Below are 995,505 nucleotides of genomic sequence, written 5' to 3' on the forward strand. Positions count from 1 at the left end.
ACTGTTAGGTGCACTAATCTCATAGCAGTTAAAGCGCCAGAAGTCTGTTTCGTTATCGACTTGTGAGTCTGAATACGTCGCGGCATATAAGGCCGTATAGGAACTTGTCTAGACAGAAAATTTGCTCGACGAACTTAGTGTTATAGACATTCCTATAAGAGGTGTTATGCTACACATTAACAACGAAGCTGCATTAAAGCTTACTCGCAACCCCGAGTTCTATGATCGTTTAAAACATATCGACATTAAATACCACTACCTACGCGAACTCAATCTGGATGGACGTATTAAGACACAGTACGTTAACACGAAGGATAATCTCGCAGATGTGTTCACTAAGCCCCTTCCTCGTGAGACCTTCGAGAATCTTGTTACGAGACTCGGTCTCACCACAGCTACTTGCTCTAGATAAGCAGGGGGAGGATGGCTTACCTCGGCTTACCATTTGCTCATCACAGCAATAGCTATAGTCTCCACATTCAGGGGGAGACTTGAATATGCCTGCCTAGACATGTGGCTATAGCTTTGACTCTCTGTTTGTCAGTAGCTGTAGCAGTCCTTTGTTTGTAGGTAGATTATATAGAGTAGATAGCTCCCATAGCTCAGAGAATCAAGCACTCTGTTCCTCCTTATTAGTTGCAACTATGTGAAACCATATACTATGTTATAGAGCATTACAAAGGCGTATTGACCATTGGCGCGAGTCTGGACTGCAAGATCTGCTTCGGTGAAGGCACAGACGATGCCAAGAAGTACAGCCATCAAGACACCTCCAAGAATGAGAAGAGGACGTCTTCCCCAGTGATCGGCCAACCACCAGGTGGCAATGGTGGCAGCTGTGTATGGAAGAGCATTGGCAGCGGTGTATAAGAGGGACTTGCGCTCGCCGAAGCCTGCGTCGGAGAGCGTGGAAGGGAGGTAGAACGAGATTATGTTGATACCGTTCAGCTGAGCAAACATTTGCACAGTGATACCAACGATGGTTCGCTTTCTGTAGGTCGTGAGCATCTCCTATGTTTTCGGTCAGAAAGGTTCTTTAGAGCATAGTTAGAAAAACTTACACCCCAGCCTGCTTGTCCGAGGCTGGCCTCGTAGCGCACAGCTTCCTGGATCTCGAGGAAGACATGCTGAACATGTTCAGCCTCGATATCACCGTTACTGTGAAGATCCGCAACAGTCTGCAGACTCTCTTTCATGAAACCATTCTTGGCGAGCCATCTCGGGGTCTCGGGCAAGAAGAACGACATGACGAATAGGATGAACGACAAGATGATCTGGATGATGAAAGGACCCTGCCAACTCATGTCGCTTGGAAGTAGGAAGTTGAAGCCATAGTCGACCCAGCAGGAAAGCATGTAGCCAGCAATGAGGAAGGTATACTCGATACCGACCATCAAGCCACGAGCATGGGGAGCAGCAATTTCTGTCTGGATGATAGGAACAGTCATGGAGAGGAAGCCAACTCCCAGTCCTTGAATGGACCTGCCAGCGACGAAAGTTGAGAAGCCTCCAGCGAACATCTGTATAAAGGCTGAGAAGAAGTAGATGAAGGCTCCGATGCGGACACACTTTTTACGGCCGATCACATCTCCAAGCCACCCAGCAAGCAGCGCGCCCAGTGCAGCAGTGAGTTGTAGACAAGAGACAGATATGCCGGTGATGGAAGGATTGACACCGCTGGTTGTGCCGTCAGCTCCACCGTAGTTCTTGTAGAAGCGAGCGACGAAGACGGGATTGACGAGTAGACCAGACATGATACCTGTTGTTGTCAGTATCGCTGTAGATGCGGGAGAAGCATTGGTGCTAACCAGAATTGTATCCAAAGAGTGCATCTCCAAGACTACCAAACCCGCAGGTCGCGTACAAGAGGGCGGCCCCCTTGACGGGGTATCTCGCATTGACCGTCTTAGGCTTCAGCTTCTGCTCGAGCCAGCCCATGGGCTGCTCAGCAGCAACGCCTTCTTGCAGGACGATTGCATTGTGATCGGTTGACGGCTTGTTGGCCATTGTAGGTAGAGGTCAGAGGATGGTCTGGTAAGATGAGGACTGGGGTCTCCGTCTGGGGAATGATGGAGAAGTTGGGGATGGTACGGATGGAGGAGATGTTGCTCCTTTTGAAGGGTTGTGGCCATCGTCAATGTCCCCGGTGGTATAACAGTAGTTGACATATAGGGCTCCCCAATTCTCCACGTATCCCCGCTTTTCCTGTGATCGCCACGCCATGGTGACTGCTATAGAGACCATGCGTCCGGTAGTATGTGCCGACGGACATGCAAGATGGTCAGGGCGGCTTCCGACGGCTTCACCATCGGTTCCGGCGGAATTCAGGGCAGCAAACCAAAGATGATCAAACACGTAGGAAAATCCGAGACAGGAGATGTACAATCCAAAAACCTCTATCCTTCCACTCGCTCGGCGTCAGATGTACTGTACTGGCCTCTCGATGAGATGCAGCATGATCAGGCATGGCACGCCATATTATCTGGGCAGTTGACTGCTAAGCTAGGGATTAGTACCATCACCTGTGCACAGGTCCTCAACACAACAACGAGATCTCTCTACAACAGGGGAACTGCTGGTATCGTCTTTATGGTTTCCCAAGGTCATGCCGGTTGTCTATCGGCAACGAGACATCCAGCAGTCAGTGCTGATTACGGAGAGACCAGACGCTCGGTGTCAGACAGGACATTGCGAAGAGCTCCGTGTAGCGCTTCCACGAGCATTTGAACTCTAGCGACAGACGCTGCAAAGACGGAGGCGACATGAGACCATCAAAACGCGTCCTGATTCGAGAGAACCAAGTGAGACGTCACAATTGAAGCCTTCACGTCTGCCAAGCAATTCAAACTTTACGATATGAACTTCACAGATTGGCATTCACGATACGTGCGTGTATGCGGCATCCTGACCATGTACATGATCGAGCCTGATCACGAGTGTCGTCTAGAGGCTCAACTCAAAACCTATGTTCCACGCACGCTAGTCGCGAAGTCACATAATGTTCGTATCTCTTTTGGAGATGGCACTTCCGGCGGATGCGGTCCAAGCGTCTCAATCACGAGCCCGACGGATCGATAGGCATAACACGGCAATTGGATATGGGATGGGAAGTTGAATCTCGCGACTACGTACCGTAATTGCTCTTCTGGATGCCAGTTTCCTCGGATCTGTACTCGACACAGGTCTTCACAGAACGGCCATGCAGGGTTGTTTTGCTCAGCATCAGCGTTACTACATCGAATTCTAATCCTCTCAAATATGGTGCTGAAGAATGAGCATCATATAACACAACTCCCCTTTCGCCTTTAGTGAAGAGTACCATGCAAATATCTAGCTTTGTAGCATCCCTTATAGCCACGAGAGTAGATGAAGTAAAACGGGGGCTTACGCAAAGAAAAGATCGCGTTGTCTGGATGCTATGGGGACCACCCTGACCCCTGTGTCTAGGTGACGGCAACCATCACCACGTTGCGTGAATTCCTCGGCTCTCATGATTTGAGTCTCACAAGAGGCAGGAGAGAACCTGGCATAGTCTTGTGCGCAACTCGTAGCCATATTCGGTATTAGTCAAGAAATTCAGTCTCTGAACTGAGCTGACACGCACCGATTAATTGATTTGCCCTGCCCAGCAGACATTCCCCCTGCTTTCGAATGAAACTCCAGATGGACCAGGCATAATGCTACATATAAAGCCAAGAACGATTTGGTGTCACATGGGATGTGGGAGACGAAGATAAGAGACGCAGTGGTTTGACTCAGAGCATTCTGCAGATCATGGATTAGGCGTAGAGAGAAATATAAATCAGCGGTAGAACAAAAGCACTGGAGCGGGCCCGGTAGCAAACATGACTGTCAAGACCGAGCTTTCACATACTCTGCCTGTTGAGCATCCTGATGGGCAATAATGCGGTGGTGACGACACAGCCTAAAGTAATGCCACCGGCAAGATACAGAACTTTGGCATAGTCGTCCGCAGTCGGCTCCGTGGTCGATGGCAAGAGATTCTGAGCAATCTGAGGAGCAACAATACCGAAGAGGCGACCCCAGAATGCCGCGATACCGCACGCAGTGCCTCTGATAGGCGCCGGGAATTGCTCGGGGGTCCAGCCATAGAGTACGGCGTTGAACATGCTCTGGAAGAAGTATTCCATGACTGCGTGTGAGTTAGCATTGACACGCGCTGCGAATCGTAACGATGTAAATACCATTGAGTCCTATGTTTGAAGCTTCGCTGTTGGCCGCGCTGAAGAGGAAGATACTGACACCCATGAGTGCAGACGATATCACCATTGTCCATTTGCGTCCGAAAGCCGGAAATTTGTACATCGCGCCACCTAAAAGAACACCAACAATACCAGGTAGATAGATGTAGACGTAAGAGCGGTACGTGTACTTCAGGCCACGGCTGATCTCGACATTCTTTGCGGCGATGATTCTAGGAAGGTATCCTCCTGCTAGAGTGAAGCCCCAGAAGTCCATGATATCTGGTGTAAATCGTATCAGCAAAGGTCAATGATGTCTCTCGTCTGCGAAACAATGTTACCCCGTGGCAATCTCAAGGCAAGGTAAAACCTGACGTGATATCAACAAGACACATCTTTCCATCGACGTCCTGTACCAGACTTGCCGATATGAGATATAGTTGTGCCTTGCTACAGGATTGGAATGACGGATCTTAGCACACAGGGAGATGAAGGAGGCGACTTACAAGTAAGCCAAACGAGAATAGTCAGATAGGACATCCATCTCGTGGCGAAGAGCATACGATAACGTTTGAATTCAAGCTTGACCTTGCCGAGAATCGACAGATGTTTCTGCTGATCACCAGAGCCGAGCATACCAGCGGTACTGTGGACGCCAGGCTCAACGCGAAGCGTAAAAAAGTCATCCAAGGTAAGTGCAGACTCGCGCTTGTTGTATTTTGCAATGTGTTGCAGCACTTGAACAGCCTTCTCATCCTGGCCTCTGTAAACCAAGAACTTGGGCGATTCCTGGAATCTGAAGACGACGAAGCGTAGGAAGAATATGAAGAGTGTGATGGCACCCAGGGTGAACATGAGGTATCGCCAACCCATATTGCTTTCTCTTGTACAACAAGGTGTCCCGGCCGGTACGTTCTTGCATGAAGGCGCAGGATTAGGCTCAACGAAGTTCGGCGAACAGCTGTACGAAGGAATAAAGCCATATGCAATCACGCTGCAGATGACGACACCAATGGGTTGGAATAGTGAGAGCAGGACGAGTAGGAAGCGGCGATTCTGAGGGAGAAACTCCAGGCAGATAGTCGTATCGATAGGAATGTTGCCTCCAATTCCGAAACCACAAAAGGCTGTGACGACGAGGAACGATGTGTAGCTATCACAGCCACCCAAGCCGAGACCGAAGGAAGCAGATATTAGACAGGTCAAGTTGAATGCCCACTGACGGCCTGTATAAGAATCAGAATGCATGTTCACATAGCAGAGTGCTAGGCTTGTCTCAATGGCCAGAGTACCAACCAATGATGTCGACTAGAACGCCCCAGGTGAAGGCTCCAGCGGTCAATCCTGCAGAGAAGGCAGTAGAGATATTTCCAGATTGGCTGGCTAGGATAAAACTGTCAGTTCCAATATTCCTCGTCACCCTTGAGGAAGCGTACCAGGGAAACCCAACTCTTGCTCCAGTGGACCCAACACAAGACCGAATGCTTGCGCCCAGAGCAAATCGATAAAGTAGCCGAATCCGCAAAGAAGCCAGATGCTCCATTGGTAGCGACCCATGCCATTCGAGTCCATCTCTCGGTTGATTAATATGCATTTTTGTTCGTATAGCGAAAGTCCTTTGAGCTCGTCGTCCATGAGCGAAGGTGACGGCGATGGTGCCAGGTCGTGGTCATTGTTATCGCTCTTTAGGGACGCCATCGTGTCCCAGGTGGCAGGATTATGAGATTGGGTCGCAGGTCAAGTCAAGTCGCAAGTCAAGTGGGTTGAATGATCAGAAGTGAAACTCGAGTGAAGGAAGGAGCGACCGCAATTCCTTTTGTCTTACCGTCAACGGAAGATTTTGGTGCGCTGGTCCAAGGAATCTTGTTGTGTGCAAACGATGTCATTCGCTTCCACACATTACACTGCCGGTTGCTTCAGTATCGCTACGTCGATGGGATTGTTAGATCTGCGCGATAATATCGCACTACACGTCTTGATGTACAGTGAATGTTGGACAATGTGTTATCGCTGTCGCGGGTGTCAGGAGCAAAAGGTGGCAGATACCTAAGCATTCGTGACGTCGACATTGTTGATCGGATCGTCGCTCGGACGACTTGACCAGTCCTCCCCACAATCGACCTCAGCTGTGATTGGCGTCATGGACCTAACTTTATCCATCATGTAGATCTTTCAATCCACTTCCCTGCTTGACGCAACGCTTGTTGACCTCGTACACGGCATACTCGATCTAGCAGAGAATCACATGTGAGCGTTAGTTGGGGAGCAAAGGTATAGATACATAAACCCTCTACACGGTTGGTGTGGACATAGATGGACATTCCTATCATCAGGCTCGATCCGTCAATATGTCTAGGCATGCTGCATGATTCATTCGCTTCTATCGCCGAAACCCGCGTCTGCCATTGCACAATCGTTATGACCTGAGAAACGACTGGCGCCAAAGTGAGTAGATACAAGACGTCTTCTGCTCATATCTCCATAGCATCACTGGCGCCATCCAGGACACCTAGGAGACGCGCGTATGGTACAGTGATACGCTGGAGGTCGCGATGCTTGCCTACGTTATATCAGTAAACGTGAACTCTCAGCGCACACAAAGATGAACTTACCAAGGATGAGAACTACCTCCTTGAGCAACTCTTGCCGAGGCCAGCCAACGAGATCGCCTTCTTCGGCCATCCAGCCTTGTCCCTTCTCCTCGTCTGGCTTTTCCTTTTCCTCTTCATCTTCGAAAACGCTGCCCATAAGTGATCGTAGCAATTCCTCGACCTTAGCCTTAGAACCTTCTGCGCCAATGCGCTTAGCGTACATGAGGAGATACAGATGGAACTCTTCACGTGCACCCAACGTCATGGCGGCTGCGACACGATTCTCGAGATGCGCGACGCTTACGGCGCTCTCAAATCCTTCGTATCCTTCAGCCACAAGGAGTGTCTTGACTAGTCGTTGCAAGAAGTATGCTCGGCCACGCATTAATGACTGGGTTGTGGTGTTGCGTTCGAGTAAAGGGACGATGCCCGCCGAGAGATTCTCCGGCTTGAGGTCTTCGTCAACAGTGGAGCTGCCATTTGTGCCCTTGGAAGTGGGTTGCACAGTAGAGATGGATGTATCTGCCGTGTTCCAGTACTGACTACCCACTGCCCACCAAGGCTCCGACAGACGTTGCCAGATATACATAGCCTGCGAGTAGGTATAGCCATCTCCGTTGGACAAACCTACGATGATGCGGCCCTGTGAGTTAAGGCGAGCAAACATGACAGCGGGTCCATTGGTAGTGTGGCCTTGCTGGACTGTAGCAGCAATGTCAAGTACAGGTGCGAGAGATACTGGTGGATGTGGCGATGACATGGACTTGATGTTCCAGACATAACACATTCCTACCGCATTCACGCACAGAAGCCACCATCCCCGACAATCCATGATAACAGGCTGTGCATCAAGGATGAGAGCATTGATCAATCTGCGACCCGCTGGAGTCCAGATGTGGACCGACCCGTCTTCACAAGCCGCAGCCCAGAAGTTGTGGTTTCCGGTCACTAGCAATACTGCTCGTGGTAGATAATCTTGCCAAATGGATTGCCCTCTTCGAGAGACTGTGAGGCGCGTCGGATCGCGATCTTGGACTCTACCCGTACGTGCGGGACCCGAAGCATTCCGTGCTTCGAACACAATTGACGATTCGTCACCAGTGTCCGTCTGCTGTCCTTCTGTTTCCTGATTGCCGTTCGCATCGAGAGGGCGGACTATGGTCGTTCGGACTAGAGGCACTGCTAATCTCACCTGACTTGTGGTCAAACTGGGATTCACAATCGCGGGTCTAAGAGGTTCAGCAGTTTCAGTGATACTTTTCCCTGCGGCGCTCGGGGGCACGAGACCGACGGCTGTGTTAATGACCACAGGTGAGGCTCCAGACTGTTGGATAGATGCAATGCGCTTCTCGGCACGATGATCATCATCCCCTTCGATCTCGGCGAATTTACGTTTATTGCCAAGCAGAAGCGAAGCAAGTCCTCCCCTTGGTAGACCATCGAATGGCTTTGATAGATCCAATGTGGTCTGGGGCGCATCGTTGCGGCTAGCTTGCGAGACGCTAGACATGAGTTGTGGCTTTGGCAGCGAAGATTCCCCGACGCCAGAAGAAGAAGAAACGAGCAAGGGCGCAATGCGCTTCTTTCCGTCTTTCGTGATAGTCACGCGCTGCTTGAGTTTGTCGATCTTAGCGACCTGCGGATCCGGTGGAGGCATTGGCTCCTTGGGTTCAGCAGTCTCTGTGCTGCCGTTTGTTGTGCTCTCCTTGGATGTGCCGTTGGTAGAGGCCGGGGCAGATTTGTCCGAGGAGCCGTTAAGGGAGGGAACAGCAACAGTGCCATCACCCATCAATTCACCCATACGTCCCTGAACGCCCTTGAGCTCTCCTGCTTTACTGTTTTCTTCCAGCCTCAGCGCATCCGGACCTTCGACAACACCGACTCTTCTACCAGCGCCAAAACGTGCCAAAGCCTTGTCGTTGTTCACCACCGGAGCCGGGTATCCCAGTTCTCCAGGGGAAAAGACGCAGCAGGCAATGGTTCCGTCCAAACTAGTGAAGTAGACAGTCTCTCCATCGGGCGACCAGGCAAGATCCGAGATGGGTTTGGCAGCCAGCTCCTGGGTGACGACAAAAGGACGAGGCGAATTTGTGTTCCACACGCTAAGAGTTTTGTCCTGACCAGCACAGGCAACGACCGTCACAGCACCAGCAGCAAAGTTTTCCTGAGCGGTGATGTCGCTGGCTGGTGGAGGTGGCTCAGGACAGAAGAGGCGAGGAGAGAAAGCACACACTTCGACGGGACCCTCATGGCCGATCAAGTTGACCTCGCTTTCCCAGCTACCACGAGTCACGATGGCAACAGAGCTGACAGGACCGTTGACGGCGTTGGCGGCGGCGATGTGAGCGCCGTCAGGAGACCAGGAACATCTACGGAAGTATGTCGTGAGGGGGGAGGTGGTGAAGGGGACTGAGACGGTGGCTTCGAGAACGAAGTTGTTGACCTGATCGTAGGTCGTGGCGTTCGGAGGAGGGGAGCTGAAGCGGAAGATGCGTATTGTGCGGTCGTCGCTAGCGGTAGCGAAGTATTTGTTTGCGGGATCGAAGGTGATGCCCTTGACGTGACTCTGGTGTTGTGACAAGGTCTTGAGCTTCTCGAACGTGTGGCCGGACCAGACGACGACTTTTGAATCAAGACCGACCGAGACGAGGATGGAGGAATCGGCCGACCAGCCCAGGTCCTGGACATCGTTGTCGTGACCGATCAGACGGCGGAAGATGCGCCAGTTCTCGACGGGGGGAGTCTCGTTTGAGCCGAAAGTTGTGTGAGTCGGAGGGTTGGGATCGAGGTTGTAGATGCACACAATCTTGTCGTCGGCGCCCGAGGCCAGGTATTTGCCGTTTCCAGAGAAGCGCACAGAGTGTATCGTGCCCGAGTGGTAGCTCATAGCCGCCAGCTGTTTGGGCTTGTCGTAGTCTGCTTTTGCGCCATTGCGGATCGCATCAGTCGACCAGATGCGCACATGTCCGTCTGCAGGGTGTCGAGTCTTAGCATCACCGCTCTCCTTTCAATCTCGTCGTGTCCAAACGCACCTCCTCCTGCCGTTACCAGGCGACTTCCGTCTGGCGAGACGTGGCAGCTGTAAACTTCATAGTCTTTCTTGTCACCTAAACATCATCTCATCAGCTATGGCCCTGGGATCCCGTCTGACAGCAACTGCGACTGACCTCCATGCGTCAACCAGAGCGGTTTTGTAAAGCGCATTGCGACTGTTTACCGAAGGTGCATGCTCCTCTTTGCGAGCGCTGCGATGAAGGTTCCTAGACAGTCGTGTACATGCAATACGAGACTATGCAATAGAACGCAACACGATACGATGCGTCTGGTCAAGTAGCGCAGAATGAGATAGAAGGGTGTTGCATGCGTGTGTTGTGGAAAGACAACATTGGATTATTCACATGCTCCATCAACCTCCATTCATAGTAAGCTTGGCACAACTGCCAGTAGCGACCCTGTCCTTTCCAGAGCTCCATGCCGTTCCACCATCATGATGCCATCGGTTCACCTTTTTCGAGCATTGCTTTTGTCCTCCAGCTTGATTTAGAGTTACACCTCCAAGATCACCACCGTCTGTAGATGCGAAAGTTCAGTTCAATCCCTCACACAATGTCTCAACGGGTAAGTAGAATCCCCGTGCCGTCGTACACAGAACAAGGCTGACCGAATATACGTCACAGATCAGCTTCAAGGTCGAGGGTGAAGGTATCTACAATTAACCACACTTGACATCCACAATACTGATCTTATTCTAGTTCAGGGTGTCAACTTCAGGAGCTTTACTGTGAAGCAGGCCAAGTCTCTGGGAATTAGTGGCCATGTCAAAAATGTTTCTGACGGCAGCGTATGTTACGAGTGACATGTACCTAAGCACGTCAGCAATGCTGATGTCTATATTCAGGTCACTGGTGAGGCTCAGGGCGACAGCAGTGCCTTGAACAAGTTCCAGCAGCACTTGAACAGAGGTCCTCCTGCCGCTAGTGTCACGAAGCTCGACGTCAATGACATCAAAACTAAGGAAGGCGAGAGCGATTTCACCCAATGATTGCTTGATATACATTTCACACGACACGACTATAACGAAGCGGTTGAAGCGCGACCCGGCAAACAAACAGAGGTTGACAGATATGAACCAAAATAGATAGCTGAGAGGCATGTCCCGGTTTCCACCGTCCATCATTATCATCGTGACATTTGTAGCATTGCACGACCGTAATCGCAGACGCGTTGATTAGACTTGTGATTACCGTACGCTTTTCAGGATGCTCGGATTGGACGCTGTACTCTCGTTGAGATCACTGTGTCAGACGATTTCCTCGGATTTCGTGTAGCCAGTGAGCATGTTTCGTCTCGCCGCCTCACAATCGCCGAATCATCTCCATTGTCTACAACTTGGACAATGTCGCCGTCATTGTGAAAAACTCATCCTTTGATTCGACCGAGTGGAAGCCGTGGTCTATGACTGTTGTTTCTTTGCCGCTGTTTGAGGAGTGGTCATCTGCCTTTCAGAAATGCTCAACTTTCCGGTTGCTTCTCGTGCCTCCAAATCCCGGACCGGCGTCCAACGAGGCTGGAACCTTTGTCGCATCACAGACACCGACTTGTTGTCGTTGACCATGCTCGACGTGGTAACGTCCGGACGTCTTTTGACTTGGCCTCGCCGGTCAGAGTCGGAGTGTCCAACGTTGGCTCGGAAGGATTATTGGGAGCTGAGCGAATGTTCCGCCGACGGCGATTCACATCCCCGCATGCGGACAGTGCTTACCACCTGCTCGCGATGTATATAAGTGAAAACATAACTTGCCACTGTAGGACGTCCAAATCACACACGGATCATTGAATCATTACACAAATTCCTGCATCTCACCCGGAACATTACAACATCACCTCACTGTACTCAAATCACTACACGACTATCTTCATTCTTTCAAACCCCCATCCACATCAACAATGTATCGAACAAGAACTTTGACAACACCAAGAGGTGTATGTATCTGCGCCAGAGCAGTCGCCAACGCAGGAGAAACTAGGGCTACAGTACTCGTCATGGGCTACGTACAACCAAGAAAGTTCAGCACAACACCATCTCGAGCACTGAAGCAATTCTTCCCGGCGCCAGATGCTCCCAGCATTCGAACTACCGAAGCAGCATGGCCACATCCAATGTGAGCATACGCAGTCCCGATCCACTCGAAGATCAAGCACTAATGTTATACCTTTAGCTATACGAAAGAGCAAATGGACTCAGTTGTAATCGCACACAGAGAAGCCAAAACATGGTCGGACTGGACAGCCCTCGCCGCAATCCGCACAATGCGCTGGGGACTGGATCTTGCTACTGGTTATAAGCACGACAAAGCAGTTGCCAGCGGTCAGAAAAGCTCCAAGAACGCCAACCAAAAGCATGTCATGACGGCAAGAAAATACATGATACGAAATGTGTTCCTAGAGTCGGTGGCGGGTGTTCCTGGAATGGTTGCTGGTATGCTACGACACCTGCATTCGATGCGCCGTATGAAGAGAGATAACGGCTGGATCGAGACTCTACTCGAAGAGTCATACAATGAGCGTATGCACCTGCTCACCTTCCTCAAGATGGCAGAACCAGGACCGTTCATGAAGTTCATGGTGCTTGCAGCTCAAGGAGTCTTCTTCAATGCCATGTTTGTGGCCTATCTGGTTTCTCCTCGCACAGCGCATCGATTCGTCGGATATCTTGAAGAGGAGGCTGTGATAACGTACACGCGCGAAATTGCAGACCTGGACGCTGGAAGACTTCCAGAGTGGGAGAACCTGGCAGCACCAGATATTGCCATCAAGTACTGGCATATGCCCGAGGGCCACCGTACCATGCGGGACTTGTTACTGTACATGTAAGTTTGACCAATTTCAAGCAAGCGACCTACTGAGACTAACAACAACACCGCAGTCGCGCTGATGAGTCGAAGCACCGTGAGGTGAATCACACATTAGGCAATCTACATCAAAAGGATGATCCCAATCCATTCGTGTCCGAGTACAAGGACAAGTCTATTCCTCACCCAGGAAAGGGGCTGCATCACCCAAAGCCGACGGGATGGGAGAGGAGCGAAGTCATCTAGAGCGGACGCACGAAGAAAGTAGACAGGTGGGAGAAGAGTTGGAGGAAGAAGAAGAAGGCGAGCGACAAGACATCTCTACTCTGGACGATAGAAGTAAAATACAGGGAGTGGTTGGTTCATGACAGGCGTTCGGGGCTTGAGACAGGTGGGGCGTTTGAGCGACCGGGACGGACCATTTTTAGAGCGATTGGCGGCGCTGAGCGCTCCACAGATTGGCATGGGTCAGACAGCCTAAGTTAGCACTTTGTTCTTGTCAACAACATGACGCAGATTTGAGATGGTCATTGGCATAGCATTGGACTCTAGAAAGACGAGACACGCGCATCAGTGATCAATCAGCAACCACAAGGCATCTCCTGGAGTGTGCTGGCTGGCGGCAGGTGAACAATGAGGCAGCAGCTGTAGCGAAAGGAGTACCCCCGTCGACACGCGTATAGCTAGCTACCTGGGAGTCAGTCAGGATGAGTGAATACTCGTCCGTCTTCAGCGTCAACGACAGGCTGGCCCTGCTCGACACCGACACCGACGGCGAGAGTTTCGTGAGCGATCACCACTTTGACACGCACAAATACACGATGGCCGAACAATACTCGTACAGCCCGAATCGCAGTTCCCAGTCGACCCTCACGCCGCCCGACTCGTCTGACCGAAAGCAAGACTACGGCGCTCTGGCCGGCGCAACCGATTCAGAAGCCGACAACAGCGACAATGATGACACCTCCCAGCTCTCACGCTCCGCCTCCATGTCGAGCAGGTACTCGATCTACTCCCTGTCGCGCGTTAGCTTCGCCAGTCAGCTCGCCCAGCTCGGCGCCATCCAATTGCCCGATGCCACCTCCCTGTCCGCACGCATATCATGCATGCCCACCTCGGCCAGCGCTGCAAATGCCCTGAAAGACTCCTCGGAGCAGATAAGAAGATGGATCCGGAATGCCCACACAGTGCTGGAAGGCTTGGAAGCCGAAGACGATGTTGAATGGGCTGCTGCCGGTGGACGAGAAGGTCTGGACCACGTCGACCGCGCCATTGGCCGCTTCGACAAGGTTGTCAAGCTCTACATTCTCTCCGTCGAAGAACTGCATTTGCGACACGACATTGCTACCTTAGCACGGGAACAAATACAGGCCAACTCGGACGACATGGATGCCGTCATTAGGGAATGGCAAAAGATCAAAGATTCCTTGGCTGGTGTCAAAGAGCAGGTCGAGATTGCCATGGAGTGGGAACAACTCTCAACCTCTATCGGGACCGGTATCGCTCACGAGCTCGATGACCTAGCCGGCCTGGTATTCGAGATGGAGGAACAGCGACATCAATCCGTCACCTGCAACCTGGCCGATTCCGACCACAACCTTGACATTGACGAGCTGAAACACATCGTCGACGAAAAGGCCAGTACTTCCAAGGCCGCGTCCAACCCTCGCCATAGTCTCCCTCCTCCCTTCTCATCCACGTCCGCTCTACAGGCTCCTCCTACCATTGGCAACATGGAAGACAACTTGCTGGCTCTGTTCGCTCGCATGCAACCCCTGAGGGCGTCCTTGGACTTTCTGCCGATGCGTTTATCCGTCTTCCATTACAAAGGTAATCCCGTCTTTCCAACTGCCTGTCTCAACTTGGAGGGCAGACGTGACGCTCTAGAGGCCCAATGGAAGAAGCTTGAGGCTGATGCTGAAGCTTTGCGACGTGAACTGGGCGAGGATCGATGGCTACTGGTTTTCCGCAACGCCGGGAGACAGGCTCTGAAAATGTGCCAGTCTGTTTCAAGAAGCATACAAAAACTTGCAACGGCCCTCGACCATGACGAACAGCATACAGACAATGCCTCGCTGGCAAAGAAAGTTGAGAGCTACGAGGCAAAGAAAAATCACTATGGCACCGCAATCGAAAGAGTACTTGCCATTATCGATCGTGGTGTACTTGATCGACTCACTGTCAACGGCGAGATTTTAGGACTGCAGTCCGATATGAAGAGAAAATGGGCAGGCATTCAAGCAGAGATGCGGGAGCTGGACTCGCGCTTGCGAGGAGTGAATCTTGACATGCGAAACCAGCAGTTGCGCGACTCCGTCAGCACTATTGTCTCGTCCGAACACTCCATGACTAGTAGTAGTATGGACACACCTAGAAGTTCGTCAGCCTCGTCTGTCAGTCGACCCGATTTGACCCCCAGACGATCGTCTCGTTTTACCCGCTTCGTCAGTGCCTTGCCACGCAGGACTCCTCAGTCCAAGCCCAAAGATTCGAAGCCGTCTCTGAACCACAAGCCCTCGCGCGGTAATTTGGCATCGGGCGGAGCTACATATACCCCTTATACTCCTCCACCTGCAACAGATCCGCTCGTTCGCCAATTCAAGGCCCCAGAAAACAAACCACGATGGAATCTCGCAACAAACACCAGAAGCACTTCTCTCAACTCACTTCATCCACCATCTTCAGAACCAGCGACGAATCGTAGAGTCACCCTACCCCATCGACCAAGCACTCCGAGTTCCACAGGATCCAAAATACCCACACCAAATACATTCACCCGCAGCACCAATTCTCCAGGTCCCGCTTACTCTCCAGCTACACCTTCAAGAAGAAACGTCTCAACGCCTACGAGCTCGCCGTTGACGCCACGAGCACAGAGCTCTTTGGCCTATCGATCTGTCTCTACCAACAATGCAAAACCTCGTTCCACCTCGTCGTCACTTCTACCAGGACTACGACTGCCACGAGCACCTTCATCGCTTCGCAAGACCAGCTATCTGTCACCTACACTTGATGACCACGACGAGAATGAGCATGCAGATGCCGGAGGGCTGGCTCCTACGCCACAGAGAAGAGCCGCGAGCTCACTAAACACCAGGAAGACTAATGCGAATCTGTTCGGATTCTCAAGAAATCAATGAAGGACGTAGCTCTAGCAGACTTGACACTGCCGTCTCAGAAGGTGCGACGCAAGGCAGGGGTTGGAAAGGCTGAGTCGAGTATTAATTTGGCAATGATATTATGACAAGATCGGAGCGTATTGGTCTCTACACATGGGCAGGCAGGAGTATCAGGGTGACTAGCAAAAGACTTGCAGGGGGTTCGACGGTATTGGCTTTTGGTTTTTTCCATTCTTGAGCGCTCTGGTATTTCCACATAGCAGTATTATCTAGCGAAGCATGAGAAATCATTCATCAGAACCACGACAGAGATTTGTAGGGCTGCGGCAAGTTTGCATGACGAAACCACAAGCGAATTGTCATGAGAGTCAAGATAATATCCAAACTCTTCTCAGCGGCCATTGAGTGGTTCTACACATCTCGTGCTCCGAGAAGCAAATGCTAGCTCGAAGAAGTAAGTGCCGCTTTCTGCGTCATGTGATTCATGAAGGTTCGGATGGGAGTTTCCCTCGAATAATTCTTCTCGGATGCTAGAGAGAATATTGGACCGTCTGACTCTCCTCCAGGTTTATAATCACTTGCTAGGATGTCTTCCTACGAATTCAGTGCCCGTCAAGCATCGCAGATCTGCGCTGTGGTTTGATGAAGAAGCTGTCGAGATGCGTGCATAAATCTCTGTGAGGGCCTATCTGGTGGATAAATTTGGATGGGGGAGCAGGCTCTTAGTGTAGACGACGCGAGACACAGTATACGGCCTTGTTCAGAATAGAAGCACAATGCTGGACAACGATATATTGGTGCTCGACTTCGTGATAGAGTCGCTGTCTCCGATAGAGCAAGTAATTCAGGGTCCAAAGATTTCCTCACTTTAATTCTCTACCAAGATTATTAAGAGTCCACATATATCGCGATCCCCGTGACACAATTATTCCTGCGAGCGACACAAAGCGGATGCATTCTGAAAGTCCGTTCAAACAAACATCAAACTCACTCTGCGCAGGGATTTTCGTTTGCTCATTCCACTTTCACAAGCTAGCGTTGCCCCCCGGAGAGCTTGCGGTGTTCAGCCGCCATCCGCGTTTTTGAGCCCGCCGTCAACAACATCTTTCTGACGAGAAAACTCTGATAACAATTCAACTCAACCAGAAATTTTTGTTAACAGAATAATCGTCCGTCAACACAGTCATGGATGCCTCAGCACTACAGAACTCGCGCCGCCGTGCCAATCCTTCAAAAAAGCCTAGAGGAAACCCTAACAAGCGTCCTAAGACCAACGAGCCCAAGGATCCTAGAGAGCCTAGAGAGCAGACTCAGAACGGAGCACAGAACGGAGCACAGAACGGAGCACAGAACGGCGCACAGAATGGGGCCCGTAATGGAGCAAAGACCGCTGTTCCTCTTGCGCCTGTGGCACCGCTATCCATCCCGGTCCCCACTGATTCCATGAAGTTCACAGATCTCAAGAATCTGCTTGACCCTCTCCTTCTCAGAACTATAGCAGAAGATATGGGCTTCCTCAACATGATGCCTGTCCAGGAGGCCACTCTTCATGAGCTGCTGGAGAAGCGTATTGATTGTCTGGCTCAAGCCAAGACCGGAACTGGAAAGACTGTCGCCTTTCTCCTTCCCGCTATCCAGACCTTGATCAACAAGAAAAGGTCTCGCGGATCTGGAATCTCTCTTTTGGTTATCTCTCCCACCCGCGAATTGGCCATGCAGATTGCACAGGAAGCGTCAAACTTGCTCCAGCGTCTTCCCCAGTTCAAGGTTTGCGTTGCCATCGGTGGCACCAACAAGGACAAGGAGGAGCGCGACATTCTTAGAGGAGATGGCTGCGACATTCTCATTGCCACGCCTGGTCGTCTTTATGATCATCTCGGAAACCAGCAAATCATCCAGTCCTTCCGCGAGCTTGACACATTGGTTCTGGACGAGGCTGACAGATTGTTGGATATGGGTTTCATGGAGGACCTTAAGAAAATCATCAGATGTCTTCCTGACAAGGAGCAGTCGAGGCGCCAGGGAATGCTCTTCTCGGCCACTATCGCACCTCACGTCCAGCAGTTCGCTCATCTTGTTCTTGCATCTGGTTACAAGTTCATCTCCACCATTCCCGTCGGCGAAGCTCAAACTCACGAGCGCGTACCACAACTTCTTGTGACTGTCGAGTCTTGGGGCCAGGTTGTCCCCGCCATGGTGGCATCTATCCAGTCAGAGTGCAAGCTCATCGGTATTGCCGAGTTCAAGGCCATCGTTTTCGCGCCCACCGCAGCCCTCGCCGACTTTTACAACGACGTCCTCTCAAACATTTCCGGTCTACCCCGCTCAAATGTTCTCCACGCCAGAGTCAGCCAGTCGCGCCGTACAAAGGTGACCAACGACTTCCGAGAGGCCAGCAGCGCTATTCTGGTCGCTACTGACGTCGTCGCTCGTGGTCTCGACTTCCCTGGTGTCTCGAACGTCTTCCAAATCGGTCTCCCTGCAGACAAGGAGTCCTACATCCATCGTCTGGGTCGTACAGCACGTGCAGGCAAGGAAGGCAGATCCATCTTTATTGTCACTGTGCCCGAGGCTTTCTTCCCCCGCTACACCCTCAAAGCCATCACATTCGAGGTTTCAACCCCTAACTTTGCACCTGTCACACCTCAGGTCGAAGCCATCGTCAACAAGTACGAGGCCAAGGGCAAGACCTACCAAGCATGGTTAGGCTTCTACAAGGCTCACGCTAGAGCCATGAAGTGGAACGACGACCAGCTGGTCGCCGAGGCCAACAAGTTCGCCATCGAGGCTCTGGGCTGTGATGAGATTCCTGGTCTGGAGAGAAAGACGGTTGGAAAGATGGGCTTGAAGGGCGCAAGAGGTCTGAACATTGTGGCCAACTTGCCACAAAAGTCGAGCGGAGGTCGCGGCGGCGGTCGTGGCGGTCGTGGTGGCAGAGCTCCCGGTGGCAGGTAAAGCGGGATGGCTTCGGTTACAGGAACGCGTCACTAGTCATTTGAGTCGAATAGGACGGGATGGCACATGAGACGCGGGCACACAATGGTTTCCTTCGGCGAACACAGAGCTGTTTTCAATTAGATGATACCCCAAAAGCATTAGAAGGAGGTCTAGACGAAGCGCAAATAGACGGTATTGCATTGTTTCTCATGCACATGAATGAATCATGCTCAGTGTTGATGACAGTGAGTTGAATAACTGCATACAGCACAGCGTCTCATAGTCGTGGCTTGCTACGTCCGTAAGATGGTGGGCGGCACATATAGCAAGAGTCTTGAGCATCAAATTTGGCAAGTCTAAGCTCAGCAAGTTTAATGTGTAAATGCCGAGCGCATGCCCCCCATATCCCGAGGCGAGCAACGGCACGTAAGACCCGGGGATCAGAAATAGTTGAAGTATTGAGTTGATAAAGAGTAGTCCGGCCTCTAAGCATAATCTACGAGTGTGGAGCCTTGATTAAACGAAACAAGCAGGTACAGGCTAAGCCCGAAGATATCAAGATCGACTGGACGTGGGACCAAGCTGCGCGTTAACGAGAATCAATAGAATGTAGTGAGTGAGCCAAATGGTTGTTGAAAGCCACATGCGTTTTCAAGGATTCTGTTCCGGAGGATCCATGCAGAAGGAGATCGACAAAGGGGGTCGCTGATAACGTCCTTCTTGAGCTAGACTGTCCAGAGCAAGAGCAGACTGTCGACGAACTTGACCGATCCTGGATTCGGTAGCCACTCGTCTTCAACTGACGAGGAATCTCAGCGAGCATCGCTGAATTACTAGTCGGTGTTGTGCCTTGAGACATTTACGCGCGTGACAGGATTTAGAACTGCCAATTTGAAACGTAAGGCACCAGTCTATCGGGTCACGGCCGTAGAGCGAGGATCGACAGAGATGGGGCTCATGAAGTCTTCCGACAAGATGATACTAGAAAGAATATGCTCGATGGAAGCGATTGTGCCTGCTCCCAGAAATGCCCGTGGTACCAACAACCCAAGCCAACGGCCAAGACTCCGACGACAAAAAGGTTCCAATATAGGAAGAGTTCAAGGGACTATGTGAAGATCATGCGCCAGCATCAATAAGTTGTTGGACAACGCCGCATCCCTCGCAATTGACAAGTCGTCGTAACGCTTCGACTGTCATGCGCAATTCTGCATTACGCTTCTCCACTTCGTCATTCTGAGCGGAGAGTTGACGCATATACTCGGCCGCATGGGCGATCACACCTGCCTTGCTCAGGGGTCGAATGCCATTGTTGTTCGCAGCACTCTGTGACGCGCCAGTCGATGCATATGTCGGGCCGATGTCTTCCATGTCAAGAGTCAGACATGGTGAGGTGGTCGATGGCACCGCTGCACGTAGTTGCTCAATTTGGGTATTCAGATTCTCGCGGTAACGTCGCTCGATTACATGATGCGGCAGTCTCTTTTCCTTTTGCGCAGGCTTGACTGCTGAAGCGTCGTCGAGCGTGTCGTGAGTGGTGTCGGTTCGGGCACGCTTCAGGCTTGGACGTGCGTCGAAGGGTGGCGAGTCGGCAGAGATGCTGATCTCGGTAGCGGGGGTGTCGTTGTGTGAAGGAGTTGTTACGTTGGTCGTGGTGTGGTCGGCTGCGGCGCTGTTGCTTAGGGTTGTGCCGGGGTTGCAGACAGTTTGACCGGCGGACCGCGCCGAACCGTTCTGCGGCAGGTTGCGAGGGCACAGTGGTGAGTTCCAGCAGTCGAAAGGCAGGCCTGCAGGACGCTGCGATGCTCGCTGCCTTCCCGTCTCACAGATGCTGAGGCCGGCCTCGCTTGCTTGTTGCTGCCATGGCGGCTTGGATGTTGTTGTGAAGTCCGATTCGTCGTGCTGGTGCTCGGCCCGTGATGCCATAGCGACGCTGTCGAATCGCTTGCGGTCCAGAGCCTGGACGTCTTGTTGCTCTAGATACTGTTGTGCACACATGTCTCGTCGCTAAGGAGGGACGAGAAAGAGGAAAGGATTGATTCGAATCCGTGCACCGGCTGTCTGGGACTGGAGGGACCACGAACACGACAGCTGGGAATGGCAGAGTAACGATCGAATCTCCACAGGATTGACAGTGCTTGCGTGCGAAAGAAGAGACCCGATACGATTGATGCGACGAAGACGAAATCCACCTACCTTGGCCAGCGGGCTACCCGGGCGGTATATACGTGTGCTCGAAGCATTGCTGCTGTCAGGACTTCCGGAATGAATTCTGGGCAGACCCAGGGCGATGGAAGGCTACGACATCTTGTTGTAGGAACGGGCAGCGTGCAAGGTCCAATATCAGGTGATGGCCTGGACCAAGCAGTCAAACATCACGCCACTGCTCCCACCTTTGTACCCATGTACTCGCGCTAAGGCGTTCACTTGCTGTTCGGCAGCGATCGACTCCGAATACTCCCTCCTCGGCCAATCACGGAGTACTATCGCGCTGCCTCGATAGGCGACGACAGGCAAAATTGCGACAGAAAAAACAACTCACTAGGGCTCGGGCTAAACAGCCTCCCAGCCTTACGAGAAAGGACCGACGGGCTCGCAGTCATCCTCTTCACTCGAGTCGTGACACGGTGCATCGGATTGCGCAAATCCTGCCCTGTTGCGGCTTCGACTGCCGTTGCTCGATGCTCTCAAAACTCGCTCCCCCACCCGCCTTCACCTAGATAATTATATACAACTACTCTGTGCTGCTGCAGACCCCCGCTTGGTTATCTGTATCCAATTTTCTCCCGTGCTGCAACTAGGTTCGTACGTCGGTGTGACCTGCGTCAGAACGTGCCTGGACCTCTTTGTTTCGTCCACCCCTCTGTCACCTGTCCTGCCCCTTTCGAACTATCACCAGATCAATCACCAGACCTCGAGACCATTATGCCCTGGCGAAACCCGGACGCTTACGGCTCGCAACAATACGCCGCCTTCGCTGACCCGAACGGCTTCAATTTTACATACGATGTCGGCTCAGACAGTTTCATGAGCCCGTATGCGTTTCCTCATATGTCGCCCGAATCCGCATGTCAGTATACACCCCTCGCAGTGCTATCTCTTGAATTCTACATCCGTCTATCATGGACCTCTTGTTATCGTCTCCGAGTACATCGCAATACTCATACAGCCTCCCAGGGACGCCAGCCTCGCAGCAGTTTGCTACGTCGAATCAATCAGATTCGTTGTCTCCACTCGAGATTAACAACTTCACATCTCCCATTCAAGACCAAGACCTACAATATGCGCCATCCGCGAATGCCTCTTTGCAATCTGATGAGAATCCTCACGCTGCTTTCACTTCTATCCGCCACCCTTACTCAAATCAACAGAAGCCATCGGCACAAATGGCCAATTACAACAACCCGTCTCTCGGTCATAAGCGCGACGCTTCGTTCCTGGAACCTGAATCACCTCAAAACTTGAACGAGAAGACCAGTGATTCACAGAAGCGCTTGTCTGTCTCCTCAACGTCTCCTCCAGCCGGACCCGTAAAATCACGGCGAAGCTCAAGTGACGAAGACAATACTCAGATATCTGACACCGCTGCCTCTCGTGTCCGTACAACAGACTCTGCCAAGGTCCGGCACAATATTGTGGAACGACGATACCGCGAGAATATCAACGCACAGGTTGACGTGCTACGTGACAGCATCGTTGCGACTGTCCACTCGAAAGAAGAGCAGCAAGGTGGCTCGGCGTCTCGTCTAGGAGCCGACGAGCTCAAACGACTCACCAAAGCTGCTGTCATCGCAGCGGCCACTAAGCAAATCAGGCGCGCAAGGACTGAGAACGAGCGTCTTTTGGACGAGCATCGATCCTTGCAGGCCCAGATCCGAGAGCTCGAGGGTTTGGTGAAGTGTGGAGACTGTCCGCTTATGAAGCTGACAGTCGATCTGAGTTTGGATAGTCCTTCCCAGCCCCCTTGAGCTACGTGCACGATGTCTTCATCGTGATTTGGTCTTTTACCGACCGGTACCCCCATCTACACCGGTAAGGCTGTCGCCTTCTACGAGCACCTCGAGCTTGTACGTCTCAAACTGGATGTCACTGGCGAAGAATGGCCAGACAGCTTTGTTGACAGCCTCTGAGTCTTGGACTCTGCGGAGTCGCTGGATCGATGTCGAGTTTGTTCGTGATCAGCGTCGGTTGGCCATCTTGTCAATCATGGTTGGCAAGGTCCCCTCGGGTTCTCGAATGGAATGGAACATAACGTGTAATGAGGAAGTCCAAGTGAACAGTACCGAGGTCTGGTCCTGTATGTAAAGAATGGTGGAAACGACCAAGCAAGGACAGCGAGATCAGTCTGCTGAGCGTGATCAAAGAGAGAAGACTGCCTCGAATAGGTGCAGGCACTCTTATATATGTCACGATGGAGCAGAAACCATCGAATCAAACCCGGTCCTCTGCACTGTTCCTTCCACTTGACTATCAGTTGCATGCTACTACACGTGTCCCAGCGCCCACCCCAGATGACGTCTCGCATCACCTGTCATCACCCCACGATGCGCGGTAGGAGCCCGTTGCGGTGAGATCTATCGCGAGATCTAGCCAACCACATTACAAGAACAGATTCCGCTCGCTCTTGATCTCGCCCTTCCCCAGCCTATTCCGTAACATGATGTGGTACACGCGTGGTCTTGTCCCATTAGCAGCTCGCCGATGTCGGACGACTGATAGGCAGGCAGCGGGTGATGACCAGACCCTATCATTTCTCACTAACGACGGATGTGCCTTGAGTGCGAGACTGGAGAATTAGTTCTGCCAACACAGAAAGATGAAATTCGTGGTTTGATATCATCAGATTCGATCGAGATAGATCTCGACGATAGTTACAAACATCTCCGTTCATAGGATTTGAAAATTACCGCTTCATTCGGTAGCGTTAATGAAATCATCTGCGTGGAATATAGTAGTAAGGATATGCGAGACCCTGGGAACGAGAAGCAGTCTTTGACATGTATATACGTACCCGTTGACCGGTTCCAGCCGAACTGACAGAGTGTTTATGGGTGTTTTCGTAACAGCTAAGGTCATACGATCCACTCCATTTTGGAGAACACCCACTCGAACATCATTGTACGTTAGGCTAGCGTTCTTGAGGTGTTGACGAAGCATCGTGGCTCATGCATCTTCACTTTGATAGTGAGTTATTGTTGTCAACGTTGTGTTGATTTAGCCAAACCATTTCGAGGAATCTCGCACATGCGGCTTCCTATTCATCACTCTCGCAACGCTCACCGGTTTTGTGCTTGGTGAACTGGTCATGCGAGAATGGTCTCTTCTGGAATGGAAGCACAGTGCTGTTGTGCTTGTCAGAAGTCCGTCTGATAGGTCTTACGCATATGTCTTGTATACATGTCGGCAACTCTCATCCGCGGGCTTCGAAGCTAGTAGACGAAAGTGTCAGTCCCAACGATCAGATCATAAGAACGTTTCGTGTATCCTGTCTCGTGGCAGCATTCCGAGAAGTACACTGTAAATAGAGTGTGTTCTTCGGTGCTATGCAATGATGACAGGGCCATACACGGTCATAGAGTCCGACCAGAAAGGATAATTCTGCTTCGCATGTACTTGGGCGGTGTCAAACATGGTGCATCTCTAACATGAGATGCAGTCCGCCTGCAGCTCCCTCAATGTGCGAACGTGAGAGACATGATACACCTAAAGTTGGTAGCCAAGTTGTTGCCAGGGAATGATCGGCTGATATTGGGACCGAGTAGCGCAATCTTCGGATGATACTCCGAAGTCATTATCGACTGCACGTATGATCTCGCTTGTGAACTCGTGGTGTCGTTGTGTGTTTGAAACCTGGCCGTTGACCGCGAATTGACATAGCATTCTTTGTCTCGCTAAATTTGGCTGCACCGTTTGCTCGAGTAAAAAAATGCGCCCTTGCTTGATCTATATCGGAAGACACCGTTCTATTTCATATGGCTCAGTGTGCGGTACCTCTGGAAAGTCATGAACCTGGTATCAGGCGTCAGCCAACAGTTCAGCCCACCAGTCGCGAGTCGCGTCGCAGCATCCTCCAGATACGCAATTTGAACGTGCTCGGCGACGAAGCTGTGTCGTGTTGTGATGTGTAGACCATAGCATGCGATACTGCATGGGTCTACTTCCATCAGCCCTATCACTGTGTGTCCCTTGTACATGCTCTGACATGCAGGTCAAGAGCACATCTTTGGCCAAAATCGTCATTTGGTCCAAACGAAAGGAAGCAGCGTCAGCCCTACGAACAGGGGGGAATGTTGGTATGGATAGAACGCGTGAGTCTACACACTAGTACTCGAGAGCAGCCATTGGTCTGCTCGTTCCTGCCAGAGGCAGAGACATTTCTTCGTACCAGTGGTTCCGGTGTGCAGCGCCGCGGTCAAGAGCGGCAGATGTGCTTGAACGGTGACTGCGAAAGGCGAAGGACAAGGATGGGTTCGTGAACGATCTACGCCAAATCAGGTAATTGGTCGATGGTGGTCGTGAGAGACGCATCACTTGGTCTCACAGAGAACAAGCTGCGAGCGAGCGACCATGCCCCGCGCGAGCCAGCCAGCCTCCTTCCTTGCTCCCAATCCTTTCCCCTCCTTCTGCCACTTTATTTCTAATCCGGCCCCCAGTCTGCCAGCGGTGAACTCCAGAGCCAATCCCTGCATCAGCATCGCCCGAAGGCACGAGCAGCGCAGGGGAGCTCGCATCGCCTCGATTCTGAACTCCTTCGTGGAGCAGCGTAGGTAGGCACTGCCCAAGACGGCCATAATGGCCTTTGAGCTCTTACATCCAGAATTTGGATTTGCTGCATGACCCTACGTGGCACGCTTCGTACACTGTCCGCTGTTGACGCACGCTTTTGGTTACAGGGCCCTTCGATGGCATCCTGACATGCCGGCCTTTCCTGGTAACCACACCGCACTCCCACCATTCAGCCCTACAGCTTTGTGTGGGAGAAGCCGCAGGTTGCTGCTAATAATGGGCGGAGTTGGCGACTTGGTTCGGTGTCACTGTCGACCCACCTGCATGGCTCCTGGTGTGCCATTTGCGGAACGCCTTGGAATGCCGCTGCAGCTTTCACATGGCACTTGCGCTAGGCTGGCCAGGGTGCGCATCCTCTTGAGCTTGTCTGTATCCAGGCAGAGAGCTGTAACCACAACAGGCCTACTATATCAGAGCCACATCCCTCAAGGCTGGAGTATGCAGATCCTCAAACCCAACTCGATTGTACAAAGTCCGTCTCCCGGACTCCCATCTTTCCATCTTCTCTCTCCATCATACCAACGCTGCATCCCGCTCAAGACACAAACATCATGAACAGACGCTCAGACTATTCATGCTCATGTTCCCCACCTTCCTCGCACAAGCACCATGCCTCATCACATCCGACGAGCAGCGCATTCAGCGCCAGCGCAAATCCAGACGAGGATTGGACCAAGATCACAGATCTTGCTGAACGTCGGCGAATCCAGAACCGGATTGCCCAAAGAAACTACAGTATGCATGGTACTTACCTGTGCAGAGAATGTCACTGACAAAGTCTCAAGGGAAGAAGCTGAAGAAGCGTCTTGAAGATCTGGAGCGCCGGGCTGCCTCGAGCTCGGCTTCCCCATCGCCCGAAGTCAAATACGTGGACCTCGATCTCACCAACATGTCTGGCTTCAAGGGATCTCCACACATCTCTCATATCCAAGAAAGTAATAACGTCGATGGCCGTGGTTATACCTCAAACGGCTACGACTATCCTTACTCGCAAGCGCCGGATGACAAGAGGATGTTCTCGTACCAACACACCCGCCAGCTCTCCACATCTCCTCCGCCGTTGTTCAGCTATCAAGCCTACCCGTCTATCGAGCAGGGTCAATTCGCCGCATCTATGTCCAATTACATGTCTTACCCTCTCGCCGCCACATCATCATGCATGGTACCCTCCTCAACGATGGCTTACCAAACAAGTATGCCGGTCACTATCAAGCCAGAGGTGTACGAAGAAGACGACATGAACCCGTTCAGCTTGAGCTATGCTTCGATGGCTGGTGTAGACGTGAGTAGCCAATTCAGCTATCAGACTCCCGCCATCCACGTAAGTTAACACATTCCCATCATGGCAAGCATTGGACTGACACCTTCAGCCAGACCCCGGCACTGTCAGATAGCTTCGAGCATTCGAAAACCAGCTCACCAGCTTATGATTACATCACTTTCCCACGCACGCCCCTCTCACTGCCCATGACACCGTCTCTGCGGGTTCGAGAGGGTACCAGATGAAGGCATGATTTGCCATTTATGAAATTACGATCAAAGAATCTTTTAGTGCGACGCGATGCTTAGGAGTTCAAGGAAACATTACGACGGCGCAGAATAACTGAACTTACAAGGGTATACCACACTGTCGCTTGCTAGGGCCGATGCTCTGAGGTGTTGGGACAGACGGATCACGGCGCATTCAATCGGAACAAACTCACCTTTGTTTTCATCGGACATCTTTGAAAGAGTCCAATTTGTTATCTATCTCCATAAATGTACAATCCTTTTCTGTCTACCATGGTGATACCACTTTGATATTCGAGCGGCATGCTGGCGAGGCCGCAGCTTCCCCCACCTCAAATCCGTGCTTAACCTTCACCCGATTGTCGGGAGGATGCGTAGGATGCGTGACCGGTTCGGTGTGACCGGAGGAGACACCGAGGGCTCGATGGCGAGTACTTATAGGTACGTACAGAGCTACAACAGCCTGAGTAGGCAATAGGACAAAGACAAAGTGGGGTGTGCGCAAGCCACGAGGGGGGTCTTGATCGCCAAGCAAGGCTCGAAGTAACCAACTACAGCTCGCGCAACCAACGCCAGGACATGTCTACTTTCTACCTACCAGATATCCAGCCCTCAGCTATAAATACCGTAATGGACAAAGAAAAGGACCAGACTTTGTTCGGAGGCAGTCGGTTGGTAATGATGCATACTTTTGAGTCTGCGGGAAGCTGAGAAGTCTACGCCCTACAGCTCATGGAGAGCCGAAGACTGGACGGCAAGCGACGATCGCGTGCGTGGTGGGCAATCACAAGTATGATGACTAGCCGCATATGCGCTTTCGAGCTTCCAGGCATGCTAAAACCGTGTCGCGCAGTCTTTCCTCGAATGTCACAGCAGCACAGGGCGATTTCACGGCAACCTCGACATCAAAACCCTAGGTGGCGCTGGATTTGCAAGCCAACGAACCACGGGCGAGGATGGATGCTGGGACTTGTCTGGATATGCAGGAATCGTGCTCGACATTGCAGAAGCGGACGGTAAGTCTCCTATCTCCCCAACTCATGCCACTGAAAACGCCGGTACAGGAGTCCTTGCTCAAACCTGATAACTTGCAGATAAACGATACACGTTCATCCTCAAGGACGAACTGCTTCCCCGCAATCCAGACAATGGACGTGAACAAGCCACTATTTCCTGGGAGTACGACTTCAAGCCTTGTTTCGGGGAGAGCGGTCTTGAGAAAGGCGGCCTTGTATTCATTCCATGGTCTGGCCTGAAGCCAACCTATCGCGGCAAAGAAAAGGAGCATATGGATCCCATCAATCTAAGGACCATCAAGAGGATTAGCGTTATGATGAGAAGGTAAGTCGAATCCTATGCGATCTCTGTGATTCCCGTATGTTTATATTAGGCTGCAGCTTCTTTGGCGAGCAAGAGGGACCATTTTCTCTGACCTTGCGTTCCATATCTGCTACTGCAACCTCACCGGTCGAGCCCAGCAGAACCGAACAAGGTTACGCGACCTCCGCAGCAAGCAGCACTAGTCGATGGACACGCTATACCCAATCACTCAAGGTGAGTCCATGCAAACGAGACGTGTCTGTCGAGTGGTGGTTAACTCCCGCAGCTTGCATTATCGCCGTGGCGCATCTGCGGACTCGCTTTGCTCGCGAGCGCACTTTACTACCTACAAGGGAGCATTTCGCGAGCAGCCTGATTGTGAATCCGAGAGTCTCGGAGACGAAGCAACAAAGGGTCGCACTGAGCGGTGAATGGTCCTAATGTCTAATCACAGTTGCACAAATAGGTGCGCGTGGCCTGCTCGTACAGAGTCACCTTGATTCTGTGAAAAAGTATGGAGTGTAGTGCAAGATATAGGCCTGTATGCATTCTACCAACTCCGTGGATCGAACACGAGTGAAGACGCCACGTGGTTTGTATAACGACCTCTCGAAATGCTGCATTCTCGGATCATACACACTGATCTAATTAAATCCACTGCTTGAGAAATTTAGATATACGCGGCAGTTGTGTTGCTCCACATAAGCAACCTGTGCTTCGTGATTCGGCGACGCCGAGAGAGAAAAAGATATGAGGCACCCCGGTTGCTCGCGAGTTTCTGTCGAAATAGTTGCAGCTGCGATTTTCAAAGGCACGACTGGGCCGATGACTGTGGCGAGATGAAACCGACCAAGAGTTGCACAACTTCTTTGACATGATCACGGCGACCCATAGTCCCGGTCCCAAGGACAATCGGCGGTCGGCGGTCGGCACCCGTTCAGGGCCGTCTCGCATCGACCGGTGGTCAAAGGGCCGATGAGTTGGAGGTTCGTTAAGCGAAAATCGCGAGTCAATTGAGAAACAAGATCCATCGACAGAGCAAAGTTTCAAGAGTCGATGGTCGATACGAGATTCCTCTTTCATTTAAGATTAGGGGACGTAGACCTTTTCGGCCTTGCTAGAAGCCTCATGGAACAACTGATCACTGACTGTGTGCTGGCTGTCGAGCGTAGAGAATATGTCAAGATGCAGAGATGATCACGAGAGCTAGATTTTCTCGATTTATAATCCGGATACGAAGATGTCGCGCAAGGTATCTGACGGCCTGACCCCTCAGCGAATATCTAAAGGCAAATTGTATGCTCGTTCCGTCCACGACGTTTGAGAAATGCTTGTTGAAGGAGCATGGCGCTCGGGTGCCTCGGCAGCCTTTATCGGACGAGGCGTTCTGGGTACCGCGCTCCCGGAATTTAAAAGAAGCGAGAGCATTTACATAAGCAAGCGCAATGCTGCATAATCATATCATACTGGCTAATCCTTGCTCTTTTCAGACGTATGCGCTTTCATAAAGATTCTGTGCATCGTAAACATCCAATCGGATTGCTTGTTGATCGCTGAAGTGCTGCACAAGCCAAGTCGGGAATCTCGGTATCCGTTTGACGCCTCGCATGGAATAATGAAGTCTATGACCAGACAGCGTTTGCCATGTTGTCATCGCAACACCTTTGGTCCTTCTCTTCATATTAAAGACACTCCCCTCTGTGTTACCGCTGCCAACGCTAGAATTTTTCGACGTTTTTCACGACTCGTATACTGGCATCTGGACTCTAGCTCTGGCTACCCGAATATCTGGCCTATCTCGGATAAACAATCTGTACCTCAGACTCTGTACACAACACGCCGCCTGGTATGGAGAAGTCTAAGGATGTAGAGGCTGGCAAGGGACCCAAGTCTATTCCCCATTGGCGCTTGGTATGGGACCAAGGACTTGTTACCGACGAGGTTATGAACTGGAAATATGAAGGATCCGGGACTGATGAAGACCCGTATGTGGTCAACTGGATTACGAACGATCCTCGCAATCCGATGCTATTCTCGAAGTTCAAGAAGTGGGGACTCACAATGCTTGTCGCCATCGCAACCCTGGCGGTTGCTTTCGTATCTTCTGCCTACTCTGGTGGTCTCAGACAAATCTTGGTAGAATTCGGTTCTTCGCAGGAAGTCGGCATCCTGGGTGTTTCTCTCTTCGTCCTGGGTTTCGCTATTGGCCCGTAAGTTGAGACTCTGGCCCAAAGAAAATAGTTCTGACATCTAACATCTAATAGTCTCCTTTGGGCTCCGCTTTCTGAATTGGTAAGTTAGATCGGTTCACAGCATGTGTTGGTGATCTTGTAACAGCTGGAATGCTGTAATGGAAGTCTAGCCATGCTAACCTGCGATCCATGTAGTTTGGTCGTCAAGTCCTTTTTGTTACCACTTATGGAGGTCTTACTGCTTTCAACGCTGGAGCCGCCGGAGCCAATTCCATGGGAACTCTCATTGTTCTTCGATTCTTTGCTGGTGCCATTGGCTCGTCTCCCCTCACCAACGCCGGTGGCGTCATTGCCGACATGTTTTCAGCTCAAGAGAGAGGTCTGGCTATGACTCTTTTCGCAGCCGCCCCTTTCATGGTAAGTCTTACTCTAATAATCGACAAAATCAGAGTAGTGCTAACCTCCTACAAGGGACCCGTTCTCGGGCCAATCGTTGGTGGCTTTGTTGGTGAGACTGTCGGCTGGAGATGGGTTGAAGGTGTCATGGCAATCTTGTAAGTGTTGAGATCGAAAGGAAGCAACTTCAACGTCTTTTACTGACTCTGGCCTGATAGCACTGGTGTGCTCTGGATCGTTGGCTCGCTTCTCATCCCTGAGACCTACCCTCCTGTTCTCCTCCGCAAGCGTGCTGCAAAGATGTCAAAGATGACAGGCAAGGTCTACCGCAGCAAGGGTGATGTTGATCAAGGTCCTACAACCTTCGGCAAGGTCTTCTCCACTTCTCTCCTACGTCCCTGGGTCCTGCTCTTCCGCGAACCTATCGTGTTCCTCCTCTCGATCTACATGGCCATTATCTACGGAACTCTCTACATGCTGTTTGCTGCTTTCCCCATTGTTTATCAACAGGGACGCGGTTGGAGTCAAGGTATCGGTGGTCTGGCTTTCCTCGGTGTCGCTGTTGGTATGCTCATGGCTGTGACTTACTCCATTTGGGACAACAAACGCTATGTCAAGATCTCCAACGAGCACAAGGGATTCGCACCTCCTGAGGCTCGTCTCCCCCCCTGCATCATCGGAGGTATCTGCTTGCCCATCGGACTCTTCTGGTTTGCCTGGACAAACTCGCCATCCATTCACTTCATGGCATCAATCGCTGCTGGTGTACCTTTCGGCTTTGGAATGGTCCTGGTCTTCCTGTAAGTCTACCATACCATCTACGTCGTTAAAGCAATGCTAACTATAGTAAAAGCGGGATCATGAATTATCTCATTGACTCTTATACTATCTTTGCTGCATCAGTACTCGCGGCCAACTCGGTCCTACGTTCGCTTTTTGGTGCCGCCTTCCCTCTCTTTACCGGATACATGTACAACAACCTTGGCATTCACTGGGCATCGACCATTCCAGCCTTCCTCGCTCTCCTGTGTGTGCCAATGCCATTCCTGTTTTACAAATTCGGACCCAGGATTCGCGAGAAGTGCAAGTTCGCCAAGCAGTCCATGGAGTTCATGCAGAACATGCAAAAGCAGATGGCAGGAGGCGAGAGCAAAGAGGACGAGGAGAAGGAAGAGCAAGAAGCGTTCGACTACTCATACGAAGAGGAATCGCATGGCGATCCCGAGACTCCCAAATTTGAGGAGATCAAGACTGGAAATGACACCCAAGGCATGGGTGGCGCCAGGCTGTCTCGTACTTCTACTTACGAGCACTCGCCCTACGACATTGACCGTGTGAACACACGCGAGTCGTTCACAGCGAGCAGATCTCGAGCATCAAGCATCCGTCGCGGTGCTTGATCAATGTCGACCGCTTGAGAGTATTCCTCTTGTCTGGACTGGAAGTACCTGCATAGATTTCATTCCTTGTTAGCGAGGCGTACTGGGATATCAAAAAAGTTGGGTGTCTATTCAAAAGCATCACATTGTTCAGGAAGAGGACTCGCGACGATACCACATTTAGAATTTTAACTACCTTAATTCCTTACTTTCTACTTATTACCCGGTTACAATATTTGCATTGAGGAAGCCTTTCCGCATATCTCTCACATCCTTGCCTTGTCTCAAATTCGTGGTCCCCTGAACACCTTTCGATAATTTGAACAGAGCAACTGCGAGCTGTGGCAAGGCGGAGGATCACTTTGTATCAACAAGACTGACCGAGCAGGCGATGGAAAGTCATGTTTGCAAGCTCAGAAAGTATCATGCCTTGTGGCGATCATCACACGACGGAGGATAGCATAGCATGAAGATGATCAATTGGCTAAGCTATTCATGCCAGAGCCTGGATTAGAAAGTTGATGAGATTTTGGGGCTTTTATGCAAAATGAATAGATAAAATAAAAGGGTCCCACAAGGCGACACAGCGAGATTGCTCCTGACAGACATCACATCACGAACGCGTAAAATGACAAGCTATCTCGCGCCGATAATGGCAGGCGAACCCCAGCGGTCGATTGAGATGATTCAACAAGAAAAAAAATCGGTGTTACGTCCGCTACTCGAGTACAAGAATAGGGCATGACTCGTCAGTATGAGCGGCTGTTATCGGCAGCAGATTTTCTGATAGCGTTTCGGGATTAAGCTCTTGGTGATCGGATAGATGCCACGCTAACAGGCCCGGTGTCACAGAGTCATCTCAACAGATTTGGAGCAGAAGTTGATAGACGTGTTTGCGGAGGTGGGGAGAGATCTGTCGGAGAGACAGCAGATGATCGGAGAGTGGTCAATCCAGAGTGGGTGAGAAGCTGGAGAAACAGCATGGCAGCCATCAATGTTTCTTTTTGGAGGCCTTCTCAAAAGAAGGAGCATGAAGCCGAAACGATCTTGAGCCAAGGGCCAAGGCGCGGAACGGACCCTGAATGACGCAGAGGCGGCCGGCAAGGGATGGGAATTTGCATGACGACAAGTCAACAAAAAATTGTTCCCCAAGGAGAAGAATCGGATGTAGGATGAGGTAGGTGATTGGTAGATTGGCGTCAGGGTTTCGTGGCAGGTTTCATATGAATAAGAGCGCCAGTCTCTTCCCCATTGTATTCCTCCAGCTAGAGTAAAGACATATCGAAAGAGAAGAAACACAAACATGGCCTTGACACTCCCGTTGGAACTGCAACAGCAGATATTCTCGTACCTGGATCCGTGGTCTTTCTACGCGTCGCGCAACGTGTGCCGATACTGGAAGTATGCGTCCAGAGACGCCGTCACACTCGCCAAGCAGCTGGGACAATTGCCCATCGAGCCAACGACATGGGCCAAGAAGGCGGATTCCAAGCGAAGAGAATCGGTGTACGACGAGGCGGCGAGAGCGTTGATGCTAGGCATGCGCGTCAAGGCTTCCAGCTCATCAGACAGCAGCCTTTCCAGCAGGCTGGACAAGAGCAAGCTCGCGCGGTCAAAGGACGGCAAGCGCGCAGTCTCCCTACACGATCGCACCATTACACACTACGACATGAGTAGCTCGGAGCCCTCGATCATCTCTACTCGCCCCATCAACGATCTGCGCACCGCTATTGGAGGAGGCCCATGGTTCAAGTGCTCACCGACGTCCATGTACGAGCTGGCTCTCTCTTCCGACGGGCGCATGCTGGCCATCGCCCTCGAACGCACCATCCAGATCTACGACCTCTCCACAGCCGCCGATTCTTGGCCTGTAGCCTCATACATCACGTCAGCCACCGGGCACTACATTGCGGCTCTCGACTTCGAACACAACGACAGCTTGCTACGCGTGCAGCTGAGCAACAAGGGCGTTGTTGTCTACCTTGGCTCGCCTCAGGAGGGCAAGCCGGGCTTGGAACACTGGCAAGACAAGGGTGGCCTGAAGCACGCCTTCCTCGACGCCAGCAAGCTCGCCCTGCCGCAATCAGAAGCCACCGACAGCGCTCCTGCTGTATCACAACGTCTGGCCGGCGTCCAGCTCTTGCGTCCCTTTGCGCATGGCTGGCTTGTCGCTGCCCAGAAGCATGCGACAAACGTCCAGTCTGGCTCATACTGCTTGGCCCATGTTCCCTTCGCTCACATCCACGGACACGTCCTGACCGCTGAGCGCGCTGTCACCATTCTTGAGCATCTCCCTGTTCATCTCTCCGACCACATTCAGCACCTCTGGCACGACCTGCCTGCCGCCCACGTTAACCATCCTCGTTTCGCCCTCTCGCCCAACAACTCTCTGCTCGCCATGTCAGAAAACGACTCCTCAAACACCGCATCCCCCCACTCGAACCGCGTCTTCCTCTACCGACTGCCATCCGCCGAGAAGATGATGCACTCTCTCAAGCCACAACACCCCCTGCTCAAGAGCTTCGAGTCGGAACAAGACTTCAAATACCAAATCAAGCGCCTCCCCGCTAGCCTCGGCTCCATTTCTGGCAAACTCCTCGACTTTACCTTGGAGTCCGTCCATGACGGCGCTGCCTCACCCCTTGCAGTCACTGCAGTCACCGATACTGCCGCCATGAGCTGGACCTTGCTGGACAACTAAACTTTTCATGGACGCTCTCTACATTCTTCGACTTGCAGCCTCATTTTACACACTCGACTCTTTCACGACACATTACACTTTATATCATAGCATTAGACGCATTATAGACGGATCCGATAGACGGCATAGATGGAGTTATAGATACCCAATACACTGTATACATACATACATTATCACTCAAAGACTTTCGACATGCTCATCTCACGTACTGGACCAGAAAGGTAACTTACACAGACTGAAGGTGGCATTAGAGATAGACTCTCGCGCATATATATATATATATATATATCATAGCATGTACTTAGGAAATGGTCGTGATAATACCGCAGCACAGCTAGTGCATAAACTTCTTCTTCCATCCGCTCAGCTTTCCACGGAACCCACTACTCTTCCGCTGCTGGACTGAAGGACGACTCTCCTGCATAGGCTGCTGTCCATTCTCCTGAGCGGCAGGAGCAGCCTCGGATGCTTGGGCTGGTTCGTCTTGTTCCTCCACTTCCTTATTAGTGGTAGCAGCAGCTGTGGCGGAAGCATGCTCGCCTCCCACAGAAATTGTGAAGAGAGTAGGTGCGCCGTCGTTGACTTTGCCAGACTGATCTGCTCCTCCTTCTGGCTGTACGTCGTCGTACGCAAAGCCATAGCCTTTGCCGTCGAGATTGTGCTTGTGGACAATGCGACAGTAGTGGTTGGTTGGGTTGGTCTTGTAGTATGTGCTTGGGTCCGAGGGCTGCTGGGTTTGAGAAATCAAAGTCGTACGGTTGAACCCAGCGGCTAGGCGAGGAATGATGGCATTGCGAGTACCATTGGGTCCAGTCGTGAATGGGCCGCTGTTGGAGCCGAAGATATCTGCAGTGTTTGGTTGTTGGAAGCTCTCTTCGCCAATTTTCAGTTGTCCGTTTGTGACTTTGCCTTCCAGCACACCGGGACCGGCTTGTGTGTCAAGGTCGAAGGTCCTGGAATCTGTACTGTAGTGTTGCCAGACTTCTTCTACGTAGGGCTCGTAGTAACCTGCAAAGTTTGCTCCAACAGCATCTCCATGAGACGGGTTGAGTACGCGGAAGTTCTTGCTGTCCTTCTCGACTATCAGTTTATCCCATGGCTTGCCATCCTCCTTTGCCTGGGCCTGCAGATCGGCGCACACCTTGTCTAGACCATCCGCTGCCATGCCAGAGACATTCTGCGTCGCACCAGCTGAATTTTCCAGAGTTATTGCGATGGGGACATTGGAAACAAAATCGACATAACTGATGTTTGCATACAGCTGAGCATCGTTTAGCGTGAATTCGCAGAAACCAAAGTTGACATTCGCGCTCGGATCGCTGGGATTGAGCACGGAGGGCTCTACCAGAGCTGGTCCTGGATTCAACAGGAAGTTGAGTTTGTCGTCAATCGAAAACCACACACGACCACCGGCAATTTGAGGCACAGTAGCCGTGACAGTGTTCCCGGGCTTGCCGAGTGGAATAGCACAGTCTTTTGCCAACGGCGATCCAATGGCTGGGGGATTTTCCGGGAAATAAAGAGTTTTGCCGTCAGCTTCTAGTAGAACCCGTCTCCCATCAGCGATATTGATGCCTGTGATGTAGGCCCAGACGTTGCTTGAGTTGCTGTCGTTGACTAGCTTGAATGGTAAAGAAGCAACCATGATGAACTGATGCAGAAATTCAATCAATGAGACTAGCTTTGAGAGAAAGCAAATCGAATGAGCAGCAACATAGAAGATACCAGACTTTCTTATATCCACTTAGTTTGTCCGATGTGTTGGCTTGAGATAATGGGCTTAGACCTCACCCAAAAGCCCCCAGAAGAAACATCACAAAGTGCTTGGGAGTGACGTCTTCATGCCAACTTTTTGCAGCCAATCTTGGCCGAGGAAGGGAAGTTTTAATCTAACCTCTCGTCCATCACTGTTCGCCATGTCTCTAGCGTATAACGCGTCTGCATGTATCAGCAGTGTTAGGACCAAGGTACATGGTCGTTGGAAGAAGGAGAGTCGCTGTGTCGCAGGCTGAGGCGCAAAGCCCGGCATTGATGTACACAGGGCTGCAGGTCATGTGGCTGCGTCAGACTACACATGTTCGTTGAGTTTTTCATTTGTATACATTTGTCACCTTGTCTTGTTTTAGGATGTCTTTGGACTATGGCATTGCTCAATCGTATGCAACATGGAGTCGCGATTGGTGAGAGCACTTCACGCGTCTGATCTGGGGGGTGTCCTTTGAATAAAAAGTACTTTGCAAGCACGTCTGCAACCCAGAACAACCGGCAGTCTCGAATGTCATTAACCTCTGCTTCCTATAACATGACGTCTTGCCTTGAAGTAGACGAATACGCCCGTCTAAACGATCGCATGTGCCACAAGCCTCATGACTTGTGTTTGAGTATCACAAGGCCTCACATATACCTGAAGCAGAATCTTGTGACTTTGAATTAAAGGGCCTGACTTGCGAACCCTAAAGTTACTGCGTCAATGATCAACTGGAATAAAGGCCTGAATGGATATGCGGTGGTGAAGATGTTCGTGGTCATGATTGATGCCTCGATAAGGCCAGGGTCGGGCAGACAGCAATGCTCAGATCTTATGTATGCTTTGAGATTTCGCTTCGTAGGTTCTATTTCAATGCTAATATGGATGGCAGATTATCGTTGACCGTACATTTGCATACTACAAGCAGCCCTGTGTACGTGGGCGTCGTTGGTGACCTTCGTTCGTGCTGTGAGAATATTTCTTGAAATCGACCAGACCCTGAAGACGCTTCGTGTTTTCCCCAAAAGTACACCACCACCAAAAACTTCCAACCATGAGCAAAACAACTGCACTCTACCTTGCGATTACGGACATTCGAAGAGCAAAAGGTGAGCTCTCCATCAGGGAATCGAACCCTGGTCTCCCGCGCTCGACGAAATTTCTCTTGACAAGCGGAAATCATGACCACTAGACCAATGAAGATGAGCCATTTGTGCTGGTATTGATATCACGTGATGAGCTGCTAAGGCATCCGGTCTGCTAGATCCACTGTCACACTGCTTGACAAGTATCTCGTTGCATCCCCATCAGACTTGATAGCTCTCGAAAGACAAGGTGCTTCTGAAGTTGCAGTACTACCCGTAATAGCAGCCGTCTCGTCAGGCATCACTCTGATGTGGAAAAGTACAGTGCATGGCGACAGAGGTAGCGGAAGTGTAGCTTGTCAAGATTCAGCCTCTTCGGGAGCCGCATGGTCCCTTGCAGCTTTGACTTGTTCATATCGAAGCCAAAACTCCTTCTTGACACTCGTCATGGCGGAAAACATACAAACGGCATCATCGCGTGGCTGGGAAACCACGACGTTGACACGGTCGCGAGATCGGATCTCGCCAAGTCTCAAACCTTATCTGCCATTTGCGATACCCGATCGGGAAAATATATTGACATCTGCTGTCGATCCAGGAACCATGACGCCCTTGATATGTTTCTTTTGAGAAATGATTTCAATGACGAGTCGCGAGATGTTCACGTTAGGCGAGCGCGTAAAGTGGTTTCTTAAGAAGAGCCGCACCCTCTTGAGCATCTGTGAGCACTCTCTATTTGTTCACCGTCCATTGATTGATTTGCTTGAATCTGAATACCCTCCCTCTACTCAACCAGACTGCACTTACAACATATCCACTTTCTACGCTTTTGTACCACCTACACATCATGTCAGCTTCTGCGGGACATAGGATGAAGAAGACCCATGTTCTTGACTTCTTTCGTGACAAGAATGATGACTCTGCATTGACTGTCTTGGCCAATGGAGTTCGTTTTCATGCCTTTGTGAACTACAAGAAGCTCAAGGCTTCTCCAGACGGAGATAACAAGGCCACAGAAGAATACACCGATCTGATACTAGCTGCGAAGGATCGCAAGCAACCGAAGGAATCTCACTCTACCTTGGACAAATCTGGTACAGACAAAGACGCTGACACAGTTTACTGTATATGTCGAGGACCGGACAGAGGCTTTATGATCGGGTGCGATAGTTGCGACGAATGGTTCCATGGCGATTGCGTTGGCGTATCGAAAGAGGAGGGAGCATCAATGGACGAATACACATGCCCCGAGTGCCGCAAGGTTACCAGGAGTCCCACTGTGGCGTCACGGGACAGTGGAGTCGTCCTAGAGGACAACGACAAGGCAGAGAGTGAGCCTGAGGAGGCACTTCAGGCTTGGATGGTCTCGCATCTGGAAGCCGAGATCGACAAACACGCACCTTCGCGGAACGAGATGCAAACCACGAACGTGTACGATTGGTATCACCCATCGACACACTTCTACTCCCTGCAGTACGACAATGGCAAATTTGCGCCAGTCGAAGTGGAGTCATCGCCCGCTCTTCGATTCAAGATGGACAATCTCCTTCCCAACGTCAATCTCCCGAAGTACGTTCTGAAGCTCGATATCCCTTGGTTACAGGCTTCGGACTTGGAAGTTGTCGAAGACTTTGGTCCTCTGCCCACACTGGTCCGTCACAACGACAATCTCTACTTCCTCAAAGTCGTCGACCCTTCTCAACCCGCGCCAACGAAACGCGAGCTAAAGATCATGAAAGATATCGAGAGGCTGGGTCTCCCCAAGGAGATTCGGGTGCCCCAAGTGCATGGGCTAGTGTCGTTTACAAACTCCAAGACTGATATGATGGGATTCTTGCAGACACACATCGAAGGCGCTGAACCGCTCACTCATCTCCTCGACTCTGACGTCCCGCAGTCCAAGCGCGATCGTTGGGCGTCCGAGTCTGAGAAGATGATCGCACTCCTACATGAGAACGACATCATCTGGGGTGATGCCAAAGCTGACAACTTCATGGTGGACAAGGACGACAAGCTTTGGATCATCGATTTTGGTGGCAGTTACACAGAGGGCTGGGTAGATGCAGAGCTGAACGAGACGGTGGAGGGAGATGACATGGGAACGAGGAAGATTGTCAATGCATTGCATGACCCAGATGCGAACACATTTGATCTTGACGATAGCACGGAGGCAGAGGACAAAGATGTCAAGCGTAAACGCTCACGAACGGTCGACGACGAGAGAGACTTCGCCGACAAGAGAACGAGAGTCGAGTGAAGGCGAGTCTAGCTTGACTGTCAGAAGTGCTTAATTCATTAATCCTGTAAAGTCCACATAGCTCCAATGAGATGTCTAGAGACGGTGGTCTGTGTTATGATGCTCGAAAGTGAGGTTGTTGGTGGAGTTGTACATGTGTCTTGGCGGCATGACGAGATGGAAAGACGAAGCGAATGTTTGGAAGGGCCAATTACTTCGACTTGCATGCTTTCATCAATCAACGCGCTGCGCCAACAACCTCACACGTCAATCGGCAGAAGATTCGACATTGACAAGATTGGCACTCCACGCGACTACAATGGCGCCCGTGACTAGAAAGTCCAGCAGCTTGGCCAGCTCTGACGCTTTCAAGCCCATACATCGCAAGGTACAAGCCAAGCCTCCCTACTTCATTCCCAGTGCGCCATCTTTGACTGACACGTCTCTCACACAGGCCTCCCAGACCAACACGAACGCCTTCGCCGATGTTGCTCGTACGAACGGCTACTCCGACTCCCAGGTGCCCGCCCTACCCTGATCGCGAGCCTCTCTCTAGTCCGAGTACTAACCCGGTCCATTCAGAACGGTGATAGCAACGCAAGCGCTCTCGTACCCACCAGCCAACTCATTGATCAGATCAACCCCTTGCGCGACATGGCAGACCGCGTTGGTCGCGAGGTAGACCATTTCGCAGAGACTCTCGACCGTTTCAACTCGAGCCTACATGGCGAGAACGCATACCAAACCGCTCACGACCTGACCCTGGAGTACAAGGATTTTGCAAGCAGCATGGTCAAGAAGCTCAAGAAACGCCACGATGCTCAGCGCGTCAACGAAATGAAGAATGAATTCGGCAAGAGAATTACTCAGTCTCCCATAAGAAGCTCCAGCCTGTCTGGTGGCCCAGTCGGTCCTGTCACCCACAACGACGGCGACGACGATATCCCTGCCCAGACTTCGCTCGATACATTAAGACGATGGCAGGTCGAACTCGATACCTGGGAACTATTCCGCATCATGCTCGAACTGCGATATTCGCCAGAGAAACACGCTCGTCAAGAAGAGAAGGATGCAAGGTTAGCAGAGCTCGGCACGTCAAACACATACACGTCCGACGCCGACATCTGGGAACGCTTTACCCTGGACAATGATTCTGCAAAGGAGCGACATTTGGTTCTCAAGTGGCTGCAGGGAGCCGCCAACCACGGCGAGAGTGACATTGAAGCCATTGCCGACGAGCTGGAAAAGAAGTCAGGCCGGGGAACGGGCATTTGGTTCAACGGTTGGATGGAAACTCGTGAGAGAATCAAGGGAACAAAGAGAATGCGTGTCTATTCGACTGCTTCTTCTGACATGCTCGATGTGAAGCGCACCCACAGCAACGAACCCCTGGTATCATCCCTCGATCCGGATGCACCCACCCGTCAAACTCGTGTTCTGGAAAAGGCAGACGAGTACTCAGAAAGAGCACTATGGATGACTTGCTGGGAGATGCTAAGGCGTGGCCATTCATGGTACGACATCTGTCAGTGGTGCTCTGAGCGCAATCAAAGCTGGCGCGCTGTCAGCATGGCCGTCTCTACCGATTCGCACCCGAGTGTCGCTCTTCCCGGTCTCTCGGCTGGTTCTCTTTGGCGTCGTATGTGCTATGCTTTGACACAACAAGGAGCTTCGGATGAGTATGAAGCCGCCGTGTATGGACTACTCAGTGGAGATCTGGACTCGGTTAAGCACGTGTGTCAGAGCTGGGATGACCACATCTTCGCCCATTACAATTCGCTCTTGATTGGACAGTTGGAAGAATATCTACAAAAGAGCTTCCCGGAAAAGTTTGCATCTGGTACAGTCACTAAATTTCCTCTTTTCGACTCTCTAAGGCATCATGGGGACCAGAAGGATGTTGCTCGCAATCTAATCAGACGCCTCAATGAGCAGTCTTCGACATCACAAGAGGCTCAGAGACCCCTGAAACTATTGCAAGGCGCTCTCATCGCAGACAACTTCCCCGATCTCTGCAAGAATTTGGCAACGGCCATCTCCGATGCTGCATGGTACAAGACGACTTCGACCACAATTGTTGCTCTACGTACAGCTGTCGCCCCAGACTCCCAAAAGGAGAGCGTCATCTTCAACGACTTTGATGCCCTACGTATCGTCACACACATGGTTCTGATGCTGCGTGAATTTCACGAGCCTCTCTCCAACTCAAAGTCTGATCCCGAGGCTCTGGACAACATCATTGCTGCCTACATCCAGCTCCTCCGCGCTGCAGGTAGGTGGGAGCTCACGTCAGTGTACGCATCCAGGATGTCCACCATCCGCGGTACCAAGTCTCTTGCGCAGACCATGACGGACGTACAAGATCTTCAGGACAAGGTGCACTTTACCAAGCTCATGGCCACGTACGGCATGGATCCAATTGCCGTTCTGATCGAACAAGCCAAGTATCTCATGGAAGAAGTGCTACCTAAAAAGTCAGCTGAACAGAGCAACTTGAAGATTATTGAGAACGCTCCCAACGAGGATCTCTATCCTGGCCAGAGGATCAAGGAAAACTTCATTAAGGATGGCAGAGGTGGCGAAGGAATCGCCGACCACCTTGCTGTCTTCCTCCTCATGGACGCTCAATGGGATGTTTCTTTCCAGACTCTCGCGTATGCTTGCAGGAAACTATTGCGTAAGTCTCAGATGTTCTGTGCTCAATTGTCATGTCGCTGACACCCTCCGCAGTCAACGGGTGCTTCCAAGAAGCTTCCCGTCTTGTCCACCAACTGTCTTTCGAAAAGTTGAGTAATGCTAAAACTAGATCGATCCTTGGTGTATCTGTGAATGTCATGGACAATGATGAGATTGCGGAACCCTCTCGAGAACATGGTGCAAAGCTGCGTGTTCTTCAAAAACAATGCAGAGGATACTATGAGCTCAACATGCTGGTGAGGGCCATCGATGCTCTGAATACTTGGAGGACAGTGGAGCATGACTATGCCACGTAAGTGATAACGGTCGGTCATCAATTTCCATGCTAATTCCTGTCACAGTAAGGAACCGCGGCCTAGCTCATTGCCGGCGTCGGTGAAGTCAACGTTTGAGAAAACCCGCGCGGCTATCGAGCCTGTGTTGAGCGGGATCCTCTTGCACGCCAAAGATGGTAAGTTTACAGCCATGACATACTTCTGAAAGGAGGACAGCACTAACATCATGATAGATGGCGAGGCCGCCGACCTGGCAAAAATTCGCAACTGGTATCTCCCTGAGATCGTACTTGCCTACAATGCAGTCTTATGCGCTGGCGCACACATGATCAGCCGTGATCACTTGTTGCGAAGCATGGAGCTGGCGAATGATGTCGCCAACGACAAAACTGGTCTTGCAGAGTGCTTCATGGAGTCAAATCGTATGCGTGAACTGGTGGTCGCATTCGCGCAGTCCAGCGAAACCATGCTGAAGCTGAATGAAATCAACCAAGGCAAGCGCGAGAGGAAGAACAAGGCGGGCAAGAACCTTACTATTTGGGATCTTACGGCTTGAAGCAACCGTCCATGGAGCAGAAGATATGTATCGTACCGAGCACAAAGTCCATGATAGTCAATGACCCATTACTCTTGCAATCTTGAAGGTGCGTTTGAGACGTGACATTAGAAACTATGACGGAAGGTGGGGTGAGCTGACAGTGGTGGTGGGGTATTTTAACTCTCAGAATGATGGCATAATACGATGCTCACGCCCTTGAGAAGTCCACAACAGCAGAACACAGATTACGCATTCTCTGCGCATCAATCGTCGTTTTTACATCAGCTTCGAGCTATACAAGAGGGCCAGTGCCATTGACCACAGCTGCACTGGACATCAATTCCAGCCCCCACCAACAATTTTTCCGTCTGAAACACCAAAATCACAGTCCCATTCTGATCATGTCAGACGAAACCAAGGACAATGGCTGGACAGCAGTATCAAGAAGTCTCGAAAAGCTCCTCGCCAACCGCAAAGATACAAACTCCAAGGCATCCCCCCTTCGAGTCGAGGACATGCCACTACCCGACAGCCCTCTCGCAAAGTCCATCATGAAACACGCACAAGAACACTTGCCCAAACAAACCTTCAGCCACAGCATGCGCGTCTACTATTTCGGTGCGTTTTACGTCACTAAGCAGCCCTTTGACATCCAACAGATCCATGGCGCTCTTCGTTACACAGGTGCCAGCCACTGACACATGACATGAACAGGCCAAGCAATCACCATGCAACACTTTCCCGAATGGCACTACAGTCCAGAAACATACCTCCTAGCCAGCCTGCTCCACGACATTGGCACCACAGACACCAACATGGCCGCCACAAACCTGAGCTTTGAATTCCAGGGTGGCATGCAAGCATTGCAACTCGTCCTCAAGAACGGAGCTTCCAAATCTGCTGCTGAGAGTGTATGTGAGACTATCATCAGACATCAAGATGTTGGTGAGAGCGGGAATATCACTACTTTGACTGCTGTGATTCATTTTGCGACACTGCTCGACAATGCGGGTAAGAATCCTGAGTTGGTGCATCAGGATACCATCGAGAATGTGGTCAAAGCATGGCCTAGAGAGGGATGGACTGGTTGTTTTGCTGGCACTGTCAGAAAGGAAACGAAACTTAAGCCATGGTCACACACGACAAAGATCGAAGGGTTTGCTGAGATGGTGGAGGCGAACGAGACGATGCGTCCTTATGATTAACAGATGAGATTACTTGGCCGTTATCTGATGATTTTGCTTTGATGGAAGAAGAAGCGAAGGGGATGGAAGTTTATATACATTAACTTGAGAGAGAGCTTTGGCGAGTCTTTCAAGTGTTCGGTAAAGGAGGAGAAAAGTTGTACTTGGTAAAAAAAAAAGGGTGGGGGGGATCCAACAAAGAACAGAGATGCGCCGATCATTATATGCAAGTGGTATGTTCGATAAAGTGACAAAGGAAAGAAAATGAAGAAGAAGGGAAGAATAATCATGATCTCGGAACGGCCTTCTTGACACTCAACTCGACTTTGCTGTAATAAGCAGCGCCGAGAAGAGTGACCAACATACCGGCACCATTCTCAGGTCCAACCTTGACGTTGAAAAGAACGATACCAAGCAGAATGGTAAGGCATTGCTTGAGGTTACCACAGACACTCAATGTCAAGGCGCCAGCAAGCTTGTTTGTTTGGAAAGATGTTACGTTGAGCATGAAGGCGAGGACGCCATTTCCGAGAAGGGCGAGGACAACACCCGAGGTGAGGTGACCTGCGGCGGTGAAATCGGCGAAGCGGGTGACTTCTCCGGTGCAGTATGCGTAGACGAGCGATTGTGCGGCGGCGAGAGGAGACATGCGAAGGAGGAGTTCGAGGGCGGGGAGCTTCAAGCTGCCGGTAAGAAGGCGGTTGGTTGCGACAGTCTGTGATGATGGTCAGCAATAGAACAAACAGTAGCAAGGGTATGTGCAGATGTGCTTACCTTGACGGCTGCGAGGCCGACACCGAGGAAGGTGAGGGACGCTCCGACAAGAGAAAAGTAGTAGTCGCCGTATGTGCTGAGACCAACGCCCATGACGATAGGGATCAGAGCCATGTATGTGGCCTTTGCGTATGAGCGGCCGTAGAACCAGCGGTAGATGAGAATAGTTGCTACCGGGCAGGTCGAACGGGCGATTTGATGGAAGGGAACCGAGACCATCTCCAGAGAGACGTTTGAGATGGCAATGTTGATGGTGAAGAGGACAGAAAATGCCACCAGGACATAGTTGTCTTGTCTTGTGAGATACGAAAGCTTGATTTGACCGGCGAGTAGAAGAGAGTAGCATCCGATCGCTGCACACGTAGCGTGCAGTGTAGTCATGAGCCAGGGGAAAGCAAACTGTTGCAGAACGGCCTTGTTGTATAGCGTAAGACCCAGGTTCATGGCGAAGTACAATCCCAGACAAATCATCTTGACCCGAGTCGACACGAGGTATTCTGCGCCATCCTGTGCGCTTTTTGCTTGTGCTTGTTCCTCGATTATGCACTGCTTCTCGACATCGTCGTCACCCAACAGCTTTTGACGCTGCTCTTCATGGTAGTCGCTGAACTCCGACTCGTCCATGGATAGTTGTGGTTGCTTCTCTGATATTGAAGCCATGACTGTAGTTGGTAAGGAGGGACCGGCCACGAGGATTAGAGGACAGCAAGGTGAGGTATGTAGCAAAGCCAAAAGGAATGAGCGAATGTATTTGAGACAGCGAGTCGGGATACGAGACCGTTCGGCAAAGCGATGTAATGCGAAAGTATCTCGCAAGCCGCAAAAGCCTACCCTAGCTAATATATCAACTGATAAGATGCCTGACCCCCGGGGGCCGCACGCAGCCGCCCCTCTCTGAATACGTGCAGTGCCAAGTATACGCTTAGTGTGTAATGCCAACGATGTCTCCGTAGCAAGGCCTCTCACCAAGCCAAAAGGCGACGGTTGACAAGGGGGTAATTGAGATTCATTTCTCGCGTGTGCTCAAACTCGAAAACAAGAACATCTAGTGCAACGTCCTGCCTCCTCCAGGTCAACGCCGTTGCTACATGTCCTGGCCGTTTCGTCCCATATCAGATTGCATGTTATTGTCCGTTTGTCAGGAGTTGAATCACGACATCTGATCTCTGACACCTCGATGGCCGATAACTGAAGGATCTGCGCACGGGAAATCTCTTGACACTTCGCCCTATTATGGTGGGGTCTGTGGAGATTGTAAGGGTTTCTGTTTGAGCGGCTGATTTTTCGGGTAGCGGAGAATACACAAGCTCAAGTTCGGCACCCTTCACGTGTCCCCGAATTCTTTCAATATATCAAAACGTGAATATCGAGTATCCTCCAACAGCCCAACCACCCGGAGCTGAAGCACACTGGTGTGGGATACAAGTTGAAACAAAGGATTGATATGCAAGTCCACGTACGCACCCGATCATCCAATCCTTGTCATGCCGGGAATGGACAATGGGCTGTTGTATTCACTTGTACGCTGCATGCGCCAATGGCTTGTCAGCGTTTATGGCTGGCATCCACCCCGAGAGCCACCTAATTATTCGGTAGCCACCGGACATGGGCATGACTCTTCGACTGCCTCCAATGCGCACCCGCGCGTTCTCGGTAGACGGCATATACATGGATCTTAAGTTCCTGGGCGAAATCGCCGTATCGTGTATGATGTACTACACGGGACAAGGATGGTGGCAAGTGTATATTTTGATGATTTCGGGCGCGTGGCGCCGATTGATTCGTTCGAATGATTACAAGAATAGTGTATGTGTGTAGACATGAAACCCACCCAACCGGAACTCCCAAATGCTTTCTCTAGTTTTGAATCATGCCATGATCATGCCTCGATGAGGGAAAAAAACAACAAAAAGAACTACCAGAATCCTTTTGGGGGTTTAGAAGGGGTTGCCTCTGCCGATGCTCTCGACGTGGAAGCCCAGCCGTTGCAACTTGCCAGCGTCAATCACTCTACGGCCGTCAAAAACGAATGCTGGACGTTCCATGATGTCGAAGATCTGTTCCCAGTCGACCTTGGCGTTTTGTGCCTCGGCGTGCTTGACAGCAGTCTTGGGGTTGTAGCGTTCACGTGCGGACTTGTCGGCAGCTGTCATCTCCATCTCATCATCAGAGTTGTGCTCAGATGCGACAGGGCTGGGGAGCAATTGCTGAGCGGGCTTCTTAGCAGGGGCCGCATCCTTATTAGAGAACTCATCCCACTCGGTGAGAACAACGACGGCGTGAGAGTCGGAAGCACAGTCGTAGGGGTTCTTGGCGATAGTGACAAACTTCTCGACGTCGTCAATGTGGCATCCGCTGATGTCGAGCTCCTCCCAGATCTGTGCCTTGGTGACCTGAGGGTCGTAGATGCACACTTTGGCTTGCTCGGCGATAAGGTCTTTGACAACGGAGATGGCGGCACTCTCACGAGTATCGGCGGTGTTCTTCTTGTAGGAGAAACCGTAGACAGCGATTTTCTTGCCGGTCAAAGTTCCGTAGAGTGCCGAAATGATGCGCTTGGTGAAGCGAGACTTCTGCCACTCGTTGATAGCGACAACGGATTGCCAGTACGCAGCAACCTCAGGAAGATGTAGAGTTTCGGCCATGTAAGAAAGGTTGAGCACGTCCTTGCGGAAGCAGGAACCACCGAAACCTACCGAAGCCTGGAGCATGCGCGAGCCAATTCTGCTGTCAAGACCGGCGGCGTATGCAATCTCGCCAACATCGGCACCAGTAGCCTCGCAAATTGCACTCAGGGCATTGATACTGCTAATACGCTGAGCCAGCAGCGCGTTGGCAGCGAGCTTGGCAAGCTCGGATGACCAGATGTTTGTCTTCAAGATGTTCTCCTTGGGTACCCAGCTACCGTACAGGTTGGCGAGGACCTCTGCAGCTTCGAGACCGCTAGGTGTCTGCATGGAACCGATCAAGATACGGTCAGGTCTCATAAGATCGGCTACAGCGGTACCCTCAGCCAAAAACTCGGGGTTGGACAGAATCTCAAAGTTGACACCAGGCTTGCCAATGGCCTTCAAGATTTCTCTCATGTTGGCAGCGGTTCTGCAGGGAACGGTGCTCTTCTCGACAATGATGGTATCCTTCTCTGCCTCGGCGGCAATCATACGGGTGGCAGACTCGAAGTAGGCCATGTTGGGAGCCTTTCCGGCACCGATACCGGCAGTCTTTGTGGGAGTGTTGACACAGATGAAGACAATGTCGGCACGCTTGATGGTACCACGAACGTCGGTTGTGAAGAAGAGGTTCTGAGGGCGAGTCTCTGCATCACGCGCCTCCTTGACGACAGGGAGCAGACCAGGCTCGTAGATAGGGAGAGCATCGGAGTTCCATGCTGCAATACGGTTCTCGCTCAAGTCGACAACGCTGACCTCGACGTCGGGGTTCTTGAGTGCAAGTACAGCGCCACTGGGACCGCCCTGTTATAAAGGAAGGACTGTCAGCCATGCTCGGTAGATCGCCTCGTGGCAGCTCGTATTCAAGCAAGATTAACTCACGACAAAGCCGGCGCCAATAAAGCAAACGCTCTTCACGGGACTCATCATGTATTGTGCGTAAACGTGGGGCTGAAAGAATGTATGCAGACGAGAGAGTGAGAGTGATGAAGGAGAGAATGTTTGAGCAAGACAAAAAGACTTTAGTATCTTTGGCAATATGAATGGTTAGCACTAACAGGCAACCGATAGGGAGATGCCTCCTCGCTTCAATCGGACGCGCCGCCTTGGCCTATGGCTGAGCCGATGATTGCTTGCATACGGAGAAACTTGGAACCAGGGGGGAACCGTTTGTGATCAGCCTGCTCGCCCTGTACAATGGAGCCTCTACTAGACCGACACGGCTTGTGTTGCCCCCCGCGGCAGATCAAGATGCCTGGTGCAAGAAGCCCTCGGTCCTTGACCAATCTTTGATGTTGGGAAAGGGGACTCTGGGCTTTCCCTCCGACGCAAGAACTTCAGCTGGCTGACAGGACACCGACACCAACACCAACGGTCTAGGGATGAAGGCATTCCTGCAGACCACGCGACTACTCTTCCGACCAACGCCTGATTCTACGGCACGCGAGTCCCGAGTGCCATACCTTGTCAGACGAGTTTCATGTGCAACGACGCGATTTCCTGATATCTCGTATTTGCAACACTTGGCTGGCAGGAGCAGATTCTGGAAGGATCCGCAGGTCAAGAGTCAAGAGCCAAGCTCGTCATGGAGCTTTGGCCATAGAAGGGCATGTACAACAATCTAAGCAGGAGTACATGAGTGGACATGATGAGCCAACCCTTGACAAACCCTTGTCGACAAGCTCTTGGCAACAGCCACCGGCGGTGTTTGGCTCCTTTATTTGCAGTAAAGCATGCAGATGAATCGCAATCGCAATAGGCCGTCAGCTGTGCGGCGCTTCGCGCTCCCTACTAGCAAATAAGTCCAGTGCAATAGTGTAGCCGCGCGATAAGGGAAGCCCCTGCAAGCTATGCCTCCTCGATCATCTTGACCTAAGAATTCGGTAACGTGCTTCCGCCCAGGGGCTTGTCGTTTATCCACAATCCGTCTTGGAGACTCGAAACTTGGATCCCTTGCGTTCTTCGCATATTGTGAAGGCGCGCGTCTTTTGTGTTTTCTTCGTCCTGTTGTCACCATGTCCTTCCCGTCGCTGTCGAGGTCCGACATGTCAGCCAGCGAGCTTGGTCGCTCTATCCTGAAGCCGAGGTGGATTTTTGGTTTTGCTATTGTGCTCGTAACTTTAATCACTCTGTTTACACACACGGCGTCACATTCTGTCGGCGGCCTGGTCAAGTCCATCGGCACCACAGTAAGTCACAAAAGACCTTCCACTACGACACGTAGTCCTGACCGCGCAACAGAAACCCTCCGCCTCCACATCGTCCACAACGTCCAGCGATGGCAAGGCTGGCCTCCACTACCTGATCCCAGCGACAAGTAGCAATCGCGACTTCTGCAAGCTGCTCCTCTCCTCTACCATCCTCGACTATCCCACCCCCGTCCTGATCAACTGGGGCGCTCACGAAGAAGCCAATCCCTACAAACAACACCTCGCCAAAGTCGAGACCCTGCTCGCCTACCTCAAGAGGCTGAAGCCCATCAGCAAGGAGGATGATCTGGTGCTCATCCTAGACGGCTACGATGTCTGGTTCCAATTGCGCCCCGATGTCCTGCTCAAGAGATACTTTGAGATGAATGCCAATCTCGACCAGAGAACCATCCAAGCCTTTGGTCAAGACGCTTTCGACAAGGGCGATCATCGCACCACTGTCATTTTCGGCCCCGACAAGATTTGTTGGCCCGTTGATTTCAGCCGACCAGCATGCTGGGCTGTTCCTCACACCGGTCTCTCCCCAACCGCCTTTGGCCCTGAGATCAACGACTTCCGCGAGACCCACAACGAACCCAGATGGCTGAACTCGGGAACAATCATGGGTCCCATCCAAGATATGATTGATGTTTTCCAAGCTACTCTCGACCTTATCCACTACAACCACACTACAGACTCGGATCAATTCTACTTTGCCAACGTCTTTGGTGATCAAGAGTTTGCTCGGCTGTCTCTTGACCAGGATCTGCTCGAGAACCAAGCCAAGGAGAAATATAGAGAGGAGTTCAACAACGAAGAGGATCCGCCTCGCCAAATTCCCGAGTTTGATGTTGGACAGAGAACCGAGTATCACATTGGTATCGATTACTTCTCAGCCATGTTCCAAACTCTGGCCTTTTACAAACAATTCCTTGCCTGGATTCGTCCCAGCGACTCCTGGGCTACCAAGACCGCCGATAATGGCGATGTTTCGCAAGAGCAATACAACTTTGAGGTAGCGAAAGACATATCCTCGTCGCTTTCACCTTATGCCGCATTCGAGGCTTCGCCGCCCAAAACCAACAACTCGGTGGAGTACCCCAAGTCGTGGTCGAACGTCAGTCTCTGTGTCAACACCGTCACTGACTTGGCACCCGTGACATTGCACTTCACTGGAGAAAAGGCTCTGCGTGAGCTGTGGTGGGACAAGCTGTGGTTCTACCAGGATGGTGAGGAGCTTCGAAAAGCTAGCTTGAGAATGCCCGATCGCCCCATCAGTCAAGAGCCAATTGCTGGCAAGACATGGTACAAGATTGAATCACCTGATCCAGAAGCAGGAAAGGGAGGAGCATGGGCTGACAATGGCGGCTGGCATTCGTGGACGAGTCTGTGCAAGACATATGAGGATGAGATCTTCCCTCGCAAAACGCTCAAGAAAAAGGGTCCTCATCACCACTCATAGAGACGTTTTACTTATTGGCGTGATCTTCATGAAAAATAATACATCTTTTACATTCAATATTCCGGTGTTCAATGTGTATGTGCTCTACGTGAGAAAGGAGGAGTTGTCTCTGATGAACATATCCCCTCTTCCGATATCTGAACCCCGCCACTATCAAAGGCTGCGGGATGGCGTTCCTATCGAAAAGCGTGGCTTTGCCCAGCTTCAGGGCAGGCGTGGGCTGCAATCATGCATAATCGCAAGAAACGGGGTCTCGCAATTTTAGTGATCATGGCGAGAACCTTTTTAAGGGGCTCCCGACCAGTAGGCGTATGGATAGGTATCCTGGATATTTCGTTTTTTGCACAGACGCAGCGGCTCATACTTTGCAGGAGCGTGGGCTGCGTGGCTCGGTCGCGACCGTTGCTAGCACTCTACTTGATCTACTTAGGGAGTCAGCCTCCCACAGCGCGCTTTGCTCCAAAACGTGAGTGCGCTTGTCTTTCTGTTCAATAAGACCGGCCTCCAGGGGTATTGCGGTTTCTCCGTCTCTCACTTGGGATATCCATTCTTTTGCTTCATCTCGATTGGTTTTTTCTTGTTTTTTCTCTTTTTCGACTTCCAGACGCCTTTGCGACTATTTGGATCATAATGTCGGTCCAGGGTGTCGTGAGTAAGCTCAAGCAAAGCCTGTGGCAAGGCAGTGGGCCAACCTATGAACGTGTTGACCACCTTGAGGATGGATTCGAGAAGGAACACATTGGCAGCAAGCGACCTTGGCGACTTGCCAGACCAGTGATTGTGACTCTGGGATTCCTTTTGGCGATCTTTCTGTTTCTGAGCTCGGTATGCAATCTCACATCCTTCTCGCTCTCCCTTTTACCGGCTCAATCTAACAGCACAGCGCGGCCATGACTCTCCTAAACCTGCAGCTTCCTTAAAGGAGACATTGCCACCAGCTTATCTCCGAATGGTATATCCCGCCAAACAAGCTGATGCCAACTTCTGCAAATCTATTCTTAGCAGCGCAATCCTGCATTATCCAGAGCCAATGTTGATCGGATTCGACGGCAAGAAACAACAGGACGAGAATACCGACTCCACTTTAGACTTGGCCCAACGCATTTCGCGCAAGACGAGTATCCTTGGTATTGACAAGCATCTAAGGAATATCTCAGCAACGCGTGACGAGGACCTTGTTGTTATCGCCGATGGACTAAACACGTGGTTCCAATTGCGCCCTCAAACACTTCTTGACCGGTACTTTGAGTCGAACAGGAATGCGGATGGCCGTATCAGAAGGGAACTCGGACTGAACGCCGATGTTCTAAACATTCGCCAAACCATCATCTTCGGTGCTCAGAGGGACTGCTCGCCCTGGAATTCGGAGGATCCTGCATGCTCTGCAGTCCCCGAATCGACACTTCCTACGGATATCTATGGACCCCTGACCGATGCTGCAGCTGAGGAGAATCAAGACCCCTTTACGAAGCACCGCCCGCGATACATTCAAACTGGATTTGCCATGGGCCCCGTGAAGGAGATGCGCAAGCTTTATGCCGAGGCCGCAAGACGCATCATGGGAGATTCACATCTCCAGAGCGAGGGCAAGGTTCTTGGTCAAATCTTCGCCGAGCAGGAAATAGCTCGCGAAGCGCACAAGATGCCCTCTCTCTCGCTCTTCGGACGCTTCTCCTCGTGGCTCGCCAGCTTTGGGGAGAGCACACAAGCTGTTGCAGACAGACAGGCACAGCAACTGAGGGAGGCCGATCTCTCACGAGAGTTTGGTATCGGTCTTGACTACGCCAGTGGTCTTGCCTTCGCGGTCGCACATGCGGATGGTGATATGGAGTTTGTCAAGTTTGGCGATGAGGCATCTGTGCACTCAGCCAACGCTAAGCATGGCATCAGCGATAGTCGACTCGGCCAAATTGGCCCTGATGTTGGCGCAGCGTTACCTCCATTCTGGACTTACAGCCACGAGACCCTCCCTTCTCGCCATACTCAATGGACCAACGTCTCCCTCCTCACAAACGCCTACACTGGCGTTACCCCGGCCCTCATCCAGCACGACATGGGCAACTACCGCACTGAATCGCTGCGCGAAAGCTGGTGGTCCAGTGTCTGGTACCAAAAGTACGCCCGCAAGATGTTTGACGTGCATGTCCAATCTCCCATCGGCGCGGTCGCCGTGTCTGGATACGATGCTGCCTCGCGCCGACAATGGTGGGGCATGGAAGACTGGAAGGGCGGTGCCAGAAATGAGACTAAGTTCTGGTGGAGATACGAGGATGTCTGTGGAGGAACCGAGACGGAAGTCTTCAGAGACAGCAAGGGTCCGTGGTACCTACCATCTAACCACTAGATTCATATGTAACCATCTATTTGCTTTTGTGATATACCATTTATTGCCAAAATTTCCTTCCCAACTCACTTTTGCGACTGTTTGAACTTCGCAAGCCAAATGTCCCTCTCTTATGTCGCATGTTCAAGTGACAAACAAACAATATGAGACGTATCTGATCTCTTCATTATTGTAATATAGGTTCGAGCCAATACTAAAATATGGCTCTTCTTCGTCTCTCGGAACTCCGTTTGGCATGCTATCAGCGAGCAGTAATGCACAAGGAAGGCGATAGCGCATGTAGCAACATAACTCCTGCTGGCCAACCCATGCTAAGATTTTTTCCCTTCGACCCATTGTCGATTGTAACGCCTGTCGCAAGAAGAACAGCTTCAATAATCCAATGCTTCACGCGCATACTCATAGTATCGCTTCGTGTACATGTGTCGTGGTTTTGAAAATCATCCGTTTTAACACTTCCTCATTCACAGAATTCGTCTCATCCCTCTTATCTTCATAGTCGCATGCGTCGGGCGGAAGCAGCTCAAACAGATCACCAGTGATTCTAGGTTGCCTTATTGGCGGCTGCGATCTTCTCGTACAGCGTTCGGAGCTTCTGACCTGACGTACGTTTGTCGACGTTCTTGGCCTGCGGCCACCACGTCTCGGCAAGGTAATCCCTATTGATGGTTAGCACGAGTTGTTCGAATAGATGAGCTCAGGACTTACCAAAGTTTATCCTCGACCGTCTTTCCCTTCTCAGTCGCTTTTTGTTTGAAGAATTTGCCAGCCGTCTGTAGCGACTCCTTCAGACTGTTTGCACGCTCCTTGTCGTCTGGGATGTGACTTTTGGTGGCCTTTCTGATGCGGCCTAAGCAATCACGAATGGGCTCGACTATCCGCCTCATATGGTCTTCAGATGCTGGGCGATCGCCATTGGAAGCAGCAAGAGGAGATCCAGCGTGGCGCGGCAGCTTTCTAGGCTCAGAGTCACGGTGGTGTCTGTTTCTATCAACACGCTCAGCTCCACTTGGCGACGCTCGGTGGCCAACGTTGTTAGATGATTGGCGACGATCAGATGAGCCTCGATGGTCGTTGTGAAGGCGTGAACGGTAGGATTCCTCGCGGTTCATCTTACGAGCCGCACCAGGAGCTGGGGATGCCGATACGCTTGTGGGGCGACGATCACTAGAGCCGAGAGACTTTTTGTTGTTGCGATGGTGATTCTCGAGCGCCCTCTTTGCTGCGATGTTCGTACCATTGCTGGTCTTGTCTTTCAGAACACTGAGCAAGTAATTTGCGCGTCTCACAAGATGCACGGCTCCTGGCGACTTGGCGTTCTTCTCATCAGCCTTGGTCCGCTCTTCTTTGATGCCAACACGATGTTCTTCAAGGTAAAACTTGTCGCCCATACCGAGATCAGGATCGTCGCGTATAGCTACCCAGGCACCGTAGCCATGTTTCGCGATACCAATGCACAGCATGCCATCCTCTCGAGCACCCCAAGGACACGAGTAGTGAGCGGGCTTGGATGCCTCCGGAATGCGGAAAGTGCGCCAGTTTTCACCAAGGTTCTTTTCGACGTCGCGGAGCATACGCATCTCCAAAGGACGTTCGGTCAATGTCTCAGCATTCAGTCGCTTGACACCCTTGAAATCGAAGAGAACAGCCTTCTTGTCTTTCTTCGTAATGGGCTTGTTAGTCTCACGCTCAAGAGCTAAGACGCGTTCATGCTCATCCTGCAGAAGCCTCTTGCTTTCGGTAACAACTTCGTCGAGAGTAGCCTTGAGAAGATCGATGTTACGACCAACGAGTCTAGCTTCCTTGATGATTTCGGTCTGACGTTCATCAATTGAGCCATATTTCTCGTAAGCGCGGATCAGGTTTCGGATGTCCTTCTCGCTCAAGGGCCGCTGAGGATCAGCACCAACGTTGGAGTCGTTGTCAGAGTCTTCAGCAGCAGCAGCTTGGGCGGCGAGATCTCGAGCTCTCTTCTTGGCGGCACGCTGTTCGCGGGCATCGTCTTCTCTGGACTTACGCTTTGCGTTCCTTGGTTGATTCTCTTCGATGACAGACTCCAGATATTGCGCTTCGTCCTTTGCTTTCTCTTCGGCCTTGATAGCCTCGAGATGCTCTTTGGGAATAATCTCATCCCATTCAAGATCAAGCTTGACATCCGTGTACTCGAAACTCTTCAAGAAGTCTGCACCTCCACTTGCAGTAATACCACCACCTGACTGTTCAGTTTGGTGAATCTCGGCGTTCTCCAGAACGGCATCGATATCAAGCTCTTCTAGCTTCTTCTGGTTGCCAGATTGCTCGAACATCTTTTGTCCACGGCGCTTGAGAATGCGAGAGAGATCGTCGTGTGCTACAGGCTCGGCGGTAGAGACTCCGGCAGAATCAAGTTTAGTTCTGAGCGCTTTAGCCTCCTTCTCCGTCATGGCCTGATGGATGGTGATGTGCTCTAGGATAAGCTTGTTGCGAGCGCGCTCAAGAACCTCTTCCTCGACAGTGTCTTTTGACACAAAGCGATAGATGGTGACGGGGTTCTTTTGCCCAATGCGATGGGCACGAGCCATGGCTTGGAGATCTGCCTGAGGATTCCAATCGGAATCAAAAAGAATTACCGTGTCAGCAGTCATCAAGTTGATGCCGAGACCACCAGCACGGGTAGAGAGAATGAAACAAAAGTCCTTGCTGTCAGGAGCGTTGAAGTGATCGATGGCTTGACGCCTTGGACCAGCTGCGATTGTGCCATCAAGACGCTGGTATTGATGTCCACGGAGGTGTAGATAGTCGCCAACAATGTCAAGCATCTTGACCATCTGACTGAAGATGAGAACACGGTGACCATCCGCCTTGAGTCTCGTCAAAAGTCGGTCGAGAAGCATCATCTTTCCACTGCTCGTCACAAGAGCTTTGAGTTGATCTTCTCTGCCTGTTTTGCCCTCGAGAATGCGGTCTTCGGCGTTGGGGAACATGAAGGGATGGTTACTGGCTTTCTTCAGCTCCATCATGATGTTGAGCAACGACTGTTTTTGTCCTTTTGTGCCAGAGTTAAGAGCGGCGTAGTTGCGGGTAAGAATGTTCTTGTAGTACTCCAACTGAACATCTGAAAGCTCCACTCTGATGATTTTCTCGGTTTTGCCTGGGAGATCGCTAGTAACATTCTCCTTGACACGACGAATCATGTATGGCGAGATTGCTTTCATCAATTCGTCAAGAGCTTGTCTAGTCGCTTCGGAATCGTCGATTGGGATATCGTCATTGATGTTGATCAGGCCTGGCATGAGGAAATCCATAAGGGCAGACAGCTCTTTGAGCTCATTCTGCAGAGGGGTACCCGTGATGAGCAGACGACTCGGAGCGCCAAAGTCCATGAGCTTAGCATAGAGTTGGGAATCCCGATTCTTTAGTCTATGTGCCTCATCAACAGCCATGAACTGCCACTTCATCTGCGATAGGAAAGCGGAGTCGAGCAGGATGTATTCGTAGGTCGTAAGCATGACATTGAACTTAGTCCTTTTGGGGTTGCCGTCTACGAGAAGCTCGTGTTCACGAAGAATCTTGCGAGAGGCTTCATTACCGTTGTAGACAATGTAATTGATGTCCGGCGTCCAGTTGTTAAATGTGTCAGCCCAAGCAGGCATGGTTGATAGCGGAACCACTACCAAGAAAGGACCTTCTTGGCGGCGGTCATGAATCAGCCAACTCATGAACGCTACTGACTGAACGGTCTTTCCAAGGCCCATCTCGTCTGCAAGGATGACATTGTTGCCCTTGCACCAGTTGTGTGCGAGGAAGTTGATACCTGCAATCTGGAAGTCTCTGAGCTGACCATACTTAATATAATCGGGCTGGGTGCGGAACGGCTTGTATGGTGATCGAGTAGCCAAGTTGGATTCGCGCTTGTCAGAGGTAGGCAGTCGAGACGCACGATCAAGGTAGCGATCGATCTCATTCTGCGCCAGCTCGCTAACAAGAGACTCGGGTTCCCACGTGCAATAGTCATAAGCAAGAGACTTCCACTTGACGTAGTACTCTCTGCCATCGTTGCCGACTTGTTCTCCGATAACTCTTTCGACCTTCATGTAGTCGTCCAAAGCATCGAGATACGTCTCGCGGTCAAGCGTGTATTTTTCGCGCTCCTCAGGGGCAACATCGGGGTCCTGAGCCAGGAAGTGTTCGGCCTCGACGGTTTTGCGGTAGTAATTCTCCAAACGACGGAATCCGCGGACTGAAGCAAGCTCGGTCCAAGGCTCCCATGTAGAATGGTAATGTGCTTTGCCTTGCCATTTGATCTAAACCATTGTCAGTAAAAGTAAGACATGATTAAATCAAAGTACTGACGAAGAATTCATAGTCGTTCTTCTCAGGATACTCGGTGTCTGCAGGCCAAGATTGTCAGCACGTGATTGAGAAGGTCGAGTTGTTGAGAGAGCAACCTTTACCATCGCCGACCCTGTGATTGAGAACGACGTCTATGCCCGGGGAGTCATCTTCAGCAGCGGCCCAGTAATTCGGGGTCAGGTTCTCGGTGTCTTCTTCGCTGAAATCATCGCCATCTTCCTCGTTGTATGTTGTGACTTTGCCAGCTTGTCTTGTAGAAAAGCGAAGGTCGCCTGCGAGTCCCGACGCAGAGCGGGATGAGGCTCCTTGCAGCCTGCGGCGGTGCTTCTTTGCGAACTCGCGACCACGAGCGCCGCCGTAGGTATCGCTGTCTGAGCCAGATCCTGAATTAGAACGACGGACTGAGACTGGGAGAAGGTCATGTCAGTACCATGCTGCGATAGAGGGATGAGGTTTGAGATACCATTGCGAGGGGCAGCCGAGCGAAAGCGTTTACGAGCTCGGCCGGCATTGACATCTGAGCCAGAGTCGTTGTCGTCTTGCTCTTCGTCACTGCTTTCTATCTACATGGGAAGTTAGTATTACAGGTGCTTGCAGGAGGCATGGTGAGACACACAATTCGACGAGCTGGACGGGCACGACCCTGGAATTTGTCAGTGGGAGCAAGACGAGCAGGAGGGAGAGTGACTCACGCTTCGACGAAGACCGTATAATTCTGGATTTTCTTGCATGTATTGTTCATCGTGCTGATCGGGCTCGGCCTTGCGCTTGCGAGGCAGCGACGAGCCTTCGGACGAGACGCTGCTATGGCGGGAGTCGACGCTGGCTCTTGAGGGAGGGGATGGGACATCGTAATCGGCATCATCAGAACCATCGGCGTCTTCATCTTCATCTGAGCGAGGACTTGCGACATCGTGCATGACATGGTCGGCGGACTCGGTAACAGCTTGGTCGGGAGTATCATTGACATCGGAAAGTTCGCTCTCGCTGCGGGAGGGTTTGGTGTCCAGAGTCGCGTAAGCTGGCTCATCATTGGACGACATATGGCCGTTCTCAAAGGACATGGTGGAGAGGGGTGGGCGGGTAGGTAGCAGATGTGTCTGGCCGGCTGGACAAGGTGAGCAGTTAGTAAGATTGCTCAAGATAGCGCAGTCGGACGGAGTTGTGGGTTTGGCCGGGCGAGCGCCTTGGTTAGGCGACCGGAATCCCCTCAGAGACAGTGCGGTAGGTGTTGCAGAAGGTGTAGAAAGTGGATCGAGATGATGTATTGATGGAATAGATCGAGGGTGGACGCGAGTCTCGAACAGTAGGATGACGCGATGTGGACCAGAAGACGGACGATATAGAGGCTCGAGACGTGGAAAGAGGGCGACGGAAGACGGATAAGGTGATCCGAAGACGATTCGAGCGATACAGGCGACGATAGAGTCGCGATATGGTGTGGTATAGGCGATGCACTACCGAGATGAAGGAAATGCCAAGACCAGGCCCGGTCGGACAGAGAGCAGGAAAAGCAGGAGAAAAGAGAGAATCAGCTTACCGGCCATGTGAGACCATGTCCAGAGCAGTAGTATGGGTTCCCGGGAGCGTGGGTGGTTGTGTGCAGATGATGGACCAGCGACTTCTTGGTGGAGTTGACGGACGCTCTGGACGGATGTGAGAGAGAGAGCCGCTCGACTGGCAGCACCGCAGACACGACGCCAAGAACCAATCAGAGCAAATGGTCATCCGTCATCCGTCATCCGCCATCCGCCATCCGCAGACTTCTGCCCAATCCACGCCGTCTTTGTCCTCACTGCACACTAGACTCGCTCCAGTCTGGCAATCCTGTCTCTCGCAATCTGCTGTCTGCTCTTGCGATACTGAACGTTTGCCCATCATGTCAGACAGATTGACTCGGTACGTCTGAATCCTCGCTTCCATGGCAGCGAGAAAAATCTACCAAAACTGCTCTCTGACCCGCCGTCTGCAGTATTGCTATTGTCAACAGCGACAAGGTGAGTTTGCCGTCTATATTTTGCGCCCATTTCTGTTTACTGAAAAGCCTTCCAGTGCAAGCCAAAGGTATCCTCAAACCTCTTACACAACAATGCGCGAAAATCACATCTAACCCTCTCTGAAGAAATGTCGTCAAGAGTGCAAGAAGTCTTGCCCCGTCGTTCGTACCGGAAAGCTCTGTATTGAGGTCACCAACGAGTCCAAGATCGCCTTCATCTCGGAGCGTCTCTGTATCGGATGCGGTATCTGCCCCAAGAAATGTCCCTTCGACGCCATCAACATTATCAACTTGCCCACCAACCTCGAGTCGCAAGTCACCCACCGTTACTCGGCCAACAGTTTCAAGCTCCACAGACTGCCCATGCCCAGACCCGGTCAAGTCCTGGGTCTTGTTGGTGGTAACGGTACCGGAAAGAGTACTGCTTTGAAGATTCTGAGCGGCAAGCTGAAGCCTAACCTCGGCCGCTACGACAACCCCCCTGACTGGGAGGAGATTCTCAAGTACTTCCGTGGTTCCGAGCTGCAAAACTACTTCACAAAGGTACTGGAAGACAACCTCAAGGCTGTTGTTAAGCCTCAGTACGTCGACCAGATCCCTAGAGCCGTCAAGGGCGAGGACAGAACTGTTGGCTTCCTGGTCAAGCAGCGCGCCGAGGTCGACGAGGCTAGAGTCGAGGAGATCATCAAGACACTTGGTATGTCGACAACAGGACACTGCTGTAATTTCGAGTCTGACTAACGCAATCAACAGAACTCGATGCCATTCTTGACCGCGATATCGACCTCCTCTCCGGTGGTGAGTTGCAACGTTTCGCCATTGCCATTGTCTGTGTGCAGAAAGCCGACGTCTACATGTTCGACGAGCCTTCATCCTTCTTGGATGTCAAGCAGCGTCTGGCCGCCGGTCGTCTGATCCGCAGTCTGCTCGGCCCTACCTCATACGTCATTGTTGTCGAGCACGATTTGTCCATTCTCGACTACCTGTCCGACTTCATCTGCTTGCTTTACGGTAAGCCTGCCGTCTACGGTGTTGTTACCCTTCCCTCCTCGGTCCGTGAAGGTATCAACATCTTCCTCGACGGTCACATTCCCAGTGAGAACTTGCGTTTCAGAGACGAATCTCTGCAGTTCCGTATCGGTGAAGCTGGAGAAGAGTTCATCGTTGATCAGTCCCGCCAGTATGGCTATCCTGCCATGCAAAAGACACAACCCGCATCTGGTTTCAAGCTGAAGATCGAGCCCGGTGAGTTCACCGACTCGGAGATTCTCGTCATGATGGGGGAGAACGGTACCGGAAAGACCACCTTCTGTAGGATGCTCGCTGGTGCCGAGAAGCCCGATGGCACTAAGAGTGTCCCCGCTATGAACATCTCCATGAAGCCTCAGAAGATCACCCCCAAGTTCAAGGGTACCGTTCGTCAACTCTTCTTCAAGAAGATCAAGGCCGCCTTCCTCAACCCTCAGTTCCAGACCGATGTCTACAAGCCTCTGAGAATGGACGACTTCATCGACCAGGAAGTTCAAAACTTGTCCGGTGGTGAATTGCAGCGTGTCGCCATCGTCTTGGCCCTTGGTATCCCCGCCGACATCTATCTCATCGATGAACCTAGTGCCTACCTTGATTCCGAGCAGCGTGTCATCGCTGCCCGTGTTATCAAGCGTTTCATCATGCACTCCAAGAAGACCGCCTTCATCGTCGAGCACGATTTTATCATGGCCACTTACCTTGCTGATCGTGTCATTGTCTTCGACGGTATTCCGTCCGTCGACGCACGCGCCAACAAGCCCGAGTCTCTCCTCACTGGTTGTAACAAGTTCTTGAAGAACTTGGACGTCACCTTCAGACGTGATCCCAACTCATACCGTCCTCGTATCAACAAGCTGGACTCTCAGCTCGACCAGGAACAGAAGAGTGGTGGAAACTACGTATGTCTACCCTACCCCTGCAGTAACACATTGCGCATGCTAACCAAGAAACTAGTTCTTCATGGAAGAAGAGTCTTGAAAGGAGTTTTCCTAAACTCACAACACTGGCCCCCTTGGCGCCCGGCGAAAGGTGCCTCACGCGCCGCTCTGCTCCGACGCAACCGCTCCTATCGCCGCCGCAAGCGATGCTCGCGGTCCGGTGCGGATGAAGAGATAAGAGACGCGGCAGTGGGCGATCAGGATGAGGACGAAGGCCCTCACAGGCAGAGTAAGGCAATCTGGTTGATCGCTCACGTCTAGTCGGAGCTCCACAACATCTTGGGCAGACCTTCTTCAAACCACGTTAATGTGGCTTGAGCACAACATGGTGTAGGCACAAGGGAACCATGGAGCGCCATTGCAAAATACATGAACATTTTGATGAACCAAAGTTGCGGACACGAGAGAGCAAAAGTAGAAACAAGTAATGCCAAAAAGTCTTTATATCTTTTCACTTTGATTTCATTTCTTCAATACATGAGACTATTTGTTAGGGTGGAAGTAAAGCAGTGTTGCACGAAACGCACCTGTGGTGGGAGGAATAAAGGTAATAGATGGTGGGTTTTGACAGGAATCTGCCTCGATAACTAGTGTCATCCTTTGAGAAAGAAGAACGTACCGCTTGAGTTGCCTGTTTCCAATGCCGAGTAATGTTTCACACGTCTGTCTAGACCTCTTCAATCTCGCCCTCTTCACTGCCAGATTGCAGTGCGGGCTCGTCGTTTTCTGCGGCCGAGGGAGCGGGAGTAACAGAACCACCGTTGCGGGATGAATGCTCACCGACACGAGGGCGTTTCGCTTGTCTCTTCGCATCGCCATCTCCATTATGGCTAGCTGCTGATCTCTTGTTGCTGCCATTGCCACCCGAAGTGCTCTCGGGCTTTGGGCTGTCACCACCATCGCCATAGTCGAGTTCGCTGGCTTTGGTGCGCGGGTCGGCACGACTAATGTACGACCTCTCACGTTCGGCCTCGCGTTCTCTTCTCTCGCGATCGTAGATGGACAGACTGACTTGTCTTTCTCTTCTCGGATCACCGACATCCCTCTCATAGCGGTCGTCACGGGCTCTTGGACGTTCGCGAGGTGGTGGAGAAAGCCCGCTGATGCTCGAGTGGCGGTACTGACGCTCACGTTCGGAGGCAGCGCGGCGGCGGTCGGCCTCGTAGGCATCGACCTCGCGGGAAGGAGGGGAGCGACTACGACGGCGGTCGCGGTCTCGGCGTCTGTCACGGTCTCTTTCACGTTCTCTATCGTGGCGGCGCAAGCGCTCTCGCTCGGCGGCGTCTTCCTTGAGTCTGTTCATGAATTTGTCATAGGCGAGTTGGCGGTCCTCGTCGCTCGTCACAGCCTTGTATTCTTCGCTACGTTCGACACGCGGACGCACCTGCTCCCATGTGTCGCCAATCAGCACCGGAGGTTCCAGATGCTTGATGCGAGAACGCAGTGCATCAACGGCTTTGCGCTGTTGTCGTTTGGCGTCTCGCTCGATGTCCTCCTCTCTGTCGAGAGCGTTTCTGTGCAGTCTCTTGTATACCTCCTCAAGCAGGTGAGGGTTCATGGATGAGATACGACGGTCGTGTCTGATGGCGTGTTGGAAGTCTTCGAGAGTAGTTGAGGGTACGAAACGGAAGTGCTCCTCTTTCAAGGTAGCTTCGACGGCAGGGCGGATGTCGTGTACTTCTTTGTCAAAGTCGTCCAGGAAGTCGAAGAAAATGTCCTGGGGGCTGGAGCCGTCAGTGATGCGGTCCTTGTGGCCTAGATTGTCCATCAACTTGATGTAGCGAGGCTCGTTCTCAATCAAGGGGTGGACCTCTTTCCACATAGTGCCAGGCTTAATCGTCTCTGCTTCTCGGAGTTCGGCCAACAGTGCGGCGAAGCCCTCTCTAGCCTTTCGCTGTTCACGAGCCCTCAGCTGGGCGGCACGCTGCTTCTCATTGTGAGCATCGTTCCACAGTCTACGCATGTAACGATCGAAAATCTGGAGGGGCTCGGAAGGCGACAGAATCTTATACTTGGGGTCTTCCTGGAAGTTTGGGTGTGAGTGCAGACGCTCACGTGTTTCCATCCATTGTGATTTGGCATTGAGGTCGAGATTCTGCAGGATGTCGGCGACGCCTGTCATGGCGGCATCGTAGTCGCGCTGACGCTTGTCTTCGGCGGCCTTTCTCAGATGCACGAGATATTCGTCGAACATGCGGCGCTTCTCGTCCTCGTTGTCGGTAGCGCGGAAGATGGCTTCGTTCTCGAGCATGGGACGAGCAGTCTTCCAGCGCGTGTAGTGCATAATCTCGGGGTGTGTTTGCAGCATGGAGCGGAAGTCTGAGCGCAGCTTCTTGATGCGCTCCTTTTCGCGCTCTTGGTCTTCGCGCACGACGTCATGCAGGTATTTCTCAAATGCTGCCTTTCTCTCGCTGGGCTCCTTGATTGCGCGGTACTGAGGGTCCTGGATGGTAGCGCGCATTGCGCGTTCCCAAGACCAGCCAGGCTGGACGCCCGACTTCCTCAGCAGCTTGGTAAAGGCTGCCTCGGCTTCTTCACGGGAGGCATATTCGGGGCCGGTGGCAGCGACAGCGATGGGACCTCGGTAGTTGGCCTCTTCGCGGCGGTCGTGGAAGGGTCGGCTCTCTCTGGGGCCTCTTTGTTCGCGGGCAGGAGGGTGGGCCTGGAAGCTGGATGACACAAATTGCGGAGCTTCTGGTGCTGGCGCGGCGGGAGTGTCCCAGCCTGGCGGAGGAGTCCATGATGTCTTTGTCTTGTCGTCCTTGCGGAAGAAGTAAAGCCTGCCTCCGTCGGCCGTCGTCTGCGCCCAACCAGTAGCTTTCTGTTCACACTTTCGTCAGTTCGATGCGCGCTGCACAAGACCAGAGTCTCTCACCTGCGCCGGAGTCAAGAGATCATCGGGCACCGTGTATGTGTTGATATTGGCGGAACGATTGAAGTAGTAGGGCTTATTCGTCTTCTTGTCGAGCAAGATCTGCCATGCCGGATGAGTCTGAAGAGCGCTCATTGTGCTCGCTGATAAGTGCATGGAGCGAGCGACTTGTCTTTGTTCACACTTTCCCAAAGCGCGACTGCCAACTGGAAATGTCAAAGTTCGGCGTTTCCCGCTTGCAGCCACTCCGACTTGGATCCGCGTGCATGTGATGGTCGACATCATCCTAATAGTTGGACTTGTTTGGACTTTCACTTTGCAAGTCACTGGGGTGTCAGACGACTTGTATGGCTACACAGGAACAGGGCTCAATGACAACATCCACTGCCGCTGTATCACAGCCAGTGCTGTCCTTTCCCGATGCTTGCGCTCTTGATCTCCTAATTCCACACTCGTCCGACTTTGACATTGAGAATCACCTAAAGACTAATTCACAACTTGTATCTAGAGATGCCTTGCTTTTTGGTATGCAATTGCTTCTCTAATTCAACCTTTGTTGGTTTGTTAATGTCCAACAGAGGAGTTGCTGCCTGTATATCTTGTCCTCCGCAGTTCATTGGCCTCGTTTCAGCACACACTCGATCATCTTGAAGTTTACATAACCGCATATGCCACTCAACCCTCGCCTCCTCCGCGGCAACAGCCTGGTGCTGCTCCCACTCCTCAACAGCCACCTTTAAAACTTCCTCTGGACTCAATCACTATAAACCCCGATAACAAGCCGACTATTATCCATCTTCCCGACAGTGAGCCCGGAACATGTGCAGTCTGGAAATCCACGCTGTATCTCCGATTTCCACCTCAGAAACTTCATCGTCCATCTTTACATCTCACAGCGTCGGCCATCTTGAAGCCTGTCGAGCCACCAGCGCTTTCGACCGACTCGACTCAGGATGAATATATGACCAGTACATTACCGACTTCCGAGAACCTGCTCCAGTCTTTGCAGCACACCTCTCAATCAACTTCAAAACAGCCATATCTTCCATCATCTCGTATTCACAAAGTGGCACCTCGACCATCCTCAACAATTCAAGATACTCGCCCTTTGAGAACATCATCGAAACTTTTCCCCATCTCTCCGGCATTGGCCATCAAGGTTCATCTCACTCCCGAGCACTTCTCGGATATGCTTCTATGTTTAGATGTGGAGTCTGCCCGCCACGCTGGATATGGCGGTGTGCATGTGGACGAGATCAAGGCCGAAGGGACCAATCTGACCGTGGAATCGTTTTCGGCTGGAACTGGCGTACTCAATTTACCAGTAATGCTACAGACAGGAGACAGGAGCACTTTCCTGTACAAACTTGCGCGGACCAAAGACGATACTGGAGCTCTATCATATAACAACAAACCAAGCAGTGTCACGTTCTCAATCCGTGCTGTTGCTCGCATCAGCGACACATGCAGCGCAGTGATACATGCTCGCTGGTATGGAAATGTGAACTTTCCTCCATCACAGCCAAGCAAGCGGATGTCGGTGCGACCTCAAAGTGTGGCCTCCAATCTAGCTTTACAAGACATCAACTCCCGACCCCTGAGCAAACGAATGAGCTCCATCACGGCTCGACCACTGAGCAGCACAACTCAAGCTGACTCTGCAGGTGTAACCTTTGCATTCACCGCGCCCGAAAGAGTGGAGGAAGGCGAGACTTTTCATCTTGATGTATTCGTTGTGAATCGCAGTGCCAGGAGAAAGAGACTTGCCATCGTGGCCATCCCCAAGACTGCCAAATCCGCCCAATCGCATCACGACCTACGTTTTCCAAATGTTACACGACAAGACAGCCATCACACTGCGGAGGCAGTATCGGATGATCGCACGATATATCATATGCAACACCAGCGCGAGGCCCAGGTGGCAGAAGTCGTATGTCTAAATGCAGATGTGCGAGTTGGGTACGTAGCCTTCTTTTCATGCATCGCGACGTCTGGCTAATTGATTTTCAGTCCCTTACCACCAGGAGCTTGTCATAATGTACAGCTGGAGTTCCTGACACTGTCGACTGGATTGGTGGGTCTGGCTGCAGTGCATATGGTCGATCTGGACACACGGGAGACCACCCAGATTACCGAACTGCCTGACATCAGAGTTCTTAAATAGACATCTGTACAGCTTTGGATAATCTGGACACGTCAATCACGTGATGATTACTGTGTGCGCTTTCTTGATGTGCCAGTGCTGTGGTACAAGTACAATTTGGAAAGGCGTCTCGGTTGCTCGAGCTCTAAGATGTTCGAAGCAACAAAACTTCACACCAACACACCCGCCATCCCTTAAGAATATCATGTCTGATCAAGTAACTCTCAAGGATGCACCATCAATGCTAATCTGCCCATACTGATCGAAATGATGGAATGAGAACGAGATGGAGCTTCAAAAAGCTTGCTGAGGGTATGACCCGGACCGTGATCATTATTTCTCGATACTCGATATTCAACAGTAATGACTCTATGCACAACCATCGTCTGCTATGCCACAGTACTCTCACATCGATACGATAGTGTATTTGTGTCTCCCTCTAGTCGACATGAATCGAGAACTACTCTTCTCTCCATCTAATGGACCAGTCTCCCTTAGCATATGATGGTTCGACAACAGCACTATGCATCACAGCCTCACACATCCTTCTTCCTTCCTGCTTGGGCTCTCCCTCTTCATCGTCCTTTCCCTTCTTTCCCTTCTTGCCCTCTCCAGCAAGCACTCTGCTGCTCTCCAGACCGAACACCACAGCTCTCCTAGCAGCACACTTGACCATTTCCTTTTCCTCTGCTCTTCTCTGCCCCTCCCTACGTTTCTGCAGCATCTCGGGTGTCTCGTGGATTTTTTCTGCCCAGCCTTTTTCTCCTCCTACAGAGCCATTGACGTCAGATTCGGACTGGGGAGGTCGGACGCGTCCCTTCATCTTTACAACGTCGGCGTCTGCATCTGCGTTGTCCTCGAGAGCACTGGCAAGCGGCACGCCTCTGTTATCAAGAACTTTCGTGCTGTGGCTTTCGAAGCCATCTTCGTCTGCAGAAGCCGTTTCTGCTGTTCCGGTGTCGGTGTCTGAGTCCACCATGTCGATGCTTTTCCACACATCGTCATCAGCGACACCTCGTCTAGCCCTGTTCTTCTTGCGACCAAAAGTCTTTTCCGGATCTTCGCGAGAGCCATAAATCAGAGTCTCTACCTCGCTGCAAGTGACCAGAATCCGAGGATCACCCTTGACCTTTTGCTGCTTCTTTTTGCTGTTGCTCTTGCTGTAATCGTATTTATCATGAGGTTTCTCGCCAAAAGGATCTTGATTAGAGGTCGTCTTGGTGACTTCGTCTCCAGGTGCTGAATCTCCTTGTACAGCGGCATATTTGGAAGCATCTTGGCCGTCGAGGAGGGCTGCAAAGGCGGCTTCGATGCGTTTGTCTGCTGGTCGGAGTTTATGTCTCTTGCATCTTTCCGAGCAGAACTTTACTTCTGTAGCTGCTGTCTTTGCAGAGTTCGATTTTCTGGAACCTTTAAGTGGGAATTAGTATAGATACCAAAGCGACACGGTACGTCTGATGAGTTCAATTTGGCTGGCAATTAGCCAGTCTCCTTTCTTTTCTAGGCTACTTGTGTGGCGAGATGTGAGTTTTGGCTTACCAATAACTCTGCCACATGTGTGACAGTAGCGCACTTGGTCCGATGTCAGGTATAGCGGAGGAGGAGTAGCGGCATTCTTCTTTGGCCGCGACCCTGGATGCCAACTGTCAGTACCTGTATATCGTCGTAGCATAGATCACAAGAAACGAACATGAGTCCATCCAAGACATGATGAATCAAGCTGATATGATTTCTGCACGTTTAGGAGACAGTTCTCGCGCGATGCGAATCTGTGTGATGTATTGTTGTGTGGTAGGTGGTCGTGGTTGTGAGACGATGTCCAATTTACCGTCTACGTCACCGCTCGTCTCGCTCGCTCTCGAAATAAGCAATGCGAGCCGATCAATTCACGCATAATCCGTCCAGATCGCTATAGCTTGTCAAAGTGGGTATCATTATTTATGTCTACAATGCAGTCGTATCTAAGACGTGTCCAAACAAATGCTAGTATCATGGCCCAAATTCTTCCTCGATATCGTCCGGATCAACAGTGTTCACGAAAGCTCGCATGACAAACGTGTACCATGCTTTGTTGTCTCTGCGTGACTTCTTCTTTTTGTCGCCCTTCTTCTTGCCCTTTTTCTTGTGCTTCTTCTTGTTCATGTCCAGATCACTTTCATCGGTGTCGAAGGCTTCGTCATCGTCAACCTCATTGGGATCAGCTTCTGATATTTCCGACCCGTACTTTCGGGGCTTAACTCCAGCTATGCGTTGTGCTAGACGAAGATAACTTCTCGTTGTGAGATCTTTCAACTTGTAAATCTTGTCCTTGCGGGTGTCGTATAATACTTCGTAGGTGAAGTTGGTTGGATGTGGCGTGCGGTCGTCGTCGAAGGGCGCTTTGCCATGGTGCTTGCCATCCTTCCATCTTTGTTGCTCTACATCGTCTGCAAAGAAATCGTTGTTGATACGAGTCAGGTTGGCGTAGTACTGAACGAAGCCCAACAGAGTTAGTGATTGCGGAGAATATGCCGGTCCGGGAGGTGCAGATTTTGAGGGTGGCTTGGGCACTGTGAACCTGTGCTTCTTCGGCTTCTTTTTCTTCTTTTTGCGTTCAGCTTCTAGTTCATCATCCTCAACCATCGCTTTCTCGTCCAAGTCGTGCTCGTCGATATCATCTAGACGCTCTGCTGTGTCCATGGGATATTGTTCGAAGGTATCCAGGTAACCGCGAGGCGACTTTCTCTCAAGCCCGGTGATATTGTACTCGTAGACACGGATGGTAGGGAAGTAGTTTGGAACGACGCTTGGCGAGACATGTGAGACACTGAACCTCTCAGCGTATTGGCCTCCAATCTCAGAATCATAGTCGTCTGGACCGTGGGGCTTCTTTCCCTTGTGTTTCTTGCCCTTCTTGTTTGTTTCCACGTCTTGCTCTAGGTGCCCTCTCTCCAGTCCACCCTCGAACATGTCAGAAGCCTTGTGAGCTCTGTTCACTTCAGGTCTTGGTAGCTTGGACCAGCTGTCTCTTAGATCCTTGAGGTAGCTAGTGGCGGATTGAATACCAAACTTAGGTTCCTCAACAGAGAGCAAGCCCCTGTTGTTTGAACCTTGAATGATCTCGTAACCATCGACAACATTGTCATCAACATCATGAAAATCCTGCACGATGAAGTGATCGGTGTTCATGTGGCCGTAGAGAGTACCGGCTATGACATCTCTGTATTGATGCATCCAAAGGGTGTATTTCTGCCAGCAAGTCTCGTCCCAGTTGCTCTTGTTGGAGGTGCGAGCAGGAGGCACGTGGCCAGTGATGATGGCCTTCATGTTACGGTCGCGCAGGTATTGCAGCTGAATACGCAGCCAATCGAGTTGGCGGTACCCGGGCTCTGATTTGGCGGCACATCCATCGACGGCTGAGTTTGAGTTAAAAAAATAGCTACGGTCATGATTAGCATAGGCACCGGAAGCGGCAGTCAGATAGCAAAGAGAACTTACAGCGAGTTGAGCGAGACAACAGCAAGGTGATTAGGAATGACATCAACGTAGAACCAGCCGCCCTGATCGAAGGAGTGCTTCTGCACTTCTGGAATGAAAGTTCGCCAAATGTCCAGATAGCGCCGAGTCCAGGTGTTGGGTCCTCTCTCGAAGATGTTGTGCGGTAGGATGTCGTTGTTACCAAATGTAGGCACGACAGGCACGACGAGGTCGTTTGTAGGGTCGTCGTCAGGCTCGTCTTGGTTCTTGCCAAAGACTTCATAAAACTTGTCGACAAGTAGTTGATTCAGCTGGACGACTTGCTGCACATTTCGGGGTATCTTCTCATCGTTGTCGTGGCGAGCCGAGTCGCCAGTCCAGATGACGAAGTCAATCGAGTCTTTGAGCTCATCGCGGATCCAGTCAAAAGTGGCATTGATGAGTGACACAGGCGAGTCGCAGTCGGATGTTTCGGCGCCATAGTAGCCCGAGGGTCCAGAGCCTCTGTGACATGCGCCATCTTCGGATATCGACGAGTAGACCTTGTAAAAGGGATCCGGATGGAAGTCTGCATCGAGATAGAATGTCAGTCGGTGACATGTCGATTGGAGCTGCATGCATATTAACACTCACCCGTCACCTGCAGAAACCGGCCGTGCAATTGCCGTCTTCTGATCGTGGCAGACGCGCCATTGTCTAGGAAAGGCTCCTGTGATGCTCGCACAGGCTCGAGAGCTGACAGAGCCAAAGCTGACAAGACTGATGCACGCCAGTAGAACATGGTGGATGCCACTTGTCGCACACGTCGACCATGCACGAAATCAATTGTCCACCTCGTCGACCTTCAAGGTTGACGAAATTGCTGCTGCAACGGCTGCCGATCTTTGTCGCGTGCTACGTCACCGCAAAAGTCTGGGGTACGCTCTGGACAGGCTCGCGGAAACCAGAAGTCCTCGTGCTCGACTGCCTTTCTGCTTGCAAGTCAAAGACCAGTTTGTGCTGTTTTTCGAGGCTGGGGAGACCAGAGCTTGTATGATGGAACTAAAACAAGCATTTTTGGTGGTACATGATCTATCTTTTCGCGCCATCAAGGTAACGGCGTGCTTCTGCACCAATCACAGCATGAAGCCTGCCCACGAGCCTCCACATCATCTGCATGTCAGTCACCTGTCGACCCATCCGTCCTCATGACACGTCAAAGTCGCGCTTCTCAAAGGTCTGCTGTTCTGTCCTCGCTCTCTTTGATCCATCTGTCCAGCTGCCGCCTGTCGCGGACCCGAAGGCCGACCTTGAAGGGCTTTGGCTCCATCTGCAGACTCGTTAGTGATCGGATTTTAGGTGCAGCAAAGACGTAACTTACAGTGAGACTAGTAGGAAGAGCGTTTGCATTCAGCGCATCCAGGATAGGCGTATCCCTAGAGTCCTTTGGTGCGACGAACTGGAATGCCGTGATAAGCCTCAAGAACGCTGTGTACAGCTCGCGATTGCCCAGGTGGCTGCCAGCACACATTCTGCTGCCCGCTCCGTAACCGAAATGCTCGATTCCTGACATCTCCTTGTCCAGGTATCGTTCAGGTTCAAACTTGAAGGGATTGGTGAAGTGCGACTCGTCGTAGTTGGCTGCGTAAGCATTCATGTAGAAGGTAGTGCCCGAAGGAATCACGGCACCTTGCCATTCGATATCCTTGATGCTGACTCGCGGCAAGCAAATCGGAATGACTGACCAAAACCGGAGGGTCTCTTTAACAAGAGCCGTAATGTATGGAACCTTCTCTTCGACCAGGCACTTCTCCCATGCTTCACCGTTCGGATAGACCTTGTTGATCTCGTCGAGAGCTCGTTTCTGGATCTCTTGACCGTGCTTGGACGAGAGGTATGCTAAGCACATGACCAAGTTACCCGGAACGGTATCCAAGCCTGCGCTTACCATTGTCAGGCAAATGGACATGATTTCAGCATCGTTGAGCTTCGCTTCGGGATCTTTGAGGATGTTTCCAGTGATGCACGGTCTGTCAGTACCTGAATTAATCTTCTCCTTGAGCATATTCAACAGCTTGGTCATGTATGCTGTTCTGCGCTTTTTATATTCAAGCGGCTTCTTGTTGTTCGATGGCCACAGTCGCATGAGTGGGATATAATCCTGCCAGTTGTTCGATGTGGATCTGAAATTACTGATCTCGCGCTCAACATGAGTGATTTCTTTTAGCATTTCGTTGTCGATGCTGCCTTCGATCTTAATGCCATAGTTGAGGGTGAGACTCGTACTCAACGCATATCGCTGGAAATAAGGGTTCGGGTCAATGTCGATTGTGCCGTCTTTCGAGTCGGCAAGCATCTCCTTGATCGATCTTGTGGCTTCAAAGTCGATGAAGGGCATGTAGCTCTGCACTGCTGGACGGTTGAGAGCTGTTGCTGCTGCCTTTCTTCGCTCTTTGCAGCTAGGGTCCCATGGAGAGGTGCCGATGGTGAAACCACTCGAGGATGAGACCACAGTATGGAAAGTGTGTAAGGTTGGTCGGGAAATCAGTGCCGATTGATTTGTGACCCACAAGTGCTTGACCGAGTCAAACGTGTTGGCGAATACGATACGCTGTCAAGAATTCCCTTAGAACGATTTCGGTTCATCGCTTTGGCACAGGCATGCTTACCTTATTTCCCAGACGAGTTTGGAACACTGGTCCATACTGTTTCGCCCACTTCCGAGCAACGAGAGCATGATCGGTGCCCAATTGGAGCAAGTTGCCAAAAAGAGGAACGCCAGGGATCTCAGGAAGGTTCTTGATCTTTGGGATATCAGATGAGTTGAGGTATCGGACAATGAAGAAAACAACAAGAGCAGCTACACCAAGTACAATCGGCGAGGTCATATTGAAGGATGGAAAGATGTCAGTGGAGGAAACTGCTCAGGGTAGAATGTCCAACTTCTGCTACCTCTTACCAAGTCTTATACTCTTACTGGTTAAGCAGAGACCAAGCTCCTTACGCCCCGCTCCTTCGTGTGGAACTTCAAAAGCCAGTTGTCTTGCGATCACTAGCTTCTCTACACACCAGACTCATCCGCGGTGGGTTCCCCGCCTTTGTCTTGGTATGGAAATGGTGCTCCTGATGTCGAGCCGTGCGGAATGGGCCCGCACCATCGCGGAACACGGTGACGGAGTTTATGTTATGCAATTGGCTTGCAGGTCCATCGACCTGAAAACACTATCGATCGTAATTAAAGATCAGAGAAAGGTCAGGGAACCGTGTTGTCGAGAGGTGTATTGTGCTTCTAGGAAAGCTTTATAATTGAAGGCACAGAATCCTTCTCGTTTACTTCTTGAGATCATACTATGCATCAAGCTCATCGAGGGTTCAAGAGTAAAGTAGGTCTTGCTGAGCTCTTGTGTTGGCTAGGTCTTAAGTCGAGCACAGCGATATGAAGTCTGCGTTACAGCATCGTCTTCCATTTTCAGTTGTGGAAGAACAAACGCAACTACATCTGCACGGCAGGGATAATCTTGCCCTTGCATTCTCCAAAGCCGACCATTGAACCGTCTTCTCCTATGCACACTCCGCGTATGGTGACCTCGTCACCATCCTCGAGGAACACACGTTGCTCACCCCCCTGAAGTTTGATCACTGTCTTACTATTGTGATTTTGCTCTAGAAGGCTGCCGCGCTCGGATGTTTCTACTCCCGATATGGTGCCAGACCCTAGCAGGTCGCCTACTCGCATAGGACAACCAGTGATAGAGTGGTGAGTCAGCATTTGATTGAATGAGAACAGAAGATTCTTTCCAGATGTGCGAGAAATCGTGGTGCTAGAACCCGAGGAAGCTGTGAGACAAGTACACATATTAGCATACAGCTTGGCTACGAATCTGATTTCACTTACTTTTCAGCTCGATTTCCAGCTTGATGTCGTAAACTGTCTTCTCGTTCTTCTCTCTAAGGTAATCCAGGACTTCCACGTCGCTCTCTAGACCAGAAGTGCGATATGGCTCGAGTGCATCACTCAGAACAACCCAAGGGCTGATGGAGGAAGCAAAGTTTTTGGCGGTGAAGGGTCCCAGTGGTACGTACTCCCAAGCCTGAACGTCACGAGCGGACCAGTCATTGAGTAGGACGACACCAAAGATGTAATCTTCAGCCTCATCTATGGGTATTGGCTCGCCCATGTTGTTGTTCTTGCAGATGAACGCTCCAAGCTCAAGCTCGATATCAAGTTTCCTGCAGGCGGTAAGGATAGGCTTCTTGACTTCGGCCGAAGGGTCTTCCAGAATCTGGCCAAGAGGTCGACGGACTGGTGTTCCGGACACCACGATACTCGAGGCTCGTCCATGGTATCCCACGGGCAGGTGTTTGTAGTTGGGCTGCAGAGCATTTGCCGCTCCGCGAAAGAGCTCACCTACAGTGAAGGCATGATTCAAGCCAGCGTAGAAGTCTGTATAGTCTCCTATTTGCATAGGCACATGATTCGTCACGTCGTTTAGGGGGACAAGACAAGCTTCCTGGACAGATTTGTTGTTCTTCAAGACATCAGGGAAAGGTGTTGCCTCCAAGAAGATCGACTGTAGGTATTTCCTGACCGCTGCGTGCATCGGTCTTCCGAGTCCCGCAAACGCATTGAGCGTCGTGTCTGAAAAGACATGTTGATGTGGCTGGACCAGAGACAGAGCCGAGAATCCATTATGTGCTGTGAAGAGGTCCAAGTCAAGCGCATAATCTCCGATGGCAATTGCAGGTCGCGGTGTAGGTCTTGTTTGGGTGCTGATGATCCCGAATGGTATGTTTGCCAATGAGAAATGGCAGTCAGCGGCGATGGAGAGCCAACTTTTGAGCGACATGGCGAAGAGTCGGAGATGTTGATGTGAACAATCGAGATTGACTGAGACAGTTCGACTTCAAGGGCTGCAATTTGTCAAGTCAACCGCCAACGTTTACTTGACTGCTTTGGTAGAACACGCTGATGGTGATGGTAGAGAACGATGACGGACAGCGCGGGCACATTCCGCAGTCGTCCAACCCTCCAACCCCTCATACAGCTACCCCTCACAGCTGCGCGCCGATTCCGTGAACAGCTAGACGGGCGTGCCATAGCTCTCGGCCGGGCGCAGATTTAACTTACATACAGTAGGTCATCACTGAGCCATGCTGGATAATATTTAACTCAACTTCCTGACGCAAAACCTAAGCTTATCACAGCACACCAGTGTACCATCATGCCGACCACGCAATTCAGCGTCCAAGAAAAGTATCGATACCAAAATGGTTTCGCCAGCTATCATGAGTGAGAAATGCACCTTGCCGTATGTTAGTTACGAGACTGACAATATATCAGATCAGAAGCAGTGGAGGGTGCACTGCCCATAGGCACGAATTCGCCCCAGAAACCACCGTACGGACTCTACGCAGAGAAGCTGTCAGGCACAGCTTTTACCGCACCGAGGCACGAGAATCAGCAAACTTGGTTATACAGGATACTGCCAGCATCAGCACACTCGAACTTCGAACCACGAGAGCACGCGACATTCAACACAAACCCGGAGACCCAGCCTGGCCAGAAGATTCATCAGATCCCGAACCAACTCAGATGGGATCCCTTCGACCTCGATGAGACGGTCGACTGGATTCACGGTCTTCATCTAGTCGCCGGTGCAGGTGACCCAAGCATGAAAACTGGCGTCGGGATCTACATCTTCGCTGCTGGAAAAGACATGGATGCTCACGAAGCCTTCTACAGTGCGGATGGTGACTTCTTGATCGTCCCTCAGCATGGAGTACTGGATATCAGAACCGAGCTTGGGAGGCTCCTTGTGCGGCCAAACGAGATTTGTGTCATCCCACGAGGAATCAGATACCGTGTGGAGCTTCCCGAAGGACCGGTCCGAGGTTATATCCTTGAACTGTACCAAGGACATTTCACACTTCCAGAGCTTGGACCGATCGGATCGAACTGTCTGGCCAACGCGCGAGACTTTCAAGCACCCGTAGCCGATTTCGACGAGGATACCGATTCGCAGTGGACGCTGACGACCAAGTTTGCGGGCCACCTGTTCGCGGCTAAGCAGACGCATACGCCATTCGATGTTGTAGCCTGGCATGGGCTATATTACCCATACAAATACGACCTGGGACGATTCTCTACCATTGGTTCCATTAGCTTCGATCATCCCGATCCGTCAATATTCACAGTCCTCACAGCGCAAAGCGATCATCCTGGAACAGCAGTAGCTGATTTTGTCATATTCCCACCTCGGTGGTTGGTGCAAGAAGTGAGTCGTAGCTGATGGCCCCTTCAGCGTCATATGGACTAACCCATGTAGGATACCTTCAGACCACCTTGGTACCACCGCAACACGATGAGTGAGTTCATGGGATTGATTCACGGACAGTACGACGCAAAGACGGGAGGCGGGTTCCAACCAGCCGGAGCATCACTCCATAACGTCATGTCAGCTCATGGACCAGATGCCAGTACTCACGAGAAGGCATCCAACGCCGATTTGAAGCCAATAAAGGTAGGAGAAGGGTCGATGGCATTCATGTTTGAGAGCTGTTACATGGTGGGAGTGACTGAATGGGGACTGAGGAAGTGTGCCAAAGTGCAGGAAGACTACAACGAGGAAAGCTGGACACCTCTCAAAGCACACTTCAAGCGGCCGCAGAAGGAGGTCGGACAGATTGAGAATGGGGGTGAAAGTAGCGAGGGGGCGATTGGAGACACAAAACAGGTGCCGCATTGGACTTAGTAGAAGTACAGGCAACGCACGAGTCCAGAGAGCAGTGTCATGAAATGTTGTCGGGAATTGACGAGGAATGCTTGGTGGCAGGCACGCGAGGGAAGAGAAGCGAAAGCGGCTTTGTAGGCAGTGACGGCGCCAAGCATTGGTCCAAGCTCCAGGCTCAAGGACGGATGTGGAGGTGGTTATGGTCTCGTCCAGCAGTTAAAGATAAAAGAAAGCATTCTGCCCACGCGCAAGCCGTCGTCTCCAGCTTCCATCACTCGCATCGCCTCTCGGACCTTGACACGCCAACCGCAATACCGCCGCGAACAGCATTCGTCACCGATCTCTCCCTGTCACTGCTTCGGACCAGGACAGAACGGCAGTCGGCCCTAGCACAAGACAATCGAAACAACCAAGACGACGCGCCATGCCCTTGGGCTAAACCGCACCTTCACCAATGCGCATCGTCACCCCCAAGAACCTGCACTATCCCATCACCGTCACGAGACTCCTTCGCCAGCCGCAAGAACAGATCGACTACAATGCGCCCCTGTTCACCTACCAGTACAAGACAAAGGTGCTCGAGGGCGATGAGGAAACGCGCGAGGCCAAGCTGGTCGAGCGGCTGTGGCCCTCGACCTTTGAGAGCACTGCTGAAGGCACCCTGACCGAATGGCACCTTTCCGTAGGACGCGTGATAACCGGGCCTGGGTGAGCTCTGCGTCATATGCTCTCAGCCATCGCAAACTGACCCAACCTACAGTATTCCCATTGTCGACGTCGAGGAAGCATGCAAACACGAGGTGCAGTTCGGGAACCTTTGCGCCGACTGCGGCAAGGACATGACGACCGTCAGCTACAACACTGTTACACGCGACACGGCGAGAGCGACCGTCAATGCTGTCCACGGCCACACGTCACTCCTCGTCTCGACCGCCGAGGCCTCCAAGTCGGACGAAGAAGCAAAGCGCCGTCTCCTGTCGTCTCGCAAACTCTCGCTGGTCGTCGATCTCGATCAGACCATCATCCAGGCTACCGTCGACCCTACCGTGGCCGAATGGCAGAAGGATCCGCAGAACCCAAATTATCCCGCTGTCAAAGACGTCCGCGCATTCCAGCTCATAGACGATGGTCCGGGTGCAAGAGGCTGTTGGTATTACATCAAGTTGCGTCCTGGTCTTGAGCACTTCCTCTCCACCATCTCAAAGTACTTTGAGCTCCACATTTACACAATGGGCACCCGTACGTATGCTCAGAGTATCGCCAAAATCGTAGACCCTGATCGCAAAATCTTCGCCGACCGCATTCTCAGCAGAGACGAAAGTGGCAGCCTGACTGTCAAGAACCTCAAGCGTCTATTCCCTGTCGACACCAAAATGGTCGTTATTATCGACGATAGAGGCGACGTCTGGCACTGGTGTCACAACCTTGTAAAGGTCACCCCGTACGATTTCTTTGTTGGCATCGGCGACATCAACTCCAGCTTCCTCCCCAAACGCCCCGGATTAGAGCCAAGTCCTTCTACATCTGCCAACTCGGATGCATCAACAGCTGCCACTGTTGCTCAGCCGGCTACCAGCCCGTCGAGTGATCCAACAGGAAACAAGGTCTCAGCAATCGATCAATTGGTCTCCATGGGTGGTGGCAACGACCCTACAAAGCTCAAGGAGCAAACGTCAGAGCAAGGAGAAGCCATCAGCGCTCAGCTCACAGATCGTCCCCTTCTGCAAAAACAGAAAGTTCTTGATGCTGCAGAAGAAGACAGTAATGGTCTGGCTGAAGCCTCTTCTGACAATGACGCAACTTCCGCGCCGGAGCCATTAGCCGACGTGCATAATAAGTATCGTCACAATTTGCTGCAAGACAACGACGACGAGCTGCACTATCTCCAGCGAAGTCTCCAAAATGTCCACTCAGCCTTCTTCCAAGAATACGATCGAAAGGCTTCGGGGCCTGCAGATGGCCGTGTCGCTGAACTGCGTACCGGTCCCGACAACAGTCGAATTACGGAAAATCTTGGCAGCATTCCGGATGTGACCAGCATAATGGCAGCGATGAAGCTTAAGGTACTCCGCGGAGTTCATCTGGTTTTCTCTGGTGTGATGCCATTGGGTGTTCAAGTCCAAAAGTGAGTATGACGCAACATCTTAAAGCAAGCCATAACTAACAGTCATTGCAGTCATGATTTCGCGATCTGGGCTAAGAGTTTCGGCGCTACCGTATCAGAGAACATCACCAAGCGTACCTCCCATGTGGTATCTTCGCCGTTGCGAAAGACAGCCAAAGTCAGGCAAGCCGCCAAGAAACCTGACAAGATCAAAATTGTATCCCAGGATTGGTTATTCGCATGTTTAGTACAGTGGCAGAAGATTGATGAGGCTCCGTTCCGACTGCACGCTGACTTAGAGAACGAGCCAAACGACCAAGCTACCAATGGCCAAGGCTCACCTTTTGATGGACCTGACCAAAACGCTCAATTGTCGTCATCAGACGAGGAAGCCGCTGTCACAGAGGACGAGGATTCTGCCGAAACGTCCGGCACAGAGAACGATACCGATGCACAAGAGCAAGCGGAACTCGAGCGTTACATGCCTACCTTGCCTCGCGAGCAAAGCACGACAGATTATGACGATAGTCTTGCAGCAATGCATGCTGAACTCTATGCGGAGGGCATTTTCGACGGGGACAGCGATACAGAAGGCTCTGTTCGCTCAGAGGCAGGAGATGTGGATTCGCTTCCTCCCAGTGCCAATAAGAGGAAGAGAAGCGACGATGACCAGTCCGAGGATAATGACGATGAGAGTGATTCAAGCTTGGGCTCTAGCAGACTCGAACGGCGGAAGAAGAAGGCACTAGCTAGGACGACAAGCCTTGTCAGCGTTTCTGCGGTCGACGACGCACAGAGGGTCAAGGCTGAAGCTCAGGCTGTTACCCAACAGGACACACCTGCGGATACCAAAAACGACATCGTCGAAGATGAAGACGAAGACGACCTGGATCTTGAGGCACAGATGGAGGCGGAGATGCTGAGACAAGCCGAAGAGGAGGGATACCCATGATTGGGATCGTTTTGACGGGCATTGCTCACACATTATAGGCGGGCATAGCAAGGCGTTTTGGCGAACATCCTGGAGATGCATAAACAAGGATAGGATATGGCGCATATAAGACCTCTTATCAGCGGAATAACAATTCGTACGAGCCAGTGTGCCTGAGTCAGCTTCCTGTTATCAGATGAATAAACTGACAAGAACGAGTCACAGCCTTTCGATACTGTCGAGTTGATGATGGGCTTCTGGCGCAGTCGATGGAGGACTCCAATGGGCCATTATCAATGACCATGATAATTGAACGATACGAGTTGGCATATCGGCGCTATTGGTTGCACGGAATATAGTTTGTCATGTTTTAATTAATTATTTTTGACTGATTGACCGCTATCAGCATGCTTCTTATGCTCGTGAAATATATTCTGAGCTACGTCCGGCTTGTTTCTAGAAGCCATCATGGGTCGTAGATGCAAATTGTAAGTCGATCAATGCGGCGAGATCGTCTCCAGCAATCTCGTCAGTAATGACATGATCGTCTTCATCACGTTGATCATACCATATCGTCGTCCTCTTCTTCATCTATGTAGTTTTGGTAGTCCCTGATGGGCATCTTTGTGCGTCTGCTGAGCTCATAGTCGAGGACGTCGCTCCTGGACTCAATGTACTGTCTCGGTGCCCAACTGACTGGCACTGCTGTTGATTCATTTCTACCGTCCGCATTGATCAGAGTTGAGCGGAGGAATATGAGCTGGTTGTTGCTGTCCTGACGGGTGGGAATCTTGTCAGATACTCCAAAGGCGATGAGCGTAAGGTGGGAAGCTGTAGGGGGTGTGTAGAAGAACAGCTGAGTCGACTGCCAGCGTAGAAGCTCAGTATACATGGACTTTTCGAGGTTGGCCTTCAGAGGCGAGCAACTGGGAAATGTACTGATGTGCAAAGTCAAAAGACGAGACAACGAACGGATGCCGAGCTTGAACACATCCCAGGAAGGACTGTTAGTCCTGAGGATGCTTGATGCAGGCCAGGCACAACTGAGTTGACGCAATCTCGTCACGCTTGAACAGAGGCGTTGAAAGTCGTCGCTAGCCCAGACAAGTTCCTCGTTCGAACTCTCAGAGGCGTGTACCAAGAGTACCTCAAGAGTCTTGTTATGTTTGATGATACCATCAACATTTGGCATGGACTTGACATTATTCAAATCAAGGTAAAGGTCCTCAATGCCCTCGACGAGACACAAGAAATCATCCACGGCTGTGAGGGCATCATTATCCTGATTGTCACTGTGCTGAACTTCCAGGCAGCGCAACTTGCGAGGCAGGTACGCGCTCTTACAGAGCAGCGAAAGTAGCGCATCTGCTCCTGAACATTTGACGATCCGCAAGGTCACGATTTGCGTGAAGTCAATAAGGCGGCCGTATGTGTCTGCACAATATCGGAGACCCACGTCCACCAAACGCAGGGAATTGAGATGGGCAAACGGAGGGCTAGTGATCTTGTCAAATGGAAGTAGATGGCGGAACAGAGCCTTGTTCAACAGTCCTGGGCCTGTAGGGCTGTCGTTAAGTTCTCTTGTCGTATAATGTACCGGCCCGTGAGCGAAGTTGGTATGGATGATTAGTTCAGTCAGAGTTGATATTTTCGACAGAAAGAACTGACCAAGCTCCAGAGTGGGCAAAGAGTCCGGGTAAATTGCGAGCTTTTCGCAATCCTTGTAGAGGCTCGCATGTTCATCTGACTTGGACTCAAGCTTCTCCACAGCGTTTGTTCCTTCGAGTCTGAAGGCGGTCAGCCAGTGTAGTCGCTTCTGGCGGTCGAGCAAGATAAGGAACGTTTCTTGGTCAAAGGCGAGCCAAGGAGACCACTCAAAGTCTTCGAGAATGTTCTCGGGCAGAGAGTCGATCAGCATTCGGACGACCATTTCAACGCGTAACTTATCAATCTCGGAGAGGTCGATGTGCTGAGGATTGAATTGAACCCGCAAGATCCTGATCTGCTTCAGTCCTGCATTGCCGGGATGAAGCATGGCACCTAGTCTCAGATCTGTCCTTCGACCGATCTCGAGGTTGACAGATTGATACAGCTGCTTGGTCGCGGCATCGTAAAGTCGCCTCGAAGTGAGGCAGAGACTTTTGAGGTCCGATGGTCGATGAATCTGACGTTGGTCAGCAAATTATGACGAGATTCTTGGAGCGTATACGTCGAATAACTCACGTGCTTCACTATATTGGTTTGCAGTTCTGGGGCAAGCTCGTTGAGATTTAACATCTTCTGGTTGTGAGCTTGTTCGCCTTTTTCGTGCTCGGAGTGGTAGCCATTCTTGGTCGGTCCGGTGGCTTGGGTTTCCGGTGTTGGCAGTGCCGTATCTTGACTAGCCATGTTGCTTGCAAAATTGATGAAGGTGTCTGTCATAGATCGTGAAGCGAACAAGTTCAATAGATGATTGCGACGAGTTTGGAGACTGAGAAGATCGTGTTTCTCGAGAACTGAAGCGCGCGCTTTGATCGGGTTGGTGATTGCGACCTGGTGTATGCACGAGGCGCGGCTGCATTAGGTCAACCACAGTCAGCAGTGCTTCACATCCGGGACCGAACGACGAACGACGCTCGAGAAAGAGATGGGTAGCAAACAGCGAATTGCTCCCTGAGGTTACCTTTTGAAGTGAATCAAAGCCTATTCTTGAACCAGGTTTGTGTTCACTTGTGTATCTCTCCAGGCCCTGCGATTCACTCTGGGTTAATTGGTTGAAGTCTGAGGCAGGTGCAGCCACGAGCCAGTATGGGGTCTGCATCACATCGAACCTCGTATATTTTGTAGGGCACTCAATCTCTTCTTCCACATATACCTACTTGTATGCTTGAGGTTCGATACCATGTCTTTGCATACCCGACTCTGCTCCGCATTAGACGTACAGTAATGACTAGCTTTGGAAAGAACACATTCATTTGCGTTCCGAGGGAGCCTCCTCGGGGAATCGATGAGACGCCTACTCTCGGTGATCTTACATGCATACATCAGACCTATTTCGATCCCGGTGCTCTACCTCTTGTCTTGAAGCTAACTATGGAGACATAGCGGCGTGGTCCAATGACTGGTTCAAGGCAAGAGACAGCTCGAGCTCGATCAGGATCATGATTCGCTGTACAGCTCGGGTAACCTCTGGAAGACGATTGCTTGGACACGCCATTCGATATGAGAGAGAGCAAACCGGTTCTCCCCTCTGATAAACCAGTCTATCGATTTAAGATCATTGTGTTTCAATGTTGATTGTCCCCACGGGGACTCTTCTGAAAGTGCCATCAAAATTCGTGATTCAGTAAATACGATGGTCGTATTCCGATTGGCTGGTCTTCCGATGGCACCGAGAAGTTGGCCAGGAGTACGAGTAGCGCAGGCCCTTGATTGTTTTTCCGTGTTGTTTCTGGTTGTCTCTATTTTCCTTTCCCATGACAGGCCTGCAGTTTGTCGAGAAGTCTGTTTGGTATGTCATGGTGTCTTCGACTTTCGAAAAGCCAGGCCTCAAATGGATGTGAGTCAAGTCTCATGGGTTGCCGCCATCTCGAATGTTTCATCGTAAGGTCATGCAGCGCCCCTGTGACAGGCAGGACGGTACTGCGGTCATCGTGGGACTGACCTATGAGGATAGATATTTGGCGCTGTGGTTTCAGCCGCACAGCTCTGAGGGGGGAAATTAGATGTAGGTGCAATCTAACAAACCTCACCTACTGGTCGTGTTCAACGGCACCAAGAACGGCCAACGACATGTCGCCAACTCATGGCCGTCCTCATAGTGGCCAAGTCACACTGCGTCGTTCGATTCAAACAAGCACAGGTCTATTTTCATCCATTGGGTCGTTTCATTCAATTTCTCTCGTTCAAATACCCCGGACTGCTGCGTTTGCGATCCTCCGGTAGCTTCTTTACGGTCACTATCCCTTGCATCCACGGTTTCTTAACTCTCTCAAATCCTCGCAAACTCCCTCGCACGCACCCAATACCACACTCTCTTCGTTCAATTCTCCCCCCACCAATTTCACCATGCCTTCGTTCATCAAGACTGTTGCAGCCATCGCTGTGCTGGCCACTGCTGTCGTTGCCCAGTCTGACACTACACCTGTCACCGGCAAGCTAGGTGACGCTCCTCTTCAGAGCAGCAACCCCGCCGGTGTCGCTTACATTGCCACCTTTACCTCCAACAGCAAGAGCAACATCTCGGGCAATGTTCTCGCTTTGACCAGCTCCGACGACGTCGGTGTCAACTTCCAGATCGCCCTGACCGGTCTTCCCGCTGAGGGTGGACCCTTCCGTACGTTTTGCGCATATACCCGGGCTACATCTGCGCAACTGTTGACTTAGAGATCAGTCTACCACATCCACGACTACCCCGTCCCTGCCGACGGTAACTGCACTGCTACTGGTGCTCACGTCGACCCCTACGTCCGCGGCGAGACCCCCGTCTGCGACGCTTCCTCGCCTGCTACCTGCCAGGTCGGTGATCTCTCGGGCAAGCACGGAAAGCCTACCAACGAGACCTTCTCGGCCACGTGAGTCACTCTCTCCAAGCAGTAACTAGTTACAGTGTTGCTAATACGACAAACAGCTACGTTGACAAGTACGTTTCTACCGTCCCTGGCCAGGGTGCCTTCATGGGCAACCGCTCGATCGTTGTCCACTACGCCAATAAGACCCGCATTGCTTGCGCCAACTTTGTCGACTACACCAATGGTACTGCCGGCACAAACACTACCACTTCCACCAACGGCACTATCGTCTCGGGCTCTTCCACCCGCACTGCTTCTTCTCAGACCGGTCCTGCCACCTCTGGCAGCGCCTCCAAGACCAGCGGCGCCGCCAGCTCATCTTCCAGCGCTGCCGCTAGCACCGGCGCCGCCTCTCAGCTGTCCGTCAACGGTGCCTTGGTCGCTGCTGTCGGTGGTCTTGCTCTATTCGTTATCTAAGTTCGACGCTTTGTCCTACGAGAAGGACTCTGATGCCCGTGTTTCTGCTGTACTTCTAATACCCGAGTCACATGGCTCCTATTACCATAACTTTCGCTTTGATCAAGAAATGAAATGTTTTCGCTTTGCTAAATTCGCTACATCTGTGCCTCTTGTTTCTCTTCTTACAACTGTATGCACTCCCGAGAGCTCCAGCGGTTGATTAACCTGGGTAAACAACTTATTTTTGGAATGATCGCTGGTTAGGTGCGCGAGGCACCTCTCGCTGCCTGTTGATACTGCTCTCGACCTCTCGCTCTGTGGCCTCAGCCTAGCTCAAAGTGACTAGCGTGCACATGCTGCACGTGTTGCACGTGGTTCGTGTTATATAAGACTATAGCACGTGACTCTTGTATGCAAGTTTTATTTATGATATACGGACATCAAATTGCACTAGCAGTAATCTACTGCACATTCTCTACCTTCCAGACCTTGACAGCAGCATCGGCTCCAGAGCTGATGACCTTCGAGTCTTCCGTCCAGGCGATACCGCCAACGCCGTCCTTGTGAGCGTTCATAGCTTTGACACGCTTGCCCGGGTCGGCAAGACTCCAGACGAAGACGTTTGTGTCAAGACCGCCACTGGCAGCCTTTTCACCATCGGGAGACCATGTAATGCAGGTAACACGGGCGGTGTGGGCTGACCAGCGGTTGGTTGTCAGCGTCCATTCTGACGGTGACGACGAGGTGTAGACGTAGATCTTGCCATTGCTGAGACCGACAGCGAGGCGAGTTGTCGAAGCGGAGGAGAAGGCGAGGGTCGAGACGGCAGCTGTGGCATCGCGAATCTCGGCAACAGACGACAGCGAATTGCCGGAGAGTGTGTATATGCGGACAACCTTGTCTTCTGCACCGACTGCGACGATGTCACCCTTGGCAGCAATGCTGGTAGGTGTGAAAGAGACGGCCAAAGATCCGACCTGCTCGCCATCGTTGTAAAGGGTGATGGCAGAATTGGTGGCCACCAAAGTCACGAGCTTCGAGTCTGATTCTGCGACTGCGACGCTCTTGGGCTGGCCATCGGTCTTGCTCGAGGTGCCGGTGAAAGAGTGAGTGGAAGCGTCAATTGTCCTCAGAGTATCGTCCCAGGACACGGAGTAGATACGGCCATCGGTTTGCGATGATGCAAAGGCACTGACATAGTTTTTGGGGGATTCGCCATCAACGTTCTTGGCCACAGCGGTGGAAAGGTCCCAGGCACGAACACGGCCATCGTAGCTTCCGGTCCACAAAGTCTTGTCTTTGGGTGTATATCCGGCAGCAGTAATCGCTTTTTGATGACCGTGAACGACTCGAACGGGCTTGTCGTTGCCTTCTTGGAGGTAGTTGAGGTTGCCATCCAGATCAACACTGATAACGAGGCCGTCACTACGACCGGTGGGCCACGTAACACCAACTTGTTGGTTGGCGATGCTCACAGATCCTTCCTCGCCCATACGCCATGTCTGGACACACTTGGCAGCCTCGACATCCCAGATCTTGACAGTCTGGTCAGCACTGGCGGTCACGAGCTTCTTCGAGTCCTTGGCCCATGAAACACCAAAGATGCTTCCCTTGTGTTCGCCTTCACCAATCTGGTTCTTAGCCTCGCCAGTCTTGCCATCATACAACCAGATACGCCTATCACTGCCGACACTGACAAGGGAAGCACCGTCCGGACTGAAAGCAGTGCCGTATATGAACTTGTCATGCTTTCCACGTAGACTGGTGTTGAATTTGAAAGGAGCGCCGTGGTAGAAGACCAGGCTGGTGTCGTCTGAACCAGTAGCGGCGCGGAGAGGACGCTGCTGGCGGATGGAAACTGAATTGATCTGAGAGCTGTGGCCAGAGATCTCACCAACGCTGTTTCCGCTGTCGGCGGTAATGCAATGGCCGAAGCGCTCTTTACCATCACCCACAGCGATGATGCGCTGCGAGTCACCATCCCAAGCAATGTCGTTGATGCGGCCAGCAATGATGTGGTATTCTCCCTTTGTGGCGCCTTCGCCTTTGCAGTCCCAGACGCGCACAGTACCGGAAACGTCACCACTGGCTACGTAGAAGCCACTGGGCGAGAAGCGAGCGACGGTGGTCTGAGTGACATGGTCGGTGTACTGTCTTGCAATGCTCGGATTATCGATGTTGCGGACGAAGATGGACTTGTTGGCGGCGTAGGCTATCGACTGGCCATCGGAGCTCGAGCTAAGAGGAGTTGATTGACCTCGAGTTGTCGACGGTGAGGCCGCCCAGATGCCGTCTGCCAGCTTCTTTGTTAGTCGTATGACTTCTGCCGACAGTCTACAGCACGAAACTCACCAGCTTTGATCGACATGCCGTCAGTATCTTTGTTATTGTTACTTGCTAAGTTCTGTTTACGCCAGACTTACTGTTGCTATCTTCGGGCATAGCCCCTCCGAAACACACCGTCATCGCTTGGCGTGTATTCGTGGGGTAGTTCATGCTCCGACGTGACTCGCGCTTTTTGCATCGTGCTGGACCTTTATTGCCATGGTGGATCATAGAGTCGAAAAACTGATCGTGAGATCTTCCATAATGGCGAGCCCGTCGTTCTCGCGATTTTGACAAGCCAAACTAAACTCTGCCTCATGGCCACGTCGACTTATTTCTCTAGGCAAGAAAAATCGCATGGAAAGATGCATAACACGTTCTGGATTAATACATGCTGTTTGTAATATAGACACTTATTCCCACCTGGTCTTTGTGCCATTTCAAAGAGCCCAAATATACCGCGGTAGCATTCTGTTTCACTTGAGCATGTTATAGAGCTTGCTAGATGTGTCGTGGTCTTTTATCATGGTTATCTGACCAGGGGCAGGGTCGTACTGGTGACAAGAAATCTTGGTGTGGCACGTGAAGAGCTCGGAGCAGATTGCCGAACACGAACGATTTCAACAAATCCAGCATGATGATTTTGCCGAGTTTCATGCTGTGCACACTACTGCACGCTGCGCACGGCAGTAGATTCGCAAAGTTGTACTCGAGCATTTCCAAACAAAAGTCATGAGACTTGACAGATCGGGAATCTGGTGATGTGCGGAGTCCTCCCCAGATTGAGATCCGACTCTCGAGTCTCGAGTCTCAACACTCCCAGCGCGAGAGGCCAAGGCGCATAGAGTGGCGAAAGCAGGTACAGTACTCTGCACGTCGTCAACCAGGCACCCGAGCCTCGCGAGCTCAACCACCGCCGCCGCCGCCATCGACGTCAAACTCTAAAAATTCCGCACGCCCAACGCGCGTCCCCCTTGCCCAGACCAGCGGTCTCACTCAGCAACTGTCCTTGCTCCCACCAGTGCCACGCTGTCGTTAGCGTATCCCTCTTGCATGGGTGAAGAAGGTGATGTCTATGCACTGCCAGAATCGGCACGGCTATGCTGATCTAAACACGAACGGCGGGATCTTTTTTTCGTTGTGTGGAGGGAATAGATCGGTGGGAAAGTACGAGTACCTATTTGAAGGATCGCTCTTTACTCGTCCTGCAACATATAATCAAAGCCTTCTTCTCTTCTCGTGCTACTTGCTTCATCTAAATACTCGTGCACCTCTTTACAAAGAACAACCTTCCGTCAACCCAAAGCCACAATCGATATGCAATTCAAATCCCTCGCCGTGTTCGCCCTCTCTGCTGGAGCCCTTGCTGCTCCCGAGAAGAGACAGGCCACTGATGTCAACCTGTAAGCGTGCAAGGTCCCCGTACAACGATGTTCGACGTACTGACATTAGCAGTGCATCCGTCATCCAAGTCCTCCAGACTGCTGTCCCTACCTCGGTTGCTCTTGAGTTCCTGACCAACTCTGCTGGTGTCTACTCATCCGTCGCATCTGAATTGGCCGCTGGCTCGACTCCTTCCTGGATCGCCGGTCTTCCTAGCGACGTTCAGTCATACCTCGTCGGTGTTGCCGAGACTCCTTCGGTCGCCAGCTCTGCTGTCGCAAGCGCCACTTCTGCCCTGGCCAACAGCACCATCACAACTGCCCCTGTTGTCATTGCAAGCAACGGTACCTCTCTCAGCAATGGCACTGCTCCTGTCATCGTAGCCAACGGCACCGCTCTCGTCAACGGCACTGTTCCCGCACACATTGCTGCCAACGGAACCGCCATTGTCAATGGTACAACCTATGCCAACGGCACTACCACCTACGCCAACGGTACAACTCTTGCCAACGGCACTGCCATCACAACTGGCTCCTTGACCGGCTCCATGACCCGCTCCGGCTCTGCTGGCTCGTCTTCTGCCACTGGTGCCCGTAGCTCTGGCTCTTCTGGCTCTTCTGGCTCGGCCGCTGGTGCCTCTGGCGCTTCATCTACCTCCACTGGTGGTGCTTCTCTTCCTACCGCCTTCGGTGTGGGTCTTGCTGGTGCCGTCGGTCTTGTCGGTGTCTTCGTTCTCTAGAGAAACCAGCCTTACAATGATATGAGGACATGACTCAAATCGTCCCCGTTAATGGCGCAAGGTGCAGATGAGGTCTTTCGCACGGGTGATCGTATCAAAAAGCTTAGACTACCCCTTCTGTAATGTTCATATTATACGCTATCATACCTACCTATTCGTCTTGCAACATCAGCCTTACTCACATGCCATAATCTGTTCCACATAGCTATCTCAAGACACGTTGTTCCTCAGAACATGGTGATGTCCATCGGAAAGGCGTCGGTGCACCGGCTCTTAATGGAAGCTTCTCTGGCTGACGAGATCCACTGCATCGTACTACAGCTCGTTGATTCGCTATGTGCAACATAGCTGAGAGAGCGATCGTCAAAGTTTCGGGACTCCAGAAGGGTGTTCTCGATAGCCTATAGTGGTACGCATCCATTATCGTCATGTATTTGTGGGTGAAAGGGAAACGCTTGACAAGGATGCTGGAGAGGTGTATGGTGGTGGACCACCCTCATGGGGTTGATAGCCGAGGTCAAGATGACATCACCAACTTTGTTCTTATGATAGCAATGCAATTCACGACCTTGATGAATGCTACCCCCTCCCCCAAGTCAATTCAAAATCTCGTCTTCCAAAATCATACCTGAGCATGATGTCGAAATTACCAAAGAGCGTCTCTACTGCCACGTCGCGCCTGGCGCAAGTGTCGCAGCAGTTCTCGTCCCAAGCACCACTCAGACAGCAGCAAGCAAGAATGCTCCACCGAGGTACCATGCACAAATTGAACACTGGGTCAGTACTCTCAAAGTCGTGATCCTGCCCGTGTCGTAAAAAAAGCTCGAAATAGAGGGTGCAGAGTTTGTCGTCCAGAGTCAAACTCTACACCAATTCGGTCTATACATGATGCCAGAGTGTCAACTTGGTGCTGACACAGATCGCAGAGCAAGCATACCAGCACTCGGCTTTGGTACCTGGCAAGACAAAGACGCCCAAGAGCCAGCAGTCATCGCTGCCCTACAGGCTGGTGTGAGACACATCGACACAGCAGCTGTATACGGCACTGAGCCCGCTGTCGGTTCAGCTATCAAGAAGTCTGGCGTTCCTCGCTCGGAGCTCTTCCTTGTCACCAAGATCTGGAACAACTCACATGCTCCTGAAGACGTTGAGGCTGCTCTCGATGCTTCTCTCAAGAACCTCGGCACTGATTATGTTGACCTGTGGTTGATGCATTGGCCGTCTTCCTTTGCCAGTGGCTCTTCTCTTTTCCCCAAAGACTCGAATGGAAAGGTAAAGGCAGGAACCTCAGACTATGTTGAGACTTACAAAGCTATGGAGAAGCTCTACAAGTCTGGCAAAGCCAGGGCTATTGGAGTTTCAAATTTCAGCAAGGCAGAGATGGAAAGACTTATCAAGGAGACCAGTGTGGTCCCAGCAGCTCACCAACTAGAGCTTCACCCGTACCTGCAACAACACGAGTTTGCTGAGTGGCATAAATCTCAGGGCATTCATGTCACACAATACTCGCCTTTCGGAAACAGCAACGAAGTGGTAAGTACTCGGAGGTTGAAGTACGACATCGAGAGCTTGCAGCAGTGTCCCGAGCTCCGATGTGGTAGCTCGCGAAGCAGAACACAATTTGGCTAATAATCAAATCCTGGTGTTAGTACTCCAAGGGTCAAAACTTGAGTAAGCTGATCGAAGACCCGACCTTGGTAGAAGTGGGAAAGAAGTACGGAAAGTCTGGGGCGCAAGTCGCGCTTGCTTGGGGTATTGCCCATGGTCGCAGTGTCATCCCCAAGAGCAAGACCCCTGACAGAATCAAGCAAAACGTCGAGGGCGACTTCGAACTGTCTGCTGAAGACATCAAGAAGGTGGATGCCATCGACAGAAAACTGCGTTTCAATGACCCAAGTGCGAACTTTGGTTGGAACTTCTATCAAGACCTCGAGGGAAAGGAGGCATAGGTAACTTGTTGATGCGGAGATAGCATGCTAGAAGATGCTCTTTGTGGACGGACCGGGCGGTGTATTGCGATTCGCGGACCCTTATTCGTGTTGGTGACTCGACCCTGAAAGAGTGGTTGGCAATTGATGTGTTACATAGAGCATGGAATGACCCTCATATAAACTGTCTAGTGTGGCTGCTGCGAACCGCTTGTGCCGAGTAATGGAGCTGTTTATCGAAATTTGTTCCAAGAATGCATTGCTGTGCCGCAATAGGCCTTCGAGCCTAGCAAGGAAGTTCCTCTGCATAGCCAGCTGCAAGGGCAGATGTGCATGGTGTTGGCTGGCCGCCAACGTCGCGCGAAACAGCCAGGAAGCCCATTGTTCACAGTCCTCATCGGGAGAGCAGCTCTACACGTTCGGACGCGTTGTCCTGAGGTTCCGGTTGGGGAAATCGGTTTCGAGAAGTGGCTAGTCAGGGGTAAAAACAGTATCCGACCAATGACGAGTGGCGTCCCTGGCGGCCCGGAAATTCAGAGCGGCTCCATCGTGGATCATGGGTGGTCGCGCTCGTGGAGATCACTGCAGCTATTGATGTCGGATCGCTTGTGCCATTTGGCGCCGAAGAGCTTGATGTAGACAAGGGAAAAGCTCGTCCAAATGTTGACTTCCATAAACAAACAACAGGCAGTTGGTTGTACAATAGTGGGTCATCCTTCTCGGCCACCTTTTCAGCCTCCCCACGTCCTTACCGAAAGCTAATCAGGCTTTACCCCTTGAACCGTTGGCGACACGTCCGCCGACCAAAGTCTCGTATTTTCTCATCAGACAATTCACAAGCCACTGGCTTCCTTGCAATGCGGATTGGAGAGGGTTAGCTGAGCGCACAATGGAAGAAGTCGGTTGGCATTCCCCGGAGGACGCAAATGAGACACAGCAATCTCACGGTCGGTCAAAGCTGCGGGAGTCGTCTTTGATTGAGCCTGTCAGCGCGGTGCCCTCCTTTTCATCTTTCAAGAAGCGAACCTCGCAGATCCCTATTGCGATAGCCTCATCACCTGGAGGGAAGACGCCCGTGCCAGATAAACCTTCACCTAGGGCCGGTTACTTCTCCTACATACCCTCCCCGTCCCAGCCCCATGATGCAGCTCTGCGAACGAGAGCATCCTCTATAAACCAGTCGTTGCTGCTGCAGGAAACGGCTTTAACGGACGTTAACGCAACCCCTCGCGCGTCAGAACAACAGAGGCAGCTTCCGCAAGCTCCAGTCTTGCCAAAGTATGTTACGCACCGTTGGATAGGGGATAGCATCCGTCTTCACGTCGCGTGCATGGCTGACTTTGTTAAAGGGATACCAGCAGTCCTGAACATCTGCCCCCCGTTTCGTCTCTCGCCCTCTCTCCCTCCGGTGCACAACGTCGCAGCATAATCGACAGTCGTTTGCCGGTACCGTTAAGATATGATAAGACAACCGCTCCCGGCCACCACACAAATCCCAGCTTGTCGAGTCAGACGTCAGTCCCAGCCTCACCTCGAAGAGGTCGCTCATCTACCATGAGTGCCCAAATGCACGCCCCTGCCATGACCGTCCAGCTTGACGGCATTCCCAGATCATTCACAGACGAGTCCAACGACTCCTTCCCCTCGTCGTCGTCTCCAAGGAGATCGAAGTCCCCTGGCCGCAAACTCGGTTCCTTCTTCGGCTGGAAGTCGTCATCTCCCAATCTCGAAGCACAATCACCAGCAACCTCCTTCTCCGACGTCTCAGCCTCCCCAGCCCATTCTCGCAACACTAGTCACATCGATGCCACGCCTACAAACATGGGCCTCTCACCACCTGCACTCGACTTCCACCATCACCATGCAGGCTCTCAATCTCAGTACTTTGAACTGTCCAACACCCATCCTCTTTCGACGTCGTCGGCCCTGAACGCTCATGTAGAGGAGCTGGAGCGCGAACTCCAGCAGGTGAGTTCTGAACTCGCTGGTTCCATCCGTCGGGAAATGGACCTCGAGGATGAGATCGACCGCTTCCGCAGCGAGATGCCCGCCGGCTCAAGTGAGCTTGGTCGAAGAACAAGCGATTACTTCTCGGATTCTGGCACCAGCTCCCTGCGCTATCCTCTTGGCGACAGCGAAGCCAAAATTGACGAACTGGAACGTCTCAAAAGAAAGGCAGAACAAGAAAAGGCCCAGATGCAAGTCGACTATGCCCAGAAGCTTGCTGATGAGCTGAAGCTGAGGAAGAATCTGGAGGCACAAGTCCAACAGCTTGAAGAACAACTACACCACAGCAGAGATGGTACCCCAATCGAAGAGGGCCCCAAAGACGAACGGGTTCGTGAACTCGAAGTCTTCCTTGACGAAACCCGTCGCCGTCTAAGCCAAGAGCGTCAGTCGAAAGATAACTTCGAAGACCTCTTTGCCGCACTGAAGGACGAGAGCGAGAAGCACCGCAACGAACGCGACAATCTTCGTGACGAAGTGGTCCCGGAGCTCAAGGCTAGAGTTGAGGGACTTGAAGCCGAAGCCGCCGAGATTCAATCACTTCGTTACGAGAACACAGGCATGCAGCAGCAGCTGCAAGCCCTTCGCGCCGAAGTTCAAATGCTCCAAGAGGCACAGGACAGCACCAATCCTGACTTCAACGAGGATGTCTTCGCGCCACCGCGATGGCCCAAAGCAGGGTTGTCCCGATCGAACTCTTTGGCTAGACCCTCTTCGAACGGCAATCTTCGCCGGAGCAACTCATTGGCGAGGTCTGGCTCAGTCAGAGAGCGCAGCGAGACTCGTCAACGTTCTGATTCCTCCTCTGGTGACCGCCATAAGGACATCGAAGACCAACGTGATGCGCTGCACCAAGCTCTCAAGAATCTCTTGCGCAGATACGAAGGAGAGAGACGCGAACATGCAAAGACCATGCGTAAGCTGGCAACGGATCGCGACCGTGCCAGAAAGGAAACCACTGGCAGAACTCCCTTCACACGCGAAGTCAATCTCGTTCGTTATGAGATCGGCGAGCTTAGAAAGCGCGCCGATGATGCACTCGAACAGAAATGGCAATGCGAGAGTAATATTGGCGGCGTGAAGATGGCCCTTGACAGAGCGCAACAAGAGACACAGTCTATGCGTGAATATCTGAATGGTCGAACCATAAGTGGTTCTTCTCGCAAGTCAACTTTCGAAGGACTTGGCATTGAGATGACCGATGATAACGTTGAACTTGGAGAAGAGGACCGTAAGACTATGATCAAGGTTCTCAGACAGAGCATTGCCCTCGCCGAGACAGAACGCGATGCCGCCCTTCGCGAGGCAGAAGAATACCGCCAAAAGGCATACATGCTCCAGCAGTCCGATGACGCGCACATGGATACACAAGACGGCCTTGCACATCAGTTACTAGAAGCAGCCACACGCATGGAGCAATTGGCATCGCAGGTTCAGGAGCATCTGCAAGCCAACCTGCAACTGCGTGAACGTCTTGGTCAGGCAGTTGGCAAGGGCGAACAGTCACAAAGCGAATCCACCGCTCTGATCGTGGGTATGCAATCTCGTCTGAAATTGATGGAAGACAATGTGGTTGCGGCTCAACAACTGTCGGAGCTTGCCCTTGTCAATCACGAAGAAGAAGCAAAACAGATAGATGATGCCAACAGCCCCAAGCTGCAACGCCTCAACGTGAATGGAAAGACGGCAGCGTCTTCGGTACAGGCATCGCCTCTTTTCGGAGTCAAGAGCCCCAAGATTGGCACGAGCAGCGGTGGAATGGCTGAGAATCTCTTCGAAGCCAGCAAAACAGCGACGCTTGAACGCAGAGTCAAGGAGCTCGAAGCGGCTCTGGTCGAGGCAGACTCGGAGATGCAGTCGGTGGTGCAGAGAATCAACAGTTCCCAGTACGAGATCGCCGAACTTCAAGGCGAAAGGTATGTACCATCTGTGTGACAGACACATAGCACGAACTAACAGATGCACAGGGATGAAGCACAACGACAGATGCGCCGTCTACAGGTCTCGATCTCAGCCGAGAAGCAGAAGGCACAGGCGCTATTGATGGCGTAGAAAGCCTCTGGTATGGTGGTTCGCTTGGGCAGACGCGTCGACATGGAAGTTTCTTGTTCAAATTCTTTGTACACGGTCAGGTTTTTGGCATAGTTTTCGGTTGGATTATTTTTTGGACATTATACCCTTTTGGTGGAGAGCAGTGTTTTGGGTTCTGTAGGAATGTGGCTGTGGTTCGATTGGATCATAGTATGCATAGCATTGGGGTTAGACAGCGAAGGTAGAAGCAATTGCATAGTCGTACAAGCATGTGGAATGCGGTAGCATGTATCGTGGGTGGCTTGTGGTGATATCGCACATGCATGTAACAGGATTGGGCTCGGGAAAGAGTAGGCTGATGGTGTTGTTTCATCCCCAGACTTAGCGCGTCTGTAAGGGGGCGGTCGCTTCAAGCTGCTTGCGCAGTGCAGTGCGAATGTCGTGTAACCAAGCAGCTTTCTAGAGTCGACTGTCCACGTTGATTGTCCAGTGCTTGTACTCTGTCTTGTGATCGATTGGCCGCTCTCGGCACTTTTGGTGCGTGCTTTCGTCTACATAGCACACCGACTCGCACTTTCTCCTGCAGCTCACCCTCCACCCTCTACCGTCCCTCGTCCGACCCTATCCTATCCACGCCTTCTTCACACCTTCAGCCCCACGCCGGCCACGCCTCGTACCGCTCGCTACGCTTCTTCAGACATCTCCTGCCGCTGAGCAGTCAACAGTGCGTTCGCGTCTTGCTCTGCTCAATTGCTGAGCTGCACCCCTTGTCCCACCAAATCAACGCTGACCCTTCTGTGTCTACAGCAGCAAGCATGAACCCCAACAATCAGCAGCAGTCCAATCGACTGCAACTGAACTTTGGATTCCAAGGAGCCCAGAACTTCGGCGGCGCTGAGCAAGGCCGCGCCTATCCCACCACCCCCTCGACCTTCCCACAGCCATTCCCCAACACACAGGGACAACAAGAAGTTTGGGGCACAACACAGCCCGGTTTGAATCCCGGCTTCACAAACCAAGGCTACTTTGCAAACAATCCCTACACCTCTGCTACCCAGCAACAACAAGCCAATCTGCACGCCCAGCAAGCCTATCGACCTCAGCCCCAGCAAGCTCCGCAGCAGCAACAACACCAAGCACAGCAACAACAACAGCAGCAGCAGCAGCAGCAGCAGCAGCAGCAACAACAACAACAACAAAATCAACAACAGCAATACCACGATGCCGCTACAAACGGTCTGGTTCACCAATTCTCCAACCAGAACCTAGGCGGCACACCTCGAGCACAGAGTCCCTACGGACGTCAAGTCTCACCAAATCCTAACCGCCCGCGCACAGCCAACTCAACCCATCAACAACAACAGCAGCAGCAGCACTATTCTGGCCCATCTCTATACGACGATGAACCGCCAGCAAAGAACCCCGAGCGCTTCTCCACCAGCATTGGCAACCGAGCGAAGCTGCAGACCGAATTGGTCAGCACCTTCTTCCGTGACAGTGTAGAGCGAGCCCGCGACCGCAATTCCCGGTAAGCCATCCGTTTCCCTCCAGCCAGTGTCCACAGCTAACATGTTATGCAGTGCTCAGGATCTCGAGATTATCATGAAAGACATGTCGGTGTCAGATTCCCGCAAACAGCAAAAGACTACTAGCATGCGTCGCTCTGAAGCAAACTTCCTTCGCTTCCTCCGTACCAGCGAACGTCCCCAGAACTACTCCACACTCAAGATCATCGGCAAGGGAGCCTTTGGTGAGGTCAAGCTGGTACAGCGCAAGCATGACGGCAAGATTTATGCCCTCAAGTCACTTGTCAAGGCCGAAATGGTATGTCCTGTCCTGCATCGACCTCTGCCGTGTCTCAGTACTGACGCTGCCCATCACAGTTCAAGAAGGATCAGCTCGCCCACGTCCGTGCCGAGCGTGACATCCTCGCCAATGCCGACAGTCCATGGCTCGTCAAGTTGCACACGTCGTTCCAAGACTCGACTTTCCTCTACATGCTCATGGAGTTCTTGCCAGGTGGTGATCTCATGACCATGCTGATCAAGTACGAGATCTTTTCCGAAGACATAACACGTTTCTACATGGCCGAAATTACTCTGGCTCTGGAAGCTGTGCACAAGCTTGGGTTTATTCATCGGTATCTTCTTCCCCAAATTCGAACTACCCCTTGTATACCCGGCTGACAAGATGGCAGTGATATCAAACCCGACAACATCCTGCTCGACCGAGGCGGCCACATCAAGCTTACTGATTTCGGTCTCTCGACCGGCTTCCACAAGGAACATAACGCTTCGTATTACCAGCAACTCATGTCGAACGCCCGTTCGCGCGCAACTGCCGCGAACCGACAGTCGGTCTCTCTCGACCAGATTCAGTTGACTGTCAGCAATCGTCATCAAGTCAACACCTGGCGCAAGTCTCGTCGCCAACTCGCCTACTCGACTGTTGGAACACCTGATTACATCGCTCCAGAGATCTTCAGCGGTAAAGGCTACGACTACCGCTGCGATTGGTGGAGTGTTGGTACCATCATGTTCGAGTGCTTGATCGGCTGGCCTCCATTCTGTGCAGAGGAGCCTCACGACACATACCGTAAGATTGTCGATTGGCCCAGAAACTTGCATTTCCCTCCTGATCAACAGATCGGCCCTGAGGCAGAACACTTCATCCGCAGGTAAGCTTGACTCGTGTTGCACTTCTTGAAAGCTTGGACTAATTTTGGACAGCTTGATCTGTGATGCCGACAACCGTCTTGGTCGCCTGGGAGGTGGCACTGAAATCAAGCAGCATCCATTCTTCCGTGGCGTTGTGTGGGACCAGCTTCGTCGTATCCGTGCTCCCTTCGAGCCCAAGCTCTTATCCGCAGTCGACACACAGAACTTCCCCATCGACGAGATTCCACAAACGGACAACAGTGCTGCCCTACGCGCTCAGAACGAGGCCATGGGAGGTGAAGAAGCCAGCATGAGCTTGCCATTCATTGGCTACACTTACAAGCGTTTCGATGCCTTCCGTGGAAGCTGAGCAATTTCAGCCAAGGCCGAGAGGGAACTCTTCGTTGGTCGGATTATGGCACATGGCATATTCATCGACAGTTTGGGATTGTGTGGAACGCAATGGTTCGAAGAGCAATACAGTACAGCGCATCAAAATCCGTATCTAGCCAAGTACGCAGGTCGGAACACCTGTTCTGTGTCTCTCGTTCACGGTAGCTATTGGCCATGACAAACATTTGCATGCGGGCAGACGGAATGGATTAGGCGTTCTCTTTAGCTTTGCAGCAAGAACGAAGGACGTTTGGTGCTAGTAGCACAAGACGATGTATTCTTAAAACTTTGTTCTCATACGATGCAGGAAACATGTCGTTCTATAGCATCCTCGTGAGCCAGTGTAATTTTTCGAGTGGCTAGAGTAATTGTGATGCATGATGACTGAAACGAGGGATGACTTCATGCGGAAGTGTAGAATGGAAGTCTGGTGTGATTGGATGGCGCGTCACGCTTCTCCGCTCGGAACAGGGCAGGGCAGCCGGCAAGGGTTCCATGTGCTTTGGTCGCATCAATATCCAGGCTATACAAAGACATGCAGCGATTGTGTGCCTGAAAAGTAGGTTCCTTGTAGGATCAAGCGTTATAATAGACAGCTATGTTATATTACATTTCTGTCCAAGGACGTTATATATACTGGATTCTGCAGGCAATTTCTGTGAGCCATACAGTTTGTCTGACTGGACATTGATCTTTTGACCAAAATTGAGCGCTTACGCAGCTCCACCACCCATGATATTCTTGCCTTTGATGCTTTTCCACTCGATAAACAGACTGACGATGAAAGCAAGGCCGCTGGTCGCAATAGGTACAATGAACGCTGATGTTACGGCATTACTGTATGCCATCAACACACCAGCTAATTGATCTGCCGAAACCACTTCTCGAACGTGTGTGGCACCTGCCGAGATCACGGCTGCTGGATTGACGCCAGGTGCGTTCTTGATAATGTCCTTGACCAGCGTGTTGGCGAAAATGTTCTGAGCAATTGAGATCGAGATAGCACCTCCCAAACTGTTGAAGAAGATGGCTATCGCATTACCAGAAGGCATGTCTTTTTCTTCCAGAACGACTTGTACAGCGATGAATGGGATCTGAATTGCGGAGCCGGAACCGATACCAGCGAGCAATTGATAGCCAATCCATCTGGCAGCGGGAGAGCCAACTTCGAGAGTATAGAGCATGCCAGCACCGACGGTGAACACGGCAGCTCCGAACCACATGAAAGGGGCGTAGACACCGATGACAGTGATGGTTCCACCAACGATAACTGAAGCAATCGTGTTCGAGACAAGATAGGCGATACACCTGATACCGGAGCCTTCTGCCGAAGTGTTCTTGACTGCCTGGAAGTAAAATGGTAAGTAGAAGATGTGGCTACAGCAATGTTAGAATATGGTATCTAGTCAATGCTCGCTGATCAGCTTACGTGTACATGCCCATGGCGAAAAAGGCCGAGTACGCTGCGGAGACCAGTACGGTGCGCTGCTTGACCAGGATGCGAGGTGGCAGGGTGGCTCGGTCTCCTAGCTTGATCTGTAAAGCGATGAAGACCGAGATCAACAAGCCAAAGCCTAGGAGACATCCCCAAACTTTGGAGTTGCTCCAAGGGTACGTGGTACCTCCCCATTGCAGGGCAAGAAGGAGACAAATAATGGCGCAGATGAGGAGGAAGGCGCCTAGAATGTCAATCTGCTTAACCTTCTCTCTGAAGGTCATGTTTGTGTGCTTTCTCTCAGGATTGCTGAAGAAAAAGAACACTGCAACCAGTCCAATGGCGCCAAAGGGCAAGTTGATCCAAAAACACTGCCGGCGTGTTAGTATGTACATTGGCTGAAGCTGTTCGCAATTTCCGTACCCATCTCCAAGTTGCTATGAAACATTAGCGAGGTGCTTGACGAGGATGAGAACGAAAGACACATACCGCGATCTGTAAAAACCCCACCTAAGAGCGGTCCAACAATGCTGGCAATTCCAAACATGCTGGATAGCGACGCAATGTAGATTGCACGCTTCCTCAGCGGAGCGATGAAACCGATGATAGTCATGCCTCCAGAAAAGAGAGCAGCAGCCCCAACACCAGCGACAGCTCTTCCAACGATAAGCATAGTCGAGCTCGTGGCTGCAGCGCAGATGACTGAGCCGATTTCGAAGATGATCAGGGCTGACAGATATGTCCATTTCACGTCAAAATATGTGTAGACTTTGCCGAAGGAAGGCTGCAAAGATGTGGTCGTAAGAAGGTATGAAGATCCAATCCAGCCGACATCGTTTAATGCATCGGGCCATTCAGTCGTGATCTTCGGGACTGCTCAAGTAAGTTTACGAAGCTTCTGAAGATGCTGGATGACTTACTCGCAGTTGCGATGACTGGAAGAATGATAGTTAGCACAACTCAACTGATGGTATTCGGGTATGGCTAGGCGATTGTCGCAACTGCCGCTAGTAGTTGATTGCAGCATTGCGAAAGAGAAGATGCAAACGTACTTGAATTGTCCAGAGCAACTACCCAGATAGTAAGGCAGAGTCCCATTACAAGCAGCCAGAGCTTGGGTCCATGAGGATATTTGGACTCATCCTCGGCTGCTCGAGCAGGTGCATCTGTCTCGCCTTCTCCACTGGAAGTCGCGTCTTTGTCGACAGAGTCTTCCCTAATTGCAGTCACTGCCTCTGATTTGCCCACGGGACCATCTCCGCCTTCATGTGACTCAAGTTCAATCACATTCGACTCGGCCGTCGCGCCTCTACTAGAGCGAAAGAGCCCCATTGTCAAGATTCGCGACTTGTCGCTATGAGGCGTGCGTGAGACGATGGATGGTGAACGGCAGTGACCTACCTTCCGTTATGTATGTTCCCGGCTCCTCATTTCGTTTTTCGCAGGAGCCGATCAACGCCTGCTGGTGAACGAATCTCGACCTCCAGCCAATCGATATACGCAACGGGATTGTACGACATACGAAAAGTATATTTTGCTGTAACCGAGGCGATCTCGTCTAGAATGCTTGCGCCCGCAAGATCATCTGATAGATAATTCGACACCATATAAGTATCGTATTGTTACCTGGGAAATGGTCAGATGGGATGCAGACCTTCCTGCGCCAAGCCATGCATGCATATGCACATCCTACAACTGGTTACAGAAGTACTTCGGCATGGTTTCCACAGTCGGCATCGTCAACTCCAAAACGACGGGTCGCGTGGTGGGGTATAGGGTGTCGATACCAATTGTGATTAAAAGTCAATAGAATAGTGTATCATAGGTGAAATCCGGTACATGTGAACTCCGGTATATGAACCTTTCGCTCCTGCCGCTATGCATTGGAATCTATTTGTGAGAAAAAGAAATAATGAAGAATAAAACCTAACAAGACAGGCGTTTAGGCCTGTTTCTCAAGGTCGACTGCAGCAACAGAGCCGTTCTCAGGCGATGTAGGCTCGTGGTCCGGGTTGGCGGATGCCTTGTTGGCAATAGGGAATGTAGGAGCAAACGAACTCTTGCTTCTGATCTGAGCTCCCCTCAGGTAGAACCAGACGGGCAGGGGAACCAGACAGAATGCAAAGCAGCCAAGCAAAGTACCAGCCCATTGGATGCCCATACCGTTGATCATGTACGTGGCAAAAAGTGGGAATCCAGCACCGCACAGGGAACGGAGGAAGGTATTGGCAGCGATGGCAGAAGCGGCGAACATGAGGTAGCTGTCGATGAGATAATTGAGGCATTGAAGGAAGATGGACATGATGCCTATGTCATGTCAGTGAGTCGTTGGTGATGGGCCATAATCTGAACTTACCGAAGCCTGTAAAGAATCCACTCAAAGTTGGAGCAATCCAGTGAATGTCTGCGCGGTAGCCAGTCCAGCCGAACCTGTCGCGCGATTAGCCCAGATACATTAAGAGGTGGATGAGTTTGGCTTACCAAAGTAGACCAACGCCGAACAGTACACCGCCAATGATGACTGGGGGAAGACGCCATTCCGGAATGGGGATGTTGTTGTTCGCCTTCAGCTTGCGATTGTACGACGGTACATCGATGACGATGTAGACACCAGCAAAGATCTCACCCATGATCATACCGAAGTATGGCAAACCACCAACACCAGGAGACATTCCGTGTACACGCTGGAACACGATCGGGTAGAAGGTCAGGAATAAGTAGAGAAGACCGTAAACGAATGCCTGCATCAAGACCATTAGTTCTTAGCACAAAAAATTGAAGCGGAAAATTCAAATTACCATATAGATCGACAAGAGCAAGACGATGGGCTCTGTGAAAAGCATGCGCATGGGTCGACCCAAGTTCTTCTCAACCAATTCACGCAGGTTGATCTCGATTTCTTCCTGCTTTGCGTGAATGCCCCAGTTCTTGGTTCTACGTCTGAGCTCGGCGGCCTTGTTGACAAGGATAACGGGTGGGTAAGTCTCTTCTAGAAGGAATATCAAGAGGGCCAGACCAGTAAATCCCATGATAGCTGTGATGTATTCGGTCCATCGCCATCCGAGATACGAGGTCGTGATGAAACCTCCGATGAAAGGCGCGAGCAGAGGTCCCGAGAAGACTGCGATGGAAAATACTGTGACGGCGACACCTATATGAATGTGAGTCAGTGGTTCAAAGCAATTGATCAGGACTTTCACGGACCTCGCTGAGCGTTGTTGAACATGTCGGCGAACACGGCTCCGACGACGGTGAGAGGACAAGCGCCCATAAAACCACCGAAGAATCTGCAAATGAGAATAGTTTGGAGATCTTTACCAACGGCCACGGCGATACAGAAGATAGAGAAGCCGAAGGAGGAGATGAGAAGGGGGAGACGACGTCCGTAGAGTTCTGACATCGGCGCCCATAGACTGTGCCAGGGGTCAGCGATATGTGAGTAGTCTTTCGAGCAAGAGGAACTCACATGGGACCAGTAGCGAAACCGAGTACATAGAGTGAGATACCAAGAATGCCGACTTCGGTCGAGACGTTGTATTCGCGGGCGACAGTGCTAGTGGCAGAGGAAAAGATGGAGGAACCGAAAGCAGCAGTCAATGTAACGAAGCCTAGAGAAGCAGCAACGGGGAGCCTAGAAGACAGATCAACATACTGGTATAGTAGTCACTTCATATGGTACTCACTTCTTCTTGAATGGCCAATTCTGGGCATGCATTGGATCATTGGGACCATCGAATTCGACTACATATTCCTCTCTTTCCGGTAATGGTGGAGGATAAGGTTTACCACCACCAAAGGCAGGCAAAGGCTTGCTAGCCTTAGAGGACCTTGTTCGGAAGACTCCAAAACTTGTACTATCTGCACCATTTGCTCCGACTGTAGCACTGTGTTGACTCCTGCCAGTCTGGATTCTGCTCAATGCAGTAGGATGTCTTTCCAGATCTGCCTCGTTTTCATATTGTGTTTCGACTCTTGAAATGTTTCTGCCCATTTCCTGTAACCTGACCGAGCTTCCAGAATGAGACGATGCATGGGAATGTCTTGTGGCTATAGGCGGTTCGTGTGATTCATGGCGTTCGATAGGACCAAATCTCTCGGGCGAAGCATCACGCTCATTATCGGCCATCGCCCTGTCTTGAGCATTCATGATGGCGGAAAACCAGTCCTGTAATCCGGCAAAGGTGACTGAGGTGTATGCAGAAGAATAGGGAGGGGGACCGGAAGCAACAACAGGCAGCGGTGACCAGATCAATAAATGAGATGAAATGCTCGAGCACGGGGCAGACGAGCTGCAAGAGTGGATCCCAAAAACGGTTCGAAGGAGCGGCTGTCACGGCAATCCTCGACTGCCTGGCCTCCTAGAATTCGTGATTGCAATGAGCTCGCTAAAATTTGCTGTTTTTTTTTATCAGTGGAACTAGATGGAATGCTCTACGAATCCGCGAGGCATTACTTCCTTGTCCAGGAGAACTCGTACGAGCAGAGCTCGTTCCTGCGGGGCAGACGAGTGACGGCAGTAGCCCATCATTGTATCGGTACAGATAAGCAACCACCTACGTCAAAGTTTGTCTGGCATCAGCTCTCTATTTTTGCTGAACCCTTGACGCCCTAGCGTGCCAGGGTAAGCTGATTTAATCGTATCGTGGCGCTGTCCGAACGGCCTCTCTTCGTCTCCTGTTCGGCAGTTGTTCAGAGTCGGAACGGGCCCGATAACCAAGGCTATCAATTTCTTTACCAAGGCATTCACGATCGATGACAAGCTGCTCTCCTGCTGAAACGCGCCATCTATTGCAGAAGGAAGCTTTGCGGAAAGAATGCGCCTTCCGATCAACAAGCAATCTGGGGTAAAATTTCCGAGTCAGTTTTCAGCCTTACTGAGAGTCGACTTCTGGATGATTCTCAATAGGATTGCAATCAGGAAATCACATTAGGATATTAGTTGACCTCGTACTCGATAGCTTGTACAGCCTCTAGTGGTGGATAGAGAGATTTCACGACTGATCGCATGGCAGCTAGACGATTGTCCCAATACTTGACAGCTTCAAGAAGTAAGCAACCGCCGCAAGCCGTTCTGCATCGCCTTGATGACACTGTTACCAATGGCGTGATACACCGAGATGAATACTCGCTGTGTCGCAAATCTTTGTAGGAGGCATCGACGTCGTAGAATACAAAAAGAATACCGTAGAAGAAGCCTTCGTGCCACATGACAGCAAAATTTGCACCGCCACAGATCTGCGTCATGCAAGTGGCGTTAACACCTCTCCAATTCACACGATAAAACCAACGCAGCAAGTCTTCCACAATCACCATCACCTCAACTCAAACCACCCTTTCCAAACATTCTCAAATCAGAACACAAACACATACGCAACAATGGGTCTCCCTCAACAAACAAACACCCCTGTCGAAAAGCCCTCGACCTCGGAGACGGCCGAGAACAACCCCACCTCCACCCCTGCCGCCGAGGTCAGCACACAAAACAGCTCCATCGGCGCCACGGATCCTTCTGAACTGGCTGGAGGTGCCATTGGCGGTACGCACGGAAGTGCAGAGGAGGCTGCTGATAAGCTTTACGAGGAGAGAATGGAGGTAAGGCATTCCTTGTGTCTGGAGAATGAAAAGAGCTAACATGGTTACAGGAGGAATACGCCAAGCGCGAGGGAGGTGCTTAAATGGAATCATGTCGATAATGAAGTGACGAAAAAAGTTCAATGGTCAGGGGACTGAAGGTAAGTTACAACACTTTTGGGGCTCTGCATATAATTATATCTAATGTATCACCAACTTCCTGACCATTTTGTTATTATTCTGTGTGTGAGATCTTGCCTGATGCTGGGATTACTCTCCTCGAGTTATTCGAATTCGAGCCTCACCTGCTAGCTACCAATACTCGCTCAAGCATAGCAAGGATCTTCTTGTTGCCATAGCGCTTATCTCCAGCAACACCCACCGCCTTGACCACCAACGGATACAGCAGCTGCAGATGTGCCTTTGGACCTTGGCTGCCGATACCAAACATCCTATCCATAGCATCTGGAGCACAACGTAGCTTTTCAACTTCAGTCAAGCAGAAGAGCAGCTCTTCGACCTGTGACAGCGGCTGTGGCATTGAACCACGAAGTGGCTGATCGACGATATACGCCTTGAGAGGAAGCGCGAATCTCAATACTAGATGCATGGCCGCAGTCTGTGAAGGCTTCACTTGACTCTCGCTAGATTCGGCAACCAGAGAGACAAGCTCAGCGAAGCACAAGTATGCCATGTCTTCTCTTGGACTCGGCTCGGGATCTCGAACTCGACCAATACGCAAGTCATACAAATTGGCGAGTTTATCGTCACGCTGAGATATATCGCCGCGCTCGACAGCGTGGATGAGCGATGCGTTGAATAGAGAAGTGGAGTATGTTTGACGTATCTCGTCAGGGATACTCGGTGAGCCTAGGGCCGATGTCATCATGGATTTGAGCCGCTTCATGCTTTCACAGTCGAAAAACTCATCTGTTTCGACAGCTTCGAGAGTGGGTTGAGGCGAAGCTTCATCAATATCCGCATGCATGCTAGCATGGGCTATGTTGACGATTGCTGTCCAGATGCGTGTCTTCAATTCGCTCGGGACATCAAGCTCTTCCATCTGTTTTAGTGTCTTCTCGATGATAGTCAACGACGCAGAAGTGGCTTTCTGCCACAGCGCCGGCGCTCTACCAGATTGAGTCCATCGGTACTTCAGACGCATAGGTATCACTATGTCTTCCAAAGACTTGGCCACAGCGCCTGAATAGAACATCTCGGGCTTGGACAAAGGTGAGGTAATCAATTCGACTATCCAGTCCATACTTGATTTCGACAAGGCAACGAAAGTCAGATTCCTCCTGGGCCTTTGTTCCGAACTTTCGAATGGCAATGACATGAGCTGCGAGGCGGCGAAAACTAGCGTTGATGAGACTAGATCGATGTTGCCATGGAGCGCTCGCAGGTGCTCAAGAACCTTTTGCTGGAGCGCAGTGGGCGTTTGGACATCAGAGCTGTAGGCTCCACCCGTGGATGACTTGACACAGGCAATCATGTTTTGAACCATGATGTTGAGCCTCTCAGTGGTGGTAGATCTCTCAACCAGGTTGTAAATGGTTCTTCCACAGTTGATATACGCGATGTACTGATCCTGTCCAGCGGCCTGTCCTTTGACGTCCGCAGAATTATCAGGAATACTAGACGACCACAAGAGCTCTGTGCGAGATATCGCCGGCCCTAGTTTCTTATTGTCTGCTCCAAAGGCACCTAGGAGCGTCCCCAGAGCATTGTATACAGCTGCATTGATGGCAGAGGAGCGAAACGTCAGAAGAGTTTCGAAAATCTCCATCAAATCTGACCACAGTCGGTCGAACGACGAGAATGAAGCCATCTGGTCGAATTGTCCAGCGAGGAGAGCGGCAATGTCGCCAATGATCTCACTAGAGGTCGCGTCAAGACCGATGATAACGTCGGATGAAGTTTTGCCTGAGCGAAGAGCTCTCTGCTTCTCCGCGTGCTCCCTGAGAAGTTTGAACAAGAGCGTCTCAATTGTTAGTTGCCAGGCTAGATCAGAGAAATCGCCACTGTGGTTCTTGAAGATTCTCAACAGTGTTTGAAAGGCACTGTTCCTGACTTCGGAGCGGTCATCGGCGATAACGTCCGTGAGTCTGTACATCAGTAACACCCACTGAGCAGGTCGTGATTCTTTGCTTCTTGTGACAATGCGTTCGTGTCCTAGGACTAGTCGCTCTTCAGTAATACCACTGATAAGTTCATTGAGGCCAGAGACCACTTCTTGCTTGACGAGGAAGTCTGACACGTCCCAGAAGAGTGTAATAGCCTAATTAAAGTTAGCGTTGGGCTGCAGCGACACAAGGTGAAGAGCTTACGGTAAGCGAGATATTCAGGTCAGAACTCTGGGAAGCAAATCGGAAGAGGATCTCTACCAGGGGACTGAGGCAGGTCTGCGGCAGTGGTGCGAGGAAGTCCGAGCATACTAATTGCATCACGCTGAATGCCGATCTCCCCAAATATGGAGCGACAAAGTGGCTTGACAACTTCAGCCAACCCTCCTTGGTATTGTGCTCACCTCTCTCTTCCTCCTCAACATCATCCATGTCAAAGACACTACCTATTATGGCGAGGATAATGTCCCAACCAGCGGTAAGCGCTTCTCCGGACTTCTCCAAGATAGCTTTAACAGAGTCAAGAATTCTGTTGTGATTTTCGATATCGATATTTGTGAGGTCACCGCTTTGCTCGTAGATACGGCGAACAAGAAGATGCAAAGATGACAATACCATCTGTTGTGCTACTCCCGCATCGTCTGGTTCTTCGGATGTGCTTGCTTCTGCAACTGCCATGGAACAACGAGCCAAAATGTCAGCAGAAAGGCGGCGAGCATCATCCGGTGTACTCGTGGCAATGCTCAGGTCCACAAGGCTATCGACGAGAAGAACCCATCCGCTCTCGGAGGACGTGTAGCTCGCAAATCGTGCAACATTATGTTCCGCAAGGTCCCTCAACCGTGTCAAGACGAACACATAGTCCTGAGTAGATAGAGCAATGTCTGTCGTAATACCAGACAGGCCAGAGAGTTTTCGTGCAACGCCAGAAGGTTTCGTTTGTATAGGAGATGAAAGTACGCCTTCACTTCTTCCATTGAGCAGTCTACAGAGTGTAGTGAGCACGTGAAGGAAGGCATCGTTCGGATAATCCGCCGTGCTTTCCAAAAGTCTCAAGACTGCACCTTCAACAGCTGCGATCTCCGGGCCAATTCCTGTGGACTTCGCCCCAGAAGCGTTGAGGACCACACCAGCTTGAAGCAGCGTTTCGAAAACAATGTTAAATGACGAGTCTAGCGTCGGACCGATTGCGATGGCGACATTAAGAAGCGCTCTTAAGCAAAGAAGATTGCGTGTCGACAGTGTGGGCTTCGATGATGGGTCATATGATGGTCTTCTCGACTTCTCACTGCCTGAAATTTGCGTGGTAAAGCTCTCCACACTCAGCAAGCCTTTTCCATTAGAGTAAATACCAGGAGTCTCGGCCGTTGGGGATGACAGTGTTGAAATGCTTGAAGTCACGATGCTTGGAGGAACTGCAGCTTTACCAAGTGTGGTCAAGAACGCGTCTCGCGCTGTGGACAATCTCAAGAGACCAGAGACCTGCAAGAATCTTTGGTAAGATCTTATCAGTGCTCGATAATAATTGTTGTCGAGAGATGCGTTGAGGAAGGTAGAATATGTTGCCAGCAACGCAGGCCAACATTCTTCCACGAGATTTGCGATAGCTCTAATACGGGCGGCCTCGCTACCTTCATCCGCAGAAAGTGGGTTGAGGGGGACGGTTCGTGATCGGTATGATTGCGACCTCTTTTTCCTGTTACGCGTTTTCTTTGGACTTGTGGCATGCTCCTCGTCACTCTCGACTTCATCGTCTGATTCCGGTTCTTGATCTCTCCTAAGTCTGGACGCATCATGTTGAACGGTCAAGGGGAGTACGACCTTGGCCAGATTCTCAGATAGACCGTTGAGACACTCGAGCACCAGACTGTAGACATAAGTCTCTGGCAAAATTGGAGGATCTGTCTTGTCGAGTTGATCCATACATTGGGTCTTGGGTGCACTCCATCGCGTACTGATCCCTGGCACATTTGCATCTCCCACAGCTGGACTTGGAGCAATGACTCCAGCGACACCGCCGGCAGCTTCCATGGCGACCTGCTCAGCGATAGTATCTCGCGTTTGTTCTGTAGGAATACTCGAATGCTGTCCCAGACCGATCACTGATGGCTTCTCTGTTGATATTTTGACAAAGCAAGCAATGTTATCTCGGATGATGGCACGTTTCCCCTCCTTGGCGTCGTACTGTAGGTAGATTTGGACAGCCAAACCAGACTCTGTGTAGACGAGTCGGAAAACTTCCATGCACATTGCACGTTTCCAAGTCGTTGCTTCTGAATCTATCATGTGCGTCAACAAGCCTAGGACAACCTCACATTCATCAGGCATGGCTTGAAGGTGATGACGTATGACGAAAGATGCAACGCGAAGAGCACGCAATGTGACACCGAAGGCCTGGCGCTCTGAGATGACTCGAATTAGATGTGGCATGACCACTGTTCGGAGGATGTTCGTCTGTTCGGGATGTGATGCAAATATCTTGGTATGGCTTCCAAGGCATGCGCCCATGAGCTCAAGACCCGACGTCGCTGAGAGTGCAGAGAATCGCACGAATCTTGTGTTTTGTCCTTCTGTGGCGAAGCAGATGTCGAGGAATACTCGGTATGCATCGTAGGCAGCTTCTCTCAGTGCGATCGGACCATCTCCGCCAGAGATTCTGGTGACGATTGGAAATTTGTCTCCGCCCTCATCCTCTGCAGCGACTCTGTCAAAGACTGATACGACAAGTTGCTGGAGGGTGGCAGCGGCTACACCGCTGACTGTGACCGCTTTGACATTTTGCAAGGCTGCACAGACCTGCAAGGCAGCCGCAAGATGGTCTCCTTTGAGGTCATCCGCATAGTTTTGCGCGAGAGCAGGAAGAGCCTGGAGAACCTTGAGCTGGATGTCAAGGCCAAGTGAGGTGCAAGCATTAAAAGCATCCAGAACATCTTTCAGCCTCGATTTCGGAAGACCGCGTATGATGACAAGTCGCTGAAGGCATACAGTTGCACTGCCAGCATATTTCGCATTTCGAGTATTGCACGCGAGCAGTAAAGGATCAATGAAAGATGGTCGTCGACTTAGATCTCTTCTTTGTTAGCGACCCTGACGATTAATAAGGCAGGTGCATCTCACCAGCGGCCAATTGCTGTTCTGAAGTAGACGGAAGAGATTTGAGATCCTGTAATGATTTTTCTGCAGCCCATGGGATTATCAGAATTGATAACCAGGTTTCACGACAGGAAGAAAGCATACAGTGCGGATCTCTGGATTCTTTCTTTTGGCCTCTTGAGCGAGGCTCGTAAGTTCTGCTTGGAGAGCTTGTCCGCTCATGGCTTTCTAGATGGTGCAGGGGAATGAAAGCATAGTAGAAGTAATTGATCGGTCGGAATACTCGTAGAACAAGGCACTAGATGGATTGAGCAAGTTCTTCGATTGCAACTATACTCGTATATGTCGACTATTCCAAGGGATGCCTCGGCGGATGACACGGGTGGACTCCGAGTTTGCCAAGATGACAAACATGCGGGCATGCGACGTTGGTCGAGCTGCGTGTGACGCTGATGATTGCCATGTTTATGTGCATGTTGTAAATATAACTGAATCTTTCTACTTTCTCACCTCACTCCTCATTCGTGTCAACTTGTCACCTTTGTACAATCCATTCGCCTACTCGACACGCCTCGACTCACTAGACGATGGCCAAAGTTCCCCGTAACTTCCGCTTGTTGGAGGAGCTCGAGAAGGGCGAGAAGGGTCTCGGTGCTGGTACGAGCAAGGCCGCTGATCAGTCCAGGGGAACGATAACTGATGATAGCTGCAGAGGCATGCTCGTATGGTCTCGACGAGGGCGATGATTTGCTCATGACCAACTGGAACGGCACCATCCTCGGTCCTCCCCATGTACTTTGTCCCTATCCTCGGACCCTCGAGCAGGACAAGCGCTGACTGAGTATTCGACAGAGCGTGCACGAGAACCGCATCTACAGTCTGAAGATTCGCTGCGGCGAGAACTACCCCGACGTCCCTCCTGAGGTCACCTTCATCTCAAAGGTCAACCTGCCCTGCGTAGACCAAAGGAATGGCAAGGTACGTCTTGCCAGAAAACACACAAGAAGAAAGAGTTGCTGAAGCAGAACAAAAACAGGTCGATCTGTCCAAGATCCCCAGCCTTAGCCAGTGGAAGCGTGACTTCACCATGGAGACCATCTTGATCGAGATCAGAAGGCAAGCCATTCCATACAGCTGTTGTCGCTTCAACCGTCTAACATTGCTGCAGGTTCATGGCTGCGCCCGCACACAAGAAGCTGCCCCAGCCCGCAGAGGGCACAAACTTCTAGATGGCCATGCATGATGAAATGAAACCATCTTAATCAACGACATGACGCTCAACACGATGCATCCTTCTGTCTCATGTTTACCGGCATAGCATTGGCGCCTGGCGCATCAACAGAATGAGAATGAGAATGAGAAAGAGAAAGAGAAAGAGAAAGATGCTCAATATACACATTCGATTCAGCTTCCATATCTTCCTGTAATCGCAAAAGACTCAACGCGATATATGTCTAGAATGACGCTTCGTTATGAATAAAAAAGCCTCTTAATGCCCCGTGATGTATCCCAGAACTCCAAGCCCCATATCTTGTATTATACATTCGTACATGGCATAGATCACTCGTCGCTCGAGTAGAGCCTGGCCATGTTCTTTGCGCCTCTGGGCTCGACGAAGAGGGCTTCGGCCTCGACCAGGTGCTCGCCCTCTTCAACACCGTCTCCCAGGATCTCGATCCAGCCCTTGACCCAAGCCTTTCTGCCGTCAACCTTTGTCGTCTCTGCTCTGAGCACTATAAAGCTGTTTGCCGGGCATGGCTTCTTGTATGTAATGTTCAAACTCGCCGTAACGCCAACCTTGTTGGGCAGAGCAGGGAAACAGGCGCGAGCCAGACCTTCATCCAGAAGAGTTGCGAGAAGTCCTCCGTGGATAATGGTAGGGTGACCGCAGAGCTTCTCGCCCAGATGGGCAATCTGCACAATCGACGGCAGCTCAGCCTTTGTGTTTGCGAAGGTGAGCGGCGGGGAAGCAATCTTGTCGTCTCCTTGCAATGTGCCAGCAGTCAGGTTATGCGATCGCATGTTCTCGGGGATCTTCATGTGCGGCCTGGACTCGATCCATTGGGGGTTTGCGCGCAGACATTCGGCGAGAGGGTTGGACACGATGCGCTTGTTGATTTCTTCGGCCTCTGAATTGGCCGGTACGAAGAGGGAGAGTGTCTCGGCGTTGGTGGGAGGTGAGATGAAGCCATTGGCCGTCTCGATGGCGGGAGCGACAGACATTGCAAGACCGGCGGCGGTTGCGACTATGAAAAGAGCGGATGCACCGAGGACACGGGAGGTACGGGAGCGAGGTGGGGGGAGAGTCAGACTCGGAGAGGCTTCGAGAGGAGATGTGGTAGAATATGCTACGGTAACAAGGTAAGCAAGATGGTCAAGAAGAAAGCAAGACGAGGAGAGCAACTCACCAGATTGAGTGGTCTGGAAACGCTTCTGTAGCGCGGGCCGGCGGGCTTTATATACACAACGACTGCCGGCACCAAACACACTCTTCCGAACTAGCGCCGCTCCTGAAGCCGTGGCCATTGATATTGTGATCGGAATGACGAATGCCAAAGCTACTCCTCGAACAACAAGACCAGCGCCGAGTCGAATGTTACTCGAGAAATCGCCTATTGCTTTGAAATTATTAGAGGCCAAGCCCAGTCGTCCGAGGTCCAACGACATCCCGCTGTCGCAACAACATCTCGCCGATGTCCCGACCCTGCCTAATCCGGTAATCTTTGCGAGTGCGAAGCGAACGAGGAAACTATCTTATTCACTCCATCTGTCTCACCATCGCTGTCGTCGAGCCCGTATCTTTCATTCATCCTCTGTTCAGTCAGCTCCTCTGTCAAGTCCATCACACGAACAAATTCCCCATCAAGCTTCAGTCTCAACAAGGTCTCGTACAGCATCATATCTGCTCCCTTGAGAGCACGAGGCATATTACAATACAGAAGACCATGGGTGTATGGATACGCGTGAGCCAGACCAATCGCCACTCGGCCACCTGTAGTCATGAAAGTACGACATTGGAGTAGGTCGATCAGCGGTTGATACAATGGAAGACGCGTGGCGTCCATGCTGTGTTGTCCGCCTGCGAGTAGACCACTGCCACGCGAAGCATACAGGTTGTACGTCAAAGTAACACGATGACCAGCGGTGACCTCCTGTACCTCATGAGAGCAATCGGAATAAAACGCAGCCCAGTGAATAGAGGGTGTCTGGTTTGCAGAAGAAGACCTTGACCAGTCGAACTCGACAGTGTTTTCCTGGTGCGTCGCGGACAATTTGCCGCCCTCAGACTCAGAGGGCAGGCAAATAACAAGGCTGCCGATCTGCGTCTCACTTCTGGGAGTATCTACGTGAGCCTTGAACCGGCCAGAAGGTCCACTGTAAATGTTGAGCTTGCAGAGTTCTGCTCTGATGCCGAGTGTTGTTGATTCGATCTCAACATCGGTATTATCGGAAACGTTCTCAGCACGAGCATGCGCTGACGCTTCTGCTCTGATGTCCAGGAGAACTAGATCGGGATCGCTAAGTCTATGCTCCAACACCTTCTCCAGATTGCGCCCAAACATCTGCTCGTACAGCTGCAGGATACTAGCGAGATCGTTACGCGTCGACGAAGTGATGATTTCAGTGAGGGTCATCGAGTCAACGTACGTGTATCCAGCGAGTGCAACATGCAAGGCTCTCGTGTTAGGCTCGATATGTCCTGGTAGAGTGGCTGGCTGCGTCACTGGAACAGGTACGACCGATTTTTGCTTGACAGGAGGCATGAGAAGTTGTGAAACAATATCGATGATCCCCGTCTGGTAAGGGCAGAAATCTGTGCAGCGGTCCGAAACATCCAGCTTTGTTGCTTTGCGGTACTGCTCATCGTACACATTTTCGCCCCCTCGACCGAACGCAGCAGGCTCACATGAGCTGATCAGACTGGTGAAAGCTGTATCGGTGCTTGTGTCAGTCGGAAGCATCAACACCTGGCCTTGCCCTGGTGGTCCATAGCGAATCGTGACTGGCTTCGTCGCGATGATTTGGTCATGATCAGACACTTGAGTCCCCACTTCTGGGTCATGCCCTGAAGCATCCTTTGTATCAAGAAGAATTGGTATGCGTCCACCACAGGCGGAGGTGCCCTTGTTATACGCGTCTTCCAGAGCCGCCGGGAAGGTGTCAAGCGATTGCTGTCCAGACATCGTGAGTGTTCAGACCTGTTTGTCAGATGTTGTTCGGAGTTCAGCAGTCTACATTTATATTGCCCGCCGGGTTCTGCTGAGACTCAAGCACGGGAGCCATTGCTGCCTCGAAAGCATCCCTTGCGCTTCGCTCCAGGCAACACGTCGCACCAACGCGCTCAATTAGGCATCACTCGCTGTGAATCAGCAAAACCTGTAGACAATGCGCGATGAATGAGCTTCCAGCCCGGAAGTCATTGAGACTATACATGACGGTGATCGAGAAGGTCGGAAGCGAGCCGCTCGAGGAGAGTATCTTGAAGCCCTCTCAAACACTGATTCAAGGCGGAGAAAGCTCCATGGCTTCGAATGGTCAGCAAGTCCGGGAGAAGTTGTGCGACCGAAAAATTGGTACATGTGTCGAAGGACAATGAGAGGATGCTCGTCGATGGAGGAGTGAAGCGAGAAGTAAATGTGCTTTCTCCCCGCACAGTGCTCCACATCAACACCACGTCAAGCAGCTGTCACAGCAAAAGCCTGAGTTCCACGGTATCACAATGTATTTCCCCTCTCGATCGTCTCTATTGGGAAAACAAATAGGCTTGTCTAATCTGAATTTGCTTTTAACACCATCACCTAGGTGCGCTGCTCATTTTGCCTATCAATTCCTCCACAAGTGCAAGTCAGCCGCGCAGAATGTGAGATCATACCTACGTATCACCAGCACGTGTCTCTGTCAACATCGCAAATTCTGGTTGTAAAAACATGCGCCAAGGGGAACGATGCGGTGAATCTGACGAAGGAACTCCACATGTTTGTGCACTACGCGAACTGTTCTGAGGGGGTGCGAAAGTGAAATCCCATATATGGTCGGTCCCCAGAGCCTCATCACTTGAGACTCACCACCAAACGTCCCTACTGTATGTCTTAAGAGATTACCACAATCGCTCAAACGACTCCATATTCGACTCCTTTCATTTACTCTGGGTACTGGTCTGCACAATATGGACGCGCTCAAGGACCACAGCGTTAAGACGACGACGGGTAACTTGACCTTTTCGTACACTCACCTTGCAGCCATCACCATCCTCATCCCGGCATTACGGCACCTCTATGTTGACTACCAGAGCTTCTTGGCGTTAGGTCCAGGAGGTACGCCAAAGACGATCACAGGCTACTGCAAAGTCAAGGCATTGGGGATGTTTGCTCTCCGAGATCCATATGCACCACCAAAAATTCCATGGTCCATGACAAGCAAAGCAGGATGTATATCAGGCCTGTCACAACGGAGAGGTGTTCGCCCCTCAACGCTTGGAATTGCACCGCATCGTCAAATCAACCAGAGACCATCGCGGGAGATGCATGAGAAGCTAGTCGATGCCTTGCACGACATTGCCGACGCAAACGTACATCTTCTGGAGGGAACATCGTGCTTCGAAAAACACGGCACCGGTCTGTTCAGCGAGAACCCACAACGAAGAACTTGTGGAGGCGAAATCTGTCACACGCATCTTTCCGATGGATCGATGCATTTGACACTTCATCCTGCCGACGCAAAAGTCATGCTCGAAGCAGGCTGGGGTGAGAGACATCCATTAGCAAGAGGTGGGTGGCTGGAGAGGTTCGTTCCAGGTGGCTTCGTCATGATCTATGCGCCTCGAGACGATGATGAGCTCGACGTGGTCCTAGAAATCGTGCGGGTAGCAGCATGGTATGTTGGAGGTGAAGAAATCAAGGACGGACGCGACAAGCGCAGAGACAGTGGCCAGGATGAGCAAGTGGTCGCATGTTGAGACTCTGACAATTCAACAAGAAAGGAAATACTCCTTGGCTTCGTGAACAGGTTTGGTTGCCGGAGGACACCGGAGTGCCAATCACGTTTACGCGAGTGGGGATGTGGGCAACGACATTGACAAGGGCACTGACGTGGTCACGGACTCGCCTGACTAGAAGTGATGGGGTTGGACTGAACTTGGTAGCGAGACGGATGGAGCTTTACAAGTCTTTCGCGATGTCTTCGTACTTTGTGACCTTGGAAAAGACGTAGCAAATGCACGATTCTTGCATGGCTCGGGTTCCGGATGAATGACATCAGACTGTGTCTGCGACAAAGTACTACGTACTCGAGTAGCATTTCATGAACCAATAATCCTGCACAACATTCAGACAAACGGTCCAGGCGTCTGTCTTCACGGCGTCCAGACAATCTGGGATTACGTGCTTATTGGATCCACTCTTTGTTTTTGAGGCCGCGCAAGGATTCGATGATTCGACAAAGATACAGGTGAAGACTCGCAAACTTTCACCGTGCTTTGGTAGTAGAAAGTTGAATCTGCGTGAATAAAGCTTACCCAAGGCGGATCATGGATTGCCTAATAATAATCCCGTTCTTGCGATAAACGAACTCATTCCCGGTGCATGGAGATGAAAGTTGGGACGTTGAAGATGGCATTTCGTGGCGCGTGGAGGAGAGAGCTCGGCCTACGCCATGGCGGGAGGCTTCAACTTTTCCTGACCAGTGACCACATCCTTCGCCTTAGCCGCATCCGCCACGATTGCTTGTGCCGTCTTGAAAGCACGATTAAGCTCAGATCCTCTTGGTCCAAGTCTCGTCATTTATAAACCGCCTGCGTGCCGCAACGCGCATCTTCCTTTCTACTCGGTCTCAGTACATCCTATCGACTCGACTGTCCATCAAGTCTCGATCCTGGTGGTTAATGCTGCCTGAATTCAACCGACGCGACCTTTTCACCTATTTCACGCTCGTCCGGAGCATTCGCTCGATAAAATGGCGCTAGGCAATTTGTTCAAACAGAAACCTACCATCGTCGCCGACGCACCTCCTCTTCCAAATGCGCCTGAACTCGAAAAGCCCATGAACGGCAATGAGGGATACGGCGGCCAGCCCGCCGATTATGATCCCGAAAAGACTGGTCCCAAGGGCATGAGCATGAAGAGAATCGACGGCTCTATGCATAAATCCGAAGGCCAAGGCGACATCAGCGATGACAGCTCTGGTATGTCGGTTGGCAAGCAGATGGAGCTGGAAGCCGGAAATGCCATCAAGTACAGAACTTGCAGTTGGCCAAAGGTGTGACTCTATCGCGTGTATTTTGCTTTCCTTGCACATCACCCTCGACATGGAATGAGCCGACTCTCTGCCCAATGCGACAAGCCTTTGTCCCTGTCCATTCTCAGATGCAACACAACTCCTTGTACCCACCCCATATCTTGCCCTATGCGTCAAGCAATCAGCTCTTGTGTTGAGCTTAACAAGAGCCGACCTAATCGATCTTCTAGACTGCAGCACTGTTGTTCTCTGAATACATCTGCTTGGCTATCATGTCATTCCCATACTCTTACGCAACTCTTGGTCTGGTTCCTGGCCTGATCTTGACCGTTGTCGTTGCTGGGTTGGTCTTGTACACCTCGCTTGTTCTCTGGTACGTGTCTCACCTCTCGCGCAACATCCCGTCTCTGACGATAATATAGGGAATTCTGCCTGCGCCATCCTGAAGTCAAGGATGTCTGTGACATTGGTCAAATGCTTTTCTGGGGCCAGAGGTGGGCATGGTGGGCCACAGCCTTCATGTTCATCCTGAACAACACTTTCATCCAAGGTCTGCACTGCTTGACAGGAGCCAAGTACCTCAACACCATGACAGGTCATGGACTCTGCACCATAGGCTTCAGCGCCATCGTCGCCGCGGTCTCCTTCTTTGCATCGCTTCCCCGTACTTTCAACACTCTTGCCGTGTTGGGTACAGCCTCTGCATTCTTCACTTTCATCTCTGTCATACTGGCCGCGATCTTCTCTGGTATCGAGGATCATCCCGCTGGATATCCCAAGTTTGGAGAGCCCCGCGTGCTTGCAATCCCCGAGAAAGGCACCACCTTTGTCGCTGGAATGTCTGCCTTCATGAACATCAGTTACACTTTCATCGGCCAGATCACTCTGCCTTCTTTCATCGCCGAGATGAAGAACCCTCGCGACTTCCCCAAGGCTCTGTGGGCTGTCACCATCGCTGAGGTCATCCTCTTCTCACTTGTTGGTGCCGTCATCTACGCCTACACTGGAAACCAGTACTACACTGCACCTGCTTTCGGCTCTTTGAGTGACGAGGTGTACAAGAAGGTCAGCTTCTCGTTCATGATTCCTACAATCATCTTCTTGGGAGTACTCTATGCCTCGGTATCTGCTCGCTTTGTGTTCTTCAGAATCTTCGCTGGAACCAGACACTTGGGCAACCACACCGTGGTCGGATGGGCGAGTTGGGCTGCCATCTTGGCATGCACCTGGGTTTTGGCTTTCATCATCGCTGAAGTCATTCCTTTCTTCAGTGACTTACTGTCGCTCATGAGTTCGCTCTTCGACAGCTTTTTCGGCTTCATCTTCTGGGGTATGGCATATCTTCGTATGCGTGAAGCAACTTACGGGCCAAACTACTGGAAGGTCAGAGGCATGAGAGGATACCTTGGCTTTGTCTTCAACTTGGTCCTCATCGCAATCGGACTGTTGTTCCTGAGTGGAGGCACTTACGCCTCTGTCCAGAGTATCGTGGATGGATACAACTCCTCGACTTACGGTACAGCATTCTCTTGCGCCGACAACGGTGTTTAAGCAGACTTGAACACACTGGTCGTCTGAGCGCAGGACTATACTTCAAAACGTCGATGATCATGATTGCCTCATCGTAGCAACCGATTCATGTTTAATTTTTCTTTACTAAATTGGATAACTACTTTTAATTGATTTAATACAACCACGTTCAAACTCAGCTTGTATAACGATTGCTTGTCGCCTGCTTCGTATGACTCATAAGTTAATGCTCAAATGCGTGCATATACAGAAAGCAATGTAATCGAGTAGGTCTGTTGAATGGGAGTGACTCGTCATGTGAAAATGCCAAGAGTCATGACGCAGAAGTGTCGTTCTGTTTGTTGAGCCGCGAGAGCTTCTGCCATGTGTTCTTCCGGCTGTCCAACTCTCCCATCTCCAGTTTGTGTTTGTGTCACGGTAGACCTCGACTTCGCACTCGTACCTTTCTTTCCTGCGCATAGCTCAAACTCACCTGTACTCGTCGCGGAAATGTCTTTTATTTCGGATTATGTCGATATTGGACAACCTGTCTTTTGGTGTAAGTTATGAAAGCAACGATGACCCCGCAAAGGCTGTGTTCTATGAGGAGACAGCTGATTCTTGTTACGATGCAGTGTCTGCGGCTAGCATCGCATTCAACCCTTTGTTCTGGAAGTAAGCAAGACTCTCAGCTCGGATAAAACCAGGTGGTCGATCTATACTGACAAGCTCCCAGCACGGCCGCTAGATCAGGTAAGGCGCACACATCAGAAGCTCTTGAGTACAAAGAAAAAGAGTGCAGAACAATATTCTACACCAAGCAAAGGAAAGAAAAGCAATTGACACATTTCCGCAATGCATTCAGAGTACCACAACAAATCCATCACCAAGCTGTTTGGCGGCAAGTCGCTTTACGGCTGCTATGCCCTCGCCGTGACAATCTTCTCCCTTGGAATCGTTCGAGACAGCATGTACGCATCTCTTTTCTATGATGTTGAGCTAGAAGCAACCACCCAGAACGCGCCAAAAACCGTCGATACCAGCCCACCAAGCACCAGACACCCCAAAGCGACATAGAATACCGAGACAATACAAAGCTATGACACTCTGCTAACAAGGCAAAAGCTACGAACGCGCCCTTCGCTCCCAACCCACTCACCCCCTGATGCAAGGTCCTGTCGCCGAAGCACTAGCCGTTGCTCTGTTCGCCAGTGGTAACGTCCTCGTCCTCACATCAATGTACGCACTCGGCGTCACCGGCACTTACCTCGGCGACTACTTCGGCATGCTCATGGACGACATGGTGACGGGATTCCCGTTCAATGTCTGCTCTGCACCCATGTACTATGGATCTACTCTCAGCTTCCTCGGCTCGGCATTGTGGTTTGGCAAGCCTGCTGGCCTTGTGTTGACTGGACTGGTATTCGTGGTTTACAAGATTGCTCTGACATACGAGGACCCCTTCACTGCAGGCATCTATGCCGAGAGGGAGAGAAAGCAAAAGGCCGAGGGCAAGAAGGCTCGTTGATGGCTATAAGGTCACCGTGAGGAGTATGGAAGGCGAGAGACGCTTCTGTGCGAGAAGAGAAGGGGCAGACGGTTCAGGGGGAGAACAGGGAAAAGGAGATGGAGGAGTTTCAACATAGTTTTGCCCAATGAACGGGACAGATATGCGGACGACGAAGTAGGTCGGCGAGGGGACACGATTTCAACAAAGTTGCGTGTATGTACAGAGTATTAAGAAAAGTTGTGGTCATGAGATATTCTTCTCGTCAAGGCACAGTCCTGGACCGTGTTGATGAGATCGGGGCAGAGAGTAGATGAGACGAGACGATTCCAGGGACATCATGGCAAGCCTAGACAGTACTCTGCCGTGAGACAGCTTCAAGTGAAAAGAGATCAGCATCAGGTCTCGGCTTCTCTTCGTCACCCTAGTCGTATACCCAGAGAGCATTCCAGCATCCTGACATCGTCATCAACCTTCTCATAGGCAGCGTCTCTAAAACCCATATCCTTTCTGGCACGTTTTCTATACTCTCCCATCAACCGCCATCTTCACCTCTTACCTTTTTTCGCCGTGGTTTCACTTACAATGTAGCCGGGATATCTCTATCTTTACAACCCCAGACATGTATAAGATTCCGCACCACTTTTTCCTCTACACCCTTGTATTTTGCAGCGTTGGAGAGAAACTCTAGCGTTTGGGTGATTTCCTGGTCGTTGAAGGCAGCTTTGGGATTGCGGAATGAGTCGCGCAGGTGAGATTGGAGAGTGAAGCGGGCGGGTTTCGCGTAGCGGATTGCCTGGAGAGAGGTTCGGAGGAGACGGCGATATGCGTGGATAATTTGTTGCGACATTTTATGTTGGCGCCCTGTCCCCTGTCCCCTGTCCGTGTGTAGATGACGGGAGAGAGAAATGGTGGAGGGTGGAGAAGAACCTTGGTGGAAAGATGCGAGCTGTGTTTGTTTTGTTTGTTCAGCGCCGTGTCCAGTGAGTGGCATAGACAGTCTTCTACCTTTGCAGTCGCATAGATCATGACTGCGATAGAGCTGTTGACTCATCCTATCGCTCTCGGTGTAGTCGCCATTCTGGTTGCTAGCGCTGCAATGGGCTTATTTTCGTCCAACAAGCATTTCCCCGTCGAGGGTCGAGTAAGATTGTCGCAAGAAGACTGTAGAATGCACAGATACTAATGACTGCAGACGGTCTTGATTACGGGTGGCTCAAGTGGTATGGGAAGAGCACTGGCAAAGAAATTGGCTCAGCGGGGTGCGAATGTCTGCATCGTCGCAAGAAATCAGTCAAAGCTAGACGAAACCATCGAGTACATCAAGGTACTGACTCCTCATGCTTCGCCGCACTGCTGTGCATTGTACGCCGACAATTGATCTCCTACAGACACACGCCAGAAGTCCCGACCAACGCTTCCTAGCCATCAGCGCCGATTGCACCTCTGCCACCGAAAACTCCCGCCTCCTCGACGAGGTCACATCGTGGAACAACGACGAGTCTCCTGACATCGTCTGGGCCAATGCGGGATCCTCAAGTCCCGGCCTCTTTCTCGACACTCCCTTGGAAACACATCGCGCCCAGATGGACATGAACTACTGGGCCTCCTTCTACCTCGCTCACGCAACTCTCAAACGCTGGCTCGCTCCTACCACCGAAAAGAAGCTCCAACAAAGACCCAGACACTTCGTCATGACAGCTAGTACTCTTGCTTTCGTAGGCGTGGCAGGATATACTCCCTACGCTCCTGCAAAAGCTGCCCTAAAGTCCCTGGCCGACTCTCTGCGCATGGAGCTGAACATGTACAATGCCACCATCGACTCCCCCCATCCTTCTCCCGCCGCAGCCACAAACATCCATTTGGTCTGCCCGGGCACAATTTTGTCTCCTGGCTACGAGAACGAAAACAAGTCAAAACACGCCATCACAAAGGGCCTCGAGTCTGGCGACCCTAAACAGTCGGAAGACAGCGTTGCAGATGCCGCACTGAAGGGCTTGCAAAGAGGTGACTACATCATCACCACACAATGGCTGGGTCATGCTATGAGGGTGTCTGCTCTCGGCGGTTCACCCAGAAACGGATGGGGTGTTGTGGATGTTTTGTTTTCCTGGCTGACTTCGCTTGCTTGGTTGTTCATCGCTCCTGATATGGAGACTCAGGTGTGGAAATATGGCAAGGAGCATGGATCTGCGTGATTCTTGGTTTGGTCAAAAGTCTGCTTGATTTCTTTGTTGTATGATACCCTTCGTGCTTGAACATATCCTGACACCTGCTTCCAACATGATACTATTTGCTTAACACTCTTGGAATCTCTCGATCGTATCTCTCATCACTTGCTCGATAGTCTTGATACTGTCAACATCCACCCACTCGTCCTTACCATGTAGCCCCTCGCCCACAGGCCCAAAGATTAGGGAAGGAATACCCGCTTCACTCAACAAAGCAGCATCAGTCCAGAACTTTGCCGCCGTAGACTTGACGTCCCCCCTTCCTCCGACGCTAGCAATCGCTGCCTCTGTCGCAGCAAGCAGAGGATGAGACTCCTCCATTGGCAACAACGGTGCACGTTCAAACAACAATCTCGGCTCTTTGAACCTAAACTTCTTATCCCCAGCTCCAAGGTTCGCGAGCAGATTCGCGATGTCCTGGACAATAGAAGCCGAAGACTGAGAAGTACTGTTGACAGTACGGAACTCGAGGGTCAGCGTGCAAGAGGCTGCATAACTGCTATTTTCCTCTCCACCTCTGATGGTGCCGCAGTGCATTGTGCCTTGTCCCAGAACGTCGTCTTTTGGCAATGACTCTGCATGTCCTTCCAATGCTTTGAGAAAGGTGGCAGAAGACGCAATGGCATCGACACCGGTCTGAGCATCTGAGCCGTGGGCAGCGACTCCTAGGATTGTGACTTCGACCCACACGAATCCTTTGTGTCCGTGATGAAGTTTTAGGGATGTAGGTTCAGGAATCAGAGCGGCGTCTGCTGTCCATCCTGCTGCGAGAACTGCAGTGGTTCCGAGGCTTTGATCCTCTTCATCTGCTACGGCGGCGAGGATGACATCGCCCTTGCTGCCATGTTGGGAGAAATGGAGTAGAGTTGTCATGGCTGCTGCGACTCCGGCTTTCATGTCTAGAACACCTCTGCCGTAGATTTTGCCATCGATCAGATCGCCGCTGAGAGGAAAAGGACCGTAGGTGGACAAAGCTACTGTATCGACATGGCCATTCAACATGACACTTTTAGCCTTCGGGTCGCTGCCACGGACTACACCGACGACAGAAGGACGACCAGGTACCGATTCAACGATATGAGTCTCAATGCCGCGATACTGTAACCATTGCGCAATAAAGTTCGCAATCCTTGCTTCTCCAGGAGCAGTTCCGGTAGTATCCAGCGAAGGACTCGAACTATCGATTCGAACGAGTTGTTGTGTCAAAGCCACAACATCATCGTTACTCACATCCAAAGGTACATCATAAGGTCTCTTGGCTTCGGTATTGATCAAGATGACCGAAGAGCCTTTTGCGACATGTCCCTCTGCCACGAGTCTTTTCAGCGCTGCTAGACTTGCAGCGCCACATGGGCCAGCATTGACATTATGACGGTGCATGTCTTGGACCGTAACATGAGTCTCAAAGTCGGAGACTGTAGTGCTCAAATCGACGTAATCACGTAAGTATGGCCAGGAGATGGAACTCAAGGTCCCGCAATTGCAGCCAGCGTTGATCGTGTTGGATGTGATGATTGACGTCGCTTTTCCAGCCACTAAGGAGGCATGTAGACATGCCGCTGTATCTGGCTCCACAGCGATGGTCTGAAAGTCTCGTCGTCCTTTGGCATATGTGATTACTGCTTGAGCCAAAGAGCCCACGCCTACAGGTGTGAAGATAGTAGTGGGGTTGACATTGAGTTCTTGCAACTGCTCTTCTAGTTCAGCAAAGATAGTCGCATAGCCATCGATGATCCAGGTCGGAATGTCTTCGTAACCCTCAAACGCAGTATCTTGCACAAGTATATTGTGCTTCAAAGCAGCCGCGGCGGAAGCAGCAGTAGAGACAGCAAAGTCGTAGTCCCCCTGTACGACAATAACTTCTGCTCCCTCTGCAGCTATCAGACGTAGAAAGTTTGGGTGCAGATCATGCGGTACATAGATGGACGACTCTATGCCCAACGAGCGAGCCATCCAAGCAACTGCTCTGCCATGATTGCCGTCTGTAGCGGCCAGTAATCTGCACCTACTCTGTACAGCAGCCGAACCCACTGACTTCAAAGTGGCAGTATCCAGATCTAAGGATAGATGTGCAATCAGAGCGCGGAAGCAGCCCCATGACGCTCCCGAGGCTTTGAAAGAGGGCAGTCCGAAGCGTGATGATTCGTCTTTGACAAATATGCCGCCTAGACCGAGCTCAGTAGCAAGCGTATCCAGAGATAGAAGAGGCGTCGGTTCGTATCCGAGAAGTGCTCTGTGGAAGGTGTATTGGAGGACCGGATCAACTGTTGCGACAGAAGGGCCTGGTGCTGTTGAGCGAGTCCAAGTAGGTCTTCTAGATGACGATCTTTCGGGCGAAGAATATCGGAGAGGCATTTTGAAGAGGGCCGTGTATGTGCGTAGAGAATATCTATTGACCTGGGAATAATCGTGTTGATACAAAGATGGGTGGATCAATCTCTAGATGCCTATTTTATATCTATCCGGCCCGTCGGAGACCGTCGGATTTAGATATGCGTTGTCAACACCCTTGGCTTTTCGCCCGGCGGAACTCCGACGGCTTTGTTGATGCGTCCGCTGGGACTCCTTGATAATCACTTCATGTGCGCGCATTAGAGATTATTTGTCAACGCGTTCTAGTCAGCGATTCTTCAGCTCCGTATTCGACTGTACAGTCTTGTCGCATCTTGTCAGAACAGTAGTAGATCCTATCAAAATACGCGTCAGCATAGATCCTGTAAGAAAGTGCTTGTTGAATGATGTGTGCTGATATGTGGCTCCGATTTGCCTTTTGTTGCAATCATGTCCCTCTGACTGCCTCTCCCATAAACTCTAGAAGAGTGAAGGGTAAGGACAGGAAGATTTTGATGAGAATCATAAGTATCTGTTTTTGTCTTTTGTGTCTTCATAGCCGGTTTTTATATAGAGAGTTATCTGGGAAGTGGTCGACTTACAGATTGGCGATGAAGTAGGTGCCTGGTGCTTGAGATCGCCATATGATTCAAACTTTACACGCGACAGCAACGTGAGAGAAGCATCAAGATTCTTCGGTTCATATTCTTGCAGAATGTCAAGTCTTTATTCACATCTTGTGGTGAGGTAAGAGTGGAAGGAAGCACCGAGTCTGCATGACTTTTTTTCTCTTTGAAAGCCAGTCGATGGTAATCATAGCAGACTGCCAACAGTGAAGTACTCGCCGAAGATGTCGAAGCCGGCCAGAGCGTCAAAGTCATTGAGTCCCATAGCTTGAGAGGGTAGGGGCGTTCCGGCGGCGTGAGGTGCCGCCTCAGCACCACCGTTGGTAGCTTCGTCTCCATTTGAGTCTGCGTGTCTCGATCTTTCTAGCGCGCGTTGTATGATGCACCCATGCTTGAATGCGATGTGTGATTCTCCACACGCAACTTTGAAGAGATATGCTCGTAGATTTTCGACCAGATGATGGTCAACCGCACTCTCGCAGAGTACTAGCGCAGCATACGATGCAATGAAGAAAGCAAAGTCTGGTAGGTCAGGGGCCTGGTCTGAGGAGTGACGTACAAATTGTGAGACAATGTTAGCACTTTCGCGCATCGATGGTACGCTCTTTTCGTGCATAGCTTGCGGAGACAATCCTTGCACAGAAGAAGCGTTCCGACGATGCAGAAGCAGATGACCAAACCAATGAGACAACTCGAGAGTGCGTGGCGGGCCAGAATTGGTGAGGAAGCGGCTCCATGCAAAATCCCAAGGTGTGAAGGCAGACTCCGCAGTCGCGGCAGGGTTCGAGAGAGCTGTGTGTAGGCACACGTAGAACTGAAGCTCAGCTATCAAAGGCGTGTCAAAAGGCATTATTGTGGGCTGTTCCAGCAGACGACGACATCCATCCATAAGCCGTATCGAGATACTAAGGGGACGACCACTGCCAATGGAGTATCTGTCCGGTCAGTAAAGGCTTATAATATACTCATGGTGATTGACTCACTGTAGATGGGTTAGGCAGAGTCCACTCCAGACACGCAACTGCTCAACAGTACGTTCTTCTGCTGCGCCGGGCTGCTTGACATTACTCGGTCCAAATGCAACCACCGCATGATTCGCAGTACTAGCACTAAGATGCCAACTGTCGAGTGGTTTGTCTGTCTGAACAGCAGGACCGAAGAGGCAGAGCAACGTAAGTGCTTGGACAACGCTGCTTGCTACAGGAGGTGTTTCTATGACCGCATCGGCGACGAGACGCTTGACATGCTTGTACATGTCTTGTACTGTCTGCGACGGAATCTCAGCATGAAACCGAGTCGCTAACAAGCAGAGTACATTCATCAACAAAGGCGACCTCTGAGAGAAGTCTTGAGAAACATTGCTAACGAATCTGACAACATCGGCTAGAGGTATCCATTTGCTATACCTGTCGATAGACCTGATGCGAACGTTAAATTGATACGGAACGATTTGGACTGAGTAGCTGCGAAAGACTCACGTCCTGAGAAGCTGGACTGCAGTCTCACGGGGCAATAGCCCAACAGACACTACATCCAGGTGATTTGTCTGTTCGGAAGAAGATACGGTAGCTTGACCATACAATTCGGATTGCAAGTCTTGCAGTATCTCGACAGGTTTCGGGTAGCTGTGTACAATGATGGTGTCCGTATCATTCCCTTCTGGTAGGGCGTCAGGACTGTCCGCAGCATCAACGATGCCGTTCAAGGCATCGGAAGACTGGGGGAAAACTGCTTTAGACAGTCGAGCAATCATCAGCTCGACGCGTTTCAGACGATCCTCAACATTTCTTCCATTGCTGATGGCTGGATTAGAGAAGATGGGTGCTACCGCGCGAGTTGAGTTGCGCTTCGGCAATTCGCACTCAAGGCTTGAATTGATGTCAGAATGAAGGTCAAGAGAGTACAGCAAGAACGAACTCAAGTACTTCGCAGCGGTGACACGCGTCAGCTTCCTGCTGGATCTCGCAGCGGGCTTTGGATGTACGGCATGATTTGCATGCTTTTCCTGTACGCTGACGCTTCGCCGGACGATTCTGCTCGGCGTCCATGTCGGCGCAACACCTTTGATGCAGGTGACCCACAGGCTCGCAGAGAACGTTAAGATATGGAGAAAAAAGGTTGCTCGTAAATCCGACGGCGTTACTCGACACAACAGGCTTGGCATCAGAAAGGCACGGATGCTTGCGGCTCGAGGAGGACCAACCATCATGTCTTGTCCATCTCAATGTTTGATGTATCCATTTCGCGTGATCTTTCAATATCCTCTTGCCTCGCACTTGTAGCTGGCCCAGAACGCTGGATCAATAGACCAAGCATCGACACACTATCTGCTTGGTACAACACATGTTCGCCATGGACAACCACACGGAGACTGTGCAGCACATATCTGCTCGCCTGAAAGACCTTTACTCACGTAAAGAACAATACAGGATATTTCATGGCTCGACCAATTCGACAAGAAGCTATTCGATCGATCGCAATAGAATGATCGACACCAGTTCTTTGAACCGCGTTCTCAGTGTGGATAAGGCAACGAAGACAGCATCGGTAGAGCCAAACGTTCCGATGGACCAGCTCGTTGAAGCAACTCTACCGTTCGGCTTAGTACCTCCCGTGGTCATGGAGTTTAAGGGCATCACTGCTGGAGGAGGCTTCAGTGGTACTGGTGGTGAGAGTTCGAGTTTCAAGCACGGCTCTTTCGATTGCACAGTCAATTGGATTGAGATCGTGCTAGCCGATGGAGAGGTCGTAAAGGCTTCTCCGGAGAAGAGATCAGACCTATTCTATGGAGCTACCAGCTCATTGGGTACATTGGGAGTCACCACTTTGATGGAGATTCAGCTTGTCGATGCTGCGAGATACGTCGAGACCACATACACTCCTTGCCACTCGTTGGATGAAACATTGGAAAAGGTGAAGTCCGCCAGTAAGGATACCGAGAACGACTACGTGGACGGATTTCTCGTATCTCTGCGTAGGGGTATCGTCGTGACCGGCCGCTTGACTTCTTCTATATCTCGAGAAACACGCATCCAGAGATTCCAAGGTGCTCGCGATCCTTGGTTCTACATACATGCAGACCGAACGACACAAAGAGCCCAAGGATCAGTCACGGAAGCTGTGCCTCTTGCCGACTATCTGTTCCGCTACGATCGAGGCGCATTTTGGATGGGAAAGTACGCCTTCAACTACTTTATGGTACCATTCAACCGTGTGACTCGCTGGGCATTGGATGACTTTATGCAAACAAGCACGATGTACCATGCCTTACATGCGAGTGGGCATATGCAGCAATATATCATCCAGGATTTGGGCATACCTGCTGCCAATGTGAAGGACTTTATCGTTGAAGTCGATAGAGCGTTCGGCTTCTACCCTTTGTGGCTATGTCCCATGAAGCCATGGACACAACAGTCTTCTTTTCACCCACACGGTATTCACACCGATCTTGTCATTAATGTTGGTGTCTGGGGACCAAACGGAGCCAGCACACCAAAGGAAGTCGTACAGCGGAATCGCACACTCGAGAAACTTGTGCGACAGAGTGGAGGTAGGAAATGGCTGTATGCACAGGCATTCTACACGGAGTCGGAGTTCTCGGACATCTACGACGAGAAGTCTTATCAGGAGCTGAGAAGCAAGTACAAAGCCGAGCATCTGCCCAGTGCTTTTGACAAGGCTTGCGTGATTGGTAAGAGCAAAGGCCAGGGAGTGTCGCAAGGATGGGGTGACTGGACAGCTCAGAAAGCGTGGAGCGTTTGGCCGATATCTGGCGTGTATGGTGTATTGCAGACACTGGTCAGCAAAGAATATTTGCTTAAAAAGTGATAGCAATACACTCTACCCAGTGGTTCGGGTATCAGGAATGATTGCGCTACCCTGCCTTCGCGACAATTAGACCATGCCATGAAGGACAGTACCAAGCTCACTCAAACGACAGACGAGAGCCTCGGGACAACAAAGCTGTGTGCAGGGAGGTCATTTGATCAACGAATGTTCGGCCTATCTTGAATCAATGTGTGTTGTCAAGAGCACCTACGTCATAATTCGAACGGTTTTGGTGGCAGGGAATCCAAGGCAACCACCTTTGTGGCTTTCAAGATTCGCCCTGCCCCTCACCTACCACTTCATAAAGCTTTTGTAACTTCTTTGTCTCAGACTACAACACAAATTACACCTGAACGCAATCTCGACACCAAATCTCAACATGCCTCTCGTAATTCCCGGAATGCAGTCCAACGGCGGCGACGACAAGACCTCCAAGTGGATGGATCAGCTCATGGGCAAGAAGCTCGGTGAGAGCAACGACAATGTGGTATGTCTTGACTTCCGGCCGTCACTTAATTTGAGCAATCTTTCTGACGTCTGGCGTACCATACAGACCTTTGCAAAGAAGGACCTTCCCCAGCAGCACCGTGTTGTCAAGGGCGACTCGATGATGACCATGGACCACAACCCCGACCGGTACGAGCAGCATGAACACATTCGGACCCATGACAGGAGGGACTAACACATTATTCTTAGCCTCAACATCCACGTTGGTGACGATGGTACCGTGCACAAAGTCACCCACGGCTAAGCTATTCTGAAGCTTGCTGGACGACCAAGAAGTGAATCATGAAGACTACGAAAGCAACAACAACAATGCACGAGACAAATGGGTATGGGAGGTACATAAACCAGGAAACAGACAACAATGACAATGAATGAAACACGTCACATAATCTCAACCACGGCTTCGGGCCTGCAATATTGACATATCTCTAGCATTAGTGTCGCTGTGGACAGCCGAGCATAGGAACAGGATGTGTTCTTGTACTGCGAGTATGCGTGACTGGTAATGCACATGCTGCTCTGTTTGCATGTCTGCACACCGCCATGTGTAACCGTCCAGGCTTGAAGAGATGCCGGTATACAAATTGCATGCAGGGTCTTGCTCGTGCGCGTGTCGCTGCCGATGGCCCTGCAGTGATCCATCGAGCCTTTTGCTGTTTGGCTTTTGAGGCTCATTTGATTGTGTACCGCAAAGCATGATAACTACATGAGATATCTGAGCAGGAGTGAGTTGTATCGTGACGGGTGTGTAACAAGCCGCGACAAGAAACACCTTTCGGGAGGTGTTTCCTGCGAGGACGGAGGTGCCCCACACCACACCCTCGCTGACGGCCGAAGTTGCGGTCAAGGTCGGCTCTTTGACTCACAAAGCAGTTGATTGCAGCTCGCCCCTCTTCATGCAGCGGGGCGAGCGGCGGAATAGCGCATTAAACATACGAGCAATTGTCGCCGACTAGGAGCGACTGATCGTAGTAAGTACCAATCAACCTTGGGAAAAGTCTGGTGAGTCCCCTATTTTTCTGCTCTCTTAAGCGATTGCACATCGACGGCAAGGGGATCACGAACAGAGTCCTTGCTGCCTTTTTACCTTGGTATTCTGCGTACAAGAAAGGGATACATAGGCTCCAGAAAGTCGTGCATCGTCTTTCCTTTAGTCTTGTGATCTCCTTTCGCTCGGCAGCGAATCATCAGCTTCCCTGCTGGGTTTGGTGTCTTTTGATTGCACCCTCCCAGCCGCCGCAATTATTTCCCTGATCGAAGGCGGTAGGAGACAATCAACGACACTGTTTTACACCTCAAGCAGAAATTCGAGGCCTACATGCTAGATACGGCGATCACTTCCGCCATATCTTGAGTTCTTGCATGCAAGAGAAGGATTTGATGCTTAAAACAGACAAATGACGATTCCTGTCGCGAGCGCGTTGTCGGCGCGTCTTCCGCAGGTCCTGGACCTGAAGCTTCCACCAACCAGCGACTTGGTCCAACAGCCGCTGCAGAAATGCGTTGGCCATGCATATAACGGCCATCACGATGGAGCATACACGAAATCGTTCAAGTCCCCGAGTCTGCCCTCTCTGGACGTTGAAGAGGCACCGCCGAGCTACAACGACTGCGTGAACGATTGCCCACCTGATTATACCGATAGCGGCACACTCGCGACATCAGTTTATCACCCACCGCCTTATGCATCATTATCACCCTCCTCGGTCTCAGAGAAACGTTCTGAGGATCCACTTGGACTACACGCGCCGAGACTCGACTTTGGAAATCGTGACAACTTGCGCGAACACAAGAAGAAGAAAAAGGGCGCTGCTGCAGCAAAGAACAAATGGGACAGCGATAACGAAGAGGAGAAGAAGCCTGAAGGTGACAACACCGGCGATCAACCAGGCGATAACGGCGGCAGTGGAGGGGCTGATGGCGTAGGAGGAGATGGTGGCGAAGGAGGAGGCAATGACGATGACGATTGGGATGACGGCAAGAAGAAGGGCAAGAAAGACAAGAAGAAGAGTGCCTTCAGCTGGGATGCCCTAGAAGATGAGGAAATCAAGGACGAGGAAGAGAAGAAAGATGATCCAGCTCCGACCGAAGAAGCTCCCCAGGAAGAGGACGAGTGGGCAACATTTACAACCGCAGCCAGCAAGAAGAAGAAAAAGAAGGGCAAAAACGCCGAAGTCGATCCTCCAGCCGACGATCCCAAAACCGAAGACGATCCTCCAAAGGTCGAACTGAACTTCGGCAACAGCAATAGCTTTAGCTTCGGAAGCGACGGAGCTTGGGGCTCTAAGCCAGCAGAAGACGACGGATGGGCTACCTTTGGTGCCAGTAAGAAAGAGAAGAAGAAGAAGAACACCAGTGCGTTTGATTTTGGATTCGGCGATGCTGAAGGGGGAGAAATGCCGGGAGAGTCTGCACCACCGCCAGCAGAGGAAGAATCGAAAACGGACGACAATCCGTGGGCTGCATTCAGTACTGGCAAAAAGAAAACGAAGAAGGGAGGCGCTGTCGAAGAGCCGCCCCCTGAACCTGAACCTGAACCCGAGCCCGAGCCCGAGCCCGAGGTTGTTGTCGACTTTCAGAGCCCAGAGGAACCCGTTGACGACTTCAGCTGGGGTATGAGCGCAAAAGACAAGAAAAAAGCAAAGAAAGCCGCGAAGGCTGCTGTCCTCGCTGAGCCAGAGCCTGAGCCTGTAGCCGTCGTCGAAGAATCACCACCTGAGCCAGAGCCCGAAGTTCCCCCTGCTGATCCTGAACCAGCTCCAGTCGAGGATTTCAGCTGGGGTATGAGCGCGAAAGACAAGAAGAAGGCGAAGAAGGCCGCCGCGAAGAAAGGAGGAAACGCTTTCGAGTTCATAGCGGAGCCCGAGCCCGAACCTGTTCCAGCTGTGGAGCCCGAGCCCGAGCATCCAGTCACCGCGGCCATTGAGGAGCCCGTTGGAGCGGCTCCTGAACCAGAACCTGTAGACGATTTCTCTTGGGGAATGAGCGCAAAAGATAAGAAAAAGGCGAAGAAAGCAAAAAAGAATGCTTTTGACTGGTCGGAACCTGATCCTCCTGCTGCGCCAGAACCAATTCCCGTCGATCCATCCCCTGCAGCTGCGCCTGAGGAATCTTCTGCGCTTGCCATACCAGAGCCTCCTCAAGATGATTGGTTTGGATGGGGCACTGCTGGTAAGAAGAAGGGTAAGAAGGAAGACGTTCCACCAGAAGTGTCTCCGCCTCCGCCTGCCGCTCCAGAACCAGCTGTTGTAGAAAGCGGCAGTTCATGGTCTTTCGGCTGGGGCTCTACTTCGAAAAAGGACAAGAAGAAGAAGAGCAAGTCTCCAGAGCCCGAACCTATCCCAGAGCCTCAAGCTGAGCCTACTCCTGAAGAAAACCCAGTCGTGATGGTTCCAGAGTCTGTTGACGAACCTAAAGCAGAAGGAGATGACTGGTCTGGATGGGCCACAGGCAAGAAGGCAAAAAAGAAGGGGAGCAAGAATACGCCTGTTGAGATTGTAGAGCCTATATATGACGTTCCCGTCCAGCAACCTGATCCTGTGCATGCTGAGGAAGATTCTTGGGGAGGGTGGAGTGTAGGTAAGAAGGAGAAGAAGAAGGTCAAGAAGGTTGAGGCTACAAACCCCCCTTCATTACCAGCTATTGAGCCACCACCCGCAGAAACCGTCGAGCCTAGTATCAATATTCCTCCGGCTGTACCACCCGAGCCTGCTCTTGAAGAACAGGCGCCAGCTGATGATCCCTGGGCGTCTTTCTCAACCAAGAAGAGCAAGAAGGACAAGAAGAAAAAGGGCACGGGTATCGAGGAGCCGAAAGCAGTGATTGAAGAGCCGCTTCCGCCCCAAGAACCGATCCAACTCGATGAATTACAAGACACGATCGTTGAGCCCGAGTCTATTGTGGTCGTTGACACTTCACCTGTCGACGAGCCTGTTAAAGAGTCCAAAAAGAAAGAAGTCAAAGCTTCATCTGGCTGGGGTAGCAGTCTATGGGGTAGTTCGAGCAAGACCAAGACTTCGTCCAAGGACAAGGAGAAGGAGAGGGAGGACAAAGGACGTCAAAATCGAGAAGCCGAGGAGCAACGCAAAGCAGATGAAGAAGCCGCATTTGCAGCAGCTCTCGCTGATGAACCTGTCGACTTGCTTGCCGACTCAGGACCTGCACCTGAAGCGTCAGCAAGTACAGGCTATTGGGGCACTTTCCTAAAGCCAACTACAGTCAAGCATGTTGATGAGCAACCTGTTGTTCCCAAAGGTAAGCTTGATACTGGTGCTAAGGAATCTGTCAAAGATAGGATTAAACGGTTGCAAGGCGAGGCTACCAAAGATCAAGCGGTTGTTGTACCGCCAACCATTCGCGCACTCGAGCCACTACCGGAGCCCGAAGTTGTAGTTGTGCCCGAGCCCGAAGTCATCATCGTGCCCGAGCCACCAGTGATTGAAGACGTCTCGGTAAAGAAATCCTCGAAGGACAAGAAGAAGAAGAAAGCCAAAGAAAGAGAATCACCGCCTCCGCCTCCACCAGCTACCATCGAAGTACCCGCTCAAGCTATCGATGTACCCCCATCCCTGAGCCCTATTCCGGGTGGCTTCCCTGAGGATGACGTCGAAGTTGATGTGTTGGCCAATTCACCTGTTGTACCACCAGCTACTATCGCCAATGCCTCGGCTGGCGTATCCGTCCAGTCACCTCCAAAAGAGACAGTCATGCCATCCTTGGGGACGGTGCCCAAGTCTTCCGAAAAAAGGCCTGTCAAGGACAAAAAGTCGTCAGTCAAAAAGGAAATAAAGAAGCCGACAAAGTCTTCGCGTCCAACAGTAGTAGATCTTTCTATGCCAAGCACACCGGCTGCCGAGTCCAAATCAGTCAAGAAGGAGCGACCGAAAGTCGTTCGCGACCCAGCTGGATCTTCGCACTGGGGCTTATGGGGAACCACGCCCAAACCAGAAGCGAAGAGGGAACGCCGACACAGCAAAGACGTGACGACTCCAACCTTGAAGAGGACTGCCGCACCTGGACTCACCCGTTCGAAGTCAGCGCGTAAGGCAACAGAGCAAGACTTCATGGAGAAACTCAACAAAACCTCTGGTGACGACAAAACGTCGAGGCGAGAAAGCAGGGATCAGTCTACTCCGTCGAGAGGCATGGGTTTCGGTCTCTTTGGTCCTACACCAACAAGGTCGAAGTCAATGCGACAGTCAAATTCCGCACAGCGAACAACTCAGGTCAGGGAGCCACGTCACTCTTTCGACGTGTCCCCCCCTCCTGGCGATATTGCAAGTAAGGCGGCCAAGCTGATGGGTCTTGGTCCGCGGCCTTCGCTTAGCCGCAGTCAATCTACACGTGAGAAGCGCGTGTCGCGTACTATCCCGGATCCGTATGCCATTGACCCTGACAACACGCCGGACGATGCTACACACTCTGCATCAGTCGACAGATCCAGCAGTCATCGTACGAAGAGGTCTAGTCGTGGCGACCACAGGCACAGTAAACGCGATTCGGCGATGATGTCCGGTGGTCTGGGACCTGCCGACGTTGATGGGGCAGACCCAATGACTGTACCAGAAGAGACGCCCTTCGTGACACCTTCCCGACCAGCACTCAAGCGTTCAGCAACCACCAGCGCCCGAAGACCTGCTGGGGGCCTCTTCAGCAACATCATTGAATCGCTGAAACCAAAGCCGGTAGAAGAGCTTTCCCGTCGGCAACGTAGCAGTCGTGCTTACGATAGTGAGGATGGGTCCGGACGCCAACATAGACATCGTAAACCGCAATCATCCCATCGTGAAGATGATGAAGACTCGCAGCGCCATCTGCGTCGCGAAAGCAGGCGTGTCCATCGACCAGAGGACTCGAATCCCTTGGACGACTCGCCGTCCACACCGGTAGCAAACAATCTTGAGTCCGAAGACCGTGAACGTAGGCGTGCGGAGCGCAGAGCCAAACGTGCAGCACTAGAGGCAGCAGAAGAGGAACTTCGCCTCAAAGAGAAAGCCACTAGACGTAAGGAGCGTGAAGACGCCGAGCGCGCTAGACAGGATGAAGAAGAACAAGACCGACGTCAACGACGAGCGGAACGACATGCCTCCCGTCGCTCTAGCGCCATAGATCCGGACAGGAAACCGCGCCTTCATCGCTCTTCAACTGCGCCTGTCCAATCGTACTTCGATGCTCGTGCGATCAATCGTGATGCCAATGGCCGTGATCTTCGTAGTCCTCCAAAGGACAAGACATCCTCTTGGGTACATAGTGTGACGTCTACACCTCCCTCACCACCACCTCTGCAACCTACAATCCTGGATCTGCCACCTAATGATCAAGTTATCGACAACGATGAAGTACGCGATGATGAAAGCACAGCTCGGGAACTTCGGCGCCGCCATCGCCGTGAGCGCGAGTCTCGTGGCGTAGAGACAGATGAAGATCGCAAGAGACGCAAACGTAAGGAGCTACGACGCCGAGAAGAAGAAATTGCAAATCGCAACCGTGAAGGCACAGGTAAAAGAGATGGCGGAGGTAATAAGGCCTACAACAGTCTTGGCTACGAGAATTTTGACACACAGAGAACATGGGACGGAAGGGTCGTTGGTGGTGAGCCGCGTGGAGGTGGTGTCAAGGAAGAGATTACTCGACGTACACAGGGATGGTTCAAGAAGGTTGCTGGCCTTTGAGTACGAGATGTGTTGAGACGAGCTCGGCGGGATACAAAGGCCGTCTCTGGTTCCATGAGTGAGTGGCTGACGACTGTTACGATGTCAATGAGGTAGTGATAGGATACGAAGGAAATGAACTAGCATAGAGACAAGAGTTCTGAGAGATGATGAAATGGCGTTTGCATAATGTTGTGATCAGTGCACAATTTTGTGCAGCGAGGCAGCAAACTCCACTCCTCCCCGATCAGGCAGGTTGAAGAGATACCTAAAAAGGCAAGTCCAACCTGCATCCACGAAGATATCGAGTACAAGTATCTCCGACGACCTCTGTTGTCTGCTCTGCCTCTTCTCTGCTATCTCCAATTCACATTTACCACACCATGCGTACTGCAGCTGCGGCCTCGCTGCTCCTCGCAGCAACAACCCCACTGATCTCAGCTCACGGCGATCATCACCATCACGGCCAGCGAGACTTTACACCTGCCGAACTCAAGGAGCTCCAAGACAAATGGGGAACTGACTTTGGCTTCGGTGGCATCAGCACATTTGCGCATCTGCCGCATCACAAATGCTTGACGAACCCGCAGACTCCGTTTGACATTGGCATCATCGGAGCTCCCTTTGATACCGCCGTCTCTTACCGCCCAGGCGCTCGCTTTGGGCCCCGCGCTATCCGTGCTGCATCGGCTAGACAGACTGCTCTGCGTGGATACAATCCGCGGGCAAGTCTCAATCCATACACCTCTTGGGCTAACGTGGTGGATTGTGGTGATATTCCTATTACGCCATTTGATAATGGACTTGCTCTGCGTCAAATGAGCGAAGGTTACAATGAACTTGCGACTAGAGTGGCCATTCCTGAGAACGTGGACTCGGCAGCGACGTATCTCCAGACTGCCAAGATTGTCACGTTGGGTGGTGATCACAGTATCGCTCTTCCCGCATTGAGAGCGCTGAACAAGAAGTACGGGAAACCGGTTGCGGTTGTCCATTTTGATGCTCATCTGGACACTTGGCATCCATCTAAATATCCTTCTTACTGGTTGGATCTGGATGACCCATCTACACAGTCTTTCTTCACCCATGGAAACATGTTCTGGATGGCTGCAACTGAGGGATTGATTGCTAACGGCTCTTCGATCCATGCTGGTCTTCGCACTAGACTGTCAGATGAGGATGATTACACAAACGACTCGGAGCAAGGTTTCGTCCGCATCTCCGCCGATGATATTGACGACATCGGCACAAAAGGTGTCATCTCCAAGATCTTGTCTACGGTTCCTGCAGACTACCCTGTCTACCTCTCAATCGACATCGATGTCATTGACCCCGGTCTTGCTCCTGGTACTGGTACCCCTGAGCCTGGCGGTTGGACTACTAGAGAGTTGATCCGTATCTTGCGTGGTATTGAAGGTCTCAACGTTGTGGGTGCCGATGTTGTTGAGGTATCGCCAGCCTATGATTCCCAGGCTGAGACAACGGCACTTGCGGCTGCACAGGTTGTCTATGAGATTGTTACCTCGATGGTTAGAAGAGGGTTGATGGAATTGGCGAGGACAAAGCAGGAAGTTGTCAAAGATGAGCTATGATTTCAACGGCTGTATATGAGTGCGCTGCAGCGATGGCTGTTCGATGTTGCTCGGTAAAACGGTGGATCTTTTGGAACACGTGGAAATACCCATGCTTTGGAGACCCCGGAGATGAAGCACAGTGGAAAGCGATGAGCAATCTGTACAAGCGATCCACCAATACATATTTTGATATTATTGTTTACATTCTAAGGAATCTTCACACGATCTGCCATTGCTCTATTAAGCTTTTGTTGCCTTCCTTGAAAGATCGATTCTTGTAGGTATTGTGCTAAGAGCAGGGTGGCTCTCTTTACCATAATTTTTGAACATAGCCGACGTCATCATCCAACACGCGCATCACCACCTCAAACACTTTGTCAGCCCTCCATTGTCGACCACTTCATTCGAATCTTTCCTACTCTCTCTTGACTACTTTGTCCAACTCGCCCAACATGCCAGAGGTAAGTGGCCCTTTTCTTCGTATACCACACCCGACTGACGCGTCCCAAATAGATCGGAGAGGTAGCGCGTATAGTACACTTCCTGCGCAAACACTGCGCCAACAAGAAAATTTCCAACATCCTCATCCAAGAAGACAACATAGTCTACGGTAAAGTCGGTACCTCAGCATCAGCCTTCCAAAAAGCCTTTACGGGAAAGAAAATCCTCGATGCGAAGCAGCAGGGCAAGTACTTCTGGCTTGAAATGGAAGGGAAGCAACATCCTGTTATGCATTTGGGCATGACGGGGTGGATAAAATTCAAAAATGATGATACAAGTCATTATTACAGAAAACCAGAGGATGAGAATAAACCCCAGGAGTGGCCGCCGAGGTTCTGGAAGTTCATTTTGCAGTTGGAGGATGATGGAAATGAGATTGCCTTTGTAGATCCGAGGAGATTGGCACGTATCAGGGTTGTTGAGGCAGAGGCTGAAGAGTTGCGGAACACTACGCCGCTCAGGGAAAATGGACCGGACCCGGTGATTGACAAGGACATTTTGACAGAAGCTTGGCTGGAAGAGAAGTTGAAGAGCAAGAAAGTGCCTGTCAAGGCTTTGATGCTTGATCAAGCCAACATCTCGGGAATTGGCAACTGGGTGGCTGATGAGATCTTGTACCAAGCAAGGATCCATCCCGAACAGTACAGCTACACTTTCTCTTCTGCACAGATCTCCGCGCTCCACAAAGCCATGATGGATGTCTGCGGAACTGCAGTCGCTGTTTTGTCGGATAGTAGCAAGTTTCCGGAGACCTGGTTGATGAGATATCGCTGGGACAAGGGCAAGAAGGACAAGAACATCCTACCTAATGGCGATAAGATCGTCCATCTCAAGGTCGGAGGCAGGACTTCAGCGATTGTACCTCGAGTCCAGAAGAAGACCGGAAAAGTGGCTGGGGACGTTGAATCTGCGGATGAAGTGTCTGAGGATGCTGCAGAGTCACCTGAAGAAGAAGCCACACCGAAAAAGGCAAAAGCGACAAAGGCCAAGTCAAAGAAAGCTGCCGCAACTGCCAAAGATGAGGATATGGAGGTCGTCAAGCCCAAGCGTAGCAGAACTACAAAACGCAAGGCAGGGACCAACGAAGAAGACGCAGGTGCGGCTGTAAAGTCAGAGGAGGAAGAAGCCAAACCCGTCAAGAAGAGGCAGACCAAGGCGACAAAGGCGGAAGAAACAAACACTACTAAGACCAAGACTGAACAGAACGATATCAAGACCGAGGATACGGAGGGAAGCACAAGAAGAAGATCAGGTCGACTGTCTGGAAAGGGCGTCTAGAACCATACGTAAGGTCTCCATCCTCCACATGGTCAACAAGCATACCAAAGGTTTTCTGTTTGTGAAATATTCAAGATAGCAGAAAGTACCATGCATACTCATCTGCTCATTCGAGAATGCTCGATGATGAAACGATCACTATGCTATGAGATAATCTGGCATGCCATAACATTGTCAAACAATTGTGTTGTCTAAAATTCGGTATCACACAACTGCCACGCCCATCCTCCCATGCTACTCCAACACCTTTTTTTCAACCACGTTATTCTTCCATAACACCCACGATCCAATCCAATCCTTCCTTACCCTCTTTAATCCCATAACAAAACGCCAACACAAAACAATGCATCAAGCCCTCCCAATGCAACCATCTACCACCAACCCCCTGCTCCCTACAAACTTCTGCAAAATGTCTCGCCGGCGGCGCCAAAACATCTGCACCAGCCGTAATACCATAGACCTTCACACCCCTCTCCCTAAATACACCCACATCCGCTAAAACTGGAGAAATCCAAGGCGTCTCAGCATCAGTCCCACGACTCCAATTCTCAGCCGTGCCATTCGTAAACGGGATCCCCAACAGAGGATCCTTTTTATCCGCCGCCACCAGATCTGCAGAAAATGATGATGAAGCAACGGGTTGCTTTCGGAGGTCCAGTGCTGGAGATATCAAGACTATTTTGTTTGGCACGGGTGCTGAGGGTGTGGAAGCTAGGACTTTGACGACGAGACCTAGGGCTACATTGCCGCCCGCAGAGTCACCGGCGAAAATGACTTCTGTAGTTGATTTTTCCGTTTCTGTGGTTGGAAATAGGTAGGGGTATAGTCTTTCCAGCAAGGGTAAAGAGTCCTTGGCCGGAGAGTTTGGAGCCAGTGGATAAGATACCATCGTCACCGTTGTATCCTTCGATCGATGACACAACTCGGCGCAGAGTTTCCAATGTTCAGGACTCGGAGGCATTTGCCAACCTCCTCCCGCAAAGTAAAAGACGTGTCTCGTTCTCGTTGCGATTTCATCCTTTTTGGGAGAAGAGGTGTATTTGGGCTTCATATCGTAGAGCCAGATCCCTTCTACTTGTCGTTCTGTGACATTGCAGCGCTTGTTTGCTGCCTTGTGAACATCAAGGTAGGGCGAGCCTGCTGGAAATTCCTTTTTGGGTTTTATAAGACGAGGTCGAAATGGTTTAATGATTGTTTGGAGGAGTGATATCGGCGTTGATTTATCGCATCTTGTTGTGATTTCCATAATGCCGAGGCGCCTATGGTATTTCTGCCACTCGAATTGGTGATATAAATTACTGCGAATTGAAAGGACGCATGAAATAGGATAGCAGTAGAAGAATACAAGTGAGCAGGTGTGTTTATGCTATCCGCCATCCGCTGATGACGTATCGATTTCTTTCTTCCGCGGTTTCGCTTCGACAACTGCTGAAGTCTTATGAATTTGCTGATGTGCCTGAGCAATGAGACTAGAGCCTCTCACCATGCCGTCCAATTACATACACTGTACCGCGCGTTCTGTAGTGTTCTGTAGTGTGGGAAGTATAATATGAGGAGGCACTGGAATGGTCACGAATGACGTCAACTTTGGTCTACTTGCTCGGCGACCCTGCCGTTCGCTCTTTTGATGACAACGTCTTTGCTTTGCACTTTCAAGGACGGTGTGTACAGTTTATGCGAGGAGAAGTGTAAGCGTTTGCATTTCTTCAAGTTCAAGCCGCTCAAAAGGCTCCTAGTTGTTCAAAGCAAGACATGCATCCACAGCAGATCCAACACGCCCTTCTTTCATTCTAACGACATCGCTGATGACCTCACGATCCAAGTCCGGGAACATGCCTTGTAATGTCCTGTGTATGTGATCAGTGGATTGATTCCTGGTGCAGCAACGGCTGAACTTACTCGACCACTACTTGATGCTCCTGGGCTTGTATCCTCTGAGCCTCGGCCACATCGTTACTTGCTTGCCTTGCTGCTGACTCTTGAGAGCTACGACCACGACTAGATTCGAAACTCCTTGATCGGTCAACTTCTCGACGCTCCGGACTACGTAGTCTTCGGGTATCTTCCGCGCTCTTCCGTTGCTGGGGAAGTGCTGGTAAGCCAGGTGACAATCTAGTTGTGGAGATAGGCTGAGGAGTGGCGAGCTGTCTGGGAGTCGAGGATGAGGGCTGGCTTTCGTCGCTGAACATGCGGCCGATGGTTGACAAAGGTTTTTGGATGGTGCGGAGAAGACCTGTCACAGCTGCATTCTCGTCCTCTGCTTCACCTGCAGAGTTCTTCGAGCGTATACTGCCTCCTCTGGTCAGGGGTGTTCGCTCGCCTTCGGTGCTGTTTCTAGTGTTGACCTCCGGCCTACTCAGACTACTCTTCTCGTTGAATTGTGGATGTGTGGACTGAGACGAGCTCGCAGCAGCTTTATCGTGTGTTGAACTCTCGTACTCGTCTGCTTTATGCCCCTCAGCAATCTGGCTCACAGCAGCCTCGACGTTCTTCTCGAACTCCTCATCGGTGATGGTCAAATTGGTCCGATCGAGATTCTCGATGAAAGTGACGACGCCCATCAAGGATGAAATGTAGTATCCAGCCTCGCCTCCCAACTTATCCTGATTCCGGAATCGGAGAATGTATTGCACGTTACTGACAAGATGCTCTGGGTTCGCACGAAGAACAGTGTAGATCAAAAGAGGCACGAATGCATCGGCAGACTGATCGCTCTTGTTGTTCTTGAGATAGCCGAAGATGACTTTGCAAGTGTTGAGAATACAAATGACCTTGTCACGAGGAGCACGGTATGAGCCAATCTTGAGCAGTTCTTGCTGTGCAAGCACCAGGAAGCGGCGGCCTTTGTCGTTGATGGTCGCAATGTCCAGATGTTCCTCTCGGATCCAGCCGTAGATTCTGATCTTTTGCGCAATCACGTCGTCTCTTTCGACATCTTCCTGATGCTGGCCTCTTCTACCAGGACCATGTGGAGAATGTGTCTGATGGCGGAAGCGTTTCTTTGTGGGAGAGCTGGCCTCCTGTGCAGGGATGGCGGGAGAGAAGGTCTGTGAATAGAGTCTGTTCATGACGAGCTTCTCCATGCCCTCTCTGGCGTTGTCGAACTCTGCATCGCTGACCGTCCTCCAGACTTCACATTGAGCCATCTTTTTCGAAATGAACTCGAGGAAGTCGGAGATGATCTTGACCTGCTCGTGAACAGCCCATTGCTTCTTGCCAAACTCATTAAGAAAGGATCTCAGGAAGCGGGCGACAGGATCGGCAGTCCGATGACGGAGTTGTTCGAGAAAGCGGTGGAAGTCGAAGGGGAGAGCGGGTTCTGAGTCGGGAGACGGCGGCGGCGGCTGGAAGATGGACGAGGCTGGGCGAGGAGAATCAGTTCGCTCCGGCTGTTGAATGCTGACACCAGAGATGGAGCCAGGTCGTGCAGCGGCGGGGCTGAAGATGTAGCTGTCGCGCGAGAGTTGACGCTGCAGCTTCGGCGACGTCATTGTGCTGGGAGAGGGAGATGGATCCAGACTCGAGGTGCGCATGGGTAGCGAGGATATATCGATGCGCGGAGACATGATCTTCTGCAAGGCGGGGTCGGCCAGGTCGTCGTCCATCTCGTCCATGATGTTTGCGAGGTCGTCGTCTTGAGCATACTGTCGTTGCAGGAACTTGTCGTCCTTCGGGGGCGGCGGCGGTGGTGTCGGCGAGCGCACTCGTTCCTTCTCTTTCTCCTTCTCCTTATCCCTGCCGCTCTCTGGCTGTGCATGCTGCTCTGCTTGCTTCTCATTCACTTCCAGCTCTTGCGTTCTCTCGGCCAGGTCCTGGCTTGCTGTCGTTTGTGTAGTGGGATGCGCATTTTCTGAAGGGATTCCCAGATCTATCAAGACATTCTGCTCTTTCTCGGCGTCCATGTTGTCGTCGTCTTTAAATGTCGCCCTGTTGCATTCCAGTGCTGACTGCGGCCAACTTCGATGTCCTCCGAAGCTTACTCGCACGACAATCGCCTAGATTTATGCAGATCTTGTCACGCTCGGATTATGCGATACGAGTTGGGCGAATGCGAATGCGAGGGAATGTGGGAAACAAGTATTAAATATTAGGTATGTTCCTTGCAGATTACAAGGCCGAGTCCTAGAAGATGAATGGCCGAGGCGCTTGCTTGCACCAGCCACATGAACACATGAACCTCACGCGCTGCTCTCTTCCCGCAATGACGCTCGCCTTGGCACCGTCTTCCTCCTCTTGAACTTCCACCACACCTTGTATTGTTTTTTCTGTCTTATGTCAAACAAGTCATGTGCGGCATCTTTTGTTCTGTCAGCGCTATAGAGCACGTAGTACCCTCGGAAAGGCACCGCGAGCTTCTGAAGAGACGAGGCCCTGACTCTTCCAAGGAGCTGAAACAACGATCTGAAAATCTTTACCTATCCTGTTTCAGTACAGTCCTCGCTCTTAGAGGGGATCACACTGTCATCCAGCCTGTAGAGCATACAGATCACCCAAATGCCTTCCTCTGTTGGAACGGTGAAGCTTGGAGACATGGTGCCTCTGCTATTGCGGGCAATGATTCTGAGGTCGTCTTTACTTCCATCTCGAGCATGCTGAGACAGGCTGAGCTCGATACATCCCCAGGTAGAGTCATGCAAAATGCACTGAACCTCATTACCGGTCCTTATGCCTTTGCCTATTTCCATCCTGAATCATATACCCTATTCTTTGGTAGGGATCCTCTTGGACGCCGTTCCTTGATGCACCGCGCTGATGAACATGGTAACTTCATTCTGTCCACCATCTCCGACTCCACCGAATCAGGGTGGCAGGAAGTGGAAGCTGATGGCGTCTACTCACTTAACCTCAAGTCTTTCCATGAGTCGATTCAGAGAAAGGAACCTTGCATACCAACATGCCTGCCTTACCTCAGTTCACCCAACTCTGTCATTTCGACGTCGACAGCTCCTGAGTCGTCTGTTCCTCGGCTCACTACCTCTTCTCCTGCTGTTTCGAGGATCGAAAGCTTACTCCGTGACTCGCTGAAGCTACGCATCTCAAACATTCCAGGCCATCCTCATAGCAAGTCACCGCGCCTGCCAGCAAGCCTCGCCGTTCTCTTCTCCGGCGGACTGGACTGCACCCTCCTGGCCCGACTATCAAATGATATCCTTGAGCCTACACAACCCATCGATCTCCTCAACGTCGCTTTTGAGAACCCTCGAGTACATCGTCGACCTGCCGACGCGGATCTTAACGAAACGTGGTCACCATACGAGCTTTGTCCAGACCGCGTAACGGGACGCGCCTCATTTGCTGAACTTCAACTTGCCTGTCCTGGTCGGCTCTGGAGGTTCATCGCCATCAATGTTCCGTATCATGAGTTTTCTGCTCATCGATCGGAAGTCATCAGCTTGATCCATCCTCACAACACCGAGATGGATCTAAGCATTGCCTCTGCTCTCTATTTTGCCTCTAGAGGGCAAGGAATGATATCATCAAACGAGGGAGAATCATGTTTGTTCACTTCAGAAGCACGTGTGCTGCTCTCTGGCCTAGGCGCTGACGAGTTGTTCGGTGGCTACACTCGACACGACACTGCGTTTCGTCGACAAGGATTCTCCGGTCTCTTAGATGAGCTAAACCTTGATGTTGACAGGCTAGGCAAACGTAATCTCGGTCGTGATGATCGTGTGCTGTCCAACTGGGCAAGAGAGACTAGGTTCCCCTTCCTTGATGAGGATCTTGTGCAGTGGGCCGTCAATGCGCCTGTTTGGGATAGATGTGGATTTGGCGAGAGTAAGGAAGGCGAAGAACGTGAGACTTCCTCTCTGGAGCCCGCGAAGAAGATACTACGTTGCCTTGCTTGGAAACTTGGGATGAAAAATGTCGCTGCAGAGAAGAAGCGAGCAGTGAGTTGAACCGTCACAGATGTCTGATTATGCTGACATCAACCATAGATCCAATTCGGCGCTCGTACAGCCAAGATGGAAGTTGGTCGGTCGAAAGGCACCCACGCCATCAGTTGAAAGTTGTCTGTGAGGACCTCCTACAGAAGCACGCATCTATACATCATTTATCCTTTCTGGTCTCATTGAGATCTGGATTATAGTACTCGGGGTATGATCCCTTGTATCCTAACAAGCCTCCACCAATCCATCGACCAACTACGACTCCCAAACCATACGTCATATACTGCATCAACCATGTCGGACCAATGTCCCAAGCCAAGCTCACTTCGGCCGAGTCCAGGAACAACAAAAGCTGAGGCAAGCTTGGAGTAGTCTTTTGGTGAGTGCAGTCATCGAGATAAGAGTACAAATTACGGAAGAAGCGTTCGCTGACGCCCAAGTCGGTGGCAGTGGTTTCTGATGATAGAGGAGAAGTCTCGGCTGAGATCTCAATGACACAAGGGCCCTTGTGTGACGGATCCGGAGCGAAGGTGTGAGGAGCACCAGGAGTGATATTCATGCGCGGGTTCGGGTCCGTCGCAGAAATCTTGGTGTCTTTGCCGTTGAGGGTGAAGATGAAAGTGCTGCCGTCAATCAGTGATTGCAGGTTCAAAAGCAAGATGGCGTACTGCATACCCTTGAGTCACGGTAAAATGTTCTTCCTGGTACCAGTGCCAATGATAAGGAGGAACCAGCTGCTCGCGTTGAGACTTTGTGATGGAAGAAGAATCAGGATATGTTTGAATTTCTAAGACGCTGTTGCCGGAACGAGGAGTATGCCATTTTGTAGTCCTTGCGCCATTGCAGCTGACTACCGAGTCCGACTCGGCTGTTCTGGTGCGGGCGAAAGACATGAGTTACACAGAAGCAGGATGGTCAGAGCGGCTTCTTTGTGTGACCAAATTACTATATACAAGTGACAAGGTTGAAAACAGATGTGGTCATCATTGTAGACGGACACAGAAGCTATGACCAGCTGGAGGGGAGCCGTTTGAGCAGGCAGCATGACGTGGGCGTAGGCGCGTTTGTCCTTTGTTTGTAGACGGCCGCTTTCGCCGCATCCTTCTGGTGATAGAACAGTGAAAACAACAGGACACATTCCATTCTTCAGTACCATCCCATCCAGACTCATCATGGATTCAAGCAACGAGGATCTGATCGCTCAGTTCAGCGGTATCACCGGAGCATCGCCTGCAACTGTAAGTCTGGAACAAACAAGAAGACTACCCCACATCCGTCACCAGTCTTCCATCAACCTTCGATACCTTTCTGTCTTGCTATCCGACCATCACCATCTAACTTGACATCCACCCAGGCACAAACCGCTCTCGTTTCATCCGACTGGAACCTCGAACAAGCCGTCACTCTCTACTTTGCATCTCAGGACGCCCCCGCCGACGACAGCGACCAAGATCTTGAAGAGCAGCCTGCGCCCTCCCTGCCTGCAGCCCCTGCCGCAACCACTTCCTCATCATCCGCCAATCCTGCCCCTGCCACCAACCAGCCTAGAATGCGTACCTTCCGCGATCTCCAGAACGACGATGGCGACGATGACCACAGCGATCACGACCCCCAGCAGGACTTTTTTGCTGGAGGCGAGAAGTCCGGTCTAGCTGTCCAGGACCCCAACAGACGTCCTCAGGACCACTTCCGCAACATCATGCAGCAGGCCAGAGAGTGTGTTGTACTTTGTCTCAGCCATCTTCAACTGCTAACACATTAGCAGGAACCGCGCACGTCCCGATGACGATGACGAAGACGAGGCACCCGCCCAATCCAGCGCCTTCTCAGGTCGCGCTCAAACCCTCGGCGGCGATGACGCCCCTTCGCGCGTTATCGAAGACCCCAATGCCCGTCCCGCATCCACAAACACTACATCAGCGCCGCCTCGCGTGAGCCGTACGCTTCATCTCTGGCAAGACGGCTTCAGCATCGACGATGGTGAACTGCACCGCTTCGATGATCCCCAAAACGCCAACGTCCTCGCTCTCATCAACCAGGGTCGTGCTCCGCTTGCCCTCCTTGGCGTCCAGCCGGGCCAGGAAGTCGATCTTCAGCTCGACCCTCACAAGGACGAGAAGTATGTGAAGCCCAAGGCACAATACAAGCCTTTCGGTGGCTCTGGCCAGCGTCTTGGCTCACCTACCCCTGCCCTGTCCGGCTCCACACCCGCACCTGCCGCTGCAGCCGCATCATCGTCCACGTCTTCAGCAGCGACCTCGTCGACACCCAAGGTCGACGTTGACGAGTCACAGCCCACTATCCAACTCCAGATCCGTCTGGGTGACGGCACCCGTCTGGTCTCACGTTTTAACACCACACACACTGTTGGCGAGGTTTATGAATTTATCATGGCCAGCAGCACCGCCAGCCAGAGCAGACCCTTTACCCTCATGACCACATTCCCTAGCAAGCCTCTAGACAACAAGACTGCCAAGCTCGAGGATGTGCCTGAACTCAAGCGCGGCGGTAGCGTTGTGCAAAAATGGGATTAGACGTTTCCTTTCGAATGGAATCATGTGGAAGGTCGCAGGCTGGGAAGCTACAATGAACCTGTTGTTCTTGGAAGTGATGCTGAGCAATTAGCTGAGGATGTTGCAGCAGTGAGAGGGTATTACGAGAAGATCCTTGTCATTGGCTGGGAGTACACTATATGCCCGGATGCCGAAACTTGATCAGACTCGTCGTAGAGAGGAGGGGACACATGAAGCTCAACTCGAGTTAGGCCAGATGACAAAATGACAATCATTTTAATATTTGAAGTTGGTGTTCCTTAGTTTATAGTATATCCTCCGTCAGCCACTAGAGCAGCGCCCTGAACAAAGGAAGCTTTAGGTGAGCAGAGGAAGAGGATACAGTCGGCTATCTCTTGCGGTGTGCCAGCTCTGTTCATGGGAGCGATAGAGATTGCTTTCCTGACCTCGTCGTTGATGAGAGGAGTTTCAATAACACCAGGACAAATGCAATTGACCCTGATGTTATGAGCAGAATAGTCCAAAGCATCTGATTTTGTCAAGCCAATGATTGCCGCTTTGGCTGAACAGTATGCAGCTACGATCTCATCAGTATCTTGATTTCTCTCGGAAGGAAGAGGGAAAAGGGCAGAAGAAGGAGGGAAGCAAACTCACGAGCCTGAGGTCTAGCCACAATACCCAACTGACTAGCCACATTAACAATAACACCTCTATTCCCTTGTCTCCCGTCATGAGTCTCGAGTGGTTCCTGTCCCACCATACACTTCAACTCCTCCCTCGAACACAACCAAGAACCTCTATAATCTACATTGACCACGTGATCGAATTCCTCCAGTGTCATTTCATGGCTTTTCTTCGCCGTGCCCAGCACACCTGCACAGTTCACCGCGTAATCGACACGGTGGAACTGTTGGAGGGTTTTGCGAAAGAGGTCGCGGACAGAGGAGGGAGAGGAGATGTCGGTTTGAATGGCGAGAAAGGTTGTGGTGGGGTAGAGTGCTGAGAGGGAGGAGTGGGTTTCTTGCAAGGAGGTGGTGGAGATGTCGGCGAGGACTATTTGGGGGCAACCTTCTTGGGCAAAAGAAGTTGCTGTGGCTTTTCCTATACCTGTGTTGCGTAGAGTGTGAGATTGGTGATCTTTTTGGAGTTGGGGTCATGGGTGTTGGAGTTGTGGTATATGGGGTCGAGAAAGTTGGGGTCGTGAGGAAAGAGGAGGTGTGTATGTATGGGATGCTTACCAGAAGAGGCACCAGTGATTAGAGCAACGCCAGGGAAGAGTGTGGGAGCCATTACATCAAAGTGATCGAGGAGTTGAAAGAAGAAGAGTAGGTGTACAGACTTGAGATCAAGGTGGAAATGTTGGTCAACTTATCATTATCATGTGCTTATCGATAGGTGCATCATCCCGGCGTCGGCCAAAGTCAAATCAAGTCAGATTCAGCCGCAGGAGTGGGGGAAAAGTGTCATGAAACCTCCAAGTCATGGAGGCATCGATGGACTGCTAGAGGAGTTTCCCTGTGGTTCTGTACCTAAATCCTCCAATAGATAGAGAATGTGATACGTGGGTGACTTGAGATGAGGCATTGAGATTGGGTAACATGAATGCACAGCCTATGGGCAGGAAGCAATGATAGACCTACGGAGAGAAATCCCTGGAACTGCAGCGGCGAACAAACTGGTTGACCATTACACATTAGAGTCAATGGGAGAACAGGACTGCACACCAGAAGGCCATATATTGTCGAATATTAGACAGCTCTTCAGACAGGTGTTAGGTAGAAAGAGAGGATCGAGGCTTGTGTATAAGCTACAAATCAAGGGATAACTCGAGACTTGGCGGACGATGGGGAACGTTGAAAGATGCAGACGCAGTAGAAAGGAGTACAACCGATGGAGTTGAACAACGGCAGGTGGTGATAAGGAGGCGGCGACTTGTCCATCTTTCTCTTCTTTGCCAGTCCTACAGATTCTTGTTACTTCTCGATGATTTCATGAAACGCGACTCATAACCTACTACCTTAATAATCGACAACAGCTCGTCAGCGACTGAGCGTTTCACCACTACAAAGCAGGCAGAGCAGCCCCCTCTGCTCAAACTAAACAGCAAAAGATGCTGTTATCTGCTTTTGGGTCGCCGCGGCGGCTAATCATCTTGACAATCCTCGTCTTCCTGGCCATCGTCGTACTCGTGCGCAATTCGACATACTCCGAATACCTACCCCAGGTCGATCTACCCTCATTCAGCAACGGCAAGGTCCCAGGAGACACAACGACAGGCAGTAGCAGTTTTGCGGAAGATTCGCAGGGCGAGTTATGGCAGGAATACAAGCCTGAGCAGGACAAGGTTCAGCCAGCGCCGCCTCCGCCGCCAAAGGAGCAAGAATACGAGGAGAAGCCTGTCCACACCAGCATCCTCACCTCCGTCTCGCATTCGTCCAGCGCATCGTCTTCCTCGTCTTCCAATTCAGCAAGCACGTCTGCCACGAAATCCAGTTCCATTGCCAAAACCACACCTTTGGTACATGCTTCGTACAAGGAGCTACAGGCAAAGATCAAGGACTTTATCAAATGGGATCGTCCCACAAAGGGTGCCCATTGGCCTGGCTATGATGATTATGTCGACAAGGATTACGATCCGAACCGCTGGGAGGGCCTCCCCATGTACGTTGTATCCTTGTGCTCATGGGGAATGCCCCCCACTGACCTAATGCAGGAACGTCGACTTCTACGCATCCAATGGCATCAAGCAGCTCGAGAAGATGGGCTTGAACGCCTCCGTATATTCCCCTTACCCCGATTACCACTCGTCCGGCTACAAGAAGCAATGGGCAGGCGAATACGCTTCCTGCAAGGGCCCTCGCGGTCAGACATTGGACAAGAGCCCGGAAGACTTGGTCAAGGCATGGCCACAACTCCCACACAACTTTCCCAACGTTAGTGTTGGCACAGATCTGGGTCTCGACCTCCACTCTTGCTTCGATCGCGAGTTGCGCTACGCTCCCTACGACAGCTCCTCCAGGGACGCTCCTGAGTGGCAGAATGTCAATTGGGGTAAGCTACAAGACGAGTGTTTGAGCACGAACAAGGGACGCTACGGTGAACACCAGCGCAAGTCTATGCAGCTTAGACCCAGCAGGACCATGCCCAAGGAAGACGAATCAGACAAGAAGGCAGAGTCCACATCCGGCGCTAAGCCTCACCACCGTACTGCCATTTTGATCCGTACTTGGGAGGGCTACAAGTACACAGAGAACGACTTGCAAGCCATTCGCTCTCTAGTCACAGAGACTTCGCTTCTCAGTGGCGGAGAGTACCAGGTCTACTTGTTTGTAAACGTCAAGCAGCGCGACGCCGACATTTACGACAATGAAGAAACCTACAAGAGCGTACTACACCAGGTTGTTCCCGAAGAACTCCGTGACATTTCCGTCCTATGGACCGAGAAGGTATGCGAGGAATGGTACCCTAGAGTCGGCGACTGGCAAGTCTATTGGATGCAATTTATGCCTCTGCAGTGGTTCTCAAAGACACATCCCGAGTTCGACTATGTCTGGAACTGGGAGACCGATGCCAGATACACCGGAAACCCCTACCATTTCCTCGAGCAGGTTTCTTACTTTGCTCAGAAGATGCCGAGAAAGCACTTGTGGGAGAGAAACTCTCGTTTCTACATTCCCGAGGCACATGGTGACTACAAGTCATATCTTGCAGATACCGACGGAGCCATTGCTAATGCTACAAAAGAAGGTAGCATGACTCCTGTATGGGGCGCTCTTCCTTACTCTGCTTCTCAGGTCACCATTGGCCCAAAGCCACCTCGTAAGCAGGAAGAAGACGACTTTTCCTGGGGTGTAGACGAACAAGCCGATCTCATTACTCTCCAACCGATCTGGGACCCCAATGACACCCAATGGTCCTTCCGCCACAAGATCTGGAACTTCATTCCCGGCGTACGACCAATCTTCACAGCCGACAACGGCATTGCCGAGGGTTTCTACCACGAAGGCTTCGAGACCATCCCCCGCCGTACTTTCATCAACACACTCGCCCGCTTCTCCAAACGGATGCTCCACGCCATGCACACAGAAAACCTCGAAGGCCGCGCCATGCAAGCGGAAATGTGGCCCGCGACCGTCGCTCTCCAACACGGTCTCAAAGCCGTCTATGCACCCCACCCAATCTGGTCATCCCACCACTGGCCAGCCTGGTACGCCGACGCAATCTTCAACGCCGATGCCGGAAAGCCCGCCCGCTGGAGTCAAGAATTCGACTCTGCGTATGCACATGACCGTGAAGTCAATTTCAAGACATGGTCGTGGTATTACGCCACCGATTTCCCAAAGACGCTGTTTTGGCGATGGTTGGGCTGGGAAGCTGAGGATAAGGGGTTGGGCAGTTGGGGTGGTAAACAGGATGAAGAGGAGGGTAAAGATATTAGAGGGATCGGTATGGTGGGGGGAGAGGGTAAGATGTGTTTGCCTGGTATGCTGCTGCATCCTGTGAAAAAGGTTTCGAAACCTCAGGGACAGAATTAGGGAGAAAAGCATTTAGATCCTGTGTATATTCGAAATTTTCTCATCCTTCCAGTTCCCAATATACAAATGTGTGTTACCATCGCGACTGCAACTCCCATCGTAACTTACTCAGTTCTTGTTATTGACCTCCTACGTCTTTTGCAATACAGCATAAGCGCTTTCCATCGCATTGCTCTCTTCCAATCTCGAACTCGCCATGGCCCTCCTTCTATACTGCTGCCACATCCACCATAAAGCAAACAGTCCCAAAGTCAAGACCACAGAGATGACAAAGTAGATCCACAAATCGTGAGAGTAGGTCATATGACCACCATGGGCATCCGGGTCGTAGGCGAAGAAGTTCATACCCAGTAGTGCCTGTTCCCTGCATGTCAGATAACGTAATCTAAAGAGGGAGAGGAGAGTGACGAACAGAGACAAATGTAGCGGGCAGAAAAGTCATCGTCACTATTGCGATTGTCTTCATTGCCGCACCGTCATCTTTTGTCGCCATTGCGATGTCGACGTTTGTTTTTGCGTCGAGTTGAGACATGAGATTTGATGTCTGTTGAGAAATTTGAAGTCAGTTGTGGAACGCCCTTGACGTGGGTGAGAGGGTAGTGGTACCAAGTTTTGCTCATTGCCCATACGTCTGTCGTTGGATACCGCTCGTGCTAAGAAGCCTTGCATCATCGTATGCTGGAACTTGAACGTATCCAGCCGGGAAGAGAGAAGGTCTTGATGGATTGTTGCTCGGGAGGCCAATATATGACATTGTTGAGCGATACACTCTACGACCTTTGCCGCTTCCTGCGTTGACTCGACAGAGTGTACAGTATGTCTGGAATCTTCGTAGAGCTTGATGAAGTAATGCAAGTCTGTGTTGCCCATTGGCTGTGCGCGACAGCTTAGTTAGCCGATCCATTTAGGCTGATAGAAATTCTTGAGGTAGACATACCCCTTTATTTTTCTCATTGTTCCTCATGATCCTCGCGATATCCCATACGCCTTCGTCATACATCACCATGAGCTGTTCAAGCAGTACTTGGTGCAAGCCATATGGTCCAGTAATTGCATCCTTGTTTTCTTCTTCCAGAAGCATCTCGAACATGTTCCAAGCTAAGTGTCTGGGTGTATCAAGACACAACAGCATATTGCGTTTCTCGCTGAGAGTAGAGAGAAAGGACATCTCATACCATTGATATTGCGTAAACTCGACGTTCTTTGGTGGTGGCTTTATCGATTTGACAATCATACGAAACCATGTTTCCACCCTCGGTGAGGTTGAAGTTCCGGTAGAGCTCGAGTCTACTGCAGTCTTTGCTCCAAAGAACCCATTGTGTTGAACGCACGTTTTTGACCAAAACATCTGTGGGATGTTGGGAAAGTGCTTGCACAGCTCTTTTCTCAGTGGAATGTCGTCAAGGAAGTGCTGTATCCCAGTAAATCTTGTTTGATCAGTATATCAGTTTTGTTGATGGCAAACTCAATATTCTCACATGAAGCAGGTCAAGATGCTACTGTCCTGTATGCGGTCAGATTGACAATCACAGGCCTTGTGTCGAGATTACCTCTAGGAGATCAAGTATGGGCTTTCCAATTATCTGCCAAGTGCCATCGGACGAGTCTACAAAGCGATGACAAGTCAGTATATTGGGAGAGCTCGACGTATCCCCCAAATGTCCCATACCGTATATTAGAGCTTCGACATTTGGATTCGACAATTTCTTCTCCGCCGGAATAATTCTAGTCGTACTGGACATCTTGATGTCGTGTACAAAGTCTGATCTGTAAGAAGAGCTCACCAGGTTTCTACTGAGGTATGTCCGACTTTTAATATATGCAGGTCAGCCATGTGGCTGGGGACCGACAAGGCGCTTCATAGCCTGCTTTCCTGCATGAAGCTGTAGACTAGTGGGGCGCAATGATTCTGTCAAAAGCAATGCCTCACAATTTATCCAGATTCTTGTACCATATCCTCAGAACAGATGATGTGCGTCAATAGTGACACGAATAGGCAACCAAGTCGAAGTTATGGTGAGATGTTCCCAACGCTACCGAGAGAGCAAGATGTATCTTCGAATTAGAGCAGGACGCTGTAACTGGGTGTATCTTAAATCGAGGCCGCTTCATCGAAGATATTATGGCTTCTTGCCTCGAACCAGATCAAGGAAGGTACTAAAGCGCATAAAGTAGGTAAGGTCGAAGAGGATAATTGAAGTGGTCCTGGGTGAACGGCGGGTCTGTGCGCATCTGGCAAAATGTGCCTTCTTCGTCAATCAGCCTCAAGCGCATGCTAAACACCCAACTCTCCTTACTATGGGTTCACTCGTCCAGCTGCACCTTCGGATTGATCTCGATATCAAGGTATTGGCTCAGTGACCGGAGAACTGCATGCTGGCCGAGATCAAGTTGTCTACTTAAGATGCAGCTGTATGTCCAGTTATCTGGACGCTATCTACCAGTATTCGTCCACGATAATACCTTATCGTACTCGGAGTAGTCACACTACCGGTCGAGTAGGTGGAGATAAGGAGTGGTGGAGAGCTTAGCTCTATACAAGCTCCACCAGATTCTTATCTATGGTTCCGTCAAGCATTCGGCACTTGCTTGGCCTTGATTGCCATGTATACCAATCACATGCACGTACAGAGTACTGAGATGATGCTGAAGTAACTGCAGGCATAACGTATGATAGGTGCCACTGCCCGTAGTTCAGCCTATCTCAACAGGCGTGGCAAGATAGGCCAATCCACTAGGTTACGGGGCTAAGCTCACATCGAACTTGAGGACTAACAAGATAACTTGTATGGCGGCCGAGGTGATATAAGTTGTGCGTCTTCTCGCTCAACTCTGGGTAGTCATACCGCAAGCTTCTTTGATCTCGTCTTGATCCTCCCACTCGTCAACTCGCACGACTGAGATCGCCTTTACTATGAGCGACGAAAAGCATGTCTATGATCCGGAAGTAGTACGAGAACTTCCGGGCTCAGGCAAGAATGGAGTTTCGGAAAAGATTCTCCAGCATGCCAACGATGCTGACGATGCCATGAAAGCCTTTACGTCCGCTGGTGAAGTGATCACCCTCGACGAAGAAACTAATAAGAGACTTCTCCGAAAAATTGATCTAAACATCATGCCGGTAGTTCCTGACTTCTTCTTATCACAACTAGTTCACAGCTAACGTTGTCAGCTGCTTTGTGTGGTTTACATGTTGAATTTTCTGGACAAGACTTGCATCTCCTACGCCTCAGTCATGGGCATGAAGAAAGATCTCGGCCTCCATGGACAACAATACTCATGGTTGGGCAGCATGTTCTACTTCGGCTATCTGATTTGGGAGTACCCAACAAATCGCCTCCTTCAGCGCTTGCCTCTGGGCAAATACTCCTCCTTCAATGTCATCGCCTGGGGTGTGACGTTGACTTGTTTTTCCACGGTGGCAAACTTCCAGGGCGCCCTAGCCGTCAGATTCTTCTTGGGCCTCTTCGAGGCTGCAGTCACTCCTGGCTTCGCTCTATTCACGTCGCAGTGGTACACCAAGGAGGAGCAAGGTCTACGCACTGGCATCTGGTTCAGTTTTAATGGTTGGGCACAGATCCTTGGTGGTCTAGTCGCCTATGGTATCGCCCGTGGTACTGACGCCCATGAAGCCTCTATCGAACCATGGAAGATCGTGTTCTTAGTCACCGGCCTCTTGACTGTCGTCGTCGGTGTTCTGTTCTGGTTCTTCATGCCGGATAACCAACTCAATGCTCGATTTTTGACACCTGACGAGAGACTGCTCGCTGTCGAACGAGTGCGCATCAACCAACAAGGTATCGGCAACAAGCACTTCAAATGGTACCAGGTAAAAGAAGCCTTGACAGATCCTTTGGCGTGGGCATTTCTTTCATATGCACTCATCGCCGATCTCCCGAACGGCGGTCTCACTAACTTCTTCTCCTTACTCATTGAGTCATTTGGATATACCTCTGAGCAGTCGCTGTTGTACGGTACGCCGGCCGGGGCGGTAGAAGTGGTCTCGTTGATCGCTTGTGGCTGGCTGGGCGACCGGGTGGGATCCCGGCTTCTGGTCTCGACTTCTTGTCTTTGGCTCAGTATCCTTGGCGTACTGCTCATTGTCTGCTTGCCAGATACTATGAACGTGGGCAAGCTGATCGGGTATTATCTGACTGGTAGTGCAGCGACTTGTTTCGTTGCTTTGCTGTCACTGATCTCCTCCAATGTGGCTGGCTACACGAAAAAGACGACCGTTGCGGCCATGTATCTAATTGGCTACTGTGTTAGTCTTGCAACTATATTTGGGAGCTTCAGACAACTAACAATTCGTGTAGGTTGGTAACATCATTGGTCCTCAGACTTTCCAAGCAAAAGATGCACCAAAATATGTGCCCGCTGAAGTTACCATCATCGTTTGCTGGGGAATTTCGGCGTTCATCGTTTACGGCATCTACTTCTACTGCAAGTACCAGAACAAGTTGAAGGAGAAGATAAGAAGTCAGCCCGGGGTGAGTGATTATCATTCTCCGACATTACGTCTGCTAACAGTGCGTTTGCAGTATGTCAAGCTGGAAAACCAGGAGTTTTTAGACTTGACGGACAGAGAAAATCCCGAATTTATTTATACTCTGTAAATCGTTTTCCCAGGGGGTGGCTTCAGGACGCTCTTTCGGCTCCTGTCGACAGCCTAGAAAGCACAGGCGCAACGAAAAAGGACTGTCACAATTTTGACTGGGAAGCAACGATATGATGACTCCTTCTCCTACTCCAGACTGGAAACCTGGCTGTCTCACGCAGATATGATATCCTTGGGGTCCATCGAGGCGTAGTCAACATATGCAAGACAGCCCTGAGCGCAGGTGGCTGAGTCTCTGAATGTGTGTGTTGCCGCCGTATCTCCCGCCACTCGGACAGTATGATAGCAGTCAATTCTGCAAGTTAAGCTGCTCTCTTCGCTGTGTGCTTCTGATAGCAGACTTGATTAGCTTGGTGCACTGTCTTTCTGCCCTGGATACATCTAGACGAGTTGAGTGACCCGAATCCTTTCGAACGAGCTCGACTCGATGTTCAAAGCTGTTCTAAGCCGAATCTGCGTTAGCAACGACCAATTTTTGTAAAGCTTCGCTGTTATGTAGCGATATCATGTTAGATAGCTAGAACCAGTTCAATCAGCCTCAAGATCTCAAACGAAACCACAAAAGCTTTGGTCATCAGACCGGTTGCTCATCACGACCTCAACGTACCATATTCTGCTCGTTGGCTAACCTCTTCTCGTTGGTCGCAGCACGTGCAGACAAACCTCGAATCATGCTATGTACGAATGCCAGTCTGCGAGCTCGCGAAGACAGCGTTGCGCCTTTCTGTGTTGCAGCAAAGGCCTCGCACTCAACTTTCATGCGCTCGACGGTGTCTGCGGCAATTTGTGTGGTTTCCACCAGTTGAGTTGCGTGGCGAGAAATTTCAAATATGGCCGCTAGTTGACTTTTCCGTTGTTGCACAAACGATGCTCCTGTGCTGTTGCTCTCGCTACTTATGCTTGCTGAATCCGTGAGATCCTAAATGAGAGAACTGGATATCAGTACTTTGCTGTCGAAGATCGGATGTCCGAGCGTGTTGATGGCCCACCTTTTCTATGCTCGCGACCGTACCCTGGATGTACTCAATACTTGTATCGAATGACACAGCGAGCTGCTCCAGCAGTGGTACATGCAGAGCGTACCGCCCTTGTGAGTCTTGTAACATCGTCGGCAGATTGGTCTGCAACCGAGAAATGAAGCTCTTGGGTACGTTGAAGCAGAGCATAATGTTCCAGCCTGGGGTCGAAATAGACAAGAATCCCATTTCTGACCATTCGTAGGATAACCCACCATATGGAGAATCATAGTCTGGTAAGCCTTCATTCTTCGGAGTTTTGACAGCCAAGCGGAAATGGGTCGAGTATGGAATTGTGGCTGGGGGTAGGGAGTAGTCACAACCAAAGAAACCATTGTGAAGCGAACACGTTCTCGACCAGAACAGTCGTGGTGTGCAAGGGAATCGCATCATTATCGTATCCCGCAATTTATTGCGTTGATGACTTTGGATATACTCGATATCCGTGAATATCATACAAGCTTTCCGTGAAGTAGATTGCTGCTGAGGGTCAGTCCAAGTTTATGGTCCATTGGAAAGCGCATGCATGCCTCCAATAAAGTCCTTATGGGTCGTTCGAGCAAATTCCAACGACGGCTCTGTTCGTCTTCACACTGAATCAGCGTCGAGCGATATAGTTGAATGTCCGACCTTACCCCATACGAGCGTAGTCGCGTCAGGATTCGGGTCCGCGACTTGTATATCCGACATGGCTTAGTCCTATCTTGGTGATGATGTTTTAGGTCACCGTCTGTGGAAGATAGCAAGATTCCGTGAGAAACTCGAAAGGGAGATGTGTTGTTCACGCAATGATTACCAGCGCCAAGCCGGATGCCGGGCAAGTCATGTAATCTCGCTGGAGGATTCGTGTGGCTTGTCCTCAAAACTCGATATTTACAGATTTCGATACTTATGCTGCCTTCCTTATGTCATGGATCTTCGTCAACCTTCGTAACTATGCCTATACCATTGCTTAGGTACCGGTCTGGATCAAATATCCACCATCTGGTGCGATCACCTGACCTTGGAGGTACTGGTTGGCAACGCAGAACAACACCGTACTCGCCATGTCTGAGTCCTTGCCGGGTCTCTGCGCGGGCAAGTCGCCCTTGTGCTCCTTAGGCAGCTCACTTTTCTGGTCATCCTTGCTCTCTCCGGTAGTCATCTCTGAGGGGAACACGCCAGGAGCAATGGAGTTGACGCGAATCTTGAGACCGCTGCTCTGAATCTCGGCAGAGAGCATCTTGTTGAGGTGTACGGTAGCTCCCTTCGAGGCGTTGTAATTGAAATGGCCTTGTGAGATGCGGACAAGGCCGGAAATAGATGAGATGTTGATGATCGTTCCAGACCAGCCGTGCGTACGCTCAGTGGCCTTTTGGATCAAAGGCAAGAAGGCAATGCTGAGGAAGAAAGGTGCAATGACGTTGGTTGTGTAGAGGTCACTCCAGTCCTCGAAGCTTGGAAGGTCAGTATTGATTGCATGCAAGAACTAGGATGGGACCTACCTGTCGTTGTCAAAGAGGTTCGTTTTCATCTCCTCGGCGCTCTTGCCATCAGGGGTCAGCTTGCCAGCATCGATACCAGCGTCTGATAGGTGGTCAGTCGTGTTACATGGAGCCAGCAACAGATTAACATACTGTTGATGAGAATGTCGAGATAGCCCTCCTTGGACTCGATCTCTTTGACGAGCTTCTCAATCTCGCTTTTCTTTGTGACATCGCCAACGATGGGAATGATCTCGCCAGAAATGTTCTTGCCGTAAGTCTGCTGGACAGTCTTGAGCTTCTCCTCTGTACGGCCAACAATATAGACCTTGCATCCGTTGACAGCTAGGGCTTGAGTTGCCTGTGGCGGTCAGTACTTTGTGTCTCAAACTTGTCATCGATGTTTGTTACCATCAAGCCGATGCCTGAGCCACCACCTGTGACCAAAGCGATCTTGCCCTTGACATTGAAGACGTTGCTAAGTTGGAAGTTTTCATTAGACATGTTGGATTTTGGATGCTGTTTGGTAAGGAGAGGTGGAAGAACTCCACGTCGAAATATGATGATGATCTGTTTATGGAGCTTGCGAGTGACGTTTTGATGACGAGCGTTCTGTCGACTGGTGGGTCATCTTGATGATCAGGGTTCAGCCCACCATTTATTAAACCGTCCTCAAATAATGTTCCTGGGTTCTATATTGTGATTATGAACCTGATCTTCTTCTAGAACAATTCGGATTTATCAAGAAGGATCTTGGAATGGATTGCCAAACTTGGCATTTTGATATGGTTTTGCTAAGCTCGAGTCTCCTGCACTTCGACGGCACTAATTCTTTGACCCGTCTCTCTGTTGTTTACGAATTACAGTCCGCTCTGGTCGACGACACGATTCTCATGTGTACTTCTAGTCGATTCCCTCGTGGTCTCGTCTTCGGCGTGCGCACACGTCGTCAAGCCCAATGCATCTCAATAACGTCGTCGTTGTTAAAGCTCGTCTCCTGCGCGATCAGTGGCTATTGCAGACAAACGTACTGTGTATCAAAGAGAGGCTATCCGTCCCAGCCAGCTTTGAGGAAGGGATTCCGCGTCTGTTTGTTGTCGCTCCCTGGGTTTGTGAGGTCGGCTGTTTTGTCCAATTCTTTCTTCACCATTCTCAGTCAGTACCGCTGGGTACACTAGAGCTCTCCCATGGCCATACACCATCCACTCCTCCCACTAGCTGCATCTGATTCCTTGATGCCATCGTCTAGGACAGCCAATGCAGGACTGTGTTCCATCTCTTGAGTGTCTTTTCTACTGTCGATGTCTTGTATATCCTTCATCTGAGTGTCTTCGACCCCATTGGCTTCGAGCGTATCGTCGTTCGTCTTGACTTTCTTTGGCGTGGGTGCGACATCTGCGACGGGTTCAATCTGGTCGTGTGACCGCTTGGCTGCGAGTGTCGGTGAATGTGGCATGGCGTTCTCGATGGCAGGCTCGGAGATCGATATTTGTGTGGATTGAGCCATTGGATGCTGCGTCGCTTCAATCGAAGGAGACTGGTCAAAGATGTAAATGCGAGACAGACGCGAACGGCCATTTCGCGTCTCGGAGTCCACTCCATGACGACATTATTTGCTCAAAGGGCAAACGAGGGTGGGAGCAGCTGAGGGGATAACCCTGGCCACCAATAGTGAACGTGAATGACAACCTCAAACACTGTCAAATTGAACCCTCACATGCTATCTGGTGGCATGGTGTATTCCAGTCGATATTCAATTGCTTGTGTACGTGATTCTGAACATTGGGCGGTGCTAATTGGTCACGACTTCTGTCTGGATTTATGTCAAAATCATCGGCGTCGGACCAAGGGGATTGCGGAAAACAGGGCACTCTCTTTGACAGAATTGAGTCATTATGCAATTATATACATCTGTATTGGCTTTTAATTATGAGAACGCCGAGAAACCGAATCGTGTATATCCAAGAATTGAAGAGGCCGAGACCAAATAGACAAAAGAAATGCATAAACAAGATTTGAGATGTACCAATCAGAAAGATACCTCGACAATTAGATCCACAAAAGTAAGAGTGGTGTCAGGAAAGACCACATAGCAGACTCAGCAGTCTTGCCTGACGCAGCGACACCGCTTGAGGTTGCTGCTGCCGAGTCGTCGCTCGTAGCACTACCAGTGGTTGTCGAGCTAGAAGATGAACCACTAGTTTTGCTACTCACACTCGAATCCTTCTTCCCGCTCGAGCTGCTGCTAGACGATGAAACCACAGGAGAGGCATTGACAGCAGATGCAGCAATGCCCTGCGCAGGGTCCCACTTGGAAGCGCTGTCACCAGCATCCGATTCAGAGCCAGTGCCTCCAAGGCCGCTTAGGATTGCACCAGCCACACCAGTGAGCGAGTCTGGGCCGACGTGTTGACCAGATATCACAATGGCTGTCGTTACCGCATCCGCAGCAGTCACTGTGACTGTTGATGCAGCCTCTTCCGAGGGAGATGACTTGGCTGATTCGTAAACAGCCGTCACGCCCGTCGACACTGGCCTCGTGGTACTAGACGCTCCAGCTTCTGCACTAGATGCCGGACTGGCACCTCCATCTCCATTGACACGGCCACCCCATTTTGGAGTAGGGTTGGCATCTCCAGTCGTGGTGGCGGTTGCCAACGGCGTAAGGACTCTCGGCGGATCGTAGGCTCCGCTCATTCCTGGCGCTGGTCCACAGCCTGCGTTGATCCAAGGCTGTTGCATACTGATCAATCTTGGTGGCAACAATATGACGGGATGACAAGGGTCGGGATGATACAACGCGTTCGCAGCGTTGATAGGGTTGGCCGGCCAGTAAACATATCCAGATATCGTTGAGCAGTTTTGGCCTACTTCATCATAGTTTACCGACCTTGGTAGTGGTTGTGTCGTTACTGCAGAGCCCATCATCCTGTATGTTTTGCCGTCGTCTGATACGTAGTCGGACTCATATTGTGTCAATGTAGTGATGGGTTGTGCAGTAGTAATCTCGGATGCATCAAAAGCTATAGTCGTGCTGGTCCAGGCATCTCCTACTTGCCCGCATGCATCACTTGCGACTAATGAGCTGAAAGCCATATAGACGCTCGGTGAGGTGAAGGTGAACCCTTCCGCGTCGACACTCGTACTGGGTTGACCCGGAGCCGGAGTTGTCGGCGTTGCTTGATCCGGCCAAAAATAAAAGTCTATCGTGCCTCCTGTTATGTAACATGAGGCACAGCAAGGCGGCTTGGGCGTATATGCACGGACGGCATACTGTGTATCTGGTGGAAGTTAGTATCGATATGAAGGATAACCCAGGACAACACCTGCTCAAAAATGAAGATGCTAACAGGGACGAGGAAAACCTGGAAAAAAACATACGCTATCGTGCAAGAAATACCACGACCAAGGGGACATAGGAAGTGCTGGGCCATATCTTGAACACGCAGAAAGTGATGAAAGTCATAAGCAAGCGCGACAGTAGTCCGACATAAGAAATAACAACAAAAACGCATTCTAGCATTCACGCCACTTACACAAGAATGTACTCGTCCAATAGGTCTGCGAGGTCACAGATCCGGTCAAGTCCCCGGCTGAATCCGTCGGTCCAAACCCTTCATACCATGTCCACCTGCTGGTAGCAATCTCTGTACTCTGGTAGGTCGCTGTGAAACTACTGAGCTGCGCCGCGCAGTAACTTTCCAGCGACATTGATTTGCTGTCTGCCGCGCTCGCGTCTACATCAGTGCCATGACCATTGTCGTCCCTCTCCGTCGAGTTGGGAAATGTAGGACTGGTAGCGACAGTGGAGCATAGTAGACCCAGCAGCACAAGCAATGGTGCGAGGGAAGGGCGCATTAGTGGCTAACAGCAGAGCGGTCGCAGCGCTCGCGCGCGTTGAGAGAGGTGAGGTGGTTTCCCCGCAGCCTGGTCTATCTTTGGTCGATGATCCCGGTCGACGGTGGCTGGTAATTACGGAAAATCTTCGTTTTGTGGGCGGGTGATGGCGTCAAATGTGTTAAGTGTTGTAAGGCAGATTGTTATGACAAAAAAAGGTCGAAGTCCGGTGAGCGCGCATCGTTAAGCGTGGCGGTCTCGAGGAGAAAACGTGATTAGGGCCGAGACTGTTTCAAGTCAAGGGAGCAGGAACGCCGTCCACATAAAGTCCCCTTTCACCGTTGCACCCAGCCGTCTTCTTCGAAGTTTAACCAAGCGTCATCAGGACAAGCGCTAGAAATGATGACGAGTCTCTCATTCTCGGATCGTGCTCTTATGCTTGAGTAACCAAACTCACACTGCTATCGATACTGGCAGTATCCTGTAGCCTCATTGTCGAATCCTCCAGATGCTAGGGCTCGAGGTTCTCGCATTGAAGTGTGGCCACCATCCGTTGAATCGATGGAATTCGTCCACATTGTAATATAGAAAGAACTGGCTGAAGTTATCGTCATCAACCAATGTCAGCTCAGCTGGCTCATCTTCATTGGTCTAGTGGTCATGATTTCCGCTTGTCAAGAGTAACACCTCGTCAAGCGCGGGAGACCAGGGTTCGATTCCCTGATGGAGAGCATTTTCTTTTGCGGAATCGATAAGATCGTATATCCTCCGACACAACCGAGGCTGCCAACAGGTCGCAGGCCTCCTGAACATTTTGTTCGAGGCCGAGGAATCGACTTGGTCGGTCATGTTCCTGGACAACATCTAACCGGCAACTGCCTTGACTGAGCTGATGGTCTGGAAACAGTATGGCAGCCAAGGTAGTCTGCCCGACTTCCGAGAAGGATTGAGGACGACAGAATTATTTCCGGGATGGTAGGTTGTAGATCGCTGTGCATCCTTCGATCCAGTGAGGATATGGCACATGAGTGGATTCTTCTCTAAAGCCTCCTTCTCACATCAGTAGCAGCCTCTCGGTGTCCCACGGCCTCAGGATGCTCTTCATACCGGATTTCTGGCTGCGTTCAAACATACGAATACCCAGAGACTGGGATATGCGAACACAGATTAGCTTACGCATGTTCTCAGCACGCGGTCCAGCTAGAGCACGGCAGCACTGCATTACAGTTCTTACGTGCCTGCTACGATGACTATGGTACATCCAGCTCAAAGTCGCAATACCATGAGCACAAGTGTCATCCTCAAAGCGATACACACTGCGAATTAGGCGTAATGGCATGCATGAAGGCCAAGCAGCAAATTGAAAGAGATATGCAAGTCTGCTTCTACATGCCGCCGCTTATCGATTGTGCAATACAGCTCGCGAAATGGGAGCTCTTGACTCCATTGCTTACAAATTCAACCAAGGACTTTGGTGAATATCTTTCGCAGAAGGGCATTTGTGAAAATACAGCGACTGGCAAAAGCATCTTGTACAGCGGGCGGCAGTTCAATAAGTTGGGTCTCAAGTTAGATATACGTTGATAGGGAAGTGTGATGGATGCACTACTCTTTCTTAACCATCTACTCAACTTGGGCCATAACTAGCCGCCGAAACCCTTTCAGAAGCCTTGTGATGTGGAAAAGCGTCATCGTTTTGCGCATCTCTTCTCTCAGCATGCCAGTACAACAATCACCGCTCTGGAATCATAAGCCATCATACGTCTCTCCATCCACCTCCTGACATACTAAAATCAGCCCGAGGCCTTCATCCGCCAAATCATTATACTCTCAACGCTCTCCTCACCCTCTTGTACTCGGCACCCTCTCTCTGTCTCGCAGTCTTCCAGACCGTAACCCCTCCGCCCAAAGCCAGCAACGCAAACTCCCACCCTGAGCCTCTCCAAAACAGAACCCCAGCACTCAGGGCTACAATGGCGAACCAGAGCCGAATGTCGGTTGTATACGATGTTGACGATGTCTTTGTTACGTAGCTAAACAGAGGGATCCGGTATGGTTCATTGACAGAGGGTGGTGGAGGCGAGGATGAGCGTGCGTCTTCCATGATGTGTAGAGCTATCGAGATAGTGAAGAGGATATAATGTCGTGATTGTTTCTCATCTGCAGGTCGCTTAGGGAACTCAAGATGATGAAGGAGTGTGGGTTCGTTATAGAGGGGCTCTTATAGGGTCATGTCCCGAAAAAGCAAAGAGCCGCTCAGCCCCGCTTCAATCCCCGGAGCACCCCTCCATCCGATCATTGAATATGGAAGAATCCTAGAATAACAATTCTCCGAAGGAGTTGTATGGGGTCGCCAAATGCTTTCAACTTTCTACATATGTATCACCATCCCTCTCAATGAGACCACGAAACAACATCAGTCGTCATGGTCCTAGAAGCCGGATATCCAAACACCACGGGCTTCCGCAAAGTCGTCAAAGCCACAATCTTAGTCAAGAAGAAGCCAGGCCTCAGTGATGCAGATTTCATCTCACACTACAACACCAAACACGCAGAGATGGCAAAGGGAGTTTTGATGAAGCATGGGTGTATCACATATAGTCTTGTGCGTTCCTCTGCCAAGTCCATCATATCAATCACTGATGCAGATCTCACAATAGACATATCACCTCCAACGAGACAGAAACATGATGCAAGATATGTTGAAAGGGAAGGCAAATCTCCTACCTTATGATGCGATTTGCACTTTTGTGTTTGCTGATTACATGGCTTTTGCACGGTTCATGTATGATCCTGCGAGCAAGGCGTTGACGGGCGACCATGATAACTTCATGGTCGAGGAGGAAATGAAGATGATGGTTGGAGACGAGTTTATGGTGATTGAAGATGGGAAGATGGTGTCATGAGGATGATTCAGGTCCGTGGGGTCAGGCAACTCCGACAGAGCGGCGTAGTGAGCTACAAGATGAATGGTTCATCGGTGTTGTGTCTGGATTCGATCGGATGGAAAATGGGATACAGCATGGATGGCATGACGAGCATATAAAGCGTTTCTTCTTTTGTGTATTTGTGTTCGCAAAGTCGAGCTCCTGTAGTTCTCTAGAGGTAGCCTGTGATGTCAAAGTCAGCATGTTGCCGTAAGTAGAGTATCCCGACAGCAACTCACCCTTGCGTCCAGTCTGGAAGAACATTCTGACGATAAAGACCTGAAGACCAGCCATACCGACCATCATCAGACTCTCGATGATGGAGAAGTTGAAGATTCTCTGCTCAGTGCTCCTGACGGTGGAGAAGTTTCTGTTCTCGCGAGTTCTGAAGTACTTCTGCTGGCGGGTGATTGTGCTAAGCTGGCCGCTGAGCTTGAGGACCGAGTTCTCGAGGGCCGAAGTCTGTTCAACATTGGCACCCTGCTTGGATGGGATGCTGGCAGCGCGGGGCTCGTTCTCGATGGAGATTTCGAAGTCGATCATCTTGTCGGCAAAGGTGCTGATGCTGTTGTCGAAGCAGAAACGGTATTCGCCCGCCTCGTTGGCTGTGAAGACAAAGTCGCCCTGGCGTTCCTTAGTGCCGTCGAGGATGGTCTTTTCTCTGCCGGGCTCTGAGCTGGGTCCGTGGACTGCGTAGTCGACTGCGATGCATGTTAGGTGAGAGGAGCATGGGAGGATTGGGTGATTGATGTACCATCGAAGGAGCCGCCTGATTGAACCTGTATGTCGCATTAGCATCTGAAATTTCCATCATGACAAGAGACACGTACAGCAAAGTAAAAGGCAACCTTCGCGCCCTTCTGTTCAATGTGCGAGTAGAAGCACTCCTTTCCGTTAGGAGGGAGCTTGTATGTCAGAGCCGTCGCTGAGACAAAAGAGGTCAGGAAGCCCAGGAGACCGAGCAATGCGAACAAAGGAGCCATCTCGAACAACACTGCGACGAGTCCTTGGGATTTGCGGCAGGAGATATCTTGTTGTTCGAGTATTGCTACTCTATTCGTAAGGACAGCTTCAGGGATTGAGCACAGGCCCCCCCTATTCGAACGTTTGGGGTATATTTTAAATCGCGACAAGAAAAAACAATCCCGCCTTCTGCGACACTTCTTCATCATGCTTCATACTGCAGCTTGGCCCTCATCTGAAGATACTCGCCTGCCTTGACCGGCTCGTACTTGGGAGCTCCCGTCAATCTCTTGCACGCCTCCATACATTGTACCACGGTATTCATGTCTGGTGTCAAGAAGTATGGGATGGAGTATCTCTCGCGCGTCAACCTGTCTTTCCCTTCGAATCTGTCAGACAGAGGCGGCAAGGTCACGCGATGCAATGTCGACTTGAGGTAGTCTACCGCTGACTTCAGTCCGAGTTTCATTAAAGTCAACGGGTCAATTCTTACCATTGCTCCACCTCATCAACATATCGCCGACGTTCATGATGAGCCCATTCTTGATTGGGGTAGCATCTATGAACCGACCTTTCTCGCGAGGGTCTTCTACCTGAAGACCACCACAGTCATCCTGAAAGAGCAGTGTGATCGAGCCCCAATCCGAGTGTGCTGGCATTCTTGCCGATGTCTGCTTCTCTAGCTCCTCTGCTTTGATCGGCGGATAATGGAGCAGACGTAATTGATTGTAGTCGCCAGAGTGCACTTGTGTCAGCGTGTCAGCACTGTCCAGTTGAAGACCAGTGGCAAGAGCCGTGAGGATCTTCTGAGCTACTGTGTTACACTTCCAGTAGAATGAGAGGCCGAAATCACGAAAGCCAGGCAAGACATCTTCTGGTAGCCACACGTTTGGCATGAAGGAGTTGTCTTCACTGCCAATCTCGTAGCTTTCCTGCTCAATACTGAGTATGTGGCGATGATTGTCATGTATCAATACTGACCTTGCAATCTTTCACTTCCCTCAGCGCTTTTCCGACGTGTTCCCTATCAGCATCTACACCGTACACCTGCGAGACTTTCTCGAGTCCTGGATATGAGTATCCACGATGTACGTCTGGACCCGGTGGATGAGGCGCACGCATCTTCTCTTCGTGCGTCAGGTCAAAGAGTCTCTTGGTCCAGTCGAAGGCTTCTTGTATTTCTGCTTCTGATATACCGTGGTTGATGATGTTTACGAAGCCGACATCACGACACCCGTCGACAAGACTTTGAGCTATCTGCTGACGCCCATGTCTCTCGTCCCAGTGCTTGAAATCCACGATGGGAATGTTAGGCTCGGTTTGGTTTGACAAGGGCATTCTGAATCAGACAAGTGGTAGGTTGGTAAGGAATGACCGAGATTCAAAATCTCTATGGACTATCTGCTTCCTAGCATGGAAGGTGCGACGGATGCCTGATGCGGGGTTGGTGACCACACATCATTCCAGCTTATCTTGTCCTTCAAGCAGGAATATCATCTCCAACCTCGCTCACTTGCTCTCCAGGACCTCTGCCACCGACGTCCTTTACATTTCCCAGTCCGATCATGTATTCGTACCACTTCTATCTCAAAGTCATAGCTTTTTTCATCCAACCCCAAGCCGATTTACACAACATCACTTCTTCCATTCCTGGCTGTACGATTGCATGCACCAATTGATTGTTTGCACCTAATTGTATCAGTACACCTATCCAGTCGTCTTCGATCTCAATTGCATCTGTTGTTTGGGCCAGTGGTGCGATGTAGTTGATTGCGTAGGTCTTGAGGCAGAGGCAGGGATGAGGTATCGTATTGTAGACTTCATGGATGGTAGTTGCGGAGTCGATGGCAAGTCCGGCTCGAGTAAGTGCAAAGACCGAGTTATGAGAGGTAGGAAGAGGTTTACGGGGAGCTTCTTTCTTGATTGGTAGAGTCGGTGCATTCTTGATGTTGGCACTCGCGGATCCGAGAATGATGTCTGGAACCGGTGGAGGTGGCTTTCTGTATCTTCATGCTGTCGGTTGATGACCAGGTAGTCGAAGGTGCGACGAGAAACAGCTGAGATGATCTGTAGGCCAGGGAAGGTGCGAGGCGGTGACTAATTTTGCCACGTAGTATAGGCCGGTGACTAGATTCAAGCTTCGCGATGAAGTAACCTCGCTCTGCTACCAACTCTGAACTTGTCACTATCGTCCACTTCTCGGATATCGCACTGAAACAGAGACTCAGCCCGTGAGTCTGGATTAAGCATCACTCAAAATCTTACCTGTCCATCAAATTATACCATCATGGCCAAGAAGGGCAAGACAACCGGAAAGACAACCCTGAGAAATTAAGCGTCAGGTACAGAGGATATGCAAAGGCAAAGGAATCAACCTGTGCCAATGGCTTCGACATCAAGTAAACCATCAGAGAAACCGCCAAATGTGCCATATCAACCAGCTCCTACACCACGAGAGAAACACAACGAGAAGAGCATACGCCCACCAGTACTCTTCCATCGCGAGGCCAGTGTCTGATGAGAACTCGAGAGAGAATTAGAGATGAGGAGAAGCAAAAACCTCGATGATAGAAAGAGGTCTCGAAATAGGTTTACTCTAGTCACCGCTCTCATGACATACCTGATCCCACTACTTGGCATCCACGGTGGCCATTTTCTGATCTCATCCGTGACATTAAACACTACGATTGTAAACCCCAGTGTGAAATATCAATTATCTGGCCTTACGTAGCAGTGTGCGACCAACAGACCAGGATTTCGTTTCCAACCATTTAGGTCAAGATTATCTATCAACGCTTTCAACTAGTGAGTACGCCATGATGGTGATGAGAAACAAAGTAGAAGCAGATGCAGCAAAAGATAATACAAAACATACAGCAGCAGGGATTCCCACGTGGTCACCCACCGTAGTACTAATCTGCCGTTCAACTGCTTATGTATGGCAGAGCGGACGGGATGCCCAGTTTTCAGCTGACTGTGGCCGTATGTGCTTGATTTGCTTGCTTATCACAAAATGTAGCTGTGAACAAGCATCAGAAATGTGCTTTTCCAAGTGAGAGCAGCAATGACAAAATTCTCATCGATCTTTTGGCGGATTGCGGTTCTAGGATGCAGTCGGGAGGGGTGTGCTAGAGATCCCCGGCCAGTCTGTTTAGGGTCAGTATTGCCGGCCAACTTGGATGTCAAGTGCTACACTTACCAAACGTCGTCCTCTCAGCATTGCGCTTAGTGATCGTGACCTCGTCCCCAACAGCCAAAGACTTGCCTTCGTCACCTTTACCCAAGAACGCATATCTGCCAAAGACAGGCGAATACTTGGATCCCTTGTCCACTCTCCGATCACTCTGCAGCTTTTTGAGCACCTTTCCAGATTCACCTTCGCCGGGCTTGCCAGTCGCATAATCGATATTCAAGCTTACGCATCTAACACAATTCTGCACCAGATGTAATTTCACACCGCTAGAGGTCTGTAGTTCTGACCAATAGTCCTCTTCCCAGCATGACTCGGCTCCACTGACGATGATGTTGGGTCTAAACTTTGAAATGTCCATTTCCTCGCTCTCTGGAAGACGGCGACTGACGTCGTGGAGAGAGGCTTCATTGACAACGAGGAAGGGTGCGCAATCGGCAAAGGTGATTTTGTCGTCGGGCTCAGTATCGCCTGAGATGATCGTGCCGAGCGAGGTGGGTAGTTTGCTGGTGATGGAGGACAGCCAGCCTCCTCCTTGTTGGATTTGAGGCTGGTTGCTCTTTTGATGTGTGCTCATCAGGACCGGACGCTCGTTCTCACCAAGATATGCTAGCACGGTGTCGTAGCCCAGACATGTGGATAGCCATTTGTTGTGTGTTTCCCCCATCTTGTATGCACTTGTCGGGCTGGAATGCATGGTCACTTCGATCCTCTCCAGAGAGGTGGTGTCCGGAAGGAGAGGCACATCCAACTCCTTCGCTTCTCCATGTGGTGGTCGCCACGTCAGGTGGATAGACGCATTATTTGGGCTTTGGTCTTGGGGAAATCTGATATCCGCAAACAAGAGAGCCAACTCTGGGAAGTAGGCGATATGCATGTTCTTGAGCGAGCCGTCTGGCTGCACTTGGAGGATCATAAAGCAGCGATCGTAGGTGAAGCCATGTCTGGTGACTTCTGCCGAGGAAGGTTCATACGGACGAACACTCTTGACAGGATAAACAAGTATCTGGTTGTGTGAGAGATGATCCGGCCGAGCTGCGAATGGGAATACTGACTCTGCTAATGTGCATGGCGAAGTTTGACGGGAGATGGTGAGACGATGATGAAATCTACCGAAGTTATTTCCTAGAAGGTAGAGAAGGAAGAATGTCAAGTATGAGGCGCAAGATTGATCGGGTCTTCTGATTATCAGTTGATTCCCCGCAGATTGTACGATAGAGGGGTAGAAAGCTTGGAATCCTTTGCCATATTTAGTATACAGATAGCCCATGTCAAGCCTTGAGTGCTTAGGACTTGCTAGAGCATATATTCCAGTCACCATATATTCAAGGCAGCATGACGAACGCCATGATGAATGTTCGAGGGAGCAGTGCACTTCATGGTGGAGAGTGGAAAACCTTGGTAGTTGTTGATCGATATCGAGCACGCGCAGAACTCGGCAAGGTCAATCTATGACCAATGCTGTTATCGGACGGAACATGATCACCGTCTCAAGCGATTGCACCGAGCAGGAAAACAGATTGGTTATGATGGAGAAACGGGTGAGCAAGGACAAGAAGAAGCATGAATTGAAGCTTGACACCAAATTAGGAGCGACAGGGCACACAGCCACCACGCGAGAAGGCAAGGCACAACGTCACCGGCCCCGCCATGCGCCAATGAAATGGTCACTGGCCATGGCAGTTGTTTCGCATAGGACGACTTGCGCCTGGTGATGATAATTCAACCTTTCTTTGCAAGAGTCTTGCTGCTTTCTACCCTTTACAGAAACAAGTGAATGTTGAGAGTCGGTCAACACGAGCAATGACGCAGTGATCAAGCTCACGAGAGAGAGATCATTAAACTCGCTCAAGGCGTTCAAGCCCAGGCCAAGCGCAACCATCCGTCCTACACGAGCACGCCAAGCGCAACCCTACGACTCCTACGCCTTGAACAAGACATACTAGTCTGCCTTGAGAGCCTTTCCGAAACGCGCTGGTGAGCGCTCCGACTACGAAACCATGGACCAAATCAATGGAGTGCGGAGAAAAGACACGACCAAAGGCCCGCCGTTGCGCATCCTGAGTCTGGACGGCGGAGGTGTGCGCGGCTACAGCATGTTGATTATCCTACAAGAGTTGATGCACAGAACATTCGTCGAGATTGAAGGCCGCGCTCCGAAGCGACATGAAATCCCGAAACCATGCGACCACTTCGATCTCATCGCCGGCACGGGCACTGGAGGCTTGATTGCAATCATGCTGGGACGCTTGCGACTGGACATTGAGACGTGCAAGGATGTCTATGTGCGCATGACACGAAAGGTCTTTGAGACAGACAAGACGATCGCCGGCATTCCATACCGCTCCACCTTGTTCAAAGCCAGCAAACTCGAAGAGGCCATTCGAGAATGCGTAAGAGAACACACAATATACAACGACGAAGGCAACGACTCCAAGGATGCCGATTCCTCGACTTCGCGCCAAAGTCTCCAAGTCGCTCGTCCAAATCGCTCCGTCAGCGTCGCCAGCAGACACAGCACCATCGGCATGATCCCAGTAGATCCGAGATCGTCCGTTGGCGTCTCGCGATGGGGTAACCCAAATGCCTTGCTCTACGATAGTCGCGAGACAAGGACAAAGACTGCCGTGACCGCCGTGTATCGCGGCACTCCCAAGGGTGGGAAGCCCGCACTGCTGCGCTCATACGACTCGCGTAAGGAGCCGTCGCCTGAGTACAACTGCTATATCTGGCAGGCTGGACGTGCTACCTCGGCCACTGCTCTTGCATTCAAGCCCATTCAGGTCGGTCAGAGTACATTTCTCGATGAAGGCGCCGGAAAATACAATCCAAGTCCACAGATTCTCGACGAAGCTGTCTGCAATGAATGGCCTGGAAGAGAGGTTGGAGTTTTCCTCAGCGTCGGTACTGGCAAGCGTCCTCCGGGCACAAATAACCGTCAGCACGAGTGGTGGGAAGACTTTGTCGGAGGTGGCATGGGTGACTTTGCTGAAGCTCGTCGTAGACTGATTGCCAAGATTGAAGCCTGTGAAGAGACGCATCAGTACATGATTGAAGAATACCTTTCGAAACGACAAGTCAACCGCCAGAACTACTACCGTTTGAACGTCGAGGTCGGCGTTGGCGAGTACGGCATGAACGAGTGGAACCGACTCGGCGATATCAGCACCAACACGCGCATGTACCTTGCTCGTCCTGATGTGCAACAACAGAACTTTGACGCTGCAGCAAAACTTGCCAAAGTCTACTTCAGCAAGATTCGTCATGACCGAACTCCATCTTGGGATGGCCAAGAAGTCATCAACACCACATTTTCCCGACAAAACTCACCACTACCCCCCATTCCTCCGCCCAGCAATCCTCTTGCTGTCGAACTTCCAGCTGATGATGTCTTTCCACCACAATCGTATCAGCAACGGCCTCCGATATCACAGCCGCCCATGCGGCAGTCATCGATAACCGACATGAAGTATACGGTTGTCTCCGACGATCAATGGCCACAGTCAGAACCCGTCAGAACACCAACCAGCGCTACACGACCATCGCCTCCCCCAGGCGCTTACAGACCATCGATGGAATCTATGCACCGCTCTAGTGGATCATTAAGTCAACAACGTCCAGAATCTCAGGATAGCGGCACCGTCGGATATGCGCCTCCTCTACCTCCAAAGACACCTCTACCATACCCGGACGCATCGGCGCCATTAAGTCCCACCGTCGGAAGTCCCATGAGACACTCGTCGTATGGTGGAGGCTCGTTCAACATTGCACCATTACGACAAGCTCTGCCACCATATCCGGATACCGACGGACCTCCGCCTATTGTCAACCTTGCGCGCAAGCCTGAATATACTGGTCCTCGCTGAGCGTGTAGGTTTATATGATCTTCTGCGACGACTGCGACTTTGAACTTTTTGGCAATAATCATGGACCGTAACGATTGTGATATCCCATGAATTTTTGCGTTTTCTCTTGGAGAATATAGGCCTTACAGGCAAAAGGGCAATGGTCTCGGTGGTTCACAGAGCACATTTGCCCTGCTCAAGGGGGTCTTTGATTTCTTCTCCTCTTCATGACCTGTTCTCATTCTCATAATCCGTCCTTTCTCTTTTAATGATACCACTCTGTTAATTCACTTACTTCATAATCTCATGATCGTTTTCAACCACGCAAAGGTCGAACGATGACCACAAAACGCCGTATTTTGAGCTCTTGCCCGTAGGGGCTGCTCATGCAATAACCTAGCATTCATCTTCATTACCACGATCATGCCAATTTCATCGATTCCTCTGCTCCATCAGTTGAGGCAAGACAACAGTCATCACCCCAACCATTGCCAATTCCACAGCCAACAACTGCTCTTGCTGCGTAAGATAGGAGCCCTCGGAGAATAAGTCATCATCCTCATCGTCCTCGTCATCCATTTCCTCATCTGCATCTTCTTGACCGTCATCTTCGTCGAGCTTTTCTTTCAGCCGTATCTCTTGATCTGGATGTGCGTGATCGTGGTCTTCGAAGATGTCTTCGTTGTCCATTGATGCGCGTGTGCTGAGCCAGGGTACTGATCGTTTGCTGCTTGTGGGTGGTGCTGCTATTGCTGAGGATGAGGAAGGGTCTTGTGCTGTTGTCGTCTTAATCCGCTTGTTAACTGGTGTTTTCAGCGAGCTATTGTCGAAAGGTGACGAGGAAGTAAAGTCCAAGGTTCGTTTGACTGGGCGGATCTGTGGTACGAATTCCAGGGGGTAGGTGTCCACAATGCTTTGGTTTTTGGCTTCATCTCTCCATTCTTCTATTCTCGTTCTGTGGGCTTTTTGACCTTGCTTTGTGCTCTTTTCTACCTCTTTTACTGCATTTCTTTCTGCCAATGCTGATGCAAAAGATGCAATCTTTTCTTCTTCGGCCAAAGCTCTTTCCTCTCGTCGTTTTGTTATGTAAGCAAGTCTTTCCTTTACGTCTTGCACGCATTCTAGAGCCATCTTTTGAAGTCGTGATGCTGGATCATTTGTATCGTCGACAAGGTTGTTCTGAAGTATCTTTGCTTTTATGCGGTCGAATTCTGCTTTTGACATGATGCCTGCCTTTTTCGCCAACACGTTTGTTGTTTGCTGTGTTGTAGTCGCCATGATTGAGTAAGATGGCTCTGGAAACTACAAGATCGAGGGCAAAAGATGAGGGAAGTGACCGGATCACAGTGGAATGGCTTGGATAGGTAAGCAAATGCAAAGCGGGACAATTGCTTCCCCAGGTTCCCTTGACAAGTACTTTCTACAACGGACGTGAGACAGTGACTCGGAAGTTGTGTTTGGCCGAAACAATTGAATTGAGAACAAAAGTGCAGAGGCAGGAATTGAGATGTTATCTATGTTGCAGAAAAGCTTATAGCCGCGGTTTATGCTTTCGAAGGATTAGCGGAGGTGTGATGTGGTTTCTACGTTATCGCAGAGGGAAAAGGCTGGAGCCGTCGGATAGCGGATGTTCGCAGGCCGAGGCACGGACCAGCGTAAGAATCTTAGACTCTATATGCGATACCACCGACGACTCACACCGAAGGACCCATGGCGCAGCGGTAGCGCGTGAGATTCCAGTGTATCAACAGTGTCATGCCATTGATATGGAACTACCTCAAGGTCATCCGTTCAAATCGGGTTGGGTTCAACAGACAACAAGAACTGCGCACATTACTTTTGCCAGCGCAGTTCTTCTTTTGCAGCACGTTGTTGCGGCCCGCACAGCACATGCCTTGGCGGGGCGATGGCGTGTGTTCGAACTTCGCACAGCCCAGCAGCACTCTTGTCTTCTAAGCGACACTATTTTTGCATGTGCACAATACTGTCACACCCTCTCTCCACAATGATCAAGCCAGGGCAATCACTTCCTATAAAAAGGCACAGTCATATCTCGTATGGACATCCCTAACGCAGGGAGCCGATGAAGAGATGGTTCTCGGTACCATCACTCCAGATTTAAACAAGTTTCTGCCTTAGGACAGCAAGCTACAAGTGTGACAGTCTTTCGCACACAGGGAGGTAGCAGCATTGATATTGGAGCGCGATCCCTTATCCCTCGCGGCACCGAATAGACATATGCAATCAATGGTTGTGCTTTGTGTCAAAGACTAGATCACATCGCCGAGCTTCCTCTTGTTGGATACTTTTTAGGTCACTCGCTTCAATCTCATAGTGGTAGTCTTCCATGACGAACTGCACTCAACATTGCAGCAGGTACGCAGTCACATCGTCACTTCCACATGATCATTGCTTCTTCCCGACGCATCAATGTCTGTCAATCTCAATGTAAGCTGCAAAACTAACCAAACCATCAACCACTTTACCAATTCATCATTATGGCTCCACCTCGCGACTCGAAGAAATATGCAAGGGTTTCATTCCCAACGTACGTTGTACAGGTATCCCGTCACCCCGACGAACAAGTCGCTTTCCAGAGTCTCGTCGATCGCATGTTCAAAGCTGAAGGTCAAAGGCTCGAGACCTCCATGCAAGCTGATATGCAATACCGTCTTCGTCTCGAATGGCGTATCCCCATCATCCTATTCGGACTGTCACCCCTCATGCCTACGCTGTTCCGAGTAATCCCCATCGACGACACTGTCCCCATCATCAAGAACAACTCGCCAGCTTTCCTCGCCATTTACAAGCTCTTGATCAAAAACTCATCAGGCTTAAGCGACGTCATTCGGGAGAAGGAAGCCAATAATGGTGCTGGAGAAGGAACAGAACCATTCGATCTCGCTGATGAGGGAAGCACGATCTTCTACAAGTGTCCTTCTTGCGGTCATGGGTGAGTGAAAGAGGATGACTCGACTGCAGTGCGATACTGACAAGTGCATAGATTCAAGGAAGACAATTGAGTGGTTCTTTGTCACTAGTGCTGACAAAGGGTTCTTTGGTGGTAACTTGATTGTACTTCATAGCAGCCTATTTTCACCTCTCTTCTTTGTTCTCTATATTCGAATAATACCACAAGAGGCGTTGTTGCTTCTTGAAAGAGCTTGTCCTTTGTTCATACCCGTCTCACGATCCATCATAAGAACCGACACAAGGACCAATGCTATTTTGATCCATCGTCGACACCAACACTTGACAGTAATACTTTCTAACCCAGCAAAAGAATACCCACCACCATATCCGGTGACTTCTGCGCAAATTGCGAGGAATGGTCGGATGATTCCCTGACAACACTTCCATGTCCGTGTGCTTGGTGCACGACCTGCATCATCACCGCCTCCACCCTCGCTCGCAGCGAAGAACACTATCCACCAAGATGCTGTTCCAAGCTCAAGTTTGACACCCTAAAGACTCATCCCCCTACTGACTTAGCCTCCGACATCGAGAAGAAAATCTCAATCTTCGAGACTCCAGGTAATCTGCGTGTGTTCTGCGCTCACAAGACATGTTTCCAATTTATCCCAGCGATCAAAATCGAAAACGACATCGCTACGTGTCCAAGCTGTAGTGGTAAGACACGCAAGAATTGCAAAGAAACATCACACGAAGGGAAATGCGGTATTGATCAAGACTTGCAAAAGACACTTCAACTTTGCGACGAGGCCAACTACAAAAGATGTAAGAGCTGTGGTGAGATGGTTGAGAGAAATTGGCGATGTTGGGGAAGAGTGAGGTATGCCCGCATATGCAAATGTCCATGTGGGTTCAAGTTCCGCGCTCATTGTGGTGAAGAATGAGTGGCATTGGAACCGTTGCCTGGAAAAGAAGTAAATGAGAAACCAGTTCGATGTCAGAAGATGAAACAAAACCGACCAAATAACCTCTCAGCTCTAGATTCTGTCCAAAAAGTGATATTGACGTGAATTACGATGTTGCATTCTGTTATGAGATTGTCAAACTTAGAGTAAAATAAAATCATCATTCTCCTGTTAGACGAACGTGTTGCCTGGGTGTGTGTTGTATATATGATTAAGAAAGAAATATTGCTCAGATTGGTGACAAGTGTAGAATACACTCGTTGTCTTGTGCAAGTGTTGTGGTGTTGGTCAGAGAGAGAAGCTGTTTTATTTTAAGATTCTTGTCGGTTCAGTATTCGCAAGGCAAATGTGGTTGCAAATACCTTGGAATAAGTCCTGAAGTCGCCCGCTCTATGACTTGAGCGATGATGCTCGCCAAACACTACATCATCTTTCCGGCACTCACTGCCTGGATCAAAGCTCAAGAAGAGAACCAGGCACCAATATGGACAATCTGCCGAACGAGGTTGTCGTATGAAGGTTCGACTGTTTTGCCAGCACGTGTGAGGAGGATATACGCAAGATCCAGGTCAGTGACTGAGTTGCGAGCTGTTGCTATCTCCTCAAATGACGCTGATTTCAGGAAAATCGATGCTGCATTGTGACAAGGAACAGCTCATAGTTGTGAACGCACAAGGAGAGTGTTTCATAGACCCTGAGTCTCAAATCAGTAAAGGCCATCTCAGCAGTGCCTCCCCCTGAGCAACGTGATCTATCTGAGAAGGATGCTGCATTGCGACAAGGAATGAATGGTGGTTATTGAGATCAAGGAGATGATGACAAGAGCCATCCAAGTCTTGACAGTGCCTGTGAGGACGACTTGCGTCAATACCAGGTCAGTGAATCGTGTTCAGAAGTAGTGCCTCTCCCTAGACAAGAATAGTGGCCTTGAAAACATGCTGCACGTCGTCAAGGTGACGAATGATGAAAGTGGACGCGTGGCAAGAAGCTGGTCGATGAATACCTGCTTAGGTACCTTGGCAACACACACAGTGCGGTTGCACTCCCAGGCAAGCATGCCTGGTTCTTGAAGTCACCATGCCATTAGACAGTGTCAATCAATTCGCTCACTGTAAGAAAAGCCAGAGGTTCGCAACACTGTAGCCGACTAAAAATTTGTTTGCAGTAAATGTACAATTAGCTATCAACTTTTATCGACATGAATTCGACTTCCTCGCAGGCTCAGCAGGACCTCTAGACACCTGACCTTGCTCGTCAGCTCTTTCTTCCTCTCCAGGTAGCAGAATCTCATGACCATTGCCATTCTTGACTTTGAAGGCTGCTGCTGTACCCAGAGCGGAGATGGCAGCAACATACCACCAAGCCATACCCACCACTCCTCTCTCCAACCAAGTACCATACCAAGAAGCTGAGAGGATAGGTCCAATGGTTCTGAACAAGGCACTATCCGCTTGACCCAGACCATGGATAGTGGCAAGGACAGAAGGATGGGGAGAGCTATTGTTGAGAAGAAGGATAGAAGCTGGAAGAGCAAAAGTGCGAGCAGCGACCTGTAGAAACACCACACCGCCGATACCAAGCCAGACCCAGACTCCTGATGCTGGGGCCGGTGAGGCGGAGTCGGAAGGCATGAGCGCAATGTATGGTGCGAGGAAGTAGGCCAAAGGGAAGAGGAACAGAGAAGAGCGGAAACAGCGCATGAGGCCAAAGCGAGCGTTGGCACGGGGATATAGGACGAATTGTAGGATGATACCAACGAAGCCGATGATGGCCATGGCGTAGCCAATTGTCGGGGGTGGGAAAGCAAGACCACCTCCAAACTTGAATGCGCCCCGTTCTTTATTCTGGGGCTTGCCGTCTGTGGTGCTTCCAGGTACGAACTCGCGAGATGTAGAGAGAAACAAGATCCAGAGGGTCGAAAAGGCACCCATGTGGAAGTCGAAGATGGCGATCGAAAGCAATGTCCAGCAAACATTCGGGGTCCACACGCGACGGAACGGAAGACGTTGCATGGGACGTATAGCATGCGAGTCCTGTCTCTCACGAGTCTCGTTGGCAACCGCAATGCGATCAAGCTCGATGCTTCCTTCCTCACGGCCGGACAAAAGACCTCTTCGTGACATGGCAGTCTCGCCGACCAATTTGTAGCCTTTGTTCTTGACCTCGTGAACACGGTTCCAAACACCTCTGGCAATTGTTACTGGGTTGAAGGCATCAACGTCCACCTCGGTGAAGCCCTTGAGCGTCTCGTTCAGAAAGAAGGTGCAAAGCAGGGCTTCGATCACAAGCAGCAAACTGCAGAGGAGATTGGGAGCGGCGTAAGGGTGATTCTTCATCCAAGCAATACCTTCTGCGCCGCCAAACGTCGAGTTAGGGCCAAAGAGGCGAGGATATGCTGTTACCGGATCGGCGAGAAGACCGCTAAGGACTGTCACATAAATGTCAGATGATTGAGATGATGTTCGAACTTCGAAGCCAACTTACTTGGACCCAGCACATTGGCAACATTGAAAGCAGCGGGAAGTAGCAAAAAGGCACGCGGGTGCCATCGCTTGTCTGTACACTCGGCGACCATTGTTCTAGCGGCTCCCACAGTACCATTTATGGCTCCACTCAAGACTCTCCACATGACAGCCTGGTGGAAGCTGGTACTGAAGCCTACACCAATGCACCCGATGGCGGTGCCGATCATACCAATGTTGAGCACCAGTTTCCTGCCTACGCCTGGCTGATCCGCAGCGCGACCCCAGAGGATGCTTGTGATGATCTGAGCGGCGGTGAAACTGCCCTGAAGCATACCAGCCTGATGCGATATCACAGAGTCTGGCTGGCTACGATCGAAGCTCTTGAGCTGATGTACCATGTACGTCTGTAGCGCTGCCATCTGAAAGAAATCGACGAAGCGACTCGCGGCCAGCAGGGCGAGCTGACCCTTGTTGGGCATATTCCTCCATGTCGCAGGTTCCGGTGGATATGTGACCAGTCCTGGTGTCGGAAGGTTGTCTAGTGGTGTAGTTGCCCCTGCTGGCATGTGCGCCGCACGCGAGACATCGGTCTTCAGTTGAAAGGGCTTCAACGACGAAGATCGCGGCGGCATGGCTGGCTTGGAGGGAGTTCCGGGGCCTGGAGAGACATCTGGACCAGGAGTGGTACCACTGCCGGCCTCGAGAGTGCGTGGCGTCGTGGGTCCGCTATTGGATCCTTCATGCTGTGCGGGTAGCTGGCGCTCAAAGTAGCTTTCCTCCTCTTCTCTTATGTACGGTGATGCATATGGCGAGCCAGTGCCTTCACGCTCTGGCCGTGTGATGTCGACATTTTGGTGGTTTGATCGTTGGCGAAGATGGCCAGATTTATACTGTTGCCGGTGCATGGCAGGAGTACGCAATGCTTCCTCCTCTATCCCAGCACTTCGTGTAGCGTCGCCGATGACGTGCTGCGAACACGACCTTCAATGCTTTTCGTCTTTCGTCTACTCAACCCGCTCGAGGATATCGACTAAAGTATAGGGAGAGACAGATTTAAAGATACAGGAATACAAGAGACAGAATCCAACCCTACGACGGCCAAGATCGACCTGATCGCGTTTTGATCCGTAACCTGTTCATCTTCTTCCCACCTTGCCAAGCCCTTTTCCGGCCGCGCATCTGCAGACGACTGTTGTCGCCATGTCAAGCTCGTGGATATCACAAAGTGGGGCCGCTGAACTCCGCCCCGTCTCCGTTTGCCCTGCCCTTTTGCTTAACCTCCTCGAAACACCCTTTGGCATTGACATTCATCGGGTCTCCTGAGGGCAGGAACAATCTGAAGCCCTCGCTAGAAGGAACCTGCTCTTCGAAACTACCATGCGCCTCGTCTGACTCACTACGTATACATGCCCGTATAATCGATTCACTGTGGAGGCACGTCGTACTGTACCACTGATTCTCTGTTTCGATGCACTTTCGCCGGACGACGTTTGCTCACGCGCAAACATGATGAAGCAGCCACCATCACCGGTCATCACCGCTCAAGCCATGTTGCCCCTCCGTGACCGAAAAACCGTGTACCGACAGCGGGTCATTGACGTTAGGTGTACACCGTCGCGTGTGTGACGGAAGCTCAGCCACTATGTAGCACCTTCCACCGTCAACGGTGCAAACAGCCTCCCTATCTGATATCTACTGGCCCGGCCTGCCGCCGCACCGGCCGTCGGCATATTTGCTAGCCATTACCCTCGACCAAGGAATATGCAAGTCTCATCAAACGTGGTCGACATGACTTTCAGGGACTTCTTTGTGATATGCGCTTTGGAGCACCGAAAATGGTTATCATGGTTTCAGAGTACAGTGCTCAAAGCTTCATATTGTGTGACAAGCAGACAGGGTTGTATGTAGATCGTTGTCATTTTGATATTGTGACTGACTAGATGCAGGGATGACTTCTTTCGAAGAAGGCACTGGGTATATGCAATTTTCGGAGCTTGCCGAAGCACTACCAAACAACTCACATGGCTCGATAGATCGTAATCTCGGCCATGTGCAAAACTCCTCCCAATGCTCGCTTTGGTTATAAGACGGAATATGAAAATGAAAATGAAAATGACAAAACAAAGAAAAAGGAAGCAAAGTTGTTCATGATCGATCGGAGTACTTTTCTTCCTCGTCGACTCGAACGTACTTCTTGCCTAGCAGTCTGACGCTGATAGCGTCTCTGACATCGGACACCCTTCTCGCGAAGGAGATTGGCATTGCGCCTGAGATTTGCTTGCGGATTAGGATGAGGACAAATATGACGAATCCAATTCCAGCAGTCACACCGAGCACACCGACCAGCAGTCTCGCCTTTATAGCTCGCTGGTGTTGGAGTTTCTCCTCGGCAGCGTATTGCTCAGCTGTCTTCTCTGGCAGCTCGGCATAGTACGCGCTTGTATCGAATCCCCGATTGTTGCTGAGGTACTCGGACCTGACTTGACTGTACGGATCGTAATTGGCGTCTTCATCGCGGACGGCCTCTGCCTTTCCACAAGCCCATTCATTGCAGTGGTCACGAAGTGTGACGCTGGGGACAAAGGTCTTCTGAATCACACTGCGCTCGAGAGCGTTTCCGTCCTTGTCCAGTGCTTCGGCGAAGCCCCATGTTGTTACATTGTTATAGCGCATCACAGTCTCAAACCCAGTCGTCTTGGTGTTTCCAACCAAGTTGAAGGGCCCGCTTCTGTTTGCGCTAGCATAGAAGTTCCAGGACGAGACCTCGGTCGCGCCATTCCAGGACACGTAGAAGACCATGCCAGATTTTTCGTCATTCGTTTTCGAGTACGTCCATAGAGCTGGCTTGGTCAATGGCTGCCCAACCCAGGGAAATTTATGTGACCGGTAGATCATGACGTTACTGGCGCGATATGCGACCTTTGCGTACATGACTGCTGAACCATCGGCTGTGTGCTCGCTGAAGTATGGATGTTCGCCCCAGCCAAGATGAATGTTGCCATTAGGGAGAATTTGCATATTGCCTTGGGATCCTGAGAGCACGCCTCCCGCAGACTCAGGTGCGCCGTATTCCTTGACCATGGTCGCGGTGTTTGCGATGTGGTCGATGGAGACGACATAACCATGAGAAAACTTGTCAGTCCTGTTGAAACCGTTGCTGGCATTATCGTAGAACGATAAGATCGTATGTGTTTCGTTCTCACTGACCCAACGGGCGTGATGCTGGGAAGAGAAGTTGAAATTGGTTTGATGGAAAGTCGGGTTCGCACCGCCCATCTCCCACAGGATCGATCCGTCCACGCCAGAAAGCTTGTAGATTGCAGCCATGTGTCTGGCAGAGATCAGATAGTCGCCATCCTGGTTCTTGTCGATAGAGTTGATGTGGAAGTAGTCCCAGGGTGTGTTCTCAGTCAGACCATTTCCTGATGTATCTGTGCGTGCAGGGAATGTGTAAGACAAGCTAGGATCGAGATGATCGGTACTCCTCCACTCGAACACTACCCTTCCAGTATCGATCTCGATCTCCTGGAAGACGCCCTCGACAATCCAGCCCATGCCGTTCTTGATTTGAAACTTTGGGTTTGTCGTCAAGTCGTACATGCGCGGCTGATAGACCGTCATGAGCGCAGTCGTACCATTCGAGTGCGGTGTCAATCTGAACTCGTGCATGTCACTCGAAGCACCTGCTCCAGAGCTTTCCACTGTCTTGACAATGCGGTAGTGTTTGTCCATAATTACTCCATGTCCTCGTGCGAAGCCTTGATGTTGTTCTCCCTGAAAATAGCAAAGATGCTCTTCTCCTTTGTAATCGCATGTATGCGGTGAATGAGCAGTCTTAGGTCCGCTCGAGCCAGCGCCGGACCATACTAGTTGTCCCCAATTGTCGTAGATGTACGGTCCTGGGTCTAGATTTCGGTACGGTGCGAGCATAATATATCCAGGTGCCACTAGTTCCGGTCTGAGGATCACCGTGTCTAGCATAGGTGCATGCAAATCTGGTCTCTGTTTACACATTTGGGTTAGCATTCAACTCGCGACAGTCTTCATTTGGAAGCACGCGATGGAATCGCGTGCTTCCATGTACAACTGCTTACCGAACGAAAGACATGTGTAGGACTCGTTTCATTATTGGGACCTGCTAAAGCTGATCCTGCCAGCAGCAGCGCCGATGAAATAAATCGCAAAGAAAGCATATTGTGAGAATGAATGTGAAGGTGATCTTGCGAACGGCCACTGGCCGTTTGGTAATGAGGTCAAAGAGAGAAAAGCAGTTGGAATGATGAAATGCTGCAAAACAGAGGGGTGCTCTGACAATTATTGTAATCGAAAGTAAGCGCGGAAAGCCGTTAAGCAAAAGGGATAGGGAGACACGACGTTCAGCAACGGCGTTCCGGTCTGGGGCAGTCATGGTCTATCTACACGGGCGAGCAGAAGAAGAGGCAATTGCCAAGAGACCCGCAAGGAAAAGATATGTACAACACACGGCCCAAGCTAGGGGCAGAGCATGGATGCATGATAGAAGGAGTGTCGTGGGTCCCAGCATGCAGTGGTGCGGCAGCAAGGATTGGGCGTGGAGAATGTTTGAACCCTTCGAAAAGTCCTCTCAAGCGCCCGCTGGCAGCGCAGACGAGACGCCACTTCTATGTCCACCTCGATCGGTGGCTTCTTTGGTCGCCGCCTGCATTGTACGATTTCGAATAGAGAAGCAAATGTGAGTCGGATGATGAGAGTGGTTGCTGTTCCAGGGCTCCACAATGCAGCTCTCCTACCCTCCACGCGGCAGCACTCAAACAGCCTTGGCAAACTTTTCCCAGGGCTTACAAGATCGATTTCCTAGACCACAACACAGAGTTTCAGCATTTCTCGTTGATGCGCGTCGATAATCGATACTCGATGCAACGTCACACGGGAGGAGATAATGAGACTCGTGGACTCGTTGGAGAAGGAAATAACAACTGCCTCTGACCGTTGTGCAGCATTGTGCAAACTATCGAAAAGAGCATCAAACTGCAAAGTATGATCAGCAAACTTGAATCATGAAGCCTCCTGTCAAGCAGTCTTCTCCGGCTTCGGCAAACATGTTTCTACCCGAGTGGAACAAATCATCCCTTCCCTCGGGACTTACACCTTGCCCCGAGCGCCATCTTCATCTAATCCATACTTTTCGCTAAACCTTGCCGCAGTTTCCTCTTAGGGACAGAAAGCCATCCGCTGTGTCAAGCCAACTCTGCGAACCAGACAAGAACTAAAATGTTGCATGGGATTACGCCGCTGATGACAGGGAATGAGAGTTGGACTTCAAAACGCTCGTGCTCTCAACCAAAACGACATGCGTCGATCGACGTAGATTATGAATTTCATTGCTTACTTCATACGGCTGGCAGTCTGTCACCGGAGTTGTGCTTCTTTGGGGACGTATACACAGCACCTGTTGACCCTCTCGCGTGTTATGATGATGCGTACAGTCAATTAGCCGCATGCCTTTCCCGCGCGTATGAGCGAAAGATGGCTAGAATCAAGGATATTCGCTCAGAAGTCCGATGCGAAGGGGTTGGTAGAAAGATGTATGACGGAGGCGGCTGGGAAGATTGCGTATCTCGGAGAATTGTTTCATGAGCATGAACGCTGGTTGGGCGCACTGAATCGCAGTGAGACAAGCCACTGCGGGATGTTACAGAACTTGACATTATGGCGGTGTCGTGAAGTGGCCTTGATTAATGAGAGATGAAGTTGCATGAATAATTTGTGATTCGAATAGAACAAAAAGTGTACACCCAATACCTGCAATGACCGATGAAGCCAAAGCGAACCAGAAACAATACAATGCTTCTATAGTAATTCCGTATGCCCAGCCACACTTTCCAAAAAGTGCCATCAACCGACCCTCACTCCAAGAGAAAACAGCCATATCCTTAGGCCATGCCAACCGTAAACGCCTTCTTTTGGTGATGCTCTCAGAACGCTAACCTTGATATCGAACGCCAAAAACAGATGAAAACAAAGGAGGGGTGCTTAGGCCAGGAGGGAGCCTCTTGAGCCAACGAAACGACGAATGGTCATGGCAGCGCTGAAAGCTGTGGCAGCAACACTGCCGCCAACGACCAGAGCGCGGAAAGCAACGTTCATCATCTGAGCGCGGTTGCGAGCACGGCAGCGATCGACAAAGCCATCGGTATCGTTGGTGTGGGGGAACTTCTTGCCCTCGGGTACAGGTACCTCAAGGAAGTCGCAAAGAGGTTCCCAGCCCTCACCCATTCTGTACTCGAGGAGGTTCTCCTTGGGAACCAGAGATCGGATCTCCTCGTAGTAGTCGATGTATCTCTGCTTTCCGTTCTTTTCAAAGTCGCCGCCAAAGAAGACGTCCCAGAACTTGCGCAACATGGGCTGGTAGAGGCCAGAGCCCCAATCGAATCTCGAGACCATCTTGAGCTCCGGATCGTTTGCGCGCCAGTCAACGGTCTTCATGGTGGAAGCGTGCCATGTGTCGACATTGCGAGTGGTGACGAGAACCTTGGCCTCGGGGTAGGCCTCGATAAGTTCCTTGGCGAAAGCAACGGCAGGCCAATCGCAGACAGCTTGGCAATGTCCCAGAAGTTTGTCCCACTCCTCACGACCAAATTTGCCAACGCCGTCGTATTTGGCGGCAAAGGCGTCCTGCCACATGAGGCAATCAGGGGGGTTCTCGACAGAAGCGGACATCATGTGGTAGCAGTCGTCGAAGCCAAGCTCCTTGAGGGCAGTGCGAAGAGCTGAATCGAATGTAAGGAACTGGCTAGTCGCAAGCGAGAGTGAGTTTACTTACAGGCAGTTCCGGTGCGTCCAAGACCAAGGGCAAGAACGCGCATGGGGACAACACGCTGGCACTTTCTGCGGTCGATATCCGTGTCGGCTGTGAAGATGTCCGTAATGGGCTTGGGTGTGTAGGGCAAGTTTGCGTAAGCCATTGTGACGGTTGTGTGAGTATTATGTTATGATTGATCGAAGGGAGATGACTGGTAGACAGGCACAGTATGTCGCTATGTGGTGGTCGGTGAAAGAATAGAAAAGAGGTTGAGCAGGGCAAGCTCTATGTTTTGAGTGAACGACTGGTCGGCGAAGCGTCGTAAGTGATCGAGGGCGGGGAGAGACAAGAAAGATTGGCAGGCAAGAAATGGCTTGTGGAAACGGAGGTGCAATGGCGTAGATGTTCTACTTAGCCGCCTTGGTTGCGTGGGCAGTGCAATCTTTATCAAGGGTTGCACTCAGTTGATCGATCTTCCCGAGCGCCCCCTATGCCGGCCAGGTGGTCAGGAGAAGCCCACATCCCCACTTCTAGTGCCCTCTTTCGACGTTGAACGCCATGTCGTTGTTCGAACTTCCGTGGGCCGTGAACGTGCCAGCTAATCACTGCGAAACCGTTTCACATTTGTGACGCGGAGCTGTTGCGCGGCCGGCTCAGAGATATAGCTGCTTGGCGAGCGAGGTGAGGTGCACATCCTAACAAATCTTCGCATTCAACACTTTTGAGAAGAGTATTCATGTCAATCGGTACCTAAGCGACATTGTTTGCTAAAGTCCGTAGACCCCAAAAGAGATGCCTTGATTTGCCTGGAACTCGGCAGGGGTTTGTCCAAGTTTGCTCCTTCCTTGCTGCTTCAACTTCCTTGATGGACAGAGGTTGGTCGTCTCGGTCCCGATTGTCAGCGAGATAAACTCCAAGCCCGACGCACCGTGCAACAGCGCCACGATCCCCACAAGAAGTTTTTATGCAGCAGAAACATCACCGTCCGCAGCAAGAAGCCATCAAAGCATGCGTTGTGCCTCTTTCGTAACCCGTTGACTATGCAATCTCGCGACAACCACCGTCTTCACCGTTCCGACTCTCGATCTTTGACTCGCGAACCCTCCTGACCATTCGGACTTCGACTCACTCTATTCCCCTGAAACGGCATGCCAATAACGATCAGCGCATGTCACCTTTCAGGCTCAACACCCGTCATACCGCACTGTATCGATTTGAGCCTTGTGGTAAGGGTCTCTAGGCATTCCGAAACCTTTCTGCACGAACGCGACGACAAGGAGCAATCACCGCTGATCAGAATCGATTCTAATGATCATCTGCCATGTACGCGACTGCATCGCTCATACTCCAGTACTCGAGTACTCCCACTTGCATCTACGTGTCAATTGCGATTCTTTTCTCTTGTCGTTGGCGAAAGAACAATTCAACCTTTCAATTCAATAATATGCACCCGAGATAGTATAAGCTTAATGTTTGGACCACACGGCAACACCTCGTATTCCCACGTGTTGGGGCTTGAAGCCTCTTCGGTTGTTGTGATACGGCAGATACGGAGGGGCTGATACGAACGGCTGTCGTCCGAATGGTGTGCTTTTGGCTTCACGTACATGAAATCCTCCCGGTCCTGCAGTCATCCGCTGTATAACTGAAGCAAACATTACAAGCTTTCGTGAGATCTGATCAAACATCATGCAGGTACGAATGGCGTACATGCCCAGGATTGCGAGACACTTTCTGCCGTGAAGCGTTACAGCAGTTGTAACAGCTTTTGCTCAGATTCCCGAATTGGAGATCTACGGACTTGATCATCACCAGCTTGTGTCGATTCAATACTCACCTTTCCACGCCTCCCCGTGTGCCAAAGTCAATCACGAGTGTGGTCGTCTGGAGGGCACAAAACTTTCAAGTGATGGTGTCTGCTGAGCGTCGTCGCGTTATCGACTTTCGCGCTGGTCGAGCTTCTGGCACGCAAACACCTTCTACCTTCACAGCCGCATTCGCATCTAGCGAGAGACTAGGAGCGATATAGCTTGGCACACAGAGACGTCGGTACGCTACTTTGAACATAAGGTGCATGGATTCGTTACTCAACCTACAACTGCCACCACGTATGATCGACGACCTCTCTCCTACTCTATGCGAGAACACCCATAGGATCCCACAGGTTCAATACCTTCGGCTCCTGCTTGAGTATATCTCTAACGTCTTGACTGACACAGCTAGGGTCAACGACAACCTGGTAACAGAACTACAAGGTGAAAAGTTTGATCAGCACAAGGAATTCGGTCAAACGATAGGAGCAAACTTACCTCGTCCATCCACTTGTCAGACATGACGAAGTATCCCTTGGTTCCAGCAGTCTCACTCCAGGAGTTCTCGACGCGCCAGCGGATTGGCTCGCCGGAGGGTGAAAGATGCACCGCAGTCAACACCATTGCGTGTGTCATGGCGCTTTCGCCAGTCATCAGTCTCTCGGCCTTGGACATGCCCAACTTGACATTGAAGCCGAGCTCATAGTCGACAAGATCCGGGTCCATGATGCCCAACTTGGAGTCGCTGAACTTGCCAACGTCGCTTCCGAAAAAGACAGGGAAGCCCTTCTCGAGCATCTCAATGGCGGCCTTCTTCCAGACAGGCTTGTCGACATTTACATACTCGACATACTTTCCACCCGACATATTGGAGAGGAAGTCCACACTTAGGAGCCTGTTGTACTCGTTGCGAGGATCGTTGACCAAACTGAACAAGCTGTGGACATCTGTGCCACCAAGCGCACGTCGTGCATGGCTGTCATTCAGACTACCAGCAAACTCCTTGGGCGACATCTTAACAGTCTGCAACTTCTTGGCCTTGTCGTAGAACTCCCAGGTAAACTTTGTGTACGACGATGGAGGTTGTCCTAGTGTCAATGTCAGGATCCTGATGATGTCTTGCATCATTTGCTCCTTGGCTGCCGCGACCGAAGTGGCTGCAGTGCTGGATCCAGAGTTTCTGAGCGCCCTGAGGCGTAGAGCGTCTTCTCTCAGCTTAGTCGTCAAAAGATGATCCATGGTAGCCGAGTTCTGAGCATTGAACGAGTCAGGGTAAAGTGTTTGCGGCACTAACCCATACTTCTCGACCAAGTTCTGTATCATCGACCATTGCCCACCATCACTGACAGGTTGACTCATCAAAGTCGCAACAAGACGATCATCAACAGGTAAATCTGCAGTCTCCAAGATACTCTCGAGGAAGAAATTGCTCTTCTCCACTTTATCCCAGAAGAAGAGATATGCTTGACTAAGCTCAAACTTCTCGATGTTGTATTTCTTCATAATGGCAACACGCAACACATTTGTGGCTGCGAAGATCCAACATCTTCCCGAGCTGCGTTGGTTTGTGACGGGAGAGCCTTCCAAGGGGATGGCGACATTGAAGGTCTGTGTATCTCTGAGGATGGCAGAAGGTCTTTCGAGAACGGTTGCTGGGTTTGCAGCTGAAAGTGCCGAGAGAGCGAGACGATTCTTTGGATCTTGGAGGATTGTGTGGATCAAAGCTTCGGTTTTGGCGCCCGAGACGTGAGTTTGACGGGATCTGACGGGGTCTAGTGTTGGTGTCAGAATTCTGTCTCGATGTGTTTATGCTGTCGACGACATATTTCTTACCATCACCGGTGTATTGCATGTTACGGTCGACAATCATGCTATCGGTCTCGCGATCCTCAGTAATGCGGAAACTGTCATACTTCTCCTGCAACGCCAAAAGGTCCGCTCTCGACGACCTTTGCTGTTGCCTGTCTCTAGGCACCGATTCTGCGCCACCCATTTTATGTGTGTCTATTTCCTCGTTGATTGTTTCTATAGCAAGAGTGTTTGCAAAACCAGGTGAAGAAAACAGAAACAAAAGCAAAAGGCTTCACGACAAGGGCAACATAGCTAAGCTCCTCATGTATAAGTACCTGTACCGTGTGACCTCTCAATAAAACGGTAGCCTTGTGGAAGAAGCGGCAAGGTAGATAAGCTGCATACACACCTGCAGGGGAAAGAAAAGGGAAAAGCGAAATGTTTCGGAGCTGCCTATCTCGGCATGTTGTGCCCATCACGGTGCTTATGGGAAGAGGCTTATCTACCCCACCTTTCTCGACTGTCTGTGGAGGCTATGAACCTTGATGGTTTTTTCTGCCTCATGTTGAATTGTGTCGAGGGGGTTCTCGTTGGTTGGATTATTAGGTGATCTGTTGCTGGCAGAGCACGGACAGGAAAGTATGCTGTGGGTTGGTTGAGAAAGGTTGATGGCACCGTATGTGTCCATCAATGTCGATGGCTGTGGAGTTCATAGAGAAGGATGAACCCTGAAGTTGTGGAGGGCAAGACAGGCAACCATCATGTACAGCCATACAGATCGTAGAGATCGTAGGACTACCATGATGGTCACCACTGACCTCGACGGCCAAATTAAAGACAAGAACGGTGTGACTGGCGATGATTTCGGCAACGTGATTGTCACGGCAGGGTGAGTACCCCAGCAAGCTGACGGTGACCCTGCCCCAAATCTCGATTTCCAGATCAATGACAATGCTACTGCTCGACATCATCAACAAGATGATGTATGATGCGTCCTTCCATAGAAGCACGGCTGCATCAGATGGAAAAAGAAGAAGTGTCGAAAGAGGTTGAAATGATGGTTTCCGGAGCTATCTACAGAATGCATGGCTGATCCACCAAAAGACACGGCATAATAAGAGTGAGAGCGAGACAAAGATAAAAACGAAGCGAAAGACCCACGCCAATGCATCAAAGAACAAGGCAAGAAAAGAGCAAGAGAAATGTCCCATTAGAGCACCAGGCTCACACGATACGCCTAAGCATGATAGCAGAGCATGCAACTCTAGTCCCAAGCACTCTCCTGGGAGTCCCTGACGCATCTTCTGACCTTTTTCTTGAAGGCAGCTGGGTCCTCTCGCCATTGCTTTCCGGCTTCAATGTTTGCAGGTGACTCGTCGTTTGGCGATGAAAGCATGCTGATGACGGAGAGCAGGATGGTCTCTGGGGTTTGGACGGGAGACCAGCGTTCGGCGGCGGATTCGTAGCCGTACTTGTCTTCTTCAGGGGGATGCAGGATGGAGATACAGACCTCGCCGCTTTCATAGACTACGAGGAAATGGTTAGAAGAAGGTAAAGCAAAGTCAGACAGAGTAGTGCACTCACTATTCGGATGCCAGATGGGCGTCACAAACTTCATCTTCGGCGGCATGTGTGGGTACTCTGAAGGAAAATGCAGAAGAGATCTGAAGCAGCCACCGCCGTACAGACCGCCGCTTTCGTCTGGCAGCATGAGCATGACCTCCCACTCGAAGACGCTGTTGTTGACCAAGCCGCAGCTGATGCCGGGAATGTCCTTGTCGCTTTGCATCTGCTTGAACTGCCGACCGAGGAGTAGCGCTGAAGACGACGTTCCGCCTGGCGAACCGAAACGCGGCACTGGTGATGAAGTCGACATGATGTGTGCTGATCGATGGAGGGGTACTTTCGAGAGTGAGACTGTGACGTTGCTCAGGCCTTTCTCGACGAGCCAAGATGTGGAGAACGTGTGTGAGAAATAGACAAGTTGGAAGAGTCGACGAGTGTTGGTCGTAGGTTGGTGGAATTGCGGTTGTAGATTGGATGCTGCTCTTCTCGTCGTGCAAGAAGCAAGAGAAGCCTCAAACTCTCGAGGCCGTCCTCCGTCTTCGCAAAAGCCCATGACGTGCCGGCTGCCCAGGGTCCGGCCCGCTCAGCCGACTACCGCCTCAGCCCTGTGGGAGATAAGGCAGAGCCTCAGCATCACTTCTTCTTCACGTGAATAATAATCGACCCAGCATGACTCCACAGATGACTCCATACGTCAAGTTAATCATTCCGAGATATGGGGGTGCTTATATACAGCTCGTCGTTGCTCTGCTCCGGGCGTGAGCCATGTACGTAATTATCTGCTTTGCCGCCTACCCTCTCCACTACTGCTTTCCACGATACGCTTCCACCTCAATCTCCACCGTCATACCAGGAAGGGCGAGCTTAGGCACGCTCAAAGCAGTCCAAACGGGACGATGCTCAGGCAGTCGCTCCTTCAGTTTCTCAACAAGATAGTCAATGTGATTGGCGATATCAAGCTGATAGCTGCGAACCAAGTAAACGTCTTGCCATCCACCAAGACCGGCAGCCTGAAGAACACGATCGACATTGTCAAACGCATTGTCGATTTGACCTTTCCAGTCTTCGCTGTCGAGGTTACCGTCATTGTCCCAGCCGCCCTGTCCGGCACACTTTACCGTGTCGCCGATGATGACGCATTGGGAGTAGTGGTAGTGGTCGCTGTGATTCTGACCGGCTCCTTTCTCGTTGAAGTATTGGAGAGAGGACATTGCTATAGCTCCGTTAGTCGGGCGCTGTTCTGTTATACAGAGATCATATCTCAAGCTTAACATACTTATAGAAGTGTTGGACTCTAGGGGATCTTGAGGCTCGCTGGGTGGAGATCAGCAACGAAAAGAGAAGAAAGAACAAGACTGAGGATTATGTACACATCCTTGAAGGCAGGTACCTCCAACATTGCAGGGGTCAAGCAGGTTATCACCTTCGTCAAAAGTCTGTTGTTGACCATAACCCCGCATCTCACCTCGTCTCACAATTCGACCACTCTACTGTCTGTACCAATACCTGATCATTCCACTCGACCGAGACTTGTTCTAGAAGCTATGGAAGATACCCTTGAGTGTCCATCATACGAGCGATATCAGCATGTCCATGGACAGAGCTGTAGTTGGCCTGGCAAAATGTGTGGTATTGGACAAATTTTTGTTATTCAAATAGCTACTACTCAGAAACCTGGACAAGGCTATAGACTCCATTTCATCATAAACATACTGCGTACTCGTTACGATTTCGTGCAAGACACTTTTTAGGCGAAAACATCCAGAACACCTCTTAAGCAAAGCTGGCACCCACCACAAAGCTGACATCGTTGTTGTAGCTAGTGGCAGAGTCGAAATCGTGAACTCCACCTTGAGATGCAATGTAAGCAACGTTGTTATAGTGACGAATGCTCTTGGCTGGGTATGACCAAGATCTGATGGTGTTGCCAGAGCTCAAGCCAGTGTTGGAGCAGAAAGTGGCATCCTCCTTGAAAGCCTTGGTGTTGTCGTTGGAGTTGAGCTGGAGCTGGAAGTTGTAGTGGCGGATGAAAGATCCAGGGGTGTCGACGGACTCGAAGGAGTAGCAGTCGCTGTTACCGAGGCCGGTGCGGACGGTCCAGCTGGCTTGCTGCTTGAGGCTGGTGGCGCTGGATGAGGAGACGACCTGGGTGTTGACAGTGGCACCAGAGTGAGCAATGTAGCGGGTGTCATAGCCAGGAGTGGTGGCTCTGAGCGAGATCTTGTTGCCAACAGTGAGAGGTGCGGTGTTCAAAGATGTTGTTGCGTACTTGGCAGCAACGATGTTGGCCTGTACGGAAGCCTCGACCGAGTCAGATGGGTAGCCAGAGGTCATGACTCCCTCGTAGAAAGTACCCTGAGCACCGTTGCTGTTATCACCACCGATACCAAGAATAATAGCGCCCTCGAGGCTCATAGGGTTGTAGCCACCGACCGTGGGACGAGCTCCGCTGAAGTAGGTTGACAGGGAACCAGATGCAGCATTGCCACCGCGAAGCGCCCACTGGTTGGGCTTACCCTTGACCATTCCGGTGAAGAATCTGTTGTAAATGGAAGGGTCGGCAGTGTTCTGAGCCGGGCTCTGACCTGAGAACAGACCGTTCTCAAGATCGGCCATGAGCCAAGGACCACTGCCAGAGCCAGTACCCCAGACTGTATTGTTGCCGTAGTAGATAGCCTCCATGTGGCCGTTGCCAGTGTCTGTGTTGCTGGTCTCGGCGTTTCCATAATCGAAGCAGCAAGCGTCGTTGTAGTGAGTTCCGTCAAGGACAGCGTACATGCCCTCAGGTTGGTCGCCAGTTGCTGTGCCACTGACTTCGTCGTTTCTGTAACCTGTACCGGGCGAAACAAACACACCATATGCCTTTTTGCCATTCAGAGTTACTGGTGCGCCGATGGCGCTTGCCAGGTTGTCGTTTCCGTTGACGTCGGGTCCACTGAAAGCACCCTTGGGAGCCTGGTACAAGTGGTTTGCACGGCCAGATTGGTCGTAGATGATGGTTATGAGACAGGTAGTGCTTTTGCAGAACGAGTCTTGAGCATCGGCGTTTGCAACGCCACCAGCTGATAAGGGGGAGATGTCAGTGGTCGAACCGTCGGATCCTCTCTTGATCTGGTAGAGAGGTCCAGTGTAGGCATCGTATAGAGCACGAGTTGTGCCATGAGCAGCTACGCAGGGAGTGCCACCGTTCTTGTAGAGATCGCAGGGTGCAGCGGCGACTAATGATCCAGTGGCAGCAAGGCCGAGAGCGATGTTTGACTTTGAACGCATGTCTGAGATAGTCGACAGAGTTGTGTGAGAGAGTAGGCTGAGAATGTGAGTTGGAGTTGCTGGTTGACAGAGAGACGTCTTTGCCCTTTGTATTTATATCTCGAAGGTCTAGACGAGCTACTCCCAAAGCTGTGGTAACAGAAGCATTCCAAGTCAAGCCATACGGGCTCATCCTGATATCTACCGTAATCCGGCGGGACTTAAAGGATGATTGTACTTACCGTTACTCACATCGAGGGAGGGTTCGTCTAGTCTCATGATCAAGTCAAGCTTGGACTCATAGTATCGCTAAGCATTCCGCCGACAGTCGCCTTGATATTGGTCCTGATCACCTACAAGAATATGGACAGTTGCAGGCGCCCCGCAGTTCCCCATCAATTCTTCCGGTGGGGGTTCGGGGTAGTCTGCAGCAGTCGAGACTAAGTTGTTGGCCGGCATCATCGGCATGGTGGCAACAACGACCACACGGATGATTGTTGAAGCGTGTTCAGTAACAGAAAATCCGTTTCCCCACATGACCACACGTTTCTCCACGTCCCTCGGCCCGCAGTCAAGCCTTGAAATCCTTTTGGGGTCGCCTTGATCATCCTGCCGAGCATCCTTCTGTTGATCAAGAAGATCTGAGCAGCCAGATCCGACGTGATCGTAGTCAGTTTCTTCACAGCAGAGATAATGTCATCCAAACGAATGTTGGTGACTCCATACGTCTTGCGTCCGTAACAACAGCGCTCTCGGAACGCCTCTCAAACTTCCATCGTTGCCTGTCACGAGGAACGAATTACGAGAGCCTCGCTAGGAAAGAGTCCCCGCTCTCTGACCATAAACGTATATTAGAATGCGTATCACTACAATGTGACATTCGTTTAGCTCAGCTTAATTATCCGATGCCCTGAAGTATGCCTCCGTGCTCGGAGCATTCTTACGGTTGAATGGACTGGATTTGCTTGCTGATCATTGCACATATAGAAAGCTGACAATTCAGCCCGCGAAGGTTTTGGAGTGAGAGACCGAGCTTCTCATGAAGACATTGGTTGGTGTTGATGATCTTAAGGCGCGCCCGTTCGCTTTATAGACTGAGTAGCATTTGATAGCGAAGAATCTAACAACGATGAGTGTCATCATCTGGGAAAGCTGTGGCTCAAACATCGGGCTTGAGCGAGGCTTGCTGGGCTTGGAACAGGCGTGAGGGAGCCAAGGTTCGGCATCAGTCTGACTTGCCGGTGGATGCGGGGGCATAAAAGAAGATTAGGGAAAATCGAGGGGTAGCTTTTGAAGAAGCTTTTCGAGAAGCCTCATTGTACCAAGAATGGGCAATACTATGCTTCGGTCTGGCTGCTATTCATCCGACAAAGGCAGGTTCATGCCGGTGGTATCGGCGACAAATCTCAGCTGCGACTACTCTATCGTACCAGAAGGGTGTCGTCCCAGGAAGGCATGAGAAAGATTCGGTCCACTACCGAGGACAATCGAGGGGTGGCATGGTAAGAAATGCTGTTACTCGGGATGCTCTCTTGTCATACACGTTGGTAACCTTTCCTCCAGCACGTACGGCCATAGTCAGCTGAAAACTGGGCATCCCGTCCGCTCTGCCATACATAAGCAGTTGAACGGCAGATTAGTACTACGGTGGGTGACCACGTGGGAATCCCTGCTGCTGTACGTTTTGCGTCTCTTTTGGTCTAGTGATAAGCCAGTACCCGATGGCATGATGCCAAGCAAGCAGAGGCGAGTACACCAGACGGTCGTGCGAGAAATGTCTGGACCAAAACCTTGGACAATCTGTACGTTGGTTCAGAAATCATGACTCCATTCTATGCACCTGTTTTACCCTGTCTATAATGTGTGCTCCATCTTTTTCTTTCCTGTCATAATCGTCGTCCATTCTGTAGATGTGTCACCGTGTCAAATAGCACATGATGCCCCAGAGACAGCGGAATGCCTCTATCCTGTCGTTGACATTGAACAGGTCGAACCACTTAGACCGTTGCAAGACAGGATGACACCAATCCTTGTCCTCGGGCAGAGTCTCTGGGAACTTGCCGGTAGCCACGAAATCGAGGTAGGCTCCATGGACTCGAAGCTTGAGGATTGAGACGTGATAGTACATGCTGGAAAGCACATATACCTACAATGCTTTGTTAGCATGACTGACAAGTCTCATACACAAGCCTTGCTTACCGTATCCCAATCGCTGTCGTGGTCCTTGCCGATGGCTTGGTACTCGCTATGAGGATCCCAGAAGCTTCGCATCGGCTCCATGGCCTTCCAAGTTTCGTATTGCGTTCTCTTCTTCTTCTTTCCGTTCGCGAAGTGAGCAGCAGCTTCCTTGCCCAAAGCTGCCGCGATAAGATCATTGGCATCGTCCATATCCGGTGTCTCCGGTTCTGCTGCATCCGATGCCATTTCGCTAAACCAGTATTTCCCACTTTTGGGAGCAGGCTTTGACCAGATCTTCTCTTTACGTCCTTCTCGACGCCTCTCTTGCGCGAGGTGTAATAGACTGCCAATTTCTTTCAACTGGTCCAATCGCAACTTGTCCCGTTTTTCGTCGTCTGATCCAGCATCAAAATCTTCATGCTCTTTGCGCACGTATGCTGCCATGAGCGGTCCTTGTAACATGTGTCTCTTTTCCTTCTCTTTCGGTACGCGATGCACCAAGAATGACTGGTAGTTGACAGGCAGACGTACACCACTCAACAGTAAAGTCGGATGTACGCGCGGCGAGCCGATCTTGCAGCGAAAAGGGAATGCGGCAGCTTCCATGAAACCTTTGATGACATCCATGCGGTATACCCAGGGCATCTTACTTCCGGTCGAGGTGCGTCTGCCACGATACAGCTCCCGGAGGAAGTCGTCGGAAGAGGCGTCGGAGCCATGAGAGATCATCTTCGAGAGGGGGGGAGATTCCTGGTCTCGTGCGACGAGTTCGCTATATGTTAGGGGAGCAGAGGGAGGAAGCTCGACGGGTTCCTCCAAGTTTCGCACATCAATCATCATATCCGGATCGGCAAACTCTGGGTGGTCTTCTTCGCGAACGCTCTTGCCATCGTCATCCAAGACAAAGTAGTCGTCCAGATCAGTCTCCCAATGCTCGCTCATGCTTTGCAGTGCGGTGAAAAAGGTACGGAAGTCACCTAAGCGGATCTTGTTCAGGCCTTGGGGTAGATTCGTGCGCGTTACGGTACGGTATGCGATGTCGTTATTTGTCTTCAGCTCGACTAGTCGGGTGACGAAGTTGCCCTGATTATAATTGGTGTTGTCGGCCATAGTGGGGTTCAGGTCTTCATCGTCGGAAGGCATGTATGGGCGACCTTCGCTGTCTGTCGGAACCAGATTGTCGACGGGACAAGGTACCGCAAAGCGGACATTCAAGTCGGTATAGAACTTCGCAGTGATGTCCGACACCCTTCGCGACTGGACGAAGTCGCGACGCAGGTCAGGGCGGTCGGACTCATCATGCCAGTCTCTGATCCTTAACGGCTCTTGTCTGGCATAATTGGGCAGGCCGACGTGTGTCGGAGGATCGGGTTGCGGTCGTTCTTTGAAGGGATCGATGTAGCTGGCGTAATTACTCGCTGTGTCGCATACAGTCAGACGGTGGAGGTATGGCACGTGTGAAAGAGAAGAATGGTCTAGGAGGTATAACAAGGCAATTGGCATTCATAGCGCTAAGCTGACGATTGCAAAAGTTGACGAGAACTGCTGCCATGCCTGATACCATGGCGGAGGACGTCTTGGTCGGCCTGACTATGCGAACAGCAAGATAGCGCCTGTTCACCTTGATACCTCGAGAGAAGTGATGACTTGCGAGACGACAAACATACCAGCACCGAAACCACCGAACATGATGGGTGATTAGTTTAGTCTTGTTGGATGATTACTTGGTGGGCAAGTGAAAAGCGAGTGTGGTGGTGGTTGAACGAGAGGCGAAACACGACATGCGAAAGAAAAGCGCACGCAGATCAAGCACTAATGGGCGGCAACATGGTGATGTGTCGAGTCATTCGTAAGATGTTTGCAAAAAGGAAGTCCAAGGAATTGTCAAGATTTGCGAGTCCAGTCCTTCGGGCGTCTAAATTCCTTCGCTGCTTGTCACGCTCCTGCCATCGGACCCCTCCTTGGTGGTCCCTGCCTTCTTGCCATATGACGGTGCGGCTTTCGGGACAGGACAATTCGCTGCCGTTTGTCACACGGCCCGAATGCGCAACCTTGTTTTCTATCAGTGGCGGCGGGTAACAGTACCCTCTTGGAGCTGCGGCCTCCAGGCAGAGTAAAGTGAGGAGGCGGTGGGTGCTGTTACCGACACCGGCTTAGAGAGAGCAACAACCCCACCATGTTCGTTGGAGCTCCCGCTGGAGGAAGGTACAGCCACGCGGGTCAACAACGATTGTGAGGGGCAGCCACTTTTTCAATCTCCATACTCAATCTGTAGTCTTTGGTATCATCTCGAAAGGATTCTTCCTCTTCTTCCAAGCTTACACATTACCACATAACCACCAAAAATGGTTCTCAACTTCGGCATCATCGGCACCAACTGGATCACAGAATCCTTCATCCAGTGTGCTCAAGCATCTCAACAATGGAAGCTGGCAGCCGTCTACTCTCGCAGTGAGGAAAGTGCTCGTACTTTTGCCGACAAGTTCTCCGTCAAGACCATCTACACGTCGATCGACTCGCTCGTACAAGACTCGGACCTCGATGCCGTCTACGTCGCCTCGCCCAACTCGCTCCACTACTCGCAAGCAAGAACCATCCTTCAAGCAAAGAAGCATGTCATCCTCGAGAAGCCTGCCACATCTACCCTCGCCGAACTCGAGGACCTCTTCAAGATCGCAAAAGAGAACAATGTCTTCTTGATCGAAGCCTTCCGCCATATTCAAGAAGTCAACTTCAAGCTCCTCCGTCGTGTCTTGTTCGACGAGAAGAAGTTGGGTCCCATTTTTGGCGCCAGTCTCAACTTCTCCATGTACAGCTCGCGTTACAACAATGTTCTCGCTGGCGAGACCCCTAACATCTTCAACCTTGACATGTCAGGTGGTTCTCTTGTCGACATGGGTGTCTACCCTGTCACCTTCGCGCTCGCTCTCTTCGGCAAGCCCAAGTCGCAGACATATGCTCCCGTTCTCTGCCATACCGGAGCCGATGCTGGTGGCTTCATCGTCCTTCAATATGAAAAGTTCGGTGTCCAGATCCAACAGAGCAAGTGCTTCACCTCATTCGCACCTACCGAGATCTACGGCGAGAACGGTACCATCAGCCTGAATTCCGTCACTGATATTGCCAGCGTCAAGCTCTGGGATCGCAAGACCAAGCAGACTGAGGAGCTGGCTGAGAAGAAGAGGGATCTGAACTTGCAAGAAGAGGCCGAGGAGTTTGCTCGTATCATCAATAACAAGGACACCGATGCTGCTGCCAAGCTTGAGCAACTGAGCTACGATATCGTCTCTGTCACCTCTGACCTGAGAAGACAAAACGGCATCCTCTATCCTGCCGATAAGGCATAGATGTTCTCCCTCTGAGATATATGTATACAATGTAGATGAACCAAAAGAATATTGCAATTTTGAACCAGAATAATAAACGTCCCATTTGTATCTTCTATCTGCACCGCTATGCAAACACATTTTCGACAGAAGCTCTTTCTAGGAATATGCACAGGTCACAACTCTTTCTCTGTCCCCTCCTACACACTACCACTATAACGACCAGGCAAATCCCTCTTCGCCTGCCTCCTCTCAATCCACTTCCTCCCCTCATCAACCCAGAAAACACTACTAGCCAAGACAACCAACCTGACCAAATCTCCCACGCCCAAAGCTTCCGTCTGGAAAACTCCCTGCAGCGGCGGGAAATAGATGACCAACGCCTGCCCTAACAAACTACCCGCCACGGCGTAATTAAACATCTTATTCGCTTTGTGGCCTGTGAATTTGATTTCCCCAAGCAAGAGAGATTTCGTGGCAGAGCGGCAGGTGAGGGCGTTGAACATGTCGAAGAGGACAAAGGCGGTAAAGGTGAGTGTTGTGTCGCGGGGTGAGACTTCGTGGCTTGCGAGGTCGGAGGTGCTGAGGTTGGAGATGTAGGTATAGAGTGTGCCTGCCATGATGACGAGGGAAGACTGCAAGACACGGCGGATCAAACGTGGCGTCAACACACGAGCATGACGAGGTCGAGGAGGCAGTGTAAGCATGCTTTTATCCACTGGTTCCACACCTAGCGATTGAGCAGGCGGGCCATCCATAAGGATATTGATCCAAAGAATCTGCATGGCGTTCAAAGGATTCTTGTAGCCGAACGCACTACTCAACATTACCAGACCCAGAGCAGCAGCAGAAGTACTGAGTTGGAAAGTCAAGAAGTTTTGAATATTGTGGAAGATACCCTTGCCTTCTTCGATGGCGGCAAGGATTGTGCTGAAGTCGTCGTTTGTGAGAATCATATCGGCAGCTTCTTTGGCGACGTCTGTTCCGAGTTTGCCCATTGCGATACCGATGTCTGCTTTCTTGAGTGCCGGAGCATCGTTGACACCATCGCCCGTCATGGCTACGACGTCACCTCTCGATTGTAATGCGCGGATGATCTTCATCTTGTGATCGGGACTCGTTCTTGCGAAGACCGATGTCGTCGAGATTGCTTGGGCGAGATCTTCATCGCTCATCTGATCCAACTGATCACCACGCAGGACTGGCGAACCAAGCGTAGACGACATGTTGATAGGCATGCCCAACTTCTTCGCAATGGCAACAGCAGTAGTCTCGGCATCACCAGTGATCATGATGACCTTGACACCACCAGCCATCAGACGACGAATAGAGCGATCCACACCTTTGCGAGGGGGGTCATTCATGCCGACAAGTCCAGCAAAGCAGAGTCCTGTGTAAAGATGGTCCTCTTCAGCCAATGAAGAGCCATCGGGTTTTGGAGAGGTGCCGCGAGACACGCGACGATCTTTAGATTCGCGAACCGGACCACTTGCCAGACCGAGAACGCGAAGGCCGTCTTGAGCCATGTTCTCAGCTGCCTTTAGGACTTCCTGCCGTCTCTGCTCATCTAGCACAACTTCACGTCCTTGCGAAGTCATGTATGTATCGCAGCGACCAAGAACACGTTCTAGAGCACCCTTGATGTAAGCAGTCGCGGGCCCGTTTGGCTCCTGAGGATTATGGATGACCACACCCATCCATTTACGTTCCGAGCTGAATGGTGTTTCGTTGCGTCTACTACCAATGTTGACTCTGATATCATCCTCACCAAAAGCATCCAGGAGATCCAGAAGTGCAACATCCGTCGGCTGACCAGTCCAACGGCTCTTCGCATTGGCCAAATCACCTCCCATGGTAGAGGAAAGAATGGCTGCTGATGCCGCTGTGGCGTGAGAAGAAGACTCGGAGCCCAGTCTTCCATTGTTGACAATGTTTCCGATACGAAGAATGGTGCGTGTAGCCGAGTCCGAAGGAGCAGTTGCGTGTACCTTGACTACATCTACAGGTGCCTCGTCATCAAAGTGCCACATCTTGGTAACAGTCATATGGTTCATGGTCAGAGTTCCAGTCTTGTCACTGCAAATGACATTGACAGAGCCGAGCGTCTCAACACTCGGGAGTCTACGCACAATTGCGTGCCGTTTTGACATCCGTAGCACACCAAGAGCCAGTGTGACTGTGACAATGATAGGTAGACCTTCGGGGATAGCGGCGACGGCGAGAGAGACACCAATTTGGAACAGTTCCAGGAATGGTCTACCGCGGATGAAACCAATGAGCATGATGAAGGCGATGATTCCGAACGACATGTAACTAAGTTCTTTGCCGAGATTGTCCATAGAAAGTTGCAAGGGTGTACGAGGGCTCTCAATCTCTTGCAATGAAGCAGAGATAGCACCAAACTCGGTGCCGCCTCCAGTACCGATCACAATACCTTGTCCGTAGCCTGAGCGAACCAGAGTTCCCATGAATGCGATGTTCTTCTGCTCATTGAGTCGGAGATCAACGCCAACTGTTCCTGAAGCCTCGGATGCATATACAGGCGAGCTGGGATAACCTTCTCTCTTTGCTGTTGTGATGCTTGCGGCGAATTTATGGACTGGCTCGTTCTCGCCAGTCAAGTTGGACTCGTCGATGGAAAGGTCAGCAGCACGAGTGATACGAATGTCGGCAGGGATGCGATCGCCAGTATGGAACAGGACAAGATCTCCTACAACCAATTGGCCAGCGGGTATCGTGGTAGACGCCTTTTCGGCATTGGCCAAAGGCACCTTTTCAGCTTCCTCGAGAGTATCGGTGTCAGGCCTGCGCTCCGCACTACGGATGACATGAGCCGAATGGGGCACGAGCGAGTTCAAGGCCTCCATAGACTTCTCAGACCGGTATTCCTGTACGAATGCGACCGTAACAACGATCAAGACTGCAATGGCGATACTGATAGCGTCCTCCAGGTTGCCCATGACAGCCGATACGGCAGCAGACGCCAGGAGCAACAGAATCAACGTCTCTTGAAACTGCTTGACAAAGCGCAACCATAGCGGCTCGGGCTCCTCGTGAGGAAGTTCGTTTGGACCATCGCTGTGGAGACGTGTGGCAGCTTCGTTCGGTTGTAGACCGTGGGTCAGCGATGTGGATAGGCGCGTAGCGGTTTCCTGTGGCGTAAGGACTGCATGGTTGGCTGTGACGGTTTGCTGGGAGAGGATGTGTTAGAAGCAAGCAATTAGGCGTCTTTCTCGAGGCGCAATCGCGCAGGACGGTGGGGAGGAATTGACGGGGCATGACAGCGAAGAGAGAGGTGAAGTAGATACCGGAGTCCGTTGTCTGTTCAAGGGTGGACGGGCTTGCTCAGGGGGTGCTAGATCTTGTCTAGAGACATTGTACATGGGCAAAGCCGGGGTGGACGAACGGGACATGTCAATGGATGGCCGTCAACATGGAGCCGTGATGCGCTGGAATCCACGGCAGAGACTGGGCCGGACACGAGAATGGCACAACAACTGGGCGTCGAATGTGGGAGTGTAAAGGGTAAGAGCAAAAGGATCAAATAACCCAACGCTCGAGTAGTGCCTAGGGTACGTGGCCTAGCCAGACATGCAATGTGGAGAAAGCTGCGGCTCTCCTATTGTTAGATCACCCAAGTGAGGGTGAGGGAATCGTGCCTGATATGATTCTGATCTGCTAGCACTGCTGGACTCTGGTGGAGCATGATATTTTCCCGCATGCAACCGTGCCATCTCATGGGCCACGTCGGCCACGCGGAGAGAGATGCTCTTGCTGCATTCGTATGCATGCGGAGCCTGATTTCCGCTTTGGCTTGGCGACCTCTCTGGGTAGTACCTACAGAGCATTCCATCATTTCATGAATTGCCAACATGGTTGATGATTTACACAAGCGACAATGCCAATGAGAGTACCCAATCGAGACACGTCTGGAATATTCCCTATTGACGCAAAGACGTTGTCCAACACATGATGGATGGCTTGAATCTCATTGTGGACGAGGATCGATTGAAGCTTCAATGGTATTGATGACCCGGGGCACGTGATGGGCGTTGCTCGACCGACCGAAGCGCGATCGCTCTCGCTCTCTGCCTGCTTTCCCATACCATCATCCATTTGTCTATACGCGCAAACTGCCGAAACTCTTCCACAATTCGTCTACGGCTTAATCGACCTACGCGGTAATCGAAACTCCATACGAAAGTCTTGCGCCGCGTGTGCAGTGGCCTTGCGACAGGCGCAAAGAGCAAAAGTCAAAAGCGAGACGCGTCGCGCGTCCCTCTGTCGTCAGTCAACACCGACGCTCAATCCTCTTTGCATACTCCACAACACCACACACCATGTTCTATTCAGAAACGCTTCTGTCAAAGACGGGCCCGCTCGCCCGTGTCTGGCTGGCTGCCAACATCGAGCGTAAATTGACCAAGAACAACATCCTGCAATCAGACATCGGCAGCAGTGTCCATACCATCATCAAGAATGACCAAGCCCCTATCGCTTTGCGCTTGAGCGGTCAGCTCTTGCTAGGTGTCGTTCGTATCTACAGTAGAAAGGCTCGCTATCTGTTGGATGACTGCAATGAAGCTCTCATGAAGATCAAACTCGCCTTCCGACCCGGAAATGTCGACCTTCCTTCTAACCAATCCCATACCGCAAACCCTGCCGCCTTGGTGCTTCCCGACACCATCACAGAACTCGACCTTTTTGCACCGATGCCTGATCTTGATGAGCTCCTACTCGACAGCACTCCTGGACCCGGCCAAGATCCCACCCTACTGGACTGGGGAACCAGCCAACTTCTTCCCGAGAGCATGAACACTCACAGAGACAACAGTCAAACGCTTCAGCTGGAGGATGATGATTTGGGTCTTGACATTGGCGATATTACTGAGGGCGCCGGAGGCTTGGATACCAGCATCGAAATTGGTAGACGTGAACAGACGGCGCTCCCCGAGATGAACGATCAGAGCATGCTCTTTAATGACGACCTGGATCTGGATATCGGGGTTCCCGAGCCTACTGTTGAGAAGGACATTTCGATGGCTCCCTTGGATATGGATGACGACATTGAGATGGGTGGTCTGGATCTTCAGATTGAAGAAAGCAACCTCGAGGCACTGGGCCGTGCAGATGTTCGCCGTGAGCGTGATAGTGTCTCGCCACTCTCATCTGTTCGTTCAAGCGTCGAGCGTGATCTCGAGCAAACATTCCAGCTCGAGCAACAACCTACCGAGATCGAACAGGACGAGACCATGATTCAAGCCCAACAGCGCGCCAAGCGTCGCAAGGTCCTGCCTGCTGATCTCAACACTGAATTGCACAACTCTCAGATTCGTGCTCAGCAAGAGGACCGCAGCAAAATCCTCAAGGCACCCGTATTCCTCCCTAGAGACCCCGTTCTCCTCGCACTCATGGAGATGCAAAAGAACGGTGGCTTCGTCTCCAACATCCTTGGTGACGGTCGTAGCATGGGCTGGGCACCCGAGCTCAGAGGTGTCTTGTCTCTCGAGGTCGTGCGCACAGCTGGTGAGCTGAAGCGTAAGAGAGACAGCGGTCTTCCCCAAATCGAGATTCCTGAGGAAGAGGAGGAGCCTCTCGCTCTCGATACTGCCGCTTCACCTGCACCTGCAGATCCTCAAGACCCCACACTTGGTGCTGATGACATCGCTCCCGCGTTTGGCGGTGATGATATTCCTTCCATCATCGAGCCCGCACAGGAAGACGAGATGGAGGCTTACTCTCCCGCCCCCGCTTTCGACGAGACCACCATGCCCCTTCTTCACCCTGCCGACTCTGGTCCTGTCTCGCTTGGCACCAAGCACGCCGTTCACCTCTTGCGCGAACACTTCTCTGACGAAACTGGTGAACCACCATCACCCAACACCCGCGCTCAACGTAGCGTTCTTTTCACCGACTTCTGCCCCGAGGCACGCACTAGCAAGCAAGACGCAACCAAGATGTTCTTCGAGGTGCTCGTTCTCGGTACAAAGGATGCCGTCAAGGTGGAGCAAGGCTCGGACGAGTTGGGTGCACCCCTTCGTATCCGGGGTAAGAGAGGCCTCTGGGGCGATTGGGCCGAGATGGGAGCTGGCGGCGAGATCGCAAGCCAGCGTCCCGAGGTCGCCGTCACTATCTAATGACCTACGCTTTCTTACGTTGTGACGTCCTGAAGTGATTCCCAAGCGTTCGAGGGCTGGTGTTGACGGCGTTCCACGGGGTGTGATTGATATTGATGGCTTCATTTGCGAAAAGACACTGGGATCTTATCAGGCTTGTTGAGCGAGCAACGATACGCGTTTGCATGCGCAGCAGTTATTAGGGCAAGGCGATGCAACTCCGAGCTGAACTTCTTGAACTTTCTTGTCGGGCATTTTGCAGCCCTTAGCCCTTGCCTACTCGTTACATGCGGCAGAGTTATAGGGCATTCTCTTTCATTAGTTTAGCTGTCAGGTTAGAGTAGAAAGTCTAACCAAGAACAGTTTGGCTTCAAACTGACTTTGCGGCTTCCCTACGGAACAAAAGCCACCCGCTTCCGGGGCCTTGCATGTGACATTTGACCATGAGCACTGAGTACTCCGCCTCGACGACCTCACTACACTGTCAATTAGAAGTCCAGCGAACCACATTCACAGCAGGAGATTGTAATTGGACAGCGGCCGTACGGAAGACCGGTCCGCAATCCTAGGTGCATTTCACGACGCTCTCCCATTCCTCGCCAAGTTTGTCTCATGAAAGAGACTTCGTCACCCAAATCTTTCTACAATACGCACGAAACGTCAAACCTCTCGTAACCTTAATAGAGCATGTCCGATATCAAGCCCTAGGTCACAGAACCGATTCAACCGAAGCCCTCGAATGGGTTGACTCGCTCTGCTTCAGAGTTGACGCCAGACAGGCTCATGAACGCTGCACGGAGCATCACTTTAATCAACTCGGTCCTCTTGCTGCACCGCGCCTGGCCTAAAACGGAGCGCATGTCAGGTCTGTGTTGTTTGCCCTGTGTGATCATCATGGAAGATTCCCCTCGTATGCTGCGTGGGTCTGCCTCGTCGATCTCAACATCACGGTAGTTGCTTGGTTGCGAGATTTGTTGACGGATGGGTGCGGAGGAGTTCGGTGACTGTCAGTGTATTACAGCTCTTCGTGGCCGACAAAGTAGGGCTCAAAGATCTACAGGTAGGTCCTTGGATGCCGTGAATTGGTATAAGTATTGTAGTAGCCCTCGGTGTGGTCTCCTGGATCACCAGATATCACCTTTCTTCTCTTCCCAGGCCCTATCTCTACTCTCATTCGGAAGATGCATATCTCTTCATTGATTTCTGGCTCTGTCGCCCTCTCTGTTGGCGCTGCAGCTCGTAGCTCCCTCTATGTCGAGAACGCCCCTGATCATGTCCGCCCTTATGTCATTGAGAGATATGCCAATGCTCAGGCCGTCGCTGTCGGACAGCAAATCTACAGATTTCCCGTCACTGGTGCATCATCTGGTGGTGCGTTTTCCATCCTGATGACCAGCTCTCCCGCATCAGACGCTCTTGGTGTCCTCCCTCATATCCATCAAGAACACTACGAAAACTTCTTCTGCAGCAAAGGACGATTCCAGCTCTGGACCAACAAGTATGGCGATGAAGAGGCTCGCGTCATGCTTCCGGGCGATTATGGAGCTGTTCCCCGTAACACGACCCATACCTTTCAAGTCCTAGACCCGGATACCGAAATGCTGGGTGTAATCCAACCGGGAGGCTTCGAGGCCCTCTTCTTCGCCATCGCAGATTCCAACTACAGCTCCGCAACATCCTCTCCTTACGTCCCCAGCTCAAGCTCGGGAGCCGCAGATGCAGGAGCCGGCTCATCATCCTCTATGATCTCCGCCCTCGAATCCTTTGACGTCTACGCTCAACTCGACTACTCACCTCGCCGTGACCTTGTCAATGGCTCAGCACCCTCAAACGCAACATGGCACACTGGCAAAAATACCGTTCCAAGCAACTCAAACACGCCCTTCTACGTGGCCAAGAACCAAGGCCCCATGTGGCTGAACAGCGAACAAGAATACCAGATCATCGCACCTTTCATTACACCCACCCAAGGCGCTCAGAAGTTCTCAGAGGGCACCATAACAACCTCTCGTCGTCTCTCAAACACTACGATCCCGTCTCGTCGCTTTACTGACCATTTGGCGTTTGAGGTTCTGGAGGGAGCTCTGCAGGTCAAGCTTGCTAATGAGACTGTTCAGTTGCTGCAAGGAGATGTTGTGTTTGTACCTGGAAACACTACTTTTAGTTATTGGTCCGAGGTGGCGTTTACAAAGTTCTTGTATGTTTGTGCTGGAGACAAGGGGTTGGATGTTGAGTTGATGGACAAGGCTGTGGCTTGGGAGTATCCTACTTGGCCTACGTATGCTGTTTGAGATGCGCGGTTCACTGTTTATATTCAATACCATGATGGACCGATAGCTAGACTGATAGAATTTGGACATAGACTTACAAAGAGAGGCACCTTTGATGATTAAATAACGTTTCCTCTTCGTTAATGTATGTAGTTCTTCTTGGCCCTCTCCTCGTCCTCTTCTTTGACCTTGTCCTCAGGATTTCCCTCAGGAGCGCACTAAAGCTCATCGGGGTCAAAGACGTCTTCCGTTATAGCGGCTCTACCACCACCCCTAGCAGCCCATTCTTCCCTACGTTTGCGTTCTCTTTCTTGTTGCTCTGCTTCAAGTCTTGCCTCGTCTTCTGCTCGCTTTTTGTCTGCCGCTTCTTGTTCTTCGGCACTCAGCACAGTAGTCGGATCAATGCCGTCTTCAATCATGCCTTGAACGGTGGCCAGAGCGCCCATTAGAATGACTTGTTGGGATGGCCAGGGAACCCAGTCTAGCTGAGACAAGGGCTCTAGCATAGCTTTTGCTTCAGCTACAGCTCTGTTCCCATTCTGCTCTGCTTGCTCGCTTGTACTCGTGTTGTCGCCGTTTTGTGCAGGAGTGGCCATGCCGTTCGTGATTTGAGTCATTGGTGCATCGACTGCAGCGGATTGTGGTTGTGAGGGTAGTTCTGTCGAGATGTGGCCGCGGAAGGTGGGTGGTACTGTGGTCTTTGAGATGAACTTTGCGTACGACAGCAGCTCCTCTACGCCGACTTGACGTGTGTTGGCAGTAGATTGCGCAGCGGGTATATCGAGTAGTTCCTTGCGTGTGTCGGCCAGCGTCCGTAGGGTGGACTTGATCTTTTCGTCCAGGGCATCGGCCGTGGCTCGTAGCTCGAGAATACGTGAGTAATTTGCATGGTGTACGGCGACTGTTCACGTTCAGTGAGCCATTGTCAGCTAGTAAGGTTCAGAGCAGGCGTACGCTGTTCCAAGCTCTTGTCCAGGTCCTCGTCAGCTGCGACTAGTGCATCTGCTGCTGAGACGGAGGGATTGTATGCTGCGACTGATTCGACCAGCGTGTTCAGCGCCGTCTCGAGACGCTGAAAGCGCGTCTGGAATAGACTAAGCATGTCTGTATCTGTCTTGTAGATGCTAAGAAGGAAGTTGACCAATCATGAGGCTGTCGCATTCTCGACCATCAACAGACTGCCAAGCACGCGTCATTGCTCCCACGCGACAGCGGACAGCGACATGTCTTCCTCGCTTTCCTTCCATCAGGCGCGATGCTTATCAAATATGCATCTGAGCCTCGATCATTCACAAGACCCGCTTACGTTGGGCTCGGTCACGTCTACATGTTGCCGGCTGCTCGTGTGATACGTGGCAGCTGTCCACTAACCATGCAGTGCCAGCCTTGTCGAGCTTCCATCAACCTGCATTTCTGATGAATCCACTGACAGCTGACCGCTCCGACCGCCTGCCTCGCCATGTACCTTGTATGTTTGCTCGAATAAGACTCTCGACACGCCGACTCGACTGCTTCCTGCTGCTCTCCATCTTGTTATACGCCATCTCTTCGTAGCCACTTATAGTAGTGATACTTGTTTACTCACGATTTGCAAGTGCTTCGCTCCTGCCATTGAAGTCCTGATGCCCTCTTGTGCTTGAACACGCTAAGGCTTTATCGCTCTCAAAGAACCATGGACCCTCTCCTTCTGGCGCGAGCCTTTGCCGAAAAGCACTCTCGTCGCCCATCATCCAGTGGCACAACCACCCCTGACCAAGTCACTCCTATTGCCATCCGTCTCATTCACGAAAATGCTCCCCGTCGAGTCCGCTCCATCGCATCAATAAACAACAAGCCGCAAAATGACGACTTCTATAGATACTGGGATCGTTTCCTCGCAACGTCTCCGAACCGCTCTCTCAACACATCTGCTCTGGGTCGTCGTCTCGAGCAGACACTCAGAGACGCTAGTGGCGAGGAGAATGGTCTTCATACCCAAGAGAGTCCTGCTGCGTCTTATGAGCAGGCCAAGGAAGAGTGCCAGACCAAGGTTCAAGCCATTGTGGCAGAGTGCAGTCGACTGAATCAGAAATATCGAGACAGGCAGTTCGAGCTTGACCTTGCCCAGCACGACTGCATTGTTCCGTTGGTAGATGAAGACAATACCACCGGCACGATACGACCATCAGGTGTCAAGAGAGTCCAGGTACGTATACTGTATCGGACGAACTGCATGTTGTACGCTTGACTCATCGTCTGGCAGGACATTTTTGACAAGCCGACCTTCAATGCAGAGGGGGCCTGCGGCGACGATGTGATGCAAGGTTCGTTGGGCAACTGCTGGTTTATCGCCGCCCTCGTCTCTGTAGCTGCAAAACCAGGCCTCGTGCAACGCCTCTGCGTGGCACGCGATGAAGCTGTAGGCGTATACGGATTTGTCTTTTTCCGGGACGGAACCTGGATACCAGAAATCGTGGACGATCGCCTTTTCATACATGTCTCTGACGGTGACGATTTGTTCGTTGGTAAATATGTAGACGAGAGGCAGACCCGAAGCACCTTCAACAACAGTAACGACATCGGCAAGCTTAGGGAGAGTTTACAAAAGGGCGGTGAGGCCTTGTACTTTGCCCGTTGTCGAGACAGTCAAGATACATGGCTACCACTGATTGAGAAGGCATACGCAAAAGCTCATGGCGACTACGGCTCTCTGCATGGAGGGTGGGTAGGCGAGGGCACCGAAGATCTTACTGGCGGTGTATCGATCAACCTTGCACCGAGTGACATCATGGACAAGTCACGACTATGGGAGCAGTTAATGAGAGTCAACGAGACCTACCTCTTCGCTGGCGGAGCGTTCCACTACAAGGAAGCTGGCAGCTTTGGTAAACATGCCTATGCCGTGCTACAAGCTGTTGAGCATAAAGAGCTTCGGCTACTTAAGATTAGGTATGCGCTTCCGAAGAGGACACAATAGCGAAACTGTTGCTGACTTACGGCTCAGAAATCCTTGGGGTAACAATAAAAACACAGACAACTTCGATGGTCCCTTCAATCACAAATTCGAAGAATGGAATGCTGAGCTTGTAGAACAGCTGAAGTTCGACTTCAAAGATCCTGGTGTATGATTTGGATCTCACGACTCTGATCGATTGATGCATTAGCTGACTCTACTTTCAGGTCTTCTGGGTGACTCTCGACAACTTCTTAAAACACTTCGATTCCATTCAGCGTACTCGGCTCTTCGACGAGTCATGGACCTTGACCCAGCAGTGGACCTCAGTCAGCGTACCTGCAGGTGCAGTCACTTTCCTCGACACCAGCTTCCACATCAGCTTGTCCCGTGCAGGTCCCGTCGTCTTTGTACTCGCCCAATTAGATTCAAGCTACTTTCAAGGTCTCCAAGGGCGATACACATATTGCCTCCACTTCCGCGTCTACGACTGCAAAGATGGCACAAAATGGCTAGCTCGCAGCATGCACGTTTCTAGTGGAAACTACATCAACACCCGCTCAGTCAGTGTAGACCTCGACCTCGAAGCCGGCAACTACAACGTCATGGTCAAGGTCGAACCCACACGAGTTCTCTCACAAACCGCAGAATCAGTCATCGAAGCAGAAGCACCTTACCGAAAGCAAAAGCTTCTACAAGTAGGTAGAAACTTTGAGCTTGCGACTGCAAAAGGTAAGCTGAGAGAAAAGGAACAAGACACTAGGAAGCAGAAAAAGCGAGAGGCTAGAAAAGAGTCTCGTGATCGTCAGTCGAAAATGAGGAGATTGAGACAACAGGCTAAACTTAGGGAAAGGAGGCGTAAAGATCGTATTGCGAGGGAGAAGAAGGATAGGGAGATGAATGATTTGCTGAGACGAGCAGGTCTTGTCTTTGTTTCTCCACCGCCTATGCCAGTTGATCCGCCGATGGTTCAAAACATGAGGCCTGCTGGGCCTTCGACGCCTCCACCACCGCCACCGCCAGTATCTCTGGGCCCGAGGACCACTCCTTATGCTGCAGCCGACTCAGATCCCAACGCCGAGCTTGATGACGATGACTTCGAGTGGGACAGCGAAATGGACGGAGATATCTACCCATCATCAAGTGAGGACGAGAATGATTGGTACGCCGATGATCCATGGAACGCTCTGCTTGTGCTCGGTCTGAGAGTTTACTCTCAAGCGAGCGGTGTCACTATCAAAGTTCGCGAGGGCAATGAGAAGGACGACACCTTCAACGAAGATGCGCCGACCATCGTCATCCCAAACATCATTCCTGTCGTAGCTCCAGAAACGGAAACAAGTAAGGAAAATGGCAAAGCAGAGAAGCCTCAGGATGTTGGCGATGGTGCGAAATCGAGCTCTCCTTCGAGCGAGGCGACAGTCGTAGGATCTTCCTCGAGCACAGACGACAAGAGTCTGAGCACCATCGCATATGACAAGGCAGACCAAGATGACACCAGCTTAAGTGCGGCAATCATACCGGTGCTAGGCACCAACGATCTTGTCATTGCATCAGAAGTGACGAAGGATGTTCAACAAGAAGCAGGAGCCACAAAAACAGAATCCGACAATGACGCCAATCCATCCTAGTGGTCAAGTGTGAGTAGGAATAGAGGGGGATGAGAATGTATAGAATGCTTACAGGCTCTCTACTCTGATACATAATTAGCATTCACAATCTCCAAGTCACCCATGGGTTTCACGTCACAATTTCCAAGCACAAGGATGGACGTGCAAGAAGCTGTCCAGCCTCAAAGATCGTTTTAGATTGACTCTTCAGATCTGTCGTTCTGTGAATGATCGCCAGTGCTGTGGATGTCGAGTCGGCGAGCAGGGCCGACGCTTGGGATTCGAGGTACGTTCTCACAAGTCTTGTTAAAGCTGGTCCTAGATGGATTGCAGAGGTGCAGTACATGACTGCATGAGCTAAATTGTTATTAAATCGTCCTCGAATAGATATCCCTTGCCTTTCCACCTGCATGATCTCACAGAGGCTCATATGGCGTATAACATCTCGATTCTCTTTGGCAAATTCTTACTTTGCAGCAGCCTTGATCTTCTTGAAATTGTCCACCCATTCCTGAGCTCTGGAGCTTGGCACGACGTTGATTCTGAGCAAAGAGTCTACGATTTCGACCTTGCCAGTATTCAAAATTCTCAGCAGAGCCATCTTCTTGCCTGCCTTGACTAGACCGCCGGTTTTTGTCTCGATGTAGCATTCGACCTTCTCGGGCATGTATTGGTGGTCCTCGTCCCAAGGCAGAGGGAAAATGTACTCGAGATGTTGGCCTACTGACTCATCTTCCGCAAAGGATTTGATAAAGTCGGTCTGGTTATCAAGGGGATAGAGGAGTAGACAGGGGAAAGTCAGAGTCGAGGCTGCATCCATAGGGTTCTCGAGTTGGATAGCGGCATCCTCGAGTTGAGGTGGTGCTGTTGTCGTTGACCGAGTAGAGATGTTGCGGCCTTTTAATGCCAATGCCAATGTTTGCTTTTCTCTGCGAGCTTTCTCTTCTCTTTCCCGTTGTTCGCGTTCTGCTTTTTCGATTTGCGCTTCACGTTTGGCGATCTTGTCTTGGAGGATGAGGAGAGATTTGTTGGTAGGATCAATCTTGAGGCCTAGATTGCAACACCAGTTTGCTGCGGGTAGTTTGTCGAGGTGGAAGTTGGCCATGCCGCTGCGGTAGTATGCTTTGACGTTCAGAGGATTGATCTTCAAGGCAGCAGCGCAATCGCGGTTGCAAGAGCCGTAGTTCTTCATCTCGAGATTGCAGAGTGCGCGGTTGACCAGAGATGCCTCCTCATGTTCCTTCTCTTTACGAGCCTCTTCCTCCTCGTCGAGTTCGACCATGTCCTCTTCGTGTAGGTTGTGCTCGGCGGCTTCATCACCCTCCTTTGCAATGCCAGTCTTTTGAGGCAACTTCAAGGCTCCCAGAGCGCGGTCGTAGAACTCGCGGGCGTCCTTCCAGCGCTTCAGACGAGCGTTGTCGTTTCCTTGTTCGCGGAATGAGGCAGCGTTTTCGGCGCGGGTTCCTTCATACGCGAGTGCCTTGAGAGCTTCCAGAGCCACGTTCTCTCCACCATCTTCACCCGTCTCGTCGAGTTCGGTCATGAAAAGTGGAGACTTGTTGAGCATCTGCCACATTTCGTCTGCTGTGTACTGTCTTGCCGTCTCCATGGCAGGAGGCATCGCTGCGCCGGGCTGAGACGGGTCGCCTTGTGTGGGTGCATCCTTCTTGGGCGGCAAGTGTTTGGCAGCGGCTTGCATCATCATGTCGAATGAAAGGCCGCCGTCAGCAGTCGGTGCTGGTGCAGGTCCATGCGTCTCGACCGGTGCCTTGTTCAGGTCGATCTTGTCATCGAAGTCGTCGGGCAACTCTTGTACGCGGGACGCCATTCTGGATGTATTCTGGCTTGTGGTACGCTTTCCTTCTCTTTCTCGTCCGTGGGAATAAGGTTCAAGGTGCTCGATTTCTGTTGATATTGCGCGTCGCTGGAGATCGTGTTTGTCGGCGGATGGTCACTGTACACGAAGTCTGAGTGAGACGTTCCGATCGAAGGCAGGGTTGGAAAATTGAAAGGTCGAGGTGGTGTCAGAAAGTTGGCCGTGTGACGATTGACGATTTCAAAAATTTGGGCGTTTCGACGCGGGGTTCGGTGCACCTCTACCCGAGTCAGGGTCGTCCTCTCGACCACTTAGCCATGATCATGTATCTCAACTTACTACCTCACACCGTCCGATACCTTGGATTATGCTGAGATATCAATGTCTCGATCGATCGTTACTTCCAGTCCACTCATGACGGAAAATTGGCGACGGTTCAAAGCCTCCAGGCTGTATTTTGCGTGCTTTGCTGATTTTCCAACCAAGCCGCTTCCCGTGCAGAACGCATCATACCACAGTTTTGCCCCCGACTAGCTTCAATTCGAGCCTATGGAAACCCCTGATCAGAAGCTCTGAAGATTGCAAGGCCAATGGGTAGCAACATGGACAGAGGCACAGAAGTGTCAACAGAGCCGTGTAGGACGGTATCTATTGGTTAATCACTTTCAAAGTGATCAGCAGAAGCACAAGCCTGTTTATCCTGGTCACACCCTGTCACCAGCGCTCGAGCGCTTCGCCAAGCGCAAGCTTGTGTTGGTGTCAATATGTTTTGGTTTCGCTGCTCATTTCGATTCTCTGCTTGGCAGTGTCGTGTCAAGCAGCGAGGCTTGATCCAGAAGCAGACGTTGGAGATTCTGGCATGGTGAAACAGAAGCTCGTTCGAGGGAAGTAAAACGGTGCAGCTACAGAGTCGATCTTGTCAGTCCCTTGCATGGAGAAGCGGGCGCTTGCTGCTGAAGACGATCCGTGCAGCCACTCGGCACTTTGCTCAGTCACGCTTCCCACAACTCTGGATCCGCTCTTGCAACGCCCTCTATCACTCTCTTGCTTCTTCAGCTCGACCAATCCGCTGCGCAGACACAATGATGTGCTGTCAGGTCATTGGTATCAGAGCGGGGAAGCAGCGACCTCGATGCTCCGCTATAGATTAAGTGCAATAACACATGTCGACCTGTTCTTTCCTTCTTGGGATCATTCTCAGCCTTCTCTTCCTCCTGATCGGCGCACCCGGCCAATCTCTATTCATGTCCAATTCTCTTTAGATTGACACATCCACTGCTCAATTCACAGCGTCATTGCTCTCTTTCTCCTCCGTCCTCGCCTTTTCCCTCTTGATAGCCAAACATTCGAGGTCTCCCTCTCCGCCTCTCGCCGAAGCATCAAACAGTGCAGTCCTCCGACCTCAAGGCATGGCTTGCTAGGGGTCACGTCAGGTAGAGGAAGTGTAGATTCTGCTGACTGTCGACACTTCTTGTCGCGTCGGCAACATGTCTACCGACTACTTTCAATATGGAGCCCTCGCGTCACCCGAACGAACGCCCGAACACACGCCGCCCGAACTCCCGACATCGAAGCCTCCTCCATCACGAGGCCGCAAGGACCGTGACTTCTCTACCAAATCTGCTCCGCTGCCCTCGTTCGACGCACTCGAGAGTCGAGATAGCAATGCACATGCGTTCGACGCAAACCGTTTCACCCCCACGCTGCACGCCTCGTTAGTCTCCGAAATCCTCACGCTACGACGAGAACTAGATTCGAAACACCTTTTCATCGATAACCTCGAGGAGAGCCTCAAGACTGCCAACGTTGAGAATGAGAATCTATCGGGCCAAGTTCGCGAAGGGAACAAGAATACCAGACTCTTGGAACAAAAGTTCAAGTTGCTTGAAAATGGGACATTCGACGCCGTAGAGGGTCTTCTCGGCGAACGGGACAATGTCAAGGTTGCGAATCAAGAGTTACGGAACAAGTTGGACGCGGCGAACAAGAAGGTAAAGACTCTAGAAGAAGATAAAATCCAGTCTCGTGAGTCGTTCGACAAGGAGAAACGTTCGTGGCAGTCTGAGAAACGCCGACTAGAGCAGAAGGTTCATGTTTCCGAGACGCGGTTGCGGGCAGTGGTTGAGGAAGTCCGGGCTCAGCATCTCGCTTCTCTAGCGCAGCACAAGTCCGAAGATACATCAGGCGACAGTGATGTCGCTAGCATCCGCTCGTATCGGCGCTCGAAGCACGCCAGAAACCAGAGTAGCATGAGCACCAAGAGCCTTGCACCTTCGATTGGAAGCACTCGCAAGCCAGGCATGACTTCTTTGGCACACGAGCTTAACTCGGACGAGGACTATGATACTGAGGATCTCGAAGGAGATGATGAAGACCTTCCTCTGTTTGCCGAGAATCGCTCGAGTATCAACTCCAGGGCCTCGGCCATCTCAGATCGCAAGGCAAAGAAAGTTCTCGGCTTGACTATGAACAAGACTTCCGATGCATCCACCGAAGGAGAAGGCGTACGAGGCCCATCAATGGAATCTCTGAGGACACCTTCCTTCGCGGAGCGCTTCGGTCTGCAGATGGCAAAGATGAACTTCAGATCGTCAGACGGTAGTCGGGCATCTTCACGCTCTGCAAGTCCAGCAAGGCAGAAAGACGAATCCGTCCGCGAATTGTCAAATGGCATGACAGTCGATTCAGTCACAGACGCCAAATCTGTCATGGTATCCACCCAATTGAAACCGGCAGAACGAGGCGTCCAGTCGAAATTACCGAATTTGTTGACATCAGATCGCATGGTCGAAATTCCCATGAGTCCTCCAGATACACCTCACTATGTTGTCCACGAAGGTCTCCCCAAGGAGGTCACCTCGAAACCAATTTATCAATCGAGTTCGACACAGACAGACCTTGTTGTTGCGGGCGACTTGGCACTCAGAAGGAAAGCTACTATGCCTCCTGTAGAGGTCCTCCGCATTCCAGCGATCACTATTCAACCTCCAATGTCACCTAGGGTTGGCCAGAGCGTCCTTCCTCCTGGTATGCGTAGTAGTTCTGTCCAAACCGAATACGTTACAACCACGCCGATGCTGGACGTCGGAGTGCAAACAGAAGAGATCAGGATCGATCGTAGACCGGTCAAATCACCACCCCATCTACTACCAAGCGCTCTGGAGCCTGCCATTAACAAGGAGAACGAGACAATTGCGGACAAAGAAGGTCAAACGATCAAGAAGCACCGCGGTATCATGCACCGTAGCACCTTTAGCAAAGATGGTAATCGACTACCTCTTAAGCCCCTCGACCTCCCACCACCTAGACTCCGCTCGTTACCAGGCGAGAACTACCAGCAGTCACAAGCGAGTTCGTTACAAGACACTCCGCCACAATGGTATGCAAGCAGGGACGTCAACGATCGCTTAGCCGAGTCCAGTGATGACATGAAGGCCATTTTCGGGAATATGCCGGGTATTGCCCGACCAAGTGTACGCTCGCTATTCAACGGGCCTCCCAAGACAGTGCCGGAGAATAGAGCGGCCTCACCTGCCAACTTTGTCATGAGCTCCGAAAGGCAGGCTGCTTTTGCACATGGCAAGAGAATGGGTTCTGACGGGAGTTCGACTCAGAGCCGTCCATCTAGCTCGAGAGGGACAGCTCAATCTGGAAGGGCAGGTCCCTTCTTCAACTCTTACGAACGGAATGCAAGCAGACCCAGCTCTGCAAACAGTCGTGGTGTCCAAGCGCAGCCACCTCCATTCCCGATACCTGGTCGTATGAGTTCGAGATTGCCTAGTCATGACGGTCCCCAGAGTCCCATTTGGCGTGATGTAAACTCTGTGCGGTCGCGACGCTCAAGCAAAGACTCTCGTGTTGGTCCAGATGGCGGACTTAGAAAGGTGCAATCTTCCGGAACCATGAGAAATCATGCGCGCACGTCCCCTCGAAGAAGGAGGAGAGCACCAAATCTCGAACCGATTCAGTCGATGGCGTTTGACGCGCCATCGAAGGACAATCTACTTCTCCCTGGAATAGTGACTCCGACTCATGAGAACTTTGGCCTGCCAAACGAAACTTCACAGTACATCCTGGACTCTCCTGACTTCGACCAAGATAGCGCAGTGGAAGAAGATGAGGAGAAGAGTCAAGATAACATCATTGTCGACGCAATAGCAGCCACTATGGTAGGCGAGTGGATGTGGAAGTACGTTCGCAGACGCAGATCTTTTGGTCTCGGTGAGTCTCGCGCCGATCAGGCACATGAAGGAGCTGGCAGCGGCGTGAGGCACAAACGGTGGGTATGGCTTTCGCCGTATGAGCGCACCGTCATGTGGAGCTCTAAACAACCAAACTCAGGTCCTGCCTTACTTGGAAAAGCTGGACGTAAATGTGAGTAGTTCGTCGTGTCGGTCATGTCGATTGTTTTGCTAACCCCAATCAGTGGTAATCAAGTCGGTGCTTGATGTCAAAGATACAACACCACTTCACAAGAGCGCCTCGCACGAGCCCATATTCGATAGATCCATTCTCATTTTGACACCAGAGCGAGCTCTGAAGCTTACTGCACCGAATAGAGAGAGACACTACCTGTGGCTAAGAGCGCTCTCGTACCTCGCACAGAGTAACGGAGCTCCGCAAGTGCCACATGTGTCACCAGCGCATGAGCCTACGCTTGGGTACGATCAAAGACGACGGTCCTCATTAATGCCAGGACCAGTTCTACCAGCAAGGACGACCATTGGTTCAGTAGCAGCTCCAGGTCGCGTCGAAGGACACCAGCGTTTGGGCACTGCCGATTCTACCGCTCCACCCAATATCACTAGGTTCGGCGCTGGTCGCCATCAACGCAAGCGAAGCCGTACGAACCCCCAACACTCTGCAGCGACATCGCCGCACGAGGGCTCCATGCCAGTCTCGACCGTCTTTGCACGTAGAGCGTCCAACACTGCAGTCTATCAGCCTTCAGCAAACAGCTCAGCACGCCCAAGTCTCAAATCAGGCGATCGCAAAAGTTCAGTCGGAACCGTACGTATGGATGCCTTTATCGGACAGAATCGCGTCGAAGATCATACGTCTCAAGGCAGACGCAGGGGCGAAAGCACCACCCAGGACATGATGGCAGGCAAAGGGTACATGTTCGGCGAAAGCTTGGAAGTCGACCCCTTTGAGGAGTTCTAGAAGAGTTCCAACAATCCGCAATGGTCGTGGTGTTGAAGAACTAACAAAAACCGATAATGTATATTAGTATTCTTGGAGCGAAAGGGTGGGATGGCGAAAATCGATAGTCACGGTACATGGACTGCCCTTTTTCTGAAGAAAGGAAAGGTCCCTTCCGAACTAATGCAGAAGAGGAATAGAGAAAATGTGCTTGTAGGGCAGTATTTATCGGAAACGCGTGCATGATGTATAGTGCTGTACTCTTTTCTCTTCTCTCGCCAACGCAGTACTCCTTTTCTCGCACACATGTCACGAAAATTGTGAGACCTGCGTTTGACCAGTACATCACTGACGAAGAACCCGTGTATTGGAAACGTCGGATAGATAGGGAATGTTCACGGAAGTGACTACAGGTGAGATTTTCGATAAATGCATGCAGTCAGCCAAAACTTGGCGGTGTCAGCATCTTATCATTTGCAACCATGACACAGCGTAAGATGGATATTCTCCTTATCTGTCCCGCCAATATTCTGCACAGAGAATCAGAAGGTCTACATCAAGAACGGCAGAGCGGGCCATAGAGGAATATACATCTGTGAACCCTCCGCGCATTATTGCGACACGCAAGTCTAACACGATGACACGAGTCGGATATGGTCAATACGGTCACAACCAGTTCTCGTCCCTCGTAATGACAGCGATGATGCAAAGAAAGCATGGCAAGGGTGAATGGAAATTCGAGGTTAGTCTATCGCACGTAATTCAGCGATCATGGAGACCCGAAGGCCAAGCCTCCGAAGATGTTCTGGTTTCCTCAATGATATCGCATAGTTCTGATAGCGATGATGCGGTCCGCCACTTGTTGGCTATGGTAGCCATGGGCCGCGGTGAGACGAGGGTCTTCAGTGATGCGGTGGGACATGCATAGATAAATGCATTAATGCAGGCACGTTTTGAAGGCATAGGCAGCCAGCCATCACCGGTACCACCGACCTGTCAATTCTGTACAAGAGATTCGTTTAACGATATTGAGTCCAGGCGCTGTTGGTGAAGTGGATCTTGTTCGTCTTGACGACTGATAGTCTCATTTTGCGGCATGATTTTGTGGTCGGACGAGAAAGGACGGGAAAGAAGTATATGCACGTTGGGAAGAAAGAAGACGTGAGAGAAGTAGAGACCTGTGTCGCTTACCATTGCAAGCCATATCTATCTTGCGCCTGTTTCCAATGCCGACGTTGTGATGTGAGTATGCGCAGAAGCGAACATCATGTACGATGGTCTGAAAGCAGCAACAGGTAGCGAAAGATCGAAACGCTGTTTTCCGTGAACAGCGATGTCAAATAACAAGGTTCAAGTCGCTACATCGCAAGCTGAAAAGTAGTCGACAAGGATAGGCAACTTTCTGACTCTCGTGTCTGACAAGATGGTTTAGATCTTTAGGGTTGAGCTCGGCAAGGATGGTTAGGTTTGGGTGACTTTTTGTGACAAACGTTCACCTTGCATGTTTGATCAGCCATCCCGTTTCTCCCGCCGTCCACACGGCTGTTTGGTCGACACTGGTGGCTTGCGCATGGGTTCGCGTTGAGAGGTTGTTTTGAAACCGAAGAGCCGCACGTTAGGGACTGATGAGTAAAAGCCCTTTCTCTCACAGTCCAGTCGTCGTGCAGGCAGTCGAGACTCTAGGGTGGCTGTGGAAGGACAAACACTACCATCAGACATATGCAATCGGAGGTCATGTTGTAGTGATATGTGAGCGTGACAATGTGATGAGAAACATGATGAGCAGAAGAGCAAACAAGGTTGCGAAAGAGTGGCTGGATTAGAGACTCCACCCTGACGATCCCCACAACCTCGTCCCCGGGCACAAGTCTCAACGCAAACATAGAACGACAGGCCATCTTTTCATCACGGACAGCACAGAGACCGTAGCGACGGTGTCAAACAGACAGACAAGCTAATTCACCTGCACTCGTTTGTCTGTCACCACTTGACGGGACCAGCAATTAATCGCTGGCTGGTGAACACGTAACACAACTCGGAGCATGGGGCCGCGGTCAACCCCCTGCGTATCTTGCCTCTTTTGCTGAGCAGAGTCTGTCATAGACGGCTATCGATGGTGACACGCATGACGGCGGACCTTCGGACATTCAGTGGCATGGTAAGTCGACCGGGCAGGTGCATGGTTGAGTGGCCAGCGGGACCTGACCTGACCTCTGCTTTTTGGTACTCTATCTGCGCCGACTCGTGTATCTTCTCTCACACACCCCTGGTTCGGAAAGAGGCTGGATAAGTTCTCTTGATCAAGATGTAAGCAGGCGACTCACGGACATCGTGGAGACAGGGCATGTGAAGTCGTTGGCTGCGTTTCGGGACTCACATGTGGCTTGCTGGCCAGTGATCCCTGTACTTGCTGTGAGAGTTTGAAAGTCTCTTTTTCTCTCTACTTTGTGAAATGTGATGTGATAAAGGTACATAAAGAGGTAGCATGCTGTGTTCTTGTAGGTCTTCCTTTCTTGCATCTATCAACTCTTCTGTCACTCTCTACATCTCCTTCAGTTGCACAAACAACATTCGCTGAACAGTTTCTCCTATTTGCCAATCAACCTTCACACGAGACAAGATACATTCACAACACAAAAATGTTCGCAAGACTATCACTCATCGTCTCGGCTCTTGCCCTTTACATGAACCTCGCTGCCGCTCTTCCTCACTTTGGCTGGCACCCTCAACCTACCGGAGGCTTCCCCCACCCTACTGGAGGCTTCCCTGCTCCAACAGGCGAATTCCCTCATCCTACCGGCAGCTTTCCCTTCCCTACAGGCTTCCCAACCGGCTTCCCCACAGGCTGGGTTCCTGGCGAGGGTCCCTCCCCCACTGGCCTCGCTGCTAAGCCCATGGAGAAGAGATTCGAAGGTCCTCGTCAAGGTGCCGAACAAGGTCACACTGGCTTCTGGTGGGGAAACTGGGGTGGTAACTGGGGTCCTCGTCCTACTGCTTCTGCCTCTGCTCCTATCGTGCCTACCGGTAACGCCGCTTTCCCTACTGGTGGCTTCCCTCATCCCACTGGCACCGGTGCTTGGGGTTACCCCACTGCCCCCGTCCCTGTGCCTACTGGTTATTAAGGCCCTCTGGGAACAATCACGATGAATGATACGGGGTAGGAAGGTGGTGCCGGACATTCACTTCTTGTACTCCTTTTCCTTGTTCCATTTTCTTTCTTTAACTGTTCTTGGGTGGATGATTGGAGTTCTTCAGAGGATATATAAATGATCAGGTTGCGACAAGGCAAAACGAAGTGCTTACTTCAAGATAGACGGCTTTCGGATCAGACCAAAAAGAAATCTGAAAAGAATCATTGCAACCATTCAGCAGTCTTCATTAAAGCTTTCTGTGCGTTCTTGTCCTTGCCTTTCGTGTTCGGAATCCGGGTCGGTGGTTGCTATCGATCGATGCTTGCCAGGTTTGACTTTGGTCGATTGATGTATCAGAGATGGAGATCAGCCCTCGAATCATGTGACGCCGCGTACGCTCTTTGCAGAATGTCTACCTGATGAACATGCCTGTGAGCGGTATGTCTCCGCGCTACTTCTGACGGAGATCAAAGTGGAAGCGATTAAGAAGACACATGGAATTGGTAAGAAAAGTGGAGACCCGGCAATTGTTGTTTTCTCGATTGAACGGATGTTTGATATGACCGAGATGGGTATGCTCAGGTCTTGGTTGTAAAGTAGAGAGTAGCAGAAGCAAAAGGAAAAGAAAGCCGCCAGGTCACAATCAAGTGCACTCTGAGCAGCAAAACAGAAAACTCCCGATCCCCAGTAATAGTAGTCGCCTTTGGTCAAAAGCTAGCCGCGTATACGCCAATTTCCCTTGATTCTCCCTAAAAAGCTCATGTTGATTCGTGGCGAAGAGAAGGTGTGGTTGCCTAAATTATGGCAAGCTGAGCGCACGCCGCGCTTGGGAGCCACAACCGACGACTCAGTGGGACCCTGAGGCCGTTTGGACGAGACAAGAGTGGTCGTGGTCGAAAGGGCTGGGTAAGAGGTGTCGTGTTTGTGGATGGCTGAGACTCCCGCGCGGCGCTAATCGATACCATGCTGGCGTTTGAGCTTTTCTAAGTCGTCCTGACGCTGCTGGAGATCTTGTGCTTGGCGAGCCATCTTTTCAGGCTGGTGGTAGAGAACGACGAGGTAGCGGTTCTGGAAATTGAAGCCGTTGAGCTTGTCGCAGGCTTGTTTGGCGTCTACGACATCCTCATAGACGACGAATGCGGTGCCCTTTGTGTTGTTGGCGATACCTTGACGGATTTGACTGATAGCTCGTTAGTCCAATGTCGCGGGAAGCTCAGCGGAACAGAACAATGCTCACCGGACGGGGCCGAATTTGCCAAAGAGCTCGAAGAGGTCGTCAGGGCTGACGTTGTAGTTGAGGTTCTTGACGAAAAGCGCGCTATGGCATTGTCAGCTCGTGAGACCTTCATGGGCGGTGACGAGAAGTTGACGACTTACCGGTTCACTTCGGGAGCAAGTTTACCGCCGCGACTCATAGCTTGGATACAGGGTAGATGGTGTCGTGACGAAGGCTAGATGAGGCCGGTAGAGGAGATGGCACAGGCACAGGCACAGGCAATCAAGCACTTGGACGGATCGGATGTCGGCCTTGCCAGTCCTTGGCACCCGAGGAGGTGGTTCGATCACGTGATGAACGGTCTGCGGACAAGGACAAGGGAATGGAGGAATGGAAGGAACTCGGAAGATTGGACATGCGCTGCCTTTGTGTTTTTGAGGTCAACAGTTCTCGAGTTGAATCAAGTTAAGCGATCAGAATAAAGTAAGCAGAGGAGAGAAAGGTGCAAGGCGTGGAGCGCATTCACGATCAAAGGCAACTGAATTGGGAAGTTGCGACCAAGGACGGACCTCGCAGCCTCGAGAACCCCCGCCAATTGCTGTCACCGTAACCACCGACCAGGCCGCGAGCGCGACCATCACTCACTTACCCCTCCACCCACATACCTACCCACGCCTGGACTGCTTGGAGTCCGATCGATTGCGCGCTTTCCAAATGAACACCGCTACGATCAACCTTTAGTCTCTACCCGTGTTGCGCGCGTCGCGTCAAGCCCCAAGTCCCGGAGCGACACCTCCGAGTCGACCTACTACGTCTGCCGCCCAACACGCCATGGCATCAGCTACTCCTGTGGCGCATCCATCGCGCTTCACTTTCAAGCGTCCTTCGCCATCCATCAATCCTCACGCGCGTTCCTCCTCTCCCTCCTCTCCAGAATGGGAGCCTCTATCTCCTCCGGGCACCATTGAGCCCACCTTCAACTATCCACCCTTGGCTCAGTCTACCTCTTGGCCTCAGAACATCCCCTCGACCGCACTTTATCAACAGTCGGAACATTCTGGTGCTCATCAGCGCTCGCCTTCGACCATCCAAGCTCTAGCCGATATTGCTCTCTCGACGAGTCCGCAGCTTCCGCGGGCAGCTCCACCCGTGCAGCCCTCTGCTGACAACTTTGTTACTCCTGGACCCATTCGTGGCACCAAACGCGCTCGCTCTGATGCTGGTCCTGGTCCGCAAGCTCATCCTCTCTCAACACGACCTTCGTCCAGTCATCATCTTTCTCACCCAGGTGTCCACCCTTTGGCTTACAATACCGACCGCCAACGCCGCCAGTCTACCAATACCACCATTGTCACTTCGCTGGAGGATGCCGAGCTGTTACTGAATTTCGCAGGTCGCGTAGCTTCTCAACCTTCACCAGCAGAACCACCTGTGCGACACCTTGCTCTTGCGCCTCCACCAAACACCTCCAATTTCTACACCGCACCGCAGGCGCCTCCACCTCATGCGTATCCTTACCCTCCAGGGCCGCCATATGCTGCCCGGGCTTTTGCGCCGGCGCCTATTGCCCCAGTCCTTGCCTCGTCTACGACTTCGGACAACGCGTCAGCCTCCCTACCATCTCCACAAGGCACGAATGAAGATGAAAAGAGCACGGACACAGACAAGGAAGTCAGCCAGAGCACCGAAAGCTTACCGCTCTCTAGAGTGGTAGCTCCAGATCCTCCAAGGTCGAGGGCGCCACAACAGACACATACACCACCAGAGGAGGAGCACAGGATGTCTCAGCAACCTGTAGCACAACCTGTTCCGCCGGCCCAGGAGACGATTGAGCTGCCTGCCACTTCAGTGGAGCTGCAACAGTCCGCAGATGCGCCTACGGCGAGACCCCGACGTGGATGGCCCAAAGGCAAGCCTCGCGGCCCGAGGGCCAAGAATTCGACCAACTCGAAACCTCGCTCGGCAGCTCGCCGATCGCGTGCGTCTACTGCGAAATCTGTCGCCGACAGCGGCGACTCTAGTACCGAAGAGAAGAGACGCAGACGCAAGTCAGACTCGGATCTGTCGCTGCCATGCGCGGAGCAACTGCAATCACACACAGCGGAGTCGCGAGGCGCAACGGTGCCTCCTAGCCTCCGTTATGAGATTTTGCAATCCTCTACCAAACCTGCGCCAGCAATCCGCAAGCCTTCTAAGGAGACTCAAGAGACAGTATGCGCTAGCTGCGCTTTGACTCGAGAGTCCACACATGGCGAGCTGGACCAGTGGATCAGCTGTAACGGTTGCCAGTTGTGGTTCCACTTTGATTGTGCTGGCTTCAAGAATGAACGCGATGTCAGGGATGTCAGCAAGTTCTTCTGCAAAGCCTGTGAGCCAAAACATGGTGCTACAACATTCGTACGTAAGTCTAGCCGTGCTCATGCAGCAGTTGACTACGCCGGATTGAACCAAGGCATTCTCAAGACCTCCGACGACAATCCTGAGCATCATTACATTCAACCAATCAAAGACGGCTCCTTTACCTTCGATCAGGAGATGTTTCCTCGTATGCGTCCCGAGCTGGTCACCCGCGAGTTCTTCGAAACATGCTCCTCCTTCTCCGAGCCTGTCGTTATACCTGCTGAGTACAACCCTAAACTTTCTCGCCGAAATCCTGTTACAACTCAAGATGCCGAGGAAGGTACAAGCGCATGCGCATTCACTGGTACAGACGAAGAGGAAGCCTTGCTGAAGGACTTTGAATATGAGACTGTACCTGATGATGGGCAAGACCGCCTTGACATGGTTGTACCCCGCGATTTGACAGTTAGACATGTCGCTGAGCTCGTCGGCCCTCACGAGCCTCTCGAGGTCATTGATGTGAAGACTCAAGGTACCGAGGGCAAATGGAACCTCTCAAAGTGGGCCGATTACTACGAGGCGGATGGTGAAAAGGCTGTTCGCAATGTCATCAGTCTGGAAGTCTCTTCTACCAAACTTGGTAGACTGCTGAGAAGACCCAAAGTGGTGAGAGACATCGATCTGCAAGACTCGGTATGGCCCGATGAGGAGACATTCAAAGGCAACTATCCCAAGGTACAATTCTACTGCCTGATGTCAGTCGCCGACAGCTTCACCGATTTCCACATCGATTTTGGAGGTTCATCTGTCTACTATCACATCTTGCGTGGCAAGAAGACGTTCTTCTTCATCCCCCCAAAGCCTGGCCATCTCAAAAAGTACGAGGACTGGAATAACTCGCATGAGCAGAACTTCACGTGGCTACCGGATGCAACCAAAGAGTGTTACAGGGTTGACCTTTCCGCTGGAGACACCATGCTCATTCCTTCCGGTTGGATCCACGCTGTATGGACTCCAGAGAACAGTTTGGTTATCGGAGGCAACTTCTTGACTCGCATGCACTACTCAACCCAGTTCCGCATTGTCGACATTGAGAAGGCGATCAAGACTCCGCAGAAATTCAGATATCCACATTTCCAGAAGGTCATGTGGTATACCGTCATCAAGTATCTTGAGACGGACCCTATACCCGCCGAGGTCGCCCAGGTCTTCTATAAGGGCGCAAGATTTGTTCGTGAGCGACCTTTGTGGGAAGAGTTCGATCAGCATGGAAAGCTGTCGAGCTGTGCTCCTGGTAGCGCGTACTATAATTGTCGCTACTACTCACAGGCGGAGCTCGACGGACTGCCTGACTTGATCAATTTCATCTTCCGGACTGTCATGATCGCACTCGGTCGCATAGAAGGCGTTACCGAGGATACGCGCAAGAAGGTGACAAGGTCTATACCAAAGTCGCGTGGCGAGCCCCTTGAGCTTGCCAGGACATTCGCACTCTGGGTCGCATGGAAGCGTGGTAATGAGGATCCACCAGCCTGGGCACATCCAGAGGCTGATCTCCCTGACAAAGAGAGTGCTGCTCCAAAGAAGCTCAGTGCGCGAGCGCTGAAAGCAATGCAGAGACAAGAAGCATTCGAGGCCTACAGATCCGCTCCCGAGAGACAATCTGCTCGTCAGCATGTGTCTAGGGAGCCTGAATCCATCGCTGCTACATCACCTGGACCTCCTATGCCTCCTATGCCAGCCTCTCAAACGCAAACTACACCTGGCCCTAACGGTCAGCATACAAGCACCCCTAAGACATCAGTGCTTGGCCCTAAGAGGGTCGCATGTGATGCGTGTAGGAAGCGGCGGATAAAGTGCAAACACAAGGACGTTGTTACAACGAGCACACCGTTTGGTCAGCCAGCTGTGTTGTTCCAATCCACCCCCTCTCTTGATGGTACTGGTGACGCCACCCCCTTCGATCTCCAGAGGAGAGATTCCCGTGACTTCTTTGCCGCGAACACCGTGAGTCCCATCAAGATGCCTGAGCAAACATTGCCAACCACCGCGTTTGCACAGTCTCTACCAACCACCGAGCAGAGCATGCCAATCATGAACGCCCATAGCTTGCAGAACGGACAGGCTAGCCACATGGCTGGTGTAGCCCCTATGGCGCACATGACTTTGACAGATGCTAATGGTCCTGCTTTGATACCTGGAAATGCACTATTGGCCGACCCGAACAGCAAGCGTGGAAGAAGCAAGGCGTGTCTCGACTGCCGAAAGAGCAAGGTTTGTATCCCGGCCCCCTCAATAGTCAATTCCGTTGCTAATGTATATACAGCGTCGATGCATTCATGACGAGAACGGCAAGATCGATCCTGTGAAGGCCGAACAGACTCCTGTGCCCCGTGGCTCGGTGGTTTCCAAGAAGAGAAGGAACAGTGGAGACTTGGAAAGTCCCATCAAGAAGTCAAAGCAAGCCAGACCTTCGCAGACCGCTCCCATGATGCCATTCTCAATGGAGACAGCCTATCAACCCAATATGGTGTCGCCGCAACAGTACAAGCAGTATCCGTACGCTGCTGAGGCCAACATCCCACACTGGCAGCACGCCTCGTACATGTATCCAGATCCTGCCTCGACAGGCGGCAACGTCGTACTCCACGGCGGACCATACCATCAGCAAACTGATCTGAACGGAGCTTATAACGCGCAGTCATTAGAACAGTTGGCGAACGAAGTCCTTGACTCTAGATACGTCAACGATGGAGATTATACCGTACCGCAGCCCAATGGCGACAGTGTGCTTCACCCTGCGCTACAGCAACAAGCCTCTGTCTCAAGCCAGAACTCAGCATACCGACAAGAGACTTCTCCATTACTAGCGAAGGCACAACCTCACAACTACTTGGCCAACGGCATTGATCATGCCAACAATATCGCTGACGCTAGCAACCCCGAACATCGACCAAGCTCATCAGGCGGGCCGGTACAGCCCCATACGACTGACCCATTAGCACCAAGTTCGTACAACGAGACTGTAGCCATGCAAGAGGTTCGAGGATCGGAGCAAACTCCTTCTTCGAATGGCGACGTAGCTCATCTTCAGCCTGTTCAATCAGTGTCAGGGAACATGGATCCAATCACGGAAGCTTCTTCGATCCCTGCCAAAGGGTCAATGTCGTCACCCGAAAAGACTGCGGCTTCACTAGCTGTAGCACCCATGACAGGTCTGGCTAGCATACCACTCTACCAACCACCGGCACCACCATTGACGAAATCCCAGACTCCACGAATTCAGCGTCACTCGTTTAGTGTCAGCACAGAACAACCCATTTATCGTATGCAGAGGTCCGTTAGCAAGACACCTGTGCCAACACAAGTGATGGAGACGACAGAGCTCAAGACACCCGGAAGCCAGAAGCGTAAGCGAGACAGCCTGTCAGCGACACCGGGCACGGCAAGATCGAAGAAAATCGAACGCATCATCAGAGAGAAGAGCACGATCGAAGAAGAGGAAGAAGAACAGAGCGTTCGGCTTGCACGAGAACTACAAGATCAGGATTGGGGATTGCGCCGGCGGAGTAGGTGCTGAATAGAGCTGGAAGCTCGTGCCACTCATTTCACTCTTTCTTTTGAGTAAGTTCCACATCTATATCTAGGGGTTGGGAGATGGAGACTGGCGTTAGGCATGCATGGAGGGAAGCGATTGGGATAAGCACGAAGGGACGATTAAGGGGGTGGTATAATGATATTTTCAAGCACAATGGGAGAGGCCCTGGGGCGTTTACCACGAGGTTAGCCGGCTTAAATTCTGCTGAGCAATTCACTTTTACTTTGTATCTGGTGTGATGTGAACAAATTGCACCAAAGTGCTAGACCCATTGCTTGGACAAATACAGGACTTCATAACATCACTGTGCTTTGGAGCCTTGTCGAACAAACATCAAGGTGTTGAGGTAGAGCGAGGCCCATCAATCACAGTCGGGTGCCGCCTCTGACTCTGGATTCGACGTCACACTTTCCTCCACTTTCTTGCTCCGACGTGACAACTTTCCCTCATTCACCACACAACCACATATCACTCGCGCCTCTATACATCACAACCCTCACATCATCGCCACAATGTCAGAAAACATACCCGAATCCATCCCCACACACCGCGACCCCCGCAGCGGCCAGGCAACAAAAAAACGCGCCCTCTCACCACGAAGCAAGCAATCCGCCCATCTAGAAGCCCTCTTCGCAAACCCAGACAAACCCATAAACCTACCCAACACCTCCACCACAAAATCCTCAACGCTACCACCAGAAATTGTGGCAAATGTGCAAGGTTCATCAGCCGGTGCGGGCTCTGGAGAATTCCACGTGTACAAAGCCAGTAGACGACGAGAGTACGAGCGTTTGAGAGCCATGGATGAGGAAAAGGAGACGGAGGAGAAGGATGCGGAGTTTGTGGCCAAGAAGACTGAGCAAGAGAGGAGGGATGCGGAGAAGACGGAGAAGAATAGGTTGAAGAGGGAAAAAGCTAGGCAGAGGAAGGAGAAGGGGAAGCTTGGGGTTGCAGGGAAAGAGGGACATGTGGATGGCAAGACTGATGTGCAGAAGAAGGAGAAATTCAAGGCCAATGTGGCGGTTAAGAGGGATGGGGGCAAGGACGCTGAAGCTGGTCCTGCGGTCGAGGAACAAGGCATCGTGTTTTTGGATGAAGATTGAGGGAGCAGTCTGGGCCGGAAAGGCGTGTATCATCATCGCTGGATAAGATTTTCACAGTGGAGTACAGAAGGCTTCGAAACAGATTGGAATGGAAGCTACGACCCTTGGATCTCGACCCTTTTTCGGAGCCGAACATCACAAGCTGGCTACCTTACGGATTCCACGGTCCATTCTTTGCACACAACGAACCGTGTCAAGATCGGGATGAGACGGAACGATCAAACTCGGCTATGAGCATCCGAAGGAAGGAGCACTCGACAGATACACAGACCAAGCTTATTATTCAAGACAGTGCTACCAGACCCATATTGACTGGAACTGCTTGTTTGTGACACAGGTATATACTCGCAATAGTGAAAAACACAAGCACGTACGGCCACAGTCAGCTGAAAACTGGGCATCCCGTCCGCTCTGCCATACATAAGCAGTTGAACGGCAGATTAGTACTACGGTGGGTGACCACGTGGGAATCCCTGCTGCTGTACGTTTTGCTCAAACACATGCCTCTGTCCCTCCTGACTCTCGGTTTGCTAGCATTTCTGATCATCTGTTTTCTCTTTTGTTCTTATCGAGACCAAATCGCGGTGACATACTTCTGGAACAAGATCAGATTATATTCCAAAACATGACCGAACCAGCCGGTATAATTGACATAGATACAAACAGCTCACAGAGCTTATGATACAATACCAAAGCGATCACCAAATCATGTCCCAGACAACACATGAACCTCCCAATTAGGCGTCTGCTCTCTCTGCCCTCTACTGGGAGTAGGAGCCTGCCGTCCACTCTCCCCATCAACAACACTAGCAGTCGCAAGATCGAACGGCCCACTACGTACACTTACACTAGATACCTCGCTTCTTGTGGGAGACCAACTCTCAAATCTAGTGCTGCAATCGCTGTTGCTTCTGCTTATCGGGCTTACCGCGCCATGACGGGGTGTAGGGGATGCCTGTATAGGTATCCGGGTACGCAGTGGTGGAGGAGCGAGAAAGTCGCGGCGAGCGATTCCATGTCCTGGTTGCAAGCAATTTGGTAGAGGCGAATTTGGCGTAGCGGGAGCAGAAGTGACGAATGGATCATCTGGAGCTTTATGGCGGATGATAGTGTTGTTCGACATGGCTGACTGGGAAGACATCGGTCGAGAGTCGGATATGCCAGCAAGGATGGCTTCGGAAGGCATTGTGAGTTTATTCGTGTTTTTGTTTTGGATGTGGAGAGGTGAGGGGTGCGCCGATGAATGGGCCGAAGGCTGTAGATAAGACTCGTCGCTTGCGTGTCGAGTTGCCACATCCTGACTTGAAAAGGAGCGCTTGATGGATAATATGGCTGCAGTCAATGCAGACCGTTGTTTATGGAGGAAGCCGTGGGACTTGTTCGGCGCCGTGTCGGGCGACGGAGAATATGAAGGGGATCGAAAGACGACGGGAGGTGTCGGCGTTGGATCTGGATTCATGAGGCGTAATGGAGAGTTGTTGTCGCGGAGGTGGTGGTCTTCATGGACATAAGGTCGATCCCAATGGCCAACATCCATATGGATGAGATTGTGGTCGATCACGGGCAACCTATCAGCTGCAGTGTCTTGTTTGTCTCTGTTCCTATTTCTGTTCGAATGCGCTGCGAGAAAAATCGGTAACGCTTGGGAAGACGAAGACATTCGCGGCTGTCCAGAAACTGTGTCTTTCTCCTGGTATGGGATTTGTCGTTTTCGTCTACGAAAGAAAACCAGGAAAAGCAGCCCTATCAATGCAATGCCTGCTAGGCTTCCAGTCATGCCTCCAGCTATAGCAGCCGAGTGGTTCGAACTTCCGTCCGGGCTCACTAACGACGAACCATGTGAACCTCCGTTGCCATCACTACTTCTACCCCCACCGGCAGCTCCGCCAGTTGAGCTTGAAGCAGTCGCAAGAGTTGTCGCTGTTGTGTCTTGCGCAGCAGTAGTAGCACCTGTTGTTGCTGCACTCGATTCTACCTGAACGGTCCGTGTACTTGTGATATAAATGATAGTTCTCACCGTCGTTGTTGAATGTGTTGTCACTGTCGCTGTGGTAGTGGTGGAGAAAGTGGTTGGTTGGTACGTGAACAAAGCCGACCACGAAGATGCCAAAGTAAGACGAGAAGAGCCTCTGCTCATTGAATGGCTGGAAGAAGGGGATCGCGATGTGGCTGTTCCTGAAGATCGAGTAGAAGGCGAATTTGAGTATATGTAGGTCGTGTATTGTGTCCGCGTGAGAAAGATAGTCGTATATCGTTGACTAGTGCCGCTGTTGGGAGCACCGCCGAGGCTCTATCGACCAAATCAGTCTCATTACAACTCCCAGTAATCGCAGAACATACCGCTGTCAATGCTGAGCCTGCTGCTCTTTGCGAATCGGATGAGTTCTGCCACCAAGGTTGATCCGACGAGGACGAAATCGAAGCACGACTTCTTCTCATAGCTAGCAATCAATATCACTGTCAAATCGACAAAATCATGTTCACCTGGGCAACGAGAAAGGATCTTGCAAAATAGAAGCGGCCGGCGCAGGGTGGGTGTTGAAGCATTTTTGTTACACGCGCCCTGCCGGCGGCTACTACATCCATGTTGAGCACAAGACTATTGAATCCTGAAACAGGAATGCGGCTCAAGAAAACCATGCGACAATAGTGTATACTCAGATTCAGAGGGCGTACTCTGAGATACCAACCTTATTGTCATGGTCGGAGATGCAGAAGGCAACGTGAAGCGCTGAGCTCCCAGCATGGTTGGCGCCGAGGTGGCTGTGACGACAATGCTGCACCTAAAGGCATGAATAATCGTCTGAGTCTAGGATTTGATCCGGATAGTCCTACAAGTGGCGACAATTTACTGACGGAAGTACGAATCGTGAAAGGATCAGATCAGACAAGACGCGCTTGCCTCGCGTCGTCTGTGATCTGTATCTAGCCTACGTCATACCAATACTGTTCACCTCGATCACGAGATTACTACCTATGACTGAGGAAGACATGACTAAAGTAGTTCGAGCAGGCATATACAACCGTGTCTTGTTTGTAGCTAATCAAGGAGGGCAGAGAAGAGAAGTTTCATCATCGTTGGGCCCAAAGCCATTCATGTCCATCCGAAGCCGAAACCCAAGTACGCCTAAAAAATTGAAAGAGAAATACGAAAAAGTGTGGTCGAATGCACGGCAATCAACGACGACCATAGACAGGATCCTCATTCCTGATTCTTCGAGCATCCTTCTCATAACCCCCACGGCGGTCTGTACGTGCTGGAGCTGGGGGAGATTCCCTTGGTGAAGATCGTAAAGCGCCAGAGCCTGAACGTCTGGCAGCGGAGGAAGAAGCACCAGATCTTGTGGGCTCGGGGGCCAGCACCTTGGTGTTTCTGTTCCAGGGCTTATTGTCATCGGTGCTCCCGATGCTCTCGCGGCCGCCGAGTGCACCTGGGTTGTGACCAAACAGACTCATGATGTCCTTCATGGTAAGCTTGGCCACAGCCTTGCCGCCTTCGATAGCTGCCTTGGCCAGCTCGCGCTTCTTCTCTTGAAGCTCTATGATACGTTCTTCGACTGTGTTGCCAACTGTAAGCTTGAACACACGCACGTCGACGGTTTGGTTCAGACGATGGACACGATCGATGGCTTGCTCCTCAACGAATGGATTCCAGAAAGGTTCGATCAAGACTACGCGCGAGGCGGCTGTCAAGTTGAGACCCAGAGAACCACATTTGAGAGAGCAAAGCAGTACGCGAGTCTTGGTGTCATCGCGAAGAGACTTGAGAGATGCCTCGCGAGCGTCATTACGCATACCACCATCATAGCGAACATAGCGGATTGCGGACTTCTGCAAATGTGGTTCGATCAGATCGAGCATGCTGGTGAACTGCGAAAAGACGATGGTTTTGTGTTCGGGAGTTTCGGCATGCAAGATTCGTAGCAAGCGGCGGATCTTGGTCGAGGCAGCTTCTACGCCGGTGGGCCCGGAATAGGAGATATCACCTTCACCCTCCTCAGATTCAGCATCGGACTCGGATTGAGAGCTGCCATCATCGGAACCAGAGTCGATTGAGCCCAAAGTCTCACCACCTCCTTCTGCGTCCTCATCATCAGTGCCACCAGCTCTTCCAAGAGGCGTGTGTTGTTGAGACGCGTCAACGAGCCACTCACCCTCTCCCTCGTCGTCCTCGTCATCACTGTCGACAATGATCTTGCGGTTTCTTCTGGGAGCAGCAACAGGTGCGGTCTTACGCTCAGCCTTGAGTTTATGCTTTTTCTCCTTCTTCAACTTCTTGCCGAGTTTCTTCGGTGTGGCCTTGGCGATGTCCTCACATTCATTGCAACGAACAGCGCCTGCTTTGACTTCTGCTGGAAGAAGTCTGACACTGCAGATATCGCAATCCTTAGTCTGGACACTTATGCCACCAAACATGTCGGCAAGGGCATCGATGTCATTGTCTTGACTGCCGGCAGCTGAGATCTTTCGCGGCGTCTGGCTAGGGGCGGGTTGTCCTGTAGATAGAGCGTCCTTGTCTTTGCCCATAGATCCAGAGACAAGCTTCGGATGATTACAGGCTTGACGCAGTCGTAAGAGCAAGACGAGAGCTCCAATGTAATCGGTCTTCTCACCTCCCATCATGTCATCCAGACGCTTCTGTGCTCTCTCCTGCAGCTGGTCATAGAAGTCACGTTCTTTCGGATCAAGCTCGCAGATGATAGTCTCGACCTTGCGCTCAACGATTTTCATGCCAGCGCTCTTCTTCTCCCCATCCTTCGACTTGCCACCGAAGCTGAGAGCGCCGTCCTCTTTCAAGATATCCTTGGTTCGGCGTTTCATGAAGCCCTTGAGGAAGTACTGAATGCGTTTGATGGCATAATTGCCCTTTCCGTTCTTCATCGGGATTGTGATTTGCTCCTTCCAAGTAGCAAGATTGTTGTATGGCTTGATCTGCAAGAAACAGATCAAACTCTGCAACTCGTCGAGGTTGTTTTGCATAGGTGTGCCGGTCAAACACCATCTGTACCAACTCCTTAAACCGTAAGTGGCTTGTGTTGACTTTGCGTTACGATTCTTGATTGAGTGTGCCTCATCGAGGATGACACGGTACCAGTGAATGCCGTAGCAGCCGACCTTTGCACCATCGGGGTGATCGGAGGTCCCGGCGAATTCTGAAGCGAGAATCTGATAGGTTGTGATGACCACATCGTACTTCTTCAGCTCTGTAGCGAACTTGGTTCTAGATGGGCCGTGGTGAACCAGTACACGTAGTGCGTGTGCCTTGTCGACCTTGGTCTTGATCTCGCTTTCCCATTGGCGAATGAGAGCAAGAGGAGCTACAACGAGCGTGCCTTTACCAACCTCCTTACCAGGCATCTTGCGTTTGGGGTTCTCCGGCGGTGGCTTTGCATCGAGCTCTGGACGAGGATTCAGGAGAATCAAGCTGACAGATTGCACAGTCTTTCCGAGACCCATGTCATCAGCTAGGATACCGCCTTTGGGTAGGACGCCGTTCTTCTTGCGCTCTCCGATCTCCTTGTCGATCATCCACGAGACACCTTCAACCTGGTGAGGGAGAAGCTTGATGGACAGACCTTCGACAGTGCCGTCCTCTTCATCCTCCTCATCGTCCTCCTTGTTATCGTTGTCCTCCTCTTTGGGCTCATCCTTGACAGCGTCCATGTCGAGCTTTCTAAGCTTCTCCTCGAGCGAAGAGATTTTCTTCTCCTCCTTCATCTTTTGCTGTGGCTTCTTGGCGACTCTCTTGCGCAGGCGCATCTTAGGCTTTTCGCCATCATCGTCAAAAGCACCTTCAAGAAGGGCTTTGATGTTGTGGCTTGTCTGGCTTGGGTCGACGTAGGCATGGGGATCAGCAGCGCCAAACCCATCTTCTCTTAGGGCGGCATCAGGATCGAAGGCGTCGTCATCGTCGTTGGTCAAGTCGATCGGTCTCGGCCTAGGAGCAGGTGCAGATACAGGGTTGTAGGGTCTGTATGCATTGCTAGGACCGACTGAAGCAGAGAAGACAGGCCTAGGTGCTGGAGGAATGTCTCTCGGCTTGGGGTTGGAGGGGACACGAATGGCGGTCGAGTTTGCGGCATTACCGTAAAGAGGATTGCCAAGTTGTGCAGGACGAGACTGGGGTGGTGGCTGAGGTCGCTGACCAGGGAGATAGAAGTTTCTAGCTTGAGCTCCGTCGACAGGGCCTGAGGGTTGGCGGAAGGCTGGCTGAGGAATGGAGCGGTGGTGCTCTGGGCGGCGTTGGTTGGAATTGAAGACGTTTGCGTACGGATCTCTCAGCGGGTTACGCAGAGGACTGGCCTTGCCGAACTCTGGCTGCGTCGAGAGTTTGGAGGCGGCTGTGTTGGGAGGTGGGGCTGCTGCTTGGGAGGGCAGTGTCTGCTGTGTTGTGCCGGTCTGAATAGGACGAGTCTGAGGAGGTAGAGCAGACTGAGCAGGACGCTCTGCCGATGGACGGCGTTCGCGCGCCATTGTGTTGTTTGTTGTTGTTGATGAAACGTAGTTGATGTCGAATTCTAAGCTGCCATCGGTGCTGTCGAAAAGAGAGCTTGTGTCGCCGATGATGCTATGACTGTCGAAATCTGGGCGCAGTGTATACTTGGAGGACAAATTGTTGACTGGTCGGAATGGAGTGCGTTTCTTGACTTGACTCTGACTTGTCGAGTCCATGTATGGCTTCAGACACAAGCTGGCCTAAAAAGCAAACACAGTAAACAAAGCCCGGCGATGACATGCGGGTCAGGGTCTTGAGAAAACGTCCATGCACCTGGCGCGATTAGAGCGCGACTCATCGCCTCGAGCGCGTAAATGACCTTCGCCATCAGACCATCCGACTGCTACCTGGCGGACACCACCTACTCGAGATCGGAAGCCAAAGTGCAACACCATCTGGCACCACTCATGATTGGCATATCGTCAATGTCTTCAGCCTCGAGCAATCGATCAAAGACACTCGATCAACCAGTCAACTCATCTATCTATCGTCAAAACTCCATCAGAAGGATCATATCCATCCACATGTGACGTGACAACCACAGTAGTCACTAGGCTTAGCAATTCACAGCAGTTGGTTTGAGAAGAGGAAATCAACGTATATTGACCCGACAGAATTCCTTAATCCAAGTATCATTCGTTTTTGACGACTTGCAGTATATACAGCTCTTCTGCTCACTTAGTAGTTGTGACCCTCGATGTACTAAAGCCTAAGCATGCCAGCATCATCATTCGTCCTTGAGAGAATCGCTACTTCCGGAGTATCCTATGAGAGTGGTGAGATCGGTCTCCGCGAGTCGCTCATCGGACTCAGCAGGGATCTCATTACCAGGCTAGAGATACCTAGTATGTTCTTGCAACCTCTTGGAAAAGCACCTACATCTATGTCGGAGCAGTCGCTAGGAGAGTACGTCGAAGAAGGTACGATCGGGCTCTGTCTCACAGCCTCAGGCATAAAGCGCTCCATGAGAACTCGCTCTTTCCACCTCGACGCCAAATGTCTTCTTCTTTGTTTAGAGACTCCCTGCCGACAACGTCTGCAAAATTTTGACTCGAACACGTGGTACGTATGAGTCGAGTGTGATCCCAGCCTACCGCAAATATTCGACTCATCAGAAGTCCAGTCACAGACCAGTACCGACCAGACAGTCGTGAGTAAGAATCAATAATTTCGAACATCCATATATTTGCTTCTCTGTTCATCGAAATTGCGTCTTCTAAGAACTACTCAAGTTTCAACACTTCGCCAAAAACATTCCACACTCATAGCCTTTCCCGGCCGCCACCATGGTGACCTACAACATGAGCACTGCGCCCGAAGCCAGCAGACGCGTCTGGAGCAGGCCCTCCGACTGCAGCACCGACTTGACAAACCAGTTCAAGCTGAACGAGCAGCTGCCCCCGCCAAATTACTATGCAGCCCCAAACCACTTCTCGACCCCCAACTACAACGCTGAAGCCAGCCCTGTCGCCGCAGCCGCTGAAGAAAGAAGATCCGGAACGTCAAGATATTCGCTACCCTCTTCTCTTCCCTCGAGCTTCGAGATGCAAGACCTTAGCGGCCCTTCCAACACTCAGCCAACTAATGAGCTACCTCCACCAGCCACACAAACAACCGAGCAAACCTCGCTACCTCAAAGGACCCAAAAGCTCATGAAAAGTGCTCCAATGTTCCCCATGCTCCTTGCCCTCGTCCCATGTTCACGAAAAACACATGGAACCACGCCATGTGGTCAAGATGGGGTTTTGATGAGGCCTTGACCACCAAGCAAGTCATCTTCACCACTATTCCGTCCAAGGTTATCTGGTCAAAAATGCTCGGAGGTCTCATATCGAATGTGTGGCTCTTGCAGGCGGTTTACTGGTATGCTACCAAAGCTGCTTCTGTGGAAAATGCCAGACATGAGCAGTTCAGGAAGTTGAAGCCTCTCTTCTTTGCAGTTGTTGTGTTTCTACAGGCGTGCTTGCTGTGGGGTTGGTTGTTGTGGTGTATTTGAGGGTATTTGAGGTTTGTCGTGAAGGTCGAGATCGGACCCAGTCTTTTTAGAGTCGAGTGAAGTGGGCTTGAGAATGTGACGATCTTGAGAGATCAAGTATCAGGGAGTGTTACTTCTGAGGTGAATCCAGAGATATGTCTCCAGATATGAAATGCAGAACGAAGTGTTGTTAATGAACACTCGATGTTGTCGATCTCGATTACTTTCCGATCACATTCGCTAGACACCCATAGTTAAACAGGATATTCACTTCTCTGTATAGGAAGCTCAAGCGACTGGGAGTGTCGTTGACGTTAGAACTTCTTCCATTCGCTTGTCGCTTTTCTCATCTCACGTTTATATCAGCGGCCGCACTCACATCGTACTTGCCTGCGGACAAGAGAACTATCTCTGGCATGCGCGCAAGGCTGTCGAGACGGTGGAGAAGGGTCGCGAATGGTTCGGTCTCGTTGACACGCCTGAACAGCGCACTGCATATGACACTCTGGTCAGAGAGGCTCATCACATTGCTCGTGTCGCCGAGGCTGATGAGGAGAAAATGGCTGAATTGGAAAAGGAGGGATATATGGCCTGGAATCCTTCCATGGGAGGCAACGCCGATGAGGTCGACTCATATTCTGGCAACAGACCTACTTTCGAAGGTAAGCACATACCAAACCGTCTTGATGCACAAGCTGACAGCTGTTGAGTAGAATCTGCTGAGGCCAGACTTGATACTGTCGACCACGGCAAGACCACTACTAATGAGGAGAAGGAAAGTGATAGTTCCTGCGAGTGAGCAGTCTGGGAATCGAGAGGAAGAAATGGATGGGCGCAGACTAGCAAAGTTGGGTGTCTACAGTTATCCAAACACAGATCAGGGTTTGAAAAAAAGGGAACAACGATCCATAGTGAAGAAATGCTGCAACGTTCTTCCATGCCATGTCCAAGAGAAACGTCGCCATAAGCAATCGAAATAAGGATGGAAATCATCCTTCTAGAGCCCACTAGGTCTCTTGGGCTTCAGGTAACCCAAATCGTCATCATCATAACGTTCGTAGTTGCTCTCGTCACTGCGACTGCGGCTTCTGTCCATACGCACTCGACCGAGATCGCCCATGACATCCTCAGGACTCTCGCTTCTACCGCCAGTGACGAGCCAGTCGTCATCTTCAGCTTCGTAGATGGGGAGACCTTCGTATTTCGGTTGCTTGCTCTTGCTGGCAGAGGGTGATGCTGCGTCGCCGGCAACCAGACCTAGTCTTTCTTCCTCGCTGGCATTGTTACGGCTAGCGGGACGGTGGTGAGAAGTGCTGCTCTTACGACTTGCGAAACTCAGGGCGCCACGGGAGAGAGGTCGGATGCTTCCGTCATCAGCATCTTCGTCGCCGTGTTTGTTGCGGTGAAAGACGTTTTGGAAACTGAAGGTGCGTTTTCCGCTCGAGTCTGGTCGTGCGTGTGGTGGTGGTTTCGGTGGCATGAGAGAGCTTCCTTGGCTCATGGCGCGTTCTCGTTCTCGCTCGTCGATACTAGTCGTCCAGTGGATTGCGCCGCCGCCTTTGTAGGAAGTGTCGGTGTCGAGATTGGGTGATCTGAGACCTGCTGGTAGCCCATAGACATGCTCACGTTCAGGTTCATCATCAGGCATTGTCGAGAAGGTCGATTGTGATTTGAGGGTGAGTGGCGGTTTCATGTCCATTAGAGAGTGTTCTCCAGACGGGTGGCGCGTCTTCTTCTTGCTTCGGCGGAAGCGTGGCAGGAATCCAGGATGCACATCATCGTCACTGTCGCTATCAGTGTGATGGTCACCTGGGAAGTGTGTTAATCCGAGAGGCGGATGTGATGTCTTGGTTTGCTGGATGGGTCGACCCTCGCCAGGTGCAGATACAGTCTTGCGGCGACGCAAGCCATCGAAGTATACTGTGTCGTCCTCTCCGATTGGATCCATATGTTCGCTAGCAATATTGCGAGCTTCATTGAGCTGCTTCATGGTACGCTTCCTGCTGAGCGCACGAACGATGGCGGCACCGCCACGAATAGTGTCGGCGCGTGGCTCGCTCTCTGGCTCCTCTTGTTCGGCGATGGTACGGACTTGGTCGAGATCGCCCTTGAACAAGGCTGTGTCAGGTACATCCTTTGAAGACTTGGCGAGCTGAAGTAATACAACACCAGAGCAGATTACAAGAAAGCCCATAATCACACTCACAATACCAACTGTGCTACCACCAAAGCCCCTAAACAAGATTGCAGATGTGACGATGGTTGCGGATGTAAAGTAAACGTAGTATGTTGGTGTGACGAGAGCTGCGTTGTAAATGTTGAGTGCTTTCTGAAGAGAATTAGCTTTGAAGATTACCAAATTTCGATGCCTCGCTTACGTTCAGATATATGATCTCGGTCAACAACGTACAAACGACAAAGACGAGTAGAACCCAAAGAAACCATTGCTTGAACTGATTAACGGGGGTAGTCTTGCCAATAGCGGCAACAATTGCAGCACCAAGACCTTGAGTCGCAACAACACTCAACCCACCTGTGAGACTGCAAATGGTGAGATAGACGAACATACTCTTGTTACCATACCGGGGTCCGGCCCATAAGGCAGTGAAGACGCAGCCAAGGATGATAACTCCGGCATATGTTAAGAAGCCAGGAGCGATGACGAAATGTTGCATTTGTTGAATGTTGGCAGCAGAAGATTGTTCGGGAGCATTTAAGGCGATTATGACAGCACCTATTACACACTGAAAGCAACCCACTTTCCCAACAAAGCTGAGGCGCTCTTTGAGGAAGATTGCGGATAGTATTGTGGTGATCACGACGCTGAGAGCTCCAAAAGGAGTGACCAGGATAGCATCAACCTATGGAGAAGTTAATTTAGCAGTTCTCATTGATTTATACCAAGAAGAGGAGTGATCTTACAAACGCATAGGCGCAGAAATTGCATAGTTCCCTGTCCTGATGTTAGTTCCTGGGGTCTCAGGATTGTATGGGACAAGTTGGGTAGACAATATCTCACCCAAGAATCATCAAGATCATTCCGGTCCACCACCATCCATTTTTCAAGTACCCATAGCCTTCACCAGCCGCCTCATTATACTTCTCGTTCGCTTTGAGCAGTCCATGCTTTTTTAAAACGAATGAAATTCCAATGAAGACCCCTGAGCACACGGCCAGGATAATACCGATTGCCTTGTACACCGGAGGTCTAGAGGCGTGGTTTTGATTGCTCTCGGTGCTTGTTCCATTGGTGGTGTTAGCACGAGCATACAAGTTGTTGGCCGTGAAGATAATATGGCCAGCTGAGTCCATCGTGGGTAGGAGCCCGATGGGCCACAAGTTGGATATGGCGATGCTAGAACGACTTATCTCTATCGCTGCTCACGAAGCATTAAGCGCTTAATGATTTGTAGGTAATGTCTGCCTTGTAGCGTCGATTTGTGGCTTCCTTTTAGATCCTTCTTTTTCTATGTGTATCCACCAGGGAGACACTCGCAGGTCGTGATCTGTACAGCGTTTTTGCTCGTTTGCGGTTGGTCTTCAACTCTTTTGTTGATAGTGTGCTGACAATGTGGGGATATTCGTTGCGGGCGGGAGTGTCTGGTCGTACGCGATTTAGGGGAATCTGTCGCGGATGTTGTTTACGAGAATGCGTCTCGGATAGGGCAAGTCGAATAAGATATGCCAGATGCGAATGATCGGTGGCACCTTGCGCGTAAGAGCGAAGAAGCTCGCGTGTACAATCAAATTGTTGATCTCCTTGTGTACTGCGCCACGGACGGCAGAACTCGAGAAGCGAGGCTGACAGAAGGTTTGGGATACGCGCGGTGCAGATATACAACATGTCAATATTGACCAAGATCGAAACTTCCCACAAGCAATATCTCACCTTCTGGATATCTACCCAATAATCTCAGCAAGCAGATATCCGGTTCTCATCTGTTCCTGATCATGGTTGAATCTGCTTCACACTGAGGTCTGCCCGGCCAACTGAGATGACTTCATCAGCCACAAAACACGTCAATAATCCACCTGCACAGGTGACCTTGCGACTTGTGAAATGATATACTTCAACATCTAACCAGTTGAACAAACTCGGACGTGATCTTAAGAAGACAGCATAGGAGACATAAGAGTACATCAAGGTCAAGAGCATCATTCAACCTTCATGAGTTGGTTGGCTTCAGGACGGTGCCTTGGACTAGGACAATAATTCACCTCTCAGTGCTTGCTTCTGCCTCTCAGATATCTTGCGATAATATGGCAAACGGAAGTTAGATCATCAGCCCGAAGCCTAAGAGATTTGACACGGAGAGTAGATGTTAGGACGACTCTTTGTAGCCGTTGCTCTGTCTGTGGGGAGTACGATGGCACGACCTTAGCACATATAAAGAAAAGACGAGCCGAGAAGCAGTCAGCATCGCTTGACACATTTATACAGATCTGGCGAACCATGCACTATGAGAAGATCAGTTTGGGAATCAATATTTCCTTGCATACTGCTTGATCTACCGTGCTCGGATCGTACACCCTCCATGTTCCTTGTACCTGATGATCGAAACTTCACATGTTCGGAGTTGCCGTGAGTTACTTACACTCACCACAGGTCCCTTAGAGCGGTCTGTCCACTTTCATAGATATCAGATTCCCACATGTTAGAACACAACAACGATGTTCAGCCGTATATCTAAGCTGAACCGCTGGAGGACGTTAAGGAGTCTGTCAGTCAGCTCGTGTTGCCGACAAAAATGCTGACGGGTTGACAACCCCTTGTCGTGTGCGCTAAGGTTCGGGAGCTGAGAACAAGTTCCCACCTAAGGCTGACGTCTGTCCAATGAAAAGCCTGGAATTCTGAAACATGCGGATGCGTCAATTGTCGAAGCACCCAAAATTGGGATTAGCCTTCTCGTAACCCGAAAGAAGTCAACGGGAAGACGCTGACATGGCGTATGTTGAGGGTGGGATGCACGATCAACGACGAACACGATGCGTGGGAAGAGGGTCGTAGCTGCTGTCTGTCAGAAGAGATTCGTCAGCTCCATAAACACTCTCCTGTTTCTCTTTTCCCACAGCTCGATTACTTGCTTTCTCATGTTGATTGCTCGTTCTCGATCATTTCTCTAGTGGTTTGAGAGATTGTGACAGAGCTCTGTTGCAAGCCAAGATATACCAAGCCTGTCAGCGATTCAGTACCCGACGGTATGGCTTCATCATCCGCGGGAGTCTTCAATGCTTCCAAACTGGCCATCATCTTTGCTCTGCTGTGTTCGCTTTATCTATTCCGCGACATCTGGCTTCCATCCACACCTACCACGTTGGTTCAAGGCACACCCACAACTACGACTGTCGCTGCATCGTCTCCAACAGCTGAGATTGAATTGATCTCCAACCACACCGTGGTGGTACCACAGGATGTCAACTGCCTCAATGCTCCGGGCTCTGACCGTGTCATGATTGTGCTCAAGACTGGTGCATCAGAAATCTACGAGAAACTGCCAACCCACCTTATCACTCTTTTCAGATGCACTCAGCACTATCTCATCTTTTCGGACCTACCTCAGACATACTCCGACTATCAGATCCATGATGCTTTGGAGACTGTCAGTGACAAGTACAAGAACGATCACGAAGACTTCGAACAGTACCGGAAACTGCAAAAGTATCATCGCGAGGGTCAGAATGTCGCAAAGCTGAAGGGTAGCAAGGGTTGGAGTCTCGACAAGTGGAAGTTCCTGCCCATGATCCATGAATCATATCGCTTGGCCTCCCCGGATGTCGACTGGTTCGTGTACATCGAAGCTGACACTAGTATGAGCTGGGTCAATCTTCTGCAGTTTCTTGGACGATTGGATTCAAAGAAGCCTCTGTACCTCGGTGCGCAGAATGTCGTGGGTGGTACTACTTTCGCACATGGTGGTTCAGGCTTCATCATATCGCGCGGTGCGGCAAAGAAGATTGAGGCTCGCAGGAAAAAGATGGGTGTCAAGGCATACGACGACCGATGGGAGCTATCGACAAGCTTGTCTTGCTGTGGAGACGAAGTTGTCGCTCGTGCACTGGCCGAAGTTGACGTTGATCTGACACCTTCCTGGCCTCGTCTTCAGGGAGAGACGGTTGATACACTGGACTGGACAGAAAGACACTGGTGTACTCCTGCAATTACCTGGCACCACGTCACCCCTTCGCAGGTGGACGGTATGTGGCGTTTCCAGAACAAGTGGGTGAAGGAGAACGTGAGTCTATCCAAAATCGCGGTGAGCTGAACCTTTGTACTAATATAAAGACAGGGATGGTCGAAGCCTTATCTTTACCGCGATGTCTATGATGGCTTTGTTGCTCGCCACGTCTCTGTAAACCGTACCAGCTGGAACAACATCTCCAAGGACAGAGAATTCAAGTTGCCTGACAAGGGCTCCAGCGACAAATCTAAGGAAGCTTGGGAAAGGCTCTCCGAAGTCGAGAAGAATTCAGTACAGAGTTTCGATGGGTGCGCTGAAGCTTGTCGCGCATGGAATGATTGCCTGCAATGGATGCACGAAGACGGTGTCTGCAAATTGGGCAAAGACGTCAGGCTAGGAGAGACTGACGAGAGGTACGACAAGACATGGTCAAGCGGATGGCTACAAGACCGCATCCAAGGAATGCGGGACGACCTAGCCGACTGCAAAATCAACTGGGACAACTAAGCATACCTGTGCTTGGTCGCTTTTCTTCTCTCCTCTTGTTATCTTACACAACATCTTCAACACCAGGTCAAGGACCATGTACCAAGTGCTGGGAAAATGGCTTCTTCTAGGATTTTTGAGGGTCGGACTCTCCTTACTGGGTGGCAGTTTGGGCGCAAGGGGCTTCGACTGCGTTGGCGCACACTCATTCTGTCTATATCTTCATTGGAGGAAGAGTAACGAGGATTGACGAAGTACATGACCATATTGTTCATCATACAAAAAGCAGAAACTACATAGACACGACATTTTTTCATACAGCATCTTGCAAATACATAACTTCTTCACTACGCAGAGGAAATAGTGACATGAAATGGCTTGTCCGCCAACAATTTGAAGGGGGTATATGAGACAGGGGGAAATGATCCAAAGGGAGCGGGCAAAAAAGGCGAAACCACCCTCCCAACCTACACCAAAAACAACCATCATCCAGGGGTCGTACGTCAAACAATTCAACAACCAAAAGCAGGACGCCTCATGTGTGAAACCCAAAGCATCAGACATCGTACTCGTATCATTCCTTAGGAACAGCTTCACTGCTCACACTGCGGTTATTGGCGCCAAACCAACCCATCCAGCTCGATCTCTTTGCTTTCCTAGCTGCATCTTCCTCCTCTTTGGCTTCTTGAACGAGACGCAGGGGTCGCATGCCAGCTCCACGCATGATTGCACCTGTAGGCTTTTCGGAGCTTGAGGCTGTGCTGCGGGGTGGACTGACTGTGCTCATGTTGTCAGGGAGGCCTGATTCACTGTATACACTGTTGCGAGCCGAGTCTCGGGGTGCGTTGCCGGGAAGGGCTGGTGGAGGCATGCTTTGTCGTCTATCTTCTGGTGGGGGCATTGAGCCGCTGGAGGGAACACGGGCTGCTGCTGCGGGAGCGACGGGCAGCACGGGGCTAAAGAGAGAAGAGCCACGAGGAGGAACAAGACTGGGGCTTGTAGGGCCGGAGCCGGGGGATGGGCCGCGGTACATGTTATTGACTAGTGTTGCTGGGTTTCCAAATTCTGAGCCTGAGCGGCGGTGGGAGGCTGGGGCGCCGCCGAGAGACATGCGGTTGGATTGGGTACGGGTGAGGGGTATGCGAGGAGCGGTGTTCGGGTCTTCGTTCAGTGTGGGCTGAGGCTCTGAGTGAGTTTCAATGGGCTTTGGACGGCCGCCGCGGACGACTGATGTGGCACGCTTGAGTAGCGAGGGCTGTTCGTCCTTCTCTGGTGGTGGAGGCTTGGGCAGGGCTTTTGAGTCGTCCGCTCCAGACATGAGGTTGGGTGTCTTGTCGAGGATGTTCTCAAACTCCTTGTGCTGCAGTAAGCGAGAAATGATGTTGTTGATGTACAGAGTCAAGGCCTTGTTCTGGTCTCTCATAGAGTTCAGATCGGCTTGCAGACGTCTGTTGTCGGCTGTACCGTCGTCGCTTGCGTTCTCCAACTCGTCTGCGAGAGTCGCGGCTCCAGCCATTGCCGAGGGTGAAGAAGGACGAGAGCTAGTACTCCTGATTGAAGGAGGACGCAACAAGCCACTGTGAGAAAAGTCTCCATTCAGCGTTTTTTCGCTCAGGAGAAGCTGGAAACTCTCGTTGTCCTCCATCAACCTGGCATTGGCCACTCTCGTCTCCATGAGAGTCTTTTCCAACTCTTGCATGCGACCACCTCCCATGTTTTCCATCTCGACTAGTTTAATTTGTGACTCGGCCAATTCCAGACGTAGTGATTCGATAATCTTATCTTTCTGTAGCACCAGACGGGAGGAACTGCGAGAGGAGTCGCTGCGCTGGAGAGAGGACGGAGGCGCGAATTGGCCGCCTTCTTGGTTCGGCGAGGCATTGGTCCGATAGCTCGCTGTGAGGTGAGTTGGTACAGTGGCATCGAGGGGTCAGGGGGATGTGACAACATACAAGCTCTGGAAATACTTTGCCGCCTCTCGTCTTCACCGCGCATCTCTTTCTGAGCCATCGTCTCCTTCAGTCTCTGGATCGTGTCACGAAGTTCCTCTTCGCGAACTTGCAACTCTTCCTTTTCCTTCATGGATTGCGCGCGCTCGGCTTCGTAGATGGCCTCGAACTCCCTGCGCTGACGAATGCTCTCCTTCTTCTCATTCTCCAGCTCTTCCAGTCGTTCTGTTTGCTCGTGCATCGAGTCTTCTGTACTGCTGTGCTCCTTGTTTGCATCGTCAAGACGAGCTTGCATGACAGCATTTTGTCTTTGTGCCTCCTCTGCAGCCAATTCAGCCTTTTGCAGGCGTTCGCGGAGATCGTCAATAGCGGCCGCAGCCTCTGCCTTTGCGTCGGCCATGGCAGATTTGGTAGTCTGCGAGGTCGATGTGGAAGTTGCAGGCTTCTTGACAGCAGCGCGGGCGGATGGCGGGGCTCCACCGACTGGCGTACGGACGGACTTAGCGCGAGAAGGGGTTGCACTAGAACTAGGGGTCGTTGTCACTGTCGAACGAGAAGGGCTGCGTGAAGGTGTAGTCTTGGGGGGATTCATCGAAGGACGACGAGGAGGAGCCCCAGGCTGGGTAGAAGTAGCAGCAGCAGCAGCAGAAGGGGGCTGCTTGGAGGGCGTCGACATGGTGAGGACTAAGTAAGCTGAGCGCCGAGCTTACTTGAGCCTAGATTCCAGAGTATCACAGGTACAGGTACAGACTTGTTTGGTGGGGCGCTGGGTGGGATGGATGATGTGTGAGAGGTCAAAGGACGTTTGAACAACAGAACAGGCAAGACACAACAAAAAGGCCAACAGCTGTCAAAGCGACAGAGCGTAATGAGATTAAACAGGGTCGTGGTGGAGTTTCCGCTACCATGTTTATTTGATGAGCGACCGACACCGCCTTGCCTCGTCCACCGCTTCCTGCGACATGGTGCAACATCGAGAGCCACTCTATCACTGATACGAGTATTTCCAATGAGATGCTTGACTGTTCCGTATAGCAACAAGAAACCAACAATTGCCATGTGTTGGCGGATCATGCGTGCCATCGCATTCCAACAACAATCCAAACGTTCGAGGGGGCTAGGGTCCTGATCGGCGAACCTGCACCCGAACGCGCTCTAGTGTCTCGAAGCGACGCACGGCTATCTTGGCACTCACGAAAATTCGCACGACAGTCCATCCTGCGCTTTTCTCTCCCCACCCAGCGATCTATACAACAAGGACCGGAGCGCCGTATTTTCCAACCACACGACAATCATCAAAAACCGACGCAGCGATGGCCCCTAACAAGAAGACCAAGACCTCTGACTCCATCAACTCGCGCCTTGCGCTTGTTATGAAGTCGGGTAAGGTTACCCTCGGCGTAAGTCCCCTTCGACGAGACTTGTTATACCAATTCTCGCAATCTCCTCCGAAGAGCTCTACTGACCTCCTTTGAAGTACAAGTCGACCCTCAAGGTCATCCGCTCCGGCAAGGCCAAGCTTATCGTATGTCAACTCGTCCCTCGACCGAGCGCTCAGCACCGAGAATCTATTCGTCGCTCGTCCAAGTTCTTCTACACGCATAGTCCGACAAGACGACGAAGCAAACTTGACGACTTGGACAAGTGACGGAATAGAAGAGGCCATGATCCGAGTATAATGTCCTTTCGTCGCACTACAGAAAATCTCGGAGTCGATCAGGAGGCCTTCCGCAATCATCTCTGTATGGAGGACGTTCTTCCGATTGCACGATTTACTAAGTCCGCGACGAAATGTCTTTTCCTTCCTTGGAGACGGCATAAAGACATTGTACTTGGATCAGACTCTTTTTCAAAGACTTGCGACTCGGCACAGATCCAATTCAGAGCTAGACTAATTGCTTCTGCGCAGATCATCGCTGGTAACACTCCTCCTCTCCGCAAGAGTGAGCTCGAGTACTACGCCATGCTCGGCAAGACCGCTGTCCACCACTTCAACGGCAACAAGTAAGTCAAAAACATTCGCTCTGAGAAAAAGCCTGGGGGTGTGTCTGGTCGTTCTGCTAGTCGATTCAACATCAAGCTGGCTCGCCAACTGTTGAACCAATCTCGTCTTCAGTTGAAGATGCGAGGCAGAACAATCAGACATACCTTCCAATCAGGGCTTTGGAGAGCAGAACACTGGCTAACAGCTTTTTCCTCACAGCATTGAGCTCGGTACCGCCGCCGGTAAGCTCTTCCGTTGCTCCACCATGGCCATCATCGATGCCGGTGACTCCGACATCCTTACTGCCTCCGTCGCATAAGCGTAGAGAGCATGTCTCGATGGAAAAGTGATAGAGGAATGTCAATTTGATACCCAACAAAAGTTTCTCTTCATACACCCCGTTTCTCATTCGTGCTTTCTTTGTGATTCATGCTTTCTGCGGTTTTTGTGTCGATATGTACTCGACTCTCGTGTTGCATATATGGGTAAAGGGGAGAATATATGCTTACATGGTAAGTGAACGTTTGCATCTTGGTTCTTTGTCGTGTCTGCTTACGACATGTTTGCACAGTCAACCAGGCTCATACCATATTCAATGCTCAACCATAACTTGGAAAATGATTGGGCAGGCTTACATGCCCACACCTGATTGCTGGATTTCAAAGATTGCTGATACTGGAAACGCTTGAACAGCCTCTGGACGCCGTTTGTTACATGTCCCCTCATCAGACACGATGACGACGACTTATAGCATCAAAGACACAAGTGGACAGTCATAACTCCTCTAGAAATTGCACACAACGAACGTGGCTCTAGTAAAGCGTATATACCGAGAGCGTTGCCATGTTGATGCAATCACTCGGCATGCGACGATTTGAGCAGAAGTCGAAGATTCAGGAGCACGGTCAGGAAGGTACGACCTAGTGTTTGTTGATGATCTGTGTTTCCAAAGGTGTTCTCCATGACAGGTCTGCTCTGGCGTCTCGTCACTTTGCAGTGATTCAGGGAAACTAAGTGGCACTCAATATCATAAGGGTTGCCAGGCCCACCTGATGCAGGAGAGTTCGCACCTGTCCGTCGTCACTTTTGGGGCTTGCCGACTTTCACCGCGAGCCTGATCTCGACGACCTTCTGTGAAAACCGGCCACTTCGTCGACGCACAGCGCGGCGCAATTTCTCAATCCTAAAAATCACGACTCAACATGAATCACTCAAGCTCCAAGCGGGTACGCTTCGTCACAGACGACGACCCCGCCGCCAATCGCGCTCCCCCTCGTCGTATAATTCGTGGTTACAGAGACGATGACTTCGACCGTTACAGACGCGAACCTCTTGACTATGATGAGTTTGAGTTCAGATCGCCACATATCGACCGCCGCCAGAGATACGACTCCGAAGACGGCTATAACCTCATCGTCCATGGTTCAGACCCCAACGGAAGAAGCAAGAGGAAGATTGACGCACCTTATACGCGGGAGGAGCTCCTTGAAGGTCTTGAGGCTCTTGATCGAGCCCACAGAGACAAGGAACTAGAGATTCAGAGACTTACACAGAACAGAAAGCGAGCCGCCGACACACATGGAAGCCGCCAACCTTCGGCCAAGAAGCCACGCATTTCCAAGGGCAGTCGTAGTGACAGACTCTGTCTGGATTGTGGTAATTACCACAGTACTCCCTGCTTCATCCCCCGTTGCAGTCGTTGCGACACAAACCACCATCGCAACGTGCCATGTCTTGAAGCTATGGAGCGATTGAGAGATCGTATCATGCGGTATGCACCGCCAGAGTATTCGCACTCCTCTGAACCGAAGTTCTGTAAGACGATTTCACCATCACCAGTCTTGCACGCCCACAAAAAGGTGCACATGCCACCATCTTCGCTGGACATAGACAACCAGAAGGCGGATCACTTGCAGAAGTCTTTCTCGACCTTGCGCACGCCTACAACATTGCTCATATGTACTCCCCAGTCTCCACAGAAGAGGAAAAGCAGCCCCGCCAACAGGACCTGTCCTCTTTGTCGTGAATGCGGCAGCTTTCACAGATCGCCTTGCAAGTGGCTGGCTTGCGAAAAATGTTCTTTCAAGCATCACCCCGAAGTTTCTTGTGCAATGGCTGAAGCTCGACTGGAGAGACGTCTGGAAGAAGAAGACGCAAAGCAATCTCAGACAACCGTGGACGAAGAGATCAAACAGCGTGAGCAACGCATGATTGACATCAACAACCAAATGGCCTCTTCGACTCTTCCTCTCAGACGCTCCTCCGCTCCCAGCCCTGGCCACGAGTCCGGTCCTGACACCGAGTCAAAGGCTATCAGACTCAAGAAGAACACAAGATTCTGTAGAGATTGTGGTCGCTATCTGAACAAGCCATGCACTTGGCCTACCTGCAGAAGATGCAAGCGAAAGCATTTCAACCACATCTCTTGCTCACAAGCACGCCGCGAACTGCAGAGTCGTCTTGCTACGTTTGATCGTGGCTACGGTGTCTCCCTACAGAAAAGAGCCGTGTCTCCTCAGCAGGCGGAGCACGTCATCGACAACAACCGAGTTCATCCGTTTGCGCATGTGAACACCAAGGCCACGCCCAATTTCAACTTTGAACGGAACGGAACGCTTTCGTGGCCTCTCGAGTCAAGCAATATCTCCTATTACGGGCCTCCTCCTCCAGATGCCAGTGCCTACCCGGTTACGCCATCGGCTCAAGAACAGCAGGATTGCCAGCAGTACAACATCCCGGCCCGCAACTCTCATCACGCTCTTTCAACCTACACAATCAATACGGCAGAGTCTGGTCTACAACCTTCGACAAAGGACGCTCTGGAAAGAGGTTTGCCTCTTCCACCCGGTGTACATGTTGCTTCGCCCAGCGTAGCTATCCCAAGCTTATCCATCGCGCAAAGCGTCGAGGCTTTGATCGCCGAGTCTGCTCAGGCTATACATGGCGGTAATGCCAACGCCTCTGAACCTGACCGCGACACCCTTACACCTGTCGATGGCGCCCAGAGTCCACCTTCGTACTTGGAGTACCTTCGTCGCAACGGCGCAGAGTAGAGCCTGTGTCTTAAGCGTTTCTTTCGAAGAGCATGAGGTGGGACTTGGACAGTCGAGAGTCTTTCTTGAACTACGTTTTGCGTCGGCGAGGAGCTTACAGTCTTATGGTCAGTATAGCATTGAGGATGAAGTGGAAAATGAAGGATCATGCACAATTCAAGGAGAGTAGTATCCGGTTTGACATGGACATTCATCTTTTGGTTCGTCCCATCAAGCCTAAACGACAAGAGCTACGACATATGGAATCGGTTCGCTCTACGAACAGAATCGGGTACATAGAGTTAGCTTAGCATGACAATCATACACCTCTTGCTCTTAACATGATATTTCAAACAAGGAAAAAAATGTTGATCGAGAATGCTGGTTCCCTTCGAGTATTTGCTAAGGAGCAAATCTCGCGCTGGAGAAACCACCTCCCCTTGTTCCGCTCTTACGAACAAGAATCATCGGTGATTTCTCAAGGACGATGAGGGACCATCGGAAAGTCCCCATCGACCTTAGGATGTGTTTTGGTCTCGAAACGACTTCTGTCGCTCGAGAAAAAGGGGGTCGACTGCTTGAGCAGGGTCACCCTGTCAAAAACTCATCTTTCGAATGTCATTTCTAACGTATATCAACTGCACAGTAGACGAATTGCGCAACAATTCGTTACCAGACTTTTGGTCTACCTTTGCGGCTTGGTGCAGTTAGCGCAATAACATGAATCAAGACCCGATCACTTCGCCTGGTTTTGCGGCGAAGTGGTCGGGTCTTTGGCACCAGATGAACTGGTGCCCAATTGGAAGAACAGCATCTACTGTGAGCAGCTAACGATCTGTCTTCCATATCCTCGCATTCTGGAAGTTCAAATCTTTGGCTTCTGCCGGGGAGAGGTTCTCAGATGGTGTTGGATCTCTGCTCCTCCAGCTTGTGAAAGCTGGATGGCAGATAAGAGACATGTCACTTCTTCTGAAGGTTCATGATCTCGATAAACTGGTCCTTACGAGGAAGTCGTAGGTGTTGCCACTTTCACGACTGACTTCGAGACGAGCCGGCTTTGGGATTAGGGCAGCATCTACAAGACCGAAATCTTGGACGACAGACCCCTGTGCTGCATCGACAAAGCTTGCGCTTCGAACGACAGTACCTTTCAGCGCAGACTTAGTCTTGCACCGAACTCTGTAGCGCGCACTCAGGTTGCCCTTTGTGTGCGCGCACAGTTCATCAACAAAGCGCAGGTCTTCTGACTTTTGCTCCATTGCACGCGCAGGCATGAACTTTGTGTCCGGCGCCTGGCGAGAATGTATGGTGCGCGAAGGTTCTGTCGAACCTCGTTAAGCACCCTCCTTCTCCTCCAAGCCTTCGGTAGCGGAGGGGAGAGAGAAGAGGTCGAGATGAGTGCGCTCATCCCGTTCTTACATGATGCAAACAAGGCGCGTGTGTTTGTGCCATGTTTGGATGAGATGAGGAAAGGACAGCTTGGAGGTGCAGGTGGGATATTCATACCTCAGATAGTGACTGCACACCGATAAGTAGTAAGAGGACACAGGCCATGTTATCACATCCAGTTCGAGGCAGCTTCACTGCCTTCACTTGCTTCAGAATAATGGACTATGCTGGAAGCACTCGCTGTGTACAAGATGTCTGCTAGAACGCATTTACTGGCCTGAAGACCGAATACAACAGTTTAGAGGACAGCAAATTTCATAACACTATACCTACAATACTATATTTCCCAGAGAAAACAAATACCACTATGGCCACTCTAGGTGGCAATCAGACCGAGAGTGTTGTTGCCTTGAGAATGCTGTGACTGGTTGCAGAGTGATTACGGAAGCAGTGAAGACACCAGTGAGAGCGGTGTCCCATTTGAGGCGACATCGAGAGGCAAGTTGATTTCAAAGCAGCATCACGAGGTCGTCGAAGGAACAAAGAGCGTTGCAGTCATCACTGGATTGCTGATAAAGCGCGTCATTGGTCAGATTTGGGGATGGCGTCGTCGGATTGATAATCGACGCTTGGACCCTTTTTTGCCGAGCCCCGACACTCCCACAGAGGTGAGAATTCAAGGAAGTCGCGCCGTTCTCCTTCCTCTCCGTACACCCAGCGACACCACAAATACCGCAAAAATGGCTCGCCGTCCCGCTCGTTGGTGAGTACAGAACTGCTCAGACTGTCGGATCGACTCTCCTGGCCTCGAAATGCGCGTTTTGAAGATTTGGACAATATCGCGAATTTCGACGGTCGAGGGAGCCCATACCAGGTCGATACTCCATCACGACGACTCTTTGCTAACAGCATCATAGCTACCGCTACTGCAAGTAAGAATACCCCGTTCATTCGATTCGTTTTACGCTTTGGAACCTCTACCGAAAACACATCTCGAAATATTGCACACGCATACCTTGAAATACATCAGATTCGCACAACTTCGCCACCACAATCACCACCTACATCGCGCGACTCTTGCTGGTCACTACCAACAAACGGACATGCACTAATTACTTCTCGCCATCAGGAACAAGCCCTACCCTAAGTCGCGCTTCAACCGCGGTGTCCCCGACGTATGTTTCACTCTATCATCATAACTTGTATACCATGTACTGACGAATTTCAAAGCCTAAGATCAGTGCGTCCTGCTCTGTCTGCCCGAACCGTGGATGTCAATACTGACCTTAAAAAGGAATCTTCGATCTTGGCCGCAAGCGCGCTGGTGTCGATGAGTTCCCTCTCTGTGTCCACCTCGTTTCCAACGAGTACGAGCAGTTGAGTTCCGAGGCTCTTGAGGCTGCCCGTATTTGCGCCAACAAGTACATGGTCAAGTCTGGTGGTGGCAAGGACTCCTTCCATCTCCGTGTCCGTGCCCACCCTTACCACGTCGTCCGTATCAACAAGATGTTGTCTTGTGCCGGTGCCGATAGACTGCAAACTGGTATGCGTGGTGCTTGGGGTAAGCCCAACGGTACCGTCGCCCGTGTCAACATTGGCCAGATTCTTCTGTCCCTCCGTTGCAAGGACTCTTGTAAGTCGATCTGCAGAATTATTCCTCATAGACAGTCGCTAACAACAATCTTCAGCGCGTGCCCACGCCATTGAGGCCCTCCGCCGCTCTCAGTACAAGTTCCCCGGTCGCCAGAAGATCGTCATCTCCAAGAACTGGGGCTTCACTCCCCTCCGCCGTGAGGAGTACGTCGCCAAGCGCCAGGCTGGTGCCGTCCGTGTCGATGGTGCCTACGTCCAGTTCCTCCGTAACAAGGGTCCCCTCGAGTACAACATGCGCCGTTTCCCCGACGCTTTCTCCGCTTAAGCGAAGTTACCGATACCCTGTTCGACTTGAACGCGAAGGACTGATGGGCTTTGGTGCATTCCGGCGTGTCGAGGCTTTCTAAAATTACCATACCATTCGTCAATGAGACATGCTGAAAGACCACTTTATCTCCACTCGTGATGTTCTTCCCTATTCTGTAAACTCTTGAAACATGTAATCGAAAACGTCCAGACCGCTGATTGTGCGAGATGCTCAGACTGCCCAAGTAATGAATTTGTTGCCTTCGGTGATGTGCTATAATGCAAAGCTGCCCGCATTTCTTACCTCCTGATTGTCCCACCATGACTTGATGCTGCTACAACCTCGCCCCGTCGCCCTGTCGCTCAGACAGGCCTGTTTATACAATGCTTGCCGACCACGGCTGAGCCGATTTGTAGGAGCGCAGCCCCGCTATCAATGTTTCTCGAAGTCCGCATATCGCCTTGACGTCGCAAAGGCCGCCGACGCTGCTGTACCACTACGAAAGCAGTTGAAAGAGGAGGCAAAGCAACGCAAAAAGTCTGCCAAAGCAGCTGCAAACTCGGCGCATGGGAACAAACGACTCAATCCACTACTGGAGAAGTGGGAGTTGACAGTCGGTATCGAGGTGCATGCCGAATTGAATACCGCCCACAAGCTCTTCTCGACTGCTCGCACCTCTGTCAATGCAGAGCCAAATGAACATGTTGCTCGTTTCGATGCTGCTCTACCGGGAGCTCAGCCAGCGTTCCAGAAGGCTACGCTCATTCCAGCTTTGCGTGCTGCTCTGGCCATGAATTGCGACATACAACCTCGTAGTAGCTTCGATCGCAAGCACTACTTCTACCAGGATCAGCCCAATGGTTATCAAATCACCCAATACTATGGTGTGTTGCGCTGACCTTAAGCTATGCGACGTTCCACTGACTTGAGCAGAACCATTCGCTCGAAACGGATCCCTGATTTTGACCCTGGAGGATGGTATCGACCCAAATGACATCGCCGAGCCCAAAGGAAGTGCACAAAACACAAGTCTTACAATCGGTATCAAGCAAATACAGATGGAACAAGATACAGCCAAGACAGCTCTACAACCTCCCTCGACCTACCTTCTGGACTTCAATCGTGTCTCGCATCCTCTGATCGAAATCATCACCCTACCACAGATCCATTCACCAGCCACCGCTGCTGCCACTGTTCGCAAAATCCAATCGCTGCTCAAATCAGTCGACTCATGTGTTGCTGGTATGGAGATGGGTGGTCTAAGAGCCGATGTCAATGTCAGTGTCAGACAACGAGGATCTACTGGCGACAATGAGTACTCTGGTGTCACTGGCCTGGGCACAAGAACTGAGATCAAGAATTTGAGTTCCTTCAAGGCTGTCGAAGATGCTGTCACCGCTGAGCGAGATCGTCAAATAAAGGTTCTCGAGGCTGGCGGCGTGATCGAGGGTGAGACCAGGGGTTGGACGATCGGAAGCACAGAGACGACTCGTCTCAGAAGCAAAGAAGGAGAAGTCGACTACCGATATATGCCGGATCCTGACCTACCTCCGGTTTTGATCTCAATTGATCTCATCAATCACCTTCGGGAGACTCTGCCAGAATTGCCAGAGTCGACAATATCAAGGACACTTGACGATTTCGGCCTCTCGACGAAGGACGCGAAGACTCTGTTTTCCTTGGACGATGGCGAGAGACTGGAGTACTGTGCCGAGACGATAGACTTGGTCCAGCAGCAGCTTCCAGCCCAGGACGCCAAGATCGGCAAACTAGTTGCCAACTGGGTGTTGCATGAGATCGGTGGTCTACTCGCTTCAGATGGGCGTGAGTGGCCGGACCTTACTATCACCACGGAGGAGCTTGCATCTCTCCTGGCAAACCTTCTGTCGAAACAAATCACTGCTCGTGTTGGCAAGCAGATCCTGCAGCAGCTCTACGAAGAGGACGCCGGAGACAGGATGTCTGTTGATGCTCGGATTGACGAAGGAAACCTTCGTCTCCGTCCAATTAGCAGAGATGAATACGTCGAGCTTGCCCAATCTATCATGGACGAGAATCCTGAGATGGTCAGCGCCGTTCGAGACAAGGGACAAAAGGGCAAGACTATGTGGTTCGTCGGTCAGATGGTCAGAAGAGCAGAAGAGGGTACAGTGGAAGCAGAAAAAGCAAAGGAGATTATCGAGGAGCTTCTGTTTCCATGAGGTAGACACTATGTAATGTAAGCCCTGTATCTTCCCACACGCTGCAAGGGTATCTTTATGCAAATCAAATCCAACGCCAACGTCTATAGTGTGTTCAATACAAGGGGTCGTAAGGCATCTGTGATTGCTTCGAGGCAACCCCGTCCTTCAGGTACAGTATCATTCGATATGCACTATTGCCGTTCAGATAGTAGCGATGCAGACGCTTAGTCCTCAGGAAGCCGAGTCGTTCGTAGAGTTTGAGAGATGGGATGTTATCGATCTCAGTCTCCAGTGCGATCTGTTACAGTCAGTGCTTGAGATCGTAAATGGAAAATGGGTGACGCCAACCTCGTCCGCGTCTTTGGCTATCATTCCATCCATGGCCATTCGGACCAATTTTGAGGCAATACCTCTGCCTCTATGTTCCTTCTTGACTGCTAGCATAGCAATGTATCCACGCATTGGGCCATCTCTGTGAGGTTCCAATTTGCAAACGACAACGCCTATGAGTTCCCCAGACGAATCGACCGTCTAGTCACATATCAGCATTTTGTCCCGAGCTTCAAGTAGTACAAGAGACTTTTTACTAACCATATAACAGAGATCTGCCCATTGATAGAGAAAGTATCGGTAGACATAAATACTGTAGGGTTCTGAAAGATCCTTTGAGATCAACTCGCGGATCGCTGTAAGATATTGTGCTTCCTTGTCTGGATCATATTGGATGTAGTGCAGATCTGGGAGTGGTGACTTCCCAGTCCCATCTACTGAAGTTGTCATTTCTGATACCAGAATGTCGAGGGGAATGGTCGCCAGATGTTGTCCAGATTCAATCTATTGACTGAGGCTCTTTAGGTCAGGGAAAGTGCAGCGCCAGGCACATGAAAGACGCTCGGACCAATGACGAATGTGGCAGTTGGATTCACAAGAAAGCACGAGGGAAACAGCAAGAGCATCGTGTGTTTCTTGCTGATCCCTGCAGCCCTTCAAGTCCAAGGCCGACTTTTGATTACGAACAGTGCCTTGACTCCGCTATGTCAGGCCTACGGAGACGCATCTTCGGCACGTCGTCTGCAGAAACTCCTTCCCTAACACCTGAGAACTCGAGAGAAGGCACCCCGACATCCGAAGAAGTCCGCGTCGTATCGGCGAAGAAACTACAGGCCCTCACAGATTCGCACAAGAAGAAGGGCGCAAAGAGACGGAATGCTTGGGTCTTTGGATTAGGAGGTCTGTTTGGCATTATTGTCGCTGGCTTCTTTGCTTCTAGCAATGATGTCTTTGACATGCAGGCTTTGAAGGACATGAACCTCGACTCAATCATAGACGTACTACCCAGTGCATTTATCAAGGATGCTCACGACCTTCAGGTGGGTTTCTTCAGCGAGCGTGTAATCCCATACACCTTCCTTCTTGTTTCTCCGCTTGCTGCGATTCGTCATTCAATCGAGATCATGTAGCTTACATCTTGCGCCTGTGTAGAGAAAAGAACGAGACGCCATTGCATATGATTCCTTCTCCGTTGGCCTGCATGCGCAATCGCAAGGTATCACAGCAAAACACCCCGTCATCATGATACCCGGCGTAATTTCCACAGGACTCGAGAGTTGGGGCACCGAGGAAGCATCGCGACAGTATTTCAGAAAGAGGTTATGGGGCAGTTGGAGCATGATGCGCGCACTCGTGCTGGACAAGGCTAGTTGGAAGAGACATATCATGTTGGACAAGGACACCGGCCTGGACCCTCCTGGTATCAAGCTCAGAGCTGCTCAAGGCTTCGACGCGACCGACTTCTTCATCACCGGATACTGGATTTGGAACAAGATTTTGGAGAACCTTGCGACAATCGGCTATGACCCTACCAACGCTTTTACCGCTGCATACGATTGGAGAATGAGCTACATGAATTATGAAGTCCGCGATCAATACTTTACCCGTTTGAAGCATCATATTGAGACGGCGGTCAAGATATCTGACAAGAAGGTCGTCCTGCTCAGTCACAGTATGGGCTCCCAGGTCCTGTACTACTTCTTCCACTGGGTCGAAACCCAAGGCTACGGCAATGGCGGCGAGACCTGGGTAGATGATCACGTTGACTCATGGATCAACATTTCCGGATGCATGCTCGGTACACCAAAGGGCTTGCCTGCAGTGCTGTCTGGTGAGATGAAGGATACGGCACAACTCAACGCGTTTGCTGTCTACGGTCTCGACAAGTTCTTGAGCCGTACTGAGAGAGCCGAGATGTTCCGCGCCATGCCTGGTATCTCCAGTATGCTTCCCATCGGAGGTGACGCCATCTGGGGCGATGAGTTCAGTGCTCCTGACGACCGTCCGGATCAGAACGTTACCTACGGCAAATTCTTGAGCTTCCGCCATCTGAACTCGACCCAGCTACCCAAGAAGAACTTGACCGTCGAGGAGTCTCGCGCTTATCTATTCAACAACACCGAGGACTGGTACTCAGATGCTGTACTAAGCTCATACTCCTTTGGTATCGCGCACACTCGCAAAGAGGTCGAGGCCAATCAGAAGATCCCCCGTAAATGGTCCAACCCATTGGAAACGCGTCTTCCCAAAGCACCGAACATGAAGATCTACTGTTTCTACGGCATTGGCAAGGAAACCGAGCGCGCATACTACTACCGTGAGGATAACGAAGCTGGAAGCAAGAACGATGTCATGATCGATACGGCAGCCTCATTCTTAAACCCTGACGTGGATCACGTTGCTGACCGTGGTGTGGTCATGGGCGAAGGTGATGGTACTGTAAACCTGCTCAGTACAGGATATATGTGCAACAAGGGCTGGAGAATGAGGAGGTACAATCCTTCCGGCATCAAAATCACAACCTACGAGATGCCTCACGAGCCTGACCGCTTCTCACCTCGCGGTGGTCCCAACACTGGTAAGTCCTCAGTAACCATTGCTCCAAAGACAAGACACTAACACAACAAAACAGGTGACCACGTAGACATCCTCGGCCGCGCCTCCCTCAACGACCTAATCCTCAGAATCGCCGGCGGCAAAGGCGACGAGATTGAAGAAACCATCCACAGTAACATTACTCAATATGCCGAAAAAGTCAAAATCTATGATGACTAAAGCATGAATCATTTTCTCGGGAAGTTGGCAATGGGACTATTAATGTATAGATTTCTTTTTCAATTGGATAGATAGGGATGGTGGGCGAGCGATGGATTAATGAACTACTTCATTCCTAGGCAAAATGCACTTTGCACATCCTATACCGTACTGGAGAGGCGGCACATTAGGGTACGGCTCGGTCTATGAACACTCTAGTAAATGCACCCTGTTACGATTCAAAGCCAATCAAACTCCAGTACGACCTCGCACAATGCGCGCTCGCTTGCCTGCACAGCTCGATTCCGAGAATGTCCTGTGAGTGGGGACAGCCAAAGAAGATTACAGCGTCCATGACCGGTCATGCTAATGTTTGGATCTTCCTTACGAGCATTGGGTAGTTGTAGATCATGCGGCCTTGACGCAGGCTACTCATCTGTGTTGTGGGGTGCATGGAGAAACCGGCGAATCTAGAGTATTGTAGTCGCTAGTGTCGAGAGCTCTGAATGAACAGTATTGACGGTCTGGAAGTATTGTGCCTCCCTGCAGCTTAGGTTCAGGGGTGTGGAGATATTGAGAGAGATGGGGGAAGGGAGCTCTTGCAAGCTAGACTTTGCTGTTGTGAAAAGTGTCGTGTCTCTTTACAATCTGTATTCGTGATGGATGTTGGTCCTGAGACGCAATACATGGATGTTTGTAGTTGTGCAGTGACCTGTGATACCCGTCGCCATGCACTGCTGCTCGTTAGGGATAATTCTTCGACGAGATGTCCCGGCATATCACGAAGGATATCGGTGTCAAACCCGCAATCGGCAACCCGAGTTTCCTGCTTCCATACTTGCTGGTTATCAACTCCAGGTACGTTGAGAGTGCGCGACGAGGTACGGCAGAAATCAAGGACTTACAGCAAACAGGATAGACGAAGCAGTTCACGATGAACAACAGGGTCCCTCACCACACCATCGAGCAGCATGCTCCTCAGGAGCACAACGCAGTAGCTGGCGCTCAGCAGATCAACCATCGCCACGGCACCCCTGGCCACTACAACCACCAGGTCAAGGACGCACCAAACCGTCGTCATCTCCCTCCCGCCCCGTGTGTTTGCTTATCTGATCCTGTATCAACGCACAAGGCTAACCTTGGATACTAGGTTCTCCCTCGAAAAGCAGGTCATCGTCATCTGCAAGAACCCCAACGGCCAGGTCAATCGCGAACGGCGCTTTGAGCGTCAGGACATCACCAGCAGCTCCGGCCGCATCGACCACCTCTGTCGCCGTCGTTCAGGATCCGCTACCGACATCATCTACGTGTATGTGGAGCGCCTACACAACTTCTTCGCCCACTACGAGCGCTGGGTCCGCGACTCCAAGCTCCCAGACCTCCAGGTCACGCTTGCCGACCAGCGCGACGTGATGGTGCTTTGGATCAGCATGTACGAGCTCGCTCGCGAGATGGACGACTGGCGCTTGGTTGCCGCGATCAATGTCAAGATTCTCGCTATCGCCAAGATGGGTACGTGGAGCTTCTACAAGCGCAGTGTCAATGACTACTTGAAGAGAGCTCCTCATAACGACGAGCTTCGTTGCCTGCTTCTTGACTTGCATGTCGCTCGCTTCCAGATTCATCTGTTCAAGCGTTACTTCTGGATGCTGAGTCCTCGTTTGAGCTTTGCTATCATTCGTCGCAAGATGTTGCCTCATCCTCCCACCATGGGCGAGATAGGCGTGAGTTGTGCTTACCATCAGCACGATCATCTGTACCCTCTGACAGAGTGCAACGCTCGTATTCGCTGAGCGCGTCCGTCTGGGAGGTAAAGCTAGCATGAGTATGCACAGAAAGCTGCCTCGGGCTAGGTGCAAGGAGCATGCTCGAGCCTGGCAGGACGGTCTCATCGACAGGGAAAACAGTCGTTACATACCTAGATTGCTGCAAAACAATAACACAATCGCTTTTTTCCCTTTCTGAATACCCACTAGATTATGGTGACTTGAAATTCAAAAGCGACATGGCTGTGATGCTCAGTGTATTGATTTGGGTCTTCCCAGCACCGGGCAGCGGGCTCCAGTCCTGACAAGCTTGTTTGGAGTTGTAGTATGCAGGTTGAACGCACTGCGTCAAAGCAGAAGTTGCCGATGTTCTGTTCACTAGTCGCGAGCAATGCCGTCTCCGATGCTCGGTGAGCAGCCAAATGTGGCTCGTGAGGTGTATGGAACAAATTCGAGATCAGATCTCATTCACCGATAGCGTGCTTTTCATGAGCTTCCGACGACGGAAACAAGAGGTTTGGAAGGTCAAGCATTTCATGGAAGTGATCGGCGATACTTAGTCTCAAACACTTGGTTTGCAAGTCCAAGTACGGAAACTCCAGGACTGAGCTCTACGGTTCTGGAAATATGGTCGGCGATAGGAATTCTGTTTTCATATGACAGCTCGTGTGTTAGACGTGTTCTTGCATTGTGCCAGCGCAAGCTTCAAATGGCTGGAAACAGCGGGTGACGTTCGGGGGTCTGGAGCAAAGACGGCTGATAACGATAAGTCAGCATGAGCGTGATTGGCTATAGATGCGCGGCATCTGCCGTTTCAGTGATGAAAGTCTCGGGTCCGAGATCGCCGGTCACCGAGGATCAGATTAGCGTCATAAAGTGGTCGCCTCTCTTTCAGCTTTGTTCGAATCATCGCTTCCCCTCCAAGAAACGTCAACGACCCTACGACACCTGCCAACCACCATACCAAATATCCAAACAATCAAATCAATCACGATGTTCAGAAGAGTCGCCTCCAATGTTCCCGCCCAGGCCAGCAGAGCCATGGCTGCCGCTGTCAGACCTTCGATCGCTCCCTCATTCCGCGCCGCTGCTCCCGCCATCTCTGCCGTTCAGGGAAGAAGAAACTACCACGAGAAAGATATGTCTACCCATCATCCATGGCGTGCTCTGCGTCTTTGACAAATGAATGGCCATCGACGCATTGGCTGTCATGGATGTGCTCGTCTTCGAACGCTCCGCTAACATGCGCAGCACTGCTCGACCACTACAGCAAGCCTAGAAACGTCGGTAGCATGCAGAAGGGCGACACCGATGTCGGTACCGGTCTTGTCGGCGCCCCCGCTTGTGGCGATGTTATGAAGCTTCAGATCCGTGTCGACCCCAACGACAACACCATCAGCGAGGTCAAGTTCAAGACCTTCGGTTGTGGTTCCGCCATCGCCAGCAGCAGTTATTTGACCGAGCTCGTCAAGGGCATGACTCTTGAGCAGGCTGGTCGCATTAAGAATACCGAGATTGCAAAGGAGCTCTGCCTGCCCCCTGTCAAGCGTCAGTTGGCCCGCCCATCCGCGGAGATTCCGAGTCGGACAAAACGCGTACTGACTACATTATAACAGTCCACTGCTCCATGCTTGCTGAGGATGCTATCAAGTCCGCCATCTCAAACTACTACACCAAGAACCCCAACGCAAGAAAGACCGACCTCGGCGGTACCTCAGCACCTCTTCCCAAGGTCGAGGTTGAGACCGTCTCCGCCACCGCTTAAACGCCTCGTCTTTCTGCATTCTTGATGTTTCCCTCATGTCATTAGCGAGTTTATTCACAACTTCATTTCCTTTCTCTTTCACAATCTTTGGAGTGGCCAGGAACGGCCTTTAGGGTTTTAACGGACTGGCTTTTTCTTACCCCACGCTCACACTGCTATCTTCAATGAAAAATCAGGAGCAAGGTCGGTATGCTCCACAGCTCCTATCACGAACGCAACAATCCCCATGTATTTTATCTTCGCAAAAGAAGAGCCAAATTGGAACAACTTTACAAAGCTACACCTGAACGATGACTTGTTAAGTGACATAGATGTTGATTGGTAGATGCTTCCCAGATCAAGTTGCAGATGTCGAAAAACATCTTGCATCCTGACAGCGCCTTCTTTCTGCTACAATCAATTTCTAGAGTGACCACAGCACAAAGACTCGCAATCACATGTGACTAGCCCAACCACTCAAACTCCCACTCCAGCACCACCATTCTATCTTCTCATCAATCATCACCGTCCCCTGCCCTGGGACAAGAGTGGTCCCAATGCGCAATTCATTTGATGTGTGCAGCTGGTCGAACATGTTGATGCCGTGTCTACCGCGCGGTACAGGCACCCGACGACGCACCACCGGTACCGAACGTGCGAGGCAGATGGGTGCTTTCCCGAGATACGTGGTCCAGTCGTTTTAAGTCCCCTGCATCGAGGCACCATGGTGGGTGCGGGGTGTGGGCGGGAACAAGAGGAAGGGCTGGAACAAGATGAGGTCAAATTGTTCGAGTTTGTTACTGACTCGATTGTCGTCTTTGGTTGTGAACAGATGAGCAAAGATAACCATACCCACTACTACATGATCACGTTCTTTGAGCGTCCCTCCCACGGCTGCTCTCCCATGACTTGTGGGTGCCCTCTTGTGTCTCACAAGCCCTTTGAGATCATCGTACAGGGCGGCAACGGTGGTTATTACCGTGTTCTCAGAAATCTGAATCTCTTATGTGGTTGGCCAAGAAAGGTGGATACTGAGCAGTATCAGAGCAGTCTGTCAGGAGCTGACGATGTGATGGGAGCTCGTTGGTTCTGGTTCATCCGCACTTGATTACTTGAATAGCGTATCCGGGAGAACAGTTTCTTACTCACATCATGATGAGGTACAGCTACAATGGTTGTCAAAATGCAAAGCATATTGTATGTCTGGGATTATGCCATCCGAGGATGTGGAGCGGATTCAAAAGGAAGATAGAAAAGGGATGTGGCATGACGTGAACTCATCTCAGTGTATATGGGTATCTATGTGATCTATGTAAATGCTTATACTTCGGCGTAGACATCAGTTCTTCTGTGAAGAGGTACACCCTCCCTGATGGTCTTCAACTGATCGTGGTCAATCTCTGCAGTGGCGAGTTCAGGCTCCCATGAGTCGCCCTTCTTGTTGAAGTCTTCCTCGCTACCCAACTCTGCAAGAATTCTGCCCCAAGGATCGACGATGAGGGAGTGTCCATAACTTGATCTCTTTTCGTTGTGAGGGCCGACTTGAGCAGGTGCCACGACGAATGACTGTGACTCGATGGCACGAGCCTGGAGCAGTGCGTGCCAGTGGAACTTTCCAGTGTCGGGGGCGAAAGCTGAGGGGTAGCAGAGGACGTCGCATCCTTGACGCTTCAATGAGAGAGCAAGCTCAGGGAAACGCAGGTCGAAACAGATGGCCGAGCCGATCTTGCCGACAGGCGAGTCGAAAGGCTTCAAGACAGCGTTTCCGGGCTCGACAGTATCGCTCTCCTTCATCTGAGGACCGTCCTCCAACTCCATGTCAAACATGTGTAGTTTCTGGTAGCGTTGTGTGATCTCGCCCTTCTCGTCAATCCAGATCAGGGTGTTCTTGATCTTCTTGGGTGCCTCTGAAGGCTCGTGAATGCCAACATTGATGCACAGGCTGTTCTTCTTTGCCTCCTCTTGCAGACCCAGGACGAAAGGTGAGTCCTTGACGGACTTGCAAAGGTTGTAGGACTCATCAGGCGAAGAACCAAGGTAGTCGGCGGCCTCGGGGAGGAAGAGGACCTTTGCGTTCTCGGCGACGGCCTTCTTTACAAGCTTCTTGCACTGCTCAAGATTGTGCGTCAAGTCGTTTGTCGAGCATATCTGTCCAATTGCCTATGACATAATCAGCACTCTGGCCAGAGGACGTGGTGAGGAAAGTAACCTACTGCCTTGACCATGTTTGCGGTAATGTTTACTGTTTGGGAAAGGTTATCTTGATTAAACACTTTGGAGAAGGATGCGGAGAGTAGAAAATGAGGCTCAAAATGGGAGAAGGGAGAATGTATTTGTAGTCAAAGATATGCAGGGCTTGCAAAGATCAGATCGATCGGCATCAGGAACGCATTTACTCGAAGCTATAGGGATGCAATGGTCATCGGTTACCCTTTGGGGAAAGCGCAATCGAGAAAGTAATAATTGGAGATGGAAAGAACCCCGTTCCTGCTACGTCACCAATTGCCAAGGCTCACCCCCGAGCCCGCGCCGCGTGTACCGTGTACCGTGTACCGCGATGGTTATACTCGGTGTTTCGAAACATCAATGTTTCCGTGACAGGTGCACAGCAATAGTGCGCCGACATGGCATCGCAGCCACCGAACAAAGCAAAGGGTTCACGATGGGGCTCACTACTCTCGGGAGCCGTAGCTGGACTGGAGTCGCGACTGGACACAATCCTAGCTGAGGACAACGAAGCGTCTGCCCGCAGCAGAGCTCAGGACAAAGCAATTTCTCAAGAGAAGCCGTCGGCCGAAAAGCCTGCTGCTCTTGCCGTTCCCAGAACCTCCTCGGACGCTTCTCGTAGCCCGTCACGCTCTCGTTTGAACGATCGACTGCAAGAAAGACTCGCCAAGGCAGTCGCTAACCAGAATGCCTCTCGCTCTCCGACTCCCTTGAATCAACCTTCTAGTCCGAGATCAAGCCTTGGCTCGAGGCAGTCGACAGATGTACCACGAGCTCTTTCGGAAACGAAACATGACCCTGCGTCAACCCCAAGTGCTGATGTTCCTGTCCTTGACGTTCCCACCCCAGTTGAGGACAGCTCCATTGAGGCTGTCGCTGAGCCACCAGTCCTTGATACTCCACCTCATGTCATAGTCACCGAGGCCTCCTCGACCCTCCTGACCTCTGGGCTCCCGATCAATCCTGCTCGCATCTCCAATGACAGCCAGACCAGGCCTTCGGTTGACCTCGATCGCGAGTCTATTGCCGAGGAGACTGTATCCGAACCTACAGAATCTACACAAGAACGAGAATCAGAACCAGAACCAGAACCAGAACTAGAACCAGAACCCGAAGAGATAGTCTCCAAGGGCACTTCTGAGCTGCAAGCTGAGCTTGCCCGGTTGCGCCATGAAAATGCCGAGGCTGAAAAACAACGGCATGAAGAAATGCTGGCCAACCTCGAACGCATCGATGCACTTCAAGCCAAACTCCAATACCTCGCAAAAGAAACGGTTGCTGCTGCGAAAGAGGCCAACTCGACTTCTCAGGCAACCCCTCACGAACGCAAACTTGCAGAAAAGGATGAGCGTATCGCTCTTCTGATGCAAGAAGGTGAGAAACTGAGCAAGGTAGAGATGCGCCAAGGTGCTGCCATCAAGAAGATGCGCGCAAAGGCTCAACACGACGAAAAGGCTATGGCTGAGCTTCGAAATCGTGTGACCAAACTCGAGGAGTCCGAGACAGAGCTCAGGCAAAGACTCAAACGAGCAGAACTGGCTGAAAGGCAGAGCGTCGAACGTCTGAAACGATTCTCTGGTCTTGAGAAAGACCTTGAAAAACGCAAATCGGAACTCGCTAGTAGTACTGCCACGATTACCAGTCTGCGAAATCAGCTGGTCGAAGCTGAGAAGAGAGCTGAAGAGGCCGAATCTAAAGCGAAAGAGGTTGTCGTTCAAGCAGACTCAAATAAGCTGTCCGCTCTCCAGGAAGAGCTCGAAGATGCAAAGCTGGAAAGGAAGCTAGCGGACGACAAGTGGAGCGCAGAGGTCAAGCGAGTGACCGAAGAAGCTCGTCAGCAGAGACAACAGGCAAGCTTCCGCGAATCAGAACTCACAAGTGAAATTTCAGTAAGTCCATGTGTTGACAAAACTCGGTGTGTATATGGTGCTCATGTACAATATAGAACTTTGAAAGCCGTCTGGAAGCACTTCGCGTTCGTGCCGAAGAGGCATCTTCAGATGTAGGAGGTGACTCGCAAGCCAAGCTGCTCCGTCAGATCGAGACATTGCAGACTCAATACTCCCTGGCAGCTGAGAACTGGCGCACGATTGAGACCTCGTTGAACGGGCGCATCGCAGCAATCGAGAAAGAACGAGATGAAGCTACAAAGCGTGAAGCCGATGTACGCAAGAAAGCTCGGGACATCAGCAATAAAGCGAAACGTGCGGAAGACCAGATTGAGGAATTGACAGAAGAGTCACAACTCGCGACTTCTCAACTCCAGGCCAGCAAAGCAGAGATGAAAAAGCTGCAAGCACGGTTGGAAACCGCAGAAGCATCACTTAACGAAGCAAAGGCAGACTTCGATCGTCAGAAACAATCCTTTGAGAACGAATTGACCCAGAAGCTGGAAGAGGAAAGAACGAGGCAGCTATCTCAGGGCTTAGGGATTGCCAGTCCCAGCAACGGAACTATGGCTTCACGAACACAATCTCCAACCAGCTATTTCAGGAAACAACCCTCACAAGACCCTTACGGCTCTGTCCAGTCACGACGAGGGTTACAAAGAATACCATCACAAGAGCAAACGACGACGTTATCGATAGATCGATCCGTATCACGACGACCTTCAGCCCTGACACCAGGACTGAACACCTCACGCATACCAATGACGCCAGATTACCCCTCACCAAGTGTCAGCAGACAAGGGTCCATGTTCTCCCTCGCTCAACTCATCAACAGCGGAAATGGAGGTCCTCAAACCCCGTCCATCCACACAAACGATGTAGACGCCGACGATGGTTATGAGGATCGCTCAAGCCCTCAACGCACAATCAACGATGTCATCAGTGCATCTACCGTCCACACAGGACCCAGTGTCCAACTAGTCCAACACATGTCCTCCAAGATCCAACGCCTCGAAGCCGAAAAATCCGCTCACAAAGACGAACTCTCGCGCTTGATAACACAACGCGATGAGGCAAGAGATGAAATCGTGAGCATGATGCGCGAAGTCGAGAATAAACGCAGTACAGACGGCAAGACTGATCAACTTGAGAGTGAGCTTGGACAAGTCAAGCAGAGGTATGAAGCTTGTCTTGAGATGCTGGGGGAAAAGGAAGAGGAAGTGGAGGAGTTGAAGAGTGACCTTGTGGAGGTCAAGAAGATGTATCGGGAGCTTGTCGATAGAAACATGAAGTGAGAGTGTGAGAAAGTAGAGGATGGATAATGTAACCATTAGATGCATCAGTGTCATTTGCATGTCAAGAGTCTGCTGAGCCTGCCTTTTTGCTCCCTCCTGCCATCCCGTCAAAACACCCGCTTCGATGCTACTGTCTCGTCCAGGAAGTGCTCTGTCTAGAGAGTAATCCCTTCCTCCTCAGCAGCCCTGGTGATATAACTCCTCACTTTAGCATCAGGCGCGAGTTCCAAAGCCAACTTGCCAGTATTATCTCTCTTATCCATTTCCGCCCCAGCCTTCAACAGCACAATAGCAGTATCCCCATGTCCCTCCGCGATAGCATGATGCAACGCCGTACATCCATCCACATCACTCCCGTTGACCGGACTCCTTGCCCCCAACAACAACTTCACCATCGGCACGTTACCCACCGCAGCAGCTCTGTGGAGAGGGAGTTGTCCTCTTTTGTCTTTTACGCGCGCAGAGGCTTTGTGGGCGAGAAGTGTCTTTGCAATGTCGAGGTTTTGTTTACTAGCTGCAAAGTGGAGGGCTGTGGCGCCTGTTGTTGTGGTGAGGGAGGGGTCGGCGGATTTTGAGAGGAGGAGGGTTGTGAGTTGGTCGCCGCCTTCTTTTAGAGAGGAGGCTATCATGAGGGGTGTCCAGCCTGCTCCATCCTATTTTGCTCATGTGTCAGAATACTGAGGGTCTGAGTGGGAGTTGGTGGGGAGGAGTGACGGACCTGGACATCGGGGTCAAAGTCTTTGCGCTCTGAGAGGAGTTCGACGATGGGGAGGCGGTTGTAGGATGTTGCCCAGTGGATGGGAAGTCTTTCATCTTCATCGCGAAGGTTTGCGAGCTTTGGATTTGCCTATGTGCGGACAAGGTGTCAGGATCATGTTTGACTGGTAATGGCAGTGTTTGATGGAGCAATAGATACATTTAGTAGTGATTCGGCGAGGTTGACTGTTGTGTATGCGTTAGTGGGGTACTCTTGCTGTGATGCGACAATAGGAATGAGGACTCACTTTGACCGTCGCGACAGGCGGCGTGAATCGCAAACTTATTCGTCTGTCCTGCATCGCTTGCCATTTTCGTGTTTGATAGATAGAAAGTTGAAACTTGGTGACGCTTTCTGAACAACCCTCGTGTCAAAGTGCGGGGTGTCAATGTGGGGAAGTTGTGAAGCTTGTGAAAGTGGGCACAAAGTCACGCGAGAGATGCTTTGAAGTAAGGCACCCAAGAGACGATCACTTCACCCGAGGAGTATCTACCTGGTCTCTATCAAGGTCCTTCTTGGACACAGAGGTTAGAGCTGAAAACACATAACCACGATCGTCTGCAACCGACCTACACCCGATCCCTGTTTGCCTGCATCAACCTGGAAACCCATTTTGCACATATCGGCTCCAGATGTTCAAGGACCTCGCAGACCCCTTTGAGACTGTAAAATGGAGATTGGCACAGGACGTCAACAGTGCCATCCAAACAAGACATGTCCGACAACTTGACACTCTGGTGGAGTTCTGCGAGTCTCTTGACGGTTCTCTTGAAACGTCCTTCGCTGTCTTTGTCCCATTCGCCTTCCATGGGGCACATGTTTGCTTCGAGAAAGTCGAGGATGACCTCATTTATGGCGTCGGTGAGCGATAGCACCTGATACTCGTTGGCAATGAGTAGAGTATCGACCCAGAATTCGAGCTGCTGGTCTTCCGTACGGTGGAGGTCACATGCGTTCTCGTCATACTCCAGGCCATAAATATGCTTGATAATGTCGCGGACAACATCATTTCAATAGCCTGTGATTTTGTACTCGGCTTGGGTGGCGACCTGCATAACCTCGACCATCAGCACATCTCTCATACAGGTGGTTTCAAGATCCTGGGCATACCGCAAAATTGCTCTTGAAGGCTGTGTGAAACACTTCGGAGGCACCGGCGAGGACAAGCTTGTGAGCGCAGAGCTTTTCATCGCCAAAGCAGAGGGTCACATCGGATCTACTTTTACTGGCGTAAAAGTCCTTGAAGTGGGGATATGGATGAGGTGCAGACATCTTGTGAGGTTGGAGCTGAGATTTTGGAGAAGTTGAGACCAAGCTGCACATATAGGGAGAACGCAGACCATGCTGCCCTTCACCCGCTCGGTCGATCAGAGAGGTTGTAAGTACTTCGCAGTTTTGGTTAAGCCTGTGTTTGTCCCTGGGTATCTGTTCATGACTTCGTAATCTTGCGGGGGCCTGGTAATTAGGTTTATGCCTTGTCCCATGTCTCTTTGCCTGCACGCCATTTTTGGTGTTTGACGTTTAGGTGTTTGCTTGAGTCTTCATCCTTTCTTCGCCGCCTTTGCAAACATCTCTCCAACTCTACCAGTGCCTTTAAAGGCCAATCTGACCGCTTCAAACCTTTGTTCAGGCGCTCTCTTCCCGTTTCCCACACTTTCCATGACCCATTCAGCTGTGACAAACTTTACATTCTTTCCACCGATCTTGGCTATCTCTTTCTGCATCTTCGAGGCCGAGAGACCGCCACCAGCACCTGGGATGGTAGAAGCGTTTGGTCGACCCAGGATGACGTGGGTGACTGAGCGTCGGCCGAGATGGATGCTAAGACGTGCGCCGTGGCTGACGAGGAGATGCTTTAACTTGTGGTCGGAGATGGTCGGGAAAGTGCTGCCATTGATGTAGATGCAGGTGCCCACGAAGATCTGGGGGGCTTTCGGTATGGGTAGTGTTTCCGTATCCTGGTCTTGTTTCGTCTCTTCTGCGTGCTCAAGCGAACTCGATTGCTCTTGCAAAAGCTTGGTCTCGTAGCTCGATGATTGCTCCTGAGATGAGTCTTTCCGCACAGGCTGAGCACTCGGTATGTCCAGAAGATCCAGCACTTGCTCCTCCACCTCTCTGGGTGCCAGCTTTGCCTTCTTCTTCTCGATCGGGGCGTCTTTGACTCCAACCTTTTTGACCCGAAAGGCTTCTACCACACTGATCTGACCTCTATTTCTCAAACCAGATGCGCCTTTAGCCCAGTCTCCATTCTCTAGCCTGCCATCTTTTCCAAAGTCTTCACTGCCTGCGCCAACAGTATCTGCGACTCGAGCACCGCCAGAAGCCCCACCTCCAAACTGGTTGCTGAGTTTCAGGCTGCGCGACTCGCGCCAGCTTATACTTCCGGCAAGGCTGTTGTCCGCTCTTCGGTGACCCGTCGAAGATGAGTTCCAGGGATCGAAGAAGCGTCGTTTCGGCTTTGCGCTGGTTGGAGGCGGAAGTTGGTGTGGATTTGACATGATTGCAGTGCTCTGCCGTGCGATTCTTGTCGCCTAGATCGGCAGTGGATACAAGTTATGATAGCATCTGCTGACTCTTGTTGATGCGACAATCGAACTCCTCATGGTACAAATAATTGACTTGTTTTGGTCAAAGTCATTGTTCTTTCCTTTGGATGACGCGACGAAGGACCGCCAAGTCACGTTTCTCATTTCGCTTGCACCTGCCGTGCTTGCCTTACTTGCGCACTTCCGATAAGATCGTAAACACGAAATGCAACTGACTATTCGTTCGCTGCACCGAGTGTGAGCCGACTATGCTATTTATAGATCGCGGCTCCTACTCCTTGCTTTGCGATGCCTCCTGATCCAACTGCTCCAAGCGTGCTACAACCCTCTTCAAGGGAAGAGCTGCTCCTCTGCTGACCACACTTAGTCCATCGCGAGTCTCCACTTTCGTACCATCTTCGCTGTTCTTGAGTATCGTGTGTGCTGCACTGATTGCTTTGGGTAGTAGCTTCGCACCATCGACATCAGTATACAGCCAGCGTAGCACGTTTTCAAATCCTTCCAGACCTGCCGTTTCTCCTCGTCCCAAGCGACTGACTGGTGAGATCAAAAAGGCTCTCGCGCGGAGATACGTACGTTCTGTGTAAGCCACACTGTTTTGGTTGATAGCTGAGAGTCCTTGGAGCGGTTCAAATCCTGCTTCGTTATAGTATGGCTCTCTAACCAATACGAGGCCTAATATGCTGACCAGGACCTGTAGAACAGTGCTTTGGTGAGGCGTCCAGGACTCATTTCGCGCTTCATCGCCTTGCCATGTGCCAAGTAGACTGAGGCAAATCTTTCCTTCCTCGTATAGGTTTGGATTTACTCGGCCTGACATACCTGCTCCTTCGGCCGTCCAGCTGTGGAAAAAGGCCTTCGGGGGCTCGTATGGGTACTGTGATGGTAGATGTAGGTCAATCATGAAGGGAGCGTACTCGTATGGCGTTCCGAGTGGTCCAACAAACAGGACTCTGATCAGATCCATTCTGGACTCCCATGTTCGGACAAAGACGCCTTCCGGGAGGGCACCGGGCGCACTCAAGATCTTGTGCTCCTTTGACACACCCTTCATGTGGTTCGCAGACGTAGGACCAGTTTGGAGCAGGTAGTGATGGCCCGAAGGAACCTCGGTCTCGAGGATCTCATAAGCTACCGGCGCATTTGGTAGCGATGACAAACGGATCTCTTCAACAGGCGCATTAGCCATAGCCTGATCTCTGACACCATGACTGGCATTCTGTGCTGTGTGGGATAATTGAGCAGCGGGTGCTGCAGGCGGCACGGGCTCCGTAGCGGTCGTGTCGTCTTGCGTGGACATTGCATCTGAAAAGTCGTCGCCCTCGTCCTCTGTGCTCCACGAACCGTCCTCCTCATCGATTGGGATATCTTGCCCTTCTTCAAACCAGACATCCTCGTCTAGCTCTGATAAGTCATCCATATCGTAGTCCATGTCCTCACTTCCTTCGCTTAGGAACTCCCCGGTCCCATTGGCGTCTTCGGTAAATGGATTCTCGTCCGTATCCAGATTCATGGCAGGTACTGTGTCTGTGATATCACACTCGACTTCTTGTACTGGCTCGGCCGCTCCTAATCTGATCGTACATTTGCCATTCTTCCCTAAATCGACGATTTCGCCAAACCAGTTGACGCCATGAGGTGCAGTTTGTGCAAGATGTGGTATCCTGAGCAGCAACACATAATCTCCTCTATTACGATTGATACTCTTTGGTGCTCGGATGTCGTAGAAGCTGACTTCTTCTGGTTGCTCGTCCCCTACGCTGCCGACTTTGGTGCCTGGGACTAACAGAGTCAAACTTTTGTCGCAAAAGGAGAGGGTGGGTTCTTTGAACCACGTAACATGAGCGATCCTGTCTTTGACATTCACAGACTCGGCAATACCAACTCGTGTTGGAGTGATTGCCCACGAGGTCATTGCTTCGGGTGGAGGGTCTCGCGTCTCGTTGGTGCAGACGACCTCGCCAGCAAATACCGCGTCTTCGTCGTCGATTGAAGGATCTGGGATGATCGAAGTCGTTCGTACAGTTTCGATGGTATTGTCGCTCCAGAGTACGTCAGCTTCTGTAGTGGTGCTGGTGATGGTGAAGACATTCAGATCGTAGCCCAGACTCTGTGTGCGATCGAGCTTTTCCAGCTTGCCATGTGTAGTAGACCCATCATACTTGACACACGCTGCAGGTAGATTTTTGAATCTCACACGTATTCCGCCCTGGAACTCGGGATCAGAACGTGACTTGGTAGTCTGCTGCTCCTCTCGAGATGATTCGGGCACTCGTGAGACGTCGTAAAGACGGACTTGATCGCTTTCCAGTTCATCAGTCCCGAGGAAGCCCTCAGGTGCATTGCTCCAGAGTGGTAGTTCGCTGGCTCGCTCCATTCGATGATGTAGCCAGTCTACTTGACACTCTCTCGTACGCACATCAACAACGACACCGATGGGTGGTGTATTGGGCGAGTAGGTACCAAACACCCATCTGCCAGTTCTAAGCACACCTTTCTTTGTTCTGACCAATGATCCGATGGCAAATCTCTCCTCGGGATCGCCACTCATCGGTTCAAGTTTGCTCTCATCGGCAATGCTCACAACACCGTTGTCGGTCAACCGAACGGTGATCTCGTCGAAGCAGTCCTTGATACGGCCAACCCAGTTCTTGTATACAATAATGTCCCCTTCGTTGAATGTCTGTACAAGCTTCAATTCAGAAGCAGGGATGTCGTAGAGGAGTCCACCGTCAGTCATCAACTCGAGGGAGGGTTCTTCTTCCATTGGCAATGGTAACCAAGCGCATTTCATTGCCTTGCCGCTCTTGGTTTCTCTGACGTCGCACATGGAAAGAAGTGTGCATCTAGTCCTGGTACTGACAACGGTTCCAGATCGCGCTCCTTTGCGCACAAGGTCTCCAGACATGAAAGAGCGATCTAATAAGACGAGATCGCTGCATGGTACTAATTCAGCCTTGCTTTCAGTTTGCCATTGCATCAGCACAAAGCCCTGTGGCGGCACGCCATCTCGCAGAAACTCCTTGTAAAGTTGGCGTGGGACGGCCTTGTGGCGATGAATCTTGCCATAAGTATTAGTTGGGTATGGCGTATGACTTTCGATTTCGGCGTGTGTCCTATCAACATAGCCAACAGCTAAGAGATTGCTGCTGCTTGACGTGCATACATCGTCAACGTGGAGTTGGGGAACTGAATCTGTGGATGCCATCCCGCAACCGACACAATACCAATTAGCCCCGGAATGTTGGTATCGACAGAATGCCGCAAAGGTATGATAATTCTGTTGTTGGAACTTCGATCGCCGCTTTGTTAAAGAGAAGGAAGAGTGTGTGACAATTGGCGCTTTGACCATGTTTTGCAGCAAGAACGACCCTGTCTCGTATTCGGAGCTTCCAAGATATACAAGTTACAACACTTTCAAGTGAGGAGAAACCATCAGACGCATACTTGAAATCAGCCTTGGAAGCGCTGCTCCATGTTCTACAAAGCTCACAGGGGCTGTAAGAATATGGGCTGTGGATGCACAATTATTGAAACATTTAGCGATCACACCTGGTCGCCCTTGGCTTTAATCACAACCAGACATGAAGGCACGTTGATGAAAGTGCAAAGATCAAGTCTCGTTCATTACAATTTCATGCAAGTCAAGAGTTCGTGTCAGCATTTATTAAAGCTTTTGTATAGAAAGCAATTCAATGTCGCTTACGTCATCTTAGATGCGAGCAGAGGATCATGATGTGAATGCGTATCAGGAATATTATGAGCTGACAATGTGGTGGCTAAAGGCCTGCTCGCTCAATCTCGTCACATCTTCGTCATGCTTTCACGCATAACCTCCCACGCATCCTCCCATGCTCTATTTCTTGAGACAGACGTAGATGTGTTATACCTAGCTTGGTCCAGCTCTGCGGCCGCGTTTCGAAACATCAACTCACGTTCGTGTCTCATCTTCTCGAGATTGGCTTGGTTGTCAGGAAGATTGTGCGTGGTCGGCTCTGATTTAGGAATTGGCTTTGGCGAAATTGGTAGCGTAGCAGAGCTCGCACTTGAGACAGGCTCAAACGCCGACAACCCCGCTAAGGGATGGTTGTTCAACCTGTCGTGATGAGGGTGTTGCATATAGCCATAATCAACATACCGGATGTGAGGGTTATGTGCAGGCGATGCAGTAGAAGTGAATGCTGGGGCCAGCGGAGCAGTCATACCGTTGGAACCTAGGTCGTATTGTGTCCAATAATTCCTGCGAATTGGAGTCGAGATTGCACCGCCCGAGCCATGAGGAACAGGGTGGCTGTATGAACTAGCACTGTGGTGTGTTTGAGGATAACGTGGTTGCTCTCTTGCATTTAGATGCATTGAACTTTGGTCAGAATTTTCTTCTGGTGGTGGCCATGGATGCGACTGAAGGGTTTGGTCATGCATTTCTGGTTGCATGTTAGTGCCGGAAACGACCCTACTTAAATACCTTTCGAACAAGTGCGAGTGTGTGTGAATGCTCCTGAGACTCATTCTCAAGCAGGATATTCTTCTTCAAAGGAGAGAATGTCTCAAATGTTTGGGACGCTTCTAGGATCTAAGAGTGAGGATCGTCCTCGAGTAGAACGTTCCATGCAGGCACTAGAAACGATCTATGATGTAGTTTGAGTCGTGGGGAGGGCTTGATAAATCCATTATCCAAGACCAGCAAATTCATTGTCGATCAGCTGGACGCTGTTCAAGAAGATGCCGCTTGATACCCATTGGCTCTCCAGAGTTCGATTTCCGTGCTGAAAGTGGAGTATCGCACTGTTTTCGAGATCGCGAGTCGCAAGAATGAAAATTGAGCTCCTGAGAGAGATACGGATGGGTTCTTTCACTGTGAACACCTTTTGCAATGGTGCAACCTTTGTTTCAAGTATGAAAAACTGTGGCAGCATGTCAAATTTCGACGGTAAATCTCTGGCTGTGAAATGAGAGCTTAGGACGACTGAGCGCCGCGGCTGCCGACGATGTTGCAGAAGCGACCGGAAAGACAGGCTGGAAGGATAGCAAAAACAGATTGCGCCCTGTGACACCAGTACGATACCGCTACTGGATTCATAGGAAGCCAAATCTGAAGAAGCAAGGCCCCGAAATTCCCGCGCCCAGCCTTCAGCAATCGACCGATGGCACGTAACACGATACCGGCCGGCGTGATGGGTCCTTTGAGGAGCAGTACGGCCGGACAGCTTGCGGGAACCCACGGAGCCTACGAGCACAATTGTGCCACCGACGACAGAATACCCAGAGGACCATCGGCCTGAATTGAACATGGATCAAGCAGTACTTCCACTCAGGCAGGAGGCTCTTCGAAATCGAGCCTGTCCAAAGCGACAGAAACCATCGCGATTCGTGGACAGCCTTGCCGAAGGTAACAACCTGGAGAACTCGCGCTTCGATACAGTTACCCCAGAGAAGTGTCACACAGACGGACACCACTCTGAGAGCAAGAAAGTATCCGAGCCTCAAAGGTTTGAGCCCCAAAGACACGATTGCTGCAAAATGCCCTAGTCCTGCAGCTTGAGAGGAGCGAGCGGCGTGTTTCAACATCTCCGGTCTTATCCTCCAGTCAGCTGCCACGACACGTGCAAAGCTCTGCCGCCGCATGCTTGCAAACAATGGTCAAAACACCTTAACACAAAACGGTTGTCCCGGACGCCACTCCGACTAGAAATTTACTGGGTGGTATTGAGACAGTATGGGACGCCTCAAGAACGCCACAAAAGTGGTTGACAGAAGCCTGCCAACAGTCGAGGTTTTGGGCGAAGGAAAACAGTCGCTCAAGCAAGCCGTCTCACCGACCGGATCGAATTTTTCTTTCGCCGAGCGCCAGCATCCCCTTGTTGTTAAATAAACACGGGGCGGATTTCCTACCGTGTGGTCCCAACGAAGACCAAACTACCAGAGTCTAGAACGGCGCATGCTCCTCGGTGCACGCTAGGCGGCAGACTATTCTTACCTTGCAAAGCAAACTCCTGTTCTTTCTCACATGCTCATCTTCGTCGACGGTCGTTACACTTGACATTTACCGCTTCCACTAACTGTTTCTTGCTCGATCGCAGCAGCCACAAGTCGCGTCCAGCTACGCCGTGGGTGCTCGCCTTTCCAGTCACAATCTCTTGCGACGTTCCTTGGTGATCGATCAAGGTGTCAGAGCTCGGGTTTCAATTTCATGGACACCGCAGCGCGAAATTTGCGCGGCTTCGTTGAGGATGTCCAGTCACCAAGTGCCGACTTGTTGGATTTCCCCTCACCAGCAAGCGACCTTGAAATCTTCACGCCAGGTGTTGGCTCATTGTCTTCGACGGCAAACGTGACTCCTAACTCATGGCCAGATGCTGATGCGTGCCTGCCTTCTGCAACATCCGCAATTCCCGACCCTGTAGAGCTTCAGACTTCACTCTCACCAACTCACGAATTCGAACAGCCAGGTCTCGGCTTCGATACTTTCGTAGGCACTCGAGTGGCACCAGCCCCTACCAGCCCACAGCCATTGCTTCCATCGAAGGTCGGAGAGGACCTTCGCCTACCATCCTTTGCACAACTGGGAATAGCTGCCCCGCACTCTGAGTCAATCCGTCCATTACTTGTGCGCAACCCTCATTGTTGCCTTGGCGTCGACAACTCAGCAGCGTCTTCCATCGACATTGGTGACAAGAAAGGACTGACTGCAGGTGCTCGCGTTGGCGATGCCATGCCTGAACACGTAGACGCGATTCAACCCGTGTCTTCACCCTCAGTGCAACCAAGATCACCTCTACACAGCCCGGTGCATCACTATGTGGTGACAACTCTCACCCCTCCCGACGACACTGGCAGAATAACGTGGGGACCAGTTACTCAGTTCGCGGCAGGGGCAATGTCATCTCCTGCGGCTATCGGCGAAGGTCCAGCCCCTGGCATCGAGGCTCCAATCGCATCGGTCGCGAGTGAATCAACAATTCCGGCTATCAATGTACGAGGTTCAAGCCCCTTAGAAGAGCCACCGCGACCGTGGCTAAAGAATGCTATATCAATCATCCGTAAGTGCTTCCAGCTCGCGTGACTGTAGACGTGCTAATCTCGTATGTGCAGTCAAGAACATTCGCTCTGCATCCAGCGCCTATGAAGATCCTATCAAGGTTCTTTCGCACGCATTACCATGTCCATCGACAGAAGGCCACGCATTTCCCACCATCATCAGCTCTTTACATGACGAGACTCCTCAGTCACCTACGTGTTGGATCAACGTATTCCATGCACTTCCAGTGAGTATCTTGGCTATGACCCCGGTCCACATCTTTCTCTTCGCATACAGCGATTCGGCTCGCAGATCGTCGACTGGTTGCTCACATGCATCTTCGCGGCTTGTCCGAACTCATATGTAGTAGATCGCGTGCTAACGGATAGTAAAGGGCAGATTCAACCTAGCAGATCTTCCCACATCACCGCCTAGTACTCCCGGACCTCCGATCGGCGGCGACGACTACTTCACAAGCAAAGTGTTCGACTCAGCTGTACATATACTCGACTACGCCGACAACCTGAAATCCCTTCCGCAATCTCCTCGGCCTGTAGTGCCACCGTCTTCGGTCGACGTCTCCATTGTTGAGCGCTACATCCCTCCTACTAACAAAAACGAGTTTGCAGACATGTTTACTACGCGAGGTCCCTCCTTGCTTGTAGACAGACTGGTCGAACTCTCACCCGACAATGGCACACTCATCTTCATCTATCCTACAAAACGAGGAGCGCAGACATTCGTAAATCACTATCTCGGGCCCGTTCTCGACCCGATCCTTAGATCTATGGTCGTCGTCAATGGAATCTCGTCCGATATGGGCCAGCAATTAGGCAAGATGACAGCTGTCGATGAGTTGCCCGACCATGAGACCATGAAGAGGAAGATAGTTCAACTCTGCTCCTCATTGAGCCAGTCAAGTCCAGGCATGGAGCGCTTCCACAGGGTACCCACCAACTTCGAGCTGTTGCTTTCCTCCACCGAGGAGGTGAAGCTGGATCGCAAGATTTGGTCTCAGGACTGGTGGGCCAAACAGGAAAAGCCACGTATCAGGGATATTATCTCGCGCTTCTTCCGCAAGGTCAATCGAGCACAAGAAGACCAGACACCCGTCGCGCTGGTACATGAGGTTCTGGATGGCGTTGCACAAAAGGCATACCCAGAGGGGCATGACGAACAATCCGGAATCGAGGTCAACGTGTTTGTCATTTCGAGATCGAGATGCGCAAAGTGACTGACCGAAATAGCTAGTGAAGGACAGAGGCTCACGTTTCTGATTTTGCGCGCGATGATATCCTGGAGCATTGCTGGCGAAGGAGCAAAAGGTGGATGGTACTGTTGCATTTATCCGGTGTATGGAGCGATTTGATATAATGAGTGAGCCTGGAAACAAAGAATCGAGTTGATTAAACGAGGGCATCTCCAATTGACTTTCCATAGCAATCTGACGGCTGCAAAGAGACGTCGTAGAGTTGACTGACAAGACGACGATGGCGCGCGGTGTTGCCTGAGGTTGCCTGAGGTTGCATGAGGCTCTTTCGGAGTGCCGATCACCAAAATCCCGACCAAGCACGCAATTGACCATGTTTAGCTAAGCATTCTCGGACCAACCTTCCGATTGGATGTTCCATGCCTTTTTCGCCATTTCCCATCTCCCCGCATGGGTGATGACAACAACCGAGGAATACAAAGACATTTCAAAGCAAGCTCACGGATGACGTGATGACATGGGAATCACAAATGGTTGGAAATCAAAAAGATCAAAGTCTTTGCCGCTTGAGCCATGCTGAGTATATATAAGACTGGGTAGAAGGGCAAGTTTGTTCTTACTTCAAATCAATACACGTACACATACGCCGTATACGTACACATCATATCTCTTTCCTTTTACCAACCAAATCACAATGTCGACAACCACCACTACAACGACTACATCCTCCAATCCCACCATCAGAGCACAAGAGATAGAAATACCTCGAGGACCAGTGACCTCAACTCTAATCTTCTACGCTCCTCCTGCCGACAACTCCGCCCCTTGGAATTACGTAGAGCAACCACCACCCGGCCTCCCACAAAGAAACTACACCGAACACCCCTCTACCGTCCACATAAACGACATCCGCGGCCAAGAAACCTCCTTTCAACTAAATACCCACGGCTTCACCACCGCCTCCAACATCCCTTCCTCTTGCGACGACTTCACCTCCGACGATCAAATCAAAAGCATCTACTATCCAGAAGTGGAATCACTGATCTTGGATAAAGTGCCTGGAGCTAAGAGGGTGTTTCTCTTCGATCACACGGTGCGCAGAGCAGATGTAAATGCAAAACGACAACCAGTACACAGAGCTCACGTGGATCAAACCGAAAAAGCAGCTCTCCAACGTGTGCGCCACCACCTTCCCTCTGAAGCTACCACCCTACTGCAATCACGCATTCGCATCATCAACATCTGGCGCCCCTTGAACGGTCCCGTTGTTTCTTTACCGCTAGCCGTTGCTGACAGCAGAAGTGTAAAGGATGAGGATATCGTGGGTGTAGAACACAGGTATCCTGATAGAACTGGAGAGACTGCGGGGATCAAAAGTGCAGAGCATCAGGAATGGTGGTATTGGAGTGGGATGGGGAATGAGGAGAGATTGTTCTTGCAGTGTTATGATAGTCATGGCAATAAGGCTAGGACACCTCATACGGCGTTCACGGATCCGAGGACTCGAAAGGATTGGCCTGGACGCGAGAGTATTGAGGTTAGAGCGTTGGTGTTTGGGTAGTGGAGAAGTGTGAGATGACTTTATGAAGTATGAGACTAGTCGGAGTTTGGGATGTGACGGTGCAAGGGGTTGAATTTAAAAATACAATATAAATATTTCTATCTACACCATCTATCTTTCACCATTCTACTATGTTCAAAACATCTACCACTATGCCTCCACGCTGTTCCTCTACTCATCATCACTACTAGGCTGAGTGTTCTCCAAAATGCCAGCCTGACCAAGATACACAGTACCATCATAATCAAACCCGTTAGTAGTGTTCGCAATAGTCCAGTTGCCGAAACAAGCATAGTCATAATTGCTCAACGCATACGACTCATTCTGACTAGCCACAAATTTGTCAAGCGCACACATGCCATCAGTACGTCCCTCACAAGCGCCTCCCCTGAGAGTATCCAGAGGCAAGATGCCGTTGTTAAGGCGCATACGGATGAATTTGTGGGTCGCGTTGGAGGCACTGTAGCCATATTGCTCCGGGTAGTACTGGACGCGCTCTTTGGAAACAGCGGTAGGGTTGGGGGAGGAACAGCCAATGACTTCTGTAACGAGATGGCCGCCGAAGGGAGTCATTTTGGAGAGGACGAAGTGACGGTCAGGGTTGGGTGGGAATTGGGTCAAGCTGGGAGGGTCGCGGAAGTAGTCCAATGACATGGCTGTGAGGACACTGATGATGATGTCGTCGTGACTGAAGTCGGCATAGAAGGGGCGGTCGAGGGGAAAGTCGCGAGAGTTGTTGGTGATGCTGCTGTTTACTGAACTGTTGGAGACGGTGATATATTGGTGTGTCAGACGTGCGAGAAGCTCTTGAAGGTAGCCAATGCCCTGGGCTCTGCCGGTAGGATTGCCGAAGCCATAATCGTAGTAGTAAGCCATGTCAAGGGTGTTCTCAAAGCCGTTCCACTCATCTGCGGTGAAGAAGTCACAGAAGTCAGACATTCCAATGAAGCCATGCTCTGATATCAAGGTTAGTACGCATTCGTAGTGGGAGAAGGGGCTGGCGTACCATAGGCGCAGATCAGCTGCATGGCATAAGTGTCGTTGTTTGACAGCTTGAAATCAGTAGGAACATGTTGCTGGAGACGAGCAGTCGCATTTTGGAGATATCTCGGGATGTAGACAAAGACATCCTGATCACCAAGGTCACCAATTCCAGTAATGAAGTCATTGAAACACGAGTCGTAAGATGCAAGGGTGTTGTTCTCAGTGCCGCCTTCGGGAATAATGACAAGGTCAAACAGATCACCAGAGGTATAGTCGGTCAATTGAGGGTCGGGGACCTTTTCGTAAGTAGGACCAAAGAAGCCGAGGGCCCAATTGATCTGACTTTCGCGAATACGAGATTGGGACGTCGTACGCAGAACGGACTTGGGTCTGGCGGTGCCATTGGTGTAATCAGTCTCGTATCCAACCTGACCAGCAGAAGCATTGTAAATAATGCGTCCATATCTGTTCCAGAAGTCGACGCCCAAATTGAACTCAGTGCGAGCTCCGATACCGGTAAGGTAGCTTTCATTCATCTGATACACATAAGAGTTTAGGAAAGATAAGGGACCGGAGAAAGTAGCCGACGAGTTGGCAGCAGCCTTGAACTCGGCAAGCTTTTCAGCAAAAGCTTCCGCCAAAGCTCCATCGTCGACATAGTCGGTAGGAAAGCGCTGTGCGTGGCGTTGGAGAGTGTGAGCTTGCTCGACCTGGCAGCCAGCAGGAAGACCGACATCCTTGACACCAAAAGCATTGGCAGGGTTGTCGTAGTAAGTGCTAATCTGACCCCAGCGCTTTGATATAAAATCAATGTCAGAAACGAGAGATTGGTTGGTATGATGGTAAGTACTGGCTGCAGCTGGAGCGATTGCAGCTGCCAGCACGGCATAGGAATGATAGGAAGTCAAATGCATGATGGGCAAAAGGAAAGGAAGACAGCCTGAGAAAAGGTTTGCAGGGAGCAGCAACGCTTATTATACAGAACAGGCCAGAAACAGATCTTGCAAGTATTACGCGGCGCTCCGAATCGGAGCCTTTGGTTGAGAGACTTCATCATAGTGCTCATTTTGTGGAAGTGCGGATCGTCGCTCGGGCTTAACTGTGTAGAAGCGCTATACAAACAACCTTATAGTCCGATGCTCGTACATAGTCCTGGCCACGTGAGAAGGCTTGTCTCGAATGCAGTCACACTAAGCAGCATGGCAGAAAGTGGAATGGCTTCCAGCTTCGGGGAGTCATGGTCATGGTGCTTGGAAAGAGTCACGATCGATGACGTGGTTGGAAAGCATAAAGCAATTGTTCGCGCGCATCATCACCTTTCTACGCGAAAAGACTAGCTTTCTTGCTTCAGCTCTTTCGAATGACAATTCTGCCGACGCGAACACGAAATACCGACTGTCGCATCTCTTGATTCCCCATTGTACTCCCAGTTGCGTATACCAATAACCCCACCGACCCCGCGACACGACGACAGCCAATCAACGCCATCGCGTTATCCTCATCCGAGACTTTGCTACGTGCATACACAAGCCAACATGGCTCACCGCAGAGTAAAAGAGATCGACTACGACGACGATGAGTACGAATATTACTCGGGCGAAGAGGAATACGGCTACGAAGGCGAAGAGAACGTGGCGCCAGAAGCAGCAGAGGATGAGCTAAGCGCAGAGGACAAAGAGCAATTGCGTATAGGCACAGAGAGTGTGAGAGAGGCTCTGGGCGACGACTTTGCCTCGGTGACAGATGCTGCTATACAAGAAGCTCTGTGGCATTACTACTACGACGTCGCAAAGTCTGTCACCTATCTCAAGAGTTTGTTGAAGCCAGTCCACTTCACCAACTCAAGCTAATCATCTATAGACCAAAGTGCTCCCCAGCAAGCGCAGCAAGCGCAGCCAAAGAAGCAGAAGCAGGTGTCCAAGTTCGACCAAGCTGCCACGTCGGCTGCTCAAAAACCAGTCGAGATCAAGGGTAAGTCCATACATTTCCTTCCTTCCCTCCTTCCCCTCCGCCCCTTTTTTCCTCTGCAGAGCGCCACCACACACTGCACTATCCTCGGAGTTGGACTACTTTGCCAGAGATGAGCCTCGGACTGCCAACTTCTCCCCCCGGTACACAAGCGAGCACGCTCTGACTGGGCTTGGAACAGTGCCGACCAGCCCACTGCCCACATCGCATACGAATCCTGCCAACTTCTTCAAAGGCATTCCTTGGTTCAACGTGCCGGAAGAAAGAGTTGGATGTATTGTGGCTGAGCAGTTCCGACCACCTTTGCGCATGCTGGGAGGCACCGGCAAGCCGTCCAAGCTAGCCGCGCTTGCTGCTGCTAGAAAGAAGAAGGAGGCCGATCAAAAAGCTGCTGCAGAGGCCGGTCAGACCGAGAAGCCTGCTGGCGTTGCTTCGCTCATGGACCGTCTTGGTACAAGGTCGACTCAATCTGCAAGTCAAGAGAACACAAAGCCTGGAGACGCTCCGAAGCAGCAAGAGACTCGCTCCTTTCCCATCCGCAAACGCAAAAGTCCTTCGCCTCCTCCACCTATAGAGGATCGCAGACCTGCTGCTCCGGAGCCTACCACTCCTCAGACACCCGAGCCAGCCACAAACCCAATCGAACATGTCCGCGCCGGTCCATCTGTTTTCGCAAGCACAATGTGTGGTGGCAGCTCAAGAAGGCGTCCCTCACACCAAGACGCCATCGTCCTTACACAGAACATCCTACCAGCCATTTACGGCCAAGACGCGAACCTTGCTAATCCCAATGCCTTCTCAGGTCCGAGCCCAGATGACATTGTCATGCAAGCCCAGGCAAAAGGTTCGGCAAGGTCGTGAAAAGGTAGCTGATGGAAACTCGTACTAACTTAATGCTTCAGCCTCGGGCGCAAAGAAACAGGCAAACCAACAGAAAGACTCCAAGTCGGTCACCAACGGGGTTTCATCTCTAAGTCTGGAGGAACCGCAACAGACAAGTCTCAAGTATGCTCAACGTGTGTCACCATCTCAAGATAAATGCTTACAAGATTCTAGGGTGAAGAGCAAGAACCTGGATGTCATCGCAGAGTACGAAAAGGCTGGACGCAAAAACGCCGCCAGCTTTGTTGTCATCGGACATGTCGATCACGGAAAAAGCACTCTCATGGGTCGCTTGCTATACGATCTGAAAGTCGTCGATCAACGCTCAATCGACAAGTTCCGTAGAGATGCCACGAGTATCGGCAAAGCATCCTTCGCTCTGGCCTGGGTCATGGACTCGACTTCTGAAGAGCGAGAGCGAGGTGTAACCGTCGACATTGCCACAAACAACTTCGAGACGGAAAAGACAAAGTTCACAATCCTGGATGCTCCCGGACACAAGGACTTCATCCCCAACATGATTGCTGGGGCCAGTCAAGCAGACTTTGCCGTCTTGGTCATCGACGCCGGAACCAACAGCTTCGAGGCCGGTCTCAAGGGTCAAACCAGAGAGCACGCTCAACTCGTCCGCAGCATGGGTGTGCAACGCATCATCGTAGCCATCAACAAAATGGATAGCATGAACTGGGCTCAAGAGCGCTTCGAAGAGATCCAACAACAGATCTCCGCCTTCCTCACCACCACCGGCTTCCAACAAAAGAACATTGCCTTTATCCCCGTCTCCGGCCTCACCGGCGAAAACGTCGTCAACTCAGCCCCAGAAGCAGCATCCTGGTACACGAAATCCCCCTCACATCAAACCCTCGTGCAAGCCCTCGAAGCCCACGAACCCACAAAAGCCGCCCTCACGTCGCCCCTCCGCCTTCCCATTTCAGACATCTTCCGCGGTGGAGTCCAGAACCCACTCTCAATCTCTGGACGCATCGAAGCTGGAAGCTTACAAGTAGGCGACTCCCTCATGGCCATGCCCGCCGGCGAAAAGGCATCAATCAAAGGCATAGAAGTCGACGCAGAAGCCGCAGACTGGGCAGTAGCGGGTCAAATCGTAACCCTGCATCTCACAGAAATCGACCCCGTACACCTACGCATCGCAGACTTGCTTTGCGATGCCAGAAAACCCGTGCCTAATATCAAGAGCTTCACAACAAAGATCTTGGCATTTGAGCATGTGTTGCCCATGACTGTTGATGTGCATAGGGGACGCATGCATGTCCCCGGCCGTATTTCAGAGATGATTTGTGTGCTTGACAAGAGCAGTGGTGCTGTTACGAAGAAAAAACCTAGAGTTGTGCAGCCGGGCAGTGTTGCGAGGGTCAGAGTTGACCTGGACACTGCTGTGCCGCTTGAGGTGCCTGGCAGAATTGTGCTGCGCTCGGGAGGCAATACTGTTGCGGCTGGCTTGCTGGAGGAAGTACATGCGTAGATTTAGATCTGCCTCTCTCTCAGGGAGAAAATGGCAACGAAGCTATCTTGAATTATTTCACATTTTGCCCATTTGTGTATTCGGACTTTCGGAGTTTACCAAGTGCATCATGGGTCTTGATCTGTATTTGAGGTTTCCTGCGTCGATGTCCTTGTTGCTGTCCTGAGCTGCTGCTCTTGACTAAAGTTGTAGGTCTGCCATGAACAATTGGAATGTGTGAACTACCAATGACATGTACGTCACCACCATGATCAACCAAGTCAGGAAACTATCCAAGCATAGCAGACACGAGCTTTAGTGAGCCCCGTAGGATACTTGGAAAATTGCTGCATGCACAAATTGTCGCGTAAGATGAGATGCTAAAGAATGACAGGGTGATACCACTTACAGCAAAGTCTTGGCGTGTACACAAAGTGCACCAAGAAGTATAAAGAGATAACTTCTGCACGACACTTGTGACTTGAAGAGTACAACAGCATCGAGAAAGTCCATGACCGTGATCGTAACGAGTCGGGTATCATTGTATCATCGAAGAGGTCAATCTATGGTATAAGCTAAAAGCCCTAACGAGGGCTGTTTTCATGCTGCCTTCCTTTTATGACGCCTATCCGATGCTTTTCCCATAATGACTCCGTTGGAATATCAAAAACGCCGGTTGTCCATGTTTCAAAACCCATGAACCTTCCCAGCTTGGTCTTGTTCTCGTGATATTGTTTCATTCTGTTCGTAATTGTGTAAGTGTGGAGCCTTCTACTGCTTCGATGCAGACTCCTCAGTAACAGTCTGTGCAAAATCGGAGGGAATTGTCCAGCCATGCATATTGGCAGCGCGCTTGTAAGCCTCGACGGCTTCTCCAGAAGCGTAGGAATTGCGATCGCCATCAGTGTAAGTGCCGCTGACCTGTAGGCGAGCAGGCTTAACCGTGGGATCGGTAGGATCGAACTGCGCTATCGCTGAACGAATCTGCACAAGGATACTCTCGATAGAGTAGGCGGGTGTCCAGCCATCTGAAACCAGAATCTGGTGACAGATTGCACCTCCAGCAGTAATGTTACCGCCACCGCCATTCTGAAACGGAAGGAAGCGTGGACGGATGACCCTGACGAATGGGGGGTTGTTGGGGTAGGAGCCAGGGAAGCGAAGCTCAAGAACAATGCTCTTGACGTTGTGCTTCTTCATGTCTGTGACCAAAGGCAGCATGCGTCGTCCCTCATTGAACATAGTGAAGCTGTGGAGCTCAATAATCCACTGGTACATGTTGTCAACCTTGCTGGAGTCAAGGTACCAGCCAAGCTCATGAAGAGGTTTGGTCTTTTGAACACGGAGGAGGGCTTGAAGGTCTTGTGACAGCATCTTGGTCGCCTTGGAGTTGGCATACGAGGGCATTGGGAGCTTTGGCAGCTGATCATGGTTCAGCGAACCAGGAACAAAGTCAGTTTCACCTGGGATATAGTCGAGTTGCGGCGGGCCTGTTCTAAGAGCCAGCTGCTGATGTTGAGGCTGATCGAAAAAACCATGGTCTTCATCATCTGTGGCCACACTCAAATTGTCGCTCAGGTTGCCATCGTTGTAGTGCGACTCGATTGCACCGTCCTCGTCATCGTCGCAAGTCAGATTAATGGCACCGTCTACCGATCGTCCAGTGGTGATTCTAACAAACAAGCCTTTCGCCTTCTTGGTCTTCTTCGGACCGGGTGAGACGACGTTGGCCAGCTTGCGCTTATTAGAATTCGAGCTCGGTGCTGGAATGACAATTGCCCCATTAGAGGTACCAGTCGGTATACGTTGAGGGTCTTGCTGGAGTTTGTTGACTGGTTGCTTATCAGATGCGGGCGATGTGGCCACGTTGGAGTCGGTATTGGCCCGTTTCACGAACAAGTAGCGAGTCTGAATCCAATCGAGTTGGCTGACGACATAATGGGGCGTAGAAGAGACGAATTCAGCAGGCGCATTCACGATCTCGTTGAGCGCTACGGCAGAGGTGATCTTGAGGTCGGATCTCGGCCATGAGTTAGACGCGGAAGAGGCACCTGTTTGATGCATACCATAACCAGAGTAGCCCAGCGAAGTATTGACATTCGGAGCGTGGTAGACGCCATTGCCAAATGCTCGACCGTTGATAACGTCGGTAAAATGGAGGCCTTCGCGGATGATGCTGTGCCAGTTCTGTAACGAACTGCCGTGCCAAGCGTACAGAGTTGGATATTTGGACTTGAGTCGGATCTTGGTCTCCTCGACAGCTTTCTTGAAGCGGTGTTCCTTGTCAGGTGCACCCATAGCGAAGCGAAATTGCATGAAGTCTGGCATGCCATGGACACCCTTCTCAGGCTCGTCGACTGCCATGATGCAGGATCTGTTAGAGGCGAGAGTCCAACGTAGGAGAGAGAACGCGGCCGGCGAAATCCTGTCAACCCATCGAGACAAGTCTGGAGTGTTCTGAGACGAAAGGTACTCACCCATTTCCTTGACGGAAGGCAGTAACGCAAGAAGACGAGGTACGACGCCTCGCTTGTCGGCCTCTGGCAAGTCATCAAAATTGACACAATACTTGTCGACGTAAGCTGTACTCCACTTTGCAGTACTGGACTCCCTCTCGAGAACGTCTCCGATTATGGGACCGATCTCAATAGAGGGATATAGCGATGCGTCATTGACTCTGCAATGAAACATTGGTGTTCCTGTCTCATTCGGTAGCTCGAGCGAGATCCAATCGCCCTTCTTGAGAGGACAGGGTGCACCAGGCGTGACTTTATCAAAGAGAAGCTCTGACTTGGTGAAATCGAAACGAGCCTCGAGACGGCCGTCGCTACTGCTACGAGGAGTTGCTGTAGTTTCTGGAACTTGGGCTTGATAGCTCCGGCCCATATGTCCTTGAATTGGTGAGACAATGGATTGTGGAACATTGAGGCCAAGACCAGTAGGAAAGTCTTTCAGTCTTCCCAAGAAAGCACTGCTATAGCAGAAGCTGATAAGTAGATCAACGACCTTGTCTTGATGCATGATTTCATGCTCAATCGAAGGACCAAAGCCGAGAGTCATGTACTGGTAAAGGCAGAGGGGCGAATCGCAGACATATGGCTTGAGTGCTTCGACCAAAGTATTGAGCTTCTTGTGGCAGACAAGACAGAACTCGGTGCAACGGACGAAGTGCCGCAGCGTGAATTGCATGGCGACGAGAGGAAAAGAGTGTGTCTTGGCCGATGCATCTGCTAGATGGTCTGCATCAACAATAGCTTGGTAACCTGAGGCATTTTCTTTTTCAAAATGTGTACCAGGAGCATATGTGCTGGTGATGCGTCCACCTTGCCTGTCTCTGTAGAAGTCCTCGACACCTTGCCATGTCATGTTGGTATCTCTCAATCGCACAAGATGAACAAGACGCTCGTTCAAAAGGTCGTTCAGCGGCTTGGAGATGAAAGTATCGTGGAAGCTTGTCGCAGCAGAGTCTGGGTAAGTTGATGTGCTGGTGGCGCCAAAAGCTTTCGTGACTTGGTCTTGTGTCGGCTTGTAGTTCTTGGAGACGCCAGTACGCATGTCAAGATAGACGGGCACAGCGGCGTTACTTAGTGCACAGAGCTCTTCCTTGGTCTTGTAACCTTCCTTGTACTGAATAAGAAGAATGATGTAGTCGGAAGGTCCGATGCGCCAGGCCTGCATGGCCTCGTCTGAGATACCAAGCTTGCGAGCAGAAATAGAAATGGAAACGACACACTTGTAGTTGTCGAGAAGGCCACCAAAGTGCGAGATCTTGAAGCCAGCATCCTTGGCACACTTGAGGTCGCTACGGATGCGAGACTGGAAGAGGCTTGAAGGACCGACGCGGGCTGAGGCTGTAGGCAGGACGAAAGCATTGACATCGGAAGTGACAGAGTCATCGAAGGCGGCGCCATAGATGTGTTCGTCGTCATCGTCATCATCGCCGTCCGACTCGCCGTTTTCGAGTGGCTCATCATCCGGATCGTGGTCCTCTGGGATATCGTCGTCCAATCTAGAGTCGGTAGTGCGGCACAGAGCATCGCGGATGGTAGAGAGGAATTGCTTGATTGACATGCCTTTGAGCGTTCCGAGGCTCGCTACGATATCTGCGGTTTCCTGAGAAGTGTCATCGTCACAAAAGTATTGGTAGTCGTGTGTGTCCGGATATTTGGATGGCGCGGTGGTGACACTGATGGTGACTGGCGAAGCGAGTGCTTGATGGGCGACGGTGAATGTAAAGCCTTCATCACCGCGACGACAATTGGAGACGTCGTTGATACCATGCTTACCCTGGATAGCATCGTCCAGATCGGCCTTGAATTGCTTACGATCCATGGTTAGTAGGAGTAGTGGTCGACGGCAGCATGCACTGTTGTGTGCGCGCGCCTTGAGTGCAATTGGGAGGGGAGCAAGAAGGTTGACGTCTTGGAGAAGGAGATGGGAGAGGATGAAGTTGTCTTGATGGTTTTGACAAGGCAAGATGCAGACTTAGGACTTTGGATCACTGTGCAGCAACACGATGCGAATTGGCGACGAGTGAAAGCCACGAGATTGGCGAGACAATGGAAGGCCAGAGTCAGATGGAGTTGGTTTCGAGACGCGCGTGAGCAGCTTCTCGAACAATCACAAGTGAAGAAGAAGAGGAAATATCTTGGCTACATGTCATGTTCGATGGATGCCTTCTGTCAGGCAGCGTTTGTTGCATGGCTGCCTGTAGAGAGGCACAGACATGAGGAAGATCGCAGGCAGGCAGGCGCGCGCTTGAAGTGAGGGTCTTTTTACCTTGCTTTTTGTCCTGCCTGGTCAATTGAAGCGCCGTCTGCCATGCATATCTGACTGGTACTGTTCTTACGAGTACAGCTAATTATCTACATTCATGAAGCAAGTCTTGATGGGGACCACCGCTGAACCATACTGCTTTACAGAGGTCTCCGATGAGAAAGCTCTTGTCGTCATCCATCCTAAACGTAGTAAGTGCCATCACTGCGTTCTTAATGGCAGCAGGTAAAGGTGCTTGGCGCGCGGCATGTCAGATAAGAAAGTGGCTGCGTCGGATAACAAGTCCATGCTTCACATGAATGGCAGATGGGCATACCAGTGCTATCCTCACTAGAATTCGACCTCGGAAGTGGGAGGCACACAATGGCAGTCCACTCGGAGTTTGTTGTAAGAGGCGATCCCAAGTCAACACACGTGCAGGATGAAGCTCTCCAACCATTTCTGCAGCCTCGATTCGACCCGGCCGACTACCTGAATGCCACCTTACCTGCCTTGACTTTCGCCAACTTCACCAAAGACCGCGTTTCGCTCGCCGAACTATCCACACAAACTCAGACGCTCATCTCGCAACTCAACGTGCAGACGTCACGCCTCACAAACACGCTCAACCAGCTCACCGATGACATACTGAGGAGTGGCAGCAGGCTTGCCTACCAAGTCGAGATGCTTCGGGGAGAGACTGCTGGCCTGACCGATGCTCTAAACACTTCGCTCCGACCCGACATGGCTCTGTTCGCTCCTCAGCTTCTACACCAATCTACACAATCCGACAGCGACCAAACTTCTCCTGACCAGCCTGCCGTATCGACTTCGACGCAACCTACCGAACCAGACTACATCTCCAAGCTTCGCACACTCGTCATGGTTCGCCAACGTCTTGACTCCGTCATCAAAGTCTTCGGCGAGGCCATGGCATGGCCTATTGCTCCCTCTGATCTGGTTTCATCCTCGTTCATTTCGGTATCTGCACCTGCTGCCGGAGGCCCAGAAGAGACGCGCAATCGTGAAGAGAAGGCCAAGGAACATGCACAAAAGCTACGCGACGAGGTTGTACAGCTGCTACAGACTGCCGTATCAGCAGACGAAGGTATCGCCGCTGCAATAACGAGGATTGACGAGTTGAGGGACCTCTCTATCATCTGGAAGGGCACTGCTGAAGAGAAGGCCAGAGCTCGTCAGATAGATGCCCTCGAGAAGATCGTTGAAGATGAGCAAAAGGCTCTCGCTCGTAAGGCAGACGCAAAGAAGCGTACAGCCTCTCCCGCGACAATTGACTACAGAAACAATAATGCCCCTGAGTCTACGCGGACAACCAACCAGGGCAGCGGCTACGGATTCATGAGCAACCTGCGCCGAATCAAAGACGACATTTATCTTGATTGAGAGCCTGTGTTCGAGGTACGATGAACAACGCCTGCCTACCGGATACCCAACACGCCATCTTCCATCTGGAAACAAGAATCGGGATCCGAAGAAGTGGTGTGATAATCGGGTAATGATACGACTTGGGCTGTAAGGAGGAGACCAGTGGAGCTCGTAATGAGCCTTCTTTATATCATTTAGCACTGGTCAACACGGGACGAGCCCTGCTACTCGAGTATCCCCTTAGATATGAGCACTCAGGGGTCTGTGATCGGCAAACGACTTGCACGACGATAGACCGCCAGCTGCCGGGGAAGTCAGGAACAGCGCATCCTTTTGGTTTAGGGCAGCATCTAGGCCACGACACTCGGCTTTCACTGCCTCTTAGAAGCACTGCATGACTGCAGCAAGACTCTGCAGAGAACAGGCAGTATTGAAAGGCGACGGTTGAATGCCACGTCTCACTACTTCAAGGGATGCTCGCCTATCGTGTTCCCTGTTTCTTGAATGTTTGAGCGGGTACAGATCATGCCACCTGGAGACGGACAAATCCTCCGAAGCACGTCCATATGTGGAACGTTGTCAAAATCTCTCAAGCAATAGATGTCACAATTGAATTGATAGATAGCATAGAACATACCAATGTGAAAGTACACGGAAGTCTGATTCATGACCTAATGCTTGTGTGAAGAGAGTTCATTCATAACCCGGAGCGCTCGGCACGGAAAGCATTGACAAGGTTCCCGGACAGCGATCAAGCGCGGCGATCCCGAGCTTGGCGTGGGGTGACGACAGTGACGTACCTGCAGTTACAAATGTTTCGATCACTCGTTACGGCAGCAGGCGGAAGCTGGAGCTGGCTTGTTGGGAAGCTTCAAAACACAAGAAGCTGCTTGTCAGACAGCTAGCCTGTACCTTTCCTCCTCATCACTTCTCCCCCAATTGCTCCTCCCTTCTTTCTCACACACACCATTTCACAATGGCCGAGACTGAGAGCCTCTCGCCCTTTGGCACTGCCAGAGCTACCGTGACCGAACAGCCTCTTAGCAAGGACGAGGTCGACAAAATCAACCGCTACTTCCATGCCAGCATGTACCTGTGCTTGGGTATGCTCTACCTTCGCGAGAACCCGCTGCTCGAGGAACCTCTCAAGAAGGAGCACATCAAGCCTCGTCTCCTCGGACATTGGGGCTCGGACGCCGGCCAGTCCTTCACCTGGATCCACATGAACCGCTTGATCAAGAAGTACGACCTCGACTGCTTCTTCGTCTCGGGCCCTGGTCACGGTGCTCCCGCCGTCCTCTCGAACTCGTACCTTGAGGGGGTTTACTCCGAGGTCTACCCCGACAAGTCTCAGGATGCCCAGGGTATGCAGCGCTTCTTCAAGCAGTTCTCCTTCCCTGGTGGCATTGGCAGTCATTCGACTCCCGAGACGCCTGGAAGTATCCACGAAGGTGGTGAGCTTGGTTACTCCATCTCTCACGCTTTCGGTGCAGTGTAAGTTCAACAACAAACCTACACGAGACACCTCCACCATGCTTACCGTCATTTACAGATTCGACAACCCCGATTTGATCGCCTTGACCATGGTCGGCGATGGCGAGGCCGAGACTGGCCCATTGGCCACCAGCTGGCACAGCACCAAGTTCCTCAACCCCATCTGCGACGGTGCAGTTCTTCCAGTCCTCCACCTGAACGGCTACAAGATCAACAACCCCACTATCCTCTCCAGAATCAGCCACGAAGAACTCAAGGCCCTCTTTGTCGGTTATGGTTGGGAACCTTACTTTGTCGAGGGCTCAGACCTCGACTCAATGAACCAAGCCATGGCCGCTACACTCGAAAGAGCGGTCCGAGAGATCAAGGCCATCCAAAAGAAGGCCAGAGACTCTGGCAAGGCCGAACGCCCGAGATGGCCCATGATCGTCCTCAGGACACCAAAGGGTTGGACCGGTCCTCGCAAGGTTGACGGCCACTTCCTCGAGGGCTTCTGGAGAGCTCATCAGATTCCTCTTACAAACGTGCTCAAGGACCCCGACCAGCTCTCTCTGCTCGAGAAGTGGATGCGTAGCTATGAGCCGGAGAAGCATTTCAAGGACGGCAAGTTGATCGAGGAGCTGCGTGAGCTCGCCCCTAGTGGCAATCGTCGTATGAGTGCCAACCCCGTGACCAACGGTGGTCTATTACGTGCCAACCTCAGGATTCCGGACTTCAAGGACTTTGCTCAGGTCGTGAAGAAGCCCGCTGGCGAGCAAGCTCCCAGCATGAACCTCTTTGCCGATTTCTTGACCCAAATCATGAAGCACAACCCTAACAACTTCCGTCTTTTCGGCCCTGATGAAACCCAGTCCAACAAGCTCGGCGCTGTCTACGACGTCACCCAGAAGGTCTGGATGGCCGAGTACTTCGAGGAAGATAAGGACGGCGGTAACCTTGCGACGGCAGGCAGAGTCATGGAAATTCTCAGTGAACACACTGTCGAAGGATGGCTCGAAGGCTACTTGTTGACTGGACGCCACGGCTTGCTCAACAGCTATGAGCCTTTCATCCACATCATCGACTCAATGGTCAATCAACACGCCAAGTGGCTTGAGAAGTGCGCCGAGGTCACCTGGAGACAGGAAGTCGCTTCGCTGAACATCCTGCTGACCTCGACTGTTTGGCGTCAGGATCACAACGGCTTCACCCACCAGGACCCTGGCTTCCTTGATGTCGTCGCCAACAAGTCACCGGAGGTCGTCCGCATCTACCTTCCGCCAGATGCCAATTGCTTGCTCAGCACTATGGACCACTGCTTCAAGTCTTCCAACTACGTCAACGTCATCGTCGCTGACAAGCAAAACCACCTACAGTACCTCAACATGGAAGACGCCGTCAACCATTGCTCTAAGGGTCTAGGCATCTGGGACTGGGCTTCCAACAGTGCTGGCGAAGAGCCTGATATTGTTATGGCCAGTTGCGGTGATGTCAGCACACAGGAGGCTCTCGCAGCCACTGCTCTGCTTCGCGAGCATCTTCCTGAGATCAAGGTTCGCTTTGTCAACGTCGTCGACCTGTTCAAGCTTCAGCCCAACGGCTACCACCCCCACGGCCTCAAGGACGACGAATACGCAGCTATCTTCACTGATGACAAGCCGATTGTTTTCAACTTCCACTCGTACCCATGGATGGTCCACAGGCTCACATACAAAAGAAAGGGCCAGCAGCTCATGAGGGTCAGAGGATACAAGGAGAAGGGTAACATCGACACTCCTCTCGAGCTGGCCATCCGCAACGAGACCGATCGTTACAGTTTAGCTATGCTTGCCATCGACAGCCTGAAGTCTGTCTTGGGCAACAAGGGCTCGTCTACTCGTGAGCATCTGCTCAACAGACGTACCCACGCTATGAACTACGCATACGAGACTGGTCAGGATCCTGATGACTTCGTCAACTGGACTTGGAACTACTAGGATTCTGTCGTTGATTGGCGGGACCTGATCGACATGGCGTTTAACAACACAATTACGAGGCGTTTTTTAAGATAGCTAGTTAGCTGGGTCAATATGATATCTGATACTTTTCACACCCGATAATACAGTTGCTTTGCTTCCTTGACAACTTCTGTGTGCCGGTTTGGCCTTCGTGGTGATTCATTCGACGGTACATGATCCCGTCCCACTGCACTGCCATGAGACCTCCTCGAAGTGCAGTTGCATAACATTATGAGTTAGGGTGAGATGTCTGAAACATTTAACATTGATGAAGAACTCCATATTCTACCCTTCAGCTTTTATGACCACAAGGAAATAATCCATAAACTCCTAAACAGTATGCACAACAATTGCAATGAAACAAGGTAAACAATGTAAACAATCGAGCAGCAGAGAGTGAGAAAAAAAAACATCTACCATCCTCTTCTCTTACCTCTTTCCTCGGCACTCTTCTCCTTTCTCCTTGCCTTTGTAACATCATGCTTCCTCCTCTTGTCAGCCGCATATTTGACAGGCTGACTGACAGCTTCAATTCTCCTCTTTCTTCTTCTTTCTTCTCTCTTGCCGCGAACTCTTTCTTGTACTCCTCTCATCGCAACCACGTATTCTGTGCTTCCTAGCTTCTTTTGTAGCAGGGAAGATACTTCAGTGGCCAAGGCTTTTAGGTCTTGGTATGCCTTTTGAAGTGGTTCGGTTGCGAGGCGGGGAGCGGCTATTGTGGGGTCGGTGAGGAGGTAGAGAGGTGTGAGGATGGAAGAGAGGGAGGGTGTTATGGCGGTGGAGGGAAGGATATTGCAGAGGGAGGCTAGGGCTTGGAGGGCGCCGGTTTTTGCGCTGAGGACGGAGGCGGTGGGGGCGCCGTCGTCGCGGCGGATGAGCGCGGCGAGGCGAGACAGGAGATGGTGGAGGGCGGATGTTGGGGTGGCTTTATCGGTGTCTTCTTCTTCGTCTTCAGCGCCGGCGGCCTCGTCTTCTTCTTCCTCTTCATCATTTTCTTCTTCAGTGTTATTGCGGGCGGTGACGCCGTTTCTGGTGAAGGGAGTTGGGTGTACCCAGTCTACGTCGTTGGCGCTGTAGCAGCGACCAAGGAAGATCAGGTTGCGTACGGTTTGACCAACCAGCTGTTCGCTAACATTGCTGAAACGAAGGGTTCTCAGACCAGCAGCGCACAACTCGTGCAACTCCTTAGCCGTGATATCCATCTTACTGTTTGTATAAAGAGGCAAAGCAGCAAGGCCTTCGTCAGTCTTGGAAGCACTGTTACCCATATCTGCAAACAGCAAACCAAGGAGGCGAGCAGCAGAAAGCTTGACCCAGGCGTGCGGGAAAACAAGACACTTGAAGATATTCGTCCATGAAGCCTTGGCGGCAGGTGCGAGTGAAGTGGAAGGAGCCATCTCTGCCATCTTTGCAAAAGCCTGAAGAGCATAGTAGAGCAACTCCCAATCCTCAGTCTCCACAACGTCGGGGTTGAGAAGCTTGGACACTTGCTTGAAGAGGAAGGAAGTTTCCTTAGCACTTGCCTTGCCGTGACCAATGTAGATGGTCCAGCACTGCAGAGCAATACGACGAAGTAAAACCTGCTCGTCTTGTTCCAACCATGTACGCAACATTGCGACGAAATTGTTGGTGCGCTCTTCATCTGCACGCTGAAGGATCTTGCTGATCAATGCTCCAGCCATCTCACGACATTCGGGAGAGTCGTCGTTGACCATCATCATAACCAACGGCACGAACAACATGCTCGAGAGTTCTTGAACAAGATCACCCTGGGTCTTGGCCAACAACAGATGCAACAGCTCAAGCACAGACTGTCTTCCCTCGACATACTTGTACTCGAGGTTCCGGACCAAAAAGGCAATCTGCTTGTTCAAGCGACTGCCAGCTTGAGGATACTCCATCATGAATGCAAAGTACACACCGCGAGAAAGGTCTCTGGCACTGCGAGTCTGGTTGGTGACCATGATTGCAGCAACAGAATCCATGACCTCGTAGACTTCTGTGATGATGATCTTGCGTGCCACAACAGCCTTGAGGAAGTTGAAGATGACACCTTGACGATCGGGCTCTTCGAGATCAGGCTTGATTCTCTTGAGCACAAAGGCCATGTCGTTCTCCTTGATCTTGATGTCAGGTCTGTCGCGGAGGATGGCGGAAATTAGCTTCAACGAAGACTGAGCCAACTCGGTGATCATGGAAGGAGCACCTCTGAGAATCTTTACGGCCTCTGCCGCATAGACTGGTCCGTTTGACACAATTTGTGACGAAGGTACTCTGATGATAGATGTAAGCAGACGAACAGATGCCATCTGGACTTCTTCTTGACCGCCAATCAAAGCGTCACCAAGAATAGGCAAGAAGCCTGCAAGGTTGGCTGGGGTCTTCATCTCATCATGCTTCGCCAAGACAGCGCGAACAAGATCCAAAGCGAATCTGGTGAGCTTGAAGATGTACGAGCTAGTCGCTCCCTTCTTGCCAGACTTGTTTGCGCTTTGCATCTGAATGAGATACTTTCTGATCTTGTAGTCCTCCATGACGGGACGAACCTTGGCTTCGGCAGTAGCGACGTATACCTTTTGGATGATCTCGTAACCGAAGATGAGAATGTCTCTATCCTTGACGGACATGTTTTGACTGGTACCGAGGCCAATGCGACGAAGAAGTTCATCAATCTTCTTGACAGTCTTGAGATCAAGTTTCTCTAGCAGCAAGGATTGGATAGGTCTGATCAGGTCACCAAGGTGGGAAGTGGTTGTGATCTTGGCGATCAACTCAGCAGAATCGTAACTCTTGCTGCTCTTGACTTCTTTCATCTTACTGATGTACTCCTCGGCATCCTTCTCTTGACCTGCGACACCAAAGATATCGTCCATGACAACAGCGATGATGTCATTAATACAGTGGTCGAGATCGCCAGCTTCTAGAGATGCAATGTTATCAACCAAGATAGAATGCATGGTGAAGGACATGACGTGAAGCTGGTAACCACGTTGCAAAGCGCTACGAAGTTCCTTGATGACGAATTGGAAGTACGATGGGCCAAGAATACCAGTAATCTCAGACAAAGTCTTTCTTGTCATGTCTCTGGCCTCAGCTGCCTTACTACGAAGGACATGGCAAAGGTCCATGAGTACCGTTGGAAGTCTCAGGGCATGCTCGGCAACAGGAAGAACGCGAATAAGCTTGACCACAGCGACACCGACAGGTACACGCAGACTGACAGTCGATTCATCCTTGAGATGCAAGAATGATGTCAATGGTGGCAGGAGCTGTTTGTTGATCTCGTTAGATAGCTTCTCCTCTGTGGGCAGGGTTGCAGCAAGAGGGCTCAGTGCAGGAGCACCATCAGTGACCGACTCGGCCTCGCCATCGACTTCCATAACAGTGTCCTTCTTACGGATGGACTCGGAAGCTCTATCCAGAGCATCAATAACGCGACTGACAATTCTGAGCACGATTTTCTGGAGATCCTGCTTGCTCTGGATATAGCTGACAAATCTCCTCAAGGTCGATCTGTATAGATTCCAGTCCAGACATCCAGAAAGAGCTCCAACAGTGTTGATGGTTTCGGCGGACAAGTTATGAGCACCGTCATCGGTAGCAGGATCGAAGATGAAGTGCTCCAAGAGAGGAATGAAGAACAGACTGACGTTGTTGCTTGAGATGGCACCAGCATGGGCCTCCTCAGAAAGACGTCTCAAAGCACGAAGTCTGCGATGTTGCTGGATGTGCAAGATATTGTTGAAGAATGAGGCTTCCTCGTCACCTTCGACAAGCAGACACGCCATATCGTTAACAGCATCCCAGGCCGAGAAGTTTTTGATCATGTGGGCCAGGACTTGAAGATATTCAGACCTGACCAACTCAGAAGGATCGCGCATACCGCCCTGAAGACCACCATGGAGTCCAGAGACCGTTAAGGTCTTGAACTCTTCGTCTCTGAAATCACCATCCACACTCGCGACCTCGATGAATCTTCTCAGAGTAGTGGAGGCATTAGTTCTGATGGCAAGTTCATCATTATCTCTAATGAAGTACATCATGCTGTAGATAAGTGGCTGCCATTGCATAGCAGTGAAGGTAGAATACTTCTCTTCATTGATAGTGCTGAAAGCAATGGCACGGCGCTCGAAGTCGGGCTCATCAAGTCTCGAGGTCGAAAATGAGTTGAGATCCTCACACAAGGAAGCGACGTAGGAAAGCTCCTTCCTCTCGTCAGCTAACTGCTTGACGACAGCAGCAAGAAGTTCTCTGCTTTCGCGATCTTTGAAGTAACCGAACAATGGACAAAGTGTTGAGTAAACCTTGCTGAAGCGCTCTTCGTCTTTGTTAAGCTCGGCTCCAGGAATGAGATGGAACAATGTCTGCAGCAGATCACGCTTGGTGGTGAAGTGGACAGTTTTCGAGGGTTGACTGAGCAAGAAGATAGAGACGTCAACAACATCACGAATGTTCTCAACGCCAGTGACCAATGGTGCAAGTCGCGAGACACACAAAACACTCGAGTCGAGAATATCCTTAGGGGGAGCCTGTCTTAAGACCGTACCAAGTCTCACAACGAACAGACTTGCTCTAGGTCCTAAAATGGATGCACGTGCTTTGTCCTGCTCCTCAGAGGCATCGATGCTCATCTCGGCATCCTTGAACCGGCGAGGCTGGATGGTATCCAACAATCGTCCAATGATGTGCTCGATGATGAATGCTTTGACTTCGTTCTTCGCGCTAGGAACCACAAGGCAGTCTGCGACAGCGTTGAGTGTCTCCGGGTAGAAGTCTGTCAAGAAGTTGCAGGTGGACAAGGAACTAGCCCAGGTAGAGAACAGACGCAGGAAAGCAGAGACGGATTGTGCGGTCTCGATGGGCAGCTTCTCCAAACGAGGACCAACCAACTCGCTCATAACGATCTTGGCGTAACTATACCAAGAAACTTCGGTACAAGTTGAGAAGACTTGGATCAAACAGTGGAAGCCGGCTTGACGAATAGCACGGTCGAGGGAAGTCAGGGACTCATCCTCCGCAGTGATCTCCTCCTCTACATCAGCCAACGCAGTGTGCGATTTAGTCGCCTTGAGGAGACAAAGCAGGACGGCATCAGCAATCTTTGTTGCGTAGCGATCCAGTCGATTACCAAGGGTGTGCACCATATCATCCAGCATGTTCAACAAACCGACTTGCTTTCTAGGAGCAACCGAGAATCTATCCACGGCTGACTGATCCAGCGCGCCGTCTTTGATAGGCTCCACGTTGGCCAGCGAGCCGAGCGCGATGCTCAGAAACTGCCCAACAATCTCCGCAGGGAAACGGGCAAGGGCAACGAAGACGGCCTTACGACGAGTCTGCTGTCCACGCTTGCCACTTGCCGAGCCAGCTCTTGTTACCGCTTTACCGTATAGGATGCGCAAGAGGACTGGCATTAGCTCGGGACAATCAGCGCTTCGAATAGCGTCGCCTTCCTCCTCAAGACGAAGGAACACAGACACTTCTTCTCTGAACCTCGCATCGTCGAGGAAATTCAGCAAATGCTCTTGGTACTTGATGATGCTGGGTGTTTTCCAGGCAAGAATCGCCTTAAGGGTAGACTTCTGGATCTCGTTGTCACCGTTGGTGAGGAGATTTAGTAAAGCCTGGTAAACTTCAGTTGCCTTGAACAATACTCTGGGGTTCTGGAATTGGGCGAAGACGCCGAGCATGGCCTTCTGGTCTTTGCGACCCCAATGGCGAGTGTTCCCAGTCTCCTCTTCTTCCTGCGCTTCACTCTCGTCACCTGCCCATTCTAGCAATACGGGAACCAAAAGGCGTGAGCGTTTCTCTGCCAACTGTGGCATAGAGTTCAAGGCGCGGAGTGCTTGTGATCGCTCGGAGAGAGAAGCCACTGCTGTTTGAATATGGTCTCTCTTGAACTGGTTTTCAATTCCTTGGTGAAGATCTGCGAAAAGAGCCTCGGAAATCTCGATATCTTTTTCAATCTGGTTCATGTTTGAACACTCGAAGTCGGAGCTGACATGCTCGATGCTTCGGTCTGGCGCTGCTTCTGCTTGTACTGCACCACCTTCTGCGTCCGCATGACCCTGGAGCCACTGCGTAATCGTGCCGGTGATGAGCTCTTCCGCCTCGCCATGCGCAGTCATTTCCTTCAGCGCTGCGATGGAGTCTTCCCAGGCTTGCGCAAGATGAATGTGCAGGAGACCAAAACAGTAGGTGGGAATAGCCTTAGACAGTACTGGGTCGGAAAGAACATCGGGATATCCGAGAGCTAGCCTTCGGATCTGTGACGAGATGAAGCGGGCGGTCTGCACACTTGGTGGAGTATCTTCGATTGAGAGAGCATGCGTCAGCAACTCAGGAACATCTTGCTGTCTCTTTTCATAAATCGTGTGTAATATCCGTAACCCGGAGAGTCTGAGGTCGTGACTTGGTGTCTTCAAACACTCGATTAGATTGACAACAAGAGAGTCCATTTGTTCTCCGGTAAATGCGATGTCGGCCTTCTGCAAGACCGAGTTCAACGCAGTCCAGTAAGGCACAAGCTTTTTGCACCGCGTGGAGGCAGAGCACAAAGCTTCTGCAAGTCGCTTGTCCTGAAGTATCTCACTAAACTCGTCCGAAATGTACTGGAAACCTTGGCCTAGAGCGAAAAGATCCCAGCCTCCAATCTCGGAAGATGATGACTTTGCTGCAGACTTAAGCAGGCTGAGAATACTGGCAGCGATTGATTTGCGAGTTTCTTGATCACCCTGAGAAATTCGTAGCACTGCCAGATGACCGTTACTCATGTGCAGAGTTTCCTTGTCATCTGGTATCGTTTTCCCTTGAGCCTTCTTTAGTCGTTGCAGCATGACCTTTTGCCACTCCAGAGGACATTGCAAAGGTGTTTTAGCAAATGTGTTCTTGCGAGACATAGAGGGAAGCATTGCGCAAAGGGCCGTCTCATTCTCCTTCCAGTGATTGACGATGAATTTCTGGAAGATTGGCAACACGAAGCTTTGGAAGCGTTCCTGGTTAAGTTCTGCGAAGATGTTGCAGAAAGGAAGGAAATGGCCGATCCACTTGCCACGGCTAATGGTGTCGAGGATAGCAAGCTCCTGGAGGACTGCATCGAAGGGTCCATAATTAAGTACCACGGCCAGCGTGTTTAAGAGTGCAGTCAATGTGTCAGAGTCAACTTGCTTCGAGGCTTTGTCGGCATTCTTGATCATGCTTGTGACGCGCTTGACGTATGTCGGCCAGTCCGATATTCTGCTGCCCTTACGAACGGATGCCGCGGTGAAGAGGAGGGTGTTCGCTGCGTCCAGATTTTCTACTGCGTCCTCATACTTGGGATCTGTGAATTCGAAGATAGCCTCCTGGACCGACTCGAAAGTTTCGGGAGTAGTGTGATGAATGACACTGATCAGGGAGCCTCTGAGAATCTGCAATGACCTGCTTTTGAGGAACTCTGAGTGGTTAGCGTTGAAGCAGAATCTGGTCAAACATTGCAGAACAGTGTTTCCTCCTGAATGGAGCGTGCCTTGTACTCCCTTGATAGATTCCGTGAACAAGGCCATCAAACCCTGAGAATACAAGTCGTCTGAGGCCGTCTCGTTTGAGGCAAAGTCGTTGAGCATGTGGTCGACAATAGTATCCAACGGTTCCTTGCTCTTGTGGTATGTGGTTCCAGCCTTTCTCACTAGGAAACTCATTGCTTCCGAAGCAAATCGGACGACGTAGGGCTTCTGCTTTTGCTTTCCTAGATATGGCGACATGAGGTCGTACAGAGGTCTGAGATCGGGGACTAATAGGCGCGAAAGGTACTTGAAGAGGAAGGCGAGGCAGGTAAAGGACCACTCGACGACCTCGGGCTCGGCGTTGCTGGCTGCGACATGTGCGACGGTTGCGACAGCTCTTTGGAAGTGCTTCTCGAAGCGGACATCGAGGTCGTGTGCGAAGTGTGATAGGAGGGCGAGCAGGGGTTCGAGAGACATGACATCTCCCTTTGTGATGTATGTGATCAAGTTGTCCATGATGGCCTCCTCGTGGAAGATGACCATGGCCAGAGTGTCAGAGATGTTGTAGATCTGTTTGGCGAAGGCCGAAAAGTTCTCGGACAAGTTGAGGTCCTTCCATTCATCCAGCGCGGTACGGAAGTATGATGACTCTCCCTCCAGCTCGTGGCTTCCCTCTGCACCCACTCCTCGCCGAGTGCGACGAAGCGGGTCAATCTTCATCTTTGAGATCCTCTGGGCGAATCTTTCGAAATGGTGTCGTCGACTCGACGGTGTCGACTTCTTCTTTCTTTGTGTTTTGACGACCTTTGTGGCCGTCTTGGCCGACTTGGGCCCATTTGAAGCGCTTCCCCTCGACATACCCGCCATGTCGTACTTTTGAAATGCTATGGCAAAAAAGTTGCTTGAACTTTTGAACTTTCTTCAACAGCGCGACCAACTCGCGCCAAGACTCTGGGGAAGTGGCTTGACCCTGACGCTGACGCTGCACCAGCCACACCGAGGCTTCGACTCCATCAAATCGCGTCGAGGCACTTTTGATTTCTTGATCAACTTTCTCTAACGGCATATTTTCCCAACGACCAGCCTCAAGATGGTCTCGAAGATGTACGTGAAGTTATGTCTAGATACTACGGACTCCGACTAATCCACCATTAGTGCAGTTGTGGGCTCAGTGAACGGCCAAGTTTCTACAGTCTTTGAGAAACTATCAGCATTGCACGCTAAAAATGCCTTTGCCTTTGCCATAATCAGCGGCGACTTATTCGCGGACCCGATCAATGCCAGTCCTGAGGAGGAAAGCCAGTTGAAAGATCTGCTCGATGGGAAAATCCAAATAGCCTTGCCGGTCTATTTTGCTCTTGGCAAACGCGAACTACCCATCGAAGTACAGGAGAAACTGAGCGCCAACGCAGGCGAGCTATGTTCGAATCTCTACTTCCTCGGCAGGCGGACTACCGTCAAGACATCTGAAGGCGTCAAGATTGTCGCCCTTGGTGGGGCCCATATGGATGCTGTTTCAGACAAAGCCTTGATCACTGAATACAGTCCAAGTCACACACCAGAAGACGTCAAGGTTCTGAGAGGTGCTAACACTGCCGATATCCTGGTGACCAGCGAGTGGCCTGCTGAGATCCGCACTGGTTCAAATGCAACTTATACTGGAGACGAGCCCATTTCGCAGCAAGGCGTTGCAGACCTTTGTACTGTTCTAAAACCCCGTTACCACTTCTCCTACTCAGATGGTTTCCTGGAACGCGAACCTTTCTTCCATGCTCAGGGTGAAGATGACAGCGGTTATCAAGTGACTCGTTTTATCAGTTTGGCGCCGTTCGGAAACGCTGCTAAGCAGAAGTGGATATATGCCTTCACGCTGGACACCTCGGTAGCGCCTACTGCAACTGTACCATCGGGAGTTACAGCATCCCCATTGCAGTTCGCTGCAAAAAAGCGCAAAGCTGTTGAGTCCCAAGCTCAGTCATTCTCCCGCTTCTCTGGCAGTGGTGATGGTGGTGGTAGGCAAAGAGGTCGCAACAAGCGCCCTCGACCGAACCCAAACCCATCAGAATGCTTCTTCTGCTTGTCTAACCCCAACATTGCATCACATCTTATCTCTTCAATTGGAGACAGCGCCTACCTGACGACAGCAAAGGGACCGCTCCCAACTCCCAAGACTTTCCCATCCCTAGGATTCCCGGGACATATGCTGATCATTCCTCTTGAGCACTCACCTACGCTTGCCTCAATACAGAATCAGGAATCCAGGAAGACCACTATCGCAGAGATGCATCGCTATCGACTTGCATTGCAGAGCATGCTGACCAAAAGATCAGAGGATGCTGCTGAAGCACACAAGCTTGGTGCGGTCACTTGGGAGATCAGCCGTATAGGTGGTATACACATCCATTGGCAATTTATGCCGGTGCCTCGGGACCTCATCCGCAAAGGATTGGTGGAAGCAGGTTTCAAAGTCGAAGCCGAAAATCAAAGCTACCCAGCATTCGAGTCATCGAGTGTTTCGACTGACGTAGCATCAGAGGGTGACTGTTTCAAGGCTACCATCTGGGATGGAGCAGAAGAGAAGACCATGGTCCTTCCGCTAGACTCATCATTCAGATTCGACCTACAGTTCGGACGAAGAGTCCTGGCTAAATTGCTAGGTCTTGAGGGTCGATCGCACTGGCAGGACTGCGACCAGAGCGAAGCAGAGGAAATGACAGACGTCGAGAGTTTCAAGGCGGCATTCGCTCCATTTGACTTCTCGCTCGAATAAATAGCAGTCAATATAGTCAGCATGCAACCATCTCGGTGCAGTCGCAACGGTTCTACTTTGGGAACTTGCAAATAAAAAGTGACCCAGACAGAATACGACCATGCCCACAGGTTCTGGTTTTGTGCATTAGTACATACTTCCAAGTAGAGGTGCCATTCATGTTGCGGGTCTGGTTGATAGGCGCATGGCCATGACGGCTTCCCGAGTTGAGCCGCCAATGCAGTGATGTGCTCAACAAGCGCGAGCAATTAATCAAGGAAGAACGCCGTTGCATTGTCTGTGTATGCAGGGCCAATCAATAAAGACAATCGTGCACACAAACGTTGGAAGAGAAGTTGAAAAGTCACCGTCAAACAAGGCACATGTTCGATACGAGATAAACAGATAGACGTTTGCGGCCTTGTAGCAAGGTTCCGATGACAGGTTCAGCGCGCGCACCGATGCTCGCGTGTACATAGTCTCTCAAAGAGTGCTATATGCAGCCCTCACGCACTCATATATGTTGCCTGCAAAATCAGCCATTCCGCATCCCTGCGACTGAACTTACAAACGAGCCAAGTCCAAGTCAGTGCTATGTTTGCAGATTGACAACATAAATAAATGGATGCATTTTCTTAGGTTCAGATGGCTATAACAATGGTTGGGGGGAACATGCGATGCGGCGGTGCTCGAAATGCAGAGCGGAACAAAAATCACCACCCAACGCTACGGTCTGGGTTTCTCGGCGTTGCCAGCGGAACGATCGCCAGAATGCGAACAAGATGCACAGCACGTGTGGAGCTGGGGCAGCGACAAGTAGCATGCGGCGGCATTTGACGCAAGGTCGGTGTGATAGTGGCCTGTTGAGGTTGGCCGCCGCATGATCCAGCGCGTATAGCTTAGGCGACGTTCGCATGTCACACCGCATAGACCGCGGCTGCTGTAATTATGGTGGCCATTTTGGGGGGCTTGTCCTTGTTGACTACCATGAATGACGAGTGTTGTGGGAGGAGAGCCGGCACAAATAGTCAAAACAGCCTCCAGAAAGTGCGATGATCGAATGTTTCGGGAGACGAGACCGAGTCAAGATGTTGTGGAGTGGTAAAAAGCAAAAAAAAGCAAATCGCCTACATAAAATAGAGGGCGAGCACGGGGCTTTTACGAATCAAGGTCGATGCACGGGCCGCAGAAGCCAGAAGCCAGAAGCCAGCCAGGGTCGGTATCGTTCGCGCCTTCCGCTCCCTCGCTCACGTCTGTTTCGCTCCTTCCTTCCCTCAGCACCCGTTCTCAAAGCGCAACTGTCGATCAATTCACCCTCCGCCCTCCGCCCTCCGCTGTCACTTCTCGTCGTGTTTGCGCATTGTTGTCCTTGGTGCATTCCGACACACTAGATGGCCGATTAAATCGACGACACCGCATCGCGTCCACTCCCGCTTTGTTGTGATCCGCACGCGCATCCGGCCCACCAGCGCGACCGCTGCCGCAACTATCCTGCATCTCGAACGTTAGCAGCCTTAGACATCAAACAACCACAACCCTAGCTGCCCCTGACACTCGCTCTCGACCCCTCATTGCTATCGCGCATCACTCCCGACAACTTTCTCGTTTGTTGTTTAGCTGCGCGCATCCAGACGCCATGGCTTCGCACAGGCCCAGCGCGTCCGTCACGCTGCCACGCGACTTCAAGTTCGGCCACGAAGACGGAGAAACACCACAGACACCTGCTAGACCTTCGACCGCTGTCGACTCATTTGATCTTGAAGCCCCTGTGCTTCCTAGACAGACATTCAAGTTGCGCCGTCGCCCACGCGACCAGCAAACTGGCGCAATGGACGAGGCTCCCATTCTTCCCAGCATCGAGATGACAGAAGCAGATGAGCCGGCTCACTTCGCTTCTGCTCTCCACATGTCTTCTCCAGGATACCTCGCTCCGCGCCCTGGTTTCTTCCGTCTGTCGTCACCGCCCAAGACACCTGCATCTCAGGTGACATCCTATACCATCGAAACAACGGATGCTACAGAATGGTCGATGTTCCACCCCATTCACCTCCACGACATCATCCAGCGACCATCATCTGCTGGATCGACCTTCTCTGATTCTTCCGCAACCTCGCAAGGTAGCAGCTTCGACTCAAAGTCCTCCTTCGATGCCGGCAGCTGCACCAGTCCTGAAAGCGACGTTGGCGATCCTTTCGCCTACTTTGATCGCAAGTTCGGAATGCCGGGCTCGACCACTCCATCCAGCCGTTTCCCGAATGCAAAGCGTGTCAAGACGATGCGCCATCCTCACTTCACTCCAGAGATGGATAACCATCTCTGGTTCACCTACATGACCTACGTCCAGGATCCGAGAGTCACTCCGTTTAAGATGCTACCTGGCACCTCCCCACCTTTGGGCGTCTGTCATCGTGTCGCGCGTGAGGCAAAGGCATCGTGGCGCGGAAACCGCTTGTCGCAAGCGCCCTACGGCATTCCTCGCATCTCGATCCAGAGCGCTGATTCCCCTGATCCTATCTCTCCGTCCGACCTTATGGACCAATCTACCCCTACTGCTGCCTACTCACATCCTATCGCGCTTAAGTGGCCGCGCTCCGAGGGTGCTACGCGCCGCCGTCTGCGCGAGTTGTGTAAGCGCAAGCCTTCTCTTTCTGCACACTACATGAGGCTGCTGCGAACCCGTAGTCCTTCTCCCTTCGAGTCTTCAAGCAGCGTTAGTGCTAGTAGCAGCCCAAACCAGCCCTCTGCCCCTGTCGCTCAGCCACCTACCCCTCAGCCTTCATCGTTTTCGAGCCGCAGTCTGAACGTCTCGCTTGCCGAGGCGACTGCTCCTTCGATGCAACTAGACGGGCCGCTGGCTCAACTTCACAACCGTACACCTCAGCCTTCCATGGCTCCCATGGCACCTCAGCAGCGTCGTGGCTCTGACTGGTACGCTCGTATTGGCCGTTCCGGAGCACGGGCTGCTCATCAGAAGAGTCAGTCCCTGCAACTTGGGTTAGGCTTGGGTTCTTCTTCTGGCATGCAGTCAAATCCCTTCGAGCGTGGCAGTATCCTTGCCTCGCCTTTCGATGACAGCGAACCATCACGTCAAAACTTCCTGGACAACATGAGCAAGACACAGTCACTTGGACGTGCCTTCTTGAATGACAACAACAACCGTCTTACAGACGCCGGCCCTTCGTTGCGCTCCCCCTTCCCACTTGATGGTCCCATGCCAAGTGTCAAGTCTCTGAAACGCAGATTTGGTGTTGACGACCAGTCAGCCCCCCAGCAGCCATCGCTGGAGGATGTCTTTACCGCACCCCCAGCAGTCACTCCTCATCCTATGCGTAATCGCGGCTTCAGCTTGGGTGCTGTGAACGGTATGGCGCAGAATGCGAACACCAGCTTTCCGCAGCTGTTCACGCCCGCGTCATCGACCGCTGATCGCAACATGGGCGAAACCTCGGCCAGACTCAACCTACCAAAAGTTGCACAGCCACCCAGGCTCGGTTCTCCCTTCGGTGGTGTTTCGAATAACCGTTTCAATACCTTCCCTCGCCGCTTCACACCTCGTGAAGCTGAATTGACGGAACAGCCATTCGAGGATCCCACTCGTCATATGCCCGCCGGATCTCAGCCTGACTCATGACTCGATTGAGCCATTGCATGCAGCTGTCTCCATGTTCCATGGGGACACGATGCACGAGTCTCTCATTCCTCCAGACCAACAACGATCAATCACGACTATTATGAACAAATCTGACGAAGAAGATCATTGAACTTTCACTTTCAACTTTATATGACTTCTTCTAATCTGTCTTTTCTTCACTTCGGCGGGCCACTGTACAGTGCGCTCAACTCTCTGGCGCTGGCCTTCTTTTCTTACTCTCATTCTCGCACACTACTTTTACTGCATCTTTTCGTGTTCCTTCTTCTTCAGTACTGTTGTTCTTTCTTTTCCTTCGTCTCTTTGACGTATCAACGAGACCAGCGATTCCGAGCCACGCAGACATTATACAATGCATAACAAGATGGTGCACACAACGGGGTCAGGCAGGCGCAAAAGGCTGCTTTCTATGGGGTTTCTTTCTTTTTCTCTTTTTACTTTGAAACATGTTGGTAGAAAAGCCTTTGATGATGTTTACATTGGAGGGTTCTCTGTCAATAACAATACCAAAAAAAAAGAGGAGGCGCAAATCGTGGGTATGATTTTCTGGAAGTGCATTGGCCGGAGACGCATAGGACGGTTTGGGACGGTGTTCTTCTCCCTAGCATGACGGTCTCTTTTTCTTTCTGGGGTTTCTGGGTCTTTTCACGTTTTATACAGGTCAGGAGTTCCATTTGATCTCTTGATGAATTACACCTTTTTCACTTTGACATTTTGCTCATGTCCTTGGCTTGGTCTTTGCATTTTTCTCATGCGTTACGAGGTTGCTTCCCATGTGCTAAATGTTCTCACTTCCCTGTCAAGTCAGAGGGCAAAGATAGGCTGCAGCAAAGCACAATACTTTTTCATCATTTTGGACATGCCAAGAGAGAGGTATCGTTTCATCGACTCTCCACTGAGAGCGCTGGGACCACGATTATGCCTTCCCACAGCGACCTAGGTGCTCTGCATCTATCGTGGAGAAAACTGTGCATGACACGATCTACAAATAAAGCTATCTGTTTGTCTCCTGGCTAGGCCAACCACTCCATACATCATCACTAGAACGCTTACGCGTCGTCAAAGCGATGAGCTGCAGGACCCAAATTTGCCCACGTCTTTGGCTCTACCAGCTTTTCCTCTGGTAGCTCGGCTTTTGGTAGCTCTTCCTCTGGCAGTTCGACCTCTGATTGCTCGGCTTTCGGCGACTCTTCCTCGACCAGGTCTTCTTCCTTTGCCATCTCTGCCTTTCTCATGTCTTCCCTCCACTCCTTGTAACCGCCTACTTCCTCAGAAACTACGTCAAACTGACCACAGCTCTTTAGTCTCTCTGCCATCCGATCAACCTGATCTTCCTGACCTCTCATATCATTTCCCAGATGCTTCAATTCTTGATCCTCCTTCCCAAAAAGATCTTCAGCGTCTTCTTTCTGCTTCTCAATGACCTTTGCACAAGAGTCTCTTTCCTGCATCATTTTTGGAAGTCTATCCTCTGCTTTGATGTGTCCATCTGGAAGGAGAGGCGTGGATGAGGTTGCAAGTGAGGTAGTTGAGGGTGCTGCGCGTGATGCAGAGTCTGATGCTGCTGATAGAGAGTCTATCGCTGCTAACAGAGAGACTGGAGTGCTCGAATGTTGACGGTCGCACCAGACCATGATGGTGGGACGTTGTCGACGTTCGTCGAGGCGTTTCATTATTTTCGACTTCACACTGATAGCAGTGGACTTTTGGTTTGGAGAGTAGCAGTCAGAGTGTGAGAGATTTGGAGACGCAACCTTTTATACTGGTGCTAGTCTCTAGCCCATCCATTCACTGGTTCCGATATAGAATATCTAGATATTTGCGGTACTTTGAGCGATTTTGTACGTGCTGAATGGAAGCCATCGAGCATCTTTTCCCAGTGCGTCTCTCAGTACTTTGACTGAACGATTGATGATTAGGACGACGACGTCTTGCTCTCCGACTCATCTGGAACTGGGCTATTTTCCAGGATATCCTCATTTTTCGCGATCTTCGACTTTAGCCATGTGACAGGGTTGAAGCCTTTTGCAGGGGCCGTCAAATCAACGAGGTGTGGGGATGTACCATTAGTGAAGACATGGATCTGGTCAAAGTTTTGCAAGTGTAGCTGCTGTGGTCAGTACTTACAATCTTGAATCTCAGAAAAGGTGTCGACACACTGAGTTGGCGGTGTCAGTCTCAAAGATGTCGACATAGCCTTTTGCCTCGTGTGATTCGCAAGTCTTGAAGGATACCTTTGGGTGTCTTTATCGATCATGTGCGAGAGCCTCGTTCATTGGTGCATTGCGGTGCATCTTCATGAGAGTCCTTCCTTGCTGAGCTGTATGGTCATCCTTGTAAATGAAGGAGAGGACTACGACAGCTCTTCCGGCATGATTCTCATCTCTCACAGTCTCTGTATCGCTGAGGTCAAACGAGATGATCTGGTGGAACTCCAGTCAGCAGATCACACAGACAAAATGGCTTGTTGCTTACTGTTGATGGTGTCATCATGCCTTTAGTGGAAGCAACATCGACCCTCGCAGTCGACTTCTGAAGCTCTTCGAACCTTCCGAGGAGGTTGACATAGTCCATCTACAGCTGTCGAGATTTGACACGCTATTCTCTAAGCTCCTCGGGAAGCTCTTGATTCTTTCCGGACCATTGTGACCGGCTATCGCGATCCTCTTTTGCCGCGTTATAGGCTGGTTCATTGCATTCGTGATCAGCCCAAGTTATGGCATTATGTCTGCGAGGCATGGTTATTGGAGATGATGTGTTCAAAGTCGTGGCTTGATTCTGTGTGATAAACCAGGAAGTTACGAATCACACCATGCTAACGAGCAAGTTTTTTGCCATGTGATGCGATAAAATCTTAACTAAGGAAAGAGCGTTAGTTTAGCATGTGCAACTTCGATAGAGCGACTTTATGACGACAGAATCAGTCAGGAAGTATCGAAGAACTGTCGCTAAGCCTGAAAGCCAGCATGTGGACGCTCATCTGAGTCACAACAAAGCAGCTTGTACTCCACTGGACAAAGGTGTAGAGAAGACTGATCTTTCCCAAGCAGCTCTAGAAAATCACACCGCTTCAAATCCGCCGAAATGCTCACCTTATTCTCACTACCGCACGAGCTGATAATCCGAATTTTCGAGGAATGCCCAAGTGTCCGCGCAGCGGTGAATCTCTCAAATGTCAGCAAGCTCTTCCGTGTCATCTGGCTCGGTCATGAACGGATCGCCGAGGGTCTCATCCGGACAACAATACCGTCAGCGGCAGAGACCGTGGATCTGGCCATGACAGAAACGTTGATGATGAGAGGGGCTTGTGAATCCCCACTATCGCAACTCTGGATACCTAGGCTAGTATACATCGCACACCTCGCCGAGATTGCGACCAGCCTTTGCAGCGAGAATAATCGATGCACGTTTGTCGTTTTACCTGACACTTCTTCTTACTACAATATTCGCAGGTGTATGCTTGCCTTCATCTTTCCACTATTGAGAAAAGATTTGCAGACACCTCTCATGAGGGTGCCTCTTGACAAGTTACGCAAAGCGTTGTCCTTCAATATTGCGCTAGGCTATGATGACGGCTGGAGGTCAGATGACCGACTCGCGGTGCTCTCTATGTTGACGAGGTCTCCCTCATACATGAGATATGGACGGGAGATGTGGGCTTGGACAGATTTGGTTCTGGGAGCGACTGTTACTAGCAAGAGGCTTAGTCATGACTGCCTGACTGCAGCGATCAAAGCCTCCTGATCATGAACTTTAGTCCGCTCTGATCTCTTGTACTAGAGTCACATCAGCATAAGGAACTGCGAAAGAGAGCCTGTAACTAGCATCTCCTCCACAGACATCACCGCTTTTAGAGGCTGTCGAAATGCAGAATGCATTATCGATATACCAGCGCGTCTGCTGGGAGTCAACAAACATCCAGAATTGCCGCAGGCCTAACAGTGTTTCGTGCTCATATACACATTGTACAGTTATACTCTGCCTTTTTACAGTGTATCTAGCACGGCGGCTCTTCGTTGAGGTAGATCAGTACCCAGAAATCCAGCAGCCCTGGATGGACTCTCCGTACCTGACGTTGCGTGAAAACACAGCTGTGGAAAGGCACAATCAATTTGAGATTTAAGCTCCATCTGTGGGGAGACGTGTGAAGTGACCGCTCTCTGGGGACAATTGCACTAATCTCAAATGTACCGTGCCTTTCGGCAGCCGTATGAGATCAGTGTCGTGCCTGTTGGAGGAGTTACACCCGGCCAGTCAACAACAGGCCACTAGAAGGATGATGTGCAGGTTGCTGTTAGCTACTGTCTTTTTTGGTCCGCAGAGCAACTTGTGCTTGAATGGAGGCAGGATGCGTCCAACTCCTGATGCTACACTAGCCTGTGTGCGAGATAAGAGTCCCTGCATCAAACTGATGTAGAGCATTGGATCAGGTGCACGATACCGAGACACCTTGGCTCCTCCGGCCAGGAGTTACAGGCCTGGTACAGTAAAGCACAACACCTCCCGGTGGGTTGTGCCAGGTCAATGTCGAGTGATAGCTCGGGTGTGGACACTACAGCACTCTCCCCAACACCCATGTTGGGGAGAAGTACCTCTCCTAGACAACAGCAATGTACTCATACCTGTACGAAAGACCTGTACAAGAGCAGTCGAAGTCTCAAGACTAAGTTACAGTATGAGATACCTGCAGGCTTCTCTTGACTACGTCGTCTCAGCGTTGAGTTCCAGAGATCACGACGGGAAGAGAGACAGCAGGAATAGGTTGCACTCGACCACTGCAACGGAAACACACCCCGTGTTTCCCGCCCCGTGTTCATCACGACACAATTGACGGATGCAGACATCGACCCCGGACGAGACTTGTTGGGCCTCGACGATATCGAGAATAGACCGGACCTGTGTCTCGGCACTATCATCACTTGCGCGGAGCGACGACAGCCAGGTCTCGACACCATCAACCACGCGCATCGACACTCGGGTCCCATCATCAACACCACCCCCAAAGCACGACGACCATCGGGTCACAAAACCATTGATCATGTCATTCCGTGTGCTCCCAAACGATAACGTAGCCAACGACCCCCATGTCGCCGATCACTGGAGCGCGACGGATGCTGGCCTGAACCGGGAGTACACCCTCGTCGACAGTGACCTGACGTGCGAGCCCGAGTACGATGTTATCCCCGACCCAAAGACTACGCTTGTCGAGAAGAACCCGAAACAGCCTCCCCACCCTCTCAACTATTACGCAGCCGACAGAAGCTATACCAGAGAGCTTGCTGAGCGCATGGGCTTCTGGGTGTCGGACCCGGCTGCTCGCTTGGACGGCGGCAAGCAAAGAAGACCCGACAGACGCAGCGACACAGACCGGGCTTCTCAGAAGGAGACCGAGGCGGAGGCTTGGATCGATAACATCAAGAACGACATCCAGTGCCTCTGGAACAACATGGGCGTCGGTCAGGACCTCCTCTTCGACGAGTTACAGACCTTCAGAGAGTCGTTCTTCTTCGTGTGCAGAAAGAAGCTCGAGGAGATCGAGAAGGTGTTCAAGGAAATCAGCTTGGCCCAGTTTCAGATGGAAGTACGCACCCTGCTCGTCTCACTCGATCTAAAGCTTTCCGAAGATGGTCTCAAGATCATGAAGTACATGGCCACCGACAAGCAAGTACTTCACAACCAGCACACCTTCACCTTCGAAGAACACAGAGATCTCAAGTTACGCGCCAGCAGAATGATCGCTCAGTTGTCCGGCAAGGAGCGCGGCATGCTCCACGGGCACCTTCTCTGCGAGATGGCCCCTGTACAGAGAGAGATGTTCCTGCGCCAGAAGCTGGACCCCGTTCGTCGTCACTTCAGTAACCGCGCCATCAACGAGTATGTCGACGAGAAGAAGAAGAAGTTGGACGAAGCCTTGGACGCAAGAAGTAGGATGTGAGAAGTTTGGCGAAGGATGGACTGCAGTATGAGCTGCTAGATCCTGCTTTGTCGACTGTCGTTATTTGCAGACTGCGTAGGAAGCCGGGAGCGGCAGTGATCAGGAAGAATTCGCTTACCAACAATGAAGATGCGCATTGTGGCTTTCCATAGCTGTTTAGATCGGATGGTTGCTGTTCATCACTTTCTCAGAGCTGGTCAAGGAGTTTCTAATAAAGGGCAATCAGAGGAGCATAGCATCAAGCTCTTTTACACAACACAATACAATAACACCGCTGCTCTAATTCTCCCACATCTTGTATGCTGGCGTGATTCTCATGCATGTTGACACTCATCGCAGTTGCTGGATTATGTTTAGGAAAGAGCTGTCAGAGCACGCGACGTTCTGCCAGCCCTCGGAAGCCGACTTCCGAAGACCGCGTGTAGTTCTCGCGTCAAGAGCCTCGTCACGAGGCACACGGATTTCTTACCGCGACAAGATGCCGTCCAAAAATGCACCTGGTTTTGACTTTCACGACTCCGCTCTTTGCAAGATTTGGTTGGGCGAGAACTGCCATTCGAAATGCCATTCAAGACGGAGTGTCTCGCAGCAATGTTTTGGAGACACTCAAGAGTCACGCGACAAGAAATCGTGTTTGGTACTCGTAGGACTGCTATGGACCACATTGACCAAATGGTTTGGAGTGACTTTTGCAATGAGCAATCCATCCCAAGAGTGTAAGTAGTATACAGCGACCATGACAGATGCAGAAGCAGGAGTAGGCATGAGATACAAGGTGATGGTTCGACTGATTGTTTGACACCATTATAGTTGTTGCCAAGGGGGATTCCCGGCAATGATTACGGCGGATGCTGCTCTTTCGGGTGGGAAAGCATTTGCCCGAACGGCGATCTCGCGGTTCCTCTTTATCTTGAGTCCTGCACTTTCCTTGCAGTGACTTATTTCTCATGGACTTGCTATCATCTGTACACAATTAGACCTTACTAATGCGTCTCCAAAGGCAATTGGTTTACTTTCATCCACCCTTCTTTGAACACTAAAGCCCGTCATGAACACGGATCTGGAGAAGCACAGGCAAACAGAGGAAGCCGAATCACCCCACTTTGGCAAAGAGTCCTTTGAACAAGACATTGAATCTTCTGGCTCAGACGACAATGGAATCACCCTCAAACGAACTGTATCGCGAAAAGCACCACATCCTGAGTGTCCTCGCTGCAAGCAAGGTCTTACAGATGAAGAAGGAGAACCTTGCCACGAGCATGATGGCTTCGAAACAGATCCGAATCTCGTTCTCTGGGATGGAGATGACGATCCAGCGAAACCCATGAACTGGCCCATGTGGCGTAAAATGTGCTTCTCGGTCGTCGCTAGCTGCTTCGTCATTGCAGTGTCAATTTCCTCCAGCATCTTTGGCCCAGCTACTCGAGTCACTGCTCAGATCTATGGTGTCTCTCACGAAGTTATGAATCTGGGTATCACGCTACACATTCTTGGATTTGCTTGTGGACCTCTCATCTTTGGACCTTTGAGTGAAGTGCTCGGACGTACTATACCCCTCTGGATCGGTCTTTTCTTCATGGGTCTCTTCCAGATTCCAGAAGCTGTTGCCACAAATGTCGCAACTATCCTTGTATGTCGCTTCCTCCAAGGCTTGTTTGGTAGTGCCATCTTTGCTGTTGTCAGTGGCATGTTCGTCGATATCTGGTCACCGATTCATAGAGGTGTCGGACTGGGTCTATCAGCCACATGTATCAATCTTGGCTCGACATTTGCTCCCATCATCGGCGCCTATGCAACAAACCATCTAGAGTGGAGATGGACGGCCTGGCTCACACTTATTTACTGCGGCTTGATTGGCTTCTTTGGCCTGCTCATCATACGTGAGAGCTTCGAGCCGGTCCTCCTTGCTCGCAAAGCCAAACGTCTGCGCGCGAAGACGGGCAATGAGCACTTCTATGCCAAATTCGAAGAAAATCCCATTGACTTCAAGATCCTGATCCACAAGTATGCCACAAAACCAATAAGGATGTTTGTTCAGGAACCCATTCTCATCTTCTGCACAATTTACCTTACGATCGTTTACGGCACACTCTTCCTATCATACCAGGCCATCCCATTCTCATTCCGCAAACGTGGCTGGAGCCCTTCAGTCTCATACCTCCCCTTCATCGCCGTAACCCTCGGTATCATCAGTGCCTGGATCCTCTTCTCAATCTTCACCTTAACATGGTACAAGCGTCGCTGGCTAGTAAACAAAAGCGCACCACCAGAAGACCGTCTCCCACCCATGATTCTTGGCGCCTGCATCCTCCCACCCGCTCTCTTCTGGTTAGGCTGGTCTCAAGAAACCCACTGGGCTTCTCAAGTCATAGCCGCCTATTTTGTTGGCCTTGGTCTGCTTCTCATCTTCATCTCTGGTATCGTGTACATTGTCGATACCTATCTTGTAAACTCCAACTCTGCAATGTCCATCCACATTGTTGTAAGGAGTATTGTATCTTCTTCTTTCCCTCTGTTTGCGGGACCTATGTTTGAGGGCTTAGGAACAGGGTGGGCTTGCTCAGTATTAGGATTCGTGTGTTTGATCATGGTCCCAGTGCCGATTGTGTTTTACTACAAGGGCAAGACTATTAGAAGTTGGAGTCGTTTCGCGCCGGATTAGAGTTTATTCCCATTCTTCTATAGATGATAGCAATACATGCAGATAGCTATCTTCACCGACGGCAAGTCGATTGTTTTCAAAACTTCCGATCTTACCCATAGATGGTCCACAGCTGTACATACGAGCGCAAGAACCAAGCAGTCACGGGAGTAAGGGGAAGGGCAACATCGACACTCCTCTCGAGCCATCACGGCCCTTGAAGGCCGCCAGTCTGTCTTGACTATCCGCCTTGTGGATACTTGCACACAACGACCAAGGAGTCTACCTGCGAGACTGTTTGGCCAAAGCCGACTGACCTGGCTTGGGCAGACACTAGATGGCATTGACGCGCAACAAGAGCAGATACACTAATGGACGTCAAAAAATTCGTAGCGCGCAATGAAATGGTCAGGTGAAGAAGATAGTCGTTCATTGAGAGTGTTTTGCACGTTGGTTTCCATTTTGCAGACTTAGGTCTAGAACGTTGTCTTCAGTCTCGATGAGGCGCACGTGGTTACAGAACCTCCCGTCGCATTCACCAAGCTATGTCCGACGGACTTACATTCGTAGCTGAGAGGATGCACGTGGATCACACATACTCTCTCAATACAGCACAAGTCTACCATGATACCAAGTACCTTTGGAGAAGGCTTGTCGTGCAAAGTGTCGAAACATCGGACAAGGTGTGAGTCGTTTGCGAGGGGTTTCGAGGACGGTAAGGGTGAGATGACGAAGGACGAAAGACGGAAAACGACGGCGGGGATAGGAAGCATGTTGTGGATCGTGGAGGAATCGGAAGGAAGGAACTATCGATCGCATTTGCGGTGATCTTGATCTCGTGGATCAATCGCGTCGAAGGGGGGAGGAGGTCGGATGGTTGATAATTGATTGGTTACGGTATCGATTTGATCGGGTCGCTCGTGTATTCGCTCGCCTCGTACGAACTGGTCGAACTGCGCTGCTGCTAATTTTTGATCAATCTCGAGTAAAAACGCCCGCCTTGAAAGCAACCCAACAGCAAGAAAACAAAAAAACGTATAAGGGGGGCGTCAGACAGCATGAACCTCGCGCATTTTACCCATAATATGGAACGCTGTAGTGGCGGCGAGGTTGCTGCATGGTGTGGAAGGGGGAAGAGTGAATCATGCTGGCCAGGCGGCATGACGGACCGCGACATCAAATCTGTCACTATTCCAATGGGAATAGTGCACACTAGCAGTGATGGGGTTAGTGGGGTAAGAATGGGCTGAACGCAGGATTACTACTCTGCGGTGTCAAGATCGTCGTGGGCTACAGCAGCAGCAGGAGGAGGAGACTCGACGGCAGGTTCTGCACAACGTTAGTGTCTACCTTGCGCGTTTCCGTTGAGTCGATCGTCACTTACCCTTTGGCTCTTCACCGTTGGGCTCGCGTTCTTCACGCTCTTCACGCTCTTGAACCTCGCGTTCCTCAGGTTCCTCGCGGGGGCGTTCCTCACGCTCGCGGTCATCGTCGCCGCCGCGCTTGGTGTCACGCTCACGGTCGTCGTCGCGGTCTCTGACATCACGGTCTCTCTCGCGCTCGCGATCCTCGGGGCTACGGGTACGGTCGCGGCGATCGTAGTCACGCTCACGGCGATCTTCCTTGCGAGGGGAGTTGTCGCCACGGCGGGAACGAGGCGCAGGGCTGATGGAGCGACGACGGGGAGAACGGTCACGGCGGTCACCACGATCGCCACGGTCGCCGCGGTCGCCACGCTCACCACGACCACCATCGCGAGGAGGACGGCCAGCGTCGAAGCGCCAGGAGGCAGAGGGAGGGGTTCTGGCCCACTGTCGAAAGCGTTAGTCTTGCATGCTCGTTTGAAAGAGTGCCGATTGGGAGCGCACCTCGATTTTCAGTTCCTCGTTGCGGCTGATGCGGCGGTTGTGCATCTCGTGGTAAGCATCGTCGGCATCACGGCGGCTCTCATACTCGACAAAGGCGAAACTGTGTAGGTGTTAGTGTCATGTAGAAGGGACCAAGTAGGTATGTCAAGACTTACAGTCTGCTGGAAGAGGTACGGGGTGCGGGAATGTCACAACGGACAAGACGGCCATAGCTGTTGTAGTCAGCATTGAAACAAGTTAAAAAGGATTGCGCGGCACGAGCGCAATGCCAACATGTCGAGATGCGATGGGATGCATACCGTTCAAACTCATAGGCGAGATCGCGGGCGCGAGTTGCGGGACCAAAGCCAGAAACGTAGAGAGTGGTTGCGGAGCGCGACATGATGGGTCCCGGTTGGTATGTGAGCTTCGGTGTGTACTAAGTAATGGGACCTGTCAATATCGAACAGATGCGACGTGATGGAAAGGCAAGTCGATAAACTTGTGTCAAATGACGCTGCAGAAGATGTGGCTGGGCCGCTCTTGCTTCCTGCGAGAGCTTGCCATCTTTTGTTCCTTGGCACGGGACTTGCCGCTGGGGGACTCCCTCACCTTGCCGTGCTTGCCAAAGGCCTTCAGATCCTCCTGCTCCTTCATTTCTCTCCATTTGTACAGGCGTGTAGAGTGGTCGTCTGAAGAAGACATGATGAGTAACCTCGAGCTTGATTGAGATGCAGAGGTGACGCGGTCGAGCAGAAGAGCGAATTGCATCGACATAAAACACATCCGTTTGTGGTCAGGTCAACACGCCCGATCACTTGTCACTCACTTTTTGTTTGCGTCTTCTCAAACTGCACGACTGGAAATGTGATTGTGCAAATTACTTGACTCCGAACTTCTTGGAACACACTTCCACGCCACTCCTGGACATACATCTTCCCTGCTTTGAAACGTTCGACACTGCTAAGAATAGCCCAAATTCAGTAGTCTTCGAGAGGAGGGAAGCGTGAGTTCGCTGTCGTGTATTGAGCCGGCCATCTTTGAGCTACTCTTTGGTTCAATGCTCTGATTCTGTGTCAGTCCTTCTCATTGTTGAGAGCAAACACGTGGGCAACCTACCCGACTCTTCCCTGGGTCCATTCTAGATCTCTCTGGACATCCCTAGCAGCTTGGATGCCATCTGCAAAATTTCTTTTGGCAGACTTGAGTCGAGACTGTGCCAATGCTTGTAGAGCCTGTAGCTCCCTAGTTTTGGCATTGAGCTCGCCAGATCTAGCCGTAGCATCAGTAAGCTATACCTCAATCATGTCTCCAGGGAAGGTTTACCTCTGAGCTTGCACTGCGAGGCTACGATCCAGGGGTGCAGGATCCACTGCCCTGTTGAGGCGTCCGCCCATGTAGCTAAGCGCATCTACGGGACTGTTGCTCTCACTACCCGAGTATGAGCTTATAGACTGGGCTCTACTCGGGATCGAGTATGAGCCTCCGCCTGAGCTGGTACTTTCGGACCTTGAAGGCGGAGGTTGATATAGCTGGCCGTAAACAGGAGATGGTTGGTAAGGCTGAGATGCAGCAGTATACGCAGACGTCTTTGTTGAGACAGCCCATGGTGCACTGGGCTGAGCAGCGTAAGAGTATGTTGCAGAAGGCATTCTTTCTTGTCTGGGTGTTTCTGCAGACGGAGGACGATGTGGAAGGAAACGAAGAGAACGATATGATGAGACTGACATGACATTGCACTTACTTATTCAATCCTCATAACCATCCAACCTCTTCCCCTCATCAAACATTACAAAATCCATTCGCTACACTTGTCTTCCCACCTCACCACCTCGATACCTCGAATCATCCTTCCCGCGTCACTCAACAGTCAGCTGAGTGCCAATGGATGCGGGATAGGCGAGGATACCGTCTCTTCTTTATTATCCCTTGCCTTTGTACTCACTTCGGCTAAGCCAGATTGTATCCTCCTCCAATAAGTCAAGGCCTACGGGCAGGCGCATGGATGGATCCTTGAAAGTCGTGGTTGCCATGCAGTACCTCGTGGAGCCTGTAGTCTCGAGACCCGACACTGCCGCAGCCAGAAGAATTAATTCTCTTTGGGCAGCCGTGTCATCAGGTAACGAGAGTGCTTGTCCAGTAGATTTTGATACGTTCTCTGCATGTCGTGCGAAGCTAACAGTACACCCTTGACAGCTGTCATGGCATGGTGTTTGACTCGCCCGGACGTGTCGTACCCAACTATCTCGAGGAACGCAGCCCGTCCGACGTCCGAGACGACCATGCTGATTCGTCAATGCCAGCGTCGGGCAGCCAAGGTGGGGTCCAGTACCATGGCTCGATGTTTGGCGTGCATGCATGCTTCCTACCGCCTTGATGCCTAAGTGTATATCTTCTTCTTTATTTGACTTTGGACTAAAGTCCGAGTTCAAGGTCGCTGGGTAGACCGCTCTTTGATGTTGGGCACCACCTCGTTGGCCGCAATTCAGGCAGCATGCTATCAACGAGTACATCGGGTGCGAAGCGAATGCATTCATGTCTTTGTATGTATCTACCTCTAGAAACTGTTGCGCTAGCAAAGATACCGGAAAACATCAGTACGTGGAGGGCATCATCGACAATCGACCACCATCAATGACTTGGACATTGCCATTATGGTAGGCTCCAGACTTGCCAACAAGGAACAGTATCATACTGGCCATGTCTTCATACGAGCCGGATCTGCTTGCGGGGATCTGGTTGACTGGGAATGAACCAGAGTCTCCAGCGGTCATGTCAGATGGGAATCCTATATCCAATTAGTCTGACAAATCACACATCGGATTGACAAAAAACTCACTTCCTGGTGCGATGACATTGCTCCTGATACCGAAAGGGGCGAGCAGGGTAGCCAAAGCCTTGCCCAGCATAGCAGCACCTGCTTTGGTTGCCGAGTATGCCAGGCCAGCAGTCACGAAGCGGTTGAAGGAAGCGATACTGGCAACAGTGATGATCTGACTCGTTCTCGGGTCATTGACATCGTACTGTGCACCCTCAACCCTCTCCATGACCTCTTTTCTGCCAGTAGCCCAGCCTCTCTTCTTGTTGGCCTCGTCAAGCAGATGCAAGAAAGCAGCACTGACATTGACGATGGCAGATGTGTTTGTTTGGAATGAAGTGTCCCAGCTTGACCAATCTCTTTTCATAATCTCTTGCAACTCCTGGATGCTTTGGGCCTTGTCGATGCCCTTGTGATCTGGACCAAGCACGCCAGCGTTGTTGATCAGGACGTCGACATGCGAGGACTGTTTCTCAATTTGCTTGACTGCAGCGTCGACGGAGGATGGGTCGGTAACGTCGCATTGGATAGGTACGACGATGTCAGGGTTTATTGACTTTGCAGCATCTTCGAGGTTCTTTACTCTGCGTCCTAGGAGGTACACCTTCTCGGCTCCGGAACCTGCGAGACTCGTGGCGAAGGCGAGACCAATTCCTGTAGAGGACGGAATCAGTATATGATCAAAGAGATATCCGCTTGGACACTTACCACTTCCACCTCCTGTTATGACAACAGTGAGGCCTTTGGCCGAAAAGAGATCAGAGGGATTGATGGGCTTGGAGGTATCCATGTTTGCTGTCACAGTAGGGCTATGATGTGATACGACTGGATGCGGAATAGATTGAAGGTTGATGTATTTGATAAAGTAAAGAAGACTACAGATCTATAAGTTGCTTGTTGAATGCTTGACTGAGTAGAGGGTGGGAGCGGCATGAAAGAGGAAGCTCGTAAGCCCCATATCAATACCGGACGTCATACTGTGCAACCAGAACCACAACCCCGATCAGTATGCATTTGTGAGCACATCCTACGATGCGCTAGTACCACGTTAACAACATGTTGGAATGGAGCATGGAAGTATGTAGACTAGAAGGGCGTCCAAAAGAATCGTGTTGGCCGAGCTTCACTTCCACTCGCTCACTCGAACAGGATCCAGAAGCTCGCCACGGGCTGACGGCACCCTGTCCCTCATCTGAGTCATGCTCGTGGCAAGTTCCACGGCATCACTTAGTAATCCGCTTATGTCAGCAACGAGGTCCGCCTGCTGGTATATAAGCTTGAACTTGCTCACACTCGATATCTTTGAATCATACTTACCTTTTCGGGTGCCCAGCGATCATGCAGGCTGGCGCACTAAGGAGACTCCATGCATTGCACAGCGCGTAGGAGACTCTTTATGGATGTCCTTCGGGGCCTCCACTGGAGCAATTTTTGTTCTCACACTTTTTATGTGTCTACTTTTCATTGATTGACTAGCTACATGCTGGTGATTGAAGAAGAGATTGTCTTGCTGTGATTGGTACTCACTGTCTACTATGTAGTGTTGCTGTTTTGGGTGTTGTTGATTGAACGCGTATCGACGCGGCCTTGGACCCCATGTTCCGTGATTATTATTATATACACAATGCATCATTCGTTCGCCGGGCTCACTGGGGTCGTACCTCACTTGCTTTTCGTCAGCTCTATGTGCCCCTCATTCTCCTCAACAATGCAGCAGCATGTGTCCCAAGTGCTATAATGTACCGAGTCTACAGTTGTAAAGTTGTGTGAACGTTTCCTAAGCGGCATTCAACCCTCTGAAAGTGCAGTCTCTCACTGTCGGTTCTAGCCTCTTCAGACATGTTTGAGCATCAAATCGTGAACACCTCCAGACTTTACTCTCAAGAACTATGCACTTGAAACGAATGATTTACAAAATGGAGAGAGGTCTTGGTCTCACCAGATTCGCGAGAGTCTGAAGCAAAAGCCGATGATGAACACGTCAACGAATGTCAACTGCCATGCAATGACTTTAGATGATCGAGAGACCACATGCTGGTGTCACTGAGTTGACCATGAACAGATGTCGAGTATTGTTAGCTCCCAATCGTGGACGAAGTGTTGTTGTTGTGCTCAAGTAAATCGTGACAGGGTGGTCCTCTCGGCTTGGGAAACGCCGGCGAGTCGGCAGGCGGGCGTCCGTGACGTGGATGAGCTCTCTCAGACAGCTGCATGCACTCGGTCAATCCTCACAATCACCAAGCATCTTGTAAAACCATCATCTGCATCGCACGCTCTTTCACTAAATCCGCCGCCCAAAATCTCTCATTTCAACAAAGCCGACACACATAACCACACGACAAGATGGACAGCTTGGTGGCGCAGTACAGCAGACCGGCGTTCAAGGATGAGGGCTATCAAGAGCAGGAGCAGCTGGAGCTAGTCGATGCCATGCCTACCGCCATCGATCTCAAGTTCGCACTTCCTCCTGTCGCACAAGTGAGTTCAGATCACAGTCTGGGAGAAAGCCACAACTGACCATCTCGTAGGCGCAATCATGGCTCCGCGCAATGACCGACGACCACTCCAACCCCAGCTGTCCCATCAAGCTCGCTCACGGAACAACTACTCTCGCGTTCAGATTCAAGGGCGGCATCATTGTGGCCACAGATTCAAGAGCGACTGCAGGAAACTGGATCGCCAGTCAAACGGTCAAGAAGGTCATCGAGATCAACCCCCAGCTGTTGGGTACCATGGCCGGTGGTGCCGCCGACTGTCAATACTGGCTTGCCTACCTCGGTATGCAGTGCCGTCTTCACGAGCTCCGTCACAAGCGCCGTATCTCGGTCGCCGCCGCCTCCAAGATCCTGGCCAACCTGGTCTACCAGTACAAGGGCATGGGCTTGAGCATGGTATGTTGCCACTGCAGCTGATGCGCTGATCAAGATTGCTGACTTTGCACAACAGGGTACCATGTGCGCTGGTGTCACACCTCAAGAAGGTCCCGCTCTCTACTACATCGACAGTGATGGCACTCGCCTTGCCGGTAACCTCTTCTGTGTCGGTTCCGGTCAGACGTTCGCCTACGGTGTGCTTGACGCCGAGTACAGCTACGACTTGTCAGACGAGGATGCTTTGGAACTCGGCCGTCGCAGTATTCTGGCCGCCACACACAGAGATGCATACTCTGGTGGTTACATCAACCTGTACCACGTCAAGGAGGAGGGCTGGGTCAAGCACGGCTTCAACGACACCAACCCCATCTTCTGGAAGACCAAGCTCGAGAAGGGCGAGTTCTCCAACGTCACAGCCGACCTGAACTAGACACAGGCATGCTTGACAGCGCATGCATAGCGGGATCGGCGTTTTTATGGCGGCTGGTGCTTGATGACCCCTCAAACTTGTAATCATACAGACAACTCTGATGGTAGACGAAACAACTTCTCACTTTATCGAACTTTATTATCATGAGATGTGTATAATGTGAAATGGTAATTCTAATCTTGTCCAAGTGACTGAAGATGCTGCGAGCACTGTCGCTGTTCTTCGAAGCTTCCTTTCCATGTGCCCGATCTTGTCAGTCCCACTCTCATGATGGACGTAGAGAGAACAACGAGCCGAGTCAGGGCATGAGTGTGTCTTAGATCTATAGATCTTGCGCAAGACGACACATCTGGGTCACACTCGCTACTGTTCTGGATATAACAGTGCCTCAAGACAATTACGCGGGACAGAGTTTAGCAGACGGGGAAGCAACGTCACCGCCGAAGTGGATGAAACTTGAAAGCTGCTCTTGCCCGTCGGACTTAACAAGAACAGCCATCTAGGCAACTCGCGTGATTCAATCCTCTACAGAGCGCCCTTTCCCTAGGAACCTCAATCTGCACCCTACACGAGCAGTAATTACCGCGACCCGACCGACACCAGTACAACGCATCATCATACCCACCCCACGCACCGCCGCGGCATGTTCTTTCTAGGCGCATAAATTACCACCCTGGTGCAACACAACAAGATGATTTCAGATCAGGAAAAGAGCTTGGGAGTCTTTCTAAGGGATCTGCCTCGCGAGTTCAACAACCGCTACACAGAAGAAGCAGACTCGGTCCTTCGCTCTCGCCTCTTCCGCTCCCTCGTCGGCGATGATGAAACAAAGTTGAACCTTTTGTTCCCCGACGGTGTCCCGGATGGAGAACAATGGGTGCTCCGCGATGCACAGGGCGCCGTTGATGGCGCCGAATACACCGCCGCAGCAAAAGGCCACCCTTGCGGCCACATCTTCAAAGCCGGCGAGTCCACATACCACTGCAAGACTTGCGCTGCCGACGACACTTGCGTCCTTTGTGCAAAGTGCTTCGCCGAGTCAGATCATGAGGGTCACATGGTATACATTAGTGTCTCTCCGGGCAACAGTGGCTGTTGCGACTGTGCAGATGACGAAGCCTGGGTCCGTCCTGTTCACTGCACAATCCACAGCACCGACGACACACCAGGACTCAAGGCTGCTGGAAAGTCAAGCCAGACACCGACATTACCAGACGAGCTCCTCGAGGTTGTGCGCATGACAATAGCAAAAGCTTTTGACTATATGTGTGATGTTTTCTCATGTTCACCCGAGCAACTGCGCCTGCCGAAGACTGAGGACACCGTAAGAAGAGATGAGCTTCTGTCACGTCTGACTTCACATCTTTACGGTGGCGCCGAGGTTGATGAGTCAGACGAGGAGTACGCGCTGGTCTTGTGGAACGACGAGAAGCACACCGTCACCGACGTCCAGAACCAAGTAGCCAAGGCTTGCAAAAAGCCGAAGAGTTTCGGCCTACTAAAAGCCATGGAGGTCAACGATATTGGTCGAAGTATCATCCACTACTCCCGCGACCTTCCCGAACTCCTGCGTATGGCCGCAGTCATAGAGCAGCTCAAGGTCACCGTGACAGTTCGCTCAGCCAGAGACACTTTCCGCGAGCAAATGTGTAGCTCTGTTGTTGACTGGATCTCTGACATATCAGGTTGCTCGATTGCTTCCGACCCCCATGTCCTCCGCAACACAATCTGCGAAGAGCTGCTGCGACCGTGGCGTATGGGAAGCGAAGCTATCAATGCTGCCATAGGAGAAGGTGGTATCGATGATCACGAGCACGAGGAAAATGTCAGAAACCGGAGGGAGGAAGCTAGATGGTTCCGTCCCTTGGCCGGCATTAATGTCGTTCGCATAAACGTAGAGAATGATGACGGCGACGAGCAAGGAGTCGACGAGGACGAGGACGAAGACGACGAGAACGACATGACTATAGAAGAGTTTCTCAATGCGGGACCTGACGATGAATTTGGCGCTGAAGCTATGGACTTGGACCCCGATAACGCCAACCTCCTCGCCATGGCTGTCGCAGATACCGACATGGATCTTGACCTTGTTGACGTCGACACCGAAGGTCCTGCCGAGAATCTTGAGGCGACTTTTGCGGGATATCCTGCTCCCCCACCACCACCTACACGCCGTCGCACTAGATCCGTGACAGTGAACGAATCTGACGATGGAGAACAACACCCTTCGTCAAGACCAGACCCACCATCTCAGCCTTCAGCACCCTTCTCTAATCTCCCAAAGACTCCAAAGGTCAGAGTCAGATCGAATCGACCCACTCGTCCTGCTCGTTATTGGCTCGAAACCCCAGAGGAGTACAGATCACAGTCAGCCTCTACACCGGCGGAGGACCTTTGGCAAAGAGTGCGCCTCGATTATCTCATACTGTACGATCTGAGGATGTGGAAGACGCTACGCGTTGATCTGCGTCATTTGTACATCAGCACAGTTGTGACCGTTCCTCAATTCAAGCGCATACTGGGACTCAGGTTCGCTGGTCTATACACAATGCTGGCTCAGCTCTATCTCATCGCGGACCGTGAACCTGATCACTCTATCATCAATCTGTCTGTCCAGATGCTCACGACTCCATCTATCACCGCAGAAGTCGTAGAGAGAGGCAACTTCCTTACAAACCTGCTTGCTATCCTTTATACGTTCCTCACCACTCGCCAAGTCGGATTCCCCAAGGATGTTAACCCGAGTGCGACACTAGCATTCGATGCAGGGGCTGTTACCAACAGAAGGATGTTCCACTTCTTCCTCGATACGCGCTATATGTTCCAGTCCGCTTTTGTGCAGGAAAAGGTTCGAAACGAACCTCGCTATTTGATGCAGTTCTTGGATCTAGTCAAGCTACACCAGGGTATCTGTCCCAATGTGCGAGCTGTTGGAGAGCATGTCGAATACGAAGCGGACGCATGGATCAGTGCTACCTTGATTATCAAAGAGATCAACAGACTGTGTCGTCAAGTTGCAGAAGCTTTCAGATGGTCTGATGATGGAGACACGACCCCTGTACAGAATGCCATCAGACATACCGCGCAAGCCACCTTCATCAACGCCTTTGGCCTTGAGCGCAACAGGTTCCCGAGCGCAGAAACCAAAGAGGCCCAGATCTTCCTGCGTTTACTCAACAAGAAGAGACCCAAGTACATTGAGGCGATCAGTCGTGAGGCAGCGTGCCGTCAGGGAAGCTACAGCCTGCCTCAGTTTGACGTGACTAACGGTTCGATGAGCTTCCACCATCCTCTTCATTATCTGTTGTCATGGTTGCTTGAGGCAGGCGTAGACATCACACGCGAGGAAATGCTCAGAGTGTTGCACTTCACCCCTGCAGACTTCAAAGACCCCTGGCAGACGAGTTGGAAGACTCCGCCGCAAGTCACGGCCTACGACTCTGCTGAAATTGTGACAATGCTCTTTGAGCATCCTCTCCGTGTTTGCGCCTGGCTTGCTCAGATGCGTGCCGGCATGTGGGTCCGTAATGGCGTAACTCTCCGTCATCAGATGCACCAGTACCGCGGTACCACTCAGCGAGACGTCTCTTATCAGCGTGATGTTTTTATGCTGCAAGCAGGTCTTGTGCTCTCTGGCAGCCCGGACGAATCTCTAGGCGAAAGATTCTTGGCCCAAATCGTTGACAGGTTCGATCTTTCTGGCTTTGCAAATGGCGTCTTTGATATTTACCCTGGTTACGACGAACAACAGCGACTTGATGTCACTGAGGAGTTCTTCCATTTACTCATTATTCTACTCAGCGAAAGGCAGAATCTTTTGCCTGGCCAGGATAAGCCGAGTCAGCATGTCAAGATCTTGCAGCGCGACATCGCACACGTTCTTTGCTTTAAGCCGTTATCGTTCTCTGATATCTCTAGCCGTTTGACCGACAGAGTTGCGGACTCTGAAGAGTTTGACACTATCCTTGAGAGCATGACAAACTTCCGAGCGCCTGAAGGCCTGAATGATTCTGGCACATTCGAGCTACACCCTCGCTATATTGAGATGATTGACCCGTATTATGCCTACTATAATCGCAACCAGCGCGAGGAGGCCGAGACCGTTTACAGAGAATACATGGCCAAGAAGACCAACAAGCCGGCTGCAGAAATCGTCTTCGAACCTCAACTCCAGCCCATAAATTCCGGACTCTTCAAGCACTTGGGTGCATTCACTCAGACTACTTTCTTCAGTAGTATCATCTACTGGGGCATTGAGTTTTGTCTGCGTCACGATCAGGCCATCGAAAATGCTCAGATAACGAGAATCGAAACCATGCTTCATGTGGTCCTGCACCTCACTCTTCTGGCCGTGATGGAAGATGCTACTCCGAAGGGACCGAAGCCAATGGTTGCAGAAGACAGCTTTGTCAGGCTAGCCATCTCAGTGTCACACAGCGAAGAGAGCTCAGACAAGACCATTGTAGAGTCACTTTTCCGCTTGTCGAGAATCAAGGCATTCGCCTCCTGCGCGCCTAAGGCTCTGCATACCCTGGATCTGATGTCCGGGAAGTGGCCAGAAGAATTTGCCAATGCCAAATCAAGATTATTGCCAGATGATAAAGAAGATGTCTCTGAGAGTGCAGCCAAACCCGCCGAGGATAAGGAAGCTAAGAAGAAAGCTGCGCTCGAGCGACAGGCGCGAGTCATGGCACAGTTCAAGGCGCAACAAACATCTTTCATGGAAAACCAAGGCTTGGATTGGGAAGCTGACGACTACAGCGATATGGAACAAGACAACGACTTGAAAGAGAACACTGTTGAGACCAAGGTTCGTCCCTTCCCTCAAGAACCCTGTATTCTGTGTCAAGAGGACACCGATGATAGCAGAGTTTATGGAACCTTTGCCTTTATTGCACCGAGCAGGATTCTCAGACAAACTCCGATCGACGACAAAGATTTTGTGACGGAAGTCTTGGATACCCCAGAGAATCTCGACCATTCTGCGGATGCTATCAGACCATTCGGCGTTGCCAAATTCGCGACAGAAGGCGAGAAATTGAACGCAGATGGCTCAAAGGGCACACAAGAAAGACGAGGCCTCGGAAAAGGGTTCCCGCACAACAAAGCATTCCATGGGCCGGTGCTGAACAGTTGCGGACACATCATGCATTTCAGCTGTTTTGAAGCTTATCTGACAGCAACCAAGAGAAGACATACACAACACATCTCACGCAACCACCCTGAGAGGCCTGACACAGTGGAGTTTATCTGCCCCCTCTGCAAGGCCCTAGGCAACACATTCTTACCGATCATCTGGAAGGAAAAGCATTATCGTCCGTCGCATATACTCGATCAACAGTGCGCTGGCTTCGAGCAATGGATCCACGACCACGACGAGCTTAGGAGTGCGGACGAATTGGGCCGACTGCCGTCGAGCGAATCTATGCGTGAGTCGCATATGGACTTCATGCAGAAGGCATTGGTCCCCACCCTAGCATCTTCTTACCCGCAAGGAGTTTCGTCCACATATGCCTTGGAGGCCCGTTCACAAGAATCAGAGTCGGATACACAAAGCTCCGAAGAAGAGTCAAGGTCGATAATCCCGGAGGTTGTTCGAAGAGCGGCAGCCAACTTCAACGGAATAGAAACCCTGGTGAACTTGACACCAAGATTGGAAAGTCTAACCAACCTTGCGAGCAGGTTCGATGGCCGATCTCGACCCGCTACGCCGTCTGCTGAGCTTAAGAGAGCATACAACCGCATCGAGGAGAGCTTGAGTCCGATCGGCGCCTTGAAGCCAAACACTATCGGACTCGAACCCGGCACTCAATCTTCGACGATACGCCTTGCCGAGACACTGTGCAACACCTTGGCTTTTACTGTCTCGAGCATGGAGATCTCATACCGAGGGGTTCCGAATTCCCCAGAAGGCGAGACTGGAACATTCCTTGACTCAATCTCTGAGCAGAGCATGAAGACTCTTCGCATTCTTTCGGAGACCGTTCGCACTGCGACTGCAGCCGCTGCCGTTAAAAGCGGTGTTCCCGAATATCTCAGAGAGTCCAGAGTACATGGTTCATGGGCACATCAGCTAAAGAAAGTTTTCGGAGACGACTCTGGCGAGAACCCAGCACTTTCTAACGCTTCCTTGTTCGGGCACGACATTTTCAGCTTCTTTGCGAATTGTGCGGTCAATGAAGTGCCGATGGGTCAAAGTATGCACCACGTTCTTAGACTGTGCTATTCAGCTGAGCTAGTCAAAGTCATTGTTACGTTCTTGTGCCGCGATTCTCTCCGAGAGGCCTCGCAGACCAGTCAGACAGGTACCTGGGACGTTTCGGATATCAAGCTGTTCCAGAAGTGGTGCAAGGACCAGGATGATGTACAATTCAGCCCACACATCTCTTCCTCACGCCTCGCCGAGCAAAGCTTCTGGGAGTTGGAGTGGGAAGCACCAGCCCTCAGCAAGGTGATCGACGCTTACGCTCTTACATTCTTGAGAAAGGCTCTGCTGTTGACTCACATACATTTCGGTATGGATTTTGCGGACTTTAACGCAAATGCAGAGCTGCCGGAGTTGCAACGTCTAGCTAAGGTCCTCCGTCTACCTAGACCTCAAGAAGTAGTGGCCCAACTTGGCCATGATGAGCAGATTCAGGCGCTCGCAGCGCGTTGGGTAGATAGCGTTCTTGTCAGTACTGCCACGAAGGAGAGGATGCGTGCGGATGCGCAGTATCTCGGCCACCCTGCCATCTTCGAGCTCGTTGGCCTGCCTAAGCACTATGATACTTTGACCGAGGAAGCTATCAAGCGCCGCTGTCCTACGACAGGCAAGGAAGTATCGGATCCCGCCATCTGCCTGTTCTGTGGTGAGATCTTCTGCAGCCAAGCCAGTTGCTGCATGACGGATCGGAACAAGGGCGGTTGCTTCCAGCATCGCGAGAAGTAAGTCATACCCATTGTGTTCACAAGAGTACTGCTAACAGTCACGTAGATGCAGCGGTAACATCGGCATTTTCATCAACATCCGCAAGTGTATGGTACTGTTCCTACATCACAACCACGGTAGCTGGTACCATGCGCCTTACCTTGACCGTCACGGCGAAGTCGACCCTACACTTCGTCGTCACCACCAGCTCTTCCTAAATCAGAAGAGATACGACAAGCTGCTCAGGGAGGCATGGCTTAATCACGGTGTGCCTAGTGTTATCTCCAGAAGACTTGAGGGTGATATGAACACTGGAGGATGGGAGACGCTATAGAATTATCACATCAGTAGTGGGTAGTATTATGCATCGGTTTGGCGTTATTGAGTGCTCGCATACATAGATTATAGCACTGTCAATCTTAACTCGTTGATTGGGATTTGGTTTATTCCTCTCTCTACACTGTGGTGGGCGTTGTTGGCAGCCGTGGAAAGGCAGAGTCTCACCTGACTCGAAGTCGTCTTCAGCGAAAGCGTACTCGTGAGCCGAGCTCTCTACACAGCACTGTAGATCTTAAACCTGCTGTGCATTTTGACAGCGCATATTTTGTGAGCAATTTTGGCGAGGTCTAGATCAGCCGTGGAAGTCCTTGATCGCCCGTTTAGCCAGGTGTCAAAGCTGTGTCAGATGCTTGTCACGATGACGGTTTCGCGCTTGTGTCTCAGCCCTAAATTCTTTGCCCTATCTTTTGACAAAATATACCTTCGGGGCTCACCGGTACTTGATCCCTCGTTGATCCTGCCGACATGCACGAGCCTGTTTGGATGGAGGCCGCTCGAGGTTCCTAGCTTCTACGAGAGCAGACTAAACTGTTCAAGGCGAAGCGACTAGTCGTGCACTTTGAAGGATCGCGAAGAGGGACGAGAAAGAAATGTTGAGCTAGAGCGGATACCGAGAGGCATGCAGCTAGCGCTGTACTTAAACGTTTCCTCCAGACCCTGACCGTTGCACACGATCGACGATCAAACCCAAGCCCCGTCGGGACTTGTGGTCGAGTTCAAAATCAGCGAACCATCTTTTCTCCGGAGTGTCCCTCCAGGCTTGCCCAGGAAGCCGCGACTCACACAATCGTAACAATCGAGGAGCGATCATCAGCACAGCAAGAATCCACAGCAGATGATGCGACAGGCAGATTACTCTGCAGGAGGCAGTGGGAGTAGCGCTTCTGCTGGCGGCCACGCATCGCAGAACATCCAGGCTTCAAATCGGCCGGTCGTGCCCATCGTATCGCAACCTCTAAGCAGACCCATCGAGTTACCACCACAATATCGTCCACGCAAGCCACGAAAACAGGTCAACGTTGCTTGTCAGCCTTGTCGAAAACGTAGATCAAAGGTAAATAGCCTTCTTTTCCTTAGCACGCTTCAGCTATATGTCGCGTGCGGCAGGTAGCCATGAGTACCTTGCGGAATGTCGGCATCATGTTCAGCACCACTGACTTGCTCTAAAATCACAGTGCACGGGCACGGCGCCATGCTCTCGATGCGTGGCAGAAGGCAACGAATGCGTCTTTGATGGACGAAAAGATGCACAAGAACGTAACCGCGAACTTCGAAATAGCGAAAAGGCCTTGTCAAAGATATTCCGCGTGCTGAAGAAACTCGAATCCGGAGACTCGTCATCGGCAGCCGCATTTGCTCAAATCCGCAAGTTGGCACACGACAGTGCCGATTTCTCAATATTTTCTCGTGAACTCTTCAATTTGGATGAGAAGACGAGTGTGTTCGACTTTGCCGATTATGATGGTGGAAGTGGGTCTGACGCTGTTGTACCGAAACGTGAACACGACTCTCAAGAAGCGGAATGGACGAACATATCGCCAGCGCAGACTGTGGGTCATGACTCTGCTGTATGCAACTACATCCCTGATCGCATGGAGCGAAATACTTTGACTGACTTGTTGATAGCCATTGTCGTCAAACGGAAGCAGACCAAGTCCGACAGATACCCGTATGATCGGAAACACAATGACGAATTCAACACATAGCTCCGCCAGTACAGCTCCTCAAGTTGGTCGACCTAACGTAGGCCTGACATCTCTCTTTGGAAATTTGCCATTTTCTAGTGCAATCAAAGCGAATGGCTATCCTGCCAACATTCAGCTACAGCAACTGCAAAATCTCGACAGCACTACTGAATACAGCATGCTTCCTCTCCACACATTCGAGTCGGAAGCACTTGGCAGAGCATACCTGAGCTTCAGGGATGCAACACTGCAAATGATAGCCGACGGAATGTCCGCTCGTGAGGTGTTGGGACCACGAGATCACATTAACCTCGACCTGTTCTTCCGTGATCGTCGACCTGAAGACGGGCATTCAGTCAACACCTTTGTTTGCGAAATTATGAAACCTCTTGCAAATCCGGATATCATTGCCAAGCTCGCGAGTATCGTACTACTAGCGCCGATGATGAGAGTATGTTCTTGGTCTTCCGAGTCTGTCATCATCATATGCTAACATGACCCAGTGGATCTTATTTCCTACATCGGAACACTACCGCAAGATACCAGCACTCATGCGACCCCTACCCAGTCAGCGATTCGTCCCCCACAGCCCTGCCTTTGATCTAGCACCACAGTACGTCGCCTACATACTTTCCCCCTCATCCATTGACATTCACTAACCAGCACAACAACAGCCCAGCAACAAGAGGCGCCCTAATGAACACCTTCAGCGAAGACTGGCTAACACCAGAAAACCAAATCATCGCCGCCCCAGTCGTGAACTGGCCCCACGAACTGAATAAAGCAGTCTGCCACGACCCTGTTGCAGGATGTTTACGCTTTACGAAAGAGTTTGAAGATCATGTTGTTAATGCTAATAATTGGACGTTTTCGAAGAGGGTATTGGAGGTGTTTCCGGATATACAAGAGCATGGTGCTGTCATTGCTCCGAGGGTCGGTGAGGACTGTTAAGAGACTGAGGGGTGAGAGGAGGGAGAGAGATGATGATGAAAAGTAACGGACGGAAGGATGACATGAACTTGATTATGTGGGAGGAAATGTATCACAGCGAAGTCAGCGAATTGGTGCGGGACCAGAGAAGTGGGAAAGTAGGAAATAAGCAGAAAACTTATATCCTGTCTACTTCGCTCAAAGAGAAGGAAGCGATGCCGAAGTTGTTGGTAGCAAGTTTGAATGTATGAATGCCATATTCTCACATCCACATTTCGGCACTGTGGATGTATAATCACTTTTTAACCTTGTTTGTTCTTCTACATTGGTTTACATCTACTACGGCATCATCTACGGCACCGGACATGTTGTCTTCTGACGCCCCGGTAAGTGCCTTCTGAGCCATGTCAGGCACATACTTCCTGGCAAACGAGGTCACTGACGTGTGTATTTAAGTCCTAGCTTTTGATTGCTGAGCTTAGATATCAGAGACCGTGTCCGTTCAACAACTCGCCGTGGATGAATGCTTATTCATCCCTCAACTTCCATATTGTATGTGTACCTGTATGTACATGCAATGAGAGGTGCTCTGACTTGCCGCGAAAGGAGGTAGGTCCGCTGCCAAGAGGAGCGTCAAGAGTTGTTCCTGCTGAGGTTTCTGCAGGGCGTCGTACTGTGAGATAAAGGGGTATGACACAATTGACCTCCTGCAGAATCGCTGGATCTCGCGATCAGAGAGGTCTTTCGTATGCTGTGTAACGATCAGAAGTGGAGTTGTGTGAGCCTTGCCCTAAGGCGTGTGGCATACACGATGCCACACGCCGGCCGATCTCGCTACGGTGACTAGACTGTGATGGACAATACTCGAAGATGAAGTTGACAAGCTGCTCAGGATCTAGCATGAAGCTCGCTCAGTGATGGAGATCGAGATGTGCTTCTTCATCAGCGTGGTCGTGTGAGAGAGAATGGGAGATTGCTTGGTGGAAGATCCGAAGCCAGCTAATGGCTACAATTGAGGCTCTGCAGGCTTGCTTGGTAACTTTCGTCGTCAAGGCGTCTAATCCGGTGTATTCTTCGAAGGTGCTTGCCCTACAAACCACTTCTCGTCCTATCCTAGAGTCAGGCTGTTATTTGAAGATATGTCAGTCAACTGGCACAGCTCTTCATGGATCGAACTCATCTTTCAAAGATAGTACAATCGCCGCGGTTCACTTTTCGCATTCAGAAGCGTCTCTCGAGTCTTACTCTGCCAGCGCTTGAGGCTATTTGCCGCGGGGAGGATGGACGCGCCGACAACGGCAGCAAGAAATACTGTCTCAAGAGATTGGAAGACGCTCTGAAGTAGACTCCGAAGGGTCCGCTTGCTTATTATCGAAGATTGCAGCTCGCCTGCAAATTGTACGTGTGCAGATTGATAAAGCGAATTCGTGATAGTGTTTGCGAGGGACGTAAATAAGAGGCAGGAGCTGTATATGGCCTCGATGGAGTGAACTCCGGCCAAAGGAATTCACCTCGTCATTTCTTTCCAACGCTGCCAAGCTTGTAGACCTCACGCGTCAAGAAGACGACATAATATCTTCGCATTTGTGTCCATGTTGGATTGACTTGTTGTACGTGAGATGCGCCATATCACAGAAGATTATAGCCGTTAATAAAAGATACCTCCCGGGGACATACCCCAGCGATGACGACGGGCAACAGACCATCCCAGCCTTGTATAGGTATGTTACACGGGAACAGAAAACTTGTATTGTAATCGCCGGTATATGACTGATAGGAGAAATGTCGTTCTCCGACGTCGGACGACCTGTTGGTATATGGTTATCTAGGAGGACGCTGACATACGTTCGTTACACATGCTCTATTCTTGTTCGCACTGCCGACGTCTGCAGTACGAAAAGTGACCGCCGAACCGTACCAGAGAAACGACAAATTGACGCGAGCCGCAGAGCGAACCGCAGAGCGAACCGCGAGGAAGCATGATACAGCGGACCACTTTCCCAGTCGGATGCAGAGCGCTCCACCCACGGTCCAGATTCTTGACACCACGTCCACACCATTGTAGGTGTTCCCTAGTCGACCAGGTCCGACTCTTTGAACGCTCAAGGCCAACCTCGAACACTGAAGCGGATAGCGGAAGCACGTATCTTGCAATCCGGAAGGATGTTGAAGTACAGCCTGCGCTCTGCCATGGTCGGCTCTTGATACTCAGATACAGCAGCGTGAACGCATTGTCGACACCTCTGATGCGAATGTCGTGTACCGACGACTTGGCTTGGCGACATTGCTTAACGACTGTCGATAGATGTTGTGCCTCGATGGCATCTTGGCGACGATAGACTCGCCCTTTTACGACAGACTAGAATTTTCGTCAAGTTTCGTGCTCGTATGCGATGCGACAACGCGATGTGGTGATGGACTCAAAGCCACATTGAGGTAGGTCAAGTGTCGTTGACAAGGTCCGAGATAGCCAGACGCCTTTTTGGTGAACTGGCTGGCTCGGTGATGCTTTCATTGCTTTCCAGATGGCCATCCCTCGGGCCGTCTTTGCCACCCATAGTGTTGACACCTTGGGTGATGTCGCGCATATGATCGTGATCGGACGGAAAGGATTGGGAAGGATGGGGTTCACGAGTGTTCAATCCCCAGGTAAGCAGGTCACCGTCTTTGATGAAGGCAAGAGTCGACACCGCATCTCGGGTTCTACGCATATGGTCGAGGATGAATATTGCCTCTTTGCGAGGCCGATCCATCAGCATTTGAACCAGATCTTGGAGATCGCGAGCTTCGGTTTCGAGATTTTGGTACTTTCGCTTGATTGCAATCATGGGTGTAGCATCTGGATCTGCTGACCAGGTACATTCGGAGTTCTTGGTAACGCAGACGGAACAGACCGGTCGATGGCCATCGCACTACATATAACAGGGTCAGTGAATCGATCCTGAAGAAACAGGCTGGAGCCCTCATGTCGCCTATGCTACGGCAACCTCAACCTCCAATCGTACCTTGGTTTTTCTTCGGCGACAAGCATTGCAAGCAACAGCTATCTGCTGCCGCTTGACTTTACCCCTGATCGGCGACTCTTCCTTGGCCGAACCCGAACTCCTTCTCGAGCTCGAGTGTATACTGTGAGAGCGATCCATCCTTGCTCCCAAACATGCACAGCAAAGCCAGCAACAACCTTGGGGGCTAAAACCCCTCCAGCGAGCAAAGTCGAGTATCGACCTGGGGGAACGAGGCTTTTTAAAGAACTGTCAAGCTAAAAGAAGGGGCTTTGAGATCATCAACAGACGTGTTCTGAATCCGCGAGATATCGGAGCTGCGAGCCGTCGCCGAGAATGGGATTTCCTCACTCGGCACCTGCGATGAGCTGCGACTGACACAGGGAAGGAGCAGTATGAGGCGGCTACCACCTGATGGATTGTCTGAATGTGACAGGCAGGAAATTGTAACAAGGAGACGAGTTTCGCGCCATCATGGCATTCTAAGTCGAATGAGAAGAATTTGCATGCCAGGATAGTACGACATGTGCTATTATTTACTGTCGACAGGGAGGCTGCTCCGTTAAACCAATGCGCGCCACTGTATATAAAGCGTTGAGCCGCTTTGGCGCTACAAATCTGGTCACGCAGCCGCATCTGGGCCCACAACATCTACCACAGCCGCGGGACTGTCCAGTTAGTGGTGGCACCCCCGGTCTGGTACAGGCCTACAACGATAGCACAGATCAGTTGTTGACTGCTTTCGTTGTTGACACGAAATTAGCCGACCTTGAGTCCGGCAGTCTCAGCCTCATATCACTCTACAGAGGAGGGAGGCGTTTCAATGAGGCGTGCTACGTGAACGCTCACCAAGTTAACAATATCGTAGCATGGCTTTGAGCCAATGACGTCTATTACACGTTCACCATCGAGATCTGTCGAATATTTGTTTTGTCCAGCCGCAAGCTTTATCTACGATGGACGATCTCACTAGAACTCTACGCCTTCCCCACTTTCCTCGCGCCCTCGCTTCTCAGCAACTCGCTCTTCCTTCATTATTGCATTGACGTGGTCTCTGAACAACTCGATGTAAGGTTTCAAGCTCGTTTTTTGCCAATCTTGAGTTTTGTCATCAGTGCCTGGCCACGAGTCGATTTCCGAGAGTAGTTGTTGCACGGTCGGAACCTTTTCCGGTTCAAACACCTCAAAACGGCGTACGTCGATTGGAACACAAACTCTGCCGGTACCCGGATGTATAACAAATGGACTCTTGAGCAAATGATTGAGCTTCTTCGAGACCTCAGCATCGAGACGTGGGTACGTGTACTCCAGACGGATGTCCTGCTTGGCCTGCACAAGTGTTTCCGGAGTGAGGTTCGAAAGAGATCCAGAGACGGAAGCGACAGCATCGATGTCGGCCCATTTCTGCGTGCTGCTACGATTAGGCGTGCTGTCCCACTTCCTCTGCAACGCCGCTGTCAAACTCTTGTCGGGTAGAAGTTGTAGCAAATGTGCTGCTCTCTCTGGTGATGCCCATGGGTCTTGCTCTAGGAGCACATCTGTCTGGAAGTGGCCATTCAAGATTTTGAGGCTGCGACTAAAGATCGTGTCAGTAGATGCTGTATGCTAGTCGCTTAGATCGGACTCACTCTATGTGTGGGTGCAGGGGTCGCTTCAGATTGACCTTTTTGCCGGTCTTGTCACCACCCTTCAAGAGCTCTAGATATCCAGCGATCGATCTGCGTTTGTTGTCGTCCATTTCTCTTGCTCGCTTGTCGCTGATCCAGGCGTGAGCACCACGTCTACCAGAATAGACCCACAGAATGTGCTTGAATCCAAAGTCGTCTCTCAGGGCCTTGTCAATGACCTTGATGGCCATGGTTATGAATTGCCAACACTTTTGGCAGATGCTTGCTCCGGAACAACATGTTCTGATCTCGTCGTAGTCTGTCATGTCGATATCGAAAACTAGCTCTTTAGCCAAAGGCCGGAAGGCACTTGCATTGCGTAGTGTCTTCCTGTCGCGAGGATTTGCAGAGTATACAGGGCCAATTTCGAAGCGAGTGGGAGTGAGTTGGATACACTGCTTGCGTAGCTCTTCAGCAGAATTGAATGATTGATAACGGATGTAGGCGTCGTTAGGCAAGACGAAGGCCAATTCACGGTTGCTGAAGTCGGTTGTTGTGGTCGGAGAATGGTTTAGCCATTGGAACAGGTACTTGAAGGGGAAGAGTCTCTGGTAGAAAGCGCGTAGGACCTCTGCATCTTTGCCGACGTTGGAATTACCAGGCTTTCTGTAAATCGTCAATCCATGTTCTGCTCTATCGAACAAGTTTGACGTACGGCTCAGGTTGCGAAGACGCTTGAGTCTTTGTTTGAGCACTCGAAGCAAATTCGTCATCGTCATCCATGTCATCGTCGTCGAACATGTCTTCCAGAGAAGCCTTCTCTATCTCGCTCACAGCAGGCGCTGGTGATGATTGTGTCGTCTCGTTTTGCGATTCTGCTTGTTCGTCGAGGGCACCAGACACAGCCTCAGCCATGACTATGTCATTTACCGGCGGCGATGATGGCGGGTTTGGCGATTCAGCGTGAGGCATCTTGTTGGCTGGTATAATTTGGGTGTTCTTGAGGGAAATGGTGTTGATTCAATGGTACCTTGATTGTTGACGACGCGCTTGGTGAGCGTTTCTGGACGATCGACGCGACGTGACATGTGCGCGTTTGATTGATTTACACAAATTTATACATCCAGCGCGCACAAGAATGTCCAATATGCAACAACTACCAGGGAATTTTCCTGCTTGTCGCAACAGTGTCCTCGCTGACATCTTGAACAAAGTAACAGCAGTCGCTTTCGATCGATGGGTTCTGTGAAATGGACTCGCGAAGCAGTGCGTTTGATCGCGATACCTTCCCAAGAATTAGAATATTCATCTGATAGATTGTTGTCTGACTATAGCTGCTTCCTCATTGACCTGAGGACAGCTTCTACTTCTGCCAACCGGACCTTCCTCTTTCGTGCGGATCTGTACGGCTTGGATCATCTCAACGTGCTGTCCATATCTCAACTACTTCTGTCTTGTATTTGGTCTGCTCTCAAAAGTATACCACCTTATGCCTCCTCGTCATGACAGACCCTGAGTTTGTACCTTTCGCAGGCTACATCAGTGATGACTCGGATTTTCATGGCACCTCGAAAATGCGCAACATGCTTGAAGTATGCAGCAAGAGTGTCAGCACGGAACAACTTGTCACGCAGTGGAACGAAACCAAGGCAGCCTACCCCGTTGCGACATCGACCTTGATGAATGCTGTGCCTGAGATCCTCTACAACAGACTGGAGGGCATGTTGACCGCTCGACAGCTCACGGAAACAGTCGACGAGTTCTTGAAGCGCCTACCCCCTAGTACTACTGTCACAGAAAACTGGATCTGGATCGCATGTCCTATCATCAAGGGCAAAGGCAAGGTGATAGAATCTCGCCATGCTCCAGAATCCGAAGAGTCTCCACAACAAATGGCGGAGCGTGCGACTGCTTTGTTGAGCCAATTCGCTGCCGAGAAGGAAAGAGTCTCAGATGCCAATCTAGGCTTTGATCAGTCGACCATTACCAGGAAGCTAGGGCCTTTGCGCGACCAGCTCAAGGAGGAAATATTGGATCTCGCGGTCGCAAGCGGAGTGATCAATGGCAAGGTGAGCAATATCCCGGCGTCACATAGCACTACTTTAGTAGCTGTCGGAAGGCACGATGCTTTCAACGCCTGATCAGCCATTCTTGGAGAGTAGCGTTATTGTAGATTTCTGATGACGGCCCCTGGAAGCATCATGCTTTTCCATAACCTTGAATGGAGTATCTCACGAGGCAGGAAAACCCATGGGTTGTGCTCATGGCTAGTGCTCATGGCTAACCAATACTATAGTGGATGCTATTCCCCAGCCCGGAAGATGTCAATAGGATGTGGAAGCTTGTCGCAGAAGCAGTTGTTGATGGTAGATTGGGGGACACTGCCAAAGTTGCACCAGCGGGCCCGCCTAACCCATTCGCTGGCGGTTCTCAGAAGAAGCAATCGAGCCACTTGATCTGCGTATACACCAAAGACTTTTCCGATCTCGACGACGTTCTTAGGGCCCTGGAAGAGCTGGTCGAGCTGGGTCTCGCTCCGCGTAATGCTTCTGATGGCGCCATCTACTACAAAGCCGATGTGTACACATATCTCAACATAGATTCTTCGAACCCCTACGGTCTCAGGGCCAGCTTGTATTCCAGCAAGGAAATTGTGGGTCTGTCCAAGCAGACGAAAGGCAAAGATCAGCCGTCCGCTGCAAGATCCACCAAGAGAAAGCAACAGACTTTGTCTTTCGGAGATGTGAAGAAGAGGAAGTCCTAGTCCTCGGAGAGGAAGTAGCGAAAGAAGTCAATACTGGGAGCGGAACGTCGTTATTGCTTTCTGATGGACGAAAACTCCTACATGCTTAAGTTGCTTTCATCCTGCTTTGGAGCTACATCATAGGAATCTAGCACAGTACATATCATCTTGAGGCAGAGTATTACTCGTGAGCTGTTCTACTCCAATTTACCCGAGACCTGGCGAATATCATAACAGTCGCGCCGTCACCAAGAAATTGCTACTGCGCCAGGTGTTATATGTTGCGCAAAAGAGATGCATCTCATTCACGAAGAATCACTTCGTGCACGTGCACGCTCTACTGGTCTACACACAGCAATTGCGTCGACGCACCGCTTCTTCTATCGAGTAAAGCAATCGAATAAATATCGAGTAACACTCTCTCGAGTCTAGGCGATTTCGGGATCAGCGAACAAAGCTAAACAGTCGTTTTGTCAAACTTTTCCCGGCCACCTCCGCTCCTCGAGTCTCACCATGTTTGACAACCTCCACGTTGCTCAACTTGAGAGCTCGTGGCAGAAATTACTAGACACGACTTTCATGGTCAGCTGTGCGATGCGATCACGCCTCTATATATATGCTATCTACCCTCTTATCGGGTTCCTATCACTCTCCCCTCTCTTATCTTCGGTCGGAATGCTGAACTCAAATCATCATTGCGGTCGGCTCCGGCATTAACCCGAGCCTCGACTTCCCTTATCAGCGCGGCCAGCAGCAACGCCCGCCCAACGCTGCAAGCGCGCCTTCACCGCAACCTTGGCCTGGAGTTTTCATCGAGTAATTCTCCCGGTTCAAAACATGAGCTGGGCTACGAAAGGCAAGTCAATTGGCCGTTCTCGCTGGGGTAGGCTTCTCCTGGCCTTCCCGAAGCCCCCCTTTTGCTTGTTGGCTCTCGCAAAGTCTCTGCGCATGCCGTTGAGTAAAGGTATGTCATGCCTAAGTCGGGCGGGCAGACGGCCGTCCTTGAAACACCTTTATGTACCCCATACAATAAGAGGCGCCCTACCCCGGATGTGCCTTGCACTCTGACATCTTTCTCCCTGCTCTCCCCTCCTGTCCCTCGCTAGAACACATATTACTATCCCTTATCCTCCATTTCAACACTCTGCCATATCCCGCATCTCACCCCGTGGAGAGACTAGCACATACACGCTCCTAGAGTGATTAGCCTGGCCAGTTTTCAGATACAGGAAAATACTGTTTGAAGATCAACCAACATGGCACCTCACGCCCTTTCCCCTGCTGTTCGATCCGAGACTGGCTCGCCGGCACACACCTCCGCACAATCCGACATCACGGTCCTCGCATCCTCTCGGGCAGTGGTGAAAGGCCGCCTGACTGCAGCAACAATAGTCATTTCTACCGTGACCGGCAAGATTCAGTCAATCTGGGAATCAGTCCTGCCTGCCTCGGAGTTCCCTGCTGGCACCCCTTATGCCGACCACTCACCGCACATCTTGATGCCCGGATTGGTAGATGCACACGTGCATTTGAATGAGCCGGGAAGAACAGAATGGGAGGGTTTCTGGACGGGTACAAGAGCTGCTGCATTCGGTGGCGTGACAACAGTGGTCGACATGCCCCTCAACGCCATTCCACCCACAACAACAGTTGCAGGATTCAAGGAGAAGATTGCGGCTGCACAAGGGAAGTGTTGGGTCGATGTTGGTTTCTACGGCGGCATCGTACCTGGCAATGTCGAGGAACTGAAGCCGCTGGTGAACATGGGTGTCAGAGGCTTCAAGGGATTCCTCATCGACAGTGGTGTATGTACAGAAGCAGCACGGAAACCAGCACGCACAAGCTAACAATTCCCAGGTCGATGAATTCCCGGCTGTGTCTTCTGAAGATATCTCAAAGGTCTTTCGCGAACTTGCTGACGAGCCCACGACTGTCATGTTCCATGCGGAGATGATCCCTCCTGTTACACAGTCTGTCGGCGACGATGTACAGATCTCAGAACCTCCGATAGTTCCCAGCGGCCCTTTGGACGTCTATCAGACTTTCCTCGACTCGCGTCCATCAACGTTCGAGACATACGCCATCTTGGAGATTTTGAGCCTGGCACATCTCGCACCGCAACTTCCGTTGCACGTTGTCCATCTCTCAGCCATTGAAGCCATCCCAATGCTACGCGAAGCACGCGCAAAGGGCGTCAAAATCACCGCGGAAACATGTTTCCACTACCTCTCGCTAGCCGCAGAGGCTATCAAGAACGGAGACACAAGACACAAGTGCTGCCCACCAATCCGCAGCCAAAGCAACCAGGACGGACTGTGGGACGAGATGTGCAGACCCGACGACAGTGTCATCAAGACCGTCGTCTCTGATCACTCACCCTGCACACCCAACCTCAAGCTGCTACCCGCAAACGTACCTGGCGCAATCGAGACAACCAGCAAAGAAGGCGAAGGCGATTTCTTCTCCGCCTGGGGTGGCATCAGCAGCGTCGGTCTTGGAATCAGCGTCCTCTGGACTGAAGCCGCAGCTCGCAACATCACCATTGAAGACGTGGTACGCTGGTGCTGTCTCAACACCGCCAAGCAAGTCGGTCTCGAACATCAGAAAGGAGATATCGCCGTCGGTCTGGATGGTGATATTGCAGTCTTTGATGACGAGGCTGAGTTCATCGTTCAGCCTAACACCATGCTGTTCCGTAACAAGTGCAGTCCCTACCAGGACAAAACGCTAAAAGGTGTCGTCAAGGAGACTTGGCTACGTGGTCGTAGAATCCATACCCGCGGGCAAGGATTTGTAGAGAAAACCGGTCCCGCTGGTCAACTCTTGCTTGAACCTAGAACCAAGGCATAGATGTAAAAGCATATTGATCTATTCGTTTTTTTTTTCGGATGGCATAGCATGTAAGGAACACTTTTTATTCGCAGAATATCCACTATATAAAACTCGTCCTCCTTACTCTTCATTGTGTCAAACAACTCTTGGACATCCTCTTACTGGATGCTCTTGCCAGCTTTGGAACATTGTGTCTGCGCTTGCTGTGCTGCTGCTGGTGTGTCTGATCGCCCGCCTCGCTAACCGGGTAACGACATCTAGAGCAAGACACGACAACAGTGACGGTTCATATCAATTGGTCCTTTTCACAAGTACGAAGAGAGTATAAACGATTCATTGCGTAAAGGCATAGTTAAGTGATCAGGGATTTCGAGTGCTAGAGGAGATCCTTGTTCCACAATATTATCATGTGTATTTTTACTCATGTCAGAAGAAGATAGACCATGCTTGCATCTCATGGGTCCTTTCTCCCTTGCCCTTTCTGATCCGTTTCCACTCATAATCATATCTTCAAGTGGCATCGACGGCCTGAGATGGCTACTAAAAACAGAAAGATTCGTGGACGTCGTGTCTCTCTCGGGGCTCCACGGGAGGTAGCAGGAAATCAGAGTGGCATAGCCGATGAGTTGTCAGATTGAAAAAGTCTCACACAATAGCATGTTCAAGAGTAGGGTCAAGTTGTCAAGATAGAAGAGTGCAGAACTTCGCTTTTATAGTCACGACGAGGACAGGGAGTGTTGGGTCCGCATGCAAGGGATCGAGTCACGCCGCGATGTAAGCAAGGGAAGACAACATTTTCGATCACCAAAGGTTAGACCAGAGAAGACGGTCAGAGATCTAACAGCTGTGTTCCTGGGTTTTGCTATAGCAAGAGATATGATGGTAAAGCGGTTTGTATGGTGCATGCACTACGCTAATTTAGAGATCAACCTACAGGTTGAGTTCTTGGCCGCAGCTTCGTTGATATGACACAGTAATCCCTTGATGATCGACTATACAGACTTGCACGGAGTGTAGATGGAGTGAGTAGCGAAGTCATCAATTATTTGCTTCATACAACAATATGTAAGGGAGTGTCCCTTTGCGCACTCGGAATGACAGACAGCAAAAACTCCTCATGCAACCGTCGCTGTGTGCGAAGTCCCTTTTGTGACCCAAAACGCCAATCCCAGCGGAGTCTGCTCTCACGCTTATCGCTTATCGCCTGTCAGAGAAAGACACCATTAAACCCCACGCTCAACTACAACCAATTTACACGTCGTGTAGGACACAAGCCATTTCCAATTATCACCGAGTCTGCGGCGGCACTTCAGAATCTCAGAGTTGCCTTGTCGAGATGTCTGAGCGCCTGGACGTCACGTGCAGCGTCGTAACCCATCTTGTGCATAGGAATGTCCTGAGGGCGTCCACCAATTGGACTGCGGCTCGAGGGACGACCAGCATTGTGCGTTTGTGGGTTACTGGTCTCATGGATGAGAGAGCTGATACTAGGGATAGTAGTACCACCGCTGACAGGAGGCAGAGTTGCGGAAGGTAGCTTGACGCTCTCTGTGGGAGCGCCAGGAGCAGTGTCGCCCATGGATCTGGGGCTTGGTAGAGGCGGAGGGCCAGTCTTTCTGGCGTCATTGGCGAGGGCAGGGTCAATGGACGGGTGAGTGTGGCTCGGAGGACGAGACGAGTGATCCTGCAGAGATGGGCGATGGCTGTGATTGATCTGAGGCAGCGATGGTGGAGGTGGGTGGTTGTGGATTGGGGTAAGTTGCGGGTGCTGGTGGTGGTACTGAGAGGGCGGTGCCGGCAGAGAGTTGTTGGATAAGGGTGCAGGGACGCGGTCGAAGGCGGTAGGAGGAGGAGGATAGTGCTGGGCGTGATGCGGGGGGTATTGAGAGGGGTGGAGGTGCTGCATGGGCGAGTGGTGGTAGGCGTAGGGAGAAAAGTGTGGCGGAGGGGTGTGCATAGGGCTAGGAGGAGCCCAGCCGGGAGGGCCATAGGACATGGGGCCGTGGGTGTATTGCGGTCTTTGGGGGTACTGAGCGCCGATGTTTGCAGATTGGTGAGGAGAGTTGGCAAAAGCAGGGCTAGTCATGGGACCGCGCGTGACGGCGGGGATAGCGTTCTGCTCGTGCACAGTCGACTCGGGGTACATGCCCTTCTCGGGTCTAATGTGCCGCAGCTGAGGATCGCTGGAAGGTTGCTGCAAGTTCTGCGACACGGCCGTCGAGCGTGCGAAGTAGCTGATGAGATGCAGGTGCTGGCCGTTGGAGGTTGTGATGCTGAACGACTGCTTGATCAGGCCGTCGGGCTTGTAGCGGTATCCGTCAGGGCCATCATCCGAAGCGTCGTGCTCTTTTGCGACGGGCGCCTTGGGAGCGGCGTTGAAGGTGCTGCCTCCGCGCTTGCCCTCCATCTCGCGATAAGTCAGGAAGCTGCCTGATACGCGACTTGCGCTCCACGACTTTCCGTCAGTCCATCGTCTCATACCAGCTTCGCGCTCATCCCAGACGAAGACCGAACCGGACTTGATGGAAAGTCTTTCCTTTTCCGACAGGCGACGCTGTACTCTGGGGAGCAGGCCGATTCTGCATGCCTCGAACAGAAGAATGGCATCGCCAGGTGTTCGCACGTGGCCGTAGTAGGTTTCCATGGCTAGGTTGTGTGTGGGTGGGTCTTTGTGTGGTCTTTGAGGAGTCTTGCCTTTCGAGGCGAAGACAATGTATCACTTGGTTCGATCTTTTGGCGAAGAAAGGTTAATGGCGATATTCGAAGAGTGTGGGACAGTCTCCAATCAGGCAAGCAGAAGTCGCGAGTAGACACGTGTGATTTGCGAATCTCAATGAAGTGGAGGAAGGAGCTTGCAAAAGAACAGCAGGAAGAGTGAGAGCAAGAGCAGGAACAAAACGAGTTGGCGAGCACCTGGAGGAATGTCACAGCCGCCAGCGGATGCCCCGATAGACTAGCTCCGATTAGATGAACCACCAAGACACCAAGATTTGCTAAGGCCAAACACTACCTTAACCTTCTATTCCCCAGCTTTTTAGCCTCTCGTTAGAGCGATGACTGTCCCCTTACACTCTCGCCAACCCACCCTCTCTTGCCCTTGACCTGCCTAACTCGTTGATTGTCGGAGAATCATCCAGACATTCTAGTACTTGTCCGGCCCATGACTCTTCATCGCAGCGAAAGAGAGAGATCTTCTCGTCCTCCCTGATCGGCATACTCGGCATCACCGGCTGCCTTTCTTAGAGTGTGGAACTAATAATTAACGTTAAAATAAAGACTCGTGTCGACATGTTTAGGCGAGGGGCGCATCGATTCGTTTCCAGACCAAAGATCCCCCAATCGCTCGCCCTCTTCTTCCTGTTGTACGAAGAGCAGATACACCGCATTTCTCTGCAAGCCCTAACATGGTTCGCCAACTACAGTACCACTCGTATGCTGCGAGTGGCCACCAAACGCACTCACTGCAGCAGCCCACCTCCATCCAACCCAACTAGGTAGGCCAAGCATTCTTGACCTCGCGCTTGGCGCCCTGTCTCAATCATAGCGTGCCCTGGGCGCCGATCCGAAAATGACAGCTAAGGAAGGAGCCAAGGATGGCTGTGCAAAGAGACAAGAAAGGCGCAAAGACTGGCCAAGCGCTTGTCCAGCTGTGTCTTGACCGTCCCCACCCAACGACGAAACCACCATCTCAATTTCGGCCAGGAATCCCCCAAGGATCTAACGTCGCCATGAGTACCCGTCATGATACGCCCAGAACAAGCATGAGGAATTGAGCTCGATTTAAGAGTTTCGGGGGCGTATTTGTGGCACCGCACTAGGGATTCGCCTTTACCTGCATGGGATCACCATCAAATCAAAACACGTGCCCTTCCGGAGGCAGCAAGTAGACAAGACACCTTTCCTTCGCACGCCATGTTCTGTGAGGTGAGGACGTGGTCTTGGCCGCGTAAGCACCTGAATCCTTCAAGCCACGCTACTAGAGAAATCGATCCCGCCTACCTCGTACTCGACCCTACGTAGCAAAGCTCAATGAGGTTTGTACATCTGACCCAACAGACTTCCCGCCCCCAAGCCCAGACAAGATCCAATAAATCTCGGCATCCTTATCAGCTCGGCTTGTACAAACACATTCGAATAGGTGTGGTTCCCCTGCTCCTTCCAATATCCACTCTGTCGCTCAAGCGTGCAAAGCGGACACTACCAGCATACGAGCGACTCGCGCAAGTGATCACTTTTGTACGGCTGGCCCAGAAGCTAGGAAAACGGATTCCCGTTACTGCAGTTGCGTCCCAGACAAGGCTGCGCAAGGGAGGTTCGGTTTGGGTTTGAATAAGCATAATTTAATCATTAAGGACAGAGTCCAGTCGGCCACCGTGCCACGAGGAAGAAGCGAGCGGGAAAAGCTTGGCTTCGTGACGGGCTAGTGTCAACCCTAAGCGCCACCGAACGCATTCCAGCCAGCAGAGCGACTGGGAAACGGGCAAGTCTTACCACACTCACCCCTGTTTTACCAAAGCCAATACTGAGATCTGGGCATATTTCCGTTTCCGTGTCCTCGCTACGAAGGCTGTGGTAGAGGGCTGACTGACGTACTACTAGTCGCCCGTTTTTCGCTGCTGTCGTATGACATGAAGTAGAATGCCGTATCGGAGGACATACTGCAGGGCAAGCAGCCTGACTTCACGTACTGAAGTGTGCCTTCTCGCCGGTACCGCATGCCTTTCCACCAACGCCAGGACGCTCCCTCGAGCCAGACCATAATCAAGTGAACTCTCTTGACGCCAGGATTCGAGGTCATGTTGCTTAGGTTCGCTGAATGCCCTCGGCTGTCATACTTCTGCCCTCTCCGCAAACTCATGCGCAGCCTTGAACTTCCCCAGTTGTACTCTGGGTGTGGAGAGACCTCGCCGGGTACGATGCCCGCATGTACAGTACATGTCACTGGGGAGCAGGCAAACGTTCTTTCAAGCATAAACCTAGAAGGTGCAAGTGGCAGTTCCGACGCTTGCATCTCACGTCCTGTTCTCGCCAAAAGTATCTTTCGAGCGTTCAAGACCTCGCGGTACACTTCTAGAAGTAGGTAGAGAGGGTGCAAACTTCTAGCTGAGCTTCATGTTGTACGCAGGACAGATGCCTGGTGGTTAGCAGAACGTTACGCCGCATTCCTGCGCGGTATTCCGGAAGGGAAGATTGCTTTCTCGTGTTTGCCTTTATCGTGGTGACGCTGCAGACACGAGGTCTTCTACCCGTGTTTGCCGGACGGTATACTAACTTACAGCTGTCCGGGTATTTTGTCTTCCGGAGGATACAGTCAGAACATCATCTCAACATCCACTTCTCCATCTTGTACACAGGCGATCGCAGATAAGGCTACACCTATCCATGTCTATGTGGAGAGAGCATCATAACAGCATAGCCGGGGATATAGAAGATCGGATATAGGTCGTCATGGCAGAAGGAAACCTAGAGGCCGCGTAATGGGCTCTCACACGTAGCTCTACCTCAAGCTCTTCCCGAAGTGGCAGCCTTGTTCTTCGCCTGCTCTTCCTTGTTCCAAAGTCGGCTCTTGTACGCAGGGAAGGAACTCTGGTTCCATGTGTTGACGAGTACGCTGTGCGTTTCAAGTCAGCAAAGACATTCTGACAGGGCGAAACGATTGTCCTGGATGAGACGAAAGAGAGTCGTGATAGGGTATTAACACACCTCTGTGTCCTGTCTGCATATTCCTCCTCGCTAATCTCCTTGACTCCAACCTTCATGCCGTCTTTTGAAAATGTCATATTCTTCTTCTCCATAGTCTTCTTTCCTTGGTCGGCGAGGTCGTTGGTCCAGATGTACATCTGTGTCGAGATTGTCAGTGTTCATGCGCCAGAAGGTGTGAGAAGATGAGCAGGTGTAAACTAACCTGGTATGCAACAAATGCAAACGCGCCCACGACGACAAATAGGATGATGAGTGGGATGAGATTCGAAATGGCGCCCATGATTGCGGTCGCGTGTCGCGCGGTTACGTTGAGGTGACTGACAGGGCCAGCGAAGGCGATGAGTAGGTGGTTACAGTCACGGCCACAGTCGCTCGGCGGAGAGAGGAAGATGTGAAGGTCAAAGTCCTGCGTCCCGACAAGTTTGCTGCCCTGCTTGTCGTATCCCCGGCGCGTATTCTGAGATTGGGAACCCACTAGGGTTGGAGAGCCGCGATTCAGGTGAGAGCGCAAGGGGTCCGTGCAGCAGATCATGGGATATGCATAAATATACAGTCTATCCTATTCTTTGTTCCGACCATAATTCTCTCTATATGATGGGCTTCTAGAAGAACCAACATGTTCGGTGATATCTATGTTTCCAGTTCTATATTCATCCACCACGGACGTTGAGTCAACACGAGCTGTACGATCAACGATTATCTAACAGTCTCGCTCAAGTCCGGACGGTTACAGGTTGGCGTCCTGAACTTGAGCTGAGATACATCAACTCCAGTGGCTCAGCTCTTCTCGGTCTCTGATACCCCTTTTGACATGGCAATGTCTTCCTGGTTTAGCATCGCTGACTACTAAAGCCACCAGCCTCCCTATTGACAAGTCGTTACAATAGTTCTCAGGTCCAGCTCACATGAATTCCGTATTCGACAACGATTTCGTTCCTCGTGTGCCACTGAAGACGTTGGCACGAGACTCGGCTGCATGCTCCTGTACTGGCGATCTTTCGACGCAAACATTCGACGGCTGCTTGCTCTCCTGGTACTGATTCTTGTGTGTTTTGATAGAGCAAGCAAATGCGGCATGGCATCAGGGCAAGCATTGTACGACCTTGAGCATCCTATATCTCCGAAGAGGTGAGTGCGCAGCCTGATGAAGCTGATTATACCCAATCAGGGTTGTATAGACGGACAGGGGCAGTTGAAACGACTGCTCCAAATAGTGCAAGTGTACAGCATCTTCCAGCTTCCTCTTGAAACGGGGTCGGACGAGGTTGTAAGACACAACAAAGTGCTGCCATAGACCTGTGTTCAGACGGGAGACACAAATTGGTCTTTGCGATCTGTCGATATAAGAAGCGCTTGTTGTAATCCACACTCCTTCGCAATCTTGGCTAGACGCCCATATATGTAAAGCCATTGGTCTTTTGAGATACGCGGACAGCTTGCGGCTGCATGGAGAGGCCAGATAAGTGAATAGCCACCAATCAGATCGGCTATCGTTTCCATCTGGTCTGGTGTTCTGGCTCGTTGTTGACCCATGCCCAGGTAGAATGGGACACTCGAGCAAATGTCGTCGACAGTTCGTTGTTCGATCCATCGAGTGTGGATGTAGCGATCGTCCATTGGGTAGTCGTATGGCCTGAGCCACTCTAGTCCATTTAAGATGACAGCCGCTGAAAGCATATGGCACGAGTGCAGTTTGTTTAAAACACACCCTTTGTGTACATCGCTGAATGCATGCACAGGGCCAACCCATGCATCCGCAGTGAGTGGGTTTACTGGTTTCTCCGGTATGTAAGCGATTGTATGTGGCAGCCAATCATCTGATAATGATGCAACCCAGTTCTGCATGGTGGCTTCCAAATGACATGCTCTTTCGAGAATATCCTCCATATCTGCCATGCTGTTGGGGTCGCGCTCTCGCTCGCAAAGTCGTCGAGTCTTTTCCATGAGCGCAGGTAGCTCAATGGTGCAATGAGTCAGGTATGCTAGTGGGTCGTCTTCGGTATTATCGCAGAGCCAGATCATCCCTGACTCGAGTTGTTTGGTAGGCTTTCCTTGTCGTATACAATTGATTAACATATGTGTTCGTGCTGCTCGGAAGAGCGCTAGACTTTGCTGAGTTTCGATTTGTTTTGTTCCCCTGCTTTGGACAATTGCACTTGCACCTTCCACATGGTTCGACCATGCATTAATGGAGTTATCAGTAGCTTTGATGGACTGTTGAGTCAGTCAGCTAGTGGCCCGCTTAAGGGTCGGTAATGGTTTAGACTTACCTCGTAGAGACACATCAGCAACGTCGCCTGAAGGGTTTCGTCCGATGTAGCTTGTGCTGGGTCCTGAAGAGCACTTGCAGCAATGCGCATCGCCTTGCCGTATGTGTCTGCTGCACGGTACTGGAGATGTCTCTGTTCAGGTAGCTGTGATATGGCGCATAACGCAGCTGCATGGGTAGCTGTCCGGAGTAACGAGTCTTTCGAGGAGGCACCGTACATGGGAGCCAAGAATGGAAGAAACTCTCGAACGGTATCCTGAGTTCTGTACAAGCGAACGAAATTCCTGAAGTAGACATTGACGACTTCCTCCTCGACTGACACGGTTGGCTGCTGGCATAGCGTTGTTAGAGCTTCAAGGTTGGTCTGGAGCGATCCTCGCGTGCGTATCAGTTGATTGTGAAGGCTAGAAATCGGAAGAATTGTTAAGTCGGCTGGTAACTCAGACGCAGCGCTCTTCGGAAGTGCTACTACACTATCCTTACTACTTTTGATGCTATCAGTCCTAACTCGTCTAGGCTTGCGAATAAGACTCACTACGTCGAATCAGGAGATCCGGACTTTCGAGGCTTTCTTGTCTTCGCGACTTTACTCGTCACCTTGTCGGTTTGATTTCGGAAGATGTAGTCTGCTTCATCTTTGTAACCCAGACATATCCGTGAGCTCTTTTCACATTGTGTGCATGTCGGTCGACCTTCGTCGCACTGGGTGCCGTGTCTGGTGAGTAGCTTGACACAGGCAAAATGGATTGCTCGACTTACCTTGATCTTTCGCTTTTTACACGTTCCACAACCTCGACTTGGCTTGCTGTATTTGATTAGCCGACACGTCTTTTTGTTAGATGGTTTCTGCCATTCTGCCTTACCCCCCGTACACCATGCTTGCTGGTTCGAAGCGGGTGATGGCGATACACAAAGCGACGAGAAACGCGTAGGAAAGTCACACCTGGAGTCTCTGGCAATACTGGATATATCTACACGATTGTTGCCTGGATGAACGAGAAATGCAATCTTCTGGAATTTTTGACGAATGTTGCATCGACCTCACCCTTGGAAACTCTGCTGCTCTACTGAAGTCATTCTCGCAAGCATTTCCCATTTAGGCCAGCACTATCGCTCGGCAAGGGTCGGGTGTCGGACGTCGGTAGCCGCTTGCCGCCGACCGGTTCTCTCCGTGCATCCGCTCTGTTCTCGAAACGTGTGCGAGAGATCTCGACCACGTTCTTGCACTGTATTTGTATATTCGAGCACCTCCGCTGGTTGATAAAGGTGAGGGATGTCCATCCGCCAGAACGCACACGGGTAAGGCGGAACCACAATATAAACAGTACGCTCGGACGACGCGTACGCACTTCGCCGATCGTAGGAAACCTTCTTCGAGTAACTACTCGACTGATGGAATTATTTCATTGTTCTGGATGCGTTCTATACCAGAACTGTCTTTTCATATCAATGAAACGAATACGCGCTTGATAGCATATTGTGCTGCAGGTAAATATGCATTCGCGGCTTGTTCCCGGCTCACGTCCGTGCAATTGGTGAGCCTGAATGCAAGGAGTGGAACAATCGACACATCAAGTCCTTCGCCGCGCTTAGCACCGGAAAATCTGGCAGAGTCAGGTAGGGCTCCGTGGAATAGGCAGCAGACATGTAGGCTGTCAGGATTAATGATCTATTTCTTTCTTGGGAGGCGTTCAACTTCAGCTCAAGCCCGAGCTCCGCAAGCTTGTACAAGAGCGTGGCAGAATACACCACGAGAGACATAGGAATCGTCATGGCAAAGACACGACACGAGAATGTCAACTGGCTGTTGGATCTCCATCACGATATTCCTATTCGACCTTTTATCTATTCTGTCGAGTCTTCTATCGAGCCTGGTTGTTTGGCTCCACAATCAAGGAGAGGCAGAGAAGTTGCTCCATACTTGTCATATATTATCGACAACTACGATTCTCTGCCGGAATTCTCTATCTTCATCCACCTCTAAAGACGAACAGTGGCACAATGACGTTCTTGGGCAAAAGGCAGCAGATACGCTCAAGGCTCTTCGATTCGACCATATCAACGCTGTCGGCTTTGTCAATCTACGCTGTACTCTATTTCCTGGATGTCCGGTGGGTATAAACCCTCTGGACCCTACCGAGGCCGATATTCGGAACAAAGATGCTAGGGCTTTCTTTGCAGGGATATACATGGAGCTGCTCAATATATCCCGCGAGCAGGTCCCACGTCACATCGGCAATGTCTGCTGCGCGCAATTCGCTGTCACGAGAGCGCGAATCCAGACACGGCCAAAGTCTGACTATGAGAGGATGCTCAAATGGGCCGATCAGAGTCAGGAGGTCGACTTCGGGGTGGGCTGGGTGTTTGAGAAGTTATGGGACATCATATTCGGCATGGATGCGATCAAGTGAGTGCTCAACGCGAGACTCACTACTCCGATTACTGACCTATATCATGTAGTTGTCCTAACTACGAGCAGTGTCGCTGCGATTTGTATGGCTGGTGCGGACCTTTGGCATCTGGCGAAGTCTTGATACCTAAATATACTTAAGGATAGAAAGTTCTCGCTGCTCTTTCAGCAAGACATTCATCCCATGCGCTGCTCGAAGGTGAAGGCTTCGTGCCGAACACGTTGCTGCATGAGATGACATATCTATGTGAAGAAAGTCACTCCCACCAACGTGCAGTCTCATGGAGTGGTTCGGATTGAATATGTTTGCTCGCTGTGATAGCCTTTCACTGATACTTTGAGGAGGGGCGATGGAATCTTGGGGTGGCAAGTATGTACAGTAGTCAGCATCGAATCTGCTACATTAGATTGCATCAGACCTTATTTCCATTTCACGATACAGTATAGTAGCAAAACTGGAAGGTGCATCCGAGACATTCGTGGGGTTCGGAAAGTGCTCCCGAGCCGCTTCCATTTGAGCAATCATGATCTTATCATCCGACAAGCTCCACGACATTAACACCTCAGCCTCAGGTGGCTTCAATAACTTTACTTTCTCTCTCGAAAGCGCGATCTCTCTTTACCTTAGAGAATATGGCCTTGACGGAAGGATGGAAAGACAAGCTGGCTTGGCCGCGGCTAATCGTCTTCATGGTCGTCCTCTTTCTTCTCATGACGACCGTGAGATCAGTGCTGAGCAAGAAAGAAGCTTTCAACCTTCCAGCAAATGGTCACCCTGGAAGCGAGAAACCACAAGAAGATGTTGTGGTGAACACATGGTGTCCAGTACCCGAGCTCCCTTCCACCCCTCAGGACGGCTTGATCGGCTCGCCAGAACTAGAAAGCAATAAAGACTTGTTGAGACTGCAGGTTGAACGTCTCAGCGCAGTTGTTGATATTCCGACAGTCTCGTATGATGATAACTATGATGTCGACAAGGATCCCAGATGGCATGCTTTTGTTACCCTGCACGAGACTCTGAAAACTCATTTTCCACGAGTGTAAGTGGATACCATTGAAAGAAGTGAAACTACTCTGACAATTCGAACAGGCATGAGAAGATGGACCTTGAAAAGGTGAATAGTTATGGCCTGCTATATACGCTACCTGGAAGCTCTCAGGATCTTAAGCCGCTTCTCATCATGGCTCATCAAGACGTTGTACCAGTACCAGATCCAACAAAGTGGAATCATCCTCCGTACGAATCATACTTTGACGGACAGTGGCTTTGGGGGAGAGGCTCTGTCGACTGCAAGAATACTCTCGTTGGCATCTACAGTGCCATGGAACGACTTCTTGAGCAAGACTTCAACAACACTCGTACCATCATACTATCATTTGGCTTCGATGAAGAAACTGGTGGCTTCAGGGGAGCTAAACATCTGGCTGGTCACTTGAAGGAGAAGTACGGCGAGAACAGTATGGAGATGGTAGTCGATGAAGGTGGCGGCATACGTACTGTCGATGGCGTGCTATACGCAGTACCAGCAATTGCAGAGAAGGGCTTCCTCGACATTGTTCTTACCTTGAACACACCAGGAGGTCACAGCTCTGGTCCACCGAAGCATACAAATATCGGTATCATGTCACGCCTTGTCGCAACAGTGGAAGACCATCCTTTCTCACCACATGTTGACGAACACAATCCATTCTGGGGCTATCTGAAATGTGAAGTAGAGAACTCGCCCAAGAAAGCAGAGCCATGGCTACGAGAGGCCTTGGAAAAGAAAGAAGATTTTGCAGACAGACTCATCGAGTCAAGAGGAGACGTTGTCCGCTGGTCTATGCAAACCTCACAGTCTGTCGATATCATCAACGGCGGCATCAAAGACAATCAACTCCCAGAAACCACCGAAGTAATCATAAACTATCGCGTCCTTCCAACCGACAAGATAACCGACGTTCTCAAGGCCGTCGCCAATGTCCTCGCTCCACTCGCAAACAACTACAGCATAGCAGTCCAAGGGTCTGGCTACTCACAAATCGACCGTGGCTACGGTGTCTTAAACATCTCCTCTCTCAACATCCTCGAGCCTTCTCCGCTGTCGCCAACAAGTCCCGACAACGGCATCTGGAATATCTTCGCAGGTTCGATCCGTCAAGTGTTTGAGACGTCCGCCGGAAAGGTCGTTCCTGTAGGCTCGTTAGCGACGGGAAACACAGATACAGCGCATTATTGGGCGTTGACGAAGAACATCTATCGATTTTCGCCGGTATTGGAGGGGCAGGCTAAGGGTGTGCATACTGTGGATGAGAAGATTGACATGCAGGCGCATTTGGATGGAGTAAGATTTTACTACGAATTGATTCGGAATGTGGATGGTTATCGAGGAAGTTAGCTTTACAGGAAATAGACATCTGATCATGTAGCTTGTCAATATGATGATTTGTTTTTCTTCGATGCATAGTAGAGGAAGGAGCGCTGTCTTGTTGCTGCCTGCCTCTTGCTTGATCGCAGTTTCTTCTTGGTTCGTTAGCTTACACTGCGTCATGTCAACAAGGACGGTGTATCAGAGAGGATGTCCGACTATCAGAGCATTCGTCAGAGAGCTACTCCCAGGTTGGACACTATACGTTACAGCAGCGGATCACAACAGAACGCCAATCTCGAAATCGAGGCGGCGGTACGAGACGGCGTTCTTGGTCTTCTTCTTAAAGAACTTACGAGGAATCTTGCGGAAGTTGGCGTCGATCTGGCAAAGCTTGTGAGTGCCGGTCGCTATGCTGTATCCCTGAGTTGCAATCTCGCGGTCATTGAACATGATTTCGACCGCATGATTGTTTGGGATGTCGTCTCCAACTGCAAATGTGCGGCAGAAGGGGAGAGTGATAGGTGTCTTGGTTGGCATGTCTTGGCCCTTCTTTACATGCCACGACATCTGATTTCTGGCTATAGTCTCCTTCGTGACATTATCGATGTATCTGTCCCTCCTGGAGTGTTTAGCGGCATCAAATGCTTCACTGCATACGATACCGTAATGGCGTCTTGCCTTTCTGCTTAGCACGAGTTGTCCTCGAGATTAGACAGAACGGCGCCTCTCACGACTGCTGGCCAAGAATTCTCGGGCTGCATGATGACGAATCTTGGGCCTTTAGACTCGCTCTCTAGTTCAGGATGTCATCCAGCTGAGTATATTCCGGAGGAGGGTCTTCATCCGCAAAACGCTTTTTGAGACTTCGGTACAAGAATTCAGACTGGCCGAACCCTCCAACCAGGATCACACCCTTCGCAACTTTTCCGTCTGCCGTAAGGCTCATAAGCTGTCTTTCGATGAGATCAATGATAGAGTCCACCAAGGGGCGAAAGATCATTCCAACTTCTGCAGAAGATAGAGCAAAGAAGCCTAAATCGATGCCCGTTTTAGCGTCGTCTCCACCATAAAGCGCACCAGTTCCGGGAGCTGACTCCTAAAGTCTTAAGGGTGACATCGAGGCGACGGCAGAAGGTCGGCAGTGCCTCCACCACAGTCACAGACGATGAAGTTGTCGCCGACACTCAGCAACTTCTGCTTCTATCCCATTGACTTTAAAGCGTAAATTGCAGTAGCCTCGGGTTCGCCGATCATGTGATATTCAGGTCCTATTCCAGCCTTTTGGGCTGCTCTCAACGTGGCATCTTTGGCAGCATCAGTCCAGACGGCCGGCGCGGTCAGAACAACTTCGATAGTCGTGGAGGAAACCGTTTGCTGAGTAAAGCGTTTGACTAATGCTTCTATAGCGCGACTATGAATTTGGGCGAGATAGTCGGAAATGGCTTCTTCGGCGGTCTTGCCGCATTTTCTAAGCTCTTCGTTTAGCTCATCTCTAGAGACATAGTCTGGGAGTTTCTGTCGGGGATCTAGACGCAGTTTGAGGCAACGCAAGCGAGTCTCCTCGGGCTTGATCTCAAGTCCCCAGCGAAGCCTGGTAGTGGTGACGACTTCACCTTTCCAGTCACGCTTGATACCTGAGTTTGGTGGGTTGGTCTCGTAAAGGATCTCTGAGGGCACTTTGTTAGATGTCACCCCGTTGGATCCAGGCCAGCTGTTGTATATCAGTGAATGGATCATGAAGCTTTCCTCGTAGTACAACTTACCTTTTGACGACTTGTATCTCATCTGCGGATTCGGGATCACCACTGTACGCCAGAGCGCATCCCAAGAAATTTGTGCCGAAGTCCACTCCGATAATCAGGCGATCGCGTCCTTCTCGAGGCGGTACATTGATACGCATATAGTGTGGCGGGATGCCGGCGTAGCAAAGGTGATTGAGTGACAGTTTGAGGGGGCAAGCAGATGGGAAGGGAGGAAGAGAGTTATGGAGAGAGTAGGAAAAGAGTTGTGAAGTGAGTAGGAAGAGTATGAGCCAAGATGCAAAGCGTAGTTGACAGCTGAGGTTTGTGAAGTGAGGTGTAGCTCAAACGTGAACTTGGAACTTGCGAAAGCTGCCTAGCAAGGTTTTCTTGTCGTTAAGTGGTCTCAGTCCCCTCTACAGTCACTGTCGGTAGTGAGTCGCGATTCAGCTGTAAGTCTGTCGGAAAACGTCAGTAGAGCAAAAGCTTCGGTCTGATCCAATCTCAACTCGTGTTTCTTCAAAGTTCGCTGGTTCGGTGAATCAAGCCATCCAACACGCTCACACTTCCTCCGATCGCACTACTACTCTTGGTGTTTCAATCCGTCACGCCCGCAGTCTCTTCTCTTACAACAACCTCGGGTCTTCTAAAACTAGCACCATGCCTCCTCAATTGTCACATTACGACTCGCGACGACTGAGGTACGTTTTCCACCACCTACTCCTGTTCATGAACTGATCTCCTTGCAGAACTCCGACTTTTGCCGATGTGTCAAGACAATTAGCACATCTCAAGAGACAACACAGCATACTTGAAGACGACCACGAGCAGACTAAGACTCACTGCGACCAGCAGCATCTGAGAGTCGCCAACTTTGGGGAATGCTAAAGGCATACAAGAAAGAATGCCAGAGATTCCAGTCGAATGAGGATCATTACCAGAGAAAGATCTATGATCTGGAAGCGCAAACTGCATGGAGGAGATCAACTCAGAAGATGCGGATCAGATACAGGCTTGCGTCTGGCCCATACTGATCAAGAAGACCTTCGAGAGCAATGACACAGAGGTAAGTCGATCGAATTTCATATCCTCATGTCATGATACTGATTGATCAAAGGCCGAGATAGTGGTTGTCTGCAAAGCCAAGGTCTCGGCACTCTGCTGAGCGATGCTCTAACCTCTCTCCAAGTGGTTGGAATCGGGGGACACGCTGAAGACCAGGGCTGTACAACATTCATTAAGGAAGGGAAAGGCTTCCTATCGGAGGTTGAAGCATTGAGGCTTGGCAAAAATTTCCTCCTCCATCTCTCAGATGCCCAAAGAGGCAATTAGCTTAGCGATCCCAAGCTCAACATGAGCATAATGAAAACTACTCTGCTTTGAATCAACCCGCTTCTTGATGGGAATGCCTCTTGAGATACAATATCTAAGCTTGCTTATTTCAGAAGAAAAAACCGAAGACTCCCGCTCATTGCTACATGTGTGTACAAACAAACCAGAAACTATGCAAAAACTCCTAGATACTCCTTCCTCATGGCTCGTAAAGACTGTCGCCGTCGTCGTCTACATCCTCCCGTTCATCATCATCGGCCAGCCACTCGCTGGCAGAGAAGCTGGACTGCGAGTTTGGTTGCGACATCTGGCTGTCATCGCCATCTTCATCAAGACCAGCCCATTCATGCTCGCTCTCTGCCGCGCCAGAGCGTACAGATTCTACCTCAGTGTCTCCTCCATCTGCCATTGCGAGATCGAGGACGTTGATGACATTGTGACTGTGTGGTGTTGCGTAGGCGGTGGGTGTGCTGAGTCTCTTTCTACTTGATCCTGCTCTGCATTGACTGCGTGTTTCCCACACATTCTCCATCATGGGTGTTGGCGGCTCGTGTGACCATCGTGGTGTCAATTCTTCTAGTCCGCCTCGGTATCTGCTCGGTGAGCCGGATGTGCGACGTCGTTTCTGGTAGGCGACAGGTGTGCATGATGGACTTGTACGGCGTCTTGGTTCAGAGACTCGTTTCGTAATGATCGGGAAGGACTCTGAATATCGAGCCGTGATCGTGTCGCCAGATGAGCTCGAGGTATACGATCTTACTGACGGGCTTGCTGGCTCTTGATCTTCGAATGTGATGCCAGAGCTTCGACGTTTGCCAAGAGAAGTGTTGCTGACTTGCGATATGAAGGACGAGAAACTAGGGGCGTCATCGAGAGCAGGCATGTGGCCCCAGAAAGGCTCTGACGGCGCTTCTCGGTTGAACAATGAGCCAGATCTTGCAATGGCGTTTTCGTAGCGAGGCAGCTCACGAATCTGAGGCCATGTCCAACCAGTCTTTCCTGGTTGGATGTAGCCATCGGCGGTGGTCATGTAAAGTCGTTTGCGACCACCTTTGCCATTCATAAAGACACCCGTGTCCAAGAATGATATATCCCATGTAGCCGGTGTGATCAGCTCGTGTGGTTCCAGATATCGGAGCCACGAGGATTTCTTAATCTTTCGCAAAGGCACAAATGCCTCTCTCAATGCTTCGTATGGTTGATGTTGGTTATTTGTACGATGATATGGCTGTGTTTCGACAAAGTCTGCAAAGGCATCCTTTACAGACTCCCAGATTCCATGTGCGCCGGTATCTACGATACTGACTTTGCGGACAAATCCTCGACTTTGTAGGCGCCTAAATAAGTTGCTATTGGGTCCGGGTGCTTTCGGCCAAAGCCATGGGTTGATCGTGCTCGCCCAGGCCTCGATAGTGTCGAAAGTCCAGGCAGGTCCCTTGTTCCCAGTCAGCGCAAGCAGTCCACCGGATGATCTCCTTTCATCACACTGGGCGCCAGGCGTGCTAGGGAGTGGATTTGGGTCAGAGTTTGTCGAATCATGCCACACCCCCTTCAGAGTACGTCCAAAAGGAAGAAGGACAACTTCGATCTCCCATGGATTGGCATATGACGGTTGTGCACTCTCCAGATCCGCCAGACGTTGTTCTACATCTGACACCCGCGAAAACAGCGCTTTGCTACTACGGGTCTGGAGCATCTGGAAAGATGTCGAGGCTTGCGAATCTTGGTCTTCCAATGCCAATTGAGAATTCTCCAAGCGAGCGTCAATATCCTTTTTCCAGTATTCCATCTCAAGTAAGCGACCGTCGAACAGCTCGAACTTTTCTTGCACTTCGTCCAAGGGCACGTGAGAGAACGAGTAGGTTTCGAGCGTCTCCAAGCGTCGTACACAACTCTGCAGGATATTTTGTACATCTGTTGATATGGTCTTGTCGGGTGTACTCGGCGCCTCCTTTGATCTGTGGTCGATGAACTTGGTGACTTCCAGACATGGTCTCGCGTCCTCGACCTGGCAGACTTCTGTTTTTGCGTCCAACGGCATTGATGGCTGGGATTGTGTCGATTCAGGATCGCCTTGACTGTGGTGGGCATTGGGTGGTACCTCTATCCGTATTGAATCGGGCACGTACTCGGCGGTAGGAGTTCCTTGGACGGTAGGACTACCCATCAAGCCATCCATGTTTGGGAACAGTGAGGCATATCGCCTTTCGTTCGAAGTTGTACTCTTGACTGGCGATGGCTCACTCGGCGCGCGACGTCGTTCATTTTGTGGTTCGTAAGACAGAACGCTAGCCGGCGCAGTGGAAGGGACCCAGGTAGGATCTTGCTGCCATCGCGCAAAGTTGTTCAAGCTCCCCCAGACGTCGTTCGATAGCGGCGCGACCTCTGGTCGTTTGATGCGATCGTGTCTGCTCTTATCTTGTGGAGGAATGATAGGTGGTTGGATCTGAGGACCAACAAGGAGACTGTTGCTGTGTCCGACATTGTTATCTGCCGGTACCGAGGGGGCGCTACTGTGTCGCATCAAGGTGGGAGGTGGATTGGCATCGACTGTAACGTCGTGGAAACAAGCGTGATGGCCGCAAGCGCAGAGTACTGAAGATCCATTTTGACTATATAGCGGCTTGTCGAGCCAGAATCTACGGCAGCCACAGGTCGCGGCTTGGGAGCCGCAACTCAGCGGACGGAAGTTGCAAGATCCATTTGGTAGAGACGCGTAGGAAGCGGTCGTGGTCGCGGTCGTGGTTGCTGTGTTTACAGCGTTGTGCCAAACTGAAGCCGCCATGGGGCCTCAGCAAAGCATGATCTGGGGAGACGTATACACTGGATTGAGACTATTGTTTCTGGTGAATAGAACGACTTGTATGGCGCGTTCATTGACGTGAGAAGAGGAATACGGCGTAGAGGGGGTGCAGAAGGTGTGTACAAAACAAATGTCGATGAGGCCGAGAATGCGCATCCCACGCGCCCGGATCCATCTACTCCACTTCGACGGCCCGTAGCGTAGAACGCTTAAACCCTGCTTTCCCAAGTCTCCGATCATGGCCATGAGACATGTGATGATCTCTCGCGAGGAAATAGATGTTATCACAGGCTTCTATCTTCACAAACTGTACCTGTGCGGACAGTTAGACTGTGCTTACTGTCTTGCCGTGGGCTTTCTCGTGTTACTCGACCTTATCAAGCTTGTATGTTCTGCATATCTGCACGTCAGCTCCGAGCCGTTATCACGTCTAGGTATTATCAACTCCAATGCCTGGGATTTTGAGAATTGTACAAGTCTCTGAATGCGTCGGAAGGCTTCTTATGTAGGTCTTTATGCTCGCATCAATTTGCTTCTGCATAATCCTAAAGTCTGTTATGCAGTCCGGCAATCGCACAATGACAAGGACACATCTATGAAGCACCTAGCCAAGTACAAGACAAGTGTTTAGTATAGTGAACATGTTCCAAAGCCTCTTACTGAATTCACTGCATCAACGGTTGACGGTGTGATAAGTAAAGAGGCTGGTCGATTTGGTGGTGGTGGTCATAGCGTCTTACAATCGAACTTGCTCTCTCTGACGTCCACCTCGGTCTCCATCAACGCGCTCTACATGTCGAGGGTCGAGTCTTTTTGAATTCCCCGTCGCCTAGCAATCAACCGAGTTGCGATTGTCGCGTGTTCGACCTAAGCTCGAGAGTGTAGATCTTGATAAGATGTAAGACTTTTTCCCGGCGCATTCTCTCTCGAATAGCACGCGTCGCAACCCGGACATACTCCGTAGAGAGAGGTATACTAACTGGCATACCGTAGTTCTGCCGCCTGTCACGGGCGCATCCCACCTCGATGGACGATCAAATGTCTAGCTACCCGGAGCCCGACAGCCAGCAGCATTACACGCTGTATCCTGCTCCGGGTCAGCAACCATTGCTGGACCCTGTCCAACAGGAACAATTGCAATTCAGTCAGCTCGGTCAACTTGGTCAAGCCATCTACCCTAAGGCGGAAGGTGAAGTAGATCCGAATGCGCCAAACCACATCGAACAGCGGATCGAGCAATTGCAGCAACAACCACCGCACCCTCAACCTCAACACCAGCACCAGCATCAGCACCCTCTCCAACACCACGACCAACAACAGCATGACCAACACCAACAACAACCTCTCCCGCCTCCACCTCCACCAATCGCTCAACCGCAAGGTCCCCAAGTCCAAGGGGAGACTCCCCAGAAGGCCAATCGCCTACGCAAAGCATGCGACTCGTGCAGTATTCGCAAAGTGAAGGTATGCCAGACTGCCATTCGTCTTGTCGAACCCTAGTATTGTACTAAGCTCAATTTGTAGTGTGATGAATCGGGTCCACCATGCAGAGCTTGCGCCGCTCTAGAAATTCCCTGTACATTCGAACGACCCAGCCGTCGCCGTGGCCCTCCCAATAGGCATGCAGAAGCCATCAAACGCCGCCGTCTCGAGGAGTCTCCGCATATTAGTGGCCAGTCGACACCCTCCTCTCCGACCCATGCCGCACAAGCTCTGGCAGCTCTGTCCTCACATCCCTCTCATCCTCCAATCTCTGCCGAGGCCATTTGCGACATCCAGACCTTGGACCTCCTTGTGAACGACTTCTTCACCTACGTCCACCCGCTATGCCCATTCCCACACGAGCCCAGCTTCCGTGAGGCTTGGAAGAGAAGAGAAGACTACAACAATCGTGCATTTTTGGCCTTGCTTTCCTCCATGGTCGCTGCTCTCGTAGCTTCGTTCCCACGAAAGCCAAGATTGCACCTGAAGGCTCAGCGCAGAGATGTCGACTTCCCCAATCACATGGCACTTGTCTTGAAGTGTCAGAAAGTATGCGCCGACGCTAGGGGACCAGGCTACCTCGACAACGAGAACTTGAGTGTTCATGATGCTGCCACTAGCTATTTCCTTGGCCTTGCAGCCTGCTACACTTTCAGATGGCGCCAATGTCGCTTATACTGGAGTGAGTGTTTGACCATCATCCGCGCTCTTGGACTACACAAGCCGACCGAGCAGAACTTTACGCGACTGGGCATGCTTCCAGCTGCAGTAGGCTCCAACGGTCCAAACGTAGAGGGAAATCGTGACGACGTCCTTGACAACATCACCCTAGAAATGGGCAGACGAATCTTCTGGACCATGTTCGTCAGCTCAAAGACGATTCATCAGTGCGGCTCTGCCTTCAGCGAACTCGTCATTCCGCCCGAGACTCACTCCATGCCCTACCCTCCACTTCCCGTTGAGGTCGACGACTTCTGCATCTTCCCTGGACACATCGAGCCGCAGCCACCAGGTCTAGTCCCGATGATTGCTGGTTTCAATGCTAATGTTAAAATCTTCATGTCTTACAACCCTCTATCCACCATGGAATTGGCCTGGGGCATTGACGCGCTGGTTGACGTTGAGCGTCAAAAGAAGGTTCTTCGTGACTCGCTGGAAAGATGCAAATCAGCCATCAGGGATCTGCCGCCTGTACTTGTCATCTGGCCGACTGACAACAATCCTTTCGCCAATCACAACGGAAACGAGCTCGGCCTTGACTTTTCAAACACATCGTATGCACGCGATCCAGCAACTCTAAACCCCAACACGGTGGACGCCACGCCTGAGGACCGTAGAAGACGACAGTACGAGATTCAGAAGGCTAACATCCATGGGAGTGGCCTCTGTACGAGGTCATACATTGTCGAAAAGTACTTTACTCTGATCGAGGCGCAGGCCAGGAGTAAGCTCCAGGCAGAGAACGCGGAATCCGGCTTGTCTAGCGAAGTAGCTGCAGAGCTTGATGGTCTGCTTTCAGATGGAGCGGCTTCTGCCGATGCTCTTGATCGTGAGATGTCGGAAGAGCGCGAAGGCATTGTCAGAGACTTGCTTTCTGTTCTGAGCAGTATTGACAGGGTGAACATGGAGCCCAACGCAGACAGCCTTGTAAGTGGATCATGTGAACAGAGGATGATAGCAAGAAAGTGGCTAATCTGTTCTGCAGACAACAAAGATTCGCGTTGTAGCGAGCACCCTCCTGGAAGTGCCCAAGTCACGCAAGGGACAAGTGGCGCAACAAGCCGAGCAATATCTTGCAGCTTTCCTTGAGATTCTTGTCAAGCTGGAGCGTGTGAACCCTGGACACGACGATCCTCTCAACCCTAATGACGAGGAATCAGAGTTGCGAAACTGGGCGGACCTCCGAGAATACCAACTCAAGTTCGCACAGCAGGGCGGACTATCTAGTCTTGGTTGATTGAGAGTGGACGTTGTCTAGAAGGAATGGGCGTTCACGGGTATAATCTATTGCTAGCAACGTGTATAAGGGACTTGTGGCTGGGATTAATGGCGATGAAGCCGGGATGGCTTTGCATCAAAAGCGAGCATGCTGTACATTAGGATATATCATAATTGCTTGACGTTCTTCAACTCCTATCTTCCTCTCCTGATCGTTGTTCTAAGGATGCTCCTTCCTTGTCAGGGGCTCCGGGCTTGGCGTTGGCCAGACTTCCGAGGCGCAATGGTGGCAGCTTGCTTTCTATTTACAGACCAAAATACTAATATATCACGCGAACTCTGGAAGGCGCATATCAGGGAGTAAGAGGAGGAAACGACAGGAAAAGTAGTCGAGTATCACATTGCGACATCCTGGCTTCGACGAGTCTCTGTAAAAGTAAGAGCGGATTGGACCACGCAGCGTTGGCTACAGCTTTCGTTGGAACACAGGATCGCAGGCACTCTCGTTAACCATGGAGTTCTCCATGACTGGATCGCCGGCAACGACACCGCTGGTAACACCGGGCGGCTCTAAGGCAAGACAGACCGAGCAAAGATTCCGACCACCCGTCGCACCAAGTCCCTACTCGGAGTATCAACAAGCCGGCTCAGAAGCGAGTTACTTCCCAGTTCAGCCTCAACAGCAGGCCCCACCACTACAACAGCAGCAGCAACAACAACAACAACCACCACAGAGTATGGACGGTTTGTCAAATCAGATGGGCAGCATGGGTCTCGGTGGTCAAGCCTTCGCTCCAGCTGCACCAGGCGCGCGGCCGCATAAAAAGAAGGATAGACACGCATACCACCAGCTCGAAACACCAGCTGCTGCCCAGCCTCTGCCAGGCGCCGTACCAGGGACCACGTCGTCTCAGTTCTACAACGCTCAGAATGCGCCTGTACCTGGAACAGCAGCACCGTACATGTCTCAGCAAATCACTCCCGCCATGTCACAGTTCCCCGCAGCAACCTCTGCCTTCACACCCGCAAATCCTGCAACCTCGACTGAACACGCTGCTCGTCAAGGAGACCAGTTGTTGTCAGCTCCTGCTTCTTCTCAGTCAGGCAAGGTCGACCCTGACCAGATCCCCAGTGTGCCAAGGTCACGCGACATTCCCGCTCGTCACTACCAGGAGCGCATATATCCTACTATGGAGCAGCATCTCCCTCCGCCTGCTGTCGTTCCCTTTGTCGCATTCGATCAGGGCAACAGTTCTCCGAAGTTCGCACGCCTCACCTTGAACAACATTCCTACCTCCAATGACGCTCTCCAAACTACTGGCCTTCCTTTGGGTCTTGTTCTGCAACCATTAGCACCTCTACAAGATGGCGAACAACCCGTACCTGTTCTTGACTTTGGCGACGTCGGTCCCCCACGCTGTAGGCGTTGTAGAACTTACATGAACCCCTTCATGACCTTCCGTTCTGGCGGGAACAAGTTCATCTGCAACTTGTGCAACCATCCCAATGACGTACCTTCCGAGTACTTTGCTCCTACTGACCCATCAGGCATCAGAGTTGATCGATCGCAGAGACCTGAGCTGATGTTGGGCACTGTTGACTTCCTTGTTCCCAAGGAGTATTGGACAAGAAACCCCGTTCCTCTCCAGTGGCTATTTGTGATCGACGTCAGTCTTGAAGCGTCTAGCAGAGGCTTCCTCGGCGCCATGTGCAGAGGTATACTACATGCAATCTACGCTGAGGATGGTACGAGCAACCTTCCAACGGGTGTCAAGGTTGGTATCGTCACATTCGACCGAGAGGTGCACTTCTACAATTTGACTCCAGGTCTCGAGCAAGCTCAGATGATCGTCATGCCCGATATTGAGGATCCGTTTGTCCCCTTGAGCCAGGGCTTGTATGTCGATCCTCAAGCATCTAAAGCTGCCATCACTTCTCTTCTCAAGCGGATACCAGACATGTTCTCGTCAGTCAAGAGCCCAGAACCTGCTCTGCTACCTGCTATCAACGCTGCTCTGGCTTCTCTGACTTCCACTGGAGGCAAGATTGTGTGCTCCGTATCAAGCCTTCCCACCTTCGGTCCCGGACGTCTCTTCCCTCGTGACAAGAATGAAGGTCGCGACACAGACGCAGAGAAGAAGCTTTACACTACCGAGCATCCTGGTTGGAAAAGTACCGCTGCGAAGATGGTCGAGGCCGGTGTCGGTATAGACTTCTTTATGGCTGCACCTAGCGGCGGTTACCTTGACATTGCGACCATCGGACACTGCTGTGCGGTATCTGGAGGTGAGACTTACTACTACCCTAATTTCCACAGCCCACGAGACGACTTGCGACTAGCAAAGGAGCTCAAGCACACTGTGACTCGCGAGACTGGTTTCCAGGCCCTCATGAAGGTCCGCTGCTCTAATGGTCTTCAACTTTCTGCTTACCATGGCAATTTCACTCAGCACACATTTGGCGCTGATCTTGAGTTTGGTGCTATCGATGCAGACAAGGCGATTACCGTCATGTTCAGCTACGATGGCAAGTTGGATGCAAAGCTGGACGCCCACTTTCAAAGCGCACTACTCTACACGACAGCGACAGGTGAACGCAGAGTTCGTTGTACGAACACCGTTGCGAGTGTGAGCGAGAATGCTCTCGAAGCAATGAAGTTCGTCGATCAAGATGCTGTGGTCAGCGTCATCTCCAAGGAAGCCGCTTCAAGAGTTGCAGAGAAGACTTTGACTGATATTCGCAACTCTCTGAGCGAAAAGACGATTGATATCCTGGCTGGCTACCGCAAGAACTTCTCAGGCTCACATCCTCCTGGTCAGCTGGTATTGCCAGAGAACCTCAAGGAGCTGAGTATGTACATGCTAGGATTGATCAAGTCACGAGCTTTCAAGGGTGGTCGCGAGCCTAGCGATCGCAGAGTTCATGACATGCGCTTGATAAAATCGATGGGTCCTATGGAGTTGTCATTATATCTGTACCCACGCATCATCGCTATCCACAACTTGGAGCCGACAGATGGTTTCGCAGACGAGAATGGTCGACTTCTCATGCCACCTACTATCAGAGCGTCGTTCGGACAGATTGAAGAAGGTGGCGCCTACATTGTCGACAACGGCCAAATCTGCCTGTTATGGATGCACGCTCAAGTATCGCCCAACCTGCTTGAAGACTTGTTTGGCGAGGGTTACAATGAGCTCAAACATCTCGATCCATTCAGCTCTAGCTTACCCGTACTCGAGACACATCTCAGCGCTCAAGTTCGAAACATCATGCAGTATATGGAGACCACACGAGGCTCAAAAGCCATGACGATACAACTGGCAAGGCAAGGATTGGACGGCGCAGAGTACGAGTTCGCTCGCTTGCTTTACGAAGACCGTAATGGCGAAGCTCAAAGCTACGTCGACTGGCTGGTGCATGTGCACAGGCAGATACAGATGGAGGTAAGTCGAGAAGCAACGCGAAATCGAGACAACATGACTAATTCCTCGACAGCTATCCGGTCAACGCAAGAAGGATGACGGAGGAACAGACATCAGCGGCACTGTGGCATCTACCTTCGCAGGTCTACGTGCGCCGTACTGGGGCTGAGTCTACTAAGAAGTAAAGATGATTGTTTGTGATGTGATAGCGTTAAAGCGAGGAATTTGTTCATGGATGGGGTGTCTGAGCGAAGCAAAAAAAAAAGCATTGCTTCTTTCCGATTGTATGGAACTTGGCGATAGAATGAACGTATAGTCATGTGTCACGATCATTGTTACAACACTAATTGGAGACATCGAACGCAAAAGTCAATCAGAGTCGCATGAGAATATGTCGTGGTCAAGTCAGACTGGCCGAGGGTAGCACCCTGTCGTCAATGAAATTGGTCGACTTGTAGACGATTGCGTCGCCGCATATCTTCTAACATATTATGAGAGCACTCTGAGTATTTCAGACTGTCCTCTGCAGAAGTTTTGCACGGATCCAGTCACCGTTGTCGTTGTTGGTTCCAAAATGTGATCCTTAATGATTGTCGTGCTGATACAGCATGAATTGTTTCAACGCTTCCTAGCAACAGCGAGGCTCAGATTGGAGTGTAAGTCTGAAATGTTAGGAATTTGTTCCATCATGTCAAGCACATTATTGTCATCGCCAATCCAGAGACTCTAGACTCGAGATATGCTGGCACATGGAAGACATGTGTCCTAAAGGTCGCTCCTTCCATGAGAATCTCACGATAAGCAGAATCTCGATATTAGCGCTCCTCGCGTTCAGCTTCCCCGAGAAGGCGTTATCGGCGTTTATCTGGAGAGGTTCGTAACAGCTGTCTCCAAATTCCCCAAAAAGTGTCCACAAGGGTTATACGCCTGGCCCTCTCTGTCTCTTTGTCTCTTGCACTTGCTTCTGCATATTCCCGATTGTCAGGTACAATTGGCAATCATGTTGTTCAAACTTGCATGGCTGTTGTTGTGCGTGTTGCCGCTTGTGGCACTCTGTGCGGAGGACTACTACAAGGTAAATGGCTATGGCGACTGTCGAGGGAGATTGGAGATGTGCTAATACTCGATGAACAGTTGCTTGGAATTGAGAAGAATGCATCAGACCGCGAGTTGAAGAAGGCATACCGAACACTTAGCAAGAAATACCATCCTGACAAGAACCCGTCCGTCGCATCCCATCCCCTGCCTCGAGAAGATTGTATAGACTAATACAACACGACACAGCGGCGACGAATCAGTCAATCAAAAGTTTGTCGAAATCGCCGAAGCCTACGAAGCCCTCTCCGAACCCGAGACGCGCAAAATCTACGACCAATACGGCCATGAAGGTCTCAAACAACACAAAGAAGGCGGTCATCGTCAAGGAGGCAACCCCTTTGACCTGTTCTCTCGCTTCTTTGGCGGAGGCGGTCACTTCGGCCAGTCTGGTCAACGCAGAGGTCCTAATATGGAAGTCCGCGTCGCCGTGCCCCTTCGCGACTTTTACAATGGCGCCGAACACGAAATCGCACTGGAAAAACAGGCAATCTGCTCATCTTGCGAGGGCAGTGGTTCAGAAGATGGAAAGACAGATACGTGTGGAAAGTGCAAGGGTCATGGTATGATTATCCAAAAAGCACAACTCGCACCGGGCATCTTCCAACAAATGCAAATGCAATGCGATCTCTGCGGTGGAAAGGGAACAACCATTCAACACAAATGCAAGACCTGTGGTGGATCTCGCCATGTCAGGGAAGTCGAGACGTTTACCGTCAACATCGAAAAGGGAATGCCAAAGGGAGCGAGAATTAATTACGAAAACGAGGGAGATGAGAGTCCAGATTATGTTGCTGGAGACCTCATCGTGCAGGTTGTGGAAAAGGATCCAGAGTTGGGCAAGGGTGATGAAAAGCACGATCGCACAGATGGCACTTTCTTCCGTCGCAAGGGCAATGATTTGTTCTGGCGTGAAGTGCTGAGTTTGAGGGAAGCATGGCTGGGAGACTGGACTCGCAATCTCACACACTTGGACGGACACACCGTGCAACTCTCCCGCAAGCGCGGTCAAGTCATCCAACCAAACTCTGTCGAAGTCGTCAAGAACGAAGGTATGCCCATCTGGCGTCATGAAGATGGTCCTGAATACGGAAACCTGCATGTCGAGTATACTGTCATACTGCCAGATCAGATGGACAAGAATATGGAAAAGGACTTTTGGAACACATGGGACAAGTGGAGGAGGAAGAGCGGAGTGGACTTGCAAAAGGACGCTGGTAGACCCGCTCCTGCTGCTGCTGGCTCTGGACATGACGAGTTATAGAATGATCTCGTCTTTTTCTTCATTCACGCTTGGTCTGCTGTTGCTTGGAACTGAAAAGGAAACAAGTATAATACCCCATCCAATTGATCAACTACAATAAATTATCCATTCATCATCTTGAGTTTGGTCCTCATCTAGAAGTGCCTGTACCATCTGGATCTTGTGTACCCGAGTACCCGAGTACCCATGTAGACCTAGCCCTCTCCATGCATGCCCATGCCTGGGAACAACAACCAGATAAGAAACCTCAAAGCTTCGCCTCCTCCTTGAGCTCACCAATCTTCAACCTCTTCTGATACTTCTTGAGCACATGCTCATTATGATATTTCCAAAACTGTTTACTCGCATCTGTATTTCCCCATCTCATCAGCACTTTGGACATCTCGATAAACCGATGAGTTAAGAAGAGGATCAAAGAAGACATACCTTTTCCTCCTACACGCTTCAATATCTTACTGCCGCCTGGATGTTCATCTGCAAATTCTTGCATGGAGTAGACGGCATTGTCGATTATTATGTAGAGACCATTGTCGGGGCTCGCGTGGTCTTTGACTTCTTTTGCCGTGAGGGATTGGGACATGATTGTTGCTTTGTTGTCCTTTGAGACAGTGATGATTGATAAAAGGGCTTGATATGATGGAGATAAAAAGCGACAGAGGATTGCGGATGATGTTGGTATGATGTAACAGGTAATCGAGCGATGTGGTATAGAAGGAAAAAGAATGTAATCCGGAAGACCGTGGTTGGTCGGTGTGGAGGGGAATGCTTGATATCTCCGCAATTTAGGAGATATGCCGAGGCTTTAGGATGATAGGAAGGGTGGGTGTCAATCGCCTAAACTTTCCATTTCGCCGGTTTACTTTGGGTCGCTGAGTCGTCCTTGAGGCTCGAGCATCATTAAACACTATAGATGTTGTGTATAAGGTAAAAGATCGAGGAGACAGTCGTCGTGAATTCATTACTCGCGTACAGAAAAATGGGATTGTAGAGAACAGGTGAGTAATGTCGGCAAGATGCCCTTTGCCCCTTCCCTGGAAGATGGCTCGCCTGATGTATCATCACATCCATCTCATCTAGCATCGATCTCCTTCACCTCTTCGGCTTGCTGGCAGGATCGATCCTTACCTTCCCGCTGGAGAGAGGTTTGGAGTTGACAGGCGGCAAATTCGAGACCTTTGGTAGCCCATTCGCAACAGGAGCCTTCGAGATACCATTTACACCAGGAGCTTTTGGCAATCCATTCACTGGAGCTTTCGGCAACCCACCACCTGGACTTGGCTTACTGGCCGCGCTGACCTTGACCTTCCCGGGGATGCTGGAGACGCTGGACAGAGGCTTTGCGTTGACAGGAGGAAGAGACGACACCACCGGTTTAGGCACCGATGCTTTCGGCACAGAGGGTTTGGATAGCCCATTGGCTGACGGCACAGGGCTACCTCCCACAACACTCTTCGGTTTACTCGCTGCAGAGACAGCAGTCTTCTTGACTGCTCCAGCATATGAAGGTGTATTCGCTCCCAAAGTCTTTGCCTTTGCCGGCGGTGCGGGAAGTGCTTTTTGAGCAGAAGAAGGAGCTGCGGGCAAAGCCTTTTGCTTTGAGAGCGCTCCTGGACCTTTTGGTGGTGCTGGAAGGGCTTTTTGTTTCTTTACTGCTGTTGCGGAGCCAGGGTTTGGTGCTGTGGCTGCTACTGCGCGGTCGCCGTAGCTGTTAATGTAATTGCCCCAGTTCTTGATGCTGCCTTCGATGCCTGGGAGAACTATCAGCTATGTGTCTTGTATGGGAGCAATTAGTTGGTGCAGGGACAGGATGACTTACCAGTGCCGACAGCTTGTCCACTGCTCTGGATCATGGTACCGACACCGCCGACGGCATTACCTGCTACATTCCCAGCAGCAGTAATGCCGCTGGACAGCATGCCCATGGCAGTGTTTTGAATGTAATTCGTGATGAATCCCGTCATCTTGTGATATACGCGACTATGTCAAACTCTCAGGAAAGTTGCAAGCACAAGTTCGAAAAAGATGCTGAAGCTCAAAGGACCAAGCCAAAGAGAAAGCACAAACCAACAATGATGGCAAGCAAAAGGATCCAGACTGCCCATCTTCTCAAGAATGCGCCAGAAGCAGCATCACTGTGCATAAACCACACCCCTGCAATACGGATGACTTTTTGTCCCGCAAACCTGGCAGACAAAGTTGTAGATCTGGGGCAAGGGTGGTGAGCCCAGGCACAACTGTGACGTAAAGTGTGGCGCATGCGAAGAGGGCACGCAACGCAGGCGAGATGTCACACGGCAGAGTGAGACAATCGACCGTTCGAACGGTTGGACAGCCGCGTAGGTTACGTAGCGGGCCCAGAAAGCCAGAACCCAGCGTGAAACACACGCGACCGGACAGCGGCTGGGAAAGTTTTGGGCAAAGAGGGTTGGAAAGAGGGGCCGATTGAACTCTTCTTGTGCTCCTGAATCTTAAACAGGTGGTTGAGGCATGGACAGGAAAGCGACGCGCGTGCAAAGGATTGAGATGCTGGGTATGTGGTATTGATACAGTGTAAACCATCCGCCGTCAAAGTAGAAGCCTTAAGCAATCATGGCTCCTTCATCATTAGAAAATAGAGGGAAAAAGATAGGAAACATCGATGCCGTGCTGTTGTTCCCCGTGCTCCGAGACCAAATTCTAAGCTCCTTGACGTGCCTTCTCCGCACAAATGAGTGCGATAATGCGACTCAGCTCTGCACTTTGAGCAGCAGCCTCTCTGACAATCTTCTCATCGACCTCCTCCGATCTTGACAAATCTGCCGTGCTCTTGAGCATACGGTTCTGAAGGGCGAGCATCTTTTGAAGTGTGTTGTCGAGGAAAGGTGCGCTGAAGCTAACGTCGTTTCCGGTGTCCAAGCGCATCTCCAGCTTACGAGGACGCTTCTTCTCGGTTGGCTCTTCGTTAAAAATCTGTCCATTCTGTTGCGGCTTGGGCCTGATATCCGGTTAGCGAGATGAGATTGGTAAAAAGGATCATGTCGCGTGAACATACCTCTCAACAAATGTGATGCTCTCAGCCATCTCGGCGACACGGTTTGCGATTCGGTTGGCCATGATGGCGTATGCTGAACCAACTCCGTTCACAGGTGTGTCTCCTTGAGATGAGATGCTGTTCGCTCTAGCTGCTGGACGGACTGCGCCTGCTCTGCCAGTGGCTGCACCGTTTGCTCGAGCGGCTCCGTTCGCACGAGGAGCACCGTTCGTTCTGGCTACACCGTTGGTGGCTCGCGATTGATTGATATGAGGACGAGTTGCAGAAGAAGCGTTTGCCATGTCGAGTCTTGTTGTGTATAAGGTGTGACGGATCTGTGGTTCCGAGGGATGTTTGTCGCTTCTTGTACCAAACAGTTGCAAGTATTTAGGTATTGAAAAAGGGTCTTTCTGATTCGAGAAAAGTGTCAAGCAGAAGCTTCGTCGTAGTGTTTGCAGTATGTACGGAGAATTATTGAAAGAAAGAAGGGTTGCATTTACTCGAAGACCTAAAGGCAACTTAGGCAAGGCAGGGTGTGGCTGGACCCCAATCGAAAGGCGGCTCATGGGTCAAACGTCATTTCACTTTTCCCTGCGGGGCGCGAATCAGGTTGGTAGTGGCTGAACTGCAGCTCGGAACTCGATCGGGCACCAGCACGGTGCCACCATTGCCTCATCGCACGTCGCTTGCTTACGCGAGTCGATGAAAGGACTGGTCGAAAAGCAGGAATGCTTGCATGGCCGGACTGACAGGGCCCTGCGGTCTCGATGTGACTCTGTTCGTATTCCATCAGATGAATAGCTGATCTGTGGCTGTTCCGTGTTCCCTCCTTGTAAATTATTCAAATTCAGAATGTCGAGACAGCAAGTCGAGGCAGCGTCTAAAGCATTTGGCGATACCTTGTTAGGCGCAGGTTTCGATTTGCTGAAGTCGAAATCAGGAGACCAACATCCAGCAGGACCGCCTCAACATGGCACCATGGGACAGGCCGAGAGAGCCTTCTCTGCTGCATCGACGTTCCTGTCAGGGGTACTGGCGTAAGTAGACTTCCAAAGTGTCACTCAAATCCAGTGTCTGATCAGTATAATGCCCACTCAGTATAAGCGCTTCTCAATTTATTGGTGCTCCTCTCAAGCTCATCGACCCAAAGTTCTACGATGGATACATGGCCTGGACGAAAGAGTCTTTTGCTGTTCTCACTGCAACCATGACCCAGTGGTGGGCTCCCACTGCTGTCAGAGTTACTGGAGATGAGAGTATGAAGGACCAGTTGTACCAAATGGAGGACGGGAGTCTTCGATGCAACTTTCCCCACCGTTTGGTCATGATGGCCAACCATCAGGTATATTATCGAGAACGATACGCGAAGGCGAGCAACGACGCTGATAGACATAGCTTTATACCGACTGGCTATACCTCTGGTGGATCGCGTATACTAACAAGATGCATGGTCGGATCTACATCATCTTAAAAGAGTCTCTGAAGAATGTTCCCATCTTTGGGTGGGGAGCTCAGTTCTACAACTTCATCTTCTTGTCGAGAAAATGGGAGACAGACAAGAGCCGCTTTCAACGGCATCTGAGTCAACTCAGCGACCCTAAAGATCCAATGTGGTTGTTGATTTTCCCAGAAGGCACGAACTTGAGCGAGACCACTCGTGCAAAGAGTAAAGCTTGGGCAGACAAACAAGGTATCAGCGACATGAAACATCAACTTTTACCTCGCAAGACTGGACTACAATTTTGCCTACAGCGTCTGGAGGAGTCGACAAATTGGTTGTACGACTGCACAATTGCTTACGAGGGCGTTCCGTACGTTTTTCGAGGTTCTTTGGATAGCAATCTAACTAACGACAAACAGAGAAGGACAGTTTGGTCAAGACATATTTACCCTGAAATCATCGTTCTTTGAAGGACGACCACCAAAGTCTGTAAACATGTACTGGAGAAGATTCAAGATTAGCGATATTCCCATCGACAACGATGAAGCTTTCGAGCGGTGGCTCAAGAATCGCTGGACTGAGAAGGATTACCTGCTGGAGCACTTTTATCGCCATGGATCTTTTCCCTCCGGATGTCCGATCAAAGCGATGCAGGCCGAAGCAGCGTTGCGAAAAATTGCAAATGGTAACAGCAACGGAGAAAAGAAAAGTGTCGTCAAGCCAGTCAACAAGACTGCTAAGTTCATCACAACCGAAGTCAAGGCTGGTGGATGGGAAGAGTTTCTGGCCATCTTTGCTCCGATCACGGCCGCAGCAACAGCGCTCTCGAGTGGAGATATAGCACCAGGAAACATCGACTTTGATGCACTACTGAACAAGGTCGCCCAACAGCAACAACTTAATCTGTTGAACACAGGTAAAGCACCGAAAGCGCCAAAGTCGACCGAAGACATGCGACAAGCTCTGACATATGCTACGAAATCAGCAGGCGGTCCACCGATAAAAGGATCTGCGGTGGAGAAGATAACAAGAGATGCTGCTCGGACACAGAGAGAGATACAGGAAGCAATGGGAAAGCATCCGGTGGCAGAAGGCACCAAACCACCAACAGCTGGACGAAATCTGGATCCAAAGCTTAAGAACACTATCGATAGTGCGCACGAAGAAACGAGGCGACGACTCCTGCGAGCCTCTCAATCGGCGTCTCCCAAGCCTGCACCAAATGTTCGCAAATCTCTACCCATGACGCCTGTAGAGACTGCAATTACGCGACCTCTTTCGACATTGGCGATGCAGAAAGCCAAACAAGGTGTACAGAAAATAGCCGAAAATAAGCAGAAGCAGCGAACGGCACCTGCTGCGAGCAAAATTGGGACATCAACCTCGTCAACAAGTAAGCAGCCATCTCAAGCATCGGCTGCTAGCAAGAAGGCTGGTATGCCGAACGGTACCGCGGCCAGCAACAAGGCTGTAGCGACAAAGACTGTTCCAAAGGTAGCAGCCAAGCAAGCGCCTGTCAAAGCGAAGAAGCCGACAACATGATGCGAACGGAGCGCTCCGAGCCTTGATGTCTCTGGTGTAGCATCTGGCGCAGTACAGCAGAAAATCCATAGACGGGATAAGAGTACCGGCCGCAGTTGCCATCGATTCTGATAATGTCCAGTCAGAGCAATAGGCGCGATCTTGGCTAAGATCACGATCGATGGTAGTCGATTCGCGAGCAGATTATGCAGGAGCCCTGAGGGTCCAAAATCAAGACGGCACAATACTTGATTGCAGCATCTGACGTATGTATAAGCAGAGGTTCAGCGTCATGAGCACGTCCCGAAGCATAGGCGCCTAATAGAGGATGCGTTAGAACAGTTGCATCTATCGGATAGGGTTATCTATGTCGCGATAGTTGGCACAATTAGGCGGGATCGACGCAATTAGCGGCATTGTGTACACGAGACATATGAACAAGATTGCATATCAACATAGGCACTTGCAGTAACCAATCTCCAGTCGTAATTGCGCATGTCGGTGTTGTAGAAGTTGGTGAATGAACAGGAGAGATCAAAGTTTGGTTCAGGAGCGGACCGGTTTCTGGGTCGACAGAAAAAAGACGTGTTGTTGACATGGTTGCGGGGGGAAAGGAAAGCGCGCGAGCGAAGTTTGCAAGTCTCGAACGGGCAGCTGCAGCTTCACGTCAGGAGCAGGGAGGCACGCGCGACGCTAACCATTTCTACCCGGCAGGCCAGGAGGGTGATTCTGTTCTCGATCTTGTTCTGTTCTTCTCCGACACGTCTGCTCTGCCAGCTGCAGGGTATATCGACTTGCCGGTACCATTTTTAATCAGCTCCCAGCCCCCCTGAGCCCAGCCAACCATGAGCGTCCGGGTCGTCGCGCGCATTCGGCCCTTGCTCAAGCAGGAACTGGAGAAAGACACCATTGTCGAGGCCGCTCCCAATGTTTCCGAGCCACTTGCGACTCCCTCAATCGTGCGCATCCCGAATCCAAAGAACGAGGCCGAGGCTTTCAGCTTCCAGTTCAACAGCGTCTACGACCAGCTAGCCACACAACAACAAGTCTTTGACAATGAGATTGCTCCCACCGTCAAGCACCTCTTCAAAGGATTCGACGTCACCATCTTCGCATATGGAGTCACAGGAACTGGAAAGACGCACACGATGCGTGGTGGAAAGCTACTGGCTGAACGAGGTGTCATTCCACGACTACTCAGCAGCATCTATCGCAGAAGTCGCAAGATTGAAAAGGACACCGAAGGCGACACAAAGGTCGACGTCGCCATGAGCTACTACGAAATCTACAACGATCGCGTCTTCGATCTGTTTGAAAGTCTCGAGAAGCGCACTCCGGCCGGTCTGCCCATTCGTGACAACAATGGCAAGACGGTTGTCGTTGGCTTGACCGAGAGACCTTGCACCTCGCTAAAGGACTTCGAGACTCTCTACGACCAGGCCAACGTCAACCGCTCCACTTCTGCCACAAAGTTGAACGCACATTCCTCACGCTCACATGCAGTCCTCTGCGTCAAGGTAACTCAAGTGACTGGCAACGAAGTCCGTGTAAGCACGGCGAGCGCCATCGATCTGGCAGGATCCGAAGACAATCGCCGTACCGACAATGGCAAGGAGAGAATGGTCGAATCTGCCAGCATCAACAAGTCTCTTTTCGTTCTCGCTCAATGTGTTGAAGCTATCAGCAAGAAGCAGAATCGCATCCCATATCGCGAATCCAAGATGACCCGCATCCTGTCTCTCGGTCAAAACAATGGTCTAACTGTCATGATTCTCAACCTGGCTCCTGTCAGAAGCTACCACCTCGACACTCTTAGCTCCCTGAACTTTGCAAACCGTACAAAGAAGATTGAAGTGAACGAAGTCGAGAACAGACCCTTCTTCCGCACAGCACCCAAGCCTGAATCAAAATCTGGCATCCCATCTGTTCCTCTAGCAAATCGCCAACCTTTGCGGCCTAAGGCCTTGTCGCATAATGTTGTCCCTAGCAAGGAAGCGGCCGACAAAGACAAGGTGGAGAAGCCTGTGAAAGCCTTCTCTGTCTATTCGGATAAGCCCAAGACAACAGCGGTACGACCTGGTCATCTATCTGGACAAGGCCATCCTCGCATTGCTGAGGCACATAAGCGCACTAGCAGTGAAGCTGTACCGACTATCAGTCGACCTTCAAAGGTCCTGAAGCCGACAATGGCAGCCAAATCAGAGGCCATGTCAGCAAAGTCCATCGAAGAGATGATTGAAAGAAAGGTGGCCGAAAAGCTAGCCGAGCAAGCACTCAGCGCGAAACTGCCAGCAGGCACCGAGATCTCGCCTGATGTACAAGCCCGATTGATCGCGCTCGAACGCAGAGTAATCGACCAAGAGTCAGCACGCGCAGAAGGTCTCCAATACCTCCTCATGGCCAAACAGCACACCGTCCGTGGCGAGGAAGTCAGCGCACTCAAAATGTACCAGCTCGCCCTCCCTTACTTCCCCGACAACCAAAAGCTAGCCCAAAAAATGCTCAAGCTGCAGGAAAAGATCAATCGCAAGGAAGAGGAGCGTCGGCCCAAATCCGGTGGTGGTGTGCCGCTTGCCGAAGATGCAGATGAGGACTATCAACCTGAAGCTCACGACGACGAACCAGACGAATCAGTCTTTGACGCTCGCAGCGCAAGGCCACGCCGCCCAGCCGTTCGCCGCAACCTCAGCGTCTTCCGCGACGAAGCCTCTGCACCCCAAACACACCAAGCAGACTCCGACTCCGAAGACGAACTAGCACACTCCCTCATGCACACCGGACCCGACCAAACGCCACGCTCAAAACACATCCTCCGCATCATCAATAGCCGTGATGTAGCACAGATACGTTTACTCAAAGGTGTTGGGGCCAAAAAGGCGGAAATGATTGTCAACGCTCTGTGTGAGATGGATGATGAAGTCCGCCATGTTACTGAATTGGGAAGATTAAAGGGCGTGGGAAGTAAAGGTGTTGAGAGGATGAAGGAGGGTCTTGCTGGTGTTATGGCTTAGAAGGACCATTTTGCATTGTAAAAGGTGTTGTTGGGTTTTCGTCGGGAGGTATAAGCATGGCGTTGAAGGGGGTGTTCATCATTCTTGCATATCTTCTTGATGCATCGTTTGGAGTTTTTAATGGGTTGAAGGGTCATTGTTATTTGGCCTGTTCGGGAAGCAGAAGAGGCTTCTTTTCCTCTTACATTCAAGAAGTAGAGACATTCGAAAGAGAGATATCAAATTAGGCAGTACCAAATAAAGAAAGTCCAGAAGAAAAGTTTTCCAAACATCAGCATTCCAGAAACAACCAAGCTCAACACCCCCTATGCTAGGATCTCGCCATCAAAATGACGTGGCTAGCAGCACAGGATAAAAAGGTAAAAAGCAAACCTCACAGAAATGAAGGATCAAAGAAGTTAGGAATCATATATTCGCATGCAAGAAAAAAGTAATTTGTTATTAACACCAGAGTAAAGAAGAGGCGTGCAGAGAGTTGCTAAAACTAAGAAAGAAAAAAAATCGCTGCAAAATTCATGGTTCGTGATTGTGGTAGAAAAAGAAACAACAAAAAGGGGGGTATCAGGGTATCCAAAAAAAGTAACTCGACTGAGACCACACCAAAAGACAGACAGAGAGAAGGTCCGAAGAAAAAGATCAAACGTCGTGTGCTTGCAAGGGAAGTGGAATATGGGGGTATTTGGGAAGGATGGGTGGTAAGAGGTCAGATACGCTTGCAGGCGAGTAAACAAAGATGAGAAAAGATCAAAAGGCTAGAAAGACAAGGCTCGGAAATAGATTTCCAAAAAAGCAGTAGAATAATAAATATCGTGATTGTCGTTCGTCGGTCGTGTTCGTTTCTCGGAAAGGTTTCATCAGATTATGAAACATTAGTTGTAGGTGTAGATGGATAGTGAGCGTTGTTCGTGGTGGGAGAGTAGCTGATCAAGATCAACCGCGGTGTTCGACAGCTCTGTTTTCACTAGTGGCAACAGCGACAAGTGCTTCAAGTCTGCCCATATCAGGGTTGGCTCTCTGATTGATCGGTGCAGGACGCCACTCAGGAGATTGCATCTGCATGTTGTGACCGGTTTGCATCATATAGACAGCAGCTTGTTGGCCGGGCATGTGCACGTAGCTGTGAAAGCCCGAATCTGCTCTGGTAGGCTCGGGCTTGCCTTGGTAGTGAGCCTGGAGCGCCCTTTGCTCATCGGTGAGTGCGGCGCCAGGAGGCTGAAGCTCAACCATGCCGTTTGCATGCATGATAGCAGGGTGCAGTTCTCTGCTCTGAGAAGTGGAAGGCGTGGGGATGCCTTCACTGCTGCTGGATTCAGGGGAAGTGCGGTGCGCAATCATGATTGGCTGACTTCCCTGAGGTGGACCCATAGGGCCACCGTACCATGCTTGACGCTTGTTTACACGTTCCTCCGTACCAAGGCGGATTTCAGCAGACGGCTGCAGCTGAGGAAGAGCATAGCCAGGAGCGTACTGCTGAGCTGCCGCGGCGGTAGTTCGCTGACTTGGAAGGATGCGGGATGGATCAACAGGAGGATGTGACATGCCCTGAGCAATCTCGAGTCTGTTGAGACCTTGATGGAGACTGTGCTCCCAGCCTATGCTTCTACGGTCACCAGGAGCCGAAGTGGATGCTTCAAGCGGTGCAGCAATAACAGATTGGCGACGGCCAGAATCGATTTGCATAGGGCTAGTGATATTGCGTGCGGGAGCAGCAGGAGGGGGAGGGGCATGGTCAAAGCTCTCGATACCGGGGAGTCTGGTGATCTGGCTTGCTGCGGGTTGTGAGGCAAGAGCAGGAGCGGCATCATCAGGAGTCTGGTTATAAGCTAGACCACTGGTTGCTGGACGACTGGCATAGTTTGCATGAGTGCCAGGATGCCATGTTCTTCTTCTCCACTCGAGCTCTGCGTCAGATTCGCGACGTTGGTGCGAAAAGGTGGAGACGGTCGGACTTGCGGCCATGCTATTCGTGTTCGAGTACTGGGGAGTCGGGCCCGAGGGAAGAGGGGCGAAGAAGACGGGCTGGTAGCTTGCCGTCTGCGGAGAGTAAGGGCTGGCGCCAGAAGGCACCGACAGACGACGAGAGGGCGTTCTGCTGCCGTTGTAGAAGGAAGATCTTGCGATGGGGAGGGAGGGCGACTGCATGGTGGCTTGGAACCTTGGACTGCCTTCACCAGTCGAGAAGTTTGACGAAGTGGGAGAACTGTATCCACTAGGCGACTGGTAGTAGCCGAACTGAGGACCATTGTTGGGAATGGCAGGGTTGAAGGTGTCGAGACTCAACCTCGCTCTAGACGCGGGATCTTGGTTGAGCATCAGAGGGGAGGGACGTGGGCGACTCTCACCAATGTCTGACATGGCCAGGCTAGAGGTCGTCGAGAGGACGCTCGAGGCCGACAGGTTCCTGCTATGTCCTCTGCTGTATGCACCATGTCCGTGACCACCACTGCTGGCGGTCGACGCTCTTGGTCTTACGTTCGGTGGGCGCACGCGGTCGGTCCGGATCTGTCTCTGGAACCTGGTCCCAGTCGCAGCAAGCGAATCACCAGGAATCTCTTCGTTGACGTGAACGGTCTGGGCATGTTGGCGCAGGTTGTCGAGTCTAGAGAACCGTCTGGAGCAGTGGCACTCGAAGGGTCGTTCACCCGTGTGTTTTCTAGTCCGTGTTAGTATCTTGTATCCATGGCAGACCCGAGGCATATGCTTACCGGATGTGCCGGGCCAAATGTTCGCTGCGAGTGAAGCTGAGGTTGCACGGAGGGAAGTCCTTGCAGTAGAATCTCTGGCCCTTCTTCTTCTTTCTCGAAGGCTTCTCGTCGTCGTCGCTTTCGTCGTTCGAGCCGGCTTGGTCGTTGCCTTCGTCGTCGTCATCGTCGCCCATGTCGATGTCTTGCGAATCGCTGGACTGGTGCGAGTTTACCGAACGACGCGAGTTCTCACGACTTATGCCGACTGCATCATTATGTTGCTCAGATGCGACAGAGTCGTCGGCAGGAAATTTGAAACTTCTTCTTGTTGGTGTATTCAGAGTCGACTCTTCGGACGGGATTTCGTCAGCGGGTTGGTCGGAGAAGCGCGCGTTGAGTCGCGGCGTGGTAGGTTGGTAGTCGTCAGCAGTACTACCGCTTCGTTTTCTACTGCCAGGCGCAAGTATCGGTCTCGTGGTGGATCGAGGGTTCGACATGGCTGGCGAAATGGTGGGGGGGATGATGACGAAATGTCAAAGAAAGCCAGTCGTGTTGAGGTGGAATGATTTTCTAGCCGGCTTGTTCAGATTAGTCGATTCGTCAAATCGACGTCTCTAGCAGATAATTCGTTCGTCGTGGTGCACAAGAGCGGCCCCAGTATTGCCGACTTATAAATGCATATAAAAGGCGTACCGGTCAGGTTAGAGCATGTCATGAAGCTGGCAGGGCTGACGAGACATGAGATATCAAGGGAAATTAGGGACTGGTAAATCGTGTCGACGTATGTCTGCTGAAAAGTCGTGGTGGAGGAAACGTAACAGGCGTGAGGGACGTAAGAGACGACGAGGCCGACGCTGACGAGCGACAAGAGGGTCGCAAGAGTGATAAGCACGCAGCAGATGCAGCAGTAGTAATGGATACAGCGGCGAGGTGCAGCGTGGCGGGGACCACGTTAGAAACGATCCTCCAAAAGGCGTCAGAGTCAAACCAAAGCAGGCTCGGCAGTCCAACGGCCAGGCACTACAAGATGGACTGGCTTGCTTTCTGCTGTTCCCGGGGCTCGATCAAAACTATACTTGCGATGGACAAGACAGGGCGCAGGAACAAGCGTCCGAGAAGGGCCGCGACAGAGTCAAAAGCGTAGAGTACCCGCTGCGGGAAGAGAGAGCATGGCGCTATGAACAAGGCAAGTAGACGATGATGATGACTTCCCCTCGCATATCTCAAGCACAGATGCCACCATTAACTTTGTCTACCGCGCCGGATCGGCAACGCAACATGTCGACTGGGCGCTTGCTCATGCAGAAGTCTGGAGGCCCGTTTCAACTGACGACTGCCAGCCAACCATCGCGAGACGTCTACTGCCTTTTCGCGATTCACGGCATCTGTGTACCCGCCGAAGCCCTGCCTGCCAACAGACTACGGGCCTTTCAACCTTGCGCGCAGAACGGCGAGCGCGCAATTAAGGTGATCCGCGTGAACAGGTACCCTCGACAATACCGTAATCAAGAGGTGGGGTGTGCGTAGCTGCAATGTACAAAAAAGGTACATGATGGTGCATATTCAGGTGCAAACCAACCAGTCCCGCAACGACAATGCGTGTACGGTGTACCTACCCCTCCACCTTGTCCTTGTCTGCAAGACAGCACTGCGCCTGGACACGCGCGCCCGCCGTCCAGCCCTTGTATGCTCGGGCCCGTTCACGGATTGCTTGGGTCACGCACACCATACTACTCACACACACTCACATCATACATGCCTCGAGATAACTCGGGCGAGGCGGTTTACCCTTTCCACACGATATACGGTGTGCCAACATGGTGACCACTCACCAGCGAGCAACCCCGGCCAAGGTGCGCTACCCGGCCACCGCCAAGCCACAAAGACGGTGAAGGTCGTTGGAGAGGAGTAGAGCAGCAAAACGAGGAACAGGAAAAGAGAGAGAGAGAGAGAGAGAGAGAACGGGATGGAACGGCTCGTTAGCATGACAATGTGATCAAAAGATGCTCCCTCGATAGTCGATACCACCCTCGGAGGAGAGTTGCTTTTCTGCGTCCATGTTTCATCTGTGCCTTGCTCTTACCATATCTTTCATGCCTCATGCCTTCTTATTGTCAGAAAGTGTCAGAAAAAGTGTCTCGCCCCATCTCTCCCAAGATCTACTGGGTTTCAGGTCCCAAGTTGATCCCGCACGGTACCGAGTCAAAGATCAGACGATGGGGCTTTCGCAAAAGGAGGGGATACGAAAAAGGTACAAGGACTCGAGCGTGGTGTCAGGCAGCCAAGCTTCTTATGGATGATGATGACAACGCTGGTTTACCTGTCGCCATTCGTCAGGTTCGCGACTTATCCACCCCAGCTAGTTCCTCGCATCTTTTCCCAGCACCGCTGACCTGCATGAAAAAGAGCAGCGTCTACAAGCGCCTCCATGTGATCCTGATAGATTGAATGCCGCAGGCTTTAAAAGTGGCCTTAGTCTTCTTGCTCTTCGCTCTTCATAAGTCCGAACGCCCCATGCCTTGCAGATAGGTACACGCGAAGTTCCCTCTTAGGTCAGGTACACAAAAGCCACTCAACCTTTTGCCATGTGAAAATCAATCTTTCTCCTCCACTCCTTTTCTTTCGGTGTTGCCATTCGAGGCTTTCGAACCATCTTCATGCAAAAGAGTCTTGTGGCAGAGATGCAAGGGCGAGACATTTGGTTAAGAAGGGTCTGGATGATTGTCAATGTCAAACCATCGTTTGTTTCCTTTCTCTTGTCCACGTCGCGTGTTTTGTCCGTTGCGCTTTCGTCATTGTTATAGGTGTCTGAATATAGATATTCAACGGCGATCGCGCAAAGCAGCATCCACATCGTGTTCATCCTCCCCCCACACCATTTTGGGCACTCCCGCGGGCAATCACCCAGATCCGACTTTAACCGGTCCTTGCCAAACGAACGAGCAGTAAAAACATCATGGAGGCTACACTTCCATGTCGAGAGATAGACGTACCCTTCTCCCACGGAATCGATCTCGCCCCGTTGTACGACCACAGCCAGCTCCTGTCGTAAGCAATGATGAGTAAGAGTTGTCTTGAAAGCATGTTCCAGATCCCCCCCTTCTACCAAGACCCGTTTCGATACCAGATCAGGCCAGTGGTGTCAAGAATCCCTCCCGATGGCTGACTTGTCCACTCATTCATAAAAGCAAAAAAGCCTCTTTTTGACAAGATAAGGCACCAGGAGAAAACCATGGAAATGTCTCGGATATGTTTAGACCAGAGCGAAAGAAAAGAAGGAGGAGGCGCAAAAACAGGCTCGTGTGGAGAAAAGGGAAGCTTTTTGCATCGGAAAATAGCAGCAAGGTACGGACAAGGTACAAGATACGAGAAAAGTATGTACCTCGAGGAGCAAAAACAAAAGCCTATTCTTCGATGCGTTGCCCTGCCCTGGGCTGTCACTCAGCTCTGTATATCAGCTCTGCTATCCCGACCCACACTCCGGACTTTTGGTTCTGCTACTTTGTTCAGCTTCCTCGAAAGTACGGACTACTTCATACTCCTAAATCATGGATGGATGGATGACACATGGGTCATGTGGTTCCTGCGTCAGGGTAGATATTGTTCTTGAACAGCAATAATGAACGAGGTTTTCGGAAAGCGCTTTTTTCCTTCCATCTAACAAACTTCAAGCACGCGACAGTGGGGTGATTCATTCAACTATATTGGCCCTCCAATTCCTTTACCGTGAGCCCCATTGCTGAATCTTGTGGAACACCTCTACTGTTTGTCAAAGAGTCCCGGACAGCTGCCCATAAACCTTCCTGGTTGGGTACAAAAACTGCCTTTGGTGGTATCAAAAAAGTTTATTGCATGACCTGTGACCGTGCTAGTCAGTAACCTGAAACATGGCTCATGCGTTCTAGAATGTGCTTACCTTTTCTCTGAGCATGCCGATGAATTGAGCTGAGCTGACAGCTAGGTCGGCGCGGTCCTCGATAAGAAGACTTTGTGCCCAGAGTCTGAGACTTGGGTCGCCGTCCTCGCGCACGAGATATAGTGATGGTACCACGATACTACCGCAGCCCTTGGCACGATGGTCTCGACTCTTCTCGACTACAGCACGCACACGCTCATTCATCTCGCTGTCAATGATGGGCAGAGAGGTCTTGCCTTGCTTCAAGGCGTTCTTATCATCAGTGCCAAACACGTCCATAACCAGCGCTGGGACGGCGTCACGTCCCAACCACAAGAACTGTGTCTGGCCGTCGTCGATAAGGTAAAGACCGAAAGGAACGATGTTGCCTGAGGTCAGGTTAAGTGGAGGAGGCAGAGCGATGGCACCAGTCGTCGGATCGGGGAGACCGGCAGTCTCAGGCATGTCGTGCAATGAGTACAGACGAGGGTAGATGTACTGGATCATCAAAGGCAGGGGCAGAGTCGAAAGTAGGCACAAGGCTGCAGAGCGAAGATCGCTAGGAATTTGGGCGGATTTGCGAAGACCAAGCTGCAGTCAGGTCAGTATACGGGTTTCATGCTTACGATACTCAGCGACACTTACGTTTTTGATGAGACCCAAGAATAGAGTTGGCAAAGCTCTGAGGTTGACAGGGAACTGGAGACCGCCACCACCCATGTTACCACCTGCAAGTTCCTTCTTGTATGTCTGAAGGAGCTCAATGATCTTGGCTTGAAGGGCATCTCTAGCGGCATCGAGGCCACTCGACAAAGCTCTCTCGACTGCCTTGTGACTGAAGTAGACGGCAATGGCTTGCTGATCAGCGCTTGAGTAAACATCGGCCAAGTTTTGTGTGGTAGGGATAGACAAGGTCATGACGCGAATGCGACGCTCGCCATTACATGTTGTGTGCAAGACACCGGCCTGCAGACAGACAAATTGCTTTGTGACCGACTCGTCGATGGCAATTTCAACCACGTACGCTTGGTCGCGAGGGAAAGCAGGGAAAGCACAGAGATCAGAGCTACGGTTGAAGAAGTTTCCGTAGAAGGTGCTCGGACGTAGCCCAGTAGTGGCTCTGACACGCAACACAGCCTCTAGACCGATCTCGGATGACAGGTAGTCGCTGAACTCTGTTGCAAACTTGATGGCATCCTCTGTACGGGCGGCACTCCAGGCAGGGTAGAAATATGTCTGACCTCCAGTGTATCTGGGCAGGTTGCTCAGGGAAGCAACATCCTGGTATTGTGACGAGAAGAGGAACATGTCGATCGAAACCTGAGTCTTAGAACACTCGACAGCGAAACTCTTGTAGAAGGCGTTGGCGGTTTGCAAAAGAGAACTCTCTTTGCTTGTTCCCAGAAGCTTCTTGTCCTCTCTCATATCCAGCTTGCCGTAGCCGTGGTTGGGCAAGGATGCAGTCAAAACGACCATCTTTCCACCGACGTGAGAAATCATCTTGTGTCCAGCACGCATAGCCGAGCCCATGGCGGAGAGGCCGTTCTGAGTGCTCTGGAACATGGATTGAAGCTTGCCGAGGAAGGTCTCGATGTTTTGACGCGAATCGGCCAAGCTGACCAAAAGACCATCGGGCGTAGGGAGGAAAGGCTCGTCAAGATCGCTGACGACCAGCATATTTGAATCGGTGGTACCGCTGTCATCGCGAGGAATGGTAAAGTAATGCAAGCTCGAGTCGACGGCCATGAAAGCCAGGCGGGTTCTGCGGTCGGCGTTGGGGATGCGGTCGAGCGATTCGGCAACACAGCGAGCAGCAGTGGCAAGGAGGCCACTCTGGACGGAAGCGACACTGACGTCGAACAAGAAGAGGTATACCAGAGGTTGCGGGGCTCTAACCATGTACTCTTGAGGAGCAACAAACTCCATGACCGAGTAGTTGAGCTCGGAGCGCTGCCAGCGGTCAATGGCTTGTTGCTTCATGTTGTCCCAATCAAAGGCCTGGGGGACGTCGTTGGTCAGGTTGCACATGTTGCAACGCCATCGGTGGCTGTGATCGAGGAAGGTAGCAAAGGGATTGATGTAGGTACGGCATCTGCGACATCTTGCAATGACCTGATCGGGTTGAACAGGCACGTCGTCTTCGGCATCGTGGAGGGTAGCGTAGGGTTGGATGACCAGAGCAAAGGGAAGCTTGGACTTCTTGAGGAGGGAATTTGTCGAAGGGATGGCGTTCAATGTCGATCGGACGTACTTGGGAGGGCAGTTTGCGTTGGGTGAGGGAGTGACGCTAGACTGTTGGACGTGTTAGCTGAGTGGGTGGTTGCAGGCCACGGGGCAGCAGGCATACGTTAGGTGGTAGGATGATGGGAGGAGGAGGCAGATCCAGATCTGACACATGGAAAGGAGCACCCTGGACACTGATGTCGACGGGCTGCAGAGGGTTCAGGCGCTGAGCGACAGGAGCGGGCTGCTGGGGAGCTTGTGCGGGTTGCTGTTGTTGCGGAGCCATGCCCATCTGTGCGAACTGCTGTGTCATGCCGGGCACTGCTCCAGGCGCAGCACCGTAGGCATCTGGCGGCTGGTATCCTGCAGCTGGAGCGCCATAGCCTGCAGCGGCCTGCTGTTGTTGAGGATCAGGGTAGCCTGCAGCCTGTTGGACCGGGGCGCCATATCCGTAGCCAGCAGCAGCGGGTTGGGCGGCACCGTAAGGAGCGACGGGCGGAGCAGTCTGTGTCGCGGGCATGCCAGCATTGGCGCCGGTGCCGAACTCGAATGCCTGGCCGGCATAGGCTCTCTTCTTCTTTTGTGGGAGCTGGGATTGAGGCACGGGGGTGCCGGACTGCGATTGGTCGTACTCTTCCTGCGAATAGCCCTGCGCAGGGTATCCTTGGGGGTTGGCCATGATGGGGAGACGTGTAGCCGACTGCGAGATGCTGCGGCGAGGAAGGATGTGATCAGCTCCGGCTTAGATAGAGGAGGTATATGTTATTATTGATGGCTCTCCGTGCTGAGTCTGGGGACTTGAAGCTGCTGGCTTGCGGTGATCTGGCCATTCCAAACGCCGCCAACCCTTTACCCCCGCGTCATCACCGCCAGCAGTTTGAACCACATTTCATTCTCCGATCACAGCCTCCAGGCAACTACGTTGATAAGGGATACTCGTCCAAACGCTCGTCTGAGCACACGTGTAGTCATTGATAGTGAATTTGTGGAATTGAGGATCGTACATCATCGGGTCTCGTACACTTACCAAATGATTGACCGTCAGGTCAATCGCCATGGACTAATTCGATCACGTCGGAGAAACCGCGACAAATGCTCCACGACCGTATTGCAGCCTCGAAAAACATAGTGCGCATTCATATACTCTGTAAGTCCAATCGTGCTTCAATTCAGAGAGCTACAGGCTTGAACGTGCTTGTTATAGGCGACGATACTCTCAGTCAGGGTCGTGCCATCGTCAACACGCCTTGGCAGACACAGGCTTCACATTATAGCACCGGTCGCATACGTGCAACGACCATAGCTGAGATGCCTCAATGGGCATGGCGACACGACTATGGGTGCAGATTCTATAGACTGGCAGACACTGCGACAAGAAATTGCGACAACAGAATACGACACGGCAGTGATAAGACTTCTTCACTTCCCAGTCATAGACCGAGAAAGCGATGAAGTCCGCGAAATAAATGTCAAAAGCAAAAAGATGGTAGTACCTACGGCGTTAGTTAGGTGGTCGGAATAAATGGCAGAGTAAAATGAGATCAGTGAGCAAGTGCACCAAGGTCATAATGGCAGTATCTACAGCGTTAGTCGTAGGTAATCGGGATAAATGGCAGAGTAATTATGGTATCAGTGGACACGAGCACCAACGTATAGATGAGAGTATCTACCACATTAGAAGCTCAGGGCGCCCGAAGGTTCCCTCTTGACTTCGCTTCGCTAACCCCTAAGGTAACCGGCCGGTGACATGAACACGAGCATGCCCCTCCTGATCCCTCAAGTCGAGGCGCTACTAGTCTGTCACGCGACGAAAACGCGGAGCTTGGTGTGACAGATGGAATGTGGATGGGAAGCAAGGGAGAAAGACATACCTGATGGAGTGAAGGAAAAGAAGGATGCAGAGTGGAGGAGGATCAGGGGTATAAACAGCTGAGCGACAGAGGACCTGCTGACATAAGCAGGTAGCTACAGGCAGCAGCTTTGTCGTCATGGAATAGATCGGAAGACCAGTAGACAGCTGTCTGGAGGGGATGTGACTAAGGTGTAGGTAGAATGAGCAAGTTTACCCAAGACTGGTCCGCGGCGGAGCGACGCCGCAGACAGAAAGCCAGGCACAGGTACCAAGACACCGGGACTGACAGAATTGGTCTTAGCGATGGGAAGTTGAGAATGGTGTAGAAAGCTGTAAAATAGAATTTGAGATGGTACTCGATGCGTCCCCTAAAAGGATAACGCAGAGTGGGTATCTAGGAGGGACGGTTGCAAAAGGTATTAGCCAGCTGGAGAAAGCGGCATAATTGGCAGGAAATGGCTGCGACTCAAGGGACTCGTTCATCAATGTCCATGGGATCGTTGGGCAAGGTACTGGCAGGTGCTTGTGGAGTGGAGGCTTCACTCGGGTATGAAGGTGTGGTGACAACAGACGTATCCTCAGGCCCTCGAATACGTCGGCGTGCTCTCGGCGGTTCAGAGCGGGTGTATGGGCTGTCTAAGCCGTCTGAATCGGTGTCGGTATCTGGGACTTCTGAACGCAATCGTTTGCGGGAGTTTGGTTGGGCAGGTGACGGACGAGTGAAGGAGTAAGGGCGAGATGCAGGTTTCCAGCGCATGCGACGTAGTCTGCGGGCGAAAGCAGCAGAGTCGGAGTCTTGGGTTTCCTCTCCATCGTCCTCCGCGATCATATCGTCAGACGAGCTTTCAAGCTTGCGATCTGGGGCAGGAGTTTCGACTTCCTCCAGCTCGTAGGGATGTAGGACTTGAGCATTATCGCGATAGTCCAGATCGTTCTCTGACAGCTCTTCAACATCAAAGTCGCAATAGGCCGACGCGTTCGAGGCAGGCTTGGGCGGCGAAGATTGCCAGACGGCGACGGAGTCTGGCGCGTGAAGCGTCGCGGATCCAGGGTAGACAGATCTGAACGGCGACGAAGAAAGGCGCGCGCTGGTCGCAATGTTGACCGACATGATCTCAGCTGTATCTTCAGAGGCGCAGAGGATCAGGAGCAGCAGCGATCGAGTCAAGGGAATGGCGAGACAAATGGAGAGAGATGGCCAGAAAGAGGAGGCGGCATCATGCAATGTGAGAGTGTCAAGGACGGGTTGATGACAAGCGAGAGGACAGAAGGTCAAAGACTAGGATGACTGATGAGCATCTACTTTTCGCTGAACACGGTGGATTGTCAAGCTGTCAAGCGCAAGGGAAAGAGGTATGACGATGACGGAGCATGGACGAAGGATGGGGAAGCTTAAAGAGCCGGATCGAAGGGACCGGTGTGGAGCTGCCTATGATGGGTGACTGCACACATCATACTCATGTTCAGATGCAGACAGATGAAGGGCTAGCCAGACAATGATCGAATGTACGCCACATTGTATACATCGTGTAGGTTGTTATTGAAGAAGGAGCGAGATTGGTGAGGCAGGTAGGAGGTCCAGGGCTTGGCGCGTGGAGTAAGGAGAAGTCGCGGCGTGTCAGGGATTCAGGGCGAAACAGACGTGGCAGTAAGGATAGCTGTAACTGTCCATTCCATCCCACTTCACCACCACCAATTCCACCCTTGCCCGCCACCCCGTCGTCGCCAGCTGCTGTAGTGCATCCGATCCGACCTCTCTGGCAACTGCGCACAGCCCAAACCTCGATGTGTGAAGCTGCGGCTTCGGCTCTATAAATACATACCATCAAAATGTCGTCCACCACATATCCCACCATGCTCACAAAGGTCCGAATCGCTCTCGTACCGCTGAAGCCTGTCCCCAGTCTGACCTGTTGTCCCAGTTCGAGTCCAAGTCGTCGAGAGCGAAGGGCATTGCCTTTCACCCCAAGCGGTGCGCTTCCCTCCCAGAACAAGCTAGTCCTGCCAGCATGCTGATCATATTCAAGACCATGGATCCTCGTCTCCCTACACTCTTCCACTATCCAGCTATGGGACTACCGCATGGGCACCCTGATTGACCGCTTCGAAGAGCACGATGGTCCCGTACGAGGCGTCGACTTCCACAAGACGCAACCGCTATTCGTGTCTGGTGGTGACGACTACAAAATAAAGGTCTGGTCGCTCCAGACTCGTCGCTGCCTCTTTACCCTCAACGGCCATCTTGACTATGTGCGCACCGTCTTCTTCCACCACGAGCTTCCTTGGATCATCTCGGCCTCGGATGACCAGACCATTCGCATCTGGAACTGGCAGAACCGCTCGCTCAGTACGCCAGCTCATCCCTCTTCGTCCTGCAACCTCTTTACTAACAACACTTCGCAGTCTGCACCATGACTGGCCACAACCACTACGCCATGTGTGCTCAATTCCACCCCAAGGAAGACCTTGTCGTCTCGGCCTCGCTCGATCAGTCCGTCCGCGTTTGGGACATCTCTGGCCTCCGCAAGAAGCACTCGGCTCCTACCTCGATGACCTTTGAAGACCAAATGGCTCGCGCCAACGCAAATCAGGCCGACATGTTCGGCAATACCGACGCTGTTGTCAAGTTCGTGCTTGAGGGTCACGACCGTGGTGTCAACTGGGTCTCCTTCCACCCTACCCTACCTCTTATTGTCTCGGCTGGTGACGATCGCTTGATCAAGCTCTGGAGAATGAGCGAAACGAAAGCTTGGGAGGTGGATACATGCAGAGGTCACTTCCAGAATGCTTCAGCAGCCTTGTTCCATCCCCACCAGGACCTGATTCTGTCGGTTGGTGAGGACAAGACCCTGCGCGTCTGGGATCTTAACAAGCGTTCCTCGGTACAATCCTTCAAGCGCGAGAACGACCGTTTCTGGACCATCGCCGCCCATCCCGAGATCAACCTGTTCGCCGCTGGACACGACAATGGTGTCATGGTCTTCAAGCTCGAGCGTGAGCGTCCTGCTTCGGCCGTCTACCAAAATAACCTCTTCTACATTACCAAGGACAAGCAGGTTCGCTCATACGACTTCACAAAGAACATCGAGAGCCCCTCTATGCTTTCTCTCAAGAAGCTCGGTAGCCCGTGGGTACCCCCACGTGCTATCTCGTACAATCCTGCAGAGCGCGCTGTCTTAGTCACATCGCCTGCCGATGGTGGTTGCTACGAACTGATCAACCTGCCCAAAGATGCTTCAGGTGCCGTAGAGCCTACTAACTCTCTCCGAGGCACTGCAACTTCGGCCGTCTTCGTCGCTCGTAACCGCTTCGCCGTCTTCAACCAGCCTAACCAACAGATTGACATCAAGGATCTTCAAAACTCTACCACCAAGACCATCAAGCCCCCGCCCGGTACCGTGGAAGTCTACTTTGGCGGCACCGGCTGCCTGCTGTTGATCGCCCCCACCTCGGTTGTTCTTTACGACATTCAGCAGAAGAAGCAGCTTGCTGAACTTGCTGTAAACGGTGTAAAGTACGTTGTTTGGTCCTCTGACGGTCTTTATGCCGCTCTGCTTAGCAAGCATAACGTGACTATTGTCAACAAGTCACTGGAACAGGTTAGCACCCTGCACGAGACTATCCGCATCAAGAGTGCCGTCTGGGACGATACTGGTGTCCTCCTCTACTCGACCCTTAACCACATCAAGTACACTCTCATGAACGGGGACAATGGTATCGTGCGTACGCTCGAACAGACTGTTTACCTTGTCCGCGTCAAGGGTAAGAGCGTCTACTGTCTCGACAGAGCTGCGAAGCCCAAGGTCATGACCATCGATCCAACAGAATACCGCTTCAAGATGGCTCTTGTCAAGCGACACTATGACGAAATGCTGAACATTATCAAGAACTCGAGTCTTGTTGGTCAAAGCATCATTTCCTACTTGCAAAAGAAGGGCTACCCTGAGATCGCTCTCCAGTTCGTCCAGGATCCTCAGACCAGATTCGAGCTGGCAATCGAGTGCGGAAATCTTGAGGTTGCTGTTGAGATGGCTAAACAATTGGATCGTCCTAAGCTTTGGCAACGCTTGAGTACGGAGGCCTTGGCTCATGGTAACCATCAAGTCGTTGAGATGACTTACCAGAAGTTGCGCAACTTTGATAAGCTGTCTTTCCTGTACTTGTCAACTGGTGATGAGTCAAAGCTCCAGAGAATGGCCAAGATTGCCGAGCACCGTGGTGACATGACTTCTCGCTTCCAGAACTCCCTTTATCTGGGCGATGTTCAGACCAGAATCGATATGCTCAAGGAGATTGACCAGTACCCTCTGGCCTACTTGACTGCCAAGGCCAATGGAATGGAGGAAGAGTGCCAAAATATCCTTGATGCTGCTGGTCTTACCGAGGACCAGGTCACCATGCCCGACACTGGCAAGCCGCTATCAACTCCTTCTGTCATTGTTCCTACCTTCCAGTCAAATTGGCCCGTCAAGTCGTCTGGTGCATCTTCATTCGAGAAGGCATTGGTTGCTGATGGCGGCGCCGAAGAAGTTGTGCCCGCCACCAATGGTTACGACGCTGACTTCCTGGAGGCTGAGACTGCTGTTCCCGAAGAGGAGGCTGAAGTTGAGCAAGATGACGATGAGGATGCCGCCGGCTGGGACATGGGTGACGATAGCTTTGTCGAAGCCGAAGAAGAGTTTGTCAATGTTGAGACTGTGGAGGCAGGCGCTGGAAGCAGCGAAGCAGACCTTTGGGCACGTAACTCACCAGTAGCCGCCGATCATGTTGCCGCTGGATCTTACGAATCTGCCATGAACCTCCTCAACAGGCAAGTGGGTGCAGTCAACTTCAAGCCTCTGGAGGCTAGGTTCGAGGAGATTTACACTGCTTCACGTACCTTCTTACCGGCAAATCCTGAGTTGCCGCCTCTCATCAACTACGTTCGTCGCACACTCAAGGAGACCGACTCACGAAAAGTTCTGCCTTTCATCCCTGGCGATCTCGAGACGATAACAACAACAGATTTGCAAGCAGGCAAGCAATCAATGCAAAAGAACAAGCTCGAAGATGGCGTCCAGATATTCCGCAAGATCTTGCAGACTTTAATTGTCAACGCAGTCTCATCGCAAGCACAAGTCAACGAGGTATGTTGAGTCTTTACTGTTACAAATGCATGGTACTAACAATTTCTAGGCCAAGGAGCTTATCCAAACAGCTGCTCAGTACGTTCTTGCAATGTCAATCGAGTTGACTCGCAGAGAGCTTGTTGGTGGCACCACAGATCTAAGCTCCTTCTCTGAGGAGGATAAGAAGCGTGCTCTTGAGCTATCGGCTTACTTCACAATTCCCAACATCGAGCCTCAACACCAGACTCTGGCCTTGTTCACTGCTATGAATTTCGCACACAAGAACAAGCAGCTAAGCAGTGCTCTGAACTTTGCCAACGCACTGATCGAGAAAGGAACCAATGCTCGATTCAAGGAGAACGTAAGTTTTAACTCGTCATGAATGTCGAGGGACAAGCTAACAATGTACGACAGGCAAAGAAGGTCAAGGCTGTATGCGAACGTCAACCTGGCGACGCGGTCGAGATCGAGTATGACTCGTTCGCTGAGTTCGACGTCTGTGGTGCATCATACACGCCGATTTACAGTGGCGAGCAGAGCGTAAGCTGCCCTTACGACGGTGTCAAGTATCAAGCACAGTACAAGGGTACAGTCTGTAAGGTGTGCGAGATCTGCGCCATTGGAGCGCCGGCTAGCGGGTTGAGGCTGACTGTTTAATTCACTATCGAGCGACTAGGGGAGGCTTGGTAAGGTGACGAGTGGGCGAAAAGAAGATGTGCTGTTTTTTTTGGTGTAGGCTATCGCAACCAGTATTCTTGCATAACGATTAGAACGGAATCCACGTCATGCACATTGCAGTGATTGCGCAGTCTCTGCCTTGTCGTAATTTCATCTACCGGTCAATATGGTTGTTCGCCGTTTAGGTGGCGTGTAGTTCAACGGTCCCCAGCCTTTATTTTCTCCCTACCTTCCACTTCCACATGGAAAGTGCGACAAACCGGATCTGGACCTCCTCAAATTCCGACATTCCTAAGGACATCCATCTCGTAGGAGATATTTTGAGACTATCGCAACTTCGATTGCAGTCTGCTTTTCGTTATGGTAGATTGTATGCATTGCACAGATGTGTCTAGAATAATCCGGTATGATACGAGCCTCCTCTCGGCACCTGTATAATCAACCGCGCCACCCAGCCAACCTCTCCAACGGCTTTATACCGTTAGATAGAAGGATAACTAATTTTCTCTCCTATACTGTGGGGGTTCGAGACCTTATAAGTATGTATGTCTCGAGGCTAGAATCAGCTTACATTCCCATCCAACCATATCACCAACTACCTAAGCACTGATCTCTGTACCGGACAATATTCCTTAATCAACAGATCCTTGCAGAACGCACTGAAAAGGACAATCTTACCTCTCTGATCAATCTGCCACATCATGCGTCTCTCGACGGCATTCTCGTGTGCCTTTACGGCTCTACTAGCTGTACCTGCTATGGCTGCACCCTTTGCCATCACACCTGGAGATGCAAACCACGTTATTCTCACAGACAGTAATACTGTCAACACTACAGAATCGATACAAGCAGATGCAGTTACAGCCGCAGCATCACGACCTCCGATTAGCATGTTAGCCGCCGCAGACTCTGACTTTATCGAGCTATCATTTGTCAACAAGCTTGCCAGCTCAAACGTCAAGGCCTATGTGACAGGGAGAGACAGCAACAATGCTCTTGTCATGTTACATCCTGACGGCTCTTGGTACTATCCTCCTGCAACGTCTGCAACAACACCGCAGCCTGTTACAGAGAATGTCGCTATTCCCCTAGGTGCACAAGGCTCGACTGTCAAGATCACCCTTCCTGGTTACATTAGCGCTGGTCGCATCTGGTTCGCCGATGGTAACCTTCAATTCTTCACCGTCAACGCTGGAGGCAATGTCGCCCTCGTCGAGCCTTCCGCTGTCAACCCGTCCGATCCCTCGTCAGCAGTGAACTGGGGTTTCATCGAGTTGACATACCTCGAATCAGCCATCTACACCAACCTCAGTTATGTTGACTTTGTTGGCCTGCCGTTGGGGCAGAAGTTGACTGCATGCGACGGTACAGTTTTGCAAGCACGGGGTGTCCACACTCAAGCCGTCGAAGACATCTGCGCCGATCTCGAAGAACAAACCTGTATCGACGGCTACCCATGGGCCGACCTCTGCGCCATCGACGCCACCTCCAACGCCCTCCGCGTCCTCGCACCCTACGACTACATATCACTTTACCCCAACGCCTTCTCAGACTACTGGACCTCCTACGTCAACGACGTATGGGACCACTACAGAAACACTCCCTTGACAATCGACACCCAAGTCTCGGCCGGCAGCGTCGCTTGCACAGTCACCGGCGACTACCTAAACTGCGCCGGCGACAATCGCGCCTACGCCAAACCCTCCGCCGCCGACATCTTCGGCTGCAATGGTGGGCCTTTTGCCATTCAGGCCAGCGATAACGATGTTCATCGTGCTGTTGTGCCTCGTCTGTGTGCAGCCTTCCATCGTTCTACCCTTTTGCTTTCGGGAGGAAACATTCAACCCATGTCTGATGTTTCTGGCTACTACACCAAAAGTGGCAGAGCTTCAAACTGGTACAGCAAGTTTGTCCATGACTACGAGGTCGATGGCAAGGGCTATGCTTTTGCGTATGACGATGTCACTCCCACTGGTGGAGTTGATATGGCTGGTCTGCTGTCTGTCGCTCAGCCCTCGCAACTTGAGGTCACTGTTGGCGGTGTTTAACCCCTCTACTTCACATCACGAATCGTGCTGGTAACGATTTTGCTTGTTTTTGTAACACCTTTTTTATTTATTTACATTTCTGAGGATTTGAAGAACTGGCTTCTTCATCGATCTTCTTTATCTAAATGAACCTCTTTGGAGGAAATCATCAAAATGGAGATCTGGAGGATAGGATATACCCAACTTATGTAGAACAAACATCAGGCACTGCGCTTCTAGATAAAGAAGCCAGGCCTTGGATAAATTTAATGAATATCATCTTTTAACCATAAACAACTGCATTTCCCGTCTCTTTTTTGCTTTCCACTTTGATCTTCATGATGTGAGAAAAGGAACAAAATCCACTCGTCAGAAAAGGCAAGGACGCAAGGTTTCCAGTGCAAGGTAAAGAGCAAAGTCCGAAATACAATTAGGAAAGCAACGATGAACCCTGAGAAAAAAAAGAAGAAGGAGCAAATCTTGTTGAAACAAGAAAAGGCGGGTGTGCAGTACACGGGGGGGGGGGGGGGGGGGGCAGAAAAGGAGAAGGAATCGACCCACCAGTCCAAAAACAGGAATGGAACGATTATTTTCCGAACCCTGACAAGGAAAGAGCGTCTCCACCTAAATAAGCCAGGAAGGAGCAATCCTCTGCTGGACAAGAGGAGAGAGAGAAGAAACAAAGTAGGAGCGATCCACGACATGTGAGGAAAGGAAGGACTCACCGAGGCCGAACGGGAAGGAACGAATGTTTGATCAGAAAGGAAAGAGCGGTCCAGCTGACGAATTAGGGAAGGAAACTTGTGTAGCGTATGGAGGGTGTCATAAGACGGATTGTATCTTTGTACTTGTTCCTGCTAGGTGCCCAGTTCGGTGTCATTGTTATGTTTTGATGAGAACATTAGGAGGGCGGAGCACCATCTGATAATTTACAGACGCGGGTACAAAGTTCAAAAGATATCTCTTGATGGTTCTTTTTTGGGCAACGATTTTACGGAGAAGTGAAGTTTTGCAGAGCAGAAGAGACGAGACAATTGGCTGCAAAATCCAAAGGAAGCTGCCAGCAGAATCTACGTGTCAAATGAGCAACCCAGTCCTTTTCCCTCTACGCTCTGTGGTTTTTTTTTTGCTTGCGTCAAACGTCGTGATATGGCCAGCAATGTGTTTTCTACCTTTTTTTTTTTGCCTTTTCCCTTTGCAAAGTGTAGCAGTTGTAACGATGCGAAACAAGGGAACCCATCCCATTGTCAACAAGCATTTGTGAACTGTTCTTTTAGCCTTTGCCTCATATGCGTAATCGGGTCAGTGCTGCATGGCAGAGAGAGGATCTCGACTACCAGACATCACGCTCGTCAGGTCTGAACTTGAAGTAGTCAGGAGTGTGATAAGGCTCGTGTGCAGGAATATGCTCTGGCATCATCTCAGCAGTCTCGACCATCCGCAGCTTTTCGATCTCGAACAGATCGTTGACGAGAATGAAGAGCTGCTGTGCGTCAGCCTCGATACGAGCCTTGACCTTGGGGTTGCAAGCTCCAAAGCGGTCTGTGTGCCAGCGCTGACGTTCGGCTTTCAAGATGGTAAAGTAGGCTTTGCTGAATGCGTAGGTGCCAGGTCGCTCGGAGATGCCTGTGCGGAAGACTTTGTCGAGACTGTGACCGCAAGCGATGGGAACACGGTGACCGCTGAGGACGGAGGCATTGGCGCAATCTGAGCATGTGGGGATAGGTGGCGTTGGGACGTGAGTCATGGTCGCCTTGTCACTCAATTGCTCGTCACAGTCCTGACGCCATAGAGCAAATGCGGTGACAGGAGCGTGGCCGTTCAAATCGGCAGCGGGCCGGGGAGGTGGCATATGGAAAGGGTCGGGCGGGTTCCCATAGAGACAAGAGCTGAGCAGAGACTTGTGACGGGGACGTGAAGAAGTGCGTTGCTTCTGCGAGGCGTAGAAATGGGCCTTGTGCTCATAGATCTTTCTCTTGAATGTTTCGGGGCTGTCGGGGCGGGGCACATCGGGGGCGCTCATGAAAGCATCGGGAAGCTTTGGTCTCGAGGCCGAACCATGACGACCGTGTCTCGAGCCCGACGTGAGATGCTTCTTAGACGCGGGAACGTGGGGAGAGGACCGCTTGGTGCTGTTGGACGAGGCAGTGGAAGAGAAGGACGGCGGCAGAGAGTCTGTGCCAAAGTGGACGTTGTTGTGTGAGAGGTCGTCCTTGTCGTGGTCTGGAGATTGGTGACTATCCTTTCTCGCACGACAGCGCTGCTCGTTGGCTCGGTCTTCGTACTCGCGCATGAACTCTCCAAAGTTTGGAATGCCGACGACCGTCTTGCGGCGTCTTGATAGAGGGGCACAAGTGCCTCCACCAAACATTGCCTGCTGGTTCAAGATGTAGGTCTCCCAATCGGCTGCTCCTTTGGGAATACCGCCGGGATAGACCTCGCCGGGTGCAGTAGAGTTGACATCCATGACGATTTGATGGGTGGATATGGGCCAGCTTTTCAGCCCATTCTTTCGCCGCCGATCTAATGGTGCAAGAAGAAAATTCTTGTCGAGCAAGCCACGAAAGGGGAGGGGTCGAGAGACACGGAAGAGTGGTTTCGGATGCTGTGCTACTGGCACCACGGCTTTGGTTGCCGGGCTAGACTACGCTCGGGGAAGTGGTAAAGAGCTTTTCCAGCAAACAGGGATCCCACGTGATATTGTACTTATGCTGTGCGACGCAATCCAAGAAGCAACCGTCTTCGCTGCGGTGTCGGCCAGGTGGATGCTCAAATTCGCGCAACAGCCTTGGAAGTGTTTACGAGACGCCTTGTGGTCAGCAGCACGCCTTGTCGGGTTAGCGTTGTCGATTCATTGGCTGCCTGGAAGTCGCACTTTCCTGTATGAGGCCAGTATCTCCTGCAAGTCCGCACGCTCTGCTATCATCGTCTAGGACATTGTTCTGTCGATAATGCTATCCCTTCCTGAGTATCATAAAGCATTGTGTAAGCTACCACAATGCATCAATCTGTGAGCCGAATGCCATCTTTGCTGGAAGTCGATCGAGTGCCTTCTCCAAAGGTGTAGCCCTGTCCTTTGGTTTCATTGTGCATAGTGACAGCTGAGAGTACTTCAGCCTCCTGCGCACTTGGGGGCAGTGTGTTATTGTTTACAGTCGTTGTTTTCACCTTCTTAGCTCTGAACCTTGTCTAAACATTGGCAGATCCTCGAGGCCTGTACATGCATCTGACAAGGCTCGATACTCATCTCGAGCAGACACATGGAATCGATATCTGCATTACAAGACGGTATATCAGACATGCATGCTGATGTGATATAGCCACCTTCGTAGCGAGAACGAGCGGCCTTCGACTTGCACTGTTGGCATCGCCGATGCCAGAATTATTGCCTTTCGGTGGACACTCATATGTCGTTGATTCCAACTAATGGTGACTGCAGAGAAAGGTTGGCCACTCAACCTTGACATCACAGATGGACGCGTGTGAGAGAGACGCGACGAATGAAGTTGTCGACGCTCATAATAAACCTGCGGCTAAGACCGACGCTTGCACATTTAAGGCATAGCCGCTCTTCGCGATGCCAGTCGGAGTGAGCTCCTTCGTTCGGAGCTGCTGACCGAAAACAACTTCACAACCTTGACAGCATCATTTGAACCTAGTAAAGTGGAATAGAAAGGCTTGGTGAGCTTGATTTAAAAGTGGAAGAGAAACGTCCTGTGGTGGTATCTAAGGTAGAAAAGCTAAGCACAACTTCCCATCCTCCAAAAGTTCCCCCTCCGCGAAGAAGATTATTCGTTTCGTCGTAATCTACAAACATACTCAGTAAGGACTGTTGACGATATCGTTTCTGCTGAGATAGCTGCCGCGACCAGTCTTTCTAGGGGTGGCCATGATGCTCTCACGAGTTGGTCTTTGGAGCGCTCTTCGGGCTACCATGTTGACTTCGTTGGGCAGAGCCACAACGATGTTCTTGTCGCTACCGAAGCGGAAGTTGTCGGCTTTGACGTCTTCGGCGTAACGCTTGATGCTGTAAGGATCCTTACGTCCGGCAAGAACCTTCTTCATACTCCAAGTGATGATGAAAGGTCCGGTGGCAGTAATGATGGTTGTCTCGTCGGCATCGGGTCCTGTGTTGAACTTTGCAGGTGTGAAGGACAACGCAACCTTGGTCTCATGCTGGAACTGAGCAACGTGACTAGGTGTGAGGCCCAAACGACGGGGCTGAGGCTTTGAGTCCTTGGCGAATGCCTTTTCGAAACCAAGCTTACCCTCATTCTTGCCGTCGCTCTGCAGAGCATCGATAAGCAAGAGGTAGGTGCGTGTGGTTGCAAGGACCCAGCGGCCATTAGCTGACACATCAAGACCAATGATCGGGTCACCCAGAGCAGGAATGTGAGTTTTTGCGTTGATTCCTAGACGATCAAACATGCGGATATCACCCTTGCTTGAAGCAACGGCGATATATCCCTTGTCGGTTGTGGCTGCAGCGGTGAATCCGTTCTTGGTAGCATACTGCTTGAGCTCCGAATCGACAAGCTTGTCACCTTGCAGGCGGGGATCGATGCGGTACAGAGCGTTGTTGGACAGACCCAAGAAGGTTTGTTCGCCTGTCATTTGACTGAATTTCTGGACGCTAGTTAGTCAAAAGGTGTCAAGAAAAAGAAGTTAGAGTGCATCGACATACCTTTTCGGGAGCGAAAGTGTTAACGGGAATGTCATCATGGACCTTCCACTCGTCGACGATCTTGCCGTACTCGAGATCCATACGGAAGAGCGAGTTGGGGTTGTCTCCATCCTGCATAATGAGGTTGCGATCCTCGGCGTGCAGCATGATCTTTTTCGGGTTGAAGACCTTGCCGCCAGGAGTCTCAACCTTGGAGATGTTGGTGGAGAACTCGAGATGGTTGTCAGGGGTGTGCTTGAAAACGCCAATCTTTGAACCTCTGACGACGAACGAGCGGTCATGCTTGTAGCCAACAGCGAGTTGGGAGTTGACGTTTCCATCTTCATCTCTGGTGATAACATCATCTTCCGATTCGTCGCTGTCGTAGTGCTCACTTCTTTGGCCAACGTCATCTTCCTCTTCCTGGTCATAGTATTCTTCTTCCTCTTGTTCGTCCTCTTCGCGAGCCGCAGCTTCTCTTTCGTCCTCTTTGTCTTCCAGAACTAGATCGTTGAAGGCGTCAAGAACGTAGTCTCTTTCGGTGTCCTTTGCCTTGAGCCATTTTGTCTGGTTGGAGTGCTCCCAAAGAGCCTGCATCAGACCTTGCTGGAATCCTTCCAAAGAGTCTCTGTTCTTAAAACGCAAGAGCCACGAGTAGGCATTTCCATCCTCGCTGTAGTGATTGAAGATGAACGACAGGTACTCGAAGTTGAACACGGGGTTGAGCTCAGGAACGACTTCTTGACCGAGCCAATCTCTGTCGTTGCTGTTGAGCTGGAGCCAGTATTTCCAGTTGCCGATTTCGGTGACAGTAGCGTTGACGCTTTCGTCTTGCAGCACGAAAGTACCAGACTGGAAGTCGAAGAGGTGGAGCTCGACGTCTTGATCGGCCAGAGTCTCGAGAGCCTCAGGAGCCTTGCTCGCCGAGGGAGCGACAGTTGGCGCCTCCTCGTAGGCACGAAGAGGGGCCTTGGCGGCCTTGGTGGGTGTTCTTGTCATAGCTTGGCCGCGCTTGACGCCCGAGTTGGACTGGTTCAGCGAAGGCATACGTAGACTGGGTGGTGGCGGCGAGATGGTTGGAGAGCGAGAAGGGCTTTGTATGGGACTGGCTTGTGGGATGGGTTCTTCGTGGTCGAAGCTGAATTCGCGCAGTTCTTCGTCGGTAGCGAGATCACGAGGCTTGCGGTACTTGCGCTCGTACTGGCACTGGGCGGCTACGAGAGCAAAGGAGGAGGCGGTTTCGGGTGATGCTGATGAGTCGCAGACAAACTCAAAGAGGTCTCCGTCGTCGCCGCTGAGATCGAGCCAGCCAAGAACAACTTCTCCGTTGTCTCTGATGTCTACGCGGAAGTGCAAATCCTCGTCAAGCAGGAAGGTCTTTTCGTCCTTGTCCGAGAGCACGCCGTCAAGTCTGTCGTCTTGTGAACCGTCTTCTCCTACGAGCTCTGCCTCGCCTTCTTCGTAGACTCGCTGGACGACGAGTTGGTATTGGTATTCCTGGCCTGTGCGTCGTATTGAGGCGGCAGCGTCTTTGAAGATGAGTTCCGAATAACCTTTGAGCGATCGGGGGCGGACGAGGTACAGCTGGCCTTGGGGCAGTTCGATGATGGATTCTTTGTTGGCGTTACCGAAGAGGTATTTGCTGACTAGATCGGCTTGTTAGCTGGCATGAACAAGAGACGGAAAAGTGGGTGACGAAGTTGGCGGGGAGACGAACGCGACCTCAGGGCAAACATTTTGGCTTTTGACTCTTCTGGCGACGATCGCGACAGAGACTACGGCCACGAGAGGGAAGGAGCTGAAGAGGTGATCAGGTGCATCAAATGTTCGCTGCAGGAGTTGGCTGCCGTGTCTGAGATGAACCTGAACAAACAAACGCCTCCTACAAAGTCGAAGTCCTGGCCAACTTTGAGCAATTTCACTCCCCGCCAAATTCGGAGAAGTCAACACCCTGTCCCTAATCACTTGTCTCAAACTTTGATTGCTACTTAGATTGACGCTTCTCCTTTTACTATGTCGCAGTCACTTTATGTCAAGACACTGAAGCACTAGGCACAGTATACTCATGTATGCTCTACACTTGGGAGCGCAAAGATGGTGGAGCGGCTATCTCACACCTACCCATCTACGTCGCGTGTGATCATCCACTCTCGAAACGCGTCATACCGCGACACCAAGGCCCTCCAAAACCACACGCGTCATTGCCACGACTTTCTCTTCCTCGAGTCTGCCAGCAACGAGCTGCAGACTCACCGGCATTCCGTGGACCGCTTCCGCATTGTCTATCCAACAGTCAGCATTTTCACACCACGACTGTCAGTAAACAACTCACATTCTGCCTGGATCTGTGCATCTGTCTGCGACAGTGGCTTCGCGCCTGATCCCGCCTTGTCTAGCTCGCTGTCGGCATAGGTTCCACTCGGGAACGAAGTGGCTGAATAGTCCAGAATGTTGAACACGCCCTGTTCGCATTAGCGATCGCCCGAAACATGTTGAATTGGTGAGCTTACCGTATAGCCTACGTGTTTGAATTTGCCGTGTTCTACACTAGCGAAAGGGGTTGTTGGGCCTATCAAAATCTTGTATCAGTCGCGGTGTACAAGCTTGATACAGTCGCACTTACACAAAATGCCGTCGAGACCTGCTTCGCTCCATCGATCGAGGTAATCCTTGCACAGTTTCGTTCTTTTTGCTTGAAGCTGCCACAATGTATGGACCCCTATTTCTTGTGCCTCCGCATACGGTAGCATCTCCTCTCTAAAAGGTTCGTCCACCGGTGCCAGGATATCTCGGACTGATTTAGCTCCGTCGGCAACGAAGAATTGACCCTGTCAGTTTCGTCAGCTCTATACAAAACAGCGATCACTCCTGCGGCAATTTCTCAAAGCGGCGAACGAGCTGTAAAAAGGCACAGTCATATCTCGAGTCCAAGCGGCCTCCTCGTCCAGCTTCACATGCGACATAATGCTCTAGCAGATAGACAGGATGACTTACCAACAGGTCGATCGCTTCTTGGTGCAGCTTTGGCTCCCAGTCGATGATTTCGTGTCCGGCGTCTTTCAGTTTCTCAACTGCCTGCTGGAGTGCTCGGCGGACCGGAGGTGTGGGGCTAAGCCTCACAGTCAGCTTCGATATCGACTTCTCGGACAAAGGCAATCTTACACAACCATCCCATCGTTCCAGACTACACCTAGTCGTAGCTTGGGGCCGACATCCACAGGGCGCCAGGGTATGGGCAAACACTTCGGGTCGAGCTTCCAAGGCTCTGCACCCACGACATTCTTCGAGAAGAACTCGATGTCATCCAGAGTGCGAGCCATGGGCCCGTTGACAGAGTTGACTGCCTCTTGCCCTGCCAGTCCAGACTTGGCATTGGCCGTGGGGAACCGACCAAACGAAGGTCTTAAGGTGAAAATGCCAGTACAAGCTGCTGGTATACGAAGAGAGCCGCCGATATCAGTACCGACACCTAGCACACTGCCTCCAAAACTGATAAGTGCACTTTCACCTCCACTTGAACCGCCAGATGTAAGTTTCCTATTCAGCGGGCTCACGGTACGACCAAAAGTGTTGTTTACAGACTCAGCAATCATCATCGCAGTCGGAACGTTCGTCTTGACATAGAGCACTGCTCCTGCTTTGAGCAAAAGATCAACCAGAACTGTGTTGTAGGTCGCCGGCTGATCTACCCAGGCAACAAATCCGATGGTAGAATCCTTTCCGATGATGTTGAAGTTGTCCTTGAGCGATATAGGAATGCCGTGCAAGGGTCCGATGGGCTTTCCAGTCTTCTCGAGATGATCATCAAGAGCCCTTGCTCTCTCCAGTGCTTCAGGGAAAAGAGTCTCGGACAAGCAGTTGGTCAACTGATGGCATACTGCGGCGCGTTTTGAGAAAGCTCGGATAACGTCTGCTGCTTTCCATGTACCGCTGTGAATCTGTTGCAATAGCTCTGGAATCTTGGCAGAAGTGTATTTGAGTTCGTCCTTGGTGAAGAAGCCGCTTTCCTCAGGGAAGCCTGTCACATCCAGTTGAGATTCTGGAGGCATAATATCGGCAGGAACACGCCATTCTGCTGGAATTGACTCGGAGAGCGCCTCCTGCTTGGCTTTTGCGATGTCTTGCCAGTTGCGTGTCATGTTCCTGTACTCGAATTTTTGATGAGCTTGCAATGGACTCGAACGTTACTTAGGACTATCACGTATATAAACCCCGCACGTGATAGTTGACGCCCGAGGCATGTCGCCTATCTCTTGTAGATCATTTAATGGCCGCGCCGGCTCCGGGCAACTCTCCTCCCCGTGTTTCTGCTTCTGTCACGAATCTAGTGGTACAGTTAGGAAGTCATAGTTTGTGAGTTTGAACAGATGTCCCTGAAAATTCACGAGTTATTGACTCTCTGTATGAGCTCTCTGATCTGAGAGTGACAAACGTATGTCTTTTTACAGCTCGTTCTTGCTTTGCTTGAGTCATGGCAGAGAGACGGAGCGTGAGCGCTGTCCCTGTGATCTGCCCTATCTCGTGCCCCGCAAAGCTTGGCATACCACCTTGATTGAGCCGAGGGGATTTTTCGCCTCTGGATTTGGATGCTCCTTCATGATATCGACATTGATAAAGGAACATTTCTTATCATTGTCCGTTCGCGCCGCTACAAATCACATGGCCTATCTTGATACGTCTGGCTCTGGTTCGCGTTGACAATATAAGATGAAGTAAAGGACAACATCATATCAACTATCAATCTACATCGATTTCTGCCGATCAATTCATGATGGCCGTTGGTACAAAATTTAGGGAGTACTTGAGCCCTGGAGGCAGTTCTGAGGGCGAGAGGAAGTTGGTGCAGAAGCTCGATTTCTTCATCTTGACTTTCTGTTGTTTGATGTACTTTCTGAATTATGCAAGTTTACCTCGTTTCTGGTACAGAAATTCTTGGCTAACGGCGACATAGCTGGATAGAAGCAATCTCACTAATGCATATGTCTCTGGCATGAAAGAAGACCTTGACTTCAAAGGCAATGAGCTTACGCAAATTAATACGGTATTCACAGTTGGTGCGTAATAAAGACTGCTTATCCTACATCAGGCACGACTAACAGATTCAAGGCTATGTCATTGGGCAAATTCCTTCCAACATCGCTCTCTACTACGTCAAGCCTCGCATATTCTTCCCGTCGATGTTGATTGTGTGGGGCTGTCTGACCATGGTCACGGCTGCTACTCACAACCCTCACTCAATCATGGCTATCCGCTTCTTCCAAGCTTTGGCAGAGTCCAGCACCTTTGTCGGAACACATTACATCCTGGGAGCTTGGTACACTGAGCGCGAACTCGGTAAGCGAAGCGGTATCTTCACAGCTTCTGGTCTTGCTGGTACTATGATCGGAGGATTCATCCAGACTGGCATTCACTCTTCCATGGATGGACTACAAGGACTTGCCGGATGGAGATGGCTCTTCATCGTCGACGGACTGATTTGTCTACCCGTCGCGATCTACGGCTTCCTCTTGTTCCCAGATACCCCATCAACGACCAAAGTGCCGTATCTGTCCGAAACCGAACGTGAGCTTGCCCGCTCTCGTGTTCCTCGTCATGTCGAACGTGCACCATTCAATTGGTCCTTCGTCAAGCGAGTCTTTGGCTCTTGGTACTTCTACGGCTTTGTCATGCTATGGATCATTGCCGGCGAGACAGAGTCGTTCTCATCCAACTCTTTGCTCGCTCTCTACATGAAAGCACACCCTGAGCGCAAATACGCAGTATCTCAGCTCAACAACTACCCGACCGGTGTACCTGCAGTCGGTATCGTCTCTACTATCTTCTGGGCTACACTTACGGATTTCCTTGGCGGTAAAAGATATTTGGTCGGGTACTGGATCGGCCTTACTGGTATTATCACATCTGCCATGATTCTTGCGCCTTCTGCTACCACTGCGTCGACTTTTGGTGCATACTACTGGGCCGGCTCAGTTTATGCTTGTAAGTTATTTTCCTCTCTGTCCTTTTCCTGGTGAAGTTCCTTGGCGATTTCGTATCCTACCGTAATGCGCAGTCACAATCAAGCCAGAGTCGTTTCTAGGAGAGAGCGTCCGATCTAGTCACCCATCTTCAAACGCTCGCCAGACCACCGCTAACACATCCCTCAGGTCAAGCAACCTTTTTCGCCTGGGCAAACGACGCCCTCCGCTACGAAGAAGACAGTCTCCGCGCCGTCGTAATCGCATCCATGAATGCAGGCAGTGGCGCCGTAAATGCATGGTGGTCCATCATCTTCTACTCTGCAGACTTTGCACCCAAGTTCACGAGGGGTGTGTGGGCTATGATTGGATGTTCTATTGCTTTGGTAATTTGGACGGCCGGGGTCACGTGGATGTGTGTCAGGACGGAGGAGAAGAGGGTTAGTCAGGGTGTGGAGACTGAGGAGGGAGGAGATGAGGCTATTAGTGTGGACGGAGGTCGTGATGAAAAGGCTTGATTGGACAGTAATTCGAGGCTTTGAATTTGATCTGCTTGAGATACCTCATTATCGTCCTGCGATGACTGTCTTTTTTTTCTTATTTCTGCTTTATTGTTTCCGTATTCCCGGTTCTTGCTTTCGTACCTCGATTGCCGTAAAGTCCTCCGCGACGATTCAGAAGATGAAAAAGACTTCCTCCTTCGAGAAACAAAGATGAATAATTCCCCTGTTCCCTTTAAACCGCCAACATCAGACATCCTGGTCTGGCTACGCTGCTGAAAAACTTCCAACTGCATAAACCGAAGCTCAGGGATTTGAAGAGTGAGCACTTCACTCGTACTTGGCTCTCAGCGAACCGCAGACCTTTGTGCCGACGAGCATTTCCCAGATCAGTCCACCTGAACCAAGACTCATTCCAACTCCGTAGTCGAGGACCACGAACTGTCTGCCTGAAGCAGTCTTGCGCTTCTTCCAGGAAGTGGAAGTGACCTTCTCGAGGTTCACGTGGATGGTACCTAGCATGCGAGTGCGTGCGGACTGAGCGAACTCTGTGGGTACTTCTTGCTCATCGCTGACAACGAGGATGACGTCTTCGGCGAGAAGCTTGCTGTCGTTGGTAAAGTGGAAGGGCAAGATGATGGGAGTCTTGGATGGCATGGACTGGCCCTTCTTGACATACCAGGTAATTTGGTTCTCGGCGTACCAACGCTCGTCGCCTTCATCGAAGACGCAGTTCTTGCGGCTGTGCTTTTCAGGCTCGAAGGGAAGACGACTGACAACGCCGTAGTGGTGTCTGGCAATGCGGGCTTCGACTAGATTGTCACCCTCGATACAGTGGATGACTGCTCCACGAGCGACAGCGGACCAGGCGTTGGGAGGCTGCAAGACTTCAAAGTCCTCAGTGCCGTTGAAGTGATTCTTGAGGATGTTGAAGAGATGGTTGGATTCGCCAAAGCCGCCCACGAGAATGAGACCCTTGGGCCTCTTCTTCTCTTTGATCAGAGAGATGTACTGGTCATCGGCCAGCTTGACGATAGCATCCATGACAGGACGAAAGATATCGTTGAGATTGTCAGCAGTGATGATGAGATAGTTCTTCTCGATTCCGGCGCGGGAATCTTCTTGGGCACCAGCGAGTGGGACACTGGCATCGTCCATGTCGTCAGGATCTTGGCCCAAGGCAAGAGGGTTGAAGTCACGCTTGGTACGCAACTCGAAATGCTCAACGCATCTGTCCCATTCTCTGGGATACCTCTCACAGTACTCTTCGAAAGCAGTCAGACCCATGCGAGACTTGACGTGCTCCTCAAAGCGCACATTGAGAAGACCGCTACCGCAAACAGCACCAGTTCCAGCAGCGCATTCTGCCAGACGAAGAGGCTCGAGTGACTTCACTTCGAACGCGCAAAAATCTGATGTGCCACCGCCGACGTCTGCGATGATGTAGGTGTCTTCCACGGCAAGAGTGACACCCTCCATCTGCTTGAGAGCGTAAAGACCAGCAGCTTCGGGTTCGGTAATCATCTGCAGATTGCGAGACTTGGAGAATCCAGCCATCTCAGCTGCTCTGAGAGTGGCATCCTTGGCCGCATCGGACCAGACGGCAGGCACCGTGAGTATGTACTCGATCTTGGTCGATGCCATGAAAGCCTTGCCATAGCGTTTTTCGAGGGCCTCGAGAGCATGTCCCTTGAGCTTCTCCAAGAAGTCAGCAGTAGCCTCGACAGCACTTCTGCCAATCTTCGTGAGCTGAGCCTCGAGCTTTATACGAGAGACGTATGCAGGTAGCTCCTGCTGGGGATCAAGAAGTAGCTTGAGCATCTGAAGTGAACCCTTGTCCTTACTGGCAGGGAACCCCCACTTGGCGACATGACAATCGGACTTCTTCAGGTCTGCGTAACTTCCCGCTGCTCTACGCTTGCGGCTGGGTAAAGGAGTGGCCTCAGAAGAAATCTCATACTGCAACTGAGTAGGAACTTTGTCGCAGCCAGTGCCATCCTGCCAACTACGAAAAATTCAGTCAGAAGGTATAAGTGAGTGAAGAGGCAAGGTACATACCTTCTGACGACAGGGATCTCGCTTGCAGGGTCGGGTTTGCCGCGGAACGTGTACGACACACTGCATGAATGTTAGCGCGCTGGGGATCGTCATGTCAGATATATTTAGACTTACCCAGAGTGAGTGGTACCCAGGTCAACTCCGACGACGATGGAATCCTTCTTGGGACGTCCGGCAGGCATGATTGTAACTTGAAAGGTTGCAGCAGTGAGTTGAGGGTTGGGAGAGAGTTGAGTGAGAAAGAAGCAGTTTGTGGAGGGGATATAAGGTAGGAGGCCGAGGCAACAAGTGAAGCCAGGTCAATGTCTCCGTAGATGGTCGGCGAGTGAACAGTAGTCGTTATATCTGACTGTTAGGGTGCTGTAGCAATGCAAAAACTAAAGTTGAGTTGGGGGACTTGTACTTGAGAGCACGTACTTGGTGGTGTCTCGCCCAAAAGATAAAGTGAGCATAGATGCAGTAGTGAGGTGAACAGAGGCCAGAAGGGACCAAGTGAACTGACAGGCGATTGCTGTGACCTTGGTTTAGATGAACTTCTCTCCACTGCTACCTTCTAGTTCCTTTCGACTTCCACTTCAGTTGACATTCAAGACGAATCATAGCACAAACCATGAATACCGCCGAGTATGAATTTTGAACAGTATGTGTCGTGCAGAACAGCTAATTCGCCGGACAGAGAGGGCAGAGACCTTCTGGATCACAACAAGCGCCTCAAGCAAGAGCTCCGAGAAAGCAAGGAGGAATGCGCGAGACACGTGAATGACTACAATACCCTCGTAGATGAATACAACGAGATGCCCGGCATCCAAAATGCAAAACTCAGGACAAAGATAAACAAGATCAAGCAGCTCCGGGAAGAGAGCGAGAGTCTCGTACTCGAGATCGAAGATCTGGAGAAGCACCAAGAGCAGCAGGGAAACAAGATCAAGAAAGACACAAAGCTGATCAGAAAGCTGCTGGAAGATCGCGACGATCTCCAAGAACGACTGGCAAAAGAGACCGAGAGGACGCAGAGAGCGCACGTGAATCTCGACTTCAAAGTCAAGCAAAGCATCGCAACTTCAACCAGGCTGGACAAACAGCTGGGAGACGAGACGTTTCGCAAAGCCATGGATCAGATATACGAGAAATTCCGCGATTGCTTCTCTGTGGTTCGACGCAGACAAGAATTTGGTAAGTCGAACAGGAACGGTATTCTATCGACCATCGCTGATACGCGACATCATAAAGATATCAGAACGAGACCAAGGAACGAGTCCTTGGAGAAATTTCTGTCAAAGCATGTGCCCAGCTGGAGGGAAAATAACGCAGATGTCAGACTGCATGTCTGTATCTCCCTTGTCTCGAGGATCCTGACTCAGTTTGTGAACAGCAAGTTTGTTTTCGGCATGCCCAACGAGGATCTCATCAACGCCAATTGGAGAGCATGGACCGCATTAGCAGGTGAGCACCTCCGAGTGACCCACTGACAGCATGGTAGCTGACCCCAACTTTCGCAGAGGGCCCACAAACTTCCAGATCGCAGCGAGATGTCAAGAGATGGATGGCTATGACCAGCACTGTTCTGACTAACAATCACCAGGAGCTTATGCTCCAAGCCAGAGAAGACAGCCTAAACTTCATGCTGGACACCATGAAGCAAGACTTGGAGGCCGCGACCACCATGGATTTCACAGACGCCATACGGCGAAGACTCTCGGATGCCATATCGCCACACCTCACGACTCTGAGGTTGCTGCATTTCCAAGAGTGGAAGTACAAGTTCAACATGGTGACGGCAAGCCGCAAAGGCGAGCCGGTACGCTTCAGCCGAGCTCGAATGGATGGTATGTTTTGGGAAGAGAGCGGTTATGTCCAGGCCAGCTTGTTCCCACAGCTGTGTAGACTAGAGGAAGATGAAGAAGATGAGGTGAGTGCAGCAAAGTACCTCGGTATGACCGTCGCTAACACAAGACCAGGAAGAGACCTACACGGTTGTATGCAAAGCCAGAGTCGCAGTCGTGGCTACGGTCGAGGCCGCAATGGATGAGAAGGTGGGGGGTGATGATGAGGAGATGGAGGGCACCACAGACTCGGGAGGAGTGAACAACACGGAACCTAGGGCAGGACTCTCGAGAGCCCTCGGAGATGATACGATGAAGGCGGAGGACAAAAATGGAGAGGAACCCAAGAGAAGCACAGTTTCGGGTTCTTTCGAAAAGGAGGATGACGAGATGGATGAACGCGCTTGATGGTGGGGATGGAAGAGCGCAAGAACAAGAAGTCGTGGCGCTGCATATCTTGAACAAACATCGCTACAAAGGTTTGAGTTATCACAAAGAGCATCACATTAATCAATGGTAACTTGCTTAGTCAATGTTCAGCCTTCCTCCAGATCTACATTCTTGGAGTCCCGTGGTCTTCTCCAAGTATTTTCGTCCACGTCACCTAATCTGGCCAGAATAAGCTGCGTCGAAGCCCCATGACGAGGCTGAGAAGTCTTTACTATATATCACAAGCAAATCGGTCATGACAATCTTTCGGATTGAGCCCGATTTTGTATTACCTGCTGTAAAGTCATTTGATGAACTTGATGATGGTCGATGTAAAGCTCCCAAAGATGCCTCTTGTGTGCGATGAAAGCTGTCGCAAGGCACAATGCTTGCATGATCATCGACGATATACAGCTGGAGAACAGTCTGAAGAAATGGAGCTGCTCATCTTTGCTGCACTGGATTACCACTTGTCGCTTTGCTCAAACCTGAGAACGCGGCGATCACTTTTTGTTGTGACCGTTTCGTGCTGACCACAATTATTTGTATTTGACCTTCGTTTCGCCGAATTGTCTCTTAAATAAATCCAGCACGGAAGTCGAAGATCAACCTTACAGGCAAGCACGCCGTAATGGTGTCGAGAGGTTCGGCTTTGGACCAGGGTATTGTTAGTCAAGGTATGCAATACTGCACCCTGACAGACGGCTGACGAGGACCCATCGGGCTGACGAACTCACAATAGTGGTCAGGGTCTTGCTCCGAGAATCGCGCCTCCAGTATTCTTTTGAGATGCTGATTTTCTCCAAAGCCGCCTACCAGAATGATTTCTTTGGGATGTTTGCCAAGCGCTTTGATGGCGTCGTACTGGTCTTGAACAAGCTTGATCGTTGCATTTTCGACTGGCTCAAATATTCCCCTCATGTCTCCAGCCTCCCAGTATTCTTCCTTCACACCGGGCAGCGGAACTTTGACTTCGCCCTGGCTGGGACTATAGGCTCTTTTTGTTCGTTCCTCAAAGTGCCTCGCGCAGATGGGCCAGTGGGTCGGATGGTTCTTGCACCTATCCTCTAGCTTCCAGTCAAAGAATTGACTCACATGGCGCCTGAATTCGATATCGAGAAGAGATCGACGAACTGAGACAGCGATTGAGCGACGTCCGAGAGGCAGAGAATGAAAGACACTTACTGCTACAAGACCAAATCACGGCCTCTATGGAAGGTGCTAAGGGCTACAACAGGCTCAGACACCAGTGGAGAGACGAGAAGTCCGCTCCAGACATCGATATCCTTTTCGTAAACATCAGAAATACCTTTTGGAGAGAGATGAGTGAACAAGAATTTGGCAATTCGACTCATTCGGCCAGTCTTCGAGGCACAATTTACTAATCACGGTAAGCAGATATCAAGACTACCAAGCCTGTTGATCTGGAACAATATCTCGCAACATATGTCCCCGGCAGCAAGGACAACACCCTGAAAGATTATCGGATGTCTGCGTTGCCGTGGCTTCCCGGGTCTTGATGCGCTCCATGGACAAACGAAACGTCTTCGGCTGGCCTGTGGACGAAGCCACCCAAACGGCGACCAAGCTTTGGCGTCTTGTGTCGAGTAAGCTTGATGGTCCAACCACACGATTTCGTACTATTACTGCCTTTCCAGAGACAAAGGACCTGCAGTTAAGAAACGCAATCAAGCGATGGATGACTCTTACCAAAGACCTTCTGGAGGATGGTGAACTGGTTGATCAACAACAAGCCAAAGACGAATTGATAAACTGGATCTTGGGGGAGATCGAGAAAGATTTGTCGGCTGTAACAACTTTGCGTTTCACCGAAAGACTACGCATATCGCCGACTAGAGACTTTTCTCCATGTATGAAGGTTCTCAACCTTCTGTTCATGCAAGAATGGCAGTTCGATTTCAAGATGATACCAGCTTTCCAAGAAGGGGAGCCAACGACCTTAAATCCGGTCACGATGCAAGGTCCGTTCTACGAAGAAAGCGGGTCTGTAAAAGCATCTGTATTCCCACTGATGGCAAGAAAGGATGAGGTGGCCGGTGAGCCAAGAGTATGTGCATATGTATCATCTGACGTAGGCAAGAAAGCTAATTCCACGGTAGATCGAGAGCTGGGGTGTTGCCAGCAAAGCAAAATTTGTGGTTGCAACAAAAGCAGAGTGTCAGAAGAAGAGCATTGTGGCATCATCTCGCCAGACGACAGAAACAACAGAGGAGACGCGCGAGAACTCGGCAAGGGGAACAAAGAGATCCCGCGACGACATGCAGGATACTTCACAGAGACCAGCCAAAAGACTGAAGCACCGCAAGAGAGTGGGCATCCTGGATACGGACGATGATGAAGAGATCCTATGATAGACCGAGCGTTGGAAGACGAAGCTGGGATGTTCGAGCTGCTGGCGACGTCGCATCTCTAAACACGATGGCAACCAAGCAGATGATGTAAGTGCTAGGCTCCAGTGGCCAGTTTGATCTCACAAAACTAATTAGGCATCAGTCTGGAGCTTTTGGCGTCATATGCAAAGTAAAGGTCGCAGTCATGAACCCAAGATAAGAGGTCGCAGAGAATTGCAGCATCACAGGTGTTGAGACTGAGAGAAGGCAGGCGATTGACGTCAAGTACTGAGAGTATTTCAATTGAGCAGATGTGGGAAGAGAGATGGACGGAAGTGTGTTTGATGGACTTAGTCACCCTTGCGCGGTAGATAACCGTGGTGGACAAAAGTCGTGGCAGTCAGCCTTCTCATGTTTACGACGCCTCGAATGAACTCGAATGAATTACTTACTGCACCGCGTCAACGCAAGATGTGTATCATTACCAGCAAGGAAGATCGAGTCGGCCGCAACTGGGACGAGCCGGCAAGACATGTGTCCAACTATCATTCTGGACCAGCGCGACGAACATCACCCGTACCAAGAAACCGACAGAGATACAGCAATCATGGCAACGCTTACCGCACGAGCGACTCATCAGTGCGTTACGTCTACCGTACGAGCCAGCCTACAATCAGCTATTCTCCTCGCGACATCCGAATAGTTGAGCGATGATGCTTGTCGCTGGCGACTATATGAGCATAAAGACAGCACACGAATACGATGCAAACTCGAGGATGTTATCGGGCAGTTTCAATATTGTTTACGTGGTGGATACGCAGATATGGATTTGAATGTTAATACTGTTGGCTCCTGCTGTGACTCGAATTGGCCTCAACCATCTCTCCCGAATGCCATACACACCGTGGCACTGCATGGCATACTTGCGAAGGTCGCATCATTGTATCAAACAGATGATCATTTCCAGAAGAGTGAGCCGGGATTACCGGTATGGATACGGAAGCAAGCATTTCCGCAAGTGGCTGGACCCCTCAGATTGGGAGGCAACGGCTGGCGAGCATGTGAGACCGCATGACGTCGTGGCATATTGCGTCTTTGTTTCCTCTGCGCATTCCTGCCTTTCGAGTTTCTTTCACCCACACATCGAGACGTAAAACGCAACTACGACTCTGCCAAATCCTATCACTTGAATATACCTAATCTGCAAAGTCCGGCCTTCATATCCTCATCATGTCAGTAACATTGGAGTTTGAAGATGCCCGTACCACCAGTATTCTCTTGCGTGTCTAATGCGCTGGACAGGAACCGCTCCCTCTCCATCCGCTCAAAGGGCCAGGGCGAGAAGTCGTCCAACAAGCACCGCTTCACCATGGCCAGTCTTCGTGGTCACCAGCAGCCTGATCTCTCCAAGAAGCTGTACCGCTTGATCAAGACTGAGAACCACGCCATCGGCGCATACGAGGCCGCAGCCAAGGAGCAAGCAAACATCGCTTCTCAGCTCAGCGACTGGGGTGAGGAGACTGGTGATGATGCCATCTCTGAGATCTCGGACAAGCTTGGTGTTTTGCTGGCCGAGATTGCCGAGCAGGAGGATGTCCTTGCTCAAGGTCTCGAAGACAGCAGAGGTGTCCTCAAGCAGATCCGCAACACCGAGTCTTCAGTCCAGCCTTCGCGCGACCACAAGGCCAAGGTATGTCTTTCTCACGTCACGCGACAAGTATGCGTACTGACCCATCTCTGTAGATTTCGGACGAGATCCAGAAGCTCAAGTACAAGGAGCCTAGCTCGGTCAAGATCGTCACTCTCGAGCAGGAGCTTGTCCGCGCAGAGGCACAGTCGCTTGTTGCTGAAGCCCAACTTACCAACATCACCCGCCAGAAGTTCAAGGAAGCCTACGACCTTCACACCGCTGCCATCATTGAGCGCGCCGAGAAGCAGATTCTCCTGGCCAAGAACGCAAGAAAGCTGCTCAACCTCGTTGACGATACTCCCATCGTTCCTGGAGATGTCCACCCTACCTTCACTCACGCCGAGACCGCAAGAGATGTCCTGAACGTTGCCGAGGACGAGCTCAGAGCATGGACTGCCGACATCGAGCCCATCCACACCAACGCTGGCGGTCTTGGTGTCAACGCCATGCCTTCCGCTTCCGCTCCTTCCACCTCCATGCAAGGCCACTCCAGCGATATCTCGAGCTCTGTTGATGCTGGCTCTCACGCTGTCCCCGCTCAGCAGTCCGAGCACTACGCACAGCAATCCGAATACTCTACCCAGCAGCACTCCGAGTACCCTCAGTCCGTCGAGTCCTATTCTACTCCCTCTGAGCCTTCCGCAGCTGTCCACGAGCCTGTCGCATACCAGACTCAAACCCAGTCCCACACCGCCGCCACCGAGACACCGTACCCCACCGAGGAGCACGAATCTGAGCACGCTCGTAATGTAGCTGCTCGTGTCCTCGGCTAGTCACGGAGCAGACCTTGTACACTGGGAGACTGTGGATTTCGAAAACGTTGAGTAGTAATAATGTCCCGAACAATTGCGATCAGTGCCTTTTTTGTCATGAGCTTATGAGTTATGCGTCTTCTTAGTTGAATTAGCAGGCTTCCTAATCTTTATTATACCATTTCTGTTTGCATCTTCTCTGCCACCCATGAGATTCCAAATGTGACCATGCTTGGTTCCTGTTCCACGATTGGTCAGGGTAGAGTACTTCTCCACAAGCACAACAGCTTGTCATAGAAGCTCGTCGAAATGATGGTCTGCTCACCACCACTTTCGCTGCCCGGCTGCACGTCACTACCATAATTCATACTCTTGTGTTCCTCAAACCTTGCCAATACCTCGATCTCCCATTCCTCCTCTCCCTCCCCTCTCCTCTGCACCTGCACAATCCTAGCACCCGCATGCATACAACTAGCCAAGATTGTGAAATTCCCAGCCTCTGGTTCCGATTTCAGCATTTTGAGTCTCCAGACCCCACCTTGAAGGTCTTCTTCTGCGAGGATTTGTTTTCTGCCGATCAGAGGCGTGGAGAGGATGCGTATGTTGTCGTCGTAACTTCCAGTGACCAAGATATCTGGGTGTGAGGGAAGGGGGAGGATTGCTGTGACGCCTGCTTGATGGATACGGCGGTCTTGCCATTGGGGGAGGTATTCTTCTTTTGTTTCCTCTTCTTCTTTGACTTTTTTATTGTCGTTTGAAGCTTCGGACGTAAAGAAGGAGGATGGCAAAGCAGAGAAACGAAGATGCGTATCGTCACCACCCGAAAACACGGCCTTGCCATCTCTCGAGAAACTCAATGTCCAAGCTTCTAGGTCATGACATAGTACCTCTTTTCCTGTGTCCTGTACTTCTGACTCTGGTAGTGAGGTATCAACCAAACATACCTGGCCAGGAGATACAGTGACACCCAAAAGATTGGGGGAGGTGGGATGCCAAGCTAGCGAGAGAACCAAGGTAGCGGGATCAAAGTATTGGAAGACAGAGAGGGGTGAGATGGAGGATGAAGAAGGGGAGAAACGGAAGAGCTGGACACAGCCTGTCGAACCTGCCACTGCGAGGAGAGTTGGGTCGTGGGGTGAGAAATGGAGGTCGAGGATTGCATAAGGGGTTGGTGTTGTTGAGATTTGTTTCCTTGAGAGAAATTTGTCAGATGGTTGCCCTTCTGTTACAATGTATGATGTTGGATTTTTTTTTTTTGAATGCCTCTTTCTTTTTCCGTAGTTTTGTATGTGTTGGTGAAAGTGTTGATGAGAGAGCAAGAAAATTGGACAAAAAACTTACACCTCGTCTCCCTCAATCTCGAACAAGATCAACGACCCTGTCCTAGTCTGTGGCTTCTTATCCACTTCCTCGCTCTTTTCGTCATCATCTTCCTCTACCACATTCTCTGTCGAGCTATCTTGCTCTTTCTTCTCGAGGTAATAAGTACCAACTATAAAGTAGTCATGAGCTGCTGGACAGAACTCGATACAACTAGGTGGTAAGTCCAAGATCAAAGACTGGATTGAAGTAACTGTTGTCATTTTGCGTAAGTGTGATGGGAGAGGCTGTAGTGAAATAGTGCTGTATAAGATTTCGGTTTTGTGGTAGCCTTATTTCCGGGATATTTCCGGATGCTCTTGTATATGAGATATTGGATGCTGGTCAAAGGTGAGTGTCATTCAATCGAGTGCTATGTGTCGTTAGAGACATTCGGATGACGCTGGTGTGTTTTCATGCTCGTCAAGGAGTCAAGTGCTTTTGAATATGGCGCGTTGGTTGGTCTGCTCCAGGATGATTGCCAGGAACATTTGGGTCCTTTGCAGCTCCAGCAGTTGGTCCCAGATCATAAGAAAAAAGCACAGCACGTCAAGATCCTACGCTAGAATACCATTATTTACCATGAGAACGACCAAAAGTTTTGTGTAGATCATGTTGTCGTCGATTTACTGCTCGAAAGGTGTGCTTCGTGGATGACCCTGCTCAAAGTCGAGTCGACTCCGAAGTTATATTGTGCTAAAATTGATGAGGAGATAGGCATGGCTGTCCCCGAGGCTCTTACACAGATCTGTATGGCTGCACTACGAGCATCTTCGAGACCGGTTGAGGAGTTTTGAACATAAAGTACATTTGGAAAAAAGTTGTTTGTACATGGCACAAAAGAAGCCAACCCCAGCGATTCAAGAATGTAGATCTTGTGCTTTCCTGCAGCGCCCAGAAAAAGGTATAGCTCGAAGTTTTACCTGCTGAGATCCTCAGCAAGTTGCGTAGCCTCTGCCGAGTTCTTCTCAGCCTTCTCATTCCTCTTCACAGCCTGCTCTTTATTATGCCTCGCCCTCTCATCAATCTTACCCACCGCATGTTTACCACCGGGCAACACACCCTTTGGCAAAACCTGGCCCTTCTTCCCCATCAAACCCGCCTTCTTCGCATTCCTCCCACCTTTTGCAGCAGCACCCTGAGCCTCAAGCTCCACAGCCCGTAGCTTTTCAATCGCAGACTCTGAGCCTTGTGCAGCTGCGCGACGCAGACTTCTACGCTCGAGCTTTTCGTGGCGTTTGGCATTGTAGATTGCTTCTGATTCGCCGGCGCTGGGGACGGGTGGTCGTGTGTCGATGGGGTTGCCGAAGGGGACGAGGATTTCATTGACGACGTGGTGGACGTGTTTGGCGGCGCGGAAGGGGCGGAGGGAGACGACGTCGCCGATGTTGAGGGAGGAGTTTGGGTCGTGGACTAGATGGTCTGAGTGGTCTTTGAAGTGCTGTGTTGGAATATTTGATCAGCAATTGTCTCTTTTCACACTAAAAAGCTATCTCAATTCTGCAAAAGCAGACACAGAGAGTATAGGTAGAGTATAATCACCTTTCTCAAATAGTTGTTCCATTTCTGACTGGGTAGTCTGACTTTGACCGTCCTCTGCATCTTTCCAGCACTGATAACGACACCAACTGGTCGCAACTTCCCAGAAGGATTGCCGTCGGCCTCTTTCAAGGCAGGTGTCTGAGTTTGGGCATCCTGTACCACTGGTGTGGTAATGGGTGTTGTAAAGTCCAAAGGAAGGGGTGCTGTTGTCGAGGCGGGCGCGACTTCAGTGGCGAAGCATCGTGTACTGCGCCACGCTTGAATCGATGGGCGAGTGCCCGCGAATGTCCTCAATGGAAGGCTGACTGTTCTGCTGGCCATGCTTTGTGTCTTGTCTCCTGCTGGGCCTCTTTGCGACTTTCATGAAACTAGAATTCGACATGTCCGAATCTCGAAACGCACAGACCACATGTCTCTCTTTCCGCGTCACCTCCGCGTCGCCCTCATGAATATGTTGAACATGGACAGAGTAATATATCGTCTCTGAGAGGAGAGCAGTATGGAAGAAACATGCTCCTCCTTCGTTCAATTGTCTATAATGCCATGAATGAGAAACTTAACATAATCTACAGCCCCCGTTTGACCTTCAGCCACTCGCTATCTCAGTACGCCTTGTACGCCTTTCCATGCCATCGTCACAAAGTCACACAAGTGACTTCATCTTCATCCCCTATTCAAACAGTGGTTGTACCTCTCTAGCGTCAGGTCTCTTCGGAGTCGAAGGACCAGAGTTGACGCCCGAGTTTACACCAGAACCAGCCTCCTCATTGTCTGGAGCAGAAGTGTTGTCGTGTGTGGTCTCTTCCACTTCCTTGCCGCCGAGTGCAGATTGCTTGACCTTGATCTTCTTGTCGGCCTGCTCGGAGATTCTGGTAAGTTCGTTGACGAAAGACTCACCCCACCAAGCACTGGTGTACTTGTTGACGTATTTGGCAAGTTTCTGGTAGTTGATGCTTCTTTGCTCATCACCCATGGTGACAGCATCGTGAATGGCATCGGCGAGCTCCTCAGTGTTCCAGGGGTTGACAATGATGCTGCCGTTGAGACTCTGAGCTGCGCCGGTGAATTCAGACAAGATCATGGAGCCGTGACGCTTTTGCTGAGTTGCGATGTACTCGTAAGAGACGAGGTTCATGCCGTCACGGGTCGACGAGACAAGGCAGACATCACTGACAGCGTAAAGTGCGATTAGCTCATCGAAAGAGACCGACTTGTGCATGAAGTGAATGGGCATGAATTCGATGGTTCCTGTAGCTTGTTAGAAAGTTGCCAATGCTAGTGAGACTTGCAGACTTACCGAATTTGCCGTTGATTCTGCCGACCAGTTCATTGACGACGGCGCGCAGATTCTGGTACTCTTCGACATCTTGTCTGGAGGGAACGGCGACTTGGACCAAAACGACCTTGCCAATCCACTCGGGGTGTTCTGTCAGGAAGACTTCAAGAGCGTGCAGCTTCTGAGGTACACCCTTGATGTAGTCGAGACGGTCAACACCGACAATCAACTTTACACCTTGGAACTTCTTCTCAAGCGTCTGGATGCGCTCCACAACCTTGGGCTTCTTGAGTCCCTCCTCAAACTTTTCAGGGTCAATACCAATGGGGAAAGCGCCGACGGTAACGACCTTGCCCTGGAATTCGACGGTGTTGGGTGTTGTGGGCAATTGGCTGCAAGCTGTTAGCAACCAAATTCGACTCGACCAGGATTGAACTCAACATACAGGATTCTTGAACAACTGCTGAGGAAGTGTCTAGCGTAATCATAGGTGTGGAATCCGACCAAGTCACAGTGTAGGACACCGTTCAGGATCTCGTTACGGACAGGCAAGATCCTGTAGATCTCACTACTGGGGAAGGGTGTGTGGAGGAAGAAACCGAACTTCACGTTGCGCTTGGAGTCGCCGATCTCTTCACGAAGCATGGCGGGCAGAAGCATGAGATGGTAGTCGTGAACCCAGATGAGGTCGTTGTCTTGTACGTCCTTTGCGATCTCCTTTGCGAACAGGCGGTTGGCCTCGCGGTAGGCATTCCATGCGGACTCATCGAAGGTGATCTCACCAGGGTGGTAATGGAAGAGGGGCCACAGGATTGAGTCTGTTGTCGCACAGTCAGTACAGGACGAGGGTTAAAATGAGGTCGGAAGCGCATACTAGAGAAGCCGTTGTAATGTCTGTCGGCCAATTCATCGTCCATGAAGATGGGGACTGCGCCATACTCCTTCCATAGTCTGTCCTTGACCAGGCCAATTTCGTTCTGGGGAACCTGAATACCAGGCCAGCCATACCACTGGAACTTGGTGGTCTTTGCGAGACCCGACAGGCCACTGACTAGACCGCCGGAGGACATTGAGAAGTCGTACGTAGCATCGTCGGAACGCTTGATGGTGATGGGAAGACGGTTGGAGACGAGCAGAAGGCGACCTTTGCCATCGCTGGCGGGTTCTGAGGGATTTGCCATGTTGGTCGTATATGTGTGGTGGAGGATAGACTCGTCTGTCGCGAAAGTCAGTAGGCTTGGAAGCTTCGACGGAAAGTTGTAGGCGAGAGCGAAGGATGGCGCTGGAACGCACAGCCACAGCTGACAATCACATGCCAATTGATACTTACATTCGCGAAATTGGACAGGAATGGGCCGAGCAGAATTATCAGGTCAAGGGCAACAGTACCTTTTATTGTTGGGCGAAGAGGCAGGAAAGATGTGATGTATTTGTGAGCAAAGAGCCGGGACTGAACTACAAGCTTGCTTGAGACGCTCGGGACTTGTGTGGAGCACTGGAGATGCGGCTGAAAATGCCTGTCGAAACCCAAGAGGCCTTGCAGGAGGATAGGTAATAGCTGAAAGGCGTTTCACGGGTCGCGTATGGCAGGTTATATTACTCTTATACAAGTCTTCATGCTCTGTTTACTGGACGGATGGAAATTGTTGGAAATGTTGAGGATATTCTTGCACGCCCTTGCCAACTCTGCTAAAATCGAACGCGATCGAAGGCCGTGCGAGTTACAAAGAATGACATCACTCTGTATAAGAAAATACCTGGCCTAGGAAGTGTACGTAACTCGTACCCATGATGAGCTCTATGAGCTCGGAGATGAAGAAGTCGAACTTGTGGATCAAAGCCATTGAAAGGTGGTTCTCAGTAGAAGGGGCTACACAGGGCGTGCCTTTCGAGGTCTGAGAAAGTGATGCAGCCGTCCCTGAACTTGAAGCCTGTCCTCCGAAAGCCGATTTTCCGTCGCGCTTGTAGCTGTATAAAGTCACAGTGTATTTGGGGATGAGAGCATCGAGCTGTGAGAGTCGTCGTCCAAGAAGCTCTCCGCGACAGCTTTGCAATTTCGAAAAAGACTGTGCCTTTTGACAGCTTGTTGTCGCTCTGCTTCGTTACAGAGAGGAGTGAAACGAGGAAGCAACTCCGAAACCATACATCAAACGTGGGGTGGGGCTGCTGCGCGCGTGAACTGCTTTGCGACGCGTCGTTCTAGTGAGAAGTCGATACCTCACAAGGCTCAAACAACGACTTGAGACCTAGTTCACAACAATGTCGTCTGACTGTGATATGCCAGAGGCTGCGGCTCCTTCGAACTCCATCCTAGAAAAGACTCTTCGCCAAATTGTGCGCAGGGCCGAAGTCGACCCCATCACTGTCAAACGTGTGCGCAACGCCGCCGAAGAGCGACTTGGACTAGAAGCCGGGTTTTTCAAGGATCATGATGTGTGGAACGAAAAGAGCAAGGAGATCATAGAGGAGACATTTGTATGCCATGAATCTACCTCAATTACCACCCTTTCGTCTGCTAATGGCCAAAGAACGAACCCTCCCAAAAGTCTCCGTCGCCCGAACCTACTCCACAGAAGAAGGCACCCGCCCCAAAGTCCAAACCTACGAAAAGGACCTCCACACGCAAGCCAAAACCAGCCCTTAAACGTCAAAAGCGTTCCACATCCGAGTCGGGGTCAGAACATTCCGACTTCGAGTCCGAGGAGGAGAAGCCCAAATCTAAGCCGGTGTCGAAAAAGCCCTCGGCCACCACAAAGCGTGTATCTAAGGGCACTGTCGAATCAGAGGATGAGGAAGTTGATGATACTTCTGATCACCCAAACGGCGACTCCTCCATAACGGGGACCCATGAAGAGAAGCCCGAGGTTGCAGATGACTCGGAAAGCGAGATGTCTGTGGTCTTGGACGAACCACCACTCAAAAAGGCACGCCCAAAGAGCACCAGTACTGCCACAAAGACAAAATCACAGACAAAAGCCAAGGCTTCCAAGGCTGCTGCGAAGCCCGCAAAGGAGGAAACACCAGACGAGGCCGAAATCAAGCGTCTTCAGGGGTGGCTAGTAAAGTGCGGGGTGCGAAAGATGTGGTTCAAGGAGCTGGCCCCATACGACACACCAAAAGCCAAGATCAAGCATCTCAAAGAGATGCTCGAGGATGCTGGCATGGAAGGGCGTTACTCTGAACCAAAGGCCAAGGCCATCAAGGAACGCAGAGAACTGGAAGCAGACCTCGAAGCTGTGCAGGAAGGTGCTAAGCAATGGGGTAACGAAGGAGATAGTGGTGAGGATGACGAGTCTGAAGCGGCGCCTCGACCTCAACGCAGAGCAGCGGCAACTCGCTTCGTGGACTTTGGCGAAGACGATGATGATGACGAGTAATGAGAAATGAGTATCCTTATCGACTCATTGGGCGGTCGATCGTTGAGCAATTATGCTGAAAGCAGCGACGGAAGAGATGAAAAGAACCAGGTTGTAGAACTAGGTCGATTATCGTCAGCATATACCTTAACGAACAACTCATCAATATGCTTCAATCCTCCATCCACTCCCTCAACGTAGAGCCAATCCAAAAACTACTGTGCATTTCTACAGCTCAAAGCTTGGGAGACCTCGGCCAGCGGAAGATGAAGTCGCCCGCCTCTCGCAGAAACACACAACCCCTGGGCATCTCCGACACTCGCCCCTGGAGAGTGGACAGACGGTCGAAATACCCTATCGAAGTGCTGAGGCTGTAACGCTTGATGGCTCTTCAGAGAGGCCCCATCAATCTGGGAAACGATCCTGCCTCGATGCAGCTTTTACACTCCTCTGCAATGACGTGGGCAGAGGGCAATGGAGTGTGAGACTTGTGGGAGGGACGGCAAAGTGACCAAAAGAAGAATGGAGTTTATGGGGTTGCACCAGTGACCAGATCATGACTTACGGCATTTCTTGAATATGCGCTCTCCTCTGCTTCGGTACGAGCTTCGACAAAGAGGCGGCGGAGATTTGGGAGGTTGGAAGGCTACACGGACTTAGTACCTTGTAGATGTGAGGCCACGTGAAGCAAGTAGCATACCATGATTCTTGTATATCTTGTCACTTGATGGTAATAGTAAGAAGACGAGACTCAAAGTCGATGTTCATGCGGAGGAGTTGAGTTTGGGCATAAAGTTATGCGCAGCTTTCTCCACGTCAGTCATAACTTTGGCCGGCACCTGGAGCAGGGGAGCATCAACAACCTTCATTTCATTGTCCCTTCTCAATAAACCAACAACACAATTTCGACTCCGGCCTCGATATCCGATCACGAATTCCGGACGTATACAGGCAGAACCACAAGAGCTGGGAAATACAAAGACAACGACAAGATGGCGGTCAACCGACTCCGCAGCGCGCTGGCGGTGCCTCGCAAGGGCGAGACGTACGAGCTCCGTGCTGGTCTGGTGTCGCAATACGCCTACGAGCGCAAAGAGTCCATCCAGAAGACCATCATGGCCATGACACTAGGAAAGGACGTGTCCGCACTCTTCCCCGATGTGCTCAAGAACATTGCTACCGGCGACCTGGATCAAAAGAAGCTCGTCTACCTATACCTCATGAACTACGCCAAGAGTCATCCGGACCTCTGTATCCTAGCCGTCAACACTTTCGTTCAAGATTCAGAAGACCCCAACCCTCTGGTCAGAGCGTTAGCTATCCGTACGATGGGATGCATTCGAGTTGATAAGATGGTCGATTACATGGAAGAACCGTTACGAAAGACGCTGAGAGACGAGAGTCCCTACGTGCGAAAGACTGCTGCCTTGTGCGTGGCCAAGCTATTCGACCTTAACCCTTCCATGTGCTTGGAGAACGGCTTCCTGGAGACATTGCAGGAGATGATTAGCGATTCAAACCCAATGGTTGTCGCGAACTGTGTTACCGCTCTGGTAGAGATTGGAGAGGCAGCTCCTGAGACCAACGCCATGATCGTCACACCTCAGACACTCAAGAAACTTCTGCTGGCCTTGAACGAGTGTACTGAATGGGGTCGCATTACTATTCTATCCACCTTGGCCGACTACAAGCCGAAGGAGCAGAAAGAGGCAGAGCACATTTGCGAGCGCGTTGTACCGCAATTCCAGCATGCCAACCCTAGTGTTGTACTGGCCGCTGTCAAGTGTGTCTTCTTGCACATGCAGAACATCAACCCCGAACTTGGCAGAACGTATGCGAAAAAGATGGCCCCTCCGCTGGGTATGCGCAATGAATGCCAAGCTGAATGCAACTGCTAATCTATCTCCAATAGTCACCCTCGTCTCTTCTCAACCCGAAGTCCAATATGTCGCACTTCGCAACATTGACCTCCTCCTCCAAAAGCAACCCTCTCTCTTGTCCAAGGAGATGCGAGTCTTCTTCTGCAAATACAACGACCCACCGTACCTCAAGTTCCAAAAACTACAAATCATGGTCCGCATCGCCAATGACGCCAATGTGGAGCAGTTGCTCGCCGAGTTGAAAGAGTATGCCATGGAAGTAGACATGGATTTCGTCAGAAGAGCCATCAAGGCCATCGGTCAGGTGGCCATAAAGATTGAGAATGCCTGTGAAAGAGCCGTCAATGTTTTGCTTGAACTCATCAACACCAAGCAAGCATACGTCGTGCAAGAGGTGGTCGTCGTCATCAAGGATATCTTCAGAAAATATCCTGGATACGAGGGCATTATTCCTACTTTGTGTCAATGTATCGACGACCTGGATGAGCCCACTGCGAGAGGTGCTCTGATCTGGATTGTCGGTGAATACGCCGAGAAAATCAGCAACGCTGGTGACATCTTGACAGGCTTCGTCGAAGGTTTCGCTGAAGAATTCACACAGGCGAGTCTTGTCGAGCCATGCTATCAAAGCGCAAATGCTAACAAGCGAACAGACACAGCTTCAAATTTTGACAGCAGTAGTGAAGCTCTTCCTGAAGAAGCCCGACCAAGCGCAAGGTCTGGTGCAGAAAGTGCTCCAGACCGCAACAGCAGAATGTGACAACCCAGATATTCGCGACAGGGCATATGTCTACTGGCGACTACTTTCGAGTGATCCTCAGATCGCCAAGAACATCGTCCTCGCACAAAGGCCAGCCATCACATCAACCATCTCAACCCTCCCGATACCGCTGCTCGACTCGCTCATGCCAGACCTCTCCACACTCGCCTCGGTCTACCACAAGCCGCCACAGACCTTCCTCGGCCAAGGTCGTTCATCTGCAAACGCTTTGCAACAAGCCGCCATCGAAGAAGCAGCCCAGAACGCACTGGAAAACCCATTGGCAGCTGCAGCCGCCGCAGCCGCAGTCTCAGGACATGGCAGCAATGTTCAAAGCCACGCCGAAAATCTCCTCGACATTGACTTTGACGGTGCAGCACCAGCGAGTATGCAAAAGGCACCCACAGGCGGCTCATCGGGACTTGAGGGTCTTGCAGGTACACCCATGCGTGTCGCTAGTCCGACGAGCAACGACGCACCTATCGGTGGCGGCATGGAAGATCTCATGGGCATGTTCGGCTCCTCCGGTGGTGCTTCTACTGCGCCCACTGCCGGAAACTCCGGCTCTGACGACTTGATGAATGGATTTGCAAGCTTGAACATGGGAGCTTCACAACCGCCCCCACCGCAAACACAGCTGGACGGAGGCGGCAAAAAGGCCAATGAAGATATTCTCGGCCTCTTCTAAATCAAGCGGAGCGCTGAAAATATTATTGGAGAAGTTCTTTTGTCCTTCTTAGCGAAAGTTGTCATTGTACTCTAGATCAAACCGAATATCGAAACAGATCATATTCTCACAACCTTCTTCGAATCTCTTGCGTGACCATTAATACTGGTGCCATGTTTCCTGTAAAGAGCCTCTGCGAATGACAACTCGAGAGTATTGTATTCTCAAGCCGAGTAAGACAAGCGTACTGTGAAAGCCGGCAGAATATAGATTGAAGTGACGATTGACAAAAGCTTGTTCGCGTGGTTGTCAGCCAAGGCCTTTGAAAGCCAGCGGAGTGAGAGCGAGCTTGTCGCGCGCGTCGTCCTGCGTCCTGCGCTTCAAGCTGCATCTCGGCCTCCACAATCGTTCAACTCAGCACATTCATCAAACATGGCTCCCGAAAAGAATGGAAGAGTCGTCTTCATCGGCAACATCCCTTACGGTATGAGATCGCTCTACAGTAGTGTGCGCGACAACAGCTGAATGAGATACAGGTGTTAGCGAAGAACAAATCATCGACACGTTTGGAAGAGTCGGTGCGGTAAACAACTTCAGACTCGTGCACGACAAGGAGACTGGTAGACCGAAGGGTTTCGGTTTCCTCGAGTTCGCCGACCCAGACGCCGCCGCTTCGGCAGTGCGTAACCTCAACGACCACGAGATCATGGGCCGCAAGTTGCGTGTCGACTGGTCCAACGACAACAGCGGCGGTGGAAACTCCAGCTCCAACGACAATTCAACCAACAGCATGAGCGCACAGCAGCCTCACGGTGGCGATGCTGCAGGCCAACAGCCTCCGATGCTCCCTCCTCTTCCACCTGGCACCGATCTGCCCGCGGGCTTGACATGTCCCGATGCCATCTCGAAAACCCTCAGCGCCATCCCTGCCCCTCAATTGCTGGATATCATCTCGCAGATGAAGGGCCTCGTCATGTCGGATCCCAATCAAGCAACCGAGCTCCTGCGCCAGGCACCCCAACTCGCCTACGCCATCTTCCAGGCACTTCTCCTTCTGGGTCTGGTTGACACAAGCATGCTTGGCAGCATCGTCCAGGCTTCCGCCCCTCAGAACCCACAATTCCCTGCTTCAGCACCCGTTCCCCCTCCGCCTATGCCTCAACCTCCCCAGGCCGCCTATGCTCCCACACCTCAGCCCGGCTACCCAGGATACCCCCCTCAACACTACCAACAACCCACACCACCAGTGCAACAACCCGCTTTTGCGCCGCCCCCGCCCCCTCAGCAGGCCGCTGCAGCTAGTCAGCAGGACCTCATTGCGCAGGTTCTGTCCATGACCATCGACCAGATCAACCAACTCGATCCTGTGTCGCGCCAGCAGATCATTGCTCTGCGCGCCCAGCTAGGTGCCCCCGTTGCTTGAAAAGTACGCGTCCAACAGAAACACTTGCCTTTCCTGCTTCCCAGCACTTGCCATAAGAGAAGTGCCGGATGGCACTCTTAAGACACCCAGCCGTAGCAAGATTGTCGCCAGCTTCTGGCCTAGATGTGAAACGCGGCTGTCAGGCTGCTCGACAACAGCAGTGTCGTCTCACATAACCATCACAATGCAAACAGCGCTCTCTAGCACGGCTACAAAGCACATGATGACCATACACGAATAGTCCCTTGAGAGACAAACAAGGCGGTATATTTGCTGGCTATGACAGCATGATGGTCAATGGATCATGCAAAATTCGAGACTCAAAAGCGACATAATCGCTTCAAATACAGACCAATCTTATTCAACCATGTCAATCTTAACCTCCCCACAAGCTTGTCACTTAAACTTTGGACGGTCACAACTTCTTGTAGCGCACTTTATTTTGTATCATCATGCTACTCATAGAGGCTGAATGTGACAGCATGGCAATGGTTCGCGCGGGCCGTTTTGACCCCAAAGCTTGACCCAGAATGGGGTCCCGCAAAACGTTCATGACGTTCAGACTTGACAAAACTTCCTCTAGACATCTTCTCTTCACTCACTGCGTAGTATACAGGACGTACAAGGTGGCCTTCTGGCGCCCGCAACAAATTCCATGAACAAGCTTCCGGTTGCCCTGCTTACGGGTGGAGTCGCCAAAATGCGGGAGGCTGGGAGAGTATTAGTCGGGCACCAAACCCAAGCAGGGAAAGGTGAGCTGCAAGATACATGGGGTAGGCGCAGACGCGACCACCCAGCGCCTGCCACATTAGATTGACCTACCACCTTCGTCTTCTGTCGCACTTGTGCGATTCTATCATTGACCTTTAGTTTGTCGCTTTGTGTTCTCACGCCCGACTCACGACTCACGCTATCATGACCCTAGAATCAGTTCAGCCACGACGATAATCGATATAATCAAGCCTTTGTTGTTCATTCACAATCCGGACGCTTCTTGCGGTGAAGCCTACCTCCATTCGCGAAGCGCCTACCGCGATCAACGCTCAATCTTAGTCGACCATGTTCAGGTCACTCAGTAGCAAGAACTCGGCTTCCTCATCCAAGCGAAAGAAGACAGACAAACCCACCCGCCGCACCGAATCAATAACATCCTCGTCGACGCACCGGAAAGACCGCTCGTCCAAACATGAACAGAAGAAGTCCATTCCGGATGGTCTCTCTGGCCCTTCGACTTATCGCACCACAGTCGATCGCTTTGATCAACTCGAGCCTCGATCTTTGACGGAAGAAGCAATTAGGAGCCTCGGCCTGCACGATGACGGAAGGGCAGATACACACTCGAATGGTCAAGATATGTCCTCGAGAAGAGCTCGTTCAGACAGAAAAGAGCCCTTCGAAAATTCGCACCAGCAACGTACTGGAGCACAGGAATATGAGCAGTACCGGTCCTTGAGCGACGAGATCATAGTAGATGAGCAATTCTCTCACCGCACTCATCCTCAGAACGCTTTTGGTACATCTTCCCGTGTGCAGGACCAGTTTCCAGGACAGGATCCCTCAAGCTATGCTCGGTCTGCATTTGACCCAAGTCCAGCGCAAGTGCTTGCTCGTACGTATGACGCTGGTGGTCAGACTCAAGCTGAGGAGTATTTTGGCACTATGCCAGTCGAACCGTTACCTCAAGATGGCGTGGGAGCTGCTGCCGAGTACTACTCTCAGACTCCTATGCAGATGTACCAGACTGGAAATCAATATGACGTACCTCATGTTTTGCATGAGGGGGCAGCTCGACTTGGAGCACCTTCTGGGCGATTAATGTTTAATGGATCCTTGCGCCATGATAACCCAATGGGTAATGCCTCGACATATCCCATGGAGGGTGTTTCGGACCAAGCCTACACTTACCAACAGCATCGACCTACGGAAGCTGGCTCGCAGGGACAATCTGCCTCACATAATGCCTATCATCAGCATTCTCACTCCGCGCCTTCCACAGCCATATTAGTTGATCAAGCCTCAGATGCGTCTCTGCCCGGTCTACTAGGCCAAGGTAAGCAAGCTACTAAGGAGAATTCGGCGTACCGAGTAGCTGCAGCGAGCAGGGTGACAGGCGGGGATGGATATCATTCTCATAGCGCGCATCAACAAAACCCTTCTGCTCCGAGAAACAAACTCAATGGCGGCATCCTGCATGACCGCTCCACTACGAGACCGTATACCTCTGGCCACATGGCCACTCAGCATCGACACAAAGGTCCCATAAGCAAGTTCGTGGACTGGTGGAAAGACTACGAAGATGTGCGCAAGATGGAAGAATATACTGAATATATCGGCGTGTGCAGGTATTGCTTTGATCCTCGCTCTAGCGCTACGGATGCTCCTCGGAAGCATTATCGTGGTGGGAGAATCTCGTCCGAGTCTTCGCAAAGACGATCCAGTGATTCGCTTCGGCGCTCATACTCCGGTGGATCTAGAACAAGTCGAGTTGACAAGGATCAAAGATATCATTCGTCTGATAGCGAGCGTCGTAGCAACAAAACTAGCTGGCTGGGTGCGGGTATCGCGGCCTATGGACTGTCCAAGGTTGGAAAGTCTTTGTGGCAGAGCTCCCGTGATTTTGACGACACTCACAGTATCCGATCCGGCAGGAGAGATGATGTCCCAGGAAATAGCGGTCGAAGGAAGATAGTTAAAAACCACTCCCACGCCGAGAGGTCTGATTTGGAGGACTATCGTGCAGTGGCTCAAGGAAAGTCTACTCGCCTGACGACCACTCGGAGTTCGGCAGGCCATTCGCATGACTCTGGCTCGGGATCAAGACATAGTCAGACCGGCCGACGTGACGCCTCCCATCTGGGTTCAATGCCCGTAGCATCTCCAAGCTACAGCCAAGAACGTATTAATGTGCGCCATCCGAGTCCCGAATACGAGCATGTCACAACACATTCGGTTCGACAAAGACCTATGACCCGGTCGAGAAGCCACAGTCCCTCTTTAGGCCAGATTCTCGGCCTCACGGGCGCTGCAAAGCGCAAGTTGGATACTGCTCCGAAGTCGTCTTCGTCGCGACAAGACAACGCGTTCAATGCTAGACGTAGTGGCAAACCCAATTCAAGAAAGAGCAAAGAAAAGGGGTTCTTCAGTTTTGCCAATTCGTCCTCATCATCGGCCAACTCTGACCTTGCTTTTGGTATTCACACTGCTCAAAACGGCAATCTCACAAGAAGAGTGACTGCAAAGAGCTCCGATGAACATCTTAAGGCCACCTTACTAGGCATTGGAGCCACTGCAGCTGCTCTGAATGCTGTTCATAAAAGCAGAATGGGCAGCAAGAAGGAGTTTAAAGCAACACGTAAGGGTGACCGCAACAGTCTGAACCGAAGCAAGCAGCCCAGTAATGACGAAGAAGGTTGGGAGTCGGCTACCAACGACGATGCTGACAGCATTTCATCAGGACTCGCCTTTGGTGATTTTGATGCGAGTGCAAAATCACCTAAACGACGACCCAGCTCTGGCTCAATCACCTCTCAGAGTTCTGGTACCGATAAGTGGAGCTGGCGTTGGCGCCGAAAGTCCGAGAAGAAGGATCACATCAATGGCACATCACTTACTCATCGTGACGAGAGTCTTTCTGGGCGAGAGTCGAGCTTTGCTGCATTGCAGCCACTACAACATGTGCAGCCAGCGCCTATCGATAGTCCAACACAATCTGATGCACGCGGATCATCGTCGATGCCTGGTGCATTTCCTGAGCATCCGCATGCCGTTGAGTATGCATCAATACAGCAGCCATGGCCCATCTTACCCTCGAACACTAAGCTCTTCGATGCTGAGACCTCTGCTCGCTCTGCTCAAACAACTCAGTCGAATTCTCGAACGCCTGCACGCCCCTTTGTACCCACGGGGATTATACGTACCCAATCGAGTCCGGTGCCCAACCACGCTATACGCGACGTTGCGTTAGCTAGCTTAGTAGGAGCTGCTACAGCTGGAATTCTTTCTACCGCCAAGGATAGACCCAGAGATGACAGTCCTAGTAATGTTCGTTTCGAGCTTACCGATAAGCAAGCCAAGAAAGAAGAGCGCCAACAGCGTAAAGTCAATGTCAAAGAGAGCAAAGAGCGTGCTCATGAAGAGAGGAGAGACAAAAAAGAACGTGCCCGCCTCGATCGCGAAAGAGCACTACAAGAAGAGTCGACCCGTCTGGACCATGATTATGCAAGACGGCAAGCTGAAGAAGCAGAGGCTCTGGAGAAGAAGGTAAATCGTCAACGCGAAGAGGCGCTCCGGGAAGAGTCAGACCGGCTTGGACGTGACTATGCAAGACGTCAAGCCGAAGCGCAAGAAGCTCGCGACGCCCGGGAGTTGGAAGCAGACCGCCAACGTGAAGAGGAAATCAAAGAGTTCATGAAACATGCTCTCGCTGAACAAGCTCGGGAAGCCGAACAGAAACGACGCCGCGAGGCCTGGCAAGCTCAGCAAACAATCATCCATGATGGTTCTTCTAAAGATCGTGGAAACTTACACACAGACTTCTCTTACGCCACTCGCCCTTATGAGCCTTCTAATTCACATAGCGGTCAACCCCTGATGGATGATGACTTGATCGATCCGGAGTTTTTCACACGCACACGTAGTCACAGCGATTTGGCTCGGCACGAAGAGCTCGCCAGGAAGGCCGCTGCTAAGGTGGTTGCTGATCTTGAGCAGAGGTACAAAGAGCCTACCCCATCTCAAGCTGAGTTCTTTGCACCAAAGGAACTGTTCGAGCCATCGGAAGGCAAGACCAAGGTCCGCGGGCCTGTTGATGATACCGACTACCATGTGTATCATTTGTCGGGCATTCAAAATACATCCATGCCGACCGGGCCACCACCTCCTTACCAGTATGCAAATTTGCACGAACATCAAGATGAATCAGCCTGGAAGATACCTAAGCTCAACGTGATTGCGCCTACGCCGCCTGTTAGCTACGCAGGATCAGTCAAAGATGACAAATCGCCAACCAGTGCGTCAAGAAAAGCTTTCTGTGAGGCCAGTCAGGAGTCCGAAGCCGATATGGAACCGCATAAGTCGAGCAAAGTCAGCTGGGGTGAAGACCAGACTCGCTTCTACGAGGTCGCTACTCCCGAGTCATCGCGGGAACATGATGTTCTCCAAAAGGATATTCCACACAAGATGTCAGGTCTGCGCGATGAGGACTCTTGCGCTGAAGCAGTCCAGTCCGACGATGGTAGGGGCAGCACTAAGCAATCGAACCGTAATGGATCTCCAAAGGTTGAATATGTTGACCGAATTGCTAGAGAGATTGCGAACACAGCACCGACACGCTTTTACCAGCAGCCATTTGTCGAAAGCGTTTCCGACATCGCGTTCACACTAAACTCGCCAGACGCGGAAGGTGCATCACCAGCACAAGGCTTCGTAGAAGGAGAGGTCGGGTATGCGAGTGAGTCCGAACACATGCCTCATATACCAGGTGGCTTCGATGATCCAGACTTGGAGTCGTACCACCAATACCGAAACGAATCTAGCAAGGGAAACTATGACCCCAATCGCGTAGTGGATGAACTGCAAAAGGTGGTGGAACAACATCGAGACGGTGATCGCATGACCAAGAAGGAAAGAAGAAAGCGAGACAAGGCGGCAAGAAGGGCTATCCCCAATATTGATCCCGGATCATCTGCTGATGAGCGTGACGTTCCGGCACCCTCACATGAGAATGATGATGATCAGAGCGAGCATAACGCCGCATCACAAACGCACAGCCTGCCATCGAGTTACCAGTCAAAGAATGACGGAGAGGAGATTGGGTCTTCTACAAACTATGCCGAGGCTGCAGCACTAGTCGGTGCTGCAGCAATAGTTGGCACCATCACGCAAAAAGATAGGGCTCGATCGCCAACTCGGAGGAAGAGCGAGCCTGAGGATTTCGATCGGGAACGCCCTCGATCATCACACTCGGAGTCTCGTAAAACTGTTTCTCAATCCACGCCTACGTCGCCAGTGTACGAACGCCGTCCGTCCCTTCCCGACCACGCTTTTGACGACTTGGAAATGCTTGCCGGCAACAAGAGACCAAAGAAGTCGAAAAGGAATAGTCTGCTGAACTATCCTGCTGTCGGATCTCCACTTCGATCAACTATGACGTGGGATCAACATGTTGAGCCTATCGCCGCGACTCAGAGCAGTCAACCGTTAGATACTCAGCCGTACGACATCGCCTCTGATGGCGGACAGCCGACCGGGGAGATGAAGACGCTTGCCAGAAGTGACAGCCCGTCCCCCGAGTCGGAACGCGGTACCGATTCTATTGTGTCCGCTCCTGTTGGTGAAGAGCATGTTGACAGAAGGCGTAAGAGTAGAAAGTCGCGCGGATACTCCACATCGCCCTCCAGAAGTGTATCTGTCGCAGTCTCTGAACCTTACGACAACTCTCGTAAGCACAAACGACGATCTCACCGAGATAGCAAAGATTACGACGACACGTTCTCGACAACATCTGCTCGCTCTCGTGCTTCCCACAGCTCCAAGAGAGATAGGGATGACGAGGATGGTAAAACAAAGAAAATGGGTGGGATCTTGAGCCTCTTCCGTCGTAAGACCTCTGATGACATGGCTAGCGATGAGCCAAACCGCTCGAAGAATCATCGTCGCCGTCATAGCTCTGAGCATACGATAGGCGAGGTTGGAGAGGATGCGCCTTCAATCTCGAGATCTCGCTCTCGAGCCGGGATGGGAGCAGACGATGTCTCGTCGAGACATTCGAGTAGCTCCAGACACCGAGGTCAGCACCGCCGAGATGATAGTGTAGATGATCACGATTCTAGGTCCCGAGTGTCGAATTCGTCGCGTCATCGTAAGCATCGCAGTAGAGACACCAGTCGATCACCAGAGAATGAAGTTGACGAGTCACAATCCGCATCTCCGGAGTCAAAGCTCAAACACCGACATCGACCAGCAGACGATGATCTGGATCACGGCAAATCGTCATCTCACGTTGAGAAGACACCTTCAGGCCAAGACCAGTCTTTTTTAGTGGACCGGGTAGAGGATGACGAGCCCATACCTTTACCCGCCGATGGCGTTCCGTCATCATCAGAGGCTCCAAAATCAGCGGGAGGATTGCAAGAACATGGCGTACCACCACATCGTTCCAGCGAAACACCCCTAGATCCGACTGATATACCGCTTCCTGAAAGCGAGGATGTCGAGCTCCAGATTACATTCGACGCTACAGCTCATGGACACATGGAAACCACTAAATATCCTGTGATGGAGGCTCAGATGGTTTCACCGACGACTGGCGTGCTATCACCTCCTCTGGAGCACATGACACCAGCTCGGCCAATCGTTCCGCTCCGTGTCAGCTCTTCCACAGCGGTTCCGTTGAGATTTCGTCGTCCACCAACATCACCTAGCCTTCCTCGAGAACGTTCAGTCAGCTTCAGCTCTTCTCTTGCACACTCCCCGTCGTCGCCAGTCACCTCAAAAGCCAAAAGACCACTGTCCACAGAGTTCGTGCATTCGACCGAATTCAGACCGTTGTACCTACTCGAGCGAACGCGCAAGCCTCAGGATACAGAAATCGAGCAGAACCTGCCAAGCCTGCCTCCAAGTCGTAGCGCAAGCTCATCTAGTTTGCAAAGTAGTGAAGACTGGCAGTCGGCAGCAGAAGACTTCGACCCTAGCGAACAAGATGACCTAAGTCCTCCCGTATTTGATCAGGCGTACAACGATGAGCAGGCAGATGTTCTGGGCTCTACGCAGACCACACCAAAAGCGATAGAATTTCCGAAGAATGTACCAGAGCCTCATACACACGCAGCGCCTGAGTACTATTCGTGGAGTGATATGGAACACGAAGAACAGTTACGTCAAGAAGCCGAGAAGAAGTTCACTGAAGAGTCGACTGAGGAGTTCACGTCATCCGATGTCGATGACGTTCAAACCAAGACAGCCTCCACGGAAGACTCTATTGAGCCACATCTAGCTGCTGAAGTGTTGATAAATCAGGATCCGATGGCCACCGACGTCTGGGGCGAATTGAGCGACGACGAACAACATGGACTACAAACGTTCGGAAACGACGAAGTCAAGACTATGATCGAGCCCGAAGAGACTCAAGTCGACCAAAATCGAACTTTCGCCGCAAAAAAGCGCAAAAGTAAGAAGCTAGCAAAATTGGGAACGTCTTCTGTCCACGATAACAGTGAACCAGTTCGTGAAAACCCGGCAGAGCTTGCGAGACGGCGGGAACAAGACGCACAAGATGCTGTTGACACCTGGTCGACACCGTCTGTGAAGTCGCCGCAAGAGAGCGCTGTCTCTGCCGATATAGTCCCGCTGTCAAAGCTAATTGACTTTTTTGACGAGAAGATGCCCGAGTTGTCTGTAGCGTCGGAGGAAGGCATAGAGCCTGCTAAGCAAAACATTGAGCCAAACTCTCCGTTGTTGTCTCGCAAGAAATCGAAGAAGGGCAAGAAGAAGCAGAACTCTGCCCATCCAGATCGGTTGGTTGATGTCTCATCGAAAGCCTTCGTCGAAACCCAGATGAATTCTGCTCATGCAGATACTGCGACCAGCAAATCACACCTGCACGAAAACGAGGAGCCTCAAACCACGACGCTTCTTGAAGAAAAGTCTGGCAACGATGGTTTGATGGTGCCCAGTTCAGCAGAAGCTGAAGGTAGCCATCCGAAAATCTTCAGCGCCGAGCGAAGAGACGATCTATCACCGGCAGAAGAATCAGACTACTTCTTGTCCAAGGCAGAGCGTAAGAAGAAGAGTAAGAAGGCGAAGAAGGGCGCGCTCTCTATCGTGATTCCTGTTGTTGCTGCGGCTATGCTGGCTGAAACTAACAAGGAGTTTGTGAAGCAAGACAACGAACCCAAGTCTACTTTGGTTGGAGACGGAGACGAAGATCGCCACTCTCAAAATCCTGCTGCAGACAATACAAGCTCTCTACATGCTTCACCGGAGCAATTTAGTGCTGAAGCTCATGATCCTAGTGTCATCACCAGATCCAGTCGACAACTTGACTTCACTATCAAGGCCGAGGCGACCCGAGAGGAGCAAAGAGACATGGCGACAACACCGACTGCAGCAAGCCATCAAGACACTGCTATATCATCAAAACAGACCGATATGATTGCAGGCTCTGAGGTGCCTCCTGGACAAATCACGCTTCCCTTGAACGAAGAAGGCGCACATCATGACACGAAGGATACTCACGATATCCCAAACACGACTCAATCATTCTTTGTTCCCGAGCAAGATCGTGACGTGCAACCCGCGATTCCCGAAGAATCTCTCCCGGACGCAGCTTCAACTAGCAATAGATTGTCTTGGTTCTCATGGCTCCCAGGTGTTAAATCGCAAGAGGCCGATGAACACCGCTTCGAAACGAAAGTACCTGGCGACCATGCAGTCCTGCCGGATGCTCTCTCACAAGAGCCCTTCGAACGTCTTCTGGAACAACCCGCGCACCACCTCGAGCCTTTCGACGAGCCGACCGTCCTTCCTGAAAGTCATAATATTGACTCCATTAAGCATGATGAAATACAAATCGAACAGGAAACGCCCCTTCACGCTCACGCAAAGCCGGAGGAGCTTTCATCAATGGTGGAAGGTGGATTGGCAGACAACACAAAAGATTCGGAAGATCTAACCGCCAAAGAAGAGCCAGACACAGTCCACCTAAGCGAGCGGATTGTGAGTCCAAATTCTGAAGTGGGGATAGAGTCATTTGAGGTGCACGCAAACACATCGCAGAGTGGTCGTCCAGCAGTTCCACCACATCAAGAGCCTGACACTGTTGAAGACCCGTGGGCGATGCCTTCGAAGAAAGCGAAGAAGCCCAAAAAAGACAAGAAGGCGAAGAAAGACGCCTCGTCGTCTGGAACCGCACCGCCATTGGCAACAGACATAGCTAAAGCCCTTCCAGATCTGGAGTCATTCACGGTTGTGAACACCGAGACTTTTGGGAACAGCGATATCGTACGCGTTGGGACGTCCAAGCCCCCAATATACGTCGGTGTGAAGCCTCGCAGTGTTGATGCCACAGAGTTTACTCCACATGATCAAACGACAGCTTTGAGAGCTGAGGAAGGTGCAGCTGAGATCGGCAAACCACGTTCATCGGCAACAGCTGGTAGTACGATGCAAGAGGCCTCGTCTGACGTAGGTCAAAGAGTACAAGCAGTAGCCCCAGTATCCTCTAAAGTAGTCAACGCTTCCCATGATACAGTCGAGAACATGAATGGTTGGATTACGCAAACCGAGTCGATTTTATACGTTGACCCCTCGACAGCGACCGCTGAGGATGAATGGGCTTTGCCTTTGTCCAAACAGAAGAAGAAAAAGGGTAAGAAAGGACAACAACAGGTCGCTAAGCTACCGGAAGACATGTCAAATATTGAGAACCTAGAGATGCAGTCCCCTAAAGAGATGGTTGTTGCAGGTATTACGTCCACTACCTCCGAGATCTCTGGAACACAGGCAGAAAGTTCTTCCTCGCGATATTTCGAAACATCTGCTGGACAGACTCAGGAACAACACTTCGTGACACCCGTCGAGGAAAGCTTGGGGCCACAGTTTACCGTTGTTCCGGATGACGCTACTCGCTCGACTTTACATCAAGACGAGAGCGTCATCCAGCCATTTGCAGTCGGCCGATCCGGGGATGGTCTCGTTCATTCATCTCACGAAAATGTTCCGATCGAACCGATCGTAGATGGTGTTTCGACTACATACCAACTCGAAGAACATGGGGTTGCTGCGCAACATGGGTCCCAGGAGACATTGATCCCTCCCCAACACGATGTGATAGTCCCGGTTCATGTTGACGACTTACATGAGAATCCCAACGACGATTCGGAGTCTGCTAGGACCGGGCGTACTGCAGAGGTTATGCCAGAACTACAGACTGGAAGATCTACTGGGTATCCGCTCATGGAAGACATTATCGTCGCAGCATCTGATCCTGTCACCTACGAGTCCGACCTCACCTCGACGTTACCAGACACAACGATCCCCGACGACGCTGTGTCTGAGACAATCTCGTCCAAGAAGTCGAAGAAAGACAAAAAGAAGGCGAAGAAGACAAGGCAACGTGATCTTGATGTACAGCCATTTCTAGATGAACCAACCGAGCCGACTGTTCCAACAACGGATGAGCAGTCAGTCGAGAGAGAAGTCGAGACAAGAGTCCATGAATATACCCAGATTGAGGACGAAATTTCCATTCCCGAGCAAGAGCCAGTCGTTGGAAAACAGCCAATCCTTCGAAAATTGTCGAAAGAAGAGAAGAGGAAGGCAAAGAAGGCTTCGACAGTGGAGTTAGACTCGCCATTGGAGGGGATGTCTGAGCAAATATCAATGGATGATGACGCTACCGGGTACTTCCCAAAGATGGTCAAGGAAAGTACGGGTCAAAGCTTTGAGCAAGTGAGGCTTCTCGACGAGTCCCTTGAACCCATTATTGCGTTGCTCGAGTCAGACCGAGAAGACCTATCCAGGAGCCAGATTGGTAGAGACCAGACCTTATTGGTCGAGTTCGAGCCGGAGCAATCGACCATTCAGAACGCCGAGGGCCACCACATTGACCGAGGCTTAACTACAATGATCAAGTCTGAAGAGGCTGATCGTGGTACCACCCAAGACTTGTCACTTTCTATACACGATTCCAGCATGCCGAAGGAGTCTGGATCCGAGAGGAATGCAGATCACCTTGAAAGTCTGCCTCCATCTCTAAACGAAACACATCGTCATCCAAAATCTGGCCAGATCGATCCTTCAACTGCCGAATCTCTCATCACAGACTCATCGCACGTACCTCTATCCGGAGATCAAGTAATAGGCTCAAATTCTGCCAAATCAGAGCCTCCCAGCGTTGAAGATCAAGCGCCTACTGTACTTGAGCAACTCATCTTGACGGAGCTCGTCGATGACTCAAACGTAACACCAGAGGTAGATCAGGAGTCTTCCGAGGACAAACCTGCCATTAGTTCCGAAGATCAGACGACTGTCTCAGATAATTGCCATCCAACTGTTGAGTTGTCATCAGACTCTAGAACGACAGAAGAGCTCATAGGAGCACTTGAACTCTCGGAGGGACTGGCCGATCCCACCGAGGAGTTAGTTGGAACAAGCGAATCTGCAGCGACGCAAGAATTTCTCCCAGTAAAGCTATCCAAGAAGGAGAAACGCAAGGCGAAAAATTCTCGGCCGGTCGAAGAAGTATTGGAAGAATCATCCGACACTCAGAGCTCCCGATTTCCTGTTGAGGAGACATCCGAGCGAGTCGTGGAAGACAAAGTGTTCGGAGATGAGACTTCGGCCTTGACGACGGTCGATGGAGAATCTGCTGCAGCTGGCGTTGATCCAGCTGAACAAGATGCGTTCGAAGAAGACCAGTCTTTCACGTTGAAGCTTTCCAAGCAGGCTAAAAAGAAGGCAAAGAAGTCAAAGCGAAAGGATCTTAGTATCGAGCTTGAGCCAGATGACCAGATCGAAGGAGAAGACGCAGAGGATGTTGTTGTTCCCACCCTGGACGACCGAGGGGAGTCTGTCACTGAGACAATCCAGCTGCTTGATTACGAGGTCGTTACCCCGCGTGCCCCCGAGATCGAAGGTATATCACATTTTGACGTCAGTGACAAGCCTGTAGAGGAAGCAACATCCGATTTGATTCCAGAGGCTCAGGATCATATCGAGAGCGGCGAACAGGCAGAGAATAGTGACACAATCATCGCGTCCTTGGGAGCCGCCTCTTCCATGCGGCTCCCAGACGATCCCTCTTTCGAGCCGAATTCTGCAGAAGTAACAAACGATCTGCCTCTCCACGTCACTCAGGCTGCTCCTGAAGTCGACATCGGAAAAGACAAGTCGTTGGGCTTTGAGGCTGTGGGAAGTGATGAAAGAGTTGAGGTACGCGAAGTGCCAATTCTAGGAGAGATTATTACTCCTCGTGAGAATGACTCGTCTGGTGTAGCTTCGGTATCGACTGAAACACGAGAGATTGATGGTGAGCCTATTGTACATAACGTTGTACCCGATGTGACCAGGAGAAGCGATGACTACTTTAGCCCAACTACGAACTCCAAGAAGAACAAGAAAAAGGAGAAAAAGGCAAAGTCGCATCAGCAGGCTACCGAGTCATCAGGTGATGGGGAAGTGCCACAAGACCCGCCAGACGACAGGGCACAATCTGGACCCGAGCCTACGTTAGTGACTCCCGAGATTCAGTATGGAGTCCAGTGTGACACTATGCCTGCGATCGCGGAGAATTTGCCTCCGGGAGTGGTACAAGGAACACCAGCCACAGTTGCCGAAGACGAGTGGACCTTGCCGATCAAACAGTCGAAGAAGGAGAAGCGCAAAGCCAAGAAGCTCAAAGAACTCGAGGAGCCTCTCCTGAGCGGCCAATCGACAGAAGAGGTCCCTCCTTCCATCGAGCCCGCAAGAGAACATATCCCAGACCGTACCTTGCCGAGTGAGGTCGCGAATATTACACTTGAGCATAAAGACGGAGAGCCAGCAGCAGATCTTGATCCCGATAATGGCTGGGGTTTTGTCCGTACGCCAATAAATAAAGAAAAGCGCCAAGCGAAGAAGGCCTTGCCCAATGAAGAACAGCAAGATATCGTCCCTGATCTTGAGGCTGCAAGCGAAGATCTGTTCACGTCCGAGGCTCCGTCCTCGGCCGACAGACAAGTCATGGCCGATGAACCGATCCCGGCCAAGGCATCTTTGCCAGTAACTACAGTTGACAAAGCCGTGCCTACCAATCTTGTAGACACGGTACAGATCACGAACGAAGACACACCGGTCGTGGTTACTGCAGACGAACGGATGATCCCGATCCAACGATCGATGAAAGAAGAAAGCAAGGCTAAAAAGTTGGAGGACTCTGGGGAGCCTTTGTCGACTCAAGAACCCACAGATAGACCCGCAGCCTCCAAAGAGATCGTTGATTACACGTTGGAGTATAGCAAACCAGCCGCTGAGCCCGATATGGCCGTTGAGGATCCAGAGCGAGTAACGGATTCCGAAGTTCATGATGAATGGAACTTTCACCACAAGCCATCGAAGAAAGAAAAGCGCAAGGCTAGAAAGGTCATGTTGAGCGATGCGCAGCAAGACGTCCCATCTGCTCCTGAGACTCCACAAGATGGTATTCTTGCCCCTGGACCCCTTTCTTCGACGACCGATATGACGACTGTGACTAGTGAGCTGATTGAACAGCGTCATCATGTGGTACAAACTACCAATGCCCCATCCGCCATGACGGATGACTCAGCAACCCTCTCTTCTACCCCTGCGGTCCGTCACGTAGCGTTAGCTAATGCAACCGAGCCTGTCTTCACCCCTGTCGAAGGTGATCAGAAGCCCCAGGACATTGACTTCGCAGCCACATTGGCAGCTGGCCTACAGGACTCTGGCTTTGACCCGAGCCTTGTCATTGATGATCCTCTCTTCCATCGACGTGCGTCTCCAACAAATATAGGAGAGGCCGATCCTGGTGAAATCACATCCACAACGACAAGACGGTCTAAAAACCGCGGCGACTCAAGTAAAGCTGCAAGCCCAACGCCAAAGTCCGTCGAAGAGGTTCCCATGACCAAAAGCTTCGGAGCTACTGAAGTTGCTGCAAGCGATGACTTCTCCGATGCCTTGACCGCGGGGCTACTAGCTTCTGGCTTTGCCGCAGATGCCTTACCGAGATCATCCCTCGGCATTGAAGAGGGTCTCCATGAGCCTGACAGTTTCTCCTTGGCAATATCGAAGAGAAAGAAGAAAGGGAAGAAGGGTCGAGGAGCTGAGCCAACGACCATGGAAACATCAACCCCCAATGTCACAATCGATGCGCCTAAGACAGAAGATGAAAGAGAACAGCCGGGATCGACCATCACATCGCCAAAGAGGTTAGCCAACTCTAGTTTCTTTCACACTTCAGAAGTCTCCCAATTTCTGCCGGTCCGTATTGATCACCCATCTCAGTCAGACGGAGCACCAATAAATACAACAATCGTGTCCCCTGCGAAGGCCTTGACATGGGGTCCAGTAATTGATGATGAGCCTGTACCTACCTTGAGAGATGCGTACGCAGCACCACAAGTGGAGCCTGAGACGATCCCTCCGAATGTTCTAACGCATGAACAACAGCCGACGTGGTCTTTCGACAACTTATCAGTACCCGTTACGCAAAAGACACTGGAGCCGGATCAGGGACCAAAGAACGATGATCCTTTTGTTCCCTCTCACTTCGTTCAGCAACAGTCTCAAGAGACTGTCGCAGCTGAGCCAGTCTCCCCGGTGAAGTCTACTACGAAAGATAGAACTTCTTATCTATTCCAATCGCCAGTAGATGTCACGCGACTTGACAGAGTAAACAATGAAGAGCCCAAGGTGGCGGCGGACTCAAACCCTGCTGTCGAAGCGGAACAGCTCCCAGCGCCTTTAAACCCAGGTTCATCAGCAGTGTACCCATCATCCCTGCCGCAGACATCTTCAAGTATCACGGCAGATCCAGCACCTCTTCCACTAAGTCCGTCTGAGCGACCTACGACGCCTTCTGTACTCCCACCAGTACATACTGAACCAGATCAGTCCCCACCTCTGACAAGAAAGAAGAGCATCTATGACTTAGGATCGCCTGGTCCTGGACACTCTACGAAGGCCGCCAGACGCTCTGAGACTCCGCAACAGTCGTTCAGAGACCTTACACAGGCAGAGACGCCGCAAGCTGGTAATACGGATCATTTGAACGGTCAGATCCCAATACTGCGATCCAAAAACTCAATGAGCAACCACTCAGCAGCAAGCATTGAACGGCAAATCAGATCGCCGAGTTCAGTAAGCAACCACCCAGCTGCACCTTCCCTAAGACGAATCAACAGAAGCTTGTCAGGTGACTTGAGGGTGGCTAGCAGGAGGCGGGGAGATTCGGCGCATGGACCACAAACAACAATCACCATCGAACCTCCCCCCACACCGCCCTTACAAGACGAAGAGTTCAACGGCCACGGTCCTTCCCGCGCCCCAGACATGGCAAACATATATGTAAGTAGACGATATACCTCTCTCGAGTTATATACTTAATGCTAACGAAGTCATAGGAGGGCTGGGGAGATGTCCGCAGTTCGCCAGTCATGTCTCCCACGCGACCGCCTAGCATGCGCAAACGTCAGAGCATGCATATTCTTGACCTAGAAGCTAAAATCGACCAACTCGCTTCCGAAAATCGTTATTTACAGGACGCTGTCGACCAAAGCATACCTAGTCATCTATCCAGCGGCGACAATGTGGATTTACAAGACATGCTCAAAACCCGTGATTTGCAATTACAAGAAAAAGACGCCGAGATTCAACAGATTCGGTCTCTGCTTGAACCCCTGCAGCGAGAGATTGCCAAACTTACAGATGTGAACAACAATCTTTCAGAAGTCAATCGCAGCTTCACAGCAAACAACGATATCCCTTATGCCACTCTGCAGAGCGAACATGCAAATGCTCGTAAACAATTACAACACACGAGTCAGGAGCTCGATGGCCTCAAGAAACAGCATCGTGAGCTTAGTGACAACATGGAAGACATTGTACGACAAGAAATTGCCAACGCCTTAGAGGACAAAAATGCGGAGATTCGAAAGCTGCGTGAAGAACTGAATATGGCCACTCAGCAGATTCGACTGCTTCAAAGTGAGATCCTCGCTTCCAGGGGAGATAACTACCTAACAACACGCAACGAGGACTACTTCGATACTTCGTGTCAGAGACTTTGCCAACATGTCCAGCAATGGGTCCTGCGCTTCTCCAAATACTCTGACAACCGCATGTGTCGTCTGACCTCCGACTTGACAGACGAGAAGATTGCAGCTAGGCTCGACAATGCTATTCTGGACGGATCCGACGTCGACAAGTTACTCGGAGATCGTATTCGTCGACGCGATGTCTTCATGTCTGTTGTTATGACAATGATATGGGAATACGTGTTTACCAGATACCTGTTCGGTATGGATAGAGAACAGCGACAGAAGCTCAAGGCATTGGAGAAGATATTATTCGAGACCGGCCCTCCACGCGCTGTCGCGCAATGGAGAGCAATTACCTTGACACTACTATCTCATCGACCTGCGTTTGCAACCCAGCGCAATCTGGACACCGAGGCTGTAACTCAAGAGATCTTCAGTGTCTTATCTGCGCTACTCCCGCCTCCTGCTCAGCTTGAACCGCAGATCTTGTCATCACTGCGAAACGTACTTCGTCTAGCAGTCGAGCTATCGATTGAGATGCGTTCGCAGAAAGCCGAGTACATCATGCTACCACCTCTGCAGCCAGAATACGATACCCACGGGGATCTTGTCCGAAAGGTCCACTTCAACGCCGCTCTCATGAACGAACGCTCAGGTGACTTCAACAGTAACGACGAACTTGAGCGCAGCCAAGCAGTCGTCAAAATCGTGTTGTTCCCTCTTGTCGTAAAGAAGGGTGATGATTTTGGCGAAGGAGAAGATGAGATCGTGGTCTGTCCTGCTCAAGTACTCGTTGCCGGATCGAAACAGGGGAAGAAAGTTGTGAGGGTCTTGAGCGGTGCTATGGATATAGATAATCCGAGAACCAGCAATCATAGCATTATTTCGGGATTGGAGAGTGGGAATATGATTTGAGGAAGACAATTGGAGGGAAGGAGAGGCTAATGAGCACACACACCTAGTTTTCCGGGCCACACATTCTTACGGGGGCATGATCATGATCACGATTATGACGAGGCGGTTTGACGGTCAAGAATGCAGATACCTAACTAATACTCAAACCAATTTTTCTAAGATGCTGTGAGAATTTGATTGAGCGTAAATCAAGTTGACTGGCCATTTGGCACACCTTCAAGCCCCAGACATGGATGTCTAGCGCTCTGTGTATTTGCAAAGGCATCTTTCCTTCGAGCGTGGAGCTTGAAGGTTCAACTGGGCACCAGAGAGCAAGGAGATTGAAGTCAAGGGTTCTGTCGGCAGCACCTTCGATCTCAGACCCCGGCGAGGTTCGGCGACTGGCGGTATCCGATGCGCACAGAACATCTCGCGCCAGACTTTGCCGTTTTCGTCATAGGCCTCCAACCTCCTCCCATCGATCCTCGCAAGCATCCTTCAGCAAGCATATCGGGCACCTCTTGGACACGAGCCTTGTCGATCTTCTCCCGGTGTGCTAATCTTTGTCACACTCATTGACTCTCAACGATCAGAACAGAGCGACAACGAGCTGTAGAAAAGCATGGTCACACCTTGCACTGTTACGACTAACGCAGGGAGTCGTTGAAAGGATGTATCTCGACACTATCGCTCCAGAGCTAGAAAAGCTCATGCCTTGAGAGAGCCACACACGTGACCGTCTTTCGCACGTGGAGGCTGCGTCGATTCCAACAGACTGGAATGCGCGGAGCATATCTCTTCTTTGCCGCGGTCGGATAACTGAGCAGGCATTTCCATCATCGTTTCACCATACCAGGCTCAGCCTGCTGATCGTCATCGGGTCGATAAACACACCAAACCTTCCATCATATCACTCTGCGAAGCTTTGAGGAGTTTGGTACATATGATGAATCATTCAAGAGCAATCAATTATGGTTACTGGCTCGATCGACCGATGAAACTGGTTTCTCAGATATTCTTGCTCAAGATACGAACCCTATCCTCCGAGCGTTGCCAATATGAAGATATCTCACTCGTCTCTTTTGATCAGCAGTACCGGCTCAATGTACTCGTGTTTGCCCTTGACGACGTAGTATATCCCAGCAACCAACAAAACCCCACAGAACATCGTTGATGCCCAGTTCATATCAGGGGCGGTGACCGGTTGGGCCAGGGGCCAAAACATGAAGAACCATACCGGTAGTAGACAAACTACCGCGGTGATGTTAATCCACAAGCCTGAACGTCCTAGAGACCAGCGTCGACGCGGTAGTGGAGCGCCATAGAGCCGTCTCCAAATCAAAGCACCGATGGCAATGATATACGATGTCAGAATCGCGACTCCTCCAAGTGAATTGATAGCGTTCAATGCTGCGGAGCTGCCCAAGTTGATACATGCGATTAGAGAGGTCACTACCAAAGACACACTCACCGAACGGATGGGAATGTTCCAACCTGGAGTCACCTTCGATAGCCATCTGGAGCCTGGTAAACCGTGGTCGCGAGCGAAGGCCCATATCTGCCTCGAAGCTGTAGCAACTTCGCTGATACAGTTGCACATGAGCACGATGATGACAATCGCACACATGACATTGGTAGCACCATAGCTATTCGTGGCGTTGAAGAAAATCTGGATGAACGGCTCGTTTGTCGGCGAAGCAGCGATCATTTCAGGATCTCCGAGCGTGAAGCTCAGAGTTATGCCCATGATGAATGCCAGCAGAGCATTAGGTCCAACAGACCACATTATGGCGCGAGGTAATGTTATGGACGCATCTTGAGTTTCTTCGGCTGCGAGTTTTTAACGTCAGCGTCAATTGACGAAAAGACAGATTCAGTAACTTACCCATGTGTACAGAGCACTCAAATCCAATCAAGACCGACAAGGGGCTTGCAGACATGCCGATCATTGCCGAAATACCTGTTGATGGCCATCCTCCGTTGTTCGTGACATTCATGAGGGCATCGTACGGATTGCGACGAGGTCCCATGACCCAAAGAGGTATGATAACGGCGAAGAAGCCAAGCATATGTAAAAGCAAAGCTACCCCTTCAAGAGCTGGAAGTTGCTGAGCCAGAACAGTGTTGAACATGATCGCAAGAATCATGACCGCAATTGTGATCAAGGTCACATGCCAAGGTCTAGGCTCATAGCTCTCGACGTTCAAAATAGCCAGACCTTGCATGATTCTTGCGATCATGTAACAGACTCCTGCGAGATAGACTTGCCATCCTGTGGCACACAACCAGCCTGTCATATAGCTGAGGGGCTTTCTCACGCTTAGCGGCGCGAATTCCGACACCCAATGGTACCTGGAATGGTCAGTATAAACATGCACTGAAACACTGAAACCTCGAACCAACTCACTGTCCGCCACTTGTGGGCGACATCGAAGCAAGTTCCGCGATACTGGCGTATACCAAAAGCATTATGATTGCCACCACGATGAACCCCCAGAAGAGGATAGGCGTCCCTCCATCGATCAAGACAAAGCTCCAGAGTCTAGAAACCGAGGTCAGAAACGCTGAAGTATGACTTGGTGAATTGATCTCACGGAAGCATCAGTTCCCATGATGACATGACAGTGCTAGCAAACCCTAGCATCGTCACGAATCTGAAGTTGCGCTGCTATGATCAGTAGAGTGATTGGGAGTCTACGAGGTCACACTTACTCGCAGCTCTTGTGGTCTCCCGAGCATAGCCATATCCTTTTTATCCGTATGTGTACCTCTGAATCTTGGCGGTACTGTCGCAACGGCTGCGTTCTTCTCTCCATCAGAAGCGAAACTTGGCGCGATGTTGATGCCTGGCTGTTTGAGATACACCATTGTTAAGCGTCCTGCTCAGTCGGACAGCACCCGAGGAATTGATCTGAGTGTTCGAAGGAAGTCATCAGATGAAGATGATTAGTTTGTTCGGACATACTGTTTCTGAAGTACACGGCGCGTGAGCCCAACGCCATGACATGAACAGATATTCCGAGTCAGCTTTGAGGCATATGAAGCAAGCCCTACCATCACAAAGGAATGGGGACATGGAAGTGAATCAGAAGATTGACTCATCATCCACTTTGTTGACTTTTACAGTGCGCAATCAAACGATCTTCAAGGATACGTCGGAGTAACATTTTGAGCGTTGACCCTGGAGGAGACGTCAAAACCAGGTTCAACGGCAATATCTAGCGATGCCGGGGATTCTCCAGTGTTTCATGGGCGGATCCTGGATCATTGCGAATATGTCCCGGCGGGTTCGCTCCGCACGGGGAAGGTGATATAAAAGGAAGGGATCATCTCGGCCCGCGAAGTCAGACAGGCTATTGATGCCCGAAGGAAGGCAGGGCAAACTTACTTTACCAGACAGGATATCTTATCACCGACCACCTTGCCAACTAAGAACCATGTCATTGCTTACGAACATCTAAGCTTTTGAGCCATATATCTGGTGCCACGAGCCCTAAGAACTTTTGCGGATCATCTCTTGCGTCGAGATGAGGTGCAGAGTTCTTTCCGTGTATGTGATTGCACGCCAGTGGTTTGCGGGACGTTATAATAGTGACTTGTAGCTTTTCTAGTAGGATGGCATTACCATCCATTCTGAAATGTCTAACTACCACATGTCGGAAGTCAGGCATGCAGCTTATATCGTCCCGCCTGGAAGTTCGCGTCCATTCGCGGTAGTCAGTGATGTTGATCATTCGGCATGGGTCATCATCGCAACTGCCTTGGGTCTTTCGTGGAGCCTGACCTTTGGAGTGATGAGGGTTATTGTTCGAGCTACTACGAGACAGAGACATGGCGTTGACGACTATGCTCTTGCGGTGTCGACAGTATGTTGCGATGGTACCTGATCGTTTTTTTCAATGAATACTCACAACTACTATCAGTTTCTGACTATCATCCAGTCATCAATCATACTTGGAGCATGTGCGAACGGTCTTGGCAAATCAATCACACTTCTTACGCCAGATGAGATTGAGAAGGTGCAACAGGTAGGTAGTTGCCTATCTGATACAATCAAGTCCGAGGCTGACTTGGAGAAACAGATGACATATGCGGGAATGCTCTTTTGGATCATCGCCATTGGCGCATCCAAGTTGTCTGTTGCACTGTTCCTGCTCCGCCTAACACCAGTCTGTACGCATCGACGTGTTTATCAAACATTTATGGCTATCCTTTCTATCTGGATCGTTGTATATGTCTTTGCGTTTGCGCTTCAATGTGACATGTCTCGACCATGGATCACAATTGGAGCCAGTTGTCCAGGAGTTGTAAGTCTGTCCTCCATCCTTGTCCGAGTGAGGCTGCTAACAATCGTGTAGTATGAGCGATGGCAAACTTTCTGTGCCTTGGATATTATCTCTGAGATCTCATTGGTCTGTATGACGGTCTACTTGGTCTGGGATATCCAAAGCTCAACCTCTGCCAAAGCCAAGATTGTTTTTGCATTCAGCTTTCGTCTTCCGTAGGTCGTGCTCCAAGCTCCTAATATTTTATTCATTTTTTGAACTGACGATCCTTACTAGTCAAATCATCGCCATCGCCTATCGACTCAAGACCTTCCCGACCGCCGGCCTCCTCGTGAATCCGACGCTTTCCGAGAGCGAACTGGTCGTCTGGACGCAAACAGAACTCAACTACTCTCTCATGTCAGCCACGATCCCATGTCTTCGCACTTTCGTCAGCAGTCTTTCTACAAACTACGGCTCCATTAGAAATGCAAAGTCCTCTGCTGCGTTCAACTACGAAAGCACTATCGCAAGTCGTACTCAAAGCGAACCTTCAGGTCAAAGCTTCCAGATGACCACTTTGAATTCTGTGGAGCAGGTCCAGACTTCTACGCATGTACCCGCTACTCTGCAGGAAGAAGAAGGGTATAGCTACGACATTGGGGGACCCACTACACATGATACTGCTAGTGTAAAGGCCAAAGAAGTGGTCAGATTACCAAGTATGCAAAAGGACAACGAGAGTGCAGACAGGACAAGTATCGGAAGCAATGACAGTCAAAGGATGATTATTCAAAAAGAGGTGACTTGGACCTTCGAGAGGAACAAAGAGTGGTAAGAGATATATTTTCGTACTTAGAGTCAATCTAGACTGACATGAACGTTGATAAACAACGAATGACCACGTTACATGTTAAGACCACTGGTATGTTGACCACTACACTACCACGGCTTTTTTGCTTATGATTGGACCTTGAGGAGGTTCGACATATAGCTTGGGGTCTCTGCGGGGGTTAAGTAAGTCTGGTGACGAGAAAGGGGCGGGATTGAGAGAGTCTCAAGGTGTCAGCAGGGGGAACGACGGCCAGGGCATCATGCAACCGCGAGGCAAGGGCGTATCCTGCTTGAATTATCGCTGTAGAGATGTGCAATTACTTTCACCTGTGCAGACCACCTCAAGGAGAAGTAGAAGGAAAGTCTTTCTCCTTCAACAGCGTGTCGGATTTTGCAAAACATCATGCCTTGTTACAGCCCCGACCGGAGCTCCAAGCCAAAAATGCGGGAACATTTGTTACGAACAAAGCAAAAGAAAATCGAACCAAGGACGTACAGACAAGCGAAAAGACAATCAGAACAGATGAACCGTAGTGTTAATGGAAGGAGGCCCTCAGACACAAGCACATACCACTTGTCCTTTGCAGAAGAAAATTCAACAAAGACACAAAGTAAAACAAGAAGAAACAAAGCATCGAGGCCTAAGCTGCAGAGACAGGAGTAAATCATCGTGATGAAGTGGAAAATAAAACAAAGAAAATGGGTAACGCCATGATATTTTTGTCGTGGCGGTTATCCGTCAATAACTCTAGCATGGCGTTACCAGAATCACGGACAGGAATTGAACCTGCGACCTCCCTGAAAGTATGTACATCTCTACGGGTGTGATGATCACTACACTGCCATGGCTAGTCTGTTGGTAGGAGACGGACATTTCTTGACCATGTGGCTTGATTAGGGTGGACGATGGGCGGGTGATAGGAGTTTGAGGGAGTTTCTGAAGAAGGCAGACAGCAGGACCTTGGTCATAGGATGAGAAAGATAGAGAAATGAAAGTGGAAAGATCAGATACTGATTCTTGCAGGGTTAAAAGGGGATCATAAGGGGATGATACACAAGACCTACCTTTCGGCGATTCAAGACGCCTTACACCTCTAGAAGAGAAGCTCACCTTGTCGAAGCCAACACATACATGTAAGAGGTAAATACAATCTCGTTCCTGACATGATATTGTTATTTATTCATTCTTTTGGGTAGTTGTTATGCTATGTCTTCATACCTACATACAGATGACGCTCACAGGCGACTAGATGCGGCACCCTGCCCCTTCGGCATCTTCTTATCCACTCCCAAAGCTTCGACGTCTTTGGGCTTGTAGTAATGTGGCGCAACTTCTGAAAGCCACTCTGGTTGCAGAGGAAAGCATGAACGCATGAACTCTTTGCTCGTGAGAACCAGCTCATGGTAAATCGTCCATTTGGGTCGATTGCCGGTTGCCGCCAAGACCGAGGAAGGATGTAGCCATGTAGTCTGATTGTTCTTGACAGTGCGATAGCTGTCTCCTCCTCTTTGGATCCGAGCGGCGTTGGGGAAGAAGCCTGCAGTCAATGCTTTAAGAATTGGTGCGATGTTGTTGGCTCCGCACGAGCTGACCGTCACTTCGACACGATCGCAAAGCTTCGCCAATTGATCGCGCACATCTCTTGCACGTGTAAGACTGCGTTGTTGTAGGAAGTTCTCTTTTGCCCAGACTTGCGAGAAGTCAGAGTCAACCCATTGGTTCCAGATGTTGAGATAGGTGAGATGATCGCCACCATCTTTAATTGTGAATCGTTCTCTTGTCGTGTCTGCTTGTGTCTTCTTGTCTTTAGGACGGTAGAAGAGCGCGCTTGCTTCGCCAAGCATTGAGACGATGGACAAGACTTCCTCCACACAGCCTTCCTTGTCAGCCGCAAGGATGGCCTTCGCCAGCAGAGGATCTGTTGGGAACTCGGCCATTTGACGACCAACACGCGTAAGCTCTCCTTTGTCGTTCAAAGCTCCTAATGCGTACAGTTGTTCTAGTGAACGAATGAGCATATCAGGCGATGGCGGATCCAAGAACTCAAAGTTGAGCAGATCATTAATTCCCAGTGACTTTAGAAGCAAGACGACACTTGTGAGGTTGGTTCTCTGAATTTCAGGTGTCGTTGATTCCGGTAAGTCGTTGTAGAACGCCCATTTCGTGTACAAGCGGAAGCATTTACCAGGTTGTGTACGTCCTGCTCTACCTGCACGCTGATTGGCAGAAGCACGAGAGATAGGCACAGCAACAAGACTCTCCATATTCGTGGCTGGGGTGTATCGGTTCTCTTTGACATATCCAGGATCGATGACGTAAACAATGTTGTCGATTGTCAAACTCGTCTCGGCGATGTTGGTAGCCAGGACGACCTTGCGAACTTTAGGGGGTGTCGGTTCGAAGATTCGATTTTGCATATCGGTTGGCAAGTTTGCATAGATCGGGCATATCATTAGCTCGCCAGCAGCAGCTCCAAGTTTTCTGGCAGTTTCTTGCAAGGACTCGTTCGCTTGCTCAATCTCGTCTTGACCAGTCAAGAAGACCAGAATATCGCCAGGCATAGGCTGTGAAAGGTGAATTTGGAAGACCGTTGTGATAGCAGCTGACAGATAGTTGGCCTCCGGCTGCATGCTGTAATTCATTTCGACGTCGAAAGTTCTTCCAGGGATGTTCATGATGGGAGCGTCATCGAAGTAAGATGAGAATTTTTGTGCATCGAGGGTGGCAGATGAAATCAGAATCTTCAAATCTGGTCTGCCACGCGCGATATCCTTGATTAGACCGAAGAGAATGTCGGTGTGCAGCGTACGTTCGTGAGCTTCATCAATCATCAGGGCAGAGTATTTGCCGAGATCTGGCTCAGTCAAGAACTCACGCAGCAACATACCATCAGTCATGTATTTTAGTATAGTCTTGTCACTAGTCGCGTCTTCGAATCGGATAGAGTAACCAACCTCGTCGCCAACCTTGACGCCCATTTCTTCTGCAACACGAGTCGCGACCGACATAGCAGCGACACGACGAGGCTGTGTGCAACCTACCATCTTGCCGTTACCAGTCATACCGTGTTCATGCAGATATTGTGGCAGTTGGGTAGTCTTTCCAGATCCAGTCTCTCCAACAACGATCAAAACTTGGTATTTGTCGACGGCAGCCAAGAACTCGTTGCGGTACGTGTATACAGGCAAAGTCTTTCGCTTCTCCTCAATGGTTTTTGCTTTCCTCTCAGCAGCCACAAGCTGTTGAGTAAGTTGTCGTTCCTCTTGGGTTTGTTGTTCCATGCCTCCAGCCATGACACGGTCGGTCATCCACTGGATTTGTTGATCCTGGTCGAAAACATATTCATAGTCGGCCTCATTCACACGCTCGGAGACCATGATTTGAGCCTTTGTTTTTGCGAGCTGCTCGTTCTCCCATTCTTCATGTTCTGTGACGAAGCGTTCTCTCCCGTACTCATCTCGATCGACATGACGGCTGTTCAAGGCATCTGCCTTGGCTTTCCGGTTCATCTTCCCCTTTTCAGTGATATAGTCATCCGGGAGTGCATAGCCTTCGAGGTGGTCGTCAATGCGCAGACGTTCCTCTGCAATTTCTAAAGTTCTCTTGTTCTTATCGAACTCAGCCTTCTCTTGGGCTGTAAGAAGGGGATTTTCGCGAAGCTCCATCTGCTCTTCAGCTACCTGCTTGCGGAGTAGAGCGAGCTCCTGAGCCTCTCTTTTCTTGAGATAGTCTTGACGAGAGCGTAACCTGATGTCTTCGAGTTGTGCCTTTCTCTGATTCGGGTCATCGGCCAGCGCACGTCTCGAAGCCGAATCGTGTTTTGAGCGATCTTCGACAATCTTCTTGGTACCGCGTTCATCCCTCTCTTTCAGACGCTTTTCGAAAGCGATTCGTTCCTTGCGATCGCGTTCCTCTGCGTCTTCAGGCGTAGCAGAACGGCGGTGTGGGGAGGCGGAGCCATCATCAAGTCTGACCCGCTTCGATGCCGATGGACGCGGCTGGTCTCCTTCTTCTTCCGCCTCTACCTCTTCGTATTCCTCGTCGCCCCAACGGTCGTCGAAGTCGGCATTGTCTCGTTGGCGCAAACGTTTTGTATGGTGATCTCGGCGGTCGTGACGGTCCGAGCGGTCTTTCTTTTCCTCTGTGCGATCGCGGCGGCGAGATGGTGGCGGAGCAGATACAGGCTGGTCGTCTTCGACCTCCATGTCGAGCAGAGCATATCTCTTCTTTGAATCTTTTTGGGCGGCATCCTTGGGTCGGGAGCTCGAAGACTTGTCGGCTCTTGGAAGGCGGGCGTACAGTTGGTGACTGAAAGTTCGTAGATCCTTTTCGTCTGCATCTATCATGACCTGCAACTTGTCGTGAAGCTGATCCGGATTCTTGACTGAGCTCGCTGTCTGCTGAACAAAGTCGATGATCATGTTCTCCGACCCACCCACCAGCTTGATCAAGTTGTCCGAAATGAACGTCCGTACGTCCATGTTGAGGTGATGCAGGATCCGGGATCCGGATCAGAAAGTTGCAATCGTAGGAAGAAAGATGTTTCGGAGATCAAGGTACCTGTGGATTCGCGAACAAGAGAAGGCCGCCAAGCCGTGCGTCACTTTCCAGTCGTGTCAATCAATCCTCTCGCATCCAAGTCAGGTTGTAGCGAACAAAAAACATCAATCAGCGGCGAATAAGTCAAGGTGACGAGACCGAGCTATTCTCAATTCAATGTGCGAAGGTCAAGGCACGTGTTGATTGCCTGCACACCACCTTGATTAGTGCCAAGGCCAGGGCATACCAAAGTCCCAAAGTTGGAGCTCCGAATCGACGACGCGACCATCTTCGGTGTCATCAGCCATGTTCACTCTCACGCCGCTGTTGGGCGCGCAATCTGAGTCTGCTGCGTCGCAATCGCTGCTGGAGCTGGATGGAGGCGTCAAGATCCTCATCGACGTGGGCTGGGACGAGTCCTTGGACGCCGACAAGCTGGTTCACATTGAGCAGTAAGCACTTCCCCCTGCTGTATGTAGCAATGCATTGACGCTATGGATAGAAATGTGTCGGCAATATCCCTCATCCTCCTCACTCACCCAACGCTGAACCACCTGGGCGCATTCGCGCATTGCTGCAAACACATCCCGCTCTTCTCGTCCATTCCCGTCTACGCTACCACCCCTGTCGTCTCACTCGGTCGCACTCTCATCCAGGACCTGTATGCCTCAGCTGCCCACCAGGCCTCCATCGTGCCTGCCTCTGCCCTCGCCGAGTCGCTGTCCAAGACCCAAGTCCCTGCCAACTTCCTGCTCCAACCTCCCTCCACCGACGAGATTGCCTCATACTTCTCTCTAATCAACCCTCTCAAATACTCGCAACCTCATCAACCTATTCCCTCACCATTCTCTCCGCCGCTCGGAGGCCTCACCATCACCGCCTACAATGCCGGTCACACTCTTGGTGGAACTATCTGGCATCTGCAACACGGCCTCGAGTCCATTGTCTACGCCGTTGACTGGAACCAGGCCAGAGAGAATGTTTTGTCAGGTGCTGCGTGGCTGGGCGGTGTTGGTGGTGGTGCTGAGGTCATTGAACAATTGCGCAGGCCCACAGCTCTGGTCTGCAGTACAAAAGGTGCCGATCGTTCACATCTATCCGGTGGCCGCAAGAAGCGTGACGATGCTCTGCTTGCTCTGGTCAATCAGACCATCTCGAATGGCGGCACCGTCCTGATCCCTACCGACTCGAGCGCTCGTATGCTGGAACTGGCTTACATCCTCGAACACCACTGGCGACAGGGAATCAACGGACCCAATCAAGAGCTGTACAAGAACACAAAATTGGCCTTCGCTGCAAAGTCCGCCTCTTCCACCCTCCGATATGCTCGGAGTATGATCGAATGGATGGACGACGCTATTGCACGTGAAATGGAAGCTGCTGTCCAGGGAAAGTCGGACAATACACAGAGAAACCAGACCGGTCGTGATGAGGATACGCCCTTTGACCTAAAGTACCTCAAACTCGTCGAAAAGAAAACTCAGTTACATCGCATTCTGGATTCTGGAAAACCTGCCGTCATCCTAGCAAGTGACAAATCACTCGAGTGGGGCTTCTCTAATGATGCTATTCGCAAGATCTGCAATGATCCTCGCAATCTTGTTGTATTGACAGAAAGAGCTGCAAATCCATCTCCGGAAAACAAGGGTATTGGTCGCTTCTTGTGGGAGTACTGGCGCCAACAGGTCGAGTCCCGGGACGAAGATGTAAACGTTGTTGAGACATCAGGTGCTGAGGCAGAAGTTCGTAACCTGGGTGTTGCCCGTCTTGAAGGCGACGAGAACCTTCTCTATCAGCAATACCTTGCACGAAGACGCCAAATGCATAGCACCCTACAAGGTGACAATACCTTGTCGAAAGAGAATGCAGCAGAAATAGCCGACGACGGTTCCTCAAGCAGTTCCGAATCTTCTGATGAATCCGAGAACGAACACCAAGGCAGAGCTTTAAACATTTCTGCAACCATGACACACCGAAGGAAAGTAGGTCTGACGGACGCGGAACTCGGCATTAACGTACTCTTGCGACGCAAGAATGTTTACGACTACGACGTGCGCAATAAGAGAGGGCGTGAAAAGGTCTTCCCCTACGTCGCCAAACGCGGTCGAGCAGACGACTTTGGTGAAATCATCCGACCTGAAGAATATCTTCGTGCGGAAGAGAAGGACGACACCGAAGGTCAGGACGCAGCAGAAGCCAAGACAGAGACTGCTGTTGGACAAAAACGCAAATGGGACGAGGTCGCACCCCGTGCGATACAGAATGGACGAAATGGCAAGTTCCCGGACAAGAGAAACAAGAATGACGACCGAGAAGCTACAAACACGAGACCGTTGGCAAACCAAGATCATGACATGAACGGAGATGTGGCCAGTGAGTCAGAGGAATCTGATTACGAGCCTGAAGAGTCTTTGCCAGAGGGTCCCCTCAAGGCTATCTTCACCAAAGAATCGTTGCAACTCAATCTGAGGATAGCTTACGTCGATTTCTCTGGTCTGCATGAGAAGCGTGATCTGCAGATGTTGATACCCCTCATCCGACCAAGAAAGCTGATTTTGATTGCTGGAGAGGAAGCCGAGACTTTGGCACTCGCCGAAGACTGCAAGACTCTACTCGCATCTGCGGAAGGAAATGTCGTTGACATCATGACTCCTGTCATTGGCCAGACTGTAGATGCCAGTGTCGACACAAACGCATGGACGCTAAAACTCAGCCGAAACTTGGTCAAGAAGCTTGCATGGCAGAACGTCAAGGGTCTTGGTATTGTGGCTGTCACAGGTCGTCTTGAGGCTGTGCAGAAGCTGCTCGCCCATGCCAATGGCAATGGAGATGAGGTTACGAAGAGGAAGAAGCAAAAGATGATCGAAGGTGACAACGAGACCGACGCTCCTGACGCTGCTGATGACACTGAAATTGAGACTGAGCCAGTTCTTGATGTGCTGTCAACCAATCTATCAGCCAATAACCAAATCACGACCCAGCCACTGCATGTCGGTGACCTTCGTCTTGCAGACCTTAGGAAGCTGATGCAAGCTTCAGGTCACGCAGCTGAATTCAGAGGTGAAGGTACACTGTTGGTCGACAGTGCTGTTGTGGTCCGCAAGACTGCCAACGGCAGAATCGAGATTGAGGGAGGCAATTACATGGCATCCTCTGGCCGCCGTGAAAACTCATTCTTTGCGGTCAGGCGTAAGGTGTACGAAGGCTTGGCCGTGATTGCAGGTGGTTAGGTAAAAGTCTGCTGTAAGATACCCAAATTCATTATTTCCAGATCACCGAAATTGCTGAAGACATAAGAATGCACGTGTTTGGCCGTGCATTTCGCTCCTGCCTGTGATCTTGACTGAAACTTGGGTTTGGTGGCATTGGGAAGTGCCGGCGCGTGCTGAATAAATCAAGCTCCAGACGAAGTCACATCACAGAACAAGCACATGCTCTCCTGATTACCACACACTGGCCTATACCAATGACAATGATCTTGCGCTTTCACACGACTGACCAGCGCATGTTCATCGCATGATCATTGGCACGCGCCGATTGTCTATAAGACGCCGGTCCTTTTCACACTTCCTCCCTCACCTCAACATCAAACTTCAACACCACTTCTTCAAAGTCCCATCTGTTTTGAGTACCAGTACTCAGACGCAAACAGAGCTCTGATCAAACAACATCTTCATGTGCAATACCTCACCTTACACTTGGAAACCACACAGCTATCAACCCGTTGACCCACCACCACCTGCACCAGTGCCAATGTTCTTCGCCATGCCTATCTTGATCGCTACTCCCTGCCTTGCTGTGCCTGTCAAAGATGTGCCTCTCAAGGGCATGACAGTCGCTGGTTCAGAAACTGCAGCAAAGGGCAAGGAGATGATTGTCACAAAGACTTGCACTACAGTCAAAGGTTCTTCTTCCAAGACTGTGACCAAGACACCTGCCAAAGCTCCTTCAAAGGCACCCAGCAAAGCTTCATCCAAACCTCCTTCAAAGGCTCCATCCAAAGCCTCTTCAAAGCCTCCATCAAAGGCTCCCTCAAAAGCCCCTTTATCAGCCAAACCCCCCTCCAAGCCCCCATCATCTGCGGCTGCAAAATCAACCACATCCAAGAAATCCACAATCGTCACAGCCACAAAGTCCACCGCCGCCGTGGTCTCCAAGACCGTTGTCTCGGTCAGCACAAAGGTGTCTTCCACCTCACCCTCCGCAGCTCCCTCCGCACCTGCCTCCGACAAAACGACAGCATCCCAGAAAGCAGCACGTGTCAAGGCCATCACAGCACCTTCCCCTCCCCTCCCCGGTATGAAGTACATCTATCCCAAGTATAACACCTGCATCCACATCATCCTACGCTGCAAAGTCTGGGAGAGCTGCGACAAGGACTTTACTTGCAAGACCTTTTTGGTGCCTACCATTCTCTCCATCAATGAGTTGATTGAGCAGTTGATTGGTAGAGAAGGAGAAGTTTGCAACGGATGGGCGTTGACAGAGGTCATGGAGAAGGGAGATGGCGGCTTTGAGAAGGGAACGAGTGTGGAGTTTGGAGGGGACAAGGCGGGAGGAACGTTGAGGGCTGTGGGTTGGAGTGAGAAGAATGGGGGTGAGAGACCGCCGGTTTGGGTTGTGTTGCATCAGGGTTGATGGGGAGGAAGTTGAGGGGCAGAGGGAGGGGTTTGTGTCTGTTTTCTTGTGTCTCTGTTTCTTGATCTCTACTTGAGGAATTTTTGCTGGAGGATCTTTGCTTTTCTTGCTTTCGGATTTTGCTTTGATGGAAGGATCTTGTACCTTCAATGACTTGAGAGATTCCTTACCTCTTACTTGTTTCTTTGGAAAGGCTTCTTATCAACTCTTGAAGGGCTGCAGGGATCTCTGGAGTTTCATCATATTGCTGGGAGGTAATGGTCTCTGTTATCATGACATTTCTCACATCTAACCTTGTGCAAAGAAAGGTCTTTGTCATTTCTACTGAGAATCTGTTTTCTAACAGTTACAAGAATCGCCTCTGTCTTTTTTTCCCATCAAGTCATTTATAGGAGTATTTTTGGAAAAGACTATTAGTCTTTTTATCACATCCTGAAGTCTTTGGGGACGATGATATTGCAATTCATGTCCTTCTCAAAAAACACAGGTGATCTGGTAAAATGTGGCAGTCTCTCTCTCTAGACCTTCAGGTGCGAATCTCGTTGAGAAAAAAAGAAGAAAAAAGACTCTGTCTTTCCACAGCTCAATATGTTCGCATGCTTGATCATCAGGAGAGCGAGTGCAGATGAGTAAAAAAGCGTTGGAGACTACGGCTCTCTCTCTCACTCATAAAGTGGTAGGGGTAAGGGGTAATGGATGATGGATGATAAAAACCAATTGCTCTCCTCTCCTCTCCTCTCCATAGTGATAGGTGTAAATGTCAGTCTTGTAGTAATGCACAGAGTTTTTTTTCTTTTTTCTTTCTAGATAGGGGATACTACTTGAGAGAGAGAGAGAGAGAGAGAGAGAGAGAGAGAGAGAGAGAGAGAGAGAGAGAGAGCGCGAGAATAAGCGGCTCTCATAGTCGGGGCTTCAAGTTGTCTTCGGAAAACTACTGTGACTTTTGACAAAGCTCGATATTACTGATGAGAGAGGCGCTGCGGGAGTGGCAAATTGTCTGGTCGATGATCGGGATCAAATAGTCTTGCTTGGTCCATGTCAAGTAACAAAGAGGAACGCACTATATGGACTTTTGAACGGATGCCTTTGAAAAGAAGGGAAAAATGTGAGTTGTGGTAGGTTAATAATGTACAAGATGGGAGGGGTGTAAGAAAAAGATATAAAATCCTTCTTTGGTGACCTTTGAAGAAAATGCTCATACGCTCCATTTCATACAAGAAGATAACGACGCCTAACTAGAAGAATACATCTTCAAGTCATTCCTCCTAGACTTTGGAGAAAGGTGCAAACTTGCTTAGTGCTTGGCACGAGTGCTCTCAAAGCTCTCGAGCACGCTATCCGTCACGCTTTGAGACTTGTCCGATGATGGCGATAGTGATTCTTGCGAGGATGATTCTGAGGGGGAGGAGATTTGCTTGGACTGCATGGCACGAGCCTGGCTTTCGTTGACCTTGCCGTAGACGCCCATAGCGGTAGCGATCATGCTGCCAATGTCTCCGACGTTGCCAGGAACGACGACGCTGGTACCCTCCTTCGCCAACTTGCCGAATGCATCGACATACTTCTCAGCAACACTGAGACTGACGGCACCCTGTGCGCTCTCCTTGCCTTGAGCGATGGAGTTTGCGACAGCGTCGATTCCGGCAGCTGTGGCGCGAGCCTTGAGGAGGATGGCTTCGGATTCACCAGTAGCCATGTTGATCTGCTCGGAGCGCAGAGCCTCGGAAGCCAGGATGACACTCTGCTTGCGACCTTCGGCAATGTTGATGGCACTCTGACGTTGACCCTCGGACTCGAGGATCTCGGCACGCTTGCTACGCTCGGCAGTGACCTGACGGTGCATTGCCTCTACGACACCAGCGGGCGCGTGGATATCGCGGATCTCATAACGCAGACAGGTAACACCCCAGTCTTGGGCAGCCTCGTTAATAGCTTGTGTAATGTTTGTGTTCAAGGCAGCGCGCTCTTTCAGGACGTGGTCGAGGGAGAGCTGACCAATCTCTGAACGCATGGTGGTCTGGGCGAGTTGTGAAATGGCATATTCGGCATCTTCAACACCGTAGCTGGCCTTGTAAGGGTCGAAGACGCGGGTATAGAGCACACCGTCCAGCTCCAGAGTAACGTTGTCGGCGGTGATGGCACTCTGAGAAGGAATCTCAATGGCGGCTTCTTTCAGGCTCTTGACGTAGGCGATGCGATCGATCAAGGGGACCAGGACAGCGAGACCGGGCTGCAGGATGCGACTGAACTTGCCCATGCGCTCGACGATCCATGCTGTTTGCTGAGGCACGAACTTGACAATGGTGTTGGCGGGGAGTGATGAACGCTGGAAGTAGCTTGTAGGCTCGCTTGAACCAGAGGAACGGGAGAAGAGCGAGTCGGCAGAAGGGAGGAGGCGTGGCGGTTGCGAAGTGAAGGCAGCTTTCTGAATGGTGAAGCGGCTATTCGCCAGGACGGCCAGTGAGCGGCGAGATGCCGTTGGTCGTAGAGCGCCGGAACGTGCGATGAGGCCCAGGGCTGTTTCTGCCATGTTGAATATGCTGGATTAAGTGTCTGTGTGAGGGAGAGTCCAAGTCAAGATGGGAGTTCGTGCTGGACATCATCGCCGCTGGTCGGTCGCGGGGCGGGCCAAAGCTTTCTCCAAACTTCGTCATCGTTCTTTCCATCGCCATCTCTTGCATACCAGTCCACTCAGCGACCATGTCGGAATACTGGAAGTCAACCCCAAAGTACTGGTGCAAGTTCTGCTCTACCTATGTGCGCGACACAAACCTCGAGAAGAAATCCCACGAAGCCACCCCGAAGCATCAGAACAACATCCAGCGTTCGTTGCGCGATATCCACAAAAAGACAGAGCGCGATGATCGCGAGAAGCAGCGCGCAAAAGATGAAGTCGCAAGGCTGAACGGTCTGGTCGCTGCCAAACAAGGTCCTTCCATCTCGGTCGCCTCTGGCTCACAGCTTCCTGCTCCAAAGCTCAAGTCTACTGCACCCAGCGGTCCCGCTTCTGTCGCCGAAAGGAAGCGTCAGATGGAGCAGCTTGCCGCTATGGGTGTCGCCATTCCCGAAGAATTCCGTCGTGACATGTCCATCAGAGGAGAGTGGTCCACCGTTTCTGAGACACCCATCTACTCAAAATCTGTCAAGCCTGATGCGGACGACGAAGACGACACGAAAGCATTTGGCGTGCGGAAGCGAAAACTGGATGAAGAAGAGCAAGATCTGAACATGGCACCCAAGGCTTGGGGTTCACGCCTGAAGTCTTATCCACCTTCAAAGGGCAATGACGAAGTAGACCTGGATGCTCTCTTGTCTAGCGCCACCACGAAAAAGGAAGTCAAATCTGAAGACAACCATCTACTGAAGAAGGAGGGTGACGCTGACACTACCGAGTCTATTGCTGCTATACCAGACATTTCTGAAGGTGTTGCTGCTGAGTCCGAGGTTAAGCCAGAGCCCAAAGCCGACCAAGATGCTCCTGTGGTCTTCAAGAAACGCAAGTCTAAGCGCTGAGACCAGCAAGGCAAACTTGCAAGATCACCAAATTACAATGAGCCTCTGTGCTTCCCAGTTGAAGGATGCTGTTAGCATCATTCGGCGAATGCTCTACATCTAAGGCCGATATGCCATCAGAGCCGGGTTACCGGATCATCTACGCATCTCGTAAGGCACACCGTCGAACATTGGCCACCTTTTCTATAAGCAGTCGGCCTGAAACAGTATCGACGTCAATGACCACGCGACAGCATACCTAGCATAGCACACGAACCTAGCAGAAGCAACTGTCAGCATGGCGATCACGCCAAAGGCATGCCAAGCTTGGGCATGAAGAGGAGAGAAGCCGCAGGGGCTGGATAGATTATCGCCAGTCATCGCGCACTCTTCGTGAGACAGCAGACTCCGACATACAATAATATAAACGAGAGTAAGAGCAGTCGCGAACACTTGTCCGTTTCGTGCAAACTTGAACTGTGTTCAGAGGTGCTTTGATTCGTGCTTGCTTGAGCAATTGCGTAGATGAAACTTGATGAAACACGTAATATGAAGCTAGTCGATCAATTTTGGTCGCGGTTCCTGTCAAACCGAATTGTTGTCAGCCTTGAATAGAATTGTTGATCTATCACAGCATTTTATCTACATGATCAATAGAAATTAGAGAATGGTACGGCGATAGGTTATGGTTCTTGTAGAAAAGTCTATTGCCCTGACAGTGACGCAATCTGTTTTGTTATGTCTTGTATAGGGGTTCAGCAAACGGTCTCGCAGCTTACGACCGACAAAGCAGCATGGACAAGCATGCAGACTCAGACATGGCTCGATGGTTCGCGCACAAGCGAGGCTGTCATCGGCAGGGAGCCACAGTGTCACACGTTGACAGTAAGTGCGAAATAGGAGACGAGATTGTAGGGAGGCTCGCCGCGATCACTCAAGCAACGCGGCTGCATCAAGTTGCGGAGATTAATATCTGCCCTGGCGCGCCGTGACCGACGGCGGGCATTTCTGAAAACAGGCCCTTGGTCCGGGTTCGAAGTGTCACATTGTCTGTTTGTCCAAACTACTCGTAACCAGCAAACAGCATCAACCATCAACACGTACACGTAATCGCTCGTTATGGACGCATCCTCGACATCACCCCTTTTGCGACCATCGTCTCCTGCTCTGGATGTGGCTCCCTCGCTAGCCCTCTACCCCGGTGGCTGTCCTTCGCTCGACGCTCGTTCCGATCGCTCAGTGTCCACGCCATCAACGATATCTAGCAGATCCGTCTCATCTTCTTCAACCCGTTCAGAATCAGGTCGACGGAAGAATGGATACATGCGTCCCCAAGGAACCGCCTTTTCGGACTCGGCAAGGAACCGCGACAGCGTCATGAGTCTGGGAAGCATCGCTCACATGCAATATTACTTTGCTCGCACTGGTCTTCTGGATGGCAAAGGGGGTCAGTTTGCGAAACCAAAGAAAGGCCTCAAGCATTTAGACACCGACGTCGCCATCTATACCACATCAGAAGACGGCTTGGTCGAAAGCCCGAAAGACGCCAACGATGAGTGGTCAGAGCCCATCATGCTCCCGCCCACTGTGTCAACATATGCATACAAGGAACCCAATGTACAACCACCGCCAGAGCTCCCCATGCTCCGTCGACAGCTTCGCGAAGCACTGGACGACGCTCAGAAAGTACTGCAAGAGTCGGCTGAAGCTAGTCCATACGACGATGCCACTCGAGAGGCCATCGTCGAGTCTGTACGAGCACCCACAAATCCCGACGAGCCTCCGGTGGCCCAGGGCTGGCACGAGATTATGGGTCTCCACCTCCTTGATATCATCACCCTGGCCATCCGTGCCGCCAAAACATACTACACATCACATCCACACCCTCAACAACTGTATGCCATCCAGTCAGAGCGTAAAATCCGCGGAGACTTGTATGAGGTCCTCGACGTCTTGAAACGTGCAGCAGCGAGAGAGTTCCGTGGAGGTGTCAAAGATGAGGAAAGAGCTGGGATAAAATCTTGGATCGATAGCATCAACGACTTGATGTCGAGAGAGAAGTCGCGAGAACAAGAAGAACAAATTTCACGTGCAAGTTGTGCCTGGCGCTTCGGAGACTGGACTGGCCGTGAACGCGAAAGAGAGTGGCTATTTATGTCCTCTTTCGACACTAGTCCGGAGCCGCTTCCACAGTGGACAGAATCGATCTCAGAGGAACCATCGCCGTTCCTTCGAACTTTACAGAGTGGTCTGCGCCTAGTGCAGCTTCACAACGAGATGGTCCGCCGTTCCGAACGTCCATTCGGTGAAATAAAGACCTTCTTTACGGACGTAGCAAAGCCGTATCGATGTGCTGAAAACTTGCGCTTCTGGTCAAAAGCTGCAGAGCTTCGATGGGAGACTCAACTCTCTTTCAACGTGCTTCACGTGGTACACGGCAAAGATGACGATGCCTGGAAACAGTTTGACGAGACTGTATTCAAATGGTGCCGCGAAGTTCGAGAGGAGATCTCGAAGGAGTGGGCAGAGTCCGAGAGATCTGCATAACAAGGAACCTGACCTTGATTTGCGAGATTTTCTGGCTCAAAACAGTGCAGTGAGCAGTGAGCAATGGACGTCTTTGCCGGCTGCCGTCTTTTCCTTTCTTTCCTTTGTCTGTGTTTTTTCCCAAGTCACCTAATGCCTTCAGCGCAACACTAGATACCCCAGAGGCTGGCTGTTTTGTTGTTTTCTTCTTTCTGCATGCCCCTGCCAATTCTCCAGGTCAAATTGGAACAATGATTTTGGACAAATCAATTCACAGGATCAACCAATCGTTCTTCTTGCCCATGCCATTCCATGGCTCAAAGTCAATGTTTTCGGATTGAGCGGCTCCTGCTCAGTGATCACTGCCTCGTAGAGAGGGGTAGGAACCACGTCCGGTCTCACAACGACACCTTGGCGCCACGCGCGTCCATAGGATGCGGCAGAATCAATTCCCGAGATTGTTATAGCCAAGTGTCAGGTGAGGGCCAAGTTAGGATCTAGTTCGTGCTGTTCATTGGTTAGGTATGGTGTTCGTGCAGTAGAACCCTGCACCGACCCCACGTTTCCCCGCAACGTCAGATTGACCTCGACATTGTACTTTCTCAAGAGTCTTTTATGCTCAATTCGACATTTGGATTGATCTCCAAGAGCAGCGTAGAGCAAAAAAAGAGCTGTACAAAGGCATAGTCACTTTTCGGATCCAAAGAGCTGTAGAAGAGAGCCTGTAAGACAACTTTCGATCACTAAAATTTCTCCAGTATCAAAAGCGTCGTGCCTTAGGTGCAACTGTGCCCGTGCCAAAATTTTAGCATTTGGAGAACAGGAACAGTACGTACCTCGGGTTAGTCCTCCGTGAACTATCTCCGTCAGGACTCCCCACTATTGCCCCGCGAAACTAGTCAGGACATCACTCGGGCTGCTGTGACGCACCTAGAACCTCCTCTGATCAGAGGTCCAATTGACCAAGCAGTAGCTAGAATTTGACGCCAATTGCAGGTCAATTTCACAAACAGCTAACATGGCTAACATGGCTAATAATACTAATACTTACCTAGACAAGTGCAAGGAGCTTACGAACCCACATGGACATCTACGTGGTACCTTGAGCTCTGGAAGATCTGTCCAACCATCCTTGGCCACATTCTGATCAGCTCACACGCATCGGTGCGGGGCTCAATCTACGGTTTCCTGCTGCATGGTTCAGAGGAGCTGCAGCTACAATATCCGGGCGAGACATGCTTGGGAGCAAAGTCTCTGCCTAGCTGTTGGCGTCTTGTAAGATTGGACGGTTCACGCGCTTGTGGGATCAGCCTGGATGCCTGCGTTCCATGTACAGCGATCCATTACCTTTATGTCTCTCCGACGCTCGTATCTGGAATCGTGGGGGCTGTAGAAATGCACAGTGCTTTCCCATGGAGCTGGATGCGTTCATGGAGCGCTGGAAAGTACTACAGTTCTCACGAGACTCTGCAGCACACTGGCCTGGAAGCAGTTCGATCTTCATCCAAGCACTGTGCGAGCTTACTGGCTGCATGAAGAAACGGGATCTCGACAAGGATACAAACAATGCCAAAGTCAACCCCACGCCGCCTTGATCATTTCTAGCCGCCGGTTGGACTTGTTCCGTACCTGATACGCGCCCTCTTCCCCTCACAAACTGTATGCCAATCCCATATACCCGAGTCCGTTCATGTTTGAAGCGGGGTTGATGTTTTGGAGGGGGACGCGTAGCTTGATGATGGGACTCGATGGGTATATAATCGAGCTGTTGGAGCTGCTGTACAATCACCAGACCTGCTTCTATTACTTTCTACAGAAGTCTTGGAGCAAATTTAATCATTATGACTGTCCCAGACGAGGTCGATATCATCGTTACTGGTGGAGGATCATGCGGGTGGGTATTTCTGTATATCAATGTTGAAGCATCATGCTGAATCCGTTGTAGTTGTGTCGTCGCTGGCCGATTGGCCAACTTGGACCACAATCTTCAGGTCATGCTCATTGAAGCTGGAGAGTCCAACCTCAACAACCCTTGGGTGTATCGTCCTGGTATCTATCCCAAGAACATGAAGCTCGACAGTAAGACTGCTTCATTCTACTACTCGAGACCTTCTGAATGGCTCGGTGGACGTCGTGCCGTTGTACCTTGTGCCCATATTCTCGGTGGAGGTTCATCTATCAATTTCATGGTAAGTTAGGCATCAATTCAATCATGATTTATATGCTCATATGGTATCTAGATGTACACTCGTGCTTCGGCTTCCGACTATGATGACTTCCAAGCCAAGGGTTGGACCACCAAGGAGCTCATCCCCCTGATGAGAAAGCACGAGACATACCAGAGAGCTTGCAACAACCGTGACATCCACGGTTTCGAAGGTCCCATCAAGGTCTCCTTCGGCAACTACACTTACCCCGTCATGCAAGACTTCCTCAGAGCCGTCGAGTCCCAAGGTATCCCCGTCACAGACGATCTCCAAGACTTGACAACGGGTCATGGAGCCTGCCACTGGGAGAAGTGGATCAATAGAGATACTGGACGTCGATCTGACTCTGCTCATGCTTACATTCACAGCACACGTGCTGTTCATTCCAACTTGCACTTGGTTTGTAACACCAAGGTCGAGAAGATTATTATGGAAGGAGGTAGAGCTGTTGGTGTCAAGGTTGTCCCTACCAAGCCCCTTACTCCTGGACAGGATCATGCCAAGGTTTATAAGGCAAGAAAGCAAATCATCGTTAGTGGTGGTACCCTGAGTTCACCCCTCATCCTCCAGCGATCAGGCATTGGTAAGTCAAACACCTTTCTGCCTAAAGTCAGATACTAATGCACTCTTTAGGTGACCCCGAGAAGCTTCGTGCTGCTGGTGTCAAGCCTCTGGTCGACCTTCCTGGTGTTGGTCTCAACTTCCAGGATCATTACTTGACATTCTCGGTCTTCCGTGCTAAGCCTACCTGTGAATCTTTCGACGATTTTGTTCGTGGAGACCCTGTTGTACAGAAGCAGGTGTTTGATCAGTGGAACATCAATGGTACTGGTCCGCTGGCTACTAATGGTATCGATGCTGGCGTCAAAATCCGCCCAACCGAGGAAGAACTCAACCAAATGGACTCCTGGCCATGTCCCGAGTTCAGATCTGGATGGGACAGCTATTTTGCCAAGGCCTTAGATAAACCTGTTATGCATTATTCAGGGAAGTTTTGCCATCTAATAGTGTGATCGAGGTCGTTGGCTAACGAAAAAACAGTTATTGCTGGATGGTTTGGCGACCACATGCTCATGCCCCCTGGAAAGTTCTTTACCATGTTCCACTTCCTGGAGTACCCCTTCAGCAGAGGTTTCACTCACATCACCTCTCCTAGTGCCTACGGTAAGCTCAACATCTAGTGTCGTGGTGGAAAAAATACTAACCAAACTCCCTAGACGCCCCTGACTTTGACGCCGGCTTTATGAACGACAAGAGAGACATGGCACCCATGGTCTGGGGCTACGTCAAGTCACGCGAGACAGCTCGCCGCATGGATGCCTACGCCGGAGAAGTACAATCCATGCACCCCTTCTACGCCTTTGACAGCCCAGCCCGCGCTCTTGACATGGACCTGGCCACCACAAAGGCCTATGCAGGAGAAAACCACATCACTGCGGGTATCCAACACGGTAGCTGGAGTATGCCTCTGGAATCTGGTACCGCTCCCTCACCTAGCTTCTTGAACAGCAATAAGCAGGAGATCAGGCAGGATCTGGTTTACACGAATGAGGATATCAACCATGTTATTGAGTGGACCAAGAGACATGTGGAGACTACCTGGCATAGTCTGGGAACGTGCTCCATGGCTCCCAAAGAGGGCAACTCGATTGTCAAGCATGGTGTCTTGGATGAGCGCCTCAATGTCCACGGTGTCAAGGGCCTCAAAGTTGCTGACCTCTCCATCTGCCCTGACAACGTGGGTTGCAACACCTACTCCACTGCTCTGTTGATTGGAGAGAAGTGTGCCATGCTTGTCGCAGAAGATCTTGGTTACTCGGGCAGTGCTTTGGACATGAAGGTGCCCAACTACCATGCACCCAGAGAGATTGCTGGACTTTCTCGTCTGTAGTGGAACGATGCTGCTTATGATGATGAGGTGAATGGGAATTCAATGCTTCTATTGTTTATAGTCTATGACCTCGAAATGACATATCATGATTTGCTTTTGCTTTTTTTTTTTTCTCGATCTAATGAAAACGCGTCGTTGGCGTTGGAACGCGCTACCCAGCCTCCTCTTATTCTGAAGTCTGTAACGTGTGTAGCTGCATTGAGATATGCTTGCTCTCTGCGATGGTTGAAGGAATTAAGAGTCTTTGTGATCGATCGTCTGTCCCTGAATGACATTTTGTCCAGAATCAATCGATGATCTCACGGTCGAAGGTCAAGAGAGGTGCTCGAATCTTGTCGCATACGGTCATCCCGTGTTGTGACTACATATATTTTGGTGATCATCAGGAGACAGACCTGTCAGGGGCACAAGATCAAGCACATGTAAACCTCTTAATGCATCAGGCTTGCTCCAGACACTGAAGAATGATACGTGACTGTATACCAACTACGTCATCTGATCGATGTTCAAGACAGGGTCGTACTCATGACATGCACGAGAGACTATAACCCCACTTCAAGAGTCAACGTTGTGTGCATAGTGATTGGTGTACCGTTCACCAATCCTCTATAGGCTTGAGAAGTTGTTATAGTAAACACGAATTCAGTAAGCCTTGTAGTGCGAGACAATATCGATTTTGGGTTTTGCATTGGCTTGGATTTGCAGATTGATGTCCTTGACACGAAAGCCGATGTTACGTTCTGGCCATTGAAGATCTGGATAATTACAATGATAAAGCTTAGCACCAAGTCTCTTTGGGCACATGTATCATTAATGGTGTAGTCAGCCTATACCATAGCTCCTCCTCTTGTGCGAAACACTGTCACGACTGTGGCTGTCTTAAGGCACTAACTTTTCTGGACTCGGAGCGATGGCACCGAGATACATGTTTTCAACGACTCCATGTGTTGAAGGGGTCTCATCAATCTTGTACTATAACTCGAGTTGAATCAAGATCTATCTTCCGGAGCTACCAGGGCATTGATAGATGTGCTCACGTGCGATGGTACCGAATGGGGAAGCGAGCCAAGAGATGTGGAGAACGGCTTGAGGCAGGTACGTCAGAGGCTCTCGGGCACGGACGTCTTCGTGAATTGATGTGACAATTGACGGGTGGTGATGCTGACTTTTCCCTTGCACATCCTACCAACGACTGTCAAGCATTGATGGATCCGCGCAACTCGATCGCAGACATTGCCGGACCGGCGGCTATGGCCAAGCCAAAGGCGCCCCAGAGGTCGTACGCCTCGGCAGTCGGAGAGGAGGCAAGCTCGACTCGAGACGGAGCAGCAAACTCATCAGGAACGGGTGGCAGCAAGAAGAAGCGCCATCGCGCGGGTAAGAAGCGTCGCAACCGCAGACAGAGCTTCGCCGCTCCTTCCGAATCCACCGTGGCCGAACGCGACGAGGACCAGGGCCAACGACCATCCTTGACGACCAGCCGCCCTTCGGCAAACCAGACCAGCTTCTACCGCCTCAAGTCGGCAGCCCGGAGCAACACCAGCCTGGAGAGCGACGCTCTTCTCGATCACCGTGAACACCAACCCATCCGTCCCCGCCGAGCAAGCATCCAACAGGCTTCGAGAAACAACGGCGGTCTGTTCCCGCGGAACCAGCGCAACTCACAGCATGCCATCTCTCAGTCAAGCCCAGTGAAGCCTCGACAGATGAATTATAGCGACGATGAAGATGAAGAGGCTGTCACCGATCGTACCCCCCTCATCTCCCAGTCCTACTACGACCGTCCTCCTATCGAACGCAATAGATCCGGCAACCGTGCCTATGGTGGCACCCGTCGCAGACAATCGGCCACCTCCCGCACCTCCAGCAAGAAGGGCAGATACCCAAGCGATAGCGACGACGATTACGATGTCAACAACCCTCCATCAATGCCAGGCTCCCCTAAGCTGGGAACGCTCGACGATGTCATGATTGCTCAGGAGTTCTCAGGCTCCCCGTCATCCGAAAACCGTGATGCCATCATCAACATTGACCGTGATAACAACTCTGATCGCTTCCCTTCTTCATCACCACCCACTCCCGGTGCCGACGGCCGTAGACGCACTCTTGCTAACCTGGCCGAGAACGACGTCTGCTACCCTGGCAACATCGCCGAGTCCGAGCTCGGTGAAGACGACCTGACACCTACCGACCAAGGCCAACGCCGCACTAGTCGTCGCAGACGCCATCGTCAATGGCCCGACCTTGATGTTCTGGATGAGTGGAGCCGCATTGAAAAGGAGGAAAGAGACCACACCGAGCAGATTCGCTCAAAGAAGATCAGCGAGCCTGTCATGGTTGGCGGCCGCCTTCGTCCCGCAAAGACTCAATGGCATCGTGAGGAAGACGACGCTCCATACAGATACACCTACTTTAACGAAACTTTCGATGGCACCATCCATAGCAGGACTATATCAGAGCTCCGTCAATTTGGCGCCACCTTCCGTGAGCTCTTCAACCCCGACCCACCGGAGCTCAGCGACGACAGCAGTTCCGACGAAGATGATCATCCCCCACAGGAACTGCCTTCAGGTCGTGAGTCGAGGATGAGCTCAGTCGCTGGTGATGGAAAGGCTCAAGACCGCTCTGCATCAGCTACTCCCGCCGGATCTCGTCCCCGCATACTCAAGGAGAAACGCTACGGTCCCCGCCCCACATTCTGGCTTGATGTCCTCAGTCCGTCTGAGACGGAAATGAAGATTCTGGCAAAGTCATTCGGCATTCATCAGCTGACGGTAGAGGATATCATGATGCAGGAACCTCGCGAAAAGGTCGAGCTGTTCCAAAGCTACTACTTTGTGAACTATCGCAGTTTCGAGCAAGACAAAGACAACGAGGATTACATGGAGCCTGTCAACATGTACGTTGTCGTTTTCAAGGACGGTGTCATCAGTTTCCACTTTTCCATGACACCTCACCCTGCCAACGTCCGTCGTCGTATTCGTCAACTCAACGACTACATGTCTCCGACAGCAGACTGGATCTCATACGCCATCATTGATGACATTACAGATGTGTACGCTCCGTTAGTCCAGGTCATTGAAGACGAGGTTGACGAGATTGACTACGAGATCCTTGCTTTGCATTCTTCCGAAGAGAACTCAGACGACAAGGCCAAAAATAGTGCAAAGGCCAAGGAGCTTGAGTATGAAAAGATGAACAAGGTCGCCGGAAGCGATAATCAATCCGAAAAGGGAGAACGCACTGCTGGTGACAGTGGTGGTGATATGCTGCGCCGTGTCGGAAACTGCAGAAAGAAGGTTATGAGTCTTTACAGACTCCTTGGTAACAAGGCAGATGTCATCAAGGGCTTTGCCAAGAGGTGTAACGAACATTGGGAGGTCGCTCCCAGGTCTGAAATTGGCCTGTATCTTGGCGATATCCAAGATCACGTTGCCACCATGACGGGTAACTTGTCACATTACGAGAAGTAAGTTCCAACTGAACATGGTCCTCCTTTTTGCAGCCACTAACATACGTCTCAGCTTGCTCTCGAGAGCACATGGCAATTACCTTGCCCAGATCAACATCCGAATGAACGAGCGTGCAGAACAGACCAACGACGTTCTAGGAAAGCTCACTGTGCTTGGTACTATCGTTCTTCCTATGAACATCGTCACCGGAATGTGGGGAATGAACACTAAGGTATGCCATATTGATTTGCATGTCCCAATTGAGAATACAGACTGATGATTTGCATAGGTACCAGGACAAGACGGCGACGATCTGACCTGGTTCTGGGGTCTTACGGCTGGTCTGATCGCTTTCGGAATGACCAGTTACTTCATCGCCAAAAGAATCTATGGCATTGTCTGATAGTGTCCATGCGGACTCAACCAGAGCGTATACGCAAGCAGGATGTGCATGACTGATGTGCAGTCGAATTTTCTTCTTCAGGGGTATCATCTATTCCAGCCTAGGTCTAACTATTAATCCTATTACGAGTGAAATCAGCGCTGAGCGTTGCATTGCAGCAAATAGTCAAGCTATTCAATATTCTTCTTATTCTGGTGTTGTACACAGACAGGCTATCATAACCTGTCGTGCATGAGGCACGTATCAGGCCGAGCGGGCCGACGTTGTTGACATGCAGCGAACGACACAAGAAAGCCTGACTCAGGCATTGGCTACTACCAATCTGGATAGCAAGTGCGTCCCAGCTGTCTCGATGCCGGCAGATTATCTCGAGCGCCGGAGATATCATCGACAAACCAAACAGAACGCGCCGTGGCGTATCAGACAGGGCTGAGGCATGACTCGACGCTCCTTGGACATGTATGAAACGCATCCGCGATGCAACTATTACAAGTGTTGGGACATGCGGTAAGCGTTACGAGTACCGGCCGTCGGGCACCAAGGATGATCTGCCGTCTCGTGTTGGAAAATCTTCTCGGACAGGCGCACCCGTAGTTTCGTGATATGCAAGCCCAACGTCTCCCAGACCCAAGGCTTCGGGACGAGCGATCTGCAGCCAACACGGAGCATTTACAAGAGACGCCCAACCAATGGTGCTTTTGTATTCCTACCAACCCATCCTTGCAAAACAAGAAATGCGCAAGTCTCAAATGCCGGGTCTCCAACGCTTCGGTTTAGCTGCATGTCGTACGCCCGATGAAGTTTCGAACGCTGACGGGATAGGAGTAGGGACCGTGACATGGGGTGACGAACCTGGTTTAGAGGCCCTTTGTGGAAGGCCATTTGAGGTTTGGGATGTACGTTTCCTTGTGGCACAGATGTCCATCTATCGTGACAAATGCGATGGTCGATTTCCCCAAAATTCTGGAAAAGATGTTAGCATCTCGACCCAGTCCCAAGGTTCGATCATTCAGAGTAGATGACGTTTGCAAACGGTAGCTTCTTGTCCAGATTGTCTGCCTTGGTCCACATATCTTACTCTTGCCAGACTTTCTCTTACGGAAGGTGGTTAGCGTGCACTTTACAGAGCTTCCTGTTGCTATACTTGGCGGGCCTTGCAATTGGCTCGACATGGTCAAAGATCATGCAAGAAGAGAAAATGTCTTACACTCGGTGTCGGCGATTTTCTCCTGTCTGAGGGTACTCTGCTTTGTTGAGCTTATTCTTCTGTCATGCAGTTTCGGGAGTCATGCGTCCCTTTTGTTCTGGCTGCCCAGGGGGTGGTGTTGAGGAGGGCCAGTAAACCTCTTCTAGATTCTTTGCATTTCGTCAGGGCACGTTTTTGCAAAGACTTGGGGAAGGGGGGCTGTTTTTGATTCGTAACACCGTGCCGTGCATGAGAGGAAAGAATCGGCTTCCATGATCCGTGTCCACAGGAAGCCACCGGACCATCTGATCGGTGTTTATATCTCTCTCCCTGATTCCTCTTGTTGTTGGGCTTTGTGATATGGTGCATACACATACTCTCATGACTCTCAGTCCGATTATCAAGGCGGAAGTTGAGTCGTCGTTACATTCGACGCCACCCTTGTTCATCGTTGCAACATCATACCGACGTAGGATGAAGTCGAGGATGGCAGATCCTTCTTCGTCATCTCCCATGAGAGCCAAGCCAGAACCGACAGACAGCTTGAGTCCGAGTACCAGTGTTGAGCTGCATAAGAGGAGTAAGACTGGATGTATGTACACACCAATCATAAAGGCCTTCCAGGATGTTGCTGACTCCTTCCAGGTAAGACTTGCCGACGTCGAAAAAAGAAGTGCGACGAGGCGAGGCCGGGCTGTAAGATTCCCATCTCCTTACATAATTCTCGACGAGTAGCTTCCATCTTAGCAAAGCAGTCATGTGGCTATGAAGATGGTCTGAAGTTTCTGTCATCTCGGTCTAGATATGTCAGTAAGTGTCATGTGCTAACGAGGCTTTAGGTCAGAATTGCGCAAAGAACAACATCCTCTGCGGTGGGTATGAAACAAGAAAGCCATGGAGGAAAGGGGCTCGTAGCAAGGGCTCTGGTATGTCTTCGTCATCAGGCTTATGTACACATGGGGACTTACCTTTTGACTCCAGCCTTGAGCATACCCGAACTCCCAAATATCATCAACGCAATAGACAACCCCCTGGACTCACAACTCCTCTCATACTTCATCACCCACGCTGCTCAAGCTCTGAACATATACTCCGAGACACACAATCCATTCGACGGCTTCGTGATTGACATGGCGATTGCGAACACTGGTCTTATGCACTCGCTACTCTGCCTTTCAGCCTCCTGCCTCCTGGCTCATCAGCCGACATTAGATCAAGAAATCATCGTCCGCCACAGCCACCACTTCGACCAAGCCGTATCGACTTTACGAAAAGGTGTCGAAACATACAGCTCCAACAACTCTACCCAAAACGGAGACTGCATCATGCTGCAAACAATCCTACTCGCCCAAGAGGCGATCATTACAGGAGAAACACATGGCAGCTATCGATGCCATTTATTGGCCGCACAAAGACTTGTGGATACTTGTGGAGATTTGAGCGCAGACGTGCAGAGTTTCGCTCGTCAATTCTTGCTCTATCATAATCTCGCCAATATGCTCTCTGTTATCCGCCCTGTCAATGTCGTGGCCTTGACCCCGGAAGTTGTAAATCCTGAAACAGGGGAACGAGGCACCTTCTCGGAGGCTTGCGTGGATGGAATCTTGCATGGACTGCTGGAGCCCATGATGCGTACACAGCAGGTCCGTGATGGCATACGCTTCCACCGTCACTCTGGAAATTCGAGATGGTTCAAGGATGAGCGACTGCTTAGCTTGGCATTGACTGTTGAAACACAACTACGCATGTGGCAGTCTCGTCTCCAGCCCAATACTCCACAATACTGGTCTTCGTTGGTATATCGGCAGAGTGCATATGTGTACCTCTATCGCACTATCAAGCCTTCAAGGGCGAGTCCGGAACTCGCACAGGTCGTCTCTGAGGGATTGTCTTATACGGCGCATGCGCTAAGGGATGTCACGAGGAACGAGGGTAGCAAAAGCTGGATTTGTGGTGTGCTGTTGCCACCTTTGTTTTTGCTCGGTTGTGCGGCATTTGATCCTTCTCAGCGACGACTGGTGCTGGAGAATTTTGAAGACATGCAAGCATGCAATCAGAGAGCTAGCATTGTGCATGCGAAGGCGATCTTGAGGGAGGTATGGTCGAGGATGGACGCCGAACATGGTGCCGATGATGCCTGGGATTGGGAAGCCGTGATGAAGGATATAAACATAGATATTATGTTGTCATGAATTAGCGAGATCTTATACGCATCGATGTGCGTTGATGTATTCCTCCCTCCTCGTGTGTGCGGGATACCGCCAAACCTGTAGCTGTATCAAGACATGATGCTATCTTGATTCGCAGCAATGCCGTCGAGATATCACGTTTCATCGAATCCCTGCGCTACACTCACCAATGTGATATTTTACGCGTCTCGACAGCTCGCTTTTGTCTCGCCTTGATTATGAAGATGGTGAGAGGAAATTTGGCACATCAGCAGGTCGTGCTGTCTTTCCCGGCTAAAGTCGTTCTTTCGGAAAGTGCCACTCTACCCTTTGATGTTTTAGCACATCCAGCACTTCCCAGTCAAGTTTCGAGAGGCGGCCTTGATGGTATGCGGACACATGACGTTGTCGTACCCACATCCAGAGTGCAATCTTCCTTGATGAGATTCGAGTACCAGAATGATTCCTCCCAATGCAAATGTCTTCTGCTTTCTTAAGAAAACAGCACTCTATCACTTACATGCTCTGGTGACACTTGCTCTTTCGTTGTCACAGAAGCAGTCTCCGCTCAATAAGCCAGAAACACACCTCAAATTGCGCATGGCGTCCAGAGCTTCCGGCCGGGTTCGCGTCAGTTCGGGTGAGTTTGACATGCGCGGACCAGGGGCGACGCGATGCGAGATTCTGCAACAAGCTGTCTATCTTGCATCCGTTGCTTGCCGTGAGCAGCTGGGTTCAGCGGGTTGTTCGAAATGTCAACGTGATGGCCTGAACCTGTGTTTGGAGATTTGACGGCCGTCTGGCGATTCAAGTCTGTATGGAGAGGATGCGGTCGGTGCGAGATGGCAGCGTCTTGCTGACAAGCCTCTTCTCGCTAGGGATATTGGTGTGCGTGTCCACGACTGAAAGCATTAACACCTTGTGATCTCATGGCTGGAATGTAAATGATGGACGTCACACAAGATACCGTACATCGTCAGCATCACCATCACACTCGCCTTCCATCTACAGGATGTCGTTTGCCGTCGAAGGATGTCATTGGCTCGTCGGATGCTTCTCGGCCGTACCATTTGTTTCATCTTGGCGAAGCGACCCTTCCACCCCGCACAAACCTCGAGAACAAACACCCCAAGAACCACAAGCCCCATCTGCGTTGATGTGAGACAGGGGAGGGTGTGCGTACGAGAGATGGAGAGAAGAGAGCGGTCTCGAACCTCTGTCGCTTTCATCCCCCGAGCAGCCTGAATTACAAGATATTGGTCTAAAAGCAGGGGCATCTAGATGATCCCTACATATCACTCCCCCGGACCGATCCATTGCACTAACAGAATAGGCAAAATTGGCAGCGAGGCTTAAAATCAGCCCGATAGGTATGTGCTTGCCTCAGATGGGTGAACTGTGTGGAGTGAGCTTGGCCCCCTTCTCGTCTATGTGTTACAGACCAGCGTAACGAGTCCAACTCAACATGTCGCCATCCTGATCAAGATAGCCTTCGTGTGTGATTCTCGAGCCTGGACTGGATCGGCGTAGGTAATGCGACAAGGAAAGAAGGGCATATAAGAAGGGTAGCTTTCCCATCTAACTTTTACTTCTCATCACAACAACATTTTCTCTTCTCTTCCAACTCAAACAATCATTCTTTTGCACAGACAAGACTGCAATCATGCACTTCTCTTCTCTCTTCGTCGCCGCTTCGGCTTTCGTCACCGCTCTGGCAGCCCCTGTCGCCGAACCCGTCTCTGAGAACGGTCTCTCCTCGCTGGTCGAGCGCTCCACCCCTGCCGGTACTGGCCAGAACAACGGCTACTACTACAGCTTCTGGAATGCAGGGGGAGGTACTGTAAACTACAATAACAAGGGAGCCGGTGAATACTCCGTTTCCTGGCAAAACTGCAACAACTTTGTCGCTGGCAAGGGCTGGGCAACTGGTTCCGCCCGCAACATCAACTTCAAGGGTAGCTACTCCCCTCAGGGAAACTCCTACCTTTCCGTCTACGGCTGGACCACCAACTCCCTGGTCGAGTACTACATTCTCGAGTCCTACGGCACCTACAACCCCGGCAGTGGTCTCCAGCACATGGGCACCGTCACTTCTGATGGCAGTGTCTACGACATCTACAAGGGTGTTCGCACAAACCAGCCTTCTATCCAGGGAACCGCCACTTTCAATCAATACTGGAGTATCAGAAAGAACAAGCGCTCCTCTGGAACTGTCACCACCGCCAACCACTTCAACGCATGGAGCAAGTTGGGCATGAAGCTCGGCCAGCACAACTACCAGATTGTCGCTACTGAGGGTTACCAGTCCTCAGGCTCTGCCGACATCACTGTCTCCTAAACGGCTTTACTTTTGGACAACCGCCTGGAGGAGGCAGCACGGCAGCAGGTGGGTCTTGATGCCAGGAGAGACTTGTAGAATAAGAAAGTGCAAGGGGTGGAGTAAAAGGAGGTGTTGACCATTTCCTTTCTTTCAACCATTTGCAGACGTTTTGAGTTGGACTCCTTTTTGTCCATTTGGGCAGCTTCGCACAAAACACACCTTCCTTCTTTCACATTATATAAAACCTGTTCGGAATACAAAATAGGTGGACGCGCCTACAGCATTTTTGGACAAAGACATAGCACTTGTTCGTGATCAGATTTGCATATTTCGAAACTTTTCCATGAGATAACTCTTCTCTAACCTGAAGATTGTCCCGTAACAGCGATATAAGACAAATTTACCTCAGATCAACAACCACCTCAGCTTCCATCCCATCAAAAGAATTCTTTTGGACATCACATACTGATTTGCCGCCTCACCTATTGCATGTACGCCGCATCGATACCTAGGTCAACGACCACGCGTACTAGATGCTTCATCTGCGATCTGCTGACGATATGACTGTGACTGTATTTAAGGAGTGCTGCGGTGACTCGAAGAGGTTGCTGCTGACTTCATCCCTCTTCACTTTGCGACCCGGTCAATGCCGCCGATTGGACCCGGGTCTCGGTGTTTCTTGAGGGGTTGCGAGTATGCAGGCCGCATGGAACGAGAACACCAGGGACATGCAGTGCTTAATGAACTGCTTGGCCAATGAGAATTTCAACAGCGATGATGATCCGGACAGTGCCTAGTCGTTACACAAATCCAGATTATACAATGCAAGCAGAAGGGGTCACGTGTGAGGGAAATGCGAGAAGGTGTACGAGGCAAAGAAGTGAAGCAGATTTTAGTATGTGCAAATGCAAACAACCCCCATTCTACATGTTTCCCAAACTATCGTGATATCGTCATCTGTCATCAAACACGAGAAATTTACAACTTGCTACCAGTGGTAGTCTTGCAGCACACATCGCCAGAAGCACCAACAATTCCCTCAACAGTAGGTTGCTTGTGCGTCTCACTGAGCAAAGTGCTCTTGTTGAACTCCTGAGTGCTTGGTGGCACATCCAAAGCAGGATTCTTGTCAAAGAAGTTGACGGGCTTGAGCGACACCTTGATGATTTCACAAGGCATGACGGGGAAGTCCTCAATGCGAGGAACGTGGTTGATGCCGAATTGGACAAAGACAACGAGATCCTCGTCGAGAATGTTGTCCTTACGGTCTGCCCAGCTGCGAACACCGGTGCCGCCGCGAGATTGGTTTGTGTATCTTCCACCAGCGTAGAGTTCACCGTCGCGGTGCTTGACAGCGTAGATGTTGCGGGCGGAGAATTCGGCACGCTTGTAGTTGAAACTGTCTTGGTCGGCGAGACCTTTTTGGAAGGTGGGAGCGTGGATCTTGTAGGCGACAGGCTTGCCGTTGATGGGGTTGCGGACATTGTTGTTCTGAATCTTGAAGGTGCGGTTAGTGTCGGGGTTAAGATCGTAGCCACCTGATTGAGAGAGAATGGTTTCTTCGGTATAGTAGCCTGTGCCGTGAGGGTTGAAGTCGCTGCGAGGCATGGGAAGGGCCTCGTCATAGACAAGACGGTTGGAGTGGCCGTCAATGGCAGGATCAACACGAAGGGAGAAGATGTGCTGGTGGTGAGTGGCGAGGACTCCTGGGTGAACGACAGTACCCCAAGGAACACTGATACCGTCGTCGATGGGCTGAGTTGAAAGAATACCAGTAGCTCTGACTTCGTAGGTCATCTCACCTGCTTGGTTGAACATGAAAGCCAGGATGTACTCGTAGTTTGCAACAGTGATGATGCTCTGGAGAACAAGCTCACGGTTGCGAACGACGGCAGCACGGCCGGTTCTGTAATTGGTGTGCTTCCAGCCAATACCGCCGTCTTGCTCGTGGACACAGATGACGTTGGGCATCTCGACAGCCTCACCCTTGTCGTTGGACACAAGTCCTGAGAGGTACTGGATTGAACCGAGGCAGTCGCATCCCAGCTTCAGGTCGTTAGCCATGATGCCAGCACCAACATCACCAAGATCGAAAGCAGCCTTCTTGTGGAAGGGGTGGCGAGGGTCACCGTAAGGGATGGACATGTCGGACAGAGACAGACGGTAGAAGACATTGCGACCATCGTAACGGACGTTGTACAGAACCATGCCTTCTCTTTGGTTGAAGCCGACGCGGAAGGACCATTTCTGCCACTCGAGAGTGTGGGAAGTACCCTCCTGAGTGACGCTGAAACTGGCACCCTCGGGCTGAAGGACTTGCAGAGGCTTCAAGTCGGTGCGCAGGTTCTGGGCCTCTGGGATGTACTCGTTGGCAGGAACAGGCTTCCAGGGCTGTGTGGGCTTGATGGTGTTGTCCTTGCCAGTAGGCATGATGTCGATACGGATGACCTTGCGTTGATCGGCACTGAGAACCGGGGAGATGGCCAGAGGGAAGGCATAGTGGTTGGAGTCGAGTTCATCAGTGTTGTTGGGGTCACGCATGTACAAGAAGCATTGGTACATGCGCTCGTCGTCACCAACACCGTCAGAGCCGTAGATCCAGGGGTCGCAGACAACAGCGGTGCCCTCGGGAAGCTGTAACTTGGCAATCTCTGCTTGTACACCCTCGTCCTCCAAGGCCAACTTCTCAATGTCCAAGATCTCTTCTCCATCTCCTGCGGCGTGTACGTTGGGCCCGAGTCTTGCGTTGCTCTCGACGCTCGATGTCGTCAGGTTGACAATGGCTTCGTGTAGCTTGTTCTGATCACAGCGTCAGTATCGATACACGCGTTCAATGCTCTTGGTATTTACAGTCTTGCGGATATAGTATGCAATCATCACTCTACGATCGATGCTGGGAAGACCTTGACCCTGGAACTCTGCCTCCAAATAGGGGATCATCTCAGCCTTCGCCGGCTCCTCAAGAGTGAGGACCTTGAATTGGAGATCCGTGTTCTCTGGCCATTGCTTCTGAATCAATGAGGCTGCTGATTGGATCTCCTGTGCTGACAATGGGGCAAGAGGGTGTGCCTCCACCGACTTCGACTTGCGAACAGGCAATGATGTACTGCTTTCTTGAAGAGACATGGTGCGGATGTGGGATGCGAAAGAACAAGGTAAGGATAGTCAGAAGAACGAAGCCTCTTATAAAATATGACAGGAGCGACGAAGAAAGATAAGCCTACAGAAGTGGCCGGTGGCACAGTGGAGTCCAAGATCTGCAATCAGGGTCGCGGGGCTCGTACGCCTATCTCCGTATACCATTTTACATGTACTAACTACTCCTTGCCCACTCTTTCAGCAGCAGGAAATGGCCATATCACAAGACCTGGCCCAACAATCATCTTGTTCAAGTGCTGCGTTTTAATTGCGACTCTGTAGTCCAATGACTATGATCAGAAAAGAGGGCCGTCGCTGAGAGATCAGTTTGCCTGTCACCAAAATCTCAAAAGTTTGGCCGACCCCCCACGTTATTCTTTTGGGAAGCTCCATGCGAAAGCTGCCGTTCCGCGGTGAAACTGTCCCTTAGCGCGATGCACTTCTTGTCCCAAAGCAGAAGGAAATGTGAGAAGATGTCGCCAGGCCAGCAGGGCAGCGTTATCATTGCATAAGAGCACTTCCGTCTTTTCACTCGTAGAGCGGTATTTATCAGCATCGAACCACACTATTCCAGCAGCCATGCTTGGAGGGAGATTGAGTGTTGGGTGCCGTCCGATAAATCTCTTCCGTCGGGTTGCGTATGGCCTGCCTCGACAAGGTATCTACTCATTTATTTCAATGATCTCAGGTCATGCCATTCGTTGGCGACGCTCGGGCTTATAATGTTGGATATCAGGACAGTATGGGCTGCCCAATTTACCTCGGCATCAGTGTAACAGCACCGTGAGTCCTACTTGAACAAGCTTGAAAAGCAATCTCAGAAGGTGACCCTGGTCGGCGTAGATCAGCCGAGATACCGACTTTAGGCAGTCACTCCGCGTTGTTGCAAGGTGTCAAGCGGGCCATCTCCCACCTGTGTACAACAACGTTAGCATCAACCAAACATCTACGCAAGTCACCATGGATCCATCGAAGAAGAAGCAGTATCTTGCCGACAGTCCGCCATCTGTCGTTCCACTGGCTATCAAACCGCATTTCGAAGCACTTGGCAAGACCGAACAGCTCTATTCGCACTACATCAGTAAGGCATGTTTCGCTGGTACAAGAGTAGTCCTCAGACAGGTTTCCCCTGAGTCCGAACCCATCTATGACTTCATCTTGAGTCTACATAAGCACTGCAATGGTGACTACTCGAAGCTCAAGTCTGAGACCGGCCTCAACGACGAGGAGATGAACCACTGGTTACACTATGCCGCGCAGTTCCTCGGAAACGCTGGCAATTACAAGTCATTCGGTGACTCCAAGTTCATCCCTCGCTTATCTCCTGAGAAGCTCGCAGCTCTTGGAAAAGTGTCTGACGCATCTCAACACTATGAGCTTTGCAAGGAGGCCTTCTATGAGACTAAGGTTGAAGACCTTATGCACCTTGGTTACCCACCCCAGCATCTTACTACCTATTACCCAGAGTCTCCTGAAATCACCAAGGAAGAAATTGCTGCTGTGTCAGACTTTGTCAAGGAGAACGGAAACCTTCTCCCCGAGAACACACGCCTGAAGAAGCTTTCGCCGGGAGACTTCGAGCTTCTTATCGCCTCCGCAGTCGCAGATCCCTCCAAGTCTGAGAGAGACGTGTCAGAGAAGTCGTTCACTTTAGATACTGAGCCTGTCAAGGGCAAGAAGATTACTCTTGTCTATGGAGACCATGCCAAGGAAATGGAGAAAATTGCCTCCTTCCTCGTTCAAGCCAAAGAGCATTCAGCCAACGAATATCAGAGCGACATGCACAGCGAGTACATCAAGTCATTCAAGACTGGATCCATGACCGCACACGTTCAATCACAGCGCCACTGGATCAAGGACAGGGGACCTGACGTCGAGTCAAATATTGGGTTCATTGAGACATACCGCGATCCACATGGGATCCGCGGTGAATGGGAAGGGTTCGTCTCCATGGTCAACAAGGAACGCACCAAGGCTTTCGCCCACCTTGTCGCCGAGGCACCCAAGAACATCAAGAAACTGCCGTGGCCTGCTGAATTCGAGAAGACCTTCGTTGCTCCAGATTTTACTGCACTTGAGGTCCTGACATTTGCCGGATCTGGAATCCCTGCCGGTATCAACATTCCCAACTATGATAGTGTTCGACAGGATCCTCAAGGTGGTTTCAAGAACGTCAGTCTGTCCAACGTGCTTTCGGCCAAGCCCCCAAATGAGAAGATTCCATTCATCAAGGATGAGGACATGGAGGTCTACAAGAAGTATGCCGATGCCGCTTTCGAAGTTCAGGTTGGCCTCCACGAGCTACTTGGCCATGGTTGTGGTAAGATCTTGCAGGAAACAGAGCCTGGCAAGTTCAACTTCGACCACAAGAACCCACCCGTCTCGCCCATCACGGGAAAACCTGTCACCTCGTACTACAAGCCTGGCGAGACATGGGGCTCAGTATTTGGTGGTATGGGTCCTAGTTACGAAGAGTGCAGAGCAGAGTGCGTTGCTATGGCACTTTGCCCTGACTACGGCATTCTACAGATTTTCGGCTTCGGTAATGGAGAAGAGGACCTTCACGGAGAGTCTGGAAACGTCCTTTTCGCCGCTTACCTGTCGATGGCTCGTGCTGGTGTGGCTGCACTGCAGTTTTACAATGTCGACGCGAAGAAGTGGGGTCAGGCACATATGCAAGCTCGTCACGCTATCCTCAAGGTTTTCCTTTCCGAGCCAGACTTCTGCAAGCTCGACTATACGAAGGACGATCTTAGCGATCTGACCATCAAGCTCGACAGAACGAAGATCGCTACGCACGGTCGCCCTGCCGTTGAGAAATTCTTGCAGAAATTACAGGTATACAAGGCTACCGCAGACCTGAAGGCCGGCAAGGAGCTGTATGAGGGTATTACGAGTGTCGATGAGTGGTTCGCCAACAAGGTCAGACCTGCTGTATTGGCCGCGGCCCCCCCACGCAAGGTCTTTGTGCAGGCCAACACCTTCATCGAGGGTGATAAAGTTGTTCTCAAGGAATATCCTGCCACGCCTGAGGGTCTCATCCAGAGTTACGCTGATCGCGACTACATCTAAGCGGGGTATATGGAAGTGATTCCAAATAAAATGTACGAGATTAGTATACAATGGGTTAGTGACTTCAGGTCGTTGTGCGAGATTAGCTTGTGATAGTAATAACGTGCTTCCATGAACAATTCTAACATCTTGAAACTCAACTGTGCATTTTTACAGCAGCCGATTCACGTAGTACATCAATCGTGGAGCGTCGAAAAAGTAGAACCCCAGCTCACCGGCTTGATAGCATATGCTGCAGGGATATCACAAATCGAGAAGCACTGCAATATCCAAAAACAGTCACCACGCCATGTATCTACTCAATAGAATCAAGTCAGGAAGGCACATCCACCCTTCCCCTACCCAATAGCCCAATGCAGAGCACAATCGCGCGTCCATCTGGCCCCAACCTGTATAATCATCCCACATTCATCATTCACCAATACCAGCAGCGATGGTCTAATGGTGAGGATTCCCCACTCCGGTCTTATGATAACCCAATGCTTCGGCATTGGGGGACTACCACATGGGGCGATGTGGGTTCGAATCCTGCTCGCTGCGATGGTTTCCTTTTTGCTACTTGATGAAAGTTGGTGGTACGTTTTGCCTGTCTCGAGGTATGCTAAGAGCGGGTGTCAAGTCACGGCAGATGAAGAGAGTTGATGATCACGTCTTGAAGTATGGGAGATGGAGATGCAGTCGATGGTATTATGTGTTGTGGACCTCTCTTATTACCCTCTCTTATCGTTGATGATGGGTGCCAGCGAGGGTCTGTCTGGTTGTCGAACCGGAATCAGACAATGCTAGCATAAAACGCTCCAGGTCAAAACTGTCTTGAGGGATAGTAGGGCTCAGTAATTCGCTGTCTTCCAGACACCTCTTGAGCTTCGACGTTTGGGTCTCACTATTCGACATCTGAAATTCTACTGATACTTCACGAATCTCGATACAGATCAAGCACGAGACATTGAGATCTTTCAGTCACTCATGAGCACGAAACTCCACTCTGAGTCAGATGGCTGTTGTATCGGACATATTCGTCTCCGGGTTCGCTCAGTATACTATTCGACGATCAAACATCATTCGACGGACGAGAGCCCCTGGAGTTACATCTTCAAGTCCAAGTCGGAATTTAGACACAACGACGAACACTGCTTTTCCACTGCTACCGTAAGGAGCTTCAAGCATCATCGTGCCTTCCGACTGTTGTCTGCAATCCGTCACTCGAACAACAAATCAATGCTTCTCGATTTTGAGGATACGGGACTCGGTGCACGAGGCTCTGACGCAGCGTAGAAGAAATAGAGCACCAATAGCGATGGACAAATGAGCCTCCATTGAATTGAAACATCTCAGCCGATAACTTGGGAGAAGAGGGGACGGTGCTTCTCAGAACTTCGAAAGATGCTCAGCTGAGGCAATCACGGGTAGTTCAATCAGCTGAAGATTATCCGAGGATGTTTCAGATGGACACCTTAGTCTCGAGATATCATGGATGTTGCTTATTTCGATGTGTTGTTTTACAATTGCTCGGCCATAAAATTACTGGGTGAGGGCAAGAGACCACTGGGTAAACATCTATCGATCACAGCATCTGACCAGCATATACTCAGCCAGCTATCGTGGCATCAGCTCTCATGATGTTTCGTATTTGCTCCTCGTCCTTCTCTGCCTGTGCGAGCCCCTTGCCTGCGAGGAAAGCAGGACCCATGACTGCAGATTTGTAGCCTTGGGGGAAGAACTTGTCACCTTCATCGCCGGGTATCGGTCTTCCAGCTAGCCAGTCGATCCATGATTGGAGACACCAGCGGTTTGCAAAGGTTGGCTCGACATACCTACAAGCTGCAAGTCAGGCGTTTGACATCTCAAAAGTACGCCGAGATTGATATTGACTTACCAAGGCTCCGTGTCCCAAATCAGCTTGTGAATTTTACCATTCTCGTTGACATTGTCAGCAATGATTTGCTTGCGCCGACTGAATGGGCGTGGTAGGACGAGGTGTCGTAGAATCAGCTTCCGAGTCGCAAGTCCCGTGTCCACTAGCCATTGGAGCATGGCTGGCGGATTGTTGTACCTGTGATTGACGTGTCAGTCATCCATGAGATAAGTTCAAAGCTAGAAAACACTCACAACATAGCTCTCCGCAATCGTGAGTCCATCAAAGCGCTTACGACCTTCCTACCTGCATCCTTGAAAGCATCAGGAACAGCATACAGCAAAAGATCGGTCGTATGATCAGCAGTCAACTTATTACTCTCAGCTGGCACCATATATTTCACCTCATAATCGTCAGACCACTTCTCCAGCTCTTTCATGAATTGCAGTCCGTCCTTCCACCCATTCTTCTGTCCAGGCAAACAAGAGACGTCAATCTTCATGCCTTCACCAACCTTCAACCAGAACAGTCCCATAGCAGCAATTTCCGTATCAGTCAATTGCCTCCACTCATGTTTGTTGATCCAGCGAACGGGCTCCAGCAAAAATAAGCCCAGGGTATACAGCATATCATCGTTCGAAATCTTGGCACCGTAAAGACTATGCAAGAAGTTTGTCCTCGCCAGCGCTTCAGTCGCCCGCTTGCTTCCAGGAGGATTCTTGATAGTTTCCAGCATAAGGATTGATGTATCAGTCATTCGTTTTGAGGAGTGTGCTTTCGAGGATAGTTGTTTTGTGTGCATAAGCAAACCACTGATGGAAGGGATGCCATAAGTGCGGAACAAAGCAAACTCTAGTGCCTTTTGCGCTATGAATGGAAACTCGAGTTCGTAGAGGTAAAGTTGTATCTCTTGTGCGTCCTCCAGAGTTATTGCAGAAAGGTCATCGTGTTTGTAGAGCTGATGTTTTTGAGTTTTGCGTTGGTTGCGGAAGTAGCGAACTGTGGCGAGGTAGCCTATTGCTGCTGTAGCGAGAACGTCTGGCCGTGTGAGAAAAGACATGCTAGCGGTAACTAGAGTACAGATATCACGCGGTTGTCGATTGATATATATACAAAAAATGTTGATGATACATGAAACTGGCCCGGCTGGGGTGGAAGCCTAGTGGGCCTGGTTCGAAAGTCGCCAAGCTAAACGGTTTGAAGTTAATGTTGATTGTTACAAGGTGTCACAGTATCAGATTCGGCAGTCGTCCCGAAGAGGCCCTATCGTTGTGCTTTTTTGGCAGGTGTTGACTATGGAGACTCAGTATCTCAGTGATGCCCGAAGATACTTAATCATCATACTCACACTTTTCCGGCTTCCTCAAAGCCATGCAATTTGCACAGAGCGATTGCATAATCGTTTCAGAGATGTAAGTTTGGTACAGGATAGTCAACAGAATCGAGTCAGGATAGCCAACAATCCAGAATAAATCAAATCATCGAAACCACCAGTTTACGGAACCAATCATACCCTGGCCCACACCCTTGATACTGTGCCACCACCCTTTGGGGATGAACAGCGCATCTCCCGGACCAACTTCACATTGCAGGCCTTCAGATGACCAAAAGGCGGCGGAGGACGGACTCCAAACCGCTTGTTCCAGCGCTTTGCGCTCGGCACCTTCCATCATCTCGGCGCCTCGAATGGTCGCGTTTGCAGCTCCTCCGATAGTGATTTGAACATGATGGAAGATCGCATTACCCATGTCAGGCTTGAAGAGACGAACTTGCTTCTTGCCAGCCAACTGTACGAACAGATTTGGATTAGGGTCGCGATGTAGAGGTGTGTAAGTCGGCGCGTGACCCAACCAAATACTCGTGTCGTAGATATCACCTCTACCGGCTTTGGACACAAGTTCCGGCGTAGGTAAGTCTTCCGACAGCGATGACGGTAGGTCAGACAAAGAAGCCTGGGCCAGATAGACGCTAGCCTTGGTTTCTAGCTCTGATGCACTGCTGATGGTCAGAAATTCTGGCATCTCACCTACGAACGTGTCTAGATGTGACATACTCAAGGAAGAACTGAAGAGGTTGATGCACTTGAGTAAATTGACCACCTTCGTTTGTGATCTCCAGAGGAACGATGGTCGAGCCCCATTTCTTCAAATATATAGTATCGAGACCTGGCTGAGATTCGCGCTCTAAAGACTCTTTGAACCATCTCTTCGTTGCCGGAATCGAACAAAATGCTCCTCTGGGCAATAGCGATGGTACCGCTGGAGTAAATGCGTGATTCCGGAATGTGGTTAGAGAGGCGTCCTGGAGGATAGGGACATCTCTTAGGGAAGATGATGTCGTGCTATATGCTCTACTTTGTCGCAAAAGACATGATCGTGAGAAGCCAACTCTTTCTAGCATTGCCAGTATCCGTCACCAATAGACATGTTGGTTCTGAAGAGGCGATGAAATGGTGAGTTCTGAGAGCCAAGAAAATGGTCGGTCGATGACCGAGGTGCGGAAAGCTCCGCCAAAATACTTTGTGATGCGACAATCTTTCTTGCTCACTACTGCGTGTATCTGCTTGCTGCGACCTGTAACACGTTTCAGTATCATAATCGTAGAGGAACAAGATGGTTTACTACTTCACAAGCAACGTGACGTCGCCATCGGCGTACATCTACATGGGCAAGGACAAGGTCGAAAGTCAGCAATCATTCGTCGCATTCAACATACGAGGAAGTCGCTGACTGGACTAAAGACGAGGACCTGATCGCGTACGGATTTGAAGAGGATGTCTGGGTATGACAGACACATACCGGCCATGTTCGCGAATGTCTATCTGATACAACAATACAACAGTTTCACGTCGACAATCTCTCAAGTGCTCACGTCTACGTGCGTCTTCCTGATGGAGAGTCATGGGAGGATATACCAAAGCCGCTCTTGGAAGACTGCGCTCAACTGACCAAGGCCAACTCGATTGAGGGTGAGGACGCATGCCTGGACACTTCAAGAGAATGGGACTGAGATGGACAAACGCAGGCAACAAGAAGGACAACGTCACCATCATCTATACACCATGGTCGAACCTGAAGAAGGATGGAAGCATGGCTACCGGCCAGGTCGGCTTCAAGGACCAGAAGAAAGTCAAGCGCGTTTACGTCGCCAAGAGAGAGAACCCTATAGTCAATCGTCTGAACAAGACAAAGGTTGAGAAGTTCCCCGACTTCAGACAAGAGAAGGAAGACAGAGCGAAAGAGCTTAGAAAGAAGGATCGTACTGTCATTGCTGCAAAAGTGCGTCGAGAGATGATCTGGGACGAGTATGATACACTGGCTAACAAAGATACCAACAGGCAAAGGAAGAGGCTCGCATTGCAAGAGAGAGAAAAGAGCTGGCATACCAACGAGACCACGCATATGACGACTGGAACGCAGAAGAACAGGTCATGGCATCCAGCAACCAGAATCGCGACTCTGACTGGGAGGACGATTTCATGTAGGATCGTGCAAAGATACAAGGTACTAATGCTCGGCTACGTGGTGGTAAGTCAAGTAATCTGCAGACACAACACATGTTCAGTCGCTCGATTTCGCAACTTTCGTCATCTCCTTCAAGTTTCTCCACACTTCGAGAACGCGTGTCGCGTATATTCAGCAATGCAGCCGTGTTTTGTCCCTTTGACCATCCGTTTTCATAACCTAAATCACGAGAATCGCGGAAGTATGACAGAATCACCACACAGCGAGCTAATTGCTACCCTGACCGAACTGTATGACCTGCTCGACGCGCTTGGTGTTGTATCCCACTGCTCGCCTCTTTTCCCTCCTCATGCCAACATCAACGTCGAAGCTGCCCGTGCAGTAGGGTACGCGCCAGAGACCGTACGATTGATGTGTGATCTACCCTATCTTGAGGTCAAGTTGTACGACCGCTCACTCGAACTCTTACCCAACACATACCCGGTCTCGTACCTAAGCGCCGTTGATGAAGGCAGCTTCGAGGCATTGCGCGAGATGCTACACGATGAGATGATGCCTCCCACTGCACTGCGATTGACATACGGCGAATTAGGTCAAGGCACAGAGTACATCTATGATACCGACACGAGTAAGCATTGTGTGTTCTAGCCTTGACAGCTGACAACTTACGTGTGATCTAGCACTGATATATGCATGGTGTCCTGCTGAGAATCCTGACGAGGTTGATGATTACTACCATGTACAAGGACAGCCTCCTCGTCAGGCGTTGAGCAAGCTGATCAACGACAACCGTACCCTCAAGTACATAGTCACACCTCACGGGACCGACTTTAATCACGACTTCTTCTCCAAGTCTGGTGGCCAACCACCTTCTGGAGGGAATTGGAGCATAACAGATCAAGACCACTGGCGTGCGCAATACAAGGCTTGGAAAGCTACGCGAAAGATCAAGAATATTTACTTGGACTTTGGATGGAATGTTGATACAGTAGATCAGGCCCTGTTCAAACGGGAGGAGTTCGTGATCGCGCGAGATTGGTATTGGAAAGAGGTTGTGGAACCTCTGTTAAACATTTGATGTATCAAGATTCGTGGTTTCGTTGACCATGCGCCGAGGACAGTGGGGTGAAACTAGGGATTTTGTCCTCTCCAAGCTACTAACAAGGAAGAAGCTCTAGATAATATGGCTGAGACCAGTTGGTCGTTAATGCACTTCAGCTTGCGAAAGAGCTTTTGTAAAGAACTTAGAGCTTTGGAGTCGTGCTCCTGGAACATTATCTTCAACGCGAGATAATCAATCACGAAGTAAGAGACAGTACCATCAACACGGAAGGGAAACGTATCTGAGGAACACGTGATGGGCCGCTCGAAAGCTCGAAATTTTGGTTTGATTGATCTGTTATACCATGTGACCTTCTCCGTATCGAATTGTCCCAAGAGCATGTGAATTCTTGTACGTCCGTCCGTTGATTGTCTTCCGGACGTTTGTACTCCGAGTATCGGGAAACCTCGACGGACGTGAGGTTCTTGATTTTCAGGCGCCTGACGATTCTGCAGCGAACCTCTCCTTGTATAATGGTGGGGTCACAGAAAGTCGCCGAAACCCACCGAAGGTCATCAAAGACGTCGGCTCATTTTGTTCGTGTCTGTGAGATGGCGACTCCTATAATGGCGGAACTTGCCAGTCTAGGCTATTGATCTCGCAGTTCTGAGTCCGCTTCAGTCGGCTAATTTGATTGTGTTCAAGGGCTAGCGAATGCAAATCCGCTTCAACCCATTTCGGCCATCTCTTCATCCTGAGCCTCGTCATTGGGCTCCTTGGGCTCTTGAGCTTCGTGGAATTGAATGGCGTCGTCGATGTAGGAAAGCACAGCACCGATACTGTCTTCGTCTTGGGCGTCGAGCTTGAGGAAGGAAACCATAGCGAAGTCGTCGATGAGCTGACCAACGGCGCGATTCAGCTTGTTGAACGAAGAACCTGCCATGACGCTTTGGGAGTCGGTGACATCGTCAGGGTCGTCGGTCTCTTGGTAGTACAGGCCAGTGGTCGGATCCTCATCAAGCAGACTGACATCTGGGTCAATGAAACGTTTGAGATCTTTCTTTGCGACAGTGCCTTTGACGAGATCCATCTTGCTCAGAATATTGATGTGAGGCACCTCAAGCATGAGCATGGCACTCATGGCGCTGAGAGTTCCAGCAAAGAACTTTGCGCGATCTACGACAAAGGTAGCTTCGAGCAAGTAGGCAGCGCAGAGATTGACATTAAGACTCCCTCTGGTCAAATGTTTGACAAGACTAGGCAGGATGGGCACATGGGTATACAGCTCGATTTGACCAGGCATATCGATGATAATGAGGTACTCTTCACCCACCTCTTCCAGCGGGTCGGTGATGAAGTCCATGTTCTCCAGCAAGAACTCGAAACAGTAGATCAAACCACCGTTGGGACCGAGATGCATTTCCTCCATGACATCTTCGAGGGTAATGAGCTCTCTGATGTCGAGATCGGGCTCGTAGACAAACTCCTCGGCGGCCGGGTCAAGGTTGATGTAAAAGCATGAGCGACGTGAGTTCTTCAGGTGACCAATCAAGGCCGAGCAGAAGGTGGTTTTGCCAGCGCCGGCAGGACCGATGGCCAACACACCGTATTTGGACATGGCGGGATTATGCTGGTGTTCTTTGACGGCACGCGTGTGGGAACGCTTCCTTCCAGAATTATGGGTTGATATTGTTCAGGTCGCGGGAAATTTGCGCCAAGGCGTGTATAAATCGCGTCATGTTGGCTTCGGCATTTGGCTTCTGCAAATCCTGCCGCAAAATCCAATCTGGTCTCTAGCCCCATCTGCTGCTGCCCCAGCCCGACACGGACTATCTTTTCTTTCAACGCATTCCACTGTCTCCCCTCCTCTCTCTTCACCATCCCCTCCATAAGAGTCACCTGTCCCCCCTAGACGATTGACTTCCGACACTCTCTCTCTTTCCCTTTCACCTGCATCTTTTTCTGTGCCCCTCCCCCACCTTCCTATTCACAATGGTTCACGCAAACGGAAACATCAAGGGTAACACCTTCCTCTTCACTTCCGAGTCCGTCGGTGAGGTAAGCAGCTCCCCTCTCAGCCTCATACTTTCCTTGGTCGTTACAGGCCTCGGCAGCACTTCTGTGTACTCGCTCCGCAGGCTTCGGCTCCCTTCTGCACTCTGTCCTCATTCTAGCACACAGTACTGACACACTTCACAGGGTCACCCCGACAAGATTGCCGATCAGGTCTCAGATGCCGTCCTCGACGCCTGCCTGAGAGAGGACCCCCTCTCCAAGGTTGCTTGCGAGACTGCCACCAAGACCGGCATGATCATGGTCTTCGGTGAGATCACCACCAAGGCCCGCCTCGACTACCAGAAGATCATCCGTCAGGCCATCAAGGACATTGGCTACGACAGCTCCGACAAGGGTTTCGACTACAAGACCTGCAACGTCCTCGTTGCCATTGAGGAGCAGTCGCCCGATATTGCCCAGGGTCTCCACTACGAGGAGGCTCTTGAGAAGCTCGGTGCCGGTGACCAGGGTATCATGTTCGGTAGGTTGTCTAGCACTCTGCTTGCTCCAGTTGCGCGCTAATCCATCATCTCAGGTTATGCCACTGACGAGACCCCCGAGCTCCTTCCCCTCACCATCCAGCTCGCCCACAGACTCAACGCCGAGATGACCAAGTCAAGAAACGACGGCTCCCTTCCCTGGTTGAGACCCGACACCAAGACCCAGGTCACCATCGAGTACGAGAACGACAACGGTGCCGTCATCCCCAAGCGTGTTGACACCGTCGTTGTTTCCGCTCAGCACTCTCCCGACATCACCACCGAGGAGCTCCGCAAGGAGATTCTCGAGAAAATCATCAAGAAGGTCATCCCCGCCAAGTACTTGGACGACAAGACCGTCTACCACATCCAGCCCTCAGGTCTCTTCATCATCGGTGGTCCCCAGGGTGACGCCGGTCTCACTGGCCGTAAGATCATCGTTGACACCTACGGTGGTTGGGGCGCCCACGGTGGTGGTGCCTTCTCCGGAAAGGATTACTCCAAGGTCGACCGTTCCGCTGCCTACCTCGCCCGCTGGATCGCCAAGTCCCTCGTCAAGGCCAACCTCGCCCGCCGCTGCCTCGTTCAGCTTTCTTACGCCATTGGTGTTGCCGAGCCCCTCTCGCTCTTCGTTGAGCACTACGGTACCTCTGACAAGTCCTCCGAGGAGCTTGTCGAGATCATCCGCAAGAACTTCGATCTCCGTCCCGGTGTCATTGTCAAGGAGCTCAACCTCACCAACCCCATCTACAACCGTACTGCCAAGAACGGTCACTTCAGCGACCAGACCTTCACCTGGGAGCAGCCCAAGGAGCTCAAGTTCTAAACGTGTCATGACATTGTTTCAATTCATGGTGGGCTCTTCATGTTTTCTAAAAGCCTAATGTAAGACTCTGTGTGAATAGAGCTTATGGAGGCACGGCGTCTGTGTTATAATTGGGAAGGGAAACCTGCATCAAACCCTGCGGCTCACCTATTTTTTTGGAGCGCAGGTCAGCCACACTTGAGGCAATGTGTTAAGGGGGTATTCAACATAGACTCGGGTTGGCTGTAACGTGCTATGCATGCATCTAGCGTCGGCGTTTGGCGATGATTCAACAATATCCCAGACTCACGGCATTTTGTTATCATGGGAAATGATTCTACTTCTTTTTTCAAGATAGACCAACAATCTACTACAACCATCACACTCCCAGAGAGGAGTGTGTACTTTTCTAACGACCTCTAAGCTTCTTTGCTTGTCTTTCTGCCCCTGAATTCATATGACTACCTTGACTTTTACCTAACTGAGGCCGCTATCGGCACTTGCACTTGTGATTATTTCCGCACCCGCGCGCGCTCACCCAATTGTTGAATTGCGCTCAGACCCTCGAATATTTGGACCACGTGTTGCACTGACTACAGGTGGTTCGTGAGACATTTCATGAGGTCAAATTCGTGACAGCTGTGCAAATGGATAGGTACACGTCTCTCAGTCTTGCTTCTAAAGCTCTGTTTAGGGCTCCAGCTTGAATATGGACGAATGGATGGACATGTGAAAGTCATGAAGTCATGAAAGCAACAAGCACAGAGCGGGCGGAGGACCAACCACAACCTCGGGTGGAGAACATGGTCCACGACTCCAACGATTCCAACATCAAAGCTACAACGATTACATATCCATCGGTGATTTGGATTATAAACCAACCGAGCAGCAAAGAAACATCAGGCATGTCGTCTTCAGATTCAGCGACGCGTTCATTGCCAGTCCTTTCATTGCGTGCTGCTGAGATAGCCTCGGCAGCCGCTCAGAAAAAGGCACAGGAGATAGGCATCGGTGTGTGACATCAACCATCACATCACCAAGGAAACCGCATCAACTAACCAACAACTCTTGCATGAAATAACAGACTTCAACATCGCCATTGTAGATGCCACACTCAACTTGGTCCACTTTGTTCGCCAACCCACCGCAAAGCTCACATCCATTCAAATCTCAATCGACAAGGCTTTCACAGCAGCAGGACACCGTCAGCCCACTTCGGCATACAAGCATGCCAATTTCCTGCCCGGAGGTCCTGCGTATGGTATTCATAACTCCAATGGTGGTAGGTTCATGTTGATTGGTGGTGGTGTGCCTATCAAGATTGATGGGCAGGTTGTTGGTGCTGTGGGTGTTAGTACGGGGACGCCGGCGCAGGATGAGGAGGTTGCGTTGGCTGGAGTGAAGGCTGTTGATGAGTGGGTGAAGAAGAGGCAGGGACCTAAGTTGTAAGGTTGCGGTATGTCTATTTTATGATGTGTGCTCGGAGTAATGATTCGCTGGTTGATGCCAGCTATGGAGGTACCGCTCGAGCTATTTCGCTTACTCTCATTACACTTCTCCGATCGTTGAAAATTACTGTGCCTCTCGACAGCCTTAAGTTCTCCTCACACTACAGAAGTAGAGCTCATATCAACTGAACATCACAGCTGCCGCGTCGTCGCGATCCTAGGTCTTGCCATAACGTATCCCAATTAGGAAGGTACTAGCGCCCCCTCTTCCACGTCAGCACAGTAACCGAGCAGATGAATTTAACCGCATCCTCCTCAACGTCTCTTCCAAAACCCAAGTGCTTATCTTAGGCAACAGCGACTGCAATCATTAACGTGGCTTCCTGCATGAATGTTGCTGCCTGAGTAAAATCATACTAATATAAGGCGGCCAAGGCACAACCCTGCATTTGCCAAGGTCGCCTTATACCCTACCATCGGCACCATGTCTTTCTCTATACAACCAGTCAATGTCGCAAAAGCCCCTGATGTTGCTAAAGCTATGATTGATGCCCGCTGGGCTGACCCTCATTGGAAAGCTCTCTTCGAGGACGGGTTCACGTCTTCTCAAGTGACACTCGAGACTGGACAGCGCTTACCCTGGAATTGGATCAATGGCAGAGCAACAAAACGGCATCAGATGGCTGTGGATGACAAGACTGGAGAAGTCGTCGGATATGTCAGATGGGTAATGCCCTCCCATCTAGCAAATGCAAAAGAACCAGTATGGCCAGAAGCTCAGGTCGCAGAACCCTCATCTGAGGACCGCGCCGAGCACGAAAGAGACTTCAAGAACGCTACAAACAACGGTCGGGTCAGAGGGCTAAGGAACGATATGATGGAGTTCCGCAGTACACCTCTTGAGGAGGTGGACGCTAAAATCAACGAGGGTGGTCCCTTCTTGTGTAAGTATATTCACATACTTGCTAGCCATCTATGAGCTGACCGAAGCAGTCCTCGACTATCTGGCAGTTTCGCCCAAGTATCAACGTCAAGGCGCAGGTGCACTCTTGCTACGTGATGGTCTTGCAGTGGCCGATGCTAATGGCTTGAAGTCGTATACCACAGCATCGGCGGCCGGTGTGAAGTTGTATCAAAATCAAGGCTTTGAGACTGTTGAGGTCGTCACTGTTGATTACTCCAAATTTGGAGGTGTTGAGCCAGTGACAGACTACTTCATGATTCGTCAGCCCCAAAAGTACAGGACGTGACTATCGACATAGTTTACTGAACCAGCTTTAGTTGTCCGCCATCTCACAATTTCACTTTTACCTACTTGCCTTGACTTGCGTAAATCTTAACTTCTGTCTTCTCCGTCGGCAAATTCTCTCACAACCACCATTATAAAAGCAACAATGTCCCCTCAGAAGCCTACCGCTGTCACTGACAGCAAGACTCCTACTCCCACTAAGAGTATCATCAAGAAAAAGTACTACTGTAAGTTTCTTCACTCGCACACCTCTCTTCACATCCACTGATATCATCTCAAAGGCTGCTACGGCACTCACAGCTATAACAACTCTCACAACAGCGAGCATCGCAACCTCCGCAAAGTCATTTACGCAAACCCTACTTATCCTGCCGCTCCCTTGCAGAAGGTATGCTTCATCCTATTCGTGATATCATGGATTGTCACAAGCTTACAACAACAGAAATTGCGTCAAGAAGCTGCCGAAGTGGTGAAGAAAGAACATGATGCTTTCATGGCTGGCTCTGGCTCAGATCACTATCAGATGAGCAAGAAGGAAATTTTGGCTTCATTTAGTAGTGTAGAATCAAAGGAGGATCTGGAGCGTCGCGGTGTCAGATGAGAAGCAGAACATGACTTGACGAGGTAACCAAACGGTATTTCAGAGTTGCCACTCTCCAAGCACAGTTCACTACAATAACACCCTTGACGAAATGCACAAAAAAAATCCAAGCCAGCCTCCACCATCCAGCCAACCCTCTTCAGAAGATGCTGCGCCAGGAAGCCGCTCGCATCATAAGCAAAGACTCAGGAACTTCGAACGGGGTCCATGACATACAGTCGTCTCATCTCAGGGAGATGGTAGAGCTGCGCATCGTTGACAAGAACGACATCAAGAAAACGAAGGAAAAGAAGTCCAAACTGGATGAGATGACCTGCGCCGAACTTCTCAAGCACCAGGAGGTGTTGGAGGAACCGAACGTCTCTCGAAGCGTCACAGGCCTGTGATGTCGGATTGGCTCTCCATTGAAGATACTTCCATTCGTAATATATCCTTGCCTTTTCACAGCGGGTGATTTCTGAAACTATGCTAGGGAGATGCTGAGCTTTTACAACGCGTGCGTGTACCTTGCTCCTTTACTGTAGTCCCGCCATTGATCTCTTCCATCTTATGAACTTGTTTCTGCCTTTTTACAAGCGGATGACTGGCGGCGGAGATGCCTGAACTCGTCTAGAGTTCATACATACCCTCATCGGCCATAACGATCTGCGAGTTTTCCTTACCACCTCTCTTGCCACTCTTCTCGCGTCCGATGAGGATCCAGTTTTTAATAATGGCAGTACCATCCTGAATCCACCCCTGCTCTTCTTCAGTACAAGATTCAGGGTTGAGAGTATAACACTCATTCTCAGGCTGAGGCAAGACATCACTGGGAGTCCATGCATCATCAGATCCACTAGTCTTGTACTCGCTCGAAACAGCCACTTTGCCAGTAGCAACATCCTTGTTGAACAGACTGCGCATGAAGATCTCATACGCAGCTTGAGGCTGATAGCTGGGTACCAAGTGACCAGCCTGGTAGACCCTTGTGAAACTCAGGTTACCGTGCTGTCTGACCAGACCACCAGAGTGGACGGGAGAAAGTACGAGGGGAGTGTAGCCGGCCTTTGAGAATGCCTCTTGCGACTCCCAAGGAATGTGAAGAGATGACTGTTGGCCACCGAGCCAGTTACAGGCATAGTCGCGGTCACCGTACATGAGAGCCACCTTTACGCCATTGTCCAAAATGTAGGCGATATCCTCGAGAAGGCCGCCCTTGGCAATATCACCAGTCTTTGTAAAGGCTTCGTAGACAGTTGGCGAGACTGCGGTGAAGTTGACAGGAACGCCCAATGCCTCCTGTACCCAGTGCTGGTTCAGGTAGCCTACGAGATACTGGGGTGGGAAAGGATCGTTTCCTTGGTGAGTAACGTCAAACCAGCCGAATGATCCATTGCTCATATAGGGCACGACGGCTGCCTTTGCGAGGTTATCCTCAGCTGCCGCACAATAGCTGTTGGTCTTCTCGACGTCACCGTAATCATTGGGATCAGTCTCTTTCTGCAGCCTGCGACATTCATGAATCTGATCGCGTACTCCTCCCTCACGGACGAGCTCGTATCTGGCATGGAGGAATTGCTCCTCGGTATATGCCTGGATGCCGTAAGTGTTGGCAACAGGGAAATCGACATATGCAGCAGCGGTATCCTCGGAATCGATGCACCCGTTAATTATGCCCAAAGTGTCGAGATGCAAGTAGTGCGTGCCAGGGCCTGAGATCGACCCGTTGGCAATCAATTCGTTCTGAGTCATAAACTTCTTGACAAAAGTGGGACCATATCTTCCGCCATAAGACTCGGTGAACAGAGAGATCTTCTCATCGTGAGGCTTGTACTGGGGGAACTCCTCAAACCAGGTCTGGGCGAAGTGCCAGAAGGCAACAGCCGCGTGCTGCGTGCTGTTGACGGTGGAAGAAATATTTTGACTACTAGCAGTGCCAACCAGGAAAGTGGCATTCTGGTCAGGAACACCAGAGCTGAAATCGGCTACCTCGATAGAACCAGGGCTCTCATTGTCGACCTTCAGGTTGACAGTGATATTGGTAGGGACATCGTACGAGTATCCGACCTGGACTGGCTGGTCGATGTACAAGATATTGACCTGCTTCGTGTTAGCATTGCCTCGCCACGAGAGCATACGGCAATCACACCTCGTTGTTCCATGACCAAGGGTTCAGGTAGGTAGAGTTGCTATCGTTGTTGACGAAGCAAGGACCGTTCTCAGAGAGCGCTCCCATCATGGAGCTTCCTCCTGGTCCACCATTGAGCCAAATAGACAGAGGAGCCTTGTGCGGGTCCTTGCGTGATTCAAAGAACCAGAAGAAGCTATGATACATTAGCATGTTATGTGTCGATGTGCATACCAATGCCTAGACTTACGTATTGACCGGATAGTCCTGTCTTTCGTGTGTCTCATTGATACTGTGAGGTGGCAGATGAACATAACCAGAGAAACTGCGAACACCCTCGGTGGTCTCGCAGACGGTGGGCTGGAAGATTGATCAGCTTGTGAACATACGAAAACCATTGGAGATGCCAGTTCACGGTCTCCTACATGGTTCATGTTTCAGAATACATACATCAACCTCCTTGTAAGAGATCTCAATACCTTGATGGAACTTGGACTTAACAGTCTTGACGTCCTCAGGCTTCGGCGGGAACTGGGCAACAGTAGACGAGGCCAGCAAGGCGCCCGACAACAACGCGGAGTTCTTGAACAACATCGTGAACGAGAACAATCCTCAGAATATCAGTTGAGATGCTCAATGAGGTGGCCGGTAGCTTTATCAAGTCGCTGTTGGAAATCGCGGCATCCATGTTCGTGATTCCGACCAATGAATCCTACGACGCTATACCCGTCTTGGCAGGTGGCTGGTATGGATTGTGCCTTCCCCAATAATGCTGCCTGAACGTTATTGCTTCTGTTTTAAACGGATGCCTGGAATGTTGAGACATGCTTACTAAGGAGGCTAGTAGCATTGAGGCTTCCCGTATCAACGGTGCGAGAAAGTCTGTCTGACTTGGTCAATTTGACTTGCTACTGTTGTGACCCTGTCTGTATTTACTCATGACATTGTGTTCCATTGTAGCTAGGTACAGTCGCCGTAACCTCGATTTACATGCTGCAACAGGATCATGACAAACAAAGCAAGTCAGACTTGGCAGTAATACTAAGCAGGCAGCAGGACTGTTGTTGTATAGTGCTTGCGACAACAATATCCTCGTCCATGACCGGACTGTCAAAACTACAACACACAAGACAGTCCGATTTTTCACCTCCCTTACACCACATCACTGCAACCTCGAGTAGAAGTCGAAAGCACTATTGACGATCTATTTAACCCCACCTCGAGTTCAGGACAAAGCACAATCAGGCAACAATTTGGGCAATATGCCCCCCACCACCTTCAACATCAAGATCTACTCCGACACCGTATGCCCATGGGTAAACAATCCCCGCCCTCGCGCTTGTCCTCTCCCCACTAACTCCCCATTAGTGCTACATCGGGCTTAAAACCCTCGAACATTCCATCCACCTCTTCAAAACCACCTACCCAATCGCCTCCCATGACATCTTTTCCATAACCTGGTCACCCTACTACCTCAACCCCTTTGCACCCACTCCCGGTATCCTAGCTTCCACACGTATAGCACAAAAAAACGGTGCCGAGCGTGCAGAAGGTATAAAACTGCGACTGTCACGTGTAGGTCGCGCTCATGGTATAAACTTCACTTTTTCAGGGAAAGTGGGAAACACCAGGGATTCGCATAGATTGATTCTCCTAGCTGGGCAAAAGGGAGAGGATGTGCAAGGGAGGGTTGTGGAAGAGTTTTTCAGGGATCATTTCGAGGGTGAAGGGGATGTGTCGTTGAGATGTGATTTGGTAAAAGCTGGTGTTGCTGCTGGGCTTGAGGCGGAAGAGGTGGGTGCTTGGTTGGATGGTGATGAGGGTGGTGAAGAGGTTGATCGAGAGGCTGGACGAGCTAGGGATTCGGGAGTGACCTCAGTGCCGACTTTTGAGATCAATGGCAAGAGACTCGAGGGTGCAGAGGATCCTTCGGCTTTCTATGAGATGTTTGCGGAGATCAAGGCTAGGGAGCAGGAGACGTCCGGATGAAACAATGAGGCAACTGACCCTGTCATTATGGTCTCTGAGCTCTCGGCGATGCTCTTTAGAGGTCACAAAAGGTTCGTACATTCCGACAGCCACCAGGAGTCGAGAGTTTCGTCGCTAGAGTTGCACAACATCCTCAGTATTGACGATGAAGACATGGCTGAAGCGTGATAGTTGCACCATCATAAAATCTTATTAACATGGTCACCTACATTCAACGTCTCTTTGAGCCCTTGCCTCCTCTTCCCTTGCCCTTTCCTTTTTGGCCACCACTGCTGCTACCTCCGTGTGCTCCTCCGCTCATCATGACTCTGACCTTGCTGACAGGCAAGACACCAATGACTTCCACATCCTTCCAGTTCTTGATAAGCTCAAGTTCTCTGGGCCAGATGCGTTCAGTGTCAGTCATGGTTCGATCAACCCACTTGTTGACAGTGCCTGCCTTCGCCCAGCCGTCCATGATCTCGCGTATCGCTCTACCCTTCTTTTGTGCACCAGGTTGCAGCTTGACCTTGTACTTGTACTTTGCCAATGCCGCCCAAGGTGCACAGACCGGGATGGCCTCCAGGAGCTCATCACCAGGCAAAGGAGCACCGACGTAAGCATCAAGGTGTGTGACAGCACTGCTCTCCTCTTCGTCCAAAGCCTCGATACCTTCTTCCAAGTTCAAGCGGCGAATCTCCTCGGCTTCGAGACCTTCACGCTGTGCCTTCTCGTGTTGAGCACGACGACGTTCTCTAGCTGCTTCGGCACTTTCGGCCTTCTTGGCCTTCTCTTCCTCTTCAGCATCGCGCTTCTCCTCTGCGGCCTTAGATCCCAAGATTTCCATGGCGAGACGGCGGTCTTCTTCGTCTTGATCGGCGTACTTTTGTGCTGCCTTCTTGGCCTTGCCGCGTTTGCCGCGGACGGGTTTATTCTGCTTAGGCTGATTTGCTTTGGCAGCTTCAGCCTTGCCCTTTGCTCGAGCTTTCTTCCCTGATGACTCCGGCAGTGTGAGTTCAGGTTCCTCATCTTGGGCACTCTGGTCCTTCTCGACCTTCTCCTCTTTCTCCTCCTCATCATCCTCCTCGTCTTCATCCTCAGACTCTGAATCGCTATGTTGAGCGTCCTCGTTAGCAGGCTTGGCTGCTTGCTCTCGCGATTGCTGGCCTCCCTTAGGCTGCAAAGGGTTCAATCGCTCTTCAGGAGATCTTGCTTCTTCATCAGCAGTGTTGCCAGCGGCCTCATCGTCATCAGAATCGTCAGTCTTGTCATCATCCTTGACATCAGGGAACTCGTCATCACTAGCGTCGTCCTTAGCGTCTGGGAAGTCATCGTCAGATTCATCGTTGGCGGCTGCCTTGGAGTTTGCCTCTTGGGTCATTCCGCGAACGTCATCATTCTGCAGTCTGTGCTTGACGTGTTTGGCCTTACTCTCCTCACTGATCTGCCAGATGACAGCGAAACCAAGCAGAAGTTGAGCGGGAGGGAGGAAATTCTTCTTGCCACGGATCATGAATCCGCCAGTAGTCAAGTACTCTCCAGTAGGAGCAGTCTTTGACACTTGATCAGCATTGACCCACCATGCGGACATGACAGCCTTGGAGTCCCAGGCACTCGATGTGCAGACCGACAAGTTTCCAGCTTGCGACAAGGTCGACGGAGGAATTTCGAATTCGGCCAGTCCAGGATTGTTCTTGATGATGACAGAGGAGGCGCCGTGAAGGTCGGCGTGAACGTAGATATCGCCTTTCTTCAGGTGACGGCGGTACAAAAGCTCATTTTGTTGAGCATCTTTACCACCCAAAACTAGGTAGCCATCAGATGAGATGAAGTAGATGAACTTCTCGAACCAGAGTTGCTTGCGCACAGGACGAAGCACTGCCTTCTCCTGTTTCAACCCCTTTCTCAGGTCTGCTTGAATTCTCTGTTCAGTGCTCTTCAACGCCTTTGTCGAAGCCTGCTCGGTCTTCTCCTGCTTGGTGGCAGCGACACGCTTCTGGTCGTAGTACTGTCTGGCGTTGGACCAACCTGACAAGCTGAGATCGATGTCCACGGTCAGACGCTTGTCCTCCTTCTGACTCTCCTTGGTCGATTTTTTCTTGTCCTCGTCCTCACTGTCCGAGTTGTCGCTCTCGGTGACATCGCCCAATTCTTCCTCCTCTTCATACGAGTAGTCAGACAAAAGAAGTGTGACGGTGTTTTCTTCGAGCTTGAGTGGAAGCTTTATGATCTCGGCAACGGCATTGTTGCGACTCTGCTCCATTTCGATTAGGCGTTCAATCTCGACCCAGTCCATACCCTGAGCGATGAGACCGTTGACGGCAGCCGTGGCTTCTTCGACACGGTCCAAATTAGCCTCAATGGCTTGAGCCTTTGTTATGTTGAGCTCCTGTGTTTGCTGGAGAGAGCCAATGCGACGAGCATGCTCCTGACGAGCAGATTCGAGCTTCTTCTTTGCCTGCTCTTCTCTTTCGCTCAGCTTGGACTCGAGCTTTTGACCCTCAATGGATGAGAAGAACTCGTCAACGGTCTTGTTAAAGCCGGTGAATTCCAGGAAGACGTTATCGGGATTGCTCTCGAGTTGCTTCGGCTTAAAGGGATGGAAGTCGTCATACATCAAGCCCTTGGCCTTGTCTTCCTCGGTCTGACCATCTCCGTTGGCATCAGCAGCGGCCTTCTTGCTGCGCTTGGACACGATATAACCAGTGACGACGTCAGCTGAGGTGATGTCTGCGAGTACTTTGGCAGCCTCATCAAAGACGGCCATGAGTTTGTTGAGGAGAAGCTCGTTCTCAAGCACCTCTGATGGCTGGACGGTCTTGTCGAAGCCAGTGAGCTCAAAGACGTGGTCGAGAACGACAGGAGGGAACTCTGTGATAGAGACAGCCAGAGCCTTGCGCAGAGCATCTCCGGGCTTTCTCTTTATTTTCTTTGTGGACTGATCTTGAGACTGGCGTTCAATTGACTTTTCCAGACCAGCACGAACTCGGTCTTTGGTCAATGGTGGAATGCCTCCATAGTTTTGACGCAGTTCGAGGTTGTAGGGCAGACCCAGACGGTAGCGCTCGTGCTCGGCGCCCTCGTCGACATTTCGGAGCAGGCCAATAATGTTGAGTTCATTGTCGGTGAGGACGATGTTTCCACCAGCGTAGAACTCGAGGAACAGATGGTACTGGCCGTCGGAGAATTGGATGTCGATGATGCGGTCGGTGCCGATTTGAGAGACCGAGGTGACTCTGCGCGTGCGGAGGTATTTGCGGAGACGGGCGATGAAGGGTGAAGGAGCGGCAGCGGTGGCTCTAGCGAAGGTGGTGAGGTGGCATCGGAAACCAGAGTCTATGATCAGCTGCTCGCGGTGCTCTGGTTTGGCGAACTTGAACAAGAAGATTCGCGACGAAAGGTCGTAGATGTTGGACACGCGCAGGCTGACTAGCGCCGACGAGAGCTCATGGGCGATGACCTTGACGTCCAAGGACGAGAATCGCTGCTTCATGTTTGTTTGAACAGAGGGTTGGTCTGCAAAGGAAGAGAGTTGAGCGAGGGCGACAAGTTGCTGCCCCACCGTCGCAGAATGCCCATGACATCACCACAAAAAAGGTCATTTCATAATCGGCACTCTTGTCTTTGTCGAGAATTATCATTTCATACTCGAAAACTGACTCGTTCAGCCCGTCTGGTCCGTCTATACTCAGTCCGGCCACTAGAAGATCCCACAAAGCACTCGATGATTGGTCGTGACGCTTGTTCATGCTACCGCCGTGTAACGCCTATAACTCCTTTTGCCAGATGCTTGTGCCCTTGGACCAGCCCCTTACAGACCCTGTCGTAGTCTCTCGCCCAGCTTCATCTTACCGAATTGCCAGGCCTTGAGTAGACCCTCTTCTGAGAGGTCAATGCCCTGGACCGAGCTAATGTCCTGCACAGGGGGCTTGCTGACACGCGATGCCACAATCACAGGATCCGTCTCGAGCACGATACCGTCGTCGATGATTTCATCAATTGCCAAAGATACTAGGTCGTAGTTCTCGACAATTGTGCGCTTGTCGACAGAGTTTCTGCAAGCGGCTAGGTCAGCTTCCGTGTCTATGTGGGACAAGACAAGATCACTCACTTGAGGAGGATGTTCAGAGAGTCGCGCAGAGCCAATATGACCGAGTAGAGTAGAATCTCATTCTCATCAGCACCTCCGACAACATAGAGCATAACGTCACTCTCCATCTTGAAGACAACAATTCGGTTGTCGTAAAGGATGATGTCGCTGTTTTGCTTTGCCGTCTTCTCCAACAGACCCTTTTCGAAAGCCTTCTGATCTTTGAGTTGAGGGTAGGGGTTTGCGCCAGGATAGTCGTTGGCCGTAGCATTTGCGGGAGCGTGAGGGGGAGAGTAGTATTTGGCCAGGATGCGCGACGAGTCGTCTGCCGCCAGGATCAGGACGGCGTTGACCGAGAATAGTGACATGTTGGGCGACATGATGTGCAATTGACGTCCTCCCGGGTAGATGGTATAGTGAGACTTGTCAAGATGTCGAGAGGATTGTTTACAGTTGGGTCGTGGCCTCAATTCAGGGAGCTTCGAGCGACAGCTGTCCCACCACTTTTGCAACTTCAGGAAGGGAAGGCGAAGCGAACGCTTCACATGCAACTTGCGGAGTTGGGCTGCTCCTCCGAGAATTATTCGGTATTTTGTTCACGACTGTAGATTCGAGCGTTCCAACTTTCTGGTTCTTGCCGTTCGTGAGAGAAGGGAGACAAACACTCGATGCTGCGCGCGTCTACTCTACTAAAGGCAGGCGCTTTCGCAAAACATGGACTCGCCGTAGCCACACGACCAGCTCTTTCCCGATCAACAAATTATTGCCTCGCTCTTTCCGTCACACGACCCAATCGCTCCTATGCAACAACACCTAAACACATTCGGAAGCGACAAAAGGCCGCGCTAGAAATCGATCGCCCTCCTTCCTTTCTGCGCCATGTAGAAATTCTTGCAGATGCCCTCCAGGCAAACAACGTCCAACACATAGCCTCCGTCTACAACGTCCTCCGCAATCAGCTTCCACTCGGAGAGAGTGATGTGGCAGATATGGCAAGGGCTGTACATACTTCGTTCAGGCTGCTACCTCAGTCCGTCCGACAGACTCGCATCCCTGCAGAGCTCAACAGCCTCGCAGATCTCCTGGTCCTTGACATACAGGCAAAGGTCCTGCCTCCGAGCTATGATGCGCACTTGCATCTTCTGAGCTTCTATAAAGAGTCGGCCGCCTTTGAGAAGGGCAACGCCTTCTGGTCATGGCTGGTGAAGCAGAGCGATGATTACGTCAACGCAAATCTTTATGGCGTTGCCCTTGAACTCTTTGCTTTCCAAGGTCGTCCTGCAGAGGATACGGAACAGCTATATGAGAAAGCCCTTGATCGCTTTCCTGGTGTCTTCCTCCAATACCATCTCGCCCACAATGCCGTCATTGCCGACCGCGCTCAGCCCACGGCCATATCAGGTATCCCTAGAGCCCTGTTACAAGGCATCTTGACCGCACGCATTTTACGTGGTGACGCAAAGTCAGCCTATCTCACCCTGGATACCACTTTCAGACTCTTCCCCACCAAGCTCCCGGCTCGATTCGTTACCCTTTTCGTCCAGGAACGCCCCTTAAATGAAGCTTACAAGCTTTTCCTGCTTGCCTGTCAAGCTGGCGCCACTCCGGGCCATGATGCCTTAAAGATTCTCTTGTCAAACCTGCGAAAAGTCGTTGCGACTCGACCACTTGAAAATGCTGCTATGTTGCGTGCAATGGTTACCGCTTGCTACGCTCATGTGGCTTCTGGCGCTGCCTTGCACAACAAGTCTCTCAATGAACTGGTCATCGCAATCACCGGACTCTTGAAAGATCGTGCCTTCGCCGGAATGTCATCCGACCAACTGCGACCTATCACTGACGGAATTGGTGCTCTGATCAGTGACCTCTTTGGCATCTGGGCTAGTCAAAACTCACCACCAGGCATAGCTTCGTTCAACTCTATGATCGCCAATCTCGCTGGCCGAGGTAAGCGTCAAGACGTTATCGATCATTCTCTCGAAGCATTAAAGCATTATGGACTCAAACCCAACACGGTCACGTTCCGCTCCATCTTAACTGCTGCAGGCGAAATGGGTGACGCTGAAGCAGTTCGCTCAGCCTGGACTAGTCTAGTTGCCAACCGCATTGGGACAGGCGCTGCGCTGGAGCTTGTGGACTGGCAGAATCTGTTGAACGCCGCTAGACGTATTGATAATCCGGATTACGTGCAACAACAGCTCGTCAATTTTCAACACATAGTGCCGACACATATCTTAGATCGAATGAGCACCGCGATCCAGGTCGAAAACTTCTCGAGACGCTCCAAATCGGACGAGAGCCCACCATCGGAATACTGGATGATTGCAGCAAAATCGACGAAGATTTTGGACGTCCTCAGACAGGATATTGATTATCTGTCAGCGAACTTGCAGTCTAATCGCAACTTTTACGCTGAGCCTTTGTCGTTTTCCCTACAAGACCGCGCAAACGTGTATGCAGGTATACCTGAACAGCACATCCGTATGGTGTACGATGAAATGACAACAGACTCGTCGACAACTCTCGACCTTCTCCCACCGTCAGTTTCCGAGTCAGGACTACAAGCCGAGATAGAGGTCGAAAAGCAAGGACCTGCCGTGAGTCCAACAGGATATCCACTTGATGAGCTTCGATACCAGAACTGGAAGACGATCAACGAGCTTCTGTTTTATGCAAAAATACATGACAGAGAATACATGAAGGCTGTTGACAATGCCATCAAGCTCGGCAAACCGCCACCTGCTCGCGATATGGAATTGAGCAACGTACTAGGAATTGACCAAATGCCTGGTTTGAGTGACTCGAACACAAAGCCCGATGACGACAGATCAAGCACTGCTTCTGGTGATGACAAGGAAGTCACACTTGATGAGTTCCGGGAGACGATCTTCGAACTCCGTGGCCGTAAGGCTTAAGGCAATTATGCATTTCATTATCGTCATTTCTGAGTAAGCGGTGTGCGGGACGAATACAGACGCCTTGACCTCAAACGCCAACACGATGACACCATGAACTTCCAAGTCGACGGACAGGCAGAAAGGAAAGAACATTGCTCCGATCAGCTCTGCTGACATATCGCCTGTGGTCGGCTGCTGTAATACTTTGAGAAATTCCGACCCCTCCCTTCCCATGTTTCCGGAAACATTCTCTGATGGCGTTGTGATGTAATTAAGCCTGGATCAACTCTACTGTGTAGTATTCTAGTGACGGGGACCAGCCCTCATCAGATGATCAGGGACGGTGGGACGAGAAAGCTTCGGTTGGAGAAGGAGGAGGAGCAGGCGTTTCGTCCTTCTGAGCGATTCGGATCTTCAGGTCCTTTGTGCGAGGCTGGGAAGCTGAAGCTGCAAAGGCGGCGCTGAGGTCTTCGTGCGTGAATGAGTCGGAGCGTAAGATCAAGCGCGGGCGGCCAGCAGGTTGAGGATGTGCGGGTGTCATCTTGACGAAGATGTGTGATGATTGTCGATGGTCGAAGTTGAGAGCTCGTAAGCTGTACGTCGCCTTCGAAGACGGGCTGCGACTTGACTTGTTGAAGACTTGATCGTTGATGAGGACTAAAAGTCTTGTAGGCCTCGGAGGATACTCTCTGATGTTGATGGATATTGGACAGTGTCTGGATATTTTGGGGCGAAAAAGGCAACCAAGATGAAAAGAGCATATAAATCACAAGGACGACAAGAGCGAAGAGGGAGCTCTGAATAAATATTCAGAGCATATCACCGCCCATCGCCTCCTTCGTCACATCACACACAATTCAAGGATAAATTTCCCACACACCGCAGCTTTTTCTCTTCCGATCACCAATCCTTGCAACACACACACACAACTGGCTGACAGCCGTTTTCCAATTCACACCACCCATCTTCGTCTGAAGGCGCCTTCTCACCCCTTTGCCCTGATGCATTGCAGCAAGAAAGGTATTGCATTAGTATCAAACGAGCCGTGCATCCCGCGCCCCGCGCCGTCCCTTGAACCAGAGTGTCGGGTCTTGCAGGATTGCAGCTTTTTCTCCTGCCAAACGTGGGTGCATCGATACGAAAAGAGGTGTGCGATTGACACGTACCCCGGATAGTCTCCATCTGCTTATTGTCATCGGTGCGAGATTGAGGGTAGAACCAGGTGTGGGGGAAAGGGGGGAAATCATGCGGTGCCAGATACAGTGGTTGGGGAGAAGCGTGTCAGGTGTCACCACACTTGCTCTGCTCTTCTCATCTACGAACTCTCCTGATGGTGGATAGTAAGGTGTTTCCTTTGTTCTGCTATTCTTCCGGTGTAGAGCAATGGAGAGGTGAATGATAGGGCTGATTAGAACAAATCACTGTGATAGGTGTATTCTATCCAACGAATGGAAACCGATGGTGGAATCTCCTTGACCGCAAGTTCGGCTTGTTTGGATATTGATGGCTTGCGATTCGCGGCTTCTTCTTTTTGACAAGGGGGCTTACTGTCGTGTCGATCTTCCGATGTCCAGAACTGACAATCTCCTTTTCGCTGCAATGATCTTCCGAAGGACGATATTTTTCGCTTCCAGATCGTTTCGTCTATTTTTCTTGTCTCTGTTGGTTTCGCTTGCCAACACATCATCAGATTTCCAAGGCCAGAGGACCTTTCTAGGCTTCGAGGCCTCCTGCGACAAGCCTTTGACATGCCATATTTTCTGTTTCTAGATTCTTTGGGCTGGCTGCCGGTGGGATGGCACATATTTTCCCACGGATAACACATGAAGCGGCAAGACGCCCGCATCGAACACCACAAAGATTCCGGCATACCATATGCAGGATACCGAGATGGCGTTCCCTTCTTGTAACAACCAGGATTTTGGGTAATCCATTCATCTCCTCCATCACTTTCCCCGTCTTCCAGATTCTTGTTCTGTGTATCAATCTACGGTCAATTATCCACCGGATAAACTAGAGCAGATGAGAGCAACTTGATAGAAGCAATATTGTCCAATAACACTTATCCGGATAGCAACTGCACGGAGTGGCCGATATCTGTGTCCTGCCTTCTCGCTTTGTACGAGACAGAGTCGAGAGGTGTGATCGCTCACACCGGCTACAAGCAGAAAGCGGAATCATACAGACCTCCACGACTCTTCATCCTTACTTGTTTAACCTTACACATCAACTTCTAGAATCCTTCGTTCACGAAAGTACAAAGAGATGAAGATGTATCGGTGTAGCGGACCGAGTTTCCATACGACGTACCATACCTTTCGTCCTGAATCTCTTGTATGCCAACTTTTTGCTTCTATCCTTGTGACCTGTTTTTCCCTCCACCCGTTTAGCCGCGAATCATGGCCTTTTCATCATCGATGCTCTTTGTTGTCGTCAGTGCAAACTGCAAACACGTTTCAAACTGCCAGCACGTTTCAAACTGCCACACACTGCTGCATCCCACGCAACAATGTCAAAGCTGACGACCTGGAGAAAAGCAAAAGACGGAGAAATCTGGTCACTGTATGCGGGGGATCGTTTTCTGCAGGGTTCCGTTTTTCGTGCAACGTGCCCCCCGTGGAAGAAAAGCAAGGTGCATTTGCATTTCTTTACGAGACCAGATTTGGAAATCGTGGGTCAGTGTGACCCGGGGAACGGGTCCGGGGTACTGGTATTTCTCTGGAAGCAAGGGATTGATGATCGGTCCGTGAAGAAGATCTGATCAGTCTGATCAGGAGAGGAGAATTGGCTGTGTTCAGCTGGGGAAGTGGCATGCCGGGTCAAAAGGCGCCAAGCACCTTGACCTTGAATATCGGACATTGGAAGCTGGGAAGCTGGTAACCTGAGACGAAACGATAGTGGATGCGCATGATCATGGAGAAACAGAATTCATTATAGGTCGTCAAGATACAAACTTAGAGAAACAGATCACAGTGAGTGTCATCCCAAGCATCAAGCGTCCTTCCGGACCTCCAATCGGTACCAAAGAGCCACATATCTGGAGTGATCAGAGCGTCTGTGGGGCTGGTCCACCTTTCAGCCTTTGCGGTGTGGGAATTGCTTCGAGCCTCAGATCCTTCCTCGAGAGGAGTGTTTGTGCACTTAGCATCCTCTTTGGCGTCCAGTAGCCATTTTCTAGCACAGTTTGAGAGATACTGAAGAGTGACCACAGAAGGAGGCTTCTAGTCTCGGTGGAAGATCAGGTTGACTGGGTCGGAAGGCTGAACGACAATGTCCGTCTTCAGCTTAGGACGCTCGGCCATCTTGCACTCGATGCGCGAATATGTTTGTAGAATTCGAACAACAGTGTAAGCAACTTCGGTTAAAGCGAATTGTTGACCTAGTGCGTCAAGTCAGCTTGTGTCTTCCCAGAACACGCTTGTGTATGGATACTTACCAATACAGATACGAGGTCCACCATTGAAGGGAATGTCTGCAGTCAACGTTAGCAACGTCTTGGTAGACTGAGGCCTGAATACTCACAAGTCCACATCTTGGGATTCCATCCATCCCATCGATCAGGCTCAAAGCTGAGATGATGAGCGAACTTCTCGGAGGCCTTTGGATAGATGTCTTCACGACGCTGCAGGAACAGAGTCGAGTATGCAATGGGTGTGTTTGCTACATTTGTGTCAATAAAGCGATGTCAAATTTACCCTCGTTTGACTTACCAGGAACACCAATAGGCTGGGTACCATCTGGACCACCACCACGCGGCAGAGTTGTGTCCTTCAAGGCCACTCTAACGTTGAAAGGTACAATAGGGTAGAGTCTGAGGGTCTCGTTGATTGTGTGCGTGAGGTAGCGCATGTTCTTCAGATGGGTGTAAGTTGGCTTGTTGTCCAGACCGACATTTTCCTCGATTTCCCGTCTCAACTTGGCAACAATGTCCGGCCTGCGAGAAATCTCATTGAACAACCAAGAGAGTGTGCATGCTGTTGTATCACGTCCAGCAAGTAGTACCGCCGCCAACTGGTCTCTCAGGACTGTACGATCGCGCGTGAAGCTGGCAAGCGCATACAAAAAGTTATAGCCCTCGTCTGACTTGGACTTCTTCTCGAGCTCCTCGGGGGTCAACTGCAACGTCTCTTCAATGAATGGCTGCATAAACTCTTCCATGATCTTAAGAGAAGCGTAGAACGCCTTACGTGGTACGAATCGGTTGAGGGGTCCAACTCTGGCAATGGTGGATTGAACGCTCTGGACTGTTGCAAAGGCATCTGAGAAGCGATCTTGAGGATTGACGAGACTGTTCACACTGTGGCCGAGTAAGAACGCGGTACTGGCATCCAAGGTGAACTTGAAGAACAGATCCATAGCGTCAACAGGTTTACCATCTCCAGAGCCTCCGAGCATAGGGAGAAGGACTTCCAAATGCTTCTCGAAGACCTCCAGATCAGAAACGCGATCCTTGATGAACTGAGGGCGGATCAGTTGACGAGATGCATGCCACTTCTCTCCATCGGTGGTGAATATGCCTGCATGGAGTCAGAACCGAAAGCTCCTTCTGAAAAGTCAATACGTCTTACTGTCTCCCAGGAAGTCGTGCCATTCGGAATTGAATTGTGCACCCTTGCCGTAGTCATTGAATTGAGTCGCAAGGATAGCCTTGATATTCTCCTCATCGGCCGTCAAGATAAGTCTCATTCCTATGGTCCTTGTCTCACGGGTGTATGGGTGAACAGCAGAGCGGTCGGCAAATGTGCTCTGCCATCCTCCAAGTAAATCATGTTTGCGTACATCGAGCAGAGTGCGTCCAATGAAGCCCAGGCCAAAAGGCACCCATGATTTGACAAAATTCGCATGAGCTCCAAGTGATCTGATCTTGCGTTCTTCTTGGATTCTTGCTAACAAATGACGTGCGAGTAGTAGGAGTAATATGCCTCCCAGGCCAACAAAGATTGAGCTGTGGTCAGAGTTCGACGCGTCGGACCGAGTTACGGCCATGGTTGCCACGAGTTGTCCCACACAATTGGACTCTGCCTTATCGGTATAGTATAACGCGGGGTATCGCGAAGGTCTTTAGGGAACGAATATACGATGAAAGAGAGATATTTAGTATTTGAGCAAGGTGGTAATGAGATCTTCTGGGTCCTCGGACATCGAAGTTCCCGAGCGGCCTAAGTCGCAAGCACTACCGCTTTGAGCCTAGCAGCCAGTCTTTCGCTCTTGCTTTGCGTCACACACTCTAATATCATTATTCTACCCCTCACCTCCACACCCTGCCATCTACACAATATCCGAACAAACAAATCACAGAGCGCATTGAGTGCCGTTTTGCGTACAGAATGGCATCTGAATGGGCTCGGCGCCGATTCCCTTTGCGACCAGACGCTCCCGCATCTCGCTCAATCTTGGACTTGCCGTGATTTGACTACGATTTTGACCTTGATCATCTTTGGCGCCACTCCAGAGAACCTCGGCCGCTGCGCAAGCGCGTGGCCATACCTGCCTGTCGACGTTCACGGGATCTGTCTGCTCGCTCCAGATGTGGACTTCTCCGCCCAGCACAAGGTGTGTAAGATTCGCAGGCACTCCCTCTAGCGGGTTGTATGCATACATCATCCTCCAGTTATGCAAAGGCGCACAGTAGTCGTAGTAAGGATAGAAGCTCTGGGAAACGTCAGGGTAGAAGTCAAGCCATTGGCCGTGACCACAGTCAAGGTACTAATAGTCATGTGTCAGTCCGACGAATTAGTGTTAGCTGAGTTGAACAAGCTTACCCAATAGTTGTAGTTTCCGACGAGCGCCTTATGGCCTTTACCAACGGTTTGCGCAACTGCTTCATCGCTCTGCCAAGTTTGGATGACAACATCGGATCCAAGGGTCAGGTTCCAGGTCAAGAGCATCTCTTCCCACGCAATAGGAGTTAGGCCAGCAGCTCGCACTTTTGCGTGAGCCCTATCGACAAAGGCCTGCATCAATGGCTGAAGGATTGCAGTGTCGTTCGATCTGACAGTTTCGTCCAAGTTGTAGGCGTTCAGATTGACCTCGTCACCGCCGGTATGGAAGTACGACGAGTACGGCAAGACTCGTGGCAGCAAGTCATCGAAAAGTGTATCAAGGAACTCCGTCACAGCTGACGAGTTCAGCTTCAGTGTACCAGACGGCGGTTCCGCAGCATAAGTCGACCAATCCTTCTCATTAAACGCAGCTATCAGCTCGGGATATGAGTAGGCGATAGATGAGGTATGGCCTGGCATATCGATTTCGAGAATCACTTCAACACCCCGAGAGGCACCGTAATCTTGAATATACGCCATGGCTGGAGGACTGTAAGTCAGGCCCTCTCTGTACGAGCCTTTCTCAGCCAGCATGGGTAACGCTGGAATCTCAAGTGGCCAGGATTGGGCGTCCGTGATATGCAGATGCAGACGGTTGAACTTGTTGTACGCCAGAGCATCGATCATGCGAGTGATGTCAGCAGGCGCATACCAGACGCGCGAGACATCCATGTTCAGGCCTCTGTGCTGAAACTTCGGGGCATCTGTAATGCTGACTGGGGCGTATGGTGTATACGCGGACCCACTCGAATGCTTGTAAAACAGCTGGGTGAAGGTAGTTAGGCCATGAGCGATACCGACAGATGAGGCCGCGGTGATGGTAACCTGACCATTAGTCTTCATAGATAATGAGTACGACTCGTCGACTTCACCGGCTAGGGGCTTTGCGACGTTTGCCGAATCGATGCCACTTTGCTCAAGGCGGACGGATTTGATGTATGTGCAAGAGGCATTGATCGCAGGCTCAAAGTCGGAGTGACGAGGATGGAACTTCCAAGGGATGAAGTTTTGTTCGAACAGAGTCTGAGTAGTTGTTTTGATGGCTGTAGAGATGATATTTTGAGACGATGCATTCTGATGATCGTATGACCCATACTGTGACACAAAGTGGTTAAGATCGTGTTCGAATGGTACCTGTTGTGAATGGGGTGTTGCTACCTGTGCGGCACCGTTGTAGATGAATCGAACTTTGGGATCAAGAAACAGCGCTCTCTCTCCTAACGACATGTTGGACGGGATGGGCCATATCGCATGAATTTGAACGACAAAAAGAGTCAGAAAGAGATAAGACCACATAGTGAGCGTGAAAGAGATAACGACGCGCAGCAAACGTAGTCTTGAAGTCGTAGCAGAGTTATATAAAGCAGGATGTATCAAGACAGGGAGTAGGAAAAGAGAGACATCGAGTGTCCCTTGCCAAACCTTGGGATTTATGTCTTATTGTGCGTACGACGAGAGTTCGTTTGAGATAGGCACGCCGCAGGCCGGGGGCAGGCGGGGTTGGAGATGGCGCTGCACATCAGAAATTGACTTTCGGCGAAACGCATTTGCGGTTTTGAATCGACAAGGATGTAAACCTGACGTTGTAACATGATGTAGAGAGGAACCGGGTCAAGAAGAAGGACACGATGGATGCCAATATTGTGTAGAGTAGTCATTGATGTGCTGTCCTTGCATTGTCCAACACAGCCATTGGCCATATGCGGTCACCAGTGCTGCTGGATTTGCGACATTCATACCTTATAGCAAGCAAGCAATCACAACCTGCGAGGTTTGATACCCTGTGATCGCACATGGTTTGGAACACAGACAGCGGAAAGTCAAAATCGTGCCTTCCTCTTAGGCAGAAGACAGGGGGCTAGGCCAACTATGGCATGATCTTGGCTAAGTTGTGTATCTCGTATCGTCGTGTGATAAGTACCTACGGAACTGCTATCAATCTCTACAAAATCAACTTCGCTGTATTTCCCAAGCGGCACTAACTGGATGGACTCTCTAAGGCCAAGGCCCAGATACTATCTCTTTTGATTCAAACTGTATGGTAGCCAGGGTCGCACCACCAGAAACGCACATTGCAGTCCTTGAGTATTCGCATCCGATATCTGTTTCATGATGGCTGGTAAATGTAGAAGAGAGACTGCAAAGCTTCAAAGCAAGTATTTCAGTCGTAAAGATACTTGCTGATTCCTCTTTCGGTCTAGTATGGTCTGCCATCGCAATACCGTTACATAGGCAGGAGAATGCCGAAGCCATACCAGCTCTTAGACAACTTCGGATACGCCCCCATGAATATCACATGCATCTTCCGATAGATACGGTCGTTCCAGGAGGAAAACCTTCCGTGTAGGACCTCGGATGAGGGATCTACCAAGTCGTGACACGCCAAGGAGGCGAGAGTTCGCGAGAGTCCCGCAAGCCCGACTGACCCCGCGATATTCTTAGTCCCTACACTGGTCCGCTTAGCACTCGTGACCCTCATGGCACTACAAGTTGACTCCCGATAATGGGAGTCCCGACTACCGTTCTTGTAGGACCAGTAACGTCTATTCCTGGAAGGGGTGCGGGGAGCTAGTGCGGGGTATTGTTGGTGATGTGTATATAAGAGCTGGCATCACAGGACTCATGTACGAGTTCCACTAAGCATTGCACTACCGAAACAATGGGTCTTCCTACCAGTCAAAAAGCCGCCGTGAAGCAGGGAGAGGGCAAATCGTCCACAGCACCAGTCAAAGATGTCCCAGTCAAGGAGCCAGCTCCTGGTCAGATTCTCGTGAAAATTAATTGGACTGGCCTTTGTGGAAGTGATAAGTCGCTTATCTACGACGAATGGGCTACGCAGGGACTCCGTATGACGCCTGACACATGCGGTATTGCTGGCCACGAAGGAGCGGGAGAAGTTGTTGCTGTTCACGACGACGTCAAGGACCTCTGGAGCATTGGAGATCGCGCAGGTGTCAAATGGGTCGCTAGTGTGTGCAGAAAGTGTGAGTTCTGCACAAATGGCACAGATGAGTTACAATGCCCTAAACAACTCAACTCTGGATTCTCGATCCAAGGTAAGTAACGTTATTAAGCCGCTCGAGGACAGCATTGATGTAGTGATCAGGTACCTTTGCGGAGTACTGTTTGACAGATGCCCGTTACGCTACCAGGCTGCCGGAGGGGGTATCAGACGAAGAGGCAGGCCCCATTCTGTGTGGTGGAGTGTAAGTCATCCCGCTCGCAAGCTAGATCAGTAACGTATGCTGACTTGATGCAGAACGGTTTGTCGTGTCGGCCTTATCCTCTCGGAGATGTGCTTACTGTTTTTTTTTAGGCATATACAGCTTGTAAGCGGAGTGCTGTCCGTCCAGGCCAGTGGATCGTTCTCCCGGGCGCTGGTGGTGGTTTAGGCCATCTTGCCGTGCAGTACGCCAAGGCAATGGTAAGACTCGCCATCGTGTGATACTTGGGCCGGCATACTGAAAAACGTGCAGGGAATGAGGATCATTGCTGTTGATGGCGGCGATGATAAGGGCAAGCTTTGCAAGCAACTTGGTGCAGAGCACTATATTGACTTCCTTACCTGCAAGGACGTCGCAGCTGAGGTGATGAAACTTACAACCTTTGGAGCTCATGGTGTCATCGTCTTTGCCGCGACGAAGGAGGCCTATGGATCAGCTCCGAATTTCCTTCGCCCAGGTGGTACGGTTGTTGCGGTTGGTTTGCCCAAGGATGAGACCATTATTGCCGGAGCATCACCTTTGACGCTAGTTCTTAAGAGACTGAACATCGTCGGTAGTGTCACAGGCACCTTGAAGGAGGTCGAAGAGGCGCTTGACTTCACGGCCCGTGGCCTGGTCCGACCCATACTCACGAAGGGCACTTTGGAGGATGTGGATCGCTTCCTGCAGCTATTGGATCAAGGCAAGCTCCCTGGTAGAGCAGTGCTCAAGATTTCCGCTTGATTGGATGCGAAAATAAGTCTGCATGTTAGAGTACCTGCTTTGGAGGGCAGCTAGTTGTTGGAACTCAATTAAGATCTCCTTGGTGTTCTCCTTGTCTGACATGTGTTTTTGCCTTCCCACAGGTGAATGTCTCCCTCATTGCCTCACTGGAGATAAGGGGCCGGCGTGGTGCTAGAGCTCAGGCGCCTGTATGTCGTGTTGCCATGTGCCCGCCTTTAGCAGGGCCCGTGAGTATCTCGGTGATCACTACTACGAGTTCAATTAGTTCTTGAACCTTGACAGGTTCATCTCGCAGTCGTCTAGCACGATGAGATGTCACTACGTTTTCTGACGACGTGGTCACCATGATCGGGCTCCCGAAAATTTCCTGTAGCATTGCGTTCTCCCATCCGCGGCCTCTTCTCGCCTCAAATGAGGTGCGTTGCTCTTAACAGTGCATTTCTCTCCTGTAAATGGCCGCCTTGGCAATATACAAAAGAGGCTTGGCTCAAATCTTGGCACACAACACGACATTTCGACGACTTGCTTCGCTGTCAACGTCAAATGATGATGATGATGATATAATGACCTCAAAGGTTGCACTTCATCGTCGACACCTTGCTGGTGATGACAGCCGAACAGCCTGAACGGAAGATTGAAGAAGCAAGAAATTCAGCGACAAATCTAGCGAGCAAAGTCGATCATAAATGGACCTCACGAACGTCTCGCCAGGTCTCGCGTGTCGAAACGTTGTCGGCCTCTACCGATGTCTACAGAAATGTCTTCGGTTACACCACGGGACTCGGCAGCGATCGTGACTGTGAACCAATTTTACTTTCCAGAACGTAGCTCGTTCGTGTTTGGAGGGAAACTTTTACGTCGTCGAAATTCGACCCTCGCACCGCTAACCGCGACTTCCGCCTCTCCATTGGCTCTGTTCCTCTGTCTACCCCAGTGCGACCGAGTACAGACTGCAGAATGGCTCCGTTCAACACATGGGTCATTCTTTCCCTCGTCCGGCCCGGTCAGGGAGGCAGAGTGGACCGCGTTAACGGGCATTGATGGGCAAAAGACAGCCGTCATCAGAGGGTTACTCACTGGGGTGCAATTTTTGTCCTAGCGCTGCTGAGTAGGTACTCATTAAAAGAAATGTGAGCCCCCGTCGCGCCTCATACCTCTTTATCGTTCCTTAGCCCCACGCCTCTTTGCTTGTATTTGCTTGACATTCTAACGTCCGACCATGGATCACGAATCATCTGCAGCTGAGTATGTCTTTTCGTTCTATCAATCAACCAGACAAGAAGCAGGACCTGAAATAACCTGAGTAAAATGCGGCTGTATGAGGATGACGCCTTCTTGAGTTTCGACCTTGAGAGACATATGTTCATCTGTCGCGTGGCACTGATGGCAGTCGCAATATCGGAAACAATTGCTGATGCTTCATGTAAAGGCTGCATGCGACCGCTGTCGAGCCCCGCCTGAAGGAACACAAGGACATGGCTGGCGGTATGGAACTATCGAAGCCCGAATACCCCAACGAGGAACATGGAGAAGTTGCGAGTCTCAGCAACGATGGAGAAGAGCCAACCGAGGAAGAAAGACGCACATTACGAAAGGTTTCCGACAAGCTTCCCTGGGCCGCATTCATCATCTGCGTCATCGAGCTTTGCGAGAGATTCACCTACTACGGTCTATCTGGTCCCTTCCAGAACTACATTGAGAACAGTTATGGCGGCAGAGTACCCGGAGCCATTGGTCTTGGACAAACCGGAGCTACTGGCTTAACCGACTTCTTCCAATTCTGGTGCTATGTATGGTAAGCCTTATCGTAACTCACACCATGACTTTGAGCATGACTGACATATTTACTCGAAGCCCTGTCTTTGGTGCTATCGTCAGTGACCAATATCTCGGAAAGTACTGGACTATCTTCTACTCCGCTCTCATCTACATCCTCGGCAACCTTATCTTGTTCTTGACTTCGCTCCCGGTTGCTATCGAAAATGGCGCATCTTTGGGAGGTCTCATCGCCGCTATGATCATCATTGGCATTGGCACAGGCGGCATCAAGTCAAACGTATCGCCTCTGATCGCGGAGCAGTACCAAAACACCAGACAATTTGTCAAGACCCTGAAGAGTGGAGAGCGCGTTGTGGTGGATCCCGGAAAGACCATCCAGAGAATCTACTCGATCTTCTACATGATGATCAACATCGGTTCTCTGTCGTCTATCGCCACTACTGAGCTTGAGGCCAACATCGGTTTCTGGCCTGCTTATTTGCTTCCTTTCCTTATGTTCCTTGTCGGATTTGCCGTTCTGGTTGCTGGAAAGTCCAAGTACAAGGTAAGAGCACCTGCTGGATCTGTCATTCCCAAGGCTTGCAAGGTCATGTGGATTGCCATGATGAACAAGGGCAACTGGAACGCTGCCAAGCCTGAATACCAGGAGGAATTCGCCGGAAGCAAGAAGTACAATCTGAAGTGGGACGGCATCTTCGTCGAGGAGGTCAAGCGTGCCCTCGTTGCCTGCAAGGTCTTCTGTTTCTTCCCCATCTATTGGGTCGTCTACTCTCAGATGCTGAACAACTTCATCTCCCAGGCTGGCCAGATGCAGCTCCACGGTATCCCAAATGACTTGATGCAGAACTGGGACCCTATCACCATCATCATCTTCATTCCTATCATGGACTATTTCTTCTACCCTGCACTCGGCAAGCTCGGCTTCCAGATGAAGCCTATCACTCGCATCACTCTTGGCTTCATGTTCGGTGCAGCTGCCATGGCCTACGCTGCAGGTGTTCAGAAGCTCATCTACAAGACTGGACCTTGCTACGACGCTCCTGGTGCTTGCGAGGCCGGTCTGCTGCCCGATGGAACATACGCACCCAACAACGTCCACGTCGCCATCCAGGCCCCTGCTTACCTTTTGATTGGTCTCTCTGAGATCTTCGCCTCTATCACTGGTCTAGAGTACGCCTTCACCAAGTGCGTAGCCTCCTTCCAACATTGTGAAGCTTGAAACAATGCTGACTATTATCTAGGGCACCCGCAAGCATGAAATCTTTCATCATGTCGCTTTTCCTCCTGACCAGTGCTTTCGGCTCGGCTCTCGGCATCGCACTCTCGCCCACAGCAGTTGATCCCAAGCTCCTCTGGATGTACGTTGGCCTCTGCATTGCCTGCTTCATTGCCGGTGTCATCTTCTGGGTCATCTACAGCAAGTACAACGATACCGAAGAAGAGATGAACGAGCTTGAGAAATTTACTGCACCAGCTAAGCCAGTCGAACAAGCCGACGAGGAGAAGGCTATTGCTGCTGAGGCTCCTGCTCGCGAAAGAGTCGTCTCTGAATAGAGAGGTCTCGAATGGTTTGTATGATTAGCAGATTTGTAACGTCGTATGGGGAAAGGATTATGTATATATAGCCACATGAACGAAGAAATCCATCTTACCCTAAACACATCTCCAATGGCTGGCAAGAGGGACAATGGGTTGTAGATGATCGCTGTGGTTAAATATAATCTCAAGGTGGAAGGAGCGAAGGAGTATGGCACGTGAGACATGCAGGCAGCCGATGACGCGCATTGTTTGCTCGTGTCGCCGTGGCTGCGCGAGACAAGCGGCGGCGCCAGAAGTTAAACATGACCCACCTCCAGCAAACATAGCTATCTGCTTGTTTATACAGCATCAACTACTACATGCCGGCGCAGACAGTTGGACATCTTGACGCCATGGTCTGAGAGCGAGTTCGACAGGGCAGTTGCAAGCATGATAGACGCCTCGACTCGACTTCGCAGGGCGATACTCTTATCCGATGCTTTGCTGGTCAAACGCATCATTCGCTCCAACCCTGCCTTGATACAAAACCCAGACTTCCAGGACAAGAGCAACACGAGTCTGCACCTTGCGGCGCAGGCTGGCTTCGGAGAGATAGTGGTGAGCATCTCTACCCGGCGCATCTAACGGCGCTTCAACTGTCATAGCGAGCACAATGGCCAATACTCTATGTTGTAGGAACTCCTCGTCGATGCTGGACATGAAGACGCCGAAACATCGCGCAATGCCGACTGGGATACACCATTGATGCTAGCTGCGCGGCACGGCAATGTCGAGGTCGGCTTCCTCCTCGCCAGCCGCTTCCCACGCTCCATCCCAATCACAAACAAGGCTGGTCTTGATGCCGTATGGACCATCCGCTCGCCTTCTCCATACCACACGCTGACAATACGCTCCACAGCTCGCGCTAGCATGCCTAAACCCTGCGTCCACCCCTTTAGTATCATTGCTATTGTCCCACCCCGAGTACCCCGCCCCGGCCGATGGCCGTGACAACCACGGCGACACCCCCCTACATCACGCTTCAGCTTCAGGCTCCCTGAAAGCCCTCCGTATCCTCCTTTCTGCAGGCGCCGATCCAACTGCGAAGAATGCCTACGATTGGACTCCACTCGCATACAGTCAAACAGTAGCCGCCGAAGTCTACTTCAAGAACCTAGTGTCCGACCTCGAACGTAGGAAAGTCGAGGGCATACGCGGTGAGAAGGAGAGAAGAGAAGAAGCTATGAAGCGCAAATACGCTGGCGTACGCCTTGTCACCGATGAGAACGAGACTGCTTCACGGCCGAGCGACGACATGTCGAGATCTGAGAGTAGTAACTCCATTTCTAGCCCTGTTGATCAGAGAGGCGGCTTCACACCTACTTCTATTACGCCAACTGTCGCGAAGAACAATCCTTGGGTCAATGGCGGCTTCGAAACACGAGCACGAGCGTGGAGTGGAGATTAGGAAGGTCAATCTAACAGTGTTTGGCCTTTCAACTATCACGATGAAGTTACGAGATCTTATCAATACCACAGCTCAGTTATCATAGTCCTAAGCAGAGGCGAGTCTTGTTCACATATGCGAGTTCATGCACCATGCTTCATGATGAGGACCAACCAGACAAGAATACAGAATCAATCGTGTATATCTCGTCAAAGTTCATCATCGAGCGAGCCAGCGAAGTGTACCTTTCTTGTATATGTATGTTGTTTTCAGTTCCCTTGAGAATCGAGCGAGTCTCATATCATCGACTATCACGGTTTGGACTTATCTTCTAGTCATTGGTCAATACTTTTGTCGCCTCTTCCGTCGAAACACACAGCGAAAGTCGGAGATGCTTGGCAAGCTGTGACTCGATTATCTACCCATCTTGAGACATCCCATTGCAGCAAACAATTTGACATTTTCCTTTTCCTTTTCGACCACTCCTCAGGATTCCAGCACATAATGTCTCTCACAAACGGCTCACCCTCGGAAGCCGCAAGAGCAGCAAAGCTCTCTTCGCGTACCCTCGCCATTCTCTCGACCGAAGACAGAAACTTTGCTCTCCAATCCATTCACGATGCACTTTCCACCGCAAAGTCTGATATCTTAAATGCCAATGCTCGTGATTTGGAGATTGCGACAAAGAGTGCTGCTGATGGAGAGTTGAGCCAGAGCATTTTGAAGAGATTGGATCTTTCTAGACCCGGCAAGTTTGAGGATATGTTGAAGGGCATTTTGGATGTCAAGGGGTTGGATGATCCTGGTATGTTGGACTTTTGAGATTTGATGGGAGGCGATTTGCTGATTCCAGGTGCAGTTGGAAAAGTGGATATGCGTACAGAGTTGGACGATGGTCTTATTCTGCAACGTCAATCATGTCCCATTGGCGTTTTGTTGATCATTTTCGAGGCTCGTCCTGAGGTCATTGCAAACATTGCTTCGTTAGCTATCAAGTCAGCAAACGCTGCCATCTTGAAGGGTTCGTTTTTCCAGATTCGAAAAATTGGCTTATGCTAACGGTCGTATAGGAGGCAAGGAGTCAACAGAATCATTCAAGACAATCGCCACAGTCATCTCCAAGGCACTGGAAAGCACAAAGGTCCCCAACGACTCAATCCAGCTTGTCACAACCAGAGATGCAGTAGACCCCCTGCTCCAACTCAGCCAGTACATCGATCTTGTCATTCCTCGCGGATCCAATGAGCTTGTCCGCCACTGCCAGCGTATGGCTCACATGCCCGTTCTTGGTCACGCCGATGGTTTGTGCCATTACTACATTCACCCTGATGCTGAGCCTGAGATGGCAGCAAGCGTCATTGTGGACTCAAAGACAGACTACCCCGCAGCCTGCAACTCATTAGAATCACTGCTGGTCAACGAGGATGCACTCAAGACTATTCTGCCCGGTGTGGCATCAGCTCTTCTCGCCAAGGGTGTTTCATTGCGCTGCGATCCCCAATCAAAGGCTGTCCTTACAGAGACATTGGACAAACACGAAGCCGTTATGCTACAAGATGCCGGCGAGTCAGACTTTGACACTGAGTTCCTCGACCTCATTCTCGCCATCAAGACCATTCCTAGAACCGAAGACCCGCTAGTCGCCGTCGATGCGGCGGTCGAGCACATCAACATGCACGGCTCTCATCACACAGACGCTATCCTCACATCTTCTGAACAAACTGCCGACCGCTTTTGCAACGGTGTCGACAGTGCCTGCAAATTCTGGAACTGCAGCACAAGAATGTCAGACGGTATGCGCTTTGGTTTCGGTACCGAGGTCGGAATCAGCACGAACAAAGTACATGCCAGAGGACCTGTTGGTCTGGAAGGTCTTTGCATTCACGAGTACAGAATCAAGGGCTCTGGACAAGGTGCAGCGATGTATGGTGCAGGTGGCAGCAGACAGTGGAAGCACAAGAAGCTGCCTCTCTAGATGCACTACGTGTGCTAGGTATTTGGAAGATTGGCCCCATGAATGTTATGACGGCGGCTGGCAATGTAAATTACTTATGACTTTCCGACTCGGAGCATTTTGATTGAGCCACACTAAGGTGACGCACGATCGAGAGGCGATAGAGAAGCTTTGTGAAGGAGAAAGGGTCGAGGCACAGAGGTCGATCGAAAGTGAGCGCCCGAACGATTGAGTGGAGGTAACAGCGTCTTATCCACATCGCGACGACGTGAACAACGACAACAACTTCGGGCTCCCACAAGCACTTTTGTCGAATTGACGAGCTATTGGCGTGTCTCACCCAGTTTCTCAAAGGAACAACTTCGCCGCTGCCTCATTTCCTTCCTCTTGGATTCTTACCCACGTTCCAAGCAACCCATCACTTTGCGCTTTCTCTCACATATCAAGTCTGACGAAGTTATTGCACCTTCGATTACGCATCACAAGAGAGCATACGACATGGCTTTGCGTCCTCGTGCCAACATGGACGCCCTTCCACTTGAGCTCAAGCAGCGCGCCTGCGAGTACCTGCCAACCAAGAACCTCAGGTCGTTGAGATTAATTAACCTCGAAGCTCTTCTCCGCCGCCTCATATCGCCATCTCCTATCGCGCATCTTCCTCTTCGTTCATCCAGACAGCTACCAGGAAGTCGATCATCCTGGCAATAAGCATCGACGCCGCTTCCGCAGCGACAAAATGCCCGATACATTACTCACCGTGGACTGTGTCCGCTTTGCCATATCCGACCTGTTCGAACCAAGAATTGTACAATAGCTAGAGAGGGCCAGTATGCTCAAAAGACCGTGAGTAGATGCCTCACTTCCGATCTCCACTTTTAAAACTTGAACTTCGAGACCCATCCTTCACCTCTCATTATAGGTGTAGCCGGGGAGATCTATAGAAGGTGTTTCTCCAAGATCGCATGTGATATTGCTGTTCCAATCTTGATCGTTAGAGAAGGTTCACTTGGGGCTCAGTTCTCTATACAGCATATAACTCGCATTGCATGGTGTGAGACGCAGGCTACATCTAAGATGACGAGTAGCATGACATGAGGAGGTAGGAGATAGACATTTCTATAACTGCTTCTGATAAAAAGTATGCTTGTCAAAAGCTTTCGTCGAGAGAAATCCGTTGCCTGCGCGAGTGTACAAAACCCACGCGGATGCGAAACGCTTCAGCGAAATAAAAAAAACTCCTTGACCCCTGCCCTATGCCCACGTGAATCATTTGGAAACAGAACGAATATAGAAAAACAACCCAGTTATTACTCCAGCAATGGCTGTGAAAAGAGCGCCGGTCCCTCCCCATGTGTGTGTGTGCTGCCTTTGAATGCGGTGTCGTAAAAGATTATGGACAAGAAGACTATTCTTCGGAAATTTCGTCGACGTTGAACGTCCAGTTGCCTTGATCACAGATGTCAGTAAAAGTATAGAGAGAGGAGGTTGGGTTTAACACTTACCCTTCTTCAGGTTGTCCGCAGTATCATCCAGTAAAATGATGCGACGCTTGGTGCAGTAAGTCGTCTTATCCATCATCTCGACCTTAAGAGCAGCAAGCTGATCTGTAGATTTCTCGAACATGCCACTGAGGGCTTCGACAGCCATCTCAAGATCCTTCTGGTTGTCCTCGAAGATCTCGGTCAAGTTGTTGCGTTCCAGATAATAAGCAAAGGCGTAAGTCCACTTAAGAGTCTGACGGCATTGCTGAAGGGCTTGCGACGCCGATTCGAGGAACTGGACTTCAATCCATGACATACCTGATGTCGACTGAAGCTGCATCATCTTCTTCTCGGTCTTGAGGTAGATGTCCTTGTCGAGCTTGGCGGAGAGCTCGTGGTTGGCATAGCGGTTGTAGTAATGAAGGTAGCGCTCAAGGGATGCGCGACTCTTTGCTTGAGCGTCGCGTGCGTTGTGGCCACTCTTCTCTTCGTAACGGTTGCAGTTGTACCAACTCGTACCATGCTCGGACCACAAACCCATGCACATCCAGCAGAATTCGTACTTGCACTTTCGGCAGGTCATGTGGTTGCAACCACCATTCTTCTCGATGGTTGAGTTGCATTTGGGGCACTCTTTTGTGTTGGCTGAGATCCAATTTGCTGTTTCTGAGTCGTCTTCGCACTTCTTCATCCACAGCTTGACAAGCACGCAGGGGGTGGGTTGATGGTCGTTAAGCTGACAACCGAAACAGAAGTTGTGACCGCAATCGCAGCTGACAGTCGGGACGATCTTGTTAAGCTCCTTTTGCTTGACCGGGCATTCGACGGCGTAGACGCAGTTGGGGGCAGGACACCACCTAAGATTGTCCTTGTCGTCAACGTACGTTCGTGTGAGGAGTTCGTGGTATCGGTCCTTGAGGTCTTCTGTGACTAGTAGTTCCAAGCTCTTCGAGTCGACGATGTTGTTGCACTGTTCGCCTGGGCAGCGGATGCGGGCGGCTTCTCCTTCGTCCTTGATCTTCTGTGCCAGATATTGACGGTAGCAATCGACGCAGAAGCGGTGGCCACACTTCATGGCGAACGTCCGCATGCCGGGAGTGTCGTCACAGCAGATCTCACACATGAAGCCATCGATGACCTCCAGGCTGGGCGGGCCGCCGACATGGTGACCAAGACCAGCTTTTTCCAAGACGTCCTCCTGCTTGTCCATGTACTGTTCGATCAGACGTTCCTTGTTCCAGCGCATGTAGCGCATGAGGATGGCGGTTGCCTCATGTGGCTGGCCGAGGATGTTGGAGACCTCTTCTATTTGGCGATCTTGTTGGTTCTGGATGTCTTGTGGGCTGTAGACGGAGTAGTCGACCTGGTACGCCTTCTTTTGCGGCTTCAAGTCTTTGTCTTGTGAGCCAAAGCCGATGTCTTCGTCGTCGTTTAGTTCGATGTCGGAGTCTGTGATGGCAGTGTTAGCAAGAGTGTCTGGACGAACTAAATGATACAAGATAGTCACCATCGTTAAAGTCGATGTCACTGCTGTCCTCGTCAAAGTCGACGTCGCTGTTGATCGAGGCGCCGCTGTTGAGATCGTCATCGGAGTCCATGGCTCTGACGGAGCCCTTGAGGGTCTGAGGGGTAGCGGGCAGTTGGTCGGGCGAGGCGGCGGGCTTATCTTCAGCGGCGTCGGCAACCAAGTGCTTGGCGGAGGGAGAGTCGGCTCTGACGGAGGGGATAGAGGCGACGGCAGGGTCAGACGAGTGGTGGTGGTGGTGGTGCTTCGGCTTCTGCTTCGCGGCCGTGTCCGGCGACAGCAGCTTACGTTTGCGGGTGACGGGAGGCGTGGTTGCGATATGTGGCGACGAGAGGGTCGCCAAAGCCGTTTTGATGACGGAAGTGAGCGAGGTGTTGTCGGAGTGTGGAGAGGGGCAGCGATTGGCGTGTGAGCGTGGGTGAAAATGACTATGACTGAGCCGGCTGACTGTTTTCCGTCCGCCTTGACAAGTGACTTGAGTTGAAAGAGAAATGTCGGAAACTGGGCAGCCTGCACTTCTGATCCTGCACTCTGATTCACATGTGCGTCAAAGGCGTTGATATGCTTCAAGGACCGAGACCCATCTTGTTTGCCTAAACTGGCGACTTTCTGCTCCCGGCTTTAAGACATTCCACGTAATGACGCCAAGAGACTCGATGCTCTTTGTTCGCGACTGCCTTTTGACCTCTTTCACGTGCATCACCACTGTTCAATCCGTCTCGTGCAGTTGCGTTTGCATTTGCCTATATTCAAGAGATTGTATTTCATGGGTATCGTGCCACTTTAAACTACTCGTCGTCGCTCCCTTCCTCGCTCTCGCTCTCACTCTCCTCTTCGCTGCTCTCTTCTTCACTCTCTTCGGCCGCTTTGATGGCATCCACAAACTGACCCATAGCAAGCTTGACCTGCTTCAACTCGTCGCTGGCCTCGTTCTTCTCATCTGCCCACCACTGCATCACTCCCTCAAACTCTAGCGCATCGCCCATGTACAATTCGTTGCACACGTGAAGCATGATCTTCTCTCCATCTGCACGGTGGCATACATCTGCCTGTACAAGCAGCAAAAAGTCGACTTGATCAACCTTTTCTTCATAAGCATCGCCACGGTCAAACATGGTACGTTCGATCAGCATTTGTTGAGTCGATATCGTCTTCTTGGCCGCCTGTGCTGGTGTGAGTCCCTCCTCTATCAGGCCTGCCATGCGCTTCATGAATGCTGCCACCACTGCGCGACGCACCATGTGTGGTGACGCGTTGGCTGACATTCGCAGTGCCGTAAGTTCGAGCTGGATGTTGGCTGCTTCGTCGCCCTTTTGCAATGAATCGTAAATGCTTGCTGCTGCGTCGTGGTGGAAGTCGATAGCCTCACGGCCAGCTCTACTGTCCTCGGAATCAACAGATCCAATGGAGCCGAAACTTTGGGATCTAGATCCCCTTTGAGCTCTGTCTTCATATTCCTCGCTGTAAGTTTCCGAGTTGAGAGTTGAGATTGACTCGGCCGATTGGTTTTGCATGTTGAAGATGCTTGCTGAGTGCAGGCTGTGGTGCTCCTGGTCGTCTTCGTCCTCGTCCTCGGACGTCTCGTACTCGAAGCCTTCTCCCTTTTCGCCTACGACTTCCTTGTTCGTCTCCCCTCGAATGATCTCATCTTGCTCGTAACCTGACTCGCGCTTCATCTTTGTAATTCTAGAATCGACCGTCATGCCGTCCGAGATGTAGACACCATACGAGAGCAAGGCACCAGGCTTGATGTTGCACTTCTTGCCGACAGAAGCCTCGTTTGCAATGATGGCGTCTTTGACCACTGTGCCATCACCAATCGAAGCGTCATCCCAGATGTATGCGCCGCTGATCTTGACGTTCCTACCGATGATGCACCTCCTGCCGATGACACTGTTCGAGATTTCGCTTCCGTCTCCAATCGCTGTTGCCCGACCGATGACGGTTTTTGCGCCAATATGACATGATCTTGCCAATACGACTCCTTCTTCCCGGTAGACATTCCCCTTTGTAAGCCTGTAAGTCTGATCACGCACCAGATTGCTGTCAGGGCAAATCGGGTATGCCCATCTGCTCAGAATATCCTTGGTGACGGCGTCGTAGGCTCTCAGGTTCTTAACTCTGGCTGCGTAGTGCTCGTCGACGATGTGTGTATGAATAGTCTTGCCATTCAACTCGTAATCTTTCAAGACGCTGTGAAGGTAGCCTTTTCTTGGAGCCTCGTAATCGAAGTTGTCACTCCAGAGGGCAAGGACATCGGGTGTGCAAATATCAATACCACAATCAATCAAGTCCTCTCTGATCTCGACTTCGTCATGCTCTTTCAGGATATCCGGATCCAGCGTGACCAAGTGCGAGGGCTGGTTGGGTCGCATCTGTTCATAATGTAGACAACGATTCTTTGTAGGATCGAGTACGAAGACAGGCGAAACACGCTGCATCTTCGTGCGGTGGACAGTTCCAGCCTCGCGGAGGACCATGGTCATGATTGCGTTCTTGTCTTTGGCGCGGCGTTGGCGGTGGGCGGCGATTGCGGCTTCGATGGGCAAGTTGCTGACAACATCTCCGTAGACGATCAAGAAGTCGCCAGTCAAGACGGCGCGCGCATCCAGGTCGCGCATGGCATCACCGATCGAGCTCGATGTGGAGCGAAGAATTTCGACATTGTTGAACGGAGACACGTTGGAGGTCCATTTTGATTGCTGAACATATTCCTCGACTTGGTCGGTGTGGGCGCCGCAGTATACGAAGACTTCATCCACGCCGGCATTGGCCAGGAACTCGAAGGTGTATTCGATCAAGGGAGTGTTGGCCAACGGAAGTAGACACTGTAGTTCTTTTTAGACTGGTTTCGTCTGCATCTAGAGGTCGTGTACATACGCGAGGGCGTTGAAGCGTGAAAGGGCTGAAGCGGGTCTCGAATGAGTCTGCGAGAATCTGTGCCTGTCAGAGTCGGCGCAGACATGTTTGTCGCAAGGATACATACCACGGCCTGAAGCGGCTCCTCGACCTCATCCTCGACACGTCCTTTGTCAGCCTGCGCAGCCTTCTTCTTGGGTGCCATGGTGCTCTTGTCGCGTGAGGAATAAACTTGAGAGTTGACTCAAGAATTCCCATTCCCGTTCCGCCCAAAGCATGCCGGATGACACACGCGAAGTCAACAGCGTTCCCAACACAGTCCTTCCCGCACGCGCTCAGGGTAGTGCATAAATTCCTCAGCCTGCATTAAACCTCATTTATCCCTTGGGAAACATGCTCCACTTGAGTCCTCGGTCTTTATACGTCGCGTCCTTGCCTTCACTTCTCTTCCCCTTCATCATGGGAGGTAGGTCAAGTGGAAGGAACTAGCTCTATTGTCTGGTGCAGGAGCAAACGCGACCTGCTTCCCCTCCAACTGTTCTTCACCTTCGCAGTGACTGACATTCTTCACTGGTCTTGTTTCTGCCTCATTTCATCTGTCATCCATTAATTACTTGTCATACCCAAATTCTTTGGAACATCTCTTACGCGCATATGCATATGTCCCATGGCGTTACCTTTCACATATCCGACACCAGAGGCGACAGACTCGCCAAGTTCGAGGGACGAGAGCAGAACACGGAAGCATGGCGAGGAGAAGCACTCTTCCGGCTCCGACGATGCTCACTCACAGCAGCCAGCACCAAAGAGACAGAAAGTCATCGTCCAATCCGGTAACTTGTGCTATCCGGCCTCACGTTACAAGGGCTAGCAACCTCGACTTCCGCCAACCCCAGAACACCAAGCGATCAACGAGCTGGCCGCCATCTGGAATGCTGCTGATCGCCCGAGAGATGACTGCAATATATGGGAATTGACCGACTTCACCATTTATCACAGAAGCGACTACTTCCGGCATGCTAATGAGCTCTGTCCCGTTCACCATCTGATGGCCGAGTCTGGGGTCAATCAACTTGTCTTCGACGGTGTCATCAGTGTTGACACTGAGCAACGATCCGTGAAAGGGGTCTCGTTCGATTGTCTGGCTCTCGAAGGCTACGGAGATGAAGGCGAAAGCAGTTCGGTGTCTGCATGCATCCAATCTCCACTAGGCAAGAGAGGCAATGTCTGGTATCAACTCAAGCGTCCTGCAAGAGAGTATACTCGTTACTACGATGCTTCGCTCTGGGTCTTCCAATTCACCAAGTACGTTATCGACTTTCTTGAGTGCTCAGAACGACCGGTTACATTGTGCTTGTTCCGCCGACAATTCTATGCGTATGTGAATCAAGTATACCAACACTCGATGTCCACGAAGGAGTGGTTGAGAAAACATCCCTCACACGACTTCGGTCAGGCCTTCTGTGCAAACCTGGCCTTCCTTATCAGAGAATGCTATAGTGTCAATAAACAGCTGTTGAAACAACCTATCTTTGGAGAAACCGATGTCCAGAGACTACGAGCCATACCGACGGAAGTCTCAGCATATAAGAAGACTGTTGTAACGCCATTCGTCTTCGAGTCATTCCACAAGATGCCGTTCAATTTCCAGATGCAAGTTCTGCAGGACGTTGATCCAACAACGTACCAAAGACAACTGTCTCGAAGAAATCAGCTAGGTCTGACACCGCTCGGTTGTCGTCCAACCAGCATACCGCCATTCCAGAATACAGCCACAGCCACAGCCAGGAAGATTCGAAAAGGCGATGTAATCAGTGTTTTTGCAGACAAAAAATCCCAGTGGAGAGGTTCGAGGGGAACTGTGTGGTATGCCTTTGTGCAGGAGGTCCGAAAGTGGAAGAATGGTGCGCTCAAGTTGGACATCCTGTGGCTATACGAACCGAGCGACACGACGCTAGGACATGGTCATTACCCATACCAGAACGAGCTCTTCATCAGCGACAATTGCTCATGTGGAGAAAACGCGATCGACGCTGAAACGGTACAGTCAATTGTGCCGGTTCAGTGGTTTGTCACCAATCCTGGACAGTCACAAGGCTTCTTCGTCAGACAAAAGTTTCGGACCGAGCCAATGCTGGGAGCCTACGACTTTACTCAACTTCAGCCATCTGACTTTACCTGTGTATGCAGACACACTGAAACAGAAATGGACAAGGTCGCAAAGGAGTTCGGTATCGGAGATACGGTGCTTGTCTACCATCAGACCGAAACGACATTGATTCTGGAGCCAGCCATTATCCGTGGCTTCACATCACGCCAAATCGCTTTGCAGGCTTTGCTTCGATGTCGCCGTGACCTAGGCAATGATCGTGCGCCTCCTAACCAGCTTGAATTGGCTGACGGTACCTTCGAAGTTGGTCCCGAGTCTATCACCCGTAGCTGTAAAATCGCAACCTTTGCTACAATCACAGATGTCAAATCGCCTTATGATCGAGGCGGTGCAGGTGACTACTGGTTTGTCGTCAGCTCGACAAAGCCTACCTGGAATTTCAAGCAAGAGACTACAACAAGCAGGCTCAACGGTATGGGCATCTTCTGTGGAGCGGGCTCGTTAGATCGAGGTCTTGAGGAAGGAGGTGGTCTCAAATTCAAATGGGGCATAGACATAGCCCAGCATGCGCTCCACTCATACAGAGCAAACTCAAGGGAACCGGAGAAACTCAGCCTCTTTCTGGGCAGCGTGGACGACTATCTCGCCAAAGCTATTCAAGGGTCAGCAGACCACAGGATCGCAACCATTGGTGATGTTGACGTGCTGGCCGCCGGATCTCCGTGCCCTGGTTTCTCAGTCTTGCAGCCTGACAAGAACAGTATCCCGTCTTTACGGAACTGCTCACTGGTGGCTTCTGTCTGTTCATATGTCGACCTTTTTATGCCAACATATCTTGTTCTAGAGAATGTTATCGGCATGGCAAGCGCTCCCAAGAACGCAAAGGAGTTGAACGTTTTCTCGCAGGTTTTGTGTTGCCTTGTAAGTATGGGATATCAAGTCAAACAGCTCTTGATGGATCCTGGTCATTATGGATCTTGTCAATCTCGGCAACGACTTTTCATCCTTGCGACTGCTCCTGGAATTATCCCTCCTGAATCTCCCCCCCAGACTCATGCCTGTGTCGAGCTAAGCAGGACCAACGCGATCGGCTATGCCTCGAACGGCCTTCCCTTTGGCCAGCGTAAACACGACGTGTGCCCTCTTCCGTCTCTGACTGCAGAGGATGCGTTTGGAGATCTGCCAAACATCGCAGATGGCCATGTCCAGACATGCGTCCAGGTCCCTGACCATCGACTCTGCCGGTACGAGGACTTGAGAACTAGGGCAATCATCCAGATGGTACCTCGCTGGCCTCGGGGCCAAGGCTTTATGCAAGCATACGCCGCCGGAAAGATGTCCAAGCAAGCCATAGCAGATTACAGGTGGGCTAATCAGTACAGAGGTTCCAAACACAGTAAAAGCTGGTCTCGCTTGTATCCTGATCGCCTTGTGGGATGTCTTACTACAATGATCCAGCCTCATGATTCATTCATTGGTCGCACGCTGCATTGGGACCAGCCTAGGCTCATGTCGGTCATGGAGGCAAGAAGGGTTCAGGGCCTTCCCGATAACGAAATCGTCATCGGAAAACCGTCTCAGCAATGGAGGCAAATCGGTAATGGTGTCGACAGGAAAGTGGCGTTTGCACTTGGACTTCAGATTGCCAAAGCTCATCAGAAGACTGTTGCAGCAAAAGACCTTCGTGACGGAAGCTTCTCGCAGACCAAACTCGAGTCTCGACAGGAAGTCGTCGCTCAGCTGTTACCTGATGCCTCTGCCTCTGCCATTGAGAATCTGACTGCTTCTGACAAAGAGGTCGCAGAGTCGACGACGCATGGTGGGGTCGTACTTCGAGCTTTGTTCGAGGTCTACACTGAAGCTCCAGTCAAGGGAGTGTTTCAGAAGGATGGAGTGGAATATATTGTTATCGATTGAGATTCATCGGTCGAGACAAGCCGATGTTAACGGTGAAGGAGAGGTGATGTGTTGTCGTTAATGGAGAAGGTCACAAGCACACACACAGAGAGAGCGAAGATGAGAATTGAAATCACCATATCAAGTCTGATAGGTCGGGAAACTCGGCTAAATATTGATGATCAATGAGAAAGCCATGACTGCCATTACTACGTTCATCAGACTACGGAACCAGAACGTGACTACCCTCGTGCTGACCAAGTGACTATGTACAAATAGTCCAACCATCACCATCATTGTCATCATCTTCTTCATCTTCAGTCAAACAGGCTCTACCTGGAGGTAAAAGCACAAGTGCCCATGTCGAGCTTCTGGACAGGAGCCTCTGGTCTGATGTCAAAGTCAAAGATGTCTATTGGCAGACCCAGAGTGGTGCAAGCATTGGGAATCTGCATTGAAAACGTCAGCGAATGTGGACCAAGTCTCGCGGCAAGGAGGAACTCACATCGACGATACCAGCAATGTGTCCCTGCACCGGAGCGCAACTCAACAGCAGATAAATCTGATAATCACTGTACCCATATCTCCTCAGGTACTCGATGGTTCTCAAGCAAGTCTGCCGATAAGCAATCGTCGTATCCAAGAAATGCTGCTTACCATCGCTGTCGACTGAAAAGCCCTCGAAGTAAATATGTCTTCCAGGACCAAAGTTCGGCTCCACAGCACCGGGGATGTAGATGGGCGACTTCATGTCCAAATGCTTGACGCCATCTTTCATGACTTTGAACTTTATGGTAATGACACCTGCCATCTCAATAGCGCCACAGAAGGAGATTTCTCCGTCGCCTTGAGAGAAGTGGAGGTCGCCAACGCTGAACTTGGCACCAGGGACATGAACAGGGAGGTACACTTTTGAGCCGCGGGAAAGGTTCTTGATGTCGCAGTTTCCACCGTGTTCAGGACGGCCTGGGATGGTTCTGGCACCTTCTTCGCCGACCTTTTTCTTAAGGGTTTCGTCTGCTGAGCCGGCGTGGACGTTCTTGGAGTTGGGGGGTTGAGCTACATCGCGTGTCATGTGTGAGCATTCGGAGATCAATTGGCCTTCGCGACGGTTCCATTCGGCCAGAATCTCTGCCGACGGAGCACAGCCTAGGATTCCTGGGTGAATGAGGCCAGGGAAGCGGACGTGAGGGATGTGGCGAGAGGAGCAGAAGATGCCTTCGAAGTCCCAGATTGCTTTTGCTCTGCCCGACCATCAGTAACTCTCCTACTTGGCAATCGACAAGCACAACTCACGCATCAGGGTACAGTTCATCCAAGAAGCCACCACCATTTTCCTTTGCGAAGATACCAGTGAAACCCCAAGGTTGATCTTGAAGTGGTTGAACATCTTGAATTTCAACGACTAGAACGTCTCCAGGTTCCGCATTCTCAATCTCAAAGGGGCCGCTGAGGTAGTGGATTTTGGTCAAGTCGACGTTCTTGATGTCGTCTGCGTCGTCGGTGTTTTTGATTTGGCCGCCTGTCCAGTCGACACATTCGATTTTCACGACTTCACCGTCCTTGATCTTGCCAGCGGCAGGAACTGCTAAGGGTTAGCTGTTGTATATTGTGGAGAGATTGAGAGTACGATACTGTCAGGGTGCCAACGGTTCTGTCACATGTGTCAGTCAAGCAAGGTGGATGTGGTTTGCGTTTACTTACGTGAAGTTGAGGCTGGGTAGCAGCGTCCTTTTCCAAATCGACCTTGGCAGCATATCTGATCTCTGATTTGCCCATTTTGATGTTTTCAACTGGAAGCAGTAATGGTGTGGACAATTGAAGCTTGGAAGCACAAGAGAGATGATAATATGGAGAAAGAGAGAGCCCACCTGAAGCGGGGCAAGCTGTAATATTATATGGTCAGCTCAGATTAGTTATGGGCGGTAGTCAAGCCGTGCCGGCCTCTGGGTTGACAAGAGATAAGCAATTGACATCAGTCAAGAGCGGCAGGTATGTAACAATCTATCGTCACGATATGCCAATCAAGGTGTGGGGTAGCTTGCTCGATGGAGGGGTAAAATATGTGGTGCACGGACGTGCGGACCAACACCGATGGACATAACTCGGAGCTATCTGATTAGGATATTCGATGCGGCAAGTATTGGATTTGACTTGTATTCTGGTGTTGATGTTGTTACTCTTGTAGTATGGTAGACTCTGTCGAAGCTATCTGAATGTCTTGTCTTGCTTCATTACAAACGAGGAAGTTTAGGTGAACTGCCGACCTTTGATCGTAGTTGCGTCCGGCTTCTCACCTTCCTTAGTAGAGGTAATGTTCAATGCATCCAGCTTGTCTAGAGGAAGCTTCAAGAACTCGTGCTTGTTGCGCCAGTGAGCTTGAGTCTCAGCGAAATTGGTCCACTCCTCAGGCTGTGGTGGTGGGTCGGTGACCTTGGTAATCAAAAAGGCAGTAGAAGCCTCAGCGATGCCGTAAATGAGTACGCCGAGCAGGGGAATCTTGAGGAAGACGAAGAAGCCAACACCAAAGCCGAACAGAACACCCTCACGATCGTGAAACCAGATCTTCTTTTGCTGAGGGGTGTATCGGATGCGCGAGAAGTAGGGCTCAAGCAATTCTCTCATCAAACTTCTGGAAGCAAAGTAGCTCTGCAAGAACTGAACCAGGTATCGCTTAGGCAGAAATACGGAGCTACCAAAGATAATGAGAGCAGGCTGCAGGCCAACTTGTTTATTGAAAGTGTAGAAACTTGCGGCAGGCAAGACAAAGCGACCGATATATGGCAGGCATGAGAGCAGATAGACAGCCAACGAGATGCCGGCCTTGCGACCGTAGCGCATCAGGAATTTGATGGCAGCTTGCTTGGGGGCATTCTCCGAAGGCTTCTCACCTGCAGCGGGAGCAGGGCCATGGTGGGTGTATTGACGCATGTTGGGATAGTACATGGCGCGGAGCTGGTTGGGATCTTCACCCTTGTGCTTTGCGACGTAGGTCTCGTCGACCCATCGGAGCGATTCCATAAACCTAGAGAAGATCAGTCCACCAATATTCCGACTTCGGCCTCCTTCAATTACTTACATGTTGTCTAGAGAAGGACTGATGTATCTCATGAAGCTCATGAGGAAGAAGGGCAACTGCAGCACAGAATGCTCCAAGAAGTCCAGACCTTCCATTATATCATTATCCCATCCCGAGCTCTTCAAATCTGTAAACAGTCCTAGGAAGGCGATGAGAACGCGGACACCGACGGCCTGTCAGGGTATGTCAGACAATCTGGTTTCGATGGGTGTCAAGAGGGCGTACGGGAATCGCAATGAGGACGCGGATGGCGATTCCGGCTGCAACAGCCAGGGCAGCTTGTCTGTAGTGCTCAGAGGTAAAGAGTTTGGGGTTCTGCAGTGCTCGATAGGCTTGGTTGGTTGTGTCAGTCAATCGGTACTGGCACGCGACAGGCTGGGTGCGCTTACCACCAACCACGGTGAGTTGTGCACCACGCAAGATGGCATTGGGGTCAAAGTTGGACATTGCTACCTGTTGTCCTGGACTGTGGATGACAAGGACAAGAATGGAAAGTCAGCATCCTCTGTTCAACAATTTGCTTGAACCCTCCAAGCTCATCGTGGACGCGTTTACCGACGTCATTGTTCGAGAATCGCCGATCTTCCGGCTGGCTGAACCATCCAGGGGTTTGCTGCCGTGCGGGCGGCCCTGGCCGTTGATATCTAGAACCATGCTATGAGCATACAAGTAGATAAAGACTTGTGTCGTTGTATTCGGGCGCATAGGTACATGTACTGGTAGGGACGAATGTGCTTCAGGCATACAGTAAATCATGACTCGATAGAGGTGCGATCAGACCAGAAGCTGACTTCCTCTCACAGTGTCTTCATCTGAAACAGCTAGAAGAATAGAATTGGAGAGCTCCAAACAAGCCCTGTTACGTAGTAGTTCGTGCATAAAATGACTCCTTAAATTGGAGGGGACATTTTCTTGACCGGCACGTTATGCCCCGCATGGTGAAAGGCAAGGCAGTGTTGGAGCATGGAATGAAGACGGCCGCCTCACTCTTACTCGGAATCTCTGTCTAGATCACAGAGTCACGTCCTAACAACGCACCCTAATACCCGACCAAGCACCCGGCGCGGAGACTCGGGGATGCCATGTCTTCGCGGCCCTCGTCTAGCACCTCCAAGGATATGCCGTCCGCCTCGACTGGTCTGCGGCGATCTTTCACCCTCCCCTCGCGACTTGCAAACCCGACAAAGGCGCAACAACCGGTAGAGATTGGTGCCGCAGATGGCATCGAGACACTGTTCGTCCACCCTTCGGCCAAGATCGTGTCCTTCACCTCAGCTCCATCCCTGAGGTCGCGACCCAGCTCAAGGTCGAGCATTGCAAGCTACGATGGAGAAGCAGACGGTGCCACCTCTCTACCATGGACCTCGCCTACTGAGCGCACCATGGCTGCTGGTATGACGGTGCGCGTTCTCACACGGTGACGAGAATGTACTGACACAAGACCAGGACCTCTAGAGATCTATCGCGTACCTGGCTCTGTCGCTTTCCTTCATTCTGGGAGTCTGTTACACGCCATCCTTCCTCGTTCGCAATGCTGGTGTGTCGACGGCGTCTCCAAGTTCGCCATGCGCGTCCTTCCCAACACCTACTACCGTATCGAGTTACCTGGAAATACACAAGAAGACCTGGAACATGTTGAGCTACTCAAGAAGACGCTGGTCAAGGTGCTGTACTATGAGAGAACAGCCTGTCCTTTCCAGAGAGGCTTTGGCGAGGACCTACCAGAGATGCCGAGCAGGAACTCACGCCGATTTTCAAGAGACTTGATTGAGCCCGCGAAAAGATGGAGACTTGACAAGGTCTGGAGGCCCGAAGGAGCTGATCTGGACGAGCCTCAGCTACTGCACCCCAACAGAAACCACTCGAGGTCAGACACTGAACGATCAGACACCGACGAGGCAGCAAGGTCTGAGGAAGCAGCAAGATCAGAGGACGAGGATGGAAAAGAGCAGGATGCCACAACACTTGCCAGCAGAGACAAGCCGCCGCAACTTCCTGGACTTTTCCCTTCAAAGAGTGTCGCTGCCACTATGCGATCTGTGACGGCTCCTCCACAATTGAGTCTCGAGTCGTCGCCTCCGTCAAAGGTCAACAAGGTTCGCAAGATGGCTGGCATCTTCAATCAGACTGCTCGCGACACTGCACCGCCTCTCTCCCGCACTCTCTCGACCACGCTAGGTTCCAGACTACCACCTATGCCAGAGTCTGCAGACAATGACCAAGACCTGCCTCTCTACTCTCCTGACTACCACATTCATGAAGGCATTACCGCAGACAAATTATTGCATTCGACACCAGTCAGACCTATTGCTGTATTGGCACCCGAGCACGATAATCCACCTGCTACTGAGCCTATGATCGTTGTCGAGCAACCAGATGATGAACCAGAGCTCATAGTGACCGATGACACAACTGGAACGTCTCATGAGAAACCAGAGGCCGACGAAACCACCACTACACTCCTCTTGCCAGACGACTCGCCAGAGCAAACAGCTGCAGGAGCAACAGAGCAAACGGAGGAAGAAGCACCACCGATAAACGTACCCGAACAATCCAACTCGGAGGATCCCACAAAGGAAAGTCCTCGACTCGGACACAAAGCAGCATCACCATCCACATCAACAACCGAAACCACATCCGCCACCTTTACAGCCTCCTCGCCAGCCCTCTCTACAACCTCTATCTCAACCGCAACATCCTGGTCCACCCTCCCCGTCCTCACTCCCTTAGAAGCATCAGACCTCCTTCGCCAACGCCGCGCCCCTTCCCCCTCCGCCTCGTCCACCCGCTCTGCCTCTCCATCTCCTCCTCACGCCGTCTCAACACCCGCCAAACAATCCTCCACCTCAACCGTGCTCACAAAGACCTCTCCCGCCCTCTTGGTCCGAAAAACCTGCGCACTCTTCCTGGGTCCTCCAGCAAACCTCGTAGCCACTATGCTAAGGATAGCTGCGAGATTAGTGGCCAGCGGTGCCTTGAATCTAGCAGAACCGGCTTTTCATGACATGTTTTCTTCCGGTGGTGCTGCGGCTGCTGCTACGGCGGCGGGCAGACTGAGAGGCCACAGACGAGTGCCTGGAAGTTGGGATTTGAGTGATGATGATGAGGATTGGGGGTTCTGATTGATTCTCGGGGAGAGCCTTGTTTTCTTGTGTTTCTTTTTTGGTCGTCTTGTTTTGGGTTTTTGCATTCTCGTCACGATACCCATATACTCGGTTTTGTTTTTTTCTTGTTACTATCCTTTGGCGCTGCTGTGATACTATTTCTCAGACCTGGTCACGAATCAGAATGACCTTACAGAGTTGAGTTGTCGTTAAGATGTTCATTTCGTTTTGTGCAAGCATAGCCATTAGCTATAGTAGGGGAAGCATCTTTCTCAATCCACTTCCCTCTCGTCATCAACCCTCATGATACGCCGGTGTCCGCAAACTCCTCCACGCCAAAAGAAACCCCATCTAGAGATTCGCTTTCAATCATGAAACAGAACGCTTAGAAGTTGAGCATGGACTTGGCATCCTTGATACCGGCGAGCTGACCCTCCTTGACTCTCTTGAGCGTAAGGGCAGCAATCAGGGCGGCACCAACACCGCTACCATCCTCGGCAGTCATGATTTCGACGGGGTCGGCATCACGCTTGTTCTTCTTCTCGGGCCAGTCGAGCATCTCGCGCAGGGCTTGGGCACCACGGGCCTTGAAGTGGGGGTACTTGTTAAACACCGAACCGTCGGCACCAACGTGAGCAGTCTTGTAACCCTTCTTCTTGCAGATAGCAGCGACACCACAGGCGGACAGACGAGCGGCACGGGTACCGATGAGCTCGGCCAGGCGGCGAACCAACTCCAGCTCAGGCTTGTTGCATTGAAGATCGAATTGGACGCGCATCAGCTCGGCAGTCTCGGACAAGTTCTCGAAGGGGTCCCTGGTTGGGTGTCAGCATTTTGTGTCAGCCGTTTGGTTCTTGTAATGAACTCACTCCTCAATAGCGGCAAGAATAGAAGCATCGATGTTGTAAGGCTTCTTGAGCTTGTCGACGCTCTGGCCCTCGAACATGTGCTTGCCATCGTGCATGTCAAGCAGAACAAGACGGAAGATCTCGCCGAGGTAGAGACCAGCAATCATCTTTTCAAAGGCCTGCTGACCAGGACGAGGTGACTCCTCGTCGATCTGGTGGTCGTACTTGGTGAGGGGAAGGACCTCGTGCTCGTTGTCGAAAGCGCCGTACTCGCAGTTGATGGCGATGGGAAGCTCAGGGTCGAGGTTCATGTGAGCGAGCTTGGGGATGGAACCGCAGTTCTCCATGTAAGCAGCGTTACATCCGGTACCGAAAATACATCCGATCTTCATCTCGGTGTCGGTGTAGGCAGAGGCGATGAGAGTACCAGTAGTGTCGTTGATCAGAGCGGTCAGCTTGATTGGGACACCACGCTCGGCCAAAGCCTTCTCGAAGGGAGGGACAACATCCTCGCCCTCAACACCGTCAATGTCAAAGCCCTTGGTCCATCTTTGCAGGATACCGTGGTCGATGTAGTGCTGGGTGGCGGGGTACGAGAAGGTGAAACCAAGGGGAAGCTTGTCGAGCTTTTCACCCTCGTGGTGGTACTCGATGAACTGCTGCAGACAGTCGGCGATGTATCCCCAGAGCTCATCAGCAGTGCCGGTCTTGAGCTCCTCAGGCATGCGGTACTTGGACTGGATGATGTCGAACTCTCCCTTTTCCTCGGGCAGGTGGATCTCACAGACACGGAGGTTGGTGCCTCCCATGTCGAGAGCGAGGAAGGTACCGGTCTCGTGACCAGTGGGGAAGCCCATACACCAGGTCGGATTCATGGGCTGTCGGATGTCAGTGATGTCTCCCTAGAGGCAGTGGTAGAGGAATGCTGACGATTGTAGAGCCCTCCTTAGCAAGACCCTTCTCGAGCTCCTTGACAAACTTTGTTACTATCTTGTCGAGAGTCTCCTTAGGAACAGTGAAGATCTCCTCAAGGTGCTTGATCTGGGCAAGGAGATCCTTGGGCACATCGGCCATGGAACCTGGTTGATTGTCAAACGCCGTCTTATTTCTTTCCAAGAGTTTCACTGACCCTTTCTGGATGGGGGTCTGCGAGGACCGAGACCGACCATGTTGACGGATGTGTGTGTTGTTTTGGTTTAGGTGGTGAGGTATAAATTACCAGACGTTGAGTGCACGCTGATGGAACGAGAAGAAGCAGATGAAGACTGAAGGATATATGTCAGCTCAGGCCGCAGAGTATGAGTGGCCAAGTAAGGTTCAAGTGTGAGAGGTAAAGATGTAGTAGTTGAGGAAGCCTGTGCCAAAGAGTGCCTTTTGGAGGCAGAGAGTGTGCAGTAAGTGGTGAAGCGTGGTGTGACCAGGGGCCGGCTCAAAGCGGACGCGACATTGAGTCTTCCCTCGGCGGATTTCCAAGTAAATGAAGCCTGGATATGACAATTCATGGCGTCCAAGGACAGCGGTGCTGCCTCCAAGCGTCTACTGTGTTGACGCGCCCCTCATTGGAGCCCCCTCCATTTCAACAGTTCAGGAACATGTGGGGGAAGCCCGACGACGGAGCGGGCATTGGCCGACGGGATTGGGACGTAGAGAAAACCGGGCGGAATACAAGGCAGATGGCCACTTACAGGGACTGATCAATGGAATGTGCAACGACAAGGCGCGTGAGGTTCTGTTGAGAAGGTTTTTGTGAGATGGTGGTGCTTGCTCGGCCTCCAGCTTCGGTCAGTCGGCGGCTGTGACGTCCAGCTCCGATCATCGTTGACCGTGACGTAGCTCCTTCCACTTTCCAAGCTGTGCCATTGGCTCTTGAATCACCTGAGCTTCTTCTTCTACCGGTAGCTCCTTCTTCTTCTCTTCTCCCCTCACAAACTCATACACAAACAAACCACTTTATCCCCAACCAAACGACCTCTACCATACACACAGTCAGTTTGTCCTTGTCCCCACCTACCTACACACAACACTGACATGTTTCCAGAACATCATCATGTCTTCCGCTCTCAGAATTGCCCGCGCTGCCCGCCCTCTCGTCGCCAACCCTCAGGTTGCCCGCTTCTCGATCGCTTCTCGCAGAATGGCTGCTGGTGACGCCGGCTCTCCCAGGTCCGGTGGTGCTGCTTCCGGTGACGCTTTCTCCCGCCGCGAGGAGGCTGCCGAGAACCTCTACGTCAAGAGACAGGAGGCCGAGAAGCTCGAGGCCTTGAGACAGAAGGTCAAGGCCGGTGAGGCCCAGCTGGCCAAGGACAAGGCCGACCTTGAGAAGCACGACAAGAAGTAAACTAGATGCATTGGACATCTATGACCAGAATCGCTACGAATTCATGCAAGTCCCATCACGCTTGACGGAGGATCCCACTTTGCCCTTCCTTGTACTATAAACACTTAATCCATCAATGCGCGATCAACAATTACCCTCACAATGTTTCACTTCCTTCGTAGCTTCCTCATTCTCGGAACATTCGGCAAATTCTGTCAGCTCTTCCATGCGACAAAGTATAAGAGCTGCGGTGTTGTAAGAAGAGGAGGTGCACAATGTGATAGCGCGATCAGAATCACTGAACCACTTGCAGGCTCAGGTCACGCAGCTGCCCATGCCAGATTATCAGGCTGGACTCTGGAGCATCATGCATGGTATGCTATGTGCACGGACCAGGTCGTTGAACCTCTACGCTGCGCTCTCCGAGATGGATCCTAGCGCTCGACTAGCAGTATACCACGTCTCGAAAACACACACGTTCAGCATGCCTCTTATCGAGCCACCGATGCCTCCGCTTGAGACCATCTTCAAAAGCTTCGCTGGCACTTGGAAGCTTTGTCGCTCACTCACCAGTGCCTTGCCCGGCTTTCCCTCTGGCACATTCACCGGTACTGCCACATTCAAGCCCCACAACGCCTTCGGCGCATCGTCCTTGCTATATCACGAGACCGGCGAGCTTGTCACTGAGCAAGGCTACAAGTTGTTGGCCAACCGCAAATACATATACCGCTTCAGTCCCGATGACGAGAAGATCTCTATTTGGTTCGTCAAGGAGCCTGCACCTGAAGGAGGCGAGGAGGTCGACTATCTGTTCCATGAGCTGGAGTTTTCTCTTCTCGAAGAGCGATGGATTGCCAAAGGAGACCACCTCTGTGAAAAAGACATGTATTGGGCCTTCTACGACTTCAGAATGGAAGACAGCATGAAGAAGTGGGGTTTGAGATACAAAGTCAAAGGACCTCAAAAAGACTACCTCAGCGATTCTGCATACGAACGTATCGCCTGATGAAACCATCCTTGCGCTAGTATATGCGTTGGATCATGTTGTGCCACTCCAGCATGAATCTCTCTCGTAAAAGCCTGCGGTAAACCGGCTAGTCACAATCGTGGTACATAACACATGGCGTGCTTTTTCTATTACAGGCGTGGCCGTCTGTATGCCCTGCGAGGCATATATAATGGGCATCACATCTCTTATTTGGGCGCCACAGCCCACATTACGCACCGACAAAGCGGGCCTTCATGTCTTCACCATTGGAAAGAACACTTCTCCGTCTCCAAGCCTCGCCCGAAGGTCTTGGTCTCGGACACTTTATCAAGTCATATCTGACTCCTCAAGACATGTTGAGCCTGAGGTCGACATCCCACGCATTGCACGACCTCTATGAGCTCAACGAGGTGGCTTTCGAAACCATCTACATTCACACGCCTGTGCCTCCTGGTCGAAAACAGTACGCCAACCTACTGTCGATTGCTGAACGGGGTTGCCGGCACGTTGTGGTCAGAATCGCCTTTTCCCACAATGCCTGCCAATCACTTTTAAACAACGACCTCGACACTAGTATCCTCACTCATGACTCAGACAGTAGCAGCGATTCGATCTCTGACATTCTAGAGACTTACTGTCCATACGTCGAGCCGCCGGTCGCTTGGAAATACATCGTTCAGAAGAAACCTGGTGCGATCGATCAAAGTCTGCTCCAACAATGGTGCGATATCTTCAAGCTCTTGCCAGAGATGGAAACTCTCAAGATCGCATGTAATGGCGATCCCGAATGGCCCGGCTGCACTGATATCGAGATGACACTTATCATGATACGAATCACTTTGGAGCGTATCAACCCCAAGCACATACATACAGTATGCTTGTCTCCCATCCATGCCATGGGTATCATGCACCTCCGCTGGGCTGGGAGCGGCGCGTACGGAGAAGCGTGTACTTCCAGGGATCCGATCTGGTATCGGCTGAAAGTGTTGAAGCTGGATATCACCAGCCCATATTCCGATGGCTTGTTGCCTCAATCTCAGAAAAGTCTGTTTGAGGAGATCTTGGTTGATTACCTGCACAGTTTCAGTCGAACATTGACTAGACTTGATCTTGCGTGGATTGGGGTGGAAGGTCTGCACCCCTTCTGTACCAAAAACAACCACCGCGGGATGAAGTTGACAAGAAGCTGGGACAGGCTGGAGGAGCTGCGGCTAGCTAACGTGAGTCGAGACTGTGGCACTTTAGTAAACAGCCAACTCGCTCCTGATTTGAAAAAAGTCGTGATCTCGAATGATACACCGGACACAAATGATCGTTTGGCGCACGATGGATGGAAAAGTTACCTGAGCGAGGATGATGGGGTGCACGATAATCACAACGCAAGCTGGATGACCTTACAAGATGTGCGCATCTCAGCAATACCTGAAGCACTCTTCCAACATCGCCTTTCATGAACTGGGCGGAGTTTATACTTGGACGAGTTTGATGGTATGCACAACCGAGTAGTCATTCATACCTTCACGGTACACATCAACAATCAGACCTTATCAAAGTTGCACATCTCTCTTAATTCTGTGCATTCTCTCTGAGCCTGATTGTTAATATGCATATACCTAGAGTGCATTCTCGTAGATGCTCAACATGCTAGCGCGAGGTACCTTTCGGAGAATTAACTCTATCATCCCCACCAAGTCCGGCGGAGCGGTTACAGAGCCAAGCTATTTTGTTTTAGAACGTCACGCCAGCCAAAACAAGATCGAATCGCTCTATAACGTGTTCATCTTGTTCTCTTTCCCTACACCTCAAGCTCTATTCTTGTCGTCGACGCAATGCGTTCGGACATTTCGAACGTCAAAGACACCGAGGTCAGAGCACAACGTCCATGCGAAACGTTAAGCACTGCGATAATGTAACACGATTGCCCGGAAGGTAAGTGGGGTTCGTTATGGAGGAGCCGGCCTCTGTAGCCGCCTGCTATTAAAGTCATTGCTGTGATCCTCTTCTTGACACTCATCCTCTTGTTTTGCACTATTACTGTGTAATCTTGATCTCCGAACCATCGTCGACAACATGGCTGCTCCAAAGGGTGGGTTCTTCATCCAAGATAAGCTGTACAAGAAAGCTCCTCATCATGAAAGCTTCAAGCAGCTTTGGGAGACCAAGTGGAAGAAGCCTGTAAGTATTGGAGTCCGACGTAACCAAACCGACTAACGATTGACTTGAATTGCAGTGCTCAATGGGTATCTACCCTTTCATGTTCAGTGCCATTCAGGACTTCGAGCCGATAGTTGAGAAGCTTGTCGAGGTAAGCCACAATCATGCCTGACAATACGACTCTCGCTCACGACACAACAGAGCGACTTCAAAGAGCCATACAGCTGGGATGACTATGCTCAAGTCTACTTCCCCAAAGCAGAAGAGCTGGTCTCCCAGGCACAAAGAGCCGAGCAAGAAGGGAACAAGGAGAAGGCTTCGGAACTCTATCTGTGAGTCGCATGGTGTAGCAGAAGAATAACGACATACTAATCATGCAAAGACGTGCGAGTGCGGTTTATAGGATTTCCAGATTTCCAGCTCCCCGGTCCGAAAAACAACGCTACGCCTGGCAGGAAGGTAAGAAAGCATGTAACAAAGGACTAGGGTGTGTATCTTCGAGATGGGTCTATGTGAAATGTGACTGACATCTTCATGCAGCCTTCGCGAACACCCCGTGCACGAGATCGAAGTCCCACATACCCATGGCATTGAAGGCGAGGGCAGGGTCATTCCCATCTACCATCTCCTCCCCTCAGATGCTAGTGAATCAAATCCTGCTGCTGTAGTCCTCATTATGACCGGTCTGGACGGCTACCGCACCGAACTCGCCGTATGGATGGAAGGATGGCGTCAGAACGGCATTGGCAGCATCGTTGTCGAGATCCCCGGTACTGGTGATTCACCCGCCCTAGCCTCTGATCCAACCTCTCCAGACCGACAATGGAGTAGTCTTCTCGATTGGATAGATACCCAACCCGCGATCGCCAAAGGTAAAGCTTGCGTCTGGGCCTTTTCGACGGGAGGGTACTATGCTATTCGACTTGCTCACACACATCCTACTCGTTTGGCTGGTGTAGTTGCACTAGGTGGAGGTGTGCATCACATGTTCGACGAAGAATGGCTCAACAACGTCAACAACCTCGAATACCCCTTCGATCTCGCCACAACCCTCTGCTATAAATACGGCTATGGCGACGACTTTGAAAAGTTCAAAAAGGAAGCCAAGAAATTTTCTCTGCTCGAAGATGGCACGTTGGATAAACCTGAGTGTGCGAGATTACTCCTCGTCAATGGTACTGAGGATGAGATATTCCCGATTGATGATTATTACCTTTGTTTGTTGCATGGAGCCCCCAAAGAGGCGAGGTTTGTACAAGGGATTAAGCATATGGGTGAGCCGGAAAGCTTTTTTATTATCCTCAAGTGGATTTACAAGTTGTTTGGGATCAAGGCCAATCCGGTGGACCAGATGAAAACTATCCCTTTCAAGCCGAAGTATTAGATAGACGAGATTCTATGACGTGTCAAACGAACCACTCGATGTTAGCTACAGTACTTGAGAAAGACAACAATGATACCTGATAACACATGAGATACTGTCGTGCTTCGATTTACATAGTTGCGTACCGCGTGAGGGACATATTTCACTCAACCAAAATTTTCTTCCATCCACAGCTGAGTGGCGCAGCGGAAGGTTCGTAACATAGCTCAATCGCCACATCTCAACATTCATACTAACAAAATGTACAGCGCGCCGGGCTCATATGAACTAGTTCAAGCAACCCGGAGGACCTCGGATCGAAACCGAGCTTAGCTATCCTATCCTTTTTGTCCTTTTGCAGAAGTCAAGGAGGCACTTTTCGGTCACAGTAGGGTAAGAAAGTGGGTCTCGAGGGAGGTTATGAACGGTAATTTAAGAAGGCTATTGGATCGAGTCGGAGAGAGAGCGATTCTTTTTGCGTTTTCCAGAGGAATATAAGTGGTGAGGTGGCAGATATGAGTCACTGTTGTAATGTTTTTGTGAAAAAAATGTTTGGAGCAGCAAACAGAAATTCGTCACTTTCATGCGTGGGGGGGTCAAAGCTCACTTTTTGTTGTCGGGCGGCTACAGGCTTCTGGCGTTACCATTTTCTCTCTGCATATCGTCTCGTCTTCCTGGCGGACCAAATCTGAAAATATGATGGATTTCTGGCCTTTTGTTCTTTTTGAAGAGACTGAAGGACCATGTATTGGAAGTATGACCCCGTTGCCTGAAGATATCCATAACCCTGAGCAGCTGCAATCAAATCCCAATTCTGCTCAGCTGAGGAATATCACTGCTCCCTCCCTTTTCAAAATGTCCTTGAGCTTTGGCGGATGCTAGCGATGAATGTTGAAGGCGCAAACGACATGTGTGGTTCAGCCTTCCACAGCGTTCGATAAAGCATTGTGCTTAGCAGTGTGACCCTTTGGCTGCACTTCGATACGTTCAAGAGAATAGTTGTCTTGGAGGTATACTGTCCTCCCGATAACATGCGCCGAGACCATGAGCTTCCTCCTCTTCTCTACTCCATAGCTCGGTAGACTGGTCTGTTTCTCATATAATCCAGCTTGAATCTCGGGAGTGTTCCAGTAGCGGGAGGCGGAGAGCGAGTGATCTGGTCTGCTCTTCGGCCTCTGAATCTCAGATCCCTTCTGAGGTAGAATGGTTCAGTCGCGGCGCTCGAGATAGGTAATGTCTCTTTGCTTAGGTCCTTTTGCTCTTTCTCCAAGGCATTGATACGCTGTTTAAGTGTGTTGTTCTGCTGAGTGACTGCTTGGACTTGTTGCTGGAGGTCTCTGATCGAGTGTTCGCTGGCGGCGACGAGTTGATGGAGTAGAACAACTTCTTGCTTGAGCGTGCGTTGTGGTGTCACCATAGCTGATAGGCGCACTTGAGACATGAATATGTTCTTGTTGGTTGCGTGGAAGAACGGCGACGAAAATCGGGTGGCAGTTCGCTGACAAGTTGTGTGAATGCGTGCCGGCAAGATTCGTTTTACATCCGTGGAATAGCACAATCACTTTCTTGGACAGTGAGCCAAGTGAGAAGGTGAGTGAAACGGTTGATGCAATCATGCATACCTAAATTTATGTGGCTCGTAAGCCATATATCTTCAAACTAATCTAACGACAAAGACGCCAGTCAAATGCTTTAGTCGCATGGAAACATGGACAGGGAAAACAGCCTTACTCATTATACCACCACAGACTACGACACAGGTCTCAACCTGGCTGTTATAAATAAGAGAATACACTTCGAATTAAGGGATCTTGTGTTGCGCTCAACATCATCCTAGACATCACATGCTCGCTCATCCGGGTCTTCTATGCATGGGATTGAGCGGATTTTGTAACGGTTGTCCCATAGGTACGCCAGGTCCCATGTGCGGCGCTAGGTGTTGGGGTCCAGGTCCGAACATTTGCTGTCTCTTGACGTCTCCTCCAACGTCGCCGGGCCCGCCCGTGATGTCGGATATTTGGCGTCTATGTGGGCCGCCAGATTGCGGTCCGAGACCTGGTGGCAGACCACGAGGCGAACCACCGTAACTGACTCCAGCAGGCATACCTGGTGGTGGCATGCCGGGTTGCATGTGGTAAGGTCCTGCAGGGTGGCCGGGTACGCCCATACTGTATCCATCTCCAGCGGCTTCGCTGTTTGCTGGCGACATGCCTAGGCCATTTCCAGGTGATGTCCAGTTGCTGATAGTAGCTGGTGAGGTGGCAGGTGAGTCTTCAGCTTTCAATGAATTCTTCGTGGCGACTTGAACGAGTGGTGGCGGAGGTCCCGATTGGACTCCGTCGATTTGTGAGGGCGACTTCTTGAGGTGGCCAAGATGCTTCTCCAGCATGCTCAATAGTCCTTCCTTGGTAAACGGCTTAGGGAGCACGTCATTCATGCCTGCAGCAAATTAGTTGGATGGCCTGCGAAGATAATTCTGCTGTTCACATACCGTGCTGGAAGTACATTGCAATATCGTCACTGCGGATGTTCGAGGTCATGGCGATTATCGGCGTGTTGTCGAACTGTCTGATTAGATGGCAAGCCGAGACACCATCAAGGTTGGGCATGATGATATCCATCAATACCAAGTCATATTTGGCACCAGCGTTCATCTTGTTGACTGCTTCTAGGCCATCAAGCTGTGAGCATGTTAGCACTTGATGTTGACCGGGAGAGAAATCGCTCCAAACTTACAGCACTATCGACGGCGCAGTGGAAAGCATACAAGAACTTGCCGCCTATCCTTCTACAGGTTTGGTCGTCTTCAACAAGGAGTACTTGAGGTTGTCTAACCCAGCCAGGATCGTATTGCATGCTCTTCTTTCTTCCGTCAACAACTGGAGGTGCAGGTGCAGGCTCGGGAGCCTTCGAAGGCATTGCATAGGGAATGTTGTGGATGTGCTCGCTGAACATAGGATCAATGCCGTTCGTTTGTCCGACAGGGTAGACCAGGTTGTCGAGCTCGCCATATGACATGGATGTCGATGAAGCAGCAGACTGAGGGCCGTGATTACCGCCTCTAGCCATTCTGGCACTATTTCTCATGGCAAGATCCGGCGGAGGAGTTGTGAGGCTCGAGTTCATTCTCATAGAAATTTCGTTCATGTGCTCGAGGTTGCGAGAGTTGAGCATGTGGTCGGCGTTGGCCTCGGTGAGCAATTTCTGAGCGTGTTGCAGCGGCGATGCAGGCTCGTCTTCTGGGATTGGTGCAGGAGGGGGCTGTTTGCCATTGACGGCTCCGGCCGTTGATGGCGCAAAGGGGTTTGCGACACGGCTCTCTCGTCGTTGTTTTCCATCGACCGACTGGAGGAAGCTCATGACATATTGCATGACATGCTCGTGGTTGACGACTGTCTTCTGAACGCCAATGAGTTCCTGGAGGAGCATTGAGTGGTGCATGCTGAGTTCGTTGTAGCGCTCTTGCAATTGTTGCAGTTGCTGCTGTGTCGCGACCAGCTGTGTGTTAAATAGGTCCATCTGCTGAGTAGGCATCATGTCGTCCATCAGGGCATTGGGCTTGCGAGGTGCAGGCGCTTTTCTGCGAATGTTGTCCAAAGCGTCCTTGTTGTTGGCCTTGAAATCGGGGTGCTTAAACTCCCACGCCTGTCGAGCTGTCAGTCTCACCATGCATTTGTGCTGCTTTAGGAACAATCGCGACGTACACCAGCGCCATAGGGAGACACGCCACCCTCTTCATTGTTGTGCCGGACCTTGTGAAAATCGTATTTGTTGAGTTGGCGCACGAAACTGGCAAAGTTGCTGTGTTTGAAGTGCTTGGGCAAGATGTGCTTGGTGAATTTTTCGTTCTGCTCGTCGTGTCAGTCTGTAAAAGCTACGCGTATCGGCACACTCGGCATGCGCACCTCGAGAACGACAAAGCTGTCGCCTTCATTGCCCCATCGTACTACGCTTTCGTCCTGCGGGCTCTCCAACATTCTATCAACAGCCAATTAGATGACGCCATTCATGCTTGACGCGCTTGCGCCCAGTGCAATGACCTACTTGTACAACTTGCGAACCTGCCAATACGGAGAAGCAAAGATTAGCCAATGTACCCGAGCGATTGCGCCTCTGTCGGCAGCAGACATGGCCGTATCCAACTTACAAAGTCGCTCGACGTGTTTCCACCGCCTCCCTGATTGTCCATGGCTGCGGTATGCGTGTGCGGCGATGACGTAGGCAGTCTAGTTCATGCGACGCGCAAAGAATTTGCACCGGGTCGGAGGAGTTATCGTTGCAATACTGGCGACTTTGTCGAGATGGAAGCGGGGTTGCAATGCGATGGATTGGGCGAATGCCGGGATGTGTGATGTAATAGGCGAACTTCCACGAAGATATGGGGGGCCGCTAGGATAGTGTTCGTGAGCGACGTCGCGTGCTGAAGCCTCGTAGAGTGGTCGTGGACGTCGAGTAGGGTATGCGGAAAGTCACCAAGGGGCCGACGATGGCAGGAGCGGAAGCAGTACAGCAGACTTGAAGAAAGAAAGCTCGAAAAGCAGGGTAGAGAGCCAGAAACACAACCCGAGGCTCTGTGCAGTTTGCAAGAGGACGCTGGGGCTTAGCGTAAAGTGGATCTGCCTGCCCTCCTTGTCTAAAGCTCGAGTCGGAGGGAAAAAAGGAAACAATTGCGGCTTGGCTACTGGATGAATTCGTGTAGAAGCCGTCGATAGCAGAGAGTCATGATCGGCGTCGCGATTATTGGAAGAAAGCTTCCGCTGCCCAAATCGTGGAATGCTGGATGCTGGCCGTGTATCCGTCGCTTCCTTCCACCATCGACCAAATACTGCTCACCCATACCAACCACTGTTTGACTGCCGACCGGCAACTCCGCTCGAGCATCAAATTTTCCTCATCGCCATAGCCGTGACATGTGTCCCACTTCTGCAGGACAAAGGAGGGCTAATGGATCTTGCGGTTAAGCTTGGATCTAATACTTTGGGATGGCGTCAACGGCTCCGCTAAAGCTGCATATCGCAAGCCATTCGGGTCAAAAGGGTGAACGCATCGATGGTGGTATTCCAAAAACTGTTAGAAAATTGAAACTCACAGCAAACGTCCTGGTAAAGGTTTGTGGACAGAGAGGGAAGGAGGGTCCTGTCAGGGTCGCAACGTATGCCGCATCTCCGCGCAACTTTTATCAAGCTTGTAGATGAGCTTCAGGAGTATCTTGCATCATGACATGCTGATAGGGAGCGATTGCGTAGCCGGTCGAATGGTTAATAGAGAGCGCGGGAAGCACCCAATCACATGTTGACAACAAAAGCTTGGTCGTTATCCACACCTTAAGCTCAGAGCCTCCAGTCTTCTGGCCACGTCCAATTCACCCACCTACCCCTCACCTGCTCGTCGTTTGCCGTCAATTAAAGAAACACCTTTCCCCAGCTTGCAGTCATGTTCACCGCTCGTTCTGCTCTTTCCTCAACTCTCCGCGCCACCCGTACATCCCTCGTCACCCGTTCATTCCACGCTTCAGCTCCCATCATGGTCAAGGTCGGCGACTCTATTCCGGACATTGAGTTGATGGAGGACTCTCCCGGCAACAAGGTCTCCATCCCCAAGCTCCTCAAGGGCAAGGGTCTCATCATCGGAGTCCCTGCTGCTTTCAGTAAGATTGCCCTCTTTCTCTAGTGCACCGTCCTCTCCTTCACCGGTTCCCCTGCGCGACAAGCTACACCTACTTCTCCATGCCGGCAGCGAGTCCAAAGCTTGGTCAATCGCTGGCTGGCTACCCGCGGTACCGCTTGCCGAACGACTGCCTGCTTGCCGCTCCGCTGCCAACCTCTACATTCCCGTGTATCAATTTCCACCACCTCTGGAATTTGGACATGAAGAAATAGCTCGCGCTCCTTTTGAACCATCAGTTGAAGCTGCAATCGCCCAATGAGGAAACACCCACTAACATTCCTCTTCCTTATAGGCCCCTCGTGCTCCGAGTCCCACATTCCCGGTTACATCAACTACAAGAATCTCAAGGATGCCGGTGACGTCTTCGTCGTCTCGGTCAACGACCCCTTCGTGTAAGCAGGAGCCTAATACCGGTATCCTCGAATCAAGAGGTTAACACACAATCTAGCATGAAGGCATGGGCCCACGATCTTGACGCTGACAAGAAGAGCGGCGTAAGTTCTTATAGCTATCCTGTGGAAGCCCAATTCGTGCTAATGGTCTTCTAACAGATCCGCTTCCTTGCCGACCCCGACTGCAAATTCACCAAGGCTCTTGACCTTGACTTTGATGCTACCCCCATCCTCGGTAACCACCGCAGCAAGCGCTACGCCCTGGTCATCGAGGATGGCAAGGTCAAGGAGGCCCACGTCGAGCCCGACAACACTGGCATGAGTGGTGAGTTTTTTTGGACAAACCGTCGAGCTGCAACCATGATATTAATTGCTTCCTCCAGTTTCGGTCGTCGACAAGGTTCTCGGTTAGATCGTCCCACATTCTGCCCTCTAGACGCTTTATGCGAAACAAATAAAAGGGCCACGTAGTAATGAGAAACTTTTAGATTTCCCTTCGCGTCTTTGAAGCTTTTTTGGGGCAAGCTAATCGCTATCTGCTGCTTCTTCACCAGGATACATTCGAGAATTTTAGGACGAACAACACTGGTATGCTAAAGGCAAGCTACGATTCTGTGCAACTATGTCTACTTCAGCTACTGGATTCCATGTTTCTGTCTGTGACCTCTTGTGTACGATCTAGCAAAGCCCCTTCGCTCGCTCCTAGTCATGTTCAAGTCCTCAGACCAGAGTCATCACGAACGATCCAGTCAATGGCACACCAAGCTTCTTGGTGATCAATTTCCTCTTCACATCGGTCACTACGCTGGAGTCTCTTTTGAAAGCCGCTGTCGTCCCATTAATGCCTTGGCCAAGCACAGTAAGGCTCACGACGTTGGCATCAGTTGGGTAGCCGAAACTGCCACCCATGGTGAAGGTGCCATTTGCATAGCTGAAGGTGATGAGACTGGTCTCAGGCTGCTCGATAGCATCGCCTTCGTCCAAGTACAATGAACCTTCAGCCTTGCCATTGAGATCAGGTGCGATCACGAGAACAAAGTTTTGCTTACGCAGCTCGGTGGTAGTGTTGGCAGAATTTTGACGCAGAGGCAGAATGCTACCGCCGCGAATGTGAGCGGTAATATCGGTGAAGTCGACATTTTCGCGGGTCACCCAATCGCCTGTCCCACGCACAGGCTCCAAGGTGAAGTAGTCGTAGAAGATGTCATCAGGAAGGTAGAATGTGACGCTTGTACTGTTGTCGTCCACAACAGGGCTGACCAGTATGCTGTTACCCCAGAAGAACTGGTGCTCGATCGGGAAAGTATTGGTGTCTCCAGGGTAGACGAAGAACAAGGGCTGGATCAACGGCTTGCCGCTCAGAGTCTGCTCGTGGAAGGCGGTATACAGATAATCGAGGAGTCTGTAACGTGTTTCGATTGCCTTTTTAGCAGCAGCTGTGGTCAACTCCCAGCGATAGAACTCTTGATTCACGGTACCAAGCTCCGCGTGGTTGCGGTAGAAGGGATAGAAAGCACCAAGAGTTGCCCATCTGGCGCACAGTTCAGGGAAAGAATTTCCACCAAATCCGCAGACATCGCTGCCGACCATAGGCATCTGTTCGATTCTGGTCAGCTTAAAGTCATACAGCCTCTACAAGGACACCATACCTGGAAAATAGCAGCGAACTCGAGCATTTGTGCAATAGACACTCGGCACCATCGCCAGCCCGACACATTATCACCCAGCCAATGGCCGACGTGAGCTCCAGCACCAGCGAAAGTACTACGTGTAATGATCATAGGTCTTCTTGTAGGTCTTCGTGCCAGCATTGCGTCTCGACTGGCAGTCGACATCATGGTGCCATAAAGATTGTGGGTGTCGTACATGGTCAGCCCATTTTCATGGATGAGATCAGTGTCAATGGTCTTGTTCGACAAGCTTCCCGCATCGTTGTTGATGGTGTATGAAGGGTCGACGAGATTTCTTCCTGGCAGGCCGAGGTGAGTGCCTGTGCTGTTGGACTGGCGCTTGACTTTGCGTGATGAGGGGCCCGGTTGGAAATCAGCAGGGAAACCAGGTATGGGATAGCCTGCATTCGCTCTGACTTCTGGAGCAGCTGGTGGGAAACCATTGGTAGCAGCATAACCGGATGGATCACTGCATGGCCAGGGACAGAAATTACTGGCCTCATTCATGTCTGACTGCGATTAGCATGGCCGATGCTTTAGCGCTGGGTTCACGACGACCTACCAATCCAAAGAGCGTCGATATCAACACCAGTATCAGCGTTGAAGAACGAAGTGAACTCGTCGGTCCAGTACTCTTGAGTTCCACTAGCAAACCAGTCAGGGAAGGCCGTGACACCTGCAGACCGTCAGTCTTACAGTACTTCATACTGGGTACTCAAGCTTCTGCTTACCAGGCCAGACGACACCTTGATAAATGGAGCCATTTGATCTCTTGAGGAAGGCATTGGCCTCGACACCGTTGTTGAAGGCAGAGTAGTTGTAGTATGCAACCGCAGGATCGACCATTACAATGTAGGATTGCTGTCTATCGTGTAGAGTTGAGACCAGTTCTTGCACCTTTTCCAACGGGAAGCGCTCTGGATCGGTCGTAAACACATGCCTTGTGTCCATGTAGTCAATATCTATGGCGGAAAAACAGTCAGCAGAGTCTTCAGAGCGGTATTTTAGTCTTGCAGAATTGGCTTGACCATTCTTACAAGACCAATGCAATAGATATGCAACTTCAGTTTACGTACCAGTCCCTTGAAAGACGTTAGCTATCATCCTGATGGTTTAATCTGTACGACACTTACACATGACCTCCAGAGGAATGTCGGCTGTACTGTAGTTTGCAACAACAGCAGCGACTTCATAGACATCGCGGTATCCATATCTGCACTGATGGAAGCCGAAGCCTTTTTGGCGGTATGGTCAGCAAGACCTTCGACATAGATGATACAATGACTTGACTCACCCCAGTATGGCATTTCAGCTGGTAAACCGACAATCTCCGCATACTGCTTGGAGACTTCGGTGGGAGAAGGTCCGGCCAAGAAGTAGAGGTCGATGATGCCTCCAATGGTGTTGTACTCCAGATACTGGCCGGCTTCTGCGGTGCTGTTGATCTTGATGTCCATGCCGTTGCTGTTCAAAAGAAAGACACCATGCGTGCCATTTGTACCGCGGTGATCGAAGTACACAGGGTGGTTGCCGTAGAGGTTGCTGTCATCAGGAATTGAGTATGCATCACGGGACCAAAGAGTTCGTGTGTAGTTGGTAGTGTTCAGCTACTCGTGTGTCAGCTATAGTCTTTGTGTCCATTGGCAACTGTAACATACCTGAAAGGGATCAGAGTGCTCGCCCAGGCCATAGAGGTGAGGATTCTCGGGAAGTTGGGTGCGAACTCTCAGGTATTGTGATTGGAAGACGAGATTGGTACCACTGGTGTTAAACAGAGTCTGTCCGCCATCACGACGAGATACGGCGAACGAGAAAGGGTCAGCAACGACGTCGAAGATAAGTTGACTTGTTGTGGAAGAGGCGTTTCCATTCGCACTTGGACGGGGGAGAACAGACTCTGGAACTTGATAAACGTTCTCTTCAGCATCGTAGATCTGGACGTGGAGTCTGTCCCCAGTCTGGTAAGTCGCCTCAAGTTTCAAGTTCTGGAGGTCTTGACCATAAGTGTTGCAGGCCGGGCCGTTCAAGGTAAGATCAGCCTAGAGATGATATTAGCGACGGCCAGGTCACGGTCAGAAGTGAGTAAGCGAAGCTCACTGTCAATCCTTGACTTGTCTGCTTCACGTTGGTGGCCTTGTATCCGGGACAACTTTCTAGCGGTAAAGCGTTCTGACGAGGCACATGGCCATTCGGGCTAGCACAGATCTGTGTAACACAAGCAGCAGCTACAAGCCACTGCACAGTGCGCCGCAAAGCCATGATGGTGGTGTTTGAAGGTTGATGGCGAGTGTTGATTAGATCAAATCGAACCCAACTGACCGACAAGATTGACAGGGCATCAACAAAGATTTATAGGAAGTGACAACCCTCATCATCACGAAGCAAACCTGTACTGATACGTGACTACCTCTCCGAGACTCCGAAGCCCACATGCACCTTCCTTGCCCGCATCCTGTGATGCTCCAGAAAATCAATATCACTGCGGGGCAATCTGATGCTGTATGCATACTCCTTACATCAACACATGATGGCACCTTTGGTTGTCTCCACCTCCTCGGATACTCCGACTTGATCTCGGTAGGAATGGAGGAGGGGCTATGATGCATATCGCAGACGTGAACATCATATGACCATGTGCGCATACGGGCGGAGGCAGCAAGGACATTATTCTGCACTTGCCATGCGGGGATGTTTGTTGCTGGAGAAGAATGGTCTCAGATTGGGAAGGGATGCACGTTGTGCGGGGCGTGCAGCTTCTGTCGATCCCTCGAGTCCTGCTTTAATCGATCGAGCATCACAAACACCGAGAAATATGGAGACAGGTCTTTGTATGAGCTTTACAAGTAATTTGACCATTACAGCATGGAATGTGATTTCCATTTCTAGCTGACGTCCGGAGCTGAGCAGGACGTCGTCACAACTCGGCATCATCAAATACACGAAATGTGTGGAATCTGGTTTGTAATTTTGGTCCAGCAACTCGCTGTCCCGAGTCTCCTTGTGATTCGTCAGGCATTTCCATCATCAAATCTTGGATCGTTGATCATGGAGTCAGGCATGCTTCTTCTGATCTTCTTCCTGTCCTTTCATAACCCAAGCGCTGGCCTTCTTAGCATGCTCCTCGGACTTTTCCTTTGAGCTCATAATTTCCTTCAACTTGAACTCGTCGGGAATGTTGATACCCTTCTGAACAGCTGGACGCGAATTGATGACATCTAGCCATCTCTCAATCACAGGGAAAGGCTTGGTCTCAATGCCAGCCCAAGCACCCCAGTTGACCCACGAGAAGCAAGCAATGTCTGCGATGGTGAACTTGTTACCAACGAGCCATAGACCTTGACCGGCCTTTTCTTGATCGGCAAGACGGTCGTTCAAGACTTGATACAGACGCTTGGTCTCGGTCTGGTAGCGATTGATGCCGTACTCGATCTTCCCTGGTGCGTATCTGTAGAAGTGGTTTGCTTGACCCTACGTTTGGTGAGCACGACACTCTGAAACGACTTCAGGTAGGCACATCATACCTGCATAGGTCCCAGTCCAGATTGCATCCAGACAATCCACTCCACGGTCTCCCAGTACTCATCACTGTCATGGTCGAAGCTGATCTTGTTGTCCTTGTCATATTTCTCGGTCAAGTAGAGCAGCATGGCACCACCTTCAAAAAGACGCTTATCCTTACCGGATGTCTTATCTACCATGGCAGGAATACGTCCATTGGCTGATGTCAATCAGTATCACATTTTAGAACGAGATCGAGTATCGGAGCAGCTTACGGCAGATCTTCAGAAACCACTCCTCTTTCTGCGTGTTCTTGGAGATATCAATCTTATGAACATTGTAATTCAAACCCAGCTCCTCGAATGCGATATGGACTTTGTGACCGTTAGGCGTGCCTGAATCTCTTGTTAGGAGGTCTTGTTGTTGTCAACCGATTTACGGCCAGTACCTGCGGTGTAGCTATCGAGCCGTCAGTATCACCTCACTGGACGGGAACATTTGCACTCACAGATCGATATTGGTCTTGAAAGCCATTTTTTAGGTGTGACGAATCGTGAAAGTTGGAGAGATGGCCAGAGGATGGATACACCGAGCGGATTAATAATGCTCTCATGAGGGGTAGACGTCATCGGATTTAACTCCGTGGTCATCACCCACTGATGGGCGTACGACCCTGACTGCATTGTCAAACCCAGTGTTCAACCTTTCTGTTAGCAGCCATCGGCCTGATATCTTCCTGGAACAATGCAGCATACGTCCTCTGATGTTACCTAGATAGTTTAAAGCTGATATGTGTAAGACTTTCCTGAAAATCATGCTGCCGAAAGCACTTTATATGTTTTTAAGATTGTGCAGCTAGACAATGACAGCAAAGGTGAATATAGTAGCGAATTGCCCGAAGTCTTGGGAAAATTAGAAGCTAAACTGACTATAGAGGTGATACAACCCACCCACTGCCTATTACTATGTGTTACACTACGTTCACTAGCAAAGACAGCACATGGGTTGTCCGGCTGGGTCTGCATATCTGAAGATCATATTTTTGCCGAGCCAAGTGAGCTTCAACAACATCCGATATGGTCTAGTGGCTAGGATTTCTCGCTCTCAAACCGTTTCTACCAAGAAACAACCAGGTCCGAGGAGGCCGGGGTTCAATTCCCCGTGTCGGAATCTTCTTTTGTTCTGTCGTCAAACAACCATAGAATGTGTTATAAGTGTTTGTGGAGGATGAGCAAGAACTCTTTTTCTCGAAAAATAAAAGTGAAGCCTGGAAATTTGAATTTAGGATTTTGTGCAGAATAAAGCCTGCATGGTTACATTAAATTCGAAAGCTCGTATTTAACGAGAGAGACGAGAGTTCTCTTGGCCTTATTGAAACCAGTTCGTGTGGGAGGTAATGTTTGAGAAACATTATGGGATGACCGAAAGACCTCAGCACCGCCTTCAGCACCGATAGCTTTCGGTTGGAAATCGCTCCCAGTTGTCATTTCAAACATGATTATCACCATCACGCTCGCGTGACTGGAAAGCCTCTGATATTGAGGTATAATCGTTAGAGAAGGCGTTCCCTCATTGTCGAATTCGAACAGGCCTGAACGAATAAACTAAATGTCTTGCAAGATGTTCACATGTGATTGTTGTCCATAGCGCAAACCCGTTGTACGATTGAGAAACAGTCATCTGTGTTCGGATGTTCCTTTGAATTTAGACTGATTCATGTACACCACACCATGTATGTATGCTTCAAACTTTGAAGCCTTCTATGCTCTAACCTCCCAACATCTAATCTTTCCCTGCTCGTTTGCAACAGCAAGACCATCACTGCCTGGTGCAAACGCAACTCCAGTGATTTTACCCAACGGCGTGTTGCTGGTAGGCCAGTTCTTAAACACTGTACAAGTAGGCAGATGCACAATTCTCAAAGCGTCCTTCTTCCATTTTGATGCCATGACTAGCATTTGGCCGTCAGGAGAGAAGTTGAGGTGAGAGATTGGTGTGGTGAGATTGTCGAGAGCGCGAGTAGGTTTAGGAGCAGTAGGGGTAGGCGAAGCGAGAGGGTCGGTGGAAGATGCAGAGGCAATGAGCCAAGCGCGACGATCGTAAATGTTGACCACACCGCTCGAGCTGCCCACAGCAACCCAACGATCTTTACCGATAGGCGAGCCAGCATTTCCATTGTCACCACCGAGAGTGATTGTAGTGGTGCCAACAGCGCCTTCATCTTGCCAGCGAGCCACGGCGCGCTGCTCATCCATGTTCCACTCTGTGACTTCACCGTTCTTGCCAGCGATACTCATACCGCGGCTATCGCGCCACCAGGCAAAGTCTGCGATACCGTTGTTGCTCTCCACGCGTACTTGGCTGGACCATTGTAATGTGTATGCGTCGAGGATATTGATTACACCGCCACCCTTGCGAGCACTGCCGATAAGGGCCATGCTGCGGCCGTCGGGAGACAGCTTGAAGCGCTCCATACTGCGTTGTTCGTGTTGATGACCGTAGACACGGGCAATCTTTTCCACTTTGCCGGTCTCGAGGTTCCAGACATGGAAGTAACGGCGGCGGGCGGAGAGGAAGATACGGGGGTCGTTGGGGTGGAAAGCGGTCGTCGTGAGGGGAGTCTTGCGGATATGTAGGGAGGTGAGAAGAGGGTTGGCTTCGGATGCTGGAGGAGACGCGACGATGTGGTGGAGGTAAAGAGTTGACGAAGGGCCGGAGGAGAGCAGCAGGGGAAGCTCGGGGTGGTATTGCAGAGAGGTGATGGCCGAGGGTTGTGTACTGCCAATGTCCTTTGTACGTTGGATGTCGATGACCTCGGGTCGCAGCTTGCGCTTCTTGCTTTCCGTTCGGCGTACGAGGCCTCCTCCTTGCAGCAGCTTGCTGAGCGGTTCGGCCGAGATTTCGTCGCCGCCCTCTTCATCGTCCATGTCCATATCATCCTCTGAATCAGCATCGAGATCGTCGTAGCTAAGTCTACGCTTCTTTCTAGGTCCTTGCTGGGCGGCTTCGACAGCCCAATCGGGTACAGGGTTGAGCATCTCGTAACTGCAACACGATTAGTTTCTTGGTCGCAAAGAGTGTAAGAAGACGAGCATACTGTTTGCGAAGACGGCGGACGTAGTCTTTGCCAGAAATCACATCCTCAGCCTCTGTCCTCCTCAGCTTGCGCAGTCGCGGTACTGAGGCCAATGACACAAGCATTCTCTCGTCGTCGCTGTCTTGCCACGCTGCTCCTTCTTCCTCTTCCTCCTCTTCAGTCGCAGGGACGGGCTTCAGGTCAGCCGATGCGCCAACATCAGTGAAGAACAAGTCGGCGTCTGCGAGACCATCGTATGTTCCTTCATCGCCAGACGCAGCAGCGCCCTCTTCCGCCGAATCCTCATCATCCAGACCAGTCCCGAATCCAGCGAGCCCAGCTCTGAATCCCATGCTGTCGCCAAACACGGCTCTCTCCAGCTCTTCCTCGGCAGCGTCCTTCTCGTCTTCGCTGATGTCCATTTCGTCTTGTCCAGCTGGGGCGTCATATTTCTCGAGGTCCGACATGTCGCTGGCCGAATCGTCCTGTGCAGGCGCCGACTTCTTGGCCGGTGCAGCAGCCTTTGCTTTCACTCCAGTCTGCCGATTGTCCTTCTTGCTTTTCGTTCGCGCCATTGTGTGATTATTGTCTTGCTTTTCGAGAAAATGCAAAGGTCAAAAATCTCCATCCTCCAAACTCGGACATCGGAGCCCTGCAAAATTCCCGTCCTTATCGATAAGCTTTGGCTCTTTGACTTCGTGCTCGAAGGGAAAATAAATTGAATCAAGAAATATTACCCGATGCCTGAATCAAGTGTCACATACACGCAGAGCTTTATTGCGTTTGGACAAGTATGAAATTATTATTGCTTTGCTGTTCAAGCTATTACACCGAAAAGACTGCTTATGAGTTTTTCTGTAACTCCTCTCGCTACTCGAGCTCTGCTCGCTTTGTAGCGACTTTACTACACAAATTTACCGTCCACCTGTGGACGCCACACATACAAGGAAAAGTGTCTGTAGAAGACTGAAGGGCTCATCTGATCTAGATGAGAAGGGCTGCAGCTGCCAAAGCGATGGCACAACCGGACATACTCACAATGTTGGCTGCGCCGGTGTAGGTCGTGGGTGACAAGGGAATGACCGAGCCAGTGCCAGCTGCAGTACCTTGAGGAGCGACTGGTGAGGCGGCAGTGCCGTTACCGTAAGGAGCGGAGGCGCTGGTTGCAGGTGTTTCAGGAGTTTGAGGAGCGGCCGGGGTACCTGAGTAGCCGTTGTCGAATGACGAGCCATCCTCGGGGCAGTTCCAGTATTGTGCACTGTAGCCACCGACCTTACCAGCAGTTACACTGGTGAGAGCAGTGAAGGCGCCCCACTGAGGGAATTCGGTTTCGTCAGCAGCGGGAGTGACTTGAGCTTGTACAACGTTGAGCGAAAGATCGGGCACATCTGCGACAGCAACTTCTCCTCCGTCGTACTTGGCCACTCTCCACTGGAGGTTTTTGCGAAGGTATGGCTCAACATCGGCCGGGAGCATGGTTCTCAACTCTCCAGTCTCGTACTTTCCGAGAAGAGAGGTGGTCAGGGGAACAGTGCCGGTAATCTTGAGATCCATGTTGGCCATGTCATTGTCCTCGGAAGGCATGTTGGAGAAGACGGAGTAGGTACCGACAAGGTTGGGCGAGAGTTGCAGCTCCTCAGTGGAGTTTGATGAAACGTTACCCAAGAATACATAGACGGCGTATGATCCGTTCATGGCGAACTTCTGAGACACAATGTTGCAGATGTATTCATGATGGTACTCATCAGTGCCGTTCGTGCCGTTGGCGTTGTAGTACGGTTCGCCAGTCATGTTATCACGCTTCCACCAGGGGCTCCAGATATGTACGGGGTGGCTTCTCCAGATGCTAGCGAGTCCAGGTCGCTGAGCATTCTGTCTCGAAGGCGCTACAGGTGGTGTTGGGCCTGAAGGCTTTGCAGATGCCGAAGGGACTGCTGGAGCGGAAGGAGCTGCCGGTGTCGAGGAAGATGCAGGTGCAGAGGATGCGGCGTTCCCGAGGTTGACATTTGCTGATACATCTGCGGCAACAGCGTTCTTTCCGTAAAGTCTGTTGATAGCTGCACGAACGCTGGCAGCAGTAGCGCCATTTTGAAGTTCAGGGTAAGTGTAACCAAGCTTGGTGGTGTCGCGCACATCGGCCGAAGTCCAGTTGGTACCAGCAGTGTCCTTGAAGAATGGCGTGAGGGGCGAGTTCACATCGTTGATAGTTCCAGCAGGGTAGGTAAAAGTGCTTCCGACTGCTGCGAGAGGCTGCACATAGCTGTCGGTGTGGATGCTTTGCCACAACGCGAAGCTGCGGTCAACCATACTGCTTTCCATTAGTTGCGCCGTAGTAGAAGATATCAATAATTTGCACTTACACATGATGTAACCAGAATACTGGGTCGAATGCAGCATAATCGAGATAAGTCATGTGACCATTGTTACCAACACTTGAGTGGATACCATCGTGAAGCGATTCGAGACTGTCAGCATTGGTGGAGCTAGCGGTGATCCATGCCGAATCACCAAACTGGTGGAAGTTGTTGTAGTTGGTGAAAAGGTTGTACAGACGATCGCGGAAATTGACCTGGCTGTTGGTGAAGATAGGATTGAGAAGGTTGTTCTGACTACCTGCAGAAGCGTCCCAAGAAGAAGGATATCTCTTGGTGACGTCCCAAGATGCGAACTGGAGAAGTCAGCAAATCGTTAAAGGAAGGACGGTCAATGCTTCTTACAGGGTTGTAGACCATGTCAGACACAGAAACAGGGTGGAAGTCATAACGGAAGAGAGGGTTGGCAATGGTCTGGATACCGGTTGGAGTGGTGACCGTAGCCCATTGATCGCTGAGCAGAGCAGGGAATGCTTTACAGCTTGAACAAGGAGCTGCAGCCCAATCCCAGTAGGGGTAACGCCAGTTTTGAGCCGCGGCAACGTACTTGTTTCTGGTCGCACCAGCGGGGAAAGACTGTGCGGCTTGTTGAACATGCTTGTAAAGCTCTTGCTGTGAACACAACATGATCAGCAGGAAATTCGTATGCATGTCATACAATTACAAACCTCAATCAGAGCCAGGTATGGTCTATGCCATGGTAGGAACATGTTGGAAGTGTGAGTGCAGTAACCACCACCGAAGCCGGGAGCACTGCCAATACCATCCCATGGAACATAAGGTCTGCCATGAATACCTAGATTTCAGTGAGCTACTGTCGGGGACGGACACTGTCTTCGGCCAAAACATACCGGCAATCTGATAGTAGGACAGAGGGTCTGACTGGCTCATCTGCATGAAGCTGCGTAGACCAAGAAGGAAGACATTGAACATGTCAGGATATTGTTGCTGCATGGTACGGAGTTCCATTCTAGGCTGAACGCCATTTCCAGTGACTCCAGTGACGGCAATCTTTGCAGGTGCTGATTGACGGGTCTCGAGACGCTCAGCGTTCACGAGGTAACCATCAATGTTGACGAGATCACCTTCGACATCAGGCTGCGTAGATGCAGCGACATGCTGCAGGGCAGATGAACCCAAAAGGGCTGCACCAATGACTCCTTGGAATCGCATATCGAATTGCTGTTAAACGAATGTAGTGTAGAGAAAAGAGAGAAAGGTCGAGACAAAAGTAGGCATGCACCGGCTTGCGTCGTATCAAAGATGTGACTGTTTGCCAAAGGGGTTGCCGTGAAACAATGTCAAAAAATTCCGTGACCGGAGTTTTTTGACCTTTTGAGGCGAGTCGAGCTTGGATTAGAAATATTAAGTGGATGGCTGGTTGGCCGGGTTGAATGGAAAAAAATGCAAGGGAACGGAAATGGCAAACAAGGGAAACTGCAGCAGAAGGGTCGCTCCTGTCAGTCGAGAGGAGGAGGAGGAGTCGAGAAGGACTATAAGTATGTATAATAGCAGATCTCACACTGAGATGGTGGTGGAGATAAATAGTGGCTGACTTCCCGGAATGGATGATCGGAGATCATGATAGCGCCTTGTAGACCACCGCCAGGCACGCAGAGAGCACGATGCGTATACGAACGTTGAGCATGCGGGAGCCATGAATCTCAGTCACGTAGGTACGCACTACAGGCGGGAAGCATGACCAGGTATGTCTGATTATGAGACGGTGGTCGCAGACTTAGCCCTTAGGCTGGGCCGTACGTTCATCATGCATCCAAAGCAGGGTGACTGCCGCTGTGCTAGTGTGACCAGAGCCGGGGACTCCTTGCACCTGAGACGCGAATGGATACGGATGTAGCTAGTGCTTGACAAAATAGTTGTTTGGGCATTTGAGTAGCGGAAGGAAGAGATGTGGGTGCCTGCATTGCACGAAAGCCAAGCTTGCGCCGCACCTTCCAATCAGCGAAGTCCTTTTCTGGAAACTCATTTCGCTTCGTTGTTTCGGACCTGCCATTTTCTTGGGCGCTGCGTCGCACGAGGAAAGCTTCTCGAAAGAAGCTGCCTGAGACACCTGATATTGTCAATGATGCCGTTTTGAGAGTCCAAGAGATGAAAAGATCGAATTGTCTGCGCCTCCGAGCTGCAGCGACCGTCGCACCGACGCACCCGGATACAGCATCTCCTTCAATACCCTGATCTACTCGGATGGCTCATTGGCTTTATCCATCTCGGCTCTCGCTTGATCTTGACTGTTCGAGGCTGCAGTGCCATAAATACACATGGGATATGTGTGCGTGTCTGTCTGTGCTATTGCATCGTTGTTTCGTGCATCTGTCATCCCCAATTTTCCTCTTGCATCCGACGAGCATACAGACTGCGCCCATCCGCATCCATTAAGCAAAACTTTCCTTGTAGTCGAGACGTAGGGCCAAAAATGCCGACATCTCCACCCTGGCGTTAGTCCAACAAGAGATCGACATTGTCGCTTTGAGGTAGCATCACCAGGTCTCCATATGGTGATACAAATGGTCAGGCCACATGTGTGATCTGTGGTCACATCCTCACATGTGCCCCTTTGGTCAAGAACAATGGACCCGCCTCTTCTAAAACAGCGGATTAAGCAGAGCTTGATAGATCTCCCAGTGTAGCGGATTTCCGCGAACCGAGTTCGCGTCACCTGCCATAAGAACGACCGCGAGATATGGTTATGCAAGTAGGTCATGCTGCCAGTATATACGACCTCTCATGGTAGCTACGGAAGAGAAGAGACACGCGTCGCAATATCGCGATGAATAGCTGCTGACCTTCGTCGAGATCAAGTCAGATGAAAACGCCATAAAGCCACGATTGCTTTTATTGAGTGTTCTCGTTATGCTCAAGACTTGACCATACGAGATCAAGCACCGAATCATGGAGGTGTCTTACGGCCATTGTCACGTTGGAAGCGAGCAGCCGAGTGAACCAGACCATGGTTTTGTTGAGAGAGCAGGCTGTGCTGCTACCACGAGAGGGCGCGGCTGGTACACAATCGTGTAGTGAGGTGGTCATCTGCAGGTCGAGTGCTGTTACGATGCCATCTGGGAACAATACGGGCAAGGTAATGAGGAACCTCACTGGCGTCGACAGGTGGTGCCAGAGCTGTAAAAATGCACAATACTTTGACTCCAGTAGAGCACTTGTTTGAGAGAGAGGACACAACGAGGATCTCTCGATGACTGCAGTACCGAGCTGGAAGTTGACTGTGCCTTTCTACAGCTAACATACTCTCGACAGGAGGAAGTACGCCTGGAGACACTCGTTGGCACCGTCGTTTCAGTGCCCTGCGTGCACGTCCATACTTGGCAGCGGCATTCCAGTTGCAGTAGCTGGTGTGAGGATGGCCTGACAGAAGACACAGTGCTTTTTGAATTTGGGGTAACATGCCGCAGAGGGCCTACTGAGTAAGAAAAGACACTCTTCTTCAATGTCTCGCGTCAGCGAAAGCATCAATGAAAAAAGCATGATAACAAATAAATGTTGTGTTTGGTTCCAAAAATTCCTTGACGATCTTGCGACCCTCAAGAGCAGTCAGTTGATAGTTTTCAACTAGCAAAAACACGATCTCGGACGAATCCTCACTGATACGCGTAAAGCCCGTGCACTTGGATGTCCGGAGGAAGATGGAGCGCGAGGGAACGCTGAGTTTTATAGCTGCGCTACGAGGACGCGGGATTATGTAAGCGAAGCTCGGGCCTTGGCACGCAAAAGGCCGGGGGAGCGTGTTGGCTTTGTCGCGTTCACCAACCGGCAATGTGAACGAGACCTCGACAGATCATCAAGCGAAGCATATCGTCAACTCGGTCCCTCGGTGCATGCTATCTATCAATCAAGATCAGGACTCAGTACCTCTTTTCTCGACGCTGTCGCCCATCAAAACTCGTGTAGCTCGGCCGGCGCATCGACGCGTCTTGTAGAATGCAAGCCAGTATGGCAGACCCTAGCTTCGGTGTACCCGCGCAACTCGTCAGTCCATTTGACCTTGTCTTTTTGTGTGCTGTGAACTGACAGATAATGTACAGTTGCCTCATGTGCACCTCATTTCAGGCCACAAGTATCCCTTTTCTCCGCAACTCAGCATAGATGGCGCATACAGCTACCTTTTCGAAGCGCCCAAGGTGGTCAAGCAGGTTGCTCCCATGTCATGGCAGTACATATCTGCACCACAAGATGGAACCGTCTTCTTGACTTGGATCGGTGGCCGCATGCAGAACCAGTTGTTCCCCACGGATGGCTATGTTTGGGTTGACCCTGAACAGCGCTACACTCAAGACTTTGGCGGCTACGTGCGTCGCTCTCCATTCTTCGCTTGAGTAGCAAGTCGCTAATATGTGATAGACATTGGAGATCGCCTATCACAACAGCGGTTACCGCCTTGGAGTCGACAGCGTCACTAGCCATGCCCGCAGACGTTACCGCTTCATGTCTAAGAACCCTTCAGTCCACGCCCTGCCTCCAGACCCAAGTCTCTGGCTCGTTCACTACAGTCAGGCTGATCCTCAGCACTGCTTCCCCACATCACAGTTGCCCGTGTCTCACCAATCGCGCCAGCAACTCGCCGAACGTCAGTGGATCGAATCCCAAGGCAGACTAGACCGTCAGGACTTCATGCTACACGACCGCGAGAAGTGGCCGCAACTCAGCATGCCCGGTCGTGCTGCTGTTCCCGGCGTGCCTGCTTACAACCAGAGCATGTACCAACAAAGCCCCATGGCTCACATTGGCAACCCTCGCTTCTCCGGCAACTACTATCAACAAGCCCAACAAGGACACACCGGTCCCTCGCCTGCTAAACGCGCGCGCCAGCACCCTCCCGCTCAGGTTCCTGCATCGACCGCTGCTCTGATGGCTCAAGATACTAGCATTGAGGACGAGGAAAATGTGCTTCTTGGAGACTTGCTTGATCACCTCACTCAACGCGACATCAGTCTGACTCGCTACATGCAGCACCACGATTGGATGGACGAGGTTTACTCTTCACCCTTTGCTACTGGCCAGATTGTTCCTATGGATCTTGGTTTCGGCTTGATGGGCGAACTAGCTGGCCTTACCGAAGGCTTGTTCGACACCTCCAACTCCGTTTTGGAGAAAGCTGAGGCCAAGTCGAAGGACACATCAGCTTCATACAAGAAGGTTACGTCGGAACAACTACAGGACTTTGAAAAGCGCGTGCAGGCACACAAAGAGAAGGAACAGAATGAGATCACACGCATGAAGGAGGAACATGCCAGGAGAATGGACAGTCTCCGCAAGAGCAAGAGTCTGGTCAAGGCCGAGAAGAAGTTGAGAAATGCTTCGTGGAAGACCCCAGGTTCGGGCAACGAGTTCTGGAGGTTGGAGAAGACGAACGATCAAGACGCCAACCAGATCATTGAGCATGTGGAGGAGTTGCTTGGCGGAACCATCCAAGCTCAGAAGGAGGCTATCATGATCAGCGAGGGAGGCTACCGCAAAGAAGAGAAGAGGACACCGCCTGCAGACACCGACATGATTGGTATGCAGTTGGACGGCGCTAGCGGAGACGCAGCACAATCTTTGCAATCTGCTTCGGGTGCTCCTGTGGAGACAGCTCTACCGATCGAGCAAGCGCAGTTGCCTACTCAGCAAACACCTGCCACTCTACAAGCACCTCAACAACCTCCGCAACCCCCACAATCCATCACACCCAATGTGCCTGACACTAGCATGGAGAACTTGGAGTCCATGGACACTGGCAACTTCTCATTACCAGATGACATGGAACTTGACACCGGCAACTTCACCTTCGACACACCCAAAACAGATGTTCAGACTCCGGGAGCGTCAGCTTGGCCCGGGCAACAACAGCAAGCTTCAACACAACCGCAACAATCTATCAATCCTCAACCCGATACATCCGGCCAAACGACCGGCGGTGACCTCTATGCCGCTGGTGACGGAAACTTTGGTGACTTCGATGCAGGAGATGGCTTGATTGACTTCGAGGGCGGCGCAGGTGAGGATATCGACTTCAGCATGGACAACTCGGCGTTCGGAGATGCCTTCCATGGCACTGAGTCGCACGGACAAGAAGATGGAGCAGGCGAGGGACAGTAGGCATCGAACTCGCAGAACACAAATCCGCAAAACACAAACCCTCATAATCCGACCTCGAACGCTACGGATCTGTCAAACAATCCCTTTCTGGGCCTCAATCCATGTGAACTTTCTTGATATCAATCAGTATGCTAGTAATCAAAAGCCATCTGCGAGGTGTGGCAAGCGAACATATTTTCCCACGCCCCTTCCTATGCTTTCGACACCGAACTGAAAATCAAGCATAATTAAGCAAAGAGTGTCTGCCACTACAGATAATACTGCGAACATAGTCTCATCCCATCTTGATCAGCTTCTGTAGAGCAGTAGGCTTCACCCATGCTCGATGTAGTGAAGATGAGACGCTTAAAAAAGAGAAGAAGAAAAAAATCAAAAAAAACCGAGCGTCGTCAAACCAAACACGAAGAGTAAGAGTTAGTGACCACTGAAGTCAAGCGAAACTTAACAGGCTCCCTATCGACAGGAAACAATCAGACATGTTGACCCATAAGGAGCGGCCGTCGAGCAAGCCCCAAAGCTAGACTAGGAGCCGATGTCAGAAGAGGTCCTTTGCAGAATAATTATCGCAAAGGGGGGAAAACTTCGAAGGTGCGTTTCAATGAATGAAGCAGCAGTGCATAGATATCAAGCAGCACATATCACCTCAACGATCATTGTCTACAATAACGTCAAGAAAGACATCTAACGTCAAGCGAAACGCTGCTGTTTGAGATCTGAGTGACGTGAGAGATGTAGGTGCCTGTCATCTTCCATAAATAAAGGTCAGGGAAGAATTCACCATCGAGAAGCACGAGCATGAAACGAGAAAGCACGACGATGCGTACAGTAAAGTCAGAAGTGGTTGCCTGGTGAATAAGAAAGACGCAAGGTGGTGATCAATCAGTCAAGCAAGACTCCCGATGACCACGTCGATGGTAGCCGTTGAAGATGATGCTGACTGTGCTATCAAGAAGGATGATGACGGCCGTGTCCTTGTTCGACTTTGTCTTGGGTGCTGTATACAATGCCAGAGTAGGACGCAAGTCGGTTTGGAAAGTCTGAGGTGGGTCGAAAGAGGGAATTTACGGGGGAGAGTGAACACGAGGTCGGCCATAAATATGGTGATCGAAGTCGAGGTTTATAAAACTCAAAGGCATTTGTTTCATGCCTTGTTCGATCATAGCGCGCGCGGCCAGTATATTGGATCGGGGGTGGTCATGTTGCAGACGCGATCGAGACATGAAAGGCTCCTGGACATCAGAAAAAACCGGCGTTACCTTTTGTCTGCAAGCTGCAGAAGGAGCCGAGAGAATCATCACCCAGATCGACAGCCTACATAATTATACAGGCTCATCAGGAAAAAACCCCTGCCACCCGAGACAAGAAGACTTCGACCCGGTTTGTACTCAGAGGGGACGCATCGATGACACTTGTTGACTTGTTTGGCTTCTATGACAATCAATCGTGATTAGTCGATCGGAAAACCTGTGCTCGATACCAAGACGACAGCAGAAGAGTGACGTGCGGCATTGACATCTCGAGACGAGGCCAACTGATTGAGTGGCACATCACGATTCACATGAATCAGGAAGGGGCTACACACCTGTGGAGCAATCAGTAGCCAAGGAAGCTAGCTTTCACTCATTCCTCACTTACTTTTGATACCTTGAATATCAGACAAATCCAGTTCCTGACAGCAACTGGTATCGTGGCCCAATCGGTAAACCACCTAGCCTTTGCGATGAAACTCTTGAGAGTTCTTGCGCTAACTTGAGGTGATCGTGTTCGACCCTCAACCGCGGCATAACGTAACATTATGTCGCTATAATCCAATACAGAACTTTCTCCTGCAAGGTAGAATACTTGCAGCAGATGGGGGTTGTCCCAAGCTATACAGCTGCTTGGTTTTTGCTCGTACTCGAGTGCATATTTCTTTTTGACTGTATCACGTCAATAGGTGTTGTCGCGCGAAGCAATACGAGAAATAGACAAGAACGTGTTGTATGTGAATAGTTTGTTGTTTGTACTCATTTTTTGGCTTTCACCTGGACCGTAACCCAGTTCTTTGGCTTCACGATCCACTCGAGTCCAGTCAAGTTGCTAGTATCAAGCTCACGCGCTACGTCCCATGCGCTTCTGATGCAATCGTTGACACCCACACCTCTGACCCAGTTCCCAGCAACGCGTAAACGTCCAGAGTAACGCAATGAGAGCTCATCGTGGAACCTCTTCACTCGGTCTTCGAATCCGACAGTGTACTGAGGGATGCAGTTGAGATTGAGATTGACTTTGTGAGCCGCGGGCTTTTCTGTCACGCCAAGATGTCTCTCCATAATAGACTGCGCCATCTGCAGGCCTTCTTCATTGGTAGGGTACGATGACCAGCCATCCCAGTAATGGCCACCCAGCATGACCGTGACCTTTGTTCCTCGGTTGGACACAGTATCCTGCAGGGGGCCAACGAAGTCTTTGTCGTCTGGTGTTGCGGCTGAGTAAGCATTATCGAAAGTGACACCTAGCGCACGCTCTGGATTCTGATCCATGGATATTCCAAGAGGTATGAGGTACCCAAAGCCAGGCGGATGAATATCGGAACTGCGGTAATATAGGTTGACAGTCATTACTGTTGGAGTCGGACAGATAGGTAAGCTCAGGAAGTCACGATTCATTAGCGAAGCGGCCTGCGATGTCTTGTCTGGAGACAAAGTAGATATGACATGAGTGTGCCTGTGCTTCGAGGCCGATCCTTCCTTCGAGTGTGTGGCTTCGAGCTCAACCTTGTGTTCGGTGTTTCTGATGTCGGTGACTTCTTGGCCAAGCTGGAAGATTACGTTCGGCTGTTGTTTCAATGACTCTTCCAATTTGTCGACCAATTGCTGAAGACCATACCGGAACGTGAACACATTCGACCTGCGGAAGTTCTTTCGAAACTCCTGACCAAATGGATAAGGTTCCTTCATGGTGTTGATGAACTCTAGCTCTTTCATGGGAACTTGTGCTCCTTCGACCATGTTATGCACCAGGCCAGTGATAATACTGCCATGCTCTTCTTCTAATCTCCAGAGACTGGGAAATATACTCTTCATACTGAGTTGGTAGATGTCACCAGCATAGATACCATGAACAACGGCCGACATGACCTGGTCGACCAATCTCCGACCTATGCGTCGAGCGAAGAAGTCACCGACAGACTCGTCGGTCACACTGGGATGTCTGCCAGGTCTGAAAGGCTCAAGTAGAACACGTCCAAGAATGCCTTTGAAAGCAGGCTCGTATGTAAGAGCGTGAGCTAAAGCATTTGCATTCTGTCCGACGCCTAGCTTTGGGTGCGGCGCAGGCACACGAACGATATGGTCCGGATAGTAGATGAAGCGGTTCGTAGCAGCGGGAGCAGTCTTCATGGTGAAGATGGTATCATCTTCGAGACCAAGTTGACTGACCAGACGAGCGGTCAAAGAACCATTGCCAGCTGGACGTAACGTCCTCGGACCCTTTTCGAAGAGAATGTGTCCATCGTCTATCTCCACCTTTTCCGTGTGCAACCAGCCACCGAGTCGTGGCGAGCTTTCGTAGATGGTGACTTTGCGATTTGGGTTCGATCGAGATAGGTAATGTGCGGTAGCGAGACCAGTAATACCTCCACCTAGAATGGCAACATCGTTCGGTTCAACTGGTTGACTATAACACCTACATGGTGGAGTGAGCTCTCGCGCTCGAGGTAGTCACGATGGACTAGGCTTACCTTGTTGCCGCGAACCCGACAGGAGCGATTGAGAGGCGCGAAGCCACTCTGGCAATTTGATTCAGCCCATGGCGCCTAACAAGCATCGCTGAATTGCTGATTTGTCCTTGACGAGACCCTGACTGCAATAGAGAATATACAGCAGGACTGACGCGACGGGTGGCTGTCGTCGACCAATACCAATGTGGTCTGAGTCTCGAGAAGCACGAACCAATCATCGTCATCTCAGCCTTACGTCAACGGTAAAGCACTTTACCACCCCTCCTCTCCTTCTTTCTGCCTCGGAGCCCAATTTCCACCTCTGAAGCTATATAGCTGGGCAGGAGGTCCATACATTACCGCTCCTTCCTTCCATCCCGGAGTCTTTGCGAGTGTCTCGGTCATATCCGATATGACCTTGGCTTCATCGCAAAGACCGGCGTTCCTACAAATGTCTGGACCTCGGAAATTGGACCCTAGACCTAGTGCATGCCAATCGCATACACGTTGGTGTGTATCTGACGGCTAATACAAGCATATATATGCTGTCTAGATAGACATGTGGGGCTGGTAGTTATATTGAAAATGTCTATTGGATAAGTGTATTCTGCGGCTTGCTCTACTGCACCCGTTGGACTGAGACTTCGAATCGTCCAGCCAGGAGTAACCGTTATAATCGTCCAGGCCGACACGAGCTGAACAACTGGAGAATACAACGGCTGCGTTGCCATCTCGAAAGGGTAAAAGAAAAGCGAGATCATGTCCAATAAACATTTCGTTCGACATTTTTCCACTCTTCGGTCCTACGGGACTGCCAATCGGCGAACTTTCTGTCGTCTTATAGGGATACCATGAAAGTAACAAACTTTCTATGGTTGCTCTCATGGGCGAGTTTACTAGCTGCTGCTTCCTCTCTGGAGGAGCGAGCAGCCAGCTCTGCTGTGTGTAACAATGCTCAGGTCAAGGCTCTACAATCAAGCAGTGCCGTGTGCTATTGCTCAACCTACCTCTCGATACCCGTCTCGACAATTACGAAACTTACGACCCGTGTATTAACAATTCAAACGACTGTTACGAAGAAACAAGTAATGACCAAGTCAGTATATGGAATGTGAACGAGAAACTCCTATTGACAATGTCCACAGAATATCAACCAGCAATATTAGATCTACTGCATCTACCCGTACTGTGACGGCCAGCTCGAAGACCGGGTACACCACTACAACGAAAGTTGTCACCGTAACACCTCGGGCTCGGTCGCTACATATGCGAAAGCATCTGGAACAACCGAGAGAACTGGTGGAAAGAGCAGCTGTCTCAACATGCGCTACTCCTGCAGTGGTCAGGAGTATGAACAGGGCAGCAATTTCTAGTGCTTGCAAGTGTCTCTCTATAGCACCTCGGAGGACCACCATAATCAGAACCACCACAAAGTTCATCAATCAAGTCTCGACAAAGCTCGTAAGCTCCACATCTCTCCGGACCACGACTATCAGAACTAGTGTTACTGCTTTAGCGACGTTTACGCCTCTCAAATTGATTACTAGGACAGCGACCATCACAGTAACAGCAACACCAAAACCCTCAACTTCTTCTAAGCCTCAGAGCTTGTCGTTGAGTTCGGTACGAAATGAAGGTGTATCCGGGTCGACCACGAAGACGTCTAGTCGGCTGAGCAGTAGTCCATCAATTATTCGATCATCCGGTAGCCTGTCTTCCAGAAGTCAGGCATCTAGCAGCAGGTCGACAAATCCTACATCAATTGGCAGGACATCATCTGCATCACCGACACTTCCACCTCCAGGCAGCACAGTGACGACTATCCGCCCGAGCTCCATATCATCGACAAGCAAATCTGCCGGCCAGCCAAGTGGAATTTCTAGCAGCAGTCAGACTACAAGCATTCGCTCTAGCAGCACGACAGCCAAATCTCTTGTTTCAACAATTGTTGTGATCCAGTCAACAAGCAAGACCTCTTCGGTGTCTGTAGTGGGATCTTCTAGCATGGTAACGAGTGCTACCACAAGTCCAACATCGAACAAGTCCAGCAGTGCTACCTCGAGCAAGCTGTCCAGCGTGACAACCAGCACATCTTCCACCACGTCTGCAAATAAATCTTCAAGCGAACCAGCCAGCATTAGCTCGAACAAGAATTCTAGCAGGGTTTCTAGTGCTTCGACAAGCAAGATGATGTCTAGTGTTACGACAAGCAAGGTTTCCAGCTCTTCGACAAGCAAGACTTCCAGCGAGCCACCAAGCAGCAGCCAGAAGACGACTTCAAGAGCAGCAGAGACAGCATCGACAAGATTCTACCCGCCACAGGGACCACTATATACACCCAAGACAAACGCATGCGCCCCCAGAACGACAAGATCGTCCAGCGGCACCCCTAGCAGTCGACCTAGGTCATCGCCGCTGTCAAGCTTGAGTACATCTAGGTCATCACCAACATCTAGCTCGAGTAGGCCTGCCATATCATCATCTGCTTTCTCGACATCAAGCCGAGCAACCTTTTCGAGCTCGACACGAAGCAGCTCAACACCTCGATTCACCTTTCCCTCCAACAACACAATGTCAACATACACACCATCTTCCTCGTCGTCCGCTCCAACTTCCACACTGAGAGCCAACAATTTCTCCTTCGACAAAGACGACGATATCTCAACAAACGGCACAGCCAACGAATTCCCCTCCAATAACACGGACACATCACCTCCACCCTCCACCAACACAACAGACACCTCCCTCGCAAGCTCCAACATAACAACCTCCCTCCTAAACACCTCTTCAATGTCCAACAAACCCTTCCTCCTCCAATCCTCCTGCACCTCTGGCCTCCAAATCTCCGGTCTCTACGCCCTCTTGATCTCCGTAAACTCAAACCCTACCCTCCAGTTCACTTCCTCTGCATCTCAAGCTACAAGATTCGTGCTTTCTACTTCTGGATACTTGTACGTTGTACCTTCGGCAAACACACCTTGGATTTCGTACTCGAATCAGGAGTTGTTGGCGAATACCGACAAAGGGGTGCAAGATATGGATTTATTCTTTAATGAGGAAGGGGAGGTTGCGGATGCAGGGGGCGAGAAGGTGAGGTGTGGGATCGATGCAGATGGGCTTTTGCAGTGTGTGTCTAGTATGACTGATGAAATTTTGTGGTGTGATGGGGAAGGTACAGTGAGACTGGCGAGTTGCGTCTTGGAAGGGTGTAATGAGGCTGAGTTGGTCGTGGTGCTTGTTTGAAAGTTATGATACACCGGAGTTTCGAGAAAGGCGGCATAGGCATGAGATCATTGACCCTGGCCTGGTAGCATATAGAGGAAGCATCGGGGTCAGGACTCTGGACCAAGACAAAAGGATAGAAGTAGAATCTAACCTCCCCGTGTGCAGAATACTGTCACACCCTCTCTCTCTTTACAATGTTCAAAGCAGGGCAACTACGAGCTATAGAAAGGCACAGTCATGTCTCGTATCAACACACCTAACGCAGGGAGTCGTTGCAAAGACATACCTCGGTGCCATCGCTCCAGATCTAGACAAGTGCGTGTCTTAGGACAGCTACAAGTATGACAGTCTTTCGCATACGGGGAGGAACCAAATTTCGTACCCATCGAGGGCCTTTTACATTTCGTGATATACATTGAACGTTTTCATTTGCTATTTTCCTCTATCCCATCATCCTTCTGTATTCGGGCTATGCAAATCGACATATGGTTGGTCTCAATCATGATCACGCTCAATCAATCTTGAGCGAGCCATAAATTTTGTATACAAACGCCCACGTAGCAACAAATCCAATCGTACCTGGTATACAATGTTAGCATATATGAATCACAAAGGAAAAAAGGGACTGAACTCACCAGTCAAAACAAACCACAATGCACTGATCAACGCACTGTAGCCAAGATACAATACCCCACTTGTCCAAGACGTGAAGCTCAGCGCTCTGACCCAGTACAGCATTGCATATAAGAACACATAGATGGCAGATGCGCCAGAGGTGAAGAAGGCTCTCCACTGCCAATGATAGTTCTCAGCGCAAAGGGCAAAGTAGACCATCAAGATAGTTACAGCAGCTGAGGTTGCAATCATCAATCCATAGCAGAGGAAGAGGAAGCCGAACATGTAGTAGATACGGCTGAACCAGATGCTGCTGATGATGAAGTACAACTCCAGGAAGATGGCGCCGAAAGGGAGGATGCCGACAAGGAACATGGATGGCAAGGGGCGTAGGTATCCAGTGGAAGGTGGGATTTGACGAGGGATCTGGTTAGTACGAACAGGAGGCTTGGACTCAGGCCCGCGGAAGCCAAGCCATGAGCCACCGACAGAGAGAGGCACAGAGATCAGGAACCAGATGGCGACAAGTGCAAGCATAGTGGTGAATGGCACCGCTCCAGAAGATTGACGTGCCCAGACGAATAGGTTGAGGAGGAAGAAGACACTGAATACAGTACCGGGTACAAGAAGAGGCGTAAATGCAATATTCTGCTTCCAAGCGTCGCCGTGGAAGAACTTGTACACGCGAGCAGAGACATAACCTCCCACTGCGCCGAAGAAGGTGTAAAGCATAACCATGACTGTGGTCAGGGATCCACGGTTTGAGGGAGACAGGAAGCCGAGCAGAGCAAAAGCGATGGTGAAGCCGGTCATCATAAAAAGCTGGGCGCCGTTACCGACCAGAATTGACAAGACCATAGGGTGTCTCGGAGGACGGAAGACATCGCCATGGACGAGCTTCCAGCCTGAGTCCTCTTGCACAGTATCGTCCAAGTTTGTACCGCCGAAATCGTCAAGACCCAGATCATCGAGACGATTGTAGCGAGCAATATCCTTGCGCAGTGTTCGGAGAAGAATGGTAGAGACCATACCCACGAGAGCGACGACAATGAGAGCGGAGATGGTCAGCGACACCCAGTGGATCCGCGGGTCGTAGACATGAAGGTACTTGTCCCAACGAGTAGCGAACGAAGTGGGAGAAGGTACCCAGTAGACGCTGTAGGTCCAGATAATCTCGGTAGGTTCCTTCTCGGACAGAATGACGGGATCACTAGTAACACCGCAATCGACCTTGCCATCGTCTAACAGCTTGGAGTCTCTCGAGGACGCCGGCTCGACCAAGACGCCCACGACACGGTATGTGTCTTGGGCGGCCTGATGGTACTCGACAAAGATGTTATAGTGGTTGTTGAGTACCGGGGTCAGGTTGTCCAGCTCGACACCATGCACCTGGCCAAGCGCAAAGCCGGGACTGTAGAAGATGGCCTCGTTGGCATCGATCATCTTCTGAGCAGCAGGCAAGCCGTCGATGTTCCAGTTGACATTGTAGTTCTGCAGGATACGGCGATTGACAAATTTGGCATCGCGAGGTTGGAACGTCTGTTTCCCGCATACAGCCTTACAAGATTCGTTCTTGCCCATGTGCAATTCTAATGGTGACGACTGGATACGATCTCCGAACAGTATGCTCCCCAAACTCTCGCTCTTTTGCTTCGGGCCGCCCTCGGGCTCGCAGTGGTGGAAGGCATTGTGGTAGTAGTCGAACGCGAAGACGGACTGGACTTGGCTGTCCTTTTCGGATTGGGAAGGCGTTAGGCGGTCGACCGTAAGCGGCACTCGGTCTCCGATTTGATAATTGGTAGGCGCGACTCCTGGAAGATAGAAAGACGCTACACTGGAAGGGCCTGCCACCAGTAACGCGCAAAGCGACAAGGACAAGAGCATTCTGCCGCCTATCTAAGAGTGATCATCTGCTTGCGCCGGATCTTCGCTCTATCGCACTGCTATCGCCGTCAAACCCAACTTGGTCAAACGCTTGTGTAGCAACTTGCTTGGTTGAACAGTACAATTACTTCCGAGAGATTATTCAAAGACAAGAGAGTAGCGGTTGAACACGAGACAAAGGAGTTAGTCTCCTGAATAACCAAGTCAACACGACTGCCACGCCTTGGTCTGGGGAGAGCTTCCCATGGCGCCGACGCTTGGGCCAGAGCCATGACGAAGCCGCGTACGCATGTCATCACAAAGTCATACAAGTTTCTTTTTGGAATATCGTGTCCTCGTTTGATAGAAGTGTGTGCTGCTGCTGCTGCTGCTAATAAATGTTGCTGCCCCTTCTGCAGTATGCGGAAATCGTAGGTAATCGCATGCTTGCCCCAAGAAAAGTGTACCGGTAAAGAAAAGAGAAATGCTCTGAATCGACCCCTAGACCAGACCGTCGTATAGAGACAGCGCCGACACAATCGTCTCGTCACGCTTGGAGCCCTCCTTGAACTCTTCCATATCTAGACTGCCATTCTCGTCCTTGTCCATCATACGGAAGATCTTGCGCACTCTCTTCTCTGGTGTGTCTTCGTCTTCGGGAAGCTTGACCATGGATCCAACCTGTAAACTCGTATTAGCATGTGCCGTGATCTTTGGTAACTTGATCATCCTTACCATCTTGTAAATAGCCTCAACAATGGCCAACATCTCATTGTAACTGATCTGACCATCGCCGTCGATATCGTACAGTTGGAAGGCCCAGTCTAGCTTGTCCTCCATCTTGCCCCTGCTCGTCACGCTCAAGGCGCAGATGAACTCTTTGAAGTCGATCGAGCCCGACTTGTCTGCATCAAAGACATTGAAGACGTAGTCGGCGAATGATGACGGATCTCCGAACGGGAAGAACTGCTTATAGATCTTCTGGAACTCCTCTTTTGTGAGCATGCCCGAGGGACAGTCCTTGAGGAAGCCTGTGACTCCATTTTAGCACCGCGTGATGGTTGTCCACTGGAGGTAAACGCTCACCCTTGTACCATTGCTGTAATTCCTTCTTGTCGAAGTGAGTGGCCTTCTGAAGATCGCTAAGCTCCTGTTGCGACAACTTGCTCTGACTATTGTGCGGATGCAAAGTCAGCGTGTCTGTCGCCAGTGAAAGGTGTGAGATCGGGTTGTGTGCTCCAAGCTCTTGCTACAAGTGATGTATGGCTGTGCGTAATGCTGCTTCGCGGTGGATTGCGTAGTCCATGTAGTCGTTCGAGGTGTGACGAGGGATATGTTTGGGTCTTTGTCTCGCGTGGTTGACCGTGGCGAGGATGCCAGTGACGTCGCTTGTAGGAGAGGTGGGAATGTTGTTATCGGCATCGTCGGTCAAATGCATCGTGTTGGTGAAAGCACTTTTGCCGGCGGGTGACATTTGAGGTCGACGACTGCTCGCGGAGACATTGGACAGTTGAAAGGGCGCATGAGTCGGGGCGAGATAGAGGCAGCCATGACGAGAGAATGGAGCAGACAACACGAGACAAAGAGGGAGGGGCTGTTACTCACGACTTCCCCATGTTGCGCCAGAGGAATGCTGATCGTTTGTTGTATTCAATCTAGTGTGAAGGATTCGTGGAGGCTGCGACTCTTGAAAGCACAGAAGGTCGAAGGTTGAGTCTAGGTGATGATGTTGCAGCAGAGAGGAATTAGAAAGCGTCCATCAGGCCTGCCGTGATTGTATAAGGGTGCTCGACTAGCGCGGGGCTTAGGTGGTGGCTGTGAGAACGCCTCACTGTTACCGCGATCCGCAGAAGGCCTCTTTCAACCTCGCACCCACACGAACTGCCCCAAGTACCCGCCCCCACCCGTTTGTCCACTATCACTTTCGTACCACACCGTATCGCTTGCGACCGGCCACGTGCTTTTGCCTGTAGAGAGCCTGCTTTTGACATTCACGCTGGTGCCTGGTTTCACGACATGCGGCACAGCACATGGTTCCTACATCCATCAAACAACCATGTGCAAGAACGAGGTCATGAAACGGCCACATTTCCGGGAGACTTCGGAGTAGCCATGTCTCAAGACGCAAAGACTGCTTATGTTACAGAAGCTGCCGACCGAAGGTCTTCTTGAACGTTTACATTTCACTGCCTTCTTCCTGCCATGTCTGCAACACTCGAAGTGGGTAGGATCACATGAAAGTACTGGTCGAAAGGAAAATTTATACACGTGATCGCTGAAATGCCATGATCTGGAATGAACAACATGAACAAATGTAGGCCTTTGAGTATAGAAAGGAGAAAAGAAACGACTATTCGCTTGCAAAGGGAAATGAAGAACAAATGAAACACGTATGCGCAATGACAATCGTGCAGAGTTATATTGAACTCGCTCAATGTTGATGGCGGAAGTCGAATTGTCCCAACTCGATGTCAGGCAATCTAGGCTCTCGCGCCGCAGGACTGTGACTTCGATCTCTGCCACCCATGCTGGCCGCACCCGAGACAAGATTTTGTTGACTCTCGTCCCGCGAAAGTCCTGGTCTGCCTGCGTACACACCGTCCGACCTCTTGGACATGGGATCGTATGCGATGTTGCTCTTCGCTGTGCTGTTGAGCGAAGGAGACACAAGAGGTGCTTTTTTGTATTCAGAAACCTGCGAACCTGCACCCTTGTATTCGGTGAGCTGTGTAGGGTCCATGAGAAGAGAGTTGCGAGCGTCCAGAGGGGTAAGATCGTCAAGGTCGCGGTTGAGTTTTTCTGACAATATAGATTAGCATTGATCCCAATAAAGCAGCTGATCCCGAACTTACCAGCCTCCTTTCTTCTCTTGCGGTGAGGATTGGCGCGGACACAAGTGATGATCGCATTGACTGCAATCAGAATAGCTAGAACACCAGTGAGGACGGACTGCACGACAATCAGGACAAGACCTGTCACAGTCTTGGTTGTCTGACTGATGCCCAGCTCCTCAACAAAGACGAGCACGCAGATAACCGAGATGACGCGGACCACTTGGATGGTGATGTTGATGACGTTGCCACTCTTGAGTGTATATGGTCTTGACCAGACGAGGAGGATGAGTAGAATGCTCTCGATAGCAATCTGACCAATGGTTTGGATCAACCCATGTCCGTTGGCTCCAGCGATCATGGCGTTTTTGGCAAAGGCATAGACAATAGTGGGGATAAACAGCCACCAATAACCCTTCTTGAAGTTTTCGTAGAGGAATGCGTATCTGACCCAAGTTTCCTTGTGCTCATACAGCATACTTGCGTCACCATCCATCTTTTTGTATTGATTGGCTTTGTGCCAAACAGTGAAAGCGAAAAAGGCGAGGATGCAGGTGAAGATGGCCCATGTGACACCCGCGAGTACCTTGGCTGCCCAAGAGTCACCGTTCGTGAACTGATACACGCAGTAAAGTGTCCAAACACCATAAGCAAGCATGACCAAGTTGGTAATGGTCTTTGCCAAACGCCACCAGTAGCGCTTGCGGAAGCTGTTCATTGACTTGGGGAGGTTGCCCATCAGAGCCAATGCTTCAAGGATGACCTTAGTGAGTAGAATACCGACAGTGATGACGGCGATGACAATAGCAAAAAATAGTAGGATGGTCATGAAAGTGTTTCCCTGTGGAATGGAAAGCTTCTCCACGTATGCCTGGATACCATGAACGTAGTGCATCGGCTTGGACTCGGTAGCAGTGCTGTTACCGGAACCTGAATCGTCGCTACCAATGGTAGTACCGTTCACACTGGCGCTGAAGTCTCTGGCATAGAGAAACACGGTGTCAAGGCCGCGTTTGGTCAGGTTACTGCTGGTACTGTCATCAACTAAGGTGACTTTCTGGAGGTAGTTCCAGCTGTCGGTTGTCAAGTCTCCTCCAGTGCGGTCGCGGAAGCTGTCGATCGTTGTCTGCATGCTACCCCAAGGGATGAGGCCGGTGCTGAATCCAAAGTTTTTTGCGAAGCTACTGTATATGGTGGGGTAAGAGACACTGAGCATGCCGTTGGTTGCGATACCTTGGAACCAGCCAAATGTCTCGCCGAATGTGGGACTAGGTGAGGCACCACCAACGTGAAATCCACCAACAACGGCACCAAGAGCAGATATGCCCAGGGCGGCACCAGCCATTCCAGCAGCAACATAGGTGACTGCTTGCACGTTCATCGACTTGCCGTTGCTGACAGTCGACTGTACACAAGCAAGATCTTGAGTAAGGTCGTCATCGGCGAACAGTTCGAGCTTAGCAACTCCGTCCAAGTCTGGTACACTGAAGGCGATCGATGGGATTTGGCTGGTGTACTCGGCTGGGATAGTCTGATTGCCTGAAGCAGCGAAGCTGCCAGCCGGGACTTTGCGGAATAATGTCAGCCTTTGTAATACAAAAAATGGCGGGAACATGATCACATACCAGGGCACAGTTGCTCAACATAGGTATCTGAGGCGCAAGGATTGAATGCTTTCTCGTAGACGGTTCTTCCGTATGCAGTGACGACAACCTTGGCCTGGACGTTTTGCGACTGGGAACTGCTTCCAGCGACATTGAAGACAACCTGATTTGTCGATCGGTCGTATTGGATATCCAAGGCTTCAACCTTAATTGTGGGGTTGGTCGAACAAAGAGTGTATCCTTGAGTAGACAGAATGTCACCACCCAACACTCTAACCGGCAGAGTGATGAGTAGCACAAGTGGCAGAGTCCACGAGACGCTCGAAGACCACATGGTCGATGTGTGTAGAAGGCGAGGCCTCTATGTGTGATATAAAACTTCCAGACTTTTTTTAAGCTTTCAGGGGTTCGAGGTTGGGGTAGTACGAGTTGCGATTAAGCTGGAAATGGTCGAGATTTTCCAGTAGAGAATTTTGGTAGATAGTTGTAGCGAATGTGAAGTGAAGTCAGAGACAACACAGATGGACAATCCGAGAAGTGTTTTGAGCCAGTCGACAAGCAAAGCCGTTCGTGTTGTGTGTCGGCGGCGTAATAAGGGGCTGCGGCCAGTTGAAACGTGCTAAACGCGGGAGAAAGACGTTGTGGGTGTTTTGGAAAAAGACACGAGAAGGAAGGTGGAGAAGTTTGGCGCCGAGTGTGCAAAAGAGAGAAACGAGACAGCAAAACGTTCGAGCGCAATGGACAAAATAAAATCAAGGAGCAATAGAAAACTGCATGTGTGCAGATGCAGAAGGCGAGCGAATGAGGTGAGGTGAAGAGTCTCCAAGTCCAAGTCGGAAGTCCAGGGTGCTTTGCTAGTGCACGCCGCACCTACCTACTTGCATGCGTGCACGGTACTCGGAGTAGCATCGAGGCCTGAACATCGACCGACCCGACTGTTTCTCGACACTCTTGGACTGTCTTACGTGGATCGGCGCCTGCCTTCATTCCATGCTCATCACACTGCTGTGCCTGGTTGTCATGTGGCGGTCACCATTTCACACTGTGCCTATGTTTACACCTACAAACGGTCTTGTTGCGATACAGGTTCACAACGACCGCTGCGCCTTGAAGCCGCAACTGCCACCTTGCACGGTCTGAGCGTCTGTTGATACGAGCAGATGTCTGCTGCTTCCGATTAACCAATAGCCTGTCATGGATATAGACGCCCATTCGCTACCACGGTCTCAATCCTTCCGCCAGGCCTCGTCACCTATCTGTCTAAACACCATTTGTACAGCCATCATGCCTCAACCGACCTTTGACGGTAAGTGTCCTGACACATGGCAATCTTGTTTAGTAGCTACGCAATCATTATCCGCTTTGTATTGGCCGATCATTAGCTGTTTCTAAAAATGACACAAGCAAGCATCTTTATTTTCTTCTGGTGGGATTGCTTGTTTACCTGTCAGTAAAGTAGTCGGCCTTCTTCCCACTGTGATCCTGAGAACCATCGAATTTGTGTAGTTTTTCTGGCGAAAGGGAAGTGGCCGATCATACGTGCACAGGACCTCATCAGCGATATACTTGATTGCAGGATCATCGATCTCACGCAGAGTATGCTTGATATGGAGATCTTTCTTCGGTCGCGGCTGATGTCTGTATATGCATGCTGACTGCTTGAGTCGCTTGACAGCCTTCGGCACCAGAACTTTGACCACTATTGATATATGGATGTTCTCAGGTGCTAACGTTCGTCACTTCGACTCTCCTTCCTGATGATGCAGAGCAACGACGAGCTGTAGAAAGGCACAGTGATTTAATAATTCGATAGAAGCCGTACAGAGAGCCCATAAGATAACGTACCCCACTGACATTGTTCCGATCTCCGAGAGATGTTGTGCCTTGCGACGGCTCCAAGACAGGGGTCAGCACACGAGGAGGCCATAACATGCTCCTTCTAACCCTAACCCTCCCTTCTATACTGCTTCGCAGTTTATTGTATCGAGCCAAGGTCCCAAAGCCTTGTTGTGTAAATGAGTCTTGTATTTTTGTATTCTTGGCTTCTAGCACAAGCGCTATAGCCTTTCGAGAAATGTTCATCCGCTATGTGTAAGTAATCTATCCGAGATAACCAGCCTGCCTCTCTAAGGGCTGAGGTCTTTTCATGTACTCCCGCTCCCAAAACCAAGGTATCGTATTTACAGAATGCTCCAGAAAATAGTGGCAGCAACGAGACCACTCCATCCAGCGAACTTAGCAACAGTGCTGGCAGAACCGTGAGGAACGGCACCAGTAGATGCCTTGTTGAGGTACATGGCACCGATGTCGGTGAGCTTACCCTTCTCGGTCAAGAAAGCTGCATTAGGTCCAACCTGAGCATTCTTGTTAGTATGTAATAGATCAGGATGAGGAAAATGGCGCTACTTACGTTAGAGACAGACGAGCGGAAAGCACCAAAGTAAGAGTACTTCTGCATGTACGGGATGCGATCGAGATACTCGAAACTCTGGTTGGCAAAGGTCTGACTGTCCTCGAGGGAGCAGTCGGCGCACGCGAATTCGGTAACCCAGATAGCACTGATGTTCTCGTAGGTTGAATTGAGCTGGCCCAAATGGCTGGCCAATCCTTCGAAGTTGCCGTACCAATGAGCCGGAATGAAATCGACCTCACAAGAGGTAGTGTTGGAAGCAGTGTCAGAACTGTTGACAAGAGCAGCACACTCTGTGAAGAAGTTCTGCAGCCAGTTGAATCCGGTAGTAGCACCAGTGACTGCAGGAGCACCAAGCTTAATGCCAAAGTCGCGCTTCAAAGGCTCCATCTGCTTCTTCCAGACCTGAGCAGCAGTGGCAGCACTAACGCAAGAGCCTCCGTATCCACCAGTACAGCCATCAGGTTCATTAAACCCAAGGACGTAGGTGATGTTTTGTCCCTCCGAAACCAGGTTGCTAACTGTGTTGTAGAAGGTCATGTCGTTCGCCGGGTCTTCCGGTGCTCCCCACAGCATAGGTACGAAGTTGAGCTTGTTTTTGTAGTCAGGTGTAGGGACAGCGGCATAATTATAGTACCAAGTCCTGGATCAGTCAGTGTGTTGTCCACCACATATTCCGCATTGATGAATCTCTCACAGGTCGGTGTTGTTTGTCCAGATGGCGTCATCTGAAGTTGTCTCGGTGGAAACCACGCAGAGACCACGCTTGCTGGACGCGGTGGCTGCCACGAGAGGTGCGGCCACAAGGAGTGCCGAAGTAGTGTAACGCATGGCGATGTGAGTTATAGATTATGGGTGATAATGGGTACTCGCGGTCCGGGGGTATCGTAAGGGTATGTAGGATCCGGTTTTCAACAGCGGTGAATGCGTCAGAGGCGGTTTAATATATGCGAGCGATTGAATGAGTGACTCGAGGAAAGCTGGCACAATCGGGCTTCCGTAGCATATGTCGATGTTCAAGAAGAATGAAAAGAGTGAAAGAGCGAAAGACGCAGGGGAGAGGGAGGAGAAAAATGTCCACAAACCTCAGACAATACTTTTCTTCAGCTATCCAGGAGCGTTGGCGAGCCCATACTAGAGCGCATCTGGGCTGCGTGAGAGAGTCAAAAACGGATAGACTCTCAACGTTATCAAGCTCGTCCACTCCCGGATCTGCAGCCACCCGTTGATACGGCTATTCTGAGACTAGAAAGACTTGGCTTTCTCAAATTGTTCTGATCGTGCTAACGAAGAAGGAAACGAGTCAAGAACGCCGCGGCATCCCGTCATCTTCTCGCCCATAAATCATCTGCAAGGCAAAGCTGATGGTTCGGCGCCAATGCTTGTCTTTATTGAGCGTACAACAGATTGTGCGTTCAGTCCGCATGCCCGGTCAGCCGCAGTTGCAGGTCCCCCTCGCGTCCGCATCATCGCTTGAACTTTGGCACGGCATTCGGCATTTCCGCTCGACTTCCGTCAATAAAGATGGGCTTATGCAGGTCCTCTTCACGAACCTACTACGCAAGCCACTTTCTGGCGGGATATAAGGATGGCTGGCAGAGGCGGCAAGTAAGCTCATGGATGTTTCAAGGATCACGTAGCGTCGTCCTGTGTAAAGTCTGCTTTTTGGCTGTAGCGGACTCTGGATGGTGCGGGATTTTTCTCAAGTCGATTTTGCTGCCTGTAGCACCCTGCTGTTAGATTTAATCCTCTAGCATTCGGCATCAAGGAGCGATGTCTATCAACATAGCTTGTGTGATCAATGCGATATGTCCAAGGAATTTGCAAGTCGTTTTTGGGAGATGCTCGCTGGTTGGGGCTGAATGCTTTCGAGTTTGACCTGAATTGTCAGGAGCTAGACCCGTACGTCACTTACAAACTACTCCAGGTGGACAATTGTGTCGCTGTTCCAACAACAATCGAGAAAATTCTGAGACCAGACCTCCCTATATCTGAACCCAAGGCCTTACATTGCTTGAACGGATGGGAGATGATTTAAGCCTCTGTTACAGGTATGATATAATCTCTGTGTCCTTCAGTACTAAACAGAACGACTACAGCATCTGAGTCCAGTGGAAATAAGCCTTGCTTATGAAGTTTCCTCAGAGCTGCCAGAGGAGCTGCTCCACACGGACCTGCGTTGACGCCGTGGTCGTTAAGATAGACAACACTTTGGTGTGAGTCGATATCATTGACAATTACCGAAGCATAGACACCTGACTTGAGCGATGGCCAGCAATTGGTCGAGACCGTGCCGCAGTTCATACCTATATATCGGTGAGCAGAATCCAATATCAGTCAGTCGAAGTTCTTACCGTCCATGATGGTTGTACTCGTTTCGACCGAAACGATTTCTCCTACATGGAGACTTTCTAAAAGGCAGGGCGCTGCTTCTGACTCGACCGTGACGACATTGGTCGCCGAGTTGTCACCTGCGTAATGGGTCACAACCGATTGAGCCCAAGAACCGACACCAACAGAGGCGATACAAAGCGATGGTCGCTTCCCGCAAGCTTCTTGAAGTTGACGATCTACCTCTACATGCATGGTAGCATAACCGTCGACGACCCACTAGACGTGTCAATGCCGATTCGTGCAAGACAGGATCTTGATCATCAACTCTTACCTTTGGCACTTGAGAATACCCTTCCCAGCTAGTATCCATCACTAGAGTGGCGTCTGAGCCTTGTGTTTCATTGATAGCAGCAGCAATACTGTCATCGTAGCTACCGTTAACCACATTGACGGTGGCACCCTCACTACGTAGTTTGGCTCTGGTTGCCTCGTCCATAGTCTTGGGCACGAATATCGTAGCATTAATACCCAAATACTTCGCAGTACGCGACACGGCCCTTCCCCAGTTGCCATCGGTGCAAGTGACTAGACTGATACCAGCCTTTTGAGCAGCACGTCCAGCTTCTCCAAGCGATACAGACGATGGGAGACCAGTCTTCTCGCAAACGGCCTTGAACACTCCCCAGGACGCGCCGAGTATCTTGAACGATGGGAGACCGAAACGGAGACTTTCATCCTTGACGAAGACGTAACCGATGCCTAATTCGGCAGCTAGCTCTGGGAGCTCTATTAATGGTGTAGTCATAGATTCCGGAAACGCGTGGTGTAATGCGATGAGATCAGGATCAATCTGTGCGCTTCTAGGAAGCGTGTTTAGCAAGCCCGGATTGACAAAGATGTCGGGTCTTTCGAAAATCTCATCGTATCCGAGGTGCTTGACGTTGAAGTTGCCAGTGCTCGGCATGTCTAATGGTTGTGTTTTTGACTCAATTGTTGTATGACGTTGGAGAGTCAAAAGAGCGTATCCGTTACGCTGAGAGGCAGTGCTCTTGGCTGGCACGAAGACTCCTTCGCAAGAGCCAAAGTTTGTCACACAATCATGTGCCTTGCAAGGAGAGCCACTCCCCAGTAATGCAACTACTTAAACACTCAATTACTCTTCCACTTAGAAGTGAACGTGTGTTGTATGAGAATCTGCAAGTTTCGCAGACACAAAGCTAGCGTACTAACGCGATCGTGGAAGAGCGGATTGATGTTTTCATGTCGTGCGGAGAAGACACCGACGTGATCAAGTTTCTCTCCACATTTCGAAAGTCAGTTTGACCGCCGATTAGGTCAGGTGGATGTCATGATCACATGAACGTGCAAACAGAAGGGCTCATTCGTGTGCCTGGTCGGCGATTTTATCAGTTGCAAGGTTGAATCGAACGAGACGGGAAGGGCCATGCCGTATCAGAGCCTGTTTCAGCTGTGATCAGCTTCTCTTAAAGCCACATCGTATGCAACGGGTCGTCTGTGGAGTCGAGAGCCGCGATTTGAGAGAGGCTCCCAGAGTGGCTATAGAGCGAATCAATCCGCGATCCTGGGCCGTGATGTTTTTGTTTACGCAGTAGAGCCCACAAGTATCGATGTCTGGTGAAGAATAAGGCCGGGTGTTTCTCTGGTCTTCAAGTAAAGATGTGTGCAGGGATCAGTTGGCTAGACTGCGGATCATACAAAGCACGAAGTAGACCCCCTATCGATAGGTACGGGGAAGAGTGCATCAGCCAGGGCCAGGGGAAAGAAAGCAACAGCGCTGGTCGGGCATACATCATAAGCATCCACTTCTTTTGTCCTTTGTCCTCTCCGTCCTGTCACCATCGTCAGCCAATCCTTCAATAAACAGACAATGCTCGTCCAATAATCTGTTCTCTGTCACTCGGTACCTTTCACGCAGTCTCTGAAGCGAGAAGGCTTATGGTTGCTCGTCCTCCACACGTGCTCACACACTGTCGTCACGCGGCGACATAAACACACTCCCTTCCACACACAACAGCCACGTCCGACCATGGATTCGGAAAGCTCGCAGGCGGGCTCCACACGGCGAAGAGGCTCATCGCTGGTGCAACAGATGATTAACGAAGAGCGCATCGGCATCCGGAGAGCCAGTCCAAGAAGAATGCCTTCCGACATTCCCGAGGCCGCCCACGCCGAGTCACCACATGGCTACGAGGAAGAGGAGACCAACCCTGTTTCGTCAGGCTCTGACTGGGAGATGGACGACATTCGATCCGACGACGGCTTGGAAGACGATGAAGAGACGGGCTTGACGGTCCAGGATCGCCAGAAGAGAACGAAACGGAAGAGGCGGAATACAATGGCAGACGAGAGGATTGTGCCAGAAAGCGAGGTTAGCAAGGAAGAAGAACGTCTGGCCTCTGCAAGCTTCATGCGCGACGCTATCATAAACTGCATACTGATAGGACTGTGGTACACCTTCTCAATATCCATTTCTGTCGTAAGTTGGTCTACACCCTTCAAACACAAGCTCATGCTGACCTATGTCTAGTACAACAAGTGGATGTTCTCAAAAGGCAACCTCGACTTCCATTTCCCTCTTTTCACCACCTGCGTACACATGCTTGTCCAATTCCTCCTTTCATCACTCGTCCTGTTCTTCATCCCCAATTTACGACCCAAACACAAACCTGCCGACTATACGCCAATCTCACAGTCAGGAGACGGAGAGATGGTTGATGCACCTCGAAAACCGCTCATGACTGGCTGGTTCTACCTGACCCGCATAGGACCTTGCGGCGCAGCTACTGGCCTCGATATTGGTCTCGGAAACATGTCACTCAAGTTCATATCCTTGACTTTCTACACAATGTGCAAGTCGTCCGTGCTGGGCTTCGTACTGGTCTTCGCCCTGCTCTTTCGACTGGAGCAACCATCATTGAAAGTTGGAGCTATTATCCTTACTATGATGGCCGGTGTAGTCATGATGGTGGCGGGAGAAACAGCTTTTAGCGTCCTCGGATTTATACTGGTCATGAGTGCAGCATTCTTCTCAGGCTTCCGCTGGAGTTTGACACAGATTCTGCTTCTTCGCAGCCCGGCGACAAGCAACCCCTTTTCATCAATTTTCTTTCTTGCGCCAGTCATGTTTGCGGCATTGCTTATCATTGCATTACCAGTTGAGGGACCAATAGAACTCGTTGGAGGTCTGCACGACTTGGCAGAGTCCAAAGGTGTTGGCGGGTCTGTTGCGATTATCCTTTTCCCCGGAGTGCTCGCCTTCTTGATGACAGCGTCAGAATTTGCTCTCCTCAAGCGCACCAGTGCAGTAACGCTGAGCGTATGTGGCATTTTCAAAGAGGTGTTGACCATCTCGGCCGCCGGACTCATTTTCCACGATAAACTTACGACCATCAACATCTCTGGTCTGGTGGTAACAATTGCCAGTATCGCAGCTTATAACGTCATGAAGATGCGAACCATGAGAGACGACTCAAAAAGAGATGCGCATGAGCAGATGGCAGCAGAAGAGTCAAGACGCTCAATCGAAGACACTAGTGGCAAGGCTAGCAAGGAGCATAGCAGGAAGGCGAGCACTGCAGGAGGATTGATCAGAAACAGTATCAGTCTCAACATTGCGCCCCTGCTCGAGCAAAACAGCAAAGACCGAGCGAGTCCAGTCAAGAGACCGGAGGACCTCGATTAGCATATTTTCATTGGATATAGCGGCCGTACAGGCGTATAGATCTGTCTCATCTGTTCAAAGTCGAAGCTGTATCAGATCTGTCTCATCTGTTCAAAGCCGAAGCTGTATCAGATCGTATTGTACGAGTGTAAACCAGAAGTGAAGTGAACAGTCACAATAATAGTCACAAAGAGAACAAAGCATGATGGAATTCTCGAGACGCCAAGATGTCGCGCGTCGGCCGCCGGTTGCGTCTTTAATAAACCATCACTTGCCCTTCGCTTTTCTGCAAGTGAACAAGCTGTAAAAGACCAATTTATTGTTACACGATTCGCTTGAAAGAAGTCAGCTGTTTGCCCTGGTCAGATTCATCACCGAAAAGCGAAAGCCACCACCGAGAGCCCCTTAACGTCACACAACGCATCTTGTTGCCACGCACATCGCCATCGTCGCGGAAAGAGAACGGACACAGTCAACATGTCGGTCGAGGTAGCGACAGGAACACCATTGGCCGAAGCCCTCCACAATGCCGTACAACCCAAGCTCGCCGAAGTTGGATGGAGCACTGGTGCCGCCGACGACTCAGCGCTCGCCGAGTACATTATCCTCATGCTCGTCAACGGCAAGACTCAGAACCAGATCGCATCCGAACTCTCCAACGACCTGCTTGGCCTCGGACCGGATGACCCAAGCGCCAACGATTTTGCGACATGGTTGTTCGATCAAGTCAACACCCTGAACGGACAGCTCAATGGCGGACAAGATGCGCAGATGGGTTCGACGCAGTCTGCAGATGTCACAACTGCCTCGCAAGACCAGCCGGGCCAGGACCAGACTATGGGTGATGAGGGCGACTCACTACCTCAAGGCGCAATGTATGTTCGCCCATGCCAAATTCGCAACGTTGATGTACTGACTATACCTAGCCCTACCGGACCCAAGTCAATGCGCAACGGCAACGGCAAGCAACAGACAACACGAGACCGTCGCATGCTAGGACAGATGAACAAGGCTCTAGACCGCACAAACGACGCTGCGCTACACAGGATAAGAGGTGGTGGAGGTGTCGGTAGAATCAACACGCACAACAATCGGGAGCCACCGAAGGGCCCTCGCAACATGGCCAACCGCATGCAGAACATGAGCCAGATGAACTCGCCCATGACTCAGAACGCCATCATGGGAGCCAACCCGCAACAGCAGATGCAGCTATTCAAGATGTTGGAAGAGCAGTCGCGTATGATGGCACAGATTCTGGGTCCTGGACAGCAAATGCCCAACGCCCCTGCCATCAACCCTGCATTCTTCAACGGTCAGCAAGGTCAACAAGGCAAATCTCTGTTCGATCGCATCGAGAAGCCCAGGAAGAACAGCAACTTCAAGAACAACCAACGGCCCAACGCAGGAGCAGATGCCATGGACACAGATGGTGCTGAGAATGCCGATTCCGAGCAGAAGGAACCCTCGACCGTCCCCTGCCGCTTCCAACTCTCTTGCACCAACCCTTCATGTCACTTCGGCCATCAGTCTCCTGCTGCGCCACCTGGCATTGCGCTTGACCTTACAGATACCTGCCCCTTTGGCGCTGCTTGCATGAACAAGAAATGTGTCGGCTCTCACCCCTCTCCGGCGCAAAAACGTGCCCATCTCTCGACTCAAGTGGACTGCAAATTCTTCCCAAACTGCACCAACCCGAACTGCCCCTTCAAACATCCCACTACACCACCCTGCAAGAACGGCGCCGACTGTCCCGAACGCGACTCTGGCTGCCAGTACTCGCACAGCGACATCATGTGTCGCTACACTCCCTGCTTGAACCCTAGTATGTATCCACCATATCGAATTCGACTTCTCAAATGTCGTACTAACAGCTATTTCCCAGACTGCCCCTACCGCCACACCGATGGTCAAAAACGCAGTGCAAACTGGACGAACCCCAATGCCAAACATGTCAGCACCCGCACATTCGTCACAGACGCAGATGGCGATGAAGAGTTGATCATACCCGGTCAGAGCAGTGGAGAGACACAACAGGAAGGACAAGCAGCACAACAGCAGGACCAGACCCAACAGGCCGATGCAGATGTCACTGCTTAGAAAGCTGATGGCCATTGGCCTACTCCTTCACCCTAGTCGAGCGATGACGAGATGATTATGGATTGGGAATTTTTGGATTAGCCCGGAAAGAGATGGCGAAAGGCACGCAAAGGCCGTATGAAGAGAGACGTTTCTTCGGGTGTCGTAATATGGCGGCTGAACACTCGCTCTTCGGAAGCAGATGGTCACGATGGCATTAAGAAGACGGGCAATGGTAGAGGAGAAAACTCGGTGGTATTTGGTTGAAATCGGCTGAAAAGGCCTTCGTTCTTTTGGTGGATGCGCGTTGTCGCATGCATCCTCTTGTCACTACAACTCCTGTTCACCTTTGTCATTCGTGTCTATAGATATGTCCGAGATGCAAGGTAGAGATATGGGGTTCCAGACGTGAAGTAGCTATGCGCCTCGTAGATGTTTATAGGGTAGAAATTCGACACCACATTCATCATCAATCTCTTCTTAGCTCAGTTGGTTTAGAGCGTCTGACTGTAATTGTTCGATTGTCATCAGAAGGTCCTTTGTTCGACTCAGAGAGAGGAGATTTTCTTTTTGCTCTTTCTTGCCCAGCCTTTTTTTCCCTACCCATCACGCGCAACAATCTCGCATCGATCTTTTGACGCAGGTGCGAGGGGTAAATCCTAGTTGTGTAAAGCCATGGGCTCCGATGAAACTTCACCGGCATGATATTACGCTACGTCAGCCACACAAGACAAACAAGAGATGACCACGTTGATTGAGAAGAACCCCAGGAAATGCAACATAGAATGGAGTTGAACGTCAATGCATCATGAAGTCTTGTGACTTCCTCGTCTGATATGGAAACCACTGAGCTGTCCGTACCACGTGGAAAAACCTAGGTGTACAGCGAGCAAGTGAGCGTATTTCGTGTTTCTTCATCATGCTCGGCTCCAATCATTTATGACAAATTTGTCTGCGGGAAGAACATCTCTTCACAGTCCCCCCAGAGCCCTTCCTCAATGTCTGTCACCTCCGTGTTTAAGGTGTGCTCACGATTCTCAAGGATGTCACCCACCTCCAGATACTTCGGGGCGCCTTGGCTACCTCGCGATGGTGAGATTCGACAGGTTGACGAAATCGACGTGCTTCAAGTTCGGTAACCTTCCTCTTATACGTGAAGCGAGAGTAGCCCATGAGGGAAATGTACTGTTGATAACATGCCATGGAAGATGTGTCTCGACCCGTGTGAGCTGCTGCAGGCATCCTGCGCAACGCAAAAGGAGTGCAGCCAAGTCGTCCGAACCACCGATGAAGTCTTTCAAGCTGCATCTGCGGATGCGGGTGGACCTGAGAAGCCGTATGACATTTTGATCTGGCGTACTCCACCGGCAACCAATGAGGCCGATACTCTGCAGATGCTGAGCGGATACCGCCAGTGACATCAGAAAGTCTGGTTTTCAGTAAAGTTGGGATCGGCTTTGTAACGCAGATGCTTCAGATTGGTGAAGACTCTCTCAGGAAGGACAGACTGGTCAGGTGAGAAAGGGGCATCGATCATCACAAGCGAGTGCAGGACGCGATCATTCTGTCCAGCAGCTTCGATCAGCTCTCCGAGGGAATACCTGGTGGCCTGTAAACCATGTTCCAGTCGCCAAGGTCTGATAATCTTTAGAGCATGAATCGAATTTGGAAAGTCACCGAAAATGCGCGCTCTCCGTCCGGTATCGAAGTTATCCCAGCGTCCGTGTGCGATGACCAAATCAACGAGTCTTGAGAAAGCCTTGAATGCAACAGCGATACTATCCAGCATGGCAACTTTCGCAGACGGCTGAGACTGGGCACCTGCAACACTTTGGTAAGCATTCCAATCTCCTTCGAGATCTTCTGCGGTGTACGGGGCATTCCCGACAGCTTGTTGATATGAGGCTTTAGCACGACGTAAGGCCCGCTCACTTCGAGCATCAGTCTGTTCCTGAGCTGCGTTGGGGGGCTCGAAATCAGCCCAGTCTGGAATATATTCTTCAGCCTCGATGTACAACGCCGACCATTGCTTGGAGATCGGACAGCTTCTGAAGCGCGATGTATCGATCACCAAAGTGGTTATGCGTTGGCTCAGGATAGGATGCTCAGCAATGTCCTTGATCTCCTGAAAGCTGTTTGGATGATTGTGCAGAAAGACGCGAGGCATGATGTGACGGCAGGCGGCGATAGAGCAGACCTTCGAGGCCAATCTGAGCAATTTGAGATCTCGAGGTGTTAGATAGCTGCAGACGCGCTGCTTGAGCTCTAGTGGTAGGCTGTCCATGTTGGTAGTAGATGTGTAGCGATTCAAATGCGTGAGTAGAGCCGTGGTCGGAGTATGCGTTCTAGCGGTGAGGATGTATCGAGATGGAAATGGTAAGGTGCCAGTTAGGAGCCAGTATGTCCAAGACCAGACACAGGCTATGCGACTGACGGGAAGTGGACGTGTTGGAGTGAACGTGTTAGTTAGGAAGGAAGTCATCGGACGGAAGTCGTCAGTGAACCAGCCAAATTAAGTGTGCGACGAGAGTGCTTCGTCACTTCCTCAACCCCAGCAGGAGTACGAAATTGAGCGATCACGCGCCTCTCTTCCTGATATCATACCAGGAAGTTCTCTGACGTTGTACAGACTTTGCTGCTTTGATTTCACTGCGAGTACAGAGGATGAGATCACTGCGGCCTGACCATAGAGCTATGGAATCTCAGGCTGCTCTAATCCAGCGAATGCCCTGATACTACCTGTGTACTGTGTCCAAAGAAGCGTGATAGCTGGTGTACAACGTGATGGGATAAATATGAATTTTCTTGCGAGTCACTTGACCGCTGCATAGGTGAGACGGGCGATCTCCTTCTCATTACCCATTGAGCCTATCCCTCTCATCAAAGTATCTGCCATTTACGAGGCCCCGATAGTCTTGCAGCACTATTCGCCATCATCACGTTGGTGGAATTGAGGAGAGAGGAGTGAGATGAAGCTTCGGGAAAAGAGCCCCATGTTCAACTTCCCCACCATCTTCAATCTTCTTGCGATCGACTCGATCTACCAGTCACTCCAGCACATCATCCAGCTAATTCCAACGAGAGATTGCCAAAGCTGAAATGGACGATTTTGAGATGGACCCAGCTATGGCTGAAGCGATGGGCTTCACCAGTTTTGGCAGCAAACGCCGCAAGCACACGGCACGCGCAGACGAGGCCGTCGTCGACGACAGCGGCAACCATATTCCTGCCAGTACAGGCGCAAACGATATCCCTCTAGGCACGAGACCAGCAGCGAGCGATGTAACGGAAAGAGCACAAGAGCAAGAGATATCAAAGGAGATACCTATGTCAACAGCCAGGACAGAAGTCGCAAGACCAGAGCACAGACGAGCTATGGAAACACTGGAAGCAATTGAAGAGGTGCAAGCAGACGACTGGACTCCTGGCTTTCCGTCGTCTCAAGAACTTGCAGCACTCAGACGAGGCATCAAGAACGCGAGGGGTGACATGGTTGTCTTCATGCCGTCCTTCATTGAGGATCCTTGGAAAGGACTCGCTTGAGCGTTCAATACTGATGCCAGCGCAATACACCCACCATAACGCTCTCACCGAATGCTCGACGAACCAATTTCGCATCAATCACTACAACTGTATCGAGACGGACTCTAACCTAAAGCGTGCCACACACCAATTGGAGATGCACCGAAAGGCATGTAGCCCTTTTCGTCTCCAGACTCGACCCCAATCCAGCGCTCGGGCAGGAATATGTTTGGATGATTCTTCCAGATTGCAGAATCGCGCTGCATGGCTTCTATGTCGGCTGAGACGTTGGTCTTTTGGCCGCGTGCATTACGGTGCTCGCGACAGATGCGTCTGGTAGGCGGATACAGACGGAGAGCTTCCTGTGCAATATGGATAGCGGCAACTGAGGCTGTACGGCATCGTACTTCCACAGACTTCTGGAGTTGATCCTTTCTTGGCTGCTTTGCAAAGTCCCACATGACCCTAGTCCAGATATCAGAGAAGCTGTGGTCGCGGGCCTTGATTTCCAAGTAGCAGCGTAGAACAACGCGCCACATGGTTTCGTAGCCTGGAAGGATCAAGTTGCAAGGGTTTGATTTGCTGTCCGTCCTGTCCCAGTCTAGGAAAACAGCTCTGACAGCATTCTTCAGTGATTTCTGCTTCTCCAAGTGCCAATGAGGGTCATCACCATCGTTGGATCCTTTGGAACGAAGCCACTGAAGGTTGACTTCGTGAGCAAGAGTGGAGATCTGCTCATCTGTAGTCTGCTCCGGATCACGATCACGCCATAGTACCTTCATCATGGTCTTCAGAGTTAAAAGCTGCACCACGCCGGACAGGTTCACAGTCTCGTCTTCGATGTCGGTGGCACGCTTTGCGGTCCTGCACGCAGTCTTCGCGAACTCGAACCATCTGACCTCTGGGACGTATAGGAGCTCCTCGACCGAATCTCTGAAATTCTTGCATGACCTCTCGTCGGATGAGGTGAAGCAACTATCGATGCAAAATGCCAAGTTCAAGCGCTGATTGGGACGAGCACGAGCTTCGAGTGGTGACAGAGTATTCTTGCATGCTGCGGGAGGTGTGCTACTCTTGATGATCTCGCGACACTCCGAGGCATTGGCCGTCTGGAAGGACGTATGTCGCCAGAAAGATGATACCATGTACTGATAGATTGCGGATATGCTCCAACGAATCTCAGACGAAAGGACTTGACCGAGCAAAAGTCCACATTCAGAGCAGGCGCTTCCGGGTAAGAAGTAGGCGAGGCTGGGGTATGACTCTGCGCAAGCAATGCTTAAACATAGGTTCAGGCAAATGAAGATGCATGGACCCAGACGACTGTCAAGTGGCTCGGTGAGCACCTTGGAAGGATCAAGATGTCGAAGAAGAGAAATCGACAAAGAAAAGACCAAGCTACAGAGGAAGACGGCCTGCATGGGTCCTATGAGTAGTTCCATTGCAGTGATGACGAAGATGATTTTATGGTCGGTGTAACCTCTACTCTATATAGTTGTCTATACCACGCTAGAGTTCATGTTGTCTTTCACAGTCCATAGGCATGGTGTAGGGTCTGCGTAGAGTCTTTGAGCTACGACATTCAGTTTGTGTCTCGCTTCTTTGTTTCTTGCAAGTCTCAAGGGTGCCAAAACACGTGTAGGTTAGGTATGGGACACTGCTGCACTCATAGTAACTTTACATCGTCAGGATGTGTCTAATGCAGACGATGGTTCTAAATGCCCATAAAGTATCGCTACAGGTCACTGAGGAGAACCAAAGGTCTAGCGAAGCAAGTGGCATGTAATTTGACTCCCGAGAGCTTAGGAAAGTTTTTGTACACCATGAAGCCTTGTCAAACAGACTGCTGAATCTTCAAGCCCGAAACGCCTTTGTATGCGACCAGAACGCCGATAGTCCCATCTTTTGCTTGGCGGTAGTCTCACTCAAACTCTTCCATGATGACCATGTCCCAGCTTTCTACGTCTATGCATACCCAAATGTCTCTTCCTCAAGATCTGTCCGTCTTGACATGTAGTACCAGGTGCGACAGGCTGAAACACTACATGACCAAAGTTGCAGATGCCAAAGGCATTGGAGCCATTGCAGATCAGTGAGCCATCAGGACTGCAAGTAGTTGAGTCGCCGTCGTCGTTATCAGCAACGATCTGTCCATTCTCACAAGCTGTGCCGGGGGCTACTGGTTGCCAAATCACTTTGCCGAAGTTGCAGAGGCCGAATTGGGTGGGTCCATTGCAGGTAAGGGCGCCATTTGTGATGCAGGATGTGATGTTACTGTAAGGAGCTGGTAATGTGCTGGGTACACTCGAAGAAGTGGGAGGGATGTATGTGGTCGAAAGCGATGTTCCGACTGCTGCAGCTGTAGTGGTGTTGACTGCTGGAGTTTTAAACGTGGATGTAGATGTCGAGGAAGCTTGAACAGTAGAAGATGTAGGATTTTGCGAGCTTGACACTACTCCAGTGCTACTCTGCGTTCCTGCAGGTGGCCTCATGACGGCACAACCACTTCCCGTAGGTAACGCCAGCGCTTGACGGTCGATTGTTGTGACGTATCTACCAGGATTGGGAATCTCAAGATTGCTGCTAAGTTGACTGCCGCATTCTGAGCTGGGGAGATTGACTCTGAACAGATCTTCGAGCTGGTCGAATTCAGTCATATCGTCGGCGCCGCCAGAGACTGTGATTGGGGCGCAGTTCATGTAGAACTCTGGCTGCCCACTCAACTTAGAGACCCAGCTCCAGGCCAGAGTAGCTTTGCCATTGGGGACTTCAGAAGGGATGGTGTAGTTCCATGGATGTGTGCCGCCACTGGCATCGTCGATAGGACAACCTCCAATCCAGCTGGCGATTGTCTTGAATGTACTTTCGGCGGTAGGTTGTCTGTCCAAAGTGACGCTGAGTTGACATGAACCTCCGCCATGGGATGCTGATCCGTCAAAGGTCATTGTTTGAGGTTCGCCAGCGACAAGTTCATTCTCTTGATCAACGATCCATGGATCGGCGCCTCCAATGCGCTTCGATTGGCAAGGGAAGTCCGACTGTTCAGATCCAGGTAGTGCGTTTTTAAGAGGATCGAGTTGAAGAGTGCTCTTGGAGTAGGGTACAGGATTGTTGAGCTTTAGGTGCGACTCGACCAGGAGCGACAGCTGCGCCAGTAGCAAGAGTTTCTGTGTTGGCAAGAGGATCATTTTTGCTGGTAGCTGAACAAATGTGTTTATGAAGGACGGGAGAAATCACAACAACAGATGAGAAGGAGCATCTTTATAAATTCCGGTCAATTGTTAGGAAGATAATTGTGTGAGAGGATGAATAGCGTAGAATGCGCCAGCCCCATTGTCAATGTTCCAATCAAGTCTGACACGCGCATGAGAGAATGTGTAGTGAAAGGGACGTGTCTTGCGAGTGTCGCGTCTCGGAATCGACCAATGGCTTCACGATTACTGCGACTAATACCTACATACTGGGATTGAACGTGTTTTCTGGAATGCGATAGCTACTTTCCAGACGCGACTTTTTTGAATCCTCGACCTGATTCGACTGAGGAGGAATGGAGTCGAACTCGAGAGACGAGAAGAAGTCGAGGCAAGATCAATCCCGCTGACGTCTGTGGCATCTCAGCCTCGAGTTGTGTCTCGTTTCGACACAGCGGAAGTGAATCTTTATGGCTGTAGAAATGCACAACTTCTCAGACAACGCTCGTGGAGAGCCATCTTGCATGACGTTCTGCCTGGGGCGTGAACAGATTGGAGCTCACCTCATCATCCATAGACGGCTTCGAGGGAGGCTGTCAAAATGCACAAACACGTTCGCTTCACGGAGCGTGTCTCGTGAAGGTTGATTTAACTACATATCGTAGTTGGTAAGATGCAAGAACAAATTGCAAGGTCGAGACTCGGTTTTGGGAAAGAAGCTGGAAAGCTCGTCATCCGTGCACCTCCGACGCTTCTGACATGTGACAGCGGCACCAAACCGCCTCCTCCTCTCACACGATTTGACGTTGGGAAGAGATGCCGGACTCAACGACAGCTGATGGCCACTCGAACCAACAGCGTGACTGCTTTTCTTAAGGCATTGATAAGGCTCTTCTTCGATGTAGCCTTTTTCTGGCACACGGTCCGTTTATTGGACGTGTTTATCGTCAATGTTCTCAACTGATTTCATACAGCGGTTATGGGCGTGGTGGACTCGGAAGAGTCAGAAAGACATTCAGCTTGAGTGTCTGAATACTGCTCGTTACTATGAAGAGTGGGAAGCTGCAGCTTTCGCATTGGATGAGCTTTACGGCAATGACTTATGGTTCGATGTTTCATTACGTGACTGTTGAGAACGATGGCTTACCATTGCTCAAACTAGGCGACAGAATCCATCGTCTAAACACTATGATTACAGACTCATTCATTCGAGATTGCAATATATCCTCGAAGCTCGGGAGGATCAGGATATCCTTGGTCTTGTGAATCTTCTTCGTTCTGGACTGGTCCGCAACCTGGGAAACATCACGGCACCTCGTCTTTTTAATCGAGCCTACGCTGGCACGAAGCTTTTGATAGAGGACTACATCACTCAGGTCGCGCTAGCCGTTGAGTACGTCACGGCATATCCTACTTCACCAATTTACGACACAAGTTTGACCAACCAAGCCAAACTCGACCTTCTCCATGACACGCGTCAAGCATTTGGTCGTAGTGTCCTCGTTCTTCAGGGAGGGTCGATCTTTGGACTTTGCCATATCGGTGTGGTAAAAGCGCTGCATCTGCGAGGCTTGTTGCCTCGAATCATCTCTGGGACAGCCACGGGTGCCCTCATGGCTGCTCTCGTCGGCGTGCACAACGAGGATGAATTGCTCAAGTTCTTGAGTGGAGAAGGCATTGACCTCTCTGCCTTTGCCACACGCTCGGCTCAGATGGCCAAAAGTAACAGTGCTGGTTCTGTACAACAAGGCTGGCTCGCGACATGGTTTAGACGTGTCAAGCGCTTCGTCACCACTGGGTATCTGTTGGATGCTTCGGTCCTGGAAGAATGTGTTCGCGCTAACGTCGGGGACCTGACCTTCATGGAAGCCTATCAACGGACTAAGCGTGTCTTGAATATCACTGTTGCCCCTATGGGTAACGGCATGCCCAACCTGCTCAACTACTTGACGGCACCAAACGTGGTACGTGCATGAGAGAAGATGACACAGCAAACATTATGCTAACCCTCGCATCAGCTCATCTGGTCCGCAGCCCTAGCCTCCAACGCCTCCGACGTCCTCTACTCCCCAGTAACCATGAAATGCAAGAACGAACTCGGCAACATCGTCCCCTGGGCCTCCTCCCACCCAACCCACCACCGCCCGTCCACACCCCTCGGCTATGCCTCCGATCGGGACTCCCCATTAACCCGAATCGCCGAGCTCTTCAACGTAAACCACTTCATCGTCTCCCAAGCCCGCCCCTACATCGCCCCGTTCCTCCGCAGCGATCTCCACAGCCCCAAACCAGGCTACAAAGGCCGTTCCTCCCTCACCACTTCCTTGATGAAGGTCATGGTCATGGAAGTCCAGCATCGTCTCCATCAACTCGACTCCCTCGGCTACTTACCAGTTCAAATCCGTCGCTTCCTTCTCGACGAGAATATCCCTGGTGCCTCATTAACTCTAGTCCCAGAAGTCAATACCACAGACTTCTTGAAATTACTAGAAAACCCGACGCGACAAAGTGTAGAGTACTGGATTCAAAAGGGAGAGAAAATGGTTTGGCCGGCTGTTGACGCATTGAAAGTCCGTTGTGCTGTAGAGGTGGAACTTGATCGTGGGTATCAGATTGTTAGAAGGAGGAAACCATTTGATGCTAATCCACTGGGCTCGGGAAATGGGATGGTGAGATTGGATAAAAAGGGGATGAAAAAGAGGAGTTCGAGTTCTGCTCTTGAGTAATTGGTTGGTTGGTTGGTAGGATTGCATATGCTATTATTTGTTCTTCATGTGGAAAGGTTCGATGAAGTGGAGCACACGCGGGTTGTGGCAGTCGTTTTCTATGTGATGTTGTGCAAGAGGCTTGTGATTCGTGCTACATCATGTGTCACAGTGGTATCCTTTTGCTTGGAACCAGGTTAAACCGAGACACTTGTACATGTGCTATCACGCTGTCATACTGTGATAGAGCGGTAAAGATGTGTTCATATACTGTCCCAGCGACCGCTCCGAAAGATTTGATGTCAAGAGGTCTATCATCATGTCGGTTTCACCCCTTGATTCAGCATTCTGGCAGCCCGAGGGACCGCATCAACGTCAAGACTCTATCCTTCTGAACAAGATCAGTCATGAGAGCCGACAAGACTGGGAGTACTGGCCACCTGTAGATACCAGCTACCCTCCACAATCGAGTCGATCCTTGTCACAAGACAGACATCCACTAGCGACCCCTGAATCCGACCACGAACCCGGGACCGATGGCTTGCAAGATTCGACCGAGACTTCCGTACGACAGAGCTGTAGATGGAGACAAATCATAAAAGACTGGTGGGCAGAGATCCTCTGGCTCGGTTTTGCAGCCTTCAACCTTGGTGTCATAATTGTTGGTCTCTACCTCTTGGACGACAAACCATTGGCAGGCTGGCGTTTCTCAATCTCTCCAAATGCCGTGGTCTCAGCTCTCATTGTTGCTACGAAGGCAGCTTTGATATACACAACAGCTTGTTGCATCGGGCAGCTAAAATGGGATCACTTTCAGCATGGTCGACAGCCGCGTTCTGTCTACGATCTGAAGACTTTTGACGAAGCCAGTAAAGGACCATTGGGAGCTTTGAAATTGGTGCTCAAATTGCGATCAATCTCAGGTATCGCTTTGTTCGGAGCTTTGGTCGTTGTCGCTGCCATTTTCATGGAGACCTTCGGACAGCAGATTTTGGTATATCCGAGCAGGAATGTTGCAGCCAATGATTCGCTGGCAATGTTTCCCGTTACGCAACATCTTGCTTCTCAAAACTCTTGGTATCTGGATTATACCATGATGAGCGATTTGCAAAAGTTGCTCTTGACAGCAATCTTTCGAGGAAGTGTGGCGCCAGATTTCGAATGCTCGACCGCAGAGTGTACTTGGATTTCTTCAGCTACCCTTGGAATCTGCTCGAAGTGTCGAGATATCACGGATGTCAGCAATGGAAGCTGCAAAGGCGACTCGAGATTGCTGGACTGCTCGTTCGTTACACCTGGAGGTATGAAGCTAGGTGGAAATGTTCAGCCTGGTGGACCAATGCCGCTGATCAATACCACGACGGTAGATGGTGTATACGATGCAACGCCCAGCTTCTACAACTTTTCGACGCTTGTAGTGGCTGAGAGCACAAATTGGACGGCCAAGTTGACAGAGTGCGAACTGTCATGGTGTGCTTGGACATATAGAAATGCGACATCGAGGGGTACGGATCTCGACCTCGGAGCTACAGGACAGTTTCCGCTCCAACTTGCAGGTACATGGGACAGGATAAACCAGACCTCGAATCTTGTGGACACTCAAAGTGTTTTAACGGCGTCTGGCGACTTTCCTGCTAATCTCAATAAGACCTTCACCATCAGTCAAGGCAAAGAGTACTTTCTGAAGTATGCCGTGCGATTGATTTTAAAAGCAGGATACCAAGGTGCAGACTTTTACACCCAGCTCACCTTAGCAACCTCGTCGCTGGACTACACAGATACAACTGCAATGTCGGGTAATCTAGCAGTATTCATGACCAATGCTCTGCGAACGCAAGATGCATGGCAATCTGTGGGTACGGCGTGGCAGTCGACCACATTCATACGAGTCCGTTGGATTTGGCTGCTACTTCCAGCAATTCTTGTACTCGCGACTGGAATTTTGCTGGTCTTGACGATCGTACAGAGCACGAGGCATGGCACCGTGCTTTGGAAGACATCGATGTTGGCGTTTCTCTTCTGTTCCACACACGCGTGGACGACGCAGACAAGTCGTGACGAGAATGCTCGATCTCTCAAGGCGATGGAAACAGTATCCAAGAAGATGGACGCGAGATTGGAAAAAGACGATCAAGGTCGATATCAGCTTGTTCAAATTTGAAGGTTCAAAGAAGGGTGGATGGATGTTGACGGGAGGCTCTTGCTCAAACGCCGACGCAAGAGAGAAAGAGTTGCCGAGGACATGTGAAAGTATGGAGGAAACGCGGGGGTAGATCGATCAACCGTCATCATCGATTATTGGAGATGCATCTGATATTTAGCCCTAGCTGATCTCCTTTGATGGTCTTGTTCCTGCCAATCCTGTATCCTGACATTACATAAACCCTCGAACCAATTCCCCATCCCCATCCACATATCAATCATGGCTCATGTGAGTAGGCGATTGACGAGCAGCCAGAGTGTCGGCTGATGCAAGTAAACACAGAAATCATTGAAGGATACCGCCAAAGACAACCCAACTCAGCTCGGCGATCATGTATCTCTCAAGGCCGAGACCCCAAACACAGAGCCCACTGAGAACGACCGTCCCAACAAGTCGGGCGCTGGCCACAAGTCATTGAAAGATCTGGCAAAGGAAAACCCCACCCAACTCGGCGACCCCGTAAGCCTCAAAGCAGAGACCAGTGACACGGAGCCCACCGAGAACGACCGCGGCGCAAGCAAAGCACACCCAGAGAAATCGGGAAAGTCAAAGTTGTAGAGTGTTATGCTGGGAAAGACGTGTAATTCATGAGGAGCGAAGAGGACGAACTAGTGCTGGGCACCACGTCTTCGCCTGCCCTTTACCCTGCCTTCATCTTCTACTTCCTCCTCTTCTTTGCCCTTTTGCAGAGGCGTACTCAGATTCCATTCGTCCATGTCGTACCAATCTTCGCCATCACTCATTTCACCCATGTGACTTTCAGTCTTGCACCAGCGCCAGACGTCTTTTCTCATGCGATCAGCTCTGAGTAGACCTTCCAGCATTTGTTCAGACTCGCGGACGACTTGTTCTTGCTTTTGACAGTAGAGTAGTAATAGGCGGCGTGTATCGTCAGCTTCGGTGGCTGGGAGACCGTAGTCACGGTCCGGTAGAGCGGAATCTGGAACGTGAAAGAAGCCGTGGATGGAGGGTATGGATGAAGGAGCGGGCGATGAAGAAGGAAAGTTGGGATCGGGGGTCGGAGAGGTGCGCGCCTGACGTCTGGTTGTCATTGCGTGTTGGGTCAAGGCTTCGGGGGAGGCATCGGGCGATGGGAGAGTGTCGAATGGATTCTGCTGTTGATCGAGAGCATCTGGTAGGGAGCCATTCTGCTGCGGGGGCTCGTGTTGTTGTTGTGTATTGTTGTCTGGTCTGTAGTGATCTATGGCAGAAGTGTCGGGAGGCATGATGGTGGACATGTTGTCGTCGACAGGCGCAGCCGAGGGATCAAGGAGCATGAGATCGTGTTCTGACTCGAGCTTGCCAATAGGAATCCAGTGGTCGTCACCACGTAACCTCAGCAGCAGCTGCTTGATGTGCCACAAGGTCTGTTTCTCGCGGTGCATAGCTTGACGAGCGTTCTCTGCCATTTCGCTGATTGGTCTCGAGAGGAAGGGTACTGAGAGCGAGGGGTGGTTGGCGAGGTGAGCGGCAGAAGTGAGGGGAGCGAGGAGTTCTTCGAGTTTTGTGTCGGCCCACGGGTTGTCGTCTCGACCAGATGTATCTGTCTCGTCTGCGTCTGCGTCTGCGTCGTCATCGTCGTCTATCAGATCACCGTCGTCGTCGAAGCGAAGCGGGTTGTCGTTGAGGATGTAGCGGTCGTAGCCAGCATAGTCGATGCGCTTCTTGTAGCTTCGACCATGGGTGGTGTCTAGGCGACCCTCACGCACATGGCGGGCATTGCGTTTGAGCTTGTTGCCGCGGTTGGTGGGCTGGGTGATGGACGTGTCCGAGTCGGAGTCGTTGTCGCGGCGGCGCATGGCCAGCTTCATGCCGCGTATCGTCTCGGCGATGATGGTCTGCTGTGCCGCCATGCTGACGAGAGTGCAGAAGGCGTGGTGAAAAGGGATGTGCGGTGTTGGCTGGTCTTGTTTGAAATTCAACAGTCGGAACTTCTTGAGCCTCCTCGATTGACTCGCTCCCCGGCTTGTTTCAAAACGCGTCATTTGCACGGGGCAGCTTGGGGAATCGCCATAGATGACATTCTGGTCGCATTCTACATATTCGCAACAACTTGACTCGCGCACTGCTGCCATGACATGATTGTGCAGACATGGAGGCCTACCCTGAAGACTATGTCTCCCACAACCTGCCCTTCATCGCCCTAGCTGGTCTTCCAACCGCCGACTTGTCCACCAACCCCTCGACTGCAAGCACCCCGACTGCTTTCCAGGCCACTGGCTTGACCATCTCCGACAAGTCTCCTCCATTGTCTGGCCCTCATGCCGACTCTATTCTGGACGAGTTCCTGCGCGCAGATGGCGCCTCTTTGTCCTGGAGTGAACAGGCTCTGGCCGACAGGTCTGGCTTGATTGGCTTCAACCTGTCGAGTGTTGGTCGGGTAGGTACGCCGCTGCGATCGACTCCTCTGCCAATCTTCCCTACTGATCCTCGTTACCCTACAGTCTTTTGTCTTCCCGCCTAGAAAGGCTGCTCCTCCGCCCATAGCTCCGTCAGACTCTCCTACAGGAAGTCCGAATCTTTCCTCGCAAATCAGCCACGACCTCCACTCGCCTTTGTCTCCGCTATCTCCTTCGTCTCCCGTGTTCCCTGATGGCCTCATGACTCCGCTATGGCTTGCAAAGCACCGCTCTCGTATCCCTGCTATCTATCTATCTTTCCTCACCCTGGATTCGGATTCTTCACATGACAACGCTCTCAAAAACCATATCAATGACACTAGGAACACCATCGCAAAGTCTGGTTTCAAGACTCGATACGCTGCCGTCCTTGTATCAGACGATGCTGCCATCTCACCTCTCGATTTCGAAGAGCGCCTCGCTGCCATCAGGAGAGCCACTTCCCTGGATCCAAAGATGTCGTGCTTCCACTTTGATGTTTCGGACTCGCAAACCGATCTGCCTTCATTTGTGTCGACTGTTCTTCGAGCATTACAACCCGTCTGCGTCGACTATTATAGAGACTTGACAAAGCATTCGCGACGGAAACGTGGTCGCGCTGCTCCTCCGCCCATCACTGCTGCTGCTAGTCGCGGCACATCACAGATCTTGACAAACAATGGTTGGAACGTACGCTATGATTTCAAATTAGCCATTTTTGCTGAATTTCGACAAGAAATGGACGTGGCTCAGAGGCATTTTGAGTCTGCCTTGGAAGAGCTGTTTGGTCCTGAAGGCAGCCTTGAAAATACGCCAAGTTGGTCTGCTCGTTGGCAAGAAGCCAGACTACTCTGCGATATTATTGCATTCCGTGTCTTGCGTTGTCAGATGTGGAGAGGTATGACATCGGGCGCCGCCGAGTCGTGGTACAACTACAAGGAGCGCATGCGAGACTTGATTGATCGTCGCGGAAAAGGCGCCGAGAACAGCTACGGTTGGGAGGCATGGGAAGCACGATGGGCAAAGATGATGGCACAGCTTATTGAAATGGCCGATCTGCCTGTATTCAAGCCTGTGGACTTGTCAGACCCTGGAGAACAGACGGCTGCGCCCGCTGTATATGCTCCTGCCGAGAAGCTATACTCGACCATGGAACGAATGATGCCCTTTCATCTTCTCCACCACCCAGGCTACTGGTGGAGGTTGGCCTGCAAACATGTCATGTCACGCAAGCGGCTAGCAGAAGCAATCCCGCAAGAGGACAGAACGCTGCCGAGTGAAACTTCCGCTACTCAATTGGCCAGCCGAACCAGAACTTATGATACGTATATGGTGCCGCAACCCCACGAGGAGGCACCGCTATCGGGCCACAGCACATACGACTACTTGTTGGATTTACAAAGTCAAACTGAGCGGGTGGAAAGTATCATGTCCAACAGAGGTCAGGCAAGAACTGTGCAGCAGGTCAAGATTGAACTTGCACGCGAATTTTACAGAGCCGAGCGATTCGACGAAGCATTCCGGACTTTGCAACCAATATGGGATAGCATGGTCTGGAGACGTGAGGGGTGGTTTGATCTGGCATTGGAAGTCCTGGAACTAATTTACGACTCTGCTGGGAAGACAGGAAACTCTAAAGTTCGGGTTGAAAGTGCTTGGGAGCTTACATATCAACGTAAGTGTTCTCTCGCCTTTGTCGTCATTTTCTCTCTGACTCTCTATAGCACTGAATACACGACACTCTATCGACGTAGCGAAATGTCTGACAGCTGCTGGCAACAATGAAGACCCTGCGCATGTTCTGCTAGATACCCAATCAAGGCTATGTCCATGTAAGTGTTCGAACCACGCCACTGCTTCTTACCATGCTGACCTCCACACAGTCTCCATCACGTTCTCCTTCCTCTCTGGTGAGGGGTTTGTTGGAGATACCGCTACCTGCCAAGTCGCAGTCGTCTTCAATGGATCTGTAAAGACGGCTGGCTTGACGCTTTCGGAGCTCCGCATCCATTTCAGCACCAATATCAGGAGTCTGGTCATCAATCACTCTGACGACGACCAGCAGTCGCTGTCAACAAGCCTCAAGGTTCACGAGGAGCACGACTCTGCACACCCCATGGCTAAAGGATTGCTGAGTAGCGCAAATCTGACATTCCAGCCTGGCCAACTTCGTGTGTTCAACCTGACGATCCCGCTTCGTGATCCGGATACTTTTGGGGCTACTGGTGCTTCGCTAGTGTTGAAGACTCCTGGAGCTACACTCGAGCACGTTTTGAGCCGCCCGGCGGACATAAGTTGCTCAAACTGGTGGCTGCTATCAGACAACAAACTTTCCAGGAAGCAGATCCCTCGCACAGAGCCAAATGCAATACAAGTGCTGCCGAAGCCACCAAAGGTACAACTGCGGATAACAAATCTCAAGGAACAATATTTCATCGGCGAGAAGGTCGCGCTTGAAATCCAAATTCTCAATGAAGAAGCGGAGGACGTCAACGCGCATATACGTGCTGAAGGGCAGGATAGTGCTGATGTCAGTCTCGACCTTGCCTGGAATGACAACAAGAATACTGCAAACGATCTGGACTTGACCAATGTCCAAATTGGCAACATGTCAGCCAACGAATCGAAGTCTCATACACTTGAATTCATGGCACCTCTGGAGCTCTCGGAGTATACACTGAGATTGGAAGTCAACTATCGTTTGGCTTCGGACCCTGATGAACCAGTAGTGAAGATTTTGGAATCAGTCATACCTTTCGTCAGCCCCTTCGAAGCCAATTACGACTTTGGACCACGTCTGCATACGGGAGTATACCCGAATTATTTCAGTTTACCGGATCTCTCCGAGGACGACAGCGAGCAGCCGAAGCAAGCACGAGGCATAGCGCAAAGATGGTGCTTGACCAGCCGTGTTGTCTCGTTCTCGATGGAGCCTCTGCTTGTCGCAACCACACGACTGGTTGTCAATCGAGTCACCAGCAATGCTGTCTGCGAAGTGGAGGAGTCACTCACGCCAGAGAAGGTATCACGTACCATGACTCTGAAAGACATGATGGATGTTCCTCATGTCCTGGAGGTCCGCAAGACAACTCTTGAAGACCGACGTCCTTCTGCGTTGGAGCTGTCACTGGCAGTCACTTGGCGTAGAGAAAATGCCGGCACTGAAGACACCACTACCACTATGCTCGCAGTCCCTAGCATGACCATCCCTTCTGCAGAACCTAGAGTGCTATGCACCGCAAGTGTTCCCTCAGACACTGATGACGAGGCCATAACTGTTTCGTATATGCTAGAGAACCCGTCGATGCACTTTTTGACATTCAATCTGACCATGGAAGCAAACGACCTCTTCGCATTTAGTGGCTCAAAGCACCGAGCAGTGAGCCTGACCCCGATGAGTCGCGTCAATGTTGACTATAAACTGTTTGTATATACTGTCGAAGACAGCGCTCTGACAGAACGACACGGTCAAAAGGGACACTGGATCTGGCCTGCACTCAGAGTAGTAGATGCATATTTCCAAAAGACTCTCAGAGTTTTGGATGCCGGAGATGGCGTTCAGAGTGATGATAGAGGCGTGGGCATTTGGATACCTTTATCAAAATGAGAGTGGTGGCTGTTTCGAAAGTTGATGAATTTCAATCTCGGCATGTGATACTATTAATGTAGATGGCAAATCTTTGCGAGACGATCTAATATTCGCTCTTGCCTTCATGAGTCAAGCAATCTGGCCCCTATTTTCTAGTTCTCGTGAGGTTGTACCAGGGCCGATCTTCGCTGTCATGCCGTCTTTGTTTACGATGTCCGAGACCTGCGCTGCGGCTGGAAGCTCGAGCCCTTGGCAAGAGTTGGCGGTTCATTGAGCATGTATATCTCTCATGTGACAAGTCAGCAGGAGACATTGCGTTCTGTTAAGCATTGTTGGGAGAATTTAGTCGTTATACAAGACATGAAGAGATTGCACATAGCATTGGTTGGTGGGATCATTAGCAAGCGAGGCGTGTATATGTAAATGGTGACCTCTTGGTGTAAACGTGTTGTTTGTTCTCGTCTGCCGGCGTTGAGCTGACGTACCTATCGCTAGTATTGGACATCGCTCGTCCTTGCGCCTCCGCACCGCACTGAGTCTCCTTCCTTGCATCTTATCCCGTGTCCTGCATTTCAAAACCCGGCCGCCAACCTCGTCAACACAACTTGAAGCCTCGAATTTCGGAGCTTTTCAATTGAGTGAGCATTTCCGTCAACTTCCCCTTCCCGGTGCTCAACTGACTTGTCGTGCGACAGCGATCTTACAACATGGAGCCCTGGCAATCGTGGCTCATCGCCCTCGGCGCTGCTGCAGCTGCCTACTACTACTACGTTCAGCACGGCAAGCCTGTCGCCAACAGAACTCGTGCCGCGTCAGTCTCGGACTTCGTCGCTCCTCAGCCAAAGGCCGCTCGTCGACGAGACTCGACAAAGCCCAAGCCCAAGTCCGAGACGACAAAGGCCGCCGCCGTCACTCTCCCCGAGTTGAGTGTTCAGAGTGGTGAAGACAGCACCACCAAGGCCCCCGAGGTCTCCAAGAAGCGCAAGGCTGGCAAGAAGCAGTCGGTTGCACCAGCTCCTTCGCTCACACCAGCTCCCGCCCCCAAGCGTCAAGAGCTTGACGACGATGTCGCTGAAGAGGAAGACAACAAGGCCTGGGCCCAACAGCTCGCCAGCCTTAAGAAGGGCACCAGCCTTGCCCCTCCCAACCGCACAGACTCGCGCAACAGAACAGTGAAGCAGTCTTCCAAGAACTTCTCGTCGGCCTCGTCCAATGCTGACAACGCTGACGACGATCTCACCCCTGCCATGTCGCCACGTTTGGCTGCTGGTGACGTCTCAGACATGCTCGAGCCCACCGCTGGCGGCCCATCCGTCCTTCGCCTCACCGGCTCCAACAAGCCTACTAAGGCCAACCAGCCTCGCCAGCAGTCACAAGCCGAGGAGCAAGAGACCAAGAAGCAGAGACAAAACCGTAAGAAGGTTGAGGAGCGCAGGCTCCAGAGAGAGGCTGAAGAGAAGGAGCGTCAGACCCTCCTCGAGACCCAACGCCGTACTGCTCGTGAAGCTCGTGGAGAGCCCGCGAAGAACGGCATCCCCGTCTCCAAGGCTCCCACTAGTAGCGCATGGGCTGCTGAGGTTGCCAAGCGCGCCACTGAGTCTCCTGTAGTCTCCGAGAGCGCTCCTCTTCTCGACACTTTCGAGCAAAGTGCTACCAACGGCGCCTCCGAGGAGGACCAACTGGCGTTGGCCAAGCAGATCAGCCAGGACGACTCAGGCTGGAACACTGTACCCAAGGGTAAGAAGCAGCAGAAGAAGACCGTTCCCGTGGCCGGCTCCGAAGACTCCAACGCTAGCGACGCTGGCTCAGTCGTCAACGCACCCATCAAGAAGGTTGCCCCTCTGCCCAAGGTCACCGCACCTGCTCCCAAGGCCACAACTGCTTCGACCAACGGATTCTCGTCTCTCTATGATTCCGGATATGACGCAGGCAGCCACCCCGATGACTCTCAGTGGGCCGCTTGATCAAGCCGCCGTTAAGCAACACACGCCAAATGGCCAACTTCACTAGGCTCATCCGGATGAATGAGCGCTAGACATTTCGTGATCTCCTACAAGCACCTTTTGACGAACCCATAATGTTTGGGTGTCGAGGCAGAATGGCAAATTTGTTTTCAATTCATGTTTTCCAAGCGAAGGTATTCCCACAGGGCATGTCGAGGGGGTTTGATTCTTTCCTTACAGTCGACAAGGTCCAAGGCCGCATAAAAGAAAAACAGGAGACAAAGAGATGCGGCTTGACTGAAAAAAGGCGTACAGAGGGTTCTGCATGTTCCTATCGTTCTCTCATGTACTTTTGATGTAGACCAAAAACGAAATGCTTTTCCATATACATTGAGCTCTTGCAAAGGTGCTTGGTACGATGATGGCATTGTGGGGTGGGGTTGTGAAGCTTGGTGCGGTCTTCAAGGTGCCGAGGGGTGGATGATGAGTGCGTCACAGTCTACAGAGCACATTGGAGACACGATGGCAATCTTGTGAGCAATACAATAGGAGTCAGAGCAGTCTCTGTTCACACAGTCATCGTCAAATGCTATAAGTACAAGGGGGAAAGAATTATTGTTGGCCCTTAACGGCTTCGAGTTTACAACAAAGAGCAGATCTAAAAAAGGACACAGAGCGTTGTTCCTGCGACAAGCTTCGATTTGCTGACAAGTGGTCTATTCTTCCCCACGTCTCTAGCCTCTCTGGACCTTTCGTCAACGAGGAGACTCGCATCCGATTTCTCCTCTCCAACCCCTTACACCATTTTTTACGACGACCATGGCTCAAATTAGAGGGACGGCAGGATACCACTTGGGCTCGCAGCCTTCCTTTGGCCAGCCTGGACGAGCAGACGCCACCAATGATCCCAGTCCGCTGGATGCCATCCGTGAACAGACCAGCAAGATTGAAGACTGGCTCGACACCTTGTCGCATCCCGTCAAGCCGTGAGTTGCACCACTCCTTTTTACGACCATCTCAGGCTCTGACAGTACCACAGCTACATTCCTGCGATTGGCCGCTTCCTCATCGTCGTGACCTTCCTCGAGGATGCCCTCCGTATCATCACACAATGGAGCGACCAGCTCACCTACCTACACGACTACAGACATAGTACGTTCTCCCTATCCAGAGTCAAGCTATACAACGCGTACTAACGCGCTACAACAGTCCCCTCTGGCCTCACCCACCTGTTCCTCATCGCAAACGTCATCGCCATGAGCGTCTCCTCCTTCATGATCATCGTCCGCAAGCACAGCGAATACGCCGTCATGGGTCTTTTCGGCGTTGTCATCACCCAAGCCCTCGGCTACGGCCTCATCTTCGACCTCAACTTCTTCCTGCGTAACCTGTCGGTCATGGGAGGTCTCTTGATGGTGCTCTCCGACAGCTGGGTGCGCAAGCGCTTCGCTCCCGCCGGTCTCCCCACCCTCGACGAAAAGGATCGCAAGATGTACTTCCAGCTTGCCGGTCGCGTTTTGCTCATCTTCCTGTTTGTTGGCTTCGTCTTCGCTGGCGAGTGGAGCTTTGGAAGAGTTATTGTCATCTTGCTCGGTGCTGTTGCTTGTGTCATGGTTGTTGTTGGCTTCAAGGCAAAGTGGAGTGCCGTCATGCTTGTTGTCATCCTCAGTGTCTTCAACTTGCTCGTCAACAACTTCTGGACTGTAAGTTTGGAGTCCTCTTCCTCGATCTTGATTTTGTTTACTGACTATGTTTCTAGCTGCACCACAACCACCCTCACAAAGACTTCGCTAAGTACGATTTCTTCCAAATCCTCTCCATTGTCGGTGGTCTTCTCCTCCTGGTCAACATGGGCCCCGGCCAGTTCAGTGTCGATGAGAAGAAGAAGGTCTACTAGAGTCCTCCCAACCACAGACGGTTGACCGAAATCCTGTCTGGTCATGTGTCAGAGCATACAAGCCCGAGAATTGTCTTGTTCAAATGAAGGAACTCGTGCGTGGAGATGGAAGGAATATGACACGAGAGAGTGGAGCTAGGTCTCTGCGTAGAATGGACAATTCCAAAAATGTTATTTTTTCCCCACCACATCTCGCCTTGTATTGCTCAAAACTCCAACCTTGATCCAAGAATGTTATGCTTAGGCTTTGTCATGGTTCGATATGTGTCTTGCAGATCATACGAAGGTAGGGATGCGTTGATGAGCACCTTGACAATACTGCACTGAGCCATGTCCTTTGTCATCTGGCCAGCTGATGTTTGGGAGGCGTGATGATTGCTACCACAACCACGAGGAAGGGACGGCAGAAAGAAGGGAAGGAGCAAGGAACACAACACATGGGGGGGGGGGGGGGGGGGTAGGAGCAATCCCGTGAAACGGAGGAAGCAGCGACCGATCACATTGGAAGGAGGAAGGAGTGGCAAACGAGTCAGGAAGGCGCGACGGTGGTATATTAAGAGAGCAGCGATGTGGATTGGGAGATTTGAGATCATGCTGTCTGGGGGCATCCATTGCATTGTCTGTCATATCCTACCTTTTTCTTCTATATCCTTCGTCTCTTCGTTTGTCATGCTTCGTCTTCTAGTCGTACACGTCATCCCGTAATCATCAGGTATGCTCTTTGGAAACCCTTGATAGTCAAAGCCCCTCATCTGTTTATCATTCGTCCTCCCTCGACACGGTAGAAAAAAGCATCCTCTTCACACACCATCCCTACCCAACCAGCCCAGACTAGGCCCCCTGAACACCTTTGAACCCGCAACCTTCCAACCCCAAGTTCCCATTCCGCCCTTACCCGATGGCACAACCCACTCCCCCAATCCATGAAAATTGACTTCATCCATACTCGTCTTGTCCCACTGGGAAAAGTCCTCTAGATCCTGGACTCCCTCCTTCAAACTTCTGAGTTCAGGAAACGAAGCTTCCCAAGCTTCCACTTCGGCAATGCGAGCAGCGTCTGCGGTGGCGTAACCAGCTTCTGTGAAGAGAATGGGGTTGGAGAGGTGAGAAGAATGTAGAGAGCTGATGATATGACGGCGGAGGGAGAGGTGGATGGGTCCTTGAATTGTTATAAACGATATAGGAGGAGAGCGGTTTGCAAACATGTTTATCAAAGCTGGTATGATGGCTTTCTCGTAAACGTGCACGGATGTCTTGTAGGCAGGCACTTTTTTGGTGATGAAGTGGTTTTTGTTGGATTTGATGGGTGTGTCAAGGGAGCGTGGAGCAATGTAATTGGAATTGGCTCTGGAATTCATGCTTGAGCGAGTGAACTTTGGTAGCATGGATGGGTCTGGTTCGTAGATGTCGGGAGGAGGGTCTGAGAAGTGAAGACCCAGTTCACGTTCCACGCCTTTGCCCTTGCCCTTGAGAGGAATGACTTCTTCATAGGTGTGGAGTTGGGGCTTGATGCAGTTGTTGCGAGTGAAGATTGTGTTGCCTGTGATGTGAATGACGAGATGGGTGACTTTTTGTGACAGAGGTGCGAAGGTGGCAAGAAACAGACACCTTGTAGCCGAGTAAGAAGTCAGTAAGAAGGAACACGCGCCAGAAAATCACAAAGCATCTTACCAGCTATCGTCTTCCCAATCGCCAAAGTCCGACGAGTCAATGTTGATCTTGAGGTGTGTGGTTTTGGAAAAGTCCTCTGCGGCGCCAGTGTCGATCATGGTCATGAAATACCAGAGATCTTCCATGGATAGCTCGAGTTGCTTTTCTTCCTCATCAGAGTCTGACTGCGCGTTCGGCCCCATGTTGTTGACGCGCTTGAAGAATGGTGTTGGTAGGGGAGGTGGCGGTGGTGGCGGTGGTGAATGAGATGGCGGTATCGTTGAGCCTGAGCGGTCACTGAAGGTCGAACTTGAGCATCTCTTCTCCTTGCGCGCGTTGTGGCAAGTCTTGTAACGAGCCATTTTGAGTTGTGACTTGTGAAGTAAAGTTGGCGTGCAACCGACCTGATTGCTAGCAAATGTGATACAATGTAAGGAAGGATTTTGTTCTTGAATATTCTCCGGCGCTTTGAATTTCAGGGGACTTTGGAAGACGAATGCTTAGACCATTGCGGGTAGTCAGATAGTGTTGGCTTATCGTGCTCAGTGTTTCCTTTCGTACGCCCTCCACCAGAGAGCCATATTGGCTGCTACTATCAAATCCAACATCTTGACACCTTCGTCCTCGATTATTAGCTTCCCAAGCTTGGCCTGCTTGCCACCAAAACCTCCTCCAGCACGTTCCTGTCCAAGAGAGAGATCAATATTACCGTGTTCGTCGAGGAACTTTGCCATACCAGGGATGATAGGGCCATCAGTAAGCTCATCAGACGTCGTGTGTCTATGTATGCCTGGCCTTGATGTTATAGAGGATCGTTTTAGTCCAGAATCAGCGGACACCCCACCCTTAGAATTACCCGTCGGAAGGTTGAATCGCAGTTCGCTGACTTCGGTCACAGCACTTGACGGATTCTCTAAAACGTGCTTGCACTGCAAAACATTAGTGAACATAGTCAACCTAGCATCATGCATTTGTACACACCTTCAGGGACCTGCCAGCTGCACCAGTGGCAAACTCGCACTTTCCGCCCCAAGGACTTCGGAACGTGTAGCCTTTGCTCCTTCGATCGATCAAAGCTTTGGGTGCAGCCTGCAAGCTTTGTCGATTGAGCTGCACAGAAGGACGTTGACTTTGTTGCTCGCCTGTCCACGATGGTGTCTTACGGTGTCCGTATGAGTGATCGCCAAATCTTGATCCATCCATGTATAGCCTCCGACGGAATGTGCTATCGTGATCTGAAGCCGAAGCCGAATGTGATGGGAACGTGGTCATGTCAGTACTGCCTCTGGAGACAGGTCTTGCATGATCGAATTGAAGGAATTTGGAGTATCCAGGATTGAAAATCTCGAGGAACAGAGGGGCTCCTGCCTTTTTCGTCTTGACCGAGCCATCGCCACCTAGAACAGAAGAAACCTCGTGGACAGGTGGGTCACGAATCTTTGCCACGTTCCATTGGAAACCGGATGATGGATCTCGACGAATCAATGTTAGGGATACGCATCGTTCATCCTCTTCGGGTGTAAAATGTCCCTCGTAGGAGGATCGACTAGCACCTCCCGTAGCATAAGAGGCTCGAGTGTCCAATGAAGGCCGACCTGAAACAACATTAGGGTCCAAGAACTGATTGCTGAGCGGCCGCCTGGAGAAGGATGGTCTGCCATCAGAACGTTCATGTATTGTAAATTGGCTACTTTGACTGGGTAGACTTTTGAGAGATGGTCGCGCCGGGATGTCTGGGAGATCCAGACTTTGGCGAACTGGCTTTCGCTGAGGGACTCCAAGTTGCTGTTTAGTATCGAATGCTGTACTTCTCTGTCGTGGAGATTCGCTGCCTGGAGAGGTTGGGGGCGTCGGTAGTGGTTTTCTGCTGATGGTCGAAAGACCAGGAACATCCTGGACAGGAATCTCCTCTGGCAGTTCCACGAGGTCGTCTTCCGGAATATCGATGTGTAAAAAGTACAGAGAGCTTTGTACGTCCTCGGCACTGACTACCTTTTCTCGTGGCTTGAGAGGAGTCAAGAAAACATCTAATTGTTTGTCAGAATTGTTCATCTTATTATGATCTGCTAGACATTCTCACCCTTACTGCCCGGGACTCTGACAATATAAAGAGTCAATGGCGCATGTGGGAGCTGGGTTGGGTTTCTCGGGTACAGCGGAGGGTCAGAGGCAAGTGTGGTAAGAAGACCCAAAGACCTTGCTTCGATTGCAGCTGCCATGTTCACGACAGAGAATATACAGGTACGAGCCGTGAAATACTGAGAAACCACGACCAGGCAAAGTTGGTGTGATATCAATCTTGTAGCGATTCAGGCAGGCACTTAGCGGCAAGCGGTTGCTGTCGTAAGGATGTGGCTGAGCCAGGCGGCGAGAAGATAAAGTTAAGTTAGAAGAGTAAAAAGAGCAAACTGGCTAACCAGTCGTCCTTTGATGGGTCTCATGAAGTACTATCAGGAGAAATTTAATGGGGTGGCAGGCATCGCAGAAGGCTGGCTATGTTTACATGGTGTAGGTGCTTGCACCCGAAAATGCCGAGAGTCAGTCTCCGCTGACAGGACAACGAGCTCGCCAACCTCGATGGGGCCACGATGCTTTGCACAATCGATGCAGGTCGTATGATTAGTAGGTAGTATGGCTGCTTGGATGCATCAATCTCGACCAGGATGCAGGAGACATGGAGTGCCAATATTTGACTTGCAACGGTGATGGAGACGAGTGCACAACTGGGTAGCACAAAAGTGCTTGCATAAAAGTGGTCCATGCTTTATCATGCGGGCATCATCGACGCCTTCGAGCGTCAAGCTGTAGTAATCGTCTACATACCGTTTTCGACACCTTCTATCACACCCCAGCTCGCCTTAATCGTCGCAATCATGTCGGACCCCCGGGATATGTGGAAGAACCTACAGAAGGGCCTGGAGCAGGCTCAGAGGTCAAGGTGCGCAAACACGTCCTTCTGTCAAAGAACAGGACCATGAACAGGAACAAGAGCTGAGACGAGGCAAATTTACAGATTCGGAGGAGCCGGAGGCCCTACACCCAACCCTAGAGGCGCACTCGGTGGTATCGCCGTCATCGCCCTCGGTCTCGGAGGTGTCTACCTTTTCAACAACGCCCTCTTCAACGTCGATGGTGGTTGCCGCGCCGTCAAGTACAGCCGTGTCGGTGGTGTCAAGGGCGACATCTACCCCGAAGGAACCCACTTGAAGATTCCCTGGGTCGAGACGCCTATCGTATACGATGTCCGCGCGAAGCCTCGCAATGTTGCCTCCCTTACCGGTACCAAGGACTTGCAGATGGTCAACATTACCTGCCGTGTCCTGTCCAGACCCCGTGTCGATGCCCTTCCTCAGATCTACCGTACTCTCGGCACCGACTACGATGAGCGCGTCCTTCCCAGTATCGTCAATGAGGTCCTCAAGAGTGTTGTTGCCCAGTTCAACGCCTCCCAGTTGATCACCCAAAGAGAGAACGTCTCGAGACTCGTCCGTGACCACCTCGTCCGCCGTGCCGCCAGATTCAACATTATGCTCGATGATGTTTCATTAACAGTATGTTCTTGAAAACCTAGCTCTTGAACCGGCAGCTAACACAATCTCCAGCACCTCGCCTTCTCGCCCGAATTCACCGCCGCAGTCGAAGCCAAGCAGGTCGCACAACAAGAAGCACAGCGTGCCGCCTTCGTTGTCGACAAGGCCCGCCAGGAGAAGCAAGCCATGATCGTCCGCGCTCAGGGTGAGGCCCGTTCCGCCGAGCTGATTGGTGATGCCATCAAGAAGAGCCGCAGTTACATTGAGCTCCGCGAGTTCGAGAACGCCAGAAACGTCGCCTCCATCTTGGAGAAGAGCAACAACAAGGTCTACCTCGACACCGCAGGTCTTGGTCTCAACGTCAACGCTCTCGGCAACGACAGATCCCTCAACAAGTAGGATGTTGCTCTTTAGCATCCCTAAAACTCACAGGTCTTGTTTTTTCTCTTCTCTCTTGTTCAAAAAACCACGAAATTCCCCTCGGCATGGTTAGCGTAAGATACTCGATGGCGTTTTATGGCTGGCTGCTTCAAATGTGTATAAAATAAGAATTCGAACTACCCCCCCTTCTTCTACTCGTTTTGGGACAGTGTATTGTATATATGGCTGATCTCCAAATGAAGTACACATTTTCCCATGTCGGTCATTTCTGCAAACAGGCAGCAACTGACAGATTCTGTATTCTCCATCTACCATGCTTACATGCCACCCCTTCCTTGGGTCACGCGATCAAGGTTGAACGCAGCACTGACCAAAGCCAGGTGCGAGAACGCCTGAGGCGTATTACCCAACTGCTCTCCACTCCTCGCAATCTCCTCTGAAAACATATTCAAATGATTCGAGAAACTCAGCATGTTCTCAAAGATGTTGATCGCCTTGATCAAGTACTTTTTATCGTAAGCTCCAGCTCTTGTAAGCGCCTCCACCAACCAAAAAGTACACATGCTGAAAGCACCTTCTCTACCTCCTACTCCATCGTCGGATTTCATGGTGTTGTAGCGGTAGACCAGACCAGTAGAAGTAAGTCCTCCTTTCTCAGGTGCTAGAAGGATTTGCTCGAGAGTGTTTGTGAAGCGAGGATCATTAGGCGCTATGAAGAAAACCAACGGTGCTATCAAGACAGCAGAATCCAAGACTTCATTACTTTCGTAGCTTTGAATGAAGCATTTCATATCTTTGTTGTAGCCCTTCTCCATCACGTCGTCGTAGATGAGGTCGCGGGTTTCTAGCCATTTCATTCTGTTTGGGCAAGGGAAACAGCGTTTATCTGCCAGTCGCAAGGCACGGTCGATGGCTACCCAGAGCATTATCTTGGAGTAAGTGTAGTTCATGGGTGCGGAGCGGACTTCCCAGATCGACATGTCTGTCTCCTTCCATATACCACAGACGTAATCCGTAAGCTTTCTCACAGCGACCCAGAGGTCGTAGCTCACAGGCTTTCCATACTTGTTGTAAAGGTAGATGGAATCCATCATTTCTCCGTAAATGTCGAGTTGTTTGTGGAAGGCTGCGCCGTTGCCGATGCGGACGGGTCTACTGTTCTGGTGACCAGAGAGGTGGGAGAGTTCGATTTCGGGCAGGTCCGTACTGCCGCGGATGGAGAACATAATCGGGAGGCCGCCGTCGGGCTTGGGCGAGTCGATTAGACGAGCGCTAAGGAAATTCATGTAGGCTTCTGCCTCTTCTGTGAAGCCCATTCGGAGGAGGATATAGGTTGTAAAGGACGAATCTCTGACCCAGGAGAATCTGTTTACAAGGTTTAGTGGACAGACATTTGCGAAGCAGGCAAGACTAAATCACCTGTAATCCCAGTTTCTACCACCTCCAAAATCCTCTGGCAACGAGAAAGTAGGTGCTGCAACGATGGCTCCAGTGGGCTCGAATGTGAGCATTTTGAGGATCATCAGACTTCTGCTGACGACCTCTCTCCAGCGTCCCTTGTACTTTGACTTTGAGATCCAGTTGAACCAGTACACCGACGTATCTTGTTGGATCTGATCAAGCAGTGCTGTAGAGATTGATTTCTTATCGTCTTCTTCGAGATTCCTGAGTACGAACGAAACCGATTGACCTTCTTTGAGATTGATCGTGGCAGTCACACCATCACCGAGAGACGAACCGTCAACATGCTTCTTCGAAAAGGAAAGTTCGGGACACGAGGAGTCGTCGCCACAGTCAATCGTGGCCACTAGTTCTAAGGACAAGCTCTCAGAGCGAAAGTGTACTACTCGCTGAGCCTCGTTGTCGGCCTTCACAATCTCGGTAGTGTGGGAGTCTTGAGCATAGTTGAAAGCAGGGAACAACTCGATGTTAACGTCGGTGGCACCTCTGATACACTCAACCCTGCGGACCAACCACTTTTTGAGTTCGTTACGGGGATCGATCGTAGCGCCTCGTCCAACAGTAGGGTCTAGTTTCTCAGCCTTCAGAGGCCTGGGAAAGAAGTCGGTGAGGGTCAGGACGCCATCATCATGTAGGTATCTGGTTTGGAGGATGTTGTTGCTAGGCAGGTATTGCTGTTTGGTCGTGATCTTCAAACCCGAAGGCGGACTGATTGTGAAATGGCCACCCTTGTCCTTGTCCAACATACGACAGAATACAGATGGCGAGTCAAAGTCTGGCCTATAGAGGTGTCAACTAATCATGCTGTGCAACAAAGTCACCCTCTGCAGCATTACCAGCACATCATATCAATTCCACCATCAATTGCCTTTGATAGTCAGTGTTTGCAGCTGTGAATTGGTTCTATGAGACATACCACAAGAGCACTGGTATGCATGTTGCCTGAGATTGTGAATATAGAAGTCCGTGATCTTGGGATCAGTGTCGGTCACGAACCTATCAACCCATACTGCTCGATCTAAATCATGTGAGCAGATGTGCCCTACCGATAGCACACATGGCCAACACTCACTGGCATATAGCCTGTCCTCTGGCGAAGACCGGTAGGATCAGAAATATGTTCAGCCATTGTGTACGAAAGGATGGCAGCCAGAAGCTGTCGATATATAGCTGGTCGCGTCCCTTGCTTGCGGTGGTTGTACGTGTGGCAGTCTGGGGTAAGAGACGAACAGCGAAGGAGTTTTACCTTGTATCAGCTTACAAAGAGCAATGTCACTGGTCGTTAGTGGCATCCATGTCCTTCCGCTATCGATCACCGGCTTGGAACGTCACACGGCAATGGATTACCCGGGACGGTTGAAGATGAATTCCAGATGCGATTTATGCATTGGCGAATGTTATTGAGAGCACTATCATAGAGACATTAACTTTCGAGCGTCGGTTTACATTTGCATGACCAATCATTGCCCTCGATTTCCGCATCTCTATCACGCATAGGTATGCAAGCAGGTTTGACGAGCAGGAGCTAGGAGGCTGACATAGCTCCTAGTCCTTGCCGGCATCTTCGGAGGTCGCGACTTGACGCCAATCGCGAAAGCAGCGGGCCGAGCCGTGTCATATCGCGAACTCCAGCATCGAACAAAGTTACGTAGCAAACCATCTCGCAGGCAAAGATCAATACTTGTGACTGAGACTATCTGGATCCATTCATACAGCGCTAAGGGCACAAACACACGCCGCGTAAACCCTCAAACCGACTCGGTTCATGCCATGCCAATTGCGCCTACCGCGTCCGTGTGACCGCCGACACGTCCAACGGGGCATCTTTCGCTATGCCGTAACATACAGATCTCAGCAATTGCGCCATGCGTCGCAGAAGCCTGATCTAGACGCTGTACGACGGGCTGCTCTGAGGCGTCTCGATGAACACATCAAACCGGACGACCTGTCGGCCACACTCGAAGCACATCGTGAATCGAACCGCGCCTCGATAATCAAGAAGGTCCCCACCCGCGGGTCCGATCCTGACATGATACGACCATCCTACATAGAGCGTCTCCCATATACAAGGAAAGTTTCCCATGAGAAGGAGAAGGAGGAGCGCACGGATATGTCTACCTTGGCACAGTTCAAGAGGGTCGTTAGAGAGGCCGCCACAAAACAGGTCGACGATCTAGATACACTCGAGTTGCAGCGCATAGAAGCAGCCCTAGAATATGGCCCTTCTCTCCGAGAGCTAGAGAGACAGCGGCAGAACAACGAAGAGCTTCATCTCCGTCGAGTCGACTTTCTTCGCAAACATGAGGAGCCTTTTGAGAAACCGCCGCGATACGATATTACCGACCGCACCACCTTCTTCGCTGTGATTCGCAGATCCGCACAGCTGGTTCAAGCAGAGCAAAAGAAGTACTCCACTCTCCATTTTCTCGAGGCCTTCGCAAGTCGATCTTTGTTGGCTTATTACGGCGTCCCACAACCAATCATTCCTACACTCAAGGGCTATGCGCACCCAGAACCATGGAATCGCCGGCCACAAACAAAGACCTTCACAAATGAACATTGGGCTGACCTCGAGATACGCTTATTCGCCGAATGGATGGAACCAACACTTTCAGAAAAAGCTGCGAGGAGAAAGGTGGCACGAACATTGGTCGACCTCGTCAAGCAAACGAATCCAGCACTCATAGCTACACCATTTGGCTCGCAAGCGACCGGTCTCACAATGCCAAGCTCCGACATCGATATACGTGTTGCAGATCCGACCTACAAACAGGAACCTGACGACACGACACGCGTTACAAGGGACGCACTTGCAAAAATGACCGTGGCAGAGAGACAGGAGCTCAGGCAGGCTTCGCACCTGATACGAACGACCGCAAAGAGGAAGCACATGGTTCTTCAGCTTCGGAAGCTTCAAACCGCCTTGGCCGACCATGAGGACTTTGACAACGTTCAATTCTTGGAAGCACGCGTGCCTCTGATCAAAGCTATCCACAAGCCCACCGGGCTCAAGGTTCAAATGGTCTCTACAAGCTCCACCCACAGATCTCAAGAGGCGATTAAAAACTACCTTGCCGAGTTTCCGCATTTGAAAGCATTGTTCATGCTTCTCAAGACTGCATTGAACCTTCGCAATATGTCTGATCCCTGGAACGGTGGCTTCGGATCGTACACACTATTCATGATGTGTGTGGCAGCCTTGAGGTACGCTGCGATCAAACGAGTCCAAGGCTACGACGGACGCGGCAGAATATCAGACAATCTCATACAGATCCTGTCCTTCTGGAGTGAATTCAAGACAAATACCAAGGCCATTACCCTCGAACCCACCAAAATAGTCCCAAAGAGGGTAAAGCCGAGCCCAGAGGAAATCGAGGCTCGGAAAACAGACATGGTATGCAAAGAGCCCAACTCCCCACACGAGGCAAAAAACACAAAACTAACACTTCTCCTCCCCTTCCCAGTCCTTATGGGCACGTCTCCGTATAGCCCAACCAAACGCCTACAGACCCTACATGCTCCACCTCCAAGATCCAGCAGACCCCTACAACGACCTCGGCCGCTCCAGTCTAGCTATCAAGGATCTTCAAAAGACGTTTGCCCAACTCTTGGCCGAGTTGACTCGAGACTGGAAGGACCCGAAACGCAGAGATGACGCTGCTCCGTTGCTGAAGTCGGTGGTGGGCAGATGTGATAGGTATTTTGACGAGATGAGGATTCCAGTCGATCTTTGGGGTGAGCAGTTTGTAGAGGAGATGCAAGCCGCAGAGGCTGAGGAGGCTGAGGCTGAGCAGCTCAAGGCGGAGAGTGCTGAGGCTGAGCGCCAGAGGGCTGAGAGTGCTGTCGAAGACGGTGAGACTGAGGAGAGTACCGTCGGAGAGAGTGGTGCCGTTGGAGAGAGTGGTGCCGTTGGAGAGAGCGGTGTCGAAGAGACTAGTCCTCAAGAGAGTGCCCTTAGAATCAGTAAAGTGCCCTGGAAGCGGAGGTCATAGAGCACGAGGAAAAGGATTTCTTCCCAGATCTTCTGAGAGTCGACAAGCGCTTCTAGAAAAAGTTGCAAGAAATTCAAAATGTATACACATACCAACGACGAAGAACAAGAAGCATACAGGAAGGTGTTCGTTATCATGTTGGGGTTTCCATATGTGGTGTTTTACCAGTCTATCTGACTCTCTGAAAGTGAACCGATGCGCCATGGCACTCCATCGTTTCTGGCAGTAAAAAAGCAAGGCTAAGCCGAGTTGTGCATGCGCGTCGAAGCAATGGGTCTTCGCATTTGCCTGTGAGCGAGCGGTGGCAAGCAGACGCCCTCTTCATCGGTAGAGCAACGGCTGATTGTCACCACCGCCTCGACTCGACAACAAAACAAGCCCAAATCCATCCCCAGAATCCATTCCGTCATGAGATAATGCCCCTGCACGCTGCAAGTAAAACAGAATAACCCTTGATACACTCAATCGGCCATTGGTCGCGCCCTGTGACGGGCTTCGCTGCTAGACTTTTAGATGGCGTACTTTCTTGTCCACTCTCTGGCTGTAGCCTCGTAACGCGAGCGGTCAGTCTTGTAGACATGTGCGATCTCAGGAACGAGCGGGTCGTCAGGGTTGGGGTCGGTCAACATGGAGCAGATGGAAAGCAGGACTGCGGGGTTGCGTTAGTAACGGTCAAAAGTGTAAAAGGTTGTTGCTATCTATCGCTTTGTGGCAGATAAGACAGGCACTCGGTCGCTCACCTTTTGAGATGGTCAGAGCAGGGCTCCATTGGTCTCTCAGAATGTCCAGACAGATACTGCCGTTACTGTTGATGTTGGGGTGGTAGATGCGGGTGGTGAAGTTGACCTTGGGGGGCTTGAAGGGGTAGTCTGTGGGGAAGTGGATGGCGAGGAAGAAGACACCGCCCGAGTAAGGAGAGTCGCCCTGGAGGACTGTCAGTCATGTTGTCGCTCTGTTTGTCGTACAAGTGGCGAAGGTGTTGTTGCTTCACCACCGCCGATAGCTTGACTAGGGGATTCAAGACTTACGGGACCCATGATGGTGGCTTGCCAGTGGAACTGGAGGCAAAGGGAGTCAGAGAGAGATCTATTTGGACAGAATCGAGTGGCCACGAGGCAGGCGCTCAATTTTGAGGCGGAGTTTTCAGCGACGTACCAGGTCATCTCCGATGGGACCAGCAGAGCAGGATGAGGGAGGGTCGCTACATGTCTATTAGTGTCTGTCCGAGCGATATGGATATCTGTCGAGGCACTCGATGGACCATCATCAAGGTGGGGGAGGGGAAGGACAGAGGGGCGCCTTCACGTACCGGCCGAGATCGGTCAACTCCTTGTTAATTCTCTTAAGCGCCATATCGAGAGCGGGTTGTGTGTGGAAGGGGGAAACAGTCGATCAACGCAGAGTCCGATGTGGTTGCGTTGGTGGTTGTAGGGTGGTATGCGGAGCGAGGATGTCGTCGCAGATGTGTGAAAAGGATGACACTGGGAAGAAGACGGTTAGATTGGCCCTTAGCACCGCTTCCGATGCGTCATGCCGACTTACACCGACGCCGCTGCAACACAACAAAGACGGCCTGTTTCCTGATCCAAGTCTTTCAGCTACTTTTACTGTCGCTTCACTTGTCTTGTGATCGTTATCAACTTGAAATTCACTGCGGAGATATATCTACGGGTTTCATCAGTGTTATGTGAGTGCTTCACAGCAGACGCCCAGCCGTCACGCGCCCAGCAAATTGTCGCTCGCACTTGCCTCGCCCTTCTCGGCTTGCAGCCCAATGCACCGACTGGTTCAACTCCTCCTTCTTTCATGCGTCAAGACACACGCTCGGTGCATGCATATATACATAGGACATCCATAACACGCCACTCAAGGAAGATTACGATTCACGGCATCACGCGTTCTCTAACAGCAATCATCTCGAAACGGATGCTTCCCCCAAATAGGCTTCGTACTTTTGTACACTGATTGTTTTGTGCTCGGTTTCGGCTATCTTACACAACATGGATGGATCCTGCCTGTCAACGAAACCTGGCGCCTGACTATCCACTATTTTCATCCACTTAACAGAAAGCTTGAAGACCGGTGATTGCGCGTCCAAGAATGAGAGCTGAACCTGAATTAGCGCGGCGCTGCGGAGCTGAATATTTCTCCTGAACTTACCGTGAATATCACTTTGGCCCTCATACGTCTGGGTGACAAACAAGTTGGCCACATGTCTTCCGATGTGGTACTCGTCGCTGACGGCGTTTCCTCCGAAGACTTCCTGCAGACTGTTCAAAAATTAGTGCTCGCTCAAGTCTCGACGGTTTCCTCCGCCACTCACATTCGTGCGTTTACCAACGCTCTATCACAGTTTTGTCTCTTAATCATTGAAATCATCTCAGGCGCGGCCTTGCCTTCGTCCTTCAGGCGACCGACTTGCACTGCTGCCAGAATGCCAAAGGCCGCGTCTGTGGTTGCATCGGCAAGCTTCTTCTGCACGAGCTGGTACTTGGCGATGGGGTTGTTCTTGAACTGCTTTCTCTCCAAGGCATACTGTCTTGTTCTTGCGATGCAGTCCTCAAGAGCGCCCATGGTACCCCAAGCGATACCATAACGGGCACCATTGAGACAGCTGAAAGGTCCTCTCAAACCCTCGATCTCCGGGAACATGTTGGCTTCAGGTACGGGGCACTCATCCAACTGGATCATACCAGTGAGAGAAGCTCTCAGACCATTCTTGTGCTTGAGTGCGGGGGTCTCCAGTGTTCCTGGTGGACATTCTGATCTCTCAACCAAGAAACCACGGATCTTACCAGTCTCTTGCAGCTTGGCCCATACTAGCATGACGTCTGAGATTGGCGAGTTTGTGATCCAGGTCTTCGCTCCGCTCAGGCTGAAGTATCCCTTTTTGGTCGGGTGAGGCTTGGCCACGGTCTCCATGCTGCCAGGATCACTGCCGTGGTTCGGCTCAGTTAGACCGAAGCAACCAAGCATCTTTCCCTTTGCCAGCTGAGGAAGGAACTTATCCTTCTGCTCCTGAGAGCCGAACTCGTCGATACCACCCATGATCAACGAAGACTGGACAGACATGCCCGAACGGTATCCAGAGTCGACTCTCTCGACAGCACGGGTAATGAGTCCTGATGCGACCGAGGAGACACCAGCACATCCGTAGCCTTCAATTGTAGCACCCAGTAAACCCAGTTCTCCCATCTCTTCAAGGATCTTGCGGTCGTAGTCTTCGTTCCTGTATGCGTCTGCTCTAGTCAGTAACTGTACCAGACCATCGTCATAGTGTAGACTCACCGAGCACGCGAGGAAGCATGCGCTCTTGACAGTAAGACTCGGCAGTTTCTGAGATGGCCAACTCCTCCTCGGTGAACAAGTTGCTGGCACCTAGCGGATCCTTCCAATCGAATGCCACAGGGGTATGCACATAGCGACGAGTGACTGGGGCGGCAGAGCCTCTTGAGCCCAATTGTCTGGCTGTTTGACGGGCGACTGACTTAAACATGATGTGTGGAGGGTATGCGGAGAAGGGAAAAGTGGAGTGGAGCAGCGAGAGAGAGAGAGTAGAGAATTGACTATATAACAACACAAAGCATGCAAGAGAACGGCGGCAAAAGAGATGCGTGTTGTATCGGAAAGTCGGCTACGCCCCGCTGTATGTAGGTTTGATATGCCGAGGCTGGAAGTCGACGTCCGATATCGAGGGTCTATCATGTCACAGGGTCTCCTTCACGAGATATGCTCGCGAGATGCTAGGTAGGTCACTTGCGAATGACAAGGTGGCTCTTCCATGGTACAGGGGGCAAGTCAGGAAACAAATGCGCGATGCAATAGGTTGACAAGTAGTTGCTGTCCCAATCGGGAATTAATTGATTGCGTCACCGAGTTGCAGTTTCCCCAGACGCGAGCGCGTCAGCCTCACGCTTCTTGCTGCGACGCTTCTTTCTGCTTTCGACTGCCTGCAAAAGTCGTCCAATCGTCAATTCATAACTCGACAGCAACAGCTGATCATACAACCCTCACTGAAATAAGAAAGCTTCCAAGATGGGTATCAAACGTGAGCATAACCACCCAACATAGTCTGGCTGAACCGCAGAGCTGACATGTTAATTCTACTCAGATCTGTTCCAAGTCATCGACGAGCACTGTCCGGATGCCGTCAAGACTGGAGAAATCAAGAACCAGTTTGGTCGCAAAGTTGCCATCGATGCCTCCATGTCACTGTACTCATTCCTCATCGCCGTCCGCTCTGAGGGTCAACAATTGATGAACGAATCTGGAGAAACAACATCACATCTCATGGGAATGTTCTATCGCACGCTGCGCATGGTTGACAACGGCATCAAGCCTCTCTACGTCTTCGACGGTGCTCCACCAAAGCTCAAGTCGGGTGAACTCGCCAAACGTTTCCAGCGCAAGACCGAAGCCGAAGAGGCACACGAAGAGGCCAAAGAGACGGGTACTGCTGAGGACATGGAGAAGTTCAGTCGCCGTACTGTCCGCGTCACGAGAGAGCACAACGCTGAAGCTCAACGGCTGCTCAAGCTCATGGGCATCCCGTACATCATTGCTCCTACCGAGGCCGAAGCTCAGTGTGCTGCCCTTGCTCGCGCGGGAAAAGTCTATGCTGCTGCTAGTGAGGATATGGATACCTTGACCTTCAACGCTCCCGTGCTCCTTCGCAAACTCACATTCAGCGAGCAGCGCAAGGAACCTATCCAAGAAATTCACCTGGACAAAGTCTTGGAAGGTCTAGACATGACCATGGACCAGGTAAGATGACAGCAGCTTGGACCTGAAGGGCTTGTGCTGACCGCTTTCACAGTTCATCGACATGTGCATCTTGCTCGGCTGCGATTACGTCGATCCCGTCAAGGGCATCGGCCCAAAGGTCGCCTACACCATGATCAAGGAACACAAAAGTCTCGAGGCTGTCGTCGATATGCTCGAAAACAACAAGAAGTACACCATTCCCGAGGATTGGCCATGGGCTGAAGCCAAGATTCTCTTCAAAGAACCCGACGTTCGCTCAGCCGAAGACCCTGAATGCGACTTTGAGTGGAAAGCCCCAGATGTCGAGGGTCTTGTCAAATTCCTGGTCGAGGAAAAGGGCTTCAGCGAAGACAGAGTCAAGAGTGGAGCAGCTCGTCTCACCAAGAGTCTCAAGAGCGCACAGCAAAGCAGACTGGAGGGCTTCTTCAAGCCAGTTGCCAAAACTCCCGAAGAGCAAGCGAGCTTGAAGCGCAAGAACGAGGCCAAGCAAGAGGAGAAGAAAAAGAAGCAGAAGCAGGCAGCCAAGGAGAAGAAGGATGCTAAGGCCAAGCCCAGAGGCACCGCCTAGATATTTCATTTGAAAACGCCAAAGTGGCACTGCTGCAAGGAGAGGAGTTTTGATGGCGTTTGCTGATATGGGAATACCCGCCAGGAGGATCAAGTATGTGATTTGTTGAACGGCGTATCAAGGATCGAATGGCTCGAATGGCTAGAATGGCAACAAACATGACATATCAAGCTTTCTTAATGCTCACACGAATACCAAAAACGGCTACTGCATGTTTCCGCCATATAAATCTCCTTCGCGCCACTCTGTTCATTGTATATCAAACAACGATAGTACCACTAAGCTATAAGATCTTCTCCATGGCTTCGATCAATCCCGACTGTGATCTGATAGTGTGTAAAGTCTTCGCTTCTCCACACGTCGTGGTGAGCTTCCAAGCGCTCACAACGAGGGACGCCGAGCGAAATGAGTTTCTGATGCTATTACTTCTCCGAGTCAAATTAGTCAAAATTCTTCTTGAAGCGGTGATATACAAGAGTGGATATCTCATGGTATTTATCAAACACAATGGAAGTAGACGTATCCAAACCACAATGTTGCTGTCGACTTCGAAAGGGTTGGGTCAGGGTTGTGCTGTTAGCCAAACATCCTTGGGAGAGAAAAGTAGATATGTTAGTTGCTGCAACCTACCTCGATAGTATGAGAGCTTAGTATTCTTCGATTTGGAGCGTTAGAAATTATCTGTTCTTTATACAGAGTAGTCTAGCTTGGGTTAACCTGAAGGTAACGTCAAATAGTAAGTTAAGAATGTTGATTTTCATGGGTTGCAAGACTGTCGACACCCGTCTCTCTGGTCTCTGGTCGAGATGACAGATGGGAGCATGATCAAGTCTGACGAGCTATATTTATCGAAAGTGTATTGAGAATCAGATCGTGGAGGATACTGTCCTATACCATCTGTTCCCAGGTAGGCCACCAATCGATGTTGACCTTATCCCAATCCAAATGCACCGGAGCAGGACATCCACACTCCTCAGCTTCATTCCGCCACCACTGCCGCACCGCTGCCTTCCATGTTGTAACGTCAATTTTTTTTTTACATCCAAGTGTATTGATGTCTTCCCGATTCCGGTCTCAGATACACCACTCGGTCAAGTTGATGGACCAGTCTTCGTCGAGGTCCCAACCACTGCTAGGTTCGAGATCTGCAGTACCCAGTTGCACTTGCAGTTCGCGATCCATATTCCAGGTCATGAAGTTGTATATGCTTCTGACAAAGGCTGTGGCGGGGATAGACATCTCGGACATCATCTCCAGCATACGCGTTTCGTGGAGAGGTGAAGAGTGTGATTCGGCGCACACCCATATGAGAAGGTATGCCTGTGCGATCTCGGACCGGTCGATTACGATGTTTTCATGACTAATGTGACAGCTATTTGCTTTGGTAGTCCACAACGCCGTTGCCGTTTTTGCAAACAACAAGGCTGCGGTTGCTGTCCATGACAAAGCGCGTAGACTACACATCACAGGTGGACATGGAGCTGAAGCATATTTGAGGTATCGATAAACGGCTACTTCCTTGTGGAAGTGATGGTCTTCATCTTTTGCTGCGCAGTCACAAATATGGGTTGGGGGGGCTGGCAATCTTAGAGATGGTATCAACTAGAGCTTTGGCTGCGGACAGCAATTTGTCATGCTCGCAGACTGCTGGTACTGTAGTGGAGGCATTGTTGATGAAGAGGGATCGCATATCATGACTAGTTGCAGATAGCGCTAACAGCCCTGCGATGGTCGTCAAATTCTTGAATATGCTTAGCATCAGCTCGTTAGGGAACCTTAGCAGAGATGTCATTATCGATTCGAATCAAGCTGAGCAGTTAGGGAAGGAAGAGGAGGAAATCCATGTGGAAGGGCTGTATGCTATGCAATAAAGTGCAGAGTTGGGTGCCAACAGTTCTTGGAATGACTGTTGCGAAACACCGCCTAAGATCAGAGCTGCAGGTAATAATAGACCATGACTCAATGCTCACTCAGGTGTGCGAGTTGCCACCTTTGATTTCGTTGATCAAGCAGCGCTAACCCACGTGGGCAGAAATCTACGGTATTATTTGCAGTAGATGTTGGTAGCGGAATCAGGACGTGAGGTTGGACCCTCCATCTTGGCGGCAGGGAGGCCCCAACATCGGTTGGACCTCTTCTAATGTCGCAACTCATGGCTTTCCGTAAGGAGATGGTAAAGATACGTGTTTCGGATGTTCGTGATAGATTTCGAAGTCTATTGGCATCTATAAGGGGTTTCCCTATTCAACACGGTTATGTAAGAATCGCTAACTACTACAAGCTTCAACTGACAGACAACGCTAATCTTGACATCGACAAAGACAAGAACATACAGCGCGGAAAGTTCGAAAAGGAAGGGTATACTGAATCTACAAGTACTTCTTGGGGGCATTTGCCCTGCGTCTTTTGTAAACAATGTAGGCGCCGGCGAGCATGACTTGGAAGGCGATGACAACAAAGATGAACATGCCCATCTTTGGAGCGGCAGTGGAGATCACTGGTAAGAATGTTAGCATTGTGTAGACGATAGTAGTCATCCGGGTCAACTTACTGTGAGCGATAGTCTCGGGAAGATGCTCAGTCAGACCTCCACGAACACCCTCGATGGACTGCTGTAGGTTTGTCAGGTGCTCGCGGTAGTCTTTGCCTTCGACATCACGCTGAACAGCGAGAACAATACGCTCAATATTCTCGACGCGACGACTCAGTGGAAGGAGAGCATCACTAGTAAATTGTTGCTGGGGCTTATCACTAGAGTCACCAGCATTTGTACCAGCAACCTTGGACATCAATTCGGCATGACGGTCGTTCATCTGGCGTGACAAACGCTCGAACTCGCCGAACATGTTTGCGATCTGGTGAGTCATTCCTTGCAGACGGTTGTGTAGATCGGCAAACTGGTCCGCTTGGGCCTTGATGGTGCTCGCGTCAGCGTCAGGAAGAGCTTCAGGAGCACCAGGAAACTTGTCAAGTTTCTCAATGTGTTGACGCTTGGCCTCAACATTGGGCTCCTCACGAGCGATAGAGTTGGTGGTAGATGCAGCGAACTTGTAGACCTCGAACGAGTCTGGGTTTTCAGAGGCGGCGGCAGATACACCGAAGAAGTAGCCCGGAGGAAGGTTGACCTTTTCGCTGTGGAAGCAGGACGTGCCGTCGATATCGACGCGGAGGCCATGAGCACCATTCTCGATGCGCAACTTGCTGGGACGACCCAGATTACGGTAAGCATAGTCACAGTGACCGAAAGCCAGACTGTCGACATTGTGATGGTCCTTGAAGTTGGCAGAGCCGTCATTCAGGAAACCACGAATAGATCCGCCGCGAGAGCCATACTGGTCTACCACAAGGGCGAGACCATCGAACTTCCCGACGGTGTATATACTGCTCTGGCCAACAGCTGAGCGGCCAGTATCGACGAACCAAAAGTTCAGGTTACCACTCCCACGCTCTTGACCCGATGCACGAAACTCGGTCTCGACTACCCATTCAGGCTGAGTGATGGCATTGTCGGCAAAGATAGCTCCTCGTGTGCCACCTGGCGCTGGGGGAGTCAGAATAATGCGGTCCGAGAGTAGTTGAGGAGTGTGGTTTTCCCCCGAAAGGTGCCAACCGGGCACGGCGCGTCCATTGGGCGAGATGGGGCCCTTGTGGCCGAACGAAAGACCCTCAATAACATAAGAAGCTTGAGCCGAGGTAGCGAAGAGCAGCCATGCCAACGAGGCGGGCGACAATTGTGCGATCATGAGGCACGCGAGGTCGAGGGACGGAGGGTGCGGAGCAGAGAGACAGAGACCAAGCCAACGGTGACAACAAGGACCAGCTTGTTGACTTCCTTGAAGATGCTGACGAGGTTGGGCGAGCAGTCGAGGTAGTGCGAGATGGTTAGACCGCCTTTGTGAGTTGCGTCGAGGGCGAAGTTTTCCATGGTTGCATCTTGGGTCGCTCTGGCCAGTTCACCTCTTCCCATAACCCAAGCCGACCTACCCCAGATCGTCATCGCCCGTTTCAGCGCGGCGCCGTGCCAAGACCCCGCCCGCTGCGATATGGCGAAAAGTTCGGCGTGAAGAACATGCAGACTGGACACTCGCATCGTCCATCTTGCCACACCTGTTTCCATTTTCTGTTATTATCTCATCATGGCTGACGATCTAGAGGTAGTCTACATCATCCCATCTTTTTTTCAGCTCCAATACTCATTTCCTGCAGGCACGTCTTGAGAGTCACGCTCAGGCATTCGAGGGTCTTCTCTCGCTGATCCCCGCCAACGAATACTACTCAAAGGACAACAGCGTATGTTACCATGTCTAGTCATGCGCCTCTGCTCTCCTCTCCTGCTCACACTCTCCTCTGCAGGACCAATGGCAGCGCAAGAAGCAGACAAAAGAGCAAAAGCGCCAAGCGAAGCGCGCAAAACTTGACCCTGCAAACCAGAAATCCGCAAAGGACGTTATGGATGAGAACGAGCGCAAGAGGAAGCGAGAGCTGGGAATCGACTCGGACAACGAAGACTCTTCTGCACAGATCGATTTGCCTGCCGAGAAGGACCAACCGACCAAAAAGCAAAAGGTCGACGAAGAGGACGACGACGAGGATGATGACGACGATGCCGATGCCGATGCCAACTCGACCAGCAAAAAGACACAAGCAGACAAGAGAAAGGAGAAGCGCCGCCTAAAGAAGGAGAAGGCCGACAAGCAAAAGGCAAAGCTGGACGCTAAGAAGGCTGCCCGCAAGCAGGAACCTCAATCCGCTGCTGGCGCCGAGGAGTCTGGCGACGAGGATATGGAAGACGCTGACGATGTATCTGTCGACGAGGCAGCCGACGATGCTATGGACTTCTCTGGTCTGGTTGACAACGACGAAACCTCGACGCCCGCAAGCCCCGACCAAGCTTCTGTATTCGACAACTCCGCAAACCAATCTGCCACATCCTCCTCGTCGTCAATAGTTCCCACTTCAAATCCCACAGAAGAGGACGCACCTGCCGCCACAAAGCCCAAGAAGGCACTTGCCCTTAAGCTACCAGAGGTCAACGCCGAGGAGCTGCAAGCTCGTCTAAAGGCCCGCATTGAGGCTCTCCGTGCCCAACGTAAGGCCGATGGTCCTGCTGGCGGCCCTCGCAACAGACAGGAACTGCTCGAGTCGCGCCGCAAGAAGGAGGAAGCTCGCAAGCAGCACAAGAAGGAGTTGCGCATCAAGGCCAAAGAGGAGGAGGAGCGTCTGAACAACGAACGCCTTCGTGGCAGCGGCAGCCCCCTCGCCACCCCTGACATTTTCTCACCGCGCCCCGTAGACGAGAACAACTTCTCATTCGGCCGTGTTGCATTCGATGAGGAAGAGACCGACCCTACACTCGGTTCCATCGCTGCACACAAGAAAAAGAAGGGTCCCTCAGACATCAAGACCGCCTTGGCCGCTGCCGAGAGAAAGGCCCAAAGACTTGCTGGCATGGACGAGGATAAGCGCAAGGAGATTGAGGAGAAGGACATGTGGCTCAATGCAAAGAAGCGTGCACATGGCGAGCGCGTCAAGGACGACCAATCCCTCCTCAAGAAGACTCTGAAGCGCAAGACCGACCAAAAGACAAAGAGTGCGACACAATGGAACGAGCGCCTCGACAATGTCAAGAAGGGCAAGGAAATGAAGGACAAGAAGAGAACCGAGAACCTCGCCAAGAGAGCCGCAGAGAAGGGCTCCAAGAAGGGCGGCAAAAAGGGTAAGAGCGGTGGCGCCAAAAAGAAGGCAAGACCAGGCTTCGAAGGCAAGCACGCTTGATCTTGACATTATTCTGTTTCGTTCTTTCCCAACACATTAGCGGATCATGGTTTTTCTTACAAAAAGGGGGTGGTCCTTTCTATTCTTTCTGGGTTTGTTTGGCTTGGGGTTCTTCGGTATTTTGCAGAAAGGGTTCTGTTAACAAAAATTGCTTGATACCTCATGGGTTTTATTTATTTAGCCTTAGTTTTTTGGTGTCTACATGCCATTGTATACAACAGTTTCATCACCATCAAGGGTATTGCTCAAGAGACATGCAAGTGACTCCCGTCTCACCCAGGAGCATGCCAGGGGACTCAAAAACGGGCAGTATACGTTGACTGATGAATACATGTTTGAAATCGTCAGATTTGTGATAGAAAGCACTCGATTTATCAGCCAGCAAACACTCGATCTATAAATCAACAAGCAGTACAATCGCAACGTAATGTTCGGTCCAAAACTACTCTCTCCCCTCTCGCACTTCACCCTCCCCAAAGCTCACTCGTCCATCTCCTGCTCGCCCTCTCCAGCAAACTTCACCTCTCTCACCCTGAAACTCTTAGCAAAACACACTCGCTCCAACATTTCCAATTCCTTCCTCATACCTTCGAATCCCCACCTCTCTCTCACTTCTTCTTTTCCCTGCTCGTCGCTGTCATCGCTCTCGTCATCATCTTGTTCTTCATCATCATCATCGAACCTCACACACTGACCTAGAGCAAACACTCTGTGTTCTTGCCACAGCTTCTGTTTGGCAAGAGCGACACCATACAATTCTTGATCTTTGCAGGGTCTTCTGTGCGAAGTGTTGTGGTTGGTGGTTTTGGTGGAGATGTTATTGTTGTGGAAGGTGAGCTTTTTGGCTGTGTGAGTCGATGGAGTTGATGGGGACGAGGTAGATGTGATTCTGGGGGCCATACTTGAAGTTGCCATTGTTGAGGCTGAAAGTTGGTGAAGTCGGGGTTGAATTTGGTAGTCGTTGAAGTTGATGTTGATGTTGATGAAGGTCTCTGAAGTTGATGATGAAAGTCTTTGAGTTGATGCTTTAGACTTGAATTGCCTTTCTGATGTTGGACTTTGATGTTCGAAGCTTGATGTTGACTGTTGATGGTGATGTTCGATGTTGACAGTCTTCGTTTGATGTTCAAGACTTGATGCGCCTTTCTGATATAGGGCTTTCAGAGACAGTTGAAATCAAAAGGTGGTAGGTTGTAGATGGACTTTTTGAACTTTGCGATTGAGATAAGAAAAAGAAAAGAAAAAGATGTTTCCTAGCAGAGACAGCGTAAATTTATAGCATTAGCCAAAAGAAGAAGCCTTGCAGGATGACTCTGAGCGACGGTATGAGGGTGTTTCCTCATTGGCTACGCCATAGGCGGTCGAATATCAGTATGCAACATGCGCATTCGGCACATTAAGTTAACATGACAGTCATATTAACGCTGGGGTATGGGGTGTGGGGTGTGGGGTGGCACATTGATACTCATCTATCTGCTAGTCTTGTTTACTCAGCTATGTCGTATCGCAGTGTATTGTGTCCCTCAAAGTATATCATTTAGCATAGTAGTACTCAGCTTGGTTTGATCAAAGTCTCGACTCAGCCTGGGCCAGTTTCGCTTCCCTCGTCAACCTGATTCTCCGCTCGAATCTCGACTCCGTGACTTCGCCAGCTATGATCTCACCTTTTCCGTCTACATTTGTCACATGAGGAGGACAATCGTGTTCTCTCTGTGCAAACATCTTTCGTTCATCGTTCTCGTGTTTCTTCTTCAGCGCCTCGAATCTTTCACGAGGAAACCCCCCATCTTTCACAACAACTTTAGGCATCTTGATGCGCACTAGCTGATGTTTGGCGAAGGCTTTTGACTCGTGCGCTTGATAATTTCTCACTTTTGCTCTGAACTCTAGACTCGAAGGTTCGACAAGACACTGGTCCGATGAAAAACGTACCTCAGATGCCTGACTTCTAGCGATGCGAGCAGATATCCATTTTCTGAAAGTCGTGAACGTCGAGTCGTTCGATGAGCATCTCTCAGAATCATCGTGAGAGCCCGTGAGGTTGTCTACATTGTCAGCAACGGCAGAGTCTTTCGGTATTGAGCCCACTTGTGATGAGGGAACTGGAAGCTCTTCGTTGTAGTGATCAGTTTCTCGCTCGTGATCCAGCAGATCTGATGAAATGTGCTCCCAAAACTTGTTCAACGCTTGATGCAGAGCTTTGTGCCCAGCGGTGTGTACCCAGCACACGAAATCAGAGATTGTTGCTTCTCTCAGAGTATCCTCTTCCTCGAGATCTTCGATATCTGCTCTTGTGTCTGCAAGCTCTTTGACAAGCGTTGTTTCGATTTGGCCGGCTTCGTTGATTTGCTCTTGAACGAACCAAGCAGCTTCGACCTTCTTGTTGAGTCGCTGGGCTAGTTCAAGGGAACGTGAATACTCTTTTCTGTAGTTGTCGAGCAGCTTGCAATTCTGACGCTGCTCCTGGTCCAGTCGATGTTCAAGATCTCGTGTGTGGATCAAGCTCTTATTGAGAAGTTCCTCCTTCACCATGAGTTTCTGCTCCAGTAATTCGGCTCTGTGTACCTCGCTCTCGAGAGTTGCCTGGAGTCTGGCGGAGTGATCGGGACCAGAAGACGATTGGGCACATTGCGGCTCGCGAACCTTGATATCGAAGTCCTTTGCCAGCTTAGTGACGTGATCCTTGACATTATTCAAGTATCCATCCGATGCGATCCCAAACATATTCAGAGCCTGTGTGAAGACTCTGGAGTCTTCCTCTGCGTGCTCTGCTACGAAGCGGTTGAAACTGTCCATCGTGAGGTTGTGTCGGGCATGCAACTCCGAAATGTGCTGACGTCTATATTCTCGCAAATCAAACAGATGATGGGAGAATGGCTGGTTCTCTGGAGGCGAATCATACTTGGTTATGTGGTACTTGGCATGTGTGACTCGAAGCGCTGGTATGCGCGGGATACAGTACGGAAGACCTATTCCTCAAAAGAGTCATCCTCGAAATTGAGACAACTCGCGGTAGGGAAGCTGGACCGTATCTGGTAGTTTCGCAAGCACAGTATTGAGTTTCGCCCAGAGTTGCCAGTCGATTCAGAGTGAAATGTAACATTGCCTTGTGAGAGATGTTCTAGCAGCGAGTACATGCACTTTGGATATGCCGGTTAGCGCTATATACAAGCTCAAGTTGATGCCAGCTGGCCTCTGGTTTTGCGATGACTACTCATCATGAGCATGTGAATATAGACTCGTTCAGAGCACGTCTAGTGTGGTTGGTACGCAGTTTGAGCTGAAACATAATGATCCGTTCCAAAGTTGGACCGGTAGGGTAAAAACTCATATTGACTCTGCTATTTGACCAATACCAAATTTTGTTGCAGAGAGGTGCCCTTTGGAACAGGATAGAAGACAGAAGGTACGATGTAGCTCACCAAAGCAGGAGCTGACGTCTCAAACCTCCTCAATATTTCTTTTCTCTGCCAACCGCAAAACGAACGCGCGCCCTACCCCACATGTAAGCTGCAAGCACAGTCCACCTCCGAGTCCCGCTCCAAAAATTTCTTCTCACTTTTCCCACTTCGAAGCTCGTCGGCGAAAAGAATGAAGTCAATTTCTTCGCTGCCCAAGGCAAAGGACAAAAAGAAACTTGATCCTGGCAATGGGCGGAATCGAACCGCCGTCGGGTCGGCGTTGCTGGAATTTAACCTCCACAACGACACATGCTACCACTACACCACATCACCTTAGCTTGTAAGGATTGAATCCGGTTGGCCAGATTCAGGATCTTCAATAACTCGTCTTTGGTTTGCAATATGTAACTAGCCCAGGTATGCTCATGCTTGACGATGGACAGCTTGGTCAGAAAAGTATTGATCGAACAGAACAAGGATTTAGATTAAAAAATAGTGACTATGCCACTAACATGGAAAAGATATATAATTCACCAACAGTATTACGACGCTACCACGACGGCGATCCGCCGATTCGCGCTGCGTCCTACGTCCTGCTCTAAGGGTATCTTCTCTTCAATCATTCGTGAATATCATATAGCCGCCTTTCACGCGCTCTTCCGGTTGGGTCAAAAGTCTGCCTACGACAAGTCGCTTAGGCGTTTAGGGTCTTGGTCTCGGTGTCGGTTTCAGTCCAACTGGCCTTCTCGATGATTGGTGGGGGCTTGGGAGTGCTCTTCTGGAACAGAACGTGACGCTTGAGGAAATATGGCAACCAAGTTGTCAATTCGTAGTTGAGGAAAGTCTTGGTGGGGACCGAGAAGACTTGGTCGATTTCCTCCAATGTGAGTTGCTTGGTCTCGCGGACGAAAGCAAAGATCATGAACCAGGCGATCAGATTGAGTCCGGCATAGAAGGCAAAGGCACCAGTCTGTGACATGGCTTTCACCATAGCAGGGAAGGTCAAACTGAGAATACCAGCTAGCGCGGGGTTAGCAGGTCTTTTACCACTTCAAATTTATTCTGGGCTTACCGAAGGTGTTGTTGATGCAGACGGCCCAGGCCATTCCCTGTTCACGCTGGATGGTGGGGAAGACCTCGGCAGAGTATTGGAAGGCGACTGGTCCTTCACCCAGCGAGTAGCAGATGGTGAAGAGATAGACGAAGAGGATAACGGGCCCAACTCTTGCAGACGGACCCACTGATTCGGGTTGGAGTAGAGATAAGCCTGCAGCTAGCAGGAATATACACATGAGAGGGAAGGTCTAGAAGAAGACCATTAGTGGATAACCTTGCGACACTGCATCTAAGAACTTACTATCAAACACAATGTTCTACGGCCCTTCGTATCAATCAAGAAGAGTGTCGGGATGGTGAAAACGACTTGAATGGCACCGTAGCCCAGGGACGCATAAAGAGCTTGGTCAGATGTGTAGTTGGCGTTTGTGAAGATGGTTGAACTGTAGAAGGAGATGACTGCTACGAGTTAGAATACTTCTCAAAGCTGCAGCAGAATTGTCAACTCACTGTTGATGCCGCACATCTGTTGGGCGATCATGACGGTCGAGGCACCATAGTTGGCTCTTCTGATACGAGGTACCGTGAAGCAGTCTCTCATACGTGTGAAGTAGGTCGAACCGCTAGCAACCTTGAGCTCCTCTTCGTAAATAACGTAGGAGTAATAGTAGTCTCTTGCGCCAATGATGGGATGAGCGCGTAGGGAGACCATTGACTTGAAGCCTTGGGCGACTTTACCGTGCTTCATCAGCCAACGGGGTGATTCGGGACAGAAGAAGATACCGGCCATGAGGATAAATGACGGGATAAACGCAGACCCAAGCTGAAGACGCCATGCAATTCGAGGCACATCTTTGACAATGACGTTTGCGCAGAAGCCAAGGAAGATACCTGAAAAGGGATGTTAGTACACAAATCAACAAGTCTTTTTGCGTCTTACCAATGACGACCCAGAGTTGCCAGAACATGACAAGCGCTCCACGAATACGAGCCGGAGCCATCTCGGCCGAGTAGATAGGAACCGTGGCGTTCTTCGCGCCAATACCAATGCCCATAATAAAGCGTGCTGCAAACAGGCCTTGCCATGACTGTGCGAAGCCGGAGCCGATAGGAGTTGCAGTCAAGCAGGCAGCCGTGAGGAAGATTTCACCTCTTCTGCCGAGGTATTTGTTGAGAGGATCAACGATGAAAGCACCACTGCAGTTCGTCAGTCATGCAATTAGCTCAAGCTGTTGCAATGCTTACATAAGACCAGCGGTCAAGAAGATGACAGAATTGATTAGACCAATCAACCAAGGGCGATTCTCGATATGGAATTCTTCAGGGAAAGACAAGTTGGCTCCGTTCGAACCAGTCTGATCCCACCCTTGTGTTGCAGCACCGATGGCACACAGACCGATCGAGTACCAGAGCATCTTAGGTCCGTGCCATTTGTGATCTCTTTCGTAGATAAGTGCTGCGCGCTCTTCCTCTGTAAGGTCGAGGATTGTTTCGAAACGTTCAGGGTCTCGCGCGACAAGAGCAGCTCTGCCAAAAAGAGCGGCGTCTTCAGCCATGCCATGGCTTTCGGCGAAGGTGCGAGCATCGAGAACGGTTTGTTCCTTGTTAGTACGCTTTAGTCGCGATCAGCATATGCTCCCAGGTTGAGATTGTGGAATGCAGAGTTCTCACTCTCAGAGGGTTGTCAACAATGTTGAGGGCGACAGACGCCTGGCGAGCAGGGGCTTCCTCGTGGTAGATCTGTTCCTTTTGCTCCTTTTGCTCCTTGTGCGAAGCGTAGTCGACATCGCTGAATGTTGTCTTCTCTGTCATCTTGGCTGCTTCTCCTACGAGTAGGGAAATGATCTGATGAGCCGGGAATTGCTGGGGAAGTGTCTGGAGAAAAGAGTGGAGAGGTGGGGAGAGGGGAAAGCTGCATCAATAAATACCAAAAAGTCCTCGGGCGTTAAGGATTCGTGCCGATTGTTCAACAGGAGAGCGATGATCCTTTTACCGCTTCTAGAGGTTACTAGCAAGGGTACCCGCCAAATCTCACATTTTATCAAGTCACGAGGCCTGGTACGATGGGAACCTGGGCCGCCTACCAATTTGTGGTTGCATTTCTGCATTTGAAGTGGATTCTGCCTTGGCGACCAGGGCCAAGGGTGACTGTCAACATGCCGTCAGGGCTCAAGCACACTCAAGAACCGTCGCCCAGGAGAGCTTTAGAGGGACAAGATGCCCAGAGTGGAGTTCGTTTGGTGCATGGCATGTTGCTTGACTTGACACATCTTGTCCGGCCGTATTGACTTCTCTCAAACTGCTGTATATTCTCCAGGCGCATCTGCAAATTCTTGACAGGCAAAGATACGTACCTTGCTATCGACAGCGCATAACAGCATTTCGGGCGGCGTGCGGAGAAATGTGTGGATGATGCCGTGGCGCTGTCGCGCGGGAGACAATGTGGATGCAGGGAGACGCCAAGGTCTAGCTTCCCTTGTTCAGGTTGTCTTGAATTGCGGCAAAATTGACCGGTAACCACTCAAAAGCTCGTCGATCGCATAACAGATAACAGACACATACCCAGGAGTCGGGCCGTTCGTCTCCTCGGACGTTTTAGACGGATTGTTGTATTCGTTCCGCGGCTCGTATTGCGAACCAGTGAACCAATTTTGAGCTTAGAACAGGAAAGGAGAGTAGTCCTAAAGGCTCGTCGGATCGTTGAGTTCGGCGTCTCCGCAACAGAGTTTGGAGGCCACTTCGTGCCGATCCTTAATACGCCCCATGGGCGCCTCCAGCGGGGAAGTTTGACATGTGAATAAGCAACCAGAAACACAGCTCCATGTCTTCCAGGGACTGGCTACTGCTCCAATACCTCCTCGAAGGATGAGACTAGCAAGCGACTTATGGTGACCTTGGCTCCTTGGGTCATTTGCGACATTGGGCAAAGATGATTCAATTCATGAGTAAGCCACTCAGTCGTGGCCACTCGTGGTCGTGTGCTCGGAGCTTCTATGCGGCAATCATTACTCTCCACCAATCCTCTGATGTTATCGAATTCTGCGATATGTGGTAGATGGATGGAGGCTGGTATCTGTCGCTGATCTACTCGACGAGTTACAGAGGTCTCGAGCAGCTGTTTCATGCATTGTTGGCAGTCGAGTCTCGGACCAGGGTCTTTCAGACGACGAAAGATCCATCGAATCGCGCAAGCCGCACAGACCTCTGGTTCTCGAATCGGGCCCCGTGAGTAGTTTGTAAACTAGTCCCGGAAGCTCGAATGGATCGAAAGAGTCAAGGTGCATAGTGGCCGAACCCCAAAGCCATGTTATCTCACTAAGGGACGGGGGGTTGTTCGACTTCCTGGAGACAAATGGAGCTGAAAGCATCCAGACACAGCTCTGTGTGCCCCACACATGATCGTACATTTGTTTGTCACGTCTGTAGACTCGATTGGAAGGAGTTGAAAATGCTGTTTTCATTACTTTGTGGTCATGCTATTATATCGTAGCTGATGATGGCTCTTTCTGGCCTGTCTTCAGGCTTGATTTACATAAGTCGTTGCTTATTGGCTGCTTGAGCGCCCTATTTGCTTGTCAGTATCGATGTGTGAGCTCGTAAGTATTCGATTGACTTACACTGCTGAAGCTCGGACTCGTCCAGGTGTCTGAGCTTGTTGACTTGGGCAGTCTCGCCAGTAGCGACACCCTTGGCGAACTCGACAAGGTTTCCGAGAGCACCGGCGGCTGATCTGGTGATAGCGTACTGAGCAGTCTTGGCCTTGACCTTGATGAGGATGATTCTGGGGTCTTCAGGGCCACCATCGTGCTTGCCGTCACCAAGGTCACCCAACCAAGCCTTGAGACCGGAAGAGTAGTACTTGCGAACCTTCTCGCGGTCGGTCTCGATCGAGGCAATACCGGAGATGGAAGCCCACTCGCCAGAGGGCTGGAGGAAGGCAAGGTTGATGTCGTGGTCAGACTCAAGATCGTCCGTCTTGCCGGATTCGCTGTTGGCGTGGAAGATGAGGTCGACACCATTGCCCTCCTTGGCGGCCAGGGCCATGCAACGAGAGACAAGAAGACCGCTGCTGGCGATGCGGGTGGTCATCATGCAGTACTTGGACTTGTCGACGAAGCTGATGAGATCGCCAACCTTCTCCTTGAGCTCGCTGGGCTCGTCGAGGTTCTTGGCAACGTAGGGGTCGGCGGTCTTGCTGCCGGTGTCGGTGTTGCTGAAAGACATGTTTGCGGTGGTGGTTGAGAAGGATTGGTAGTGGAATCGAAGTGTTCTGCTGGGACGAACAGAAGTGAGCAAGGGTGCTCTTCGGACAACGCGGGGTAGCTGGCGGCGAAGAGGGGCGATCAAGGACATGGTGTAGACGTGCTGGTATGACGGCAGACGAGTTGTGATGTAATTGAGAAGGTGACTTACCGTGAGAGAGTAACAGGCGAAGGATGGGAAAGGAAGAAGAGAAAGAGACGCTTGTAAAGGTAGAAAACAATGATGCACTCCTGCCCGCTCTCCACGATGACATCATTGAAACCCACACATGGCGCACCGGCATGGTGAGATCAGCTTTCGGCAGCGATCGATCACCAGCCCTTCATGAAACGACTTCTGCCTGCGCTTGTCGTCGGCTTTCAAAGAGCCTCATCTTTTGTTCATGTCATTCGTGATAATAACCTATCTACAGAAAAGGCTTGACCGCTCTTGGACGTCACTTTAATCTAGCTTACTGGCGACGAGCTTGAGGATCTCCTCAATGCCCATTTTGGCGTTCTCGGGAGCCTTTGCAATACTCTGCCAGACCTCTCCATGCTTGGGCTCGCTGAGCACGCATTTGTTGATGGTTTCTTCCTGCTTCTCTTCCGTACCGTGTTGCCTCAAGAACTTCAGATAGTATGCCCATGAGTCACCAATATCTGGATCCAGGACGATAGCCTTCTCGAACCACGTCACTGCCTTGTCCAGTCTGCGCTCACCCCAGAAGACACGCGCAGCAGTCACGTACAAGATCGGGTCGCTATCGTTCTTCTTGATCGCCTCCAGCGTTCTGGGCTTGCGCTGTGTACGGGCTTCGAGATGCCAAATTCTTTCACTCCATAGCAGCCCACTGGTGGGGCACTCCTGCAATGCCTGGGCCATCTTTTGGTTGGCTGCAGCATTGTTCCCTGCTCGTCTCTCGAGTCGTACTGACTCTGTCCAAAGCTCGGGATTTTTCGGTACCGCAAGACGTGCTCGGTCAAGAATACTGCGTGCTTTGACGATGATACCTGCCTTTTCGTCTGTGCGAGCTGCAAGTAGCCACAGCGGTACACTCTGAGGGCATGCTCTGGTTCCTGTGTTGAAGGCTTCACGTGCTTGCGCAAGCATACCTTTATTGTCGTAAATTTGTCCTTTTTGCATCCAGAGCTTTGCAGCTTTGGGATAAAGTTGCAGACCCTGGTTGACAAGATCGAGAGCAGCCTCTCTGTCACCTTGTTGTCTCTCAAAAGCAACACTCTTGATCCAGACTCTGTCAGTGCCTGCCTCTTGACGAGCTGTCTTGAGGAGCTCGCGAGCTTGGCCAACTTCTCCGTTGTCTGCTTCGAGCTTGACAGCCGCTAGCCAAATGTCTTCGTTACCAGGTTGTTGCTGGAAGGCTTTGCCTAGGACTCTGCGGGCCTCGTCTATATCTCCCGAGTTCCACCTCTCTGTAGCCAAACGCATCCAAAGAACCTCATTGGTAGGCACTGCTTCGACTGCTTTCTCCAGCAACGAAACGAGCGACTCTTTTGTGCCATGGTTGCGCTCCATGTCACCAGCGGCTAGCCATATGATGCTGCTGCTGGGGAACACTCGAATTGCATAGGCGTAGATGGAGCGCGCTGTTTGATAGCGACCTCTAACCATAGAAGACTTTGCATCGTCCATCCAGATTTTCTTTCGATCGTCGTCCTCATCCAGACCCCATCCGAGAGTGTGCTCAACAATAGCTTTGCAAGTGAGATTCGCACCCTCATCTTCACAGTTCTCAGCCACTTCGATCCAGCGTTCGCGCTCTAACATAGCTGATTCACGAGCCAGTGACTTTACAGCACGATCCATGATCTTCCCCACCATCTGCTCGGCGCCAATCTGCTCTTGAAGTCTTGCAGCAGCCACCCAGATCTCCCAAGAAGTCGGAACGGCTTTTCTTGCCTTGTTCAGGACGACCTGTGCATTCTCAGGTGACTCCAATCGAGCAAGAGCAAGCCACAAATCCACAGACAACGGAATTAGCTCCGTAGCTTTGGCGAGCAACAGTCGGGCATCGGCTGGGTCCTCTTCCAGATTAACAGCTTCTTTCCAGATGGCCACCGACTGCGGTACATGATCAAGAGCTTGCCTCAGGACTCGCTTCTTGTTGGACATGATGGTTTCCAGCTTCATGGCCTCAACCCAGAGGCGCACGGAGCGATCGTTGTATTTGAGAGCTTCTTTAGCGATGATCTTAGCGTTGTGATTCTCGTTCAGGCGCATAGATTCTAGCCAGACATCTTCGGACTTTGGGCAGAATTCGACTGCTTGAGCTAGTAGGTTCCGTGCGGCGACAATTTTACCAGCGAATTCTTCAAGACGGGCAGCGGCAATCCAACCAGGGCCATGCTTCTTGTTGGTATTAATGACGGATCTAAGCAGCTCACGCGCTCTTGCAACATCAGCGACCGGGATTTCGCTAGCCTTGACCTCGGATCTGGTCAGGGAAGTCAAGTAGCCTTTGGGATCGATATTGGTTGCGGTTCCGGAAGCGACGTCGTCTTGCGCGGCTTGATCGAGACGGACTTGCAGCACCTTGTCTCTTGCCTTTCCGATGTGAGCAAAGTTGGTCATGGCACCTTCCAGGTTATCTGCAGCAGCACTAGGTTGAGCCCCGTCATCGTTGACGGTTGTGTCGAATTGTGTCGAATCTCGTGCGCCAGCCAAGACACTGTCAGGGACAGCGTAGAACCTCTCACGCAAGTTTGCCTTTGCTCTTCGGTTCTTGCCTGTCAAGTCTCCAACTTCGGGAATGTTCTGCCAGTCTTCGTCGGTGAGGCCTCCAAGTTCTCTCTTCAGATCGGCAAATTGCTGCTGGATTTTCGGGTTGTTGCGCTCGTATTCTTCTCTTTCTTTCCGTTCGCGTTCCTCGCGTCTAGCTCTGCGTCTCTTGTCCATCTTCGCATCGACTTCTGCGTAGATCTTGTCGGCTTCATCATCCTCGCGATCGTAGTTTCCGCTGGCGAAGAGGCCGGTCTCGTTTTCAGGATCCTGGAAGCGTTCGTCATCGTCATCGTCGTCCTCCTTCTTTCCTGCAACTCCATAGGCTGTTGGCGGCGCATTTCCGAGCTGGGCGGCACGCTTTGCGAGAGCTTCTTTGATCTGTTCTTCGCTGGGACCTTCACGTGCAGGACCTTTGCGAGATGTTAGGTGTCTGGATAGAAAATGCCTAAACTGTGAGTACGTACCGAGATCTGAGCGCGTTGTGAATCCTGTCGCACCTCTACCCAGACCGGCCACATAATTTTCGGGCGCCGGCTGGCTCAGGAAGTCCTTGCGACCGGACATTGTTGAAGGATGGTCGCGCAAGGATCAAATTGTTGGTCAAGCAAGAAAGCTAGAGACATGCAATCGTGACGGAGTTTAAAGACGCTCGGACCCTTGGTGTTGGATGGAAAGATTGATCATCCAAAGAGCTCTTCAAATTTGCTTTGTGAGTCGTATGAGGCTACTTCGGAGAGCATTCAAGGGAAACGTCGAGTTGCCCGGTCTTGGTACCGATTTATCGATATGCGACATTCGTGACAATCGAGGTGAAGCAATAAAGACATGTAACTAACTATCCTCGGGCCGATTCGAGATGCAGACGGAGCTCTCAGCAGTGGAGCTTCTCCAAGCAGCAGACACCAAGGCACACTTCTTCACGCCAGATCGTGGAATTCAAGGCTCATCAACGGCATCGTTGGGAGGTCCACCATCTGATGCTTTACAAATTGCTTATCCTGAAGTAGAACTGGCCAAGAAAAGTGAATGCCCAGCTCCCAACGGTGGCCAGCTTTTAGAGTTCCAGGTGCATCGGACGGGAGGCCGACCTCGCCTCTCTTCTACATCCTTTGCAACTTCAACTCTGTCAATGTCATCATTATCGCTGGTTCTGAATTGAGGTCGAAAGCTGGGCGTATTGGATTTTGTCGCGTCTTACAACATACTGGAATAATTTGATCAATTCTCTGGTTGTCGCCTTTGTTCGCAATGGCGGCGCATGATCCGCGCGACTCTCGCGAAATCCCCGGACTGCCCTTCCAAGGTGACCAGGCATTTATGCTTCCTCCCATTCGACGCGCCCGAGTACCCGAGCGAGAGAAGCGGACCTATAGGGCTTGCCTACATTGCCGACAACGAAAAAGTCGCTGCGACTTGTAGGTTCCCCCATTGTTCCTTCCCAATCCCAGTCTGCTTGTCATGGAAAAAACAGGTGAACATCAAAGTTCAAGCCACCTAAGTGCCTGGATCATGATTTTGATATTTGACAACAAGATCCTGACTTCAATTCAGATATGGAAGCGGTGAACCAGGAAAACCACCCTGTGAGCGATGCATTCGAGAGAATCATGAATGTGTTCTCGGGCCCTCTCATCGCGGGGGTAGGAGAATTAAACGCAGCACTACAGAATCAGAGCAACCGGAAAATGGACCTTCCCGCAACGAGTCTTCGAGTGAAGACACTGGACAGTCTTCGGTTCCCCCAGTCCAACAGGAGAGCACACGTGAAGAAAGGGAAGAACCCTACCATAGACGTCTACCATCATGGCCGCAGTATACCCCAGGGTCGAGGAGTACACCAGCACCTGGCCCAGAAGCACCAACTTCTCATCCGAGTACGAAGATGACTGTTGACGAGAGCATTGTTTCGACCAATCTGCAGAATCCATCTGATGCACTTGAATTTCTGGCCAATGTGGCAGGTCGCAATGAAGGAGGAGCGGCACGGACACCTTCTGCGCATGGCTCGATGTATGCAAGGTCTCCATATCAGAGTGGCACAGAACAGCATGTGGCGACACCGTCTTCTGCTCATCCCTCACCATCCGTCATGCAGATCTCATTTCCTCCTTATCAGAAGGGTCATGTATCTTTAGGCATGATGCACGCCCTCATAGACCGGTAAGTTCTAGCTTACTAACGGTGTTCGGCTTTATACTGACATCATTCCGAAGTTACAAAATGAAGTACCACCAATTCTACTCAGTTGTGCCGCCTTTCATGCTGGAAGCAGAGAACCTCGCGGCCAATTCAGTACATGAGCCCTACCTACTCGCTGCTGTATGCACCATAGCGTCCAAAGATGAGCCATCCTGGTGGGACACCCATGAAGCTTGCTCGACTCACATGCAACAACTTATTGCTGAGTTGATGTACGGTGGTATTGCCACATTGGGAGCTGTCGAGGCGATGCTAGTGTTGGCCGAGTGGGTGCCGCGACCTCCACAGTCCATGACTGCAGTCGGTCGAGGCGAAGAAGAGCAGACCGCTTGGATGCTCTCTGGTATGGCCATCAGGATGGGCTATCTCCTAGGCATCGATCGCACAGGCTTTGTGAATGAGTCTGATCCGGACGCACCGGACTACATTCGGAAGCGACTCGCCTGGGTGGGATGCTACATGAGCGACCGTCACATCTCTGTGCGTGTTGGCAAAGCTTTCTGGAGCAGAGGTCCTGCCATGATCAAATTCTCGTCACGCGACTTCCAGGATGTCAAGTACCCAGGAAATCCCACGGACAACTTCGCGGCTCTATGCGAAGCCCATCTGGAACTAACCCAGCTGTTCAGCAACGCTCATGATGTGTTGTACTCCTCGAAGAACAGAAGTGCACAACTAAACTTCGGTGGGGAGTATGTGAAATACATTGTAAGACTTGTCCTAGATCAGAGCAAACACGATAGATACTGACTACATCAGGATGACTTCCGAGAAGCCATGAGCGCATGGTATGACAGGTGGGGAAAACTATCCTGTAAGTAATTTCTGTCCTCGCGCGACCAAATCACGACTAACACGTTCCAGGCACTTCGGTCATCAAGGCAGCTCTCATCATATCCTTCGAGTATCTTCGACTATACGTCAACGCTTTCGCATATCAAGCTACGCTGACCCGTATGGCGCAAGACTACAGCGACCAACAGAAGTCACGAGGTCCTCAACGTCAGAGTGGGCAGGTAGCATTCACCGATTTCATCGCAGCAACTCCAGATGCACGATTCATCTATGACTCAATTGACTCTGCCAAGAAGTTGTTGACTATCTCCAACACATTGCTGGATCCTACGACGGAGTTTCGATACATGCCACTGCGGTACTATCTCTACGTAATCTACTCGGCTGTCTTCTTGTACAAAGCAAGATCGACTGGAGTTTTGGGCGCAGATGGTGGAGACGTAAGGAGGACTGTGGGAGAAGCTGTTGAACGACTACAAAAGGCAAGCTCCTGTCAAAACGATGTTGGAGATCGCTACAGCAGAATGCTGCGCCTGCTATGGCGTAAGCCTCCCCCACAACCATCTGCGCCGATCTCGAATGGGAACGAACATGCATACCAAACACCATCACAGAATGCTCCGGTCGCCGCAAGGATGGAGCAACATACCCACATGAACATCGACCAAACACCGCAAGCGGCTTACAATAACGCATTCACCTTTTCATGGCTGGATCTGCACGCAGTCGGAGACTTTGCCACCAACAATAACGGGAGCATGATGGATAGTTATGAAAGCTTGGATGACGTCTCTGGAGAGCCTGCTTATGGACACTTTGACCCCAATTTTGTACAAGGACAACAACAGCAAATGGGCTGGAACGTTTTCTCGGCTCCTGGCATAATTTTCTGAGTCAGCGAAACGACACGGCCACTGCGCGATGTCTAGAACTCTAATTGTAATTCTATGTACATCGATCTATCCTATACTTTGTCTATTGTCAAGACTCTCTGGTCTTCTTCTACAGCAGTCCCAGAATACTGGAAGTGTGCAGGACAGAGAATGGCCGTCGCGATAACCGCGAAACTGCAATCTTCAGCGAACTGCTACAATACCTCCAGGATTGTGGTGCAACCAACAGGTTATCCTGAAACGTCTAAAACATGCAGCATTTCGCACAATTACACGCTCGTTTTAGCTATAAAATACTGAACCGATCACAAGTCGGGTGAAGCCTTGTATTATGCAGCTCTTGCTCTGCTTGCCTCTGCTCCTCCTGGACACGTAAATCACGAACACGGCATATCCCTATACGATGACTGCTGGTCTGGACGCCATTGACTCTGAATACACATGTCTACCTACAAGACACTCTTAGGCAGCTTCAGCCTGTTTCTCCAACAACCGCCTAAGCAGACCAACTTGAAGAGGAAATGGCTGTCCTAGCCAAGTAGCACGTTGAGTATGATCCCGAATATCATCACCAGTATTCGGATGCACCAACGCCGACAACGGACCACGATTGATAACCAACCATGGCACAAAAGCACCAAATTGAGCTGGCGTAAACAAGTTGACTTCGAACATGGCGATGGGATGAGGACCGATTGGTTTATCCCAGATTCTGTAGACGCGAAGTTCGGGGACTGGGAGGGTGGTTAGCTTAGGACAAGTGGGTTTGGAGGGGTAGGGCCGTCGTACATTCTCGTCTTATACGTTCCCAGAGTTCGGTTGCGAATTTTACTTCCGTGTCGATGTTTTGTTGGAAGTAGATGTGGACGTCGAAGCCGCCGCGTTCGTCGTTTGTGATAGGTGAGGTGAAGGAGTCGTATGCTGGACTCAGCTTCTCTGCTGGTGGGTTTACGTATGACTTGCCATCTGCGTTCTTCTCGCTGGAAAAGCATTAGTCTCTACCGATCTTCTCAAAGGATTAATTGAATTGACATACTCTGAGAGTGGAGGCAAATTCTGATATCCTTCAAGAGGAGAGGGGTATGTGTAGATCGATGGGTCTGACATGGTAGATTGCGGTGATTGGACGAAGAGAGGACTCGATCGATAATTTGATACGTTGTTTGAGGTCACAGTAGTCTCGAGCGTCAATTGTGTGAAAAGAGAGATACTTCGATGATTATACGTATATGAGTAAAAGTACAGTGCCGTTTAGCATGGCCGAAGGTGGCTTACACAAGCCCTCGGAATTGGAGCGCACTCATGCTTCGCAAGCTTTGGGCCGAATTGCGCGACCGCTTTGAAATCGCTTTGGCATCTCGTGGTTCCCCGGGGCGCACAAGAGGTCTGTGGAGATCTAAACTCTTGCTAGCACCATGACACTCGATGCGAAGATGACGCTGAACGCATTCATAATCTATTGTTGATGGTAAACGTGGAAGGAGCGAACGCGTAGTGATTTTCCAAGATTGGAGCGCGTCATCCCGAACGCCAAAATCACACGGGGCAGGCGCGTCCGAGTCGCTTCTTTGAGCCTCCTTTGTTAAAAGTCGATACAACACATGCATGCCCAACAATGTCAGAAGAGAGGATACAAACTCTTCGTGTAGAGTTGAAGACATGGGAGAAGGAATTTTCGGTCCAACACGGTGGAAAGCGGCCGAGTCGTGAGGACATCCGGAACAATGTCGAGATTGGTATGTTGGCACGAGACGTCGAACCTAAGTGTTGTACTGATGACTTGTCATAGCTGCAAAGTACAGCGAATATGACAAGCTGAAACGACCACGGGTAAAGCAGTCCGAGTCACAAGACGCTCGAGTCCCCAAGACGATCCATGCAACACCCAGAAAGAAGGCCGCCCCAGCGGCAACACCACAGAAGCCTGTCTCACATCTCTCGATAGCCACGATAGCAGCGTTACAGGACGAGGAAATAGAGCTAGAGCCCACACCGGCTGCAGTACGCATGCATCTCGGCCCCACACCACAGAAAGATGGCCACATCCTGAGTCTCTTCGACGACCTGTCGTCAACTGCTTCCAAGCCTTCGCGCGCTGCCCTTTCAACAATAGAAGCAAATGCAAACTTCACACCGAGTAAGCCGTCCCAGCTCCTCTTTGCTGACAACGAATCGCCACCTGAGAATGCCAACGACCGCACTCCTGCTTCAAGCAGCAAACGCTTCCTCCTCGATTCCTTCGTCTCGACTACACCCTTGAAGCGGAAGCGTGAGGACGAGGAGCCGGCTCATGCTACACCATCAAGTGCAAAGGGTCTCTCGACGCCCGCCTTCTTACGTAGATCATCCAATATGCTCATCATGGACACCTTGGTCGAAGAAGCCCAGAATGACCACGAGCTCAAGAGCATGAACATTGGCAGGATGCGTCAACCACCCTTCAAGAAGCGTGGCATTGTTAGAAGTCTAAGCAGCATCATCCAAGGCATGAGGAAGCAAGAAGACGACAGATTGGACGAAGAGATGGAGATGATGCGTGAGATGGATGAAGAAGATGAAGATGTACCGGCTAAGCCCGTTGTCCAAGTCGAGGATAGCCAGGTCGTTATGCCTCTTGGTCCTGACCAAGGCATCGAGAGTGAAGAGTCAGAAGAGGAAGAGAGGGATACGGGTGTCTTCAGAAAGCCATGGAAGAAGAAGGGTCTGAAGCGCCAGACGAAGCGTGTTATCAGTAAGTCCACGCAACCACGTCAACACACTACGAGCAGTGCTGACCATTCTCAGTGCGACCTGCACCAAAGCCAAAAGCTACAGCTCAACCAGAACATCCAGATGCACTATCCGAGAACGAAGGCATTGTCGCCGAGACACAGCTTCCCGAAGCTCTAGACGACATTGACTCGGGCGCAGATTCGGATGCAGCATACAGCGATACAGAAGCCAAGAGAAAGCGGCAACTTACTAAGACCACCACTGCAGATACAGAGACAGTGTCCAAGGGTGACGGAATTATCAAGAAGGCGGCGAAGAAGATCAGTGCCACTGCACACGCCAACTTCAGGAAGCTCAATATCAAGAACAAAAACTCAAAGGCCAATGGCAGAGGAAGGTTCGGAAGGAAATGATGAACAATTGTGGTGTTCTTTCGGAGTTATGCATTGCTGGAGTCACTCGCTATGGAGCGAGGATCGGTTGACAAGAATACCCTGGAATTGGTTCATGAAGCGATATGGCAGGACAAGTCGCGAGATGTCAGGAAGAACGTCAAAGGAAACGTGTGTTGCTTCGAGATGTACTGTAAGTAATCCACCCAGCGAAAAGCTATGTGTTGATCCATCATCCGATCAATACCCCCTCATTTCCATGTCCATTCACCCTGACTACCGCCACTCGGTGTGCCGAGTCGAGTGATAAACCCGGCCTGCAAGCCAACCCCAGTGTCCCTTCTCATCGTCACTGACCGCCAAACCCTCTGATCACCACTTCATCAAAAGGTCATCTGCAGACTTGACCACCATCTCCTCGTCCTCATCATCAGAACTTCCCTCGGCTTCGAGGGCCAGGTGCTTGGTCTTCTCAAGCTGGGCCATGACGAAGTTGTACTGATGCGAGATGGACTGAGGCTCTCCAACGGTAGAGCGACCGAGACGTTCAATGACGTACTGCTTTGCTTCCAGGTCCATGTTGGATTGGGTGGCTAATTCAGGGAGGGGAGAGGCTGATATCTTGATCTTAGGACTGGTCATGGAGTTGGGGAGGGAAGGATGGTTGTTGCTGGCGTAGACGATTTGAGAGTGTTCGGTGCCGCTGATGTCGACAGTGGTGGAGCTGCTGTTGAGACTGTTCTTGGAAGTGGTACTCGACCTCTTGCTGGAGCCAACACTCGAATTGCCGCTCAATCTCTTCTCACCACATTCCTTCTCATCCACGGTAGCAGTCTTGAAGTACTGGAAGATATCTCCTTCCTTGACCTTCACACCCTCTTCCTCCTCAACAATCTTGGCCTTTTTGTTCTTGCGCTTGAAGATACTAGGACTGGAAAACTTGATGGGCTTCGGGAATCTGCTTGGGCTTCCCATGACTGAGTCCGTCTTTCTGGGACTGTTTTGGAAGCTGAAAGTGCCGGTTTGTGGTGAGCGGAAAGTGAGAGATGTGCGCGGGCTTGAGCTGAGGACGGAGATGAAAGAGGTTGATGCAAAGGCGGAAGTGAAGAATGTGGAGGCGCGGGAAGGTATTCTGTCACAGGTTGAGGCGATGACTGTGAGGGTGTCGCTGTCTGAATCCGAGTCTGAATCCGAGTCTGAGACTGAGACTGAGGAAGAGATTGAGTCGCCATCGCTGTTGGAGGTAGTGTCGTCCGTCAGGGGGTGCAGGGTCTCGGCGAGGCGCTCGAGAAGAAGAGCACGTTCATCGTAGTAGGCTTTTTCGGATGACCAAGTGGGAGAATCTGGGACGGGGACGGGCTCGGTTGCAAGTTCTTCTGCAGTGTAGTACATGATTGCGTTGTATTGCGGTTGATAGTGGTGTAGATGTGCTATTGAGCTATTGTGCTTGTTGTGGAAGACAATGAGAATATTCAATACTGGAGTAGATGGGAGAGGAGATGGAGATGACTAGGGAGTGGTAGAGTTTTGTTCTCCTTGTACGAGTGTGAGAACGATAGGATGGTGAGATCACTTTTAGAGGTGCACAGTGAGAGCACCCGACTTGATGAAAGTGAATTTGATGATTTCAAACTTCACTAAAGTGAGGCTGAGCGATGGAGCTTGCAAAACGCCGTATCGTCTTCGACGTGTATCCCTCAGTATTCATGCCTCCTCACTGGTCCTTCTGAGCTTCTTCTTCGACCATATGCAGTTCTCTCTCGCGCTCACGAAGTACGCTCTCGTCTTCGACACGCTTCTTCTTGAGAGTCAGGATCTCCTCCCTTATCCTATCGGCGCTCTTCACCCGTGCAATCTTCTTCTCGAGGTGCTTGATGATCAATTGTTGTTTATGTATCCTCTCAGAGTTCTTCGCGGCCACATTCATCCAATGCTCGACGCTGGCGATCAACTCCAACTTTGCTTCTTCCAGCATCTGGACTCGATGATTGAGGTCCATCTCCTGCTTTTCGAGGTTGTCGAGAGGCTGTAGTGGTCTATCAGAACTGTGCCGCTGTACATACTTCGTGATCATGCGTTGAATGTTACTTACAACCGGGGTTCTGGTAGCCATGTCTTGGTTGAGAAAACCGTGCTGACGCTTCCGAATATCGATGCCTTGCGACGGCATGAATGTCACTTTTGTTGTGGGATCGATCGGCTCACTGGATGTGATGGTAACTGGCTCGATCGCAGCTTCCTCGAAAGACGGAAGTTGTTATTGTTACTTCCCTCGGATGTCTCAACTGCGTGCTCTTTGTCCAGATGATCTCGTATCAAAGTGCTCTGGAGAGTAGGGAAGTAGGGATAGCCCAATGCGCAACCGCGGTCCGGTTTGAGAGGCGTGGAAACACCAATGTGATTCTCCAGCGAGGTGACCTTCTCATTACACGGCTCAGTATCGAGTAAATCCTCCACAGTAGTGGCGAGCGTCACTTTCACTGCCGTAAGTGTGTTACATCATCTGTGTGATCTAGCGATTCCGTCCGTTTAGGGAAGTGTACGCCGCAAGAGTTATATCTTGCCAACGAGTTCCATACAAGTGACGATGAGGGCGATCGTGTAGAGTGTCGTGGAGGACTTTCGTTGATGAGCCTGGTGATCTCAAAGGAACATCCCCCTCAACCTTTATATAGTTGAAACAAGTGCCCTAATGAACTGAGGACGGTTTGGTTCTACGGACGAGAGGTCAGCCATACCCGAGTTTATGGTACGAAACGGAAAGGGGTTCAAATCCTATCTTCCAACTGATAGCTTCCCCGTCTAGTATCTTTTTGCTCTTTTATCAATGTACTTATTCATCTTGTAGACATTCTTTTTACACCTCTACTTGACTTCGCTGCTACCGACATGTATACGGGTTGTTGTTGTTGTTGTTGTTGTTGGTGTCATAGCGAGTGAATAACGACAGCCAGTATGCCACGTGGGTGTAAACTTGCTCGCTGAATAGAGAACCTGCGTTCAATCCATCTGTGAGGCGGCATGTTTTTGCCCCTTCCATTCTACCGGACGGACACTTGAGCGTGGCACGAAGCAAGTACCTAAGTCACGAGCAAGGCACTTAAATATTAAGGACAGTCGTAAAACGGGGCATTTTCGTTGGAAGTTGTATGAACCGATTCAGGTACGAGTAAGACTATGGAAAATCAAAAACGGTCGCCGCACGAGGAGTTATGAGCGATCATGTTGGAATTCTCGATTCAAAGATCTCGAGATGGCTCTTGTCAATCTAGCATATTGTGTTAGCTTCTGGAAAGATGATTTTCTTCAAATCGACTTACCCCTGAATTTCTTGATAGCAGGCTGACCAACTCATCAAAGAACTCCCAAGACGTCGCGCACACGACCAGCATCCATCTTACGTTCCTCCACGGTAGCATTCCACAGCTTGGTTCTGAGGTCCTTGATCTCCTCCCGAAGGCGCTGGACTTCTGTCTTGAGTTGGATATTTTCGTCGATGATCATGTTGACAACTTCGGCGCTCTGGGCGGCAGCGACTTTAGTCTCGGTAAGTGCGATGTTTTTTTCGTTGAGCAGATTGACTAGATCGTTTTGTGTTTCTGCGGCGGCTTCCATGTGTTATCTTTGATCTTGGTGCTGGTGGGCGAAATTGATGCGAGCGTAACACGATGGTTGTGAGCGCAGAGAGAGGCGAATGAAGAGCTACGTGTCTGGTTTGTTTGCTGTAATGTTTGGGTCGAAGCTACTAGATAAATCAGTTTCACTCCATCAAACAAGGCGTGAATGTGTTGTAGCAAACGCACACTTTGCGTCTCAGGATTTTCCAATCTCCTCTGACCACAGCTTTCTGTAAGCCTCTTCAAGCTCTCGCTTCAGCTCATAGTTTCCGACTCGAAGCTGCTCGTTCTGATCGAGTAACTTTTTGTTTTCGTCAACCGTCTCCTTCAATCTCTGGATCATGGCCCTGAGATTCACTGCTGGGGAAGCCCTTTGCGTGATTGCTGGACTCAAGTGGCTCTTGATATGAGGACTCATGGTTAGACGCGCGCGTTGGATTGATCTAAGGAGAAGAAAGCAGGCTCAAGTTTGGATGTCGCGGATAATTTATGGTCTAGGCTTCCTGACCGCCTTGTGTGAACAAACAAGACAGGTGAAGCGTGAAGGTGAATAATGAGTTCTTTGTTGTCATCGTTACGCTCTCAAATCAGGCTATCTTACGACCTCTGTTCAACCGCTTGCCAGGTCAACTCAGCTCGTAGAGTACATCCCTTGACAGTGCCACGACAATTCTCTCGACGTATGTACGATTGGTGGAGTTTTGGCACCCGGCATCCTCATGCATCTCTTCTACAATTTGGCTCGGCGATCATTTCAGTAATATCAAATGTGACAGGAGTCACATAAGCTAATGAAAGATAATGTTAGAAAGTACGACAGAATCCGTGATCATTCAAAAGAGTGTAGCCATGTCAGGGATCGTTTCTTGCTCGGCTTGTGATGGCTTGCGGGAGGATGAGATCGACAACGGCGGTCAATTGGACGATATGGGTTTTCCAGATGCTTCAATTGACCTAGAACCAAATGGCTTGCTTCTCGTGCGCGACGGCTACAATTATTAAAGGTCAGTGATCGTACCAAGGCGAAGAGCAAACAAACATACATTAGATCGAGCTCTCCGAGTCTTTGAGATCCTCTCCATCCTCCCCTTCATCTTCCTCGGTGTTCGATTCGTCGCTCTCTTGACTATCGATCTTCTTGAGAGCCTTGATCTTTGCCTCCAGCTTCTCAATGATGTCCATCTCCACCATACGCTTCACAAGCTCACTGTCGATCTCAACCACTTCTGTTCTTAGAACAGCGAGCTGATCATCAATCTTCTTCTTCTCGGTGAAGAGCTCAAGTTGCTCTCTGAGGTGCATGTTCTCATCCTCGAGTGTCTGATTGTACTTTTCGAGATCCTTGATTGTGGCGGTGGCGTTTATGATTGCTTGATCTCTGGCGACCTTGTTTTTGAGCACGTCGTTGGTGGTTTTGAGATTGTGGTTTTCGACTCTGAGATTTTCGTTTTTCTTTGCCAGATATTTGTTGTTGAAACTCAGTTCTCTGATGTGGTCTGCGGGCGAAACCATCTTGCGTAGCTTGGACGAGGGTGATTTAGAATTTTGGTTGTTTGCGCAGAGGCAAGGTAGAAAGCGTTCGGTGATTTTCGTAAACATCTCGAGCTTCGATAAGGATTGGAAGATTAAGCGAAGCAATGGAAGACTCCGATAATAAACCAAATAAAAGTATAGTGATAGACGAGTGAATGCCAGGCTTCATGTCGCTGATCGATTGATGTGCCTCCCGGGTTTCATCGCTCGCTGCTCTGGAACATGCCCCAAAGCCATCTCCTTCTTACTTCCTGCTCTGTATGAACATCAAGATACATTCTCTATCACCCGAGGGTGATGAAGTGTCAAGAAACATCCGTGTCCGCATGTTATCTACTATCGAGCTCGCTTTCTCGACGCCTATGCACACTCCTATCATAAGGTCAGACGCCTGTTCATCTTCTTCCGTCCTCGGTTGTATCACTTACACGAATTGGAGGTATCGTCAATGTCCGAGAACGATCGGAGAGTTCCGCCAAACTTTGCTTTCAATTCGGATATGACCTTCTTAATGGCGATCCCGCGCTCCTCGAACCTTTCGATCTTAATCCCGGATTTGAAGTGCTTTACCTTGAGCGTTCCGACTTCTTCTCTGAACGAATCTGCGATCTTCTTCTCTTGTCGTAAGGTCTCTGTCAGGTCGAGATGCGATTGGTCTTGTTGTTCGAGTTTCCTCTCAAGTATTTCCTTCTCGTTTCCGAGTTGTTCGTACTTGCGCGACAACTCAGCCTTAGTTGTATTGACCTTCTGGCACCTATAGATAGAGGGAGCCAACCGATACTCCAGATGCTCCACTTGATCTCGGAGATCTTCGCTCTCCTTCCTTCTCTTGCGAACAATGGTTGAACCGATTTGTTCCTGGAGTGTGATGAGCTCTTCGATAGTCTGTGAATCCATACTGTATGAGGACAAGTGATCTTTCTTTCGTAGATGATGATCAGATATTTCAAAGATCAGAAGACGAACGAGATAGTTTGAGAGAAGTTCATTTCCGAGAGGCAGATGGAGGAAGGCCCAAAGCATCCGCTGCTGCTGGTCGCTAGTTCCTCGTGCTTAGCGCATGTTAGGTCGAGTCGAAATCAAGTTTACCTTCTTACACTCACTCAAGAATAGTTTTACATCATCGCAATCCTCACGAAAGAGCACTTAGAGTATTCTCTTGATCAGATACTGAGACACATCATGTGATAACGGTTTCCTGCATGAGTGCCCCTGAGTATCCATTTTTCGAAAAAACAATACTCGCTCCTTCCCTGATCAACTTGACAACATTGAAGCTTCATGCGCCTTCAAAATCCTTGAATGGCCGCATACTTCCATTTGCCTCTGCTAACACACGAGGTGATGGATAGAGTCAGACTCAGCCGTGCCGCAACTCATAAATGACGCCCATTCATGTGCAGACCCCTCAGCATATCGTTCTCCTGGACCAGCTCTCCGTTTTTTTTGACCACTCTTCTATTGGATGCGACAATATTGTTGTGAGCTCTGTTCAACTCTTCATACTTGCGCTGCAGCGAGCGAAGTTCGTCAAGCTTTGTTCTGAGCTGATGATTGGTGTCCAGGAGATGTCTGTTCAACATCTCAAGTCTGCTTTCCAGCAAAGGCACCTCGTGGCCGTGTCTACGAGCTCGCTCTTGTTCTTCTTGGGAGACTACGGTGCGAAATGTGGTTTGGTGCTCCCAGCGAGGGTCAGTATGATTTCTGCCGCTGGACATGGTGGTGCGTTTGCTATGTATGTAGGTTGTTGTCGTTATGCTTTTTGGTGGTTGACGGGCAGTTGTCCTGAGGGAGACTTGGCTTTTACGAGGACTCATTGTGTAACCGTGAGAAATGTTTACTTCTTGCAATTGGAGTGGACGTATCCATGATACTGCTGTGGGAGCGAGTCCGTATCATATGTAATGGCTGCTCATGTTATTCTGCCTTTGATGAACGCAGACAGATGATAGTAGCTTGATATAAGTGGAGGTTTGACAAAGCAAACTTGGTGTAGCAAACAAATCCAACATCAGGAGGAAAGAGTATTAATCCCTGGCCTTGGAGAGGTCAGCCAATACCGTATCCTGACACTGTTACATCCGAGCCTAGCCGATGATGAGTGGCTGGGTTGAGTGCTGGAGGTCCTCATTCTCATCCTCGGTTCCTGATATGGCACAAACTCACGAGTAACGGCAATTTGTAGGCGCGTTCCAGGCCATAAGTATCTTTCGAAGGGATTGATGAGGACATGGATCATTTTTGAACGGTGCTACGTCTTCTAGAGGAGTGAATGTTACCTGGTGAATGGTAGTTGTGCACATGACTCTAGCGCGAGAGGAGAGCCCATTTCAGCCAATTCAATGGCTGGCTGTTTGGAAAACAATCTTTCTGCCGATTTGTTGTTCTCTGACGAGGAGGGAGACCGAGGGACAGCATCTTTGAGCATCACTGGGATACAACCCCGATCGAGCCTAGCTTCTCTTCCACTCTCACTACAACAATTCCACAGATTCAACCCCTTATCAAGAGATAAGTCCTGTGGCTCACAGGCGCTCGTCAAACCTCTCCAATGTCTAGCATAAATAGAATCCAGAGGTTGTGAGTTCGACTCGCAGCCTTGGTTGGTCGCAATTATGACTTTGGCTGCAAAGATGTTTCCCAATTAAGTTCTGGTTTTTCTTGCTAATGGTGTGCGTGGCTTGTTTTGCTTGTTGTAGTTGCGAGTATGCGAAGTACTTGGTGATGAATGATGCAGGCATCGAGTTGTTCCTGATAACGTTCCTCTCCAAGTTCAGGTATCGCGGCCTTGATTTGATGAAGTGGACTCGGGTCGAATCTGCCAGATCGACAGCGAGATAGTTGTTGAGACACCGGATAAGACCGACACAGTCACTACGTATAGAGCACTTGACAGGAGATGAAGGAGAGACTCCTAAAACGTGTTGTCGTTTCCCTCAAGACAAATCTGTCTTGTTGTGGTGGGAACCCTGAGTGTGATCGTAATGAATTGTTATTGAAGGATGATTATAACATAAATCCTTGACAGAAACAATGAACCGAGAACAATGGACAGCAAAGAGACAATGGCGAGCAGTTTCTCCTCCAAGCTTCTCCACCGCCTTCCCTATCACCGACGCATGCACGACGAGCTACTCTTCGCGGAGACCTAGATGGCCGTACTTTACCCAATGCACACAGTGGGAGAGTAGCTCGTGTACCTGGTTTCATATACGAGTCAGCATTTACTCCATTTCTCAGCAATGACAAAGGATATACTGACCATTAAGGCACCTCTTGTGGCGTAGGCGTCATCTTCGGAACACTTATCATTGTCGTACGATCAGGGGCCAACAACTCTGCGAAGAAAGCATTGACCTCGTCCTCCCTGGTGATGTTCGAACCAGTGGTCGCTCTGAGCGGGACAGTGTAGGTCACTGTGGCAATAGCAGGCTCTGCATCTTGCTTGACGACCCCACCGTCCGCAAGTGTGACTTCTGTCTTTTCCGACGCCGGCATTGCCATGAGCAACTTCACAACCCGTTGTTTTTCGGAAAGAGAGGTTTCCTCTCCCATGACGACGGGATTAACCGGCATCCAACAAGGAGGCACCAACGGAACGAGACACATTGCGATCCAGAACGGATACGTAAGTATCAGAGTGACCATTTTGGTGGAGAGAAGAGGTTCGTGATTTGGGCGAGAGAAGTATGATGTGTGTTTTGTGTGAGAAGATGGAGATCTTAGTTGGGTGGATCATTCTCAGATGATGGGCGGTCTATATACCCGTATGGCTGCGCCATGGCGGCTAGAAAGGTTCACAGAGTGAGGTGACCTTGGATTAGGTTCCGAAGCGGAGATTGACAACCTGTACTAAGATCTTAGATGTTCTGGTCAGACTATTTGTGCCATAATCAACGGGGTGGAGTGATCAAATTGCCGTCTTCATATCTAGGTGATAGTGGAGAAACTAAAGTCGATATGCCTCGCATCTCACATGATATCGACATGGCTAGAAGTTGCGAATCAATGAATATGTACTGGCTCATCGATCAACTACTGTGCATCACTTTGCCTCTGGTTACAATACAGCGTGGAAATCAAGAGGAAGGAGCAAAGCTTCATATCAATAGCGAATATGCACCTCACGAGATCCAAAACAAGACTGAGAGGTTGACTGAAGCTTTGAGCCTAGTCCGAGAAAGCATGTGCATATAAGAGGGTTTCTGAAAGTATATCTTTTTCGCCTTTTTGACGACGACATATCAACGCTTCTCCGCTTTCCAGTGGCTCGAGCCTGGCTCACGCCACCGATTCGTCCTGTGATTGTAGCCACTCGCTTGTTTCCTTCACCTCACAGTGGAGCACACTCGTTGGCCAATTCAGGTAGACAAAGTTACCTTTGGGGTCGGTCAGCATCTTTTGTAGCCAATTGCATCTCTGATCAGATCCACTCACAGCCTCTAATTGTGCTCTGGCAGACTCTACCTCTAGCCGACTCTTCTTGATCTGGAGCTTGCAAGCCCCGATAGTATCGGCAATGTACTGGTCCCGAAGCACCCAGAAGAGGTTGACCTTTGCTTGTTCCTCTGCCCATATTCTGATACGCTGTTCAAGACCCACATGCGCTCCCTTTTCAGCAGAAGCGTAATCGAGCTTGTAGAAGATATCAACGTTGGTCTCTATAATCTTCTCGACGAGGTCATGAATCTTGTTGTGCTGGACAAGATTCTTAGCCACCTTGGCGGCTTCGGTTCCGATGGTGAGTATCTTCTTTGCCTCACGCGACTCCAGGTCGTACTCGAAACTGGTGTAGATTTGCTCTGGGTGGAACTGAGGACGTGTCCGAGCACTAAGTGCTCTTACCATTTTTGTACAGATCTTGTTGGCCGTGAGAAGATTGTAGGTCTTAGAGTGCTCACTGGTAGTGGGGGAGGCTTGGATCGGTTCGCGCTGTGGAATGCGGTAGTGACCTGGGTGGATGGTGAGGTGTTAGGGCATGTGGGACAAAGAACAACTTAGTGACAATGTAGGGGAAGAGGACCGAGTCGCGGCGGTGGGGTATTGAAGATTGAGTAGCAAGAATTGTTTACTCGATTTACACCGCCTCGTGGATGCGGCAGTGAAGACAAGATACGGATGAGCTCAGCAGGGATCCAGAGCTGTGTTCAATAAAGGCCTCAGCACGCATGAGCCTGCTCCCAAACGCCAGAACATAGATTTAGCATGCGAAGTGACCGTGGAAGAGAAGAAGAAAGTATTTATGGTACAAGGAGCGCATATGTGCCTTTTCAGAATCGGGCTACACTATACCTCCGATGGGTGCGCAGTGTGTGTACAAGCCTTTCCATGTATCTTCTCTCGCGTCGGTCTTGATCATCGATAATTTGCTGCATCCTCCAGGAACAGAGCCCGAAACTCATTCCGCGAGCACGTGAGATGCTTCCAATGGCCGTACGTGACCCAGAAGCGGTGCGCATACCGGGAGGAGTGCAGCTCCCAAGTGGTGCAACCATTCCACATTTGACAGGCGTCGTTACTCGTTAACATCCAGGACGATGCATGTGACTCATTTCTTATCGTCCTGAGCCTTCTTCTTGCCCTGCTTCTGCTTCTTTCTCTTGCTACGGTCCCTCTTCTTCAATGCCTGCATGCCTTGCTTGCAGACATCGGCGTAACGTGTGTAGAATGCTTCCAGCTCATCAGGTTGTACAACAGTGCTGAGCTTGATCTTTTCCGACTTCTTGCGATCCTTCGTTTGCGAGTTGCCGTCTGTCGCGCGAATGAGGATGGGTAGGGGTGCTGATGGAGCTTCGAGGTCGGCAAGGGGAGAGTCGGCAGGCTTGGAGGTAGATGACCCTTGGGCGGACACTTTTGAGAGTTAGGAAATTCCAGACAGAAGATGCAGCAATATGCGTACGTCGCTTTTGTGTCAGGAAGATGCTGCCGTGACCTTTCTGTTGGCGCGTCTCGAGAAGAGAGCCGAGTTTGGTGAAGAACTGTGTCAATATTAGTTTAGGATCCTTGGGACGCCTATGCGACCGTACCTCTTCGTTGCTGAGATGTGACGACATATTTGTGGCTGTGGTGTGAAAGATGGCACGACAGCAGCACCTGTTTGAACGTCGATGCGCGCAGCGACGTTGATATGGAAGTTGCTACCGACCAGCGCGGCCTCCGTATCTACCAACAAGATATTTTCAATCTGGCAGTCGCTCTCTCTTAGTGCTACATAATCGAATACCCATCTCGAGGAATAATCCTACGTTAACAAGCGGCACGAGTACGAAAATATGAGCCTTATTACTAATCTTGATCAGTTCGATCGAGTCCAACATGACACCATGCCTTTGGACAGCTAGAATGACGGCATGGAGGATATGGTGGAGACAGGCAGGAACGGAACGTTCAATTGCGAGGGCCGGCGGCGACAAGGTCGACACTCCCGAGTTCTGGGGAAATTCACATGCTGCCAAGTTCTCTCAAAATAATTATTTATGCTTTTGCCCTCTGTGGTCTGATTAAATCTCTATATATACAACCAACATGCGACCAAACGACTCTTTCATCAAGCCGAAGCTGCCGAAGGCGCTCCTGGATCAGATTGGCGGCGATGCCACCAACAACAAGAAGAATGCGACTACCCGCAAGGAACGCCGAAAGAATGAGAGAAATCAGAAAAAGCAGAGCCATCAACAATCAAGATCCCGTCCACCGCCACAGAGACCTCAACTGCAAAGACGTCCCCAGCCTCAACCGCGACGCGACGAGGTTTTCGAAAGCGACGATGAGCCAACGCCACCTCCGAAGCCAAAGTCCAAGCCTACAAAAGCTACGGAAGATAAACCAAAGTCCATCTTGAAGACGACCAAGAAACAAGATCCTTCGAAATCGGAAGACACAGAGAGCTCTCAGCCTCGGGTTTCTAGGGCTGTCAAAGACAGATTGGCTCAAGACGATGCTGAAATTGCTGCTTTGGAGAAGAGACTCGGTATCAAATCGACGAAGAGGTCAAAGGCATTCGCAGACGACGGTCTGGATGACTTGCTAGAAGGTTTGGATGGTTCCGATGAAGAAGATGGCCCCAAGAGAAAACGTTCAGACGATGATGACTGGTTGCAACAAAAGAGACGGAAGGTTAGCCAAGCTGCTGCTTCTGCCGCTCGTGAGGAAGAGTCGTCAGATGATGAGGAAGATATCAGCGGCGACGAGGAAGACATGAGTGGCGATGAAGACGAGATCGACGGTCTCGACGATATTATGGATGGTCTGGGCGAGAGCGACGAAGACGACCTTGATCTTGATGGGCTGGGAGAGGACGATGAAGAGGAAGGAGAAGAGTCCGACGACCTGGAAGATGATGGTGACCACGACATGGACGGAGAGAAATTCGAAGACTTTGATGAGGACGACGAGGACAGCGAAGAGGAAGCTCCAGCACCAAGGGTACGCGAGAACCCATATGTTGCTCCTGTACCTGCGGGAGCTGCGCCTGTCCAAAAGTATGTCCCGCCATCATTGCGTGGCGCTCCGTCATCAGACACCGAAGCACTGGCACGTCTTCGTCGTCAGATCCAGGGTCAGCTCAATCGTTTGTCCGAAGCGAATCTTTTGTCTATTCTGCAGGCCATCGAAGAGATCTACCAGAACAACCCTCGCCAATATGTCACCACAACTCTCATTGATCTCCTACTCGGACTCATCTGCGACCGCACCACACTACAAGATACCTTCCTCATCCTTCATGCAGGTTTTATGGCTGCATTGTACAAGGTCATCGGAACAGACTTCGGTGCTCAAGTCATCGAGCGCATTGTGAACGACTTTGACAGACACTACACTGGAGGTACTACAGCTGGAAAGGAAACTTCCAACTTGATGTCATTGGTTTCTGAGCTCTACAACTTCCAACTCGTCGGCTGCAACCTGGTATTCGACTACATTCGTCTGTTTTTGACAGAGCTCAATGAAGCCAATACAGAACTGCTGTTGAAGATCATCCGCAATTCTGGACCTCAGTTGCGTTCGGACGATCCCTCAGCGTTGAAAGACATTGTCATTCTGGTGCAAAAGGAGGTTACTCGTATCGGCGAGTCAAATCTGTCGGTCAGAACGAAATTCATGATTGAGACTATCAACAACCTCAAGAACAACCGTGTCAAAACTGGTCAGGTGGCGTCTGCTATTGTGTCGGAGCATACGACAAGAATGAGAAAGACCCTAGGCACCCTCAACAACAGATCTTCCCTCAAGGCAAGCGAACCTCTTCGCATCGGACTGGCAGATATTCGTGACACTGAGAAGAAGGGCAAGTGGTGGCTTGTTGGCGCCAGTTGGTTAGACCCCGGAAAACAGACCAAGGATCAGGATCAGGACCAGGACCAGGATGCAGACGAACCCACAGTCAAGGCCTCGAAACGCGATTCGACAAAAGTCTCAGCAGACGATGGCAACGTCGATCTGATTCAGCTAGCACGCCAACAAGGCATGAATACCGACATTCGCCGCGCCATCTTCGTCACGATCATGTCAGCTACCGACTACAAGGATGCGCATCTTCGACTTCTCAAGCTAGGCTTCAAGAAGGCGCAAGAGCTCGAGATTCCTCGCGTATTGATTCACTGCGCTGGTGCTGAAGCCACGTACAATCCATACTATACACTTATCGCCAAGAAGCTTTGTAGCGAGAAGCGTATGCTCAAAGCCTTTCAATTCGGACTCTGGGACATCTTCAAGCGTCTAGGCGAGAAGCCGCTGACAGCTGACGATGAAGATGATGCGTTCGATGACGACGAGGATGAGAATATGAGTACGCGCAAGATTGTCAATCTCGCACGATTCTATGCCGATCTCATCACAGGCGGCGGTTTCCCTATTACATCGCTGAAAACACTCAATTTCGCATACTTGCAGCCGAAGACAAACACATTCACAGAGGTGCTCTTGACGCGGATTCTCATCCAAATGATGAGGTCGTCATCTAAAGGCAGCAAATGGGATCTCTCAGTCAATGAGGTGTTCTCTAAGGCTCAAGAGGTACCTAACATGGTACAAGGATTGCGCTACTTCATCGAGAAAGTGATCAGGAAAGCTGAAATCGCCACGAATAAGAAGGAACGAAAGGCAGTCAAGGAAGGTTGCGCAGCCGCAATTGAGGCATTGACGACCCATATTGCTCGTGATGATGGCAGCGAGGATATGCTGAGCGACTCTGATTAGATGCTCGTCAGTGGAACATGCTAGAATTTGAGAAGTACTGCGCATTTCTGCAGCCAAAATATGAATATACCAATTAAGCTGGGAACCTGTTCGCGCGGTTGAGCGTACTCAAATGTACTTTTCCACGCCTTTGGATGACTAAAATCACATATCTTCTGGTGATAGTCTCCACAGCATGAGATGTTTGCACACGGGCTTGTCAAGGTGTTGCATAAGCTTTCCATAGTTATGTATGGCTTGTGCACGAGACCCTGCGACGTCAGCACCGTCGTCACTTTCGTGGGGTAGTGGTTTCCCTGTCCTTCGAAGTCAACCGGAAACACGATCCAAACACTCAACATCAAACAACATGGCAGACGACGAACTAGCAACCAGAGCACCCGAAAGTGACTTGGCCGAGGATAGCGCCATCCCCGGCGACTCGGCCGTCGACCAAGGTGCAAGTCTTGGAGTATGTTCTGATCACCAACGCATGATGCGAATGCGACCAAGCTGACAACCAGGATAGAATGAACAAGCTCAAGTCCACGAAGCAGGACGTGAGAGACCCTCTATATCTATCAAAGACTCATGAATTAATAGTCATTACAGAAGCAACCTCAACCCCCCAAGTCCCCACCGGCGAAATCACCAAATTCAGCGACATCGAATGCTACATTACGAAACCCGCCGACTACCCACACGCCCCCTGCAAACTCCTCCTCTTCCTAACCGGCGGCACCGGTATCCATGCCCCAGCCAACAAACTCCAAGCCGACGCCTACGCCGAGCAAGGTTACCTCGTCATCATGCCCGACCAATTCAACAACGATCCAGCTCCCAACTCGGTTTTCTCTGCTGCAGACAACCAGTCCAGTTTCCTCGAGCAGTTGAAACTTAGAGCTGCAGAGGTGGCAAAGAGCTTTAGGTTGGATATGTGGTTGGCGAGACATACGCCTGCTTCGGTGCTGCCGAGGTTGGCCAAGGTGGTTGCTGCTGTGAGGGATGAGTTTGCGGATGCTGTCCAGGCTGGTGGTGGTGTGTATTGTGTTGGTGTCAGTGTCGGTGGCAGACATGCGTTGTTGCTCGCTAGCGAGTTGGGCGCTGATGTCTTTGAGGGTCAAAAGGAGGTCAGTGAGGAGGCGGCTGGCAAGGTTGAGGAAGGCATGATTAGAAGGGGCCCAGCCGTCAAGGCTGCCGTTATCCTTCACGGCGCTACTATTGAGCGTGAGGACTTTGTGGCTGTCAAGTCTCCCATTGCTTTGTTGTCTGTGGATGAGGATGCTCTATTTGGCGAGGAGGTACGCGAAGCTGGAGTCAAAAGTATGAAGGAGAAGGGCGTCGAGGTTACCGAATGGACCTACCCTGGTGTTCCACATGGTGAGTCGGTCTCTTTGGAATCAGCAGGAGCAGCAACTAACATCATTTGCAGGCTTCGCAGTTGTGGGCGAGTATCAAGACGAGGCCATTAAGCAGGCTCAGAAGCAGGCCTTTGAGGCCGTCCTCGAGTGGTTGAAGGCTCATTGAGCATTGGCATCATACCTTGGGGCTCGGTGTCCGATGTTTCCTGCGTTCTTCATCATCGACTTTTCTTCTTGCAGACTTAGCACTATGATACCAATGACAGTCTCTTTGCACCAGAACTCTTGAACTGGTTCCATGTGGACGTATCATTTCTCGGTGTGATTTTAGCAGTGTGGTAGAGAATCGGCGAATGTTTCGCATTACACTCCTGCCTCGGAACTACACCATCTCAACATCCCCCCTCAACACAGCCCCCTTGACAGAACTCCACCTAACACACCAAACATCCCCCCTCCTCAACTCCACAACACCCACCCCCTGCTCCCCCTGCACCTCCACATGCCCCGCGTCCCTCAATACCCTCACAAACACCGCAGCCTCTGTATCAGGTCCATCAACCATTGAAATACCTCCTGCTGTATCGTCTAATTTCTGCAGTTGTGCTGGAAAAGAAGACAGAAAAGAGGTATTGAAGTGGTGGGAGAGGAGACTGCAGCGGTGGGTTAGGTATTGGGATTCTGTGGGTGAGAGGTTGGGAGAGGGGAGGTGGTGGTGAGGGTATTTGTCTAGCTGTGAGAAATGGCCATGTTAGCATTAATTTTCTTGAGGAGGAGGAGGAGGAGGAGGAGGATGAGGGAGGTGAGAGGAAGGGGGGGAGAAGTTGATAATTACTTTTGCTATTCTCGCCCGCAAGAAAGAGCGGATTAAAAATTTGAAGCGTTCGAGTTCTGTTTGTGTGACGATGAGGTTAAAGTTTGCTGATGGATCCATTGTTCCCGTCATGTCTTCTACAGTTTCAATCTATTTTTTCCCGGAAGAGGTCTTTGATTAGTTTCTTGCTTGTCTTTTTCAATGTTGCGATTTTGTGTTTTGCTTCCGCATGACTGGATTCGAGAGCTCCGTCTCTGTTCCCCCTTCCCTGCCCTTGTGCATTCCCAAAAGTTTCTCATACTTTACATGTCTCCCAACCAGAAGAAACGAACTCAAGACAGAAATCGAGAGTCGAAGAATATTCTTACCTGCAATTTTATCCTGTCCATCACTCTCTCAACCAATTCTTCCGGCCAAGGTAATAACTCAGGCGCACATCTCTCCGCCACCCAAGCTCTCGTCAAAGCTTGTAAATCTGCTGTCCTTTGTGGTAATCTCTCTGTATTTGACACCGAGGCCAGGATATCGTCGATATTCATGATTTTTGTCGTCTAGTCTCGATTTTTCTTGGCGGTCGAGAAGTGAGTTGATTCGGCCAGGCAATTTGTGGACTGCGATTTGAGGGGGATATGGTCTTGAGTCGATGTTTGGCTGATTGGCGATGATTAAATTGTCGCTTGGTGATTTTGATGTTTCGTAAATGGCAGTGATGGTGGTGGTCTTGGGTCCTGCTTCTTTCGGTGTGGGGGTGACGCGTTTGAGCGCGTCATTTCCGCGCGGCAGCCATTCACGAAGGAGGTCTTTAAATCACTCGACCTTCAATCGTTCAATTATCGAACCCGTGCAGAATGCACCATTGTATGAGTGGATCGGTTCAGCAAATCTATGATGTTGTGAACTCTTCATATCATGACGTCCTTTTTTGTTGATCTACTAGCAAATTCCTCTCATGACAGTATTAAAAAGGTAGAAGAGAAGGATAGCAAGAGCTAGGACGCAAAGAAGCAGCTGAGCAATACAAGAGCGACATCCTCGGAGTCTCTATAACACCAGCCAACTGACACCAATCCAACCTCCTATGCCCGCGATACCAATTAACAAGACGCAAATACCCATGACGACTCCAGCGACTACTCTATCCCCAGCACCCATAAACCCAGCTCCTTGACCCGGAGAATGCGAGTTCTTGCCCAAGAAGATCCAAATCAATGTTGCTGCAAGACTGAGCACGAGGACAAGAAGTAAAGCGAGTAATATCCTCCTCACCGACCACGAAACCACAAACTCAAGCCCTTCATGCTGTTCCAATCGTCTGATCATTGAGAAGCGATTATTCACCGTTGACGTCGTCGCAGGAGAAACAGGTGTTCGCACAGCTTCCGGTGCAGCAGACGGAGGCCCAGAAGCAGGTGGCAGTGGTGTCGTTATTGCCGGTGCATCTGCCAATCTGTGCGCCCAGCTCACCCAGGCATATCTGCTTTTCCCCGCCGCTTTCGGATCGTGAAAGAACCGTAATAGCTTTTCTTCGCTGAAAGTGTCGTTGAGACCGTTGTAGGCGAGCGTACGTGGTGAGCGTGGCGTCAAGAGCCAGCCATAGCCTGAATCTGCTTGTTTACTGGCGTCACCACTTACACAGATCATGGTAAGACTTCGAGCCGAGAAGTGGCGCCACGGTCCCAGAAGATCCTTGTAGTGCCTTCGCAATTGACGAAACAATTCTGCATCATCGAAGTCTTGGAGAGCGTATTCTTTCGTTCGATCAGAGCTTCGACGTCGATTCTTCACGGCGCTAAACTCGCTATTTGCTGGAATAGTGAGAGTAGAGATTCGTAGTCGACTGTTGGGGTTGCTGCGACGGATGCCCAAGGTCACTACACTATCGTGCACACGAGGACTACGCAGCGTCGGCTCGGATGCTGAGAATTGACGGCCGAATTCTTTGCGATGGATGGCACGAAACGGGTACGGTGTTTTGATATGTGGTTGCTGCATGGTGATCTTTGATGTATCGATAGGTGGCGGCGCCATAGTAACCTTCTTAGCAGGCGCCGAGACCGAGCGATACCGGGAGTTGCGCCACTCTTGATATCGCGAGTCTCGAGTAGGTATCGGTGGCGGCGTTGGTGGAGGGTTTGAAGAACCACTGATGCCGGTCAAAGCCTGCATCGTGAGGTGATGCACTTCTTTGATCTGACGAGCCACAGCCAGATCTTGACTCTTTGGTAGTATTGGACTCTCTTCTTCCAAGACGTGTGGTGAGTTTTGGTGGAAGAGTCCGTCGACTAGCATGTTGCTTCTCCTTACTGGCCGGACAGGCGTCAACTCCTCGACCGATCCGATGTAAGAGTCTTCCTCGCTATCAAAACCGCTCTTGCATGCCTCACGCGTCAACTGCTGATATTTCTCAAAGTCTGTGGGCTCAACTGGAGAACAAGGTGATGGTGGACTAGGCACTCTTCGTTCAGGAACGCAGTTTGACTGAAACTGCTCTGTAGTACCGCCCAGGTAGTGGCCTGATCGTCTTTGTTTGGAGAGAGGTCTCTGATCATTACTTCTAGTGGCTTGAGGCAGAGAATGCGGTTCAGGAATATCGGGGAGATGTGTTTCTTCCTCTGGTGTTGGATTGTCCAAGAAGTTTCTGGCACCGAACTCTGCCTGACTGTTGATCGATTCGAGTAGGAACTCTGGACGTACGCTTCGGACCGGACTTCCTACTTCGTGCTGATGTATAACCTCCGGTGCTCTTCCAGGTGATGCTGACATACGAATCTCATGCATGGGATTCATTGTTGATATGTTGTGCGCGATGAAGCCGCCTTGATGTGATTATCCTCAATAGCTATTCGATTGTGTACATCTTGTGGTCGTACGTGAACAATCGAGCTACTGCCCAGACGGCCCGTATTGCCATATTGCCCTTGTAGGAAGGAGTGGTAAACACACCATTGTCGCGAGGAATGCGGGTAGTTGCATGCTAGAATTACCCGGTAAATTTGCCTCCACAACAGACACATCTATCGCATGCCGCAAAAAGAATGCGTGCCAAAGATACCGGAGGCTCTTGGTCGGAACTCCCTTGCATCACGACATCTTCATCTGTTCCAGCATCTGCATCTGCCTCTTTGCCATCTGTGGCCCTGAAGCTGGGCATCATAAACTCGTTGATGTACTGAGCATTACAGATTGAACAGAATTTGGCTGTACCTGGCGTTTGGATGGCAAGGTAGGAGAGTGTGCATCGAGCTAATGTTTGGTCAGTTTCTCGTCCTCGTGCAATAACAGTTTGGTCTCGGGCTCACGATATTGATGGTTATTGACACACTTTGCCCACCGAAGGCTCTCGAAGGGTATGTTGGTGTTGCATATCTCGCATCTCTCGATCTCCTCCTCTTCTAGGTTAGAAGCGTCAGCGTCTGCGTTTCCGGCTCGAACTTGGAGCCTCGCCAGTATCAAACTGTGGATCTGCATGATAGAGTTGCTTAGTAAGCTTGCGTCTGCAACAAAGTGTGGTAGACGAGATATCTCGGAGACAATCTTAAGCACGACTGTAGCATCAAGTGGCGGTGTTTTTGGAACGTCAGTCTTGACATACTTCAACAACTGTGTCACGCGGCTTTCGACACTTTCGCGATTAAACAAGATGTTTTGCCTTACTTGGCGCACAATCAGCTCGACGGGGGTGTCTTCAGTAATTTGTCCCTGGTTTGAGTTCACCAAGGGTAAATCTGCCAGATCGAGTGCTTGCATGACTTGTTCGGCAATGAAACTGTCGTCAGCAAGAGCTTCGGGACCACGCACAGAAAGACTCTGTAAACCAAAGAGCAGAGCCTCAGCGGTCAACTCTGTTGACAATCAGCGATGGTAGTAGTCAAAGATTTGGCAAAGCTTACCATAAGCATTTGATGGAGATCCAGCTAGAGCAAACTGCAAGTCATCATTACACTGGCTTGTGATGAGGTATGAAAGCTCGTCAGAACTCGTTGTGTACTCGACTCCATCGCTTGGATGGAAGCTGACGTTGACTGCGACCAAATCTCCGAATGGAGACACGGACACGCCGTATGCTCGTGACATGACGTTGCCAGCAAGACCGTACTCATCGCTGAAGCGTCTTTGCCCTCTAAGCAAGTCATGCTGCCAGTTCGTGGATCCAAGGCCCGAAGTCGGCGTGAAAGGTAAAGCAAGACTTGTAATGCGATCGGAGCCCGAGCCAAGATGATATGCCATCTGCACAGAAGTATTCTCGTTGTCGTCCTGAACGAAAGTCATGCCTATGGTTCTGTTAGAGCGGTCAGAGATAGTGTGTTGTTCATGACATACCAGCGATTTCATCCCACGGAGTATTAATGTCTTGAGCAGTAACTTGAACATCAAGAACGTGTCCTGGTTGGACTTGCAGGCAGTAGAAGGTCTTCCGGGTCGGGTAAACGAGGAATGCTTCCTTTGCACCGTTCAGCTTCGGGGCCCACTTCATGCACCCAACGGCCTGAGTATCGAGTACGTTCTCCATCAGCGGTACAACATGGCCAGCGACCACTTCAGTCAAGGCTCCTTCGTTGACAAGCATTATACTTGTGCATTGTAGTGATGATTGAGACGTGAAGGCTAACATCGATGTCAATGTGTTGGTTGAATCCAGGGCCCAAGGACTCCAGGCCAACTGATCCACAAATGGAGTCCTCCACTTGAGCGTTACTGGCATACAAGCGCTGAGGGCTGCCTGCTTGGTGTCAGGAACCTCAACACCAAACGAAGCCACTACCGAAAGATCCCATTTTGACGTCTTCGAGTCCGCAACATCGTAAGGTGTTTGTACGTTGATGACCAAGACTTCGCCGCGATCATTAGAAACAGCCAGGTATGGACTCCTCGTTGAACAGTCCCCCGAGGCGCCAGACAGAGAAGGGTTTGGTGGTGCTGGACTCCACACGAATGCTCTGATGCGCTGTTTTGCTCTGAGTCTTTCAAGGTGGTCAGGTTCGCTCTCCTCCTGACCTCGAAGGTCCTTTTCTCTGAAGTGAGCTTGGAGGGCGTGGTTGATAACACAAGCCCTGACCCAGTCTGTGGCGATCTCCGGCTTTCCGATGCATTCCCATATTGATAGGACGTGGTTGGAAGTCAGAACAGCTAGGACACTTCGCTTGTGCTTGCCGAGTCCTGGCGGAGACCAATCGAGGGCGTGTACGAAAGACTCTGACATTTCTTCGCCGATAGAGAAGTTGTTCCAGCTCAAGGGCAATTGAAGTTGAATGTCTTCGAAGGTGAAGAAGTTGGTCTTGAGGTTGATCTTGTCCCATCTTCTCTCGTCTGATACGACCACCTTGAGGCGTGGCACCTATAACTATTAGTCGTGGTCATATCTAGAAATCAAGTTTTACTCACGAACAGACTGACATGGTCGCTGCCGCCGACTGCAATAATACCTTCTTTTGACCAAAAGATGTTGTCAAGAGTATTCGGATAGAAGTCGATGGTAGTACCGCCGTTGGAGCGATTGTATTTATCCCAGACCATCTTGACAGATTTTGATGTCGACCCTGAATGACCGGAATGTTGCGCGTCTGCAGATTTTGAGACGGAGATATATCTGCGCAAATGCTGTAGCGATATGCCGATACAATAACGCCCGGCGCACTTGAGATTAGGTGGAAGCTCAGATGTTGGATCTGAACAGGGACGCGTCAAATGAAATGAAAAGCTACCTGAGATGTTGGTGGGCTTACGGCATTGACAAAGGCGTGATCTCGCACCTCCAATGCTATCTTTGACCGATACTCCTGCAGCGCTTCAGAGGAAATCGCGAGTCTCAATACTTTCATCAGTGAAGAAGTCGCGATGCTCAAAACAACGAGAGACTCCCGGCTGCAACTCCGCATCCGCAAACGCCAAGACCGTCGTGGGGGAGGTGTTACACGGTAGCAACCACTTCCGGCATCAAGGTACTCTTCTTGTCGGCCTGACAGTCGAGTGATATTCAGGCACGATGGTTCTCTCCTTTATTCTGATACAGAACCGGCAGTAAGGGAGCTCGAAATCCTCCTTACAGCACAAACTAAAGAAGCTTAGGGGAAAGACGCGCCTGGCGAAGTGGTATGCGCCATACAGTGTAAGCACCTACTCTGCCAGTTGAAGCTTGACAGTTCGCTGACACTCATGCCAGGACGAAGAGAAAGTAAAGTTAAAAGGCGAGGTACGCTATCGACCCTCTGGATCCACACCTCCTCCATTCACCACAGCCACCCATGCCCTCCCCACGACCAGCTGCTCCCCCGACGAACCCCTCCTCTGACTCTTTCTCCACCTCAGATCCATCGTCTCGTCGCCCCTCGCGATCAAAAACACCAGTCCAACTTTGTCGAATTCCGCGGCTCCTCAAAAATCGTCTACCGTCGCTACGCCGGACTCTTCTTTTGCGCCTGTGTAGACGCAAACGACAATGAACTAGCATACCTAGAAGCAATCCATTTCTTCGTCGAAGTGCTGGATCAATTCTTTGGAAACGTGTGCGAGCTGGATCTCGTGTTCAACTTCTACAAGGTGAGAGAAAGAGCAAGGGAGAAGCAGAGGTTACAAGGATAAAGTGCTGACGAAAGGAAACAGGTTTACGCCATCTTGGACGAAGTATTCTTGGCTGGAGAGATCGAAGAAACGAGTAAACAGGTCGTGTTGACGAGATTGGAGCATTTGGACAAACTTGAGTGATTGTGGGCATAAGACGACGCGTTTCGATACCATTGGGAAACACTGGAGTTTTGGGAGTTTTTCTTCTTCTGAAGATGGTCATGATATATTTCGGAGGCTGTCTTTTGCAGAGACGCTAGATGTGCCGCATTGGCAGTCTGTCATCGCTATGACCTCGGTTGCCTCCAAAGCCTCTTGCCAGTAAAAGTGAGTGGCTGTGTGTAAAAGTAAAATCAAGAAAGCAGGAGCTCGTCTTTGCTAAGAAGATACCGCGATCCTCCATTCTCGCGGCGGTTTGCGCCTTTCCTTCGTTAATTCGTCATTTCGCTCCTGAGAGCTTCGTACTTCGTAAGTCGTAAATGGCCGCGGCAACATCTGCCCAGCCTTCTGCCAGCAAGATAGTGACATCTTCTGTCTGATCAAGATAGTGTAAGGGTGCACTAGGCGACCCCTCAATCGATCACGATTACTTCCTGTTTGGCGGCCCGAAAGACAACCAATTTGTCGTCAAAGATATCCAGCTCCTCAAGAGAATCTGTGAACTGAGGGACTTTGCCGCAGAACAGAATCTGATGTTGCTCTTCGGTGGTGACATTGCGGTATTCGTTCCACATGGTCTCGACCGTGTTGCTCTAGAGGACAGTCAGTATGTTGTCGAACTCATGTTGAGTGTCGTAAGTCTTACCTTGTTGCCCTTGAGCCAGACGAAGTCTTTCTCGACCTTGGCCTTTTGAGGGGCGACAGTGTGCATCAAGACAGCAACCCAGTATCTGTGAGCAGGCAAATGGTGAGGTTGGAGTTTGACAGCCTTGTTGTGCAAGTCCTTATCCGCCTTCTTTGCCAATTTCTTCTTGATGGCCTTGAACGGGCTCATAGTAAGAGAGTAACCCTCGAACTCAACCTCCTGAGGGCTCTCAACAGCAGAGTCGTGAGCTTCCTCACGGGAGCAAGATACAGCATCGGAGACATCGCCATCTTCAATCTCGTTCTCCGAGACATAATCTTCGACTTCCTCATCGTCTGTGACGACGCGATCAGCGGCACTGTCGGCAGCGGTATCGTCCTGAGCAGTGTCTTCGTCGCTGACAAGGACAGAGGATTCTCTTTGCGTAGAGCTATCATCATCAGCGTAATCCTCGATGTCGACATCGATGTCGGCGCCAGTGTCAAGATCCTCATCGTCGGATGTGGTCGTTTCGTCGTACTCGGGACTGCACGGGCATAGTCAGTAAAAGTCTAATCGCAATCAAGGCTGAACTTACGTAGAGCTGTGCTCTCCCAAATCACTGTCTTGCATCTCTTCATCGCGCAGGTTGGCGACGACCTGATCTACCTGGTCCGCAAGCTCTGTTGCTTCGAACTGGCCTGTCTTGGCCGACAAGTCGTCTTGTCCGAGACTCTTGAAGGTCTCATGATCAAGATCTTGATCGTTCTGGGGACCCGAGACGTGCTCGTCGTTCGTTCTCAAGTTGGAGGCGTGAGCTTCGTAGTTCATGAAGCTCGGCAAGCTGGGAAAGCCCATAGTGTTGACATCAGACTTGGACACTCCTGCTTCCTTAATTGATGGAGTGGGTGAGCGAGCGGACTCGGCAATGGCGTCTTGCAGCTCTCCCATGAGTTGGGCGCTTGGATCGTCCATGTCGAAGTCCGAGATCTCGTTCGAAGATGCGCCATTGACCCTGTGGTCGTTCTCAACCTCAGTAGGTGTCTGAGCGGCCTGTTGCCGAGAAAAGGGAGCCGGCTGGTGGTACATCTGCTGTAAGTCTTGCTGCTGACGAGGAACTTGCTGCGTTGCGTCCTGCTTTCCCGAGTACTGCTGTGCAGGATAAGACATGCCTGGAGCAAAGCCTCTGTTCTGTGCAGAATTTGCCATGTGCCAGTTCTGCATCATTTGAGTTGCAGGATCAAATGTTGTCTGGTGATTGGAGTTGTCGAAAGATGCGGCGGGGAATGGTTGCATGTCTTGCTGGTATGGCATCTGGAACGCGCCGTTGAACGATGGGACTTGCTGAGCAGTCTGGGCTTGCTGATAGTATTGGGCCACAAATGCAGGGTTACTCCAGAAGGCCTGTTGACTGATAGGGGTCTGCTGTGCGTTTGTGGTGCCGGGTCTGATCGAGGGCGGCGGTTGAGATCTTGGGTCATGTTGACCGAAGGAGGCGGGTTGTTCAGCTGCCATGTTTCCCTGTTGTTTTGGATCGTGCTGGGTGTGGCTGTCCATTCTGCCAAACGATGAAAGGTACAGATCGGTGATTGATTTGCAGACTCGAGGGCTGGAAGCGCGAGTAGAGTGGTGGTCGGAAGGTCTGGAAGAGCAACGTCGTCGAAGAGCAATTGTGGAGGTGAAAGTCGTCGAAGAGCAATCGTGGAGGTGAAAGTTTAGGTCGATGACTGGATTGCAAGTGACGGACGCGACTGAGAAGAAAGGTGACAGATGGGGTCCGACTTGTCAAAAGGAAAGGCGGGACGCAATGTAGTGTGGACGAAGAGGAACGACAAAGAGGGAGCCGATACTTCAATGCCTGGACAAGAAGTTGTGATCGTAGTCGAGGCCAAAGTAGAGACAACAAGAAGGTAAAAGGTGTATCTATTGAAGAAGAGAGAATATTCCAGCGTAGAAAAGTGGTGCAGGACTGAGTCTCGAGTCCTGTACTGAAGACCACAGGTCGATGTCAGAAACCAGAAGAGGATGGGAGGAGGGAAGAGTGATCTAGAGGAGAGATGAGAGAGTGGAGATAATTATATTTTGCTAGTGAAGCAGACAATGACAATAACTTGAGGAAATACTGAAGTGAAAACGATTATACCAGACTGGCGTTCTGACCTACCATTGTCCTGGTGCAGTTCGTGGCTCTGCATAAACTATTCATAAGTTGTGCACCGTCGAAGCTTGCATGCGGAAACACATAGCGTGGACAAAGACGGCCGACACAGATGAGGAACCATCTCTAATACTGAGATGTAATTTGTCCGAGACATCTTGAGTGAACCAGGTATGTAGGTCAGAAGGGAAGGATACTATGCGGGCAAGACAGGTGCGACGGGAGAGATCTTGATGGAGGTGTCGGCAGAGTTTCCTGTTTCAGGAGTGACGATGATCAAGGTGATGGCAAGTCATCGAACGAACAAGAAGCCAAAATTTTATCCATAGTTCGATAATCCCATCGGCAGGCCATTATTTCTTTGTCGACTTATAAAGCGCATGCTTGACTGCTTGCGCATACCTGGATGCAAAGAGGCTTTCGCACCCTTTTGAGAGAAATCGGTCCCTCTTCACACTTTCCTCGACTTTTCCATACATCGACTCCGGCGCTTCGCCTCTCGACCAATTCATCGCGCTTCATATCACTACCCTCCTCATCGCATAAGATAGATATACCGCGAATAGCCCTTGCGACCCAGTCCCAGCGTAACACATCAACTCTCGGCAAGATGGATGGACATCAGAATGGAGAGAGTCGCGTCAAGCGTAAAGAACACCCAAGCTCTGCTCAAGACAGACCTCTGAAACAGCTCAGATCTACAGAAGAGCCCGTCAATGGCTTTGCACACGATGAAGAAGACGTCGAAGCACAACCCGTCATGCATGCCGCTACCACCGACTCGGTAGAATGGCAGCGTACCATCGAGACTGTCGTTTCAAAGGTCGTCTCTATCCACTTCTGCCAAACGAGCGCATTCGACACCGACCCGGCCTTGTCAAGCGAAGCAACGGGTTTCGTCGTTGACGCTGAGAGAGGTTACATCTTGACCAACAGAGTAAGTTGCTCTGGTCCGTCGCATTCACCCTCCAAGCTGACAAAGCATAGCACGTTGTTGGCTCCGGTCCCTTCTGGGGATACTGCATCTTCGACAACCACGAGGAGTGCGATGTCTACCCCGTCTACCGCGATCCCGTCCACGACTTTGGTTTCCTCAAATTCGACCCCAAGGCCATCAAGTACATGAAGCTTGCACCCATCGAACTCCGCCCCGACCTTGCACGTATTGGTGCCGAGATCAGAGTTGTTGGTAACGATGCCGGAGAGAAGCTCAGTATCTTGTCCGGTGTCATCTCGAGATTGGACAGAAACGCCCCAGAATACTCTGAGGGATACTGCGATTTCAACACAAACTACATCCAAGCTGCTGCTGCTGCCAGTGGAGGAAGTTCGGGCAGTCCTGTCGTCAACGTTGAAGGTTATGCTGTCGCTCTGCAGGCTGGTGGAAGGCAAGATGGTGCTGCAACAGACTACTTCTTACCTTTGGATCGACCATTAAGAGCTCTGGAGCTGGTTAGAAAGGGAGAACACGTCACAAGAGGAAGTATTCAAACACAATTCCTCATCAAGCCTTTTGATGAGTGCCGCAGACTTGGTCTAACCTCTGAGCGTGAAGCCGAGGTTCGCGCAAAGTTCCCGAAGGAGACTGGTATGCTGGTCGCTGAGGTCGTTCTGCCCAAGGGACCCGCAGACGACAAGATTGAGGATGGCGATGTCCTGATCAAGGTCAATGACGAGCTTCTGACGCAATTCGTCCGCCTGGATGACATCCTGGACTCGAGCGTTGGAGGTCAAGTCAAGATGCTGGTGCAACGAGGAGGTGAAGAGTTCGAGGTTACCATCAACGTTGGTGATTTGCACGCAATTACTCCGGATCGTTATGTGTCAGCCGCAGGTGCTCTCTTCCACGAACTTTCATACCAACAGGCCCGCTTCTACGCCGTTACACTAAAGGACAATGGTGTCTACTGCTGCGAGTCAGGTGGCTCTTTCAGGTTCGAGGGCTGCGAATTTGGTTGGCTGGTCCAGTCTATCGACAACAAGCCTACTCCTAACCTCGATGCTTTTGTTGAAGTCATGAAGGTAATTCCTGATCGCGCTCGTGTCGTTGTCACTTACAAGCACCTTCGCGACATGCACACCCTCAACACATCTATCATCTCTGTCGACAGACATTGGCACAGAAAAATGTCTCTTCATGTCAGAAACGACAAGACCGGTCTGTGGGACACTACTACTCTCGCAGAGCAACTTCCTCCTGTCGATCCCCAACCGAAGAAGGCAAACTTTATTCAAATGGCCGGCGCACAACACCCTGCAGCTGTAGATATCGTGCGAAGCTTTGTCAGAGTCTCGGTAAGCTTGCCGCTCCGTCTGGATGGATTCCCCAAAGGAAGAAAGATTGGATTTGGTCTGGTCATCGACGCTGAGAAGGGTCTCGTCCTCGTGTCGCGCGCGATCGTACCTTACGACATGTGTGATATCACCATCACTGTGGCCGATTCAATCATTGTTGATGGAAAGGTCGTTTTCATGCACCCTCTACAGAACTATGTCGTCTTGCAGTATGACGCCAGCCTTGTGCAAGCCCCAGTCAAATCGGCCAAACTCGCAACCACACCCATGAAGCAAGGAGAGAGCACTATATTCTTCGGCTTCAACCAGAACCTGAGACCAGTGGTTGCCAAGACTGCTGTCACCGACATCACCTCTGTTGCCATCCCGGCGAGCACCACAACCCCAAGATACCGCGCTGTCAATCTGGACGCTATTACAGTAGACACTAGCTTGTCAGAGCGCTGTGGAAGTGGTGTTCTCGTTGCCGAAGATGGCACAGTACAAGCCTTGTGGATGACTTACCTTGGTGAGCGTACGGCCAACGGACGTGACCAGTCATACCACCTCGGTATGTCTACATCTGCCCTCCACGCAGTCGTTGACGACATCAAGAATGGTGACAGGCCTCAATTGCGCATTCTCAACCTTGAGACGCACATCATGCAAATGAGTGAGGCTCGTATCCATGGTCTGTCTCAGGAGTGGATCGATAGAGTCGAGAAGGAGGATCCCGAGAGACATCAACTGTTCATCGTCCGCAAAGTCGACTCTGACCATGTTGGTGGCTTGATGGAGGGCGACATTGTTCTTACTCTCAATGGCCGTCTCGTCACTCGTGTCACAGACTTTGATGTCATGTACAGAAACGAGTACCTTGACGCAGTCATCCTCCGCAAGCAAGAAGAGATCAAGCTCAAGGTCTCAACCGTGCCGACGCATGAGTTCGAGACGGACAGAGCTGTCGTCTTCTGTGGTGCTGTCCTACATCGTCCTCACCACGCCGTGCGACAACAAATTAAGAAAGTGCACTCCGATGTGTACATCTCGCTGCGCATCGCAGGTTCGCCAGCATACATGTACGGTCTTGCACCCACAAACTTCATCACACACGTTAACGGTGTGCCTACACCCGACCTTGACAAGTTCGTCGAGGAGACCAACAAGATCCCCGATAACACTTACTTCCGTCTGAAGATTGTGACATTTGACAACCAACCTTGGGTCGCGACTCTGAAGAAGAACGAGCACTACTTCCCCACTGTCGAGTTCTTGAAGGATCCCAGCGAAAAGGAAGGATGGAGAAGAGTTACATATGAGCAAGGCAAGGTCAAGGCCGGTCAGGGCGATTTGCCCGAGGCCGCCCAAGAAGCCGTGCCTGGTGATGTTGAGATGCCTGATGAAGGGCCAATGGTCTAGATAGAACCCTGTTGTCACTAAAAGCAAGATATCCAGTAGATAGATGATCACTTCGAATAAATCAGGATCCAGATCCTGCATGAATAAAAGCACCATGATAATTCGAAGAAACACGTTCCAAAACTGTCTCTCCCTCTCTCCAGAACCTCTATGCATCCCTGCACACACGAGTCCTGGGACTGTATGCCCAGATAAATGCTATTATGTTTCCACAGCTGTTTGTTTGACGTCGTTCATCACATAAAAAGTCGTTATGCGTCGTTCGACGATTCCGATTTGGCATACGGAGAAAGCAGATTATATTAATAAGGAATAATTACTCCTTCGTCAACTCCTTTCTAACCTCTGAAACCTCATAGTAGCCCTCCATTCTCCATCGTACAGAGTCATAGAACGGCTGCAAATTCTTATCCATGTGGGCACTCCACCACTTATCATGCATTGAGGCCACACCAGCTTCTTTGTCTCTGACGTTAGGGAATCTGATGTGCCAGCTTCCATCCATCTCAATCCAGGGCATCTGAGCTCCTCTCCTGAAGGCGTAGTTCAAGAGGTTTTGCTCCATGTATTTGGGGTCGAAACGGTGGGGTAATGACAAGATTGTCTTGAAGTGGTTGAACAGTGTCAAATCAGGTCTGAAGACGAAGAATCCAGCATTGAAGTAATTCGGATCTTTGTAATCGCCCTGTCCAGCCAGAGGAGGATAGTTGTGGATAGGATTTGCTTCTGCCACTGTGGCAAGAACATAGGTTTCTGGCAGAGCTCCCTCATCGGCAGGTGATCCATTTGATATGACCAGAGTTGCGGGAGTGGTGGCTGCGGGGTCGTCGAAAATGCCATCCATGCATCTGTTAAGGATGAAATCCCCATCTAGGAAAGCGACGAGGTCGTATTTCACGAGTTCCCAGGCGCGCAGTTTCGTCATTAGGTCTTTCCATTGAGGCATCTCCCCGACGATCCAAGTGGTGTCGACGTCTACATTCTCGACTTGCAGGACTGTGGCGCCATCGCCGGTGAGAAGGTCTCGACGATCTTGCTTGACGTCCTTGGTAACCAGCACCACGAAAGGAATCTTCTTTTGTGTTTTTGTCGAAGGTTGGTGCAGGAGTTGGTATCCGAGGATTCTGGTGGCCATGAAATAGTGGTCTTGGGCTGGGTCTTCGGGGGCGTTCATTGTTGCCGTGAGAAGAGTCATGTAAGCCAGTTTCCGCGTGTCAGAGCTGCCAGTGCCAGGGACGTGAGAAACGATGTTTTTGGCCATGTGTCCGACATTGTTTGGTGTTACTCCTTGGGTGTATGCGCCGAATAACAGCAGGATACTCGTGGCCACCGCAGCCGCGATGACGAAGATGCGTAATTTGTAAATGGCCATTATGACGCCAAAGACAGCAAAAGTATTACTTTCTGCCTTAAACACAACAAGAGACACAAAGGAGAGGATAGAGAAGAAGAGTCGAGAGAGGAGAGAAGGACAAAAAGTGGATCCCAAGCAGACTTACCGAGATGGGCCTTCTGCTATAAGGATTTTGACACAAGTGACGGGCACAAATCAAGATTAGGTTGAACATGTTCACTTTTCAGGTGCCTTGAAAACGTCGTAGGGCACCTGCTGTTGTATCTATCTTAGGGGGTCCGCACAACCAATCGGGTGCATTTTAGCGACTGATTTCGAGGCGACGGTTAGGTGTCAGCTACGATTGCATCGTGGATAGAAGGGAGGTAAGCTTTTTTGATGGTGGTTGGGGATGGAGGATTCAGATACGAGATCTGGTTATTTCTGCAGGACTAGCAGATCGGCCAAGCGGCTAATGGTTTATATTGGGACCTGGTATGAGCGCCCACCGTTGCGACATCTCAACAGGAGGCAGAGGAAAACTTGGGATTCTGGATCCGAGACTCCATGGAAGCTAAGATGGCAATTTGGTAGACTTGCATGGTTGTCCCATGTGTTTCCAAGAGTGTAGTGAATATCACAATGCGCGAAAAGGAAGTATGTGATTGCCTTGTGGGGAGGCAACCACCAGGGGCGCCGCTACCCAAAAAGGCCCGGCTTCAGCTATCAGCTCGCTTCTTCACGACGTCAACCCAGTCTGACACCACGTCAACAACCGCCGCCACGCTGACAGCAAGTACAACGCTACATGGTGTAATCACAGTCCTGTGATGCGCTTATCAAAAAGGAGTCGACGTCCTGGACTCGCGGACACAACGTTGTTGTATTTCGCTCTGGGTCGTTTGTCGATCCGTGTCTTATCTTCTCACATGCAGTTCCAACGTCCGACCCCATACGGCAAACAATAGATGCAAGGCTGTCCGCGAACCGCAGGAAAGGGGCAAAATGTACTCATCAAGATGCAAAGAATCTCGAGATTGTATCTATGGATCTAGAATTACTCGCTGCGGCAGCTCCCCTTTTCCATCGACATATCGCAGCGTATCCGACGCTCGGTTTTTGCTGTCAGAAGTGTGACTGACACAATACAAACGGATTTCCAAACACTGGCCACTCAACTCAGACGTCCTCAGAACTTCGGTGACCACACAAGTCCTTAGCAATTTCGAATGGACTTTGTGCCTTATCACGATAATCCCATGAAAGGCCATGGCATTACCGGAACATATTGAGTTTCTAGCGCAAGTACCATGGCTCTTCTGAATCGGGTGTCAACCAGTTCAAGATCAATTCCTGGGCTATGTTGACTCACATGTCGTCCTGTGCAGCAACCAGACTCTTCTCTGCTCGCGAGAGGCCTGCGAGCGGATATGCTAAGCTATGTTGAGCATTCAGGCTGACACCACGGAAAGCATCAGTCTTGGCCCAATTTGAGTCCAATATCGCTGGGATCTTCTCCATCGGTGTCAACACCAACATCTCGGAAGATCGTGTCGAGCATACCAAGGATCGGCCACTGCACATAGCTGGGACACCGCATGTAGCTTTCGCTACTGGCAATAACCTCGAGACTACAAGGCTCGATCCAGCGGTGCAAATCAATCTCAAGGAGAATCAGCTGTGAGGCCTCTAGTGTCGAGATGACTTCCGACCGGAAGATCGATACCCAAAGAACCATACCTACCGATCGGTCAACGCTGCTGAGTTGATACTCTACATTCCAGTCCAGTATCGGTAATTTGTTAATGACAAATTCGAGAAATTCATGGTCTCGCAGTACACTGGCTATGACGAGATAGCCTGGAGTCTGGCCGAATTCAGTACATTCTAAATATCCAATACTGGGAAAGCTCATGGAAGTTGATCAGCTGCCAACTAACAGACTCCAGTATACGGTGGAATTCGATCCATTGTTGAAGACGATGCATGACGTACTGTTTGAATCTTCTTCTTCTGTAATAATTCTGCGGCAGGATCTCCCTTTCTATCATGCCCTTTGTTGGCCATCCACAGAGCATAGCAAAGCCGAGTTTGTTCACAGCCACTATGATGTTTCACTCTGAAGGGTCGCGATCACCAGACACGATCGTACTCTCGGGCACAGAATATAATGGATCTATCGGTTGCAAAGCTCCGTCCATGGTCACGTAAAATTGGCCTCGTAAGTACTTCATGCAGAGGCGAATGCGGTAGGTCGCTTTCGCAAGTAGGATGATACGAGATTGCTCGGCTCAAGCGGTCTGTAGCGATTTCTGTCATATGATCAGTGAATCATGCATATGAAAGACTGAGCTGACACAAAAGCAAATTTTACGTACCTCACCAACCAAGGCGTGTCCTGCAATCTGGTAGAACTCGAGCTCAAAGCGCTTCATTACACGCATTTTGCCATTACCAGGATCTACCACGCCCGTGATTTCGTCGTGGACTCTTTCATCTCGAAGTGCGCCGCTGAAGAAGTGGGATGCCTTTCATCAGCAAATTGCTCCTGAGGTGAAAATCATGTTTGCTATCCCAGGAGAGCGAGATGACAACATCTGCATCTCTGAGGGCAAGCAAAGGGCATGGTAGATCATTTCTGGGCAAGTTTGTTGTTAGTATATGGCGTTGGTGTGCTCGGCAGGTGTTCTCGGTCATCGTCGCTGTTGTTTGAGATAGACCAAGGAAGGCCGGATTCGAGGAAGGTGCGATGGTTAAATATGGATACGTCCTTTCCTGGTAGTTTTCCTGATCTCTGAGTCTGTCTATTCCAGACGCTAAAGAGGCACTTGCAGACCACTGTAAGCAAACATCAGACTCTTCTAGCTCCTACGAGTCAACACAAGAACCACTGGTCTTGGGACACCGAAAGAGCCATGTACGCAAGATTTCATTGCAGCTAAGCTTTCTGTCTCCTGTCGTCTCGCTGCTAACAATGAGTTCAGGGGCTCTCCAGCACCCGAGTGAGTGTGTCGTTTCCATCTTCAGGTCTCAAGCCGCCACTGCCAATACTGTTTCCTTCATCGACTAAGTCCATTGGTTTGCTGTCTCTTCAGGAGGCCTCTCTTAGCTTCCAGAGCGATTCATAAGTCGACAGCGTTTTCTTGATGGTGTAGTACCTGTTTGTGATACACAATGACAGAGCAGGCATGGTGTTGAACTGAGGCAACTCAGAGAGGCGAATGTATAGGTGGGGGCAATCATGGCGATCGACCTCTACGGCTCCCCAATCACCAATAGACACCTAAGGCATGCCCTCATCCTCCATGACCGGCAAGCTTCCCAGTCATAATTTCGTTGAGGAGGACATCGTCTGTGGCCGTCAAACCACTGAGATCTTGGCGATACTTCCAGAGGCAGCCAATTTGCTGAAGAATACTGTCGACCTTGATTTCGGTCGTTGTCTCGAGTGCGTAGGGCGAATAAACGTGGGTCAGATGTTTAGCTGCCATCTGGTGTGCAGTTTCCATCCAGGCGTCCAGCAGATCTATTCCTTCATTTGCTTTTGCAGAGGTCAGATGAGCAAACGAGCGTGGTCTAGCCAGCTTACTGTCAAGGGCAGCGTCTCTGTCGCGCTGTATAGCCACTGACAGAGCCCTGCTTTCACTCAACTATGTCACACTCATGGGTACGCTGGTTGATTTGATGTAACATACGATCAGACCAATGTTTTTCGGCGGCGTGGAATGGTTGTTTGCCCCGGTAGTATTCTGCGCGAGAGTAAGGAATCCAAGCGATATCCCAGGGGAGTTGGTTGAGATTGCTGATGCTTTTTTGACAGTTTGCAATCCAATGAGTTAGACCCAAGTGAGTGTCAAGTGACTCAATTTCGACATGTCCGTTTGTCGAAGACAGAACTGTGCTATAGAACCATCGTGGTGGAAGTCGAGTTCTGGGTGAAGCGACTATCAAAACAGAAATTTGGTCATACAGCTCTCAACTCAACCATCCATGCCAGAAGAGATGACTCTATAGATAGGAGCTACTCTCTAGAGTGTGACGATAGTATTATAGGTGGAAAATGATTAAAGATGGTGGTTTAATGTCGTCGACATTGTTTGGAATGCCTGTCAGGAGTAGCACCCTGTCTGTGTAGATGAGATGGCTGGGGCAGTACGTCATCGATGATGAATTAGGTCTGATTTCCTAGATCGCTATCAAGACGAGGTGAAGTAGAACCAGAAAGGTGCTAACACTCAAAGCTGCAAGATCGTATCTGCTCTATCTACTGTATCTCTACCGCTTCGACACCCTGCTTGCTGGGGAGTCAGGCTCAAGTCTTCATCCATCGTCAGTAAATCGGTGGTAGCTACAAACATGAACAACTCTGCATCTGTGTCGTCTGCAGATTGGTAATGCCACGGATAACCATACTTTTGAAAAAAACCATGGTTGTTCAGTCTGAAGCCCAGCAACTCGTTTTGATCGACTGTCATGTGTCTGGCGATAATCTCTTTAGCGTCAATCAGAGAGTGCATGAGATAGTCCTTCGCTTTCTCAGCGACCAGCGGAGTGAACTTGTAGCTCCAGTAGGGCAGAACGATATGAGAGACGGCAATGGAATGCAAAGCCAAGATAGATGCGTCGACATTTCGATGCTCTGCTCTACTCTTTGCTGCGCGCTCAAGTAGCCACGAGTTCCAGGTCATAAGCACCAACTTCCATTCGTCAGTCGTAAAGGTATCTGCATCGGGAAAAGGTTGGACTTGGGCAGGTAGATCCTGAAGATCTGAGAACAGAGCCGAGATAGCTGAGACGACGCTCAAAAGCCGAGACCCATTGACTCACGCCCAGGCGCATATCCTGCGAGCTCACACTGGAGCAAAATCCGGTCGAGAAGAGGGGACTCTTATCGAGTGCCCAACGGAAAAGAGACTCGTCTTGAAGGAACGATGCAACACGAATGTAGAAGAGCGCTGAGCTGCCGATTTGGTCTTCTGAAACTTCGGATCTGACGAAACGCACCAGTCTTGCCCGCATACGTGACAGGGTGCCGTAATACTCTGACCAACGTAGGAGTCGCTGATTCAGAGTCAACGAGAGGCATGGAGAAACTGCGTTGAGCTTGTTGCTGGCTATGCGCATGTCTATCGCACTGACACTTGCATCCCGAACCCAATCTCGACGGACATGCAGCATCGAGATGATCACATCTCCAGTAGGGTCGTGAAAGCAAGAGGGAAGCTCATCCTGTATAGAACGACTCATATCGGCTCGGACGCTAGAGAAGCTCAGTGTGGAATGAGAAGAGAAGGTCAGAATTTATACCCGTAAGAATGCGCAACAGAAACAATGAACGTGATTCTAGCCGGTAGACTCAGCTTGCTCGACTTTGTCTTTCCACGGAGGCTCGCCATTGTCATCAAACTCTGCCCACTTGAAGAAGGTACAGCCTTTCTGACCAGGTGTATAGCCAGCATGACACATCCACATGTACCGACCCAAGTTCTCAGACTTCTTTTGTACGCATCTGAGTACAGTGGGGATATCGCAGTGGCACTTTGGCGTGAAGTTGGGATGAAAACTAGGTTTGTAGTACCTATAGGTGACGTTGATCCGTTTGTTTCCAGCAATAGGATGTGGGTCAATGGCAGTGGTCGGAGCTATTGAATGCTTCCATGTCTCCTGCATCTCCGCGTGCATGACGAGCAAGGAGTTGTGAGGTAGATGGATGGAGATCTGGCCTTGTGAAATTGCTGCACTTGCATCTTCGGAAGCGTTATTTGTATCTTTGGGGACAATTTTGCGGACCCTGAACTCTCGAGCAACGCCTAGAGAGAGGCTGCCGATGACGGCTCGGGGACCAAGGTATGTCAACTGATCAGCGTGGTAACCGACGCTCTGTTGGGGACCGTCATAGCAGTTGACAAAGGCGGTGTTTGGCTTCCACTCTTTGGGGTCTTGGTACTTCAACTTCTCACCTTTAGGGTAGAAGTGTGCGATTCGACGCTGAATCTCGCCATTGACAGCTTGGCAAACCTTTGCAGACGCAGACAACATTTTTGAAGGTGTTTGTCGGATGTCTTTGATACGACTGCCATTGTAAACGTAAGTTGTTTTCTGCTCTTCTACTTCGTTGAAGCTGTCGACGTAAAATGACATGGTATGCGGACTCTCAACCGTCCGATCAAAGAGCTGAAAAGTCTCCTTTTCAAAAGTCTTTGACTCCTCAAGAAGCTCCTCAAGCAAGGCATTCGCTTCGTCAACAGGGAGAAAATTGTGAATGATGGAACATGGCGTGTTTGTCTCAATATCCTGAGGGCTGTACAAGAATAGCGTCTTGCCATTCTTTGCAAGCTTCTTTATCGAGGGAGGATCGGCGCCAGCAGAGCGAAGCAGATTGGCCAGTGTAGATTGATGACCCACGGTTTTGGCTCTCTTGGATTGATCCAAAGACGTGGCTCTGTCCTTTGCCAGACTCTCGGAAGCGATATCAACTTGGCCCTCGGAACAAAGCAGGGCTTCGAGCAATGTGTCCTGGGCAATATCAGGATGCAAGGATGCAAGCAGAGCGAGCTTCAACTCTGTGCTGTCTTCATGATCGTGCTGCTGATCGGAGCGGTCAGAGGGTAGAGATGGTTTGTCGTCATCTGACAAGCGCCTTCGCTTCTTTGATATGAAGGCATCCATGGCTCAGGTATTCTCCGGGCAGCCTCATCTTCACGATCTGATACCAAGAGATGCACGACGAGCACACAATGTGTTTTTTGAACGCGTCGAAGACACCGAGAGAATGGGATGGGGTCAGGGCACGGTCCCCAACACATGGCGTGCGGGCCCTCGGCGATTCGGCTGTCGGGCAAAAGCACTCGCATTGCAGCGGAAGGTGCGTCACGCAACAGGGCGAGCTCGCATCTTGCATGTGGAGCAGGAAGGTGGGGGGTTTTGTCAAAGGGTGTGAACAACAATACCACTCTGTCCTTGCTACCCGATACCACCCTCCTCTTCGTAGACCGTTTGGAGTGTGAACCAGTGATGCACTCGCGATAGCACGGCCGACATAAGTACTCCGAGTACTTCTCTCTCCTCATCCACCAATCATCCCCACAAAGCAGTCAGCAGATATGCTCGAGTTCCGAACAGCAGGCTTCAATCCCTATGCCGTCAAGTACTCGCCGTTCTTTGACAGCAGACTATGCGTGAGCGCTGGTGCAAACTTCGGCCTTGTCGGCAATGGCCGCCTCTTCATCCTCAACCTGACGGACCGCGGGATTGTTTGCGAGAAGTTCTTTGAGACTCAAGATTGTCTCTTTGACACGGCATGGTCAGAGTCACATGAGAACCAGCTACTAACAGCCGGTGGAGATGGCAGCGTCAAGCTCTTCGACATCAATCTCAGCGAGTTCCCCATAGCCAGCTGGTCTGAACATGGGCGCGAGGTCTTTTCTGTGCATTGGAACCTCGGCCACAAGACGACCTTCCTCAGTAGCAGCTGGGACGGCACCGTCAAGATCTGGAACCCCGAGGCTAAGCAGTCGCTCCTCACGCTACCCGTACACTCCTGTGTCTACTCGGCCCAGTTCTCGCCTCACAGTCCCGACATCGTCACGGCCGTCGCTCGAGACTCGCACCTCCGAGTCTGGGACCTTCGAACACCGGCAAGCGCCTCGAACCACTTGACCCTCGCGATACCCATCCACGCTCCTCCAAAGACGACCCCTATGAACTTCACACCTACCAGCGTCGGTCCTACCGAATGCCTGACACACGACTGGAATAAATATCGAGATACAATCGTCGCAACAGCTGGTGTTGACGGTATGATACGCACCTTTGACATCAGACAACCCAGCGGACCCATGGCTGTCCTACCAGGTCACGAGTATGCCGTCAGAAAGATCAGTTGGAGTCCACACCTGAGTGATGTCCTGCTCAGCGCCAGTTATGACATGTCATGTCGCGTCTGGACCGATGGCAGCGCTATGGGCGTGGATCATGCAAAGGTGGGCACGCCCTCAGGACAAGGCGCCCGCGAAATGGGTCGTATGGACCGTCACACCGAGTTTGCCATGGGCGTCGACTGGTGTCTCTTTGGCGCCGAGGGATGGTGCGCCACCTGCGCTTGGGACGAAAGAATCTTGGTCTGGGATGTGAGGGAGTTCATGAGGCGCTGAGACAGCCATATGCCACCAACCTTGATCGAGAAAGATCAAGAAAATACAGGGTATCGAATGCTATATGCCAACTCCGCCCAAAACGACCTTCCGATGCACCTATACGCACGCTATGCAGAATCAGACTTTGCTTTTTCCGAACAGGCAGATTTCTCTTCTGTTAGGGACACGAAATCCAGGTTGCTCTCATCCTAAGAAAGTCCCACTGGTCGTGCTCCACTCAATCTTACCACTCCACCTCCGAATGCAGGTCCGCTGTTTTCCATTTTCCACCCAGGCACCGTCTCATCGGCACGTCCTTCGATGGTCTTCCATGCATTTGGGAAACCGGCTGCCAATGCTCCCTTGTGCTTCGCACCCTGGATTGCAAACTTGTTTCTTGAGAACGAGATGTAGCCTCCAAGCAGGCCCTGATGAACGAGCGCCGTCATCTTAGAATAAATGTTGTTCATGACGGGGAGGTCGTCTTCACCAGTTAGCTCGTCGGACACGCCGACGAAGTCAGGGTCGACATAGTTGTCAGGTTGAGAGGCTCCAGGCGGGGTCGCGTATATCCTCTCTTGCCAACGAAAGATGGCCAAGACATCTCTCAAGTCGAAAGTCGGCGCCTTGCGAGCCTCGGGGTTTCCAGGATCTCCATGTAGAATATACGTCTTTCGACAGATACTCCTCCACACGAATACCTCGCACCTATTCCTCAACTGCAAATCCAAGCGATATCCTGAAAACCATGCGTAGTGCTCGCTTCCAATGTCCAGATGTCTTCTAAAGCTTACGAGATCGCCTTTGGCAATCGCTCTGCATAACGGTTCGAAGCGCTCCCGTAGGCCGTAGGCTTCTGGACGGGCAAACATTTGCTGTGAGGGAAGACGTGCACAGACCATATTCGCCGAGATCAGAAAGATCAAAATAAGTCTCTTCTGCTGCAAACACTGCGAATGACATTCCACCCATGCCTGCTGCAGCGCCTTTTGAGCCCTAAAAGCATGTCCATTCGCCCACAAGAACCTGCCCAGATAGTACAAATACGTCACCCTCTGCGCCTTAGGATACGCCCCCAAACTCGGAGACAACACAAAGATATTCTCGAAAATCTGCGCCGCACCACGAGTTTTGCGGCACGCAAAGAGGATCTTCAGACACAAGTTTGCGAGGACATAGATGCCTCGTTTCTTGCCTTCGGGGGAGCCATTGCTGTCGATTCCAGAGGTAGAGGAGCCACTGCGGTCGTTTAGGCAGGCTACGAAAGCGTAGCGGATTATGTTTGCCGCACGCTCTGGTAGTGTTTCGCGGGGGCCGGAGTCGTCGCCTGAAGTTCCGGAGGAGGAGGTTGTGAGGTGGGCGATCAGTTCTGGTTTCTTGTCTAGACCCATGGCGAGGCGGGCGAACATGCGGGAGTAGGATACTACTGTGTCGAGGATTATTATGCCGTGGGTTTGATTTTGAAGTGCCGAGTTTGCTTTTCTGAGTCCATAAGTTAGTGGGAGGCCATTTTTTCAAGGTTTTTGATGTTGGAGGCTTCATGATGTGACTTGATGTATCAAGGCATACCATGTACTTTCATCACACAACCATCAAATACCATCAAGAACCAACAAACACAAAGAAACTTACTGCAAAAGCTCACTCAACAACCCCCAAGTCTCCAACAAATTCCCCACATCAACATCCCTCAAGAACCCAAAATACAACACCATAAACCTGCTAAAAGCACTCCAAGCCGCAACCTCAAAATCATCACCCCCATCAATAATCTTCACAACCCTAGAAATCTTCTTCTCTAGCGCATCTTCTCCTTCACCTTTTGGATGTTGGCTTCGAAGTTCAGTGATTATGGTGGTATAGGAGGTTGCGTAGGGGGGTTCGATGACGAGGTAGGAGGACAAGAGGGCAGAGTCGCGAAGGGTTGTTATGCGGTTTATTTCGAGTAGGAATTGGTCGAGCGTGGGTGTTGTTGTCATGGTTGTTTTTTGAGGGTGGTGGGTTGATGGTACACACGCACGCGTGTGTGGTTTTTTGGGTCGTGACTGTTGCGCGATGCGGTCGGTCGAGATTCGAATTGTTGGCGAGTCGCATCGGCCGGGTTTGGGATAGGTGGTCTGTGCACTGTGCCCCACGCTTTCAAAGAGAGCAAGAGAGCAGAGACAAGGGAAATAAAGATCATCAATTGCATGAGTGGATTATATTATTCTAATAGCTACCAGGCTCCAGGAAGTGAGTAGTTGTTTTGTGTCAAGACATTTTGGTCACGAGCTGAGACAGGACTTCATGATGTGGGAAGAGATAGCAAGTTTTTGATACGTTCAATAATATTTGTCTACGTACAATGCATTACTGGCACTAGGCCTCCGTAATGCGTTCGTGAAGAAAGTGAATAAGAATAAAGTATGTAGCGAATGACTGTGAGTTTGAAGATGAAGACAACAGTCGCAGTGAGGACATTCTCCAAACCAATGGTGTCACCAAAATTCAGAAAAAGATGAACAAGGAGAATCGACAAGAACGAAAAAGGGTATTGAGAAAGTTGAAAAGGGCGCTTGTGTTCTCTTTGTGCTCGATCGCTGCAATGATTGTTGCTTCTGTGTCCTCTAGTCGAGTTTGAGTGTTGGATGTCTACGTCGCTTGCTGATTGGTAGAGCAGTGTTCATTAAAGTTAGAGGGCTTGGCCGGGAACTGGCTTTCTGGTGGGCACACCCAGAGGAGTGGTTGCACCAGAGGCAGTTGTAGATTTGTCGACACTCGATGCAGTGCCCATTGAGGCGCTGCGGCTATGAGCTTCGGCGGCCGAGGCTACACGCTGCTGTGTTTGTCTTTGAGACTTTGTCGGGGACGCAGCAGCAGATGTGTTTCTTTGACGTGCTTGAGCTTGCTCATTCAAAGTGGGAGATGACGGCTTAGAAGGTGCCATCGACGGACGGCGTTGCTGAGATGATGCAGCAGAACCTTGAGACGACGAGGAGTTTTGACGGACTTTGGCACCAATGGGTCTAGGAGGAGGGCCCATAGCGCCTGGACCGGCACGAGGAGCAGCGCGAGGAGGACCATTCTTAGCACCAGGGGGAGGGCCCATGGGTCTTGGCTTCAGAGGCAGTTTTGAAAGACAAGTTCTGGGAGCGACACCTTGTTGCGAGCGATCCATCTTCATACAGAGAGCCTGAGCTGTGTTAGTATATTGATAGCATACGTCCGGAAACGAACAACTTACCCAACCATCATCGTACTCATGCAGGACTCTAACGATCTGGCCAACCTTCAACTCGAGCTCGTCGTCCATTGATGGCTTGAACTCGAGCTGAACACGATGAACAGTACTACCTGGAGGATCGGCAGTGACACCAGAAGCGCCACCTGCAAGAGCGGCTACAGGAACAACAGAAGCCATACCAACCTCGGCCTTGGCACCAGCGCTAGGAGTAGTGGGAGAGTCGATATTGAAGCTAGCGGCGGTCGGACTAGGCACAGGGCTGCCTTGAAGCTCGACAGGAGGGCTAAGCGAACGCTCTTCAGGGATAGGAGAGATGACGTCTCTCGATTGAGGTTCGACAGTCTGAGCATGAATACCGAAGGGATTTGACGGGTCGCTGTTTCTGGAGGCGGCAACACTACCAGCTGCTCCGAGTGCAGCCTTCTCGGCGTCTCCAAGCACACTAGCAGAGAACTGGGAGCCTGGGCGATAACTGATACGCGGTGCAGGTCCACTGCTGCGTGTTGACTGGGGCGGGGGCTGGGGAACACTCATGGTGCTTGGGCTGTTGCTGATGAAGCCCTTCTTCTCATCATCGAGTCTCTGCATGCCAATAGCTTGCTTCTGTTGGGCCTTCTTCTTGCGAATGAGGAAGTAGGCAAGACCGGCGAGAAGACCAACAACAACGATAACCATGAGAGCAATGCCGGCCTTCGCACCAGTGCTAATGCCGCTAGAAGTTTCGTCCGCGACCGCTGATGCAGAGGCCGATGCAGAGGACGTAGCATGAGCCTTTGCAGCAGAAGATATGGATGAAGATGCTATCGTGGAGGAAGCGGCAGCAGATGTAGTAAGGACGACTGAGGAGGATGAGACGAGTGATGTGGAGGACGATGCAGCAGAATAGGTACTGGCAGTTGACTTTGCGGTTGGTGATAGTGTGCTTGTGACTTTGGCAGAGGATGTGGATGTGGTGCTGGTCTTGGCTGTCGCTGATGTCTGCTTGGCCTTTGCTGTCGTTGTGTTGTCATCGTCGTTTGCGGTTGTGCTCTTTGCAGCCTTTGCAGAGGTAGTAGGGTCGGCTCCGAGCGTAACAAAGCCAGCTGTAGGTCCAGAGAAGGTAGCCGAGGCCGTTACATAGACAACCGAGAATACTGTCGCGACATCACCCTGGACTTGTGCGCGTTTATCGAGGGAGCCGTCGAGAACTTCGAAGTCAAGAAGAGGATCGTCACGCTTAGAGAGCCTTCGAGGCACGTGGCGGTGAGGTTTGAGATGCATGGCGACAAGAATTGATTAATTGACGAGGATGATTATTCGCTGTTGGTTAGTAGTTGACGGATAAGTGATGGAAAAAGAGTGAAACGTCGAGTTGTCGGCAGCAGAATTGAAACGAGTGTGTGTGGGTGAATGACCGCCTGTGAAGAATCGACAACAAGCAAGAAGCGGAGGCGTGCGCGACGAGGAATGTTTGGTATATGATGCGTGGTGACCAGACCGTTCGGCGCGTGATAAACAGAATTAAAATGAGCGAAAGCAGGTTAGCACCAGGCGGACTCAGCGAGCGTCGATAAAAGAGGGACAACGTTGTAACGACTTGCGAGGGCAATTAGGATTAAGGTGAAGAAGAAGAGAAAAGAGTAGCAATTAGACAACCGTCCTCCAACCGTCCCCTCCGTGACTTGGTAAAGTCTTCGTGAAGCGCCTCGCAAAATGATGCGACGCTGCGACGACCATCAGAATCTGGAGAAACCACGCTAATTCTGCGCTATCCCAGCTGGCCGGGCTCCGATTGGTGAGCACTGACTCCATGCAATCTCCCGACGAATGCCGTAAACATACATGAGACGACGACGTCCCCTATCTTTCCATACAACATGCGCACCACCCTTGATGAATTGATCTCCCTCGACTGTCAATCAGCCGCGCCGAGAGTGGATCAGCTGCCATGCGGTTCAGTGTCTGGTTCAAGCTGTCACACTTCTGTTTCCTGGTCACCGTCAACGCTGGATCGGTCCGTTCGTAATGTCATAACAACCCGTGCGCCCAGTCGAACGACAAAGACGTTGCAAAGACAACGTCTCATTTCGTGAGCGCATTGCAGTATTATTCTCACTGCACATCAGCTCGCCACTATGCATATACGATACACCACAGCTATCCCCTTTGTAATAAGGAGTATCTATGCTCTTGTGAAAGGAGTAATCCTCGCTCGCGCAATCCGTCCTGCTGTGGGATCGATTCCGCACGTTCTGCTCCACTGGACCCATTGCTCAGCCACCCACGTCGGATGCCTGGTCTATTGCTGTCAGACATGTGTTTGACTTGTCAGCACGTGTACCCTTCCCGACGAACCCAGACTGCGATCTGTTTGTCCTTACACATCGTCACATGATGCAAGCCTACTCACAGGCCGGGTCTTATCCTTCATATACTCGACACCTTCCTCTTGCTTGTATGTGTCTTGATGTCACGCTGGTCTTTTGTATGAGGACCTGAAACTTCATCGTCAATCCCAGGGAAGTCTATTTCCAGTTCCCGCTTCAGACTGGGGTGATCTGCCTTGGACAACAGGCCTTACCTATTCTTACACCTCTCGTGCTTCAGGTGCTTGTCAAAGCTCTCATTCGGGTGACAAAACGTCTCAAATCGCCATAGTATTCCCGAGTCCGGCGATCAATTGCCCGGCTTTGTTTTGTGGTGGTCATCACCACCACCCTGTCTGCAACCGTTAGTCTCTTTCAATCACCTCCATCAGCCTTGATCTCTCTCCGTTTCCTTCCAGAACACATCGCATAGCCTCAAGACGCCGAATCAGAGTGGTAGACATACAGGAAACACCTCCTGCCGCTGCCCACGCGTCATGACTCCGCTTCAGGGGTGAAGCCGTTGGGCTTTCGAGGATCGGTTTTGAGAACGCGACCGCACCCCTGACACTCAAGTGGACATCAACGAGTTCATAGAGACTTCCGATGTGGCATCGACTCTGCAATGTGCTTACCGTGGTACTTAAGCAGGGAGGAGCAGAATGTATGGCTAATTTGCCATGATAAGGGTATGAATTGATCTCTCAGGACACCTTTCCTGCCTCATGACCTACCACTGCTTCTGTGGCATTCTGAAGACAACATACTATTGACATTGACGGTGCTGCTCATTGAGAATGTCCTCTTATTCGAAGCACTCTCCTCACAGTCGAGATGCGGAATCTAAAAAGCATCATGTATTTTGACAGCTCCAGTGTCAGTACGCTACGGTATAGGAAGTGTGCGAAGATTCCATGTTCACCGCTGAGAACGTTCGGAGGCTGAAAGACTTAAGTAAGAAAGCTAAAGAAGTATGGAAGCAATTTGATCTGATTATTCGCGTCCAATCTGAAAAAGAGTGACTGTATTGCACGCTCTTTGGTGCTTGATAACTTTGCGCGCTTGCCTTGTGTGCATCTGAAGGAGTGAATGAAAGAAAACAAAGAAAGCAAGTAAACTCCGCGGCTGCCCGTTTGCGCCGAGTTATCATCCCTTCGTAGCAAATGTGGGCATGAAAACCATGTCGTCGTGGTAAGTGTGCTTCATTGATCGGTGGTGGAAGCAAGTGTGTGAAAGATTGTTTGTCGTGTTATCGGACAAACTGCTCGCGAAGGCATGCGCAAGCTCCTCCCCTCAATCGAGCTTCAGGTGGTCAAAGAAGATCTTCTTCCTGGCGAGAAACTTCTTCTCCTTTTGTGCGATCTCATCCTTAGAGCCAAAGTTGATGTCACTGACGCTTAAAATGGAACATGCAGTGCCTTTTCCCTTGACTTCGTCGAGAGACTGAGCCCAGAACTTGGCGGCATGAACGATTGAGTTGGCCTGGTAGAGCTGGTATTCCAGAGGCAAGTGGGTTCGATCAAGGACTCCCTCGCCGTTGGAGTGGACGCGACGTTCGAGACGCAGGCTCTTGAGATTGCGAGCGGACACAAGTCTGTCGAAGGCAGGTTCAAGCGCGTCTCTCCATGACTTGACGCACGGCCAGTCCCAGCCACGTAGGACGATGCGCTCCACTAAGAGACGGTTGGTCGAGTGGATTACCAGAAGAAACTGCTTCATGGCGACGGGGTGCTCGAAGTAGAAGGGCTGACGGTAGAGAATAGGGAGCGCCTCGGCGTGGATGAACTTGGAAACACGCAAGATTGCTGGATGGAAGCGTGTGATGTCCTTGTCCTTGGCCTTGGGACGGATGATGTCCAGCCCTTTAGTTGCGCGAGATGTGGGGGGTCTTTTCTGCAGGTAGCCGCGTTGGAGCCTTTGTGTGCCGAGCTGAGTGATGAAGTTGAGCTCGGTCAAGGATTCTTCAAGAAGGAGCTTGTAGATCATGGTACGGATCTCGGGTGGCAGATCCATAAAGGGCAACGAGACATCCTTCTTGCTCTTCGACTCCTTGCGCTTCGACTCGCGCTTGGCTTTGGTAGTAACAATCTTGTAGTCTGGGACCTGCGCATAGTAACGTCAACAACGGTGAGATCGTGCGGCTTGTCGCTCAGCTTACCTTGCCTCCGGTGAAGTCGGCCACCGAAAAGTTTTGGAAGTTGGACGACATTATGCTAGACCCGGCTTTAGAAGTCGCTGACAAAGAAGTCTCGACGCTGTTCGAGGAAGTCTCGGCGTTGGACTTTCGTCAAATACCAATGTCGAAGGTCCGGTGTGATAGACTGCCAAGCATTGTCTGGAAATTCACATGTCGCCGCTTCACTCTCAGGAAGTCAGGAAGAGCATGCGAGATCACGTGTGTTCATGTTGAGGTTTTGCTATGCATTGCAGATAATCTTTTGGGTGATTGGTGAAGGGGTGAGAAGAGAAGACCTACTGGGATTTTCATCACTGCCTATGCTTCCCACGCCATGGAGGGTTCTACAACAACAGAGCTCACATCTACCAGCATCACAGACCCGCGACGTCTCAACAGATGGCTGCAGCCAGCAGGTAGGACATGAGGTTGCGCATACTACTTGACCCAGAGGTTTATCAATGTCAGATATTACCTTGTTGGATAATTTCACCTCAGGACCTATTAAACATGGGCAGGGCCACTCGTATCCAGTGCCAGCTCCGGTAGTCATGGAGTAATTGTGACAAGAGCACACATGAGTTGATAAACCAGCGAGTGAATAGACCAGCACATCGTTATCAAGAAAGGGGAGTCGTAAGCTGTAATATTCATTTTGATGATCCGACGTTGTTATCTGCGGTCGACCGAGACCAAATCGTGATGCGAAGTCAAGTGACTCATGGGATGACGAGGGGTACTGCAAGAACGGTATCTTATTTGCTTTGCCCGGGGCGGTTGAGTTTTGGATGATTCATGATAGTCCGCCGACGATCACTCTTGCGAGGTGAGATAGGGAGTCCGAGAAGTTCAGCAATATCACAGCATAGAAGCGTAGGGACATCTCTACAACTAGTGACGGGACTGGAATGTTCGTAGACGTGCACGCATTCATCGTGAGCAGGCAAGGGAGAAGCGACTTGTTAAACCAAGGTCGAAGCGGGGAGCTGAGGGGGAAACAGTCGCCAAGCGAAAAGCCGGACAAAAGCCGGCACTCACACTGACGAAGCTCAATTTTGTGTTTGGGGTCATGTGATCATTACTCCGCTCTTGCCGCTCCTCGACGTCCTACGAGCTTTTCTTTCTGAGCAGGAGCGACGGCCACCCATCACTAACGACAGCAACCCTCAATACCCGTCAAAATGTCAGTACTAGCAAACCGCCGTCCGGAGAGAGTGTCGACATCCCAAATCTGAAAAAACCTCGTCGTCTTGCGCCCACCACAAACACCTGTCGCTTCCTCTTATCAGCGCTCCTCCGGGCGGCAAAATGCATCACACACCATGACCCAGCATAACAGGCACTGACATGCGTCTGCTACAGGGTCAACCTTCGCACCCAGAAGCGCCTGGCGGCCTCCGTTGTTGGCTGCGGTCAGAGAAAGATCTGGCTCGACCCCAACGAGGTCAGCGAGATCTCCAACGCCAACTCCCGTCAGACCATCCGCAAGCTCGTCTCCGATGGCCTCATCATCCGCAAGCCCGTCACCATGCACTCGCGCTCCCGCGCCCGTGAGCTGAACGCCGCTCGCCGCCTCGGTCGCCACCGTGGTTTCGGTAAGAGAAAGGGTACCAAGGACGCCCGTATGCCCAGGTATGGCGACTCCATCTAGGACTACAACCCCACGGGCAGACACTGATAGTCTGTCTACAGCCAAGTCGTCTGGATGCGCCGCCAGCGCGTTCTCCGTCGCCTGTTGGTCAAGTACCGCGCCTCTGGCAAGATCGACAAGCACCTTTACCACGAGCTCTACCACCTGAGCAAGGGTAACACCTTCAAGCACAAGCGCGCTCTCGTTGAGCACGTACGTTCAGCCCGACCTACCTTTGCACACACTCTCTCTCTTCTAACACACGTGACAGATCCACAAGGCTAAGGCCGAGAAGGCCCGTGAGGCCAAGCTCAAGGAGGAGATGGACGCCAAGCGTGCCAAGACCAAGGCCGCCCGCGAGCGCAGACAGGAGCGTGTCGAGCAGAAGAAGGCCGCCTTCGCTGCCGAGGACGAGGAGACCAAGGCATAAACGAGTCAATGTTACGGCGTGGCTTGATGATATCTGAAAAACGCACAAGTCCGTTACGGCGGTGCTCTCGGTTCGATTGGTGTTCTCTCTTCGTGGGCTTACGTTCTGGCGTGCGAAACATACCGGGGACCGAATGGATCAGTGCAGGCATCAGTTTTGCATGTACATCGGTTTTATGCAATGAGGGCAATGTGATCCAAAAACTTCTTTTTTTCTTTGCCAAAATACCACTTGTGTTTCCTGTTCTCTACCTCTCATCAAGGTATGAATTCTAGAATGCCATTGACTCGAGTACCTGAGCTTGAATAAAGTCATTTGTCTCCATGTAGGAACCGTCTCAGCAGGCATGCATTGCTGTCTTAGCTGACTATCGACGCTAGCTGATGTCCTGGTCATGTATCATGCATCGAACTTGTCTATGCTCCGAGTCAGAATTATCTCATACCCAACGCCGAAGACAACATGCTATCGCCTCCAATCTGCCTTTTGTTATCGTCACGTCTGGTCTGGTCCGGCGAAGTTCAGCCCACCTGTGTTATGCATACTATTGGATAAGTCCTTTACATGACCGCGCACTAACAACGACCAGTTCGAAGACTCCTTGATCAGAGGTAGTGCTGAAGGTGGCATCAGCGCGGCTAACGTTCTACATGACTGCATTCAGAGTAAACATATTAGCTTGGTTGAGGCTAGGTACTTATTGCTCTTCTCTAGCTCAGCTACGAATATGACCATTTGCTCCTTTAATTGTCCAGCAGTGGATCATCTGACCGTTCCTTTCCATCATAGAATTCCACAAAACTTTTGACAGACTATCTTCTGAAGTCTCCTCAGAGGTGATGATGCCTTGCTCAAGTCTCTGGCTCTATCAAATTTCAGCCTCTTGGCTTGACTGCCCTTCCGACGCCGAAAAGCTGCCAAAATGGTTGACGATGTGGTTGAAAGGTCGATCTTGACAACATGGACAACCACCATGTCAAGACCAAGCGACCTCTGACTTGACTAACTCAATACCATCCTCTACAACGACGCTCAACAACATAGCGATCACCAGGATCACCATGGTAGCTGGTCAAGAAGTCGCCCTCATCAACGTCATCGTAGTAAGGACCATCTTCATAACGCTCATGGTTTCCACCGTAGCCAAAGTCATCAAAGACACCAGTAACATCGTCTCCATCTTCATCTTCTTGAGGCCAAGGGCCCGAGCTGTCGGGGAATTTCTGGTGCTGGCTGGAGGTTTGGTCATCGGTGCGTCTCTTCATTTCTGAGCGGACGAGGACGGTGATGAAGATTATGAGGATGAGTGGGGGGAGGAAGATTTGGAGGAGATCGATGAAGGGGGAGGAGTCGATGGTGGACATTCCGCTAGGATGTCGTTTGGTAAGTGTTCGAGTATGTTTGGTGCTAATGTTAGGTATGGATGGGCTTACTTGAATGGTAGTGCTTTTGAATTTCGTGATACGATGAGAGAGCTTCGTGATGATTGAGAAAGCGTGGTGGAGAGTGTGTATGTGAAGCGTCTGATCAAGAGGTCGATATTGGAGATGTTGTACTTGTAGATCTAAGTTGTGTTGACGCTCACGTTTGATGTTTGTGAGAGCGACGACTATCGATCTGTTTGTCGCTCCATTTGCTTTGTGTTAACATGAGTGTGCGGTCGAACTCATGGAAACACCTCTCTACTTCCTCAAAGCTTACTCAAAGGAACGGCCTTCTGATCACCCTTCCACTTCTTGACACCTTCCAACCACCTAACATCCATTCTCTGTCTTCCCACAAGATCCTGTTCTAACCAGTCTTTGTCCACTATAACCTTTTCTAGATCCTTCCAGATCTTGACCTCACTGTCCAACCAGTTTGACACCTTTTCAGCTGTCTCCTCGATCTTCTCAAAGCAAAGGAAATGTCCAGTGCCTTTTACGACTTGCTCTTTCACCCTACCCATCTCAGCACCGCCAGAGCCGTTCCAACCAGTTCCTGTCCTTTTCATCTTTGCACTTCTCTCTTCAGGATCCATGGTATATGAATCTCCGCCGTAGATCCAAAGTACAGAAGGACGTAGATGAGACAAGAACATCCAAGCAGTTCTCCCTTCAGACTTGTAAAAGGGAGATACGATTGGTGCACAAGGCCATAGATCCGGATGGGTACTTCTAGCCACTAGATCAGACTTGTCTTCCCAATTCAGGTTCTTGTAATTCGGTCGTGCGACAGACATGGCTTCTTGATGTTTAGGCGTTGTGAGGGTGTAGCTTTGCTTGTCTTTCTCCTCTGCTGTACCTTCTGGATACAGTAAGGTAGGTGTTGGGCGGATGCTGACTTCTAGGATCTTCTCCACGACACGTTGGTCAAAGGGTTTGAGTAGGAAGTTCTTTCGGAATGCGGTTTCGGCTGCTGAGCGGGAAGGCCAGAGGTCTTTGCGGAAGGATGGCATGCGGGTCATGGGGACCCAAGCGGGCAGTGGTTTGGAGATGATGATGGCGTCGAGCATGACAATAGAGGTCAGGAGGCGAGGATGCATTTGCGCGAGGAGACAGAGAGATATGGTGCCCATACTGTGGCCTACACCAATGATGGGACGGGTGAACTCTGAGCGGTGGGTGTTGATGAGACTGAGGAGGTCGCGTGCATGGTCTGCGTAGTTTGCTATGCCCAATGTCAGATCAAGTTGTTCTCGCTTTGACGGGTGAGGAGGAAGTGTTCCTTACGGTCATTGCCTATCTTATCTTCGTTGAGCACGTAGGATGCACCTTGATTCGCTACATCTGCCATCCAGATGCTGCGAATACCATAACCGGCCTTCTCGCTCTGCTTAAGCAGGTCTTCCCACAGTGGCTCGTACAACTCTTTGGGGAATGCGGAGGCATGAGCTGCCAATATCGTCACATCTCCTTCTTGTGGTGTGCGGTTGAGAGGAATGTATTGTTTAGCGCTGAGATACAACACTTCTTCCTGGTATGTCGAGGTAGCTTGAGGATACTCTCTAATGCTTTGACAGGGAGTCCGATGCTCGACTATCTTGAATGAGGTTGACATGACGATAAAGATGCGGATGTGTGGAGTTGGATATGAGCAAAGGTGGGGTTTAACTGGAGATATCTGCACGAGCAGGACATATATACTACATATTAGACAGATATGACGCCAGCAGGTTGAATTCTACTCTGTTTGGGAACTGAGGCCTCTTGGAGCATTGGCCTAAACAAGTCGATGAACAATGTCCATCTGGTGGGCTTCGTGTTGAGACGGACGTTGCAAGGCCTAAAACAACAAACATGTGAAAAAGAGAAGAAGAAAAAGGTTGCAATTAGATCTGCTTCTTCTCCTTCCATGACCGAGTAGCGCATTTCTTCATGCAACGAGACATGAAGCCGTGATAATGCACGCTCCAAGGGTGGAGTCGTGTCTGCTCTGTGAGCCTGTGCGTTGCCCATATGTGGTTGTAGCAGAGAGTCGTTGAACTTCAGAGATGCTTTTTTGCCAATTCACCGAGATCTTGGATGATGTCAAGATGATCGGCAGGGTCCACCAGGGAGATCATCATCAATCTCAACCTTTGATAAGACTGGATGGCATGCGTCCTTTGAGCAGCTTTTGCTTCTCGGCGCGCATCTCTTGTATGAATCTCGTCGTCATGAATTCAATAAGTCATGCTTGTTGAAGGTCAGCAAGTAATCTCAGCTGTTTGGTGGCAGCAGCGAAACATACGTTGATGTGGTGCCAATGCACGGACCAGCCAGATCTCAAGCTTCAGATGGTGGCGGCGTGCGGATCTTGAGAACACCGTCCTCAACAGCGACATCTTTCTTCTGAAAGTCGAATGGCTTTCCCTATGAGCGTCCATTAGCCTCATGCAGAGCGCGCAGTCCGGATAGCACTCACGATAACGAGCTGGGCGGCCTTGACCTCGTCCTGCGGGGCGCAGCAGTTGACCTTGGTGACCAGGCGGCGCCAGAGCGTCGTCAATTTTGACCACATGTTTGCGCTCTCTTTCAACGTCGTGTTCTGGGTGGAGGCACGAGGGTCGAGAGAGTGTTGAATGTGGTGCATGAAAGATGGTGATCGAGTCATGCTAGATCAAAACGGTGAAGAGGGGCTGAGAAAGCGCGCGGTACTTGAATACATGCCGAAACGAGGCTGTAAGCCTTGATGTGAATTGGTTCGTGTTTATTCATGATATCGATGCTAACTGGGAGACCATATCTCGAGTCTTGCTTACAAGACATAACGATACATGGGACCAAAGTTCTCGACACCAGTGTTGGCCTCAATGCCCGCCTCCTTGGTCCCCTCTGTCGATGCGATCCTGTTCTTCTGCTCTTCGATAGTGCCATACTGCTTATCCAACTTGCGATTCTCATATGCGAGCAGTGTACGCAAAAATAATGCAAGCAAACCATTGAAAAACATGAAGGCAGCGCAAATGCTTTGGCCCTTGACGTAGAAAGGCGGTGTGTTGTAGACTCGAGTGCCGAGAAGGGGACCACACTGGCCGATCAGGTTCAACAACACGAATGCTGCACCACGACGATCGTCGTTGCCTTGGTTATTCGTGACCCATGGGAGAATGTTTGCGATGCAAGGAAAGACTCCTGATGCGGCGAGGAACACACCCGCGTAACGAGAAGCGGTACTGGTTGTCACAGCAAGCATGATGTAACCGACACCTCCGATGATGGAGAGAGTAATAATGGTCAACCCACGTTGTTGTGTCTTGTCCGCAATGTAAGCAGAGCCGATTGTGATCAAGAAGCTCAAGAAGTATGGCGGTGCGGAAAGACCTTGAGCTGTGATGGACTCGAAACCCATCTCTTCTAGAATGGTGGGCAGAAAGACTGGCAACGAGGAGAATGACACATTGCAACTGAAGTACATGAGACTTTACACGATATGTCAGCGATGTGGGCTTTTCAGAAAGGTAGTGTAATGCTTACGCTGTACAGATGGCCTTGGGGTCAATGAAGGTCAACCCAACATCCTTGAGCTTAATACTACCGATACGCTCGGTGGTACCAGTCTGGCGAACACCTCTTGCGACCGCGACGCGCTTCTCTTCCTCGTTCAAGAATCGTGCCTGCTGCGGACTATCAGGAAGGAAGAAGTATGCAACTGGTACCATGGCTAGGGTGGGAAGGCCCTCAACGAGGAAAAGAAGCTTCCAATTCGCGATAGAGGCGTGACCGGACGTGATACCATAGGCGAGTGCGCCAGCGAAACATGTTGCGAGTGGAGCAGCTGTTTGTGGTCAGCTATGGGTCAATCCTCTCCGAAAGTTCTGAACATACCAGCGAGGAAGATACCACTGCGGAAACCGACTTCATGGCGCAGATAAAAGAAAGACAGCAGGTAGGGAACACCAGGTCCGTATGCTGCTTCAAACACACCGAGAAGGAATCTGAGGACCATCTCGCCCTCCCATGTTGTGACCGCAGCTTGACAAGTCGAGATGACGCCCCTTCAAGATATTAGCACTTGTCGCATAACACAAGTCCAACTGTAGCTTCCGCGTTTAATGTTAACAGACGCCAGTTGCCCATGAAGTACGTACCAGCCAAAAATAGCCCAAGACGCCCAGATGTGAGGAGGAAACCTCTTCCAGCCGAGGACTTGGAACTGGAAAAGAATGTACGCGATGTAGAAGATGGTAAGCAGCCATGTATAGCGATCGGGGTTGTCGACCATATCCAATGCCTTGGCCATACCAGCAATTTTGGCGTTACCAATGTTAGAGCGGTCAAGGAATGCGAGCAGATAGAGCGCCATCAGCAGTGGTACAAGATGCCAATCAAGCTTGCGAATGACGCGCTTCTCAATGATAGGGTCGATAAATGGTTCTGAGCCGCCATTGTCCACTGAAGCCTGTCTTGCTTCCAATTGCACATCTTCGAAATTTTTCTCCAAGTCCTTCTCGCGAGCAATTTCGGGTTGTGGTTGTTGAGCCTCGACGCCCTCTGTGTTCTTCTTGAAGATACCCATGATGTGTTGGGTATGGGGACAAAGCACGAATGACAGAAAAGAAACAAGAATCCGCGAGCGAAAGCGAGAGGCAGGGAACCTATCTTTAAAAGACTCTTGAATTGCTACTTACCGTTACTACATTGACTGATAGGCATGCCGGACTGCCGATCATATACTTCTAAGTTGTGAAGGTCGCACCTTGTTCATTTTGCCCGTGTGGAAGAGAATCGATTGTGGATCCGTTCTCCGCGCGAGCCTCCACTCTTTGCGGGCATGGAGACGTAGATCAGCCACGGGGTAGTACAGTGGGGTATCTTGGTCCGTCATAGCCGGTTCTGGCTAGTCGGCCGGCATCTGAAGGTGCTAGAAAATGGTCAGCAGTAGTCTCGCATGGAGCTATCATGCACACTAGCATGTGGTATGCTCCTGCGGCAAATTCTTGTTCCACGGATACAGATTCGCCATGGAATGTTTCGGCGCTTTCAACGAGGCCAAGCAATGCCTCCAATCAGCTTGGCGTTGTGGAAGTGCTTGACGGAGCTTAAACTCTGCTTAAGTACAGATGTGGCGAGTGGCGATGCAGACAAGTCCTATATACAAATCGCATGGCGATAGCAGAGGACTTCTGGTTTGAACAGAAGGTCCTGGCGAAGAGTATTAGGCCAAGATAGTATGATGGTTATTCCCGAATCATGGAGACTCCAGAAGAGCGCATTCTCAGCTGGCCCGGTCATGTTCGATACTTTCGATAGTCTTTGGTTCGCGTTTCTTCCCGTGACGGAGGAGAACTCCTACAGTGTGGCACGAATACCTCGTGTCGAGCTGGTTCTCAAACGATTTTGGCGTAAGCATCTCTCAAAACACGAAAGATGAAGAGATGGGTAAAAGTACATTGCTTCTTTTCCGTCCCATATAACATACAAAGAGGAGATTTTTATATATATGCCTACTTTCTTCTCTGCAAAACTTTTGTACACATATCCAGGAGGCCGGCCTTAGCCTGGCTCTCCGGGAAGAAAGCAATGGCTTCGCGGGCCTTGTTAATATAGTCTTCAGCCATGGCGCGAGTCTGCTCGATGCCGTTGCTCTGGATGACGAGGTCGTGCGCCTTTTGATTGTCAGTACGCGTCGTACAATAAATGGAGGATAGTGCAAACTCACTCTTTTCACATCGCCTTGCTCGGCAAAACGTCTGCCAACAAGGGTACCGAGCTCCTTGTTATCCTTCCAGGCGAACAGCAAAGGAGCGGTCGCCAGACCCAGCTCTAGGTCAGCACCGGCAGGTTTGCCGAGCTCGGCTCCACTGACAGTGTAGTCAAGCATGTCATCGACAAGCTGGAAGGCAAGGCCAAGATTCTTTCCATAGCTATACGCAGCGTCTACTACATCCGGAGAGCAGTTTCCAAGAATAGCGGCAGCTCTTGTCGACTTGCTGATGAGCGAAGCGGACTTCAAATATGTCTTTTGCAAGTAGTATTCCATGGTCTCTTGGCTGTACGCAGGGTACTTCTCGTCCGAGGCAGTGTTGCGTAGCTGCATGAATTCACCTTCGATCAAGTTGGCGATGACGGTAGCAAGCAGTTCGGTGACCTCGGGATCCCTAAGACGGGCAAGTGCTACAGAGGCACGTCCAAGCATGAAGTCCCCAGCTAGAACGGCCATCTTGTTGCCAAACTGGATGTTGGCAGAGGGAGCGGAGCGGCGAGAGATGGAATTGTCGATGACATCGTCGTGGAGGAGGGAGGCAGTGTGGATGAGTTCGGTGATTTCGGCGAGACGACGCTGCGAAGGCAGAACGGTGGTGTCTGACGTGTCATCGACAGTAGGAGGAGATGTGAGGGGAGAGGAGTGGTTGGCATCGGAGAGGACGGCGGAGGGAGATATGGGCGAGTCGACATCGAGAGCCCGGGGAGTGGATCGGTCTTGCTTGACAGTCAAGGCGGTAGCTTGCGACATGAGCAGAACCAGCATGGGGCGCACATATTTGCCCTCTGATTGCGTGTAGTACTTTGCGACAGTATCCAGCATGGGGTGGCCAGAGCCTAGTAACTGTTGGATGTTTCCAGTCAAGAACTTGAGTTCTTTGGCGACACTCTGCAGCGGATCAATGCCGATTGGTGAAGGAGCGGCGTTGCTGAACATGTGCTTGGCCGTCTGGATGGCAGCGGCGACCGACGACTGATGCCGCCGTTGCGAGGGCAGACATGCTTGTATTGATTGTGGGCGCGGCGGTGGGATGTGTGCGTATTTGGAACATGAGGATCGGTATGACGGCGGGCGAGAGGTGATGGCGAGCGCCGATGCTCGAGCACGAGGAGCACTCATTTCCAGGGAGAAAGACTGCGCAAACAGAACGACACCCGCTACAACTCCAATCGCAATAGGAAGGAAGGCCTGGACGTCTTTAGGAAGGAGCGTTGGTGGCCAATTGAAGCGTATGCGCGAGTAGCTTCTGTCTGACCAAATCTCCATCCAAGCATCATTCATTGGTTTTTCGGCCTGGAGTCCATGTGGCCCGAGCTCATTTCGAGATATGCGATAGCAACCAACATTTCCATCCTTCTCCACTCGCACTCATGGTCCTCTTGACCCTCACGCCTGCTGCTAAATCTGCTGTTGACTTGTTCAATCAGCGATCTGGCGAGAAGCATGATGACTCGTCGAGTGACCCCTCCTTGAGCGAGCCTAGAGTCGGCTCCCCTGTTTCTCACGCCCAGTTGATCGAGGTTGCCCGCTTCCTGCGTGAAAGCGACGTCCATAGCAAGGATGACTATCGACTTGATGCGTTGCTCAAGGGAGCGAGCATCTATGTGGCCCCACCAAAGCCGAAACCTCAACCAGTATGCACTCATCTAACGCACCTTGTCGCAACCACTAGAACTGACCGTGTCTCACAGACTGCCGAGTACCTCGCTCTGATGGCCCGCCTTCGTAGGGAGGAAGAGAACATTGCATACCAACGCATGATCAATCCTACAACATCTATCCCGGAGCCATCTCGTATACGAGTGGAGGACGAAGACGACGAAGTGACGTATACAGACGTCAATCGCCAGCTTGCCCTCATCATCAACGTCCTCGTCTCTATCATCGCTTGTAGTGTCGCCATATGGATTGCCGCTCGTCATTGGAGCGTACCCCAGAGAATGGCCCTGAGCATGTTCGGTAGTGGCACTGTAGCATTTGCTGAAGTCGCCATCTACATGGGCTATATCAGACGTATCAAGGATGCGAAGCACACTGAGAAGAAGAAGGTCGAAACAAAAGAAGTCGTCGACACGTGGGTCATTGAGAAGAAGGATCCGAAGAAAGAACACGAACTTCGGCAGAGGAAAGGTGGTAAGCATAGGTAAATCTTATGCACTATGTGTTGTCACATTCCAGACTTGATTGAGACGTAAAGTGCGTGATATGGCCGGGCAGAATATAGGTTGAGCTCGAAGCCTACATCGTTTGTCCAGAACTTGTGACGTGTCAATGTATAAACACACGTTGTGAGATTGTGGAAAGAGGTAAGATTCACGGATTTGTGATTTCGACTCGACGACAGCACCTACCTACACAACATGTATCGCAGATGAGCTTAGCTAAATACACGACTGATGGAGCATATCTGGACAGGTGATGCGTCGCTGCATTCGCAATCGATCATGAGAAAGATGAGCCGCATCAAGGTGACAGGGTCATCACAGTAGCAACCGACTTTGTCAAATGCTGTGCGAGGAAAAACGCGGCGCGAACCAACCACCAATCTCTCGCGCATCGAGGCGTCTGGTCATCGTCACATTCTCATATCTCAACATCGCCTGCCAACGTCCCAGACGGACGAACGCTCACGATCACCGCGATCTCACGGCAACTCGGCATCACCTTACACCGAACACCAATTGTCGCGGTTTACGCGCCTCTACGGACTTCAGCGGACAAATTCGGGTCACATGCTAGGTCTGCTTTGAGTGAAGCCGGATACCAATTTGAATGGAATGTGACACTTTGTTATCAACGAGGCAGCCGGCATGGGGAAATCAAAGAGGATTGGAGAACATGGGGCTCAAATACATCCGTGAGTCTCTCGGGAGCCTCTCGACCGGAGAGCACACATCCAGCAAGATCTCGAATATTCAAAACGGTAGCTGGTCGAAGCCCACCATCGAAGTGGATACACTACACATTCTGGCGGGCAGGCTCATGTCCATGTGGCATGTTTGTCAACTCATAGGACTCTGACCCGACGCGAGGTGGGTGTGCAGGCTCGTACGTCGGCAACGGCTGAGCAGTATCATACTCTGGTGGTGCCAGCTCGACCGCTTCACCATGCCTTCTTGTTTGTGGAGCTGTTGCGACGGGTCTTGCTCGCGTGGGCCATTTTGTAGGCCAGGCTCTGATTCCTTCTGCTTCTTGGGCATCTACAATGGCTTTGGTGAGCTTCAGTTTGCGGTTGCGCCATAGGAAGAACCCGAGCAGCGAGAGGATAATCGCGATGACGATGACAACGGCAGCTATGATACCATCTCGAGCGCCCTTGGAGAGTCCGTTCGTCTTTGTTGACTGTCCGTACACCATGACTGCGTGAGTTGTGGTGAGGGATGCTCTCTAGGACGATAATTAGCAACACGAGCATGTATGTCGAGCTGTAAAAGAAGCATACCACACAAAGGTCAGTCTGCGGTGGAGACTCCAGAACTACAAGTGGCACGGAATGCCGCTACATTAAGTACATGCCTAAAGCAGTCTATCAGTGACAGCAAAATCCATCAGGATTCACACTGTCTCGCGACCAGCTCTAATATGCCGCATCGCTAGACCAAGCTAGACCAAGAACACGTCCAATGCTTATCTGCAATGCTAAGAGTGACAAGTCTTCCAGCCAATGTGATGCGAGTGCAATATAGCCTAAGACTATTCCAGCAAGCTTCGAGAAACGCACAAAAGCACCCGGGCGTGTCAAAAAATAGCTGGCGAACCAGATTTTCAGGAATCAGCCTTGTGATAGTCTGCACCATTCGATTGTGTATCGTGTGGCTGCGGAGGATGCGAGTTCTAAGCGTCTGGTTTGAGGAGGATTTATTGGCACCTGCCGCTTTGGTCGTCGCGACAGCCCCTGCGTGATGGGAGAGGCCAGACCTCGTCTATGGTATTAATGCACTCGTGTTGAATTTCGGACACGAGATGTGTGTGTAATCGATGCTTTGAGTCGATTTTTCGTGCATGGTTTGGAGTCTGAGCACGTCAGCTCTGCAACAGATCCAACGATGGACGACGTGACCGCGCACTACATTGATGTGTTTTCACGCACGATGAGGTTTAACTTGTTGTGAGGCCGCAGGTCAAGCACATACGGCCACAGTCAGCTGAAAACTGGGCATCCCGTCCGCTCTGCCATACATAAGCAGTTGAACGGCAGATTAGTACTACGGTGGGTGACCACGTGGGAATCCCTGCTGCTGTATGTTTTGTCTTTCTTTTGCTTCTTCCGTACGACCAGCGACTACGTCAATCCCTTGCATGCGGTGCGACAACTGTTCTTGCATCTTGCATTAACTGCGTATCGCGCGATACTTGCAGTGAAACACTGGACATTGTTTTTATCATAATGTCTTTCTGCGGCTAAGCCAAATTTCACACGCTGCGCAGCACTCGTCTTGCAAAGCAACGCAGTCTTGTCAAGCCGCCATGAATGCTTGAATCGAGTCACATACTGCCTTTTGACCTGCTCGTCCCCCCATCGCTACTGGCGTATTCCTCAATGGCTCTGTACGATGGGAGCGTGTAGAAGCGAGATCACCAAGAGAATCTAAACTTTCCACTGAGATGCGAGCATCATGGAAAAGTGGGCAGTTCTGGATCGACTATGGAATCAGGACGAGTATGGACGTAGATGACGTATACTGGGGGGCCATTTCTCAAGAAGGAGATGATATTCTCAATGAAAATGAGCGAAAAGAGATAGAAGCTTTTGTTGAAACCAAAATAAGGGAAGTGAGGCCGTATAACGAGAATCGCAAAGAGAGAGGCTTGTAATAAAGTAAAACAGATAAGAGTGTTGACTGTGGCTGAGGAAGATGTGTCTCGTTCCAGGTCGCCCAACTTGTCTTGTGCAACGTCTCACTATTTTCCTCGAGGAATACCACTTTATGGGAGAAACAGTTGCGCGGTCGTTCTACCCGAGGGAAACGACCGATAAGCTTGGTCTGACAGAAGTCTGGGAGCTGATATAGACTAGATGCAGCTCAATTGGCCGTGACTCGTATGGACGATCATGAGCATGCCACACCTCTTGCGCTATTTCTCATAAAGACAGGTACGGTAGTCTGGGATGGTACGACCCGACTGACAGAGCATTCAATGTAGCCAGGCAACTATGGTACGCCATATCATAATTTGCTCAACCGCACACAGCTGAACAAATAGCGACGGCTGTGCTGAAGCCGACATCGATCCCCCGTCGAAGAAAGTGAAACCTTGGTGTTTATCGTACGTCGCATGAGTTAGCCTTCGAAGGCGTCTGATACCTGCGCAACGTGTCCAACTTTTCATGACGTGAGCCGTGGTGCGGAAACGTACAAGACAGTGCTGTTTCCAACACAATCACTGGGTAGTCCAAGCTACTCCGCAACTTTCATAACACTACAACCATGGGCTCCCTCATCAGTCTCATCCTGGTACCTCAAAGTCTCCCCGGTGTCCCCGGTATTGGGCAGACAGATATCAACCCCGACAAGGCTGCCGCAGAACTGTCCCCAGTTGTCTGGGACGTCCAAGCAGTGGGCGCGCAACCGAATCCGGCATTTACAGCTACCGGCACCGGCCATGAAGAGCCTTTCCTTCCCGCAAGGACCTACACTGCTCAGATCCATGCGGTACCAGGACTGGATCTATCTTCGGGAGGAGAGGTAGAGAGATTCATCCGTACTGCACACGAGTCCGACTTGATGAAGTTGCTTGCTACACAGCCCACAACCATGATTACCATTGGCAAGACGGTGGCTGCTCCAGAACAGACGCCCCCTTGATAGGTGTTTGATCCAAGCTTGTAATGATCGCACAATACGCTGAGCTTTTTCTGATTCAGATCGTCCTTGAAGAGCGCACCGCTCTGTCGTTTCGAGAGACATTTTCGGGCTCTCGAAACGACAGACGGCAGTGAGGGTGGGTGCAACAATGAATTGAATGTTCGAAGGATCCAGATGCGTGGAGGGTCTTTGTTTGGAGAACGCTTCAGCATGAAACCGAGCCAGACACAGGCACACTCCATAGGCACTGTACGATATCGTTTCACACCATAGCTCATTCGAGTCGGACCAAACAGTCGCATGTCTAGCCCTCAACCCCTTGCAGTAACACAGACGTGTCGAAGATTCTTTGCCGTTGCTCGTCATTGACGTCTCCATGGTTCGAAAGCGTGTCGTCTTGAAGCTTCACTGGATCCAGAGTGCCATGAAGGTCTCTCATAGAAGATGGCCCATCGGGTCCGTCAGAGAATCCCTCTGTTGAGAGCCACCGTCTTTGCAGTGGTATGACAGAAGCTGTCTGGTAATCGAGGTAGGCGATCAATCTCAGAACCCCCAGGCGCAGTGTTGATTCTGACCAGGCGATGCTCTCTCATACAGTCCGCTCAATACACGCCTGTGGTGTGGACCTCATCATAAGAATCCAGTGTAAAAGCTGGCGTTCAATGTTCTAAGTTCTGAAACCTCGTAACCGAGTGGGTTGTCTTCTGGAAGTTTTGCTTCTTGCGCGGCAAGGAAATGTTGACCAAAGACCAGAGCGACGTCACTGTTGGGATACTCGGTGTCAAGGGCGCTTCTGGCAGATTCAGGCGTGAATTCTCCAGCGATAAGGACAGGCGATGCTTGCCCCCAGATGGCGAGGAACGGCTTGATACCCTCGTACTTGTCGCACTCGATGTTGGTGATGGCGCGTGACTTGATGATATGGATGTAGGCCAAGCTCAGCTCTTTCAACTGTCGGGTAAGTGATGTGAACTCGGGCGCGAGACTCGACATGCGGAAAGCGCTGGATGGATTCATGCGGAAACCAACTCGGTGGGCACCTATGGCCTCTGCTATTGCAGCTGTCACCTCGAGGGCAAATCGAACGCGGCTCTCAACGTGGCCACCATACTTATCTGTGTGTCTGTGCAGCGATTGATAGATGAAGTACCCGTTGGCACCAACTTCGACACCATCAAACCCAGCAGCGGCAGCGTTTCTTGCCGCTTGGACAAACGCCCTGGTCGTCGACTTGACTTCTTCGTCGTCCAAGGCGGGAGGTAGGGACTCAGAAGGTGAGTCACACCTTTTGATGGACAATGTTTCGCTGGTACTGCTGGGATAGCGGCCTCGTTTCTCTGCTGATAGAGCCGCATCTGCCAGTGGTTCTAGAGAGTCGATCGAGAGGAAGATATGAGCTCCCTTGGCGTGAACGGCGTCGGTAATTTCTTTCCATCGAGCAATTTGGGGACGCGTCCAGATGCCAGGAGTATGCTTGCCGCCGCCGAGTTCTAACGACACGACAGTAGCTTCAGCAATGACTAGGCCACCCTCGGATGCGCGCTCGGCGTAGTATTCCACTGCTAATGGCGGTTGAACGTGGTTCTCGTCTGTGAAGAGTCTTGTGAGTGGCGCCATAACAATGCGATGCTTGAGCTCGATCTCGCCCAGCTTGAGAGGCCGTAATAGGTTTGAGTATGACATTGTTGCGTGCAGGATGTCGATGGATCTGTGGGTGTTTGTGTTGATCTCGTGTGGGAAGCGGCTGTACTCATGTGTTTTCGGTGGTTCTATTGTCCACAAAGTGCTGAGGGTCAGGAGAAGCTAGTGGTGGGACAGGGGAAAGGTTGTCCTCGAGGAAAGGTCGAGAAGCAATCAAGACGTAGGTCAGTCTATGTTCGCGAGAAAGATTCTCAAACGACGGCTTCTCACGCCCTAGATTCATGCCAGGCATAATGTAGTTCCACAAGCAGCCCGCGCAGAATTACTAAAATCAGTAGATAGGCAGGGCTGAGACCCACCGGCTTGTGCTTTGGCGCTAGGATTTTGGAGACTCGGGGTAGAACCTTCGGAAGATAAATTTCTGGATACGGGCAAATTCCCGTTGAACTTCCACCAACCAGGAATGTCTGACGCAAAGGGATTCCGATGTGGACCCCTCACCGCGTGATACAGACAAGATACAAGCATACCAAGAGATGCATTAACAGTATGCGCTCCTTGGTCAAGTAGCAGATGTTTGGGATAGACACCAAGATGCTTTGGATGACAGATACGCTCACCCGTAACCGATCGTGGTAAACCTTATTATGGCATGCTTCCGTACTCCCGTACTGCACATTACCTCAGCGTATTCGTCGCTGACAGCACCCCCAAGGATGGATGTTATTCGGGATTGCATGCTTCAGGGGAGGTGCCGGGAACTCTCAAGCAATCGACGAGCAACCCGTAACTCTGAATGTATGCTTTTACACGGTCTGGCCGATCAAGGAGAGGAACGGTTGTGAAGGTTAGAAGTTTGCCCCGAAAGCACGACTTTGGCCCGAAAGGCTCGTGCCCGGAGGAGTGAATTTCCCTATACGTACTCGATTTAGAACAGGTCATGGAGGTCTCGGAAGCCGCACGCGTTGAGCCCTGAAGCCCTAGTCATAAACGGTAGCCCGGAGCAGCCAGCTCCTTGACGAATACTTGCCACGTTGTGCTCGGAGCCGCGTGTAGGAACCGATAACGCTACTGCGTACCTCACGATCCATCATCAGAGGCGGTCAAACAGAAGTCCGAAGGATGGTCGTGATGAGTTTCGGAATCTTGAGACATGCAGTCGACTGATGTTGAGTCATCAACAGCCATCTTCCTGGCAGCGACTGGTGTAGGCGATCCGCCGAATCTAGTACCAAACAACCAGACCAGCGTTGTTGACAATACGGATTTTGTCCGCATGAGAACCCCAGTTGTCTATCCCCAGCGCTTGTGCTGGCCATCTCTTTAAGAGGAGATTTGACCAATTCGAAAATCGAGGTCTAGCGGGAAGATCCGGAGCGAGACGAGGGTTGAGTCGGTGCGAGATAATCACGTTCGGCACATGTGCGCGACTATGACGCAGCGACTGCAAACGACGGAGCGGATGGGATCATGCGAATCGATCTTTGCGCGAGCCTGCTTTCCAGATCCAGGTGAATGTTGACGTGATCTAACGTGTCCGAGTCGTGGCCAATCCAGAACCCAGGTTTGGTGAAAAACCACGGCGTCTGACGGCTCTCGCTAGATTCATGCTTGTCTGAAAAGCATCCTAAACTTCAGGCAATCGAATTTCCGATGTGTTTTCTCAATCAATTTATAGTTGAGATATCATCTCGACTTGTCGCTGTCATTTTGTCACTGTCATTGATGTTAGTAAGAGCATCTTATGGTCTGCGCGAACTCGCGACTGCTTGTTACTGGACAACAAGAATCTGGAAATCGATCAATTTTAAGGAACTTCTCGGCTATATATTTAGCCGCCACGGTCGCTATATTATGATCTGTGGGACATTCTCCGCGAGACTCCCGGGTCACACGAATCGCGAGGATATTTTCTGACGAACATCGCAGTGAAAACTAGCACGGCAAGGTTGAGATCACGCAAACAATCGATCTTGGCACTTGAATAGTTTTCGTTAGGAACACAATCTCAATTGCGGCATAATCTGTTCCCAACGAGATCGTTCGAAGACCTCTAGGAAGACATCTGGAAGTTCGTATTACCCTGTACCTGATCAGTCATCATAATAGTATGTATGCCTCATGTTACCACCAATATCTCAAGACAACATGGAACGCCGCAACATCATATGCAATGTTTCGAATCCATCAAATCGACTTCTCCTGGTAGCTAGTGTGTCATAGCGGCCCAACACAGAAGTCCACATCGAGTCACTTGGAAGGCCTCGAAAGCAGCATCAGAGAAGCGGCGCAGCAGGCTGTGTCTGATCTGGATCCAGAAGATTCTGATACAAATTAGAAGAGCGGACCTCGTGACTCCATAGACCCCAGGGTCGATCCGAAGTGCCTGACATTGTTGTCCAGGTCTTTACTGCTTGTTGACTGCTTAGGAACGATAAATCTTGCTGGTTCCGATTGGGGTTCGAATTCTGGATAGTCAAGGCTGTAGTCTGAATCCCGGCATTGACTTGCGTATATACAGCTTGCATGACAGCCAGCTTGATGCTCGAAGCTACAGTAGTGAAGCCATGGTTCTGCATCAATACGACCGCGTGATCGGCCTCAGTCTGGGTGGCATTTGGCAAAGAGCGGTCGGAGGAGAATTCAGCTGCAAGTGCCGCACCAAGGCGCTGCGAGCGAATGAGGATGTCCTGATTATCACCAGGTTCGTAGTGTGCAGTGATATCAAAGTTTGGAACTTCATCACCTTTGGCGGATGTCAGGAGGATAGACTCTACATCAGAGTGGGCAAATATACATACCTAGAAAGCCTGCCATGTGAATGCATGAACGCAGAGGCACACCACTGAAGGTGTAGGGAACCACTTGCGGAGAGTGACTGTGGACAACGCTGTTGATGCTCGGGAAGCGCTTATATAGCTCGCTATGTATATAGCGTTCGAGGAATCCACCAGGAGCATTTGGATCGATAGGAGCAGCATCCTCGACGCGATACTCGACCAGATCACTGCTGTTGGCGACCAGAGCAGGAGCAAGGTTGCGAGACATGAAAAAGTTGGAACCATCGTTCGGATTACGGACGGAGATATGACCATAAGCATCTAGAACGCCATTATAGTGGAGAATATGCAGTCCTGTGATAAGAGTATTGAATACGGTAGTGAGATCAGCTGCGACCATTTCTGTAGCAGGCGATGGTTGTGAGGATGTCGACTGTTTCGAAGAAGGGGCAGTCATCGTTCGAGGTTGCGTTCTTCTTTATATTACGGGATAAAAGGTTTTGTGCATGCAGGAAATTGTAGATGGTATGTCAATTGTGGTTATTGCCTTATTTTGATGACGAGGATCGTCCGCCGGGTGATACTTTTGCGGGGTCGTAGCTCGGGAGGGCAACCGCAACTTGACCTTCACCTACCTCGTCTCACCATCATTGGTGCAGAATTGGACTGTGAGTGACATTGGGATTGTCTTGTATCCTACATTACCATCTCATGAGTACATAAGAGAAGTACAGTAGACTTCCCGGATGTTGAGGTCGTTTGAATGATGTCTCCAGAACAACACCTTTCTCAGCCTCAAGCTTGCAGAATTTACCAACCGAAAACACGTGTTATTACAGCTTTTCAATCCCACGATGCTCAACCTCAACATCATCTGATGATCCCAACTTACTACCTCTCTTAATGGCTCTGGTATCCTGCTGTTCTACTTTCTGGACTTCTTCGTTCTCTCTCTCGATGTACTTCAGAGGCCTTTTGCCGGAGATGGCATCTTTGTCGTTGATTACAATCAGGCCTGGGTTCGATCTGAAGTAAGTATCCAAGTCTTCGAGCGTTCGCGAAGATGTTTCCGGATAAGCCAGTTAATTGATCGGCAAGAACAACGCATTGGTTACTACCCAGATAGGCCAGAACTTCCAGCCCAAGTTCTGAAAACCAATAGGTGTGATCTCAACGATGACAAGATTCTTTTCAGAGTCAGCTTGTGTTTAGTCTCTTCGCAGTAGTATCTACAACTTACAGTAACCCAGTTTGTTGCCGTCGCCACCGCTGCGCCTTTAGTACGCATCGGCAGACTGTTGATCTCGGTGGGTAGAGCCAAGGTACACCAAGCATACCAACAGCAAAAGCGATGTTATAAAAAAAGAAAAAGAAGATCGACGCTTCGGCACATGCGGTACTACCATTAGCTATAGCAAACTTGAGGAGGATTGAGATGCCAAGGAACGCAAGGAGCTGCAAAAATGTGGACAATAGCATCAACGATCTGCGACCAAGTCTTTCTACGAACAGCACCGCAAAACCGGCAAAGACGAAACAAGAGACGGCGTTACACGCTGATAACAGACGAGCCATAGAGTTGCTCAACCCGACGTACGTAATGTAGATTGTAGGCGCGTAGTAGGAGGAAATGTTGATACCTCCAAACTGCTGCATCAATTGAGTGCCTGCTCCAAGAAGCAGACGTCGGACACTTTTTGTTCCATCTTCGGTCCGGCCACGGAAGAGGTCGCTCCACTTGATCGAATGCTGTCGTTCATATTGAACACCGTATACAATCTCTTGGTGCTGCGCGATGATGTATGCGTGGTCCACGGACTTGTTCTCTAGATCAGCCAGAATCTGTATAGCTTCTTCTGTTCGGTCGTGCGCAATGAGCCATCGCGGAGATTCTGGAAGCCATGGGACTGTAGCAAACAACACGACGATGAAGATGAACTGCAGGGCTAACGGTAGTCGCCACTGGATCGATCCTGGCACGAAGCTCAATCCGTAGTTGATCCAATTTACCAGCATAAATCCGCCAACGTTAGTCATCATTTCCGGGATGACCAGCTTTCCTCTGAGTCGTGCAGGAGCAGTCTCCGTCTGCCAGATAGGAGCGGCCGCAGTGTTGATGCCGTTACCAATCCCGAGAATCACGCGTCCAACGAATATTTGTGCCAGACTGAATGAGCTAGTCTCCAAGATGACTCCGATGGTCATGATGGCAGTGCCTAGTAGGATACTTTTCTTTCGTCCCAGTCTCTCGCCGACGGTGAAGGCTACGATGGCACCAATGAAGCATCCGACATTGTAGATAGCCGCAACTGTTGATAGGATCTTGGTCTTCGAGGGGCCAACGAGATCATGCAGCTGAAGGAAGTTGTCACTAACGACAACGCCAGAAAAGACGCCCTATCAGAGCACGAGGTCAGACGAGGACGATTCTGTCAGCTTGTGGTTCTCAATCTTACCTGATCATAGCCAAAGAGAGTCATGTCTGTCGCACACGCGACAGTGATCCAGAAGACCAATCATCCTCCCCTGAGGCCAAAATACCTCTGGTTTGAGGCTAGTTTCATGATCCAGGGACAGATAACTGTACAAACACGTCTCGTACAATGACCGCCGCTGAGTATTTTTGACAGGATACTCAGCGCCCACGCAGATACTTATTATATCTGGCTCTGCAACGTCGGTAACATTTCTTGAATGACCCGAGGCCGTTTTCAAATGCAGAGTACTCCACATACCTTGCTCAGCTATTGCATTCTGCCTAAAGTCGTCGGTCATACACAGAGCATGTTGAAGCGGCTTGGACTCCAGGATGTATCCTGGCCAAGAAGGCCGTTGTGATACGGTATAGGTCAATGGATAAGCATGAGCCTATGACCTGCTGGCTATTGTCGAGACTTTCTAGATCCGTTCAAACACATATACCTGTACCCAAGGATACAGCCATGACCGTGTCTAAGATACTCTTCAATTGAATGTGTTTTCTTTCGATGTAGAGGATTCCTGAGATATGTATGTATTTCGGTAGTGCGGGGTGAACAGCCGGACCCAACGCAGGCTAGACAGATGCAGATGGATCATCATGTGGCCTGATCCTGCAGGAGCATATCTCGGCGGGGGTGACACAGCATTCTTTTTGTGCATCTCAGAAGATGAAGATCAGACGCGTCCCTAGCCACACGCGATTGTCTCGTGTGCGATATCGCAAGATAGCTCCTAGCAACCAGGAAAATGCTGTGACGAGAGACCCAATGATAACATACGGCAGCACATAATAGTGAGGATGTTCGAAACGTCGTGTGAAGTTCAAGCAAGTTGCAAGCTTGATCAATGCTGAACATTGGAAGATTCGGTGGATGTTTGGCAAGAACGACCGGAGATCTGGCAAAATCGCGGGCAAACCTTTACGTCACAAGCACCCTCTCCACTTCTAGCTATCTCAAGGCACGATACTTTCTGAACAAGCAACATAGTCGTCGAGACACTTCATGTCAACGACTCCCTGCGCTAGGCCCATTGATACGAGATATGGCTGTGTTTTTCTACAGCTCGTCGTCGCCCTGCTTTGATCATTGGGGAGATAGATTGTGACAGTATTTTGCACACGGGGAGGACCGATCATCACTCCCAAAACTTCACAAGTCCTCCACAGGTGTATATCAATCAAGAGCGCTGAGCGGAGTGGTTCGCCGAGGAGTCTGACAGCTTCTGCAGCGACACCTCGAAAGTGCATCGCGATGAACACGCACTACTGTTGTGCTGCGCAGAATGAGCCCACAAGCTTCCAGAAGTAACGTACTTGCCTAGAGAAAGGTTTACAAGCTTGCTAGCAGACTCTATCAGACCAAGGTCCTTGAATATTGCTTCTAGAAGGCACGGCCTCCTCGATCAGAGACAACGTACAGTTTCACTACTTGTACATGAGTCAGTGTAAGACCGAAGTCGTCTCGATGATCCATGTCAATCTTTGCGGATCCGTGTGAGTATTTGTGAAGCCGGTGTTGTCTGTTTACTGATTGAGAGCAAACGGACGTCTTGGCTTTCTTCCAAAACCATGGACAACTTCACTCAAAAGTCTTATCAATCCCCCTCAATCCTTTCTGTCTTCTCACGCACGTCAAGATGCTTACATCAACTTATGTCAACCTCAAATCCTTCTTTTACCCCATAGGCAACACATCGGCTGCCAACCTGTTACGTGATTATCGTCCATGTGGCAAGAAACCAGTGGAGATTCTCGCAATTGGATGCGGCGATGTTCGGAACATCCTGTTTACCCTCTGGTCCAACCCAGACTCGCGTAAGATTGGATGCAACTTCACTGTGTGCGATTTGGATCCTGCTGTTCTAGGTAAGCATATTTAGACCACCAACGCGTGGATGATTGAGCTAACACCGTGTAGCCAGAAACATCTTCCTCCTCTCGATTGTCCACCAACATGCCTCTGAGATAGCTGCTGGAGAGAGTAAGAGCCTGCTTCTCCGCCTCTGGCGCCTCTACTACCATTTCTATGTCACGACTGAGGATCTGGCCTTCGCTCAGGACCATGCGGAAATGCTCCACGCCGCTTCCGAAAGCTTGTCAACATGGAAGGAATCGCCAATCGGACAATTGCTGCAGTTCTCTACCGAGGCCTCCCTGTCCGAAGTGCGCCGTATCTGGTATTTGCACGCTCAAGACAGAACAACTCAGGAAGATGCTCAAACCAGAAAAGTTATCAAATCGATGTACGATGTTAAGTCCAACACAAAAGACGGTCCGATCACTATAATACACGGTACACGCTCTGCTGGTACTCACGGTCTGATGGCAGCCCCGCCTCTCAACGTCGCCTTCCATGACTTCTGGAAGACTGGTGTCGTGGCAGGCAACAACGAAGATGTCTCTGCACTCGGTCGAGATGGCGGTGGCAGAGTCAATCCACTGATGTCTGTCTCGCCCATCGCCTCCAAAAATTTCGATGTGCACTATGGCTCCGATCCTCTGATTGGCTTCCATCTAGCCGAGGCTTTCGATTTGTCTACTGCAGCCAACGCGGAGTCACTTGCACGCCTGGTCAAGTCCCAGTTCTCGGGTTGGTGTCAAAGTTTTGCTTCCTGTGCCACTTTGGGCTCAGTCAACATCATGCACCATTGCGGCGAAGCTGTCAACTTTGCTCATGCTTTGCAGGCCATCTAGGGCTCCTCTACTCTACCTTCGTTCACACACCACTACACTAGACCTTGGAGCGCTGTTCGCCTCAACTTACCATCGACGCTAGCCACCAAATTCGACGTCATCGACATATCCAATGTCATTGATCACGTTAGCCTTCTGAACATCATGCCGGCCACAGTTCCACTTCTGTCCAATGCTTCTGCTTCTGTCTTGTACACAGAGTCCCTTCTTCAAGGCGGCAAGGAGCCAGAGAAGCTTCTGGCCACGCTGCTGCATTCGGATGTCTCAACATCCTCTCTTCTCTTTTGCATCGCTCCTGTCGGACATCTTCTGGGAACCACAACAGACTCCTCTCACATCGAGCAGTTGCTCGAAGTGTCTAGCCGCTCCCACGAGGAGGGCAGACAGAGGCAGTTCCGTGTGCGAATCTTGTGGAGACTGGCTACACAAGGCGATTGTTTTGTGACTTCTTCCACATCATTTCACGCCTGTCGTCTACAGATGGATCCTCAGGAGCTCGCTTCGTTCTTCATGCAGACGTACCTAGCCATGTTTCGAGAAGCAGAGGATATCGGCATCCGTTTAAAAGTGATGAGACGCAAGTTGACGACGCCTCTCCTGGGCGACATTGGCTTCTACTCGCGTGTGTCATTGGTCACGTTGTTGTCAACTGCTAGGCGGACGTTCTCTACAGATTGGAAGACATGTATCAGTGCACTACTAAATATGATTGAGACCGATCGCTCGCTCATAGTGAGCTCCAACAGTCTTCAAGAACTCTACTTGCATCTCCATGCTGCTGGTCTGTTCAGTGTGGAAACCTTGGAAGAAGATCCAAGAGCTCGTCCGAATCCTTGGGGCAAAATGCGACCTCCCGGTGAGTCTGGGTTGCTCGGAAGGCACAGTGTACCACCGATCGTACACGTTGCCCTCATTGTGTCCAGACGCAGTCTCAGTGTCTTCACCGATCAGGCTGTCGACAGAGTAGGTACGCCAGGACTTCGACTGTCCGTGCACAACGGAATGAAGTTCGAAAATTGTTTCTTTGCCATCGACACTTTCTTTGGCAGCTTTGAGAGAGGCTCTGATGACGGTGGGTCCCGGATCATCGAGGACCATGCAGGTTGGACAGGCGATGCTGATCTCATCGTGACTTGTGCTGTTCCCACCTGGCCTCTATTGCTGGATCGCAGACAAGACCTCAACGTCTCGCTTGTCGTCAACACCTCGCCCGCCACTGCGCAATACACCCAAAAGCTTGGCTTCACCATGAGGGTGTTCACTGCGAATCTAGACAGTAAACGAGTCCGAATTCTTGTTCAGCCACCTAGTACAGAGTCTGGAGCAGTCTTTGACATCAGACCAGCCTCTGCTGTGGCTTTCACTACGCCAGACTCCGCTACTGTGAGCCTCCAGACCGATGGGACTGTGCAGTCGATCAGAGTCACCAGATCCTTCGCAACCGACTCGGAAGAAAGCAAAACTCTGAAGAGCGGTGGCGCGGTCGAAGTTTCACAGATCTCGCCGTGTGCACTTGACGTCTCCATAGGCGATCTGCACAATTCAAGCAGATTTGTCTTCTCTTTCCCTATCAATGGAGCTGCCCGCAAGGTAAAGATTGCTCGCAAGTCTTCTTGGATCGAGGTTCAGGCACCCATATCTACCGCGCTTCAATTAGGTGGTCACGGCCTCAACCCTTTCCCAGTGATTGAAAGTGGTGAGACTATGCTAGCTTGGGGTATGGGTCGCGTGAACCCTGACCTACAGCCACTAGTCAAGATCTCGAAGTCAACTTCAAGAATTCTTACGCCTCTCGCCGCAATGGCTTTCAGCGAGCGATAACGCACTCGAGTCAAGACCAACCAAGGCCCCAGTACCATGCCATCAATGATTCAGCTCAAAGAAGTAATTCGCCAATTGTTTCTCGCATCCAGTGGCCTGCACCCCGATTCCCTGGGTCAAAAGATCCAGCTCTTCATCGTGAGAGACACTTCAAATTACCACTTTTTCATTGTCACAAACGCACTTTACCATGACAGAGACACTGGCTCCGTCTTCCTAGACGCGTTCTTCATGCCCGCCAGCCTCGAATTGATCACACAAAGATCATTCGCGAAAATGATGGGTTCCAACAGCGACAACAAGAGCTTGGTCATTGGAGCCAGTAAGGAAGATGCGCAGCTCTGGCACCATCTCATCCCTTCCCTCGCCGAATGCTGTCGCTCCTGGGAGCACACCTCCACCTGCCTATACAAGATATCTTCCACCAGACCTTTTGCAGAATTCACATGCGGCTGCGGCATGGGCAAGGATATTGCAAAGCTGCCCCATGGCTTCAAAGACGTTGCTGCGTTTGCTACTCGTGTTGCCATTCCTTTCATCTCTGCTGTTCCGTATGTAGAGTCCATACGTGACGAAGAGGTTATGAATGCTTTTGCTGAGCTTGGCTTGGAGAACAAGAAATCGGACGCTTGCGGCAGTTGTGGAGACGTCAAGGCCGGAATGAAGGTTTGTGGTAGGTGTGAGAAGGTCAAGTACTGTAACCACGCTTGTCAGAAGGCTGCTTGGAAGGTGCACAAGAAGGAGTGCAAGCGTTGATGTTGACGGCGTCATCACGACAATTGTGGCATGGATATGACTTAAAGCCCTCTGCACTTGAAAACACTGGGAAATACTGAGCAAAATGGGGACAAAGATTGGCAATGATGAAATGTAAGATAGGAACGGAATTGAAACAACGGAAAGAATTTTTTTACCCAAAGTAAAAACCTTCCGAAGACATGGAATCAAAAAGTCGAGTATAAACCCAATCGTCTCCTTTTTTTTCCCCTCTTTCCTCAACGAGTTCCAAACAATTTCTCCTCTTTTGCGATTGTTCAGTGGAGGGTGATTGGCTAGAAATCAGACATTTGCCCAATTGACCATCGACAACGAGAAACGATTCAGAAGAACCCCCCTCCCATACGTGCGAAAGACCGTCACGCCTTTCACAGCTGTCTCAAAGGCACGAAATCTCTATGGGATCTGGCGGTGATAGCGCCGAGATGCATGCTTTTGAATAACTCTTTATATTTAGCGTGTGTCGACAACGAAGATATGACTATACCTTCGTCGTCACCCTTGCTCTTGATCCATTGTGAAGAGAGAGAGAGGATGTGATGGTATTCTTGCACACGTGAGGAAGAAGGAGGACTGGCAATGGAAGAAAAGAAAAACAATGTTTATACTTTCTATAGCATCCCAAGCAGACTGCAAGGAAGACCATCTAAATCTCATCCTCAAATCTCCTAACAATCAAACCATCCTTTTCCAACTCCTCCTTGACCTGTCTGACCGTCCACTCCCCTCTGTGGAACATACCAGCCCCCAACGCAGCATCAACCGTAGTCTTGTCAAACACCTCTTTGAAATGTCCCGCATTACCCGCTCCACTGCTTGCAATGACCGGAATCTTGATAGCTTGCTTTACAGATTTTACAAGTTCAAGGTCAAAGCCAGAATTTGTACCGTCTTTGTCAATGCAGTTTAGTAGGATTTCTCCACAGCCCATTGCTTCCACGGCGGTGCAGAGTTGGATGACGTCGAGATCGGAGGTGCTGCGGCCGCCGTGGATTGTGCAGGCGTACCAGCAGTATTCCTCACCGTTGGGACCTGGGTATGGGGTTTTGAGGACAGAGTGGGTTGTGTCTTCAGGGCTCTTGACGTAAATTCTACGGGGGTCGACACTGACGACTACGGCTTGGACACCGTAGGCTTTGCTGATTGTTTCGATGGCGGTTTTGCCTGAGAGGGTCTTGTTGTTGGCATAGTATTCTTGGGCGGCGGTTACGGCGTCGGAGCCGATGGATACTTTATCGGCGCCGGATTTGAAGTATAGTGTTGCTACCTCGAGGGCTGGCACCAGAGTGTTTGTCTCTGGGTCTTTTGTGTCCCGAATACCGCCGCCGATTGTGAGGGGTACAAAGACGGTAGAGGAAGCTTGACGGAGGATCTCCAGCATAGGTTGATCTTTGAGAGGGGTCTCACGGAAGGAAGTGATGTTGAGGAAGGTGACCTCATCGGCGCCTTGTTCATAGTATTTCTGGGCCATAGAGACTGGTTTTCCGAGGTTGCGGACTGCGGCACCTTCTTCTTTTTCGCGGACATCGTATTGGTCTCCTTTTGTTACGACGAGGTCACCGGAATCGTTTGTGCGGACGTCGAGGCAGGCGATGATGCGACGGGTGAGGCCTTCTTTCGTTGTCGAAGGCTCAGGGGTGTGTGGGAGGGTGGTGAGACGGTCGCCGTCCAGGAAGGCCTTGAGGACACGCAGACCAGCGGCACCACTCTTCTCGGGGTGGAATTGGGTGACCAGAACGTTGTCCTTTGCGACGGCTCCGACGAATTCTTGGTTGCCGTAGCGGGCGGTGGCTACGGACCAGCCAGCCTTCTCGAGGACACCAGGCTCGTACATCTTGGCATATGAGTGGACGTAGTAGTATTTGCTGTCGGGACGCATGCCGTAGAGACTCTGGTTCGCATCGAGGCCTTGTTCCGAGGCAGTGTTGGCCGAGTTCCAGCCAATGTGAGGCACACTCTTGTCCGAGTCGTCGAATCTTTCCAGACGGCCAGGGATCAGACCGAGACCCGGAACCTCGTTGTTCTCTTCCGAGCCCTCGAACAGAGCTTGCAGACCGACACAGACACCCATGAAGGGCTTGCCAGCGGCAATGTGCTTCTTGATGGGCTCGACATAGCCAGAGTTGTTGAATTGACCGAGGCAGTGACCAAAGTGGCCTACTCCGGGGAGAATGAGTTTCTACATGGCCTGTCAGTTCAATCAGTCGTCTCAGTGCGAGCTGTTGGTGGGGTGTGGAGGGGCAGTACCTCAGCCTTTGGCACATCTTCAGGTGACTTGATCCATTCGACTTGGTAGCCGACCTTTTCAATCGCATTGACCAGCGATCGAATGTTACCAGCAACGTAGTCCAAGAGGTGTACTGTCGGCATGTTGATTGTAATGAGGTGTTTGTAAGGAAACAACACTCAATTGGCACGAAACAAAAAAGACGAGCACATGCCGATGACTCGTTTGGTGACTCCCACCTGCCCCGGGCCGAACCGATGACCGCCTTCGGCCCGTGAGATGGCGGCAGAAATTATCTTAGCCCTATCGACAAGGGAAGCCTTTCTCTGCAAAGACCGAACGGCCATCGCTGTCGCATCGCAAACAGCACAACCGATCGCCCATCATGGTCAGACAACTCAAGCACCACGAGCACAAGCTCCTCCGCAAAGTCGACTTCTTCAAGCCCGACACAAAACAAGGAACCATCCGCCAGAACGATGTGGTCCGCCGCGTACGTCCATCCTGAGCATCTGCGCAATCATAGAACAGCATCACTAACCGTTGCATTCAACAGTACATGATCCAGAAGCCCGAAGACTACACCTCCTACAACCGCCTCTGTGGTCAACTCCGTCAACTCGCCCACCGCCTCACCATGCTCCCCCCAGACAACGCCTACCGCCTATCCACCGAAAAGAAACTCCTCGACAAACTCTACGACATGGCCATCCTCAGCGAGCGCAGCAAACTCTCCGCCGTAGAAAACAAAGTCACCGTTTCCGCCTTCGCACGCAGACGCTTGAATGTCATTCTCACAAGACTGCAAATGGCTCCTGATCTCAAGGCCGCCACTACTTTTATCGAGGGTGGTCAGGTCAGAGTGGGTACCGAGGTGGTGACCGATCCGGCCTTTTTGGTTACGAGGAATATGGAGGACTTTGTGACTTGGGTGGATTCGTCAAAGATCAAGAGGACTATCCACAGATATCGCGACAAGTTGGACGACTTCGACTTGCTCTAGATGCGTTTTTGGTGGTCATGTTTTCTCTTTGGTCTTTGTATGCATTTCAGCGTGGCGTTTTCTGGGTCAAAATTGCATGGCACGAGCATCTCTTGAGAGATTCTTAGAGATGAATAGGTAGAAATGGTGGAAACAGGTTGGAATGCAAGATGTAGTAGAATTAAATGTCTCTCGTCTTGTCGGGTATCTTTGCTAACAACGAAATATCATATCCCCTGTTCCAAACACCATGTACGCCATGCTTTGTCCTCCCATATGCTTTTTTTGTTACGCTCATAGATCAACTGAAGTGGATGCCTTCCTGATTAAAGGCATAAAGCAACTTCAAAAAGTCACCCTCATCGCACATTCTGGCACGCTTCTCGCAGAGCTCGGTCGTCTCGATGAGTACCTTGGTCACCTTCTGGCGGACCAACTCCGAAACCTTGCCCTTCTTCTTGCGGTTGGGGTTGCCTAGCAGCTTCTTTGCCTTTTTGTCTGCTTCCTCCTTGAAGAAGTCGGGCATGTCGTCCTCGTCGTCCACGTCCATGATAGCTTCCATGTCTTCGTCCTGCTCATCTGCAGCCATATCCGTGTCCATTGCAGCATCTGCAGGGTCCAACGGGCCATCATCGAGTACAATATTGTTCTGGGCGCAGTAGGTGCGGTAGTTCGACTCGAGCATCTCCATGACACTGGTGGTTCCCAAGAAGCCACTGCGCAGCGTGCGGTTCTTGCGGACGAAGCAGATGCGCAACAGACCGTCCCACTCGTCGTAGCTGATCTGCGGACGCGGCACCTTGGGCACAATCTTGACGACATCACTCTCGACCTGAGGAGGAGGGTTGAAGTTGTTCTTGCCGACCTTCATGACATGGCTGATCTTGGCCCACATTTGCGCATTCACAGACAATCTCGAGTACAGCTTTGTCCCGGGCTGAGCAAACAAGCGCATGGCGAATTCACGCTGGAACATGAGTACGCAGGAGCGAGGAGCAGGACTCAGCGCCAGCAGTCTGAAAGTCAAGGGCGAGGAAATCTGATAGGGCGTGTTCGAGATGCAAACGTCAAAGTAGGGTAGTTGTGGGTGCTTGAGCACATCTCCGAGGATGATTTCTAGTCTCTTTTGCGCCGGAGTCCCTTGGAAACGCTTTGTGATTTCGGCAGCCATTCGGGGATCGGCTTCGCAGGCGATGACCTTTTTGGCCTTTTCAAGGATCTTGGTCGTCAAGTTACCAGTACCGGGTCCGACTTCAAGAACAATCTAGGAGGCTTGTTAGCACACTAGGACAAGTCAGATGGAAGCATAAAGACACACGTCTGACTGCTTGAGGTCGGCCTTGTCGACAATAGCTTGGGCGACACCAGGATTCTTCAGAATATGCTGACCGAGATCCGTGTTGAACTTGAAGACGTTGTTGGCCGAGTGACCCTTTTTGCGCGAGGCAGCGCCCGCATAGGGGTCAGTTTTGGAGGCGCCACTGCCGTTGTTCTTTCTTGCTGATTTGGGCATGTTGACTAGTTGTGTTCTGGTATAGAGAGGATGCGGAGAGGCGGAAGAAGGAAGATGGAATTTTTGGCCCGACTGGAAAGCTTATCGATAAGCCTCGCATCTCCAGGGTCTCCTCGAACCTTGTCACTATTCACCCCAAGACATCATCACATCAATACACCACTACAATGCCCCGTGCGTCCAGAGCAAGAGCCGCTCGCGAAGAATCATCTGATCTGTCATCTGCTGCCTCTGACGCTCCTGAGACGGCCATCGCTCAATCCGCTTCTACCTCAACTAGAGGGACCAAGCGCAAGCGTCAGCTCAAGCAGCCAGCAAAGGAAGACGTAGAAGAGGAAGAAGAAGAGGAGCTGGAAAAGAAGCCTGCTCCTGCCAGGAAGATCCGTCAGCGTAAACCACCCAAGCTCGAGGAAGAAGTCGAACCATCACCAAAGAAGATCAAGAAGCCCGCCAAATCGACAAAGCCCACCGAAGAGCCACAGGAAGAGGAAACCAAACCAGTCGAAGGACAAGCAACAAAGCCCAAAGTTGTGAGAAAGCGAAAGACCAAGGAAGAAAAAGAGGCAGAAGCAATGCCTTTGGCAGCACGTACACTCGGTCACAAACTCTTCATCGGTGCTCATGTCTCGGCCGCTGGTGGTGTTCCCAATGCTGTTCAAAATGCCATCCACATTGGCGCAAATGCTTTTGCTCTATTCCTCAAGTCTCAGAGAAAGTGGGCCAATCCTCCTCTTGAAGAGTCCGTCTCCATCAACTTCCACGCTCATTGCGACAAGCACGACTTTGATCAGAACAAACATGTTGTCCCTCACGGCTCATATCTGGTCAATCTAGCACATACAGACCCCGAACGTACAAAGCAAGCCTATGACTCTTTCCTTGATGATCTCAAACGTTGTGAGAAGCTGGGCATCGCCCTGTACAACTTCCATCCTGGCAACAGTGTAGGTGGTGACCGTGCTGCTGCTATTGCTCACTTGGCTGGCAATCTCAATCGCGCTCACAAGGAAACCTCAAAAGTTGTCACATTACTCGAAAACATGGCCGCTGGCGGAAACGTCATCGGCTCGACCTTTGAAGACTTGCGTGATGTCATTGCATTGGTCGACGACAAGTCTCGTGTCGGTGTGTGTCTCGATACCTGCCACGCTTTTGCTGGCGGCTACGACCTTCGCACACCCGAGACGGTACAGAAGACACTATCCGATTTTGACGAGACGGTCGGCATGAAGTATCTCCGTGCTCTACATCTCAACGACAGTAAAGCCCCCTTTCAAAGCCACAGAGATCTGCATGCCAACATCGGCACTGGCTTCCTAGGTCTACGCGGCTTCCACGCCATCATGAACGATGAGCGTGTCATTGGTCTCCCCATGGTACTCGAGACCCCCATCGACGTACGCGACGAAAATGGCAACCTCCAAAAAGATGCTAAGGGCAAGGACATGGAGGACAAGAATATTTGGGCCAGAGAGATTAAACTTCTTGAGAGCCTTGTCGGTATGGATGTCGACAGTGACGAGTTCAAAGAGCACGAAGACAGACTGCAGAAGATGGGTGCTGTTGAGAGAAATAGGATCGCTGAACAAGTCGAGAAAAAGACCACCAAAGTCAAGGAAAAGGAAGACAAAGCCAAGGCTAAACAGACGAAGCTGAACTTTGGCAAAGCTGTTCCTGCAAAGAAGGGTAAGAAGGCCAAGAAGGAGGAAGATGCTGAGCAGAGCGACGCTTCTTCGTTGAGTCCACCTCCTTCCGACAACGAAAACTGAGTGATTTGCAAACGTCTCACAGACGATCAAGGGAACTCCGGAGAGACGGACATGGATACAAAAGACGACTCGAGCATAACATCATCACGACTGAACGCTTCACAACATTTGCCATGCAGTAGCATCTTCTTCATCAAAGGACATTGCCATAATAGCGACGAATCGTTTTACACGTAAGTAGTCTTGTCAATATATTCTGATTAGCAGCATCCCATGTTATTCTCTCATCAAACCGCTATAAGAGTACGATCTTGGTTTATAGACATCTTCATGCCCAGGATGGCGAGCCTTTGTCATGCAGTCTTTTAAAGGAACTTTTATTTCTAGCAAGTGACAATCATAGTTGATGTAACTGATGGCAGACGCTTGAGTGGTAGCCACATTATGTAACCTACAGCAGGTCAACAGCCCAGGTCTCGCTCAAACTTTCGTTGTCTAAAAGCAATGATATTGAAATTGCCTATTGATGAGCCTGACCCCCTCTATATCAATCGAACCACTTTTACGCATCAGTCCCTCTCTATATATCTTTCTCTTCCCCGGGACCCTTGTTTTACAACCCCCCCCCCCCCCCCCCCCCCCTCCTTCCAGATCCTTTCTCTAATTTTCCCTTCAAGCCTCCGCTAATAACCTCCAGCTCCACCACCGCTCCCTCCTTGGCCAACCCAGGAACCTGTACACAATTACTCACCGTGAAAGGCTCTTCAAGATACTCAGCCTATGTCTTATCAACGCTTCTGAAATTCTTCAATGTCAATTGATAATCTGACGTCACTGATGCCTTGACATGTCTACATTTGAGATTAAAGAGGACGTGGTCTTTTAGAAAAACGTCCTTTCCTTGTGGCTGAATCAATCTCGAGGCCATGGACTAAAGTACTAAACCACTTCACACAGGTGACTGATTTGCAACGTCGAATGATCGTTTTCGTTATTCTGTAACTTAAGCTATTGTCATGGAAGTAGTCGGTGTGGTGATCGTCAACATCTGTCGAAATATTGCAATGCCACACTGAAACTGCTTTACATTCTTCTGTAAAGGAATAGGTCTTGAGACGTAGAAGGGTAGTCTTCGTCTGGTAGTAGTCCTCCGCAGGCCAGGATCTGACCAGTAGCCCCTGTCTTCCACAGCAGCTCAACTTCGTCAATATTGTTGCACAGGTAGTCCTTCTTGATTGAGTCAGAGACAGCATCTAGCACAGTGAGAAGCTGCCACTGGAAGATGAGATTGGTCAGTTTGGCCATCTTGACACGAGCTGAGACCAAGTCCAGAGTTACTTCGTTTCCTGGGGCACAAACGTAGGAGCGGACGATATTTGTGTCAATACCGAGCTGGAGTTGAGCCTGAGCCATGTATTTATACTGCTGACACATGACCGAACGCTCAATGTCTGTGAAAGCACTGAAGCTATAGATGACGCCGAAGAGTTTCGAGGTCGTGTTGTAGGTCCAATCGTCAGGGACAATGGAAACCTCGTGAGTGAGAGGGACCCAGACGGTGTCATAGGGACGATTGTGGCAGAAAGTGCGACCGACACGGCCCGAATTGAGAGCTAGCTCGTTCAAGGCGGTGTAGTTGAGGTTCTGGCACAACCACTTGTACTTGGGCTCCGGATCCTCGCCGAGGTGTGGAGAAGTTGGGTGATAAAAGTTTCGGTGGAAGCAAGCTTGATTTGAGCAAGGGCAACGGCGGTGATGTTGGAGATTCCAGCCGTGGCAGCGGCACAGAAGGTGCCTGCCAAGCAAAGTCAATATTGCATAGACAAGACTGTTGGCCTCAAGAATGCTAACCCGCAATCACAGTGGAGTTGAGTCCGAGATCGAACCAGTGACCATGGCCGAAGGAGGCGATGTCTTGACATCCTTGTTCCAGGGTAGCCAGGCTCCGCTGAGAGCCAGCAAGCTGCCATCCAAAGACTGAGGAGACATTCGCCATGAGCTGTGAGTGGGGGTCCACTTGATCATGTCAGCATTAGGGAGTGTACATGGTTCGACACGACATACGGTCGACGGCAGCGCTACAGACGAGACCGACAGCAAGGAGGATGAAAGAAAGGGCGACGAGCTTCATATTGATACTCCGATTCTTTTTGGCGTGGAAGTTGGAAGAAGTATCAAGGAAGAAGGAAGCGAACGTAAGGGTGAGGTCTGTGATAACTGAATCTAGCAAGGGTTATGTGATAACGAAAGTGAGGTAGTGGTTTTCGAGGCAGCTGCCAATGCACCTTCCGGGATAAAGGTTGATGTGAAACCAGCAATTGCTGATTTGGGCCTCGTTATCCAAAGTACAGTGAGTTCCTTTTTTGCCATGGAGCTGAACGCCGCGGGTAGCCTGTGATGAGTCGCACCTGATCGATTTCGATCAATTATCACCACAATAGACTCTCATCAGCTCCTAGCTTAGAGAGAAGGCACCGGGGGCCTTCATTTTTCAAACATGCCGAGAAACAGTCGAATATATGGCGTGAGCCGATAGATGACTTTTTGAGATTGGAACACAACCAATTGTGATTGCGTGATGTGTATTCTGGAAGATGAAAAAGACGGGCTTGACATTACAACGCCTTTGGGAATCAAGATAACGGTAGGAACATACTGTACATTACAAGAGCTTCAGTCCAGAGCACCGTCGGTTCTGAACTTCTCCTTGCCCCACATCTCGCTGGTCAGGTTAGTCAGACCTTTAGAATTCTCGCATGACTTGCGGCCACTGAGGGGACCAGGGCTGGGAAGCTTGACGCCTTGTGCAGCGTAGCCTCTGCCCTGCTCGGGAATTGTGGTACCGGAACCTCCAGCTCCCTCTGCCTTTCCAGCCTCGCCAGCAAGACCAGAAGCCTGTCCACTTGCGCCAGCCTTTTGTGCGGCTTCTCTAAGGGCCTTGAGTAGCGATTTTGTTGTCTCGGGAGTCAAATCCTCGTAGTAATCATCGTTGATTTGAACCATGGGAGCATTGGCGCATGCACCCAGACATTCGACTTCAGTGAAGGTGAAGAGCTTGTCATCGGTAGTTTGGCCGTGGTGAATGTTGAGTTCCTCCTCGATGGCCTTCATGACACCATCGGATCCTCCAAGCTGGCAGGGAGTCTAGCAGATGTTAGTTCCATGTGTCGCCGAAGTCTATGCAGGTGGCGGACGTACGGTGGTGCAGCATTGAACGTGGTAGCGGCCTACAGGCTCTCTGTTGTACATGGTGTAGAAAGTGGCAACCTCGTAGACGCGCATGGGAGGCATTTCCAATCGGCGAGCAACCTCGTTCATGACGCTGATGCTGCAGAAGCCATGTTGACGCTGGCCGAGGTCAAGCAGGGGCATGACGGCGGCCTTCTTGTATTGCGAAGGGTACCGGCTAAGGACCTCCTCAATGAGCTTCTCATTCTGGGCGTTGAAGGTGAAAGGGATGTCGAGGTTGTTCTCCGGTGAGTCGCGGTGCTGTGAGTATGGCGATTAGAAGAGGTGCGGCGGAGTGCGAGACGAGCGAACATACAACTTGGAGGGTGTCGCTGCGGGAGATGGAAGAGACGGCGAACGAGCGACGAAGTTGCTGTCTGGCGAGGACGCGCAGAGCTCTGCTGCTGCTTCTGAAAGCCATAGGTGCAAGCTTCGAGGCCATTGTGTGTATGAGGATGGTGGTATACGGATTGGGTTGCGAAGCGGTCTCCAGAGTGCAAGTCGTCAAGAGTCCAACTTCGACTTCGATCCGCCGCCCGCGTCGCGGTCAGCGTCGCTGAACCAATCAGACGTCGCCGATCCACGTCGCTTACCAAAAAAGCCATCTCCTCGATTCATGTCATTCGATATATCATGATGCATGCATTGTTCAGCTTTTAGCTTCCAAGAATACCAGACACATGAACTGAAAGTTTTGTTAATCAGTTAGTTCTCCGACGTAACATTTTACTTCTACAACCGTGCAAATGTTGACCAAGTCGTTTGGACTAGCCAAAAGTGCTTCCTAGACCATGCCAGTCGCAAAGAGGCGATGAAAGTGTTACATGTTGTACAAATATCTATGGACCTCTCTATCGGCCCAGGGAGCCTCTAGGTTGTAGAATCTCAGGATGCCTGTGCACACTAGGCATTAAACCAAGGCCAATTGCTCTTCTGACAGCTTTGGCCACCTTCCTTTGGTTGACGGGCCTCAATCCTGTGTCTTTCGAGTGCTTGATCTTGCCCATCTCTGTCATGTATTCAGACATCATCGAGAAGTTCTACATGTGTTAGCTGGAGAGCGAGTTGGTGAGACGGAAAAGAGCTTACCCAGTAATGGTTCATAGGGTTGATCTTCAGCATGTCGAAGACATCCTTCTTTGGCCTTCCCTTCTGCTGTCCCTTGCTCCACTTGCTCATCTCAACGCCGCTCAGATCATGAGGGGCGTAGACATCTCCCTCCTTCCACTTGCGCGTCATCTGTCTTTGGAATTCTTGTGTCTCTTGACTCTGTGCAACAGCTTCTGGCGATGAGTTGCTCCTGATGGTGTTCGATTGGCGACTCAGGTAGTTGCTTCTCCTGGCGCCCAAATCCTGTGATCTCGAATTCTGAAGGCCTCGCGAACCTTCGCTTGGATTGTTCCTGGCCGTGGCCTTCAAAGTATCCAATATGCCTGGAAAGCGTTAGCGAAGCGAAGTGGTGTAAGCCATGTTACAGTAGATACCTGCGAAGATGGGTGGTCGCGTGGACGGTCTAGATTCTTCAGCTGGCTTGGGCTCTTCGGCTCGCGGCGTTGACGAGGTGAATGTGCGCACACATGCTGGACATGAAGGGGTGGTGCGAGCAGCTATCCGCGAGAATGGGCGCACGAGAGACATTTTGTGATATGGTTGATGTCGGATATGGCACCGTCAAGTTTGTTTCGGGGGTCTGCCTGTTGGCCGCAATGCACCCACGGCATGCCGGATAAAACCGAGACTTTCTCAATGACACCCGGCGACAGTATGCTAATGACAGCTACCTACCCAACTGCTCCGATTACTGCGCGCTAATCTTTTGTGGCATTTTGATTTTCTTTTCATTCTTGTATAATCTTTTTGTTCCATTCACTCGAGTAATACGGCCCTCGGTATACACGGCGATACTGGCTTCGAGCAAACACAACCTCCGGCATGCCTTCCCAGCTCAATCGCGTCGTCTTTCGCAAACTGCTAGCCAGCGAACCCATAGCACATCGAGGCTGCCTTCGTCCACACCAATTCCGATCGCCATGTTCGCCGCATCTCCAACCCTCCCCGACGGCCCAACGCCGCTCCTTTATGAACATCTTCAAGGCCCCTGTGCGCGTCACTTCGGAACCGAGAATGGCTCCTGGCCTGGAAAAGATGATGGAATACTCAAAGATGGAGAGACTCAATGCTCGATTACCGCCTCCGGAACACATCCTCCGTGCCGTCGCCCTCTACTTTGATTACAAGACGCAGAAGAACGCGTCTACCCAACACATCCCAGACGCTCAAGCCCGCCATCTTCTGCGCTGTCTGCACTATCTCGACCAGCATTCCGCTCTTGCCACGCTCGACCCGAAGCAAATCAATACATGGTTCACCGTTCTTGACAATCGCGGCCACGTCGACTCCCACATTCATAGAGACATCATTCAACTTCTCTATCGTGCTGTGTGCCAGAACGCTACTCACGCCAAAAGGATGCCCTTCAGATCTGTCAGAGGCTATATCGAGGCTATGTGTGCTTCAGGGGGCTCTTTGACAGCTAGAGACGAGCTCGTTCGATACATTGCGGAACACGGGGATATGGCCAAGCGCGTCGACCGAGAAATCTGGCGCACCATCTTCATAGGCTTGAAGGAAGAGGAGAATGAGCAGGAACTTATTCGAACTCTGGACATCATGAACAAATCTCCGGTGGACAGTTCTCTGGCTTCCGCCTACGAGATAATAACGAAGTTCTATATCGCACGGAAGAACCCCGAAAAGGCCGCTGAATGGTACAACATGACGAAAGATCAGGACATAATTGAACTCAGGCTCGAGATGCTACAGGCAAAAATGATCGATCTGAGCATAAGCATCTCGGACACTAAACTCGGACAGTCCGTTGTTCGGGACATGACAACAGGAACGCCGACGAAGCGTCAATGGGATCTAATCTTCGAGTGGGCTGTAGCAACAGGCAAGGGAGCTGATGAGATTGATCGTATGATTGGTGTCATGGAGCGAGCGAACGAATCCCTCCCTGAGTCAGAATGGCGAATTGCTGACACGTATACTTTGAACAAACTGGTCAAAGTAGCAGTGGACCGCAAGGATCCCTATCTTGCCGAACGATTCATCGCTCTAGGTAGAGCGAGGAACATTGAAGCAGATGCCCAAACACTCATATATCAGATGCAATATCGTCTGGTCGTCAAGGACGTGGACGGAGCTTTGACGGTGTACCAGCACATGCAGTCATACGATCTCTCAAAGAACAGGGATGTTGGTGTAGTCAACGAGCTCATCCGAGCCATGTGCGCTTCTGGAAGACAGGATTTTGAAAGTATTATGAATGTCGCAGCAGATCTGTCAGACAGACAGGTGCGCTTCGACCCGGAAACAGTATCAGCCTTGTCGGTGTTGCATCTCTCACGAGACGAGGTTCACGATGTTATTGATCTCTTGAACACACATGTCTACGGCTTTGATATTGCTGGGCGGGCAGCAGTGGAGGGTGCTTTGATCGATTTTAGTCTCAAGCCCTCGACGACGACTGCTCAGACTTGGGATACGTACATCATCTTGAAACAGGTTTTCGACGACATGACCCGGGAAAAGCGCGTCAAGATCATGGAGGAATTCTTCCGACGCCAGCGCCCCGACATGGCAGTGCATGTCTTCAACCACATGCGAGCGCATACTCGTTCAGACACCATTCCCACTATCGACACCTACGTGGCATGTTTGTCCGGAATCGGTAAGCTGAAAGACGAAGAGAGTCTCGAAGTCGTGCACAACCAGCTCAAACTGGATTTCAACATTGAGCCAAACACACTCCTCTACAATGCGCTCATGAAAGCATACACGGCTTGCGAATTTCCTAGGACGGCGCTAGGCTTCTGGGATGATATTGCGTCAAGCCGTGAAGGACCGAATATCAACAGCATCCACCTTGCTTTGAGGGCATGCGAAGACGCGCCATGGGGTGACGAGAAGGCGCGAAAGATCTGGACGAAGTTGGGTAGGACCGGTCTCGAGCTTGATCAGAACCTTTGGGCCAGTTATGCTGCAGCGCTAGTGGGTAATGGAAATGTGGATGGCACCATCAATGCAATAGAGGAAGCCCATGCTCGGCAGGAACTTGACATGGATACTCTTGTGTAAGTTGAACACTGACCAAATAGTTCTAGGAGCAATAGCTAATTTGGAGTTAGGATCGGATCGCTATACAACGCTGCTCCAGGACAAGTCAAGAGAGGTGTAGTCGAGACGTGGGCTAAGGAGAGATATCCGGAGATCTGGGCGGCCTTGGAGGAAATGGGTACTTGCCCTTCGACACTGTCAGACCTTCCTGAGTTCAAGATCGACAGAGACGTCGAGCCATAGAATCTACACAGGTCATGGCTTCTGTAAATATATGTGTACTAGAATCTGAGAAGGATATGAATACACGCGTGTTACGACTGAATCTCATAATGGAAACTCAGAAGAGGACAGAAAAGTGAAGACGTCAGCATGCATCTGACCAAGCAGGAGCAAAATTTGGAGAGTTTGGGGCTCGGAATCAGGCTTCGGGTTTGACAGAAGAGTCCTGACGATCTTTCTTTTGACCGGATGATGGCTTGGGTTGGCGTGCAATGTTCTTGTTCCTGTCAAACCTTGCAGTGTGTTTGGGCAGCAAGATCAAAGAAGTTTATTTTGTGGTGATTGCTTCCTCGTGTGAGAAGCGAGCCTGGTTGTTTTGGTCAGTGCACGTGGAAAGGCACGTCACTGTCGTCGAGTTTGGAAGGAAGCAGGCAGGGTGCAGGAGGAAGGAGGGCCGGGTGATCACCAGCCACCACGGTCGGCAGTCTCTTGGTCTTGGTTGCAGCAGATTGCACTTGGACTTGTCTGCGCCTGGTTGCCTGGCTCTGCGCAATCTCACCACTCGTTCAGCTTAGCCTCACTTACTCTCCGCTGCTGTTTTGTTCATCATCTACAGAGTTGCCCCTCGACTTGTTTCCCCACGCACTCTCCACCTCCACCATTCCTCTCCACCCGTTTTGTCGTCCGCGGATCTTAACGGCCAGTACCAAACTGTCGTCACTGGTCCCGCGCCGTCATCATGTCCGTCATTTACAAAGACCGCGACGAACCGCGCACATACACGACCGTCCGCCGCTACCGAGTACCAGACCGAGCCTTTGAAGAAGAAGAGAATACCTACGAGAAACAGATTGTCATCAAGCGCGACCGCGAACAAGTCCCCCGATATGACCGCGATCTCGAATACCACACTCGTGAGCGAGAGGCTCCCAGAGAGGTCATCCGCTATGAAAGAAACATAGAGCGAGCACCTTCTCCTCCTGACCGAGTCCGCGAATTTCGCTTCGAGCGAGAAGTAGAGCGTGAGCCGCCTCGACGCGATCACTGGGATCTGGAAAGATACACTCGTTCCACCGACTACTATCAGCAACCACAACCCATTATAATACGCCAGGATCCACAGCCAATCATTATCAAGGAGGCTCCCCGTCAGCCTGTCGTCCTCCAGCGAGAAGAGCCCCATTACGACGATCGTGATGATGCACAGAGAAGAAGGGACGAAGACGATTACTACTACGAAAGGACCACTCGAGAGGTAGATCGGGGCCCGCGTCGTGGTGGTGGTGGTGCTGGTGAGGATTTCTATGATGCACGTTTCAGACAAGATGTTGACCCCCGAGATTCAGCGTCCAACTATACCGGCGATCGCTACAGCAGCGACGAGGATCTTGTCATCACCCGCACAAAACGCACCGGCGGCTCGCGCGACCACTCACCCCACCACCGTCGTCACCTAGCCGAAGGCGCCATAGCCGGTCTTGGAGCCGCCGAGATCCTTCGCCATCATCGTCGAAAACAAGGAGATGAGAGTGGTCATCGTGGCCGCCAACTTCTGGGCGGCGCTGCTCTGGGCGCTGTTGGTGCCGAAGCTCTAAGCCGTGCTAGAAGCCACATGCGAAGCTCTCGCTCGAGATCAATTTCCAGCGATCGCTCCCACCGTTCCAGCCGACGTGAGAGACGTCGTCGCCATCGCAGCAAGAGTAAGAGTAGAAGCCGCTCTCGCGCACGTACTTTGGCCAAAGTCGGCACAGTTGCTGCTGTCGGTGCTCTTGCTGCATATGCTCTTCGTAACAGAGGTAACAAGGAGACCGTCATCGTTAACAACGAGGTTCCACCACCACGTCGCAGCCGATCTAGAAGACGCCGTGCCTCGGTTGGCAGTGTTCCTCCTCCACTGGATGCCAGAGACAGAAGTAGAAGCGAGAGCAAGCATCGCGATCCGGAGCATCGCAATCGCCGTATTGCCCAGGCTGGTCTAGCAACTGCTGCAGCAGCTGGTATCTTGGATCGTGTTCGCAGTCGTTCCAGAGGCGGCAAGAAGTCTCGTTCCAAGAGCAGAATCCGTACAGGCGTGCCGATTGCTGCTGCTGGACTAGGTGGCGCTGCTGTCGCTGGCTTGTACGAGCGTAGTAAGGCTCGCAAAGAAGCTGTCAGAGACGACGCATCCGAGTCTGCTCGTGCCAGATCCAGGTCCAGGTCTCGCAGCAGATCTGTTCCTTACCCTGATGACGAACCTCGTCTACGCAGAGCTTCGAGTGATCCCACGCTTATAGAATACGGCGATGATCCGATCTACCCGCACCGACGCTACGAGGATCCACCAGCTGAATATCGTCGCAGGCGCAGAGGCAGCTCCGCCTCGCTGAGCCCTGACAGACGCAGGCATGACAGATCAAGCCGCTCAAGGTCGAGAAGTCGCAGCCGGACTAGAGGTCTGGCTGAGGGCGCTGCGGCTGCCGGCGTCGCTGCTGTGGCTGCTCATGAATTGGGCAAACGGGATGAACGTAGGAGATCAGACCGAGATAGAGACAGAGAGCGCAGACGTAAGTTTCCCTCCGTCTGACATCGCTGCACAACGTGCTAATAAATTCTCGCAGGCCGTGACGAAGATGAAGACATGTACGCACGCGACAGACCATACTCTCCACCACCAATGGGTGCAAATGCTGCCTATCCTCCAACACCTCAAAATCAGGACTTCTACCCTGCCACCAACTCCTTCCCGCCTCCGCCGACCGACAACTACGGACGCGAGGCAGATTATCCTCCTCATGAGTATCCACCTTACAATCCTGCCGATTATCCGCCACCTCCTGGAGCAGCCCCAGCTCCTCGTGGCAGACACAACGATCGATACAGTCCTGATCCCAATTTGGGCTATCCTCCAGCCAATGAGACTTTTGCTGGTGACACGCGCTACGCTGGCGATACTCGCGGCAGGCCGGGTTCAGAACATGTGAGTTCGATCACTCCTCCTGGTTCTTTTGCCGATCCACACGACTCTTCCGGTGGGTGGTTCGGTTCAGTTACTAGTTTTTCTGCTCCGGATTGACGCTGACGTTACACACAGATGGCCTAAACAAGAAGAGCGTACAGTTCAACGTGCCACCGGACGAGGGTATGCACTCACCGGATGCACAGAGAAAACCCAACCCTCGACAAACGGACCCAGGAACGGATTATTCGGAAAGCAACGGACAGGACGACAGAATCAGAACAAGAAGCGAATCAAGTAGTGACGGTACTACTGAGAACGAGCACAAGCGCAGAAGACGCAGACGCCACCGCTACCACGACGAAGACATTGACGAACAACACGAACAACACGAACATGAGAACGGCCACAATGATTCCCAGCATCGTCGCCGCAGACGCCACAAGTCTCGCGATTCTTCAGCTCACCGCACCGGTTCTCCAGACAGCGTACACTCCAGCGAAACAGTCGAATTACCACCACGTTTCGACCAAGAAGGCAGAAAGGTACCAGAACGCGGCGAAGACCCTTTGGCCGACAAGATCGAAGACCTTTTACGTGGTAAAGGTACTGCTGGAAGCCTGTTCAAGCGAATTGCTGGTGATATCCTCGGCGACGGCGCTGGAAAGAAGAGACGCTGATTTTCCCAATTCTCCCTTTTTGCTGATGCCCCATTTTGCTTGTAATACCCTTCCATTTTGCCCAATTCCTCCTGCACCCTTTTTGCTTTATTATGAGAAACACGAATTGCTTGATTTCTTTTTTTGCTCTTGCCTTGAAGGCAGTCCTTTTATGGCTTTGGTTTTTGCTTGCTCTTTTTTCTTGCTACATTAGCTACTCGAGTAGTCGCTCAAGAACAATCACACAATATGACTCTCTTTATGCTCTCATTCACGTACTGTTGCGTCTTTTTGACAAAGTGCGCCTGACCTATGTGATCATGACACCTTTATCTTCTGTCCACCATACGGCCGAAAAGGAATGGCCTGAGAAATCAAGGAACAAATATAGCGGGTTACGCCACCAAACGACGCATACGCTCACGCTCATTCACATACACGAGAACCAAAAATCACACGAGTACACAACTTCACTTTTTCACTGCCGCCGGTCGACACCCCAACAAATTTGGTTAGCCTTATCTCGGAGTTTTGGAACAGAAAAATGTCGATAGCGAGGAAATTGGTCAATGCGGTGGTGTCGATTGGTGGGTTTGCGGTGGGAGTAGGCGTGTATCATCGTTTTGCTGATGCTGTTCCTACTACGACTACTCAAACCGCACACAAACAAGAGCCTAGACCTAACAATCTCGAGACACCCAGAGATGCTGGGGTTGGTGGAGTTGGTGGGAAGCAGACGTCGTAAAAAAAATAATTCTGGAGTCGAGGTATCTATTCAAAAACATCGTCACCTGTTGCAAATCACATCCTGAGGTCTTACTGACATCTTTGGTGGATTACTGTAGGAAGCATCTTGGTCGACGATCTTCTGACCAGGGGGGTACAAGTGCTTGTAGCTGACAATTCAGCGCTCCTGACTCAGACAACAAGAGGTTTTGCTGGAGGACCAGTCCCATGTCCGTGGGAGCTACCGTAAAGATACGAAATGACATATGGGCAGACAGGATACATAATCAATACAACTTCTTGGAGCAGATGTCGTGGTATAGAGCTCGCTGACCATATCCATGGCCCATGTAGATACTGACGGGGTGGTACCGTGGTCAGGTCTGACTTTGTCATCTCAGAATATTATTTCACCTTCCTTCATCGATACAGATAGCCATTTGAAAAGCGATTACCATAGTAATCAGCCCAAACCTCATCATCTTCATGTCTTGGATCGACATCATGGGGTCGTCTAACAACCTTGATATTGCCCTCCCAGAATCCATCAATTTCTGGGTCTTCCTCTCCAGCAGCTTTCCGAGCATGATAGGCTGCCTTGGTCGACCTCCTGAACTTCGACATCTCAGAGATGACATCGACTTGTGGTGTAGAGACCTCTTTGATAGGCTGGTACTGAGAGCGTTGATACTGTGGCGATGGATCATGATCGACAGAGACCTCCATGCCAGACATGATGGTCATAGGTAGCCGAGCAGGCTCAAGCATAGTATCAAGACTGTTAGTCTCGCCCTCGCCAAAGAAAGAAAAGTCTGTCTGTGAAGCTGCCCACAAAGCTTCACTATCCTGATCTTGAGTCACGGATTTGGTGCCGCGATGTCTCCAGGTACTGGCAGCTTCACTCTTCCTTTGGTCTATACTTTGTGGTGCGACTTCGAGGACGATCTGCTCGAGAGCGAAGGATCTACGGGCGACCTCTCTTTGGTGTGAATGACTGGCTCGCCGACCTGGTGGTAGTGCCCAATCTAGGCGCGCTTGTAGTTTTGCTAGTGATGTCTCTTCGGCGCACGCACGAACTAAAGATATCAATCGAGTAGGCGTGTCTAGCGTCGACGAGAATGACGGGACCTCAGTCAGGACCAGTGTTGTCAGATGTGGTAAGGTGCCTGGATGGAAGCCTTTTGCTTGTGTCAAATGTGTTTGTACACGACCTTTGCGCTCAGCAACCACAGAGGAGTAGCTACGGCCTCGGCTGCGGGAATAAGCGCTCGGACTTAGTGTCAGTGTTCTGCTGGCCAATGATGTGGACCGATCATCCTCTTCCTCCATCCCTGTGACGTGCAGACCGTCCTCCGTTGTGTCCTCGGTCTGTAAAGGTATCGGGAGGTCTTGACTTCTCCTTCGTGGTACTCCTAGCTGACCATTAGACTTGCCGTCAGATGTAGACGTCACTATGATAGGGATGGTATCTCCTGGAACTTCGACGGCGAAAGATGTGTCGCCCATCATCTCATACACTTCAGTGTCACGATCTACTTCAGCGACTCCTACGGGGTAATTAGACGTATCCGCGAGCTCGCAGTGTCTTGGTGTTGTCTCTATGTTAGAGGAATCCTGTATGGCCGGCGGTGTTCGAGTCACCAGACTATGATCAATCCTTAGGTGTGTCAAACTATGGCTGGCTGACTCGGCAAATACTGGAGCGAGCTTTGCTAGACTGGGAAAGATCATGTCGGATGTGCCATCTTGGGTAGACATCGATGGTAAGATACTACCCGCATCAAGAACGTGTAATCTTCCAGATCTGACCAGTCCAGAGAGACCTTCAACGGTAAGTAGGTTGTCAGACATGTAAAGATGGGTGATGCCACTCTCTGGAGCATCTTCAATGGCCAGACGTCCAACAAATTTGTCAGTGAACTCGTTCCTCAAGAAAGCTTCGAAGTTGGCTCCTCTGTAGATTGCTAGCATTTCAGCACCAAGGTAAGGTAATAGTGAGGGGGACATGAATTGTCCATCGTTGTCCCTTCGCCGTGACGATGTGAAACACTCTTGGAGAAGCATACGAACGCTCCGATCTGTTAGTTGATTGTTGCGCAAATCCAAGCCCCTGACCCGAGTCTTGATTGCGTTCGCCAATGTGTGTACGTCGTCGTCTTTCAGGGATATGCCTCGGAGCTTCAAGACTTGCAAACCGCGGAACTGACTTAGAGTCCTGAGGACTTCGGGACTTCTGGCAGGATGAGTCCAAGACAGGTCGAGGTACAACAGGGAATCGAAGCGTCTCAGAGCTTGTTGTAACCCAATTGCAGTCACATTGCTGCACCTTGACGCGTCCAGTAGACGTAGGCCAAACAGCGTCTGAGCAGGTACCAGCTGGTTCCTGTTGTCAGATGCTCGCGTATATCTCAGTGCGTTTAGAGTAGCATGGTCGAAGAATGGCAAGCCGCGAACAATCAGTGACTGCAAGTTCGGAAGACCTTCAAGAACCTCCCTCAGCCAATCTGCATGTGGACCATTATAGATTTCAGCATGCGCTGGAGGGAGGTGTAGTGTATGTGTCAGAGATCGAACAGTACGTCTGGCCCAAGGTAGAGTCCTGATAAACCGGGTGAGAGCGACTATAAACGTATGAGCTCAGGCTCTATGCTCCATGCGAGACGATGTCACACAAGGTGACCACGTTTCGAGCTTTTCCGGCATACTTACCGTATACTCTATCATTCTCATCTCCAAAATGAGAGGCAGGATTGCCCCACAAGTGTGGTGCGAAGGTTGTGTGCCATTGCTGACATACTAGAGCGGCAGAGCAGAGGTCTGAGGATGGGATGTAGACGGCGATGAGATCCCACGCTTTCACCGTGGTGGCTTGCCCATAGGATGGCGGATTTGCTTCCATGGTTGGATCATTATGTATCTAGGCAAGTTTAACAAGTCGCACTTTCCAACACTTTTATTGAATGGATATGACGGCAAGGTCTATGTTGTCATGCGCCGCCTCGCCAAGTCCCTTCCTGGAGGGGAAGTTTGTCACACGCCAATCCTTGGAAGCACACCTAATGAGTTCTGTACTTGTGTGAAGTGGGCACTTAGTTGTTGAAATAGTCACTTCCTCCATGAGTTGTTGAGATATCTTTGTCGTGGCACGCGATACTCGTCTGATTCCAGAAAACATTGTGGTAACAAGCAATGAAGTGTGACAAACTTCAGCGTGGCTGGAGTCGAAGGATTTCGCTCAATCTAATACTAGGCAGATCGTGTAGATCAGCCTCGACAGGGCATTTCCAAGACGTTTATTCTACAGCATATACATGGGCATTTTGTCATATGTCCGTAGCAAGTGTCTAGACCCTGAGTTCTATGTCTAAACCTTTTTCTTATCTTGCTTCTTCTTCTCTTCAGATTTCTCTTGCTCCTCGTCGAAGAAAAGCATCTCTTGAGCACTCCACAGCTCGGAGTAGACTCCTCCACTGTCGACGAGACGTTCATGCGTACCCTGCTCTGCTACATCACCATCCTTCAGGACGATGATGATGTCAGAGTCGTAGATGGTACGGAGTCTGTGAGCGACGAAGATGCTTGTTCGTGCCTTCTCCTTGAGAATGCTGTTAATATTACCCAAGAGTGCTTGCTCTGTATGTGTATCAAGAGCCGAAGTTGCTTCGTCGAAGAACAAGAAAGGCGGGTCTTTTAGAAGTAGTCGGGCAATGGCCAGACGTTGCTTCTCACCACCTGAGATCATCATACCGCGCTCACCAACCATAGTTGCGTACTTATCAGGGAATTTCTGGATGATATCGTGGACCTTTGCGCGTTTCGCGGCAGCCTCGACCTTTTCTGATGAAGCCTCGAGATCACCATATCTAAGATTGTGCTCAATGGTATCATTGAAAAGTGGGGTGTCTTGAGGGACGACACCGATGGCCTTGCGAAGACTCTCGATTTGAACATCGCGAATATCTTGTCCATCGATGAGGATCCTGCCGCCTTGAACGTCGTATGATCGGAATAGCAGGCGGAGAATAGTTGATTTACCGCAGCCACTAGGTCCGACGATGGCGATCTTCTTCCCGGCAGGGATCTCAAGATTGAGATTGCGCAGGATTGGTCTGTCAGGGCGATAACCGAACGAGACATTCTCGAACTTGATGCCACCGCCTGTGAGCATCAATGGTTTGGCGTTTTCGGGTTCCTTGATAGCCACATTGACTTTTTGGAGGTTAAACAGCGTCTCCATATCAAGCAGACTCTGTCTGAGTTCGCGGTACACCGAGCCGAGGAAGTTAAGGGGTACAGAAAGCTGGAAGACAAGCTGGTTAATCATGACAAGATCACCAACCGTGAGTTGACCAGTAGCGACGCCGTCAGCACCGTAGTACATCATAGCGGTCAGAGCGCTTGAGAAGATCAGGTTTTGTCCACTGTTGAGGAAGGCAAGCGATGTTGCGACCTTGATGGATGCGTCCTGGTAGTTCTTGAGCGCGGCATCATAACGACCGACTTCGTAACGCTCGTTGTTGAAATACTGCAAATTATCAGATGTGCGCGCGAATATGCGTTTGTAGAAGACTCGCCTTGACGGTCTCGTAGTTGATCAACGAATCGACGGCCACGGTTGCTCCCTTGTTGTCAGCGGCGTTGGCAGCCTTGCGGAATTTGGTTCTCCATGAAGTTGTTAGAATCGTGAAGGCGGAATAGCCAACCATTGTGGCGGCTGTGATGAGAGCAAATTTGAAGCCATATTGCCATGTCTAGCAGAGCGTTAGATGCGTATGTGAAGGAGGACGAGGCCAAACTCACAAGGATACCGCACACCAACGAGATCTCGAGGGCAGTAGGAATAATATGGAAGACCATTGATTGCAGGAGAAAGCTGATACCCTTTGTTCCTCGGTCAATAGCCCTTGTCAAACCACCAGTCTGTCTGGACAAATGGAAGTTCAGGTCCAGCTTCAGCAGATGCTCGAAGACAGTGGCGGCAACTCGACGGATGGCTTTCTGGGCGACACTGGCAAAAACTGCGTTACGGATCTCCTGAAACACAGCAGCACCTATCCTCGTGGCACCGTCTGGAAAGAAGATTAGGGAGGTGGATTTGCAGGAGATGGTGCACAGTCTTACAGGCAAAGATGGTGGCGCCAGCAACAGTTACGGCAGTGCCACCAACAGCAGCAAAGTCTATATTCATAGAATCTACAATTGACTTGAAGTAGAAAGGAACTTGAACGTTCAAAACCTTGGACGTCATTAATACGATGGCGCGCGACAGACAGAAGACGGCATATAGTTACCTTTGCGCCTACGAGAAGAGCAACGGAAAGACCGACTCTGAAACGAGTGCCGAAGTCATCCTTGGGCCATAGATAATGAGCCATATCCTTAATGATGGCCCAATCGGCCTTGCGCTGCTCTTTGTTGGAAACAGTCTGCTCTGCCAGAAGCGAAGGGGGTTTGGCTGGAGCGGCGGGCTTGTCTTTTTGCACGGTGGGAGTCTTGACAGCCTCAGCAGACTCGACCTTTGTCTCTTGATTCGCACTGCCTAGGCGGGAGTCGTCCTTGTTGCGCCATGGTGAAGTGGTAAAGACACGGACAGAAGGCCGGATGCTCTTCTGGCAGGTCGAGATGTGGGAGAAGGCGAGGTATGGGGTTGGTAGCCTATGACAAGAGAAGATGCCTCGAAGGACTCGGGTGGTCGGCATGATCTAGACGTGTAGACAGAAGAGATTCGTGTGGTTGGGGAGTGCAACAGCTCAAAACACCATGATGGCCAGCTCCTCGAGAGAAGAAAGAAGGAAAGCTAATGGGGCTGATGTTGTATGCTTGGTTGTGTTCTGTTGGCGAGACGAGAGAACGACAAGCAGGCGGCGACGAGATAAGAACCGGCTTCGAAGATGGGCAAGGTCGGATTGTGGGCATGGACAATTCCCTCCCATTCATGTCATTTTGTCCCGCACGCCAGCACAGACGGACCCGGGACAGCACGTCACCGTCGACTTGCTTCGGCTTCGGGGAAGGCACGCGCGCGTCGCAGAGTTGGCTGGAGCTGAACTGAGAGACAATACTTTCCACTCTTTGTCGACACTTGTCAGTCAATTGGGCAATGTCTACCGCAATGCGCTACCGTGCGCAAGACGTCCTCCGTCGCAGTCGTGCATGCGATCCCACTCGCTCAACACCCAGACGCTTCGTCCAGATAGCGGCCACCCCATCGTCGACCAACCCTACCGTCGCCTCTGCTGCTGCAGATAGCACTGCTCCTGGTACAAATCTACAACATCTACCTATACTTGTATGGCAGACTCTAACACATCCGCCCAGATGCGCAATTCGAGGTCTTGGGCAGCCCATTCTCCCTTCTTTCGGCTTCCATCTCTGCTTCGCAGAACCTTTATACTCGCAAGGGCTCGTTGGTTGGCTTCCATGGTAATGTCGAGAGCGTGAGCATGTCCGATACCATTCTGCTCATACACAAGTACTCATTGTAATGCCCAGACCGTTTCGTCCTTGTCAGTCCTCGAACCTTTCCGCCGCGCCGCCTTTGGCATTCCTTTCCTCTACCAGAAGATCACCTCGACCGCTCCCTATACCGCTCTGATCTCGACAAAGTCTCCCGTGACCTCCTTCTCCGTTGTTCACCTGGACGGTCGCCTTGACTGGATGATCGCACAAAGAAATGCTCTGCTTGCCTGGACTGGTCACACTCTTTCCATCAAGCCTCAAATCAACACTTCCATGAGCATCGCCCACTGGGGAACTTCTCGCGTTACTGGCCGTGGACTTCTCTGTTTGTCGGGCAAAGGTCAGATCTATCAGCTCGCTCTGAAGTCTGGCGAGGAGTACATTGTTCACCCCACCAATGTCATTGCTTATAGCATCATGCAACACGCTCCTCAGCCATACCGCTTCAAGTCCTCCAACTTGCGCCTGCAAATTCCCAACACCTTCTCATACCTTCCCGACACTAGGTTCTTCAGCGTCGTCCGCCAGTCAAACGTCTGGCGCGTCGTGGCCAACACTTTGTTCACCATCCGCACCTGGGCTCGTCGCTCAATATGGGGAGATAGAGTGAGTTTTACAGCTTGTTGACATGCTTGTCTCGTCCTGACCATAACTTTGCAGATGTTCCTTCGATTCCAGGGACCCGCCAACATCCTCGTACAGTCCAGAGCTGCCAAGCTGTCCGACGCCTTTACTGCTCGTGACGTGAACGAGGCCGCCGATACTCCTGCTGGTGTAGTACAGGCCGGCAAGCCTGCCACACCTGCTCTCATCGATGCCCCACCCTCAACTCCTCTTGCGCCGACCAAGCTCGTCTATGCGACACAGGGAGAGGACGGCAAATTCACCATTTCAAAGTCATGATGAACCGCTCTCTTTTTTCTAACCCTTTGTATATCTATTACCTGTATGCCCATGTGTCATTATTAGCATTCGGATGGACTCCGACTTCAACGAGTCGACCAGCATTACGTCGACCTGAGATCCTTGTAAAAGAAGACCTCATCAACCAATCTCCCGTCCTTGGGAGATACACCATATCTCGGAATAGCGCCAAGTCGAGTGTAGCCGAGTCGAGGGTAGATGCCCTCTGCAGGACTCCCGGCCTCGGTGTCGAGAGTCTTGTGCGCAGTCAGTCCTAGCTAGACCACCAGAAAAGCACTCATCATTTTCTTACCAGCAAACTTGTTCCTCTCTCCAGTGCTACCTGCTCCAACTTTGACATGAGACGTTTTGCAATGCCTTTTCGTCTGTATCGCGGGCTGACCAACAGCTTTTCGACGCTGCCTCTAAAAGGACCCGTCTCGGAAGCCTGACTTCCTAGAGCGACATAGCCTGCCAACTCCTCTTCACCGCTCTCGGACAATGCCATTTGCATGAACATGACCTTTGTGCCTTCAGCCGCTACAGCAGCATTGTTCCTCCAGTACTCTAGGACCCTAACATCTGGCGTCGAAGGGTCCCGGTGAAGAAACGGTGGTTGGAAAGTCGCTAGAGTATGGTCCGTCTCTACACAATCCTCATGAATAAATGCGAATGCAGGAATCAGATGATCGTGCTTTCCAGGCTCAAAAATGGTCACAGGTAGGAGTTCCATGATGTCGTTACAGTTTGAAAACTATGCAGGGACGCGCGGACTGATGATATACCTGTTTGAACACTGAGGCAGCAACCGACTCTGGAGGATTTGCTTGGCACGTAATCCTCTCTAAACACGTCTGCCTCATCTCGTGAAGTTATCGCGATGAGCATTTCATCTCATGAGTCGAACAATTTTTATGCGCCCAAAGAAACATCGATATCCAATAATATTCACGTGTCTGGATTGACGTGAGCTTGATCCTGTACACAAGCTTCGAGTCTTTTTATAGCTCATCACGTTGTTGGTTGGCCGAGGATCCAGATCCTGCAGAGTCCGCATCGCTGCGTGTACCCGCGCGATGCTTTGCGATGCCTTTTCAAGGAGAACACCATCTTCAGTGACATTCACGCCTCCTCCCCTGTGGAAGTATCTAGCCGATGTTCCGAGATCCAGGTTTCAGAGTCCACTATTTCTTGAAAGAAGGTTTTTCAATGCCAAACAGGGATGCTTTCCGCGGGCGTGCGATCCGCAAGTTTGAGGAATGATGAGCGAAATCTGTCGGTGAACGTCATCCGGGCAAATCCCTGATTATCTTACGGGGCGGCTGGGCTTGTTTATAAGTATACAACGGCCTCCTCTCGTATGCTTTTGGATCGTCGCTTCGGTTTTTGACTCTCGTCGCGTGTCTATCTGGGTGGTCCACCTATATCGCTATCATATACTGTCGCTCTCCCAACACAGTCTTTTCGTCGACGCGTTCCTTTTGAACACAAGCAAGGCCAAGCTTCTTTATCCTCCGCGGGAACATGCGTTCCTCATTGGCATACGGAGCCCTGCTCCAAGCATCCCTCTCCACCGTCGTCAGTGCCTCGCCGGCACCTACACCCCGTCGCGTCTTCCATCTGGAGTCTCAGGCACCTCAGGTCACTGCCTCTCCTGTTGAGCTGTCCCCATCGCGTACCGACAGGCTTCGTCGCGGTATCATCGACGACCTCAAGTCCGACGTTGGCTCTGTTCTCAGTGGACTCGGCTCGGATCTTCCCTCGTGGGTGGCATCTGGTGTGCCAAACTTCTTCCAGGGTTTCCCTACCGGAGATGCCGTTGCCTCATCGCTCGGTCTTGACGACAGCCAGCTGGATGCTTTGCCTACTCAAGTTCTGAACGTTGACCCTTACGCCAACTGGACTGAGTCTGGTTGGAACGTAAGATTCCACGGAAATGTCTATAAGCAGCCCAACACCTCTACTGCAGACCTCAACCGCCTGGCCAACATCTTCCTCATCGATACTTCTGTTGAGGATCTCCCTCAAGACCAGGCAGACAGAGCCCGTAATGTCACCGCATCCATCTTCGTTGTCCAGCAAGGAGACGTAGCTGTCGCACCTATCCACCTCGACCCTGCTCCGTCGCAAGGTGCTTCTGGTCAATCTGATGGCAGTGGTGCGGTCACTCCCTCAGGTGGAAACCAGACCGTGACCCTCCCCTACAACACCACTGTTGAAGGTGACTTCGATGTCTTTGTCCCCATCAACGGTGCTGGCCTCATGGCAGGTAACGAGACTCAGCAGATCCAGCGTCTCAACACTCACGTTGAGGGTGCTTCCATTGGCAACTCTACTGCTTACCTCGTGCCCACAACCGGTCTTACTGTCGTCAGTGATATCGACGATATTCTCCGTGTCACCAAGATCTACCAGCCCGCCCAGGGTCTGCTCAACTCTTTCGCAAAGGAATACGTTCCTTGGGAGAACATGCCTGATATCTACGCCAACTGGAGCAGAAGTCTTCCCAACACCCATTTCCACTACCTGACCACCACCCCCGAGCAAGTCACTAGAGCTTATATGAACTTCACCTACTCCCATTACCCTGGTGGATCATTCGATACCCGTCCTCTCAACTTCTCAGACGTTTCAGCCACTCTTTCCATTCGCAAGTTCCTTCTTACCAAGGTCTTTGAGACTTTCCCCGAGAGAAAGTTTATCCTCGTCGCCGATACCAGCAACAGCGACGTCATGAAGGACTACCCTCAGATGGCAACTGACTACCCCAACCAAGTGCAGTGCATCTTCTTGCGCAACACCAGTGGCACCGATTCTGGTGACAAGTTCCCTTACGACACTAGTGGCTTCAAGAACTTGAACCAGCAGAAGTACATGTTCTTCTTGAACCCCGATGATCTTACCGGTCTCGACATTGCCAACGGACAGTGTTACAACCAGTCGATTGCGCAGAACCTGACCTTTGGATACCAGGGACTGCCTTTCGGTATCGGAGACACTCCATCGGCTGTCAACGCCTCCGCCAACTCGACTGGCAAGACCGGAACAGCCTCTGGATTCAAGAGCAAGGATGCCGTTGGCGCACAGAGCTCTCTGGCTCTTGTTGCAGCACTCGGAGCCGCCATGTTCATGTTCCTGTAGATTTATGTCACGACATCAAGATGTTCTTCTGTTAGAATAGTAATAATAATCACGAAGCGATTCAATCTCAAATACGGATCTTCCCGCGTTAGTAATTATTCAGCTGCTTCATGTGTATAGACTTTAGCGTCTCGTACCTGATCAACAGAGCCTTCCGATACATTTATGGTATGGTAGATAGTAGGTACACTGCCGATGAAGTGTAGACAAAGATGTCCCGTCAGTATCTAGTGATATAAAAGTTCAGGGGTCACCTCATATCGCGATGATGCAAACAGGGCAAGAATATTGGTGAGAAACAGGACGCGGAGTAAGCTTGTAAGAAGCACGGTCTTTGAGCCAAGCCGGTGTAGCGTCGATCTATTGCGGCATCACTCTGAGCTACAGCCCTGCGCGAGCTCCTGCATGTTCTTTGTAGCTCAACGTAACAATGATGTTGCGCTCACGGAGATTTGTTTGGTCAGGACTATGGGGTTAGAACAGTGTACCTGTAGGAGGAAAGAAGTTGGTCGTGTGTGGGCATCATAAGATGCATTCGCTATGGAGATGGGATGTGGATTAGGCTTTGGTGGTCTGGCTGAAGCGGCGGCAAAGTTCTACACTACTACGTCAAGGGCGTATTGAACAGCCTTGTGGGGGCCGATGGTGGGCTTGTCGCGTTGTTGAACTTGCTTGTTGGTCGCTTTCTCCAAGAGATCTGCTCCAGTGAACTGTCGTTCGGTCGACGACTTTGTTTTCGACATTCGATCCGATCTTTGGGAAGCCAGTCCTTTCATGAGTGCATAGCCGGCTGCGACGGCCACGATCAGGCCCCGAGAGCGCTCCCCCTTTGAAGATGATGGAGGCCAAAGTCAAGGCCGAACTGGACAGGCAATTCCTGGTCACCCGTCTGTTCGAACGACTACGAAATGAGGCTCCTGCCTACGATTGGGATGACACCATTGCCCCTTTCCATTCGGTATGCGCTATGCGACGAAGCATTTGTCTGATGGAAGGGACAACTTACTAACCCCGGGGTGCAGTCCTACGACAACTGGCACGTACATGGCCACCGCCGTGCTTCACAGTCCGCCGATCGCAAGTCGAGCAAACCATCTAGCAGGACTGCAAGTGCAAGCAGGGACCGCCGAAAGGACCGCGATTCGGAGAAGACAAAGGACAAGGACAGCGAACGACGCGTGTCGGATGCGAACCTGGGTTATGATGTCGTCGCTCGCATCTCCCGCCACACAACTCGCCTCGAGCGTGAGTTTGGTCTCGCGAAAAGACTCAAGTCAGAAGACGACCCAGAGTGCCGCCACTTCATAGATCCTGTCGAGTTCCGCCGATTGCCTGCACGCCAACCTGGAGAAGTCGGTCTCGTCGCCTTCATCGCTCGAGCTCCTGACAATGGTGGGAACTACATGAAAGAGCTTGCGGAATTCGGACCAAACCTACAACGCACACAACTTCCTACCTCACCTGTCAGCCCTCATGGTAGCCCTGAGCTTCAGCAACTACCCTCTCCAGAGCCGCTCCCTATTCATCTCTTTTTAGACTTTGCTATAGGTGCAACTGAATGTTGCGAGATCCTGCATCATAGCAGAGAGCTGGTTCATGGAGAGCTTCGTGGCGATGCCTTCTACTTCAGTAAGGCACTTCGAACGGTGCGGTTGATCAATTTCGGTTCCGGTGCTCGATCCTTTGAGAATGGTCTCACGTCAGCTGGCTGGAGCTCCATCACGTCCGAAGCCGGCGTTGAAACCCGCCTTCAATTTATCGCGCCAGAACAGACTGGACGTATGCCTGCCGAACCGGACACAAGGACTGACATATACTCGCTCGGCATTCTGTTCTGGACCATGCTGACAGGAAAGCCCGCATACGGTGGGGACAATCCTCTCGAGATCATGCAGAGCCTGCTATCGCGCCGCGTTCCTGCAGTTGACAGCGTTCGCACTGACGTGCCTCAGATCATTTCCAACGTCATACAGAGGATGACACAGAAAAAGATGAACGACCGCTACCAATCTTCTTCCGGTCTAAAGCATGATCTAGTCGAGATCAAGAGGCTACTTTCTGAAGGAAATGTTGACGCACTGCAGTCTTTCAAGCTCGGATCGAAAGATGTCTCTTGTTTCTTCAACCTACCCAACTCGCAAATCGGACGTGATGAGCAACGAGAACTGATTCTCGAAGTTATAGAGAGCTCTGCCTTGCGAGCCTCCCAAGCCATCTCGCACTCCAAGAAGGGCTTGTATAGTTTGAGCTCTCATTCGTCAGCTTCAGTTTCCACCCCTACCCAACCCGACCGTCATGAGAATGGAATCTTGGACGATATCATGTCTCAGAGCACAGGTTCTGGTGACCAAGAACTGAAGCCCTCCGTTTCCATAGACAGAAGTGATGCCTTGAAGCTGCAGCACGAACCCAGCTCTCAAGAGAGCATTGTGGCTCACACCAGTGTTCAGCATGAGCACAAGCCATCTCTCGAAAGTCGACCCTCAGTGTACAACCTTGAGAGTAGTCAAAGATCTAATGTTTCGAACTCATATACTGGACATGGTGAGGGATCGGTCTTACGTACCGCACAACAGCTAAAGCAAATTGGGCATACTGAGATTCTATGCCTGAGTGGTGCTGCAGGACTCGGAAAAAGCTCTCTTCTACACGACGTGCAAAACATGTCAAGGAAATACGGCTACTATGCATCAGCTAAATTCGACCAAGTCAAACGGGCGCCCTTCGAGCCAGTTGTGCGCGTTATGAGCTCTCTGTTTCGTCAAATCTTCTCTGAAGGTGATGTTTCAACTCCTTTCCACGACAATATCCGCACATATATCAAGCCATACTGGGGCTTCTTGTCTGGCTTTCTGGACCTTCCACCTTGGCTACTCTCACAGTTTCCCACTCATCAAACACCTCTGAGTACTGATTTGGCCTCATTACGGCTACCTCGTGAAAAATGTGGCAGCAGTGGAGACACGGCATCTGATTGGCTACGCGCTGGAGGAAGCAACTCGAGCAAGTCAAATCGCTTCGTTCGCACCTTCCTTGACGTGCTACGATTATTAGCGCTGCAGAAGTTCATCTGTATTACGCTAGACGACTTGCAGTTCGCGGACGAGGAGAGCATTGATCTCCTGATCAGCATTGTTCAGGTCAAAATACCCCTGGTCCTCGTTCTAACATATCGTGATGAGGAGGTTCTGCCTACCAAGCTTCGATCTCTACTTGAGAAAGCAACAAAGATTGATCTCAAGCCTTTCAGTGAGGTAGAGACGTCCCAGTACGTGGCAATGACCTTACATCGCTCTCCCGAGTACGTCTTACCATTAGCTGCGGTCATTCAGCAAGCGACTCTGGGCAACCCATTCTTTGTCCGAGAGATGCTCGACTCTTGCTATCGAAAGCACTGCATATACTACTCATGGCGATCTTCACAATGGGAGTTCGATCTTGATAAAACTTTCGACGAATTTGCTTCACCGGATGCTGACCAATTCTCGACGAACAACTACCTCGCAAAACGATTGAAAGACTTGTCAGATGATTGCAAATCTGTGCTCTGCTGGGCTAGTTTCATCGGCAATACCTTCTCCTTCACTCTCGTGAAACAGGTGATGAGCTGCGATTGTTCCAAGAAATCCAAAGACGAATATTTGCCTCCGAAAAAGGATCCGGTGGCAGGCTTGCAAGACGCCATCAGTTCTTATATCGTTGTCGCGACCGAGGACGAAGACAGGTTTAGGTTTTCTCATGATCGGTATATGCAAGCTGCTGAGCTGCTCGCTGATGACTGTCGTAAGGAAGAAATGCATTACATCATCGCGGCATCTTTGATGTACCACGAACCATACAACCCTGCTACCAAACCAACTCAGCTTCTCTTCGACCAAGCCAGGAACATTTGTAATGCAGTTGAAGCCATCCAAGCTCGGCCTACTCTTGCTAAGGGCCCGTATAGAGACCTTCTGTACCAGGCAGCGGAAACCGCAAGGGAGCAGGGAGCCAGATCGATATCATTGTACTTTTTCCAGCATTGCCTGATGCTCCTGTCTGATGACCCTTGGAAAGAGAACTCTTCGGAGGGTTCATATCAAGAGACGTTGACCTTGATGACCAAGGCTGCCGCGGCTTACTGGTATCTCGGATTCTTTGACGAGGCCGAGGTCATCCTCAAGGAGATCTTGACGAACGCCAAAGCAGCTGCCGACAAGACGCCAGCGTTCATAATTCAGAGTCGCATGCATGCTCAAAGAGGTGATTCACACATCGCCTTCCTGAACATGAAGCGAGCATTGGCAGATCTGGGCATCGAAATCGTAGATACAACCTACGAGGAATGTGATGAAGAATTCCGTGAGATTGTGAAGCTTGTTAGCGTCACCGACCGACAACTTTTCGAGAGTCGAGATGCAGAAGTTGACCGCGACCTGTTCACGCTTGGAGCAGTGTTGGTAGAGCTTTTGAGTGCTGGATTCTGGACTGACTCCTTACTGTTCTATTATCTGACCTTGAAGATGATGAGAGTCTACCTCCAGAGAGGCATCTTCCCGCAGGTTGCCGTCGGGTTCATTCACCTTGCATCTATTGCCATTGGTCGTTTCGAGATGTTGGAGGAAGGTCTTGAGCTCGGCAACACAGCCTTGAGGCTTTTCGACCTCTTCGACACTGATTCGTACACGATTGGCCGCGGTGTCACGCTACACAGCCTCTTCCTTGGACACTTCGTTTCAGACATTGCTGACCAAGTACCTGCGTTGGAACGTGGTATGGAAGCTACTATCCTCGCTGGCGACAAGCTCGTCCACCTTCTAAATGTTGGTGTCATGTGCGCTTACAAGTTGTGGAGCTCTCATAACTTTGAGGATGTCACTGCTTACATACAAGATCAATACGAAAACTTCCCAGAATGGCCAACTGACCTGCGTGGAGGCGTCTTCCTGGTCTCAGTCCGCCAATTCATGCAAGCACTCCAGGGCAGAACAAATTGGCGCCAGCCTGCTCACATCTTCGACGATGACACTCACCAGACGCAGCAGTACGTTAAATTTTTGGAGTCACATACCGGCGCTGCTACCCGGCCACTCTTCTTCTATGACAGCTACAGGTTAGCTATCCTATACAGATTCGGATATTGGAGAGAAGCTCTCGAGATCGGCGAATCTGTTCTGCAGTCCATATCCAGCGTTTGGTGTATGCGACATGCATACTATGACTACTTCTACATTTCCATGGCTATGATCGCCAAGCTGCGCGAAGAGCCTAATTGTTCGGACCGTAAGCTCATCCTCGAGAAGATTTACAGGTTCAAGGGCAAGATTGAGACCGCAAGCCGCGTCAATGAGGCAAACTTCGCTGTTTGGTTGCACCTTCTTCGTGCCGAGATTGCCGATATTGAGATGAAATCCGATGAGGCTACTCTTTCATATGAGGCCGCTGTCGACCACACAGTTGTTCATGGCCTTTTGTCAGACGAGGCACTCTGCTACGAGCTGTACGGAGACTTCCTGGTCAGGAGAGGAGCTACGAGACCTGCCCGTTCTATGATTCGGGATTGTATTTCTGCATATCGCCGAATCTCTGCCTCGGCCAAAGCCACCCATGTTAGCGAGAAGCATGAGTTCTTGCTTCTTGGTTCGAGGACTTTTGGCTATGCTGATGCAGGCACGCAGACAGCAGAAAATGAGAACATCTCGTTCTCTATGGTACAGAACGAAGTCCCTCAGACATCCGACGACAGGACTCAGGCCTGGCTAAGCCCCTCCGCCAACACGGTTCCTCATCAGCATGAGACACAGCACGATCTTCAGGGTGGATTCTCTGCAGTCGGACTTGATATGATCGACCTTGCCAGTATTTTGGAGTCCTCGCAATTGTTGTCCTCGGAGCTCAAGGTCGACAAGCTACTGTCGAAGCTGACAAACATCATCGTTGACAGTACTGGTGCTGCACTCTGTGGTCTTGTGGTCAACGATGATGAGATTGGTTGGAACGTCGCAGCTATAGGAGGTCCAGATGTCTCATACCAAGACAATGTCGGCCAACCGATCAGCGACATTGATGATCCGCTGTCGAAGCAAATCACGTTCTACGTCTTGCGATTCAAGGAGGAGCTCTTCCTGCGTAACGTGCTCGACGACGAGCGCTTCTCAAACATGCCTGCAAACTGGAGACAGAAGTATCCTGAAGGCAAAGCTGTGATTGCCTTGCCTATCTTGCATGGAGACGACACACTGCTCGGATCGATATACATTGAGGGACCTCCAAACTCACTATCCCAGCGAAACATCACTGTCCTTCGCCTTCTAGTCAACCAGATCTCGATCTCTATCGCCAATGCACTGCTCTTCAAGAAGGTTGAGAAGGTCTCGGCTAGCAACTCTACCATGCTTGGAGTGCAGAGACAGGCTCTTGAACAAGCTCGTGAAGCTGAGCGAAAGGCAAAGATTGCAGAGGCCAAAGCTATGGAGATGGTCAAGCTTAAAGAGGAGGCAGCAAAGGCAAAGAGTATGTTCTTGGCGAACGTATCTCACGAGCTGCGTACCCCCCTCAACGGAGTCATCGGTATGTCTGAGCTGCTTAAGGGAAGCAGTCTCAACACTGAGCAAGAAGGATATGCTGACAGCATCCGCGTTTGCGCTGATACTCTGCTTTCGGTCATCAATGATATTTTAGACTTCAGCAAATTGGAAGCGGACAAGATGGCTGTATATTCGGTGCAGCTATCTCTGACACAGACTATCTCGGAGGTTGTCAGAGCCCTGTCATACACTAACCTAGAGAGAGGACTGCAGACTGTGGAGAAGCTCGAGATGCCCGCGGATCTGCTGGTCATGAGTGATCCTGTCCGTTTGCATCAGATTCTCATGAATCTGCTCAGCAATGCCTACAAGTTCACTGCCAAGGGAACAGTGACTATCAGGGCGTTCGTCGAGCATGAGACTGAAGAGACCGTTCAAGTGACGTGCAGTGTGACCGACACTGGTATCGGCATCACAGAAGAACAGCGCAAGAAGCTCTTCCAGCCTTTCAGTCAGGCAGACAGCAGTACCGCGCGCAGCTACGGCGGTACGGGACTCGGCCTTTCAATCTGCAAAGCCATCATTGAAAAGGTATTGCACGGTACAATCTGGCTCGACAGCGAGATTGGCGTTGGTACGACAGTGTCGTTCTCGCTCCCCTTCCAAAAGATTAGACCTGGTGCCGAAAATAGAGCTGCCGGACTCCTCGCAGATTCAACAGCAGCACTATACCAACCCAGCGAAGCCGAGCGCCAGAAATCATCCTATATCAGTCTCGCCCACATCCCTCGCGACAAACTCCGCATCTGCATCGCAGAAGACAACCCCATCAATCAAAAAATCGCAATCAATTTTGTCAAGAAACTCGGGTTCAAATGCGAAGCCTACGGCGACGGCCAACAAGCCGTCGACGCCCTCGCTGCCGCCAGCAAAGCAGGAACACCCTTCCACCTCGTTCTTATGGATGTTCAAATGCCCGTTCTGGATGGCTATAACGCCACTCGCGCCATCCGCGCCCATCCTGATCCCATCGTCCAGGAAGTACTGGTAATCGCCATGACAGCCTCAGCCATCCGTGGCGACAAGGAAAAATGTCTCGAGGCTGGAATGAACAACTACCTCGCCAAACCCGTACGGGCACATGTGCTCAAGCAGATGTTGGAGGGCTATCTGAACCAGGTCCCAAAGACGATGACGAATCTACAACAGCAGGCTAATCAATTGAGTCAAGATATTCTCGACGAGGCCAGTATGTATAGGGGCCCAAAGACAGTGGAGCAGGCAGAGCAAAAGAGCGAGAGGAACTCCATGGATGATGGGGAGCAAACCCCTACACCTGCCACTGCTGCTGCTACTACTTCCTTTTTGCCGACGAGGACTAGATGATCACGAACACATTTTCGAACGGGTATGGGGTTTCCTTGCTTCTTGGGCTGCATCTTTGCGTATTTTGTTGTGCTTTTCTTACTAATAGGAGGAAGAGAGGGAAAGGGAAGGTGCAACTGACAGGGACTGTTTCTTCTGCTCTTCTTACTGCTCCCCCTTTTGACATCTCCATGTGAGGTTCATCATCATATCTTTGGCGTTGTTTGTTACTGTGTACTTGTATAGAGTTATATGATACCTTTTTTTCTCCCTTTTCACTCACAATTTCTGCAGTGATTTGCTTCTTCGGTGGACTGAATTACAGGCAGTCACTCCTCCTTCCTGCCTCACAAACTTGATCGCTCCTTCCTTCTTCAACTTGACTGTTCCTTCCTTCCATACTCGATTTGCTCCTTCCTTGTAACCTTGTGCGATCCTTCCTTGTGACCTTGGTCGCTCCTTTCCCCCCATTCAAACACAGAACACCGATCGCTTCTTCCCCCGTTCAAAGTGACAGAACCCCCGATCGCTCCTTTTCCTCAATCTTCTACGCATAAGGTATATTTGCTTCCCCTTCTGCTCTGCTCAGATTTCACTCTCGTAATTCTGCTACTACTCACCTTCCCCCTCCTTCCTTTCCTGATCCCCTTTTTTTTTCGTTCTTGATGTTTTTCCTTTTTACACTTTGTCACACACTCTTCTTGAAATTTTGGTTTATTCGGATCATATCTCTTCTCTCGCCAATGCATGGTTTTTTGTTGGCAAGAGTACTATTCGTCTCTTTTGCAAACATGTGTGTCGTTGATATCAGTCAGGCGTTTGGGAACTTTTTATGGGGCCAAAAGGTCATTGGGGTTGCTCGATATTGCTGGGATTGCTTGGCTGCAATATTGCTTTACTGTTTGTTGGGCTACAAGTAGTATCCATGGACTGAGATGATACAAGCACTTGTGATGTTCTCTGTGCAAAATGGTTTTGAAGATCAAGTCATTTTGTGAATGTAGATGGTGTGACAGGTTGGGTGGTGAGTGGAGATTAGTGGCTTTGAGATTCGAGTGATTACTTTCCACCATAACTCACGTGGGACGCGTTCTTATGTCCTAAACCTGTAGCGATATATATTTGCGACGCATAAAAGGTATGGGATATATCCAAAATGCCATCAAAGAAGTCACACGAGCGAGTTATGGCATATCATGGATCTTTAAGTGTTGCGATGGGTACGACCCTGGCCCTAGCCACCGTTATCGCTCCATCGCGGAGACACATCTAGATCTCAACGGCGACAGAAGCCAAAAGCGTCACGAACAAACAGTCTTCAAGGGGGAGGCTGGGGTAGAAAAGAGGGGTAAAGGAGTCGTAAAGTCTGATTCGAAGGTGTGTCCGTCTGAACAGACATTGACATGTTATGTAGAGGAAAAGAAAACAATGATTCGTAAATCAGGAACAAGGCCGTGGAGCCAGAAAGGTCAGCTGTTTTAGGATGCGAAAGCAGAGAGAAAGACGAGGGAAGCCACACCCAAAGGAATCGTAAAGAGGCAGAAAGAGTATAAACATGAAAAGAGGGGAAGGAAGCGAATAGGTAATGCCAAACGAATGGAAAAGCTCATGTCCATGAAGCCCAAAACAGATGTGATAGAAACAACGTAGACTCCATTCACTTTTGTGTGTTGTGTGTGCGTCTGATAAAGGCGCCTCCAAGAAAGATGATGAAACACCAGAATGCATGCCGGCATATGAACAAGATGTCGAGAAAGGAACAAGGTCGTGGGAGAGACGTGGGTGGCAGATGTGATGCGATCATCTCACACTCTTCGACATGAGCTCCCTGACCTTGACGGCAGGGCTGCGCTTGGAGGAGCTGGTGCTGTGTTGCCATGAGCCAGCGCTGCCAGTGGGGCTACCGGGCGAGTTGTCGAAGATGTATTCGCCGTCGACATAGCGTGCGGCGGGCATGCAGACTGTGGTACGCTTGTCACGACGAGCGTATCTCTGCTCAAGTCTGTATAGCTCGACCTTTGCGCGGATAGAGTCCATGAAGCCCATTCTTGCGGTGTTTGTTGTGTGTAGGGTTGTTTCTTGGAGAGTTGTGGAGGTGGTATTGACACGCGACAATCAATACAGTGACAAGGTGGTTATTGTGGAGTATGAGTTGACTCGTGAATTGGAGGTCGGTCTCTGAGGCTGACTTGTCTACGGCTAGACCTTGTTGTAGAAGGATGTCGATGGGCACGAGTGCAAGTAGTGGATTGTTATGACGAGCTGGGTGTTCAGACAATGGTGGAATGAGTGAAGAGTGAGCAGAGTCAGGTTGCGGAGTGGCCTTCGTGAGGGTCGGAGGTAAAAGAGAGTGGTGTTGGCGTGGCAGGAGAGATTGAAGGACGGGAAAACAATACAAGGTCGAAGAGGGGAAAGGGCAAGAGCGTGGATAAGAGTTTCCACCATACTCGTAGTGCCTGCCCAGATAGGCCCTGGTCTGTTCGCCCTGCTCCGCCCACAAGGGTAGCCGAGTGATCTGCGCGTCTCGACAAGCGAGTCAGGTCAACGAGGGGGACCGCGCTTTCCATGTGGAGGCTGAAAGCATTGGTCAACTCTTCCAGCACGCTCGAGCAGATGGGTACGCCGTCTTTTCTGACTCTACTCATCGAGACATGACCTTTCCGTCCTACTCATATGCCGTGTCACGATAACAGCTTGATGACTCCACCCTCCGTCTTGGTCGTCGCCTATGTATACTGTTGCGGTATTCCCGAAGAAATCTCGAACAAAGTCTCGGCAAGCCACCGTCAAAAACACGTTGTCGCTAACTTCCCAACGGCGCGTGAAACATGGGAATCCTCTCCGTATCTTTAAGCTGATTCTGTCTGCTACTGCCGACAAATCTATGTACCGATCCGTCTACGCATGAAGACCCTCTTTTCTAGTAGACTTGGGTTATAATGTTTGCCATGTCTCGCAATTACCTCGCTGATTGGAGCCTAAACCCTTATGCCTATGAAGCTCTCTACCTCTACGCCGAGCGCAATAAATGAAATCCTCCAAAGCCACCTGCCACATCTATCCGCCACGCGTCTCGGGAACGCTTCCCTCAACGACCGATACAGGTCCAACATTGGGGGCATCGACCGAGCCGTTGAGCAGAGCAACTGCTGAGATCACATCCGAAGGCTCGAGCAAGTGCCAATTAGCCAGCGTCTGCTTTGAGCTTGCGCCTACAGTGACCGAGAAGACGTGATCCTTAGGCAGTCTCGAGTTGCTGAGTGATCTGAACATGTCTGTGCCATCTTTGTTAGCATATGCTTCATTCATCCACGCTACATGTCATAAACAAACCTTCATCAGTGAAGTCATCTCCCAGACACAAGACGAACTCAGGTGCCTGACCCTTCTCATGGCCGTACTCTTCCACCAGACGCTTGGCGATCTCACCCTTGTTGACGAACTTGGGGCGAACCTCCAAGTTAGCCTTACCCGGCATGACCTCCACATCATACTCCTTAGCGACCGTGTTGTCCAACAGTTTGCGGCACTCTTTAGCCTGGTGCACGCCCCAGTCAGGGTCTGCACGACGATAGTGCCAAGTCAGCGCAATCTTCTTGCGCTCAATGAAACTGCCTTGGGTACGCTCAGTGTAGTGCTGGAAGGTGTCGATGACCTTCTGTTGCCAAGACATGTCTTCCTTCTCAGTCAAGTTTTCCCAGTGTTCACTCTTGGGCTTGCGGAGGAAGCTGCCGTGCTCAGCACTCAGTCCAAGTTCTGAGATGTGACCCATCCACTCGTCCAAGAAAGCTTGATCACGACCACTGATGATCCACACAGCATTGCGAGGATCGGATGCCAATGTCTTGAGGGTGCGGATCACACGATCGGATGGGATGGCGGATTGAGGATCCTTGACGATAGGAGTCAACGTTCCATCGTAATCGAACATGAACAAGCGCTTCTCCGACTGGCGATACTGGGTCAGGAGCTTGGTCTTGTCCAAAGCAGGCGTAGCGATCGCTTGGTTGAAGGAAGTGAGGTTGGTAAGCAAACGCTTGACGTAGTTGCTTGTCCATGCCTGCACAGTGTTGGTTGTGACATTTCTGTACAACTTCTTGTGCATCTCGTATTTCTGTCTAGGGTCCATAACCAAGGCGTGGTGAATCTCGTCGGCAGTACCTCCCAGATCCCAGGGATTGATGTGTGTCGCATTGCCTAAGCTGCCAGCAGTTCCTGAGAACTCCGAGATGATCAGAGGACCATGGTTGTCCTTTTGGCAGATGACATACTCGAGGGCGGTAGTATTCATTCCATCGCGAACACTGGTAATCAATCCGACATCGGCGATACGGAGGAGCGCAAAGTATTCCTCTCTAGACAAGTACTGAGGATAATGCTGAACAGGGGTGAAGCTCAGAGATCCGTAAGTACCATTGATTCTTGCAACCAGGTCGGAGATCTTGTTGGCGGTCCTATCCGTGCCTTCTTCCTTGTCTTCAACACTAGTGGGGCTAGTCACCTGGATCAAAACGACCTTGTCGTGCCATTCGGGATGACGCTCCAAGAAGATTTCGTAAGCTTGCAATTTCTGGGCGACACCACGAACGGAATCGAGACGGTCACGGCCGACAATGATCTTCTTGCCAGCATACAACTCCCTGATGCCCGCAATCTTTTCGTCAACGGCAGCATCGTTGAATGCCATCTCATGAGTCTTGGCGGCGTTGATACCGATGGGTAGCACTTCAACAGCAACGTGGGCTCCGTAGGCATCAACTCCGTTTGCTGACGAGTCGAATCCGAGAACGCGTGTGCAGCATGAAGAGAAGTGGCGTGAGTAGCTGAAGGCTTGGAAACCGATCATATTGGCCCCGAGAACGCCCTCGAGAATATCCTTTCTTCTGCTCAGACAGCGGTAGAATTCACTACTGGGGAACGGCACGTGAAGGTAGAAACCGATGTAAATGTTCGGCAGACGTTGGCGAAGCAGTCCTGGGAGCAAAAGTAGGTGGTAGTCGTGGATAAGCACAATGTCTCCAGGCTTGTAAGTGGCAAGAATAGCATCGGCAAAGGCCTTGTTCAAGCGGAAGTAGTCGGCCCAGGCCTTGCGGATGGCGCGTCCATCGGTGGGTTCATTTTGCTTGTAATGGAACAGAGTATAAAGCTCGTGCTCAGCGTAGCGACGCCATCTGGCCTGGTCTTTCATGACAGCCACATCACCGTCCATCTCGTCGGCCAGCCAGACAGGTAAAATTCTACCTTGAGGGTCACGATCAAGAATTCTCTCCAGCTTCTGACGATCATCTTTGGTGATTCGCATGCCTTCAGTCGAACCAGGCTCGGGTGCGGAAACATGTGCATCCACAGGAATGGGTGCAGATGCCTTATTAAGAGGTGCGACATTCATAGATGAAACGTTGTTCTCGTCCATGAAGACACCGTTGCGGGTCTTTGGCTGAATCTCACCAGTCCAGCCAACAAGTGTGTGGTTCCAGTGGGACTCAGGCGACGAGAGGTGAGCGAATGAGTCGAATAATGCAGATGTGCCTCTGCGGGAAGCAAGATCCCACTCCGAGCCTTGAGCGTATCCGATCTTGTAGGGAACTGTGAAGAAAGCACTGATGACTTGACCACTCAAGTTCAAGCTTGGATGGGCAGTCTTTGGATCAACCTCAGCTTGGTCAGTAGTTTGTTGATGTCCTTTCAGACTCAAACGACGGAGTACATCTTCTCCGGAATCATCGTTTTGACCTATACTTGAATCAGTCGGGTCCGGGCTGAATACTGTTCAGACTCTTCGGTACCTTCGGGTGATGCCACTTCAGGAGATGGGATTCCTTGAGTCTGGAAGAAAGAAGTGCGGCCAGTAGAATCGACAGCCGGAGTTACAGGAATCTCAGTGTTGCTAGGATGGAACACAGGATTGATAGAGCCAAGTCTAGGGTTTGGAGGACGATTCGCCATAGTATTTCGACGGCAGAGGATTTACAACTGGTCAATTGGTCAGCAATCTGCGCCGATGAAATGTGTATTCGCGGGGCTTCAGGACGGCCACATGCCGAGTGCGCAGGCCCACATGCATGATGAGCTTTGGTATGATTTCCATCCCTTTCTCAGGACGAGATCTCGAGGTGAAGGTGTAGAGTGACTTTGAACAAACCTTTGTTGGTGCCAGGTATTTACACCGCAATACAAGCTGTGTCCGCTGGGTCCTGAAGAGGCTGCAAAGTCGTGGGGATCGAGGAGAGTATCAAAGTCAAAATTACATCGACTGACTATATCCTGGGCCTTTTATTGTATACGGAAGAGCAGGTTTTGGCAGCACCGAGTTGGAAGATTCTACAACAAGTAGGCGCGTGTGACGTACAAATTATAATAACCCAACGCGCGAGGTCGCGCACCGACGCTTTACTTGAGGAAGTAGCGAACGGTTGGATATGACTACCGAACATAACTGGGTATCTTGTCTGCCCTTTACTAGCAAACATGCAAATAACGGGGCAGATGTACACGGCATATCATAAGTGGTAACATAAAAGAGGTCATTTCGAATCATATCCTGTAATGGAGATTCTGAGTATCTGATTCTTGGACCGCAAATGTATTTGCATTGCACCAGGCTACCTATCTTGGACTGAGCTGCGTCGGATAAGGAAAACCCGCACGTTCGTTACTTCCCAAAAGAGGGCTTGGCTCAACAAACAAGTCGGCAGTCATTCTGTCGTAATGAAACACCTGTCTCCGGCTTTCATACCAAGAAGTTCGTGTCAAGGAAGAGTTGTTGAATTGAGCTTTGGCAGGCTTCTGCGGTAGATAGATGCTGTTCCCCCAGCTTGCTCTTTTACAGACACAAATTTGACACACAGCTAAAGGTACCTAACCTGCTCTCTTCTCCATGCGTATGGAGCACGACAACAATTATCTCCAGCTCAGCCGGATGCTGTAGCCTGCTCCCATACCTGCTATATGCTTTGAATCTATAGTACAGATGTAGATGCTGCTGGCAATGAACAGCCAATGTGGACATCACTCCGTGGCTGAATGTTCAAGCTTATGCCCCTGTCAATCTATTCCTTTTTCAACCGCCAGTGGTATCGCCGCGGGCGAGCACCACTTGCAAGATATAGTCTAAACGTCTACACATCTGTGGTTCGATCCATCGCGACTGGCAGCTTTGATATGTCATCCCTGACACATGTACGTCTGTCAGATATGCAAGGCGTGAGGCAGCCAATATGGAGATCTGAAAATTGGGCTGCACAGCCAACACATCGTGAGGGAAATGGTTGCTGTTTGTGAATCACAGCGGGATACTACGAGGTGCTCAGGAGCTTGAGCAAGCTACAGTATAGGCGGATCATTGTTGAGTGTGTGTTACTGATCGAGGGCTATGGATAGCCTCGAGTCGTGCTCCTTGCGGCCCATTCGACAGACTGTGCTCTGCTGATCGGCGCAGAGGAATAGAGGTGAGGGCCACCCATGTGTCGTAGGAATTGAAGGCATCGTCATAGGTGAGAGCAAAGCACGATGCCCCGCACAAAATCGAGGCGCCGAAATTGGTGCGGGCAGCTCTGTGCACCGCAACCACCGAAGTTCCTTTCTGCGACCACGTCAAATCTCTTACCACCCTCTATACAAACTCCACAGATCAGCTTGAACTCAAACTAGATCTTCAAAATGGCCTCCACCGAAGCAGCTGAGATTGGTATGCGCAACCTTAGCACAATTTGGAAGGCGGGAACATTCGAAGCTAACTTCCATTGCGAATAGACTACAGTCTGAACAACCCAGACACGTACGGACAATCTTCGACATGTCTCAGCATGAACACTCGCTGACCCCGAATAGCCTCACCAAGTACAAGACCGCCGCCCAGATCTCCCAGAAGGTTCTCGAGGCTGTCACAGGTATATGGCGTGATGCGAACGACAGAAGACTGAAGGCTGACATGTATTTAAGGATGGTGCACTGAGGGCGCCAAGATCGTCGACGTCTGCGAGAAGGGTGACCAGCTCCTCGAGGAGGAGATTGCAAAGGTCTTCAAGGGCAAGAAGATCGCCAAGGGTGTCGCTCACCCTACCACCGTTTCGCCCAGCGCTTTCGTCACTCCCTACACTCCCCTCAAGAGCGACGCCGAGGAGGCTGCCGTCGAGCTCAAGGCCGCCGAGTGCGTCAAGATTCAGCTCGGTGCTCAGATTGACGGCTTCGCTGCCATTGTCTGCGATTCCATCATTGTCCCCTCATCCGAGGCCAACGCCAACGGTGAACTTGAGGGCCGTCAGGCTGACCTTGTCCTCGCCACCTACTACGCCAACGAGCTTCTTTTGAGAACCATGCTGCCGTCCGGTCTCCTCGCCTCTGGTTCCGAGGAAGAGATTGCCAAGGCACGTGCTCAGAAGCCTTACACCCAGGGCAGAATTACCCAGCTCCTCGAGAAGGTCGTCAAGAGCTACGACTGCAACCTGGTCGAGAACACCACCTGCTGGCAATTCGAGAGAAACGAGATTGAGGGCAAGAAGAAGATCATTCTCGCTCCTGGTGAGGGTGTTAGAGGAGATGGTCTTCCCGAGGTCGGCGAGGCCTGGGGTGTCGAGATGGGTGTCAGTTTGGGCACCGGTAAGGTCAAGTCCCTCGGCAACCGTGCTACTCTCCACCGCCGTACTACCACCACCTACGGCTTGAAGAGACCTAGCTCAAGAGCCACTCTCTCCGAGGTTGTCAAGAAGTTCGGTACTTTCCCCTTCTCTCTCCGCCAGCTGGAGGACGAGCGCTCCGGAAAGGTCGGTGTCGTCGAGTGTGTTCGCGGTGGTGTCCTCCGCCAGTACGAGGTTATCGGTGACAAGGACGGCGAGGCTGTCTGCCGCCTTTTCACCACTGTTGGTAAGTTTGCGTGATTTCTCAAACCAGGACAGCATTTTTCTAACATGCTGAACAGCCGTCAACAAGAACGGTATCACCCGTCTGAGTGCTCCTCCCACTCCTGACCTTACCAAGTTCAAGACCGACAAGAAGATTACCGATGAGGAGATCCTGAAGATCCTCGAACAGCCTCTTGCGAAGGAGTCCAAGAACAAGAACAAGAAGAAGAAGAGCACTGCCAAGAAGGCTGAGACCACTGAGGCATAAACTGTTGCTATCACGCAGAATGTCGAGGACAGAGCTTTGATAGAAGCTGAGCAGCCATACTGAAACACCTCTGATCGGAGAGATGCAGTAGGTGGCAGATAACGGCACGAACAGCACAGCCAGACACGAGTCGGGGCTGCTCATGACGGAAGGTCAAGGGGAAAGGCGCGAATGGCCTGTCAGGCACTAGTCGAAAGCAAATCGAAGTCAGATACGAGTGCTCATACTCAGCTCTACGCAATATTACGCATCACGTCAGACATATATTAGCAGGCCGAATGGGAAGGCAAGTGATTTAAAGTGCAAATGAACACGATGATGAATGGCTGTTGAAGGGGCTGGTGGTGTTTGATGGCCCTTGCCCTTGGCGCGACTTTCTTGAAGCCGCACCTCGACACATCCAAATACATTCTCCAGCGAGGCTTCAAAGCGGAGAGAGCGAGTCGACGCGAAGGGTTGGCCTTAAAACAGGAGCGAGTGAATTAGTGTATCTGGGGAGGGTGTTTATTGCGCATCCAGAAAAAGTCGCCGGCGTCACGGCTTCATCTTTGCACGCTGCAAGTTCGACGCACCTGCCTCCCTACCGAACAACGCGACTTCCGCCAGACGGATCCCGGAACAACTACGTTTGACACACAAAAGACACGGATTGTCTAGAAAGAGCTACAGGAACAAGATGGATTCGACGCCGTCGACCAGGAGTAGGAACCGGAGTCCCCGTGTACCGCCCACAGTGTCGACACAAAATCGCAGCGTCGCCCAGCCTCCTGCTCGTAACGGATCTGCGCACGACTGGATAGAACCTCCGCTTGCATCGCCCATCCCGAGTTTCGAAGATCACGGTGGAGGCCCTTACGGTGTCCTCGAGGACATGCAAGCATTGGGGAGCCGTCCGACGGCAAAGGTCAGAGGCAGAGTAAAACCAGACGGTCCTAAGAAGAGCGCCCTGGGCAAGTCTCTAGCCAACCCACTGGCCACTGCATCGAATCAGGGCACTCCAGAAGCGACTCCCGTCCCTATCGATGTCATGCCCGAACAGCCTCTGGTCATTGTCGACGATGAGCGCGACGATGATTACACGCCACGTCCATCCAAAAAGCCCGCAAAAGCCCGTCTGTCACGCTCGGCTGCCACGACTGCTAGACCGACTGCTTCACCGAAGCCTGCTACACCCTCAGTTGCTGCATCAGATACTCCTGTACCTTCGTCTGTTGCCACCCCTGTCACGTCGGCCACACCAAGTGCACCCCCTACTGCTTCCGCGAACCGTCCTCCAGGAGCCGTGCCACTAGCCGAAGTAGTAGCTTATCTGGAAGCCTTTGATCGGGCAATTCCACTACCTGACTCGCCGGATCAACTCCAGATGCATGGTATTGTGAAAGCTGCCGTGGAAAAGTCCATGGAGGTTGGGAATAAGTACCTCGGTCTCGCTATTCAAGAGGTATATCTCGAAAGCTATTCCAATCCGACCCTGGTACTCTTGCTACACGGTATTCTCAACCAAACTTCCAAGCCCTCAGAAATTACCCTTTTCAGAGAACACATCAACCAAGCCAAAAAGAGAATAAAGGCAAGGGAAGCTAGTGTGAAGAAGAGAACAGCTGGAAGTGAAGCTAGGCGGAAATCTTCAGCAGTATCTGAGGCACTTCCGCGCCCTTCTGTTGAAGCTCAAGCTGTTCCGAGAAAACCAAAGATTTCACTGAAAATGAGCAAAAAAACAAACACCGTCACTAAGCCTACGGATGAGCCAGCGCCTCTCCCACCCACAACCAAGCTGCGCACCTCTAGCATTTCAAGCTCTTCATCTCTTTCGTCTCTGACCTCCATCGAAGAAGACATGCCCGTGCCTCCTCTTCCGCGTCTCAACTTCTCTCCAGCCGGTTCTGCAACGCTCGCAGCTCCCTCAGAAATAAACGGCTCTACAAAACGCTCTTCCGTAGAAGCAGGAAACGATGAAGACGACCTTGAGTTTCAGGCAAAGAAGCAGAAACTCGATGCGACCGTCAACCGTGACGCTCCCGTCGAAGAAAGCCACGTACGACCAGATCTATCTGCTTTTCCCAAAGTGCGCAACAATCTGATCATACCCCCGGTGCAACTCACTGCAAACGGTGCAAGTAGTAGAGATATCTCTGCTGATGCATCGCCTCTGACCGATATGTCATCGCCGCCCTCTGGATCTCGCAGAAACACACCAATGAGAGCCTCGATTCCTGCCAAGATGATCCAGAAGAAGGCTAAAACCAAGCACTCGTGAGTAAACCCTTCCCTCGAAGCTCGCACAATGATCGGGTTGATCCCTGTTGTTGCTGAATCAAGATGTACGAATACCACGATGCTAACTGCTGTTGTACTTTCAGCCCGGTCAAAAAGCAAGTGCCAGGGCAAAATGCTGACGAGGGCGGGATAAGCCGGAGACCCAGCCCCGGTGGTCCTGATGCGAACGAAGAGGTACAGACTCCATTCTATCATTACGTTGCAGCACCTTCCATCATATCTTGTTGTAAATGCGTCTGTTGCTTCCTGCAATCGATTCAAATCCATCATGCAAATGCTTTGCGAAAAACTTGCACTAACACCCAATTTCCAGTCTGACAACAACGACTATTGTACGGCTTGTAACACTAGCGGGTTCCTTCTTTGCTGTGACGGCTGTGATAGTTCTTTTCATCTCCACTGTCTTGATCCACCCCTGGACCAGAATGCGCCTGAGTTGAACGAGGCTTGGTTTTGTTTTGGCTGTACCGCAAAGCGCGCACAGCCTCAGAGACCATCCCGTGGGCTCTTTGCTGCGTTACTTCTCAACCTCGACAAGCGCAATCCAGCAAATTTCGTACTTCCTCAGGAGATCCGTGAATACTTCGATGGCGTTGCAACCGCTAAGGACGGCAAGTTCGTAGAGCAACTTGCTACAAAGACTCGGTAAGTCGATACGCATGCAATCCGTGTTCTGCGAACATAAGCGCACCCCGAGATGCGATCCTGAGAGTCCGAATGATGATCATTGACTAACATGCGCAACAGAAGAGGAGCTGGTTATGATGAGCTACCCGACCATCTCAAGACAAAGGATGCTAAAGGACAAGCCATCTTGTGCTACAATTGCTCTCTCTCGTCTCTCGGTCGGCGCGAAATCATTACTTGCGATCAGTGTAGCGCACACTGGCATCTCGACTGTCTTGATCCGCCTCTTGCAAACGTTCCTTATCGGGATCATACCGGCAGAAAAGTACGCGACTGGCTCTGCCCCCTACATGTTGACCATGTGCTTCGCGAGATGGAAGTGCCTCGTCTCGCTGATCGCCAATTACAGAGGGAGCGCAGGGTGTACATGCGCAAGCCTCGTGCTGCAAAGGTTATAGACACTGCTCTTAGCCGCAGTTTCATCAACGATGGCGTGATCGAAATCACCCCAGACTCTAGTGATGATGACTCATCCGAGTTTGAAGAAGTGGACGTTTCTGGTGTCGTTTATCGTCTGCCTGAGAAGGGTATCAAACTCGATTTTATTGATAGAGTCAGACGGTATGTGCTCGTTCGTCCAGATCATCACCTCTTTTCTAACAATTGGGCAGCACACGATTAGCTACGCAGTACTACAACAATCCTCAGACTTATCCTCGTTCCAGCAAGAGAAGGGCCATAGATCGAAACGCGAAGGATAGCTTCTTCCGTCGCTCGTTCGTGGAACAGCGTACTGCGCTTGACCTTGTTGGTCTCGCCAATCAGCAAGGCGATCTTGACTTCAATGGTGACCAAGTTAGCAGCCTGCTCACTACCCTCATTGTAAGACTTACCAGCTTTCAAGTCAATAAAACTCAAGACACTAATCTTGTACTATAGGCCGAAGCGCCAGCCAACGTGGTCGAGCAAATGATCGAAGCGGAGAAAGAAGTCAAGTCCCCGGACACAGCTGGTCCACCTTCCCCTCCAGCATCAGATCAGCACACCGAGCAAAGCGCAGCTCAGCAGCGTAAGACTCTGGAACTGCTCCAGACACTCATCGCAAGAAAGCTTGCTGCCTTGACCAAATAGTGATCAACCAGAGTACTATGTAACACTTTTCACAACCACAACCTCATACACTAAACTTGTGCGAGAGAGTCGGCGCCCTCTTGCTCGCTGTCTAGCTATGTGAAAACGCGTCTGAGAAGCACCCTCGTACGTTTCGAAAGGCATCTTTGCTGGTGGTCTCGGCGGTACCAAGACATCTCCTTGGTCAAGAGCTTTGCTCAGAATGGTATCCGGCTCGCAGCATTGGGTTTCGGTGTAGCTTTCTCGACGTATCGTCGAAATTCTCGTTCTTTGTTTCCTGCGGCATGCATAGGTGGTCAGGCGGGAAAGAGGGGAGATCAAAACGCATTGTACTATAGCTAGTAATTTTCCAACGACATGCGCACCACAATAAGGCGTTTTGCCCTCTTCATATCTACTTTTGAATCTTGTCTCGAAGCAGTATCTCTGATGGTGTCAACTGCCATCTATAACTTGATCGCGCCTTTTGATAGACTCTGATTCAGACTGCACTGCTTGCGGGAGCTTTGCACTGGCCCGCAAGTACACACAGGCTCACTGACGACATGTTTCCGGGTTATATACTCTCATGCCGGTGGACAGTATCCCGGAGTCGAGCGCCAGATGTCTGAATCACATCTTGGTCCGATTCCGTCCGGAAGAACAAGACCAGAAAAGATGCTCCGACGGGTCATTGACCCGTGAAAAAGAATGACGGGCACAGGCACAGACAATATCTCTCGTCATTCGTGGTGACAAGATGAAGCATGTCTTCGTGCACCACCTCCGTGAAAGGTCGACTTCAAGGTGACTATATCGGCGGATTGCTGGTCTTTTGCCCACACGATATGGCGACCCGATGCGCGACGCTGCTGGCGTCGAGCTATCGCTTAGAAGAGTTGCCGCGAAGCTATCTGATAGTTCGAGGGCCGGCTCGTTCGCTGAACTGTTGGAAACTCTGGATTGAGGGAGAGAAGGAAGATGGAAGGATGGGTTTGTGGTGATGCTTGCTACAATGGAGCACGTGATGTAGATCTGGGCAACAGTGGCACGCTGTAAAATGCGAAATTCTTTGATGTTCGTGGAGTTGCAGCATTTCACACTATGCTACTGATCCTTTGTCCTCTGGTCTTTTGACATCTCCCTCTAGATACCTCCATTGGTACGGTTCTCAGCAGCAAGTGAGAATCCAAGCTCCATCTTGGATGCCGAGTTCAGAGTAGAGCCATTTGACCCAAGACTGAATACCTTCTGCATGGAAGGACTCATGGGGCTTTGTCTACTGACCCCACTCTTTGTGAGATGCAAGTTCAAGCCTTCCTCGCCATCTTCATGGAATGCAGCACCTTTGCCAATCTTCTGCAGACTATCTCTCATCAACATCTCGTAATAAGCTGTAGCGAACAGTGTAGCTGGGATGTTGACAAGGATGGAGATCCAAGAGTAGTTTTTGTAGGTGAAAGCTTCTTTGCCGAAGAAGATGGCTGCGACCATGCGAGTACCAAGATCACGAGCCATGTTTGTGCTGACGGTGATATCGGCAAAGCCCCACACCATGACACTATACACCAGCCCGACAGCCCAAGGAGCTGCCGCAGGTGATATGAAAGGATTGGCAGGATCGAGACAAGCCCAGAGGACGATGCCGATGTAGGAGTCTACGAAGAACTCGATCATGAAAAGGTAGCCGAGTTTTTGTGTTTCTCCCGGGAAGGAGCAGAAGATACTGGCCGGACCGCCGTTGAAGACTGTACCTTTACCTGCAGCGATGGTTTCGGCGGCATATGCAGTGATTTGCTGATGGTATTGACCGTAGACGAAGAGACCTGCCATGAAGGCACCAAATATTTGAGCGAAGATGTAGTAAGGGACTTTCTTCCATGGGAAACCTTGCCAAGTAGCAAAGCAGATTGTCATAGCAGGGTTGAAGTGGCTGTGATGGAGTTAGATCGTGTTGCCTGGCAAGAGAATGAACAAAATACGCACCCTCCTGACGTGGAGCCGCAGGTGATGATAGCAAAGGCAATACCGAAGCCAAACGCAAAGCCGATCTGAAGTAGACTTCCGAATGCAGGGTTGGTCTCATTGAGGAAGAAGGAAGCTGTTGCAGCGATACCAGGATAGACATAGAAGAAGACACCGGTACTGTGATTGATAGAAGGGTCAGCATGAAACATGTGTTCTGAGGGTTTCAAATTTACGTACGCTTCGGCCATCATTTCTCGCAGCCATCTCGGTCTTGCTCGCTCAAAGTCAAGTTTGCGTTGGGACACAGCCTTGGGTGAAACGACATGGCGCTCGTAGTGTTTTTGAATGGCCTTCGAATAACATTAGAAGTGATCCCAACCACAACCTAGAAGCATGAAACACACCTCTGTTGCACCCAACTCAAGGTCGTTCGTGTGAAGTCTCTGGATGTGCGACGAGTCCGACATCGCTACTGTATGAGCTCTTTAGATTATGTAGGGAATGAGTAATGCCTCAGACAAGGGGATCATCAACCTCATATACACCTACCTTACCGAGGTTACACGTAGGTCATTGCTACTTCGTTTATCATCGACCAGCAGCCCATCACGTCAGGAAATGCTAGACGGCACCAAGGGATTGAGACATGCCGAACGGATCTGTCGGCCTGCCAGCCGTAACTGCCTCGCAAGGATCGATACAGCTGCATGTAGGAGTAGCGTGGCTTAGGTTGTTCCTTTCCGGGCTCTCCAGATCGACACTTTCGTATACGTCTGCCATTGGGGTTCGTGTATACGATACCGAAGCTACATCACAGACGAAGAAGCATGGTTGAAGAGCCACACTGTGTGACACACAGTTTGACGTTGTCTGTCAAGACTACGTGGTCAGTGTAAGTTCAGGCGAGAGCCGCAATGTGAGTGTGGAAAACAAGCTCACCAAGAGCACTCTCTAAGCATCAGGCTTGTAGGTCAAATACGCCGCCGTGTCTTTATCCGGCTAAGCTTGCTATAACGGTGATATGGTTTGCGTAGGTGGAAAGAGGGGGAAGCGGATGTATTCGCTGGAATTATCAAGGCCGATAGGTCCGGGAGGCAACTCGGTGAACGAGTAGTCGTAGGATGCCTCGGGATGCGGCTCAAGCTCTCAGACTGGGTAGTACTTGATAGAAGTATCGAAAACGGACGGTTTGGCGGACGTGTTCCGCTCAAGATTGATGTGCGATGATTGTCACGATGGGTTTGGGGCCCCGCGCGCGGGGTACAGTAGTCGTGGGGTTGCATCTGATCTCGGCTGCTTGTGGAGCCGGCTCCATACACGTACTCGTATAGGCATCGAAACGCTTGTAAAGACAGTAAAGATAATGGTCAGTAGGGTTATACCTCAGAAGGAATCTTTGATAGCCACACCGCAGTATTTGGCCGATCGCTTGAATTCCGACAAGAGCTCAAATCAGCACCTTCTACGTTCGTGCAATACCTTACCAACCACAACTATACCGCTTTTCAACTGACTGTATGCAGTGCGACATCGGCACGGTCAGGGACTGTACACCATATCACTAGCTTCAAAGGCAACAGTCTTCGATTGCAAAAGTGGTTGAGTTAGCATGTGTACTGTACTGTCTGCAGTAATGGGTATCTTGAGCTGAAAGCAAAGTCGTAATCATGGTCATTCCGTCTTCTTCGGGCAAGTAGCAATGAAGCCTCGGGCTTGTTACTTGCGCAGCATGGCAAGCCGTCAGAGTCGTACGTGGTGTGGTGATGTGAGAGTCAAATTTCGACCTCCCAACTCAATCCTCTTCATCGCTCGTTGCCTCGTGGTTCTGCTTCCCGTACTTGAACTTGTCAAGCTTGCTGGAAGATAAAACAGCATCGGCTTCTGCTTCGACATCGCTTGGCTTAACCTCCGCTTCGTCTGGCTCCGATGCAGGCTCTTGAGTGGTAGCGTCTAGACCGTAGTTTGGGCGAGGAAGCTCTTGACCCTTCTCCTTGAGAGCATCTTCAAGTTCAGGAAGGACCTCGAGGAAAGCCGAGAATTGCTCTAGGGTCATCGAGATGCCTTTCTTTCCTGGAAGCATCTGACCATCTTTCTCGTAGTACTCCCGGATGTTGATCTGTTATCAATTAGTGTTTGTCGTTTCGCTTAATAATTCTGAACTAAGTCTCACCAGATGGACTTTCTTGAATTCAGACAGGGTAACACGGCGCTTCCCAGAGAGCTAGGAGTCGGTCAGAATATGCAGTGAATTGATTGTTTGAAGAGCCTTACCTCCCAATAAGGATTGCCATCTTCGTCAACTTGCTTGTCTTTAGAGATTGGCTGACCCTTTTTGGCGCGCTTAGACTGGGGAGCGTCTTCGACAAAGCCACCATCGGAGTCGTAGTCGTCAGCTTTGCTGGCACGTTTCTTGGACTTTGGCGGCATGTTTCTGGGGAAGTTTGATTTTGGTGTAGAATTGGAGAACTAGGAGACGTGAGATGGGACGTGAACAAACGCGTAGCAGACGTCATCTCAAGCGAGACGCGTTTGAAACACAAGAGCCTTTCTTGTAGAACCTGCCGACAAAATTCCCTATCTGCACGTCTTAAGTTGCCAATAAAGAGGCAAGCGACCAAGAACACCAAAGATAAGTCCCGACTAGCTATGTGCGGATATGAAAGGTAGACCTCGTGGTAGCGTAATGGTTCGATCAAGAACTTCAGACCGTAGAGGACGTCGCCTATACGTAGGCCAGGCGTTCATTAAACAATCTTACTTCCAGTCTGGAAACGAGCGAGTGCATTGAATACAATCGCAGCGCAAAAGGCAGATTGTCCAAAGCAGCAAGGCTACTGCCACTCGAGCAGATATCTGTGCAAACACACCACCGCACTCTTGCGACCGAGTGACGTCCGCATACCACCGATTGCCACCGACAATGATGACGAGGACATGATGACTGGCCAGGACGTCACGTTAAACGATGACAGGGAAAGCGACTATGGGTCCGAATTTGGCACAGACGACGAAGCAACTCTCTCTGTACTCCTCGCACAAGCTGCGTCGCAGCCTCTTGCAATAGGCAACCATGCTGGTGTCCTGCCAGGCACTCCCCCTCTGTCGCCATTTGCCAGAGGCACCCGGCGCAAGTATGTCGATGACGAGGGCATTGTCTTCGAGATGGTCTCACGCGACGGTCCTGTCGATGAGGCCTCAATTGAGATTGAGTACGACGAGCACAACCGCTCAGCTTTCTCCCGTAAGTCGTCGTCTATTCATTACTACATTCGTCTGCAAATCTCATAGAGGTCTCCAAACTTTCATCACCAAAACGTCTGGGCTGACCGCTGACAACAGCACTTTACAGCTCGCCTAGACGCAAATCGCGTGTCTGTACCGCCCGAGGCAGATACTGGACCAGAGCAACCAAATCCCCTGGACACGCGATCGCCCATCGAACGATTCCGTACCCCGCCGAAGAAACCTCTCTCTGTCACCGACATTATATCGCCTGCTTGGTGCGAACTACAGTACTGGTACAGCTTGACCAAGTATGGGAGAGTTCGCCGGACCGCCGCCATGAAGCAAGGCTCTTCGGTCCACAAAGTGCTAGAAGAACAGGCCGCGACTGTCCTGCCCGTCGGTACAATCAGACTGCTGGTTGAGAGAATCCTGCAAGAAGAATTGAAGGCAATCGTGCCAGCTGAGACAATCCAACAAGTCGTGCAAAAGGCTCTTGACCAAGAAAAACGCACCTCAGTACCATTGGATGTCGTCGGTGGTCTGGTGCATCAAGTCTTGGAGAAGGGGGAACTTGAGCCCGTCGCTGTCAACACTGTGAGTGAGTCAGTTCACAAAGTGACTGGCGCACAGGTACAGAAAGCTGTCTCGGTCGAAATCGAGACGAAGGAAGATGCCTTTGGTTTGAAGATTTGGAACACCATACAGAATCTGCGAACTCTGAGATCGACAGGAACCGCTCGCGAATTTGAAACCTGGGCCATCATTGAGGGTCAAGTTGTCAATGGCATAATTGACGAGCTCAGTTACGTATGTCCCGACGAAGACTTTGAGGCAGAGGTGGCCCAACAGAAGGAGACCAAGCCCAAGAGGGGCAGGCCGAAAAAGCAGAAAGTTGTCCCAGAGAGCCAAACGCTAGACGCCTTCTTCGGCGGCTCTCAAAACCTTGAAAACGACAATACTGCATGGCTCGGAAATCCGCACGCTGATCGCAGGATCTACATCAAAGACGTCAAGACTCGAGGTTCCAAAAGCATGCCGAAAGGTGAGGCGTCCTTCAGACCAACTTCGATGCAGCTGATGATGTACCATCGAATGCTGTCGCTACTTGCCTCGAACTCTGTGCCAGCTGAACAGGTCTTCACTCGCTACGGTCTCGATAGCGGCATCCCTTTCAGCGACATGTTCATTGCTCAATTGGGCAGTATCGAATCCGGTACAACGATTGAATCGGATGATATGCCAGCTCGAGATGCAGTCGATGAGCTGCTTGCCCACAACAGCCTCGAGAAACTATGGACCTTGATGATCTCGGAGTTTCAGCTCACCATAACTTTTCCCAACAAGCCATCTGCGCCGTCTCCCATCGGCGATGTCCTCATGGCTGAGTATAGAGCCTCTGGTAGCGGTTCGATTATAGGGTCGAAGACCTTTGCCTACGATGTCGACGTGCTGGACGCTTACCTAAAGAAGACTATGGCTTGGTGGAACGGCGAGCGTATGCCGAAGGGCGTCGAGATCGAAGAGGCGTTCAAGTGTCGGATGTGTGAGTTTGCGGAAGTATGCACATGGCGCAAGGACAAGGTCGAAGAAGGCGTCCGCAAGGCTCGACTTCGGAATCAAGTCAAGCAGAAGAGCGACGTTTGATTGATATCGGTATGCTCAGCTGAGGCTCTGCTTACGATCCCGATCCGTGTTCATTCTCGCCGTCAACATCGTATCCGTACTGAGTCTATCTACAAATGGTCTTGGAGAGGCATGCGTCCGTCGTACCATGCGTGGCAGCGTTGGATGTCAAATGTTGGGGGTGATAATGTGCCTCCCGGAGCACAGATGTGCACTAATGCAGCGATGCGTCCAAGATTCGGCATCAACAGTATGCATGACAGGTGAGGATATAGGGCTGTGTTTGATTGTCGCAAACAATCCTCAAGAAGGAGCATGCTCGGTACGCCGTACCGAACAACTCTCCACTGGCAACGGCCAGGGCAGAGAACAATTTACTTGCAAACTGCCACCCTAGTATTGCGCAAGATGAATCCTATGTGTACAGGAAGCGAGGGTGATCCTCCAGATCGAGATGAAAAGGTCTCGGAGGGTGGCTTGAAGGATCATAAAATTAATAGCTGATGGGGAAATTTTACCAAAGCATTGAGCTGAGGCATTGACCCCGAATATCGACATAGGACAGATCCAAGTAAGAAATGGCAATTAATACCGAGCTCGTGCGTGTCTTCAACGTGTCAATCGTTCATAATCTACAGCTATGGAGGCACATGTCCTGAGTGGCAAGCGCCCATTGCTGAGTCCTTGGTGCTCATATGATCTATTCTTTTTGGTCCTCCGTTCAGGCTTGTTCGATCGTGTGCATTGCCATAGCCAGAGTTGGAATTAGTCCCCTGGCAACACTCGGGATTGGCATCAAGCGGTGGACAGAGGAACACGCAGTGCTGTTTCAAGACATGCTTTCACCCTTAAGGCTTCGAACCTGGAAATCTTGACCCCTATGTGGACCCTCAAAAGCGATGCTGGGTCAACAAGAGAAGATGACGTCTTTATAAACAATGCTCTTTGCACTGCCTTTGAAGATTCGTGGTAGCAATGTCACTACTGCATGCTCGCCTTGATGCCTAACGAGAAGCTCGACCTTCGAATCTACACCCCCACATTCGAGCTCTCGGGTATCACTAATGGTCGAAGATCAGCATAAGATAGAGTTTATGTTTAACACTATTTCAACAACCGTGTACCTTTCTATTCACCAAGCGGAGGATTCACCGCAGTGGAGAAGAGCCATGGCCACTGACAGACAGAACTTTGAGAACTGATGATTTAAATGAACGCAGCACCACCAACGTCTCTATTTGTATAATTTGCACTTTTCACATTTCGGAATTCTGTGGAAGAGTGTGGCTTGTCTTCATCTCTTCTCTGACGGTCGACTGAACAATGGAGTAAGGCCGACCAGATGTACCGCGAAGCATATGGTAGCCCGCAAGATCGGCTGCAGGTCGCTGGGACCTGCATCAAGGAGCCGGCGGCGGTGAGCAAAGCACAAGGAGTGACAGGGGCGCACGGTACGGTCTGGGGGTGGGAAGTGGATTCGTGGACTCGCCTTTGGCTAGGCGGCCGAGGTGAGCGTTCGCGCCATGAACTCTTGCGTCCACGAGGGTGATCGTGGGCGTCGGGGCTCGGAAATAAAGGGCTACCGTAGTGTAATGGGCTGGCTGGATGAACATGTGCTCTACTGCTAGGAGGGCTCCAAGTGATTTTCGAGTCAGAAGCAGACATTGTGATCAAACGTTGAGAAGCTGACGAGCACGAGATGTGGATTACGAGTCAGCGGTTGGGAGTATTGAGGAGATGTGTAGGAATAGTGAATCCGCAGAGCCGCCCCTTTTTAATCATGGTTACCCAGGATTCATTTGCACGCCAACTATGCAGCTACATAGCTAGACCGCTGTACAAAGAAGGAAACTTAGTCGAGTCAATAAGCTGAAGGGGGAGCCGCCCCAGGGTACTGGTACAACGTTGATGTCCAGCCATTTCGCGAACGGTACGGTGGCAACATCATCCCCTTCATGACCGTTTGGCAAAGCAGTCTCCTTGTTTCAGAGAGCCTGGCAGTATTAATAGACAGTTGACAATAGCCATTGTTGTAGTTACGAGCGTCTCGCACCTCCAATTTCAAAGCGGGAAGCGGACAAGTCTTGTCCAAGGCGGTGAAACATAGGTCCACTCGAATACTGGGAAGCAAGTTGCTTAGCTAGTTCCAGCAACTCTATCATGTGAGCTCTGGCGCCATCTGGCATCTCGATTCGATAGCCCCTCGGACATTTACAGTAGTTGGGGAGGAGCTTGGGAGAGAGCAGGGCAAAGTAGAGTAATGAGGGGCCAACGGCAACGCATCGTCCAGCTGTACGCTGGACGGTAGAAGAATAAAGTGGCTAGGAATTAGTGAGCCGGTGCTATGCACTGGTCTGACGAGCCAAGTTGTGCAGGGGAAAGATGTTCATGAGATGAATCATTGATTTGCACTGGTAGAAAAATGAAAGATGCATTGCGGCTGCTTTGTTTATTATGATTATTGTTTACTCTGGCTTGGCACGGCACAAGCACAGCTCAAGGGTTGGCTTCCTGGGACAGCAGGACGGTGGTCCATTTGACGTGTGTGAAGCAGTCGGACCAGAGTTGTCGAGTGTCAAAAAGAGATTGGTCGTCATCGTGTCCGTTATGCACATCGGTAGGCGCCTCGAATGTGGATAGCAATGTTGACGGTCTTGACGTCCGTGCAAAGTTGGACGTCCGTGCACTTTGTACAATACGCGGTCGCAGTTGCCCTCTCTTTCGCCCAAGCCGCTGGTGCCTTCCTTCTGTAACTTGCCCATCTATCGACTTTCTCGCATTCTTCTCCCGCCTGGATCGCCTGGATTGTTTTGTTTCCCCCAACTTGGTCTTCTAAAATCTCAACATCGCAACGCGAATTGTTTCCCACCACAAAGCCGATCGATCAGCCTCATCCCCGCTCACTCACGCGCCGCGCCGTCGCATACCTCTGTTTACATTTTCGACCAAGAAGACCTCAGCACCACAACGTCGCTAATCTCCATCAATACTCGACTCCTACGATCGCCGTTCTCTCTACTACCACGCCTATCGTCTATCAAAAAAACCCGTCCGAGTGTCGAGGTACACCTGACTGCCGTGTCGCCGATCGCATCTGTCGCATCCATTCTGCACACGCCCTCGCCCATCTAGAGTGGAGCGTGTTGATGGCCACCTAGCTCTGCCAATCGTCTCGCTTCGCGATACAAGCTCTCCGACCTCCACACATACCTCTCGCGCCCAACTTCAACGCGCTCTGTGCCGCTCCGTCCCTCCAGACGATTCGTCATCCCAGTCATGGACTTTGAATACTCTCCCCATCGTTCTGCCGGAGGAACTCTACACCTCCTCTCGCCAACCCATCCACAATACTCGATCGACGCGTTTCCTTCCATCAAACAGATCCGCCGCTCTCTCTCGCGTTCTCCCTCGAAGCCGTCGCGTTATCATCTGGTCTCGAGGTCCCCCAAGAAGTCCCCTCCACGCTCTGGTCTATCGCGAGCCTTGAGTGCAAACACCGGTGCCGATTCTTCCCTGAAAAATAAGCTTTTACTTCGACGAAACGCGCCTGTTCGCGCCAACGTGCGCAAGGAAACACCAAACACTCTTAGACGCGCTCTGAGTGACGCCAGCAGCCAGGCAAACACCACATCCATGGAATTCACGCAACAGCCAACTCCCGGCGACCAGGAAAATGCATACTTGACCTCGCCCACATCAAGACATCTGGAAGTGCCGCGTGATATGCGCTTCGAAGTCGACGATGAGCCTATCAAGTTTGACTTCTTGAAGGGCCGCAACAGCCTGTCGATGGCCATGAACGGGACTCCAGTCAAGTCGAGTCCGCTCAAACGTAGCGATGGAGTCATGAATCTCGACCAGGCCAATCTTGGTAGTCCCAGAGCCAAGCGACGCAGCTTGCACAGTGCCTCACTCAACTACGACTTCGATGTCTTTGAGCAGGCTTTCGAAGGTCATAACAACGACATCAGCGACGATGAACCCACGCCTGTATCGCCTGTGCGTCAGAGATCTCCTCAACGAACCAAGCCTCTCAGTCTTCGAAGGACTACACTTCAGCAACGAGCAGTCGGAGGCCCCCGTGCTAGGCCATTCCCTGAGTTGAGCGAATCTCCAAGTGGACACTCTAAGGCTCGCGCCAGAATGTCTCTCGACGGTTCATTGCCGCTGCGCGGTCTTGAGCCCTCGGTTCATCTCCCTCCTCCCGAGCAGAAGGTCATTTCTCGCTCAGCACCAAAGCCACATCCCCTCTCCAAGGCACTGAGTCCTTCGTCTTCAGCATCAAGTCTCAATGAAGACACGCCTCGTCTATTGCCCAAGCAGCAACAGTTCTCTAGACCCTACCCCGGCTTTTCTAAGAGTCTGCCTATTGGTGCGCTCAGACCAAAGTCGCACGCCGACTCCAGCGATTCGAGCGATTCGTTCGAGACGCCAGAAGCCTACAAGATGGCAAAACCATTGCCACAGGCTTTCATGTCGACCGGCTTGATCTCTAAGCGTAATCGAAATGTCGACCTTCCCCAGTCTTCATTTGGTAGCAGCATGAACATGCCCGACACTCCTTCGAAGAAGACCATGCTGCCCCATATTGGTGGTGGCACACCGGCTCCTGCAGCCAACTTCGGGAAGTTCTCTCGTCCACTGCACGAGTTTGGCTCTCCAACGACTCCTTGGAGCACGCATCCCGTCCAACCATCTCCTGAATCGTTCGGAAAGGGCGTGAACATTTTCGGTCTTGGCTACTCTTCTGTAAAGTCGAACCGACGTAGTAGTTTCCTTAGCATTGCCGACGAAGACATGTCCAAGTCACCTCTTGGCCACATGGATGTACAAGCCAGCGGTGACGAGATGCCGCCAACCCCTACCAAGGCCGCCTCCTCCGGGACCACGACGATTCGACCCACATCGAAGGGTAAGGGTAACAGTCTGCGAAGTTCCCTCTTCGGCCGCAGATCATCGATTGCACCCGACACCTTCAGTCCCCCGGCTTCAGATGATCAGAAGGCAGTAAATGACTGTAAGTTTATTTCCTCAACTACTCCTTCTTCGGAGTCAAAGACAATTGAGGCTTCGACTCCATCTCTTACTCTTACACCGTGTGGCTCGCCATCTTCTCCTTCTTTTGAACAAGCCATGAGCCTCAGGCAGTCTCATCGTAGATCTTGCCCATCTCCTCTTACTCTTCGGTGCCGGGAAATTCCTTCATTTTCTTCTTCTTCTACCTCATCTGCAGGAGATACTGAAGTAAAGCAACTATTAGCAGTCACGCCATCCACCCGTACAAGCTTCACAGACGCAAACATCCCACCACAGACTCCTCAGGAGAGCTTTACTCCACCAGATCCAAGTGGTCTGTCCATTTCTGGAGAGCACCGCGGACCTGTACTGTTTGGTATGAGTGGTTTGCAGAGCTCAAACAGTTTCCCGCCTGCTACCCCAACAGGGCCAAGAGACTCGGGACTCAACTTTGGCGGAAGCGTCAGACCTGGCGTGTTTGGAGCCTCTGTCTCTGGCTTCTTCGCAAACGATGTTGATACAGCACTCACGTCCCGATTCGAGAGTGTTGCAGCCGTTGGCATTGGAGAATTCTCCCAGGTATACCGTGTGTCAAAACCGGTTGTGGGCAGCCCGGCTGCTCGCCACGAGTTTCCACGCAAACTTGGGAACGTATGGGCTGTCAAGAAGTCAAAGAAACCATATCTTGGTGTCAAGGACCGCGAGAACAAGATGAGAGAAGTCCAGGTTCTCCAGGCCCTTCGCGGAAACGAACACATCCTCGATCTTTGTGACTCGTGGGAGTCAAAGAATCATCTCTACATTCAGACCGAGTTCTGCGAGAACGGCAATCTGAAGGATTTCCTCACACAAACTGGATTTAAGGGTAGGTTGGATGACTTCCGCATCTGGAAGATCTTGCTCGAGATGTCTCAGGTATGTGCATACCCTATGCGAAGTTGTTATATCAAATGCTAATCTTCTTACAGGGCGTCAAGTGCATTCACGATGCCGGGTTCATTCACCTCGATCTCAAGCCAGCCAACGTGTTGATTGACTGGGAAGGAGTTTTGAAAATTGCAGACTTCGGAATGGCTACTACATGGCCTGCACCCAGACATATTGAGGGAGAGGGTGACCGAGAATACATCGGCCCCGAGGTCCTCTCTGGCAAATTTGACAAGCCAGCCGACATCTTCTCACTCGGCATGATCATGCTTGAGATTGCCGGGAACATTGTACTTCCCGACAACGGCTTACACTGGCAAAGACTGCGCAGTGGTGACCTCAGCGACGTCCCTAGCCTTACTTGGAGTTCCGAGAATAGTCTTCCCAGGTATGAGTCTGGCGAGCCTATGGTTGACGACAGCGAAGAAACCATCCGATTTGACGATGTCGTCATGGATATGGGCAATCAGCCCGCTTCAGCCCCACACCGAAGGAGGGAGCTGTCTCAACCACCCAACTTCATGATTGACCCCAACGACAGTGAGGCTCTGGACAAAGTGGTCGAGTGGATGATTTGCCCGTCCCCTGAACAGAGACCAGTGATCGACGAGCTGCTCGGTTGCGGTGGAGTCCAGTGGGTGGAACAGAGAAGACGCGCAGGTGCCACCGTTTACGAAGGCAATTGGGGACCAGCAGATGACGTCCTCAATGCCGGTCACGACATCGACATGGTTGACATCTAAGGACGACCATCTCTCGAACGAAGGGTAACAGACCCTCAACACCTACCAAGGCCAACAGGACAAAGGTGGCGACAACAAGACCACTTTCGGAAAGAAAATACACACAAGACTTATGGTCAACGAGTGAGCGGCAACCTCGCTGCCCATGCAGGAGCGTTGTCCTATTCATGACCAAAACATGAAACTTGTATCAGTAACGACAGCACGATTGATTCCCAGGAACCGAGGATTCCATTTTCCTCAACCTCTTCATTTCTCTTTTTTTTTTGCTCTATCTCTATTTTGGTGACGATGAAGGATCATTGTTCACGAGAGATGGCCGGATTGGGCATTATTGTCTTGTTTTCTTGCTCCTATCTCGATTTTCATCTTTGCTCGGCGATTGGTCCAAGTGAATTGGCCCATGGGGTCGATGGCGTTGGTCATGGGATAAATGGCATATTTTCTTGGTTTCGGAGCGAGCGTGTGGTCGGTGACCACGTGGCGCAGGCGTTACAATTGGCATGGGAGCACATGTCGGATGTCAAGGATCATAAGGCGGCAGCATTCATGGAAGCCACAGGCAAGGGGAGAATAGGCGCGTAGCTAAGATGGCGAGAATTGAGTGATATTGAGAAGCTGAAACACATGGGCCTGTGCACCAGTGCTTGTCGACCTGGTGATAATTGATGTTATTCTAAGCTTTGTGTCCAATGACTCTGTTGGGTGAAGAAGCGTAAGATGTGATGAGAGCGACTTGGTGGGACGATAGAGGGCACAATATGCAGCGAGCCATGTCCCATACAAGGGCATGGATTATAGTTTTGTGCAATGCGGGTTAGGCAAGACTGAATTGTTCCAGAAAACGAATGGAAGTCACGGATACAAGGAAGCGATAGAATTCATGGCTGAAGGCGTCAGGATCTTGGCAGGCATGGACGGGATTATGACATGGCTTTCGAGGGCCTTGATTGCAGCACTTGGACTCGCAAAGTGACCCCCTTGCGGCGCCCTCGCTTCTGGCTAGCCCTTTTGCTTTTGCTTCTCGACCAAGGCAACAGCAACCCCGGCTTCTCCACTTCGCTCTCTAGTAGATTGACAGTCGCAAACACAACATGCTGATACCGTCTGTTGTGAGTCCCGTGGAAGAAGCTTGATCAAACTCGACCGCCCCAGTATACTTGTAATGGCCGACAGTCACGAAACGTCTCGAAGCGTGTCCAGCCGGGACAGTAGCCCTGTCACGGTGCGACACGCCTCGTCCACGTCGATATCCTCGATACCTACTCTTCGGAAACAGCCCTCGGCCACCTTTGCCCCCTCTGAAAGCCCCCGCTCATCGAGGAATCCGTCTCCCGTGCGATCCGCCATGCGCCAACACGGCACTCCTCCAGCGTCATCCGTCCAAGGCAGAGCGGGCTTGCTACGCTCCCGTCAGAGCAGCCACGACACCAGTCCTCACCGCACTCCGGCTTTGTCTACGCCCACCTCGGCCCCTTCGGCTGCTGCCATCCAGCGTGCCCTCTCTGCTGCCAGCATTCCGCAACTCCAGCAGACGCAACAGTCTCAATCTCCCAACTCCGTCACCGACGCTGTCACTCGTCTTACTGCTCAGAAACGTCCCATTGCTACAGCCTCTGGCGAGAGCACCCCGACCTTTGCGCCACCCTCGCCTCGACTAAAGTCTCCTCCTCCTGTGTCTGTTCGCTCTCGCAGGAATTCCGCGTTGGTACAAAATCAAAAACCTGCTCCTCCTTCCATTGTCGTCGAGCCTTCGTCAACACCTTCCGAACACTCAGTCCTGAATGACGCCCTTAGAGAGGAGCCAATACAGCTCCAGCCCCCTCCGGGCCCAAAGGCTCCGTCGAGAGGCCCGAGCGGTCCGAGACCTGTGCTTGAGACTGTTGTAGAGAACATAGCGCCCAACGGTAGCACCAGCTCAAAAGGGTATTGTTAAACTGCTGGAGTCAGCATGCAGCACATAAGCTTACGTGGTATGCAGGACCAAGGCGCAATCTGATGAGGATGGACCTTCGACTATCCGTGCTAAAGCAAAAGATAACAATAATGGAGAAGCCTCCTCTAAACTCGCAGAGAGCGAGAGCGACGCTAACATGAGTGACGGTCGGGGTCGCAGAACTAGCCAGAGCTCGACTATCCGTCCCAAAAATGTCGCCGCCATCAAAGCAGTATATCCAGGTCTCGGTTCTAAATCACGCGCTTCAGAAGGCACTCGAAACATGACTGTCGAGACCGAGACTGTCAGCTCTATTCCTCAGTCCCAGATCGCAACCATCGATCGCTCCACCCTAGGAAGACCTGATTTGGGAGGCTCTCTTCGCATGAAGCCTAGCACCGAAACGATACGACCAAGGAAGGAGAGAAAGCGAGCGACGCGTAAAGCGCCCTCGATTAACAACGGAACGGGTGTGTTTAATCCCCCATTGCATTTGCACCATCGTTCGTCTGTTGCTTCGTTTTCTTCCCATCGCAGAAACATGCCCACATCATCTAGCGAGGCTTACCCTTCGCTTGATTCCACCGATGATTATGAAGACACGCGCTCAGAATCCTCTTTTGCTCATTCGCCTCGTCGCGTTTCTGCTTTTCGTCGCGCTGCTCTAACTTATGTACCATCACACAATACTAACGCATCCATCCGTTCAGCCTCTTCAAAGGCCGATATATTCGAGGCCAGGGTCGCAAGTGCCGTCGATGAAGCAAACTCTTCAGACTCGGACGAGACATTTGTCTACGAATCCAACCCTCCGGAACCACAGCACAGAGTCAGCCGGCATCATTCGCGTACACCCAGCGGAACATCTCTCCACAGCCAGAGTGACTTTCGACACGGGATGCGACCTTATGGCGACCACCGTATTGCTGGCAAGCGGAGCATGAAGTTCTCTAATAATCCTTATAGCGTCTTGGACAGCCCGGAAGCCATGGGTGATGGCACAGTCCGGGCACATCATGCCAGACACATTGGTAGATTCGGACGCCCTGGCGGCAGCAGCCGTACTTCTCTATATGACCAGGACTCGCCGTTCACCCAGGCTTCCAAATTGCGCAGTACTACCTTGTCCGTTTCTGAGCGAGCACCTTCGCGGCCAGGCACACCGCGCAGCACGCAGAGCGCTCAACATCGACCTTCGGGCCTATTCGGCAAGAGGAATGACAACTCGCAATACGACTTTGAAGGTGAAGGCGCCGATGACGAGCGTACACCCATGTTGGGTAGCGTTAGGACACCGAGGAGTCAACGAACCTACGGCAGACGATACAACAGCGACAACAGTATGCGCTCGATCGACTACTATGGCGTCAGAGAGCCGCGCTCGCGATTCAGCAGAGTCGGAGGACTTGTACTCGGACTTCTGGTAGTCATGATGGTGACGATGGGTGCTGTTGGATTGCTGGTCATGTTCAACAAACCCTTGACCAATTTCCATGTGGACAAGATCCAGAACGTTCTCGCAAGTGAGCAAGAAATCATGCTGGACTTGCTGGTTGGAGCCGTCAATCCTAACATCCTAAGCGTGACTGTTACGGATATGGACGTTAATATATTTGCTAAAAGCAAGTATGTCAACCCCATCGGTAGAGACGATGGTACCGTACTAGCAACAGCTCAGCGACGGCGTCTGGTCGCCAAGGGTGAGGCAGGCGGTACACCATGGCAGGACGAACATGGACACTGGCACGCAGGCTCAGGAGTGGACCAAGGCACAGACCCCATCGAAGGCGACTCGCAAACCATGCTGCTCGGCAGGATCCTACACTTCGATCAAGCTCTTTGCTTTGAAGGATCACCACTCAAACGACACACGCACTACTCGTTGGGTGAGCTTCGTCTTGGACATCCTGGGAATAAAACAGAGAGCGGCGGATCGGAACGATGGGAAAGAGTACTCCAATATCCCTTCGAACTCATCCTACGAGGAGTGCTGCGGTACCAACTACCGATGAGCAACAGACACCAGACAGCGGCCATCGGTGCCAGTGTAATAGTACATCCCGAGGACCCTATAGACAGCCACGGACGTATGCGTCTCGAAAGTGTAGACGACAGCGAGGATTGGCAATGGATAGAAGGTGACTACTTGGACGGTGTCGAAGGATTCATGGCAGAATTGCACTAACTAGCTGCATCTCTGTCATTGTAGTCGTCTAGACTTTTGTTCTTTTTTCTCAAGATTTTATGACTTCTTGACGTTTTAGCATTTTGGAGCGAGTGGAGGGTATTTGATTATTCCTCTTACGGATGGAAGTTTTGTTTTATTGATTGAGTATGGGATCGGGCAAGCATACAATGGGAAAGGGCAGCGGTGTACGATGACGAGCTGGAACAAGAGATGGGGGATTGGCTCAAGCCATGTATTGAACTTGTACATGAACAGTTAGCTAGCCGTGTTGAATGATGCACGAACTGTTTGAACTTTTCATACATCTGATCCAAAACAAGTGGCAAGCAAAGATGAGGGCATTCTTGGTAGGCATGGGATTCTGTTCAGCAGCGTCGGCGGGCCGCAGAGCCTCGGTCACTCTCTCCGGACTTCAGTTCGTGGAGTCGCACATGTGCATGGCGTAAAAGGAGACACTTAGCGACTGACAACAAAAGACCACCGACATCATAATATCAGCATTTCTATTGTCGCGGATTTGAGCAGATTTCAACGACACCAATTATGACTGGACTTGCGTGAGTGACCGGCCCACGACTCGCACGACCGCGCCGAGCGCGTCACACTGGCAACCAGGACGACGACATAGCACGTAGACACAGCAGCCATGGACGGCCCAGATCTCAGTCGCATCGAGTCGCTGGACTCTATCAAGATGCCGACGCCGTCAAATATGCGCACCGGCGTGCCACGTATCGACACGGAGCCAATGTTCACTGCTCTGAGAGCGGCCATTGGGGAGTCTTGGTCAGAGTACAAGTCGACCTTTTCCTCTTTCTTCCTAGGTAACTAGCCTTCTACCGGCTTGTAGTCGCATGCGCTGACTCTTTCGAATCTAGGCAAACTCAACCAGGCCGAACTTTCACAAGTCACAGATCGACTCCTCTCCTACGCACCGAGCGTGTTGTACAACGGTGCCCTGGTCTCGACTGTCCACCTGCACAACAAGCTCTTTGGTGCCCTGCATTCAAACATATACCGCGATGCTCCTCCGGAACCCGTCGCATCATGGGTACTAGCAACCGATGCCCCGGCCTCGGCCAGCGCCTCCAAATCACTTTCACAAGGTGGTGGTGACAAGGCCGAAGAGAGATTGAAACGCGAAGTCATGGCTCTCTCCGCCCGCGACAGGAGGAGGATAAAAAGTGCAAAGGACAATCTCCCTGCTGTTCCGCGATCCGGGCCTTTGCGAGAAAACGCTACCTACGCAACCGCCCTCACAGTCCCAGTCACTTCCTCCCAAATACCAGACGCCATACCCACCACAGCGACCTCCCTCAGCAAGACAAACTGGGATCTAGAAATCAGACGACGATACGCCGTGCCTCTGGCATCAGAAACCCTCGACTTTCCCTCTCGCGCAGATATACAAGCACGTATTGAACCAATCTGCTACGAAGAAGGCGTGGGCTTGTCTGCAGTACCCATGACTTCCGCCGCCTTGCAAGCAATAGCCGAACTTGTAGAAACAGCCACAGAAACATATATCAAAGAACGCCTTACCGAATTCTTCTCCACGACACGCTCAAACGCACCTTTCGACCTCGGACCCACGACTGCAAGATTCAGAGCACAGATGCGGAAGGAGGAGGAAGCCATTGATCGTGGACAATTGGGGAGAAGTGCGGCTGGCTTCTTACCTTGTGAGCAAGATGCGCTTACACGGAGGGAACCCTTGTCTTTGGACGAGGTACGCATGACTTTACGTCTCAACGATACAAGATTACGTCTCGATCCCTTCTTGGCCCAGGAAATCATGGATGGTGTGGAGATGGACATGGTGGATACACCCATGGCCATGACGAATGGTGATCATGACCCTATGGACACCAAAGATGCGGACGTCGATGCCATGATGACTGATGACGACGACATGGGTGGATGGGAGGGTGCGACGGCGGCGGACAGAGATGTGCTATTCGGTGTCTTGGACTTTGTACTCGCGCCTGGGGGGATGACGTAGAATGCCTCTCAGCAAGAGATCAAGCTACCAGACACCATCGCAAAAACTGCTACATCTATACCCGAGAATGAGCTGCCAGATGCCAGCGACAAAACCCGCTGTATCTATACCTAATAACATCTCCATCGCCAAAAAAGATGGCCATTTCACCCGCACTCGGAGCATCAACACAAACCCCCTTCCAAGCACCAGGCTAAGCCCACAAGCACCACCAAACCCACCATGGCCTCACGCACAAAACCCAACCACACGCTTCATCAACACTATGACTACCTTATACACACTCCCCCAAGCGAACCCAAGCGACGTCTCATGTGGTCTTTTACCCTGGAAACAGCCTGCGAGCTGTCTCATCTGTGGCTCGAAACGCATGTATCAGACAAAGAGCAAGGTTACGTGGGCATATGGAAAGATACCATTCTTTTTTTTTGATCTAGATCAACAAATTCCTTTTTTTAATTGCAAGAAAATGCTATTGATGAAAGAAACATGAGAACGGCTATCGGGATGGTCGATGAGGACCTTTCCCAAGTTGTGGTTTGGTCATGTGTTGGTTGATCTGGATTTGTGGAGTTTGATGTTGTACAGATGTTCGAGCTCTGCGCCTTTGGATCAAGCAGATATGAAATGTTGATAAACCGCTTTCAACCTTGTACGAAGTCACAGTCTCAATGTCGCGGTTGTCGCAAGAGACATTTTCGACAAGAAGGTGGTCGAAAATGTAGAGCAGGGTCTGACCTCCAGCAAGAAAACATTCAACCACGATCTTTTTTCCCTCACCACTATACCCACCACCCAAATCAAGGTATCATAGATGGCCAAAAAAAAAAACAAGCTGTGCGACATCTCAGATCTGCGGTTGAGTATAGGATTTGGTGGCTTAGGGTTAGGAAAACCAAAAAGTAGAAGGTGCACAAAAACATACAGCAGCAGGGATTCCCACGTGGTCACCCACCGTAGCACTAATCTGCCGTTCAACTGCTTATGTATGGCAGAGCGGACGGGATGCCCAGTTTTCAGCTGACTGTGGCCGTATGTGCTTGAAACAAGATTTCGAAGAATTATTATCCAAACACATGATAGGACATGTCTGTCTAAGACCGCGAATCCTACTTCCCGTGCTGCTGTCGTTGTCCTCGAGGTTGCAGGACTGCTTCTTGCACTCTACATGGCCCTATGCAACTAGTAGAGATAACGACGATTGACAAGCATGCGGTTGCTACAGTCATGATAGATTTCTCTTCTTGACGGCATCGCACACAAGTCTAGGTAGACACTCAGAAACACCGCAACACCACGCTGCTCATGGCCGGCATCATCAGTCTCTCCACTGTCGGCACAATCATCATATCGACCCTCTGCGCCACCTCTCAAGCCTGAGAACGTAAGTCCCCCCACCCAAACTCTTCCACTCCCATCCACAACTCCACCATCTAGTCACTGCCTATGACAACACCAGCGGCTACTGCGACCCCAAAGGCAACACCCGCTACCGCATAATCTCCGGCGCCTCCACCCTCGGAAAATGTATGACCTTCGACCGCGACATGCCCGGCACGGGATGTCGCGAATACACAAGCGGTGGCGGCTCCAATGGTTGCACCTCTGGGTCTTTTATTCCTAGATCTGTGTATTTGCGTGGTGGGAGGTGTGTTGTGTTTGGTCAGCCTGATTGTCAGGGAAGGTATGGGGGATACTGGCCGTCCGGCTAATGGATGCTTGAGCTTTTCAAATTATGATGGTTGGGGCCCGATTAGCTCATTTTTGATGTGAGGGTTGTGAGTATCTTCACCTTCGTGACTGCTTTGGAATTTGAGTTGACTTGTTCGATCTAGAGGAGTGGGGGTGTAAGAGGCATCGGTTGCAGAAGAGTGGTCGAACAGGTAGTTGGGCTTGTCTGATACTTGATGATAGTTGTGTCATACTCGTTGGCCTCGTACTTCGCGCGTTTGTTTCCCGTAGCTCAGTATGGTTTTCGAAGCCTGTGAGGTGGCCGCAGCCAATCTGTGTGACCAATTCTCTCCAGGCTCACTCGCATGTCAGCTGTCTCGGAACCAGGCTAGAAAGTCACAGAGCATATCTTTTGAACGCGACAGATCAATGAGTGGCATTTTGAGGTCACAGTTCTGTCCTGAGAAGCCATATCGTCCTCGTCGAATCTCATAAGCTGCAAGGTCAGAGGGCAGAACATAGAGAAGTCAAGAGACAAGCAATAGTGGGAAGTATTCCAGACAGACACCCAGATAAAAAAAAACCGTCTCTACAAAGTAAGCCGCACCTCTGATTTGAAGCTTGAAAGTGATATGACAATGGTTTTCCAGTTGTTCAACATGCAGCCAAGAGTCAAGCATCGTCATCGTCCTCCGACGTTTTAGCTTCGGTGTCGGCATCGACTCCGGCTCCCCCTGCCGGCTCATTCGACATCCTTTCCTGCCTCCTCTCCCTGCGCACCAACTCAACCTCCATTCTCGTCATATCCTCGGGAACAATACCTTTTAATCCGTTGTCGTCGACGTCAAAGTATAATGCCCATTCCCCCGGTCCGTACCGCACTGCCATGAATCCCTCCCATCCAGTCAACATGACTCTTCGGTCCATCTTGGTCACGTCCCAGGGTCCGATGATGTGATGCTCAGATTCAGCTCGGTTGCCGTGTTTGACTTCGCAGGTATCCCGATCTACGTATATCCAATTCAGTTGAGGCGGGTCATTTGAAATTGTTGATACCATGCCCTCGCCCTGTCGTCCCCAATCATGATCGGGATAGGGAAGGAAGTAGCCCGCGAAAGGATGGTCCTCTGGATGACCGTCTGGGAACTCCTCCGATGGTACGTTGAGATACAACTGGTTTTGCTCCGTCAGCATCCATAGATGTGGAGTATGGCTCAATCGAGCCTTGAACTTTGGGGAGGCTGTTCATACCTTGTTTTCGCTTAGCACCACCTCGCATCCATCAATCTCACGGCCAGCTTTCGTGACGCGCGAACATGCCACTGCAAGGTTCGTCTTCAATCCTCGATGTTTCTCGCGAGCGTTTTGTTTTTGGCCCTGGCGTACTGCCTCTGTAGTTCCGATGATGGCAGGGCACGCGGCGATGGCAGTCAAGATGCCCAGTACCATGATGCCAGACGGGACTTCGACCAGACTTACGGGTTAGAATAAAGACGGTCTAGGGTCTCGTTCTATATAAACCTGTTTTCGGTAAAGGGTCCGAGGGACTTTGACATCTCACGCTTGGGCCGGATGTGGCTATTCCGTGCAGATGCATGCATTACGCACCACCTCGAGTTGAAGCAAAAGAAACCTGATTGATGTCCGGAATAATATGGCTCTTGGTCAGAAAAATTGAGGTGCCCTGCGGTCATCGGTATTGTGAATCATAAAAGAAGAGTCTAATCTGACTTGAATCACACAACCACACGCTCCTCCTCACTTTACAAACAAGACCTTGACAGCCACGACGACTTTGTCCACTACCTATCGAAAAAATACAAGCATGTCTTCAGGGTACATCATACTTCCCATAGCACAAAAGGTCGTGCATCAAACACTGACCTCACTCCCCAGAGCCCCCACCCAAGAAGCCACCAACAACACCACCTCGCCCTCCCCCACCTCCCGCCCCAAACCCTCCAAACTCGGCCAAAACAAAAACACCCAACTCCAAAAGCAACAAGCCCCCGCCTCCGACGAAGACTCCGAACAAGAAGAAAAACCAGAACTAGCACCCAAACGAGCCGGTGGCCGCCGCATGGTCCCAGTGCATCAATCACGCATCACAGACCGCCCTGCCAAAGTCGGCGAAAAGGACAGTTCGCTCAAGATCAAAATCGAGTTGGATTTGGAAGTCGAGGTAGAGATATATGCAAGAGTCAAGGGTGATGTGACGATAGGGCTGATGTAAAATTCCAATTTTTAGGTTGAGATTTATGCACGTGTCAAGGGAGATGTGACGATTGGTTTATTGTAAGGGTGAGTCCTTTTTTCTGTACTGAGGTACGCTTGGGGACGGGGCGCAAGGCTAATGGAGTGTAGGACTGCTGAGCCGTGATCGTTATTTGTTCGAGGGTACAGGTCATATATGTGCGTATGTTGGACCAAGTAGTTGGCACTCTGCTCCTCAGTAGCTTAGCATATTCTTCTGGAGAATGTCGTCAAAGTCGTTAACATATACCAGATGCCCTGAGCTCAGTCTTATATCGATCCTGCAGTGTAAAGCCAAAACCTGTGCTCACAAGAAATCAATGATTAACATGAGACTCTAGTGTGGTAATTCAGTGGAGCCTCTATCGTAAGACTCCAGCAACCTGTTTTGATAAGCAGCCCTTATCGAACCCCGCAAGCTACAAAGTCAAAGATCGGAAGTACAGCATAACACAAGAAAGAACATCCTAAAGATAAAAGATAAGCAGCAACAGTATTTGTATTGAGACATTAGAACAAACGACTATCTCAGAAAAGTGACCAGCGAAAGTAGAGAAGTAGGAAGACAATGTTGACTCATCAAGAGCCAACCCTGACAATAGGAGCTATTGATCTCGAATAGGACAAACGCGTATACGGAACCAGTCGGAAGGAGTCACACCAATCATTGGAAACCGATGTTGGCGGCAAAGTCACCAGTAAGAGGGATGAAGCTCGAATCACCGAGTCTCAGAGACCAGTAGGCCTCACCAGTCAAAGCCAACTGAGGGTGGATGAAGACGTTGTTGAGAGTAGCGCCCCAAGAGTTCTTAGCCGAGCACTGGAGAGTAGTAGTACCACTGCAGACAACAGGAATATATCCATTAGCCTTGACCTTGTTGGCAGGGAAGAACATGACAGTGTATGCGAGACCGGTACCAGGGAAGAAGCTGTTGTAGACGGCCATGATGTAACCGTACTTCTTGTCCTTGAGGTGGCCAGTGGAGGGATCGAGGACGAAGCCGGGGGTAATGGCTTGACCGTGAAGGAAGGTGGTGTAGTCGTAGTAGTTGACATAGGCGTTAGAGTAGCCTGAGCCAGCAGTGGCAGAGTCGAACTCGATCTCCTGACCATCAGCACTGGTGCCAGAAGAGGTCACGCGGAGCTTCGCATCGGCGACTGCAGTGGCGGAAGCCTTAGCTGTAGACGATGTAGAGGATGCAGCCGATGATACTACAGACGAGCTGGTAGATGTAGCACTGGCTGTGGTAGTCGAAAATATCGTGGTGATAGTAGTCGAGGTGGCGAGGGTGGTCGTCTCGTTGATAGTAACGGTCGACGCAACTGTAACTTGACTGAATTGCATCGAACAGGCGGAAGAGATGACAGTAGCAGGGTACTTGGTCAAGACAGCGGGAGTCGAGACATCACGCTTGGCAGGTGCAGCGTCATCAGAAGCTATGGAGTCAACAGGAAGGTACCATGTGACGTTCTTGTTGGAGTCAAAGACAGCAGCGATGGCGTTGGTAGAGTTGGTGGTAAGGCCAGGGAAGTACTCAGACTCGTCACCATCGTCACGCTTGCGCATGGCGGGTGCGGTCACTGTGGCGTAAGAAGTAGAAGTGGCAACAGGAGCAACTGTGGTAGTTGCTGTCACTCTCACGGCAGGTGCAGTAGAGTAGCCAAGGTAGGCGGAGCAGAAAGGCTGGAAAACCGAGCTCAATTGGGCCGGGTCAGACTTCATCTCTCCAGAGGCCTGATAGACGGCACCAGTCTTGTCACCGGTCTTGGGGTCGATGCTAGCACCAGAAGTGCTGACGTAACCATAGCTGTATTCGATGATGAGCTTGCCACTATATTGAGTGTTAGTTTGTCATACGGAAAGCCCACTTAACGGACAAGCTTACCTGCTGGTGGATGATCCAATAGAAGTGGCGTACTTGGAAGCCCAAGCCTCGGTGTACAGAGTGCAATACTGTCCCTGAGGGTGCTTGTTGTCGTTCAGGTTGATAATGTAAGTGTTGAAGAATTGGCACTTCTTGGCTGGTGTGCCATCAGAAGAAGGGTTATTGATGGCGTACTGAGTCTGAGCGTCGCAAGCTGCAGCACAAAGTCTGGCATCAAAGGGTCCGGTGAAGATCTTGCTGGTGATGAAGGTGTTGTAGCCTTGTGCATCAAGGGGGGCATCGATAGCCTTGGTACCATAGTAGATGGCATCAGAGTAGCCTGCTGGAGCAGCAAGAGTCTTGTTAGTGTAGCCGTTTGATCCAGCGATCAAGACCTGGAACTTGTTGCGGTACTGTCTGTACGTTCAAAGTTAGCTTCATGTGATACCGATGGTCATGACAAAAGTTTTTACCCGTAGTTGTTGGCGTTGGATTGTGATACCGGACCTCCCTAAAATTGCAGTCAATATCATAACACTTTGTAGGATCGGCTCGTAATCACCCAAAAGACGCATTTGATGTATGTAACACTGGCGGGGTTTTCGCAGCCAGATGCTCCCGAGCCAGGATCGACACTAGGGTCTCTCTCGAAGTAAAGGTTAAAGGAAAGGCATCCATAGATAGCGTCTAGAGTGGGGTGATCAGCAAGATCTTCATATGTCGATCAACGATTGCAGCTTACTGCACTTGGCAGCACACTTTGCGGTATCAAAGGTGCTGAGGGTGGTGAAACCAAGATAACCATAGGCGCTGGAAAAAGGTCAATACCGATTCAAATCATATGTTGATTACTCCAGTGGCATACTTGTTAGAAGCGTTGGCGTTGACAAAGGTATTTGTGTAGCCCGAAGGAACAGGTGCGCTTGAGGCCACCGAAGCGAAATCCGAGTTTGAGGCAAAGGCAGCAGGAGTGTCGGGAGAGTAAGTTGGGGCTCCAGTAGCACCAGCAGCTAGACTGGTACAGGCAGCTCCTCTCTTCTCGATGGCTGTAGCGGTTGCAGCCACATCACTGGCGACCGAGGTAGCTGGAGCAGTGGCTTGAGCGACCAGAGAGGTGAAATCGTAAGAGACAACTTGAGCAGTGGCTCCGACAGCAGGGTCATAGGAGATAGGTTCGGGGGCGGCGAGGACCATGTTAATATCGATCTCCTGAGGGCGAGCGGCAGGCATGGCAGCCGCCATGGCGGCAAAGCCTTGAATAGCGAGTGTGAGACGCATCGTGCGTGTTGGAGAGCTTCTGTATGGTAGACCAAATGATGCTTGAGGAGTTCGAGCATTAGGTATAGATGTATGAGGTGGCTTTTATAACACTCTTCACTACACTTTTCATCATTACCAGTTGCGCAACTCGATCCGTAACCACAAAGCCCATACCACGATCGTTGGTAAAACTGTCAGCAATAAGGAGCCTAAGCATGGCATTAGCGAAGCTTAGGACATAGTTCTTTGACGTTTCGAGAACCAGGAGACCAGCGGCGTGCTTGGGCTCGCGTCATAGGATACCATCTCCTGATCGTAATCTGCTGAGTGCGGTACTTGACTTCCATTGTCCAGTAGGATTTAGCCGGTATAGATGGAGCCAGCTACGCACGGCTCTGTCTCTTGCACGAACTATTGGACGTGTACACGCTAGACATGCATGTGAGAACCTACAGAAGGTGGTATACCATAAGGGGGACAAGCCATGCCGAGAGGAAAAAGCATGACTGACTCTGGTGGACAGGAGAGTGTAAGGTCCGAGCGACGGATAGCGCTGTCCTCCCGCAGCCATGTCGTCGGTATATCTTCCAAGCTCTTTCAACCACCCCGGCCGTAAGCGACTGGCCAAAGAGTGACTGCTGCTGTTTTCAACGAGACTTGAGACTCCTACAGGACCCTCAGCAGCGGTATTCCCTTGCTGTCGAGAGCTGATGTGCATCGCGCTTGTGTCGCGGAGTATTATTGAGAGCAAGCCCTCGGTCCGACGAAGTCTAAGGCGCCACGGGAGGGGCTGGCGCCCAAGCAAGAGGCTGCGAAAAGAAGCATCGTATAACCATCGAGTACTCCCAGTAGGACAAACGGAACATCGAAGCGATCCGCGGTGCTCGACGTCCGGCACTTGCAAAGAGTTCGGTCCATGTCAGCATACACCAGACTAAGGGTTGGCAGACCACGGCACAGGCATAGCTCCCGGACATGAGTAACAGCATGAGGTCGGATTCGTGACGAGTTGTTGGACATGGCAGCCAGCAAGCTAGCCGCAACGGCTTTGCAGGATCTTCGCTGCGGGAGATTTTCAAGACTTACGACAATAGCGTGTCCATGATAGACGATGACCTTATCATCGCTGCAATAGCTATACAATGAGCAGTTGGGCTGTTCTCCACGATTGTGGGAGTTGTTGATTAGACGCACCTGCTGTTGGCACTTTGAAACCTGTAGGGGTGTGCTGGATCCCTCAGTTTTGAGACATCGCCGTGTTTATTCACAAGATCTTTTTTTTAAGCAGTAAGCTTAAACTTTCAAGGTTCGCTCCTGCTAAAAGACCAGAGGCGTCAACAAACTTCAGCCCGCCCGGTTCCTACATAAGCGTCCCAGAGGTGGAAATTGCCTATTACGTGCGTACATGCAGAAGTGACAACCAACGCTAACTCGACATCAACGTCGATGTCTACTCGTGGGCCGATTGTGGTATACCGTGCAAAGGTGCGTACGCATTGGGCCACAGCGGTAGGTTCGTGGCTGGCATGGCGCCCTGCTTTCGCCTATACCTTCGTTTCCAGACTAGTCTTCGGTTGCGCGAGTCGTCAACTCGTTCGGCATCGAGCACTTGATTCATCGGGATACAACGCTCGTCGTGCAAGAAAAAGAGAAGTGGAAAGAATGGGTAATTGTGAATACATATGCCTAATTCTAAACGACAAAACACCATGGCTAATAACATCCCACATGCAAATCGAGGTCCCACGTAACAAGAAACACCCATCAGAATCCATCCAGCTTTTTAATTGAGGACAAGTCTACTCGTCGTCGCTCTCATCTTCGCTCTCGCTGCTTTGGTCAACGGCCATGACATCGCCGTTCTTCTCCACATCTTCGTTAGCAGGACTTGACACCTGGAGCACAGGCATCATGACATCGAAGCCACCAGTACCAATTCTTCCAATCTTGCCGACGACAATACGCCCGGAGGGACCGCTGAGGTCGTCGAAGTCTTCCTCCATGACTGCATCGCGAAGAAAGCCAACAGTGGTCTCGAAACTCATCTTCATGAACGGCGAAGTGTTGCCCTTGATACCTTGACGGGAGAAGGCTTGGTAGCCACCGCCACGGGTCATGTAGTCGGCGATGAGGTTCAAGTGGCGCTGGTCAACACTGATACCGTGACCACCGAAGACACCAGATACCTCGCGGACGATGGACGCACGGCAAGCCTCTACACCGTACAAGCGGAGCATGGCAGCGATGTCATTGGTGAAGAAACGGTTGGGGTTCAAAACGTCCTGGTAGGTGCGCATGGCCATAAGGTTCTCACCATCAGTCGTAATCACATCGACATCGCTTTCTTTGCCAGTGTTCATGTCCAGGAAGTTCTTTTCCTCCATCACCGTGCAGGCACCAAGGCCAGGAACTGATTGAATGAGAGCGTCGCGAGCACAGTTCTCCACCAAGTTGAGCATGAGAAGCTTGGCGGTCTCTGCAGCATATTCGATGGTGAAGGTGCATGATGCACCAGTCTTGTCGTCGAATTTGAATGCTGAGACATCGTTGGTGTATTTGTTGCTCTTGATGCGTTCCTCACGCTCCTTTGAGTTGTAAGCAACCTTCTTGATGCTGGCTTCGGCGTCATCCATGTCGGAGTCGGAGTCGTCGGAAGTGTTGGGGCTGCCAACGAAGCCCTCGTCTTCTTGCTCCTCAGGTGTAGTCTCACGACGACCACGAGCTACGATAGCCTCTTCCTCGTCATCGGGATCATCGTAACCGCCTTGAGTCTTGTTTGACTTGGCCTTGTCACGAGTAGCGTCGTCATCGCCCTCGTTGTCAGAGTCGTCGTCGCCACCCTCGCGTTCACCCTCGGGGCGTCCAGATTCTTGCTCGATAGTACCGGCAGACTCGCCAATCTCGGGCATGGCATCAGACTTTTTGAGGGTCTTCTGGTCGCCCTTCTTCTTAAGCTCCTTGCGTACGATGGCCTGGAGTCTGGGAAGGAACTTGGTCTCGATGGTGCGAGCAACATCCTCGACAGTGATAGCGTACTCCTTGGTGTACTCCTCAGAGGGATACATTTGCAGGCGGACGGTGTAGGATTTGGCCTGCTCATAGGCGACACCTCTTCCAATCTTCTCGGTGACCGAGACCTTCTCAAGAGTCTCAGCGAGACTAAGTCTGCTAATACCTTTGGCAAACTGTTCGCTTTGCTGTTTGGTGATCTCAGGGTTGATGTGCAGAGTCATGGTAGGCGTACCGATTGTGGCACTGGCTGTCATGACAATTTCACGCAGACGAGGAATACCAAGTGTGACGTTCTTTGCAGCGTGACCAGCCAAATGGAAAGTGTTGAGTGTCATCTGTGTAGAGGGCTCGCCAACTGACTGACCAGCAACAACACCGACAGCCTCACCAGGCTCGACGATCGACTTGAGGTAACGAACGTCGATGATGGCCTGGAGACTCTTCTTAGTTAAGCCAGAGACACCTTCAATGTTGCGCTTCTTGTCCTTGATGAGCTTGTCGGGGTTTTCGTCAATGTACTTCTTGGCATCGCGCATGAGTTTCTCAGACGTGCTACCAGCGAAGCGTGCGGGTGAGTAGATCGACAGAGCAGGGTCACTGGCTCCAAGATCGCCGGTCTTCCTGTATTTCTTTTCGGCACTCCTGTTGTACTCAGAAGCCTCGACGCTCATGATACGGCCGAACTCCGACTTGATGCCAAGGTTGTGGAACATGGACATGTGGTTCTCGGCGATGAACTTGAAGTCTGAAAGGTACTTGGCCTTGCCAACATCTAGACCATCTTCACCGTAGATGAATTGGATGATGGATCCATCGGCATCGCGAACCGTGGTGTCGTACTCAGACTTAAGACCCTCCATACCCTTGATCAAACATCTCTGCAAGTATCCGGATCTGGAGGTCTTGACAGCAGTATCAATCAAACCTTCTCTTCCAGCCATGGCGTGGAAGTAGTATTCTTGAGGTCTGACACCAGTCAAGAAACGATCAACGATGTAACCGCCTGCTCTGACACTTGTCTCAAAAGGCTTGAAGCAAGGCAAAGTCTTACCACTGACCATGACGGGGACTCTGCGTCCTTCCAGAACCTGTTGACCAAGGTTACAAGAGATCTGGTTGGCGTTGACACCAGAGCCCTTGGCTCCGGAACCAGTCATGGCTTGCATTTGGTTCTTGGGGAAAGGCTTGACCAGACCAGCAGGCAGACAGGTACTTGTAACGTCACCTGAAACCTTTGCAGTAGCTTGGTTCATAACAGTATCAAGACCAGCTTGCTTTCCGTCTTCGCGGAGGACTGCTTCGAGACGCTTACGCAACTCGGGATCATTGGAGTCTGGGCTCTCGCTTTGTAGAGAGACGTACTTGGCAGCAGTTCCGAGACCAGCAGCGTTTGACTTGCTGAGGGCTTCTCTTCTCATGCTCTCGCCCTCAGGAGTAAAGATAAGATCTTCAACACCACATGAGAAGGCGCGCATGTGGAGCATCTTGGTCAAGAGACGACCGAGAACACTCATGAGCTTTCCAGCAATAGTATGCCCGTAAGCTTCGTAGATAGCGTTGACGACACCGCCACCACTTGGTCCTATCTGTGCTTTGTCCAAAATACCGCAGAGCAGTTCACCGTCCTTGAATATGATGACCTGTTCCTCTGAGTTGGTACCCCACTGCTTAGCAGCAGTGGACGACTTGGAGGTCATGGTGAGTCCGGGGAAGTCCTCAGGGGTGAGGTTCTTGAGAACAGATGAGACGACCTGCTTACCGGTCCAGAGCGGGTAAGGCTTTCTGATAGCAGGTGGCACAGTTTCGACACGTCCCGAAGTAGTGTGGTTGTTCTCTGGTCTGAGACCGGCGTACAGCAGTTGGTGGTAGTCCTCACGGCCGAAGAATGTGTCGCGGTTAGTCAACCAGACACCCATCGAAATGTGATCTTGAATCAGACCACGAAGGGGCTTTCCAGCGGTTCCTGATAGATATTGATGATCGTTATCAGCAATGCTGATAGCTTCGGATCTGGCAAGCTCATTTTGAGGGAAGTGCAAGTTCATCTCGTCACCGTCGAAATCGGCGTTGTAGGTGTTACAGTTGGCGTAGTGCATACGCAGAGTCTTCTCGCCAGGCAGAACGCGAGCTCTATGACACATCATCGAGGGCTTGTGAAGTGTGGGCTGTCTGTTCATAATGACAATATCACCATTGTTCAGATGGCGATGAACCTTCTTGGTCTTCACACCACTGACATTGGTGCTTGAGGGAGCTTGAAGTTGATTGGCAAGGGCGGTACGCTCTTCGGCGTTCTTGATCTGCAAGTTGATGACTTGGCCATTCTCGTTCTCGATGGCAACAGCACCTGGCCAGACGTAAGGTCCGTTAATGACAGCTTGTCTGAGGTCGTTGTAGTTGTGATCGTTGACGGGTTCAGGGTAGGTCAGCTTTAGGGCGAACACAGGTGGCACACCAATCTCGTTGGTCTCGATGTTCGGGTCAGGCGAAATGACGGTACGGGCAGCGAAGTTGACACGCTTTCCCATCATGTTCTTTCTGAACAGACCCTCCTTCTTTTCCAAACGCTGCTTGATACCATCTTCGTTTCTCTTGCCAGCGCCACCTTGTACAGGGTTGCGGTCACGATCCAGAAGTGAGTTGACACCATCCTGGAGACGAATCCAAGCGTCCTGGAAGTCGGCGTAGTTCCTCGGCCGTCTAGCGTACTCGTTCTGGAGGAGGCCGTTGAGCTCCTTGTGGATCTGTGTCATCTGGTCGCAAACGTTGATGATGTTCTTGTAGAGGGAGTTCTCCTGGGCTTCGGCAATCTCGTCGGCACCAGTTCTGGCTTCGGGTCTGAATCTGTTAGGGGGAACAACCAGGTCCTTGATGAAGAACATCTCGGCACTCAGAGGAGCGCCTCTGCGGCCTCTTGAGCGAGGAGTGTAAATCATGCCCAGAACCTCTGCGTCTTGCTCGAACAGCTGGACAAGGTGTGCGTGTACTTGGCCTGCGTTCAGATAGCTTTGCTTCTCCTCCTTGTCAGCCTTGGAAGTCGTTGTTGCTGTCTCGGTTTCCAACGCGTTTCCTCCTGCAACCTCTTGCTCGATGTCGAGCATCGAGATGTCTTCTCCTTCTCCTTCTGACTCTACGGGCGAGTCCTCGAGGTCTGCGACAGCTTCGTCCTGAGCAAGACCCTGCTTTTTAGCCTGAGCCTCGCGCTTCTTCTTCATCAGAAGCAAAGGGTCCTGAGCCTTGAAGCCTGCCTGGACCATAGTGATTCTGTCCTTCTCGGACAAAGGTTTTCTGAAGATCTTGACGAAACGATCCTTTCGGTACGTGGGTGAGATACCATTGCAGTTGTTGCATTTCTTGCTCTTTGTGATGGCGTAGAGGAATTCCTTGACAATGGCACGCCTCTCATTTGCGACAGCCTCGATTTTGGTATCGGCCCAGTCATTGCGCTTCTTGCTGAAGCCAGCCTGCTTGATAGCGTTCTTGACGAAAGCGTTTCGGCGGGCAATGATGCCCTTGGTGTCGGCGTCCTGCTCGTCGTCCGAATCGTCCTTGTCGGCCTTTGCGCTCGAGGCGGAGGTGGAGAGGGTGATTTCGTCGACATCGTAGCACTCCTTCAAGAGGCCGTACTTGACAAGGGTAAGCTTGCAGACAAAGCGATTGACCTCTGCACGAGACATCTTGAGCTTGTGGCAATAGATACATTTTGCGCGCAGCAGACGCAAACATTGGTCCATGAAAGTAGGGTTGTAGACGTGAACGGGAAGCTCAATATGACCGCAGTGACCGGGGCAGCCGAACTTCAGATTACAGGTGGTACATCTACACGCGTCGAGTTAGTCTAGCTGCTCAGCTCGAGGCAGAAGCAGAGAGCCAACTCACGAGTTGTCGCCGAAGTTTCCGAGAGCAGCATCGTAGAGACCACCGGGGACAGGGTTCAACAGGGTGTCGAATGTGGTAGGGTTGGTGATGCGCTTGACGGACAAGGCGCGGATCTCGTCCGACGGCAGAAAGGCGAACTCGACGCCGCCAATCTGCGACGATACAGGTTGCGAGATATTCATGCTGGCGATGTAGAAGCTAACAAGCAGCGAAAACAGCTTGAAGCAACACAAAGTCGTCGTCGGCCGCAATGAACGACGATGTTCTCATAAAAAAGTTTCCCTTCCCGACCCGACTTGAACTTTTCGATCCGGGGAAGGAACGTCCAGCTGCAACGGCAACTGCCGCAAGTCGCAAGTCGCAACTGCCTAGGAAAGCTGACATCGTCACTGCAACTTTTACGCCGTGCTTGGCCGTGCTCCGCTTCGACACTTTCTGGGCGATCTGGACTTCTGCCTCGACCTTGTCGTCGACCCTCTGCTCCTGCTCACTGCCCCGATCGCCCTCCGACATGTCAGAGAAACGCCCCTTACCTGGCGACATTCTGGACGATGGTCACGATTCAAAGCGTCCACGCTCCGCGCAAGCATCACCGGCCCCTGACAACGATGTCGAGCGCAAGAAGCGTGAAGTCGCCGAGCGCATTGCTGCCATGAAGGCTCGGATGGCAAATAGAGGAGGCCCCGCTGGCTCTGGCACTGCTCCTTCGCCTACTCCCGCCGCTGCCCCGCCAGCCAATTCTGCGAATGATATGCAAGCTCGTATTGCTGCTATGAAGGCTCGCCTACCAGGGAAAGCCGCCCCAGCCTCTCCCTCTTCCGCGTCCGCGTCAGCATCGACTCCCGCTTCCACCTCAGAAGATGTCAGGAAGGCTCGCATTCAGGAACAACTTGCTGCCATCAAGGCAAAGGTTGCCCTAAGGCAGCAGCAACAACAACAACACCAACCTCCAACCGATATACCCACACGTCCTGCCGCCCAATCATCCGGCTACGCCCCTTCTCCACCTGTTCGAGACGATGTCGCCGCAAGCGCAAGAGGTGGCTTGAACGTTGGATTGCATCCTAGCTTGCTGGGTGGTCCATCAAGGTCTGGCAACAACAAGAAGCAAAGAGACGAGCCCGCAAAACACAATCCTTATCTGGCTGGTGATGACCAAAAAACCACGCTTCAAAATGAGCCATTCTACGACCCCTCGTTGCAGAAGCAGAAAGATCGCAAGTCCAAGCAGCTGCTCTTCAACCAGAAGGGAAAGTTCATGGCTCAGGCTGAAGCTTTGAGGCAACAAGCGAGAATTGAGCAAATGGCAAAGGAGATGCAAGAACAAGCGCGGAAACAAGCAATAGAAGAGGCCACCGAAAAGTCCTTCTTAGTCCCGGCTCCACCAGAAATCGAGTGGTGGGACGAAGGTCTCGTGACCGGAGGCAACTACGAGAACCTCGAAGCTGCAGACAAGATTAACATGGATGTCATCACAAGATACGTCCAACATCCCGTTCTCCTGTCTGCGCCTCAAGATGCCAATGTGCCTGCTCCCAAGGCCATGTATCTCACAAAGCAGGAGCAGAAGAAGGTTCGGCGACAACGTCGTATGGCAGATCACAAGGAAGAGCAGGCAAAGATTAGACTTGGCCTCAAGGCACCGCCTCCACCGAAGGTCAAGAAGTCAAACCTTATGCGTGTTTTGGGCAATGAAGCTGTCAAGGATCCTACCGCGGTCGAAGCTCGTGTAAATCGCGAGATCGCCCAGCGTGCCGATGATCACGAGACGGCCAACGCTGAGAGACAGTTGACAAAGGAACAACGTTTAGAGAAATTGGCTGCTCAGCAAGAAGCTGATGCTACTTTGAGTATGAGAGTACTCGTCTTCAAGATCGACAACTTGAGTTACGGAAAACACCGCTTCCAAATCAACAAGAATGCCGAGCAACAGGCCTTGACAGGCATCACCATCTTCCATCCCAAGATGAACCTGGTCATCGTTGAGGGTGGTTCTCACAGTATCGACGCGTACAAGAAGCTTATGCTCAACCGCGTAAAATGGACTGAAAATGCCATGCCCCAGAGTGTGCGTGAAGGCAATCAAGAAGCCAACGCTGCTTGGCTTAATGCTTTCGATGAGGATGGCAAGCTCAAGGACAACACGTTCAACAGATGCCAGCTCGTTTTCGAGGGCGAGGAGAAGCAGCGCGCATTCAAGCGCTGGATGCCTTACAAAGCCTGCGAAACCGATGGTGAAGCCAAGGATGTGCTCGGCAGGTACAAGATGGAAAACATGTGGACGCTGGCACAGTCTCCAGCATTCCAGTAATTACGAAACACGACATATACAACAGAATAATACCGCCCTTGAGAGGGGAATGGGATTCATCTCGACATATCAAGAGTCCTGCGATGCAACTCTCATACGAAGTAACTTTGAACAGCTGACCTGCTCGGTAAGCAGCACCTTGTCATGGAACAGTTCGGCTCTGGTGCTGCGTTTCAGATTCCAGCGTCTCTTCTTAGCTGTCTATAGTAAGTCTTGGCAAAGTGTCCAACCTCAAACCCTACGATGCATGCATTTTGCTATCTGCCGCTCATTACAGATTTTCTTGAAATGATCAATGTGATGAACTATCCAGACTTCGAGGCATCCTAGATGTGCTTCGCGTGTCTTGCAACGAATTCGTGATTGACCTTGAGTCAATGGTTCCTTCCCTCGCGCAGGCGCAATTTATCTGAAGCGAAACCACTGCGGGGCAGATCGTGAGCTTCTTTCGACATCGCTAAACGCCTGATGCCAGCCCCTTCATCTCGTGCTGCAAAAGACTCCGTAAATTCTATATCCCGTGGTCTGACCGGAGCCACAATCTAGTCGGCGAATAGATTGGACTGTAAGAAATGTAGGACTTTCTAATGTATGATATAACTCTGTGCTATGTCCTCCACAACTCTAGATCCTTTTTCTCTCGAGCCAGCCTCGATTTTCGCATCTTCATCTTTCCGCATCTTTCTTTTCGATTCATTCCTTAAGAACACGAGTTGATCTCGTACTGCCATTCATTCATCAAATCTCCCGGAAATCGAGATGTACTTCAATTCTATCGCTCTGACCACCGCCCTGCTGGCTGGATCCAGCATGGCCGAAATCCTATGGGATGGTCGTTTCACCGACACATCTGCCGCCGAGATCAACAAGTGGTCCTGGGAGAACCAAGTCGGCGCCTATCAGTACTACATCCACGGATCTGGCGCGACCACCGACTATGTCAACATCAGCCCTGACTATGTCAATCCAGCCGATGCCTCCTCCTCGGATGGTGTCCGTATCACTGTCGATGGCACTTCCTCTTGGAACGGCCAGACTATGATGCGAACTGAGCTCATCCCCTCCACCAAGGCTGCCATCAATAAGGGCAAGAAGTTCTACCACTTCAGCCTTAAGCGTGCTGCCGAGAACGCCCCTGATGCCAAGGCTGAACACCAAGTCGCCTTTTTCGAGTCCCACTTTACCGAGCTCAAGTATGGTATCGACGGTAGCGATGGAAAGTTGCAGTGGATGACCGACGGTAAAGCCCAATTCGATATGGACTTCGATGCTGATGTCTGGCACAACGTCGCCTATGGTATTGATTTCGATGCCAACACTGTCGAATTCTACCACTCTACTGGCGCTGATGAGTTGGTGTCCAAGGCTGGTCCTTTGAGTGCTTCTGTCAGCTCTGATGGTGCTGACTGGCATGTTGGTGTGCTCAAGTTTTCCCAGACCAAGGAAGACTGGTTCTTCAGCAGCGTTTACATTGAGGATGGCGAGCTGACGACCGCTATCTCTGGTCCATCAGATGATTTGACGCCAAAGGTGTCGTCATCTGCTGCTCCGGTCTCTTCATCCACTATCGCTACAGTCAGCTCTTCCCAGGCTGCTGTCGTTACAACTTCGTCTTCTGTCGCTGCAGCAGAGCCTACTTCGGTCGTTGCCCCTCTCTCAAGCCCATCCAGCGCTGTACCCACCACTCTGCAGACTATGACCCTTCCCACCAGTCCCAACTCTAGCGTCTCTGCTATCGTCGCTACTACTTCTGCTAGCGCAGCTGCGCCCTCCTCTACCGACGACGCTGGCTGCGCTGTCGAGTATGTTTACGCTTAGATGCAATTTGGTCGCAATCGTCGCTTGCTGGCTTGAAACGTCTTTGTATCAAAATGTACGATCGGTTGCTCTACATCAATACTTTCATTTTCACTTTCTCTAGCCGGAGTGTGTTTGTGTTGTGGCTGTAATTAGTTCAAGAATCACCTTTAACTTGGCAAATGTAGAGATCGTCAACTTGTTCTCATGCAACACGTCAACTTGTCTTGCCCCCTAGCACAGCAGATGCCTCTTTCTTTACTTCACCACGAAATATATTCTTCCTTACGCGTGAAGGGCATGAGATTAACAAAAATGTTATGTTCATCGTCATCTTCGTCATCTTCGTCATCTTCGTCATCCTCGTCGGTCATCCTAGTCATCTTCGTCATCCTCGTCGGTCATCCTAGTCATTTTCGTCATCCTAGTCATTTTCGTCATCCTTGTCATCTTCGTCATTTTCGTCAACGTCCTTGTCATCTTCGTTGTCATCATCATTGAGATCATCATTACGGCCATTACTATCAAAACCATTGCCATTGTGGTCTCGAAGAACACGACCAACCAAGTAATGATTACTTGCAAGTGAACGGAGATAGAAATCATAGCTCATGTCCCGATACCATCACCTGATGCGGCAGTACAAACATATGCCACCTCAGTATATATTTGGCAATCTCATCTTCCCTCTAAGCAATGTCCAAACCCATATAGAATCTACGAGTAGAATGTCGAAGAAGCTGAAAACAAGTGACCCACCAAACACGATAGAATGATACGTCCAAGCATCATCAGGTGTGATATTGGCTTCACTGACCACAATAGCCCATGGTAGCACCCAGAGGAGGTTTGAGATCAAGCTCTGATACAAATACCATCGAGGTCGTGTGGCGAGAAGGATTGCTGCTAGCTGTGTGGACAGAGCATAGAAGATGTAGCACCAGTCGATTGTTCTCCACATCTTTGCTGTGATTTGCGAGACAGCCTCCGATTCAGAGAGGTAGAAGGCAAAGCGACGGGTACCGTATTCAGACATGAAGATGCAGAGAGGGATTTCAATGCCCAATGCGATGAAACAAGACCATAATGCGGGTCGTATGATGTTGTATATCTTTTGTCGTGATGCTGTGGGTCTTCTGTCTCTGTCGGTTTCTTTTCTCCACTCTCCCCATGAGTGACCAATGAATGCCAAGGTAGTTGCCTCGAGAGCTTGGACGGGTACCATAATGAGACCCCAGCGAATGGACGAAAAAATACCCCATGCAGTAGCATAATCGGAGCCCATCGCTACTATGCCGTTGACCAACCATAGATATAGTGTGTTTCTGATGGCAGATTCAGCGAAGGTCAGAGTACCCGGTCTCGCCAGTGTCCTCAAGCATGCAAAGCTAGGTCGAACAGGTTCATGCGGTTGTGCCATGGCTCGCGGTGTACCTGTTTTGTATGTGACGAAGCAGAAGTAGGCGAGACCGAAGAGAGCAGCGGTCATGTTACATGCTAGCTGAGTAGCAGCCTGCATATTGACTGTCGGCGTAAAACTGCCGACATGAACCTTGGAGATGATCAGGAGGTCAAGGACAATATTGATCAAAAACTTGACGGTCGATATGATCAGAGGTACGTCCGGCTTATCGAGAGCTCTCGTGCTGGTGGACACGGCTGTCTCGATTGCCGATGAGAGGGCCGAGAATGCCGAGATTCGTATGTATGTCAGAGACGCAGCTCGAACTTCAATCGGAACAAACCCACCGGCGAATTGTCTGGCGGCACCCACGAAAGCAATGGACATGATCAGTCCGAGGATGGTTTGAATAATGATCAAGGTGAAAGATAGGCTGTATCTTGAAGATATGGATCTGTTTGCCCTGTCACCAACGATCAACCAGGAAGCGCGTGGAAGGCCTTCGTTGAGTACTTCGGCGACCACTCCAATGTATGTGTAGCTGTCTGTGGTTACAACCATTGACGAGTCGATGTTTGCGACCCAAAGTTTGCTCAGTGTGCCATAGAGAGCAGGTAGGATGAAAGCACAGATGTTGAAGCCTAGCGTTCCGGTATAGCTGGTCGTGTTAGCACGTTCGTCGATGCGTCCTCCCAGATACGGTCGACACTTGTTACCTTCTACGGCTCCAAGGCCTTCGCGTGGGATTAAGCGACTGCTCGTCCTGTGAAAGTCGCGTGGCTCCCACTACAATACTATCAGCTGGGGCCATACCGTTCAAAGGCAAATGAGAGAAAGCGGCGATGATCTTGTGTTCTGTAGAAGAGCAAAGTGAGTGGGGCAAGAGGTATATTCAGATAGACATTGGGAGATGGGACGATCACCCAATCAAACTTCCTTGGCTACGTGACAACACACGATACTTACGGCAACGTGCATGGTGGATGTGACTTTGGGCTGCTAGTATTCTCAGAGAACCTAAAGAGCCTTTAATGTCTTCTCGGAGAGTGCAAGTGACTCTATACAAACTTGGGCGACGAAGGACGTCCATATCGAAACCATGAACCTGAGGCTTGACCCTCATCTAGACACCATGATTCCCAACGCTCAGCCGGAGACGAACGATCGCATGAGAGTGGAAAAGTAGACAGCGCCGGCAGACAGCTCTATTCGAGTGCGTTGTCAATCTATAGCTAGATGGACCAGATAAGCGGCATAAGTCACAAGGAGATTTGGTAAGTGAGAGCGAGGGAGGGTCATGATCGGAATCTGGGAGCCCCCGGCTTGGCGCGTTCTCTCAAACATCTTGCACCGTGTTTTCCCGCCGCTTGTTCTCCACGCATACGACGACTCCCTTTGATCTTGGACAGCGAATCTGAAGAAGCGAAAAAACACCAAAATGTCTCCTATATCACAAACCCCCAAACTTGTATTCCACCACCGGATTGACTACGCTGTTCACACACTTTGCCGGACTTTTGCTACAGCTTCGATCAATTGTTTACCAAAGAAGATGAGCCAAAAGGAATACAACGCCGCATATTACCAGGCGAACAGAGAGAAACTCCACGAGCTAAACGCACGGTGGCGCGCCAACAACAAGGAAAAGCTAGCCAAGTATCAAATGCAATGGTATCGCAACCTAGAAAGCAGGGGTCCCGAAGTTGTGGAGCGCTGCTTGCGCCGAGCTCGTGAAAGGGTCGCAGCAATACGTGCGGACCCCGTGAAACGGCAGAAAATAGCAGAGGCATATAAATTACGTTATGCGACTGGCCCCTACAGACCAGGGATCCTCATGAGAAGCTGGGTGTTGAATTGCAGCGATCTAGACGCGTTCCGGTGGAAAACTCACACGCCAATCATTCACGCTCAGGCGGTTCGTCAGACTTGTGCATCATGCGGCAAGTCCAATCGTCGAGGATCACGACTTTGGTGGAGGCGACACCAGGAAACGAGCTCGGCAGATCTTGAGCTCTATGACTGTCATAGCTGCTACACGAAAGATATAAAAGCTGCCATGCCTATGGGCTTCGAGGGCCATGTTTGGGGCTTTGGTGCGACTCCCAAGCCATGAGAGCGTTCTCACTATCGAGAGCAGGACAGAAGGTCTTCAATCCACCATAGGCTGATGGATACAATTTCGACACATTCAGAAACAAGCAGTCATCTGGAAGCAGGCGGAAATTTGTATGAACAAGTGGTTGCACGAATCGACAGTTCTGGATAGCCTAGTCTTGTGGTGAAACCATGTCAGATGGTGGTAGGAGCTGCATCGAAGCATAAAGCAATTCAGGTTACGAATGAGGAAGGGGTAAAGCAAGTAGTGCTCTTTGACCGCGACAGGCTCATCGATGCATGACACGACATTCAAAGGGGCAAGGGAAGCATAGGAGCTCTGAACAACAAATGTACGTTCGTCTTTGATGGAACATAAACAACTATAAAGTTCAGAGGTAGTGTAATTAGTAAGTGAGGAGGGTGCACTTGAGAAGCACGTATTGCGTATCATAGTCTGATGTAATTGGACATCGCGCTACCTCCTACGAATTTCTGGACTAACTTGCATGGCATAAGACAAATGCCTCATGGCGTAATTTTTGAGGCGTCCGGTATCTTGGCACGCTCAGAAAGATGTCTCTCCATGCGCTGTGCTACTCGTGCTGGATTTCGAAAGACCTCGAAGGCATGACATATTCTCTGCGTATGCTGATGCTCGTTTGGGCACCGCAAGACCTCCAATGCAGGCGCGATATCATTGAGCATTCGCACGACCTCATCTATTGCAAGACCAGATACGAAACCGGAGACCTCCATGGATTTGAGATTCGGAAACAGCGGTGCTTCTAGCTCCAGAAAGCGGCTCTCCTTGATTCTTCCTATGAGACTGATGAATCTAAGTCTTGGACAGAAGCGTGATATTGCTGATATGATGCTATCAGGAACAGTATCTCTTCCGAAGAATATTTCGACATGTTCCAGGGAAGGAAGCCCAGAGAACATGGCTTCCGAGTCCCTTTGTGACCAGTTGGTCGTCGTAGGATAGAAACTGCCGCCAATTTTCAAAGTGGAGAGTTTGTGCAAAGAGCTCAGAGCTATGAAGTCGTGCTCCAGAAGTCGTTCACCTGAACCGCCAGGTGTTATGATACTAAGCTCACGTAATTGTGACAAGCTAGAGACGTGCTGAAGACAAGGCTCGTTTGAGCTTGCAAAAATCGCGATTTCGAGCTTGGTGACCGCACCGAAGCATTTTGTGACCCAGGGCACTGCGTCAGAGTATACTTTCAATCTCAATTCTTCCATGACTGGGAACGGAGCAGTAGTGCTCTCAGCAACACGCTTCAGATCGTTAGCACCGATGATGCAGTTACGCAGCTGTGAGAAGCCACCATCAGCATAGTCGCTATTCTCGTCATGACCGACCACAGACTCTAGAATGAGGTACTTGAGGTTCGGGTTGCGAGATAAAGCCTGTAACACATCGTATGTGATAACGCCATCATAATTGGAAGCAAAGTACACATAGCCGGGATAGACGCTCTCGAAGAGTCGGGCAAGATCTTTTGGTGCAATGTCCCAACCAGGAACTGAGAACTTGATAGTTTTGAGATTCCGACACCGATCAGCGACATCTGATAGTAATAATGGTCCGATCTTTGCGTCCGAGTATGCACGATCTTCAACACTCAGCGTCTCTAAAGTAGATTGAATGTAATCTGCGAGTCGATATCGCTGGTATTCATCGCGACTGCAGTTGTCGAAAGTGACTTTCTTCAGCTTGGGGAATTTCAACCCATCGACACTCGAGTGTATGGAATCATCATAGGAGTGAATGGAATCATTGTAGCTCATCCTGAGGTCAAGGGTAGCCATGCGCGAAGCATAATACTGGCGACGAGCTCGGGGTATTGATGCAAGCGATTTTGCCATGAGGTAGACATCTGCTCGCCACAGCTCGTCTAGAGCAAGGTTGGTCCATTTGCTGTGCACGCGAGCACAACGAGCCAGCTCTCGCCAACACCTATCATTATGCAGACTCCGGAACACCTCCAGCTTCAGTTCAGAGAGATTCCAGAAAATCACAGATGCCATGTCGGGAGAGGACTGTGATTGTACGTGCTTTGTCGAGCTTTCGGATTCACTGGGATCGGTATGAGGAGTTTCTGGTCACTGCGCTTTATAGTCGTGGGAACTAGGCAACAGCTGCCTATTTGCCGAGGCTTGATATTACAAATTACTCTGCGTAGATGCTGCCTCGAGGTACTACATTTCTAAGTTGGAGTGAAGTCACCGAGCAAAGGATTTGCATTAATTCCCTGTAGGGCTTGTTGATAGAAAATATCAGCAGACACACACAACAATATTAATAAAAGATGCGAGCGTCCAAAATCAGCAAGCAGCATGAAACAGTCCCGGCTTGTGATTTTCATGACCCCAACCCATGGCCTTGATCACCGCCAAGACATGTGCTGTGCGGGCCGCAACATCGTGCAGCAAAAGCAGAGCGCACCTTCTTGTTTGAATGTAACGAAATCAACGGATGTTGACTTGGTAAAAACACTATGCACAGTCTCCTGTGATCTCATGAACCCAACCCGATTTGAACGGATGACCTTGAGGTGGTTCCTATCAAAGGCATGACACCATTGATAAACTGGAATCTCACGCGCTACCGCTGCGCCATGGGTCCTTCGATGTGGGTCAAGTCGCTTGTTCGGACTATAGACAGTCGTAACCGTCAAAATTTCCATCATTCAGCACAACTTCAAGACCACCCGTTCAAATCGAGTTGGGTCCATGAGATCACAGGACACTGTGCGGGCTCCTCGTCATCGCTTCGCGATGACTCGAAAGCTTCACGGAACTACGCGACAACTACTATCTCATGCCCGCTTCCAGCTACGCTTATCTTGTTGGCTCCGTCATAACATCATCTGAGAGCAAATCTCGGAGATGTTTACCACGATTTTGCCCAGAGCACTGAGCTCCTCAAGACCATGAACTGGTGTTTGCAAATTGGAACATTTCCAGATACTAACACGCCTCTATGCTTCCACCGTATCATCATACTCAAGTGTCTCCCGCGACGACGATGACATTGGCATCTTCCCGTGGCTTGGAAACCCGCATAACACGAATAATATCTCCCGTAGCAAGACCAGCCTTGTATCAAATCAGTACTTCACATCTCTCACAACTCTCACACCTCTTAAACTTACAATCTCAGGAGCGTGAGTAGGATGCAACCACTTCTTTCCATTCTCATGCCACAGCAACTCGCCCGCATTATGGAAGAAGCCCACTTGCTGCTTCAAGCAAATATTACACCATACGATGTTCCAAGCGGTAGTTGTATCAAATCTGGTGTCGTCCTTGAGAGTGATGCGTAGGACTCTGGTCTGAGGGCCGATGGTGCTGTTGGGGTCGGGATCGGTGGTGGAGGGGAGGATGTAGGTCACGCAGGGGATTTTCAAGGGTGGTGGAGTCTGAGATTCTTCATTAGAGGACGATGAGGCTGAGGACATACTCATACTTGCATCTGCGAACTCGTGTTGGTGGGAGGTTGCTTCTCTGGATGTGGCTGTGATGTTGCCAAAGTGGAATCTGTGGGTATTCCAGATGTGGTCATCTTGTCAGGTGAGGAGTTGACATTAATAGTGACCTGAAGCGTATTGCAAGATTCCCGAGCTCGTGGAGAGTGATAGAAATCATGTGTGTTTGCTCTTGCAAGAAAGAATCATAGACTTCCGAGTAAGGACAAAAAAGCATCCTGCGTGTTTGACTTCTGATGACAATCTACATCATGCTCTACTGACATCACAAAAGAATCAGACATTGTAACACCACATCAGGAGTCGGACTTCCAAGGAGATGTGTTCAAGCGGTTGAAAAAGACTTTTCCTTTCCGGTTTTCGTGTTCTCATATCTTCGTGACCAGCACTTCCGATTGACTATTATCGACTGTGCGAGCAGACCTCCACGATTACTTCTTCTTCTTTCCTGTAGCCTCCCATGCCAGCATGAAGTTTTTGGATCTCTGATGCGTTCCTGACTCCTTGACTTCTCGTGAAACAACTCAAGACATTCCAGCAGTTCTCATTGCTCTCTCCAGCCTCTGGATCTCATGTACACCAGCACCATGCTCGACGTCGACAGCAGCAGGATCTCTCGACAACACACTGTTGACTTCGTGATTGTTGATGTCTTCGTCAGAGTCGTCTTCCATGGCAGCAGCAGCAGCAGCTTGTTGTTCATTCCACTGACGCACTCTCATGTGTTGATACCGGATAGCTCTTCTGCGACGTCTGCAACGGAAGACATGCTGTGACAAAGTCAGTACAAGAGACATGATGTTAACAGTCAAAATGAAGACTGTCAAAAACTTACACAACATCCATTCTTATGGATATACGCCATAAACGCAACAAAGAAGAACAAGAACGACATCATAACATAAGCCTCCAACACAGCCGTAACAGGCGTAGTCCATTCTCCCATATACCTATAATTCCCCTCTCAGTTAGCATTGCACCTGCCAATGCTCCCTTCTCAATCAACCAAACACAAAAACAAAAAAAACTCACCAAGCTACTTTGGCGTCGTGAGTTTTAGAATTGTGGTTTGCGTCGATAGTGGCAAAAGTAGAAGAAGATGCATTGTTGTCAAGACCAAACTCGACACCGGTAGATGGGTAAGCGATGATGCGCATGGCGTTTTTTCTTTTCTGTTTTCGGGGGAATCGTCGAGAAAATAGTCAAGGTATGAGCGGATTTCTTAGGTAATTGATCTGCAAGGGGGATGCGTTGCGGCGTTGGTGATACGGATTTGGAAGGAGTAGAGCGAGAAAAGAGGCATTTTTGTGCTCACCGGGACAGCCTGATCCCCGCGTGTCATACAATGTTAGACTAGATGCGATTGTTTGTACGCAACTTTTGCTAAGTGTAAGTATTGTAAGGAGGTGAGAAGAATGGTCGTTGGTATTGGCTGAATGATTGTTCGCTTGATCACTCACAAATGTGCAAGTTCGAGCATTCTTCTGCCAAGCGTTATCATTGTTCCTGTTATTACAATCGCTTGCCTTTGCACCTCATTAATCCACAGCGTGTTATGTTCATGCTTTGTCCCAAGGCAGAGAGAAAGTGCCGACCCAGTCCTCAACTTCCTTTCTCAGCTGGACGACCTCTGTAATCTCCTCTCCTTCGCCAACATACTCTCTGAAAGCGTTGACACTGCCAGGGTTCTTACGACCAGCCTTCTCGGCTGCCTCCTTGGCAACTCCGTCCAGTCTGCGAGTGATCTCAACAGCACGGTGGACGACATCAGCAACACGCTTGAAGTCCTCGGGCTGGAAGCCACGGGTAGTCATGGCAGGAGTACCCATACGGAGACCACCAGGCTTCATGGCAGACTTGTCGCCAGGGACGGTGTTCTTGTTAGCAGCGACACCAACAAGCTCGAGAATGCGCTCGACACGGGCACCGTCAATGTTCTTGTCCTTAAGATCGACCAGAACCAAATGATTGTCAGTGCCGCCAGAGACGATGGTGTAGCCAAGACCGCCCTTGTCCTTTCCATTTCCAAGGCGGGAAGCAAAGGCCTTTGCGTTGTCGAGGACAGTCTGCTGGTACTGCTTGAACTCGGACGACTGAGCCTGCTGCAATGCAACGGCCAATGCGGTGATGGTGTGGTTGTGCGGACCACCTTGATGGCCAGGAAAGACGGACGAGTTGATAGGACCTTCAAGATCGTACATGATCTCATTGCCCTTCTTGTCGGCGCTTCGTACGCCCTTGCGGAAGAAGATCATGGCTCCACGAGGACCGCGAAGAGATTTGTGTGTAGTGGTGGTGACGACATCTGAGTAGTCGAAGGGAGAAGGAATGACGCCGCCAGCAACGAGACCGGAGATGTGAGCCATGTCGGAAAGGAGGTATGAGCCAACGTTGTCGGCCACGTCGCGGAACTTCTTGTAGTCGATCAATCGGCTGTAGGCTGAAGTACCAGCAATGATGATCTTGGGACGGTAGAGCATAGCCAGCTCCTGTAGTTTGACGTAATCGATCAGACCAGTCTTCTCGTCGAGTCTGTATGGCAAAGTCTCAAAGTATTTTGAAATGGCCGAAATCTTCTTGGTGGGAGTTTGGTAACCGTGTGACAAGTGGCCACCGTGAGGGAGATCGAGACCCATGATGCGGTCGTGTGCATTGAGGAGGGCTGAGTAGGCGTAGAGGTTGGCAGGCGATCCGGACAGGGCTATGATTGCTATTAGCTGCGTGTCGAGGAGGGGTGTGGCTTCTCAGACATACGCTGGACATTGACGCCCCACTTCTCTGGGTCGAGACGGAAGGCCTGGAGGGCTCTCTGCTGGCACAGTCTCTCGGCCTCGTCAATGTGCTCGTTTCCGCCATAGTATCTTGCTCCGGGGTATCCTTCCGAGTACTTGTCTGTTGAGGTCAGCCTGTGACAATTGCAACGTGGCGAAGAGTAGCCTACTTTGCATGACACTGCCCAAAGCATCCAGGACTGCTTGGGATGTGAAGTTTTCCGAGGGGATCAGGTTGATAAAGTGCTTTTGCCTCCTCTTCTCCTACACGGATATCAGTGGCTTGTAGGCTGGCTAGTCTTGGGCTTTGTCGACCTTTTGGATAATGTTGTATACAGTGGGATCGGCCTCTTCGAGATCGGCCGAGAGCAGCTGGTATACAGGTCAGCCATGTGTTGGTAGATGGGCAAGGACGCTTGGACGATTGTCTACCTTCTGCTGTCCCTCCATGGACAGAGCGCGGCGGGCTTGCACTTGCAAGGGGCGCCATGTCGCAGCAGACGGCCTCGTACACGCATGCGACGCACGCAGCAGCGACGTCGTCCTCAGGCCTGACATTGTGTGTGGTGATGAACAAGAAGGTCATGGCCAACCTCCAGCCTCCAACCTCCGCCTAGCAACATCATCCCACTCCCGCGACATCGACTTCCCCATCCGGCTAGTCTTGTCTGGCCTGTGCGCCCCGCCTATTTCTTGCGCGCCCGCCTGGGATCCTCTTTCCCCCTCTTACAACTAAATCCAAGATGATGAGATGACCTATCTGGCAGACAATCTCACTCGTTCGGCTTCTGTCGGGTGACGTGGGTGTTGCTGAGACGTCTGGGGTCCCAAACCACCATTTTTGCAGGCGATTTTCGTACTTCCTGATTGGAATCTTGTTGTTTCGTGTCATCTTCTCGACACTGCGCTGCTTCATCGGGCGCCCAAATCAACTATCAATCATCATGACACAGTACAAGCAACTGTGTTCTTGACCAAACACATCCACCTTGGCTGCCTTGGGTCTCTGTCGACAAGTGTACGCCGTAACTCTTTGCATTCCATAGCCCAATCGGGCCACCTATATCTCACGTCCCTTGTCGGTCTGTGCATATCTATCTAGCGCATCGTACAATCGTCCAAAGACTCCTCCATGCCAACTCTTCAATGCCTCCCACTCTGTGCTCGGTAGATTCTTGCTTGCCATTTGTAGCCAACCACCAACGATCAAGTCCGCATAATTAGCCGTTGCGCCGAGCACGAAAGGTCCGCTCTGGTCTCTCGTGAATACTCTGGCCAGATCTCCCAGACTCTTCTCGAAAGACACCAGCACCTGTTCCCGTTGCTCCCCGACACACGCGAATGCGTCGAAGGACTCCACGCCCGCGCGTTTGACAAATACTTGCTCGCCAGCTGGCTCCAAAAGCATGCCCTGTAGCATGAGTATAACATGTGCTGAGAAAACTCCATCCACGCTCATGTTGAACTGCGCGTAGTTGTCGTGTTCTCCTCCTCGGATGTCTGACAGCGGCACCGGAGAGGCTTGCTCCGGGATAAACACGTAGTCGAGTTTCTGCTCAGGAAACAAATCCGAGCTTGAGTCCGGGTACGTTTTTTGCAGATACTCGGCGATGTAGAAGGAGTCTCCAATTGCCTCGCCGGTGTTGGGATCAGTGATGAAAGGCAGAGTGTAGTAATCACTGCCATCGCCGTATTGTCTAGCAGCAGGCAGTCCTGCCCTTCGACGGACTTTCTCCACATCTGGCAGCGGTACCCAAGTGGTGATGTAGGGAAGGCCCTTGAAGTTCAATGCCAGTCTAGTCTTCCATGGGTTTGGGGCGCTGGCTGTCTCTTCCCGGGGTTGTTTGAATGCTATGTCGTAGAAGTCAATAGGCTCGAGTCCTGAAGCTGACATGTTGGACGGAGTCAAAGTGAGCAGAGAGTGTTGTGGTATGTCGATGTTGTGGTATGTCGGTTTGCGACGTCAACTGAGAGCGAGCGAGCAGATCAGGCAATTTGTAGGTGACTGTGTTTGCAGGTCGAGTCCGAGGGGGGGGCTATGTCCTTTTCAACCTATCAACGTGTGGTATACAATCTTGGTCACCGCTGCTGTGTCATACGTCACAATGCGAATACGAGATGCCTGATACGAATACGAGGACGCGTGATGTGTTGACAGAATGACCCTGCCTCAATACCAGAGCTCTGATTATCGAGCAACGACGACCATGATTGCAATATTATCATCATCGGTAGTATGACCACACTCATTGCTATCGTCCGAAGACGAAATGGGACCGCCACTATGGACCAGCGTTCAGGAACCGAAGTCCAAGACCAACCTCGAACGCTCTCGTTGAACGCAATAGATCATGCACATGTGACTGGACAAGCCTGTGTACTTGACCGTGATCATGCAACATGATGCAACTAAAGATCTTTCATACTCATTTTTATTGTTCTTGTAGGCAAAGAGAGACGATCCAAGACCACTGCAGAAGATCAAGTCAAGTCTCGCCGTAGCTGTTGGGACTTCACATTTGCATCATGGCGGACTGAGCTCCGCCGACACAAGTACTTTCCCATCCGTTACAACATCTCTATGCTCGGTCATTTTCTCGGATCGGGAGCCCAATAATGAACATGAAATCCTCCTCAATAAGATGTACCGTGGTATGATGCCGCCCCGTTGCTGCTGCGCCGCAGTGAGCTGTTCCTTTGACGTTCAGAATTTCGCGTTGCCCTCGAGTCAGCTACCAATTGGCATGCCTCACAAATCTTGAGCGTCTCAACTTTGATGGCTGCGGCTACCGAGCCCGCCCCCCTGCCGTTCGCCAAACAATCAAAACCAAAACCTTCCCAAAACCCCCAAACGGTGTTTGCGAATCGGAGTCATGTCCCTTCGCTAACCTTGAATGTCGTCAATGCTCTGTGGTTCGGCAGTCAGTTACGTCGTCGCATGCTCCTTTCTCAAACTCAGAATCGTACACCAATTCAGCGGTCCAAAGCTAGCTGTTTTCAGCATGCCCTACCGAGCATCAACGTCCCGAGCATGTCTTCGACTCTGTATACAGCGAGGGCCACACTCAATAATTCCAAGCTTTCGCTAGGTAATTTGCATCGCGGGGCCGACTTAGTTATACATGTACAGGGCGCATGCCTGCGGGTGCAGTACGAAATCACTTTTCATGATCAACAACCCGTTCATCCCTCCCTTTATTAGTCCCGAGCCTTGTTTCTCCCTCCGGATAACTTCTAGTCTCCAATTTCACAGCCAATATCCGGATCTCAAGTCTTAACAGTCGCCAAAATCACCCTTTCACCATCCTGGCATTCTCGACCTTTGAACGAACCCATCACGCTCTCGACTACTCTCGAAACGTCTGTCATGGCTCCTGTCGCCAAAGCCCGTAAAACGGGTGCAAACGTAGTCAGAACCTCGTCGCGGGAACTTGATTCATATAGAACTGGAACTACTAGCCCATATGCTACACATAGCCCGGACGATTCCATAGCTAGATCCGACGTAGACTTATATGTCGACGACAGAAATGTGCGCTCTCAAGTGTCCTTGAAAAGAAAGCGTTGCCCCTCTCTTCCATATACTCCGCTGCTTTCGCCCAGAACGGACAACGACTCTGCTTCGGACTGTGGCTATCTTCGATTGAGCCCGAGACATCAAGATCTGCCACCCATGTCTCTGACCATCGAAGTCCCAACAGGCCACAAGGGACCTTTGGTGGTTAATCTCGACACAAATTCATTACTCGCCCAAGCCCGATCACAGATACACCCATTTCTCACATGCCCGTCTCCGCACTCCCAGTCGTGTGCAGACTCAGGCTACTCTAGTACTTCAAGTGTTACTTCCGAGATCAGTAAACCCACCACCACCTCCAAGCGTAGCTTTCTAGATCTTCCAGCCGAGATTCGCAATCAAATCTACCGACTGGCTTTCGTTTCGGAGGAGAAGCTGGACTTCGCATACCCCAACAACTTCAGCCGGTCATCATCCCTTCTTCAAACATGTCGCCAGGTTCACGAGGAAGGACGCACTATTCTATACACCGAGAACACGTTCTACTTTCAGCGTCGCAAGAAGGAGCGTGCTGTTCGGTGGACCACAGATGTTTACGAGATAGGCTACAAGGACATCCGATTCTTCCTTAAAAGCATCGGTTTGGCCAATGTTAGCCTATTACGCCGTCTTATCGTCATGTTCGAGGATGCGATACCATCTATGAATTCCCATCTGAAAGATGCCGACGAGCGCAGATTCACCAAGGACGAAGATCTGATTGACATATTACAAATGTTGGGTGACCATACCATGCTCAAGACTCTGGATCTTTGCTTTCAAGGGAGGAGGAACTTCTACAACCGCGACGAAACTCGCTTCATCGAACATCTCACTCGGATCAAAGCGGACCAGGTCAAGTGCATAAACAATCCTGATACGCCCTTTTCCAACTGGAAAGGACTCTCAAAAATCGGCTCGGCAGATGCAGGCCGTCTGAGTCACGAAATGACACGGCGAGTCACGATATTTCGCTGATTGAAATCTGCGACGAAGTCCAGAGTCGATGACATGACTTGTCTGGTCATCCTGGAACCACCTGTTCCACAGGTGAACATCGAGTGACTTGCCTCAATGATGTTCGCATTCAAGCCAGCGTTGAGTTTCGCCATGTTATTAAATCCCTCTTCTTGTTCCACGACACATGCATCCTCTTGACGACATGTCCGGGAGCTAAAAGAATTGCTTTTCCGTTATCAATACCCGATGCTTGGTTCACAGGATACAAGTATCAACGAATCTAGTTAAAAGGAGGCCTCTGAGTCAAGCCGCTTTTGTACTGTAGCTGCAACGAAATCATGACAAGAGAGCCCACCTTCGAGGCCGCCTTCAATTTTCCCACATCACTACTGACATTCTGACTTCTGACATCGCACGTCTCACGATTCATATCTGCTGTCAATTGTGCTTAGTCTGCGTGGTATGACTCCAATGTCTCATCAGGCGATTCAGCTTCTCATCAACGTCGTTATGACCTCCACTTCGTATCTGCCTTGCATGATTCTAGACAGCCTGTCAACCTGATGCATAGCCATGAATCGTAATTCGGCTGGTGACTATAGCCTGTTGACAAAGCAATAGTACGGTGATCCTTCTTGTGACTATGAGACGTTGAGTAATATTAGGCGGAGTACATGTGGAATGCTTACAATACAGGACTGTCGCATCGAGCAGTTAGGTGAGGTCTGCGACTCGCCGTCGTTGTCTGCTTTGTCGATCCAGTTTTTCCGCAGCCTTTCCGTCCACGATCTCGTCGGAACCGGCCGACATTGGAGGTGCCAATGACTCGGCATCGGTACATGGTACAATGGTACTTGCGTCTCGCATGTGTAACCCTACACAGCAGCGCGGATAGTACCGAGCACGAACGCGTCCGCTCGAAGTTAAGACGACGATGGTTTTTCTGAAGCGGTCTGCAAATTTGGGCGAGACTTAGACAGGCACATTGAACTGTGAACGAAATGGCCGAGTGCATCATCGTACATGGCCCAAGTACGCCGACTTCCACGCCGTCCGCGAGTTTCGCCATCAACGAGAAACCCACGGTCGTGGGGGAGGATTCCATGATTCACAGGGTCGGCACGACAGGTTCTACTTGCGAGTCAGAGTCACAAGCTGTCTACCCCATGAATCGTGGACTGTCTTGCTGCGTATTGGTTTCTCCAACCGACGGCCCGCCGCCCCCAGTGCCTCTCCATTCTTCTGACTGCCTTGCATCCTGCAACAACCCCTGATTCAATAACCTGACGGATGTTGCGTGCTTAAAAAGCCCGGAGATTGTCTTATTCAGACACTGCTGACATGGCAGGAGAAGGAACGAGTCAAGGGTTCACGCCTTGCACACTGTGAGCCGTAACCGTATGGGGTCGAGCACCTCTGAAGAATGGTTTGCTGCATATTCTGCCCGTGCAGACCTCGCCGACATGATCCATGGAGAACAGGAGATGTCGCAAAAAGACAACAGATCGATCCTCCCTTTAAGCTTTCCAGGCTGACATGCCGCTCACGCTCTCGCGCCTGTTGGCAACAGAATCCCTTCCATTCCTCGGCGACGACTTCCCTTGATACCTCAATAAGGTTTACCGTGCTGTTCACCACCCGCATTCCTGGAACCATCACCCCATTTGCCAAAGGCACATGCAGAGAAAGTCAAACTTATAGAGCTGGTAGAGCCAAAGTTACTTTGACCGTTTGCGCTCAGAGCTTATGGACATGACATGCATGTACCTCGGTATTCGTTCAACTACACTCACAGCGTGCACAAGCTTCTGATTCGGCGAAACTGCTCACCATCATCATCTGAACTGTGGCCAATGGAACCCCTGCAGCTGCGCGATCGGAACACCACTTTCTGGAAAGGGTAGCAAAGCGCTGGTGCTCATCACTTTTGACTCTCGCGACGGCCGGCACGATTTGCTCGCTGCGGCATTGCGAACACGCAAAACTCCTTCTACACGCCATGCATCGTGCTGTGCCTATTTCTCCTTGAGCCGCAGATCTCCTAAGCCGAAATCTCAATCTAATCGGATGACGACTCTTCCAGGCGTGTCGCGTACGGACCGAAATACTCCTTGACCGAAGCCGTGTTCGACGTTAGATTTGCCGTCAATCGCCTGCTTGCCCGGGCTCATACGGTGGTGAATGCTTCCATGACGGTTCTGGATCTTCGCTACTCATACCTCATATCTGGTGATACACATCGGTCGCTTTCGAAACACCGAAGACTCGTGTTGCGACAATGTCGGGACGAGTGCCTTGATCTTGCTTGGAAGCCCGCGATCTGCCTCACTAAAGAAGCTAGATCCGGCAGAGACCGATTATCGCAATTCGGCAGTGGAAAAGTCAGCATTCATCTTTCGCCCACTGTTACAGGTGCTATGTTAATTGCAAGCGAGACCACGGCAGTTGTGTCCACAGCCTACTGTTTCGCTAGACGCGCACTCGTTCCTTCCTAGTTCGATCCCGTTTGTTCGTTCAATCCTTCCAGGTCCCATCAAGCTCTCGTCGCTACGATTTGCTTCTGTTTTTCTCTTTTTCCACTCGCTTGTGCCTCTGGAGGACCACATTACTCGGTCGCTCTCGCGGAATCGGTCACTCGTCTCGCTAGTGTGCATCCATCTTTTCTGTCTCTGGCCAGAGCTTCGACCTCTGTCCGACTACTGGTGTCACTAGATGAACGACAGATGGACCAAAGAAAACATGTGATAATGCTCCTCGTTAAGTCGTATCTACTATGGACCCGTCGACCCGTCAAAGTCAGATCTCGGATAGGACCGAATATTACACAAGAGCTGTTGGCTAAACATAAACGTAACAGAATGGACCAGCAGTGGTGCTAAGCGCATCTTGGATCAGAACATCCTTCGCATTGACACCCAAATCGATAACGTCGTCCAGTCTTGTGTTCCTGGAAGGCGGGCTGTTGTTCAGTGTAATGGTGCCAGCCAAGGAATTGTTACCCTTGGTACTGCTACGACCGGCGGGGTCCTGGTTCTGCCAAATCCACCAGGTACGGTCGATCTGAGCGTGATGGAGCCAGAACCACGGATCTCCGGGACTGACAAAAATGTCACCACCAGGGTCACCGCCAGCCCAGAAATGGCCCGCTGTATGTACGCCTAGTAAGCCCGCCGCAAAGTCACCTTGCATGACAGTCTGGAAGTCGCCAATGTAGGTGTTCTGTGTGATTAAAGCTGTGCTGTTGGCATCTGTGGAGGCGATACTGGCGGGATATGCACCGAGATCACGACGCAAACAGCGTGGATTGTAGCCCAGGCCATCGGGACGAGGGTTCGCCGGGACATCGTCAAAGACAGGAGCGAGCGGGCCAAGATTGACCGTCATGTTCTTGAACGGACCAGTAGTCACGCAACCACCTCCAGAGCCCGCTGGGAGTTGGATCAAAGGTGCTGCTTTACTAGGTATAGAGGCGCCAGTGTGATTCTTGTACTCGCCGTTTCCGGATATGGAGTACTCGCTACCATCAAAGAGAGGAGAATGCAGTAAGTCCTCAGCGTATTTGCCCCAATTGGCATAGGGAAGATATCCTTTGTAGCCACATTCGTTGCGCAGAGCTTCCTCAAAGGTATAGATGTAATAGCGATGCCAGCTGAGGAAGTTTCCAGTACCATGAATTGTCAAAGTTTGATTGATATGAGTCGCAAGAAAGTCATCGTAGCGTGACTTGGCTCCAGGTGCAATGCTACCGCTCCTTGCTGGCTTCGATTGGAGGCACAAGACCGCATCGATATATATCTTCTTCTTTGAGTTTGAGAGTGAGCTCCTAGAGAATCGTCATCAATATTGTCTGTCGGAAGATATTGTCCTGCAGTGACATACCACTCCTGACGCTTCACAGCATTGTCCAAATTGCAAGAGTTCTGACCACGATTCTTATGCAGATACGTCTTCAATTTCGTCATGCCATGATCATTGAGTTTATCTGTTCCAGAAGTGGAAGCTGGCGTGAATGCCGAAGCACTCACACACAACAGCGACACCGTCGCACCAAGAAAGCAGATATGCATGTTTCCAACTGCCGAGATTACGAAGAAAATACAGAAAAGGAAGAGAATTAATGAAAGAGCATGGCTCGACATATATGTAGTGCGGAACAATATATACAGGGCAAGGCAAGGTACCGGAGTAATTACAACAGTATGGAGCCTGGGCTCAACAAGTAGGCTAGAACACCTACACAGTCTATGACCCATGTCTACACACCCATACGCCGTGGTAAATCGTCGTACTCGATGGGGGTCCCCTCGACTGACCATCTGCAATCTACCTATCAGGTGTGGTCAGGCAGGTAAGACGAGGCAGTGCATACCGAACAGTTGCAGATACGAGCGCGGAAAGGGCGAATGACGACTTGACCATGGTGCGGAGAGATAGTAAGCAAGGCTTTTTAATCTATTTTGGAAGCCTAGAGCGGTATATCGTCCCTATAGAGGCAGTGATTGGCCATCAATTAAGGTTCGCATATTGGCACGTGTGTTCACCGCTCGTCGGGCGCTCTTACATACCGCACTCCTTCCTCTCCTGGTAGACCATAACTACTGATTTTCTTGAGACACTATATGAGATGCGCTGCTCCTTTTTCTTTCTTTCTTCCTGTTCTGATGAAGCCGATACACCTCTGAGTCCATCCGCAAATGTAATACTAAACCAAGAGGTCCGTCGAGATGTCGCCAAAGGTGAGGAAGTCGCTGTGCATACCAGTAGCTGCTGGGAGGTTGCTTGAGATACATGTAGACAGCAAACCAGTATTCTTCCCTCATTAAGGAACAGTCCCATGGTCGTGCTATGATCAGCACCGGCCGTCACAAGCGTGAAGTAGACCTCGACGGTATACAATCCTGGAAGCTGCGTAGATATAACGAATGGCAGAGTCTATACTATGCAAATTAAGCGTAAGGCAGTTCTCTGCGATCCCGCCAACTAGTGCATGGATTGAAGCGCCAGACTCCACGATACCGCATGCCAAAAACGTAGTTGATCACGTAGGGCACGAAGAATGGTACAGCAGGAAAATCGTGTATACCACCTTCGAAGCTCCTGTCTGCGGTGCCAAATACTAAAGGCGCAATCCGATACTGATAAGCGGTCAGCGAAATGATGTCTAGCTTTGAGGGAAGGCACTTCACATTATCTGTAGCCATTAAGCTCTTCTCAAAGCGTCGATAAGCTTGACGAATCTTCTCGCTGTTGTACTTGTCAAGTGCGCGAATGGTCTCAATCTCATCATGGAGATGTTTGATGAGTGGTTCTGCGAAGGCTTCCACAAGAGCTTTCATCTTTCGGCCATCGTATTTACCAGGTTGGCAAGTCTTTGAATACTCGTAGAAGTCGTCGAAACCTGGCGTGAAGGCCCGATGCTGCTCTACGTTCTGCTCCATGAGTCCTTTGATCTTGGTGATGCTTTCGATCTCAGGGAAAAAGATTGCTTCTTCAGCGTCATGGTGATGGTGCATACTTTCGCTCCAGCATTGGCAGTAGATCAAGAAGTCGCGAGCTACAGTGGTATCGCCGGCTGGCAGGTTTGGCGCTTGCAGAGATATGGAGTTGAGACCTCTTATGATGCCGTTATGAGCGAGCGACATCTGTGTCGCAACATAGTAGGCAGCATGCGATGACTAAACATACCACGACATGTGAGATGAGCTTTCAAGTGGAAGGAATTACGGCCTACGTCTTGCGAGAATTGTCTCGTATTGATGAGAGTAAATGGTTGATCTGCCCAGGTATGAGGCATGACGGCGATGTTGATGCGGTGGTACATCCACGAAGCGCGACCGCCGGATATATATGCCCACTGCTATGCATGATTGGGTAGCAGCAGGATCATGCACTTGGAACCTTCGGTAGAGAGAGTTGATTTGCTGACCAACGTAAGGAGGTAGTCCGAGGTATGATCGGCGAATGGTTTGGCCGAAGGCTTTTGTTTATCGACCCCGCTTCCTTCCTTCCTTCAATGTCCAACGAACTCGAATGAATTTCCATCTGTGGCATGCGAACCATATCGTGTTCTTCAGCAGGTCATGCTACGCTCCATCTGATCTTTCGGTCTCTTGTTCTGAGCGAACACCGAAGATCTTTTAAAGAGAGAAATCCGCAGTCGCGAAGCTAAGTGGTATACCCTCACTCTACAGGAGGACGCGGTCAGAAAGGAGTCCGACTGTCCGAACTCGGTGCCTAGGTTTTGCAGTCGACATTACTGTGTAGTGTATGTATATAGTCTGCCGACACAAACCTCTTGGGCTGTCTGAACATCATCAGTACGAACATCGAGCCATCATCAGGACGAACACAAACATGAAGGTCCTTCTTGTTGGCGCAACCGGCAACCTTGGCCTTCGACTCGTTACAGCACTCCTCACCCGTGGTCACACCGTCGTCGCCTATGTTCGTTCCTCGAGCAAACTTGAATCTCTTCTTCCAGCAAACGTATACAGTGCGGTCACCGTTGTTGAAGGTGACGCTACAGACACAGCTTTGATCAGTCGAGCAATCTTGAAGAATGACTGCGACGCTGTAGTCAATACTGCCGGTGTAGCAGCGATGGCACCTTGGAAGAGAAGTAACCTCCCAGAAATCTTCTCTGCAGTGCTGGAAGGTGTAAAGCAGGCTGGACTGGAGAGAGGAGAGCCATTGCGAGTCTGGTTTCTAGGGGGTCTGGGTGTATTGCACTTTCCTGGAACACAAACCATGCTCTCGAATTAGTAAGTGCAGCTTTGCATGTCAACAACGCGGTCAACCTCACTGGCTGACTTCTTGAAGTGTACCTATTTTCTTGGAACATCGTCAGAACATTGAGCGCCTACGAGCCTTACCACCTGGTTCAGTGAACTGGTCTCTGCTTTGTCCGAGCACTATGATACCCGAGAATCTCGGAATCAGTATGCCGGTGACGTCCACGCACGGCAAACTGACTGCCAATGCTACGACTCCTCCACTGTGGATGGACTCATGGCTCAAGTACATTCCATTCCTCGGAAGAACTATCTTGGCTGCAATGAATGCTCCAAGGTATGACACCACTCTGGAGCAGAACGCTGAATTCATCGCCAGCGATCTTGAAGACCAAGACAGTCGTTGGAGTGGAGTCACAGTGGGGGTCATCGATGCAGCGAAGTGAGCCTTTGCAAGATTCGCCCTTCCAAAATAGCATCCAGGATAAGGTTCCAATACCGTTGAGATATGGCATACTTTGACGTAGCCAGGATGTCCCGGTGTGTACAGCCACAGCAGCTGACGACGAACTACTGAATATTTGTACAGTCGATGGAGTTAAGGCCCCGATGTTGGTCGAATCAGGAAGTCTGGTTGTCTGGCTAAGAAGATAGAGGATAGATCGAACACAACAGTAACACAGTACTCAATAAGATCGCGTGACCTATGATTGTTTCGAGTGTTGTTGTGTGACTGCTTTTCGCCAAAGTCTGGCTGAATGAAGAATTGATGACCAAGACTGACGCTCGGGCCCAGAGAATTGACTCTTGTGCCTGAAGACGGCAGCCGCCTTCTTCTTCCTTTCCTCCAATCAAAGTGCCGTGCCTTGCGCCACTGACTGATCTACCATGGGTTTATATCCGCATTACGAAGCGTGAGACCTTGAGTGATCCTTCTGATCCCAATTTCTCGCAAGCAGGAACAGTGCAAGCTCTCGATGTTGCTGGGGCAAAGCCCCGTTCTGGAACGGTCGTCATATTTCGCAGCGTGGACTGACACATCGCCGGCTAGGAAGTCAACGCCTCTGAATCTCCTCGGACCTCCACAGGCTGCCATGGACTCATGCTATCTCAGCCTCCTAATCGCTGTAGACGAGCAGCTGGCTACAGGCACGGCGCCATCAAGTTTCACGACTCGTATTCTCCTACAGGTACTTGAGTACATCATCTATCTCGTCTATGTCGTCTCAGAATAGCAGTGCCAGTGCTGAGGGTAGTATCCAGAAGCTCTTAGACCGCATCCGCAATCTCCACGTCCAATAGTCGGCCGCTAGTTTTGCTATCCCCGCACTCGCCCGAACACGAAGACTGACCCAAACATAATTTTACAAGCTGATGCTCTCAGAGAGTGGCACGCGAGTACTACATATGTAAATACATTTCGCCTTGTCTCTCATCGTCGTTTTCACCGCTACCGCCTCGTACTCTAATCTAATCTTTCTTTCTTTGTCTCTTGCTTCAAGCACACACACTCGTTTCAACCGAACACAATCACAGCAAATATGCGTGTCGCCGCCCCTTCTATTGCTCTTGCCATTGCGCAGACTTCTGTCGCCGCCTCGGTTCCTCAGCTCCAGGCTCGCCAGTCTGCCTGCAGTGATGTACACATCTTCCTTGCTAAGGGCAACAATGAGCCCTACCCCGGACGTCAGGGCAAGCTCGTAAACGCTATCTGCAACGGCCTCGAGAACTGCGATTACGAGGACATCCTTTTCTACAACCCCGTCGAGGCACCTTACTGCCAGTCCATTGACGAGGGCGTTGCCAACGGTATCGCTCAGCTCAATGCCTACAGCGCTCGCTGCCCCGACACCAAGCTGGTCATCAGCGGTTACTCCCAGGGTTCCCAGATTGTTGGCGACATCATTGGCGGTGGTAGTGGTACCTTCTTCCAGGACTGCATGACCGTTCCCTCGCCCAACCTTGATGTCAACTCTGAGCTCGGCAAGAAGATTGTCGCTGTCCTCACCTTCGGCAACACCAGACACACTGGCGGCCAGCCCTACAACCAATTCAGCGGTGCTCCCTTCAACGGCATCTTCCCCCGCCCTGCCTACCAATTGGCCAACCTCGCAACCTGGACCTCCAAGTACCACGACTACTGTGTCGCCGAGGATCCTATCTGCGCTGGTGGAAACGTTGTTGAGGACCACCTGAACTACTTCGACCTTTACAGCGACACTGCCGCCGCTTGGGTCAAGTCCCAGATTGCTGCTGCCGACGTCGTCGTCTCCAGCACCGTTGTCTCTTCCAGCAGCACTTTCACCTCCGTTGCCACCACCGACAAGGTCGTTCCCACCACATTCGCATACACCAACAACACTGCCACCGCACCCGTTGTTACCGCATCTGCTGCTCTCTCCTCAATCTCCTCGGTCCTCTCTATCCCTACTGCCGATTCTACCGTGACCGTCACCGTGGACTGCGCTTCCGTCGACACCGCCGTCATTGCATCGTACACTTCTGCATACGCCGCCACCGTCGCCGTTTCCCAGAGCGTTGCTTTCACTCCTGCTGTCGGTTCCGTCACCGCTGGCTCCAGCGCCGCTGGTTCCAAGACTACCGGCTCCGCCACCACCGGCGCCACTGGATCCAAGTCTTCCAGCGCTGCCAACGGCACCCACTCCATCATGCCTTACACTGGTGCCGCAAGCTCCATGTCTGGCGCCGTCACTGGCTCTCTTGCCGTTGTCCTCTTGGGCGCTTTCGCTCTGGTTCTCTAAGTTCCAGCCTTCTATTGTACATAATACATATTTCGTATCTCTTGTCTCTCAAAAATTTAATGACTTTCTTATTGTTCTATTATATATACCTTTCACCTCAAGGTATCAATATCAAGTGCTCTATCAACTTCCGAATCTTATTTAAACAAGCTATATCCCCGTGTGTTGAAAGCTGTCACTTCCACACTGTCGAATGATAGCAACAACAAGCTGTGGAAAGGCATGGTGATGTCTCAAAATCAACACGACTGGCGCAGAGAGTTGATCGAAATACACATCTCGATGACACTGCAACAAGACTAGACACAATTGTGCCTTGAGTCAGCTACAAGTGCGCCAGTACTCTGCACACGGGGAGGTGTGAGTGACGTGGTGAAGGTGCCGTACCCTGCATTGCGGGATGATTCCGATGATGTCTATATTGTTTCAAGATGGCAAGCACAGCACGTACGGCCACAGTCAGCTGAAAACTGGGCATCCCGTCCGCTCTGCCATACATAAGCAGTTGAACGGCAGATTAGTACTACGGTGGGTGACCACGTGGGAATCCCTGCTGCTGTACGTTTTGCATTCCTTTTTGCCCGGACACGATAGACAGGAGCTCCATCATCTTTCGAGAGTAAGAAAGGGGCGATGTACGTAAGCATCAAGCTTCATCCCAGCTTCTTCCGGGGTGCAGGACGTCCCTTTTGACTCTCCTCCGGTGGTTTCGTTCTGAACACTCCATCATCTCCCACGAGCCATTTAGTCTCCTTGATATCCCGAGTGACTATCCAGATCCTCATTAGTTCGGCGTTTATGGTATCGAAGTGTACGCGCACAAAATCCACGACACCATCTTTGACCTGCACAATGAGACCCGAGTCTAAGGAGAGTGATTGATCGTCTAGAACAGCGAACAGATTTGACTCTACAATGTCGAATTTTGACGTTCTGATAATCTCTTGCAGCATATCTGCTGCTTCCTCAAGAGATTTGTCGAGAAAAGGTGATGAGAAGGACTTGACTAGTGGTTGAGTAGCGTGAGCATGGTCGGTGGGGTTGAGATCGTCTGGTGACGTTATGAGAAGGAGATATGGTTGGCAGTCCATTTTGCTACTGTTCAAATATGTTTGCTTCAGAAAGTAGTCGATTCTCTGTTCCCTTGAGTGAGTTTTGATTGTCAATGATGGGCTTTCATACTGTCACACCTCGCCTGGTACGTCCGCGGTACAGCATAATGCGAATAGAGCCATGCTTGTTGCTCAAGTCGAGCTAGAGAAGGTGATGGTTTAGAGGTCGGTGAGGGTAAAATGTAGATTCAAGGTCCATGTGGAAGTTGCGGAAGTTTGACGATCACCGAGCCCACAATACCGTACGTACGCCAAGATAAACGGTCAGGAGCAATGCTGTAAAAGTTCCAAATTATTTCATTTTCTTGTACTAATGGTATATTACATTTCCGCTATTGGAAGCCCATACTGAAATCCATGTCTCCGAACTGTATGTCGTTCATGTCCAAATCTTGCATCGTCATATCCGTTGCCGTATACCCTGCCTCTGCTGCTGCAGCGGTAAAAGCGTTGTCGAGTCCAAATTGATCTTTGCCGTCCCAAGTCGTTGCGAACAAATTGTCACTCGACGATGTGGCAGTTGAGTTGATCAAATTAGAAAGATCTGTCTCCATGCCAAAGGTTGAGTAGTCTAATGTGCTTGTTGACTGGCCGGACGTCGGGACGTCGCACAATACTGCCTGCTCAGTGAGGACGGCCATTGCAGCATTCATCTCGGCTAGCTGCTGTTGAGCCTTTCTCGGTGTGAAGGAAGCATCTAGTCCATGTTGTTGAGCCAACATGGCGTTTTGTTGTCGAGCTAGATCGCCTGCATGAGCCTCAGATGGTGCCTGATAACCTGCCTCTGCCAGAATAGCGTCGATATCGGCATCGAAGCAGTTGTCAAGATTCAGATCATGAGGCGTGTCAAGCTGTAGAGGTGTTGAGCCCTGACTCTGGTAAGTAGCTGGAGTGGCGAGCTCGGAGCCCCATTGTGGTGAGGGCTGCGATAGTGATGATCTGCTGGAAGGGAGAAGCCATCGTGTGCAAGCAATGTTCGTAGCCCCTGTTGGTTCTTGCTGCATTGTCGATCGAGAGGCTTCTAAGGGCCCCTGTACTGTCGGTAGTCCAACCGGTGGGTATTCGAGTGACATACCACGCGCTGCTTGCACACTGAGCGGGATTCTCATACCGAGATCCGTATATATCTCGAGGTCTTCGGGGACATTCTTGCCTATGCCTGAGACCTCACTTGGGATATAGTCAAGGGCGTGCGCACGTTTGAACAGGTCAAGCCATTCAGGATTGTCAGCAGCTGTGTTATCCCACGCATCGTCGGAGTCGTATAAAATGCGCCGGGCTTGTGTTTGCAGCATCTCATCGGTCAAGACCACACCTTTGTCCGTCTGCTCTTTTGCAAATCTTCCAAGTCTTACGGTCAAGATTTCCCAACAAGTTGCTGGTGCACCACCACTCTCCAGATGTGCTTGAACAGTCATGCATCTCATTGGGTTGGTGGCAGTGAAAGGGTTCACTGAGTTGGTCTCAATGCCGATGAGGTATGGAGGCATCGCGCTGGTGACAAGGGCAGCCACTGCTGGATCCAGACCTCGACATCCCTTCCATTCGCTCATTTTGGCCCCGTTCTTGAAGTGTATAGCCAGATGGTCATTGCGCTCTGACCATACGGTGAACCGTTGGTAGCAGAAGCCACATTTGCTGTTGACGTTGGTGAGGCTCGTCTTCCAAGCTTCCATGTGTGGCAGTAATTTTGACTCGTGTACAAGTCTGAGATGCTGTCGCAGATGGTCCTTGCGATAGAACGTTCTTCCTTGGAAGCCCTTGTCTAGGCATTGGCGGTGATTATGTGATTCAATGTGGTCTTTAGTCGGCTCCAGCTCGCAGCAATACGCGCAAATGGTCTGACCTGATGCAGAGTCTAAAGTTTCCGGACCCAGCGGACAGCATATCCACTTCTCGAGTGACAGGTGCAATGTTTTCTCGTGGCGAACCCAGTCGTCTAAAGAGGTCAGCATAAGACAATACGGCTCAGCCTCAGTCGAAGTATAGCTTACACTTGGTCAAGAACGTATCTGTGCAGAACGTACACTGATACAACCTCTCTTTTTGCAAGCTCTTATCGTTTGAGGGCTTCTTCAGAGTAGTACCGGGCATCTTGCGACGTCGTCTTCTTTCTTTCCTGCCATTGAGGCTGCTTCCGAATGAGCTATACGAACCCCATGAATCACGCGAACCTGACCAAGCTGCAGACGACGCGGCAGAGTTGGATGTAGATTTTTCCAAAGACGTGACAGATGCTGCTCTTCGGTTTGACGACCTTGAATCATCACGGCTCGATCCAAGCCCCTGCCAGCCCAAAGTCGACGGAGAGCTAGACTCTTCTGCGTAGTCGGGCAGATCTTTTCTGTCCAAAGCGTCGGCGATGGCGTTGAACGGAGCAGGTTCGTTCTGAGGGGGCGAATGCTTCCATCGCTCCAGGGGATTCATGTCACTCCACTTGTTGATCTCGATTTCTGTGGCACCAGGAATACCGATGGCAGCTGTAGGAGGTAGCGAGGTAGTAGTTGACTGTAGGAGGCCATCCATAGCAGCCTTATTCTTGACACCAGCCTTACCACGACGACGGGCATTGGCAAGCCATGTATTGATCTGAGGGACGCGAAGACCAGTCGTACGACTCAACTGCTCCTTCTCGTCCTCGGTTGGGTACGGGTTAGCTTGATGTTCATCAAGCCATCCTCTCAGCACCTTGAGAGCAGCCTTAGAGAAACGACTGCTAGACTTCTTGTCTGGCATCGATTTGAGCGATCGAACTCCGGTCAGCTTTCCCTGTTCTTGACAGCAGTCTTCTATGACAGGGTGTAAGGTGTCGACAAAGCCCATCGACGACTCTCCTTCGGGCACTTCGGGAGCGGCATGACTATGAGGCTTCACAAAGCTACAAGGTCTGAAGAGTGTATCCTTAGAGTGAACAGTCAGTCAGATCCTGGAGCCTAGAAGGACAGCCTCTACTCACGCAAGCAGTGCATGTGACCTTTCCATAACTGAGGTAGCAGTTTAGCTTACGGTCTCGGCAGTAAGTACACGGCCCATCAGGCTGAATGAATCGAGGTATCCATCTCGAGAAGTTGCTGTAATCTGCTGCCTCCGCTGCCTCATTCTCGAATATCGTCAAGGTCGCCTCGTTGTTGTCGTTGTTGTCATTGTAGGTGTGAGATATATGATCTGGATCAGCGATCGCACTGCTTGTCTGCATGCTACTGCCGTCCGAGACAGCATTCTGAAAGTCGAAGAATTCGCCAAGATCGGCTTCTTCTTGCAATGTCGACATGTCGAAGGGCGTACGATGGCAAAAGGAGAATTCACAAGATGTCAAGTACAATGCAAAAGGAAGTTGTAGGGCGTACAACCAAACAAGAAGTTGCGAAACACAGGAGGATGTCAGATCATTGACTTTTGCTTACCGTTGAGTACCTAGACGCACCAAGATGGGTGTGACTCTTCTGGAGGGCGCGCCCTTCGATTGACAAGTCAGCCCTGCTGCTGGGGCTTCGAGCGATTGGACGCTAGTTAGGCGAACTGCGGCTTGGCATGGCCATGAGTCAAAACTCCAATCTCATGTCCCATGGTGAATTTTAGCACGAACAAATGCAATAAAGACCTATAACACATTGTCAGAAAAGTGAGCAGCTCATACGAGGTACTTCGATGGACTGCAGCGCGAGGATATGTGTTATGCTTAGATCCATGACGACTCGTCTCACGTTTATGGTCAGAAGTTTTGTCACCTTAGTCTTCTCGCGTTGAGTTGCCGCTTTCGCCTTTGTCGCGGACTGCGCGATCGGAGCACTCGGCAACGAGACATCTCGAACCTTCTGAACGTTACCAACACAAACCCTACAAGACCACATCAAACCTCTAGCCTCGCTGGCTAAAGTCGGAAACGAATCTTGTGGGGAGCCATACAGTTTATATCCATTGATACTATAGCTTGTGGTGGTTGCTTGATCAAAAAGGGCTGGTTGGAATGAAGTGATGCCAAGAGGATATGAAGATTGTAGAAACATCAAGGAGGTCAAAGAGCGAAAACAACAACTCGATGCTCTCGCAGATACTGAGGAACGGAAGAAAGAGGCTTCTCCAGCCTCATCGCTCCTTTCACCTTCCAAGAATGACACGGGGAATGAAGATAGGTCATAAACAATACACCGCTAAGTTCGACGTTGATGCATCTGTAGCAGGGAGCTGATGGAATAATGGCATTCAAAAACGGCTTTGGTAGTTTGCAGAGTGTGGAATTGCATCCATTGAGTTAATCGACAAAGAAGAATGGGTATCCGCGTGTAGAAAGTGTAAGAATGAGAGAGAGAAAAGATGCTGAATCCGCCCATGCCAGTTAAAGAAGAAAAATTGGTGTACTTGTTATGGTTAGACAAAGTGTGAAGAGCAGATAATCTATGCATCAGAGAGCAGGCGAATACCTCTTCTTTTTCGCCATTGTCGAGACCGACGCCATGTGTGGAGGCGTCTGCAGAGCTCGTACATGACGAATACGATAGTGACGTTTATACAGATCAACATGACCATCTTGACCGGAGTCACGTCGATAGTACTGAGCTGCGGTATGGAGCTAGCCAGACCGGCACTCCAACCCATATCAATCTCTCGTGATACACCCAGCATGACCTCGTTTTGGTCAACAGCCTTGACTCGAATGTATCGGAGCAGCTCTTCGTCTTCAATGTCTATAATGGTCTCGAAACCAGCTTTGTCGACATGCAGAACGCTTTTCCAAGCTTTTTCGTCCGCAGGGGAGGTATGAGTGTGTTGCAGAACCCAGCCTTTGACCTCGGTCGCTCCAAGCCAGCTGACGTGAACTTGACCATCAGTTGACAACACAGCAGTAGGCGGCTCAACAGGACGGCCGACCCAGGGAAACTTAAATGCGCGATATGACTGAACTTCGCCTCTTCCCCAAGAGTAATTGGTTGCAAAGTGATTGTCGCATAGCAAAGTGCCGTCTGCACTGAACTCGGAGAAGAGGGCATTGTAACCATAACCGACAAAAATCTTGGCGTCTTTGGATTCGTCCTCAGAAGGAAGGACTTGTAGTGAGCCTTGACTAGTCGATAGTGGACCTTGAGGGTGATTGTAGGCTCTAACGACTTTCGCCGAGTATTTGTCCTCTCCAGCCTGAGCATCATTCGAACGAGAGTTCTGACGTGAGACAGATGGGTACGTAACCTCAAGTAACAATCCTCGAGAGGAGTCGAGTGTATGTTCAACATCCTCAGCGCTGTTGTCGAACAGAGTAACGAGCTGCGTTGTAAGACCGCCGTTCTCTTTACTGTCACCGAACAGCGCTAGATCCTCCCGGAAGAGTTCAGGAAAATCGGCCTTCGTATGTAGTCGAGCGTCGTGCTGCCAGGCGAAATTGGTAGCAGAGCCACCGTCGAGGTCTTGGAACATGTTGCGCTTACCTCCCAGGATCCAGATAATGTCGCCAGAAGTGCCGTTGATATAAGTCACAGTATGTGTGTAGCGAGCGGAGACGAGGTAGTTGTCAAATTCATCTTTCTCCACTGAATTGATGTGGTACCAGTCAAAAGGATCGTTTCGAGTACCAGCATCACCAATCGGCTTGAAGGTCTCGCTGATGGCGTAATGATCCGACGCACGCCATTGAAACAAGAGTTCGTTAGTCTCGATGTCGATCTCTTGGAAGAGACTGTCCCAGATGTAGTGTGGATCTTCTTCCCATTCTTCAAACTTGCGTAGCTCGCTCAAGTCGCGGGGGTAGACTTCGTAGACAGTGAGAAGTGCCGTGCCTTGAGGTGTGATCACCAGTTCGTGGAGGTCGGCAGCCAGACCATTGAGAGCCGAGATCTTGTGTACTTCTTGATAGCCCGCGTTTAGCTTGCGAGCATGTTAGCAAATGTCTTGTTGATTTTGCCTTCAACGTACCATGTAGTAGTCCCCAGCACCGTGGCCCCTCACTCGATCATCCCCGACCCAGTAGGTCAAATACTGTTCGCCCTTGTATTCCTGTACGGTCAAGTCGTAGGCCTGACCTTCTGTGCTTTTTGCCCAAACGAGCTCGCCATGGCTATCCACGATCATGGGTCCAGGCGCTGAGACGGAGAATCCTCGAGGAGTAAAGAAAGTATGTCGATCATCATGACACTCTGGCGAGTCTACCAAAGTTCTGAACTGTGGCGAGACGAGATCCGTGGTTTGATACGAGCGGTATGGATAGTAACCATAGTTCAACTCCCATGCTTCACCATCCTCAGGGTCGAAGTATGTCTCGGCTTCCACATCGAGGGCTAGCGCGTATCTGTGAAATATACTGGCAAATACCAGAGCTTCTAGTCCTTTCATCGCTTAATGTGGGGTAACGAAAGACAGCTCGTATCGCTGTATAAGATGAGTTGGGCGTCAAAGAAGCATGGATCAATGAACGATTGCTGTGCTGTGGTCGCAAGCCAAAAAAGTGTAGAGTGTATCCCAGATTCGATTGTCGATTGTAGAGCGAGTTGACAAGAAACCAAGAACAATCAAAAAGCTTACAATAAACGGAAGGAGCTGAGAATAATAACAGACCGAATAGACGACTAAGGTCTCGGGTGACGAACATCGGAGCAAGACAAGTTGGCCACGCATGTCGATGACCGCGTCACCTTATCCTGCTTTCCGCGTGTCTGAGACGGAGCTGCCATATCGATTTCGCAAAAGATGCAGTTGATCACGGCCGCGCGGCAGACAAACAACGGACATGCGCATCCCTACTTCTTCGACCCACCCTACCCCGGCTCAGGGCTGTATAAGATGATTGTCATCTTCAGACCGTTCTGACAATGAAACGCGTGTTACAGAGTCTCGAGAAGACACCACAATTTATGCGCTCCGAGATTCATAATGGCTGTCGAAAAGCGACCTGCTAGATAGGTACCTTATCATTAACAAGCCTGGAGTCGAGGTCGGAAAAAAGGAATGTTTTCTCGATAATGACGTGGATGCAGATTTGCGCTAGCCGGCGAACCCATGCAAGCCTCTCCCGCCCGCACCAGCCACTTCTTGGGCCTCTGTCACAATCTGTCACAACTCACCAGCAACTATTATGCCCATCAATGCTAAGTATCTGCATTGCCAAGTCGAGAGACAGACTCGCCGAGCAGCCAGGTTATACACTGTTGCTGCTAACCTTATAGTCTGGACATGATCGAGACATTGGAACGGCATGTTTCTGCATCTGTAGAAATTCATAAACCAATTCAGATCTCGGAGCATGATGCTAGGAGTGATGTATACCTTTTTTCTTCTTACTTGCCACTTGGATACCGAAAGGTATCCTGCATTTCTACAGCTCTACTTTCCGCACGTACGGCATCTTCGGAGAATAGCAATATCTTTGCAGGTGATAAGCCGTGCTTTTCCTTTTCCCGCAGCCTAGTACTATAAGCATACGGTACTTCCTGTGCATTGTCTTGCGTGTGTCTATGCTGTAGAAATGCACAATTATTTTTACAACGCGAGTTATCTCTCCTGGGAGAACGATAATCACGGCATCTCCGGACCATGAGGGTAATATCACAAGATCATCCTGCATTACGACAGGCTACAGAAGTGCGAGATACCTCGACCGAGAGCACTAATATGGATGGGTACCCTGCCACGAGTATAGGGGCAGGTCGTTTGTGAAGCGGAACTCCCTCTGCGTTGTATCGCAATTCCTTGTGACTGTATCATGAAGTTATGCACATTTTCAACAGATCGGTAGGAACGGCACAGGCGGCAAAGCTCGATCATACAAAACACAAAATTGAGGGAGGTTGTGATTTCCTACCCCGGAACAGCGGATGGCCTACGAGATTCAAGACTAGTACTTGTCTTTCTTCCGGACCCAACACCACTCGCCAGGAGTTCTAAGCGACTAGCCTGTACTCTGTGCTTTTTCATGACTTGCACCCATTCGTGCTCGTCCTCGTTTATGTGTTCCATGTCACCACTCTCATTCTCTTCTCTGAGCTCGTCTTCTAGCAGTGCTAACATCATGCCGAAGTCTGCTCCTAACCTGCCTAGAGAACCTGCACAGTAGAGTACTTGGGTTAACAGACTGTCCCGTGATGATCTTTCCAACATGTTTGGCATGTAAGCGCGCAATGTTTCAAACAGCATGTCGACCAAGTGTGGCGCAAAAGTTGCAAGCGCAGACGGGGGTTTGTCATGCTCGACTTCGAGGAGAGATGTTGTTGGATCTTCCAGGATAGTCGGGGTTTGTGCTGGAGTCCCAATGGGTGAGGCTATGTCTGAGACAGCAAGACCAGGCATCGGTAATGCTGAAGGGAAGATACTTTTATACATGGATATGATGGCGAAGCTCTGCTCACGGAACACTTCGACGTACCTCTTGAGATAGCGCTCGGTCTGGGTGCCTCCTATCCAAGATTCTCCGTGAGAAGTGCTTTCGGAACGGCGGCTTGCCTCTTGATCCGCAAGGTCTCTGAGCGGATCTAATGCTTCGAGTGTCCGCCGAAGAGTGCCTAGCCTACAAACCAAGAAAAGCGAACCCAGTGAATCTTCTCCTGTGACAGCACCCAGTGATCTGCCTTTAGTCTGATCTCGAGTGCTGCTATACGCATCATTGGCAAGTTCAGGAGCGACGCGTCGGAGCCAGCCAATCATCCTCATGGCTCCGGCAAGTTTAAGGGCAGGATTCTGCAGGCCGTTGATCAGAACTGTGATGAGATTCTGGATCTCGTCATCGGCCTGTCGCGAGATGTCTCCAACGAGGTCGGAGTCTGGGTATAGGGTCCGTAGTCGCTTGACATGGGCATGCAGGTCGAGAGCGGACGCATAGCCAGAAGCCGCAGCGCCTCCAGTGCCTTGGGTTACAGCGGTCGAGGAGGAGTTGATTGCAGTAGATAACAGAGTCGGCAGCTCCAGGACGTCGCTGATCCTGTCCACGTTCCTGCTCAGCAACATTGCTCTTTTCCTCCGCTCAAGCACAGCATTGTCGGCGGCTCTGTCATATTTGGTCGCAAAGTCGGTGGCAACCGACTCTAGGCTCGATAAAGCATCTCCTAGCTCTTTCGACTGTGTGTATAGCGAGGGAAGAAGGGTCGAAAGGTGCGAGAGGTGGTCGGTCGCAGTAATTACGGAGCGATGCGAGCGTTTCGACAGTGCCTGTAAGGAGCGCAGATTCGATTGGGTTGCTGCATTGAGATAGGATGCTTCAGTCGTAGTCAGGGATTGTAACGAGAGGGTTGGTAGGCGCGCCAGGTAGGCGCTTGTGGTAGGATCGGTAGGAGGAGGCCTCGAATCGGCGGTCGCAGACGCTGCTACTGAGCCGTCGAAGTATGGCGTCAGGACTTCATATAGCGCGTCAGCCATGGCTGATTCTCAGGGAGCCAAACGTGTCAAGTCTCCATGTGGCTGATCGAGTCTGGGTCTGCTGTATTGACTATAGGAGCATGTGCTTGTGCACGGTGTGTTTACTGTTCAACATGGGCCATCACGGAGGTGACGCCGTGTGACGCTGCCAAGCCAACACCTGTCTTCCTCCTCAGACCTCTGCTCAACCTCGACCTCGACTTCGTCTTGACAACCGAACAACATCGTACTATGGAAACAGTGACTCTCGTGATTGCTGTATCGCGGAAGCCGTTTGTGGAACTGCGATCAGCCGCTGCATAAGTGGTCTTGCATGACTTGGACAAACAGACGTGTACATAGCTCGAAACTTCCTCGAGAGAAGCCTACAGTAGGTCTGCCGCGCTTGACAATATTTTCACAACGTTCTCTACCCTCTGGTACGGCGTATCAATGTGAAGACGAAACAAGGTAGGAACGAGCCATCAGTGCTGGGCGGAGCAGTGGTTAGCTCCTTCCTGTCGAGAGCTCCTTCTCTCAGGCAGGCACGGCTACCGCACAGCTGCCTCGGCGCTTTTTCTCCCATGCTCTCGCTCGTCAGTCCTACCTCTCATACCCATCCCATCATCGTCCCTTTCTTGCAATCTGTCCTGGAGCCGACGGCTTCTCCTGCCGCAGTCATGCCTCATTTGAGCCAGACAAGACCGAGTAATCTCTGTCAGATGACAAGAGCCATCTCGTCTGATGGTCCACCTTCTGATGATCTCGACGAGGCTCCCTACCACGAGAATGTGCGGACCACCAGTGTTCCCACAAAGTCAGGCACAGAGGTAGTCATACGCCCGCAACCTCAATCCGACGGCCCCACATCTACCAGTGGACCCAGCAGCAGACCCAGCAGCAAAGCCAGCGAAATCGATCTTGATGATGCCGAACTGATCAAAGCCCTCTCTGCTGAACCTTCCACAATTCATTTCGACTGTCCAGCAAGAACAATCCAGAAGCCTTCCGCCGAATCTGTACCCGAGTTAGAATTCATTTTCAGACCCTACAAGTCAGATGTCAACGTCTCAAGTAAGCCGCGGTCAACTCAAACCAGTCGGTCAAGTCTACCTGCTTCATCTGCTTCGTTCGAAAAGTCAAACCAGGAACACGAAGTCTCGATTCGCAGTGCTCACAGAGATCCAGCCGATGTCCCAACACCGCAAGGTCTGAGCCGTCTCTTCCCCTGGCTGGCTCTATGGCTGACATTGAATCTTGAAGCTTCCATCGAGTTCCAAATGGACTCGCAACCACCTGGCTCGCGTCTCTTCCAGAACGCCTCAGTCCAAGTCCAGAACGCTTCACCGAGCCCGAGTACTTCAACAAAGAGTGCCCGTCGTTCCCGAAGCTCGTCAATGCAGACTTCCAAGCAGCTTCAGCGCAAGCAGTGAGCAATGTGTCTGACTTGGTATTTTCACATCTGCTAATACAGATTTCAGACCCGTCACCAACAGAGTCTCCCCAAGTCGACCTCACAAGACTATCCAGACGCCGGATGAACAGACCACCGAACAAATGACGAATTCTACCGACAGTGGCTTGACAAAGAGAAAGCCCATATCGGCTGATGGCGTCGCCCAGGAAAGCAAGGACACGAACGGGCCTCGTGAGACTACCGGTGACTTGGAAGTCATCTTCTCCCTTGAAGAGAAGCCTACCATCAATCTTGGCAAGGTGTCCGTTCCTCGATCCATTCAACACGTCGAATCACAACGCCGGGCCCTAGGAGAAGAGGCCCAGGCTAGATCAAAGCTGCTACAAGTCGAGTCTGAGGATGTTCTCATGGAGGAAAGGGGCGACTTCGAGCATCTGTCTGATGGTGACAACACGATCCCTATCCGAGAGACACATCAGCTGATCGTCGAGAGCGAGCCTTGTGGAAGTTCTCACACTACATCCGGTGACCAGCGTTCGGCTCAAGACCTGTGCGTCGTTGCCGATCAGAGCCCCGTTAGAGAGCAAGAGTCCGTCCAAATGCAGCACTCCGTCGAAGCCCAGCTCGCAGACGATGTCCATCACGTCAACGGTGATCACCTCTTTACAGAGAAGCATCCGTCTGCCGAGTTGGAGCGGACAATTCCTCCTGAGCTACGGGTTGAGACCGTTGGTCAAATACCACCCCAAACGGAAGACCGTGGCCCACAACGTCCGAAGCCCCTGCCTGACACTACATCGACTCGAGCTCACGGACAACAATTGTTACCTGGAGTCTCTGGTTGCAGCGGCCCGTCTGGGGTGGTAAAGAAGAAGGCGAAGTCATCAACGTCTGAATCTGCCGTACGAGGACCAATGCTCAGGTCCAAGTCCATTCACGGATCTCCGCAATACACAGCTGCACAGCTTTATCAGCTCGCTGATTACATGAAAGAGCAAGAGCGTATGCAAGAAAAGCAAGAATGGTTGAGAGCTCTTGCCATGAAGCAGGCTGAGCTGGAAAAGGCCAACAAGCAGAAATCAAGCCTCGAAGTCGAGTGTGTAGGGCTCAAAGACAGTCTCAAGAGATACTCTGGCATGTCTGAGAAGCTCAAGCAAATTATTGTTGCATACAATGGCCTGGGTCGAGATATGACAGCACTACAACACACCAGGGCCTCATACGACAGAGGATTCAGAAGCCTCAAGAACCAGCTCGACACCAATCTGAACGCGGCCACGAAGGCCACGGAACAAAGCATCGTAAAACTGGACAAAGTCAAGACTGACAGTCTGAGTCTCGTCAAGGAATGCAAGGTTTCGCTCATCACTTTGACAAGAGAGAAATCCGATCTCAAGAAACGTCTCAGCGAAACGTCCACGATGTTGGCCCAGGAGAGAGAATGCCAAGCTGCTTTCGACCAGCGTCTGCAGAGTCTCAATGCAGAAAAGAAGACTACCGGGGAGATGCTCAATGGTTGCACCAGCAAGATCGATGATCGACTGCACGGTTTCAAAAGCTTGATCGAACAGAGCAATTCTTCAAGCGCAACCTCCTCGAATGAGCTTCTTGAGCTGATGAAGAAGGAGACTGCGGCTATGTCAGACCAAGTACGCTCTTCCGTGGCAAATATTGAAATGATGAAGACTTCGACTAAAAAGCTCTCGGCAGGGTAAGTCAAATTCGAACTTTCGCCGTGTACCACATGCTAATTCTCATGGCCAGCTTCGAGAAACACATTCAAGACTTCAAAGCGGCCAACACTCAGACCTCGGAAACTCATATAGAAGTCGACAACAAGTTCATGGCAGCGCTTGAGCTCATCAAATCCGACTTCAAGACTTGGGAGGCTCTTGCTGAGAAGAACACCACCCTGCATGAGAGTGTCAGCACGGAGAAACAACAATCACAGTCGAGTAAGGAAATGGTTGAGAAGCTCAAAGTCGACTTGGATCAAAAGAGCAGCGACGAAAGATCCCTCAGAGCCAGACTTAAGGAGCTGCAGTCTTCCCAGGTTGATCTACAGTTCGCAAAGACCTCCGCAGAAACCGACAAGGTCAAATTGCTGTGGCTCGCCAGATCCGAGGGCAATCTGAAGCAAGAGCTTGAGAAGTCAAAAAGTCAGAATGCCGAGAACATGGCGACTATAGCAGCGATGGATGAGCAGAAGAAGAATCTGCAGCGTGGAAAGTCAGATTTACAGGTGAGTCACAGCGTGAGAGCATCTATCTCTTCCATACTAACATCGGTGAAGAGTCAATTCAGAGAAGCTGTTAAGGATCTTGAACAAGCGCGTCGTGTAGTCCCAGACTTTGGTCCCGAAGAAGCCAGAATCAAGGCAGCAGTAAGCTAAGCACTCTACTCACGTTCTGGGCATAGCAACCGCTGACTATGTACAGGCCAAGAAACAGTCTGATGAGACCATAGCCGAGGTCCATACTCAAGTTCGCAAGCTTAACGTTGACTTCAACAACAAAATGTTGAGACAAGAGAAGAAGAAGGAAGAAGTCGACCGCGAACTCGCCGCTAGAGAGAAGACTGTCAAAGACTTACAACTTGAGCTCGAGCGCTTGAGACAAGAGTTTGGCAGCCGCAGTGCTACGTCGTGTTCCGAGGAGGTGCGTTTGAAGAACGAACAGATCAAACTCCTGAAGGACGAAAAGGTTGCAGCAGGCGGTCGCCTCGAGAAGCTGCAGCAAACTCTTGAAGCGCATAGTCACTCAGCCAAGGATACAGCTCAAAAACTGCAACAGAGCCACTCGCGGATCGAGCGTCTCGATCAGTCCAACACGACTATGCAAGGAAAGATCAAGTCCCTGGAGCAAAGTCTCGAGGCATCTCAAATTCTGAAGGAGGCAAGCGACAAAGCCCATCAGGAAGCCTTAGTACTTCAGTCTCAAACTTCTGGAAACCAACTCAATGCCTTGGAGGTCCGCTTGAATGAGGTCGAGTCCCGAAAATGTGCTGTCGAAAGCAAACTCAGCGACCTAGAAAGGCAATCCAGTGATGAAGTCAAACAGCTACAGCACGAGCTCACAACTCTACAACAAGGGTTGGGAGATGCCAAGATCCGTCTCAAGGAGATGGACGAGCGTTACACTAAACATGAAGAGGTCATCAAGCAGAAGGACCCTGAGATTGACAAGCTCAAGCAGGATCTTGCAAACGCTCACACTGCGGCGATCCAAATCCCTAATTCGCAACCACACGAAGACTCTGAGAACCCTCCGACCAAAAAATCCAGGAGAGTGGTCAACAGAAACGCTTCCTCGGTCTCCAAGTCTACAAGTTCGGCGATCTCCGCTGGTGACGCGCAGACTACCAACGGTGTTACCCAGAGTATCCAGACAAGAGGTACAGGTTCTTCGATCTTCGGACCATTCAGCAAGTCGAGGGGTGACAGCCTTGACGAGCACGGTCCAGAAGGGGTCACTCATGAAGACGAAGACATGTTGGATCTAGACAATGCAGTCTTGCGTTTCGCAAAGACAAACTCCAGACCCACCACATCGCAGTCTGAGACTCAAAATGCGCTCAGTTTAGGCTCTAAAGAAATCTTGGACGATGAAGAAGTCAGACTTAGAAGTCAGGCCAGTCGTACGCAGACAGTTGCACAGCTTCAACATCAGAAACAGATCTTGTCGTCGTCATCATTGAGTTCGCCCATCTCGCCCAGCGATGCCTGGAGAGAAACAGCACAGATCGATGCGGGTGAGACACAGAGCCAAGATCAAAGTGGAATCTTCCAACAAGAGTCGTATGGTCTCGGTATCCAAAATCAGCACGAGTCGCTCGACTTCAGTGGCGAAACGCAACAGCAATCAATGGACCTTGGAACCTTTGACGATCTTGTTGTCAAACCCCACTCTGCGTTTGAAACACCATTGAAGGCGGGTGGCAAAAACCTGCAAGGCGTGGGTAGGAAGCTCACATTGAGACCTGAGAGCCAAACGAGATCACAAAGCAGACCTGGAGCTTTGCCTTCTATCACCACGCCCAGACTTCTCAAAGCGTCAGCGGTCCTTGCGCAGCAGAAGAAGGTGTCTGCGTTGAGCAGCGGGCCTCACAACTTCAAAACAGGAGGTATCACCAAGGGGAAACGCACGAGTGTCGACGAAGCAGAAGAAGAAGAAGAAGAAGAGGAAGCCGGCGTGTACTCGGCTCCCAGCAGCTCTGTACGTGGCAGTGTAAGCCCGCAGAAACGATCAGCCTCCCAAAGCACAAAGAACAACAAGAGACAGCGCAAGGACACTACCACAGTTTCCTTGCCCTCCACGCGCCAGCGTAGCGCTATCCCAGCACCACGCCGCTCTCAAACCACGGTAAAGAGCAGTTCCCAGAACAGAGGCCCATCGGCAAGTCAGGGAGCGGCCACGCCAGCTCCACAGAGACGTCGCTCAGTGAGAAACAGTAAGTCGATGATGATTCGGTTGCGTACGACATGACTAACAAGGCTTCACAGACAGAGAGCAGAGTATGATGAGCCGCTTCAACGATGAGATGATGAGGTAAGCACCAAAGGTTGCGGAGGAACGAGTGACGAAGCGAGTGAGAGCCACCGCGCAACATGTTTGATAAGTATGGTTACTAGCAGGGGACGACAATTTGCTCATGGAGTATGTTTTATCAGAACGATTTGCTCGGAGATGGCGCGCACGCAAGGAGATTTCTCAATGAACAATTGCTTCGGCGGGACGAAAGTATGAGTTATGATACAGTTTGTACATGGCTTGTTGCTGATAATGATAATGATGGAGCCCAAAACGCCGGTCCCATGCTCTTCCCTGACTCCGTAAACAATTGAACCTGATATAATCGAACGGCGGAAAGATGGCGAATCGAGCATCGATTGGACGTGTTGGCTTCATGACGCTGTTCTCGTGTGGAACAGCTTTCACGCTCGGGTTTGGCGACCACTCGCTCCTCTGTGTGGCTGAACTGATCATTTCGAACCACCACGCTTTGCCTCGAGGAAGAGAACCTTCTTCTTGACTGCAAAAACTCCATTAGCCTGTGTTCTTCATCTTGTTGTACATCCTCTGATGCGGCACGCCAACAGTCCACCTCTTTTACCACCTCTCCCATCTCCACATCTTCTGTGTCGGACGGTTTGCGCAGGTGGCAGACTGGCGTAGGTGATGACATACCGACAGGATCGTACTTGAGCATGCTCAGCGGTCTATGTGTGCGAGGTCGAACAAGAGTCTTGTAGTAACCAGTCAAGGCCATTGAGATGATGCGCACGGCGATAGTGCGTGACTTTGCTGTTTCTGCGTGTCAGTCGCCTGAGATACTACAGTAGCCAGCAAGTCTCTACACACCTTTCTTGGCCATGGTCGCTGTGTGCTCTGCGGTACAATGGGTTATTTCTTCTGGCTCATCGCTGGATTTGGAGATGCGATTGATGATGGCGGAGATGGTCTGTGCGGGGCTTGGCGGTCATGGAGGGATGGTTTTGGCTCTGCCTTCATGAGCTTGCTTTTGAGAAGGACAAGCACTGTGATATGAAATCACCATATGATGGATTGGCTGGTCCATCGGAGATCCAATAGACCTCGTTGTGGTGCTGTTGCTCCTCGAGCCTGATTTATAGATGATCCGTCACTTTCTCTCAGCTCCTCCAGCCAAGCCATGCTGATGGCAGCATCGAAGCACATCTATGGTCAGGAATCCTTCCATCGCTAGATTCCAGCCAGATGACTTGTGTAAGATCATTGGATGACATTCTCACCGGTGGATAGAAGTCCCTCCGCTCATGACGGCGTCCCAGAAAATAGTTTCCGATTTATGTCTCCGAGAAGTCCTCGACATTGCTGCAAAGCCTACGTAGCGGATGCATATCGTGACCAATCCACCGAAATGTCTCCTGATTGACAGGCTATAAGTATCTGGGCATTCTTTTGCTAATCTGTGCTCTTTCCACATGCTACTGCTATATACTCTGATTCTTCTGAGCTCAACATTTCTCACAACAATGTCTTTTACTACCACGACCAGCGCGCCCATGCTCAAGGTCAATGTCGCCGATTGGGACAGGACTGCAAAGTCATATGCCCAAACTGGCTCGAGAGGTCCAATGAGCATTCCCATTCAAGGCTTGGTCGGTCTGCTCAACAAATTGGAGCCCTTGGATTCAGCATCTGCCATTCTGGATGTTGGCTGTGGCTCTGGTGGCGTTATCTCTCACATCATCGACACGTACTCTGCGAACATGCAATCTACCACTCAGCTACTCTCGACCGACTTTAGTAGTGTAATGGTGTCTTTGGTTACTCAATTGCGCAAGACAAAGCTCGCCGAACTCCCTGCTGGCCGCGAGCGAGACTTGTGGTCGCAAGTAACGCCTTTGATACTGGATGCCACTGATATGCGACCTTTACCCAACGACTTGATCTCACACATCATTGCTAGCTTTGTCTTCTTCATGACCGCAGATCCTGCCAAAGCACTCGCTGAGTCCTATCGTGTGCTGAGGTCCGGCGGCGTTCTGGCATGCTCTTCATGGCACAAGATGATGTGGATGGAAAATCTGGTCCTCGCTACCGAACGCGCTCTTACTCCTCTCAACAAGGCGATTCCTGTCATGCCACAGTTTCCCACCAAATGGAGCACTGCAGGAGGGGTGAAAGAGCAATTGGCAAACGCAGGGTTCAGAGATATTCAGACCGAGTACATTGAAGCTCCTATCATCATTCCCGATGTCGAGGCTTGGTCACGCTCCTTTATCGCGAGTGGAAATCCTGCTGTTACTTGGATCACGGATGTTTTGGACGCCGCTGAGGTGGAGCAAGTGGAGAAGCAGCTTGTACAGGCCATCAAGGAGAAATGTGAGGTTAATGAGCAAGGTGCTTATATTCTTTCTGGTACTGCTGTCCTGGCTGCTGGTCGTAAGTAGTGGACACTCAGCTGTATGATGATTGGATGTGCTGTCTTTCCGATTGCCTGCTTATACCCGCGTTTCACACGTGGAGCCACGCTGTCTCAAAGGAAAGTCATTTTCCAACTTCTTTCAAGCCACGAGGCATGACTGTATCATTTCTGAGTCAAGCCTTTGTAGTTCGAGTGGCTGAACATAGTCTCTTGATATTCTCTGATCGTCAATCTTTTCCGTCTGCACTGCATCGCCTCTGTTTGTTTTTTCTTGTGTCACGCACTGCCACGACATGGACTCCACTTCAACCACAATTGACGACAAGCTATGCTCAAATCGCATGGAAGTCGAGACATACATGCTTCGTCGCGATCGTTATTACAAGACCTGTCCATGGCTGGACGAGCATCAACACGAGTATCAAAGGACGGTAGCGACTAGTCCTCTCGCCCGGGTCCGTCAACTCTTTGGAAGAGAATCAAGTCTGCTCAAACCTATCTACGATGATGTCAACATCGCTTACCGCGACCATCATTGCTTTATGCGTCGCCACCCACGCTCAAGCCATGATCGAAATCCCGTGGTGTCGATCAACGCTTCTGGCACTGCTGAGAATCTTCAGACAGCTGCCAAACTCATATGGCAAGAGATGCAACGCACAGTCACAAACGATAGCATGAAAAGACTTATCGTCGAGGTCTATGATGCCACCCGACTTTCCTCACAAAAAACGTCTACCTCTCCCCATCAGCAGGGCAAAAAGACTCGGCATCTCACCTCTACCTCAATCTTTGCATTTCCTTCGCTTGCAACTATCGTCATGGCTCCAATTCATAATTTGTCTGATGCACCCACATCACGCACCAGATGCGTCGCCTATCCCGACCATAGCAGTGGGCGTTCTGGCTCACACGATCGCTGACTTCTTGACACTCGAACATGATATCTTGACTCTCATGTCTAGCAAAGTTCAAGTGACTTTCCATCCCATAAGACTTCTTGGAAATCATGCACACGATCTTCACCTCCACAAAAGAGTCCAAGCCAGTTTTGACTCTGCCCTTGATGATAACAGACAAAAGCCCAGGCAGAATTTTGCGGATTATTTGTCTACCCTCTTTTACTATCCCGGATTTGATTCACGATCTGTGGGAGAGCAGATATCGCATGTTTTGAAGAGGCTAAACGTGCGGTATAAGACACACATCGCCAAATCTACTCGGATTCCCGAGCAGTTTCTGACTATGGGAGAAATCGTACGTTTCGGCGCGCAGTTGGATGCAGAAGACAAACACTTTGGAGGAAGAGAATCACTCTCCTACCTCAACACTCTTGCCGAAACAGAGACACAACTTCTACAAATGATTGAGCGATCCAATGCTTCTAGGATCATGTATCCTAAGCGTGTGGAGAAGCCTGTAGACCTAGGCTTGGAATTCAATGATATCCCGACGTGTTTGGACTACTATACGAGATTCAAAACACCAACATTCGAAATACGCCATCTTCGCCAAGCACGTCTCCTAGAATCCACCATTTCTCTCCAAGACTCCACTGTGCTCGAGGAACCATACATCCCAGACTTTGGTCTACGAGCCTTCTTTCCAAGTCTTGAGAAACGTCAATGGGCGATCCCTCACCATTGTGAAGTTCTCGGCACTGTGGAGGAAGCTCACAATGTTGATTTGCAGCAAGTCTTTGAGCAGGAAGAGGAAGATCAATGGTATGCTGTTTCTATCGTGGACGAGGATACCCCACAGCAAACGACAGGCGATGGTGTCAGGGAGTGGTCAAGAGGCGGTGTGGAGTGGGTATGGAGATGGCCCGCCCGTGTGGCATTTGGCAAAGAGGCCGCACAGGCTCTGAGACGGGGAGAGTGGTGATATCAAGAATGTGTATCTCGGTACCTGTTCTGTATCTCTATGAAAATTTCTGTTTGCTGGAAAAGACTGTGCCATTCCGCAGCACTGGGAGTATGAATGACCACATTTAGGAATGATAGAGAGACATCAAGAGATCAGGTCACCATGAAGTGAGACCAGGGGTCCCTGACTCTTCGCAGTCTTGCAGCAGCTACGGCACAAGCTTCGATGTTGAGACATGGAGTTCTTGATCCTTCTTCGCAGACCTGATTTGAAGCCACTTGATACTGCATCTCTACTGTCTTGTGTCATCAGAGAGGCACGTCATTCACCCTGATATGAACTATTTGTAAAGCTGTGAGCAAGAGAGATTACAGCGGCATGGTAGCTATAATTGCCAATTGCCGTCTCGGTCACCCCTTCTTCGCTTATGTTTAACTAGAGGTCAAAGGCAGGGTCTTTGTTTATGGTCAAGGTACGGGGAAGTGTTGGCCAAATTGGAAAGAAGGGAATGATTGTTCAGACAAGTTTAATTTCGGTACCCTGCAGCGGTAGCGAAACGATATTGTCCGACACGCGCTTTCTCACATCACATGCAAAGCGCTACCTCATTCAGCTTTTTGTCACTCGACTTTTTGTTACTCAAATGTTCGGCAGCCCCTGCAGCGGTAGAGAAAACACATCGTCCAATACGTGCCCTCTTACACCGCCCACCAATCTTCATCAACCATCAATCTCCATCAACACCAACCATCAATCTTCATCAGCACCAACCATCAATCTTCATCAGACACTCCGTTCAAGTATCACATAAACACATACTCATTGCTTGGCCGTACCAACCAGTGCTCGCGAATTAACCTCATCCATCATCACCCTCACAAGACTCCTGATCATGTCATCGAGAATCATCTCCTACAATCTCCAATTCTCCAAAGGACAACAGCGTAGCCTCTAGAGAGCTTTCAAGTCAAAAGGCCTAAGAATAAGACAGAAAATCGTCGAGATATCTGCTTATGCATTATGTGACACAGGCCCCCTCCTGAGAGGTGGTAACAGGGGTTTCACTTGACGTGGGCATTTTACACTCTTCTTCCTGGTCACGACGCTGTATCTAGAAATGGTACTGTTGCCTTTTTGCGGCAATATCGGTTGCTTCGAAGCCGCTCAACGAGATGGCTGCCTTGTCCACGTGAGACGAGGCTTGCAGAAGTAGGAGGCAGGGGCGCGTCATGGAAGCAAAGAAAAGAGAAAAACCTTGCCGAAAGGCACGATGGTTCTGAACATGCCAAGTGATCAGATGCTGTCCTCACTGATGTTACTGCGCATCTCACACATCGACTTGTCCAAAACATAAATGCCAAAAAAACTAGATTATATTGCCTGTAGCCAATCTATCCACTCAATGGTGGAATAGGGTATCCTGAAAAGCATCCCTCTCACTCGCGCTCTAAAGTCCATTCCACCACTTGGTCTTTTGTACCTCGAAAGTGTCCTCGACAGCACTCTCGCCAACAGCACTGCTATCCGAGATAATAACCTTGTATTCACCCTTCTCAGATCTCCAAGCGTTTCTGCTCTCGTCCCAGAAGCTAGTGGCGTATTTTAGGGCAACCTTGAGCTCGACTGTCTTTTCCTCGCCGGGTTGGAGTAAGACTTTTTTGAAGGCTTTAAGTTCTTTTGTTGGTCTGCGGAGGGAAGGTGAGAGGGGTGAGATGTAGAGTTGAGCGACCTGTGCTCCAGCCACTTTGCCGGTGTTCTTAACTGTGACTCTGGCGAGAAGATCGCCTTCGGTATCTGTGGGTGTTTGAATCTTGAGGTCTGAGAAGCTGAAGGTCGAGTATGAGAGTCCGTGGCCGAAGGGGAATGCAACGGGCCGACCGAGGGTGTCGTAGTAGCGGTAGCCGACGTACACATCCTCGCCGTAAAGCACTCTACCAGCTTCTGAACGGTAGTTGAGGAAAGCTGGGTTGTCCTCGTTCTTGATAGGGAAGGACAATGAAGTTTTGCCGGAAGGGTTGACGTCACCGAATACGACGTCTGCAATACCATTACCAGTCTCGTTACCACCGTACCATGCTTGAAGCACAGCAGGTACCTTGCTCAGCCAGGGCATCTCGACTGGTGTACCACTTTGTAGAACAACAGCTGTGCGAGGGTTGGCTTCTGCGACGGCGGCGATAAGGCGGTCCAGATGGCCTGGTAACTTCATGTCTGGTCTGTCGAAGCCCTCACTCTCCCAGTCCATGTTAAGGCCTGCACAGATAAGAACTTGGTCGGCAGACTTTGCAAGCTCAGCAGCGCGGCGGACCTCCTCGTCAGCGTCGATCTTCCAGGCGCCGCCAATACGAACGGCACCACCGCCAAAGTCAACGCTGCCGCCGGTCAACTTGCTGGTAGGCGCGCTTGCAAACTCGAGGCGAACGAAGTAAGTCTCTCCCTTCTTCATGGGGACGGAACAGATGTCCTCGTCCGTACCGAGACCGAAGAAGGCAGAACCTTGACGCTGGTTTTCTGTAATATCGAGAACGAGCTTGTCGTTGACGAAGACCTTGGCCGAACCGTAGACACAGACACCGAGCTCATAATCACCATCGCGATCAGCAGTGTAGTATGCCTCGATATCAGCGTACCAAAGTCCAGACTTGAGTTTGGGGTTCTTGTAGTCCATGAACATCATCGAGGTGTTTGTGAAAGGTCCAAGAACATCGACACATTTACGGTCCTTGTCCGAAGGGGGCTCGTTGAAAGCCTTGAAGAGTGCTCCGTGCTCGCCATCATCTCCGGGTGTTGTTCTCCATTCTGCGCCCAAGCTAGGCATTTCCTTGTGAGAGTATGCACCGATGCTGAAATCAACATTCCCCTCGTCGACCTTGTCAACAATGCCATCAAAGGGAGTCACAGCGTAGTATGGGCGAAGAGATGCTGAGCCACCACCACAGTAGGTTGCAGCCTTTGCGTTAGGACCAATAACCAGGATCTTCTTGTCCTTCTTCAAGGGCAAAATATCGCCTTCGTTCTTCATCAGTACGATCGATTCAGCGGCGAGCCTTCGTAGCAACTTTGATGTCTCCGGTGTGTCGTTGGTAGTCTCCTCGGCATTTTCCTTGACGCCGGATGCAGCACACTCATTGACCAGCTCCAGCACTTGTCTAGCTCTCTCGTCGATGACGCCAGCGGGGATCTTGTTGGCAGTCGAAGCGTGAACCAAAGCTTCTCCTCTGAAACGGGTGGGCCCAGGCATTTCTAGATCCAAGCCGGCAATGACAGACTTGGATGTAGAGTATACACCAAACCAATCACTCATCACCAGACCCTTCCATCCCCACTCTCCTCTCAAGATGTCCTTCAAGATCCTTGTGTTCTCACTGACATGTGTGCCATTGATCTTGTTGTAAGCAGTCATGAAGGATTTGGGATAAGCGTCGCGCACAGCCAATTGGAAAGGCATGAGATAGATCTCTCTCAACGCACGTTCAGTGACGATAGAATCCACTCTGTTACGTTCGTGTTCTTGGTCGTTACCGACAAAGTGCTTGATGGTGGCCACAACGCCATTCTCCTGCATACCCTTGACCAAAGCTGCGGATCCCAGGCCTGCCAGGAATGGATCTTCGCCGATGGATTCGAAACCACGGCCACCAAGGGGAGAACGCTGCATGTTGATAGTGGGACCGAGAATCACGTGAGCGCCTTTTGCGATGGCCTCCTTGCCCATCAGACGGCCGGCTTCTTCGAGGAGCTCAGTGTCGAAAGTTGCACCCAAAGCTGTTCCGCAAGGGAAACAGGCTGCTGGTGCGCCGTTGAAGAAGCGAGTGCCACGAACACCATTGGGACCGTCCGAGAGTCGCAGGGCAGGGACGCCATGCTTCGGGATTGCTTGTGTGTGCCAGAAGTCGGTGCCTGAGTTATACGATTAGGAAACCATAACATCGTTGGAGACTGCCGATGGCGATGTCGTACCTGCAAGTAATGAGATCTTTTCTCTTTCTGTAAGCTTCGAGAGAACATCCTCTACGTCTATAGAAGCCATGATGTATAACAAGCGCGAAGGGGTATCAATGAATAGCAAAACAACCAAAAGTTGTAGATGTGGTCAAGAAAAGCAGTGAGTGACACAAGGCAGGAACAACGTTCTTATACATTCACTCTTCAATCACGACTCAAGCAGATAGGCTCTCCAACGATTGGATAAGGCATGACAAGTCAAGTAAAGGAACCACCGTTTTGGGCTCCACAATATCTGCGGCAAGCACTGTTTCGGTCTGCTGGCAGCTCACTTGCTAACAAGCACGCGATGGGGAAGGTCCGCGAAATAAAGGCTCTAAGGCCCGGATTGCCGTCCGATGATCTACCGCGCTTCTCTCCGGCTAAATGTGTCGAGGTCATGGCCCCGCTTTCTCCCTGCCCTGCCACCACTATTTCCTCGCTGAGAAAGGAGACAGATGCTCCGGGCACGAGATACGACTTTCCCCAAGCGAGCCCGCCAAACGGACGCCTCCATATTGCAAGGGAAAGAACGAAATCGATCCCTGAGCACAACAAAGTAGAGGGCTTGTACCGAAGTGAATCCGGGTGCCCCGCCCCGCCTTTCCAAGCATGAGATCAGTCCCGAAATTTAGGCTCCGGCAAGAGGTGGACGGTTGGCATTGATATTGATGATCACAGTTGGATCTATCGTCGTTGACACTCATACGGATACGAGACATTCATTTCAGTCATTCATAAGCTATCGTCCCGAAAGGTCATCGGCCGAACCTCATCACACCTTACACGACCGTCAAAGTGGCATTAGTGCGGAAGTCTGCGGAACTGCTACCAATGAAGATGGTAAAGTTGCCCGGCTCGACCACATAATCCATACTCCTGTTCCACAAACCGATATCACTGATGTTCAATGGGATACTGACTTCAGCCGTCTCGCCAGCCTTGATGAATACCTTCTCAAAGCCCTTGAGTTGGATGTTGGGGACAGTGACACTAGCAACCAAGTCCTTGACGTAAAGTTGGACGACCTCAGCACCATCGTATGTGCCGTTGTTTGTGACAGAGACTGTGGCAGTGATAGAGTCGGTTGCCGAGACTTGCGACGAGGAAAGTGTCACATTTCCGTAATCGAAAGAGGTGTAGGAGAGACCGTAGCCGAAGGGGAACCAAGGCACGGGTGTGTTCAGGATGTAGCTGGAGCCAAAGTAGAGGTTTCCATCTCCGCCGACATAGCCGGGATAAGTAGCTCTTCCACTGTTGAGGAAGTCGTAGTAGGCTGGCAGAGTACCGACATCGTGAGGGAAAGAGACAGACAGCTTGCCGGATGGGTTGATCTTGCCAAACAAGATATCAGCCAAGGCGTTACCTCCTTCCTCACCAGGGTAGAACTGCTGAACAAGACTGGCAGTCGTGTTTGAGATCCAATCTTCGGTGAGTGGCTTGCCAGAAGAGAAGACGACTACAGTAGGCTTGCCTGTATCAATGACGGCCTTGACAAGAGCTCTTTGTGCGCCGACGAGACCGAGATCACTGTTTGGAGTCAGCTTATCATCGTGTCAATCGAGTCTCAACAACACACCTCTCATCGATATGTTCTCCAGTGGTAGCGTTGAGGCCCTGCCACAGCTCTCGCTGATCTCGAGACCATGTACCAACGATGACAACAGTCACGTCGGCATTCTCAGCAGCCTGTACGGCTTCAGGAATACCAGACTCGTCGGTCGACCATCTTTCGCAGCCTTTTGCGTAAGTCACGGTCGCATTAGCTGAAGGGCCAACAGCGTTCTGGATACCCTCGAGATACTCGACACCCCTGTACTGAGACTGGTAAACAACATAATCGCCATAATTCATGAAGCCAGAAGCCATGGGTCCAATCACAGCGATTCTGTCACTCTTACTGAGTGGAAGTGTCTTGTTGGGGTTCTGTAGAAGGACAATTGACTCAGCGTCGAGGTCACGAGCAAGCTTCTTAGCTGCGGCATTGTTGATGATGCTGTGCCATTGGTCCTTAGGAGCAGCCGGATTGGGGTTTTCGAAGAGACCCATTTGGAACTTGACTCTCAAGACTCTGGCGACGGCCTCGTCGACGACACTGATGTCGATGGTTTTGTTGCCGACAAGATCGGGGATTGAGCGGAAGTTGAACGAGCCGCCTCCCATCTGCACTAATGTCAGCTGAGCTTTGTTGTTTGAGTTAGATCATTTGCTTACCTCGACATCATTTCCAGCGGTCAGACATTGCTCAGTGACACATTCAAAATCGTTGACACCACAAGTCAGGAAGTTTTTGAACAAGCGATCGGTAGCACCGGCATCACTCGAGACAAAGTACTTGTAGCCTATCAGATGTCAGTAAGTTGCGCTCTCGTAGCCGTCTGTCCGACATACCCCATTCGTTGCGCAAGATTTCGGTGAGCATAAAGTAATCAGCTACAGCTGGAATGCCATCATACGCATGATATGCAGACATGATCGAGTAAGCCCCACCATCAATGATGGCTCTGTGGAAAGGAGGAAGCCAAGTCGTACGCAATTCACGCTCACCACCATGAACAGGTGCTGTGTTGAGACCTCCTTCAGGATCCGAGTAGGCTGCAAAATGCTTGACCATAGCCGACACATTTTGACCTTGACAGCCAACGATATAGTTGTAAGCCATCTCGCCAGCCAAGTAACCATCTTCACCATAAGTCTCTTCCACACGACCATAGCGTAATTCGCGTGCAAGATCTGCAAGCGGAGCGAAGAGCTGGGTGACACCAAGGGCAGCAGCTTCGATGGCAATCAGCTCGCCCATCTGGCGCTGCAGATCACGGTTGAAAGAGCAAGCTTGAGCAATTGGGGAGTTGAAGATTGTCGCATTGCCAATCAAGAAGCCGTGAATGCCTTCAGTCTGCACGATTGCTGGGATTCCCAAGCGAGTGTTGTTGACAGCATAGTCTTGTCCTACTTTGATGCCTTCGGCCAGCCAGTCCCAGGTGATAGGATAGCCGACGTAGAACATGCCGCCACGGTTCTCGAAGTTGAACTCAAGACCCGTTTGGTTATACTCGCCCGAGGTCGTGTTAAGCCAGTTCGAGATGTCGCCTGGAAGGGTGTGTCAGTCAAGAGTCTTGATCAGGTTCCTGAGGGCCGTTGTACCTTGCATCAACTGTGCCATCTTCTCCTCGAGCGTCATGAGGGACACGAGATTCTCAACTCTGGCATCGACAGACTGAGATGCATCCTTGTAGATGGCATCGGCCAACGAAGCATTCGATTGAGCTTGAGCAAAACTCAGACCAACCAATGTCAGGCCGGCAGCAAAGAGACGAACCATGATTACAAGTCCGATGAGTTTTCGAGGATACGACATGAGAGAGAGAGGCAGATCAGAAGTTTATACAGAACCCACAATACTACCCAGCCTCACTGCTTTCTTGAACATGATCGCTTAGATGCATACCAGGCACCAAGATCCGGAGGTCATCATGCATTGCTGATCCCTATACAGGCTAATATAAAGGCATCAAGAAAAGAATGAAAGATGCTTTGCTGTCGACGGAAAAATTATTTTCTTGAGGATTGAGGAGCAGCTAAGATGTGAGGATCCCCGCAATCACTCCATTGACCCCCGCCTTCTGCTTGCAATGCACATGGGCCACCATATTGGTTAGCCCTAATGTATTGATTGGAGGACTCTGCGGTTGTTCGGTGAGAGGGCGAGGTATCTGGAACGGCCTTTCTGCACTTCTTGACAACGCGACAATACGAGGTGATGCTTGGAAGCCCGCCGGGGGATGATATGATCGTCATCGGTTGACCTCGGCTTGAAGTAGGCCGAAGCTCTCAAGATCATCACTGCAGGTGTGGACATGTCATGTGCCATGATGGAACGTGAGTTGTTGGACATTAGCTAGCGTTGTGCTAGAAGGTTGTCATAGGCGAGTAAGAGAGTGATGGCGTGAGAGCAGGCTTCGACGAGTTTGAGCCAAATCGCTTGCTACTGAAATCGGGTAATCGTGAGGCACAAAAGAGATCTAGAAGAGTATGAAGGAAGGCGATCAGGCAAACCTGCTTCTGACTCTTCGCATGCCCACGCCGCCTGCTTCGCTGCCAGCACCAGCTTCACTTCCAGCGTAACTTGTTGTTCTGCTCATGGGTATAGCGGCACCAATGACAGCAGGCGCAGAGGCGGTAAGAGCAGAGATGTTGCCGTTGACTATGGGGCCTGGTGGTGCCGCAGCTGCAGCAGTGCCCACGCCGGCACCGTTGCGGAGTGCGAAACGCAGAGACTCGGGGTCTGCAAAGCCATAGGGAGGGATTCTGTTTACTCCACCACTGATGGCAGCCGGGCCAGTCTCGAGGATTGGGAGACGGAAGGGCGCGACGCCGTTTGTGGTTTGGCAGGCTTGTTCCAGCAGGCGTTCTCGTATCTGCTGGAGATTGCTCAAGTTCTCGTCTTGTTCAAGATTTGAGGTTGGGGCATCATCCTCTCTAAGCATGAGTGCAATATCGCTGTCGATCTCGCCAGTGCTCACACCCGGTGGTGTGGGCGCACCCTTGTCTGTCTTCGTAATTGGTATGAGAACGGGCACGAAAGGGTTTGTGGTTGTCGATGTGAGAGCGGCAGCTTCCGAGAGAGCAGCCAGGGGATTGGCCCTGGTAGCACCACGAGTGGCATGATGTGAGATGTTGCGCTCCATCTCAGGGGCTTGTGTGGGAGGTGGTGAGCCATGGGCTTGGGTTGCGACGATGTCGTCGATCTCGGTGGTGATGGCAGGAGGGCCAATGACGGCGTCGGCAGCTCCATCGACAGATGCGAGCGAGGGAGCGCTTCCGGGGTTCTGCTGGCTGGGCTGAGCCTGGTGGAAGAAGTGGTGGGTCGCAATCTGAGCGACAAGCGTGGCATGGTTCAACTCTTTCTCCGTGAACAGACGATCGATGGAGAAGGCCGGGGCCTCGTATTGTGTGTAGATGGTCTTTGTGCGGGCCTCGTGGAAGGGCGAAGCTGCGCCATTGCTTTCGTTCTGCAGAGGACGGAAGGATGGAGCAGGAGAGTCGGTGGCATCGTCGTCGGCCGGGGCCTTGCGCTTCTTCAGGCGCTCGTCCTCGGCTTCACCAACGCGATGGCGAGTGTGACGAGTCTTGCGATTACTCTGAATACCGCCGGGGCTTTGAGGCATATTGACGGTGAACTGGCTGGGGTGGAAGAACAGGGCAGAGTTGTCTGCAATGTCGAGCTGCTCCTTTTCGCGCAGCAGCTTGTCGCGCTTCTTCGTGACGCTGTTGATCAGACGACTGCGCACTGTTGTCGCCAGTTCCAGGTGCTCCCGTTGTGCGACCTGGACCTTGTAACTCGAGCTCTTCTCTAGTTCGGCGACGGCCGCTTCGTAGCGGTTCTGTTTGTGTCAGTCTTGGACGGTGCCCTGGTCGCAAAGTGGACTCAACATACTTGCAGGGCTGTCAGATCGGCGTCACGCTGTTCCAGAGCGTGGTTGATCTGCTGGACGTATTCGTGGTATCTCTTGCCAGCCAGAGCCAGGTAGTCCTTGACGGCAGCGTCCGTGTTTGGCAAGCTGCCGCCAGTGACGTTTTCGATCTCTCGCTCGACGTCTTCGGCCGAGTCGTCGAGAGGTCTGTTCTCGTAGGGGTTCGCTCTCAGTATCATTGTCATATCCACCTGGATAGCCTGGAGTTGTGCACGGTAGTGCTGGTGTTGGTCCTGCGTGAACGTCTGGATCATGTCCGAGAGCTTGTCGGTAATGTTATTACGTCTTTTGTCTCGCTTGGACAAGGGTTGTGGCGGCGGTGAGGGCGATACTCGCCGGTCGAGCGCCATTGGTGAGGTATGTGCCATGTCTTCTGTCTGTCTTTTGTGTGAGTGGCAGCAAAGGTTTATCTCAAATCGACCGTCATGAGCAAAGCCATTTTGAGATGCTCGAATCTGGGGACAAGTGAGCACAGACCATGGTCGGCCAACTTTCGGCCCGAGTACCGACCGATATCCTCAAATTGCTCTCTTCGTGAGGCTCCCTCGTACATTGCACGTAACTGCGGAGATGCACTCTAACAGTATTTTTTGTGTCTATCTAAGTGTTTTTGGTCATTATCATTTTCGTTATGAATCCTGCTTCTTTCTTTTCTCGTTCTCATCTCTCGAAAATCGTCAACTGCTTGTTTGCATTCTCCTGGCTTTGCAAATCAAAAACAAAAAAAAACTCCTGTGCTATGCTTGCATGCTTCTGAATGATGCAAAAAAAAAAAAAGTGCATCCTGTCGATGGAAAAAAGTGCTGATGCGCTGGGTGGTAATTATGCTGTGGCAATGCGTAATGAAAAATGCAAAGGGAAAAGGGGGGGGGGGGGAACTGTCCTGGTCTCTGAGGAGAAAACAGCTCTCCTGCTGTGCAATCAATGCTTTTGGTGCAGTATTCCAAGAAATGACCAAAGATGTTGAGATGATGATCCAAGAAGCTCAATCATCCTCGTCGGTGTAGTGTCTCGAAAACTTGATAAGAGAGTTGAACTTCTCATAGCCCAAGATGCGGTTGCCGCCCTCGTAGATGTGATCCTCTCCATCCTCGATGGCGCGATGAAGAAGCATCGTTCTGGGCACGAGCTTAATTCTTCCATCCTTGTCTCGAATCAATTGCATCTTGTCGGGCTTCTGGAGCTCGCCGCCAACGGCTCCCTCAAAATCGCGGCCGACAACCTGCATCTCGGATGCGTCGGTGTCTTGCTGGTCATAAAGGACTCTGGTACCGCGCTCGCGCTGCTCCAAAACGTCGACATCAATGGTGTCCAAGGCGATGATGCGGTAGACGTGAATGGACTTGTTCTGGCCCGGACGGCGCACACGACCAATGCCTTGCGCCATCTGTGACTCGTACTCGTACTGCGTGAGAGCCGGAAGGGGGGAGAAGAAAATGACATGATTGGCGTTGGTGAGGTTTGTGCCGGCGGCTGAGACATCTAAAGAATTCAAGAGCAGCACCGTCTTCTTCTTCTCGCCTTTGTCGTTCTGGAACCTCCCAATCGCCTCCGCGTTGTCGACGTTCCTGGCAGAGTTTTTGGAAGAGCTTGACTTGGTTATGTGATGGGAAATATCTGCGGCCTTGAGAATGTTGGAGGCTTCTTCGATCAGGTCGTCGGACTGGACGAACAAGATAGCCTGATCATCGTTTTCTTCAACTTTATTCAAGATGTCAATAAGCTGTTCGGCTCTTTTGCCATACTTGCTTGCTCTAGACTCTCCAAGCTTGTTGAGATGGAGGAGATGGTAAGACAGAATAACAGCAGAGCAGCCAGCACAGGGGCAAGTCCCGAGTTCATCCCTTGAGCTCTCATAGCAGGCTTTACAAATGACGTGACCGCACGCTGCCGACAACGCAAGGTTCTCGGACTTGACATGACCAGATTCGCATTGTGCGCCTCCACAGCGGGTAGACTCCGCATCGGCCACATACTTTGCAGCGCTCTCCACGAAGCGGAGAGTCTTCTGAGCAGATGCGTAGGCTTTGGCATAACCAACGGCTTTGCTGTGTTGGTTGATGAGCTCCTTCTTCTCCTCCGCCTCGCGCTTCTTCTCGGCTGCAGTCTTCTTTTCTTTCTTGGGGGCCTTCTTCTTGACTTGCTTGCGCTTTCTCTTTTTTCCTGTATGTCCGGAACCGTCGTCTTCACTTTCAGGGAGTGGAGGTGGCTGCTGGAAATTGGGCTCCGGCTTCGAGATGTCGGCAAGCTCTTTAGGATGCCATCCACATAGTGACACGATGTTGAGAGCAATCGATCGGTCCTTGAAGGTATTGTTTTCCAGGACATTCTTGACCCATGGTTTGAACAAATCCTGTCCAGTGCTCTCTTCGTACTTACGACATATCGTGAGACCGTCTCGGAGCGTGTTGCCCGCATCCTCCAATTTAGTTGCGCATTGCTTGACCAGAGCTTTGAGTCCTGTCTTGGTCTCTAAGGTATTCGCATGATACGTCGCAGCAGTACGAGCGAGAGCTTCTTCCGCATTCGTGGCCTTGGGCACGCAACTCAAGCGACCCTTTGAATCGCCTCGCTTGATTCTCATGTCTTGCTCATTCAACTGGCGAGAAAGATCGGTATATGCCAGGCGGTGGTCGGCGAACAATTTGATGGGTACCATATGATCTTGGTAGGCTAGCTCGCCGGCACTCATCACATTTCGGCGAACGAAAGTGTCGAGAAACTTCTGGGAAAGAGCATAGACTTGTTGCTGGATGAGAGTCGAGGGCAGCTCTCGGAATGTTTCAAACTCCTCCACATTGGTCATATCCTTTCTCAAAGTCGCCAGGTTTGCACTTGACAAGAGTCCGGGTGCGTTAGCTCCTATGGGCAAGTTGATACCAAGGAGACGAGCCATACTCGAAACATCAAACGTGTCTTTTAGCTGAGGTGTGGCCGAGAGCGCCCAGCGCTTGTCCGCCTTGATGTTGCAGTAAACGATAAGTTCTTTACCGCCCAAGTATGAGAATTCGTCAACGATCAGACGGTTGAAGTGGAACATCTCGAAGAGCACACACTTGGTGAGGTCTGCCTTCTTGAACTTGTATCGTTGCGAAGCCTGCTTCTTAAGCTCCTGCTCGTCTTTCGATTCAGCCTTGGTCTGTCTTTGCTGGTGTCCCTTCTGTTTAGCCTTGGTGTATTTGATTCCCTTGAGACGCTTGGACTGTTCCGCGAATTTTGTATACACTGGGTCGTCCTCAGTCTTATCGTAAAGCTCATCAAGATGGTGGCTCAAAAAATCAGCACCTTGTTCTTCGAAGATCTTCAGATGAGCAGGAACGCGTGATGAAGCCTTCTGGAGCCAATCTTGAGTAGCCCGTGATCCATTAGTGACATACTCAGGCATTGCAGCGAATGCTGCAAGTCGTTGGTAATATGCTTGACACTTTTCGCTTTGAATGACATTGTCGTTTACAATGATTATTCGGGCATCCCTAAAATCTCTCATCGACAACTTCTTGAGATCAGCAAAGGTTCGAATCTTGATGATGCTGCTCGCGAGTGGATCGGACAGATGCTTATCGGCTTCTTCTGCCCATTGCTTCACAAGTGTGGGAGGACAGACAACAAGGGTGGCCGCGAGTTTCTCAGGCATGACTTGTTCCGGATTGTCGTTCGGCAGGTTGCTCATCTTCTGGATGATGTTGGAGGCCGTCCTCTCGCGTTCCCATTCCATGTTTATGAGCGCAAGCGAGGTGATAGTCTTGCCAAAACCAGCGTGATCGGCAAGAATGCCACCTCTCACATGAACTTTGGAAGAGGCCTTTGCCTCAAGACGCCAGCCAAGGTATGGCAACATGGCTTCCTCAAACTCCTCAATGGTGAATACTTGGCCTGCTTCTTCTTCCTGCTTCAGCATCCACGAAAGCGACCTCTGCTGCTTGGGGAACAACTCGATATCCTTAAGAGCCTTTGCCGTGTAAGGCTCGCCGTCCACGTTACTGTGGAGGATAAAGGACGGAGGCTTTGCAACAGGCTGATCAGACCACTGAGTATTCAGATTCCAACAAACAGAATGGTGAGGGCTGGTGGTAAGTCTGAAAAGCTTCCCAACTGCTCGCTGACACAGGGTCAAGACATTCAGGCTGATAGTGGTCGTAAAGGATCTGCCATCAATGTTGCATTCCATGACGAAAGCCGATGGACGAGCCTTGACGTTTGTCTCATACTTGGAGGCAGACTGCTGGTCTTCATGCGCGTGCAACTCATACTTTGCCTTAAAGGTAGTGAGATGCCAACGAATCTGTGGCAGTTGAGGTGCGCACTCTTTGCATTCGAGGTCACCGGAAATACCTCTGTCGCCTGGTAGATACACGTCTCCGCGAAGCGGCTCCAAGGCCCAGCCAAAAGTGTCAAAGAAGATTTTGTCATCAGGTTGGACTTGATGGTGTCCCTTAAACTTCTCGTTGACATTGGAGAAAGGCAGTTCAAGAGTGAGAGAGGCCGCAGTCTTTGCAACTTGACAATCATTATTGACCACAGATTGTCTGGTGATTGAGAATTGCGACTTGAGATCCAGAGGGCGGAGAGACACAAGGCTTTTCTTTATCCATGTGCCGTTTAAAGCGACTTCCACTTGCATGCCGTTCTGCTTCACCACATCTTCGGGTCTCCAAACGGCATCGACACGAGCAACAACTTCTCTGATCTGGTCGTACTCAAGCTTCGAAGGATCAAATGCGAAGACAAAACAGTCGAACTCAGGACGGCCGATGCGAGTAGGGTCCAGGAACAAAAACATATTCGAGGCATTGACAGACTGCTCTCTCTTGTAAAGAGACTCGCAGGCAGTGCCGCACTTGCGTAGAAGCTTGTAAATTCCTACGATACCTTCGTACGACTTCTCTTCACTTGCAACGACCAACTCAGGGTAGACCCTCTCGTTCGTCTTTGCGGGAATTCCAAGACGGGCGGCCCAAGAGGGGACTTCAAGGCCCTTGCCTTCGATCGTCAACTTGGTCGAAGGATTTTCGTAGACTCTCCAAGACCAGTCGCTCCCATAGAAAGCATCGTGGGTGACTGCACACTTCGCGATGGGCTCCTTGAAAAAGTCGCGCAGACTGTGGAGCTCGCTTTCACCCCATAGGGCATCCCCAGCCTTTGTGTAGAGCTTCCACTCCGGCTTGTCAGGATCCAAGACCAGATCGAGACGAGCGAATCTGGAATCATAAGAAGCAACCCACGAAGCTCCTCTTCTGAAACGACTGAAGGTAAGCGGATCCTTGATGGTGTTGTTGACTGCCTCAATGTACTTGTCAACCACCTTCTCAGACTCGTGGAGGGTGGTTTCCATGTGCGCACGGAGAGTAGCAACGTGAAGTTCCAAGTGGAGCCGCAACACCATAGGCAGCTTCGATCTCCAACTCTGCACGAAAGTTTGAGGGTGAATACGCGCATGGGTAGAAGGTGCCTGGTACTCGTGGGTGGGTTTTACACCACATTGTATGCAGGAGATGTGACCGCATTCGCCGCACTCTTGGATGGACTTTTGAGTCAACTCCAACTGGCCCTCACAGACGCACTTGCTAGCAGATTTATTGGCATTGTCTAGCAAATTTTGTAAGCTGATGGGTGTCAAAAGAGTTGCTTGGGATCTGTCCACGAGCTCTAGTCTCTCAATCTTGCTCTTGAAGGCAGCCTCCTGAGCTTCTTGGGGACCGCTGTGGCCTTTCTCCAAGATCTTGAAAGCCGAGATAAGGGCAGACGCAATAGCGGAGCCCACAACAGGGGTACTCATCGCATTGCCGGCCAGATCTTGGATGTTCTTCTCAGTTTCGGTAGTAAAGGAGATCATGTGGAGCGGCAATCCTTGAAGAATCAAGGTTTCCACGTTCGCCAGTGGACCCCCACGATCCGTAACGTAGAAGTTGCCGGAAGGAGTCAGGCAAGGGGCGATGCCGAAAGGCACAGTATCAACAAAACGGTCGATGTTCTGTGAAACATCCCAAATGCGAGTCTTGTACTGGACATCGTAGTCTCGCTCCTTCTGCTTGTCGTTGTCCGGCTCGGCGGGCTCGACGGACTCGGTAGACTCCAGCTCCGGCACACCTGAGTGATGAGCCTTACGGAGCATTGACATGTCCACGAAATCCCAGACCCTCTCAACCTGCTTACGGAACCAACTCTTGTTCGCGTACTCAGGGAGATTGAGCGTACCACTCTCTTGCCATTGAGTCAATGGACGATCGACACCTAGATCGTGCTCTCTGCGGTATCTGATGTGACGAATTTCGCACAGCGCCCAGTCGTGTTCCCTGATAGGACCATCGAGCGAAGACTGTCGAGCCAGGAGACTCTTTGCGCGAACAACGATCGGGTCATCGCTGGGAAGAAGAAAAGATGAGACGGGCGAGCTGGCTTGGCGCCTGAAGTCTTGCATGCGATTGTAAAACTCGTCTTTGACAGCACCTGGGTCTCTGTAGGCCTTCTGCAGATCTTCAAAACGGTAGCATACCATGTAGCCTCTTTGTCTGGTCTGTGGGAGATAGAAGTTCTTGGTGTCAACTAGAACTCCTGCCGAAACATAGCCGATGTTCTCGTATGCTGCAAGCATGTCGTTCCATGGAGCTCCGTGAACATTCTCGAGTATAAGGATGCGTGGATGGTATCTCTCAGCATACTTCAAGACAGCATTGAACGTGTCACCGGATTCTCCGCTCTCGTTCAACTGCTTTTGCTTGTTGTTAAGCTTTGAGAAATCAACGCAAGCGGTGCCAGCGATAAGGATATCGATGTTGCCAGGAATCTTGGCGAGGCCGCCGTATGCGGTGGTAGCTAAATCATGCTCTGCGTTTGTGATCTCGGTGATGTCTCGAAAAATGATGGGAGGGTGGAAACATCTTTCAATGTAAGCCTGCTTCCAAGCTACGATCTCAGCACTGAAGAGGTGGTCGAAGAGCAACTCAGATGGCCCTTGACTCTTGAGCGCAGCATTGATCATGTGCATGGCGAGGATAGGACTCTCAGTACCGGAGCACATTGTGGCAACTCGGAGACGACGGGATCCGAGATGCTTCAAGACATCGTCGAGGGTGTGCATTCGCTTGTCGATCGACGCCTTTGCCTTTGACACGATGTCCTCAAAGATCTCGCCGATGACGCAGAGTGGAGGCAACGTTTCAGAAAGAGTCCTGTCCATTTCGTTGCATAGGTTCTTCATGTTACTCTTGGATTTTTCGGGGTCCTCTGCGTTAGTCTCTTCCTCACCGGCCATTTCGGCGCCAATGAGAGGGTTGAATTCCTCACCAACATCCTGGGTGGCACGCCTAGGGACCAAGTTTGAAGATTTTGGGGTACGCCTGCCGGCGATCTTTGGTTTCTTGAGAGGTGGCTCATTGTCTGAGGCAGCCACATGAGAGGCGGTTCCATCAGATGAAGTGGATGGTTGAGACGACATGTCCGAATCTTCGTCGTCGACTTCTGTGCCAGGCAGGTCGTCGCTAAAGTCTTCGTCTTCCTCTAATGCTTTCTTCTGAATCAATTCTGGCTCTGAGTCGTCTAGTCCGAAGCCAACGGGAGGTTCAGAATAGTTGACCACAGTGGAGTTGCGAGCAGATCTGCGGGTATGTGCGGTGTTGGTGTCAGGGGGTGGGGAAGCGCTGGCTGGCGCAGACGGACTCTTCTTTCTTCTGGATTGACTAGCAGAGCAGGAAGCTCCTACGGTCTTCTTCTTGCGAGGTGGCATTATGGGCGATGGGGGATTGAGTGTCGCAACTGCGATTGGGGGTGAAGATTGCTGCTTGACAAACTGGTCGAGAGGTTCGTTATGTTTGCGCGCAGGGGCAACGACTGGAGGAGTGATATCAACGAACCGCAGCTTTGCAGAGCAGATAGCTGCGCTTACTCTCAACGTGCGAAAGAAGACGTCGAGGAGTTGTGGTGTTTCTTCTCTTCGGTTTGTTGAGCGCGGCGGCCTTCACAGGGGGTGAATTCTGACTGAGTGTGTTGTGTTCGGGCTCCGGGGGTGAAGCTGTGACTCCAGGGCGCTCTGTCTTGAAAAGTCGTATTGCTCTGTCCTCCAGCCAGAAGCGAATATCTCCTACTCTTTTTCTCTGGCCATTGCTCTGCGGCTTTCCGCCAACATATATGTGTTCTTCAACATCTGAATCGTCGCTTTGAGGCCTTGGTACATACGACGTATACCTTCGACGAGCCATGGTGAACGTATGCACCTATGTTAGCGCCTGCCCTCCAATTGATAGATGTGTAGAGTCGTTGACACGCATGTCAATCTTTCGGGCTCGAAGAGCAACCGGAAGACGCGACGCGACAACTTGGCATGGACTGCTCATACTCTTTCTCAAAGAGGCTGGCGTGGTCGGCATCTCCAGCCCCCGAGCCGAGGTTCTACCATCAAGCCAGGGTTATACTCGCTGCAAGACATATCGAGACAGGAAGCAGAAACATTGAGCCATGAGCGAGTCCAGGAACCCAGGATATGTTGGTCGTTGAGGACAGAGCTGAGTTCGAGCCATCCAGAACGATACAGTGTCGAAACCTGGACCAGGGATCACGACAGGTGCTGTGCAACGATTTCGGCGCAATCCAGTCTGACTTTGACGGACCACATCAATGGGAACACTCCAAAACCACTCCAGAATCCAGTATTCAGTCGACATAAAGCTCCCCACGCTCATTGCTCGCTTATATGAGGAAGGAGCAACACGAGAAAATGAGTATGAAGTGGTGTGTTGTGAGGGTAAGAAAGAGGAAGGTGGTCGAGGTGGATGGTGAGGAGGAGGGAGTGCTTCTCCATGCCGGACTGAGGCCTCCCATCGCTACCGACTAACGCACGTGTCAATCGTTTTGATCAAACGATCCGACATGAAGACTAGGCAGCAGCGACGGACGGGTCGGAGTGTGAGACGAAGAAGAGAAAATCATCGCACACCGCTGCTAATGGCAGGTGCGATGAGCGAGGAGACACATACCGCTCAAGGCGACACAAGAGTGCTAAAGTTGCGTACAGATGTCCTGTGAACGTGATGAAGCCATCATGGAGGGCGAGATACAAGCGAGAGAAAGCGCCTGGTCGTTTTCTGCCGAGCCATCACGAAGTCTTCCGGAAGAGAATGATAGTCTTGGAAGGTCGGAAGGAAGGTAGGTACAGGAACAGTACTGAAGAGTGTGTCGGTATGTGCTGATGGAAGAGAGGGCACGTAAATGACGCATACCCGGAAAGTTTGACTTGCGTGGGACGACGACAGCCCAATGCGGTCAAGTGCTCGACGAGGCTCGGTATCAAGCCACGAACGAGTGATCGTTCAACCTGGCCTACAGAATGTCGTGGAGTTCTTAGGAAGCGGTTGCTTGATGGACTCGGCAAGATCAGCCCACGTTCTTAGTTGCACGAACGCAGAGGCAGATGCAGGTAAGCAGATATAGAGCCACGACTCGACGGCAAGAGCGTAACCAAGGACTCCGAGGATTCTGCCCTTGCGTCGTGCCACGACACTCGACGATGATGTCGTTCTCGACCTTCCCGTCGACCAAATTAAAGCCCGATTGATCACCTCCAATGCTTGCACAAAGTATATCACGAAGACCAAAGTCACAAGGAAAGGTAAGCAAGAGCTAGGTTTATCAAATCAAGGTGTGCTACTGCAAAATTGTACAACATGCAAATCAGCTCCCGTTGATCATGACACCGGCCACCGAGGTGCGAGAAGCTATCTTATCCTGGCGCTAAACCTTAGCACAACAGTGGCTTGGTGCCGTTGTTGGGAAGCTTAGCACGGAATAGAGCAAAGGGACGCCGTCTCCTGTCGGTACCAGGCCAGACGAGAGGGCTGAAAGCAAGTTGGTTGTTTGTGAAGTAAAGGTATCCATCTGTACCCGTGCTCATCTGCAAATGCTGTCAGTAAACATTCTACTTCGAGCCAAGGGCCAGTGACTTACCGTATCAACCCAGTTGAGGCGAGGGTCACGCAAGAAAAGAGAACTGGTTCCGTTGACAGGGTTATAAAAGCTGATGGCGTTCTGCTCAGCATTTCCATGGTAGATGTATCCATTAGTGTCAGTCTCATAACCATCCGAGACACCTTTCTGGCCACGACTGACGACTGAAGCCTGGGCAAGAGCTTCCGAGAATTGTCCGTTGTCGCGCAATCTGGCAGTAGGGATGGAGTACAGATATCTCTTTCCGACACCGCCAAAGTAGAGGTCCTCGCCGTCAGCAGAAAGAGCGATACCGTCAGCACCAAAGCCTTGGAAGCTGAGTGGTTGGCCGGCTTGGAAAGCATAGATGGGCAATCCCCAAACATAAGCAAGGAACTGGGTTGCAGGCGCGACGAACTCGGAGCCTTGCAAGTGACGCCATGATTCACCGGTACCGAGATCAACGACTACCAGACCAGTACGTCCTTCGATGGATGAGTCGGTGATGTAGGCGACACCTTTACCACTCGCTGTGATGTTCGGCCGCAGATCGAAACGAACGTCGTTCAAGTAAGAATCTCCAGGAGCAACATTTGCAGGGAAGACGATGGTCTGGAAGACAGTATTGTTTGTCAAGTTGATACCAACCAGCTTGGGTCCACCGACAGTCGCCTCGACAATAGTACCATTAGGATCCTGCACTCGGCCAGTGTCGAGAACCCAAGCGCGTTCGAGGGAATCGATGACAATACTCTGAGCACCGATAAAGTGGTTTTGGTAGTTTGCTCCAGTAGGAGGTGTGGTGGTGTAGTTAATGGCTGCTAATGTCAGTCAATGCAATATAGAAGCTATGGGACTCGACACTCACCTCCTCCCGGAGGACTATTCCATTCAACATTGGGGAAGGGAGTCTCGGTAGAATTTCCAGTCAATTCGGCAATAGTATATTTACCATTGGAGCCATTGTTCGTATTATTTCCGTCCAAAGCACCAGGATAGTTCGAAAACTTGCGACCAGTCGAGGACACAGCAACGCCCGTCGGCCACTGATCGTAGTACAGATGAACAAGCTCCAACTCCGGTCCAGCAGTACCAGGATCCTGTATAAGTTGCTGACTCGAGCCTAGTAGAGGCAGCAAAGAAGCTGCAGCAAGAAATGTAGAAAACATTATGATAGGATTGAGTTACGAAGGATGAAGAAACAGTTGACCCACCTCAATGGCTCGCTAGCTACTTGTATGCGTGCCTGGCCTGTCATGACATAACGTGTATTTTAGATCATCGCAGCACGTCATGAACATTCTTGGAAAAGCTCGGCATCCATACACTTTATTGCGGAACGCCGCAAGGGAACGAGAGAGAGGGGACAGAGTGAATCGAGGTGATGCGAGACCGGCAGGTGGCCGGATGTGCGGGGAAGGCATATCATCATGCTGGCGTCGAGACTTGATGGATTGGGCTTTTCGGCCTGTCAGCCTCAGGCATCTCCACGGCAGATAGATCAAGAACTCGCTGTCATTGATACACAGCCATCTTAGCTCGTGGACTGGTGGAAATTCATTCAGAAACTGAATAATGGATGTCAAGGCCAATCCATCCTCTTTGCAGTCACGGATGCACCAGTAGAAAGAAGACGAGAGAAATATTCAAAAGTGGTTCATCAAGACGTCGAAGTTGGCACGAAGGCTGTTGGTAGCTGCAAAGGCATGATTTTGTATCTTTTTCTTTTCACTCGCCCACACGGCCTTTTTGTTTCATTCAACCGTGGCGGACAAAGGAGTAAAAGCAACCCTAAGTCGAAATGCGTGACTCGTCCCAGCCCTTCGCTTACTCCGTGTTGACGATGTTGATAATCCATTGAAGAAGCACCAGCCCAGCAACGTTGCCAGAATACACAAAATGCGACGCGCTTAGAAGACGAGAGCGGCACCCTTGGTCTTCTTGTCACCACTGTGGAGAGAGGTAGGTTAGTATTGGACAGAGGTGCATAGGGGAGCAGAAGAACATACCCCAGCTCGAAGTGCTTGCAACGCTTGAGCGCAAGCTGTGCCTTGGTCTTGCATGCTGTGCACTCCAGTCTCAGGACAACCTTCTTGGTGGTCTTGGCCTTCTTGTGGAAGACAGGCTTGGTCTGACCACCGTAACCGGACTGCTTACGGTCGTAACGACGCTTACCCTGGGCGAAGAGGGAAGCCTGTAAAATAGATAATGAGTTCCCGTTTGCAGTGTGTTCATCTCAGATGGCCATCCATACCTTGCCAGCCTTGTACTGGGTGACCTTGTGCTGGGTGTGCTTCTTGCAGTCCTTGCCCTTGCAGTAAGTGCGGCGAGTCTTGGGAACGTTGACCTGAAAGCGCGCCTTGATCAGTATTTGTTCAAGGGTGCTTGGTATTTTGTGCGCCGTGTCTGGTTGCTGCTGCCACTGTATTCGCTCGGCCGTGGTTGATCTCATCATATGCGGTCCGTCTTGCTATCTCTTTCGTCCTGAATGCTTGCGTTGTGCGGTGTTCGAGTGTGTCGTTCGAAGAATATGTGGCCGGCGCAGGATCACGGTGTTTGTCGACTGTTCTGAGCTCGTTGGTGGCGGTATGCGCTTTTCGATCGGAAAATGGACGGAGATGAGAGATACGGCCTCGGTCGAGTCGAGATTGATGGCGACATTGCTCCCAGAGACACGGCGCACGGAATAATATGGTTGCTTACCATTTTGGCGGTATTTGAGTAAGTCGCTGGGTGATGGGAAAGAGTCTCGTTTTCGCGTCTGCCAAAGCAACACCTCGATTTTCGAATTGTGTGAGTCCGAGCGCGCCGTGTGTCGGCTGGACAAAGCCGCGGTTTTACCGTGTGGACTTGGCGTTTCGTATTCTATGCATCTTCACTCATCGGCTTGCTCTGGTGGCTGAAGTGATGGCCCTCTTGTACTTTCTATTGCGGTCTGCGGAAAGAAGAACGTTGACTCCGGCATGGTCTATTATCAATGGTATAGCTTATAGACAACCACATTTTCCACTTGTGTTGCTGACGAGGGCGCATCCGATGTTGACCTCAAGCTTGATGGGAACGAAGCTTTGTTCGGAACTCGCCATTGTTGGCAACCACAGCTATCTAATCATATGTACCAAAATCAATAGTAAGGTCTCGACTCCTCCCATTTACGCTTCTCAATTTCCAGTCCACTCCCGGATGCTATGCTATCCTCCATTCTTCCTGGTGTAGTGATTTGGCCTACTGGAGTCTGGTTTGCGGAACCCTCGATGCGATAGACTGCGCCGATCCATTCCCACATCCTGCTCACATCTCCTGTACGGCCCTCGCGCACCATGGTTCTGACGTTGGCGTTGCCTTCAACAAGTTTCTGTACCGCCGTCCAAATTCTGTTACGCTCTGATGCCCGGAACTCGTCGCGAAGCACATCGTCACGTAAGGCAACCATGCTTATCGTAGGCTCAGAATAACCATTGGGATCCTGAGCATGTAGACTAGCCTGGGCGGCAAGCTTGTCAAGAGCCAGACCTGCCAGACGCTTGGCTTGTGTAGAAGTTGAGCGGCGCTTAGAGATTGTGCGTTGGCCATACACAGCTGTAATGGTCAAGACAAGAATAGCTACAAGTTCGCGAACATGCTGTCTAATCGTTTGGCGAACGGATCGTTTGAAGGCGCAGTGGAGGGGGACTTTTGCGAGAGAGATGCTGCGGAAGGAGCGGACAGAGGTTTGTCTGTTGTACCGAAGGCGGGTCTGTTAGTCAACTCTTCACGTAAGCCTGGTGATGCATAACTCAAACAAAGAATCGAGTAAAAGGAGATTCAACTTACGGGTCAACTTTGGTCTTCACCTCATCACGCTTCGGGACATCTTCGATTGCTTGGTCAATCAGCTCGAGAATGTCCTTCATGCTTTTTGCCCTGGCAACAACCGCAGTCTTAAGTTCTGGCTCGCTGATGTACGGGGTTTTAATCTCACCGCACTCATATTGTGCGTTGGCCTGTCGCAATACAGTCTCGACAGCATGGCTTGTCAGTGCCGTAATCTTGCGGAGCTTCTCACTGTCTGGCTCGCAAGTAGGCGGTACAGGTATGAGACCTCCGAGCGTAAGAGGGTGCGACACGGGCACGAAGCCATCGTCGCAGACGATGTGGAGGTTTTCCCTGCACTCGGCATGCATGGGACATGGCTCACACTCTGGCTGTAGGAAAGAGGCCCATTCTGGGATCTGCACGCCAGCCAGGGCTGTGGATGGCTGGCCAATTCCACAGAAGCCGACCTTGATCTTCTCTTGTCGCCAGACAGCAGCAACTCCAACGAGCATGGTAAGCAAGATGGTCCAAGGAGCAGCTCTAGCTGCTCCAGATCTCGGCCTTCTTCGACGAGGTACACGGCTCAGGGCAGTACGTGGGTTCTCTTCCTGAGCTTTGATGAGGTCGTGCTGCTCTTCTGGAGTAAACTCCTCGCCAGCGACCATTTGGTCATACTCCTCCTCGTATTCTGGCTCGACCTTCACACGAGATATGGGCATCCTAGACACGGCGGTATCATCTTCCTCTTCCTGGCGATAAAAGCCATCGGTTCTGCGCCTGGCATCCCTGCTCTTTCTTCTTTCCCTGTCTCCAGATGGACCAATCGTAGTTCTTCTTCTGTCTCCACTCTTGCTGCGGTATGCGGATGGCGGGGAGCTTCCACTCTGAAAAGGGTTGTCTTTGGAGAAGGGAGAGTCTGCGCCCTGGTCGCGGTAGACGGGTTGTGGAGGTTCACTAGGGAAAGAAGACCTCACTGTACGTCTCGGGGTTGGCTCAGGCTCGACGGTAGCATGTTTGCTGGAAGCACGACGAGCACTCGGCGGGGCAAAAGACCTCCTGGTCGAACGCGGAGTTGGCGCAACAATTTCATCGGCAGCTGGTTGCATGACGGTACGCCTAGTAGTTCGTCTTGCGGGAGTTGCGGATACAGTGATGTTGTCGTCACCGTCGTCTTGGTCGTCGTCGCCGGTGCTCGACTGGCTGGAGGGCACGTCCACGATGCCTCTTGTTGAGCGCACAGTGCGAGACTGGACGTTCAGAATCTTTCTGGCCTGAGGAGCGACGTTTGAGTTGAAGATGGCGATCAAATCGGACTTCTTTGCAGACGAAGGATAGGCGACATTGTGGGCGACCAGAATGGAGCGCAGACGGGGCACAGTCAGGGAGCTTGGATCAAAGTCTGGCTGCAGGTATCCGTACTCGTCGTCGGCCATGGCTGCTGAGTGTGCAAGGCTGGTGTATGCGGTCCAGAAGATGGCAGTTGCTCGTGCGCCAGGTCGATTGCCTAGTGGTGCAAAAGGAAACAAGGAAGGAACCAAGACGCAATGTTTATCGGGGTCCAAGCGTCTTGTTGCCTGTCCAATACGTCAGATTTTCACGTGTTGCATGTGGGGAAAAGTACGATAAGCTGTGAGATTTTGTTCGAGCTGCATGGAATCTTCTGTATCGAAGCAACAGCCCTTTGCCTTTGAAATGTCGTGTGCAAAGTGTCAAAATCCTCTGACCCTCGAGGTCGATCACTCGGATGACGAAGACGTGTCTATGGGAGCCGGTTCTTCCAGCGCTGCCGCAGCTCAGAACAATCACACAGTCCCTGACGATGTAGCGCTCAATTGCGGCTGCCACTTCCACTGGTATGTGCAATCTCCTTGTATACAATTCTATGCCTGCTCTAAATTTGTATGATCAAAATATAGGCAATGTCTGATCGACGAATATCAAATCACCGAATGTCCCTCATGTCACCAATCCTTGCTCACTCCCGCTCCGAACGGAGGCCAACAACTACTGTGCACCTTGCACAACGAGGGCGGCGTACAAGAGAACCTCGACATCCTTCCTATTCTGACAGAGGAGGCCTATTTGCACGCATACCCCGAGGACAGAATCAGCCGCGCCTTCCTCGAACTCTGCCGCGAAGGTGACGTCTCGGCCGTCGTTGACCTGCTGAAGAGCTGCAACGAGCCCGACTCAGACGATGATGACATGGACGACGAGCCTGTCGTCCCGAAAAAGTCCATGGACGAGGTCCTTCGTTACCAAGATCCAATCGGCGACATGCAATCCGGTCTTCACGCCGCAGTCGCTGGCAACAGTCGCGAGGTCGCTTGGTTGCTATTACTGCTTGCATCGGAGCTTTCTGAAATGGAGTTCCCTGCTTTGGTATACCAACAAGCCGCCTCGCTAGGCATCATGAGAGAGGATCAGACGGGTAAAGTTGACATCAGAAGCCTCAAGGATGGCCAGGGAAGAAGTGCGGAACAATTGGCTGCCGAGCTCGGCGGTGTGTGGCATGGCTGGCCTGGTAGCGGTCGCTTGTCCGTCTAAGGCCACTAAGCTTTGATGTTTTGGTTGCTGCTTGACTTTCGCACCGTTCTCTGTCTAGACAGCAGCTGTGAAATCATGAAATGATTCACATCCTCATCTGCCCAGTAAGAGAGATGCGATGCCACTGCCGCGATCAGCGAAATGTCGAAAGCACCCCTATATCTTGGATTAGTCCTGCTTTCTATCGAGTTAAACTTTCTCACTCACTCTTGGATGCTGTAGTCGACTCTTCCATTGGAATTCAATGCTCGAACCTTGGCCTCTTCCTTCTTCAGCTTACGTCCACGCTGTTCTGCTTCCGCTCTTTCGCTTTCGGCCATTTCGTGATCCACATCACCTTGCGCGCCCTTTCTTGTGTTTTGGAAACCAGCATAGAGCGTCTCGAGCTCGGCGTCAATAAGGGTTGGAGGGCGCTCTCCAGCTTCGTCGGCTTTCTGTGCATCGCTAACCAACCTGTCTTTCGTGTCCACGTCCACCTTGTCGATCTTGGTGTTTGTGGCCGGTGCGACGGGGACCAGACCTCCAGCCGCGTTTGTCCCACCGCCGAGCGATAATGGTGTACGAGACTGGCTATTGCCTGCTGGTCCTCCAAGTTTGCCCGCATCTTCAGCTGTGAAACCAAGACTGCGGTTGAGCAAGCTACTTGCAATACCGGAGCTGAAACTCGACCAAAGACCAGAGACACTCTGACCGACACGTGCACCAATACCTGTAAGACCTTGGCCAGTGGCGGTACTGAAGATACCTCGCTTCGTGTAGGGTAGTGGTTGTGGCTTGAGAGACGACATGGCAGGTGAGATCAAGGGCTCAATCCGGTAACTGATAGGATCGGTAGGATGGAAAATGTTGAAGACCTGGCGGCATTTTGGTGAGGAGATAGGTAGGTCAGAGTTTTGAGTACCCATTCCTGTCAAATTGTCAGAGCTACTCGAAGTCGAGCCAAACAAAGCACTAGAAGAGTCCGCATTCTTCTGATGGCCGTGTCCAACATCTCTGGCGGCAATTGTGCGGCCTTTGAGCATCTGAAAGAGACCAATGGGTGAACCGAGCGCATAAAAGTCCTCTACGTCAAAGTTCAGCTTCATCGGGTTGCGTGAAGCCTTGCCAGAAACTTTCTGCTGCGCCTCCGATTTTTCTTGTAAACACAGAATGTCGAACATGATGGCTGATCCCAGTGAGTGACCAACCAGACTGACTTTTCCATTGAACGAAGGATTGCGTTCACAGAACAGCTTGTGAATTCTGTTGCACTCCTCAAGCACAATGGTCGCAATAGCATCTTTGTACGCGGGACTTTGATAAAGAAGAATATCCAGAGCCAGATCCGTGATGAGATTTCTCACGGCTGGTACACCTTCAACTGAGATATTGTCAAGGTTGGGATAGTCTTCCTCTTCACCGAAGCCGCCGAACGCAAGGTCGTGTTCCTTTCGGTTGTGTTTGAGAGCGCGATTGGGGAAGTCGAGTTTGTGCCTCCAGTTGATTGGCAAGACCTGAATTCGGCAATTCTTAGGTAACGCGTCGACCTCCGAATTGAGCGCCTGCAGATCAGCGCTCTCGCCGTAGACAGCCTTGAGAGTCTTCCGTAAAGTGTTCACGTCTCCAACGAAGTTCACAGACTCCATACGTAAGCCTAGGCGCTGGCCTATGCCGTGAGTAACGAGCAGAAGGTGCTCAATTTCTCGGTCTTGTTGTTCTCCTTCTCTGTCACGGTAGTCGTCTTGAATCTCCTTCTCATCACGCTTGCGGATCTCCTCGTCCTGCTTCTGAGGGTCCTCCTGGCCAGCACTGACAAGAGAACTCATTTGCTGCTCCAAGGTCTGGCGATGCTTTTCAGACTCGGGACTTGCGATCTCGGCGTGAAGACTATCCGCTTTGGTTCCATCCACAGGTACAAGTGCCGTGCTCTTTGCAGACTCCTGTGATGAGACATCTACGGTAGCGGATTTCGTGTCCGAGTCTGCCTTTACTTCCTTCTCTTCGGGCTTCTTGACCTGAACAGTGTAGCCACGAGTGACTTTAGTGCCAGCGTAGTGAGCACCTCCGGCAAAGCGCTTGTAGACACCACTAGACATGCGACTTATGAAATCTTCCGTTAGTATCCATGCAGTCGTAGTATCCTGATATGTTACGACTGAGTTTGAGTGAGGTCCGAAAAGGCGGTAAGTTTGAACAGGATGAGTGGATTGCGCATCGTCAGCATGCTTCGTGTTCTGATCACGGAGATTTGGGAGAGAGCCTTTTGATGCCAATGGAGACGAGGTAGCAGAGCGAGACTGTGAAGCTGATCTGGTGGGCTCTTGCTTCTTCCACCTCCAAGGGGTGGCTCTGAGGTATTGCTCTTCCAGTTGAGCAGCCAAATTCTCATCACACGGCTTCTGAACGGCGCCCTCTGTTGCAGTATGTCAGTAAGACCCATAGACTTCTCTACAGCTCCAGAGACCAACCTTGATAGAACCAAGTTCCTCGACGGACCTCGTACACAGGCCCCAGCCAGTATGCAGGAGCAAGCTCCCTATTCAAGACATCCACATCGAAGAGATAGTCTTCGTTCACAGGCACCTTGGCAGATTTGTGGTGAGGCCCAAGTCCAAGCTCTTTCTCATTTGTGATGTCGTCGGACTTCTCCAACTCTCTTCGCTCTGCGGCATCATCCTCTCCTGAGACTTTGTGGAAAGCGGTTTCGATGGCGCGCGAGTCTTTCTGAGAAAAGGGAGCATATTTCTTGGGAGCGATTTTAGGTGCTTCGACACCTTCGGGTTTGCCCAGAGGCTTGTCGGAATAGACAGGTTTGCGCTTTGGTACGTCGACTGCAAAGAACCACTGCACGCGCAGAGGCGGGCAGTCTCTGGGATAGCGCTTCAAGCTGAGACGATGTCTGTGGCTGACCTTGTGGTCTCCTCCACGCTGCTGCTTGAGGCCAATGTCGCCAGAAGATTGGTCGGACGCGTCTTGGGCCTTGACAAGCGGGCTACGAGGACCCCAGGGGGACAGCTTGTTGATGCCAGCAGCCAGATAAGACTGGTTGTCCGGTGTCGACATGTTGCTACCCTCAGCCCCACGGGCAGGAGAAGTGTCTTTGGACCAGGCAGGGCTTCGTGACGGCGGACGGGAGGGCGAAGGAGCAGTCGGAGGATAGGCAAGCTGCGCCCGCACACGGTTGATCAGGGAAGCGATACGCGCCAACGTGTCTACAGCTCGAAGCTACACGATCGCTTGTCGTGATGTCTTGTAGAGCAACAGCAACGGGATAATGGATGGTAACAAGGTATCGCTGTTTCTTCCAAAATCGATATATCTGATGGCAGCGAGCTTCTCCAGGCAGAGAGGCCCTGCATGCAGCGACGTGCCTGCATACAGCCCCTCGTCGCGAAGTTAACTTTACGCCAGCTTGACCGTGACGTCGGTCAGCCCTATCGGCGCGACCAATTCACCCGACGCTGTCTCACTTTTCCACTTGTCTTTTCCTCGCACCGCTGCCTACTGTCTTTCCTGCATTCCCGTCTCTCCTACGACCACCTCTGCCCTCTGCAGTTTCCTGCATCATGGCGCCAGAAAAGTCGGCTGAGCACGCTCATATCGAGAAGCTCATTGCCAATAATCTCCCGACCAGTCCTATCTATGCCTTCCTGCTGACTCCTGTGCGTGTTGTCTCGGCATCCAAGGGACACGTTGTGTGTCGCTTGCCCTTGACCAAGAGCCACATGAACTCCAAGGGCGGTATCCACGGTTCAGTCTCGGCTACCATTGTGGACTGGATGGGCGGTATGGCCATCTCATCGTATGACTTGCGAGAGAAGTCTGGTGTGAGCGTCGATATCCACGTCACCTACCAAAGCTCTGCAAAGGAAGGTGACGAGATTGAGATCGAGGGCATCGCAGACAAGGTTGGTGGTTCGTTGGCTTTTACTAAGGTCAACATATACAAAGTCCAGGAAGGTCGGCGCGGTGTCGCTGTCGTAACTGGCACCCATACCAAGTTCGTAAGAGCTTGATGAACACAACACGCTTTCTTCTTTGCGTCTGCCATACATTTGCTCTTTAATGGCCCGGACTCACTCGGAATGCGAAGATCAACGTCTTTCGTGCTTTAGAAGCCACTGGGATTTTGCGATCTGACCAGTGCGCAATTTTTAAGAGACTACACTTAGATATCATCACATACACCTTTGCATATACAAGGCCTGCCAAATTTTCTCACATCATGCCACTGCCCATGTGTTCTCCTGCAGCCTGGAAGCCATGCAAGGCCTGGCCACAATGCCGCTATTGTTTCATTGACATCTCTTTGGTACTTCCAATCACAAGAGTACGGGCGTAGGGTACGGCTCAGGGGCTTGGAAGTAGTCACCACTTCGACAACCATACTAACCATACCCACCAACTATCGAAATTCTCTCCGGTCTTGTCCGTGCGGCTGGCTTACGATGTTCCCACCAGAATTCTTTACCTACACGGGAAGCGCAATCTAGTCTCTGCATCGAACACACTCTGTTCAAAGGATCGAACATCTCATCTACTTTTTTAAACTCATCGTATGCATGTCTGTCATGCTGCGTCTGTGGGGTTAGGCGCAGTAGGTTCCGCTGCTGCAGGTCAATCCGGTCGTTCGCGGATTGTTTCATGGATAGAACGCTCACGCAGAGAAGAGTCGAAACAATGGTCCGCTAAGATCACTACAGATGTCAACTTTTGATAAGATCCACCGTCGCTTGCAAACAACTGAGACACGGCAAGGTGTAACTACTAACAGTGCCAACTCAGCAAAGCATCAGGGAACCCAAGACCTTTGGTAGCCGAGCAGCTCACCAATAGCTCAATATCTTGCCCTGGCCTTCTGGGTTCAGAGACCAGTCCTTTCTGCCGTCTTGGTCAGCGGCTTTCCGGGAGCTTGTTCGCGAGTAATGGCGGTGAGAGAACTCAACTCGTTGATCCGGAACGGTACTCCCATCACTCTTCCTCTTTTGGACCATTAATATACGCAAAGACAGGGGGCTCGCAAGTCCTCCTGCTCAATCAAATATGCCCAGAGTCATCAGACGACGGGGAGGTGGCACGGTCGAGTAGAGTAAACAGAGACGTCTCGGGGCAGGGTTTCCATACGAAGCTGCGGCCTAAGAAAACGGTTGGCTCTGCAAGGGACAAGCTGTTCTGTTTTCTAGCACGGTGGCTTGAACTAAGGGCTTGGGAGTGGAGGATAAGCCTGATCGATGATGTGGCAGCTGTTCATTGGAGCCGTCAATTGAACCAATCAGCTCACTATCTCCTTTAGTGTCGACTACTCTTGCTCCTAGAGCCATCGTTCGCTCTTCGGTGACAGCGTGAAGACGTGTATTGGCGAGGAATGTAGACAAGCTTTTGTCCGTTCATGGCCTCGTTGCGAGCTGGCAGTTTCAGATCATCAGAAGTGCTCGACAGACAAAGTTTCTCGTGGCCTTTGCAGTAGACTGCACTGAAGCGGAGATCGTTCGCACACTCGCGTCATGCAGGCGGAGCGGGAGGAGTCGAGCCAGTCTCAGACGCTATCAAGATGGCGCAACTCAGGCGGCGCACCCGATGCCTAGTGTCGTTCTTAGTGCCGTTCTTACATCTGGCATCCGTGCAGTATCACACAATGACCGGGTCGAGGACCAGAAATGAGGACGACCAAGTTCTCGGGACAAGCTGGCGGACCAACGTTTTGCAGGGCAGATTAACATGCTCCCTGCGGGAGCGTCATCAAGGATTTACTGGAGGCGGAAAGGGGACAACATGAGTAGCGTCTGCCTGGAATCCTGGATCCGTACCGGCTCGACATGCTAGACTCCACACTCTCCATCAATCTCGTTGCGAATGACTCGCTCTGCACGATGGACAGGTTGGCAGTTGCAGAGAAGTGCTGGGAGCTTGATGCTCTTGCCAGGACCAAGCTTTCACATGTGCTGTTCGTCTAACTACGTAGTTCGACAAGTGACTTCTCGTACTTGCTTTTGCGGCGATAAAGATCGCAATCGTTGGCAAAATGTTGTTGGCCCACGCCATCTGACATGGGATCATGGCCAGCCGTCATGCTTGTGCCAGTGGAGGCGCCTATCTCTTGAGCGATTGGCGTCTGTGGTGCAAGTAGAGGCGCTACCTTTGTTTAGGTGCTGGCCATGCCCGTTTCAACAATCTCGACCGGTTCGGTGCGTTTCACACAACCACAACTGCTCCGACCACCTCGACCTGTAATCTGTCAAGGAGACAAACCATCGCACCGAGAGACCAGAGATCGCACAATCGAGACGGCGATCAACCACACGAGTAATCCTCAATGTGCGGATTCGGAAACAATAGATAAAAATATATCCCGATTGACAAGAATATTCATCCTCTCCCACGAGCGCGCATCCGCCCGGCAGAGGAAAGTCATGCTCACCATTCTGCCACCAAAAGCCATGTCGAGGTCTAGAAAAATAACGAACGTCTCTCCCGAACAACATGCTCTAACCTTTTCGGGGAGGCGCAAATCCACCACAGAGTGAGGATGAACGAAAGCTTGCGTGCCGCGGAAACGGTTTCCACCCTCTCTGCCCAGTACCCACTCGTGGGATTTTCTTGATGCCATGATCATCGTCCACCGTACACGATCCCAGCGCGACTTTGCTTCGTGACTGTGGATCACTATTAGTGGCGTGAATTCCGGACGATGCGAGTTTCGGAACGCCACATCGCGCCTTCTCCCCACCCACCTCAACGATGTCAAGCAACCCACGCCGCTACTAGCCAACCAGCGTCCGTCTGTACATCGCGTCGGGCCGCTGTTTGCTGCACAGCTCCGCCGCATCTTCAATCCGGCGCGTTCTGCTGACCTGCTTTCCCCGTGTCTACGTAGGTACTTTGTTGCAATACCGACACGGGACGGCGAGCCTCATCCACAAAGCTTCGTAAGTGGTGGGCGTGAAAGTGTCTATGTAGGCATGTGTCTGTCCTGTCCTCGATCCCTCCTTGCTCAGGTCACGCAAAGCAGGAAGGACACGGAGGAGATGGCCAGAATTAGATCACCACCTACTTTCCTGCCCTCAACACGTGCTGCTGACGGCTGTGCCTCCTCCTTTGTTTCCCGCCTACCTAGTACCTAGTTAGGCCAGGGGATAAACAGCATTTTACCCAGCCGTCGGCGACCACGCCAAGGGGATCCCCGCTCGCAAAGGACAAGTTTAAACGGCCTAGCCGCCAGAGACCCCTGCACCTTGTTAGTCTCACCGAATCGTGCACGCTGCTCCGGCCTTGCGCTAACGGGCGCCTTCCTCCTCGGATAGACCCCAACCTCTTTGCAGAAGAGCTCCGGCCTGTTCTAATACTATCTATCTGAGGGCTGCTCCACGCCCTTTTTCTCGTTCGCGTTCGTCTCTCATGCACTCCTGCAGCTAGACCAACTACGAGGTGTGTGTCTCCAGCTACTTCTATCTGCTGCTTGTCCGTTGCCGATGCACCTGCATGCTTTCACCTTGCCTTACCTCAACCACCTCCACCACACACACTCACACACATCCTCCACACATAGTCGCTAACCCGTCCCGTCGCCCTGCAGCGTGTTTTTTGTCCACGACCTACGAACTGCTACGACACGACCTTTTTACGACCATTCAAGGACAATTTATTCGTTTTGACCATATTTTTGTGCATCCTCAGCAAAAGTATTCTGCTTCTGCTTTCTGCACTCCACAAGCTATAGACGTTTGATTAGTGCGTGTCTGCCACTTTTCTCTCGCCGTACTACTGCTCGTCGCCTGTTCACCCGACGTGCCTGAAGTCAAGCTCCAAGCTCACGAATATTAACGACTTGCATCTGAATCACCTCGCGTACGCGTCCTCCACTGATCCAAGTCTCCTCACGACCTGTTCGCGACTGCTTTGTTAAGCTTCGAGGTCTGATCTATCCACTCATCACTCAATTGACGTGTTGATATTGGCTTCAATCTCGTCCGCTCTCGTGGTTTCTCTGTAACCACCCCACACTCGCTTCTCCTCAGTCCACCAAGGATTATCTATCGGAGGTGCTTCCTTTGAGCAGCATCTTCGTCGTCGACAATAGACAAACTGGCTTTACCATCCATCTCTCACGTTCAAGCGCGCGGGTTCGACGACCAGTGGTATCAGCCAACCAACGTCTTGCAAGCCACTTCTACTGCTGAGCGTTTGCCTGCCCTGTCCCAACTCCAGACATTCCCGTCTGTGAGTTCTTCTCCGAGAGGAAGCTCCATAACTTCAGGAGAACCTGTTTGCGGCGCCGACACCGCTACCACCTACTCATCCTCCTTCCACGGCACATACAGCACTGGACTCAAGACACCTTCCCCCGACCATACTCCCGCATACCGCAGAGACAGTGTTCAGTCCGGACTGCACGCCCAATCCATTCCTATCACGAGTTACGACCATAACAGCACTTCTTGTATCAGCATGAATCAGACACAGCCCTACATGGATGTGAGCCAAAGCCACATGTCCAGCAGTATCCCTTCCTCGGCCCCGCCGCCAGGCCTCGGCCATTACGCCAACTACCATCAACCACAACCCATCTCGAGCCAGCCCCACCCCTATGGCTCATCACCTTCATCGTACTCCCAATACTACACCAACGGACTCGCTCCTCTCCACCATCCTTCCTCGGGTGGCATGAGCTCTCAAATGGTCCCCCAATCTCAATTGCCTCTTCCTACACTTGCCAACAGTGTATCACCTAGCTCTGCGCAAGGTCAATACTCGGGCGCGTCATTCGACACCACGGGACAGATCGCTCCGCCTGGCATGAAGCCGAGAGTGACTGCCACGCTTTGGGAAGATGAAGGCAGCCTTTGTTTCCAGGTTGAAGCAAATGGCATCTGCGTGGCCAGACGCGAAGACAACCACATGATCAACGGAACAAAGCTGCTCAACGTAGCTGGCATGACGCGTGGTCGTCGTGATGGTATTCTCAAGAGTGAGAAGCATAGGCACGTGGTCAAGATTGGCCCTATGCATTTGAAAGGTGTTTGGATCCCTTTCGACCGTGCTCTTGAATTCGCCAACAAGGAGAAGATCACTGAGAAACTCTATCCTCTGTTTGTGCATAACATTGGTGCGCTGCTTTACCACCCTTCGAACAGTGCTAGCCGAACTATTGGTGGCGCCACTTCCCTGGTCGCTGGCGAGCGCAGACGCCCTGAGGAGTACATGAGAGCACCTGTAAGCCAGTCGCCCTCTATGCCTCATGGCCATTCCATGGCTATGCCACAGCCGCCACATTCGCTCGCCCCTCACCCTAATGCTGGGAGACCTAACCTGGACAGAGCTCACACTTTCCCCACTCCTCCCACTAGCGCCTCCAGCATGATGGGAATTGGCAGCTCAGAAGGCTCCTATCAATGGAGTGGTCAGCCCCCCTCGACTATGCAGCAACAGCAGCCTCCGCAACAACCTCTGGCCATTGATACCAACATGAACAATACAAGATCTGTGCCGACAACACCTGCAACCACTCCCCCTGGAAGTGCTATGCACAGCATGCCCCCGTATCAGACTAGCCAAGCATATGACGGTGGCCGTCAATTGTATTCGGCTCCTTCGCAACCGTCTCAGTACGGTCCTCGTTATGGTCAGCTCCAGCCCAGCCCTTACATTAAGAATGAAATGGCTCCTCCCGCTCGAGCTGGCGCCGAGTCAGACCATACTATAGATCAAAAGCCTCAGGACGGCTACATCAACCACTCTGGCGCTCACGACGATGCTGAAGGTGAGCACGAGGGTGAATACACGCACGCCTCTGGGCCTTACGGTGCAAACCGTGCCTCTTATGCCTATGCTACACCTGCAGCAACTGCTTCACTTCAAAGCGACCAAACACACATGTCCTCGGACATGACTGGCTCTCCTCATCACAAGGCCTCTGGGGGCGCTACTCCTCGTACTACAAACAGCTACCACGCTTCATACGCTACGCCTCAGCGCCAACAGCTCCAGTCAAACTTGTTCAGCGTCATGAGTGACAATCGTGCTCCCAACGGCTCTGATATGTACGGACAAGCCAACCACAGCTACGGATCCCAGGGTTACTCGGGCGTGAATGGTATGCAGAAGCGCATGCGTGACGACGATGTCGACGATCGCTACAACGACGACTCGGACGGCCTGAAGCGAAGAAAGACCGTACGTGAAGGCAGCGCCGGGACTGGACGTCCTCGCTCTGTCCTGGCCGGACACCGATAAGATCGCCTCACATACCTGTCCGCTGTCGATTGCATCTACTCCCTTTCTCCTTGCTGTGTTTTCCTACTGCCTCCCTTTTCAAGAGGTCTTTTCGCTTATCTCCTTCATCTCCTTCTGTTTCCCTTTTCGCAATCCTTTACTCTCTCCTTGACTCTCTATAACGACACACATGATGACGAACAAATAACTTTATGATGAATGATGTTTCATTTCATAAAGCGGAATGGAGACCACAGACGGCATAACCGGTCTTCCTTGTTGTTTGGATTTGCAGAACATTGTTTTTCTCCCTTTTTTGTTTGTCTTTTTCCTTTTCTTTTTCCCTTTTCCTGCATTGTTTCTTTCCTTCTCCTGTTTTTCTTCCTCTGGCTCTTCTAGGGGGATTTGACAAATGACAATGATGATGAAAGCATGCCTCTCTGAAAAAATGGGCAGGTCTTGGTGGATGAAGTTGGAGGGGAACGAAACAGAGAGGAGCTATGAAGGAAGAAGGGGGAAATCAAAATCGGGGAATATGGAGACCACTTTTTTCTTGTAATGACAAACCCTATCTCTCTCTACACACACACACAACAGCATGAAAGCATCAAACGCGGCATCAGCATAGACCTCACACATCTGTCCAGTGTTTTGTATCTTGGAGCCTTTTCTAAAGCTCTCTTTTTTTTGGTCTCGAGTTAAACATATTCAAAAGTCTCTGTCGTTCTTTCCTCATGACGCTTTCCCTCGCGTGCTTTCTCACGTGCACAGCACATGATGGATTGAGTTCTTCGTCATCGTGGTTGGGTTTTAAGGTTCGACGTTTCGGTCGTTGGACGCGTTCGCGTTGTTATCCAGCATTTGTCGATCTTCGCGTGTCATGGATGTTTTTGGTGTTTTCGACTACGCAAATTATTGTATGCACACACCACCACGACTCTTTTTTAAATTATAGATGTCTATAAAATGTACTTGGTCAAGATGACGCGGACGACTTGGAATTTCGGTTCGAATATCAAGTTTGCTATTGACTGGTCGATGTTTTGAGCGAGGGTGTCTCGATAGTGTGCAGCAGTCAGTCGTGTTTCTAGGCTTCAGCATGAGATTTTCATGATTCGCTCATGACGGCGGCTATAGATGATATGACGTCGAAAAAAGGCGATATGTCGATGGTATACTATGGAAAGATATGTATGCGAACGTGTTTGAAAGCCTCTAGATCCATATGACATGAGTTATCGTCAATAAATTTCCAATGCCAGGGTCAAGGGCACGACCACACTGACTTGGCCAATGAAGGGAGCAAAAATCCAAAGATCAATTTTTGATTTCCCGAATAGACTGAATACATCAGGTTCAGCCATGTGTGCTCGTGATGGAATATAGCCATAGGCTCGAATCATGTCCAATATAAACAAGCATGGTGCGACCACGCAATAATGCCTCAATCCGCATCATAAATACAAATGATGCGCTTTGAACAACGGTCTCATCTTTCCGCCCACGATCAATTGTACTTGTACTTTTCACTACCTCTCTTGACAAAATTGACAGGCACCTTGCCGCTGCGCATTTGGATAGTGATGATGGTCATCATGCCATTCATGAGCAAGCCTTCGGCTGTGTCCCTTGCCTTGTCCCATGTCTGTCTTCGTGTTGCCTCTTCCATAGCCGCCAGCTCGTCTTTGCTTGCGTACTTATCCAGATCCAGCTCAACACTGTATTCTCGGAAGATGGCAGCCAGAACGGCAAGGACTTCGACTTGAGCGAAGCGACGACCGAGACATGCGCGGTAGCCTTCGGAGAAGGGAATGAAGGCTCCTCGCTCAGGGTTGAAGAGATGGGACGACGTATCTGATGACTGCGGGCCGCCGATGTCTTCTTCAGGGTCAGAGTGCTGTGCCTGCTGTTGTTGTGCTGCGGGTGAGTTTGACTTTGACGGATCCAGAACCCATCGCTGAGGCTTCCAGGATGCTAGGTCTTTTTCAATCTCAGCTTCTGAGGCATTGGATCCGCAAGTTGTTGGCCAGTATTTGGGGTTGCGATGAGATGCGACCGTGATAAGAGTGATTGCACTGCTCTCGGGTATGATCACGCGGCGACCCTTGAGGTTAAGTGGTTGAGGCGAGTCCTTGAGCGTGCACTTTGGAATGCCGACAACAGGTGGAATCAGACGGAGCTCCTCGTTCATGACGGCGCCACACATGCTACCAAACAGTTTTGGTACATCCTGCTCGTAGTCCCACTGGTCAACTGGTCGGTCGCCAAAGATTTCGTCCAGATCCTTCTGAAGCATCTCCTGAGTCGACCAGTTCATGGCGAGATATAACATAGCGAAGTGGAGAGTATTTGCTGCAGTCTCGTGACCGGCCAGGATGAAGACGAAAGCATTGCCCAGAATCTCGCTATCGCTGAGTAGTTGCTTGTCGGCCTTTTCTGGATCTTGGTCGGGCTTGATACCTGCACCGCTTACGAGGGCTCCCATAAGATCCATGCCATCACGCCTTTCGCCTGCTTGGACCTCGGCCTTCTTGTCCTGGTACATTTCTCGCATATACTTGCCCCACTCAGTGTAGGACTCGTATGCGATCTTGTTCTTCTTGAATGGTGAGTTCGCTGTGTCACAGTTAGCCTTCTTCCTTCGCCATTGTAGATCATTGTCTTACCCAGGAACCATTTAGGAAGTAGCATGACGGCAATAATGTTCTCCAGTAATGTGCTCAACGCGTCTTTGTAGGTCATTGTGTGACCCTCGGGTACTACTCCGGCTTGCCCATTCTCCTCGAGTTCTTCATGCGGCCACAGCAGACGTCTGCCAAAGCCAGCACGACTGATGACATGCAAACTCAGGCGCATAGTGGCAGCGGCAATGTCATACACAGTACTCTTACCTTCAGAATCCTTGTCAAGGAAAGAAGCCATCATACTTTGGGCCTGATGCAGACTCTCTTGCCACACGAGATGGTTGTTCTTTTCCGTGAACGGCGGAGATGTGATCTTGCGATGGTGGCGCCATATCGAACCTTCTGTACTCACCACGTTCTTGCCGTACAGATCAACGGAGCCGTAAATTTCAATTGGCTTGGGGAAGTCATTTCGTCGAGTAACAATCTGTGTGGTTGCCTCTGGATCGGCAACATACACCGAGTTCTTGCCCGGCGAGCACACAAGGAATATGTCACTCCCGATTGCCTTGAATGGCTCGTGTCTCTTCAACCAAGTCCACTCCGGATCCAGGAACCTGAGTATCGGTCAGCTCGAGTCTGCGTTGCATGATGGGTGTGCACTGCTGTAGTGCAACCCAGATGTAGACGTACTGTAACCACGGATCTGTCCAAGACTTGGGGAGTTTTTCCAGTAACGGGATCCAGAGTTTGTGTGTCACAAGCCAGAATCTATTGAACACATAGATCGGTGCTACTATGTAGGGCAGACCCGATTGTTTGGCTGCGGCGAGGTTGCGAGTGTAGCAGCGGTAATAATTGACAGTGTAGATACCAACCAGGGAGGCGACTGCCAACCACACGAAAGGCATCATGATGAAGACGAAGTTCTTTGTATTGCGTGTGGGTTCAAGAGTAGGAAGATTCAACCAACGCCTTTAATGCTCTTGCGCCAAGTGAATTGAGCTGAAGGCGATGGTTCCTTCTTTTTCAGCTTACTTGACCGATGATGTCGTACATGTACGATAAACGAGTGACCACGAAACGGGTGGAAGCTTTCCGAGGGACGGGGTGAAACGCTAAAAACGGAGACGATGAAGACCCTCAGCTGTACAGGGAGAACGTAGGCGACAAGAACATCTTATATACATTATCACGACTCGAGAGCTGAAGACGCGGCAAATACGCTTGCAATGGTCATTGATGCGGTCTGGCATAAAATGATCAAAGAGCCAGCCGCCATGCGCCTCGGAAGCCGGCACCTTTGCAAACCCTCTGCAATCTGCATCTCGGGCGCACTGCCATGTCATGCAGCAAAAGCTTGATCAGCTCGGTTGGCAGCAATCAAATAGGATTTCCTCGCTCTCGTCGAATGACCTTTCGTCTTGCGGCCAAGAAGCTCGTGATTACTGGTTTGCCGCGAAGGATTATCCACTTCGCGTAAACAGGCCTGTGTTGATCAGATCTCGCTTGGATGCAGTCAAGGAAGATCATTCTCAAGCGAAGTCCGTGAGCTTTTCGTGCCCCAAGGTCAACCTTACCATCAACCGAATTAACGATCAGTGCGCGCTGCGCTTGAGACAGCGATGCATACATAAAGACATCTCGCGGACGCGATTGAGTAGGTCGTAGAAACGTGTCAGGATTGATTCTGAGAATACGCTGTTGCTGCACAATACCCTCGAGGCTAGTAGACATCTACGTTGAACACCGGTAGTGGGATTTCATGCTTTTAACGGGCACAAAACAGATCTGGTCCTCGAAGTCGTACATTTCTAGGAATTAAACACGGAAAAGAGAAGGAATCTATGCTCTGTCGCATGTCTTTGCGGACGACTGCACGTCCGGCTAGCATCGCGCCTTCCTTCAAAGTAGACATTTGGTAATTGCATAACCTGGAGAACAGTAGGGCCTTTTCATTTGTTCTATCTCATCCATATAACCGTACTCTCATCAGTATCAGCCCGTCCTCAATATCGTCCTATTCTATTCTACACACCTGAATCAGCATCTATCAGCCCCTGCAAGCGAAGCAGCACGAGACCTCGTACCTGAACCAAACCTTCGAACCTGCATCGCGACCATCATCACCTGCTGAAGATCATATATTTATCCCGACATCCTTGCTACAACATGCAGCTTCCCTTTGTCAATCTCTTCTTGATCACCTCTACCCTCTCCTGCTTGGCCCGAACGGATACTGTTACAGATGCAATTCAGCTGCAGAATCTCGCTTCCAGTACCGCGGACACCATTTTCGCTTCGTTGAATGGAACGGCTTATCTCGTAGGTAAGACCGCTGAGGGATCGAATGTTGGCTAATCGTATTCAGAATACGTCGAATCTCGTCTTGCGGGTGTCTGCAGCTGTTCAAGGAGCCGATTCGATGATGATGGCCAACGTTGTTCGTGTCGTCTTGGTTTCCATCATCTTTGAGACCCTGTTAACCATACCTCAGTCCTCGCCAGGCATCGCAAACGTCAGCTTCAACGATGCGTACTTCAACGTATGGCAATATGCTCTCTGAAGTACTCGTTGCAGTTAGTAAGGCTGACCATCGTAGTATGCCGATGCAATGCTCTATCTCGCCAATACAGTTCAACGTCGTGGCCTGCTCTTTCATTCTGAGCTGAACCTTCCAGTCTACCAAGCCCTTCAAGGTCTATCTTCTGCTGTTTCTGTGAGTCCACACTTAGGAAACTCCATCAATGGACAAATGCCAACACTGCTTATAGGCTTACGGTCATGACCTCACGGCTCAGAGATTGGTTCAGCGAAACAGTACCGTCCGCACCTTGACGATCGGCAGTGCTATTGTCAGAGCACAAACTGCATGGTCCAATAACGTCAACTATCCGGGCAAGAGAGAGATCATGAACTGGTCAGGTTAAGATGATATTTCCCACTACGACTGTTCATGTACATAGAAGTTAGTCAAGTAGCGTACTGCCTCAATTCAAGATCCTTGTCTCTTAATTCTGACCTGTGAGCCATCGAACGTGTGATCTGTATTATAAGTCTGCTGAGAGGTGAGATTTGGTGGGTGAGCAGTATTCATGCATCTGAGTCTACCCTAGCACAAGGAGAAGAGAGGCTGAAGTACATGCCAAAAGACAAGAATGCTCTGACCATAAAAGAAGTCTCTGTTGAACCATCATAAAACAAGGGGGTATCACCCAAAAAGCCCGAAACTCCATATTCCAACATACGAAAGTCGAGAGACCCCCACAAGGGAAAGCAGTTGTTCTCGAGCAAAAACACATCTCACTTGCCAACCTGATCCAAATACGCCGCCGCATCCCTCGCCTGCACCAACCTCGCACTCGTAGCCCCAATACTCTCTTTGACATCCACCAACCTCTTCGTCGCCACCTCCCAATTCCTCTCACACTCATCCCAATCCCTGATGTTCTCCACACCCAACCTCACACCTTCCTCTTGCAAATGTCTATTCCTCTCTTCCTCTGCTCTTTTTCTCGCATCTTCGAATAATCTTTCCTCATCTTCTAGTTTTGTCGCATAAGCAGCAGCTGCCTGTGCTGGAGCCGTTCGTCGCAAGTTTGCGAGTTGTAGTGTAAGATTCTCCACTTGAGCAGAGAGTTTCTGTAACTTTTGCGCGAGTTTGGTATCGTAGGGTTCTAATTCTGTTCGTCCCTTGTCAGCCTCTTATCCTTTCCCCCCTCCCCTCCCCTTCACTTATCATAGGAGCAAAACATACCTTCACCCTCACCCTCAGCCATAACTCTAGCTTCCTCCATTTCCTTGCCCTCCAGGCCATTGATACTCAGATTCGGCCGCGCATTTTCAAATACTGTCGTGATATATGCGTCGACCAACTCTTGGACACGGGTGCGAAGGGGGTCGTCAGAGGCAGAAGCGGGAGCTGCAGAGGGTGGGAAGTGGAGGTCTAGTTTTTCGGAGACGGTTTTTGTCGCGTTTTTGGAGAGGTAGAGTAGGTCGAGGGGGGATTGGAGTTCGATTTTGCGATGAGTGGTTTCCATTGTTGCGTGGAAATTGCTCTGTGGAAGTATAGGTATGTTTGCGCGTAGGACTTTGGCGGGATGAGAGGTTGTGGTTGGGTTTTTTTTTTGGCGCTGAGCAAGGTGTTTTTCTTGTATCGTGATTTGGGCTTGTTTACTTTTGAAACGCGACCGGCGACGAACGATGGGGAGCAAAGCAGTGACGAGGATGCTTGGTGTGGAGGCTTGCCAAGACGCTAGATGCTCTGCGGGGATGGCTTGCTTATCGTGGGCTTATCGCCGAGACACGCCATCATGGTACTCTTCCACCTCGGCGTGCAATTGCCAGCATAACAGAGGCTACATGTAGACCACGAAAGAAGACGAAGATGTAGAGTGATCAAGACGGGATTCTCAAGTTCAAACCATTATATAGGCCTAGCCAGTGATGCAGAAGTCCGCCCTCTTAGAGAATGCACACGTCTTACCTCTTCCGTGCGTCCGAGGCTGTAATCAGTCCCCAATGAGCCTTGTATATATGCCCTGACCGCCTGCATGTAAGCCCTCCGAGACTAATACGCCTTGTGTGTAGGAAACGAAAACAAGAAAACAAAAAATCCCAGTATCTCGCATGTGTGTGTGTACCGTGCCAATAACTCCATATTCCATTATCGTCATCATGTTTCTCAGTTTCGTGGTTGTTGTGACAGTTTGCCCTCTATTTGGGGAACATGGCTGCGGCCTCCTCGTCTGTGAGGATGATCTCTTGAACGGGATCAGGTCTGTGCTCAAGGTCTGACGAGTCGTAGTCGAGGTAGGAAGGGAGGAAGATGTCTGGAGCGGGTGTTAGACGTTGATCAGAGAGATGGTAGACAAACAATATCTTCACGTACCCTGGTTCCAGTCGAAGCCTTGAGACGTCTTGATACATGTGATCTATAGCATGACTGTCAGTCTTGATCAGAGTCGAGAACACCTTGATGTACCCACCAGACGAGGGTTCTCGGGTCCACCGATGTTGACGACAGTGTACTCTGACTTGGAGAGCGAGTCACCTACATGTCGATTAGTATCAAAAGACTTGAACAAGTGCGATCCGAACATACCGAGCAGCGAAGGTCGTCTCTCGGTATAACGGGCCATAGAAGACGGGGTCGAGGCCGAAGACGGAGATGCCGACGTCGAGCTCATGGACGACGGAGAGAACGACGGAGAGGCCGCATTGTTAGCCCAGCTCGGATAAGGAGATGACGAGGATGAAGAAGCAGAAGCAGAAGCGAAAGCAGCACCGCCAGTGCTGGGCTGCTTGCGCTTAGGGATCGCTATCGACGACGACATGGTGTTATCGCCGTGTTTGCGGGGTTGGGCGATTGATGTGTTTGGAGATGATGGATGATGCTGGAGATGTGGGCACTTGGTAGCCGAGACGAACGAGGACAAAGGAACAACAAAGACGAAAAAACACTCGCGAGTGTGAAGGCGTATGATGAATCGCAGGAATAGCGAGGACAGACGGATAGGCAACAGGGAGACGCTCGAGGTCGGATGGTAGGACAGATACGGAGCGACTATCGCCGAGGCGGTGATGCCATGGCTGCCGCTAGTTCCCCATCCATGTGACTCAGGCACGTTTCAGCATATGCAATCATACCAACCAGCAATCCCATGCAGGTCTTTAGCCTCTGACTGTACAATACGAACATGCTTGCTGTCGATTCCAAAAGGTATATTGCAAATGCCATGAAGATGAATATAGAAAAGACCAGGAACCCGCCCGGTACTGCCATGCTAAGAATCAGAAATCGGAATCCCTGCTCTACCAGCAAAAGACGCTGATAGTCTTTGTGCTGATAAGCTCTCCTCCTTTGCTATCCATAAGAGGATACCTTGAATGCAAACACAAATACTTGCAGCTTCTTTCCTTCCTCGGCTTCCGCCCGCTGCTCCTCCATTACTTCTCTTATAAAGAGAAAAAGGGTATCTCAGAATCCAAAAACGCACTGAAAAGCAAAAAGAAAAACAATTCGCATCCGACCCCTAGATTTGCGCCTGACATCCCTCGTTGTCCCATGTCTGCTGCGAGAAAAGCCACAGACACCTATATCGTTCTTTTTCTTCCATCGTATCCAGATTAGCTCAGAAGACGAACAAGATCGACGACTGCATCTACCAGCCTCGTTTCCGTGCGAACTTCTTGTTGAGATGGACAAGCAACTTGGAGACGTTGAATTGCACATATTCGAGATCAAGATCCTCTTGGCTGTCTTTTTGCATCTCGAGCAGGTCGTCAAGCTTGAGGTCGAGTTCCAGCAGACCGCGATTTCGCCCTGTAGATTTGTCAGTTTTTGTACAGCGTGAATGGAAGTGCTTTGACTTACCCTTGTAGTGCAAGGAGATGATGAACGTTCCTGGACTTGGACTGGTCATATTGAAATAGATGTTCGCTTGTCGATTCTGTGGCACGTTACTCCTTTGAATCACACCTTCCTTCTCCAGCTGAGCGTGGGTGAACTTGTACGGTCCGAGAACCTTTTGGTTCTGCACTCGCTTAGTAGTGCCTTCGGACTGTCCTCTGACATTGTGGAGATATGACTTGTATGTCTCGAGCTGGCCAACCAGGTATGCGTTGTGATCCCGGATCGTTTGGTACACTTCCTCGAGCTTTTGGCTCTCGGTGATGACCTTTTCTTTCAACGAGCCAAGGTGGTTCAACTCCTGCTCTACCTCATCGCGCAGAGAGGCATAGTTGTCGGCTTTGTCGATCATGCCCATGTCGTTCAACTGGCTCAGCAACTCCATGCTACGGATACCCTTGCGAACCATAATCGAGTCGTTCTTTGTGGTGGCTGCCGCCTCAGCAACTCTGTCGAGACGAAGGGGTCGTCGTGCGACCACTGCGTTTGCCGGCAAGGAGCGAAGAATCATGACGAAGGTCGATTTGGCCTCCATGAAGTAGACTTCCTCTTGTGTGATGTCAAGTGCAGCCGTCAGATCGTCAAATGCCGTTTCCCATTTGCTGTACAGCGGGAGATTGATAGCACGATTTTCCTTTCTGGGCAGCTGTGCTGGTGCGGCGCCCAGATCTTGCAAGAGTATCTTCAAGTGCGACCCCTCATCTTTCGACACCAGTTCCTGCGTGTGTTTCTCGAGGAGTGCGTGCATAGCGTAGACTTCGTTCAGCGAGATGGGCAATTCGAGATCCTTCTTGGACAGAGCGACGTAGTTGTCCATTTCGAGCGTCTCGTAGAAATCTTGGACCTCACACAAATCGAGCAGGAACTTATTCATGCGTTCTTTGTTTTGTTGGATGAAGGGCTGAAGTACGGACATGTAGGGTTCTTTGGCGTAGGAGGGCTTGTTGGCCAAGTTCTGAAGCATCTTTGCGACCTGGAAATCGTTCAGTCAGATTTTCACATGTACTATGGAACGGAGTCGTAGACTCACCAAAGTCAGGGTACGCTTTGGGTTCTCGGCGGGGTTCTGCTCAATAAGCATATACGACCTGGGAGTGACTATTGCCGGGTTGATGAAGCGCAGGAAGAAGAAACCGCCAATCAAGGTACAGATGGTCTGGTCGTGGGCGTCTGGATACTTTCTCCTTGAGAGACTCCTAATCTGTTTGCATATCCATCTGATACCGTATGGCGTCTCGTCCAGTCCGTCGATGATTGTGTCGAGAAAGTAGTTGGCGAGCTGAATCAGTTGGCCGACCCTGCGGCTGATGATTGCTTGAACTTGGGGGTTTGCAGAAGCCTCTTCGGCCGTGATACCACCAGGTGGGAGACTCGAGGTGGAGCCGCGGATTGAAGCACGCTCGGCCATCATGGTGTCATATACTTTGAGCGGGTTGATCTCGAGATCGACATCGCGCAGCTTGCTCGTAACATAGTTGATTTGTTCGGATAAGACCGTCTTCAGATAACCTTGACCGGGACCTCTGCGTGTGTAGGTGGTCATCATGCGGGAGACGGGGGTATTGGCACGGAGGAGGGAAGAATACTCGGGCGTATTGTCGAATTGGTAGGTGAGAACAGACTGCACGATACACAAGTCAGCGTGAAGTTCGAGAGTCTGTCGCGGATTGGCAGGTACTGACCTGGAACATGGTGAGCAACAAGTGCTCTTCACGACTCTCGTACTGATTTCCGTAGATGGTGAACATGACAGTCTGCAGCAACTGATCAATCTCGGCCAAGGTGACAAGACGACACAAGTGGGCAATGTGTTTCGGCTCGGATTGGAGTAGGAACAACAGGTTGCCGTATTTCTGCGTCTTGTCGTCGTTGGGGAATGCACCCTCGGTGAGTTCGTCAGACTCTTCCAGGTGATCGGCTACTTCGTTGCGCTATACTCTGGTCAGTCGGGGGCGGGGCCCGAAGTGCGTGACAGGCTTCAAGACGAACCTCCTCCAAGGCCATGCGGTTCTGCACGAGCAAAGCAATTCTCGAGTCGAGGTATCGGACATCTTTCTCCAGCACAAAGTTCTTCTTTGATTGCGACGAGATCTTTGATTTGAGATCACGGAGTATCTTTTGGGCTGTGTCGGCGTCAGTGAGTGCTGCTGTGGTTGCTATTGTAGCACGGAGAACGTACCGCGAGCAAGATCATCTTCAATCTCGAGTTCGCGTGGATTCGCATTCATAGACAGGTACAAAGCCGTCATGGAATAGCGCTTCGAGGTGCGCGTGGACCTGGCTCCATCGTGAGAGGAGCGCGTGTTCTGTCGGCCAACCATGGGCAAGTAGGATGACGACGACGATGTAGAAGCCCGCGACGGCGCATGCAGAGTTGCGACCGACATGGATTGATGGACAGTCGCTTGGGCTCGTCAAAGACGGGGGACGGGCGTCTCGACTTTCGGCGACACTAGATTGCCCTCTTTGTTGATGTCTCGGAGCAGGAAGCGAGCGCCAGTCAAAGCCGACACACCTGCGGCAATAAAGGAAAGTGGTTATGCGTAAAGAGCGAAGAGGCGGCGCGGGTTAGGATGGGATAGGATGGACAGAAACGACGAGCAGAGCGACACTGCCACTGTCCACTGTCGACTTTGGACAAAGTGCTGCTTCTCTCGTTGCCCTGCCGCGCTGCAAGAGTCGACCAAGATCAGCTCAGTCCTCAATTGGGCGATTTGGTTGCTTCGGCTGGCTCGGCTTGCCGTAACGCTTGTTGCCAGAGTGCTTTCTTCCAAGTTCCAATGCTGCAATCAACCGTCAAACAATCACACGTGCTTGGCTGGCATTCCACGTCTCGGATCCAGCGTTGGGAAGGAAAGTGATGCAGAGGAATGTAAGAGTCGAGTTGCGTCTTGCGACATGGTTGCTTTCCGACCTGTCCTGTCTCACGACCATCTGCCATCATGCACCACCCTGACTAGAAGCTATGAATGGCACGTCCCCTAGGGGGTTGTGCTTCCCATGGGCCCCTTTGCTGGGAGCAACCTTATTCTCTGCTACTTCTTCCGTTTCTGCTTCCAGCCTTCTTCTCGCCGCGGCACCGTGACGCCCTAGCTGTTGGCCAACCACTTTCTGGAGACAACGTCTTCGCATTAAATAATCTTCGGAGTCCAGCCTTATTGGTACTGACAAAGTCAATTGAGACCTCTTTCTCATCATAAGCGAGTGAGGCTTTTGTGTCTATGGTATCGCTCTCTGCAATATCTTTTAATCCCGCGCCTTAATCTATCAGGTTGCACGACATGGGTGGTGACCTTGTGTTCTCCAAGTCACAGGCGCCGCCTTTGGTCGCTCGCAATCCAGCGACTTGGCCCACGCCTTTCCATCCACAAGAGCACTGGCCTGATCTGACTCTGTTGCTTGGTTCTTCTCCTCCATCAACCCGTGTCCTAGTCTGCATGCGGCTCGTAGATCGTGCCTGCAACGTGCATTGATCAGGGTCGCACGATCAAGCCCCTGACCAAGATGCAACCGTTGACCTTTTTCTGACTCTTTTGTTCCTCTTCGCTGCCGCAGAACTTCCAAAATTGCATCGTGTTAGATCTGCGGATGTGAGAATCGACCGTGTCTCAACGAACCGAAATCCAACTCCGGAGCCGGCGCGGTAGAAGGACGCAAACATGACCGCAACGCCGCATTCCGAAAATTCCTCTGAAACACTCTACTAGCGCCTATATGAAACCGTCGCTCATGATTTGCCCCTCCATCTTTAAGCGAGCATGATTGGAGCATCTTGTTGACATGCCATCTCCAGACTCTAAGATCACGAGCTGGGGACAGCATTCTAACGTTGTCGCCTATTCAAAAATACCTTCGCCGGTATCAATGAGCCACAGCAGCCATCAATGTCATGAAGGCTACATATCTGCGTGATGGTGAGGTCAGTGCTCTGTTTTTGACACAATGACGAACTGGTTATACTTACATCCCTGCAGAGATAAGCCACTCACGCGCAGTCAGAATATGTCTGATATCCATGATAGTGCAAAGTACCCACTGACCCATGCTGCATGCAAAGATCGCAAGGATACGGTAGAGAAAGCTGGGCATCACCGCAAAAGCCACAAATGGCAAAAGTAACACTAAAGGTAAACTGGCTGTCGTCGCTGTCACGGTGGATATTTCAGTGTTCCTGCGTGGGAGTACAAACAAGTCTTTTTCATGCTTGAGGAACGCTGCTTCTGCCATATCGACGGGACGATGAGCTGCCATCCATTTACGATACCTTGCCACTTCTGCTTCCTGTGGTCTTTGTAGATCCTTGGATGCGTTGCTGTAGGCTTCGAGAGCACGGTCTAGTCACGAATCAGCCCGTACCGATAACTCTTCGATAGAGACACTTACGATATCTTTCCAGTTTCACAAATATCTCACCTAGAACGAACTTCCTCCTGAACATCAACTCGCTGTCTGCAGGTGTGATACGTGCTTCTGCGCGCCTGGATGCAGGTTTCGACTTTCCTTCTGAGATGGCATTTCCGATTTGGGAGATCCACTCATCCAGATTACGAAGTTCTTCTTCGTATTCACAAATCTCGTCTTGAATGTAAAGAAGCAGTCTGTGATGCAGATGCTCGAAGCTACGATACATTGGCCTTGCTCCGGTTGTCCCATCTGTCAACTTGGCTGCAAGAAGTTCGTAGCCTTCTAGAGCCGTCTTCTTGAGGTCTGGGAAGCTTGCAGTCGATGGGGCTGGCGATGACAATCCAGCTGAAGGTGATCGCATTGATCGCAAGCCTTGTCGTGCATTGTTAGGCCCCGGTCGTTGCAGCTGTGGGCTCATACGGTACATCTGTTGATGCTGATGCTGCTGCTGCCAGTATGGACCTGTAGCGCCTACGGGGCCGCGGAAATCTGGACCCATAGGTCTTTGTTGAGATGCAACATGCTCTCGCAGAGCTTCTACTTGGCCTTCAAGCCTGACGTTTGTGCGAGGATTTTGAGGCAATGGACCTTGTCTGGCGTTAAGTCCAGAATGTGTAGGCTGATATGCTGGCTGATGGAACAGAGATACGCCTGAATGGATTGGAGTATGCACAGGCGGACCCGTCCATTGACTCCAGCGGTCACCCTGCTGTCCATTCCAAGCACTGTTCTGGGCCGGAGGCATGGCTGGAAGATTCGAAGCCGGGTCTAGAGCATCAGGTGAGCCAAAGTCTGAGCGCATAGACTGAAGCGAAGGTAAGGAAGCCGAGCTATCGTTGTTTGGCAATGGTGCCCTACCAGTTCCCTCTGGAGTTGACGGCCACTGGGTCGAAGGCACATATTGATGTGATCCGTCTGGATCCTCAAGTCTCTCCAATCCATCCGGAGTTAGAGCAGAATGTTGCTCGCCTTTTCTGAGGTTTCCAGGTGGTCGCTGCTGCTGCTCGTGGTCTTCTGAGAGCATCTCCGGCTTTGTGTTCAGGGGAGGAAATGCCTCTTGTCTCAGAGTCCTATCACTCCCACTAGATCTATCAGACACGCCTGTAGCTTCAGAAGAAACAATGAGCAATGATGGCGTACCGCGACGCGGCTCTTCATTCATTACAGATTTCCTGTGACGATGAACATCACCAGGCACTTTGCGAGGCCCATGTCGTCTCATCAGCATCGCTTCCGTACCGGTATTTGACAAACGTCGACCAGTCTTTGCAATCTTGAAAGGCACGCGTTGAACATTTGATTGTTGTTGGATTTCGCGTTTGTCCGTGGGGTTGACTTCTGTCTGTAGGGCTGAGAGGCCTTCATCTATATCTGACCATGCCTCCGATCCTGATTGCGAAACTTTTCTACTATCTCGATGATGTGAGGATGGTTCCGTGGAAGAATCTCGCCCTGGGATTGCCGGAGTCGATATAGGAGAGACTGGTGGTGGTAGCGATGTTGTGGTATTGGTACGTGAAGGCTATGTCATTTCTAGTGATGTTTCTTGATGTGCTTGGAAAGAGGGGTATATGGAACCCACCATTCTGGCGCGCGAGCGGCACTTGAGCCGTAGATCTTCCCTGATTGATGCTTCGACCTCAACTGCTCTCTGTTTATTCCAAATCGCAAATGATCACTGTTCGAGCTTCTGTGGTTTGGAGTCTGTGTACCAGGAAGTACTTCGCTGCTTAAATGGATGAGGAAGATGGCAAGTCATGATTACAAGGAAGTAGATATCAGAAGAGTAGAAGAAGGTGAGTGGACGAACGCTGGTCCTGTACAACCAAAGGCTTCCCAATAGATTGGTAGAATCTGGCCGCGTGCATGATCGGGCATTGCTGTGCTGGCGTCCGATATATCCAATAGCGATGACGTGGGTAAACTTGATCAACTTTTTGCTGTTTAGAGATTGATAATAGATACCTTGTTTTTATGGGATCAAGTCGAAGGTAGATCCTGCCCAATCAACAGACAACGATAAGGGGTGGTAAGTTCGGATGAAGAAAGAAGAAGATTGGCCATTAATAAACCCCATGACTAGGTATCGCTCTATAGTAAGAAAACCGTAATACATAACATCAGCGCCAACGCCAACGCTAAACCGACCGCAGTCATTTTCACGCATTTGCGACACTGCATCCACACTCAACTATCTGGCGACATCTAAAGCAGAGTGTCACCGAGACCGCAACGGACGATAGAGATACCGGCACGAACAGTCTCGCTAGCGCCGTGAGCCTCGAGACTAGGGTTGACCTCGACCAAGTCCAAGGCGACAAGGCTGCCAGTCTCGTGTACGCACTCGGCGATGAAGTCACCCTCACGCAAAGTCAAACCTCCACGGACGGGAGTACCAGTGCTGGGAGCCCACATAGGATCGAGCGAGTCAATGTCGAAGGACAAGTGAATGGGGGTGTCGCTGCCAATCCAGCCCAGAGCCATGTCCATGACCTTGCCAATGCCGTATCTGCGGTTGTGAAATCAGCATCACGATATATTACGAGAGCGAGGACGGAGCTTACCTATCGATGTCGTGCATGGAGAAGGCCTTGATGTTGTGCTCGCGCAGAATCTTCTTCTCACCACGGTCAATGTCTCTCAGACCGATGTAGACGAGCTTCTTGACGCTGACACGCTGGTCATCCTTGATCCAACCGAAGCAGTCCTCCTTGTCTTCCTTGGCCAGGCCAGTAAGGAAGGCCACGGGCATGCCGTGAATGTTACCACTGTCCGATGTCTCGGGAGTGTTGATATCAGCGTGTGCATCGACCCAGATGACGGCCATCTCTCTGCCGGTTCTTTCTCTGATAGCCTTGGCGGTGCCGGAAATGGTGCCAATAGCGATGGAGTGGTCACCACCGAGCGTCAGGACGAAGCGGCCCTGGCGAGCGTGCTCGTAAACCTGCTCACTGAGAGCCTGGGTGACGGCACTGACTGCGCGAGGGTTCTTCATGTTGCGGTAGTCGGGATCTTCCTTGGGGATGATCTCGGCGTATTGGTGAACCTCGCCGTCGTAGTGCACGTTGAACTCGAGCTCTTCTCTCAGCTGCTCAACGAGACCAGACTCTATCAAGGCCATGGGAGCGGCATCGACGCCGGATTTACCCTGAAATCATGTCAGAGATGTCAATGCCTACACAAACTCGAGATTCGCTCACCTGGCCTCCGCAGAAGCCAACAGCAACGAGACCCAGCTCGTTGCGCGAGGGCAGGAACTTGGGCTGAAGAGTAGGAGCGTCCATTGCGAGTCGAGAGTCGCAGGAATAGATTCAGGTGAGGTGTTGGGAGGTGGGTATGGGTTAGAGGAATAATTTACGAATCAGGACAGTGAGCTTCACAGATGAAAGTAGAGATGGAACAAAGAGACGGGGAGAAAGGGAATGATCGAGTTTTTCAATAAGCCCAGCTGACCCGTTGAAATCATCTTCGTGGCCTTTTGAAATAGGCCATAACGTAAAGACGAAGCCAACTCGACAAGACCTGTACTATACGGTCAGACGCCAGAGACTTGATCCCTAAGTGAAGTTGTAAGCGGTTCGACTGAAGTTTGGTGGTAGAAGTCCGAGTCTGTGCACTTTGGCCGGGCTTCGATCACTATCTTCATTACGAATTGGAAACGATCTTATCTCACCCTGGGGTCTGGGGATAGATATCGAGGTATGACGATTTTAGCATCTAGTCTCTTCAAGACAGAAAATGCGAAGTAGGAGGACAAGATGGAGTAGGTAGTATAATGCGGCCATACAGCCATCTGATTCGATATTAACAGCGACCCAACAAGCCAAGCCTTTACGTGTTATGGCTTGCTCCCATCGGCGTTCGATACTCCGAATTGTCCGATGCCAGTGCAGAGGGCCTGAGACAGGCAACCGGTGGCCGAGAGAAAATGTATACGCAAGTCTTGCGCTCGAGTGCGTCCTCAATGGATGTCTGATCTATGCCAGACATAGTCGTGCATTTGTAGCTCGAACTCCTTGATCTGTATCGAGTCACTACTTGCTTCCTGCCCACAAGCCTCGGAATTGTCAAGATCTTGCCCTGTCCGTCCGAGGACAAATTTTCATTGCGATCTGACAGAACATATCTTGGGACGGAAGTCTCTCAAGAAGTGGTCTTGATTGTCCGTAGACAATTTTTCATGCAGTCTAGTCTCTCCGTGTACCAAACACGGGGCGCTTGTAGCTGTCTCAATGCACAGTAATCTGCATGGGATACAGTGATGTCTATGGAGATGCGTTCTCTCTCCTTCCTCGCCCCCTAAGTTTCAGTGAGGCTCGGTGATGGTGTTCCGGCAGCCAAAATCTGGCCAAGCAAAAAGACCAAAACAAGGTGACCCAAGGGACTCGAAATAAACTACAGAAAGCATCGGAATGCTGTATGCAAATCGTCGCCTGAGGTCCTAAACCCGAAGACATGTTTATCTTGACCATGATGCCAAAATGGTCGGGGTGGGTATATAACATCGGACTTCTCTAGCGCTTTCCGCAACAGGGAACTTTTCGTCTACCTACCGACCACTATGCATATATGTTTATTGCAAAGTCGTGTAAAGAGTGGCTTTGGATACGGCTTGCTTCCCACGTGTCTTATAGCACGTCTCGAACTCCGAGCATCAGAAAGCTACCCATGGAATGCAAATTGCAGTCTTGCTGCTGTCGAGTCATGGACGAGATGAAATTGAGGTACGGGGTACAAGTGTCAGTAGGTGAGGCGTAAGGAGAGAGATGGGCAATGAAGTGTCGATAAAGTCTATCGAAAGCGACGCATGCATGCTGCACGCGACTCTCTACCTGGTTTGCTCCGACGTAAGATGTAGGCAGGTATCCGAATGGCGGGAATAGGTAGGCCGACAAACGTAAGTGGACAGCCAAGTCGACTTCTTTGTCAGTCCAGCTCTTGGCTCAAACAAAAAGGCGTCGCTGGAGTAGAACAGTAATGAGATGGGCTGGTGTAGAGAGGAACACAGTAGAGTAGGTCAGAGACTATAGGAGGGCGAAGCATGATTTAGAGATTGGATGCGGAGATGTCGGTATACTAGTATGTGTAGAGTAGATGCAGGGAAGAGCAGGCGTGGCTGCAAGGACGCGGCGCATGTGAACGTGATGATTGTGACGGAGCGTGGGCCCTCGGGGAGTCAAGGCTTGTCAACGGTGGTGCAGTCGACGCCCCTTTCAGCGCGGAAGCGGGTCTCTAGTGTGGTGATTTATGTGGGAGGCACGATTTGAACATGTTGACGGATTTGCAAAAGACGAACAAGCACTGCTGGCATTGTCGGGGAGGGAAGAAGATCTGATCTGATCGGCCTGTTGAGCAGCGACGAGCCTCTTGGGTGCACGCAGCCACGGCGACCAGACGACGTCGGCACTTGACACACGATCAGCGCACCTGCCCCAAGGCTTCAAGCATTCATTGACCATCGATTGCCATTGCCTGTTACCTGTTGCCTGTTGCCTTTGAGTTGCCTCTCGACTCGACTCAACCCGACACGACCAGACACGATTATATACATTATTGCCCCCAGCCGCCATGCGCTGAATTGGAACGACACCCAGGAGCCCCAGGAGACGACAGCATGCTCCGTACCGGCGCTGCGCAAGCCGGCGATGCGAACCACCACCAGAGACCGCACCCACGACACTACCATGACCGTTATGATACTGCACGCGCCCCGTCAGCCGGCGGAGATTCCGTCATGACTGTCCGCATTCCTGGCCACCAACACCAACATCAACACCAACACCACCAGCACCATGGCCCAGACGAGGCCACTCGGCGGGGTAGCGTCGTCCACGACCGCGCTCCCAGCGACTCCTCACACTGGTCGCACGCTGAGAGACAGCCTCAGGCACACGGTCTGGCCAATCTGAATCGCTGGTCTCACTCGACAGCCTCCAGCACCGCTTCCATCGACACTCCGCCGACAGTAGTTGAGCACTCTCAGTCGCATGCCCACGCCCACGCCCACGCCCACGCCTACTCCAATACTTCCAACCACGGCTTTCACACCGCCTCTATCTGGGCTCGTCGCAATGTCTCTGATGCCCAAATGTCGCCCGACGACGTATCACCACGCTCCAATGCCCATCACCAAGCCATGCAAAGCCCCGAATACCATCGTCGCCACGTCCCTCGCTTCGAGAAACCCCTGCCTCCACGCATGTCTATTTCGAACCACTCGCCCAATGACGATATCCAATTGACCGCCGCCACCTTTACTCCCTCGAGCGCTGGTCTGCTCACTCCCAACAGCTACGTCAACTCGGACTACTTTGGCAGCACCGCCTCGAGCAGCTACGACAGGTCCCCGCACGCCTTACCACCTCGTACCTCGTCACGTCAAACAGCATCCATGCCAAGATACGATGTCAGTCCCGTCGAAAGCTCTTCGGGCAGGGGAAGAGACAAGGACAAGAAGACAATGCTGTCAAAGGCTTTGGAAAAGGCAAATACTGCTGTCCTGTTGGACAATGCCATGAACTACGAAGGCGCCCTTGAAGCCTATCAGGACGCCTGTCGTTTACTAGAACACGTTTTGGATCGAACCTCGACCCCTGATGACCGCCGGAAACTTGACGCTATCCGCGACACGTATATCATTCGCATCGACGAGCTAGTGCAAATTCAATTGACTACACAAGCCACAAGGAGGGACAAAAAGCTGCCCCCAAGACCTATGAGCAACGATTCAATCGTGTCCGCCATTTCTAACCCGGACCGTGGCTCTGCTGCCATCGAGACAGCCACCTTGACCCGCATCATCGATGCACCACCGTCAGCAGGCAATTCGGCTTTACCCTCACCCGTGGACGGTCCACCCACCTCCTTCTTGGCAGTTTCACCCGCTCAAGGTCCACGCACTTCGTTCCTTACAAGTGCTATACAGGAGGTTGAAGGCACATTCACCCCCGGTGCCTTCTTAGGTCCTTTGTGGGAGCGTGAAAGATCGAGGTCGCCTTTCAGAGACTCTACCATTAGCCACGACACTGCTCGTCCTTATAATCTTGAGCCTGCTCTGATGCCTCGACCTCTGACTCCTCGAGGACATGACGAACATGATGACTCCCTTGAGCTGGACTCGAGACCTACGACAGCGGAGTCTCAAGATATTCAACAGAATGCCGACCCGGTATCGTGGTTGGATACAATAGACGAATCGGGGTCTTCGGGCTCTCCCTCCAACACCACTACATCCTCCCGCTCGCCATCGCCATCAGTCCACGAGCGATCGCCAAGAACGGGGGTACATCGCCGGGATATAAGTGGTGCTCTCAGTCAAGCTAGCATGGACTTTGATGCTGCTTTCGATGCTGCTGTCGAAGCCGCTTACGAAGATGGCTACGAAGTCGATGATGAATTCCTTGCCGAATCTGAGCATCACCAAGACGAACACACCACGTCTGCATACGATCTGAGTATACCTCCTCCGAGCCGTCCGGGTCAATACGATTCCTTTGATGGCCAAGCCGATGATGATGAAGCAGAAGAGGAACGTATTCTGGCAGACATCACGAATGACTATATAGACCACGGTTTCAATTTCGACATCCAGTCAAAGTCTGCTCTGCCACGACAGTCAGACTCAAGTACATATTCTGGCCGCACATACCAAAGTTCACAGGTGTCCAATCGGACGACTGCCGGTACTTCACTATCGACTGTCGCAGAAAATGCCGTCTCTCATCACACGCCAACCTCCTCCTTTGCAACCGACATCTCAAAGACCTCGCCGGAGCAGAGCAGCGGCGCTCAGCAGATCACAACTCCAAACCGACGAGCTGTTGGACCAAACTTCAAACAGCTCAAGATCGAGACTTCCCGGAAGCCTACTCTTAGGTCGCGCGGCTACACGAATACCGAACCTAAAGAGACTTCCGATCTTGTTGGTGTAGAGGACGATCAGGACGCGGACCGTCGCATCTCGGAGGTTCCTAGCTTGCGCCGCGTGGAGGCGGCCCTTGCTTCGCCTTACCATATGAGATCTGCCGCTTCTGATACTGCAACGTCAATGTCTCTGGGAAGCTTGCCAGAAGATGGAGATGTCCTGAACAGCAGTTACCGCTCGCCAAGGCCAAGACTATTCCGCGGTAGGAACAAGTCGTCGCTCAGTCTTCGTGACACAGGCTTCCTATCAGAGGAAACAGACACCGCCCCAGCTTCCCCTATGTCAGCCTTCCCAGGCAATGGAGAAGCACCTCCTTTCAGAAGGTATATCACACCGCCTGGGGGTTCTATTGCTATCACACGTACAGACTCGGCCTCTGGAGGTCATCATATCTTTGAGAGTTTCCTTAGCCCTCCTAATCAACCACCATCGCCCGGAGCGGACGATTCGTGTTCTCCTTCATCCTTAGAGCCTTGCCCGGAGCCAACATTATTAAGACCTTTCTGGATGCTCCGATGCATTGCGAATGTTCTCACTCAACCTCGTGGTGGCTTCTTGAGCACTCGACTCTTCGTACCTCGTCAAATTTGGCAGAACCGCACAGTCAAGCTTAAGAGCGTTGAAGACAAGATCGCCAACTGCGATCTGTTGACAGCTGCTCTGGGCAAGTTGTCCAAAGTAGACACTTATGATGCAGATGCAGTACTGGAAGAGCTTCAAAGCTTCGAAGAAGTAATGGAACGTGTGCAGGCTGTTCTCATCAAACGACTCGGTAGCGAAGTCGGTGTGCAGGGCGTTAGCGCTCTCTTCAAGGATGCGGCTGTTCCAATCGACAACACTGGTACTACTGCTGATGTCCGCGACCCGAAGCCAAACAAGAGTTATCTCAGTTCTTGGCGTAAACTCAGAGGCAAGAACTCGACAGGCGGCGTCACGATCCCTCTAAGCAGCAGTCGCACAGACAAGGAAGTCGCGAACATGGCCAGTGTACCAATGACCAGCTTTGTACCCATCGACAAGCGTACCGCACATAAGCATACAGCATCCAAAGACACCAACACCTTCGAAGGCCCGCATAAAGAGTATATGAACAGTGTATCTCGTCTGTGCGATGCAGCACAAGTACTCGATCAGGTGGCGCGCCAAGTCGAGGATCCTGGTCTCAAGCACTCGTCTCCCACACATATTGGTCTCGAACTTAGTACCCGCCATGCTGCTGAGTTTTTCGGATTTTATATCTGCAGGTTCGTGCTTGGTGATGTCACTTTGTTGATGGACAAGTATGTCAAGAGGAGCACTGAGTGGGTTATTGCATAATCCCTCGTCGTCCCTGCATTTTCTCTCTTCTGCATTTTTGCATTTTCCGTGGTGTTTGCATACCCCCTCGTGTACACTTAGAGGCATGTCTTGTTTCTGGCATTGTTTATCTGTTGGAAGCATATCCCCCTTCTACAGGCAACATACTATTTTTTTCTTCCCATCGTTTCTCGCGTATATCCATTTCTTCACTCCGAGTGTCTTCTTTTGCGAATCTGTTTGGGCGATTTAATACTACTGCATGCGGGGAAAAAGGTGGTAGTTTTCCGGCATGCAAGCAAGAAATGAAGTGTACGAGAAGTTTTTTGCTGCTATTCTTTTCCGAAAGATCGTCCCTACAAATCCAATTCTCACATTTTTTTCTGTTCCCTGATCTTTTTTCTGTGTCGATACCTGTGGTATGCAGTCGGTCATGACTGATTTCTCCTAGTTGAAACTTGTGCTTGAGCTCGTGTTTGTTCTTCGCAACTTTCATTAGAAAGATGCCATGCCTATCAATGGCTCAAGAGGTAAGAAAATTACAGATTTTGACACTTTTTTTTGAGTATTGTTTAAGAAATCGTCGTGTTGCTTTTTTCTTTCTCTCTACATCCTAGCCTCATGAGAAAAAGGTGAGACGGTGGCATTTTGCATCCTCCCCTTACTTCCTTCCCTCTGGTATCAAAAAAATCGAGCATTGGCCGATCATCCATCTATCTATGCCTTGGGTCTTGCAAGAAACATGAGCATTTTAAGCAGACTCCTCGGTAATAAGCTTGGTGACCTTTCCAATGGCAATAGTCTGACCCTGATCACGAAGGGTAAATCTACCCAGAGTCGGGTATTCGGCAAAAGTCTCGATACAAACACCGGCGCCATTGTTGCTGGTGACTCTGAGTCGTGCAATGATGCTCATTCCCTTTGTTGCGAAACCGGGGGCCTTCTTTGATTTTCTGCCTGTGCCCTTTTCGAGCTTGTGGAGGAGGGCGTCGAAGGTTACTTCTTCGGTTGCGGCGTGGACTGTGGGAAAATGTTAGTGACGGGGGTAATCTCGGAGGGGAGGGGAGGGGAAGAGGGAGAATCTTACCATGCATGACGCAGTTAAAACCGGCGGAGAGGATGGACTTGATATCGAGGAGCACAATCTGGGCTTCAAAAACAGAGACACAGTTTACAGGGCGACGGGGCGAGCAGAGCACGAAACCGGGCATAATGTCTTCTTCTTCAATACCCTTGATGCGCAGACGGATTTGGTCGCCACATGTGGCATTGGGGATTTCGTCTTCGGTCTCGCCGTAGAGGGCTGAGATGGTGGTTTCGACGCGGTTGGGCATCATGAGGTACTTCATGTCCTTCTTGATGACACCGGATTCGATCTTGCCTTCGACCATGGTACCCAGGTCGCGATACTTGGCGGCGACGGGCATCAGGAAGGGAGCGTTGAGCTTGCGCTCCAGAGCTTGCATGCTGTCGAGGTAGTTGAGGAGGGAAGGTGCGTCGTTCCACGGGCAGACCTCCTTGGGGACGGGGTCCTTGATACCGAGAGTGGTTTGCGCGGAGATGGGCATGAATTGGAGATCGGTCTTGGGGTTGTAACCGACACCCTTGAGGAATTGAGCGAGCTTGCCGGTGCACTCCTTGTAACGCTCTTCGCTCCACTCAACAGTAGGGTCATCCATCTTGTTGACGGCGACGATGAGCTTGTTGACACCCTGAGTCTTGGCCAAGACGGCGTGCTCACGAGTCTGACCACCCTTCTCGAAACCAGTCTCGTACTCACCCTTTCTGGCGGAGATGACGAGGACACCAATATCAGCCTGCGAGGCACCACCAATCATGTTGGGCACAAAGGTCTTGTGACCAGGAGCATCCAGAATGGTGTAACGACGCTTCTCGGTCTCGAAGAAGCCCTTTCCGACCTCGACAGTCTTACCCTTGGCACGCTCCTCCTTGGTCAAATCCAGAGCCCATGACAGGTACCATGTCTCTCTTCCGGCCTCCTTTGCGTCGCGCTTGTACTTTTCCATGGTACGCTCATCGACCATACCGCTGGCGTACAGAATGGAACCACCGAGAGTCGACTTTCCAGCATCGACGTGACCCAAGAAGATAACGTTGACGTGCTCCTTGCCGTACATGTCCTTGAGGGTCTCCTCGTCGACATCAGCGGCCTGCTCAGCGGCGACCAGATCGGCTTGACGGGCCTCAGCACGCTTCTCGGCGGGAGTGGGCGAGCTGCGACCGGAAGAGGGAGTAGGAGAGGTGCGACCAGACGAAGCGGCGGGCGAGTTGCCAGTCTTCTCCAGAGCCTTTGCGGCAGTGACGGCCTTTCCAGCACCAGCCTCGGCCTTGTTGACAGTCTCCTTGACAGGTGCGGGCTTTGCGGGCTCAGCATTAAGCGAGAGAACCTTTGTGCCGGCAGTCTTCTCGACCTTGGGAGCGGCGGGGACGCCCAAGCTCAAGACCTTTGTTCCACCAGTCTTCTCGACCTTGGGGGCTGAAGCACCAGTGTCAGAGGCTGAGAGCGAGAGGGTCTTGACGGGGGCCTTGGGGGCGTCTGCGGCGGACTGGTCACCTCTCTTAGCAATGACGGGTACTTGGCGCTGTTGCTGGGCGGGTTGCTGGTAGGACTGGTTGTATTGTTGAGCGTAGCCCTGTTGGCCGTATTGCGAGTATTGCTGCTGCTGGCCGTAGCCTTGCTGACCGTATCCTTGGTTTCCGTACTGGTTGTACTGCTGCTGCTGGCCGTATTGTTGGCCGTAGCCGCCGTATTGCTGTTGGCCGTATGCCTGACCAGGGTTGAAGAAGGCCTGGCCGGGGTTGAAGGCAGCGGCTCCGGGCTGGAAGCTGCCCATTCCAGGGTGGAAAGCGCCTCTTTGCTGCTGCTGTGGCTGCTGCTGCTGCTGCTGCTGCTGCTGCTGCTGCTGCTGCTGCTGCTGCTGTTGTTGGTACTGCTGTTGGCCGCCCATGTTCAGGCTCTGCTGTGCCTGTCTGGACAGGTCCTGGTCCTGCTGGGCATCGGGCGAGTCTTCCCACGAGTTGAGATCCGACATGGTTGCTGTGTTTGAGCGATCGGATGTGGATGGGTATGCGAGAGTTGTTGTACGTGCAGACGAATCGGGAGGCACGTCGCGTTTAATGGCAAAAATTGTTGACAGCGCGCGCGGAGTCGACTTTCAAACTTCCAACTCTTTCCACGCTTGGTGGGGTTCCAACTTCCCTCTCCTTCACACCGGCCGGCGGCGACTCGTTTTTGCTTCGCCAGCACCTCCGCATACGTCACGTGCGACTTTGGGCATGAACAATTTATTGAGACTTTGCTTGTTATTTTGTTGCGTCTTTGTTGACGTCTTATTGATTAGAGATCTGACGACATCCTTTTCGAATCGTCACCGCTAGACTCTTGTTGGCTGTTCACATTGGCGCCCCGCTGGCCAAATTCTCGCTCTTCACAAGTCATCTGCATCAACCATCTGGATAACAATACCTGTCGAGGCACCGCCTCCGTTGCAGATGGCCGCACATCCATACTCGCCCTTCTTCAGTTGATGCAATAGCGTCACCAAGATTCTGGAGCCCGAGCTGCCCAATGCGTGACCGAGAGAAATTGCTCCGCCTCTGGGGTTGACGTTATCCATACCAAGGCCGAGGATCTGGCACTCCGTGTAAGTAAATCTTCAGACACCGCATTTCCATTTTTGAACGTACCTTGGCGTTTGCCTCGATCACTGCTGCAAAGGCCTCGTTGAACTCCCACACCTTGACCTGCTCCTTGGTGATGCCTGCTCTCTCGAGCACAATGGGAACAACCTTGGAAGGTGCGATGGGGAAGTCGATGGGGTCGACTGCCGCGTCTGCTGTTGCCACAATACGTGCAAGCAGCTTGTTGCCCTTGCCGTACTTCTTGGCCAACTCCCTGTTGGCAAGAACAAGTGCCGAGGCTCCGTCCGACAATCCCGAGCTGTTGGCCGCTGTCACTGTGCCCGAGCCAGACTTGTCGAAGGCTGGCTTGAGAGTGGGCACCTTTTCCAGCTTGAGTCTGTACACTCCCTCGTCTTCCGAGACGACTGTGTCGCCCTTCTTGCCCTTGATGGTCACTGGCACAATCTCTTCCTTGAAGTGTCCCTGCTTGTAGGCTTCTTGTGCACGCTTGTAGCTCTGGATGGCGTAGTTGTCCTGCTCTTCACGAGTAACACCGTGGTCCTTGGCCGTCTTCTCGGCACAGTTGCCCATGTGGATTTGGTTGTAGACATCCCACAGACCATCCTTGATCAATCCGTCGTCAAGCTTGATGTTGCCGAAGGGAGGAAGTTGAGATGATCGAGGCAGATAGTATGGTACTTGGCTCATGTTCTCCATTCCTCCTGCGACTTGTGCTTCGGCCATGCCGAGCTGAATCTTCATGGCGGCTATTGAAACGGCCTTCATACCCGAAGCGCATACTTTGTTGATGGTGGTTGCTTCTACCGAGGAATCGAGACCGGCGAAGATGGCGGCTTGTCTTGCTGGTGCCTGACCGACACCTCCTTGCAAGACTTGACCCATGTAGACGTCGCTAATGTGCTCGGCGGGGATGGACGAACGGGCTATAGCTTCCTTGATCGCGTAAGAGCCGAGCTTCGGCGCGGAAACCGAAGACAGAGCTCCATTGAACTAAGAATAATTGTCAGGCTCTCATGTACTTCTCACAGGTTGACCTTGCACATACGACTCCAACTGGTGTTCGGACAGCACTCAGAATGTATGCATCTTGAATCTCCTTTGCTCGGGATGTGGAGGAGCTGAATTGTCTATAGCTGTTGAAACATGTCTGGCGAGTCGAGAGCGGTAGGCGACGGAGAGGAGTAAGAAGTGTGGCGGACGACATTTTGAGAACTTTTGAATATGCAGGAGGTAAAAGAGAACAAATCAAGTGATTGAAAGAATGGAGGAACGGATCATCACATGAAAGTTGCAACTGTTCACCGAGGTGGAGCGTGGAGGAATTCGCGGGGCAGTTCCGTCCGAACGCTCCGTCATTGATGAAGCCTCGGTTGTGTCCTCCGGCGAGCGCGCCTTTTTGGAGCCGACGGCGCCCTTCGTCCCTCCTCACTTTGTTGTTGCATGCTATTTTCGTAGTTTGTACGGGGAAGGTCGCGGCCGACCGCTCTATGACCCGACTTCAATTTGCGTATCCGGTTGTAAAGCAACATCACAAGTTCAGAAGCTCCCATGTCGCATGCCTGCCATGAAGGGAGGTATCCGACCAGGTCCTGGCCCAGCCATATGCGGCGGCCCTCCAGGTGGCATCTCAGTCTTTCTCCTCCTCTTGGACTCTCTCCACTTCATCTCAGGATCGATGCGCCTGCCGAACACAGGTTCCAGTACTGCAACACTCTTCTCCCCGGGTAACTTGAAATCGACAAGGTTGAAGTAATAATTCAACACCTCGGGATACCGTTGTAGACTGTTTTTCCAATCTTCATCTATGCCTCGCTGATACGCACCCTGTGCTGCTGACATTTGCATGCGTAATTCGTGCATTTGTGGTTGTGAGATGGGCGGCCGGCCCGAGTAGATCTTGTAGAGTTCGTAGTATGGGACGGTGGCCAGGTGTGCTTCGTATTGCTGTTTCCGTATGTCGACCATTTGATTATACGTGAACATGATCCACTCGCGAGCGTGGCGCAAGGCCCAGTGTCTGGAAGGGTCAGAGTCAGTACCGAGATCTGTGTTATTGGAGTCAACATGCTTTATCTGTTGCATCTCGACGCTGGCCATCCAGCGATGACTGGCTTCTTCCAAAGCCCTCTTCAGCATCTCATTTTCATGTTGACACATCTTCGATGGAGGAGCGCCGCAGACGGCGCATGATGCTTCGGCTTGCATGTATTGGAGTCTTAGACACTATCGAGATAGTCTGCCTCCGTACCCACGAACGTGGACACAGCGTGTTAGGATAGTCGGTAGTCGGTAGTCGTTGGTCGGGGTCATGAAACAATAACAAGCACAACGGATAGAGACATCTTTGTTCAAGGATGACGCAAGACGAACGCTTCTGAATTATTCGACTACTTTAATAGAGTGTTCTGTCAGGCTGCATCCGCCGCAGCCTGGTCACGTTCATGGTCGCCGATTGGTGCGTACATGCATGATGAGCTGTCTTTGTGGGGCCTCGTGGTCCAGGCATCATGTCACCACAAAGCACTCGTCGATTCTTGAGCATGTAATTCTGTAGACTTAGGTCTGAGAGCAGACTCACATGTGTAGGTAGTGTTTTACAGACAAACTCGAAGCTGTACACGATACCAGGGTCGCACCTGCGTCATCAGGTCTTGTCAAGTCGAGGAATATATTGTGGTTCTTGACCTTGCAGATGGAGCTCGAAGACGCGTTGGAGTTCGTAAAGTATTGTATGTAAGATAAGGTTGAACAGAAACTGGATTAAAATAGAGTATTGAGAAGGGACTCCTGCATGGAGGTGTTGAACGCAGGCGCTTGACAAAGTCAGTTGTGCTTCGCCGTGACACAAGTGTACAAGATAGCGAAAGAAGAGGGAATCTCAAGATATCATCAGAGGATAAGGGCCATCTCGTGTCTGGCTCGGAAGCTTAGACGTAGCGAGGGATCAGGTTGATATCGGCACAGCTCGAGGGATTCTCGAGGTGGTAGTAACTATCGCAGTCAGCATCCACCACCTATGTCAAAGACAGGTTTACTCACCTCCACTTTGAGAAAAGCTGGGGAACACCGTGCCACCAGTCACACACAAGCCATCCTCCGAAGGAGTTTTGACCAACCTTAGAACCCGGGCTTTCGTCCCACTGAAGACCACTGGAGTTGAAGAAGAACCCGCCTGCACCAGTGCCAGCATTGATACGCACAGGCTCCCAAGCAGCATAGAAGTTGACATCTGCGATATACAGATCGTAGGGAAAAGCTCCTCCGAGGTCGAAAAGCTGGTTGAAATAAGGCTTCCCATTGCTTTGGGTGATGTTAGTGTCATTGGCGAAGCCTTTGATGCCTGATGACTTGTTGGTATACAAGACAGCATCGTTCAAGCCTGCTCCGGTGTGCGAGGCTACAAGCCAGAGATTATCAAACCGCTTCTTGTCTGCTTGGCCAGGCTTTAGCTGGCTCTGAAGCTGATACTCGCGAGAGGTGTTGAGGCTCGCCAAAGCAGTGGTAGCCAGCGCGGCAGTAAAGAAGATGGTTCTGAGATGCATGAAGAGAAGCTGTATGGATAGGAAAATATGCGTAAGAGTCGATGAAGCGATGAGGAGAAAGATCATGGGAGACAAGGCCCGCCGTCTTATATGTCTGGCAAATAGAGAATCGATCATCATGTGTGGCATAGCCAATACCACCTCACCTAGACAGATACCCTTCAACCTGTATACCAGTCTGACGTACCTCGTACGACATGATCTACAGATCCTTCCAGGAAGAACAGAGGCATGAATGGATCGTCCAAAGCTACGCCCAGCTTGACCATCAAGCATCTGATTCGTTGAGTGGTAGGACATTAGACCGGAGCATTCGGCTTGTTTGTAGATCCTATGGCCGTTTGACACTTCAGTGGCACTATGTATGTATCAATGGGAGCAGTAGAGCCGACGCTTCGCACCCATCCTCTAAAGGTCTTTATGTGAGTGACGGAAGCTTACAGCTCACACCGGATGTCAAACATTCCCTATGGCGGTGCCCGCCATCATTAGGGATCCAGACAATCTGCGATGATAGTAGTGGACGAAACCCGCGCTGATTTGGTCATCCGTTCCCTCGACGTATTGCCAATAGTTAGATTCTTACTCGGTAGTACAGCTAAAGCTTTGCATCCTCCCTAGTTCAACGTGGAACACGAGAAGCTTGTCAAAAGCTTTTTAAACGAAGTCACCTCCCTCATTCGCGGGGTTATCGTATCACTCAGACCTGTTCAAACTGGTCATGTTCCAGACGAAGATCTTTGACCATCAAGTACGGTTAAGGATCACGTCGATCTTTGGCCTTATTTTAGTACACTACATCGTATTCACTTCTTCTAGATTCTAACCGTATGCTGCATTTGGCGTAGGTGCGAATTTTGTAATGCTCAGAGATGGTTGGGACGTACGTTAGCCAAAGGTAGAGTCATCATGGTCATGGTAAGTCCCAATAGACTCGACCTACATCAAACCGGGGCCTCGAAGAGGGTACCAAGAAGATCTGGAAGTCGGACTCTCAATGATTGATGTCGACATCGACGTCGAAAGTTGCTAGGTCTGCACCACGACGGCGCAGATCCGGCCGTCAAGGAGGAAGGAAGCACCCGCTACCTTAGACACGATCCTCTTACTGACTTGATCCCAGCCGCTCTCATCGCCGACATAACATTACTTTTGCATGACTTCACATTCGCTCCGATTGAATCCTATTCTTGGAAAGCACACCTATCATCGGTATATCACTTTTTGGTAATGTCCATTGTCTTGCGTCTTCTCAACGCCGTCCAACTGGCAGTCCTGCTCGCTTCTAGAGCCTGTGCAAACACTATAGATTCGATCCGAAGCTTGAAGCCCAGTCGGGCCTCGTCACGCTCTTCTCGCGCGCGAGCTGCGGACCAACCCTGGAAAGAACTGTGACGACAGGCGCTCACACAGCCCCATTCTTGAGCAACATACCCACCCTCACTGCTTGCCTTGATAATTGTGAGCTCGACACGTGCATTACACGCTTCGAGCATTTTCCGCATTGGTACAACTTCCTTCAGCTGTTGGCCAATGCGACGAATCGCGAGCTAGGCGAGGATATCGTTATACGCCATCTCTGGAAAAGAAACTGCTGGTCTCAGTTACTGGCATTGTGGCTGGTGGAATTGGCCCTACCTTGAGATATTGATCCGACACCGTCAGCACTCTGATCTCCGGGCTCCCATATACTGCTTCTATCGTCGCTACCGGAGCCGAGTTTTGGTCCACGAGATCCAGGGGCTGGAACGGCAATTACGCTGTATCAGCAAGCGGAGCGTCAAGCGCTGTCATTCAACGTCGACGAGCAGAAGTGTGATGTGTGGAGTCTAGGCTAGGGCTGAAATACTTGACAATCTGTGTTTGTCGCGCCGAATCAAATAACCATTCAAGGTATCGTTCGCGAGCAGTATGGAGTCAAGGGCTCAGGGAATGATCTTGCAGGCACCAACCAGAACCTCAGGGAACTCCGTAGCGATGAGAAGTCCACCAGAAAGCAAATCCGACGAAGGCAAAGCAACACTATCTGAATCAGGCCAGCAGTGAAGGACGTTAACCAGCAGAAACAGGTCTAAGCGATGCGGACACAAATCCAAAGTTACTGCCTTAGTGCTAGCCAGGAAGATGTGGGTAGACAGAGCACGGATGGGTAACGGCAATAAATGCTATGCAGACATGGTGGAGGTTGACAAACCCTAGAAAAGCCATACCGTGGGAGACAGATCGGGTGATGGGCCGAGACAGACTGGATCAGGCGCATCTGTCCGCAGAGTGAGACGTCGTATCAAACAGTGCTATGTGCTTCGAAGTAGCTTGATTGGCCAGGGCCCCTTGAAGTCATGACTCCTTCCTACTTCCGTATATTTCTCGCGTTTAATACAGCTTTCCTGAAGCGATGTGTGTAGGGATGTGAATCTATCGGCATTATTGTCGTAACTGTATGTGATGTGACATGTGACTTTCTTCATCTCTTCTTCTTGCTGACAACCTTGGTGAAGCCATCGTCGTCCACCTCGGGCTCTTGTCTTTCGCGTGGTGCAGAAACGAGAGCGGGAGCAGCATCACCCATCTCAACATCGTTATCGTCGTCGTCGCTCTCTTCGTCGCTGCTCTCATCGTCGTCTTGCTTGTGCTCAACGACCTGGAGGTTCTGAGGGACTCTTCCGCCGCGCTCTTCGAACCTCCTCTTGATAGCCTCGATACCAGCGAAGTTGCCGTCCAAGGTCTCTTTCCTAAGCTTCATGATCTCTTCTGCAACAGGGATCTCGCTCTCGTCCTCGACGTTCAGGTCGAACTCGTCTTGCATGACCTGCAGCAGAACGGCTTCGACGTCGAACTGATCGGTATCGGCACGGTCTGTGAAGAGGTCGCTCAAGGCGCCAGCGAACCAGTCGCGCTTGTCTGAGCTTTCTGGGCCACCCCAGTTGCTGGTGACGGCGATTGTGAGGGCAGGCCAGAGGCCCAAGGCGTACCAGATGCCGAGATCGAAGTTGGTCTGAATTGTTTCTGCGTCTGATCAGTCATTTGTTTCGACAAGTCTGCAATCACAGTGTCATACCTTGATCCGCCATGATTGTGTTCTGGCAGAGAGTTTGCGGTGATGGCATAATTTATTTGGCCATGCGCAAAAAAGAGACGCTTGGACCACGAAACTCCAGACTTCGGCAGAGGCTTGGAGTGGACCCTGGGGAAGAAGATCGACATCAACAAGCGCCACATCCGTCACGATTCAAGCACTCATCTCCGCTGTTTTGCAGCGGTTGCGCTTGCCAGAAACAAATACTCGGCTCCTGTCGCGGCGGGAGTATCTCGAGTCTCCATCTCGAGCAAGACTTTCTCACCGGTCTCACACAAGCACGCTTTCCGCGACTGTCAAATCTGACATGCGCCGATGACAAAGATCCTCTGGGAATTGAACGCGACTATCACCAGGGATTCCATTAATCAAAAGGATCAGCCATGGTCTTGAGCACGCTCGGCGTAGCTGCCGACGTTACTCCTTCGGTCATCGAGACCTTCTTCTCACATGCAAGTCTCGGTGCCGTATCGTGCGACCCTACCTGATATGCTAATGCCTTAGACAGTACCTTAACCGCAAGCCGCTGAAAGGAAAACCCACTGCCCATGTTTCGTACCACGAAGGTCTGCGCCTTATCCGTCAGTTTCTTCACTATGCTTCACAACATACCGTCGAAGACATTCAAGCCTTCACTGGCCAATGGGTACCAACTCCAACTTGGGTCAAGCTCGAAGAAGTCGCCATTTCCGAGGCCCACCTGAAGCGCTCAGCCGACCTCGTGAAAGCACAGCTGGGCCCTGCAGGTCTGCAGAGAGTCGGTGGTCAAGATTGGTGGCAGTGGAGACGGCCAGAACTTGCCTTGAAGGGTGAATGGATCGAGATGCGCCAGGACTACAACGACCGAGTGGCCACTGAGAACAAGAGCGACCGCGTCATTCTCTACGTACATGGCGGTGCCTACTACTTTGGTTCCGTCGACGAGCATCGCTACCAGATGCAGCGTCATGCTAGGAAGCTCAAGGCCCGTCTTTTTGCTCCGAGATACCGCCTTGCTCCCCAATTCCCTTTCCCCTGTGGTCTGCACGATTGCATTGCTGCATATCTACATGTCATCGAGCAGTGTGATCCCTCAACTGTCCTTCTGGGTGGTGACTCTGCCGGTGGTGGCATGGTTATCAACATGCTCGTGACTCTTCGCGATCAAGGCTTACCTCTCCCTGCTGGCGCTCTCCTGTTGTCCCCTTGGGTCGATCTTACCCACTCGTTCCCCAGCGTCGCCGGAGAAGGTGACTTCGACTATATTCCCGCCAACGGTTTCCATCACCGACCCTCGATGGCATGGCCACCTCCAAACGCCAATGACCTGAAAGACATCAAGTCTCCACAGCTGAATTCCCCACGAAGGTCAAAGGAAGAGAAGAAAAAGCTCGAGCGAGAGGCTACTCAAGGCTTCACCACCGAAGATATGCCTCCAATTGGCGAAGCTACCGATACAGCCACGGCTGGTCAAACGTTCCGCCCGCGAGCTAAGAGCGTCCCGGGCGGTGAACACTTGTCAATCGAGCTGGACGGCAAGCTGATCGAGCTTACTGATCAAATTCAGATGTATACAACAAACGACATGCTCGCGCATCCGATGGTATCGCCTGTGATGCAGCCTTCACTCGGTGGCCTGCCTCCATTGCTCATCCAAACAGGCGGTGGCGAGCTCCTGCGCGACGAGCAGATCTACATCGCGCACAAAGCCGCAAATCCGGCCGCATATCTTCCGAGCAAGAAGGTCATGGACGAGTTCGATCCCAACAGGGAGATATTGAACAGATACCCACCAACGCATGTTGTTCTGCAGGTTTGGGATGACCTTTGTCACGTCCCGCATACTCTGAGTTTTACTCGACCAGCGAAGTATATGTACCGCAGTGTTGCCCAATTCGGCGCCTGGGCCCTGGCTTGTGCCCAGGACCAAGCTATCACTATCCTGGATGATGATGCAATCAGTATCATCAGCACCCAGTCTAGCGATGAAAGCGACAAAGACTCCTCTGATGAAAAGATTGATCGCGGTAGAACCATGGACAAGAAATTCCCAGACGCTTTAGGGACTCCGATTAGAGCTCACGCAGTCTCCACAGCTTCTGGATCGGTCGGCAAAGCTGGTGATCCTTTACCTCCTTTCCAAGGTCATATGGTCCGCCAAAGAGTTGACAGGCATGGTGTCACATATCCGCTAGCCGCCCCATCTGATCTGCAGTGTTTGCAACTAGATCCAAACACCATAGGTATGATCAAACCTGGTCCAGTTAGAAAATGGATCTCCAAGAAAGCCGAGTGGGACGTCAAGTACGGCAAGGACAAGCGTGCAATTCAAAAACAACGCATGAAGGAGATGGCCGAAGGTTATGACACGTTCAAAGCAGGAGATGTACCACCACCTACCGCTTTGGCCGGCCGCCGTAAGAAGGACATGCCGGGACAGAAGACGCGCAAGGGCAAATCATGGGGTCTTGCGATGTGGTCAGGATGGGGCTCCAAGCACGACGAAGACACAATTGGCCGTGAACAAAAGGTCAATCGTGCACCCACACAATCGGTCGCCGTGCCACAGGCTGGTGCTGGAGTCTCCAAAGTCGATCCAGAAGAGGCTGCAAAGATAGAGGCTTCGCCTATGGTGAGACCATCACCTACCTTTGACCGTAGTATGAGCCCAAGCTACCGCACCGTCACAAACTTGGGCCAAACGGGCCTACCACATCGACCAATGAGTTCTTCAACGGTTCCTCCTACTCCACCGCCAAAGGACGAACCAAGAGGCAAAGAAGCCATTCGAGACGACGAGCTGCATCTGGCGCCATACGGCATGCACACCAAAGTTCCAGGATCGGAAAACACATTCTTGAGCAACAACAGCGCTCGTCCTCACAATGGCGAGGTAGCCTACCCGTTCAAGCTCAAGAACGAGGCTGCGACTGCAAGCACAGTAACTCTGGACTCTGCAGCTCACGTCAGACCCATGGGCAGAGGCGATGGCGAGTCTGTGGTCGAGAGCTCCAGACCTACGACCGGCAAAGGTGTCAGTGTAATGGGCGGAAGTGAAGATGTCATTATCGCCAATGAGCCTGGTGTGGGCGTGTACGAGACCGAGACGGGATTGAGAGAAAAGGGTAAAGGCAGAGCTGCTGATAACGAAGTAGAGGGAGGAGCAGCAAGACCAGCATTACAGACTTTTGTCACTGCGCAGGAGTTTTGATTCCCAAGTTGGCTGTTCTTAACCAGTCTAGCATAAGAGAGAGCTGCCAGAAGTTTGTATTGATAACAGGATTAGATACCCATATTGCGAAAAAGTATTAATCATTGCCTGTTCCAGCCTCAACAAATCTCATATCAAAAGGAACGCGCCATGCATCAAGTGCTATGAACCAAAACGCCCTCCTGCTTGATTTTCTTGTGTAAAGTGGAAAACAACATTGATTGCTTTTCTTTTTCTTCCGTATTCATTCCCTGAATTCTCCTTTGCTTTGCCCAAATGAGTAGAAATGGAAAAAAAAGAGAGAGACGTCAATTGACTCTTTTTTTTTTCTCTCCAGCAAGTCCGTATATCAGCCCGCCGTCTTGTAATGCAGAAGTGAAAAAAGGAAGGAATCCATAAACCCATGACCACCCAAAAAAAAAAAAGATAAAGGTACAAAGGATCAAGTAAAAAGAAGGGTACCGAAGACATCGGAGTGCAAAAAGGCAAGAATGACCAAAGTGTCATAAAGACCGAGAAAAGAAGTGCGGAGTCGTCAGAGTGCAGAGCCAAACAGAACAAAGATGCCACAATCCCAGCACCTCAATTCTCAGGCAACCCAGCACCCTCACTCAGTACCCTAACTCTTTCCCTGACATTCTCAAACTCTCTAACCGCATCTCCATGTTTCTCACTTCCAATGTTCCAATGTTCTCTGACGCGCTCATCTTCCTTGATGGCTTGAGCATAACTCATAAAGCCTTCTCCCGTGCTAGCTTCCCCTACGGCTTCCAACGCTTTAACTCCAGCTCTTACCAATCTTGCTGCTTTTTCCTGTCGTCTGCTGAAATGGGCGAGCAGGGTCGAGTTGAACTTGTCGAATTTGTCGAGGTAGATGGAAAAGGAGATGCAGTAGGTTGACCATGAGGAGCGGGTGAGTTTCGTGGGTGTCGAGGGTGCGCGGGGGAGGGTGGGCATCTGGAGGGACTGAGGTGTAAAGGTTGGGATGGTGGTGGAGGCTTTCGAGGTAAACGGGAGAGTGTTGCTGATATCGGAGAAACCGTCGAGGCCTTGAGATGGCTGAGGATCGACTGCGGCGCCTAGATCGTCAAGGCGGACCTTAAAGCCATCGCTCTCGCGTTTGGAAGCCTCATTGTCACCTTGATGAAGGTGTGTGGTATCGACAGGGTACATGCGAGGCTCCTGGGCAGAGGGAGCTTGAGGCGCAGCATTTGTGCCGGCTGGTGGAGCTTCATCGACATCCATCTCATCCGGAGAGTGGGTTCTAGGTGCCAACTCCTCCTCTTCATCTGCTACAGTTGCAGGCTTAGAGGTGTTCACGGGTATCTTGTTAGCAACCCTCGAACCCTTTCTTACCGCGGTCGAATTACTTCTAGATGTCGTCTTTGACTCAGGCTTACCAGGGGATGAGGTGCGTAGAGCGTTTGGGTCAAAAGCCCAAGAGGCATCTTGGAAATGTTTCGCCCATTCATCGGGGCGATACTTGGCCGGCGGTGGGGGAGGCGATTGGACGGTCGCATCCTCTGTGGGCTCTACACTGGGCGTGGTCTCGGGGAAAGTGTTCACCCTGGGCTGTTGGCGGAAAGCTCTCGAAGACTTCCGTGACGGAGTGGCAGATTTGCGACCACTGCCAGTCGCATGTTGGGCAGCAGCAAAGACGTTGTTGCTGGTAAAGTCGCCAGCCCATTGCTCAGCGACGAAAGAAGTATTGATGCTGTCTTCGCTACGGCTTTTGGCCACGTTGGGCCTGAAGGTGTCAGCATTGATGGGTATGGTGAAACTATGAGAAGATGTGTCAGCACCAGACTGATGTTGTGAACGATGGCAAAAACGATACAGGCCAGTAGCGTCGTCTTTGGTAAAGCAGGCCTTTTTGAAGGGCGACTGAAGTGTAGGGGCGTCATCCGCAGTCAGATCGATGAGATCATTAGGCTCGGCTCTGTATGTCGGTCTCTCAGGGAAGTGTGGTTGACTCTTTCCCGTGTTTTCAGACGCCTCTGTGTTCGTGAGGTCCACCCAGGCGCGTTGAGCAGCCGAGTGAGACCGCTTGAAAGGAGGAACAGCTTTGACAGGGGGAACAGACGAAGGGACAGCCCACCGGGGTATCGAATCTGGGCTCTTGTTGTGTTGATAGTTTCTCCCGAAGGGATAAACTGGAGAGGGCATTTTTTCTTGAGGCTTTGGAGAAGGGGTAGAGAAATAGTTGGCATACATTGTTGGTTTGTCCTTCTCGCCAGCATCGCTTGCTGGATCTGGACCAAGGCTGCTGCTTCCACTGGCTTCATCTGGGGCCTTGTAAGGCACGCCATTCTTGAACTGGCGGCTGGGAGGATTGGGTGTCTTCTTAGGACGTGTGAAGGGGCGTGAAGAGGGGTCAGCTGTCTGTTCAGTAGCCGTTGGCTGAGGGATCTTCTGCGCAGTGTCAGGGGTGGTGAAGGCCGAGTCATCTTCAGTCTCCGAGTCATCGCTGGAGCTGTAGACGACAAAGGGCTTCCTTGCTGTACCCGTACCCGCCTTGCGCGTCGATCGACCCAATGACGGTCCGCTCTCAGAAGTTGTGGGCACTTGAGATGTGCTAGTTGTTCTACGATAGTCCTCACCCGAGTAGGCTGATTTGGTGCGGATGCCCTCAAACGGGACATCTGAGTTCGTTTGGTTGGAAGCAGAACGTGGAGGTGGAGGTGGGTAATATGGTGGATCCGCGGACCTTCGCCTAGACGACGAGTAGTTGGCCGTGCTTCCTGCCTGACCCTCGTCACCGGTCGACGTAGGATCAAAACCGCCCTTCCTCGGAGTGCTAGAAGCGGTAGAGGCACCCGGGTTACTTGTTCCTGCTCCGTTGTACTCGGCCCAGGCCGAGCGGAAGCCACCATAAGCGTTGGAAGTCGGCCTAGGAGGGGCTTCACGGTAGTTCATACCAGCACGTATGTCTTCCTCGGTGGGACGGCGCGTGTCTCGTCTCGGCGGTGGATTGGGCACTGGTCGTTTGGGAGTCGGGCGAGGGGGTGGTTGTGGTGAAGCACCGGCTGTCTGTGACTTCATGTTTTGCCAGGCATTGAAGACATTCGCAGGGTCGGTCGACGTCTTCTTGCTCGTGGGTGCTGCAGGTTTCGGGAAGTTCGTGAATCTATCAGCTCCTGAAGCGCCGGACGCGGTACTGCGCCATGAGGCGGTCGGGTTCGGGGTGCGTCTCGGTGGTGGAGGGAAGTTGGATGAGGCCTGGTACATGGGGTTCTGTCCGGTGCTCCTCGGTGGCACGTTTGGCTTGGTAAAGGCACCTGCACCTAGTCCCGCCTTCCTGCGGTCTGCATCATATCGGCTCTTGGACACCGGGTCGCTGAGGATTTCTTGGGCGGCTTGGATGGCCTGGAATTTGGGCACGATTTCTGACTCATTGCCAGGGTTTCGATCGGGGTGGTATTTTAAAGCTGTGTCATACGTTAGTACCATTACACTCATTCATAAGGAAAGTCGTGAAGTCATACCAAGCTTGCGGTATGCCTTCTTGATGTCTTCGACGGAAGCATCCTGTCACCAGAGTCAGCTACTGTCGCCATAGCCAACGCCTCCCATGCAGACATACGTTGGGCACTTCCAGATCCGCATAGTAGTTGCGTTTGATATCGGCCTTCACCATGATCCTGGACAAATAAGAGCTTCACAGAAACGAGGCGTGGTGCGATGCGATACCATCAAGGCCCTGCGTCGGCCGTCGATCCTGGTGGAATGATGATGGACGTCGTTACAAGATGAGTGGACAAGTAGGCAGCAGCGAGAGTCGAGAGTCCAAAACAAGTGTGAAAGAGATGATGAGCGGCCAACGGTCAGAAGCGCGTGTCATGCGTTGTCGTAAATAATCTACGAAGGCCGAGCGGGCTTGGTTGTTGTGCAAAGCTCGCTGCCCCTCCAAACATGTGAAAGCTGTGATGTTTTGTTTTGGCGCAATGAACGATTGACGAGTGAGAGCGCCAGATGCTCCTCCTAACTGAAAGCACACAGAGCAATAAAGTTGAGAGTGATATCGAGAACTACTAAACAGAGTGAAGGAGCCAATAAGGAGACCATGCAATGCTCGGCCTTCGATCGGCAGCTGACGGTCTGTTGGTTGCTTGGGCGGCGAGGGCGAAGGAACCAACCAACACCCTGGACGAGATCCACCAACTTCTCATAAAATATAACACGGCCTTACTGAACACGCACTAGCATGGCGTCTCTGACTGTATCACTTGTGGGCTGTAGAAATACTTGACGAAGTGCAGACAAACCAGAATGTCGGTTTCTACTTCGTTCTAACCATCTCTAGTGTACTGAGACAGTGGACTGTATTGTCTAGAATTGAGACTGAGACATATATACCTCAAACTCCTTCTCTTACTCACAACTATATCATCCGACTGAACAACACGCAAGCTTGAGAACGAGAGGTGAAGAGCTCACATAGTACATCCCAACTTTGCAATGCCTCGCGCAAGACCAAATTAATGACAGTTCGGAGTATGAGAAGAGTGACAAACAAGAAATTGCAATGCTTCGACTAATGCATATATCTTAAAGAAGGGCTGAAAATGTAAGGCTTGATGAAGCAGGAGATTTTTGGCCGTCGGAATAAGCATAAACACGCAAAGACTCCTCCAATATGTAAATCAAGAACATGCAAGGACCAAGGCTCGTAGACGCGAAACAGGAGATAATAGAGAATTTGAATTTTGCTGCGTCTCAGCGAGGGAACGTGGGAGAGGGAGACATGAATTTGCAGTGATGCAAGCAACGGAATCGATGCGGCTCAAAGGAAGAACTGTAAGAACCTGCGGCATTTGTTCTCGTCATAAGATCATGATGGGTTGTAACCAGAGCGCGCGCGAAGGAATAAGAAAAAATCAAAGTCATGTACAATTGCCCAGGTCCTTTCTTGGTTGTGGGTAGCGTGGTAGTTCTTGTAGTAGTTGCTAATTGTATGTTGAGAGGTTGCGAGTGTTTTTTTTTTTTACACGGCATCCCAGAGCAAAGCTTGAGTCGAGGTGGAATGATTAGAAGACGGCGGCCAACCCACTCTTTGAATGTCTCTTGCTGAATCTTGGCTTTCGACTCTTGACACTCTCGTTATCTCCCGGGTCCTTGCGTAGAGTGTTGCGTACGGAGTGTATTGATTGCTGCTCACCTCCGCCGTCACCCCCACTCGCGCTGGTGGGGCTTGACATGGTAGATGCCAGATCGCCATACTGCGACTCACCCGAGTACGAGTCAGCCATGGATTGTGAAAGTGCGACATCTTTGGCTCTATCAATGGCATCCATCCACTCCTTGGTTGAGTACTTGGAGCCGTCTGGGTCAGCCGTGGTGGCTCGAGGATCTTCGAAAGAGAAGTGTTTGTCACGCTTGTACCATGTTAGCTGAGCACTCTTTGCGTAAGGAGGATTAGGCTTACCGTGTCGATACAAAAGGCTGTCAAACCCTTGTTGTCAAGGACCGTCTTCCAAGACGTCCCGTTTGCAAGCAGATTAAAATCCAGCTTCGCCTTTTTCTCGTCTCCTCCAGCAGCAGCTATTATGACTCGCGCACTGGAAGTTATCATAACAAGTCGTTGGCGCTTTTTGGTAGTTGCTCCACCAAAGAATCTCGAGAACTTCCTCGATGCTTCCTCGCCACCTTTGGCCGTAGGACTATGCGGAGCTGGAGAAGAAATGACATTGAGATTGCCCAGTTTTATGATACGTTCGTTGTTGCGCGTCAAGACGGGCGACCAGTCAATGTCAAGCTGACTGGGAGGAGCTAGCTCAGTTATAGCTCTCAGTTGTGGCCGAGGCATCTGCTGCGCCGACGGGGCACTTGGCGGGGAGGTCGCGTGCGAGCCTGTTGCCATTGGGACACCTGGAATAGTAGGAGCGGGAGCTGAAGCCATGGGATCTCCACCGTTTAACCGGATGGGCTGAGATTGAGAGGGACCAGGCATGTAGTTTCGCAGGCGCGGTGCTTTCTGTTTCCACAATCCCATGCCCCATTGTATGCCCTCGAAGAAAGGATGTGATTTGATGTGCTCGATTGGCAGTCGCTTAGATGGATCGAGGACTAGTAGCCTTTCAATCAAATCCCTCGCAACCGGCGGGAAACCATCGGGGAAATGATAATCTAGAGCCACAATCTTTTGGAACGTCTGATACTCATTGCCAGCTTTGAAAGGTGGACGTCCAGCTAGGAGTTGATAGAGGATGCAGCCAAATGCCCAGAGATCGCTTGCTTTGCACGCATTCTTGTCGGTTAGGAGTTCTGGACTGACATACTCAGCAGTGCCGACGAACGAAACGGCTCTTTCCTGTTCTGCGCCATCCATAGGATCGCCAGAAGCAGGTCCTTCAGTTCCAGGGCCGCCAGCGGACCTGATGTCGAGGATTTTGGCAGTTCCGAAGTCTGTGATCTTGGTGTGCATTTGCTCATCAAGCAAAACATTCTCTGGTTTGAGATCTCGATGGATGATACCCTTCGAGTGCATGTATGCTATCGAGTCGAGGATTTGGGCACCGTAGAAACGTGTACATTCTTCGTCGAACGTACCCATCTTTTTCAGGTGGCCAAGCAGTTCGCCGCCATTGGCAAGGTCAAGTACGAAATACAGCGAGCGCTCATCCTGAAAGGTATAGTAAAGGCGAACAATGCCAGGATGTTCCGTCAAGCGATTGAGAGCATCTTTCTCGATGTTGACGTATTTCACCTTCTTTTCTTTGATGATGTGGCGCTTGTCGAGGACTTTGACAGCATACTCACGATGAACTTGACGATCAGTAGCCGCCAGAACTGTGCTGTATGAGCCTTCTCCCAAAGTTCGACCGAAGTGGAAGTCGTTGACACCCTTCTTGACGATTTTGGAAACGGGTCGCCCGTTCTGATCAACGTCCTGTCTGGTAGCGACTGCGGCTCCTCGCTCTTTCCACTCTTCACTGCTAGGGAGAGGACCGCCCTCGATACTATATACAGAGCCTGCGGGGCCGGGGCCATAGCCGGAGGTCACACGCTTAGAGCTTCTCCGGGGTGGCATGACATTCTGACCGTCTGGACCACGATAACTTCGGCTGGCGGAGCGTGCGGGCGGGTGTACGCCCATAGCAGCAGCGGCGGCTCTCGAAGCGCTTCTAGCGAGTCCGGAAGCGGTTGAAACGTCGTCACGGTATCTGTATGAGGAAGCCTGTGATAGGGCAGATGTGCTTGAAGCATTTTGGTGTGTGTACATGTTGGACATGCGTGCAGATGGAATGCTAGGGTTCTGGGGATATTGCGGAAGTTGAGTCTCGTAGGAGCCAGCGCGCTGGCGATACATGTGGTCGGAATCACCCGAGGCAGCACGGTATTGTCTGGTGGAGGTATAGGGGTCGGCGGAGGCTAGGTGACTAGAAGCGTAGTCCGAGTGCGAGGGGGCGTTGGAGTGGAAAGAGGCAGCATACTGAGAGTGCGAATCGTGGTCGACGGGGTGAATGGACGAGAGCTGTGACAAGCCACGCGAGTGATTAAGGTTGGTGATGGTGCTGCCCGACGAGTGCGAGGAGATGGTCGGACGATCATCAGGAGTCGAGGCAGTGGATCGAGGTTGCTGGCTGGGACTTGTTGTGTTGTTGTTTGCGGACGAGTCCTGAGACAAGGCGGTGGACGGCGGTGTATGCAAGGGCGTCTGGTCGAGGGTCTGGTGTTGGTGGGAGGTGGGAGTGCCTTGGTCTTCGTCGTCGTCGGGATTGGCTATGCGCAGACCACCGAGGGAGCGCGACAGGCTCAAGTCGCCGTTCATAGTTTGGCTATAACAATGTTTCGGCGGAACGACTGACTGGGCCAAGCCAAGGCCAGACACGACCAGGCGCGAGTCTGTCTGGCGGAGAGATATGCGGTGTATCCGACGAGATGGTCGACTGGTCGTATGTGTGCTACGCTGGACACGAGGGACTGCACAGACTGCTTGACAGGGCGCTTCGTCTTTGCATACAGGCAGGTACAAGAGCGACAGCGAAACGGGACTGGAGACAGCTTTACACGTCGACATGCTGCACTTCCTCCAACTACCCATCTCGCTGTGAGCACGGACCGCTTGGGGCTGTTGGCGACTCCCTCGTTCCAGCTGCCAGACCTGAGACTAATAACATCGACAACTAACTCATCATCTTCCCTCGATCCAACATCGATTTGCAGTTGCACCGAGTACCCACACTCGCGAACTGCTGGTCGAGGAGCGTCTTTGTCACTGTGCGCATGTTCCATACATGCTCCATCTTCAATGCTCCCGCCGCTTCGAACGTGCGTACCTAGAAAGTTGTAACATGGCTTCCATTGACATGCGCCTCAATCCGCCTCGTATGTAGGTGTCTTGCGCTTTTCTTAGAACAAACATCTTGTCACTCCCTTGTCGTACAGGACAGAGTTGTTTCTCCTCTTCCAGGTCGCAGAGTCGGTCGCACCTTCCTCATTTTCCGTGCTTGCCATGTCTCTACCGTACAGAATCTTGGACCATTCAACACCGCCCAAGACATTGAAACTTGCGAGTCTCAACACCGCTGATCCATCCATTCAATGTCTGTTTTTTCGTCTCTATAGAATACATTATGCTCCGCAACCGACCTTCAAGGGTTACTCTCGGTATGGCTGATGTCAACCAGACCAAGCAACGCCTGAAGCTCAAGCAGACCTCTCATCCCCTTGTTGCACAGACTGACTGGGCTTATGCCCATATCCAACACCATAGCACCAATCAGCCTGCTCAACCCCACTATCGGTTCCGTCAAGGGCCGCAGAGATCGAGAGACGCGAGTCTTGTCCAGCTCGACCCAAACCGCCATGTTCCACAGTTTGCCGTTTACGAGTCGACTGACTCTGCCGAAGACAGCGATTCGTCTCAGACGATCCCTCACATCGCTCGGCTTGTACATATAGCTGAGGTCAGTCCCACCATCACTGAGGTACCTAGCTACGATCCACCTGCTCTCCTAGATATTTCTCCCAGAAGACGACTTACACACGACGATTATCAGCCTGGACCCATCGCCCATCATCACCGCCACCCTGGAGCATCACTTGAGCCTGACACATATCGTTACGACGACGCGCTCGAGTCTGATCTGAATCATCGATCGGACTTTTGGTATCAGCATTCTCGCCGCATCACCAATCACCCCCACCAAAGACATAACAATCCAAGGACAACACCTCTCTCTCAGCGAGGGCACAATCCAGCCGCCATCCCGTTCGCCCCTCGTGTGCACTTCGGTTCCCCTCTCGAAGAGTTGCCTCCCCATCACAGATCCAACATGGCCTCGGTCTACCGACGAGGAGGAAGTATCAGGCCAAGAGCTCCAACGGGACGTAACCCCAGCTACGGTCGTGGTGATATGAATTACCAGGCAAGACCGAGGCCTATATCCCGATCTAGGGCCTCTATGATGTATGGACGGTCATCAGTCAGGAGTGCTCGCCGCCCTGGTGGACATGTCAGACTACCAGCCGCGTCGTCGATAGACGCAGTGATGGATCGTTACCCAGTCTTCCCTTCTATGTTGGCCCAGGCTCAGGCTAAGAGACCGGATCGGCCATCATCGGCACGCACAGGCAACCTTGTTAATGGACGAGGCATAATCAAACCACCTACAGAGCTCGGTACCGCTCATATGTTGCCCTCCCAATCCAGGTTATCGTCGACCACTGAATCTCTACCTTCAGTCCGCTCTCGCGCTTCTAACAGCAGTTTTTCGACACCAGACTTATTTGCTGCTCTGAGAGGACATCCAACCCGCAGCCACGTGGGTTCTCGGTCATGGGAAGAGCGCCTTAGTCCTCAATTGAGCAGCGCACGTACTTCACGTGCTGGAAGTTGGACCTCCTCTCTTCTTGGGTCTCGATCAGACGAATATCTTGATCACCAGCGCGCTGGACTTCCACCGCCATGTTCGCCTCTTGATCGTCTCACTCAAGAGTTGCGGCGTTTGTCTACGAGTCTGCCGTCACAGTCGCAGTCATCTCTGGGATGTACCTCTCGTGTGACATCAACGGATGGGAGGCTGCTGGATGTTGATACATTCTATGCAGGCTCCGACGAAGAGATCGTAGAGCGAGACACTCGGATATATGACCGTCCAGGAAGGCGCAACTCATCACACATTGATGGATACTACAGTACGGACGGACAAGACACCAAGTCGTCTCGTGAGCCTCGGCGTCACGTTGGCATAGCAGCGCGAATTGCAGACGTAGAGGCCGACTGTCAGAGTGGACTTAGCAGACTGCTCCCGCTGTCACCTTCAACTCAGTCCGCTAGCTCGATCCCTGGCTTTGACGCTGCCATGTTGGATAGCTTCCCGCCCAATAATCTGCCCTCTCGTGTTCCAATCACACCAGCACGTCAGCTTGCGAGCTGTCCAAGATCGCCATACACATCCAGGACCGTTCTTCGCTCCCATGCAATAGCTAGGGTAAAGGTGTATGACGACGGCCAGCCACCTAGTACGCAGCCTCAGACCCCAACAGACCTCCATCATAGATTCAGGACACACTTGCCTACTGAGTCTATGGCTGTCTCCTGCCACACGGAGCGGATGCTTGCCAAAGCCCCAGTCATGGATCAATCGCCTGTGGCGGTATCACATAACGTTAAACGAAACACCTACCCTTCTTCACAGCAGGGACCATCACAGCCACGTGATACAAGTTCGCAATCGTCAAGTCCCTACTCGCCAAACCTTGATCTGAGGACTGCTGCAGCCATCAGCGCAGTCGAGAGACGACGGACTGCTCGTGTGATTTCCAACGAGAATGTCATCGATCCGAGCACAAACGGTATGGAGGCTGAAAGGGAGGCATTTTTGAGACGTGGAGCAGCGGATGGTACCGACACGCTGGATTGTACTCCCCCTCATGAAGGCAGGTATGAGAAGTACATCTCACGATGAATTTTGGGATGGCCGTTGATTTGGACCATAGGGTCATGGGAGTAACGACATTTTTAGACCAGATATTTTCGAGTCATCAGCACCGTCGCAACACGTAGAGTACTAGTCGAGTGGACTTGCTACAGGCAGTAGAAATAGACACATTCAATTGATACCTGATATATCTCGATCTTCACGGTCCTCGCATGTTGGTGTGAACAAAGTACGCTCACCGCTTCACATTTACAGTCAAAATTCACTACAGTCAGGTCCACGGAAACTTGATCCATCGTTTGGTTGATTTGACGAGAAAGCTCTCACAATTCGTAGTCAATCTCCAGCACGGACAATGGTATAAGACAAAAATGGCACGAATATGCGGTGACAAGCCCATCACAATTGCATAGGGGTCAGCGTGGTGCACGGCCAGCAAATCCAACGATCTTCGCGGCAATTTTCCAAGCTGTCAGCATCATCGTGTCTCCTATCGCCGTGCACGCGCGGTGTCATCGTCATCTTGCATGATAACGTTCAGCTGTAAAATAAGAATCAAGTAGCCAATCGTGCCCTACACATTCTCTGGCGGGCTGAAGGCGATGGTGGCCAAGCGACAAGGACACATTTGACCTGCCCAAATCAAGTTTGCTGGACGAAGTCCAAGGTCACATTGTAAAAACATTCTCCTGACGGGTGTCTATTTGCAGTGATCTGCGCAAGAGGCGCTCGTGCATCGTCAAGCTTTCTCTTTCGAATTTCCAGCGATCTTCGAATGCGCGTTTCAGGTTTGTTGGAGGACGGAGCCGCCAGCCTGCATAGCTGAGGGACGCGCAAGACGTGCAACACAACCTGTGACATCTCCTGCATTCCGCCTCCTCCGACATCACTGCATCCATTCTTGCGTCGTCACTCTTTTTTTGCGATTCGACTGTCGTTTCCTTCTGTGCGCCGAATCGATTTGTGAGGTCTCGTTGCTCTGGTCCCTGGAACATTTTCTATGACAAACTTCCAGTGAGAGAAGTTTCACCGCTCAACACAAAAACATGGGGCAAGCCACGCCAGCTGCAGGACGCAATGGACTCGTGGCCTACAAACAGGCCCTATTGAATCTGGCCCAGGCACCTCGATGGAGAGGACTCATCATTGGCACAATTTCAATTCTGCTTGTCTTGTGGATATGGCAAGCCAACTCGGATCCAAATGCGCCTGGTTCAAAGCTCTATAGCAAAATCTCAGGCCGACCGCAACATCAGGATTTTATGTGGAAGCCACCATCCGTGCTTGAGCCATCCGACTTCACATTAGCCCTGGAGGCAGGGAAAACCTCTACCACGCCTAGTGGACTCAAGAAGGAAAATCCTCAATTTCATCTTTTGATTCATGCACCAAAAATCACGAGCAATGTTTGTCGAAGTTTGCTGTCGTCCTTCCTTCTGGGCTATCCGACACCAACCTTGATAGGCTATAGGCCATCACCACCTAATGAAACTTTGGAAGGAGAATTCTGGCTTGACTATGGCCTTGCAGATACGACAGAATACCTGACACAACAAAACCGCATCTCTGACAATGACTTCATTGCCATAGTTGACGGAGAGAGCACCATATTCCAACTGCCTCCAGAGGCTCTTCTGACCGAATACAATGCCGAGACGAAGAATGTCAATGCCGACCTGGCCAGCGAGTATCGTGACATCCCACTCAAAACAGCGAATAAGCAGAGAGTACAACGCTTCAACCAATCAGTATTCTTTGCTGCAGAATACGAGGTTGTTCCGAGATCTAGTAGCAGCTTTCTCAGCAGATTCAGACTACCGGAGAAGAAGCAGCGGACGCTTCTGAACAACAACATCGCTGTTGGGTCTGGGTCAGGGCTTCGTCATCTTTTCACCACTGCACTAGAGCAGAACACTCGCATTGAGCGCACAGATCGCGATACGTTCAACACCATGTTTGCCCAACAGGGACACCTTCGTGCAGCCATGGCCAAAGAGCAGCGCGAGTTCAAAGTGTGGCTCTCACGAAATGTGTTACCGTCTAACAAGAAGCTTAAGAAAAAGTTGGCAGACGACCTTGCAGCAGCCAAGGAGGATCTCGGCATGAGTCTCGATTATAAAGCCACCATGTTCCAGACAATACCAGCTGCTGCCCAACATGTCGCCGACAGTGTGATTACACTGTCTGAATATCTAACGTTCCCTGTCCCTGAGGTGTTCGAGAAGCTGCGTGGTCCGTTTGCCCTACACGCCTCAACACCACACCTCAATTCCACCAGCGCAATTCTTGTACAGAAACACAAGGATAATCTGCCCTCCATCTCACACTGGACAGATATTCCCCTCTTCACCAACCCGAAAACTCAACAAGTACCCTCGTTAATTTCCATGCTACCGTCAAAGAACAAGGACAATACCGCAGGTCTCCTCACTGCTCCAGATACTAATATGCGCGAGCTCTGGGAGTCCATGTGGTTCTTTCCTTACGCTCGTCCATTGCTGAAACAATATTTTTCAAAGTCTACAAGCAAAGAGATTGCTTCTGAAGCCGCAGTAGGCGGAGAGCGCTGGTACGATGCGCGAGGTGGTCGCGGCGGTGTCTGGACAGTCGACAACGGATGGCTGGATGCTGGGGAACTATGCGCACCCTTTGGCAAAGAAATCTTCGAAGATGGGTTGAGAGGATGGATGGAAGCTGTACCTGATGGCGTGGAGCTGAGTAATGTGGAGAAGACTCCCGATGGCAAGGGTATCGTCATTGGGGAACAAGTGAGGAATGGACAGATTCATAAGATTGTTGCTGTTGAGCCTGAGCAGCAAGAAGGAGAAGTTGATGGAGGAGGGAAAGCATTGTTTTAGGGTCAAGCGATAGATGGAGCGGCATTTGGCGTTTCTTGTGGGTGCGGGTTTGCTTTCTCTGTGGATAGATGGGTTTGTGTTTTCGACACTGCTAGTGTACATAGCGATGCATCATTAGATCTTGTTTGTGTTATACATCGATGACAGCTGAGGCAGCGGTCAAGTTCTGTAATATCAATGGAAATGCAATGAAAGACTGTCATGTGTACTGATGACAGGTCTTGAGAGTGGACCGTTGACAACAAAGACAACCTAAGGCTCGATGAGAAGCAATAATGCCAAGCATTCGATTGACTCGGGACAATGACAAGAATAGGAGGCTCTTGCCGGCAGCCGGAAGCGCCGCGGGTCTGCGCCACGAATGATGGCGGCAACAGCGTTCGTGGTTGCCTGAACTGACGCCAGCGCCGGAACCTCGAACCGCTTATTTACCTCGCCATCGTCCTCGTTATTTGCGCCATCTATCCTTTCAACTCACAACAACATACGAACCATTTGATCTCGAATACCGTTTACACTCAGCCTCCAAGAAGCACCACAAGCAAAGTCGCCACCATGCACGGAGAAGTGCTCCACCACCTCGTGCGCCGTGGCTATGAGGCCATGAGCGACAGCGAGTCTCGCCAGACAATGGTAGCTGAAGTCAGCGCTGCCCAGATGCTGCCTCTCATCCTCACTGTTCTTCTCTTCTCCTTCATCGTGGCTTCTGTACACTACACCCTGGGTGGCGTCGTGGCTTCCCTAGCCATGATTGAGGACCACCAGACCGCTGTCGTCGAAACCCGCATTCTCGCTGTAGATGGAAAGCAAGACTCGGATGCTCCCTTGGACAAGGCTCGCTTGATCGATGAGGAGGTCATGGTTGTTAAACAGACCCCTCTGACGTCTAGCATCCGCAACACACTCAAGCACCTTACCACAATTGGCGGCTTCAGAGCTCGCTGGAGAGGTCTGGGATCGGCTCTCATCTACGACGTCGTCCGCTCTCTGACCGTCGGCTTCATCACCATGTTCGTTGCTGCCTTCACTGGTCTTCCTGTCGTCGCACGTGTCTTTGCCAACATTGCCGCCAACGTCCTATGTGCTCGTATCCACATGGTTTGGACTCACGCTGTCATTTCCGAGCCTTCGACTTTGACCTGGTCTCAGCGCCTTGGTCAGACCGACCGAAACATGTGGCGTGCCCTGGCTCTGCCTGCTTTAGTTCACTCGGTAGCCGAGCTCGCCACTTACGGTCTTCCTGTTGCCATGTTCCTCTTCGTCGGTCCCGACGTCACCACTGGTGATGGTGACATGGACAACCAGCACTTGCTTGCCAGAGGTGCCATGTCTCTCCTCGCTTTCGTCATGCTCAACATCCTTATCCTGCTTCCTGCCACCGTAACTCGTACTCGTATTGAGGCCAGCTTCTTGCCCGAGGAGAGCAACACCATCGTTCCCTTCGACCGCACCTTTAACGGTTCTGTCAACATGCTTGCTCTGGACACTCGTGCTGCCCGCAAGAGCCTTTTCATCGAGGCCTGGCGATCATTCGACATGGCCAGCAGAATTCGCCTGGTCAAGTTCTTTGTCAAGCAAGCTGCCATTGAGCTCTTCTTCACCATCACTGCCTTCATCGCCGTTGGCGCCCAGGCTGTTGCTTTGGGCTTGACCGCTAGCGCCATCGACAGTGTCGGCGATGGCGTCGTCGTCAGCATGGACGGCATGTAAACCTCTGGAATGATTCCAATAGATATGGCGATATATCATCTCTTCTTCTCTACCAAATTGTAAATGGCGTTCAGGTCTCTTAACAATGCAACGATACCATTCTTTCATAACTTATGACTCGAGCCCTCGTACTGTGCCTATTCCTCGTTCTTTGCATGGCATATGTGAGCAGCCTGTACATCCAGATGACATACACCTCAAAATGTCACGCTAGAACAGACTGCAAAATGCCTCGGCATCGTCGTTTCCTTGCCTAGCTTCGCCATGAGTTCGTTCAAGAGACCGCCGACGTGATTAAAAGACATGAAGAATGCACAGATGTCCGCATTAGAAATCAACAGAGCTTGATAACAATATGGCAGGTAACATCACGCATAAAACATGGCTCCTCAATGGAAAACAACCATCCAATCCCCCTTAATCACTTCCCACACTCTTAATTTCCAGCCTCAGCCCTCTTCTCCTCCAACAAAATCTCACTCTTGCTATCCACCGCAGCACCCGCATAAGCATCAATCTTGTATCCTGCAAACTTTCTCGCAGAAACACCCTTTGTGAACAGTAAATCCATTTCTTCATAACTTCGGTCTTTTGCTTCTGGGAGACGGAAGTATGCCCAGATGAAGGTGAGGAGAGAGGTTACGAACCAGAAGAAGGCGGTTTTGCCTTTTAGGTTCCATTCGGTGGGGTTCATGAAGTAGGATTCGAGCTGGGAAAATGTTAGAAAGAGGTAGAAGGAATGGGGAGGGGGGAAGAGAAACTTACAGTGGAGCAGACGATGTTCATCAGAGCGTAGGAGTTACGGGCTAAGCAGACTGTCTTTGCGCGGACTCGGATGGCGGAGGTTTCACTGACGATTGTGTAGGCGACGGGACCGACGGTGAGGGAGTAGGTCAACAGCCAAACAACTGTCAAAGCGCCAGCAACCCACTTCGCACCGTCGGATTTGCTTGCTACGGAGACGATGCCGATGATCAGGAGAAGAATACAGAGCATACCCATGCCACTTGTGTAGATCTTTCTTCTGCCCACCTTGGCGAGGATGAACCAAGATGCGATAGTGCCGCAGAAAGCTACTGCTGTACCACCGAGGCCGATGCTGTATGACACTGTGTCTTTGATACCAGCTTGTTGGAAGAAGTAGGTGGGTGTGTATGCGAAGCAAGAGCCGGAGAACAGCTGACCCATGAACGTCATGCAACAGATCTCGGTACGTCGGCGATCAGTGCCCTTGAAGCACTGAAAGTAGGATGTCTGTGATGCTTCGTTGTCGAGTTGAGTCTCGATCTGAGTTGTGTGGACCATCATAGCGAGTGTACCCTTGATCTCATCTTCGCTTGTGTCGCTTGAGATACGTTTGAGAATGTGCTCAGCTTCGTCAAGTCTGCCGAGCTTCACCATGTACCAGGGAGATTCAGGTGCGAGGAAACATGCAACCATCAAAGGTACTGGCCAGGCCCACTGGACACCAAAGGGGATTCTGTATGACCATTGATCGGTCCTGGCGACAAGGCCTTTGAGGACACCTGCAGCAATGAACTGTCCGATGGCCCCTGTAAAATCATTAGAGCTGTTTTGAGGACGAGGAAATTAATTCTTACAGCACAAGTTGACATAGGAAGTCAGATAACCTCTGAGCTGTAGAGGGACAATCTCAGATGCATAGGCAGGACCAATGGTGGCGAACACGCCCCAGGCAAGTCCACACAAGATCTGTCCAACTACTAGGACAGGTTTGTTGGGTGCGAAGAAGGTGATGAAGATGAAGGCGTTGAGGAAGAAAAGGGCGACGATGACGACTTTGCGGTAGCCATACTTGGCAGCGAGCCATCCGTTCAAGAAGATGCCAGGAACAATGCCGACGTTACTAGCGTTGCTGGCTGCGTGTAAATATAACTTATCGAGACATGATCAAATCTTACTCACTTGAGAGCCGTTTGCCAAGCACCAGTAAGTTGGTAGTCATCAGTAGCTGCATTGTATGCACCAAACTTCATGGCGAAGGACGGATAGGCAAAGAAACTGGACATGAGGATAGTGTCATAGCCTTCCATGACAACAGTCATTGACATGGCCATGGACCAGGCGATAGCTTTCCAATTTTTCTTGATGACTTGCATCAGGGGAGTGTTGTGCTCAGCATCAGACGCATGCTTGGCATCCACGATGGCATGGGCACCAAACACTTCCTCGACATGGTGAGCTCCATGCTTGAGAGATTCATCGGCAGTATGAGATGCCATCTTGTGAGGATCCAGGTCGTTGTTGTGGTGGAGGACGTCCAGTGATGGACAAGATTAGTGAAGAAGCACCACAAGGGCATCGACATGCATTTATCTTCATGGTACATCGGAGTGTACAGGAGGATCCAATGCTAAGGCGAACTGTGATCCAAGCAGAATCGACCATTCTGTCCGAACTGTCAACGCATGACAGGACAGAGGATTACTAGCGTGTCCTCCAGCAAGAGCTTGCAGATTATCCGGTATGTTCTAAGCAATGATTTGCCCAGAATGTGTTGCAGGATTGAGAGATCACCGAATTGTGGTGAATTCCACCAATCATGCCGACCCACCCCAAAGGCACACCCCGCGTTTCTGAGATGTGCAAGGTGGGGGAGTTCGGAGTCGGAACGGTCGACCTTGCCCTACTCACAGTAATCTGCAGAGCTCGCTTATGCATGGAGAATTCTGTCCGAGCCTGGAATCACTTGAGCAGACTGATCGGCCAAGTTATTGGTGGTAAATCCAGCTCTCGTGTCTTCTCACGTGGTCGGTCGCGTAGTGGCCGCTGTACCTCCCGATTATCCAGATATAGCCGCGAGATCTGGAGAACCTGTGGTCTCATCTCTGGCCGAAGCATACACAATCCCTCGGACCTCGACAATGGACATGTGCTTACACACAGCTGACGGAAAAAGATCAGTCAAGTTCTCTCGAAGTATAATCAATCTCTTGAGATGACCTGAGGTTTGTCGAGTACAAGGAGACTCTCTCCTCATTCCCCTTCAATATCTTCGTTGGCACTATTTTCGGCGAACAGCAAGCAATTTGAGAACTCTTTCTTCGTATCCAGCCATTGTTCGGATCTCGCCTTGCTCTGCAAAAAGTCTGGAATTAGCTATCTTCTGGCGGGTACAACTCTGCCCCATGAACGTACAACAAAATTTCTCTCCCTCCAAACCACGTTTTGGTACGAAGGCGGGCCCTCAACAAGCAACGTGTTCCGGAGACCCAGAGGATCTATGTGCGACTCGCTCAGACTCTACCTGAGGACCAAACACTGGGCGAGCGTGTGGCCCTCTTCTGGGGGCAATCTCTCCGTGGTTGTGCGCTGCCAGAGATTTTGTCAAGCCAGATCATAGAAACCGGCGTCATCAAAGCGTAGGACGCTAGCATCCTGCCATGACCAGAAGAGTCTGGTGACGAGCACACGCGCTTACGTAGAACTTGTCCCGTGGGCGCTCTTCGTCGATTATATGAGACTGCAAACCAACTCCAGGGTCTGATAGACCGATAGCGGTTAAAGCGTTGTCGAATAGTCTGCTTCATATGACAATTGAAGGATGAGTCTGTATTGAGGGCAGATGGGATGCTCAAGTGTTATTTCGGTAGTGCTGTCCATCTCCTTGGTTGACAAGCTCCGTTCACTGGCACTCAACAACGGCGGATGTTGGTCGTGAAGGGTTTGCCTGATAATGCGGTCAAGAGCGGTCAAGAGCGATCAAGCCTCTGCTGGACAAAAAGCGAGCGTTGCCATTTGGAATCTGCGAGCTGACAGGCGCGACTCAATGTCGACGCGGCGTCTCACCGCGTCCATCGACCTTTGCTTCGCCAACATTATTTGCGCACCAAACGACATTTAAAACATCAACATACGACACCATCAACAATGCAACCCCACAAGAATATGTTGGCGAGAAAGTTCAAGGCCCTGTACAAAATCGTGGAGCGCCAGAATCCCCGCTTGCACCTCTCGCTCACCATTCGTTACGCCGACGATCTTTTGCTGCACGATCATGCCATTGTTGAGCTCAAGGTCGCCGAGGATGTAGGCCGCTTCATTAGAGCTGGTGAGCACATGTCCGAGGACGAGAGACATGCCGCCGGCATAAATCGCCTTCTGACCACCAACGAGCACCTTGCGCAACCCAGCGCCTACAACCCCATCAAGACTCGTGAAGGTCTGAGAAAGCTCTTTGACTCGGGTTTCATTCGCAAGCCAGACACTCCTAGATGCGCCATGTGGGACGACTGTATGTTCAAGGAAATCCAGGTCCAGGGTTTCGTTATTCAGTTGACCGTCGAAGACTTCCACTGCGTGGCTAACGAAGTCTGGGGCCCTGCTAAGGCAAAGACCGTGAGTGATACCCCATATTGTGTAAGCATAGAATAATTTTGAGCGTTTGCAGGTCCACCTCGAAGTCTAGATGGTTCCAATCAGAAGAAAAGTCGATCAAACAATCATTGAAGCTTGGTTTCTTGCTTGCTCAATGCGAAGCTGAAGCTGGGACTAACAGCAAGCAGCGGCGGCATACGTCCATGATGCTCATTGGCAGGCCCAACCAGAGTGTTGTTGCGTATAGCTTGCTGCCAGGTGCAGCAGCCTAGAGCATCGAGATATAGCTTCCAGGTTCAAACATATGAGACAACAAGTGTTAGCTTCAGCAAATAGAAGTCGGTCAACGTCGCTGGTTCGTCGCGACCGTCTCTCTCTCCTTCCCCTACGCTATCTCTCGTGCTTCGTTGTTTTGTGAGTGTGATACATATCTCTTGAGGTAGAGCTGGACTCGATGGCTAACCCGAAGACGGTCGGCATATTGCCATGGCTGATTACAAGGACACGGGAGCTCTTGCTGGCTGAAGACGAGCGCCGTCAACGCCATTTGCACAAGGCCCGACAGGTACTACTTCCAACATCCCTGGTCTTGCCTCTCCATATACGAGCGAAGTCAGCCACCAGCAGTCGTGCCGCAACCTGGTGACCAGACATGCTCGGCTAATGACAATGCTGAAGGAAGTGGCAGGTCGATCACTCGGATTTTCGGCTGATGAGGACGTGTCTTGTTCACCATCCTCCGGAAAACTTGGCGAAGGCGGCAAGCTTTCCCCGCGTGGGGCCCCATTCCTCGCCTCATCTCAATCTTCTGTATACGGTATCTACGACAACAACATTGTAACGGCCTCATGATGCATGTACTGTCGGTAGCTTAGCGGACAATCTGATATCTCTATCATCGTGACAAGCGGGCACCAGCGCCTACCTCGCCTGCACCTCGATCCTGCCACTCAAGCCATGTAATTACGCCTGTCGCAAGGGAAGGAAGGCCAATGCACCTGCCACCGAAGATCCCCGCAACGTCATCCGATACCATGTGCTGTCGCCGGACCTGACGATCCTCCATTTCGATCAATTTCCCAGAGCGGGGTCCGGCAGAGTCTCAATGCTATAATATTCATGCTTAGCCTCACCTGCAGGTCTTTGTTGTTGTTCATCTTATTTGTCGCATTCTACAATCACTTGCTGGGTCTGATCGACAATCATACAGCTCATACCATGTTCTTCAGCAAACTCGCTGCTCTTGCAGCCATTCCTGCGACCCTTGCTGCCAGCATAGCAGGCAATGGTCCCTCAGTGCTGTCTAACGGCAAATACGAGATCTCGTCTGAAGGCATCCGCGCGCAGTTCATTCCCTACGGAGCATCAATCTCCAACCTCTTCATTAGAGATGTCCACGGCATTGAGCGTGACATCGTGCTTGGCTGGGACAATGCCACCTACTACACCGAGGATAAGCTTCATCCTCACTTTGGGTAGGAATAATCCTGCAATCCCCTGTGTAACCGGCTAACAAGTCTTCAGTGGCGTGCCCGGACGTTACGCAAACCGCATCAAAAACTCCACCTTTGAGATTGACGGCAACACCTTCCACGTAACTCCCAATGAGAACAACGGCGCCGACACTCTGCACGGTGGACCCAATGGCTGGTTCGTATCAACACGTCCAACTCATGCAAATCAGAGACTGACATATCTCGCAGGGATTGGCGCAACTGGACCGTGTCCGCACACACGACCGACTCCATCACCTTCTCTATTGTGGACCCTGACGGTGCTGAGGGCTTCCCTGGTGAGGTCATCAGCTATGTGACGTACACCTTGACTCCCTAGTAGGCTCAGACACGATCTTCTTGTCACGGATGTTACTGACACAAAACAGCCAATGGCATTTGAAGATGATTGCGGTTGCAACTACCAAGAAGACACCTATCATGTTGAGTTCTCACGTAAGTAGCCTGTCCCTATCTGAATTGGGCACGTACTGACTGGACTAGGTCTACTGGAACCTCGATGGTTTCCAAAACCCTACCGACCCTACGGTGAACAACTACACCGTGCACTTGCCATACTCTGGACAGCGTGTCGGCGTCGACGGCATCCTCATCCCTAATGGTACCATTCTTCCCAACGAGAAGGGCGGTGTCTTCGACTTCTGGTCATCGCCCAAGAAGCTCGGTGCCAACTTGACCTCGCCCGATCTCGTCGGTGGTTGTGGCAGTGGTTGTGTCGGCTACGATACTTGCTGGTTGGTCAACAGAGAACAGAATGGACCCTATGACTGGCGCGAGTCGGGACCAGTCGCTACTGTTTCCAGTCCTTTCTCTGGTATCCAGATTGACATCTTCACCGACCAGCAAGCCTTCCAGATCTACACTTGCCCCGGACAGAATGGTAAGTCTCTAGTCACATTCGGTCAAAGACTTTCTTTAACAGCACTGAACAGGTACTACTACTATCAAGGAGACTCAAGGCTTCTTCAACCAGACCGACCAACCTCGTGTTGTCCAGAAGTATGGCTGCATGGTCATGGAAGTGGAGGACTGGATTGACGCGATCAACCAGCCCGAGTGGCAGAGAGAGAAGAGGAACATCTTTGGACCTGGAGATGACCCATATGTTCTCCAAGCCACTTACAAGTTCTCTGTCAACAAAGAGGCGGCAGCTACATCTAACTGCACATCGAGCTACTGAAGGGAGGATGAATTTGAGAACTCGATATCATGCCGAACTTAGCGGCTAATTTGACACACTTGTTGCAAGATGCACAAAAACTTTCATTACCGTGAGACTGGTTTCTCGAGCTCTTCGACGCGATTGATGTAAGGACGCACGGCTTCGTTAAAAGCACGCGTAAGGAGATCGGGCATGGGCTGGAAAGCGAAAGATCAGGGAGAGATTAACATAGTTAGCAGAAGTGATGCCAGAGCATCAGCTGGAAAGATATAAAGGTGATAGTGACGAATACAATAGTAGTAATAAGTAGGAGAAGAAAAGGTGTAGGGTAGAGTTGTTTAGTAAATAGAGGGAAAGTATAGACACTAGTTGTAGTAGGACTAAATGTCGTTAGTCAGGTGGTAGGGTTAGGTTTGTATATTCACGGGCTTGTAGGCATGTAGATGTAGATGAGTGTAGGTATGGCTAGGCTAGTCTTTTTGCTACGGGTCGTCGAGGTCTCGGTCACACAGTCGGTGGTCTTGTGAGGGCTCTGTAGGTGTTGGTGTAGAGAAGAGTGAGCATTTTGACTAGGAGACAAAGATGCAGCTATACCGTCGTCCAGAAATTGAGGGAGGCCTCACAAGCTAAAATTGTGCACATGGCTCGAGGCACAAGTGACGACGACAACTGAAGGGGCTGCTGACTTTCTCACAGCCAGGCGTTGCGAGATCATCGTCCTGTCAACATTGCGCACATCCTCACCAACCCACGCAAAATCTCGCCGCCCTGATACCCTCTTGCGATAGAAACGTCACTCATTGTCTCAGAGCCAGTTGCAATTGTCTTACAACCAACAAGGCACTCTCCCCCACGATCGTAACTTCCAGCGCAGCCTGTCCCAATCCAAATCCTTTGACCCATCTCTCCGCAAACGACACATCCCTTCCAACTCCAAACATCAACGGCCAGTGTTCTCTGCATGCAAACCTGAGAAGTCTTGTAGTAGCAATCCTGGGCTCTGCTCCCACAGGAGTGATAACGGGACTCTTTGAGACAAAAGAGGTTTCTGCGATGGCATGGGTAGGGATGGCGAGGAGGAGGTAGGGAGATGGTGGGAAATACTGTCACCACATGTAGCTGCCTCAAGGCACAATACTTTCTCACATTGAAGCGATGTCATCGAGATACTCCGTGTTGGCGGCTCCCTGCGCTAGGTACACCGACACGAAATATGACTGTGCCTTTATACAGCTCGTCGTTGCCTGCTTTGATTCTCACGGAGAGAGGCTGTGACAATCTTCTGCACACGGGGAGGCTCCTTTTCGACTTCCATAGCCTACCTGTACTGGTCTTCTGGCTACTATAGCAGAATCAATGGCGGAAGAATAGAATGTCGTTACTCGAGACACGAGCACAAGGAATAGAGAGTGATGCGGTTGATATCATTATGATGGGAAGCCTTGTAGCCATGCGAGTTGTAAGAATGCTCGAGAAAAAAAGAAGAAAGGGTATATCCCAAACGCCTATGCCAGAAAGAACGCCATGCCCATGGTCCCATATGCATATACGTTGGCTTCCATGATGAGAGCATGTAGATGCAATCATTTGAACAGCATTCAGTCACCTGTCAAGTCCAACTCTTCCACGCCACTCTTCCGGTACACCCGGCGATCTTTGGGGGTGGGTGCCGTGAGATCAATCTCCATTTCAACTTCTTTCCAATTGCCAGGTAGACTGTCTCGAGGCTGTATGAATCGTTTCTTGACCTTCTTCACTTGCGTTTGAAGGGGTTCAGTCATAGGAACTGACTGCACAGGCGCAGGTTGACAGGTCGATATACTCGCTACTTGGACGGGCAAAGGCGCCGAGGAAGAATTTGTGGCTAGCACAGTAGTCTTGGTGGCTATTATGTCAATCTTTCGATCACGCAATCGTCTGTTGACTGGTAATAAGGAGGACGCTGAGATGACAGGCCTTTCGGAAGCTGCATTTTCTCCTGGTGGCTCCGGCTCGTAGGGTGGAGTGGGCATTGATGATGAGAAGTCTATCACTTCGGCCTCTGTTTGAGCTGCAGCTGGCTCCGCCGTCATCGAAGATTCGATTCTCCGTGTAGTCTGCCGAGCGCTTGGTGTAGGCATAGTCGTCTGTGCGACTGCTTGACGAATCTTCTCCGATACTCTTTGAAACGTGCCAAGTCTCGCTAGACTTGGGAGCGATTCTGGCGAAGCCAAGTCAATAGCCTCTATCTCGAGACCTCGAGGGGTGGACGGGCGTAGGGACGGAGAGCCCATGTCGTCTTCACCAGCGGTCGGAGCAGTCTGGTATCGCTTCAAAGGCGACCTCTTCCTCCTCCGTGTTACAGTGTCAGGCAGGGGTGCGAGAGCATCGACATTTTCTCGCGGAGAAAGTACAGCCGGTTTGCTGAACTGTTTGAAATGATCTCGTATACCTGGGATCTGCATCGTCACTCGTACGGGCGAAGCTGGCTTCACAGGAGATGAAGAAAGAAGGTCGACAACTTCTGGCGGTCCAGAGACATTTCGAGCAGGTGAGAATATCCTTGGACGGGCTCTCCTTGCAGGAGAAACAGGCTCAGGCGAGGAGCGTTTCGACGATCGCTTCTGAGGGACGACTGCTTCGAGGCTGAGATCCATCTCAGGGATAGAAAGTACCGTCTCTCCACCGATCCCACTGAGATCTACCTCAGTCACAGGAGCTCTGGTTCTGAAAGGATTGGCCTGATGTGCCACCTTCCCATTCGAAGCGTTACTCTTTGCAATTGCATCGATCTTGGTCAAGTCCAGCTCGTCACATTCAGGATACACGGTCTTGGAGTGTGCTGTTCGATCAACGCCTGGCTTTGTGGCCTTTGTGAATTGATCGAGGGCGCCTCTCTGCATACCGCCCGTCTTCTTTGCAGCGACAGTGTTGCGGCTGGCAGTGGTTTCGTTGTTTGTGGGCTTGCGAGGTCGTGGTACAGGCTTCGATTTGGGAGCACCAGGACCAGCCTCCCAGTCTTGGACTTTAAGCGGCGCTCCGAGTCGCACAAATGTATCAAGAAGCCAGACCTTTTCGTGAACTGTAGGATCGTACGTAGAGGGGCCTCGCTTCTTCTTGGGAGACCCCGGGCATTCGCCGTCCTCCGCTGGTGATGGTTCCGAATCCGAGTCCTCTTCATCTTCGGGCTCTTCCTCGTCAGGATCTTCGGTGCTGAGGTCGATGTCAATCAATTCGATTGGCTTGAAACTGACTCGGAGCTCTGGGATGTTGTCCGTGGTTGGGTGTAGCCGTTTACCGTGGATAGCATTAATCATGGACGATTCTCGAGCTTGCTGTGCTGAGATTCCATCTGAACTGTTTCCACAGGTTTCACCGCGCATTCTGAGCTCTCTGACCAGAACTGCAGGTGCCAGATTTCGAATGAACTTTTTGGCGCCACCAATGCAACGCCAGTCGAAAGCATCGCCTGCAAAGTCCCTGAGACTCGGATAGTCGAGGGGCGAATCCCACACCAGAGTGTCCTTGAGCTTGGCGATCTTATCAGGGGCCGAGATGCATGGATGGGTGTAATATCTGAGAACTTTCTGGTCGGGAAAAGAGTCCGGAATGGTCAGACCAGGTCGTTTCTGGCGGAAGTGCTTGCTGTCATTGGTGCGAATCTCGTGGCGCAGTTTTTCTCTCCAAGCATGCAGACCCTCAGTATCCCTCTTATCGAGACTGCACAATGAATCTCCAAATCCAGCTCTTGCAGCCTCGCAGGCTAGCTTGGGACCGCATCCTGGAATGCCCTCTGTGATATAATCACCTCCACTCATCATGGCGACGAGAATCATGCCATTGCGGTCCAAGCCACTCGTGCTCTTGGTCGCGTCGGCTCGGTAGACGTTCACATGAGTGGGTGTCTTGCTGGTCTGCTTTTCTGGAGTCCAGCTACGCAACGTCATGCCACTACCGAACATGAGTGTGTCCACATCCTCACTGAGAACGGCATCTACTATTCCCTCTCTTTGGAGAAGGGCGCATTCGGCCTCAGCCTCACCAGGCGCATAGTGTAGAGGAAAGCCGAAGTGCTTCAGAAGCTGTTTGGCGAGAAACTCCGGGACGCTCGATACACGGACGTTGGGACCTCCGACCTTCTTGTTTCGTTTCCAGGTGGGCTTATTAGGACCATCGAAGACAAATAGTGGGTGGATGTTAAGTGAGAGCAGGCGGAGAAGGCGGTAGTAGAAGGTTCGAAGTGCAGGGTTGGTGCCGCCTTTACCGGATTGGATCTGGAACAGCCAGATGCTGATATCGATGGCAAGACGAAAGGGGCGAGAGTGTTGGATGTAATGTTCAGCAGCGAGCTTGCTCACGGCGATGCGTTCACCAGGCCCGATCTCTTTGTAAATTCTGCATGCTGTGTGAGTGGCAGTCTCGTAGAGTCAGTTGAAGCTGCGACCCACCCATGAATACCCATACTTGATGCTCATCCAAGCACGAACGCAACAATAGGCAAGTCTTCCTCCTCGTCCATGTTCTCATCAAGCTTCAATCATATTGCTCGGAGGCAACTCATGTTTCGGTCGCAAACTTGTTCAACATCAAGCAGCGACGCTTCACCCCGTTGCCATGGCAGCTACGGTCCGTGCCGCGTCTTCACGTGACACCACTCCAGGCACCGTTCCTGCCTCCGAGGTTGATGCATTGCACATGTTTTGAAGATTGACAGACCTGTACAGGATTACCCACTCGCTATACCTAGCCTCCTAGAAGCCCTTGCTCGAATTGATATTCTCTGGACTGAACATTATTCATCTGGATTGTTGTGCAGATTTACCTTACGTCACCGCTGCGAGTTTTGGGAGTGCATTGATTGTTTACCCGCTACGCAAGGGCCATTGAATTTTGTTTGGCCCATTTCATACCATCTACACACTTGAAATCGAGGACATCTTGCGACTCGTGCTTCGCGATCCAATCGAAAACATGAGGAATCGCTCCTCGTTGGAACCTATAACGACAAGCGCCACTTCGCCTCTGCGCTCGACTGTCGACCAACCCACCAAAGAACCTCTGGCTCCGAGATCATCCAACTACCACACTTCTCCTGCTCTCAAATCTATGCTCATGGACTCAAGAGACTCCCGAGGAAGTCCTTGGCAATTCAAAGTCACTGTCGAGGCCGAACACATGTCTACATCAGACGCACCCACCGCGAAATCACGACTTGTCCCTCTACACGATGCCGAGAATACTCAGGTTCCTGATCTTTGTCCCATATCTCAACTCGGCGACCATGCTTCAATCGACTACTCCTTGTCCGAGATTGAGTCATTTGAGGAGCCTTCGAAATCGTCTCGCAAACTGACAGCCGTCGACTCTCTGTCTCCCGAGCCAGGCCGACCTTCAGCTTCTGGTAGGTCTCCCGCGAGTGCAAGAAGCAGATCATCAAGGGATCGCGAGACCGAGAGCCGTGCCAGTATCGTGTCGTATCGCACAGAGCCCGATGCTACAGAACGACCATGCTTCGATCAAGACGAAGAGGCAGAGGCCGTTCTCGGTGGTTCCGCCCCTGGAGACGCGACCATGCTGGAGAGCGAGGAATTCAGTATGATCTCAGTCGACTCCTTGCCTAGCCGAGCTATCGGCCACTCCTCGCCTTCGCAAGCTCTTCAAGCCACAGAGGGTGATGCTTCCATCAACCACTCTTACATGCCTTCGTCCCCTCCGGCATTCGCAAACGATCGTAGAACACCTGTGCCCGAGGATGCCACTCCGGAGAACCCACAAGCGCCGCTAGCTTCTCAAAATCCTGAGGCAGACATTGCTACGCCATTGAAAGAAAGCGCACGCAAGTCCGGACGTGCGCTGCAGGATGCACTGAATGGGCCCTTTCGAGAGTCTGTTTCCAGAGAGCTGCCGGCAGCTCGTGAGTCCATCTTCAATGGATTTAGCTCTGGCACAAGGTATCAGTTACGCCAAAGCCTACATACTGGTCAGAACATGATCTCGCCCTCGGTCGTCCATAGCGTCCCTCGCCTGGCACCTACATCAAACACGTTTTCCAACTTTTCATCTCCCTTTCAGAGTCCGGTGCGTCAACAAGAGACCTTTGGTTCGCTCCCCAGCCGTCTGGTCGCGATCACAGCAGAGAAGCGTACAGTTTTGCCTTCAAGCCTTCAGTCTCAGGCTCATGTCGACTACCCTCATATTGACCAGACATCCCCGAAGGCTAATTCACCACACGAGCATCTCAAGACGAGCTATGGCAACGCACAGATACCACCGGTTGTTCAGATGCAAAGCCCTCCACGTTCATCGCCGCCTTCTGAGCATGACATTCCTGAGAAAAATACCGACAGTCCTGGGGTGGAGGTGGAAACGAAAACTGTGGACGATGACAAGGACATCTGGCAGGAGGAGGCAAGTCGTTCTGGTATCGATGAAAACGGCTCACCCGAACAAACCGATCTCTTCCTGGAGGATCTTGCTGTTAAACCTCGTAGAAGTAAGCTACCAGGCACGTGGCGTCGTACCTCAGGCACTACATTTTCCTACAGCGACTCTCCCGAGCCTCAAGAACACCGGAATCGTAAGCCCAGTGCATCTACCTTGGGTTCTTCCAGGAAGAGTAGTGGCGTTATGACACCTCCATCTTCCGATGATGGTAACACAGCTGCTGGAGACAAGCCAACCAGCCACATCGATGATTCTGCGAGGCCTACGGTTGAGGAGGAGCTCAGCCAGTCCGAGTCTGGCGACGATACAGGCATGTTCTTCCAATCAAATCTTCCATCAGTGTACAACAGAAAGACCAGAGGGCATGTCTCCGGCTCGGCCAAGAGTAGCTTCGCGCCCAGCAGCCCACTCAGGAACACTGTCTTAGATATTAGTCCTCTGAAAAACGCTCAAGCTCTTGGACATACTTCAGAAGCGAACCTATCCGCTGGTCCTTCACCGCTTCGTCGAACGCTGGCCAAGTCCAGTCATTCGAAGATCACCCGGGATGCGCGCGAAAGAGATTTGAACATCGACACATCTGAAACCCAAACCGACTCAAGCCTGGCCTCTGATGCTCAACAAATACAGAGAGAGTTGAGAGCAAGACCCGGTAGTGGAGCAAGCACGATCTCGAGTTTGACCTCTGGTAGGCAGATGAGAGGATCGAGACGAGCAGCTAGTGCGAACACTATTGATCTTACTATTAGTAATGCTTCAGATCAAGACTCATCATCGATCTCATCAAGATCAAGGAGTTATCAAGAAGAGCTGAATCTTGAATCACCAATGCGTGTCAAAGTTAACTTCAACGACGATGCTGGTAACTCGACTCTTTTGGAGCCTCGACGACAATATCCTCCCCTCTTCGACAATGTCCCGACCCTAACAAAACCTACGACCGACTCGTCTGACTCTCCTCAGCCCAAATCGCCATTGCTGCGGTTTACCGAGTCTTTCTGGGAAGCTGTTACCAAGCCTCCCGTCTACGCATCACCGGAGCGTAAACCTTCGGTCGTACTCGAGTCGGCATCTGTCACAACTGTACCTGACCATGTCTTGCGTCTACGTCGCAAATATGGTCTCTTGCCAGATGCTCATCCGTTCATATACGCACACATCCGCACATTGCACCGTATGCTCAACTCGACACGCTCCAGACCTGGTAGCAGTATAGTGCCATGTACTGGACCCCTGGGTCATGGTCTGTCACGTCTGTTGGGTAAGACAAAGACCAACGAGCTAGATCAACGTTTCGTGTGGTCGCAGACATACCTGCATGTTGTGGACTCTTTCATGTCACTTCTGCTACCACAGGAAGAACGTGATCGCCTGCAATACGAGACAGGCTCTTGGGGTGATGCTGAAGCACTTAGACATCGTGGACGCGACTCCAAGGGTAGATATGGTGATGAAGTCGTGTTCAATGGCGTCAAGGGTGGATTAATCGAGGCCGCTTGGGTTGCAGACGTGCTTGTGGACATCATCTTCAGGGAGGAGATGAATGCAAAGAGGAAGAAGGTCGCTGAGATGATGGCTCGCGCTGAGAGAATGCAGATGTAAGATTATGAAGTGTATTACGAATTGATGTCATTGAGTCGGGGTAGTCTTGGGTTTGACCTCAAAAGTCACAGGAGTTTTTGTACATGACCATAACTCAATTGTTGTGTTGTTCTTACTACCATGATGTTCTACGCTGAGACTTAAGACGAGCTCTCACGATAAACATCTTCTGTGGTCCTATGTGGGCAAAGTGTGAATCGCCTATCAGGTTCAATGAAAAAGTGCTCCAGGGAGTCGGATGTTTTCACGCTCTGTTATTGCGATAACTGCACTAAGCCGTAAAAGTGGACTAAATGTCTGGTAACGAATTGTCGCGCAATTCGTCTACTGTGCAGTTGATATACGATAGAAATGACAGCTCAAGTCGGCCTCGAGATGAGTATGACCCTGCCCGCATTTCTTTATAGTCCTGATCCAAATACTATGCAGCAGAATAGCCCATGAAGTAGGCCCATAGCTCAAACTCAATGCACCTACCCGTTGCACTATCAAATACTATCTTATCTGCTTCGTTTGCACGTAGTGTCGGATGGTTGTTAGCAAGCGGTCTTGGTCGTGGTAGACAGCGTCCAACGCACGCCGAGCTAGAACTGTCCAAGATAAGCGTGGATCAGACCACTGCTAGTCATTCGAAAGCTATGGAGCCTTTATCTTGTCATGACAGTAGATAGAGGTTGCTCAATATTGTCTGCTAAGACAAGAGCCATGTGGAAGGATCATGACGGGGGATCATGGTCACAAACTTTGTTGCCAACGCCATAGCCACTCCTACACGGCGGAGGACTTGTGACAACATGTCACCAACAGTGCAAAAGTCACGAATCATCCTGGTTGTTCTTGCACTTTACTAGACAGATGTCAAGTAACACGAAAAATTGTTAGTACATCATCTTTCACATGGTTATCACATTTTGGCACAGGAAGAAGAAATTTGTTGGTATGATCGACTTTTTGTATTGGCATTTTACCCCCCAAAAATTGAAGTAAGATTTACCTGGGAGTCAGCGAAGAGCAAAAAACTCCGTGTAACGCCTTTGAATGCCTATAGACAGTTTGAATCAGTGAAGAGACTTCCATCTGTATCTGTAAGCAAGAGCCAAAGTTTCATCAGTTATTGCAATGTCGCACTGTACTTTGTGGTTAGCTACTCAAGCGAACATGTCGCCCAACTCACTAAGGAGATTGTTACCTTAAGCCATGTGCTGATCGTGAGCAGCTCGAAGGGCGGCCGTAGTTCCATCCTGCTCGACATTGTTGTTAGCAGCAGAATGATTGGCATCGTTGGGGATAGGAAGTTCGCGAAGCTGGGGGTCGATGAGCTCAGGGTAGATATCAGGGTCAGAGATCATGTTGAGCTGTCTTTGCTCCAGAATAGGAGGGCTCAAGGTCCGAATGGCAAGGGAAGCAGCCATTTGCTCAGCAGAGATATGCTGACCCTGAGCAAGCATTTCTTGAGCAACCATGTCGTACTCTCTGGCCCAGGTGATCATATCCTGAGGGATTGAGAGCTTGGTACCGCGGTGGAGGGAAGGGATGAGAGCCTCACACATGGCTTGAGCGAACGTGACAGAGGGAAGACTACCAAGAGTCAAAAACCTACCTTTACGGAGTTCGCGGAGCAGATTGCCGAGTTCAAGGTATTTAGGCGAAGCGCGCATGTCGCTACGGTTGAGCACTGCGAATACCCTGTTCAGGCTCTCAGGGACATTGAACTCTGGGGACTCGCCCAGACAAACGTCTTCACCTGGGTAAAGAACTTGCTCAATACTCAGAGGAGTCCACGAAGTAGCAGCAGGAGTCCATGTCTGGTCATCAACAGTAATGGAGTTGGGTGTTGAAGACCAGATGAAGTGTGTGACTTGAGACATTTCCTGTAGGAAGGGCTCAGGGCACCAGCCAGTCTCTCCACCGTTTCTGAGCCAGTACATGTAAGCGTTTGTTGCGGGAAGTCGAGGCTTGTAGCGAATGCGAAGGTGAGGACGTGTTGGGCGAGATCCTCAGCGTTGTCGTAGCTGACCCACCAAACTCTCTTACCGGTGATTCTGTCTGTTAGATGAAGAACGAAGGGATCTCCTTGACAAGTCTCAAGCATTACAGTGTGTAAGCCAAGATCGCCATCATAGAGTGCGGGACGACCAGCAGAGGGGTCAAAGGTACCAGTCTCGTTATAGGACTTGAGCTCCGCAAGAAGATTGCCTTGAACTTGCAGGTTCATCCGATCAATGCGTTCTTGTTCGTCGATCAGTTCTTGTACATCCATCTTGACTGTGTGGGTTTGTTGTTGATATGTTGAGTGTAATGATGATAGCTTAAGGGAGGTGTGCAGTGTCTTTAAGTATTATTGAGAAGTTGTGCAGTGCCTAGCTGCGTAGTTTTGGCGGAACAAAGAGAGATTGTTGCGAAAGTAGCCAGAACAACGAACCACATTTTGGATGTCTCTGAGCTTCTTTGTCTCGAAACGTCCACAAAGGGAGCGCACGATAGTATTGTTGCAGGAACAATGAAAGTGGACATGACGTGAACGAAATTTCTTGATGACATTGTGCGGGAACAACGAAAGAGACTATAGCATCAACGAGGTTGGTCTCCTGTACGAACGAGTGGATGTCAGTCCAGCAGATACCAACACATCCATGCAACTCAGATTAGGTATTGTCCATGAGCGCAGAAGTCAACAATCTGTTGAGGCATAGTCTATGTAATGGTCAGTCTAGAGTATCAAAGATGGGAAAGTGTCAAAATTAGGAGGAAATCACTTGTATTGCGAAGAAAGACCTATTTAAGTGGATATCAGTACTCAATTCGCGACCAGACCAGTGGCCAGGGGTAGAACGCAAGAGCTAGACGTAAAAGAAAGTCGAGATCTGTGAAAGAAGTCAACCATAAAAACGCCTCAAGATTTCCCATGCCCCCAAAGCCGAAAAACAAACCAAGTCGGTTCTTTTGCTTAACAATTTTCCAAATGTTTCCGTGAGTTTAGTCAAATGATAAGGGGGCAACATCACGGCGGGAAAAAGGGGAGCATGAACCAAGACTGAAAAAACTCTTTCCCTGGTGTAGTTGTACTTGGTCTCGAGACGACAATCGACCCTAAAAGATTGCGTGAGTTAAAAAGCGAGGGAAAGAGAAAAAGTCTTGGTTGAGGGTCTGTTACCTGAGGAAAAATTAGCAGAAAAGGATTGGAGGAGACTTACCTCATCGTGGATTGCGTTGTTTGAGTTGAGCAGCGAGGATCAAGGCTGAACACTGTCAGGGGAGCCGTGAGGTACAATCTCGACGGGGCCAGTCTCCTCCTCGTCGCCAATCTCAGGTTCGGCTGTAGCAGAACTTTGAGGGCCCAACGGGATAGCAGAGGTAGGAGCATATTCCCAAGGAATAGCAGAGGCAGGAGCGTACCCAAGAGGAGTGTCAGAGGCAGGAGCGCAGCCAGGGGGAGCCGAAGTCGTCGGCGCAGCTGGAATCTGGTCAGTAGCGTGTTGTTGAGCGGCCAATGCGATTTGACCACCATGGACTGATTGTATGTGAGTGTCACGTCTAGGTTCAGTACTGAAGCAGGACCTACAGAAAGGGCACTTATGAGGGCGTTTGATGATACCAAGGGGATTGCCCTGAGAAGGAGTTTGCCTACCATGGGACGGAGTAGGCGAAGACAATGACAGAGGAGCTAGATGTGCTGGAAGCTGCAGCGTCAGCCAATTCGGTATTACCTTGTTGACAGCAGTGTAAGCCTCTCTAGTCGCATCCATCACCATGGCCGGACTCGTGAGTGGAACGCCTAGAAGCGATCTTCTGTCGAGCCTAAGCTCAACCTTGCATTCCTCATTGCTGATGTAAGCAAGACTGCGCAAGCGGTAGTTGAGCATAGTCTCCGCGAGGAAGAACTCGGCACTAGTCTCGTCAACAGCGAGGTTAGGCTCGGTCGGGGAGCTGTCTTCGAAACGCGAGAATGTCAGAGTCTGAGGGCCATTACAATCGGAATAAGCTCTCCAGATGTAAGAGTTTTCACGAAGGCGACCACCTTCCATCTGAATTTGCTGTTCCAGATAGATCAGGAAGTGAGTAGGATCGGCCGACATTGCATGATCCGCGTTCCAACGACGCATTGCGACCATGGCAGCCTCGTAGTAGGCGTCGTCTACGGTTCTGGCGAAACGTAGAACTTTCAAGACGAGTTCCCAGGCGTTCTGGTGAACCGTACACCAAGCGGATCCGTCGAAGTCGCTGCGAGGGCGCAGGAAAAGAACCCAAGGGCTGCCGTGGGTCCTGTGTCTGTCACCACGCGCAATGTCTTCGGCAGTCAGGTCTGGTTCCTTGAAGATAGGTGGCATATTGTTGAACTACTTTCTTGTTAGCTGTTCGAGAAGTTTGTTGTGTTGTGTAAAGGGTGAAGGAAAGAAGAGATGGTTCCTAGGGAAAGGACGCCAGTTATCTACCTACTGATGCTAGAGTTCTACAGAGTTTCCAACACGCTGACAGGATAGAGGGAACAAAGAGAGCATAGGCAAAACACAAAGAACGAGAGATCAGACAGACAAAGGCCGACTTTGAACATCACAATAGACAAAGGATCATGTTCGACTTTGGTCCGAGTGACAAAGAAGGTGAAGCCGCTTCCAAAGACATTTTTAAATGATGGCCAGAGCGTGTTGCGAGTTGTAAACAATGCAATTGTCTTGGATCGGGAGAGCGACCTTTGACATGTCTATGAGTATATCCGAGACCCCAGGGAGTCTCAATGCGACCATATGAGAGGCTGACATCATCAAACATGATGGATAGTGGAACGTCTTGTGGCAAAGCTCCAGAGAAGTTATTCGGCGTGACAAAATGGGACAGGTTCTCTCTCAAGCTGTATATTCCAACGTATGCAATTGGACCATTGTGATCCCAGTATGTGCAGTCAGAGGTGTCGAAGTAGAGGCTTCTCTCATGTCTGCCCGTCTTCTTGGACACTGTCCCATCGTACAATTGGAGTCGAAACTTGGGTGACAAAGTCGTATATATGGTCAACTCAGTCAGCAGACCGACGTAGAGACAAGTACAAAGCTGTTGAGGTGCCTTAGTCTGTGTCATGGCCAAAATTTCAAGATGACGAAGCACTTCGAGCGATCGAATGGTTTTCGATGAGCCGACCAACGCTAACTACCCCGCTGTCTGAGTTGGCGAAAGTCGACTCGCTCGATGTCTGTGGTATACATTGATGTGGGATTGAAAGAGGGAATATGTGTTCGTGGAAACGAAATGATCGTTATCGTCCTAGCACAGCATCCTACCGGGAGACGTGATCGAATGAAGGGGAAAGGGACTGTCTTTATCTAACAAAACAATGATTTGTTGACTCCATGACGCACTTCCATTTCACTGAGACAAGGAGCTTCGTGGGCGCGTCAGAACTGTATGACCTGCGGAATATCCGACTTGCTGCGGTGCGAGAAGCGTTCGGGAGATAGGCGAATCTGCAGAATACCTATGTCAGCTTCGGACTACGAGCTCTTTGCATGCGCTCCGCGAGGATGTATTTGGCGGAAGCAAAGAGAAAGATAAAAGTTAGGTGGTTGGCTGTGGGGTTGCATTTTCAGCCTCTCAGAGTTCTTGGCCGAGAGTCGCGTCATTCGAGCCAGCCATCGAAAGAAGTCACGTTCGTTCTTTTCTCCTAACCATACGACTCAGGGTAGTCACGCAAAGATTGCTTTGGTTGTCTGTAATCGCCCTTGTTCATCCGCGATGTGATCTGGGACGCGTGCAACAGCTCGCAATATGCAATTTCCTATGTACCTTGTGGCTCAGCATAATTCGATCATCCCAGATATGCAGAACATAATTTCAGGAAGCATATCACACCCCGAAGAACGATTACAGGAGCTCTACCGCAAGAGGCGAGGCCAAGTTGGTCTCTATTCTCGTTCGACAATCTCAGGCGCATATGCCATCTCAGCTGTCCCACATCCTCATGTATCCCGCTCGAAGCCTACAGTACCTGTTCAAGTTGAGGGCGTGTTGGAGCCTTCGACAGACGTCTCGGCAGAGCAACTTCAAACTGAGACTGTCAGTCCCAGCGCGACTGGGTTGCTCGGATTTCCTGAAGACCATGCCGGGAATGAGTGGATATACCTCTGGAATGATTCAGTTGCACAATCTGTGCTAGACACAGAACAGCCCACTACTCCGGAGCCCGAAGATCTTGCTACAGACGAAGACGCCCCGCCAGATGCGTTAGACATGGACCAAGAGACTTTTTTGTGCCCGGATGATACGACTAGTCTTCCAAGGACACACAGCTTAAGTCAAGCACAGCACCGTTCAGTCAGTCCATATTCCCCATCGCCATCACTACAACACGCTCTGGGTATAGACTGGACTTCCATCTACAAAGGCTACTGGGGTAACAATTGCTTGTCTGCACTGCATCCGATTTTCCAAGACATCACAATACTCAGTCACCAGGTGCCAGCTGTGGACGATGCAATTGTCGCTCTGGCAGCTTGCAATCTTAGCCGAGTATCACCTCAAGCTACACCAAGTAGATCTGACGACAATTCATATCAACCTCACCCAGAGCATTGGGCCTCAAGCAAGCGACATTATGGCTCAGCGCTGAAGGCGATTAGATTTCTCAGTGATAACGCAGCTCAAAGCACGGATCCGCAAATCACAGTTGCTATCTTGGTGTTAATTTCTTGCTTGGAGGCTTCCGTAGGAAATGCTTTGGGTTTTCATGTCTTTTCGCGAGGAATTGCTGAGACTATAGGAAGGCTTTCAACCGGACTTAATGTGAACTCGCCCTTCTTGCCAATGTTAGCGGCATGGATGCAGACACGATATCACACTTGGTGGATCAGACTCTATTTCAGCACGTTTAGCTTCCAGTTGGAACAGTCTTCCCTGTCTGCTCCGGCTTTTCTGGAAGAGAACGCCGAGCTAGGCAGTGTACGGCGCGCAATGGTCTTGTCGAACCTCTGCGAGTCTCATCGGCTGCATCAAAAGATGCTACTTGGAACGTTTTTTCCCATCATGGGGCAAGTCTTTGTCTCTCGCGAGAGCACTCACTCTGTGAGCAAGTGGTACAAGACTGACATGTATCGAGAATTGCTTAATCTCCAAGCCGTCAAACTCGATCTTTGGGAGGAGAGCTTGCCACTTGAAGAATTACCCGCAAGTCTAGATGGTGAAGCTCAGTACCTCATACCAGAAGGCTTGCTTGTCATGCCCGTGCAATTTTCATCACACCACGCCGCGATGAACTATGCCTACTACATCTCGGCTCGGCTGATGCAGGATGCACCAATCGATCTGAGTGGCGAGCACATTACAGATTCTGATCATTTCGTGTTCTTGCTCCTTCGCGTCGCTGCAGGTATCAGTCATCAGACATGTCTTCGCGAGAACACCTATACCATCGGATTGTCAAGTTTGCTACTTGCCGCATTGCTGCACACATGCAGCCTGGACATTGGCCTCTGGATTGAAGATTGGCTTGATGGCTTCCAAAAACTTGGCCAGACTCCCGCTCTCGAAGAGGGAAGCTTTCCTCTGGAGCAAATTTCTGTCGTTGTTTCCGTCATTAATCAGCAAAGACGTCTCGGACGTAACGTGTTTGCTATCTCCCAAGCTGAGGATGACGGTGGCGGTAGGGGAAAGGCTCAGTCATACCACAGCCAAGATATCAAGGTTGTTTGGCTGCACGGCCGAGAAAGAGCGAATGGTGCGCTCTTTCAAGAGCCTGTCCGGTTCGGATCGTGAGCGGTTGTGAATCCTACAAGGGTCGCAGAGAAGCTGCTTGACACGTGGCAATCATAAACTCTTTCTCGACTGCGCAATCAGGAAATATCGCGTCACTGGCAAGCATGAACGCGAATGTGAACACTACCTCAGTGTTCACTTGTATAAAGAGTCGTTCTCGTGACCTCACCCTTGGCTTCAACTTTTTGCAAAGCCTCATGTGACGCCACATGCTGATGGACATGCTCTCGCTGTGCCAGCATGTGTTGCCAGGCGCTGCTTGACGACGAGATATATATATCCGCTGCTCACGCCCCGATTGAAGGTCTGCTTCTCTTAGACAACATCGATCAACAACATTCACAGACGATGTCTTCAGGTTACCCAGCTTCCTTTTCCGACGACCGCCAGCCTATGCGTAAGCCTGCACTGGCTACTTTCCCCGGCAGAGGTCCGCACAATACCAATGCTGCAGTACTGTTATCCAGTCAAGGTAAGGGGAACCTGATACCTCCGCCCTTTGGTCCGTTCAGCGAAGACATCGAGACGTCCAGAAACTTGACCGCCCAAGACAGAATGAACATGGCAAGCAGACCCATCCTACAATCTCAGAGCAACAAGTCTCACGGCCCAGCATCAGACACAGAAGCTGACTCCGGCATCGACTCAAAGAGATCAGACGCAAGAAAGCAAGCCAGACTCAGCCAACAAAGAACGGAGATCCAGAACTTGGCCAGTCACATCAGAGAAGCAACTGGCTATATTCGGGCACTTGTCAGGATGCTGGACGCCATGAATGATATTGGAAAAGGTTACAAGAAGCAATTTGATATTCCTGAGGATCTCAACACGCTGTATAAGACATTCCCACCTGTTCAAGAAACGTTCGATCTTGCTGGCACATCGATCTCGGATCTGGCAGATAGGGTGTCAGAGTATGCTGATGGTGTTTCTGAAGCACTGGCCCGGGTGAGGAATCTTGCTCACAGTGGTGAGACATGTCTGGTGTCACAGGTCCCATCTTTGCTTGCAGCAGCAGAAATCCTCCAGGGTATTTACGAGGTGATCGAGGATTGCAAGTTTGGAGACAGCAGTATGGCACACCGTCTTGGAACCAGAGAAGATGCAAGGAGAATCGCAGGGCGCGAACAAGAGCTGTCGAGACTTAAGCATGGTCCCACTGGCTGGGCAAGAGAGCTGGAGGGGTTGGATATTGAATACTGAGAGACACTTGATTGACAAGTGGCAGCGAACGGAAGCATGTAATTTTGTGCCATCAGTATTTAAACTGATGTTGGCGAACGCGTCAAATTGGGCACCAGTGTTGTTGTGCATATCTTCGACTAGCAACCGATCATGATCGGAGGATGGAAGTGTTGAGTGGACGACTACTCATGTCCGCGTTGTCTGTATGGACATGAATCAATCTTTTATTACTCCCAACTTTTTTCTTTTCTGTCGTACTTGGGTCACCTAAGCGCTCAAGATGCTGGTAGCGAGAAAGAGCGGGCGTTGGTGCCGAGGCTGCCGGAAGAAAGTATTCTCACCGACAAACAACTCGTACTACCTGTCGTCTCTCACCGACTAAGTGGTGCAATCTATACGGACGCGTGAGAGCACATCTGACGGCTGTTGGCGGTCTCGCAATAGGGAATGGCATCAGTGACAAGGGCTATCTTGATTAGTCGGACGAAAAAGCCATGACACGTTAAGCTCCTTGTTCCTTGGGACGAACAATCAAAAAGAGGATGAGTTTGAGAATTGTGAAGGCCGACCTCGGCAGGAGAGAAAAAGCAGAGATATCCACGGCAAGATCAAGGAAAGATGACTGCATAGCATTTGTTTGTTTGTACGTGACAGCGGCAGTTGAGTGCGCGTCGTGGACATGGCCTTCTAGAAAACGAGGACATCATAGCGAAATGACGGAAAAGAAGCAGCAGAACCCAAATCTACGGTGCTGCCGAGGGCCGGGAAGGATGTTTCAGAAATGGTACTAAAAAGGGAGGGCTCGGCTTTCTGTTTGATTTGGCTACCTGTTGGCGATGCGATTACGTCGACGATCGACAAAGTGCCAATTTGGCGTTTTATGACAAGCAGCGTCACCGAAGCAAAATATGCGGCAGACGGCGGCCTGCGTTGCGTATTCGAAGATGTTTTGCAGCTGCAGAGAAGAACGGATTTGGGCATGGACAAAAGGCGGTCTTTCTGCTGGCGGAAATGGGTGGAGTGAAGCCTAGACTTGCTAGACTTGATCTGATAGTTTGCACATCGCAAGCCAGATCTAAACGTGGGTTCCGAAGCACGCGACGACTATGATTGGCCATTGTTCGAATACAGTTTGCGGGACTGATTAGCGTTCAGGTTGATATGGAAATTATTCAGCCCCAAGCAGGGCCAGCACAGGCACCAAGGCACAGGCGCAAACACGATGTCATGCCTCTGGCGCAGGCGGTCGGCAAGGCCTAGCAGGGTCATAATCTAGCACCATGTCTTTGCCAGCACAATCTCTGTCTCTGTCTGCTGTCTCTCTCCCGCCCCCTACCTGATCGAATCATCACACAAGTCGGCGTCAGGCCTCCCTTGTAGCCCACTTTCATATCCCACTCTCGCTTGGAAGGACTTGTCCAACAGGCGAATAACCTGGATACGGCCGGACACAGAGGCTGTTTATTGTACCAAGTTCCACGCGTGTCCCACGTTGCGCACCCTCCGGACCGCCGTTGCGCCTATACCCAACGTCTCCCGCCTCGTCGCGTCTCCAAAGTAGAGCGTGCGACCATCTTCCAGGCATTTACTGTGCCACGTCGATTCTCTGCCCAGCGTCTTGCGAGCCAGCGATCATGAGCTGTCATGGACACCGGGCTTCCTCTGCAGATAGAGTCCTCGTGTGATGTCGTAGACTCGACCGCGCATAGGGACAGCAGCCGTCGACCGCCGATATCACCGCCGCTGGAACCGCCAAATATCCTCCGTCGCAAAGTGCGCAAAAAGTCGATTCGCAACACAAAAGACAGCGCTGAAATGGCTCGTCTCCGTTATCACCGCGAGAAGAGCGAGCACCAGCAATCGCAATCACTGCCTCATCTCTACCAAGGACAAAAGGTCGTCGATCGACATTTCAGCGTCGCCAACGTCGGGCAGAATGGAACCATGTACCTGAGGTGGGAACATGCTCGTCCGGGTACAGCACAAGACAACAAACTCATGCTGCCTAGACCAGTCGCTCGCCCTTATCCCAGAGGCGTCCGCCCCCCTCCTACGCCTCCCGCCGATTCTCAGCAACAACCTCCTCTTGGTCTGCACTGGCACGACGGACTACACCAGAGCGCCGCTCAGCTCTCTCTGCCCAATCTGGAACCTGACTATACCACACCCCGCCGAAGATCTTCGTTTGACAGCGGCTATAGTCGAAAGAGTAGACATGAAACAGATCAGGCCGCCCATCTTCGCTCGCCCAGTCTTGACTCAATCCCCAAACAAGCCCAATCACAATCACAACAATCCAAAAAGCAGATTTCCCCACCGCCTGGCGCCGCAGACTCTCTGTTTGCTCCCCTGTTGGAGGTCCCTATACCGAATTTCCGACTTGGTTCGCCGAGGTTCAGTGATCGAGGGACTGCCTTCCTTCACAATTCCTACCATACCGCTTTCTCTAGTACTACCGACCTGCGGCAACTCTCGACCGATCGTTTAGATCGACTTATGCCTCCTCCCTCCCAAGGCCACCAAAACTCCATTGATTTGCGCAGATCTCCGAGCGTCTCTTGGTTCTCTCCTTCGATATCGCCAGCCGTGGATCCCCACGGAGGTCGTCCGTTCCCATCACCACTTGCTGCCCCTCCACGAGAGTTAGACCGGGACGAAATACCTCATACCCTTTACGACAAAGTGGCAGCAGATCCGGACAACAACCACTTCGTCAGGTATGCAGAAGGCACCGACGAAATTGTCGCCGCAACTCCAGCTCGTCTGGTTGCCGAGATTACCTCCCCCAAGTTCTTGAATTACGACCTGCTGTCCGACTTCTTCTTGACCTATAGAGCCTTTTTGTCACCATCGGATCTGGCTAGATATTTGGTCGCTAGATTGCGATGGGCTGTATCGCAGAACCATGAATCTGGCCGTATCGTACGCGTTCGAACTTTCGTCGCACTACGCCACTGGATACTGAACTACTTTGCTCAAGATTTCGAGCCAGATCACGAGCTTCGGAATCTCTTCTGCGATCTCGTCAATGGACTTGCTCTACATCTCGTACAAAGGCCCCAAGGCGGCGATGGAGACCTCCAAGTCTTGTCCGAGTTACAAAAGTGCTGGAATCGTACATGCGCTTTGGTCTGGGGCTCGACCATCGCACCTCAGGCGTACATGCCACTCCAGATCGAGAGTGACGGCGATTCGCTGCTTCCTGGCACCACTCGCATGCGCACTTTGACAAACGAGTCCCACATGCGTAATTCGTCCTATATGGGCAACAATGTATCTACCGTGGCCCTGAGACGACCTGAGACAGTTTCACGTCTTAGTGAGGCAAGTATTCAAGTCACGTCTTGCTCTTTTCCTAGGCTGAAGCGTTCCAAGCACGACTTGAAGAGCCAACCAGAGAAACCAAGCACGCGGTCACCAAGTAAGTCAAGAGGGTTCCATCGTCACAAGAGAAGCGACAGCTTTTCAGATGCACTGCGAGATTCTCGCGTCGACCGGCCAACGTCTTCACATCTCATGACAGATGTTCAAGTCCGACCGGGTAGAATCATTCGAGGTCTTGTCATCCAACCGGGCTCAGCAGACGTTGCTGATCCTAGTCCGCCAAGTCCGCCGTTCCTCATGCGTCCCGAAGATACCAGGCCTAGTATCGCAGAGAATCTCTTGCGCGCGCCTGACAACTCTGCTCAGCATGCCCGTCTGAATATCTTTGGAAGTGTGCGACGAGCGCTGAGTACACGTAACACAGGCAAATCTCCATTCCATCACAGACCAAAGACCGCTAGTTCAGGTGAATTGCGGAAGATTGGCAGTACTGAGCCTCAGCCAAGAGACATGATCAGACAAATACAGGCTCGAAAGGCTCAGAACGTTCACACTGATGCTCTAGCTGCAATGGTTATGCGCTCCTGGCAACAAAAAAGCAACGAGACGATGCATGAGATGAACGAGCTTGGACCTGCCATTCGTCCGCCTGTCACACGGAATCGATCCAAGACCATAGACACTGAGATCCCGGCACGTCCTGGGGCAGCCCGCCTCCTCAGCAACTTGACTACGAGTAGCCGATCAATCATGATCATCGATGATACTGGAATCGATGAGTCCGAACGTACGCCAGATTTGGAGCACACCATTGCCGGCATAGTACAATCTCGGAACGACTACGATCTGTCGCGACAGAAGACGCAGGAACACAATCAAGCGGCTGTCCAGGATGTTGCTATCAACAATACCGCGTTCCTATTGCCTTACAATATGGTGGACTCCAACCAGAATTCCTGGCCGGGTCCGATCGAGTCAGCTACCTTACATACTGCATCAACAACCATGGCCATAATGTCGTCTCCATATTCACCGCCACCATCCATGCCGCTTCCGGCTCTTCCCAATGGCCCAGCTTCTACAGTAGAGCCCGACACTATGGAAAGTGACTACAGACCGAGTCCTGACAGTGAAGTCACTACATCCTTCGGGACTGGTCATTTGTATTCGCCCGAGGCGTCGATGAACAACAGCCCTGCTCTTAGCTTCCGAAAATCTTCGCCGATAGACCCTACCGATCTGCCTGGGCCTGCTAGACAGCTTCGGCGCAAACCTGGTGGTAATCTTCGTGATGTCGACACTGTCCATGATCTCGGCATCACCCATAGGCGACAGTCAACAGGTTCCGTAACGTCGCCAATTTCCGTCTACGGCTCGCCAGTCTTGTCTGTTGTGTCTGGAAACGCGGACGACGCACAGATTGACTCTCGTATTGCAAGGCATCCGCTCAGAGCTCAGGTAAGCGATGGCGACATATACGATGCCGCTAGAAGAAGTTCATTGCGACTGCTGTCTACTCACTCTTCGCTGCGTCATATGCGACCATCTATGGAGGTTGAAGTCGCGAAGTTCAGGGAGATGCCACTTGTCGAAGATGACGGTGGTGTCGAATCTGCTCTACTCAAGCTTGAAGGCAGGTATGTCCCAAATTCTTCGTCTGATAAGACAGTGAAGTCTTTCAATTTTGGTCATGGCGAGGACGAGTTTCCAGGCCTGATACGACAGCACATTACCCGCCAGGAGAGTATGGCGCTACATGAAGGAAGCCTACATACTTCGCCAAGTCAGCCTCTGGGAGAAAGTCCACTTCTTGGTGGCGAGACCAACAGATTTGTTCACAAAAGACACGGCGCCGTCGATGCTGCGGCGGATAGTCAGTCGAAGGTGATCACATCCAAGATATCAGAGGCCGCAAATTCGTCGATTGCAATTAAGGATTTCGCCCATCTCCTTTCGCCTAGCGAGTCTAATCGACCTGTCACACCCGTCCAGGTCGAGATCGAACGAGCCGATACACCGAATACGCCTGCCTCGACGTTCTTACTTGACGATGGAGAATCCCTTGTAGACCGGAATTCGATAATTGCTAGGCAACAAGAAGCAAAGCCATCAACCGACGCTGCACGTAGCTTCTTGTTCGATGCGGAAGATGGCGATGCTATTGAAGACTCCTTGGACCACTTTCAACCGCCTTCAGGGCACCACCCTCTCACCCCACCTACCACAGCGGATGATATTTCCGACCATGGGTTTGACCAATTCAATTCGCAACTTTTGCTACCTGGTCCGCCAACTGCAAAGCCCAATAAATCGTTCCGTCTTTCAGAACTGTTGCTCTCTGATCAATTTGCCAAGAGAGCGGAACACTCTGCACTCCCTCGCACACGCACACGCAATCTGCCCACGCATCACACGCCTTTCATCTTTGCACACAGCTCCGAAGCTCTCGCCTTGCAGTTTACGATAATCGAGAAGGACGCACTAGACTCCGTCGACTGGAAAGATTTGATCAATCTTAACTGGTCACAGAAGGTTTCCTCAGTGCGAGACTGGGCGCAGTACATTCGTGCCTTTCCGACCACTGTTACAGACGTGAGCAGCATTGATTTGATCATCACGCGCTTCAATCTTGTGATCAAATGGTGCATCTCGTCAGTTCTTTTATGCGGCACTTCCGACGAGCGAGCACAATGCATCACGAAGTTTATCCACATCGCGACACATTCACATCGCAGCCTTCGCAACTTTGCAACCACAGCTCAAATCACCATCGCTCTACTCTCATCCGATCTCTCACGACTCAGCACTACATGGTCAAAAGTCGCGCAAGCCGAAAAAGATGTCCTCAAGAATCTCGAAACGCTTGTCAGCCCCATGCGTAATTTCGCCGTACTCCGTACCGAGATGGAAAGCGCAGCAGCAGCTCTCAGCGACGATGACGTTTCTGCGGGCAAAGGAGTGATTCCATTCCTCGGTGTGTACACTCGTGATCTCGCACTCAATGCCCAGAAGCCTGCATTTATCTCGCCAGCTGGAAGAGCCTCATCGGACGAATCACGCGAAAAGCTCGTCAACTTTGAGCGTCATCGTACAACCGCATCTATCGTAAAGGGCGTCCTTCGTCTGCTCGACGCTAGCTCCAGATACGCGATCAAAGCCGATGCTGAGATCTTGGCCAAATGCCTTTGGCTCGCAGCTCTCGCCGATAACGATATCACTGAGCTTAGCAGAGGCCTCGAGAAATGATTGACGCCATGTTATACCACGATCCTCACGGAATAGATCTATCCGAGCTAAATGGCTCTTGTAATGTGTTTTTTTCTATGTGCTATTTTATTCTAGATACCCCACGTCATATTTTATTCGTTCTTGCTCCACTTATGTGCTCTGAGGACGAAATGTGATTTCACGTAGATGTACTATATGATATTGCGCGATGCGCGGGTGGCTACGAGACGGCCTCACTTTACCTTGGGCTGAGTCGATAGCGGCAGATGCCGAGTATCTTGCTTTAGTGGATGCATGGACAGAGGATTGTACGCATGTACGTGAT

General features: G+C 51.0%; 415 protein-coding genes across 415 annotated transcripts; 199 read left to right on the forward strand and 216 right to left on the reverse strand.

Moving 5' to 3' along the window:
- Positions 1–642: 642 nt before the first annotated feature.
- Positions 643–1,938, reverse strand: AUEXF2481DRAFT_61588 (uncharacterized protein; the record flags this gene model as incomplete). The annotated part of the gene is made up of 3 exons (XM_013492808.1): positions 643–1,011; positions 1,062–1,759; positions 1,809–1,938. 3 exons carry the CDS (start codon positions 1,936–1,938, stop codon positions 643–645), a joined length of 1,197 nt encoding a protein of 398 aa, XP_013348262.1.
- Positions 1,939–2,277: 339 nt separating this feature from the next.
- AUEXF2481DRAFT_25211 (uncharacterized protein) lies at positions 2,278–2,727 on the forward strand (the record flags this gene model as incomplete). The annotated part of the gene is made up of 1 exon (XM_013492513.1): positions 2,278–2,727. The coding sequence occupies one exon, from the start codon at positions 2,278–2,280 to the stop codon at positions 2,725–2,727; it is 450 nt and encodes a 149-aa protein (XP_013347967.1).
- Positions 2,728–3,866: 1,139 nt separating this feature from the next.
- AUEXF2481DRAFT_61487 (uncharacterized protein) lies at positions 3,867–5,837 on the reverse strand (the record flags this gene model as incomplete). The annotated part of the gene is made up of 5 exons (XM_013492801.1): positions 3,867–4,153; positions 4,206–4,484; positions 4,709–5,428; positions 5,499–5,585; positions 5,639–5,837. The coding sequence occupies 5 exons, from the start codon at positions 5,835–5,837 to the stop codon at positions 3,867–3,869; spliced, it is 1,572 nt and encodes a 523-aa protein (XP_013348255.1).
- Positions 5,838–6,673: 836 nt separating this feature from the next.
- On the reverse strand, positions 6,674–9,997 carry AUEXF2481DRAFT_25213 (uncharacterized protein; the record flags this gene model as incomplete). Its single annotated transcript, XM_013492514.1, has 4 exons — positions 6,674–6,762; positions 6,815–9,763; positions 9,826–9,900; positions 9,961–9,997. The coding sequence occupies 4 exons, from the start codon at positions 9,995–9,997 to the stop codon at positions 6,674–6,676; spliced, it is 3,150 nt and encodes a 1,049-aa protein (XP_013347968.1).
- Positions 9,998–10,262: 265 nt separating this feature from the next.
- AUEXF2481DRAFT_35195 (uncharacterized protein) lies at positions 10,263–11,015 on the forward strand. The gene is made up of 4 exons (XM_013492630.1): positions 10,263–10,411; positions 10,471–10,495; positions 10,546–10,634; positions 10,692–11,015. Exons 1-4 carry the CDS (start codon positions 10,400–10,402, stop codon positions 10,833–10,835), a joined length of 270 nt encoding a protein of 89 aa, XP_013348084.1. The 5' UTR covers positions 10,263–10,399; the 3' UTR covers positions 10,836–11,015.
- An 821-nt stretch (positions 11,016–11,836) lies between these two features.
- AUEXF2481DRAFT_816 (uncharacterized protein) lies at positions 11,837–12,891 on the forward strand (the record flags this gene model as incomplete). Its single annotated transcript, XM_013492352.1, has 3 exons — positions 11,837–11,955; positions 12,013–12,663; positions 12,720–12,891. The coding sequence occupies 3 exons, from the start codon at positions 11,837–11,839 to the stop codon at positions 12,889–12,891; spliced, it is 942 nt and encodes a 313-aa protein (XP_013347806.1).
- A 461-nt stretch (positions 12,892–13,352) lies between these two features.
- On the forward strand, positions 13,353–15,785 carry AUEXF2481DRAFT_817 (uncharacterized protein; the record flags this gene model as incomplete). The annotated part of the gene is made up of 1 exon (XM_013492353.1): positions 13,353–15,785. One exon carries the CDS (start codon positions 13,353–13,355, stop codon positions 15,783–15,785), a length of 2,433 nt encoding a protein of 810 aa, XP_013347807.1.
- A 1,503-nt stretch (positions 15,786–17,288) lies between these two features.
- Positions 17,289–18,719, forward strand: AUEXF2481DRAFT_61608 (uncharacterized protein; the record flags this gene model as incomplete). Its single annotated transcript, XM_013492810.1, has 1 exon — positions 17,289–18,719. The coding sequence occupies one exon, from the start codon at positions 17,289–17,291 to the stop codon at positions 18,717–18,719; it is 1,431 nt and encodes a 476-aa protein (XP_013348264.1).
- Positions 18,720–19,690: 971 nt separating this feature from the next.
- AUEXF2481DRAFT_168247 (uncharacterized protein) lies at positions 19,691–21,383 on the reverse strand. The gene is made up of 3 exons (XM_013492888.1): positions 20,898–21,383; positions 20,553–20,660; positions 19,691–20,379 (listed from the first exon to the last, which is right to left on the reverse strand). Exons 1-3 carry the CDS (start codon positions 20,942–20,944, stop codon positions 19,821–19,823), a joined length of 714 nt encoding a protein of 237 aa, XP_013348342.1. The 5' UTR covers positions 20,945–21,383; the 3' UTR covers positions 19,691–19,820.
- Positions 21,384–21,626: 243 nt separating this feature from the next.
- AUEXF2481DRAFT_820 (uncharacterized protein) lies at positions 21,627–22,669 on the forward strand (the record flags this gene model as incomplete). Its single annotated transcript, XM_013492354.1, has 2 exons — positions 21,627–21,771; positions 21,879–22,669. The coding sequence occupies 2 exons, from the start codon at positions 21,627–21,629 to the stop codon at positions 22,667–22,669; spliced, it is 936 nt and encodes a 311-aa protein (XP_013347808.1).
- Positions 22,670–25,697: 3,028 nt separating this feature from the next.
- AUEXF2481DRAFT_168419 (uncharacterized protein) lies at positions 25,698–27,272 on the forward strand. Its single transcript, XM_013492889.1, has 3 exons — positions 25,698–26,222; positions 26,273–26,808; positions 26,862–27,272. Exons 1-3 carry the CDS (start codon positions 26,039–26,041, stop codon positions 26,991–26,993), a joined length of 852 nt encoding a protein of 283 aa, XP_013348343.1. The 5' UTR covers positions 25,698–26,038; the 3' UTR covers positions 26,994–27,272.
- A 303-nt stretch (positions 27,273–27,575) lies between these two features.
- Positions 27,576–28,757, forward strand: AUEXF2481DRAFT_25220 (uncharacterized protein; the record flags this gene model as incomplete). The annotated part of the gene is made up of 5 exons (XM_013492515.1): positions 27,576–27,667; positions 27,726–27,765; positions 27,850–28,012; positions 28,091–28,337; positions 28,394–28,757. The coding sequence occupies 5 exons, from the start codon at positions 27,576–27,578 to the stop codon at positions 28,755–28,757; spliced, it is 906 nt and encodes a 301-aa protein (XP_013347969.1).
- A 1,407-nt stretch (positions 28,758–30,164) lies between these two features.
- Positions 30,165–32,304, forward strand: AUEXF2481DRAFT_62010 (uncharacterized protein; the record flags this gene model as incomplete). Its single annotated transcript, XM_013492837.1, has 6 exons — positions 30,165–30,526; positions 30,581–30,608; positions 30,704–30,925; positions 30,980–31,062; positions 31,123–31,704; positions 31,758–32,304. The coding sequence occupies 6 exons, from the start codon at positions 30,165–30,167 to the stop codon at positions 32,302–32,304; spliced, it is 1,824 nt and encodes a 607-aa protein (XP_013348291.1).
- Positions 32,305–33,586: 1,282 nt separating this feature from the next.
- AUEXF2481DRAFT_823 (uncharacterized protein) lies at positions 33,587–34,984 on the forward strand (the record flags this gene model as incomplete). The annotated part of the gene is made up of 1 exon (XM_013492355.1): positions 33,587–34,984. One exon carries the CDS (start codon positions 33,587–33,589, stop codon positions 34,982–34,984), a length of 1,398 nt encoding a protein of 465 aa, XP_013347809.1.
- Positions 34,985–35,151: 167 nt separating this feature from the next.
- Positions 35,152–36,713, reverse strand: AUEXF2481DRAFT_168997 (glycoside hydrolase family 64 protein). The gene has a single exon (XM_013492890.1). The coding sequence runs from the start codon at positions 36,627–36,629 to the stop codon at positions 35,319–35,321; it is 1,311 nt and encodes a 436-aa protein (XP_013348344.1). The 5' UTR covers positions 36,630–36,713; the 3' UTR covers positions 35,152–35,318.
- A 1,863-nt stretch (positions 36,714–38,576) lies between these two features.
- Positions 38,577–40,158, forward strand: AUEXF2481DRAFT_35209 (uncharacterized protein). Its single transcript, XM_013492631.1, has one exon. The coding sequence runs from the start codon at positions 38,664–38,666 to the stop codon at positions 40,071–40,073; it is 1,410 nt and encodes a 469-aa protein (XP_013348085.1). The 5' UTR covers positions 38,577–38,663; the 3' UTR covers positions 40,074–40,158.
- Positions 40,159–40,280: 122 nt separating this feature from the next.
- On the forward strand, positions 40,281–43,695 carry AUEXF2481DRAFT_35210 (uncharacterized protein). Its single transcript, XM_013492632.1, has 6 exons — positions 40,281–40,440; positions 40,507–40,572; positions 40,635–42,729; positions 42,783–43,041; positions 43,091–43,200; positions 43,258–43,695. Exons 1-6 carry the CDS (start codon positions 40,372–40,374, stop codon positions 43,578–43,580), a joined length of 2,922 nt encoding a protein of 973 aa, XP_013348086.1. The 5' UTR covers positions 40,281–40,371; the 3' UTR covers positions 43,581–43,695.
- Positions 43,696–43,963: 268 nt separating this feature from the next.
- AUEXF2481DRAFT_827 (uncharacterized protein) lies at positions 43,964–44,767 on the forward strand (the record flags this gene model as incomplete). The annotated part of the gene is made up of 2 exons (XM_013492356.1): positions 43,964–44,246; positions 44,277–44,767. 2 exons carry the CDS (start codon positions 43,964–43,966, stop codon positions 44,765–44,767), a joined length of 774 nt encoding a protein of 257 aa, XP_013347810.1.
- Positions 44,768–45,032: 265 nt separating this feature from the next.
- Positions 45,033–46,180, reverse strand: AUEXF2481DRAFT_25227 (uncharacterized protein; the record flags this gene model as incomplete). The annotated part of the gene is made up of 2 exons (XM_013492516.1): positions 45,033–45,461; positions 45,521–46,180. 2 exons carry the CDS (start codon positions 46,178–46,180, stop codon positions 45,033–45,035), a joined length of 1,089 nt encoding a protein of 362 aa, XP_013347970.1.
- Positions 46,181–47,457: 1,277 nt separating this feature from the next.
- Positions 47,458–49,116, reverse strand: AUEXF2481DRAFT_61783 (uncharacterized protein; the record flags this gene model as incomplete). The annotated part of the gene is made up of 4 exons (XM_013492826.1): positions 47,458–47,592; positions 47,657–47,666; positions 47,771–48,993; positions 49,072–49,116. The coding sequence occupies 4 exons, from the start codon at positions 49,114–49,116 to the stop codon at positions 47,458–47,460; spliced, it is 1,413 nt and encodes a 470-aa protein (XP_013348280.1).
- Positions 49,117–50,204: 1,088 nt separating this feature from the next.
- Positions 50,205–51,840, forward strand: AUEXF2481DRAFT_25229 (uncharacterized protein; the record flags this gene model as incomplete). Its single annotated transcript, XM_013492517.1, has 2 exons — positions 50,205–50,378; positions 50,431–51,840. The coding sequence occupies 2 exons, from the start codon at positions 50,205–50,207 to the stop codon at positions 51,838–51,840; spliced, it is 1,584 nt and encodes a 527-aa protein (XP_013347971.1).
- A 293-nt stretch (positions 51,841–52,133) lies between these two features.
- AUEXF2481DRAFT_35213 (uncharacterized protein) lies at positions 52,134–54,251 on the forward strand. Its single transcript, XM_013492633.1, has 2 exons — positions 52,134–52,665; positions 52,724–54,251. Exons 1-2 carry the CDS (start codon positions 52,471–52,473, stop codon positions 54,182–54,184), a joined length of 1,656 nt encoding a protein of 551 aa, XP_013348087.1. The 5' UTR covers positions 52,134–52,470; the 3' UTR covers positions 54,185–54,251.
- A 477-nt stretch (positions 54,252–54,728) lies between these two features.
- Positions 54,729–59,436, reverse strand: AUEXF2481DRAFT_45640 (uncharacterized protein; the record flags this gene model as incomplete). The annotated part of the gene is made up of 7 exons (XM_013492767.1): positions 54,729–54,843; positions 54,893–58,467; positions 58,517–58,554; positions 58,618–58,923; positions 58,980–59,079; positions 59,133–59,159; positions 59,209–59,436. 7 exons carry the CDS (start codon positions 59,434–59,436, stop codon positions 54,729–54,731), a joined length of 4,389 nt encoding a protein of 1,462 aa, XP_013348221.1.
- Positions 59,437–60,195: 759 nt separating this feature from the next.
- Positions 60,196–60,788, forward strand: AUEXF2481DRAFT_169645 (uncharacterized protein). The gene is made up of 3 exons (XM_013492891.1): positions 60,196–60,415; positions 60,489–60,580; positions 60,639–60,788. Exons 1-3 carry the CDS (start codon positions 60,237–60,239, stop codon positions 60,698–60,700), a joined length of 333 nt encoding a protein of 110 aa, XP_013348345.1. The 5' UTR covers positions 60,196–60,236; the 3' UTR covers positions 60,701–60,788.
- Positions 60,789–61,508: 720 nt separating this feature from the next.
- Positions 61,509–62,684, forward strand: AUEXF2481DRAFT_169586 (uncharacterized protein). Its single transcript, XM_013492892.1, has 3 exons — positions 61,509–61,523; positions 61,643–62,440; positions 62,496–62,684. Exons 2-3 carry the CDS (start codon positions 61,709–61,711, stop codon positions 62,517–62,519), a joined length of 756 nt encoding a protein of 251 aa, XP_013348346.1. The 5' UTR covers positions 61,509–61,523; positions 61,643–61,708; the 3' UTR covers positions 62,520–62,684.
- Positions 62,648–65,541, reverse strand: AUEXF2481DRAFT_84946 (uncharacterized protein). The gene is made up of 2 exons (XM_013492861.1): positions 65,355–65,541; positions 62,648–65,300 (listed from the first exon to the last, which is right to left on the reverse strand). Exons 1-2 carry the CDS (start codon positions 65,505–65,507, stop codon positions 63,147–63,149), a joined length of 2,307 nt encoding a protein of 768 aa, XP_013348315.1. The 5' UTR covers positions 65,508–65,541; the 3' UTR covers positions 62,648–63,146.
- Positions 65,542–65,698: 157 nt separating this feature from the next.
- AUEXF2481DRAFT_835 (uncharacterized protein) lies at positions 65,699–67,515 on the forward strand (the record flags this gene model as incomplete). The annotated part of the gene is made up of 3 exons (XM_013492357.1): positions 65,699–65,876; positions 65,930–67,310; positions 67,362–67,515. The coding sequence occupies 3 exons, from the start codon at positions 65,699–65,701 to the stop codon at positions 67,513–67,515; spliced, it is 1,713 nt and encodes a 570-aa protein (XP_013347811.1).
- Positions 67,516–67,818: 303 nt separating this feature from the next.
- AUEXF2481DRAFT_35219 (uncharacterized protein) lies at positions 67,819–69,288 on the reverse strand. The gene is made up of 3 exons (XM_013492634.1): positions 69,185–69,288; positions 69,034–69,126; positions 67,819–68,904 (listed from the first exon to the last, which is right to left on the reverse strand). Exons 1-3 carry the CDS (start codon positions 69,201–69,203, stop codon positions 67,955–67,957), a joined length of 1,062 nt encoding a protein of 353 aa, XP_013348088.1. The 5' UTR covers positions 69,204–69,288; the 3' UTR covers positions 67,819–67,954.
- A 195-nt stretch (positions 69,289–69,483) lies between these two features.
- On the reverse strand, positions 69,484–71,731 carry AUEXF2481DRAFT_837 (uncharacterized protein; the record flags this gene model as incomplete). The annotated part of the gene is made up of 3 exons (XM_013492358.1): positions 69,484–70,912; positions 70,972–71,518; positions 71,584–71,731. 3 exons carry the CDS (start codon positions 71,729–71,731, stop codon positions 69,484–69,486), a joined length of 2,124 nt encoding a protein of 707 aa, XP_013347812.1.
- Positions 71,732–71,954: 223 nt separating this feature from the next.
- AUEXF2481DRAFT_171305 (uncharacterized protein) lies at positions 71,955–74,254 on the reverse strand. Its single transcript, XM_013492893.1, has 3 exons — positions 73,599–74,254; positions 72,311–73,540; positions 71,955–72,259 (listed from the first exon to the last, which is right to left on the reverse strand). Exons 1-3 carry the CDS (start codon positions 73,815–73,817, stop codon positions 72,161–72,163), a joined length of 1,548 nt encoding a protein of 515 aa, XP_013348347.1. The 5' UTR covers positions 73,818–74,254; the 3' UTR covers positions 71,955–72,160.
- AUEXF2481DRAFT_170829 (uncharacterized protein) lies at positions 74,120–76,095 on the reverse strand. Its single transcript, XM_013492894.1, has 3 exons — positions 76,058–76,095; positions 74,825–75,840; positions 74,120–74,766 (listed from the first exon to the last, which is right to left on the reverse strand). Exons 2-3 carry the CDS (start codon positions 75,774–75,776, stop codon positions 74,423–74,425), a joined length of 1,296 nt encoding a protein of 431 aa, XP_013348348.1. The 5' UTR covers positions 75,777–75,840; positions 76,058–76,095; the 3' UTR covers positions 74,120–74,422.
- Positions 76,096–76,151: 56 nt separating this feature from the next.
- On the forward strand, positions 76,152–77,681 carry AUEXF2481DRAFT_840 (uncharacterized protein; the record flags this gene model as incomplete). The annotated part of the gene is made up of 3 exons (XM_013492359.1): positions 76,152–76,219; positions 76,271–77,204; positions 77,256–77,681. 3 exons carry the CDS (start codon positions 76,152–76,154, stop codon positions 77,679–77,681), a joined length of 1,428 nt encoding a protein of 475 aa, XP_013347813.1.
- Positions 77,682–78,114: 433 nt separating this feature from the next.
- AUEXF2481DRAFT_25240 (uncharacterized protein) lies at positions 78,115–80,716 on the forward strand (the record flags this gene model as incomplete). Its single annotated transcript, XM_013492518.1, has 3 exons — positions 78,115–78,368; positions 78,421–79,785; positions 79,837–80,716. The coding sequence occupies 3 exons, from the start codon at positions 78,115–78,117 to the stop codon at positions 80,714–80,716; spliced, it is 2,499 nt and encodes an 832-aa protein (XP_013347972.1).
- A 16-nt stretch (positions 80,717–80,732) lies between these two features.
- On the forward strand, positions 80,733–81,128 carry AUEXF2481DRAFT_170910 (uncharacterized protein). Its single transcript, XM_013492895.1, has 2 exons — positions 80,733–80,864; positions 80,921–81,128. The coding sequence occupies exons 1-2, from the start codon at positions 80,813–80,815 to the stop codon at positions 81,052–81,054; spliced, it is 186 nt and encodes a 61-aa protein (XP_013348349.1). The 5' UTR covers positions 80,733–80,812; the 3' UTR covers positions 81,055–81,128.
- A 129-nt stretch (positions 81,129–81,257) lies between these two features.
- Positions 81,258–83,083, reverse strand: AUEXF2481DRAFT_842 (uncharacterized protein; the record flags this gene model as incomplete). Its single annotated transcript, XM_013492360.1, has 2 exons — positions 81,258–82,859; positions 82,919–83,083. 2 exons carry the CDS (start codon positions 83,081–83,083, stop codon positions 81,258–81,260), a joined length of 1,767 nt encoding a protein of 588 aa, XP_013347814.1.
- Positions 83,084–84,742: 1,659 nt separating this feature from the next.
- Positions 84,743–85,662, forward strand: AUEXF2481DRAFT_25242 (uncharacterized protein; the record flags this gene model as incomplete). Its single annotated transcript, XM_013492519.1, has 3 exons — positions 84,743–85,010; positions 85,068–85,248; positions 85,305–85,662. The coding sequence occupies 3 exons, from the start codon at positions 84,743–84,745 to the stop codon at positions 85,660–85,662; spliced, it is 807 nt and encodes a 268-aa protein (XP_013347973.1).
- Positions 85,663–85,752: 90 nt separating this feature from the next.
- Positions 85,753–88,057, reverse strand: AUEXF2481DRAFT_35226 (uncharacterized protein). Its single transcript, XM_013492635.1, has 2 exons — positions 87,997–88,057; positions 85,753–87,937 (listed from the first exon to the last, which is right to left on the reverse strand). Exons 1-2 carry the CDS (start codon positions 88,010–88,012, stop codon positions 86,106–86,108), a joined length of 1,848 nt encoding a protein of 615 aa, XP_013348089.1. The 5' UTR covers positions 88,013–88,057; the 3' UTR covers positions 85,753–86,105.
- A 1,035-nt stretch (positions 88,058–89,092) lies between these two features.
- On the forward strand, positions 89,093–90,421 carry AUEXF2481DRAFT_169927 (uncharacterized protein). The gene is made up of 3 exons (XM_013492896.1): positions 89,093–89,372; positions 89,425–89,770; positions 90,039–90,421. Exons 1-3 carry the CDS (start codon positions 89,287–89,289, stop codon positions 90,114–90,116), a joined length of 510 nt encoding a protein of 169 aa, XP_013348350.1. The 5' UTR covers positions 89,093–89,286; the 3' UTR covers positions 90,117–90,421.
- Positions 90,422–90,830: 409 nt separating this feature from the next.
- On the forward strand, positions 90,831–92,040 carry AUEXF2481DRAFT_45646 (uncharacterized protein; the record flags this gene model as incomplete). The annotated part of the gene is made up of 3 exons (XM_013492768.1): positions 90,831–90,868; positions 91,018–91,624; positions 91,741–92,040. 3 exons carry the CDS (start codon positions 90,831–90,833, stop codon positions 92,038–92,040), a joined length of 945 nt encoding a protein of 314 aa, XP_013348222.1.
- Positions 92,041–92,426: 386 nt separating this feature from the next.
- On the forward strand, positions 92,427–96,445 carry AUEXF2481DRAFT_35229 (uncharacterized protein). Its single transcript, XM_013492636.1, has 3 exons — positions 92,427–93,297; positions 93,369–95,942; positions 95,965–96,445. Exons 1-3 carry the CDS (start codon positions 92,909–92,911, stop codon positions 96,068–96,070), a joined length of 3,069 nt encoding a protein of 1,022 aa, XP_013348090.1. The 5' UTR covers positions 92,427–92,908; the 3' UTR covers positions 96,071–96,445.
- Positions 96,446–96,872: 427 nt separating this feature from the next.
- On the forward strand, positions 96,873–99,084 carry AUEXF2481DRAFT_25247 (uncharacterized protein; the record flags this gene model as incomplete). Its single annotated transcript, XM_013492520.1, has 5 exons — positions 96,873–97,585; positions 97,638–97,881; positions 97,941–98,197; positions 98,255–98,734; positions 98,787–99,084. The coding sequence occupies 5 exons, from the start codon at positions 96,873–96,875 to the stop codon at positions 99,082–99,084; spliced, it is 1,992 nt and encodes a 663-aa protein (XP_013347974.1).
- A 736-nt stretch (positions 99,085–99,820) lies between these two features.
- AUEXF2481DRAFT_84961 (uncharacterized protein) lies at positions 99,821–101,874 on the reverse strand (the record flags this gene model as incomplete). The annotated part of the gene is made up of 6 exons (XM_013492862.1): positions 99,821–100,484; positions 100,537–100,913; positions 100,966–100,979; positions 101,032–101,415; positions 101,463–101,477; positions 101,595–101,874. 6 exons carry the CDS (start codon positions 101,872–101,874, stop codon positions 99,821–99,823), a joined length of 1,734 nt encoding a protein of 577 aa, XP_013348316.1.
- A 223-nt stretch (positions 101,875–102,097) lies between these two features.
- Positions 102,098–104,897, reverse strand: AUEXF2481DRAFT_35232 (uncharacterized protein). Its single transcript, XM_013492637.1, has 7 exons — positions 104,226–104,897; positions 104,009–104,173; positions 103,747–103,955; positions 103,341–103,693; positions 103,024–103,283; positions 102,899–102,972; positions 102,098–102,849 (listed from the first exon to the last, which is right to left on the reverse strand). Exons 1-7 carry the CDS (start codon positions 104,687–104,689, stop codon positions 102,485–102,487), a joined length of 1,890 nt encoding a protein of 629 aa, XP_013348091.1. The 5' UTR covers positions 104,690–104,897; the 3' UTR covers positions 102,098–102,484.
- Positions 104,898–105,868: 971 nt separating this feature from the next.
- On the forward strand, positions 105,869–106,274 carry AUEXF2481DRAFT_35233 (uncharacterized protein). Its single transcript, XM_013492638.1, has 2 exons — positions 105,869–106,134; positions 106,185–106,274. Exons 1-2 carry the CDS (start codon positions 105,919–105,921, stop codon positions 106,215–106,217), a joined length of 249 nt encoding a protein of 82 aa, XP_013348092.1. The 5' UTR covers positions 105,869–105,918; the 3' UTR covers positions 106,218–106,274.
- AUEXF2481DRAFT_104389 (uncharacterized protein) lies at positions 106,182–111,662 on the reverse strand. Its single transcript, XM_013492897.1, has 4 exons — positions 111,477–111,662; positions 111,357–111,423; positions 108,444–111,307; positions 106,182–108,394 (listed from the first exon to the last, which is right to left on the reverse strand). Exons 1-4 carry the CDS (start codon positions 111,552–111,554, stop codon positions 106,415–106,417), a joined length of 4,989 nt encoding a protein of 1,662 aa, XP_013348351.1. The 5' UTR covers positions 111,555–111,662; the 3' UTR covers positions 106,182–106,414.
- A 257-nt stretch (positions 111,663–111,919) lies between these two features.
- On the forward strand, positions 111,920–112,561 carry AUEXF2481DRAFT_45651 (uncharacterized protein; the record flags this gene model as incomplete). Its single annotated transcript, XM_013492769.1, has 5 exons — positions 111,920–111,989; positions 112,045–112,124; positions 112,185–112,310; positions 112,369–112,448; positions 112,501–112,561. The coding sequence occupies 5 exons, from the start codon at positions 111,920–111,922 to the stop codon at positions 112,559–112,561; spliced, it is 417 nt and encodes a 138-aa protein (XP_013348223.1).
- On the reverse strand, positions 112,455–113,894 carry AUEXF2481DRAFT_172257 (uncharacterized protein). The gene is made up of 2 exons (XM_013492898.1): positions 113,741–113,894; positions 112,455–113,680 (listed from the first exon to the last, which is right to left on the reverse strand). The coding sequence occupies exons 1-2, from the start codon at positions 113,856–113,858 to the stop codon at positions 112,893–112,895; spliced, it is 906 nt and encodes a 301-aa protein (XP_013348352.1). The 5' UTR covers positions 113,859–113,894; the 3' UTR covers positions 112,455–112,892.
- Positions 113,599–115,637, reverse strand: AUEXF2481DRAFT_171588 (uncharacterized protein). The gene is made up of 3 exons (XM_013492899.1): positions 114,981–115,637; positions 113,741–114,917; positions 113,599–113,680 (listed from the first exon to the last, which is right to left on the reverse strand). Exons 1-2 carry the CDS (start codon positions 115,514–115,516, stop codon positions 114,041–114,043), a joined length of 1,413 nt encoding a protein of 470 aa, XP_013348353.1. The 5' UTR covers positions 115,517–115,637; the 3' UTR covers positions 113,599–113,680; positions 113,741–114,040.
- A 527-nt stretch (positions 115,638–116,164) lies between these two features.
- AUEXF2481DRAFT_35239 (uncharacterized protein) lies at positions 116,165–117,672 on the forward strand. The gene has a single exon (XM_013492639.1). It carries the CDS (start codon positions 116,500–116,502, stop codon positions 117,286–117,288), a length of 789 nt encoding a protein of 262 aa, XP_013348093.1. The 5' UTR covers positions 116,165–116,499; the 3' UTR covers positions 117,289–117,672.
- A 1,000-nt stretch (positions 117,673–118,672) lies between these two features.
- Positions 118,673–120,214, forward strand: AUEXF2481DRAFT_172287 (uncharacterized protein). The gene is made up of 3 exons (XM_013492900.1): positions 118,673–118,710; positions 118,796–118,938; positions 118,988–120,214. Exons 2-3 carry the CDS (start codon positions 118,838–118,840, stop codon positions 120,114–120,116), a joined length of 1,230 nt encoding a protein of 409 aa, XP_013348354.1. The 5' UTR covers positions 118,673–118,710; positions 118,796–118,837; the 3' UTR covers positions 120,117–120,214.
- An 87-nt stretch (positions 120,215–120,301) lies between these two features.
- AUEXF2481DRAFT_171536 (uncharacterized protein) lies at positions 120,302–121,715 on the forward strand. Its single transcript, XM_013492901.1, has 5 exons — positions 120,302–120,633; positions 120,710–120,749; positions 120,811–120,827; positions 120,940–121,045; positions 121,200–121,715. Exons 1-5 carry the CDS (start codon positions 120,459–120,461, stop codon positions 121,600–121,602), a joined length of 741 nt encoding a protein of 246 aa, XP_013348355.1. The 5' UTR covers positions 120,302–120,458; the 3' UTR covers positions 121,603–121,715.
- Positions 121,716–121,883: 168 nt separating this feature from the next.
- AUEXF2481DRAFT_35242 (uncharacterized protein) lies at positions 121,884–122,496 on the reverse strand (the record flags this gene model as incomplete). Its single annotated transcript, XM_013492640.1, has 2 exons — positions 122,166–122,496; positions 121,884–122,103 (listed from the first exon to the last, which is right to left on the reverse strand). Coding segments are annotated over exons 1-2 (364 nt in total), but the record flags the coding sequence as incomplete, so codon positions are not given.
- Positions 122,497–122,578: 82 nt separating this feature from the next.
- Positions 122,579–124,191, forward strand: AUEXF2481DRAFT_35244 (uncharacterized protein). The gene is made up of 3 exons (XM_013492641.1): positions 122,579–122,725; positions 122,777–122,908; positions 122,973–124,191. The coding sequence occupies exons 1-3, from the start codon at positions 122,609–122,611 to the stop codon at positions 123,777–123,779; spliced, it is 1,056 nt and encodes a 351-aa protein (XP_013348095.1). The 5' UTR covers positions 122,579–122,608; the 3' UTR covers positions 123,780–124,191.
- On the reverse strand, positions 123,879–126,167 carry AUEXF2481DRAFT_858 (uncharacterized protein; the record flags this gene model as incomplete). Its single annotated transcript, XM_013492361.1, has 1 exon — positions 123,879–126,167. The coding sequence occupies one exon, from the start codon at positions 126,165–126,167 to the stop codon at positions 123,879–123,881; it is 2,289 nt and encodes a 762-aa protein (XP_013347815.1).
- Positions 126,168–126,956: 789 nt separating this feature from the next.
- On the reverse strand, positions 126,957–128,817 carry AUEXF2481DRAFT_859 (uncharacterized protein; the record flags this gene model as incomplete). The annotated part of the gene is made up of 5 exons (XM_013492362.1): positions 126,957–127,704; positions 127,753–128,036; positions 128,085–128,187; positions 128,248–128,637; positions 128,687–128,817. The coding sequence occupies 5 exons, from the start codon at positions 128,815–128,817 to the stop codon at positions 126,957–126,959; spliced, it is 1,656 nt and encodes a 551-aa protein (XP_013347816.1).
- Positions 128,818–129,121: 304 nt separating this feature from the next.
- AUEXF2481DRAFT_860 (uncharacterized protein) lies at positions 129,122–130,597 on the forward strand (the record flags this gene model as incomplete). Its single annotated transcript, XM_013492363.1, has 1 exon — positions 129,122–130,597. The coding sequence occupies one exon, from the start codon at positions 129,122–129,124 to the stop codon at positions 130,595–130,597; it is 1,476 nt and encodes a 491-aa protein (XP_013347817.1).
- Positions 130,598–130,976: 379 nt separating this feature from the next.
- Positions 130,977–131,348, forward strand: AUEXF2481DRAFT_861 (uncharacterized protein; the record flags this gene model as incomplete). Its single annotated transcript, XM_013492364.1, has 3 exons — positions 130,977–131,084; positions 131,151–131,233; positions 131,294–131,348. The coding sequence occupies 3 exons, from the start codon at positions 130,977–130,979 to the stop codon at positions 131,346–131,348; spliced, it is 246 nt and encodes an 81-aa protein (XP_013347818.1).
- Positions 131,349–132,328: 980 nt separating this feature from the next.
- Positions 132,329–134,627, forward strand: AUEXF2481DRAFT_35249 (uncharacterized protein; the record flags this gene model as incomplete). The annotated part of the gene is made up of 1 exon (XM_013492642.1): positions 132,329–134,627. A coding segment is annotated over exon 1 (2,096 nt), but the record flags the coding sequence as incomplete, so codon positions are not given.
- Positions 134,628–138,137: 3,510 nt separating this feature from the next.
- On the forward strand, positions 138,138–139,346 carry AUEXF2481DRAFT_61484 (uncharacterized protein; the record flags this gene model as incomplete). The annotated part of the gene is made up of 1 exon (XM_013492800.1): positions 138,138–139,346. One exon carries the CDS (start codon positions 138,138–138,140, stop codon positions 139,344–139,346), a length of 1,209 nt encoding a protein of 402 aa, XP_013348254.1.
- A 434-nt stretch (positions 139,347–139,780) lies between these two features.
- AUEXF2481DRAFT_864 (uncharacterized protein) lies at positions 139,781–141,107 on the forward strand (the record flags this gene model as incomplete). The annotated part of the gene is made up of 2 exons (XM_013492365.1): positions 139,781–139,789; positions 139,842–141,107. The coding sequence occupies 2 exons, from the start codon at positions 139,781–139,783 to the stop codon at positions 141,105–141,107; spliced, it is 1,275 nt and encodes a 424-aa protein (XP_013347819.1).
- Positions 141,108–141,238: 131 nt separating this feature from the next.
- Positions 141,239–142,638, reverse strand: AUEXF2481DRAFT_35250 (uncharacterized protein). The gene has a single exon (XM_013492643.1). It carries the CDS (start codon positions 142,351–142,353, stop codon positions 141,370–141,372), a length of 984 nt encoding a protein of 327 aa, XP_013348097.1. The 5' UTR covers positions 142,354–142,638; the 3' UTR covers positions 141,239–141,369.
- A 144-nt stretch (positions 142,639–142,782) lies between these two features.
- Positions 142,783–145,225, reverse strand: AUEXF2481DRAFT_35251 (uncharacterized protein). Its single transcript, XM_013492644.1, has 2 exons — positions 143,007–145,225; positions 142,783–142,954 (listed from the first exon to the last, which is right to left on the reverse strand). Exons 1-2 carry the CDS (start codon positions 145,007–145,009, stop codon positions 142,840–142,842), a joined length of 2,118 nt encoding a protein of 705 aa, XP_013348098.1. The 5' UTR covers positions 145,010–145,225; the 3' UTR covers positions 142,783–142,839.
- Positions 145,226–145,341: 116 nt separating this feature from the next.
- On the forward strand, positions 145,342–147,535 carry AUEXF2481DRAFT_35252 (uncharacterized protein). Its single transcript, XM_013492645.1, has 3 exons — positions 145,342–146,998; positions 147,047–147,377; positions 147,449–147,535. The coding sequence occupies exons 1-2, from the start codon at positions 145,394–145,396 to the stop codon at positions 147,113–147,115; spliced, it is 1,674 nt and encodes a 557-aa protein (XP_013348099.1). The 5' UTR covers positions 145,342–145,393; the 3' UTR covers positions 147,116–147,377; positions 147,449–147,535.
- Positions 147,083–148,030, reverse strand: AUEXF2481DRAFT_172394 (uncharacterized protein). Its single transcript, XM_013492902.1, has 3 exons — positions 147,674–148,030; positions 147,447–147,621; positions 147,083–147,380 (listed from the first exon to the last, which is right to left on the reverse strand). Exons 1-3 carry the CDS (start codon positions 147,889–147,891, stop codon positions 147,159–147,161), a joined length of 615 nt encoding a protein of 204 aa, XP_013348356.1. The 5' UTR covers positions 147,892–148,030; the 3' UTR covers positions 147,083–147,158.
- AUEXF2481DRAFT_172545 (uncharacterized protein) lies at positions 147,922–149,986 on the forward strand. The gene is made up of 3 exons (XM_013492903.1): positions 147,922–148,236; positions 148,353–148,714; positions 148,764–149,986. Exons 1-3 carry the CDS (start codon positions 148,171–148,173, stop codon positions 149,530–149,532), a joined length of 1,197 nt encoding a protein of 398 aa, XP_013348357.1. The 5' UTR covers positions 147,922–148,170; the 3' UTR covers positions 149,533–149,986.
- On the reverse strand, positions 149,800–150,848 carry AUEXF2481DRAFT_84979 (uncharacterized protein). Its single transcript, XM_013492863.1, has 3 exons — positions 150,750–150,848; positions 150,166–150,618; positions 149,800–150,088 (listed from the first exon to the last, which is right to left on the reverse strand). Exons 1-3 carry the CDS (start codon positions 150,799–150,801, stop codon positions 149,811–149,813), a joined length of 783 nt encoding a protein of 260 aa, XP_013348317.1. The 5' UTR covers positions 150,802–150,848; the 3' UTR covers positions 149,800–149,810.
- Positions 150,849–151,621: 773 nt separating this feature from the next.
- AUEXF2481DRAFT_25269 (uncharacterized protein) lies at positions 151,622–154,046 on the forward strand (the record flags this gene model as incomplete). The annotated part of the gene is made up of 2 exons (XM_013492521.1): positions 151,622–152,172; positions 152,225–154,046. 2 exons carry the CDS (start codon positions 151,622–151,624, stop codon positions 154,044–154,046), a joined length of 2,373 nt encoding a protein of 790 aa, XP_013347975.1.
- A 64-nt stretch (positions 154,047–154,110) lies between these two features.
- On the reverse strand, positions 154,111–155,483 carry AUEXF2481DRAFT_172684 (uncharacterized protein). Its single transcript, XM_013492904.1, has 4 exons — positions 154,984–155,483; positions 154,653–154,919; positions 154,459–154,590; positions 154,111–154,403 (listed from the first exon to the last, which is right to left on the reverse strand). The coding sequence occupies exons 1-4, from the start codon at positions 155,392–155,394 to the stop codon at positions 154,176–154,178; spliced, it is 1,038 nt and encodes a 345-aa protein (XP_013348358.1). The 5' UTR covers positions 155,395–155,483; the 3' UTR covers positions 154,111–154,175.
- A 1,477-nt stretch (positions 155,484–156,960) lies between these two features.
- AUEXF2481DRAFT_871 (uncharacterized protein) lies at positions 156,961–158,662 on the forward strand (the record flags this gene model as incomplete). Its single annotated transcript, XM_013492366.1, has 4 exons — positions 156,961–157,167; positions 157,219–158,310; positions 158,363–158,536; positions 158,588–158,662. 4 exons carry the CDS (start codon positions 156,961–156,963, stop codon positions 158,660–158,662), a joined length of 1,548 nt encoding a protein of 515 aa, XP_013347820.1.
- A 146-nt stretch (positions 158,663–158,808) lies between these two features.
- AUEXF2481DRAFT_172582 (uncharacterized protein) lies at positions 158,809–160,262 on the reverse strand. Its single transcript, XM_013492905.1, has 4 exons — positions 160,211–160,262; positions 159,654–160,160; positions 159,272–159,583; positions 158,809–159,181 (listed from the first exon to the last, which is right to left on the reverse strand). The coding sequence occupies exons 2-4, from the start codon at positions 160,134–160,136 to the stop codon at positions 159,107–159,109; spliced, it is 870 nt and encodes a 289-aa protein (XP_013348359.1). The 5' UTR covers positions 160,137–160,160; positions 160,211–160,262; the 3' UTR covers positions 158,809–159,106.
- Position 160,263: 1 nt separating this feature from the next.
- Positions 160,264–161,774, reverse strand: AUEXF2481DRAFT_172581 (uncharacterized protein). The gene is made up of 4 exons (XM_013492906.1): positions 161,555–161,774; positions 161,297–161,504; positions 161,165–161,246; positions 160,264–161,116 (listed from the first exon to the last, which is right to left on the reverse strand). Exons 1-4 carry the CDS (start codon positions 161,645–161,647, stop codon positions 160,633–160,635), a joined length of 867 nt encoding a protein of 288 aa, XP_013348360.1. The 5' UTR covers positions 161,648–161,774; the 3' UTR covers positions 160,264–160,632.
- A 1,230-nt stretch (positions 161,775–163,004) lies between these two features.
- On the reverse strand, positions 163,005–165,253 carry AUEXF2481DRAFT_35260 (uncharacterized protein). Its single transcript, XM_013492646.1, has 2 exons — positions 164,680–165,253; positions 163,005–164,424 (listed from the first exon to the last, which is right to left on the reverse strand). Exons 1-2 carry the CDS (start codon positions 164,999–165,001, stop codon positions 163,193–163,195), a joined length of 1,554 nt encoding a protein of 517 aa, XP_013348100.1. The 5' UTR covers positions 165,002–165,253; the 3' UTR covers positions 163,005–163,192.
- Positions 165,254–166,533: 1,280 nt separating this feature from the next.
- Positions 166,534–167,197, reverse strand: AUEXF2481DRAFT_35262 (uncharacterized protein). Its single transcript, XM_013492647.1, has one exon. The coding sequence runs from the start codon at positions 167,082–167,084 to the stop codon at positions 166,803–166,805; it is 282 nt and encodes a 93-aa protein (XP_013348101.1). The 5' UTR covers positions 167,085–167,197; the 3' UTR covers positions 166,534–166,802.
- Positions 167,198–167,245: 48 nt separating this feature from the next.
- Positions 167,246–167,897, forward strand: AUEXF2481DRAFT_172790 (uncharacterized protein). The gene is made up of 2 exons (XM_013492907.1): positions 167,246–167,585; positions 167,641–167,897. Exons 1-2 carry the CDS (start codon positions 167,406–167,408, stop codon positions 167,884–167,886), a joined length of 426 nt encoding a protein of 141 aa, XP_013348361.1. The 5' UTR covers positions 167,246–167,405; the 3' UTR covers positions 167,887–167,897.
- Positions 167,898–168,079: 182 nt separating this feature from the next.
- On the reverse strand, positions 168,080–168,890 carry AUEXF2481DRAFT_875 (uncharacterized protein; the record flags this gene model as incomplete). The annotated part of the gene is made up of 4 exons (XM_013492367.1): positions 168,080–168,090; positions 168,147–168,608; positions 168,662–168,686; positions 168,738–168,890. 4 exons carry the CDS (start codon positions 168,888–168,890, stop codon positions 168,080–168,082), a joined length of 651 nt encoding a protein of 216 aa, XP_013347821.1.
- Positions 168,891–169,075: 185 nt separating this feature from the next.
- AUEXF2481DRAFT_25277 (uncharacterized protein) lies at positions 169,076–170,208 on the reverse strand (the record flags this gene model as incomplete). Its single annotated transcript, XM_013492522.1, has 3 exons — positions 169,076–169,317; positions 169,364–169,802; positions 169,852–170,208. 3 exons carry the CDS (start codon positions 170,206–170,208, stop codon positions 169,076–169,078), a joined length of 1,038 nt encoding a protein of 345 aa, XP_013347976.1.
- A 459-nt stretch (positions 170,209–170,667) lies between these two features.
- On the reverse strand, positions 170,668–171,549 carry AUEXF2481DRAFT_172806 (uncharacterized protein). Its single transcript, XM_013492908.1, has 3 exons — positions 171,246–171,549; positions 171,154–171,193; positions 170,668–171,043 (listed from the first exon to the last, which is right to left on the reverse strand). Exons 1-3 carry the CDS (start codon positions 171,300–171,302, stop codon positions 170,772–170,774), a joined length of 369 nt encoding a protein of 122 aa, XP_013348362.1. The 5' UTR covers positions 171,303–171,549; the 3' UTR covers positions 170,668–170,771.
- A 256-nt stretch (positions 171,550–171,805) lies between these two features.
- Positions 171,806–172,967, reverse strand: AUEXF2481DRAFT_35265 (uncharacterized protein). The gene is made up of 2 exons (XM_013492648.1): positions 172,070–172,967; positions 171,806–172,017 (listed from the first exon to the last, which is right to left on the reverse strand). Exons 1-2 carry the CDS (start codon positions 172,935–172,937, stop codon positions 171,974–171,976), a joined length of 912 nt encoding a protein of 303 aa, XP_013348102.1. The 5' UTR covers positions 172,938–172,967; the 3' UTR covers positions 171,806–171,973.
- Positions 172,968–173,745: 778 nt separating this feature from the next.
- On the forward strand, positions 173,746–176,132 carry AUEXF2481DRAFT_172797 (uncharacterized protein). Its single transcript, XM_013492909.1, has one exon. The coding sequence runs from the start codon at positions 174,061–174,063 to the stop codon at positions 175,924–175,926; it is 1,866 nt and encodes a 621-aa protein (XP_013348363.1). The 5' UTR covers positions 173,746–174,060; the 3' UTR covers positions 175,927–176,132.
- Positions 176,133–176,337: 205 nt separating this feature from the next.
- Positions 176,338–177,183, reverse strand: AUEXF2481DRAFT_25280 (uncharacterized protein; the record flags this gene model as incomplete). Its single annotated transcript, XM_013492523.1, has 1 exon — positions 176,338–177,183. One exon carries the CDS (start codon positions 177,181–177,183, stop codon positions 176,338–176,340), a length of 846 nt encoding a protein of 281 aa, XP_013347977.1.
- A 1,220-nt stretch (positions 177,184–178,403) lies between these two features.
- Positions 178,404–178,928, forward strand: AUEXF2481DRAFT_880 (uncharacterized protein; the record flags this gene model as incomplete). Its single annotated transcript, XM_013492368.1, has 2 exons — positions 178,404–178,858; positions 178,910–178,928. 2 exons carry the CDS (start codon positions 178,404–178,406, stop codon positions 178,926–178,928), a joined length of 474 nt encoding a protein of 157 aa, XP_013347822.1.
- A 2,045-nt stretch (positions 178,929–180,973) lies between these two features.
- Positions 180,974–183,153, reverse strand: AUEXF2481DRAFT_25282 (uncharacterized protein; the record flags this gene model as incomplete). The annotated part of the gene is made up of 2 exons (XM_013492524.1): positions 180,974–182,211; positions 182,268–183,153. The coding sequence occupies 2 exons, from the start codon at positions 183,151–183,153 to the stop codon at positions 180,974–180,976; spliced, it is 2,124 nt and encodes a 707-aa protein (XP_013347978.1).
- Positions 183,154–184,088: 935 nt separating this feature from the next.
- AUEXF2481DRAFT_173138 (uncharacterized protein) lies at positions 184,089–186,547 on the reverse strand. Its single transcript, XM_013492910.1, has 2 exons — positions 186,343–186,547; positions 184,089–186,250 (listed from the first exon to the last, which is right to left on the reverse strand). The coding sequence occupies exons 1-2, from the start codon at positions 186,439–186,441 to the stop codon at positions 184,394–184,396; spliced, it is 1,956 nt and encodes a 651-aa protein (XP_013348364.1). The 5' UTR covers positions 186,442–186,547; the 3' UTR covers positions 184,089–184,393.
- On the forward strand, positions 186,283–187,949 carry AUEXF2481DRAFT_173223 (uncharacterized protein). The gene is made up of 2 exons (XM_013492911.1): positions 186,283–186,959; positions 187,432–187,949. The coding sequence occupies exons 1-2, from the start codon at positions 186,655–186,657 to the stop codon at positions 187,862–187,864; spliced, it is 738 nt and encodes a 245-aa protein (XP_013348365.1). The 5' UTR covers positions 186,283–186,654; the 3' UTR covers positions 187,865–187,949.
- A 311-nt stretch (positions 187,950–188,260) lies between these two features.
- AUEXF2481DRAFT_25284 (uncharacterized protein) lies at positions 188,261–189,192 on the reverse strand (the record flags this gene model as incomplete). The annotated part of the gene is made up of 2 exons (XM_013492525.1): positions 188,261–188,997; positions 189,051–189,192. 2 exons carry the CDS (start codon positions 189,190–189,192, stop codon positions 188,261–188,263), a joined length of 879 nt encoding a protein of 292 aa, XP_013347979.1.
- A 1,971-nt stretch (positions 189,193–191,163) lies between these two features.
- On the reverse strand, positions 191,164–192,833 carry AUEXF2481DRAFT_25285 (uncharacterized protein; the record flags this gene model as incomplete). Its single annotated transcript, XM_013492526.1, has 3 exons — positions 191,164–191,277; positions 191,339–192,612; positions 192,674–192,833. 3 exons carry the CDS (start codon positions 192,831–192,833, stop codon positions 191,164–191,166), a joined length of 1,548 nt encoding a protein of 515 aa, XP_013347980.1.
- An 828-nt stretch (positions 192,834–193,661) lies between these two features.
- On the reverse strand, positions 193,662–194,707 carry AUEXF2481DRAFT_72153 (uncharacterized protein). Its single transcript, XM_013492838.1, has 2 exons — positions 194,216–194,707; positions 193,662–194,158 (listed from the first exon to the last, which is right to left on the reverse strand). Exons 1-2 carry the CDS (start codon positions 194,505–194,507, stop codon positions 193,896–193,898), a joined length of 555 nt encoding a protein of 184 aa, XP_013348292.1. The 5' UTR covers positions 194,508–194,707; the 3' UTR covers positions 193,662–193,895.
- A 178-nt stretch (positions 194,708–194,885) lies between these two features.
- Positions 194,886–195,905, reverse strand: AUEXF2481DRAFT_35278 (uncharacterized protein). Its single transcript, XM_013492649.1, has one exon. The coding sequence runs from the start codon at positions 195,406–195,408 to the stop codon at positions 195,001–195,003; it is 408 nt and encodes a 135-aa protein (XP_013348103.1). The 5' UTR covers positions 195,409–195,905; the 3' UTR covers positions 194,886–195,000.
- A 65-nt stretch (positions 195,906–195,970) lies between these two features.
- Positions 195,971–197,467, reverse strand: AUEXF2481DRAFT_61472 (carbohydrate-binding module family 42 protein; the record flags this gene model as incomplete). The annotated part of the gene is made up of 1 exon (XM_013492799.1): positions 195,971–197,467. One exon carries the CDS (start codon positions 197,465–197,467, stop codon positions 195,971–195,973), a length of 1,497 nt encoding a protein of 498 aa, XP_013348253.1.
- Positions 197,468–198,486: 1,019 nt separating this feature from the next.
- Positions 198,487–199,323, forward strand: AUEXF2481DRAFT_35282 (uncharacterized protein). Its single transcript, XM_013492650.1, has 2 exons — positions 198,487–198,948; positions 199,010–199,323. The coding sequence occupies exons 1-2, from the start codon at positions 198,902–198,904 to the stop codon at positions 199,269–199,271; spliced, it is 309 nt and encodes a 102-aa protein (XP_013348104.1). The 5' UTR covers positions 198,487–198,901; the 3' UTR covers positions 199,272–199,323.
- AUEXF2481DRAFT_35283 (uncharacterized protein) lies at positions 199,125–201,706 on the reverse strand. The gene is made up of 3 exons (XM_013492651.1): positions 201,292–201,706; positions 199,646–201,042; positions 199,125–199,592 (listed from the first exon to the last, which is right to left on the reverse strand). The coding sequence occupies exons 1-3, from the start codon at positions 201,311–201,313 to the stop codon at positions 199,362–199,364; spliced, it is 1,650 nt and encodes a 549-aa protein (XP_013348105.1). The 5' UTR covers positions 201,314–201,706; the 3' UTR covers positions 199,125–199,361.
- A 263-nt stretch (positions 201,707–201,969) lies between these two features.
- Positions 201,970–202,971, forward strand: AUEXF2481DRAFT_889 (uncharacterized protein; the record flags this gene model as incomplete). The annotated part of the gene is made up of 1 exon (XM_013492369.1): positions 201,970–202,971. One exon carries the CDS (start codon positions 201,970–201,972, stop codon positions 202,969–202,971), a length of 1,002 nt encoding a protein of 333 aa, XP_013347823.1.
- A 179-nt stretch (positions 202,972–203,150) lies between these two features.
- AUEXF2481DRAFT_25291 (uncharacterized protein) lies at positions 203,151–206,363 on the reverse strand (the record flags this gene model as incomplete). The annotated part of the gene is made up of 2 exons (XM_013492527.1): positions 203,151–206,141; positions 206,259–206,363. The coding sequence occupies 2 exons, from the start codon at positions 206,361–206,363 to the stop codon at positions 203,151–203,153; spliced, it is 3,096 nt and encodes a 1,031-aa protein (XP_013347981.1).
- A 927-nt stretch (positions 206,364–207,290) lies between these two features.
- AUEXF2481DRAFT_891 (uncharacterized protein) lies at positions 207,291–209,087 on the forward strand (the record flags this gene model as incomplete). The annotated part of the gene is made up of 1 exon (XM_013492370.1): positions 207,291–209,087. One exon carries the CDS (start codon positions 207,291–207,293, stop codon positions 209,085–209,087), a length of 1,797 nt encoding a protein of 598 aa, XP_013347824.1.
- A 1,160-nt stretch (positions 209,088–210,247) lies between these two features.
- On the forward strand, positions 210,248–211,357 carry AUEXF2481DRAFT_25293 (uncharacterized protein; the record flags this gene model as incomplete). The annotated part of the gene is made up of 1 exon (XM_013492528.1): positions 210,248–211,357. The coding sequence occupies one exon, from the start codon at positions 210,248–210,250 to the stop codon at positions 211,355–211,357; it is 1,110 nt and encodes a 369-aa protein (XP_013347982.1).
- A 13-nt stretch (positions 211,358–211,370) lies between these two features.
- On the reverse strand, positions 211,371–212,527 carry AUEXF2481DRAFT_173532 (uncharacterized protein). The gene is made up of 3 exons (XM_013492912.1): positions 212,291–212,527; positions 211,694–212,237; positions 211,371–211,595 (listed from the first exon to the last, which is right to left on the reverse strand). The coding sequence occupies exons 1-3, from the start codon at positions 212,436–212,438 to the stop codon at positions 211,571–211,573; spliced, it is 717 nt and encodes a 238-aa protein (XP_013348366.1). The 5' UTR covers positions 212,439–212,527; the 3' UTR covers positions 211,371–211,570.
- Positions 212,528–213,008: 481 nt separating this feature from the next.
- AUEXF2481DRAFT_894 (uncharacterized protein) lies at positions 213,009–215,899 on the forward strand (the record flags this gene model as incomplete). Its single annotated transcript, XM_013492371.1, has 4 exons — positions 213,009–213,521; positions 213,579–214,264; positions 214,320–214,437; positions 214,496–215,899. The coding sequence occupies 4 exons, from the start codon at positions 213,009–213,011 to the stop codon at positions 215,897–215,899; spliced, it is 2,721 nt and encodes a 906-aa protein (XP_013347825.1).
- Positions 215,900–216,344: 445 nt separating this feature from the next.
- On the reverse strand, positions 216,345–217,706 carry AUEXF2481DRAFT_25296 (uncharacterized protein; the record flags this gene model as incomplete). Its single annotated transcript, XM_013492529.1, has 1 exon — positions 216,345–217,706. The coding sequence occupies one exon, from the start codon at positions 217,704–217,706 to the stop codon at positions 216,345–216,347; it is 1,362 nt and encodes a 453-aa protein (XP_013347983.1).
- A 1,043-nt stretch (positions 217,707–218,749) lies between these two features.
- On the forward strand, positions 218,750–223,114 carry AUEXF2481DRAFT_76014 (uncharacterized protein). The gene is made up of 2 exons (XM_013492841.1): positions 218,750–222,068; positions 222,121–223,114. The coding sequence occupies exons 1-2, from the start codon at positions 219,182–219,184 to the stop codon at positions 222,855–222,857; spliced, it is 3,624 nt and encodes a 1,207-aa protein (XP_013348295.1). The 5' UTR covers positions 218,750–219,181; the 3' UTR covers positions 222,858–223,114.
- Positions 223,115–225,366: 2,252 nt separating this feature from the next.
- AUEXF2481DRAFT_35293 (uncharacterized protein) lies at positions 225,367–226,191 on the forward strand. The gene is made up of 2 exons (XM_013492652.1): positions 225,367–225,938; positions 226,014–226,191. The coding sequence occupies exons 1-2, from the start codon at positions 225,476–225,478 to the stop codon at positions 226,100–226,102; spliced, it is 552 nt and encodes a 183-aa protein (XP_013348106.1). The 5' UTR covers positions 225,367–225,475; the 3' UTR covers positions 226,103–226,191.
- Positions 226,192–226,439: 248 nt separating this feature from the next.
- On the reverse strand, positions 226,440–227,425 carry AUEXF2481DRAFT_35295 (uncharacterized protein). The gene is made up of 3 exons (XM_013492653.1): positions 227,345–227,425; positions 227,205–227,285; positions 226,440–227,147 (listed from the first exon to the last, which is right to left on the reverse strand). Exons 1-3 carry the CDS (start codon positions 227,380–227,382, stop codon positions 226,919–226,921), a joined length of 348 nt encoding a protein of 115 aa, XP_013348107.1. The 5' UTR covers positions 227,383–227,425; the 3' UTR covers positions 226,440–226,918.
- A 200-nt stretch (positions 227,426–227,625) lies between these two features.
- On the forward strand, positions 227,626–232,883 carry AUEXF2481DRAFT_35296 (uncharacterized protein). Its single transcript, XM_013492654.1, has 3 exons — positions 227,626–231,797; positions 231,850–232,738; positions 232,795–232,883. Exons 1-3 carry the CDS (start codon positions 228,015–228,017, stop codon positions 232,821–232,823), a joined length of 4,701 nt encoding a protein of 1,566 aa, XP_013348108.1. The 5' UTR covers positions 227,626–228,014; the 3' UTR covers positions 232,824–232,883.
- A 750-nt stretch (positions 232,884–233,633) lies between these two features.
- AUEXF2481DRAFT_900 (uncharacterized protein) lies at positions 233,634–234,224 on the forward strand (the record flags this gene model as incomplete). Its single annotated transcript, XM_013492372.1, has 1 exon — positions 233,634–234,224. The coding sequence occupies one exon, from the start codon at positions 233,634–233,636 to the stop codon at positions 234,222–234,224; it is 591 nt and encodes a 196-aa protein (XP_013347826.1).
- A 564-nt stretch (positions 234,225–234,788) lies between these two features.
- Positions 234,789–237,006, reverse strand: AUEXF2481DRAFT_174144 (uncharacterized protein). The gene is made up of 2 exons (XM_013492913.1): positions 236,565–237,006; positions 234,789–236,514 (listed from the first exon to the last, which is right to left on the reverse strand). Exons 1-2 carry the CDS (start codon positions 236,661–236,663, stop codon positions 234,931–234,933), a joined length of 1,683 nt encoding a protein of 560 aa, XP_013348367.1. The 5' UTR covers positions 236,664–237,006; the 3' UTR covers positions 234,789–234,930.
- A 662-nt stretch (positions 237,007–237,668) lies between these two features.
- Positions 237,669–239,804, reverse strand: AUEXF2481DRAFT_58933 (uncharacterized protein; the record flags this gene model as incomplete). Its single annotated transcript, XM_013492794.1, has 2 exons — positions 237,669–238,238; positions 238,593–239,804. Coding segments are annotated over 2 exons (1,782 nt in total), but the record flags the coding sequence as incomplete, so codon positions are not given.
- A 1,601-nt stretch (positions 239,805–241,405) lies between these two features.
- Positions 241,406–241,973, forward strand: AUEXF2481DRAFT_35299 (uncharacterized protein). The gene is made up of 2 exons (XM_013492655.1): positions 241,406–241,782; positions 241,844–241,973. Exons 1-2 carry the CDS (start codon positions 241,436–241,438, stop codon positions 241,872–241,874), a joined length of 378 nt encoding a protein of 125 aa, XP_013348109.1. The 5' UTR covers positions 241,406–241,435; the 3' UTR covers positions 241,875–241,973.
- Positions 241,826–242,915, forward strand: AUEXF2481DRAFT_35301 (uncharacterized protein). Its single transcript, XM_013492656.1, has one exon. The coding sequence runs from the start codon at positions 242,007–242,009 to the stop codon at positions 242,478–242,480; it is 474 nt and encodes a 157-aa protein (XP_013348110.1). The 5' UTR covers positions 241,826–242,006; the 3' UTR covers positions 242,481–242,915.
- A 777-nt stretch (positions 242,916–243,692) lies between these two features.
- On the reverse strand, positions 243,693–246,007 carry AUEXF2481DRAFT_903 (uncharacterized protein; the record flags this gene model as incomplete). Its single annotated transcript, XM_013492373.1, has 4 exons — positions 243,693–245,024; positions 245,074–245,556; positions 245,618–245,648; positions 245,715–246,007. The coding sequence occupies 4 exons, from the start codon at positions 246,005–246,007 to the stop codon at positions 243,693–243,695; spliced, it is 2,139 nt and encodes a 712-aa protein (XP_013347827.1).
- Positions 246,008–247,896: 1,889 nt separating this feature from the next.
- Positions 247,897–249,381, forward strand: AUEXF2481DRAFT_904 (glycosyltransferase family 31 protein; the record flags this gene model as incomplete). The annotated part of the gene is made up of 2 exons (XM_013492374.1): positions 247,897–248,928; positions 248,983–249,381. 2 exons carry the CDS (start codon positions 247,897–247,899, stop codon positions 249,379–249,381), a joined length of 1,431 nt encoding a protein of 476 aa, XP_013347828.1.
- Positions 249,382–249,631: 250 nt separating this feature from the next.
- On the reverse strand, positions 249,632–252,081 carry AUEXF2481DRAFT_175029 (uncharacterized protein). Its single transcript, XM_013492914.1, has 2 exons — positions 251,313–252,081; positions 249,632–251,256 (listed from the first exon to the last, which is right to left on the reverse strand). Exons 1-2 carry the CDS (start codon positions 251,983–251,985, stop codon positions 249,935–249,937), a joined length of 1,995 nt encoding a protein of 664 aa, XP_013348368.1. The 5' UTR covers positions 251,986–252,081; the 3' UTR covers positions 249,632–249,934.
- A 541-nt stretch (positions 252,082–252,622) lies between these two features.
- On the forward strand, positions 252,623–253,612 carry AUEXF2481DRAFT_906 (uncharacterized protein; the record flags this gene model as incomplete). Its single annotated transcript, XM_013492375.1, has 4 exons — positions 252,623–252,709; positions 252,787–252,834; positions 253,219–253,313; positions 253,513–253,612. The coding sequence occupies 4 exons, from the start codon at positions 252,623–252,625 to the stop codon at positions 253,610–253,612; spliced, it is 330 nt and encodes a 109-aa protein (XP_013347829.1).
- An 883-nt stretch (positions 253,613–254,495) lies between these two features.
- AUEXF2481DRAFT_25309 (uncharacterized protein) lies at positions 254,496–256,346 on the forward strand (the record flags this gene model as incomplete). Its single annotated transcript, XM_013492530.1, has 1 exon — positions 254,496–256,346. One exon carries the CDS (start codon positions 254,496–254,498, stop codon positions 256,344–256,346), a length of 1,851 nt encoding a protein of 616 aa, XP_013347984.1.
- Positions 256,347–258,420: 2,074 nt separating this feature from the next.
- Positions 258,421–259,722, forward strand: AUEXF2481DRAFT_35308 (uncharacterized protein). The gene is made up of 6 exons (XM_013492657.1): positions 258,421–258,477; positions 258,632–258,646; positions 258,844–258,889; positions 258,945–258,954; positions 259,009–259,347; positions 259,403–259,722. The coding sequence occupies exons 1-6, from the start codon at positions 258,455–258,457 to the stop codon at positions 259,630–259,632; spliced, it is 663 nt and encodes a 220-aa protein (XP_013348111.1). The 5' UTR covers positions 258,421–258,454; the 3' UTR covers positions 259,633–259,722.
- A 220-nt stretch (positions 259,723–259,942) lies between these two features.
- Positions 259,943–261,815, forward strand: AUEXF2481DRAFT_25311 (uncharacterized protein; the record flags this gene model as incomplete). The annotated part of the gene is made up of 2 exons (XM_013492531.1): positions 259,943–260,498; positions 260,548–261,815. 2 exons carry the CDS (start codon positions 259,943–259,945, stop codon positions 261,813–261,815), a joined length of 1,824 nt encoding a protein of 607 aa, XP_013347985.1.
- Positions 261,816–261,909: 94 nt separating this feature from the next.
- AUEXF2481DRAFT_910 (uncharacterized protein) lies at positions 261,910–262,577 on the reverse strand (the record flags this gene model as incomplete). The annotated part of the gene is made up of 3 exons (XM_013492376.1): positions 261,910–262,095; positions 262,146–262,328; positions 262,389–262,577. The coding sequence occupies 3 exons, from the start codon at positions 262,575–262,577 to the stop codon at positions 261,910–261,912; spliced, it is 558 nt and encodes a 185-aa protein (XP_013347830.1).
- Positions 262,578–262,831: 254 nt separating this feature from the next.
- AUEXF2481DRAFT_61581 (uncharacterized protein) lies at positions 262,832–264,902 on the forward strand (the record flags this gene model as incomplete). The annotated part of the gene is made up of 3 exons (XM_013492807.1): positions 262,832–263,167; positions 263,280–264,705; positions 264,760–264,902. 3 exons carry the CDS (start codon positions 262,832–262,834, stop codon positions 264,900–264,902), a joined length of 1,905 nt encoding a protein of 634 aa, XP_013348261.1.
- Positions 264,903–265,681: 779 nt separating this feature from the next.
- On the forward strand, positions 265,682–266,674 carry AUEXF2481DRAFT_76031 (uncharacterized protein; the record flags this gene model as incomplete). The annotated part of the gene is made up of 2 exons (XM_013492842.1): positions 265,682–265,976; positions 266,032–266,674. Exons 1-2 carry the CDS (start codon positions 265,816–265,818, stop codon positions 266,672–266,674), a joined length of 804 nt encoding a protein of 267 aa, XP_013348296.1. The 5' UTR covers positions 265,682–265,815.
- A 982-nt stretch (positions 266,675–267,656) lies between these two features.
- On the forward strand, positions 267,657–268,640 carry AUEXF2481DRAFT_35312 (uncharacterized protein). Its single transcript, XM_013492658.1, has 3 exons — positions 267,657–267,785; positions 267,902–268,195; positions 268,264–268,640. Exons 1-3 carry the CDS (start codon positions 267,689–267,691, stop codon positions 268,410–268,412), a joined length of 540 nt encoding a protein of 179 aa, XP_013348112.1. The 5' UTR covers positions 267,657–267,688; the 3' UTR covers positions 268,413–268,640.
- A 1,071-nt stretch (positions 268,641–269,711) lies between these two features.
- Positions 269,712–270,616, reverse strand: AUEXF2481DRAFT_915 (uncharacterized protein; the record flags this gene model as incomplete). Its single annotated transcript, XM_013492377.1, has 2 exons — positions 269,712–270,551; positions 270,605–270,616. 2 exons carry the CDS (start codon positions 270,614–270,616, stop codon positions 269,712–269,714), a joined length of 852 nt encoding a protein of 283 aa, XP_013347831.1.
- A 399-nt stretch (positions 270,617–271,015) lies between these two features.
- On the forward strand, positions 271,016–273,801 carry AUEXF2481DRAFT_25316 (uncharacterized protein; the record flags this gene model as incomplete). Its single annotated transcript, XM_013492532.1, has 2 exons — positions 271,016–272,506; positions 272,563–273,801. The coding sequence occupies 2 exons, from the start codon at positions 271,016–271,018 to the stop codon at positions 273,799–273,801; spliced, it is 2,730 nt and encodes a 909-aa protein (XP_013347986.1).
- Positions 273,802–275,568: 1,767 nt separating this feature from the next.
- On the reverse strand, positions 275,569–275,830 carry AUEXF2481DRAFT_918 (uncharacterized protein; the record flags this gene model as incomplete). The annotated part of the gene is made up of 2 exons (XM_013492378.1): positions 275,569–275,607; positions 275,669–275,830. 2 exons carry the CDS (start codon positions 275,828–275,830, stop codon positions 275,569–275,571), a joined length of 201 nt encoding a protein of 66 aa, XP_013347832.1.
- A 269-nt stretch (positions 275,831–276,099) lies between these two features.
- On the reverse strand, positions 276,100–277,056 carry AUEXF2481DRAFT_25318 (uncharacterized protein; the record flags this gene model as incomplete). Its single annotated transcript, XM_013492533.1, has 1 exon — positions 276,100–277,056. One exon carries the CDS (start codon positions 277,054–277,056, stop codon positions 276,100–276,102), a length of 957 nt encoding a protein of 318 aa, XP_013347987.1.
- A 161-nt stretch (positions 277,057–277,217) lies between these two features.
- Positions 277,218–280,369, reverse strand: AUEXF2481DRAFT_35321 (uncharacterized protein). The gene has a single exon (XM_013492659.1). The coding sequence runs from the start codon at positions 280,310–280,312 to the stop codon at positions 277,376–277,378; it is 2,937 nt and encodes a 978-aa protein (XP_013348113.1). The 5' UTR covers positions 280,313–280,369; the 3' UTR covers positions 277,218–277,375.
- Positions 280,370–280,749: 380 nt separating this feature from the next.
- On the reverse strand, positions 280,750–281,694 carry AUEXF2481DRAFT_176108 (uncharacterized protein). The gene has a single exon (XM_013492915.1). The coding sequence runs from the start codon at positions 281,611–281,613 to the stop codon at positions 280,909–280,911; it is 705 nt and encodes a 234-aa protein (XP_013348369.1). The 5' UTR covers positions 281,614–281,694; the 3' UTR covers positions 280,750–280,908.
- On the reverse strand, positions 281,676–282,844 carry AUEXF2481DRAFT_175787 (uncharacterized protein). The gene has a single exon (XM_013492916.1). The coding sequence runs from the start codon at positions 282,393–282,395 to the stop codon at positions 281,775–281,777; it is 621 nt and encodes a 206-aa protein (XP_013348370.1). The 5' UTR covers positions 282,396–282,844; the 3' UTR covers positions 281,676–281,774.
- Positions 282,845–283,294: 450 nt separating this feature from the next.
- On the forward strand, positions 283,295–285,356 carry AUEXF2481DRAFT_25321 (uncharacterized protein; the record flags this gene model as incomplete). The annotated part of the gene is made up of 3 exons (XM_013492534.1): positions 283,295–284,144; positions 284,197–284,369; positions 284,517–285,356. 3 exons carry the CDS (start codon positions 283,295–283,297, stop codon positions 285,354–285,356), a joined length of 1,863 nt encoding a protein of 620 aa, XP_013347988.1.
- A 670-nt stretch (positions 285,357–286,026) lies between these two features.
- On the forward strand, positions 286,027–286,893 carry AUEXF2481DRAFT_25322 (uncharacterized protein; the record flags this gene model as incomplete). The annotated part of the gene is made up of 1 exon (XM_013492535.1): positions 286,027–286,893. One exon carries the CDS (start codon positions 286,027–286,029, stop codon positions 286,891–286,893), a length of 867 nt encoding a protein of 288 aa, XP_013347989.1.
- A 171-nt stretch (positions 286,894–287,064) lies between these two features.
- Positions 287,065–288,791, reverse strand: AUEXF2481DRAFT_61941 (uncharacterized protein; the record flags this gene model as incomplete). Its single annotated transcript, XM_013492832.1, has 2 exons — positions 287,065–287,849; positions 287,900–288,791. 2 exons carry the CDS (start codon positions 288,789–288,791, stop codon positions 287,065–287,067), a joined length of 1,677 nt encoding a protein of 558 aa, XP_013348286.1.
- Positions 288,792–288,980: 189 nt separating this feature from the next.
- AUEXF2481DRAFT_76042 (uncharacterized protein) lies at positions 288,981–292,253 on the forward strand. Its single transcript, XM_013492843.1, has 5 exons — positions 288,981–289,689; positions 289,738–289,848; positions 290,027–290,689; positions 290,748–290,850; positions 290,902–292,253. The coding sequence occupies exons 1-5, from the start codon at positions 289,413–289,415 to the stop codon at positions 292,208–292,210; spliced, it is 2,463 nt and encodes an 820-aa protein (XP_013348297.1). The 5' UTR covers positions 288,981–289,412; the 3' UTR covers positions 292,211–292,253.
- Positions 292,254–292,565: 312 nt separating this feature from the next.
- Positions 292,566–296,912, reverse strand: AUEXF2481DRAFT_175543 (uncharacterized protein). The gene has a single exon (XM_013492917.1). It carries the CDS (start codon positions 296,519–296,521, stop codon positions 292,961–292,963), a length of 3,561 nt encoding a protein of 1,186 aa, XP_013348371.1. The 5' UTR covers positions 296,522–296,912; the 3' UTR covers positions 292,566–292,960.
- Positions 296,913–297,328: 416 nt separating this feature from the next.
- AUEXF2481DRAFT_926 (uncharacterized protein) lies at positions 297,329–298,348 on the forward strand (the record flags this gene model as incomplete). The annotated part of the gene is made up of 1 exon (XM_013492379.1): positions 297,329–298,348. The coding sequence occupies one exon, from the start codon at positions 297,329–297,331 to the stop codon at positions 298,346–298,348; it is 1,020 nt and encodes a 339-aa protein (XP_013347833.1).
- Positions 298,349–299,306: 958 nt separating this feature from the next.
- On the forward strand, positions 299,307–301,779 carry AUEXF2481DRAFT_61507 (uncharacterized protein; the record flags this gene model as incomplete). Its single annotated transcript, XM_013492803.1, has 2 exons — positions 299,307–299,824; positions 299,883–301,779. 2 exons carry the CDS (start codon positions 299,307–299,309, stop codon positions 301,777–301,779), a joined length of 2,415 nt encoding a protein of 804 aa, XP_013348257.1.
- A 434-nt stretch (positions 301,780–302,213) lies between these two features.
- Positions 302,214–310,142, reverse strand: AUEXF2481DRAFT_61466 (uncharacterized protein; the record flags this gene model as incomplete). Its single annotated transcript, XM_013492798.1, has 2 exons — positions 302,214–308,480; positions 308,553–310,142. The coding sequence occupies 2 exons, from the start codon at positions 310,140–310,142 to the stop codon at positions 302,214–302,216; spliced, it is 7,857 nt and encodes a 2,618-aa protein (XP_013348252.1).
- Positions 310,143–310,374: 232 nt separating this feature from the next.
- On the forward strand, positions 310,375–312,054 carry AUEXF2481DRAFT_929 (uncharacterized protein; the record flags this gene model as incomplete). The annotated part of the gene is made up of 2 exons (XM_013492380.1): positions 310,375–310,388; positions 310,440–312,054. 2 exons carry the CDS (start codon positions 310,375–310,377, stop codon positions 312,052–312,054), a joined length of 1,629 nt encoding a protein of 542 aa, XP_013347834.1.
- Positions 312,055–313,547: 1,493 nt separating this feature from the next.
- AUEXF2481DRAFT_176511 (uncharacterized protein) lies at positions 313,548–316,222 on the forward strand. Its single transcript, XM_013492918.1, has 2 exons — positions 313,548–315,548; positions 315,918–316,222. The coding sequence occupies exons 1-2, from the start codon at positions 313,670–313,672 to the stop codon at positions 316,040–316,042; spliced, it is 2,004 nt and encodes a 667-aa protein (XP_013348372.1). The 5' UTR covers positions 313,548–313,669; the 3' UTR covers positions 316,043–316,222.
- A 418-nt stretch (positions 316,223–316,640) lies between these two features.
- AUEXF2481DRAFT_35330 (uncharacterized protein) lies at positions 316,641–317,650 on the reverse strand. The gene has a single exon (XM_013492660.1). It carries the CDS (start codon positions 317,353–317,355, stop codon positions 316,732–316,734), a length of 624 nt encoding a protein of 207 aa, XP_013348114.1. The 5' UTR covers positions 317,356–317,650; the 3' UTR covers positions 316,641–316,731.
- An 861-nt stretch (positions 317,651–318,511) lies between these two features.
- AUEXF2481DRAFT_176517 (uncharacterized protein) lies at positions 318,512–319,659 on the forward strand. Its single transcript, XM_013492919.1, has one exon. It carries the CDS (start codon positions 318,767–318,769, stop codon positions 319,424–319,426), a length of 660 nt encoding a protein of 219 aa, XP_013348373.1. The 5' UTR covers positions 318,512–318,766; the 3' UTR covers positions 319,427–319,659.
- Positions 319,660–320,308: 649 nt separating this feature from the next.
- AUEXF2481DRAFT_176519 (uncharacterized protein) lies at positions 320,309–321,966 on the forward strand. The gene has a single exon (XM_013492920.1). The coding sequence runs from the start codon at positions 320,517–320,519 to the stop codon at positions 321,615–321,617; it is 1,101 nt and encodes a 366-aa protein (XP_013348374.1). The 5' UTR covers positions 320,309–320,516; the 3' UTR covers positions 321,618–321,966.
- Positions 321,967–322,275: 309 nt separating this feature from the next.
- Positions 322,276–324,359, forward strand: AUEXF2481DRAFT_35333 (uncharacterized protein). Its single transcript, XM_013492661.1, has 2 exons — positions 322,276–322,333; positions 322,428–324,359. Exon 2 carries the CDS (start codon positions 322,666–322,668, stop codon positions 324,277–324,279), a length of 1,614 nt encoding a protein of 537 aa, XP_013348115.1. The 5' UTR covers positions 322,276–322,333; positions 322,428–322,665; the 3' UTR covers positions 324,280–324,359.
- An 838-nt stretch (positions 324,360–325,197) lies between these two features.
- AUEXF2481DRAFT_696166 (uncharacterized protein) lies at positions 325,198–326,508 on the reverse strand (the record flags this gene model as incomplete). Its single annotated transcript, XM_013492921.1, has 5 exons — positions 325,198–325,587; positions 325,643–326,069; positions 326,127–326,226; positions 326,282–326,338; positions 326,426–326,508. The coding sequence occupies 5 exons, from the start codon at positions 326,506–326,508 to the stop codon at positions 325,520–325,522; spliced, it is 735 nt and encodes a 244-aa protein (XP_013348375.1). The 3' UTR covers positions 325,198–325,519.
- Positions 326,509–327,103: 595 nt separating this feature from the next.
- AUEXF2481DRAFT_35335 (uncharacterized protein) lies at positions 327,104–327,902 on the reverse strand. The gene has a single exon (XM_013492662.1). The coding sequence runs from the start codon at positions 327,755–327,757 to the stop codon at positions 327,428–327,430; it is 330 nt and encodes a 109-aa protein (XP_013348116.1). The 5' UTR covers positions 327,758–327,902; the 3' UTR covers positions 327,104–327,427.
- A 642-nt stretch (positions 327,903–328,544) lies between these two features.
- On the reverse strand, positions 328,545–329,846 carry AUEXF2481DRAFT_176640 (uncharacterized protein). The gene is made up of 3 exons (XM_013492922.1): positions 329,632–329,846; positions 328,945–329,577; positions 328,545–328,893 (listed from the first exon to the last, which is right to left on the reverse strand). The coding sequence occupies exons 1-3, from the start codon at positions 329,711–329,713 to the stop codon at positions 328,700–328,702; spliced, it is 909 nt and encodes a 302-aa protein (XP_013348376.1). The 5' UTR covers positions 329,714–329,846; the 3' UTR covers positions 328,545–328,699.
- Positions 329,847–331,143: 1,297 nt separating this feature from the next.
- Positions 331,144–332,288, forward strand: AUEXF2481DRAFT_76056 (uncharacterized protein). The gene is made up of 3 exons (XM_013492844.1): positions 331,144–331,401; positions 331,452–331,814; positions 331,870–332,288. Exons 1-3 carry the CDS (start codon positions 331,267–331,269, stop codon positions 332,224–332,226), a joined length of 855 nt encoding a protein of 284 aa, XP_013348298.1. The 5' UTR covers positions 331,144–331,266; the 3' UTR covers positions 332,227–332,288.
- Positions 332,289–332,728: 440 nt separating this feature from the next.
- Positions 332,729–339,572, forward strand: AUEXF2481DRAFT_85045 (uncharacterized protein). The gene is made up of 2 exons (XM_013492864.1): positions 332,729–339,153; positions 339,203–339,572. The coding sequence occupies exons 1-2, from the start codon at positions 332,918–332,920 to the stop codon at positions 339,468–339,470; spliced, it is 6,504 nt and encodes a 2,167-aa protein (XP_013348318.1). The 5' UTR covers positions 332,729–332,917; the 3' UTR covers positions 339,471–339,572.
- A 655-nt stretch (positions 339,573–340,227) lies between these two features.
- On the forward strand, positions 340,228–342,370 carry AUEXF2481DRAFT_76058 (uncharacterized protein). The gene is made up of 5 exons (XM_013492845.1): positions 340,228–340,529; positions 340,651–341,043; positions 341,102–341,611; positions 341,664–341,773; positions 341,835–342,370. The coding sequence occupies exons 1-5, from the start codon at positions 340,311–340,313 to the stop codon at positions 342,109–342,111; spliced, it is 1,509 nt and encodes a 502-aa protein (XP_013348299.1). The 5' UTR covers positions 340,228–340,310; the 3' UTR covers positions 342,112–342,370.
- A 2,161-nt stretch (positions 342,371–344,531) lies between these two features.
- AUEXF2481DRAFT_25341 (uncharacterized protein) lies at positions 344,532–345,233 on the reverse strand (the record flags this gene model as incomplete). Its single annotated transcript, XM_013492536.1, has 2 exons — positions 344,532–345,002; positions 345,096–345,233. 2 exons carry the CDS (start codon positions 345,231–345,233, stop codon positions 344,532–344,534), a joined length of 609 nt encoding a protein of 202 aa, XP_013347990.1.
- Positions 345,234–346,061: 828 nt separating this feature from the next.
- Positions 346,062–347,671, reverse strand: AUEXF2481DRAFT_45675 (uncharacterized protein; the record flags this gene model as incomplete). Its single annotated transcript, XM_013492770.1, has 3 exons — positions 346,062–346,668; positions 346,721–347,365; positions 347,415–347,671. 3 exons carry the CDS (start codon positions 347,669–347,671, stop codon positions 346,062–346,064), a joined length of 1,509 nt encoding a protein of 502 aa, XP_013348224.1.
- Positions 347,672–348,201: 530 nt separating this feature from the next.
- Positions 348,202–349,658, forward strand: AUEXF2481DRAFT_76060 (uncharacterized protein; the record flags this gene model as incomplete). The annotated part of the gene is made up of 2 exons (XM_013492846.1): positions 348,202–348,768; positions 348,996–349,658. 2 exons carry the CDS (start codon positions 348,202–348,204, stop codon positions 349,461–349,463), a joined length of 1,035 nt encoding a protein of 344 aa, XP_013348300.1. The 3' UTR covers positions 349,464–349,658.
- A 946-nt stretch (positions 349,659–350,604) lies between these two features.
- Positions 350,605–352,436, forward strand: AUEXF2481DRAFT_176912 (uncharacterized protein). Its single transcript, XM_013492923.1, has 2 exons — positions 350,605–351,247; positions 351,300–352,436. Exons 1-2 carry the CDS (start codon positions 350,699–350,701, stop codon positions 352,290–352,292), a joined length of 1,542 nt encoding a protein of 513 aa, XP_013348377.1. The 5' UTR covers positions 350,605–350,698; the 3' UTR covers positions 352,293–352,436.
- Positions 352,437–353,413: 977 nt separating this feature from the next.
- Positions 353,414–355,240, reverse strand: AUEXF2481DRAFT_176902 (uncharacterized protein). The gene has a single exon (XM_013492924.1). The coding sequence runs from the start codon at positions 354,916–354,918 to the stop codon at positions 353,584–353,586; it is 1,335 nt and encodes a 444-aa protein (XP_013348378.1). The 5' UTR covers positions 354,919–355,240; the 3' UTR covers positions 353,414–353,583.
- A 920-nt stretch (positions 355,241–356,160) lies between these two features.
- On the forward strand, positions 356,161–356,717 carry AUEXF2481DRAFT_177113 (uncharacterized protein). Its single transcript, XM_013492925.1, has one exon. It carries the CDS (start codon positions 356,304–356,306, stop codon positions 356,601–356,603), a length of 300 nt encoding a protein of 99 aa, XP_013348379.1. The 5' UTR covers positions 356,161–356,303; the 3' UTR covers positions 356,604–356,717.
- On the reverse strand, positions 356,718–357,530 carry AUEXF2481DRAFT_176862 (uncharacterized protein). The gene has a single exon (XM_013492926.1). It carries the CDS (start codon positions 357,283–357,285, stop codon positions 356,833–356,835), a length of 453 nt encoding a protein of 150 aa, XP_013348380.1. The 5' UTR covers positions 357,286–357,530; the 3' UTR covers positions 356,718–356,832.
- A 246-nt stretch (positions 357,531–357,776) lies between these two features.
- On the reverse strand, positions 357,777–358,257 carry AUEXF2481DRAFT_25346 (uncharacterized protein; the record flags this gene model as incomplete). Its single annotated transcript, XM_013492537.1, has 3 exons — positions 357,777–357,885; positions 357,978–358,114; positions 358,180–358,257. 3 exons carry the CDS (start codon positions 358,255–358,257, stop codon positions 357,777–357,779), a joined length of 324 nt encoding a protein of 107 aa, XP_013347991.1.
- A 909-nt stretch (positions 358,258–359,166) lies between these two features.
- AUEXF2481DRAFT_176859 (uncharacterized protein) lies at positions 359,167–361,238 on the reverse strand. Its single transcript, XM_013492927.1, has 5 exons — positions 361,110–361,238; positions 361,006–361,051; positions 360,782–360,948; positions 360,248–360,731; positions 359,167–360,191 (listed from the first exon to the last, which is right to left on the reverse strand). Exons 1-5 carry the CDS (start codon positions 361,121–361,123, stop codon positions 359,280–359,282), a joined length of 1,623 nt encoding a protein of 540 aa, XP_013348381.1. The 5' UTR covers positions 361,124–361,238; the 3' UTR covers positions 359,167–359,279.
- A 535-nt stretch (positions 361,239–361,773) lies between these two features.
- AUEXF2481DRAFT_176961 (uncharacterized protein) lies at positions 361,774–363,093 on the forward strand. The gene is made up of 2 exons (XM_013492928.1): positions 361,774–362,653; positions 362,707–363,093. The coding sequence occupies exons 1-2, from the start codon at positions 362,040–362,042 to the stop codon at positions 362,795–362,797; spliced, it is 705 nt and encodes a 234-aa protein (XP_013348382.1). The 5' UTR covers positions 361,774–362,039; the 3' UTR covers positions 362,798–363,093.
- Positions 363,094–363,367: 274 nt separating this feature from the next.
- Positions 363,368–365,034, forward strand: AUEXF2481DRAFT_948 (uncharacterized protein; the record flags this gene model as incomplete). The annotated part of the gene is made up of 2 exons (XM_013492381.1): positions 363,368–363,696; positions 363,747–365,034. The coding sequence occupies 2 exons, from the start codon at positions 363,368–363,370 to the stop codon at positions 365,032–365,034; spliced, it is 1,617 nt and encodes a 538-aa protein (XP_013347835.1).
- Positions 365,035–366,107: 1,073 nt separating this feature from the next.
- AUEXF2481DRAFT_177213 (uncharacterized protein) lies at positions 366,108–367,216 on the reverse strand. Its single transcript, XM_013492929.1, has 2 exons — positions 366,771–367,216; positions 366,108–366,718 (listed from the first exon to the last, which is right to left on the reverse strand). Exons 1-2 carry the CDS (start codon positions 366,905–366,907, stop codon positions 366,208–366,210), a joined length of 648 nt encoding a protein of 215 aa, XP_013348383.1. The 5' UTR covers positions 366,908–367,216; the 3' UTR covers positions 366,108–366,207.
- Positions 367,186–367,805, reverse strand: AUEXF2481DRAFT_35355 (uncharacterized protein). The gene has a single exon (XM_013492663.1). The coding sequence runs from the start codon at positions 367,719–367,721 to the stop codon at positions 367,527–367,529; it is 195 nt and encodes a 64-aa protein (XP_013348117.1). The 5' UTR covers positions 367,722–367,805; the 3' UTR covers positions 367,186–367,526.
- Positions 367,806–368,134: 329 nt separating this feature from the next.
- Positions 368,135–370,993, reverse strand: AUEXF2481DRAFT_35356 (uncharacterized protein). The gene has a single exon (XM_013492664.1). It carries the CDS (start codon positions 370,861–370,863, stop codon positions 368,278–368,280), a length of 2,586 nt encoding a protein of 861 aa, XP_013348118.1. The 5' UTR covers positions 370,864–370,993; the 3' UTR covers positions 368,135–368,277.
- Positions 370,994–371,676: 683 nt separating this feature from the next.
- Positions 371,677–374,495, forward strand: AUEXF2481DRAFT_35357 (uncharacterized protein). Its single transcript, XM_013492665.1, has 4 exons — positions 371,677–371,779; positions 371,875–372,345; positions 372,406–374,010; positions 374,069–374,495. Exons 2-4 carry the CDS (start codon positions 371,908–371,910, stop codon positions 374,318–374,320), a joined length of 2,295 nt encoding a protein of 764 aa, XP_013348119.1. The 5' UTR covers positions 371,677–371,779; positions 371,875–371,907; the 3' UTR covers positions 374,321–374,495.
- A 127-nt stretch (positions 374,496–374,622) lies between these two features.
- On the forward strand, positions 374,623–377,976 carry AUEXF2481DRAFT_94019 (uncharacterized protein). The gene is made up of 2 exons (XM_013492883.1): positions 374,623–377,744; positions 377,797–377,976. The coding sequence occupies exons 1-2, from the start codon at positions 374,814–374,816 to the stop codon at positions 377,890–377,892; spliced, it is 3,027 nt and encodes a 1,008-aa protein (XP_013348337.1). The 5' UTR covers positions 374,623–374,813; the 3' UTR covers positions 377,893–377,976.
- A 747-nt stretch (positions 377,977–378,723) lies between these two features.
- AUEXF2481DRAFT_45679 (uncharacterized protein) lies at positions 378,724–380,082 on the forward strand (the record flags this gene model as incomplete). The annotated part of the gene is made up of 3 exons (XM_013492771.1): positions 378,724–378,798; positions 378,858–378,946; positions 379,008–380,082. 3 exons carry the CDS (start codon positions 378,724–378,726, stop codon positions 380,080–380,082), a joined length of 1,239 nt encoding a protein of 412 aa, XP_013348225.1.
- A 73-nt stretch (positions 380,083–380,155) lies between these two features.
- On the reverse strand, positions 380,156–380,880 carry AUEXF2481DRAFT_177316 (uncharacterized protein). The gene is made up of 2 exons (XM_013492930.1): positions 380,317–380,880; positions 380,156–380,216 (listed from the first exon to the last, which is right to left on the reverse strand). Exon 1 carries the CDS (start codon positions 380,660–380,662, stop codon positions 380,330–380,332), a length of 333 nt encoding a protein of 110 aa, XP_013348384.1. The 5' UTR covers positions 380,663–380,880; the 3' UTR covers positions 380,156–380,216; positions 380,317–380,329.
- A 36-nt stretch (positions 380,881–380,916) lies between these two features.
- On the reverse strand, positions 380,917–382,400 carry AUEXF2481DRAFT_177245 (uncharacterized protein). Its single transcript, XM_013492931.1, has 2 exons — positions 381,899–382,400; positions 380,917–381,830 (listed from the first exon to the last, which is right to left on the reverse strand). Exons 1-2 carry the CDS (start codon positions 382,041–382,043, stop codon positions 381,172–381,174), a joined length of 804 nt encoding a protein of 267 aa, XP_013348385.1. The 5' UTR covers positions 382,044–382,400; the 3' UTR covers positions 380,917–381,171.
- On the reverse strand, positions 382,086–382,725 carry AUEXF2481DRAFT_177227 (uncharacterized protein). The gene has a single exon (XM_013492932.1). The coding sequence runs from the start codon at positions 382,639–382,641 to the stop codon at positions 382,189–382,191; it is 453 nt and encodes a 150-aa protein (XP_013348386.1). The 5' UTR covers positions 382,642–382,725; the 3' UTR covers positions 382,086–382,188.
- A 33-nt stretch (positions 382,726–382,758) lies between these two features.
- On the reverse strand, positions 382,759–383,394 carry AUEXF2481DRAFT_25356 (uncharacterized protein; the record flags this gene model as incomplete). Its single annotated transcript, XM_013492538.1, has 2 exons — positions 382,759–383,056; positions 383,114–383,394. 2 exons carry the CDS (start codon positions 383,392–383,394, stop codon positions 382,759–382,761), a joined length of 579 nt encoding a protein of 192 aa, XP_013347992.1.
- Positions 383,395–383,944: 550 nt separating this feature from the next.
- Positions 383,945–386,075, forward strand: AUEXF2481DRAFT_958 (uncharacterized protein; the record flags this gene model as incomplete). Its single annotated transcript, XM_013492382.1, has 4 exons — positions 383,945–384,129; positions 384,191–384,434; positions 384,488–384,903; positions 384,953–386,075. The coding sequence occupies 4 exons, from the start codon at positions 383,945–383,947 to the stop codon at positions 386,073–386,075; spliced, it is 1,968 nt and encodes a 655-aa protein (XP_013347836.1).
- Positions 386,076–386,735: 660 nt separating this feature from the next.
- Positions 386,736–389,435, forward strand: AUEXF2481DRAFT_35364 (uncharacterized protein). Its single transcript, XM_013492666.1, has one exon. The coding sequence runs from the start codon at positions 386,900–386,902 to the stop codon at positions 389,063–389,065; it is 2,166 nt and encodes a 721-aa protein (XP_013348120.1). The 5' UTR covers positions 386,736–386,899; the 3' UTR covers positions 389,066–389,435.
- A 560-nt stretch (positions 389,436–389,995) lies between these two features.
- Positions 389,996–392,246, reverse strand: AUEXF2481DRAFT_960 (uncharacterized protein; the record flags this gene model as incomplete). The annotated part of the gene is made up of 2 exons (XM_013492383.1): positions 389,996–391,718; positions 391,771–392,246. 2 exons carry the CDS (start codon positions 392,244–392,246, stop codon positions 389,996–389,998), a joined length of 2,199 nt encoding a protein of 732 aa, XP_013347837.1.
- Positions 392,247–395,650: 3,404 nt separating this feature from the next.
- Positions 395,651–398,180, reverse strand: AUEXF2481DRAFT_45680 (uncharacterized protein; the record flags this gene model as incomplete). The annotated part of the gene is made up of 3 exons (XM_013492772.1): positions 395,651–396,235; positions 396,290–397,936; positions 397,992–398,180. The coding sequence occupies 3 exons, from the start codon at positions 398,178–398,180 to the stop codon at positions 395,651–395,653; spliced, it is 2,421 nt and encodes an 806-aa protein (XP_013348226.1).
- A 574-nt stretch (positions 398,181–398,754) lies between these two features.
- Positions 398,755–399,611, forward strand: AUEXF2481DRAFT_35369 (uncharacterized protein). The gene is made up of 2 exons (XM_013492667.1): positions 398,755–399,014; positions 399,072–399,611. Exons 1-2 carry the CDS (start codon positions 398,960–398,962, stop codon positions 399,317–399,319), a joined length of 303 nt encoding a protein of 100 aa, XP_013348121.1. The 5' UTR covers positions 398,755–398,959; the 3' UTR covers positions 399,320–399,611.
- Positions 399,612–400,185: 574 nt separating this feature from the next.
- AUEXF2481DRAFT_25362 (uncharacterized protein) lies at positions 400,186–400,830 on the reverse strand (the record flags this gene model as incomplete). The annotated part of the gene is made up of 1 exon (XM_013492539.1): positions 400,186–400,830. The coding sequence occupies one exon, from the start codon at positions 400,828–400,830 to the stop codon at positions 400,186–400,188; it is 645 nt and encodes a 214-aa protein (XP_013347993.1).
- A 743-nt stretch (positions 400,831–401,573) lies between these two features.
- Positions 401,574–405,484, forward strand: AUEXF2481DRAFT_25363 (uncharacterized protein; the record flags this gene model as incomplete). Its single annotated transcript, XM_013492540.1, has 6 exons — positions 401,574–401,585; positions 401,642–401,691; positions 401,747–402,066; positions 402,123–404,845; positions 404,895–405,188; positions 405,242–405,484. 6 exons carry the CDS (start codon positions 401,574–401,576, stop codon positions 405,482–405,484), a joined length of 3,642 nt encoding a protein of 1,213 aa, XP_013347994.1.
- A 722-nt stretch (positions 405,485–406,206) lies between these two features.
- Positions 406,207–407,553, forward strand: AUEXF2481DRAFT_25364 (glycoside hydrolase family 64 protein; the record flags this gene model as incomplete). Its single annotated transcript, XM_013492541.1, has 1 exon — positions 406,207–407,553. One exon carries the CDS (start codon positions 406,207–406,209, stop codon positions 407,551–407,553), a length of 1,347 nt encoding a protein of 448 aa, XP_013347995.1.
- A 122-nt stretch (positions 407,554–407,675) lies between these two features.
- On the reverse strand, positions 407,676–408,550 carry AUEXF2481DRAFT_177478 (uncharacterized protein). The gene has a single exon (XM_013492933.1). It carries the CDS (start codon positions 408,234–408,236, stop codon positions 407,799–407,801), a length of 438 nt encoding a protein of 145 aa, XP_013348387.1. The 5' UTR covers positions 408,237–408,550; the 3' UTR covers positions 407,676–407,798.
- Positions 408,369–408,831, forward strand: AUEXF2481DRAFT_177435 (uncharacterized protein). Its single transcript, XM_013492934.1, has one exon. The coding sequence runs from the start codon at positions 408,500–408,502 to the stop codon at positions 408,794–408,796; it is 297 nt and encodes a 98-aa protein (XP_013348388.1). The 5' UTR covers positions 408,369–408,499; the 3' UTR covers positions 408,797–408,831.
- AUEXF2481DRAFT_177477 (uncharacterized protein) lies at positions 408,551–410,435 on the reverse strand. Its single transcript, XM_013492935.1, has 2 exons — positions 410,408–410,435; positions 408,551–410,360 (listed from the first exon to the last, which is right to left on the reverse strand). Exon 2 carries the CDS (start codon positions 409,997–409,999, stop codon positions 408,866–408,868), a length of 1,134 nt encoding a protein of 377 aa, XP_013348389.1. The 5' UTR covers positions 410,000–410,360; positions 410,408–410,435; the 3' UTR covers positions 408,551–408,865.
- A 760-nt stretch (positions 410,436–411,195) lies between these two features.
- AUEXF2481DRAFT_35372 (uncharacterized protein) lies at positions 411,196–414,112 on the reverse strand. The gene is made up of 3 exons (XM_013492668.1): positions 413,913–414,112; positions 412,217–413,841; positions 411,196–412,158 (listed from the first exon to the last, which is right to left on the reverse strand). Exons 1-3 carry the CDS (start codon positions 413,929–413,931, stop codon positions 411,352–411,354), a joined length of 2,451 nt encoding a protein of 816 aa, XP_013348122.1. The 5' UTR covers positions 413,932–414,112; the 3' UTR covers positions 411,196–411,351.
- A 31-nt stretch (positions 414,113–414,143) lies between these two features.
- On the reverse strand, positions 414,144–415,088 carry AUEXF2481DRAFT_178689 (uncharacterized protein). Its single transcript, XM_013492936.1, has 4 exons — positions 414,819–415,088; positions 414,706–414,764; positions 414,528–414,657; positions 414,144–414,477 (listed from the first exon to the last, which is right to left on the reverse strand). The coding sequence occupies exons 1-4, from the start codon at positions 414,943–414,945 to the stop codon at positions 414,356–414,358; spliced, it is 438 nt and encodes a 145-aa protein (XP_013348390.1). The 5' UTR covers positions 414,946–415,088; the 3' UTR covers positions 414,144–414,355.
- A 254-nt stretch (positions 415,089–415,342) lies between these two features.
- On the reverse strand, positions 415,343–416,502 carry AUEXF2481DRAFT_35376 (uncharacterized protein). The gene has a single exon (XM_013492669.1). The coding sequence runs from the start codon at positions 416,332–416,334 to the stop codon at positions 415,354–415,356; it is 981 nt and encodes a 326-aa protein (XP_013348123.1). The 5' UTR covers positions 416,335–416,502; the 3' UTR covers positions 415,343–415,353.
- Positions 416,503–416,512: 10 nt separating this feature from the next.
- AUEXF2481DRAFT_35377 (uncharacterized protein) lies at positions 416,513–418,726 on the forward strand. Its single transcript, XM_013492670.1, has 5 exons — positions 416,513–416,548; positions 416,604–417,095; positions 417,147–417,249; positions 417,302–418,174; positions 418,342–418,726. Exons 2-5 carry the CDS (start codon positions 416,967–416,969, stop codon positions 418,668–418,670), a joined length of 1,434 nt encoding a protein of 477 aa, XP_013348124.1. The 5' UTR covers positions 416,513–416,548; positions 416,604–416,966; the 3' UTR covers positions 418,671–418,726.
- A 256-nt stretch (positions 418,727–418,982) lies between these two features.
- AUEXF2481DRAFT_85074 (uncharacterized protein) lies at positions 418,983–421,053 on the reverse strand (the record flags this gene model as incomplete). Its single annotated transcript, XM_013492865.1, has 3 exons — positions 420,825–421,053; positions 420,711–420,770; positions 418,983–420,657 (listed from the first exon to the last, which is right to left on the reverse strand). Exons 1-3 carry the CDS (start codon positions 420,890–420,892, stop codon positions 418,983–418,985), a joined length of 1,803 nt encoding a protein of 600 aa, XP_013348319.1. The 5' UTR covers positions 420,893–421,053.
- Positions 421,054–421,336: 283 nt separating this feature from the next.
- On the forward strand, positions 421,337–422,941 carry AUEXF2481DRAFT_25370 (uncharacterized protein; the record flags this gene model as incomplete). Its single annotated transcript, XM_013492542.1, has 5 exons — positions 421,337–421,350; positions 421,387–421,883; positions 421,941–422,153; positions 422,210–422,619; positions 422,669–422,941. The coding sequence occupies 5 exons, from the start codon at positions 421,337–421,339 to the stop codon at positions 422,939–422,941; spliced, it is 1,407 nt and encodes a 468-aa protein (XP_013347996.1).
- Positions 422,942–426,568: 3,627 nt separating this feature from the next.
- Positions 426,569–427,776, forward strand: AUEXF2481DRAFT_25372 (uncharacterized protein; the record flags this gene model as incomplete). Its single annotated transcript, XM_013492543.1, has 2 exons — positions 426,569–427,003; positions 427,057–427,776. The coding sequence occupies 2 exons, from the start codon at positions 426,569–426,571 to the stop codon at positions 427,774–427,776; spliced, it is 1,155 nt and encodes a 384-aa protein (XP_013347997.1).
- A 233-nt stretch (positions 427,777–428,009) lies between these two features.
- On the reverse strand, positions 428,010–429,338 carry AUEXF2481DRAFT_972 (uncharacterized protein; the record flags this gene model as incomplete). The annotated part of the gene is made up of 2 exons (XM_013492384.1): positions 428,010–428,946; positions 429,097–429,338. The coding sequence occupies 2 exons, from the start codon at positions 429,336–429,338 to the stop codon at positions 428,010–428,012; spliced, it is 1,179 nt and encodes a 392-aa protein (XP_013347838.1).
- Positions 429,339–430,033: 695 nt separating this feature from the next.
- AUEXF2481DRAFT_25374 (uncharacterized protein) lies at positions 430,034–430,977 on the reverse strand (the record flags this gene model as incomplete). The annotated part of the gene is made up of 2 exons (XM_013492544.1): positions 430,034–430,555; positions 430,657–430,977. 2 exons carry the CDS (start codon positions 430,975–430,977, stop codon positions 430,034–430,036), a joined length of 843 nt encoding a protein of 280 aa, XP_013347998.1.
- A 349-nt stretch (positions 430,978–431,326) lies between these two features.
- On the reverse strand, positions 431,327–433,113 carry AUEXF2481DRAFT_61795 (glycosyltransferase family 20 protein; the record flags this gene model as incomplete). The annotated part of the gene is made up of 4 exons (XM_013492827.1): positions 431,327–431,904; positions 431,954–432,324; positions 432,378–432,750; positions 432,807–433,113. The coding sequence occupies 4 exons, from the start codon at positions 433,111–433,113 to the stop codon at positions 431,327–431,329; spliced, it is 1,629 nt and encodes a 542-aa protein (XP_013348281.1).
- Positions 433,114–433,752: 639 nt separating this feature from the next.
- AUEXF2481DRAFT_35385 (uncharacterized protein) lies at positions 433,753–435,475 on the forward strand. The gene is made up of 2 exons (XM_013492671.1): positions 433,753–434,407; positions 434,461–435,475. Exons 1-2 carry the CDS (start codon positions 434,192–434,194, stop codon positions 435,307–435,309), a joined length of 1,065 nt encoding a protein of 354 aa, XP_013348125.1. The 5' UTR covers positions 433,753–434,191; the 3' UTR covers positions 435,310–435,475.
- Positions 435,422–436,164, reverse strand: AUEXF2481DRAFT_179035 (uncharacterized protein). The gene is made up of 4 exons (XM_013492937.1): positions 436,152–436,164; positions 435,989–436,093; positions 435,854–435,934; positions 435,422–435,667 (listed from the first exon to the last, which is right to left on the reverse strand). Exons 2-4 carry the CDS (start codon positions 435,989–435,991, stop codon positions 435,524–435,526), a joined length of 228 nt encoding a protein of 75 aa, XP_013348391.1. The 5' UTR covers positions 435,992–436,093; positions 436,152–436,164; the 3' UTR covers positions 435,422–435,523.
- Positions 436,165–436,280: 116 nt separating this feature from the next.
- AUEXF2481DRAFT_45689 (uncharacterized protein) lies at positions 436,281–438,616 on the forward strand (the record flags this gene model as incomplete). The annotated part of the gene is made up of 3 exons (XM_013492773.1): positions 436,281–437,148; positions 437,201–437,769; positions 437,822–438,616. 3 exons carry the CDS (start codon positions 436,281–436,283, stop codon positions 438,614–438,616), a joined length of 2,232 nt encoding a protein of 743 aa, XP_013348227.1.
- A 411-nt stretch (positions 438,617–439,027) lies between these two features.
- Positions 439,028–440,018, forward strand: AUEXF2481DRAFT_977 (uncharacterized protein; the record flags this gene model as incomplete). The annotated part of the gene is made up of 2 exons (XM_013492385.1): positions 439,028–439,079; positions 439,132–440,018. 2 exons carry the CDS (start codon positions 439,028–439,030, stop codon positions 440,016–440,018), a joined length of 939 nt encoding a protein of 312 aa, XP_013347839.1.
- A 1,059-nt stretch (positions 440,019–441,077) lies between these two features.
- AUEXF2481DRAFT_76095 (uncharacterized protein) lies at positions 441,078–449,732 on the forward strand (the record flags this gene model as incomplete). Its single annotated transcript, XM_013492847.1, has 1 exon — positions 441,078–449,732. A coding segment is annotated over one exon (8,655 nt), but the record flags the coding sequence as incomplete, so codon positions are not given.
- Positions 449,733–456,111: 6,379 nt separating this feature from the next.
- AUEXF2481DRAFT_179229 (uncharacterized protein) lies at positions 456,112–457,806 on the forward strand. The gene has a single exon (XM_013492938.1). The coding sequence runs from the start codon at positions 456,173–456,175 to the stop codon at positions 457,688–457,690; it is 1,518 nt and encodes a 505-aa protein (XP_013348392.1). The 5' UTR covers positions 456,112–456,172; the 3' UTR covers positions 457,691–457,806.
- A 704-nt stretch (positions 457,807–458,510) lies between these two features.
- Positions 458,511–460,823, reverse strand: AUEXF2481DRAFT_179093 (uncharacterized protein). Its single transcript, XM_013492939.1, has 5 exons — positions 460,382–460,823; positions 460,264–460,334; positions 460,077–460,211; positions 459,555–460,021; positions 458,511–459,499 (listed from the first exon to the last, which is right to left on the reverse strand). The coding sequence occupies exons 1-5, from the start codon at positions 460,535–460,537 to the stop codon at positions 458,739–458,741; spliced, it is 1,590 nt and encodes a 529-aa protein (XP_013348393.1). The 5' UTR covers positions 460,538–460,823; the 3' UTR covers positions 458,511–458,738.
- A 499-nt stretch (positions 460,824–461,322) lies between these two features.
- AUEXF2481DRAFT_980 (uncharacterized protein) lies at positions 461,323–462,772 on the forward strand (the record flags this gene model as incomplete). The annotated part of the gene is made up of 5 exons (XM_013492386.1): positions 461,323–461,535; positions 461,593–461,697; positions 461,752–461,976; positions 462,028–462,170; positions 462,232–462,772. 5 exons carry the CDS (start codon positions 461,323–461,325, stop codon positions 462,770–462,772), a joined length of 1,227 nt encoding a protein of 408 aa, XP_013347840.1.
- A 4,842-nt stretch (positions 462,773–467,614) lies between these two features.
- Positions 467,615–470,538, forward strand: AUEXF2481DRAFT_982 (uncharacterized protein; the record flags this gene model as incomplete). Its single annotated transcript, XM_013492387.1, has 2 exons — positions 467,615–467,760; positions 467,811–470,538. The coding sequence occupies 2 exons, from the start codon at positions 467,615–467,617 to the stop codon at positions 470,536–470,538; spliced, it is 2,874 nt and encodes a 957-aa protein (XP_013347841.1).
- A 445-nt stretch (positions 470,539–470,983) lies between these two features.
- Positions 470,984–471,946, forward strand: AUEXF2481DRAFT_25384 (uncharacterized protein; the record flags this gene model as incomplete). The annotated part of the gene is made up of 1 exon (XM_013492545.1): positions 470,984–471,946. One exon carries the CDS (start codon positions 470,984–470,986, stop codon positions 471,944–471,946), a length of 963 nt encoding a protein of 320 aa, XP_013347999.1.
- Positions 471,947–472,806: 860 nt separating this feature from the next.
- Positions 472,807–474,573, reverse strand: AUEXF2481DRAFT_35393 (uncharacterized protein). Its single transcript, XM_013492672.1, has one exon. The coding sequence runs from the start codon at positions 474,474–474,476 to the stop codon at positions 473,241–473,243; it is 1,236 nt and encodes a 411-aa protein (XP_013348126.1). The 5' UTR covers positions 474,477–474,573; the 3' UTR covers positions 472,807–473,240.
- A 73-nt stretch (positions 474,574–474,646) lies between these two features.
- Positions 474,647–475,459, forward strand: AUEXF2481DRAFT_985 (uncharacterized protein; the record flags this gene model as incomplete). Its single annotated transcript, XM_013492388.1, has 1 exon — positions 474,647–475,459. One exon carries the CDS (start codon positions 474,647–474,649, stop codon positions 475,457–475,459), a length of 813 nt encoding a protein of 270 aa, XP_013347842.1.
- Positions 475,460–476,557: 1,098 nt separating this feature from the next.
- On the forward strand, positions 476,558–477,985 carry AUEXF2481DRAFT_25387 (uncharacterized protein; the record flags this gene model as incomplete). The annotated part of the gene is made up of 1 exon (XM_013492546.1): positions 476,558–477,985. One exon carries the CDS (start codon positions 476,558–476,560, stop codon positions 477,983–477,985), a length of 1,428 nt encoding a protein of 475 aa, XP_013348000.1.
- A 1,820-nt stretch (positions 477,986–479,805) lies between these two features.
- Positions 479,806–482,142, forward strand: AUEXF2481DRAFT_104493 (alcohol oxidase; the record flags this gene model as incomplete). Its single annotated transcript, XM_013492940.1, has 6 exons — positions 479,806–479,858; positions 479,910–480,153; positions 480,205–480,754; positions 480,805–481,162; positions 481,190–481,335; positions 481,389–482,142. The coding sequence occupies 6 exons, from the start codon at positions 479,806–479,808 to the stop codon at positions 482,060–482,062; spliced, it is 2,025 nt and encodes a 674-aa protein (XP_013348394.1). The 3' UTR covers positions 482,063–482,142.
- A 1,125-nt stretch (positions 482,143–483,267) lies between these two features.
- Positions 483,268–485,917, forward strand: AUEXF2481DRAFT_988 (uncharacterized protein; the record flags this gene model as incomplete). Its single annotated transcript, XM_013492389.1, has 3 exons — positions 483,268–485,531; positions 485,587–485,746; positions 485,804–485,917. The coding sequence occupies 3 exons, from the start codon at positions 483,268–483,270 to the stop codon at positions 485,915–485,917; spliced, it is 2,538 nt and encodes an 845-aa protein (XP_013347843.1).
- A 1,359-nt stretch (positions 485,918–487,276) lies between these two features.
- AUEXF2481DRAFT_179909 (uncharacterized protein) lies at positions 487,277–489,513 on the forward strand. Its single transcript, XM_013492941.1, has 4 exons — positions 487,277–487,695; positions 487,749–487,799; positions 487,943–488,029; positions 488,085–489,513. The coding sequence occupies exons 1-4, from the start codon at positions 487,464–487,466 to the stop codon at positions 489,293–489,295; spliced, it is 1,581 nt and encodes a 526-aa protein (XP_013348395.1). The 5' UTR covers positions 487,277–487,463; the 3' UTR covers positions 489,296–489,513.
- Positions 489,514–490,934: 1,421 nt separating this feature from the next.
- On the forward strand, positions 490,935–491,609 carry AUEXF2481DRAFT_990 (glycoside hydrolase family 11 protein; the record flags this gene model as incomplete). The annotated part of the gene is made up of 1 exon (XM_013492390.1): positions 490,935–491,609. One exon carries the CDS (start codon positions 490,935–490,937, stop codon positions 491,607–491,609), a length of 675 nt encoding a protein of 224 aa, XP_013347844.1.
- Positions 491,610–492,456: 847 nt separating this feature from the next.
- AUEXF2481DRAFT_94060 (uncharacterized protein) lies at positions 492,457–494,800 on the reverse strand. The gene is made up of 2 exons (XM_013492884.1): positions 494,442–494,800; positions 492,457–494,390 (listed from the first exon to the last, which is right to left on the reverse strand). The coding sequence occupies exons 1-2, from the start codon at positions 494,715–494,717 to the stop codon at positions 492,570–492,572; spliced, it is 2,097 nt and encodes a 698-aa protein (XP_013348338.1). The 5' UTR covers positions 494,718–494,800; the 3' UTR covers positions 492,457–492,569.
- Positions 494,801–495,464: 664 nt separating this feature from the next.
- Positions 495,465–498,173, forward strand: AUEXF2481DRAFT_35404 (uncharacterized protein). The gene has a single exon (XM_013492673.1). The coding sequence runs from the start codon at positions 495,690–495,692 to the stop codon at positions 497,799–497,801; it is 2,112 nt and encodes a 703-aa protein (XP_013348127.1). The 5' UTR covers positions 495,465–495,689; the 3' UTR covers positions 497,802–498,173.
- Positions 498,174–498,246: 73 nt separating this feature from the next.
- AUEXF2481DRAFT_180030 (uncharacterized protein) lies at positions 498,247–498,649 on the forward strand. Its single transcript, XM_013492942.1, has one exon. It carries the CDS (start codon positions 498,307–498,309, stop codon positions 498,529–498,531), a length of 225 nt encoding a protein of 74 aa, XP_013348396.1. The 5' UTR covers positions 498,247–498,306; the 3' UTR covers positions 498,532–498,649.
- A 575-nt stretch (positions 498,650–499,224) lies between these two features.
- Positions 499,225–501,072, reverse strand: AUEXF2481DRAFT_35405 (uncharacterized protein). The gene is made up of 4 exons (XM_013492674.1): positions 501,005–501,072; positions 499,911–500,949; positions 499,678–499,854; positions 499,225–499,615 (listed from the first exon to the last, which is right to left on the reverse strand). Exons 2-4 carry the CDS (start codon positions 500,714–500,716, stop codon positions 499,390–499,392), a joined length of 1,209 nt encoding a protein of 402 aa, XP_013348128.1. The 5' UTR covers positions 500,717–500,949; positions 501,005–501,072; the 3' UTR covers positions 499,225–499,389.
- On the reverse strand, positions 500,878–502,102 carry AUEXF2481DRAFT_35406 (uncharacterized protein). Its single transcript, XM_013492675.1, has 2 exons — positions 501,710–502,102; positions 500,878–501,651 (listed from the first exon to the last, which is right to left on the reverse strand). Exons 1-2 carry the CDS (start codon positions 502,054–502,056, stop codon positions 501,135–501,137), a joined length of 864 nt encoding a protein of 287 aa, XP_013348129.1. The 5' UTR covers positions 502,057–502,102; the 3' UTR covers positions 500,878–501,134.
- A 166-nt stretch (positions 502,103–502,268) lies between these two features.
- On the forward strand, positions 502,269–503,140 carry AUEXF2481DRAFT_994 (uncharacterized protein; the record flags this gene model as incomplete). The annotated part of the gene is made up of 5 exons (XM_013492391.1): positions 502,269–502,341; positions 502,397–502,437; positions 502,498–502,624; positions 502,681–502,934; positions 502,994–503,140. 5 exons carry the CDS (start codon positions 502,269–502,271, stop codon positions 503,138–503,140), a joined length of 642 nt encoding a protein of 213 aa, XP_013347845.1.
- Positions 503,141–503,363: 223 nt separating this feature from the next.
- Positions 503,364–504,198, forward strand: AUEXF2481DRAFT_995 (uncharacterized protein; the record flags this gene model as incomplete). Its single annotated transcript, XM_013492392.1, has 2 exons — positions 503,364–503,748; positions 503,801–504,198. The coding sequence occupies 2 exons, from the start codon at positions 503,364–503,366 to the stop codon at positions 504,196–504,198; spliced, it is 783 nt and encodes a 260-aa protein (XP_013347846.1).
- A 691-nt stretch (positions 504,199–504,889) lies between these two features.
- Positions 504,890–505,780, reverse strand: AUEXF2481DRAFT_996 (uncharacterized protein; the record flags this gene model as incomplete). The annotated part of the gene is made up of 1 exon (XM_013492393.1): positions 504,890–505,780. The coding sequence occupies one exon, from the start codon at positions 505,778–505,780 to the stop codon at positions 504,890–504,892; it is 891 nt and encodes a 296-aa protein (XP_013347847.1).
- A 231-nt stretch (positions 505,781–506,011) lies between these two features.
- Positions 506,012–507,532, forward strand: AUEXF2481DRAFT_35409 (uncharacterized protein). The gene is made up of 3 exons (XM_013492676.1): positions 506,012–506,220; positions 506,362–506,698; positions 506,753–507,532. The coding sequence occupies exons 1-3, from the start codon at positions 506,155–506,157 to the stop codon at positions 507,520–507,522; spliced, it is 1,173 nt and encodes a 390-aa protein (XP_013348130.1). The 5' UTR covers positions 506,012–506,154; the 3' UTR covers positions 507,523–507,532.
- An 874-nt stretch (positions 507,533–508,406) lies between these two features.
- AUEXF2481DRAFT_998 (uncharacterized protein) lies at positions 508,407–508,950 on the forward strand (the record flags this gene model as incomplete). Its single annotated transcript, XM_013492394.1, has 2 exons — positions 508,407–508,512; positions 508,586–508,950. The coding sequence occupies 2 exons, from the start codon at positions 508,407–508,409 to the stop codon at positions 508,948–508,950; spliced, it is 471 nt and encodes a 156-aa protein (XP_013347848.1).
- Positions 508,951–509,540: 590 nt separating this feature from the next.
- Positions 509,541–510,309, forward strand: AUEXF2481DRAFT_35410 (uncharacterized protein). The gene is made up of 2 exons (XM_013492677.1): positions 509,541–509,893; positions 509,943–510,309. The coding sequence occupies exons 1-2, from the start codon at positions 509,629–509,631 to the stop codon at positions 510,197–510,199; spliced, it is 522 nt and encodes a 173-aa protein (XP_013348131.1). The 5' UTR covers positions 509,541–509,628; the 3' UTR covers positions 510,200–510,309.
- Positions 510,310–511,408: 1,099 nt separating this feature from the next.
- On the reverse strand, positions 511,409–513,500 carry AUEXF2481DRAFT_1001 (uncharacterized protein; the record flags this gene model as incomplete). The annotated part of the gene is made up of 4 exons (XM_013492395.1): positions 511,409–512,878; positions 512,928–513,102; positions 513,157–513,266; positions 513,357–513,500. The coding sequence occupies 4 exons, from the start codon at positions 513,498–513,500 to the stop codon at positions 511,409–511,411; spliced, it is 1,899 nt and encodes a 632-aa protein (XP_013347849.1).
- A 191-nt stretch (positions 513,501–513,691) lies between these two features.
- On the forward strand, positions 513,692–515,001 carry AUEXF2481DRAFT_180699 (uncharacterized protein). The gene is made up of 4 exons (XM_013492943.1): positions 513,692–513,870; positions 513,926–514,222; positions 514,275–514,667; positions 514,728–515,001. The coding sequence occupies exons 2-4, from the start codon at positions 514,169–514,171 to the stop codon at positions 514,893–514,895; spliced, it is 615 nt and encodes a 204-aa protein (XP_013348397.1). The 5' UTR covers positions 513,692–513,870; positions 513,926–514,168; the 3' UTR covers positions 514,896–515,001.
- Positions 515,002–515,106: 105 nt separating this feature from the next.
- AUEXF2481DRAFT_85108 (uncharacterized protein) lies at positions 515,107–519,475 on the reverse strand (the record flags this gene model as incomplete). The annotated part of the gene is made up of 4 exons (XM_013492866.1): positions 518,986–519,475; positions 518,690–518,929; positions 518,437–518,624; positions 515,107–518,390 (listed from the first exon to the last, which is right to left on the reverse strand). The coding sequence occupies exons 1-4, from the start codon at positions 519,342–519,344 to the stop codon at positions 515,107–515,109; spliced, it is 4,071 nt and encodes a 1,356-aa protein (XP_013348320.1). The 5' UTR covers positions 519,345–519,475.
- A 478-nt stretch (positions 519,476–519,953) lies between these two features.
- On the forward strand, positions 519,954–521,879 carry AUEXF2481DRAFT_1005 (uncharacterized protein; the record flags this gene model as incomplete). Its single annotated transcript, XM_013492396.1, has 1 exon — positions 519,954–521,879. One exon carries the CDS (start codon positions 519,954–519,956, stop codon positions 521,877–521,879), a length of 1,926 nt encoding a protein of 641 aa, XP_013347850.1.
- A 2,852-nt stretch (positions 521,880–524,731) lies between these two features.
- On the reverse strand, positions 524,732–526,967 carry AUEXF2481DRAFT_35417 (uncharacterized protein). Its single transcript, XM_013492678.1, has 5 exons — positions 526,430–526,967; positions 525,572–526,378; positions 525,384–525,521; positions 525,298–525,333; positions 524,732–525,240 (listed from the first exon to the last, which is right to left on the reverse strand). The coding sequence occupies exons 1-5, from the start codon at positions 526,845–526,847 to the stop codon at positions 525,083–525,085; spliced, it is 1,557 nt and encodes a 518-aa protein (XP_013348132.1). The 5' UTR covers positions 526,848–526,967; the 3' UTR covers positions 524,732–525,082.
- A 156-nt stretch (positions 526,968–527,123) lies between these two features.
- AUEXF2481DRAFT_35419 (glycoside hydrolase family 20 protein) lies at positions 527,124–529,182 on the reverse strand. Its single transcript, XM_013492679.1, has 3 exons — positions 528,842–529,182; positions 527,624–528,778; positions 527,124–527,567 (listed from the first exon to the last, which is right to left on the reverse strand). The coding sequence occupies exons 1-3, from the start codon at positions 528,908–528,910 to the stop codon at positions 527,154–527,156; spliced, it is 1,638 nt and encodes a 545-aa protein (XP_013348133.1). The 5' UTR covers positions 528,911–529,182; the 3' UTR covers positions 527,124–527,153.
- Positions 529,183–529,561: 379 nt separating this feature from the next.
- On the reverse strand, positions 529,562–530,342 carry AUEXF2481DRAFT_35421 (uncharacterized protein). The gene has a single exon (XM_013492680.1). It carries the CDS (start codon positions 529,934–529,936, stop codon positions 529,679–529,681), a length of 258 nt encoding a protein of 85 aa, XP_013348134.1. The 5' UTR covers positions 529,937–530,342; the 3' UTR covers positions 529,562–529,678.
- Positions 530,066–531,723, forward strand: AUEXF2481DRAFT_35422 (uncharacterized protein). Its single transcript, XM_013492681.1, has 4 exons — positions 530,066–530,739; positions 530,790–530,887; positions 531,000–531,107; positions 531,160–531,723. Exons 1-4 carry the CDS (start codon positions 530,343–530,345, stop codon positions 531,628–531,630), a joined length of 1,074 nt encoding a protein of 357 aa, XP_013348135.1. The 5' UTR covers positions 530,066–530,342; the 3' UTR covers positions 531,631–531,723.
- A 1,382-nt stretch (positions 531,724–533,105) lies between these two features.
- AUEXF2481DRAFT_45704 (uncharacterized protein) lies at positions 533,106–534,963 on the forward strand (the record flags this gene model as incomplete). Its single annotated transcript, XM_013492774.1, has 3 exons — positions 533,106–533,425; positions 533,485–534,594; positions 534,651–534,963. 3 exons carry the CDS (start codon positions 533,106–533,108, stop codon positions 534,961–534,963), a joined length of 1,743 nt encoding a protein of 580 aa, XP_013348228.1.
- A 414-nt stretch (positions 534,964–535,377) lies between these two features.
- AUEXF2481DRAFT_1010 (uncharacterized protein) lies at positions 535,378–536,395 on the forward strand (the record flags this gene model as incomplete). The annotated part of the gene is made up of 3 exons (XM_013492397.1): positions 535,378–535,545; positions 535,624–535,791; positions 535,847–536,395. The coding sequence occupies 3 exons, from the start codon at positions 535,378–535,380 to the stop codon at positions 536,393–536,395; spliced, it is 885 nt and encodes a 294-aa protein (XP_013347851.1).
- A 483-nt stretch (positions 536,396–536,878) lies between these two features.
- AUEXF2481DRAFT_1011 (uncharacterized protein) lies at positions 536,879–538,349 on the forward strand (the record flags this gene model as incomplete). The annotated part of the gene is made up of 3 exons (XM_013492398.1): positions 536,879–537,179; positions 537,234–537,395; positions 537,445–538,349. The coding sequence occupies 3 exons, from the start codon at positions 536,879–536,881 to the stop codon at positions 538,347–538,349; spliced, it is 1,368 nt and encodes a 455-aa protein (XP_013347852.1).
- Positions 538,350–539,405: 1,056 nt separating this feature from the next.
- AUEXF2481DRAFT_181174 (uncharacterized protein) lies at positions 539,406–541,764 on the reverse strand. The gene is made up of 3 exons (XM_013492944.1): positions 541,317–541,764; positions 539,831–541,258; positions 539,406–539,774 (listed from the first exon to the last, which is right to left on the reverse strand). Exons 1-3 carry the CDS (start codon positions 541,405–541,407, stop codon positions 539,734–539,736), a joined length of 1,560 nt encoding a protein of 519 aa, XP_013348398.1. The 5' UTR covers positions 541,408–541,764; the 3' UTR covers positions 539,406–539,733.
- A 314-nt stretch (positions 541,765–542,078) lies between these two features.
- AUEXF2481DRAFT_35428 (uncharacterized protein) lies at positions 542,079–544,425 on the reverse strand. Its single transcript, XM_013492682.1, has 3 exons — positions 544,321–544,425; positions 544,215–544,271; positions 542,079–544,162 (listed from the first exon to the last, which is right to left on the reverse strand). Exons 1-3 carry the CDS (start codon positions 544,396–544,398, stop codon positions 542,123–542,125), a joined length of 2,175 nt encoding a protein of 724 aa, XP_013348136.1. The 5' UTR covers positions 544,399–544,425; the 3' UTR covers positions 542,079–542,122.
- Positions 544,426–544,860: 435 nt separating this feature from the next.
- AUEXF2481DRAFT_1013 (uncharacterized protein) lies at positions 544,861–548,220 on the forward strand (the record flags this gene model as incomplete). Its single annotated transcript, XM_013492399.1, has 2 exons — positions 544,861–545,026; positions 545,090–548,220. The coding sequence occupies 2 exons, from the start codon at positions 544,861–544,863 to the stop codon at positions 548,218–548,220; spliced, it is 3,297 nt and encodes a 1,098-aa protein (XP_013347853.1).
- A 311-nt stretch (positions 548,221–548,531) lies between these two features.
- Positions 548,532–549,978, reverse strand: AUEXF2481DRAFT_1014 (uncharacterized protein; the record flags this gene model as incomplete). Its single annotated transcript, XM_013492400.1, has 5 exons — positions 548,532–548,648; positions 548,705–549,443; positions 549,496–549,784; positions 549,835–549,853; positions 549,904–549,978. The coding sequence occupies 5 exons, from the start codon at positions 549,976–549,978 to the stop codon at positions 548,532–548,534; spliced, it is 1,239 nt and encodes a 412-aa protein (XP_013347854.1).
- Positions 549,979–550,449: 471 nt separating this feature from the next.
- On the reverse strand, positions 550,450–551,725 carry AUEXF2481DRAFT_1015 (uncharacterized protein; the record flags this gene model as incomplete). The annotated part of the gene is made up of 4 exons (XM_013492401.1): positions 550,450–551,224; positions 551,279–551,451; positions 551,504–551,610; positions 551,668–551,725. 4 exons carry the CDS (start codon positions 551,723–551,725, stop codon positions 550,450–550,452), a joined length of 1,113 nt encoding a protein of 370 aa, XP_013347855.1.
- A 453-nt stretch (positions 551,726–552,178) lies between these two features.
- Positions 552,179–554,542, forward strand: AUEXF2481DRAFT_181915 (uncharacterized protein). Its single transcript, XM_013492945.1, has 2 exons — positions 552,179–552,670; positions 552,725–554,542. Exons 1-2 carry the CDS (start codon positions 552,361–552,363, stop codon positions 554,398–554,400), a joined length of 1,986 nt encoding a protein of 661 aa, XP_013348399.1. The 5' UTR covers positions 552,179–552,360; the 3' UTR covers positions 554,401–554,542.
- Positions 554,543–554,583: 41 nt separating this feature from the next.
- AUEXF2481DRAFT_696290 (uncharacterized protein) lies at positions 554,584–556,399 on the reverse strand (the record flags this gene model as incomplete). Its single annotated transcript, XM_013492946.1, has 4 exons — positions 554,584–555,197; positions 555,252–556,132; positions 556,161–556,309; positions 556,360–556,399. The coding sequence occupies 4 exons, from the start codon at positions 556,397–556,399 to the stop codon at positions 554,768–554,770; spliced, it is 1,500 nt and encodes a 499-aa protein (XP_013348400.1). The 3' UTR covers positions 554,584–554,767.
- A 458-nt stretch (positions 556,400–556,857) lies between these two features.
- AUEXF2481DRAFT_181654 (uncharacterized protein) lies at positions 556,858–557,614 on the forward strand. The gene is made up of 4 exons (XM_013492947.1): positions 556,858–557,011; positions 557,064–557,125; positions 557,269–557,508; positions 557,533–557,614. The coding sequence occupies exons 1-3, from the start codon at positions 556,982–556,984 to the stop codon at positions 557,492–557,494; spliced, it is 318 nt and encodes a 105-aa protein (XP_013348401.1). The 5' UTR covers positions 556,858–556,981; the 3' UTR covers positions 557,495–557,508; positions 557,533–557,614.
- On the forward strand, positions 557,272–558,671 carry AUEXF2481DRAFT_181527 (uncharacterized protein). The gene is made up of 2 exons (XM_013492948.1): positions 557,272–557,802; positions 557,861–558,671. The coding sequence occupies exons 1-2, from the start codon at positions 557,710–557,712 to the stop codon at positions 558,551–558,553; spliced, it is 786 nt and encodes a 261-aa protein (XP_013348402.1). The 5' UTR covers positions 557,272–557,709; the 3' UTR covers positions 558,554–558,671.
- A 118-nt stretch (positions 558,672–558,789) lies between these two features.
- Positions 558,790–559,989, forward strand: AUEXF2481DRAFT_25420 (uncharacterized protein; the record flags this gene model as incomplete). Its single annotated transcript, XM_013492547.1, has 1 exon — positions 558,790–559,989. One exon carries the CDS (start codon positions 558,790–558,792, stop codon positions 559,987–559,989), a length of 1,200 nt encoding a protein of 399 aa, XP_013348001.1.
- A 616-nt stretch (positions 559,990–560,605) lies between these two features.
- On the forward strand, positions 560,606–562,073 carry AUEXF2481DRAFT_1020 (uncharacterized protein; the record flags this gene model as incomplete). Its single annotated transcript, XM_013492402.1, has 5 exons — positions 560,606–560,710; positions 560,766–560,840; positions 560,891–561,021; positions 561,072–561,176; positions 561,230–562,073. The coding sequence occupies 5 exons, from the start codon at positions 560,606–560,608 to the stop codon at positions 562,071–562,073; spliced, it is 1,260 nt and encodes a 419-aa protein (XP_013347856.1).
- A 1,652-nt stretch (positions 562,074–563,725) lies between these two features.
- AUEXF2481DRAFT_696292 (uncharacterized protein) lies at positions 563,726–566,029 on the reverse strand (the record flags this gene model as incomplete). Its single annotated transcript, XM_013492949.1, has 5 exons — positions 563,726–564,491; positions 564,544–564,733; positions 564,789–565,697; positions 565,757–565,900; positions 565,958–566,029. The coding sequence occupies 5 exons, from the start codon at positions 566,027–566,029 to the stop codon at positions 563,905–563,907; spliced, it is 1,902 nt and encodes a 633-aa protein (XP_013348403.1). The 3' UTR covers positions 563,726–563,904.
- Positions 566,030–567,366: 1,337 nt separating this feature from the next.
- Positions 567,367–568,677, forward strand: AUEXF2481DRAFT_181337 (uncharacterized protein). The gene is made up of 5 exons (XM_013492950.1): positions 567,367–567,699; positions 568,012–568,111; positions 568,168–568,213; positions 568,271–568,436; positions 568,495–568,677. The coding sequence occupies exons 1-5, from the start codon at positions 567,486–567,488 to the stop codon at positions 568,521–568,523; spliced, it is 555 nt and encodes a 184-aa protein (XP_013348404.1). The 5' UTR covers positions 567,367–567,485; the 3' UTR covers positions 568,524–568,677.
- Positions 568,678–568,831: 154 nt separating this feature from the next.
- AUEXF2481DRAFT_45709 (glycoside hydrolase family 31 protein) lies at positions 568,832–572,040 on the reverse strand (the record flags this gene model as incomplete). Its single annotated transcript, XM_013492775.1, has 8 exons — positions 568,832–569,707; positions 569,761–570,290; positions 570,344–570,457; positions 570,513–570,743; positions 570,915–571,016; positions 571,076–571,388; positions 571,440–571,820; positions 571,879–572,040. The coding sequence occupies 8 exons, from the start codon at positions 572,038–572,040 to the stop codon at positions 568,832–568,834; spliced, it is 2,709 nt and encodes a 902-aa protein (XP_013348229.1).
- Positions 572,041–572,598: 558 nt separating this feature from the next.
- Positions 572,599–573,857, reverse strand: AUEXF2481DRAFT_35443 (uncharacterized protein). Its single transcript, XM_013492683.1, has 5 exons — positions 573,788–573,857; positions 573,728–573,738; positions 573,555–573,674; positions 573,303–573,499; positions 572,599–573,249 (listed from the first exon to the last, which is right to left on the reverse strand). Exons 1-5 carry the CDS (start codon positions 573,811–573,813, stop codon positions 572,833–572,835), a joined length of 771 nt encoding a protein of 256 aa, XP_013348137.1. The 5' UTR covers positions 573,814–573,857; the 3' UTR covers positions 572,599–572,832.
- Positions 573,858–574,539: 682 nt separating this feature from the next.
- On the reverse strand, positions 574,540–576,991 carry AUEXF2481DRAFT_104533 (uncharacterized protein). The gene is made up of 2 exons (XM_013492951.1): positions 576,377–576,991; positions 574,540–576,324 (listed from the first exon to the last, which is right to left on the reverse strand). The coding sequence occupies exons 1-2, from the start codon at positions 576,928–576,930 to the stop codon at positions 575,040–575,042; spliced, it is 1,839 nt and encodes a 612-aa protein (XP_013348405.1). The 5' UTR covers positions 576,931–576,991; the 3' UTR covers positions 574,540–575,039.
- A 348-nt stretch (positions 576,992–577,339) lies between these two features.
- AUEXF2481DRAFT_61752 (uncharacterized protein) lies at positions 577,340–579,900 on the reverse strand (the record flags this gene model as incomplete). The annotated part of the gene is made up of 5 exons (XM_013492823.1): positions 577,340–578,663; positions 578,716–579,023; positions 579,073–579,339; positions 579,396–579,523; positions 579,579–579,900. The coding sequence occupies 5 exons, from the start codon at positions 579,898–579,900 to the stop codon at positions 577,340–577,342; spliced, it is 2,349 nt and encodes a 782-aa protein (XP_013348277.1).
- A 932-nt stretch (positions 579,901–580,832) lies between these two features.
- AUEXF2481DRAFT_182407 (uncharacterized protein) lies at positions 580,833–581,587 on the reverse strand. The gene has a single exon (XM_013492952.1). The coding sequence runs from the start codon at positions 581,447–581,449 to the stop codon at positions 580,925–580,927; it is 525 nt and encodes a 174-aa protein (XP_013348406.1). The 5' UTR covers positions 581,450–581,587; the 3' UTR covers positions 580,833–580,924.
- Positions 581,588–582,693: 1,106 nt separating this feature from the next.
- On the forward strand, positions 582,694–584,838 carry AUEXF2481DRAFT_1028 (uncharacterized protein; the record flags this gene model as incomplete). The annotated part of the gene is made up of 3 exons (XM_013492403.1): positions 582,694–582,729; positions 582,786–583,049; positions 583,102–584,838. The coding sequence occupies 3 exons, from the start codon at positions 582,694–582,696 to the stop codon at positions 584,836–584,838; spliced, it is 2,037 nt and encodes a 678-aa protein (XP_013347857.1).
- Positions 584,839–586,844: 2,006 nt separating this feature from the next.
- Positions 586,845–588,645, reverse strand: AUEXF2481DRAFT_1030 (uncharacterized protein; the record flags this gene model as incomplete). The annotated part of the gene is made up of 2 exons (XM_013492404.1): positions 586,845–588,504; positions 588,560–588,645. 2 exons carry the CDS (start codon positions 588,643–588,645, stop codon positions 586,845–586,847), a joined length of 1,746 nt encoding a protein of 581 aa, XP_013347858.1.
- A 744-nt stretch (positions 588,646–589,389) lies between these two features.
- Positions 589,390–591,781, forward strand: AUEXF2481DRAFT_25431 (uncharacterized protein; the record flags this gene model as incomplete). The annotated part of the gene is made up of 2 exons (XM_013492548.1): positions 589,390–589,634; positions 589,684–591,781. 2 exons carry the CDS (start codon positions 589,390–589,392, stop codon positions 591,779–591,781), a joined length of 2,343 nt encoding a protein of 780 aa, XP_013348002.1.
- Positions 591,782–592,274: 493 nt separating this feature from the next.
- AUEXF2481DRAFT_61713 (uncharacterized protein) lies at positions 592,275–594,262 on the reverse strand (the record flags this gene model as incomplete). The annotated part of the gene is made up of 2 exons (XM_013492821.1): positions 592,275–592,342; positions 592,399–594,262. 2 exons carry the CDS (start codon positions 594,260–594,262, stop codon positions 592,275–592,277), a joined length of 1,932 nt encoding a protein of 643 aa, XP_013348275.1.
- A 480-nt stretch (positions 594,263–594,742) lies between these two features.
- On the reverse strand, positions 594,743–595,415 carry AUEXF2481DRAFT_61542 (uncharacterized protein; the record flags this gene model as incomplete). The annotated part of the gene is made up of 3 exons (XM_013492804.1): positions 594,743–594,922; positions 594,977–595,272; positions 595,328–595,415. Coding segments are annotated over 3 exons (564 nt in total), but the record flags the coding sequence as incomplete, so codon positions are not given.
- Positions 595,416–596,672: 1,257 nt separating this feature from the next.
- AUEXF2481DRAFT_25434 (uncharacterized protein) lies at positions 596,673–599,010 on the reverse strand (the record flags this gene model as incomplete). Its single annotated transcript, XM_013492549.1, has 3 exons — positions 596,673–597,040; positions 597,094–598,638; positions 598,698–599,010. 3 exons carry the CDS (start codon positions 599,008–599,010, stop codon positions 596,673–596,675), a joined length of 2,226 nt encoding a protein of 741 aa, XP_013348003.1.
- A 1,846-nt stretch (positions 599,011–600,856) lies between these two features.
- AUEXF2481DRAFT_1035 (glycoside hydrolase family 128 protein) lies at positions 600,857–601,917 on the reverse strand (the record flags this gene model as incomplete). Its single annotated transcript, XM_013492405.1, has 3 exons — positions 600,857–601,030; positions 601,087–601,729; positions 601,784–601,917. The coding sequence occupies 3 exons, from the start codon at positions 601,915–601,917 to the stop codon at positions 600,857–600,859; spliced, it is 951 nt and encodes a 316-aa protein (XP_013347859.1).
- Positions 601,918–602,986: 1,069 nt separating this feature from the next.
- On the reverse strand, positions 602,987–604,667 carry AUEXF2481DRAFT_35456 (uncharacterized protein). The gene is made up of 3 exons (XM_013492684.1): positions 603,752–604,667; positions 603,441–603,696; positions 602,987–603,392 (listed from the first exon to the last, which is right to left on the reverse strand). The coding sequence occupies exons 1-3, from the start codon at positions 604,382–604,384 to the stop codon at positions 603,121–603,123; spliced, it is 1,161 nt and encodes a 386-aa protein (XP_013348138.1). The 5' UTR covers positions 604,385–604,667; the 3' UTR covers positions 602,987–603,120.
- An 800-nt stretch (positions 604,668–605,467) lies between these two features.
- On the forward strand, positions 605,468–607,123 carry AUEXF2481DRAFT_25437 (uncharacterized protein; the record flags this gene model as incomplete). The annotated part of the gene is made up of 2 exons (XM_013492550.1): positions 605,468–605,917; positions 605,969–607,123. 2 exons carry the CDS (start codon positions 605,468–605,470, stop codon positions 607,121–607,123), a joined length of 1,605 nt encoding a protein of 534 aa, XP_013348004.1.
- Positions 607,124–607,579: 456 nt separating this feature from the next.
- Positions 607,580–609,199, forward strand: AUEXF2481DRAFT_1038 (uncharacterized protein; the record flags this gene model as incomplete). The annotated part of the gene is made up of 3 exons (XM_013492406.1): positions 607,580–607,977; positions 608,029–608,924; positions 608,985–609,199. The coding sequence occupies 3 exons, from the start codon at positions 607,580–607,582 to the stop codon at positions 609,197–609,199; spliced, it is 1,509 nt and encodes a 502-aa protein (XP_013347860.1).
- A 1,399-nt stretch (positions 609,200–610,598) lies between these two features.
- On the reverse strand, positions 610,599–611,660 carry AUEXF2481DRAFT_25439 (uncharacterized protein; the record flags this gene model as incomplete). Its single annotated transcript, XM_013492551.1, has 1 exon — positions 610,599–611,660. The coding sequence occupies one exon, from the start codon at positions 611,658–611,660 to the stop codon at positions 610,599–610,601; it is 1,062 nt and encodes a 353-aa protein (XP_013348005.1).
- A 617-nt stretch (positions 611,661–612,277) lies between these two features.
- AUEXF2481DRAFT_25440 (uncharacterized protein) lies at positions 612,278–612,721 on the forward strand (the record flags this gene model as incomplete). Its single annotated transcript, XM_013492552.1, has 1 exon — positions 612,278–612,721. One exon carries the CDS (start codon positions 612,278–612,280, stop codon positions 612,719–612,721), a length of 444 nt encoding a protein of 147 aa, XP_013348006.1.
- Positions 612,722–612,825: 104 nt separating this feature from the next.
- AUEXF2481DRAFT_1041 (uncharacterized protein) lies at positions 612,826–613,845 on the reverse strand (the record flags this gene model as incomplete). Its single annotated transcript, XM_013492407.1, has 1 exon — positions 612,826–613,845. The coding sequence occupies one exon, from the start codon at positions 613,843–613,845 to the stop codon at positions 612,826–612,828; it is 1,020 nt and encodes a 339-aa protein (XP_013347861.1).
- Positions 613,846–614,625: 780 nt separating this feature from the next.
- On the reverse strand, positions 614,626–615,888 carry AUEXF2481DRAFT_25442 (uncharacterized protein; the record flags this gene model as incomplete). The annotated part of the gene is made up of 1 exon (XM_013492553.1): positions 614,626–615,888. One exon carries the CDS (start codon positions 615,886–615,888, stop codon positions 614,626–614,628), a length of 1,263 nt encoding a protein of 420 aa, XP_013348007.1.
- A 953-nt stretch (positions 615,889–616,841) lies between these two features.
- Positions 616,842–618,617, forward strand: AUEXF2481DRAFT_1043 (uncharacterized protein; the record flags this gene model as incomplete). Its single annotated transcript, XM_013492408.1, has 3 exons — positions 616,842–616,996; positions 617,054–617,855; positions 617,910–618,617. The coding sequence occupies 3 exons, from the start codon at positions 616,842–616,844 to the stop codon at positions 618,615–618,617; spliced, it is 1,665 nt and encodes a 554-aa protein (XP_013347862.1).
- On the forward strand, positions 618,498–620,856 carry AUEXF2481DRAFT_183410 (uncharacterized protein). Its single transcript, XM_013492953.1, has one exon. It carries the CDS (start codon positions 618,916–618,918, stop codon positions 620,755–620,757), a length of 1,842 nt encoding a protein of 613 aa, XP_013348407.1. The 5' UTR covers positions 618,498–618,915; the 3' UTR covers positions 620,758–620,856.
- Positions 620,857–620,964: 108 nt separating this feature from the next.
- AUEXF2481DRAFT_35463 (uncharacterized protein) lies at positions 620,965–621,493 on the forward strand. The gene is made up of 2 exons (XM_013492685.1): positions 620,965–621,027; positions 621,082–621,493. Exons 1-2 carry the CDS (start codon positions 621,019–621,021, stop codon positions 621,355–621,357), a joined length of 285 nt encoding a protein of 94 aa, XP_013348139.1. The 5' UTR covers positions 620,965–621,018; the 3' UTR covers positions 621,358–621,493.
- Positions 621,408–622,652, reverse strand: AUEXF2481DRAFT_25444 (uncharacterized protein; the record flags this gene model as incomplete). Its single annotated transcript, XM_013492554.1, has 1 exon — positions 621,408–622,652. One exon carries the CDS (start codon positions 622,650–622,652, stop codon positions 621,408–621,410), a length of 1,245 nt encoding a protein of 414 aa, XP_013348008.1.
- A 239-nt stretch (positions 622,653–622,891) lies between these two features.
- On the forward strand, positions 622,892–626,784 carry AUEXF2481DRAFT_1047 (uncharacterized protein; the record flags this gene model as incomplete). The annotated part of the gene is made up of 4 exons (XM_013492409.1): positions 622,892–623,179; positions 623,244–624,852; positions 624,902–625,009; positions 625,061–626,784. 4 exons carry the CDS (start codon positions 622,892–622,894, stop codon positions 626,782–626,784), a joined length of 3,729 nt encoding a protein of 1,242 aa, XP_013347863.1.
- Positions 626,785–627,127: 343 nt separating this feature from the next.
- Positions 627,128–629,026, forward strand: AUEXF2481DRAFT_183627 (uncharacterized protein). Its single transcript, XM_013492954.1, has 2 exons — positions 627,128–627,192; positions 627,262–629,026. The coding sequence occupies exon 2, from the start codon at positions 627,474–627,476 to the stop codon at positions 628,728–628,730; it is 1,257 nt and encodes a 418-aa protein (XP_013348408.1). The 5' UTR covers positions 627,128–627,192; positions 627,262–627,473; the 3' UTR covers positions 628,731–629,026.
- A 502-nt stretch (positions 629,027–629,528) lies between these two features.
- On the forward strand, positions 629,529–630,606 carry AUEXF2481DRAFT_45712 (uncharacterized protein; the record flags this gene model as incomplete). The annotated part of the gene is made up of 4 exons (XM_013492776.1): positions 629,529–629,695; positions 629,749–629,861; positions 629,919–630,412; positions 630,469–630,606. 4 exons carry the CDS (start codon positions 629,529–629,531, stop codon positions 630,604–630,606), a joined length of 912 nt encoding a protein of 303 aa, XP_013348230.1.
- An 800-nt stretch (positions 630,607–631,406) lies between these two features.
- Positions 631,407–632,618, reverse strand: AUEXF2481DRAFT_1050 (uncharacterized protein; the record flags this gene model as incomplete). Its single annotated transcript, XM_013492410.1, has 2 exons — positions 631,407–632,214; positions 632,278–632,618. 2 exons carry the CDS (start codon positions 632,616–632,618, stop codon positions 631,407–631,409), a joined length of 1,149 nt encoding a protein of 382 aa, XP_013347864.1.
- Positions 632,619–632,798: 180 nt separating this feature from the next.
- On the reverse strand, positions 632,799–634,475 carry AUEXF2481DRAFT_1051 (uncharacterized protein; the record flags this gene model as incomplete). The annotated part of the gene is made up of 3 exons (XM_013492411.1): positions 632,799–633,185; positions 633,238–634,283; positions 634,337–634,475. 3 exons carry the CDS (start codon positions 634,473–634,475, stop codon positions 632,799–632,801), a joined length of 1,572 nt encoding a protein of 523 aa, XP_013347865.1.
- A 654-nt stretch (positions 634,476–635,129) lies between these two features.
- On the forward strand, positions 635,130–636,344 carry AUEXF2481DRAFT_696312 (uncharacterized protein; the record flags this gene model as incomplete). Its single annotated transcript, XM_013492955.1, has 3 exons — positions 635,130–635,194; positions 635,270–635,807; positions 635,859–636,344. 3 exons carry the CDS (start codon positions 635,130–635,132, stop codon positions 636,183–636,185), a joined length of 930 nt encoding a protein of 309 aa, XP_013348409.1. The 3' UTR covers positions 636,186–636,344.
- A 140-nt stretch (positions 636,345–636,484) lies between these two features.
- On the reverse strand, positions 636,485–638,565 carry AUEXF2481DRAFT_45714 (glycoside hydrolase family 15 protein; the record flags this gene model as incomplete). The annotated part of the gene is made up of 4 exons (XM_013492777.1): positions 636,485–637,532; positions 637,587–638,408; positions 638,465–638,496; positions 638,545–638,565. 4 exons carry the CDS (start codon positions 638,563–638,565, stop codon positions 636,485–636,487), a joined length of 1,923 nt encoding a protein of 640 aa, XP_013348231.1.
- A 1,173-nt stretch (positions 638,566–639,738) lies between these two features.
- Positions 639,739–641,620, forward strand: AUEXF2481DRAFT_1054 (uncharacterized protein; the record flags this gene model as incomplete). The annotated part of the gene is made up of 2 exons (XM_013492412.1): positions 639,739–641,022; positions 641,093–641,620. 2 exons carry the CDS (start codon positions 639,739–639,741, stop codon positions 641,618–641,620), a joined length of 1,812 nt encoding a protein of 603 aa, XP_013347866.1.
- A 509-nt stretch (positions 641,621–642,129) lies between these two features.
- AUEXF2481DRAFT_1055 (uncharacterized protein) lies at positions 642,130–642,973 on the reverse strand (the record flags this gene model as incomplete). Its single annotated transcript, XM_013492413.1, has 5 exons — positions 642,130–642,269; positions 642,361–642,544; positions 642,586–642,678; positions 642,776–642,821; positions 642,930–642,973. 5 exons carry the CDS (start codon positions 642,971–642,973, stop codon positions 642,130–642,132), a joined length of 507 nt encoding a protein of 168 aa, XP_013347867.1.
- Positions 642,974–643,640: 667 nt separating this feature from the next.
- Positions 643,641–645,237, reverse strand: AUEXF2481DRAFT_35471 (uncharacterized protein). The gene is made up of 4 exons (XM_013492686.1): positions 644,909–645,237; positions 643,944–644,859; positions 643,781–643,890; positions 643,641–643,727 (listed from the first exon to the last, which is right to left on the reverse strand). Exons 1-4 carry the CDS (start codon positions 645,114–645,116, stop codon positions 643,681–643,683), a joined length of 1,281 nt encoding a protein of 426 aa, XP_013348140.1. The 5' UTR covers positions 645,117–645,237; the 3' UTR covers positions 643,641–643,680.
- Positions 645,238–645,655: 418 nt separating this feature from the next.
- Positions 645,656–646,952, forward strand: AUEXF2481DRAFT_45717 (uncharacterized protein; the record flags this gene model as incomplete). The annotated part of the gene is made up of 3 exons (XM_013492778.1): positions 645,656–645,668; positions 645,732–646,384; positions 646,437–646,952. The coding sequence occupies 3 exons, from the start codon at positions 645,656–645,658 to the stop codon at positions 646,950–646,952; spliced, it is 1,182 nt and encodes a 393-aa protein (XP_013348232.1).
- A 1,472-nt stretch (positions 646,953–648,424) lies between these two features.
- On the reverse strand, positions 648,425–648,828 carry AUEXF2481DRAFT_183878 (uncharacterized protein). Its single transcript, XM_013492956.1, has one exon. The coding sequence runs from the start codon at positions 648,742–648,744 to the stop codon at positions 648,508–648,510; it is 237 nt and encodes a 78-aa protein (XP_013348410.1). The 5' UTR covers positions 648,745–648,828; the 3' UTR covers positions 648,425–648,507.
- A 292-nt stretch (positions 648,829–649,120) lies between these two features.
- Positions 649,121–650,909, reverse strand: AUEXF2481DRAFT_183844 (uncharacterized protein). Its single transcript, XM_013492957.1, has 3 exons — positions 649,504–650,909; positions 649,245–649,449; positions 649,121–649,192 (listed from the first exon to the last, which is right to left on the reverse strand). The coding sequence occupies exons 1-2, from the start codon at positions 650,693–650,695 to the stop codon at positions 649,322–649,324; spliced, it is 1,320 nt and encodes a 439-aa protein (XP_013348411.1). The 5' UTR covers positions 650,696–650,909; the 3' UTR covers positions 649,121–649,192; positions 649,245–649,321.
- Positions 650,910–651,088: 179 nt separating this feature from the next.
- Positions 651,089–652,958, forward strand: AUEXF2481DRAFT_85156 (uncharacterized protein; the record flags this gene model as incomplete). Its single annotated transcript, XM_013492867.1, has 3 exons — positions 651,089–651,106; positions 651,159–651,242; positions 651,306–652,958. The coding sequence occupies 3 exons, from the start codon at positions 651,089–651,091 to the stop codon at positions 652,725–652,727; spliced, it is 1,524 nt and encodes a 507-aa protein (XP_013348321.1). The 3' UTR covers positions 652,728–652,958.
- Positions 652,959–653,207: 249 nt separating this feature from the next.
- Positions 653,208–655,523, reverse strand: AUEXF2481DRAFT_1060 (uncharacterized protein; the record flags this gene model as incomplete). The annotated part of the gene is made up of 2 exons (XM_013492414.1): positions 653,208–653,873; positions 654,660–655,523. The coding sequence occupies 2 exons, from the start codon at positions 655,521–655,523 to the stop codon at positions 653,208–653,210; spliced, it is 1,530 nt and encodes a 509-aa protein (XP_013347868.1).
- Positions 655,524–656,822: 1,299 nt separating this feature from the next.
- On the reverse strand, positions 656,823–658,996 carry AUEXF2481DRAFT_45723 (uncharacterized protein; the record flags this gene model as incomplete). Its single annotated transcript, XM_013492779.1, has 7 exons — positions 656,823–657,148; positions 657,201–657,432; positions 657,486–657,643; positions 657,695–658,075; positions 658,125–658,381; positions 658,430–658,797; positions 658,856–658,996. 7 exons carry the CDS (start codon positions 658,994–658,996, stop codon positions 656,823–656,825), a joined length of 1,863 nt encoding a protein of 620 aa, XP_013348233.1.
- Positions 658,997–660,728: 1,732 nt separating this feature from the next.
- AUEXF2481DRAFT_25461 (uncharacterized protein) lies at positions 660,729–661,537 on the reverse strand (the record flags this gene model as incomplete). The annotated part of the gene is made up of 2 exons (XM_013492555.1): positions 660,729–660,748; positions 660,802–661,537. 2 exons carry the CDS (start codon positions 661,535–661,537, stop codon positions 660,729–660,731), a joined length of 756 nt encoding a protein of 251 aa, XP_013348009.1.
- Positions 661,538–661,888: 351 nt separating this feature from the next.
- On the reverse strand, positions 661,889–664,732 carry AUEXF2481DRAFT_61627 (uncharacterized protein; the record flags this gene model as incomplete). Its single annotated transcript, XM_013492811.1, has 2 exons — positions 661,889–664,578; positions 664,633–664,732. The coding sequence occupies 2 exons, from the start codon at positions 664,730–664,732 to the stop codon at positions 661,889–661,891; spliced, it is 2,790 nt and encodes a 929-aa protein (XP_013348265.1).
- A 342-nt stretch (positions 664,733–665,074) lies between these two features.
- Positions 665,075–668,286, forward strand: AUEXF2481DRAFT_183957 (uncharacterized protein). The gene is made up of 5 exons (XM_013492958.1): positions 665,075–665,583; positions 665,720–666,328; positions 666,382–667,075; positions 667,127–667,181; positions 667,232–668,286. The coding sequence occupies exons 1-5, from the start codon at positions 665,417–665,419 to the stop codon at positions 668,053–668,055; spliced, it is 2,349 nt and encodes a 782-aa protein (XP_013348412.1). The 5' UTR covers positions 665,075–665,416; the 3' UTR covers positions 668,056–668,286.
- Positions 668,287–668,517: 231 nt separating this feature from the next.
- Positions 668,518–669,162, reverse strand: AUEXF2481DRAFT_1065 (uncharacterized protein; the record flags this gene model as incomplete). Its single annotated transcript, XM_013492415.1, has 3 exons — positions 668,518–668,789; positions 668,845–669,035; positions 669,092–669,162. 3 exons carry the CDS (start codon positions 669,160–669,162, stop codon positions 668,518–668,520), a joined length of 534 nt encoding a protein of 177 aa, XP_013347869.1.
- Positions 669,163–669,670: 508 nt separating this feature from the next.
- On the forward strand, positions 669,671–671,180 carry AUEXF2481DRAFT_1066 (uncharacterized protein; the record flags this gene model as incomplete). The annotated part of the gene is made up of 3 exons (XM_013492416.1): positions 669,671–669,791; positions 669,845–670,786; positions 670,840–671,180. The coding sequence occupies 3 exons, from the start codon at positions 669,671–669,673 to the stop codon at positions 671,178–671,180; spliced, it is 1,404 nt and encodes a 467-aa protein (XP_013347870.1).
- Positions 671,181–671,531: 351 nt separating this feature from the next.
- On the reverse strand, positions 671,532–673,329 carry AUEXF2481DRAFT_25467 (uncharacterized protein; the record flags this gene model as incomplete). Its single annotated transcript, XM_013492556.1, has 4 exons — positions 671,532–672,668; positions 672,747–672,840; positions 672,878–673,212; positions 673,252–673,329. 4 exons carry the CDS (start codon positions 673,327–673,329, stop codon positions 671,532–671,534), a joined length of 1,644 nt encoding a protein of 547 aa, XP_013348010.1.
- Positions 673,330–674,281: 952 nt separating this feature from the next.
- Positions 674,282–674,893, reverse strand: AUEXF2481DRAFT_35485 (uncharacterized protein). The gene is made up of 2 exons (XM_013492687.1): positions 674,480–674,893; positions 674,282–674,427 (listed from the first exon to the last, which is right to left on the reverse strand). The coding sequence occupies exon 1, from the start codon at positions 674,772–674,774 to the stop codon at positions 674,514–674,516; it is 261 nt and encodes an 86-aa protein (XP_013348141.1). The 5' UTR covers positions 674,775–674,893; the 3' UTR covers positions 674,282–674,427; positions 674,480–674,513.
- Positions 674,894–675,664: 771 nt separating this feature from the next.
- Positions 675,665–676,527, reverse strand: AUEXF2481DRAFT_184340 (uncharacterized protein). Its single transcript, XM_013492959.1, has 2 exons — positions 675,820–676,527; positions 675,665–675,765 (listed from the first exon to the last, which is right to left on the reverse strand). Exon 1 carries the CDS (start codon positions 676,373–676,375, stop codon positions 675,821–675,823), a length of 555 nt encoding a protein of 184 aa, XP_013348413.1. The 5' UTR covers positions 676,376–676,527; the 3' UTR covers positions 675,665–675,765; position 675,820.
- On the reverse strand, positions 676,528–677,537 carry AUEXF2481DRAFT_184339 (uncharacterized protein). Its single transcript, XM_013492960.1, has 3 exons — positions 677,413–677,537; positions 676,738–677,361; positions 676,528–676,681 (listed from the first exon to the last, which is right to left on the reverse strand). Coding segments are annotated over exons 2-3 (597 nt in total). The 5' UTR covers positions 677,333–677,361; positions 677,413–677,537; the 3' UTR covers positions 676,528–676,679.
- Positions 677,538–677,575: 38 nt separating this feature from the next.
- Positions 677,576–678,395, reverse strand: AUEXF2481DRAFT_35488 (uncharacterized protein). The gene has a single exon (XM_013492688.1). The coding sequence runs from the start codon at positions 678,124–678,126 to the stop codon at positions 677,686–677,688; it is 441 nt and encodes a 146-aa protein (XP_013348142.1). The 5' UTR covers positions 678,127–678,395; the 3' UTR covers positions 677,576–677,685.
- A 729-nt stretch (positions 678,396–679,124) lies between these two features.
- Positions 679,125–680,065, reverse strand: AUEXF2481DRAFT_184735 (uncharacterized protein). Its single transcript, XM_013492961.1, has 2 exons — positions 679,572–680,065; positions 679,125–679,509 (listed from the first exon to the last, which is right to left on the reverse strand). Exon 1 carries the CDS (start codon positions 679,955–679,957, stop codon positions 679,574–679,576), a length of 384 nt encoding a protein of 127 aa, XP_013348415.1. The 5' UTR covers positions 679,958–680,065; the 3' UTR covers positions 679,125–679,509; positions 679,572–679,573.
- Positions 680,066–680,548: 483 nt separating this feature from the next.
- AUEXF2481DRAFT_184259 (uncharacterized protein) lies at positions 680,549–681,507 on the reverse strand. Its single transcript, XM_013492962.1, has one exon. It carries the CDS (start codon positions 681,155–681,157, stop codon positions 680,591–680,593), a length of 567 nt encoding a protein of 188 aa, XP_013348416.1. The 5' UTR covers positions 681,158–681,507; the 3' UTR covers positions 680,549–680,590.
- A 350-nt stretch (positions 681,508–681,857) lies between these two features.
- Positions 681,858–682,362, reverse strand: AUEXF2481DRAFT_1073 (uncharacterized protein; the record flags this gene model as incomplete). Its single annotated transcript, XM_013492417.1, has 3 exons — positions 681,858–682,159; positions 682,209–682,287; positions 682,336–682,362. The coding sequence occupies 3 exons, from the start codon at positions 682,360–682,362 to the stop codon at positions 681,858–681,860; spliced, it is 408 nt and encodes a 135-aa protein (XP_013347871.1).
- A 434-nt stretch (positions 682,363–682,796) lies between these two features.
- Positions 682,797–685,885, forward strand: AUEXF2481DRAFT_35492 (uncharacterized protein). The gene has a single exon (XM_013492689.1). It carries the CDS (start codon positions 682,835–682,837, stop codon positions 685,505–685,507), a length of 2,673 nt encoding a protein of 890 aa, XP_013348143.1. The 5' UTR covers positions 682,797–682,834; the 3' UTR covers positions 685,508–685,885.
- Positions 685,857–687,013, forward strand: AUEXF2481DRAFT_1075 (uncharacterized protein; the record flags this gene model as incomplete). The annotated part of the gene is made up of 4 exons (XM_013492418.1): positions 685,857–685,958; positions 686,016–686,046; positions 686,099–686,866; positions 686,919–687,013. 4 exons carry the CDS (start codon positions 685,857–685,859, stop codon positions 687,011–687,013), a joined length of 996 nt encoding a protein of 331 aa, XP_013347872.1.
- Positions 687,014–687,093: 80 nt separating this feature from the next.
- AUEXF2481DRAFT_184012 (uncharacterized protein) lies at positions 687,094–688,451 on the reverse strand. The gene is made up of 2 exons (XM_013492963.1): positions 688,030–688,451; positions 687,094–687,580 (listed from the first exon to the last, which is right to left on the reverse strand). Exons 1-2 carry the CDS (start codon positions 688,198–688,200, stop codon positions 687,230–687,232), a joined length of 522 nt encoding a protein of 173 aa, XP_013348417.1. The 5' UTR covers positions 688,201–688,451; the 3' UTR covers positions 687,094–687,229.
- A 251-nt stretch (positions 688,452–688,702) lies between these two features.
- On the reverse strand, positions 688,703–690,448 carry AUEXF2481DRAFT_1076 (uncharacterized protein; the record flags this gene model as incomplete). The annotated part of the gene is made up of 1 exon (XM_013492419.1): positions 688,703–690,448. One exon carries the CDS (start codon positions 690,446–690,448, stop codon positions 688,703–688,705), a length of 1,746 nt encoding a protein of 581 aa, XP_013347873.1.
- A 96-nt stretch (positions 690,449–690,544) lies between these two features.
- AUEXF2481DRAFT_184010 (uncharacterized protein) lies at positions 690,545–693,269 on the reverse strand. The gene is made up of 5 exons (XM_013492964.1): positions 693,044–693,269; positions 691,982–692,996; positions 691,552–691,932; positions 690,961–691,503; positions 690,545–690,904 (listed from the first exon to the last, which is right to left on the reverse strand). The coding sequence occupies exons 1-5, from the start codon at positions 693,173–693,175 to the stop codon at positions 690,642–690,644; spliced, it is 2,334 nt and encodes a 777-aa protein (XP_013348418.1). The 5' UTR covers positions 693,176–693,269; the 3' UTR covers positions 690,545–690,641.
- Positions 693,270–693,589: 320 nt separating this feature from the next.
- Positions 693,590–694,816, forward strand: AUEXF2481DRAFT_35495 (uncharacterized protein). Its single transcript, XM_013492690.1, has 5 exons — positions 693,590–693,679; positions 693,728–693,767; positions 693,822–693,851; positions 693,968–694,198; positions 694,262–694,816. Exons 1-5 carry the CDS (start codon positions 693,645–693,647, stop codon positions 694,361–694,363), a joined length of 438 nt encoding a protein of 145 aa, XP_013348144.1. The 5' UTR covers positions 693,590–693,644; the 3' UTR covers positions 694,364–694,816.
- Positions 694,795–697,030, reverse strand: AUEXF2481DRAFT_76186 (uncharacterized protein; the record flags this gene model as incomplete). The annotated part of the gene is made up of 3 exons (XM_013492848.1): positions 695,605–697,030; positions 695,028–695,553; positions 694,795–694,974 (listed from the first exon to the last, which is right to left on the reverse strand). The coding sequence occupies exons 1-3, from the start codon at positions 696,561–696,563 to the stop codon at positions 694,795–694,797; spliced, it is 1,665 nt and encodes a 554-aa protein (XP_013348302.1). The 5' UTR covers positions 696,564–697,030.
- A 744-nt stretch (positions 697,031–697,774) lies between these two features.
- Positions 697,775–700,857, forward strand: AUEXF2481DRAFT_25478 (uncharacterized protein; the record flags this gene model as incomplete). Its single annotated transcript, XM_013492557.1, has 2 exons — positions 697,775–698,101; positions 698,152–700,857. 2 exons carry the CDS (start codon positions 697,775–697,777, stop codon positions 700,855–700,857), a joined length of 3,033 nt encoding a protein of 1,010 aa, XP_013348011.1.
- A 316-nt stretch (positions 700,858–701,173) lies between these two features.
- Positions 701,174–702,229, reverse strand: AUEXF2481DRAFT_25479 (glycosyltransferase family 8 protein; the record flags this gene model as incomplete). Its single annotated transcript, XM_013492558.1, has 1 exon — positions 701,174–702,229. One exon carries the CDS (start codon positions 702,227–702,229, stop codon positions 701,174–701,176), a length of 1,056 nt encoding a protein of 351 aa, XP_013348012.1.
- Positions 702,230–704,662: 2,433 nt separating this feature from the next.
- AUEXF2481DRAFT_184807 (uncharacterized protein) lies at positions 704,663–705,399 on the forward strand. The gene is made up of 3 exons (XM_013492965.1): positions 704,663–704,968; positions 705,025–705,107; positions 705,175–705,399. The coding sequence occupies exons 1-3, from the start codon at positions 704,815–704,817 to the stop codon at positions 705,316–705,318; spliced, it is 381 nt and encodes a 126-aa protein (XP_013348419.1). The 5' UTR covers positions 704,663–704,814; the 3' UTR covers positions 705,319–705,399.
- Positions 705,400–706,245: 846 nt separating this feature from the next.
- Positions 706,246–707,276, reverse strand: AUEXF2481DRAFT_85178 (uncharacterized protein; the record flags this gene model as incomplete). The annotated part of the gene is made up of 3 exons (XM_013492868.1): positions 706,246–706,950; positions 707,018–707,172; positions 707,195–707,276. 3 exons carry the CDS (start codon positions 707,274–707,276, stop codon positions 706,426–706,428), a joined length of 762 nt encoding a protein of 253 aa, XP_013348322.1. The 3' UTR covers positions 706,246–706,425.
- Positions 707,247–708,953, reverse strand: AUEXF2481DRAFT_184819 (uncharacterized protein). Its single transcript, XM_013492966.1, has one exon. It carries the CDS (start codon positions 708,857–708,859, stop codon positions 707,534–707,536), a length of 1,326 nt encoding a protein of 441 aa, XP_013348420.1. The 5' UTR covers positions 708,860–708,953; the 3' UTR covers positions 707,247–707,533.
- Positions 708,954–709,211: 258 nt separating this feature from the next.
- On the forward strand, positions 709,212–710,438 carry AUEXF2481DRAFT_184864 (uncharacterized protein). The gene has a single exon (XM_013492967.1). It carries the CDS (start codon positions 709,294–709,296, stop codon positions 710,341–710,343), a length of 1,050 nt encoding a protein of 349 aa, XP_013348421.1. The 5' UTR covers positions 709,212–709,293; the 3' UTR covers positions 710,344–710,438.
- Positions 710,439–712,650, reverse strand: AUEXF2481DRAFT_185048 (uncharacterized protein). The gene is made up of 2 exons (XM_013492968.1): positions 711,958–712,650; positions 710,439–711,807 (listed from the first exon to the last, which is right to left on the reverse strand). Exons 1-2 carry the CDS (start codon positions 712,302–712,304, stop codon positions 710,535–710,537), a joined length of 1,620 nt encoding a protein of 539 aa, XP_013348422.1. The 5' UTR covers positions 712,305–712,650; the 3' UTR covers positions 710,439–710,534.
- Positions 712,651–712,996: 346 nt separating this feature from the next.
- AUEXF2481DRAFT_1085 (uncharacterized protein) lies at positions 712,997–714,808 on the reverse strand (the record flags this gene model as incomplete). Its single annotated transcript, XM_013492420.1, has 2 exons — positions 712,997–713,497; positions 713,549–714,808. 2 exons carry the CDS (start codon positions 714,806–714,808, stop codon positions 712,997–712,999), a joined length of 1,761 nt encoding a protein of 586 aa, XP_013347874.1.
- A 2,378-nt stretch (positions 714,809–717,186) lies between these two features.
- On the reverse strand, positions 717,187–718,102 carry AUEXF2481DRAFT_1086 (uncharacterized protein; the record flags this gene model as incomplete). Its single annotated transcript, XM_013492421.1, has 2 exons — positions 717,187–717,996; positions 718,052–718,102. 2 exons carry the CDS (start codon positions 718,100–718,102, stop codon positions 717,187–717,189), a joined length of 861 nt encoding a protein of 286 aa, XP_013347875.1.
- Positions 718,103–718,468: 366 nt separating this feature from the next.
- On the forward strand, positions 718,469–720,129 carry AUEXF2481DRAFT_1087 (uncharacterized protein; the record flags this gene model as incomplete). Its single annotated transcript, XM_013492422.1, has 4 exons — positions 718,469–718,485; positions 719,432–719,691; positions 719,767–719,912; positions 719,971–720,129. The coding sequence occupies 4 exons, from the start codon at positions 718,469–718,471 to the stop codon at positions 720,127–720,129; spliced, it is 582 nt and encodes a 193-aa protein (XP_013347876.1).
- An 806-nt stretch (positions 720,130–720,935) lies between these two features.
- Positions 720,936–721,687, forward strand: AUEXF2481DRAFT_185433 (uncharacterized protein). Its single transcript, XM_013492969.1, has 2 exons — positions 720,936–721,512; positions 721,574–721,687. The coding sequence occupies exon 1, from the start codon at positions 721,191–721,193 to the stop codon at positions 721,398–721,400; it is 210 nt and encodes a 69-aa protein (XP_013348423.1). The 5' UTR covers positions 720,936–721,190; the 3' UTR covers positions 721,401–721,512; positions 721,574–721,687.
- Positions 721,688–721,819: 132 nt separating this feature from the next.
- AUEXF2481DRAFT_25489 (uncharacterized protein) lies at positions 721,820–723,168 on the reverse strand (the record flags this gene model as incomplete). Its single annotated transcript, XM_013492559.1, has 2 exons — positions 721,820–722,778; positions 722,841–723,168. The coding sequence occupies 2 exons, from the start codon at positions 723,166–723,168 to the stop codon at positions 721,820–721,822; spliced, it is 1,287 nt and encodes a 428-aa protein (XP_013348013.1).
- A 1,179-nt stretch (positions 723,169–724,347) lies between these two features.
- AUEXF2481DRAFT_61696 (uncharacterized protein) lies at positions 724,348–726,108 on the reverse strand (the record flags this gene model as incomplete). The annotated part of the gene is made up of 4 exons (XM_013492817.1): positions 724,348–725,011; positions 725,067–725,367; positions 725,418–725,587; positions 725,681–726,108. 4 exons carry the CDS (start codon positions 726,106–726,108, stop codon positions 724,348–724,350), a joined length of 1,563 nt encoding a protein of 520 aa, XP_013348271.1.
- A 928-nt stretch (positions 726,109–727,036) lies between these two features.
- On the reverse strand, positions 727,037–728,415 carry AUEXF2481DRAFT_25491 (uncharacterized protein; the record flags this gene model as incomplete). The annotated part of the gene is made up of 2 exons (XM_013492560.1): positions 727,037–727,198; positions 727,252–728,415. The coding sequence occupies 2 exons, from the start codon at positions 728,413–728,415 to the stop codon at positions 727,037–727,039; spliced, it is 1,326 nt and encodes a 441-aa protein (XP_013348014.1).
- A 115-nt stretch (positions 728,416–728,530) lies between these two features.
- AUEXF2481DRAFT_76199 (uncharacterized protein) lies at positions 728,531–729,764 on the forward strand. Its single transcript, XM_013492849.1, has 2 exons — positions 728,531–728,930; positions 728,988–729,764. The coding sequence occupies exons 1-2, from the start codon at positions 728,667–728,669 to the stop codon at positions 729,441–729,443; spliced, it is 720 nt and encodes a 239-aa protein (XP_013348303.1). The 5' UTR covers positions 728,531–728,666; the 3' UTR covers positions 729,444–729,764.
- A 380-nt stretch (positions 729,765–730,144) lies between these two features.
- On the reverse strand, positions 730,145–730,792 carry AUEXF2481DRAFT_184849 (uncharacterized protein). Its single transcript, XM_013492970.1, has one exon. It carries the CDS (start codon positions 730,651–730,653, stop codon positions 730,255–730,257), a length of 399 nt encoding a protein of 132 aa, XP_013348424.1. The 5' UTR covers positions 730,654–730,792; the 3' UTR covers positions 730,145–730,254.
- A 1,933-nt stretch (positions 730,793–732,725) lies between these two features.
- Positions 732,726–733,103, forward strand: AUEXF2481DRAFT_25494 (uncharacterized protein; the record flags this gene model as incomplete). The annotated part of the gene is made up of 1 exon (XM_013492561.1): positions 732,726–733,103. The coding sequence occupies one exon, from the start codon at positions 732,726–732,728 to the stop codon at positions 733,101–733,103; it is 378 nt and encodes a 125-aa protein (XP_013348015.1).
- A 630-nt stretch (positions 733,104–733,733) lies between these two features.
- AUEXF2481DRAFT_45728 (uncharacterized protein) lies at positions 733,734–734,786 on the reverse strand (the record flags this gene model as incomplete). The annotated part of the gene is made up of 1 exon (XM_013492780.1): positions 733,734–734,786. One exon carries the CDS (start codon positions 734,784–734,786, stop codon positions 733,734–733,736), a length of 1,053 nt encoding a protein of 350 aa, XP_013348234.1.
- A 1,933-nt stretch (positions 734,787–736,719) lies between these two features.
- On the reverse strand, positions 736,720–738,064 carry AUEXF2481DRAFT_35514 (uncharacterized protein). The gene is made up of 2 exons (XM_013492691.1): positions 737,546–738,064; positions 736,720–737,490 (listed from the first exon to the last, which is right to left on the reverse strand). Exons 1-2 carry the CDS (start codon positions 737,979–737,981, stop codon positions 737,021–737,023), a joined length of 906 nt encoding a protein of 301 aa, XP_013348145.1. The 5' UTR covers positions 737,982–738,064; the 3' UTR covers positions 736,720–737,020.
- Positions 738,065–738,357: 293 nt separating this feature from the next.
- AUEXF2481DRAFT_45729 (uncharacterized protein) lies at positions 738,358–740,004 on the reverse strand (the record flags this gene model as incomplete). Its single annotated transcript, XM_013492781.1, has 5 exons — positions 738,358–738,550; positions 738,626–738,711; positions 738,765–738,827; positions 738,851–739,921; positions 739,981–740,004. 5 exons carry the CDS (start codon positions 740,002–740,004, stop codon positions 738,358–738,360), a joined length of 1,437 nt encoding a protein of 478 aa, XP_013348235.1.
- A 1,639-nt stretch (positions 740,005–741,643) lies between these two features.
- AUEXF2481DRAFT_25498 (uncharacterized protein) lies at positions 741,644–745,277 on the forward strand (the record flags this gene model as incomplete). The annotated part of the gene is made up of 5 exons (XM_013492562.1): positions 741,644–741,872; positions 741,925–742,577; positions 742,701–744,417; positions 744,447–744,659; positions 744,721–745,277. The coding sequence occupies 5 exons, from the start codon at positions 741,644–741,646 to the stop codon at positions 745,275–745,277; spliced, it is 3,369 nt and encodes a 1,122-aa protein (XP_013348016.1).
- A 667-nt stretch (positions 745,278–745,944) lies between these two features.
- AUEXF2481DRAFT_61772 (uncharacterized protein) lies at positions 745,945–747,668 on the reverse strand (the record flags this gene model as incomplete). The annotated part of the gene is made up of 2 exons (XM_013492825.1): positions 745,945–747,477; positions 747,546–747,668. The coding sequence occupies 2 exons, from the start codon at positions 747,666–747,668 to the stop codon at positions 745,945–745,947; spliced, it is 1,656 nt and encodes a 551-aa protein (XP_013348279.1).
- Positions 747,669–747,910: 242 nt separating this feature from the next.
- On the forward strand, positions 747,911–748,528 carry AUEXF2481DRAFT_25500 (uncharacterized protein; the record flags this gene model as incomplete). Its single annotated transcript, XM_013492563.1, has 2 exons — positions 747,911–748,018; positions 748,082–748,528. The coding sequence occupies 2 exons, from the start codon at positions 747,911–747,913 to the stop codon at positions 748,526–748,528; spliced, it is 555 nt and encodes a 184-aa protein (XP_013348017.1).
- Positions 748,529–748,808: 280 nt separating this feature from the next.
- On the reverse strand, positions 748,809–750,020 carry AUEXF2481DRAFT_1104 (uncharacterized protein; the record flags this gene model as incomplete). The annotated part of the gene is made up of 2 exons (XM_013492423.1): positions 748,809–749,771; positions 749,826–750,020. 2 exons carry the CDS (start codon positions 750,018–750,020, stop codon positions 748,809–748,811), a joined length of 1,158 nt encoding a protein of 385 aa, XP_013347877.1.
- Positions 750,021–750,155: 135 nt separating this feature from the next.
- On the forward strand, positions 750,156–752,101 carry AUEXF2481DRAFT_35521 (uncharacterized protein). Its single transcript, XM_013492692.1, has one exon. The coding sequence runs from the start codon at positions 750,188–750,190 to the stop codon at positions 751,787–751,789; it is 1,602 nt and encodes a 533-aa protein (XP_013348146.1). The 5' UTR covers positions 750,156–750,187; the 3' UTR covers positions 751,790–752,101.
- A 711-nt stretch (positions 752,102–752,812) lies between these two features.
- AUEXF2481DRAFT_1106 (uncharacterized protein) lies at positions 752,813–753,860 on the reverse strand (the record flags this gene model as incomplete). Its single annotated transcript, XM_013492424.1, has 4 exons — positions 752,813–753,342; positions 753,393–753,524; positions 753,581–753,745; positions 753,794–753,860. 4 exons carry the CDS (start codon positions 753,858–753,860, stop codon positions 752,813–752,815), a joined length of 894 nt encoding a protein of 297 aa, XP_013347878.1.
- Positions 753,861–754,402: 542 nt separating this feature from the next.
- On the reverse strand, positions 754,403–755,399 carry AUEXF2481DRAFT_1107 (uncharacterized protein; the record flags this gene model as incomplete). The annotated part of the gene is made up of 3 exons (XM_013492425.1): positions 754,403–754,873; positions 754,928–755,218; positions 755,274–755,399. 3 exons carry the CDS (start codon positions 755,397–755,399, stop codon positions 754,403–754,405), a joined length of 888 nt encoding a protein of 295 aa, XP_013347879.1.
- Positions 755,400–755,599: 200 nt separating this feature from the next.
- AUEXF2481DRAFT_35524 (uncharacterized protein) lies at positions 755,600–756,659 on the reverse strand. The gene is made up of 3 exons (XM_013492693.1): positions 756,442–756,659; positions 756,047–756,390; positions 755,600–755,997 (listed from the first exon to the last, which is right to left on the reverse strand). The coding sequence occupies exons 1-3, from the start codon at positions 756,593–756,595 to the stop codon at positions 755,809–755,811; spliced, it is 687 nt and encodes a 228-aa protein (XP_013348147.1). The 5' UTR covers positions 756,596–756,659; the 3' UTR covers positions 755,600–755,808.
- Positions 756,660–756,714: 55 nt separating this feature from the next.
- Positions 756,715–759,406, forward strand: AUEXF2481DRAFT_35526 (uncharacterized protein). Its single transcript, XM_013492694.1, has 2 exons — positions 756,715–759,093; positions 759,148–759,406. The coding sequence occupies exons 1-2, from the start codon at positions 756,890–756,892 to the stop codon at positions 759,317–759,319; spliced, it is 2,376 nt and encodes a 791-aa protein (XP_013348148.1). The 5' UTR covers positions 756,715–756,889; the 3' UTR covers positions 759,320–759,406.
- A 549-nt stretch (positions 759,407–759,955) lies between these two features.
- On the forward strand, positions 759,956–762,691 carry AUEXF2481DRAFT_187070 (uncharacterized protein). Its single transcript, XM_013492971.1, has 4 exons — positions 759,956–760,590; positions 760,645–761,841; positions 761,896–762,254; positions 762,369–762,691. Exons 1-4 carry the CDS (start codon positions 760,038–760,040, stop codon positions 762,375–762,377), a joined length of 2,118 nt encoding a protein of 705 aa, XP_013348425.1. The 5' UTR covers positions 759,956–760,037; the 3' UTR covers positions 762,378–762,691.
- On the forward strand, positions 762,090–763,189 carry AUEXF2481DRAFT_185860 (uncharacterized protein). The gene is made up of 2 exons (XM_013492972.1): positions 762,090–762,254; positions 762,369–763,189. The coding sequence occupies exon 2, from the start codon at positions 762,432–762,434 to the stop codon at positions 763,104–763,106; it is 675 nt and encodes a 224-aa protein (XP_013348426.1). The 5' UTR covers positions 762,090–762,254; positions 762,369–762,431; the 3' UTR covers positions 763,107–763,189.
- On the forward strand, positions 763,162–763,756 carry AUEXF2481DRAFT_35528 (uncharacterized protein). The gene is made up of 2 exons (XM_013492695.1): positions 763,162–763,659; positions 763,738–763,756. The coding sequence occupies exon 1, from the start codon at positions 763,437–763,439 to the stop codon at positions 763,635–763,637; it is 201 nt and encodes a 66-aa protein (XP_013348149.1). The 5' UTR covers positions 763,162–763,436; the 3' UTR covers positions 763,638–763,659; positions 763,738–763,756.
- Positions 763,757–764,038: 282 nt separating this feature from the next.
- Positions 764,039–766,517, reverse strand: AUEXF2481DRAFT_1111 (uncharacterized protein; the record flags this gene model as incomplete). Its single annotated transcript, XM_013492426.1, has 2 exons — positions 764,039–766,239; positions 766,328–766,517. The coding sequence occupies 2 exons, from the start codon at positions 766,515–766,517 to the stop codon at positions 764,039–764,041; spliced, it is 2,391 nt and encodes a 796-aa protein (XP_013347880.1).
- Positions 766,518–766,587: 70 nt separating this feature from the next.
- AUEXF2481DRAFT_104595 (uncharacterized protein) lies at positions 766,588–769,113 on the reverse strand. Its single transcript, XM_013492973.1, has 5 exons — positions 768,910–769,113; positions 768,740–768,854; positions 768,419–768,687; positions 768,193–768,369; positions 766,588–768,143 (listed from the first exon to the last, which is right to left on the reverse strand). The coding sequence occupies exons 1-5, from the start codon at positions 768,991–768,993 to the stop codon at positions 766,983–766,985; spliced, it is 1,806 nt and encodes a 601-aa protein (XP_013348427.1). The 5' UTR covers positions 768,994–769,113; the 3' UTR covers positions 766,588–766,982.
- A 617-nt stretch (positions 769,114–769,730) lies between these two features.
- AUEXF2481DRAFT_1113 (uncharacterized protein) lies at positions 769,731–770,980 on the forward strand (the record flags this gene model as incomplete). Its single annotated transcript, XM_013492427.1, has 4 exons — positions 769,731–769,878; positions 769,937–770,055; positions 770,111–770,683; positions 770,738–770,980. 4 exons carry the CDS (start codon positions 769,731–769,733, stop codon positions 770,978–770,980), a joined length of 1,083 nt encoding a protein of 360 aa, XP_013347881.1.
- A 12-nt stretch (positions 770,981–770,992) lies between these two features.
- AUEXF2481DRAFT_35533 (uncharacterized protein) lies at positions 770,993–771,718 on the reverse strand. The gene is made up of 2 exons (XM_013492696.1): positions 771,294–771,718; positions 770,993–771,237 (listed from the first exon to the last, which is right to left on the reverse strand). The coding sequence occupies exons 1-2, from the start codon at positions 771,711–771,713 to the stop codon at positions 771,085–771,087; spliced, it is 573 nt and encodes a 190-aa protein (XP_013348150.1). The 5' UTR covers positions 771,714–771,718; the 3' UTR covers positions 770,993–771,084.
- Positions 771,719–772,504: 786 nt separating this feature from the next.
- Positions 772,505–774,121, forward strand: AUEXF2481DRAFT_61873 (uncharacterized protein; the record flags this gene model as incomplete). Its single annotated transcript, XM_013492830.1, has 1 exon — positions 772,505–774,121. One exon carries the CDS (start codon positions 772,505–772,507, stop codon positions 774,119–774,121), a length of 1,617 nt encoding a protein of 538 aa, XP_013348284.1.
- Positions 774,122–774,959: 838 nt separating this feature from the next.
- AUEXF2481DRAFT_61895 (uncharacterized protein) lies at positions 774,960–782,013 on the forward strand (the record flags this gene model as incomplete). The annotated part of the gene is made up of 2 exons (XM_013492831.1): positions 774,960–775,079; positions 775,144–782,013. 2 exons carry the CDS (start codon positions 774,960–774,962, stop codon positions 782,011–782,013), a joined length of 6,990 nt encoding a protein of 2,329 aa, XP_013348285.1.
- Positions 782,014–783,196: 1,183 nt separating this feature from the next.
- On the reverse strand, positions 783,197–784,038 carry AUEXF2481DRAFT_1117 (uncharacterized protein; the record flags this gene model as incomplete). Its single annotated transcript, XM_013492428.1, has 2 exons — positions 783,197–783,226; positions 783,802–784,038. The coding sequence occupies 2 exons, from the start codon at positions 784,036–784,038 to the stop codon at positions 783,197–783,199; spliced, it is 267 nt and encodes an 88-aa protein (XP_013347882.1).
- A 1,011-nt stretch (positions 784,039–785,049) lies between these two features.
- Positions 785,050–787,938, reverse strand: AUEXF2481DRAFT_1118 (glycosyltransferase family 20 protein; the record flags this gene model as incomplete). The annotated part of the gene is made up of 3 exons (XM_013492429.1): positions 785,050–785,267; positions 785,326–787,725; positions 787,779–787,938. 3 exons carry the CDS (start codon positions 787,936–787,938, stop codon positions 785,050–785,052), a joined length of 2,778 nt encoding a protein of 925 aa, XP_013347883.1.
- Positions 787,939–789,613: 1,675 nt separating this feature from the next.
- On the forward strand, positions 789,614–791,355 carry AUEXF2481DRAFT_35538 (uncharacterized protein). Its single transcript, XM_013492697.1, has 5 exons — positions 789,614–789,679; positions 789,745–789,769; positions 789,823–789,881; positions 789,934–790,854; positions 790,910–791,355. Exons 1-5 carry the CDS (start codon positions 789,652–789,654, stop codon positions 791,098–791,100), a joined length of 1,224 nt encoding a protein of 407 aa, XP_013348151.1. The 5' UTR covers positions 789,614–789,651; the 3' UTR covers positions 791,101–791,355.
- Position 791,356: 1 nt separating this feature from the next.
- On the forward strand, positions 791,357–795,528 carry AUEXF2481DRAFT_35539 (uncharacterized protein). Its single transcript, XM_013492698.1, has 6 exons — positions 791,357–793,353; positions 793,461–793,551; positions 793,691–794,022; positions 794,125–794,625; positions 794,676–794,886; positions 794,944–795,528. The coding sequence occupies exons 1-6, from the start codon at positions 791,777–791,779 to the stop codon at positions 795,133–795,135; spliced, it is 2,904 nt and encodes a 967-aa protein (XP_013348152.1). The 5' UTR covers positions 791,357–791,776; the 3' UTR covers positions 795,136–795,528.
- Positions 795,529–796,260: 732 nt separating this feature from the next.
- On the reverse strand, positions 796,261–797,549 carry AUEXF2481DRAFT_25516 (uncharacterized protein; the record flags this gene model as incomplete). The annotated part of the gene is made up of 4 exons (XM_013492564.1): positions 796,261–797,047; positions 797,101–797,259; positions 797,320–797,432; positions 797,487–797,549. 4 exons carry the CDS (start codon positions 797,547–797,549, stop codon positions 796,261–796,263), a joined length of 1,122 nt encoding a protein of 373 aa, XP_013348018.1.
- A 1,325-nt stretch (positions 797,550–798,874) lies between these two features.
- On the reverse strand, positions 798,875–799,509 carry AUEXF2481DRAFT_25517 (uncharacterized protein; the record flags this gene model as incomplete). The annotated part of the gene is made up of 3 exons (XM_013492565.1): positions 798,875–799,198; positions 799,253–799,303; positions 799,354–799,509. 3 exons carry the CDS (start codon positions 799,507–799,509, stop codon positions 798,875–798,877), a joined length of 531 nt encoding a protein of 176 aa, XP_013348019.1.
- A 182-nt stretch (positions 799,510–799,691) lies between these two features.
- AUEXF2481DRAFT_85215 (uncharacterized protein) lies at positions 799,692–801,951 on the forward strand (the record flags this gene model as incomplete). The annotated part of the gene is made up of 3 exons (XM_013492869.1): positions 799,692–800,323; positions 800,432–800,901; positions 800,938–801,951. Exons 1-3 carry the CDS (start codon positions 800,017–800,019, stop codon positions 801,949–801,951), a joined length of 1,791 nt encoding a protein of 596 aa, XP_013348323.1. The 5' UTR covers positions 799,692–800,016.
- Positions 801,952–802,660: 709 nt separating this feature from the next.
- AUEXF2481DRAFT_187643 (uncharacterized protein) lies at positions 802,661–804,024 on the reverse strand. Its single transcript, XM_013492974.1, has 3 exons — positions 803,984–804,024; positions 803,055–803,924; positions 802,661–802,991 (listed from the first exon to the last, which is right to left on the reverse strand). Exon 2 carries the CDS (start codon positions 803,593–803,595, stop codon positions 803,137–803,139), a length of 459 nt encoding a protein of 152 aa, XP_013348428.1. The 5' UTR covers positions 803,596–803,924; positions 803,984–804,024; the 3' UTR covers positions 802,661–802,991; positions 803,055–803,136.
- Positions 804,025–805,206: 1,182 nt separating this feature from the next.
- On the forward strand, positions 805,207–808,616 carry AUEXF2481DRAFT_25520 (uncharacterized protein; the record flags this gene model as incomplete). The annotated part of the gene is made up of 2 exons (XM_013492566.1): positions 805,207–807,861; positions 807,915–808,616. 2 exons carry the CDS (start codon positions 805,207–805,209, stop codon positions 808,614–808,616), a joined length of 3,357 nt encoding a protein of 1,118 aa, XP_013348020.1.
- A 146-nt stretch (positions 808,617–808,762) lies between these two features.
- AUEXF2481DRAFT_187459 (uncharacterized protein) lies at positions 808,763–809,304 on the forward strand. Its single transcript, XM_013492975.1, has one exon. The coding sequence runs from the start codon at positions 808,908–808,910 to the stop codon at positions 809,199–809,201; it is 294 nt and encodes a 97-aa protein (XP_013348429.1). The 5' UTR covers positions 808,763–808,907; the 3' UTR covers positions 809,202–809,304.
- Positions 809,305–809,588: 284 nt separating this feature from the next.
- On the forward strand, positions 809,589–813,030 carry AUEXF2481DRAFT_35550 (uncharacterized protein). Its single transcript, XM_013492699.1, has 3 exons — positions 809,589–810,542; positions 810,598–811,022; positions 811,263–813,030. The coding sequence occupies exons 1-3, from the start codon at positions 809,782–809,784 to the stop codon at positions 812,735–812,737; spliced, it is 2,661 nt and encodes an 886-aa protein (XP_013348153.1). The 5' UTR covers positions 809,589–809,781; the 3' UTR covers positions 812,738–813,030.
- Positions 813,031–813,386: 356 nt separating this feature from the next.
- Positions 813,387–814,742, forward strand: AUEXF2481DRAFT_25522 (uncharacterized protein; the record flags this gene model as incomplete). Its single annotated transcript, XM_013492567.1, has 2 exons — positions 813,387–813,564; positions 813,619–814,742. 2 exons carry the CDS (start codon positions 813,387–813,389, stop codon positions 814,740–814,742), a joined length of 1,302 nt encoding a protein of 433 aa, XP_013348021.1.
- A 1,121-nt stretch (positions 814,743–815,863) lies between these two features.
- On the forward strand, positions 815,864–816,947 carry AUEXF2481DRAFT_35552 (uncharacterized protein). Its single transcript, XM_013492700.1, has 3 exons — positions 815,864–816,126; positions 816,180–816,520; positions 816,578–816,947. The coding sequence occupies exon 2, from the start codon at positions 816,336–816,338 to the stop codon at positions 816,513–816,515; it is 180 nt and encodes a 59-aa protein (XP_013348154.1). The 5' UTR covers positions 815,864–816,126; positions 816,180–816,335; the 3' UTR covers positions 816,516–816,520; positions 816,578–816,947.
- Positions 816,948–816,996: 49 nt separating this feature from the next.
- AUEXF2481DRAFT_187985 (uncharacterized protein) lies at positions 816,997–818,050 on the reverse strand. The gene is made up of 2 exons (XM_013492976.1): positions 817,665–818,050; positions 816,997–817,586 (listed from the first exon to the last, which is right to left on the reverse strand). Exons 1-2 carry the CDS (start codon positions 817,860–817,862, stop codon positions 817,086–817,088), a joined length of 699 nt encoding a protein of 232 aa, XP_013348430.1. The 5' UTR covers positions 817,863–818,050; the 3' UTR covers positions 816,997–817,085.
- Positions 818,051–818,224: 174 nt separating this feature from the next.
- On the forward strand, positions 818,225–818,889 carry AUEXF2481DRAFT_85220 (uncharacterized protein). Its single transcript, XM_013492870.1, has one exon. It carries the CDS (start codon positions 818,239–818,241, stop codon positions 818,644–818,646), a length of 408 nt encoding a protein of 135 aa, XP_013348324.1. The 5' UTR covers positions 818,225–818,238; the 3' UTR covers positions 818,647–818,889.
- A 441-nt stretch (positions 818,890–819,330) lies between these two features.
- On the reverse strand, positions 819,331–821,809 carry AUEXF2481DRAFT_25525 (uncharacterized protein; the record flags this gene model as incomplete). The annotated part of the gene is made up of 6 exons (XM_013492568.1): positions 819,331–820,498; positions 820,553–820,948; positions 821,005–821,042; positions 821,094–821,218; positions 821,274–821,341; positions 821,397–821,809. The coding sequence occupies 6 exons, from the start codon at positions 821,807–821,809 to the stop codon at positions 819,331–819,333; spliced, it is 2,208 nt and encodes a 735-aa protein (XP_013348022.1).
- Positions 821,810–823,590: 1,781 nt separating this feature from the next.
- AUEXF2481DRAFT_61973 (uncharacterized protein) lies at positions 823,591–828,864 on the reverse strand (the record flags this gene model as incomplete). Its single annotated transcript, XM_013492836.1, has 2 exons — positions 823,591–828,622; positions 828,683–828,864. The coding sequence occupies 2 exons, from the start codon at positions 828,862–828,864 to the stop codon at positions 823,591–823,593; spliced, it is 5,214 nt and encodes a 1,737-aa protein (XP_013348290.1).
- A 329-nt stretch (positions 828,865–829,193) lies between these two features.
- Positions 829,194–830,993, forward strand: AUEXF2481DRAFT_1132 (uncharacterized protein; the record flags this gene model as incomplete). The annotated part of the gene is made up of 1 exon (XM_013492430.1): positions 829,194–830,993. One exon carries the CDS (start codon positions 829,194–829,196, stop codon positions 830,991–830,993), a length of 1,800 nt encoding a protein of 599 aa, XP_013347884.1.
- A 759-nt stretch (positions 830,994–831,752) lies between these two features.
- On the forward strand, positions 831,753–832,811 carry AUEXF2481DRAFT_1133 (glycoside hydrolase family 131 protein; the record flags this gene model as incomplete). The annotated part of the gene is made up of 1 exon (XM_013492431.1): positions 831,753–832,811. The coding sequence occupies one exon, from the start codon at positions 831,753–831,755 to the stop codon at positions 832,809–832,811; it is 1,059 nt and encodes a 352-aa protein (XP_013347885.1).
- Positions 832,812–832,904: 93 nt separating this feature from the next.
- On the forward strand, positions 832,905–833,370 carry AUEXF2481DRAFT_188198 (uncharacterized protein). The gene has a single exon (XM_013492977.1). The coding sequence runs from the start codon at positions 832,998–833,000 to the stop codon at positions 833,289–833,291; it is 294 nt and encodes a 97-aa protein (XP_013348431.1). The 5' UTR covers positions 832,905–832,997; the 3' UTR covers positions 833,292–833,370.
- A 78-nt stretch (positions 833,371–833,448) lies between these two features.
- AUEXF2481DRAFT_45739 (uncharacterized protein) lies at positions 833,449–835,003 on the reverse strand (the record flags this gene model as incomplete). Its single annotated transcript, XM_013492782.1, has 2 exons — positions 833,449–834,850; positions 834,909–835,003. 2 exons carry the CDS (start codon positions 835,001–835,003, stop codon positions 833,449–833,451), a joined length of 1,497 nt encoding a protein of 498 aa, XP_013348236.1.
- A 557-nt stretch (positions 835,004–835,560) lies between these two features.
- On the forward strand, positions 835,561–836,560 carry AUEXF2481DRAFT_188364 (uncharacterized protein). The gene has a single exon (XM_013492978.1). The coding sequence runs from the start codon at positions 835,631–835,633 to the stop codon at positions 836,303–836,305; it is 675 nt and encodes a 224-aa protein (XP_013348432.1). The 5' UTR covers positions 835,561–835,630; the 3' UTR covers positions 836,306–836,560.
- Positions 836,560–838,499, reverse strand: AUEXF2481DRAFT_188306 (uncharacterized protein). The gene is made up of 2 exons (XM_013492979.1): positions 837,652–838,499; positions 836,560–837,567 (listed from the first exon to the last, which is right to left on the reverse strand). The coding sequence occupies exons 1-2, from the start codon at positions 838,318–838,320 to the stop codon at positions 836,815–836,817; spliced, it is 1,422 nt and encodes a 473-aa protein (XP_013348433.1). The 5' UTR covers positions 838,321–838,499; the 3' UTR covers positions 836,560–836,814.
- Positions 838,500–839,140: 641 nt separating this feature from the next.
- AUEXF2481DRAFT_189218 (uncharacterized protein) lies at positions 839,141–839,983 on the reverse strand. Its single transcript, XM_013492980.1, has 3 exons — positions 839,762–839,983; positions 839,448–839,714; positions 839,141–839,391 (listed from the first exon to the last, which is right to left on the reverse strand). Exons 1-3 carry the CDS (start codon positions 839,855–839,857, stop codon positions 839,299–839,301), a joined length of 456 nt encoding a protein of 151 aa, XP_013348434.1. The 5' UTR covers positions 839,858–839,983; the 3' UTR covers positions 839,141–839,298.
- Positions 839,984–840,304: 321 nt separating this feature from the next.
- AUEXF2481DRAFT_1137 (uncharacterized protein) lies at positions 840,305–840,937 on the reverse strand (the record flags this gene model as incomplete). Its single annotated transcript, XM_013492432.1, has 3 exons — positions 840,305–840,550; positions 840,616–840,730; positions 840,813–840,937. 3 exons carry the CDS (start codon positions 840,935–840,937, stop codon positions 840,305–840,307), a joined length of 486 nt encoding a protein of 161 aa, XP_013347886.1.
- A 402-nt stretch (positions 840,938–841,339) lies between these two features.
- AUEXF2481DRAFT_45740 (uncharacterized protein) lies at positions 841,340–843,001 on the reverse strand (the record flags this gene model as incomplete). The annotated part of the gene is made up of 5 exons (XM_013492783.1): positions 841,340–842,481; positions 842,535–842,672; positions 842,722–842,815; positions 842,867–842,923; positions 842,984–843,001. 5 exons carry the CDS (start codon positions 842,999–843,001, stop codon positions 841,340–841,342), a joined length of 1,449 nt encoding a protein of 482 aa, XP_013348237.1.
- Positions 843,002–843,331: 330 nt separating this feature from the next.
- On the reverse strand, positions 843,332–844,768 carry AUEXF2481DRAFT_35564 (uncharacterized protein). The gene has a single exon (XM_013492701.1). The coding sequence runs from the start codon at positions 844,443–844,445 to the stop codon at positions 843,612–843,614; it is 834 nt and encodes a 277-aa protein (XP_013348155.1). The 5' UTR covers positions 844,446–844,768; the 3' UTR covers positions 843,332–843,611.
- Positions 844,769–845,918: 1,150 nt separating this feature from the next.
- Positions 845,919–847,085, forward strand: AUEXF2481DRAFT_1140 (uncharacterized protein; the record flags this gene model as incomplete). The annotated part of the gene is made up of 1 exon (XM_013492433.1): positions 845,919–847,085. The coding sequence occupies one exon, from the start codon at positions 845,919–845,921 to the stop codon at positions 847,083–847,085; it is 1,167 nt and encodes a 388-aa protein (XP_013347887.1).
- Positions 847,086–847,353: 268 nt separating this feature from the next.
- On the reverse strand, positions 847,354–848,331 carry AUEXF2481DRAFT_189155 (uncharacterized protein). The gene is made up of 2 exons (XM_013492981.1): positions 847,757–848,331; positions 847,354–847,701 (listed from the first exon to the last, which is right to left on the reverse strand). Exons 1-2 carry the CDS (start codon positions 848,170–848,172, stop codon positions 847,623–847,625), a joined length of 495 nt encoding a protein of 164 aa, XP_013348435.1. The 5' UTR covers positions 848,173–848,331; the 3' UTR covers positions 847,354–847,622.
- Positions 848,332–849,905: 1,574 nt separating this feature from the next.
- On the reverse strand, positions 849,906–851,134 carry AUEXF2481DRAFT_25537 (uncharacterized protein; the record flags this gene model as incomplete). Its single annotated transcript, XM_013492569.1, has 2 exons — positions 849,906–850,890; positions 850,947–851,134. 2 exons carry the CDS (start codon positions 851,132–851,134, stop codon positions 849,906–849,908), a joined length of 1,173 nt encoding a protein of 390 aa, XP_013348023.1.
- A 465-nt stretch (positions 851,135–851,599) lies between these two features.
- Positions 851,600–853,129, reverse strand: AUEXF2481DRAFT_188294 (uncharacterized protein). Its single transcript, XM_013492982.1, has 3 exons — positions 852,799–853,129; positions 852,254–852,742; positions 851,600–852,202 (listed from the first exon to the last, which is right to left on the reverse strand). Exons 1-3 carry the CDS (start codon positions 852,886–852,888, stop codon positions 852,014–852,016), a joined length of 768 nt encoding a protein of 255 aa, XP_013348436.1. The 5' UTR covers positions 852,889–853,129; the 3' UTR covers positions 851,600–852,013.
- Positions 853,100–854,452, forward strand: AUEXF2481DRAFT_35570 (uncharacterized protein). The gene is made up of 3 exons (XM_013492702.1): positions 853,100–853,828; positions 853,887–854,338; positions 854,388–854,452. The coding sequence occupies exons 1-2, from the start codon at positions 853,422–853,424 to the stop codon at positions 854,242–854,244; spliced, it is 765 nt and encodes a 254-aa protein (XP_013348156.1). The 5' UTR covers positions 853,100–853,421; the 3' UTR covers positions 854,245–854,338; positions 854,388–854,452.
- Positions 854,453–855,339: 887 nt separating this feature from the next.
- On the forward strand, positions 855,340–856,560 carry AUEXF2481DRAFT_1144 (carbohydrate esterase family 5 protein; the record flags this gene model as incomplete). The annotated part of the gene is made up of 1 exon (XM_013492434.1): positions 855,340–856,560. The coding sequence occupies one exon, from the start codon at positions 855,340–855,342 to the stop codon at positions 856,558–856,560; it is 1,221 nt and encodes a 406-aa protein (XP_013347888.1).
- Positions 856,561–857,069: 509 nt separating this feature from the next.
- AUEXF2481DRAFT_85237 (uncharacterized protein) lies at positions 857,070–857,866 on the reverse strand. The gene is made up of 2 exons (XM_013492871.1): positions 857,751–857,866; positions 857,070–857,696 (listed from the first exon to the last, which is right to left on the reverse strand). Exons 1-2 carry the CDS (start codon positions 857,793–857,795, stop codon positions 857,214–857,216), a joined length of 528 nt encoding a protein of 175 aa, XP_013348325.1. The 5' UTR covers positions 857,796–857,866; the 3' UTR covers positions 857,070–857,213.
- Positions 857,867–858,004: 138 nt separating this feature from the next.
- Positions 858,005–860,943, reverse strand: AUEXF2481DRAFT_1146 (uncharacterized protein; the record flags this gene model as incomplete). Its single annotated transcript, XM_013492435.1, has 3 exons — positions 858,005–859,611; positions 859,667–860,573; positions 860,629–860,943. 3 exons carry the CDS (start codon positions 860,941–860,943, stop codon positions 858,005–858,007), a joined length of 2,829 nt encoding a protein of 942 aa, XP_013347889.1.
- Positions 860,944–862,067: 1,124 nt separating this feature from the next.
- On the reverse strand, positions 862,068–863,993 carry AUEXF2481DRAFT_25543 (uncharacterized protein; the record flags this gene model as incomplete). The annotated part of the gene is made up of 2 exons (XM_013492570.1): positions 862,068–863,528; positions 863,577–863,993. 2 exons carry the CDS (start codon positions 863,991–863,993, stop codon positions 862,068–862,070), a joined length of 1,878 nt encoding a protein of 625 aa, XP_013348024.1.
- A 1,330-nt stretch (positions 863,994–865,323) lies between these two features.
- Positions 865,324–867,094, reverse strand: AUEXF2481DRAFT_188283 (uncharacterized protein). Its single transcript, XM_013492983.1, has 2 exons — positions 866,020–867,094; positions 865,324–865,965 (listed from the first exon to the last, which is right to left on the reverse strand). The coding sequence occupies exons 1-2, from the start codon at positions 867,003–867,005 to the stop codon at positions 865,455–865,457; spliced, it is 1,497 nt and encodes a 498-aa protein (XP_013348437.1). The 5' UTR covers positions 867,006–867,094; the 3' UTR covers positions 865,324–865,454.
- Positions 867,095–870,692: 3,598 nt separating this feature from the next.
- AUEXF2481DRAFT_189748 (uncharacterized protein) lies at positions 870,693–873,016 on the forward strand. Its single transcript, XM_013492984.1, has one exon. The coding sequence runs from the start codon at positions 870,918–870,920 to the stop codon at positions 872,883–872,885; it is 1,968 nt and encodes a 655-aa protein (XP_013348438.1). The 5' UTR covers positions 870,693–870,917; the 3' UTR covers positions 872,886–873,016.
- Positions 873,017–873,382: 366 nt separating this feature from the next.
- Positions 873,383–873,774, reverse strand: AUEXF2481DRAFT_1150 (uncharacterized protein; the record flags this gene model as incomplete). The annotated part of the gene is made up of 3 exons (XM_013492436.1): positions 873,383–873,432; positions 873,588–873,704; positions 873,762–873,774. The coding sequence occupies 3 exons, from the start codon at positions 873,772–873,774 to the stop codon at positions 873,383–873,385; spliced, it is 180 nt and encodes a 59-aa protein (XP_013347890.1).
- A 640-nt stretch (positions 873,775–874,414) lies between these two features.
- Positions 874,415–875,335, forward strand: AUEXF2481DRAFT_25547 (uncharacterized protein; the record flags this gene model as incomplete). The annotated part of the gene is made up of 1 exon (XM_013492571.1): positions 874,415–875,335. One exon carries the CDS (start codon positions 874,415–874,417, stop codon positions 875,333–875,335), a length of 921 nt encoding a protein of 306 aa, XP_013348025.1.
- Positions 875,336–875,674: 339 nt separating this feature from the next.
- Positions 875,675–877,417, forward strand: AUEXF2481DRAFT_189676 (uncharacterized protein). Its single transcript, XM_013492985.1, has one exon. It carries the CDS (start codon positions 876,013–876,015, stop codon positions 877,192–877,194), a length of 1,182 nt encoding a protein of 393 aa, XP_013348439.1. The 5' UTR covers positions 875,675–876,012; the 3' UTR covers positions 877,195–877,417.
- Positions 877,418–878,623: 1,206 nt separating this feature from the next.
- Positions 878,624–881,206, reverse strand: AUEXF2481DRAFT_61688 (glycoside hydrolase family 3 protein; the record flags this gene model as incomplete). The annotated part of the gene is made up of 2 exons (XM_013492816.1): positions 878,624–881,076; positions 881,137–881,206. 2 exons carry the CDS (start codon positions 881,204–881,206, stop codon positions 878,624–878,626), a joined length of 2,523 nt encoding a protein of 840 aa, XP_013348270.1.
- A 736-nt stretch (positions 881,207–881,942) lies between these two features.
- AUEXF2481DRAFT_61716 (glycoside hydrolase family 3 protein) lies at positions 881,943–884,482 on the reverse strand (the record flags this gene model as incomplete). The annotated part of the gene is made up of 5 exons (XM_013492822.1): positions 881,943–882,690; positions 882,740–883,323; positions 883,375–883,502; positions 883,552–884,250; positions 884,305–884,482. The coding sequence occupies 5 exons, from the start codon at positions 884,480–884,482 to the stop codon at positions 881,943–881,945; spliced, it is 2,337 nt and encodes a 778-aa protein (XP_013348276.1).
- A 724-nt stretch (positions 884,483–885,206) lies between these two features.
- AUEXF2481DRAFT_25551 (uncharacterized protein) lies at positions 885,207–887,002 on the reverse strand (the record flags this gene model as incomplete). The annotated part of the gene is made up of 2 exons (XM_013492572.1): positions 885,207–886,544; positions 886,598–887,002. 2 exons carry the CDS (start codon positions 887,000–887,002, stop codon positions 885,207–885,209), a joined length of 1,743 nt encoding a protein of 580 aa, XP_013348026.1.
- A 617-nt stretch (positions 887,003–887,619) lies between these two features.
- AUEXF2481DRAFT_61854 (uncharacterized protein) lies at positions 887,620–893,712 on the reverse strand (the record flags this gene model as incomplete). Its single annotated transcript, XM_013492829.1, has 3 exons — positions 887,620–888,818; positions 888,903–892,649; positions 892,722–893,712. The coding sequence occupies 3 exons, from the start codon at positions 893,710–893,712 to the stop codon at positions 887,620–887,622; spliced, it is 5,937 nt and encodes a 1,978-aa protein (XP_013348283.1).
- Positions 893,713–896,364: 2,652 nt separating this feature from the next.
- Positions 896,365–897,718, reverse strand: AUEXF2481DRAFT_25553 (uncharacterized protein; the record flags this gene model as incomplete). The annotated part of the gene is made up of 3 exons (XM_013492573.1): positions 896,365–896,517; positions 896,571–897,367; positions 897,418–897,718. The coding sequence occupies 3 exons, from the start codon at positions 897,716–897,718 to the stop codon at positions 896,365–896,367; spliced, it is 1,251 nt and encodes a 416-aa protein (XP_013348027.1).
- Positions 897,719–898,459: 741 nt separating this feature from the next.
- On the reverse strand, positions 898,460–899,635 carry AUEXF2481DRAFT_1158 (uncharacterized protein; the record flags this gene model as incomplete). Its single annotated transcript, XM_013492437.1, has 4 exons — positions 898,460–898,499; positions 898,559–898,743; positions 898,804–898,896; positions 899,573–899,635. 4 exons carry the CDS (start codon positions 899,633–899,635, stop codon positions 898,460–898,462), a joined length of 381 nt encoding a protein of 126 aa, XP_013347891.1.
- A 38-nt stretch (positions 899,636–899,673) lies between these two features.
- AUEXF2481DRAFT_1159 (uncharacterized protein) lies at positions 899,674–901,777 on the reverse strand (the record flags this gene model as incomplete). The annotated part of the gene is made up of 2 exons (XM_013492438.1): positions 899,674–900,265; positions 900,363–901,777. The coding sequence occupies 2 exons, from the start codon at positions 901,775–901,777 to the stop codon at positions 899,674–899,676; spliced, it is 2,007 nt and encodes a 668-aa protein (XP_013347892.1).
- Positions 901,778–902,036: 259 nt separating this feature from the next.
- On the forward strand, positions 902,037–902,891 carry AUEXF2481DRAFT_1160 (uncharacterized protein; the record flags this gene model as incomplete). The annotated part of the gene is made up of 2 exons (XM_013492439.1): positions 902,037–902,197; positions 902,261–902,891. 2 exons carry the CDS (start codon positions 902,037–902,039, stop codon positions 902,889–902,891), a joined length of 792 nt encoding a protein of 263 aa, XP_013347893.1.
- Positions 902,892–902,992: 101 nt separating this feature from the next.
- On the reverse strand, positions 902,993–906,080 carry AUEXF2481DRAFT_190257 (uncharacterized protein). Its single transcript, XM_013492986.1, has 2 exons — positions 905,339–906,080; positions 902,993–905,283 (listed from the first exon to the last, which is right to left on the reverse strand). The coding sequence occupies exons 1-2, from the start codon at positions 905,931–905,933 to the stop codon at positions 903,095–903,097; spliced, it is 2,784 nt and encodes a 927-aa protein (XP_013348440.1). The 5' UTR covers positions 905,934–906,080; the 3' UTR covers positions 902,993–903,094.
- Positions 906,081–906,436: 356 nt separating this feature from the next.
- On the forward strand, positions 906,437–913,100 carry AUEXF2481DRAFT_1162 (uncharacterized protein; the record flags this gene model as incomplete). The annotated part of the gene is made up of 2 exons (XM_013492440.1): positions 906,437–906,874; positions 911,013–913,100. The coding sequence occupies 2 exons, from the start codon at positions 906,437–906,439 to the stop codon at positions 913,098–913,100; spliced, it is 2,526 nt and encodes an 841-aa protein (XP_013347894.1).
- Positions 913,101–914,444: 1,344 nt separating this feature from the next.
- On the reverse strand, positions 914,445–916,617 carry AUEXF2481DRAFT_85255 (uncharacterized protein; the record flags this gene model as incomplete). The annotated part of the gene is made up of 3 exons (XM_013492872.1): positions 914,445–915,695; positions 915,746–916,320; positions 916,397–916,617. 3 exons carry the CDS (start codon positions 916,615–916,617, stop codon positions 914,587–914,589), a joined length of 1,905 nt encoding a protein of 634 aa, XP_013348326.1. The 3' UTR covers positions 914,445–914,586.
- Positions 916,618–917,658: 1,041 nt separating this feature from the next.
- Positions 917,659–918,710, forward strand: AUEXF2481DRAFT_190441 (uncharacterized protein). The gene is made up of 5 exons (XM_013492987.1): positions 917,659–918,028; positions 918,075–918,146; positions 918,201–918,248; positions 918,306–918,422; positions 918,478–918,710. Exons 1-5 carry the CDS (start codon positions 917,876–917,878, stop codon positions 918,631–918,633), a joined length of 546 nt encoding a protein of 181 aa, XP_013348441.1. The 5' UTR covers positions 917,659–917,875; the 3' UTR covers positions 918,634–918,710.
- A 24-nt stretch (positions 918,711–918,734) lies between these two features.
- On the reverse strand, positions 918,735–919,892 carry AUEXF2481DRAFT_35596 (uncharacterized protein). The gene is made up of 2 exons (XM_013492703.1): positions 919,461–919,892; positions 918,735–919,386 (listed from the first exon to the last, which is right to left on the reverse strand). The coding sequence occupies exons 1-2, from the start codon at positions 919,741–919,743 to the stop codon at positions 919,007–919,009; spliced, it is 663 nt and encodes a 220-aa protein (XP_013348157.1). The 5' UTR covers positions 919,744–919,892; the 3' UTR covers positions 918,735–919,006.
- A 198-nt stretch (positions 919,893–920,090) lies between these two features.
- On the reverse strand, positions 920,091–921,253 carry AUEXF2481DRAFT_35598 (uncharacterized protein). The gene is made up of 4 exons (XM_013492704.1): positions 920,808–921,253; positions 920,692–920,756; positions 920,595–920,637; positions 920,091–920,535 (listed from the first exon to the last, which is right to left on the reverse strand). The coding sequence occupies exons 1-4, from the start codon at positions 921,037–921,039 to the stop codon at positions 920,420–920,422; spliced, it is 456 nt and encodes a 151-aa protein (XP_013348158.1). The 5' UTR covers positions 921,040–921,253; the 3' UTR covers positions 920,091–920,419.
- Positions 921,254–921,867: 614 nt separating this feature from the next.
- Positions 921,868–924,436, reverse strand: AUEXF2481DRAFT_61602 (uncharacterized protein; the record flags this gene model as incomplete). The annotated part of the gene is made up of 6 exons (XM_013492809.1): positions 921,868–922,028; positions 922,080–923,088; positions 923,146–923,736; positions 923,798–924,046; positions 924,105–924,238; positions 924,295–924,436. 6 exons carry the CDS (start codon positions 924,434–924,436, stop codon positions 921,868–921,870), a joined length of 2,286 nt encoding a protein of 761 aa, XP_013348263.1.
- A 1,540-nt stretch (positions 924,437–925,976) lies between these two features.
- AUEXF2481DRAFT_1167 (uncharacterized protein) lies at positions 925,977–927,681 on the reverse strand (the record flags this gene model as incomplete). Its single annotated transcript, XM_013492441.1, has 3 exons — positions 925,977–926,019; positions 926,080–926,449; positions 926,499–927,681. 3 exons carry the CDS (start codon positions 927,679–927,681, stop codon positions 925,977–925,979), a joined length of 1,596 nt encoding a protein of 531 aa, XP_013347895.1.
- Positions 927,682–928,576: 895 nt separating this feature from the next.
- Positions 928,577–930,298, reverse strand: AUEXF2481DRAFT_35601 (uncharacterized protein). The gene is made up of 3 exons (XM_013492705.1): positions 929,720–930,298; positions 929,084–929,667; positions 928,577–929,028 (listed from the first exon to the last, which is right to left on the reverse strand). Exons 1-3 carry the CDS (start codon positions 929,801–929,803, stop codon positions 928,725–928,727), a joined length of 972 nt encoding a protein of 323 aa, XP_013348159.1. The 5' UTR covers positions 929,804–930,298; the 3' UTR covers positions 928,577–928,724.
- Positions 930,299–931,778: 1,480 nt separating this feature from the next.
- On the forward strand, positions 931,779–936,158 carry AUEXF2481DRAFT_35603 (uncharacterized protein). The gene has a single exon (XM_013492706.1). It carries the CDS (start codon positions 932,134–932,136, stop codon positions 935,758–935,760), a length of 3,627 nt encoding a protein of 1,208 aa, XP_013348160.1. The 5' UTR covers positions 931,779–932,133; the 3' UTR covers positions 935,761–936,158.
- Positions 936,159–936,490: 332 nt separating this feature from the next.
- On the reverse strand, positions 936,491–938,792 carry AUEXF2481DRAFT_45749 (uncharacterized protein; the record flags this gene model as incomplete). The annotated part of the gene is made up of 2 exons (XM_013492784.1): positions 936,491–936,759; positions 936,827–938,792. 2 exons carry the CDS (start codon positions 938,790–938,792, stop codon positions 936,491–936,493), a joined length of 2,235 nt encoding a protein of 744 aa, XP_013348238.1.
- Positions 938,793–939,262: 470 nt separating this feature from the next.
- Positions 939,263–940,483, reverse strand: AUEXF2481DRAFT_35605 (uncharacterized protein). The gene has a single exon (XM_013492707.1). The coding sequence runs from the start codon at positions 940,282–940,284 to the stop codon at positions 939,370–939,372; it is 915 nt and encodes a 304-aa protein (XP_013348161.1). The 5' UTR covers positions 940,285–940,483; the 3' UTR covers positions 939,263–939,369.
- Positions 940,484–940,938: 455 nt separating this feature from the next.
- Positions 940,939–941,607, reverse strand: AUEXF2481DRAFT_25570 (uncharacterized protein; the record flags this gene model as incomplete). Its single annotated transcript, XM_013492574.1, has 1 exon — positions 940,939–941,607. One exon carries the CDS (start codon positions 941,605–941,607, stop codon positions 940,939–940,941), a length of 669 nt encoding a protein of 222 aa, XP_013348028.1.
- A 722-nt stretch (positions 941,608–942,329) lies between these two features.
- Positions 942,330–942,944, reverse strand: AUEXF2481DRAFT_1173 (uncharacterized protein; the record flags this gene model as incomplete). The annotated part of the gene is made up of 2 exons (XM_013492442.1): positions 942,330–942,393; positions 942,442–942,944. 2 exons carry the CDS (start codon positions 942,942–942,944, stop codon positions 942,330–942,332), a joined length of 567 nt encoding a protein of 188 aa, XP_013347896.1.
- A 2,464-nt stretch (positions 942,945–945,408) lies between these two features.
- On the reverse strand, positions 945,409–946,015 carry AUEXF2481DRAFT_25572 (uncharacterized protein; the record flags this gene model as incomplete). The annotated part of the gene is made up of 2 exons (XM_013492575.1): positions 945,409–945,956; positions 946,003–946,015. The coding sequence occupies 2 exons, from the start codon at positions 946,013–946,015 to the stop codon at positions 945,409–945,411; spliced, it is 561 nt and encodes a 186-aa protein (XP_013348029.1).
- Positions 946,016–946,403: 388 nt separating this feature from the next.
- On the forward strand, positions 946,404–949,210 carry AUEXF2481DRAFT_76278 (uncharacterized protein; the record flags this gene model as incomplete). The annotated part of the gene is made up of 2 exons (XM_013492850.1): positions 946,404–946,487; positions 946,529–949,210. 2 exons carry the CDS (start codon positions 946,404–946,406, stop codon positions 949,208–949,210), a joined length of 2,766 nt encoding a protein of 921 aa, XP_013348304.1.
- Positions 949,211–949,792: 582 nt separating this feature from the next.
- On the reverse strand, positions 949,793–952,847 carry AUEXF2481DRAFT_1176 (uncharacterized protein; the record flags this gene model as incomplete). The annotated part of the gene is made up of 4 exons (XM_013492443.1): positions 949,793–950,990; positions 951,048–952,638; positions 952,696–952,738; positions 952,794–952,847. 4 exons carry the CDS (start codon positions 952,845–952,847, stop codon positions 949,793–949,795), a joined length of 2,886 nt encoding a protein of 961 aa, XP_013347897.1.
- A 1,390-nt stretch (positions 952,848–954,237) lies between these two features.
- AUEXF2481DRAFT_1177 (uncharacterized protein) lies at positions 954,238–956,981 on the reverse strand (the record flags this gene model as incomplete). Its single annotated transcript, XM_013492444.1, has 2 exons — positions 954,238–954,585; positions 954,636–956,981. 2 exons carry the CDS (start codon positions 956,979–956,981, stop codon positions 954,238–954,240), a joined length of 2,694 nt encoding a protein of 897 aa, XP_013347898.1.
- A 726-nt stretch (positions 956,982–957,707) lies between these two features.
- AUEXF2481DRAFT_85269 (uncharacterized protein) lies at positions 957,708–960,293 on the forward strand. Its single transcript, XM_013492873.1, has one exon. The coding sequence runs from the start codon at positions 957,787–957,789 to the stop codon at positions 960,121–960,123; it is 2,337 nt and encodes a 778-aa protein (XP_013348327.1). The 5' UTR covers positions 957,708–957,786; the 3' UTR covers positions 960,124–960,293.
- Positions 960,294–960,677: 384 nt separating this feature from the next.
- On the forward strand, positions 960,678–963,194 carry AUEXF2481DRAFT_35615 (uncharacterized protein). The gene has a single exon (XM_013492708.1). The coding sequence runs from the start codon at positions 961,143–961,145 to the stop codon at positions 962,952–962,954; it is 1,812 nt and encodes a 603-aa protein (XP_013348162.1). The 5' UTR covers positions 960,678–961,142; the 3' UTR covers positions 962,955–963,194.
- Positions 963,195–963,292: 98 nt separating this feature from the next.
- Positions 963,293–964,882, forward strand: AUEXF2481DRAFT_190984 (uncharacterized protein). Its single transcript, XM_013492988.1, has one exon. It carries the CDS (start codon positions 963,510–963,512, stop codon positions 964,662–964,664), a length of 1,155 nt encoding a protein of 384 aa, XP_013348442.1. The 5' UTR covers positions 963,293–963,509; the 3' UTR covers positions 964,665–964,882.
- A 218-nt stretch (positions 964,883–965,100) lies between these two features.
- AUEXF2481DRAFT_25579 (uncharacterized protein) lies at positions 965,101–966,907 on the reverse strand (the record flags this gene model as incomplete). The annotated part of the gene is made up of 4 exons (XM_013492576.1): positions 965,101–965,373; positions 965,430–966,217; positions 966,266–966,540; positions 966,591–966,907. The coding sequence occupies 4 exons, from the start codon at positions 966,905–966,907 to the stop codon at positions 965,101–965,103; spliced, it is 1,653 nt and encodes a 550-aa protein (XP_013348030.1).
- A 1,648-nt stretch (positions 966,908–968,555) lies between these two features.
- On the forward strand, positions 968,556–969,093 carry AUEXF2481DRAFT_1182 (uncharacterized protein; the record flags this gene model as incomplete). Its single annotated transcript, XM_013492445.1, has 2 exons — positions 968,556–969,023; positions 969,076–969,093. The coding sequence occupies 2 exons, from the start codon at positions 968,556–968,558 to the stop codon at positions 969,091–969,093; spliced, it is 486 nt and encodes a 161-aa protein (XP_013347899.1).
- A 1,127-nt stretch (positions 969,094–970,220) lies between these two features.
- On the forward strand, positions 970,221–971,696 carry AUEXF2481DRAFT_1183 (uncharacterized protein; the record flags this gene model as incomplete). The annotated part of the gene is made up of 6 exons (XM_013492446.1): positions 970,221–970,477; positions 970,527–970,652; positions 970,706–970,834; positions 970,885–970,951; positions 971,000–971,396; positions 971,449–971,696. 6 exons carry the CDS (start codon positions 970,221–970,223, stop codon positions 971,694–971,696), a joined length of 1,224 nt encoding a protein of 407 aa, XP_013347900.1.
- A 1,580-nt stretch (positions 971,697–973,276) lies between these two features.
- On the reverse strand, positions 973,277–976,119 carry AUEXF2481DRAFT_1184 (uncharacterized protein; the record flags this gene model as incomplete). The annotated part of the gene is made up of 2 exons (XM_013492447.1): positions 973,277–976,052; positions 976,106–976,119. 2 exons carry the CDS (start codon positions 976,117–976,119, stop codon positions 973,277–973,279), a joined length of 2,790 nt encoding a protein of 929 aa, XP_013347901.1.
- Positions 976,120–976,373: 254 nt separating this feature from the next.
- AUEXF2481DRAFT_35622 (uncharacterized protein) lies at positions 976,374–979,933 on the forward strand. The gene has a single exon (XM_013492709.1). It carries the CDS (start codon positions 976,629–976,631, stop codon positions 979,701–979,703), a length of 3,075 nt encoding a protein of 1,024 aa, XP_013348163.1. The 5' UTR covers positions 976,374–976,628; the 3' UTR covers positions 979,704–979,933.
- Positions 979,934–982,936: 3,003 nt separating this feature from the next.
- On the reverse strand, positions 982,937–984,031 carry AUEXF2481DRAFT_696471 (uncharacterized protein; the record flags this gene model as incomplete). Its single annotated transcript, XM_013492989.1, has 1 exon — positions 982,937–984,031. The coding sequence occupies one exon, from the start codon at positions 984,029–984,031 to the stop codon at positions 982,937–982,939; it is 1,095 nt and encodes a 364-aa protein (XP_013348443.1).
- A 1,337-nt stretch (positions 984,032–985,368) lies between these two features.
- Positions 985,369–987,866, forward strand: AUEXF2481DRAFT_35624 (uncharacterized protein). Its single transcript, XM_013492710.1, has 2 exons — positions 985,369–987,747; positions 987,802–987,866. The coding sequence occupies exon 1, from the start codon at positions 985,461–985,463 to the stop codon at positions 987,441–987,443; it is 1,983 nt and encodes a 660-aa protein (XP_013348164.1). The 5' UTR covers positions 985,369–985,460; the 3' UTR covers positions 987,444–987,747; positions 987,802–987,866.
- AUEXF2481DRAFT_191609 (uncharacterized protein) lies at positions 987,564–988,981 on the forward strand. The gene is made up of 3 exons (XM_013492990.1): positions 987,564–987,747; positions 987,802–987,915; positions 988,063–988,981. The coding sequence occupies exons 1-3, from the start codon at positions 987,684–987,686 to the stop codon at positions 988,644–988,646; spliced, it is 762 nt and encodes a 253-aa protein (XP_013348444.1). The 5' UTR covers positions 987,564–987,683; the 3' UTR covers positions 988,647–988,981.
- Positions 988,982–990,221: 1,240 nt separating this feature from the next.
- AUEXF2481DRAFT_35626 (uncharacterized protein) lies at positions 990,222–995,329 on the forward strand. Its single transcript, XM_013492711.1, has one exon. The coding sequence runs from the start codon at positions 990,273–990,275 to the stop codon at positions 995,196–995,198; it is 4,926 nt and encodes a 1,641-aa protein (XP_013348165.1). The 5' UTR covers positions 990,222–990,272; the 3' UTR covers positions 995,199–995,329.
- Positions 995,330–995,505: the final 176 nt, after the last annotated feature.

This window comes from Aureobasidium subglaciale (assembly GCF_000721755.1).
Source record: "Aureobasidium subglaciale EXF-2481 unplaced genomic scaffold scaffold_1, whole genome shotgun sequence".
In the NCBI taxonomy this organism is placed as follows: domain Eukaryota; kingdom Fungi; phylum Ascomycota; class Dothideomycetes; order Dothideales; family Saccotheciaceae; genus Aureobasidium; species Aureobasidium subglaciale.

What these genes read in the sequence shown, in the direction of transcription:
- AUEXF2481DRAFT_35195 (XM_013492630.1), top strand. An exon ending in CTTCAAGGTCGAGGGTGAAG is followed by an intron (nt 10,496 to 10,545) that starts GTATCTACAATT and finishes ATCTTATTCTAG; the next exon opens with TTCAGGGTGTCAACTTCAGG. An exon ending in AAAATGTTTCTGACGGCAGC is followed by an intron (nt 10,635 to 10,691) that starts GTATGTTACGAG and finishes GTCTATATTCAG; the next exon opens with GTCACTGGTGAGGCTCAGGG.
- AUEXF2481DRAFT_168247 (XM_013492888.1), bottom strand. Translation starts at nt 20,944, where the DNA reads ATGCTTCGAGCACACGTATATACCGCCCGGGTAGCCCGCTGGCCAAG. An exon ending in CGGGTAGCCCGCTGGCCAAG is followed by an intron (nt 20,661 to 20,897) that starts GTAGGTGGATTT and finishes CAAGACGTCCAG; the next exon opens with GCTCTGGACCGCAAGCGATT. An exon ending in AGCCGCCATGGCAGCAACAA is followed by an intron (nt 20,380 to 20,552) that starts GCAAGCGAGGCC and finishes CACAACCCTAAG; the next exon opens with CAACAGCGCCGCAGCCGACC.
- AUEXF2481DRAFT_168419 (XM_013492889.1), top strand. Translation starts at nt 26,039, where the DNA reads ATGAACAGACGCTCAGACTATTCATGCTCATGTTCCCCACCTTCCTCG. An exon ending in GATTGCCCAAAGAAACTACA is followed by an intron (nt 26,223 to 26,272) that starts GTATGCATGGTA and finishes CAAAGTCTCAAG; the next exon opens with GGAAGAAGCTGAAGAAGCGT. An exon ending in ATCAGACTCCCGCCATCCAC is followed by an intron (nt 26,809 to 26,861) that starts GTAAGTTAACAC and finishes ACCTTCAGCCAG; the next exon opens with ACCCCGGCACTGTCAGATAG.
- AUEXF2481DRAFT_168997 (XM_013492890.1), bottom strand. Translation starts at nt 36,629, where the DNA reads ATGGTTGCTTCTTTACCATTCAAGCTAGTCAACGACAGCAACTCAAGC.
- AUEXF2481DRAFT_35209 (XM_013492631.1), top strand. Translation starts at nt 38,664, where the DNA reads ATGTCAGCTTCTGCGGGACATAGGATGAAGAAGACCCATGTTCTTGAC.
- AUEXF2481DRAFT_35210 (XM_013492632.1), top strand. Translation starts at nt 40,372, where the DNA reads ATGGCGCCCGTGACTAGAAAGTCCAGCAGCTTGGCCAGCTCTGACGCT. An exon ending in TCAAGCCCATACATCGCAAG is followed by an intron (nt 40,441 to 40,506) that starts GTACAAGCCAAG and finishes TCTCTCACACAG; the next exon opens with GCCTCCCAGACCAACACGAA. An exon ending in CCTCTTGCACGCCAAAGATG is followed by an intron (nt 43,201 to 43,257) that starts GTAAGTTTACAG and finishes ACATCATGATAG; the next exon opens with ATGGCGAGGCCGCCGACCTG.
- AUEXF2481DRAFT_35213 (XM_013492633.1), top strand. Translation starts at nt 52,471, where the DNA reads ATGTCGGTCCAGGGTGTCGTGAGTAAGCTCAAGCAAAGCCTGTGGCAA. An exon ending in TCTTTCTGTTTCTGAGCTCG is followed by an intron (nt 52,666 to 52,723) that starts GTATGCAATCTC and finishes CTAACAGCACAG; the next exon opens with CGCGGCCATGACTCTCCTAA.
- AUEXF2481DRAFT_169645 (XM_013492891.1), top strand. Translation starts at nt 60,237, where the DNA reads ATGGTCATCCGTCATCCGTCATCCGCCATCCGCCATCCGCAGACTTCT. An exon ending in ATGTCAGACAGATTGACTCG is followed by an intron (nt 60,416 to 60,488) that starts GTACGTCTGAAT and finishes CGCCGTCTGCAG; the next exon opens with TATTGCTATTGTCAACAGCG. An exon ending in CCTTCCAGTGCAAGCCAAAG is followed by an intron (nt 60,581 to 60,638) that starts GTATCCTCAAAC and finishes CCCTCTCTGAAG; the next exon opens with AAATGTCGTCAAGAGTGCAA.
- AUEXF2481DRAFT_169586 (XM_013492892.1), top strand. Translation starts at nt 61,709, where the DNA reads ATGCAAAAGACACAACCCGCATCTGGTTTCAAGCTGAAGATCGAGCCC. An exon ending in AGAAGAGTGGTGGAAACTAC is followed by an intron (nt 62,441 to 62,495) that starts GTATGTCTACCC and finishes CCAAGAAACTAG; the next exon opens with TTCTTCATGGAAGAAGAGTC.
- AUEXF2481DRAFT_84946 (XM_013492861.1), bottom strand. Translation starts at nt 65,507, where the DNA reads ATGCACTTATCAGCGAGCACAATGAGCGCTCTTCAGACTCATCCGGCA. An exon ending in ATCTCTTGACTCCGGCGCAG is followed by an intron (nt 65,301 to 65,354) that starts GTGAGAGACTCT and finishes AAGTGTGAACAG; the next exon opens with AAAGCTACTGGTTGGGCGCA.
- AUEXF2481DRAFT_35219 (XM_013492634.1), bottom strand. An exon ending in CACATGTGGCAGAGTTATTG is followed by an intron (nt 68,905 to 69,033) that starts GTAAGCCAAAAC and finishes TCCCACTTAAAG; the next exon opens with GTTCCAGAAAATCGAACTCT.
- AUEXF2481DRAFT_171305 (XM_013492893.1), bottom strand. Translation starts at nt 73,817, where the DNA reads ATGACCTCGCCGATTGTACTTGGTGTAGCTGCTCTTGTTGTTTTCTTC. An exon ending in AAACTCGTCTGGGAAATAAG is followed by an intron (nt 73,541 to 73,598) that starts GTAAGCATGCCT and finishes AATTCTTGACAG; the next exon opens with CGTATCGTATTCGCCAACAC. An exon ending in CTCTTCCTACTAGTCTCACT is followed by an intron (nt 72,260 to 72,310) that starts GTAAGTTACGTC and finishes ACGAGTCTGCAG; the next exon opens with ATGGAGCCAAAGCCCTTCAA.
- AUEXF2481DRAFT_170829 (XM_013492894.1), bottom strand. Translation starts at nt 75,776, where the DNA reads ATGTCGCTCAAAAGTTGGCTCTCCATCGCCGCTGACTGCCATTTCTCA. An exon ending in GCTGGAAATCGAGCTGAAAA is followed by an intron (nt 74,767 to 74,824) that starts GTAAGTGAAATC and finishes CTTGTCTCACAG; the next exon opens with CTTCCTCGGGTTCTAGCACC.
- AUEXF2481DRAFT_170910 (XM_013492895.1), top strand. Translation starts at nt 80,813, where the DNA reads ATGGCGCATATAAGACCTCTTATCAGCGGAATAACAATTCGTACGAGC. An exon ending in AACAATTCGTACGAGCCAGT is followed by an intron (nt 80,865 to 80,920) that starts GTGCCTGAGTCA and finishes AACGAGTCACAG; the next exon opens with CCTTTCGATACTGTCGAGTT.
- AUEXF2481DRAFT_169927 (XM_013492896.1), top strand. Translation starts at nt 89,287, where the DNA reads ATGCAATTCAAATCCCTCGCCGTGTTCGCCCTCTCTGCTGGAGCCCTT. An exon ending in CAGGCCACTGATGTCAACCT is followed by an intron (nt 89,373 to 89,424) that starts GTAAGCGTGCAA and finishes TGACATTAGCAG; the next exon opens with TGCATCCGTCATCCAAGTCC. An exon ending in TCGTCAACGGCACTGTTCCC is followed by an intron (nt 89,771 to 90,038) that starts GCACACATTGCT and finishes TTCCTACCGCCT; the next exon opens with TCGGTGTGGGTCTTGCTGGT.
- AUEXF2481DRAFT_35229 (XM_013492636.1), top strand. Translation starts at nt 92,909, where the DNA reads ATGGAAGAAGTCGGTTGGCATTCCCCGGAGGACGCAAATGAGACACAG. An exon ending in CAAGCTCCAGTCTTGCCAAA is followed by an intron (nt 93,298 to 93,368) that starts GTATGTTACGCA and finishes ACTTTGTTAAAG; the next exon opens with GGATACCAGCAGTCCTGAAC.
- AUEXF2481DRAFT_35232 (XM_013492637.1), bottom strand. Translation starts at nt 104,689, where the DNA reads ATGAATGCTCAAGACAGGGCGATGGCCGATAATGAGCGTGATGCTTCG. An exon ending in GGTTTCGCTACTGGTCCCAT is followed by an intron (nt 103,956 to 104,008) that starts GTGAGTTCCTCT and finishes CCCCTGGCACAG; the next exon opens with TCTATGGGCGCCGATGTCAG. An exon ending in TGGATTCTTTACAGGCTTCG is followed by an intron (nt 102,850 to 102,898) that starts GTAAGTTCAGAT and finishes GACATGACATAG; the next exon opens with GCATCATGTCCATCTTCCTT.
- AUEXF2481DRAFT_35233 (XM_013492638.1), top strand. Translation starts at nt 105,919, where the DNA reads ATGGGTCTCCCTCAACAAACAAACACCCCTGTCGAAAAGCCCTCGACC. An exon ending in TTTACGAGGAGAGAATGGAG is followed by an intron (nt 106,135 to 106,184) that starts GTAAGGCATTCC and finishes ACATGGTTACAG; the next exon opens with GAGGAATACGCCAAGCGCGA.
- AUEXF2481DRAFT_104389 (XM_013492897.1), bottom strand. Translation starts at nt 111,554, where the DNA reads ATGAGCGGACAAGCTCTCCAAGCAGAACTTACGAGCCTCGCTCAAGAG. An exon ending in AGAATCCAGAGATCCGCACT is followed by an intron (nt 111,424 to 111,476) that starts GTATGCTTTCTT and finishes ATAATCCCATGG; the next exon opens with GCTGCAGAAAAATCATTACA. An exon ending in ACCTGAATATCTCGCTTACC is followed by an intron (nt 108,395 to 108,443) that starts GTAAGCTCTTCA and finishes AACTTTAATTAG; the next exon opens with GCTATTACACTCTTCTGGGA.
- AUEXF2481DRAFT_172257 (XM_013492898.1), bottom strand. Translation starts at nt 113,858, where the DNA reads ATGGCCACGGCTTCAGGAGCGGCGCTAGTTCGGAAGAGTGTGTTTGGT. An exon ending in TTTCCAGACCACTCAATCTG is followed by an intron (nt 113,681 to 113,740) that starts GTGAGTTGCTCT and finishes TTGTTACCGTAG; the next exon opens with CATATTCTACCACATCTCCT.
- AUEXF2481DRAFT_171588 (XM_013492899.1), bottom strand. Translation starts at nt 115,516, where the DNA reads ATGTCTGGACAGCAATCGCTTGACACCTTCCCGGCGGCTCTGGAAGAC. An exon ending in GTTGCACTCGCTGGATACAC is followed by an intron (nt 114,918 to 114,980) that starts GTACGTTGACTC and finishes CGATCTCGCTAG; the next exon opens with TATCCTGCAGCTGTACGAGC.
- AUEXF2481DRAFT_35239 (XM_013492639.1), top strand. Translation starts at nt 116,500, where the DNA reads ATGGACGCGCTCAAGGACCACAGCGTTAAGACGACGACGGGTAACTTG.
- AUEXF2481DRAFT_172287 (XM_013492900.1), top strand. Translation starts at nt 118,838, where the DNA reads ATGTCATTCCCATACTCTTACGCAACTCTTGGTCTGGTTCCTGGCCTG. An exon ending in TACACCTCGCTTGTTCTCTG is followed by an intron (nt 118,939 to 118,987) that starts GTACGTGTCTCA and finishes ACGATAATATAG; the next exon opens with GGAATTCTGCCTGCGCCATC.
- AUEXF2481DRAFT_171536 (XM_013492901.1), top strand. Translation starts at nt 120,459, where the DNA reads ATGTGTTCTTCCGGCTGTCCAACTCTCCCATCTCCAGTTTGTGTTTGT. An exon ending in TGGACAACCTGTCTTTTGGT is followed by an intron (nt 120,634 to 120,709) that starts GTAAGTTATGAA and finishes GTTACGATGCAG; the next exon opens with TGTCTGCGGCTAGCATCGCA. An exon ending in GGAATCGTTCGAGACAGCAT is followed by an intron (nt 121,046 to 121,199) that starts GTACGCATCTCT and finishes ACAAGGCAAAAG; the next exon opens with CTACGAACGCGCCCTTCGCT.
- AUEXF2481DRAFT_35244 (XM_013492641.1), top strand. Translation starts at nt 122,609, where the DNA reads ATGACTGCGATAGAGCTGTTGACTCATCCTATCGCTCTCGGTGTAGTC. An exon ending in ATTTCCCCGTCGAGGGTCGA is followed by an intron (nt 122,726 to 122,776) that starts GTAAGATTGTCG and finishes TAATGACTGCAG; the next exon opens with ACGGTCTTGATTACGGGTGG. An exon ending in AAACCATCGAGTACATCAAG is followed by an intron (nt 122,909 to 122,972) that starts GTACTGACTCCT and finishes GATCTCCTACAG; the next exon opens with ACACACGCCAGAAGTCCCGA.
- AUEXF2481DRAFT_35250 (XM_013492643.1), bottom strand. Translation starts at nt 142,353, where the DNA reads ATGGAAATCACAACAAGATGCGATAAATCAACGCCGATATCACTCCTC.
- AUEXF2481DRAFT_35251 (XM_013492644.1), bottom strand. Translation starts at nt 145,009, where the DNA reads ATGGACGCCGAGAAAGAGCAGAATGTCTTGATAGATCTGGGAATCCCT. An exon ending in GAGCATCAAGTAGTGGTCGA is followed by an intron (nt 142,955 to 143,006) that starts GTAAGTTCAGCC and finishes TCACATACACAG; the next exon opens with GACATTACAAGGCATGTTCC.
- AUEXF2481DRAFT_35252 (XM_013492645.1), top strand. Translation starts at nt 145,394, where the DNA reads ATGTGCGGCATCTTTTGTTCTGTCAGCGCTATAGAGCACGTAGTACCC. An exon ending in CTGCAGAGAAGAAGCGAGCA is followed by an intron (nt 146,999 to 147,046) that starts GTGAGTTGAACC and finishes CATCAACCATAG; the next exon opens with ATCCAATTCGGCGCTCGTAC.
- AUEXF2481DRAFT_172394 (XM_013492902.1), bottom strand. Translation starts at nt 147,891, where the DNA reads ATGTCTTTCGCCCGCACCAGAACAGCCGAGTCGGACTCGGTAGTCAGC. An exon ending in CATTTTACCGTGACTCAAGG is followed by an intron (nt 147,622 to 147,673) that starts GTATGCAGTACG and finishes GATTGACGGCAG; the next exon opens with CACTTTCATCTTCACCCTCA. An exon ending in CTCTATCATCAGAAACCACT is followed by an intron (nt 147,381 to 147,446) that starts GCCACCGACTTG and finishes GATGACTGCACT; the next exon opens with CACCAAAAGACTACTCCAAG.
- AUEXF2481DRAFT_172545 (XM_013492903.1), top strand. Translation starts at nt 148,171, where the DNA reads ATGGATTCAAGCAACGAGGATCTGATCGCTCAGTTCAGCGGTATCACC. An exon ending in CCGGAGCATCGCCTGCAACT is followed by an intron (nt 148,237 to 148,352) that starts GTAAGTCTGGAA and finishes ACATCCACCCAG; the next exon opens with GCACAAACCGCTCTCGTTTC. An exon ending in ATCATGCAGCAGGCCAGAGA is followed by an intron (nt 148,715 to 148,763) that starts GTGTGTTGTACT and finishes ACACATTAGCAG; the next exon opens with GAACCGCGCACGTCCCGATG.
- AUEXF2481DRAFT_84979 (XM_013492863.1), bottom strand. Translation starts at nt 150,801, where the DNA reads ATGGCTCCCACACTCTTCCCTGGCGTTGCTCTAATCACTGGTGCCTCT. An exon ending in AATCACTGGTGCCTCTTCTG is followed by an intron (nt 150,619 to 150,749) that starts GTAAGCATCCCA and finishes TACGCAACACAG; the next exon opens with GTATAGGAAAAGCCACAGCA. An exon ending in TGTGGCTAGACCTCAGGCTC is followed by an intron (nt 150,089 to 150,165) that starts GTGAGTTTGCTT and finishes ATGAGATCGTAG; the next exon opens with CTGCATACTGTTCAGCCAAA.
- AUEXF2481DRAFT_172684 (XM_013492904.1), bottom strand. Translation starts at nt 155,394, where the DNA reads ATGTTTTGGTCAAAAACGTGCGTTCAACACAATGGGTTCTTTGGAGCA. An exon ending in ACAATGAGAAAAATAAAGGG is followed by an intron (nt 154,920 to 154,983) that starts GTATGTCTACCT and finishes TGTCGCGCACAG; the next exon opens with CCAATGGGCAACACAGACTT. An exon ending in TGCCCGCTACATTTGTCTCT is followed by an intron (nt 154,404 to 154,458) that starts GTTCGTCACTCT and finishes TGCAGGGAACAG; the next exon opens with GCACTACTGGGTATGAACTT.
- AUEXF2481DRAFT_172582 (XM_013492905.1), bottom strand. Translation starts at nt 160,136, where the DNA reads ATGATATTCACGGATATCGAGTATATCCAAAGTCATCAACGCAATAAA. An exon ending in CGGTCGCGAGCATAGAAAAG is followed by an intron (nt 159,584 to 159,653) that starts GTGGGCCATCAA and finishes TCTCTCATTTAG; the next exon opens with GATCTCACGGATTCAGCAAG. An exon ending in TAGCCAACGAGCAGAATATG is followed by an intron (nt 159,182 to 159,271) that starts GTACGTTGAGGT and finishes AACTGGTTCTAG; the next exon opens with CTATCTAACATGATATCGCT.
- AUEXF2481DRAFT_172581 (XM_013492906.1), bottom strand. Translation starts at nt 161,647, where the DNA reads ATGTCTAATGAAAACTTCCAACTTAGCAACGTCTTCAATGTCAAGGGC. An exon ending in GCTCAGGCATCGGCTTGATG is followed by an intron (nt 161,505 to 161,554) that starts GTAACAAACATC and finishes TGACCGCCACAG; the next exon opens with GCAACTCAAGCCCTAGCTGT. An exon ending in AACCTCTTTGACAACGACAG is followed by an intron (nt 161,117 to 161,164) that starts GTAGGTCCCATC and finishes TGACCTTCCAAG; the next exon opens with CTTCGAGGACTGGAGTGACC.
- AUEXF2481DRAFT_35260 (XM_013492646.1), bottom strand. Translation starts at nt 165,001, where the DNA reads ATGCGCCCTTCCCTCGCACCATTGCTTGTGCTGCTGGGTCTACTATGC. An exon ending in TTGGACGAGTACATTCTTGT is followed by an intron (nt 164,425 to 164,679) that starts GTAAGTGGCGTG and finishes AACTTCCACCAG; the next exon opens with ATACACAGTATGCCGTCCGT.
- AUEXF2481DRAFT_35262 (XM_013492647.1), bottom strand. Translation starts at nt 167,084, where the DNA reads ATGGAAGACGCACGCTCATCCTCGCCTCCACCACCCTCTGTCAATGAA.
- AUEXF2481DRAFT_172790 (XM_013492907.1), top strand. Translation starts at nt 167,406, where the DNA reads ATGGTCCTAGAAGCCGGATATCCAAACACCACGGGCTTCCGCAAAGTC. An exon ending in GGTGTATCACATATAGTCTT is followed by an intron (nt 167,586 to 167,640) that starts GTGCGTTCCTCT and finishes ATCTCACAATAG; the next exon opens with ACATATCACCTCCAACGAGA.
- AUEXF2481DRAFT_172806 (XM_013492908.1), bottom strand. Translation starts at nt 171,302, where the DNA reads ATGGCACATTTGGCGGTTTCTCTGATGGTTTACTTGATGTCGAAGCCA. An exon ending in TGTCGAAGCCATTGGCACAG is followed by an intron (nt 171,194 to 171,245) that starts GTTGATTCCTTT and finishes TTAATTTCTCAG; the next exon opens with GGTTGTCTTTCCGGTTGTCT. An exon ending in TGCCCTTCTTGGCCATGATG is followed by an intron (nt 171,044 to 171,153) that starts GTATAATTTGAT and finishes TGACAAGTTCAG; the next exon opens with AGTTGGTAGCAGAGCGAGGT.
- AUEXF2481DRAFT_35265 (XM_013492648.1), bottom strand. Translation starts at nt 172,937, where the DNA reads ATGCATATCGCCTACTTCCCAGAGTTGGCTCTCTTGTTTGCGGATATC. An exon ending in TGCTGAGAGGACGACGTTTG is followed by an intron (nt 172,018 to 172,069) that starts GTAAGTGTAGCA and finishes GACCCTAAACAG; the next exon opens with ACTGGCCGGGGATCTCTAGC.
- AUEXF2481DRAFT_172797 (XM_013492909.1), top strand. Translation starts at nt 174,061, where the DNA reads ATGGACCAAATCAATGGAGTGCGGAGAAAAGACACGACCAAAGGCCCG.
- AUEXF2481DRAFT_173138 (XM_013492910.1), bottom strand. Translation starts at nt 186,441, where the DNA reads ATGCTTTCTTTGCGATTTATTTCATCGGCGCTGCTGCTGGCAGGATCA. An exon ending in CTACACATGTCTTTCGTTCG is followed by an intron (nt 186,251 to 186,342) that starts GTAAGCAGTTGT and finishes ATGTGTAAACAG; the next exon opens with AGACCAGATTTGCATGCACC.
- AUEXF2481DRAFT_173223 (XM_013492911.1), top strand. Translation starts at nt 186,655, where the DNA reads ATGGTCTATCTACACGGGCGAGCAGAAGAAGAGGCAATTGCCAAGAGA. An exon ending in TTTCGAATAGAGAAGCAAAT is followed by an intron (nt 186,960 to 187,431) that starts GTGAGTCGGATG and finishes ACCTTGCCGCAG; the next exon opens with TTTCCTCTTAGGGACAGAAA.
- AUEXF2481DRAFT_72153 (XM_013492838.1), bottom strand. Translation starts at nt 194,507, where the DNA reads ATGTCGACTTCATCACCAGTGCCGCGTTTCGGTTCGCCAGGCGGAACG. An exon ending in GCCCATCTGGCATCCGAATA is followed by an intron (nt 194,159 to 194,215) that starts GTGAGTGCACTA and finishes ATTTCCTCGTAG; the next exon opens with TCTATGAAAGCGGCGAGGTC.
- AUEXF2481DRAFT_35278 (XM_013492649.1), bottom strand. Translation starts at nt 195,408, where the DNA reads ATGTCCTCTCTCCAATACTTCAACGAGAAAGGAGCCGGTCAGAATCAC.
- AUEXF2481DRAFT_35282 (XM_013492650.1), top strand. Translation starts at nt 198,902, where the DNA reads ATGAGAAAGATTCGGTCCACTACCGAGGACAATCGAGGGGTGGCATG. An exon ending in GACAATCGAGGGGTGGCATG is followed by an intron (nt 198,949 to 199,009) that starts GTAAGAAATGCT and finishes CCTTTCCTCCAG; the next exon opens with CACGTACGGCCATAGTCAGC.
- AUEXF2481DRAFT_35283 (XM_013492651.1), bottom strand. Translation starts at nt 201,313, where the DNA reads ATGTTCGGTGGTTTCGGTGCTG. An exon ending in GTTCGGTGGTTTCGGTGCTG is followed by an intron (nt 201,043 to 201,291) that starts GTATGTTTGTCG and finishes TATGCGACACAG; the next exon opens with CGAGTAATTACGCCAGCTAC. An exon ending in ACGACAGCGATTGGGATACG is followed by an intron (nt 199,593 to 199,645) that starts GTAAGCAAGGCT and finishes AAAGCATTGTAG; the next exon opens with GTATATGTGCTTTCCAGCAT.
- AUEXF2481DRAFT_173532 (XM_013492912.1), bottom strand. Translation starts at nt 212,438, where the DNA reads ATGCTTAGTCTATTCCAGACGCGCTTTCAGCGTCTCGAGACGGCGCTG. An exon ending in GGACAAGAGCTTGGAACAGC is followed by an intron (nt 212,238 to 212,290) that starts GTACGCCTGCTC and finishes GAACGTGAACAG; the next exon opens with TCGCCGTACACCATGCAAAT. An exon ending in GAAGAACAAGAAGCGGCAGA is followed by an intron (nt 211,596 to 211,693) that starts CAAAAAGCGAGC and finishes GTGGTGGTAGAG; the next exon opens with CCGCTATAACGGAAGACGTC.
- AUEXF2481DRAFT_76014 (XM_013492841.1), top strand. Translation starts at nt 219,182, where the DNA reads ATGTCTACCGACTACTTTCAATATGGAGCCCTCGCGTCACCCGAACGA. An exon ending in TGGAAAAGCTGGACGTAAAT is followed by an intron (nt 222,069 to 222,120) that starts GTGAGTAGTTCG and finishes AACCCCAATCAG; the next exon opens with TGGTAATCAAGTCGGTGCTT.
- AUEXF2481DRAFT_35293 (XM_013492652.1), top strand. Translation starts at nt 225,476, where the DNA reads ATGTTCGCAAGACTATCACTCATCGTCTCGGCTCTTGCCCTTTACATG. An exon ending in TTACCCCACTGCCCCCGTCC is followed by an intron (nt 225,939 to 226,013) that starts CTGTGCCTACTG and finishes GTGGTGCCGGAC; the next exon opens with ATTCACTTCTTGTACTCCTT.
- AUEXF2481DRAFT_35295 (XM_013492653.1), bottom strand. Translation starts at nt 227,382, where the DNA reads ATGAGTCGCGGCGGTAAACTTGCTCCCGAAGTGAACCG. An exon ending in CTTGCTCCCGAAGTGAACCG is followed by an intron (nt 227,286 to 227,344) that starts GTAAGTCGTCAA and finishes ACAATGCCATAG; the next exon opens with CGCGCTTTTCGTCAAGAACC. An exon ending in GGCAAATTCGGCCCCGTCCG is followed by an intron (nt 227,148 to 227,204) that starts GTGAGCATTGTT and finishes ACGAGCTATCAG; the next exon opens with TCAAATCCGTCAAGGTATCG.
- AUEXF2481DRAFT_35296 (XM_013492654.1), top strand. Translation starts at nt 228,015, where the DNA reads ATGGCATCAGCTACTCCTGTGGCGCATCCATCGCGCTTCACTTTCAAG. An exon ending in TCGACTGCCGAAAGAGCAAG is followed by an intron (nt 231,798 to 231,849) that starts GTTTGTATCCCG and finishes ATGTATATACAG; the next exon opens with CGTCGATGCATTCATGACGA. An exon ending in AGCTGTAGCACCCATGACAG is followed by an intron (nt 232,739 to 232,794) that starts GTCTGGCTAGCA and finishes ACGAAATCCCAG; the next exon opens with ACTCCACGAATTCAGCGTCA.
- AUEXF2481DRAFT_174144 (XM_013492913.1), bottom strand. Translation starts at nt 236,663, where the DNA reads ATGAGAAGAAGTCGTGCTTCGATTTCGTCCTCGTCGGATCAACCTTGG. An exon ending in CAGGCTCAGCATTGACAGCG is followed by an intron (nt 236,515 to 236,564) that starts GTATGTTCTGCG and finishes TTTGGTCGATAG; the next exon opens with AGCCTCGGCGGTGCTCCCAA.
- AUEXF2481DRAFT_35299 (XM_013492655.1), top strand. Translation starts at nt 241,436, where the DNA reads ATGCCAGCATCATCATTCGTCCTTGAGAGAATCGCTACTTCCGGAGTA. An exon ending in AATTTTGACTCGAACACGTG is followed by an intron (nt 241,783 to 241,843) that starts GTACGTATGAGT and finishes TCAGAAGTCCAG; the next exon opens with TCACAGACCAGTACCGACCA.
- AUEXF2481DRAFT_35301 (XM_013492656.1), top strand. Translation starts at nt 242,007, where the DNA reads ATGGTGACCTACAACATGAGCACTGCGCCCGAAGCCAGCAGACGCGTC.
- AUEXF2481DRAFT_175029 (XM_013492914.1), bottom strand. Translation starts at nt 251,985, where the DNA reads ATGTCGACGCCCTCCAAGCAGCCCCCTTCTGCTGCTGCTGCTGCTACT. An exon ending in GCAAAGTATTTCCAGAGCTT is followed by an intron (nt 251,257 to 251,312) that starts GTATGTTGTCAC and finishes CTCACCTCACAG; the next exon opens with CGAGCTATCGGACCAATGCC.
- AUEXF2481DRAFT_35308 (XM_013492657.1), top strand. Translation starts at nt 258,455, where the DNA reads ATGGCTCGCCGTCCCGCTCGTTG. An exon ending in CCTCCGTTGCAAGGACTCTT is followed by an intron (nt 259,348 to 259,402) that starts GTAAGTCGATCT and finishes AACAATCTTCAG; the next exon opens with CGCGTGCCCACGCCATTGAG.
- AUEXF2481DRAFT_35312 (XM_013492658.1), top strand. Translation starts at nt 267,689, where the DNA reads ATGGCTGCCGCTGTCAGACCTTCGATCGCTCCCTCATTCCGCGCCGCT. An exon ending in AAGAAACTACCACGAGAAAG is followed by an intron (nt 267,786 to 267,901) that starts ATATGTCTACCC and finishes CATGCGCAGCAC; the next exon opens with TGCTCGACCACTACAGCAAG. An exon ending in CTGCCTGCCCCCTGTCAAGC is followed by an intron (nt 268,196 to 268,263) that starts GTCAGTTGGCCC and finishes ACATTATAACAG; the next exon opens with TCCACTGCTCCATGCTTGCT.
- AUEXF2481DRAFT_35321 (XM_013492659.1), bottom strand. Translation starts at nt 280,312, where the DNA reads ATGGCATCCACAGATTCAGTTCCCCAACTCCACGTTGACGATGTATGC.
- AUEXF2481DRAFT_176108 (XM_013492915.1), bottom strand. Translation starts at nt 281,613, where the DNA reads ATGAGTCTCAGGAGCATTCACACACACTCGCACTTGTTCGAAAGGTAT.
- AUEXF2481DRAFT_175787 (XM_013492916.1), bottom strand. Translation starts at nt 282,395, where the DNA reads ATGTTCAATTCAGGCCGATGGTCCTCTGGGTATTCTGTCGTCGGTGGC.
- AUEXF2481DRAFT_76042 (XM_013492843.1), top strand. Translation starts at nt 289,413, where the DNA reads ATGGCTCACCGCAGAGTAAAAGAGATCGACTACGACGACGATGAGTAC. An exon ending in GTCTGTCACCTATCTCAAGA is followed by an intron (nt 289,690 to 289,737) that starts GTTTGTTGAAGC and finishes AATCATCTATAG; the next exon opens with ACCAAAGTGCTCCCCAGCAA. An exon ending in CCGCAACAGACAAGTCTCAA is followed by an intron (nt 290,851 to 290,901) that starts GTATGCTCAACG and finishes ACAAGATTCTAG; the next exon opens with GGTGAAGAGCAAGAACCTGG.
- AUEXF2481DRAFT_175543 (XM_013492917.1), bottom strand. Translation starts at nt 296,521, where the DNA reads ATGGATCGTAAGCAATTCAAGGCCGATCTGGACGATGCTATCCAGGGT.
- AUEXF2481DRAFT_176511 (XM_013492918.1), top strand. Translation starts at nt 313,670, where the DNA reads ATGGCTTCGCACAGGCCCAGCGCGTCCGTCACGCTGCCACGCGACTTC. An exon ending in TCCCTTCGGTGGTGTTTCGA is followed by an intron (nt 315,549 to 315,917) that starts ATAACCGTTTCA and finishes ATTCTCGCACAC; the next exon opens with TACTTTTACTGCATCTTTTC.
- AUEXF2481DRAFT_35330 (XM_013492660.1), bottom strand. Translation starts at nt 317,355, where the DNA reads ATGAAACGCCTCGACGAACGTCGACAACGTCCCACCATCATGGTCTGG.
- AUEXF2481DRAFT_176517 (XM_013492919.1), top strand. Translation starts at nt 318,767, where the DNA reads ATGCTCACCTTATTCTCACTACCGCACGAGCTGATAATCCGAATTTTC.
- AUEXF2481DRAFT_176519 (XM_013492920.1), top strand. Translation starts at nt 320,517, where the DNA reads ATGCAGACATCGACCCCGGACGAGACTTGTTGGGCCTCGACGATATCG.
- AUEXF2481DRAFT_35333 (XM_013492661.1), top strand. Translation starts at nt 322,666, where the DNA reads ATGAACACGGATCTGGAGAAGCACAGGCAAACAGAGGAAGCCGAATCA.
- AUEXF2481DRAFT_35335 (XM_013492662.1), bottom strand. Translation starts at nt 327,757, where the DNA reads ATGCCTTCTGCAACATACTCTTACGCTGCTCAGCCCAGTGCACCATGG.
- AUEXF2481DRAFT_176640 (XM_013492922.1), bottom strand. Translation starts at nt 329,713, where the DNA reads ATGGATACCTCCAAGCCCATCAATCCCTCTGATCTCTTTTCGGCCAAA. An exon ending in CATAACAGGAGGTGGAAGTG is followed by an intron (nt 329,578 to 329,631) that starts GTAAGTGTCCAA and finishes CGTCCTCTACAG; the next exon opens with GAATTGGTCTCGCCTTCGCC. An exon ending in CAATGTCATCGCACCAGGAA is followed by an intron (nt 328,894 to 328,944) that starts GTGAGTTTTTTG and finishes AATTGGATATAG; the next exon opens with GATTCCCATCTGACATGACC.
- AUEXF2481DRAFT_76056 (XM_013492844.1), top strand. Translation starts at nt 331,267, where the DNA reads ATGGACAGCTTGGTGGCGCAGTACAGCAGACCGGCGTTCAAGGATGAG. An exon ending in CACTTCCTCCTGTCGCACAA is followed by an intron (nt 331,402 to 331,451) that starts GTGAGTTCAGAT and finishes ACCATCTCGTAG; the next exon opens with GCGCAATCATGGCTCCGCGC. An exon ending in AGGGCATGGGCTTGAGCATG is followed by an intron (nt 331,815 to 331,869) that starts GTATGTTGCCAC and finishes TTTGCACAACAG; the next exon opens with GGTACCATGTGCGCTGGTGT.
- AUEXF2481DRAFT_85045 (XM_013492864.1), top strand. Translation starts at nt 332,918, where the DNA reads ATGATTTCAGATCAGGAAAAGAGCTTGGGAGTCTTTCTAAGGGATCTG. An exon ending in TGCTTCCAGCATCGCGAGAA is followed by an intron (nt 339,154 to 339,202) that starts GTAAGTCATACC and finishes ACAGTCACGTAG; the next exon opens with ATGCAGCGGTAACATCGGCA.
- AUEXF2481DRAFT_76058 (XM_013492845.1), top strand. Translation starts at nt 340,311, where the DNA reads ATGATGCGACAGGCAGATTACTCTGCAGGAGGCAGTGGGAGTAGCGCT. An exon ending in CTGTGGGTCATGACTCTGCT is followed by an intron (nt 341,044 to 341,101) that starts GTATGCAACTAC and finishes ACTTGTTGATAG; the next exon opens with CCATTGTCGTCAAACGGAAG. An exon ending in TACTAGCGCCGATGATGAGA is followed by an intron (nt 341,612 to 341,663) that starts GTATGTTCTTGG and finishes AACATGACCCAG; the next exon opens with TGGATCTTATTTCCTACATC.
- AUEXF2481DRAFT_176912 (XM_013492923.1), top strand. Translation starts at nt 350,699, where the DNA reads ATGGCACCTCACGCCCTTTCCCCTGCTGTTCGATCCGAGACTGGCTCG. An exon ending in GATTCCTCATCGACAGTGGT is followed by an intron (nt 351,248 to 351,299) that starts GTATGTACAGAA and finishes AACAATTCCCAG; the next exon opens with GTCGATGAATTCCCGGCTGT.
- AUEXF2481DRAFT_176902 (XM_013492924.1), bottom strand. Translation starts at nt 354,918, where the DNA reads ATGGAAACCTACTACGGCCACGTGCGAACACCTGGCGATGCCATTCTT.
- AUEXF2481DRAFT_177113 (XM_013492925.1), top strand. Translation starts at nt 356,304, where the DNA reads ATGAGGTTTGTACATCTGACCCAACAGACTTCCCGCCCCCAAGCCCAG.
- AUEXF2481DRAFT_176862 (XM_013492926.1), bottom strand. Translation starts at nt 357,285, where the DNA reads ATGCAAGCGTCGGAACTGCCACTTGCACCTTCTAGGTTTATGCTTGAA.
- AUEXF2481DRAFT_176859 (XM_013492927.1), bottom strand. An exon ending in GTAAAAAGCGAAAGATCAAG is followed by an intron (nt 360,949 to 361,005) that starts GTAAGTCGAGCA and finishes CACGGCACCCAG; the next exon opens with TGCGACGAAGGTCGACCGAC. An exon ending in TGCTGATGTGTCTCTACGAG is followed by an intron (nt 360,192 to 360,247) that starts GTAAGTCTAAAC and finishes CTGACTCAACAG; the next exon opens with TCCATCAAAGCTACTGATAA.
- AUEXF2481DRAFT_176961 (XM_013492928.1), top strand. Translation starts at nt 362,040, where the DNA reads ATGTCAACTGGCTGTTGGATCTCCATCACGATATTCCTATTCGACCTT. An exon ending in TTCGGCATGGATGCGATCAA is followed by an intron (nt 362,654 to 362,706) that starts GTGAGTGCTCAA and finishes TATATCATGTAG; the next exon opens with TTGTCCTAACTACGAGCAGT.
- AUEXF2481DRAFT_177213 (XM_013492929.1), bottom strand. Translation starts at nt 366,907, where the DNA reads ATGCGTATCAATGTACCGCCTCGAGAAGGACGCGATCGCCTGATTATC. An exon ending in GAGATACAAGTCGTCAAAAG is followed by an intron (nt 366,719 to 366,770) that starts GTAAGTTGTACT and finishes GATATACAACAG; the next exon opens with CTGGCCTGGATCCAACGGGG.
- AUEXF2481DRAFT_35355 (XM_013492663.1), bottom strand. Translation starts at nt 367,721, where the DNA reads ATGCAGTTTGCGCTTCCAGATCATAGATCTTTCTCTGGTAATGATCCT.
- AUEXF2481DRAFT_35356 (XM_013492664.1), bottom strand. Translation starts at nt 370,863, where the DNA reads ATGGCGGCTTCAGTTTGGCACAACGCTGTAAACACAGCAACCACGACC.
- AUEXF2481DRAFT_35357 (XM_013492665.1), top strand. Translation starts at nt 371,908, where the DNA reads ATGGACGATCAAATGTCTAGCTACCCGGAGCCCGACAGCCAGCAGCAT. An exon ending in GCAGTATTCGCAAAGTGAAG is followed by an intron (nt 372,346 to 372,405) that starts GTATGCCAGACT and finishes CTCAATTTGTAG; the next exon opens with TGTGATGAATCGGGTCCACC. An exon ending in AGCCCAACGCAGACAGCCTT is followed by an intron (nt 374,011 to 374,068) that starts GTAAGTGGATCA and finishes TCTGTTCTGCAG; the next exon opens with ACAACAAAGATTCGCGTTGT.
- AUEXF2481DRAFT_94019 (XM_013492883.1), top strand. Translation starts at nt 374,814, where the DNA reads ATGGAGTTCTCCATGACTGGATCGCCGGCAACGACACCGCTGGTAACA. An exon ending in ACAGGCAGATACAGATGGAG is followed by an intron (nt 377,745 to 377,796) that starts GTAAGTCGAGAA and finishes ATTCCTCGACAG; the next exon opens with CTATCCGGTCAACGCAAGAA.
- AUEXF2481DRAFT_177316 (XM_013492930.1), bottom strand. Translation starts at nt 380,662, where the DNA reads ATGTCCCAATCCCTCACGGCAAAAGAAGTCAAAGACCACGCGAGCCCC.
- AUEXF2481DRAFT_177245 (XM_013492931.1), bottom strand. Translation starts at nt 382,043, where the DNA reads ATGACGGGATTCATCACGAATTACATTCAAAACACTGCCATGGGCATG. An exon ending in TGGACAAGCTGTCGGCACTG is followed by an intron (nt 381,831 to 381,898) that starts GTAAGTCATCCT and finishes TAGTTCTCCCAG; the next exon opens with GCATCGAAGGCAGCATCAAG.
- AUEXF2481DRAFT_177227 (XM_013492932.1), bottom strand. Translation starts at nt 382,641, where the DNA reads ATGGTTTACACTGTATCAATACCACATACCCAGCATCTCAATCCTTTG.
- AUEXF2481DRAFT_35364 (XM_013492666.1), top strand. Translation starts at nt 386,900, where the DNA reads ATGAGCGTCCGGGTCGTCGCGCGCATTCGGCCCTTGCTCAAGCAGGAA.
- AUEXF2481DRAFT_35369 (XM_013492667.1), top strand. Translation starts at nt 398,960, where the DNA reads ATGCTCCACGACCGTATTGCAGCCTCGAAAAACATAGTGCGCATTCAT. An exon ending in AGTGCGCATTCATATACTCT is followed by an intron (nt 399,015 to 399,071) that starts GTAAGTCCAATC and finishes TGCTTGTTATAG; the next exon opens with GCGACGATACTCTCAGTCAG.
- AUEXF2481DRAFT_177478 (XM_013492933.1), bottom strand. Translation starts at nt 408,236, where the DNA reads ATGTCGTGGATCGCTCCTACTTTGTTTCTTCTCTCTCTCCTCTTGTCC.
- AUEXF2481DRAFT_177435 (XM_013492934.1), top strand. Translation starts at nt 408,500, where the DNA reads ATGGTTCTTTTTTGGGCAACGATTTTACGGAGAAGTGAAGTTTTGCAG.
- AUEXF2481DRAFT_177477 (XM_013492935.1), bottom strand. Translation starts at nt 409,999, where the DNA reads ATGGATGTCAACTCTACTGCACCCGGCGAGGTCTATCCCGGCGGTATT.
- AUEXF2481DRAFT_35372 (XM_013492668.1), bottom strand. An exon ending in ACACTTTCGCTCCCGAAAAG is followed by an intron (nt 412,159 to 412,216) that starts GTATGTCGATGC and finishes ACTAGCGTCCAG; the next exon opens with AAATTCAGTCAAATGACAGG.
- AUEXF2481DRAFT_178689 (XM_013492936.1), bottom strand. Translation starts at nt 414,945, where the DNA reads ATGCTACCGTATGCGGAGGCACAAGAAATAGGGGTCCATACATTGTGG. An exon ending in TCAAACACGTAGGCTATACG is followed by an intron (nt 414,658 to 414,705) that starts GTAAGCTCACCA and finishes TAATGCGAACAG; the next exon opens with GGCGTGTTCAACATTCTGGA. An exon ending in TGCACAGATCCAGGCAGAAT is followed by an intron (nt 414,478 to 414,527) that starts GTGAGTTGTTTA and finishes ACTGTTGGATAG; the next exon opens with ACAATGCGGAAGCGGTCCAC.
- AUEXF2481DRAFT_35376 (XM_013492669.1), bottom strand. Translation starts at nt 416,334, where the DNA reads ATGACACGCAACTGGCAAGACATCGCAAAAGCCAAGCAGGAGGCGCTC.
- AUEXF2481DRAFT_35377 (XM_013492670.1), top strand. Translation starts at nt 416,967, where the DNA reads ATGGCCGTTGGTACAAAATTTAGGGAGTACTTGAGCCCTGGAGGCAGT. An exon ending in TGATGTACTTTCTGAATTAT is followed by an intron (nt 417,096 to 417,146) that starts GCAAGTTTACCT and finishes ACGGCGACATAG; the next exon opens with CTGGATAGAAGCAATCTCAC. An exon ending in GGCCGGCTCAGTTTATGCTT is followed by an intron (nt 418,175 to 418,341) that starts GTAAGTTATTTT and finishes CACATCCCTCAG; the next exon opens with GTCAAGCAACCTTTTTCGCC.
- AUEXF2481DRAFT_35385 (XM_013492671.1), top strand. Translation starts at nt 434,192, where the DNA reads ATGTCGTCTGACTGTGATATGCCAGAGGCTGCGGCTCCTTCGAACTCC. An exon ending in AGATCATAGAGGAGACATTT is followed by an intron (nt 434,408 to 434,460) that starts GTATGCCATGAA and finishes TAATGGCCAAAG; the next exon opens with AACGAACCCTCCCAAAAGTC.
- AUEXF2481DRAFT_179035 (XM_013492937.1), bottom strand. An exon ending in GCGCATATTCAAGAAATGCC is followed by an intron (nt 435,668 to 435,853) that starts GTAAGTCATGAT and finishes AGAGCCATCAAG; the next exon opens with CGTTACAGCCTCAGCACTTC.
- AUEXF2481DRAFT_179229 (XM_013492938.1), top strand. Translation starts at nt 456,173, where the DNA reads ATGTCTCCCACGCGACCGCCTAGCATGCGCAAACGTCAGAGCATGCAT.
- AUEXF2481DRAFT_179093 (XM_013492939.1), bottom strand. Translation starts at nt 460,537, where the DNA reads ATGGTGTATCTCAAACAGCCAGGCATCAACATCGCGCCAAGTTTCGCT. An exon ending in TCATGGGAACTGATGCTTCC is followed by an intron (nt 460,212 to 460,263) that starts GTGAGATCAATT and finishes CTCGGTTTCTAG; the next exon opens with ACTCTGGAGCTTTGTCTTGA. An exon ending in TCGCCCACAAGTGGCGGACA is followed by an intron (nt 460,022 to 460,076) that starts GTGAGTTGGTTC and finishes TGACCATTCCAG; the next exon opens with GTACCATTGGGTGTCGGAAT.
- AUEXF2481DRAFT_35393 (XM_013492672.1), bottom strand. Translation starts at nt 474,476, where the DNA reads ATGGCAGAAACAGCCCTGGGCCTCATCGCACGTTCCGGCGCTCTACGA.
- AUEXF2481DRAFT_179909 (XM_013492941.1), top strand. Translation starts at nt 487,464, where the DNA reads ATGGTGCATACACATACTCTCATGACTCTCAGTCCGATTATCAAGGCG. An exon ending in CGACGAGGCGAGGCCGGGCT is followed by an intron (nt 487,800 to 487,942) that starts GTAAGATTCCCA and finishes ACGAGGCTTTAG; the next exon opens with GTCAGAATTGCGCAAAGAAC. An exon ending in GGCTCGTAGCAAGGGCTCTG is followed by an intron (nt 488,030 to 488,084) that starts GTATGTCTTCGT and finishes TTTTGACTCCAG; the next exon opens with CCTTGAGCATACCCGAACTC.
- AUEXF2481DRAFT_94060 (XM_013492884.1), bottom strand. Translation starts at nt 494,717, where the DNA reads ATGTCTCTTCAAGAAAGCAGTACATCATTGCCTGTTCGCAAGTCGAAG. An exon ending in CATACTATATCCGCAAGACT is followed by an intron (nt 494,391 to 494,441) that starts GTAAATACCAAG and finishes CGCTGTGATCAG; the next exon opens with AACAAGCTACACGAAGCCAT.
- AUEXF2481DRAFT_35404 (XM_013492673.1), top strand. Translation starts at nt 495,690, where the DNA reads ATGGATCCATCGAAGAAGAAGCAGTATCTTGCCGACAGTCCGCCATCT.
- AUEXF2481DRAFT_180030 (XM_013492942.1), top strand. Translation starts at nt 498,307, where the DNA reads ATGGGGCGATGTGGGTTCGAATCCTGCTCGCTGCGATGGTTTCCTTTT.
- AUEXF2481DRAFT_35405 (XM_013492674.1), bottom strand. Translation starts at nt 500,716, where the DNA reads ATGTCTTTTCTCACACGGCCAGACGTTCTCGCTACAGCAGCAATAGGC. An exon ending in CGATTGCGGAGAGCTATGTT is followed by an intron (nt 499,855 to 499,910) that starts GTGAGTGTTTTC and finishes CGTCAATCACAG; the next exon opens with GTACAACAATCCGCCAGCCA. An exon ending in ATTTGGGACACGGAGCCTTG is followed by an intron (nt 499,616 to 499,677) that starts GTAAGTCAATAT and finishes TGCAGCTTGTAG; the next exon opens with GTATGTCGAGCCAACCTTTG.
- AUEXF2481DRAFT_35406 (XM_013492675.1), bottom strand. Translation starts at nt 502,056, where the DNA reads ATGCTAGAAAGAGTTGGCTTCTCACGATCATGTCTTTTGCGACAAAGT. An exon ending in CCTCTTCAGTTCTTCCTTGA is followed by an intron (nt 501,652 to 501,709) that starts GTATGTCACATC and finishes GACCATCAGCAG; the next exon opens with TGCATCAGAGCTAGAAACCA.
- AUEXF2481DRAFT_35409 (XM_013492676.1), top strand. Translation starts at nt 506,155, where the DNA reads ATGGTTCACGCAAACGGAAACATCAAGGGTAACACCTTCCTCTTCACT. An exon ending in CTTCCGAGTCCGTCGGTGAG is followed by an intron (nt 506,221 to 506,361) that starts GTAAGCAGCTCC and finishes CACACTTCACAG; the next exon opens with GGTCACCCCGACAAGATTGC. An exon ending in TGACCAGGGTATCATGTTCG is followed by an intron (nt 506,699 to 506,752) that starts GTAGGTTGTCTA and finishes CCATCATCTCAG; the next exon opens with GTTATGCCACTGACGAGACC.
- AUEXF2481DRAFT_35410 (XM_013492677.1), top strand. Translation starts at nt 509,629, where the DNA reads ATGGCTGTGGATGACAAGACTGGAGAAGTCGTCGGATATGTCAGATGG. An exon ending in CGAGGGTGGTCCCTTCTTGT is followed by an intron (nt 509,894 to 509,942) that starts GTAAGTATATTC and finishes TGACCGAAGCAG; the next exon opens with TCCTCGACTATCTGGCAGTT.
- AUEXF2481DRAFT_180699 (XM_013492943.1), top strand. Translation starts at nt 514,169, where the DNA reads ATGCCCCCCACCACCTTCAACATCAAGATCTACTCCGACACCGTATGC. An exon ending in CCGACACCGTATGCCCATGG is followed by an intron (nt 514,223 to 514,274) that starts GTAAACAATCCC and finishes ACTCCCCATTAG; the next exon opens with TGCTACATCGGGCTTAAAAC. An exon ending in TGAGATGTGATTTGGTAAAA is followed by an intron (nt 514,668 to 514,727) that starts GCTGGTGTTGCT and finishes GATGGTGATGAG; the next exon opens with GGTGGTGAAGAGGTTGATCG.
- AUEXF2481DRAFT_35417 (XM_013492678.1), bottom strand. Translation starts at nt 526,847, where the DNA reads ATGGCCGTAACTCGGTCCGACGCGTCGAACTCTGACCACAGCTCAATC. An exon ending in GCACGACTTCCTGGGAGACA is followed by an intron (nt 526,379 to 526,429) that starts GTAAGACGTATT and finishes GACTCCATGCAG; the next exon opens with GCATATTCACCACCGATGGA. An exon ending in GAATCCCAAGATGTGGACTT is followed by an intron (nt 525,334 to 525,383) that starts GTGAGTATTCAG and finishes CGTTGACTGCAG; the next exon opens with ACATTCCCTTCAATGGTGGA.
- AUEXF2481DRAFT_35419 (XM_013492679.1), bottom strand. Translation starts at nt 528,910, where the DNA reads ATGTCGTTAGGAGAGAGAGCGCTGTTTCTTGATCCCAAAGTTCGATTC. An exon ending in TCTACAACGGTGCCGCACAG is followed by an intron (nt 528,779 to 528,841) that starts GTAGCAACACCC and finishes TTTGTGTCACAG; the next exon opens with TATGGGTCATACGATCATCA. An exon ending in TCGGAAACTACAACTATTGG is followed by an intron (nt 527,568 to 527,623) that starts GTAAGCTTGTTC and finishes CATGACTATTAG; the next exon opens with TACCTTGACTGTGGTCACGG.
- AUEXF2481DRAFT_35421 (XM_013492680.1), bottom strand. Translation starts at nt 529,936, where the DNA reads ATGGCTTCGGCATTCTCCTGCCTATGTAACGGTATTGCGATGGCAGAC.
- AUEXF2481DRAFT_35422 (XM_013492681.1), top strand. Translation starts at nt 530,343, where the DNA reads ATGGGTCTTCCTACCAGTCAAAAAGCCGCCGTGAAGCAGGGAGAGGGC. An exon ending in GCCCCATTCTGTGTGGTGGA is followed by an intron (nt 530,888 to 530,999) that starts GTGTAAGTCATC and finishes GTTTTTTTTTAG; the next exon opens with GCATATACAGCTTGTAAGCG. An exon ending in TGCAGTACGCCAAGGCAATG is followed by an intron (nt 531,108 to 531,159) that starts GTAAGACTCGCC and finishes AAAAACGTGCAG; the next exon opens with GGAATGAGGATCATTGCTGT.
- AUEXF2481DRAFT_181174 (XM_013492944.1), bottom strand. Translation starts at nt 541,407, where the DNA reads ATGGACTCCGATGACGATCTCAACAGCGGCGCCTCGATCAACAGCGAC. An exon ending in TGACATCGACTTTAACGATG is followed by an intron (nt 541,259 to 541,316) that starts GTGACTATCTTG and finishes CTGCCATCACAG; the next exon opens with ACTCCGACATCGAACTAAAC. An exon ending in TGCGGACAACCTGAAGAAGG is followed by an intron (nt 539,775 to 539,830) that starts GTAAGTGTTAAA and finishes TCTGTGATCAAG; the next exon opens with GCAACTGGACGTTCAACGTC.
- AUEXF2481DRAFT_35428 (XM_013492682.1), bottom strand. Translation starts at nt 544,398, where the DNA reads ATGGCACCCAAGAAGAAGGCTGCGCAGGCTGACAAAGGACGTGTCGAG. An exon ending in AGGAGCCGCTTCAGGCCGTG is followed by an intron (nt 544,272 to 544,320) that starts GTATGTATCCTT and finishes TGACAGGCACAG; the next exon opens with ATTCTCGCAGACTCATTCGA. An exon ending in TCACGCTTCAACGCCCTCGC is followed by an intron (nt 544,163 to 544,214) that starts GTATGTACACGA and finishes AAAGAACTACAG; the next exon opens with TGTCTACTTCCGTTGGCCAA.
- AUEXF2481DRAFT_181915 (XM_013492945.1), top strand. Translation starts at nt 552,361, where the DNA reads ATGTCTTCGCGGCCCTCGTCTAGCACCTCCAAGGATATGCCGTCCGCC. An exon ending in TGAGCGCACCATGGCTGCTG is followed by an intron (nt 552,671 to 552,724) that starts GTATGACGGTGC and finishes ACACAAGACCAG; the next exon opens with GACCTCTAGAGATCTATCGC.
- AUEXF2481DRAFT_181654 (XM_013492947.1), top strand. Translation starts at nt 556,982, where the DNA reads ATGGTGGTGCTTGCTCGGCCTCCAGCTTCG. An exon ending in TTGCTCGGCCTCCAGCTTCG is followed by an intron (nt 557,012 to 557,063) that starts GTCAGTCGGCGG and finishes ACCGTGACGTAG; the next exon opens with CTCCTTCCACTTTCCAAGCT. An exon ending in CTGAGCTTCTTCTTCTACCG is followed by an intron (nt 557,126 to 557,268) that starts GTAGCTCCTTCT and finishes ACATGTTTCCAG; the next exon opens with AACATCATCATGTCTTCCGC.
- AUEXF2481DRAFT_181527 (XM_013492948.1), top strand. Translation starts at nt 557,710, where the DNA reads ATGTTTCACTTCCTTCGTAGCTTCCTCATTCTCGGAACATTCGGCAAA. An exon ending in AGTATAAGAGCTGCGGTGTT is followed by an intron (nt 557,803 to 557,860) that starts GTAAGAAGAGGA and finishes AACCACTTGCAG; the next exon opens with GCTCAGGTCACGCAGCTGCC.
- AUEXF2481DRAFT_181337 (XM_013492950.1), top strand. Translation starts at nt 567,486, where the DNA reads ATGTTCACCGCTCGTTCTGCTCTTTCCTCAACTCTCCGCGCCACCCGT. An exon ending in CGGAGTCCCTGCTGCTTTCA is followed by an intron (nt 567,700 to 568,011) that starts GTAAGATTGCCC and finishes TCTTCCTTATAG; the next exon opens with GCCCCTCGTGCTCCGAGTCC. An exon ending in ACGCTGACAAGAAGAGCGGC is followed by an intron (nt 568,214 to 568,270) that starts GTAAGTTCTTAT and finishes GTCTTCTAACAG; the next exon opens with ATCCGCTTCCTTGCCGACCC.
- AUEXF2481DRAFT_35443 (XM_013492683.1), bottom strand. Translation starts at nt 573,813, where the DNA reads ATGGCTTTCAAGACCAATATCGATCT. An exon ending in GTGGTTTCTGAAGATCTGCC is followed by an intron (nt 573,500 to 573,554) that starts GTAAGCTGCTCC and finishes GATTGACATCAG; the next exon opens with CCAATGGACGTATTCCTGCC. An exon ending in CTGGACTGGGACCTATGCAG is followed by an intron (nt 573,250 to 573,302) that starts GTATGATGTGCC and finishes CACCAAACGTAG; the next exon opens with GGTCAAGCAAACCACTTCTA.
- AUEXF2481DRAFT_104533 (XM_013492951.1), bottom strand. Translation starts at nt 576,930, where the DNA reads ATGGCGCGAACGAAAAGCAAGAAGGACAATCGGCAGACTGGAGTGAAA. An exon ending in GTCCGCCGTCTTCGCAAACA is followed by an intron (nt 576,325 to 576,376) that starts GTATGCTCGTCT and finishes ATCGTGTTGCAG; the next exon opens with TTACGAGATGCTCAACCCTG.
- AUEXF2481DRAFT_182407 (XM_013492952.1), bottom strand. Translation starts at nt 581,449, where the DNA reads ATGACCTACTTGCATAACCATATCTCGCGGTCGTTCTTATGGCAGGTG.
- AUEXF2481DRAFT_35456 (XM_013492684.1), bottom strand. Translation starts at nt 604,384, where the DNA reads ATGCCGAGCACTGGCAACTTCAACGTCAAGCACCTCGGATACGATGAG. An exon ending in GGTATTCTCAAGTGCCAAAG is followed by an intron (nt 603,697 to 603,751) that starts GTAAGAGTTGAT and finishes TGACACGTCTAG; the next exon opens with TGGGTCGTCGACGGTTATGC. An exon ending in GAGTACAACCATCATGGACG is followed by an intron (nt 603,393 to 603,440) that starts GTAAGAACTTCG and finishes ACCGATATATAG; the next exon opens with GTATGAACTGCGGCACGGTC.
- AUEXF2481DRAFT_183410 (XM_013492953.1), top strand. Translation starts at nt 618,916, where the DNA reads ATGTCGGTTTCACCCCTTGATTCAGCATTCTGGCAGCCCGAGGGACCG.
- AUEXF2481DRAFT_183627 (XM_013492954.1), top strand. Translation starts at nt 627,474, where the DNA reads ATGGAGCCCTGGCAATCGTGGCTCATCGCCCTCGGCGCTGCTGCAGCT.
- AUEXF2481DRAFT_35471 (XM_013492686.1), bottom strand. Translation starts at nt 645,116, where the DNA reads ATGTTTAAGTCAGTCGCCCGTCAAACAGCCAGACAATTGGGCTCAAGA. An exon ending in GCGTTGGTAAACGCACGAAT is followed by an intron (nt 643,891 to 643,943) that starts GTGAGTGGCGGA and finishes ATTTTTGAACAG; the next exon opens with TCTGCAGGAAGTCTTCGGAG. An exon ending in GGGCCAAAGTGATATTCACG is followed by an intron (nt 643,728 to 643,780) that starts GTAAGTTCAGGA and finishes ATTCAGGTTCAG; the next exon opens with CTCTCATTCTTGGACGCGCA.
- AUEXF2481DRAFT_183878 (XM_013492956.1), bottom strand. Translation starts at nt 648,744, where the DNA reads ATGACATCTCTGCTAAGGTTCCCTAACGAGCTGATGCTAAGCATATTC.
- AUEXF2481DRAFT_183844 (XM_013492957.1), bottom strand. Translation starts at nt 650,695, where the DNA reads ATGATCGCACAATTGTCGCCCGCCTCGTTGGCATGGCTGCTCTTCGCT. An exon ending in TCCCGAGACTATCGCTCACA is followed by an intron (nt 649,450 to 649,503) that starts GTAAGTTGACCC and finishes CATTCTTACCAG; the next exon opens with TGATCTCCACTGCCGCTCCA.
- AUEXF2481DRAFT_183957 (XM_013492958.1), top strand. Translation starts at nt 665,417, where the DNA reads ATGGCGGCGCATGATCCGCGCGACTCTCGCGAAATCCCCGGACTGCCC. An exon ending in ATGCACGCCCTCATAGACCG is followed by an intron (nt 666,329 to 666,381) that starts GTAAGTTCTAGC and finishes ATCATTCCGAAG; the next exon opens with TTACAAAATGAAGTACCACC. An exon ending in CAGGTGGGGAAAACTATCCT is followed by an intron (nt 667,182 to 667,231) that starts GTAAGTAATTTC and finishes AACACGTTCCAG; the next exon opens with GCACTTCGGTCATCAAGGCA.
- AUEXF2481DRAFT_35485 (XM_013492687.1), bottom strand. Translation starts at nt 674,774, where the DNA reads ATGGAAGCCGCCGCAGAAACACAAAACGATCTAGTCAATCTGCTCAAC.
- AUEXF2481DRAFT_184340 (XM_013492959.1), bottom strand. Translation starts at nt 676,375, where the DNA reads ATGTTTACGAAAATCACCGAACGCTTTCTACCTTGCCTCTGCGCAAAC.
- AUEXF2481DRAFT_184339 (XM_013492960.1), bottom strand. Translation starts at nt 677,332, where the DNA reads ATGCTTTGGGCCTTCCTCCATCTGCCTCTCGGAAATGAACTTCTCTCA.
- AUEXF2481DRAFT_35488 (XM_013492688.1), bottom strand. Translation starts at nt 678,126, where the DNA reads ATGAGTCCTCGTAAAAGCCAAGTCTCCCTCAGGACAACTGCCCGTCAA.
- AUEXF2481DRAFT_184735 (XM_013492961.1), bottom strand. Translation starts at nt 679,957, where the DNA reads ATGGTCACTCTGATACTTACGTATCCGTTCTGGATCGCAATGTGTCTC.
- AUEXF2481DRAFT_184259 (XM_013492962.1), bottom strand. Translation starts at nt 681,157, where the DNA reads ATGGTAAGAGCACTTAGTGCTCGGACACGTCCTCAGTTCCACCCAGAG.
- AUEXF2481DRAFT_35492 (XM_013492689.1), top strand. Translation starts at nt 682,835, where the DNA reads ATGCGACCAAACGACTCTTTCATCAAGCCGAAGCTGCCGAAGGCGCTC.
- AUEXF2481DRAFT_184012 (XM_013492963.1), bottom strand. Translation starts at nt 688,200, where the DNA reads ATGAATATCGACGATATCCTGGCCTCGGTGTCAAATACAGAGAGATTA. An exon ending in TGGACAGGATAAAATTGCAG is followed by an intron (nt 687,581 to 688,029) that starts GTAAGAATATTC and finishes CATTTCTCACAG; the next exon opens with CTAGACAAATACCCTCACCA.
- AUEXF2481DRAFT_184010 (XM_013492964.1), bottom strand. Translation starts at nt 693,175, where the DNA reads ATGGTCTGGGATAAATACAATCGCTCCAACGGCGGTACTACCATCGAC. An exon ending in GCGACCATGTCAGTCTGTTC is followed by an intron (nt 692,997 to 693,043) that starts GTGAGTAAAACT and finishes TAATAGTTATAG; the next exon opens with GTGCCACGCCTCAAGGTGGT. An exon ending in ATCTCCATCAAATGCTTATG is followed by an intron (nt 691,504 to 691,551) that starts GTAAGCTTTGCC and finishes GATTGTCAACAG; the next exon opens with AGTTGACCGCTGAGGCTCTG.
- AUEXF2481DRAFT_35495 (XM_013492690.1), top strand. Translation starts at nt 693,645, where the DNA reads ATGGTTCTCTCCTTTATTCTGATACAGAACCGGCA. An exon ending in AGTGGTATGCGCCATACAGT is followed by an intron (nt 693,768 to 693,821) that starts GTAAGCACCTAC and finishes CACTCATGCCAG; the next exon opens with GACGAAGAGAAAGTAAAGTT. An exon ending in TCGTGTTCAACTTCTACAAG is followed by an intron (nt 694,199 to 694,261) that starts GTGAGAGAAAGA and finishes GAAAGGAAACAG; the next exon opens with GTTTACGCCATCTTGGACGA.
- AUEXF2481DRAFT_184807 (XM_013492965.1), top strand. Translation starts at nt 704,815, where the DNA reads ATGGTAGATCATTTCTGGGCAAGTTTGTTGTTAGTATATGGCGTTGGT. An exon ending in TATGGATACGTCCTTTCCTG is followed by an intron (nt 704,969 to 705,024) that starts GTAGTTTTCCTG and finishes AGGCACTTGCAG; the next exon opens with ACCACTGTAAGCAAACATCA. An exon ending in TGGGACACCGAAAGAGCCAT is followed by an intron (nt 705,108 to 705,174) that starts GTACGCAAGATT and finishes CAATGAGTTCAG; the next exon opens with GGGCTCTCCAGCACCCGAGT.
- AUEXF2481DRAFT_184819 (XM_013492966.1), bottom strand. Translation starts at nt 708,859, where the DNA reads ATGGATGCCTTCATATCAAAGAAGCGAAGGCGCTTGTCAGATGACGAC.
- AUEXF2481DRAFT_184864 (XM_013492967.1), top strand. Translation starts at nt 709,294, where the DNA reads ATGCTCGAGTTCCGAACAGCAGGCTTCAATCCCTATGCCGTCAAGTAC.
- AUEXF2481DRAFT_185048 (XM_013492968.1), bottom strand. Translation starts at nt 712,304, where the DNA reads ATGACAACAACACCCACGCTCGACCAATTCCTACTCGAAATAAACCGC. An exon ending in TTGTTGAGTGAGCTTTTGCA is followed by an intron (nt 711,808 to 711,957) that starts GTAAGTTTCTTT and finishes TTATGGACTCAG; the next exon opens with AAAAGCAAACTCGGCACTTC.
- AUEXF2481DRAFT_185433 (XM_013492969.1), top strand. Translation starts at nt 721,191, where the DNA reads ATGGTAGCTGGTCAAGAAGTCGCCCTCATCAACGTCATCGTAGTAAGG.
- AUEXF2481DRAFT_76199 (XM_013492849.1), top strand. Translation starts at nt 728,667, where the DNA reads ATGGTCCTCTTGACCCTCACGCCTGCTGCTAAATCTGCTGTTGACTTG. An exon ending in CAAAGCCGAAACCTCAACCA is followed by an intron (nt 728,931 to 728,987) that starts GTATGCACTCAT and finishes CGTGTCTCACAG; the next exon opens with ACTGCCGAGTACCTCGCTCT.
- AUEXF2481DRAFT_184849 (XM_013492970.1), bottom strand. Translation starts at nt 730,653, where the DNA reads ATGGTGTACGGACAGTCAACAAAGACGAACGGACTCTCCAAGGGCGCT.
- AUEXF2481DRAFT_35514 (XM_013492691.1), bottom strand. Translation starts at nt 737,981, where the DNA reads ATGACTGCCCCTTCTTCGAAACAGTCGACATCCTCACAACCATCGCCT. An exon ending in TCACATGGCAGGCTTTCTAG is followed by an intron (nt 737,491 to 737,545) that starts GTATGTATATTT and finishes CATCCGCCAAAG; the next exon opens with GTGATGAAGTTCCAAACTTT.
- AUEXF2481DRAFT_35521 (XM_013492692.1), top strand. Translation starts at nt 750,188, where the DNA reads ATGCCCCGTGCGTCCAGAGCAAGAGCCGCTCGCGAAGAATCATCTGAT.
- AUEXF2481DRAFT_35524 (XM_013492693.1), bottom strand. Translation starts at nt 756,595, where the DNA reads ATGTCTCTCGTGCGCCCATTCTCGCGGATAGCTGCTCGCACCACCCCT. An exon ending in GCGACCACCCATCTTCGCAG is followed by an intron (nt 756,391 to 756,441) that starts GTATCTACTGTA and finishes AACGCTTTCCAG; the next exon opens with GCATATTGGATACTTTGAAG. An exon ending in ACCCTATGAACCATTACTGG is followed by an intron (nt 755,998 to 756,046) that starts GTAAGCTCTTTT and finishes TAACACATGTAG; the next exon opens with AACTTCTCGATGATGTCTGA.
- AUEXF2481DRAFT_35526 (XM_013492694.1), top strand. Translation starts at nt 756,890, where the DNA reads ATGCCTTCCCAGCTCAATCGCGTCGTCTTTCGCAAACTGCTAGCCAGC. An exon ending in CTTGACATGGATACTCTTGT is followed by an intron (nt 759,094 to 759,147) that starts GTAAGTTGAACA and finishes ATTTGGAGTTAG; the next exon opens with GATCGGATCGCTATACAACG.
- AUEXF2481DRAFT_187070 (XM_013492971.1), top strand. Translation starts at nt 760,038, where the DNA reads ATGTCCGTCATTTACAAAGACCGCGACGAACCGCGCACATACACGACC. An exon ending in TCGTGGTGGTGGTGGTGCTG is followed by an intron (nt 760,591 to 760,644) that starts GTGAGGATTTCT and finishes CCCGAGATTCAG; the next exon opens with CGTCCAACTATACCGGCGAT. An exon ending in TAGAGACAGAGAGCGCAGAC is followed by an intron (nt 761,842 to 761,895) that starts GTAAGTTTCCCT and finishes AAATTCTCGCAG; the next exon opens with GCCGTGACGAAGATGAAGAC.
- AUEXF2481DRAFT_185860 (XM_013492972.1), top strand. Translation starts at nt 762,432, where the DNA reads ATGCACAGAGAAAACCCAACCCTCGACAAACGGACCCAGGAACGGATT.
- AUEXF2481DRAFT_35528 (XM_013492695.1), top strand. Translation starts at nt 763,437, where the DNA reads ATGTCGATAGCGAGGAAATTGGTCAATGCGGTGGTGTCGATTGGTGGG.
- AUEXF2481DRAFT_104595 (XM_013492973.1), bottom strand. Translation starts at nt 768,993, where the DNA reads ATGGCTCATTATCTATGGCCCAAGGATGACTTCGGCACTCGTTTCAGA. An exon ending in TGGCGCCACCATCTTTGCCT is followed by an intron (nt 768,688 to 768,739) that starts GTAAGACTGTGC and finishes TCTTCTTTCCAG; the next exon opens with ACGGTGCCACGAGGATAGGT. An exon ending in CGTTGGTGTGCGGTATCCTT is followed by an intron (nt 768,370 to 768,418) that starts GTGAGTTTGGCC and finishes ACGCTCTGCTAG; the next exon opens with ACATGGCAATATGGCTTCAA.
- AUEXF2481DRAFT_35533 (XM_013492696.1), bottom strand. Translation starts at nt 771,713, where the DNA reads ATGGAACTCCTACCTGTGACCATTTTTGAGCCTGGAAAGCACGATCAT. An exon ending in AGAGAGGAACAAGTTTGCTG is followed by an intron (nt 771,238 to 771,293) that starts GTAAGAAAATGA and finishes ACTGCGCACAAG; the next exon opens with ACTCTCGACACCGAGGCCGG.
- AUEXF2481DRAFT_35538 (XM_013492697.1), top strand. Translation starts at nt 789,652, where the DNA reads ATGGCCTCCACCGAAGCAGCTGAGATTG. An exon ending in GGTTCTCGAGGCTGTCACAG is followed by an intron (nt 789,882 to 789,933) that starts GTATATGGCGTG and finishes CATGTATTTAAG; the next exon opens with GATGGTGCACTGAGGGCGCC. An exon ending in CCGCCTTTTCACCACTGTTG is followed by an intron (nt 790,855 to 790,909) that starts GTAAGTTTGCGT and finishes CATGCTGAACAG; the next exon opens with CCGTCAACAAGAACGGTATC.
- AUEXF2481DRAFT_35539 (XM_013492698.1), top strand. Translation starts at nt 791,777, where the DNA reads ATGGATTCGACGCCGTCGACCAGGAGTAGGAACCGGAGTCCCCGTGTA. An exon ending in GTCCTGATGCGAACGAAGAG is followed by an intron (nt 793,552 to 793,690) that starts GTACAGACTCCA and finishes CCCAATTTCCAG; the next exon opens with TCTGACAACAACGACTATTG. An exon ending in GCCTGCTCACTACCCTCATT is followed by an intron (nt 794,887 to 794,943) that starts GTAAGACTTACC and finishes CTTGTACTATAG; the next exon opens with GCCGAAGCGCCAGCCAACGT.
- AUEXF2481DRAFT_187643 (XM_013492974.1), bottom strand. Translation starts at nt 803,595, where the DNA reads ATGTCTGCTTCTGACTCGAAAATCACTTGGAGCCCTCCTAGCAGTAGA.
- AUEXF2481DRAFT_187459 (XM_013492975.1), top strand. Translation starts at nt 808,908, where the DNA reads ATGAAGGATCATTGTTCACGAGAGATGGCCGGATTGGGCATTATTGTC.
- AUEXF2481DRAFT_35550 (XM_013492699.1), top strand. Translation starts at nt 809,782, where the DNA reads ATGGCCGACAGTCACGAAACGTCTCGAAGCGTGTCCAGCCGGGACAGT. An exon ending in GGTAGCACCAGCTCAAAAGG is followed by an intron (nt 810,543 to 810,597) that starts GTATTGTTAAAC and finishes CGTGGTATGCAG; the next exon opens with GACCAAGGCGCAATCTGATG. An exon ending in CTCGATTAACAACGGAACGG is followed by an intron (nt 811,023 to 811,262) that starts GTGTGTTTAATC and finishes CCATCCGTTCAG; the next exon opens with CCTCTTCAAAGGCCGATATA.
- AUEXF2481DRAFT_35552 (XM_013492700.1), top strand. Translation starts at nt 816,336, where the DNA reads ATGGTTGCACCTCTGGGTCTTTTATTCCTAGATCTGTGTATTTGCGTG.
- AUEXF2481DRAFT_187985 (XM_013492976.1), bottom strand. Translation starts at nt 817,862, where the DNA reads ATGGTACTGGGCATCTTGACTGCCATCGCCGCGTGCCCTGCCATCATC. An exon ending in TGGTGCTAAGCGAAAACAAG is followed by an intron (nt 817,587 to 817,664) that starts GTATGAACAGCC and finishes GAGCAAAACCAG; the next exon opens with TTGTATCTCAACGTACCATC.
- AUEXF2481DRAFT_85220 (XM_013492870.1), top strand. Translation starts at nt 818,239, where the DNA reads ATGTCTTCAGGGTACATCATACTTCCCATAGCACAAAAGGTCGTGCAT.
- AUEXF2481DRAFT_188198 (XM_013492977.1), top strand. Translation starts at nt 832,998, where the DNA reads ATGCAACACGTCAACTTGTCTTGCCCCCTAGCACAGCAGATGCCTCTT.
- AUEXF2481DRAFT_188364 (XM_013492978.1), top strand. Translation starts at nt 835,631, where the DNA reads ATGTCTCCTATATCACAAACCCCCAAACTTGTATTCCACCACCGGATT.
- AUEXF2481DRAFT_188306 (XM_013492979.1), bottom strand. Translation starts at nt 838,320, where the DNA reads ATGGCATCTGTGATTTTCTGGAATCTCTCTGAACTGAAGCTGGAGGTG. An exon ending in ACCTCATTCTAGAGTCTGTG is followed by an intron (nt 837,568 to 837,651) that starts GTCGGTCATGAC and finishes AACGATCTGAAG; the next exon opens with CGTGTTGCTGAGAGCACTAC.
- AUEXF2481DRAFT_189218 (XM_013492980.1), bottom strand. Translation starts at nt 839,857, where the DNA reads ATGACCACATCTGGAATACCCACAGATTCCACTTTGGCAACATCACAG. An exon ending in ACACGAGTTCGCAGATGCAA is followed by an intron (nt 839,715 to 839,761) that starts GTATGAGTATGT and finishes GAAGAATCTCAG; the next exon opens with ACTCCACCACCCTTGAAAAT. An exon ending in CTACTCACGCTCCTGAGATT is followed by an intron (nt 839,392 to 839,447) that starts GTAAGTTTAAGA and finishes ATTTGATACAAG; the next exon opens with GCTGGTCTTGCTACGGGAGA.
- AUEXF2481DRAFT_35564 (XM_013492701.1), bottom strand. Translation starts at nt 844,445, where the DNA reads ATGTCAGCTTCAGGACTCGAGCCTATTGACTTCTACGACATAGCATTC.
- AUEXF2481DRAFT_189155 (XM_013492981.1), bottom strand. Translation starts at nt 848,172, where the DNA reads ATGGAATCCTCCCCCACGACCGTGGGTTTCTCGTTGATGGCGAAACTC. An exon ending in CGATGCGACAGTCCTGTATT is followed by an intron (nt 847,702 to 847,756) that starts GTAAGCATTCCA and finishes CATAGTCACAAG; the next exon opens with AAGGATCACCGTACTATTGC.
- AUEXF2481DRAFT_188294 (XM_013492982.1), bottom strand. Translation starts at nt 852,888, where the DNA reads ATGTACCACCGCATCAACATCGCCGTCATGCCTCATACCTGGGCAGAT. An exon ending in CGAGACAATTCTCGCAAGAC is followed by an intron (nt 852,743 to 852,798) that starts GTAGGCCGTAAT and finishes TGGTATGTTTAG; the next exon opens with TCATCGCATGCTGCCTACTA. An exon ending in GCTTAATGGCTACAGATAAT is followed by an intron (nt 852,203 to 852,253) that starts GTGAAGTGCCTT and finishes ACCGCTTATCAG; the next exon opens with TATCGGATTGCGCCTTTAGT.
- AUEXF2481DRAFT_35570 (XM_013492702.1), top strand. Translation starts at nt 853,422, where the DNA reads ATGAAGGTCCTTCTTGTTGGCGCAACCGGCAACCTTGGCCTTCGACTC. An exon ending in CAAACCATGCTCTCGAATTA is followed by an intron (nt 853,829 to 853,886) that starts GTAAGTGCAGCT and finishes GACTTCTTGAAG; the next exon opens with TGTACCTATTTTCTTGGAAC.
- AUEXF2481DRAFT_85237 (XM_013492871.1), bottom strand. Translation starts at nt 857,795, where the DNA reads ATGGCTCTATTCGCATTATGCTGTACCGCGGACGTACCAGGCGAG. An exon ending in CCGCGGACGTACCAGGCGAG is followed by an intron (nt 857,697 to 857,750) that starts GTGTGACAGTAT and finishes TCAAGGGAACAG; the next exon opens with AGAATCGACTACTTTCTGAA.
- AUEXF2481DRAFT_188283 (XM_013492983.1), bottom strand. Translation starts at nt 867,005, where the DNA reads ATGGCTGACGCGCTATATGAAGTCCTGACGCCATACTTCGACGGCTCA. An exon ending in ACCGAGCGCTATCTCAAGAG is followed by an intron (nt 865,966 to 866,019) that starts GTACGTCGAAGT and finishes CATGTATAAAAG; the next exon opens with TATCTTCCCTTCAGCATTAC.
- AUEXF2481DRAFT_189748 (XM_013492984.1), top strand. Translation starts at nt 870,918, where the DNA reads ATGTTGAGACAAGAGAAGAAGAAGGAAGAAGTCGACCGCGAACTCGCC.
- AUEXF2481DRAFT_189676 (XM_013492985.1), top strand. Translation starts at nt 876,013, where the DNA reads ATGATGCCACCCGACTTTCCTCACAAAAAACGTCTACCTCTCCCCATC.
- AUEXF2481DRAFT_190257 (XM_013492986.1), bottom strand. Translation starts at nt 905,933, where the DNA reads ATGTCGACACCGGACAACCAGTCTTATCTGGCTGCTGGCATCAACAAG. An exon ending in AGGAACTTGGTTCTATCAAG is followed by an intron (nt 905,284 to 905,338) that starts GTTGGTCTCTGG and finishes ATACTGCAACAG; the next exon opens with AGGGCGCCGTTCAGAAGCCG.
- AUEXF2481DRAFT_190441 (XM_013492987.1), top strand. Translation starts at nt 917,876, where the DNA reads ATGCAGCTTCCCTTTGTCAATCTCTTCTTGATCACCTCTACCCTCTCC. An exon ending in TGAATGGAACGGCTTATCTC is followed by an intron (nt 918,029 to 918,074) that starts GTAGGTAAGACC and finishes AATCGTATTCAG; the next exon opens with AATACGTCGAATCTCGTCTT. An exon ending in CGATGATGATGGCCAACGTT is followed by an intron (nt 918,147 to 918,200) that starts GTTCGTGTCGTC and finishes ACCATACCTCAG; the next exon opens with TCCTCGCCAGGCATCGCAAA.
- AUEXF2481DRAFT_35596 (XM_013492703.1), bottom strand. Translation starts at nt 919,743, where the DNA reads ATGGAAACCACTCATCGCAAAATCGAACTCCAATCCCCCCTCGACCTA. An exon ending in GGCTGAGGGTGAGGGTGAAG is followed by an intron (nt 919,387 to 919,460) that starts GTATGTTTTGCT and finishes AGGGACGAACAG; the next exon opens with AATTAGAACCCTACGATACC.
- AUEXF2481DRAFT_35598 (XM_013492704.1), bottom strand. Translation starts at nt 921,039, where the DNA reads ATGTCGTCGTCGATAGCGATCCCTAAGCGCAAGCAGCCCAGCACTGGC. An exon ending in GACCCGAGAACCCTCGTCTG is followed by an intron (nt 920,638 to 920,691) that starts GTGGGTACATCA and finishes GTCATGCTATAG; the next exon opens with ATCACATGTATCAAGACGTC. An exon ending in AGGCTTCGACTGGAACCAGG is followed by an intron (nt 920,536 to 920,594) that starts GTACGTGAAGAT and finishes CACCCGCTCCAG; the next exon opens with ACATCTTCCTCCCTTCCTAC.
- AUEXF2481DRAFT_35601 (XM_013492705.1), bottom strand. Translation starts at nt 929,803, where the DNA reads ATGGACGCTCCTACTCTTCAGCCCAAGTTCCTGCCCTCGCGCAACGAG. An exon ending in TTGGCTTCTGCGGAGGCCAG is followed by an intron (nt 929,668 to 929,719) that starts GTGAGCGAATCT and finishes ACATGATTTCAG; the next exon opens with GGTAAATCCGGCGTCGATGC. An exon ending in TCCATGCACGACATCGATAG is followed by an intron (nt 929,029 to 929,083) that starts GTAAGCTCCGTC and finishes TCACAACCGCAG; the next exon opens with ATACGGCATTGGCAAGGTCA.
- AUEXF2481DRAFT_35603 (XM_013492706.1), top strand. Translation starts at nt 932,134, where the DNA reads ATGCTCCGTACCGGCGCTGCGCAAGCCGGCGATGCGAACCACCACCAG.
- AUEXF2481DRAFT_35605 (XM_013492707.1), bottom strand. Translation starts at nt 940,284, where the DNA reads ATGGGTCAAGTCTTGCAAGGAGGTGTCGGTCAGGCACCAGCAAGACAA.
- AUEXF2481DRAFT_85269 (XM_013492873.1), top strand. Translation starts at nt 957,787, where the DNA reads ATGCTCCGCAACCGACCTTCAAGGGTTACTCTCGGTATGGCTGATGTC.
- AUEXF2481DRAFT_35615 (XM_013492708.1), top strand. Translation starts at nt 961,143, where the DNA reads ATGGGGCAAGCCACGCCAGCTGCAGGACGCAATGGACTCGTGGCCTAC.
- AUEXF2481DRAFT_190984 (XM_013492988.1), top strand. Translation starts at nt 963,510, where the DNA reads ATGCACGGAGAAGTGCTCCACCACCTCGTGCGCCGTGGCTATGAGGCC.
- AUEXF2481DRAFT_35622 (XM_013492709.1), top strand. Translation starts at nt 976,629, where the DNA reads ATGAGGAATCGCTCCTCGTTGGAACCTATAACGACAAGCGCCACTTCG.
- AUEXF2481DRAFT_35624 (XM_013492710.1), top strand. Translation starts at nt 985,461, where the DNA reads ATGCAATTTCCTATGTACCTTGTGGCTCAGCATAATTCGATCATCCCA.
- AUEXF2481DRAFT_191609 (XM_013492990.1), top strand. Translation starts at nt 987,684, where the DNA reads ATGTGTTGCCAGGCGCTGCTTGACGACGAGATATATATATCCGCTGCT. An exon ending in TGCTCACGCCCCGATTGAAG is followed by an intron (nt 987,748 to 987,801) that starts GTCTGCTTCTCT and finishes CGATGTCTTCAG; the next exon opens with GTTACCCAGCTTCCTTTTCC. An exon ending in AGTACTGTTATCCAGTCAAG is followed by an intron (nt 987,916 to 988,062) that starts GTAAGGGGAACC and finishes GCCCAGCATCAG; the next exon opens with ACACAGAAGCTGACTCCGGC.
- AUEXF2481DRAFT_35626 (XM_013492711.1), top strand. Translation starts at nt 990,273, where the DNA reads ATGGACACCGGGCTTCCTCTGCAGATAGAGTCCTCGTGTGATGTCGTA.